The 1,002,830-nt window shown below is 40.0% G+C and overlaps 5 protein-coding genes across 11 annotated transcripts; 3 read left to right on the forward strand and 2 right to left on the reverse strand.

The window, feature by feature from the left end:
• The first annotated feature begins 85,284 nt into the window (after positions 1 to 85,284).
• Positions 85,285 to 783,397, forward strand: TENM2 (teneurin transmembrane protein 2). Of its 3 annotated transcripts, none has more exons than XM_037398907.1 (32): positions 85,285 to 85,471; positions 151,065 to 151,173; positions 244,534 to 244,825; positions 289,378 to 289,653; positions 465,882 to 465,965; positions 543,182 to 543,391; positions 597,335 to 597,569; positions 610,385 to 610,623; positions 649,792 to 649,917; positions 660,778 to 660,983; positions 668,846 to 669,041; positions 671,871 to 671,972; positions 692,281 to 692,475; positions 698,065 to 698,265; positions 699,777 to 699,989; positions 728,452 to 728,598; positions 740,189 to 740,399; positions 744,525 to 744,644; positions 746,755 to 747,016; positions 747,710 to 747,977; positions 749,118 to 749,261; positions 750,816 to 751,065; positions 754,036 to 754,056; positions 758,042 to 758,274; positions 759,794 to 759,948; positions 760,444 to 761,318; positions 768,029 to 768,204; positions 769,753 to 769,988; positions 774,526 to 774,822; positions 775,728 to 777,342; positions 780,360 to 780,490; positions 781,703 to 783,397. In XM_037398907.1, the coding sequence occupies exons 3-32, from the start codon at positions 244,600 to 244,602 to the stop codon at positions 782,462 to 782,464; spliced, it is 8,412 nt and encodes a 2,803-aa protein (XP_037254804.1). In that variant the 5' UTR covers positions 85,285 to 85,471; positions 151,065 to 151,173; positions 244,534 to 244,599; the 3' UTR covers positions 782,465 to 783,397. The 3 variants fall into 3 exon arrangements, with proteins under 3 accessions (XP_037254804.1, XP_037254807.1, XP_037254806.1); XM_037398910.1 differs by having other exon boundaries at positions 699,777 to 699,962; XM_037398909.1 differs by lacking the exon at positions 754,036 to 754,056.
• Positions 783,398 to 800,459: 17,062 nt separating this feature from the next.
• WWC1 (WW and C2 domain containing 1) lies at positions 800,460 to 874,248 on the forward strand. The gene is made up of 22 exons (XM_037398911.1): positions 800,460 to 800,779; positions 841,228 to 841,431; positions 843,131 to 843,207; positions 844,135 to 844,214; positions 845,129 to 845,258; positions 845,819 to 845,965; positions 847,025 to 847,098; positions 852,319 to 852,561; positions 854,007 to 854,096; positions 856,475 to 857,013; positions 861,198 to 861,306; positions 863,072 to 863,152; positions 864,092 to 864,178; positions 864,954 to 865,146; positions 866,508 to 866,660; positions 867,268 to 867,368; positions 868,156 to 868,303; positions 869,012 to 869,176; positions 870,619 to 870,711; positions 871,561 to 871,791; positions 872,859 to 872,980; positions 873,513 to 874,248. The coding sequence occupies exons 1-22, from the start codon at positions 800,632 to 800,634 to the stop codon at positions 873,577 to 873,579; spliced, it is 3,282 nt and encodes a 1,093-aa protein (XP_037254808.1). The 5' UTR covers positions 800,460 to 800,631; the 3' UTR covers positions 873,580 to 874,248.
• Positions 874,249 to 874,946: 698 nt separating this feature from the next.
• On the forward strand, positions 874,947 to 893,738 carry RARS1 (arginyl-tRNA synthetase 1). 3 transcript variants are annotated; one of them, XM_037397379.1, is made up of 16 exons: positions 874,947 to 875,047; positions 876,783 to 876,882; positions 880,767 to 880,901; positions 881,410 to 881,598; positions 885,276 to 885,387; positions 886,401 to 886,501; positions 886,972 to 887,093; positions 887,421 to 887,541; positions 887,850 to 887,979; positions 888,300 to 888,404; positions 889,323 to 889,501; positions 890,017 to 890,126; positions 890,984 to 891,089; positions 892,142 to 892,314; positions 892,959 to 893,206; positions 893,590 to 893,738. In XM_037397379.1, the coding sequence occupies exons 4-16, from the start codon at positions 881,446 to 881,448 to the stop codon at positions 893,697 to 893,699; spliced, it is 1,770 nt and encodes a 589-aa protein (XP_037253276.1). In that variant the 5' UTR covers positions 874,947 to 875,047; positions 876,783 to 876,882; positions 880,767 to 880,901; positions 881,410 to 881,445; the 3' UTR covers positions 893,700 to 893,738. The 3 variants fall into 3 exon arrangements, with proteins under 3 accessions (XP_037253276.1, XP_037253275.1, XP_037253279.1); XM_037397378.1 differs by lacking the exon at positions 876,783 to 876,882 and having other exon boundaries at positions 874,965 to 875,047; XM_037397382.1 differs by lacking the exon at positions 874,947 to 875,047 and having other exon boundaries at positions 876,766 to 876,882.
• LOC119152288 (rho GTPase-activating protein 7-like) lies at positions 893,722 to 916,973 on the reverse strand. 2 transcript variants are annotated; one of them, XM_037397376.1, is made up of 12 exons: positions 916,886 to 916,973; positions 909,742 to 909,813; positions 908,154 to 908,235; positions 906,649 to 906,712; positions 904,032 to 905,389; positions 903,410 to 903,580; positions 902,533 to 902,692; positions 900,915 to 901,113; positions 898,962 to 899,181; positions 896,988 to 897,102; positions 895,286 to 896,541; positions 893,722 to 894,298 (listed from the first exon to the last, which is right to left on the reverse strand). In XM_037397376.1, exons 1-11 carry the CDS (start codon positions 916,908 to 916,910, stop codon positions 896,524 to 896,526), a joined length of 2,484 nt encoding a protein of 827 aa, XP_037253273.1. In that variant the 5' UTR covers positions 916,911 to 916,973; the 3' UTR covers positions 893,722 to 894,298; positions 895,286 to 896,523. The 2 variants fall into 2 exon arrangements, with proteins under 2 accessions (XP_037253273.1, XP_037253274.1); XM_037397377.1 differs by lacking the exon at positions 916,886 to 916,973 and adding an exon at positions 906,857 to 906,917 and having other exon boundaries at positions 893,816 to 894,298; positions 909,742 to 909,809.
• Positions 916,974 to 969,514: 52,541 nt separating this feature from the next.
• Positions 969,515 to 995,751, reverse strand: PANK3 (pantothenate kinase 3). Of its 2 annotated transcripts, XM_037397221.1 has the most exons (8): positions 995,114 to 995,751; positions 985,416 to 985,768; positions 983,731 to 983,984; positions 982,923 to 983,099; positions 980,502 to 980,625; positions 977,359 to 977,484; positions 975,904 to 975,955; positions 969,515 to 975,324 (listed from the first exon to the last, which is right to left on the reverse strand). In XM_037397221.1, exons 1-7 carry the CDS (start codon positions 995,139 to 995,141, stop codon positions 975,905 to 975,907), a joined length of 1,113 nt encoding a protein of 370 aa, XP_037253118.1. In that variant the 5' UTR covers positions 995,142 to 995,751; the 3' UTR covers positions 969,515 to 975,324; position 975,904. The 2 variants fall into 2 exon arrangements, with proteins under 2 accessions (XP_037253118.1, XP_037253120.1); XM_037397223.1 differs by lacking the exon at positions 995,114 to 995,751 and having other exon boundaries at positions 985,412 to 985,768.
• Positions 995,752 to 1,002,830: the final 7,079 nt, after the last annotated feature.

Here is a 1,002,830-nt window from a genome sequence, read left to right on the forward strand (position 1 = left end):
AACACCCTCTGTCTAAAGGAAAACTAATAGTTTTCAATCAGATCTTTTTATTAACCCAAATATATGGATGTTTATTAATGAATTTCCCTCAAGCTTTGCTTATTTTTAACAGAACAAAATACTTCTAATGATAGCAATTTGAAAAATCTGATTCTACTCATAATTTAAGGTGTCTTCTTGTCACATATATGTATATTGACAAATACTGTTCAGAATTTGGATTCAGATCAGTTATATGAAAAACAGTGTCTTTAATATTTCTCCCGGCACCGTTGCTCCATTACCTGTTATTGTTTCTTCATGTACTTAGCTGTCAATGTTGCTGCTGACTAGCTTCTTTAGGGAGACTTGATTAAAATCAATAAGTTATTGGGAAGCGCTCAATTAGCAGCCTTTCACTTCTGTTGGCGATGCCTGCTAGGCCTCCTGTGCTTTAAGCACAATATTTCTGCACAACTTTTCAGTCCAGACGTACACGTTAATCACATTAAGAGTAAAACAAGGAACCCTGCGTATACTAATGTGTTTTTGATTAGGACACATGACTGGACAATGACGGGCAGAGTGGAAGTGGCAGGCTGAAACATTGTTATTATAAGATACCAATCACTTCAGTGGATCAATGAGACAGTAACTAGATCCCCACAGTAAATAAAAGAGAATGAAAGGGAGCCAAGTGCTTTATCCTTTACTTTCAGTTCAGTCTTTTGGATGTCCCCATCCCTTTTGTCTTTTATGCTTGCCCTGGTATACCACAACAGATTGTGGTATAGATTTAATTTTTTTTTTTTTCTTCCACTAGGTCAAATTCCACTGTGAAATACAGACTCTTTTTTCAGTGAGATTAAATTTCAGCATTTTGATCTCATGGCACAGCCGTAAGGTGCTGCTACTAAGAATTCGTACCAGTTATTTGTACTATTTAATAATCCCTTTCTGTGTCACTGCACCCACGTTCCAACGCAAAATATTCTTTCCCAATTTCCCTTTATTAACCACACCCTAAACTTCATTCTAACTAAACAAAAAAGGACAAATTACTCAGAAATGCAGTCTCTGTCAAACTGTCAAGCGGTTACAGGAAGACAGCAATTAAAAAAAGCTAGAAGCAAAAAAAAGGCAGAGTTTCAGATCGATAGGCAAAGAAGCAATCAGCTTTCACAGACCTTTGGCTGGCCATGAGATGTTAACACTCTGTGCAAGGCAAGTGCCTGCTTTAAATTTTTGAGCATGCATTTTCTTTCCATGACTCTTGGGAGATGTTCATTACCTGGTATCAGGTCCTCTGTCTCATGAGATACTTGACTGACACGCTGTTATTTTTTCCAAATTCTAGATTATATAGTACATGTATATAGCTAGCCATACTGGGATGGGGAAAACTGAGTATTCAGAATGAGTTATGCACAGTCCCAGCCAGTTTTCTCCGCAATGATGACATTTTTTTGTGAGTACCTCCTATTACCCCAGACCTGGAGAGACCCACTAACTGCTTATTTGTGGGTGTGGCACAGACTCATTTCAGTAGCATTATTTGGGGGCATTATTAAAAATTAAATTAATAAAAATAAAGGCTTTCAAGCATCTATGTGTACTTGTTTAGCTTATCAAAACATTAGCATTGCCCTGTTTTTGGCAATTTCAAAATGCGTTACTATGAAATGTGTGCCATTTGCTTACTGTTTTGTAAAGTACTGCAGTGAAATGTTGAGATCAGTATGAAAGGTCTTAGCTCGGCATCTTCATCAGTGCCATTGCACCCCAGCACAGCTGGCCTCTGAGCAATTCCTGTGCATCCCTGCCAGCCTCAAGGCTTTCTGAGGCCCTCAGCCCACCTGCCCTGCTACTTCTTGAGTGCTCTTCTGGCACCTCATGACTGCACTTGCGGGTTTGGTTAAATTGAGGATCGAGTGAAAAGAAAAATCATGGTGCCAGACTGAGGAAGAGCACGTGTCCATTATACCTCCTCTGACTTAATGTAGTTTATGCTGAAAGGCAGTAAAGACAGGGACAGTGCATGGATCTTCTTCCTGGAGTCCCACCCCAAGGGTCTGAAAACCAGCTGCTCCAGGAAGCGTTCCCGATTGCACAGTCTTGACACAACCCAGCTCCCAAAGCCAAAGAAAAGATCACACATTTCAGAGTTGTTGTTGCAGTATAAAAATCACATAGATATGTCTTGGAAGCCTCAGGGATATCCCACAGGTTTTCTCATCGTTGGGGTAAAGGGGGGGGAAGTCACTGTTTTCTATGATGAATTACATTTGCGCTTCTCCTTTAACTGGAATATGTGAGGTTATATGTAGAAAGAAATCTTCTAAGAATTTATGTTCAGTGGAAATGAAAGATGTGTTTTAATTCAGATTTCATACCACTGTCATTTCTTTTGGCCACTTCATACTTCATCTTTCTCACTTGCGTGTTGAACTTCCCTGTTTAAAATTTTAGGATTCATTCTCTGTTCTACAATAACCTCTCCTCCAATAATCTGTCATTTTCCAAACTGATTTTTCTTTCTTCTTCTTTTATTACAATGCAACACTGTTTGTTGACAGTTTTGGTTTCTCACCATGCTTTTTTCCTTCACTTGCCATGTGTATGCCAAATGTTCTGTAACGTACTCATGCTCACAAACACTTTCTCTCTCCCCTTGTTTAATTGCTGTTCCTTCTGAACTCTTCCAATTCTCACCTCCCTATTCAGAGTCCCATATTTCATCTGTGCCAATTTTTATTACTGCCACTTTTATCCATGTCTCCTTCAAGCTTCCGTCACCCTTTGTGTTACTGCAAACTAATGATCAAGTGGGAACTGTATCTGCTCTTTTATTCTTTCCTCTTTCAACACCAGTGTGAATAATCCCAGTCTTTCGGACTGGCCCATGCAACGATGATTGAGCTGTCGCTCAGAGTTGCACCCTGTCTTACCACTGCTATGAAATTGAACTGCAAACCCTGAGAGCATTTGGCACTCTCAGGAAAATGTGAGTCAGTAATTTGCAAAGTGGCTTTGCGTTTCATACACTATACAGAAAATACTCTGTAGCACTTATTAATGAGTCAGGATACAGCAATGCCACTACATTACATAATCTTGCATCCCTCGAGATGAATGAATTATGGATACAAAACCATTATCACTCCCTCTTGCCAACATTTTCGCTCTCTCTCATACTGTATACCTGTGACTTGTTGGCAATGCTTTATTTCCTCCCTCCCCCAGTATATTGCAAAACTCCTGTAAGGTTTGCATTTTTATTGTTTTTGTAGAAGTGCTTTAATTGTTTTTCCAGTGAATTCCATTTCCTTTTGCTATTATGCCATTAACCTCTTAAAGCTTGTATTTGTTGCTTTATTCATTTTAATAATTTTAATTTGATGAATGAGAAACAGCATATAATGCAAAGTGTTTTCAAAATCATAGACAAATAAAAGTTATACCATTAAAGTTCTTCTGTATTTATATTGTAATTTCTCATGGTAAAAAATCAGAAGTTCAGAGAAACCACAAGTAAAATGGCCTGTTTTCAAAAGTGTGAGTACTAATCTGAAATATGAACACGTGGTCCAGGCCTCCTTTAAAATTCTGCTTATGATACTGGAAGAAGAATCTTATGAAAATGAAACTTCTCTTATTTATAAGTGAACTAAATTTTTTGACATCTCCAACTAAGACTTGAGACATTCTTTCTTTTAATGCAAATGTCCTCTTTTTCTGATCAAAAAACCTATACACCCTCCTCATGCGTGAAGTTCCTTTAATGGCATCTTTTCAAATGTATCATAGTGCATATTCAGTATAATTTATAAATAATGTGGTGTGTTAGGTCAAATCATCTTATAATGTTACATCAAGAAATGGGGATGTGGCAACCTTCGAGGCAGAGCTCCTGTAGAGACAAGGCACTGTATTAATCTCTTTTCCTTTTTGATTTCCACTCTTCCCTCTCCAGCTTTATAATCCACCTTCACAAGCGTAGTAACTAAAATGAACAGAGAATGGGAATATACCTTTAAAAAGTACGGTGAATCAGTTTCTATTAAATCTCACTGTGTAAGAATGGGCCAGTGAAACTGGCACAAAGTCGGATGAGACAGAGATTAATTCATCTTCTGTCACTTCTGAGAGCAGAGTTCAAACCAATCCAAGGAGGCAAAAAAGTCTTTTTGCATGTGCGCCTAATGTGTATAGTTGTCAGCAGTGAGGTACTTCAAACTGCTCTGCCCTAGTTTCCAGTTTATAGACGCACTGCAACTCCAACTGCTAGGTCTTGGCTTTGGAAACAGCCTAGGAGCTGAACTCAAAAAGTTGTTACTTTTTTAGCAGCGCACAAGTAAGTTAAGGTGCCACTGCAAAGGCCTGGTTAAGGGATGCTTTGCCAGCAGACGAGCTTATTCATCCAAAGACCCTGAAATTATTATTCAGGAGAGGGCTTTGGATGTTGTGTGTCGGGAGGATGTCTGCTTTAAATAAAGCAAGTTCAGAAGAACAAATAAAAGTCATGTTTGTTAACTGGCTACTTGTTGACCACCCTAACGCAACCAATAACTTGCCATGTCAATTTGGCCGTGGAGCATTGACAATTTCTGAACAGCAGGATCGCAGCTGTGACTCTGACCTGTGGGTTCACTTATTTAATTCACTTCTTGCTGCCCTGGGGAGGTCTCCTGTGGCACAGGGTGCCTGAGGCAGCCTCAGCCAGCCTTCGAGTGGAGCAGTAGGGAACGTGGCTCTCACTGCACCTTTTAAAATTGTACAGGTTATGTGGGACCGGACGGGAGAAGGTAGTACTGTTATCAGTGCTGCTGTGCAGCTTATTTCCATTCCCTGAAAAAAAGCACTGGAATGTGTGTATACACAGAGAATATGTGTGTGTATACACACGTGTCCTCCAGGCAAGACCAGGCACTGCCAGTACAAGCAGGAACTGCCTCAACATTGCTGAAATTCAGTTTATTGCAATTTTGTGATAGAATCCTATAGAAAGTAATGCTTGATTACATAGCATTTGATAAAAATGCATTTGATAGAGGTTTCTAGAAATGTTTCTAACACATATAGAAAGCAGTTGAAATATTATTTTAAACTTTTTAAACTACAAGATATATTTCTGTATTACTCCTAAGGCAGTTTGTTAATGTTTTAGAACTAATGTCTATAGATTTAATACTTCACCTTTTTCCATTGTCTTCTGTAGAATGTTTGAATAAAGGCAGAGGGCAAGTTGTCCACTCTTTAACAGAAGCAAAATGGCAATTTAGAAGGAAAAATAAAGTAGAAGATAGGTCAGTAGGATTTAACTGGATGCCATGAGTAGCAGGCTAGCTTTTCTGCAGCAAAGGAGATGAGGCTGAATTTTTTAATTACGGCAATTGTAACATTGCCACTTTTTACAACTCCTACACAAGATGTAATCTTTAATGACAAATATCTCTAATACTCTGTTAGGACATTAGTTCAGTGTTATTTCCAAGAGAAATATGCTATTCACTGAATATCTGTAGCAACTTCCGATAACAATTATTTTGGTTAAAGCAAAAACTGAGGCAAGAAAAATCGGATTTTCACAGCGAGCCAGAGCAGTTACTCTCTCTGTACAGCTAAGGAGCTGACACAAAGCACTGACGCAGCTTTTGTTAATGGTATGTGGGAAGATCGGATGTTGTCTCTATATTTTAAAGTCCAAAGATTCCAGTTCTTTAACAACCCTGTAAGCATGATAGGTATCTTTTATTCTAATTTATATGTTGCAGACATGACAGCACAAAAAAAAGATAAATCTTGCATTTCTATTATTGAAAAAAAATGCAGTTTTTAGTCTGTTAACTGGTTTATGTTGAGCTTGGCTAAGAAGGCTGTGACGAGGCTAAGGACCCAGCAAAGCTCCCAGAATAGGGAAAATACACAGGATTTATTCATAAGACATCTCTTGGAGCCATTCTTGCTTTATTCTAAGAACATCTGCCTGCCTCTTGTTTTCTTCTTCTTTTTGATATATTCTTCAATGATTACTTTGCTGGATTTCATAGAAGTTTCCTCACCAAGCCTTTCTGGAATTAATTTGTTCTTTCACCAAGAATTGTCAGATTGTGTCAGACAAGTTCAGCAGTGAGTCTGTGTATGTATTTCTGCTCAGGGTTTTGCCTGTAATTTTTCTTCTCTCCATCTGTTAATTATATGTACTGGCTTATAAAGGACTACATTAAAGCATTTTAAAAAATTGCTATGATAGGGGATACTATTAGTCACCATTATCACCAACAGGTGATAATTTTCTGCTCTGTCCCTTCTGTTTGGGGAGAATGGAGGGTGAGTCTGCTAACAGTGAAAGAAAATGCTGAGTAGATTAAAGAAATGTTGGACTTGATTCATTTCTCAAACACTGTATCTCCACTGATTTCACAGAATTGCTCCTGATTTATATAACTGCAACACAGATCAGTCTCTTAAACTATACTACTGTATGTGATTCATTTTGTGTTTTGTCATCCTATAACGTATATTTTGTATTTTTAATAATAAGCTACACATCTTTCAAACCACAATCACATTATATGTAAACTCTTAATTAAAATGTTACCTATTATAATGTAGTGATGTTTGTTAGTATTTTAGACATCTGTATGCTATGATTTGAAAATATGGTGGTCTTAATCTTTTCCGTTTTCTCTAAGACTGGAGATTTAAAATATATATATATACAGTTTTTTTAATATTACTTGAGCAAAGTATATCATTCCCAGTATACATCAGGAATTCTGACTGATGAGAGTAGAGTTTGGTACTTCAAAAGGTCTGGTCTAATATAATTGATAATATAGAATGTAATACAAATATTTTTAAATAAAAGTAGAACTGCACTTTTCAGAACTAAAGAGATTTCTAAACAAGACAGATTATAAAGAGAGCTTTATGCAATTTTCTTAAGATTCTGTAATTGTTGGAAAATGTGAAAATTACAGATGTGGATAAGTAAGTAATCTAGTATCGCACACTTTCCTGTAAAAAAAAAAAAAAAAAAAAAAAAAAAAAGGCAACAAAAACCAAAAGCAAAAAACCCCCACAAAAAACCAACAAAAAACCCCACCAGACAGTCCCCCTCAGGTTTTACTCTAAGAACATTTGTAGTTAGAAGAGTGGGTATGATCTTAGGCTATTGCAGAAAGCCTCAGAAATAGTAGGCCCATGGAAAGTGTGTTGAAAAATTCTCTTTCTGAAGCCATGGTATAGCGGTCTAGAAAGAAACCCTAAAGCAACTGAACTATGTATGCAGTAACAGCTGTCCAACACGCCAAAAAGTTTGAAGAGTGGGAATAGGTTGGTGATGTATTAGACATCCCCAGTTATTTCTTCATTCAGCTTGCCTTTTACAATAGCATAGCAGGGTTTGCATACACATTTCATTCACACAGGAGCTCGAAGTCCTGAAGGATCAGATTACCTTATGCTGAACTTGAATTTGACCTTGAGGCTAGCCCTGCTTTCAGTGAGGATCTGGACCAGATGATATCCAGATGTTCTTTCCAGACTGATTTATTCTATATGATAATATAATGCAGAGACTTGCTAATCAGCCTCTGTTGCCCAATTCTACAGGCAACATAATTATTAAGGTGCAACGTCCCACTGAAGAGCTGAGTACATAATGAAAAACTAATGATTAATTCACAAATTCTGTCTGAAATACAAATTGCAAAATATCGCTATGTGGATGTTAATGTACAGATGTTCCCAAACACTTCTTATGTTTCATGAAAATAGTCTCCTGATCCTAAAAGCGCCATAGATTTTAGCATAGTTACTAAACTGAAAGTCTACGGCGACTTTGACCTTAGATTATTTATTATTTAATCGCATAGTTAAAAAAAATAAATAAAATCATGTAATGGAAGTGACTGGCTATTGAAACAGCAAGCATGCTATAGTTTGGAAAATCATAAGCAGTTTATGAAAGAGTGATTAAAAAAGGGATACATTTGTAATTGATACTGCTCACCATAAAGAGCTTTGACAGCTCCAGTGAAAAAAAAGGAAAGAAGCTATATTTATTATAAGGATTACACAGAACCAGCATACTGTACTTAAATACTCCTAATCTGACTTCCTCATTCTTTTCTCCACCAAAAAAAAACCCAAACCAAACCAAAACAAAAAGGCACAAAAAACCCCAAAATCCCCAAGAATATTATTCAACAGCTTTGGAAAAGTAAAACTGTACCTGCGTAAGAGAACAAAACTACAGGACGGAGTATTGGGTGGAGGGGATGAATCTGAGGAAGGAATCAGAAAGGTAAAGGCAACCAGTGAGGTGCCATTAGCAAACTATGTAAAAGGCAGGAAGAGACCATGCTTTTAAAATATATAAGAAGCCAGGGAATAACAAAAGGAATTGTCAGTCCTCTGCTTAAGAGGATGTGGAAGGGGGGGGGGGGGGGGAAGTTATGTAGAAAGCTGAAAAGCTTAATAGCTACTTTGCGTTAGCCCTTCACTAAAAAGATAATAGTTATAGGCTTAATGCACTAATAGTAGTAACATAAAGGTGAGATGAAATCAGGAAGGAACAGGTTAAAAAGTGCCTACCAATTTAAGATGGAACACATTAAAATAACCTCTGGAGAGCCAGGCAAAATTCTCCCTGGAGTGAAGTCGCATCAGTATCAAAGCCATTGGCAATTTAATTAGTGAATTCATAGAGGGGAGGGAATCTCACTGGGGCTGGAAATTAATGCCATAGAATGAAATCAAGTAGGTGTAAGATCCTCATACTCAAATTCCGTTTTTTCAATTCATATCTTTAGGCCCAAGGGAATATTCTGCTGCTCTGAAAATCCATTGTTTAATATGGTATATGGCCCTGACTGATAAGCCTCTGAACCTGGCTTCTTATTTTGGCAGTGGTCGTTATATATGGCCAACAGCCAGTCTTACAGGCTGAGGGGATGCATTCTGCAAAGATGTGGACTTTGAGTGGCAAACATTACATGGTACCATCTCCTACAACAACCAGTCAGCCTTCCAGTCTGCAACAGTACTGTCTGATTGATAACTCGTATTATTTTTTAAAGTTGAGGGACTTAACAATATTGTGCTAAACATACATGAAGAGGAAGCATGAAATCACTGTGGTTGCTGTCCAATTTTTTCTTTATAATTACTTCATAAGCTGCCTTCTGTAATTAAGTTTAAACTGTCAGTGGTTCCATAGCATAGTGGTGTCATTGATAATAACATGTACACAATTATATAATCCTTTCTTCAGGGAAACATCAAAAAATCATGGCCGAGAATACATAATGTTTTTTTTCAAACAAGAGAGCAGATAAAACAGAAATTTCAATGGACTCTTAAACCCCCACATTCTTATTGTTGCTATCCTTCTTTTATTCTTTTTAATCTCTGCAAACAGGATATTTTTGGATCTGGAATATTTCTACATTTTGTTTGTTAAACAATTTTCCTCAGTTAAATTCGGGTTCTGCTATTAGAATGGGAAAGCAAACAGCAGCAGAATGCAGGTAGGATTTTCCTTTCAGAATATTACATGTGTCATTTGCTCTGTGAAAATTCCTCCAGATAGTTAAGTCACCTACTTACTCCCTTTCCAGTCTTCCTGATGTGGAGGAGGTATTAAAATCTGTCGCTCCTTTGGGGGAAGCTTATGCAACCAAGCGCATGATTCTTATGACCCTTTAGGCTGTCTCTGTTAAAATGTTCCGTCAAAGCATGAAGCAGCTGTGTATCAAGCAACGGGAGAAGCATAGCAGCAGCTCAAAAACGTTGCTGGCCCTCCTCAGAATAAAAGAGCACGTTCAATAACGGGAGAATGAAGAATTCCTCCAGGCACTCCTCACCCCTAGGGTGCCGGCGGGAAGTCTGCCATGCAGCCATGGTTTGCACTCTGTAGGCAAATCCCCCCACTGATCAGCAGATCACAAGAGGAATTAAGTGCAGTTTGCTTCTCTCTGTTTGTATAAAAGATGATGTAAAGATCCTGGTTTTATAGTATATACACAACACACACAATTACCATATATTTCAATATGGTATATATTGGTATATATTTATCCATATATTTGTAAAGTATCAATGACTGCAGTCTTTTATAGTTTCTGCTGCAACAGCTATATTGCATAAGTGACTTTTCCTCCTTCCCACCCTCAAGATTTCAGGCTAAGACTATTTGTATTCATCTCATCCAACTGTAGAGGCCACATATTGTCATATCCCAGAGTTGTGGTTCTCCTTGTAGATGGAGGAGTTTACGTTCCCTGTCCAAATAACAGAGGAAAAAAACCCACCTTCCAGGCTGTCTCTAGTGACATCGCAGCCTTGTGTCCTCTTCTAAGCAATCATTTCTATCTGCTTCTCATTCTGTTTGTGAACCCATCTGGGATTACGTGTTAACATAACACACAGTTATATGTGTGCCAAATCCTTTCCAGTATTTCTGTAAGTGATACAATAAAGCTTCAGCTGTACGGCAGTGGCTCGGGACTGGCTGGGACGCTGTCAAAGGTGTGGAGGGACTTGGCCCATGTCATAGTGAGGCTGCCATTTACGGTCCTTGAAAGGTTGTGGCAAATGGGGAAGGTTCTTCACTGCGGGAAAAAGTGAATGTTACGCCCAAGTTGGTGAAAGATAAGGAGAGGGTCGCCCAAGGGAGATCTGGGGGTCCTAATGAGAGGAAGTTGGCTATGAGACAACTGAGCCCTTCTTTTAAAAGGAGAATTTAGTAGATGATTTCAAGGTGACCTTCTAACCTCAATTTTTTCTATGACTTTTTGCATTTCTCTGACTTTGGTATGCATAGGATTCCCAGCTCTAGCCTTGTATAACCTCATGAGTTCATCTGTCCTCATGCCCCCCTTCAGTAGTTCCCACACAGGCCATTAGCCATGCCAGACCTGTGTGTGCTCCACAGCTAAGCCCGGGGAGCCCCACCAAGGGTCACTCACCTTGTCCCTTGCTGCCCGGCAAAGCTGCGGGGTCCATGAAGCCACCTGTGGTCTTGCTTCTTTGTATGGTTCTGCTGAAAGTGCTGAAAAAGCCTCTGGCATTTTTCTGTCCGCTGCACGTGGAGAAACTGTCATCACCTGCAAAATGGGCTCTGAAATACGGGGGCAGGGGAAGGTTCAGTCATTTGTAGCTCCAGTTGGATTCATCTGTTATTCCTGCTTGCTGATACCATAAATCTTGGCTGTAGACATTCAGCTCTTTTACTGCTACTTGGATGGGCACTTGTGTCGTGTAAGGGGAGCTGGATTCCAGAACAGGAAGGTTTTGAATTTGGTTTGTTTAATGGTTGTTGAATTTGCTGCCAGCAGTACACCATTTTTTGACAAATGTTATTGAATATTTGGGGAGCGACTGTAGTAAAGCTTACCTTTTTTTTTTTTTTTTTTTTTTTTTTTTAAGGATGTAAAATATATATATGTGATATTAGATATGTGAGTTACAGGTTGTCATGTAGATAGCAATTTCCCTAGAGACAGAATGGGTGACTGTGACGACAGGGTGACCTGAAGATAAGGGATATCTGCTACCTTGGCACGAAATACTACTAGTGAGCATTTAATGTCTTTCTGCTTTCCCACTTTATTTCAAAAGCAGAATTAAAAGGGATTTGTTGCATTAAGACAAAACCTTTTACAAATTTATATCCCTGTCAATGCTTGGACTTCGTATAACTTCTCTAGTCTGACAGTGAACAACAGTGAGGGCAGATAATATTTAGGAAATTGCTTTAAAGAAAAACAGAAAAAGAAACCTTGTAATAATTATAAACCCTGATTATGTAAAGTAGTCAGATATGGGCTTTTTTGCTTGGGTTGTGTGTTTCTCTCTTTAAGATGTCTTGTTTAGAAGCCCAAGTGCTGAAATGGGGGAATTTCATTTAACATTTAAAATGAAATCAAATATCTGCTTCCTTATTGCGTAGCACTCTACTTCCAATCTTTAGAGTTAGCTTATTTAGCTTTATATCAGCATTCCTGTCTGCTGTTTGGGTCTTTGAACCTCATTGCTCCCCCTCCTCAGTTCATCATCATAGAATTCAAAATAGTTGACAAGGGAAAGAACTTCAGAGACTACAGCACCATCGTACTTCTCCAACATCAAAGTGAGGAAAGACTCTGAGATGAGCCATCTTGACCAACATGAAACAGGACTTTGACATTTTAATGCATTGACATCATTCTTGTTTAATCTTTTTTTTTCTTCTTCTTCTTCTTTAAAACTTTTTTTATTTAGTACAGTAAAAAAAGGATATCCAAAGAACACTTATGACTTATACAACCCATAAGTGAGCAGAGGTGTGAAAAGCAGCTGTAGCCCCACTTTGCTTTGAAAAGAGAATCAAATCTACCAAACAAAATAGAGGTTGCCTGGCTGAATGTCACATGTAATGCTCAGTGCTCTGATGTTTCCTTGCTGGCCACTAAAATATAAAACAAATTGATTTATTATATCAGCTTAGCAGTGAATAAGTAGCACTTGATGATGATAATACACTGGAACCTAAAAACGCACAAGCCTTAGGGTATGCCAAATAAATGTGACTTTTTTGTAAAAACTATTTTTAGTAATGACAAAAAAAAATTAAAATCTTATTCTTTGGTATTCTAAATTCATCTTCAGTAAGCTCATGACATTAATACTGAAAAATAGTTCCTTAAATATAAGTAGGAAGGTAGTTACTAGAATCATATTGTCATTATAGGAAAATTTATTTATTTAGAACCTGGGAAATATATGCGTTTGAAATGCAGTTCATGGAAGGCAGGCATTTACAGACTCAGGAAAGCTCTGCTTGTAAAAAGAGTTAAATGCTCTGTACAGTACATGTTATAAATTCTCAGCTACTAGAAGACTATCACAAGTAAAGTTTTGTTTTAGCCTGCCTGAGGACAAGACCTCTGCTAAATTCTAAGTCATTTGACTTATTGTGCTTGAATGTATTTTGTTGTGATGATTCAAAAGATGAACATGCAAAATTGGTTTTTATCCTCAATGTGACACTAAGCAGCCTATGTGCTATATTTTAGAAGTGTCAAAGTATTAAGAGTAAGGTCTTGAAATAAAAAGAATAAACTGAATTAAAAAAAATGAAAAAAGAAAGGAAAAGCACATTGGGGTATTTTCCGATGCTGTCTGCAGCATGGCATGATGTTGCGTTGTTACTCTAGGTAGAATGTGAGCAGAGCTATAAGTAAAGATGAAGCAATTGCACCTGAGGAAAAAAAATAGAATTTTAGAATTATTGTAGTCTTAGTGTTTTGACTTGTTGTAATATTTAAGAAATATGTTTTATAAAAATATATCTTACTGACAGTAGGTCTAAAGTACGTATTTGTGGACAAAATTATATTTACTGAACATTGAACAGATTGTATTAATGGGCATAGTATGACTGGTGTTATAATTAGATTATTATATTTTATTTATGTTAGGTACCTTATGGGGTTTATTATTAATTTATTTTTTATTAATTAATTAAAGTTTCTTTTAAATAGAACATGGTTTGGCATATATTGAATATGAAGTAAAAAGAGTCACAGTAAAATATGAATCCTTTAAATAAGAGTGTAAATAGCCAGCATAAGTCAGCTTAGAATGTGCAACCTTTATATAAATAACTAAGGTATTTTTTTCATGACTTTGTCTCTGAATGTATGAGAAAATCTCTCTAGCACTGTTATGATAAGTAATTACCTATTGAATCATTTAGAGCTAGCACAGTGAAAGTAGCACATAGTGTACTTACCTGGCAAAACTGATAGGGAATGCTTTATCCAAGTAAGGCACTGCAGAAAACTAATATTTATGCTCTATTTTTTAACAAGCAGCTGTCTTTATCTCACCATCTCCTCATCAGAATATTTAACTTATATTATCCTATACAGTAAATTAGACACAATGCTGTGTATTATGACAGGCTGAAAAAAAGACATTAAAAGGATATGAAATTAAGACAACAAAATATTTGAATTGTTAGTGATTACGGAAAAGGATATTACATCTCCTGTTCTCTCTGATGTAGTCAGGAACAAGCAAGTTCTGCTGTATTTCTGAAACAGGCTGATGGTTTGCATGGGGAGAAGACCAGCACGCTGATGTATAGAAAAGTGGTCGCTGATTTTGCTTTTAAAAGGACTTAGAGCAAGCAAAGGAGGAAAGTCTTTTCCTGCAGTAATGCAGTGAAGTCTATTGTTGCTATGGTCTCAATTGGGTGCCTGGCAGCACTGATGTACGTGTGAAATGTTTTCATAGCACAAACATATTAGCAACTTACTTGATACCAAGCACAGAAAAAGAAACCCATACTGTTCATGCATATCCTTGCTTTCCTCTTTTTTGTACTATAGTAAAGTGAGGGTGGTATTGGCAGCCAATTTGATGTCAGGTCTTTCTGTGATTCTTTCTTAGTGCTCATCAGGGTGCCGATAGACTAAAGCCATCGAGCATGAAGAGATTTTTCACATCACAGTTGCAGAAGCAAACTACTTCTTGCCAAGCACAGAAAATACCAATAAACATTACATATTCACATTTCCCTTTTGTTGTTTAATAAGGGAAAGGTGTCCTGGTGATTGCTCAGCCACCAAGCAGGAAAAATTACAACTTCTTTTCTTCTCTTTTTGGTCTTTTGTCAACAGAGTCTCCTTTCCTCAGCCTTCTGTTGTAAACTATAGAGAGCATATAGAGTCTCAATAGGAAACATAATAGGAAAATATGAAATTGCACAGCTCGGTTGCCTGTTGCAAATGAAGGCGCCTCTCGACTGTATGTGGGTTTCTTTGTTAGCTGGAATTGTTTTCCTGATTTTCAGAGGCTTGTTTATAGATTTGGGATACATCTGCTTTCTCCAAACACTCTACTGTAAGATTTATTAATGAGTTGTTTGTGTGCAACCTACATTTTTTTCCTTTGTCTTTTTAATAGAGTTTGGGTTTTCTGCAGTAAGCGCTGCCTCTTCTGCTTTGTCAGGTGGGGTGCGGCACTGCTCTGCCAAGTGCCTCCCAAATACACAGAGTAGTCTGAGGGGCTGCTTTTGAAATAACCATTAATTACGTGTGTGTGTGCAAATGGAAACCTTTGCTTTAAAGTCCCATTTGCTTAATTTTAGTGTCACCACCACGGACTGTCACCCTCTCCTTCTCGCTACTTGCGTTGCAAGTTTCTGCTCAGTGCAAGAAAGAAATTTTGCTCAAGCTTTCTTTTTTCCCCCAGAAGGTGACATAATCCAGATCCTTGTGCAAAATACCTATGGAAATTCCTCCTTCGTTAGGCTTGAAATATCTTTACTAATCTCTAAGTTTAATAATTTACTCTGTCAACATGAATTTGGGTCAGTTCCTTACAGGACACTAAACTACTGCCAAACTACTGTTACTAGCTTAATCTTTTTTTGTGTACCAGCAGTCATCATAAACCAGCAACAATAAATACCATCAGTTTACATAAATACTAATATTCTAGCATGATTTTCTACTTTTTGTTTTGTTTCATTCATAGTAACAAAGAATGACAGTTGAAATAAATATGAAGCCTCCCCATTATTTTGAAAAGTTTTGCCCTTAGTGTTTGTGGTCACTCCGTAATCCCTGTGGGAGGAGTGTACTTGTACTGCTCACTATGTGAGCTGAAGGGAGCAGCAAATATATATACTTTTACTTTCTTTTAAATGGTGACTCCAGGTTAAAACTTGATTTTTTTTCCTAGTACTTCGGGGTTATGTTATAGATGGCAAATTGTAAATGTAGAAAATGAGACGATGTTCCAACAGTGCTGTTCATGAGCAGTGCTCCAGTACTTTACTTAATATCCACTTCCATGTGTTCTTAAATGTACAAGCCAGGCACCACCTCCATTTCTGGAAGACCCTTTAGAAAGTATTACATCTCAATATTTGCAAAAGTATTGATGTACTGTTACTTCTGTAGCAAATGTAATATATTGTGTATAGTTTGTATAAAATTGAAATTTTTTCTTGTTACACCTCTAACAAAAGTATCTTAGAAACACATAAGAAACGTATAGACCAGCTTTCAGGGAGTCATCTAGTGTGCTGTACTTTTCTCAAACTCCAGTTATTTTCCCAATAAATTCTGATAGTAATTTTTTTTAGTATGCTTAGTTAGAAAGTTATCATACAAAGATTATGTACACTAGTTTATGTTCAGGATACTGGGAAGGATCCTTATGTAGCTCCGTATTAGACTACAGTTTGATTTCTCTTTTCATTCTGAGATATGAATTTATATGACTGGCTGCTCTGGGAAGTTCTGGTAAAAGTTTTCTAATATATTGCTTGGCAAAATAATCATACTGTATTGAATGAATTCATACATTAGCATGACTCACATACAAGGCTGAGCAGTTGCACAGTTAAGCCAGCCACTTCCAGTAAATAGAATTCAAAATCTCATGTTTATTTTAATTTTTTTTTACTGTATTGCATATGCATATTTTCATCTTTTTCCAAGAAAACATGATTGCTCCCCCCACCCCACCCCACTCTCAAACTGGCAGATAGGAGTGACACCTTCTCAGATGGCTAAAAAAACCACTTTCACATTTGGAGTTATATTTTCCCCAAACTACATCTCTTTCATAAAACAGTTCCCTAGATGTAAATCAGTATGGAAAGACAATGTTGAAAACCTGTCTGGTAGAAAACAGTTAAAGCTGTTTGTCCAGAAGATCTTGTCAAAATGCAATTATTCTAGTTTCGGCTTCTATATTAAATTAAAAAAAAAATATTACAAGGGTAAGTAAAAAAAGGAAATATTAAGAGAGAGAAATTTGAGAAAAAAAAATCTCTGAAACCGTCCTATTCTCTTTCTGAAATAATGTAAGCCTTGTTGAAAGAAGCGCTTTTCATATCCCTGTATACAAAAAGCATTTGGATTTCAGATAATGAATTCAAATCTAAATGTTTTTCAAGATACAGTTACACTGAATCTCTTTAAATTCATTTCTGATTTCTTAAAATGTCTGATTTAGGAAATTATTCTAGTATTTGGCTTAAGCTTTTTACTTTGGGCATTTCTCTTTCCATTGAATTGGGCATGAGGGGTTCTCATGCATCTTCAAATATCCAGTTTTTTTCAGTCCATTGTCTCATATAAGGTGGGATGTTTATCTTGCCATCGTCCCCTCTTACCATCTGCCCTGCTTGAAGGAGAGCTACAGGCCAGTATCTGGCAATCCACCAGATAGAAGGATGGATTGTAGATTTATATTCTGTATGGGTAAGCATAGCTAATGTGAGGGTGAATTAGGGTGAGCTGTAAATCACCAGACAGCACACCAGATTTACTTCTCTGGGATTACAGACATTCAGATTTATGCTTACTGTTTTGTTTTCAATAGTTAAAGCAAAGAGAAGTAAGGAGGTGACTTTTTACCTTCTGTGAAGTCTTTCATTATACTCTGGTGGGATTCCTGCATATTATTCTTCTAATAGATTTTTCCCGCTGTGCTGAAAAGCAAGCTTGTTAAATAAGATCATATGAAAATACAGGAAAAGCGGAAATTATTCACTAATTTTTTTTTAATTGATGGGTAGAGAGAATCTTTCACTGTAATGCACTTTAGAACAACACTGTGGAGTTTATGACACAATTCCTAACTGAAGGGGAGGTGCAAAATAGCACTGGAGTAGAGAAATCTGTAAGTTTCAGGAAACATTTTCCTGGTCTAAATGTATTATTGCTGGGGATTAGAAACTTGCATTTTAGTCTCCAGTCAGAGACTAAAATTACTTGTTTTCAGAGCCTTGTTTTCAGTTCAGCTACAGGTAAAGGTAATTTGGGGCAGTAAGTGCCATCAGAAACACAGATTTCTTAAACTTGCTTTTTGTTCATTTGCCTTTTGCCACAATGCATGGCATCTTGCAGGGGGGGTTGTGTCCATCTTCACGGTATCAGATAATAGCTTCACAGGATATTTTAGGCTGGAAGGGACCTCAGAAGGTTGCAAGTCCAAACCTCCTGGTTAGAGCAGGGGCAACTCCAAGGTCAACCCAGGTTGCTCAGGGTTTTTTCCAGCCTGATCTTGAAAACCTCCAAGGACAGGGACTGCAAAACCTCTCTGAGTAACCTGCTCAGTGCCTGAACATCCTGTGACCCTGCGAGGTTCTGCTATCCCGATGGAATTGAGAATATGAGAGGGTCTGAACTTTCTTTGCTGAAGTTAACTCAAGTTACAGTGTCACCTCTAACTGAAAGCTTCTCTGCAAGCAAAAACCTTATTTAAGAAAGCAGTTGTATCAGGAAATAGAAGATACAGATCACTTTAATGGAGTCCAGTAAGAACATACCATATAGCAATCAAATCAATTTATGTAGGGAATTAGTTTGCAGTGTGGTTGTTTCACTTGAACTTTACTGGAGATATTCAGATCACCTCTGTAATGAAGTTGTAGCCCAAATGACTAGTCCCGGATGACCTAAGAAACCAGGGACTGAAGGGAAAACACATTCTTTGGTTAAGAGTCTGAATTAAGTGTCTTAACCAGTGAATCAGCATATTCCTTTATAGCAGGAACTCTAATGGGTTCCTTCGTGGGGTTTGGCTTTTGGAAGGTTTCAAGCCTTCTCTTATCAGCAGAATTCGGAACAAATCAGAAACAATCTAAGAGAACTTGTACTAAGAACTGATAAATGTTGTAAAGCATTAGGACAATAGGGGAACGAGGAAGAGGAGTAACAAGTAGCCTAAGAACTATACAAACAAAATGTGCGAGAAGTGGTTTCCATGCTAACTATATTAAAATTATTTAGGAGATGCTTGTAACCTCATATTTAAAAATCATTTTGTGTATGTTATCCTATTATTTTTTCATGCCCTGAACTCAAAATGGACGGACCACTTTCTTATAGCAGGGCCCTCACCACAGTGTGCATTAGGCATGGTTTGAATGAGCTAGAGGCATCCATCCTCAGCGCCAAGTCCCAAAATTCACCCAAGGTGATTGATGAGCAGCCAGTTGATGCAAACCCTTCCACGGGCACATCGTGGCTGTAGCACCACTGTGTGGGTTATCTGCCAAGGTAGTTGTCAACACCTTCACCTGTCAGTAGCCAAAGTTTCTGTATTTCTCTTTCATTTTCAGTCATATTAAAAATTTATCACAAGCATTTAAAGAAGAAAAATGCATTGACTTTTCTGAAAGCAATTTGTTAATTAACATCAAAGGGATGAAATTTGCCTTGCATTGCCTGGTGAGTGGCATTCTTCCATCGTCCTGGTTGCTATGGCAATGAAGGAAGCTCTTGTTCCGGGTCACTCCTATATTTGCACATGAAAGCATTAGAGATTACTGCTGTCTAATCAAGTTATATGGAAAAGTTTAAAGGGAGGTACAATATTTTACAGCCAGCAACCCTCAACAGAATAAAGCACAATAGCTGAGAAAAAGGATTATCTCGTGCTTTTCAAAAACATACTGGGAAAGTTCAAAATGGTATGAAAGCTTTTTTAGCCAAACATCTTGATTTTTTAATGCTATTTTCTAAATGAGGAATGTAGAATCACATTTCTAATAGAGAATTACTGTATGCATTGCCCAATTCCAGGCCTGGATTCAGCATAATGAATAAGGCATGTGCTATGCATTCATTAAATGATTTACTTCTGAACTCGAGATTCATCTGTGTCACAGTCTTTGGTATTATCACATCACTACTGAAGTACAAAAAAAAAAATTGTTACTTTGAGTATAAACTCTCTAAAGCAAGGAGGTCGGGACTGACACCAAACTTCCAATAGGAAGCTTCAGGAGAAGCCCACACCTTGCTGCAGATACTTACTGGCAGTAAGGTCTGCATGCAGCACATGCACACTGTGTTGTTCTGTGTCTTTGAAGGTATTTTGTGATGCTTTAGGAAACAGCAGGTGCATACCATAGCAGAGACTACGTTCCTGGATGAGCTTGTATTTTCATGTATGGATTAGGGGGGTTTCTCTATGTTTCTTTTTTTTTTTTTTTTTTTTCTTTTTGGTGCCAATATTTTATTTCTTTTTGTTGATTATTAGATTTTTCATGACTTGCAGTTTCCAAATTATGTGTCAGTCATATTAAACGCTGTTTAAATGGAAAAGTCTAGAGCTTTCACAGCAGTTATGCAAACAGCTTCATTGCGGAACAGAACATTAGGTTACCTTAATTCTTAATATTTATGATTTAGCAGTACTGTTCAGAGACCACAACTGAAGAAACATAATGAGTTCTTCAAGTTATCTTTCAAATTCAATATAAACAAGCATATAGCATCCTGTACCTTAATTATATATGAGGATATTCTTGCTATAAAATAGCATTGTTGTCATGGAAGCAATCAAAACTCAGCAACAAGGAAACGGTGTTTGATTGAACAAGGCTGGTTTTAACAATACAAAGTAAAAAAACGTCCATTTTAAAGTATCTGATGAAGAAATGTATCTTTTCAAATGTCAGCTTATTTTTCAGTACTAAACTGGTGTTTTTCAGTAGTAAAGTATAAGATATGTTCTGTGATGCTACAAATGAGTACCACAAAAATGCAGGAGACTGTGTGCATACATATGTCCTTACTAGAGAGGGATTAACTATAGTAGAACATTGAGTTATACATCTGTGTTTGTATATATATAAGAAAGTATCAATTAAGAATTATGTATCATTCTTAATTACATATATACATACATTTATTAATCTGTAACTTATTATCATCCCATACTGCTAGTAGACTCACATCTATACCTCTTGATTCTACTTCTGACCTTTGCTTCTCAGTATGAGATTTTTATGTGTGATTTCCTCCTTAGAATTTTCCTGTGGAGCAGAAATATGCTTATATTCTATATTAATCTGTCTGATCTAGTTGTCTGCTCTGTAACCTAGGTCCATATACCTGACGGTATTTGAGGAGTACACTCTATAAACATGATGCGAAGTGTTAGTCTGTGAGAGTTGTGAGATTGATGTTTTTTTCATGTCTCAGGTCAAATACAAAATTACATATTCTTAATCACACACTTTGTACTCAGTTTATTATATTTTGATCTGCTGTCTTCTACTTTCTACCAAAAGACTTCTTCGTTCCAAAGTTTCTAGGTTTTAAAGTATAAGAAGTGCACATATCCTGTCTTATACATGAGGTATAGAAATTCATCCAGGATTGCATGTGCAACATGGCAGACCACATAGATGTCTATTTTCCTTACCTTAGCATACTGAAGAAATCTGCTGTGTGCCAATATTGACAGCTGAGTAGCCTAAGATGCAGCCGTTGTGCTCTGCAGGCTCTCACGAGGGGATGCTGGTGGCTCTTACCCTCTGCCCAGCAGCAGAGACCCACCGTGGGGGGGTGTGTGTGTGTGTGTGTGTGTCTGTGCAGCTGAACACTGGTGTTCTCCATCACTTTCCACCTTATCTAACCAGAACTTCAAAATTATTCCATTCCAATACCTGGCAAAAAGAGCATTTTACTGAAGACAATAGTATTCTTTTCAGCAGAGCGATTAAGCACCTCGCTAGATCAGTACTCCCAATATCACTGCCAACTCTAGTGAAGCCATAGTTAATCCTCATGTGCTAATATTTATGTGGAAGGGGACTTCTGATTCATAGTTCTCAAAAATCAAACTCAAGTTAATAAAAAAAGAACAAAATGAATGTAAAAAGGAAGGTTAGCTGTATAAATTTTTCTCTCAAGGTTTAGTGGTGACATTATCCATCTAACAAAAAACCTAAATGACACACATTGTTACCCATTTTTAGGACTCGTTATTTGTAATTATATACAAACTTGCAAACAAGGCTCATCGAATACTGAAAAAAAACCTCACAAACATTTGCATTTGAGAGGGCTTTTCTGTTCTTCACCTTGTGTTTTTAAACTGGGTTTGTTGGTAGAATGACTGTTCTTTGTATAAAAAGGGCTCTAACTACTTACAAGCAGAGATATTCACACATGAGTAGGCATATTTTCTATTCTTCAGTTTAAAATTGTTCTGTCTACAACAGGAACAGAAGTGATACCATGATTTTAGCTGACCAATTGCACATCATGAATAATGCAGAGTAAAATGAATAACTCATCAGCAACTCTGATGCTGAGATATGTTCTCACCCAGGGTCCACTAATTGTGATCTGATTCATATAAAGTAGCCTGCTTAAAAATACATTGTGAACAGAAAAAAGAATACATTTTCAACAAACAGTATTTTCAATAATTTTACCAGCTTCGGTCACAACTTTTCGTTTCCATTCAAAATCCAGCTCCTTATGCTGTGCCTTATTTCGATTTGAAATAATAAGTTTAATTTCTTTCCTTATTCCACATTTAAAAAGCACCCATTTCCTAATTCAGCTTTACAGCAAACCTCTCTGTTGGTTACTTTTTAAACACTGAAGCAAAACAGTACTTTATTAAAGTGAAGTAAGTATCAGGACTAGATATTTACTGTGATTGTGCTCCCTTTCTCTGTGTTATGAAAGGGGGGGGAAGAGAGAAATATGCTACATTCTCTTTAGCCCTTTTCATGTCCTTTAAATATACAATTTTATATATTAAGCTATTGGCATTTTTAAGAAAATACCATGGTTGTGAATAATGAATAATCGTTGCATCATGTTGCATTTTCATTTTTATTTTGGAATCATGATTCTACACTCAAAACTGAGTATAGAATGGGCACATTTAATAGGAGACAAAAATAGTATTATTACTCCTAAATCCATGTAAGTAAATTAGAATTGTTACTTAATGAATGCCTTTTAGAAGATACATTGTGAAGGGATGGAACCTGAACAGCTTCCAAAACAAACAGAAAGCAGAAGAGATTTAAAAGTTATTGAGAAGAAAGATGGATTTTGAAATGTAAGGAAGAGAAAGCTGACAGGTGAGGGCCAGGTTTTCCTTTGAGGGACCTTCCGTGAGTGGCTTTTTGAATACTCGTATGGGAGACCGAGCGTGGCCTGAATGCCACCTCCCTTCTCTCTCCCTGTGCAATATTTTCCACAGTTGCAGGACATGGAGAGATTTTCCAGAGGTGTGGGTGGTCTTTTGGGGATTATTCACGGCACCCAACAGCAAGGGACTTAGCTGGTGAGTCTTTAAAGTCTGCTCAAGAATCGGTGGCACGAAGTAGCTTCCTCCAGAGGTCCCTGGGAGTATCAGTGCTTGGCTCCTCTGGCACTGAGGTTGGGGGATCAAAATGTATCTCTTTTCACAGACTTTCCACAGAAATTACTTAAAATGTTTTACGCTCCTTTCATCCCCTTCTGTCCCTATTCAGAAGAGTTTTCACAATGTCGCTGTGGATATAGAAGAAAAAAGAATGAGCGCATGTAGAGACCTTGTATCTGTGCTGAACGACACCAGCCTCTGCTGTCCCATCTTTGCACCCCCTCGTGGGTCCTCCAGCTGGAGCAGCTCAGATTGTTTCATTTCATCTTTCCCACATAGATGGAAATGCTCCCCACACTTCTGGTATTCTGAAAATAAAATGATGTAAGAGCAGTAATGTTAAGAGACCTTGGTGAAAAGTGACAGGTAGAAATGTAAGGATTTCTCCTTCTTCATTATTGTTTTAAAGCTGGTACAGGTTTGCAGCAATGTGAAAGTTCATTCCTAATAGGCAAGCGCTCACATCCCAAGCCTCAGGCTACAGTTAGATATAATTAACACCCTTTGACAGTCTCAGAAGGGAGTACAAAGACCATCTGAGCTAGGGAGGCTGAAAAACCCTGTTTCTGTTGCAGCCGAGATCTTCAAGGTTGAGGCACTTTGCTGAGAGAAGTGTGGAGAAGTCAGCACCGCTGCTGTCTGAGCTTTGTCTGCTGATCATCTGGATATTGGGGACTGTGACTGTGGAATCTTTCAGTAGCCAAAAAAACCCAACCTTTCCCTAATGTTAAGTGCAGGATTAGAAGAACAAAAATGTGGCATATAAATATCAAAAGCATGAGAATGTTCACAGTTTTTATTTAAATTAGTTTTGATTCTCTTAAAAAAAAAAAAAAAACAACAACCAAAATAAAATAGAAATGGCACTGTCTTACAGCATGAAATCTTTCTGGCATTGGTGGAGCAGTCTGTTTTCCACCTCTCCCAGTACTCATTGTTTGTTTCAGATTCGTTACAGTAATATTGCTTTTTCCAGTGCTATATTGCTGTGATAAATGCATGCGTATTTTCTTCAGTCTTGATTTTGGGCTTCAAAGAATCGATTCAGACTGGTATTTTTCACAAATAAGCTATTATAAGAACTTCAGAGAGAGAAAATAATTTTAGCTTTCAAGATGAATTGGCTGCAGAGACCAGGAGCTGGACATGTCAGGTGTGGCACCTGTAGTTATCCTGGACTTTCAGAGTCATGTGCAGACATGGAAGTAAGAAAGGGCCTGACTTCCCGAGGTTCTGGAATTCCTGAGGGTTGTTAGCATTTCTGATAATTACATCTGCTTTATTTCTGGTAATTATTTTAGGACTGAATCTTTAGCTTTTGAAAATATTTTGCATTCCGTGTCATTATTGAAAATAATGTACAACTTAGCGCTTTGATTTCCTCTAAATGTTAATGAATTTTGTGAGACAGGCAAACATTTCCAAAATGCCCTGAAAACCCAAAATAGTCTCCAGTAGCTATTTACCTTCTGAAACATGTTATTTGTCTGCTACAAATCAGGTGGACTGTCCAGTTTTCTAAAGGCTTAATGGAATATAATCTCTAATGATTTGCTAATTTTTCTCTCAAGGATTTGGTTGTACTTCCAGCTGTGAGAATGACATCAACGGGAACAGAAATATAAGGCAGTGCTGTGAAGTGACAACTGTTGCTAGACTGTACTAGACATACACATACAGCACATGTCGAGTTTACTGTCAATGAATTTCCTGATTTAGATGTTATTTCGCTTATTTTGGTTTCCTTAGTTCATTGGTCTGAAAAGTAGAAGTCAAGCATCCAGCTTTACGTAGTGGGAACAAGAATCCTAAGTCACAAAATACTGCACTAACTTTTGAGGTACTTCTATCTATCACATATATATGTCTCATTTCAGAGGCATCCTCTTTTTTTTAATCTCTTCTCTCTCTTCTCAGCTCATTCCTAATGAAAATTACTAGAAGTACACTTGTGAATGTTAATAAAATACAATATAGTGTTAAGAGCTAATCCAGTTAAATCTCCATTAGACTCTGTAATTCTATCTGTCATTCATGCAAAAGCAGATTTTACTGGCGTATCTTTTAAAATGCCTCAGGTTCATTTTATGCTGCTCCTTAGCTCATAGGCTCAGAATAAAGGAGGAAAAGTGCTGGTAATGTAGACTGAAATGAAATGTGTTTGTTTCTCTCAGCTTTTTTCTATACGCCGTGGCTCACAAACTGCTGTGTATTTGGCACTAAATCCACATGAGAAAGTAGAGTTATATTGTGAAATGGCAGCAGTTACTGCAGCATGGATTCAGGACAAACTCACAGCTGTCAGCTTTTGGATCAGTCAAGTGTGGAGTTAGTGCAGGGAAAATGTTTAGCCTCAAGGGGGAGAAAGCCAGCTGCCATGTCCATTAGCACCCTTTGTTGACCATCCAAGAACACCGGCGGCATCCAAGGCAGCTTTGTCCCAGCTCTCTTTGCTGGAGGAAATTATTGGAAGATGCCCAGTATGTGGGCAGAGAATGGGTAAAAATAAGGCAGAGGTAGACATGCATTTAGATTTTTGAGGTACAGGTTGTTTGGTTCTTTGGGTGTCCTCAAGTAGAGACTTAATTTGCAACTGTCATTTCAAGAAGAAGGGGCTTAATGAAACACGACAGCAGAAAAGACTGTTAGCCCCTTTGTCTTGCATGGTGAATACAGAAAAACAGGCCCCTCAAAAGGATAATCAACGGAATGTGCTAATATTTGAGCCAGCACATTCAAAATCCTCAATTAATTTTGGGGCTGAGGATATTGGGTGCTCAATCTGAGCACTCCAGCTGCACTTGAATTATCCGAGAGTATAGATGCTTGGGATCTCCTAAAATGAGATCCCAGCTGTTTCTGGTTGATAAGTATAAAATTAGTAATCATTTTTGACAATTTTATTTTAAATTAAAAATTAAGTGCTTTCATTCATTATTTCTATTACATCATAGCTCTTGGGAGCCCAGTCACAGATCAGGACCCTACATTATTCAGTACATTCAAGAGCAAAAGATTGTCCTTGTCCCAGAGATCTTACAGGTTAACTATAAAACTATGTATATGAAACAAAGTAAGGGGTACAAGGATAGTCTGAGATACAATCCATCTGCATTGTCTCAAAACAATCAGCAGTCTAAGCAGTGGCAACTTGTTCCTTTGTTTGTAAAGATATTTTTTTTATTTTTTTTTTTAAAGGCAAAGGTTTAAGGGAAGATTGCAAAGGAAACAAAACAGTAGCTCTTTTGAATTAGCCATCGAGCTATGCACTTCACACCCACCGAGTATACAGTGCTGCGGTCAGCATGGAGAGTTATTCTTATACCTGCAGTGAATGGGTGCCTCTGTGTTAGTATTTCAAGACACTAACATTTGTTCTTGTTTTAAAATTGTTAATGGATTCCTTTTTGTTGCTGTTGCTATTCTTCCTGGGACTCCAAGCAACAGATGAAGCATTATTTCTGTACAGTTTATAGTTGTTTAATCAAATAATAACATTTCATAAAGCAAGACAGAGATATAACTATTGATGTCCAGATGAATTCATATTCATACCCAATGAAAATTCTTGACTTGAAGAGTTAAGAGGAATACTAAGTAGAAAAAGGTACAATTGAGACTGTGATGAAAACTCACACAATAATCCGGTGTGTTTGTATTTTATACATAATCTCCTTATATAACTCCCATGTGTGTGTGTGTGTACATACAGTTGTGTGTTTTCCTGTATTGCATGAATGAATCAAAATAAAACACACACGGCAACTTTGAGTACTTTGTTCTCCTTTTGTATGCATGCTGCTATTATTCCTTAATTCTTATCATAAGACTGAAGCATTGCATTTCAATCTGTGAAAAAAATACTATTGTTTAAATAAACAATGTAGAGACAGGAATTTGTTTGAGTCATTACAGAGTGATGCATACACAAAGAAAAAAATCCTCTAGCAGGTAACTTTAGTGTGGTTATGTCAAGTCCTTCTAGCGTGGATGGTGCATCCACAGCGCTGTAAGCACATGGCAAATAAAGAGTATTTATATGTGTACTTACTCATGACAGAAGGAGAAATCGTATTGACAATGCAGACAAAGAATTTTTGAAGAGTTGTTTACAGTTTGCTGGAGTAACAGAATAGTACAAAACATACTATAAGATAGTAAACCTATACACTCACCATTTCTGTCAGCATTTTTACTTTTTAATTCATTTTTATTTATGAGACTGAGCCAAAGTCCTGAATCTGATCATCATATTTGGATGAGACAAGGAAACAGATGTGAATTTTTGTATTCAGATGTATCCTAGCTATCTGACTGGATGTCTGGTGGTTATTTTTTATAGTTTTAATCACTTCCTCAAGTACATGACATATTCTTGATCTGGGCCACCAACGTTTTTCCATCTTGGCATTAAGTAATAAGGAATTATTCCTCTGTGTAGGTGCAGGTGCAATGAAGAATTATCCTGACTGCTTATGGCTTTCTAATTCAAATGAGATAATCATAGAAGGTTGTGTAAATCCAGTAACAGCTGAGAATACCCCTAAAAATATCCATGTAAACATCTTAAAAGACGTTCTCCCGTGGACCCCAAAAGAGATTTTTTTAGATCTAGAAGTTTCTTGTAAAGTTCCATTTAAAATATTATATTTACTTCAGACTTTCTTGTCTTCTGCAGGACCCTCTAGCCCTGAAAACCTTTCTTATCCTCCTACACTCCATATTCAGCTTGTTCTTGATTACAGTTATTTTACCACTGTAAGAATTCTACTTCCAAAAATACATATGAAAGCTTTTATTTCTGTGCTATTCAGCAGAAAATAACCACAGCATGGAGGCCACAGAAAATTGTGGATCTCGTTTCCTGCCTATTTGCATTAAACAGTAAAGAACTAAGGCCACCAAACCATTTCTATCCACCTGTGTGTGTATCTTCTCTGGAGATCTGATATTGAGCTTTCTCTCTCTAATAAGCCCTTGTACTGGATTTACGAAGGCTGATCATGTCCACACTCCAAAACAATATTTTGTCTAATTACGTAGGCAAAACCCGACTGAACAGCTTTTACAAGTGTGGAGTTTATCCTAGTAGAAGGAAATAATAAAAGAAAAAAAGCAGTTCTGGCTTTAAATTCCTTGCTTCCATAAGCAAGATGGCCACAATCATTTTAAACTAGTACTCTTCTAGATTATCAAGGCTTTGCTTGCAGTCATGGCTGGTGAGCCTTGAGCCAGTCTCAACACGTTTCCAGGAATGTGTACCAATGCCATTTGTTTTGGTCTGCTCCTTCTAATTCCCAGCAGAGAATGTTCTCTATTCATGGCCAAGGGGCCAATGAGTAGGTATAATATAAAACTGCCAAGAGAGCAGGTTTCTTTATTTGACCTTTTTCCTTCAGAAATGAGTATTTCTAGATTACCTCTAGCTGGTTGGTCAAGGAGGGGTTATGTTAGAGTCTGTTGGTAGAGCTGAAAGGAGACATTCTGTATCCTTGATTTCCAGGGAGTAGTTGTTATCAGCTCAAGATAAAACAAGTGTTAACAACAGGACAGTGTTTCAATAGTTAGATATAACTTTAGGAAAAGTTATTTTCAATTATTTTATTTGGGTGCACTTTAATAGAATTAGACTTCAATGTTTATTGTGAAGGTACTGTTAATATAACAAATGAAAAGAGAATCAAACTGCATGAAAATGTTTTTTTTAAAGTAGAGACATAGTAAGTGGGCGCACTTTTTTGGTTTGGGTTTTGTTTGGGTCTTTTTTGGCCATTCAACCAACCCTAACAGCAAACCTATCCCTTTCAAACTTTTTAAAATACAGACATTTTGCAGCAGTAAAATGAAAATGGTGATTTTCTTTACGGAGTTTAATTTTCGGCAGTTTCATAAGAATGGATGAATGTTTTCCCTCAGCATGGCTCTTAAGCAACATCATAGTTCAGTTTTAACAGTGCAAGCTTGATTTGTGATATTCGTATCTTTTAATATATAAAGAATTTTTGTGTAAGATCGTTTGTTTTTTCTACATGCATCACTTTGGAACGTTCATATTAGTCACCTTTGGAGCGTGTTAAAGACTTGCCCTTGCTCCACAAGCGCATACCAGCATTTCCAGAAAGTCAAAGCTCTCACCAGCCTTGCCCCATCCAGCAGCACTTCCCCAGCTGCCGTGGTCCTCTCCCACCACTCCACTGGGCTGTGGTTCACCAATTAACGTAGGCGCCACTGCGATGCAGAGGGTTTGCTGCATGAGGCTTTCTGTGACTCCGCTTTTCTGTATGCTTTGTCCATCATTTTGATGAAGTTGGGTAAATTCATTATGTCAGAAAGGTCATGTCATCTGATTTCTAGATCTGCGCACAGATAGGTCTTTATCTAATTACTCCTCTATAACAGGGATGACTTATTTTTAGAACAGTAAGTTTTGGAAACCCATTCAGTCTGGGTTTAAAGATTTTAGGAAATGAGAATGTACAAATTCACTTGGTAGTTCTTTCCAATGATTAATTGATGTTAATGTAACATGTCATTGAATTAGAAAAAGAAAAAAATATTCTGACATGACTATAATAGGAAAATTCTTAGCTTCAGAAACATTAGATATTTCATTCTGTTTAATTTTCATTTAATTTATGACTTGCTGGAAATTTGCTGATAAACTGAATAGGAATTGGAATAGGTTCTAGTAGCTCAAGTATTTAAAGAAAATTAACTGTTCTGTTTACTGTCTAAATAATATTAGAAAAAGGTGGCTGTGGATTCTTTTTGTTGTTTTTCTATTTCTAGGTTTAGAGTTTTGAGGGTTTTCCATTTTTGTTCTCTGTTATAGGAGTGCTAGAACTGAGTGATATCTGTGGGGGTGTTGTATATTTTTTTAGGATCTTGTAGACACGTTTTCAATATAAGGATGCACATATTCACCAACACAAGATGTATATTTGGGAAACTGCAGTTTTCACAGAGTCCTTTGAGATTTCAAAATCTAAGTGGAGTGTTTTAAGTAATGCTTAGGTTTTGAACTAAGTCTTTGCACAGGATAAATCTCATTGCCAGAGATGTGGAACTCCAGGTGGAACTCTGGCATACATATAGGAGTGTTTAATAAATAAAATAAAATACCTTTATTGTGTCATTCATAATTTGAAAAAAATATATCGCAGTGTCAGAAAAATTTATTCCCTTACATTGTATGATGCCTTCCTTACAGACTGTTAATTTTTTCATTTGAATGAAAGATATCATGTATTCCCCCAATTCAAAACTTGTGAGACCAAGCAGTTTTGTGGATTTTCTTCATCTTCTCATCTTTTAATAATTTTCTTGCTGTTGTAGAGAAAGTGGTAATATAATGGGCAAAACATTATGGGGAAAGCATATAAAATTTCAAATGGTGATAGAAAACCCCTGAGGAAAAATATTTCCATCACAAAGTGTTCTCTTTTCAAGGGATCTTTGAAGTTTGTCATAGGACTCCACATTCAAAAATCTTCCTGCTTTGTTTCTTTTTTAAATTAATCATTTGAACAGTTTTGGGGGCTTCAAATGTTTACTGGGTGATTATTAAGACACTGAAGTACTGAAGAAGGCTCATGAGGCTACATATTCACCCTCATAGCCTTTTTATATTTTATTTTGACAAACCATCAATTGGAATTTTTAATTCAAACTATTCTCAAATGTTACAGCATTTTTACACAGTATATTATCAAAGTATCAAGTCCTTTGATAAGTGTAATTAAACATGCCAAGTTTGTTTCCATAGCCCTAAGTCTGCAGTTGCTTAGTCTTTCATTATGTTACATGACTTACTTCAGCTCGCTCTATTTATTTACAGCAAAGCTAATGGCAATGCTCCATCCAGTTCCAAATGGTGGTATATTTATCACCAGAGTTAATGATCAACAATTATTTTGGAATAGATAATAAAACAATGGACAGTAGAAAGTGCAATCACAGAGAAATACATGTCAGTTTTACATTGATTATTGATGAGAGGTGTCTGGATAGAACAGTAGTGTTATATATGCCCTTTATTTTGGGAGACAGAACAAGAAATAAAAAGGGCATCCCTATTTCTCAGAAAAAAATATTTTAATGGATTATACGAAACAAGAAATTTTAAGAAAATTAAATGTGGCATAAACTTTGTGGATTTTAATGCAGTTTAAATGTAAGTTTTGCAAGGTTTTACAAACCCATACCTGCCACATAGTCAGTATCGTGACCTTCATCTCCTAACAGAACCTGAAAATACCAGGTATGGAATATGGAAATCCTTGCTTTTGTGTGGTCTCAACTGTTGAAGCTTAAAACCTACTGCAAGTTGTGGCCATCATGCAGACAGCTTCTGCATGCACCCACTATGAACATTTGACTGTGGCAGAAAATTCGTATTTCAAGTATTCTTCACCAATGGTAATAAAAGTATATATCTGTTTTGAAAAAAGTTGAACTTTGAATTGGAACCCAAAGGTTATACTAGCGGCATATATTTTCCCTGTCCTCAAGTTGGCCCTAAGTAAAGTGGTTTTCTTCTTTTTCTAGCCAGGTAACGAAGAGGAAATCTCTAACACTCTTTGATTGTCTTGGGTTTGCAACATATCAGCTTTGTGACACATAGGCTGGCTGATCCTTTTTATTTTCTTTCTCTTTATCTGAGAGCATTGGAATTTCCTATTCTTCTGCCCTTGACTTTGCCAATGGAATACATCCTAGCAGAAATTTCAATTCACAGAGCAAGGTCCTCTTTATTTTAGATTTGTGTAAAAGTTAACAAACTACAAGTATTTTAATAAAGGCAGTAGTAATAGCTCAGGAATAAGGCTTAGACTTAATGTCTGTGCCAGGGAGTACATTAACTCTAGTCAAAAATAAAAGCATGTGAAATGGCATACTACTGACATGAGCTGATTATGATAATGCCCTAGTACAAATTTTTTAAAATCAGATACTATAAAAATATACCATTAACTTTATGTTAATAAAATATTTTGCTTGATGCCTTTTAAATTATTCATTTGAAGTAGTCTAAAAATATAAAAGAACTCTTATTATCATTCAATTTACATGATTACTTTAAGTTCACTTTTTTGGTTTAACATAAACAGAGTCTAAAATTCCCATCAAGCTTTTGGATATTTAAAATGTATCATTTTTATGCAAAAATTGGAGCCTGTTAGGTTGTTAAGGTTGTTATTAGTATAAATATAACTTCAATTTCTGATTTGAAAGTATTTTGCACATAGAAATTACTGCGTTTGCTGATTTGACTCATTATTTCTGCTTTGATTATTCATGTGCTGTTTTGAAAAACAGTTTTAAAAAATAAAAGCTAAAAAGCTCTACAAATTGACTTAAAATCTTATGTGCATTTCTTGTAAGTAGCGCAGGAATCAAGGTAGCCACAGAAGGTGACATTTGGCTTATTGGATGAGTGTTATTTGTTAAGGAAGCTGAGCTTTGTGTGTACAGTGGCATTACTCCAAGCGTGAGTAAGGCACTTTAGGACTCCCCAAAGCAATTGCCATGAAGCAGGTGTCTTTTCCTGGGATGGAAGCCTCCAGCAGCCCTTGTAGGGAGGCTGGGCGACCTCTCTGCGTTCTTTGCTGGAGGCTGAAACTTGGAGGAGGTGTTACCTGATCCTCCACTGCTCATGGCCATGCGATTTGCACAACTTTTTGTCCTTAATAATCACCGTTGTTTCCCAGAAGTAGTGGCAACCTCTAGACCCTCAGATGATTTTTTTTGGTTTTTTGTTTGCCCTCATCTATTTCTATGTGACTGTAAAGTTTATTTCCTTAGACGGCAAAGGCAATTTTAACAGCGCAGACTTGTCATCAGACTTTTGAGTCTGATTTCAGCTGTCTTCATGAATACTCAGTCATTTAAATACCATGGCCCACCTGGATTCTCCACCTCAGTGCCGCATTTAAATGTGTACCTGAAGCGAGCCATCCTGACTTAGCAAGCTGCTACCCTGTGTACCCACAAGTACAGGCTGTTGCGTGAACCCAACCCTGTGGAAAAAGGCTGGTAGTTGCAGAAGTCAACTCTCAGCACTTAGTTTTATGGCAAAGAAGGGAATTTTATTCTGAACTTCCTACGGAGAGCTCTGTGCACAAAGGATTGCAAGATTGGGGAGATAAACCTTGGCAACTGGAATAAGGCCATAAAATGAGTAAACCAGCTTTTCAGGCATCCACATGGGATACAGCCTGAAATCAAGTCAGCTCTGGCTTGCCATCAGCCAGCATATGCAGGGGATTCTTGCAGCTGCTGTGCTCAAGCCTTGTTTATTGTAGGAGGTCACAGAAAATAGATGGTTTCATTTCTTATTTCTAAGAGTCATCTCCATTTTCTGTGCTATAGACTTAATCCACACCAAAGCCACTCTGGCTGAGAAACACTAGACAATGTTATTTCCCTCTGATTAGCACTTTTTCCCAAATGGTTGTTTAATCTCCATATCTAGGTTAATTTGAAATAGCAACTGAGAACACAGAGACTTCGAAGAAGGAAGAAAATATATTGCACTGCTTCACTAAAAAGTGAGCTTCACAAAGTAAAGGCATTTGGATGTGGTGTTTACTATTAAAAGGCACTTTACATGGTCGATACCGTTTGGATGAGCACCGTGCTGTCTTAAGCTCTCTTTCTAGAGTTACTATGAAAACTGGACAAAGCTAATATGATGGGAGATTTGCAGGTGGTCATAGAGTCTAATTTTAGGAATTCAGCTGCTGTTCCCTAGATAAGCAGCTTGTGTCACTGAGTATCTGCATACTCAGGGGTAGGAGACAAAGATGATTTTTTAAATGACTCAGTGGACTCTAAGTAAAGTAAGTTAAGTCTCTTCCACCATTTTTATTGCTCTGCAGAGGATCCAATGGGTCATTTAGGTGTTTCTATTGGATATAAGACTAAGTATAAATATTCCTGCCTCCCCTTGTTGCAGTTTGGCCATGAAGCACAATCGAAGCAGCTGATTTTTGGAGCGTCTTTGACTGATGTGCTTAGAGGTTTGTTAGTGAAACAGAACTTTCTTTGACAGAAAATTCATTGGCTGAAAACACTTAAACCCATTTCATGAGCATGGCTGCTGTACTGAGATAATCCATGTCTTTAAAGTTTTGGTTACCTGCAGGACCTTGTAGACTATAGAACAAAGCCAATAAGCATTGCAGATTATCCTGTATATTTTCAGTTTCATTATATCATTCTGTTTCTCTGGATTAAGTTGCTAAATGGTTGCTGGGTTTGATGACAGCCCATACCTCAAAGGTGTCAGCTACTACAATGCAGTTTAGAACTGCAAGGTTTAGAGAAAGTTTTTCTCCTGACTTGTAAATACAGAAACCCTAGTAAAAGGATTTTTTTTTTCTAGGTACCATTTTGTAGGCATCCAGGTGAGGAACTGCCAGTCAAGTGCTTGATAGATGCATTTTCTCATTTCCTCAGATTAAGTAGCCCAAACTACAGAATATAAAAGCAATCTTCACTAGCATTTTAGCAAAAAAATGTGTTGTTTTACATAGAAATATCAATAAATTTTTTATCTGGTTACATTTTTGAAGATTTAACAGAACATACATTTGAAAATATTTGATAGACATATAACAGTTAGAAATTTTTCACTAGCTGGCAGTTTGGCACAGCTGTGGTTTTGGCCTTCCTGAGATCCACAGCTTCATACGCAATGTGGACATTAGTATGTCACAGCAGCAAGAAGGCAAAATATGTCTGATACCTAAGGCAGTAATTACTGACAAGAAGTTACAGGCAGAGACAATTCAACGTAATACCTCTTCCAGGTAGTAATTCCTATCAGAAGGGTTAGTAGCAAGTTTGTGTAATGTATGAGGCTCTGAAACTGATAGAGCCCTTTGGGGATCTTTTCTTTCTTTAAACTGCTAACTCATCTTGTGATGCATAGGATCAGGTCATGTCAAACAAACAGGTGATGTGACTTAATGACCACCAGTTCAGCGGCGTAAAACAAAGTGGTTTTCTTAAATTGCCTCTCATTTAACCTTGCTAAAAGTAGTGGTATAGAGAAAAGGAGTGTCCATTATTCAGTTTTTTCTACACAACCAGGCTAATTTTTTATTGTCACAAAATTCAGGATAGGGCTATTAGCTGCTTCCATTATTGTAGAAATTACTTGAAATGTGAATGTGATATTTGCAACCATAAAATCAACGTAGAGATGATTGTTTAATAGATATGTAACAAGTCTGTTGAATCAGCTGGAGAAGTGCTATGACCTGCCAGCATGTATCAATATAGCTCTCCTTTCTCAGAAAATAACCTACCTCCTTTCAAAATTTACACTTCAGGAAGAGTTAGGAAGTACAACTCTTTGGTCTCCTAAATATATCTGGCCTCTTCATTTACAAATGTCAGGTTTCAGTGAAGGGTGTGCCACAAAACCCTCTTCTCTCTGAGTTCATGTTTGTCACTGAGCAGGTGTGTGCCCCTGGGACCTCCTGGGCAGCTTGTGTTATAAAATTGGCTGAGGTGCGAATTTGTCCGTATTGCTTAACTTTTCTGAAGAACTAATTGTGATGGGTCTTCAGGGTTTCAGGGCAGGTGCTGCCTGCCAAGTCAGAAACATGATGCACAGGTCAATCATAAAGCTGTGCTCTCCCAGCAGCTGGTGTGGAGCGTTTTCTGGACAGCAGTTACTCGCTCCTTACCAAAAAAGAGGGAGATGGGGGGGGGGGGGTGTCTTTCACAGTACTGACCCTAACACATTCATTATGAGGAGCAACTTATGAGGACTGTATGAGCAGCTGCTGAGGGAACCAGGGTTGCATAAGCCTAGAGAAAAGGAGGCTCTGGGGGGACCTTATCGCTCCCCACAGCTGCCTGACAGGGGCTGTAGGCCGGGGGGGTCGGTCTCTGCGCCCAGGTAACAAGTGACAGGATAAGAGCAAACAGCCCCAAGTTACTCCAGGGCAGGTTTAGATTGGAGATTAGGAAAAATTTCTTCACCAAAAGGGTTGTCAAGTCCTGGAACAGGCTGCCCAGGGAGTTGGTCGAGTAACCATCCCTGGAGGTGTTTAAAAGATGTGTAGATGTGGCATTTAGGGACACGGTTTAGTGGTGGGCTTGGCAGTGCTGGGTTAATGGTTGGACTGGATCTGAAGGGTCTCTTCAAACCTAAATGAGTCTGATTATTCCCTGTGATACCAGTTTGGACCCATCAGCAATTCTATCATATCTATTTCCACATTCCATTTTTATCTTGCATTGTACAGATGTCTTAGCTGAAAGTACAAAATGCTAAATTTGGCACTTGTGCACTTACTGCACTGTCTCGGCCAATATGTAACCTTACGTGCTGGAGACAAAGCAAGATGTTATGCAATGAAAACGGGTTTACTTTGGTCATTAGTTTCCAGCTTTAGGGTTGTTTGTTGTCTTTAGTTTTGTTTTTGTTTTTTTTTTAAAGTTTTGTTTAGTTTCCTTTTTAGCTCTAGTTTCTTTGTTGCTTTATTCTCCTTTTGTTTTCACCAGCTCTCACAAGACCCATACACCTAGGTGTGAAACGTTCTGCATTGTTTTGCAGCAGCATTTGTCTCTCTGGGAGGAATCGGAGTTTGTTTCACTGGCAACTATGAAATCACCACTGGGTCTGTCATGTGGTTAAGCTGCAGATGGTTTGCATGAGTTGCTTGTTTCAACTGCATGAAATGTCCCTCTGGACTCTGCTGTGATTCTGAGGAATATATGCACTATCAGTCACATGAAAACAAAATCATGTTTTACTTTTCTGTGACATTAATCCTCACTAGCCATAGGTTTAGTTGTACAGCTCAGCTGCTGCTTCAGGTGAGGGAAGGAAGCCTCACCGGTGGGATGCAGCAGTAAGGTATAACGAACCTTTCACAGGCATCACACAGCCTGCTTTAACCTCAGGAGATATCACCGCTGATAGTCAGGGATGGATGGGAATGAAAATCCTCACATAGAAGTTTATATCAAATAGCATACCAGAAAGTAAACTCCCCCCCCCCCCAATTGATTGCCAACACGAAAATGTTTCAAATAAATATAATAAACAGGGTTTATTCCTTTACAGTAATTTTTAAAAGATAGTCTCTATTTTTTCAGAAGACTATATATAAAACAGAGGCTGTGGTGGTCAAGGTACTTCAGCAATGTAACATTTTTATATGCAGCCATGCTTGATGTGAAAGCCACAGGCAATGCTGCAGCTTGTTGTTGATGGTTTGTCATTCATCTAGTTTCCCTGGCACAATGTATGTATATGCAAATACAATTTCTTGTCATGCCGCTAGATATTTTAAATGTCAAAAAACTCTAGCTACCCTGTACAAGAGTAGAGGCTTACAATGCTTGCATGCACATCATGGTTCAGAAAGAGACTACAAATCAGCTGAAATTATCGTAATATTTCACACAGAAAATACTGAATACATTGAAAAGGAGAGGTTACTGTCTTTATGAATTTAAGGTTCATGAAAGGTGTTCAGTTATCACATCTGAAGTTTCATATCTAATTACTGTTAACCTAAGACACCAGCACATTGTAGTTAGAGACAGCAGGGCAATGTTTTCAAAAAGTTTGTTCAAAAAAAGATATGGCTGCACTTTCACATATTCTCATTATGTGAGATACTGACTGCTTTTGAGTGTCTACCTACAAATGGCAGGAAGGCTAAATAATTCTGAAAATCTCCCATTTACTTTTATTAAAGTTAAAAAAATCCCCAAATATTGAAGTTAAAAAAAATCCCCAAATATATAATATTGTTATTCATATTCATTATTTAGCTGGCTCATAGATTTTTAAATGAATATATTTTATACTACTTTAAAAAAGGTGATTAATATTTTAGATTCCAGAGATTGATGCTCTAACTAAGTATTGGGATGACATTAAAACGGGATGTTTAGTTTGACTTAACATGCATGGATGGTCTGAAAGTAGGAGAGGTTAGACTGGTCAGCCTCGAGGTAAGTAAGATGATAAAGAAACTACAAATGTATCTGAGGTGAACAGGACTTTGATATGTCAAGCTCAGGTTGTAGATGAGCCACAGAAGCCTATTACTAAAGAGTTGTTTTCATGAAAAAGCAGTAGCTTTGGGGTGAAAAACTGGAAGCCAGTATCATTATAATAGCTGGCTTCCCTGCCTTAAAAAAGTTTACTTTCATCCTGTGGCACAACACTGATATTGTAAGACTGTAAGTCACTTTTACTCCTCAGATTAACATGCAAGACCCAGCCTGATGCTTTCAGCATCAACTATCATTTGTCTGTATCAGAGGGCGAACCGTGGTCAGTTGTCAGACCTCTGCGCTGTTCTGCTGAGAGGATATGAAACCACAGGCTGTAACAGGTTACAAGACAGGAATGTTGCATCTTCCCTGTTTCGTCTTTCTCTACTTGAAAGACAAAGTTACAAACTAAATAGAAAAAAAGAGAACCTCTGCATTTTCCTGTGAAGTAAAAGTTCCTGACTTAAACTTTTTCATTTGTGAAACTGGTGTGGGGTGTGGAAGTCACTTTGAAGTGTTAAGCTTTGTCTTCCTGGGGAGTAACTACATGTAAAGGCAGAGCTGTGATATTGGGTTGCCGAGTGTCGTGCCACCTGCTCTCCGTGTAAGTGACCTTGGGACTGTAACACAGTCACACAGCAGTAGTCTGAGACTTCAAGTCGGAAACTGTTTGCCGATGGCAGCTTTATCTTATTTGTGTGGAAATTGCTCAGGTCTGACATTTATAGCAGGATTGTTGCTCTGCTCAGATCCTTCTCTGATCTATTGATCTGTGCTTTCTTTTCTGCTGACAAAATAGTCCGTACTCATTTATAAATCCTTAAAATTAGCAAAAGCCATCATCGTAATATTTTGATATCAAATATTATATTTACAGATTGCTGAAAGGTCATGATGCCACCAGGAAAAAATATGACCCAACCCCCAATCTTTGCAGCATTCATCCAAAAGCAGAAGTACCTTGTACACAAGCTTACCATACACGCTCACATTCTGATTTTTTATTTTCCCCTTTTGCTAGCAGGATTGGAAAAGTAACCAGATTTGGGGAAAAGTCTTGCACAGTGCTAGAGAATGCAGCTTTTGATTTCACCCCACACTCTTCTGGATGTGGAATATGAGAGGCTGAATCTACCCCTCATTAGCTGGTTCAGCTGGTAAGTCTCCTGCGCTGTACAACCACTAAGCTCAGCACAGGCAGGTCTGTCCTGAAGACTGTTCCTGCACTTCCCTCTTCTGCACCAGACAGAAATGTAGAAAACCAGATCATGTAGATATTAAACCAGCAGTCTGTATGTCTAAAACAATTATACTATGAAATATAACAGTATATCCAAAATCAGTCTGTAATTGATAAAAGAACTGACTAATAATTGCTTGTCAAATGTCAAATTTGTCATGTCAAACGCAGACCAAGTTGACAGTGGCTAAAATTTTCTAATTTCAGCACTTGAAAAGTTTAGTGGCAACTTGAAGTTGTTTTGGGAGCTATAGCCCGTGTCTCAGTTGAAACATGTCTGTTACTAATCATAATGACAGATACATTTTTTTGTATTTTCCAAGAACGAAACCAGAAAAGCACTCAAGAGTGATAGAATGATTTCCATTCTAATTCACACACCTTATCCTTTCACTTCGTTTGGAAAAGTGAAATTTCACACTCGTAAGAGACCAGGCTGTTGGGACTTACAAAATCTGTGCTGATCATGGCGATAACATTCTGTGCAATACACAGAACAGTATTTTGCCAAAAGCTTCATTAGCAAAGAGATTTGTTTCATTTATAAAATTTCAGACTCAAGGCACTACTAATGTTCTCTTAAGAGAAGAGATCCTGTTTGAAACACAGCATGGCTTTATCCAAACAGCATGGAGAGTTAAGATGGTAGGAAAAAAGAGAAGTTTTACAGGAACTGTTTACTTATTAAACAAGGCACATAGCCTGACTCAGGTACTCTGGAAATGGATCAGACACGCTGGCAAAAGATCAAGGATCATACAGAAGCTTAATATGATTTGCCATTTTTATATAGGATTCTGTCTCATAACTATTGAAAAGTAGTCCTTGATTGCTGCCATAAAGGAGAAGAATGGTCACTCCCTATGAAGCAAAAATTAACAGTAATATGCAGAAAATATTGGAATTCATGTTGGATGCGAACAAGTAAGAATAACAAAAAAGCCTGACTGCATGAATAAGAACTTCTTATTGCTCTTTAAATAACACTTTTAGAGCAATTTGGAACCAAGTTAGTGTACCGAAAAATGCTTCCTGGAAACAGTCAAAATCATTAAGGTTTTCTGTTGTTTAAACATGTCAGAATTTTAAGGATAGAATGTATATACAAAGGGAATAATAATTAAGGAATTCATGCACAGAAAGAAGAAAAAAATAGGGAAACTAACACTAAAGAGAGAAAACTAAAGAGAAAAAATCATGAAAATTAGATTGAAAACGATCTTTAGCGTTTACAATTTCTCTTAGGAACTTACCATTATTTCCAGCTGGTGTTTTTATTAAAGGCTCTGCACAATGCAAAACACTGGGAAAACTTGCAATGTATTTTCCCACTGTTTGTTCCTCCTAATTTAGTTTTTCAGTCATAAACAGAAAACGATGCATAACATTTCCCCATACTTTAGATAGAAGCAAAAATTGATGATTGGAAGAATTCTCATAGGGTATCTATCCTCCACCCTCATTTCCAGAGGATCAATAAAACTAAGGACATAAAAGAATCCAGTGGCTACTATAACTAGTAATAAAAATACTTTTGTGACTCTCAGTGACTTATTGTATCACTGGCTGTCAAGTGTCAGGTGCATAACAATTTCTCTTTTTCTCAGACTAATATACCCACAATCAACACTCGGTGTTTGTAGAGGGATTATACACCTTGCAGATCAGGTGAAACATGCGTGTAGGTCTCAAAAGATGCCATTCCATCTTAAAAAATCAGGTCCAGGATGAGCTTCACCTCGTGTACCTTGGTCTGAGGCATGCTCAGGGACCCCAGCTGTCTGCATTCAGTGACATCACAAACTTTTCCTCTGTTACATTTTCATGTCATGTTTTCGTACATAACTCCTTGTGAATGAGAAGGATGGATTTTGCATGAGTGATGGATATTATTCATCCCTTTGGATAATCCAGGTTATCCTGCCACCTTAATTGTCTTAGATACTTGTGCATTAGTTGTAATTCTGCTGTGCCTACAGTCCATTCTGCTGTCAGTGGAATAGATGTTTTGTTTGGATGTTAAATATTCTGAAAGGTATTTTCATCACCTTGGACTGAATGTGGTAAGTCCATTCTGTGTCGGAGAAGGAAGGACTTTCATAAATAACAAAAGAAGATGTAACTGTGATTTGAATAAATTCTTGGAAAAAAAAATTTGGAAGTACACTTTGTGTTAGCTACAAATTACTTCCTCAGCTCTTAATGTTGAAGTTCAGCTGCATATGGCATTGTGGTTTTTTTCAGAGAAGATTCTCATTCTTCCAGAAAGAATATGTATTAATTTTTAAAGTCATATTTACAAGTAACCTACATAAGACCTGCTGATGCCTTGAATTTTCATAAGGCATTCTTTTATGAATTACAGATTCATAAAATGTCTCAGTAATTGTAGCTGGGGTATTTGAATGTATCATAGCTATTCCTGGTGCAGTGCGTTTTCCATTATAAATAAGGTTGTGCTTACAAGGCCTGTCCCCAGGTAAACTGCAGTAAACAAGATACTGTCTCCATTTGAAAGACATTCAGCTTCAAAACAAAATGGATGATAGAGGCCTGCTTGCTTTTCCATCTTTTTTTTCTTTTTTTCTTTTTTTTTTTCTTAAGTGGGACAAAATTTCTTATGCTTTATTTCTCATCCACTCCTAATGCACACCTAAAAACACTGAATTGCAAAATATTCAGAATTTTTTACCTGCATACAGTAAGCAGAATTCTCTACTTGAACATATAACTGAATATATACTGCTAAAACAGTAGCACTCAGGTGAGTGTGATAGCCAAAAATTACTTGTGCTGTTACAGTTCATAAAGCTTTGGGCATCTAATGAGGAAACCTTCATCATGAACTTAATAAAAGAGGAATCTAAGCTACTGAACATTACCAATCCCTTAACTGAACTTTAAAGAAGCATCTGCTTCTGTAGCTGTCTTATAACTTGTACCGGAATGGAATAGCCACACTCATGTATGTTCACTTTCTGCTTAATATTTTCACTTAATATATTTGAATGTGGAATGTGGTTTCTATACATTGTAAACAGTAAATAAACTGTTTATCAATTTCAAACTCATCCTTAGGTATGTTGAGGAAGAAAACTTACAAGATATGAACACAGTAATTTCAATTGCATATGCTACTGTCATCTACTTGCATGCAAGTTAATTTGCATGAGTAGTTTAACTGATCATTGGACTTTTTCAAACAGATGTACATACACTGTGTGTATGTCACAAAAAAATGAAAGTTCTCATTCCAGTTCTGGGAGCACTGAATGCGCAAATCTTCATCTGTTTCAGGTGGCCCAATTTTTCACATACAAAGATTCATCAGAAACCTCCTGAAGTCCTTAAGTTCTTCTGTAAAATGTCACAGATTAATTTTCTTATTGTACACATTACTGCTCCAAATCAGAATCTCAGAAATTTATCCTTAATAAAATGACACTACAAAATTCAGGTTATTAAAATATTGTGACTTTGGGGGGAGAGAGTGAGATTATCTTTATAAGGAAAAGCAGAAAGCTATCCACTGCCTCCATATTTAGTTTACAGACTTTCTTTCTTAAGATGAAGTATCACTCTCCAAGAAAAAAGATCATTTATCTAAAAAAAAGTAGGAAAAAGAAAAAGGTCAAACCCCCCAGCTATTATTATAAGGAAAGCCAGAGAGAAGGGATCAAATTCTCACAAGTTCCAGAATTTTTATTAAATCTGCTAATGTCTTCTCTATTTAGATGCATATAAAATAAACAACACATCAAATTTAATATATGTATTTGTAACTGGTGATCTGATAAACTTTAGCCCTTATGTCAAATTTATACGCGTTATTCCACCTTTTATAATTATACTGATATTCTCCATTGTGAGACAAACACAATAGGAATCTCATATTATTAAAAAAAAACCCCACAACCTATCAAATTTGTAGAACAATTATTCACTCTAGTTGCCTGTAATCTTCCAGAATCTTTTTTCTTTGTGTGTATAGATACTTTTTTATAAGTACATTAATAAAGAATGAATCTAAACAAGATAAGAAGAGAAAATTGGAAGCCTTCTCAATACATTTTCTTCCCTACAGCAGGAATTAAAAAATAATTTTGTTTCTTTTTTCCAGTTCTTTGCTGTTGCCCAGCCAACACCTGAGGGATCACGAACAAACCTGGGAGTAAGTAATTAAAATTCAAAGCTTCAGCATTCAGATACTTTTTACACTTTCTTTTGCTTCCAACTAGCAAGGAATTTTCCAGACAGGCTTTTAATAAACAGGTGAGTTTAACTGATATATGAATTTTCTGTAACTGGAAAGGATATCAGTGAGAAGTATGGTAGGACTCTTTCATACTAGCAGTTTAAGACCATTAGTTTATTTGCACACTGATGTTTTTTATTGAATCAATTTTATTTAGTGAATAAATAAAATGGAAGATGTAAATGTTGGAAAGGGCTGAGGAGGAGTTAACCAGAATGATGACTAATTTTCACAGCACCTCCTAACACAACACTCTGCCTCAACTACACCTGCCAGAGATTAGCCTGCTGTCTCTTAAAAAGCAAGAGTGATGGCAATTCATAGGCATTATAAGCAACCTGTTGTGCTTAACTAAAATCTATGTGATTTCATTAGGTTGGGACTGAGTTCACCTAACTTTGCTTCCTAAAATACAGGTGTCAAATGGACTTGTCTTCCAGTGGGTGGAGGGTCAGAAGTGTTGTGGAACGCAATTTAAAATTAGAAGAGTCACCTTCTGTAGGTGGCAAAAAGCCTGGCTTCAAAATGCCTTAATTTAGACAACAGCAATGAATTTCCTAATGTTTAACATGAGTCTTCCTCTCTGCAATTTAAGACTGTTATGTTTTTGTGGGAGGTTTTTTGCTTACCAGGAAAATGGAATTTTAAGTGTGGCTTGGATTTGTGGGGGCTTTTTAAATGGTTCATTTCTGAAAGCAGACTGAAATATTGTGAAATCTGATAAGGTACTCTCTGTTATGAAGTCAGCTGTTTTAGAAGAGTCAGTCATGCTGTGCACTGGAGGTATTTTACAAGCTAGAGAAGCAACCAGACAAAGAGTTTCTTGTGTTTAAGATAGTAGTAGGACAGCACACATGTTTGTTCATAAAAATATTTATTTCCTCCTTCTTCATTACTGCTCTAACTCCACTTGAGTCTGGTGGGAGGGTTGGGGAGAAAATGATAGCACAGTGTAGTTAACATGCTCTTGATGCCAAGTTCCATATTTCCACCTTACCGCCACTCTTTTGGAGTATTTGTTGCCATATTTATTTGAGTCAGTATACTTACATGTATAAGCAAGTGATTTCTACCTTGAGCAAGAGTGACCTAATTGGGCATTTAATATTAAAATGGCTTGTAATAGGATTGTGCAAGCTCCTACAAGAATACGTATAATTTCTTGTGTTCCTATGAAGACAGCCTAGCTTTTCTCGGAGAGTATTTGATCTGTCTTTGTGAAATACAATCCTTCAAGGAAGAAAAATGTGGAGATTATTGCTTTTTTTTAAAAAAAAAGTGCTTTCAATGAGGTACATTTTTCATAATAAACATTCAAATGACTCCAGCCTTTCAAGCAATATTTAGAATCTCCCATTATATAATTCCTTGAAGGTAGAACTAAGGATATGGTATAATACAACATTTATTACATTTGTAAGGGAAGATCAAGCAGTGTTCTGTGCAAAAAATACCAGGTACACATTTTAGGAAAAATACCAAGCTGTTTTTCCAAAGGTATGGGTGTCCTTACAAGCTTCATTTTCTCTTCTTACACAGGCACTGAAATTGAATAGTCTTTCTGGGGGCTTTCTTATGCGATGGAAACAGGAGACAACTTTTCTCTGTATGTGTTAATAAGCAGAGGGCAAGGTGTCTCATACAGCCCACCTGGGCTCTCCTGGTGCGTTATTCTGCCTGTAGGGTAGAGTTTGTGTTGGTTGCACTCGGCATACAGAAGCTTCGCTGGTTGTTTGACAGTGAGGCAGAGAGGTTTGGGGCTTTTGGTTTTGGTTGTTGTTTTTTTTTCTATACAGTTGTATCTGTGGATTACTTGGAGTTAGCAAAGGTGAGAATTATGTTAATTTCCATTTAAGACCTCTGAAACCTGGGTTTAGGATGTTGCCTTTCTGTCCTGATGGCTTTCTTTTGCTTGATATCGATTAAATTTCTTTTTTTTTCCTATTCAACATATGTAACATGCTGCTCAGAGAGATTTGGTTTTTCAAGACAATTAAAAAAAAAAAAAACCCCAAACAAAAAGCAAAGTGGGAGGAAAATGGTTTTGAAATATAATATGCTAATGCTACTTAACTCCATTTCTCAATATATGAAAGCCTGCCTGCTCCATGAAAAAAACAACTCATTTAATTAGACCCTCATTTCCATGATTCCCATAGTCCAAACATATCCTTTTGCCAAATGGGCTTGCCTTTATAACCTTGCAATCCATCACGGCTGTGTTAAAGAAAGGGATGTTCTAGCTAGAGAAGCATTTTGTGCTCCAATTCCTAGTGCCTACTAAAACAACTTCCATCATTTTAATTTGCTGCCTCTATTTATTTCTTTAGAATGAAACAGGAGCAATGATCCCTACAACAGAGCAGTACAGGTATAATTAGTATTGTATTCAAGCACATAAACTAAAAATTTGAGGTTCAGATAGGAACTTGAGAACTCAACTACCCAGCTAATTACCAAAACGCTTGTCTCCATGCACTGACCAGCTAGGGAACATGCCTCTTTTTTCTTCTAAAACAGATGGTGCTTTCAGCGTACTGTAAGGTCACCAAACTCAAGCTGTTACAAACCAAAAACCAATTCCAAAGTTTTGCAGCTCTCACAGAGATGGCTTTGCCAAGCAACCCACTCTGTTACAATGTGGAGGAACCGGTGTACTAGGCACACTAGCAGCAGAATGTCACCAAGCATCCGGGAGGCTGATCTAAGTCACTCTTTGGGACTGATCCAAGGATCAGAGAGTAAAGGCTTAAAGCCACCTTTAACTTCCCAGGAGCTGAATTGGGCATCATAATACTAACCCAAAGAGCTGGCTCAAAGCTTTATGAAATTGTAGAATATGTGAAATCAAGCTGTGAAGACTTAATCCAGATAATATCACAGTGGTATAACGATGGGCTGGGGCAGCAACTGGGAGATTTGGCAGGGGCTGTGTTGCAAAATGGCCAGCATTTCCTTGTTCAGGGTTATTATTTCTTTGTTAAAATAAAAGATAGGTTGTTAAAATAAATATTTTCAAAGTATTTCACCATATACTGAACAGTGAGTACTGCTGTATACTGAGAAACAAATTAATGAATCAAACATTGCAGCACTATCCACAGGGGCTCGTTTAAAAGCAAATGCATGACAGAGCTGGAAACCAGCTTAAATGCAAATAAGCCAATGTGATGAAATCTGTAATGTTTGATTCATTAATTTGTCTCTCATAATACAGCAGTGATCATTGTTTAGTGTGTGCTACTAATGAAAGACCCTTAAAGACAAGGGTTTCCAACTTTGTAGAGCTTTAACAGAGAAGTTCTGTCACAAAAATTTTACAATCGTGTGAGATTCTTGCAGCATCTGTACTAATTAGTTTCATAAAAAGTAATATTTAATATATATTTTAGTTTTCTTATGATGCAGGCTAGCAGATGGAAAGAAGGAGAGCCAGCCAGCATCATAAGATCTGCTTGCTTTCCAAAGGCCACCAGCAGCTAATATGTTATAGTTAAAAAGAGAAAAATACTGGCAAAAATTAAATCCTGGCTACGTGATGAAATAGAAAAGCACCCCTCCCACCCACCCCCCACCCCCCACCACACAAGTTTAGGTACAGTCTACTTTCCAGAAGATTTTAATCCACTGTAAAAACATGATTAAATGCCCAAAATGCATGGGTGGGGTGGTCAACTTTATTGTTTACCTTTTATAAAAGTTAAACTATTAAATGCCAGTTTTGATCGGTATTCTGGTAATGTATATTGATTCAGTCTCATACAGTAGTGACATCAGCCTCTATGTGTCAGCTCCGTAACTCTCAGCCTATAGCGGTGTCTCTGTTCTCAGTCATTCATGTGGCTACAAGATTGGGGAAGACAGGACAGAAGGGGATTATCCAATTAAATGGCCACTGTAAAGCATATCGTAAAATGTAGCAGTCTGGGCTCCAATAACAAAGAAAATTCTACCTGAGTCAGTCTCAGCATTTACAGCCACAAATACAGAAATTTGCATAGGTTTGTTTTTGTTAGGATTCATCAATATGATGATGGCTTTGATTAGTGAGGCTCTTGACATGTCATTTTTGAGAGGTGGGGGGCACTAGCCTTGCAGCGTACCAGGAAAAAAAAAAAAAAAAAAAAAAAAAAAAAAGAGAGAGAGAAGTCTTTTGTAGTTTATCAGCAGCACATAATAAAAAATTGGCTCAGCCAGGATTCACATTTTTGAGATTCTTGTTCCAAATCCAAACAACATGCACTAGGCCAATCTGTCTGTCTATTTCCATTCTGTATTTACAATGGGGTGACATTTAGGCAAGTACAGTGCTAATTGCCTTGCAGGTGCCTCTAGGTACTGACATCTACAATTAATCACAAAGCAGGTACACTCTTGATTCAAACATACCAATTTATATCATGTCACTATAGAAATGTGGTATATTTACTAGATTCTGAAGCTACTTTTGTGGTAGGACAGTTTTTGTTCCCTTCTTTTTTTTCAGAGATTGCAAACTAAGGTGTCAAATATTGTCTGCTGCAAACCAGCTGGGTCTAGAGGGCAACTAGAGAAGGTTGTAATGTCATTAGTAATGACATATAAAGGATCTTTTCTGTGGAAATGACTGTCTAAAATCAAATTGTAGAAAATCTGGCCCTGCTGTAAACAAAATTTGGTTCTCATGGCATGCTATATACTGAACCAAAAGAATACACACTTTTTCAATGGCTGGCAACATTACTTGAAAAGGGGAATTGAAGTAGGTCTTTAGAAGTGTATGAATCATGATCAAGATTTTCTCAGTGAAGTTTCCAGAGTCTGCTGTCCTTAAATGTCCTTAGGTGTTGAGTAAGCTGCCAAGATGAAATTTTGGAAAACTAACCAACCAAAAAAAAAAGACCACCCCATGTGCAAATTCATTCGAAAGTAAATTCCATGAAGATCTAATTTCTTTTTTCATCTAGCATTGAATGTGTGTTAAACTTATTTTTTGCTTAAATTTCTTTTTCTGTCTATATTTTTCTGTGTGGTAGCCACTTAGTTTTCACTTTCCCTAGCACCATTTAAAGTGCCTTTCTGCCTGCAGTCCTATCTTACTGTAGATCAATGGTGTTATGTATCTTCTCTTGGTTCAAACTTATTTTGAAATTCCTAGGAAGAAAATAGCTAAGTCTCTAGTCCATTAATAGCGAGTTCTGTTCTGCTAAAGCCAGTGGAAAAAACCACCTTTGTGTCAATGATTCAGAACCAAGACCAAAGAACACTGCAATGTCTTTTGCATAAAGCCATAGCTTTACCTACCTGTTTTACTTTAATCCAATTAAAAATATTTGGGGGGGGCTGTTTCTGGATTTAGGAAACCAGTGCTTCTTGCAATAGCAGCATCTTCTAGCCTAGAAACAGTGACATTTAGTTACCTATTCTTTGTCCCTTTTTTGGATGCATTGTCTCCTGTTCTTTGTGATTAGAAATACAATATCGAGTGGGCTTTCCACCCAGGGCACAATGACGCGTGTGGCTTCTCTCTGAAAAGGCAATCGTGCACCCTCTGGGTAGGCACGGGAGCAGCATGATAAAGAGCTGGGCAATGCAGCGGTTGTGCCTTCCGCCGAGAAGCGAACTGCAAGCGCACTGTTAGCACACTTACACAGTGGGGTGAAACAGGGGGTGGAGGGTTTAAGAGGCAGGCTCGGGAGAGGAACTGCAGAGCTGACTGAAGGCAGCCAGCAGCTGTGGTGTTGAAATAGTCATTCCCTTTAATCACTGAACTGGTTCCACAGTGTCGGCACCATAGGGTTACCAGAGTAATAGCAAGGACATAGAATAAGTTGATCTTGTGCTTCATATGATTTCTTTGGTCTCTCTTCTTTTGTGGTTTTTGTATTATTCATTTCGGTCTATTAGATCTTTTCTAGTCTTTGAAGTCCTACCTAGCACACTGTTTTTTTCTTCAAAAACAATTTTTGCTTATCTTGAGATTCACAGCTTTGTTGTGGCTCTTATGTTGATGAAGCATTTTCTCACGGTTATGTTTATTTCCATTCACAAACCATTGTGGGTCTATTCCTTCACTTCTGAATATCATTCCATTTCTTAGCAGCCTCTTTTCACCATCGCTTTTAGCATGTCCAATCCTTTACATCAGTCTTTTGGATGGTTTAATTCCTCAATTCTTCAACTGATGGTATCAGACCTGTTTGTGTTACTAGGCACAGCCAAAGAATTATAACTTGTATGCGCCGTTCCGCTTCATGCACATGTTTATTAGTAAGCTAGTAATGTAAGAAGTTGCACTAGCCATTGCCTGATGTAGTGTAAAAAAATAACAGTACAATAATTCAAAAATGTGTTATCTCCAAAGAAGGTTGTGCTTATGAACTTTTACTCTCTATTAAAGCTACAGCAGGTGGTTTTGGCTAGCTAAAGAAAACTTTTAAAACTTTCTTTTTTAGGTTATTTTAAGATATCAGAGAAGCTTTACAAATCAAAAGGTGTTGTTGCTAAACAACTGAACTAGATACTTCACAAGTCACCAGAGATTTTATTTCAGCATTTCCCAAAGTGTTTCCTTTGAACAACAAAATGTTGCACCTTTCTTTTTACTCACATTCTATTTTCATGTTACGTAAAGTAGCTTTCACGAGTGACAGTCACTGCTCCTAATCCACAGTTTCTATCCAAGAATGTTTTTGGTTTTTCCTGTGTGTGTTTAGGAAGTAACATAGTTGAAGTATAGCCATGAGAAAACAAAGAAACTGGAAATAACAGAAGAGATTTAAAATTAATAAAAAAGTTGCAGTTGCTTAAAATTTTCCAGCATCACTGACCTGTATGTTTAAGATCTTGAAAGAGAAAGAACTGGCATGGTTGGAAGGCTCAGGTGTGGTCTGAGGGGTGCCCTGGTTACTGCAGTACCCTGCAGACGTGGTCGGTCAGAGCAGTGCAGTGCAGCACTTTCCGAGCTACCCGGGTGTCCGTGAGCACCCTGGCAGGGCTTCAGCCGCCGTGTGCAGCGCTGGCTGAGCACCACTGTGCCCTCACGATGTAAGGGACATTCTGTTAGCTAATGCTGCTGCACGGAGGCCCAAATGGCAGAGCAGTATATTCGTTTTATTCTTGTCAGGCTTTTTAACAATTCTGCACTAAATGGACTGAAGTATATGACAGAAAGGTTGAGTGAGTAGTTTGCTTGGAGCGTAAATAAAACTGGAACATGCTTTAATTCTAAGAAGATTTCTTAAATTGAAGCTGAGCTGTAAACACTCCTGAGAAATTCTATCATGGCCGCCTTCTCCGTAGCCACAGACATTCCTTGACGTAAAGAAAAAGTCCTCTCCCTGAGAACAGTCCAGCACTGGACCAGGTTGCCCAGAGAGGCTGTGGAGTTTCCACCATGGAACTTTTCAAGTCTGGAACAGCCCCTGTGTTGAGCTCAGGGTTGGGACAGATGACTTCCTGAGGTCCCATCCAATCCCAGTTGTTGTCTTCTCTGATTGTAAACCACATCCATTGACCATGCTGCCTTTGCCAGTAGTGAACCATTTAGAAATAATGGTAGCGCTTAACTCTCAGCACCTTTCCATGAAGGAATATCAAAGTATCTCTAAAAGGAGACACAGGTGATCTGGGGGGTAACGGGGACAAGAGGGTGCTGAAGCAACTGGTTAACGGTTACCCAGCCAGGCAGTTCTAGAGTTGAGGATAGCCAATGAGCCTCCCGTTTTCCAGCGCTGTTCCCTTTACACACTGAACGCTCTGGCACAATTGTAGAGATGCATGAGCTGGCTGAAGGCATATTCCTGAGCCACATGGCATCATACCAGAGACCTAGCGCTGCTAGCAGCTGCTAGCACAGTCCTGTGTCCATGTCCACGCATACTGCTGCTCGGCAGGACTAGTTGGTCTGGAGGCAGCACCAAGGTGGCACAGAGAGACTGGTTCAGGTTCTGGGGCTGGCTGCCTTGGTCTGGGGTGACACGAGTCCGTTGCACCACACTCAGTTGTATGTCCGGGAGTTGCCTGCTGCTTTTCCGTGAGAGGGGCGGCAATGCCATTTGGTGTTCACATCGTAAAGAGGCCAATAGAAATTTTTAAATTCTATTTTACATAAAGTTCTCTGTGAAAACATGGAAACCTGATCAGTATTAATAAGAAAATCTGCTGTCTGTCAGAGAAAGCACGGGAGCCAGTACTGGCCTCTGAACCAGCAAGCTGAGAAGCTTAAACTGCATAAAGGAAACACTTACAAAGTGAAGTCTGCCATGAAGTTCGTAAAACTACATGAGCTGTAGCACCCTATCACATTATCCTTAGTGCCTTTAGATACCTCAGAGGAGTGCACAGGAGCTATGCGGTGACTTGCAAAGGCAAGTCAGCGCTCACAGCAGGTGAGGCAGCGTTAGGGTGAGCGCGGTTCGGTGCATGGGGCTTCTGAACGGCCGGTCTGACCCTTCCGTAAGTTGTGTCCGTCATCAGCAATAGAAATTGATCCATGAAAGTAGCATACATAAATAGATCAGTTCTGAAGACTAATTACCAGGATAAGCGAATATCATGGATTATGTTTTGTAATGTATTATTTTATTTCACTTTTAAATACCACATCGCTGATGAATCAACAAGCAGTAGCACTGTCCATTTTCCTCTTGTGTCACATTTCATTAAATTCCTGTGAAGAACCTTTAAGAAATAACAACAGGAACTGCAGAAAACATTAAAAGACATTGTACAGAAAAACCTCACAGACTTTTTAGTTAGTTAACTGGTCTTTCTTTAGATCTGGGTTTCTGCTCCCTCTGTTTTAAGACACATGACTAAACCAATTTGGTCTTTAATCCATAGAACATGCTGTCAGCCTCACCTGTCTGTTTTTGTGTCAGTGCTTACTTGGCTATGACTATAGATGTGGAAAATTGAATAGTAATAAGTCTCTTGCTTATATTTGATATGCGATTTTTAGATGTTTTATGCTATTTCCATATATACATTTGCTGAGAACTAGTCTTTAAAATTACTTTTTACTTATCTTCATGACTCTAGACTTTGAAGTAATACTTCAATGACAGCTGAACTGAGACATTTTAACAGTTTCTGAACAGGGTCTGAACAGACCTCTCGGTATTCTGTACCATGCTAAAGAACTCCTTCCCTCTTCAAAGTTTTATCATGTAGGAGGCTATTAATGTTATGAGTTTAGGCTGAGGCATGAATAAATCCTGAGTCTTACTGATGATGTCATTATAGTGGTCAATAAAATACATAGAAGCAAACGCTTTTCATGCTACTGAGATCAGCTAACCAAATCAGGATACACGAGCAATTAACTCTTTAATTAAGATGAATGGATGACATTAGCCCTCCTTAAACCCTGCTCGTCAGCATTTACAAATAGAAAAAGACGGATGTCTCCTTCCCAAGAAATCTAGCTTTTATTTTTCATTCTTTGACAGCATCTCATTCTTTCCACTTTGTAAACAAATTCACTGATGAACACTGCCGACCGCAGAGATTTAAGCGGCCCCGTTCAATCAGCACTATTTCTCATTCCTCAGAGCTAATGTATATGAATTTAATTTATTTTCTAGGCAAGTTGCATTGAGTGTATGTTTCTAATTAAGAAAAATAAAGGGCTTTTGAAGCCCAAATGTATAAGATCATATGAATTCTATCAGCATGACATGTTAGAGTCCGCATAGTTAAGTGCTATGAAACTTCTTGGTTTTGAACTGGGTTATTAGTTCTGACAAAGGTGTGTGTAAATTGAAGCAATAAAGTCTCTCCGTTCTTCATACTTGCAAATCAGAATAATCTGTCTGGAAGCACACAGATTATGTCTCCCTACATTTAATACACATATTGCAGTATCTTTTCAGAAACATTCAAATTTCCCAGTGATTGAGGTGTTATTGCCCTTCTGTAATCCAAAAAAATTGCAGGTTTCCAACCTATAAAGTCAATTTATTGCTACTTTCTATTTTTAATGATATGTGGTGCATATGCAAGTTGTGGAAAGGAGCAGTCTGTTTTCCTGCTACAGGTATTCAAATAGCATACCACACATATGTAGGACAGAGATTGGAATCAACATAACTCTTGAAAAGAGGGATTTAATATTGTTTTCACTAATAATTCTACATGTGTAATGTTTTGGATGCAGCTTTTATTTATATCGATATTACTGTTGGTAATTTTTGTGAAGCAAAATTTTACAAGGCAATATTAGGATATCGCTTTCTACTTCTGTAACAAGTCCTTTGTTCGGAGTCAGAAATGCTGAACATTTATTTAAACCCAGCCCCTCTGAAGAATGGAAGGTCTGTATAATCTTTCCTCCCATAGCTGCACCATCAACTGGGGAGAAAATAAAGTTCCCTGCATCTGGTATTTTCTGGTACAGCAGTACAGGGCTGCAGCAAATAAGCAGACAAGTTCTTCTTTGAGCAAGACAGATTTTCGCATAGTCCTTGGTTTAACAGCAGTTAAGAACAGTGATGTTTTCAGCTTTCATGTATGCTTACCCACACATGAAAAGCAGAAGTCTAAACGTTTTCCTGAAATAGATTAGCTCTCTGTCCTGACCTGACACATCTATATCCTGCTGCTGATGTCAGGTACATGAAATTACTCAGATAATTTCCTTGCCCTTTTTGTACAATGTTCTGTTAACCACAAGCCCTGTCCACAAGATGACTCTTAGGAGATGCTTTGCTAAGAATATTTTTCTTTCTTTTTATCAAGAAAAAAAAAATGTTCGAGAAGGTGGAGACATGTATATACATTAATAAAGTGGGAAGCAGAAGAATAAAGACCATAGCGAAGATTAAATATACGGTTACACATCATGTGTCTATACCTGGATGTGGAGAAGTTGACAGGAGTCAATGTCTCAGTGGCTTTATACCAGAGGTGTAACAGAGGGTCTTTCCCTTCAGGAAGTCCTTAATGGTTCAGATGCATCCAGAGAACTGGCTTTCACCTTGCTTAGCTAGGTACAGTGAAGGAGACTTGAAATTTTGCCCCAATTTAAACAGTAGAAACAGAATGGCACAATAGCAGAAAAGTATTCTTGACTCCTTTTTCTAGGTTCAAAAAATACGGAGGCTTTAATGAAATCATGTGGCTTTTTGATCTCTGTGACATGGTTACATGTAGTGAGGCTGGGTGGGAGTTGGGGGAAGGATGAGGCAAGGTGGGCAATGGTGTAATTTCTTATGTGTAAGCAGAAGTTCCCATCTCTTCCAGAGTTATATTCCCCCCAGCAGCCCCCCCTGCACAATCTCTAGCCTGCAGGGGAGGGATCCCTCTTTTCCTGCATAGGCAAGTTCTAGTGTTTTTCCTGCTGTGTGACTGCTGCCATGCAAGACTGGAACGTGGGGACACAATCCCTGCAAGCTATTTTTGTCCTGCTGCACTCGTGGCAGAAGGCCTGGTGGTACCTGCGAGATATATGACATTGTTACTTGCAATACCTGGAGCCTGAGGCAGTCACCCAGCGTGTTATCCAGCACTGTGGTCTTCAGTAAGACATTCTCATATACGATCAAAAACATCCTCACTTAGCAGTTTGTAGCCTTGTTCTCTTAAAGAAGAAGGTGCAAAAGCTTCCCTGCTCAGGGAAAAACTGTTACACAGAATGAAGTTGAAATGGTGAGGAGATCAGCTGAGGAGCTAGATGATGACAGGGAAATAGCCATCTGGGGTTCGAGCAGATTTTTTGGCTTCCTGACAGAAAATTGAAATAATGCAGCTATTTGAACTGCCCCACGATTCCCTTACCCTCAAGTCCCATCAAGTAAGATATTCCTTCAAAAGCTTCAGATGATCCAAATCTGCATGTACAGAGAAAGACATGGGGATGTAATTATAAAGGGCACAAGCCCAAACAACACAGATTTTAGAAGTGAACTCTTGCAGTTATTAAAATGTTTTGGCTTCGCGACAGAACACAAATCTGCAATTTTGCCAAAACCTAGCTGTGAGGCCCCTGCGGAGGCGACACTGTCAGTTGTTCCAGCTTTGGGAGCAGCCTGGTGTTCGGGGTGCTGCCAGCCCGGCGCCCAGCGGACGTGGCTCCCTTGGCGGGGGGTACAGTGGGGAATGGCGCTGGGGGCTCTTCTCAGCATACGCGCTCCTCTCTGCTTGCTTCTGTTGTGCCACTGGAATCCAGGCTACAGAACTTTCTAGCAAACTTTTTAGAATATGGAATGCAAGCAATGTTTTATGAGTATTAGTCACACAGGTACTGAAGGAAGGACATAAAAAAGGAGGCAGACACGAGGCAGTACGAAAGCATACAGCTATGCTGCAGTCAGCGAGTGCGTTACAGGCGGTAAAGGAGCACATGCTGCTCTTTATGCGGCTCTGGCCGCTGCTGCTGCTTGTACCCAGGCAAGTTTAAAGTTTAGCTTCACATCTCTGTGTTACAGTCACCTGCTCTTTGATGCACCCTGAGAGCTTGAGTCAAGTCCTGCAGACTACAGTGCAAGTTCTCCGACTCTGTGATCCTAGGTTGGATCGCTGGCTGCATGGGTATGGGAAAACAGCCGAGAGGGGAGGGCACGGGGGCCACACTGGCCCCGTCACTGCTGACTTATGGGGGCTGGACCCTGCACCAGTCTCAGCCTGCAGAACCGCACTGCTGGGAGCCGGGCTGCGCCTTCCCAGCCCTGAGGTGGGCACAACCAGGAGCCACAGCCCGCTCCTGCGCCCAGCCATGCCGGGGCAACCCCTGCACTCCCCTGCGCACGCACAGAGAGGGGCCGGTTCCAGCCCTCACGTGGCCACGGGATCCTGGGAAAGCTTCTTACCTACTGCACAGAATGGTTAATGGCAAGTCTGTTCCTTCAGTCATTGTTTCTGGTGTAGATGTAACTTTACAGTGTGTCCGTATGACAGCTTTTGATACTTTTAATACTTTTTTATAATTAAACTTAGCATTAAGTTCCCATGTTTTAATTATCATTTTAGTAATTTTGGGCATTAGAAGGTGTGAGAGTATTGCATTGGGATGTGAGAATGCTTTTCATCTCCAAGCCAGCCTTCTAGGCTGCCTCTTAACCTTCACGTTGCTTGTATGTTCTCAGGGGTTCTCCTCCTGGGCTGGTACATGTCCAGCTCTGCTGAAATGATGGGCTGACATCTGCATTGATGTGTTAGCATCGTTACTGAGAGCTCAGATATAAATGATGGTGAAGACCCGGCAGCAGGGACTGGTGCAGAGCACGGGCTGGCTCCCCCGGCACGCAGCACAGAGCCCAGCTGTGCTGGCATGGCCGGCGCTGCTGCCCGGTGAGGGGGACTGCCGCCAGCTCCGCTGGTGCCACCCACTTGCAGCAGCAATGAGGACAAAGGAATGATTTGGTAAAATAATTTTCTATAGTCGTTACTTTGCTTTGAATATTAAGCGCTGGTCACCGCTTCTAGTAAGGACCATACCTTCAAGCCTGGTTTGCAGTGTCAGGCCTCTATATCCATATAAGAATGTACATAAAGTGATCAATTTGCTAACTTCCTAGGACACCTAGAATGAGGTGTCTAAAGAACTTAATTCTTTGTTGTCTCAATTTGAAGTCATTCTGCTTCTTAAAGTCTTAAAAGGGAAACAGCTGGAAATTTTATGTGGAAACCTTCTTTAACAAAGTATCATTACTGACAATTAAAGACCAAGATGAGGGTGTCAAAGCCCAAGCAACTGAGGTAGTAAAATCTGTTCAGAAAGGAATGTAACCTATGCATCTGTATCTTAAACAATCTTTGACAATTCCATTGCATGTTGAAGCAGGTACTAAAATGATTTTCATATATACCTAAGCATATGGTGCTATATAGAGATGTAGACAAAATTATTTTCAAATACATGTATATATCTATTGTTATGGGGATAAAAAACCTGAACTCTTCAAATTTTGCATCCAACTGGTTGGGAAATTAGTGCTTAACGTGCTTAAAAGGCACTATTTGCCGCTTACATATTTGTAAAAAAGTAAAGAGGACATAAAGATGGAAGACACGAAATAAATAAAAAGTCCATTGTGGAAATGGAAAATTATCAGAAAAAAGTTGATTACTTCATTTTACAACTGACAGTTCAGTGAAGTTTCTGTTTTAATATTATGTGCAAGCCAAACTGCCAGGTTTTATTTATCATCTGATATAACTCTAGCTGTAGTCCAGGATACTGGAAAACCTCTCTTGTAGAGTTTTACCTCTTTAACCTCAAATGAAAACTGGCATTCCATCTGGATAGTGTCCAATGTGTCACATTTTGGTAGTCATCAACCAGCTCGCCTTATAAATCAAGAGCACTGATTAAATAATCAAGATTTTTGAAATGCCTTGAGGGAGCTGTACGTTTTTTGCATCAGTGATTAGTATTCAGTGGTAATACTGAAATCTATTTGAGCTGCAGATATAAAGCTGCATTTTGCATACTAGGCGTAATCAGAGAGATTATATTCAGAAAGTGTGCTTCCCCTAAGACAGCAGAAGGTTATGACTTTTGCCATGGCTCCATTGTTAGTTTAAGTGAGCTTTGTCCTTGCTGTTGTACAGCCCTTCATTCACCAGAATAAAACCTTTTCTGCAGCTGTGTACTGGGAAAATGAAAACTCTAGGTAATAACTTTCATAGGGCAGCTGGTTAAATAAAACTCTAGCCCCTTGAATGGAAAGCAATTTTAATTAAAGATCTTTTCAGTTATTAAAACTTAGCTTATATTGTATCATTTCTTTTGTTGTTACAAGTAAGCATTTTGTCACTTAAATCATTCCCCTGAAACGCATATTACTGGCAACAAGGGGGACTGGAGTTTACAAAAGAGACAATAGTTACTGGTTGCAAGAGAGACTGGCTATGAAATAAGTTATTTTTCATAACAAAAAATAGAACCTAAGCCCTAAATCCAGTAATGAACTCAAAGGAGTATAGGAATATAAATCGAAAAATACTTTCCTGAAAACCCGTGCTTAGACTGTGCAAAACTTTGCAGGTTGTGTCCGTAGTTTTTACTCCCCTCTTTCTTTCCAATGTGCTGGTCCTGTGTCTCCGGATACCTGCTTGGCGCTGAGTGATGGCAGCAAACTGCACAAAATGTAGCAGTGACCGAGTGCCAAGCTGCCCACAGCCTCGGAGTTCAGGTGCATTCCCCACAGTCCTGCTGCCAGCTATGAGGTTTTCCTGGGCAACACTGAGCATTGGGAGACTCTTCCTCCTTGTACACTCATCTTCCTAGCTCCCAGACTGACAAGTTTTGGCTAAACTAAAATGTATTGTGTTACCCTTTAGGTAGGCTGGAGAGGGTATCTTGGAGAGTGCTACATTTCCCCAGGTTTGAGACCCCTGCTTTTGTCTGGATAGCATGCCCTGCTGTTAAGCAATTATATTTAAATTACCCTTACCTCATAAACTTACAAAATAAAAAAAATATCCTTGCAACTGTCAAAAGAATGTTTGAGCCTTGCTGCGGAGCCTTGCTGTACATCAATCCATATATTGTATAACCTTGCAGTGTAATGTGTAATCACACCTAATACAGTCTGCATAAGTGGGCTTAATGCATGCTCATCACTGGCCTGGAGGTGATTAGGGATGATGATGTATAATCACTTGGAAGGGGGAAAGGAATGATGATTTGGGGTTGATCTGTATGACTTCCTAGCCCTGTCCTTGATGGATACTCTGACAGCCTTCCCTATGCATTCACAGCCCACTGGAAGGCAACAGTAGTAGTACCAGTGCTCACCCTGCTACCAGCAAACCTCCAGAACTGAAAAAAAGGCGAGGTTTTTGCCTCACTGCACCAGTTAGCCCTCGAGAGATACTAACTTTTCCTTCAGACTTTGCTTGTACCCTTAGACCAGGGGTCCTCAAACTTTTTAACCAGGGGGCTGGTGCGCGGATGAAGTGGCAGGCAGTCATCTGCGGCTGCTCGGTTCCCCCCCAACCCCCAGGGTGGGGGTGGGGTGGGGTGTGTCTGTAAATACCGGGGATTGAGGACCCTGGGGGGCCGTATCCAGCCCACGGGCTGTAGTTTGAGGACCGCTGCATGCTTAGATTATCGTGACTACCACAATACCATTGCTTTATCTGCTAGAAAAGAGGGCGATGGGGGGCCTGAATTCACAGTCACTTTTAACGCTGGATTTCCCTCTCACACTCCAGCTGCAGTTCTGTTTTCAGCTTTCACACCTCTGCCCGGTTTCTGTATTTTTGTTTAATGGTTATTGGATAAAATGCATTCTATGAGGACAGGGGTCTGTACAGTAAGGACAACTGGACAGAATCTAGCACAGCCCCGTCTTCGTGCACACAGCTGGAATTCCTTACAGCCAGGAGAGGCTGGTGGGAGGGGGCTGCGGCCAGTGCTGGCAACGCAGCTGTGGGCAGGGGGGGCTGAGGGAGGGCTGAGTGACTTAGGCAGGAGCATGACAAATGCACTCCTGGCCGTGCCTGGCCCAGGTGTAACCTCCGCCTTCCTGCCTAGTGAAACCCTTCCCAATCAGGCGGGTACATATTCTACTGAATCCAGCCTGAAGGCAGGAAAGCACCATTGCGCACCCTTCCCTAGGTGTGAGTCTCAATTAAAGTGTGTGAATTTTTTTCCAATTCCTGGATAAAAGAAACTGCATAAAGGTGTTGTTGCTGCATTGTTTTGATAGGTATAAACACATAAAAATATTGATAGAGACACACGCACACAGTACTGGCTAAACCCAGGAAAAGGCTTAAGACAAAAGTGTCATTCTTAATTGCCATTCCTTCTTGTCCCATCCTGGGGGTGGCATTGCCTAATAATCCCAGCTGTGGTCAAATCATATAGTCTTTAAGATCCAGTATCTATAGTGCTTAAGCAGAACTTGACACTGGGTTAAAAAAAAATATAATTAGGATGTAAATATTCTGTAATTTTAAGCATAGACTGTTTCTTTCTAGGTCAGATTTATCGCTAATTCCACTGACATTTAATGTGCTAGAGTATGTGGAATGTGATCTCTGCATGTTCCAGCTGAATGCTTCTTCATTTCATACAGTAAATTGGAGATTAAAGATGTTTGACCCTATCATACCGTACTTGTTTTGGTGTTTGAGGAATATACTGTCCTTCAGTTGCTATGTTAGTGAGTTATCTGTTATTGATGTAGGCTTTGCTTGTCAACTTTTAAAGGCAGCTATATCTTACTTCCCATTTCTCCCTGATATTTAATAATAAATAGCATACCTTGTGAGAGGTTCAGGTGCTTACTTTTTAAGTTCACTGTTATTCAGGGCTGGCAACTTCTAAGCTACTGCAATTACCAATTTCCTCTTAATCAGTACAGTATCTTCTAGTACAGCTAAATCTTCCTCGTCTTTATTTTCATGAAAATAATACTATAAAATAATTTGTCATTGACCCTCATTTCATAGCATTGCAAGTCCCTTTCCTTTAATTAATTTCATCCTGATTCATACTGTTGGCATCAAGAAAAGGGTTGGGACTATTAGCTCTCGAGGTAAGTATTTTTTTGAACTATTTTTGGGGCAGATCTCTACAGACTTGTCATTTTGCTGCCCTGCAATGCCACTTTTCTATGTAGTGGTTCCTTTCCAGCTCCTGTTGGTCCAGTAGATCCACTGTCTCCTTCATAGGTTTGCTGCTTGGTGGCCTGGAAGCATTTCTTACTAGTTTTATGGCTGTGACTAATTGCTTTTCAAGTGTTCGCTCAGGCATCCAAATTTCAGTCTTCTATTTCACCTGAAATATAAGCACTTCTAGTTGGCTTTATTTGAGTCTCTTTATTAAAGACTAAATTTTTGCTTTGCCTTAAACTGTGATATTTTCATTCTTTAGATTTAACAGCTGGAGTTACATCTCGGCATATATAGAGAGGTACAGTACATGGGCAGAGAGCAGTCTTAGCAAAAGAAGGAAAGTTTTGTGGTTTGGTACACAAAAATCAACTTTAGAGATTTAAGGGCTCGTTTGCAGTGTACAATACATTATTAGCTGATCTTCTCAGAAAAATTCCCAGCTGGGTTTGTGAATATTTTGGCAGGAGCAAGTAGAGAATACTGAGCAGAGCCCATTGATGTGGGTATTTTGATCCATGTGCCTCTTAGCTTAATACAGAACATTGCTCTGCTGAAAAATTAGAAAATTTCAAGGAAAATAGATACTTATGAATGGATGATTTGCCATGTTTCATCCTCTCCACAGCCAGCATGTTTACTATTCTGTTACTTAGAGAGTACAAAAAGTTCTCTGTGTTCTTCTACTCAGTGATGAACCTGAAATCTCATTCCCTTCATTTAGTGGTGTTTGTATGTAGAAACTTCTGACTCCACTTAAATTTTTTGGCCTATAAGTTCTCATCATTCTTTTGCATTATGCTTTAGTTGATGTATTATTTTGAATAAACATTTTCCAGACTTGATCCTTGCGGTATCTGGAGGACTTTGCCCAGTTCTGGGCTCCCCAGTACAAAAGAGATCTGGAGCTACTGGAGGGAGCCAGGAAAGGCCACTGAGATGATGAAGGGACCACAACATCTGAGGGAAGGCTGAGGGAGCTGGGACTGTTCTGCCTGTTCAGCCTAGAGAAGAGAATGCTCAGCGGGGATCGCATAAGTGTGTATGAACACCTGAAGGGAGGCTGTAAAGGCAGTGAAGCCAGGCTCTTTTCAGGGGCATCCAGTGACAGGACCAGAGGCAATGGGCATGAACTGAAACACAGGAGGCTCTGTCAGAACATCAGGAAATGCTTTCCTGTGAGGGTGACTGAGAGCTGGAGCAGGTGCCTCCGGGAAGTTGTGGAGTCTCCATTCCTGGAGATATTCAAAAGCTGTCTGGGCATGGTCCTGGGCAACCAGCTGTAGGTGGCCCTGCTTTAGCAGGGGGGTTGGACAAGATGACCTCCAGAGGTCCCTGCCAACCTCAGCTGTTCTGTGATTCCATGTGATTGTGTATAATGATGGTTGAATTCACCAGACATGGACAAATGTAATAAAACAAGTTGATGCCACTTTTACGTGAACATGCATGACTATATTAGAGCACCTGCAATTCACAGTAACATATGGCCATGCTGCAGCAGTTAATTTAATAAAATACCAGTTCCTAAAATATCATTTTCTAAAATGAACTTAAGAGATGTGGCATATTGTAACTAAAAGCACATGAAAGCCTTTCACAATGATATCATAAATATTTCTTGTTACAGGAAAACCACTATTTTTTGCTAATACTAGCGATAGCAGAAGCAGGAGGCAGTAACAAATAGGATTTGAAAGAGATGAAAAGGAAAACAACAGAAGTAAGTGGTCTGTGGTTTTTGGCTGTTCTGCCTATTGGTGGTTACGTGTAAAGAATTATCTAAGAAATAATATATTCAGCAAATGACACAACTAATTGAATTATACAAGGATAAAGTGCTCAGTTTCATCAAGGGTTGAACTCCATGCCCACTGAATGGAATTGCCAGACTGTCATGGGCTTTAGATCAAAGCTCAAATAAAACAGTTTGATTAGTGCTGTTTGACCAGTATAACAGCAAGTCCGTGTGAACTTAGTCTCATGCTGTGTTTATAGAATATTCAAACTGATTATAACATGATGACCAACATGCTGTATGCCTTCAGACTAATAAACACAGTGTATGCCAGTTTTAATTAACAAAAACACCCTCTTGTACTTATTTCAAATATTGGTGGATGTTTGGATCTCCTTTTTTAGTTCACAGGATACTCATTTTTATCACTTTGCAAACTGATGTTCTCCATGATAACCTGACCAGGCAAATTGTAAATGTGATGCAATAGGAAGCTTCTTGGCGTAAATGTCGCTGCTCAGGACATGGACAATTCCCAGCAATTCAGTCTCCTGGAATAACTAGGAGAAAATTCCGCAGGTTATATCCAGATAGTATACTGGCCACACATCTGTAACCGAAACCCATATGGGGGAAAAAAATACCCAAACAACTGATAATGTTTATAAAAAGATTGCAGTGATAGAAGACTAAACTTTATCAGTGTGCTCCAGACTGGCTAGTCACTTCTCTGGCAACGCTGCCATAAAGTGGTTTAACGTGTTTCTCTCTCTGAGAATCATTCCTGTAATAAACCACCATACCATTTTGTGCATTTGTGCTCACTTAGCGGAGTTGTTTCTCCACATAGAGAGGAGGGATATCTCACCTCACTTTCAGAACAACTGCACTCCAGCTGGCAAACACTGCTCTAGCTGAACAATTCTGACAAGTATTTATAATAAGCTATTGCAGCTGCTCCAACTCATTCTTTGCTTTTGTATATCAGATTTTGCATTTAGCATTTTCTTTTATGATTTCATCTGTTACACTAGCTAGATTCCTCACAGATTCACTCCAAATAGCAACAACAAATTATACCACCATTAAGGGAATTGTATTATGTTTCTACTAATAATGGAATATTTTTCCACAATTTAGGCCACATAAAGGGGAATAAACAGATACTCTGCTATTCCTTGGTGGCCTTGTTTCTTCTCTATAGGAGGCAGCAAGTCTTTCATTTCAGCACGCTGTCCTCAAAGTTCATGCCATTTGGAGGCTAAGCTGTGGATGACAAACTGCAAAGCTGACAGGAAAACATGCGAGGTTGATACATAAAACAAGCTACGCTGCTCGTGCTGTGACTGTCATCACTGCTTTCAGGAAAATAAATAATACTGCCTCAGTCTGTGCAACCCTCCTTTAGAGTTTCTTCAGCTTACATGGGGAATACTGCAAATTTATTTTGGATAAATTTGGAGTCTAAGAACTGCAGTTTTCTAAAACAAATCCAGAAAAAAAAATCCAAACAAATTCATAAAAGAAAAAAGCCTGTATAACTTGTTCCCAAGTTGAGCAAAGCTAACAGAAAAGTGATGGTCCCTTTCATGAACTGTGAAAAATGCTGTAGATATTTCTCTGGCTTAACAACCAAATGAAAACATTCTCTATTCACCACTTGCTCTGCAAATTTTGCTGCAAGCACCAACAGCTTTACACCAAGAAGACCCAAAGGAATTTCCCATCAAAGCAGAAGCCTGCACCACATGAGCAGGTGAAAATGTGATGGAGAAAGGTGTGATGTCTCTGTGTTTGCTATAAGCTTAACCCATGCCAGCCTTCATCTAATATACAATATTTTGCTTTAATCCCAAACGCCACTGGATTTAGTAGTTGAACATTATTCTTGTAAGAAAGTTACTATTTGGCATTCATGTACATAATGATATGCTAATATATACTTTAAAAAAAATGAGAATTCATCTTGTCTGTTAACATGCTGCAAAACGTACATGTAATAGAAAGGGCTATTTAAAACATCTTTATTTCATTATCTCATTTATTATGTTGTAGGTTAGCAACTAATTAGTATAGATATTTGAAGTTGCACATCGAGAGAAACTAAATTACTGTGCTATAATATAATTAATCATAGAAAACTTTTGTTCAGCAGCTAATCTTCTATTAGCTACTTCTTTGCTTCTTGTTGATACTCCAAACTTTGATTAAGATTTTTGGTGCTTTATTTAACATCATAGATTATTTGATATGAAGTGTCTACCTCCTCTGGAATAACATTCCCAGAAAGATTTGGAATGAAAAACCTCCTGGCACTAGACTGCAACAAGAAATAGCGTATATAAACCACCAAGGGTCAGTGTATGCCAGCAGTCCATCGGTGAAGAACACCTTGGGGTATCGGGCATTCTTCTCATTTATGCCCTTCCCCCTAGTTACTCTCCTGCACTTTCAGATGTTCAGACTATCAAGTATACAGCCACAGCTGAAAGTGGTGGAAGAAAGTAGAAATCCAAACCAAGACCGAGATTCTTGCTAGACCCTTTAGAAACCTACAGCAGAGAGACTGCAAGGGCAGAGCTCAGGGGCATTTTGTGGGTCTCCCTGAACAATCCTCATGTACATGAGAGTGTCGGATAGGCTCTGCACACTGTATCTGATTTAATGATTTAAACACTTCATTTTCCTTTACTCCTACAGTTAGTGCGCTGTTCAGCACTATCTCCTGTCCTTTCATTTACCTGGACAAATTATCTCTGAGAAGCAGAAATATCTGATAAGATTTCAGAAGGGAAAATAAATTATCCTGTAATAAATTTCACCAGAATTATCCTGTTGTTATGATTTTTTCAGGTGAAAAAGTGACAGGATACACAGGTCTATGTTATTTCACCAGCATAATGTATCCTTGAAAAAAAATAAAGCCCCTTTCAAGAAGCACTTGCACACACTTTAGTGTGTGCCTGTATTCTGGCTCAGATCATTTCAACAGTCTTGCTTTTGATAACAGGAATGCAGGAAGCTCTAAGAAACTTTGCATTTACAGGCACTGCTTTCTAGAATCTTCCTCACTGCAGCCCCTCTACCGCAAAGAGATCATGTCGTTTCCTTCTCGTTACGGTTACGGGTTGTGTCGGTCAGTGTTCGCTTTACACAGTCTCTGACATGACTAGAGATTTATCCCACATCTGTACCGAGGTCTGTATTTCTGAAATGGTTTTAAGGAAGATCCGCTCATAAATTCCTTTGGAACTATATGTCAAACATACTCAGTGAGCTATAGACTGTCCTGGTGTGGAAGATGGGACAATACCTTTCATTAGGCAAACTAGCATCGTTAGCTTTTGGTGGTTCAGGATCTGAAAAAGACTTGAATGCCCACATGCTTGTCAACTTTTTCAAACGTTTGCTGGTCTAAGTGAAAATACTATTTCAGAAACAGGCCTTACCTTGCCTACTTTCATCGCCAGTATAATTATAAAGAGGTATCAAATTATGAAACTAAATACGTAAATGCTTGACCTGTATTTTTTTTAATCTATAGGATTTTATCTAGTCAAATGGTTACCAATTGCAATACTTGACGTATGAATAAAATAGCTGAGCAATCCTTTAGAAACAGCAACTAAACAGGATGACAAGCTATTGCCCCGTCATCTGGGAAATGCTGTTTAGTCCATTTACTAAATGTTAGGGTAGTTAAAAAGTGAATTGGTTTTACTGGCATATGGCATTACTCAGAATACACCAACAGACAATAATTAGTTTTAAAATAGTACCTTTTGTTGGGGTAACATATCGGTAAACATTTTAAAATTCCTAGGTTTTCTTTTATTTCACTCTGTGTGTGTGTGTGTGTGTGAGTCTTTCTGTGTAATTTGACACAAATGTCACCTATATTCACACGCTAACTGTGCATTTATGTCAGACAGTTATTTGCAGTTCAGGCTTTAGTGGCCATTTATGTAGTTTTACTTATCATGTCAGCCAGCTTTGACACTATCATATGACTCCAATTTGCTTTAAATAGTGAATAGCAAATAGGCAAGGACTTAAGCAAAGCAAATGCTGTTTTAAGAATAACAAACCATAAACTTACACAGGAGCACTAATGTATGTATAGCAAATGCTTTAACCAAATCCACTTTATGGGGTGTTTGCAAATAGGAGGGAAAAAAAGGTATAAGACAGATTGTCTGCTAAAATAGTATTTACAGCTCAAATAATTATATTAATACCATTGAATGTGGAATTTTGTTACAGGAGATAAAAAATATTTAGAAAGCATAAGCAGTTTTCCTTATTTTATTTGGTAAGTGGATAATATGTTTTCTGGTATGTCTGAAGGGTTTTTTTCCCCCCAGATACCATTATACTGGGATTAATTACAGTAAGAAGTAGGAAATGTTATACGGATTACAATTGTGTACTGGTGAACAGCTTCAGGTATCTTTCAGGATTTTATTTTGAAAATTTTAAAAAAAATTGATAGTAAGGAAAAGCTGTTAAATCTCAACACCCAAAACATTTGTAAAAGCAGTATGATATACATTGTCTAAATGCAAGACTTTCCCTTCTATATATTCTGATAGATTTTTAATTACATTTTGTTCTTATCCAAAATTAAGGTTTGATATTACAAGTTTCTGATGGTGTTCTTTAGGCACCAGTTTTATATATGTACATATAAAATGAAATGCAGAAACATAGAACACTAAGCTCTATTGGGCTATAATACTTTATGGTTAGTGCTGTGTGGTATTTATATAGTAATTTACTACTATTCTTATTTTCTTAATGATGCTTGAAAACAAAAAGCTGCATCATTGTATGAAATACAAAACAAATGTACATTTTACAGATTCAGGAGTCAGAATCAGGAAAGTGTGAGCTCTGAATTGTGGTTACACGGTATTACACTGCTTGATTTCTTTGTGTTTGATTTGCATGGAGATCATCTGTGAATTGTTATGAGTCAACACATTAATGGACTTTTTCTTATTAAAATTCCCAGCGATCCCACCAATCCATCTCTAGTGAGAGCAATGATGCAAACAGTAACACATAGAAGAGTGCCAGAACTTGGTGCAAGTCTCTGGAAAAAAACATTTTTTTGGATGTTGCAGTGACAGCACCTGGGACTTTTCTGTTCCAGCTCTCTCTGCTGGTACAGCGAAGCTGCTCTGATAATAACAATGGTGGGAAACAGTAAACAAAAAAATGCATTTTATGCTTTCCCTTTAAGAAAATAAGAAGCCTGTTCTCCTCCTTAGGCCTTGATCTCACCATGAAATTAAAAATGTGCAAGTCATAATTCTACTTAAAGACATTTTTACTGACATCATTCATGGACGACTACCATGAATAATCATGCACAGGTATTATTACTGTGTATGGTCTCTTATAAATAAATCAATAGTAGTACATGAATTACAGACTTGCAGCAGGAGTAGGGTTTCACAGAATCACACGCCTTAAGGCCAAAGGGGATCATTAGATTGTGTAACCTGACCTTCTCTATAGCATACCGTGTAATTTCATCCATTTACTCTGCACTGAGTCCAATAACTTGTGTTTGACTAAAACGTCTCTTCTGTATTTGCCTTTATATTGAGTTTCTTGGCCAAAAATCCATTACCATTTTTGTCAGGTCTACCATCACCTAAAAGAACTTTTGAGGATTTCTTATAGTATATTAGAAACCTGTCGCTGGGAAGGTGGTGCTAAGTTCCTTTAAATGGCAGCGATTATCCTAGAGTCTATGGTTTTGCATGATCAGTAGTGTTTGTGTTGGGCTTTGGGATTCTTTTGACTGAAATACGCATCAAAAATACAGTACTACCTGCCCTATTTTCTTATTTATTGGGGTTTTTTGTTAGGAAGTTTTAACAGTTTTTTAAGAAACTGGTTACGTTAGTAAAAACTCAATGTTTCTGCCATTTTTGAAAGAAATATTATATGCTTAAAAGGCATTCTACCACCATCCAGATTGTTCCTTTCAATCTCTTCTTATCCTGTATAATTCATAACAACGTCTGACGTGTTCCTGCTGGCACTGTAGCGCGGATGATTAGAGAAAGATTTTTAAACAGGAAAGTGAGGTTTGGGAAAAACATCTATTTGAACAGTGCGGCTGTTGCTCCCAAGGTGGACATTGCCAGGATTCTTCAGCCTCCCAGATGTAAAGGGGCATGCTGAAAGAACGGGATTGTATTTAAACCATCCATCAACTCTAGGCTGTTTGGGATTTGTGTTCCCAGAATCTATTGTCTCTTTGTAGTCAATTATTTTTTTAATAGCTATTGCAAGACATAGCTTCACTTTACAGCAAGGATTATTCTTTGGTTTGTTCAAGGGAATTTTTAGGCTAAACACAAATTATTTCGGATCATTAATATATAAAACTACTTTAAAGCATTTCTGTAAATTTGATTCCTGTAACATGTTCCTTAAGGTATTCCTTACCTTCCTTGTAAAAAAAAAAACCCAAAAAACCAATGACACAAAACAAACAAACAAACAAACAAAACCAACGCCCCCCCCCCCCGCAAAAAAAAAACAACCCAAAGGAATTTAAAAAATCCCTCACAACAACAACAAAAAATAATCAGCAAAGAGCAGATACTCCTCCTGTAGATCTCCTTGTAAGTGAAGAGAGGAGGCTTTATCTTGCAGGATATCTTAGTGCTTTAAGAGGATGCCCTGTAAAGGGGATGAAAACTTAAAAATACAGCTGAATCATTTACATTAGGAGCCTGATTCTCTTTCTCACAGTATAGCTTATGTTCCTATAGATATTGAAGTTCAAGCCTGATGGTGTGACTGCCGGTGTCGAGGCTGTTTCTGAATGCACTCTGATCGTACCCGCGCCCGCTTGTATGAGAGACACTGAAAGGACCACATCAAGTCGATGAATTACTTTTGCTGAATTCTTTATGCCTTGCTTCAACAGTCAGATGATATTTTCAACAGCAATATGGAAAACAACGGTAACTTCACACACAAGCTGTGGAGAGCTTTATCTTCACGGGTTAGCATACAAGTTTTAAGAATCTTGTAAAATTAATTGGAGGGGAACGAACGGTTCCTGAACACTTCTCATGCCTACCATTGCTTCTAAGATTTTATTGTGTTACTTATTTAAAGGTGATCATACCTTTTTGGCAAACCTAGTGCTTTCAGGTATTTTTAATAAATTCACAGTACAAAGTATCTGAAGTACAGAGATTTTATAATGAGCAGCAAAAATGAGAGATATTTTAGTAGGCTGTGTAACTACCACTTGACGATTACTTTTAATTGGTGAAATAACAAATTGCTGGTTTATCTCTTTAAGCTTTTGGCCTAGTAACTGCACTGTTTTTCATGAAACATCTCCTTTGGATGTAGCTAGAGTCTTTGTCGGTGGTTTTGTTCACAAACTTATAAATTGCTCTCTGGTATTACTTCATAGCATCACAGAATCATCAAATAGTTCGGGTTGGAAGGGACCTTTGAATGTCATCTATTCCAACCCTCCTGCAATGAGCAGGGACATCTTCAACTAGTCAGACTAGTTAGTAGGTAATATGCTTTTCTGTGTACTTATGAGTGTCTAGTAGCATGCTGCTGATTTTTTACAGCTTTTTGTTTGACTTTTCAAACAAACTAATCTTTTTCAACCAACTCCTAAGCACCACTTCACACGGAAACACTTGCATTGTTATGAATTACAGAGTAGTGTTAGTCCTGCCGGTTCCCTCTCCTCCTCCTCCCCCTTTCCTCCTCCTCCCTCCCCAGTCTTTGCCATGTACAAACAAACGATTCTATTTAAAAAAAAAAAAAAAAAAAGAAAGAAAGAAAGAAAAATGTCTGGACCATATCTTAATGTATTAATACTACTTGTTATGTATTATCATCTTACCACACAGTGATGCCGTTTCCATACAGATTTCTTTCTTGATGTTATACACCCCATCCAGGATGCAGGGTTTATCATTTATTCTCTTCTACTATATAACTGAAGAGCATATAAATATATATATATACAATCTGGTATCCCTGAAGGCAGTGGTGTCCAACAATCTGAGAAATTCAACCAATTGATATTCCTTAGCTTTTTTTAAATGTATCACAGTGAAGTCAGAGAAATACTGAGTTACTTTTTCAAATTATTTTTCACCCCTCAGACTGTTCCAATATTTAAACAGTATTCTGTATATTTTCTAGCTTTTAAATGAGACCATTGTTATTCATAACTATTTAATATGAAAAACTGTCCTCTTGAATTGGTTCTAATATAAAAAGGTGTACATGTACACTGATCTCTTTTCTTTGGCCAAAACAGAAATTATCTTATAAATCATATCCAATTGTTATGGTTCTCGACTTTGAAAAAGTTAGCCTGTATAGAAAACTAGGCTTCATACAACTGCCTCTATACAGATTTTCCTGACAGGGAAACCGTAGCTGACGCAGTCAGAAAAGGTTTTGATAGACCCGAGAAGAATGGATTTTTATCTGCAAAAGAGGACTAGAAACCTATAAAAAAATAATCCTTGAAGACATTATTTTAGTCAGGCAAAAGATTTTTCTCTCTTTCTTTATGCAGTCAATCTATATGAGTGCTGTAGAATTTCTGTGCAGAGAGGGAGTATAAACAAAATTCAGGTGTCCTACCACTAAAGCACTGGCATCTGGTTTGTAGTCAAGTGTTGCAGACCAATTTAATTTCAATTATTTATTTATTTATTTATTTACCAGTCCTTTGAGAGTGTCCTAGGATTTCCTTGTAGAAGGGCTTATTTTGAGGGAAGTAATGCGTTCATTTGTAATCCATGTAGACATTAGTCTGCTAATTCTCTCTTATTAGAGGGGAAATATTAGTACGAGACTAAAGGCAGAGCCAAAAAACCGATGAAACCACGTCATCAACTCTTTCACTTAGAAAGAATAAAAAGAACAGAAAGAATATATACCTAGATATTTTGTTAATATTTATTAAGGACTCAAGCTATCTTTTAAATTTTTACCAAAGTAACGACTGAGTACACATTTCTGGTTTAATGACTGTAAGAGTGACTGTTAAACATTCTTTTAGCTACTCCTTTTTTTGTGGATTTTTAAAAATAGAAATAGGTTTGCTGTTTTGTCAGTGTCCATCACTTCTGATTGGTTATTCCTTGCATGGCCAGATTCAGCCCTTGGGTAAGCGATATGGATTCTTCCAAATGAGGAGATTGCTCACTGATTTGTAGCTGCTGTGAGCTACACTGACCTGTTTCCATCTGCATGTGATGTTTTAGCAGGAGATTAAAAATCTTATTGGACAGGAATACAGACAGACTGAATCATAAGAAAAATTCTATTACCAGATAAATGTTTTTAGTAATGAGAGAGCAGAATACAGTCATGCTGGATGCTTAATCTGAGTGCCAGCCACTCTCAGATCACAATACATTTATATCGTTTTCCATTTCCAAACAATGAGCAATCAGACATTAGCTAATTAAAATGCCTTCAGTGGTGAAAGAAAATATAAAAATACATGAAATTATCAACTAAAAAAAACCAAGTGACTAATTTGTCAGCTTCACCATCACTTTACAAGTAGCAGGAGCCAAGTTATCCCTACACTGCATATCAATCAATTTTACTTTTTACAGCTGATAAGATATTCTCTAATTAAATTATGTTTTAATTGCCTTTGACTTTTAATGCAAGGAAAATGGCAATACACTCTCCATTAAAATACTCCCTACTCATTTCTGTATACTGTGGTTGTCATTATGCAGTTAGCTGTTGTTCCACAGTGGGACTGAGACTCCACATTTTCTCCTTAAACAAGGACCCTAAAATAAATGCGAGGTTATTTTATATATCCTAGTATAATTCTTCTAATCATTGGCAATATTGAGTAATGCCCACTTATACTCAGTTGTCATTCTCAGAGTTATTCAAATAGCATCTTCAGAAACATTTGATTCCATGTGTGACTGCGTTTACAATTAGAAATGCTGGTCCTGGAAAACACAACCTCCCTATTTTTCACACTGAGTTACTTACTAATTATCTTTCAAAACATTTGTTTTTTATAAGACTTTCATGAAGCCCGGAGACAGAAGTTGTATTCCTTTTTTATTACATTAGAGTTATAGTTACTTATAGTACAAAAACGTGCATCAGTAAGAATGTGCCTGAATGGGGACTGTAGATCCACTTCAGCCTCTCAGCACTGCTGTGGTTGTGCACACGATGGCAAGCATGCAAGGGCTGTACCAATTAATAGACCAGATCCACGATGTAAAATTTAAAGAGGACTCTTTTCCAAGTATCTCTTCTGCATCTGTAAAGCAAAGGGTTGGAAAGAAGCAGGTAATTTCCTGACAGTTCCTATTCAGTTCAGAAAATACAAGGAGCGCTTTGGGGGCTGGTACTTTGGATGATTCAGACCGTACTTCATCTTAATTCAGCTCAGAATTAAAGAAAGGCAAGCAAGCTATAAACAGACACTGCTGCGAGATATGAAAGCAAACCCAGAAGAAAAAAAGAAAAATGAAAAAAACAACAACAACAAAAAAAAGAGACAGCTTCTTTCTCTGGGCTTTGAGATAACCAGACTGGAGGAAAAACTGAAGTACAGCCATACTGCACTTAGCTTACTGTCTGACCCAAAATTTAAATTCTACACCAGCTGCAAAAAAACCATCACCTCAAGGTTGCACATGAAGGCTTCTGTCCCACTGTCACACAATTACTCGACATTTAGCATTCACTCATTGCCGCATGGACCCAATACTATGTCCCTTCCACCTGGTTTACAAATAAAGGCAGAAGCGCTGCAGCTGTATTTTCCAGCCACCCCTTCAATGAACAGAAGGGATATAGCCAATGCTGGGATACTTGATGTGAGCAGTGGACATTTTAGTCCCCACAAGAGTTCTTAATCTCCCTAGGATCCACAGGAAGAAAATTATTTGATATGAGAACCTTTGATTTTACAAGTTGTATTTAACATTTCAAGGCTCATTTGAATCGGCTCGGCTCGCTGCGCTGCTAAAGCATACAGGACAACTCACCCTGCAGAGAGGGAAACCCACAGATGTGTTTTGAAGCCTAAAGGTATACTGTAAAACATCGTGGAAAAAATGAGCTGCCAAAGAAGATAATGCCCAAAATTTTGCTGGTGCCATTCATTTCAGAAGTCATCTGACAGCACAGGCCTGGTGCATCACAGAACCAGGGGGCAGGTGGATCAGGAGCAAAAACCAGTACTGAGACTTCCATGATGCACTGGGCAACTGCTGAAGACAGAAATTCTGTTGTGACCTGCAAACACCTGTAGAGCATGAGTCAATGAAATTTTGTATTGATGCAAAGACTAGTATATCATCAAATTGTACCATGATCCCTTTTCCCTGATGTAAGACATTAAGATGCTAGAAAACATGAGCTTTCTGTAGAGATACGCAGGCAGTATTGCCTACCTCCTGTGCCTTGGCAATGCACTAATGGCTATTGCAAAACACTTACTGCAAGTGTTCAGCCAGGTTTCTGCCCACAGCAGAAATAAATGAATAAATATGCTTTTACCCAGTTGTGCTACCCATGTTAACACATTGTTTCATAACCTCAGTATAAAATACAAAAAAAACCCAACCAAATCTTTTCAAGGGTTATGTATTTTGTGGTACACTGAAGATGGAATCCTAAACAGGAGGTTTTATGCCTTTAGAAAAAAAAAAAAACGAAACCAACCCTGTGTCTTTGTACTACTCAAAGTGCTTGCCTTCTAAGTATAGCACTATAAAAAGAGTGCTCTCTGCAGATCTGTTTTTTTTAACGAAGGATATATGCTGATAATATTGAACTGATCCTGAGGCTTTACTTAGGTGACATTCTCAGTGACCCAGTGGGACAGATTTGGCCGGGGGGGGCATTTCTGCTAACAGGCCTGGAGGATTAAGCTTGCATTTCATTTCAAAGATCAGCACCGTTTTGACAAGACACTTTTATTTCTGTTGGTGGCATGAAGTTATTGCAAAGAAAAGGCATGATATAATGTGCAAATTCTCTTCTCGCGGTTTTTCTTGGAGAGGCCACGTGGGTCAGTGGTCAAAGCACTAAAAAGTCAGAAAATTCAGTGGGAAAAAGATGTATTTTTAGAGGAAATCAAACTGCCTGATGCATAAGCTTATTTCTGTAGAAAGAAGGATTCTTTACCACTAGGGTGGTACCTCCCCCAGGATGCATAGGAGGATAGTGATACATTGCCTAGTTACTGTAGGGGAAGGGCTGGTCTAGGCTCTCAAAAGTCAGTAAAATTGTCTGTGCTAATTCAAATCGATTGTGGGCCATGTCCTAGATTTATAATAATTACATTTAAAGTATTGTGATTAAAAACAAGCCCTAGTTCTTTCAGTACATATAAATACAGTGGGAAGTAACACATACCTTACAAGGTCTTTCACAAATGCTTTTAATGTGCATGTTTTTAATTTTTTTTTTCTTTTTAATACTAGGCAATACTCTATATCCAGAGGAAGAGGTTGCAATCTACAGGAAGCTGTTAGGTCAAATTTTAAAATTATATAAACTCTAGTATAATTAGGCTGACAAGAAAGATGTAAGCGGTAAGGTAATGAAACTTGCATTTACTGGGTATTCAGAGAATATGCAAAAATCATTTAAATTTACATACTGAGGGGGAGAAAATGTGGTTTAGCAGAGGCAATTAACATGAGAAAGTAAGACAGATGCTGTGCAAATAATTCATAATGAATAATTTCTTTGCTCGATTTTGTGTTTGCAAGTTTTCCAAACAAACTAGTTTTTCTGATGTATATGTTCAAACTGTTTGCTGAATAATATCTATGCATAATTTTTTGTCTGTAATTCATTCATAAGCAGAGCTTTTTGAATATTCAAGCTTTTTTTGAATGGGTATGTAGGTCATACAATACATTTCTCTTTTCCAATTGGAGAAACATAACTTACAGGTTCTGCTATGAATAATCACAATATTTAACAATATTTGCTTCATTATTTTACCAAACATTTCTGCTAGTAAACTCATTTGTTAAAATAATCATGGAAAAAGAGATCCAAACAAAAGCAAATAAATTAGTCTGGCATCCCGTCTTTTGTTTCTCGTTTGAGAAAAATAATTTGTGCTGTCTGTAATTCTGTTTGTCTTCAATTAAAATATAAGAGGAAGTTGAAAATAGAAAATCATAGTCTTAACGATACTCAGGTTTCCTATGGCTGTAGCACTCTTAAATGCAGAGTTCCTTGCCCAAATGGGTGTGCTCCGATTTCCTTCGTATGTTCCTGTAGGCTGGTTTTCTGCCAGCTGTGCAGATCCACGAAATGACAAACCAGCGTTTGGTGGCCAGGGTTTGCTCCCTGAGCTCGCAGTCGGAGTGATGGGTGTGACGGGCAGCTCACGCCTCCGTTTATGTCACGGCTGAATCTGCGTCCGGTCTGAGGCCGAACATGGCATCGGCTTCTGCTGTAGAGCATAAAGGAGAGACTTTTGTGTAGGAAGATAATGAAGATAAATATACTATTTGTTGGCGGTGAGGGTGATTAATCGCAAGAGGCAAACTTAATTATGCCAGTAGTAACAATTGGTGTCATGGACAGACACCAAGTTTTTAATGGCCCGTTGTTAGAAATGTGTTGAAGTTTGAATACAAATGCATTAATGAATTAGTACAAATTGTGTCTTCTTACATAACAGGCATATATTCTTAATTAAATTTAGGGTCATTTTTATTTGGAACGCTGGGAAAGTCAGTTTTTACTCTTTCTGTAAGTGAAGCAGGTCATCAGACCTGAGAGACTGCAGCATTCTTATGATAAATTGTGTATGATGAACTCAATGATGAGTGAATTCCATTTGCAGAATCTTATTAGCACTATAAAAAATGTATTTGATTTTATATATTTATTTTCATTTTGTACATGTTTTTATATTTAATACATTTATATTTCAGAGGGTTTATTCCAGTTTACTATTTCAATAATGGTAATTTAAAAAAAAAAAGTAATCTTGGTATTAGTAAGCTAAGCTTCACATTCCTAAGGAAAGTAGAAGAAATTTAAGTTTGGTTTTTGTGGTACCTTTCTATCCCATTTATAGACTGGCACTGAGGATCCGACAGTCTCAGCTTGCACTTTTTTTACTGAGATCAGAAATTAGCCTGGTAGTAGCTTATGACATAAAAAGTACAAAGAAACCCCAACACCTTCCTAACACTAATAGGACAGGAGAATGCAGCGAACATATACATACAGTTTCACAATTTTCGATTCTACAAACACGTATCAGTGTGAAAGTTCTGCCATTCTCGTGTTTTACACTGAATAATGTGAGAATACTGAGACAATTATTTCAAATAACTGATGTATACCTACCCATATGGCTTTGGAAGAGAATGGAAATAACATAGTAACTTGCTTAGTAAGTCCTGGTGTAGTAGTATGTTAATCAGCAATTACAATTTACAAGTTCCCTTGGGTACAAAGAAATGATGTCTTTAATGAGCACGGCAAACTAAACTATTGTCTGAAAATACAGAAAAATAACAATGAAGTGATATTAAAGCTAGAAGGAAGTTGTACTTCACTGATTTGGCAGATCTTATGTAGCAAATAGGACTTCATGTTTTAAAATAAGACAAATAAAGTAAGAAAACAACAGAAAAGAAAACATCTGTTAAACAAATCTGGTTGAGTATCTGTTCCCATTGTTCCTTGGGTTACTTGCCTTCTCTTACCTTTTCCAGCACTTCAAATTTCAACTTCATAAAACATCTAGCCATAGTAAACAATACAACTATTATGTTTGACATCTTCCTTCCTATTTATCTACAGTTCAGAATAACATGTTTTGGAACCTAGTTGTTTCGTTAGCGATTGCTGTAATACATTATTTTTGTAATCTTTAACCAGACATTGCAGTTTATACATCCCTGCAAATAGAATTCCTGCTTTAACTTCCCTTTCTTCTATGGCCGCCTTCATCTCTTCTTGCACTGCAGGAGTTCTTACTGGTAGGAGTGATAAATGAACATGTTTCTTTGCATTATACATATTTACAGCAAATAAACTGTGTATACCATATCACTTTATAAATCTATTGCCCAGTGTGGTTATAGCCAATGCATTAAATATTGGGTTTCTCATGGAGTGCTTACTGCAGTTTAACACAACAGATAATGAAAGGAGATCAGGCATGAAAATGTCCTCTTTATCTTGCACCTTTCGTCACACAAAGTAGCTGATAACAGGGAAGTTCATCATCCTTCTTTCATACAATATTCAGGAAATCAGGCACTTAAACCATGACCTTCACAGAGAAAGGATTGTGTCATCTTGTTTAGTCAGTAGCAAAAATGGGGCCCTGATCCTGAATGGACTTGTTGGATTTTCTCAGAAGATAAATAAAGCAAGTGAATACTTTTGTGTGCTTGTATGGAATTTCTTTTCAAGTAAAATATTTTGCATTAAAAGAAAAGAGGGTAGAATAAGGCACAGAGTATAAAAATTTATCATGTAAGATGGAGCTAAATTAAGGTTAAGCAAATCAAAAAGAAAACTGTTTAATAGCTTAAAATAACCGCCAGTTACATACCTCTATGATTTCATTATTTTGTTTAAAAAACCTATGCAATAACACAGAATTTATGCTGTTGGAAAAAAAATTACAATCCTTAGAGTTTTATGTTAGTTTATTATTATTTATTATTTCTTATTGTCTTGGTAATTCTCGCATACTAGGGAAATGAAAAAAAAAAGTATTGTTCTATTATATCTTCTAATGCAAGTGAGCCTATGAAAGTTAAAAGATTCACTGATTTATCACAGTATTTTTAGGTACCCAATTCAGCTTTTTCCCGGTCTAATTCCAGAGTGGTCTTACTTAAAAGGAACAAATGCTGTTAGTGAAGTTTGCAATGGCATTTATGTAGGGACAAAAGTATATCACTTAGGTGGCAAACTGTCACAAATTGCATACCCTGTTTTATATATGGTACATTTCTATTTGTACTTTTTCTTTTTTCTTGTTCTTGTAATTCTTTCCCCAATCATTCTTTGCTTTCTTACATGCACCTTCCAACACATGATTTGTCTGCATCCTTCTACATAGTTACTGCTGAAGCAGACTGCTAACTTAATGTTGCTTTTGAGTCAGACGTTAAATCTTGTACTGACTGAATTAATTTCAGTATTATGCAAAATAGCTACTGTGTCCTTTACGGGCTGCTAGTTTCTTTTTCTCTTCTCCTTCTCTGTGTATTGCACCAGATACATTATTCTACCACTTCTTGTGGCTAAAACAAATTAACTGACCTTTCACCTAGACTAGTGTCTACGTTCTGGAACTGTCTGTGTTGTCATTTACCTAAACTTAGTCTCATTTGCTTTTGTGGAAAGTATGTATCCATGATGTACCTCAAAAAGATACTTCTGATATCAGAAATAAATGTTGATTTTATCCTTAGTTCACTTTGTCAGTGAACTCATTGTTACTAACCAGGATGCTCCCTGACCTCCAATGTTTTTTATCACATTCACCTTGTAGTATTTTCTCCCAGAACAAAAATGCAAAGGCATTTCTACATACAGACAACTATGTAAAGCGCATACTTTCTCTTCAATGTAATGGCTACAACCTCTCAGTAATTACTGCAGGAAGACAAGTGAAACTGTTCATCCTCTGTGGTGTCAGAGTCATTAAAATGGCTAAGAGAATTAACATTGTAATAGCTTGCAATTACACTCAATAGCAGTCAGTAGCTTGCAAAACCAAACTAAGGACTAGTTAAGAACTGTATCTTCCATTTATGTTACAACAGTAGTAAGAATGCAGATTTCAGTATTCAGGAACTGGAATCTAAAGTGTGTATTAGAAACCAGTATGACTGGATGGACCAAAAGAAAAGAGACCTGGGTCCTGATCCAAGGGAGTAGGAATCACCCTGCTATTCACTCACTCAGTTTAGCATTTGTATTAGCCGTTTAGGATTACCAGTAAGCACTCAGCACAGTAACTACAGCAGAAACTGCATCTCACCAACTCTTCCAACAGCCATGCCTGATTTCAACACCCGCAAGGTGTTGTCTCCTGCGAGCTGGACTGTTTGAACACAAAAATTGTTCTCAGAGCCCAGTGAATCCCCCTCTTGATCTACCAGATGAGCAAAGGTTCATCATTTGCTTAGAGATGGCACGAGTCCACTGTAACAATAAGCGGGCAGCCATATTCTTCGGAATGCCTGTGAAATATTTGTGGGCAGTGAAGATACTATAGGAGAAAAGGGGTTTAGGTATGTAAGTCCAGAGTTTTGCTTACGTAGAATACACTGTAGACATGCAACATGACAGACAGGTGATATTCCACTGAATTTTCCATAGGGATGGGAGTTTCTTTAGGAATGCCTGTGCATACCAAATGTGCTCATTTGCAGACAGCAATTTCTTTAAAGAAAAAATGATCCTTCTTTCAGTACAACCATGTTCAGTGTCTATAAAATTCTTCATTTTTTTTTTTTTTTTTTTTTTTTTTTCACTTTCCACTGAGCCGGTATTACCTACAAAGACTTTCCATCTTTTTTCCTCCTCTTCTTCTTCCAGAAGTGCAAAGTTGTTGATGGCTTTGAATTGTTCAGAGACGTTCAAGCATATAGCAAGTAGCTTTCTACCTGCTCGGTGCTTCCATTTGAGCCATTTCAAAGACAGGCTATAATTCTTACAAGGTAGTTGGGCTGGCTGTAGAAGGGAAAATTAAAAGAAAAAATATCACAAAAAAACCACCAACCAAAAAATGGCTAAAGGGACTGGAAACTACCTCAAAACACTAGTACAATTTTGACACCTTTGTCTTCTTTTTGTTTGACAAATTACGGACAGGTTCTGGCAATATTTGAGGAGTCCACAAACTCCCTTATTTTAATGTCAGACACGCACCACATTTACTAAATTACCAAAGATGGTAATTCCAGCATATAGAAATTTTGTATCTTACTGCTCCTCCTCTGTTGGTAGCTCACTGCACAATACTTGGATAGTTCTCCCGTACTACTGTGTGATTACTTCCTTGGAACAGATACTCCCATGCGTATTTTTTTATGTTTTCATAATTCAGACTACTGTTCAAAGGATGTATTTCTTACTATGCAATTGCAGGCATAGGATTAAGAATGAAAATAGGGCATCTAAATCAGATGCAAATAATGATATTCCAGTATATATAATAAATGTGAGGAATTGTACCAATTAATTAAAATAATCCTCTTTACAACGTGTTAAAGCATTTAAGAGGCATTGTTCAGTAAGATAAGCTCTCTCTTCTTTTGGAAGAGTTGAGTCCTGTGTTGTTATGGTGGATCATTGCATATCACGATTTACAGCTTACAGGGTGGACACAATTATGCCTATCAGCTGGTGTGACCTCTTCTGTAATGCCAGCCCGTGAACTTCACCCAAGTAACCACCCCACCAATCCCACAACTTAGAGATGCAACATATCTTTCAGAAAGATTTTCAGTTCTATTTAAAGACTCCAAGCAACACAGAATTCACATTCCATAGGTAAAATGTTCAAGTCATTAATTAGCTGCAGTATTAAAATTTCACCTTCATTGTACAGTGCATTTACATAGCATCACCTTCCCGAAACTGTCTTTAATTATACCTCTTTTGATCAAACTATAGCAATGTGAGTGGTGGAGCAGCTACATACTAATAGAGGAATAATGATATATAGGGACACATTGAAAAATCAGCAGTTCCAGGTTAGCAAATTAAAACACGTGCTTAAAAGGCAAAAGGACAAGCATCCAGCATTTACCTCCAGAAAACTACAAATCTGTTTTGTTGTCTCTTTCTTCCTTTCCTTTCAAATCACACTGAAGGTCAATTTTTCAAAGAAAATTGAGAAAGGGAACCACGGCCCTTCTGAAAGTGGGCAAGACGTTCTCGTGTCAGCAGGTTCTGTAAGTGACAAGGTGATTCTGAGAGAGACTCCAAAGATATTGGGCACTGAAGCTAATAAAGCATGTGGGTTCTAGGCTGTGTATCACAGGCCTACCTTTAAAGCATCTCAGGCATGGAGCAGTAACTAATACAGCCAACGGGAAACAGGACGGTGATACGTCTGCAACCCCATTCCACAGGCACTTTACTAAAATCTGAAGAAATACGCTTACATTCACCTGGGATTCACTGCTTGGAACTTGTTCTTGACGGTAGGTGCTTACATTCTTTCCTCCAATGAACTAAACAGAGCTAAAAGATTTAAAATGTGCTAGCGCAGGAGTAGCCTGTGGTCACCACTTACTTACTAATCCAGTAGTTAAAGAGTTCTAACCTAAGAAATGAGCTATTCAGTTTGTTATCCACAGCCTCGTGCATATTCAGTCTCATGTCTCCCATTCCTGGGAGAATACCCTCACCACCAGATTAAAGGGATGGGAAGAAACCTCTCTTCCATCGAAGCTGTATCACCACATCTAAAAGAATCCAAGATCAATTTAAATAGAGAACAAAAGGAAGAGAGAGCATGGTTTCCTGTCTTCTATTAGGACTCTCCCTTTAGGGAGAAGACAAGGCTGTCCTTCGAAAACATACATTATTTGTCTCTCAGATATTCTAATTTTCATATAGTTACCATTAATCCTAAGTGTGGACACACAGCCAGTATTCCCACGCTGGTCTTACTAATAATGCCTAGACATGTAGCTTCTGTTTAATTTTGCTTTGATACTCTGTCTGCTACCCATCCACTCACAGCTGTCATCTTTACTACCCCGTAACAGTGGGAGCGTATATTCAGTTATTCACCACGACAAACAAATGCTGTTTACTGCAAACTGCCTTCCAGAAAACAGTCTCCCAACCTGAAATGCAACCCACGTTCTTTTTCACTAGATACCTGACCTTGACTTCAACAGTTCTGTTGAACAAATGAGGCCACCTTAGCAAGGCATCTAGATCGGTCTATGCCATTAACCCGTATCCATCATAACTGACAATCAGCAAATCTTTGGCGTGTGGCATTTAATCAGGCATTTGTTTGTTCTCTCTCAAATCACTGGTATACGAAGTAGCTTTGTAATATTCTGTATATCGCTACTAGAAATATCCCAGCGAGATGAAGGTTTACAGATATCTTTATAGATTGTATGGGCTAAATGTATTTTGTTTTTTGCTAATTTCTGTTTAATCATCACAAGCATCAAGTCATGTGCTTTATGGACTGCTATTACAGACATTCCATTACATTTTTCATTGAAACTTAGGTTGCATCAAAATGTAGTTTGACACGATTTGTTTCCCATCTGAGTGTTAATTCCCAGTCTTTCTTTCTGATAGGGACAACTCATTACTTAACTGCAACAATCTTTTTAATACATCTCTAACATTCATTTTTGCAATCTAGTTTATTTTCAAGCAGAGAGATTATTTCCAGTAAAATTACTATCACAGTATCTCTGTACAGAATTCTCTCTGCAGAATCAAGACATCACCGTGCATATTACATTAGAATTTATACCACAGCATTTGAAACAAGGACACATCTTGAAATCTGTGAAATGTCACAGAAAAAGATGAGGCCATGGAGAAGTTGTGGCCATGTGGATCTTCACCCCTGTGAATAGATGCAGTCCTCAAGCTACAGCATTGCATGTAATTTACCAAGCTCTACTAGCATGCCCAGCTCTCCCCTCTTCTCAATTAACCTTGAAAAGCTGAGAGATACTTCCCTGCTGATTTCTGGATTGCCCCTTAAAACTCCTGCTCTTTGTTGACAGTTACAAAACTACAGTTGCAGTTGGAAAATTAACTCTGCTGTAGTTTCTCTCTAATCAGACATTTGCAGTACGCTTTTCCCAGTTACAGGTAATTCAAAGTGTTCCAGTCTACTTCATTTCTCCACACAGATTTTCTATTTTATGGAATACAGACATGGAGATTGTGATGTTTTAGCAGCACTGTTAGACCTGCTGCTGTGCACTATCCATGTCCAAGGCCCATTTTTGCCGCTGTTTCTGTATATCCTGGTTAATTTAAGGCGCTGCTTTCCTCCCGGCCTCGCCAAGAAACTGTAGAAAGTTTTATAGGTGTGCCTAGCAGTTCGCCCTTCTCTCCTTTCACAATCTACTTTGCCGTAGTGCTCCCTTCCTTGCTGCCATTGGTACCTGCACGGATGTCTGGCAAAGTGGGAGAGGCAATTTAAGGTTAAATAACAGTCGACATTTAATTACACTTTACAGAAAAACCAAGTATTCTGCAGAGTATTTGGAAGTAACACGACACAGAACGTGATGCCTGCGGCTCACCCGTGCCCGTTCACTGACCAGGGGAGGCTGGGGGCCGCCGCCTGCCCTCCCAAGTGCCCATCACCCTCCGCAAGCGCCTCTAACTTGTAGCTGAAGATAGAAGCGATTTTCTAACAGTTTGCTGGGGGTTTCCCACCGCCGCCCCGTGACGAGCTCTGGCCGCCCGCGGCTGCCTTTCCCCGCGTCGCCGGCCGCCCCCCGGGCCTGGCCTGCCGCAGCGGCGGCCCGCAAGCCCAGCGGCGCCCGGGGGTGCGGGGCACAGCGGGGGGGGGGGGCAGCCGCGCCCGCCGTTCCCTCCGCGCCGCCGCCTCCACGGCTGCGGCTGGGCCCGCGCCCCCCCTCCGCTGTCCGTCCGTCTGTCCGTCCGTCCGTCCCTCCCCGATCCTTGTCCCCCGGCCGGGGCGACGGGACGGGCGCCGTGAGGCCGGCTTCGCCCGCCCCGCTGGCAGCGCCGTTAGCCCGGCTGCCCCGGAGGGAGCCCGGCGGCCCCCCCTCGCCCGCACCTCTGCGGCAGCGCTCGGCCGAGGCAGCGCGGCCGTTCCGCCGAGGGACGGGGCGGCGCGGGGCCGCCCGCTATGCGCAGTAGCGGCCAGGGAGGCCGGGGCACCCCCGCGGCGTGACACCGGGGGCTGCCGCCCAGGCACCGTCGCCGTCCCCCGCGCCGCCCCGCGGCCGCCCCTCTCCGCGCCGCCGCCCGGCCCATCCAGCGCGCGGGGGCCCTGCACGCGCGCGGCCGGGTGCCGAGCGCGGGGATTGGCTGGCGGGCCCGGCCGCGGCGCGTGCAGCCGGGGGCCGCCGGGGCTGCAGCCAGAGCGCGGCTGGCGCGGGCGCTGCTGCCGGGGCCGCGCTGCCTCCGCCGCCGCCTCTCGCGCCGCGCCCGCCGGCCGCGGGAGGGAGGGAGGGAGGGGCGGGGGGAGGGAGCTGAGGCGGCGGCGCCCCCGCTGCGCTCCGCCGCGCTGCGCCGCGCTCCGGGGGAGGGCCGGGCCGGGCGGGGAAGGGAAGGGAAGGGAGAGGCGAGCGGCGCGAAGGCAGGGGCCGGGCCGGGCAGGGAGGAAGGAAGGGGTGTCCCTCGGCAGTGGAGGAATCCGCGCCGCCGCCAAGTTACCGCCCGGAGACGGCGCGAGGCGCTCGGGCTGCTCAACCTGCCGCCGCTGCTGGTAAATGCGCTTCGCTCCTTACTCGCCTGCACGCGCGGGCTCCGTGCTGCTCGGCAGCGGCGCCCGCAGCTGCAGCGTGTCCGCCTCGGTCGCTCCTTCCCCGCCGCCCCCCCCTCCCCGCGCGGTCATTGCCATAGCGGAGTTGACAACTTCTGGCGCGCGGGCGGCGGTGCGCGGGGGCTCCCGCGGCTGCTCGCGCGGCGCTCGCGGGGGTCAGGAGTTGCAGGAGTTGCAGGGAGAGGGTCCGCCGCGCCTCTGCCAGAAGTGCTGCTGCTGCGGCGCTGCCCGCTAATTCGCATCCTGCATCGCTGGTATTTCTTTTATTTTCGTGGTGTTTCAGTGTTGCTTTTGCTCTTTAAACTGTTTTTTGTTGCTGTTGTTGTTCCCCCTTTTCTTTTTCCCCTTCCTGAGGGATTGAGGTACCGTTGTTTTTATTTTTTATTTTTTTCATTTTTTTCAACAGTGTGGAAAGGGATCGCTGATTCAGAAACTATTGTCCACAGTGCGTCTTGGTTAGGAGCAGGCAGAAATAAGGCAGGCATTTGTATTCCGAAAGGGAATTAAAAAAAAAAAATGCTGCTTTGCATCATTGCTGCAAATTTGTAGGGAGCAGTAAGGGACAACAATATTACGTTGTTTGCAAAGATAATAAACATAGGTTTGGTGTTTCACGTATAGCCCTGCGATTGAGCTGTTTGGAAATTGCACTTGATCCGTTCCTGGCTGTGGAGGAAGGGGCTGCTGGCACGGACTGCGTGCATTGCTCAGACAATGTACCGGCGCAGGCGAACGCCAGACCAAGTCCCTGTTAGACCTTACGTGGAGTGGCAGTTTGACAAGATACTGCTCAGCTTCTTGCCTACACCCAAACGGAAATTTAAATCAGGTGGCTTAATGGGTGCGGATTGAGCTCTTAACTCTTTATCTCTGAACCAGACTCCTTTTTCAACACTTCTTGTTAGGATGCTTGTAAATTCTGGCGTAAACCTTTACCTCTAGCAATTTCAGATGATTTAATATCATTGATGTCTTAATATGTGCTTTTCCTGGTTTGTTTGTTTTTTTTTTTTTTTTTTTTTTTTCCTTATGTGCCTAACTGTTCCGTCCTTTTAACAGGCTCAAAATGTAATGGCAAGTATTGTCTCTGTGTATATCTGTGTACATAAATATTTATACATATATAATGTTTGGCTTGTACTTGTTTAAATTTACCAAATCTTGTATTACATGGAGAAAACAGGTATTATAACAGAACTGAAATGCAGGAACACAGAATTAAAGGGCATTTTGTTTATAATATTCAGTTGTATAGTTAAAAGGTTATGTAAGAGCAAAGAAATTCAAAATGCATATGTTCTGAAGAAGTGAAGCCTAGAGGTAGCAGTGTTGTAGCAATTTCAGAAAAGGAAGCTTGACCGAACCAATATGGAATGCAAAGTGTCAATAACTAAGTGTAGTTATCTAATATCTTCATAGAGCATGGAATTCTGTTTAAAATCCATTGTGTTTAAGAACTTAGTCTGTATTAAGTGCAGAGTTAATGAAAAAGTAGTATCACCTGTTAGTGCGCTTACTTTATGCAAGTTTAATAGTTAACCGTGGCTGTAGGGTCTCAAAGTTTTTCTTCAAACTTCAGAAGAATTTAGAGAGAGAAGATTCTTTCTTCAAGACATTTGTATTATAATTCAAATCAATCTGATTGGAGAAACTGGTGGATCTCCACCTTACAGAACAACGACAGGTATTTTTCTAAGGGGCTTATGTAAGTGCTAGGTAAAGTGAATTTTTACAAGGGGCTGATGACCTAAAGATAGGTGGCATTTCTTGTGTTGTCAAGGTTAAAAATAGATACAAACGATATGTTTGGGCATTGTTTTCCCGTGCACTGGCAAATCAGTAACCAGGTTGACAATTAATTTAGCTTGGCCCATATACTGAGGTTTCTAGTCACTGACTAATAAAAACCCCCTATTCATATATATTGCACTGGCGTAGATTGTGTGGTATTCAAAAAGCCGGCTGCGAGGTCTAAGCTTTAATACATTTTGAGAGGAAAACTTCTTTAGCTGTGGTTTCTGAATGTCCTGGCAACATGTAAGAACTCATAGAAGTATTTTTTTTTCCAAATGTTAATACATGTTCAGCGTATTTAAAGAAAATAACAAAGTTTTGATCCAGATAATGTTTGAATTGCTATTCTGCTTATTTTAAAACATTTCCTACTAAGACAGTGCTTGTATGAAAATTATAATCTTTTAATTCTCTAGATGCTTATTTTTCATGTGGATAACGAAAGTAAAATAGTCGTGTTTCTGTGTCATTAGATTTCAGCTGTTTATGTAGCTTGGGGAAAATTAACACATGAGCATCACTTGTGATGTTTTTCACCAATTAAGTTGAACTGTATTTTCCTTTTTAATATTTCATTCTAGAAGTCAAAGCGCAGCATGAGAAACTGAGGAGGCACTTTTTTTTTATTAAGTGACAGAGATTAACAGTGGTAGAAGCATTGATTTGAAGGGCTAATAGTTAAATTTCTTTGCCTTTTTAAAGAACATTTTTATTTCTGAGAAGAGCAGTAATATGTATATGTATATCAGCTTGTGATAAATTATGGTCATTGCTTTGGCATTTTTCCACCAAATACTTTTGGTTTTGTTTCTGCAGTCAAAGAAAATGTCTTGTGAGCACTATTACTGTTAAAGTAATGGTGCAAGTTGTCTTAGTGGTCTTGTGCTTAAAATTATTTAGACCAACGTAGAAAAGGGAAAATGTTTGTTCAGTTCAATCAAGGTCAATGTCTAGACTTTGTTGTCTGAGAGGTCGAACTAAACTGAAGGTCAAATTAGATGGAGACAAGGCTCAAGCCACTGTACCCCTCAAGTCAATACACCGATGTTTGAGAAGCTGGTTTGTGTTTGTTTGCAGTTCACTGTGAATTTAATCACTCAATCCTTAATGTTTTTGGCAAAAGGTGCGCGTAGAAGCAGCACCACTGAAGTTCATGCTTAAAGATGAGACCAAAAAATTATTGGACTGATCCTTTAAGTACTAATATTCTTTTATATAAATGGATAGTTCTAAAAAGTCTGCCCTCCCGCGCCCTGGATCCGTAACAGGAAATACAACCTTAGAATACAAATTAAATTAATTTCTACTAAACTGATTAAGATAAGAGATGGTTTAGTCCTGACTCTCATTTTCAGAAGGTTACTATTTAATGGAAAAGGCAAGATTTTTCCAGGCTTTTTTTTTCTTATAATTTCACAAAATCTTTATCAGGAAGAATAGTTTTATATTGTATTTACAGCGCTACAATAGAAAAGATAGCATTGCTGATACTAAACACATGCAGAACGGGTCCATACTTTCTGACCTGAGGTGTCACATCCCGGAGCCTTCAATACCAACTGAGAGTGACTCATCCTCCTAACTTCTTACTGCACAAAATAGCTCCCGTACAGTGTACATTTAGCTTGTGTAGGAGACGGAGTATGGAATGACTCTGGCTGCATCAGACTGTTCCAACCACAGACTGGACCAAATTTGTGTCCTGCTTGGTTCTGTACCCTCGCAGAGCCCCTTCTTCTTATCCTTGTTCACAGTCGCTTAGCGGAGCAGCTGCAGCGACGTGTAGAATGTTTTCTGCAATTGAATCTCACCTAATCCAGATATGGATTTAAAAGATACTGTTGGGCATTCTCTGTTAGCTGAATTTTGTCTCACAATTATTGGTCTGCGTTGGGATCTCATAATGCTGTTGAAGTTCAAATACATTGTTTTAAATCCACCTTGCTGACTAACTCAATATTATCAGATAGACCTTTTGGATAAGCAGGAAGCGCACTAAGCTTAGATATTCATTTTTTATTATTTTTTGAATAGATTCTTTTTGGTTGAATTGATTGACGTTCAGTGCCAAACAGTAATAAATAGACTACTTTCAGGTTTATTGCTGAACATTAATAACCTAGTAGTCATCCAAATAGGGATGTAATTATAAGATTTTTAGCAAAAAGCTTCACAACGTTGAATTATAGACTTATGTTTAGCTGAGCAGGTTGCAAATGGATGCGTGATGCATATACTGGCTTACACCAGTGGCAGTATTCAGATGTGTTCTGGGGTAATAGTTAAGGGAAAAACTGATCTTAAGTCATGTTTTTTCCTTTAATTCAAGAACAGGTTTTGTAGAAGATATGTTTTGTTGTCTGATGAATGGTAAGCAAATTTGCATTGAGGTAGGGGGTTTCACTTTGGGGTTTGGGGATATTTTTTGTGTGTTTGGTTATTTTTATCTTTGTTTTGGTTTTTTTTTTTTATGAGTTGGTTTGTTGTTTTTTGTTGTTGTGTTGGTGTTTTTGTTTTGTTTTAACTATAATGCCAGTCAAGTAGTATGGGGAAATTAAAAACAAGGTGTCACCCTTTTTGGCTAATAAGAGTCTTCATTCTGGTTTTGCTCTTAATGGGCTTCTTTGGCTCAGTGTGCACATTAATATATCAAAGCCCTAACTGTAACCCTTCAGAACTACAAATGTGTGTTAAAACTGTATAAAATATAGGAGTAGCTGCTCTCAAAGAATTGTCATACTAGTTTGAGGCACGCTGCAACTGCCTTTGTCTTTAGTAGGAGTATTTAAAGCTTTCAGTTGGTCTCAGTTCTCCAGATTTATCTGTTGGGGGTTTTTTTCAGCCCACCCAGGCAAGGAAATCAGAAGGAGTATATGAGACTATAAAAATCATTAATGAACATATCCATTAAACACTTTAAGAGTATGGAATTAACTTGTATATAAAGTCCTTGTGGAAGGTACCATGTGAAGCGTGTGGAGAGGCAGCAGAGTTGCAGCCCAGTGCTGTACCGGTGCCCTAGCTGTGCCCGCAGCGTGGGCGGGGTGAGCAGGGACGGCATCCAGCTTGATGGTGATGTGCTCTTTGGGGGAAGCAGTGGAAGTGGTAGGAACAAAAAGTGCATCTCTCGCATATCCCTGCTCATGTAAGGCTTTTGTGGGCATGGTGATATCAGCTGGTGTACGTTATTCTGAACCACAGTCTGAGAGACGTACACAGTCTGAGAGACCCAGGGAAGCTTTTCAGTGTGGATACGAGTCCGGGTCTGCCGAATTTTAGTGTAGCACTGTGACATTGCGAGTCATCTTTTTACATCAGTGTGCATATGTACGAGAGCAAATGGAGCCTGTCTCCATGTCTGTACTTCTGTGTTTAGCTATCTGAGAATCTAAATGCCTCCTGGGAAGTTTCACATGTGTTCCCTTAACTCTGAATGTGAAAATCTTTGTTTTTTAAATTACTGTTTTCAGGGGAGAAAATGAGAAAGTTTAGGAAGGTCACTTTTCCTGAACTAATGCAGTTAGGAGTGTTGGTTCTGTTGTGATTTTGAATGGCTCTGTACAGTGCTACATGTCAACTAGATCGTAGGAGATGTAAGTTTAAAGAGGTACAGATGAATGTACGTAAGTGGAAACTACGCAAATTCTGTTCTGAAGCACTTGTTACATAGTAGTGTTGGGCTGAAGTGTAAAGACATGTAAAAACAGTAAAATATAGAAGGTCCTATTAAATGTAAATAACTTATTTTTCCAAAGCTTTTTGCGAGTATGGATTGCCTAGTGACTCTTCTAAGCTCTCTTTAAATCGTAGCTCTCCACAGTGAAGTAAGCTATGGGAATGGTGTGCTCCAGCATTGTGCTGCACACTACAAAAATGGGAAGCACCTTCTTCAGCAACAACAAAGTTGAGTATTTAGAAAGGTAGAATACTTGATATTGAAATGTAAGTGTGTCACTAGAGACAACATTTTGGAGCTTGAAAATGAAGTTCATTTTACTTGCTACACTTACCTTGCCAATGTTACAGGAAATACTGTGCGTGAATCAGATTCTGGGGGGGAAATGAGATGTTGACTTTACACTAGTTGAAATAAAGTAGCAAACATAAATATTAAATGCATCATAGTATATAAAAATACTTTCTCTAGGGAGGAATGTTACATACTTCACACTTGCAACATTTAATGAGTTTTCTGAACCAAATTATAACAAGTGATATGCAGCTTAATACACTTAGAGAATATAGTAAAAAAAATCAAATTTCATTTAAAATGTCTACCAGTGCATGCTGTTTGCCTAGTTCTGCTGTCTGTGTAGATACCTACTTTCACCATCAGTGAAGAATTAGGCATTTAAAGAAAAGAACTTTTCATCTTAGTTCATATTTACATAGATTTCGGGTCTCGATGTGCATACGTGCAGGTCCTTGGTGCGTTTGGTTTTGGCTTTGTGCCTAGGGACGCTCAGGAGTTGGCAAGAGTGTATAGTCTGGAACACAGAACTTTCTCTTAAGGCATGTTTTCTTGTCTAGGTGTTTATTCTAACTTTTATGCAGCATTTTGACACAGAGAAAATGTTTTTACCATTACCTGTGGTTTTTGAGAGAGTGCACTATGTCTGTTGCACTAGTTTTGCATGAGAACATACAAATGCAAACATTCACAAAAACATGAGCCCATAAAATGATAGGGGAGTAGTTTTCTCTTCCACTTCAATATAGCTGACTGGGCACTAAAACTGGAAGGATTATTAATGAATCTCACAGAAAAATAATTGTTTTGGCAGACTCCTTCCAATCTTGGGGAAGTTTTAGACAAATCCTAGTGTATAGAAGAATATTCAAACGAGTGGAAACTTCATACATGTAACTATAACATTAAGTAAAACACAACAGTACTATGAAAGTGGATCTGTAGTTTTAATAATCTCATAAGAGTTTAATTTGAGTGTTTATATTACGTGTGTACAGTTACCTAAAACATGATTGAGTTTATGTAAATGTTTGTGTGACACAGGAAGGTCTGCTAGCAGTAGAGATACAGAAAATTTCCACAGTGAATGGCTTTGATCAGTTCTTTCTGTTTTTGGAACATGTGGCCTAAATATCAGCTAAAGAACAGTGGCAAATGCTGCTGAGGGGAACTGTAAATGTGCAGATCGCTATTGGAAGTGAAGCAACAGAGAACAGATTTTTAAAGAAGGTTGAGTGTTTGGAGATAAGCAGGTGCCTATAAAATGATCAAAACTTCCTATTAGCTTTACTCGCTTTTAACACCCATTCTTAATGTCCCTCTGGACTTTATCCTGCATCTGTAGCTGTGGAAAATCCTTAAGGGAGGTGGGGGGAAACCCCTGCATCTAAGTATTTCAGTTAAGGCACCTTATATGTGTATGGTTGGTACTTAAGTCTTTTCAGGAAAGATTTATGAGAAGTAGACCATCAGGTAGGCTATTAATAAACCAAAAAGCAGGGTGTGGTAACAAAGATTTGTATATAGCCTTGGTCACAGAAGGAGCTAAACCTTTTTTTTTTTTTTTTTTTTTTTTCTCCGGAGAAGTCAGCTGGCTTCAGTTGTCTCCCTGCATAGAGACTAACCTAAACCTTCTCCTTTTCCCTTTATCTCCAGCTGCTTGTTGTCAGCATGGAGCAGTCTGAGAAAAAGTCTCTTAGTGCAGTGCTAAATGTGGAGGTCACAGCTTTATTAACCAGTACTGAAGTACGTGGCATTCCAGTGCAAATCTTAGCTGACACCAATGGCCTCAGCTATGGAATAAAGAATAAGCTGTGCGGCTGTCTGTCTTTCAGCTTTCCTACCTGCTAAGGGATGCTGACTGAAATCCAGAACATTGTCACCTTCTTTCTTCTGTGGAACCTACTTGAGGTTGAAAGATGACACGAGAGCGGAGCTGCACAGAACTGATCTTTTCAGAAAATGATGTCAGTGGTCAGGACCGATGCCTGAGTGGCTCACTGTGCAGCAGAACTCGCTGCAGCATTTTTCTAGGGAATCAAAGTCACAGTTATTTCAGTAATCCTTCTAAAACAGGCTGTCTGGAAGGTGGAAATGTCTTCGTGGTACTTTGACTGTCTCATCATTGCAGGGCAAAGGAGAGGAGTAGTCTCTTTCAGATCACAATGTTGATAACCAACGTGCCTTCCATTGAGAACTCATCATAACGTCACAGAAAAAAGCTGAAATAGTGAATCCTCAGTGGATTACTGTGGTCGCTGTCTTTCTCCTGATCCTTTAGGATCATTCCCTGCTTCAGGAGCCTGGCTATAAACAGCAGGCTCTTTCTCTCTGGGGCATGAAGAGGGGAGAATTAATGCAGAAAAAGTGTGACCTGAATATTGCCTCACCTGCCCTGGGGTGTGTCTTTTCTCTTTCACAAGTGTTCTCATGGTCTTTGGCTTCGCCACTGCATCACCCTTACTAGGGTGAGCACCTGCGAGACCCCGAGCCCTGTGTTCTGCCTCGGAGCAGTAGAGGGAAGGGCTGGCAGCTCCTTCTGGTATTGTGCTCCTTGTTGTATTACCAGTGAGGATTACTAACTAATGAGTTGAATGAAAGAGACCTTTCCCTTCACTTTCACAAGCAGCTGTCACTGCTGGAGAGAAGAAGTGGCAAGAGGTGAGAAGAACCTGTGGATTGCCTGTGGAGTATTTATTCTTCTATTGAAGCTCTAATTACCTAACTGAAACTCTTCTTCCATCTCTCCAGCAATCCCAGGGGCCTCCATAGGTTCCTGTAGTTCAGCTGGCATTCTGTATCAGCTACCTCCAGGCTTAAATTGCCTTTCTTTTTCCTACATTGTTCCTTTAAAGGAGCAGTAATCACTTCCCCCTCTGTTTCTCAAACCATCCCAAAATACAAGCCTTTAATAGATTGCTCTTTTACAGAGCAGCGTATGCATTTCCTCTGTGCCTCTCACCCTTTGCCCATACCCTTCATTGACTGTGCAGGTATTGGAGTTTACACGTGGTCAGTTCTGTAGATCTTGAAATTGGCATGTCTCACAAGATCAAGGTTTGTAATTCTACCCCAGTTAGTTTAAGGGTGCTGGGATAGGGAGAGCTGTGTCATTCGGTCTGCCTGCTTGGGGAAAGTCAGAACTGAGACTCTGGTACTCCCAACACAGATGTCATTCCCTTCTCTGGTGATGCCAGGCAAAGGAGATAGCCACCGTACGTTTTGATTCCCTTCCTCTTATAGGAAAGAAATGATAGGAGGTGTGGGGTTTAGATCTCTTGAAAAGCTGCTGTGATTGCTGCTTTGTACTACCTCTGTTTGCCACTGGGTTTCTACCTAGCCAGGGATGCCAAAGGGTGTCTGATGATTGACAATGACCTAGCTCCTAGAATGAAGTGTTAGAAGTCCAGCGTGCAGTCGGATTGGGTCAGTCCTGGTGTAAGGCTGAAACCTGGTGGGTAGTGCAAAAATCTTCAAGCAGTTTTCATGAAAACAAGTAATTAATCCCTATGAATTGTAGAGTAGGAGTGTCTTTAAATGAATGGAGGCAGTGGGTTGATTAGCATTGATGATATGCAGCTGTGGCGTTGCCTCGGAGGCAGTGGGTTGATGGACATGAATGATGTGCAGCTGTAGCTTGTTCCTGCTAGGTAGTTAAATAGCTCTGAGGAGTAGGGGTCGGATGGAGGAGTAGTAGCAGTGGGGTCTGACCTCTGGAGGAAGCAGAAACAGCACGGACAGTAGAATCTGACCAATGGTAAAAGCCTAACAAGGCTTTTGCAGCCTACTGGTTTGTTTGTGCTGCAGCAGTTATGATAGTTAAGCCTGAAGTAGCTATGTTTGAGTATTAGGGTCTGGTCCTGTGAGTAGTCATTGTCCTGCTGTTGCTCATGTGACTATGTGTGAGAAAGGATCACCTGCTTAAGGCAGGCTCTGCTGGAAGATGACTTTCCCATTGTCCTCCGTTTGCAGTTTAGTTTAGTTGATGCATTTGAAAAATGGACACTTAGAAGATGGTTAGGTGTCACTTTAGTTTTGCTAATGAAATGCTGTTTAGCACTTAGGTTCTGCTGTGCCAGTATTATGGCCTACTATCATTTATAGCTAGCAGGTTTTATTTTCAAACTAAGCACCAACAAACATATATATGAGCTTGAATTTGTGGCAGTTGAAGTTAACGGATGCCTCGCAATGATTGTAGTGACTTTGGATCAAACCTTGCTTATACATTCTACTTTTTTAGCTGGGTAGGGAGGATAACTTGCTTTGTTTCTAAGTGGTTTTCTTTAAAGGAAAAGAGAAAAGAAGGGGTTTGGCAGCACATGTTGCATGAACAGTTGCCGAGGTTAAAGAAAAGATAATACTTGGTTTAACATTGCTCTGCATTTAGGCAGTGCATACAGAAGGAAAACCAGGGACCCTCCTGGTAGTTCAGGAGCAGCTATGCCTTACTCCATCTGTGTCTCACCTTGTTTGAAAAAAAGAGCCTTGGTGGGCACAGCAGGCTAGAAGGACTATGGCCAGGGTGCTGCTACCTGGGTCCAGGTGGTGAGCCAGCAAAACCACGGATTCCAACCTCTCTTGCTGTCTTCCTCCTCCCTTCACTTACCTCTTTTAAACTTAATTCTTGCACAGCTGTGTTTTAAGCTCTAAAACATAAACTCCATGACTGAGGGTTATTTGACTTGATTCAGTCAGTTCCTGAATATTTTGGAGTATAATTCCCCAGATGTGTTATGAACAGGTCTGCCCATGTCAGAAGTCACAGTATGCATGTCGCTGTGTATTTAAAAATAATGCTTTCTGTGTCGGGTAGTTGGCTGGTGAATTTATCCTGTTTATGCCATGACCCTAAAAGGGATCTCTTTGGTTGGATGGTGGCATTTCTGTCTTCCACCCTCCTTTCTCACCGTTCCTACCCTGCCCCCCTCAGCCATGACATTGATGGGGGCATTTTTACAGGTGTAGTTTAATGTTTGTGGTTGACTATTTTATTGCCAGAAGTTACATGAATACTTGGTGCCACTTCTGTAGTGTATGAAGTCTTATTTGTGTCTGTTACCAGTAGATTGTAGCTAAACAATGCATGTTATAAATGAATGTTTATTTCCACTTTGATTACTTTGGAAGTCCATAGGGTTATTATTCATCTTCCCTACTTAGCAGTTATTCAACATATCAGTTTGCTTACATAGTAAATCTGTAATAGCTTTTTGTATTATGGAAAACAATCCTTCCTTTAGTAGGGAAGCAGTGATGCAGGATAAGCTAATGCACTGAAAAATAAGTTTATTCTCCACTTAGAAAAAGGGCAGTTGCAGTCCTGCAGATAAGGGTCTGGATTTGTTGCCTCTGAACAGCAGACAAAATTCTGCTGGTCAGTTCACCCACTCAGTGTATCAGTTTTGTGGAAAGATGTATGTCTTTGGGTTTGCTTAATTGCCCACCTTTTGCTGTCGCCATTTCCCACACACACCCCCCCCCCACTCCCCAATTTTTTCAATTAGAAAGTGTTTTGGAAGATGGTAGAAGTTGGATGAGGTTCCAGTAGCGTAGGAGGGAAAGAAAAGTTAATCCAATTTTTAATTTCAGATAAACAGCTTTATTCTAGAAGCTATCTTCTCTCTTTGCGATTAGTGTGAACATGGACAAGAATCTTTTGAAATAACTAAAATGGCTATATTATATTTCAAATATATGGTAGCTAGGTGGCCTGTTCACTGATTGATTTTAGCACATTAGGGGACCATATTCTTCTTTCAATCATGGAGGCTCAGGCTCAGTAGGATGATGAGTGCCTGGTTTAGCCCTTCTTTTTAAACTTTAAAGACTGGAATCCTTTGGTGAGCAGGGCAGATCTACCTCACTGGGGTAGTCACTGGTGACTGTGAAGATGTCATATAGTGTAGAAGCACCTGAGCTTCTCCTGGATTAAAACTGGGTGGCAGCACTATAATCTGGCTGTCATCTTTTTTCCCATTTCCTTGCCATCTTTGAAGGTATGTGTTGACTAAAAGCTGAAATTCCGCAATACAGGAGCTGAGCTCCTCTTACTGCTAGGACACACCTGGCAAAGGACTATTTCAGTCGTCTTGTACGACTTAATCCATTATCCCTGTGAATAGTGGAATGCAGTGGCTCACAGTGGGATACAGCGTCTCAACGTGAAGCATATTTTCTGGAAAACTGAGTAAGTTGTACCTTGGAGCTACCTGCTTTTCTTTATTGGTTTATTTATAGATGTCTCTAAATCTGTTTTATGTGAGTTATTCAAGACTTTGCAAGATAATTTGCAGGGTTTTTTTGTGGAGAATAGCTTGTTTAATCATTAGATTGACATATGTGTCCCCTTTCTCCCCTGGCACTTGTGTGTGTGCATTACAGTTAAAGCTCGCTCCTTGCCAGGACACTTCTACCTTCTCTTTTAAGTGTCATGACTTACAACGGCAAAGACATTACACCTACATACGAAACAGTCAGGAACTCTTAACCTGGCTCCTAGATTCCAAACTACTGCTTCAACAACCTTTGGGTTCTGTTCATCTTAGTTTTGAGGTCCACAGGACTTCTCCTCAGACCATCTCATCTTTCTCTTTTCCCATTTCCCAGTGGGAATTCCAGCCCAGAAAGACTATTTGTTCTTTTCCACAGTTACCACAGCACTTTGCTTTGTGTACCCTTTATACAACCCTGCTCTCACTTAGGAATTATTTAAAGCTTGGATCGTTTTCACCAAGAAAGATTGAGGTTAGAAATGATAGAAAACAAACCAAAACCCCAAATCCGCTTTCACATGAGAACAATAGTAAAGCATTGGAATGGTGTCTCTGTGGAGGCTGTGAAATCCTGGCCATTACTGATATTACAGTACAGACTAGACAATATCCATCTAGGATGGTGGCTTTACTGTTGATACTGCCTTGCAGTTAGGGGACAGGTTGGACAGCTTTGCAGTGGGCATCTCTCCCAGGTGTGTTCTTCTGCAATACACTGGACTTGCATTTTATAATAGGAATAGGTGGATCTAAACAGATGTCCACCAAAAACCCTCCATTTTTTTTTTTTTTTCAAGTTCATTTCTTACAGATTCAGTGTGTTTTTTCAAGTGACTGAACTGGAATTTTGAGTTAGGACAACTGAAAACCTGGATAATTTGCAAATGGTAAAGATGGATTATAGCAGTTAGTGCTATTTGAGGTTAAATAGGTGTGTGTGTATGTGTCTGTGCATGCATGTGTGTGTAAGGTTTTGCAGATTTGATACAAAAATCCTTGTGACTACAAGGCAGGGATCTTGTATTGTTTTTGTTAAACTGTTTTTCTCTTTCAAGGCTTCCTGTCTAAGCAAGCCCTTAATGCATGGAAAGAGGCTAAGATCATGAATAAGAGAGCTGTTTCGCTAAGCTGCTCTGTAAGTGCTGTAGCAACCTTCCAACTCCAGAGCTGAAATTTTGCACTATTAAGTATTTGTATATTCCAGGCGATTCATTTGGCATCATGTCTCTGAAGAATAGCACCCAAATAGCTAATGAGACTTCATCAAATACCGCAAGTATTTGTAACGAAAATGAAAGTGTCCTTATTTGGTAAACAAACCAGATGTGAGAGAAATAAAAGTGCAGAAAAGTAGATCATGCTTTAGATCATACAGAAATACTGTGAGGAGAGGATAATAGGGGCAAAGTCTTCATGGCAGCCCCTAGAACACACATGAAATTGAGTGAGACGAGAGATTTAAGCTATAATAGCTTTGTGAGGGAATGCCCTGCCTCTCTCCTTGTTTCCCTGCATTGCATCAGTACTGATCTTTTTAAACATGGAAATAGGTGCCCTCTGTGACTACCACTGTATCGGTGCTACGGGACGGCTTTCTGAACTCTGGATTTTGCTGAGCTATCCCCAGATGCCCTAGATACTATTGAGGCTTTCCCTAGAAAAATAAGTGGTTTGGAAAAAAATGACCGATCATCCCAGCTGACATAACCTTCCTGCATGCTTTTATAATATAAATCACAGTGGAATTAGCGAGTAAAATCTTGAATATTGTCTCTTTTAATGCTATCCTTTCAAATTAATGGTAATGATGATTTCTCGGTTTGGGGAGCATGGTAGTGGCTTTCCAGTGACTAATAGCTTCAGTCAGTAATGTAATAGATTTTTGCAACATGATAATGAAAAAATTTCTAATGAAGGTCAGATAGCAAATGGCTACTGAATCATTAGTTTTAAAAATCCGTCAAACTTTGCAATATTTTTTTTCAGGTTTTGTTAAGCAGGCTTTTTCAGCCCTGACGACAGAGCCGTGATCGTTACAGATATTTCAGTGAATGTGTTGGAAGAACAGACCTAGTCTATTAGGCTCTTGAAGAAGAGAATTGATGCTGCTTAGTTTGGTGCGTGATTCAAAGCCCAGTTGGGTTTTCAGACTTTTTAGGTGAGATAGCGTTGTTGAGCCCAACAGTTAAGGCTGGACTGTGTGAAGTCACATTTTGCCGTTTTACTTGTTGAATAGTCATCACAGAACACCCGGTGGCATGATGCAGGTGAATATATCACTGGAAATAGTGAGTGCTTTCCACTAGATGTCTTCACCGTGGGTGACTAAATCAGTAACTTAGTGATGCAGGAGTATCTAACTTCGTGTAGACGCAGGTTTGGATTTGTAAATTTGTAGGTATTTTATTCATAGCTGTTGCAGCACTGGTGTTCTGCAGGGTGTAGTCATAGTTTTGTTGATTTGTGTTAGTTGCTGAAGCTTTTAGTGTTACACAGGTAGAGGACTTCTACAAGGGCATTGGAAGAAACATGCCGTGTCTTAGAACATCTTGTAAACACATCAGTAAATCGTGGATAAAATCAAATGTGTTTTCTTTTTGTAGAATTTTTTCTCATTTGCATTTGTGAATCATTCATCTGTTTGTCATCAGCCAGTGATATTTCTGTAGTAAGTGAATTCCCGTTAGCTACCTACGAAGTAATTTTTTTTTTTATGGCATACTGATTCCTATTGTGACCTACTTATGTTAGCTACAAAACATTAATCTACGAAGCATTAGATAACTGTGATTATTTCTTTGAGTGATAGAAAGTAAACAGAGAATAACAGTTAAAGAAATAGTCTCAAATCTTTGAGTATTGTAAGAAAAATGATGAAACTAGCTTTTCCTGTGAATCAGGAGTTTAAAGTGGGGTTAATGCTACAAAAGTATAGTTCAAGTTACGGCTTGGCAGACAATCTCATATAAAATCCTTGCTGCTCAGAACCTGTTTTGGAGAAAGCACAACACTATATAGGTTGTTGTTTTGTTCCTGTGTTGAGATAATTTTGTTAAAGTTTTGGAAGGATGTGCATGTATATGTATGATTTCATGTAGGAAATTAAGTTTGAAGTTGGAAGAGAAAGTCTGAAACAAGTTCTTATGAAGGAGAGGACTTTAACTGTAGAAGTGTTAAGGAATTAAATAATTCCTGTCTTGTGTGTTGTGCTTTTTCATACCAAATACATAAATTGTTTCCCAGTTTAAGATCTGTATATGAAAACTGGAAAGGAATACAGATACAGATTTTTATTTTTTTAAAAAACCCTAAATCTTCATCAGATACCAAGTCTTTTAATGATTGATCTGAAAAAAAATTCTTTTCAGTATATTGGAGAAGGGGGTTAAGAATTTTTTCAAAATTTAAAACCAAAACACAGTATAGTACAAAGCATAATAGTACTTGAATGTACTATACATGCATAATTTTTTTAATGGTCTTTTTTTTTTAAGTTAAAAATACATCAGGCTAGAACTGCTGTGGAAAAAATATATATGTGTACACCTCATTAGGTTGCATTTAACTGCTGTATTAAAACCAGGCAAATAAAGACATGCAGTCTGCAAGTCAAACTTACTATGTCAGAGGACTAAAAAAACCCCTCTCTCTTAAAACTTTATTAATTTATTTTCTCATTTTCTAAAACATTTGGTTTTTTACTTTGCTTCTCTGTTAAACTTTCACAATCTGCATTTTCGGGGCAAAATCGATCCTAACAGGTTTCTCAGACATCTTCAGTGTAGCAATTATTTTTGTGCACAGTGAGTGTTAAATCCTTGATTATGTTATGGGAAAAATGCAATGAAGTTGTCTAGCACCTGGTTAGAGAAGGAATAACTGTTGTGGTGTTACTGTATTCAGTGTGGTGCTTACGGGGCTTTCTGGGGTAAGGTGGTAAGAAGGAAATTTGTCTGTTGTTCAGCTGCTGCACTGAAGGTAACAAATTCCGAGCTGATGCTGGGCACCTGTGGTTCTTGTGGCCATGCAGAGGGACAGGAATGCGGATTAGGGGGCAGCGTTGGTGGCCCTGCTGGCTCTGAATTGGTTGTGGTCCCAATCTCTGTGATGCAGAAAGCTACAGAACTTGTTTAGTCTGTCGAGCAGTTCACACTGCTTCCTAATGACCAACCACGTAAAAACCAATGGCATAACATGGTGTCATCATCTAATATTTACCATTTGCTGGTGCAACGTGAGCCAGGTATAGGTGCTGGTAGAAATGCTTGGGCCAGTTCTGTGTGACAGAAGGATTCACTTTATTTTGATATGTTGCCTTTATAACATGTGCTCGTCGTAAGAGAAATGGCTGCCGTGCTGCAGCTGTGGGTCTAGCCCTCCAATGGATCTCTGCTATGAAGTACTAAGTGAATGAATTATGCTGATTCAGAAGGGTAGGAAATCCTAGATTTGTTGTAGGAGTGAGTCGTATTCTTCTCTTGCTTGGTGCAACAGTGCTGTCTATCATCGTTTTATTGGGATGGTACCTTGTATGAGAAATTAAAGAGTGGGTGCCTAATACCCGAGGACAGATTTTTCATTTTGTAATCTGTGACAAGATGACAAAACATGAGAAAACATGATGGCCTTTCTGCTTCAGACATATCTATCTGTCTAGGTGCGAGTACCTTGTCTATGACAGCAGCCAGAGTGGAAAAAGTACATGCAATGGTTAGGTATGCCTGGATGTGCCTGTGCATCTCCAAATTAGATGTATGAAGTATTGCAGATGAACTTTTTAAACCAGTGTGTTGTCATAAGTCTTTCCTGAACCGGTTATAAACTTTTGGGCTTGATCTCAATCTGCTGGCACTTTGAATTCTAGGCTTTTGCAAGCTGCATGGAATCGTGAAGCAAGGCTTATTCCATTATTCTCATCTCTGTGTTCTCTAGGATTAGGCTTTGTTTATTGCATGTTCTTCAGAATGAGATATTGAAGCCCAGATGGTTGTACTCTGGTGCCCTTCCCCAACTGAAAATGCAAATTTCCTGTTAGCCGTGATTTCTCTCTGACAAAGGATGTGAAAAGTATAGCAAATACCATGAACAGGCTTAAAAATCTTATCTCACCTGCAGCCAACTCTTTTGATAGATCTGAAAACAATGAGGTATTTCTTCATCCTGGCTACTTGCAAGTATTTTCTAAAATTTGCATAGTAAGCATCTAATTTCAGAGGAGCTTGGCCATAAAATGTGGGTGGCTTATCACCTTGGTTAAAGGTGATGAAGTTCAGAAATAAGAAGTTACAAGATATGTGAATTCTGTGTGTGATTCACACTGCAAGTACTACGCATTTCTTTCATTCTTTCAAAGTTCATGGAAAATATATTCTCAAAGAGACTGTATTTCATAATACTTAAAAAAAAAAAAAAAGGGAAGAAAAAGAAAAAGCTATGATAGCTATATTGGATTTTTTTAAGTCAGCTTTGATTCCTGCCCCGCAGAATAGAAATGAGCAGCCTAATGCAGAGTCTTCAGAATGCTCAGTAAGTGGTGTTCAAACACCCGGTGTTACATCTAAATATATGGCAAATAGCTCTGCATCAGAATCAAGGAAAATGGATTAAATCCAGTATTAAGTAAAGCACTACAAGATCAGACTTCCCTGTTCTTTGTGTATGAATAGTAAAGGCTAGGTCTACTCCCTTCTTGTAAGTTCTCTATTATGGTCTTCAAAGTCATTACTCTTAGATTTTTTTTTTTTTTTTTTCAGCATTACTGGTGTATTAATCTATTACACTTTTAACCAGTCTATTTTTTAAAAAGAAGGAAGGCTGCGTCTGCACCAGTTCTTGGCAACTTGCATCCCTTTGATAGCTAGGAATTGTGCATACTGTGTTAAAGTGTTTTCTTTTATAGCCTGTGTTTTGTGGAGATCCATTAGTAACCCTCCGTTTGGGACGTGCTGCTTCTGACTTTACCCACCAAGTTCACCATTAATTGGAGGACATCTTTGCTTATGTGACTTGAATTCATACAGTATAAATGCCTTAGTGTTTTCAAGTCACTTTATTATGTACGATAACATTTTATTTCTCTTTCATGGCAACACTTCATTCTCTTCAGCTCTTTAATAGCCCATAGAAACAGAGCAGATGACGGCCACACTCACCATTTGGTTCTTGGTTGCATTGTCTTGCACGCTGAGACTCTCCTCCAGACTTCTGCCATTCAGTTCTATGGATGAGGTAATCTGGGATAACTGGGGAGGAACAGTTCAGCTTTAAGTCTGTTAAGTTACAACTCTGAAAATTCAGTAAAATCACACATCATAACTGTAGTTTTCATATTTTGTGGGCTAAATTTATTTTTAAAACCTCATGTTTCTTGACCTTCAAATGTCAACAACAGATGATTGCGTTGTCTCCAGGAAAACAAATGTGTATGCTCTCACCATATACAAGAAACTTCACAGTTTGATTTTAGCAAAGTAAATATGAAGTAATTTGATTCACAAACAGCAAAGAAACAAGTACTCATTATTTGACCAAAGAAACTGTACCAAAACATATCCTCTTATGCATAATTTGGAGAAACATATGAGAAAAAGTTTCTTTTTTGGATGTCCTTCCCAGTATTTATGAGACAGATGATCGAGAACCTAACGTTTCATGGCCTCACTATGCTTATTGTTTTAGAAGATTTGAAGGATTGCATTCCCATCTGGTCGTTTGATGGAAACTTTTTGAAGCTTTAACAGTCGGTTAAGATTCTACAACACATCACAGCTTTGAGAGATCTTCCCCAGCATTATTGTGCTATCTGATTGAGTCTGCCTATACTAGAGATTACAGCTGTGATTATATAACCAAGAGATAGAGGCGGATAGATAAAGATGAAAATCCTTTGTATTATTTTGCTTTGATTTTGTTTTGTTGTGGGTTGTTTTGTTTTTTTCTCCCAGATTCGAGTTGAATACAGAAACTTCAGAGAAAGGAGTAGAACACGCAGACTTGGGAAGACAGTAAAATGCAGTTAGAAACCATATAAATTGGGGTTCTTGAGAAGATGTGTCACCTTTACTGTGTATATATCTATATCTATATCTGTGTATGTGTTGATACATAAGCATGTGGAAAGCTTACAATGCAGATGCCCTTTCTGTGAACTCGATAATGCCAGTAAGAGTATTTTTTTCCTAAGAAACATAGGTTCTTCTTTGTTAATTCTTAAACTTTTTTTCTGGCTGTTTTTTATTTGGGTGAAGATGGTAGTGGTAAGTAGTTGCTTTGCAGTAGAAGAATTCAAACTTCATTAGCAAAATGAAAAGCTATCTTCTTTGCCATCTCGCTCTTTATGAAAGTAGGATTTTATGCACAGCAACATTAATTACAATTAACTATAGCATTCTAATTTGTTGACTTTATTTATTCAGAACTCTATTAGTGTTAAACAATTAATGTTAAGTTGAACTTTAAAGTGGATAAGAACGTCATTCTAAGCTGTAATAGCTTAGTGGATGAGCATATTGTCCTAAATTGGCTTAGCTACATCGTTAAATGGTTGCTGTATACAGTGTGCGTAATTATATGATGACTGAATGCCATTAAATGTATCACTCTTTAAAATACACATCACAATATTGTAGCAAATGTTTCTAAAAGTTCCGGTTATGAAAAATTGTTGTTTCAAGTACTATCTTTAAGTGTTCACTGAAAGAATTCTTGATTTACAAAGTTTACAAAAATATACAGGTTGGAGGATTTGGCTTATTACCTAAATCTGGTTTTGCAGGTGCGTTTGCTTTTTGACATTAATTTTCATTTGTTCTGGTAGAAAAATTATTTTTTACTTTCTCTTTCCATACACTTTAACTTATAGAGGATTTGAATTCATAACACATTTTTCCATTTAACATGCTTTATATTATGGTAGGAAGTGGTGTAGAGAAATTGCCAGGCTGTTTAAAAATTCAAATAACTACTTGTTTGTCCTGTGAGTTACATCTGAATTTGTACTTTATTTTTTTTTTTTTAATGCTAAGAGCAGTAAGGACATGATCCAATGATGAAGTAACCAGTTTTCTGAAATAAATATATGCTAGTGCACACACTTTAAAATAAATGTATGTAGGAAGGATATTTTCTCTTTACTTTTGTATTAATGTGTGTGGGAAGGATATTTTCTCCTTACTTGTGCATTACAACCAGATTCATGCACACAGACAGCTATTTATCTCTCCTGTATTTATAAATATAGGCTATTCCTTTCAAGCCATAGTAAGGCAGCGTATGTAGTGGGAGCACTCCAAGGCAGAAATAGTGTGACTGAAAACAGCTGTTGCATCCTGGTTCCCCCACTTGCTCCCTGCAGAAATAATATGTTGCTTATCTCCAGACAGTAGTTGATTATTTTATCCTACGCTTCCTTGGCTGTTCGTGGGCTCACGGACGAGAGAAGGCAGAATCACAGCACCACGTGCCTCTACTTAGCTCCGAGAGTGAAATAGTGTCCTTTGTAGTCTGTTCGTCCCCGCCAGAGCGCCAGCAGCGGCCTGCACAGGAGAGCAACTAATTCGTGCTCCCTGACCTTCCTGCATGTAAAACAAGCAATATTATCATCCTCATTTGCACTCCTTTATTATTTACTGTGGCGATAAAATTGGAGGTCCGCAGACAGGTTTGAAGTGCTGTTGTCTTGGGTTCCGCACGCGTGGAAGCTGGCAGCGGTTACCGGGAGGATGGGCCTCCAGCGCGGGCACGGCAGCCCCCCGAGGGACCCTGGGGCTCAGGTGCACTCCCTGCTACTGTGCTGGGTGCCCCGGTGCCGTGGGGCTTCACCCCTGCTCTCGGACCATGCTGGCTGCTCTCCTGCTCCCTGGGGTGCCAGCTCCCCTCCGGGGCTCCCATGCAGGCGCTCAGCCTCCGGCTGCATGGATTACCCTGTGGAATGTCATGGATTACCCTGTGGAATATCGTGCACCAGGGAGTTAAGAGGTGCCTTACCTCCTGCCCCACTTCATAGACTGCCGCAGCCTTGAGAGGGGATTATTTTGTGTTTAACCTGCTATCTTGAAATCACCCTTGAGCTCAGGTCAGGCAAAGGACAAAATGCCAACTGAAAGTAGTCACAGCATCCAAATGAAACGGCATGAGTGTTGCTGCTAAGGGTGTCAGTGAGGAAAAAGATTCGGAATCAGCTTTTCCTGAAATAAATTCAGGAAGTTCTCACTCGCTTTCCTACCATCAGCTGGCCTGTAGGGTCTGTCAGCAGTCTGTCTTGCATCCAGCATGTCTCCAGATGCCTGGTGCAATGTAGCATTTATGGCCAGTCCTGTTGTGAAGTCCTTGGCCTTAAAAGAGAAAGCTGTTTTCTTTCTTTCCAAAACTGTTTTTTTTTTTGGTTTTTTTTTTTTTTTTCTTATACCAGAAAATAGTGCAGCTATTCCTATAAATTAATGGGTTTTGTCACTTTCTGGAAGATCCCTGTCTGTTGCTCCATGTTCTGTTCCCTGTACGTACCTGGCTGGTGGTGACTCCTCCCTTCCCCTTTTGGTGATTCAGTGGTTTGTTTCCCAGCATGATCTCTGTTGGTGTGTGGGGGTTTTTTTCTTTTTCTTTTTTTTTTTTTTTTTCTTTTTCTGAACTTAGTATTTCTGTGTCTCTTCATCCTTAAACAAATGTAGTTGATAGAAATGTCAAAAGTGGGTGAGCGTAGGTGGCTCATTACCGGCTCCAGACTGAGAGTGAGCGCCATGGTAATCACCATTTTTTGAACACCAGGGGCTTGGAGCAATTGACCTCCATCATCTTGCTTTCAGCAGCACAGAAACACAGGGTTTCGGAGGCTAGCCAGAAGCACGAACCAATGGGTCTGAATTAATTGCCATTTTAAATGATACCTTTTCAAATTGTCTTTGGAATCTGAACCTCCTTGGACTTTGTTAGGCAGCTATCCAGAGTGCTCTGTCAGTGTGACCGATGATGTTGAACATCTTCTTTACCATTGCGGTTAAATTGATTATTATGAACCTGTTTGAACAGATCACCCTATGAGTGCAGCTGCCGTCTGTTTTCAGTGATCTATCAAGACCACCTGCAATTAAGCAACTGTCTTTTTGGTCAAGGTTTTAGTGTGGTTTTTTGTTTGTTTTTCTGTTTACAAGTGGCACAAGTGCTCTGCTTTTTCCTTTGGACACATGTAGCATATTTTATAAAATGATACTCTTGAGAGTCAAGATTGAGCTGGTTTTCCCCCATCACACGTATTTGCTGGTCCAAAATCAGTCTGTTGATCTACAGTCAGTCTGTGGTTCTCTCTGTGGATTCATTTTTGAAGGAAAAGGCAGGCTAGATGTGGCATCATGACCCCACGCTCCTTTATTGCATAAGAGGGAGAACTAAGCGTGTGCGCTTGGAGGGAACAGATGTGGACAGTTAATTCTGTTGCCCTGACCAAGTGATTAAGGGAATTAAACCTGGCCCATTCCATTATGCTGAGTGTCCTTACACCCACTCCTGTTTAGAAGCAAAATGCTGCTTAAAGTGAAGAGTTATTGAAAAGCACAGCACAAAACAAACATTATCAATCACAGATGTGACATCTAACCTCTGTGCCTAAACACATCCCTTCATGAATACGAGATTCCATTGCTGTGACCAATTGAGTTAGACTATTCAAAAAAAAAAAAAAAAAACCAACAGTGAGACATCCATTTGAGTTGTGCGTTGTGATTAGATTTCATGAAAATTGCATCTATTAAAAAGGATAGTAAATGCACACAGAAAAATCACAGTGTGCTTTCTCCATAGTGTTGGGATATATTTTGTTACTGGTTTCAGAGAGCTTTGCTCTACACTTTTCTATCAAGTTTTGCCCTAGGGTGACGGTTTAGAATTTTTAATTTAACTTTGTCTGTCATGACAAATGTAGAGAACTAGACAGCTGGGTGAACTGTAAAAGTCGGTTTAAAAGGCAATTATTGAGTCCTCCACTCCAGTGGATTTAGCAAACCAAATTTTACAAGAACACTATTGATTATGCTTGCAGAAGTAAGAGCGTGGTCTTATTTCTAAAATATGGCCATGCTAATCATTACTAATTTTTCATAATTAAAGGGCCATAATATTGCAGAACTGTTCTCCTGTAATGTTAACAGAACATTAAAGATGGGCTGCAACCTTCAGCTTGAAGCTTCGACTTCAATGTTTTGATCTTTGTGTAATGCAGTAAATAGAAGGGGAGAGGTTACCGAGAGCCTGACTGGGTTTTCAAGACCTGAAATGATATTAGTTAAACCCTGAATTCCAATAACTGCATAATGTATGAGTTGCTCTTATTTATTGGGATTGAAAATTGACATGCTCAGCCAAAAATAGATGAAAGGGAGGAAAAGGGTGAAAGTGGATGGCAGGTAGCTTTTAAAGCAGTACTTTATAAAGAATTTTACTACTTACATCAGAAGAGAGAGCGCTGTGGTGTTCCTACTGTGCCATACCCTTGGACATATCATGTGCTGTAGGGTCACCTCAGGCGGGTAGGTGTTCAAGAAATGTGATGGTTCAAGAAAAGCACAACGGCCTCTCCTGCTTCAGCTCCAAATCTGTGAGGATGCAAAACTACTGTTATATCATTACCCTCTCCTTCAACGCTTCCTGCCTATAATAGGCGAGGGCAAGAAAAGATAGATATGCTCTTCTCTCTTCCTCATGCTCTCTGCTTCTCTCAAGGAAAATTTGAGTCCAACCCCATGACTTTCTGAAGTAGTAGCTGCGGCATAAAAAATACATTGCAAAACCTCTGGCATGTTTCTGAACAAGAGCCATGAAACTAGTCTTTGCCAGTTGTTTCATTCTGATGTTCATCACTATCCCAAGCTACAGTAGAAGTGCTGGAACTGCCCGTAGACTGAGGAAAGCATGTTGTAGCTGTTAACTCTCTGAACTGTTAACTAAGTGCTATCATTGAAACTCCGTGGATAGGGGTGTTGGTGTTTGAATTTTACAGAAGCTGATAGCTTAGACCGCTGCTCACCAGGGAAGTATGTTCAAGTGTATTTTTCAAGTGTTGATACATTAGTCTGCTTAATTTTATGGTCCTGTGACTAATGTAATTAGTATTTTTAAATTAATTTCAGGCAACCTACTTAGCATTCTGTATTAGTAGGAATTAATGATAGTACCTATTTTGTGTTCCTACGTGCAATTATTTTGCAAATATTTGCTTTTGTCACTGCTGTTTGTAAACAAAATGAAAGCTTTTTATTTTAATTGAAAACAAAATATGCCTGTATTTCAAAACTAAAATAAGTCTTATGAGAATTTAAAATAGGAACTGTATTTCAACATTAAGAAACTTAAGAAAATAAAACTAATCTTTTTCTCCCCTCCCTTTGCTTGTGATATGCTGCAGAGTATTTAATGTCAACTGTATTTTTTTCAAGACCATGAATCATTTTGGTTCTCTTTTACTATGGCAGTGCCTACAGCCTCATTCTTTTGGGCATATTTTAGACCTCGTTATCATTATGTTATAGAGAGCTGGCAGTTTTGCCTTTTAGAGCTCATGAAGGTGCATTGTTATTTCTGGATCTTTGAATCAAAAACATTTATAAACAAAACTTTATAAACAAAACATTTATAAACAAAACACTTTCAGGTGCAATTTTTTTCTAACATAGTTGGGTTCTTGCTGATTTGGGGGCTCATCTGTTTTGATTCAGGCTATCCCTTATTTCTGCAAGTTTTGCAGCAGCACGTGTATTCTTACATGACCTTTCATCCTACTGCTTGCAGAAAAACTGGTAGAGTGAAGACTGAATTAAATAATGATGAATGGAAATACAGCAGGCTGTTCTCTCTGTTTTTAAATGGAGGATTTGTGAGACTGAATCAGCTCCTTTATATTCTTCCCCCTTCTTCCCTTGCTGTACCCATGGCTGGAACAAACGAGAGGACCCCTTGACTTTCCTGCCCTAGGTCATGAAGAGTGGGTCATGAAGAGTGGGCCATGACTACCACTGGTTTCTGACAATGAAGAAGTCTAAAAGCTCTCCCCGTCCTTGCATCCGTTACTGCTTCCAAGGCGGTGGAGTATGCTGCAGCCAGTGGTCCCTGGCTGTGCTCCGAGTGAGAGGACCGGGGTGGTGCACACGTTCTGTCTGCTCTGCCACCTACGTGAAGACTAAGAGCAGGCAGAAGAGCTGTACAGGGAATCGATCAGAACAGGAAAAATCTGAAGCGAGATCAGGAAGTATGACTTCTGGGCGTTTCAGGGGTGAAACAGTATGGAGTTGTTTTCCTTTCTCCTTGTGTGGACATTTAGCTAATATTCTGGGATGCTTTCTGACAGTAGAATAACCCTGTAAGCCTCGCAGTGCCCCGACGGGTGCATGCCTCCCAGTTTCTGCATTCTCTGGGAAGGTGGGAGCATTAGTGAAGCTGTACGTAATGATTTGTGTAGGAAGATGGAGATACTAGGAGCGTGCATTTGTGTGTGTGTGCAAATGTATTTACTTCTGATAACGTGAGCTGTCATGGAAAAGGTTAAAATTCTGTAGTATAAATTCAGGCATTTTTGGTGTAATTACCAGGTTTTTCTTGATTTCCTTACAAATTCACTTTGAATTAAGTGTCCGGCTGATTTTTACACAAGGATGGTTTTTCCTAACTTTAGTTGCTGTCTTTTGCCGTACAGTTGTTGGTGTGTTCTATTAATCTTGCAATCATTGCCCTTCTGGTGGTATGCTGTTTGATTTGTATCCTGCAGTATGCTGGAGAGAATGATAGAAGGAAAGACAAAATGCAAAGTTGTAAGAACAAGATGAAAGAAGAATTTTGGATCAAATGCTGCAATAGCAAGCAGCATTTTCTTTTTATGTCATCCTGAGTCAAACACAAGATAGAAATACCTGGGATACTTCTTGTCTAATAAACTAAACCATGAAACCAGTGTGGATCTATTAATCTGCTGCAAAGAGTCCTCTCTGCTGGTTATTGTTGCTATACTGGGAAAAGGAAGGAAAAAGAAAAGAGAAAATGCTTCATTTTTTTTCACTGCTGTCATCACTCATCCTAATGAGGACAAAAAAGGGTACCTCTGCTAGGAGCATGATGCTTTCATGTACTCTGAAACCCACCTGCTCACTTCTTAATGAGAACGTAAGGTTTGGAGATACTGTGATCGTGTTAGGTTATTTCTGAAATACATTACACAAGAAATAACTGTCAGCTGCCTATTTGGTAACCATGACTTTTTAAATTCAGACATCTTATGAAATGCTCTTGAAATAAATTTTGGAATCCTTTATTCTGACTGTTTTAGACCTTGTCAAGTGTCAGACATCAGCAGCATCTGTGTCTTGGGGTTTAGAGGTTACATTTTACATAAGCATATTTCACCATCTGCACATATCATATGTAATATATATGTATGTATATGTAAGTAAATATCCAGATCAGCACTGTGGCTTGAATTTAGAAAAGATCTGACAATGCCTTTGAGCAGGCTGTTAGTAAGAGGAAATGATTTTTCATAAGGTATTTTTGACATATCTGACCCATAAATTTCTCCTAGTCTTCAGCTTCTGAGTTTGTGTATGTACTTTGGAGTTGAAGCATCATCACCATCCTATGCTTTGCAGCTGGGGTGTAAGGGGAGTCTAAAATTATTAAGATGAGGTGGATATGGTTTTATTTTGAGATCAAAACCTGTGGGTGAATTTACAGAGGCTTTTTTTTTTGTTGTTGTTTCCTTCTTTTGGAAGTTAGGGCATAATGCATACCATGTTTCATATACCACAAGATATACAGCTTGTGGGTTTTTTTTCTGTACCTATTTGTTACTCCATTTGGTGTTAAGTTTATAAAACATAAGAAGTGCATCTGTAAATTTCAGTGGTTAAAACCTACTTGAAACCGATAGAAACAATGTTACCGCCTCATTTGTGGTCACTTAAACAAGAAAAAACATCAGCTTTGGAGCTTTGTCAGCAATTGTAAAGTTCACCAGCTTTCTCAAGTCCTGACTGAATATATTTAAGCAGGTAACATTTTGCTCCAGTCTCTCCAGTTTGTCCATGCAAGCGTTGCCGCTTCTGAAAGCTGGGGGCGGTGGTGGAGCAGACACCCCCCTTCCAAGGCACTCCAGGCTTCTGGGGAAAGAGCAGCACTTGGGCTCACATGTGCGTTTTTTTCTTCCAGTAAATTTGAGCTGAGCCTAATTAGTATCTTTGTGTCTGTCGGTCATTGAAATTAGGTAGTTCAGGGTTGCTCTTTGTACTTTTGCTTAATTTACTTCATCTGCTTTATAACCTAAGCTTGTGGCTTTCACTGAAACACGTTGTTTGTTTTTTGGTTTTTTTTCCCTGCTTCCTCAATAACAGGGATCTGTTACCTGTTTTTATTAGGGATCTGGCCATCCCTACCCAGCGCGTGGGGCATGTGTTTGTTTGATTTCTGGGTTCTTACATTGTGCATGAGAAGAGGCCAGCCTGCCTGGGGGGTGCAGGTTTACAGGGGCGATCAATCGCCGCCTTAACACAATGTGGTTCAGCTTGATGGAGGAATCGCCGAGGTCAATTTGTGCTGAATAGCTGTCTGTTGTCAAAAATTCATTATGGTCATCGGTCTGCTAATAAAAGCATAGAACAAAGTAATTTTGAGTTAGAGGAACAGATGTAGGCTCATTAGTGTCAAGGAGTTCACCATCAGGAGTTCAAGCTGAGTAATGATTAGCCAATGGAAAGTATGACTTAAAAATCCTTAAAATTCTGTTAACCCTTGCAGATACATACCTTGTGAGGGCCAAATTGACTTGCTGATCTGCAGCGCAGTTGGGGCATGTCAGACTCTACAAGCTACACAAGAGGTGACAGGTGGGGTTAACTGATCCCTGAAGAGACCAGGCTAATGCTGGGTGATGGGCGGAACAAGGGGAGCACATGCTCTTCCCCCCTCCTCCCCCGTTTTATCAAGAATTGGGAGGGAGATGCATACTCTTTATCTCTTTAGTTCTCCGAAGGTCCTTAAGCAGGAGCCACGGGCTTCACCCGCGCTGTGAAAGTGATCTGTCCTGTTGGGTTGAGTTTGTGTTTCATTTGAAGGGAGAGGAGGAACAGTGCTTACATGGCAAGACCTGCGTTTGACAGGGTTGAAAATCAGCCCTTGCTATGGTGGCTATTTAACAGATTTTTAGGCTGATTCCAGATTCCTGACCTCGTGTTTCTAGTACGAGAGCTCTTCTGTTGCCCCTCGAGTGTTTTGCTAGCTGTCCAACATTTAGAAAGAAGCATGCCCTCGGTGCCGGGGCTCCTGAGTCTGAACGGCTCCGTGGTGCAACATCTTTGCTGTGACCTTAGAATAACAGGTAAATGATTACTGTAGTGTGGTAGTTTGTGTCAGAGGGTATTAGCTTCCTCTAATAAGCGAGTTGTGCTGTTGGTCTATGTAGGGGAAGTTAAAAGGGCATGCATGGCATAATGCCTGTAAGTATAATTTTTTATTTTTTTTTTTAGTCACTTAATTCTGTTTAAACCAGGACATCATCTTGGAATCACTGAATGAAGAAACAAATGAAGATTTCTAATATTATTACAGTATATTCCCTCAGGTCATAATAGAAAGATTAGTGTTACATAAAGACTTTCATCATAAAAATTCATATTCTGATGAAAAAGAGATTGTGCTAATGACTTGAAACTACTGGAAGATAGTGCTACACAACGATATGTTACAGAAATGTAACATTTTATCCTTCAACTTGTTTTCCTTCCTATTGCATATTGTTAGTTCACTCTTACATAGATATTTTCTTATCTGATGGATAAACTTTAAAAAGATGTTTGATAGCTATTCATTGGGCAAAAATGCTTGAATTTCGGTAACACAAGCATAACTGTATCTTCTCATCTGCCTTTTAACTGTGATTTAGCTGAGAGTTGAAGCATAGTCAGTTCCATCAATCAACGCTGAATCAAGTCTGTAAGGTTTATACTACAATTTAAGTGTAAAAACCTTTATTTTAAAGCTTGCCAAACTCCACCTCTGAATTTTCTTTCTCCTGTAGCAGCTGATAACATCACTAACACCTAAGTAGAATTGGCACAGTTTTTCTCATGATTTAAGTGATACTGATAATCTCTTTGCTAGAGAAACAGAATGCTCTCAGCTAAGGTCTGAGCATAAAATAAAAAGAATGTTTCAGGTACACTGTTTGGAAATATGTAGGGTTTGTATTAAATTTTTCTTCTATAGGGATTTAGTGCAGAAACTTATTTTGGGCTATACAGGCTATAAAGCAATGATGGAGAGTGACATAGCAATGAGAGGTTTATTTGGTACTAGCTGAAAATGGAAATTATTATAGTTCCCATTATTAAAAACCTGCAAAATAAAACAATAAGTACATAGCAAAATACATTCGCTAAAAAAAGTGTTGTGGACTGCAACATAGATAAATATTCAGGATAGTCGTACATGGAGTTCACTTTTTTGAGAAAAAGGTTATCTTTTAGCCCAGAGATGTGACAAATGACATTATGGTTTCCTCTCCTCCACTGAACTGGTATGTCTGTACATATAAACGTATGTGCAAATATCTTCCTTTTAATGTTTTAGTTATTTTTTTCTGGCAGAGTATATACAATGCTTTATCCACACTTGTGTCCCTATGTGGTCATCTACATGGCTTTTTCTAAGTCCTTGATGTTTCACATCTGTGACACCCATCTATATTGATTTATTATACAAAAAAGAATACTTACTATAAGATGACGGTTTTGTAGGAAGTGTCTGTTCTTCAGTCCACTTTATCAACACAGTGCAAATTAATTTTACATTTCAAAAAAGGCCATTTGTTGGGCCAGAATAAAACTGTCATAAGCACAGATGGTGATAAACATCTTTGAAAAAATAAGGCAGATCTTGATCTTTTCCACCTAGTTAGTGAAAACATCACTCCATTCATGCCACTGGTCTCTAGGTCTTCCTCTCCAGTCGCTGCTGTAAAACTGTAGCAGGATGGAAGTTTTATAGGACAGAGATGCCACTTCTCTCCGCGCCCCCCCCCCCCCCCCCTTCTTTTTCCTCTTTAAACTTTAAGTAGGCAATGTGGGAAATGTTAAGTAGGAGGAATTATGGGGGCACTGGAGAAAGTCCTGTGATAGTATTTTCTGATGTGAGGAAGTATAAATCCATTGTCTGCCAGGCATAACAAAAATCAGAAGTTAATTTTAACTGGTAAGAAATTGCTTTACTCTCTCCTCTCTTTTTAATTATTTCTCACTTTTGTGACTTAGGCTTTTCTGACTTCTACATCATAAACTGTTAAATAAAATGAAGAATAACATTAATGTACAGTATTATCATAATGTTAAATAATATTTGGCTCAATAAATGAACTATAATCCATTATATTATCTGTCAAAGATAGGGATGAATGTGTTTTGCCTACAGGTTTGCATATGGTACTCCAAAGAGTATTTCAAACATCAATATGCCCAGATTTTAAATTCTCTATTTAAATATCTGAATTAGGTAAAAAAAAAAAAAAAAAAAAGAGTACAACACTATTTTCAAGACATTTTTATAGAATAAACTTTCAACCTAATATTGTATATTCATTATTCCATTTTTATTAACAGAGAGAAGAGAGAGAACTCTGTAAACCACAGTTAGATGCTCAGCTTAGCCCTGTAAGATCACTGCTTCACAAGTGCACCTGAAATCCATATGCTCTGTGCTTACTTGCTGAACCTGTACGGCTATTTGTACTGTCTCTCTCGCCTGTGACATTTTATTTAGTTCTTATCCCTGCTATGCTCACCTTGGGGCTGCTGGGCAGATGGGAACAGACTCAATTTGGAAGGTCACACGGATAGAAAAGCAATCCTGCTTGCCGTTCTGCTTTTTTTTTTGTATGGAGGCTCATCTTTTAAGGATCCTGCACTTTGCAGAACCACCAGACTGTTCAGTGACTGAAAGGGCCAGCTGCAGGGTGGGTTAGCTCTGGAAAGGTGGAGTTTTGTTCTATCAAAAAGTTGTTGGGGTTTTTTTTGATGATTGATTGGCAGATCTGGCGAATCAGATGGTGTCAGGAATATGCTTCTGGTCATCTAAAATCCGTCTGTGTTTGGAGTAGGAATAAACTTTTCGGAAAATTGCACTGTGGAAGTTCAAGCTTGAGATGTAAAATTGTCAAGGACTTGACAACTAATCCCACTTGTGTTTCTTGTCTCAATAGGACTGTGTATGTGCTGCCTTCCCTGGGCTTGGGGCTATGGCTGCTCTCTGAGGCAGCTGCTTCCAGATGCTCTAGGCTGGTACACACCAGAGCTAAAATAGACTTGCGTGCCCTACTGTAGCTGTCGGAGTTACCTGTGAGAGCGGGCTGTGGCCAGGGAAGGAGTGGTCTGGCAGCACGGAGCTCCTCAAGGATAAGTTTCTATTATTTCTGTGAGGAGGATGCTGTGTTGCTGTGCTCTGAAGCAACTAATACTGGATTTAGGTAATTTAAAGTTAGTACCAGCTACACTTGACTGTAGGCAAACACTAATGAAGTTATTTCCTGAATTCCTGCTCCCAGACAAACGTCCATTACAAATATATAGCTGTCCATAATGAATTTTTTTTCATATTGTATCCTTTTGGATACAATTTATTATATCTCTTTTTTTGGATAGATACTGGGATAAGTTGGGGCTGGAAGATGTTTAAAGGCTGTATCGTACTACATGGTGGACTTGTTTAGGATAATACAGAAAGGTTTATTCTCAGTTGCTTCCTTCTTTTAGCAGTCTCAGTAATACTTTTCTGCATAATTTTATGCTTGTCAGTTGTACTGTGCTGCTGTTTCATTAGTAAAGAAATTACTATTATTCTTGGTACAAAGAGAGCTGAAGTCTTATATGGGTCGTAAATCCTGTTGCAGTTTCTAGAATTCAGACGTAGTTGTCAGATCAGAACATTTGAATTCCACCAAGGTACTCCTCACCTCCTTAACTTTATGACTTCTTTGTTTTTACAAAGGCTGCATATATAGTCTAGTATCATACCAGACAGTTTTTATATTCTTTCACTAAATGCTGACGGTGATCCATATTAACTGATATTTACATATTTTTACTTAGATTTTGGTGATTATGTCTTGTTCACTGTTAATCTTTCTAACTAAACAGAGAAGTTTGTGGTTTAATGTTGCTTTATTTTACACCTTATTCAGCTTTTAATGTTTATTTTAAACAAATCCTTTCTTTGCTCAAGCAGCAGTCTAACAGTGTATACGATGTTATATAAATATAAAGCTAGTTAGGTTAGCCCAGTGCAGTAAGCTGTGAAAATATGTTCCATTTTCTGTTTCAACACCGTTTCTTCAAGCTATTAATAAACATAAATGGTATCGTGTTGTATTCAGTAGTATCACAGATTCACTGGCACAATCCAAAATCCTCCAGGAAATGAGTAGGGATAAACACGTTGGAAATACGAAATACTGGAGAACAGTTGAAGTCAACGAGCAGGAAATATTTACTGTTAGATTGTGTGTGTACATTTGCGTAACCTTGTCGATGGCTATCTTGTGAAAAAAGTAGAGCTGTCGTTTTTAAATGTGTGCTGAACTACTGTTTTTCTGAGAGGTCCTTTTGGTTGACTTTAGGAGAAGAACAGCCCTTTACCATGCCAACTTGATGGTGTTATGTCCTTCCTTCTTGTACGCGCTTTTGGAAACGTTAGATTTAACGCCGCAAGCAGCAAGTTGGCCGTCTGCCGGAATGTTACCGTCTGATGTAAGCGGTCGTGGCTGGGTTCTAGGGTGGCCCATGATGGAGGGGCTTGGGGCTCGGTGTGTGAGTGGCTTTAAAGTTCGGTGCTTCTGCCGCCGTCTGTGCTGCCCGTGCCTTTCTCTATAAGTGAAACAGTAATTTGACAGTCCAGTGACATTTGCAAAAGTCTGTACTAATTGGTTGTTAACACTGTATGCCAAAGACCTGTGGAACTTAATTCTTGCCACTAGAACAAAAGGTGCCTCTAGGACAGTTTTGAAAACAAAAGCATGTTTGCACTCTTCCTTCCTCCATTCAGGTATCTTTCTGAATTAGTATGGATAGTGCTTTCTGAGGAAGGAATGGGATTTTTAATATTATTTCTATGCTTAATAGAAAACAATTATTTAATAATTAAATTTTACTACTTGATTCCAAGTACCATTTTTTTGGTAATATTAAAAGGGATGATGTGATCTCCAAATGAAGCAAAAAATGTGATTTGAGGTTGATACTCGATTCACTTCACAGTACTATGAATTTTACTTTTTACTTTTGTGCAAAACAAAATTGCTTAATTACAGGTAGAATCAAGATTAACCTCTCCCCCCATGATTCAGACCCCCCTCGTGCCTCCCTGCTCCCTATGAAAGTGTTCTTCTTACCGACCTACTCAAGAGGCTTTAGCTGCTCTGTGGTACTCAGCTGGCGGAGAAATGGTGCCTGTTGCTGAGCTCCTGCTGGATGTTCAGGCAGTTACGGGTGTCAAGAATACTCTTTGTTATTTGCAGTTGCCAAGAAAGTTTGATTTTTAACTTTGTAAAAATATTTTCTTTCTTGGTTGGTCATTCTTCACTTCCATAACAGGCAGCAACTAATGGAGGGTATTTCCCCAAGACATTACATTTTTGAATATCTAGAAGAATAAAATCCTTGGGTGGCTCTGGCTTTAATGTAAACAGTTAGGATCTCAGCTACCTCATAGCTTGATCTTTGTGTGTTTCTCTAGCGGTGGAAGTGCTATTCTTAATAGAACTTACAGCTAGTGGCACTCAAATGCCTTCATCTCTCCTATTTTTCCTCTTGTTTTACTTCTTTGAAAGTCCTTTGATCAAGAGAGCATAAAGTTCAGAGTCTGCTTGAGCTTGCTCTTTCCCCTAATGGAGAGAGCTGGCTATCCTTTGGGAGGAGGACGGAACAGTCAGATTTCGGAGACCTTGTGTAAAATGTTTTCTGGCTCTGAGATGACTCTAATCTACTTGTCTTTTATGCTTAATATAACAATGCATTTGCACAAATATTTTGAAGTTAGCAGAAACGAATGTTTAAAAAGTAAATGTGGATCATTTATGATTAATAATTCTGCACTTTGTTAATAGTATAAGATTATTGGCATCTATTAATGAGGTAGCAAAGAAGAAAATTATATAAATGAGCATTAAATGATTGATAGAGATGTTTACCTGAAAGTTGTGGTAACGTATGTACTTTTTTCAGAATGAAGTTGTTTTCCTGATGAATTGAGATAAAAAATAGCCAGCTTTCTTTGGGGTTGCAAATTAAATATCTTACTGTTTCTGCTAACACAATGTGCTGTATTCAGCTCTGAAAGTTTACTGTACACTTCTGTGGTGCCCAGTATTTTATCTGAGCTTAATATTGTAACGTAGGTTATGCCGTTATAATTTTCATTATAAATGATTATGTAGAGATTTCAGATTTTCAACAGTGAAAGTTCAAGTTTTTGAATCACCTCTAAAGTAGGAGTATATATTTTATATATTCCTGTCAAATGAATACCTATGCATTAATGGCTCATTATGACATTAAAAAGAAATTATATATTTGGATATTTTACATTCTTAGAGTTTTATTTTGTATTGTTCTCTACACTAACCTTGTTAAAAGCAATGCAGTTGTGCGAAGCAGTTCTATTATGGTAATGCATTATGTTAAGTAATACGTATCTATTTGTTTTAGAGGAGTTGAGCTACTGAAGCTGTAGGTAGTTTTTCAGGCTGAAGTTGCTTGAGTACCTATGTATATGGCAGTGTACCAATGCACAGTCCTCAGCCTTGTAATTTTAGAATTCGGTGTCTTAATAGGATCAAATGGGTAATTACATACAGCTCAGTCTGCTGCCTTCACTGACATCAAGTTGCAGGCTCCTCCAGGATTGATTATAGGGGAGGAAGGTGCAGCGCAGCATTAAGGGGGGTGGCATGTTTAGGGGTCTTTGTTTAAAATTTCAACAGCACTGAGTAATGGAAACTTGTTTATAACTATTAGTATCAATCAAATTAATCAAATATGGATAGCTTCAGGTTGTGGTGGTTTTTTTTCTTTTCATACTTACTAATGTTTTTACAGATAACTCCTTGTGCTGTTCTTGTTAAGCTGGAAGCGTGAATACTGTCTGGGAGAGGTGGAAAGGCAACAGCCTTGGCTCTGGCACGCAGCAGTCTGGTTTTAGATTGAGGGTGCAAATAGCCAAGTACTGTCATCAGGATCGCTACCACTAACCTTGGCTGCTGCCTGCAGGAAGATCAGGAGCGGGCTAAATGGGCTGCTGTGCCTGGGTTTTTTTAGGTGGAGTGTCTCTTGAGCCATGTTGCTGGAGCTTTGGCATGTGCGTGGCCCTTTGGATGGTCAGTACCCACAGGCAACGTGTTTGATCCATGGGCTTTGTCTGAACAACACGTTCCTGCTGTGTATCTGTTTTTAACTTCAGCACGATTTAAGGTGTTCGCTTTGGCAGTTCTCTTCACTGGGATTGTCACAGCAGTATAGGAAGAAATACAGTGGCAAGAGATGACTAAATGGAAAATGGTACTAAAGGGCAGTATTTGGATGCTATTCAGCATCTGAAGCTCAGAAAACTGAGGAGCATTCAGATTCTTACAGAATTTATTGCTGAGTTTCAGCAGTCTCCTTTCTAAAGATGTTTAAATGCTATAGTTGCCTCTGTGTAGGGTTCAGAAAGTTTGGTCAGAAGGAGAAGGGGAACCTGTTTTGTCTGCAGTGGCCATGAACTTGAAAGGCATTTTTTTGTGTCCTAATTTCCTAAGACTTTACCCCAAAAATCATGTCATTAACTGTGTTAATTAATCAGCATGCACACCATGAACTGTTCTTACCGTGTCTGTTCCTGTTCAGGAGAGGACACGATAAGAACAGTTACTGGTAAGAACATGGTAAGAGTAGATATTCAATCTGTAGTTATTCCAAGTCTCTCCCTATCTCTCTGTTCAGAAGTCTTCTGTTCTGGAGGCAGACGTGGCGAGATTTGGAATAACTACAGACTGAATATCCAGACCTCAGTCCTGGGAAGGATATTGGGAATCTTGCAAAAGACTGATTTACCAAGAGATAAGCAATGGGGATGGAATTCTCAGTGTGTGCAGCTTTACAGGAGATGAAACTTGAGCAAGCTTAGTTTTGATATTTAAAGCAGTTCAGAGGTTTGGCTGATAAAGGTGAAGGTGTAGTTGTAACAGCCCTCTCTAGAAAGACAGCTTTTTGCATTGCATGACATTCCAGTTTGAAAAATAGCACTGCCCTGTATCAGTGAAGCACAAGTTAAAAGGATTAAGAACTGGCCAACTGACAAACCTAAAAAATTAGTCATAATAATAGAGTGCAGCTCCACAGGGATCAGCACTATGCTTGACACCATTTAACAGTTTCATCATTGATCACAGTACATGGAACTGTGATAAAATTTGCAACTGACACAAAGATTACCAAAGTGGTAAATAATGAGGGCAGGGAGTAATACAGAATTGTCTCTACTGATCCTGCCTGTATTCAAACATAATGCACTCTGATTCAGTCAGATGCTGAGCTGTACAACTAAAGACATATTAAGTGAAGCTAGTGAGATATGGAAGAATGAGAAACTTCAGGACTCAGGAACTGACAAATCAGCACTACTTTTCTGCAAATACAAGGAAAGGGACCAAACAATCGTTATCTATGTAGACAGAGGAATGGACTAATCTGTAAGCATTAGGATCAAGTACCAAAGACAATTGTGAATCATCCATCTCTCTGAATCTTTACATCAAGACTAGGAGTTCTGCCATAGTTTAACATGGATTATTGGGCTCAAACCAGAAGTAATCAAATGAAATGTCACAGCATATTGATGTACAGGAGGTCAGGCTATATGATCTAGGATTGCCCCTGGACCTTGCACTGTATCTATAAAAAGTGGTAAGTTGACTTGCAAAATTGTTTGACAGTCTTCTCTGGAGAAGCTGTTGTACTTCTTATGGGAAATTACTCGTCCCTTAAATTAAAGGTTGAAGCTGTATTTTTAGGCTCCACTAAAATGGGCTTCTTCCCACATACTAAATTTAGACAAAGTAAATTTTCAATTTTTCTGGCAGAATAAGATGGTAGTCTAGAATGTTGGGGATTTTTTTGTGTTTGTTTTTCCTTTTAAGTTTGAGGCAAAATGTGTAAAGGCTTCTCATATTAAAGGCTTCCCAGACTGAGATATGATTTTCGTGCTGCTTTTGTGGCTTGTGATAAGAAGACTTTTTGGCCTAAGAATGAAGCTTATTTTTGGCATAGGGAGGGAACTTCTTTCAAGACACGGGAGGTAGGAATATTTATTTCAAAATGTTTTAAGAGCAGATTTAGAGTTGAAACCTGAACACCTGTTGTCAGGCTTATACTAATCACCTGTGAACTTATAAGTAGGGTCACACAGTGCTGTGTCGTGATGTTCATGTTCTTAAAGAACAGGGACTGACATTCTGTTGTGGCAGTACTGGAAATGTGGAGGCTCGCTCCAGCCTTTTCTAACGTGCTTTGCAGTGGCAGATATGCTCCACAGATATGTCCCACAGCTCCTGCTGTTTCAGTATTTTATCTTTACTTTGCACTTTCTGTACATCAGTCCCTACGTGGAGCCTTCACAGTACCTGGGATTCAGCAGCATCGTTGAAGGACTGACAAGTCCCAGGCAAGTAAGTCTCAAGCTCAGCAGCACTCACTACCTTTGCAGTCATAGAAATGCCTTCTGAAGAGCTCTGAGAGAGGATCTGCGTGCTTTCCTCTCTTTTCCCAGTTACTTTTCCCAGTATACTTCAGTCTTATGATCCCTCATAGCGCTCAGTAATTCCTAGCATTGGGCGTCATTCATGTCCCCTAACAAGTAGCTGCCAACTCAAGTGTCCTTGCTAAAAGGTTACATTTTCTCCTGTAGTCTGAAATACTTCAAGAATGATTCAGACTTCGATGTAGGTTAAGGAAATATTCTTTAGAAATTTTACAGGGAGTTTAAGTGCCTGTGTCGTATCTTTCTTTAAACTCCTAACAGTTGTGTTACCATCACATCCAGTAGAAAAAGTTTTTTATTAAAGTAGGGGTTGTATTTTTAGATACAAAGATAAAATGATCTCATCTCAGACTTGCATTTTTTTTGTAGTCATTGAATAAAGCAAAAACAAAGGCTGTTGCTTTCACCTTTCTGCATGTTTTGTTTTGTTGTGGATTTTTTTGAAGTGTGGCCTGGATTTTTGTTTTCCAGCCCTGCCAAAATTTTAATTTCCTTTTCAAGTTAAATTGCAGTGTTCTTTCAAATCACCTTCCAACAAAAGGTTTAGTTACACAGCAGCTCTTCAGAGAGTATGTGTGTGGCAGTGGTGTTTGTGGAAGGAGGAGGGAGTGGCAGGGTGAGATGTGTTCTATTTTTATTGGGAGTTAATTTTAATCTTTGGTATAAGTAAATTTCCATTAAATGTGATGAATTGAGCTGCTATGCAAAGCAAAATGGTGTCCCTGCCTTGCAAGACTATTAGCAGAACGAGGGTGTCCCGCTGCTGAAAACCACAGGTGGAATACTGTGCAGGTGGAATACTGTGCAGGTATGCTACCTTAGTAGCATTTAAGTGAAGCATACAATACTAAAAAATGCGCTTTGTTTTCTGTAGAATGCAGAGATGCACAAAAAAGTATTGGAAGCCATAAGTGACATGACAAATACATGATGAGATTAGTATTATGTTCGGAAGAACAGCAAAAAAATACATCCCTCAGGAAAACTGGAGTTGCATAGCGTGAGACTGTAATAGAGCCATGAAAAAGCAGAGCCAAGTAGGAATTTTCTGCTCTCGCTGAATAAGATCTTTTATCTGGATCCAGGCTCGGGCATGTGATTATTATGCTGACTCACTTGGTAAGTCATATGATGTGAGGCCTGTGAATATTAACCCAGGCATGTAAAAATATGTGAGTTTGTCTTTAAGGTAGGGGAACTTGGCACATAGAAGTTGGTAAGAACAAGGCACCAGCTGTAAGATGAAGGTGTAAACTGGGTAGGAGAGGCCAGAAGAATGTGCTTGGTTCTTTTGTGTGAATTAAGGCAAAAAGAGAGAAAATCTTGGAAATAGGATACTGGGAATTATATCTTTGAGAAGAGTTCTTTTTTGTGGTATTCCAGTAAAGAGCATTGAGTAAATCTTTCCCGGAGTGCTTCTGCCTAACATAGCAGCGTGGAGGTGTTTGGAGTGTATTTTGAGAAATTTGTGAAATTCACGCCCAAACTAGGGGCTTGAAGGTCAAACACACCTGAACATCTGAAAATAAGACACACAGCGGGAGTAGTAAGAAGGAGGAATTTCTTTGTTTTACACCTGGAGACCCCAGATGAAGAAAGCAAATGACTTTGCACAGGAGAGCTGTGGCCCATGTCCTAACCGGTGTCACAGTCCGAACTGGTGAACTGTCTCTTATGTTGGCATTTACATAATGCCTGAAAGGCTGAGCACAGTATTTCACTCATGAGTACTTGAAAACCAGAAATAAAGCAGAAACAAACAAAACAGTGATTCACACCCAGTGCTGTTGTGTTTACTGTTGCAAAAATACGTGGTTGAATGTTGAAGAGAATATAGCGCTCTGCTGGCACACAGCTGCCTTCGTGTTCCACTCTTCCCACATCAAGGGTGTGGGGAAGTTAACTTTGAATTACTGCCATGGAGTTAAAATTGTAATGGTTGGTTTTGAAAAGAATTAATAAGTCATACATTTTTCTACTGATGAAAGCTAAATACTTCATTAGCGTCGGTGGGAAACAATACATACTTTTTACTGATACAGTAATTTTTTTAAACCTAAAGACACCATCATGGATTAGTATGATTCTGTGAGATACCAGACCTCACATGAGACGGTCTGATGCTTTGGAGCAGACCAAATTCTTAACCAGGTATGCGTATAACTGAACTGGTTTGGACCGAGATGAATCTTGTCAAAACCAAAACCCCCACCATTTCAATGCAAATCATTGCAGGAATTAAGGAAAAAAAGGAGAATAATCAGGTTTTTTGAAATATTTTAATAAAGGCTATAAAAGATTCAGTCTCTGCATGATTCTCTTCATAACTGAGAGATTAATGTGATAAACCTTCCAACCCCCTGCCACACGCACGCCCGTACAACGCTTTGAGAACGCTTTGAGACAGCGTAAAACCCTCACGCTGAGCGTGGGCATTTGACTATTCTGCAGATCAGGGCTGAGCCAGGAACGCGCAGGATCGTGTGTTACCAGCCAGCACCCTTCCCTGAGCTTTAGGATGTGGCTTCAGCGGGCTTTATGTTGGACTTTACTCGTTAACCTCTCTCCGCACGAGGACCGCCACTGGGTGATTGAGGGCATGCCTGAATGGCATCGCAGGCACGCGACCCACCGTTGGAGGTCAGGATTTGAAGGGCAGGGAGCTGCAAGCAAAGGCAAATAATGTTTGCAGTTATAACAGTGTCACACAATGTTAGATAACGTTGCAACCTCCAGCCAAGCAGAAATGATAGGATCATATAAAAATAGGTCTGGAGATGACTTTAAGAGGGACTCTGGCTCATGTCTTGCCTGCAGACAGGATACAGTCTCCTTAATGTCATTCTTATCAGGTATTTGGCTAAACCATTCTTACAGGCCTCCAACGATGGTGAAATCCATGAAACCTCTACACCACCTGCCCAAGTCAGTCTCTATCGTTAGAAAGTGTTTCATAATCTCGGCGGTCACTTTGGTTTGTGCAGTTCAATTTCTTACTGTTGCGATATTAATAACTACACGAGTATGAATAAAACTCTTGCTTTCCTTTTTGTTTTTGTATTCTAAGCAGCTGAAAGCGTGTTGTCTTGTCCCATCCCCTTCCTCCGCTGTATCAATTCCCCTTTAAACTAAACAATCTAGATTATTATTTTTTTTTCAGTCTGCTTTTATGTAGGTCATGTTTTCTTTGGTTATCCTTGTGGCACTCTTCTGGACCGTGTCTGGCTTTCCTCCTTCTTGAAGCGCAGTGCCGCAGGACTCTGTGCAGGACTGCAACTGAGCAGAGTTGGAAAGATTATTTCTGAGTCTATTTTCTTGTTTATACAGCCCTATATAAATATAAACATAATATATATTTAGAGAGTGAGGAACAGCACGATATTGATTCATGTGCAGCTTGTGATCTGCCACAGCCAACAGCTTTCTTTATTGCAGGATTACTTGTTTCTTATCTGTTTGTGTGCAGTTGAGTATTTTTGCATAAAGGAAAAATCTTGCCCTCTTTCTCACTGTTGTGGATTCTTTTTTTCAGAAACATTTTGCCCATATGTCAGGCTGAATTTTAATTTGAAACCTGTCCAGTAGCGCACTACTTTCTCATCTTTATGTTTTGGTTTTTTTTCTAGATTTAGATACTCCAGACTTGAGTCTGTAAAATGACAGAATAATTTAGTTGGGAGGGGCCCTTGGGAGGCTGTTTGGTCCGGCCCCTCGCTGCAGCTTCTCAGTCAAGGTGTTTGTTGCACTAGATCCAGCACACATCCCTGCAGATCTCGACACAATGCATTCTTGTATTTTGAATGTGATCCCTTAGAGTATTCTGGGATGGATTACTCTGGAAATAGCTTTCTCCCTTTACCCCTTACTTGTATAGCTAGATGGTGCTTCACCAGCTTGGCCCTTCTGTTGTCAGATAGAAGGTCAAATTGTGAAATTTTAGGAAGGAAAGAAACTCCTTTGTTTCTCACTACTACTTTACTTCAGGGTTAAACAAAAGCTTTAGGTAGTCTCTATAAGCATTAACAGGCTCATATTTTAATTTAGCTTTTCCCTGAAGCAGTACTTGGTTGTTAATTGCATATTCTCAGGGCATGGTCTTATTATTTTGAGACACAAAGCAATTTCGGCTGCATTGCGCACCAAGTTGGGGGAAGCCAGCTCCTTTCAGAATGCCAGGTTTTGACATTATGAGAGGAAAGGCCATGTGGAAAAATCATTATTGGTAGTAGTTGTCGCTATAAATCCCTCTATGTGATGAGGTAAATTTGGGAAAAGCTGCAAATCCTTATTTTCCTTGAGTGCCTATTTGTTAGAGGTAAATGGAGAGCTGCCTGATGGCTTTGGCTGAATTTGGCCTTTCAGAGGCGGGCACCGTGTTCTGTGGGTGGTGCACCAAAGAAGGGAGAAGCAGAGCTGTGACTGTGACGTTTCAGTCAGGCGAGCGCTGCAAGGAGAGGTTACACAGCTTTATAACTGCTGGAATAACTATCTGATATGGTTAACGACTTGAGGAAAGATTTGGCCACGTGTGCTATGATTGACTGAGGCAGCGTCTGTGTTAGGATCAGGTCCTGAGGGTGTGGGAGGCTGTGGGACCGGTTTTAATGGTGGTATCGGGCTGGATAACTGAACTCATTTAAAATCAGGATTTCATATTTTTTTAGCAAGTGTTTTAGAGCTACAGAATGGATTAAACCAGCGTCTATCACTGTACTTTTTTTTGTACAAAATGTTCTGTATGCTAAGCATGCAAAAGGAGCTTAATGGCAAGGTTTGATTTTAATTTTTTTCTTTTCTTTTATTTGATAAGGTGTGATTCATCTTTGCCATTCTCTAGTCTAATTAAAGATTAAAAATCTGCAACAGAATACGAACGTGTAACATCATTCTACAATCACAGAATTTTGTAGCAGCTTAAAAAGCATCATTACCACTACCAGTTCTTACCTTGTAAGTTAAGTATTTGGAGGAGTGTGATTACCCTGTATTGCACCATGGTGTGGCCTGCCATGTGCATATTTTTCACAGGCTAGATGGCTTGGTAACATTGCAACCGTCTTGTGTAAGTCCAGTGCACTTGTTGGAAAAGCTTTTAAGTACCTTGGGAAGTTTCGGGGCAGGTCCAAAAAGCAACACCCTTAGTTATGTTCATTATTGTGCGTTCAGAACAAATGGGTCTTTTCCTTTTCTGGAAACTTGGTAAATTCTTGCCAATGCAAGTGATAAATACCACCTCTGTGATGTTACCAGGTGATTTCATGTGAACCAGGGGCATGATGTATCAAGACCTTCAACAGCAATATCTGTAGATTTAGCAAAGCTCACTATTGATGTGGTTTAGGATTGGGGAGGAATGTTCAGAAGAGAAAAGGTAAGTGTTCTACTGACATTGTTAGTCTTCACAGCCTGTATCTTAGAAACACTGTTCTGAGAAGCTTAAGTAGTATTGTGTTTGCAGTGCTCTATTCTAGTGTGGTTGTAAGGAGATCCTTTCATGCTAATGATGAAATACTGAATTTTGTAGAGGAGGTCATCAGTCCTTGTAAATGAAAAGTTAGGTTGGTTTTTTTAATGGCTGAGTGGGCAAAAGAGCCAGAAATTTTTACTTTATTTCCTTTTTCTATTGCTTTTTTTTTTTTAATGTTACAGATAGCAGTGTTTATCATTCAGCCACCCAGAGAGCCTTTCTACAGACATCATAACAAAAAGCCCCAATAATATTTTCAAAGCAGATTATTTCTAATCTTTCTGCATGACCTTGCCCAGGTGACCTCCTGCTTTGTTGCTTTTTAGTTGGGCACTGCATCATCGAAGCAACTTTTTGCTGTTTAATATGGTGTACGTGAAGTGGCATTGTACCTTTATCTGTGCTTCATCACCGGAGAGAGAAGTAAGGCAGTACAGTGCGCTGTGCAAAGTCTGCCTGCTTTGCGTAAAACACGTTTGGAGAGCAATGTCACTCGGTAATGATATGCTCAATGACACTGCAGCAGACAGGAGCAAAAGAGGAAAAAATACAAACCAGAGGATCTTAAAAACTTCTTTTAGTTTAATTTAATATGAACTCAATGTATAATTATTTAGTATGATTCCCTTGTTTACCAAGTAATTATAGCTTTAAAATCTGTTTGGGTTAGCATTTAGCTTCTCTCCATCCAAGGGGATCATAATATTGATGGAATATGTATTAGCCTGTTCTTGTGAGCAAAAGTAATTAAAAATATATCTTTATTATTCTCGGTATGATAGTAACCTATAATAAATTTTGAAATGAGCTGTTCAAACAAAATATCCAAGTAATGCGCTTCTCTTCCTTTGCATATAGAAAATGAAGTCAAACCTGCTTAGTTTTACAGGGTTTTAATTAAATTAAGGGCTTCTAAAATGACATAAATTATGAAAGTGAAGCATGAGCGGTTTAGTATTGGGAAAAAGAAGTCTTGACACCAAAATTTAAACAGTGTAACACAGACATTAAAGTGGCCTTCAACAATGACTTGAGGATTAGAACTGTGGGTATCAAGAATTAAAGGATTTTAAAGGAATAATCTTTCTGTTTTGATTATTACAAGCTAGTACTGATATATTTGACCTAAAGGAAAAGCTTTTTCCTCTAGCTGTGTACCCTCTAATGGCTTTTATTGTTGTTCTCATTATAAAGAGAATGTCTTTAAATGAGTGCTTCAATTTTTTTTTCTTTTTTGGCTGTAGTAGCATTGGGAGATAAATACAGAAAAGTAATTATTATCCCGAGTTAATAGTACAAACTTGTTTTTAATGTACACACTTTCTAGATTTCAGTAGATGAAGATTTATATTCCAAAACACTGATTGTTGTGAAACATCTTTTGAGGCTTCAAACATGATATGATATGTAAACAAACCAGAAAGCTACCTAATTGTGTTCTAACTTACACTGTAAGTAGCTGAAGGGATAAGGTAGATTCATAGATATTCTTATCTTCCTAAGCCCCTGTAATATATGGAATCTCAAAGTTCTTAAACTGACAGTAATTGTTTTACAATGATGTTCATATTGGGCTTTCTGAAGTGCTTTATTGCCCCACATCTACATATCAGAAATACAGGGGTGCTGTAGGAGAAAATTCTAAATATAAATTTTAATGATTTTTTTTTTATAAGCTGGAAAAATACATGAGGTTGGTTTTCTGACCATTAAAACTGAAGGAGAATTTGAGGCTTAAGATACAATTCTGAATATTCTGAGGAAGGAGAGTGTGCAGTCTATGGTACTTCTAGTGTGTTTTGTGGGTTTTTTTTCCTTAATAGTAGTGATATTTTTTTTTTGTTACTACCTTTGTGAAATTTTTTTCTATAAAATAGGTTTTTGCTGTCTGAAGAACATATACTGTATTATGTGTATTTCAGAAGCATTTTTTTCAATCCTAATGTTTCAAAAAAATTGAATATTGACAAATATTTTAGTATCTCATATTTCTGCAGATAAGTTCATTTGTTAAGCACTAGAAAGAAGAAAAAAATGAGGAACTGACATTATACAAGGCGCTTACTCTCTCTCTCTCCCCCCCCCCCCCTCCCAAATATATGCTTAAAATGTCATCGTTGATGCTTCCTTTCTATACTGGCCTTCCAAAAAAAATTGAATGTCAGATATTCTCTGCATTTTGCCTGATAGTCAGGAGGTATACATGCAAATGAAATGATTTTGGAATGTAATCTTAAGAGTGATGACAATTTTGGTATAAACCAGCGTCATCTTTATTAATTTATTTAAAGTATAGAACATGTTAAAACCAGCTTGGTCCTTCTTAAGGTCAGTTTTGACTGGTTCATTATCAAAAAAGAATTATTCTTGTATGTTCATTCATGAGATACTACGTTTCAAATTTCCTGTAACTTTATGTGGTGTTAAACTCATGCACTTAATATTTTTTATGTATTTAAGCAAGTCCCAAATGTGACCACAAGATATTCAGGTCAGGAACTTTGTATTATGTATAGAAAGATGGATGTTTTACTTCAGCAGACTGCATCTTGCTCTTAGGGACAAATGACCTCATGCAAGTGTAGATTCGGTGATGCCTTGGGCACATGCTGGCCAGGGTTGATCATCCAGCGTTAAATAAATACATGCATAAGTCTGATCTCTGCTCGAGGACGTGGACGGATGCAGAGGTGAGGCTCTCTGAAGGCACCATGAACAGACGAGGAGGATCTCCATGGAGCAGCTGATGTCCTCCGTGGCAGCAGGATTGAGGAGATGGTGGCAACGGTTCCCATTGGTGAAGTGCAGCCAGTACTGTACTTCACTCTCCTGGTAGCTCTTGTAAACAGTGACTGAAGCACTAGAGATTTGGAGTGTGTGCATAATCAGGCCTTTGTGTTGCTCTTTTATTTTAGAAAGGGGGGTGGTGGTGGTGTTAATTTTTTTTTTGTTTCCCATGAAGAGGGCTGTTGTTGATGGGGAAAAAAAAATAACTTCCATGTGAATGCGTAAGAAAAAGTATTCATTGTTTCTAGTGACACAGCAGTTAAAAAGTATCCTTAGTTTGTTTGTTTGTTTAATTTTCTTCCTTGGAGGGAGGTGGCAGAGACCTGAGCATTTAATTGTTATCTTTGCTGATTATGCAGTACCCAGCGAAGAGGAGTGCTCGGTAACTCTGTTTTGCTTATTCTGTGGCTTCCTTCCCTTCCCCCCCGCCCCCCATAATGATATTCAGGCTCTGAAAGGGTTGAAATATCAACCTCATATCTGAAGACAAATTTACATTTCACTCCAAACACCATAATTTAATGAAGGTTTTATGCTGTTGTGGGTACTTAATTATGCTAGAGGCAGAGCTGAAATTTAATATTGTTCCACATGCAGGGAAGATTTACTAGTAGCTTATTTTCAAAGGTCCTCTAAAAGACTATTGCTTATGCAGTCTACTCCTAGTTGTTTTTTTTTTAAAGCAGATTGGAGTAACCCAAACTTTCATAAATAAAATTTCATTTTAATTGCTCAATGAAGATAATGTATGTCTTTTTAGTCTGTGGGTTTTTGAGGAGATATCTGGATTAGCCAGCTTTGCAGCAATGATAATGCAACATTTGCTGCCCTGAGCAGCTAAACCTTGATGATCTACATGCAAACAAATGTAATCATTCAGGATGTGTAATGCTGCTCACACTCATCTGATATATAAATGAAGACGACAATTTAAAAATTATTGTAGAGCACACCTGTTGATGTCTCCTGTAATGGTTCTTCTCTGGCACAGCAGAAACCTGCCTTTTCAATTGTAACCTACTGTGTTCCTCATAATAAATGAGAGTACACTACTCTGAGGCATCGCTTCCTTGGCTTTGAGTCACGGCTCCACCTAACTTTGCACAGCGCCGCAAGTCGGCGGGGTAGGAGATGTGGTAGCTGTTGTTGTTAGGGGTGGGGGGGGTCACTGCGATGGGAGCTTTCTGAGACTGAGACACCAGGGAAATTTCCAGCCTTCAACCCAGTGTGTGTTTATGTACAACGACTAGGTCAACTATCCAAGAACAGTGCGAAGCATTACAAATGTTACTCAAGCAAGCCCGAGCTACGTGACACCGTGTGGGCTCTGGTGGCTGCTGCGTTTGAAATGTCCAGGCTGGAGAGCTCTTGGAGGAGCTGGAGCCACAGCGAGTGTCAGTACACATCTCCTGCAGATCCAGCCCAGCCTTTCTTTTCTCCTGGGCCAGAATGGGTCCGGTGGCACGGGGATGGCTGTTATCTTCTGCCCATTGGCCACCTCCACCCCACTTGCTGACCAAGTGCTGCTCACCGCAGGCCTTTCTGCGGCTGCACGCTGGGTGCTGCTGGCATAGGTTTCCTGTGTTTATACGGTTATGCCAAGGTTATTTTGCTTCTGGCACTAAATGAAGCTGTCTTGAGGTATTGCGGGCCAGGGCAACCAGAATGGCTTAGAATATGTTAAACACATACAGGGCAGTAATGTGAAGATATAAACTGGACCTCTAATGGTGAATGTATTTATTAGTAGGATTTATTGCTGACATGTGCACAGTGTAGCTGAGAACTCATTGAAATGAAAATTCATGTGGTTAATGTCAGAAGTTAGTAATTTTACCTTGATTAAAAATAACAATTTCTGCCCAGTGCATCAAGATGCTATATGGAGTTGTCGGTTGTTTTTTTTCTGCACGTGTTGGCTGCTGCTGCTCTGTTAGCCACATAGTGGAGTGGGATGTCTTGCCTGTTTGTTTTCCTTTGTTCAGCTGGAACTGAAAAAACTGAGTATTTCTGCAGTTCAGACTTTTTCTAATGAGGCTTTTAAACCAAAACCCACTGCCCTTTTTTTTTTTTTGGGGGGGGGGGGGAGTGGGGTGGAACTTTTTTTATCCAAAGCTATTGTCTGATTTAAATGTGTGACAGTTTCCTGCCTGACAATATTTCTGGTAGTAATTCCCTATCACTAAGAACCCAAATATGACAGTTCCTGAGTCTTAGATGTCCGGTTTCTTGTCACTGGGTAAGAGATTTAGACTGAGTGACTTCAGCTGGGGAAACATCTGCTGTAGTTACGAGCTGATTGCTGGCTTTTGGCTAAGCTCAGCTCTAAATCATTCTGTACTTAAAAGAATCCATTCTGGTTATTTAGAATTGAAATCGTTACGTGGGTACAGAGTTTTACAGCAGGTTGTGTTTTTTTTTCTTTAAGGTGGGAAAACTTTCTGGCAATTTCATATATGTGTCGTTATTTTTGAAATCTGAGGGTTTCTTGGTAGAAGGCATTTTTCAGCACAGCAGAACTTGGAGTCAGTATTTCTTAGTTCACAGTGAGAGTCCCCAAGTTTGGTACAGCGAGGGAGGTGCTATTCTGTTTGGGCTGCATACCCCCTGCTTAAAAACAAATTTACTTTTTGCCTGCTACCAGTTGGGGAAGCAAATAAATTCTCTGCTAAATGTTTGGCTGTTGGTCTAAAACAGAAAGTATATGCTATGTGTTTCAGTTAAAAGAAGCCCTGTAGCAAAATGTGTTAGTCACAGGCAGAGGCCAAGTGTATCATTATTCTGTAGGAACAGCAGTCAAGATAATGAACGGCTAAGGACAGTGGACAATGGAAAGTGAAGCATGTCTTGTCAGTGCGCTGTCAATGGAGTCTGGGCATGCTTTGCATTAGAAAGTGCTGTGAGATTGCAGGGATGTGGCTGATCTGTGGAGAAAGAGTAGAAGGTTGCCTAATGGCTTGTAGTAATTTTAAGACTGATTTAATGCTTTTGCCACAGTAACCAAAGGACTTAAGAAAACAGCTTTTGTGTTTAATTCTTGCCTTGCCTTGAGACAAAGGGTTGTTGTTTCTGGGCTTCCAGTGTGTTTTACTTTGAAACAAAAGAAATTAAAATCCAAAAGAGACATAGTCTGGTATACTTTTCTTTCCGATGAAGTTTATCCCTTATGTAAACAGCTTAGGTGAGAAGCATGTTATATTGGAGTTGGGACTTCAAAAATTACACTGGAGAAGTGGCAAATCTCAAAAACAATATTACGTACATGATCAGCCTTGTAAATACTGAGCTCAGGGTTCTGCCGCTGTGTTGCAGCTGTTAAGAATCTTTCTAAAATCAGGACTGCAGAGCCAGCATTCCACTAGTGGGAGAAGAAAAGATAGCAGCACACAGGCAGCCTTGCAACAGAGAATAAACTGGTGAGTCTGGAAGATAAAAGAAAGGTGGTCAACAAGTAGAAAGGGGAGAGTAGCAGAGTGCTTATTCTGCAAGCTAAGAGGATGTGTTGTTTGCCAGCCATGCATATTATCTGCAGATCTGGAAAAATTTGGAAACTGAAGGGAAATATAGTAATATTGTATTTTAACAGGTCACAAAGAGGTAGCAGGAAGTGCTGAAAGAATACCTATTTGAAAACTGATTTTAAAAATATATATTAATATTATCATACAGATTGCTGGAGCATGTAGCATGTTTGTCAGCTTGCCACTTGTCTGAAGTAGCATACTCGTCAAAACAGTAACGACATTATTTATCTCAAGCGTCTAACTTTTCAAAATGTGTTTGCACATTATTACAGTTTAAAACAGAAAACAAAACTACTGCACAATGTAATTTCTGTTCTGCTTAGAGGCAGCAGAAAGGAAAATAACTTTAGCCACATTTCCCTGCAGATGTTCCACTTGAATATAGAATGATATGGTGCACAACAGATATTCGTGGAAATAGTATTTGATGGTGCCACCTATTGCTAGAAAAGCAGAACTAAAATGAGTGGTTTTGTTACGTGTGTGTCTAAACAGCAGAAAAACAAATGGTACCTGGTCATCTTTTAATTATTTCAAGGTCATTTTAGTTCCGTGCATATAAGTTTGACCTTGGTTTTACGGCTATGAAATGGACTGTATTTTTTAAAAATGGATTTGTCATACGGCAGCATTAGAAATGGTGTGGTAAGTTTCTGTTCCAGAAAGCTTGCAACTATTGGCGCGTGGTTGTATTTTGGCTAGACCTATTAAGGCTGATTATCCACCCCCCACACCCTTTAACCGATAACATTAAAATCCACTAGAAGATTGATAGATTGATCCTAATAATCCTAAAACTGCCTTAGGTTTAGCAAAACACTGAAAGTTAGTTTTTTCTAGTGCTTGAGTATTACAATAAATGTGAAGAGAATAAAATGTTTTTTAACATGCATCAAAAAATTCTATACAAAGTAACTGGCTAATGAAGAAAATTATTTGAAGACAAAGACTTAGTGATCTGGATGCATCTTAATACTTAGTATCATTATCAGGACTTTCAGTTAGCAAGCATGAAAGCTGATTTCTCCACCTGCTCTTTAAAGGATGATGTTTGTTTTATTATAGATGTCTAATTAATTGTAATGGTAAGAATAATGTAAGATTTATGGGGGCAACCTGAGATCAATATTAAGTTTTAATTGTGGTTCTTGGCATTACTGATCCTTCTTACTACTTCCGTCCTGTTCATCTCTACTAGAGAAACACCTTGCCCTAAAAAAATACACATTTTTGGCTTATAATCTTTAAGGGAAAGAAAGCATGTCTTCTCTGTGTTGTTTTCCTCATGAAGGATCTAGATGGCAAGGTAAGAGCAGGAAAAGATGGAGCAGCTTAGGAGTAATTTGTTCTTTCTCAGGTCTAGGCAGGGGAGTTTATTGCAGCTTCACACAACTAATATTTTTTGGCTGAAGCTGGTCCTTCCTCAAAGACAGACAAGTTGCCCCTGCTGAGCTTCTGAAGAACTAGATTGTCACAAAGCTTAAGGGAATCAAAGAAAGCAGCTCTCAAATTTATAGGTATCTGTAGACCTAAAGAAGGTCCAGAAGGAGAAATAAAGGATGACCTACCCATCTCCTGACTGGAGAAATGATGTGGAGAAATCTGACTTCATCATCCTAGTTAAGCTCAGGGCTGAAATCTAATTTAGCCAAATGGAAAGCCTTTTGTGAATGTTTGATTTTATTTTCTACCTCCACCCCCTTCGAATGATATCTGACTTCCTTTTTTCCTAGTTGCGTCTTGGACCTGAATTTGACGTCACATGTCTTCTTTGCCCCTTTCTCCATTGATTTCTCTAACAAAACCTGCTTCAACATCATCTTTTTCCCTGTATATTTGTGTTTAGCCCCATTGTCTTTCTCATTCAGAATGCTGTGGCAGCCAAAAGCAGCATAAAGCCTTCAGCACGTACATCTCACAGTGTGGAGAAGAGGAAGGATGTAGCTGCCTAATGGTTTGCTTCATGGATGGATTTTGTCGTGCTCTCTTCTTGAATTACCATGCTGAATCTCTTCTGCAGTCTCTGTTGCTATACATTTAATCTCCTATTTTGTGCTACCCGTTCTCTTGGTGTTCCTTAGAATTGGTCTACATATTTTGTTGTTTTCCTGTTCATTCATCTCCCTGTCATCTATCCACAGAATTAGAGCATCTGAGCAAAGCCAACAAAGTTTAAATTCTTGGTGCAAATTTTAACCCCCCCTTTATAATTTTCCCTAATGCACATCCTGTTGATGTAAAAAGGAAAATTATTTTCAACGGTTAAATTAGATGTCTTTACAGGACTCGGTATGCCCTCTTCGAATGTGGTTTCACGTTTAAAAACAGTTACACACAAAAAGCAGGAGCCAAGGCACCTGGAACTGGGTCGGGTGGGTGATCAGGGGGGTCACCAGAAGGTGCGTCAGCTTGGTGATGGGAACGGTGCTGGCCGCAGTGATCTGAGTACCTCTGCGTTGGCTGTCTTTGCTTACACATGGAGTATTTTTTACAAAAAATGCTGATGAGAATCATTTAGGCAAGGGGTATTTGCATTGTGTTTGGTGCTTCGTTGACATTGTCTTCCGCAAACTGTGTGTCTGTGGCCAAACACTATTGTACCGTGGAAAAATTTGGGAACTGAAGGAGGAAAAAATGCTCCCCATCTAGTTCAAGTGTGACTTTACTAAAAGAAGTTATCCCTTTGTAGTGACCTTGTGTCATCTGAAATGGAATATACTAGTGTATGTTAAAGCCATACTTTAAAAACTTTTTTTCACCGAAGTGAGGGTTTCTGATTTCTTTTTAGTTGTGATTTGGTTTATTCTTTTAACTAAAAAGCAAGTGAAATTGGAGAACACTGCAGTCTATTAACTGGTTTTTGTAAATGATGGTGTAAATGACTTAACACCAAATAGTAATCTAATTCCCCCTTCAATCCAGTGCCGGTATTGTTATCTTGTAATACAATACTAACATTTGATTATGTCTGCCATTAATGCATTTAACAGTAGGTGACAAATTTTATTAAGATAAGAAGGGCCTCATACCCTTCCATTTGCCCTGGTGTAAATCAGAAGTTACTGCCTTGAATCGAAAAGATTTGTTCTTGTATGAGAACTTGGTGGTGTAAATTAGGAAAGTCAAGCCTGACATGTGGTGATGTACCAAATTATATTACAGGATATTTAAATTCTGTCTCCCACTGTGAACAGCAGGATACCGTTTTTATCCTTCCTGTTGAATGCAGAATCACTTTTCCATTTATAAATTGAGCCTGAACAGAGTCCTCTCAGTATTGGCTGTTCCTCTGTTACTCCACATACAGAATATATTAAGACACCTGTTCATCCTTGTAAGGCAAACAACAAACAAACCAAAATACTTTCCTGTAAACAAATTGTTCTGTGATTAGTGGAACTAATGAAGCTTCACTGCCTGCAGATTTCTGTCCTTCATCCTGGATCCCCTCAGCAACCCTCCCACCAGAAGGATTACCAGCTTCTCTCTGCTCATATTCCCTATGATCTTCCCCTTGTCCTTTTCCCCTATAGTAATGCCAGTTCCTGTTTTCTTCCATCCTTTAAACCTTCTTGCAATACCTTCCATGTTTCCTCCTGCCCCCTGTCACCATCAGCAGCCCTTCTGCCTAGCCCTGGGTGACTCGGGCGCCAAGTGGCAGTGGTCAGCTAGCAAACAGTTATTAGCCTCAGATTTCTCTTCTCGGGGGTGATGCTAATTCAAGCCTCTTGTGTTACTATCTGACAGATTTTTCTCAGAGCTCAGGGGAATTTAATACCTTCGAGATGACTGCCCTCTGATAAATTTCGTAGAAATGGATCAACAGATGTTACAAGTGTGTCTTTATTCCCTCCTCTTTGTTCCAGTGATTGGTCTTTGTTAGACTAATCTAGATTTATTTTTTCTAAACTGGGGTTCTTTCACCTACTTTGCTCTCTTGTTTGCAAATCGAGTGCGATGGTGTCTGGTTTCAGCTGGGATGGAGTTCATTATCTCCTTAGGAGCTAGTAAGGTGCTGTGTTTGGGCTTTAGATGTGAGACTTTTCAGTTCCTCAGGCCTTGCTAGCAAAAAGGCTGGAGGGGCATGAGGAGCTGGGAGGGGACACAGCCAGGCCAGCTAACCCAAAGTAGCCAAAGAGGTGTTCCACGCCATGGGATGCCGTGCTTGGTATGTCTGCCGGGGGGGCAGGTCGTTGCTTGGGGGCTGGCTGGGCATTGGTCAGCGGGCGGTGGGCCGTGGTGGCATGCACCACGTGTTCCTTTCTTCCTTTCCCTCTGGATGTTACTCTTTCCCTTCCCCTTTTCATTATAACTGTTATTGTCGTCATTGTCATTATTGTTATTTCATTTTTGTTCTGTTTCAACAATTAAATTCTTCTTATCTCAACCCTTGAGTTTTACGTTCCCTTCCAACTGTCCTCCCCATCCCTCTGGGTGAGGGGGGGAGTAAGCGAGTGGCTGCGTGGGACTTAATTACCAGCCGGGGCTAAACCATGACAAATGGTTACCACCTGGTAATGATATTACTAACTGGATAGAAAGCAAGCACAGATCAGGAAAAGTGTGCTTAGCCCCTTACTCTTTTTAAGGGCATGTATGCAACTTCCTTTAATAAACTTCTAGATCTTGCACTTGAGGACAGTATGAAATGATGGCCTTTAAGCAGAGCATAAAGAAGAGGAAGATGCATAATGAAAATTTTTAGGTTAAAAAAAAAAAAACCAACAAAAAAAAAATCACACAATTACAGCATATAAATTATATTGAAATGTAAATAATAATGGAATGTACGAGGCTGAAAGGAATTTCTGGAGTCCTACCAGTTCATCCTGCTTCCAGAGTCCCTCTGGAGGTCTAGTCCAGCTCCCTGCTCAACCAGGGTCACCCTGAGCAGGTTGCTCAGGACTCTGGGCTGTTGGGTTCTGACTGTCTTCACAGATGGAGACACCACAACTTCCCTGAGCAACCTCTTCCAGCGTTCGACCACATGCACTGCCAAGCAGAGTTTAACCGGAATGCCTCTCAGCCTCTCCCCATACGCTGTAATACATAGAAAAGTGCATGGTGCACAATTGTGTCCTGAATGTAATTTGACCACCATAGTATTAAGGAGTAAATGTCACCGAATAAAGGCTCTTACTGGAGAAAGAACAGTTTGGAATAATAGCCTACATGTGAACATTTGCTTTTCTGATAAAAGCAGGAAAAGGTGTAAAAATCTGAGAGCGTCGCTATGTGAGAATAAAAATTGGATGACAGTCTGTCCTCAAGATGGTTTCTTGAAGAGTCTTTGCAAGTAGCATGATAATGTAGAAAATATTTAAAAAACTTAAACTCAGCTGACATTCAGCCAGAATTTGTTAGCCATAGCTACATAAGGTACCATGCTGGTATTTTTTTTTCATCATGTTACGAATGGTTAATCATTGTGTTTATAAAGTTTTGTACTTTGTGTGTCATATTTTTTTTTACATCAGCAATACTTGGTTTGGATTACTGAATGCCTAGGTGCAATTCATGGTATCCTTTTTTAAACCATGTATGTTTCAGAAGGTCATTTGAAATTCTGTACTCTGAGATTTAGTTACTAATTATATTTTCTAGAGGTTTGCTACCTGGAGGTTGACCGGCCTACGTATGTATGGCTGCTGAAGGTTACCATTTTCATTGTAAAGGGGAAATTGTTCAAACTTGTTACCTATTATTGTTTTAAGATAGCAAAGACAGGAGCAGTCAGTGTTCTTTTAAGCTCTACTTTATTCAGTGGCTATGTACAGATTCACTGTCTTAGCTTTTAATACTTGAAAATCCTATCTAAGTATATTTATGCTCACTTAGGTGCTATCCCAGTATTCAATATCTGAATGCCAATACTCTCAATTGAGGCCTTTAAGCTTGTTTGTTGCATTGGGTCTTTTCTGTGTTTTGTAGAAATGAAGGCATGCATAGTATTTTTTTATCAATGTGTATTTAATGAAAATGTTTGTAAGTTTTAAAATTGTCCTGTTTTCTCAGTACCGAGCACTGGCAATAGAAAGCTGGGAGCAGAATTATTACACTGTGTTTGGCAAGGGTTTTTTTTTTGCTTAACCTCACAGCACCAAATCTCCTGGTGAATATGAAGTTGTTTTCTTATGCATTACTTTGTTACTTTCCCAAAGGTGTATTAAAAAAAAAACAAACCAGTAAATACACTTAAAGAAAAATAAATATTTAGACTGTAATGGTTTACCATATAAAGATGCTAAGCAGAAATCTTCGGCAAATGAATAAACCACAGTGAATCCTGTGCTGGTAAAGAAAGTACATGTGTCTTTTTAGGCACTAATAAACAAATGAATTTTTTGCCATTAATGAGGGAGTACTGATAAGCCATAAGCATTTATAGATATGTGAGTTTTCTTGCTGTGTTGTATCAAGGTCTTGGCTTAAGCCCTAAGCTAAGGAGTTGACAGGTATTGTAAGAGGCAAGAACTAGAAATAATAAACAGAACCTGCATAAAAAAAGCAAATGTGTCTTTACCTACAGTTTGTGAAAGTAAGTTGGTGTCAGTCTTATGATAAATATAACTCCTACCTAAAAGGCAACTGGGAACTTGCTTCTTAATTCTCTGAATATTTGGTGCTGCTTACTTTGAAATCATTTTGGTAGCAACATCTTATCTGTATGCCACATTTTTTTAATGATTTTTTTTGTTGTTTGGGTTTTTTAATGAACTTTGAAGGCTCTTGCCTTTTCCACTTTCATAGCCGAGAGATGATAGGACTCAAAAAACTGTAATATTAAAATATTTTATAATTCGGAAATATTGTATTTTTATTTATGTACATCATTCTGTAAAGGTAATTAGGTTTTAAAAAAAAAAAAAAAGACCCAATAAGAAGATGTATGAATTTCTCTAAAACTGCTTAATGAGGCCTAATATAAATCTGAATTTCAAATCACATTAAAGTTGTCGTATGGCCTAATTTCAAATGACAGTTCCGGCTTGCCACTCAGTTGGCCTTCTATTTTGTGTCACAAATTAACCAACCATGTGGGTTTATGTCACTGTTTTATTAGAGCAGTGCTTGCTTAAAGATGGGGAAATTTTGCTGCAGTAGTTTTGTTAGAACACAGGTCACATTTTGGGAAGGGGGAAATGAAGACAGTCTCAGGCCATGTTTAGATATTTTAAATATGGAAAAATATAGAGGAGTGAAAAATTCCTTCTAGTTTTCTGCACTTCCTAACAATTCTGTCGAGAGCCAAGTGCGGTTTATGCTCATTAGCAGCAATGTATCAGCATGAAGGTGCTACGTTGCACTTCTGCAGCCCTGGCCATTAATGGGTGACTAGGACTGTGTGTGGCAGAGGATATATTTACAGGTGAAACAGTTTTTGAAAATGTATGGTGATTGTGACACTTTGTGAAATAACATTTGCTATCTGTAATTGAAGAAAGAAAATCTACTAAAATCATGAAAGGACAAAAAAAGCACCTCTGAACTGTGCGGGTTTGTTGTGGGTTTGTGGGGGGTTTTTTTGTTTGGTTGTTTCTTTATTTTTGTTAATGTGGTGTTTGTTGAAGGAGATTAGCATCTCATAATGCCTTTTTTGTTTGTTTTTTTTGTTCTGTGGCTTGATTCTGTGCGTCTAAGTCATACCTTGTTGTGGGTATAAATAAATAAGGCAATACATAGTTTGATGCACTGACTTAATGTTCTGGGGTTGGATTAATAGTCTGGGGAAAGGTGAAAATATAACTTCTTGTCTTCGTTTGCCAGTGCAAAAGGCATTATCAAGATGAGCTTGTAGGTATCAAGCCAAATTATTCTTTTCTGGCTCCGTCTAGTGAGAGAGAGACACGAAAAGGAACAAGAAATAGAATATAGGCCATAACGGTGCAGATCGATGGCCGTAAGTGGATACCTGGGGACAGTAAAAGAGGCAATCATAATTGAAATGCCACTTACTCTTTCCCAGGCTTTCAGCCCTTTTGGTCCTGGGACTTCCTGAGCAGGATGTGGTCTCAGCTGCTTGGGAAACCTCAGTGGGGTTCTCTTTCTGTGGATCTTTCTTGCCTTTGCTTAAACCCTTGTAAACCTGTGGCCTCTCCAGCATCCTCCAGCGAGTGTGCATTTACTGTGTAAAGAACTGCCTTTTTTAAGGAGGAGGAAAGAAAGAAAAAAAAAAAAAAAAAAAATGTTTTGAACCAGACTACTGCTAGTTCTGTTTGATGTCCCCTGGTTCTTGTATGGAAAGAGTCAAGAAGGTCGGGATAACATACCTTGCAGCTTTCTCTGTGGCGTCCTTTCCTCTGAGTGCTATGACTTTGTCAAAGGGGAATACATTAAGTGCATTGCATGCTGTTTGCTGCATTGCTGTTCTCAGGGCTGTTCGTGGGGTGGGACAAGGAGGTGCTGCCCTGCGGCTTTGGGAGGGGGAGCCTTCCTCCTAGCTGCCCAGGCAGGGGAAGGTGATCGCTGCTGTGTTGCTCATTCTCATCAGATCTGATCAAAGCACACTGGGATTTTGACCATTTAATGTAAGAGAGCTGTGAATTGTGGTGTTCTTGTTATTGTGGTCTAGACAGTTTGTAGGAATGTGTGCCTGTGCAAGGTTAGGTACCAGGCTTTCAAATACACATGCCTTCAACAACTCACTTTAGCTGCTCTTCGTGTGTAGAGAGGGTTGTGGGTGGGTGGATGTATCCCTCTGGAAAAAAAAACCCACCATATATTTTTATTTATATGCATATATTTATGTTTGAATGAGAGAGATGCTTTCCTGGAGTTACTTTATTCATCCCTTTTAAAAAGACAATATACTGGTTATCTCAGCGTGCATGTAACTAATAGCTCTTATCCAAAGACAGTGCTTGGAATTGCAATTACTATTGATTTTCCATAAAATACTGTTGGAATAGTTCTTCATTTATTGGAATGCTAGGATTTCCTTATATCCAGACCAAATTATACTTGTACTTCTAGTGGTGCCTGGTGATGGTGCTTTGAATGGTTGCAGTTTCCTTCATTCCACCAAAACCATGTTTCTCAATGCTTGAAGCTGCTTCAGGTGCCTCTGCGTTAGCAGCTGGTGCAATGCAAAGAAGCAGAGGCCAGGACTTCCTTTGCAGGGTGTGTTGCAATTTAAGGCTGAAGATCTATTTAAGGTGTCGAACCAGCCATAACCATGTGCCAGGTGCTGCTCCTAACAGTACTAAATGTCTGATAGAGACATTCCTTCCCCAGCTGATATTCCCTTCACTTTCTGGTAGCTCTCCTTTCCTTCATCCTCAGGTGAGCTGTGTTTGGCCTGACAGGGTTATTCACTACTTCTGTTCCCTCTCCCCCTCCCCTGGTGTCTGCAGCTTTGCTTAAGTAACTGCCTGTTGCTGTTTGAATCTGGTTACCGTGATGCCCATCTTTCAAGCTTTGCAAGTGGTTCTGAAAATTAGGGATCTTCTGGCATTTTCATGGTGAGCTTTATTCTTTTCTCCATTTTATTTTGTCCTTTGTAATTGAAAACTCTCAGCGTAAAGTAGGTAAATACAGTCTTATATTTATTTTCATGCTTACAAGCAAAGCTCCTGATTATTTTATTCTGGTTATTATCTACTTGATTGTTTGTTTGTATTACTTCAAGGAATCCATTGGACTTGGTTGAGTCACAGTTAGCTGTGGTGTTTGTACATGCATGTGTGTACACTAACACTTTGCACTTTTTAGTAATTGCACAGGTTTATGCTGTAGTCTGTACTCTAGAGTGACACTGATTAATGTCTTGCTTAATTGAGCTACTTTAAAAAGAAAAACTAAGGCAAAACTAAATCGAGAGAGAACGTTTTTGTTGTTGGTCATACAGATAGAGGCTTTACGGAGTCACAGGCTGTGGTGGGCACAGCCCAGAGTGTTTCTTGTGGTCTGCTGCACACCAGCGTGCTGCCCATGAATGTCGCTGAGGCACTTTGCCTTCTCCATCCAGCTTCTTTTTCTTCCTCTTGAGAAACTAATGTATTCTTCACAATTGGTCTGTTTCTCACTCTTCAAACCACTGATAGATGTTTTCTGTTTACCTACGCTTTTCCAGTCCTTTGTTTTATTTGCAAACAAGAAGTATAATTTTTAGGTGTTAAATACCTGCTGTCCTGTTCTTGACAAATTTCATAAACTTTCCTTTCAGGTTTTGGTGTTTTGTTTTTTTTGTTTTGTTTTGGTTTTTTTTTTAATTCATAGGAAAATATATGATTTAGTTTCTCCTCTAGATTTTTGGGGTCTTTTTCTTTCAGGTTCTTCCCCTTTTCGGTTTAGGAACTCCTAATAGCCTGCAACAAGACAGATCTTTGAAGTTTTTTATCCAGGGGTTTGTAGTCTATCTAAAGCACTGTTTTGTAACTAGATACAGACTATGGATAAAACACCCAGCAGTGGTGGTGAATGATATATTTTATTTTTTTTTCACTAAGCATAATTTTGCTTTATTAGTGTCAGCTCTCCTGATTCGTATGCTAGGAGAGGCTTCTTCCTGCAGGGATGGTACTACAGCTGCTGCTTGTTAAGCACCAACTTTTAGTGTTACTCCATTGTAGCATTTTTAATTCGTTTGTGGAATCATGGTCTCCTTTGTGTTTTGGATGACCATATTGCTTCGCTTGAGCTTCTACATTCTTTCTCCTTGCTCTTCTGGATACATATTTCAGTAGATATGTCACAAAGGCTGGTATATTTTTCGTTTTTACTTCTTTTCTTTTTATTTGCATTAAGGTTGCTGTGTCTGTGAAGATGTGAACAAAGTTACTTCTCTGGTGTATTGTGTTTTGTATTCTGCTACGATTCAGCTGCAAATTTCATTCTCTGCCTCTTAGAAGTAGTGCTATTAGATTTTTGCCATGATCTTTTCTATTACCACCAAGGACTGCATTCCCATTCATGTTGAATTTAGTCAGTATTTCTCTTGAAAATTTAAACCATTGTCTTCAGCTATTACTAATATTCATTAGAAAAAAGGATTATTTTTTTAAGCTAGAAGTTTGGAAAGATGTCAATTATCAAGTGGTACAGAACTTACATACTTGAGAAATCTGTAATTTCTTTTTTGTAATTTCATTTCTTTTTTGGTTCTACAGCTGTAATATTGAAAATCTTGTGTTTATAATTTCATGACTGTTAAAAGCTTTATTATTATTATTCATTACCCTAAATTCAGTCAATTTCCATTTACTAATTACCACTCTCTCACATCTTTTGCTGGCTAATAGGAAGAAAAAAATCTTATTTTTTCTTTCAAGTTTGGCCTAAAGCTCATAAACCTAATTTCCATTATATGTATCAATGTCAGGATGAGGAAGAACATGTCTTGAAAGTTTTATTTGTCAAGGGTGTTAGATTTTGATCAATATCACTTTCAGTAATTGGCCTCTCTGTTAGATATCAAATGTATACAAACTCTAGATACTCCCTGATCTTTTGGAATGTTTGTTATTTTATAAGGCATTACTTATATAAAGTTTTTTTGAGGATTATAATGCTGTACATTGAATATAAAGTTTGCACTGTATGTTCAATGTGAGTTGATATTAAGTACTAGATTTCTTCATTTTTTTAAATGCTGTGTACCAGTTTTACTTGCAAGTGGACTCTCTGCAAGCATCTCTCTGTCTTTATTGAAACATGGGCTCTATTAGAGTGCTATTATTCAAATTGCCAAAAAAAGGGGGGATGTGAGGTGGGGAAGAAAAGCAAAAGGCTCAATAGGCAAAACTAAAATCTTGAACTTGAATTTGTCCTGGCCTTTGCGTGGTCGTGTGACGATATCTTTTCCTTAGAATGCTTGCTTTATGCAGTATTTTGATCAGATGTTATGTAAGAACAAGTTAAATCTTGTGAAGCCAAGCATGGTGGTGTTTTTTAAGACTGCTGGTTTGTTTTGGGATTATTTTTTTTTTAATTTATTTATTTATTTTTTGTTTTCTGCTGGGGTGAAATCAATGAAACAGAGTTCAGGAGGAGGCTCATCTTATATAAGTGGTTGCATGTTGTCTTCTGCTACAGTTCCGCTATCAGTTGTGAGCACCTGACCAGGACATTCCTACGTGCTCATTCCTGCCATATGCACACACCCCGGCCCCATGTGCTGGCACTACATGCTTACATGGCAATACGCTGAGCCACATTTAAAGAACTGTTGGAGACTAAAACTGTGGCAGGAGGAGGCAAAGAAAAGACATATCTTGTCATAGGAGGAGATCAGGTTTGTCAAGCAGACCTGTCTTTCATAACCCCGCACTGGCTGGGCCTGATCCCCTGGGTGTCTTGCACGTGCCGTGTGATGGCCGTCAGGGTGACCTGCTCCCTAACCTTCCCTGGCACCGAGGTGAGGCTGACAGGGCTGCAGCTCCCTGGATCCTACTTCCCCACATTCTTGTGGATGGGTGTCACTTGGCTAGCCTCCAGTCTAGTGATTAAAAAATACTAATACTGGACTACAACATAAAGTATGTACCGACCAGACAAAATACATATTGTCTGTGCTGTATAGATTTTGCAGCTCCCCGGGTTTTATATGGTTGCAGCCGTGATATTCCATTGCTGTCATTACTGCATGTGTAATCTATAAACTCTAAGAAACACAACTCATTAATTAATCATTAACTAGGGCAAGACACGCAACAGCATGAAGTGTGCCAAATCCCCTCTCAAAGTTTTTACGTATTTGACTCCTTGTAGATACCATCTCGATAGTACTGGCAGATTACTCTATAAGGACCAGATCTTGCAGCGTATAGTAAATTTATGGATTTTTGTCTCGGTTACTTCAGTGGCACTCAAAGTAATTTACAGCCTTTCTTTACATTTAATTAACCCTCTTTGTACTCTCATTAGGCACACTGTTACTGTGGTTACTCACACTTGTGTGTATTAGCTGAAATTTCAATGGCAACATGGACTGTGGCCTGAGTGTGGTGTTCCAGGGACCCGCTGGAATTTTTGGATCTTACCAAGTGCCTCATTTTCCCTAACGCTGGGAAGTGTGACAGACACGTGCAGAGTGGGCAGTGGTGGGGCACCTGCGGTGGGGTAGCCCTGCCTGGTGTGGGGCAGCATCAGCCTCTCCTCACAGGCCCCAGCGGCCCTACTAGTGCCCCTGCACCCGCATCCTGTACAATTACCAAGAATGTAACTGGCAAAATTACCCTTTTTACTTTATTTTCAGTACAAAATTAATTCTTATTTATCCTCTTCACTGATGAGTTGGCCGTTTGATGGCAATTTTTGTCATAAATTTGCGGTACAGCTGGGAAGGAAACGGATGGTTTTGCAGCTACTAGAAAGGTATTCTCCTGTTCTTCCTGCTATGTACAAAATACTCATCTCTCATCATTAGGTGCTGATAAATTAGAAGAGATACAGAGTCTCTCAGGCTGCAGGATGTTTAGTGTCAGTGACAGGCTGGTACATGAGACATGCCTTCTCTTTTGAGAAACAGTGTAGTCTATTTTCATGCTGGTTGCGTAGTATCTGCCAGGATTATCTTTAAATAATCTGGTATTATTTGTTATGATAAGAGAAGTCTGAAAGGAACAACTCCATCCCATCTATTTTATGCTTCTTTTCTTGCTTGGTTTCACTTATTTGCAAATTCTTGTAGATGTATAAAAATATTTCTCACCTGTCTTCTTACAGAAAGGCACATCAAGGTGAATAATTATTTGTTAGAATTTAAAGAGACATTTCAATTTATCAGACTGCATTTTTAGCCGGTCTTGGTAACAAGTAGTTTACTGAAAAACCCTATAATGAAACATGTTTTTGTTTGTTAATTAATTCACTAAGTGGAATTATTTTTTGGTGGGCTTTTTATTGAATCATAGCTAAACTGTTTCATCTTTCTTTGCACCTCACATGTGAAACAGGCCAAAAGAGAAACTGCAAACAGTAATTGTAACACTGCTGCATGTTTTTTTACAGTAAGAGGAGAAAGAAAATCAAATGGTTTTAAATCTCCTGTGAGTCTGAAGAACTCTGCACTTTAGTCTCCTCCTGAATTCGTTTTTGCATGATCTTTTGTCTCTTCCCTACAACCTGCTGCATGGAGGAGATGAGGGCAGCAGACCAAGGAGGGCCAGGAGTCCTCCTGGGGTCTCGGCAGGAGCACTCTGTGCTCCAATTAGTTTGGCTTTCGAAGTCAAAATACTTCCTAACTTTAGCTGGGAGTGGCCATGGGTCTTTCTGTTAGCTGACAGCTCCGCATAATCACTTTCAAAATCCTATACAAGATGGTCTTTCTTGAGGATTAAAGTTGATCCCATGCAGCCGGTTGCCAGTTTTTGGATGAGCCTGATTGGGGCGGATTTTAGCTCTCACAAATTACTTAACGTTCTTTTTCTTGGTAGATTATCAGTGTTTGTATCTCAGTTTAAACTGATGCTACTCTTATGAATGTTTCTGTTCCAAATTCAGCAGTTGCTGAAATAGCGATATACAAACAGGGAAGGTATAAAAGAATTAGCAATTTTAAGCAAATACTGTAAATGGCACAGAATTACCAAAGCAGAAGCTGTGTAATAGAAGTGTAATTTGCATCGAGGCATAGGTTGAAAGGACTATACAAAAGAAAGTAACCATAATAGTGAAAATAAGGAGATTATGAAAGTAAAGACTGCATTCCAACCCCTAATTAGTGAGGTTATCTGTATTTCAGCTTTTTCATTTGTGAATTAAAAGCACTGGTATTTTTTCACATTGATTCATATTCTTAGACGATCTCATGCCATGATTCTGTCCTTAAAGATTTTACATGATACTAATGTACAATGTGTATCGAATTCTTTGTCTTATTTAAATAATTGATGCTTTATGGAAAGCTGTTGGCCTGAAATACAATTATGCCTATTCATTTCCAGGGAGATAGACCTCAGCAGTTAAGTAGTGCTGTTCATCAAGCTTCTTTTTTAGCCAAAAATAAGTACCATTAATTTAAATTCAGTGAAAGCAATAGATAAAGCTGGCAGTGTTAAATACTCTTGATGTTAAAAGAAAATTGCTTTAAAGTTACATGTGTAACAGTACAGAGCATTAACTTGTCTTTACAGGGTTTTGTATGTATTTGTGAAATATTTGTCTCTAGTGTTGATGGTTTGCTTGTCTGTTCCCACCTCCAGCCTGTGGAGATTCAGTATTTTTTGAGTGGGTGGTATCAGCTGTTCAAATTTCTTTGGCAGCATGACCAATCATTTCTTCCCCATTATTTCTTGTTGTTCGATTTTTATAATGCAAGGAGAAACCTATGGTTTTTCCAAGTCATCTTACGAGTAGTTGTGGCTCTGCCTGGATCGTTTTGTTGACCAGGTAAAAAATAAATCAATTGCTGAGGCTATGGGCATGTTGGGCGATATTTCTTTTGAGGATAACAAAAATTCTGAAGAAAATGTGGGAACCAACAGGTAGCATCAAGTATTATGTACTGAGAAAGGAAAGAATAAATGGACAGAGGAAGTAATAAGTGGCCTACGAAGTGGTGACATCTAAGAGTACTTTAAATTAACCAACTTGCAATGAAGATACCTAGAGTAAAAAGGCTATCATGTCTTTTCTTTCTTTGGGAATTAGGTAGAGAGGACATGGTCCGTTCTTATCTGCTGGTTTTAGCAGTGTAAAAATTAAATGACAGCGATCTCATTGTTTGAGTGTCTACATTTGCAGCGGGGAGGAGGGAAAATGAGAGGCATATGGAACGATGAATCTAGAGATTATCTTTTACATCCTGGAGTGGGCAGGTTGTGTTGCCCTTTCGGTAGTTAAAAACTGAAAAAGATAAGAACCAAAATACTTTTAAAAATCTTTTGCTTTATAACTAGTATTTTACAGGGGGGTTTACAGTTTACAATTTTTCTGAAAGTTAGTGTGGTTTTTTTTTTTTTTCCTTTGACAGATCCTTCTTGCTTTTCATTGCCCAACACATTAAGAATTCTCTCACCTGATGAGCTAAAGACTCGACCCATAACGACTGCAAAATAGAGCGTTGCTGACCTCCCTTTTCAGTGAGTAGTCACAACTTGTATGTTGTTTTGCTCTGAGATGTGTTTATATTGTCGTCCGAAGTGCTTCCATCTATGCTTGAAAAATGCCTTGAAAGATCTCTGCAGGAAAGTGTTTCTGTAGAGGAAAGCAATTTGTCTCAGCACTTTCCTTTACAGAATCTACTTCAGCCTTTTCCAGCCCAACTGAATTACTTCAGAATGCTGCACTAAAAGAAATACGCCTTTTCCTACCTATATGGATTTTCATTTGCTGGAGTTGCCCACCCTGACAAATTCAGGATCAAATGAGGATCTTAGGCATGTATTGCTTCTGGCATCAAAATTTTCCTCACTCAAGTGGGCCTTTTCAGATTCTTAACAAACACTGTTTTTATGAATGGCTGCATATCATAATGTTGTACATTTGCATACCCTATAATATATGCTGTGCAAAGAAAAAGATGGAGAGAACCACTTTTCAAATTAGCTGTTCTTTTGTGGTACCTCTAACTGCTGGACAGAATGCTCACAAGACACCCCATAATTTAATTAAATGTTGTACATATGCCCTGGGAATTCATGTAATTACATAGAGCAACACACTTATCCCAGTGTGTCCAGAAGTAGGCTGCCTTGCTTAGTAGTAGCTCAAGGGTAAAGGAAATATAATCTTCATTTGATAGATTCCCATAAAAATTTGACACTTTTTAAAAAAATAATTTTGAGCTTTTTATTTTCTTGTGGATTTTGATTTTACTGAATACAGGTAAATATTTGTGATAGATCTGAGAACCCTTACTCAAGCCATTTAATTCAGTGGCAGTATTTCTTAAGAAAGTACTTCTAGATTGTGCCTCTTGTAAAATAAATCTTTTAATTAGAGTTGGTTTAAGATAACATTCTAAACTGTATCACATACCTTTCAAAGCATGGCAAAATTGTGGGGTTTAGGTATGGCAAGCACTGAATTCCAAAGGAATTTTCACTCACGCTGAAAAAATCAACACATTCTTTTGCATTGTTAGCAATGGGTCAGTTGGTTGTCATTATATATTTTCTGCTAAAATGTTACTTTCTGACCCCATGACTCCGTGTTTCTTCAAGTTTTAGACCACTAAGATCTGTGCTCCTTAGGTATAAAGTAAATTGTTCTGAGTGCCTGAATCTTTGACTTTTCAAAATGTATGTAGTATAAGAAAATTAAAATGAGGAAAACAGAAATGCTGCATATTGGGAAAGAAAATCCAGTGGGATTGTGGAGTTATTTTTGTGGTTTTGGGTTGTTGTTTTTTGTTTTTTTTTTTCTTACAAGTCTGAGTTTCATGACAGTTTTCTACCCATTCTGTATAACTAGAAAAATGAAACAGGAGATTCCTGAAAACTGTTTTTACTTTTATAAATGTGTCTATATACTTTATGTAAAAGTTCATGTATTTGTTTTAAGGTATCTTTGTAGCCCATCTTCAAATAGTTAAAGAACAAATTGACAAGTACTTCTCACACTAAATTTGTGCAGAACAAACATTAAGTGATAAAAGGTGTTGGTCTAGAAGCTCTCGCTTTTGCTCTGTATCTCAACTGCAGTTTGTCAGGAAAAGGTTGCAGAAATAGGTCCTCTGTGAAAATTTCAAAACACCCTGATAGCTCAACCTCAAATCCCCTGCTGTAGTCTTAGTTTGTTTGGTTTTCTTGCCTATTTTTTATGAGGGAACCTGAGTAACACCAAGTGATCTCCCAAGGTCAGACAGCAGGTCAGGAGTAAAGCTGAATGTAAAATTGCATTCATAATTCCCTGCAGTAACTGAGGTTGAGAATGTGTCTATTTAAACCTTTCATAATGGTGGCTAGATCCTGTATATTGCTTTTTCACATTGCTCTGGAAAATATTGAGGCCAGGAAGGATTTTCAGGTACTGAGGAAAAAAAAAATTCCTTCTTACTGTTCCCCTTCACATATGGCTATGGCAGTTACCTGTGGGTTTGACTGGAGTCAAGACACATGCTAGGAGAAGAGTGTTTAATGCAGAGATGTCCGTTAGGAGCAGAGCCTTCCTTCACTAGCAGGGAAGTCATTACTTATGAGGATTTCCACCAATTCCTCCAGCTTAGACAGGAGTCCTCACAGACCTCCAGGATGGGGGAAGAACATAAGTACCACAAGAAGATCACACACAGTATATTGCTTCAGCTGTCGTGCGGTTTTATTTTGGGGGGGCTTAGGGGTTTTGGGAGATGTTCTGTCTTTACATGCCACAATGAATTTTCCTTAGCTGTGGGTTTGGGGTTGGGAATTTGTCCTGAGTTCTGTCCCAGGTGCCACTGGCATCTCTTGTTTTCAGCTTGTTATAGGCTCTGGAGTTGACTATGCAGGGATCAACCAGTACCGTCCGCTCTTTACTTTCCTCATTAAATCTGTGTTCCTGTGGATTTACTGCTGTGATGAAAAAGTGCTGTTAACTTCTCAGTTACTCTCCTTTTGTACTGTTTGCCCAGCCTCTGAGCCCTGCCTTTTGATTTTTTTCTTTACACAACTGACAGAGACTTGCCATCAGTTTCCAAACAAATATTGAGACTCATTTCCCTCCATTGTGTCCTTCTCCAGCATCTTCTGTGTTGTTCAGGGGCTGATGCTGTTGATATTTCAGCATATTTGTTAGGTTTACTTTTTGTTTTGGGGCTTTATTTTTTTCCTTTTCAACTAAGGCTGCTATCATCCCATCATGGTGGATCAAAGCCTTTAGAAAGTAACTACGTTAAAGAAAAAAAAAAAAAAAGTTCTTGAACAAAACCATCCTGGACTTTTCCTCAAGGGAAGAGTCAGTTTCTTAGTTTTACACACCTTGACTGTAAATTCTCTTCTTCTGTGCGAGTGGGAAGAAAACAGCCTGTCAATCACAGCCATCTTCAGTGCTCTACTCCTGGGTCTGGAGGGTGCAAAATCTTTTGCACTTTTAGGGCTGCCACTCTGCATTAAAAAAACCAACATATTCTGTATGGTTTGAAAGCCACCTATAAACTCACGTTGGTATGAAGAATCAAAACTACCTGAAAAAATTGCTGAAGTAACTCTCTTTTTACTATCAAGCTTATGTGCCTCTCTGCCATGTTTGATTTGTTTCCAATTATTTTTAGAGGGAACAGAAGTATACAGAATGTTATGAAACGTTCATGGATCTTCTTCTAAGTGACAGCATCAATCACCAACACTAATGCTCTGGGTTTGAGCCTATATATCAAAGACTTGTTTGCCTGGTTTCTGCCAAGTTCCAGGGCCACTTGTGCCAGCCACACGTACCTTCCTATTCTGCAATATGTTCTGGCCAGCTCCTGGGAGGTACCTTCAGTGAGAGTTAACAGGAATTTCTAGTGTGCTTGTGCTTATTGCTGTTCATAATTGTTCACTCTAATAAAAATAAATGAAAAAAACAACCAAAAAAACCCATCCAACCAACCAAACCCCAAACCAAAATGCAACCACTAGAAAACACCCCTCGCACAAACCCTCAGACTCTGCTTCCATTGAATGGATTCACTTCCATCAGATTGCATAAGTGCATTTCTTTGTATCTTTAAAGATACAAGATATCATTTGGCTGAACTAGTAGTCAATAGATGTGAGGAGAAAGTCTATATTCTCTAAATATGTAGTGTTGTAAACAATTTTGTTTTTAAGTATGCTGTTATACTTTCCTAAAGCAAATTATTTCCTTTCCATTGATTTTTTTTCTATACTTGTGTTTTTGAATAGTTGCCTTTTATTTTCTAAGCAGCAAACTCACAATCAGAGCTTGATAAATATTTGCACTCAGAAATGGAACCACAAAACCAATGTAACTTCTGCTATTGACTTTTTTTTTTTTTTCTGCGGAACTATTTTGGCAGCAAAGGCAGAATACCATCCTGTGTAAGCATAAAACTTACTTAAGAGTGAATTACTCTAAATTATAAACTTACCGATAAATCAGTATTCCTACAGTGTTGTTATTCCATTCTTCACCCTTTGCCTAAAATCTGTACCCCAAATAAGAAACAGTACATTGGAAAATTGTTTTGGTTTGGGGTTGTTTTTTTTAATGAATCCAGTAAAATAGACGTTTCCTGGAATTACAAGCAGTAGTTCAGCATGATGAAAGAGCAAGGATATATATTCAATTAAAATGGATTGTTGTAATATGAATGATGATTACAGAATTGGAATTAAGATGTTGCCCATGCTTTTGTAAATTATGCCATATGACAAAATAATTGTTCTACTAAAATGAATTTAGTGGGAGATGAGGCAGTATTTATTTACATTTCTGTCTGTTATGGAGTTTAGTAGAATATTAGTGAGGTTTGACCTGTTTAGTTTTAGGAGCAACTTTAAATTTATCAGGACACATGCCCACACATTGGCCTTAGCACTGCAAAAATACTTCTTGGGAGAGAAATTTATTTGGCAGTATTTCTTAAGACCCAAGATTTGATTTGAGGAAATAAATGAAACGCTGTCATTTCTCAAGTCCTGCATGAATAGATGGGAAATTGAATCTTATTTTGGATAAATTCAGGCCTCTGTCAGATGTATGGAAGATGGGAATAATTCAAGCAGAACAGTAAGTCTAGGATGATTTGCCAAAAAAAACCGCAACAGCCAAACCTGTATCTTAAAATATTTTTAGTGGACTCTAGATACAAGTATTCAGATTGAGAGGCTGTAATGAGAAAAACTAAGTGTATAAAACCACAGAATTACCACTAAATTTCAAGTAAGAATGTACTTACAAAGAACTAGATGTTTGAAATTCTGGATTTTTGACTGATTGCTGTGTAGCATACAATGTTGAATGTTGATAAATGCTGATAGTATTTTGTGTTTCATAAGGATTCTGTTGGAGTCAGGTACAGATTTTACTAGCAATAATCATCCTGTGCCATGAGGTTGTATCATTCATATACTTCAATGGGATATGAGCTTCTGTTTAAAAAAAGAGACTGGAAAAAAAATCAAAACAAAACATCTTTGAACTTTAACCTTTCATTTTTCTAACTAAGGGCAGGTTTTAATATATGTCATAATTTTAAAAAGGAAACTCTTATTTATAAATTTGTAAATTTTTGGCCTATGGGAATATTAGACTGTGGGTGAAAAGGTGGGAAGAAAATGCTGTAGATACTCAGGCTGACCTAGAATGCCAGCTTGAGGAAAAGATTAGGATAACTGTCTGACTACTTAAAGTGAGGCTGAAATGGAGAGATCTTGGCTAGAAACTCTGAAATGGCATTCTATGGCTGTCCTTGGAGAGGCCAAAGAAAAGAGTTAGATCTCATCACAGATGGTGCCCTATGAAATACTGCTGTGTAACCTGCCACAAGCACTGAATAAGGGTATCTGACATGAAGGAAAATGTAAAATCCTAGCTGCGGTGCTCTTGGTAATCTGCCCTTTATTTCCGGTTTTAGCCATTCTTTCCTGTACTGAAAACTCAGTACTAGCAATTCTAGATTTTTGTGGAAACTGAAGTTTCTGAATTCTTACTAGGAAACTTGGTGTTCTTTCAGAAGGAATCCTATGTGCTTAAAATGATGTAGTCCTTCACGTTTGATGATGAAACCTGACCTGAAATATTTCAGAGCTGCCTTGTGAAAAGGAAAAGGTTCGCAGTCAGCATCCTTCTTGGAAGGAACCCTGTTTTTAATTACTTTGTGACTGGAATTTGAGGTAGTGTGACTATGTAGGTGTCTGATAAATGTTTTTGGTGGAATAGAGCACACGTGAGGAATGAGTGGATAAAGCTGCTGCATTTCTGTTCCATTCATTGCAGTCCAGGCTGGTGCCTTTGGCCTTATGAACAGCTTATTTTTGTGTATTTAAACAAAATGATAAAAAAAGTCTTTAGGAGAAGGGATTCTTATGTGACTAGATATTTTCTTCCAGGATTTTGCTTTGCACTGTTTATGTTTATAGAAATAACAGGTATAAACTGGCTCATTAGGCTTTAAATGCCTGTTATAAAATACACTCCAGTTCTGACTCAGTCTGAAATCAAATCACAAGTTAATTTTTAGTCGGCAAGCTACATCTGCTTGGATAGGATCTTCAAAAATCAAGTTTTATACAAAAAAAAGCAGAAGTAGATAGAGCTAAACTGCCATCCCAGCGGGAAAACAAAATGTTCAGCGTTTACAGACATTTTGGTATTGGGAAGAGCTACCCCCTTCAGTACTCCATCTGACAGCTATGTATATTTGCCACTGAAGCTGGGACATGAATCAGTTACAATAAGCCTGAAAACAGGCTCAGATGTCATCTTGGAGATGGCTGCTGTTGACTGCAGGGAAGGAGATATTAGAGTGAGCAAGATACCTTGCAAGAATAAATCAGTTTTGCGTAATAGGGAGTCTTCCAAGGGTGCTAATAATGCAATAGAAAAACATGTCACTAGGGCATCAGAGAGTGACAAGATTATGCCATGCTGTATCAGCATTGCAATTCCAGCAGGTATATGAGGCAAGGTGATTCATAGCACAAATAATTTTTGTTCGACACTTTTATCCTTCTTCAAAATTTGAAGTTGTTTGCAAGGAAGGCTGTGGTTTGCTAGTTGTCTTCAAGCTGTTGCTTATTCTCAGTTTCACTGTGTCTTATACAAATTTGTCATTTACATAAACATTTCTCATAATGTTAGTAGGTTTACAGTGCCCTGAAATGGAAAAACATTATGACTACCATTGTCTTACATGATCTATTATAGAAAAGCAAGATATACCTGACTTTCAAAGTATGGGTTTCAGCAGAATAATTTAGAATTATATTTTTGGTATTATAAAATCAGTAGAAAGAGATTTATTTTTTTTAACTTAGCACCTGCTCACCTGTTTTACTGGCAGATGGGCATAACTTTGCCTTTTTGAGCATGTACAGCAGAAGCAGCTTTACTTCATACAGGTCTTTACTGACCTAGCTTTTTATACCTCCTGACAATCTGGTCTGTCCTTGTACAACACGAGGTTAATTACAGTAATGTGAACATGTACATTAAAACAATCTGCTTACTGGTAGAGATATTTTTTGTTTTACAAGATTGCATCTCTCTTCTTATTTTTTAATATCAGCTTTGTCATAACTGTAATGTGGCAGATTTCATGGACAGTTGAAGTTTCCCTCGCTTTAGCAGAAATCTAGCTTATTATGCAGATATTTGCTTTTGACAATGAGCATCTGCAGCTACTCAAGATGTAGAGATGCTAGGGTATGTGTCTAGGCATCTTCATTTGTTATGCTATGTTGTCCCAGAATAAATATGCAGGATATATTGCAGTAGAATAATCACAATGCAAAAAAAGAAGCACGCTGGTGTTTTGTTATGCACTGGCTGGCTGTGCTGCTGGTTATAAAGCAAGTAGTTAAATCCAAGTGGAAGGAATTTTTCTTTTCTTTAAAAAAATATTCTAAATATTTGCTTTATCTCATATTTTTTATTCAATCTCCTTAGCAACAGAAACATCTGTTTCTTTTTTCTTAGTCATTACATTCAAAGAAAGTAGCTGCTTCAAAAATAATGAAAGCAATTTCTATGAATTGGGTAGCTATTAATTGTTGCCAAGATGTTTTAGTGTGATAATAAGACATGCAACAGTTGGCTTTTTTCTTTAATTGAAATATAGCTATCTAGTTAACCTGTGCTGGTTAGGTGAGCTATAATCAGCTCTTATGGTACACTTGTGTGATTTTCTGCATGACAGAGACAAGAGTGAGCTTAACTATTTCTGGTTTATTTAGGAGATACTTAGTATCAATGTGTGGATTGTTGTTGCACCTAATGTTTTATTAGTTTGCAACTTCAAAGAAAGTTGGTGAAGAGTTTGCCTTGAACATAGAGGACTAAATATGCATGACCTTACGAATATAAATTTTCATATGTCAACCTACAATATGAAACAGGATCGTTAATTCAAAATACGGACCTTGGTTTATAGTGGTTCTCTTTCTCAAATTACTGTGTATTTTTCTGTGGCTTTTTATAATTCAATTTAAAGCTGTTTTTTTGGTTTAAAAAGGGCTTACTGTTCCATAATCTCTGTCTGTGTGGCTAAGAGTGCATTCCTAAACCAGAAGAAATTGGCACATTTAAGTGAGATATAGAAAGAAATGAGCTAGGACTGCAGAATGGGGATATGAACTAGTCCCTTGAAGCCATGAGAAGCAGACTTACCTTTGCAGTGTTGAGAGTGAAGGACTTTTGCTGTTACCATGGTCAAGTGACTGTCATTTAGAGCTAACTGCACATGGATGGACCTGCATACGTGCTTGAAAACCAGTGCAAAGCATGAAACTTGTTTATTGATAGTGTTAACTTACTGAGCCCATCACGTGGAGATTAGTAACAATGTTGGTGGAAAAAGAAGTTCAGATGGGTGAAATTGGAAAGGCTTCTCAGTTGGAGCTAAACAAGGAAGGGCTAGCAAGAGTAACAAGCAGGGGTCTTACAGTAGTGTATGCTATTTACAAAAGGAATTTGTAGGTGTTGATGCATCCACTGATGGATGACGAGAACACTTAATGATGGACACTGTGCAAAAAGACTAAGTACCCAATGCTGGGTTTGCCTTGCTCTTCACAAACAAAGTCTAATTCCAGACCCGTATGTGTACCATCTTGGTCTGAGGAGGAGAGGTGTAGCCACACTGATAAAAGGCGAATATTATGCCTTTTGTACATGACGGCCAGCCTAACCTCAGTCCCTGGAAAGATCATGATTGTACATTTCAAATCCCCTAGCAAACATGTCAAGCATGAGAAGGTAAGCAATAGTGCGGATTTACTGAGGAGCTGCGAGTGTTTTACCAATTTGATTATTTTCCACAAAGAAGTGAATGGCAATGTCAGTCATTTTACACAGTAGTACCAAATTCTTCTTTGAGTGCATTTACACACTGAAGCCACACAATAGGTATTCTTGGATGCTTCTGCAAAGTATATATGTATCTTGTAGATTTTCTTCTGTGTGCAGTTGTTTTTTTGGGTTTTTTTTTGGGCGGCAATGCATATTCTCTTATCATTTGTAATGCTGTCTGACTATAGTATGTATGTGTACAGCAGGAAGAAGGCCTTTGACTTGAATTTTACTCCAAGAATCAGCAAAAATTTGAATTAGAGGAGGAAAAAGTAAAGCCTACTGTTATGTTACAGTCTTTAATCATGCTTGTACTCTCCCTGATGCTTTCTTTTTCTTTGTCTCTCTCCAACCCTAAAAATAATAATTCTTCATGAAACTACTTCTGGCACATGTAGGTGGCAAAAATGGTTTTGAGAAGCTTTACCAAAGAACCATCTGGAGCATGTATAAGGGCCAAGAACACTGAGAACTTCCTCCATGGAAGAACTGATGAGCTGGGTGGAGCAGCGAGCAGTAAACTATGGCTGTAATCCTTTTAACTGGCCAGCGCATCAGACAGACGGGCAGGCTGCCCAAATGCCATTTCCCTGGGAGTTGTAGACAGCAGGCCATACTCCCCCTTAGGTTTTGCTGAAGCAGTAGTAGAAGCCATCTGCACTGAAGTTAGATGTGCAGAGTAGTCCAAAATACAAACATTAAACCGTTTCTGATTCCTCTTTGTATCCATCATATGCTGAAAGTGGAGCTGGTTATCAGAGCTCCTCAGGGTGAGGTTGCTGTAGGTGAGCAAAGAAAGATGGTGTGGGGAAGGCTGGGAGGGGAGAGGCTTTAGTGAAGAGTGGCACCGTTATGTATTCATCCTCCTGTAACTTTTGTGGATGGGGGAAGAGGAAAGGTACCTGCAGGAGGACCTCAGAAGGGACCTCATTAGTAGCCGTCAGGGACGGCATTGCAAATCTGACAGGTATTGTTGCAGGGAAGGGCCTTCCAAAAGTACCAAACCCTGGTGTCTCGCTGTGTAGGCAGGGAGGAATCACAGGCAGCTGCAATGGATATCTGCTCCTCCGTAGGCAGGGTGTTCTGCCTGATGCTTGCTGCTAAAGTAGATGGTTATTCCCAAATGTTGAGTTTATTCAGTTTATTCCAGGTGAAACAAATATCAATCCTATAAAATAACAGTAGTTAAATACTTGTAAACTTACTGCCAGTGTCATATTCTATAAAAGTAATTAGAACGGGTATGTGAAATCTGTGGTCATGTGTTTCATGTGCACTTGCACATACCGTTCATTAGGTTAGCTTCTGACTCTCTTCTAGCTGAAGTGTTGGAACAGGAGGCCTTTTCTTGGAAGCAGGAGATGGTGTAAATAATTTCACAATAGCTGCATACCAGGCAGTGAAAAAATACTTTGTCAGAGAAATAATTCAGTCATCAGTACAGTTATTTGCTGGATGCCCTAATTCTGTAGGAATGTCTGAATGGTTATGACTGCGAAGTGGAAAAAGTGTAAGTTGGTTTGAGCTAGGAAGAGCAGGAACTTCAGTTACCTGATGTGTTCTCTGCTGACCATCCAGCCATTTCAAATATGAAAGGGATTTTTTTCCTCTTGTTGCCTCTTCCCACTTTACCATTCACTGAAAGGCAAAATTTCCCTGGGCAACAGCTGTCTGTGTTTCCTTGATTTTGGAAAATCATTGCTTACATGTTGGTGCTCTTTCTAAATACATGTAGATGATTCCTATGGAGTATTTCAGATTAAACCGCACATTTTCTTTCATGCTCTGTGTTTAGATTTCATGTGCAAGCTATCTGTTACTGTCCATGGGTTTGTGTACTTGCATAGGGTACAATTTATTATAGAGGAAAATGACTAATTCTTTTATCATTAAAGTGGAGTGCAAAAATAACACTGGGTGAAAAAGAAATAGCAAGCAGGGTGCTTGACGAAGATGGCATTCTCAGCAGCAGTGCTTCCATATAAGTATAATGGATATTAACTTTTCAAATACTTCCATAGCAAATGGGTGCCTTTTTAACCTTCTCGGGAAATTACCCCTGAAGGTAATAGCTGATAATTCTGTAGCTCTTCGTAGTGTCTATCCGCAAGTTGATTTTAAAGACAGAACTCTCATGAAGAATATTTTTTTGATATTCAAAGAATGAATCCCAGTCAGTTTAATGCTAATGTGAATAAGACACAAATTTTCATGTTTCAGGTTCAATTCTGATTTAACTTGAAATTGTTACAGTTGGTAACAGAGAGGAGAAAATATACGTGAAGTTAATATTTTTTGTTATGATCAAGGTGTTAATAACTGGACTGAATATTCAAAATCTGGTTTTTTTTCTGAACTGTTGTCATAACTGCATGAAAACTATGTTAATATAATTCACTGAATCAATATTCTTGCAAGGACTGTTTCATCTGTGGTTTGTTAGCAGTTTTGGGGGGGTCAGGAGGGTAGTTTTTCTTTTTTGGGATTTTCTTGTTTGTTTGTTCATTTGTTAAAACTAGCCTAAGAACAACCTGAAATAATTCCCTGAGGTTGGATCTAGGTTCTGTCACTAGGTTAGAACATGTGTTCTTTGTCTGATAAAGTGACACTGTACTCCTGTAACAAAAAAAAAATATATTTCAGAAAGGAAGTAATGAAAAGTAATTGTCTTCAAATGTTTTGCAGTTACTGCACTAAGACCTCATACTTATTTTGATTTGAGGGTAAATTTCCAGTAAAACTACTGCATAAGTTAAAATTACAGAACCCAAAGTTACTTAAATAATTGATTTATTTTTTTTAACCTTCCTATAATCATTATTCATTACTGTGACAGATCAGTCACATACCAATACTGAAAGCCATTTTTAAATATATTTCAGGCATACTCTTAAAAAAAATCACATTTTTTAAAAGAAATTTATAAAAAAAACCCACCACCACCTTCATAGAACCTACTGTTGTGTGGAATCCATTGTGCTCTCCAAAGATGTTTAGAATCTGTGGAAAAATACTTTTCATCCACCAAAGGAAATAGGGTATTTGACAACATACATTTGTCTACAAAATGCAAAGCAATATCTGATGAAATATGCTTTGTCAATAAAATAAATTGCCAAACAAAATGTAATCCTTCCTCAAAATACGTTTAGCCTACACAGTGAAATAAGCTACTTCCACAAAGTGCATTTTGTTGCTTGAATTATTTTGATTTGCTGTCTATCAGAATCTGTAGATAAAGTGTGTTTTTGTCAGACGCTGTGTATCAACCTTATTTTATTATATATAGATAAAATACATTTAATTTGAAGGTAGACATTTGATAGGACACCTTAAACTGGTATTGGTTTAGCTGAAATGATAAACTGCAGACATGTACTGTTTGTGGTGTAAGAGGCTTGCTTCTCTTCCTAACTCTGCATATAAATTAACGCTTCTGTGGTTTGTAATTCAGACACTGTTGCTGTGACTTAGGTGTATTAAGTTTTCCTGTGGGAATAGCTTCTGTGAATTGTTCACTGTACTAAAGCAAAGTACGGGAATTGTTTGGCCAACTGATGCAAATGTCAGTCCTTGTTCAAATGGTCATGCTTTGTCAGTTGCACAGCTTGCATTGCCTATATCCACATGTGAACCATAGGTCTTCAGCTAAGCCTTTCCCTGACCTTTGTGGAGCCATACCAGATTGTCAGAGTAAGAATCTGCAGTATGGGAACAGGGAATGTCTAAGATGAGAAACAGTTCTTCAATTTCTAATGAATTAAGTTTTAATTCTGTTAGAGGATACAATGAATTTTTCTTTTTCAATGACAATTTCTTACTGGTCTCAAAATTTTTAGAGTATCTTTACTGTGTATATGCAAAGCTACTTTTGCCCTTATGTAGTTGTCAAGAAAGGCATAATTGATTGCCAAAAACTGAAATGTCTGTAGAGAAATACAAGGCTCCTATTGAGTTTTCAAACATTAATGTATGTTGAAGTTTGTACTATGGGGTCTAGAGTTAAGTTTTGTAACATAGTGTTCAGACAAAACATTACAGTTTCCTGTTTCGTGGTTCTTGTTAAAGTTAAAATCACATATGAGGACTCCAAATTTTCATGTAAAGTGGTGAAAGTTGTTACTTTGGAGACTATCTTTGTATCGATCTAAGATGTGTTACTTGCGGTGATAAGTAAATGTGCAAATTGTTCAGTCCTAATTTGGAAATACAGAACTGAAGGTGAAAGCAAAGCAAAAGTCTCCAACCCAGGTGAAGTATTTGCTGAATTAGAGTGACTGATGGTTGTTTTTACTCAGAAAAAGTTAACAATATCATTGCTGTCACTGCTTGCTTTCCTGGTTGCAAGAGTATTAAAAGGAGTATTTACACTCTGAAGAGTGTAAAGGCTTTGGTTCACCAAAAGAACTGGTGTCTACTGAAAAGTTAAATTTGCACTAGAATATTTTGAATGAGTAAGGAATTACTTGTGAAATTAAAGAAAAGTTGAGATTTGTTAAAAAGTATTAGGCTAAACAGAAAGTAATGCTAAGCTTTTGCATCTTGTGGAAACAAAAATATAAAGTGCTTCAAGTGGGAAACACGTTGCAGGTCTGTTTCTTTACCGTCTGTACAAGTATTTTCCCAGTTTCAGGAACAACTGCATGGGTAGAAATGTTTATTTTTGTCATGTGTGACAAATTAGAAATTTCTTTTGTTTTAAAATGTTATTTCATGTACAATAAATTAGAAGCTCTATAACCATGAAATGCATGTGTACTTAGAAATGGGCAAATTGGATGATTAGTGTTATCTGAACATTGTGAATATTACCTGAACATTGTGTAGTGTTATAAAAAGTGCATGCCTCCTTCCTTTCTCCTTCAAACCAGTATGCTTCTGTTGTTAATGTTCAAAGAATGAAGTGCGTCTGCCTGAATTAAATCATTAATGTGATATTTGTTCAGTTGTTTTTACCTTAATTTGGAGGGCATTATTTCTTTTGTCCCTTTTGCTCCCATGTTTCTGAGCTAACACAATAATCATACATGATAAAATACACATTAGGTTGGGACATCAAAAGGATTTGACAGGGACCTCACTTGGCAGGAAGCAGACACATCTATATATGATGTGTAGGAGCTGTTTTTCTCTGAACAACTTCATTGCTGAAATAAGAGATGAGCCCAAGTACCTGAGGATAACTTGGGTAAATGTCAGAGCTGTTGCGTTTTTCTCTATTTTAATGTAAATCAGGATTGCTCCCTCTTTCCTCATGTGATTTAATGCAGTAAATCTTGATAGGAGCTGTCTAAAGATTAATAGCTGTTGTAGAAGAAACTATGTAATGGATCTTTAAATGATGTTTTTGAATTGTGTATCATTTCATATTTTTTACATAATTGTGTACAGCACAACTAATGAAATACCAATTTAAAAAATACTCTTGTTTTTTTGAGTATGTAGCTATTGAACATCAATCCATTCTTTTTAACTTGTTAGTGCACCAGGTGTTCTAGAGCTCAAGTGTGAAAGTGGCTTGTTTAATGTGGTTCCTCTTCATTGCTTAAATTCCTGTTTGGTCCTGTCATGTTGCTGCTTTCGTTGAAGATACTTATTTAGACATAGGTCAAATATCTATCTCTATTTTTGCATGTGTCTGTGTGGACTTTGAAGACAAACTTCTTATAATTGCCCCTTTGCAACCCGATGCTGAATTTTCCCATTTACATCTTGCCATGGATCTGGAGCCAGGTTATTCATGTAGTGTTTTATGCTTCTTGAAAGGAAAGGTCCTTGAGGGAGTTAGTCATATGTACTCCTTCTAGCTCGTTTCTGTTTAGGGACAGTAGACAAAGAAGGAAGATACTTAAGGACTAATAATGAAACATGAGAAGTTAAAAAATTAACTGCTTCACTGGGAGAACTCAGAGCCTATTGTGTATGTAGGGAAATACTACTGGAAGAATGAGGACCCTCTGCAGGTGTGAATGTGAGAAATAAGAAGGTACCATAAAAATGAGTAGTGATTAATATGCAGATAATACTTTTTCTACATGGAATGCTAGTTTGGTTGCAGACAGGAAGAAGTGAAATGCACAGAAAATATTTAAGTCTTTGTTAAGTTCCTGGAAAATGTTCTTTCTGTGCCACAAAAAAGAAGTAAAACTGGATGAAACGGTATAGTAGTAGAAATAGTCTAAGTTAGCTTTTGCAGCCCATTGCTTGAGTTTAATGCTAAACCTTCATACTGACATGGAAACTCAATGATTTCACTTTCTTTGGAAAGTTCTTATCAAAGAATGTGTAAAACAGGCTCACTCTTACTCATGAAGCCAGCAAAAGTAGGCGTACAAGTCATAGTTATGTTCCTTTTTCTATTGAGTGTACAATTCACATTCAGTTTTGGAAAACTGGTGATTTCACAAAGCTACTTCTTGAGTGGTAAGCTTATAGTTATGCTTCCTACTTAATATATTCTGCAGTTTGGAAGAGCGGAGTACTAACAGACTTCAGGACTGAAAAATTGTTCTTGTGGCATTTTTAGCTTCTGTGTGTGATAACGAGGCTTATGAGATGGTGTTTTCTGCACCTCTGTCAACTTCTTCGACCTACATTTTTAACTTTTTCACTTCAGGATGACAGAGAACTCTTAAATGCTTGAATTACGGGGAGCTCTCAGAAGAGAGAACAGATTTCAAAATGCATCAGCTCTGGAAAAATGTCCTTCTGTGAATGTGCCTTGTATGGCACCAAAATCAGGTCAAACACAGACATATATCTTACATTATCAACAACTGCATTTCATTACTTTCATTACTCACCGAATTAGTAGTTTTAGCTGAGAAATCAACAAAGCAAGGTTTCATAATCAGGGAGTTTAAAAACATACAGGTGTTTTTTTGTAGTTTACACATCTTATTTCTAGAAATTGTAATACCAAATATTTTTCTCAAAATGGTTATGTTGAGTTTTCATGAAAAAATAACATAAATACTGGGAAAATTAGGTGAAAATGTGTATGGACCTGATAAAATTTGGTGAGGTTGTAGTGTGACTGTAGATAATTCTATATCCGGTCTCTAAGGCAGTTTCTTGTAGGCTGCACTATATATTTGCACTTAGATGAAGAAATAAAGTATCAAATTCTTTCCCATTGTACTGACATTGATTAGAGATAAACAATATTTGAATTTAATTAGTTTTAAGGAGGCCTAATAATTGGAAGCAAAAAATGAATGATATTTCAGTTCCAACGTTCAGAGTACATAGAAAATGCTGGAATTGTCACTAGGTTACATTGTATACTTAATTACTATCTAAGCACTCTAATTGTTTTACAAAGAGAAAGGAAATGCATGTTCATTTGGGTACATTCATAAGGTGGCATTATGTACAGAAAAATGAGTACGCTCCAGGAGTAAAATGCTCTACATAAATTTTTAAAATAAGTTTCTGAAATCTTGAAATGGTGAATATTAAGACAGATTTATACACACTGCTTTAGTGGGTTTTAACAGCTGGCTGAAGTGATATAAACTTTTTTTTTTTTTTTTTTTTTTTTGTCTGACGTCATTCTGTGTTTCATGTGCTGGCTCAAGGCTTTCACTGTCAGTTATTTCCCTGTGGCAACAGTTTCTTACACTTAGGTTCTTTTCTTTGAAGGAAATGAACCACCCTATTTCTCAGTGATAACTAGCTATATCTTCTGTTGATCATTGATAACGGCTCCATGAACTGTAGTATTAAGAATTGCTAATCCTGGGCATCGTTGCTGAGAGTGAGTGAAAAGCGAGGAGCAGTGGCTGTTGTTTAGTCTCTGCCTCCTGCATCATTATCATATGTTCATGTAGTCCATCGTCAGCCAGTCCAAAATCTTTTCATGCCACCTCTAGGTAATGAGGATAAATTAACTTATAAATCTTGGTTGCCAAGTGAACCAGGATCTTGCATTTGTTTATGAGGGATAGAAACCACTTGTGTTATTCGGTTTCAGTTCAACTGCACTGTTGCCATGCCCTTTTGTGCTGGTTTTGGCTGGGATAGAGTTGATTTTCCTCACAGTAGCAGGTATGGGACTGAGTTTTGGATTTATGCTGAAAACAGTGTTGATAACACAGGGATGTTTCCTTATTGCTGAGCAGCGCTGACACAGAACCATGGCCTTTGCTGCTGCCCACCCTGCCCCACCAGCGAGGAGGATGGGGGGCACAAGGAGCTGGGAGGGGGCACAGCCAGGACAGCTGACCCCAAGTGACCAAAGGGATATTCCCCAGACCATATGACATCATATACTCAGCATATAAAGCTGGGGGAAGAAGGGGAAGGAGGGGACATTTGGAGTGATACATTTGCCTCCCCAAGTAACCATTAGGTGTGATGGAGCCCTGCTGTCCTGGGGGTGGCTGAGCACCTGCCTGCCCGTGGGCTGTGTGGAATGAGTCCCTTGCTCTGCTTTGCTTCCGTGCGTGGCTTTTGCATTGCCCATTAAACTGTCTTTGTCTCAGTCCACGAGGTTTCTCGCTTTTCCCTTCTGATTCTTGCCTTCACCCCAGTGCTGGGGGAGCGAGTGAGTGGCTGCATGGGGCTTAGTTGCTGGCTGGGGTTAAACCACCACACCTTTGCAGTTCAGGTTTGTAGAGGAATGAAGGCAGTGGGTTGATTAGCATTGATAACATACAGCTGTGGTGAAGGCAGTGGGTTGATTGACATGGATGACATGCAGCTGTAGCTCGTTCCTGCTAAGTGGTTAAATAGCCCTGAGGAGAGTGGGTCAGATGGAGGAGCAGCAGTGTGGTCTGACCTCTGGAGGAAGGAGATACAGCACAGATGGTAGAATCTGACCAATGGTAAAGCCTTGTTGTAGCCTACTAGTTTGTTTGTGCTGCAACACAGGTTTTGCATATGACGTTGCATTTCTTGTTGACCTGTCATCTTAAAAGAGTTTTTAGGATGTATCAAGCGAGTAATGCAGCTGAGATTGATGAGCACATTCACATGAGCACTAAAGCAATGGAATTAGACATCTGTGTTTGGTTTGTGTTTTTCTTGTGCACAAACATTGTTTTAAATTTGCAGAAGTCAGTTTGGAGGGTTAAGATATTCCCGCTATTGCCTCATCTCTGTATACTGAAATTGTTGGAATTAAGTATTTTTTTATTAATGTTCATAGGCTTGTAATGTAAAATGTTTGCTTAAATAGCTATCTCTTACCATTTACTGCACTCAGAGAGATTAACTGATGGGAAAAGAATGAGATGTGAACATTTGTAGATACTAGCAAAGCATGTAACAGTGCTTTAGGGGTACAACATAACTTGGATTTGTGTGGTATTTCATAGAAAAGCCATGGTTATTGAGCAAGCAGAGGTGTTTCTTGGAGCTGCCACTTACAGATTAGAAAAGTTCCTTATTTTCAATTAAAAATTAGTCAGTTATTGAATTTGTTTATAGTGCTGTAAAAGTAATAACATTTCTGGATGGACTTGTCTCAAATTTTGCACTTAAAGGAGGCCTTTTCTCAAAGTCTTGGATAGGATAGGCATTGAAAGATACTGCGTACATACTGCTATGGGGTTTTTAGTGTATTTTTCATTACTTTAAGTGTCAGAGTCACTTCGGTCACTTAAACAATTCTGCCAGTTTTAGTTTTGAGTAGCTTTTCTCTGTAGTTTATTACATTGCTTCTTCCTAAAGCCTTCAGTCTGCTCTTCTAATCTGAGCTTTTCAATATGATGGTTTTATAGTTGCTTTGGACATGAACAGTGTTGACATGGGCAAGCTGGTTTTGCAGTGCGAGTCCCTACTTGCTCAACAGTGGTGGGCAAATAATTGGATAATATGGAAATTGTCTTATACTGTAATTTTTATATGAACTTTAAAAAAAATTTCTTCTTTCCTGTGACTGTGATGTTTCACAAAAGTTGTCAGGGACCAGTGGTCCTCAAAGCAATGAAGCTTAGTGCTTTGGCTTGCTGCTCTGTCTGAATAGGCTTCCAGTATCCATTGTGGATACAGGAATTATATGCCATCAAACTGGCACAGTGATAATACATGCCTTTTGAAATTCTCTCTTTCTGTATTGTACATGACATGCTTCAGTTGCTGCAGTTTTATAAAAAAAATAAACTGTGTTGTGGTATATTTGTGGCTGTTTTTTTCAAATGGCTTTTTTTTTTTTTTTGCTTTTCTATGTGACCATGTGTAGGAAGGGGGCCTGGAGAGCTGTGCCTTGTGACATAATGCATGTGAATTCCCCTAACTTCCCTTATTTCTCCATGTTAATTGTCAGAGTTTATTTGGAAAGAGCTACCAAACCTAGGAATTATAGGCAATAAAACTAAGAGAGAACGAATATGGAACTTTTTCTGTCAGTTATGGGAGTCTGACTACACTGGCGTAAAATTATGTGATAGTTTTCCTAATATAAACCTTAGAATGTGTGGTGGGAGACAGTATGTTAGTGCTGAAATTCTGAGGCAATTAAATATGTTTCTGTTATATAAATATCCTTAACGTAAAAGGTTGGTAAAAAGTTGAGAGAATGTAAAATATTTATGGAAATAAAATGATCCTTGATAGAGCTGGGAGGATTCAGTTCTTGGGAAGGGCAATTGCAGTCCTAATCTGTAACACAAAAAGAAGAATAATTTGCAAAAAAAAAAGTCATAATAAATGTTCATTTAATTAGTTTTGCAGAGGAACAAAATATAGGAGAAAACATTGACATTAAGGAAAAAAGTATGATTTTAAATTAAGCTCTAAATGAGAACTGCAGTATTGATAAGTTGAACAAAAGCAACTGTCTAAGGATTCAACAAGCAATGTGTACAATTTATCAGAGTAAAATAGCTTTATGCAAACGTGTGTTTTGACAAATTATTTGAAGTGAGCATTATGAATGCTTTTTTGAATTGAGTAATATGCAAGCCTTCTTCCAGGAGTTAATATATCACCTGGAAAAAGGACCCAATAATCTCCATGCAATTCTTGACTATATGAATATAATTGCAGAAAGACTAAAACATAACCTTAAAATCAAGTCAGGGAGCTTACAAGGAAAATTAAACAACCAGAAAATAAACGGATTAGTAGAAGGGAAGAACTTAAATACGTAGGAATGGAAATAATTATTGCAGCTAACATAAGGTTGCTTATTGTATTAGTTTTATGATAATATGAGATTATTACGTACCGATTAGTATAAATGCTTGCTTATTTTTAAATAAGAAATCTGATCTGAAGGAGTTTCATTGACCTTATGTGCTGATTTATTGCCTGTTGTATTCCTTTAAATGTGAGAATATATGAGCAGTCTGATGCAAGCCTGCAGTTAAATTCTTGGGGAAAAAAATTTCTTAAAGCAAGCAAGACATTTTAGTAGTCCATTTTTAAAATACAGGGAGAAGTTAGCACATGGTACCACTTTATTCTTAAGTGAAACTTTGCATTTATCTTTCTATTCTGAATGCTTCAGTGCAGAGTGTACAGCAGAATTCTATGCGCAAGAGTTATTAAAAGTATGCTCAGGATTTATGATAAATTTAGAGCAAAGTCATGCCAAAGTCATGCATGTCAATGTGGTCAGATTTTTTCCATGATACCAAAGTCTAGATTGTCTGGATCACAAAGGAGAAAAGATTTATTCGTCTGTATGATGGGCTTAGAAGCTCCTCTGAGTTTGTTCTGCTTCCGACGAAGGGGGCATGAGAGTAAAAGCTATCAAGTGATGCAATAATTGTGTGATTATTCAAGAAGGAATTTCTTTTGTTAGGGAGACACAATATTTTTTTGATCTCTAAGGTATTTTTAAAATGTCATATCATAATCAGCCTATCAAAACATTCCAAAGTTACGTGTATATAACAACACCTGCAGTTCTGGTCCTTGCCATTTTGGTCTAGTTTTTTAAGATACAAAACCCTGTCAATATTTTTTATGTATAGGAGAGTCCAGATGTGTCCCCTGCATAGTCCAATGGATGACATGTTCAGGTGAAGCATCTCAGTTTGCATCCCTAATTAAAAATGAAATTTGGCCAACTCAAAATCAACTTCCTTATAATATGGATAATTAAGCTCACGGCTGCAGATGAGAAATACTCAACCAAACCAAGACATTTTTGAAGGTAACATATCTGAAATACTGCCGTAGTAAAAGGAAGCAATGAAATAACAGCTGCCCTGGATAATAGAAGGGAATGTTGCTTGAACTCTTGAAAGCAGGAGATATGTGAAATAGTTATTGATGTGAATGGGTAATTGATTGATCAGGTAATAACTACCCTAATTTAAACCTGACAAGGAAATTGATAGTTGATATTGTTAAATATCCTCTAATGAGGCGGAAAAGGGACAAAAGAAATGCTAGAGTTGTATGAGTATGGTATGAGAGTTGCTTTGATAAACAAATGCAATATGGAATGACTGGGAAACAATAAGAGATGATAAAAGGTACAATTTTCTAGTCGTTTTTCAGACTATAAGCATTATGTCTAGCATGTACAATGGAGGAAAATGAGGGAAATTACTGAAGCTAGGAAAACATGGCATTATCCTTTATTTGCAGTGAGATTGCGTGTGCCCTACATTGTTATTACATCCTAATTATTTTAAATGAGCTCTATAAAAGCGTTATGTCATTCCTAAATTTCTTGGGAAGTTTAAGCATCTGGGTTCTATGAATTCTTTGTTGTGTTTTGTTCAGTGTTTTTGTTTGTTTTTCTCACATCAGATACATGGGATTGGCAAATAATTAATAGATTTAACACATTTAACAGTGTCAGTATGTAATTTCCACTTCTAGGTAAGTTCTTGCATAGATCCCACTGTGCATGTGGAAGAGGTTATAAAAAACCCCACAACACAACAAACTAAATTCACAGATGATTTTTTTCATTACATTATAGTTGGTGTACTTCTAAAATACTTAATTGAAGGTAGCAAAATGAAGATGTAGTTACTGCTTTTTGCAGTTGTCTAATATATGCTCGTAATTTGGTAATCTGCTCTCCTGGGCAATTAATAATGTACTTTATTCCCTGAACTCTAAGGGAAAACATCAGAAAATTGTCAGTAAAGTACCAGACTATGTGTATTGGCCCATAAAGAAGGGGAAATCAATTTATGGTTTAATAGCTACTGAAGATGCATTCTAAAAATATTCGCAAAATTAGTCTATCAGCAAATTTTTGTTTTCTGGATTTTTTTGTTAATGAAAATAGTTTAAAGACATATTCAAGTTAAAACTAAATATAATCTGAATTACAATAAAAACATAGTACTCTATTGCATAACTTTATGACTAAAAAGTCTGTGCTACCTCATAATTTGTGCTTAGATGGCAAAATGAAAAAGAACAGCCCTCTTAATTAAGATTATCTTCTCCTGTGTGGTTAGAATTTATTTTTTTTTTTCCCCTCAATGTAAATTCTACTTCCCTGAAATTGAAGTTTTGTGAGTTTCCAAAATAACTTAAAGCTAAGCTGTGTTTTTTCTGAGATAGAATAGTTAGCATGTATCACACTATAATTTTTTTTAAAAAATGAGTGCTTTAGAAAAATGAGAATTTTGAGTGGTTCTTTTAGGGTACTCCACTGGGGCTTAACGTAATTAAGAAACACCATTGTGATACAGATAACACTCTGTTATAATAGTGGCCATTATGGAGGTAGAGTATGCTAAATACAAAGTTGTTAAGCTCCAACCTTATGTTCACAGTAGAAAGATTAAATAGCATGAAGGCAGTACGTATACATACTATTTTGAAAAATTATTTGATAATCATGAAACGATGCTCTGATGGCAAAGTTACTGAAGATTTTTGTGTGTCACAACTTTACAATTTGGATTAAGAGTCTTAATATTTTTAGGAGTTTTATACAGAAATTTGTGTGCAAGAAGAACAAGAGGTTATAGATATATTTCAGAGGACTTTTACTGCAACAATTCTAATTCTGATCCACAAAGCAGTGAGTTTCCACTGTGCTGACTTGCATATATCCTGTGACTATTCAGAAGTAAATGGGGAGTAATCACAGCAAGTATGTAGAAGTCTTTGCGGGATACTAACCTGAAGTGTTTTCTTAGGGCAGTAAAAACACCTAGGCTATAAAGTGCCATTAAGATACTGTTGAAGACCCAGAGATTGGGCTCTTTATGCTTCAGGATTTTTGTACTGATAAAGTGATACTGAGTACTTCTAGGGGCTGTCAGTGCGGAGCATAAAGCCAGCTAGTTGCCATTTTCAGAACTGCTGGGCAGATGAATATCCTTCGACTTTTGCCCCATTTCAGGATATAAAAAGCTTATATAAAAGCCTGAAGATGCCTTTGCCAACTTAGAATGAGTGTAGTTCTCTTGTAAGGTTATGTATTACTGTGTGAAAGATCACATTGCTGTCACTATTATTTTCTTCTGACTTCTTTAGGAGAATGAGCAGCATGTGCCTGGTTTGTGCTAGATTTGTTATTGCACAAAGAGGCACTTAACCAAGTTCTGGGCGCAGGCAGAGGCACTATTGCCACAATCCTTAGTCACTATGAACCTTAGGCATAAACACAGTGCTGCCACACATACATGCAGAGAAGCAGAATCACAGAATCATAGACTCATTTCAGTTGGAAAAGACTTTTAGGATCATAGAGTCCAACCATTAACCCAGCACTGCCAAGGCCACCACTAAACTCTGTCCCTGAGTGACACATCTACATGTCTTTTAAATACCTCCAGGGTTGGTGACTCAGCCACTGCCCTGGGCAGCCTGGTCCAGCGCCTGACCACCCTTTCCATGAAGAATTTGTTCCTAATCTCCAATCTAAACCTCCCCTGGTGCAACTTGAGGCCGTTTCCTCTTGTCCTGTCACTTGTTACCTGGAGAAGAGACCGACCCCCCCTGCCTACAGCCCCTGTCAGGCAGCTGTGGGGAGCGATAAGGTCCCCCCGGAGCCTTCTCCAGACTAACCCCCCCAGTTCCCCCCGCCGCCCCTCCCAGCACTTGTGCCCCAGCCCCTTCCCCAGCCCCGTGCCCGGCTCTGGACACGCTCCAGCCCCTCCATGTCCCTCTGGCCGTGAGGGGCCCAAACCCGAAGCCAGGGTTCGAGGGGCGGCCTCACCAGTGCCGAGCACAGGGGGACGGGCACTGCCCTGGCCCTGCTGGCCACGCTGTCCCGGCTACGAGCCAGGGTGCTGCTGGCCTCCTTGGCCACCCGGGCACGCTGCTGGCTCCTGCCCAGCTGGCCACCAGCCCCCCCAGCCCCTTCCCCGCCGGGCAGCTCCCAGCCCCCTGCCCCAGCCCGCAGCGCTGGGGGGGCTGTCGTGCCCCCGGGGCAGGACCCGGCACTCGGCCTTGTTGAACCTCCTCCAGCTGGGCTGGGCCCCTCGGCCCGGCCTGCCCAGGTCCCTCTGCAGAGCCTGCTGCCCCCGGCACATCAGCTGTCCCCCAGCCTGGTGTCCCTGCAACCCGCCTGGGGGCGCGCCCCGTCCCCTCACCCAGCCCCTCGGTAAAGATGTTAAAGGGACGGGCCCGGCCCTGAGCCCTGGGAACCCCCCGAGTGCCCGGCGCCAGCGGGATGTGACTCCATTCCCCACCGCTCTCTGGCCCGGCCGCCCAGCCAGCTTTGACCCCAGCGCAGAGCCCCCCGGGCAGCCATGAGCAGCCGGTGGCTGCAGGAGAGGCTGTGGGAGACGGTGTCAGAGGCTTCACTAAGGCCCAGGACACACCAGCCACAGCCTCTCCCTCGCCCACCAGGCCGGGCAGCTGCTCGCAGCAGGAGATCGGGGCTGTCAGGCAGGGCCTGATCCCCTGGGTGTCCTGCACGTGCCGTGTGATGGCCCTCAGGGTGACCTGCTCCCTAACCTTCCCTGGCACCGAGGTGAGGCTGACAGGGCTGCAGCTCCCTGGATCCTTCTTCCCCACATTCTTGTGGATGGGTGTCACCTTGGCCAGCCTCCAGTCAACCACCAGGACTGCTTATAAAATGGTAAGTGGTTCAGTGAACACTTCTTCCAGTACCCTTGGGGTGGATCCCATCCAGCCCTAGAGGCTTGTGTGTGTCTAAGTGGCATAGCAGGTCACTGACTATTTCTCCTTGAGCTATGGGGCTTTATTCTGCTCCTCGTCCCTGCCTTCCAGCTCAGTGGGCTGAATACCCAGAGAACAACAGGTCTTACTATTAAAGACAAAGGCAAAGAAATCATTCAGTACCTCAGCCTTTTCCTCATTCTTTGTCACTAAGCTTCCTTTCACATCTATTAAAGAACAGAGTCTTAGTTCTCTTTTGTTGTTAATTTATTTATAGAATTTTTTTTTTTTTCTTTTACAGCAGTAGCCAGGTTAAGTTCTAGCTGGGCTTTTGCCTCTCTAATCCTCACCCTGGATAACTTCACAACATCCATGTAGCTCTCCAGAGTTCCCTGCCCTTTCTTCCAAAGGTGGTAAACTCTCTTTTCCCCGAGTTGATCCAGCCCAAGCTCTCTGTTCAGCCAGGCTGGACTTCCCCACTGGCTCGTCTGTCGGCACATGGGGACAGCCTGCTCCTGCGCCTTGAAGACTGTCCAGCCTTCCTGGAGCCCTTGGCCCTTCAGGGCTGCCTTCCCAGGGACCCTATCAGCCAGGCTCCTCAACAGCCCAAAGTTTGCCTTCCAGAAGTCCAAGGTGGCAGTTCTGCTGCTCATCCTTCTTACGTCTCCCAGAATCAAAAATTACCATTTCATTATCACTATGCCCAAGACAGCTACCAACCATCACATCACCCACAAGTCCTTCTCTGTTCACAAACAGGTCCAGTGGGAAACCTTCCCTAGCCGGCTCACTCACCAGCTGTGTCAGCAAGTTCTCTTCCACACACTCCAGGAACCTCCTGGACTGTTTCCTTTCCACTATATTTTATTTTCAACAGACATCTGGTAAGTTGAAATCCCCCATGAGAACAAGGGTTGGTGATTGTGTGACTTCTCCCAGCTGCTATAAGAATATTTTGTCTGCCTTTTCATCCTGGTTGGGTGGTCTATAACAGACTCCCACCATATCTGCCTTGTTGGCCTTTCCTCTGGTTCTTACCCTGAAGTGCTCAACCCTGTTGTCATGATCGTCAAGCTCCAGAAAGTCCAAGCACTACCTAACATACAGGACGACCCCACAGCCTCTTTCTGCTTGCCTGTCCCTTCTAAAGAGTTCATAGCCATCCATTGCAGCACTCCAGTTGCGCGAGTCATCCCACCGTATTTCTGTGATGGCAACTATGTCATAGTTTTCCTGCTGCACAATGGCAGGGAAGAGCTGGTGAGTTTTATTTACTCCTATGGTTAGACCACTATAGGGTGTGGGGTTTGGTATTGGTTCTTTAACTGAACCACGTAAATGCCAGTGTTATTGAAAAATTAATTGTGCTTATTTTAGTAGTATGCCATATATGTAAATTTTAATAGAAATACTCACGCAAGAGAAAAAGAGGATGTTCTTAGAGCAAGTGAAACAACTTCAGTGATGAAACACATGCTTAAATATGCACATCATTGGGAATTACATGAATGGGGGAAAATTGTGGTGATATATCAGTTACTTCTGTCAGCCCTTGGTCTGAAATAATTTTCTTCTATCAATGCATTTTTTCAGAGATAATGACATCTCTTGAACCAATCAGTTCCTATTGCCAGTAGCACTTAGCTCCTGTTAGCACTCTGTGGAACCATCAGATCAGATCAAGTGAATTAATCTGTGACATGCACAGTAAAGAACAGCAGCATTTATCATCTCTTAGGTCATTCCTCACAGCAGCATTCTCAAAGCAGCAGTCTCTTCTCATAGCAGGACTTTTCACTAAATAAGTGACCTTGATGGCCCATATGTTCCTCCTTTATTTGTTTCAGATGTATAGCTTTCAGAGCACATGACGATGAGGCTTGCACAGAAGTGGCATTGAAAGGTATTACAGTAGTGATGACATAGCAGAACAAACTGCTAAGAATAGCTAGGAGGTGGGTTTGGTTTGGTTTTAACATTTGGAATGGAATGTCCTGTTGGAACATGAATTCTTGGTACTGGAGGTCAGAAAATTCAGGCCATAGATAAAATGACATATCTTCCAAAACTGCAAGAGTGGGAATTAAAAAAAATCAAGAAAACTTTCTGAACATAGTAGAAAATACTACAGGTATGTTAGCTGACTTGGAAGGAAGGTAATATACTAGAATACCTAAAATAATGAGAACTAGTTAAATAGGCAGAATTGACATTGACTTGAAAAAAAAAAAGTTTTTTTTTAAAAAAGCATCTACTCACTAAGAAAGTTTTGTATTACTTTTGCTCAGCCTTGTAGCTGGGGAGCTTTTGACAGCAGAGGGTGAGGGAAGTTTATTTAATTAAGGATGTTTATCCTTGGGTATTAATATGATGAAGCTGACAGTCTGTCCCTGTTTTCCCTGCTTTTGCCTCTCCCTTCTTGTCCTTACTCACTTTTAGACTTACTTCTTCCAAATTTGACAAAAGAGTGAATGTCCTAAAGAAGAATTCTACCAGGCTATAGGACAGACGATCCTATAAACTTGAAGGAAGACTGCCATTATTTTGCCCATTGCTGGAAAATAGAAAATTTGTAAGAACTTTCTTGGAAATTCTCTTCTTTTCTATTCTCTCCTTCTCTTTATGTGGATTTTGTTTCGGTGGATCTTTTAAGGCATCCTTTCTGTGGTGGAGGTTTCAGACATGTGGCATCACTGTGCCTGAGCCCATGATTGCCCAAGGTCAGCATCCTGTAGCCTGCAGCCATGCACAGCCTGTTCAGAACCTGCATAAAGAGACTTGCAGACCCAGAGCAAGGAAAGGATGTGTACCAACAGGGTTTGTTTTGTGGGTTTTTTTGTAAAAAAAAAAAAAAAAAAAAAAAAAAAAAAAAAGTATTGACACTGTGCCACATTCTATACATGCAGTATATATTTCTTTTGGATGATGTTGTGGTATAAAGGCTTCTTTATCCACAGGAACCCTGGAATCAAGCCTGTTTTCCTGGATTACAAGCTTTCGCTGGATTTTTTTTTTTCCCCTTCTTTTTTGGGTTTTTTCCCTTGTTCTTGGAGCATTTATAATGTTTTCCTCTCAAAGGAAATGCCTGATTTTTCTCAACTGGAGAAGAAGAATCAAGTCTAATGTGATTATCATGATAGGAAAATCTGTGATTATAAAAGTGTTCAGTACCATTTGTGCTTAATGGTCTGCTTCTCTTAATGATTTCCTTTAGAAAAAAAAAAATATAAAAAGAACAAAAAAGGCGTCTGCGTGAGTGTGCATAAGTTTCAAAGACAGAAATCAAACTACACTGTAATTTATTTATTATCTCCTATATTGCAGATGATTCAGTTGCAATGTATCTATCTCATTAAAACTATGCCTTTTGATAGAAATTTTAACATTTTAAATATAATGCCAGAATATAAGTTGAGGAAAACCTGTGGTAAAGTTACTATTGTTCTTGAGATTCTTTCTATGTTTTTGGCTTGTTAAGCAGGACTTCAGTGCAATGAGAAAGTAATGGACTTCTTTGGCATCTGTTGTTATACCTGTGCTTTTTCCTTACATACGTCGTATACAATGTCAGTATCTGTCTTTGTATATATTCCTTAACTCATAGGCTTTATTTCAGTCTGATGTCTAAACTAGGTGTTTAGTCTTTGTATTTATTTACTCCTTCTTCCTTACTCAGCAAAAGTTTCATTGTTTGTATAGTTGCTCCTTTGATATGAAAGATGAAGGCAATCTGCAGCTTTTACAGAGCACTCTTGTATCTCACTCCTTAATGCACATCTCTGAATGCAGGTGAGACTCACAGAGCTGATAACTCTCTTGACCAGTAATGATATCTTATATGATTGGCCTTATAGGAATACCTATCTTTGTAATGATTTAATTATATTTTTGGTTAGGGTGTGTCAGTCAAGTGATTTGCTACTCTAATGTCAAATATTTGAATACTAGTTCAGTACCCTCTAAGTAGATAATGTCAAAGTAGCAGACTTGTAATCAAGCTGAATTGAACAAATTATCAAAATCAAGATGTCATTAAGTCACTCTGAAAAGGGACACTTACAATTCAGTTGTAAGTAAAAGAAAAACAACAAACCCACTAAAATTAGGCTGCACCAATTTTTGTAGTATAGCCTTTAAACAACACACTGCATTTGTATGTGCTTTGTTTGATTCCTGTGTTTGGGTGTGTGGGGTTTTGTTGTTGTTGTTGTTGTTTGTTGGGTTTTTTTCTAAGACAGAGAATCTCTTTGACATTTGTAAGCTTTGTATCAGGGCTCTTAACGTTTGATGGTAGTCTGGCTGTTGCCTTTTCCAGGCCTCTGTTTTCACCCCCAGTTGCCAAGTGCTCAGAGATGAGAAATAATAGAAAATAAATGTTTCTTTCATATGTAACTATCTCTGGCCCTCATATTTCAATAACGTATGAAACACTGTGGCCTTTGGTATAGCTGTAGCTCGAATTTAACAAAATATTTAAGTGCTTTAAACCAGGTAGAGATGCCTGTATTCTGCAAAATGCTGAAACACGGTCTCAAGTATGTTTTCAGCAGGATGTTAACTCTGTTTGCGAGTTAACTGTTGTTTGTATGCTGAATAGAGTTTGATATAAATACTGGCAGTAATTACAGTTTTAACAAATGGATATATGATTTTGAGTGGGCTGATGCTGTATGGGTAAATAATAATGAAAGCAAATTGAGAAAGAATGGTGCCTCAGCCTGAATGGATGCAGTTGCTGTCATAGTTAAAGGAACCAAATGGAGCTGATTTATTTTGTGAGAACTTGAGAAGTGACATTGTTGTCAAAGTTTCCCTATACTGATAACAGCAATTGAAAAACCTTGCGTTGAGGCACCTACAGCCGAGCCCTTCATTGGCTGAAATATGAACAGTGCAGGTATTTTAGTAAAACTAAATCTAACTTGATTTTCTGCTCGTGAGCTTCTCAGATCTTTATTAAATGTAGTTATGGACTTTCTTCAGTAGTGCAGATAGCCTGGGTTAGGCTCCTTGTCATGAAGTTGAGAGGGACATTCATTTTCTCTGTAATGTTTTGCAGGTTCGTAGTGATTCATCCCTCATGTGCTACAACAAAGGAAATAATCTTAAATGGTGTATACTGGGTTTAAATTAAATATGTTGGACATTTGTTTGAGTCAGGACATTTAATGCTTGCTTATTTTTCCTAAGCCTCTTGATGGGACTAAGCAGTCAGAGAGTAAAGGCTGTAAATACCAATTCTCTAATCCCAGCAGGATTTGCTTGGCCCTAACATAGGGTTCTCGGCCAAATGGCCGACAGCAGTTTAAAGGAAGCTATATACATCAAAAAATTTACATATATAAGGGCAGGTCACAGTTCGGGATTATTTTTAAATGTGTTTTGGGGTATAAATTATATTCCAGTTATGAGTTTGACATTTCAAACATATGATCAGTGTCTCAGGCAATGCTAAAATCACTCAGTCCAAGTTCAATAGAAAGAAGGAAGGAAGAAAATTGTGCCTAAAGAAGTCTGTGCTCTGCTGTCCAACAAACCTGATGCTGATGGGTGGTAGCTCCCGTGGGTTGGTATTTTTCCCTGCGTCAAGCTTGCCCAGTCTGCTTAACATCACTTCTTGCTGAGCCCTGGGCATAGATGTAATTGATTGTGCTCAGCCTTTTGCAGTTGGATGTCACCAAGTATGACATGTCCAAGAGGCCGTATTCAGTCAGTACCTGCTGTTGAATCCAGCCACATAATGAATCTTTTATTTCATTAGTGGATACTCAAACAGCTGTGAATGAGTGTATTGTCCTGTATGCCAACAACATGCTGTTTAAACAGTATTGAACAATTCTTGTGACTTTATGATTGTATTTGTGATTTTGCTTTGGTATGGCTAGGTTCATTTATATAGAACCATTTCATCAAGCAAACAAAGCATATGTTTGGCCACTTAAACATTTATGTATAAAATACTGAGGTTCATAACTAGGTCAGAATTGGCCTATAGTCTGTAAGTTGTATTCCCCATTTCAGGAATATCAATATCAAGCAGTTCCTGGCTCCTTGTATCTTTACAGAGATAAGTTCCCAAACATGTCTGCCTTTGAGCTGCTGCAGTATGTCTTAACAGCATTGATAAACCTAGGTATAATTGACTTCTGTCTTCTTTCTGCTATTTTATAAGTTTGAACAAGCAAGTGTTCATATATCCTATTAATTTCTCATAGATTAATTTCTGCAATAAAGGCGACACTAAGTGCATGGTCAAATGGAAGGAATGGTTAAATAAAGGGAAAAGCATCTAGGTATCAGGCCTAAATCAAGTAGTACCTGCTGATTTTGTTAAGGGTCTGATCAACAGATTCTGAGTTTTGACCCATCCTTGCTGAGGAAGGCAAAACAGAAATTCTCATGGTGCAAGAGTCAAGTAGTGACAACATAACTATCCGAAAAACTGACTCTCTTGCTATCAACTAGAAACCAGTTAGGTGAGCAAAGTCTTCATCATTTCTGTTAAATTTTACGAACTGGCCAATCCATATATCTTGCTGAACTCACTTTAAAAACATGTTGAGGTAAATGCAGTTGCCCAGAAAGGGTCAAGAAGACTACATGAAATAAAATAGCTTCTCTGTTTGAGCTGCATGTAAAAGAATTCACCCTCCTCCTTCTCATCGATCCTTTATGCCATTTACACATGCAAAATGACTATGTGAATTACTAAGCAATAAGACATGAATTCTTGCATTTGGAGTAATATTTCTTTTTTTGATGAAAACATTCTTCTGCCTTACAGGAAGATATTAGTCTCCCAGTTTCCAATGCTGGACGTGCATGGTCATGGACTCCCAGGAACCCATGAATGCCAGATTTCTAACTCTATTCTCTGAAAGCAGAACAGATAATCTGCTCTTCTGTTTTTCAGAAGAAGCATATGCACAGCACAAACCCCAGAAGGTTATATCATTGCCGGGGAAGCACGAAGTCTTCATTGACCATATGGCCCTGTGGGGACTTGACTGTTTTCCCTTGGATTATCTGTACAACTGTACTGCTTGTCCCACCATAAATTAACCTACCTTTTCTGAAACTTTTCCAAGTATATATATTCCTAGATTGAAGAAGAATTCTGGTAACGATATGTATTTTGTAATGCCTGCTTCCTTCCATGATTCTGAGCTTGTTGGCACTTCTTTAAAAGAAGGATCAAGTAGAAGCCCTCAGGCACATCCTGCCAAGCCTTTGATGCTACTGTCTGTCACAATCTGAAGAGCATACTGACATCCCTTTAAAGCAGGCCATGAAGAGGATCCCACACCTCTTTTTTCCCAGTGCTAGTCATTCTCAGATAGTGACATGCTTCCTTCCTGGCAACAGTGGCTCCTGCTAGCATTAAAAATTTACCTGGGGCAGTTGCTCTGAATATCTGTGGTTGTTTGAACATGACTTTTGAAGCTTCTTTTACCTCATGACTCAATAACCAAAGAGCATCTCTGTTATCCTGAGAGAAAGGAAAAGGTACTTAGCGTGGCGTTTAGCCTGAGTCTTAAGTCAGTCAGTATATAGGTTCTTCTACTGGGTATTTTTATTAGTGATCCTTTTGTCGCATCTCTTCCAGTCTTGAAGACTGTTGAGAGACTGTCAGGTTGCCCGTTTGCTTGCCTGCAAACAGAATATTGTTGGGTAATGAGCTGCATGTTGTAATCTCACTCTGTGAGTCCCACTACTCTTGTTTTCTGGCATAAAACACTGTATAGGAGCCGGTGACCCAAAGCTACAGCCTGGGAATATCTGGATGGCAAGAGGGGCCAAAGTCATTGAAGTTTACTGAGTATTGTGTATCAGTGGCATCCTGTAGTCTGGATTGGGTGGTACCTTGTGCTTCAGTTGCTGTACTGAGGCAGATCTCTTGCTTGAATGAGAGAGCAACGTGCAACTGTAGATTTTAGAAGGGCCTGAATTAATCTGTACTTCTTCAATATGAAGCTTTGCCAAAAAATCAAAATGTAATTGGAGATTTAGTCTTGGAATTGCCAGTTTTCCTTTATGACTCACTCTTATTTACTGTCCCCTGAAGAACAACCTGAAACGGACTTGCCATTCTCGCTTGTCTCTCTGGGCCATTGACACCCCAAGCGCAGACACCCTGCAACATGAATGCCACACCACTTCATCTGGTTCCTGGAGTGTGGCAGAGCAGAATGAGGTGCTCTGCCTCAGCCAGCTGTTCCTGCTCTCCCTGGCAGTCACCCACTTGCCAAACTTGCACTAGACAACTGTCCTTTGAAATCAGCAGCCATGCACTGCATATAGGCTGCTGTTTGTCCGAGCTTATAGAGCTATATTGCATATCCAAAGAAAAACGAATCATCATTTTTGAAGCACTGATAACTAAGACATGCCCGTTCTCTGAACCACCACTTGCTCAAGGGTGTCCCTATCCTTTTTTCACAGGCAGTTGCTGTGTTCAAGGTACATTTTCTCTTTCCGGCCTTCCATCCTTTCCTGCGTGCTTTCAAAGAGGACATAAGGTCGTGTTGATTGATCATGCTCTAGGAAAACATGTTGGGTTTTAAAACTCAGGATAGTGCTCTTCCCTGAACTGTTACTTGTATAGACCAACTTACCCTCTCCAAGTACTTTAGTGTGATATGCATTGTATTCTTATGGGGGTCTTAAATACAAGAATCAGCAAAGGGGTAACCTGTGTGGCATAATTAGAAATACAGTTATACTTGCTGTTGTGACATTTGAAGAAGTGTGAGTACTGCTTACCTAATAAAAACTGGCAGCCCTGCTCTTGCTGTATTTGAGGTCTGTTTTACTTTAAATCAAACTGAAAATAAAATTGAGGTATTTGCCTACAAATATCCACAAGTATTTAAATTTCCTACAAATAGGAAGATGAAACTTCAGCTAAATTTCAGTGGCCTCACATTTAAATGTATATATTTTTTTAATTTGAAAGGGAGGGTATGGTCCATTCCTTGTAATGAAAAATACTTAAAAAATAATTTAAAAATACACCTGCTTTAAAGGATTAGGTTTCCAGAAAGAACATAAACTAACAGCATGTATGCAAATAAACTTATTTTCTAAGGGCCATGAGCTTTCTTATTAAGAATTAAATTAATTTATCACCTTTATTTAATCAGTCACCACTCTGTTGTGTCAAAGATTTTCTCGTTTTATTGAAGAAATATCTGTGTGAAGGTTTGTATACCTAGTTACTTTGTATGCATAGTCACCTAATTTGGTTAGTAATATCTTTACATAGAAATGTTCAAGAGAATTTTCTTTATTCTTTCTGGAGTGTTACAAACAAAAGTGCTCAAGGTAATATTTATGTATCATAAAGTTTCTCATACCTACAAGGATTATTCCAACTCCCCCCCCCCCCCCCCCAAAAAAAAAAAAAAAATGCTTTCAGGGAATCTTGATAAAGAGAATTACCTTATTTTGGAGCCTTAAAAAAAAAAAAAACAAAAAAACAAAAAAACAAAAAAACCATAAAAACCCCAACCCAGAAAACAGTAGGTATTATTGTAGACACAACATAAACTCATTTTCAATCCTAAAAGAAGTACTGTATATTCTGAATGAAGATTGACTAGCATGGTAGTATCTCTTTAAGGTTATTGTGAAGAGTAAGAATGTATGAAAATGATTCCCCAGGGCTGCTGCTTGTCTCCAGGTTCCTATAACAGGGAGATGATCTCAATCTGCCTTCATGCTGTTAAAATGATGCATAAGCCTACCAGCATTCTCAAATGATGGAGTATTATTGCAGCCTCTTAAAAGTTGGGCACTGAGATAATTTGGCTGATGTTGGAGAAAGAATGTACCGTAACCCCTGTGGCTCAACTTTCATTGAATAAATATGGCATGCTGCTGCTTTTGTTCTCCTTGTGTATGGAAGAACAATTAACATGTCAAAAAAGAAGAATCACAGAATGTTCTGGCTCCTTCCTGTAAAAGTGCAATTCCACACTGAGCTCTGTTTTTGAAGTTATTGAGCAAGATTCAAGTTTTTATCTTCAAAACATCAGAGGTAGTCAGTCTTGTGCTTCTTATGGAAAGATATGTTACTGAAGTTGGAAGAACTAATGAATACCATGTTACTTTAGCACCTATCATACGTTTTAAGAAAGGGACAAATTTTTATTGCTAGATGTAAATAGTATTTGCACTGTGACTACAGCGGTAGAGTTGTAAACAACAAAATGGTTTTTGTATGTATAAGATGGCTATGATCATTGTTTCCTTTTGGTTTAATGAAATAAAATTAAGCCTCATCAGTTATCCACAATAACTTGTGGAGACTTGTCAGTGAGCTAAAGATTTCCATTTCTCTCTTTGGCTGTAGGAAATATAGTAGGAGAGAGATTAAAAACTTTAAGACTTGATTACAGATTTATGTATTTTATGTATTATGTACGGCAGTTATGACCGTAACTAATTTTTTTAAAGTAGGAAATTATGACTTCTTTCTGTGTGTTCTCTTTTCCCCCTCCTTTTTTTTAATGTTTTTATTTTATTAGCCCCTTACCCGTTACTGTTGAGGGAACTTTGCTTGTGTGTCCAGTACTATAAAAAAGCTATGGTGAATCATATCTGTTTACAGTTTCTAGAGAAGTTTGATTTTTTCATAGTTCATAGTTTGAAATCTGCATGTGACAAGCTGTGAAGAGCAGATTCTTTAGGTGTTTCTGTTGAAAAACTTGTTAATTTTTGTGTGTATGTTTGTGACAGTGGAAAAGTTCTGCATTTCTGAGGATATGGAATCTTAAATTCAGTGTAACATAAAATCAATAGAAAGCAACATTTATAACTTCTTATTCTCTAAGTGAGAATGAACAGTGATTAGTTGTTCCTAGGGTGGTTTGAATTTTGTTGTCTAAACGAGATTCAGCTTGCCAATATGCAACTAGTGATTGGAAGCTAAGTGGTAATGGATGAGAAGCAAGCATAGGTGCATATTAGTATGTTTTGCATAAGGCAAGTGAATCAGCCTGGTTTTCGTGATTAGAGATTTCTAAAGCAATTTTCAAATAAAATGTTTATATAAAGTCCTATTTAAAAAAAGTAATAGGAAATTAAAAATCTTGGCATTTGCAAAAAGGCAATTGTAGGTCATAGGGTGCAGTCACCAAACATTTATTGCATCTTTAAATAACCTGTGCAAAATGGTAACAATATCTAATTTGACACAATAGCAGTGTTGTAAGACAGTATTTCAAATAGAGTTTGTGTAACTTTGTAGCATACTCTTTTCTTTGATAACACCTCCCTGTCTTGAAGCATACTTTCTAAATCGTTTAGGAGTTCAAAGACAGTTTTCTTCTGATATAGATTATAAGATATATATTTTTTTTAAATCTTTATTTGTACTTGTGTCTGACAGGACAACACTGAGAGTCATAATTGCAATAAGTGAGAACATAAATTTTAACACAAATGTGCATGTATCTTGAGAAATGTTTGTTACTTCTTAAGGGTTTTCTTAGTGCAAGTGCAGCATACAGGTGACTGCAAAATGCCTTTGAGGCTGTATGTTGTGTCTTGCTACAGGTGAAGCTCAAGTGCATAGTGCCATGAACAGAGCAAGAGATAAGCGAACCCTTAGTTTATATTGTGCTGTCACTGAAAAAAACCCAAGATAAATATGTGCCTTTGTACTGATAACAAAGTGTCAATAACATTTACTCAATCTTTATCTCAACTGCTATGATGTACACTGATTCTTGGGCCTTACTCTTTCTCTGGCCCAAGTGCAATTCTGAAATCCAATAGTTTTGCCTAAGATGAATTGGGTAACGGTGAATTCCTGTGGCAACACTATAACTTCTGTTTTGTGAGGAAATATTTCCCATTGTACCATGTTTCAGTCTGAGGAGGAACATGCGATGATATAAACATGATGGATAAAAAATACTTCATCTTATTTTAGTAACATCCCTTTCTGCATCACATGCATGGTAAAAATCAGGTTCGGGAGCCTTCAGAATACAAAGCATTTGGAGATATTGTGATCATATGCTGTAAGATCCATTACTGCATGATCCACCGTGTGTCCAGATGGGTATACTTTAAGACTGCAATACAGTGCTTTAGAACAGCTTCGTGTTCCCCTTGCGTCCTGCTGTACTAATAGTCCTGCAGTTCATAGTGATCACATACTTCCTTATTTGCTTAGCAGTTTTTTGACAGTCCGGGCAGGTTCATGCCACTCATCCAAACTGTTCTTCTGAAATTGAGCCTGAAAACTCCCAGCCTCATAACTGTGCCTCAAAGTGTTGTGCTTTCAAAGAGCCAGGGTTTTGCTTCTTCATTTCTAGATGAATGTAAATTCTGAAGAGCTTCCTCTAAAGTCTGATCACAAATTTCTGCCTCACTGGATTTCTTGACTTACGTATTTCCCACCTTTGATTGCTTGGAGGGCAAATCTTGCAGCTGTTGGCACTGATTGGTTTCTAAATATAGGGAAATCTTGCTGCAGGAAATGTTGAGACAGATCTGATAAAAGAAGAGGCAAGAAACTCCTCTCTTATCAGAAAATGGTAGTTGAAGGTCAATTTTATGTGGGCTTCTGTAATTCATCTAGCTGCTACAACTTAGATGAAAGATTAAATTTACCGTTTCCTGCGTAGATCTCAAGTAATCAGTCTTTGGGTGAAGAATTAGACCAGATTTTGGGAGTTAGTATTTATCTTTTCACCTTTGATTAAGGTGCAATGCTAAGTAGCGTTGTAATTCCTCTGTGATTCAAAGGGTGAGTAAGACTGGTGATGACTCCTTTCCGTTTTCCCCGTAAGATCTTGCATGGCTGCATATCATTGAGCACTCACTTTTAGGGTGAACCCCTGTGTCATCTGTTCTCATTCGCCGCAAAGCTTTAACTCTGCATGAGTCAGTAATTTACAACTTTTTCCTCAGCGTGCTTTTTCCCCTCAGTTGAAGTCACTGCCCTTGCAGCAAATGTCTGTGGGGCTAATATTGCAGAAATGTTTAGTTAAGTGTGAAATCATTACCCCAATGTGATAATTTGACAATCTGTTGTGGCAGGAGAAAATCTTCTGTGCTAGCCCCAGTGGCTATGTTACATCATGCGAAACATGCCCTTCATACTGTGGCTTCTTCTCTGTGTTTCAGAGGTCTTGTTTTGCAAGTGAGAGACACCATTTATTCACAAAGAATAGATCAAAATTAAATTCAGATGGTTTATATATAGAAACCCACAACAATCAGGAGTTACTTTAGCCATGTCACAGCTTGGAAGCTTGAGTACAATTCTTTACTTGACCACGAAACATCATCCCTTTATTTATCTTGTATGAGGGAAACAGAAGAATAAATGCATAAGTAACTAAATATTTGAGGACAGAAAAATATTCAAAAATGAGCCTATTGCATGAGGACTAGAATCTGCTCCTTCCTGGGTGTGGGAACTGTGACAGCAGTATTTTCTTCTGTTGCCTGCTGTAAGGGACGTTCACATCCAGCTTTTCAAACACAGAGACTTTTGAATTAGGAGCTTTAAAGCAGCTCGCTGTAATGGATCAGTGCAAATCAACCACTTTCTGGGAAATATAACACAAAGCTTACTCTAAGGGTTTAGAATGTCATGTAGCTTGAATTGGTGCTCAGGACAATTTTGATGTGTGTGGCCTTATGAAAGGTAGCCTTAATCAGAAAGAGGTGTCAACTCTCTGAAAGATGACTGGGATGAGAACTAGAAGATGAGGATTATGGTAAGGACTGAGGAGCTACTGCTGTTAGAAAAGCAGAAAATCCACGCACAGGGTTGATCTTTGGCTTTAACATTAAAGCTTGAAATTGGCTATCGTTTGATTAGAAATAGGCTTTAAAAACTGATACTGGTGATCTATGTGTTGCTACTGAGGAAGAGTAAAGCCAAGTTTTAAAAAAATCACTGGAATTTTTTATGAGACTGCTGGAAAATATTTAGATATGGTTCTTCATTAAATTGCTTGTTTCCTGGCTTTTAAATGTGGTGATTTTTAATTTTTTTTTAATTTTTTTTTTTAATCTAAGGATAAAGCAGGCTATTTTGTACTGTAATTTAAATGTAAATTCTTGTTTTTATTTTTCTCTTTATCGTTCAGTCACATGCCTTTTAAAAATATATTAGGCTTTCAATCCCTAATGCAGTTTCATTTGTTGGAGAGTAGAGGTACATTCTGTCTAAAAAGAAGTATAATACCCTCATAATTGAAGCAGTAATACAGACTAGAGGAGCAAGACTCATGGAAATGGTGTTATCCAGGTGTTTTTCACCACAAATTTCTGTATTTCTTAGTTCATATTTTTATTTAGAGAAATAAAAGGCTTCTCACATTTGCAGGGAAAAGGAGGGAAAAGATGTGTATATGTGTCTATAAATATGTATATATGAAAGACTCAGTTAAACTAGTGACAAGCATTGTGAATGAACTTCTAAGTAAAGCTTAAAATCAGGCAGTCGTGAGTGCTACCATTACTCCTTTCACATTGCCTTTTATCTTCCTTTTTTTGTCCTCTGCCAGAAATGTTTGGTACCTAATACTAGATCTTAATGATTTATTATTAGATAAAACTCTTTAATGTCAATAATGTTTGATGGTTTGTCATGACTGCAAAAGGCATGCAACACTTTGATTTAGTCACAATTTTGATCTGCTTCCTTTTTTGTAAATTTGTCCTAAACCCCCATGCAGTCCTTTCTGTGTATGTTTTTCACCCCCAGGAGCAAATGTTTCAGTGTTCCTTTTTCTGTTATAAAGATCAATGCCAGATGCCTGATGCTCATGAGCAATCCTATTACAGCAAACCAGTATTCACATACACCAGAAGAAAAACAGTGAAGGAAAGAAACAAATTAAAGTTTAGAGCTGGCAAAGGATTACTACAAACAGCATAGAAGAATAATTTGAAATATTTTTTTTCTTGTAAAATAATTACAAGTATCATAAAATTATTCCTTTAATATGATTTAAACATGGTATACATTTAATTTTGATGATCTACTTGCAAGTAAATTTACAAATGCTAGAAATGAGGATGCTTCTTTCAGTCGCTTGTGTCAATTGCAGGATAATTGGCTGATTCTTCAGAGGACTTGTGGGAAAAGCATTGGAGTACTGTCAGCGTTCGACTATGCTTTTTTATTTCCTTGCTCTAAAGTACCCATAATTCAGCATAAGTCGCAGGCTCTAACCACAAAGATTATTTTATGCTAAAGAGCCTCTAAAAGCAAGGTCAAAAAGCTGCTGTGTGGACTATGTGGAAATGTCAGCTACAACCTGTGTGAAAGCTGAAGAAGAGAGTGAAAATAAATGTTAACTAGATCCTCTTGCTGCATGTAGCATGCTCATGTTGACAAAATGAATGCATTAATCAATGAAACTATACATATGAACTAAGATGTATCTTTATTTTTACGATGTCTTGTGCTCTTAAGTGACAGTGATTGTTAATACAGCTAAAAAAAGAAAATATGCATCTCATCTTCAAAGCCAGATCTGTGCCTTGAAGGCAGACAGGCACCTACAGAAAATGTTGAGGTGTTAGGTGCTTGTGTACATGCAGTATGGCAAGAGCACGTTGGGTAAAGGTTACAAATCCGGACAGGTACTCTTGTTTTAATCTAGGCTCTTGTGTCTGGTGGAGATGGGGGTGCGGATGTTGCACAGCAGTAGAGAAGACCATAATAAAGTGTCAGGATGAATTTTTGTCCCTACTTTTATCTGTTTAAGACAGACCATTAATGTTATTTTAACATAGTGTTCTGTGGTTGAATGTTCTGTTACGAATGCAATTGAAATACGCTGTGATATAGCGTACGCTGGAAGAATTTGAAATGGATGGATAAGCTTGGCTACTCAGAAATAATCTTTCTTCCATTCAGAGCTGGAGAAGAATACTGTTAAATAAGGCCTTCATTAGCTGTTAGCTAATTTGGGACAAAATACTGCACTTAATATTTAGTAAATGGAAATGAAGGTGTCTCATGCTGATTGATTTTATTTCCCTCATCCATTTTGCCTGTTGCTCAAGCTGTGGCATTTTTGATACCAGCTAATTAGGTTCATTCTCTGTAGATGGACAGCCAAAGTGACTCAGCAGGGCAGAGGTAAATTACTTCTGTCCATCCTGCCATGCTCGTTAGCAAGTCATGAATATCCTGATAATGTTTTCTTATTATTTTATTTTTGTATGTTTCAGTATTTTCTTCAGAGAAATTGTGAATTACGGACTAAGAATTAGCCTACAAGAAGGTTTTAGATGTGTTGGAGGTGATTATCTTTTTCCTTGGAAATACCCTGTAAGCTAGCATTTTGCCTAAAGTGTTCTGATGTTCTAATACTTATACTGATGCATCAAAGTACGGCAGCTTTGTACAAAAACTCTTTGCGAATGTTTGCCATGTGAAGCCCATTAATATCATTAACTTGCCTTAGAATAAATTCTGTGTTTCCTAACAAAGTTTAAAAAAATGAACTGTTACAGAGTTAATACTGGGAAATCTTTGAGAACTAGAATCCTTTGGAACCAGGAAAAGGTGCAAAGGCAGGAGATGACACAGGTCATTCCTGTCTGTGTTAGTGACTCCAGGAAAAGAACAAGTTGTCCTGGTTCCAGCTGGGATAGAGTTTTATTAGGAACATAGCTAAACAGATGCATTTCAGGGACAAAAGTGACACAGTGTTTTTTAGATGTAATTTACATACACCAACTGGTCTTACAAACGAAGCAGTAGAGGCCATGCTGTTGATTTCTTTCTCATGAGAGGCTTTTATGGGTTTGTATTGTATTTTTCTTTAGTGTTCATCTAAAACAATTTCAATGTCTTGGACACTAATCGTTCAATAAGCAGCGGCTGTTCCAAATGAGTACCACTCCAACAATGTTAGTTTACATTTAACATTTCTTCCCGCATCTTGATAGCTAACTAATGATGATGTTTGCCAAGGACTTGTCTTGATTCTTCCATGTATTACCTTAAATATCAGTTGGGTGAGGAAAGCTGTAATGGTGCCTCAGATATTTTGCTGTACTGAGATACGAGTTTGTTTGTGGTCCATGGTAGCAATGGTAGACTTCTCTCTGACGGAATTTCCTGTGCACTTTAATTAGGCAGAGGTATGAAGTTAGCTGGTGCTCAGTGACTAATCACTGGTCCTCAGCATATAGTTACCTGTGAAAAAATCACATTCTGTTGATGGGATTTCATTATACCAAAGAATTTTTCTTTGAAGAAGGTTTTGGGTTTTTTTTTCCTGTTTTTTCAAGTGTGACTCAGTAAATTTCCAAAGCAGGTCTGTGTAATACTCAACCATATATATACACATACAGGTCTGTCTTAACCAGCATTTGCATGTCTGTTCCAGGCCTGCCTGATGGTCTTTAAAGGTGATGAGGGGGTTTGTTTTAAACTAAGTGTAAAGCCACCTGAAACTATGAGCATAAAACATTTAATCAAACTTAAACGTCTGGTATGATAGATTTTGCAGGCATAAAACATATTTGTGTGGTTGCTAGTTTATATTCATGGGTAGAAATTTCCTTTGTTTGCTTGAAAATACAGGGGGGGCTTTGTGAAATTTTTTAAAAATGTAAGTTGTGAGATTTTTCTGTTAGTTAAATGTTAACTATTTCCAGAATCCTAACTTAAAGAAGTCCTAACTTCAAGAAATCCTAACTTCAAGAATCCTCAGTGAAAGTACTTTTTTGCACATCTCGAGCACGCTGGTAGGTGCTGATGGGTGCACATCTGCTTCAGAAATCCCTGAATAGATGAAACATGGTTTCCTACAAACTCTTCAACTAATGGCTCTTAATATTATTAATCCTAGGTTGTTAAACATCTTGCTTACTCAGGGGTAGATCTTTCTCCTCTTTTTAAGAGGACACTGGGAAGAGCAAGAGACGTCCACACAAAGTCACAAAACATGTAAAGCTTTGGATAACATAATTGAACTGCAGATACAGAAATTGAAATGGCTACTCTGCTCTGCATGTTTCAGTAGTTTGAAAATACTATCTTGAGTATATATTGAGCAACATATTTAGGAAATACTAACAGAAAGATAACTGCATTTTTTCCCACTTAATCTTTATTTATCTCAGCACATAACCAACAGTAAGTATTGTGTTGGGTTTTTTCTCCCAATTTTCTTTGTTCCAGCAGGATTGATGAAATCTGATGAAACACTGCTCAGCCCCATTTCAGTAGTCAGCTTCTGAAAATTGCTTTGGTTACTAAATACCTGACATGAACTTTTCCTTTCCCAGATGGATTAGATTATCTAGGCATTGGGTTCCTTGTGAGCATTGAATTTTTCAGCTGATTTCCATCTTGATTTTAATGTTTTTGTAACAATGAATAAAGTTGGTTGAGCTGAAAATGATTGATATGACCAGAAGGATGTTTGAACCTTGGAGGGGTTTTTTTGTTTTATTTTTTAAGCTTTTTTTTTGTCTTAAACTTCTTACTTGGCTGTATCAAAAATGTCTGCTAGAGTTAATGAAGGAAAAGTGAAGCTCTACTGCTTATCATATTAATACAGTTTTGGGTTTCCCAAGAGAGAATTTCTCATTTGTCTCAAGGTGTTTTTTGTGTTGTACTTAAGTTGTCTGAATGATAAATAGTGCCCTAGGTAAGTTGCAGACTGTATATGTAACAAAAAAGTAATATTGCATTTGAAAGTTTTCTGATAAAGTAGAATCCAATTTTACATTGAAAAGCTAAGGTGAATTTTAACCACTTTTTTGCTGAAATTTCATCAGTCAATCTGGGCTTATTAGGAAATGATAAATTATTCATTTAAAACTTCAGTGATTAAGGACTGACAAGATTATTTTATCAGAACTATTTTTTTCAAGTAAAGGTAGAAGTGATCCTAATATATTTCTGCATTATTTGGCATAAGAAAAACTTCAGATTAATTCCGAAATCTAATTGTTTGGGTGCTAGCTAACATTAGTATGAAATTATTTCAGTCATCAACATGTTTTTAGGTAACTTATTTTAATTGGTTCCACTTTGCAAAAAGATGCTGTGAATAGAGCTTTACTAGTATTTCTGACTTAGTTTTACCTACAGCACAATTATCTTCATAAGACTATGACATTCCGAACGCGAACTGTATCACAGATATAATTTTGCAGTAGCTCCGAAGAAAGCTACTCATGCCACCTGCACTTAGTTGGATGGGAAGCTTAATAATTGGCTCATAAACTGATAGTTCTGCATATCAGTGAATGACAAAATATTCTCTAGTGATCTGACAGCACATATAAGAAAGCATAGGGCAGGTTAATAAGGACAAAATTCTTCCATGTGTGCAATATCTAAATGTATTTCTCACAGCTAAAGCCAGCAAGAGAAGGAATATAGTAGCTGTTTTTACAACACTTAGCAAAAGAGCTGGGGTCAAAACCAACTTCCACTTCCTTTGCTACAATGGGGTGTATGTACTGAAAAGGAGTAAATGTGATGTGTGATGTAAAAATACTTACTTTTGAGCTTGAACAAAAGTCATCATCCTAACCTATTCTTTATTACCACTGTGTAATAAAAGCACTTACATATCTCATTAACAACATGCAAAATTTTTACATATAATTACACTTACTTTTCCAGGTTACTTACCAATTGTTCTGTGTAACTAGCACAAATTTGTATTAATAAGTCTAAATTCTTAATATGTTTAGAGCAGAAACACCTGGTAATGGAGAGGTCTTACAGGATTGTTGATTGCAAAACAAGGTGTGTTTCTTCTTTGGCATATTTACAGAAATCTTTGCTTTTGGAATAACAAAGTGGTTGACAGAAACACTGGGTACAGTGGGGAGAACTGAGGTTGGGAAACACTTCAGTTCACTGGGAAACATTTCAGTATTTTACCCTGGCTGACTGCCCCTGGGACTGGATGAATTTCTTCTCTTACAGCCAAACCCTAGAGGCCAATTCACAGCCCTTTCGTGCCAATGAAAAGACTCCTGTAGTGTTTTGGATCAAGTCTGAGATCCTGCAGGGTTGGTCGTTAGGCGAAGGGGCAGGGATGTGCTCAGTTATCACCCATGCTCAGGAGCAGTAGGGACCTTTTGGACTCCTGAGTCTTTAAACATCTCTCCATCTGTTCTGGTGTATGGAGACAATAGCTTGTCTATTTTGTGGCCTGAAGGGGGGAAAAAGTTGTTGCAGGTGCACACCCCAGCTGCTGGTTCCATGTGGTACCTGCTTGGAGCCATTGTAAATGGCAGCGCCCGATTCACTAACAATGGAAACCAATAAAATGTGTTTTTTTAAAAATAATATATTTGTATATATTTGAAATGTTAAAATAAAAGCAATAAATTCAAGCTAGTATTTCAGAAAATTTCAAAAGTTGCATACGTTATCTGTATCATGAACAGATGTGATGCCTGCATCATATAGGATTCATTCAGAAGGGTTTCTATCTGCTTAATCATTAACAAGGCTTTTCTCCAACAAAAAAGAATGTGCTTGGTTCGTCTTCCATGTTACTTGGACTTATTGTCATTTGCTGTTTAAAAGGAACAAAAAACAAAACCCAAACCCCACCAAACAACAAAACAAAAGCCTGCTCCCAACCAAAAGAAAGCAGCACAGAAAAAGGTTACAGTTCTGATGTCCATACAGGCAGTGTACGTATATCAGATAACCTTTCACATTCTGTAGCTTGATTTGAAGGTTCTTTTATCAAATTATTAACATATACATACTTTAAAACTGTGAAGTTATGGAAATGTCTTTCTAATATAGTCAGTTGTTCTTGAGAGTTTATCTGAAAAAAATATTTTTAATCCCTATTTTGGGACTTCGTTGTAATTACTACTACAAACTACACTTTGGTGGGGAGGTGAGGCAGGTGATGTTTCTTTGTTAGGCCTTTCATATTGCGCCATTTGCACCCTGTCACTTTCACATTTTATAACTTCTCATTCAGTGGCAGAGTATTGTCATTCTGCTGTTAGAAACCACTTGTAGAAGGTATAATGGACCTGGAAAAAAAATCAGCGCTGTACAGTCGTTCCCCACACACATTTCCCTTTCTCCCCCCAAATGCTCGTGGCTCTGGCTGCCGTAATTGTCCACAGATCGCTGCTTTGAGCGAGGTACCCGTTGTGTCCAGACGCAGTTCCAGGTATAACATTGGGGAATTTTGTTGGTTATAGGTAAAGGTGGAAAAGGGAAGGGTCAACACATGTGGGTGATTGATTTGGCAATGTGGGAGGAAAAATGAAGATAAAAAAAGGGCAATGACAGTTCCTACAGTTGGTGAGAGCAGAGATGCATACTTACATGATAGCTTTCTGACCAGATTCAGTATGTTTAGGCTCTCTTGAGTTAATCAGTGTTATTTCCATTCCTCCTTTCACTCAAATAGCTTTGGCATTTGTCTGTCTCTCTCTCCAGATGGGTCATTTACTTTTTCCACCTGCTGCTATCACCTGGTTTTTTAATTCTTCTGCTTGCAATTTCATGCCTACCTCACTCCTACATTTCATTCTTCATTAGTTTGCACCATTGTAGAGAAACTCAAAAGAAGTTTCTTATCTCAAGCTCCAAATAGTCTGAGCAAGAATATAAGATACATATTATGTGCCACTTTTCAAGGACACACTGTACGAGTGGCTCACTGTAATCTGTTCTAGAATGCTTAAGTTTTAAAGGGCGCGAAGATTTTGATAGCTGATTGTGTTTCTATATGTGTGTATTTGTATTTCTAGCACATTTGATAAAGTACTGTTACACAACTGCCTCTTGACTTCGGTTTTAGTCTTTGAACCGATGTTTTTTAATACTTTGTGATGTAATTCCATAGCAATCTATGTGTATTGGAAGAAGGTACCCTTTCTGCTATACTAGCTGTCACCTCCACCTTTGTATCTTCTCTCTACATGTCAGTCCCTTCATGTCTGACTCGTTTAAAACACTTGCCCTAATTTCTGAAACTTTCCTCTCAACTGTATTTAAAACTATACGTTTTTAGCATCCTCCTCTTTTCTTCTCCGCTGACTTTGTTCCAGTCTTCATCTTATGTCTGACCCACTTAAGTCCCTGTGACTTTTTCCATGCTACAGCTTATAATTGAAGCTGTTTACTTCACTTTGTGACCAAAATACCCATGTCTTTTCAGATCTTTTTTCAGACAGCAAGATCCTTCTATACTTCTAAGTCAGATTCATCTGTAGAGAACTTGTCATCAGTGCAGCCTACTGGCCTCACCGAAATCACCTGCACCTGATTTCCAACAGCCCAGTTTGTGCTGAAATAGAAACTCTTTCATGTTATATGCTTGTATAATATCAAAAAGAGTTGCCATTTGGTAAAATTTATGGTAGTAATAAATAGCTTTCTGGCACCATACATTTTCTCTTTTTTTTTTTTTTTTTTTTTTGACACCATGCTGCTATAACTAAAATTGTAACCTATATCATCTACACTGTGTGATGAAGCTAGGACCTGTGTTCAGCAGGGCTTATATTTTTTTGTCTTAATAAACAAACCCTGTATTTAACAGAATATTTTTTATTTTATGGCTCTTACAGAAAGGTAGCAACCATAGGGCAGGAAGAAGAGGGGAATTTTTACATGCCTCGTCTTGTTAGTCCATTACTATGTTTTAGCCCATTCTCCCAGTGGGAAAGTGTGAAGTGTAAGTGCAGGCAACAGAGTTAAGCTGGAATGTCCTGCAGAGATTCACTATCACAAAGGGTAATACTGCTTTATCGATCCTTTCCATACCATCTCCCACAGTTGTGTTAAGCCTGTAGCAAGTACAACCTTTACAAAACAAGATCAAGAGATATGCCTTACCATTTAAGTTGAATACTGGCTTTAAAATAGGATAAAAGGATGTTTCTTAGGCATGACATATTGTTGGCATTTTAGTATATATATGATAAAAAATCCACAGAGTAGAAGTTCACATTTATTGGAATAATTATTTATTTTTGAGCTCTACATTTGTTGATGTAAGTGATAGGGCCAACTTCTTTTTATATGAAGTGTAACTTTAAAAGGAAAAAGTATTTTCGACTTTGACCAAACAGCTTTCCTAAAGAATTCAAATTCTCCCCATATTCTGTGATATGCAACTTTAGTCATTATTTTGTTATTTGTACTGTAAGAGTGAACAGCAATTGTCTAAGATGTAGCGAAAGGCCATTCAACACATTTTCAGAAATATTTTTTGTGTTAATCCCACTTCTCTGTTACACACAATTCCATTGCTGCAGCAGTTGCAAAAGATGCTTATAAAATTTTTCACTAGTGCTTACTTAGAACAGTAGTACCCTCATCTTTCAAAAGCATGCTGAAGGGTTTTCAGTTTAGTAGTGGAGATTCTCGCTTCAAATGTTGGCCTGTACTTACAGAGAAATATATTAATATGATAGATCTTAATTTCTATTTTGAAAATCACCAGAAAAACCTGAAGTGCTGTAGATATGACTGGATGCTGAAACCTGTTATTCTGTGTCTTACTGCCTGCACAGTACCTTCAGATGATTGAAGCAGAACTGGGGTCAGAAAAAAAACCAAATGCAATTGGAAGACACTTCAGCTCTGGTGCTAGTAGTGCTGTTCTGTTGTGTCCTCTCCCCCAAAGCCCAAGTACCTTATCTCTAGAACCAAAGGGTATTTGTCCTTGAATGCAATGCACAGGCTTTGCTTTGTAGCTTTTGCTCGTGTGCTGCTTTGCAGGCATTCATACCTATGGAAGGAGCTATGTTACAGCTTTGCCTTGATGGTTCAGCCAAGCCTAAGTGCCCTGTGCTAAACTTCCGTTTACCTTAAAGTTATTTCAGTGACTGACTTGAAAAGAATGCTTAAAAAAAAAACCCAACCAAAAAAAAACCCACAAAAACAACCCCCCAAACCCCCAAAACAAGAACATTAAAAAAAGACAAAAAAAACCCCAGCAAAAAAACCACCTCAAAACAACCAGCACCCCCCTGCCCCCAAGACCATTTCCTAGATACCAGTGTATCTTTATTTCTCCACTTTCTTTACTAGAATAATGTTACCACTTGTATTCTTGAACAATGTGCAAGCAAATATTATGTGACCTGTATTGTAAGGAAGTTAGGGATTTTCCTTGTTGATGATGTGGAAGCAAGAATACAAAGACTGCTGGGAAGTAGCAGAGTTGCAAGTAAAACTCAGATCATCTCAGTCAATCCTGTGTCTTGTGATTAAGATGTTTTGTCCAGATGAGAAATTCAGCAAGTAATTGGGAAGCAGCCAGTAGTAACCTTTAGACAGGAGTAATAGGAAATACCTGTTGGGAAAGAGCGTTTCAGGTAACGCCTTCCTACTCTGCTTTTCAGGATGGTTCAGTCTTAGACTCTTCTTGCCTGTAAGTTTTTGTTAATGTTAATAAACTTTGAAATCCCTTGTATTCAATTTTAGATGTAATAAAAATAGTGAGGTAAGTGTGCAGTGATCCACTGAATGTGTTGTTTACATAGATTACTATTCACTATCAAAGCAATAGGATTGCAAACAGGTCAGTTGGTCTGATTTCACTGTCATTGAAGTCAGACTTAACACCATACTCTGTTCTTTTTGTTTCATATGGCATAGGTGTACTTTTAGAAAAATAAAATGTTCAAGATGAAACAAGTTGTTATAAAAATCAATTTTGAGGGCAACCCCCAGGTAATAATGATTTTTTTCCATTATTTTTGACATTGAATAGATTAAAAATCTTCTGTGGTATGCATATGCTACAAGAATGGAATTCACAGAGCTTACAAAATACAACCTATGCTATGAAGGATCTGATAAAATAATAGCAGAATTCTTTATTTCCTTAAATAATTTTAACACAATCTTGAAGCTACATAGAGCTTCATTGCTTTGAAGCTTCTGATTCTGTGGTAGTAATGATATGATTAAATCAGTACTGAAGTATCTACCTAATTATTATTGTTGGTGTATTGTATGAAAAGAATAATGTTAGAAATATTTTATTTCTATGTTTAAGTAAAGAAAATATGCACCTTAATAAAGCTCTTCTTTTTTTTTTTTATGGTGGGGATTGCAGGTCTGATAAATACTAATATAATTAATTAAAGTCTGAGGATGAATCCAGGCCTGAAGGGTGTACTGGAGAGATATTTGCTTGAAATACAACATGTAGGTGGTAGATAAGTTCCTTGCTAATACAGATAGTTGAAACTTTTTAAAGGGTGGTTGATAGCAAAAATCAAAATCTGTTTATAAATAGACTACTAGCAAGTGTGGGTACTTATGTGAAAGATGTTTCTGAGAATGTACTCATTTTTACCAGTGTTTATAAATAACAAATGTTTGTTATCTCTTTCTAAGTTTGTTTATCTACCTGTGAAATGTAATCAAGAATATTTACAGAGGTGGAAAAAAGGGTGGTGGGCTGTTTGGATTGGTAAATTGCAGTGGGAACAGTTGTAGCCTTTGCTATTGATATATTGAAAAATTATGGGTAAGCCAGTTAATAAGAATGTACCTGAAAAGTAAAAATAAAACAGGCTTTTTGAAGTTACCAAACTTTATATAGACTTTGGGAAAAAAACCACTTTGTGGTAATTTTAACAAAAACAATTAAATTGCTGCCACTGTATTAAAAGCAGTTATACACTGCAGCATAGTCACAATATAGTCCAGTTGCTCAAATACATGAATTCAGGTTTTATGAAAAAAAATTACTGTATTATTATATATGCGTTTGGTAATGCACAGTAATGTGCAGTACTTTCTTGATCTCTTTGGAAGCTTTGTACCAAGCCATTAGTTTTTTTCTAGTGTTAGAGGAGAGCCGTGCATGAGAGTTATGTTGCTAATCCATGGCTGGAAATTATTCCACCTTAATGTATTTGGTGTATTGTACATATACACGTAGAATATACTGCACATCTTGTGTACTTCACTTGCTTTGTGAAAGACAGTAGCTGGGACTAAGTAGTTGACACCAGGAATTTTATCCGTCCTGTTCCCAGGCACGTTGTTTCCCAGAAGCTCATCGCCATCCCCTTGCAGTCTTGTAAGGGAGATGCTGTGGTGAAAGATGTCATTTGCGAATGGGCAGATACTGAAACCAGTGCATTAATCTGTACTTCTGACCTTCTCTGTCCTGAAAAAAAAAGCTTTCCAAGTGAAGATCGTGGGCTGAGATGAATAATTCCAGCAGACTGAAGACAGCACGTGTTCTACAAGTTAAGCACTTCTCTCTATGACAGTTGTTCCATGCCACTGACAGTGCTTCAACTGTGTATTTAAGAAGCAGTGGGGTTTACATGGAGCTAGGGTTTGGGGCTTGATTTTTTATTAATACTTATAACATTAAAAAGTGTTGATGATTATCTGATAAATTGAGAGGTGGTAATCACTGGATAAATGATATACTTGTGTTTCAGAGAAGCATTCTGAATAATTATTCAGTTCTGATATTCTGGTTAATTCCAGTTTGGGTTTTTTCCATCTGAATTATTTATAGCTAGCTCAAGGCACATCCTTTAGAGATATTCCAGTCTATTGTGTATATATTATGCTTTTAGGTATGAAAGGCACAGATACATTAATAATCCTTTAAATCTGTGTAAGAAGTATTCTATAGCCATATATTGAAAGAATGTTTTGGGGTTTGTGATGTGGTGGCTTTCAGAGAGGTATGTGTGTGTATTTGTATGTAAAGGATTGCAAAATATATGTCAGGTAAAAGAACTGACACATGTGTACATTTAAAGCTCATGCTGACCCTGAGTCAAACTGCTTTTGAGATTTGGAGGGGGAAAAGAAGTTCTGTATTATCATTTTTGCACAGCTTTGCTATTTGGTTCCATTAGGGATTGGAAATGTGGAAATATTATGGAATTGTGGCTGTCAATCTGAGCAAAACCTAGTAGTGGTGAAAATCTCATTAGCCTGTCTATCAGGTGAGATCTAAAACTGAGGTCTTGACCACTTGTGGTCATTAAAGAGCTCACTCACTGCTCACAGGAGTAAAGGTGTTAAATGCAGCATCTTGGATAAATTCCAACTTGTGAAATTAGATTTGGTCTAAATTCCCTACCAGTTTAATTCTTTGCTTCTTTTTCTTAACTACAGTATAATAATGCTTTAGGTTATTAAACAGCTTCTCACTTGTATCTTAAACATGTCTGCTTTTTATTGATAGGAAAATTTTTATAACAGTGTATCTTATACCTTAATGAAGTAATACAGGAAAAAAAGGTGTAAGCAATCTTAAGTGGAAACTACAGTGGTAAAGCTTTAACGTGCAACAATTTGCTCATATATTGCCCAATATGTATATGCTGTGTTCATTAGGGGGCTCTTAATTTTTAAGCCAAACCCCACAGGTTTGTAGCAAGGCATCCTATCGCTGTGGTGGGGTTAATGCAGAACATCTCTGTAGCATATAATGCAATCTTACTCTCAAAACACACCCTTCCAGCTCATAGCATGTAAAAATGTATAATGGCAAGATCCATGTCACTCTAGAATACATCCATTTCCTAATGAGATTCACTTGTGTATCCTGCATTGCTCTCTAGGTCTGCCCGCAGAGCTGAACCGTTGGCTGCTACAGCCATCTGCAGCTTGGAACCTTCTGTAATCCCTGCTTAGGGGTGTCTGTATAAATTCTGTATCTGTAGAGATTAAAGATGTATTTGTTCATATATGTATTTGTGTCTACATAGTAACAGCAGTTGTTCTCTCTGCCAATTTTCCTTCTGTGTGTTCGTTCACATTTGTTGTACCATGGGGCTCGGAGACCAGCGGTACCTAACAAAGACATGTAGCCCTTCTCCCTGTGAAGGAGAATGAGGACAGCAGCAGCTCTTGGTATCTTCCAGTAACCTCACAGATTACAGTCGCACTGAAGAATCTTTCCAGTCCTCAGAGTAAGGCAGTCATAAATTATCTTTTTCCCACCTTTCAACTCCTTGGCCGATGGCAGTTAACTGTAGATGGGAATTCTTAGAGTGCAATCTGCACTCATTCATTTGTGTTTCATCCAATGTCTAAGGACTTCACCAGTGCTAAAGAGGTTTCTCCACCCTAGGTGTCCCATAGCAGTCTCAGGCAGAATCCTGTTTATTTGGTACAGCGGTGAGGAGCAGCTTGAGCTGGGTGCCTCCGGAGAGGGACCCCGAACAAAGAATTCCCTGGGCAATCATACCTTTACCATCTGTTTTCCCACCCCTCATGCAGTAGTTTGGTCTAATAAATATATTGGGTCTGGGGTCTCCATGTTCTTCACTGGGTCTCTTCATTGTCTATGGGGCTGCCATTTCTTCTCTTATTTCTGAGGCTGCAGCTTCTGCTAACAGGGGTGCTGACCTTCCTTGCTTCCTTCTCTTGAGCTCTGGGGCCTCCCTTTACTTAAGCAGTCAAAAATTCAGCCTCTGAGTTGCAATTTCAGGGATTGCAGCCTAAAGCTTCAGCAAATTTGGCTGTCATTGCTAAGCAATTAACTCCAGTTTTGGTCCAATACTCCTTAACAACCAGCTTTTGGTGTGAAAGTGTTCATGTATTGGTAACACTGTCTTATTTCAGACATGGAGACCTGTCCTCTCCTCTGCCAAGGACTAGTGGAATAAGAGTACCTTGATTTCAGCTGCTTCTTTTTTTCTGTACCTCAGATAAGTTAGACCTATAGGAAAAATCAGAAGCAGCGTATAGTGAAGTGATGATTTACAAGTGGAAGAGCAGAATTACTGTGTTCAGGACCGAGGGAGTGGCATAACTGTGTGTCCTGGTTTTGTCTGGGACAGAGTTGATGTTCTTCGCAGCAGCTGGTGCAGTGCTGTGCTTTGGGTTTGGTGCGACAACAATGTTGGTGACACACTGATGGGTTCAATTGGTGCTGGGTGATGTTTATACTAAGTCAAGGGCTTTGCCGTTTCTCGGGCCCTGCCAGCGAGAGGGCTGGGTGGCACAAGGAACTGGGAGGGGACACAGCTGGGACAGCTGGCCCCAACTGGCCAAAGGGATGTTCCACACCATGGGACGTGGTGCTCGGTGTATAAACCAGGGGGAGTTGGCCGGGGCTGCCGACTGCTGCTCAGGGACCAGCTGGGCATCAGTCAGCGGGGGGTGAGCGCTGGTATCGTGCATCACTTAGTTTCTTTTCTCACCTCCCTTTGGATTTTGTTCCTCCCCTCTCTCTCCTTTTCATTATAACTGTTATTGTTCTTCTTACTATTGTTCTTTCATTTTTATTTTATTTCAGTTATTGAATTGTTCTTACTTCAACCCTCAAGTTTTACATTCCCTTCTGATTTCCTCCCCATCCCTCTGGGTGAGGGGGGAGTGAGCGAGCGGCTGCGTGGCACTTGACTACTAGCTGGGGTTAAACCACAGCACTGTCCCCCGGTATGCATATGAGCAAAGGGAAGAGCTGTCTCATTTCAAGTACCTAGAAACGTACCGAACCCACATCTTTAAGCATCATCTTGCATTTCATATCCACAGTTAGCATTTCAGGCATGGGCACATTAAAAGGTTATTGCAGAGAAAGTCAGGTTGTTTTCGCAAGTCATCTGTTCTGTGGTGACTGACTAATCATGTTCTTAGATATCAAATGTTTTTGTCACTTAAGGGCAAACTACTTCAATTTTTTATGGAGTACAGGTAGTCACACAGTCATATCAGACTGTTGATGCAGCATGTTTACACCAGAATTTACTTTCCTTAGTTTGATTTTCTCTTTCCATTAGTTAATATGAGATGGTGTTTTCTTTCCTGTTACCTTGTTTTTTTTAAAAAAAGCCACATCCTCATTTTTCATATGCTGCCTATTTCCTACATCCATCCAAATACTCTTTGTTTAGACTAGTTCTAACCTCTGAATTATGCATACTCAGCTTGTCATTCAGCACAGCACTTAGAACATTTCAGTAGAAATTACGTTTCTAAGTCCTTTCCTCAAAGACTTATTTCTGGAACATTAGAGTATGCTTTGAAATCCAGTGAGAATACACTATAGAACCAGGAAGGAAACACATAGATAAGTAAAACATTATGTATGAGCATTTGTTGTTAATAGTAGTAATTTTGCAATACTCATGGGAATCCATACGGTTGCTCCTCACATGTTTGCAAAATTTTATCTGTTTCCTTCTTAATCTTTCTTCTTTAATCTTGAAAGGTGTGCTTACAAACATACATTGTATATAACATATATTTTCTTCGATATGTTACTTTCTCCCCATCCCTTTTTACTTTAATGATATGGTAAAGCAGGCAAAATATAAGTCAATATTATTAGGAGAGCTATAAAAATATGATTTATTTATTTTATCAAGGTTTTACGTTTATTTGCAATTCAAATACTACAGTTATCAAGTGGAGCAAATATTTACATTGATGATATATAGTTTATAAAATTACATGTATTTTATGTCTGCCACTGATCAAGGTAGTACAAAGGCTTTGTATTGTGAATGATGAGGAGTGCCATTTAAGACAGGAACGATGTGTCAGTAGAGTTTTGTCTGTGTTTAAGTGTTTGCAGGGTCAGCACTTAGATCTGCTTCTCTCTCAGACTCCCTGGGGCAGGTAACATTATGAAAACAACTTATTCCACTCTCAGAGGATTTTCAAGTCCTATCAAGGAATGCAAAAAAATTATCTTTATTTCAGTACTTTGCTTTTTTGCAGTAACTCAAATTTTTGCCCAAATTACATACATATTTTGGCATGTAACTTATTTAATTAATACTTTGTCTTATTAAGGCATTGTCCAGTAATACCTACCTCATGCTGATATACCTCAATAGAATGGGAACTAGTTTCTGTAAAAAGAAAGCCACATGGAATAAGAGCCTATTTCCTTTCTTTGAGTTTGTGTATGCCTCGCTGGTTTGGTTCAAGCATTGCGCAGGTGATGGGTATCAAACAGAAAAGAATCTAGCACATTTCTTTTTATTAGTATTATTACAAATGGGGCTACTTTCATAAAAGAATTTGCATGCTTTTATATGGATGCCAGCTTGCTTTCTTCTTTCTGCATGGCAGTTTGAGTTACCTTTTAATTTTACTTTTAATGTTTGAAACAAACAGGAGAATGAAGTAGCTGGTAGCTGGGGGGTTTAGAGATGGGAAGAATAAAAGGTCAGTGGCTCCTTTTTGCCTTGGCATGGGTGAATACTGCATGTCGTGACAGGTGCTGAGCTGGTTCACTAGCAAAATTGAGAATTACGGTACTTTTATTATACAGCAACCTGGCTACTTGGTATGCATCTCAAAGATATACTGGAAAACTAGGGAAACCAGCAGTCAGGTCTCCCTAAATGCAGTGAGAATTTTACTTTTCTGAGAGCTGGAAAATATGTCCCTGAATCTCTGCCCAGCCAGGAATTAATCGTAAGGGATCTCTGAGGAGAACTGCAGTCTCCTTTCGTAGGATCAACTCAGACCTTATGCCCATATTTTGTTGCTTTTAAAACTGGTACATTGTTAGAAAAAAATATTTTCTTAGTCATTCCCTTTCCTATTTGGTAAGCATAGGAAATATAGTGTAAGATTTAGGAAACTGTAGGATATTTAAATCAGTGAAAATTTGTCTTGCTCGGGCATCTGTTCATTCACAACAGCTACAACTAGCTGTGGTGGGTTTCAATCTGCAACTCAAAAAGCTTCAAATTTACCAAAGGAGGTTTGGTTCTGTGCTTCCAGGGGCTGTTGTGTTACTGCTGATGTAAATCATGTTGTCTACAGCCAAGCAAATGAAAATGTTTGCATATAATTTTTCAGGTACTCTGTTGGAAACCAGGTTTTTTTCAATATATTATTGATTGATTGATTTTCAATAACTGTCTCCTGATATATTTTTGTTCAACTGTCTGTTGCAAGAAAAAAAATCCTTTTTTTTCATTTAAAATTCCAGGCTATATGCAGGGTTTATTTGTTGAGCAAAACAATCTTATTTAAGCTAGTCTATTTAGTCTACCAGCTACAAGTTAAAATCGTATTGCCTTCCCTAAATTTATGAATAAAATACTGCCGTGGACAGATTTTTCAGCTATGATTTACTAACACCTCTGAAAGCATAAAGATAAGTTGAATGTTAAAGGTAAGCAGAGTTTAAAACAAAAATACACTCCAAAACATAATAATAAAGTCTTTACTATTTTTTCATCATGTAAATCTATGAAGGTGATAAATGACAGTGTTACAACATAGGAATAATATTTCCAGTAGTTCCAATGCTAAATGATGGAAAGATGTTTTTATTAATTTTGCTAAATTTAATTTAATGTCCGGTACAGGAAGTAATTGACGATATGCTTAAGACAGTGAATAGTGCTGCTAGCTTAATTGGGACTATTAATTGATTTAAATTTCAAGAATATTCAAAAAATCAAGAGATATGTAAATTTTTATGTGATAGCATCCCTAGGCAGAAATAAAATAATTTGGCAATAAATTGTCACTTTAAAATGATGTGGTATTGAATAGCTAAACAAATTTGTGAAAATCTGGGAACTAACTCATTAAGACAAGAAAATGGAAATCTGAGACAAACCTGAAGTGTATTCACATGACTGCATGGCTGCAGAGTTGGTGGGGTTGAAAAAAAAATAGAAAAGAAGTTTTCTAGGCACCAAGAAAAGTGAGTCCTGTGAAACACCACTACAAAACTGCATTCTTCTGCCTTTAATCCTGGCTTGAGCAACTAGACACCATGTGTTGATGATTCCTCATTTAGTCCTCGTTTGGATCTAAAACACATCTTAGTTACACGAGATATTATGACACCTTCTCTTTAAGTACATCAGATATTAGCAGAAAACCACTAGGAGTTGATTTTTGAGACTTTGCTCTTTACTCTTGAGTGAGAAATGCTTTGGTTGTAAACAGCTTGGAAGAACCCTTATGTAAGTCTTCAAGGCAGGGACTGATTTACTCAGTAAGCCTGAATCTCTGGGAATTTGGCTTCTATTTTACCTTCCTTGCAATCGTTCTCTTGTTTTGATGTGCACTTTCCAGTTGCGTGTGTCAAATCCAGTTGGTGGTCTGTGTTGTGTCCCTGCTTGTACTCTAAACCTTCTCATGGTTCTGCTCCATATGAAATCCAGCATTAATTGGTATTTGGTGCTTAGGCAGACCTGTGGTTAAATGTGTAAGAAAAAGGAAGTGTCTATTGTTTGTAAACAGATAATTTCATTAGATTAATGCTATTCGGTGCTGATGATGTTAGTATTCTTGCAATGCCTGCATTACTTCAAATTGCATACCTCACTGTGAACAGGTATTCCATGTTAGCAATTTCTGCTCTTAATATTCTCTTTAGAAAAAGTATCAGAGACAGTACAGGTAGAATAACTCTAAACTCAGATCTTGATTTCTGTTAGTAAATGAAATTAGTTAAATCCCTAAATGCTTGGTCTTGTTTGTCCTTACAGGAGATTGTACTGACCGTACCGCTGAAGCTTGCTGTTAACGATTTTGACTGTAGAACTGTGCAGTCTCAGGTCCACTGAAATGAAGGCATCTCATAGTTTTTCTGTGCAGAAAAATTCCCATTGAGGCAGAAATTCCAAAGATCAAGTAACTAAAGTAATTAGAAGGTATGGCTAGATCTCTCCCCCTCCAAGTTTTTGTATACATAGGATGAATTATAAAGGTGTTACGTTATTTCACTTCTAGAAGTAGTGGAAACTGAAGGATAAAGGTTATGTCTTGGTTTTGCTATAACATCTGCAGACTAGGGTACCTGTTGTGTGGTTAGTCACTGAGATTCTTTGACTGATTTGGGAAATATGGCTCAAAGATTAGATTATGTGATGTAGCTTGTCAGTATCAGAGTAGTGAATCCCAAGTCTCTTCATTTCTTGATTGCACAACTTAGACATGGATTCAACAGGCCAACCGAATTATTTTAGCGCAGAATGGCAATAACGATAGGCTAATTTAAAACATATTAAATAATCATTAAATTCTGGGAATTCCATCGTGCTCACAATCCATGTTTTCTCATCAAAACCTGAAATGGAAATTACATGGAATAGAGTGCCATTGTCATTAATTGCCAGCCTGTTAGGACAGTAGCTATTTGTGAACTGTGAATGGATGGACCAAGAAAGGTTTGAATGTGGCTGAGTTGCAAAACCCCACCTCAGGGACCATGTGTGGCGTTAAAGGTTGCTGGAGCTTCATGCCATCCCACCCATTCTGCTTCTTCTCCTGATTACTAAAGCTTTCCGACTTCTGTTTCTTACTTCCTTGCTACCCTCTTCAGGAGTTTGCCCCTTCTCGCTAATAATATCTACGATAGCACAGTTTACCTGGCTGCTCTCCACAGCAAACTGGCCACAGCATTTTTCTTTAAGTCTGTGATGCTTTCTGACCATGTCCTAAACTGGTGGTACTGTTCCATTAGATAAGTAACTACTATATGTTGTGTTGGATAAAAAAGTATGGTGGACAGCAGAAGGGAAGGCTGTATCTACATTTTCTGGGTGCAGGACACTAAGAAGGAGGAGAAGACGTGGCTCTGGAGCACCCTCCAGGTGAGCAGGTGCCTTTTTCTTGTGGTAAAACCAAGCACGCTTGTGTAAGAGGAGCTTATAGATCAGTGCAACTGTTGTAAATATTTTTTTTTATATTCAAAACCCCTCAAAATTTTACCCTGTTCCTTTTTATAACACGCAGTCTTTCTAGTGTGCTCACAGAAGCTGCACAAAGGTGCATTTCAGAGTGCAAACCAATTTCTGTCAGGCTCTTGGGGACTAATCGCAGGGTACATGTCTTCTAGCTGGAAACAACAAGTCAGGACATACACTTTCTGCTCATCTGGTAGCCTTAGAGATGCCTGATTTTTTTTCTTCTTTTTTTTCTTTTTCTTTCTTCTCTTATGGTAAGCCATAAGCCCCTGGGCAAACTAAACACACAGACAAACTGCTGCCTTTGCTGGCATGATGATTGTGGTTGGGTTAGGTTGCAGTCACTGATGCTCTCCATTGCACACTACTAACAGGTTATGTGTTAGTTCAAGCTTGATCCAGGGGCTTGATTTACCTTCAGCCTCATGTAATCACTCTTGGAATTAATAAGAGCTTAGATTTAGTAATGACTGATATCCACCTATAAAAGAATTGTCAGTGATTACGCAGTCTGGAGGGCGATAGCTGAGCCTTGCCTCTTTGTCAGGCTGGCTTGTATCTGTTACTGTCAGGGGTCTTTTCCAAGTTGTGTAAACCTTACCTTTAAATTTCTTTTATGTCTATAAAATACTTAATGCTTATTATAAAGCTTGTGGAAGGAAGCATGCAGACAGAAAGATTCACGTGATGATTTTTCTTTCTTACTACAGTTTTTTTTTCTATACTATTCCTTGTACTACTCTGCCTTATGATGACTTGGACCAAACCGTGGGATGTCATCATGTGTAATGCAGTTTACACAGCTTTAGCCTGTATCAGATGATGATAATTTTAGTTAGGAAACAATTTGCTTTTCTAGAAAAACACACAAAATTATGAATGCTGATTGAGCATTTTCCTCTTCTTTAAGCAAACAAAAAAATCCCTTATATAAACAAGGTTGATATACGATACAAATTGTAAAGATAAGAAATTTCCTTTCCCTTCTCTTGGGGAGTATGTACAAGCAGATCCTGAATATTTGGCATTTAGCCTGATGTTTAAAAAGGCTCCAGAACATGTCAGAAAGTATTTAATAGATGATGGCTGATGACCGGCTGCCAGTCAAATGTACAAAACCCAAACCGAGCAGGCAGTAAACCAAGAGACTCAGTAGCTGTATCTGCATCCTCTTAGATTACGTTAGGCTAAATTCTAAACAGGAGGAGGAAAATAGATGTGATGGAATGGAACTTAAAAACTAACAATTAATTGTTTGAGGGACTTCCTAATTGTTTCCTATGTGTGTCTGGGTAGTGCAGCAGAAATAAAATCCTAGTTCAGAACATGTAGTTAGAATAGAAAATTGGATTTATTTTAACCATAGTTTTGATGCCTGTGGAATGAAAATAAGTCTGTGGGGTGTCTGTGATTTGAGGGGAGGGGCAGGAGGGTGATTTTCAGGCAGTAATGGTTTTTCAGTAATTATGAAAGGACTAGGATAAGTTATCAAAAAAAAAAAAGCTGGTGTTTTGAAAAATAATAGGATCTGCTATTAAATTGCTGCTCTACAGTGGCTTACGTTTTAAGATAAGAGAGTTTACCACATTTAAAAATGGTAGGGGAAGCATCCTGAAAGCAAACATATAAGTTTGTATTTTAATAGTAACAGCGCTGGATTGTCCCAAAAGTAATTCTTGTTTTGATTTCTCCTCCTGCTTTCCAAGATGTGGCATACCTTCTCATGGATTTGTACAGACTATATTTGTCCTCAGAAATGTAATATTATAAGATAAAAACCAGGATCACTAAGCATAACTTGGACAGTGGTCTGGGGACCAACCTGACCTAATAATTTTCAGGATGTCTTAAATGCTAAATAATTCCATTAATTTATGGTCCTTACAACATGTGTAGCATCTCTTATAAGGTTTCACAACAAAGAACTTGCTTTAGCTACAGTGGCAATTCAGAAGGAAACAGGGTAAAGATCTGATGCTCCTAAAGGGTTTGCAAGGGGTATTGTAGCTGTACAGTTTCTATCAGACGCAGTATTATCTTCAGGTTATTTTTGTGAGAGGTTTGTTTGTTTTGTTCTTCTCGTGTGCCTGTGTGTGTGTCTGTAAATGTCGGGGCATCATTTATGTATGCCTGTAATACCTGAGGGGTCCCTGGTTTTCGTCCTCCTTTCCTGCTCACTTCTACTGACTTTTATGTTTAAATATTGAGTATATTTCAAGGATTGCTGGATCAGAGTTTTTGAGACACATCAGTTAGCGATCAGAAAGCCAGTTACAGCTGATGCTTTGCTGCCAGGCCTGTTAGGCTTCGTGTCTTTTCATTGTTAACATGCTTATGAAATAAAACTAAATGTTTAGAAACTTGTAATTGGTCTTTCTCCTCTACAAAGAAGTTTTGCTATTGCCTTTTAAGGGAGGGTGGCATATTGCTCCCTCGGAGGCATAGTGGAACGATGGAAGGTGTCAGTGGTCAGGAAAAGGATGATCATCAATTGATACCAGATGTCATGGGGAAGATACCTTTGAAAGACTGATACTGGTGTACTGCTCCAAAAAGGCTTCAAAGTGCCCGACGTTGGAAACTGTAAGCTCTCTATATGCTTACAATGAGGTGCATAAAACATAAACCAATATTACTTTGTATCGTCACTGTTTTACAAACTACTTTGTCATACCCACCCCGAGCTCCAAGAGAAAGCTTGTGGTCCCAGCTGTCTCATTGATCATGTGCCACTAGTTGTTGCAGCACACACAATTGAATTGCTTTTCCCTCAGGGAAACAATGTCTCCAGGTGTGCTAATAATAAAATTAATAGCTTAGAGAAACTGCTTGCCACAGCAGCCATGGCTCTACAATGAGAGGATCGATTCCAGTGTTTAACTGTCCTAATTCCATAGTGGATACCCGACTCAGCCACCACTGAGATACGTTCAGTCTCACAGTTAATCAATACATCCCTGATTTAAAACAAAGAACCAAGATTCAGGATTAGAAGTCTTTCTGAATAAAAGGATGTAGGTTAAAACTGTCAACACCCTTCAACTATTACCATAACATAAAAGTTAGGAGTGCTTCAGCCAGTGCTTCCACAGGAAGTAAACATGATACTACTGAATATATCCTACTCATTTTGTGAAACATTAGCTTGTAAATATTAGAATGTAAAATGGCACTTAAATCATCTCGAGCTGGCATTTTGTAGAGCTTCATGAATTTTGATTGTAATTGATAATATTACTTTAGCGTGGATAATGTATGTAGTCATACACCCTAGTTATTACTCTGTCACATAGGGCTGCTGCCAGTAGCCACAGAGCTGACTGCCAGCAATGTGTCTTGAGGGGCACACATGCTTTTCATATTGGATTTTGAGGAGATTTCAATTCTGAATGTTTATAAATGTCAAGGTTTGGCCTGTGTATGGAAGAAAATACGCATTCTCCTAAGCTGATAGCGGGAAGTGAATGAGCATTAGACATTATTGTATGGGACAGGGGGCTGAAATGTCAGTGACGGCTTCTTAGTTGCAGGAGGAATGGGAAATTTGTTGAAAATCACAGCGTGTTTGCCAATGCCTTTTTAAAAAAAAAAAAAAAAAGTTATAATTTGTTCTAATGACAGCCATTACTGTTACTTGTCTTGCTTATACCCTTAGATGATTACAGCTCCACCGCTGCTATCTGCCACAATGTAGTCAGTTCGTGAGGGCGGCAGCCGAAGGGGTCTGAGGCGCTGCTGTCAGTCATTAGGCATGGCGGTTCCCTGCAGCGGGGAAATAAATTCACCTTCCCTCTCCCTCAGATTTCAGTGAAAGGAATCGAAATCAGCTCTCCCTGTTGCATTCAATATCACCGGAGGAGTGTGCCTTCATTTGATTCTTTAGAGTTTAAGAAATCTAAGGTGAACCATTAGAAGTTTGAGAGTGCTGCCCTAATCTGGTGCAGGCTTTGTGTAGGTAATGGGCAATTGGAGATGGTATCAGACCTGGAATAAATAAAGGAGTTAAGGAAAGGCTTATGAACATGAACAAGTAAGTATTAAAATGCTGTTCATAACCTAGAAAAGGTCGATGTATGTGATATGAAAAGCGTAGAGTTCCTTTCTTTGCGTCACTCGGCAGAGAGGGGTAGGGAGAAACCTCTCCTGGAACCAAAGGGTAACTGAGCTGTGAGCTGGACCCTGAACTCACCTCCCAGCAGGTCTGGCCACCAGTCTTATGCCTCAGCCACCCTCCGGGGCAGCGATGTGACTTGGCAGGGAAAGGTGAGAGAAATGTGAAGATCCCTTAAAAAAGCGTGCTTAAATGAGGACTTCAGCCACCCCCTCTTTCCACCAGCTGATACCAGACCACTTGCATGGTGGGAGGCAGCAGCGCTGGGGGGCTGGGGGGTTCACCAGCCTGGGAGGCACACACAGCCCTCTGTCTCAGACCTGGTGCTTTTTTCTCAAGACTCTGGCCTTTTTTTGCATATACTACAACAGATGTGAGAGGGGCCTGTGCTTCTGCTTTCACCAAGCATGTCTCAGTGACTTTGCTTCACAATAAATTGCTTTCATTTTTTAGTCTCTTAATGAATGATGCAATGTCCAGAGATAAAATGTCTTAGGATAAATAGTTTCAAGAGAGTATCTAAGGCCATGACTGGATCACTAATTAGCTGGTGGTTCTTCTCTTCTCTCTGTCCCAGTGTCACACACTTTGTACACAAAGGTTGAGGGCAAGAGATAAAGATAAATTTGTTAAGCAGCAACAAACTTTTTCCTAAATGGGGAGCGTGGCTCAGTGATGAGGGCAGGTGGAGTCTGAGCATGAGGCTATATGGCATGTTTCTGAGGCAGTTAACTTGAAATGATTGCTGGGAGCTCATTGGTAGGAATGAAAGCAATCCTTTGTGGTTTTGATTGTTTGAGTACATAAATTTGTTAGGAAAAATGTGCTTTGAGTTACTTAGATACGCTGCTGGACACAGGCTTCCAATGGGGAAGCTCTTAAAGGTGCAAATTGGAGTTTGGTCTGTTCCTTCAATGCCTTTGCAAGTAGTGGGGCTGAGAGTCTGAGTAGTGTTATGAGATCTGTAGGATTGTGTTCTGGAAGAAGTCCAAGAAATTGTTTTTTTTTTCTGAAGAACAGAGTTCAGATGGGAGATTAAAGAAATCATGCTTCTCCTACCATATGAGGGTGTTGATCTGAATGAGGCTGGGGAAAAACTTAGAGGTCCCACTGATGGAGACCCTTTTCTTTTTTGCAGTGGTTGTCATTACAGGTGGAGTTTTTCATTGATCTGTGAAAAACTTGGATTGCTTTTTCAGTTTTTTCTTAACAGCTGCAAGCATGCAGCTCTTTATTTATTAAAACCTGTCATTTTCAAGAAATGACTGTATTCTACAGTAGTGTATTTAAATTGTCTGTTCTTCTGTGTTCTGAACTTGTGCACTGAGGCAGGAGTCCGGTTGACCAACTAATACATCATTTGCGTATTTAGAAGTGTAAAGTAAGAAAAAAATTCCTCATGCAGTATCACAACAGCTATTTTGTCCTTGGTTATTTCCATTTTCATTAGTTCTTTTCAGATCACATGCATTAATGAAATGTTCTCTAAAACTATGTCAGGTATGGCATACCCTTCCAACATACGACTATAAGTTTCTTGCTCACCCCAAGATATATTGCTTTTTGTTAAACAATAATATGCCTGTTAAGCATCCTAGTTATGTGAGTACAAGTTTTGTGTTTGAATTTCTTTGCGTAAGATCAGGTGGATGTTTCAGAAGTGGTAAGTCACACAGCAGTAGAGCCTTTTGATGGTATTGGCCTAACTATTTTTTGTTGCATTAGAAGATGCCATTGAGTTTTTTATTGTGTTTTAAAGTATATTCAGCTTTAAGAGAACTAGTTGCTTAAGCTGCAGAGGAGCATCAGTAACTGAATAATAAAGAGACACCATTTAGTTTTCATTAATATTACACTTACTAGATGAAAACAATGAATTTTTATTAAATAGACTTGTATAAGAAGTCATTTCGATTAAGATGCTGTCTTTTTGTATAATGGATGTTGGTTCCATACAGAGTAACAGATGAAAATTGCCTCTAGAAAAAAATAAAAAATGCGTAGAGAGAGAATGAAGCAAAGGTTTTTCTTCATGGCTTGCCAATACTCGCAAACATGATTTAACAATTCTTTTGTCTGCTTTTAATTTTACAGAATTAAGAGTTGGGTTGAGGTCATGATGTATATTTAATTTGTTAAAGTAGTTCTTTAGATGTTCTGCTTTACACCTAATCATTACGCTTATGTTTTTGAAAACAAATTTCAACTAACTAGGGAGTTTTAATATTGTAGTGTAGTCTTGAAAGATGCTAACAGTATGTTTAAAATCACAACAAAAAACCCTAATGAGTTGCATTGGTACATTAGGATTGAGAGTAAGAATCAGTGTGTGAGTGTGCTTGGAAGTAGGTGTCAGAGAAATTCCAAAAAAAGGATAGCACATTGTATCATACACATCTGTAATGAACTCTATCAAGATTCTCGTCATAAATTGCAACCAGAATTTTCTGTGCAGTTGAGCTGGACTTAGGCTAGCTGGCAGGGGAGGAAGCTGAGGGAGCTGGACAGGCAGCGGAGCGCAGATGCCAAGCTCAGAGGATATGGGGGGGATCCCTCTCGGTCTCAGTTCCCTCACTGCAGTCCAGAAAGTGTGCTGCTTTGTGGGCTCTGTGGAGTAGGAAGAGCAGCTGGTGCAGCTGCTGGTGCAGAGATGTAAGTTCAGTTCTTACATTTCCAGTTTAGAGGAGGCAGCAGCTCTGCAGGAAGCTTTTTCCTACTCACTCTATCCATTTCTTGGTACCCCCTCTGCATTCACGGGGCCTCAGTTAGGGCGGCAGAGAGGGGACCTAGCTCGAGAAAGTTCATCCTAAATTGCCATTATTCCTGTTGTGCAGATATCTTCTGTGTGCAGCTGAGAGAAGGGGGTGGAGAGGGGGAAGCAAAAATCTGTACTAAAGCTCTGCTGAAACTAAATAAACTCTCATAAGGGGAAAAGGCGTGTTTTCTTTAACCCTTAGGCTATCTCCTTGATAAATTTCAAAGGTTTGCTGTGAGCAACAGAGGTGTTAGTACTTCCTAAGTAGCTTGTAAAATGTGAAGCTAAGCCTTGAATTAAGTTGTTAAGCTTTGTACAAGTCGTCTTATCAATCCTTTCAGTAACATCCCAGTATAACTTCCCAAAATGGAAAGTTTTGATTTGTGATGGCATTAAAAAGATAGTGCCACACAAGTGCAGATTCCTGTCTTTAATTTTTTATTTTTTTTAATAATTTATTTAACAATAACGTAAGTGTCTTTTGTAGTGTGAAAGAACAAGTGTGTTGTATATAAAAGCGCATTTCCTTTCAGACTCGAGCTCTTGTAAGGAGAAGGTGCTGTCAGGGATTAATTGTAGTCATATTCAAACTCCCATCTCTTAAAAATTAATTCGACAAATGAATCCAAGATAGACAATATTTGCAGTCATGCCTATAAAATGTGGCTTTATGTTACCATTCAAAGTATAAATATCTATAAGGTACAGTTATAGAACACAGGCATGGAAAAGAAATATAAATGTATAATAATTCAAAGGCTGTGGTCTTTATTATCCTTTTAATGAGTAGTTGAATTACACTGAAAGTTTATAAGCCTTCTGTGAATATTTTGCTTTTTTCCACACTGACTGTTTAGTCTCACTTGACTTCAATGAAATTATGGGAGGTGAATCTGATTATTAGTTTTAATCTGAAATACTCTTTGATCAGTTTTGCCAGCTTTACTCTTTCTTGTGAGACAAACATGTTCCTGAGCATGGCTGTAATACTTTTATATGCTTGGGGTTTGGTTTTGGTGTTTTTGGGGGGTTTGGTTTGGGTTTTTTTGTTTGTTTGTTTGCTTGCTTTTTGTTTTGGTTTGGTTTTTTTTGTTCTACACTTCCCTGTGCTGGAAGGTCAGGACTTAGGAGAAGGAGGAACTTCTCTCCATCCCTAATTTCTTTGCCAGTTGTTTTATCCTGTGATAGGCAAATGCTATTGCTGTATAGCACATCATAGCTTTTGTCCATTAAAATTAGGGGATGTGTAATACATACTGTGTGGAGTACAGGAAAAACAGCATTGCAAATATGGATGCTCAACAGGCAGAAATCAAAGCTGCTAGGTGTTGCTGCACTAAGTTACTAGGAAGATTCTTTTTTAGACAGTCACAGAAAGAGAAAAATGTACAATTAATTTTGAAAGAATAGTAATATTTATTAGATGATGTACAAAAGACAAGTCTGGCATTTATATTCCTAAGGTGGTAGAACATCAGCATCTTAGAATCATTTATGTAAGAGCTTTAGGTCATAAATGTGAAATAAACCTTCTCTCTGTCATTAATACCAGGTGATGTCAATCACATCTCTCATGCTAATAACTACTATAAATAGAGCAATTACTACATAAGCAGTCAATTATAAACTGTTGCATTGTGCAAAAAAAAAACAACCCAGTACACTGGCTTGCTGTCATTTCCAGAAAGGGTTTAACCTTTTACTAAAAAGTAAGTGATTATGATTCAGTGGGAAAGATCTAGAAAAGCTGCTAAAATGAAAGAACAAAGTGGTGTTGCTTACACTTGCATAGGAGTTAGAGATTTCAGTGTTCATTTGCTGAGTTCCGTGTCATTCTAAGATTATTTAGATTGAGATGCTATGTTGACATGGAGATGCCTTGTCTTTGCAAGGCCACAGGGGCCACAATTACGCTTTGACTAGTGAGAGGAAAAGAGTTTTTGGAGAAAAATGTTCACAGCTGCCAGCAGGGTGGCACACCACCAGGCATTACAGGGCTGACTCAGCTTTTCAGCAGATGTGGATTGTTTACAAACCTCTTTTTTCTTTTTTTTTTTTCCTTTTCTTTTAATTCTTGGGTGGGTTGTTTTTTTGTTTTGATTTTTGGGTCGGTTGGTTTGTTTGTTTGTTTTGTTTTGTTCCTGAGTGACTTTCCTGGTGTGCCTTAGAAGAATTGAAGCAGGCATGAAAGTTACTGAGTTATGACCCACAGCTGCAGAAATTAGCATTCTTATGTGTAAATGTTAATATAATACACCAAAATAGAACTGACTTCTCTATTATTTAATATTTCTGCATTTTATATTGATGTTACAGATAGATAGGGTCATGGTAACTAGTTCTTACTGTGTTCCAGTGACACAAGTTTCTTCACTCTGTGTTGTAGAATTAAAAACAACTGGTTTATGTATTTGAAACACGCAGACTGTGATTATAGAGGATTCATTAGACATGTTTGGAGACCAGAGTGTCAGTGCTCTGCAGTAGAAAACTTCAAAATAGACAGAATTTTCAAATAATAAAATGTGGAGCAATGGTTGAAACTGGAAAGAAAGAGAAACGTAATAAATACTAGAACATTAAATTAATCTCCTAGAAATAAATGGTAAGGTCAGTTAGGGAAGAACTTTGTTTACGTGGGCAGACAATGGAAGCAATGACATCAGGTGTGTTTTTAACTAGACTCAAGAACTTTTGGACAAGTTTACTTTTGATAGCGAGGGAGTAGCCACGTGTCCTCTGCTTTCATCTGTAAGTCTCAGTGCTGTGATTTTTGAGGTCTGTTAATTGACTACTCTGCTTTTTTATTGAGTTGGGACTCTGTACATCTCAGTTAATACTCTGTAATGAATACAGTAAATGTATGTGCATCATTAGTAAAATCTGGGAAGAGAGATTTGATACCTCTTCATACATAATCAGTGATTCTCAGGTACTTAACAGTCTGTTTCGCAGTCAAAACAAATATGTTGTTCTTGTGTTAATATTATAGAAAGAGCTCTTCTGTATCCCCATTTGGATGTGCGTTTAAATGAAGAAGAAATCCTCACTGTATTATTTACATACACTGCATAATATATAAGCAGCACTCACTGTTGAATAAGCTGAATATAATTGACATTGTATGTTATTGTAGTTACTGTAATCATAACAGTGCTGAAACTTTTCCTAACAGCTTGCTGTCATTGATGCTTTCTGAATAGGCTGACTTGCCTTACTGGGGAAGGCTCTTCTGCCTTGTAATTGAAGTGTCTGTGTGAACTGAACAAGTTTTCCTTCTGGAAATAAACATTGTACAATGTGAGACACATTCCTAAAATTCTGTATAAGGAAATACGAGTAACTCTTGATCATCTGTGGTAGCTACAGATAATTATAACTACTCTGTGGTGAGCATGTAACAACTCGTTAAAAGCAGTAGCGTTTAAAGGGATCAAATGCTTAGAAGTGAGCTCTTCAATTGAATGCATCTTGAGACTAAAACAGGCTTTGAAAAAACCACGCTAGGCAATTCTGTTTCTCGGATGCAGAGAAAAGCGAGGTCAGAACCTATATGGAAGTTAGAAATCGTGTAATACCAAAGAATAGGGGTGTAATACTGCAGGGTGGAAACAAAGTCTGGCTCCTGCGTTGGGAGCTGTTTCATGTAATGCTGCTGTGCAAGAACACAGCTTTATGGATAGGAAATTTAATTTTCAGACCTTTTATGTATAAGCAATATAGTTCTTAGGAGGTGAAACGAAAGGGGGAAAAAAAGAGATCTGTTTGTTGTTTAAATTATTATTCAAAATGTTCGAGTTGGTTGTTTTGAAAAATGCCTGAAGGGAATGAGTGAAGAAATCTTTGGTGTTTAATTACACAGTACTGCCACCTAGCATCCACTCACAGCTGTGATGTGTCTGTACACTGACAACTCCGCCACTCTCAGGCTTTTACTGAAATTTATTTTTCTGTTGAACCTTGTTATGAGCTTTAAAAATATAAATGTCTATGCTGAAAAAAAAAAAGATATTTCTTATGTAGTAAACCTCAGATATTAACATGAAAATCTTTTTGATTCAGACAAATGGTAACAGGAGTAGTAAAAGCTTTTTTTTTGTTAAATAGATATAATAATTTCATAGCTAATATTAACGGTTTCCAAGTTTGTTTTCGTAAATGCCATGGTGATAAATGTTACTATTTTAGCAGCTCCCAACATAAAATGTTGCATTTTCAACTAGTGATGTCCTTCCAAAATCAAACACAAAATGGAAAATGAAGAAATCTCCTCACATTTTTAGTGCAGATACCCCAGTTTTACATGTTCCTAAAAAGGAAAACAGGGTCACAGTAATCAAGACATGACTGATTCGGTGTGTGGAAGCAACTAGATATTTTATATATGGAAATGTGTGAGATTTTTTGAGGTATTTCATGCTGACATTGAAGACAGTACCAGCTTTCTTAGTTAAATATCCTTTTAGTATAGCACAGTGTGAAGTCTTCCATAGTGTTACTCTCAAGTGTAGTGTGATGTTAACATACCAATCAAAAAGCTACTTTAACTTAATTATCTTTTAGTGCTTTGTTCTATTTTATTTCGCTTTATAATATGTAAAAAAAAAAATAATCAAAGAAATACCAAAATATCACATTTAGATTGATGTTGTGTTTAATTAGTCCTTTATAGGATGTAATACCAAGTGTTAATCAATAGACATGCCAGAATAACTTCCAATACAACCTTGTAGAGTTTGTTAAATTAATTCTTATTAAAATTATTGACTTGTTGTGACTTAACTAGGGTTGTAACTGGAAGAGTTTTTCATCCTATTTAGGAGGTTAGGTTCTACTGCTCAAACTGCAGATAATAGTGTAATGATTGTCATCTTGAAACATAAAAATCAATGTGAGATACTATCAAAAACTGCCGACTGTCACAAATTATGGAAATTATTCAGGGTTTTAAAAATACTGCTAAATAGTCTTTCCTTTTATTCTTTATAACATATTCAAGCGCAGCTAATCAAGAGAATGTCTATTAAAATAAAGCAAATATCAAGTGGTGCTCATATAGTTAGGGACAGCTCTTAATCTGTGATATAATTTACAAATATTTTAGGAGAGATATGAAATAGTCTTCTTTTTAGTAGTATTAAAAATCAAATATCTTAGTACAAATTATATAGCAGGACTATATTGTAGTTAACACTGTGCCCTGTTTTCTAGTCAATTTCATTTGTTTATGCAATAAAGAAAGTGGAATGTGAAGGTAATGACCATATATGCACCTGTACCTTTCCTTCACTGGTAACATCACGAGAATTGGAAAATTTTAGGTCATTCTATAGATACGTATTCCATCTTTTCTTTTACTGTTTTCACACTGTTATGTCAAGGGGCAAAAATGAGAGAAAGAGGAAAAAAAATGTTAGTTGTCATTGGGGCTGTGCTTCAGTTAGAGGTTATTTATAGCGAGTTTGTTTTTAATATTTGATGTACACAGACCTTTCCATCTCAGTCAGGTGTAAATCTGAAAAACTCCTCTGCTATAATTGCCTTTGGAGGTCTATGGGAGGTTTTAAAGCCTCCCATAGATTCTGAAAATAATCTGAAGAGAATATTATCTATATATTCAGATTAAAAATCCATCAAATGATAAAAAAGTTGTAGGGTTTTTAGTAAAACTACATTAAATATTTGCTTGTAGAAATAAATATCCAAATGCATGAAATGCATAGTTACAGAAGTGAACAAGATATATTTGATTAGTCCATATAAATTACTACGTCATTTTCTTTTCCATGCGCCCTGTCTGCAGAATTTATTCTCCCATCTTCTTATGTTCCATAATGAAAAGTGTTCTGCATTTGAGTATTTGTGTATGTCATGTGTAAGGGAAAACGAGCAAAACCTTTGGATTCTAAAGAAAACTAAGCTAAAGCTTGCAGGTGAATATTCACCAAGTTGCCTCTGTGTCGGTCGGTCCTTGTGCCCTTGGAAGTACTTTAAAGCAACTAATTTCAAGTTTTGTAATGAAGCATTACAGGTTCTGAGTCCAAATCTTGCATCTCATTTTGCATTTCCTCTTCATCATCTATGTACACAGGGAATTGCTGGCAATTCTTCATAATGGTCTTTTAAAAGAACATAAGATTTTAGAGATTAAAAAAACACAGAATCACAGAACAGTTAAGGTTGGAAGGGATCCCTGGAGGTTATCTTGCCCAAACCCCCATTATGGCAGACTTTCCAATTTTATTTTCTTTTTGGAGACTATTAAGAAAATTAAATCCATTTCAGGCATGTTCAGTCCCCACATGACCAAGTATGGGTTCTAGTTGAAGTTAAAATGAGCAAATGGAAGTGGTACTTCATACAGCAGGCAGCCTGGGCTGTGAGCCTCCATGCCAATACATAGTGTGGCTGCAAAAAAAATTGATGTAGGCTCCAGAAAAGACTGAAAAGTACTTTCAGCTTGAGTTACCTCACATCAGTTTGAGTAAATCCTGAGCTAAAAAGGCTCTGAGTTTGGACGTATCAGACCTACATCTTCTCTTCTTCCTTTTTCCTGGATTTCTACTTACTGCCACTGCTGCAAACAGAATGCCAGGTGAGATGGACCTGTCAGAAACACTTCTGTCCTCCACTGGGACTTACTGAGAAGCAGAAAGTAGAGGGGAGAAGGGGAGGAGGCCCCGTGCGTGGGAACTGCAGGTTTCAGATCTTGGTAGAATTGCCAGCTGCCTTAATTTTAAATTTCAGTTGGCTGTGCTCTAGCAGTGTCCTGTAGAGAGATAATTTGGCAAACTTTCCATTGCTGATGATAGGACAACCAGATCGTTTTGCTGTAGTTTAAATATATTTGAAGTTTAAGAAATGGCAGGGTCTTATACAGAACTGTGGACTAGGATGTGTTACCAATCTCTTCCCTGAGTTTAAGTTTTCTTAGATTATTATGTAAGGCAATGGAACAGTTCACAACTCTCCACATTTTAGATTTTCAAATGTGCATACGCTCGAGTTTGCAGATACAATGTGAGCATGGCATATATGTCCAGTGGTACTGAGATTTTATTGTTCACTGTTGCTCAGACATTTAGAATCAGCTGATGTGTAACTGTACTATGATGCCCTGACTGAAATTCCAAATGGTGTATTTAAATTTTAATGCAAATGTATTTTTGGCAACCAAAACTTTTACTGGTATATAACTTTGTGTTTTCACCGGAAAAGAGCTTTCAAAGTGATGGTGCTAACCCTGCTTGGGGGCAGAAACTGGCAGAATTCTCAGCTGATGCAAATCATCATATCTCCATCAACTCAGTGGAGGTGAAGTGATTTATAGGAGCTGTAGAGCTGATAATCATCATTATCTTTGTGTGAAGAAGATAAAACTGGCTCTGAAGATCTACACAGTAGATTATGACGTTATTTGAAAAGTGTTTATTAACCTTGCACTATTAAACAGAAAGTAGCTTTTGGTATCTGTTATAAGAAAAATATAAGATTTATAGCACTTGAAAAGGAAGCAGTAACTTTAACCTTCTCATTAATGTTACTTATAGCTTAAAATACCTATGCCTATGGTTTTGTAATTATTTGGAAACATGCAGTTGTGTCCGTATTTGGATTCAAACCTGCAAACTGTGAGCATTAACTCACCTGTCAGTAATTCTTTGAACTGCTCGAATGATGAAACAGAATTTGTTGGAAGAAAGCCTCTTCTATCAGCATTAGTGCTATATTCCAAAACTTAGGGTTTATTAAATTCTTTCTAGTACAAAACAAGGAAGAATTGTGGCTACAATGATTAAAATCACATTAACACATTAAACACAGGCTGCTTTTCTCCGTTACAGTGTCAAATTCAATCCTCAGTGTGAAAACAAAGCAAAACATAATTTTAGTTAAATGTTTGTTGAGTAAGAAAAGAAATAATTTCCTTTGTAGACTCTTTAGAAAGAGTTACATGTTAGCACTGTCAAATACTGAATTATAAGTGAATTCAGTTTAAAGTATGTGAACCATACGTTCTTAGAAATTTGCCTGAAAAGACTCATTATAAAACTAATGCCATGAAAAAGCACTCCTTTTCAAACTGGGTAAAGCACCTGAATACTTTCTGTAAGTGACTGCACATATTTTGAAAGCATTCTAGTATTACCTAAAAACTTTCCAAAGTACCTTTCAGCCACTAAATTTCATATTTGACACATCTGTGTTCCTACAAGAATTGCAGTAATAATCAGATCGGTTAACTATACTTTTTTAAAGATTGATTTTAATGCTTTTATTGGTTTGAGGCAGATAAACTCAATTGGGCGTGAAATCTTATTTATTTTGGGACAAAAGGGAATTTCTTGGTAGAAAAAAGCTTACCTTCCGGGGAGGAAAAGTCTTTAGACTTCGCTTTTTAAGGCATGTTCAGCATACTTAAAAATTCATAATTTTGGTCAGCATTACTTGTCAGATATAGAGTTTGGTCTATTAGTGCATATTGGATCCAGGACAACTGCTGCAATAATTATTGAATGGTACTGCAGATAGGGGAATGGTGTATTAGTTATTTTTCTTTTATCAACCCATTTCTCCAAGTGACTTTTACTGGCTAGTAAGGATTACTTCAAAGAGTTGCATATAAATATACACAGTAGAAACTCATTAATTTTCAGTAATTTTGGAAATGCACATGAGGAATAGCTGAATTTTGAAAATCTGTGCTGCTGCCCCATGCTGCATTCATATATAAAGAGAATTGGAGATTGTTTCAAATGCAACTCCACCTAGAATTTGTGAAACCAAGAGAAATGAAGGAGTAGGATTTCCAGAAATGCAGATGGGTTTGGGGAACAGTGAAAATTAAGAAGCTTATAAAAACTGAGAGACAAAAATGGGTCAAAATCAAGTAGCTGAAACTCAAGGAACGTTAATGGAAGTTCTGATTATAAATGGAAAAAAAGAAAATCTTACAGTATTGTCAGTATAGTGCTGTGAAATGTGTGTACCATACCCTGACCTCTATTGATTTCCTTTTATTTCTTTTCTTTTAAAAAATCTTTTAGTTTTACCTGCTGCACTACAAGTTTTGTAGCTAGCTGTCCATTGAGTCTCTTTTGGGCACTTTTAGTGTTGCTTGGTTTGATTTTTGTCACACACTGATCTAGAGCTGCTGCCCCAAATACTTTTCCATTGTTGGTGGTCTGTCCTATATTACTCGTATTACACTTATACTACTTATATTACGCTCTAATGTGAGTCAGAGAGGTTTGGTTTAAATGTGGGGCTTGAACACAGCATTTGTAATCTATGGTGTGTTTGTTTTGTAGAAATTATGGGTGCTTTTCATGATATGACAGCTTGTTTTTCCATAGTTAAGTTCTTTCTGGGAATGATACAGAAACATGCTTTTGGTCCTGCTATAATTACTTAATAAAAGTGAGGATTATCCGGGTTCTACATAGATAAGTAGACTTATCCTTAGAATTATCTGATTTCTGGAATTCTTAGGAAGTATGGATGAATCTCTATATAAAGAAATAACTTTTAAAAGCATTCTTATTCTTCATTTTAAAAAAATCTAATTAACTGATATGTCACAATTTCATGTTGAATTACGGTTTTTACATCATACCCATTTGAAGCACTGATCTGACCATCTGTCTGGTGATGTACTTGCACAGTATCAGAACTAATATTAGTGCAGTCTAAATGGAGTCATGGAACTATGGACCAATTTGTATTTCATTTTGATCGCTCAAAACTCAATTTCTAGATGGGACATTTCCTAATTCTGTAGTCTTGATTATTGGAAAGTATTCCAGTTGCTTCATGAAAGTTTTTAAACCTGAATATAAAAACATTTCCAGTGGCTAAAGGACTTAAAGAAAGGCAGGTACCTAACATTTTTCACCTCTGCAAAATAGAGGGGAAAGTTTGCTTGTTCAGGCTAGAATTTCTCAGAAATAATATTATTTCTGAAAACTTAAGCCAATCCAACTGAAAGACTGAGGATTCCATCAAGATACTCTGTGAGTATATAGATTTCCTTGAAGATATTTATAGGAAATGGGATAGCTAGTTTTATTCAATACTTAAGAACTACTATTTTTGAATAAAGGTTATTCTACCAACATAAATTCAATTACAATTTAGGTCACTACAGGTCTTTCATTTGGGGAGCTGCCTGAAGTCTTGGGCATTGAGATTTCTGTGTTGTAGAATGTCTCCTCTGCAGACCTTGTAACACATAAATGTAACCACCAATTCTAAACTGCAAGTAGATAAACCTGATCTGCAAGCTGCTCTTAAGGAATTGTATTTCTTTTTCTTGCGTTCTTCTTTGCATTTAATTTTTTTAGTGTGTAACCGTGCTATTTTGCTACTTTAAAAAAAAAAAAAAAAAAAGTTGAAAGTTGACCTGAAGCTTAAAAATGAAACTGGATTTTTTTTAAATTTTTTTTTAAAGGTTTTGAAGGAGCAATGGGTCATGCAAATTGTTTTGTCCTTGATAATGTTTTTTATGAGAATGAGGAATGGGACTTTTAGCCAAAGTAAATAAATAGCGTTTTTATTTATTTGGAGGAATACCCTATGTAAAAATTCAAGCAAGGAAATCTGTAAATTGTGTATGTATATCAGACCTTGACTAACGCTTAATTTTCAATCAAAATTGTGGAGCGGGATAGTCTTGTTAAATTGCTGAAGCTTGATTTCTGTTGCTTCTGCTGTCAGTTGTTAACTCTTAATGTGCTTGCTCTGTCTGGTGGTTGCCGTTCTTTTAGCTTGCCTTTTAGGAAATGGGAATGAAACAGAGTGATCTAAAAGGAAGCACCTTGCCCTTATGGTAGCAGAAATAATTAAAAAAAAAAAAAAAAAAAGATTATGATATCTTTAGTAGTGCTGGAATTGAAACCAGTATAGTGGTTTATTCACAGATTCTCAGTTTGGTTTTTAGACTAATTGCATATGATTGAACAAATACTTGTTTTCTTTTTCTGGTTTAAATTCTAGCTGCTTGTATAAGCACAAAACTCTTGTCCATAGAAAGTTGGCTGTATGGTTCAGGGAGCAGCTTTTTCTAGAATGAAGTCAGTATGAATTACTAATAAAGGAGGTATTATTGCTGCCTAATGCGCTATGTCCAGGTACGGTCTCCCATGTCAACTGTTATTCTGTGTTACTGGGAAGACAGAACTGGAGTAGTCCAGGGTCCTTCAAGAGTTTCTGCCTTGCATGAAATCTTTACGGTAGTGCTGTAAGAGACACCACTTTTAAGTGGCTTCAGCTATGCCACGTACAAAATACTCAAACATATACAGTCTTAACCACTGTTTGTGCAGAATTTGCTTTTGAAGAGGAACATATGCATACCACTGAAAATGACGTCAAGAAAGAGATTTCTTCTCTCTGCGTTACTTTTTGCCTTTTTTATTTTAATAATTTGTAAAAGATCTCATGCAAATTAGAAATTACTGACGTAACTTGGACAACTGAGTAAATTGGTAACGGTATATGGATCATTTTACCTGTAGATCATTGTGTGTCTCGGTATTGACCTAAATTTACGATCTGAGGGCTTTTAATATATATGAAAAGCTTTGTCAGGTATCTTTCTAATTCCATTTCCTAGTAAATTAGGTTAAAACTGTTCATAGTTTATTGATTTCAGTTCAGGGTAATAAAGCATGTATAGTGTTTGTTTCCAGTTTCCTTCCTGCTCTGAGAGGTACAGAGATAGGAGACAGTTTTTCTCACTGCCTGTAAGGCAGAACAACCTACTAAGCTAAGGGAGGCTTTAAATAGCAGGGATGCTCTGTGACTTTGCTCTTCTCTGCCTCAGTAACTTTATTTATGAAAATATGGGATTGCAGTGCTTTGATTTGTGAATAGGAAAAATGCTTTGAAGGGTAGAGCATTAGTAAAATAATTTGTGAAAGATGTAGTAGCATGTTACCTACAGTAGTTGTCCAGGGCATTAAGGTGAATGTGTGACTACTTTTAAGCCAGAGGTGTGTGTCTGGGTGATCAAGTTTCATGAACATAGAAATACATAGCTTGAAATTCTGGATCTGTCAACATTAATGGCTACTCGTCTCAGGCATAGCTGCAAAAAAGGCAGGTTACAAAAGAGAGGGTTAATTAGGACACTTTATTGACTCTGCACATCTGAAGAACTACCACCACTAATTCATGTAATAAGTATTTCTTCCTTCACAATTTCTGCTAGCAGAAATTGTCCCTAATCCTCCACAGATGGTCTGCAACTCTTTGAAGAACTTATAGGAAAGTTAAGATGCTAGGGAAAAAGGTTGAGTATTTAGTCAGTTTGCTTGCTTTTTACACTAAGCACTCACAACTCTTTGATGCAGTTACCATAGGGTGATGCTCTCTCCAGACATCAATTGCATGTTGGATTTCCTCAAGAATAAGGCTGTGCGGTGCGTAAAACCTGGAAAATAAAATGAACAAAAAACCCCAGAAAATTTCAGTTGGTTTTCTGATCTACTCAGAGGACATCAGTTTTTCCTTTGACAGTAACTAAAAAATACCTCTAGTAGCAATGGATGAACTCCTTTCTGATTCACCAGGACAGCTAGGTGGTCCTGGGGCACCAAACCTTTCCTGTATTAATCCCAGTAATGCAGTTATGACCATTCTGTCTGTATACTCAGACAGAGTAGCTTGTGTTCTCCACGCCCAGAGGATGACCCCTGCTTTGAATTAAATACAGTAGCCCACCCCCCAGTATATTGGCTAAAATTAACAAGCCTTTTGCAGTTTGGCAGATGGGATTTTACAGGAAGAGAAACCACCATTAACTTCTGTGGGGTCATGGGTTCATACCTACTATCTGTGCTGTATTCTGCAGTGGAAATAGAAATTGAAGGATTTGGTAGGTAAATTACTATAACAACTTCAGCTTTTGATTTTTTTTTTTGTTTGTTTTATGACAATCTATAGATTTTCAGGCAGAAAAAATGTGTCTGACTACACACAGCTTAAGTTGGTCATTGGCCACATATCTATAGGATAGGCACAGATGTAATCCATTGCTTGCTGGGCTGCCAAACCAACAAAATCCTCAGTGGAAAAAGAATATGTCTGCATTGATTTAGATTACATGGATATGTGGCTGTGACTGGTAGACAGTTGGACTCTTAGGTGTTAGGGTTACAGTTCCTTCTCATACATTGTTTTCTTTAGCGTTATGGTGGTGCCATTATAACATATGGCAGAGTTGTTTTCTTTTGGGTTTATTTTCATATTTTTAAAGGACCACATCAAAATTCAAAATGACATGTTTGGAAACACATGAGCTTGCCGTAGTGTCACACAATCACAGACTGGTCAGGGTTGGAAGGATCCTCTGGAGATCATCCAGTCCAACCCCCTGCCCAAGCAGGGTCACCTAGGGCAGGCTGCACAGAGTAGTGTCCAGGTGGGTTTTGAATGTCTCCAGAGAAGGAGACCCCACAGACCCTCTGGGCAGCCTGTTCCCGTGCTCCACCACCCTCAGAGTAAGAAAGTTTTCCTCATATTTAGAAGGAGCTTCCCATGTTGCAGTTTGTGCCCATTGCTTCTTGTCCTGTCGCTGGACACCACTGAACAGAGCCTGGCCCCATCCTCTTGGCACTTGCCCCTTAGGTATTTGTAGGCACTGATAAGATCCCCTCTTGGTCTTCTCCAGGCTAAACAGGCGCAGCTGTGTCAGCCTTTCCTCATAAGGGAGATGCTCCAGTCCCCTGTCTATCTTTGTAGCCTCCACTGGACACTCTCCAGCAGTTCTCTGTCTCTCTGGAACTGGGAGCGCAGAACTGGACACAGCACTCCAGACGTGGCCTCACCAGGGCAGAGCAGAGGGGGAGGATCACCTCCCTGCCCCTGCTGGCCTCGCTGCTCCTAATGCCCCCCAAGACACCACTGGCCTTGGCCACCCGGGTACACTGCTGGCCCACGGACAACTTGGCTGCCCACCAGATATCCCAGGTCTTTCTCCACAGAGCTGTCTCCCAGCAGGTCACCAGCCTGTGCTGGTGCCTGGGGCTGTTCCTCCCTGGGTGCAGGACCCTACACTTGCCCTTATTGAACATCATTAGGTCCTTCTCCACCCAGCTCCCCAGCCTGCCCAGGTCTCGCTGAATGGCAGCGCAGCCTCCTGGGGTATCAGCCACTCCTCCCAGTCTGTATCAGCCACAAACTTGTTGAAGGGATACTCCGTCCGTCCATCCAGGTCATTGATGAATGAAGAGGACTGGACCCAGCACTGACCCCAGGGGAACACCATGAGCTATAGGCCTCCGGCTCAAGTCTGCGCCATTGGTCACAACCTTCTGAGCTCTGCCATTTGGCCAGTTCTCAGCCCACTTCACTGTCTGCTCATCTAACCCACACTGCCATGTATGAGGCTGTTATGGGAGAGTGTCAAAAGCCTGGCTGAGGTCAAGGTAGACAACATCCGCTGCTCTCCCTTCGTCTACCCAGCCAGGCATTCCATCGTGGAAGGCTATCAGATTGGTCAGGCATGATTTTCCCTTGGTGAATCCATGTTGACTGGTCCCGATAACCTTCTTTTCCTCCACATGTTTTGAGATGAACTCCAGGATGAGTTGTTCCATCACGTTGCCAGGGATGGAGATGAGGCTGACTGGCTTGTAGTTTCCTGGGTCCTTCTTGCCCTTTTTGAAGACTGGAGTGACACTGGTTTTCCTCTAGTCCTCAGGCACCTCTTCTGTTCTCCATGACCTTTCAAAGAGGATGGAGAGTGGCTTAGCAATAACGCCTGCCAGCTCCCTCAGCACTTAGAGGTGCATCCCATTGAGGTCCATGGATTTGTGGGTGTCAGGCTTGCTTAAGTGATTTCTAACCTGATCCTCTTCAAGTGTCTTGTATTTATGATAGAGCGTGTGTTTGTTACTTTTGTTAAACTGTATGTTTAATTCCTGTAGATTTTTTTTTCACTCTAGAACTGCATTTTGGGCATTTTCTGTTCCTTCAGATGGTCTGTATTGTGAAACTGAAGAAGCGACAAAGCCCTCTCTACTTTCTCCAGCATACCATTTCCCTGTGACTGCCTTTTGTTCTGTCACCAGCATGACTGCGCAAGGACCCCACTGCTGCGATGTTTGCCGGACCTCTGCAGGCCGCACATGTGCAGACATAATGTAGCATCTGCCTTATTGTGCTGCTGAAGCTTTGAACTCAGGTTTAAACCTGCAAGCTCAGATGCATTTTCAGCTTTAAAAAGTTCTGACTTTTTAAGCCTGTGTGCTCAGCTTACAAAGCTTTTATCATGTATTCACTTTACAGCCTTGTTTCCTAAATAAATATACATGTGTGTTGGTTTTTCTTTTAATGACTATGGAACTTTTCCTAAATCAAAAATGCCATAGACTCACAGGCCATCAAGGCTGGACAGGGCCTCGGGAGCTCAGCTGAGCCAGGCTTCAATGCTGAACTGAGACCAGGTTGCTAAGGGCTTTGTGAGGCTGGCTTCAAAACACGCAGAACTCCACAGTCTCTGTAGCAACCTCTCCCAGTGCGTATTTGTCCCCATAGTGGTTTTTACCCGCCTCATGTCTGATCGGAACTTCCTGTACTTCACTTTGTGCCCATGGTTTCTCACTTGCCCTTTGGTTCCACTCACTAAAGACCCTGGCTCCCTCTTCTTCATAGGTTCTGAGGAATAGGAAGGTCCCTGCTAGGTCCCAGTTAGCCAAACAAGCCCAGATCCTTCATTTCTCCACGCGGATTGCATGCTCCAGTCCATTGAGACACTGGTGTCTTTCCCTGGGCTTGCTCCAGTGCATGAACATCTTTCTTGTTTTGTTGGGGCAGAACTCGATGCAGTATTGTTGGCATCTGTAAAGTACTGTTAAAAATAATGATATAAAGAAATAATTTACATGGGTAGATAATACAGCATTAGAAAAAAGAAAGCATTTTAAGGCTTGTGTTTAACCTTTAAAAAGTTGGGTATGACGACAGAATTCTAGTTTCACAATTTAATTTTTGTTAAATTGCGTTATTTATTTTTGTTCTCTGTACATAATAGAGAACATCTACTCTGTACATATATTAATCCTTAGAAGAAAAAACTAAGTTTTGGACCTCTAGTTACTTTTCTGTTTTGAAAAACGAAACTATAAATTTATCAATTCCACTATTTTTAGAGAATAAGTAATTTTAATAGAAATTTTTAAATATTTTTAATTCTGTGTACTGTGGATGTAGAACAGGATGTCCGTATAGCTGTACAGATAAAATAGCTACTTGGTTTAAACAAGCATCTTCACTGAATTTGCAAATTTTATTTTGCAAGAATCAGTGCTACAGCCAAATGTCATAGATGAAACATTTAGTTTAAATTTGCTTTAAATCTTTCTTGCCAGCTTCCCTTAGGTTTGATCTGTATCCTTGTCATAAAATGCTGGTGGTTTTGCCTGGAAAGTTTGATTATGGCAGTTGAAGAATGTAGATGGCTCTGCTCTGGATATGTGGCAATCTAGGCACCAGATGGCAAAATTGTGGGTGCTGGCTTTAATGCAGTGAGCTTAGTCTCAAGAAGAAATTGGACATTGCAGCTTTGTTATTGTTCTTTCTGTAAAATGGCAATGGAAAGAATGGACAAAATGGATTTCGTAAAGATCCGTTGCAGTTTTAAGAGTGTTTTTAAAGTGATTACTTTCTCGTGACTGATCTCGCTTTCTAAAACTCAGCCACGCGGGGTGAATAGGAGATGGTTGTTTGCATGTCCCATGCGGTAGCTTATCTGAGAATATCCCCGTGGGAGCTCCCGTGTTCTGTGCTGGTACAGCTTAGGACCTTGCTGTCCCCAGGTGCTTTCAGGCACTTCCCACTAGGTGGTTGGATGGAGATCATACACGGGGCTGAGAACTGTGGCAGCTGAGGAGCCAGGATGGGCTGGCTTCTGACGACTCAGCCACATGAACAGTGACTGTTGACAAAGTGACACAGAGGAAACCTCTTATCCACCAGCAAATGCCAAGCTTGCTGTGGAGACACCTGCAGATAGAGGATAGTAAGCCAAATAACAGTCCTATCCAAGGAAGGATATTCAAGTCTGCAGAAGGAAGTTGCAGCGTAAGCACATATGTTGGTTACATGTACACTGCTAAATGACTAGGTAGCTAACATGTCTTGAAGCATGTGCCCTTTTCTGTAGAGTGGCTTTCCTCCAGAGAGATGTGGCCTTTTTCTTTGTGATTTGGAGATGGAACAGAGGATGGAGTAATGTCTGCACAGTGACTGGTATTATGAGATATTTGTGGCTTCTTGTGGTCTTGGACCAGTTGATTTCCTAGAAGTTGTTTATTGGTTTGGTTTGGTTTTTTAACTTATTAAAAGGATTTCCATTAGTCAAGATAACCCTTTCTGTCCTCTTCTGCTATGATAATATGCAAGCAAACCTTGCACTGCAGTTTTGGGTAAACCATCTTTCAGGGTGACAGGACCTCAGTTCATTCCCTGCCAACCCCTTGCTGTATGGACGCTGGAAGTTCACTCCAGAGATTTTGAGTTACAGTTGGTCATTTCATATGATGGTTGCATTCATTTTATCCATTGCTGTGAGGTTTATTCGATTTTTATAAAGCATTTAATTTTCCTTTATTGAAAGATGGAACAGCAGTTGAGATGTAGTTAGCTGAGAATTGTGCAGCCTTCTTACTTCATTATGCAGAATTTCATTGCCATCTGAGACAATCTAGAATTTCAAATGTTTCAGAAAATACTTTTATGGAAGCTGTTGGGATAGAATGTCGTTCATTCTGTGCGCCTTTACATGATGTTCCATTGTCTTCCATTCATATTTGTTTTTTCCCTTTAACTTTTTCTTAGCTTACCTTGAACCTATAAAACAAAGGATCATTTTAGGAAGTTGTTGTTTCTGATAAAATCTGTGCGTTTACAAAGGCAGAGAACTCCCAAGGAGTAAGGCTAATAATTATACACAAACAAAAGGGCTCTTCCCCACCTTGCCACCCCCGCCCTGAATAGAGGGCAGTATCAGAGCCTAGGTGAGTGGGTTATTTATTTGTGTAGTTGGGAACAGCTGTCTGGATTGAATTGAGTAGAACTGAAATTCTACTAAATACTACTAGGCATTTTAAAATATTGTTGCGTTTTCTTATGATGATGAGTTTATACAGACTTAAAAATAGTCTCTAGCAAAGCCTTCTTCAGAGAATATTTTGGTAGGTTGACAATGCTAGCAAGGAGAAACATATTAAAGCATCTTGTTAATAAACATAGGAAAATTGTTAGTATCAATTTGAGGTAGGAGATGTTCCATGGAAGCTTTAAAGAAAGGAGTGTTTCTTGGACAGAGTGAGAGAATGATGTATATTTAGACTCAAAAGCACGTGGTGTTCTCAACTGAAATGGTACGTAAAGTTCCTAAACTAATAATGTTTGATGAGTTCCGAGAATAGTCTTGTAGAGGTTTGAAAATCTCTGAGAAAACTCCTAAGCAACATGATCTTCTTACAGTAGCATCCTCTGATGAGATGTACACAGGAGATCTGCTTGATCTCAGATTCTGGAAAAGTTCCCCCTTAACAGTGTATTCATCTGTTAAGAGTAAAGAAGAAATGAAAGGTGTGTTCCTGACGGTTTTCTTTTGGCTAATCTTTTACCCAGTGGTACAGCTTCTGTTTTTGCCAGCAGGAATGAAGGTGGCCAACACGTGTAGAATTACAGAATGTTTTAAAACAATACAGTGGAGAAGAATTAGGAAGGAACTGTCTTAAAATTCTTGGCATCGGACATGCTTGGGTACAAGAAAAGCACAAGTCATAGGATCATAGAATCATTTAGGTTGGAAAAGACCTTTAGGAACATCAAGTCCAACCATTAACCCAGCACTGCAAAGTCCGCCACTAAACCATGTCTCTAAGCACCACATCTACTCATCTTTTTTAACACCTCCAGGGATGGTGATTCTACCATATCCCAGGGCAGCCTGTTCCGGTGCTTGACCACCCTTTCCATGAAGAAATTTTTCCTAATATCCAATCTAAACCTCTCCTGGCATAACTTGAGGCCATTCCTCTTGTCCTATTGCTTGTTACCTGGGAGAAGAAGAGACCTACCTCCACCTGTCTACAACTTACAGGTAGCTGTACAGAGCGATGAGGTCCTCCCTGAGCCTCCTTTTCTCCAGACTAAAGAACCCCAGTTCCTTTAGCTTTTCCTCATCAGACAGGCTCCAGCCCCTTCCCCAGCTCCGTTGCCCTTCTTTGGATGTGCTCTAGCACCTCAATGTCATTCTTACAGTGGGGGGCCCAGGTCCTTTCATGTCAGCTACATTTCTCCAGCTTCATAGCAGTCGTGTTTAAAATCAAAACCCTTGAGTCTAATGTGGAAGCACAGTGCCCAGGAGTTCTCAGAGGTAGCTGATGGATTAGCCTGGGTGTGAAGGGAAAGGCTTGTGGAAACAAACAGCATTCAAATCCTTAACTGAAATTACAGGGATAAATAAAAATGAGAAAAAGGAAAGACAGAGGAGCCTGACAAAAAAACGGAACACAGGAAAATGCTGGTAAAAAATTAAATTAACTAATTACTCAGTGTTGGTGAAAGCAAAAGGGAGGGGGAATGGCTGGAGCACAACTTGTGCTCCAACCAGCTTGATGTTTGGCTCCATTGCTAGTAAGGTTAAAAATCCCATTAACTTAATTAAAGACAGCATTCAGCCTAAGGAATAGAAGGAAAAAAGAGCATCACCAATAGACAATTAAATAAAGAAGTTGTCATTCATTGCATGGGCATTTAGCTATATCTCACTCCTATAAATGTTGATCAGTTTGATCAAAGACTTAATCAAAATTATTTAGATAATTATTTCCTGATTCAAAAGTATTCTCTAGTGATAGGAAACTATTACACAGAATCGTTAAAGCATGCTTAACCACATTGTGTTAATTATGAGATGATAAATTATTCTACCTTTCTTCATTAACAGCTTTTTAGCAGTAGATAATAGTATTGTTTGTTCTTACTATGCAGTAGAAGAGTAATAATGTTTTTTAGGCAATTATTTTTAGCAAACTTAGTCTTTTGAAGTGGCCAGTTCATATTTGATCTTTAAATCCATTTTTTGAACCTTTCAGCTACAGTAATTTTAAGTATTTATATTGATAAGTTGGCTTGTTGTATTTTTCTGTGGTGAACTTGATTCTTTTTTTTTATCTGACTACATAGAATGATAGAAGTATGTAGACAACAAGTACACTGTGAGCAGGAAACCAAGAACTGGAAGTCAGGGTTCCTAGTGTGCAGCAAACTTGTTGTATGACCTCAGGTGGGACACTCAGCCTTTTGGCGTTTAACTTCTTCTGTAGAAAAAGGATAATACAGTTTTCTCTCTCATGGCTGTCCTGAAACCTCTTGAATATTTGTAAATAGCTTTGAGTTAGGAGTGGAAATATATTTTTCCCAGAAAAAAAACCCTCTTTTTATTATTATTATTATTATTATTATTATTATTATTATTATTATTATTATTATTATTATTATTATTATTATTATTATTTGGGCAGTGTTTGGAATGGGGGGGATATTAATGCCTCATTCAGAAAAAGAGGAAAACTGCTTTCCAAGAGGAAAACCTTGAAAACTTCACATGGCTGAGAAACCCCAGGATACAGAAATATTTTTATCCTGTCACTTTTCTTTACATTTGCAAACTCTCTACTGTTTTATCTCTGTGTATCTAGGAAGAAAAGTTAGATGTCATTTCAGCCTCATTTATATAGAAGTAGTGATGTACTTAGTACTAATTTGGGTGGATTTATAAGCCCTTCTCTGAAAAAGGAGTTAAACTTTTATTTGTAAGTGTGTGTACTTTTTTCATTGCTTATGTCAAATGTTTTTACAAAACATGGATGTCTTTCCTCGTCAGTGTGTTGCAATCTGCTTCTAGTGGCTGGAGTAACATCTAGGATGGGATTCAACATGATAGTTGATGTACTCTTCTGATGACCAGCTACTGAAATATGTAAGATGCAAATAGTATTTTAATGAGTTTAAAATAACCTTTCAAGAAAAATCATGTAAATATACTCTATGGGCTAATCAAGGTACTACATTAGGTTTGTGTGATGAAAGTTTAAAGGCCAGTATGTTTCTTCCTGCTCTGGAATCTATCAAATGTGTTTGTGAAGCTTGCTGTTTCTCATGTTGTCAGAAGATGGAAAAGCACATAGTTCATAGGAGGTAAAATGAAAATGAAGACTTGGTTGGTTCATAGGTGCCGTGCTCTGCTTCAGACCATTAACGGTGGCAGATGGTTAGTTAATAGGGGGATTTTACTGGTACGGCTTCTGAATCAGTGGTGATCCCCGACTCATGAGGTTCATAAACCAGAAGCCACAGTAATATTTAAAAATTTGTATCTGAGTTTGTCACTTGATTTTTCAACTGACATAAAGTGCCTTTAAGAGAACAACTGCCCATTTATCCCCTGTGTCAATGCATTTCTGAAGCCTCTCGGTACAGATAAGAGGATGTGCTTACATATGTCAACACTCACTGCCCCACACTCAGTGGAAAATAAGGGGTTAATCCCTTAGCAGTTAGTGAATGATGTGAGACTAAGACTGTTAGAAAGCTGTCTAGTAGCTCCTGGGCTTTTCAGCAGTTCTTGATGGCATGTTATTTTCTTAATGGGATGTTATTTTCATAATAGATTTAAACAGTTCTGGGATTTGTAAGAAGTTCCTGGAGTACAGAAATCTCAGAATATAGTCTGGAAATAAAATTATGTATATTTAAGTAGATAAAAATACATATATGATATAAATATTTGGCATAGTGTTTGATTTTGTTGTTGTGTTTAAAATTTTGACTGCCCTTAGTCTGAAGATATTTCCTATACTTTCAGTTTTCTAAAAAAAAAAAAAAAAAAGAAAGAAACAGGAAAAAAGGTGGTTTTGTCTGCACTAAAGCACAGCACAGAATGCCTATAAGCACTTATGTCTTCTATTACTTAAACCTGAATCATTCATCAAAACTGTTCTGAAATAGCTATTTCACATGTCATACTAAATAAGTCTAATTTTCAATACAATAGTAAAAGGAAAATCTAGTATTTGGAGAGGTAAAAAAATAGAATATGAAAAATATGAAGAAAGACTTATCAGTGGAAAATGAGGTTACATTGTTACACCACATGGACTGTCCAAATATACTTCGATTTTTTTGCCCAAATCAAAACCAGCACACTTGTCATCAACATTATTTCATTTAACAAAGTGTATATGCTACAGTAGTGTTTCATTAAAATTCTGCATTTTATTTATCACCTTTTTTAAAAGGCAGAGGTGATCCAGAAGTAGAAATGTACTTTTTTACTAATATTAAAATCAGCAAAAAATACAGCAGTTAAATAACTCTTTTGTTTATTCCAAAAAAAATTGTACTGTGCCAAAGCTGAATTACTGAATTTTCTCATTTCAAAAAAAGTCTTTGCATAAAATAATGAACAGCATTTGAATCTCTAAATCACAAGCTTATTTCCAATTGTTGTTGATGAAAGGGAGCACAGGCTTTTAAGAGACCTGTTTGTTAATGAACAGATTGGTACATGGTGTACTACTACTTTTTTTTAAAAAAAGAAAAGAAAAAAAAAAAAAGATTGTTTCTTATACTGTGTGCACTATTGTAATGTTTTGATCTATTGTGCTAGGTTATTTAGGGGCACAAAGTAAATGTGAAGTGCTTTGTTTCCTCTTGAACTTCCAAGTGATTACTGCATTCTGTCTGTTGTGAGTGGCAGTTCTAATGGTCTAATGGTGATGTATGCTGTAATAGTCTAAGGGATCATTAGAAAACGCAAGAAATAAGCACATAACTTAAGTAAGATCAGTGTATGAATCAACTTCAAATTTAAAAAGAATTTTAGCGTAGGCTTCGCTAAGCCATTAAAATTCATTTTGAGTACTCCCTGCATGCCTCCTATTGATTTGACTTTGCTAATGCAAAAATAAGTGGTCAATTTTTTTAAAAAACCCTAAACAAAACCCTGTCTTTCACTTCTCAGATGCTCAGTTTTTTCTTCTCTATCTCCCTGCCCTCAGATCTCTCGCTCGCTCCTCTCCCTCCCACCTTTCCCTCTCCCCTCTCTCCCCAGGACACAGTGGTTTAATGCCCTTGGACTACCCCACATTACCATATACACTCTTGATACCACTGCTGTAGTCATGTCCTGGTAAATAGTTCTACACATGAACACAAGAAATCTTATATTGGGTGAATAGCACGTCCAAGGTTTATTAGGCATGTGTAACTTGAGGCGCATACAATATGTGTCTGTATGTCTGCAGCAATTGCAGCATGTCCCGTTTATTACTTTAGATTTACTCTCTGTGGAAGATCTGGATCAGCTGAGACTATGTACCTTTGAAACTCGACCAACCCTTTTGCAAGCCGTAAATACGTTATTCAGAAAGTTAGATGGGGGTCCTATTAGTGAAGTCAGTTAGTGGTTATACGACTCTGTAGTATAAGTGGGTCACTATGAGCAGCCTCAGTGCAATCCTTTGAAACAAAAGGAATTACTAAATCAGTTACTATTTAGGTCAATTACTCAAAATAAACCATTCCTAGAGTGCCCCTGAGACAGGCAAGTCAAAGAGTATCAGGAATTTTTAAACTCAAATTGAATCTTACTGTTATTCCTGCTTAACCAAAGCTATCACATTTTACCTTCCCAGGAACACATTACATAAAGATTTGACTGGCTCACAGGGAAGGTGGTTAGCATTGAATTGAAACAGTATTTCATCTATTCAAGAGAAGTATGAGGAAAATGAAAAACAAGTTTCTAGGAGTGTGTTACAACTTCATGTCATTGTATTTTAAGCCATATATGGTGATCCCATTGTCTGAATTTTAAGAGTGGTTTGTTGATGATAATATGGAACTGCTTTTTACCTGACTTCTATTCATAGAAATCCCCAAAGCAGAGATGAAAATGAGAAAGAAATCTATGAGTTTGGGGTTTTTTGCATTTAGGTAGATGTATTTAGTCTCAGATGCTTGGGATTTGTCATCAAGTAATAGGAAAAACAAGGAATAAAAGTTAAAGTACTCTAATAGATATGAACATGTCATTAACAGCCCCCCTCCCCCCATTTTTTCCAAGTTATGTATAACATTTTTAACCACCTCTTAAAATGTAGTAAAGTACCAAAAAAATTGTATGGCATAGTGTTATAAAGACCAAGCTATTCACCAAATTACTATGATGTCTGATTCTTGTAACAGAATTTTCCTTAAGAATGGTCAAAGTAAAGCTGTTGGGACATGCTTATCATATTTCTACATGTATTTTCTTGTGTTAACCTGTTGGGCTTGTCATGGTAACGACACTACAGACGTTGTGCGTTGCATTCTGCATGTGAGGGTGACCGAGGAACATTACTTCACATTATCAACAATAAAGCATTGTCTTACCATTTCCTTTTATTTTTGTATTTGTAGGGTAATTGCACAAACCTCTACAAAGGCATGTTTATTGGGGAAACAATTTCAAAAAATCTTGTCTGCCTGAGAAGATGCTTTAATAAGCTAATGTCATGGAAATACTCAGAAGTTTTATCTCAGTCATAGTAAATCCTTCTTTTAATTACAGTAACAAGGAATTAAATGTTCTTTCAGAAACAATAGAAATCAGGCCAGACAGCTTAAAGTTTAGCAATCATGAAAACAAAAGGCTGTTTGTTTTTCTGAACTGATAGACAATACCTTCATATGGAGTAATAGGCTTTTGTATTGAACAGTAGCGTGAAGACATCCAGCAGGTAATTGGCAGATTTTGCTCAATACTGTACTGTATTCATCTGTTTCTGTGTTTTATAATTGTGATATATTGATATCTGAATTTGATGAGATAGTATTGAACTGGGATCAAAGAGCCAGGCATTGTTAATCTAAACGATCATGTATCTTCTCAAACTTCAAGCAAGTGTTTGTTCCACCAGTGTTAACTTGCTTTACAGTTAACATGCTTTACAGTTTAATAAATATTACACGACCAAATAATTTGAACTGAATAATTGAGATACAGAGAAGTCAGCTTAGCCACTAGATGTTCAGAGAGCTGAGAAACAGGAGTGTCTATTGAGTCTTCCTTTCTCTTTAATCTAAAAGTATAAAACTAACCCTTCCAGTTTTAAGTGCTGAATGTCTTCTGCCTTTGTTTAGGCTTTTTCTGCATGTGCTGTTTTGTGAGGGTTTTTTCCCCTCTCAGAAGTGTACCATCATAGTTAAAAAAAAAAAAAAGGCAGAAAAAAGTAGGCATGTTTACACTTTTTATTGCTCACAGATTGTGGAGTACCTGTGGGTGGCTTAAAGCAGCTGTTTCTTCTGGTTACCTAACTTTCTTTAAAATACAGAAAAAAAAACCCAAAACCAAACAAAAAAACCCACAACAAGTCTAAATGTCAGAGTCTAAATGAAGCCAAGAAACCTTTTCTCAAATTCACTAGTTTCTCTGGCCAAGTGCATCTATTCTCTCTTAGGGACATAATTAATTCCAGCCAAAAAGCAATGATTTAGCCAATACTAACGCTAATATTATGACCTCTTCTCCTATGGGTGCAAACAACTACAGTAAAAGATGATTGCCCTCTGGGTTTTTTATCATTTTTTGCTGGAGTTTGTTACTTTGGTGGCAGAGGTGGCAGAGGTGTTGTACTGCTCAAGTGCTGTGGTGGTTTAAATGAAGACTCTGGCCTGGGACTGGGTGTAGGTGGTGTGCAGGATCCGCTCCCGTTCTGCTGGGGGGGCTTTGGAGTAGGCACCTGAACTGCGAGGGCATGGTGGGAAAGAAAAGGTCTTCAACTGCCCCAGCTAAATTTGCCAAAACCATTTCTTCACGTCCTTAGCCATGTATAGAAAAGCAAAGATATTTTTTTTCCGGTTTTTGCTTGTTAGCAAACCTGGACGGTTTTTGTGTGAAAAGATTTCATTTCCAGCAAAAGTTTTGTCACAAGGATTTCTCAGGACTAGTACAGACCTGGGCATAGGATGTCATGGGAGAAAGACATACACACAAATACTGACTCAAAATAATTAGTACCCCAGTGGTTAGGGTGCTTGTGCTTAGTGTATTTTTTGCTTTCTACAGTATCTTTCATTCTGCAGTTTATGCATGATAACTGTGCATATATTAAAGTATATATGCCACAGTAAGGGTGTTCTAATTAAGTAGACTTAGAATCTACCTCTTTCTGGTCCAGTAAGCAAGAATATATTCACACAATTTTGAAGACCTCCAACTGCTGAGATGGACAAACCGGTCATCTTGAGGGACTGTGAAGAAGAGCATTTAGTCATGTTCTGTGGTGCGCAGAGCATCCAATTCCCAAAGCATGTTCAGAGAATCATAAAAATGCAGAAATGTCGAGGCTGGAAGGAGAGGACCTCTGGAGATACCAGGTCCAACATTCTGTTGAGAATAGGGCCTTGGATTATGTTATCCAGGGGTAATAAAATCAGTTGCTGCTGCTTCTGAACACGTTAAAGAATAAAGTACACCTTTGTAATGCATTAACGCTGAATAGGAATAATCTCTATGCAACTCTCCTGCATGCTTCATTCTTAATTGCAAGCCCTCCTGCAGGAAGAACGGAAATAATTAAAGCTGGTTTGAGTCTGCTTTTCTTTGTACTGTTGTATAACAGGAACAAATATTATTCTTTCGGTTCCGCATTGTTATCAGTGCTCATTCAAAAAATTAAAAGATAACAGTGTTTTTGTTTTATCATTATTTTTTAAACTCTTCAATGAGATGATAATTTAGATAGAATTCAATTCTTTTAAAGCATTTGATTTTCTCTTCCCCCCCTCCCTGCTCTTTCAGGTAAATTATTTCAATTTCTGATGATGTATCGTGTGGGTCTTCTCTTTTTTCTCATCTGCACTGCATTGTTCTTCAAGGATAAGTTGGGAAAAGTAGACTAAAACAAAATAGAGCAGCAGCATTGCTCATCTTTTGTTATCCTTTCCTGTTTTTAGGTGACAGTGACTGACCCCAAAGATAAGAGTAGGCTTTTCTGAAAACATCCTACCTGACTCAGAATAATGGATATAAAAGACAGAAGACACCGTTCTCTGACAAGGGGCCGGTGCGGAAAGGAGTGTCGCTATACAAGTTCTTCACTGGACAGTGAAGACTGCAGAGTACCAACTCAGAAGTCTTACAGCTCAAGTGAGACCCTGAAGGCGTATGATCATGACACTAGGATGCACTACGGGAATCGAGTTTCTGACCTGGTTCACAGGGAGTCAGATGAGTTTCCAAGACAAGGTATGTTTAAAGTCAGAACTGGTTTATTTTACAGTAATCCTTGGTAGACAAACTCTGTGGCTTGTTAAAGTATACCAGTGTTACAAGGAGTTTTAATGAAAGAACTATAGGAAAATGGATGCCATTTTATGGTTACTTCACCTGTTTTGTGTTAAATTAGGAAGTTCTTCCTCTTCTCAGATTTCTGATACTATCAGAATCCACTGCTTGTAAATGAGGCAAACCAGCATCCACTGTTCAAAACACCTGATAAACACAAATGCTAGTGACCCTTAACCAGATGTCGGCTGCCATGGATCTCAGGGCTGGCCAATAAGCTAACCTTGTATTTCATTTCCTAGGTTAATTTTACAAATAATAATGGCATTTTCACCTACACTTGTCTGTCTTTAACAGAGTACTTGTACTGAAAAGATAACTAAAACACTGTTATGGTAAAACCCCTTATGCCAACATATATTAATTATTAATCAGGTGCCTTGGAATTCCTTTGCTGTTCTTAACTGCTGTGTAATCATAATGTGGGGATGGGCATGCTGTTTCCTCTGACTTGATTTTTGTCTTTGTTTACCCTTACTGCTTACCCTTTACCTCATAAAAACTGGAAGGAGGAAACCCGTCTAATTACTTTTATAATTGGTTATAATATGTTATCACAGCATTGAGATCCTAGAACTAATATTTGAAATAACCTGCCTGTGTGAACTTGTAAGCAGGGTGCAGTAATCGTTTTTTTAATAAAATGTTCCTCCCTTTAAATACCTGTTACGTTCAATGAATTAATGAATTAATAATCTAAATGGTTTTAGTTGAAAAAAATGTGATTATGCCTTTGCACTATACACGCACATAGTTTTACTCTCATTCGGGTATTTACGTGTCTCCATAAATCATAAGTGTGTTGAAACCATTAGTGAACATTGCTTCATAGGAACAGTGTTTAATCATCTGGTTAACTTGACCAAACAGCCTGATTAAACTGTGACTCAGTCAACAATTAGCAATGTTTTTTAAAAGAAATTACTTGTTTAGTTTCAGTTGAAGAATCAGATATGGTTTATAGTAAGCAAAATATAGGCAGTTTTGAGGTATGGATGTATAGCCCTTTGTTCCCCTCTCAAGGGAAGGTAAATTATCTAGTATATCTTTAACTGAAAAACTTTACTGTTTTATAATGTGCTTGTTAATGGCATATGATAGTTCTTTACTACACATTTCTAATATTGTGACTCAGGAATTTCTAAGTTATCACACTTCCCTGTGGAGATCATTGAGTGAAAGGGCATTTTTTAAGCTTGATATTTTGACATATTGACATAAACAATGCTTGTTTTAAGCATTCTGCCAGCCGTCGGCATCTGTTTTCACCTTTAAATCAAAATATCTATTAATTAGCATCACTGATTAAATCCTTGTTTAATTCCTTGTTTCTGTTGCATTTGTGTACAGACATTTGGAAGTGTTTGCATTGTACTTGGTCTATCAAACACCCGGTTGTATTTTCTGAGTAATCTCTGTTCTAGTAGGGTTTTTTCTTTGCTCATAGGTATTTACCTAGAGATAACGCATCAAACCGCAACTAGCTCATATGAGCTACTGGAGCCATTTTCACTGTGGTTTGTTCAGCCTTTGTGTACAGGAGTCATCTAAATATTACTTTTCCCTATCTGGATGATTGATGCTTCAGCTCAAGTGCCTCATTTTAGTTTCCAAGTCATTATTCGGCATTTCATGAGGGTGTTCTTTTTCTCTTGATTACTGATTTGACAACTGTTCATCCTCCTCCTGCTCTTAATTTGTTCTTATCTGCCCTCTTTATGAAGGGGAGTGCAAATTGTTGGTAACTGAATTGAAATGCTCACATTTTTATTCTTTTCATTATTCCCCCCAACCCTGCTAGTCTCTGTTATGTCTAGATGAATGAAGTTTATTTTAGAAAGCCAAAGTAATTTTTTTGGTTAAATAATATGAGCAGTAACTCTTTATTTTCCTGTTAAGTTTAGAAAGCAAATTTCGTTCGGAAGTAAGTCTGTATGGTGAATCTTTGTGTTTGAAGGTTCGGTATCTTTCTGGTTTTACAGTTCCTCTACTCTCATGAAATTTGAAATGATGTAGCAAGTAGATCTAGATTAAGACTTGGTACATGTTCTCACATTCTACATTAATATTATGTGGATAAAAATGTGGTTCGTGTAGTAGGAAATACTGTTTATTACATCTTATGCGTGTGGTTTCCAGCTGCAGAAATCTAGGAATTTACACATGTAAATTTATTCCAAATTTGTGTGGGTGTTTTGATGGGATTAAATTCTGTAGGAAATAAGCATGTTTAAAACAGTCTTTAGAGAATTTTTGATTCTTCTATTATAAAAAAGCTTGACTTTTTTTTAAGCAATTGTAGATACTTTCCTCAATATCTTGCCTCTGCTGTTAGTAAAGCTATGTGCACTTGATTTATTGAAAAGTATCTAGTTTAATCATGGCACTGGAAATGCTCAAAGTAGTTGGTTTTAACTGCTGCCTGTTTGTATGTTGCTCAGTTTTGGAAACCTGTTAAGCATAAGACCAAGTTATACTACTTCCATTTTTGCTTATGATGGTTCAACAGTGAAATGATAATAACAAAAAAATATATTCAGAGCTCAGAAGTCTGAAACGGATCTTTTTGGTTTGCTTTAGTATTTTATTGTCCTTCTGTTTTCACTTGTTTGTTTCATTCTTCTTGAAAAAGCAGATCTACAAAGTATAAATACATCTCTAAGCTAGTGTGAATAAAGCATTTCATGGGAAAGTTCAACGTTGATGGAAGTTTAACTCTGAGAATCCAACCTAAAAGCTTTGCACTCATGCATGTCTTGAAATAAGCTTTTTGTGCTAATCGTTGACAAATGCGCCTACCTAAGAAGGTTCCTCTTTGTTTTAGATGCTACTTTCTGGTGCAGTATTTGGAAGCTTTGCTATGAAGGCGTGATGACATGAGTGTATATTACCTGAACAACCCTAGTCTGGCATTACTTCTACTGTGCTTTTCCTAAGATGTTTGCCTGTAATTTTTCAGAGTAATAAACTTCCCCTTTTAAAGTCTGTTTTTAACATATCAGTAATATTATTTGTATAAAGTAGTTCAGAATAGGTGTAGTATTTCTGTGTCAAACTTATTTTCTGATCATCCTCAAAGCAGGAGTTCAGGTTCTTGGCTAAAATGGCAGGTCCAATGCATGTGCGAGCTATTAATTTGTCTTAGATTTTCCATAATATAGATAGAAATGTATCTGTAATTCAATACCTGCACTGGATATTCATTAGTCAATCGATCTGAAAAATATCATCCTTCAGTGGAATTGAGAGAGCATTCAAACATTACAGGATTTATTTAAAGTTGTGGAGTCCTTTTTGAATGCTGTATTTTAAGATGAATAGGAACTTTTATGCTTCCTGCTAGGATATATCAAAAGCCTGACAATAGTTCTGACACCTCTGAATATTTGGAATATTTTACAATCTTCTGGTTATTCGTGAATTTCTCTACATGCCATGTATTTTTCCACCAAAAAGAACCAATTATCAAACTTTTTTTAAAAATAAAATAAAATACTTTCTTTCTGACTTCATCCGCTGACACAGCATGGTGAAAGTAGTTGTTTTTTTAAGACAAAAACTGAAATTATGGAAAACCTTTCTTCAAAGAGGTTGCTTTGAAAGGCAACTTTTCTTCAAGTATACTTTGTAACCAAATTGTGCTAAAAGAATACCCTACTGAGTTGTTAAGAGTTTTAAACTGGGTTTCGAAGGGGTGATTGCAAACCTTACTATTCCAGAGTTCCTCACTTGGCATGCATAGCTCATGGATTTTGTGTTTCTGTTTGAGCCAAATGCCAGGCTTCAGCCGATGCAAAATTTATTAGCCAGTAGTTATACTGAATTGACTGCTTTCTCATTCTCAGGTCAGATCTAGTTTAGCAGTAAATCTCTGCTGTGAAATGTTAGAACAACTAGACTATATGATTGAAGTTATTAAAAATAAGTCTGAACCCCACAATCATACTAAACTGCACCCAACAGCCTTCTGAAATATTTTGAATATTTTTACCGCAGTTGAATTGCTTTCTGTATGTCACAACATGCCTTTTTGTGTGGTGAGATAATTTCAGTAAAGAACAGCCGCCAATACGTTTCTGTATGTCAGCTCAAATTCTATATTTTATTCTTTTGTACTTAAAAATGTGTGCTTCTTGTATCCTGTTTAACACTCTAGGTATGTTAACAGGAATTAGAAAAAATTAGTAATTATGTTTATAAGAAATCCCTTATAATGTTCCTCTAAGATTGTCCAGTATTTTTATTAACATCAAATAGAAAATTAAGCTATTGCAGTAGAATTCTCAGAGGGGCACTTGCAAAGTGTTATGCGCTTGTTTTTCGTTCACATGGAGTTGTGTTACTGTGCCCTGCTACTCTTGGGTATTTCATGCAGCATCTTTTCTTCATATATATTGAATAGGTTTCTTGATGAAAAAAGAATAATATCAATAACACACAGACACACACACACACAAAAAAACCAACCCCAAACCCCCAACCAACCCAAAGCAACCCAAACCATTTTGATGAATCTCCATTTTATTTTTTACAACCTACTCTAGGGCAGCTCTGATTCCTGAGGAAAAACTTACGTTGTTTTCTGTTCTTGTTCTTCCTCCCATCATAAATCTGTCACCAAATAATTTACTGAGACACGTTTGAAGAACCACAACACAGTAAGAACATTTTATGGGAGAGATAAGGCGGGTTCAGGACTAAAGTTATCGTGTCCAGGTATTCTGTGTTCAGCAACTGATGTGCTGCTGTGCAGAGGGGATAGTTGCTGTTACAGGTCTGCAGACTGACTAGACTTTGTCTTACTTCCCAGTAACACCAAGATGAGATTCTGGTCATCTTGTCATCCAACATGAGTCATACTCCACTTTTAGGCCCAAATTATTGTGTCCCTTCCAGATCCCACTGAGTTTTATTAATTTTAGTTTTAATATTTCCTTCTAGAACCTGTGACCTTTTGAAAATTAAATGTTTGATATATAGATTTGGATTAAAGACATTAAAGAAATCTTTTTCTTGTATTCTGACTAGAGTGGGAGCACATTCTTAGTTTTCCTTTGTCATGTTAGGTTTTGAGTGGCATTCTGCAATATGTTGGTTTTCAGTATGTCCATACACTTAAATAATCAAATAAAATCTGAGGTGCAGGCAGGTGGCATAAGCTCAAGGAGGAAGCCCTTAACATGGAATCAGATGTAGGGTAGTTTGTGTGGGGAAAAGGGCCTCAAGGCAAATTTCCTGTTGGAACTGGTATACACGTGTAATTTGCACTGCTGCTGAATCAAGATTTACTTTGGTTTTAATGGTTACCTGAGAGATATATGATCCCAGCATAAAATATTTATTAAGGTGAGACAACTGCATTCAATTTCTCTTCTCTAGAAAGCACAGCATTAGTGAGAAATAAAAGATTATATTATAATATGTATACCTTATTAAATGAAACACAGATGTTGAATAAAAACTCCCTCCCCTTCCTTCTCCCTCCCCAAATCATAAAAGATTATATGGGTCTTACTGTTAAGTGATTTAAAAACATGAAAGCACTTTTCATCTGTGCTTTCATCTCTGTTGATATTGTTAATAATGGAGCTATGTAGCAGCATTACTAGAATAGCAAATGAATAAAAGTACAAGCCTTTATAGCATCCTTCCCCAAATAAGCTTTTAGGAAAGGAAAATGTAAGAAAGTCTAACCCAAAATCTAACGTGCCTCCTTTCATTTATACTCTAGCAATCAGTCAAGTAGCCTTTTGAGCTGTAACATTAAGATCTGCTGATAAATAGGCATTAAATTAAAACTTTGTGTATATTAGAGCTGGCTTTTCAGGGAAACATCATGGAATACGCTCTCACTTTTTGGGGTACTTCCAAGTAAATACACATAAATTGTTTTCTCTTGCTCTTTTGTGTTTTGTTTGGGTTTGTGGGTTTGGTTGGGGTTTTTTTTCCTTTTGAGCAGCAAGCTCCCTGATTTGTAAATGATAATTGAAATCAGTCATTCTGATAATCTCTTACTTTCCACTTCCCTTTCATTCCCCTTCCATCCTCCTTTCTTGGTGTTTCACCATTTTATATCTTCACACATTGTGACTTAATTTGCCGGGTGCGGTTGGCTGCTCAGGCTGGCTGGAGCTAACCGTTGAGAAGTCAGGTTATCTAACGTAGGCTTGTGGAATGAAGGTGTAACTCTTGCTCTCCTACCTATTTGGCTAGCTGAGACAGCTTCTAGATCAGCATCTTGGCCATCGGGGTCATCCTCTGAGAGAGCAGGTACTGAGTTGACAGGAGGTGTATTCCAGCCCTCCAGTTCAGAGGAGCCGTTGCAATGCAGCGTGTTGAAATATTTAAAATGTCATTGCTGTGGAAAGAATGTAATCAGCTAGCAAGCTAAATGCACGGTGTAATCAGGTACAGTATCACTGGGAATCTGCATCTAGATGAACATAATAAAGATAAGGTTGGAGCTGAATGAAATACTGTCTTCTGAAACTTTATATAAAGAAGCTATGATGCTGACACAGGACCCCAGTAATAATTAATATGACCAGTGCTGAAAAACACAGTACTATTCTAATATTGATATGTAGTTGTAGAATAAACAAACAAACAGCTAGATATAATATGTGAATTCTGTGTACACACACAGTTTCTCTCAGGGAATAATTTTTTATTCTTGGCATTTTCTCTCTAGTGATCATTATTAAAAATCAGCATTTGTTTACATTTTAAATTACAGAATCAGAATGCAGGGATTTCCAGTGCAAATATATAGGTATGTATAGACTTATGCTCCCTTTTTTCTGAACAGTTATTTAGCTTTCACAAAGAGCTTCTGCTTTTTTAATACTGCTGCTTTACTGGACTCCTTGTTAGTTGATGATTAAGTTAAACTACCTTCTATTTTTTTTAAGCATTTACAAAGTTGCATGAGCATTATGTAAACTAGATATAAAAGGATAACTTCTAAAAAGTAGGCATAATCAACTCATGTAGTTAGCACCCGCTGTGAATAAAAGAAATTTTTTTTAAAAATGTAGGTCTACACTAGAATAGGCTTAGTAACCATTTTAATGCAAATAACTTTTCAAAAGCACTTCAAAATTAATAGGAATTATATTTTCTATACTTAATAGTTACAAATTTGTATCAGGCAAAAAGATCTTCTGCTTCAAAATAGAGGAGTAGTGCTTGCTCACCTTATAATACCAAGGCCCAACAGAATGTTGAAGCAAACCTATTCTTTGTGTACATTTTCCCCCTCATCCCTTTACTTGGTTACGTAATAGAAGTCTAAGACTTTGGATACTGAAAATAATAATTTTTGATCATATAAATCCTTCTCCATTTCTTTATGCATGAGCATGTGCACACCCTTCCAAGATACCTGTTCTATTTAGGCACATCTTTCTGGGTGCTTTTTCTCATATTAAAATCCTTTGTACAGGGAAATAATGCACTCCAAGGAGATGAAATTATAATTTTCTTTTTAAAATAAGAAACTCTAAATGAAAATACTTATTTCTTGATTAATCCTACAAAAAAATTGGCTAACTTCTGTAAATCTGGAAATATTCCACCTTCTCTGGGTTTTTGTCTTCAGAAGGATCTGAAGTTTAATGTAGATATTTTTAGCATGTATTTTCCAGCGAGGAGAGTTTGGAAAGGAGGCTGATTACTTGTGAGTGTTCCCAAACTGATGAAGAGACTCAGATGCTTTTCTAATACACCTTTTACCATGAAAATCTCAGATTTAAAAAGATTTTATGCTTGATCTGGGTTTGAATTGGGTATCTTTGTCCCTGCATCTTAGGCATGTACCAGAAAATTAAGTCTTTAGAAGTCATGTAGTCCAGAATTTGCGTTAGTGAATATTGTTTTGTTTCTGCTGTGGACTTGGGAACCCTTCTAAAGCTTGTTTTCTGGTAAAGAGAAATTAGGCCATTTGGTTCTCCTCCTCCATTCTCATAATACAGAAAAATAGAAATGTTTAAATAAAATGGAAATATATAAATTTTAAACTGACAAAAGTATTTATTTTGGATTATACATTGTTGAATGGTCTGATACCAGATGTTTTTAAGGTCCATGTCCTCAGGAGAATAAGAAAAGGATTAGACATTTTTATATTACTGGAGCGTGTGGAAGATGGGTTAAGCACCAGAGTGTATGCACTGCTCCAATGCACAAGGCAGTTTTCAGCTCAGGTAAGTTGGGAACATGTTTTACGTGTTTATTGTGTTTATTCTGTAATTTCCTTCTACACCTTTTTTTTTCCCCATATTCTTTTCAATTACATTACTGTTGCTGGGGACTAAATTCTAGACTCAATGGACAACTGGTTGTTGTGTGGTAATGTTTATATTTGTTCCTCTTTGTTCTCCTAATACCTCCAATGGACTACGTGATTTTTAGAAGCTTTTCAAATACTGTGACTGAACCCAAATACGCACAGTTTACATAGTAACGAAAACATAAGGAATTTTTCAAACAAACAAAACCCACCTGAAGCGCATTATCTTCCATAGAGAACCGTGGATGTTCTGGACTTGAGTCAAAGTGCTGATGACCAATTTGCTTAAAGCCTATCAAAGGGAATCAAAATTAGTATAAAAAGAAAACAGCAAGCAAGCGTAAGTGGGTAAGCAGGGCCCAGCATTTTTTATTCTTTTTGTTGTATATTATTTGTCTTTGGATTCAGCGTTTAAGGTCACAAGGCCTACCGGTTATCTTGTTCGGCCTGATATCTGGTTGCTCATTAACTTTCATCAGATTATTTCTACATTGACCTCGGTAATCTGTCCTTGAATGAGGCACTTTCTGGTGTCTTGAAAACATCAATAGGCAGAAAATCCATTTTTTTCACCGGTGGCCAGCGTCTGTGGGAAGTCAGCCTCCACGTTAAAGCAGACCCTAGCTTCTCTTTGGATTTTGGAAGGTGGCTTCAACTGCTAGCCATTAGGTCTGTCTGATGATGACTTTTCTGTTTTATTAGAACACCCATAATCCTCTTCTTTTTCTTTAGATTCAATTAGACACTGTAGTTAAGCCAGTTGTGTTTTCTGTGAGCTCTGTTTATCTAGCTAGGTAGAGATTTTCAAGCATCTGCCTCCTAGTATCTTCTGTCATGAATTCAGATTTATTGCTCATTTCTGAACACTCTCCTATCTTTTAGCTTTTCTCTAAAAGAAGCAAAATGTAACATAGTAATGCCATGTATGCTTCAGTGATGTGGGTAAAGACATGTTGAAAAGCCAGTGACATGTATAAAGAGAGCCCTTTCGTGCAACTTCCAGGTTTGTAAATCCAATCTTTAGATGAGCTTTTTTTTTTTTTTTTTCTGGTAGCAGTCAGTTTCTGTTGTGCTTTTGGTCCTTCAAGGTTCCTGTATTTTTTCAGAGTCTAGATATCTGACTAGACAAAGTAGCATGCAGATATTTTTATATATGGCCATTTTTTATATGAGTGCTTAGCTGGAAGTGTCTTACAGTGAATGCAAAAGTACATGTCTGTGAATGTAGACCATATTGGAAACAGAGATTTACTGTCCCAAAGTGTAATGCTTACTCAGCCATCTGATGAGATTTGAGCACTAAACAGTTTGAGAGGGATGCATAAAGCTGTTTTATTACAAGATGCTGTTATGAATTGTAGCAGCTTTCCTTATGGTATACTGCTGTTGCCAAACAAGCTGCATGAATGTAAGCAGTTTTATTTGTAATTACTTGCTTACATTTCCTTAGAATATTTGGGTTATAGCTGTTTGTGATTCCTACTCCTCCGCTGGTGGCAATCCCTACATCCTGTTTAATTCAGAATGAAAAGATATCTTATAGAACTGTTTGGAGAAAAGCCTCTCTGAGGAACGCTAGTTCTTATACTTGATACAGAATGGGTCTCAGATGTTTGTATGTGTGTGATAGAACCTTGTTAAAATGGATGCAGAAGGCTTATACAGGAAAACTCAAAAAACCCAGTTATCTTTCTTCTTAATGCAGTGAAAATTAAAGTAAGAGATTTCATTTTAGCTGAATTGAGCAAGTCCAGAAAATGGAGAAGGGAATTCTACTCATGTAGAGAAACGTTATGGAAAACACAGTTGTTAAGAACTATTTTCTAAACTTTGGTCAAACTGGATGTTACAAACTGAATTTGACACTTGAAAATGTTTTTGCCCTAACACCAATAGCAGTGCCTGTTGTCTTATGATTCTGTTCTCTGAGCTCTGTGTAACTGCTGTTGTGTTCGAAGATGCTAGTTAGCTCTGTTTTCCTTAAAACAATCAAATATTTTCACAATTATTACTCTCACAGGGTAAGATATTTGCTTGAAGTACATTGCAAGAGAAGAACAGTTTGATCATCAGTACTGAAATGTCTTTTCAGTGTAGCATGTCCGGTGTAGTTTTGAAAGTCCAACCTTGATCTTCTGTTAATTACCATGCAAGATGCTTCTTCAGCTTAATAAAAAATTTTCTTGGACAATCTTACCAATATCCATTTTGTTCTATTCCTTTCTTGCATTGCTTCCTTTATCCAAGTTATCAGCCCAGGTATCCCTTGCTACTCCTAGTATTGTAAACATCTGTTAGCTGCATGCATGTCACTTTTATATTCCTTCTTTTCTTATCAGCTCTTTTATCCACTCTTAAGCTCTGAATCCTGGTGGTTGCTGTCACTGGGTTTCTTCTCTAGGTGTATGTTTTCATTCTAATCATGTGTGACCTAAACTTCATGGAAAGTTTCATGTGTGGTGGGTTTACACAGAGAGCTACAGCTGAGGTTTTTTTGTTTGGCTGTTCCACCAGCTGTTGTAGAATGTAAAGAAATGTCAAATGTTAAGAAAATTCAAACAAATATCCAACATCAGTAGTATTTTTCCCACTATTGCATGTGAAAAAGGTAGAATAGCATTTGGTCAGTTTTTACCTAGAAATAAGCAACTTGTGTGCTGACTGCTGGCCAGAAACAAGTTTAAATTTTTGTTATATGAAATAGTCAGTGCACAGTCGCAGGATGACTCATTTCAGTACAACTTTGTTTCTTGAATACATTAATCATTTCAGTTTGTGTAAGTATTGAAGTAGAAATTATCGGTATTTCAGATTTTGTGACTTAAGCCATAGGCAATGTTAAGTCCAATAATTAAAAAAAAAAACAACCAAAAAACCAACAACCAAACCCAACAAAACTATCATGTAGAACAAATTGCATTAATTTCACTCCCTCAAGCAGATGGCCCATTCTGTGGTGACTGGTCTAGCACAATATTCTTGTTCTTTTGTATTACTTCCAGTACAATACTGTGATGTAAAGATGGCAGTTTAAGATAACATATTAAATATTATAAATATAATATTGGCATATCAAATGATGTAGTTACAGGGCTTAAAAAGCTTTACATAAGTAATATTCCATTTAATTTCATCGCGATATCCAATTGTCTCTTGGAGTTTTTCTATCCGGAAGATTTCAAGCATCTGAACAGTGTGAAAGCAAAGCTAAAACGGTGCTTAACCTCTGTGAGAAGCTATTACCTTCAATACACATTACTGTGTACTACACAGAAACTGATAAACTGGACACCATTCTTGTTTAAGTAATCACACCAACATGTTGGAGAGGTGGAAACAGTAGTGTTAGTCAAACAGTTTCTTGTTTTGGGAGTTTGGGATTTTGTTTCTAATGAGTCTGCTAAATTTGGTGCAGTTATATTTTGGCACTAATTTTAAAATCATGATAGTGAATAAAATTCTATGTATGAATATGGAACTAAGTGTGTATGCTCCTATTATTTTTTTTCTAAATTCTTACAAACACAAAAATAAAACTTGTAAGACATTATTGCCAATATCTGCTTCAAGCACTGAATTTATAAAGTAGATTGTTAATAATATGAGAAATGATACATCACAGCTGTAATGCTATGTCTTCCAAAGTTAATGAACAGTTACAATTTTCATAATGAAAAATTAAAATAAGGTTAAAGTGGTTTATAAGACTGCCTACAGATCTAGCAGCAGTCTAATTAGAAGAAAGAACATTAAATTTGAGGGACTTGGAAATATGTACTGTCTAGTATTGATAGAAGACTAAAATCCAGTACTTGTATTTAGGATTGTTTGAATGTGGATGCTTCAACCAGAACGCAGCACAGAAAAATGAAATGTTATTTGCTTTCTGAAATCACTGTGTACACAAAGATTGTGGTTTTAGATGTCTTCAGTACTTCAGTTATGTGATTCTCTCTTGTTGACTCAGTGCAACAATCTCTCATCTGTGTTTGCCTGTTTCTTTACCATTTCTTAAGTAAAATGTACCTTTGTGCTTGGTTTTAGTATTAACAAGGTATAATGAAACTTTAGTTACTGTGCATCAACTATTCTGGGGTAATTGCAATAAAGCAGCATAAGTGAGGTGCTGGCTTAATATATAAGGGTCTTTTTGAGTAAGTCCACTACCCACAACTGTTTGCCTTTGGGATACGGTATTTTCGGAACTGACCTGAAACTTCTGACTTGCGTGCTAGTGTTCAGCTTCAGACCACAAGAAGCTGTTGTGACATGTTTTCCATGTTCTTGCATTGCCCTGAAAATCGGTGCAGGGGTGGGATATCTGCTTGAACATTCTGAAGCTGTGAAACTGCCTTCTCTTCCCACAAGTGTTTGCCCAGGCGGGAGGTTGGGGAAATTCACATGTAGGGAAGCTTTGAGAGGTTGACAGCATAGAAACTGAGACAAGCATTGTAATACTGCACTTCCCTGAACTTGTTTTTTCATTTTGTGTAATCCAGAATGACTGTAATTGAGAGTATATTTGGAATAAGCAGGCTTTGTGGTTATCAAATATGTCAGCTTTGCTTTTTATGTTTATATGTCGGCTTTGTAACTCTTATAAGCTGTTATTGCATGACAGACTCCTCCATCTTAAATTCAGTCTCTTAAATTCATCTTCTTCCTTCATTTTTTGACAGCATAACAATGTTATACCTTGATCCAAGTATATCTATCCCACACAGGGGGTTTTCTGTGTGCCATTTTTTCTTTGTGGACATCACTATGCTAGGCAGAACAGTCCTTGTTAATAAAATTTCTCTGAAGTATTGTTTTAGAGTGAGTTTTCTGTTGATCTGTGTGTTTCCTCATTATTTCTACAGCTTGCAAAAACATAACGGGATAGGATTTATCCATTTTTTCTTCAGTATTTCTTTTAATGCTGAGGGTCTTAGTATCCAGTTTAAGAAAATGTATACCAAAAAAAAAACAAAAAAAAAATTCAGAAGTGTGGCAACCTATCCTCTTACCCTACAGATGTGATACGTATAAAAGAGAGACTTCGGCATTCCAAAATATGATGATTGTCTGTAGAACAAGATGGGGTATCTGTGCATAGGAACAACTTAGAATAAATACAATTACTTGGCATATTAAACAAACCCAAAATTAAGAGGTGATTTTCACAGTTGTAATATTGTGTCGTAAAATATACAAGTATTGTTTAATAGCACTGAGTCAGTTATTGAATCTAAAGTATCAATTTGCTCAGCTGTGGAGTAGTGGGCTGGGAGAACAGGAATTTAGTTTAGATTCAATTTTTTTTTCCTGAAAATTTTGATTTTCCTGGCATATAGGGGTTTTGAATGCTGTTCCAAGAATATTTTACCCCAGCATCACATATTTTGTATCCTCATTGTTTAAGCTATAGTTGGCAAGGGTGAAGTTGACACTCTTTTTCATAGAACCATAGGATGGTGTGGGTTGGAGGGGACGTTAAAGACCATCTAGTTCCACCCTGCTGCCAACCTTCCACCAGGGCAGGGTGCTCCCAGCCCCGTCCAGCCTGGCCTTGAGCATCCCAGGGATGGGGCACCCACAGCTGCTCTGGGCAGCCTGGGCCAGCGCCTCGCTGCCCTCACAGTGAGGAATTTCTTCCTAATACCTAATCTAAATCTCCCCTCTTTCGGTTTAAAGCCATTCACCTTGTCCTGTCCCTACAGGCCCTTGTACAAAGCCCCTCTCCAGCTTCCTTGTAGCCCCTTCAGGCACTGGCAGGCCGCTGTAAGGTCTCCCCGGAGCCTTCCCTTCTCCAGGCTGAACAACCCCAACTCTCTCAGCCTGTCTGCACAGGAGAGGTGCTGCAGCCCTCTGAGCATCCTCCTGGCCTCCTCTGGACTTGCTCCAACAGGCCCACATCCTTCTTATGCTGGGGGGCCAAGGGCTGCACACAGCACTCCAGGTGGGGTCTCAGGAGAGCCCAGCAGAGCGGGAGAATCACCTCCCCCAACCTGCTGGCCACGCTTGTTTTGATTCAGGCCAGGCTTTGGTTAGCTTTCTGGGCTGCAGGCACACATGGCTGGGTCATGTTGAGCTTCTCATCGACCAACGCCCAACTCCTCCTTCTCAGGGCTGCTCTCAATCCATTCTCTGCCCAGCCTGTACTTGTGCTTGAGGTTGCCCCAGCCCACGTGCAGGACCTTGCATTTAGCCTTGTTGAACTTCATGAGGTTTGCACGGGCCCACCTCTCAAGCCTGTCAAGGTCCCTCTGGATGGCATCCCTTCCCTCCAGTGCATCAACTGCACCACACAGCTTGGTGTCATCAGCAAACTTGCTGGGAGTGCACTCGATCCCACTGTCCATGTCCCCAACAAAGATGTTGGACAGCAGTGGTCCCAGTAAGGACCCCTGAGGAACACCATTCATCACTGGTCTCCACTTGGATGTAGAGCCGTTGACCACAACTCTGAGTGCAACCATTCAACAAATTTCTTATACACCAAGTGGTCCACAAAAAATTACAATAGTTAGTATATCTGCCAGGCACAGGAAGCACTTCTGTGCTTGTCTTCACACCAGAAATGTGCCCACATTCAACGAGTGGCTCAAACTGATAAGAGATTTACCTTTAGATCCTCTTCATATTACTTAATGTTCTACAAGCGAGAAAATATAGTAGCATATCAAACGGTGCTCTTACCAAAATGCATAGTAAATTTCCACAAAATGATTGAATAAATTAAGCCCCTGGACATGTTTACAGTACTGTTCTTCAGAATAGGAATTAAAATCTGTGTGTCTGGAGGTCACATGACTATTTAGCAAGGAAACAGACTTGTAGTTATAGGTAGCACCAAGTATGCTTTTTTAAAAATAAGAAGTATTGTACCTAATATGTTTAGCGCCTACATTTAAGTCCAGCAGTATAATTTACTTAGAGCTATGCTTATACAGTATGTCTGAAAAAATGCCAGATTGTTCGGTTTAAATTAATCTTGTTCATATGTAATGAGATGTTTAAAATGAGTACTTCATTTATTGTTTGCTCATGTGAAAGAAATTCTCCCCTGCAGAGATGACATATGTAAAAGGCCTTTATCACTTCAACTTTCAAGACGGAGGGTGAAGTGGAGCTAAATCTCTGCGCAAAATTTACCTTCCTACAGCCTTTTTATTAAAAGATATTTTTCTGTTGTCAGCAGCTCCGAGAATATTGTGATTTAATTCTGCATATGATCTTAGGCAGCCAGAAACCTCCCCCCCCCACACCCGAAAAAAACCCAAAGGAAATCTGTTAGTAGTTTGAGCAGCTAAAGTCTAATGAGTAGACACTGCTGTGTAGGAGGGCAAACTGTGTATCCTTATCATTTAACTTCCTCCCGTTCCACTTAAAAACATCTTTGTATGGACTATCTTAAATTTCTGATGACTCAAGGTTGTAAATTAACATACAGCATAATCTGAAATGCAGATGAGGGGAGAGAGGGCACTTGTGGAAAGTGGCTTCTTGTCTTACTGTCAAGGAGACTGTTATGCTTGAAGTTATATATTTCTGCTGAAATCTGTAGATATTTTTGGATGTGCAGGTGGTAGAGTATGTCTGTCATTTCTGGTTCTTTTTTCTCTCAAGGAATTCTTCGCAAGAATCTTTAGATTCTTGGCAAAATATTTTGAATGTATTTGTGGGGTTTTTTTCTTTTTTTTTTCTTTGCCATTCACCAATCAGTTACATGAATGCCTCATGTTGGTTGTCCTTTCTTAAGAACTCCTAAGCTGTGCAGAATGATACTGGTAAATAAAGGCTTCTAAAATCCCAGGAAAAAAAAAAAAAATCTAGTGAAGCTAAATGAAGTGACAGTATCTTCACTGTTGAAAAGGCAAGGTAAATTTTGAGATACGAGGATTGATGTGGAAGAGCTTTACCAAGATAAAAAGAAGATGAATAAGGCTGGTCAGGAGCAATGCTGAAAGAGGGATAAACAAAGAAAGGTATCAGTATGGGCTTTAACTCCGGACAGAAGCAGCAAAAAGAGAAAGCATTAGAAGAATTTTTGGACGTAGCTCTTATCTGGAAAGTCTTATGAATAAAGTGGCTGTCCCAACCATGGAGAGAAGTGGATATATGGCTTTGCAAAATAACCTGGAAGGAGGTAAAAGGAAAAGCATGTGTAAGATGGTATCAATTGGCATTGCTCTGTACAGCTGGGTAGCATCCGCCGGTGGTGATGATACAAGATTGGGTTTTGCTTCTTGCCTGCATAGGCAAATGGCTATGGGCAACTTTAACACAGATCTGTTGGAAGCAAAAAGCATGGCTGTAGCTGGGGGCAGTACCCTGAAGCTCATCAGCAACATCCGTACTTTCAGTAACACAGGCAGTTGCTGCTGTAGCCTCACCTACCTTCAGACTCCTGTTGGACCCTCCTCTTCTGTTATCTGCAGTATTTCTCTTTTGGGAAGTGGAGACCAGGAAAAGGGATTGTGTATTTTACAACCTGGGAAGCGTTATCTGACAATGTCAGGAGAAGTACAGAAGGGGAGGGTGTCTTCCAGAGGTTTCCATGGACCAAGCCCAGAGGAGGTTATGAGTGGTGAGGGCAAATATAATGGATGTTGACACTTCTCATTCTTTCCTCTACTGTTGTTGCTCAGTGCATACGGCACCGCTGATGCTTAAGGATGGCTGAAAGGTATGTGGTTGCCTTTATTTACCTGAAGGTGACGTGACTGTGCTGTGTTTAGCATTCCTTCCTTTCTTCAACTTGTGTTTCTAATTTAACAAGTGCTAACGGGCTTTTTCAAATGATCTTACTGCCAGCTCTCTTAAATTGTCATTTGGCTTTTTGTGTTAATTTGGAAAAAAAAATAGTGCAAAATGCCTTTACTAAAACCGTAGGAACTTTTCCTCTGGTACAGAGCCTTTTTAGTAATTCTCAGCTTCAGTATTGTCCTTTAAGAAGCAGTATTTACATTTCTAGCCTAAATATCTCAGCTGTTGTTAGGAAAGCCTCTTAAATCCATATTGCCATATAGCAGTTGTTTAATGTTTCAAAACCACAGACTGACTGAAGGAAAAATCAATGGTGCAACAGTTACTCGCTCCAAAATGCAGACAGCAAGTCCATATCTATATGGGCTACCTCATGTGCATGATTTCAAAATAACCCTATGCTAAACATACAGTTGTCACAATAAAACATAGCTTTTAACATAGCAGGCTTTGTCCATAAGTGCAAGAATGCTCTAACAGATGATAAGCAGAGAAAGCAGGGTCTGAGGGCGGGGGAATGGGGAACAACCAAACGACTTGCCCACAATCCGCAGCTCGCACGAGTGGTGTGCTGAGAGCAGTTTTATGGGGTGCCTTGGCCTGGGCTGGGGCTAGGTGAGTGGCTGCTGGCAGCTTGGAAGGGAGTTCCACCTAAGTAGAGTTCAGAAAAAAGCTTTCCTTATTAACTGTGAATTGATTAGACCATTAAATAAGAATTGAGGAGGAATACTCACTGTTGAACAGAATCGTATGTTTTACTAACACTGTGTGTTTTTCCCGTCTATGTCAACCAACAATGCAGTATAGAAAATTGAGGAATTAAAATATCAAAACATTATGAAGTAGGTATGATGATTCCACATTCCAAGTCATTGTGTGTTTATTTTGTAGGATAGATATAGCCAGGGGTGCTAGGCTGGTAAGTGGCTAAAATGCCAATGCATTAAAATGCTCTGAATATACAAGTTGATCTGCTAAAGTAGCCCATAGGGGGAACATCAATTTGAAGACAAGGTTTTTGTTTTCATAGCCAGGTGAAGTTTCAACCCATCCTGCTGACGAGTGAAAAGGCCGTGATGTTTATATTATTTGGATATTTTTGTTTGTTTGTTTGTTTTTCAGAACAATTCATAGTAAGACTTTCAAAAGCAGTTTGGATCAAACAGTAAATTGGAGACTGGAAAAAGAAGAGTGGAATAAACAAAGCAAAATGTCACAAAACAATGAGTAATCAAAATGCTGTGTATACTTTTACATCAGTATTTTGTCACTGTGTTTTATCAAACCTCAAAGGTTCAGTCTCTTTTAAACACACTTTATGATCTGGGAGTGTGTTGTTCTTTAGCTGGATAGGGACTTTTGTGATCACCTGACACCCTTTTACAGAGTTCAGGGGGGTTTATTTGTTGTTTAAATGTCCAAGCGTGTTTAAAAATACAGTATGAATTCACATATAGTGATAAGCAACATAAAAATTAAGTTTGTGAAAGTGCTGTTGGGACTGGAAGATTGTACTGGTCAGTGGGTAAATATTCCCCCCCCCCCCCCAAAAAAAAAAAAAAAAAAAAAAAAAGCAATTGCTGCAGAATATATTTAAAGATGTTTTTTGGAGAACTTCAGTGCAGATCTAAATTAATATAGTACTGGTACTAAAAAAATAGAGATACCTGAGTTTATTGGAGGCAGAGTCAGTGTGTGGTGCGTTACTCGGCGCTCCTCTCTCAAGCTCGGGGAATGCTGAACTCAGTAGGCAGTGTCTGCATAGACTGCTATGGAGTTTGAATTGTTCCTGTAGTATCATCTTTTCCCAGGTTTTTTCCCCACTATCCATATTTGTCGTGTCTGTGACATCTCTGTGAGACTACTTCAGAGCCTGAGGTACCTCGCTGCTGCAGCGCCTATAGCTAGAATGCTACCTTTTTTTTTTATATATTTCTTTTTTAACCCTTAATAATTAATAGCCATGGTAAATCCGAGTTCACTGTAAAAAGCAGCCATTTTAGTTTTTTCAGTTTTCATTATGACGTTATTAATGCTTGCTTATAATGATTTCGTGACTCTTTGGCCACCATTATTTTTAATTTATTTGAACACTCTGCTCACTTTACGGTTCTCCTTCATTGGGACTGCGTATAAAGCAGCTGTCACTTGCTAATACGAAGTGAAATTTCATGTCAGCAGGGCAATGATATGCTAAACTTGGGTTTATTTGTTTCAGAAAGATGTAATATATATTCTTAGGTAATGTACAAACATTTGAAATGTGTTAATAATGGAACTTTTATATAAATCTGTGAGATGCAGATGATATTTTTCTGTGAATTAGGACTGTTACATGCTAAGAGTAATTTTTCAGCTACAGTTCCCCAAAGTACAGTTTTTAGAAACATCAAAATGCATTCATATCATAGTTTCATTTATATAATTGTGGGGTTTATTTATTTTATATGAACATCATTCTTACCTTCAGAAAAACAAAGATGATGGTACTTTCCAACAATGAGCATTTATTTACTTGGAATGTAAATTTTACTTTCAAAGCTCTTTGATTAGAAAGAAAGAAAAGCAAACTGAGTATTATGAAATATAAAATTATTCAGTACTGATTTTATTAACCAGTAGATAATCCAGGGCACTTTAAGGTGCAATTTTTTTTCATCTTTTTAACAGGACTTTAAATTATAATGAACTTGTCTTGATGTGCATGTTAATTTGTGGTGAAAGGTGGTAAATGAGGAGTTACCCAAGATTTAAAGTCTAAGGAAAACAACTTGAAATTCATCTACTTCATCTTTTATGTAGCTAAGAGTGATATAAAATGGAGGAAGACAAAGACTCAGTTGAATGCTTAAGAGTGAAAAATGTATACGTTTTAAGTAATTCAGTTTTTTTTCCTGAAGAGAACAAAGGCTACAATTATATATGTCATCCTGATGTACCAAATCCTATTTAAATAATTATGAGATGTTTGGATTTTGGGTTTTTTTGTCTTACTCTAACTCACATATTATGCCATTGGGATAAATTACATTGGTTCATTCCCATTTTACAAAGTGTGTGAGAAAAAAGATTAAGTGAGATGCTCAGGGGCATGAATAACACTGTGAGCAGAAAAAGGGGAAAAATATCTTTGCACTTAGATTAGTAACCCATTTTTATTTGTATTAGCTAGTATTTTCACTGTTGGTTTTCGCCTTCCTTATCTATTGTGTATGTAGCGTGTATTCTTAACTAATCAAAAATTATTTTAATTTTAAGCAAACTTTTCTGATTAGTGAAACTTCAACCCATCCATCACAAAGGAGAATTTCACTTCAGCTAATTCTGTGTCTTGCCTTCATCTAATTTTGTGGTGTTTCTGGCAAATACATAGTGCCTTTATCCATCACATAAATGTAATAATAATTTAGAAAACAAAACCAAATCCCCAAACTTAGAGTGCTTTATTTGTTGTTGCAAAATAGAATTTAAAAATATGAAGGTGAAGTCAAAAGCATGCTTTTACTGGGTTTTATTAACATAGGAATTACTCCTGTTCGAGCAGTTTGACAGCTTTATTAATATAATTTATTTAATAAAGAAGTCTGACACTGCTGGATTGGGGAGAACAAAAGATAGTTAAAGAAATAGGAAAAGTAGGCTTCAAGAAACAGAATAGTGGAGGATGAGTGAGTACTCTGAAACCTTAGAGATGAATGGTAAAAATAAAATAAGAAGGGGAGGAAAAAATGAGCTGAATTTGCCAAACTTTTTAGAAGTCATCTAACTCTCATTTATGAGCTGGAATAAGATCTCAGAAGTCAGTGATAGCCGTGTCTTTCATTGTCAATCAAAGCTCATTTTCTTACTGTGGTGACTCCTCAGAAAACATAAATACTACTTGACTGAGCATGTTTTAAGAAGACTTTCGCCTTACCAGCTAAACCCCATATTCACTGCGCAGAATCTTTTCCAGAGGTAGGATTTTTTGTGATTGTCTGAGTAGTACTCTAAATGAAAATTTACCACAGTCCTTATTACAGTAATGCTCTCTTACTTATTAGCGTCCTGTGGTGTCAGGAGATCTAATCATAAATCAGCATTCCATTGGGAAAAGGCAGCAGGCAAAATGCAGCCCCTGAGCTAATAAGCATGGATGTCCTTGCATCATGAAGGAAAAAAAAAATGTTTAACATGGTGTGGATATGACCCTTTCACACTTGTAAACCCAGAACAAATATTTCAGCCACCTTCTTGGTGTAAATCTGAAGGATTTTCATTATTCTAGCAGATGAGTGCTTTTGTGGGAGAAGTGCAGAAGGAAAATTGTGTTTCAAGTATGCTGTTGTGGTCACTTCATTCTTTGCAATACGGGTATTGGTAACTCACATTGCTTGTGCCAGAGCAATTTGCAGTCCCATGTGCAATATTTACAGTGTTTAGCAAAACATGAAGTAGCTAACACTTCCAGGCTGGCTTATTCAGATTATTCCAACCTTCTAAGTAATGTAAATCTTGTACTGCATTCATTAAAAACCTGAAACGATGATTTCTGTGTTTCTGAAATTCAGGGTACATCTCACTGTCAAAAATAAGTATTCCTTTTAGAGAATTATTTAGCCAACCTTCATTTAAAACATAAAGTTAAAATGCAGGGTTTGAGTTGTTGTGCTTTGCCCAAAAATCCTTCTCAGTCTTCAGGCAAGCACTCATTTAAGAGCTCTGTTTTTCTATCTGTAGCATGGAGGGTAATGGAATGAGTCTCTTCTACGCGTGATTGTTCAGTGTGTTTGCAAAAAATGATGCCACTTAAATATGGGCAGTGCTAAATATACATGTATAGATTATATGTGTGATGGCCAGCCTCATCTGTCCGTGGAGAACAGGAGTTTTTTACCCACCCATTTATACTGAGAAAGCAAAAAAACGTGTGTTACCCTCAGGTAACTGTAAAGTGCAGGATAAAGCCTTTAGAAATCATGGAAATTTAGAAAAAAATGCATGCAAGGAGTATTTTAAATTCCAGGTGATTTTCACTGTACATGGTTAATTAAAACAATCCCATCCATACATAATCTGAGTAATTTAAAAATCTGTTCGTAAAAGTTGAAACTTTTTATAGGGAGACAATGCTTGCAATTATTGGTGCCTCCAAGAAAATTAAACTATTGGTGTATCTAAATGAAGGCACTGAGAAAAAAATACTCATAGGAGTTTAAAATAGTAGTTAAACTGCATTAATTCACTTTGTGGGCACTCCTATTCAGAATTTTAGTGACCTTACTTTGGTTTCATTAGTTGATTTTTGGAAGCCATTACATCAAAGTAAAGCCATTACATTTCTAAAAATTGGAGTTTGCATAGGTATATTTATTAATCTTCACATTTTCTAATTAACATTTCTAGATTTGTGCTGTTAAATCCTTACCCAGACCATTTATATAGATGATTCAGATTTATAAAGGCTTTGGCTATCCTTAAGGTAGTGCCCCTCTGCAGAAGTCCCAGTGGAAGTCGAGCTCCTGGTCCCCTGTCACAGTCGTGGCTGCAAATGATGTTCAGCTACAGAACTTATACCGCAGAATGCGGGGGGTGAATGTTTTGTTCAGGAGCTTCCAAATAATAATGATAAATTCTGAGTACAAGTAGATGCCCTATGTAAGTAAGCACTTTAATGGCACTGGTTTGTGAAGACCGTATGTGCTGACCTATTTTATAAGACATTTGATGATTTTTTTTTTTTTCTGTTCAGAACAGATGTAGCAAAACTAAGAAATCTTAAACCAGAGTCTTCTGTCATGCCCTTTACATTGTAATTTACCATTAGTTTATCTTTTAGTCTGACAAAAAAGCTTGTTATGATTCCAGTTTGGAGGTGCCATTAACAAATTTAGGTCCAAGGGTCACTGTCCGTCTTCAAGTCATGTACATGAAGCAGAAGGAATCAAGGCCCATCTGATACCATCTAGATCCAGTCCTACGTTCGTTTTGATTTGTGTGTAATACAGATTTAAATTCACAGCAGCCATTGGCCTATTCTTCCCTAGCCATGAAACTGCATCACAAAGAAGTTATGTTTCTCGTTGAATACTGAGCTCCCTTCCTTTTATGTCTTGAGACATATCCTGCATGTTATAGGTGTTTATGTTGTGGATCATTTTTTGTGTTTTCTCATGAACTAGACTTATGCAGCTGCTTTTTCCAGTCTTTCTTACGCTGGGATTGTATTTTTCTTGTGCTTACCATTTTCTGATGGACAGGGCTTAGGACTGTTTCAGTCCTAATGATGAACGTGATGTAGTTGTTCACAAAATGACTTTCCACACCACGTTGCTTTTAAAATGTATGCATAAGGTGTTGCCAGTTAGAAAGTTAGCCTAAACGTGACCTTTGGGTAAATGGTAAATCTGAGTAAAAGCTAATCTAATGGAGTCCTTATTTTTTTATGCCATGGTTTATTTGAATTCTAAAGCAGGAGTGAAGGCTTACATGGTGCCTGGTAATGTTCCTCCCAGACTTGAGAGGATGGCAGGTCAGTGGGAAGAGAGCCAAGCTTCATGCTTCTGCCAGCTTCATGTGCTTGCAGTTTCAGCTGGACTGTTCCTGTCAGGATCTCTTAACAGAGCAGATATTGTCATACATAAATGGGATTCAAATCAAATAGAAATTACTTTAGATTTTTTTTTTTTTTATCACTGTAATTCAGAAAGCTGAGTCCCTATAAAGTCCTATTAAATTTTGAAGTCTTTTTTCATGTATAAGCGTTACTCCATTTTTTTTATAATGGGAAAATGTTTGGGGAGATAACACAATAAGCTGTAACTGATCAAGCAATAGCAGATGAGGATTTTGTTTCCTAGTTGATTCACCTCCCTTTACCTTTTCCAGACAGAGAAATCTGTTATAGGTGGCTTGAGGGTAGAATGTGGCTCATTGATAGGGAGGATTTTGTGGAATTTATGGAGGGAAACTGAAAATGTGCTTCAACAAGTGGGGGAAAACAAGGCGCGTAAGGCAAGTAGACTGAGGTGTAGGAGTAGATGTGTCTTTACTTGGCTCTGTCCAACCGTTAATAAGTGCAGATTTCAGTCCTACTGGACTTCAATTAATAGCTCTTTGCTGTGAGAAGTAGACTCACTAAACAAGTGATTAAGAACTCGAAAGGAAAAAGAGCTAATCTGGCAAATATTATCTCTGTAGGCATACAGAAAAATAAATGCTTTGTTTTAAGAAACACACTACAACTGATTTGTGATCTTCCTTGATAAAGTAACAGTCTAGAGAGGTCATTTTTGACTCTCAAAACGAGTGTTGTACTGCCATCATTACCGCTTGTGCTGCAGTTCACAAGGCTTGTTTCCTAATTTAATTTTACTTAGAAATGGATTAAGCTATTCTTAAAGTTAGCCAAATGGAATGAAAGAGATATCATGCTCTTGTATTTCATAGTGTTACCAGGGTTCACCTATAGTTATACTAGAAAAAAAAACAATTAGAAACCTTAATAATTTCATCTTGATGCAATCTCAACCACTGAAGCTTGACTAGTAAACACATAACACTGTATTTTTTGTAACTGAAGATGATGTTCTGGTTGCCTGGCTTTATAGCTAAAGTAAGGCAAGGCTCCAGGTAGGCTATGTTCACTCTAACTGCATCATGCAAACGAGATGAGGGAAATTTACCCCTATATGCTTTTTCTTTTACAATACCTTTAAAATTCTTTTAAGAGGAGAAAAGATTTTATTTATTCTATTAAGAGACTGTATGGCGTGTTTTCTCTTTGTGCTTCCTTTTTTTGCAAAATATATTCCCTGTGCTTTTTCATATTTAGAACATGTTTCAGTTTGAAATGGAAGCCTAAAGGTTTTTCTGACGAATTGCTGGGGTCTATGAATTTGTATGGTTCGTTTGTGCTCTCCATAGGAAAGCTGAATTTGCTGGTGCGTAATTTGGTTGTGTTGGAAATGCAGTTATATTTTAAAGTGATACCTAGTCCGTGTAATATTTTTTCTATCAGTGTCAATGTATTTGGAAGACTGAGTCTCTGTAAGGTTGAAAAGAGTCACTTCAGGAAATAAAAATAAATTGTATGTAGAAGTTTGCGAAGGGAAGCTTCAGTGGCTGGTGAAGGCTGTTAGAGGAGTACTGAGGGGAGGAAAGGAGCTGTTTAATACTGACTTTTCCTGTAGCCTAACAATTTATTCATGCAGTGGACCTTGCAAGCCCAATCCACAGATGCTATTTTCTGCTCCTTACTGAATAAAACTCAGTGCTGGGTCCTGAGTGTAAAGATTAATTAGTCAGTGAGTGTTAAAGGTCTGTTAAAGCCATTATGGCGTATGTCCACAGAGACAAATAGGGGCTATAAAACATTGTGTTCGAAACCTAATTTTACATGTGTATTTTTCATTAATAATAATGATGGTAGTAATAACTATAGTCTTTTCATCCTGAAAGCTCTCAAAGGACTAAATGCATAGTGCAGTGCATACTGCGTAGGAAGGTTCATGCTTTCCATCAGTGAAACGCAGTCCTGAAGGCATCTTTCAAGGTACGTCGGGCTCAGGTTATTGCTGGCCGCTGCACAGCCAGCTGTGCAACGCAGATCATCTGAAGGAAGCTTTATTTTAATCCAAAAATAGCTGTTTCTGGAGTGGAGTGGACTAGGATATGCGTGTCAGTTTGTTCAAAATGGCAACCAAAGAAGTGCGTATTGTTAGATACATTTCACTTTTTTTAGTTTGTCTTCAAAAATGTATTCTTCCAGTTGGTTGCCAGCTTTCAAATGAGCTCTGAGTTAATCCAGTGTTGAATGTTTGACTTTTTACCAGAATTTTTTAGCTAATCTAATAATATTTAGCTAGTGGCATAGATGGGAAGAGCTTTTTGTAAATATAAGCATATGCATGAGTTGAAAATACTCTTGCTCATTTCTCTGGACTAAGCTGTGACTCTTCTGTGCATACTGAAAATGAATGTCTGCATTACCAGCAGCTTTAAAAGTGAAGTTCTCCTCTTTGCATGTTTTGCAGACTTCAGTGGGCTTTTGTGGCATTCTTGTGTATGTTTTTTTGTTTTGGTTTGGTTTCGGAAAACTGGTTGGTGAAGCTTAAGTCGATTTGGATAAGTGAAGTAGCAGATATGGCCTCTCTCTTACATTTGTAACTGTTCCAGTATGTAAAACTAGAGTTGGTTATAATACACGTAAAAGTATTCCTTCTTTTCTCTCAACCAAATGACATTTAAACAGGGAAGGAAGTCCCTATAGATGCTTCCAAAGTATGTTGTGGATTTGTTTACCCCATTATGTCCACCTGTGTGGAACTCGTTTGATTACTGTAAGCCTCATTTTCAAAGCTGACTATATAAAGTCTCTGTCTGGTTACAAATGAAAGAAATTGTCAACATGATTGGAAGGAAACTGCTTCTTCTACTTTGGACACTTGTGTTGTCTAGGATTTTCATCACAGTGCCATACTTGGATCAGAAGATAACAAGATACAATGTATCTTAAATGTAGGAGAAAAAAAGATGACATTGTTCATATCAAAGCAATGGGCTGTCGGGTCAGATTCCCGGATATTTTATGTCAGAATGCTTTCTGGACTCCTTGTTACACATTGATATCTTAGGTAATTTTAAATGTTTGTTGGTTCTTTCAGTAATGGAGGGAAAGGCTTGCATTCAACAGTATGTGCGTAAGTGTTCTGGGGGTTTCTTCCTCTCTTTTAATTTGTCTACCTCCTGCATTTTTTAATGGAAGTTTGTTCCTTTAGGAGCAACAGTAAGCTGTTGTGTTGATGTCAAACATGGAAAGCATGGACAAGAAAAGGAAAGATGATGTTTTGTTGAACAGGCTGCCAGTGCAAAAAAACACATAAAAATATGTAGAGATGATAGTTGCTTTAGTGTCTATGTTAAATGAAGCTATGATGCAGTAAGGGAAGGCTGTTCTTGGAAGGAAGATGAAAGACAAAAAGTTTAAAATTTAGTGGCTCTTACCAGATTTCTAACTGCAATTCCATGATTAATAACTAATTATATGAATATTTTGGAGCCTCCATGGATAGTCATACTGGAGGCTTCAAGAATTTAGCACTCTCTCTAAAGAAATTGAATTAATCACTCACTTTAGCAATGTATTTATATTAGCTAGTGAATGAAAGAAGTTAAAGGGCTAATAGATCTAGTGAGTGAAGCACTTGCTTCTCAGCTGTAGGTCAAGCAGCAACTGCAGATCTCTGAGGAGCACTTATCCTGGAGACAACTTGGTCTCAGCGTGCTGAAGTGACTGACAGAGCCAAGGGTATGACTGACAGCTGTATTTTTTGGACCTCATCAGAATACCTAATGCTGCTTGAAGCCCTATCCAAATATTTCACATCTTGTAATGAAAGCTCACTAACAGAGGTATAATCTCTTAAAATAAGATTAGTTTGTAGAAACACACTCTATTTCTAAAATAGCATCAAAAAGAATTGTTTATTTTAGGGTCTAGTTCTTTTTTTGAGTATCTAATTTTATTCATATTCTAATTAATTCAGTTGCATAGGAATTGTGAGTGCTACAGAAGACTTTCAGTAATTCAGAATATTTCAGATGCCTCATTTGCCTTTCAGTGCGGCAGTCTATCAACAGTACACCAGAATAATATGTGTATTAAAATTAATACTGGTGCATGACATTTTTTCAGATGTATGCCCATAATTCCTTAGTCATGTGTATAATAAAAGTCCCTCACAAATATTCAAAATAGTTACAAACAGTTGCAATTTGGGCCAAATATTTTAATATACATTAAAAGGACAATTGATAATCAAAAATTGCAAAATTGGAGAATGCTTGTTCCTAGTCATAATCTTTGATTTAGTTTTTGGCTTTTTCAGCACTTCCCCATTTTGCTCAGTATTTCTTGCAATTCATGTGTTTGTATTTTGATGTAAATATATATTGCTTACTCATGATTAGAAAAGCCAGTGCAGACTATTGACTTTCAAGATGTGAATCATCATATAGAGCAGAGAAGGAAAAGTGTTCACAATATATAGGGCAGGGTCAAAATGTGTTTGCAATTTGCAAACAGTAAGAAAGAACAGTAAAAGCTTTTAACAATAATTGTTTCAAGGAAAAAATAATGTCTTGGTAATCTCAGTCACTGGGGACTGAGAAGAAGCAGCAATGGTCTTTGCAGATGGACAGCAATACCGCATTGTGGCTTTTTTGCCTTAAACTTCTAAATCGCCATTTCAGCCTTTTGCTGCAAAACTAGGCTTGACTGTTTCATTATTTACATGTAGTATGAATTCGGTTCTTGTAATAGTAAGTCTTCTCACCATTTCATTGTTTCACTGCATGCTTTTTTATAGATTCTAGCCTTTTCATTTTTATTGGAAAAATAAAAATATTTAGAATACGACAAATTAAGCTAATTTTTTACTGTTGCTTTTAAAATCTTAATGATGTATGTATTATTTTATAAATTACATGAATGGCTCATGTCTAATGTTAATAATAACACTACCATTAACAAAAGAAAGTGGAGTTTTGAGTAGTGAATCTTGTATACCTCATGTATGGTTATTTCAAAGGGATTAGAGACTAACAAAAGGCAGAAACAATATGTAATTTAATGCATACAGTATGGCTAGGAAGTAAAGTGCCAGAAGTGGCATCTCAATTTAGACAGAAATTTGCTGGATTCATTCTAAAAACCTCCACAAATACTACAAATTCAGGCTGTGAATATAACATTGTAGGGTAGCAATTTATAATACCATATTTTTTTTTATGGCGCTGCTGATTAGCAGTTTCACTGTGGTGCCTTAAAGCTCGACTTTTTGTGAAGTAGACATTTTATGGAATAGCAATGGCCAACAATTACACACGCCATAGTTTTTGTCGTTTTCATATGGGTATCATTTATTAACAGCAACATCTAAATTAGCATTTCAGAGATTTTTCAGGCTAGATTCTTTTAACTGCTCCTTCTCACAAAGTCTTAATCTCCTTCACAGCACAGACCTGTGAAGTATAGGAAATGACTACGGGGGAGCATAGATATGCCTTCTAATGAGGGTGGTCGCGATGTGGACTTCCTTGGAGTGACAGCATCCCCTCCCCTCTCCCTCCCCCCTCCCCCCTCCAAGATGAGACATGAGCCAGGCAGCAGAGGGGTCTGTGCGGCGAAGGCGTGAGGTGCAGGGTTGCAGTCAGAAGCGGCTTGTGCAGGCAGCAGAGGGAACACGAGGCTCGGCAGTGGGCTGGCCGAAGCCACGAGGGCTCACCTGTTCCTTCGTGGAGCTCTGTGAGGACCAGCTGTCCTGAACGGGTGGGACTGGAGCTCACAGAGGGACCCTGTGGGTGCGCGGGTCCCTGCGGCAGCGGGGTGCAGTTACCAGCTCAGCACTGGCTCTGCCGTCCTTTGTGTGCAGACCCAATGCCTGCATTGCTGCATCAGTGATAACCAGGTGAAATATATGTCTTGGCATCAGCCTCCTTTAAAGGGTTTAGGTGCTGGGGCCTCCTCGTGGCTTTGGAATCAATCTTTGACCTATGTCACGGTTGTTACAGTAGGTATTAATACAAAATAATAAATTTGTGTAGTGTTCAACTTTTCTGTAGCTGTCTATCAGAAAGTTCTAAAGTGGATTTCTTTAAAGACTCCCTGTCTCCTGAGGAAAAGGGGATAAGGCAGTGTGTCCCTGGACAGGATCTATGACTCATTATGTCAATCAAACTCCACTTCAGAAGGGAATAAAGAGATTTGTATCTCAAAGCTGTGCATAACGACTTCTTGGCTTTTCATTTCATATTTATGAGCGGTTTACTTTGAAGTGTTTATCAGGCAATACGCAGAAACATGAGAGAGCATTGCCTGAAACCATGTTCAAGTGTCTAATCTGTTAAATGCTTGCTGAGCAGGCTAGTTCATCAGTGCATGCAATGCAAAAAAGAGGAAAAAAATAAACTTTCTGGGTTTTTGAGGTTTTGAAGCAGAATCTTTATATTAACAATATAAAAAGGATTAATAATGCCAAGCATTTTGAAATAAATGTAATATATGAGACTTACAAAAGTTGGTTATGTTCTGTGTTAAGTAGATAAATAGTTCTTTGCTTGAAATGGAGCCTGACAGTACTTAATACCAAAACTATACAGTGCCACATCTGCTCTTAAGACAGGAGTATACAGTGACCACAAGATTCGCACTGTTAATTTCGAAAGCTTGAGGCGTTCATAAAAGCAGACATCTGTAGGGTTCTTTTCCCCCTTCCAAAAAGGGCAGTGTGCTGATAACAGAAGTGTTAAAAACTGAAAAAAGAAGAGCAGTGGCATTAGCCCGCAATGGGAACAAATTTTTCAGCAGTATTACCCATTAGCTGTGTGCTGTGCCTGCAGTGGAACTCTGAAGAGGCAAGTATTGTTAAATAGGTCAAAGATAAAAAGCCAGCATTTTAGGTAAAGTGGAAACAAAATGACAGTGTTTTTCTCATTTGAATATAGCCCCAGTGGATTAGCTAGGAAACAGCATGTGCCTGATGATCATTGTTTCAGTTGCCTGTTCACAAATTTTCTGCTGCCAGCCCTCTGAAGTCAAGCTCCACTTCTTCTGGCTAGATGTGACTCCTCAAGCCAGTCCTGGAAAGGAGGGACATGGAGACCGCAGTGGTAGCAAGAGCACTCCAGCTTCAGCCCCCAAAACCACATTGGAGAATTATGGGGTCAGTGCACAGTATTTACTTGGGTGAGCAGTTGCTGAGGACGTGTGGTACATGGTGTCCACGCACGTTATGCTGCATTTAATTTTAAAAGCAACTTTACTTTAGATCTCATTTTCAAACTTATTCTTAGATATTAGTAATTTTAAAAAGAATCAACAGGAAAAGTATTAGTGCAATGCTTGATTTTTACCAGACCATCTTTCATGCCATTTTATGATCTTGTGTAAATCATTTCTGCTTAAAAAAAAAAATAAAATAAAATGTATCTTTCCCCTCTACAGAGATAGTTGACTTTGAATGACTTGATTTGTGGGTCCCCCATTTTGAACTTCCTAAAGTTATCCCTAAAAAGTCTTAGAGGACCGCAGCTGATTAGTACTGTGCACTTCTGATCATCTAGCCTTTTGACTTTCCAGATCAAAAATCCTTGTAAACCTTTGGGTTGTCTACTGCTTTGGGTTGAGGTTCTTTCTTTTGGCTTCCCCTTTGCAGGGTGAAATGACTTTCTCCTTGATTATATATCCATGCACATTGTTTGCCAAACTCCCAGTTGGGGAAAAAAAAAGTATACCAAAAAACCCCCAACCAAAACTATAAAACATATGCTGTGGTCAGTTTCCATGACCAAAGTAAGTTGTAGGAGAACTTAAATCAAGGGTGGTTTTCCAACATGTATCCCTGCTTCCAGCTCTGCATTAAAGAGATGACGAAGAAAATAGAGCAAGCAAAAACCTTTGAGGACCACAAATCTGAAATTTAAATAGATGTGCTGGCAAGTTCTAATATGCTTAGTAGAATCAGAGGTTCATCAGTCTAAAAGTGATGGATAAATCTGTGAAGTCCCCAGAGCCTGTCATGGTAGCTTAAGCTGTCTGAAGCTACTGGCCAGCTTAGCTCATGTGCTCTATCACACCAGTAATGAGGAAAACTTTTTTTTTTTTTTTTTTTAAGATGGTGACTGAATGACCACAGGCACAGAGATGTGCAACAGTACCATGCAGCCACAGTGTTTCTGTCAGTATTCACATAATGGGAAGACTGGAGCAGAATGGGCAGGCTCTCTCATCTTGAGGTATCCTGTAAGCAGGAGATATATTTTTTTTTTTCCATCCCTAGTCTTCAGTGCTGTCCTTACCTTCATACCCCATAGTCCCTTTCAAAACAAACCTGCTTTTTGGTTAAACAGTGCTTGTGACTCCCATATAGATGAAGAGGAGATACATGAATTAGCCTAAAATGCTTCTTTGCAAATGGTTGGTAGGTTAAAATGTGTGAACTGGTCTGGGGATTAATAAATAATCCAGTCTAATCTCCCTCTTGTTAAATCCAAAGAATGCTATAATTGGAGTCTGTAAAGTAAAAAAGAATAATAATAAACTTTAAAAAAATAATGGCATCGTATGATGCTTAGGTATACTTGACCTTTATCAGTGAGATGTGAATTTATCAATTCACCTGATCTGCAAGGCACTTATGAAGCAAGTAAAGGCACTTACAAAGTGAGATGACGTGTGTGTTAAAAATAGGCAGATAACACAGCCTGCACAGTAACTCTCTTTCAAATGAACCAAATTCTGGTCTGGCTGTCTTTATAGTATTTACTGTGTTATTTCCTAACAGTAATGCCTCACTAACGTTTTGGGTTTAGACTGATGATTTTTAATGCAGAACCAAACAATTGAGAAGGGCTAGGTAGTAAAATGTTTTTTATTACAACTGGGTTTTCTGTAGAACAGTTGACCTAGTGGGGGAAAAATCAGTTTTTTAAAATCAGTTTTAAAAAATCAAGGTTAACATTTTCCCACACATTTATCAAACTGCTTGTTTTAGTTGAGGTATCTCGATATCGCCTCTTGGGAGGACGCACACCACTACCTGTTAAATGCAAGGCTGAAGGTGATGGCTGGAGCTTAACTCGCTGCTTGGCACATACGCATCTCCGTTCCATCATTAACCAAATGAAAGTCAGTGCCAGAACTCCTTCATACCTTAGACGAAAATGGAAGGGAAAGGACAACAGAAGGGCAATAACTGGCCCTATTGTTAAAATGTAGTTTTATAAAAACAAAGACATCATTTCAAACAGCAGAAAGTTGGAATAGACATAATCTATAAGCTATTTATTGGCACAGACCACCAATCTTCACTTCTCTTCATTGAAGGAGAAGGGAAAAGTAATCTACATTAAAATTAAAACACTGGAACTGAAATTCTAAGCCACTGGAACAGACAGAAATTTAGATAAAACAGAGAAACAGACTGCGTTAGCCAAGCAGAGCGGTGCGGCTGGGGTAGAAGGGCACATTGGCACAGGAGGGACCTGCCAGCACAGCGGCCCTGCGGCAACAGGCTGAAATGATGTTGCACCTGGGGATACAGTGGCTAGCAAAAAGAAAATCAGAAGAGCAGCAGGTTTTGTGCATGTGCAAAATGCCACTGTAGGGAAGGAAAAGAGGTGCATGGACGGAGATAATGTTTCTTCCTTCCATTGTACTGTGGAAGCCTGGTAAAAAACGAGTCGGTTCCAGTGATGGAACTGATGGGTTTGCTGCACTATTGCCTGTAGCATTGCAGCTGTTGTACATGCCTGAAGGGCCGGGATGCACTCAGTTTCTGTGTTCAGAATTGTATATGCAGTCCACAGATTATAGTCATTGGTAGATAAAAGAAATCCTGTATTAAGGGTGTATATTTCATCTGTAGCAAAGTTCAGGACCAATAGCAATCTGAATTGGTGCCAACAGTTCCATTTATAATACCACAACTGACTGGCCGTGAAAATAACTAATTATTTTGCTAGGATTAAAAATGAAAAGCTGAAAGCAATTTATAATTCAATCAAATAAATAAAGACGTTTCCTGATCTCTTCATAAAATGAACACAAATGATGAATAAAAGAAAATGTGCTTGTGTCTGTTTCTTAGTAGGTATACCATCTCAAAGAGCCTAATCTGTTTCCCTTGATACTGAATTATAATATCTTTTTTTTTTTCAAAATTTCAGTGCTCAAAATAATCTAATGTCATTATTCTTTAAGTTAGGCATAAAGTTGTATAGATTTCTTCAATAAGCTTTTTTAATTCCTATAGTGCTCCATTTAAATTGTTTGAATTTTTTGGGGAGCTCTTCTTTCCATTTTAGATTAATTCCTTTATCAGTCCCCAAAGTTATTCTGATTGTCCACCTAGCAGAATTAGAAATGCAGAGTTAAAGGCTGGCATCTCTGGCATTTCTAAAACCTGTTATGAGCAACATCATTCAGAATGTAAACACAGAGGTTCTAAGCAAATAATGGTTTAAACTTCTTTTTTTCTACTGTACAGAATACCATTTACATTGCCATTATTTCTAGGTGGCATGATGTTTACAGTGAAGAAGCACCTTGTGACTAAACAGCTGACAGCTGCTAGTGCTAAGAAATCTTTATATGTGCCTGGGGACCTTCGTAAAATATAGAGTATCCATGTTCCTAACTTGTGTAGCAAGGTGTAAAAGAAAACAATTAAGGTTTTGTCTGTGATGACAGCTGATTCAGGTTTTCTGAGAGTTCCCAATTAAACAGGTATGAAAGATGAAAGCTTATTACCTGTGACTTCTACTGGTTTTTTGAGCACAGTTTATTTATCAAGTCATGAGCAGTGGTTTATTTTTTACTGCTTTTTAAATCTTGATTGAACAGTATAAAAATAAGAAAAGGCTTTTCATTAATTCAGCAAATTATCACCAGCTAATTTATCCCCTGGTAGTTTCCTACAGATTTTCATTATATATATACTTATGGCCAACTGAGGTGTATTGGGTTTGGGGTTTGCATTTTTTTTTTTTTTTTTTTTTTTTTTATGGAGACCAAGGAAAACTCTCTATCCTTTTCTGACATAACTAAAATGCTTTTACAACAGGAGACCAACATCTTCATGAGCTAGATTAGAATGCAAATGACTTGTATGATTTTTTTAGTGGTAGAAATGGTGATTTTAGATTCTGTGGTCTAATTGTTGTACGTCTTTGTGCCAAATGAGCCTAACTGCACTGCAAACATGGACAGTCAATACAGATACTAAATGCTAGGTCTATATGGGATAGCACTTTATTCTCTCCTCCTGCTGTCTTGAAGTTTGCATTTTCCATGGAGCTGTAGTTGCTGTTACTTCATAAGAAAATACTATGCTAGTGTGACAGGAGATACTGTCAGGTGTTGAGCAGGTTGTTTAACATGAAAAAGCAATTTGAAATTAATTATTTCTGTGTTCTTTCATGGTAGCTATCACTTTATGTACACAAATGCAGTATATTCTTAATCTTTCTTGTGCTTCTGTGATGAATTTTATTTAGAAATTCATGATCTCTAAAAAGGAAACAGGCCTACACCAAAATTATTCCATTGTTTGAGTCATTTTGGACTGGAATAGAAAATATGCATTTTAACACCTTTTCATAAGATTCTATCAAAATAAAAATAAAAATAAACACCCAACCCAAACCCCCTCCAAAACCCACTGTTACTTTGTTGGTGTTTGGAGCGGAGCTGGGAAGTTTACAGCAAGAACATTATTACTTCCCACAATGCTTCACATTCTGTTCTTTCTCTGCTGCTTGTAAAAGAAAAAATAATAGGGACTGTATTTTAGACATTGATAACCACATTCTTCTTGGAGTCTATCACAGTACATAGCTGTGAGCAGGTACAGATTTTATCCCAAAAATGTACTGTCACTGCAAAGATACGTTAGATCATTTGGATAGTTGTGTTGGCACAATGTTGTCACCTTACTTTACAGATGAAAAGAACAGAATTTGTGCTTTTTTTCCCCAGTCACTGTTTTGGGGGGACGCTTCCAGTCTGTTTTTTCAGTATGTGGAATTTAGTTTCTACTAGTGCCCAGTGCAGCACAACAACCTAGTTGTTAACCTTGTACTTTTGTGAGTCCCTTTTGGCATGAGTAATGTGGCACAACTGATTTCAGGATGCTAAAACATCTACTGTCATATCTGCAGAAGCGTTTCCAGTGTGGTTCACATAGGAAAAAAGTGTATGGTTGTAGTTTAAAATAGAAAACATTTCTCAACTTTTCTTGTCACTTTAACAAAAAGTGCAGAAAATCAGATTAGAGTTGGTTTAGATTACTGGCCATATTCATTGTGTCGCTAGACACTAGGTAGCCCTAAAAAGAGTAGATTTTCTTCCCTTCTGCTGGAGGTTGCCCAGGAAGCCACCATTGACACGGACATACTTATGCAAATGTAGGTATGCATTGTGCTTGTTTAGCACACAAAACCCTGGGGATTTTTTAATTTGATTTTGATCACAAAGCAGTCATTGCCTTCTAAATGATAGATGGTGCATTTCATTAGAAATAAGTAGATACATGGAGAGGCCTGAAGTTGCTTTGAGAAAGGAAGACCTTATTTGCATGTTAATGTGTCGTGTATACTTGAGTTTACACACATTAATGATGGTAACACCTCAAAACTTTGATAGATGGAACTATTTAGGTTGATATTTGCCATGAATTTTGTGTGCTTTGGGTTGATTTCTTTGGAGACCAGGGAGTGTCTGACTGGTTCTGGGAATGATACTGGAGAAAGGGCATTGTTGCCTGCAGGAAAAGCATCACGTGCCCACTGTATTGATCAAACCGAAGCATATCCATCCCTTGAATCAGAGATTCCATGTTGGGAAAAATCTTTCCCCGCTGTCTGTCTGTGCCTCTCTGCTGAAATATGGCAGAGTCACAGGAGGTTGGCTGCAGGACCGGTAAGAGCTTGTGTGTGAGCCGGCCAGTGCCAGGGAGGCGCAGCTCTGAATCTGCTTTCAGTGGCACCTAACGGGCAAGGAGGAGGAGGACAAGTGCACCTAGGCAGGGCATGCAAGGGTGAAGCAGCAGGGGAATTGCTTGGAGCATGGAGTACTTTTTTTCCCTGTCTTCTCCAGTTTTCAAAATGGACAGATCTATAGGAACAACACATCCCTTCGTAATGAATGAAGCTGTTCTCCTTTTAGTGGTTCTTGGAGCTTGGATAAGTTGGAAAGCTTACAATAAAAGAAAGACTGCCTACAAAAATAAAACATTAGTCTGAAGAATTACATTTTAACCTGGGCTGTATTGGGTACATAATAAATAGGAAGCATGCTTTCCACCTAGCTCTGTCCTCTTGTCCTCCCAAATCTGATTTTTTCCTTAAGCAACATCAGCATTTGAGGAGCAAACAATAAATGCATACTTTGCCCTAAACCCACGTATCATTAAAAGGAAGTTAATCACCATAAGGTGATGCCAGAAAGTTTTTAGATGGCAATTGTTCTGCCAAAATTAGCCTGTGCTCTGGAAGGAGGCTCTTCTGTTCTCCCTTTCCTTAGTTTAAAAGCTATAAAATGGGGATGATAAAAGCTTACCTCACAAGAAGGTGGAGAGAAATAAAGTAGTGTTTGAGATGCTCTCAGAGACACTACATTCAGCACAACCATAAAAAATTTGTATGAAGTAATTAAAAATACCGTATTCTCTTTTTCATACATAAAGACTGAATGAGGAAGGTTAAAAAAAATATTTGAGAGTAACTCCACAGTCACTTCACTGAAGGAGGAAATTCTACTGAAAAAACAGTATATGATCACATAACTGAAGATTCTATAATATTGTGAGCTAGAGTGACATCTCATTAGATGCCTGGTTTTATAAACCTAATGTGGTTTTATTAAGTGGATATGAATCTGCTGGTTTAATACTGTCAGCAGAGTTTTTGTCTAAACAGAGAAACATCCGTGTGTGGTGTTAGGCTTGTGCTGTGCTTTAACCCAACCGGCAGCTCAGCCCCGCACAGCCGCTCGCTCCCCCCACATCGGGATGGGGGTGGGGATCAGAAGGAAAAAATAAGAAAACTCGTGGGCTGAGACGAAGACAGTTTAATAGGTAATGGAAAAGCCACGCACGGAAGCAAAGCAGAGCAAGGGACTCATTCCCCACTGCCCACGGGCAGGCCGGTGCTCAGCCACCCCAAGGACAGCAGGGCTCCATCACACCTAGCGGTTACTTGGGGAGACAAATGCTATTACTCCAAACGTCCTCCACTTCTTTTCCACAGTTTTATATGCTGCACATGATGCCAAAATGTTTGGGGAATATCTCTTTGGTCACTTGGGGTCAGCTGTCCTGGCTGTGCCCCCTCCCAGCTCCTTGTGCCCCCCATCCTGCTCGCTGGTGGGGCAGGGTGGGCAGCAGCAAGGGCCGTGGCTCTGCGGGAGCACTGCTCAGTGATGAGGAAAACATCCCTGTGTTACCAACACTGTTTCCAGCACAAATCCAAAACACAGCCCCATAGTAGCTACTGTGAAGAAAATTAACTCTATCCCAGTGAAGACCAGCACAGCTTGGGGATCTCCAGGTCAGAAAGAAGCAAGGCAAAAAGAGGATTATAAAAAAGGCAATTAAAGGATTTTGCTGTCATTGATGACAGAAGCTAGAAAATATATTTCTTATTCGAACCACATGTTGCAGTGTGTGTATGGATTTCTCTTTGCTGCTTCTGCTCAGTTTGCTGCAAAAGGGACTGAGGCTGCCAGAGTTTCACTTTTGAGAAAATAATTGTGCTGCTGTTGAATCCTAAAAATTGTCTGCATACTGCAGAATTTCACATTGTACGTGTACATTCTAAATTTTAGGATTCCCGGATGGGGTTTGTGTGTACGTATGCACACGTGGGCTGGGTGACAGCATGTCAGAGGTGGCCCTCAGGACCTCACTGGCATTCCCAGACTTCCCAGTAACCTCTCTAAGGCATTTTCTGATGTCTTTGTCACAAATGTGCTCTATGAAAGTAAGATTTATCATCATTAAGTGATTAAAGTTCCCATTCGCATAGTTATAAAGTGTTTAGCTTTCTTGACTGGCAATACCTGGAATTTAATAATCTTAAATAAAATATGTTATCTGCTAATAACCTTAGTAGGCGTTAACAGAAACATATAGGAGGCCCTGCTAGGGTTAACCCCCAGCTATAGATTTTAAAACCTAGAACAAGGTATAGTTTTTTCATTATTTTTATTTTCTATCTTCCTACTTCTCTGGTATTCTTAGTGTTTGATCAGTGGAGAGTTTGTTCCTCACTACCAAAGCACTGTCATTAGGGAAAGACGGTTACAGAGTTAGGAAATAGGAGTGTGAGGAGACTTCATGTAAACGGCTCAGTTTACGTAGTAACATGGGTGAATGTTTTAAAGGGGAGGGAAAGCTAGCCTGTAAACCTGCTGTAGGTAGGTGAGTCTCATGGCGAGAGTGGCAAGTATCTCCTCTTCTATCCCTGCCATCCTGACCCGTGGCATGTTTCCTTTCCAGTGCAAGAAGAGCCTATCTTTTCCATGTGCTTTTCTTTTTGAATTTGCGCTTTCTTCAGAAATGGAATATTGCAGTCATTGTAATATCAATGATGTTAAGAGAGAGAATTTTCCAGGCATGTTTCATGCTAATATTAAATTTGTCACAAAGTCTATTCATTGTGATTATGTGGTTAAAATTCCTGTGTGTTGCACAGAAAAGATGATTCTGATTTAAGTATATTTAAACCACCCAAAAGATGCAGTACATTTTATAATGATATATTAAGGAGGGAGAGGGGGACATTTATAAAAGAAAGGGCTAACACTAATACAATTTTTGCAATAATAAATTCAAAAAAATAAAATAACACACAAGTTTCAAAAATGCAGGAAGACAGTAGTATATCCCTCAGCTTAGGTTTGGAGTCTCGGGAAGATGAACAAAAAGGGTAAATGTTAAAAATCTGTACATAAGTGGATATAAAAAAAGAGACTGTAATCATCTATTCTCCCTGTCATTACAATAAATGAATGCATAAAGAATTAAGATAATTCTTAATTATAATAATGCAAAATTCCAGTTTGTTGAAAAGAATGACCTCTTCATATACCACAGATGGGAGCTAAATTGTGGTACTCATACCAGCAAAAGTGATTATAGCTGTGAACGTAATAAAAATTTGAGAAGGGATGGAATGTCTTAAATAAATGTATTCTTGTTATCCTTATTTCTTGTAATTGATTATAGTAGCAAAGAACATGCGAGTTATCCTTTTGATTTTAGACTTAGCCCAGTTTTGAACTGCTGATCCAGTGTTGAAGGCAAATTTATCATATCTGTGCATTACTGGTTTCAGATATCTTCCTCGGAGGCATCTTGTAGTGATCACAGCTGGATTAGATTAATCTTCAGAAGGGCAATTCATGCAATTTATAATTACTCAAATGAGACCGCTGCCTAGAGGTTAGGTGAAAATAACCTTTGCATATATGGTAATGCTTTTTAGTCTTAGCTGAGATAATGAGTAGCATTGTACATTGTTGAATTAAACACACTTTTAGTAAGTATTTATATACTAAATAAATAATAAATCTATGTAAAAGGAAATGTGCTCAAAAGATAATAATGTACTAATTAAAAGGAAAATATCTTTTCTACTCTATTGAGAGACTATTCACAGCATGTTGATTATGGGCAATGATGATCAAGTACATAACATATTACACTTCTAAACTGGTATACTACTGGTCTATTTTTGTATGAGAGACTACATACACTTTAAGGGAGCAGCTGGTTTTAATTGCTTTTCTTTAATGAGAACGATCCAGTGATTTCTGCAGGTGGGGCTGAAGGGACTGGGGATGGAGGCTAGTAAGCTCTGTTGCATTAAAAAGGCAGAAAACCTAGTGACATTTTCTTTTTTGTGGTGTGTTCTTTGAGAGAAAGAGGTTTCTTTCTTTTCCACCAATAAGGGTCTGATGTTACTTATCTCTTCACTTAGCATCACCAGCAATGTAGTAGAAGCTACAAGAATCTGAAAGAAAACACCCTTAAGTTTTAAATGTGCACGAATGGATTCTGCCTGCACATTGCAGTCTTACTTTGCAAGTGAAGTTTCAGTAAAACGCAGTTACTTTCAACTCCAAGCAAGCCCTAGAGATAGACTACGCTGTGTAACGCTGTAAGAAGCCATCCGTCTGCCTTGCCTGCTAGCGCCAGTAGTGTGGTTTAGCTCATGGACCAGATTTCTCTCTGTGAATACACAGCGGTACAATTCAAATTCCCAGCACATGGCAAGCAACAGGTACTGCTGCCCTCCTTCCTTCGCTTTTCTTCTGGGAGGTCTTGATTTGCTTAACCTCCTTATCCCTTAAAGAGCTGTGAGGAAGATACTTCTTGAAGGAGATGCTAAATCTTAAACTCAGATCAGCCTGTGTCTATGGGTCTTCACTCCAGCTCATCAGTGCTGTAGTTTCTGCTGGCAGTGGGGGCGAGGAAGGCTGCCTTGTTCTTGGTGACCTTTCTGTCATCACGATCCCATATAGTGTATTCTCACAGTATGAGTGGGTATGAAATAAGTCAGATTATTTTTTTCTTCATTATTGGTAAGACTATACTTTATTTACAAAGTAAGAGTAGGGTTCTTTCTGCTGTGAATTATTGGATAAATGATTTCCGTGCATGCAGAACTGCATTTATCATCTATATGAATTTACAAGTGTGGTCTACTAATGCCATTAATACCTTAATGCATAATAGTGGCTGAGCAAGTGTGATTATTATATTAATGAAAGCAGTTCATATGCTATTCAAGACGTGGTGGGCAGTTTCATTTTAGGGAAATGAGGTGTGTGGGAGAACACGATCCAGATTAAGAAAAGGTCTGGGGAGCATAACCTTAGTGTTTCTGTCTCCTTTTCCTCAGATATTACAGTAAGCTAAGGGCTATGAAGTTATCAGGTAGTATAATAGATAGATAGATAGATAGATCTGAAAAATGCTTTTGCATTTTTATGTATGTATAAAATCCATGTATGTACATAGATGTGAAAAACTTCTCCAAAATGTTCTTATGTCATTATCCATGGGTACCCAAGGACAAGTTATTCTGACGTTGTATGCTGTCTTACAGAACACTGTCAAATAAAATTTCACAGAAGCAAACACTGAAAATTAATAAATTAATTTAGAGTCTACCAGAGAAGAATATGTTCTTGCTAGAGAGGGAAAGCTCTAGAATATTTCAGGTCTATCATCAGGGTGCTTGAAATTTTCTGTTGTAAGACTGTAAGGAGATTTTGGAGAAGCAGCATAGAAAATCCTTTCCCAGAGGTTCTAAAGCAGATTCCATTTGGGCTTTTAAGTTTATCTGATCGACTCCTCAATTTTTTGAAATTTGGTCAGTTCTCAAATCTTTTTCTCCATGTTTCTGGAAGATGCCAAGTTCTCAGATAATAAAATGCAAAGGGATGAATGATTTCTGTGAATACTTTATTTTCCTCCCACTTTCAGTGCCTTTACCATTTTCCTCAGACAAATAAAGTAAGAATTTCTCTCAAGGTTGCTTTTTTGCATCAGATGTTATAGTCAGATTTTGACGTCAATACAGGATGCTAATCAGAGTGAAATCATCTGGGCTTGTAATGGCTGTTAAAATCTACAGAATATCATTAAAATGTTTTACTGTGTATGTAAAACAGGTTAATTAAGCTAATATATTCATAATTGGTGTGTATTTGTAGACATCTATGCCACCAGCAAGCAAGAAAACTTGACAAACTTCACTTTCATGATGAGTTTGGTAATTTTGACATGTGTCTAATGTTGACATGCACTCTGCGTAGGTCAGAAATTGTGGGGCTAGCAGGCTTCAATTCACTGCATTTTTTAAATATATATTTTCTATTTTGACTTTTTTTATGAGTCTTAAGGCTAGTTTGCTAATACGGCTAGAACAAAACTAATCAGTTGAGCTGGCTTTGTTAGAAGTCTTCTACTGATGTTATACATGATTAAAATTTGCATTTTCATAACTTCATCTGGAGCTCTTATTAAAAAAAAAAAAAGCCAAAAAATCTCTAGAGTGAAGTGCACTCGAGAAGCTCATTTTTTGGACTGTTCAGTTCATCGCTTTAGACTAAACCACAATATTTCCAATTAGTAGAATAAATATTAGAAGGCAGGTTAAAATGTACTCCTAACTAGGTGGGTTCAGGTTAATTTAGTGTCGATGAAAGAGAACTGGCTTTTTTAATGTCAGACTTTTTATATTCTTTTTAAACATTGCCACTAAATGCTTCATTCCTTTAGAAGCATCCAGTTGGTGATACCTCCTTACCTGATGTTGTTGGCTTCTCTTGCTGCTGGCCAGTTATGGCTTAACTGGGGGTGACAGAGAGCGTCTCCCTCTTGCCATGCTCAGTGTTGCTGTCTAGCCATTGGATGAAGATATAGCTCAGCCTTTCAAAACCAAATTATTATTATTTTTTTTTATTTGATAAGCTCTAGGAATAAATGTTAAGTAGAGCCCAGCTTTGCTTTCTGTAGGTGTGAGCGTACATCCCATATCCAACAAAATGCTTTAACAGCTCGGTGTGAGGCTGGGGAAGGCTGATACAGCTAGGTGAACCAGATAGATTTAATACTGTATTATATTGTGGAATTTGGAAAAAAAAATATATATATATATTAAAAAATCAATCCAATTCATATCTTAATTAATAGAAGACAATTAAGTGTGTTTATTATTTAGTGTATGAACTTCCAGTGTGTAGCTGAATTGTGATAGATACATAGAGGAAAAGGACAAAATATAAACCGGTTTCGGACAAAATAAAACTACTGTTTTAGAAACACAGATCTCGTTTCCCTGTGAATTAAGAAATTAATTAAATAATTGGCAGTTATCCTGTCAGCAATTTCAGTCTTTGTTCTTCATTTTTAGCTAATGTAATGAAGCTAAAATCACTTTGCTTTTCAAAACCTTTGAAAGCCTTAGAGACCAATGAATATTTCCCTATATTTTTTACCATCCTGTTCATTACTGTAGGAAACAAATACATAAGCAGAAATCAGCCAGCAAGTCTATACTTTCTGAGAACCCTGGGGGACTCCGTGTGCTTTAAAAATGTATGAGACTGTCCACTGAGTTGTTATTAACTGCTAAAGGTCACATGTTTTGACATTGTTCCTGAAAGTTTTGTCTTTAAACCAAATGACCTCCTGATTTTGGTATCAATGCACGCTTTCTTCTTGAATATGATGAAAAAAGGTAGAAAACAATTACAATGATTCTGAGGTCTGTCTTGGTTTCTATAGCAGACATCAAACGACCCATCTCACCAAATGTAAAAATGCAAAACTGGCGACGAGGTTTCGTGTCACGTCGCTGGTAGGTTTGTGTTCTTTCAGGTGATCCTTATCTGTAAACTGTTTTCCCAAATAATTGCTTATTTTCTATGAAATAGGAAACTGTGTGAAAATGAGAATTAAAACTCCTGTTTCTGGGAAAGACTTGTGCATGAGAAAATTAGCTTTGTAAGAAAACCTTTTTTCATGGAACCAAATGCTCAACTTCAAAGCTTACACTCTGGTCCTACAAATATAAGGTTAGATACATAATAAAGCAAGTCATGTCATTAGCAGTTGTCATGAACTTTACGTTAACCACATAGCTAAGTGATTAATATTTTGGGACCGAATGAGTAACTTAAAATTCAGAGACCTTTACTACCTTTGTTTTGTGTATATTATCCATTTTAACTATGTTCAGTACGTTTTAGGTAAGTCTTCCTAGACCTGCGCACCAGAGCGCTCTCTCTGTAACTCATTACAAAGGCTTGGCATACAGCATAGTATGATTTTAATTTTTATTTTTTTAATTGCCCTTCTAGGAACAAACTTCACCCTTGCAGAGCTAGGGATCTGTGAGCCCTCCCCCCATCGCAGCGGCTACTGCTCAGACATAGGAATACTCCACCAAGGCTATTCCTTGAGCACCGGCTCTGATGCTGACTCAGACACGGAGGGAGGAATGTCTCCGGAGCATGCCATCAGGCTGTGGGGAAGGGGGATCAAATCCAGGAGAAGTTCCGGTCTGTCAAGTCGCGAAAACTCAGCTCTCACACTTACTGACTCCGACAATGAAAATAAGTCAGATGAGGAAAATGGTAGGCCTTTTTCTTCAATATATTCTTAATGCACATGTATGAGAATGTGATCATACTGAAAAATACATGAGTATTCTTTAAAGTTTGACTGAGGCTGCCTTTTAATGTTGAGGGTGTTTTAGCATCAATATCAGGAAACTATTACATGTATATCTTACGATAGATATTGTGTTTTATCTTAGAATTTACTTTTCACACAGTGATCTTTCACAGAAGTTTGTGCTCAGAGTACATTAAACTTGAGAATCAAAAAGAAATCTGAAATAGTTTCTCATATACTATTTTTATAATCAGCTTGAAGTAATATTAACAATTACAACATGCTAGTAGCTGTAAAAATGGTACTAGTTGTAACAATCAGATCTAATTTTTTGTGGTTTTCCATGTTTTTGAAATTGTAAAAAAAATAAAATGTATTTGCTGTTTGCTTATTGGTAAGTACTGGGGGCTTTTAGAAAGCAAAGCATGCATCAGACTGAGGCAAAGCAATTCTATTTGGTACTGGTTATTCAGTTCATAGAAACGAGACTTTAGACAGTGCAACAATAATTTCTGGCAAAACACCTAGACATTGGTTGATTCTTAAAGTAAACTGCAGTAAGTCAGCTGTCCTTTCAAATGCCTTTACCCAGATTCACGTTCTTCGTACGTATCAGTTAAACATTTTTACCTGGGCAATTTTCTGGGCTCACATATTTTTAAATCGAACTGAAGAGGAAAAAGAGGAAAAATGGATTTGCAGGAATTTATCCTCCATCCTGCAGGGTGATGAAGGTGCAAACTCAGCTTAGTTACAAAATGAACTAAAGGTTTTGATAGTTGCCATTCTGAGAAGGTGAAGAGAAATCTTACCATTATACCCTGAGAGCAATTATTCAGGCAGCTGATCCTAGCTAATGAAACCAGCTCTCTGCTACGCATACTACTTGTGATAAAACTTAATTTGTTACGTTGGGTGCCTCTCAGAAGAGGATTTTCTTAGCTGTTTATCTTAGGCTCCTCCTCATACTTACTGACAGTTCTCTAGGTTTCAGCAAAATGAGTGTGCCAGGCACTAGATACACAAGCAACAAGGCAAGAGTGAATTAAAGTTCTTGTATTGATAGAAAAAAGTTCAGAAAAGTGCAATTGATTTTGTTAGTAACAGCAGTCTTTTTTTGTTGATTTAAATTGAATCTTCAAATAATATCTCCTCTGCGTAGACATAGCAGGATACATTTCTTTCTCAAAGCCAAAGAGGAAGTGTGTATTTACTAATAATGGTGTCTACAAGGAAGCCAGTATTTAAAAAAAAAAAAAAAACAAAACAGTGACTGAGTAATTGATTTTTCTTTTTTCTTTCCTTTCTTTTTTTTTTTTTTTCCTACTACTATTCACAGAAAATATGACAACTTACATTGACTTTAGTATAGTTTTGATAAGGCTACTGTGCATAACTGCAATTAAAAAACCTGACTAATGACATTCTGGCGTCATGGAACGATTTGGATTCATTTCTGTAGCATGAATTCCCTTCCCTGAAGGTGATTGTCTCCATTTCAGTGGAAGCACAGTGCCACACCTTTTGTCTGAGAAAATTTACTCTCAGGACCTACTTTCATAATACTGTCACAGACATTGATAAAAGAATGAATCTGTTTGCTTGCATTTTGTTTTCTTTCTTATAATGAGCAGATTGTTAAATAATCGGAAATACAGTGCAGTGAATCCATTGTGAACAGGTCATTTTTTCTAACAAAGGTGTTTATAAGAGAAAAAGGACGTGATCAAACAGCACACAAGAAGCAAACCAGTATGTGGAATTCATTTTTCCTTGGAAAGGTTTTTGTAATAAGGGTTTCTGTATGTTTGGTTGTTAAAAAAAAAAAAAAACGAAACAAAACCTAAAAAAAACCATGCAAGTATGAAACAACTATTATATACAGAGACGTGTTAACTTCAGTAAACTTTTTAGTCTTACTCTCCCACAAATCCTGGTTAGCTCAAAAATCAATGGTTTTTCACATCACTGATTTTATGAAGTTTTGGGATGCATTATCATATAGATTGACAGTTGCCCCACTGGTTCAGCACCACAGTGTGGACACTTACAAAACCATCATTAATTTCTCACGCTTGTGCCCAGCAGTGGTTTCCTACATAATAAACACACTGTCCTTCAGAAGCAAATCGATAACCCGCCTAGGTATTCATCTTGAAGGGGAAGTCACAAGAAATCTGTACTTCAGGAGAAATGTGCTCTGTGATGTGGTTTCGGATTTGCAGGATACTAGCATAAAACAAGACGTGTCTTGGTATGAGAGTTTTATCTATTTATGCCTAACCTTGCAATAGCGAAGGGAACTCATGATGCATAGACAACTGAATTTATTTAAAGTACCATTGACGCTTTTTCCCCAATACAGTTCAACTGTTGTGTTATAAAACAGTCGTTCAAGTCTGAAAGGTGATTTTTTTTTCATTTATATCAAGATGTTATCGCAGTATCTATCATTGTGCTTTAAAAAAAAAATCAAACCCTAACTTTCACTTTTCTTGTAAAATTAAATCTGTTTTGTACTTTTAGTACCAAAAAAAAGTAGCATAGACAGAGGAGGCTTAATTTCTAAAAAATGCTCTAACAATATGATTTTCCTCCCATTCAAATCTATTTGACAAACCTTATGACCATTTTCTGCACTTCTAGATTAAGTATGATTTAATTTTATCATAAATTAGAATTCTGTGAACCTTGAAACGTAGCTGGTTTGAAATGCTTATAGATAAATTGAAATAATGGAAACACTTTGTATGAGAAAAAATGGAAATAACATATAAATTCGATGTTTTACTTTGTATACTAAAATTCTTCCTAAGAAAACACTTTATTGACAATCCAGTTTGAAAAGCAACACTTTTATTTTCACAAGTCTGATTAGTTTCTAAATTCTTATTAATTCACAGCTTTTACTACTGTCTCGATCTGGCCGTCTCTTCTGTAGAGATGGCAACGTGAATATATAACAGCACGTGTCACCAAATTGTTATTCAACATGATGTACTGAGTTGTGACATTTAAGTGAATAAATCTTTTTGTGATACACACAAATGTAAAAAGTCAATTAGCACTATAGAAACAGAAATATCAGGTCTGATGTCATATGCCAGCTTTGTAGAGATTTATTTGTGGGGACTCGCAGGTACGAAGTATAGGGGACATACGAGAATTCCTGAATGCTTATTTTTCTTTTCCTTTCATTAAATTCTGTAGGTGTTTACTCCAAAATATCATGGAAAACTTTTCAAAAGTAGTGTTTGTCATCAATTGTTATGTGTTCTTTCCGAAGCCTACAATATTCTTCTTTCCAGGGTAAAGCTTAGGTGCTGGTTATGTTTGGGTAGTGACCTTGAAGCAAGTACACTTCCAGGGCTTTAGTATTATTACTATTATTTTTAAAAGGAGAGCAGTTCTTTTTATTTTTATGTTGAAAATTACATTCTTCTCAAAAATACAAACTATTCTTTTAGTAGTATTCTACTGTTGTAGAATAAAGTAACTTTCCATTTAAAAATCCATGAAAACAGAAGACTCATAATTAAGAAGGATTTATGCACAGGACACTTTTGCAACAGATCTGTAGTCTTCTCTTTCCCTGGCTTCAGGGTTACCGAGTGACCAGTTACACAGGCTGTTAGGGAGGCAATTAAATTCAACTGACATTACGCAGATGACAGTGAAAAGCAGAGCAAACCAGTAATCCAGAAGAGAAGACATAATCCTAGATGGAAGAACGGAGAAGGGAAAAGTAGTGTGTAAACTCAGAGCAGATCTCAGTAATATTTCTGAGTGCTGAAATCAATTCATAGACCCAAAGAAAATCTGCAAGGAGGCCTTTCAGTTTGATGTGAATCTAGGTCATGTTAATTCTCCTGTTGTAAAAGAGAAAACATCTGGAATTATGCTGGTGACATATTTGGTTTTTGGTAGAAGGTCGTTACCTGTAACACTTTTTGTATTAGTATTGTTATTTTATATAATGTATAACATCACTAGTAGTATGTGACACAACAAAAAATGTTTATCATGAGATTTGTTTCTGTTTTACATTTGTGTGTCAGAAAAACAAACATGTCTTGGGGGAGGAGAACTCCCAGGACTGAAATCATGTTACTAAAATAACGCCAAACCAAAAAGATGATCAAGGAATGCTTTTATCTTAGTAGTAGGATTTCTGAATGGAGTGGCAAGACAAGGATGAATGGGAAGGAATAAAGCAATCTCAAACTTCAGCAAAACAAGGGAAGTGTTCAAGGTCATGCTGTGGTAACCTGTGTGTCTGTTTTAAAGAAATCCCCAATAAACCACTGTGATTTTGATAGCTCTTTGTAGGTAATGCCTATGGAAAGCAAATAATTTTGAATGTACAGAACCGTTTCTGTGTTGAGAGCCCAGCTGTACATTTTGAGGTGTGGAAACGTGGTGCATTACTGGAATGAACCTGGAGAGTCCTGACACTGAATCTGGTAGTGCCATGCACTTTCCCTTTCCTTATTTCATCTCCTTTTCTTCCGGGGGAAGACCTGCCGTACTCCACTGGAGCCAGCCTGCCTCCAGCACCAGGTGTGAAGGTTCAAGTCACGTGGAAAAGTGGTGTAGGATGCTTCACAGATATTTTCAGGTTCAATATCCATCAATATTTGCTATGCTAGACATATTTTTGACAAGGAATTCTGTTATTTTTTTACATTTCTTTGGGGTGTGGGTTTTTTTTGTTTGTTTGTTTTGTTTTTTTACTGTAGTAATTAAGGCTGAATACCAGACAATACCATGTCTGCATATCCCTTATTGGGGGGTGGGGTGGGGGTGGGGGGAAGTGCCATGAATAAGGTAACATGAAATTGGGCAAATTGTAAGATAAAATATAAGATACTGTATCTATGTCTTGTACTTCTGATTGAATCTTATGAAAAAACAGGGAAATTACATTTTCTATTCTGCTTTTTCCCTGCTATGAAATTTTCAGTGGTGATTTCATATACTAATTTCTCAAATGCACATGTAAAGTAAATCTTAAAAAGGCAAACAAAAAAAAATATCATAATTCAAACTGACCTCATATTTTATTGTTGCTTCAATTTTATGAGCAGTATAATCTGAGCTTTTCCTGGGATGCTGTTGAATAACAGACTTAGACTTACAATAGAAAAGGAAAGATATTATTGCATCGGAGGAGTTTACAAAGAGGCACCAGACAGATGGCAGCCGAGGAGTTTATTTTCTTATTTTTACTGTTTTAATTTTGACATGTTGTTCTCAATATTTTATTACTTTAATTTTTATTCAGCTTTTTATTTCACACTTCATAATTTGCAGAGAAGGTTATGGTGAAACTGTGATTCTAGTCTAGAGAAGATTTTGGTTTTGTTGTATGCATGCTAATGTCCCTGAGTGTCCCCAGTTTGAAAGGAGAAGGTTTTAACATTCCTAGTAATAGAATTCTGTTTGGGTTAAAGAAGTGGGAGATTAAGCTTCCTTCCTAAATATTCCCACTAAGAAATATTCACTTTTTCCTTTGGGAAATCCTTTGCTTGTTAAAATGGGGTGTTTAAACAATGGTGATACAGTAGAAGCAGATCTGTATAGTCTTTAATTGGGAGGGGAGGGGGGGAAGTCAAGATGCCCTTCTCATTTTGAGGCAGTATATCTGTGTTTCGTGTACCAGGAGAAGCAGGGAAGCTGTAGCCTTACTGTGTATTACATTGGAGAGTGCTAATTTCAGCTGTTAGTTCTGGCTGGGAGCGTTGCACCCATTTCCCTTCCAGGTCCACCCAGGTAGCTTGGAAATGGTAGGAGGGATAGACAGGAGAGAGGAAGAGCTGCCGTGGTTGTGGGATCTGTTCATAGCTGGCAAAGTGTCCAGATGGTCCCATGGAAATGATGAGATTTAAATGAAATGACATATACTCAGAAAATGGAATCGCGTACGTCATACATCAACTAGACTTCTTAAGAAGGAGAGCTAGGGAGGTTAGCTCGTGCATGGGCATGCTTCATCTCTTCTTTAGGAAGGCTTGTAAAGTACTTTGCAAATGACAAATTTAGAAAGTCATTAAGCATAGTATCAAAGCTCGGTTGCTTAAGTGGATCCAATTTTGATGTGCTCTCAAAACCTGAGGGCACTTCTGATAGGAAGTGGTTTCCTAATGAGGGAATTGACTAGCAGGAATGACTTTTAAAGGCTTAACTACACATCAACTACAATTTTGTCCAGGTAAATGTCTTATGCATTCGGTGCAGGGGGAGGCTAGGTGATGGGGTTAAGGACCAAAGATGGATATGTAGTACTGGCAAACCTTAAAGCCTTGTGGAAGGCAGGAATATGAAATGACAGTGTATAAAATCTTAAACATTTGTTACAATTTTAATATAACCCAATAACACTGCAGTGTAGGTTGGCAGGGTGATGCAATGGAAGTAATGCTAAACATACAGGTATGTTGAAAGAGCTAAATAAATACTATCTGGAACACAGTGTTTGGTGATATCCTAGAGAGTAAGGATGCAGACATGGCAAGTGAAAGCTCTTCTTAGGTGGTCTAAAAAGGTAAAAAAAATGCCATCATGATATTTGGTTGCTTGTAGCTGCTATTGAATAAGCAATTTGGCAGCCATTAGGTTTTACATTCAGTTCAGTGCTGACCAGAGCAATGTACACCAGGATCTCAGGTTTTAGTCTCCCAGAGGTATATGTATTTCTAGCCCTCATGATTATACAAGAAATTGCTGGTATTAAAAAAGAAAACAAAAACAAAAACAACCAAACAAAAAACCCCAAACAAGAAACCACCACCTGAAAAAACCCCAAACAAACAAATAAAAAAAAAATCCCAAAAAAACAAACCAAAGCCCCCCCCCCTCAATCTATAAAAACTCCAGACCTCTTATGCATGGCATGGTGAGGTCTTATATCATGGGTGTTCGTCATTTTCTTGTCTATTCACTTGAGTCAGGGCTTCTGTGACTGTAAAATTTGTGAATTGCCATTTCTCCAAGGTGTTGCCGATTTCAGCTCAGCAGCCTGTGCCACGCTCTGGCTGGGGCCAGGATCGTTGTGCTGTTTGTCCACACAACATACAAGGAGCTGGCTGAAGCTTGTCCTGGTTTGCAGCCTCTCTCTGCAGAGTGACTTTTTTCGGTTATATGAATGCCCCCTCTATAATTGCATGAATCAAGGCAACTGGGAATGGAGACCTGGGAAATGAAATCCAGTATTTAGCCAGGAAACTGAGGAAAACAGAAATACAGGCTGGTGCATTAGGGCTACCTGGGAAATACTGCAGCAGCTGGGTTCATAAATTGCTGAGGCTAGCTGCCTTTTTCCTGAATTCATAGGGAAAGAGCTTTTGCATGCAGCTGTATCTACCTCATTGTGTGAAGGTCACGACATGAAGAACTTTAAAAAAAAACACCTCAAAATAACCATGAGATTTTTCAATTAATATTTTAATTATGAGCTTTTCCATCTACTAGAGAGAAATGATGAAACTATGTTAAACAAGAACTCCATTACAGCACATTCTTCAGTTTCTCAATTTTTAGTTTTAGTAAAGCAAACTTAGATGATACAGGTCACCCAGGTAAGCAAGCGGCAGCGCCTTTGTTCAAAGTGGAGCTGAGTTAGAATAATGCCTTTTTATACTTTTCTATAACAGAGATGTGTATCTGATAATGTTAATCCAGCTTGGTAATAAATGCATTGTGAAGGGCTGATGAGCGATAAAACCTTCGCAGGCAGGTTTGCCTCTATGTACATGGTGTTTAACAAAATTTGTCACGGTGAAACAAAAAAACATATGTATTTCACATTTGCCTTGTAAACTAAAGCACGCGTCACAGGAATCCATACACTGAAAATATTTTCTGTCTTCCCTTTCAAAAGACTTTGAAATTTTACCAAAAGCCTCCTCTAAATTTGTCAAGGCAGATACTGGCACCCTCTCTCATGTAGCATATCCTACTATTAATAATCTTCCTAATTACAAAGACTTGGATATTTCACTGATTAGTGCATAATCAGGTCAAGGTACATACTGTTTTTTCTAGTTAACCCTTCATTTATGCAACTTGGCCTGAGTCTGACCAATCAACTCTGATAGTCCATTGAATGCCTGTTTGCTCTATGTGTAAAACTACACACGTATATGATTACTGTATCTAAATATTTCATTTGATACGCTTTGTGTTTAAATTCTGCACACGGTTCTTTTCAAGTAATCCGGCAGCTTGTTGTAGACAATGTATTTGAATCGATTGTTCATGTGAGGTTGAAATGTAACATTTTGTTCAGGTAGAATAGAATTAATCCTCAGTTAGAAAATGGATAGGCAACTATAGCTTAGCTCTATTAGTGCCAAAGTTTTTAATATGCATCTATTTGAATAAAGAGAACTTGTTGAAAACTAAATAATCCCATAATTACTGAGTTTCAAGAGAGATTATTATTATTATTACTTTACTCTTTTATTAAGAAAAACTTTTTTTCGCTTAGCTCTTAAGTAGCAAATGATAAAAATGTGCTGTAAGTTCCATTCCTTAGGTCAGAGGAGAGGAAATCTGATTCATGAGTCTGAGTTTTAAGTTTGTACCAATAAAGTTTTTTGTACGTTAACTTTTTGCAGGAGCTCCTGGCAGACTTGGACCTTTTTTGTGGGATACTATAGGAGCAATCTGGAAATCAACTGTTTTTACTTTTAATTTCATTATATTTCACATGGATTAAAAAGAGCTTTCAGCTCTGTTTAAGCTTTCCCACATTCTATGACAGCCTCCTTCCTTGCCACTGATAAGGGAAATACTTATATGTATTTGTTCAGTCTTTCTGTAGCATTTGAAATTGCTGACTCTGACGTTCTTGCTTGAAGAAGCTATGGGGATGAGTGGCAGTGCTTCAGAAAGGCTGACATTCTGCCTTTCAAATCGAGTGAAAGATTTCTTATGAGCAGCTGTTTGTCCACATCCAAAACACTTGCCTGTTAAGTCTTTGGCTCGCAGACCTCTCATCAATGTTCTTCAACGTCTCAAAAGCTGTTGGTAGCACTACAGAGACCATGCTGAAATCTTAACCATATGTGAACATGAAATCCTATCTATGATTAAAATAGAGGACCAGTTTTCCAATTTATAGTTTGGCTATCTGATGGTTAAATAACATGAGATTAGACTACAACCCATAAAAGGGAGCTATGATGATACTGGAGAGAGGGAAGCATTTTGAAGAACTTGCCTTTTTAGAAAAGTGTCCTGCTATGGAAGGCTAGTTATCATTGTTCTTAAAAATAACCGCCTACATTTTGCAACTTGCTGTAGGAATGCTTTCCATGTAATAGGTTTACATGAAGCAGTTGCTTTAAATGTTTTTCCAGGCTGAATAATTTATCCTATTATAATGTGTTACTGTTTGTCACCAGAGGGTGCCATTGCTGTGATCTTCCACACTCTTGTGCTAAAACCCACTGAATTTTGGAAGCGGTACTGCTTCATAAGGGTACCTCTTCCATTAGTGGTGTGAAGCAATGGCAAGAAAAAGTGGTTTTATGGAGAATAATTTGCACACCTAGCAGCGGAGCTGTGTGTAGATTCAATTCCTCAGCTGCTGTTGCTTTCAGAAAATCAAGCTGTAGTTGGAACAACCAAGTCCTAAAAAGGGTCTGTTGCCTAGTTATCCACTTGGCTTTTTTACGTAAATACATTTAGCTAACAACACTTAACACTGTATTGTGTACTAACTCTACATAACTCATTTCTTACCCCAAAAACAACCTCAGGTTTCTAGGCGCTCGGTACTGAGCGGTAGAACAATGCTAGTGTCAGAAGAGGCAGTTTTACTTGCAAGTGAAGTAGCATCAAGAGGTATAGTTACTAAAAAATACGTTGCTGATGCACTCTGTGCTGGGTCCTTGAGGCATCCAGTTGAAGGTCCCTTTCCTACTAGAAAAAAATTGTAAGTGCCTTAGGCCTGTACATACTGTCAGCTGCCCGCCCCAGCCTGTGGCTGCACACTCGTCATCCCCCCGTGGGTAGGTGATGGGATCTGAGGGAGGGCGTTACGCCAGCTGGACTCCACGGAACTTGGTTGATTCATGGAACATAGCAGAGGTACAGGTCATTCACAGAATACGTCAGATTGTATTTACACAATATGAACTCTTATTTATACCTTCTGTCCTTTGGTATTTTCTTTGTGCTCCCAAATATACCATGTAGCTATCCAGGTAAATGAAAGAAGAATATGAGGTTATCGAGCTTCTTTTCCTATAGGCTAAGATGGAAAAGGAAGCTTTGGTAGGTTTTTTACTTTTGAATTTTTAAGAAACATCCTGGTGTTATTGAGGGCCTTCAAATAACATCTCTGGGATACATTTTACAGCTGAGCAACAATTCAGTGGAAAGGATGACATTTGTAATTTCTGAAGTTGTTATAAATACCTTGGAAGTCACCGACTGTTCGAGTGGTTCTAAGGCGTTCCAGTAGCGCGTTACTGATACAGAGAGGAAGACTGTTCAGTTGATGGAATTGTATTTGCCAGGAAGTTCAAGACGCCTGTGGAAACTGATAGTTCCTTGCCATGTTTGCCCTATTGAAACTGAGATACCATCTTGTAAGAAGGCATAATATCATTCAATTATAACAACATGCCTGTAGGCAAGGCACAATATGTGAGCATCATTTGTTTGCTTAGAGCCATGACTGTCATTCAGAAATATTGAAAGGTAGCAGTTGGATTTTTTCACACAAATGGTTAAGGGACTTTTCTCAACATCAAATTAGCGTTCAAGAGTGAAAATATAGCTTCTGTTTCCTCAGATGCTGAGCTGTAAGAATGAGTAATCACGATTCCTGGGGGATATAGTTGTGGGTTTGTTTTTTTTTTAAAAAAAGAACCACACTTGAGTGGTACTAGATAAGAAATGGGTTTATCAGTTTTCCATAGATATTTCTATGTAGTAAACTTGAAATAAGATGAATTACAGTGAAGTTACCCCTCTTTCCAGTTTTCTTTCAAAAGAGGGGAAATATTTTAGAAAAGTTGTGTGCTATTTTTGTGTCTCCCACGTAATGCTATAGCTTTAAGCTCTATTACACAGAATGAATAGGGAAAAAAAACCCAAGCGAATGAATGTAACTGCTTAACAGAGTGGAGTTTGTCTTCTGTAGCACACTTGGGTTTTTTTCTTTTAAACTTACTATTCCTAATTAAAGCACATCAGTAACATCCTAAAATGTTGTTTCTGAACGTTCTGTACAATGCATATGAAGAAGCTGTGGGGTAGGAAGGATTAGGTAAAGGCTGAAATTGTCACCTGCAGTGCAAAAAGATGAGTGAAAACAAGTAGTGGGACATGAGGTGCGAAGGAAAGAGGAGTCCAAGGATGTTGCAGAGAACTCCTGAAAAGCTTAGCTTTAGGGCAGCCAGCAAAACAACACACCTGCGCAAGGAAGTAGTAATCTACCATCAAAAATGTTTTCACTTACCGTGTGTGTAATCTGCTTTTCAAAAAAACCCCAACACGCTATAGCAATACGGAGAATAAGTTTTGATGGTTTTCATCTATATATAAATGCCGATGTTCCCTTTAATAACCTATTTGACTATAGCAAACCTTCTAAGCTGTTGACCTTGAAGGCTTAATGCATCAGTGAATGCCCCAAGATTGCTAGGGATTGAATACTTGTATTTGCATTACGTGTTTGTGAATGAGACAAACATATGGAGTTTGGCTTTCTTTCTCATTTTTACACATTTCATAGTTATTTCTAAAACTAACAATATATGTAAATAATTTAGTTCATTTCCTTCCTTTGCAGACTTCTCTACATTTTCATTTTATTATTATTATTTATTATTATTGTGAAATAATAAACCTTATCTGCCCCGTTCTGTCAATATATCCCTGGGTAGCTGCTCAAAGACTCCTTGAGTCTCAATCATCTAGATTGATTTGTCGCCTCTAATTTTCTGGCTAATTACTGCATACTTCAAGACCACTTCTATTGTGATACTTAACCAGGTTGTATTCTTTGAGATACTTTTATTTCTTGACCTGTAATTTGACTTCCCTAAGAGTATCTGAAGATGGGTACCTGTATGGAGGTTAATTCAAAATTTTGGGATTGGATCGTGCTCCAAGCCTGTCCTCTGTCTGTCTCAATCAGGACTCATTGTCCTCTCCCCTGTGGACTCTATATTTGTGGACTTAATGAACGTTCTATACATAACGGGCCACTGTATCGGCTCTCTTAGATGACAGAATGTCATCTAATCCTGTCAAATTAATATTTCTGTTTTTAATTTAAAAGCAGAATTTCTCCTATGTTTTCAGATTTTTGTGTGGTTTGAATTAATTCATTACATTTTACTTTCCTAGATATCAGGACAGATGAAGGCAGCCTAGTGTGATTACAATTACGATATTTTGTGTGTATCTTTTTTTTTTGAGAGAGAAAAAAGATAAATACCTGTGCTCAATGTTAGAAGACTGACGTATGACCTCAGCAGGCAGACATTAATAATCAGTGTTTTCTGTCTTATTCTCAGTCCAGCTGTTTTGCTTAAGACCCTGAGAAAACATTGTGGGAGCAGTTGGTACTGCCACACTCAATTGAAGGCTAGAGTTGCGGGGGGAGGACCTGAACAGAATTCTGAGGACTTCACAGTCAGCATCACTAAAAAAAAAAATATTGTACATGGTGAAGTGTAAAGGAGGTGGACCAGGTAGCTGTACACTTTCTACAGCTTTGATCAATGCCCTGGTAATTTTTATTAACCTTTTTTTCTTTTTTTTTTTTATATATTTTATCTTTTACTGGTATTTTTCACCATATTTTTCCCCCGTAATTTTCAGTCTTGGTAAAAATATTATGGCATTTGCTATTCTTTGACGGTAAGACCATTATTCTCACTTTCTGCATTTTTTAAAAAAATATAACATAGTGCTTTGAGCTTAAGACTTTAATGTGGTTCCAGATAATCTCCTAGTTTTGTTTGACATGTGATGGCTTAAAAGCACTCTTTATAAAGCAGAATATTAAAGTCCGAATGTGCAAAGTGAGGGTTTGGGGTTTTTTTCCCTATGTATGATGAATTCTTTGCATGGCTTAAAAAAATAGAGGAACGGGTCATCTTACAGTAATAATGACCATCTTAGAAAAACGATCTGAAGAAATCAATATTTTTCTTTTCTCTGCTTTTGTCCCTTCTTATTTGAGTCTAGTTCAGGAAATAACCGCATGTTAGAAATGCTTCAAATCACTTCTGTGATGACAAATTTTGACACTCTTTCAAATATTGGTTTTATGTATTTCCTTTTTGTTAGTTGTCTTGTGCCATATGTATTGCAATAGTACTCTCGTTTTTCTTAGCATGAAAGAAATTGTGGTTTTTTTAACAAACAAAAACTTTTCAAACAATTTTAAATGCGATTTGAAGCTCCTGAAGTCTTACTTGAGCTCTACTGTTAGTACTGTTAGGTCTCAGAGGAGTAAAACATACTTGGTAACTTCTCCAGAAAGATCCTCTCGAAAGAACATATTAAAGATGAAATATAAGGATTTTTAGATCAAAAGTATAATGATTTTTTAAAATCTTTACTATGTGATAAATTAATCAGAAGGTATTATAAAGATGTACAAACTTGCACAAGGAAAGAGAAGAGAAAGTAGACAGTGACTTTGAAATTAGTATAGATATAGACCTAAAAACATACTTTCAGAAGTTTGTTATAAACCAACAGACAAGTGCCAGAGCATATGCACTTGTCGGAAATCTGAACTGTGTTAGGGTGAGTGTGATGAGAAAAATTATTGATATGATCACAGATACTTTATTTTATCAGATATTTTATTGTATTTACAGAGTTTCTAGAATGCTCTGGCATAAAATAATCAGGAGGGATGCAATGACTGTTCAGAAGCATAGCGTTTGCCTTGGGTGTCAAGTCTTCCTATGCACTATAAGCTGTATACCAATCAGGGTGGATAAAACTATACCTTCTTGTAATTTCTTTAGAGGGGAAAAAAAAAAAAGTTTTCTTAACACTGAGAGAAATTTAGCTAACAGATAACACTATGTATATATACAGTATTCTGACAGGAATTATAACCAATAGACTTGACTCTGTAATTGTGAAAAAAATCTGCTATTTAATAGACTTTCATACAATGAGACATACATATCCAAGGGCAGATGCTGGACCAAAACACCTAATACTATGATAATTTCTGTTTCACATTTCTTATGTGAGAACGTATATGACTCATCTGTGCTTAAAATGCATTTGTGAATGGAGTTGTCATTTGGATAGTAAATAATTTTTACATCAGAATACAAATATAGTGAAACTTGTTCTAACAGATCAGCTGCCACAAAAGCTAGCAGCAGGAAAGGGGAGTTTGTGTTGTAGCTTTCCATATAAGCCTTATCTGCCTGTCCCTCAAAAGAAAGATACACTGTAATTAAATTCATAGTCTTCATTGCAGTTCATCCAATTTTTCAAGATCTATTTTACTTCTTTATGGAAGGCAAGGTAAATTCCACAACTCTGTGAGCTGTTATGATGCTTATGTAAGCACAGTATCCTGTACTCAAGTTTAGTAAATCTTAAAATTCAAAGGAATTTTGCAGGAATTGGAAACAGAAAGCTTGGGTCTTCAAGTCCATTTAAATTTTAAATAATACTAATGGTATTATAAGGATTCTGAGAAATAATCAGAGAAGTAACTTCATTTTTATTATTATTCATCAATAATAATGAAGGAAAGTTTAAGTTGCATGCATGCAAATTGTGAATTTATGGCAATGCTATAAAAATATAATAATTTTAGATATGGAACCTAGAATAAACATGCACAGTTCTAGCAATGGCAAGTGTACTAGCTTGTAGGCCATGCTCCAATGATTTGTGCACAAAAAAGTATTCATCAATCTGGGAAATTTACAAACTGGGTAAAATTAGTTCTGTATACAGTGGTCTCAAAATAGTTGACACATCTTTTATGGAGTTTCTGAAGGGTGAGGAATGAAAATAACAAAGGTAATGTTTTTTACAGGCTTTTTCTTATGCTATTGAAACATAAAGTTAAGTAAGTGAATTCTGACAATTTTGTACAAGAATTTCTATGAAAGATCCATCCCGTTAGGTGAATCCATTTCAGCTGCTGTTATTAAAGAGATGTTACAAAGCCCTTGCCACGCAACCTTTATTTAGCAATAGCATATCATCATGCAAGGTAAACACGTGCTCGAGTACTCCAAATCATACTCCAGATCAAATATCTGGAAGAAAAATTATGTCATGGTAATTTTTTTATGTAAGGATTATTATCTGTCACCCATGCACGCTCTCGCATGGGACCATAACAGGCAGCACATGAACTGCGTTCACACCACGTGCTTGAGTCAAACCTAAAGCAGCGCCTAGCAAGCCTCCGAGCATTCCTGCTTTTTATGTCCTGATTAAGGATGCCCTTTGAGGGGGTGATGGTACTGCACAGCCCCTCGGCTGGTGCTGTCCCAGCGTTGCGCTGCACCTTGTCTCTTTTTCTCTTGTTCTGCATTAGAGGAGAGGTGCCTGCGACGCTCTGTACCAGGCTGGGCTGGTACATCACCTGTGACTCAGAACTCCCGGTGCAAGCAGCCGTGTGTGCTGGAGCTGAACCCCGGCTGAAGTATGTTTATTTACAGGTTAGGGGGGCGCTTGACAGACTGGCCAGTTTGAAAGTTCAAAACATGACTCTACTGGATCCGTATTCATTAGCAGTAAGCATCCAGGTCTTGATTGTGATTTGGTGCTGGCTGTGCGTGCGCAGGGCTGAGCTGCCGGCTGCCGGGGCTGGCTGGGAGGGTGGGGGCTGGCACCAAAGTCAGTGACTTTATCTTCCCCCATTTTTCTCACTCTTCCTCGGTGTTTTTCTGCCTCTTGTCCCCCTCTCCCAAGAGCAAGGCTCTCATTTGCTCCCAGCATAGTCTATGTTATGGAGACTTACATTCCTCTGGACACCTGTCCTGCTTGTTCTACAGCGCTCGTTCCTGTGGATTTTACTTCTGTCACGTCTTTCCCTGTGCCCCGTGTGTCCAGCTGTATCACAACCCTCCTCTTGTCCCCTATGAGGTTATGTATTATCTATGTACTTAATTTAACAGGGCTACAAAATGCTTCTGCGCTGTTGCTGCTGTGCTTCTCGCAGTGCCACGGTGTTAAATGATGTTCATACGCTGTTGCAAGTCATCCAGGTGTTACCCAGATCCCTTCTGTCCAGGTGGAGGGCAGGCATCCCGCCTAGGGGATACACCAGCCTCTGCTTTGGCTTTGTTGTCCCCGGACAAAAGAAAATTTTAAACAAGATTAGCCAAAAATGCAACTTCTAAACCATTTTTTTTTACATCATTGCAACCTTCATGTAACCCATTTGTGCCTGTAGCATGCAGAAAAGGGAGCAGTCACCATGGTGAGCAGGGGCACAGGGGCTGCCCCCCACCATGTGAGACCCTGTGAGTTAGGAGTCAGGCTCTGGTTTGGAAGCTGCTTTGGGTAATGCTTTGATTAATACAGCTGTTATAACAGCAGAAAAGTGTTGTACCGATAAATCAGGTCTGTAGTATTCATAGGTCTTGGGTGATAAAACCTGGCTTTTATTTACGTTTGGGTTTTTGCCACTTGTGGTTTTCCGCCATGCCTTTGGCTATATATAGGGTTTATTTTTGTTCAGCTCTGTTGTAAAGTAATGAACATAATATGCCCCAGAGTCCCAACTGAAGCTTGACGTGATTTAAATGAACAGTAATGCTCACCTTCTGAGTCAGGACCAAGCTGTGCAGTATGTCTGCGGCGGCAATGGCTGTGTTACCTTATTGCCCCCTCTGACCGATGAGGGGCCGGCAGCCCATTGATTGCTGCTCCTGGGCTTCTCTCCCACCTCACACCTGGATTTGAAAGGGACACTTGGTGACATAACAGGTAGATACATAATCTATACTTTTATCGGTGGGAATGAAATAATCATTTTGGTTTGGACACAGGCGAGTTACTGCTTCTGTTGACTCGAAGGCTATTAGCAAAAAAGATTTCCCTAGAAAATAACCAGACAGCAAAAATGAGTTGGCCTTCTGAGTATTTGAAGTATAAAATATGCAAATTACAAGAACTTGGCATACGGTCAGGCTTCCACTTTTTCCCTTGATATATAGAATTTGTGTGATCTGCTTGGTCCAGTTCTTATTTATGGTATATATTTTTACAATTTGTGAGTGCCTTCCTTTTTTATTTTCTTTTTTTTAATGTGAGCATTTTATGACAGTAATTCTAAGTCCAGTTTGGAGTATTATGCTTCAGACATCTGTCTCCTTAAAACTTGAGTGAAAATACAAGATGCCTATTTGAATAACACGGTGTCACCAACAGTGCTTGAAAGCGATGCAAGAGGTGATGGTGCTTCCTTATGGTTCTTGCATCGTACATCGTGTAGTACATTTGTGCATGTGTGTGGGTAGTTCTTTGAAAAAGAATAATAAACAGGTCCAAGATGTGATGTCAGATCTAGTTAATCAGTGTACTAGAAATACATTACCCTAAATCTTGGTTTGGAAAATAGTAATCAAAGTCTTGGGTTTCTTTTCTTTCGGGGAGACAGATGGCATATCTGCTTAACGGCAAATATCCAAAAGAATTTTTTTTTAAATCCTATCTTTCAAAACATGGCAATCAGAATCATCTTGGAAAGGAACTATTAAATTTAATAAGCCATATGTTCAGTGAATTTACTTATTTAGTTCAGAGATGTAGACATAAAATTCACCTCTGTGTCCTTTTGTGAAAATTAACTGCCTTATTCTCTGCCACACAATTAAGGTATTTAACAAAGTTCCAAATGTGCAGTGTATTATTAGCCAAATACAGCAACTACTTTTCATGTTGCTAAAATAAATGCATTTAGGTGAACAGTCTGCAGTTTACCAGAGTTCCCTCTGTGGAGTTCAGCATGTTTGAAGATCAGATTGACTGGCAGCTTCCTTGGTATACATAAAACAGATCTAAAATTATTTCAAATAGAAATTCTCTGAGGATTGTATCATCTTTGCCGTTCTGTTGTACTGAAGATGCAGATGTGCCAGACTGTTCTGCAGGATTATAAATGCATTAGTGAAACCCTAATACGCTCTCTAACAAATATATGCAGTGCAAGAGGTTTTCTTAGCCATCTTGTACCCACTCATTTTATTTATTTCATGTAATTGGCATGTTGCTCTGCTTTTATAGCTTGTTAAAATGAGATGTGAAAATGGCTGTAGCTAATGGCTGCCGGAAAATCTTTTCCCATGATAGGTAGGAAGAACATTTCAGAAAAAATACATTGCAAGTTTTAAAGCACAGTGCTCTCCCAGTGAGAAGCAGAGATTTAACAAGATGGATGTAATGCATTGGTATGTATAGTAGAAGCAACTTTTAATGACCTTGGTTATATAAACAAACATCATATACAAATGCCCAACTTTTGGCATCCTATTTAGGTGCAAAGACAAAGGTGTAAGCCAGGGCTCCTTTGCCTTGTGGTGCTAGTTCTGAGGCACAGGTGCGGTGTGGAGAGTCTGGTGGTAGCAGAGGTTTTATTTTTCCTTTCTTCCTTTAGAGGAAATGATAAGAAAATACCTGGAATGAAGTTTTCCAAGCATCTTCCTTCTCTCCCTTTCTAGCAAATAGAGTGTGTTCCTTGATAGCATTTTTCCCACCTCTCCTTATTAGATGCAAAGGCTTTGTCACCTGATGGTTCCTTAAAATCTGGCACTTGCTGCCAGCCATTAGGCAGCTGTGATCCAGAGTGGGAGTGCAAAGGAGTGATTTCTCTTGACTTTTCTGTGCAGTCTGACCTATATTCCCTTGCTCCACGAAAGTCTGTGTGTTGATCTGTTCTAGCACTACCCTTTCTTAGAGAGTTTGGTTTCTTGGTTTGCCAAGGACCAGGTCCTTCAGCAAAGTTTGTGGTTCAGGAAGGGGTTTTCTTTGTTGCTGCTGTTTGGGGGTTTGGGTCGGGGGTTTGGGGGGGGGGTTTTTGGTGTTGTGGGTTTGTTTTTTTCATTGTTGTTGTGTTTAAATTCCCCGCTAGTATAGCAAAATTGGAAACATGCTGCACAGATTTACTTTTTATCCTTCAAGAGTCTGCTGCCTTTGTATCTCCCCTTGGGTTGTTAAACCATTGGCTATTGGTGTGTTGGTGAAACCTGCCTGGAAAGGTTTTTGTTGAAGGAATCTGGGAGAAATGGACTCTGTAGATTGATGTTTTTAATGAAGTTATGTTTCCATATTATGGTCTCTCCACCCCACCCCACCCCACGCCCCCCACCCCCCCTTGTTTCTGTGTCTCTATGAAATTACTTTTAGCTGGACATTGACCTTCGGTTTTAAAAAAACTCAACTTTTCTTCAAAGGAAAATTGTCACAGCCCTCTCCTCTTCTGGGGGCTTTAGTCAACCAACAAGTTGCTTCAGTTCTAGGGAATCCTTTCCATAAATTACTGTGGCAGTGAACTCCTTCAGCTTACCCGACATGATAAGTAAAAACATTTTTCATTTAGAGAGAGATAATTATTATGTAACACACTTTGTAGCACTCACTCCTTTTCCCTTCTCTTTAACTATAAATATTTCCCACTTCCTACTGTCAAAATATAAATCTATATGTGGTTTGTGCAGAGAAAATCAGGACTCGGGATTATAGTAAGAATTGGAAGATAAAAGCATCTAATTTTGCTTGCCAGCATGTCATTGTGTTTTAGAAAAAAAGTGCTGTAAAAGAATACAAGAACCACTGCACAACAGCTGATTTGAGTGTGATTGCATTTCATGTCAGTCGTTTGGAATTTCTTAACGATTGTTGTCTCTGTTTCTCTGTGTGTACAGTGCACTTGGTAGTCTGATGACTGTTCTGAAAGGAAAAGAAGGACCTATGGCCCTCCCAAACTCCAGAGCACTCTGCACCGATGTGTCTTCTAGAACAGATAGATCCTGCCCCCAGGAGAATTTTTTTTAATTCCTAGCACTAGATGATGATAGCTTGCTAGCAGAAGCACGAAAAATCAAATGCCATCACATATTTTAATAATGCACAGCATAAACTATATTTTAGCTTCACAATTAATTCAGAATAGCTTTAATAATAAATCTCCTACCCTAGGATGTTTGCAGTTCTAGTTGTTAGAAGTCGTACTGAAAGAGTTCACTGCATGGGGACTTGTATGTAGCAGTTATCCCAGTGCAGGCAAAGGCTACAAGGGCAGAAACAGAATAAATTTTCATTGCCTTCCTCTAACAAGGCCACGTAAAAGTGGCTTTATTTGCGATTCTTAAGCCACTCAAATTAGACCTGTGCATTTATTCCGTATTTATTAAAAAAAGCAACTAATGGAAATAAGTTCAAAACTGAAACTGAGTCAGCGCAAAACATGAGGCCTGACAAACCAAAGTCATGCAAAACCAAACACTGTAGTTTGTCGGTGCCTCTATGGGTCATTTATGGTTTGGTTTTATTACTGTAGTGGCGGGGCTAATTACGGACCAAGTGCAGCATGTAGTGGAATATAGGTCTAACGTAACTCAGAAAATGTAGGCTTGGCTCCAAGGAGCTCTGACAGGGTGCAGGTGGGCAGGGGAGCGCACTGCCCTCCCCCAGGGCCAGGGCACTCCAGCCCCTTGGGGCGGCAGCAATTAACACCTCTTCATTCTGCTGTAGCAATGAGCTGTTGAGGTATGATTAGACAGTAATCCGTACAGGTGCCCAGTGGATACGTTACTAGTTTTAAAGAAAAGCTTTCTTGTTTTTCTCCTGGATTGCACTGTAGATACTGTCAGATTGCTTTCTGTGATTTGAATTGCTGTCAGGAGAAACACACAGTATTTCCTGTGATTCTTATCCATTTCGTCTTTTAGCTGTAGTGACATTAAAAAAAAAATATGGTAATGCTGCACACCATGATTTTAAGCGGCCTTTTCAGTCTTTAACAGCTCATGGAAAATGAAAGAGGATTTACTTTCAGGATTTCGCCTTAGAAAGTGGAAGACAGCGGAGGAAGTCTGGTGTAGCCGTGGTGTCCCCTGTCACTAGGGGTGTTACACTGCCTTGCTGCCGGCTCACCATTTCATCTGGAGATTTGCCAGGCTGGCAAAATCTGGTGGTGCTGGTCAGCACAGAGGCACAGGAGGCTGTTTTGTTGCTGTTTGGGGGATGAGCCGCCCACTCACTGCCCCCAGGTGGGATGGGGAGAGTCAGAAGGGAAAAATAAGAAACCTCGTGGGCTGAGACAAAAGACAGTTTAATAGGTAACGGAAAAGCCACACACGGAAGCAAAGCAGAGCAAGGGACTCATTCCCCACTGCCCACAGGCAGGCAGGTGCTCAGCCACCCCCAGGACAGCAGGGCTCCATCACACGTAATGGCTACTAGGAAAGGAAAACGCCATCGCTCCAAACATCCCCTCTTCCTCCTCCTTCCCTTTTATTCTATTGCTGAGCACAAGGTCATATGGTCTGAATATTCTTTGGGTCAGTCGGGGTCAGCTGTCCCGGCTGTCCCCTCCCAGCTCCTTGTGCCCCCCAGCCTGCTCACTGGTGGGGGGTGGGAAACGGGAGGGCTGGACACGGTGTGAGCACTGCTCGGCAGAAGGTAAATCTCCCTTTATCATCAACTCTGTTCAGGCCACGGGTCCAAAACACCGCACCATATGAGCTGTGATGAAGAAAATTAAGTCCATCCCAGCCAAAACCAGTACAATGATGAAGGGAAAAACAATTCTCAGATTAACTACGGATGACAATTGTTTTGACATATATCGAATAAGCAGTGACATTAGCATTGTATAGAAAATATGGTGTAAAATGCTGAAGAGAAGCCACATTTAATGAAGCAAGCAAAAAAATTTTATATTGCCAGGTGTCTAGGAACCTGTGGTTTGTTTCACAAGAAACAAAGAAATCAAATTGTAAATTGGAAGAAAAATAAAACTTTCACTTAAAAAAAAAAGTGTACCTTGCAGAGCACTGGTTTTCTGGCTTCTTTTACAAGAGAAAGTTTATTTTGATACTTCAAAAAAATAATGAAGTAAGAAAAGTTTTTCCATTATTAAAATATCTTAGAAGTTGCTGGGAAAGGGCTTGTTTTTTTCTGTATACCAATATCAATGTTTTAGAAAAAATACTTGCGGTGTAACATTTGATTTCTAGAAAATATCATAGCACCTGCTAGATGTGTTACAGAGAATGATCAACTGTTGTGTGCCTGTTCCAGTGTAAAATATTGGTAAGATGAAGTATATCAAACACATTTATCTGCTGCAAATCAGTTTGTCTCAGAAAAGACTCACTTAAATTTTATGGAGCCTAATTTTGTTACTGATACACCTTCTGAAATCTATCTGATCTACTGTATTTTTCTTCCCCGATAGGTCAAATGAATCATCCTTTTCTTTCTCTTCCAGAATGGACGGCAAAAATAAAGCCACCGTATGCCATTTGTGTATAACTGGCATGATTTACTGCACGTCTGAATATAAAATCATAAAACTTACAGGACATGGTTAATACATAACCATCAAAATAACAGAGTGCAATTCTAAATTTATGAGGCTGAACTTAACACTGAATATCAAATAAGAACCACATTGATTTCTGTAGCGCATGGCTTAAAAACACATTAGGTGGCATAACTGCAAGACAGTACATTGATTTAAGCGTAAAATGCATAGCACTCAATACTTCACCACCTAACGTTTCCCAGTAATGAACAAAGCTGTTGTATATTGATGAAAGGAAAATTATTTGTTTTGTTAGATTATGGTACTCAAGCAGATGCCTTGCTTTTAGACTAGGTAGGCATAATTTGAATCGCGCTTAGTAACAAGTGACGTTGGGCACCTTAAAGAAAGAGTACGCAGTGATCTTTGCATAATGTGTTTTAAGAAATATGTATTTAGTCTGGCCTTAATGGAAGTCTGAATTCAGGCACCCTCATTTCAGGGAGAGTGCTTTGGCAGGTACAGAAGATTCATGGCATTTTGGAGGCCTCTAATCGCTTTTAAAATGTTAAACATTTGCCTTCCTGAATCATGGCCAGAGAGTAAGTCTATAAATCTCTATAACCCTTGCTCACTGAGTTTTGCCAAAATTAACTCTGTTTACATCGGGAAACACACTTTTGCCTTGTTTTAGGCCCCAATACACAAAATGCCTCAGCAAGTGAAGAGACTCATTGACTTTAGGCTAAGCTCCCCAAAAGATTAATTGGACTGACATTGGCAATTCATCTAGATTTAATCTTAAATAGGAAATTCTACGTGGGGGTTGAAATTGGGTCTGTTGAACACAGTTTCCTCACCGTATCCAGAGTGGCATCCTTGTCCTTTTTAACACTTCTAGTGCAAATGGGACTGGAAAGCAGCTCAGTCAGTGGCTTCAGTGAGCGTGGTCCCTGGCCACTGCCAGGAGGGAGCAGCCCCCCGGCCGCGCAGGAGAGCTCTGCTCTGCACCTTCGGGGAGCAGTACAGCAGGAGTACGTCAGGGATGAAGGGTAAAACTACTTGGAACATGCACTCATGTATGTTAGATACGCTTACACGGGCACGTGCGTGCACACGTAAGGATCTCAGAGTTGTTCTGTGTGTGACTACCCCACGTTAGGTCTGTGGCAGCTTGCAGGATGTGCCCTTCGGATTGTGGCAATTTCTTAGCTGAAGTGAGCAGATCCCTGACCAGAGTCTGTGTTGCATACATGAAAATGTCACAGGGGTGCTACTTTTGTCAGAGTTTTAGAAGCAAAAATTGGGTGCAGTCTGCATTTCAGTCTTGCCTGTGTTTTGGGTCCCTTTCTTTCTTTATCATACAAAGTTTAAGTATTAGTCTTCATGACATGCAAAATGGACTGCGATGTTAGAGAATAATGTTTTTAATCATCGCTGACATTTTCAAAGAAGATTAAAATTTAATAAAATTAATTGTCCATTTTTGAATGGCTCACTTTGCAGTTAATCATACACCTTTAGCTTCCACTACAGACATATATTGCTTTCCTGCGGTGGGTTTTTTTTTTTTTTTTTTTACCTTGAAACTTACCTGCAGTAATTACAATCATTGATTAAATAGATGGTTATAATTTTTCTTCAAATTAATGCAGTGTAATTGTAAATTATGCTTAGTGTGAAATAAACCGCTTTTTTAATCTTGTTGAAAAAGACCTTTTCTAAACTTCTACAAATATTTTTTCTTTCCTTTCCTTTTAAAGAAAGATCTCCAGCTTACTAGAAGAATATAACTTACTGGGGTTATATTTAATGGCAAGAATACGTTGCTTTCATTGCTGTGCATCTCTAGTAATATAATTTGAAGTGCTAGGGCCCTTTGCATCCATTTCTGAATCCATTATTAGTTGATTAAATTAACTGGCTGGATCAGTACAGTGAGAAGAGACACAGTAATGATATTACAGAATTAGTATGCTATGATGAATTGTCAAGAAAAGTAACTGTGACAGCCCTGTGGCCATATGCACTTAGCCATGCAATTTATAGTCATTTGAAAAGCCAAGGACTTTTCAGTTTTGGTTAGGAAATTTGTTCTTGCTTTTGACAGAAGTTGAGGGATATGTGTGTATTGAACAAGAGGGGGTTTACAGTGCCAACATGAAAAGAAATCAAAGGCTCTCTTCAGCTGCTAGCATTTGGGTGATTTGCAAAGAGTAAGCTACAGAAAAGGATGACTTTTATTGTAGCTGTGCCAGCTCTTTTAAATAGATTACGATATGATAGTGCATAGTATATGACAGTGCAGTTCCTTTACAGTTGTAGAAAAAGTATTACTTAGGGTAAGATAAAAGTGAATGCAATCTCGTATCGCAATTTCAATAGTTATAGAGTACCACAAATTTTGGTACAGCAGCAGGGCCTTATAGGATGACAGTAAATACAGCTGGGTTTTATTCTTAAAACTGATTTGAGGCTATTTTAAATGTCGTCTTTTGCTTTTATGCAAATATTTGTAAGTAAAGTAAAGACTGCCAAACACCATCAAAATTGCTGGTGGTTACAGTAGGTGATCAGCATGGAAAAATTGACTCACGGCCAACATTACAGCAATTCCCACTCTTATCAGCTCGCCCGGCTGAGTTGCTGGACACTTGGAATTTGAATTTATTATCTTGCCACTTTAACATTTACCATATTGTGGGTTGGCACTCTCTGTAATATCCTTAATTATTAAAGCCAATTCTACAAATATATTTTAAAGTAGTAACAGGCAGAGCCTGAATATAAAAGCAAGCAGACTACACCAAAAGACAACAGATCGTGTAGTTAACTCTTTCTTTTTGTGAGCCTAATAAATGGTATATTGGTAGTACTATGGATATATTATCTTTCCTGAACATCGGACTAAAATTCTTGTTGAGCTTCTTGAAGTGAAGTGTTAAGACATTTTTGTTAATATTGGTTATGTCAGTTAAAACTCTTGCAAAAGAAGCATGGAATACTCTGTTATATCTTTAGTAGTTATATGATGAGCTGTAAAAGGAATTCTTAATTTTATAGCTAACAACTACATAATTTCTGATCCCTCCTGGGATCTCTTCCTGGTACATAGGCACTGGAGACACTTCTTCAGACTTCTGTATTTGCTACCTGGCAGCCAGATTGCAGAACTGCTTTTGTCTTCATGTCAGCTCCAGCAGATTTTCCTTTGTGCATGTTGATAGGCAGCTTTAGGAACAAATACAGGGGTTTTTTTCATTTTCATAAAAAAATATCACATTCTAATTTTAAGTTTAGAGAAACATTTCCATAGCTGTGCTCTGAAGCAGACCTATGAAGATTACTTAGTCCATAGGCAAGGCATACCAGTTTATACACATGATGAAGACCTAACCACTTCTAGTCATCTTTCCCTCTGTTTTGCTCTTTGTCATTAGGAGGTTTTTCTTAATGTTTAATTTAAGTCTTTTTTACCACAGTTGCATCCCACTCTTTGTTGTTTGTTTTTTAATGAAGAATGGATTGTTCCTTCTGCTTAAGATTTTCTCTCCTCATGTAATTATTAGGTTCATTTCAAATCTTGTGTTTGAGTCATATACAGTAAATTGTTAGAGTTAATACATTAAGCAAAACATGTAGTATAATGTAGTCATAAAAATAATGTTCTCGACACAGTTTTCAGTAACGTGACCTAGCAAGAGTTTTGTTATTTTACTCGTAGAAGTCCTTAACACTAGTAAAGTGCTGAATTCTACTGTTAATGCTGGTGTTAATTAAGAAATTATTTGTATACTTATTTAGTTATAGCAAATAGTCCCTTGATCTCAATGTAAAATAGCTCAAATACTCAAACATTTAAAAGTTAGTAACATCCAAGTGTATTTTTTTAGATTAAGGTAATGTATTTGTTGGCTAACAAAATGAGTTCTTAGGGCTATGTATTTTTTCGGACTGACCTGGACAGAATCTTCCCTGAAGTTGGCACCTAATGATATAACGGTGGTTGCTGATGTTTTGGTTTTGCTTTATCTTTTACCTTTACCTTATAGATATATTACAAAAGAGAGTCTGGTAAGCTAGTGTTTCCATAATACTTGCATCTGTTTAGCTCTTCAGATGTGCATCAGTGCATGTTTCAGTGAAGTTTTGGCTTGGTCCTGTGCTTTATTCCTGGATCATTGTGAACTGTGAGCTGCTACTTGCATGCAGACTAGGTAATGAACATTACCGTCACACAGTAATTTCCTAATCTTTCTGATCTATGTACTGATAAAAATTAGTATTGCATTACTCTCATGCTTATTTGCAACAGTAAATTGTGAATATGTTTTAAAAGAGCCTAACCAACTAAACAACAACAAAAAATCCCCACACATAAATTATAAGACAACATAATATTTCTTTTGAGTTACTCTTTTTGCCATATTTACAGCATCGTTATTTTAAAATACTTCTTTTGGTATTACAATAGAAGAAACTTCCTCTAAGAATAGGTGCTCAAAAGCGGCCCTTATGAAATAAAGCCAACTTCTGTTGATTTCCCAGCATACCAGTGAGTATAGGACTAGATCCAATATTTAAGCTAAGTAGAACTGAAGAGATATATGAGATGAAAATAATTCTGTTTTTTATTTGCCTTGCTGTATGTGGCAGGGAGTTTTTATGATTTGGGTGTTTGATTTGGGGTCATGTTACACTTGGGTGAACTGGAGTGATTGAACTTGGGCTCTGATCTCTGAGTCACCCAGCACCTTAAGAAGATAAGGATTTAAGATCTTGCTTATAAGTGTGTGTACATAAGCGCTTGGTCCCCTTCATGGTGCGCAGCCTGGCTTCTGAATATTTGTGTTTGATGGGAACTTTCCATAGATGGAGACCACCAGCTGGAATAAGCAAAAGATTATTTTGTTTAAAAAGAAAACAAAAGAAGCTCTTTTAGTAGAAGCTGTTAGGAACATGGTCAGTGGCAAGCAGGGAGCTGTGGTTCCGTACCACACACCTTTTCCGTATTGATGGTTGTGCCTCGACCCAGAGAAGGGCTTCTTAGCTCTCCAGTGCCTGGACCACTATAAATATTCCTCCGAAACAGCAGCAAGTCTGAATGATCTGAAAAATATTGCCCAGAATATTTTGTCACTGTATTCTGCATTTGGAATCTAAAGAGCACTTAAACCTGAGCAGGATAACGATAGTTGCACTGAAGAGCCCACTCTTGCTGCCCGTGGAAATGAATGCCTTTGATGTCCGTTCACTGCAGAGAAACGCAGTAAGCAGCTAAATGCCTTAATGCATTCTGCCACTGAGCGATCTAAAAGCTTCCATGTGCATCGTGGAGCTTGTGCAGTAAGGTTTTCACTGTCAGCAAAGGAAAATGAATGCCTTTAGCTTTAAAGTTTAAATGCCTTGCTCAGCAGGGAGCCCAGAGAGATTTGTTCAACTGAAATGAGCTTATAATAAGGCTTTCATCCTAAGATAAGTAAGGACAACATTCAGTAGCTCTGTACTCCCTCACCAGAAAATACAAATAGCTTTCTCTATGTGTTATGATGCTGTTATTGTCTTTCATGTGATATGTTGCAATTCACACTAATAGACATTTTCCATCGTAGACTGTGGTAATGCCGTGTTGTAACTACATTTTATTTAGAAATGTAGAAAAATAAGAGTTGCAGCTTACATATTAATTTGTTTGTTTATTTATTTTAGCCCCCAAAAAATGAGCATTAGGGTAATATCTACAGAAAGACTGGTAATAGCAAGACATTTAAAACCATTTAATTGTGCTCAAACTTTACCGAGGTTCAAGATACATTTAGAGGGACTCATAGCAGAAGAAAATCCACCAGTGGCTATTAAACATGAAACACCCCTCCTGGCTTAGGCGGTTCCCTGCGCTGCAGATTGCTTGAGGCTGAGAGAGTGTGCAGGAGCTATCGCTGTGCTTGCTGCTGGTGGAGGCAAGAAACCAGCCTGGATGGACCATTGGTCTGACCTGGTCTGGCTGTTCTTATACCCTTACTCCTGTATCTGCTGATTTTCTAGACCCACCCCAATCATAATTATTTCTTATGCAATCAAGATGCGGTTTTTGACCTGCAGGTTTCAGTTGATTGTTCAAATAGAATTTATGACTGGAGTCTCTGTCCACTCTGTTTTCTTGTGGGTGGTGTTTGTTATAAGGGTTTCAGAGTCCCTAATAAGCTGTTAACAAGCTGTCAATTATAGTACTCATGCAAATTAGTGAAACAGACAGTGAGGGACTGATGTGTACAGTATGCTATCTCAGAGGATGTAAACTAAACCCTTCCAATTTTCATCACTGTCATTGCCGACGCCGTCTTCTTAATGTCTATAAAGCATTCATCTTGTCTTTTCCTTTATATCATGTTTACAAATTGAATACAGTAGTTAAATATCAATTAGTACAGGTCATATTTTGCGTTAAATACCAGGCACCTAAAAATAGAACAATGACATTTAGATACCAAGGACTTCAATGAATCTATCTTCATGATGGTTTAAATGTGTTATTTACAGTTTGCGGTTTTTTTGTAGTTCACTGGAATCATCTTGTTTTCATTTCCACCACCACCACCACCACTCCACTTTGTCTTTTCTATTCACTTGTTTTCAATACATCTTATTTTTGCTTGGAAATCCATTATTTCTTGGACTCTCTTTTTTAACTCTTCCCCAAGGATCGCAAGCCAGGTATAAGTCTCCATACACCAGTCATCAAAACTTCCGTCGCTGCTTATTTATTTATTTTCGAAGTAATTCTCAGAAATGAAGTCTCATAGCTCATACTTCTTATCTTAGTCATGGTTCCCTCAGGAGCATGCTATGAACTTAATCTCTATCCAATTCTCCATCAAAATATCAACATAAATTTATTTGTGTCCCCCTTGGTATTCATTAACTCTTGGAATACTCACCAAATGTCATTTCGTACCCTGTGCTACTAGACTTGGCTGCGTAAGCACAGATCATTTTGACCTTACTAGTTCCAGTTAAAATTCAAATGCTTCTTTTTTTGTGCTTACCACTGCAATATTTTTTTTCATCTGTTTTGAGGAAGTGGAACAAAGTAGCAATTGGTTGACTTTGCTGTTTGACCGTTGAAAGTGAAATTACTGATGGAATACAAGTACCTAACATCTGACTGTGATGTTTAGCAAGATTTCTATTTAGTAAAAATGTCTGGAAGATTTTGAAGGGAACTGTATAAAAGAAAAGCTACTTTTCTGGTGAATTTTAAAGCTAAAATGATCATCAAAAGCCTTTTAAGTTGTGAGTTTCTCTTAAGTATATATGCATTTTTTAACTGAGGAGGGGAAAAGGTAGGTAACCCTTGATACAACTGTGAGCAAAATTAAGTCCATTCTTGATTCTTAACTCAATTGGAAGTGAAAAAAAAAAATTATAGGGGGCTGCATAAATAAATCAGATTTTGAAATGCACAGTTCTGTCTCAGCTTTGTAAGGTTCTCTTGAACAACCAGTTCTCTTTCGTGGGCTTGTGCCAGGAGCTATCTAGATCTTTTGATTTATGTATGTGTTAAAAGGACAGTTGGTGTCCTCAGCTTAAGTCCACGTTAGGGAACCATAGAACAATTTAGGTTGGAAAGAATGGCTGGAGATCATCTAGAGGTCTCTATCTCACCCAGAAGGTGCTTCATTCATCCCGCCTTGTACTCCCCAGCATTTTATGGACTGTCCACTGTCTTCAGCATTGTGATTGCAGAGGAAGGTCCTAGACATCTCGGTGAGTAGAATGGTCTGATTTCCTTTACTCAAGCCTGTCAAGAGTTGCGTGACAGCTGGACCAGAAGGAAGTGATCTTTCACCATGTAATATTTGGCTTTTGCATTTCAAATATTTAAACCTAGTTCTAGGAGTGCATAGACATCTATTTAACTAGAGTTACATACCCTTCACCGAGTGTTCTGCAGAAACTGAGTGGGTTACGTGCCTACTGACTTGATTCTGCTGCATTAATATCAAGGACTGTTTTCCTTCTGTGAGCTGAATGGATTCAGGATCAAGTGCTAAGTAAAGTTAAACAGGCATTCATATTCATTCAGGAGCAGTACAAAGTATGTATTCAACTTGGTGCCATCATTTTCCTGTGATATCTGGTAAGCTTATTACTTAGCAAGAGCTATTAGATGAAGTTAGGTTCACAATTACAAGGGGACCCAATCAGGCTTCTGCTTCACAGAGCATGTATGACTGTAGGAAGCTGATTAGGATATTTGTAGGATATTAGTGGGAGGCTGAGGAGTTGTCATTCCCTTTTCTGCAAAGATGGTTTTATTCAAAAAGCTATCTAATTGGATAGATAATTGATTATCTGAGAAACTGTATTTTCAACAAAAAGCTCTCACCAGTCTGATAAAAAGCTTGTCCTTTACAGATTTTTGGAATATAAGATATAAGGACAGATGTCTTCCAGTTATAATTTCCCAGCTGGAACTCTGTAAGAAACAAGAGAGCATCATACTGTCAGGATGTGTTCAAATTTACATATTTTTTTTTAAATAGTCAACAACAACTGGCTGCAGCATCTGGCATTACTGTACATTTTTAGAATTGTTAATTCTACCAACTTTGGGAATGTTCAATCACATCTACAGGCAAAGGTTCAGAGGATTTTGGTTTATTTTTTTAAAATCTCTTTAATCCAAGCATTGCCATTAAGACAATGCTTGTGGATTTCTTTTTCTGTAAAACAAAGTGAAGAACAGGCAGATCTGCTTCAAAGAAAAAGAAATCAAGATTATTTTATAAACGTGTATGTTAACCACATAAAATTATAGAAATAGCATTACAGACTAAAACCAATACAGATTCTTACTGCTTTTCTTTGTGCATAAAAATTTACTTCATTTGTATTGGTTCAACTGTGCGTTTTGTAATTAAAACAGGAACCTTAGGGTTGCTGGTGTTATGTTTTGGGGCAACTGAAAAGGACCAGGAGTGGTGATAGCAATGTTCATGTGTAGAAAAAAGCAGCGGGAATTGTGTGTCTCCCCTCCTCCCTCCAGAGAACCGGGGCAGGAAATCGGTGGCAACACTTTACCCTGGTCTCGTAGTGCTACAAAACTCTTGCTTGCAGTAGGAATGAGTTTAATTTTAGCTGGTTTAATGTTCAATCAGCCTCTTGAAATGCTTTCTTCAATTATTGCCACTATGGGGTTTTGGGGAGGGGTGGTGTTTGGTTTTCAGGGTGCTGGTTGCAATGATTTCTGACCCTGCTAATGAGTTAGAACTGCACGTAGTGCACAACATACTGGAACTAAGCCTATGACTGCGTAGGTCTTGTAGTACTCTGCAAAAAAGAGATCAAATAATGCTTTGTTGGGGCATTCTGCTTCTCTTTGGAGTAATCCAGTCTCCCAATCCTGCTTATGATGAGTCTTTGGGGTATAATGCTGCATATTCTTACATTCTATATTCCTGTGTTACCTGGATACTTTTCATGCTTATTAGCTTACCCATTTTCATATCCAGCCATCAAATATATAGTTGAAGGCACAAATTGAAAGGCCAGATTTGAAAGTTTGACTTTTTTTCCCCCCACACACCTGTTAAAGCATCAGGGCTGATTTAAAATGTCACATGTGGAGTCTGATTACCTTGCTGTAAATCAAAAGTAGCTGCATTCAAAGAAACGACGTTATGAATGGATGTTAAAATAACTAATAGCAAGCATCAAGAATGTTCTCAAAAAATGAATGTTACAGTCTCCCTCTAATTTTGCACAGAAGAGTACTTATTTCATAAGCCATTTACAAAAAAATACGTGAAGTTAACTTGACTACATTGGGGTTTTTGCATGTTTTACACTTCATGGACGTGGACTAAATCAGCTGTGCTAAACATACTTATTAGTATTCAATTTATTTCTCAGCCTCTTTTAAGGAACCATGCAAACGTTTGGGCTTCTTATTCTGTTTTGATCTCTTAGTGGAAAAGTGTATCCGCATAAGTAAGCATGCACTGAACAGCAATAAATCATTATTTCTCAGATGACCAATATCAGCGGGAATCTCATATACTTCACTGCTGGAGTTGATTTCTAAATTCATTGAATAATTATTGGTGCTACTTTTCATATGTGACAAACATTCTTCTCTCTGATTCTGGTAAGTCTTACAGTGATGTTCACACACACACACACACCCCAACATGCCAGGGTTGTTATTCTTAGGATGTGGGAAAAGGAAGGATTAGGAACCAATGTACCTTTTAAAAGATCACCTTACAAGATATCAGGAACTTCGTACTATGTAGTTTAACAAAAAATCTGATACAGATTATTTTAATTACTTTTAAAATTTTGTGGTTTATCTTGTCAAGATGCATGTATTTTATTGCAATGTTAATATTCATGTAATGTAATGAACTGTTTCTGTCATGAAAAATAATGTTGTCAATTTTAAATTATCATAACAAAAATGCAGTGGGACAGGATAAAGTGCCTCTACTGAATACAGAATTTGGTGAAGCTCCCAGGGTTCTAGCAACAATTATGCAGATGGTACTGATCAATGGTCGCATTAAATTTTATCTTTAGCTGCAGATCTAACACCAATTGTATCAGTGTATTTTGGAGAACAGCATTTTTTTTTAATACTTTCTGGATGAGGAAAGCAATCTGGCTGCCTGCGGACCTGCTCTACCCACACAAGCTGTGTTGTGTGTCAGCGGGGTTATGGAGAAGAAGCAAGAGGTGGAGAAAGGTCCCTGGAGCTGGTGCTAAGGCGAACCCAGCAAGGATCTGAGGCATGTTGATTCACTTAGTTGAAGTTAATGTCACCTCAACAGCACCACTGATGATGCAATATCAGGCAAATTGGGGGGGGGGGGGGGGGGAGGAAGTGATTGATACTCAAAGAGTGATTGATACTCAAAATAAAATTAATAGGAAAGTTATTTGTAATTTTTAAATAGACCTATTATACATGTTATTTAAGTCTACAACACCTTTGCCTGTCAGGACAGCACAACAAATAATGGTTTCTTCATCAAAGGGTTAATAGAATATTTAAATAAAATACTGCAGAAATTCTCTACAGCAGTGAGACATGAATTTGTTAGAGGAGGGAAATCCTTTAATAGCTTGTAACTTAAATAGTTTGCCACCAAAATGAATTTATTGGGTATTGATTGGCTCCCAACCCAGTTTTAGTACTGATTAAATATTACAGCTTCATTTCAACCTCCCTGCTAGCTTTTTCCTCTTTTCTTTTTTAATTTTTTCTTTTTTTCTTTCTTTTTTCTTTTTTTTTTTTTTTTTCTCATATGGAAACCTGGGTAATTGGCTTCAATTAATTTTAGAAGTTACATTCAGGATAAAATAGGTGCACCGAGAAAAGCCAGTCTGTTTGGAATGACTTTTCTTTCTTACTTGTAGAAATATTGTTGTTTCCTTCTTAGCCCATGGCTGATGCCTTCCAACCAGAGATAGCAATTGTGCTAAGATTTCCTCTTCTAGAAGCTGCTGCACTCCAAATAGCTCCATATTTTTCCATTTTATTTACCATATTACCTTTTGCTGGTATCAAAGCCAAATCTTTTGAAACGAAAGGAAAGTTTAATTTTCTGAAGGCTCAAAAATGTTGTACATTTCAGGATTTTAAATTGACTTCCGTAAACTGAAACATTCTGGAGTTGGTTTGTCATCAGTTAATGTGTCACCCTCCTGAGTGACAGAGCTGAAATGCTTCAGAGGATGCTTGTTCCTGGGTTTTATTATCTCTCGCTCAGCTGTAGAGCCCATGTTGATAGCATCACTAGCCTGTATGCAACTAACTCATTAAGTAGCAAAAAATAAATCTTGTTTTATTTCTCAGACTGTTTATTGAATTTCCAAATGCAGCTTTCTAGTCTCTCTTTGGGAACAAACAGAGAAAAGAGAAGATATATACATACATAAGTATGTACTACATCCACACAGACACATCCTTGCCAGCTTCAGGCACGTTGTATCAATTAACAAAATTGAAATTAATTTTGCCATCTCACCTTCCAAAGCCCTAAAGCCTACAATGTCAGGAAGGTGAAAATTAGTCTCCACACTGCATAGCCAGACCACACCCTTGGTAATCCAGAAACTGGAGACCTTCTTGAGCTTTTAAATAATAAAAGCATACTGCATCTTAGTGTTGATGGGGATTGATCTTAATAAAATGTATGATTAACTAGATTGAGCTGAAATTCTACCAGTCTTGGTAAGGCTGGTTAATGATCCTGAGTACATAAAGTATGTGTCTTTTCTTCTTTGAGCTTTCTTTGTGCAAATGCATCCTCATTTGAAACACTGCTTTGGCTGTATTATACTTTATTAAAAAGTGGTAAGTACACAGAGATGGAACTGAGCTTCTTTTTCTTCTTTTTTTTTATTTTTAATAATCTGTAGAAGGCATGGATGTGTTTATTAAGAAAAACTGTAATTGTTAAAACATTAATTGAACCATACTTCAGTGTATTTACATTTGATGGTCCATTAGGTTAATAATGACACAAAATGAATGTCATCGTTTGTTTCTTGGGAATTCAGGATAATGCGGGTATATTTTTTTTCTTCATCTGCTGTTCAGACTCCAAGATACACTTTTTAGGGTGGTTAAGCCTTCTGGTACAGGTGAAATAACTCATCGACGTTCCTATCGTTCTTTTTAGAAGAGGAAAAGGAGAGCAACGTGACTTAAAATTTGTTCTTTTTGCCCACAGATGATTGAACTGATCACACTGCTTTAGTGTTGCAGTCAGCTCAGTCGCTGACTATGCACAGATACCTGGCTGGGTTTGTGTTACCAACACCAGCTCGTTGAACCAGCTAAGAAGCTATATGAGGTGGCTAACAAAATCAGGAGCTAAATAGTCATGATTTAAGGCTTCAGGTTTAGTGCTGTGCTGTGCTGAACAGCTGTGTTTTACCTCTTCATGTGCTGTCATTCTGGGGGACTCTGTCTTCAACCAAATATTCTTGCATCTGGATAATATGGGACAGGTTAGCCTTACTGGCTGTGATCCCAAAAAGGTTTTTAAAATTATACTTTATAGCACAGGTTTGCAGGAAATTTTTTTAAACCTTCAGATACATCGTAACACGCGTCCGCTTCTGGCCACAGTACCTTGGTGATCCCATGCTGTGAGAAACTTGTATCTGTATAATTTTTATTAGATAGAATTGAAATATTGGGGATTCAAATAGCATTAGCTCATAGAATTTATATATATGCATTTATTGATGCCTTTTGCCTACGTTTCTATGACTGCATTTCCATTATACGTTTAATAGATTACCCCTAGATGTGGATTGGAAAGAGCTCTGAAGTAAAAGGTTAGCCTTACTTCCAGCAGCTTACAGCATCCCCTAAAGGGAGCCAGCCTTCCCAGGCAAGGTCTGTTGCTACTTCTTCCTTTGGCCCCAAAGTAGCTGCTAATAGGTTGTGGGATTTTTGTTTGTTTAGCTTTTGTAAAAGAGAGAATGAATATTTGCACATTCCTTTATTTCAAGCAGGCAGATAAACACATATCATGGCATTTCTTATCTCCTTTACATACAGCCGTATTGCAGACACTCAGTGTTCCTGGGATGTTCAGGTTTGTGATACTTTTGGAAATAAATCTGGCAGCATTTCTTCGTACATCTTTTCCAGTAACAGCTGCAGCTTCTTTGCCTGTTGTGTTTTCCTTCTGTGATGGGTTGCAGTCAAGTGTAGTTATGGGAGATGGCTGCTTCCTCTTGGAAGTGTCGAAGCCAAGCAAGTTTGGCTAAGTTTTTGCTGTTCATTTTTGCTCTTCGTTTTTCTTCCTTTCTTTCTCATTCTCTCCTCTCATGTCTTTTGGCAGTGTGCTGTGGGAGCAGTAGCTATAGCAAAGTCACTATAGAGGAAAAAGGCAGAAGCTGCCATTACCAAGTATTACGTAGTTAATACCGATGTACTTTTTTTTGACCATGAACGTTCCAGGTGTTAGATCTGTCCTGCAGTTATAGGAGTATTTGTGGGTTTGAATGGAAGCTCAGGGTCTTTAATATTCTCACTTTTCTGTGGGTAGGACTAGATGCCCCATAGTGGATGCAAAACAACAGACCTGTGAGGCTGGTATATCCTGCAGGCTCCGTTCTTCACCGGGTTCCTCATCCCATGGAGAGAGAGGGATGGCGCGTGCCTGTGGCCGTGCTGAAGGGCAGCCGGTGTAGCCCAGTTGCCCGTGGGCTGCTGGTGGGACAGAGTTTTGCTCGCAGCAGAAAGCCGTGCTGGGTGTCTGGGCTCAGCCTGGGCGGTGTGGAAGCAGTGACCTTCAGAAGGGCGCGCGCCCTTGGTGGCTGACATCTAGGGCCGTGTCAAGGTTGAAGGCAGGCACTGCTGCAGATGGTGATTTGCAGTCCCTGCTAGAAAGGCTACTTCACTCAAAATTTAATATCGGATGCTTTTAGCTCTGGAGATGTGCAGTTCAGCCATCTGTGTAAACCAGGATGATGACCTTCACGAAACCCGAAGCCATTAGTTAATTCAAACAAACGTAAATGTTTGACCAGTCATTAATACCACAAAGGTTGAATAGGTGAAAAGAAAGGAAAGGAGATTAGAAGCTTTATGTGTATATAGAAATCACCAAGTTTAGAATCTTAATGGTATTTAAATGGTTCATTTACATCCAGATGGAAAGATACTTCTTCTTTATGCATGATTATAAAGTTATTGCAACATACTGATTTATACCTGCAGGCACAGGTCTCACAGACAGCACCAGGTTCATGGTGTTTTTCATTGCTAGAGGTCTGGATGGTTTAGTTTTGCATTTTTTTCACTGAAAATACAAATAATATGTACAGAAATCTTTATCAGTGACTAGGGTGTCTCTAACGTTGCTGCAGTTTTTAATCCAAGAATTAAGAAATCCAGTTGTGTTCTTTTTTTTACTTACATAGTAAGCTGATTATATATGAAAAAAAAAAAAAAACCCAACCTATTTAAATATACTGTACCAGAAGACATGAAATCAAACTCACCTTCTGGTTCAGATTTAATGGTTTACATCAAGGTAAAATTTTCACAGGACTTAAGTGAGATTTTTACATACCATCAGATGCAGACAGGAATTTCAGACTCCCACTAAAATTGGTCCATTTCCAGAATGAAGACTGCCAAGTCATGTAAGTGCTTCAGAGTATTTTACCCTGTTCCTTCCCATACTTCAATTGTTCATGTGCAGTGACTTGCCTGAATAAATCTATTTGTGTGAATTCTCCTTTTTTCCAGAAAGATCTCTGTCAGAGGGCTATCTCTGGTCCGGTACCATTATTCCAAAGCAACTTCCCTCTTCCCTGCATAGCATAAAGAGGAAATATCTCTCCAGAGCCATGGCTTCAAAGCAGTTTGGACATATAGGAGCTGCCCTCCTTCCCTGTGTAAGCTCTGCCCTTTTTCACGCAGCTCTCCAACAGGGCAAAGCCAACAGTCTCCCTTTTTTCATGGTCACACATGTGCTCAGCTCCCGCTCTGTCACCAGTGCAGGCTGAACTAGACCAGTGGGTCTGAGCTGACCTAATGGCAGCAGGCAGTGGGTGTCAGGGAGCCCTCGCTCCCAGGGAGCCCCTGAAGCATCACAAGCCCCAACTTGCCTCTCGGGGTGGCCGTTCTCTGAGCTGGCGGATCAAATAGGCTGGATTCATCTCACGGTGGAGGAGGAGACGCCGCCTGTAGGTCTTCACAGCAGACCTCATGGGATGGGAGCTCCCAAGGCAGAGGTTTGGAATAACCGGTCTGTAGACTTTGCCATTTTAAGGTGGGCAGATACTGCAGTGATCCATGACTGGGAAAAGGCCGCACAGTTTCGATGACAGTGATGAAGGTATCTGGAAATTTAAAACAGCAGCTGCCTTTTACCTGCATTACTCTTGAAGATTTTGGCGACATAGATGATGTGATTACATAATGACTTGTAGAATTATTTTTTTTTTCTACGGTTCAGCTTAGTGTTAAAAAATTGTCCTTGATGTCCTTTAACTACTGTCTTTTTAATGCCAGTAATTCAATTAATTAAATAAATTATGCCTCCTAAAATAATTTTTTTCATATTAACATTGCTTTGCAACTGAATTTTAATAAATGTTACGTATTTTCTGACTTCACAAAACTAGCAGCCTAATGATAAGGAAATATCTTGAAAAGCCTCACAGTATTTAGGAGTCCTTACATTTTTTAGCAAGCTGTTTTCACTGTAATCGGTAAGTTACATTCTGCCTTTGATTTACTTTCTCTAACTACATTGATTTCTGTAGCCTAATATATATTTAATTCGCAGGGATGTGATTGCAACTAATATTATAGAGCTTTTAAAAAGCAATAAATTCCAGAGCGCGTTTTATAGATTTTTATTATTTTTTCTCCTTCAAATATTTTAACCACTGAGGAAGGTATAATTTATCTTATTGTTGGACTTCCATGTGTTTGTTTCTTATTGTAACTCAAGTTGCATTGAGATTGAGTGGTGTGTTCACATCTTCCAGAATGTGCTCCAGCATAGTTCTCTATTTGTAAACTGTTATCTAATTTATAAACTAGATTGTAAAGCAAAACGTGTTGTCTTCCTTCCCTTTGAAATTCAGGCTGATACACAGTTCCTACAACTCTGCATAACTCAGTTGACTTCCAAAAGTTTGGTATGTACAGCTAATGTGGCCCTTCCTTGTAGGGAAGGAGAGCAAAACTACAGATAGTCAAAAAATAATTTGTCCTTTAGGTTGTTGTTTGGGATGTCACCTACAGGGGGGAGTTTATTCCCAAATCTAAAGAATGGTCAGAGAAAAGTGGAGGGAAATGTTGAACTACGCTATCCAGGACAACTCTAACCGGTGTGGATATCCAAAGCCATGCCCTAAGGGCAGCAGGGAAAAGCAGTGCTTTATAGAAGGGACTTCAGAAGCAGGCACGCCATCTGAGACCGGTTCAGCGTACACTATGGTGTTTCTTCAGGGATGGTCATGGATAAGTGATTAACCTTCTTCTACCCACTCCTGCTCTCAAATGACAAAACCCAGGCAGGTGCACGCAGGGCTGCCATGGATGCCTTCCTGTGCCTCTCTAGCCTATGGTGCTGCCCACAGCTGCCACGTGGAAGGGTGTGGAGAAGACGAGGCCAGCCTGTTCTTCAAGGTGCGCACCTGTGGGACAAGGTGCAAGAGACACAGGCTGCAACACAAGATGTTTCAACTGATATAGGATAAATTTTGTTCAACATGGACAAATCCTGGAATAAGGGCTCAGAGAGGATATGGACTCTCCATCCTTGTAGATATTGAGAACTTGACTGGGCAGGATCCTGAGCAGTCTGGTCTTACTGGATCTGCTTTGAGCTGGGGGTTGGGTTAGATGATCTTCAGAGATCTCATCCAATATAAACTATTTTATAAATCCAGGGTAGCATTTGTACCAGCCGGCCTGTTTTGCTTAGTTTCAGAATGAGGTTTCAATTTCCTTAGTTCTGGCTTGTAATGCTAGTCTTTAGTTTTGACCATTCATACTGCGGTGGATCTAACAAATACTGTGAACTTGGCAGGGTATAATTACAATTTTATAGAATTGTACTGAAATTTTCATTTTGTAATTCACATCTCTTAGCAATAAGATAATGTATGCCTTAGATTGTAGATTCTCGTTGTCTGTGAATTTTTATAGCTGTGTTGATAAATAGTGTTGACATAGGCTGAGTCTTTCCCTCTTAAATCCCTATGAAAGGATAACTGAAAGAAAGTTAAATATCCCTATCTGATAGCAAGAGAGAGTTCCCAATTGGGGGGCTCGAAGGAGCTTTGGAAGGAGGAGGTTTGTGATTTAGCATGACTAACGCTAATTCGGATTTATGGAAAGAGATGAGGAAGTCTACGCTAAGCAGAGTGGCTACACATGGCAAATGTACTAGATCAGTTATTGCCAAGTATGGTAGAGAAACTGAAGAAAAAAGTGGCTTAGAAATGTCTTTTCCCGTCTCTGCTTATCAACATGAAACATCTGCTTCAGCTGCACTGGCTCCCACTGACAGTCAACATCACTGATACGGTGAAATTCCTACTTACATGCAACACAACAAGGCTGCTTTTCCCTGAGCTGCATTGTAATAATTTATTATCATGTGCATGTGATGTAGGGTGTGTTGCAGGTTAAAATGTAAATGGTTCCAGTGCGCTTGGATGAGCATCGCATATGGAAATTAGCGTTGGCACAATTAATTTTTGTTTGTTATAGTCTTAATGTTGCTAAGCTACAGAAGGAAATGGATCACACTGAGGAAATCTACAAGTTGTGACTGTTTGCACAGAATCTTCTTAAATGTTACACTAATCGTGTGCTATAGTTTAGCATTTATTTAGTGTAAATAAAATGAGTACATTTTTTAAAGGCACCATCTTAGCTTTGAAATATTCCTGTCTTTACTTGTTTTGACAATACTTGTACCTATAAATAGCAGAACGGCTACTCTTAGATCAGCTTCTTCATCAAAGGAGCTTCTTGGTCAGACATGTACAGACGTGAATCTGATCAGCTCCTGTACAGCGCGAAAGAACAATACATTTTTGTTTAAGAATTGCAGTTACTTCCATTTATATCTAAATAAAGTAGCTTCGCAGAAAACGCAGCCCAGATCTGTCCCCGCGAATAAATACAAGCTGAAATACCTCGTGTTAATAATATTGCTTTCTAAGTTGAAGTGCTTAAGTTATTCCCCCCATGAATTCCCAGGGCAGCCATGGATTATTAGAGCTTGAAATATAACAGTTAAATGCTTATGGTTTCATAGGCTGATGAGATGGCTAACACTGTTCGGAAGAGGAAAGGTGAAACCCTGACCTCGGGCTGGAATAGAAGCAATCTACAAATTCTTCTCTTGCTTTCTCTCCCCCTGCCCTCAGAGCGAACATCTCCTGATACTTCTGTAAAAAAAAAAAAAAAAAAAAAAAAAAAAAAAAGGGGCTTGCTTTTCCTTGGATTTCTCTTCTTGCATTCACTATAGATTTAGTTTTATTTGCACAATAAAGCAAGTCGATTTGATGTTGAAGACTACAAATATTTTAGGGAGGGAGCGAAGGACAGAACTTTGATGATGCATTTTTACTTAATCCTCCTTGTTTTGAACTGTTTATGAAAACATTATAAAATCTTACTATAGATAGCAGAGTTTGTCATATGATTGTAAAATAAGTATAAATGCCTAACGTTTAAGAGTAGTAGTAAATGCATCAATTGTGTGAAATAGTTGTATTGTTTATACTTCTGAACAAAAGCAAGATTTGAGCCTGAAAGTATAGTGCTTGTTCTGAAAACCTCTCGCCGTTCCCAGGTCAAGATGTACAGTTTTCTTGCACTGCAGAGACCTGTAACTTTGCATTTTTCTGCTGCTTCAGCTCGCTTGGCCATGCCTTACTTTAGAGGACAAGGAGTAGTTTGAACAGTAACAGACTTTTCACCTGTATTTCCTGATTGAGAGTTTCATAATATGACAATTCTAAGCTAATGAGTAAAGTCTAATGAAATAGATACGATTGTGTTAAATTCTACAAAAGTATCGTTATCAGGCTTTAATTTTATATGTTGTGTAGAATATATGGGTTTCATTTCAGGGCATATTAGAGGAGATACTTAGATGGTATCTCCTCCAGACATAATTAGAATTATACTTAATATTAAAATCATGTATTAATTATTTCTAGGCAAGGTACTTCATTCTAAAATGGATGCATTTTTTTTAGCAGTGAAAAGCTATTACTCAGCAAATAAGGACTTGAAGTAAACCAAGTATTTATCATATAGCGAAGTATTACGAATCAATTATTTAAACCGTTGATATATTTTAAATCTATGAATATAATATCTTCACAGATGATTTATTTTACAGATGCTTAGACATGCCATTCGATATCACATGGAAGCTGGACTCGGAAATCAATTTGTGGCTTTTAAATTTTAGATAGTTCTAATTTCCTAGAAGGAATAAGAACCCATATGTGCTAACAAATACATAGGTGAAGAGTTCTTGACCCTAAGGATGCAAAAAATCAGTACATGGTTAGCACATGAGATGACTCAGTCAGAGCCAGTAATGAACCCACTACACACACCGCATGGTTTCAATTACAGCTTTATATGACTAGACGGCATGGTGCCAGAAACAAAAGATTGAAACAATTTAAATGATTCTCTTCTTCATGGTTCAGATACTTGAGCCTCTGGTTTCTGTTCTCTTATTAATGTTCGCTTTTATCTGTGCGGAACTCAGACTTGGGAAATAGAAATTACTTCTTGAATATGTAGAATGTCATCTTGTTAAAGGACGCTATAGTATGATTCGGTAATATATCACTTAGTTAATTATTTGCTGTGCGATAGTTGCCTTCAAGGTTTATGTGCTCAAGGTCAAGAACTATTTCTGGAAATTGTCTAATTTGTCCCAGTCAAAATTAGAGAAGTTTTCCTAATAGACAGTTAGCAAAATAAAGGTCGTAGTCCCCTCTTCATATAATTACTTAGCGGTTAAATCATTTACACCTCCAGCAGTGTCATCTCTTTGCCACCTCCACAACATGAGGGAGGGAGGCAAGCGCTTGTGTCACTTTGTACGATACTGTAGGCTCTGTTCCTCTTGTTGAAGATGCCTCGCTGTCCGGTGCTCCTCTGAGAAATGAAAATCATCGTTGCTGTAGGCTGTGGGGATCCACTGGCCAAGCCTCGTGGCAGGGTTCCTCGCCGCTCGGGCGCCAGGCGCCAGCTGAGGCACTGGGCTGTGGTTTGCCTCGTGCCAGGGCAGCAGGCAGTGGCAGCAAGTGGCTGTACTGCTCCGCTTCAGCCACTGCATGTTACTTTGATGATGAGTTATGAGAAAGTGTGGAATTGTAACATCTTTGTGGGCTCTTTGCCCTGAACGACTAGCTTTTTCAAGCTTATACATCACCTACTTCTGTTGGTGTGAAGGGATACTGAGGTTGCATAGCAACTGATTTTTTGGCATCGCCATACACTTTATGAAAGAGACTGTGTGCGGAGCCATCTGTCCTAGGATGCCCGACAAAGAGGGACATCGTGGCATTCAGGGTATGCAGACGCGTCCTACGGGCCTCTTCTATACGGATTCATCTCTATTACAAAGCCAATGGCTGAGGAATGGAAAGAGAATGAATCACTTTATCAAGCACTATTAAACGTTTTCTAAAGCCTTTGAGCCTTTTAAAGGAAGCAATGCTTTCTAATATCCTCAGATTTTTTTCTTTTTTTTTTCTTTTTTTTTTCTTTTTTTTTTTTTAATACAGGCTGTTTAGGCATAATAGATTTTCATTTGTAAAGCTTATTAAAATGGAAGAATAATACAGTCAGGTTTCCAATTGCAACTCAACTGAATTATTGTTGTAATGATTAGCGAAGCAGGATTTGTAAAGTATTTAGTACTTTTCTTAAAATGAGACCATCTAATGTAATTGAAGGTATGCAGATGTGAGTGGAAGGTGTGCCTTGGTGTGTAGGTTGCTAGATTTTGCTTTACGTAAAGCTTATTTTCTTTGTACAGTTGGAACAAATGAATTAAAAAATACTGAAAAGGTAATTCCCTACTTTCCACCTGTATTAGCATTTTAAAACATTTGCTTTATATGATAAGCTGGTTTGATGCCTATTAAATCTGGTGATACATATTTGGGTTTAAAAAGTGATATTAGATTGTATTTCATCAAATTCGTTTTGTCAGTCATTTCGAGTTACTTCTGTTTAACTGCCACCACTATAAAGGATTGCATCTTAAGGATTTTATAGGAATCGGGCATGTTTTGCAGTACTTCCAAAGCCATTCTCAACATACATTCTATTACCACTGTTGCACTTGTTTGTCTTCTCATCCTGGAAGGTTCGTCTGTCATACGTAACCTATCTAGCATAAGCATTTGACATTTTTGAGCTAGCCTTTTTTGGACAATTTGCATCTTAACCCCATATAAAATTATTCCTCTCTTGCTCCTAGAAAGTCTTTGTTCCTTAAAATACTTCCCCACCCCAGCAGTTAAATATCATAAATGCCTGGATAAATATGGGTTTGGGGATGCAGTGTATTGTAAATGTTAATGCTGCCAAAAATAATCTAGTCTTTTCAATATCTGATTCCCATTTTATTAACCTTGCAGCAATATGCCTTCTTTTTAATATTGCATTTCTTTTTCCTTTTTTCTTGTAAGACCAGACCATAACCTGACATCTAAATTTTTTCAGTCTTCATTTCTTCTGTTCTTCAGTTATCACAATTATCTTTTAGTTGCTTGAATTCAAATCTTGACAATCAGTTCCTTGAGCTTATTCAGCTGTTTCTTAAATTGACATCTATCATTTTTAAGTAATGTAACTTCAATTTTATATGAATTGTTGTGTCTTGTAGTGTGGGATCTGGATGAGAACTGTGTTTCATCTTTGCTAATTTACACTAGATCCAACTGATTTTTTCTTGTTCTGCTATGTTAAACATAAAATAAGTCATTTAACTATGTGGTTCCTTCCTTTCTGGAAAGTAGTTTTGACTTCTGAAAAAGTTTGAGACTGAAAAAACGTAAGGTGAAATGACTGGTGGATCCTTGTGGAATAGGAAGTGCTTTTGGACTTAAGGCTTAAACCTTCATATCAAACTTAGGTCTAAACTTTCTACAAGTAACCTTCCTTTCACAGTATTTGTCACAGGCAGGCAAAAAAGTTCTACATAAAATACGTAATTCTCAGCTTATCTATAACTTTGGGGGGAAAAAAAGACACTTAAAAAAAACTTTATAAAGTAAATCATCGGTTTAATTTTTACTAGAAATATCAAATTAAGATAAAATTGATTCATCTGTACTTCCTAAAACAAAAGAGAAGAAAATAACAGAGAAACAAGTCTCTTTGTTCTGTGTGAAAGAGAATACTTAATCACACATCAGCAGAGAATTAAAAAACATAGCAGTACATTAAAGTATTCTTTTTTTTCTTCACTGAAGAAATTAATTGCCAGCAATGGAAAAAACTACAAAGTGCTGTTTAAAAATAAAAAATACATATCTTAAATTTAATAAACAGGAGCTAGCACAGCTAAAATGAAGCTCCAAGATTCAACTAGCAACTGGCAATTGGGTGTGGGTCTCATCAGCCTGAAATACATATCAAACAACTGTCTTGGAAAACCTGTTTGGAAAGAGTAGTTCTACATCATGATTTTTTGAGAGAGACCCATCGCAGAAAGGATTTGAGCTGCTGCAAATTTACCCCCAAACACAAGAAGTAAACAAGTGCACATTTTCTTAACTTTCTCTTTTTTGTTGCTGTTGTTGCTTGGTGTGGCTTAAATGCTTATTTCTAACGTGGTACCGCTATTTTTAGCAGCATAGTAAGGGGATTTTTGCTCACTGTCATACTACATGGAGTCCATCAGACTGTAATAGATTGGAATAATCAAATCTATCCTAAAATTTTGTGCCAGGTTAGCCTATCTGAGATGGCAGTGTAATTGTCCTGAACCACCTTAATACTTGAAAATAGTAGTATATTAACAGAAAAAAGTATGGTGAAATGGAGCTTTATGTGTTGTTCACAGGCTGGATGACTAATGGGGATTCACCTTTCTGACAATTTTAATCTGTTTCTCTTCACTGAGCAACACCCATCAGCTTTCCAAGGTGGGTTTTGTGGTCTTCTGTCAATATTGTTTATAGCAAATCAAAATTTTATTGTATGGTTTAGTTTCAAGTACTTATTTTAAGCCAGCAAGTGAGATGGTTTTGACTTCCACTACTCAGGGCTGGTAGCAATTGATGAAAAGAGAGATTAGATTACTGCATAATGATGACGTCTTCAAAAGCCCTGGAGTGACTGAGGAAGATAAGTCCCATGGAAAATCAATGAAACTTAGGCTCCAAAGCCAGTTAGGCGAGTAGAAAATGTTGCTCTAATGACCTAAATGGTCGCGCTTTCTCATGGTCTCTCAGTTCGAATATACAAGAGAGAATGGGTCTGTGTAAAAATATCCGGCATCTCTGAACATTTTTAGGCTGAGTGCTAGGTATATATCCGATTACTGTCTCGTGTTCTTGCCTACCTTAAGCAGCAACGGGCTAAAGAATTTTTAATGTAGAAACTGGGGGGGAAACATGCGAAAAACCCAAACCGAAACAAAAAATACCCCTTTAAAGGAAGTAATGGCTATTCAGATCGCAAAGAACAAGTACGTGTTTTAAACCACAGACGTTATTAGCTAGTTGTATTCTTTAAGTTCTTGGCTTTATCATCCCTAAAAGGTTGCTTTTTTGATACTGATGCTCATTTCATATATGCATTTGATGTTTGTTCACCTCATGCAAAAAATGTGATTTTCTCCTACAACTTGCCAGGCATCACAGATTTCCAATTTCTAGGCGGTGGCTTTCAGTTCAATCCCCTTAATTATTTATGTGGTTATTAGGTTGCTATTCTGTGAAACCTTTTGGGAATCCGTTGTTCTCCTTTCTGGCCTCTTACGTATGAAGAATACGTGTTTGCTGCTGTTGGTCCGACGGCACAGCATTCAGGGCATGAGGAGGAGGGAGGGGACGGAGCCAGATTTCAGTCCCGGTAATGTTTTTCAAGGGCAAAATGATGACTCATGCGTACAGTGCTGTACAGCGATACACCACTTGTTACCTTGATACCCATCTCTGTATCATGAGGTGTTCCTTGAGCCATACTCCGGTGTTACAGAAGCTGAACAAATAATGGCTTAAAGATTTATTTTCCGTCCTATGATCAGATGGTCTAGCACAGAAACTGCTACTGGTCTTCCATGTTCTGCCAATTTCTCCCTTTTTCTTGTTTTATAAAGTTCATATATTTTTGTACCACGTTGAGTTTCTGTCATACCCAGTGGCTATTTGAGAGTACGTCAACCGATGACATACCTGACACATGGCTCTGACAAATCTGACACATGCAGGCGGAATTTAGTATCAGAGATGTAGGAGCAAGAGCCATCCTTTTAAAGGTACATAATCTTTTTTTTAGCAGGCCTTGTAGCAATTAGTGTGACTCAATGACAGAGTGACACATCATTCAGCTGAAGCTCTAACTTCAGTCAAACTCTGTTTAAGGCAAAGGACAAAGGACAGACTGGAGAAGCCTCACAGATCTGACCACTGTTCATGTAACACAGATGCCGTCTCTAAGCAAGGCAGATGTGCACACAGTAGCTCCATTTAGCGTGTCTGGAGCACATGACATCAGACTGTGAGAACTGAATTTGTTCGACCCTAATAGAAGACCTTGTTTCTCTTCACAACTACCTAATGGAAGAGCGAGGGGAGCAAGCCTCAGACGTGTACAGCCATAGGACAAGAGGCAAGAGCTGCAATGTTTGATGTGGGAAGTTCCAATTCAATACAAGGAAGACATTTTTACCAGGAGGGTGCTCAAGTACTGGAACAGGTTGCCCAGAGAGGACCCCATCATCCTTCCTTGAAGAAACTGAGAACTCCACTGAATGGTGTCCTGAGCATCCTGCTGTATTTGGACCTGCTTTGAACAGCCGGTTGGACTAGACGACCTCTGGAGCTCTTTTCCAGTCTACAGGTTTTTATGAATCTTTGGTATATCCACGTATTTGAGGAAGGTTAAAGTCTAGATTTACTTATACTTGGCAGTGTGATCTTTTGCTGCTTTGGGTTAGGTTTTTTTTAAGCCTATATTTGAACTCATGCTGTGTGATTTTCTTCCATTACAATACCACAGGAAAGCTCAGTGGGCAGATATAATACAAATTCATTGGTTTCTCAATGGGGTAGAAACAAGGAGATGAGGCCCTTGCTGAGTAACTAGCTCTACTGGAATACCGGAGTTTGCATAAAAAAGAAATGCCCGTATGTGGGATGATAGTAGTCCCCGTTGTGTAGGAGTTAAATAGTATTGATATTAATGAATAATTCTTCTTTTAGCATCACTTTGGTGCTATTACTACGAACACTCACATTACAGACTGGAGAGGGCGACAGAGTTATGGGGAGAGATTTGTCCAAGGCTGCGTGAGGCTGTCGTTGAGTTGGGAAATAAAGCTGCGAATCTTGAATTCCAGCTGAGTGTACTGCCGCTCAGAGCATCCTCTCTGTCCTTGGTTCAGACCAGCTCGGTGGCAGAATGAAACAACTGTATTTTCTGGCAGTGTTTTATGTATTTTTGTGCTGAACGTTCTGAAATGATGCTTCAAACAATAGGGGAAAGTGTGTGCAGCTACACAGATCAAACTAAAGAACTTGATGCATACAAGTAAATCTTATCTTAATTGCAGCTTGCTTGTCAAGGATGGATGCTTGAAATAGAATATTCAATGTCTGTTCAGGCGTCTTCTTTTTTTGCCTAGCTTGGTACATTGACCTTCTTATTCCTTTTGTTATGAATTCAAATTCAACTGGGATATGAATTGTTGTGAATATTGCAACGAATCTCATGATCTAGACAGTAGAAATCATTCTGTGTCATTACCAAGGGATGAAAGCGTCATAATTCTTTGTTTTAATCTGTGTGTGAAGTGAACTTGCTCCCTCAGTATTAGCTATGATACACTTGCTGTTATTGCATTGTTGCCCTTCTATAAAGTTTTATTTGCAGTTGTAATAAGGATACATGTGGTTACAAAAATGGGCACAAAGTGGAAGAAAATTTAAATAATTTTTTTTTTTTTTTTTTTTAGAAGAAATGCTTGAGCCTTTTCTTTCTGGGTTAAAAATTATCTTTATTTTTTGTTTGTGGGGAGAAAATTGTTTTGGGGGCAACTGCAGTCTATTGTTTCAGTAAAAAGGTGACTGGGCAAATACTTCTGGTGAAAGTAGGGATTCCTTTTTTATGAAGAATGTAAAAGCTAACATTTGTTGAAATGTAATGGTTCATTTGAATGACCAATTTTCTTAATAGTGGGTGGTTTTTTTTGCTAAGATCACAAAATGATTAATAGGTTGATCCAGCCTGCATTTATATTACATTCTAAGTCTGCATTATATATTCTCCCGTGTCAAAGAGCTAAAAGTTCAAATTGGACTCATTTTCATTATCAAGTTAGGGGTGGGGAACTGTAAATTATTCACCTCCACTGAGGACACCAGATTTATAAATCTGTTCTAAGGGAAGTGAAAAAAGGTTTCTAATATGTCTTGAAGATACTGATTCATATCATCATTTCAGTATGTGCAGTTTACAGCCAACAGCTGTTTTCAGGATAAGGCTACATATCCTTTGACCATTCATATTCCTTTCACTGGTATCAGCAAGAGACAAATTTCTTGAAAAGCAAATTCTCCTAAAATGTCTATAATTCTGCTTTTACTGGAAATAGGAAAAACTAGTTAAATATAGTAAGAGAACCAGTATGGGTAGTCTGTGTGTGAGCAGGTCCTATGATCCATAACATGATCCTCTGTAATGGCACACCTTACAGTTCACATATGTAATGGTTTTCATGTGCCTTTATGGGGTTTTATGTACGTATAAAAATATGTGCTGTGAAAGTAGTAAGAGGACGAGCCTCATTTTGACAGTTCATAAGTCCTTTTAAGAATACCTGGAAGAGAAGAAATTAATTAAAATCAGAGTTTGTATGTGTTGTCCTTCATTTCCCTTGAAACATTTATCCTATTTTGTCATAATTAAAGCATAAGTTAAATGCTCTGTGTTCTTGAAAATCAAGCAAGCGAAGCACGCAGATCTGGTTTTCACCATGTACATTTTCTGACCAGCTGTCATCGACATGTTTAAACTGCATTTCATGTTGGGTTGAATTGGAGATTTTATTCATACATAGCAGTGAGATCCATTAGGCTGAATTCTGAGCTCAGATTTTTTTAAGACTTTGAATAATTCTGTTGATTTAATGCAGAAAATTCAGAGTAAATTTGACCACATGTGGATATTGTAGAAGTGTCCAAAGCTATGTAGAGAGGATATTTAACAGAATGATTAGCTCTGAAATAAAAACAAAACAAAAAAGACCTTGTTTTTTCTAAGGTAAGGTGAGCTATGAATTTATTCTTACATGCGTGATATTTTAAATACCTGCCTATTCAGCTTTATGAGACTCACTTAACTGTTCTGTTCCAGCTTTGAATATCAATAATGACATGTTTCCTGACATCTGGGTTAAGGTGAAGCTATTGTATCTGTCAGTTAAGCTCTTTTTTGTCAGCCTGCCATGCTGATAATTTTGTGTGTATGGTACAGCCATTAAGGTATTCTCTGTCCTCTGACAGAATGAAAATCTAGGTTTCCCATTCAGTATGAAGGCATTTTTTATCTTCTGCACAAATATGTATGATAGAATGCTTCTGATGTATAAACTGTATCCCAAGACATCCGCTGGAGACAATGCCAATTTGCCTACACATTTGCCTACAAGAAAAGTAGGAAGCATATGCCCTTTCTTACAAGTGATTTATTTTTTTCAAACTTTATTCCTAAGTACAGCAATAACTATTTATTTAGCAGATATTATCGTGAAAAATTCATTAGAGTGACAATGTTCATGAGGAAGGAATGTCATAAGTGCATTGAGAGGTATGTCATAAATAAATAAAATACTTTTATCCTTGTCACTTTATCCTTGTTTTCAATGTATTTCACTTCTTTACAGCTTGAATGTTAAATTAGTGACATTTAAAGGGTGTTCTCCCATAGCTTGTGGCATCTTGTAGGTTATTTGGTTTAAAGTAATTATGCCTCATCACACATTTATGTTCCAGTCAGAGATTCAAACACTATTGAGCTCTACAGTATATGAATGATTGCAAATTTTCAAAAGAGGAGAGTTTTTGAAGGTGTCTGTGTGTTAAGTTAAATTTTTGAATTAATAGGAACATCAAAGATACAGCATCTGGGTCAGAGAAGGACCTCAACAGAACTGCTGTTTGAAGCCTTTCATTCTTGACCTCCAGGACTGTAATAAACTTTTAAATAATTTTCAAGGGCACTTCAGATACTCTGTCAATTAAACTGCCATGCAAGCCCTTTTCCTGTTGGCCTGTAGCCATTATTTAATATAGTCATTAAAATTTAGTTTTAGGAGATATTGTTTGGCACATGAATCGTTTTCATCAAATATCTTTCCCTACCAAAAAAGTGAAAATAAATTGAGGTAGAATATTTATTCAGAAAAAAAAAATTACTGTGCTTGTTTAGGGGAGCATTTTGAAAGAATATACCTCTTGGTCGGTGACACTGTGCTTATGCATTCAGGTGCTTAACCTGCAAAGGCCAGATGCGATGAAAACCTGCAATGAACTTAGGAAGACAGGTAATACCAAACAGAAAAAAAAAATAATAATAAAAAAAAAATCGTGAATTCTTTTGCCATTCTGGAAATCCTTATATAGAGCATGTAATGCTGTAGACAAAGTCTAAGCTAGGCCTGCTGAAGACTTAGTTGTTTTGAGATCTATTTCCACTATTGCAAAAAAGAAGATTGTGATGAAACCAGAATTCTCTCTTCTGAAAGAAAAAATTTTATATGCAGTAGTGAAGGGCAGAAGGCAGCTTTGTCTCACAGGGGGCTGTTGCAAGAAATTATATTGACCGAAGAAGAGGAGAACTTGAGTGCTGTTCCTTGTTCTGTGGCTGTTGTGACCTTGGGGATATTATTTAGTCTTTTTTTTCCCTTGTCTGACCTGTAGGATGGCAGTAATAGTGATATCTGCCAACCACAAGAATGGTTTGAGCTGTAAGACATTTGTGTGTAAATTTGGTCAGTGTCCTTCAATGGAGCGTACTATTTATCTACACAATATAATTATCATTGGGCATAGCTAAAGGCTTCAAACACCATTTGCCATTGAGGGCTGATGTGCCGATGTGCTGGTTCCTCTCATAAGCCTGTAGTAGCTCTCTACGATATTGTAACTAAATCTTCAGTTCACCTTTGTCAGGAGGTAAAATTACTTCATCTTCAGTTCAGACACTGATGACACTATCCAAACAAAGAGGTGGGGACATTTGGTAACATCCCAGTGATGTTACCTGTGCTCCACTTTCAGCAGGAATTGGGTTTTAATGAGGGTCCATGTTGCATGGCCAGATAGCTCCATCCAAACAGAGAGAGAGGTGATTCAGTCATGAAGAGACTGAATAGTGTCATGTGGGACAGCTGAGATACATGGTTCAGCAGTTGTTCCTCTTGTCCTCTGGGGAAAAAACAAACAAATAAAACCCCAACAAACAAATGAACCACACGCACCCTGACAACACTGGCATTGTCTTGCTTTCAAGATTTAGCCTTAATTTCTCACCACAATTCACAGCATGTATGAAGACAGGTCTTACAAGCCTGTGCTCTGCCTTATTATCTCGGTAGAGTTCTTCACTTGAACTTAATGTTTGTGTTTATGAAGGCCACAGTTTCTAAACTCTAAAATCGATGAAGCTGTTCCAATGGTTCTGAAATAGCAACAGCTGATGTCCGGTTCATTTGGGAATGGGAGTTTCACATCCTTTCTGGCTTTGGCAGAGCTTTAGGGAACTCTTGGACCCTGAACCCCATTGCACTGATCTCCTGAGGTAGGCTTCAATGTTAAGGCCCCCTGTTTTATTCCCTGCACCTTACAGTGAAATTTGTTTTGCAGGATAGCAGAGAATATAGTCAAGATACCAAGATTTGTGTCACGTTGTTGTGCAGTGCTTCCCTTAACTCTCCCTCCTGTACACAGAGACTGATACTTGGCTCCTACTTTCTGGAGTAAGTTTAACCTTCAGTCCTTTGCTACACAGAAGAAAATCTGCTTAACACTGGATACTCCAGAGTGCTTTTTTTTTTTTTTTTTCTTTTTTCTTTTCTTTGCTACTCAGTCAGTCAACTGGTTGATTTTCAAAGAAGGAGAGTACGAAGAAGTGTCACTTTGTCCATATTTATGTATTTATTACTACTGGCATTAATATATCGCTTTGTTTAGTCTGGTTCACAATAGTCTGTCTCTCAATGAAGTTATCTTTCCTGAAGCGATTAGGTTCTGCATTCTGCTGCTTATTGCATCTTGAAAAGCACGATATAAATTCAAGTCAGGGACATTGTACTCCAGTTAAGGGACTGTGAGGATCGTAAAGAAAAATGAGAGGTATAGCAAATGTGTTTCCAATCTCTGTAGTACATATAATAGTGGGCTTTATTCTCCCATTGTCAGAGAGGATCTCATTAGAGTTCAGACTTTCCTGTTCCTGAAAAAGTTCTCACGTTGGGTACTTTAAAGGAAAGAGTTCACAGAGTTAAGATTTAAGGGCATAGGCTGCCTTCTAATCCAGGGAACTGTGATCACAATGGACTGAAAAGTTCATAAGCTGTTTTGAAGACAGTAGTAACGTGTACAATTTGCTTTACTCAGAAACTTCTTCACGATGCAAGTGCACCTGCAGAGCTGGAGAAGGAAAGAAATTTTCCATTCTGTTGTCATCTCCTGGCCTCCAAAGGCAGCTGCCTAAAAACAACAGATGTGATCAGTTGTAACCAATATATATATTTTTATTTTTTCTTTTTAATAAGAAACATCTCCAGGACAGGCTGAGGAGCTTAGGAGCACAAAACCCTCAATCTGAGTTAACCCAGTTGCAGGGAATTTTAGCCGCTGGTGCGTGAGGTGGCTGGAGCTGTCTGTTCACAACCGTCAGGACCCATACGCTCTGTGTTGAGCCCTTCTGCAGCGGCTGCAGGGAAGCCACACTCATCTCTACACCTTGGAGAAGGCTTCCATAGCCTTCCGATTGTTTTGCTAGCTTGCACCCATTGCATGGGCCAAAAGTTTTAATAAGGGTGTTATTACATATTTTAGAAAACCAGGAAAAACTAATGGAGACATCTGAAAAATGTGTGTTTGGATCTTTCGTTCTAAGCCTGGCAACTGGAAAAAATAAATTGTCCCTTAGAATCTTCCTCCCAAAATTGTTTCAAAGAGAAACAGATGTTCCCAAACAGCACAGGTTTGAGTCCTTAAAATATTGTGTTGTAACATAAGTCAGTTAATACATAGAGACATAAACAAAACAAAACAAAAAAAAAAAAAAAAAAAAGGAAGTGTTGGTGGGAGTTTCTGGTTCAAGTTCAAGTAGGCTTCTAACTTTGGAAATTGTGTCTTCAATTTTTATCGCTGAGTCTACTGGTTTTTTTGCTTTCTTTTTCTGTTCCCTGTCTCTTCTATTGACCTGCTGAAATGGTTTATTCATAATATTTTTAAAATTTTATTTCTTAGAATATTTTTAATTTATATTCTTGAAAAGGCCAAAGTTTCATTCTTAAAAACCTTATTTTTAATGTTCAGAATTGTTAAAGCTCTCTATCCCAAACCAGACTCACCTTTCCCAGGTTGGTGCAGGTTGGTTTTAGAGGGAAGATGCTTTGTGCTGGTGCCACCGTCCAAGAGACTGGCTTTTCCCAGGATCCGAGAAGCAGCTGGAGCACCGGCATGGCCCACGGCCTCCCAGTGCAGTGCGGGCACTTGGCCCACCCGAGGGCATCTTCATCAGAGCTTCGTGCCCAGGTGATGCCCCAGTTAGAGGTAGAACCAGAAAGAAAGGTGGAGGCTGCTTACCTTTAGGCAAAGGAAGCACATGCTCGGTCTCTCTGCTTCTCCCCTAATACATTAGATCTTTTTTCCTTGGAAATTTCCCACTAGGCTTTTTTGTTTGCTTGTTTTTCTCCACAGTGATATCAGAGGTACCGGGTTCAGGGCCTATGGAGAGATCCACAGAAGGATTGAGACCCCTCTTTTCTCTTTCCTGCTGTGTTCTAAATTTATAGTTTGGAATTGGTTCAGATCATAACGCAGCAAAATATTACCAAGCAAGCTGGGTAGCTGGGGCTTTTCATTTAGTTTGGCTGTTCTTCCAAAAAACCTTTAAAATGTCCTTTTTCTCCCTATCACAAGCAACTTTATCAGTATGGTGTTTATTTTTCTCAACTGAAAATAAAAACAAAACCATACTTCTTTGATCTGCATTTAAAATTGAATATTCTTAAATTGTTCTTTCAGATCTTACACATACCATTATGTGTAATGGTAATTATGCATATTGGCAAACTCATTAAACCTTTCTAACAGATTAGAATTAAGAAAAAGAAAAAAAAAAAAACACCAAAAAACCAAAACCAAAACATTGAAATTGGTCAGATGTGGAGAGGCCCAGCAACTGGAGAAATTAGCTCGAGCCTGACATAGTGAACACTTACCATATGTTTGATTTTAAGGAACATTTTGATAGTTTCCTAAATGTATTTATTTTAATTCACAGATGGGTATCATACATAGCCAGTGTGAGAATAATCTTTGAAAAATCTGTTGCTTTTTAAAATCAGATTTCTGAATTTGACATATACTGACAACACATTAGACAGAATCCTGGAAGCTGTTTCTGGGAGATTAGGTCTTCTTGTTTTAATACGAAGAAAATTTTTTGAATTCCTAATCCAGAGTAATTTTGGGTAACTGTTAAATGCTTCTTAGGCTTATAGTGGGTTATCTGATTATTTACTTAGAGATAGCTGGTCCTCCTAACTGCAGGATGGCTATCTGTGAAGAGATTATTTCATTGATTTCTGAATTTCTAAAGGACAATTTTCACTTTTTTACTCGTGGTTTAATTACCATTTCTTGCCATAACACCTTTAAAACAACAGCAAAATTTGGGGGGGAGCTAATCTTGTTTGTTGTATGGTCATAGCTGCTGAGGTGAGTTGTCCTGAATATGCAAAATAACATGAAATATGGCAAGCTTAACTCATACTAGAAAGCAAGTAGTTGCTTCTGCCTTCTGGGTGGCATGAATGTTGGCAGTGTGAGCTGGAGCAGATTCTATTGTCCATTTCTAATAAACATGTGACAGTCTACTAGGATATGTCGCTTGTTTTCGTCATGAGTGAGACAGATGGTTGTGCAAACTGGGTAGCTCTGCTGGGAGTTCTCCCCATGTAAAATGTACGCATATATATCATTTGCATATAAAGACAGATGATATAAAGATCTTCCTTGCTCCATATTTCCCAATACTGCAAATTAGTCTTGAGTAGATCTATCCTTTTAGCTAAAGAAATGAAGTCTCAGAACATTACCGTAAACATTGTGTTGGTCAGCAAGTGTCAAACTCATTGCTATTGGAAATTACTTCTGTTGGTAATTACTAAATACAGGGAGAAGAGCCTGGAATGAAACCAAGATTGACATTTGGGCTTAATAATATAATGAGGCTTTAATAAGCCAGTAATAGACAGCCTCACAAAATGAAATGAGCAAAGATTACAAACACATAGATCACTTCCTTGGATCTTAAATACAGAAATTGTATTAATCTGTATTGATAAAAATTAATTGCTTATTTTATACGGTCCAGATGTAATTATAGATCAAGATAACATTTCTTAATAAGGCAACATAGCCTTTCAATTTTCAGATCTTATGTACTATGCAACCATGACGTCAGGAGACCTGGAGCACAAGTTCTATTTGCTGCATTATTCTGGCTTTTTCCCTGCCTCTCTCCCCCCTTGTGCGGTGCTGATGCTCTTTCTGCCTTGGCTGCACTTGCTCTGAGTGGTCTCTGGTGTCATTATATTTAGGCCTGAGTTAAAAAGTCTCCCTGTTGGAGGCTGATGTCACAGTGACGTGATGGCTGTATCAGGCCTCCAGAAAGTTTGATTTTCAAGTTTCAGTTTATTAAACTGAGCACAGGAGCAGTCCAACTACTTCACTGCAAAAGCCGTACGAGTAAGCGCAGTTTTGTGGCTGGAAATCAGCTCTGTAGGCACAACTTTACCGCAGCCCCTCCAAAGGCAGCGATACTGCAATTCTCCCACACAATGGATCAGTGTGACAGGGTCTTAAATAAGCAAAAATAAGAAAAATGAGAATGGGAAACTTTTTTTATAATGCACTGGTTCTTCCCTATTAATTTCTGAAGGTCACCCGTCAGGGTTTTTTTAAGGTTATCTTATCATACTGGGTTTAGTGTGAAATATAGGACTACAATGTGAGCTTTAATTAATATTTTTAAATAACGCTTGTTTTTTTCTGGCCAAGAATCAAGTCTTCCAATTCAGGTCATCTGCTCCGTAGGTTTTCGTTTAACTGGGTGGCAACCAATGGGCTTGCAGATCGGCTTATCCTTTAAGTGTAGCTCTTGACAAACGGAAGAGGTCTTTTTAAAACAAAACATGTCCAAAATGTAGGTATTAATTTATACTAAATGGGTCTAAGCAGAACAACAGACAGATGCCCTACACAGGTTACTGAAGATCCTTTTTCCTCTGTGTTGCTCAGCTTCAATTTTCTGTGCAGTCACTGTTACACTTCTTTTCTGATTGCGGTAGTATTTTAAGCTTTCTGCCAAAATAGGTGCTAAAGATCTTTTGTGGAACAGAATGTGAAAGAAAAACAACACTTAGAGGTACACTAAAGAAGAAAAAGATCATAGCCAATACTTTTCCTTTGCTGGTCTTGGAAAAAACCCTTTTTTGTGCATGTTAACCTCAGTACACGGTGTGCAGGATGGATGTGAGTGTTATGGTGAGGTGGTATATTTCATAAGGCTGTGTCTGGAATTTTTGGCAATATGTATTTTACATGTAACACTCTTGATTTAGTGTGTTTCCTACATTTTTAAAAGCTATATCTGAAAAAACAGGTAAGATGTATCCTGTATTAAAAAAATAAATTCCTAGTTAATGTAATTTGGATTACAACACATGGTTCCAAAATTAATGTAAAAAGTGCATATTCATAGTCACGCATTTATTTGACATTCCTATTAGGACATCTTCATTGAGAAACACCGAAGATGTGTAACAAGGAGAAAATAGGGATTTTTAACATGACCGATACTTTTTTAAATTTGTAGAATTAATGTATACTTGGTTTTTTTTAACGTCTTGTCAGACCTCTCTGACTTCATCAAATAAATTGAGAGACATGTCCTGGGAAAACAAGAAGCTTAAGAAAAAAGAAGTGATGTGATACATGAAATGTACTTGTGAGAGAGGAGCAATTATAAATCACTGTTTTCACAGAGCTTTTTGCTTTTTTTTACTTGCCTGAACATACAGCTATTTTTTGTCAATGTTGTAACTAGCAACCTCTAGCATGCTGAAGCTGGCTTGATGGATTGGAGGTAAAAGCAGTGATCAACTAATGGTAAAACGGATGTATTTTAATGATGTTGGGAATATATAAAACTGAATATATTGTTGGCACAGGTCACAAATGCATCTCCTGTTGCTGTTTTCCTTGCTTTATTTTGTTTTTGTGGAAAATTCTGCATTGTTTCTTCTCATTAACATAACTGGAATAAGTTTCATATCACCATTCCCTATTCCCACTTGACTTGACATTTTCGTAGTTCAGATGAGGCTCTAATAACCTTTCTGAGCTCTGCTTGCTCTAATGATGTCCATTCAATAAATGAGATTTGAGCACTGCTGCCATGGTAAATAGTATACTTGTACCTAATTACAAAAAAAAAAAAAAAAAAAAAAAAAAAAGCTGCCATGAGAATGAATATTTAGCATTTTCGGCAAAAATGCAATCAAAATACAATTATTGATAGCAAGTACGGTTGCCTTGGTAGGTTGGTTTTTTTTCTTTGGAACTTGATTGTTTTGCTGCACATCCCTATTTACCCTTTTGTCTTAATGTGGTGGTGGTCCAGTAAATTTGCTAATGTGATAACTCAGTTTCCTGTTGAAATTACCTTTGTCTTCCATAGCATAAGAAAATGGTGTCAGGAGTTTTTTTTGAGGTTTAGCCCGGCATAGTTTATGACTATAACTGCAGAGCATTGCAGAAAGGGTGATGAGACAGGCTAACACGCTGCAAGGTTTGCTTGTAGGGGTCGTGGATATATCAACATTATGGGTGTCACTAGTAAAAAAAGGAAAGGGGAGAGAGAGAGAAACAAAAGAAAAACTTCCCAGTGGCCAGCTGTGCAGAGGAAAGGCAGGGGCGCCCAGACCAGTGCCTTCTCCAGTGCAGCAGGTGGTCCCCCTCCATCGACCTGTCCCACAGGGACTAGCTCGTTCATGTCAGGACCCGCTCAAGCATCCCTGTGCTTGTTCCCACTTCAGATGCCCTCACTAGCTGCCACGCGTGATGTGACCAGGGCGGGTGTCGCACACCCTCTGGCTGTTAAGCTTCACGTGGGCACATTATGGATCCTGCTTCTCGCCTATTTAAATGACCATTAACTACCTTGTTATTCGTTAAGTCTTGTTTTCCCCTAAAAAGAGAAGCTACAAAACAAGGCACAGGAAAAAGGGGAGGAAAGAAGTAGTGATTTTCATGCCATGAGGAATGCAGCATAACAGCAATACCAGGCTTTGCAGCTGCAAAGCCATGAGAATAAGAGGACAGGAATGTCAGCCCGGGAGCAGGGGGAGACCTCTGCCCTGCAGCCAAGGATGAAGTCGCAGGACACCTCCAGACCAGCAGAAGGACAGCCCGTAGCATTGCAAAGGGTAAGCCCCATCGGGCCCGCTGGAAGAAGAGACCAAAAATTAGACTAGCCATGACAGGCAAGATACTCTAAAGGAAAATATAGTACTCCTGCACAATTATTTTTACTCTTTTTCAGTAATTTATAGTTTTTTTTCAATCCTTTGCCATGCTTTACTAAATGATGGCTTGAGGAAAGGCAACAAAAGATATTTTTACTGTACAACTAAATGCAGGGAGAACCTAAATGGCAAAGAATACTCCTGGAGAGAAAATGAGAGACTAGATGCTCCATCTGTGAGGATTTTCTTGTTTGCCACAGCAATCGCTCAGGCCTTTTTATTTCTGCTGTTCTGTGTTTGTAAACTGGGAACTTTTTGCAAATCATTCAGTTGAAGCAAAGAACCCTTTAGCCAGTGTTTGTTTCCAAACAGCGGGAGCTGGTGGTAAGCATGTTGGTAACCTTTACGGGATCCTGGGGAAGCACAAACGGAGCGTTCACTGCGTGGCAAAGACACTGTGTAAGATACCCGGGGTATGGAGAGAAAGTGCGAAAGCATGCACTCCAGGCGTCTGAGCTGCAGGACACCCATGGTGCCGCTATTCCCTGCTCCCTGTGTTACTGTCGTAATGAGAGCTAAACGCAGGGAGGCTCTTACTTGGAGTGAGCGGCAGATTCAGCTCTGATGCACGAGGTGCCCCCTTGCCCCCATGGCCCCATTTGCCCGGCTGATGAGAGTCTTGCATGTTGCACGAGCCCCTGGGCAGCAGCTCCAGGGCACGTGCTCAGCCCCGCAGGCTGGTCACACTGCCCTGTGGCTCCGTTCTCCTGTGTTAGACAGCGCTTATACCTTTATTCTGGGAGCCCCAGCATTCATGGGAAGGTGCTCTCACTGTGCTTTCCAAATCAACAAAATGCACATTTACGTGGGGACTTTTCTAGCTCTGTTTGCTCTTCAGCCTCTCAGAACACCACATTAATGACATGTTGAGGAGGCAGAATGCCTCCTGTCCCTGCAGTCATGGAGAATTTCTGTAAACACTGGTTTTCTTCATATTACAAGATAAGAGGAAACAGACTTTTAAACCTACTAAAGACCACATTCCCTTCTGACAACTGCCCATATTAGTGAACGACAAATTGATAGTGAAAGCACCCAGCTGGGTGTAGGTCTTCACACATTTGGCTGCATGTGGAAATTTTGCCCCAGAATGGCTTGGTTTGCACCCTAGAGGAAGAATTTGATCCTAAGTATAATGATGTGAGTAGAAAACCTAGGTCTTATCTCAGCAGAATCGTTGCCAAGGATCAGCCGATTCCCATGGGAACTCCCAACCAGAAGAGCACCAGAGTGTGGAGAACTTGGTGTGGAAGCAGGTGGGAGGCTTCACCTTCTGCTTGCCATGGACACCGTCAGTACTGGGGGTGGAGGGGATGGTGGAGTATGTTCAAATTGTGAATTCCACGTATGGAAATAACCAGGGTAGGCACGATGTGGGGCAAACCCGAGCATGTTACCCTTTCGATCTACAACAGCACTCTCTGAATTTTGGTGGTGTTAATTAATTTGGGCTTGACTGGCTGTGTTTGGGTAGAATTGGGACACCAACGGGCACCTAATTATGTGAGGATCTCAAAAGGTATGGCAATATTAAGACAGACCTGAAATGGTAAGTAGTATTTCTTTGCAAAGAGAAAGACTCGGAGATAATTTATATGTTTGTTTAATAGAAAGAACAAAGCATTTTTAACAGTCAATGAATTAGTATCTTGTTTAGAACACAACTGGTTTTTACACCCTCTGGCTGGGCATGGCAGCAGCTTCTCCCACTGATATTTATATGTTAATAAAACAGTGAAATAATAAAACAAAGCCACAAGTGCATTTTTAACTTATATTGCTCATACTAGATCCTGCTCACAGACAGTTAATGTTTTTTCCCTCTCCAGCTTTGTGCGTTGAAAGATAGTTATAACAATAAGAAGAAAGCTTCCTTAGATTTGTTTTTAGTAAGTTATGTTCACCTTTTAAAAAAAACACTGTATAATTTGTTAATCTGTTTTCCCTGCCAAACTGGCTGTCTTACTCAACAATAAATTGAATGCAAAGTTTCCCCCAGGCAGAGAGACAGAATACCAACCCCTGGAAGTCTGGCAGCTTAATTGACATTTGGTGGTAGCCTTAGGCAGAAGTTAATTTGTACCCTGTTTATATATACACATATACTTTTCATAAAGCATGCAGGCAGTACTGCAGATAAATTAAGACTAATTCATTTTGTAGTTCCCAGGTATGCACTTGTTGAACTGACGTGAAGTCATTTCATTTGACGAGTAAAGGAGTTCCTCACAATTAGCCAGGTCTGTCAGCCTTGCAGGGGCGGGGGGCTCCCAGGCAGCTGTACGCCCCTTCCAGAGCGTTAGTTTTGTTCCCTTGCCATCCAGTGAATACAGCAGTCTCGAGGAGTAAAGCCAGGGGTTTCAGACCTTATTCCCAGATGTCCCACCGACCTCAATGCTGCTATTTATGACTGAGAGTTACCAGCCAGGCTGTTAGGGGAAGTGTAAACTTTATTCCTAAGAGCAGAGTGATGTTTGCCTAGCTCTGGGTTTCAGGCAAGTGCTGGGCAAGCCTCCTTAAGGGTGCGCAACCCACGGCTGGGTGAGAATGGAAACATCAGGCCCTTAAAACAAGCAGGAGTAGTTAACTAGTAGGATTGTATAACCATTATATAGATTTCCATCCCATCAGTGCTAGAAGGTTGGAAGTTAACAAATTAATATTCATGTAATCATGTAGAAACGTTATTGTGAAGAAGACCAAGGGGTGCTAGCCCAGCCGAGCGCCCCAGCCTGCACACCGGGCGTTAAAGGCAGGGTCTCCTCTTCGTAGCCTTTGTCTTTGGGTTTGCACGGTGGGTAAAAAACTGGCTTCTGAGACAACAGGAGAACTTTTTGAAATTATTTTATTTAAATTAGATTTTTAATTGTGTTCTCTTTCTTTTGTCTGTGTACGCTGAAGTCATTGCATGAAATCCAAGCTCCGGCAGTAAAACTTCTGACTTAGCAAAGGAATGATTTTGTTCAGTGCCAGCTGTGCAGTTGGTCCATTTCTCTTACTTTACCAGTCCTTCATATATATCTAGTGGTGAAAGTTCTGGCTTTGTGAAGGTGATCCATTAGAGCTATTTGATTATACTTATCACTGCTGTAGGCAAAGAAAATATTTATGAAACTAATGATCTGAAGTGCAGCATTTGAAATAGATGTATACGATTATAAAAACCGTATCAGTCACCCTGGTAGGGAAAAGTCTGTAAATCAAAGCTCAGGTTTTCCTGTAGTTAGTGAGACTGTGTAATTCTGAGTATGGAAACAACAGGAGGGGAAAAAAACCCAAACATATTTTTTCAAGTTCTTCAATGTACGTACCATTGAATATGGCACCCCGAAGTGACAAGCAAGCAAGTGCTTTGAATTGCCCTAGTTCTTAAAGGGAACTTAGTTTTTGCTTTGATTTCACAACACATATTGTCTTGTTTTGAAAAAATTCTGTGCCAGAAAACTGTTTTGATGATACAAATCATCAGCTACAATAAAATTCTTTAAGGAAGTCATCGTGCGGGTTGGGTTTTTTTGAACCATTCAGGAATTACAAAAGACAGGTATTACAGGAACTCAGTAGTAGCATTGCTTTTACCCGGACGCAAGTCATGGAGCTGAAAATCTGCTTGATGATCAGAGAGTCAATAGTAGCAGATAATTTCTAGCCACCTGCTTGTAGGGAGAGTCACAGGAAACCAGGTTACACTTAAAGTGTGTTTGGCAGCTGGGGGGGTTGGGGTCTCCCGCTGAAGGCAGCAGGACCAGGTGCCATTCCACATGCAGCATCAGGAACTCAGCTACAAAGTGTTAACTGCATCACTACAATAAACCACCCTAAGTTCTCCTTCCGTTCTTGCTTTGTGTAACTCGCACGCTCTGATTATCACAGTATTTATCAGCAAACTGTTCTCGTAAGGTGGCACAGGACACAAGAGGAGCCGGGCGGTACCTACAGCGGCTGTGGCGTCGGCTCTGCTGTGAGGACTCACTGTGTGTAGCCCTTTTCTACACAGGATACACAGGCCAGGGTGGCACAAATAGGTTACTCTTCCGAGTTCATGATGTCAGGGGATTTTAGTTGCTCCTCACTGATGCTGTTTGCCAAGGAAATGTGCCAGCAGTGCGTGTGGTAGCATGTTAGATGCACGGAGAACTACCCACAGCAAATCACCTGCAGGTAATCTGCAAAACCCTTCTATGCTCTATTGCTAAAATTAAGTTTATGGATAATTTATCACCTACTTGTCTCTTGAATAAATTACACATACAAATGAAGACAAAAAAACTATTAACAGGTGTTGCTTTTCGCTCTGGCAAATAGGCATGTGAGACTCTTATCAAATATCTCACAGACTGTTCTATTTAGCAGCTCATGATTGTGAAGAAGTGATTCATTCTTGTAGCTATTGTTTTTGCAGTAAAAACATTAAATATTCTTTCACTTCCATGACAACTTCAAAATTATCTATTATATTTGACATGTCACAACAAACTGATTTATTAAAAAAAAATAAATATCAGAATTTAGTTTCAGTGAAAATGTAGCTGTGGTTAAAAATTTCACAGTTATTTTGCTTTCAGATACTGTCATTCGCAACCTTCCAATGTATCTTTTATATAAAGATGTTACATTATGTTGTCAATATGATAGTTGTGGGTTTTTCCAGTTTCCTCAGTTTCTTCTCGAATAAATATTTTCAGGATATTGTTGTGGACTTTTTCATGCTTACAAATACGCGGATTTACCAAACGTAAATACTGGCAAAGGATCTAAATGGAATGAACTTTGGAAATTGCCACAACAATAATTGCCCCGTTGATTTTGTATTAAACTGCACACATACATTTTGTAGTACTGCATTAATAAATACATATATATATTTTAATTCTGCTTTTATAAAATCTTACTTTCTGTAGATATTCATGTGCTTCCCCTGAGAGTTTGCTTTAACTCCTTGGTCCTGCTCTAGGTCTGTCATCTATGTTAAAAGGCTGTTTGGAGGCCCCGAGGCGTGTTGAAATCTGCATGTGTTTTATTATTGTGCAGTCTAAAGATGAGAAACACAAAGGGAATGCCCGAGATTCTAGAGGTAGGCAGAAGATTGAATCCCTTTCTTTGCTGAAAACTTGAGACGTTTTTCTTCAGTTTGAAGATTTTAAAGAGTCTTTATATTGAAAGATTTTTTATTATTATTCTAATTTGATTGCCTTTGGCCAGTTCAGGTGTTTGAACGCTGCTGGACTGATGCTGTTGCCCCATGCAGTGCAACTCCGCCGTCTTGCTCCTTGCCAACTGCATACGCTAGTAAAATGCACTATTTCAAAGCTCTCAGCAAAGTTAGTACAACTGTTCAAGTGTACATTAACCCTCCCACTCACTCATTTCATTCCAAAATGTCAAAAATCATGGGGAGCTTAAAAAAAATAATTAAAATATATGCAAAGTTAATGATTAGTTTTCAAAAATTGTTATACTGTCAATGGAGCAGAGTAAAAAAAAGCGTACCAGCTTACACAACTGGAGCAAATGGCCTTAGTTTAAAGAATGTTGATCTTCCTGAAGTACCTTACACCATCATGTTTTCTTTCCAGGAAAAAACAAAAACAAACAACAAACACAACACAAAATCCAAGCAAACATTAACCAAATTAATTTATTAGTGACTAATACTCAGATTTTTAAGTCATTAACTTTTTCTTGTATGTGATTTTTGTTTGCATTTTGCATTTCACTCTTTTTGTGTTTTGAGAGAACATCAGTTTGGGTTTTATTTCTTATTTTTAATTCCTTTGCTCTACCAGGATGATGCTATGTTTGGGTTTGCAGTAGAGCAAGGGAATCTCACCTAAGATGATTCTATCAGACAAATCAATATCTTTTAGAAACTCTAAAGAATTCCAGGAGAAGTACTATTAATTCTCTTCACTTCAATAAAACAAGTTACCTTAAAGGTAGATTAGGTATTTCCTTTTCCAAAAAAAGTTTTTTACACAAGCTTTCTGCTTGGATGATTCTGTTTGCCCAATGCCATAATGTATAAACGTTCTGTTGATGGCTTCCCTTCCATGACTGTATTTAGATCATTCCTGATTTTTACAACTAATCTTTTTATAGCCCTTTAAGTAGACTGTAAAGCTAGGTAAAATTAGAACTGTTTACATCAGGTTTGATGACTGAGTTTTCTATTAAATAGACAGAAATAGAAATGTCAGGGTATGATACTTTTGACAATCTGTTTCATGGAATTCATTCAAAAGTATAAAGTGCATTTTATTTTTAGTTTCTTATTTTGATGTAGATTTTATAATATAGCTTAATTCACAAGTGGATGAGTAGATAGTACATGATAATCACACTTACTCAAAGTAAATATTTTTAAGCAAAAGGCATTGCAACATCTTTCAGAAAATATCTTTGTTATATTTTAATCTATGCAGGAAACCTGAAATTTTAATTTTTTATCATAAATCATTCTTAAAAGGAATCTGGAGATATTACATTTTTCCATGACTTAAAAATGTCATGCACTGATTTCCTATAGTAACAAACTTTTGTTAGCACCATCTGGGTGTTCAAGGTGAAATAATGTAATTACATATTCAGTACATCATTCTCTTATAGCACATTCTCAAATACAGTGAATGTTGTTAGACTGAATCTAAGTGTGTATCATCTCTTTTCAGTATCACTAGAGTTTTGTAAAGATTCACTAATTTGCTGTATTGTAAATGTGCTATATAGTATCCTGTGGGTATTTGAATTTGATAATGAAATACTGAGCTGAGGGTAGTGGGGGAGGGGGAGACTAGCAGTTTAAAAAAAAAAATCCAATTATGTGTCATTTGTATTATTGCCAATATAACTGTTATGAGTAGGATTTGAAGCTGAGCCCATGCAGTATGCTACAGTAAAATATAGCTAATACATTTATGTGAGAAAAGTATTCAGACAGTTTAAACTGTGCTGACGTTGGTAATCATAAAGTTTCTAATAAAAGAGGGGTTAGTGTGATAAGATTTCCTGAGCAGGAGTTAGTATAATATTTAGAAGTAGGGATTTGTCTGCTGAGGGGTTCGTGAAGCTTCTTCTGTAATGTAGCTGTAGTTCTCAAAATCGTAGTAATCCACAAGTGTAGAATCATCTAGGATTTTAATAAGAAACATAATACCAGGATTAAATCTGTCTTCATTCTTCAAGGGATGCATTTTCAAAAACAAATCAATGGTAACTAGCTGGTAAAAATACTAGTCAATATAACAGACAATGACTGTGATCTTTAAAACTAAATCTTGGTATGTTTCTTCCTTTATTTCATGATTATTTGAAGCTCATGTAGAGACTTATGCAGCCAATGTTGTCCCTTCTTCATGTAGGGAGGGAGATTTCTGTTACGGTGCATGGGGGGCTATCTGTCCTGTCCCTAAAAAAATTCCTGCCTGAAACCTGGATGTAGATGTTCTCTGTCTGTAAAGTGCTGTAAGTGCTTTGACTTCCCTTAGGATACTAAGTTTTAAAAAAGCAAAATGTCTTATACTAAGTGCAAAAGCTGCCATAAGATTAATGCAGTTTTAGGGTTGAGAAATTAAACAGGCCAGTGTTGGAGAATTCTAAGCTAATAGTGTGTTTAGCCTGTAACAGAGGCCCCGCACATATAACTATATATATATATAACTATATATATATTTATATATATAACTATATCCTGTGTCCCTCTACAGTGTGTTTCTCAAGTGTCAGCATCTGAGATACATAAACTAGTTGTGTTGCTTCCTTCTTAATATTACACAAGTGTGAAATCTTTGTAATGTTTGTCTTAACTGCTCAGTCTGTCAAAGGAGGCACAAGCAAGGCAAATAAAATTATTATTTATTTGGGACTGTATATTATTTAAGCCAAGGATTATGCACAATATCCAGAGAAATATACTGCAGCAGTCACCTTGAGTGGGGGTAAGGAATGGTATCAGTTTCACGTACGTACCATTTCCATCAGGCATCATAATTGGGAATTGAAAACATCTAGGCAAGGAGAAATTATAAATTTTGCGCACACACCCCAAATTCTGTTTGCTCACTTTTTCCTCCTAAATAAAGGAAGAAATCCCACCAAGAAATCCTGACTGCAGAAGGCTGGAGCTCACGTAGCTCTTTAGGTAGAAGACCCCAGGCTGCGCACATTGCTGTACTTGCTGTGTGTAGACAGCCTTACACAAACCTTACACTTACAAGCCTCACAGCTTCAGCTCAAACTCTTCATAACCCATGCACATTAAAAGAATTTTCTCTGTATACATGGTTAGGATTTTCTCCTTTGTTGAAAGGATCCGAGAAAAGTTTGCCCCCGAGAGGCTGGGGAAGCCTCTGTCCCCGCAGGTCCCAAATCAGTGACGGGAAGATGCCCCGGGCATCCCTCTCAGCCACCCGAGCCAAACCTGGGCTGAGCAGTGCCTGGGGGCAGGTCACCTCTGGAGATGCCTTCTGACCTGAGCAGTTCTGTAATTCTTGTATCTCAGTTTTGCCAATGGAAGAGCAAGAAAAAGGAGGATTGCATAATTAACAGTAAAATAAATCAGAATCCAAATCAAGTGGAAACATTGCAGTTCTTTTACATTGCCACTGTAATATGCTAATTGGCCTGTACCCAGTGAGATCTGCCCTATTTATCAATCTTAGTTTAAAGTCATTGCTTTTCTACGTGCTTCTCCATCGTCTCAATGAGCGACACTTTTTTATCTCAAACTGGTGACTTCTGCATTTCTAGTAATGTTTTTATGGGTGCTAGCATGAATAATACTGCTTTGCAATTCCTAGTCCTGTGTCTTTAGAAGGCTGTTCCATCACATGAAAATAACATCACTGGGCATCTCTGTCATCTGTAAAGACTGAGCTGGGGAATCCTCTCCCTAGAGGTCCCAAAGTTTTCTGTCTCTTTAGGCTCTACAAGATCTTTTTTCAGAGGCAAAGAAAATAGATTTGCATGGGACTTAACCCTGTGCAGTCCCTTCCCAGTTTGAGAGACAACTTAATTTCCTTCACCAAGACAAATGAAAGAAACAAATTTCAAAACAGTAGAGTAGGATCTCCTTTTACAAACAGCTCGTTGTTTTTCTGTTGTTGTTGTTTTGTTGTCGCTGTCTTTTAGTTTTGTGTACACTGAGTATAGCACAGCCACTGCAACCATTCCACAAGCTTTCCCACTCCCTCTGGCCTGGCTTTTTTTTTTTTTTTCTTTTTTTTCTTTTTTTTTCTTTTTTTTTTATCTTTCCTTTACTCTCCAGGAGGAATTGGGACAGTTTAACCGTCTCACAGCCACAGCTTTGTGACTCGATGTCCTCGGGGTTTGCTGCTCCGGGCTGTTTCAGAAGCTGCTCGGTGTGGGCTGTCGTCACAGGGTGCTGGGAGAGCTCCAGCAGTTCTCCTGGATACCTGCCTGCGCTTTGTACAGTTATTGTTCTCTTTAATCACAAACTCTGCAATACTGACTTCACGTGCTGGATGGTGTTACCTACCACGTCTTCGTGTGAAATGAATCCATTACAAATCACTTAAGTGTGTAGACCATATAATTTGTTTTCTATTCTTGTTATCAGTTCAGGGAAAAAGGACTCAGGCAAAAATATCACAGAAAATGCACTGTTGTTAATGACATTGCTGTCTAGTTATGGGAAGTGCAGAACCTGGAAAATCACTGATGTTGGTGAATTTAATGTCTCGTGCCCAAGGTCTGAATTGAGGTGTGCACGACAGGTTATGTTAGAAATGGACCATCAGGTACAGAGTGCTGATTTCTAGTATTTGTTCTTAACAGTTACCTTTTCTTACGTGTTGTAACACCTTCACCTGTCTAAGAAATAAAGCTAAAAAATGCTGCAAGCAGGAGCAGTAATGGGAGTAAAGTGAAAGTGAAGAACATGAGTTGAGAAAGGCAAAGGATTTAGAAGATTGACAGAGAAATTAGTGGTCTGAACAGGCACAGAACAGAGGTAGGAGATAAGGCAGAAAAGGAATGTAGTTATGAGGCTGTACTTAGTACTCCATAACTTAGTATTGATGAAGTAATACTTTCTTTAGAAGCAATTATTTGTATGTATGAAAGTGTCAGCAGCTTGTGAGGTACTACAGGCGAATTTAGTGTACTGCTGATAGGAGTTAGTGTACTAAATTAGCCAGACAGAGCTGTATGCAAGCTGGTGTGACCTGTTTCTGCATTTCTTGTGGGAATTAAAACAGAGGAATAGTTGTAAGAAAATCTTTGGCCCCGGCATTGCTTTCATAATCAGCTCCCAAGTAATGGGGTATATAAAATACCAGCTCACAAGGGAAGAGAACAATAAACAAGATTTGTGTGTGTCACTTGTAACCATAGCTGTCAGGAATACTTTTTCTGATTTCATTTCTGCTTCTCATTTTGAAGAGATTAAGTCGTCGTTAATATGTTGACATCTACTGCTTTATTTATTTTACTCCAGTACTTAAGCTACAAATTTCATCTCTCCTTCATCGTCTGTGTTGTCTACAGTGAAAACACTATTTTATAAGAGACCTTTCTGTTGTGTAATGCATTTCTGTATGGATTTCAGGACAGATGATTGAAAAAGTATCAGCTTACCTACTGTAATATAATCTTTCATAGGTGGGAACCAAGGTAATAATGAGTTGCAAGTTAAACTAAAAACATTGCTACTGTTTCTAGAATGTGTTGATTTAAGTTGCAAAATCTTAATAAATTATAATACTGTTAGAGGTTTACAGATTTAAAAAACCCACAAGCTATTATAAGACAAAGTGGAATTATGCAGCAGGACTGTATCTTGCATTTTTGGTTGGGGGATGGGTTGTTTCTGTGATTTTGTAGGGACTGTTATTTTTTCCCTTTTCCTGTTGCAGGCTTCAGAGTAGTGAGTAGTGTAGGTCTTGTTGCCTGGAGTTCTGTCCGTTGGCACATCACTGATGATGTTTGCATGTTTCCTCGGCTTGATGGTGGTAGAATAATGAATTGGGATAGATCAAATTCTTTGAGATTATTATTGGGTGAAAATAACTTGAAATACATTTTAAGCATCTCTTAAATTAATCAAGAACTCAAAAATAGCTGATGAAAATACCTTGCAATCTCCACATATGATTTAATAATCCTTAATGAGAAGTAGGTCCTTCGTTAGACACTATGTCTAGCTAATTGAAGAAATCAGTTTTGAATACACTCCAGAGCACATGAATGAGCGAGCATGGCCTATACATGAAGATGTTTATTACTTATTGATATTTAAAAGTTGCTAAATTAATCTCATTTAACTGACTGGGCACAGCCAAAACAGTGTTATGGTACTTGTGCTGTATAACTCGATGGGGGTTATTTTGCTACTAAGTAAAATTTGAAAGTTCAGTGTATTTCTTGACTTCTTTCCCTGCAGTTCATCATTCCTGTGTCTAATTCATCATGGTTACTTAGATATGCAGAACCTAAATACTACACAGCATTGTTTTTTATTTTTTTATTTATTTTTTTTTCCTGAATATGAAGCTTGTCTTAAAGCTTTAGTATGAAAAATTGTGCATCCTGCAGGACAGAATATTTCTTTAACCTGTTGGTGAGAAGCAGTGACTACAGGCTCCAGCTCGGCACAGGATTGTGGAAATACTGGTTAGACACACCTGAGAAACACCCACACATGCAATCTCAGGTTAACATCAAGATTTTATTTTTCTTCTGTGCCCATGCTTTTGATCAGAAATAATTGCCTTTGTGTTTCCTTTCCCCCTTGGTTGTTTTGTTTAATTGAATTCCATTTCCTTATTTCTTCCCACAACCATGTAGACTGGAAAGCCCAGTACATACTGCAGTATGGGGTTGGGTGTGGTATGGACATTTCTACATTCGTATGATTGTGATTCCCCCGACAGCCAGAACCCTGTGGCTCTGGGGGACAGGGTGACTGAGCTAGCAAATCCTAAGTCACAAAACGAAGAATTTTTTTAAACACGTGTGCGCATGCTCTTTGCTGGGCTGGTTTACCTATCATTTGACCCGTAGTTTCCACTGGGAAGAGTCCTTGAACTCCTGATGTGAAAATGTAAGGTCGAAGAGCCAAGAGGAAAAAGCAATCAGGTTTTTCTCACCTCCTGCAGGAGTGGTGGGCAGGGGCAGGCCCAGGTGAGTGCCCACCTCAGGCTTTGGTGGCTGCCTGGATCATGCACTGAACCACTGGAGGAGGTGGCAGCTACGTGTGGCCTGGCCTGGTCTGCTAAGAGTAGCTGAAATTATGATTTAGAGAAATCTGTAGACTTCTCAACCTTTACTTACAATTGGTTTATTTTCTGCGTTTCTATTGAACAAGATACTTTGGTTTTGCAAAACCAGAGAGGGATGACTCAGCCCTGGGGTAAGAGGCGCATCTGTGCCTCTGGACTGATGGGTGCCACCCATGTCCCCTCCCTGAAACTGTCATCCTGCAGGCTCTGAAGTGGGCGAGGAGGGGCTTGGGGGACTGTCGCTGGCTCTTCATTCACGCCAAGATCCGCAACATGTGAGAAGTGCATCACCACCGTACCCTGAGCACGGGCACCTTCAGTGCCGGCTTTCAGCAGCGTGAGGGAGGCGCGGAGCTTGGTGACTTGTCTACGGGTTCTTCCATGAGAGATGACAGGATCTCAGCGCACCCCACAGTCATCTCCCAGTTACTTCAGTGTGCTTTGTGTAGTGGTTTCTGACAGGCAGTTTGTCAAGGGGAACTCCTCACACCAAGATTTTGAAGGCAGGGATAACCATTAACACCATTGCAGATGCTTCTTGTAGAACACTTGCACAAATAGTTAATAATAAACTAAGATGTATTGGGGAAACTATCACAAAGGTTAAGCAAAATTTGTGACTACCGCAGGCAGTCTGGTATTTCCCTGTTGAAAAAAAAAATGTAGAGGTGAGGTTGAGAGTTTAATCACATACAAGCAGTGGTTAAACCAAGATGCTTATTAAAATAGAATATAATTAACCTGTTGCAACAGTGCTCATATCGAGCCTTATTGAAAAGCAAAACACTGTAACACAAAACAGTGCAAGAGTGAGAAAAACAAACCCCTGCTTATCCAGGGAAGTGCAGTGACCACACTTGCTCATGCAGGGAAATTGGGCGGCAGCAATGTTTTCCTTTTCTTCATGAGTGATTGGTACCTGAGGTCACATTCAAGAGCTGCATGTGCTCAGGGGAAAGGAGCCGAGCAATGAGCAGGCTCCTCTGCAAGGTGCTACCTTCCTTTGCCTGGAGGGGAATAAGCAGGTGGTGTTAATTACCTATTAATGTGCAAAGATTCTTCCTAGAAGGAAGAATTGCCAGGTCAATGTGATGCCTTGCTTCCCTTTCTGGTGCAGCATGAGGAAGCGCCGTTGCGTGGAACAGCTGAAAAGGTAGGCAAAGCAGGCAGCTTTGGCCGCTGAAGGAGTGTTTTTGAGATTTTGATGGGGCTTCCTCTGCCCTGCCGCTAATTGTCACTTCTAGCTGGCTCCTGTCCTGCTCTCATTATCTTGGCTTCCTTCTAGCCTTGCCTTGGCCTATTAATGCTGCTACTTTTCAGGGTTTCTCTCCTTTGCCTTCTCATGGCTATTTCCCTCTTAAATAAACCTCTGCCCTTTCTTTGAGAAGGAGGTCAGAGAGGAGTGTGGAGACCAGTGCTGGCCCTCTCTCTTCCCCCTCTCCTGTGCTGTGCTTCTCCCAGTAGCAACGTGACTTCAGGTGTGCTGTGACGGACATTTAGGTGTCCTGGTACAGGGAGGTATCACTGGTTGCTTGTTATGCTGCTTTTTTTTAATTTCATTTTCCATACATACAAATACATACATACAAATGTTGGGTGTTCTTCTGAGGTATGGCTTAGCAAAGGAGGGCCTCTCCTTTGTGCAGTGAATGGGTTCTAAAGTTACTCGATTCTAAGAAAATACCCTGGTGAATACGAATAGCAATGGCAGCAACTGGTAGTGCATGAATTATCTGGTATTTTTATTGACATGTAAAGCAGAATAGTGCCTGTAATTCCTCCCGCCCTCACACACTGCCCTCGGATTCAAGTTACCATTTTTCCAGCCCAGCTTTCATCCACGTGACAATATGAAGTACCTGCAAAGCTTTGTGAGAAATTGGGGAAAAGTTTCCCTTCTGAGATCCCAGAATAATATGGACAGTGAGTGTTTCCCAGTCCTTATTTGGATGTATTTTTTTGCAAGTGTTTTATTTTGGAAAGTCCTTATTGATCCCGCAAAAATAATGATGGACCCTCTGTCGAGGTTCTTCTGGTACTGGTTGCTCAGATTACTTATAAGTATGTAAACCTGACATTTTACGTGAACTAGGGTTTGTGAGAAGTCTGAACCAACTAGCTGTAATCATAATAAAGCTGTTTTCTAATCTGAAGTGTTTTGGCAAATACTAATTTACTTTGGAAAATAAATAAATAAACAAAAATAATCAAGCAACTGATTTCCTGATATCAAAATTGCTTCATATAACAAGAGTCAAGGATTCTCTTGAATACAAGGGATTTTAACAGTGCCTAGCTTGGTATTAAGATAAGTGTTTATATTCAAATGCAAAAAGAAGAGTTGCTCTTAAAGCTGCCAGTTTAATGGTTTTGTCTAATTGATTTCTTGTTTAATTCTTAGGAGGAAGAAGTGATTGGCTTAGGTTAATTCAGATATCGTGCAAAATGTTACTTTTTGAAATCATTTTAAGATTTTACTTTCACATTTCTCATTAGCGTTTTGAAAGTTATACGTGCTCTTGATTCAAAATTAAGCAAAATAATGAATGCCAAGTTAAATTTGTTACGTTTGGGCCTGCACCTGTTTAATCATTCAGTCAGGAGATTTATGTGGTTTTTACTATATTTAAAATCATTATTTCATTGTTAATGTGACTAAAATGTTATTAAAACACAGTAAGTTGCTAGAAGTCCTTTCAAAAGATATTATTGGACCTTTAAAATAAAGGGAAAAGTAAAAGAAGTTGGGATTGTGCTCTGCTCGTTTCATTTCAGCGTAGTGAAGCCTGATACTGCTTTCAAGTAGGAAAATTGCTACTTGTCTCTGAAGAAGTTTCTAATACTATGAGAAGATCACCGGTGATAATGTTCCACTATTCACAATTTCTAGTACAGTGCCAAGAACAAGGAAAGGACAGTGAGATGGTGATTTTAATTACCTGTATAAATTAAACTCTTTGCTAGGGTCCTGTGATTGAAACTCATTACTCTCTGTTGTTTGGTTGTGAGCGTAAACTACAACCCAGTTAAATTAGAAAGGACAGCTTGATAGATGTTCACAATCTGAGGCTTTCAGAAGGGGAAAACACCTCTCAAACAGTGGAACACGATCTTGTTGGCTGTGCCTGTTTGTCTCTAAACCAAAACATGCTATTGGATTGAACATTTGCGGGGGGGGGAAGTTCTATGTCGCATAGAATGTGATGTAGTGGAACCTTCAAGGAAGTAGAATGTCTTGTTTTTTCTGTCTGCATGGAATTGTGCTATGTGTTTTTGTAAAAGTCTGGACGTGACCTTCTTGAATTGACAGAAATGATGACCCATTTGAGATGTCTCCAAACTTCACGTTGGTCAGCATCACATCTTTCTGTGTCATAGGAGCATGAAGCTCTGACATGTACCCTAGTTATCTTGTACCCAGTAGGGCTGGCCAGGCCATTCTTAGGGGTTTTTTCATATGTGTTTTTTTTTAAATATAAGTGCTACAGAGTGGTGCTGGCTTTGCCACCAATGTGTTCCATAAACCAGTACTGAACAAGTTCGCCTGGGTGGCTCCAGGGGTATACTGCACATCCGTAAGGATGTACGAGTGTGTAAGTACTTAGGGCATGTGACTGTTAGAAACCTACAGAGCTCCCCCTGCAAAACAAAGCAATAAAATAGACTGTGACCCCTAACAATCCATGGAAGTGTACACTCTTGTTCAGCTGGCAAGCCTGTCACTTATTTCAGTTGGCTAAGGAAGTCATCTGTCACCGTGGTCTTGACTCCTCTATGGGCTCTATGGGTCGGGTGGTTTCACTGTAGGGTCGATGAGGTCCATTTCTTGCCATATGTAGCTTGAGAACTACTGTGAGGTCCTTGCTTGTGCACAATTACACTGTGGATAGGTGTTACCTGTATGTATGGACAACACGCTGGCGTTGCAGATACAACATGGGATTGCACACACAAGTCATTGCTTTGAAAAGAAGCAAGATGTTGGCAAAGCCTTCTGCCACTAGTGTTATGGGGTGACTCGCACGGGCAGAGAGAGCTCCTCTCCTCCTTTCTCTCTTTCTCAGACCTAGGTCTTTGTCGACACCAAACTTTTAGCTCATCGCTTTTGTCATTCAAGTTGGAGGAGAATCACTTAAAAAAAAAAAAAAAAGAAAAAGAAAAAAAAGCTGATTCCTTCCCTAGTATCTTTCTGCTGGAGACTAGTACCAATCCTTGTTATATGGTTGTAAAGGTATTTGAACTCCAGAATTCCTTCTTGTTAGACAAAAATGTTGATAATAGGTGGCTACACTCAGGGATCAGTTCATATGGGGTTCCTCTGCATGCAGGGTCCTCATTAAGATGCGATGACCACATTTAAACCTTGATCTTTGCTGGATATTGATCAAAGGAAGTTGCACCAGGCTTCTTTAGTTTCAGCCCAACAACAATAATTAAAAAATGTAATTTGTCACTCTCCTGAACACCTTTGATATGCCAAGCATATGTTTTGCATATGATTTTTATTTGTAGTGGCTTGAATGATGTAGCAATTTACTCATGAAATAAGTAGTTCAGAAATAATGAACTCCAAATACTTCTATAAATAAAAAGTACTTGGTTGTTTATGTAAAATGTTGATTTTAATGCTTTTTTCCCAGTCTGCAAACTTTCAAAGAACTTTTTTTTTTTTTTTTAATCATAAGAATCTCTGCTTCCTCGATGGATTCATTCTCAATCCCATCATCTAAAGTACTTCCATTTCAGTAGTCTTTTAAAATATGCATTTATCCTAGGCTTATGGGTGGGTTTATATATACAATCTCCCTCATATTCTAAACAACCTCTGGTACCCACTGCGTACTTTAAGGAATTAAATTCTCCTATGTGGATATGTACATTTTAAGGTAATGCTGGATATGTAGTTAAAAGAAATGGTTCCTAGAAATGACAGAGGAATTCATAATATCTAGTAACCGTAAACAGCTCAATATTGCAATTGTACATCCAAGAAACCTGAGAAATAAACTAATATTTTAAGTGCAAGGCCTATTTATGGCATTGCAGGAATGATGACAATAATTGCAGCAAAGAAAAATAATGGAGCCTATTATGGCTATAAACCAGTTGCAGCAGGAGTCATGGTAATATGCGTATGATGATACTTTGGGAAACAAAGCACCATTGTTTCTGTTTGAGTTTTAAGATTTTCTGACCGATGCTAATATAAGCAAGTAGCAAGGAAGACTGTGACAAACAAATGAGGCCCTTAGCCTGAAAACATTTACATTCTTCAGCAGGCTTGCTTAGCTCTGAGGAGTGCAGCCACGTGCAAACCTGGCTTGCAGCAGGGTTGCCAGGTGCTTTAGCAGTCAGGCCTCAAGTCTAGCAAAACAATTAAGCACATAGGGTTTTCCAAGCATTTCTGCAGTCCCTCTGCAGTTCGTTGTACACTCTGAAGGTTAAGCATTGTGCTTCTACACCTTGCCGGATCAGAGTGCCTGGGGTCTCTGTCTTATTCTTTCTCAGCCCTGTTGTCTCAAAGAACTTTGTAGCTATGTGTCTCTGTGCAAACTGTCCAGGATTTATCCTGCGTGGTGCTGTTCCAGCTGGAGTCTTCAGTGCACCAGTCAATAAAGCTAAAGAACATCAGCTTTCGTGATAGAGTTCATGGGTATTTGGATATAGCTACCTTGGCTTCCCGTTCAGTTCCTATTGTGCCCTGGCCTGAGAAACGTTTGTTGCACAATTTGTATTTGGAAATGGTGCATTGGTTCTAAACCCACTCCAGAAAAGCATATACTCCTTCGGTTTGTATGTGTGTTAGCCGTGCAGGATTATCTGAGCAGCAGGTTTAGGTTCGTCCTACATATTGAGGTGAAAATAAGAAGTGGGAAACATCTGACATTTAGGAGCAGAAAAGAAAATATGAACTTTTTAAATGCTAGCATCCATTGAGAGAAGGCAAGCTGATCTTTCTATAAATAATCTGAAAATATTTTAATATTTATTTAATATGTATTTCTCTGAGTTTGCTCTCGTGTGCTGCTTTTCTGAGTTTTCTACAGCTGAAAAATTGTACATTCAATGAAAATAGATTACAGCACTTGTTAGTATATGCTTTACAGACCTTGTGGATTTTTTTTGTAACCCAAGTGATAACTATAATTTGTCACTAAATACACAACATGCACTAATTAATGTACTGTAAAGTCAGTTACTTTCTCAATTGACAGTTTTCCAGGAGAGATGATAGAAGGTAAGGGAGGCCTATTTTCACTGTGTATTAGCTGCACACAGCAGTCTGTGCTGCTGTACACCAGCATTCACAGCCAAGTCCTGTCTTCACCCATTGCAGTCTTGATTCTCTTCTTCCTTTTAGATTCTTGCTGTGTAATTTTTATTAGACTTTTGTGCATACTTCTTTTTAGAGAGCTGGAAGATAATGAGGTTGTTCATAATTTCATTGTTGTGTGAGTGCTATGTCTAATAGTGAAGCTGGTCAATCTTGATCTCAATTCTAACGTGGCTTTTCTATCTGTCAGCTACCCAAGGAAGACCTACATACAATCTCTTTTGGAAGTTTTCACCTCATTCTGTTGCTTCATGAAGAATTTATTCATTTTATAAAGTATATCTAAGCAAGGCATCAGTAATTTATGAAGTTTCCATCATCATTTTTGTAGACTGAGGGCATGTGGGAAATACTGTTTGTGCCACTGCAATGATGCCCAGAAAACAAAACTGAATACACCTAACAGGCTGTGTTACAGCTGTTTCCTACTGTACCATTTCTGGCTGTAGTTCAAATGCGGAAATCCTCTGAAAGTTATTTGTGCTTGTAAATGAAATTGAGGGGGGCAGGGGGGGAAGAGAGGGGTGAGTTTTTACCTCTTACTATACATTTTCCTTCATTTAAGGGCAAAGTTTGGTGGATCATTTAGTGCATTAGTGACTAGAATAGGGAACTTTGTATGCTTACTAGTCTGTAGCCATTGTTACAGCAACATCAATGACTCTGTTGCCTCTGCCTCTTTTTGTAAGTTATTGAAATCCAGACAAAATGTCCTGCGTGGCCAGGCGATGCTTTGCCATGCCTCTCTGTGGTCCAGGGGGAGATCTACGGGGGTCCCATTTCCCAGCTGAGCTGTACATCTCCCACCTGCAGCTCTGGGGGCTGGGCTGGCAGGAAATTATTTTATGTGGATGGAGGAAAGACAATACAGTTCTGATGTCAATTGTAATTGGACCTGTCTGGCGTGGGGTGTACTAGTTTTCACAAGATGAGCAACTGATAAATTTGATTGTTTTTTTTATTGATTCCAATAAATTGGAATGAGGTGTGTATTTGTGCAATTTTCAGTTTTATCATAGTGAGGAGGGGAGGAAAAGCTAAAGATTCCTTTGGGACAATTAAACATTTGTCTTTAGTTAAGTTTCCTGGAATAAGTGTTTGAAGCCATTGATTTATAGGTGTGTTCATGTACTGGTTATTGCCACAGAGTCAACTTAAAAACAAAATTAAAAATTAAATATATATGGTCCGTTTGCTTCAATTATTTGTTTACATGCTATGGAAGACATGGAATGAAATGGAAATGCTATAACAAGATTATTGCCTTGAAGATCTGAGCATTCTGAACTGAAGTAGGGAATTGGCAGAGTGTAAACTATGAAACCTCATGCATTTTAATTTTAAAGGGCCAGTGCACAAGTATTGTAATTTAATTTTTTTTGTTGTTCTCAAATCTAAAAGGTTAACTTTAAGTTACTGATTATTAGGTGTTTGCCACAGAAAAGCTATAACTAGATAATTAGATAATAATTAGAATAATAATTAGAAGGGTTATTGTTCTCCAACCGAAAATTTAGGCACTTAGTTATCATTTACTGACATTTCTTTGGCAACACTGTCAAACTCCTACCTGCTCTCTGTAGGCAAGTGATTAATATGCAACGTTTACAATAGAGCTATTTTAAAATGTAACTTAAATGGTATCTATAGCACGCTAATGCTAAAACTTCAGAATATTTACTTGCTCTGAGCCTGGACTTTACTACCAGTTATTTTTGTTGCTGAAATCAGTTAGAATACAAGCAAGTACACATTTTCCATTAAGCTGGTGTTAGGGCTTCCTTTCCTTTGATTCACCTTGACTATAAAAAACAGAAATGCAGAAGAAGTTGTTTTTGGATCAGGTTTGCATTTGAATCTGAGACTGAAAAAAAGTATGCGTGAAAGCCATCTGTTTATAATTGAAACAACAATATATTCTTAATGGCAATGGCCACACACTTTACCTGGATTATACTAATAGAGATTTTGAGAGAGCAGGGACTTAAGGGAAACAGGTTTGAAAGCAGGGACATTTATTCTCATAAAGAAAGCTTGTAAAATCTCAATTTGTATAATTCATTTTACAAATTGAAATAAAAAATCCTAGTGAAAATAAAGCCCGTCATAAAAAGATTTCTATGAAGCTTCTATTATTTTCATCAAAATTTAAGATACAATTCTAATGCTCATGTGTTCTGGCTGTGCATCTATGTAAATAGATGCCTTGAAAAAGTCCTGTATCCATAGAAATATCCAGATAGGAACTGTTGTTGAGATTCCAAAATACCCATTCAAGCTATCCTGTAATATCTTTTTAGAACATATATTTTGCACTAGATTGTGATGTTCTAACAAGTTCCACTTGGTGCAGAAATCCCTAACTATACATTAAAAAGCTTATTGAGAGAAAAATTCTGTAAAGTGCTCAGAGGTGATCTTGTGTTTGTGGCTGAATGAATATCCTTGGAACCACTGATCTTCAGTTGACTGAAGGGGGAAATCAGGAGCGTTAAAGAATTAGCTAAGGGTGCTTGGCAGTTTATAGGTTGAATACTTGTAATACAGATGTACCCACTGTATGCATTGTATTGTTCATGAGCGTTGCAAATAAGTCATATACATTGTATTTTTAGTGCAGAAATTGTGTTCAGGTCACAAGTTTTCAGCATCATGAATTGTTTTGAATGTGATTGGGAGAGGTGGGGGTGTGGAATAATTTTGAGGCATTCATCCCAATGTACTCATGTTTTTCCAGTTTCTTGTTGCAGCTTTTTCTTTTAAAGAAAGAAAGACCAGAGTATATGGCCAAGGAAAATGATACTCGCATTCACCTTTCCCACCACCTACATGTATGTTTTAAGCTATAATAATAGAGGCGTTTTATGTGTGGGCTGGCACTTCAGTGTAAGTTGGTGTCGTTTCATTGTATTTGTACTTACTAAGGTGTTGGTGCATACATTTGTAGGTCCTTCCTCTGCTTACTAGGATACAAACTGGAATTTCAACATACTTTCTCTTTGAATTACTTGTTTTCTTCCTTAATGATGTTTTTTCAACATAAGAATTTTCTTAATTAGGCTTTACCAAATTTATTTCTATCGATTTCTTTCAAATTTTAATAGCAGGGAGAAGAAAGAAAGTGATCAGGAAACAGCCTTAAAGTTTTTATAAGATTAACTAAATACAGAGTAGTTTAATTAGACATGGTTCTAAAAACGTGTAAATCTATGCAGAAGAACTAAAACAACTCTGACAGAAAATAACACAAAGCATACGATATGAAGGTTAAAGGCTTAATGAAAGGATTAAGCCCCTCCTAGGTGCGTTCTGTAGGCACCTGCCCTATGTTTTACGAGCTCTGCTGTTGAGAATGCACTCCAGGTTGCCCCCTGCTAGAGGATATATTGTGTGGAAGCTGGGGCTGTCATTTATGTATCCGTTGGATATATAGTCTCATATACATAGAATATATATTCTCAAATACATATAAATTTATATGCACATACACTCTTTTATACATCCATGGGTCCACAAGGACGTCAGAAGAGCACAGTCTCCCTCTCAGATAACGTGAAGCCACATTTTCCAGGCAACTTTTGACATTTTGGGTTTCAAACCTTGTCCTGGCATTCTGGATTTTTACACTCTCTATGTCTCTTGAAGGTGCCAGCCAGCCACACCAGTAAAGCTGGCAGCCTGGCTTTCCCAAGGGCTTCTCTTATTCAGGCTTCCTGCAAGTTCTCAGCTGGACTTCCTGGAGACTTTTCTGGAGTATCCCCATTGCTTGACCGTTTTGCCACCTTTGCTTCAGGAAAAGTCAAAGCCTTGTCCCTCTCTACTGAAAACTAGTACAGCCCGGTTGATTGGACTGTTCTGCATTTGTATTCGAGGCTGGATTCTCATTCTGTGTTACAAATCATGTATACAGTGTCATCAAAAGAGATTGTCCATCGGCCTTACAATGAACCTTATGCAGGGAGACTACTGCTCTTTTTCTTGTTCTGATTTCTATGCCTGAATTTATTTAACGTAGCTCTTGCAGCAATGAATAGTTCCCTCCCCCTACAGTTAATGTTACGTCATTTCTCATTAGCTTCCAACGTCAGAAACCCAAGTGGATGCTGCTTCTAAGGCTGAGTTAAAGAAATCATCTCTGTGTAGAAGTAATTTTCTATGCTCACTTTTTGGAGTTTAAAAAGTAAACAGCATATGTCCAAGAGTGTGTGGGAGGCAAAAAATGCATACACTTAACAACTTGTGCACTTCACAAAGCATGGACTAGCTAGCTGCAGAAACACAGTACTGATACTGATAGTATGTGCTTGACAGAAATTTGTAGGAAGAAAATAACCTTAATAAAGTCTGTGGTTAATTAACAGCCTAATGGAATTATACTAAAATAGTTAATTCATATAAAGCAAATGTCATATTTTAGCTTAAAATATTTTTCTCTATATTTTACACATGTGTTTATATCTGATGCAGTCCTCTCACTATTACTAAAAAGATCCACTCCTGTATTTACATCCATGCTTGTCTTTGAGCTCAGACATCTCAGAACAAATGCTTTCACAAGATTGAGTATATGTGCAAGTGCTCATTTAAACTGTGGGCAGAGATATGATTTTTTTTCTTCCATCCTTTCCTTTGGTTTAATCATGTGAGTAAAACTAACTTAAGCGGAATTGGTGTGGTGTCGGTTTGGAAGACCACTTTCAGTCCTTTCCATTCACGCCCACCCAGATGTACTCCTTTCAGTAATGCCCATGTTTGGTTTTCAGCCAGCAGTTTTGTTATCACTCAGAAAAAAACTTCCCTGAGATACCAGGCTTGCAAGAATTATTTTTTTTTTTCAAAATTACTTTATTCCTAAATGTCAATCACAGAATGTCTTTGTTTATAATCTTTTAAAACTGTTGGAAAGGTTCTGTGTGAATGTAATGATAGGAGCGATTGGAATGGTTATCTGATGTGATAAGGATGCTTTTAGCTCCTGTTTTGGGAAGGTCTCGGAGCTAGCGTCAGCAAGCCCACACAGAGGCTCTGTGCCATCTGCTGCTAGTGCAGGAGAAAATGGGGACTGGAGGCTGGATTAGGTGCTCGGCGAAGATTTCTCTACTATCATTACTGTAACATCAGACTGGACCTTCACATAGCCGAGCAAATCATTAAGAGATTTGCATGTTTAGCAGCAGGAGTCGGATGGACCGAAGGCAAAAATGATGAACCCCCTTTGAACCAGCCAACCCCACCTCTGAGGGGCTTGTCCGGAGCATCTGACTCCTCTGCCGCAGACCTTCTGATAATCAGCTCCACCGACGCCGTACAAAACCTGACTTAATGACTTTCTATATCACATTCACTTGGTGTACATTAATGAGGATTTTTTTAGTTGTGCTCCTGCTATTTGTCTCTTTTAAGACTACTTTCAGTGTTTTAGCATCATGTTCAAAAGGCTAGTCAGACTTCTGTGCTCGCAGCCTCATTAAAATTCTGTTCTGCACATCCTCTGACTCACACTTTATAATCTATCAGAACACCTGTTTTCTTTACAATGGCCACAAGGCAGCTCAAAACACTGTGGTATTTAGCATTTAATAATGAGCACAAGATATGTATTTTTTGACACTTAAAATTTCCTTTAGAAAAGTATATGGAAAAAATCCAGGTTTGAATGAATTATCTGAATTCTCTCGTCTTCCCTCCCCTCCTCCCTGTGTTTCATTATTTGAATTTTGACAAAACTCAATAATTCTGTAGCAAAAAGAATTCCTGCGTGACATTAGGTAATGGTCATGACTTGAACTGTGGCGGAATCCACTTGGCGATCGCTTTACCTGCAATATTAGCAATTTTTAAATTTGTTAAGGCAGGAAGCGATTGAGATTTGTGTGTACATTTAAATAAGAGCCCTTCACACACAGTTCATTGTAACTCTACCCCAATGAGGATGCTTAGAAGCTTAAGTATATTGTTAACATCTGTCTCTTTACCATGTCATTACTTAAATCAATAGTGGGCATTGCAAACAATTTTTCTTTTAGTTGCAGGCTTTTAGAATTGTAGTATTTAGCTTAATATTAGCCATTTGATACAGAAGCAGTTTGAGGGCTCAGCATGGGGTGAAAAATGTGATCTCAAAGGGTGAAAGCTTGTCACTGTTATGTAAGCGAAGAATCATTTCCCAGTGGATATGAAATGCCATATCTTTAGTGCCCTAATAGAGGACATACTGCAAGTTGATTATTGTAATCCTACAGTGTTATCTCATCAGTGAGTGGATTAAGGGAGTTCTTTCTGCTGAGGGGTCAGAATAAACATTTTCATTTACTCCCTGCTGTGTCACAGACAAATAGAGGTGTTATCTAAGAAGGTTCTACGGCACATGGTAAACAAAACTATAGTACTGTAGCAGTGATTCTTCTTCTAGCTTTCCCGTCATAGAAAGTGGAACACATGCTGAAACTAAAGTCACGAACCTGTCATGAAAAAGGAAAAAGGGATTATAGTACTTAATGAAGAAGCTTGCATTCCTCTCTAATTAAATTAGCTCACCTTGTTTCAGGTGTGGGATATTGAATGTCATTGTTAACAGGGAAATGAGTTCACTGTCTGAGTTGGTCCAAGAATCAGGGATGTTGTAAAGTATTGTAAAGGAGTGAATTGAAAGGATGAGATAAAGAAAGAAATGTGCAAGTGGAGTATATAGGTAACACAGGCAGATTTAACATTCTGTCTGTTGAAGAAAAAAATTTCCAAGGAATCCTATGCTTAGAAAGGCCTTGTGCTTTAATTGCTTACTGCATATACTCTTCAAGGGAATTTTCATAAAATAACATGAAGAAATAGTGATTTTTCTTTTCCAGCTGAACGTTGTTCTTTTTGAAAACTGCTGCTCCCGGGATGAAACCTCCTTCTCTGAACAAAATGATTGCAGGGTACATTTTATTACAAGAACTGTTCTTGGTAAGCCAGCAGCCAAATTGTGTGTGGCATCAGGGCACCGGGAGGATCAAGGGTGGCAGCAAATGCAAAGGGAGAACCAGTATCACATTAAAGTAAAAGACCTGGAGGTACCTAATGCAGAGGGTTTCTAAGTCTTGTAAAGCAGGTGTCAGCTTAGCTCTGTGGTCTAAATCACTCTGTAGGTACTGCAGGGATTTTATAAATGGAAGAACCATTCTCTTAGACGACTGTGGAGTTGTTGGCTTCCAGTAATTCTCAGAATGGATTTCTTCCCTATATGGATTATATGTCTAAAAATGATTTCTAAAATAAATGGGCAATATTCATGGAGAAAACTTTGAGAAAAAACATGACCAAACCTGCAAAATTGCTACAGAATATTTCAAAGATTCCATAATCTGTAGAGTGTACACCCATATTTGTTCAAACACAGTGTAAAGTAATGGATGGATATCATCATATATACTGAACAAAGTATACAGAGGAAACAGCTCAAAGTTGACATTTCTTCTCTATAGAGGAAGAGATCTTTAGCGTAATCACCTTCTTTGGGGAATGTACAGGCTCATGACCTTTCACTTCTAAGATGCATGTTATCCTCCATTACCTTCTTGCCCTCCAGGCAGAGGTCTACAATAACGCTCTCTTCCAGCTAGGCTGATTTAAGAGCCACCTGCCTAGTTTAGTTCCTGCTCAGCTTCTCACTCCTGCCCCCTGTGACGGTTCCTCTGTTTGTGCAGGTGAAATTGCACAGGTGATATTTTCAGATCAGTTTATAAATGACACCTAGTTTGGTGTGTTTTGTTTTGTTTTTTTGGTGGCGTTTTTGTTTGTTTGCTTGTTTGGGCTTTTGGTTTGTTTTGTGTTGTTGGTTCTTGTGTGGGTTTTGGTTGTGGTTGTTTTTTGGTTTTTTTTGTTTTGTTTTTAGGCTAGAGCATTTACTTTGCTTAAGTCAGACCCTCAGCTAATAGGTTTGCAGTTGTCTCCCCTTCTCCTACCACTTTCATCAGCATAAATAGCTGAGTGCTGCGCGGGGGAGAGCTGGCAGGATGGGCAGGGATGAGTGGGTGCGAGAGGAGGAGGGCAGGATCTGTTTACGCTGGGTTCACCACAGCAAAAATTACAGCATGGAACTGCACTCTCAGCAGACAATTTGATTACTGAGGCAGTGCTCCAAGCACATGATTTATCCATGTAGCTCAAAACAGACGTGAATAGAGCCAGTGTGCTAATGCAAAGTAAGAGTTTCAAATAAAGGTTCATTAGATGTGACAAAATAGAATATAGTCAGAATTAAACAAAACATGTGAGTGTGGTATAAAAAAGTGAACTTACAACACTAAATAGAATAAACCATAAAGTACTAGTTACATGACATACTAAAATCTATTTGAATGTGGTTTGCCACATGACAGGTTTCATTATATCATTCATTTGACAAAAACAAAGAAGTTTTCTCCAGAGCCTAAAAGCAGAAGTATTACCAAGGTCAACGTGTATTAGATTTGCTAGCGCAGCAGAGCATAGCCGTGACCGCTGGGGCTGGTGAAGCTCTCAGGACACCACACACGTGTTACTGGGGAAGTGCTGAGGCTCCAGCAACGACTGGCACAATAGTTCACTGTGTAACTTCTGTATCTGATGTAGGAAGCAAAACTTCACCTAAGCCGATCTAGCTGCCAGCTCTTGGTCTTCCCAGTTCCCATCAGAGCAATGCTTATGGAGTACTTGTGTTGGCATAAAACAAACCTTGTCAAGATATCTCTGTGTGAGATTTATGCAGAGTGAAATAAAAGTGTGACATGGACACCTGATGCGTGAGTCTTCCGTATGAAGCATGACACTTGGCAACAGAGATAGTGCTGAGCTCTGCAGACCTGCCAATTCGCACTCCTTTGGAGTGACTCAGTCATTTCTTCCTGTTGGTTATGCGCAAATATCTGGCTAAATAGCTCCTGAAGTTAGAGATTTTTTTTATGCAATGAAACATTTTTCTAAAGTATTTTTTAACAGTGCTTCTTTAGACATATGTTTTCCTTCTGTTCTTTAATCACACTGTTAGCCTTTCAAAACAAAATCTATATGCATTTTGAACATGAATAATTAAAAGAATACATTCTGCTTTTGCCTCCTCTTACAGAAGCATAAGATGATTTGGATCTTCTGTTTTTTGTTAAAGCTCACAGTTCTACTGGAGAACTGGGGACCTAACCTTTACTGCAGGTTAGCTCCTTCTTTTTATCACCCAAGTCTTTATTACAGAATCATTCAATCGTTTACATTGGAAAAGACCTTTAAGATTGAGTCCAACCATTAACCCAGCACTGCCAAGCCCACCACTAAACCCTGTCCCTGAGTGCCACATCTACGCATCTTTTAAACACCTCCAGGGACGGTGACTCAACCAGCTCCCTGGGCAGTTTGTTCCAATGCTTGATGACCCTTTCAGTGATGAAATATTTCCTAATACCCAATCTAAATCTATCCTGGCACAGCTGGAGGCCATCTCCTCTCATCCTGCTAGTTCTTTACCTGGGAAAAGAGACCCACCTCACTACTAGAAACACAACCGTATGTAAAGTCAAGAATTTATTGTAAATGTAATTGAAATCATAACAGGCTACTAAAAAATTACTGTTAGGCCAGATGTAGCTGTTACAGAAAAAGAAGGAAAGGAAGAGGAGAGAAAGCTATTACAGGAAAAATCTCAATAACAAACATTAAATAATACCAGTCTCAATAATAATGCAATTCAAATTGGTGCATGCAGTACCTAGCATCTACCCCTTCCTTTCTCTATGTTGTGCAACACTCCCACTGCCCTGAGTCCCAAGGCTGCGGTCCTCAGCCTGCGAGGGAGGTTTTGGTGAGTCGTTCATGTTGCAGGAGGGGCACGGCACTGCTGGAGAGGAGTTCATCTTTCTCTTTTGCTGGGAAGAGCATGGTGTTTCTGTCAGTGGTTTTTCATCCTCCTCACTCTGTCATCACGTGGGGCTTCTGTTAATTTTCTGACATGCTTTTGCACCTTGCTCCCTCTTCACTGATCTGCAGCTCTGTGTGACTTCTGCATTTACTGTATATGCAGTGCAGTATAGACTTGTTCATTGTTTTCCTTGTTACCCTGATGAACAGTTTTGCCCGCCTCCCAGGTCTGTTCTTTAACTGACCCCTGGAGCATTTGTAGTGCTGGGGTTTCCCCCTGTGCCCCTCTCTTTGCGGTCACGCCTGCCTGCAGACAGAGAAGCACGCTACCTCGTTACGCTAGGGCCAGAAATGGTGCTGCCCACACTAACCACTTGTCATCACAATGTCTTTAAATAATACGGCTATTTCACATGAGTATATAAAGCTAAGGAAAAGTAAAACAAATTAGGCAATAGCCGCTTGGTTATTACAAAAAAAAAAAAAAATAAATCATTGTTAGAGCTAAAAGCAAAGCTCCGTCGAGGCCAGGACAAGTCCAGACAAGGGCTGGCGCGGCCCGAGGCCCGTGCTGTTGGGTAGCATAAAGCCTGGTGCCTTCACAGGCACTGGCAGTGCCTCTTTTACTGGCATCCACCACTACACTATTAAACAAGTCAGCAAGACATCTGCTGTCTGATCTTGGTACGTTTGTCCATTGCTTCTGTCTTCCCTACACGCATTTATTTAAGCTGATGATAGCATGGATGACAGTATGAGTAATAACAATGTGATAAGAATATTTTTCACAGATTTTTGCAGAGATGGAAAGTGAATGTATATGTTTCTTTAAATACAAATAATTCGTGAATGGAGACTGAGGTTAATCCTTTGGGTGCAGTGAATGTAAAAACAGTAAAGGAAAAATAAGTTTGAAATTGCAAAAATGCCATGAAAAATTGCTATTGATCATCTGAGTGGCTCTTTCAAAATCTATCACATTGAAGTTACAAAAGGAAAATCAGTCATGTTACAAGGAACATTATGTCAATATGGTTGTATTTTATAATCCTAGTGCTGCCATAACTCTTTTGTGCCGTTTGTAGCTAGTATCTATAGCCATGTCTACACAGCTGTTTTAGGGGCCAATCTTTGTCTTGTAATTTATTACCATGGGAATTTTACTGTTAGCTTAGGAGTTCCGTGCAACCAGTCAAGCTTCTTTTTCTACTAGTCATGATAGTGATTATGTCATAGGACTATTTAACAAATTTCTCTCTCTCTTTCTGTATTAAAACTATAACTATGTAGATTATTAAGTGGAAAAATCTAAGCCTTAGAGAGTTTTCAGTGGTAACATGAGGATTTATATAGTTTACCGTTTTTACTCTTTGTACTATTACTGCGATTGTAATTGTTTCTGATTGGTGTTTCTGTATCAAGCAGATTTGAGAGTTCAGCTATTCCACCCAAGTGACAGCGTGGTGCCGGGTTCCACGGGGTAACAGTGCATTAACGTCAGTTGTTCGACAGCCACCTTGCAGTTTATTCAAGTGTCCCAGTCACTTGGGTTGGGTATATGTGTAAACAGGAGTATTCATCTGAACTCCCCATCTCCTCTGCCATCATATTTCCTATTATTAAGTAGTGATCTTTACCATTGCCTAGGCACTCTGACAGCACATCTATGCAATGGGTTATATGCGACTTTTTCATACTGTTACCTGCCTCCCCTCTCCAGGAGTTCAATCTCCCACAGTGGATTAACATTATCTAGCAAATATTACTGTACATCACAGAATCACAGCTTCTTAGAATGGTTTCAGTTGCAAGGGGCCTTAAAGATCATCGGTTCCACCCCCCTGCCCTGGGCAGGGACACCCTCCACCAGGGCAGGTTGCTCCCAGCCCCGTCCAGCCTGGCCTTGAGCATCCCAGGGATGGGGCACTCACAGCTGCTCTGGCAGCCTGGGCCAGCACCTCACCGCCCTCACAGTGAGGAATTTCTTCCTAATACCTAATCTAAATCTCCCCTCTTTCGGTTTAAAGCCATTCACCTTGTCCTGTCCCTACAGGCCCTTGTACAAAGCCCCTCTCCAGCTTCCTTGTAGCCCCTTCAGGCACTGGCAGGCCACTGTATGGTCTCCCTGGATCCTTCTCTTCTCCAGGCTGAACAACCCCAACTGTCTCAGCCTGTCTGCACAGGAGAGGTGCTGCAGCCCTCTGAGCATCCTCCTGGCCTCCTCTGGACTTGCTCCAACAGGCCCACATCCTTCTTATGCTGGGGGGCCAAGGGCTGCACACAGCACTCCAGGTGGGGTCTCAGGAGAGCCCAGCAGAGGGGGAGAATCACCTCCCCCAACCTGCTGGCCACGCTTGTTTTGATTCAGGCCAGGCTTTGGTTAGCTTTCTGGGCTGCAGGCACACATGGCTGGGTCATGTTGAGCTTCTCATCGACCAGCGCCCAACTCCTCCTTCTCAGGGCTGCTCTCAATCCATTCTCTGCCCAGCCTGTACTTGTGCTTGAGGTTGCCCCAGCCCACGTGCAGGACCTTGCATTTAGCCTTGTTGAACTTCATGAGGTTTGCACGGGCCCACCTCTCAAGCCTGTCAAGGTCCCTCTGGATGGCATCCCTTCCCTCCAGTGCATCAACTGCACCACACAGCTTGGTGTCATCAGCAAACTTGCTGGGAGTGCACTCGATCCCACTGTCCATGTCCCCAACAAAGATGTTGGACAGCAGTGGTCCCAGTAAGGACCCCTGAGGAACACCATTCATCACTGGTCTCCACTTGGATGTAGAGCCGTTGACCACAACTCTGAGTGCAACCATTCAACCAATTTCTTATACACCAAGCGGTCCACCCATCAAATCCATATCTCTCCAGTTTAGAGACAAGGATGCCATGGGGGACAGTGTCAAAAGCTTTGCACGGTCCAGGTAGATGATGTCAGTCGCTCTTTCCTCATCCACCAAAGCTGTAATCCCATCACAGAAGGCCACCAGATTTCTCAGTCATGACTTGCTCTCAGTGAAACCATGTTGGCTGTTAGCAATCGCCTCCTTATTTACCATTTACCTCAGCATAGTTTCCAGGAGGATCTGCACCATGACCTTGCTGGGCACCAAGGTGAGACTGACTGGCTTGTAGTTCCCAGGTCTTCCTTATTTCCTTTTTAAAAAATGGGTGTTATGCTTCCCCTTTTCCAGTCCATGGGGACGTCACCAGACTGCCGTGACCTCTCAAATATGATGGACAGTGGCTGAGCCACTTCATCCACATCTTCCCTCAGGACTTGCAGATGCATCTCATCAGGTCCCATGGACTTGTGCACCTTCAGGTTCCTTAGATGGTCTTGAACCTGGTCTCCTAGAAGAACAATGGGTGGTTCTTCATTCTCCCAGTCCCTGCCTTTGTCTTCTGCAACTTGGACAATGTGGCCGGAGTGCTTGATGGTGAAGACCGAGGTGAAGAAGTTATTGAGTACCTCAGCCTTCTCCATATCCTGGGTAACCAGATCTCCTGCTTCCTTCCGGAGAGGGACCACATTTTCCCTAGTCTTCCTTTTGTCACTGATGTACCTATAGAAGCTTTTCTTGTCCTTGACGTTCTCTGGCCAGATTTAATTCTACCAGGGCTTTAGCCTTCTTGATCCCTGGCTACTTGGATAGTTTCTCTGTATTTCTCCCAGGCTACCTTGCCCTTGCTTCCACCCCCTGTATGCTTCCTTTTTTGTGTTTGAGTTTATGCAGGAGCTCCTTGTTCATCCATGCAGACCTCCTGGCTTTTTTGCCCATCTTCGTCTTTGTTCGGACATATTGCTGCTGAGCTTGGAGAAGGTGATCCTTGAATATTAACCAGATTTCTTGGGCCCCTCTTCCCTCCAGGGCCATATTCTGTGGTAGTCTACCAAGCAGATCCCTGAAGGGGCCAAAGTCTGCTGTCCTGAAGTCCAGGGTAGTAATATTGCTGTGCACCCTCCTAGCAGTCCTAAGGATCTTGTACTCCAACATTTCATGGTCACTGCAACCAAGGCTGCCCTTAAGCTTCACATTTCCCACCAGCCCTCCTTGCTGGTGAGAATAAGGTCCAGCATGGCACCTCTCCTTGTTGGCTTCTCTGTCACTTGGAGGAGGAAGTTATTGTCAATGCATTCCAAGACCTTTCTGCATTGCCTATGCCCTGCTGTGTTGTCCCTCCAACAGATAGAGGGGTGGTTGAAATCTCCTATGAGGACCAGGGTTTTTGAACATGAGGCGACTCCTGCCTATTAAGGCCTTAATCTGCTTGGTATAAAAGGGTAACCAAAGAACCAAAAAAAGTGAAAATAAATATGAAAATCATGAATCCTACAAGTATTTAGAGTCTGTTTAATAAAATTTTCAAACTCCTTACAGCTATACCTATTATCTAATGAACAACATTGAAATATTTTGTATCTTTTTTATGCTCTGTACACTCACGTATGTAGATATGGTGTGAATGTATGTGGGTTTTATTAGGTTTCTCTTTTTCTCCAGAACAGTTCTTACCTTTGACCCTTCACTAAACATCCACCATCCACAAGAGTCTGATAGCATAGAACATTCTTACCAATCCATGGAATTAAACTGTGTGAGATTAGTCTTGGAAACAGTTGTGGCCATAATGAGAACAGAGAAATTTGTTTAATTTCCTGAGCACAGAACCTTTTTGCAACAATCTTTCTTAGGACCAGTGGAAGAAAGCATGGGAAAATTTGCTCTGTGGGGTTTGGTGATGATACTACTGTAGAGCTTATCAACCAGCTCTTTTCCATCATTCACAGAGGCTTTTTGGGTTTAGGTTTGGCTGGGCGCTGTTCAGGGTTGGGGGCGTGTGTCTGTGTGTTTGTGGTTTTGTGGTTTTTGGGGTTTTTTTAAACACATTCTTCATTTGATCCAGTAGGAGGAAAATTAAAGCACAATGTTCGGCTCATTAAGTTTCAGTCATGCACGACTCATTTCTGGAATAAAAGCTCATGCACTTGGAAATATTTGAAAAAAGATGTGAATGTAGAAACTTAAACAGTTCCAAAGTACAATGGAATTGCGTGAAAGACCAAAATCCATTTGATAAAAAATAGTAGGTTCCACGTGCCAGGAAACACTAGGAGAGCATGCAAATGCAATTGGGTTTTTAGGCTTTCCAGCAAGGTGTAGAAAGATCTGCAGCTACGTGAATCCAAGGCTATTAAATACTTTTAATACCTACTAAGAATGTGTTCCTGTTATTCTTTGACAGCTGTATAAAATCAGTCTTCTGACAAATTCTTCTCCATTTTTTATTTAGATAAAAAGTTCAATAATTAAACTTTGCCAATGAAAGTCAAATTCCAGTTAGTGAAAGAGAAAGAAAATGCAGAAACAATCATTTATTACACAATATAATACCATTTCATTTTCATAGAAAGTGAGTTTCATTATCTTAAAACTTAAGCTATTACTCTTTCTCCAGACATTTAAATGAATAAATGTTTGGTCATAACAGAAACACTTTTTAAAATTTGTTTTATTTAAGTAAAATTTTTTCTACTGTGGTTTTCTCTGTGTTCTTTAGGAAAAATTTCCCTGCTAGATAAGTGAAGCATAAGAAATTGGCCTTTCTAGAGATTCAGTTAATTCAGTATTTTGCAAGGAAATGGCAGAAATAGCACAGAAAGCAGTGAGCTGCTATGAGTTACTAGACCAAGCCTTTTCCTAAGCATATACATGATGGCTCGCGAAAACAGGTCTTATCAAAGATTGTCTTTAACTACTGGTGGGGTTTTTTCAGCCATAGCGAGGTTGATTAACCCTGCGCTGCAATCCCATATGTTTGTACCGTGTCAGGAAAGCCATTGAAATTAAAAGAATTAGATACTGAATATTAAATATTTTTAATACATTAATGAAACTTTTTAACGAGTTGTGAGGCTGATGAAAAAGGGAAGAACACAAAGGTGCAGGTTATTAGTATTCTACACATCAATGATGTAGGTTTTCTTTGAAGTCACCTATTAAAAAAACAGAGCTTGTTGCTTGAACATGTTCTCTGAAAATAGATACATTCTGCCCTTCCAAGACTTCTCCTATTTTTACATAAGTAAAAGCTTGAAGGAAAATCTGGTTTGCCCATTCATCATCCCTGGTAAAAATGTTTCTTACAGACTCCTTCAGGACAGCAGTTGCTACAACTCTATTGATGATACAGTAGGTAAATTTTAGCAATGAGCTTATGACCGAACTTTTTAGGGCCAGAAAGCTTTTTACAAGAAATAGCAACTTGTGCTTCCCTCAGATTGCAGTCTCATGACTTCACTTCTCACTGAGGCAGCTGCATAACTGAATTTGACTCTAAATGTATTGGCAAAACTTTCATCACAAATACACTAACACAGACCTTTTATATTATGTTGTAATACTTCAAAATGCCCAGTGATTATTTTCAGTTTTGAAAGCAATGTATTTGAATGAGAGTCAGGTTTAGTACTTTGTTGGAAAGATATCAGCTATCTGTTTGTACTTCCCTGAATGCAGCAACTTGTTAAAGCCAAGTGACTCTTTTTTCCCTAACAGTTTAAACATTTGTCTAAGTATCTACATGTTCTTGCCTTTTTTCTTCCTAAGTAAATACTGTAGTTGTGAAATGTTTGGCTCTAACTAGTCATTTATTTTGCAGATCAAAGAAACAAATCAGTAGTGGTTCTTTCACTCCTTCACACTATCAGCAGAGCACAACTAGATTAATATGTGCAGAAGACACAAATGTAAAATGTAACTATTTGCAAGCATTTTAGCTCAAGTTAGTTGGCAGCTGAGAGTGCAAACCCTGTCTTCCTCAGCCAAACAAGTCTTGAATCTTGAACTAAAGTGACTAACGGGCATCGTGTTTGTCAGCAAAGGGGCGAGCTCAATGCTCTTCACAGTGAAGTTGCTGGTGGTGACTTCTGCCATGGACTTCAAAGGAGAGTGATTCCTAAGGCAAAGCTGAGGAAGGTGTGGTGTGTCTAAGGGAGTGTGAACTAGGAACCCTGAAACTCTTGAGTCTGGTGTACCAAAATGCAAAAAACCAAAACCACCAACAACAAAAAAACCTATATGGTTGTACTGTATCACGTCATCTACATCTGTCTTGACTGGTTCTTGCTTATCTGTGTAATCATGAAAAATGTAGTCATCTTCCATCTCAGACTTCTGTCTGTCTCGGTGGTCCACTTGTATGTAGGTTTAATCAGAACTGTACTGATTTCCTTTGTATCCCTATCGCTGTTACAAAAGCAATCTTTAGGGTTGTGAATAGCAAACAGTTTCAGTATGTTCTAGAAGTCAACCCATAATGTTTATTGAAGAAGGAACAGTAATTAAAGGCAGAGGGCACGGCTATTGTAGTTGGCATTAATATGTTTATATCTGTAAATAAACAAATTTAAGTGAAATCAGATTTTGCCCCTGAATATCAGTGTGAATAATATTGTGATGCTTTAATTATGAAAGTTAGATAAATGTATAAAACTAATATGAAGTATAAATTACTGTCTCAGGATAAATAGATACTGAATAACTTTGTCTTCTGTTGAATATTTAAAAAATGGAAAAAATATATTGGTAGAAAAGGTGGTATCTATTTCAGAAACACCTTTTGTACTAATGAACGGCCTAACTTCAAGCTGAAATGAAGAAATTTCATTGAAAAAGTGTAACGCAAAATTGTGGCTTCACTTGCCATATATTATCTAGCCTCTCTCTGTTTTATTCTGGTTCTTAGAACTTGCCTTTTATTATCGTTTTAATCATCTTGATCAGTATTATTATAATCACAAAATGTCAGCCTGAGGAAAGTGATAATCTAGTAGTCATTATTATGTTTCAATGTCACCTTTGTCAATTCATGCTTAGCTACTATTTAAAATTTTGGTATCAATCCTGTGATTAGGTATCACTTGTGATATGGCCAGTATTTACAGGTTACAATAAAACAGCACTTCAGTATTCCTGTTCAAATTAACTTCCTCATCTGTAGTTATTCACCTGTCTCACACTAATCTTTTTTTTTTAAAAAAAAACTCATTCTTAGTTCTAAATATTAATATTCTGATAGATAAATAGTTTTGTATCATTAAATGACACTGTTAACTCTCCCTGGCGGTTTGGAATAATTTTCTGTTTGTGATCAAAGACAGATATAAATGTAGTATAAATTTTTAAGCTACTTTTCAACACACTATTATGTTTTAAGTATTCTAATATTCCAAAACCTTTCCTGGAAATGACCAGCAGAGATACTAATTTGATGTTCTCAGCATCTGCTTAAGAAAAAACTATTTCATCCCTTATATTTTATTCCAAACACATTTGAAATGAGATAAATTTAGCAAGATTATTCAGAAATGTTAAGGATTATTCAATACTGGTTTGCATTCTTAGTTTCAGTGCAATAAAGATAAACTATTAAAAAGAGGGACCAGTTAATGCAGCATAAAAATGATGCATGAAATGTGACATCTTTTTAACATCGAGAGAAAACACTTCCCTCCATTGAGTGCTTTACGCTAAATGCAAAATATTGACACAGCCCTATTATACCAAACAATAGACTTCTTTTAGAAAGATAATTTTATAGAAGGGGTAGTATCATGTGATCTTATTAATATTTATGAAATATGATAACAGAAAAAAGGGAATTGGGATAGCACTGCTATCTTTATAGACCCTATCCATTTCAGCTTCAAAATGTTTTTCATTTCACACATCAGACACTAATTAGCAAATATCTAATTAGTGTTAGAAGAGTAATCGCTCATGGGAGTTGTTGAGGCTTTGAGCTTTCATGCATGCAAAAATAGTGCCACTTTAGGTACATTTGTTAAGGTACAGTAACTTTAACTTTTATTTTTCTCTGAACTGTGTGAATTAAAATAAAAAGCAAAATTAAGCTCCAATAATTGGGGGTGGGAAAATGATGGTATTGATAGAGTGAGGCAAGATCCAGAAAGCTTAAAATACAGGTTTTTTGAAACTTCTGCAGATGCTGGCAAATTCACCATACAGAACAGAATATAATATTAATTTGATTTGTTTTTACTTTCAAGGTGAAAAACTATCTGTAATGTTCCTATTTAAAAAATACATAACTATATATACCCAAATCAGTTGAACACACAATACAGCTAAGGATGGAATAATCAAAATGCTATAGGAATTCTACCATTTTGAAGTTCTATAGTACAAGCATGTCATGTTGATAAGTTGTTATGATAGTTAACTATTAAGTCATGTGGGTTTTATTTTGCATTTTTCTTTTATGAGAGAGAAGAATTCTATATAAACAAAATCTCCCTTACTAGTGATTTTGTCACAGAGCAGATAAATGCATTTTGGCTAAAGCCATAGATAGTCCTCGGTATACAGCATTGTGTGTCTGTCAGCATCACAATTACAAACATGAAGGAGGAACTAAACCCAGCTGGTTTTCATTCCTGGTTTTCACTCCTGTTTTTGGCAACACTTCTGACTTCACTCTAAAATAATATAAGCAGAAGCCCAATATTGAAAATAACCTTACTGTAGGAAATGTATGAAAATAACGTTAATGATAAAATACTTGTATGCTGTTTAAATATGCAACAAAATACTAAAAAGTGCTGGAGGACTGAAGAATTAGTCTTTTTTCATTCTATTGAATTTGATAATGCAACCCCTTTTGCTCAACTTTCTGAAAATGAAGTGTCTGTCATATCTGGGTGCCTTCTAATTCATATTCATAAACATTTTTCAATAACTGTTTACTATCAGTTTAATTTTAAAAATAATGTGGGTTTAAAATGTAGCTTTTGGATGGATAGAGAAAAAAGCAATTCATCTGTGATCTCCACTAAATTGATTTCCATTTCAGTGGAAATGGCTTGCACTGAAGTTTCAACTGTCCTCAGCAGAATGTTTCCTCCAAATGATGCAATATTTGCACAATATCTCATACTATCCAGAATCTGGTTCCTAAATATTAGAGAAATTGAGTAGTCTATTTTGTTGAAAGAACTGAATGGAAAACAGATGTAAATGAAGAGCATAAAGGCTGGATGTACTTGACTTTTTTTTCTGTTCAGGCAGCCAGATCTGCATGGGATTTACACCTGTATCCCAAGTTTATTAATAAAGCCATCACTAGGTCAACAACACCTACTATACCACAGGAGAAGTGACTATCAACCGTTTGATCAAGTGTCAGCTTTTTACAAATCTTATCCATTATACTGCTGAGCAAAGTATTTATTCCCCATAATCAATCCCAGTGAACTCTTAATTTCAGTTTTTTTATTTTATGTTGCTTTCTGTCTTAGCCTCTTTTTAAAACCACTGCATGTTCCTAATATGTGGGTCACTGAGTAGCGCTGAAATTTTTAATTGTGAATGAAAATGTGTGAAACATCATGCTTAGGTTATAAAAACTGTCTGAGGACTTACTTAATAAAGATGTTGGAAAATGAAAGTTTAGAAAGAGACGTCTGGAAAATGAAGCGTATTTAGGAGATGGTGTTTCTCTGCACTGAATCTGTGAAAATGGAAAAAAATGAGTGCGTTTTAGGGAAGCTTCCATGCATGGCTTAACGGCATTACTGGGAATGGACTGATTTACAATGGTATGGTCTGCTGATGTTCCTTAGAACTTAAGGGGGCATATCAGCACATCTTTTTCATCATCAAAATGCTGCACAAATAGTTTGCAAAATGGCAGTTTTCCATATATTGTGACTTTTCTAATTTCAACTACTGTTTACAATAATGATAGTTAGCTATAGCATGCAGCTTGTAATCAGTCAGTTGCAAACCATTTCTATAGAAAAGGTTAGTGTCATTATCTCCATTTACAGATGAGAACAATGAGGAAGAGGGAGGCACATGACTTGAAGCAAATTTGAGAATACAACCTACTTTTCCAAACTCCAGTTTGTTTCTCTAGTCACTTCTCCCCACTACTGTTATCTGTACTAGAAGTAAGAGTTTCAGAACCCTACTAAAATATTAAAGAGTATAGTGTTGGTTTCAGATAAACAATCTTGCTTTACAGGTTTTTCCTTGTTTTTCAGGCTGTAGTTGGTCAGGAATTGCTACACAATAGATAGAATACATAATGCATTCTAGCATTTTGAAATTTATTTATTTATTTATTAATCTGTGTGTTTAGTTTAAATTTAGTAGACGTATGGAAAAATTCAGCACAGGAGGGTTTTCTTTTGTTGATTAATATTTTTTTTGTGGTTGTAGTTGGGTTGTGGGGTTTTAGTTTTGTGGTTGTTGGGGAGAGTCTTTTATTTCTCTGGAATTCCTCCTGTTTGTCAGAGCAGGGCATGTTTGTCAGGACAAGAGTTTTGTCATACGTTTGCAGAACGCCTGTCTTGAAATACCAGTCAGAGGTGAAAAAAGAATCAGTTGATAGCGGTACTCTATAGGACTCTGTCTTTCTTCTTTCCTCAAAGACTAAGCTAATCTTTCTGTCAACTTGAGTGTCCTAATTTATAACGCAACACCCTTAGGCTTTATTCCTGCTCCCCTTCCAAGTAATTGACATGTCAATGAAAATGCAAGAGCAACCCCCCCCCTCCCCCTTGGGTAATAGGATACTGAGACACTGCTCTTATCTTCTCTTCAAAGGATCTCTATAAATGCCTTCAATTGATCCATTCCTGTATGCCATCTTTTAGATTCTGTCAATCCAGGAGCAAGGTGTGTGTGTCTGCGTGTTTTAATTTAAGCCATTTTTTTTTTTTTTTTTTTTTTTGGTGATCAACGGGAGATGTGCTACATACACAAAGATTTATTGTTCTGTATTGATTTTATATAGCAGAATAATAAGCAAAATGAAAATAGTCAGTGTTGTTGAACCATTATAGTAGTCAAATCAAAAATAATAATAAAGAATACCTTCATTAGTAATGTTTTTTTCAGTATTTATAAGAAGTTTTTTGTGAAGTTAAACAGATGGTATCAAGGTTGTAAACATCAACTTATGGTAGGTTTTGCAGGAGTTTGACATCTGTCTCAAAAAATTGATGGTATTTCCACACAGCCTAATTAGCAAGGTCAAAAATCAAAGATGTGTATATAAAGCAACCGTGAACAGATCGTAAGTATGAATTATAAGCAGATTCTTGATATCCCATGATGATATATTTGTGTGAAAACTTAATCTCCATGTTTTTTAATTTTTCTCATTCCTATTGTAAAAATTTATTAAAAAAAAAAAGGTATTTTGTGCTTGACACAGTGACATAACATACTTAAGATAGGGAAGCAAAACCATTTTTTTAGGTTCTTTATTTACTCTATTTCCTACTTCTTAGGTTACAGTCTCCTTGTGTTATGAACCGTTCTCTGTTGTAAAAAGTGACTCTGTAAAAGCATTTTCCTAAATTTCAAAACCTTTCTTAAGTCACTTTGGGGTGTGGTGGCTTCACTAGGGAAAGAAATTTCATTCCTTTAACTCGGCTTTTCAGTTTTGATTCTTGAGAAAGTTGGTTTTTTAATAACCTGAATATACTTAGAATTTTTCCAATCTATTTATGTTAAAACAACAACAAAAATAAGTAAACAATTTTGTCTTCCAGAGTTCTTTAAGCTACAATTAATATTATTCAGCTTGTAGAGATTATGTGTTGCCACATTATTTCTTAAACAAAAAACGTGACATATTCCAAATTAACAGAAAGCTGAAAAGATCCAACCCAAATGCTTTATTAAAAAAAGAGGTAAAACTGAGTCGGGGTCATGAAATAACAGGTGTCTACTTAGTAAAAGGTGATAAACGTGGTAAAGAATCCGGAGCAGCTGAATGTTGTCCTGGGAGGCACATTTTCCATTTTCAAAACTGCAGATTTTAAGTCTGGATTTGATTTCATAAATACATTGGCCTGCCACAAAGTATAGATCACAACTAGAACAGGTAAGCGCAATTTATGTAAGCATATAAATCAGAGAATGTAATTTTAAGTACCCTTTCATGAATGAGATTTGTCTTATGATGTTTCTATTAAGCAGATAAATATCATTGATCCTCATAATTTAGAAATGAGGTAGCATTAGCAAACACACATTATATTTCAGTAACAGATTTTCAGGCTTGTCAGTTTAATGTTAGGATCTTTTCTAAATCAGTAGGAAGTAGTTCCTGATCTCCCACATAATTTAATTTCTTTACGTTCTGTTTCCTCTTCTGTAAAATGGGAACAATAATACTATATGAAAATTCAATATAAAAATGCACAGAACAAGTTTTTGCCACTTGTGAGATCCAAAATGGATATAGCCAACTGTGTTGTGCTGTTTTTAGGAAAAATTCTCCCTGTGTTAAACTTCTTTTATGCAGTATAACCCACTGAAGTCATGAAACCATCCAAATATTTTTTATGATGATGATTGAATCCCAAAGCTTCCCAAGACTGTAGGTAACTGCTAGCAACAACAGCTTTAGTTAAGCTATAGTTATTTCAGTTTCTTCTACAACCAATACAAAACCAGAATTAAACTCTTTTGCAGAAATATATATGAAGTATGACAATATACTCAACATAAAAAGACTTTTATTTAAGATATGCAAAACAAAATTAAAAAATAAAATTCTAGGTCCGTATTTAGCCATATGATAATTAGATTTGCAAGAATCTGTATGGCTTTTAAGAGATCATCTAATTTATTTATTTCTCTACTGTAACACTTTTAACGTATAGTCTTAAATAATGTTCTTATTCCAGACTATAATGTAAATGATAGTGTACCAATTTTATTATCCCTGGATATGTTTACTTGCTTGATCAGAAATACAACCAGGTGGTACCATTTTCTCATAACAATTTTACTTCCCTTTGAATGAGAATGGGTCTTTGAAGTTTGTGAAAGGCATATCCGTATGGAATTCATAGGACTTCCTGTTGTGATACAGCAAGGAGACTCACTAGAAATTGCCTGTTTCAGGCTGATGATGCAAAACTAGACATCTGTTAAATTAACATCTACCTAACATTTTTGCCTTTCAGTCAAATGCATTCAAAAAAATTAAATCTTTTTTAGCTGTCAAAACAATCTGTTACAGATATTTATTTTTTCATATAATGGATTACTTAAGGAAAGTAGTATATGACTGAATGAGCTGCACCTCTGCTGCAGCTTTCCCCTATCTGTACTACCTATGAACTACTGGAAAATGTACATACTTAAGTGATTACTTTTGAAAATATAAAGAAATAAAGTAGAACTCTATACTTCTTAAACTATTGGATGCCTTTCTAATTTGTGTTTCAATCAAAAACCAGAACCAAAATTCTAATGTTACTTTTGGTAAAAAATTTGGAAAATGTCACCATGCCTTTTTGTCTTAAAACAGTCCATAAGGTGATAAATACTTCCTTGCGATAAATCACAGTGTGAACAAGTCTGCTTTCACCTACAAGTTTATTTTTTTGCTTAATTTTGGACATCCGTTATTTCTGACATAGAGGAGGATATAATAATGCATCATCAATTACTATTACATATAATTTTAATAAAAACTGCAATAATAGATCCTAATAATGACAAAAGCAAAAAAGCCTTCAGTGCAATATATAGCGCTGCATTGTGCTGGATCCTCATTCCATCAAAATATGGCTTGTGTGTCTGGGTGACATACTCGCTACGCTTTCATGTGCCCCTTTCAATCAAGTAGCAGTCTGCCCTGCCCTATTCTGCAAGACTACTACTGCAATTCTTTAAGATTAAATTCATAGTGAAATCCTGGCCTCATTAAAGTCAATGGGCCTGCTACCTCTAAGTCAGTGAAACCTAAATTGACTGCTTGCTGTACCGTATTTTCTAACAGTTAAGACACACTAGAAGTCCAGTGTTACAGCTCTTTAAATTATTTCTTTCAGATGAATTTATTTGTATACATTTCTTCTACTTTTAGGTTTTGATTTATGTACGCTTGAAAAATGGGGCTTCATTTTGCCTTGCTTTTGTTAGTCCCATAGTGCATAAAACCCATGTGTGAATATGAGATATTTTGCTCTTGGAATAGTCAGTAACTTTGCAGACGGGTGAGATTGGAAGTATTGAGGATGTGACATACTTCACCACTGGGGAGACAAAAAATGTGTCACCCCCACCACTACAACCCTTCAGGGAGCATCTTATGTTCCTCATTCATGGTGTAGTTTCAGATTTAGCTTCAAAGCAGGAAAATCATTGTATAAAAATATTGCAATAAGTCACTGTATTTCATTAATTATTAATAGATAACTTTAAAGTGCCCCGGAAGCAATCTCTGTGGGTTTCCATGTCAGTATATCTTCAGAGAGACAGCATTTGAACATTGAGAACATATGGGGACGCAGACTATGGAAATCATTCACTTAAATGTCACTTTTATCTTAGATTTGTCATCTAATTTTAATATGTTGAATGCCATGAATATGTTTAATTGTAGTTTGCTTTACAGTGAGCTGTATTTTTTACTACGAACTGCAGCCAAAATACATACATGTTAATTATAATGTTGGGGTTTTTTAAAGCTAGTTATTTTATTTTTGCTTTGAGAAATATGCAATGTATAAAATATAACAGGCTGCAGAAACTGTTTTAGGGTTTTGGGGATAGTTTAGATACAAGTTTACTCTAGTAAAGACTTAATTACAGCTAGATAGATGGTGCTAGTATGAAAAATGAAAACTTTTAAGATCACATTGTAAACTAGTGTACATTCCTAGAGCACTGTTGACTTCAGTGGAACGTAGAACATTTTAGGATGTTGGCACATAGGAAAAAGATAAATAACCCAGGCCACACTGGAGCATCACCAGCCTGCAGCACCATCTGTTTTCCCATACCCAGTCACAGCAGTCCTCCTTTCCAACCCCCTCTTCTCACCCCCAGTCCATTAGCAGGACACAGGCAGGCTGTCGGGTTTGGGGCTGGTTGTGTGCGGTCGGTACGTGCACACCAGTCCACCAGGTCTAACAGAACAGGCAGGTTGTGCCTAAAGTGTTCTGCCAGCAGGGACAACAACTTTGGTACCTGTTCTGTGCTCATATATTTTGTGAAACTTTTAGGAATTTCAGACCTTTGAGGTTCACACAAATTTGTTGTACCTGGCTGACTAAATATTTCAAGGAATGACTGACAGAGAAGCACATTTTCTCAGAGACAGAGTAAAAATGTACCAAAGTTCATGTTTGATTTCTAAAGTCATTGGTCTTTGTTACAGAAACTAGAATTTCCTTTTTCCTCTTTATTATTGCTATTGTGTCTATTCTTTAAGAGTCATAAAATACTCTGATTGTATGATGATTTTAAAGTATTGATATTTTAAGGTGCAACAGACTGTTGCATGAGCCTTGCCTTTTCTGGGCAGAGGTAGATTGGCTATAATCTTTAGTAAAGATGACAATAATCATTACAGCCTCGGGGCTATACTGGAAGTCCACTATAGGAGCAAGGAGTGTAGGTATTAACATTTTTTTTTTTTTTCTGCACAGCTTATTAAAATGAAAACTCTGCTTTTGTTTGATATGCTGATAACAATCCCTCTTTGTTTGTTAGGGACATCCTTATTATGTCAGAGCTTCATGCTGATCTGACATGGCTGTAAGCTAATCAACGGAAAGTTGATCCTAAGATCCCATGATGCAAGCGCTGCCAGTCTCCGTAAGAGTGGAGGGTCAGTGCCCAGCCATACATGCTCCTACCCTGGGCTGCTGCTGTCATCCCGCCTTTCTCATTCCTTCCCCCCATAAGTCTTACTCTGTAGCTTCATATCCTTCCCACCTCTGCAGAAGGCAGATAGCTGGCTTTCCTGAAAACTCCTCTGGGAAATGGATGGTGTTGGGTTTTTTGCCCAAGTTAAAACGGAGAACATATCATTCATAACTGCAGCCGAACACTCACTGTTACCTACAGCTGGAATTACCTGTGTTCTGAGCAGCAAGCTGCACCTAAGAGGTATATATATTTTCACTGGTTGGCTGCCCATAACCACCAGGACAGACCGTATAGGATGTGTTGTCCTTTAGCCACTGGCAGGCCAATCAATGGAATTTTTTTTTGTTGACTACAAAAATGCGTTGGCCCTGTTAGGAAATGCTATTTCAGCTATTATAGGGTAAAACCCATGCAAATAGTAAAGCCCAAGAACCTCCAGTGTTTAGATGGGCGGGTAGTGTGCCTCCAGGCATAGGTACAAAACATCTGAAGAGTAAGAAAATTATTTTAAAGTGTTTTTTGCTTAAAATAGGTTCTTGGTTTTCCCTTTATCTCTCTCTTTCTTTTATTTTTCTTATCTTTTTTTTTTCCTCTTTTTTTTTTTTTCTTTCTTAAATGAATACTGTTCTGAAGAAGCAGATTTTGGGAGCATTGTACTGGGAACAAAAGGATTCTTTCAAAGACTTGTTGCTCAGTTTTGTTTACAGGATTTTTCTTTTCCTGAAGCCTTCTAAAGTCTTCTCAATTATTTGCTTCCCTAATGTATTCATATTTGCTAGAATAAAACCTTGCTCAGTTTCGAGGAGGACTGTACCAAGTGCAGTGGTTCCCAGTCTTTTCAGGGTGAAACACTACCTGAGAAAACTGGCAATGACAATTCTTTCCCCAGATCCCTCTCAGTGTCCTCCCATTCTCACCAGGACTCCTGCTACTTCCTCACTTCTTCCCCTGTCTCAGGATTGCTGCAGCTGCTTCCGTGGCTGTCTGTGCTGGGACTCCTGCATCTTTCTCTTCGACCTCACCAGCTCGGCTGCCACCCAAGCTGAGCTAGCAGGTCATGATGCTAAGTCTAAATGATTCGGGCTGCCTCTAAACAGGGCTTTTAAAGGCATTTCAGAACTGTGCTTCAAGCATTTCCTTTTTTAGCATAGTTTCCATGCATTCTAACTTTTAAGGTGCCGTGCCATGCCTTTCCTGCCAGGTACCCATAATGTCGCACAAACATCATGCTTTGGCAGGTGAGGAACAACTGCACTTGTGCATATGGCATTAATAATAATTATGATCATCATAATCTTTGGGAATACATTAATATTTTTTCTCACATATGTATTAGGTTAACACTTAGCTAAATAATCATAATTAGCAACTTGAAAATTTTGTCTAAACATTAGTTATTAGGCTCTTAAATGGGTCCTATGAGGTATCATTACCACTATTATATAAACAGAAAAAATTGACCACATCAAAGATGATTGTCTTTCCCAAGTTCCAGCAATGAATTACAAACTGAGATGTGATTTGATCTCCAAAGCTCTATTTCAGTCATGGGTATTGCATGCTTTAACACACTGACTCCCAGGAGTTCAATGTAACTTGCCTGAACAATAAAAATATTATTGTTTACATTCTATTTTCTAGTCATCACACAAGAAATAGGTTGTCAGTACTAGCCCTGTGTTTTTTGGGGGTCCCTATTGCAAACAGAAAAATATTTTTTCTATATATTCTATATATTTTTCTATATATTCTATAACTATATTAGTAACTGCAACCTTAGGTGTTGTTTTCTACTTTGAAATAAAATTACCGAAGCAAGATATTACCTAAAAAATGAAAAGCTATGTTAGAATGCTGTTGAAAGTTAACCCAAATGGCACAGAAATGTCATACATAGTTGATGATAATCATGCTTCTGTGTAGAATGTTATTTTTGTATATTGCTCTGGTCTGTTTGTAACCATTAAGAAGGGAATTATGCATAGTAATGTGTCTAGATTCCAAGGAAGTTATTTGGCCTGTACATTATAATTTTTATTTGTTTTTTGGCTGCAGGACAGCATATGGAGTCATTATCCACTTAATAAACAAAATAGATGCAACCTCCCTTTCCACTCGGTGAGTGTTGGTATGGGAGTAGGCAGCATCTGTCACCTGTGCAGGCAGACTGAGGTGCAAGTTCAGTCGGGGCTTTCATGTCTGCCTTTATCCAAGAAGGGTTGTTTGGGTTTTTATTTGACTCCCTAGAATAATAATCCTTTCCTAGGAACACGTAGGTGATGCAATGGGAACATCCCTTTGCACCAGTAAAGAGAGCATGCTCCTGTCCCTTACGGCCCAAATATATGTAAGGCTCGTCAGCATAAAATGGATGGGATGTAGCGTGTTTAGAATCTGAGATACGCATATGCAAAAGTATGAAAGATACAACTGAGGAAATAAGCTCAATGTACTCTAAGGTCACAAGGGAACTGCCTGAGGTAAGACTCCAGTAAATGCTTTGCTTGAAGACTGAAACAGTCAAATATTGAGTGAGGTCTTTGTAGCCAGAGCAAAAACATTTCCATGTTTGCGTATTGTTCTTTGGAATATGTATGGATTCTGCGTGTCCCTGTCTCCCTCTGTTGTTCAATTTCCTACTCATTTTTCATGTGCTTTTAAACCGCCTTTTTGGTCTTGCTGAATTATTATTGAGTGGCTAACAGGGCAACTAAATTTTAATAAGGTGTTATTTGATTATAACTTAATTTAAAGCTTTCAGTTCTGATTGGACTCGTGTAAAAAGTAATTTTTTTTTTTTTTTGCATTCAGCAGCGGTGTAGTTAAAAATTCACTGGAATCCTGTGCTTAAATATGTTAACCTAAAGTGAAGACTGTGCACCTTAATTTTTCACATTACTAGCAGCTATCAGTTGTGCTAATTTTGGGGTTTATGCATGAGCAAAGCCCACAGCCTATATGTGGCTCTCTAAGGAAACAGAAGATGTTTCTTCAGGCACCCGCAGCACCAGCCTCGTCATGCTGTTGACTGGGGCAAGGCAGGGTTGCCATCAGCCTTCGTCCTTTGGCATCTCTTTTTGATCAGCGAGCGCTACCGAGATGTTCTTCACACATCACAGCCCCAAGTGGCGTCCAGAGGCTCTCTGCTCGCTTCTTTCTGCTCCTCTTTCCCCCGCTGGGACGCTGCCAGCTGTGGTCTGGGCCCGGCAGTGCCCCCCTCTCCCCCAGCCGCCCCCCGCAAGAAGGCGGCCCTGGCAGGGTGCTCAGGCGCACCGCCACACCGCCCAACCCTGCCCCAGTCCGCCGCCACCCGGGCCTTGGGCTTGCTCCTGTGGCAGAGGATGGTTTCAGGGGTGGGGTCGGTTTTATTTTTTCGGTTGTTCCAAAGACAACCTGGGTGCTGGGACCCCCCCTCAGCCGGGTGTCAAACGGCGGGGCCGAGCGTCCTGGCACCTGCCCGCCCCGGCTCCCCTCCCCGCGGCGCTGCGAGGCGCCGCCCGAGCCGGTGCTGCCGCCCGCCCCGCAGGTGCCGCTTGTGAGGGGGCTGCGGGCGGCCCCCGCCCCCCCGCGCCTAACCGCCGCCCGCGCGCCCAACCGCCGCCCTGGCCGGGCCCCGCGCGGGGGGGCGGCGGCGGGGGCTGCCCCGCACCTCCCGCCCCCCGCGGCCGGCGGCGCCGAGCGAGGCGGATGGCAGCGCGCCGGGGGCTCCCGGCCCGCCCGCAGGTGCGTGCTTCGGCTGAGGGGGCGCGGGCCGCCCGCGGGGGGGGTCACGCCGCCGGCTCCCCGGGGGCCGTTCCGCGGGCGCAGCGGGCCGGGGCCGCCCCCCGGGGGGTGAGCGCGAGGCGGCCGCGCTGCCGGGCGGGGAGCGGGGGCTCCGCCCGGGCCGGGCGCTGGGCGCGGCTGGCGCTCACGCCTCGCCGGGGGCTGGGGGTTCCGCTTGCGGCGGCGTGTCCCCGTCCGGGCTGAACAGAGCAGCCACCACCTCCCCCTCGGAAAAGAAAAAAAAAAAGAAAAACCCACCCCCCAGAGTAGAGCTCGGGGTTTCTTTCTTTTATCCTTCCTCGTCTCCCGGCTCGAAGAGATGCCGAGCCCTGACCCGCTGGGGCGGGGCCCCGGGCACCCTCACCCCGGCTGCGTGGGGAACGCGCTGCGGCTCCGGCCGTGTCGGCGGGGAGCGGAGGCAGCGGAGCCACAACGCGCCGCGCCCCTGCCACCCGCACGGCTCCGGCAGCGGCGCGGGGGCAGCGCGCCGTTCGTGGAGGGAACAGCTGGGGCGCGGGCACCCCCCTGGGTCCTGTAGTAGATACCGGGTGTCGCACCGCAACTTGTACCTGCGGAGTTGGCGCCGAGCGCAGCTCCAGCGTGGCGGGCAGGGTGGTGCGGTGCCCTGCGCTGGGGGGTGCGCACCCCCGCTCCCGCCCGGCCAGAGGCTGCTCGGTAGCACGGCGCGGCGCTCAGGGCCGCCTCACGGGCGGCGCCGGCGGGGCGGGCGGGCTGGTGTCCCCGCAGCGCAGTTGGCGGCATCCTCCCACCGCCGAGGGGAGAGTAGGAGAGAAAGGAAGGAGAAGGGAAGAGGAGAAGGCAAGGGAGGTGGCAGGCAGCTGGCCCTCGCCCACCCTGCTCTCCCGCGGCCTGGGGCTCGCCAGATGGGGGTCACTTCATGGTGTTTTGAGGGACCTGAGGGTGGCAGCTAGCTCCAGGAACACGGGGCCACAGTCTGGTTTTGCATGGGCGTCATTTGGATAGGTATGTAAGCAAAACACATAGGTGTCTTTAGTGTCGGGTGGCTTAGCCCAAACTAACGTTTTCTTCCTGCTACCGTTATGGTCAACATTTATTTTGTCTTGGGAGCTTTAAGCACCAGCAGATGCTGGAAGTGTTTCAGTAACTCCCTTGCAGTACTCTTAAAGGACTTCTTGACAAGCATAAAGAAATGTTTCCATTCTGGTGAATACCAGAATATGTGTTGGAACTACTAAGGCTTTGAATCAGACATTACCTATAATGATAGAATGGGTTTGGCCAAAACTTATCAAGCTGAGAAGTATTTTTAAAATGAAATTCACAGTACTATATGTTTCTTCACACTTGCCTCCACCCCCCATTTGTCATCAATTAATGCTCTGTGAATCAGGTTAACAGAAAATCTGTTAGTTGAGACAAAAACTAGGTGAAATGATAGAGATAAGCAGGATAACAGAATGTTTAAGACATCCTTTATGACTTATGCTTTGCGTGAATGCAGTCATATTCTTTATATATATAAAAAAACCCACAACAGCTTAGTATTGCTTTACTTCATTATAGTTACTCTGAAGCCTTAATCAGCAGAAAATCAATGATGAATAAGAAATAGGGTTATATAAAACTCTATCAGAGATCAAAAGGTTTTCCCGTTGAGGTCAGTAAGCACCGTTTTAATGGAGAAAAAATGTGGCATTTTGAGGGGGGAGGGGAAGGCTAAAAAACTGCAGTTTGTTCTTGGGGTTTGTTTGTTTGTTTTTTCAAATATGTTGATATTCCTCCCTGATCTCTTTAGTAGTTTTCAAAGTATCCTCACAAACCAGCTGTTATGACTATGTTCCCTTCATAGGTGAGATACTAAGTCACAGCGAGAGGAAGTATTTTTAAAAGCACTAAAAAAAAGAAACCAGGAGGTTCATGGAAGGGGGAAATGGAGGCTATTAAGCAATTCAAGCATTATAAGATAGTCCCTTTGTGGTCTTTTTTTTGTTTTTTCCTCCCAAGATTGGACCCTTTAAATGTCATGCTTTTGGTGGAGTACATTAAGATGAGTTCCAGGAAATGTGTGTGGTGGCTTCGTCATGTTGTATAATGGAGTTCGTATCTATTCCTCGTGGCTTCCAGAGGTTTTTTTTAGGTATTCAACATGTGAAATTTTACCGTTTTATTCCAGATTTCACAAGTAAGAATCAGATTATTGTAAAAGAGAGTTGGCTGATAAGTAAAGTTTAGTATTGCTTTTGTGATTGTCACAGGAGAGAGAAGGTCAAAAAATGGCAATGGCTGTAATAAACCATTTGGCTGAAAAATATTAAAAGTAAAAATAGTTAAACTTCTTTATTTATTAACTACTTTTTCACTTTGTCAGAAACTGTTTTCTGGAAAGTTTTTGCTCTGATGTCTCTGCTTTCATAAAGTTGAAGAACATTTCAAATAACAGCCAGGTAGTTCAACAGTGGGTTTAGTCAGCTGAGTGGAAGAAATGACACAGTCTCAGTTGAGTTTCCATGGAATCAAAATGTGTATATTCTAAAGAAAAAAAGATACAGGGGAAAAAATAGACTTATTATTAAGTTTTGTTTATTTTTAAATACAGTGAGTAACTTGCTATGGATATTTTAAAGAGAATGAACATGCCTAAAAAAGCTGCATCTTGCTATTTATAATGTGATCTGGTTGCGTTTCAGAACTGTGGAACAGTTGTCTTAAAACTCAAACTAAAATGTGCATTTAAATATTATTTTTTTAAGTTTTAATAATTTCTAAACTAATGCCATCTTTGCTTTTTATAGAACTTTTATTATACATATGCTTTTTTGAACATTTATGTCACTTTTTAACAATTTTCTTAAAATACTATGTCTTAAAGTTCTCAAGAGTCAATCATGTCAAGTTCTTGCTGTTCTCAACATTCTGATCAGTACTTTACATTTACCAAATTTTTTTTAGTCTTTTGCTTCACTATGCGTTCTCCGTTATTGGTGTGACAGGGATAAAGACAGGAACAGCTGTTCCGGTTCATACCAAAGGTTCATCAAAACCAATATTCTATGTCTGATGAGAGCTGATGGCATGCCAAGAGAAGTGTTTTAAGGGTGCTTTTATATGCCTTGTCAAGCCTTCTTGGTAGAATTTTACTCTATATTCTGAACCACAACAGACGGATAGTAAACCAGACATTCTTGAAACTACCCACCCTTTTTCTTATGTACTCATTTCCTGGAGTCATATTATAGATACAGCATAAAATTATTTAATAAAAAAAAACCCCCAAACCCCTCTTGCCTCATGTTGTAAGCAGGACTCCACACATACGCAGGCAGCAAGTAGGGTTTGTGCAGGTTTTTTTTATATACTGTTACAGCATTGCTTGTAGAGCAGGCTTTCCAGCATTTCTTACATCATCGCTACTGTGGTAACTTGGTGTAAAGTTAACTGCTCATCATGCATCTGTTAGAAGTGTGCAGAAATAGAAGTCTTGGGCATCCTCTAGGATGCCTTTCAGCTGACCTAGCACACTTGGTGGACTTGAAAATTTTGTTTCATGAGATAAGTGGAATTTTAGGTGTTCTATTATATAGTATATGACTATTCTACTTAATCATTACAGGAAGCAGTTTGAAACATTTGGTGAATTGTCAGGTGTTACTAGTAGAGTAGGACCTCATCCTGTAAGACCTTTGCATTATAAATATGAAAACTGCAAAACCTGTACATCAGGACATGAGAAAACAGGAGCCAGTTGTAAAAAATTAAGGCTTTTGTCGCTATTTTCCATTCCCTCTGCTGTGCCCTGTATTAGAGATTTTTCTGTTTTCATCTTGGAACTTGGTTCTTTAATAGCTTTACTTTTTTCCCTTTTTTCATTTTTTGGTCATGTCTTGAAGGCTTGTTTTCGCTTCTTAGGGAAGCCTTCCCATCTGAGAGAGTTTTAAGTTTCCTTGGTACATGCCACAGAGCAAGCTCCTATTCAGGCAAGTCAGCAGGTCTTTGGACCCATAACAACAAATAATTTAAGGAGGGTTCTAGACTTTGTTCTTTGCTTCCACACTATCAAGGAAATATCCTTGTACCAAGATCAGCTCACAGAGCATGTTTTTTGATGAGCCCCAAATATTAAGGAACAACAGCAGTGGCCTTCTAATTTGTTGATATCCTTCTGCTTTTGTCATCTGTATCATAGCTGTAAAAGCAATATATATAGCATCTGGAATTGAATTCACAGCAGAAATAATCTCAGAATAGAAGTCAGCCTGAATATAGGTCAAGTTAGTGCATAGGAAGCCAACACATCTTCAAAGCTATGGCTCAGAGAAGTACTGAATGCTCAAGGGTATACTTAAGGCACGAATGTTGCATATTAATTCAGAGGACTGGGCAGTAAAACTAGGCTTTGTTCAGTTTTTAAGTGTGTTGCCCAGTGCTCTAAAATAAATTGTACGCTCTGTGAAGCTATGTACTCTTATTGACTCAGTGTAGGTTTGTACTTCATGTAGAGAACTTAAATTATCTAGTAGTGAAGAAAATCCTTTACGAGCCATACAGCTCTCTCCTGGAAGGTGGCCTTTGTCTTTTCAAGCAGAACATATCTCTACAGTGTGAAAGGAGCTCTCCGGCCACATTAGGAAGAAATCATGGCAGGCAAACCCATACCTTGTAGATAAGTTATTCTTTCCATCCCTAATGTTAATTGAGGTACAGGAGCTTCACATGAACTGGCTGACATTTAGGCACAGATGAAGGTAATCAGTTTACTGCTGTTTTAAAAAATGTAAATCATCTGTGGGAGATACTTCAGGAATTGTTTGACATGCTGATGGCAGTCTTAAAAGACCTTAGCTTGTGAGGCAGTATTCAGAGTGATAGCAGGAGCAAAAATTTTAAACAGAAATGTACCAAGCAGGCAGTAGTACAAGTTGGTGCCACAGACATCTGAATTTTGAAATGTCATTTTAATGCATATTCCTCTATGATTTTACAAGTGAATACAATGGAGGGAATTAAATGTCCTTTGAAATTAGTACTCCCAAATAACCAGGAACATACTGATTATCTCCTGTTTTAGTTTTTCTGTCAAGCAAAATTTACAAAAGTACTGATTTCTATTCATTCATGAAATTACTGATTTCATAATATATTAACACTTATGAAATAGTGAAAACTAAATATTAACTATGTAAACAAATAAGAACTCAGGTATTAGTTATTATCACTTATTGAGTTGACAGTGATAAGAATGAAAGATTATTTTCCATAGCCGCTAAGAAATCCATGACTCAGAGCCAAATTACAAGCTGCTTCTACTGGAGAAGCTTCTGCTGCTATTTTCTCTTTGTTTCCTTTGCATGGCACTTAGTTATTTCTTCTATCGTGTAACACCAGCAGTCACAGATAAATTTGTTCAGCCATGCATATAGTGACTAAGGTTGTAGTGTTTGGACCAAGTGGAGGCCATAAATGCTTTTAATTTATATTGATGCTATCATATGTATTTAGTTTGCTCAAAAAGCAGTATTTAAGTGGTTTTATAATTCATACCAGCGATAGCATCACATGTGTTCCTTCACCCTGCCAGGATGTAACACGTAGCTTATGCTTGTGCAAGGTCTTTAACTTGTGCCTCTCACAACTAACATAATGTCTGATGATGATACTTCTTTTACTGTACCATTTTCATTTCTTGTCATAAATGGAACACTGGGATGTTAAGTATAGACAATATAAGATACATGGGATTTTCTTGTTGCCTCTGTTCTAGCCGTTCTGCTACTCTGTTGTATTTCCTCTGAGCAGTGAACAGGTAACAGTCATGGGTACAGTGGTTGGGGAGGGATGAAGGGCCTCACAGTGCTGTTCTGCTTTTATAGTGGTTATGTAAGAGAAAGATCCAAAGGTATTATTGAAGCAAGGTTTGTAGAGGAAAAAGGTGGTATGTTTTATTAAACCAACCGATATAACTGGAAAAAAAATAGATGCTTTCAGAGATGGTCCGTCTTTAGGTCTGAAACAGAAGAAACAAAACCAAAAGGTTGGAAAAATTAGTTCTGAGTTCATGTCATCCAACTTGGTAATTGGCAAAGGCTTTGCTAGATGTAAAATACAGGAGGATATTGGTAAGTGAAAGTGGTCGTTTAGCTCTTTTGCATAGCCAGAAGCTTTCATTTAGCACCAAACAATATGTAGGCAATGAGTGTTTCTGGCAAGTAGTCCCATATAGACATGAGTACTTCTGCAGTCTTTGGCCACTTTATTTCCTCATAGTTTGCCGTCATGATGCTCCATGTTCTTGATAATGCTTCCAATGTGTTTTCCTGGCAGCAGGTTGTGGGGAGGGAGATTCAGCATCATTAAAACAATGCAATATGTTGAATGTTTTTAGCTATCCTATTGCTATGCAAGTTTTAAGTTGCAGGCATGGACTATGTGTTTGCATGCAGTCTGATGAAATTCTAGACCTAAAACCAACAGAATGATCCAGACTTCTAGTAGAGTAAAGAAGTAAGGGATCGGGAAGTTTTCTGTTATTAAACTTGACTTGGCTTCCCCAGGTAAGATTGAGGGAAAACTCTGTTTAGTTGTTTTCTGTGTAGTGGTGAAAGTATATATATATATATATATATATAAAAAAAAAAAGGGCTGGAAATCATTTATTTATATCTCTGCGCAAAATTATATTACTCGTACATTTCAGTGTGTAGTTATTTTGTAATGTTTTATGGTGTGGTGCCTGTATGCTACTGGAGTACTCCTTGAGGAAGCTTACATGGAAGCACATTTAACAGAAGTAAAATACAGGTTTTGCATTCATGTTGGTCAAAGACCTAGCCTACTGTGTGGAAATGTGGCCGATTTATAGAATAGCTTACTTCCATAGGACAATAACTTGCTTTGCTCACTGGAGCTGTCAGTGCTCAAGCAATTCAGTGTCCACACATTTTTAGTTCAAACATGAGGTTGGTTCTTGTGGAAAAGAGTTTTAGTGTAGTATGTAAGCTTATGCTTAGTTTTACCCACACAGTCTTGTATGTTTAATGAAAATAAAAAAAATGCATGCATGTTCTGAAGTGTTTTGTTGACCTTTGATATAAATACAGGGTTTTGATTGCATTGTGAATTTGTAGATAAGCACATAAGAATGAATAAATACTTCCAGAAGTATGTATATATGTGTTTGCGTCTTTTAAAAACTGTTGTCCTGAATATAATCTAGTACATTGTAAGATACGTGGAAACTGCTTATCAAGACTTCTATAAGAAAAGCAATTTACCAATAAGGGTGAGAAAATACAAAATGGAATGGGAAAGAGATAGGAAAGATCTCTTCCCTAATTGTTACTCTTACTGATTTCATGTTAGGTGTGCACAGGCATGTGACTATGCACACACTGCATAGACAGAGTAAGCTTCTTCGAGGAACTTGAAACTTAACTTTTTTTTTTTCCTTTTTAAAAGGTAGCTGGACCCTTCCATTAGAGAGAGTATTTGCTAATAATATAATAAAAATACTCTGAAAAAATTTGCAATAACTGAACACTTGGTTCTCTATTTGTCTTTCCTCTTCCTGTCCCCCTGAATCTTCAGGTGGGTGTTTATTTCCTTCATGTCTCGAAGAGAAAACTGGAGGCCTTTAAAATAGCTACGCTGCTTTGATTCGATTCCTTACACCAACAGAGCAAGGAGAAATACTTGATGTAAACCATCACACAAAATGCTCCTTTGCTAGGTCAGCTAATGCTGTATTGATACACATATGGAGAGAGGTTTAAAAGCCCAGTGTTCTTATGAATATTTTTCTGCTTATGGTAAATTTTACTCTTAAGCTCATGTGGTGAAGGTTACTCAGGAAGATTAGTGAGAATCTTATTTTAATCGATCCGTATTTATGTAAATGTATTGCCAGTCCCCAGGGGATAAAAAATGAAAGGTGAACATTGAAGCAATCACAAGTTTAGCAGGAAGTGTGGGGTTTGGGACAGTTTGCAAGCTTAAAGAGTTGTTTTTCATATTTTACTTTACAAATACGAAAACTGGAGTCTGTCTGCCCAGAGCTTAATGTGACTGGTTGTGGTGAGATTCTAGAGGTTAACATTCATAGAAAAATGTCGATGCTTTTAAAATTGGTTATACAATAATGATATATATGTACTCAGTGTTGAAGGTGGCCACTGATTCTCTGATTCATGGGATTACATTCATGAACTCGTGTCCATAACCTTCTCTCTGGAATTGGGAAATCCTTACAAAAGAGGTTACTGAGTTATGCAGAGCTGTTAAAACATTTTTTTAAAACTAGCTAGGTATCTTAAGACACAGATGCTTGAACGTAGCACTATGTGACTAGCATAAGCTAATACTGAAATATGCTATACAGTTGAGATCTAGAGTCAGATTTCCAGAATCTTACACTACTGACGTAGTCCTTCCTTTTCCCTAATAGTGTTGAGGTGCAAGGATCCAAGCAGAGGCCAAACTAAGATGCTGCAGCAAAAGGAAAATATATGTTCTTTTTCAGGTTTTTACATTTCTACTGCCCTCTTAACCTCGCATCTCCATGTAATAGCCAAGTGTGATTGTGGGCTTGTGTTGGTTCTGCAGAAAAATATTATGCTTTTTGGCCAGCTGACCAATTGCCAGTTGGCTAAAAGCTTATTTACCTTTACCTTAAAAGAGTAAAAGGTATAAACAAAGTAAAGTACAGAAGCTGTCCTAATGTTACAAATGGTGTCTATATATAGTTAGAAAAAAACACAAACCAAACAAAAAAAACCCAAACAACACCCACACACACCCCCATCTTGCATGAAAATTAACCCTATTTGTATAAGGACTTAGCATGTGGACCTTTTCTAGATAAGTAGGAATTTACAATTATTTTTTTTTTGTCTTGTAACTGCTTTTTTAAAAATTGGAAATCTGATTGTCTCTCTGATGGGTGCCTTTAAAAATGTTAGTTCTGGGTCATGTTCTTTCTTCTACTACTTAGTGCAACTTCATACAGAAATAACAAGATTAATAGAAGAAAGTGTCTGTAATACCTCTCTTGTTTTGTTTTTTTTTTAACACAGATTTATCAATGCTAATATGTTTTGTTGCTATGAAAACTCAGTTATCAACATTAAACATTTGTTCAGTCATTTGTTTATCAGTGGCAGTTTGTTAGTAGTTATAAGTAGAATTCCATCTGCCAGTTAAACTATATTGTAAATTGACGTAGAATTAGCAGCTCCTGGTTTTTTGGGGGTGGGGGGAGGTGTCTTTCCTAATGAATATATGAACTTAATTGCACATAAATGCATCTCTGGAAGATGGGTGAGGGGAATCTCAGGTATACCACACACAAGTATGCCAATCAGGCGAAAACAGGCACACATTGTGATTATCTCAGTTTTCAAACCTGGAAGAGACAAGAATGTGTTGCTAAATGAGAGAGGCAGTATGTCATGCTCACTGAGATAAAAACAGAAGCTGCCAGACACTTTGGCTTTATTCTACGAATTCTTTGCTTCAGAACTCTCCTATCTTTTCTTCATGCTTATTCTCCCTCACATTCTCATTCTTTCTCTTTCTCTCATTGCTGTCTCGATCTCTCTCTTATTGTTCTCTCCCTCTTTTCCTGTCTTTGATGCACATACGTTGTCACATTTCATTGACTCTCCCCTCTTCTCTGTTCTTACACTTACGCCTAGTGGTGCTTTAGCCAGAGCTTGCAGCCTCTCAGGCGAGTTTTAGTCATGTGTGAAGCTCAGTTTGATCGAGCGCTCCTTTTCTGCCTTTTCACTCTTGCAAAAGATTAAAAGGTGGCGTCACATCGCTCCCCTGCTCTTTCCCGCAGGAGGGACTTAAAAGGGACAACAAAAACTAATCACTTTCAATAAGCGTTTTCTTGCAAAAAAGGGACTTAGCTGTGCAATTTGAGGCTGGTGGTGAGGATTGGGAAGGCTAGAGGATGCTTCATACTGCTAACAAGGGAAGGAAGCCTTCAACTGAAGCAGGTAAGAAGTGCCTGAATCCGAATGTTTTATGGAGTGGCTTGGTCAGAGCAGTAGATTTTCAGCGTTTTGTAACTGAGGCAAGCAACTGCAGCAAGAGGCAGCATCGGTGTTGTATCAGATTCCTTTTGTTTAAGATGTAAAGTATGTGCTATAAATTGGATTAGAAACGGGTTTGTGAAGATGCTGTATTCACACTGAATGATTGTTTTTTTTCCCCTTTATGTATCAAAATAAATCAGAGAACCGGTTTTTGTGCAAGCTGGACTTTGCTTAAGGTTAAATTCAATGCTTGAATCTCGGTATGAGAAAAGCTTTTGAGTCTTGTAACCTTCGAGGAGCTTGGCATTCAGCAATTTGGTTGCAACAGCTGAAATAAAATTTAATTGTAGTTATTTACTGTTTATTTAGTAAGGTAAAATCTAGCATTGAGTTTAGGTCTAGGTGAATATGGTTTGTTTGCCTGGCATTTCATCGGATGAATAGCTATACCCTTTTAGGCATACTGTAAAACCTATTTCGTGTTTATGTTTTGTAAATTGAGATTAAGTAGCATCCTGAATGAAATACGTGACTAAAACTCATAAACTGCATCTGTGTTTAGTAAAGCAATCACCAAATTAGAATAATGGATTTATGTCAGTTGTCAAATGGAGTTAACTCTGAAAGTGCTGTCCACAAGTGCACTTGGATTACAATAAAGGGCTTTCTGTTTAACAGTTATTGAAAGGAGCTAATTTATCACGCAAAGCCTATGAACTTAAGTCCTGTGATAATATAAAATTATATAGCTTAAAGTGTCTGTGGTTTTGGGAGACGTGCCCTTTTATTCTTTATAAAAATGCATTGAGGCTCTGTAGGGATTCCAAAGGCAAAAATAATTTTAATTACTTTTTAAATGTTACATGCCAATAAGTGCATTTTATTCACAAATGGAATATTGAGCTCTTGGGACCTCTGTTTCTGGTCTTTGCTGGCTTTGGTGCCTTTTTTTCTCTCCCTGCATTTCTGCACCTATATTTTACAGTTGCTCTCTGTATGAGCAAACTAAGACTCTAAACAGAAGGAATGGATTCTGAGCAGCAGTGATGCTCTGAATTTTCGTTGTCATACTGAAAAGTGAACAAGCAGTTAAGGATAGTTAGACTATTATTAGGGATTTAAAGGGAAGCAAATAATATTGCAGTGATCAGAGTTATTTGTAAAAGTAGAGTACTAATTAACTGGCTCCAAAAGCAGAGCTACGAAAACCTAACTTCATAAGCTGTCATAGAGTAAACATTGCTAGGTAGATTTTAGTGTTGCAGACCCACAAATGAGCATACTGCAGATAGAAATTAATATGTTTACTTGAGAACTTTGGTCTTTATGCAAGTTTACCCTCATGACTCAGTCCTGCATGCAGGCGTATGAATGCGCAGTGCTATGTACCTTGCAAAATTCAGTGGCAGTGCTTTCTGTGTACATTTGCAGTAGCTGATTTTACAAGATAGGCAGTGACAAGCCACCACACAGCTGAATGGGATCAAGCCCCCAGGGAAGCAGAGTCTCCCATCGGTGTAGAGGGACTTCAAGCGTTGCTACTTTATCTTCAATGGTAGTTAATCATACATATTCATCCTTATATAAAAGGATAGATTTTTTTTCTGGGGACTTAAAATCAGACAAAAGAACTTGTAAATGTTGTCACTGATTTATAGTGGACATTTTTACTTTTTAACTATAGCTTTGCTGAACTTGATATTGTTTATTATTTGGCATTGCCATTACACCTCCTTTTCACCTTTCAAAATGCTTCTGTATGTTCTTCCAAGCTCTTTTTATGCTACAGATCTGTTTACATACAAGTGCTTGGGAGCAAACTAAAATTGAGAGTAACTTGTCTGACTGAAATGGAAGTCATGGATGTAATGTGGTACTTCATGTAATATTTTGTGACTTAAATAAAGTACATCTGAGTTAAATGGTAGGTGACTTTTGATATGAATTAGCCATAAAGAATTTTTTCGTTATGAAGTGGCAGAAAATTAGAAGGCTGAAGACGAGCTAACTTGATCTGTTTGAGCCCAGATGCTGGATCTGAATTGCAAATCGTTTATCTCTCCTTTTGGCATTTGCTAACTCTGCCCTACTAGATGTTAAATGGGTGATTAATAGAAATAGCAGCATTTTACTGATGTTCCAGTAGATGTTGCTGGAGAGCAAAGTAAAGATTACTTCATAGAGGAAAAGAAATGCAGTGACATTACAAAAGCCAAAGAAAAACCTCAAGGCGAATGGTTATACAGGCTGTTGGTAGTTTAATAATAATAATTTTTTATATCATCATCCTAGGTTCTAGTCAATCTGAAAACCTGAAAAGGTACACCTGCTGAAACAAGGCCCACATCGAGGCAACTGTATTTTTTTAAGGTTGTTAGTTTTCACTTGACACTTTTAACATTTTATCACCAGTGTTAACATTGTTTCACATGCATGTTTTCTCAGAGGAAGAGCTGAGAGAGTATACCTAGAAGTTGGGGGGCGGGGGGATGTTTTGTTTTTTAAATGCATTCACATTGTGCAAATATTTAATTATAAATTAAGAAATTAAATTCATGCAACCTCAAAATTCAAATTCCAATGCAGTGAAGTTGCTTTCCTTTGAGAACAGTAAGCTTACCAAATCGACACATAACATAAAAAGCAAAACCCCACCCTCTTTCTTAATGTGTAAGTTCTTTTTTTATTTGTACGTATATTTTTTTAACTACGATCAGCTGTGAGTTACCATCTTCTTATGTGCTTAAATTCTAAGAGAAATGCTATGATGACTGTCAGATTAATAAATTGTAGAGTAAGTAATGCCAAATGCATGGGTAGAAAACTGTGATGTCCTATGTGAAAACTACTGTTTTATTAATTAATCTGAAAAAATGATAAAGCAGTCCCAAAGGAGTGGAGAATTCTAGTATATAGGCACTAACTGATGCAATTTCAGGCAACCACTGACCTCTATCTGTGGGAATATTTATTTTTGGAGATGATTGTCAGCACTAACTGATTTCAAATTCAAAACAGCAATGTGTGTTGTGTTGTTTTTTTAATCCTAGCTTTTCATGTGAAGTAGGATAAACATGCAAAACTTAGAGCAGTCATAATAAAAATGTGATTTCTCTCCATTCAGCTGGTTTGCACCTATTTATACCTTAAAAAAAAAAAAAAAGGAAAAACAAGAATTAGCTGAAAACCTTCTAGAGACTTCAAGTTTTTAGACTTAAAATACATGAATTTTGTAATACATAGCAGCATGGCTTTATTTAGTTTGCTACTTACTGTAAAGGAAATTTCAGTTTCTGCATATAATTGGAAAAAAATGCAGACAGAAAAATGTGTGGCAGATCTCTACAGACATCTCCCATGTCATTTGAGTTGTAGAATATTTACTGTAGTTTGGTTTTAGTATTTTTGTGGATTTTTGCAGATACGTGCACCAACAGTTCTTTAATCTGACGAGCTTTAGGTTGATGCTGTTTTCCCATATAGATTTGCTATTACCAGTAGGGGTTTTCTTTAATTTTCTGCTTCTTTAATTTATTGTTGAATTTGTGCATGCTTGCAACTGTGTACGTACTAAGGTTAATTCCTTCATGTTCAAAAAACTGTTTGCGTACTTTGTATACAGAAGTGAAATCTTCCTGTGTTTCATGAGTATAGTTTAGGAAATGTCAATGCTATAAATATTTATTGAATAGTCATGTGTAGTTTTTTGTGGTTGGGTTTGTTTTTTTTTTTTTTTTTTTCTATAACTTATAAGTTCCTAGGGCTTTAGAGACAATTAGCAATTAATATTGAACATTGTACATCTCAGCTGGGCATGACCAGAAGTTTATGAGCACTTTTCCATTTTCACAGTTCTATGTCATTCAGAAAAATAAGTCTGACTGTTACCAGTGAGAGAATATTACCAGATTTCTGTTCTTGTACCTTCTCTACTTCAGTTTACTTTCAGACTTGTCAGTTCAATGAAATGGTATGTAATTTAGTTTAAAAGATTGTAATATGTCATCAGTTTCTAAAGAGAATTCCCTGTTGAAAACATTGGCAAATTCAGTTTAAAGGCTTATGACACAATATAGCCCTAAGGAATAAACTTTTATTTTTGTATTTCTCAGTCTTCAAAGTCATGAAGAGAAAAGCGAGCATACTTGTATAGTGGAATTCTGTTTATGAGTATGCTATGAAAAGCTCAGAATAGCTGAATAGGGTAAATAATTCTGGCCACAATTGAATCTAGTGCCAATTTCTCAGTAGCAGCAATATTGTATTTCTGAGTTTGTCCATGGATGCTTATGTATGTATAAGCAAACACATAAATCCAAATCTATGTATTCTAATTTAAGCACATTTCAAATTTAAAAATACATACATAGTGTCATGTTATTGGAACAGAGGGGGAATGGATGTCTAGGAGTTTTTGCAGTAAGTTATTGAAATATAAAGCTGTAATGTGTACATAGGCACATGTACTGCAGATAATAATTTAGTGACTTATTTGGGAAGCTTGTTTCAAATGCATCTATATGATTTGTTCCATCACTGTGGTGGTTTCATTAATACTTAATATAAGGTGAATAAACTATTTTTTAAAAAAAACAACCAGAAATGGGATTTGGCAATGAAATTATCTTAAGGTTGTTACTTCTAAAGGAAAAGACATGGATATATATATTTTCCTCATTTATGCTGAAGTAACTCCTGAGTAACTTGAAATAGTGGATCTAAGTTCTCTTTTAGCTGTATGGTGTAAGATATGTTTAGGTAATACAGTTCTTACTCTGTGTGCAATTTTTGAAAGGTATGGGGTTCAGTTGCTATCTATAGCCTGTTGATTTAATAAAATTCAACCTGTACCTCATAGCTGATTCCAAATCAATTAAAATTTGTATCCTGTTATCACGTGCAATATGATTTATAACAGTGTAAAACACTGCATTAAAAAAGTTTATCCCCCCCACCCCCAAAGTTGAAGGGGGGGCGGGGAAAGTAGCTAAAAACTTCTTAGCTAAAGCTTTTTTAAGTAGGACATTTTTTTCAGTTCAGTCTTCTAAACTTATCTTTGTCTGAGATTCTGGAGTATAAAGTCATGTGAAAGTATCTTACGAGTGATCCTTCTCTATAAAACATCAGCAGTATTAGAAAACCCCTTGAATGTTTTTTGGGCATTTTGATAATGAAACTTAAAACAAAGTATTTTCAACTGGAAAATATGCCTTTAAATTTTCACGTTTATTTTGTATGTATTTGTGGTAATGTTTTTTGTTATACTTGACCACACAGTATTACCAAGGAATGGCTCATAACAACATCAGTTATGCTAGTGTTGTTATGGAGGAACACAGTCTTTTCTGTTCCCCTTGTTTATTACTGGATTAAGGTCTGTTTTGAATAGATTTTAGTTGACAAATTCAACTCCTTCAACCCTTTCTGTTTGGTCCAAATGTCAAACCCAACACAGGCTTTTGCGCGTTGTTTTCCGTGGCAGCAAAATGGAGACAAGGAAGCTGCTGCAAGATGTTATCATTTGGTGGGGGAGGAAGTGTCGATACTGAGTTGAGAGACTTGTCTTCTCTCCCTACGTGCAATAACCCCTATTTTTCATTAACTAGGAGCTTCTGGGTTTGTGGCACTCCCTCCCCAGTAGGCATTCATGCTTAAATGAAACCTGGATTGTCTCCATATTTATATTGTTATTCATACTCGTAGCTTAATTATATACATAACAGATAAAGAAGACTATGGTGTGTTTGGGTTGGAAGAAGGACACAGCGAGGAAAAGGAAGAAAATAGCAAGAGATTCTTCATGTCTAGAAAACACAAGAAAGTAAATGTTTCTAAGCACAATTTTTGATTGGAGTAAAAACCCGAACATCAAATACTACATACAGGTTTCACTAAAGGCAATCTATTGTGACATTGCTCTAGTATGTGTACATGCATATAAATAATGTATATGTGCTATACATATATACATACAGTCTCTAGAGGTCAGTAGAATGTAAGGAATGGGCAGATGTTCAGTTTCCTAATGTGAGACTTCAAGATGCAGCGTATCAGTTTTTGCCACCTAGAAAAGATGAATATGTTGCTAATGAAATTTGGAAGTGAAGTAATTAATCAGAGTTAACAAAGAGCTGAATGAAAGAGAATCATGTCTGTCTTGTTGCAGAAATGAGTGTAAATTATTTGTTTTGGGCAAATTCCTGATAAATGCTCATTTACGTTGTAAGAAACTTGACAGAAATCCAAACTATGATTACTGTATTATAGTTCATTATATTGCATCTCCTCACTATCTTTTTTGAGAGGATCTTTTAGAATGACTGAAATTAAAATTGAAATGGTCTTTTGAGACAGCATATGTCAAATGCTAAGCAAATCAGGACTACAGTGCAGGCAACACTTGGGTTTTTTTTCATGTTTACCCAGTTAGTTTTGGCCAGCCTTAACAAATTAATCGTTTTATGCTTGTTCGCCGCCTTCTAAAATGAAATCTTCTGAATAAACTGATCACTTATGGTTGAAGGTTCTATTTTATTTTTAAAAACTGTTTTGATAATTTCTTATTACAAGCTGCAAGCTTGTGTGGCTTTTTTTTTTTTTTTTAATATTCCATGAATTTATTTTATTTTGGTTTGTTTTCTGGGAAACTAAGCAGATGTAGAACTTTTATCTCTGAAGGAGCTGATTTGAATTCTAATTTATGCTGCGAGTGAAAAGGAGTTTTGTGTTTCTGGTGGTGTTTTATAGATCTAACATCAAAATTTAAAACAACTGTAATTTTATCCTAAAGAATTGTTGAAAAAGATACGAAAGGGAGTTATAGATGGAGTGTGAGTTGATACAGTCCTTTCAAGGAGATCTGCATTAGAGCAGGCAAGCAAGGTATGCAGGTTTTAAAATTTATTCTTTATTTGTGTGGTTCACAGTTATTGTGGTTTGGATGCAGAGTTTTGGATTATATATTGAAAAAAACTTAGACTGTTCTGAACAATAAAAGTGTTTGAGCTAGCTGAATGAGAAAGTAGATTTTTTTTTTTTAATAGGTTTACTGATTCCGGAACACGTGTGAGTACATTGTTTTATGTTTCCACCCTTTCTGGAGGAGAATGATAAACTAGTTCATTACATTACGGGACTGATTTTTGTAGTCGGTATCAGACCAATAAGATGCTGGAGTCGAAGTCCACTGTAGTGAACACAGAAATAATAAGCTTTATAAATCTGGTGGCAGTCTGCTAGCAATTCAGTTATGTGTTGATTCATGGAGGTGATTCCATGATGGCAACTGCTGGGTGTGTTTGGTTTCAGTACTGTCTAGATTGTGGGGTTTTCTTTCTTTCTTTTTACTAAAATCATATTTTTTCTTCACATTTGTAAGAAACATCTGAAAAGAAAAAAAAAACACTTCTAGAACTTACTCATACTCACCACACATTAAATCACCAACCACTGATCAAATGTTTTTTCACCTTTAGTCCAAAAAGAAAATGTAATAGTTCTTAAAAAGTGCAACTGGGTAGTATGTATCCATAGCATACCCTTTCTTGTTCAATTTGATAAATGATTGTGCTGCAACATAAGTCCTTTTAAGGCATACTTGCATGGGAAAATGGACTAATGTAGCTTTAGCACTTGCTGTGCACTGCTATGGTTACGCATGGCTTTTAGTACCTTTCAAGATGCTTGCAGTTGCTGCCTAACCACACTACCTACACTTGAAAAAAATATTTGATTATAGAGTCAGGCTTTGTTACACTTGCACATATATATTGTTGTATAAACAGTGCAGTTAGGCTGTTAAATTTATCCATATCTACAGATCCTCACAAATTATTGGTTTGTATGGTCTCTTTTTCTCTTTTAAAAGAGGCTATGTGTGTGGCATTTGATAGCTTTGTTCTGTTCATGTTGCAGTTATGTTTTGTATTGTAAAATATTGATAGCACTATTCCTGTCCTAGACTTAGTTACGTCAGCAATTCCCTTTTTACTTGGCTTCCAGTTATTTCTGTTGTTTGCCTGGAAGGTATGCTTCAAAAAAATCTGTGATGTCCCTAGATACTTTGGAAGCCATCTTTCAAAACAGTGTGTGGAACATTTTTAACAGTGAGCTAAGCAGGGTTAATTGCTGCAGAAGCCATCCTGGTTTTCTTCCCCCATTGTTCTTTGAGTGTACTGAAAACTTTCTTTAAGCATTAGATATGACAAAGCAAAGATGTGGAAGTGGAGCTCAAACTTCAGCATATCTGCTTTTGGAGGAGTGGGAACACCATCAACTCTAAATTTTCATGAACTGTATGCTTTTAACATAAACTGTGGCGGTAATGAAAGATGTACTTCATTATTAATAAGTTCTGATAAATAGTGAATATACATGGTCATTTTCAAAGTCTGGTGGCTCTCCACGTGAACAGTACAGAAAAGTTTAAAGATTAGCCTGGTCCTGGTATGTGTACTTGCAATATCTGAATATATGGAAACGTCACCTCACAAAAGAAGACTGGATCATGTGCCTGCATGGAAGAGGTCTAGGTGTGATGCCTTTGCACAGCTAAATATAACGGTCTGATGCACCATTGCTTGGCCTCCTAGCGACAGACATGCTGAGATGGGATGCTGCTGAGAAGGCAGGAGACTTGTGGAAAAGCCTGTGTTTTCCATCCATTGTAGGGAAATGTACAGTCAATTTGGCGTTCCTATATGTGCCTCCTTACTATTCTTCAGGGAACTGGTGAGGTGGGGTTTTTCAATAAGCTGGTGAGTTCCCACTCAAAGGAAATAGTACCTCACTGAAGTATGGGACAAGATGATGTTTTTATAATGAAAGCCAGGCTTAACTCTGTTTCCTTTGGATGCCTTGCTGCATTCTGAGAGTGTGACTTAGTAGGCAATTAATATCAGGAGAAAACTATCTTGTCCCCTCAGAATGTTATGTTGTGGCCTTTAATACAGGGTTATTTCATGTGCTGGAATTAATGCTGAAGAGCCTGATCTCAGAGTTTATGTAAGACTGAAGACCAATTGAAGCTGATAAAAACAAGAGAAACATTACCTCTGTACGTGGATGTTTGTTAAAGTTCAAAAATGTGGCAAAGTTGTCAGAGCTATTGAAAACAAATGGTGAAGAATCAGTTTCCTCAGTTTGAAATGACTGCAGGCTTTTGGTTTTAGTTGGTTTATGTCCATATATTTTATTTTGCTTACCTGTTGTGTTTATATGCTTATCAGCTCTCAGGCATGAAATGATTATACTGTAATAGCACTAGTCCTTATATTCAGATACAGTGGCTCTTGCCTACCTCACTGAGAGTTGCATGAATGTTTGTGGGGGCAAAACTAAGTCCCAGAATTACCACTTATAAAAAGTGCCTCTGTTTTCATTGGGATTTTTTTTTCATCAGAATTGTAAACAAATGAACAGTGGCAAGTGGGGGTTTAGGTCCAGCAGTGCTTATGATGGGTATCTAGGTGAGGCATGTTTTTGGTTTCAGGAATGTAAGGAGTGGACAGGATCTTCTGTAGACTGTTCTTTATGCCCCCACTCAGTTACACAAGAGAGTGGGGAATAACTGGATACAGCAAAAATACAGATAAGATTCTGTGTTAAAAGCACCTAAGAAAGTATTCAGCACATCAACCTTTCAAAAAAAGTGTGTTTTTCAAGAATAGTGAAGATAAGTGGGCAGAGTAAGTATGTATTTTACACCCTACACTTCAAGGCATGCTATTCAAGAAAGATAGGATCTTTTGAATCTACAGCCTGTTATACAATCCATTCATAGGTAATTATAATATTAATAAATTGTCTGTGTGATTATCCTATGATTGTGGAGAACTTGATTTCATGACTCGGTCTCTTACAGTTCTCTGTTCAGTTTTATTTCTTTGTGACAAGAGGTGCATGCTTAGAAAACAGGACAGAAGTGCTCGCCTTCTAAAACAAACAGTACAGAACTCTGAGTGATGTGCAAACTTGAGTAACCACGACATTTGTACGTAAAGAAATCTGAAATGACAGTAATAACCAGTATCACTGTAAAATTACAAATTATTTCAATTTAAGTGGTTTCATTTTTCTACACACATTTTAAAGTCTGTCACCATAAGCTGCTGACTTCATCTCGAATGCATTCTGCAGTCTTGACAGTTGTTGTGGATTTGTTAATACTAAATCAGTAATTGTTGGCTTTGAAGAGGGATCCAGCATCTTCAGCAAGAGCTTATTAAACTGTAAAATATGGATTGCCTTTACCCTAATGGCCTTTGAATCCTATTACCATCCCATTAGAGAGTGTGGGATTTTAGTAATTCTGTTGTTGTTTCCAGTGGGCAGCAAGTACAATGGGGAAGGGCAGGGGTTAATGCAATTCGTCTCCTGTAATAGTGTAACAGTGAGTCCTTTATCATGCAATGGGAGTCTTTTCCTTAATGCAGGGAGAGTGTCTTCAACCAGAACTACCCCCACCCCCCAAAAACCACAAAAAGACCCTTGAGATTTCCTTCACTACCTCCACTTTATAAACAGAATAGAAATGAGTAAGTTGATAAATAAGCAAGTGCCAAGTAGGCTGCAGTCTAGAAAGGTTTTCAATCGCCATTGTTATGCCAAGAGGTCTATTGAAATACCTCTTCAGTCAAGATCATGATATTTTTCATTATTTAATTGCATCGATACCGTAATATTCTGATTGATTTCCAAACACATGAAAGCACCTTACTCCTTTCCTCAAAAATGTATAGTGCAAAAAGTGTAAAGCAAACAGGAGGAAGACAAGTGGCAAGACTGAAGCTGTTGTACATGGAGTGATAGTTGCTTATTTTGATCTGTATAAATTACCTCCAGCGATAGTATGTCTTAACAGAGGAAAGATTATTTAAAAGTTCAGAGTAGGAAGGAATGGGAAGCCTTAATAGTTACTAGGTGGGAGTAGAAAAAGTCGTGTAGAGTTTCTGTCTGCCTTCAGTAGTGAATGAGGGCAGTATGTAAGTTTTTCAGCACCTGGTATGATTATTTTTTTTTAAGTGTTTCGTGGAGATTTATTTGACAGCTAAATTCCAAATGCTAGAGGCAACTTGCTTCCGATTTCAGAACAGGATCAAAAAGGGGAAGATTTCAAACCGATATTGCAAGATAAGTTGAGAGGGACTTGTCAGTGTAACTTTTCAGATAAACAATATCTGATATACTGATGTGCATACCATATTGAGTTGGGAATAATTTGATTCATGAAATGCTTCTAGCTAATACTTTTTAAATAAAGACAAAAGGGATTATTTTTCAAGGCAGTTACTTTACCATTATTTATTAATTTAAGAAATAAAAGCATAACTTGCAAGGACTGCAGTCTTCATAACTGTTTTTTCTTTTTCTTCAATGCTTGTGTTTGGTTCTACCGTAGCATTGCCAATAATTACAAGGGTTTGCTTTATTATGACTAGATAGGATCTTGCGTGCAAGTAGTAAGAAAGGCCTGAAAGCATCAGCTAGAAGAGAAATTGACTGCTTTTTCTTAAAACACAATTAGTAATTGTCATGTGAGTAGCTTTTTATGTCCTACCTGTACTTATTCATGCCTCCTGCATGTTTGATAACAGCACCCAAGAAAGCAAAAGAGACACATCTTTACAGAAACACTCGAGTTTGAGTGCTCTATAAATATTAATTAATTTATCTTTGCAGTATTCCCTTGGTTAAGTTTGTGAGGCCTCACATTTGTTACGCAGGCACACTTGCTTACATGTGGACAGGTGCTTAGATCTGTTTTCTGTCACTGGTAGTACTGGGTCATGGAGAAAAGAGGTTGGGTAGCTCCTTGTTGTCTTGCATTTGTTACTTCCCAGAATGGAATATCACGATTGCTCATCCTTCCTATGAATGTTGGAACGAGAAAGCCTGGATTCATATGCTGTAAGAATTACACCTAGGTAATCTGCTCACTTAAAATATAAAATCAGTAACCCAGTTTCTTCATTGTGGAATAGATAGGTTGTCTTCTCTTTTACAAGAAACAGCGAAATTTAAATGCCTTACAGTATGTTCTACAAGTAGGTCAGTGTTATAGCTGGAACCGTATCAAGTGGTTTGTCAGCAAACTATTTTCCCTGCTGAAACCACCCTCTTCTTGATTTACATTGGGTAGAGTCCGTATGTCTCAGTAGGTCAAAGCCTTGTTTTAAGTTCTGAGCAAACGTGGGAAGGGATCATCCATGCATTCTTGAGTTAATAATCTAATTATAACCTACTTACATAAAGATGTAGTATCTGAATATTTAAAGGTTTTTCTTGCTTATGAGCAATTTGAAACAAGATACTACTAACAGAAATGTGCTTCCTTTAGGAAAGGAACAGTAGGACTGTTCTACTAAATTTCAGAATGAATCTTTGTTCTGATCAGTAGGACCTGGATGGTAATGATAGAATGAGAGAGTATATATTACATTTCTTTATTTAAATTTTGTATTAATTTCAGAATTTTGCTACATCCTTTCAGAATATACTCAGTAAAAAAAAAATATAAAAAAATCAGTAAGTAGCAGTACTGGTACAGTTCCTAATTACTTTGTATACTCTGAAGTATACCAATGATGGAGGTCCATAAATAAGGTTTGGCAATACAGGTGTTGCAAAAAATTTTCATTTTAATCACAAAATTGTAATGAAGAGCAACGTTGCAGGAATTCTGCTGGCACTTTTGTGCAAGCAAAGATGTGCGTGACGACTGTCACAAGAGGAAGGAAGATTCTGATTCTGGAATGTGCAGGTACAGGCGTAGCGTAGTGCATGCACAAGAGAATTAAGTGGGGTGAAACAGGACCATCTGACAACTAAATGTTTTTGTTTTTTTTCAGGGAGGTAATGACCAGTAAATATATTAATTACCTAACTGCTGTTGTCTTTGGACCCTTTAGCCGTAATCCATTTGGGGTTTTTTTGGTGTGTATCTAACAGTATGGTTCAGCCGCTGTGTTTACTTGTGATGTATCAGTAGACTAATACGGTTTGATTACTTCCTGTGATACAACCAAGTTTTAATTTGAAAGCCTTACTTCACACTGGATTATGTTTTGTAGTGCTACACCTTGTTAGGAATATAGCTAGTAGAAGGCCTTTTTTACAAGAGGCTTACCATTACAACTTTTCTACACTACCGTATTTTTGTTTATATGCTTCTAAGGTGCTGGTTTAGAATGTAATGTAAACTGGAAAGTGCTAGCATGGATTTATGTTTTTTGTTGTTTTTTCAAATGCAAGTTTTATTTTCATTTAAATGCATTGTGATTAAACAGGTTAAACTTAAACTATGTTTTATTTAAAAAACAAAACAAAACAACTTTAAAACAATTAGACTTACTCAGTTTTGGTTTTGCATTGGAAAGCTGACCTTGTACATGAGGTACTAAGATTAATCTGCAATTAAGATCATATTGTTTAAGTATTTACATATGCAAGAGAGGGGAAGGGGGAAACAACAAGCAAATAAAATGTCTGTGGGAAAGAGCTCAGTTTTACCTTGACAAACAACTTTGGCCTTTTAGCCCAAATGTAATTATAAGAGAGGTGAACCTAATAAAGCATGCAGTATTTTCATTTTAATCTGTAAAATAAAAGTGCAGTGCATAGGGGAGACACTCAGGGAAGGTTGAAGTAGCTAAACGTGAAAGTAAAGAACTGCATAGGGATGAATGAAACAACTTTCATGCAGGTTTAGTAGTCAGTTGTTAAACTCGGGGCTAGTAAATTTGGAGGAAGGCTGCAGTCTAGTTTCTATAACATAGTAAAGTAAAATAGTGTATCCAGCTGTTGAAGATCATTGATTCTACTTAGTAATTATTCTTTTGAATTGAAATTTGATCCTCTCTGGACTCTAACACTTCTATTTTACTTGAATTTGGCTCAAGAGGAAGATAGCTATATGAAAAGCTAGTCTAGTCCTTTCAAACCAAAGCAAATGTTGACTGCTGGAAGGGGTTTTCTACAGCTAATGTTATTTTTCTGTATACTTCTGTTACTAAGCAGTTCGTTATTTTGAATGGCAAAAAATGTCTTTCCAAGTACAGTTTCAGTTGTGCAGGTTTGAATGAAGAATCGAGAACTAAAATGCATGAATGCTATGTGCAGAGGACTGTAACCTGCAGCATCCTTTTATATTTAAAGAGCTAGATTATGCCCTTTTGAGTGTACTTGGTTGAGTAATTGTGTCTGTGTAGGACATGTAAGCTAAGCAAGATAGTCTGTTCTTGTTTGGATCATGGGTTTTATCTTGGTCATATTGGAAATAGCTTCCTTAAAAGAACTAATTTGGAAAGGATAGAGGCGTGTTACAGGAAGCCAAGTAACCTGAAAGATGGAGCTTAATATCTAAAAATAACTATAAATTAATTAATTCTTTCTTGCAATTTTCTGATATTGGTGCACCGCATGGAGAAAAGCCAAGAAGCTAATTGAGTCAGGATTAGCTTTGTTCTAACTGTAATCCAGCAGATATTTCTGTTATTTTTCAGAAAACATCTGCTAAGCAAATGTCGGGAGGCCTGGCAGTCTGAAGGGTGCCACTCGCCTCCTGCCTCCCACCCGCCACTGCCTCCAGCCGCGGGAGCTGCAGTTTCAGATGAGCACTTGAAGAGTCCATCCTGGGAAGTTTGAGAGAGATCTTCTTGCAGGGATGTTTATTTGAAATGCAGATGTTTTGAGGGCAGAAAGTAATCATCCTGTCTATATTTCTATTATTAAGTAAGAAGCGGTGATTAGTTCTTGAGATTTGTGTGTGTGTGTATTGGTGACCAGCTAAGAGTCCTTTTGCAGTGATTTGCAAATTGTAGTCCTGCTGATTTCAAGTTAGCTGAACAGTGCGATCGGACCTTTTAGATAATTAAGGCTGGCATGGCAAAGGACAACAGTCTCTGTTCATGTTTTTCCATGTCAAGCTCCAGTAATTTTCAACAGGATATCACATTTTTTGTTACAGGAACTTCAGGACTGTTGCCTTTACCAGCCACACTTATCCAAGTGCAACTTGTTATATTTCATGCTAAAATATTCTTATGAGCTTGCATAAGCAGTGAGCCTCTTTCGACCTTGCTAGAGGAACTGGTATTACACATTGTGATCTGAATACATTTAATGTTGTGAAATGCAATATCCTTTTTGCAAAGTAGGAATGCTTTCTATGCAATCTTGGCATTGTATTTCAAACTGGTACTAAACTGCAGGCTTTGTACTACGTGTTTGCAATACCTGTGTATTAAACTAGAGCTATCCAGGTATCAATAATTCTGTGTGGTGCCTTATAATGAAAAAAGAATCTCTCATCTACATCAACAAAAAGCCTATGTGCACCAGAATGTCTGCTTTTTTAATTAAAACATTCAGTTTAATTTGTGAATGATTTTGTATGCTGGGAGCATTGGTATTTGTTAGAGACACAAATGACGCTGATGGAAGCAAGTGTCTGATTCAAATTGAAGATTTGAATATCCTGGACACTTCTGACTCTGTTAAAGCCAGGCATTGCGTATGGCTTTTATGCACTGGGTGCCAACGTTCTGACCGCCAGAACGCAGGAAGTGGAAGAGTCACTGTTGATTCCCCCACTATAATCTTTCTCCTTCCCCCCCCCCCCCCCCAAATATATTTTAAGCAGGCGTACTGCTGCAACTGACACGTCATTGTAAAACAATGCCCTAACATGTTCCATTTACTTCCTTAACAGCACAAGTTAATAGTAACCACTTAAAAAATATTTTTGGGTGTATATGGAGTGGTACATACAAATTAAAAACCATATTTATAAGATAAGAATGGAGGGAACTAGCATTTTCTTTTGACATCGAAGTAGGCTAATTTGGAGTGTTTATCCCACTCAGCACTGTATGGAGTTAAATCCCTCTTTTGGCGTTTAAAATACAGCATTTTCATTCTTCATTGAATTTTAAATGCATCTTTCAACTAGTAGGGAATTAGTTTGTGGTTTTGTGTGTATAGGCGTTGGGATCATATGTAGCCTGTTTGTCCCCTCTGTCGTGTTTGCTGACTATAACGTATCAGTGGCTGGCTTTATACCGTAAAACAGAACCCCTGCAGTCGTACTGGCACTACATTAAATTTGAAGGGAAGGTGATCTTTGTGTATATCTTGACCTGCATGGCTTAGTAGTACTTTCTTCTGGTATATGTTGCCTTTTGTCTGTACAGTACTTGGCCTTCAGGAGATAATCCGGTGTATCTCTGGCTTTTTGCAGAAAGGCTGGGTTAAAAGTTGGGAGCAGTACTGCAGTCACTGCAGTACATGTCATATGTATTACTACCAGTTCTGGTGTGATTCTGTGGTGTATTAGATTACTGATACAGTCCTGATGAAAGGCATCCCTTGTCTCCCTGACACAGACTGGGGGGGTGGGGGGGGGTGGGGGGCAGGGAGGAAAAAGCAAAGAACCCCCAAACATGGGCATCAGAACTACCAGTTTTTCTGCATGTTGTGATTGTAGGAAAGCTTCACATGTCTGAATCTAAGATCTAAGGGGTTCTGAAGAACGCCAGAGTATTTTTTTTTCTCCAACTTTGTTTTCATGTGGGTTGTTTTTCTTTCCTCCAATGCTTTGGCACCACTTCCGTATGTATCCAGCTACTAACTGTAGGACCTTGCTTTTTTTGCGTAAGTGGATTTCACCTTGCAGCAGTAGACTCATTAGCTATTTTGTTTGTCTGTTTAGGAAACTGTATGCTTCTAGAGGTGGTGGGTTTTTTTAATTGAACTTTTTTAACATCAAATTAGCAAAAATAAAAGGTATATTAAAATCATTAGAAAGAGTGAGTTCCTGCTTTTACGTGAGCTCAATTTTCTCCTGTGCTAAGTCTCCTGAGATTTGTAGACAGTCAGTGCCAAGATAACATTGGCACCGTTTTCTTATTGCCATGGTGATCTTCAGCTCTGCTGAATACTCAAGGGAGACTATGGTATTTTAAAGCAAGTAGTATTTTGGTAATTAAAAAGGCTGGAAGGAATAATCTTTGTAAATTTTGCCAGCTTGGGTAAATAAGGATAATGAATTATGTCTGAATAGCAAAGTTATTAGTCTGCTTTACTTGATTAGTACAGAACGGTGAGAGTGGAGCGCGGCAGGGTGCGGGGCAGGTAGTGTCCCCAGCGTGCCAGCAGCGTGCGGGGCCGCCGAGCGGAGATTTCATTTCGCAAATTCTCCTGCGAAATGGCGGGGAGTGGCGGGGCAGCCGCGGGAGCAACGCGGCCCATGTTGGAGGGCGCGGGCGAGGGCTGCCGCCTGTGCTGGGAATTCCAGACAGGAATACATTCCAAAACATTTCCCAATTGAGTCTGTTGCTTGAAAATTGGACTCCTCCTTTGTATGCTGTTTTATCGCATACAAATTTTGCGTGTCACTGAAGGCAGTGCATTTTTCAGACTTTCCACCGTGCTCTCTGCAGTGGCCTAGTTTCCAGCTGGTGTGGTTACAGCATGAGTCAGCACTTCGGGCTGGCCTATGGCATCCTCAGATATTCCCTCTGCCTTCAGTTTTTCTTTCTTTCTTTCTTTTTTATGACCTTTTCAAGCATACCAGTCAGTGCACAAAGGCAGTCTAAAGCATGCTGAAAGGAAGGATAGTAAAGACACCTGCTATGCTAATATGTGTTGTTTTTTAAAAAAAATAATAATAAAAAAAAGTTATTAAACCTTTGTACTCACACGATTTCAACTTGTTATTTCAGGACAAGTTAGCCTTTCAGATATAGTAGCTGTTTTTTCAAAGCTGGGTGTTGTCTTTAACATTCACGTAGAAAATGCTTTTGGCAAGTAAATAAGCATTTAAAATGAAGCCTAAATTGTTTTGTTTTAAACTTCTTGGATATTTTATCAACAAATGTATCAACAAAGTGTCCATTCTTTTTAACTGCCTCTATCCACATGCATTTGCGCATTGTTATCTGTTAATACTGCTTGTAAATTGGGGACAGGAAGGCATTTTTAAATACTACTTTCATAATATATAAAATTTAAGTTGAAGCTGCAAACAAGGAAAAGAAAGTGGGATTCTCCTCCAGTGTACAGCTTAATCAGGTCACATCTGAAAGACTCCCATTATGCTTATGAAGTGTTAAAAGATATTCAGTCTATTTTGTATGTTAAAAACCAATTTCCTTATCAGGCCAGATTTTAAGGCTTGCTGCAGCAGAGCTCCCTCCCACTGCCCTGGTGACTGTAGAAATGTATACATGCAGTTACTTCAAAATGGGATCGGTGTACGTACCCCTCGTCACAGTAGTTAGTTTAAAAACTTAAAAAACTCCTAACTGGAGTGGTGCATGCTGTTGCTCTAGAAGGAAATTCCTGCTGGAACACGTCAAGCTGGGGACATCGAGACATAGCTGAGCAAGTCATTGCTGGGACCAGTATTCAAGATAACTCTTGCGCCTCTCCTCCCTGCAGTTCCATGGTGATACTGTGAGGTGGATTGTGAAGAAAACAGATTTGAAAGACTTGAGATTAAACAGGAAATCTGTGCTTGGTGTCAAATAGGTACATGACTATTTACTGCTTTCCTTTCCTGTGTCTGTCAGTAAAAACAGCTGTACTCAGGACACAGACTATTCCTTCCTTTGATGATCTTCATATTGGAGCTATGGAACAGCAGTGCTACTGGGGAAGGAAAGGTTCGGTAGCTTTGCACGTTCTCCAGCATGATCAGCTAATGAAGAAAAATGTTGCCTTGCTGGGGGGAATACAAAGCAGGTGTTGTGTACGTGTACATGCACCCACCCTTTATCCTTTGTTCATCAGTAATCCTCCTGATTCGCATTGGACGCTAATGCCTGTTCCGATTCGGTGCCAATATGTGTAACAACACAATTTCACTTTTGGAGAGGTAGGTGGATTTGGACAGCTCTGTATCAATTCCTGAGAACACAGAGTAACTTTCCCCAAATGGTTCAGTCTCTAATTAGTGGGCACAGAGCCTTGCCAAGAAATGTGCTTCTGGCAGAGCTCTACTTACTTTCACTGGGTGGGTCAGGATTTTCCTGATTATTGTTATTAATGGACTTTATATGTGATTGATTTTGTTCAAATGAATGTAATCCTCTAGTTTGTTTTTTCATATTAGTGTAAGTGAAATTAATCTTTGGTGGGGTCATCTTTTGAGATTTGTTTGCTTGCTTTGTGGGTTTTTTGCTTTTGTTTCAGAGTTCGTTTTTTGCCTTTCATTTTTATGTATTTTAAAATGTTTTAATGAAATCAGTTGGTTAGGTAGATTAGAAGCATACCAGCTTTTATATTTGCATTTGGTTTTTATTCATTAAAGACCATAGCCTAACCATGCTCTAAATTTACCTTCCTTTAAAAAGGCTAAACTTGTTACTTACCTGGCTCTGAGCAAGGATTACAGTAAATAAACAAGCAAAAGTCTCTGCATAGTTATTTTTAGCTTAACTATACTTTTTATTTCAGTTCAAGATGAGAACTGCAAATAGCCTAAATTAGTCTGTAGCATTTATACCTTGTTAAGTTTCCTGCTTTGGAATATATGCAGGAAAATGATTATAGGTGGTATTCATCTAGAGGCTGATGAGTTTGTTATAATTATGAAGGTAGATATAATGAGATGAAAACATCTCTTTCTTTAGGCTCTCTGAGGAATTCCTTCTCTCCATATTGCTGTTGGGTTAACTATTTTCTAACCAAAGAGTTCTTCAGCCTTCACTTTGTGATATTTTGGGGAGTTTCCTCAATTACTGTGTAGGAGATTGATTGGCAGCTCTGGTATTTACCATTTATAGTTAATAACTAATTAAATTCTATATGCACATGGGCGGATAATAAAGACCCCTTAGCATCTCATTTATTAAGACACATTTCCAGTGTAATTATCATTTTACCATTATTTAGAGTGCTTAACAACTCCTCTGTGTCTGTTGAATAGTTTTCTTGTTCCTTATAAAATATAGACTGGACTGAGATATATCTCAGCTCTTCATCTTGTACAAAGTTACAAATTAGAGTTTTTAGGTTTGGTTTATGCTTTTATCTTTCAGAAAGTAAATTTTTGTTGTTGCAGCCTGAAGTTTTTCAGATAATTTGGTAATTCTTAGACTGTCTTCAGATGTTTAATAGATGGTATGAAGCATTTAGCTGACGAAACTGGAACATGTACATGGGTTCAGATGGTTACTACCTGTACAGGGAATACTGTTAGCAAGGCATCTGGGAGAATGAGACTACGAATATTTACTATTTGATAAGGAATGCTGGGTTTCCTTGATATCAGTGTAAGAGTAGATTAAAAATTGCTCTTTTTTTAAATGATGATTTTTGTTTGTGTGGTAATATTTTATTTTAAAGCTCCCAAATTCTTTATTACATCTCAATTTTAATTTTGTATTTTGGGGTATTGATCTTGATGATTGATATTGTATGCAACCATGAATCTTAAATACTTTTAGGTTTGTTGTCAAGTACAATCTCAAACAGTTCAACTTTTAGACCTTGAACTGCTGCTGTTTTGTCTCCAAAGCCCTCCCTTCCCCAAAGGATTCTCTCTGTATATTTTTTCCGTGTGCATTTATTTATGGGTTAGTAATGTGTATGTTTATATACAATTGTTCACATGTAATCTGCTTGATTATGTTTGAGACCTGGCTACGATACCCTTATTTTGATGTGAGGAGAGATCTGGACAAATTAAACTGAGACTGGCAGAAGGTTTCCATTGTTACGGTTGATGAACTTGAAACATTTTTACGATAGGGTTTGCATATAGATATTTCTATACATTAGGGAGATGTGTATACATAGTCATACCTACATCCTGAATGCGCAATTTCATTAATCTTTGCTGCAGTAAGATTGTTGCGATTTCCACCTCTGTGTGTTTTTATTTTTCCTGTTTCCTTTTTCCCCCATGCTTCTTCTCAAGTCCTTTCATTCAAGTTCAGCTGCTTTCTTACTTATTTTCTGTGCGCCTGCAACTTGAAGTACAGCAGAACAGATATTCTTCCCTTCTGTCCCATGCCTTTTGTTACTGTCATTTCACAAAGGTTTGGTTGACTTTTATGTTGTGATACCTATTTCTAAAGGAACACAGCATTTGGGGATCTCTTCCTGCTATTCTTTTGTATATCTCTACTGTACCTGTAGAAGGGGTAATTTTTCGAGTCTCATGCATCGTCTATTTCGGTATGAACTTCTGTAGCAGGTGTTTCACCTGCGATTGCAGCATGGCTCTATCTTTGTCTAATGTAGAGGTATTCAAGTTTTCAAGGAAGAAACAGCACGAGTTCTTCCCTTGCAAGAAATTGTATTTTCCCTTAACTGTATCCCTACGCACTGCAGTCACATTTTTCTGAAGCTTCCCAGAAATTTGACCTAGAATAGAATGGTTTTGACAATCTTAACTATGTAGATCGTTAGTCATTATTTACCTTCTATGCTTGTAGTACCACCAAGCCACAGTTTGCAGCCAAACACAGGCCTTCTGGCACAGAAGGCAGGTTTACCTTGTTCACAGCAAGTTGAGGTCCTGATCCGGATTTTTATTAAAGTAATGGTCGGAAGAAAAGCAGGAGACCTTAAAAGAGAGACCAGTCAAATATCCGAGTGGGTTTTTAACATGTTTTATATGAGACAGCGATTCTTGGGCTAGATAAATTTCTAAGTAAAATACAAACAATGTCTACCTTCTTTGGTTTATTGACTTTCCAACATCCCTTTTCCTTAATTCTTGAGTCGCTTTTGATGTGAAGTGATGATATGCCATAGACAAAGGGAGAGAGTAGGGTTGTTTCGGTGGTCAGTAAAACAGTAAATGTGTATTTGCTTTACAGGCCTAGAATGAGTGTCTACTCAAGGTAGAGTTAATGCTTTTATAGTACGTGAAGTTTTTATCAAACCACCTAGCGGTGCTCACAGTTTAGGATGTGAGTAGGTGTGTTGAGAGTGACTTTGCAGTAGTAGAGGTTTTCTCAGCCATTGTCAGTTCACCTGGGGCTCTGGGAAAATGCATAGCAAAAAAGGATGTAGTATCAATGTTTGTGAACTATACTCTTCCATATTTGCAATCCTTGAAAACAAAAATAATTGCCAGTGGGGCTGGGGTGGATGTAGCTGTGAGAGTAACTTTGTGCAGGGCTCCTCACACTGTTTGATTTTTTTGTGGTAGGCAAAAGATTACTGTCGTTTAATCTATCTCATTTTCTGTTATTACAGCTACTTTCTGCCTATGTATCTTATGTGATTTTTTACCTTGACTGATATTTTCGTACAGGCCTTGGTTTTTGTCAGTAAATACTCAACATCTAGAATAGAGTTGTAGGGAAGTGTGTGTGTGCTGATTTGTATTCTACCATGTGAACAAACTTGCATTATGTTTCTTTAAGTGGTAGGGATGGTATGACTTACCTATTGCATTCTGGGTTGATCTGTAATAGACTTTTTTTTCAGTAGGCTGTTACTTCACAAAGGCCTTTTCTATAACAGCTCTCACACCTTGCATTAAAGGTCCCTGACTAATTTCTTTTAATTGCTTAGTTGCTGAAGACCACTTTTTTACGTAAGTGACTGAACATAAGATAACTTGTTTTGTAACATGCATAAGCATCTGAATCTCATTGCTGTGTTTGTGTTCTTGAGTGTTGGCGAAAAAGAGAAAGTAATATTTTTCAAAAAAAGCATGCTTAAGAATTGGAGACTGCTATAATGCAAGAAGAGCTTGTAATGTGCTCCTAGTGACAATTAGTGCAGAAACAGTTACCCATTCTCTACATTTTATATGGGAGAGAATAAAGGTTCTACTTTTCTCTGTATTTCTGTATCTTTTGTTTTCAGAGACTTCAGTTTACTCAAAATTTTATGATACGCAGGCATATTTTATAGATTTGTCGCTTTGATCTTTTAATCATTCTTCCATACTGTGTTGTCTTTGTATTTTAAGATGTTCTGGTGGCAAAAGTCCTTGGATTGTTAAATAATTTTTAAACTAAGTCTGTCTTGTGAGAACCTGACAAGCAGAGATTTACAATAAGCCTGCATTTCTAAACCTCCAAATTTGTCTTAGCTAGCTGTGCAACTTCTGCTTCAATGTGCTTTTATTTTTATATTTTAATTTATTATTTGGTAGCAAGGGCGTTTTGCACAAACTTTTAAGGCCTGCTTAAAATAAACTAAATGCTGTGAAGACCAACCATTCACATAGCCAGCAAAGATGAAAATTTCATAGGAGAGTTCTCCTGTCCCTGCCAAAGTGACCTTGGTTGGTGGAAAGATGACAGAGTGCTTTCCTGGCTGCGCCTGACAGCAGTGCGATAGCAGCACATTTGACAAATCGCTCACATTAAAATGGGGGGCACTTTCGGCAGCACTGGCGTCCCTATCCATCAGTCCTGATTACTACACAAACGTCAGCCATGGCACCGAGCACATTTGTCAGAGGGAGTAAAAAGCAGTTGTTAGTAAGAGCGCTACCTGTCAGTAATGGACTAAAGCTTGCCATGTTCTGACTTGCAGGAGCCAGCAGATTTGCAAAATGGCTTGACCAGTACTTGGAGAAAATGCTTGCTCTTTGCAGACTTCGATGGGGAAATTAAACAGAATTAAAAATTTTAGGTATGGATGACTGAAAAGTTTCTGGAGTGCTTTGGCTGCCTGAAGCATATTTCAGAGACTGTATTCGATAGAATGCTTAATGCAGAAGGGAATCAGAATGCATACTGTAAAAATTCTTTCAGACACCTAGTTCAGGTGATTTGCAGGGGTTTTATGCTAACTGAGAAACTACAGAATAAGAATTAATTCAAAAATACAGGTAATTAAAGAATTGGATATGGATTGATATTTTCAGTTGTAACTACTTATTCTTGTATCTTTCACCCATCTTTCTTGAGGGCTTGTATATGCACATCCAACCATCAGAAAGTTAGAAACTCTATCGTAAAAGGCAGATTTCTGTATCATAAAAGATAAGTAAATATGGAACAGATATATTTTATTGGAAAATAGGTCTAACTTAACTTAGAGTGCTTGTTTAGTTTTGTCAAGAAAGATGTTTTGAATATTTATTTCCAGAATTCAACTTCGGATATCAGCCGGTGCTGCTTTGTTTTTCACCTTTAGTCTTCTTTCTTCAAAACCTAAATCGTTCTTCCTTCAACACAGGTCAAGTAAACTGTAGCAAAAATAAATGCATGTATAGCTGAACTACATGCAGTATAGTGGATACACCAAACTTCACATGCAGATTGAGAGAGTTAGTACTTTTATTTCTGTCTCTAAGCATCAATGAATGATTGACATATCAGAAGGATTCTCTCTGTCTTGATTATAAGAATGTCCATAATCCATAAATAAGATTATGAATACCTTTAAACCAAGTGAACAGTATGGTGATTTCTTCATATGTTGGTCATACGCATAGTTCTAGTCTAAGAAGTAGAAGCCAAGGAGAGCATTTACTGAGTATTTTTTCTCTCATGTGAAGTAGAACAATTTTCTGTGGCGGCTGATGTGACTGGTTTGCTTTTACTTGGTGTTACTATTCTCTATAATTCATAAAGGATAAAGCTTCTAAAGATTTCTGTATCATAGCTAAGGAATTTGACAGAAAGATTATAATTTATAGTATTATTATAAATAACTGTGAATTGTGGTTTCTATACAGACCAACGAATTTTATCCTTATTCAAGAGGGTAGGACTATCTCATAAAGAAAAGCAGAACTGTGGTATGACACATATTGTCATATATATGACAATTCCTGCCATTCCTAAGAGATAATTAGAAACAGAATTATTCTGTTCTTCACTCGCTCGTTAGTCAGTATTCAGTGGATAATAGATTTAATAAACCTCCAAATATTTATTCCAGAAAGAGTGAGTAAAGTGTTTGGGGGTTTTGGGGGAATTCGTACTTTATATTTCTTGTAATGCCAATACTGTTTTCAACACAGCTTTTTCTACACAAGAAATTTCTACTTCATATTTCAAATCTTTCATCTTGACTTGAAAAAGAATGCAAAATATGTGATGGAGAATACCTCACAGTGAATGAATGCAATATTGCAACTAAGAAATCTCAAAAGCCATCAATTGCTAATTTATCTGCCCATGTGGAGTTTTTGTGATCCCTTTTGTTGTTTTTTTCCCCCAGAAGTTTCACCTCACAGTTGTCCTACCCTAATTATTACCAATTTAAACAACAAAGCCTTTTTCTGAACACTGTAGATGCTGACAAAAAGCCTGGGGGAAAGCTGCATTTGATTCTTAGCTGAATGTAGGTTCTTGTGTAGGAAACCTTCTTAGGTATTAGTTTACTTTTTGTGGATGGTTAAACTTGCATTCATCAGGAAAGAAAAAAGGAAATTCATCTGAAGTGGGAAAGACATTTGTATTTCTGCGGATCTCCTGGAGATACTTTTGAGTTTGTATTGTGGGTTAACAGCTCGGTATACATATGTCATTATATACATTGGCCATCTTTGAATGAATATTCACATGTAATTGATTGTTGTGCGTGCTCTCTGTTTTAGAGTTTAAACTCCTCTTCTGCTAAAAAGAAATTATCAGTTTCTTACATTGCACAATACACTCGGAGATCTCTCACCCTTCTTCCAGTACTTTAAACTACATTTAGAGCATTTGATGCAGTGCAGGATTTGCTACCAAGTTGAAACAATGGGCGGATGAGTTTGAAATATGAGCGTTCTTCTTTGGGATCTCTAGTTAAATCAAACAGAAACATTAATCTGGATCGTTAATAAATGTTTCTGGTGTGTTACCTGAGCACATCATTGCTTACTTGCTTTATAAACTTCTTGCTTTGGGAAATAGTAGCATGTTTATTTTCACTGTCTTAATGAAATTAAGAATGGATTATTAGACTCATTTTTTTTATTAAAAAGTAATTGCATTGTATTTCAAAATGTAATGATAACTCTTTTTTTTCAGTTAGTGACAATCCATTGAAACACATTGTTCTAAGCCTTTCTTATACCTGCAGATGTGTGGTAGTAATTCTGTACCAAAACCTCCAAACAGGTGGGTTTTTTTGTGTTAGCTTTACTATAAGGCTCTCATTAAAATTATATCTTGCTGGTGAAAAGTGATTACATAAGATTATTTTGAGCCTATGGAATTAAGTGAAAGATTTTTTAGATGTTATGTATTTCTCATTTTATTTAAATATATATGCATGAAAATGTAATTTTCTGTGCTTCTGCATTAATAAAAACATGGCTTGAGGAGATAAATGTACCTTCCACTATCATGGCTTTATTGCTCCACCAACACTCTCTCTCCCCCACCCCCTTCTGACTAGGTGTATCAGCTGTATCTGTATTTACATTAACAAATGTAGGCCATGTTTAGTTCACCAAGCTGGATAAAGAATGTCTCTAAATGTTATTAATTGTTGGAATTTGCACACAACCAAGAACATACGACATACAGTGTTCACTGAGCTAAGCAAAATCTGCACTTAGCTCTTTGAATTTGATCTTCTTCCAAAACAGAGTGAAAAGTCAGGTTGTTTTTAAATTTTCTGGAAAATGGAATTTGTCGTAACATTTCTCTGCCCAAAACACACCACTTTGGGTAAGAAATGAAATTGCCAACAGTTTCATGACTACTGGGCATGAACCCTGAGGAGTCTGTCAGATTCTCAGATCAGCTGGTGCCTTAGGAAGGTAAGGTGGAGTTTGCAACCTGCAGGCATTTTTGGAGTTTTTCTCTCTTAAGGCAGCATGGAACAGTTTGTAAGGCAAATTCTGGCAGGCTGTCATGGAATCTGTTGAAAATAATGAACTGTGACAGCTGGGTTTTCCAACTAACTCTGATCTTCACTAGCAAACTCCTCTAGCAATATTTTTACTGCATTCCACCACATACTGGAATACAATTACAGAGATATATGAGGAACAGCTAACTTAATGATTGTTCTGTGGACTGTTAAAGAAGCCCTGAGGTTTATAGATTATAGCATCATTATGTCTCAGAAGTTAATAAGGGAGGGGTGTGGTCAATAGACCATTTCAAAGGCTTTTAAAGTAAGTTCACTAGTGCAGCAAGGAAACAGGATGGCAGTCTACGCTTTGAATTTTGTTAATGTCAAGTATTCATATGGCAGAAGAGGAGTGGAGCTGTATGAAACTGGTCAATGCTATGTAAAATAGGGGGATACTTAGAACTTTTCTGCTACAGTAATGGGAGGAATCTTTTCAGGTACAAGCCTTTGTGTTAATGAAGTTCTACTTCATCTACTATCGATTTTTTTCCTTATACATAGTTTAGAGATGTTTCCATTTGCATACTTCATCCCAGTTTTGCATGTGTTTTATATATTTGCATACTCCTCATAGAATGCATATAGGATCATCCATTTGCATGTGGCACAACCAGCAACAGTGTGCTAAAACGTGAGGCTACGTTCACTCAAATGTCAAAACTAGAGAATTAGGCCTTAGCCGATCTTTCTTTCATTAAATCCATACATGTCTGCTTTTTCAGACTTTTCTATTTATATTAAAATTTCAAGGAGACAGGAAGGTATCGAATGTGTCAGAGTTCACTGCTAAAAATCAATATTTTGTAGAGGACAAGCCCTTTTTTCAATATACTACGCTTTGAACACGCACTAGTAGACTCATGAAAATTTGCACGCTCCTGTTACGTACATAACATTTTTTTGTTTCCTTGAAAGGAAGGTGCCTTTCTTGGAGGTCTCATTATTTAGTTTGGAAAATTCACTTGTCCTTTACCTTGCTAGTGTACTTTTCTTTTTGTAATAGGCTGACTGAAAATAGTGAAGCAATAGTCTCTGTAACTGTATGAGTTCAACTCCTCTTTAGGGTTGATGAAAAATACTGCTTGCTTATGTACAGAATTTCATGCTGTGTTCGAAAAATTCCTTAAAGGACTACTAAAGCAGACAGAGAAAATGCATGAGACGTTCCAAGCAACAGGTATATTCTCTAAACTATTTACATACTGGTCCTTAGTCACATTATATTAATTTTCCCTTTCTTACAACAGGGTAAGTTTATACTTTATGAACATGGTGAGTTAAGGAAGTTGCTAATGCTTTCTTTTTCTTGTACAGGTTGGCCTACCTGATTAGATAATAGTAAGACATTCTTCACTTCAAGATATTCTATACTTTAAGGGGGTAAAATCAATAAATGCTTTATTAATCTGTATTTTTAAATGTATATATATGGAGGAAATCTGTCAAATTTAAGGTCCAGTGCCAATTTTGCTCTATTTTTATACTGTTCCAGTTCAAGTGTTATAGTACATTTTGTTAAAAAAGGGTAGGGGAGAGGCAAAGAGATCTTCAGAGATGACAATTGCTAAAAGTGGTGTTTGCAGTGATGGAAAATACAGCAGTTCCCCAAAGGAAAACCAGCCTTACAGTTATTTTATTATCTGTATGTACACATCTGAACAGCTAGAGAAGAGCTTGAGTTGGGAATCATCACTTTTTGTTGATGATTGTTTTTATTTTATCTCTGTATTTTGAACTGCTGCTAACTTGCCCTTATCCTCCCCCCTTTCCCCCCCTCTTCCCCCTCTTCCCCCTTTTCCTTCCCCTCTTCCCCCCTTTCCTTCCCCTCTTCCCCTCTTCCCCTTTTCCCCCCCTCTTCCCCTCTTCCCCTTTTCCCCCCTTTTCCCCCCTTTCCTTCCCCCTTTCCCCCCTTTCCTTCCCCTCTTCCCCTTTCCCCCCTTTCCTTCCCCTTTTCCCCCCTTTCCCCCCTTTCCCCCCTTGTATGGATATCCCCCACTCTGATAAAAGAGCATATTCTGGAAAAAGTGAAATGAAATTTCATTTTAATACTGACTACTTAAATATTCAAAATTAGTATTTTGCTCATCTTTCCTCTGATGTGAATTTGATAGACTTTTGGACATTTGGGGTGATGTACATTGCTGTGATAAGGTGTTGCTGGCTGTGGTATCCTTAACATTTGTCCTTGTTGAATCGCTACTGAAAAAGTCAGAGATTTTACGCAAAAGACTCTGAAACAGGTTTCAAGCAATATTTCCAGAAAAGAGATAATTGTAATCTTATATTTAATATAGGAATATTATATTGATAGGCTGTCTGTTATTAAATTTATGGTAACTCTTTGGTGCAAAGAATATCTTTCTGCATAATGAAAAAAACCTTATTTCCTCCTCCTTTCTGGTCAGATAGGTTTTTTGCTGTTGTGGTGTTGGGGGTTTTTTGTTGTTGTTTTTTTTACAACTACTTCTGTTCTAGTGAAGTTACGTGCATTTGCCCATCACAAAAGAGTCTGTGTTTGTCTTTATTTTGCCTAGCTTATATTTTTCATGCCATCAGGTCTAAGATTACTAAATTTAAATTAATTTTTTTGTGAGAACAATAAGGAAGTAAAATGTGATTGTTAGCTTAATAGAGTAATAATCTGTTAAGGATGCAGAATTACTTCTGTGCTGGTTTCTCTTCCCATTTGTTCCTTATTCTCTATTAGTTCTTTTCCTGACCATGTTGTAGGTGTATGTTGAAGGAAAAGGATACCTATAATATTATACACAGCAGTTGTAGTCCTTAAGTTACAGAGCTTTCTGAGTCTGTACAACAGCAGGAACCTGGTGGATGAAGTTATCTTGCCAATGAGTTAAATGACAAATCTTTACTTCAGCAGATAAGAACTTTGCAATTCAGTGAAGTTAGATATCGTTGTGGAAGTCTATGCTCTTTGCCAGTGTTTCAAAATAATTCCCAGTGGCAAACTCTCTTAGCTGCGCTGCTGCTTGGATTTGGCAGACTGGTTGTAGTGGAAAGGTGCTGGTGTGCAGTATGGAGTAATGGAAGAGCCTGGAAATGTAGCATACAAATCGAGGTTACTCTTCATGAGCAATGCCAAACAGAAGGCTGTTCAGGATTGAGAAAGCTGATGCCTGAGTTTTTTTGTAAATGTTATCATGATAATTCTTATATAAATCATAAAGGGGCAGGTACCAGAAGAGTTACTTCATTTGTGAAAGCAGTGATGCGACTACAAGTTGGCTTTGCTATTAATGTGGAGTCATGATGGAGATTTTTTCAGTCTCCATATGATGTTACCTTTGAAATCTTGCTAAATTAAATATTTTCTTTAATAAAGGAAGATACTGTATTTTTGCAAAGCTCACTGTAGTACCTGCTCTGGAGATTGCTCAGTGGATGGAACTCGCCAACAAATGACATTGCTCCTGCTTTACCTGGAATAGCAAATGTTATTGTAACTGAGGCATCCTGGTTGAGTTAAAGGAGTCATTTGCACCTGGATGAGCAAACTATGACCAAAGATGAGTTACAATAAATACCCTCTTTTTCTTTTTTTTTCTTTCTTTTTCTTATTTACTTACACAAACTTACATCTCAAGAAATTGCAGGTGTTTAAAATGTGAAATTGAGGGGCTTTGGTTTTGCTTGACATTTAACAAACTAGTAAGGAATAATTAAATAGTTGGGTACAAGTGTGTCTCTAAATAAGCATTAAAAAGGTAGGGTGAGAGAAGTTTTTGCAGGTGCAGCATATTTCATTTGGTTAACAAACATCTATCTGTAACCATATGAAAATTCAGTTTTTCTAAACTCTTGTTGAAAACTTGTACCAGCTAACTTAAATATGAATTAGGTAGTAATTTGATTATGAATGAGAAGTTTTGATACTAAAGCATTTTAGTGCCCAGTTTAAACATAAGCATTCACAGCTGAACTTTGGCAGCAGCAGAGTGTAAGGTGCCAGCAGGGGTGACTTGCCTGTGGTATCAGAGTAGGGCAGGAGGATGTCACATTGACTCGTCTGAGACTCTGGATTCTGAAATGACATACGTATTCCCTATGGATAGGGTACTTGGCTGTGCAGTTTACATATTCCCTGCCAGTAATCTGAAAAGTAGCCATGACATTGGCTCCAGAGGGAGTTGCTTGGCAGCCTTCCCTATGTGCATGTGTGAGAGAGAGGGAAGGTGCTGTAATTAGTGACAATAGAACGTGGAGCGGGAATACAGAGGGAAAGGCTGAATTTTATTAAATTAAATGTTTTCATCAATAGTTAAGCAACATACCACTGTGAATTAATTATGGAAAATATTTGTTCTTCTACAATACCCTTGCTATGTAAATACTACTAACAATAGCAAAGTAAGTTCTATGTTAAAGACGGTTATGTATAACATTGCTATGAAATAAAGGTATATGAAAACAGAATAGTATAATTTCTACGCGATTTATTTCTCTTCTCAATACTCTGAAAATGAGAAAGTAAGCTTGAGACTCTTTGCCTTTCAAATATGGACACCACGGACAGTTATATGTATTAGATATGGAAGAGTTAAAGGGGGTTTTTGTTTGGTTTTGGGGTTTGGATTTTTGTTTTGTTTTCACTTTAGGCATGCTAAGTAGTACATGGGTGTTTGTCGATGTTTCCCCTTAGAGAAGTCCTAAAAATACAATCTTATTCATGACAAAAGCTGGCAATGATTTTCATGGTAGGAAAATGGAAATGGCTTGTAGGCTAATTTAGCATTAAAATATATATATTTTAGATTTAAGGACTGTTAAAGCTTTGGTAGTGATGTCATTGCATGTATGCTCAAATGTTCATCTTTTTTTTTTTTTTTTTTTTGTTCCTTTCTGATTTTTAAATACAGAGTGCATTTTATTAAAGTAACATTTTCACGGCAGGCCATGTATTTTTATGATTTCACTTCCCAAGCTATATAATGCTACCCAAAGGCATGCTGTGCTAACCTAGAAATTCACTTTTTATGTCTTGTTGTTCCTGAATAACTAGATGAATTAATAATAGCCTGAAAGTATATCAAAAGTGTGCTTAGGTTGAGCAAGGTAATGATGTCTACATTTTACTTGAAAATTTTAATTTGTGAATAAAGCAAATAAGTTGTAGCTAGGATGTTTTATAGCAGGACTTACGCAGGCTTCACATGTGCAGACTGGGTGCACAGCACTGCAGGAGAAAGGCGCTTTGCATCTGCTAGTGGTCTTTTCAGTGCAGTAAAGAAATGGGGTACTCATCCTTCGGAGAAAGTGTCTTTACCTTTGCATGTAGTTCTCCAAAGTAGTCTTCTATAGGTGAAAAATAAGTATAATCAAGTACTTAATTTGTGTGTGTGTGTTCTGAAATCAGACGGCATTACTTGCACAGCACTAAACTGCAAATAGAGTTGTGACATGTTTTTGTATGACCAGACCATGTCAACGAGCTAAGCTTGTTACAAAATATGGTAAACACCATTGAGTGTTCAAAGCCTCGACTAGGCTTTACATGGGATAACATGGCTTGTAGTAACTGTGCATTTGCTTATTTGGATGTTAGGAACTGGCTTCCTTTTCAGGCAGCCCCTTCCTCACTGCCTGAGAAAATGGAGAAGGTCACACACGTGGAACATCAGAGCGTCTCAGTTCTGTTCGGCACCCGATGTTTCGGTTTCTGGGATTTCCCATCCAGGCCAAAGTTATTATTTACCAGCACAACAAAGACTCCCTTAATTTGTGACAAATAGTATAATACAAACCAAAAATTCCTTACTACTGATCTCTGAGTGTACTTACAGATGTGGAGGGAAGCTTTTTCAGGATATTCTTGAAATAGTTGCTGTCTGTGCCTTTTGGAAGGATGTATTCCTCTTGGTCTGTTCAGTAACAATTTAAAAAATGTGGCACATCATCTGTTTCCCTGTCACTTCAAAATAAGTTTGAGATATGCAGGGGAGTGGGGATTGCTTTCCTTCTACAGCTTCTCCAGCAAGTCTCATTTTTCTTCATGTTTTCCCAAAGCAGCTTTTTCTTCTTTTCACTTGAAAATCTCCACTGTAAGAACTGTCATAAATAATATTTATATCATAATATAATATACATAGAGTATTTTTAAATACAGTGCATGTTTTGCAGTATGCATGATTGAAATGTGCACTTGGATTTTATTCCCTCTCTTTGAGCTGGGTTAGATGTTTACTTGTTGATTTACTGGGTAATTTCTGAAAGACTTATTGTCAATTTAAAACAACAACAACAATCTCTGTACCACATCTCTTAGGATAACCAGCTCTGAAGCTTGTAGTCCTTAAAGACAGAAGCACTCTACAGACAGTGTCTTTCAGGAATGACTTGTTAGTCCTGCCTTAGGCCAGGCATCTTTTAATTGTCTTTTCATGGTAAAAATAGATTGCTATAAAACATATCATCTGGTATGCTACGTTGAAATCCTTTCCAAGAGTACCACATCCCTTTTATCTAAAGAAACAAATTTGAATTGGTTCTTAATTCACTCGTAACAAATCTGTGTTGACTGTTGCTTATCTTCATTTCTTATCTTCACAAAATTCATGTTTAGCAATTGGTTCCATGTCATTTGATATCAGAGTTAAGCCGACAGGTCTATTAATTTCCTTTTCCTCCCTGAACCCTCACTTTGTAAAGGCAGATACTGCTTTGTGTTCCTCCGAGACACTTCGTCCTCTCCGAATGTTCTGAGATGATCACTAATTGGTTAGAGATTTCTTTTTTTTTTTTTCTGAAGTATTCCATTCAAAAGATAGGCTCAACTTTCGTTATTCTCAAAGTGAATGTCAGTGATACCAAAATATTCTTTAACTCATTGATTTTTTTAAAGATAATATTGTTGTGCACAATTTTTATTTCAATTATAAGTTTTAATTGTGATGCATTGCCTTTTTGATGATAAAAGCAAAGTCTATGTTTAATAATTCATCCAGTTTTAGCACCACTTTGCTTCTTCCCTACCCTTGTAGTTCAGGGTTTTTTTTTTCCTTCCTTTCCATTTTCTGGCTCATGTTGTGCTTTACGTTTCTCATATGATCATGAATAAAAGTAGGACATATAACCTTACTCTTTTATTAACAGAAATAGCATAAAAAATCCCAAAGAAATCTGGAACAAATTAATATATAAATTGTCAAGATTGAAAAGGGATTCCAGTAATTGCAGTTCATAACACACAGCATGAATGTATCAATTCTTCTGTTACTGCAGCTGACTTGATTTGATGTATATCCAAAAAAACCCTGAAAAATTAATTTTTACATGTTTTTCACATACATGAAATACTGTGTTATCCACAGTGGGGTTTTTTTGTACTCGCTAAAAACTTTGGTATGCAGTAAGAATAACTTTAACGGAAAGAAATAAACACTAGAAAATTATATTTTTTGAATTTGTATAGTCAAGTACAGAACATATGCATTTAATCCCCTTGTGATTAAAGCACTTAAACATGCACTTATCTTCGCATGTGGTTTTTTTCATTCTCTGAAATGAGGCTGCTGCTGCTTATGCTTAAAACCTTTAGCAAGGCCATATGAAAGAAGAGGGTTTGTTAACTAAATAGTACTGATTACTCCATTAAAATTAACTTGCATACAATGTCTTTGAATTTATGTCCTTATCGCTCTCATTTTTCAAATTTAAAATATTAAAGGCAAAAATATCTGCAGCCTTTAGAGTAAAGCAAAACAAAATAAACCTTTCATCATAAATATCATTACTTCAGTTGTATTTTTCCATCCAGCTAGTAATTGAAGACAAGTAATATAACTCATGCAAAGGAGCAGAAGTGTTAAAAAAAAAATCACACTAGGTCAGCTGTATGATAGTAGTTTTAGGGTCATATTTTACAGATGTCTATTTGCTGTTTTTTAAAACTTACAATTTGTAATAAGCTTTGCATGCGGTTTCAGTGAGGTTTTACATGGCTTGGTTATGTGTCATACTGTACCCATTACTAGTTGAAATGTCTTTATCTTTCTTTTCCTTTGTTGTAAGGGTATGTTTTTAAAAAAATATTCTCAACAGTACTTGAGGACTTGGTGAGTGCCAGTTAGGCTTTGAGAAAGTGTTTTTGTTGTGTATGGAATAAGCATGATTTGTCATAGCGTCTTATCAGAAAAATATGTAGCATTTATTTTATAAATAATCTTTCAGCGTATTTACAAAGGAGATGTAAATAACTTATACTCATTTTTGACAGCATGGTTAGGTTTTTTTAAAAATCCATTCACTATGAAAGTTTTTGCATTAAGTTCTTAATATGGTTTTTAAAGTGTCAGTTTTTAGTAATTATATCCATGTGCAAGCTTATAAATGCAGTCCCTATGCTAGCGCTTTTCTGCAATAACAGTCTGAACATGTTAGTAATTTCTGTGTGGTTTTCCCCTTAATTATATTTTTCAGTTAGTCATGTTTATAATAATTAGTAAGGGTCTTGAAGTATCAGTGGTAAGAGCAGACTCTTGAGTAGATTAAACCAATATTTTATCACATGCATTCATGCAACTCCTTAAGCCGTACTATGGAATTTTTCTGTTCTTGGCCTATTCTTTCTTGCATGCTCTAAAGTTTTGCCTCAGCCCTGCCAACAGCACTGCACAAGGCCACGCTGTAACCTGAAGGGCTGAACTGTTGGGGTCTTTAGCTGTTTGCTAAAATCGGCTGATGTTCTCTATTGAACTGTGGCTTCGTATTAAACATTTAATTATGCAAGGTGGGTAAGACATCTGAGCACTAGCTGGAGGAAGTTAATCTCATGCTAAAAAAGTTTTTTCATAACTTTCCTTTTTATGGAATTTCCTCATGTTTAAGCAAAGATGCCTAGGGAGTAAGACTTCAGTTATGGTGGGGCTTACTTTCCTTGTGCTGCTGTACGTGCCTGCAGGTAGCAGCAACTCAGCATGATGATGACTGTTTCAGTATAGCGAGAGGCATATGCAGCAGAAGAGGTAGCGGACTCGTTTTGTACCACTCAGTTTCCTACATAACATCAAGTAATACTGATGGTGCGGGGAGAAGAAAGCAGTCTGGTCTATATGCCACTCAGGCACCAGATTGCTCTTGGAAAAATACTCCAGATCATGATGTGTAAACAATGGTATCACTGTTAGAAACCTCTTGGTCGTTCTCTTGTTTTGCAGTCTGAATTGTGGAACCATGCTCCTTAGGCATTCCACTTCCCAGCAGCTTGTGGTTGATAGTTTTATCCCATGTTCCTATCCAAAGCCTTAAATATTTTCCATAATGGTTTTGATTAAGGCCTGGAAGTAGATGATGTTTAAAGGTCCCTTGCAACTGAAACCATCCGATGGCTAGTTGTCTGAAAAGAGGTTCTTTCAGTTGTCAGTCCTGATCTCACTTCTGTTAGCAAGATACGAAGGACTTTGTCAGGAAACTGCAGGGCAAGGAAAAGGGCTTCATTCTCTTAAAACAGGCTTGTGCCCTTATGTTGTGGTGTCAACAGTCAGAAATTCTTACACTTCGAGCAAGAATCAACGGGGTGAAAGAAGAGCACTGCTTTTGCCCTAAGATTTTAATCCCTGACGGTAAAATTGTAAATGGGATACAATTCACAGAGGAACAGAAATGACCACAAAATTTTGTAGACCTCTGTAAATCTTGTTACTTTTTCATGGCTACAACAGATGTTCGGTGGGGAAGTAACTTGTCTAGCCTACTGAATTTTAGAATCACTGTGTCATTTGGCAGAGCTCAAATGTCATTGTAAGGAAATAAACAGGAAGGTGTACTACAGAGAAGCAATATCGAATGAAAATTGGCTAAGAGGATATAAATGTAATTAGTGGAACACATTTTCATGACTAGTAAAATTAGCACCCATTTATACATGTTATACACTTGAACCCTTGTTGACACCTGAGGCTGGGAAAATATATCTGCTAATCAAAACATGTAATTATATCCTATGAAGCTGAAGTAACGCACTGAATCCTTGCTCTTCATGGTGTTAATGATTTGGGAAACTCATTTACCCGATCACCTCAGTTTGTCCTTTCTTGCTGTATTTCTGTTCCCCAAAATAGTAAGGTCAGGGACATGCTAAAGCAATTAAACATTACATCTATGGAAGAGTGAACATCGCATAGATTGTTAGATAGTATTGATATCATTAAAAAAGGTGCTCTCAACAGTGGGGAAAAAAAACTACCACCCTCTGGTTGTAAAATAAGCAAAGCAAGATAAATTAAGTATTAACTTGCTGGAGAATTAAAATTCCTACAGACCTGTAGTATAATTGGGGAGTTGATAACTTGTAATTTCCCACTGGCATGGCCTTAAGTAGCTGTGTTCAGACTCCGTATCTACATTTAAATGAAGAAGATGATGATCTGACACAAAACAGAAAGAGGAAAAAAGTATAAATGATTGTTTATGTAAGAGTTTGGGCTTATGCAGGAGTATTACTGAGGAAAAATGCTTACTAAGCTTAATGATATGATAACAGATTATTTTGTTTTAAAGCCCAGTTCTAAAGTCGCATTGTGGAGAGGTGAGAGATGAATAGTCTTAATGTAGAAAACAATTTGTCTGCAAATAGTAAAGTACGTCACTGTCAATGAAAGTTATGCTGCCATAGCCATCAATACAGTTCTTTCTCATCTTCTGTTTTGTGTACGTAGTTAACACAAATTAGAACTAGGAGGGGCGGTGATGCAGTGGGTCATGGATGTAATTGTTTTGTGATGAAAAGTAGAACCAGAAATTAACCCATTCACAGTAAGACTGAAATAATCTTTATCTTTAGTTCTTGCGGTTTGACAGAATCTTCAGGCTAGTTAAATCATAAAGGTGATTGTAAAAAGGAGAAATGTTTCTGCTGTAGTACAGATGTTATCAGTCTTGATTATGCAGCTCTGGCAGGTACATCTGAATAATCCGTCCTAAATATTCTTTTTAATCACCCTGTTTTTCATATATCTAGCTGTCTTAAATGAACCAAACCAAACCAAAACCCCCAAAAAACAACTCAAAAGACCAAGGAGAGTTTGGAACAATGCTACTTTACCATTCCTCACTTGCATCTTTTTTTAGGCTGTGACATTCAATGAGAACATTTTCTTTCTATTTCTGAAAGCCAAGATAATTACAATTTAAAACCAAATGAACACAGTATACATAAATTTATTAACCACGAGATCCTGTGAAGAACATTGTAATATAAAAAATGTATTAACTAGTACAGATACATTAACATATTTAGTATTAAGATGATTCTTAGAAAGCTGGAAATGAGCAGAAAACTTACTACTTGTAATATTTGAAGGTAAATTATTTCAGCATCTTAGTTCTGTTGATGTAATCTTCCTTTGTATCTTAATTTCATGTGAGGAAGACTGCAGCAATATTTACGTACTGAATTTGCTACATGCAGTGTATTTACTGTACTGTCCTAAATTTCCTGCTTATATCCACTAATCATATCTTTAAGTGAAGACTCATGGAACATCATAGGTGTTCTGGGAAAATCCACACCTTAAGTCCTCAGAAATGATATCAAAATACCTCCTGTGCATACCTTGAAATAAAATCGGGCAGTCTAAATAAATAGAACTGATGTGATAATATATAATACTGCATTCAGTCTGTATGTATGCGTAGATAGTCTAGCACACAGATGTTCTGTTAATTACTGATATTTATATACTGGAATTGTAGTAAGTGTTCTCTCAGTGTATTCTCTGTGATGGGAATGTATGGCAAATCCTGTGTATTAGCTGTCACAATTACTCAACAGGTCTGTGTTAACCCCATAACAAGGTTCCACTTCTCCATTTAGAAAGTTGTTAGGATTTTTGTGTATGAATTGAAAATTCTGTTGCCCTTTATGTGCTTCTTACCTCAAACTGGTGATACGTTATGGAATCTGAATACCTGTGAAGAGTGGCCTTCCTTGCACGTTCGGAATCCAGGAGCAAAGCACCAGGAATTTGGTGAAAAGTAGTGGAAGTGGCTCCCTGGAAGTTTCTGACATATGGGGGTGTAGGCTCAGCCACAGGCCTTGAGTTCTCGTCATAGTGAAACGTTGTTTGGGCTGAATAACTCATACCTTAACACAGCCAAGGGTTGTTCATGCCTAGTGACATTTAAATTTAACATTTTTCCTTGCTGTATCAATTTATATTACCCAGTCATGCAAGAACTTTTTTTTTTTTTTTTAGCAAGGTTGTTTTTGTACTCTGTTCTGCAGATTAAAAGAACAAAGTGTCCAAAGCACGGGTTTAATCCGCATAATTCTGTGTTTAGCTTGTACTTAATGAAGCAATTTTGCAACTAAAGCACTTGATTCCAGTATAGAGTTAGCAGAGAGTAGATGCTTTTGGATACTAGCCAGAGGAAGACCGTTCTGTCTTGTATTCACTCATTTAAGTTAGGTAGACAAGATCTCCCTCTGTACACCTGCCGTGCTTAGTTCTCTCCACTGACTGTACAAAATAGGGGGGAGGTTTGTTCTCACTGTTGAGAGTTTGGGCATGGTGTAAGTTAGGTAAAGAAAACCCTACCCATGGCTTTTTTTAATGCACGCTGGAGATGTTGACTAGTAAGTAACGGCTTGAAAGGGTTTTGTCAGTGTCAGCTTGTAAAAGGAAAGGTCATAAAGGTAAACTTTGACACACTTGTTTTTGAAAAGGCTACTTCAGCTGTAACATTGCTTACTTGCACCTTTCAGAAGTAGCATGTTCCATCTTGTAGTTGTGCCTTATGTGAAGTACTGTTGTTATAGATGTGATTTTCCTAATGGTCTCTATGTACCAAATGATCATCTAGGGTCTATTGTTACTAAAATATAGGATTTGATATGTAGAGACGTAAATAGTTGCAAATGCTTGTGGTGAAATATTAAGACTGAGTAATTCTAAAACAGCTAAGACAAAAGTCCTTTCAGTTGTGAAAGACTAATTAAAATCTGAGTGCCATTGGTTGCTTCATTAACAAATGTATGAATTGTATCATGCTATGCTGCTTTCTAAAATTGTTATGTCCAGAGTCAAATTGGTGCATTTGCAACTTCCTCTATAAAGCAGAAGTTCTGGTTTGTCATAATAGCTAACCTCTGTTCGCTCCCTACTTCAGCAAAGTGCTGGGTTTATAATGGAAAGTTTCTCTGTATTGGACTACTGTCAGCAGTTATATCGACTTTATGAACAGTAAACATTATTGCATACGGTAAAGCTTTGGGTTTAAATCATATTTTCTAATATATACCTTTACTCCCAGGTGATTGAGTATCTTTTAATGCACCACACAATAACCCAACTCGTTACACAGCTCATGAGCCACGGGTGACTGGTGACATCTTTAACATCCCAGTTTAATGACCATTCAGTCTCTAGCTAGCCACAGAGGTACTGTGGTAAAAGAAATGCCAGTTGGGGGGCGAAGAGGGTCCCCTGTGGAGAGCTGGCCATGTCACGACAATCACACCAATATGGCTACATGCTGTGCTCCCTTTATTAAACAAACAGGTCATATTTATAACTTAAACCGACCGCTCACATGACTTTACACACAGGTGATTGGATAAAGGTCTCTGGCCACGTGGGGTCTGTGTCGCTGACTGGTGAGCATGCTGCAGGCGCCTGATCAGAGTGTGCCGGTGAGAGTGTGTTGATGCCATGGTTCCCAGGACTTGCTCCACACCTGGCTTCTTGTTTGTGCATAGTTTGTTTTCCTTCTCCCACTGCTTGTTCCAAGGACAGTTTAAAGTTGCTCTGCAGCTTCAACTAACAGGCCTGGGTTGTCCAACCCGGACAATGGTAACATATATCCACGGTCCTTTAAAAATCCCTCTACAGGGGTGGTTACTGCTGGGCTGAGGCACGGTCTGTCGACTGTTGAGAAAACAGGTTTCTAGCGACCTGTTCACTCACTTGAATTGTCTTTGTCTGTGCTCTTGTACCTCCATATAGCCGCCTAGGAAGTCTGGAATACTTTCCTATTACCTTTCTCTTGTCTTTCCTGTGAACTCATGAACAGAAATCAGTGGTCAGCTTGCTGGCAGTGCTTAGGTAACATCTGTCTTTGGAAGAGTCCTGTTACTGCATGTCCTCATTATGCTTTGTCAACAATTATATAAAAAAGTCTGTCATACCGTGCGCATAAATCCCTTGTTCATTTTAGTGCACCGTATCTAGGAAATACATTTTAGTATGCCTGCTTCTAAGGGTAAATACTGTGTCATCTTCTCTTATTTGGAGATATTATATACATTGAAAGCAGAAAAATATTTTTTAAAGCAACTCTTCCTTTTGTCAGACTGATGTACATTAGCCTAATGCTTAGTGCTAAAAGAAAATCTAAAAGAAAATTACTGGCATGTGAAAGGTCATTTTATGATGTTCTTAGATTTATCTCCTGGCATATTTTTACATTACCTGGTGATCTAGAAGTTCCGTGTAGTATTTTATACATAAAACATGTTTTCTATCCTAAGGTGCTCTTTGAATCCACTGAAAGATCGTGATGCGTTCAGTGTTTGCGCCCAGCCCAAAAAGAAGGTAGAGGCTTGTACCGAGGGCGCTGTGCGAGGAGTGTCAAGGAGAGGACATATATGGCCTGTATATAGGGCAGACCCCCTCCCCTGCCTCATTTTAAACAAAGTCTTAGTCTTTGAATGGTATCTAATCGTATATCTGAAAGGTGTGCATTGTTAAGTGTATTTGCCTTGCAGGAATAAAATGCTCAGCTACACCTCTTACAGTCTGAATGTATTTCTTCAGGATAGTCCTCTCTGTGTCTTGGTCCTTGGAGCTTTTGAGGGTGGTGGGGTTTTTTCCTAAATCTAACAGAATTGTAACCAATTATGTTTTCTCACCTATGCAGCTGTCTTTTCAGGTATGTTGACTTTTACTCAAACCTTTCCTGCAGTTTTTTTTAGTTTATTGCTCCATTATATGCCAGCATGGAGTGTGCAATGAACAGGCAGAAACTACCTGTGTAGTTTCTTTTTTAGCAGTTTTTTCACCAGGAAAACTAGCAGTGAACATGAGGCACAGGTTTTCTGTGAACATCTAAATTAATTTGGTGTATAAAGAGAGCAAAAGAGGAGAACAAGGGAACAGGATGTCTTGTTGAAGTATTTGCTGAACTTCTGTCAGTCACTGTGATGGCTAAAGTATTAAACTGTTGCACTTTTAAACAAACAAAACCAGAAACAGAGGTGGAAGGGATATGCTGGCTCAGATCCACAGAAAAGCATGTATACACGTGCTGTGCTAAGTGCTCTTTCAAATAGTTCTTGCTTCTGGAGCAGGATTTGGAGCCCTGAGTAAAGTGCTCAGATTCCTTGTGCAGTGGACAGTCAGGTGGTTAACAAGTTTTGAGGATCGCTATACTGAGCAAGAACTTGCTCAATAGTAAAACTTGGGTTTCTATTTACACTTAAGGTCATTCTGTGTGTATTTGGTTGTTTATTTGATTGGGTGTTTGGAATCCTTTTTCAGACCAATCATCCTCCATCCAAAGGTGCTATCCCTTGAATATTTCCCTGATCTATTCTTGGAAGCAGTCAGTGACAATGGCTTTACAAATTTCTTTGCAATCTGTTTCATTTGTTAAATAACCTCCTGGCTGGAAGATATTTTGGAGCGTTCAGTATTGATCCATCTTGCTAAAATTTAAGTCATTATTTCTTCTACTCTTAATGGGCATGTTGAGCGATTGATCCCTAATACAACTGCTTTTTTCCTAACCAACAGTTACAGGCTTCTCCAATCTAAGCAACTCTTTTACAACTTTTGTTTTATGAACACCTTAATGTTCAAGTTATTTTCTTCCACTTCTTCTAAATTAACTACATCATTAAACTTCAAATTTGAGACACGTTCTTCAGCTGAAACCTTTTTACTTTTGGTGTGTAATCATGTACGAACTTCTGTTAATTACATCCAACAGTACCTTCCTTGCAATGTTTCTTGGTGTTCAGTTTGTGGCTTTACCTTTACACCTTCACTTGTTCCTGCAGTACACACCAGCCTAATTGCTTTCCTTTACATACCTGAACGTAGATATCTTCTGCCTCACCTCTAATCTAGAATTTGTTTAGCTGCATTTTATCTTGCTTATCTCAGAGTATTTATTCCATTTGTAATATAATAGAGCAAAGATGTAAGTCCTGGTTTACTTTTACAGAGTGTTATACATGTTGAGGGGGAAGGGCTATAGCTAGGAGGTACCACAAAATGCTTCTTTTCCACTTTTACTCTTTTGTAGGTGTCCAGAATGGCAACTCTAGGTCAACCAATACTGAATTAGATATAGAATATATAATGGTTACTTTAATGAGTCTCCCATTGGTAGCAAGGTCTCAGTGCATAATGAGTGGTAAAAGGTGAAATCTTTTTCATTTTAGGCGACTGGCTAAGTTGACTTGAAAGAGGCAGAGTCACTCCATCCCTGATATGACTCCTTGACAGTCAGATATTTTGTTTTATTGGCAGAGCGTTGCTCCTGCATTAGTTTTAAATGCTTGTACTTCGTCTGTCTGTTCAGTGCCTGCTCGAGCTACTGGAGAGGCACAAGTTCTTTTCGTGGAATACTGGACCTTACTACTTTCTCCATGCTCTGCCTTGTGTGCTTCATGATCTAACTGGCTTTCTTCTTCCTTACCCTTCTAGGCAGACTAGCAAACTCAGGAGCAGCCACTCTACCACTAGTTTTAGACAGGTTTAACTGTCTTTTGTTGTGGGGATGAACAGGGCTGTCAAGCAAGAATAATGTTATTTTCCCTCATTTTCTCACTTTATAAAAATAATAGTAACTCTAAGGAAATGGGTTTAATCTTAAATAAATAGATTCATAAGAATGTTAAGTTTTATAGAAGTAAGTTCTCTGTTTTGGATGAGATATTCCTGGTGCAAAACATTAGAGAAAAAAACAAGCAAAACACTACCAAACCCACACAACTCCACCCCACCACCACCACACCCCTTCCTCCACCCCCCCCGCAAAAAAAAAAAAAAAAAAAAAAAGCTCTTGTGGCTTATTCAGGAGTGCCCAAAGCCAGTGCAGCAGATTGCAGAACTGGGGTAGTGTTATGGGCGCTGTATTGCTCTTAACTATTTAATCTGGCACCCAGGCCACAGCTGATACAGTGTCCTAAGAACAGGGATTTGAGGCACAGAGATGGATTTTTCCTACACTCTCAGAAAGCGATTTGACTGTAGTTGTATTTTTGTGCTGCTTGAGCTACAGTAAGAAATCCAGCAGAGCTGTTTGTCCAATATCATTGTTAACTTTCGAAGTACTGTTAGCAGAAATAGTAACTACATCTTTATTTAATCTATTTTAGGTCTGTGTTTGTAATTTTTCAAGTCTTGCCCCTCACCAGTAGCTACCTGGGAATAGATTTTCTTCTGGGTTAATGAAGTCTAATTGCATGTCTCCTGATATCTTGCCAACCTTGCCTCTTCCTATAAATTGCTCTGATATGGACACTGATAAGATAATGAATTTTACCACATCCACAATCATATTTTCTAAATAAGTGTGTCAGACAACGACTGTTAGAACAATGAAATGAAGGAAGAGATAACTTTGGCTTAGTATTGAAAACAATACACGCTGAAAATAGACTTGTGAATCTGTAAAAAGTAAAACATCAAAAAAGAAGCTAAGGATTTTTATCTAGAATATGTCAGCAATGATAAAGGCAATGCTGAGTTTCTTCAAAAACTGATGAATGAGAACTATTTAAACAATACCCTCTGCGGGTGCTAGAGGAAGAGACAGTTCCATGAAGTAACCAATACACGAATATATGTACTTTAGGAGCTTCTTCTAGTGGAAAAACATGTACTTCTGTATACTTGCACCCGAAAAAGAACGTTACTGCTAAGCTAATAAAAAAGAGAGAACTAGAAACATCTGGTTATTTCCTGTAAAGCTGGAAAACATAAAAATTATCATTTATATATTTTTGAATTTTTTTGTTGATGCTTTTATTTCAATGTCCTTCATGTTCTACACATCCTGCTAATTAGTGTAGTTTCTGTGAGTTGATCAGATGTACTGACAAGGGTCGGTCCTGTTTAATTGTAGTAATCATCTTAGTCCTTTAGTACAGTCAGCCACCATCATTTTGCTCTCAGACTTTCACAGTTCTGGATAACCTGTTACGTCATGAAGTCAAAACATAGTCTGCAATATGTTCACAGATACCCAAATTCTTAATGCAGTTATGTGATGCAATGAAGTGCAGCATTTCATAGGCAGAAGAGATTCCTTTTGAAATAGTAAAAAGCCCCTGCTCACCTGTTCCAATATTTTTATCAAGCTAGTTGAGGATATAGGATATAAATGAAACTTTAATTCTCTCATTTGCTTTATGGTTTCTGTTATCTGGGACCTTAAGAATCATAATACAAAAATAGCTGCCCTTGAGAGGGAGTTGAGGAGTGTTGCTAAGATGCAACAGTCCTTTGTGTACTTCTAATTTCAGTTTGGTCTGTCAGAAAAGCAGTCTACGGTGCTATGAAACAACGTCAGACCAGCTATTCCCGAACTTCTGATTGATGTGTCTGCATGCTGTGATCCCATCTCTGACTTCTTCTTGCACCCTTACTCTTAACTCTAGCTCTGTTTCTAACCTCCTCTCATGCTAGAGTTGGCAATGAGACGTTGTTTCAAGGTAGTTTGATGTCTCCTGTTCATATTCTAGAGCTTTTTCTCTTAGTTTTGAGACTACTTTGGTCCATTTATTGATTTGTTCTTTTTTGTATGGCATAAATGGACAATGATGGACACATAAAAAATGGACAACAATTGAAAATTTTGTTTTCATATAAGGTCTGTTTTCAAATGCCAGCCTGTTTCAAATACTATTTTCTGTTAACCTCAACTGGTGCAGGAAATATTCAGCATTTCTAAAATTTATGTCACTACTTTGCCTTTTTCTTGCTTCCTCTTTAATGAAGGCTGAAACTTTCTTCATTCTGGTCCCTTTATATGCACAAGGGTTTGATGTAGCTTAACAGTGGATCTACTTTTCAGACTCCCTCCTTCATCCCACAGCAGGCCATGTGTAGCATCAGATGGCACTTATTTTGATCAGCTAAGGTATTTGGAGATAAGCTGCCTGCGCACGGTCTTATGCTTATGGTGTTTCCATGATAATAACTGTGGAGGGAGGGAAAACCATATTTATACTTTTTTCCCAGTCATTATTTGTCATTGTAAGTGAACATTCTTTCAGATAATATAGTTGATAACACAGTTAATGCTAAAAGGCAAGTTTGGCATAATCCCAGTTTTAGCCTTTATGAAATATCACAACACTAACACAGAGCAAGATGCCGTGAAGTTTTTAATTGCCAGGATTTATAAGAAAATACTTCAGTATGCGCTGATCTTTTACTATATAGAGAAATAGTGAGGTATGCTGTCATCATTTTGCATGTGTGTGTAACAGAGGCCAGAAATTCGTCTGGAATGTTTTGTGGGGAATCTGGTGATTCTGTGTAATAGCACTGTCTTCTGCTATGGTTTAGATGACTTTTATCTACCCACCAGAGGCTATTTCAAGATAAATTGCCAATGTGCACTGTATCTTTTTACTCAGTCACTGCTAGGTGCAGAGTGCCTGTAGTATTTCCAGAATAGCACTTATGATAAGGAAAAAGTAGGCATAAATGGGCTGCTGAGAATTTATTGTTACTCCTAGTTCTGTTGATGAGGAGCCTTGCCAACACAGTGACTCAACTGCCTGTTTAGGGAACAGGTAGAGCCTTTTCTAGCCGGTGTTTCTCCTCCTCAAAGATAAAAATAAGAGTTGGTGACTTAAGGATAGAGTGAACAGGAGCTAAGACAGCCTGTCACTGCTGAATCTTGTCCTGACAGCTGCCTTAGCAGAATGCATTTGATAAACTGTGATTGACAAAATACTTGAAAACGGCAGCTTAAAACTGAATTTGTGAGCATGTGAAAGTAGACAGGATAAAGTAAGAACAGTCTTAGGAGCACACAGAGCTGTCATTGCGCACATAACTCTCTTTAAAATTGAAAAATAGAGAGCTGTAGGGCAACCTAGACTATCCTAATATAACTATCGAGATTATTACTGTAATTGAGCCTTCATTTGTAGCTAGGTCATTACACAATATTTTGTGCTTGTTTATTATACAAAATCTAATGCAGTAAATTAATTCAGTGGTAGAGAAGGGGAAAAAAAAATATTCAGCTACTGAACTTTTGGAGTCCATACATACATTTTGAAGTTTTATGGTTCGTTTTGATACTGAAAAAAAAAAATTGACAACAGTGGACCTCATTTCCCTGACTTCACATTTTTGGTTTGAGAACAACTAGAAGTTTCCACTTACGGCAAATTAAGCTGGGAATTCTCCAAAAAGGCAACCCTTCTAACACATCCTACACGATTTGGGTCATTCAGAGGGCTTTTTTCTTAGGTGGGTTGTCTTTTCTATTTCAAATCAATATTGGCTCCTTAATTCTCTACTAGTAAGTTTATATGCCATTCCAGAAGGTTATGGAAATGCATTACACTACTCCTGTATAAATACTAGGATGATTTTCAAAGTACTTTCAATTCTGCAACTGAATTTTATATAAGATACACAGAATACTGCTGGTATTGCCAACTGCAGAATGCTGTGGCAGTAAGCAGAGAGCACAGTAGTCTCCTTTCCTTTGTTGATTCAAGACATTTTACTGCACTACCAGTTGATGCATTTGTTGGTGTTCATTCTGTTTCACATTTGCATTTAAATTCCTGTGAAGGAAAGATAAGATAGAGGTAAACAAATGATGCTTATTTGCTCTTCAATTGAGCTCCTATTAGACATGTGACTTTGAGAGAGAACATTGGGGGAGAGAATTCCTAGGTATTCTTTACAAACCATCATATGTCCATTCAGTCTCCAGCAGATTTCAAAAGGACATATCCCTGAGGTTTTAATGAAAACATAAATCAACAGGGAATAACTAAAAATACCCTTAAAATGAAAAGGAAACTAGGTCACTCACCACATGACTCAGTATACGTAGCTTAGATAGAATATATTGCAGTGTTTTTCGTATCATAAATATCCTTCTGCTACATGTAGAAAGTATTTGCTATGTTTATTTACTCTAAAATGTTATTCCTTCTGAGTCATTGTGTCTAATACTTTCTCTCTCTAACAGTGCACAGCATGAACTTGTAATATATTTATGTATGTCCAGGCAATTCTTATGGCTCTTCTATGAACTTGTTTGTGGAAGCTGGGCAGTTGTTAAGGCTAGGTTCTATCTATCAGGAAACAGAGGAGTATATTTATTACTGGCCTACATTGTATGCAGAGGGAAGCAGTTACCTTGATGCGTAAGGTAAATGTACACTGTTACGTAAAAGAGCTGACTTTCTCTGAATTTTTGAGTGTGTTACACCCTCCTCCTGTACTTTGCTGTTCCATTCCCAGGGAAAACTTTATTTTGGTGAGCTGGGAAAACAGCTGTGTGCTGAGGTGGTTGTTTTCTCTGTGCCAAATGTCACCCAGGGTAGTGAAGACACAGAAAAATTTCCCAAACAATCTCATGATTCTGAATGGGTGGGAGAGAAAATGTCAGGTGAAATTGATAATTGTTGAAGAAATATGATGGGCTCTGAATTGTCTGTTGTTATTTGGGAAAATTATGTTAGTGCAACAATGGACAATCCTGTGAAAGGATATCCATACAAAATTAAAATAATGCACACAACCCCCTTCTTACAACAAACAAGAGGAACCAGTGGGAAGTTTATATAAAGAACAAAACAGAAGACATCATCACTGCCACTGTATAAAGGTGTGTGGTGTCCGTACCTTGAACAGTATGTTGAATTCTCATTCTTCCATTTAAAGAATGATGTAGTAGAACTGTAAAAGGTAAGAGCCAGTGAGATGGGTTAGCCAAGATTGGCACAGTTTCCTTTTGAAGAGTGACTTTAATATTCTTCAGTGTTAAAAAAACCAACCAACAGCTGGTGACATGATTGGAGCCTGCGCAGTGGTGAGTGCCACAGAGAATAAGGAATGATTGTTCGCTGCTTTTTCCCCATACGGGGAGTATGCAACATCTAATTAGCAAATGGTAAATCCAAACTGAACAAAAATCTACTTCATATAACATTCAGGGAGGTTGCTGGACTTCTTTTCCATGGACTTTGTAAATTGTCATTTACACGGGGTCAAAGCCAGACTTGAGAAACCGATGGGAGAAAAATCCAAGCAGAGCTGTTGAATAAAAGTCTGAGAGACAACATCCAAGAGTTTCTGACGCTGTTCTGAAGGATTATTTCATATGTGTACTATAGTTTGATACTTTTCCTTACCCTACAGATGTGATAAAAGGTCTTTGATCTGGCTCACGACAAGTTGTACTTACATTCTTTGTCAAAGATTAGTGAGAATAATTTTATTTAAAAGCTATAGGGCAATCTCACTATAGAGGCTGAAGAGAGAGTTGATAAAATTTGAGATTGAAATCTTGTCCTTTGTAAATTTTTTTTCCCAACAAATAACACAGTAAGACAGTACGTTTGTCTGCTTGTCTTCTCATTAATTGCATGTCAGTTCTTCAAAACTGTTTACAGGCACAGATGACAAATTAGATTTTACCAACTAAATTACTTGAAAACTAGAATATGATTTAATTCCATTCCCCCCCCCCCCCCCCCAGTAGAACTTGCTGTAGAAGAGAGATCGGTAAGTAAAAGTAGGTCTAAAGGTGGTTGAGGCTCATCAATTAATTAACTTGCCATAACAATTGAAAACCAAACAGTAATTCTTAACAACAAAGAACATAATTGTATAATGAGGAAGTCAAATGCTGAAGTTATTACTTTAAAAACTGCTTTGTTTTGTAAGGCATTATTATTGCTAGAACATAGATCTCAATCTCCAGCCCCCTCAGAACATAACTGTGTGTATTTGTTTCAGTGTTTATATTTTTAGGGGCTTCCTTGATTTTGAATGAGCAATGAGCTACAGTGTTAGAGGCATATGGGGTGTTGTGGGGCTGATAGTGTTCAGGTCATAGAAAAATTACCTGCTGTATCAGTAGGATTAAAGGACACTTTGATCCTTTTTACCTTTTTTGGTGCATATGTCTTAGCTTTGCGCTGTTCTTTTGACAGAAGAAATCATGTTTTGGTGGTTTGCTTTGTTTGTTTTGGAGGAGAGGCAGGGTGGCATAGCACCCAATATGTGGTTACAATAATTTAGTCCTATCAGAATTGCATGCTTGTACTGGAAAGCCTTCTTTCCATTGTTTTATGAATCCCTTAATGTTTATTTCACAGCTGTCACAGTACTCCGTTCTGCTGACATTAGTTGATAAATTAAAACAAGTGCGATCTCATCAAGAGCAGATAAGTTTGGTTTATTCCCTTACAAAAGAAGTGCAAAGTATGAGCAGATAATTTTAATGTAGAATTTTGGTTGACTTACTCTGTCTTTACACTTTCAAGCTGAAAAAGTACAGGATCATAGAAGGATAGAATGGTTTGGGTTGGAGGGGACCTTAAAGATCATCCAGTTCCACTACCCTGGCAAGGGCAGGGACACCTTCCACCAAGGCAGGTTGCTCCCAGCCTTGTCCAGCCTGGTCTTGAGCATCCCAGGGATGGGGCACCCACAGCTGCTCTGGGCAGCCTGGGCCAGTGTCTCACCGCCACCAGAGCAAATAATTTCTTCCTAATACTGATCTAAATCTCCCCTCTTTCGGTTTAAAGCCATTCACCTTGTCCTGTCCCTACAGGCCCTTGTACAAAGCCCCTCTCCAGCTTCCTTGTAGCCCCTTCAGGCACTGGCAGGCCGCTGTAAGGTCTCCCTGGATCCTTCTCTTCTCCAGGCTGAACAACCCCAACTCTCTCAGCCTGTCTGCACAGGATATCAACATGTATCCCACAACAAAGAGAAAAATCTTTCAAAGGTATTCTTTTTAGTATTTAAATTCTTTTTAGCCATCTCCGTACAGATTTTATTTCCAGGGATTTGTGTACTGCCAGAAGTGATGAGGAACAGCATGCATGAGCGCTTTAATTGGAATGTGCACTGGTTGTAGTGCAATGCAGATACCCCCCTCTAAATTTAAACTTTGCACCTGAGCACTTTTGTTGTAAAACATTAGTAAAACAAAAGAATGTGAATTTTGTCATCGTATTTATGTAGGGATACAGTGTTTAGTGATCCCCCCAGATCTGAAAAAGTGATACTTTCACTAGGAACTGTTTAGTTTGTACTTTGGTGATTTGAATTCTGCCTGTTACCTGAATTATTCAGGTATTGGTCTTTCCAGGCATTACATTTTTGATCTAAAAACATAGTCATTGGAACAAGGCTGAATTAATAGTAAAGTGTTATTTGGGAGTAAGACTTGCATGGAAGAGGTGTTAAAGAAGGAGAAAGCAACCTTAGAGTACCTGTAGTTGCTACTTGAGACGGAAGCTTTTCTTAATTTTTAATAAATTATTCCCACGAGAATTGTGGCTTGTGGTTTTATAAATTATGGGGATATTGACCTGTAGCTGAGTCATTGACCTGTATGGGGATACTAACCCTTTCCTAACAGCATGAAGTAATAGTTGTTAAATTGACCCTTACAAAACCAGAAGGAAAAAGCATGAAGAGAAAAAAAATGTTATGAAGTCTCATTTAGAATTTTTCTTTTTATAGGAGTCAATGATGGTGTTGAATTAAGAGGCAAGTATGAATATTTCAGTCGTTAGGGCTTTGCTTTTCAGGGGCATTTGAGAAGATTCATCCAAATTACCAGTGATTTAGTGGCGTGATTTTTTAGTGTTACAGTGAAATTGATTGAAACTCCTATGTAGACATATGCATTTGGACTTCAGAGGGCCTGTATTTAGTGTTTTTTTTTAAATAAGACAAGTAGAAACTAATTAATTTGACTAAATAAATCCATTCAAATTTTATTTTCAGTTCACTTTAAGTTCCTAAGTGTAGAGAGGCTTCTGCAGAAAGAAGTGGACACATCTGTGCATTCTACTAAGTGCCAATCTGAATTATGCATGTCCCGGTGATTCTTATGGTACTAGTACACCCTAATGCTTCTATTAGTCCATAGGAAATAAAAATACGAAATGAAAGTATTTCTCATTTCAAGTCCTGTACTGTTGTATCTAATGTAGCTAATTGCTTAGTTGATTCTGTATAAAAGACATTGGCAATGCACTTTGAAAATCCAGCTCCTGGTGCAGTAGATCTGTGGCTGGTCATGTTTACTAATATTTAAGATGTCAGAAATAGCAATGTGAGTCAAAAATTCTACCGACTCTCATTTCGTAACCTTACCTTGGGTAGTCTGAGGAGAGAGAAAATGGTGTATTTGCTGTTGGGGTTATGGAATTATAATAAGCTTCAAACAGACTTGTACTAATACTGGAGCATTTTCTTTTGCAGTGTTTGTTATTCTTGCCTGAATATTTGGTGGTGTGCTAACATATTTGTGTGTACTTGCAAAAGATAAAATATGTCTTGTGGATATTTTGTGTTGGAGAATAATTCTGTTTGAAAGCTGCTAGTATATTATGCAGGTAAAGCTTTTTAATTTTAATTGGCTTGGTGAATGTACTTCAGAGCAAAAAATGAATACAACTTCTGTAAAAGACAAAACAAAACATTGGATATAAAATGTGCAATAGAATGTAGTAGCGTTAAACAGCAGATAGTAATTCTGCCAAGAAAATACAGGAAAAGAGAAAATATGTGGTGCTTTTATCGCAGAATAGTTCATATTCCCATACTTTTGTGCGTGATTTTTGTATTACTTACTTTTTTATAATTTCTTCATAATCATTATTTCCCACCAGAAATGCAGCATGTATAGGTTAAGAGTACCACATGTGTTACATCTGTCCAGTAGGCTTGATCCAAAACGTTAGGGTAGAATGTGGTGAACAAACAAAACCAAAAAAGGTTATTTGAGGGAAACGCAGAGCTTTGACTTGCCCAGCCCTGAGGAAGAGAGTTCTGTCAGTTGTTACCAGTTTTGTCCTGTTCCTCAAAACCCTTAATGATCAGTAATAAATCTTGAGCAAATAGCAATGAAAATGTGCTAAGGTGCTAACAGAGGAGCAACTTCTGCTAAGTGAAAGCGTTCGATAGAGAGGAAATCAGAGAACACTGGGGGAAGCCTCAGCCATGTAGATGTGACAGGAATGGAGCCGTGTTCATTACTGGATGCTTTTGTGTGAATATTGGGAAGGAGGGGAAGCAGCTTGAGAAATTAAGGGTATTTGTTTGTAAGACCTTCTCTTAATGTTTCTGAGGTGGTAGTTTATAAAAATAACCCATAATTTTTATTTTTTTTTTACTAGTAAAAATTGGGTTATGCCACTTTGGTAAATAGAAAAGGGAAGATAAGAACAGAGCTTGGGCTCTGGTCATACTTAAAATTCCACGGCTGTTTTCCAGATGAATGATAAAAGAGAGGCATAAGAATTATGGGTGGAGAAAGTAAGCCTTTTAAAATGCGAAAGGTTTCAGTACTGTAAAAAAGCCCACAAAACCTAAACAATGTGCTGTCATCTTAGAGGGTCGAGCATATACTGTGTGATCGGTAGCCAAGCGTTTAGTGATGCCTGTTGGGAAATGTTAAAAATTGAAATGCCAGGTTACCTGACTGAACTAATAAGGTTGAAATTTTGTAGTTCGTAGTTGGGAGCATCCATTCAAGCCGGACTATAAAGAGGGAAATTCCAAAGGAAGAAAACAACTGGGAATGGGGGGGGGGTGGTGGTGGTGAGGGAGTTGGAAGGGAAAAGAAAGAAGAGAGAGGAGTGATACTTGCTCTTGGAGAGGTAACAGTTACGGGTCGTTGTCAAGCCAGCTCGAAAGAGGAACCATGAATGAAAAACAACATGATGTTTGGTGACCAGCCTCTTTGTTGTGAGAGACATGTCCTGTGGGGCCCGATGCCCCACGGTGAGCTTCGGCTGTGTGGGACCGCAGAGTGCGGGGCCGGAGGGAGTAACTACAAACTTTCTTTGTCAGCCTTCTGTTTGGGGGCACGACATAGTGTAGGTCTCATCAGAGTGCCAGGCCTCATGGGAGACTGTTGGGGTGTGAGGGAAGTGGGGTAAATGTTGAAAAGTAATGGAATAGTGAAATAGAGCATCAGTTTCTAAACAGGCTGCTGTGAGGAAAGGAGAAGAAAATGAGTTTGCTGAATATCGTGCAGAAGACAAGCAGCTAGGCTGGATATCGTATACCTCACAAGAGACTGCTTTAGGGATCGCAGTATTTGTTTTCTCCCTTTTCAGAAAGTGTTGCAGGTATTTATACTATTATTTAAAATTAGCTGTATCGGCATTGATTTTTAACTTCAGCTGGGTCTTGAGACAGCAAGCCAAAACCTGCTACTCATTCGTCTTTGAAAGTAACGCATAGAAAGCGGATTTCTTTCTCTCCGCCACTCCCTGTAGGAGCAAATAGGCCTGTGGACATTGTGGGGGGTTCTGGTTTGGAAGGATGTATAAGAGCAAGGCACAGCAAATTCATACAGGTTCTGTTTCTTCCAGCAGTGTCTGATAGGGACTAAAATTAACTTAGTGATTGAAAGAGTTACTTACAAAAGATATTTTTTTCCTAATTTTTGGCAAGGCCAAAGATTGTAGGTCATAGTCTATTATTTTCTGTCTGATAATTGCAAAATCCATTACTGTCCCTTTGAGATGTTTTTTATAAAAGACTGTACTAAATCTGAATAAAAGCCTAATAAGTAGATTAGTTAGAACAATAGTCCTCATGAGGATGTTTGATTCCGAGTGTAGCTTCTAGAGATAACCCTAAATGCAATTAGGTTTAACTCCCTGTGAGTGTCAACGAAGGTAATAGTGGTGGAGACTTCCCTTTGAATGACACTATTTTAAAAGTATCTCAACATTTAAATTATTCTTTCCTTTGGGCATGGGTAACAAACTTTTTTTTTTTTTTTTAAATAGTTAGAGAAACAGAGCTTGGAAACTTATGTTTTAGCCATTAGTTTTAGATGCTTCACATGAAAAAGAGGGATGGCTCAGCTTCCTTGGGGGAAACAGTTTGTTGTCCTCATCTGTACCCTTTGTAGTTGTAAGGATCAAATGTCCCAAGGTGGCCACCGACAGGTAAAAAGGGAAAATAGCACATTCAGTAACATATACAAGTCTAAAGAATAATGTGATAAAATATCAATAGATAAACTGTTGATGAATTAATTCTGTTTTTTCCTCTTGAAAAAGAAATAAAAGCAAAACTTGTATTAAAACAAGAATAGAGTCAGTTAAGATTTCAAAAAATTACATATTATAGGGTATGATATAACAGAAACTGTAGAATTGCAAACTACTAAATTTGTTTAATTTAATTGTAAGTACCATAGAAGAATTGCACTGTATTTAAGAATGTGGTCCCATTTTCACATAAAAGAAGAAAAAAAAACCCCAAAAGCTTAGTGAAACAAATCCATACCTTCCATTTTGATATATTCCTGTGTATGCATATGTTTACTTATATTTAATTTCTCCTGTTTTTAAAAGATGACAAATATAAAAAATAATCTAATCAATTTTTACTATTATATTTTTGGGAAAATTGCTGGTGACACCAAAATGAAGGAATTTGCAATGATTTTTTTTTTTTTTACTAAAGTTTTTGTATTAATAGTCATTGTGCTCCGCACTTCACATACCTTTGCTTCACTTACATATTGTTCTTGGAATTACCTTTCAGTGGCGCATTCCTGAAAAATCTTTTACTTTTCTTCCTTGCTTTCAAATCAAAAGTCTGTATCATCAAAATCAGAAATGAACTAATTAGACATGAGCCAAAATACCTGAAAATGACTTAAGGTCATAACACATCCAGTTTGAATTTCACATGTGGCGTTTTATTAAACTCTCTTTTTTATTGTTTGTAAAAGTATAACTTGTCCCTTAAAATTACTTTTTACCTCCAAAGCCAGCAATGTGAATGAAACTCAGGAGCTGCTGTTCTTTCATATTGTTTCTGTTGCAAGCATTTTAGGCCCAAAATATTTGTGTTCCTAACAAATAGCTAATTTGTTAGGAGCTAATTTATTGCCTTACATCTTTAGCGTGTGAAATGGTTTATTTTCTGTTGTTTTGGTCAGCTGTTTTTTTACCTTTAAGTGTCAAAGCATTGTCTTTTTTTGTTGTTGCTGTTTGCATGTAATAAATTACGGTGGTATACAGAACATATTTTCATTGTTGATTCTGGCGAGTCTTGGGTGCAAGGTTAAATTATTATCTTGTAACAATTACTAAGGATTTGAACCTGAGATGTACAAAGTAAAATAATTTCCCAGTGAAGCCTTAAAGGCAGTGAAGAACAAGAACTAAAGTGACCATATATTAATTATCAGGCTTCTTGTCTTTGGTTTGTGCAAGGAAATTCATGTAAACAAATAAAAATAGATTTTATGTTTCCTGTTTACTACATCTGAAAACTCTCCTGTAACGAGATTCAGTAACAATTTTCAGTTGATGTTTTGCTTTTCAAATGGAAGAGGACTCCTTAATTACGTCATGTTCTCAAAATGTAGGTGTATTTGAATTAGTTGTAAAACCAAAAGAAGTCTGGGGTTTCTTTAGTCAAAGAGAAGAACCATGCTGAACCAAAGGATTCTTTCTCTGTGTGTGTATATATTAAAAACTGCCTACCTAAAGCTGGAGAGTTTTTGTGAGACAAAAAAGAAAAAAATATTGCCATCCTTGCAACACTGCAGTTCCATTGGTTCATGTCAAAGATGTAGCAGAGTGAGCCTGACTATTTTGATAGTCCATGTACAACTCACCATGCTGCTGCAATAAACATGTAAGAAGTGATTTGTTACGTCAAAAGTGTCCATTTTCCTTATGTATCTGAAGAGTCTTTTGAAGATAAAAATTATCTTTTAGAAGGATGTAATGATGCATACTTGGCTACAGGAATAATAGATAATACACTGAAAATAAATTAGTATGATCCTAAATACCTACTGTACAGCATGTATGGAGATTCGCATGGACTTCAAGTTAAATTGTAATGCACATGTTATAGCCAGTTTTTTATGTCCTCCGTCCTTTTACTGGTTAATGATACCAACCATGGCTACATGTACCTCCTGCAAAGCAAGATTTCACCAGTACTACTGCTACTCAAAATGCGTTTTTATATGTCATTGAGAACAAGCTAAAAGAATCCTTAATCTCTAAATAACAATGAGTAATGTATTTTTTTATTATTCAGAAATGCTTTGGGTGGGAGGAGGTAAAACATTGTTGGCTGTGTTACACTACAGGTGAATGGAATGGAAGAAAAGGAGAAAAAGAGCCATCTCTAAAATGTATTTGTTTTATTTCATTTAGATTTTCACACACACCTTTCTGAGAAATTGAAAGACAGACAGACAAGCTGGCAGCAGCTGGCTGAGACAAAGAACTCTCTAATACGTAAGGTTTTTATCTTGCTTAAACTGTATTCCTTGTAATCTTAGAACCTAGTTTAGAATTTGTGGGTCTTGCAATGATTAATCTAGTTTTGTTTATGTTCTGTTTATTATGTGTTGTGAGATATTTTTCTGTGTTTGTTTTTTTCCTCCTGGGTATTTATATTCTGTTGAATAAACCTGATCTCTCTTTCCTACTTATTTCTATTTCATTGTGTTGAGTATTACCTTCCTGGTTTGATTGAACAAAGTAAAGCTGGGGTTTTATTTGGAGTCTTCACTGGGTGGTGAAGGTGCTGCATTTTCCTTGAACTGATGTTGCTTCATGGGATAAGGCTTATTAGATGGAGAGGAAGATGCGTGAGAGATGTCAGAGCTGGGTACGCATAGGCATAATTTAAAAGCAATATGGTACCTGTATCTAGCAGTATTTTCACAAAGGTAATTACCGGTGTTTTAACCCATTGCTAAAAGCTTGCATGTGATAGATGTCTCTTCAGCAATTGGACTTTCTAAAGAAAGATGTAGTGATAATTCTGTTCATCTTTAGTCTTGATTTGAATTCTTTTGACCTAAGAATTTCAGATTCAGACAGTGACATTTAGTGTGTCGCTGAAGTTTTGTAGCTTAGGTGCTGTGCAAAGCAGTCTGGGGGTTTTGTTTTGGTTTTGTAGGGAATCACCTCATTGCTAGACAATTTATTTAAAAAAAAAAAAAAATCACTACTCCCCACGCACACATATCTTTTGTTTCCCTGAGAGCAAAACTCCTTTGAGAGGAGGAGGATGTTCAGAAAAAAGCTTGCAATGAACTTTTTAGCAAAAGAAGAATTTAACGAGTTGTAGTAATATAAATTCAAAGACATCTTAAGGAATTTTAGTGCAAAGGTAATGATTCAGCAACATCTTCCTTTTGATGTTTCTTGAAGTCAAAACTTGGTTTCCATTCATTGGATATGTACACTTATACTAACTATAGTATCACTATGTGCTTTTACTAATTTAGTAGGGCCCACTTCATAAAAAGTCCTTCGCCCTCAACACTGCAATTTTTGCCTTCTATTTGATTGCTTAATGAGATGAAAGATATATTTTGATATTTCATTCTTTTCTTCCGTTGCAACTGTGACCTACTATGTACATGAAAGGCACCTTTCCATTTGGGATTTTCATTTAAGCACTTAAGTAAATGCTTTGCAAAATTAGGGCCCTAACCAGGAATATTATTCTCCTTGTTTAATATTTAAATAAGACATAAAACAGGGTTTTCTTGTCACCCCCAATTTGATTTTCTGATATCCTTCTTTCCATAATTGCTTGATTGTTGATAAAAACTATTGAATGACACTATGCTTTGAATCTCAAACAGTGTCTTAGAAAATACTGGGGCAGTTTCTTATGTTGGATTCTGGAGAGTACTGAGCATCTGTGACCATTTCATAGTTAATGCCCCCCAAGAATGCTTAGTGTGTTTTCAAACTGGAAATAAAGACTGTTGTTTGTATTTCCATGCTTCTTAGATGAGTGGGAGCCAGAGCATTTGGTAGAGCAATTAAATTTCCATAATGCTGTTATATAATGGTAAAAAATGTGCAGGGTGGTATGTGTATGGTTGGTAATAAAGATGAAATTAATGAAGAATGTAAATGGTCTTGTATATCTCTCTGCATTTCTGAAGCACTCATGATTACTTGTGTTGCGGAAAGGATTTTGGCACAGGTGCAATGAATGAGTTATGCCATTTGGGCCGTGCTAAATCTCAAAAAATAATACTTCTGTGATCCTGGAAAATGCACTGAAAAGTTTTGCCCTACAAACTGCATGCATCTGAATAATGTCTTTTCTCATTTGAAGCTTTGAGGCTTTTCATCAAATGTTGTTTCTCTTAGATTTAGTTGTTTTCCCTGACAACCTAATACCCTTCTCAAATCAAACAAGTTTGTTTCATATGTTGCTTTTAATATTTGGTATTGCATTTGTTCAGAGCTCTAGAAATTAAGAATGAGAATGTATTAATAACTATAACAGCAAGTCAAGAATATTTTAGGTTAGTATTCTCACCTCTGGCTTGACAGTAACGTGCATGTAAGAAAATAACTTGAGAAAAGCAGTAGAAAAACTTGGTATTTTTTATGAGTCTAGTTAGTTGTACATGCTAAATCTGATATATGTCTAGCAAAATAGTTGGTTGTATGCTCTAAATGTGATAAGAAAAGTACAGTGAGCTTATAGATCCAGATGTGCTGACTGGCATTGATGTCAGCCAAATCTATTATGTTAATAGTTTAAGGGAATTGACCAAACCCAAGCTTTATCTCTGTTCCTTTTAAAAAGTGCCATAGGATTTTTTACATCAGTCTGGATGGTGCCAAAACCAGACAGATGGCACTAACCTTGGTTTAAAGCTGAGAGTGCATCCAAATAGTGTTGCAAAGCTTTCAGTGTGCATGTTGTGTCAACAGAAGAGGGTTTTTTGTATCACCATAAGCAGAACCCTCAGACTTTTCATTTTAAAGGTACCCAATTATCAAGTGTGCCTATTTAGTGGGTGGGTTGCTTTGCAGTGTTCTAATAAGCAGAACCCTCAGACTTTTCATTTTAAAGGTACCCAATTATCAAGTGTGCCTATTTAGTGGGTGGGTTGCTTTGCAGTGTTCTAATAAAACGTTAGGTTTCTTGATCTGCTTTGCTTTGCTTTGCTAAGGAGAAAGATGCCACTGATGCAGGCCAAGTAGTAATGGAAAACAAGGAGGTTAAGTGCTGAACTTATGTTATAGTGGTATTATAGTGGCCAGTGCTTCAGAAATGCAGGCAGAAGGATTGTTGTCAGATCCATGTTTAGACTGTGGAAGAAAAAAGGATAACAGCATTCTATAGGAAAATATCTCCCCTACTTAGTGTTTGGAGTAGACCTAAATCTCACCTTTTCTGACGACTTCTTCTCTGGGAGAAGAATCCTTAATAGATGTTAAAAACAAACACACACACACACCCCAAAATCTACCTCATGCTAAGCATCCAGAATGAAAAAAACACAAACAAACAAAGGAATCAAACCACCCTGGGTTTCTTTTTGTAGCTGTAAAATAATGTAACAAAAGCTCAGAGGTTTATCAAAATCATTAATTAATGCTTTTAAAGCATTCACATAGTGTAATGTTGAGCAATATATAAAAGCAAAAGAAGAAATTCAAGTGTTCTGCTTAAGAGTATGATTTGAATAGGACACAGAGAGGCCTGTACTGCTCGTTAAATAATAAAGATAAAATGATTGGTTCCTTACATAGTGTGTGCAAGGCAACCTGAACATTAAGTGCAATAGAAGACTTAACAGGGAGGGAGAAAGGAGGGAGTCAAGTAATTAAAAATATGTTGAAGTGCATTAACACCAGTTACAGCTGTTGTCATGTGGTTTAATCATCTTTCCTGTTTGTTTCAACATGATGATCTTGAGTAAACTGTGAACATATAAAACTGGACATTGTAGTGGAGTCCATAGTTTCTGAATTAATGTATAATGCTGTCAATACCAAAGGGAGATTTGAATGATGCTACTTAAAAAGCTATGTATTAGATATGTTGTTGCAGCAAATGTCCAGCTCTCTCAAAGACCTATGATAATCTGTGATCTGCAAGTAAGTTCTTAAAGTAATTCTGGGATGTTATCAATTGAAATGTAATGTAATGAAGATAGGGATTGTGCCTTTTCTGAGGGAAGAAAATGGATTGGATTTTATCCTGTGCTTATGAGATTTAGATACAAAATGCAACCGGTTGTATGGGAATTTAATTTAGAAGGATGATCTCTCTGTGGCATGACATTTGAAATAATCAGTGAGAAGGGTAGACTGAAATCCAGTAGTGTTCAGATATAAGTAAGTTCTTTTACTTTGAAAAGTGTAATTACATACTGTGTATGGATACTGTTTATAATGTGTTTATAATAATTCTGTTTAAATCACAGTAGTGAAGAATTCCATTCAATGCTGCTTTTAATGTGGCTTTGCGTTATGGAGAATTATATGAGTTTGCATTTAATTTTTTGGGTTTCCATTTTAATGGAAATTCCTTCAAAAATGCATGAGCAAAACCTGGTTTTATAGTGGGATTTTAGCAATGATTTCTTTAAGTAGCCAAGTCCAGGTAGTACAATTGCTCTTCATGCAACATGCTGTTTAATTAAGAAACTATCAACCAAAGAATGTGAACTGCAAAGCTGAAGTGTGTGATAAAATAAAATAATGAGAATGTAGGAAATTCTGAGAGGGAAGTAAAACTCTTGTGTATTGGGTCCTAGAAGAAAACAAGCTGCCAGTTCCACCAGGTGCCTTTCCTAGGAGCAGACTTAACACTTATTACAGAATTTGTCTTGAAAATACCGGTATTTGAACTAAAGAATTTGCAGATTTGCTTGAGAAACAAAACAGATTGTGTGTTGAAAGACTGATCTGCTAGCAAAATACTCGATCATGTCAGACTTATACAAACTGATCTCCTGTGTATTGCACCATGTCCTAGAAAACTGGAAGCCATGAACACAAGAACTTATATTTTAAGGAGTTTTGTGACAGCTTATGAAAAATAGCTTTTCCAGTTTTTACATGAAACTTCTACCTTAAAGAAGCTGATGAAATAGGTGGTAATTTTTAACACAAGCAGTGACAAAATAAACACCATCTGCTAGTGTTGACTTATTCCATAGTATTCTCATGCTGGGTGATTTTATTTCACTTTTTTTCAGTAATAGTTAATGACACATCTGCTGTGTGGTAGAGGTGCATTTTCAGTGATTAAATATGGATGTAAGTTTAGGGAAAACAATAATGAAACTTTTTCAGGGAAGTGAAGATAATATTAAACTACTAAAAGGAACTTGCAAAATATATAGCTGTGTTGATGCCTTTTTTTTATTTTGGTCTGATTAATATTTTCGTTCAAAATAATTTTGGATCAAAAATGTTAAGCTTCTATTTATTCTTTAAAAATACCTGGCTGTCATGGAAAACTTCTCATTTAGTCTTTTACCAAACCAAAAATCTTTCTACAATGACTTTGTCAGTCCTCTAAGCAAGCCGCGTTTTTTCTGTCATGCCCATAAATCTGGGGCTTTGAAGACAGAGCAGGTTCAAGTGTCGGGTGGGATCTGTGTCAGGTTTGTTTACACAGGAGAAAGCATTTAAGGGAGCATAATGTGCAGTGCCATCATTGCAACTACGGAACAAAATAATAAGGTTTATCTCAAGATCCACTTGACTACTGTACAATAAGAAATTCTACATACATGCAGAGTTGTTTACTTTTATAGAGTATGTCTTTATTCTGTAAAGCTCTGTGAAGCTATCTTTCCTCCCCGGCAAGGCTGTAAGACAAGATGTAATTATCTGGTGTCCTTGGGTTATTCAGACAAAGACATTATTCCATAATTTGTGGCATTTGGTGGTGTGGCATGTTTTCTTCCCTTTGGTAGAGCTTGGTAGTCCTGTTGTCCCTGAAGAGCAGTCTCTTCCCAAGTTACCCCGGTATGTCCTGCCTTTTCCTTCTCCGAAGTCTTTGTTGTGGGAATTCCTGTTTAGCACTTTACTGCAGGGGCATTAACATAGTCGTCCACTATGCAAAATCCAAGCAATTGGGCTGTTAAACATGTGTTTACCATGCTAAATCATATGTCCCTATGCTGTTAGCAGTATAAGTAGATTTTAACAAATCCACAAAACTAAATGTCTGTATCCCCATATGGATGGGTGGATATTTAATTTTAAGATTTTGACATAGAATTTAAAGCCATGGATTTGGAAACCGTAGGAGAAAAAGCCAACAACTTCAGTTACTTTAGTAGGTGAAAAAAACAGTATGGACTCCACAGAGACATTCATTTAGACTCTTTGTCTAAAACTTTAAAAATCTCACATGAAAACAAAATTAGTGTCTTCCCTTCCTGTCACCAAGGTCTGCATAATGCTATGAAATCCTTGTCCTCCTCTTACGGTTTCATAAAATGTTTCGACAAGTTATGCAAGTAAAACTGTATACAATATAAAAAGAAAACTACATCAGGAAAAAAACAGAGTATAAACAATTTTGAAAGGAATTGTGATTTGTTAGTTTGTTGGGAGTCTTGAAACATACAGTAATGAAATGAAGCTTTACATTACCTCCTTATGAGCACTGGCAACAGAAATATTGATAGAAATATGTTGAAGGGTAAACATCTGTACCTGTAGCTGTTTTAATACTTTTATTCAAAATTCATTCGATTTATTATTTTAGTAATGAATGCGTAGAAAAGCAGTGCCTGTGAAGTAATATGCAATTAATGTTAATTCTTCTGATAAAAGAAAAAAAAAGAGCAATCTGACTTAGTGGATTTTTGTCTTTACATTCTGCATAGTAATTAAAAATTGGAATGAGAATTCACACGAGTTGCACTAGATGTGTGTTGGGTATATTAGATAGTGAGCATCTGAAGTCATCCCATGTTCCTTAGCAGTGATAAACAGATTTACATAAGTTAAATACTTACATTTCAAACCTTTTGACTTGACCTGATCTGTGCAAACATTGCATTTATGAATTATCAAACCTCTTTGAAAGACAGCCTTATGTATTTGTATTATCATTTATGTTAATCTGAAACATTTCTCAAGCTGCTGTGCATGAAGTTAGGATGAAAAATCCCTTACTTATTCATACCCATATGTATGCTGTGAAACTTGAATAAGAAGGGAGACAAGAAAAAGTGATTTAAATATACATATATATATGTATTTTTAATACTAGTGCCATAATTCCGTAGTTTATGTTTACTTATATCCACTGCTAGGGTAAAAGTGGAGGGAGCCTGACCAGTGATTTCTTTGTGCATGTACGTAGCTTGCTTTTATAAGCACTTTCTTTTGTTTGGATTATGAACTGGGAAAGCTATGTGCTTTATTCCAAACTGGATCTGTGTCTGGGGCAAAATTTTTATAGTCTTTAATTGATTACAATATACATTACATGATACATTACATTATTTTTTTTAATATGGAAAAGCAACAAGGAAATTATGACAGTAAATTATTTTAAACATGTTACTTGCGAACTCTTCCCTGTATTAAAGATTTTTATATCAATGATGTGTAACTACATTTAGAAGCTGTCAGAGGAAGGCCAAGCATTTTGATAGAAAGGTAGATAGCTTATTGTATCTGAAGAATTAAATGTGTTTGAGATAAGCAGAGGTGAAAAGCCAAGACATACAGCACACTGCTTGATATCCATTTCCTTACTGGGACAAGTGGGTTCAGTATTTTCAACCAAGTTCACCATATTTCTGCTGCCAGTAACACTTACAGTTATATCTGGTAATACATTTTCATGCTTCTTCAAAATGTATTTCCTTAAACAGGATTGTTAGACGTTGGTATTTGATCACGATATAATTGTTTAGAACCTGAGTGATGGTTCGGTACAGTGACTGTGCCTCAGAGACAGGTTTTTATGTAGCGTACATGCCTACAGCCTGGCCAGACTTGATTGTACTTGGGTTATATTTTTATTTAGAATGAAATCTATGTTTCCTGGTCAGAGTCTGGAGTAAGAAAATACTGTGCTTCACATCCCACATGGCTTGAACTACTTTGTCCTGATTAATGAGAAAATTGAATGTGATGTTAATGCCAGGAGGCCCCCGAAAGGACTTGCTGAAACACTGATGTAATCTTTTTGTGACTGGTTGTTTTTTTGTTTTGTTTTGTTTTGTTTTTTTAATATAACATGATTTTTATTTGATTAAATAACATGTTGAAGTGGGAAATTGAGTGTGTTTTTGAAAACTAAGTGATCTGCAACTAGGAAAAAAAATCAGGTGGCCTCTGTCTCCTTAGATACCAGAAGTCTTCATCCGTTAGCTATCTAGCTTGCAAAATCTACACTCTGAGTGCTGTAATGTAATCATTGTTATGGCAGAACTGTACTGCTCGCTTTCTTTCCTCTTCCCATGCAAAGGATACTTGGTGATTCTCAGGATTAGTTGTGGATGTTGCCCCTGAGTTATGATTCTGAAATTTGACTGGGTATCATGTGATATCATTGTCATTTTAGGAAACTTATATTGGTGCTTCTTTTAAATAGCAAAACCAGCGTGTGCAACCTTCCTGACAGCTTATTCCACAGTACAGACTGAACAGCCACATGTTGTAATTCACGAAGTGCCTGGTTTAGTTACTAGAATTGATATATTCAGAGTGATAGAAGTCATCTCTTCTTTTACCCACTGTAAGGCCTCATTCTCTTTAGGGAAGGCCTTGTCAAAGGTAACAGAACTGCACTGACAGTAAAACTTCTACTTGTCTTCTACCCTGAGCATTAAGGTTTGGATCCTTCATTTCATAGATTTGTCTCAGAACCAGCTTCATTTTAGGTTGGTTTCCGAACATTGTGTCTCATTAAAAGTTAGTTCTTTAAAAAAACTGCAGGTTCCTTATCTTCAAGGCAGTATTCAATAGACCTGCAATCTCTTGAATACAGGAAGAAATTAAGACTAAACCAGGAAATTAAGACCAGAACGGCCGTGACTGTGCGGTAGTTACATGTAGTAAAGGCTCAAGTACTTGTACTCTGCAACCAGTGGCAGGATTGAAATAAGAAAAGTATGTTTCAGCGAGGTTTAGGTGAATCTAAGGAAGATAGGTAGGATTGGCATGTATTGAGTTCTTCATTTTCTAAGTCATGTCTGTGATATGCATTATTGACATCCCCTTTAAGGTGGCTCAGAGTTGGTCAAATTTGCAGTGTTAGGAAGCAATGTCATTTCAGGTATGCATAGTTGGTTCATATTTTTATTTAGAATGAAAGCTTTGTTTCTCGGTTGAAGACTGGAGTAAGAAAATACTGTGCTTCACATCCCACGTAGCTTGGACTACCTGGTCCTGATTAACGAGAAAATTGAATGTGGTGTTAATGCCAGAGGGCCCTGAAAGGGCATAGGTATGCAGAGTGGTTAATACTGCTACTCAAGTAATAAAGTATTAGTAATTTGAAAAGTAGTAAAAATGTTAATTATTACAAAAAAAATTAAATTATATCTGTTTTCCTTTACTGTGTTTTCAGATATGTCCTAAATCTGTGGTGGTAGTAAAAATCAAATTGTCTCAAATTTAAATGTGAAGGAATGGGAAAGGACAGAAATATATTTTTAGGTATGAGTACAGATACACTGAATACATGTGGAGATTCATTCAGACAAAACCTGGAATCGATAAAATCTAAGCAGTTGAGCTGCTTCCTATGAATTAAGAAATGTTATATAAAAACAGCTAAACAGCTGTCACTGTTCACCTTCAGGGATTTTAGGTGAAATCATTCCTGAGCAGGAGCACTTGGGTTGTAGCTGGTTTGGCTGAGGATATTTGAATTTTGCATTTTAGTTATGAAGTTCAACAGTTCATTGGGTCTTTACAGTGGTTTAGTTCTCCAGAGTGAGAAGCTGGGGTGGGAAGAAGTATTTGGACTGGTGAAACCTTAGAATAGTTCTGTGGTAGTTGGAGTAGATTGTTGGGGTACAAACTATAGGGTACTATAGCCTCAAACCTTCCTGATGTGATCATTCCTCCATGATTTATCTTTATTGTAACAATATAAAAGGACTGAATTTGATGTACTGAGGCTTCGAAGTAAATTTTAAGCTGGGGGTTTTTTTAGAAAATTTAGAAAAATTATGTTAACAAGATGGAGGCGGCATAATTATAGAAAGCTTCTGCCTCTGTTTTCCTTGTCAAAATTAATATAGAAATACATATTTTTAAAATCTGTATGCCAAATATGTGTACCTAGCTGAATTCCTTAGTCTGCTTTTAATTAATTTAAATGCAGTCCTAAATTTGGTTCCTTGACCAGGTCATGCTTCTGAGTATTATTTTACATGACAATCAAATCAGCATTTAGAAATTCCCTTTCCTTCACCGTCATTGTTCTCATTGTAGAAATACCTACTTCAATATTCATACTTTTTTCTAACCTCAGCCTGAGGTAGGAATTCCAGGTGAGAGTTCATGGAGTTCCTATTAAATTAAAGTTTTCCAGAAGAATTGGGTGGTATTAGGTACTTGGACTTTTTCAAGTTCCCTCTGAAGTGTTGTCTGTTATCATTCACTTTCTGTTACATTGTGGATCTTGAGAAATTGTAATTTCTGAAATGTGCCTTTTTTTGTTCACCCTGGAGTGTGTTGCGGTGACTTGACTTCTCATTTGCAATGAGTTAGCCAGCTAAGGTTAGTGTTGGTTGTATTTATAGAATTTGATTAATAAATACTGACCTAAGTGAGAGTATAACCTCTGGCTAGACCACTGGAGTGTAGAGTGTCTTCAACCTCTGGAAAACTGTGCTGTTTTTAATAACATGTGTTTCCAAAAAAACCTGCCAAAAATAAACTTAGTAAAGACGGGGTTGTTTATTCCAAGCCCTGTTGACACAAGGAGTTATTAAGCCTCCTTGTTGAGGAGGCATGTAAGCACAGGATTCTATGGAAAGTTATTATTTATACACATTCTATAGGTTTAAAAGATACATTATGGCTTTTTTTCCCTACACGCAAGTCCTTTGCAGTGAGCTGTTTTCTGGAGTTATAAGGGCTTCTATGTTTAGTTTTCCTTCAGGTGCTGTTACTTGCAGAAGTGCCCTACCTAATATAGCAGGGATTCCCCCGAGAGAGTAATACAGGGCAAACCACTGTGCTGCTTTTCTTGACATAGTGACCTACTCTCCTTTTATTTTTCCCACATCTGCCGTGGATTTATACTGGCCAAGTTTAAGTCTCTTCGCATAAACATAAGCAAACTAGAAGTATGTTTAAACCTGACTCCCAAAGATGAATAGTGCAGCATGTGTGGTTTCACCTGTATCATAAGAACTAGAGATATGTGTACAAAAACTTTATTCCTACAAGCACCCTCCCTGGTGTTAACATCAACTGAGATTTGCAATCATATACTTTTATCAGTCACAGATATTTCTTTTGTCTTTTTCAGTTGCATCCATACATTTTTGAAAATGAGGGTAAAGCAGAAGCAATATTTTCTTAAAACTTTAGATTTCCTTTTTGTATTTCGTTTTGGTTTATTTTGTTCGGGCTGTGTAGGAAGCCATTTCATAGAGAGAGAGGAGGAGGTCCTTTTAATTGCACTGTTTAATGCTTTGGAGCTGAACAGAGGCAAACCTATAATATCTATTTCAGAAAATGAAAAATAATTACTTGTACTTGATCTTTTTGAAGATATGCAATTTCTACATTTAATCTGGAAATCCTGCAGTTTATTAAAATATCTACTTAGTTTTCTTCAACTGTGTACATACAGGTGTTTCCTAAACACTGTTCTTGAACTAGATTCTAATTAGCTATTGAGGCTGACTTTGAAAGAAACAAAACAGAAAAAAACAAACATATTTTGTACAAGGTTCCTACTACATACAATTGGAAAACTTTGAATGCTTCAGTTATCTATGTCTTTTAAACTCGTAATAGCAAAATATGAGAGAATTTGAATCCCTCTAACTTTTCCTACTGTACTTTAACTTTGTATACATTTGCTACAGGTTCCCATTTGCTTATAGTTAGACTTCCCAACAGAATTTCTTTAATTTATAGATGAAAAAAATTATGTATGTGCACATGACAGGGGTGTGTGTGTATTTGTAGTGCATCAAGAAGGTTATAGGCATAGCTGTGTCTCTGTGTAATACCTATTATTACATGTACAGAAATAGATCCTTGAATTATATTTATACCCAAATTTTGAAATACAGTGGAATAATGGGCACATCTCTGTGTCCGTGATCAGTGGGGCACAGGTCCTGCGGACTCCAGCAGGGCCAGCCCTTCAGCTGGTGTGTGCGGGGGTGGGGGATGGCAGCGGAGCAGTGTTTCATAGCTGGCTGTGGGGCTGTGGTTACAGAGGTACAGTCAAGAGGCCTCTAACATGTTGCATGTTTGAATGAAACACACCGTTTCTTATTGTGTAGTAGACAAAATGATTTCTTTAAACCTTTCTTTGCTTAGTCTACTTAAATTTACAGCCATTATTAAGCTAAAGGAGCATAGCCAATGAAGGTTTTGTGCAGAAAGATTATAGGTCACGTAATGATAAGAGACAAATCTTTTTGAAATGTAAAATTTAATAATAATAATTTGTATTTAATAAAATGAATCTTTTCAGGTAACATCTCAATCCATTCATTTTTTGAAGTGTCGTGTATAGAAGATCTTTTTGTCTTGCTTACTGTAATTCACAGGACTTGAATAGCCATATGTCCTTATCTTAATATCCATCTATCATCTGTTGCACTGTGGTGCAACCCTTTCTGAGCCTTCTTTACATTTGCAAGAAAGTCAGATTGTACAAACAGCATAATGTATATTGCTTTGGGTTGGTGTTTTTTGGGTGTGTGTGTTTTATTTTGTTTGAAACACTAGTCTGGTTGGTATTCGGATGTACTGTGTGAAGCTGTGGCTAGAACAGCTCAGCTTGCCTTACCGGCTTAGAGTAGAAAATGCAGGTACTACTCTGGAAGTGTTATCATTTAATAAAAGCGTGACAGATGACTGCTTATTTTAGTTGGAGGGGAATGTGTAATGTAATTTCAATTTCCTTTTATAGACACATCTGCAACGGGTTCTATTCTTCTGTTGTTTTTGATAGAAAAACATACAGAATGTAACTTTCTCAATTTCCAGAATGATGTTAACTTTTGAAGTTAATCTCTGTCAGTTTTTTCTCTTTACTCCAAAGTAACAGTATGTCTCTTTTTTCCTTTGTCTCACGTGGCAACTATTACTGTCTGTGATGTGATAAGTTAATTATGTTACATTTCATTTTAAGGGATATTAGCTGAAAATAAACAATTTGATTTCATAATCCACATCTTGGTCAAAAGTCAGGGTTCTTTTTTTTTTCTATTTCACCATGCATTTTTAGATTCCCCTGTATCATCTTATAGCTGGGTATTCTCTTGCAAAGCTCAGCTGTCTACTCCTCTCCCGGCAGTGCATCTCACAAACACACACTTAATGCTGCCAGCAGACGCGTGGCTGTGGTTCACTGCACTGTTAATTCTTAATCATTAATTTGTTGAAGTAATGTTTGAACCTGTTGGCTTAAACATAGTTCACTTCTTAAGTATGTTAATCAAAAGGTTTGATTGAAGAGGTATTAGTAAAATTATATTGCTTTTAAACTGTTGCTTCTTTATAACATAGGGGTGTAAACCCAAGTTTTTCTTCTATAATGGAAAGAGGTTGCATTTCCAGAAACTGGGGGGCAAATACACTGAAAAGTGTTACGCTGTAGCAATAGGATAGACTGATGGAGCGTTTGGCTACTGAGAACTTGAGGAGCAATGACACAAGCTGTGCATGCTTCCTAAAGAGGACAGAATAGTTGAGAAAGATAAATTTCCAAGATCTTAGCATTCCTGATGTGTTCTTTCAGTTCTTTGATGAATATTATAAAAAATTAGTTTTCAAGTAAATTATGCTGTTCAACAGGTACTTTGCTGGAGGTTGGGGGAGAATAAAATTTGTGGTAAGCTCATGCCACCCTGTCATTACTAGAACGACTGTCCTACGTGGGCATGTTTTTGTTAGTTGAAAACCTACATCAACTTAGTATCCAAATGATTGTAAGCATAAAGGAAAACTGTGTTTCAAGTGAATTTGCATTTTAAAATAATAAAGATGTGCATGTACTGTATGAATTGTTTACGTATGCCTCACAAAATCCACCGCCTTCACAGTACTTTGTCGTTCTTGTTGCTAGGTATATTTCATACTATGCCAAAGTTCACGGGTGGTAGTGTGAGCAGATGTTTACTGTTCCAAAATGCACATGCAAGTGAAGGCAAAGGGCTGTAAATCTGGGCTGCAGCACAAGTTGTGCTTTCCTGAGTGACCATGCTAAGAGGCAAAGTGTATAATTAATCTATGCTAAACATGCACAAGATGTAGAGGAGTAAACTGAGTTCTAAACATACTCTAGCAGCTGCTTCAACATAATTCCTTTTCCAATAAGCCGAAGATTTCATTGAAAGGGAGTCCAGCATACACTCTGTATTGGATTCTTTTCAGCCAGTCAAGAGACTCAGCAGTTAGTACACTAGAGGCAAAATTAATCAAAAGCTAACAGAACTGTTGAAAGAAAGCATTTTATACTTAAACCAGTACCTAGGGATTTTTTTTTAGCTAGAAATATGACATACATGGTTCTTTTAGTTCAGTGTGAAAGCAAAGTACATAAATCAGTAGGATTCTCCTGGATGCATTTAAGGACAGCATCTGCCCACCCTGTATAATGCTGCCTAATGTAGTTTGATCTGCAGTTTTTCTGGTGCTCCAGAAGCCTCTGAAGCACGTGATATTTGGTTCCCATGAGTCTTAACTGTCTGCCAGATCTCAGTTATCCCAAGGTGTCTTGTTATTGCAGCTGGGTCAGGAGATAGTTTTCCTTGGCAGATTTTTTTTTTTTAATTTTTTTTTTTACTTTTTTTTTTTTAATTTTTATTTTTATTTTATTAAAAAAAAAATAAAGCCAGTTAAGGTTTGACAGCTAGAGACATCTTTGAAAGAATTTTAAGTGTATCTTCATAAGGCATGGAATGGTTAAGAGACAAAATGTACTTGAGTAAAATATCCTATTCTTGTTCATATGGTAAAATTGGAGGATGTCATGTTTGCTTGCTGTGTTTACTGGTGGCGAGAATTATTTATTCTATAAATTTAAAATTTGGGGTGGGTTATTTTATTTTTCTGTTGTCTTGTTTTGTTGGGTTTTTTTTCAAAGCACCATGGTAAACTCTAGCAGCTTGATTGGGGTTTTTTTTGAGAGAGATCCCAGAAGAAATGGAGGAGGCAGGTCCTTATTTTTAAATCACATTTTTCAAAGTTACTGTATGAAAATGTCTATTTCCTTAATATATGTTTATATCCATGTATGTTCACATTTCTTTCCCCACCTCATCCCCCTTGCATATCACATGTAGATTGGGAGAGTCAGGATTACTAGCAGACTTCTTGTTAATGAAAAGCGGTGACACTTGCTTTATTGTTCATTGAAGGCTTTCTTCTGACCAAGATAAATGACATGCTTGGGGTTACTGGGAAAATGTGATTTCATCATTGAGTGGGGGAGCGTTGAAACAGTCTTCCTGATTTACAAATAAGTTATGAATGTGCCAGATCTGACAAAAAGAAACATTTATTCTCCTGCCTGAAGGTCTGATGCTGAAGTCACTTGAACATTGTGCCTTGCAGTCATCTATTTCATATAGGTTCCAGTAAATAACAAATGTTTAAGTTCTAGAAATAATCTCCATTATTCATGTAAAATCACATTGCATAATTTGTCTAAAAAGAATCGTAGTGTACACAGGAAAAGTAGTTGAGTCTACGTGTGTGAGAGGATCTAATATGCTTGTGACAACAGAATTTAGACTTCTTATGTCATCAGTAGCAAAGGTAAGGGCTCTAAGCTCGTCTCTTCCTCTTTCTGCTCCTATTTGAGGCACCACAAATAGGAATCGGAGGTTACAATATCTGGGTATTCCTATAGAGAATGAAAATGAGCAAGAAGTTAACCTTACCAAACTTTGAGGTTGGCTCTTGAGATTGGTGTGTTGGAACAGATGGCCTCGGGAGGTCCCTTTTAACCTTAATTGTTCTGTGAGTCTGTATTAATATCTCAATGCATAATTCTGTGGCGTAGAAAGAAGATAATTAATTTGTATAAGTCCTGTACTTTGTTTCCTGAAGTCATAATAATCTTGACCTAAGTGTAGGCACTTATGCCTCTGAGTCTTTTGATATCATTTTTGGAACTGTACATCTGTTCAGAACCCGGATTATTGCTTGGTGCGCTGTATCGCTGTGGGTTATTCCACCGACATGAATAGCAAAGTAGTGGAGAGCTACCATTCTGCAGTAAGTGATGCCTGTATCCAAGATTTCTGATATTTCCTGGAATTGATCTTATATCATCAAAAAATCTTATCTGATCACAAAGTTCTCTGTTGCAGATGAGACAGCAGTACTTGAACTTCTGCGTTAGTTAAACGTTAAATTGTAGGAGGATGCCAGATGAGAAACAAGTGTTTTTCCTAGGTTGGCAGACTGAAGGGTGGGCCTGTTGTGGGGTCCTGTTGCTACTTGTAACAAAGGGTTTGTTGCCTTGTAACGTGATGTCAGTTCCGTGCTTAAATAAGAATTAAAACACTAGAAATTACCCTGTAAGTAATTAACAAGGTCTGAATCCTCCTGTACCTCCCATGTGTATTTGAGAGAATTGACTGTTCTTTCTCTGCATGGCATATATTTGGTAAATCTACAAGGTGCAAGGAAAGGTCAGCAGTAACAATTGCTTTACAAACTGGCGGACTGCCAGCACAGGATCAAAATTTTAGTCTCAGAATGTTTTGTGTAAATTTGCAATAGAGAGTCTGCTGCTGTGCTAGGTTTTACAAGACTGTAACAAACTGTTCTCTTCATTCCTCTATTAGACATGTTACTTCACATACCTGAATGTAACAGGATTATGTCAAAAATCACACATTTCTTGTTATTTATCGGACAACAATGCACAACTGGTAAATTGTCCTGTTTTTGTGCTTTCCAAAAGTGTTAAAATGAATGCCTAGGTATACTTTTGGAATATGTTACTGAAGAGATAAATTTGTCCATGGGAAATCAAAAGGTTGGCTGTTCTGCACATGTTCTTCACCATTACATTAAGAAGGTTTTCTTAGGTTTCAGGGTTTGGTGTGGCTCTTCGTAATGTATTTTATGGTTTCATTGTTATTCATTGCAGTTTCTTTTCATTTTCATTGAAATGAGTAGCTATGGTTACTGTATGGCTACTGCAGTCCCATGCAGTGAGGCTTTGAGGGTTTTTAATTGTTGTGTGATGTATGTTTTCAGACTGTAGTAGGAATTCTTCAGTTTCCAGCCCTAACTCTTTATTTCTTGGCAAAATAAAATCTGATCACAGCAGTTCCATAAGCCTGCCTGAAACAAGGGAATTAGGTAAAAGTTGAGGTTTGAATAATGATGTTAACCCTTTTGAGAAGAAGCATGCGTGCTTTTGGTCAAGGGAATAGAATTTGGAAAGAGAAACTGTTTTAGTAAACACTGTCATGGTTGCAGGTGACTATGAAAAATGGAAAATTTGCTCAAGATAAATGCTGTAGTGGTTACACTACAGCTGGCCAGCATGTTTGGGAGAACTCAGATGACATCTGACGGGGAAAAGACATAAGAGAAAACTGTAGTAAGACATGAGATATTTCTCAGTGCTGGGTAAGCTTGCTAGGTATTCACCAAGATAAAACTGGACATAAATTGTTGGGTTCATGTTCACCATAACCTAAGCAAAACAAGTGTTATGCATACTGTATGCAAAGGGGTTAGAATCAATTGTGTGAGCTCCTGTGTCCCGTTTTATATTTTGTTTACAGAGCCATGAGATCTATTTAAAAAGAAAATTGGGAATGTTACTTAAACCGCTAGGGCTTCTCAGCATTGCTTTATGAGCAAAGCGGCAGCAAACATCTAGTATCCATATGGGGTGCCTGATAACAGTGGCTATTTTCCAGGATTAGACATGTTCTTCCGTAGCGAGTGTAAGGCCACTGTTCTGTGCCACACCGTTCTGTGCCGTTGTTGCTTCTGGCGTAAGGTGGCATGGCAGGGAAACAGCGTTTATCTGAGACTTGACAATAGCATGCTAATGTCTGGCTGCCAGACCAACTTGTCTGAGCTGCAGGAGTCTACATTTAAATCAAAGTCATTAGGCTATTTCACATTAGAAAAGAAGCTAGTAATTTCAGTGAATTTTATAATATTTTCACACTGTGTGTGTGCGCTCATGCAAAACTCATACTCATCTGGTTACTTTTATATAATTTTCATACATATTCCTGATTTTTATTGAAAAAAATACCACCTTAGTAGTTAGTATACATTATTTCATTCTTGTTCCCTAAGCAGTAGCTAAAAACCAGCAAAATGAAACAATGAGATTAACTTGCTTCTTTCTGATAATGGCTATTTGCTGATTTATTGGTAATCAGCAAAGCAAATATTAAAAAGTGTAATTGTTGACAAATAAGCTAAATTATAGTTTTGATGCATCGGTTCCTATGTAGTGCTTTGCTGCAGGCTGCCTGATGGATGCCTTCACTGTACGTTCTGGTTGTGGGTTTTTTTAACAAATGCAATACAATGAAAAAGGAAGAAATTGAGGAAAGGAGATACATGTAAGCTGAAGGGACATAAATAAGTTTGAGTTCACGGGGGGAATGACTGTTCAGAAGTAGGACATGTTGGATGTGGGACATTTTATCAAAGGTAACGGTTACAACAGCTATTGAAAAGAACACAAAGCTGACTGGAACAAATAATAGAAGTATTTTTATAGTGTTAGAAAATCTTGCCATTAACTGAACACAATATGCAGGAGCAAACATATGGATCAGTCTCATTAAGAACAAAGACAGTTGCTGGAGATGAACCTCAAAGGAAGAAGGGAAGTGGCATTTCACTTCGGGAAAGACAAAAGAATAATGGGGTTAAATTAGAGCAACATCACATTATCACACTGGTGGAGTTTAGACAAAGACAGAGTGCACAATAGTGGGTCTTGCTCTGCCTGGAAAAACAAGCAAAAGAAAGGACTGAGTCTGTTACAGGCATAATAAAGTTTTGTTTGCTTGTTTTTCAGTGTTTCAGTGTAGCAAGTTCTTTCCAGTTTTTGTGCTATGAGTCTGTGCAGCTTGGGCAGTGTTGGTTCCGTAGATGGTGCTGCCACACGGAATACCCAGAAGAACCCCTCAGCACTGAGTGTAATGAATTTGCTTTTCTTTTCCTTTCCTTTTTAAAGCATGTTGGTAGCTAAAACTTTTATATAATCTTTAGTCCTAATTCCTCCAGCTGAATGGCTCGATTTTAAGTGATGGACTGCAGGCATTCAGCTGTCTTACATGCTCTGCTTTTTCGTTACAATAGTGTGGACATGTTGGTAACCTGTATGTTGAAATGTATCAGCTGTCCTTTTTGCTGAAATTCCCGTTTCTGTGCCTGGCTGATGGCACTTTGCTATACAGTATATATACGCTATGCAGGGAATATGAGTGCATAGAGCATTCGTTAAGTGGCACCTTTAACACAAAGCACAAAAAAGCCCATGTACAGGTTAGCATCTGAATTTCGACTGATGATAACTCTGTACTAATTGGTTATCTGGATGTTAGTAAACAAAACAGGGAAAAGAAATAAGAAGATGAAATATAGGAGATGTTTCTGTGTCGTTTGTTTGGGGTTTTTTTCTGCTTCCCTTCAACAGGTCTGTGAATGCTGTTAGATGTTTGTAGGGGCACTGTCTTGGTTTGCTGCGTGATGTAAGACAGAATTTCTCAGACAGGTAGGCTTCTGTTTTTCACCTTGATCCCTAAATCAGGCAGACAGGTACTCTTTATCATCCTCTGGTTAAAATAAATAAATCAGTCACGGCTTTTTCTTCATTGTGCTTTTGAGCTCCCTTGTCAACAAGTCTGGTTATCTTCTATGCTGTGTTCCTTTCTTTTGTTGCATCCTAGTTCACTTTTCGTCTTTCTCTCCCATTCCCCCCAGTTGTATTCCCCTGCATCTTAAATAGTTCATTTAAGTAGCAGACTTCCAGAGGAATCTTGATATGATCTCCCATTATGGAGATTCCAATCTGTTACAGAACCACAATTCAATCTGTTAGCTAGATAAGACTTCAAGAATTTTTTTAGGCTTTAAGAACTTTGTTATAAAATGAATCAATTTAATATGCAGCTAACAATACGGTATAATATTTACAGTAATGTTTTAATAAAAATGTGATTATATGCCAAGGCAAGGTATTACTGAGGTGATAATTTAAAGGACCCAAAGATAAATTTACAAATTGCAAAGAAAACAGAGTTACATCTAAGCCTTATAAGAAATGGATGTTTTAATATTAAAAAAGAAAACAGGAGAATGGGGGAAAATAAATCCATTCTTTTAGGTGCTGAGATTCCTGTGATGTGCAAAATCACTTTTCTGTAGCCATGATCCTGTTGTAACATTGTACTACTGGGGTGCTGCAGTATCGTGCTGCATGCGGTAAGACTGCACTGTGGAAAATAAAGCAGAAATAACACCTGATTAGAAATATTTATAACACTGGCATAGGATCTGCTACCTGGCCTGAGATTACGTTGTGACTGTTAGGAATGATAAAACTGGGTGGTTTTTTTGTTTGGTTTGGGTTTTTTGTTTGTTTGGTTTTTTTGTTTGTTTGTTTGTTTTGTTTTGTTTTTGCAAAATGTTATTTATTTATTTTAATTATAAAAAAAAACCCAAAAACCAAACCCCCAAAAAAAACACCAAACCAGTAACTTGTTGTTTTGGGAGTATTAAGCACAATAGGAGACTAACAATGTCAAACTTGATCAGAAAAAGTCTCTAAATGTCACTTGTCATCTTTTGCGAGTATAGAGTTGACATGATGGTATGTGAATGTCTTAAGTATGCGTTAAGAGATTAACATTTTATCATTTTGCTGTCTTAAGAATTAGTTGGTTATGTGGTTACATTGTCCCTAGCACATGAACAGATTGACAAGACAAACAAGTATTTAGATAAATAAACTTTATTAACCTTGTGTTAGAGTCAAGGACGTTCACAGTCCCTGATGAACCAGAGAGCCTGGAATCAGTAGTTTATCAAAATTCTGTTAAAAATTACAACTTCTGGAAAACTTCTAAACCAGATTAATCCAGAATCTGTTTCGAATTAAAAGGAAGCAGAAACAGAATATATCCATAATGAAGGCGAAGGCCAAGTCCTCCGATCTGTAGCCCAGAGTAATTGCTGAAGGTTAGCTGGTGACGGAGCACGAGCCTGGGAGGCGTGCGGTTCAGAGCAGGGTGCCAAATGATTGATCCTCGCAGAGAGGGAAAAATAAAGGAGTTCAGCTCTTGAAGTGCTTGTCTTCATTGTAATGCTATCTTGGTCATGAACATAAGGCCGCTCTGAAGTTACTCTATCCTCTCTCATGTTGCCCTCGCTGCCATGTATGCCTAGTATGTCTGGCGTAATGAAATGAGCTCTTCTAGGATTCCTTTCTGGTGGACTGATGGAGAATGTTGTCTTTCCAAAGAATATATGGAGAATTGCAGGGAAGATGCAGGGAAGCATTGGATGCCAGATTTAGGGAGTAAATACACTTTTTTTTTTTTTTTTTCTTTCTTTTTTTGTCAATTCAGTTGGAGCAGTTTAAGAAGGTATGGCTTCGGTCACACCTTATCCCTCGTCAGGAGGCCACCGCTACATCAAGCGTGGGGCACTGAGGAAGTATATGAATACTTGAAGTTTACTTCTGTAACTGATGAGGTTAACTCAGATGAAAGCACATTAAAAAAAGATAATCTCTTTTGCATATGTTATAATACATTATTGTTTTTAATGTATTTCAGCAAGTTATATGACTTGTCTATCCTGCATCTAAATATGTCATAGTTATTTTTCCCAATTTACTCTGTACCTACGGCCATTGTTATGCAGCAGAGCTAGAGCTTTTCTGCATAAGGGCACCGAGCTTCGTTATCGTCTGTTAAGTAGAATGATAAGCTTCATTTTCTTTATTGATTCATGAGACACTTTTTGAAATATTGTGATTTCTGTTCAAGCAAAAAGTATTTCGATGACCATGTTTGCCATCCTCCTTATAATTCTGTCAATATGTATTGTGAGTTAGAAGGAAAAATGGGTAGTTGTGGCTGGGTCAGATAGCAGGAATTTACAGAGAGCTCAGTGTTCTGTGTTGCATCCAGCAAGGTCTGTCTTCCTTTGAAGCAGGAATGACCTCTCTGACTGAATACCAGGGAAGTTCAAAACCCTCTAATTTTCCTTGAAATCTATTTTTATCATGATCAGGGTGGGCAAAGTTAAGAAGTACAAGACTGACAATCCAGAAAGGAAAAAATGCCTTTACAGAATGGTGCAGATATTTTGTAGCAGAATTTAAGTGCCTCTTTTGGGGGGGCTTTGTCATTTTTATGGTGTGCAGCATGTTACTGAGGAATGCCTAATTATTCAATTCAATTTCAAATTAGAAATTCTAAAATAAATTATAATAATTTATGAATACCACTGCAAAATCATAACATTTGATTGGCATCAGTGACTGTTACTGTCATCGGCAGTACCATTAATATTGAGAGAAAAATGTACACTTAAGAAGAAGAAAATACCTCAAATATGAATTCAGAAGCATATATAAACTGTACAAGTAAGTGTGTGTAAGTATGTATATGTGCACTAGAAATATTTCATAGGAAGCCACGTGAACAACCCAGGGTATCTGGGTGAATTAGATAAAATCACTTTCCATAATTCACATTTTAAACTTGAGGACTGACCTACAGTACCAGAAACAATTTAGAGATTCTGAGAAAAATTAATGTAATGGCATTTGGCATTACACACAATGGACATTAGGACTTTTTTGAAAGTGTGTACAAAATCTGTTAGGTACAGTTTAATATTGCACTTCTGCTAATACTCTATGCTGCTCCCTAAAATAAAAATTGTTACAACAACTCCACTACAACAATAGTTGATGCACCGATCCTATGTCTATCCCAGATCCCTCTTTGGCTCGTAAAATGTCCCATCTGGAATTTGTGCTTGGATGGGAGAAAAACAGGAGCAGAGAAGAAATTGCTTTAACACTTAAAAATTTTAAAGATTTTTTCCAAGGTCTCATACTGCGAAGAATAAGAGCATTAAAGAAGTTAGGATGTTAAAAGATTTTCAGTGCTACCCCTGCTAAATCTGTCAATCACGTTGATTCTTTTCAGCTTTTTGCAGTTCTGTTGCATATTAAGAAGATAATATTTACACATTTTATATGATCCATCAACTGAGATGTCCCCATTGATTCCAAAAAGGTATTTGACCCTCAAAAAGCAATTACTGCTACTTAAAAGACAAGTGTGGAGGTGGTTTCATGAGTAAAATAACATTTTAAAACATTATGAAGTGGAGATAAGAAGGCAGCAATAAACACACATTTTAAAGACATATATTTTTAAGCACTTGTCAGAAACGTTAACCTGGTGAGATGTGGAAATGTCAGACGCATTACATGTGCAGGACGTGCATTTGGCATTTTGCTGTCAGCAGGGGAGTTCTTCTACAACTAATTCCTCAGGAACCACACGCTGAGTCTGTCTGCAGGAAGGAAGAAGGGCTAGGGGTAGAAGCAAGTATTGTTTATTTCGTGGAGGTGTATTACAGAATTTTTTTCTCTTTAAGGGAAGATCATGAGTTGTGTTGATCATGCTGTATGATAGTTTTCAGGAGTTGGAATAAAATCAGTGTTTTATGCAAAACATGAATCAAACCATGCAGCTCACTAGACTTACAGGTACAATTGGGCAAGTACTAGTATGCTACGTATAAAATGGGTTAAAAATCTCTTTCCTTGCAAATCACATGTGTTTAATAAAAATTACCTTCTGCTGAATTATTGACTGTTGTAGGGGGAACCTATATAGCATTATTTGATTGAGGTCTCTTCTTGGGCGTAAGAAAAGAGGGGTGGGGGTGGGAAATTGATTCCCTGGCTTTGCAGGTTTAGTTAATTTCTCTCTTCTCCCCTCAGTTCTGCCAGATAAAAAAGAAGACACCTGTTTGCTGCACTATTGAGTTTAAATGGAAATGTTGGCCCCCATGACATGCACTGTCCCAGCAGTACTGCTGCTGATGTTAAGGTTTTTCAGCTATGGGTGTTTACTTGGCCACTACTGGTATAAGGAGTAATCTTAAGAGCACGGTAGGGAAATGGAATTTTAGGTATGACTGTAAACTCAGAACCAAATCTCCTGCAGGATAGTATCACATAAAATCAATATATTAATTAATACACAGAATATAGTGGGTAGTTTAAGTTTATACACCAGTGTTTCCTATAGAGAGCTTCATAGGTACACCAGAAATGCAAAGATTTATGATTTTTTAACTTCTTTTTGACTCTAAACACTGGAATCAATATTATCCAAATAGAACAGTAGTAATAAATAGAGGAGCCACATGGAATGGAAAGTCAGATTCATAGCAGATAGTTTCCTCTCCTTATTGCATTTTTTCAATTTTTTAATATTTGTTATGGCATTTGATAGAGTTTTGGTTACTGCTGATAGATGCATGTTTTTATAATATGGTCAGAATGCAGTGAAAAATAACAGATCTAGTCTATGTTAAGAAAAATTATATTTGACATTTTAAGTATGCCTTTGTTTCAGGTAGATATGGTTTTAAATTTCACCCTGCATGACCAAAAATTATATAGACTTCAGACTTGGAAAAATGTCTTTTACAAGTTAGTGAGATGTGTTCTGTTACTGTTTGTTCTCATCAAGACAATGTTTTCTTACATGAATAAACTGCAGTAATTGAGTGCATCTTGTTGTTATGAATCCAGAGAAGACAGAAATGGAAAGGACTTTTTCATTCCATTTAAATAAAATAATTCTGTCTCACTCCTCTAGAAAGAAGTCAGAACATTTTTTCACAAACCTTTGTGGAATCATAGTATTTTTAAATAGGAAAAGTTATTTCTGGAACTCAAGATCCTTAATTTTCTTTTAAAAGTGTGTTAAGACCCTTAAAATTCTATTAAAAATGTATAGTTTCCCTCATGGACAATTGTTCCATAAATTTTTTTCAGGATCAGGCCAAAATTCTGATTACTGTCCATTGCAGCTTTGCTGACAGCAAATTGTCGCAAATGCTGAACCACATTGAACCTCTAGCAGCAGTCATTGTTGGACGTTAAGTATTAGGCAGCAAGACTGTATTTCTCGTTCTGTGCCCTCAGCTGTAGCTTACTACACCTGGAAGACAGAAGTAGGAGATAGATAGTTCTTCTTAATCTTGAGAATTAGTTCATTAGTAGATGAAGGATAAAGCCTTCTTTTCAGAGGTTTCCAAAGCACGTATTCAAAACTTAGTGGACTACGTATGATTGTCGTAAAAGCTCAGTCATTCCTGTCTTTCAACTGGGAGAGCATAGGTGGGCCATATTAGTAAAAATGGTGTGTTTCTTCATGAAGTCAGCAGTGTGTTGTCAAGCACTGAAATTTTTCTTCAGCTGAAATCCCTTTTAGTGAGTGCCTTTGGTCCCCGTACACCAGTATTGCTGATCCCACCTCTGCCACGCCAGCATACGTGGAAAGTAACAGGGGTTGTGATGGCTTATTGAGGTGCTTTATCAGATTCTCTCTGTGAAACCTACACTGAGTATCTCTTAAGATAGGTGCATGTCAGCATGTCAGCAACCATCCAAATGCCCCCTTCCTAAGGTGGTACTGTATTGTTTTCAGTCTGTGCAGCACTTCTTCCCAGATTTGTATCTCCATGTTCTTACTACCATCTTACGTACAAGAGTGGCTGCATAGTGAGTATGCCTTCTAAGGCAAAGGTGACTCAACAATGATGTACTTAATTTTTATCTAGTATGTTGCATTTATAGATTTCTGAACAACTAGGAGTTTTGTACCATTATGCATTCAATAAAACTGAGCAAAGAAGAGTGCAGGACAGTGAAATACCTGATGAGAAACCCCAAAATTAAAATGATGGTGGAATGTTACTGTCCATTTCCTATCAGGGAGACATGGGGGGGGCGGGGGGGGTATTCTGTAAGGACTAACTGTTGTCGCTCAACTTGGAGGAAAAAAACCACCTTTTTTTTTAACAGGAAAAATACTTTACCATGTCTGTGTTATTAACTGAAAACGAATCAGACTTTCAGTGTAATGCAATAATTATTTGTAGCCTTAGTAAGGAATAGAATTAATGAGTTAGAAAAATACCTTAAAAGATATCACAAATATCCTTGGGCTTATTCTTACGTTTTCTTAAATGGAAAACAGTAATGATTATTAATACTTCTGATCCTTTTGTCGCATGAAGATGTCACACGATTCAAGCTCAATTGTGTAAAAAATTAAATGTAAAGCTAAAGATTATGACTAAATTTTTTCACTGCGTCTGAGCAGAGAAGGATATACATATACAATGACAGACAAGAGGATGTGGGGAAAAGATGTAGTAATCACATTTTATTTATAAATTTGTGGTTTCATGGAAACACATTTTAATTTTTTAAAAAATTGAAACTGCACAATTTTACTTTAGTTTATATTCTTTCTCAAATGAAACCTAAGCACCACTGTAACTAGTGCACTTATCAAGGAAAAATAATTCAACAGCTGTAGTTCTTCAGTGTGCTTGGGGCTAGCCTGAGGACCTTACTGTTCCTCTGAACCATACTTTGATTCCCATTCTGTCTGTTGGGTTGGGAAATGAAAGTCATATTGACCATTTAAACTTCTGGATAGAGAAAAGTCTTTATTCTTTGGTGTTGTAAGGAAGAGAGTATGACAGTTTTAGGATGCTTGTAGGGAATTTCCATGACACCTCTAGATCCTTTCACATTTTTTATCTTGGTGTTGAAATTTCTTATTGAAATCTTAATGTTAGTTACAATGTGTAAATATGATCAGAGTTCTATTAAGAAACAATTGGTAATATATAGGACTAGACTTTTTTTCAGTAATTGGTTCTAGTTGTTTTGGTTTGTTGTTTTTGAGAAAAATATTTAGCACTTCATTTGAAGGCAAAAGACTGTACCAGCTTACAGGCAGGGTGGCTTGGAGGTACATTTCTCCCATAATCTCACGTAGTAGATGATTTGTGGTGAAAAGAAAAAAAAAAGGTGTTAGCTTCTTTCATTCTCTTCTTATTTTCCTCATTGGAAATATTTCAACATTCTGATACAGCTTTATGCCTCTGTGGTACCAGAGGTATCTGCATGAAGTTTTCACTTAGAACCAAGTTTGAAACATCCAATAGCGATGGTTAATAAACCACCAGTGATACTATGTGGCTGTCTGTATTTTTCATATTCATTACCAAGTGTTTGATTAACCCCCTGTAGAGCCCTTATCATTCTGTTTAAAGAACATTACCATGCATAGGAAAAGTTATGGAATGTCACAACTTCCGATCAAAACTCGGTATAATAAAAGCTCAAGTTGTTATACGGTTCATCTGTTTTCCTTTTACAATAAATTATTAAAATATCTTGGCTGAAGAAGAAATCTGCTTTCACTTCAGTTTTTTTTTCCTCTTCTGTAGTTCCATGATAGTTCATGGTAGTCCCAGAGCTGAGATGTTTAAACATGGACTCAAGCATAGCTTAGAAAGTTGTGCAAAATCCTCAAGTTCCATAATGCCATTTTGTAACTCCCATACTGATGTATCAGGACTGCAGTGCACCAGTGCCTACGTGCTACTAATGGGAACTGAGCACCAATGGAGAGAAGGTACAAATGGAGAAGTATTTTGAATCCTTTAATGATAAAAAATAGTGTCATTTTCCTGAAGCTTTCTGTAACTGTTTCTGAATGATGGTCTGAGTCAGCGTTAATGGGATTTGAAGATGCGATTCCATGGTGCTCTAATTATTTTAATCCTGATTTTCAGACAATGTTTTATTAATAGATTGTGTTAAAAGCCTGTTAAGTTACTCTTAAGTGTGACAGGAAGAGGGGGCTAATTAAAAAAAAGAGACAGACAATTATTGTTTACACTGAAGATTTCATGAAGTTTTTTGGTGGGAAGCATTATCATTTAAGACATTCAGTGTTGGAGTAAAGGACTTCAGTGAGCACAACTTATCCCTAGTGCTTGATCTTTCACTTTTTTGTGCTTATGTGTCGAGTTGTCTCAAGTTATTTAATAGAACACTGGCCCAGCTTCTTTGTTCCTCCAGCCTCATGGTGCTGGTATTTGTTTTTTCCTTCCTTAGCTTTGTCTTTCTGCAACTTAGAATTTGCAGCGTTCAGCTTACCAGATGATCAGTAAATGTCAAACAAATCAAAGCGTTGCTGCCAGCAGAGCTATTGAAGTGCTGCATTCTGAATGTGGCTTTTTTTAATTGATTCCTGAGAGGTCGAAATGGGAAGTGCCAATGTATGAGCATCAGGGATTCATAGAAACGGGGCCTCAGCATTTCATTTTTTTTGTTCTCCATGTACTTATCTGTGCTTTCCTTACCTTGGGCAGGTGTGAACACCTGCCTATGCTCACGTGTATAATCACCCTAGAAACTGTTAACATGTAATGTAATTTTAGTTTTGCTGGGAATGAGCTTATCGTATACTTGGGAAAACATTTTGGGAAAGCATAGCCTAAAACTTAGAGGAGACATTTAGCTGAGTAGCGTGTATCCTTCAGAAACAGCAGGGCGTATTGCAGGCTCTGAGCCTCCAGCATAAGGTGTCACTAGCGGTCCTCCGCTTCTCCCTCTTCTCCTGCATTTCTTTACCCCTTCATCTTAGTGACGGCTGCTTTCTCTTTGCTTGTCTGTTGGGCTGAGAAGTATTGCATGTGCTACTTGGGCCATATTTTCTTCCTCTTGCCAATCTGTACTTTTTTTTTTTTTTTTTTTTTGATAGGCCAGCTGTCAAGCAGCACACTCTTCAATGTAGTCATACTTGTGTGTGCCAGCCAGAAGATGGCAAGCACAGTCCCATCGGTTCTGCCCAGCCAGGAGATGTGTCCTGTAGGGCAACCCCCTTTCCAGTTCTGTGAAAGGTGACGTAATTGGGACTCAGCAGAGAAAGAGGGACAAGAAAGGAATGGCACTTACTATTCTTTACATACAGTGTTCTTTAAATTCATGGGAAATGGCTTCTACGTTTTTTTTTTTTTTGTACAGTCATTTCAAGATTAACTCCTTTTCCTCTCCCCTAGCTCTCTCGATTCTTCTTTCTCTTTTAAATTGCATATATAATTTTGCTTTCCCCAAGGTCACAAACATACTAGTCCTAGGAAGTTCTAGTATAAAGAGACAAGGTTTTGACCCACTCTGCAAACATGATTCACATGTTTTACATCTCACTTTGCAACCTGTCTGCAAAGTGACAGATAAACAGTTAATCACAGCTTCCTTACTAAAAAGTTGGTCAAATCAATTGGAGCTAAAATACAACTTTCGGTATTATACTGTGCTGCTTCCTACTCTGATTTATCAGAATAGTTATATTTACATGTCAGATACAGAAATAAGATGATCCCCAAAATCAGGCTTGCTCATCTGTATAATCATTTTTGAGCATTTTCTAATCAGCGATGCTTTCTGCATTAGCATTGATGATTTCCAGTTGCACTGATAGGTTTGTTCTGTGTTTGTGATTAATAAGCTGCTTGGAATATTTTTTCCACTTGACTGTGTTGAATATGTTTTCACTTGTACATAAAAAAGCATTGTTACACAGGTTCCAGAGAATGTCCTGCATTTGTCTGTTCTCGGTGATTTCATATTCCTGGAAAACACGTGGAAATCGTGGGTTTCTGAGGGTATGTTTCACTACTCTTTGCTATTCTGGTCTCCACTTGCATACTGGGATGGAAGAACGTTGTCAGAATGCATATTTATGATTGCTGGATAAATGTTCATGCTCGGTGTGTCAATGGAGAGTTCTACCAATCCTATTCTATTTTTTCTGCAGCTGACTGATATGTGTATGCAAATAGATATGTAGATGAACTCTCCAGCTCTCACAGTAAACATCCACAGCGAGGTTTATCTACTACAGACATAGAATTATAAAGCTTTGGGAAATAAATTTTACCCACAGCCTGAGATTAACATCTTGGCACTGGTACAGTGTCATGTGTATGCCCAAACTCCAAAGGTGATAATGAAAGGAGCTGGTTTTGTATCTGCTGTTTTAGCAGATCTGCCTTTACACACAGCCAACATGCCTTTGGTACTGCAGGGAAGTTAGGCAAGCAATGGAACAGTGCCTGTCGGAAGCTTCCCCTCCCAGGAAACCAATTGACAGAATGGCCTAAAAATACACAGGGAAGTCACTAATATGGTATCATGCTAGCAGGGAGGTTACTGGAGAGAAGAAGCCCTCATCTTTCAATGTATAACACTAGTAAACATGCAAATTAGCTGTTTGTGTTTAGTCTAGATGATTCTGTGGCTGTCATCTTTCTTTCCATCAACAAGGTTAAAATATATGTATAGTCAAATAACAGGTCTAAAAATACGGAGAATTTTGAAGTGCAGGTTATGGGCTAAGTCTGACTATCATAAGCTTGTTTTCCATAAATGGATTCTTTTCGGAGACCTTTTTATTTTAAATCCTTAGGCTACACCCGCATCCTTTTAGAAAAAGTCTTTTTGTGGAGCTACAAGGATTGTAACGCTGAGGCTTTCAAATAATCGGCTCCTTCTAGGAGTGGGAGCTTGAAGCAAAATACAAAATGAGGAGGTTAGTCACATTAACAGAATAGAACATATGTGACTCAGTAGACATAAATAGCGCCAAATTCAACAGGGTAATAAAAAGTAGCATATGCTAATATGTTAGACATTAAAGGGAGGTGGCACAAGTGACATGCTAAGGCAGATTACATTGTTCTACCGTTCTGTAAGTTCCAAATAACCTCTGGCCCGAAGACTTAAGATTTTTGCTATTTGAAAATAAGAAAATAAAGATAGAATTCATCTTCTCTGATTTGTGCTAATATGAAAGGTATGCTGTAAATCAAAGTTAATCATCAGTAAAATAAGACAGACACTTACACAGTGATCCTTCCTGCATGCTTCATCTTAGGATGGCATGGAAGAAAATTCCCTGTTGCCATGTGTATTATCTCTGTTCATTAACTGCAGAGGTAACTAGTTGACTAGTTAAGGTTAGATAACTATTTTTTAATTGTCAGAATTAGTTGAAGCCCATCCTAAACATCTAAGTGAAGACAGAAGAGTGTGTTTCATTTGAAATTCTCTCACTAGGTAATTGCTCTGCTTTGTCTTTTGGCATCAGTTCTCTTGCTGCCACCTCTTCTCCAGGCAGGACAAAGGGCACTGGGAGACCAGAGGTGCTAATTTTTAGCTGCTGTCACTGGTAGGCTCCTTGGACACATAGCCCCAGTTTGGATATTCCCAAGACTTGTCTGGCTTTGCAAATATTCTCAAGAAACTGGATAAGAAACAGTAACCCTATTTGTAATCTTGCTTGACTTGGCTTTTATGTTTGATAAGTTTAACAATGACAAATAAACAATTTCTGAAGCAACAGCATTGCTGACCTAGAAATGGAACTATAAAAGTGAGGAAATAAAATACATTATTAAAATACTTCTGGACAACAGCATTTATCATGGTTGTCACTTAAAGGTTTGTTTGTTTGTTTTTTGAAAAAAAATCTTGACCACAGAAGTTGTATCTTGATAGTACTTCAAAAAGTACTGTGCTGGGGCACGGTCTCCACAGTTATGCCTTTCAAAAGAGAACTGAAGCTGATGCAAGTAAGTTCTTTTGAAGTAATTTTTTGCAGCTTGAAGACAGCATAGAGGCAAATAAACATTCTTGAGTTTATCTGAAAGTGACTCTCCTTGAGTTTTGCTGGGAATTCTTTGAAGAAGTATTTTCAGTGGTTTGGTTTTGCTTTGTTTTTCAGCTGTTTACCTTTTGGGTCCAGAAGTCAAATTGTAGTTAGGAACTCTTATTACATCATAATTGAGTTTGTTGATTTTCTGTGTCACTTATGAAAGCTTTGTGACAGAGTCTGTACCTGCCATCTAAGTAAAACAGGTGGCAGTTTGGGAATACAGTATGGCAGTAGACGTCTGTCTGTCCTAGGTGCACACTGGAATCAAATTTAGAGGTCATGTGTTTATGGCACAGCACCTGTAGTATTGTGTTAGGAAGCACATTGCTTGGTGTGTACCACCACTTTCTGTATTAGTGGCACTTACGCTACTTTGTAAGTTACTCCCATGTTATGACAAATTTAACAATTTTTGTAACAAAGTAGCACTATGCATACTATGAGGAATTTGAGTTGATGGCATCCATGGAATTTAACTTTATTTTGTCATGATATATATTTAATTTTAGATTCATACACACTTATGTTTTGATGGATTCATACACACTTACGTTTTGATGAATATGTAAAGATTATTCTTTAGTGCCAGGGTTACTTGTTTTTATAAAATACATGTAGTTTTATATCTCATACGATTATTATTCATCTCAAGCTCTTCTATTTGTAGATTTTATTGATGACTATACATCGTTAGGGTTTTGGAATAACTATTCTAGGCTTGTAAATTTAAGCATCTTAGATTCTAGATGAACAGCCATGCATCCTGCAAGGCCAACTTGTGTGCCTGTGCTTTGCAGGAAAGCCGCGGTGGGACGGGAGTTGGATGCCTTAGTGTGCTCCGTGCTTCCTCATGACTAACTCAAGGCAGTTTTGTGAGAAGCCTCCAGAGTGTTTGTTGCTCTTTCTGTTCACGCTTCTGAGTTATCTAATTCTTGCCATATTTAGCTATGGAAAATCTCAGGTGTCTAACTGGAAGCAAGTATTATGGTGCTTAACTGCAAGTCGTGTGTCTGTTATTGCACCTGGTTCTAAAGAGCTAACAAAGCAATCGTCCGGTCTTTGGGGTCAACTTGAAAATGACGCCTGGTGGATATTGCAGAAACTAGTATTTACTAACTGATTGGTATAGAGGGCAAGAATTACATGCACTTAATGATTGATATTTTTTTTTTAAAACCAACCTGCACACCTTTGTATTCCTATTAGGTTATGATACTTGAAAACTAGTTCATGTATTTTTTCCTCGCTTACTGAGAGTAGCAAAGAGGATTCTTACTTGTCTGTGAAGACTCAGGTCACAGAGAAGGGTTTTCTGTTTTTGATAGAACTAAAAAAAGTAGGCTTTAGTGAGCTGCCACTCAACTGTTCACTTCCCAGCTTGTACTGGTGCTTGGAATTATTCCACCACCTTTGGAGAACTCTTTTTCCCTGCACAACATCATGAGGCCTCTGTGGGCTGTTCCTTGAGTTTAAAGATTCCTCTGGATTGAAATGCTGCAATTTGTTCTGTCAGCCACTCCCGCAATTCAACACCAACCAAAAATACACTGACAGAGTACTCTCTCTCATAGTCCAAGTCTCTGATGAAGATACTGGTTGATATGGACTCCAGCACCCCTGCAGTACTTTGCTTGCTGTTGGATGCCAGCTGGACAGAGTCATTAATTCCTGCCCTTTAAGCCCAGCAGTTCAGCCAGTGGCTGGCTCACCAAAAAGTCCATTTGTCCAAACAGTATTTCTTCAGCTTGCTATTGGGAATGCTGTGGGAGGGAGTGCCAAAATGTTCGCTAAAAACTAAGTGCAACATTGGTTGCATCCTCTTTGCCTCCATAGCCAGTCATTTCAATGTAGAATGTAATTATTTTGGCCAAGCATGATTTGCCCTCTAGTAAATCCAGGCTGACTATACCCCTGATTATCTTCTGGTCAGGGGTATTCTTGGAAAAGGTTGGCAAAGAGAAACAGTTCAGGTTCTTGCCAGGCATCATTATGGGTGAGACTGATCAGCCTGTAGTGCCCCAGGTTCTCTGTCTTGCCTTTCAGAGATGAGCACACTGTTAGCGAAGGCTTGCCTCCATGGCAGTGATTTTTCACAAGGGAATGTCACCTAACGGCAGTATCCATCAGGGTTTTTTCAGCGCTCTTGGCAAACCCTGTCCAATGCTGTGCATCTGCCCCGACTCCCTGCCCGCTCACTCTGCTGCACCTCCTGGATGTAACCATCATGGCTGTGCCCCGGGACGCTCTGTCTAGCGATTCCTTCACTACACCAAAGCCTGCTCTCATTGTCAGTCCAACCTTTGAGCTGCCTTGTTCGGCTTTCTGAGGATCCTAAATTCAGTAATTTTTTGATCTCTTCAGACTGGTACTGTGTGCACTCAAGTGGTAATCCTTCTCTTTCTCATCCTTGCTTTTCCTCTGTAAATCGATGGTCCTTTTTCCAATCACGCATGCTCTTCTACTATGTCTCCATGATCATATCACAGATTTCTGAGTGAACTTAAATTTCCTCCTGATTATTGCCCAAACTCTGCACAGCAGCAGACAGAAAAGTGTCTGAATGCCCTCACTTCTGAGCAGGAATGTGGAAATTGTCTCGTTATTTTCCCTCTTGCATTCCTCCTCCACTTCCAGCTCCTCCTCCTTTGCTTTTGAGTTTCACTCCACGTTGCGTGCTTGTACCTGTACAGCTATGTTAATATATTCACTGACAGCTTTGGTAAAAATTTAGTTTTACAGATGTGTATAAGCATATATGCATGTATAACGTTCTACTGTGTTACTTCAGGTTTTCATTTTTTTCATTGTAAGCCTTGGTTTATCTACAAACAAACATATAGCTCATATTTGGCTGTCTGAAAAATTTCAGTTGCAATTGAAAAGCATAAATATTATCATCATATAATCTTGGCTATGAATTTCTCAGGCAGGTGTCAGCCATCGCTAGTCAGCATGCCTTCCCTCTGCCCTAACCAGCCAGAGCCGCTGGGTTTGAGATGTGTATCAGAAACAGTGACAGGATTCCCAACTGCTGCTCTGGAGCCTTTTAGAACTTAGTTAGATCACTGGGAATTAAGCTTTGAAAGTCCAAAGGAAAAATTGTATTTTAAAGTCTTTCAGTGCATATCAGAACCTGAAATAATTCTTTGCAGTTCAATAACAAATAAATATCCCTGCTTTATAAACCGACTTTGGGGGGGTTGTTTGTTTATTTCCTCAACTTTCCCTTTGAAGCTTACCACTTGATAGATTAGCCCAGTGCTAAATAAAATGCCCTTTTTTTATGTGTGGAAGCTTTGTAATTGCTGGAGAAAGATTCTTAGTGGCTCATAATATACATATAATCAGATTAGTTTTGAATTCTGTCTCGGCTAAGAATGTAGGAGTAATCCAATTCGTGGTTGTTTACCTCAGCTTTTGCTGATGCCTCAGAGGGTGCAAGCGAGCACGGCCACATCAGCATCTCAGTAAGGAGGGCAGCTAGATGCGTGGTGCAGAAAAGCAGTAGATTACAGCTGCTAAGCAAGACAACTTTGAAATTACTGAGACTAATCACAATGGGTTTAGTCTATACCTCTTAAAACTCGAACACCTGGTTGTGCAGTTAAGCTCCTAAATATAACACAATTACATAGTAAGAAATCTTTTCCAAAGCTGTAAGTGTATGGCTATCTCGGATACTTCAGTTGATTCCATCATGTAGGGCTTGTAACTCCTGCTCTTCAAGAGAACAGCTGTCACGTGGTGGAAGTGTGCGGATTTCCAGTATGCTTAAGCAGAGATTGAACTACTGGAGTTTCTGGACACTGTGGATGTAATATGGAAGAGTGGATAAAGACCAAACCCATGGGTTCTCAGGGTCTTTCAATAACACCATTTTCTACTACTTTCACCTTTCATGAGATTTACTCCTCTATGATAATAAGTAATTACGAGATTGGAGGGAACTCAAAAGGTCAGTTACAGCTTTTAAAGTATTTTATTTTATTCTCCAACTCCTTCAAATGACTCCCAGACTTCATTGTCGTTGAAACAATTTAGCAATTCTTTCTTTTAGTCATTCTCTCTCATCTTGCCCAAGCAGTCTTTCATTGTGTTTTGTTATAGTCTCAGCTTCATCTGTTGTAGCACAATGGGAGAGTTCATTGGTTCAGGTACTGATCTCATAATTAAATTAAATTATGTTCAGAGCAGAGGAGAGACAGACAGGAACTAGTCGTTTTAATATGATAGTGTGTATATATAATAGATCTAAATGAATTTCATATCATAAGTATCTAGTAATCATTAAAGATTCATCCTGCCTTCAGTAATAATCAAATACAGGTATATTTATTAAATGAAATATGTGTGAATTAGTATGTGCAGTACTTGTATACAATGAAGTTTAATGCCTTTTGGAACTTACATATTGGGAATCTTTTCCCACTATTCTGGTGTTACATCACAAGGAATATTTTTATATACTTGAAATATTTTTATAACTTTCTGTCTTTGCATGTTTTTGTAAAACATTTAATGACAGAATAGCTCTCTGGTTCTCGGGGTGTGACTGTGAGGTGTTCATAATCTGCTTGATACAGGTTATACCTGTACTAGCAAAGCATGCAGTATATGGTCTATTAAGACTTTAAAAAACCAAATATTTTCATATTCTTTATATTATACCTGTTTGCTAGAGTGCCAACAGGTCCTTTAGTTATAATCTGTATTTAATTGTAAACCATGAAGGTTTTTAATTTTTCTTGATCAGTAAGTTTTAAAACATTTAAAATTTTAGCTGCTACCAAGTGTTTGGCAGTATAGAAACAAAAATCGAAAAATACCAAGTTAAAACATCATGGGAAAGATCCACTTCATTGTGTTTGTTGTTCGTTAAAAGGTAAAAGAGGTGGTAAGGATAAAGAATTTCATTGTTTCAGTTTATTTGTTATGCCAACAAAAAAAGTCAGGAGATACTTAAAATAGTCTTTGTGATGCAGTGGGAAGGGAGGTTCTGTAGCAGAATTCTGGTTTTGAAACTTGGTTAGACTGCTTGGATAATTTGATGTTATTTAAATGGGATTTTTAAAATCACAGAAATCAATTGGACTGTATTTTAAAGGTACCAGCACTACAAAGGAAATTACTGAAAGGAACCAACCTGTATCCAGCCTAGCAAAATTAGATCAAGGTGTCCTGGGGTATTGCTAAATGGAAATGGTGGTCATGGTGTCACAGCACACAAAAATGGTATTAATGTTTTCTTTTTTGTTCAGAATGGAGGGAAGGCTGTAAAGGCATTTTGTAATGCATAGGAAGATAACTGTAAATGGTATAACTTCATAGACACTGGTTAGGATACTTGATGTAAAATCCCTTCTCCTCATTGACTAAAGACATGTCCTGATTTTCAGTCTGCTGGAATTGCCTTGTCTGACAGCGGGGGTCTCTTTTAGTAATCCAATATCTCTTTTCTTACTGAAGGATAAATTAGATCTTAGAAATAGTGATGTCTGCACAAGTTCTAGATGTGGGAAGCATTTTGGGGATTGGGTGAGGAGTCAGGTTTTGTGCTGGTTTTTTTTTTTAATGAAGCCAGAGAGATGGAGTGATCTGCTTGATAATAAAGCTTAACTTCAATGCCAGCTCCATGCTGTTACAGCATATTACTAAACAGCAAGAAATGTGGCACAGATGTTGTGGCAGCCATATTTTACATCCTCCAAAAGGTCATGTCGCTTGTTATTACGTTCAGAATCAATATTAAGTGAGCGTTCCAAATTTCAGCTGTCAGTTGAATTTATTGCTGCAAACCAAGGCTGAAAGGTTTTCAACTGTGATTCGAGCAAGCTTACAAATTAATAATACAGAAGTATGCGTGGTGGAGCAGGTGATCCGTGTTCCAACAGAAAAGGAATTTTGATTGAAAATCACCAAAATCAGAGCTGGGATGTTTATTCCATTCCCTCTACTATAGCGGACCCGTGATATCTGCAAGAGTGTGTTGTAATGGTCACTGCGAGGGAAGGTTTGCAAACATTAAATTGTGTGCTGTGCCGCAAGATGCTGTGTTTGTGTGTGTGGTTCCTTGCAGCATCTACCTCGTGAAATACTTGGATCTCTGACATGCAAAAGTCATTCGCAAATTCCGATGTTCTGTGCATGTGGGACAGTTTTGCTGTTTTATCTTTGTCTCTGGTAACAACAACGTGAAGGGGTCCGAGTGCATGTGCCCAGCAGTGGGCTGGGCGAGCTGCTGCAGTGCCTGTGAGGCTGAGTTAGCACCTGGGTTTCCTCTGGGGGAAAGAGAAATTGCAACCTCAAAACACTTTTTGGACCAGAAAAGTTAACGTCATCCAGTGAGGATGGTCTTGTGGGAAGGGTTCTTGTGCTTTTCCGTGCTCACAATTCAAATCTTTCCTGTTTTGGAAGATACTGATATTTCTTAAAGTTTCTAGGTATTTGGTATTTTTGATGCTGCTTGCAGCATCAGATGCCCAGAGAACAGAATAAGGAAAACCCCTTGTAGTGTGGAATCTCTCTTGTTTTCAGTAGGCATTAAAGCGACTAGCTAGATGAAAAGCATGATTTTAAATCTGATCTGTATCTCATGTTTTGTTCTTTCTTCTCCATATTCAGATAGTTCCATTCTGTCGGATTCACGTTTGCTTAAGTGCTTTCCCACAGTAACTACAGTATCTCTGTGACATACTTTGTTGCTTTTCTTCCTCCTCTTCCAGAAATAGTAGATTTTGCTTCTGAGATATTTGTGAAGGAATTTCCTCCATTTTAGAGTACAACTGATCAAAATTACAGCTAATCTGCAGAATTTCTGTAATTCTCTTACATTTCGCTTATATTTGACATTCTTCATCCTGCTTAACGTAGGTTCTTCAGATAGGTTATCTTCAAGCTAAACGTGGGAAAAGAAGGAAACGTTGCAAAAAAGCAGTCAAGCTGAAATGAGAGCAAAAAGAGGGAAAACATGTCTCCACATCTGCCTTTTGTGTACCTTTTCACTCAGATTATGGGGTGGGTGGGGTTTTTTTCCAACTTTCAATTTCCAAATACCTTCTCATTTGTGCTAGTGCCAAGAGAAAAGCAACAGTGCAGAAGTGTAAATACTGTTGTACCCTTCTGGCTTCAGTAGATATCCGATTGACAAAAAAAAAAAATTAAATCATTATTTTTCCTTTAAAATCATTGACATACAGGGAAAACATAACGTCAGTTTATTCAGTAAAGATTTTGGAGAAATAAGGGGTTAAGATGAAGGGGGTTAAAGACTAAAGTGAGGAGCAAAGGGGCAAATATATTAATATGCCAAAGGTATTTTGCTGCACCGCTGTGTACTATTTCTGGACAAAGCATAAATCAGGGTCATTTAAAACAGACTGTGAGGTTTACAGAGCTGATTGAAGTTATCCTCAGTCTACCACATGACTTATTATTGCAAAACAGAACTAGATTCCAGCTTTCCTGCTGCAAGGAAGATCCTTTCTGTCACATATCTTGTCTCTTGTCCTCACTGCCACTGCCATTCTTATTCTTCTCATTGTTTCTGTTTCCTCAGTAACAACTATAGCTATTTGCATTTGCAATGGTCTTTTGAGACTACAAGCCCTGAAAGGATCAGACATTTGTATGTACCTTCAGTTTTAGTGAAATGGGATTTTCAAAGCCATTGTAAAAATCCACATATTTGTTTTCTTCTAAAATGCAGAAAGGAAGCCATGGAGACAGCAAAAGACAATCATTTTTTTGTTGATTTTTTTGTTTCCTCAGAACATGTCTGTATGGCTGAGAAGTTCACTTCAGTGCTTAAGTTTAAATGGTCAAACCATAGCATAAACTGATTTTATCTAGTCCTGTCAGCTTAAATCTAGATAAAAACTTCTTGTATCCTTTTTTCTTTCTGTGTACCTCAGTGAAGCAAATACTTCAGGTTGCATGGCAGCCAAAATCTGGCACATTAAAATTTACAGATGGTAAAAGGCATGTCTTTTCATCTGCCAATGTGTGAATCAGATAGCACAAGCAGACTTCAATCCACTTGACCTCAATAGATTTGGCACAGCCTTCTTTCCCACTCTATTCCCAGGCTTGTTTGATAAAGCAAAGTCAGTGATGCTTCTGTGTGAAGAGGAAGTGTAGCTTTTTAGATCTAAGGTAATTAAAAACCACTTAATAAGTATTTATAGGAAAGTTTAATTTTTTGTGTATGTGCAGTTGAATTCTGTGTATGCCAGGGAGTGTATGTTGGCAAGTTTAACGCACTGTCTTTTCTAGAAGATAATACAAACTTCTAAATAATTTACATGTCAGAATCTGAGATCATCAGGTACACATTAAAATGGATAGAACATCTTAATTCTACCAAATTAAGTCAGAGTTGTAAAGCTAAAACTATAACAATATCATATTATTCTATTTGTGTTGGCAGGTTGTACAATGCACGTTTAACCCTTTAAGCAGACTTACTGACATGACACCCTATTATGAAGCTACAAAAAGAAAACTTTGTTGTGTTTTTTTCTTTGTTTAAGAAATATTTTGAAAGAAATTCTGTGGAAACCCTTTATTCTGGGCATGTTTGGGTTTGTTTTTTTTTTTTGTCTGTATGTTTAGAAAAAAAAAAAGTCGTCTTAAGCACCGGAGGGTAAGCACATAGGTTCCTCTAGTTTCAAAGGACTCTGCACACCATAGTACATTCTTAGAGTCCTTAAATTCTTTTCAAAAAGGTCAATTTTTCATTCAGCAATGCACATCAGTCTCTATAGTCTGACATCCAGATTTGTGTTAAGGAATTCAAATTTCTAAGATGTAGACTTTTATTTGATGGAGCCCAATAGGGTGCTCATATCATGTAGAGCAGTAGTTCTCAAAATTTAAGAATCAGCATGCCACATAAAAATTCAGAAGTACTTATTATACCACCTGTAAGATTTTGATTAGTTTAATTATAAATCTTTCTTGTTCTGATTTTTACTAAGTTGATACAGGCTGATTGCAGCTCACCGGTAGCGTATGTAATACAGCAATATTTTGTACTCTAAAGTTTGATAACTACATTTACAAAAAGATCTGTCTGCCTGGTTTGGACAATTATATATGTTGGTAATCTGCTCTTTTTTTCTTATTGTTACTTAAATATCTGTAATAACAATGCTATTTTGCTAGATCAGTGTCGTACCTAAGTGGCAGTAGGATCATGAGCAGGAAATTTTAAGAAAATGCAACTAAATTGCATTGCAAAAGGCAAAAAGCAGAAGGACTGTCATGTTTGCAGTCCTGGTCATGTTGAATCTAGGGGCAGGAACCAGAGTTCAGGCTGCTTCCTCTGTTTGTAGAGTTCTTGAGGGCAAAAGTCTTCTCCTTATGCCAACCAACATCTACCTTCCTGCATCTCCTCTTCTGTGTAAGAGCTATGTTGTTAATCAGTCCCCCGACCGTCTCCAAGCAAAACACCCATTTCCACCTGTTTCTGCACAGTCCTGAGGCTAGGAATTCCACCTCATCATTGGTGATGGCTAGTTTGTGTTTTGGTCAAACCATTTTGGCGTGGGACGGAATAAACACGACTAGGACTGAAGTGGTGTCATTCCAGTAGGTGCTGGACTTGAGTCAGGAATTGTACATCAACACTTTTTCTTTTTCCCTCCACTTTCTCTTTTCCCTCCTCTTCTAAATTTTCTCTGAAGAGAATCCAGGTACCACTTTCAACTGGGCTCTTTAGGTATATTCTGGAAGCAATTTCCAGTTTTATAGGTTTTTCTGAGAGCTAAGACTTGAATAACCCAGAAGCCTGTTGTTCACAGTAGCATACACTGCTTCTTGGTAGTTTTTCTTCCCTTCAAGAGTTCTGTGATTAAAGATAATTCTTTAGGAAGACTTGATAAGTGTGACACTTAACGTGGTCAGATTTGCAAAAGGCTTTCAAGTAAGGGATTCTATACTTGAATAACTGGAGAACACACAGGTTTCAGAAAAATTGTGTCATTTACTGCATGCCTCCGTGTTACATTCCCAAAAGCATAATGAAACAGAGGAAAAAAACCTTGTATGATTAATGTCAACACTTGTGACTTATTTTTGTAGGTGAGGGGGTTTTTGTTGGTTTTTTTTCTTGTGCTTATGAGTTTCAGTGTTTAGACTCATCTGCTCTGAAACTTCTGTCTCTTGTAACCCACTCCCCTGCCATTGTCTAGCATCATTATGACAGTAGATGGGTAAGGGAGATCATAAATTTATGGGAACTTGTAGCAACTACAGAATAATCCAGAAAGTTCACACATGGATGACAGATAAAAATTTTGAACTGGAATTCTTCTGTTTATCTGGAGGGCCAAAGTGAAGAGCATTGCAAAAAGGTTACATTCTTGTAGCAGCATGTACATGAATTTCTATGATTTACTCTTTTCTCAAAGCTATGTGATTTATTTCCTTGTTCAAATTCTTTATTTTGCTGTCCTTTTTTCCTCCCGTGCTGACTAATTCTGTCTTACTCCTTCCACAGGCTTTAGTTGGTCGAGACTGGAGAATTTTTTGGGGAAGCCTAAGTATATACTTGTCCTGTTGATATACTTTCTTCTAGACATACTTGCTGTTGAGGACAAGATGCAGTGTTGATGTGGTGTTCTGGAAGTTCCTATGTTTATATATTCCAATGTTAATTTTAAGTATTCTGGGTTTTTTTCATTTTTTTGTGGAGTTTTTGTTTTCTGTTTTCTCAAATTCACTCAATGTTTTCTCAACTAAATCACACAAACATTCTGCTTTTGACGATTCGGCACTAGACGTTCACCTCGTTCCTTGAGGTGTTTATACGCCCCATTCTAAGCCAAGCCTCTCGCAGCCTGTGCTGTGGCAGTAGTAGCTTTGCTGCCAAAAGCTTCACCGCTGTCAGCCTACTGAGAGCAAGATGAGATTGCTCATGGTTCCCTGTCTGTAGGAAAGGCAGAGATCAAAGATCGCTGGGAGTGTTTGGAAGGAGAAAGGAAAGCAAATGGCCTTTTTTCAATTATAATTTCACAAAAAAAAAAGGATGCTAGACAAGAAAGAAGAGACAAAGGGTTTTTTTTACTAGAAACAAATAACTGGTGGAAAATAAAGTTGTCTCTTCATGGGGGAGTGAAATCTAGTGCTAGCTAGGACACTACATTGGAAATGGTCAGTTACCATTGGTTGCAATTAAACAGGAAACCTAATAGTGTGGTGGTAAATAAACAAATAAATATACGGTGTACAGGGAGGAGGGAAAGAGATCTATCAAAACCTCTAAGAAGTGTCTGGGGACAAAAGGGAAACAAAGTAAACTTACTGCCAGAAATGTTGTTATTCAGAGACAGTCCAAATTTTTTTCTACCCCCAGATTACATTAAAGGACTCAATAAAGCAATTAACATGTGGACTATTTTTCTAAGTCACTAGAAGTTTCAGCATCTAATTGCCCATTATGTAAGAACTGTAAGCCAGCAGATAAATTGCAAATTGTTGATGCCCTAGGATAATTGAAAACACTGTGGTCATAGTTGTGTTTATTTTAAAGTAACAAGATTTAAAAATGTATGGACATCCCTTTAGTATGACTGTGTCAAATGATTCTGATTACCTTGGTGTTACTGGTTTTTGATCTTGTTCTAGTGAATTAGAACTGATGCCATGTCAAAATGGACTGCTCCTATAAAAGATGGGGGAAATGACAAAGCAACCATTAACTATTGCAAGTATAGCGTGAGAAATGTATTAGTTAAGCCTAATTCTACTGTTTTGTGCAGTTAAAAAAGACCGTGATAAGTACAGATGGAAAAATTTGTCAGTTCCAGAGTTTAAACAGAAAGAACTATTGCTGCATCAGCACCTAGAAAAACAAATTATGTGTATATAGAGATAGAGATAAAAGAATTAGCAGTCAGTTCTGGATAAGAAAACAGATTATACCGCCCAGCCACAGGTGGCTCTTGCAGCCGGAACAGGTATACATACAACTCAAGATCTCTTTTTTTTCATATCATATCATAAAGCGAGAAAAATAGTTTACATTTTGCTTTTGATCATCCAGGATTAGTCTTCTATATTTACTGGCCCTTAAGGTGTTTTTCTTTTGTCTAGTCTCTTTTTGACCTCAGGTAAACTCTGACACATTATGTTTTAGGAAAGAATTCTGCTACTTAGCTATTCGTACTGCTGGGAACCCCTGATTTTATTTGTTTTCAATTTCTCACCTGCTATTTTTATTTGAGAGGCCCCAAGTTCTTCCATACCTATGCAACCTCAAGCAGAAGACAAAAAAAGCTATAAGGAAACACAGGTTTTGTCCAAAATTATTAATGGCTGTTTTACAATTAAATATCCAGCTACTGTTTCTTACATAAAATGAATATTCTATGTATTTATATAATAGATATGCAGTATTATTATAGCAAAAACATGCTTCACAGGCATATATATATATTTCATATATAAAACATATGATATGCTTATATAATACACATATATACATCTTGTATGCTTTATATTTATATGTGCATATATGCATAGTGTTGCCTATGAAAAGAATGGTTTACAAATACATTAGGGCACATCCCTGAACACTGTCAGTTTGCATTATGCGGGCTTTAGCTGTATGCCCATTCACATCTTAAATGCTGGTTTTTTTCTGAGCTGGTTCCTAAATAGTAGGACAGTGTGTAAAGTACAGCTTTCGCCGAGATAAGCATACTGAAGCCTGAGAAAAAGGAAAAGGTCCTCAATTAAAGACTCTGTAGACCAAATAGTCTAGAAAGGTCAAGGGCTTTTAATTCATCTGTATATGGTATGTCTGCAACAGGTTGCTCTGGATCATGGGATTTAGTGGTTGTGGTGGAGAATGTTTCATTTCAAAGAGATTTAGACTGCAGTGTTCTGCTCATTGCAGTGCCTGCCATTTGTGAGGCACTGCAGAAGTTCCTTGTGTCCTAGAGTCCCAATTTTGCCTGGGATGCAGTTAACATTCTTCCCAGTAGCTGGTATGGTGCTGTCTTTTGCATTGAAGAACATTGTTAGTAACAAGCTGGCTCTTCAGTTGTGGCTGACCAGCACTTACATGAAGTCAAGGACTTTTCATCTCCTCACCCCACCCCACCGGCGAAAGGCTGGGGGGCACGAGAGGCCGGAAGGTGACACAGCTGGGACAGCTGACCCCAGCTGACCCAAGGGACATCCCAGACCACATGACCTTGTGCTCAGCATATGAACGAGGGCGAAAGCCGGCTGGGGGCTGCTGCTCGGGGGCTGGCTGGGCATCGCTCAGCAGGTAGTGAGCAACTACATTGTGCACCACTTGCTTTGCATATTCTAATTCTTTTATCGTTGTTATTATTTATTTTCCCCTTTATTTATGCCCAGATAAACTGTCTATCTGAACCCATGAATTGTACTCCCCCCCCCCCTCCCCCCTCCAAATTCTCCCCCATCCCGGTGGAGGTAGCTGCGTGGTGTTCAGCTGCCTGCCAGGCTAAACCACAGCACCTAGGTACCGGTCGTAGAATTACATTTACTACTTGAGACTTTCTTCCTTCTGAAGCAGTGAAGAAAGATTGTGTTCGCATTCTTAATATAGCACTTCATTACAAGAAGTGCAGTAATTTTTCCTACATTAAAGACAAACCAGTCAACTCTAGCTGTCAGATCTGATGGGGACTATTAAAAATACTCTTGATTTCTGTTAGGAGGGCTTTCTCATAGTCTTCTGGTCTCTGCATTTGCATCTAAATCGTGTTCTACCTGACCATCTTATTTATTGATTAATCCACATCAATTTAGGGGTTTAGGAGTAGTTTTCTTATTGGTTATGTTTAAAGACATTTTAAGAAATGTTTGATTTCTCCAGTGCATTGCTTAGTCTTTCTAATATGAAGAATGTACTCAAAAGATGACAGGTAACTTCGATCTCGCATCAGCTTTTGCAGCAAGTTTAATTCCTAACATATAGTTATGGGATAGTAGTACCTTTCATTAACAAATACATTTAAGTTTTGTTGAATACTTGAACAGATACTCCAGCATCCACAGTTCTTCTAGGTCACCAGTGAGAAGTGCAATGTCAAGTTCAGCTGCCAGCAACTTGCTTTGCCTTGAGCTTTCCTAAAACCCTGCATAGGTTTCTCTGACCAGCTGAGACAGTGGTGATTACCTTCTTTTGTTACTTTCAGGTGTTACTTGCATTGTAAGCTCCATCTTAACTTAAGATTCACTTCTTTCATTTTTCTCATGCCTTCTATATTGCTTCTGGTTTTTATTCATTGTCTTGGTAAATGTTTAGCAAAAAAAGAGCATCTCCACTGCATGCTTTCAACTTTGTGTTACGGAAGTCTTATAATTTATTTTTTTTTAAAAAAAATGTCTATGGAACAGACTCTTGTCACAACAAAGGGACACTTTATTTTTGCTTTGGTCACTTTAAACTTACCTCTGCATTGGAACACAGTGGTGTTAATACTTCAGTATAACCTACTGATTTTGAGTGGGAAGCATCTGACTTAATGGAATTTGGTGAAGAAATGTTTTTGAGCTCCACGTGCTGGTCACCCAGAGAATCTCCTCCGCGTTACCTGTGAGTTTGATAAGAAGCTTGGGTCTCTCTGGGTAAGTGTTGGTGTGTTCTAGCACAACTAGTGGTATGTGAACAGGGTGTGTGCCTGTCACCTGTATTCTCAGACACAAGAACAGTTGTACATACTAACTTTCAAATATGTTATAAGCGTTCATCAGCTCAACAAGTGAAAAATAGGAGACTTTTGAAGTAATGGTTAACATTTATTGTAACACCCAAAGTCACTCTGTGACTTAACATTTGGGCTTGAATTGTATACTGTAGGTCAGCTGATGAAATCAGTTGATTCCTTTCTGCTTCTCCTTATTTTTCTTGCATCTTCAAACAATTGAACTTCCAAATGGCAGAATACTAATGGAAAATTCCCACTTACCTTTCTAAAGTATGCGTCATCTTACAGGTGTGATAGCACATTCAGAAGAGGCACAGAAAGCTTACTTTCTCAGGTTCTGAAGAGCATCTTCAACCTTCCTAAGCCAAGTATGTGTGAACAAGTGTATTGGTTTACTTGTTGATCCAGAGAAGTGCTGACGGATGTTGTGGAGAACAGAACTGGCATACAGTTTATTCTGAGAAATACATTATGAGGACAGACACTTACTCGAAGGAAAAAGCAGTCAGGGGAATAAGGTATATTTTTGAAGTAGCTCAGAATGGCCTAAGTGAATCATGGAACCATTACATTCCTCATTCAAGAGCTAAGGGACAGGAACTAGTGTAAACACATACTTTTTTTATTTTTTTAAACAGTTATTCCTGAAAGGTGTCAGTACTCACACAGCTTCCATCTTCGCATGCTATTTTGTCATCACCTTTGCTTCATCAAGGCAACTAATGTACAAGTTCATGTTAATGTTCCCAGCTATGTCAACTTTTCATCTTATGACCTTGAGGGTTGCTGCATTATTTATTCATCATCTATACATGATTAAGTGCTTTTCAGTGGCTGATCCCTGCCCTGGTGGGCTTGTGGCTACATTAGACATAGGGACAGCAAGGAAGACGACAGATTCCCAAATTACCTAGGAGCTTATATAATTGATTTTTGGTTTCATAGCAGAGTATCGGAAGGAGTTGTTTTACTTGTTTCTCCATTTCTTTGGTTTTGATAAGTGGTTTTTGGAAACATTTGTCAGTGACAAAGGTTTTAAAGGAAAATATTTTCCTCTTAAATAGGTGTTACCTCGCTGTATGTGGCTTTTTTGTCTCATAAAGGTGCAGGTGTGTTGGGTTTTTTTTACCTCAGTGCTATTCAGCAATGTACAATGTGAGTTATGCAAACTAAGGCCTGTGCAAACTAGACAGTCTGACTTTGCACCTACCAAACAGACAAATGTCTGAACACTGTAAAAACAACAACCTTCCAAACATGAGGAATAACTTGTTTTCTGTGGGAGTAGAAGAGAACAGAAAGAGCAGAGTGAAGGATAATTTAAAAAACAAACAAACAAAAAACAAACCAACCCAACCAATAGTTGTTGCAAATGATTAAGATCCAGTGCAAGATGTGACTGTTTAGTTTTCTGCTGAAATACGTGAGTTGCTTTCTATGAGGCAGAGTAATAGCAATTTTTTAAACATAAAATGAAAATTCAATATTGACAAAGAACCTGGAGTTGTATTCCTCATTTGAAACGTTCCCTATGAATATTACAGTAGTTCCAACACTTTAGTATTAAACTTCTTGAGCTGGACTGAATCAAAGTTGTCCTAATGGTTTGTGTTCTCAGGATTTTGAGAGAGGCAGATGAATTCAGCTTAGCATTTGCTACTGGTAATAAATCCCAAATAAGCTTTTATTAGTACTAAAATAAAATGAAATCCTAATTATTAAATTTTAGGCCTAGAACAGTAAACTTGATTAAATTAACAGCCAAATCAAATTAAATTAATCCCTATATTTAAAATACGGGAGTATAGCCAACTGCAACCATAATACAGTTGTTCTGTACCTTCTTGGGGCTGCCAGACAGCAGTATAGGTTAGTGTTATCTTAGCCGTGCACATTCAGACAGACGATGGTGTTATGCTCAAAGGTGTACACATATAGAAGCAAGCTGTGAACTGTTCAGGGAATAGTTAGCCCTATCTAAAAATAAGAATTTATTACTAGAGCAAGAAACTTGAACTTGTACTTATAGTGCATATGAAACCAAAACATATAAAGACAGTTTTGACATTACATTTTGAGTTGGTAGAGAGAGATTGCAATATGTAGGCAGTAAACATTCTCGGTCGTAAGCTGAGAATGATGCAAAAGAAGGGAATAAGTCCCTAGAAGCAAAATAAAATGCAGATTTGAGAAGGTTGAGAATTACTGCATTAATTATACTGAGTGCCACATATATAAGTTCCTCTCCCGTATGTGGGTGGTGGATGTAGGCATGCAGGTCAGATCTCTGGCAGACAGCAACTCCCAGGAACCAGTAATCCTCTCTGTCACTCTTCTCTAAACACTATTGTTCATCTGAACCAAAACGGTACTAAATGACATGCTGCTGGCATTTAAAATATAAAGATTATCAAAAGATCTTAAGCTAAAGACTGGAAAAGATTGACAAGTGCAAAAGCACACATCATTCAGGATTCATTCCTCTAGGCGTTCAATCATGCACTATTTTCTATTAAAAGAACAAAACATAAGTTGACAACATGACGACAGGAAATGGCATGGATAAGCAAAACAAATGAAGCCCAAATTACCAAGGTACGTACACATTAATAGTGAGATCAAGAGGAACTGTGAAAGTATTTCTATATAAATCTTAGAGGCCTATATTGAGAACAGTTAAACATTTTTTGAAATTACAGTATCAGTCTCTTTGTAGGCAGATATGGGAACTGGCTTGACGTAAAGGAAAGAAACAGGGGGCTTTCCAGGTGAATCATAAGGGGCCAGGCTTGGGAAGGACCACCTGTGCACAGTGGGATTGGAACAAAGGACCTAAACGGCTCAGGAACTGGAAGACTAGTTCCTTCTGCATCCCAGCCAGACCGGTAAGCCTGCTTCTCAAAGTATAGTTAGAGATGTGTTGCATGTTACTGGAGAAGCAATTTTCTGACTTACAGTTTCAGGTCATGATGGGGTTGTAACTACCAGGAGGTTCTTTTGGCCTTTATCATGGTTTCACTTTAAAGGAGATGGAGAACTAGAATATTTATCTGTGTAATCTTCTTCAACAACAATGTACAGCACAGTCAATTATTTTCAAGATCTAGTTTTGAGCAGAAAATGAGTTGCATGCTAGTAGGTATAGAGTAAGGCCTGAATAGAATAAGGCACTTTTTTTAAAAAGGGATTTGTTGTTGTTTTTTTGATTGTGAACACTTTTGCAGAGGTAAGCAAGGTAAAATATGCACATATTTCTGATGATAACATCTCAGTATAAAGCCTTTTAGAGAAAAGTATGCCCTGTGTTTTTCTGAAGATTTTATGCCAGGAGAAGAAATGGGTAACTGCGTTCTGTTACCTTCCCATCTTGCTACCAGGGATGTCTCTGTGCAGTACAGGCTTCAAGTGACTGCAGTGCCAAGTAGGGCTTGTCAGACAGCTCGTTGTCAAAAGTTTGAACTTTGATGGTTAAAACCACCTAATCCAAATGCAAACAGGTTTCTCTGCTTCTTCTAGGATGCAGGGTGAAATAAACAATTATATTTTCACACTTTTTTTCTAACTGTGACACTAACAGCACTTTATCATTCATATGGTTCCTAATGAAAATATTAGATTTAATACTTTAAAAGAGACTTTCTTCCTGGGGGACACTTTTCAGTATCAAATCTCTTACCTTTTATTATGTGTCTAACAACTCCTTGCCGTATAGCTAATTATGTAATAGAGCTCGTATTCAAATTAAGTAGTCTCCCCTCTTGCTCTGCTCTTTAATACAGGAAAAATAAGGGGCCACAACAAGGCTGTAACACTTCAGAGTATATCCAGTATATATGTATCCAGTATCTGGCTCCCCATGTCGTCTTTTCAGCGTAAGTTTAGTGTGACTGTGACCACCGTTCCCTGCTTTACAGCTTTGAACAGGCTTGTTTTTAATATACCTCTTACCAGCTAAGAGTCAAGACATTGCAAATGTGAGATTTTGCTCAGATGATTAATGAAATCAAGTAATTTGGCTACAAAAATAATGCCTGTTAAATGCATTCTTTGAAAATTTAGAGGTAACAAGGTAACATTTTTTTTGCTGTCAATTGCTGTTCCTGTAGGAAAACACATTTCTTTCGGGATATTTTCCAGTTATTTTTTTGTAGTGTGTGTATATATATTTATGAAGCAAAATTTGTCATGATGAAATGAAGTATGACATTAATACCGAAATATTATTAGAAAAAAATTAAGGTGTTAATAAACAACGCAGCACTAGGAAGATAGGACTGGTCAGGTCTTCTCTTCATTAATCCACAAGGCTGTTTTGCATCCTTGACCTAGTCGTGTTCCTTTTTATGCAAAACTAAGGCAGCAAAATAAGCAAAATATACTTACCAGAGGGATACAGAAATAGCAGCACTTGAAAGACTTTTTAAAGCAGAAGAATGGAAACAGCGTCAGTACCTTTCAAACTAAAGTACCATTCTACTGCAGTACTTCAGCTGAAGAAAGGAAAAATATTTTTCTTCTATAAAGGGAGGAAGGACAGCAATTCTCCTTTCTGAGTAGAGTTGGTTGGAAAATTATGAAACCTCTTCAGTTAGCTGCCCTTTATGCTTTTGAATTATACTGTACAATCTCTTTGTTCCCATGTATTTCCAAGAGCTGCTACTAAAGAACAAAATCACTACTTCTGTTTCGTATTAACTGGTTTGTTAGTAGTGAAATCCAATGGATGTATTTTTCTGTGATAAGTCATGAAGGCAGTGCTACCAAACTTAGGTCAGAAGTTACGGCATAAATTTATGGCTTATACATGAGACGTGTTTCATTGTAGTCCACCTTCGATGAATCTTCCTACGCCTAGACTTCTTAGACATCCCTGCTTTATTGGTATAGGCAGAATAGGTTTTTTAGTGCAGAAAAGCTGCACATTATGTCCTCTAACAGAAGCTTATTGTAAAGGATAATCTTAAATTACTGAGGTAAGGGAAATGGGTGACACCAAGGAAAGAAAGCAAATGGATCCACTACATACGGGCTTTTCTTTCCCAGTCACGCCATCTCTCTTTAATTTTGCAAGGCATTATCAAGAATCTAGCTAATGCAAACAGTGTAACAATCAGTTAAAAAAAAATATTAAAAATTAGGATTTTCCTTCCTGAAAACCAGGTTTGTGGCATTCTTTGTACAGATAGTTGTTATGTTTATGCTGTCCTTTACAGAGGTATCTGGAGGAACACTGTGTTCGTCCTTTAAAGTTTCAGGAGGAATTTTGGGTGAGCGAAGTGGAATCATTGTGGTATAACTTTAATTTGCCTCAGTCAGCCTTACAGATATAGAATGAGATATCTAAGTCTCAAGGGTTGTAAATAGCTGCAGAAATGTTGCAAAGATAATTTATTGTTGTATCATAATTAAAACTATAATTAACAAATAAACATTTTGCTAATAACATGCTAACATTTTCTGAAAGGTAATATAATCAGAGACTTCACTCTTATTTTTCATACCCTTTACAGTGGTGTGCTTCCATTAACATAGATGAAAAGACTTGTAGGTTTTTTGGGGTTATATATATATATGTATATTTTTCTCTTCATGGCTTTTTTTCCCATTAGTAGTAAACGTTCTGTCTGTAGTGGCTCTCTGCAGACCAAAGATAGAATACAGCCTTTTTATGTACTTAATTTTAAAATTAATTTTAATTAATTTTCTGTTATGTTTTACTTAACAGAAATAGAAGGACTAAGAATCTGTCTTGCACTACAGTAATAGTATTTCAAGGTGGCTTAGTCAACTGACAAGTAGAAATTACCAGTCCCTATTAAAAAGAAAAGTGGGGTTTTCCAAAATATTTTTTACATTATTGTAATTTGAAACAGTAGAAGACTTTGATAACAAGATGCATTTGTACAGCTACTGCAAACAAATTGGTGAAACAGATTTTTGTGTGATACAGTATTACCGGATTTTTCACAGTTTATTTAGTTTTAAAAATATGATTCTTCAGTGAAGCCACTTATACCTTTATTATTAAGGTCTTTTATATTTCTAAATTGCTTTGATTGTAAGCAAGTTGGAGCTCTGGGAGTGTAAGGCATATCTATTAAACATTTTGGCTTGTAGTAAATATTTTTCAAAGGCTTTGTTCACCCACAACATTCTGAAAGTACATGCCAATAAAAGAGCACCATCCTCTGACTGCATGGAGCTGAGCTTTGTAACAAAAGAAGTCATCTGGAGTAATTAGAAGAGGTGATAGAAGGACATATTTTGGCTCCAAAGTCAGGGCTTCATTTTTAATTAAAAAAAAAAACATTAAACTTTTCACGTTTAATTTAAGGAAAGAGTAGAAGGCTGGGATTTATAATCCTAATGATTCTCTGTCAGTGCTACATGATGTTAGTGACATGCCTGCTGTACAGGCTGTGGATGTATAGAAACATTTTACTAAAAATGCCTTTCTTTTTGTTACTGAGGAAAAAAAGGAGAAAACAGCTAAGGCAGCAACAACAAAAACAACGCATTAGGCATGCACTACTAGTCTAGCTAATTCTAGGGGTGCTATTAGCAGACATTTAGGCAAATCTATTATTTTAGCATCAGCACAAATGCAATTGCATTCCTGCTTTTCATGTTTCTGGCAAAATATGCATGGCCATTCAAGGGAGGAAAAGGACATTGAAGCCATTTGTTAGGTAGTTCAGCCTAAATGGGGAAAGAAGTTTTAGCGGAATTGTTAAATTGAAAAAGAAATTTGACTCAAAAAATGTTACTTAAAAAGGGAGCCAGCTATCTTAAAGAATAATGCTGATCAAGTGTTTGGTTGTCCTTTTCTGTGCATCACCACTGATTTTAACTTTTAAACAAGTCTTAAGCTTGTAACATACTGTTTTGTTAACTTTTTTTTTTCTTTTTCTCTCCTTGGAATCTGGGAATACCTTTTGAAAAATGTATCCAAAGTAGTCTCTTTGAGGTACATCCACTGTGCAGTTCAAGTTAAAAATATTTGTTTTGAATTTTTTTCACCTTCTAAGATATACCAGACAACTCTACAGCAGACCTGGCTGAAGGGATAGCTACAGTAATTGTCTTATTTTTGACAGTGACAAAGGGCAAATGCTTTATTATAAGTCATAAAATATCAATAGTGTACACATATTGCAATGTGGTGCTGTAAATAGGAAAATTCTAACTAACGCTAGCTTAGGTTTTTTGTGGGTTGACTGATATCATAAATTACATGATAGAAAATTCCTCTTCAACTTTACAATTAAATTAAAATATCTTGAAAAAAGCTGCCGTGGGTTCTAACTATTACGATTTTTTTTTAAGTGCTGAAGTTTATTGTGTACCTTTTACTCAAGGGCTCAACGTTATTTAAATGCCTGGCTGTATAGTCCTTATAAATATAGCATCACTGATATTACAGGGGTTCCCTGTTAAAAAAGGAAAGAAGCAAATCACCATTATCCAGCTATTTCTATTGTTTTTAAATTTCAGTTTGTAGTTTATTGGTTATCTTGTTCTTTGAGCTATTCAATTTATGGCTGATATTAGGAAGGAGAATTTGTGAACCAAAGTAGAAGAGGAGTCCCTATATCTACTTAATTATTATAGATACTTCTGGTACCTGCTCTGCCCACTCCCCTCCTCAGTTCCTCTGATGGCGTTAATGTGGCCTGTAGCCCCTTGGAGCCCCCAGAGGTGTTGGCGATGCCTGCTCTCTGATCAGGCCCTTCTGTGTTTTCCAACTGCGTGAAACATTAATGCATGGAGAAAAGATTTCTGGTGAAGTGTGGCATTAGTCCTTTTTCTATATTGAGCATTGTCTAAATTAATTTTTAGTGTTTTTCTCTGTCTCCCACGCCAGTATGTGGGTAGGCCTGATTTTCATCTCCATTTCAGGACTGTATATTGAGTTTAGTCGTACTGAACCGGTGGAGTTACAGCAAATGAAATACTAAGGCTGGTCTAATGTTTTTCTTATGTTGGTTTTGAAACACTTCTTGTACTAGGGTTGTGCTGTTAGAAGGTGTAAGGTCAATTACAGTAGAAAGTCGTGGGTTTGACTGATTTTACAGCTCTGTGCTCTTGTTCTGTCCTTTGCAACTTCATTGTTGTGTTTTGCAAGTCTTTCCCCCCAGTGCCCTGGTATCCTTCCATCCCTGAGGGAAGTGTTATAATTCAAGATAAACCAGGCCTCAAGAGCTGTGACCTGGCGTGGCCTGTGGCTGGGAAGGGTGACACCTGTGTGGGTCTCTGTTGCTTTCTCCCCCCAAGCCTTGGCTGCTTGGTCCTTCCTCATACCTGCAGGGTGTCTGCTTGGGGATGCGACTGCGGGGAGGAGGAGGTGGCACCTGATGCAGGGGACACGGGGGGCAGAAGCTCAAAGGTGTGCTGGTCGGCCTTTGCCGGTCCCAAGTTTCCTGGAGCCACTGTAGAATAAGTGGTGTTGGCAGCTGGGGACAGAGGTGAGGACTTGGAGAGGTCCTGAGCTGAGGTAAGGGGCCATGTGCTCCCTTCACCTTCTTCCATCTGAGCTTCCCGGGACGAGCCTCCTGCTTGGGTGTTTATTCAGCTCTTTGGACTTCTAGGCATAAAATTCCTGTAGCCATTCTAATATATTTTTTTTTCAGTAAATGCACTGCATGTGTTTAGTTATTTAATTCCTCTAGTAGTTGCTTTGTTTTATGCTACTTTTTTTTTAAAAAAAATAACTTCTCATTCAGTGAGGAAGGCAAGAATCACATTTGTATGAACCAGAAACTTTATTATACCAGCACATATTTTGTACTTAACATGTACATATTTAAGTGATTATTTATATAAAATGTGTGAGAATAAATTCTTCCTCTGTTTGTCTGTTGAGGCTTAAATTCAGGATTCTGAATTTTTCCACACGCAGCAACTAATGATTTAAATTGTATTGGTGGCAGCTTCAATCCTGTCACTGCTCAAGTGCTGCTACAAAAATACACAACCATGAGATAAATCCCAGATTGTTACTTAAAAAAAAAAAAAAAAAAGTAAACCAGGTTTAAATGCTTCATTTCTCAATTACGTATTAATCTTTTATAGTGAACTGCTTAAATGTAAAAGAAGAGTAAATAAAGTATTCTTACAGAATTCTTTAGTGTATCTCTAAGATTCAAATTTAATCTGGAATATTAATGTTACATTTATGGGTTTGGGAGGATTTGGGACCTTTTAAAGCTGTCTTTTAAATTTTTTCCTCTACATGTTGGGAAGGCATAGTGAGCTTCTGTTGAAGGCAGCAGAATCTGAAAATGTTCAACAGTATCAAGCATGGTGCTAGAAAGAGTGCAAAGTCTTTTAAATGGTCATCATAAAAGTTGATCTAGAAGTCCCGCAGTTTTTATATTATGTTTTTCAGAGGCATATTTCACGTAGGAGCTGATTTTCTTCCAGCACATCATAATTTATTTCAAGGATTGTGCTGACAGCATCATAGAAACCTCAGAAATTGAAACCCAACTTACAGCATGGTACTGAAGTGATTGCTAGTTTTAAATTCTTTGGAGAAATAAGAAAAGACTTTGGGGAAAAATACTAATAACAGTGAGAATGCAGTACATGGGGCCCTCCCCACGCTGCTGGTCTCAGCTCTCAGTTAAACCTCTGCACGTAGGTTAATTGTTGACAGAGGGAGCAACAGTTTGAATTATCACAATGCCATAATGGCTTTCAGTTGCTCGCCTGAACCTACTGCTCGTCTACAGACAAAAAAAAATAATGTTAAACCAGTGATTTTCTTTTGGTAGAACCCAATGTATAAAACTTTAACTGCATGGAAGGTTTGAGATGTCAATTTGATTCAGTTGTTTAGATCACTTGGGGCCTGGGCAGACAAAAAGGTGGTGGTGTTGCTCTGTGTTGTAACGGCAGTTGTAACGGCATTGTGTACAGAGAGGGGGGTCAGACGCTGGCGCAGGTGCCCTCAGGAGCCGGCCGATGCCCCACGCCTGCCAGGGCCTGAGGCACCTGGACAGAGCCCTCAGCAGCGGCCTCGGGCCCGGCCAGCCCTGCCCTGCCCAGGCAGGGGGCTCGGCCGTTGCTGTAGGGCCCTCCGATGGGAAGAGTCTAGTCTCTTATTCTTATGTTTAAACCAGAAAACAAAGGTTGTGCTAAATTCTCCAAAAGCAAGTTCTTTGACCACAGCCCCCAAGAAATGATTACTCTAGGACTTGGAAGATGGAACCACCCTCTTCATGTGCAGTAACGTGGCTGACGCCATCCATTGTTAAGTGAAACTGTTGAATTTGTGGAGCACAGCAATGATTTCTGCTACGGCTATTTCTTCCTTGGTTATTGAAAGTAGATATGCAGTTTTGTATCGTCAGTACCACACATACCAATACAGCCATGAAACATGTAGCCAGTGTCCCTGTGTGTCCAGCAGGAAAGCTGTAAGTTTTTCTCAGCCTGTGTGATGGGTCATGTAGCAACATCTTAGAACCAGCTGGGAGTGCTCCTCCGCTTTCAGTCACCCTCCTAATAGTGACAAAGCAATGCAATACCTTTAGCACATCGTGTTTTAAATAACTTAAGAAACAACAATGATTAACAGGCTAATGCAGAAAAAGAATCTCTTAGTCACTTTTAGGTTGCAGAAAAGCTATAAATGGGCTCGTTCCAGAAAAATGTTGCCGGTTTTAACTTCTTTGTGTAGATACTTAAATGTGAATGTTGCTCTGTTAGAGGTTGTTGAAGTTGATGAAACAAGCCGAGCTTTAACTTAAATCAGAACCAAACCCGTGCCTTATTTTATCAACCTAAATATTCTAATACCAGCATAGTCATGCAGTCACTGATGTCAGCTTTTCCTCAGTGATGTACCTGTAATATTGAGCATAAGACCATTTTAATAATGAAGACTTTTCTGCCTGCTGTCTTTGAGCTAGCTGCTGTGCTAAGTCTGTGGTAGTGGCAGAAGATAAATATGCATGAATAACTTCTATTAAAACTGGGTACAGAATGGAATGGATACTATCAACATTTTCAGTCCCAATAATTTCTGTAGGAAGGATATAGGAATTCAAGTAGCTGTTGATTAGTTTGGGTTTTTGAAACTATTCTCAGGGGCATCATTACTCTTAACAAAATTTTAATCAAGTCTTTCAGTGGCAATATTGAATTTTAAAAGTTAGTAGTTACTGGTTACAGCGTGACTTCGTTAGTGTACAGGAAAATCATTCTGTGGTGATTAACATCTATTCGCATCTTGGAATGCATTATGGGCTCTAAATTATCATAGAAATTAATGCAATCTTCTTAAAAGGGCTTAAAATATGGTAATAGATACAGCATACTAGCACCTGCAGCTCAAGGTACCAAAGTTATTAAAGTTGGATATAATTATATTTATTTTGCAAGCATCTAAATGAGGGGGAGAATGAGAAACAAAGTTTAATAAAAATTAAAAAGATAGGCACTCCATTTGACGTCAATTTAGATTTTTTAATATTTTTTTTTTTATTTAACAAGTATATTGCTATTTCTGATGCATATGAATTACTTTGTCCATTTTAAAGTTCAAAACCTCTGGCAGAATTGTGACTCCTTGTACTGATTTCACGGCAGTGAATTCAGACAGGTGGGTGGCTTGTGAATTACACCAGTAAATCAAGAAGGAGAGAAATTTGTTACACAAGTTTAATATTTCAAGGTTGCTGCTTCTTACCTATGCACTTTGATTGTATTTCTTTTAAGGGTCACTTGCTGATTAATTTTCCAGTAGTCCAGCAGAACATGTAGTATGAAAAGCAACATATGGCAGCTGCTTGCAACTCTTCTGGTTTATACCTGTGCAGGTACCCTGTAGGAACAGGCCAGCAGAGAACAAATCAGCGATACCTGAAAATGAGCCGGTACGATTAACTTGGGGCTGCTGCACCGCAGTCCTCTGCTCATTTAGAGATGCAGTACATGGATAAATAAGTAACTGATCTAAATTTGGCTCCAGCTCCCATTGTGCAATTAAACTGAGGGAGCTAGCCAAGAAATAAAAGTGCTGTTTTGCACAAGTTTATAATTTTTTTCCCCAATGTAAAAGAAAATAAATATATATGTGTTTCTGTTGAATATCTGTGGCATAATAAGTAAATATCTCCTTATTCCTTATCTTCTTATTCTTTAGATGTTTTATTGAATGAATCCCTGCCTATCTTTAAGATAACAAGAAGACATGCTGACATTTGATGGGAGTGTTCATTGTGCATAAAGTGAAGCGTGTACAGCACATTAAGTGCAGACTTGGAATGCCAAGAGAGATTTACAGATAACAAAAATTAGCAGAAAATGCTTCTTATTATCAGTAAAGAAAAGCTGGATTTTAAATGACAGCCAGATGCTTGTTTACTATGATTACAATGTTAATAATACTCTGTTCACAGTTGCGTGTGTGTAGCAGCTACTGGGGTCATGGGGAATTCTGGGGGACTTTAACCCCTACCTATTCCCACTCCCCTTTTTCTTCTTCTGAAGTAGCATGATGAAGTTTACTCACAGTGCCAAACAGTATGAAGTAACTTTTAAAATGGAAGCTATTTAAAGAGGTCTTTTGTTTGGCTTGGGGTGGGAGGAAAATACGTGTGTTTTGCAAGACATAGTGTAGGAGAGCAAAATCTTTGCAATATCATTAGATTATCATTCATCAGTACTTTTGTTTGAATTTCCTCAACAGTTCCTTCAGCACTAGATGCTTTTAAGCATCTGTTGACATTGTATGATGATCTTAATGAGGTTGGAGAACAGGTTTTTACTGCATAGGAATTAATTCAGAATCTTTTTGTCCCATTTGGAATGAAGTTAGAATTACAATTTAGTCCTTATGTAGACATCCCTTCTCCAGTTCCAACATTTGAGATTTACTTTAGCTTTAAGTTTGAGACTAAAAGTATGTAGTGGAGGGCAAAATGGAATTTAAATGAGGGGCTTAAAAAAATACCAACACACCACACCCACCAACAGAACAAAAATCCCCAAGGAAAGTTAATAAACAGTGTAATTACTAATTCATTCAGGAATAGGAGTAATGGTTTTCTAAAGTGAAATGACCACAGATTGTCAGGGCAATAATAATGGTATTTGTATCACTTTTAATTGGCTTTAACCTTTCCCTTTGTGTGGAACTATTAAAAAATTAAAGGGAAAAGCATTTAGAGAGGCAGATTTATGTTAGCTCATGGTTTGTACCATTTTATAATGAGGTCAAAGCAATAAAGACTCTTAACAGGTCCTAAGGTCTGGACGATGAATGACTTGTCTTCCACTGCTGATTCACAGTGTTGTGCTCCAGTCTTTGAGTTGCTGTTTAAATATGGAAAAATAAATTTCTGCAGTTAGGAGCCATTCTTGAATTATTTACTTTTTCTCAGGAATATGTATGAAAACGTATTTCAATAAAAATGAAAGAAGTTTTGCTTCTTGGCAGGAGGAAGATTGAAGTGGTTGGATTACAGAAAATGTTTTTTAGGTGTGGTTGATTTTGAAATAAGTAAATAAAAGATGTGTGGACACATGTGTTCATATCTACTTAGGTTATTCACGCATGTCTCCAGTAAATTGATCATAAATCATATGTAGTAAGGTTATAATAAGAATTTAGCAATTGCTGAATATGCGGTTTTCCTAATGCAAGGTTACACATGTGGTGGGTAAGTAATTGGTAGTTTTAGTGGAAGCGTAGATAGCAATTATTGCCTATTGATCTTTCCTTAATAGCTTCATTTATTAAAGGTGTTTGTTTTATTTGGTTTGGTGGGACTCTACAGTGCATCAAGCTTATAATTGAAAAAATCTTTGGGATTTTTTGGTCTTATTTTAGGCCTTAATTTTTGCTTGTTTTCTTTTAGTCCATTTTGTTCCCTTGAAAAATATTTGAAGTAAAAATTGGAAAGTGGACAGGCAGTGAGTCCCCTGGTTCACATCCACATGTGCGTTAAAGTTTATATACTGAGCTGCAGCATCTAAAAATAGAATTGGTGAAGATATGCATGATTGCTGACTGTATTCCTAAGGGAAACTGGAGTTGCTTAAGAAGGAATATAGCTCCTCTCCAACTTCGGAGCACTATGAGAAATAAATCCCAGGTAGTTACCTTCCTTTCACTAACAATATCTTCCCATATCATTCATAAGAGAAAAAACACTGTAAGAATAAAATAGGTGTTACTTTCTCTGACAAACAGCTGCGTTGTTGGTCTGAAAGTTTTATTAACAGCTCACATTTATATATTTTTATGATACTTTTAAAATAGTGAATTATGAACAACTGAAAATACCCTCCAGCTTAATTGAGAACCATTATGTCTAGTAATTGCCAGTGATTTCAGAAACAGCCGTTGTTCTCTGGCCTATTAACATAATTTGAATTTTTTATTGCACTTCATAATTATCTGTTGGAGTTAACAAACAGGCCCATTTACTGAAGTGTTTAAGAACAAAAGCCCCAAATGGACTGGATTGTGATGTATTATTTCTATTAACCTACCTTGCTGGAACAGTTTTGTACATCACTTTCTGATGGGGTCATGACTTCTGATAGAAGAGGAGTGTGAATTTTCTAGTTCTCATTTCATTAAGCATAGGTAAAACAATATATTTTAAAATTGTCTTTGACTCTTTCTTACATATCTACTCCATTTAGTCCTCAGTACCCCTTTAACATGATCTCCATGATAGCTGCAGAGAAGCACTGTTTCAGCCTATATATTTAACACATTTCATCTCTTTGCCATGGCGAGTTAGCAAAGACAGAAGAAGCTTGACCCCTACATAGATTATAATATTTTTAGATCAAGATTCCTTTTTAGTTCTGTGATTTTTAGTGAAAACAAGCTCCTTATCTATCACTTAGATTTCTATGTACTGCAATAAAAGAAATCACTGAAACTCCCTTTGTTATTACTGAAGCCAACACACGATCACATACAGCATACCGTTGTTTCTGATACAAAAACCTGCAGTGACAGAAAGATTTCCTAGTTGTTTCTATTTCTGTCATTCTTTGTAGAAATCGTGTTAAGGAGGTTTTACTTCCTTGAGCATTTAGACCTCAAGCCTTTAGGTAATCTTCTCAATTAGTCCCTGGGGCTGTAGAGAGACGGGAAGGTGCAATTATTTTAGCAGCTAAAATTGCAGGTTCAGGTTAAAATTAAGGTTTTAAACAATCTGGTATTGAGGGAAAAGAAAAAGGATAGGAACAGAGAGAAATTGTGTACTTTTGGATGATGGTGAGGATAGTGAAATATGTGATCGACTTTTCAGAGAGAATTGTAACTAACTCTTGCTTTGTAACCCTCTGGCAGGTGATGCGTCAGACTGTGTACACTGCTCCTCTCCATATCGATCCTCTCTGTCCTACTGACTTCATCCACATTCCCCTAAAATCCGTCAGCTGTTGTGTTCAGGCTTGGTAGGAAAGTCAGAAAATTTGGAGGACAGAGGACCCAGTGGTAGGGGCAGGCAGGAAGGGGACAGCCCTCTAACCATTTTGACCTCAGTCAATGGCTTATTTAGGGTGTTCAGCTATCAAATAACTTCACCCATCATTTATTGCCTCTTTCTATAGCAGAAACATTTTACATTCACTTTTACATTCATAATCAGAAAGCATGTACCAAGAAATTGGTATAAAGGTTGGGAAAAATATGTTGGTGATGAAAAGGCAATCTTTTCTATGAGCAAAGAGAAATGGTTCATAAGCAGGTGTAGGGGTTTTTTTGTTTGTTGTATTTGTTTTTATTTTGGAGGAAATACCTTTCCAATAAATTGGCAGAGCCCAGCTGTACATCTACATTCCAGACATAAGCTTTCTGCAAGCTCTGAGTAACTTCCACAAAGCTGAGAGGACTGTACAAATACCATGCATGCCTTGGCCAGAGGCAGAGTTTAGATTTGAATAAGCTGAGAGCTTTCTGAGGATTAAAATGGCATATTTTTTTTTTCTTCAGGGATGTTTTAGATATGTGAGGTGGAATGAATGGAAAAATTCTTAATACGTAAGTGTTCTATCATTGAAAATGATAAAATAAATGTTATATAAGTGTGATTCTTCGTGCTGTGGTGTAGGAGGCATCTTTTTTAAGGCTAGGCAAGAAAATCACCCATTATCTTTTGTCATTAAGCCTCAACTAGAAATCTGGAATTGTCATACTACCTTTATGATAATTTCTACTGTGGGCTACTAGCTATTGTTACTGAAGTATATACTTATATCATGTTTGTACAAATCAGGATAACTGGTTTTCCCTGCAGGAAACACTTTTTCTCATCTCTGGCTTACAGTTTTGGTGTTTTTTGGGGTTTTGCTTTCGGGTTTTTTTTAGACATCAATATAAAGTAAAACATGCATGTTCCTTCTCATGAGTAACAAGAATTTTTTTCTGAAAATAATGCGAATGTCAACTCTTGGTAAGGTCAGGGTTAGGACACCACATACCTTAGTATGTGGACACATATACTTGTGTGGGTACATATGTATTTGTATGTGTTTTTATAATATCCACATCTGTGGTATACACCTAACTCATGTATTACATGGATATTTATTTTTTTTCCTATTACTTGCACCAGTATAAAGGAAGATCTTTAAACTGGGGCCTGCCTCAGAAGGGTTACCTACAGCAACCCCCGAGTGAGGATAAACAGCAAAGTTCATCTTCTTATGAGGCTAATGTTCTACAATGTTTAACATTTCTTCTTTTATAATTAAACTAGTGCATTCTTTAATTAAAAGATAGTGAAACACAACCACTTTTGAGTTGTATCATGCATTATGTTGGGATAACGTGTAAGGGTTTTCTAAATACTGCACAGGATAGGACTGGTGATTGTATACCCCCTGTAATATGCTTGCTTTATTTTTCAGTCAGTCTTTGACTCTGTTATAGGTGTTTTATGTATTTTATCATATATGCTATAGATTGAGAAGATATTAGGTCTCATATTAAAGTAGTAGCAAATGAGCAGGGATGTTCCTGCCATGCAATTTTACAAGGTGTTAACTACAGACAAATTTGAGACTCTTAAATCAGACATCCTTTTTAATAATCTAAGCTGTCCTTATACTTTCGTGATCACTGTAAATTATTGACCAGAAAAAGAACTGGTATTTTTTTGTCACTTTCAAAAGCCATTAATTTTCTAGCATATATGTATAGCAATTTATTTTCTCTCATATACATATGTGGTAGAAAATATATAAAATAGTGTATATTATATATATGCTAACATATGTATATGCTATTGAGCTTAGTGGAATTTGAATATCTGACACCTTTGCATTGCTTAAAAAGGGGAGGAATGGATAATCTTATTAATAAGAACAGTAACATAGCCACTTTGTTTGTCTCTCTGTTATTAAAGGAATATGTCCTCTGTTACTCTCTTAAGAGATTATTAATTGTGGGATCTTAGGGGTTGATCTGACTTTTCTTTTGTTGCTGTTGTACATCATTGGATTTACTCTATGTCGATCTAGCTAATAACGCGATTAAACTGATTAAATTGTTGTCAGTCTGTATAGTTCTAGCACATAAGTGCGTGCATCAGGTATTTAATTGCTGTTCTAACTCTGAAGACAGTAGTGTTATGCTCTGTCATTATACATGATCACGTGGTTAATTTTGCAATCCATGGCGAACCTGAAAACTTAACTATCATCATGCACAGTAGAGAAGTTGCGTAGGTATTGTTCGTTAGCCCACGTCCTACTGTGCAGAAACAAGTCAAAGTTTTAAGAATTTTATTTACTAAGTGTTGTGGACCATAAGTGACTGTTGTTTTAGTTGTACATGAGGTAATATTAGGTATTGCAAAGGAAGTCGTTTCTGCACATTTCTCGCCATCACTACTTACACATGATGCCAGGGTAGTGGCAGAGCTGTGCAAGGTGTGACCTGGGGTTGCTGTGGCGTTGTTTGTCTGGGTGTGAGATGGAAGCTGTCAGTGTATTGAACATAGGAACAAGTTTTTAGCTGGGAGAATTGATTTTCTTCATACTTTTATTTGTGACATGCATTTATAAATACAGCAGTTGATCTCCTCCTTACCTTAAAATTCAGCATAAATGAATATTTGAAATAATTATCCAGAGTTAAGAAGTTCAGACAAGTTAGAAGTTGCTTTTATGGTGTGGAGACCTGACTTCAAGGGTGAAAAAGAAAGATTCCCAGATTAGTTAAGTACCTTTTAATGTTCTCTGTCTCCATTGATAGACTGAATATTTGACAGTGAAAGCATATACAGTTATATTCATTTCATCTTCCCTGACTGTTTTCTTCATAAGCCTTCAGCTGAGTTTAGTTATGACTTATAGCTCGAGCATGGCATTTAGGAAAAACAGAAAAAGCAGTATAAATGTAAATGTGAAAAGCTGCAGCTCATTCTGTTTTTGAAATTGTTGGTGTGAAAAGAACTCAACAGTGTTTTATTTAAACAAGGTCTGCTTCAACCTTGATTGACTTGCAGTAAATTGCCTGGTACGAGAGGCAAAAGGAAGTGGATAGAAAAATGGCAATCAGCACCAAATGTTTCACATATTGATTGACAAGCACCAGAGATGTGCTAGAGTAAGATAAATTGGCTAACAGAGCCCATCTTGACAGCTCCTGAGATGGGAAAATTGTTCCTGTTAATTTGCTGCTGGGACCTTGTCATTTATGGGGATATATATTTGAGTGCCTTCTAATGGTGTAAACAAACTTTGGATTCTTAAGTAGCATATTTCAGCTTCAGTTGCTTTAATTCTTCTCTGTCCATGTGTTTCTGAGCTGCAGTTATAAAGTGCTTTAGGATTGGAAAGGTGAGAGAAACTGTCATTATTTTAAAGATACAGTTCATGCTGAAATAATAGTACATTCAAGCTATTTGGTAGCCTGTTTGATTTTTGGGGGGAGGGGGGTTGCTTTACCAAAAGGCATGGAACAGAGCCCACTTGTTTTAGGGGAAGAACGTGTATCTTTATTCCTTCTTTCTGGCAACTTTAACTGTAACTATAATGAAAAGATTTCTTACCTTTTTAGCATATCTAATTTTGTGCTTGCAAATGCCGTTAAATCAGGTTACAGGTTTTCTTTCTGCAGAGTGCAGAGTGGAGCTCCCTTTTCCATATAGTAGTCTTTCATGTCTGCAATTTCTTTTCATTAAAAGGAAATTTTATCTTTTTAATTTCCTGTTCTGTTCTCTCAGTGTGCCATTAATTATGGTGATACACAGCAATGGTCAAATAGTTAATGGTCTGATAGCTGTTAATGTTGCAATCTGCCACTCGGGAAGGTTTTATTTTGGCTAAATCTTTTCACACAAAGTGAAATTTGACATAAGCCTTCTCACTTAAGAAATCAACATTTTTCAGCTTTCATATAAGCAAAGTGAGCAGATTCCAGTATTCATTTAAGGTGTGGCCCACAAACAATAAATGATATTTTCCTTACTTCCATAATTTATGGTTTTTCTTTTTTTGAGTCTACTTCCCCAACTCTGAACTTTACAAAGGAGGGAATATTTCAAACCTTGCTCAGTACAGGGGCTAAACAAAATTTTATCTGCACTTAAATTGCTCATTTGTAAATGGCTTGGCAGGTTGTCCATAATCCTGGATTTGGATAATTTCTGTATTTCATGTCTTCTTCAGGGAATAGTTAGCTCTGCTGGAAGACATCAGAGAGATTTTAATGGGCTAAATAGGTCTAGTTCCTTCTTAGTGATGGTATTTCGTTCTCCCCCTTGATTTTGAACTGCAGCTTAGCTCCGAGCTGCATTCCTAGATCTGAGCAGAGTGAACCATCCTGAATTGAATGAACAGCAGCAGCCTGGTATTCCAGTCGGGAAAATACCGCTGTTGGAGGAGCTTCTCTCTGTGCAAAAGCTTCTTAAGACTCTCGGGTGAAATGCTGGCTGTGTTGAAGGCAAAAATACAATTTGTATTGACTTATATGGAGCTGAGATTTTGCTGTGGTTTGCTATTAAATGGTGGAAGTTAAATGCTTACACGCTTTTGTGCTTTGGAAAACCCTGCCAGTGACATACATGGCTGAAAAGTAAAGCCTTTAGGTTCCTTGTACACCCAAAATTTCTCCTACTGTCAATACCAGTTGTGTAAGAAGTGCAAGATTGGATCTTGAGAAAAGAAACCACACAAAGCAAGAAAAATGTAAATATCAAGATAATATCATGTAAACGTAAGTATCAGTATCAAGAGTAATGGAAGATTAATTCCCATCATACTGATGCTTTACTTAGTGCACCTTAGTATCTCCCAGCACTAAAATACAAACATCTCCAGAGTGTATCGCAGCAGTTGTTCAGCACTGATTCAGAAGTGCATTCTACACATATTTAGAAAGCAAATAGGAACACCATATTTAAACTGTATGTGTAACTAAGAAAAGTAGACTTTAATAACCTGAAGCAGAATTAGCCAGTATATAGTATTGGCACCGTACTGTATGATAGAGCAGATTTTAAGAATAGTAGTTAAATTATTTAGCCATTCACAGCATACTGATCATGTGACGCCTTGTGTTCATTTCACATTTGTTCACCAGAAATTAGAGCTGCTTTTTCAGTAGGTTGCAAAGAGTTAACACAAACTCTCTAATCATTATCCAATTCCCACCAGTTAGTACTATCTATGTATGACTTTCACAGAGTTTGTTGAATAATTACAGGTCTGAGTTTTCTCATGTTTGTTCAAGATAGTGTTATTTTTCCCACCTATTAGTGACTCCAGGCACTTGAATCACTAAGTGTTGCAATGTTCCTGGAAATAAATTTCTCTAATAGAAATAAAGCCAACATCATTCAGGAGGATTTGTAGTGAAGGTGGCAAGAGTGGCTGTTTAACCGTATTTAGAATTTTAATAAGATGAAAGGAAACGAGAGGTGTTTGAATAGTGGAAACAAGTTTGTAGCACAGCATACTCTGAACTCTCTGTGTCACTAGAATAAAGATCAAATCAAGTAGATTTATCTATGGAAGTAGATTTCATAGGGTGCCTGGTAATTACCTACCTAGGGCTGAATTACAACCCTTTCATTACTGGAATTCCCTGGCGTGAATGCTTAGGTGATAAGATTGATAAATAGGAAAATTTTTTTCTTCCCAATTTTTAAAAGCTGCACATGTTATTAAGTTACTATAAAGGTGGAAATTCAGTTGGATATGATGATGGTTGTGAATCTTCCAGTAAGTTTCTTCTAAATACATTCCTAATCTTAGAATGTTATTTTTGTCCCAGAAGGAACAGGCAGTTGATGAGTTGTTATAATTTAATGTTAGTTAGAGTTAAGGAGGTCAGCAGGTCCTTTTTTAAGGGAATTAAGTTAATGCAATTCGTGTGAGTTAATGCTCACGTAGATTTGTCTGTTTCTTCTTGCTCTGATGTCACTAGCTAAATCAGAGGAATGGTAATATTAGAGAAGACATTTTGACTTTATGAGTGATGGGAAAAAATCATTGAAACAAATTACTATTTTCCAGCTATGAAGGTATCAAACATATGCCAAGTAATCAGCTTGCTAGTGTAATAGGTTCATGAAGGAAAAGGGTTTTCTAATCTTATTCACTGATGTTTTTCCCAAGACAGCAACAGCTTTTATAAAATGAGGCTTATAACTTCTCATTACAGAATCTAATCTGCCCAAAAGACATTGAACAGCTGCAAAATCCTAACATCTTCTAGCTGTAAATTGTTTTTATTATTTATCTTTGTTTAACTAAAAAAGAAAGGGCCCTCAGATGATTTAACAAGGCAAGAATTAAATGTCATTAGCTTTTGACAGCAGCAAATTATTCCTTTACATACTGAATTGGTTTAGATAATTTTTAAGTCATGACCATCTACTTATTTTTAATATCCAAATTCCATAAAACTGATATATTTTGTAGATGGATTGCTTAGGAAAATTAATTTAACTTTAATGCTAAAAGTCAAAAGAGAAGTGATTGATTTTCAAGTTAGTCTTATTCTTCTGCATAGATTTTAGTGATGATAGTATCTTGCATTGGTACAGTGATTTTCATATTCAGGGATTACACGTGCACAGTAATTCAGGAAATATTCACCACATGCAGAGGTCAAATGGTTTAATGAAGATAACAAAACTTGAACAAGCTTGTAGAACGGATCTGTAATAAAAAATAGACACCAGGACTTGCTGGTGGTTCTTCTTTTGTCCCTTTTCTATTATGTACAGTTCTCAAACTGTATTCCTGGGTGTGCAGTACATGGTTCTACATCATAGGACAGGGAAGAGAAACATACTGAATATGAATATATTTTAACATTGGACTTTTTTCTTTTTTCGTTTTGTAACAGAAGCTGGTTGCAGTTTTAAATTTTTTCTTTTTTTCTATCACATGTAATACAATTTCATGCTGTGCCAGCAAAATTTAACTGTAACTACAACAATGCTAAACCAATGAGACTTTATGCATTACTGTCACAAAGAATGTAGGATTATTTTCTTTTGTTTGGGATTTTCTTATTTTATCTCTACCCCCACCCCAGGATTGTTTGGTAATAATAATATAAATTATAATATGTACCTAAGAGGAAATAGCCTTGAGTTTTAGGATCATTTTATTTAAACAACATTTCAGCTTCTAGACTATTAAAATTCTATACCTACATAGTAAGACCATGATTTCTAGCATTACTTCTAAACAAATGCACTGTGTTTTCTTGTACAATGTGAATGTAAGAATCTTTCAAGACTATATTTTATGTTGTATCAGATCATCCTATGTTACTGTCTTTCATATTTTCATAAAGGAGGTAAAGATTTTGGCAGGAACATGTTAATTTCTTCAGTACCCTTTTCCTGAGGGCTTTGGTCCCCTAGAGTTGATTTTGCTTTTTGATGATTCACAGGTAGGCTCTAGGAAACTGTGGTGTGGTTGAGAGAGGAGTTAGTTCTGTTGCCTGCTTGAGAGGGGAGGGATGGATGTTGCTGGCACCGTTTGCCTTCAGTATTATCTTCGGGGATCTTGCCAATGTAAATGCCTTCACTCACCCTGACCACACCAGGAGTGCGTACGCTGATGGTGTGATGGAGCCGTGCCTCAGCAACGCTGCTGCTGGGCTCCTGCTGCTGCGGGGAACTGCAACACAAACCTTTCAACATTTCAGCTGCCTTGAAATGAAAAACCCACCCAAAAAAACAAAGGAAGAAAGGTCTTGGGGCATCAGCGGCCCAAGTGAAGCGTTCCTGAAGGGAAGTAGCTCCAGGGAGCAAAGGGGATAGTCACACTTGCATCTGCAAAGAGGTAGTTGTAGACACAACTATCGCGCTCTGCAAATGGTTCTGCCATTTCAAAGGTTACTGGGCAGAGCATAATCTGCAGCGTGTGGGTGCAAACAGCACGGCCGGGCTGCATGCTCCATGCAGAGCTGCGCAACTCTGCTCCCGGCGGGGCTGCTGGCAGGAGATACACATCCTTCCTTACACCGTGATAGAAACTGCCTTCTGGGACATATTCTTGCCTATGCCATTGGCACATAATTATAGTTATTTTTTACTGTCTTCACTCTGTGGGTGCTCTTGCTTAGACTGTGCACTTTTTTGCGTAAAGCATGCTTCAAAAAAAACTAAGCAAGGCACGTAAGATGTCGCTCATTTTCTTAAATGGGAAAGATAGATACCCACAGCACCAATTTTGTCTTCACTAGTTCATTGTTATGTAAATCCCAGGTGATGACTTACTGTGTCTAGATCTCTTTTTTGGCATTCTCTTTTAATTGTTTCAAAGCCACCTTCTGGCCTTCCCTTGTATGATATGATGGTACCAATTTCATCCTTAGTCACCCTGACTGTTGGTTTTGATGCAGAGAAATACCTGAAAACATCAATACACAGGTCTGTGCAGGGGTATCAGCCCCACGCTTGTAGGAAGACCATATTTTCTCCTTTGACTCTTGTGAAATAGACTCGGTAAAAACCTTTTTTTCAGCTTGGCTGATTTTGTTAATTTGTTACTTTCAGAGAGCTAGGAGCTTCTGAAGCAGTGGAAGGACCTTTCTTCAGCGATAGCTCTGTCAATCTGTCCTTTTTGTGCTGTTTTGAAGCTTGTTTGCCTTAGAGAAAAAAGATGCAACAGGATTTTATAGGCAACAGAAAACAACTTGATGCTGACGAAAATGATCACAAATTGCCAGATTTCTTTCCCTCTTTTTCGTGCTTCCTTCGTTTTGGTCTTCGTTTCATCTTGTCACCCTGAAATGCAGTCTGGTGAATAAAGGGTTAACTGAGTCCTCTTTACAAATAGATTAGCATTGCTATTTGCTAGATGAGGTAACTCTTAGGTGGTGTGTCTTGCCTTTCTCCCGAGAGCTGGCAGTACCTGGGGGAAGATGGCTTTCTCCCTGAGGAAAGCTTTGCCTGCTGGGGCTCCAGGCTGGCCTCCAGTGCGCTGAAGTGCAAATGCTATTTTAGCATCAAAAATAATAGATGCTGTTCCAATCAGAAAATGGGTGATTTTTCCAGTTGTCAGGTAACTGTAGTAATTTCACCAACTAGAAAATACTTATATGCTTTATGCCAGATATGACAATATATATTTAATTTATTAAATGTGACTCTGCTTGAGAGTGCCGCGCCTGTTGGCGAGGTGGGATTTGCACACATAGCTGAAGAAAGGGGTTTTTTTCTGGCAGAAGGCAATTATTCTGGGGAGGAATGAGAGTCTGCTGAATGTGCTATACCTTGGGAAAGTTTCACCTTCATCAGCTGCCTGTTTAATTTATAGTGCTTTGCACAGCAAAAACATGCATCTTACATTATCTAGTTGTTTCCTGACACATTTAGCAGCATTTCTCACTGTTTAAAGTGAGTTTAACATTGCTGACAATGCAGGTGCTTCGCTTAGGCTGGCTTGGAAATGTAGGGAGAATGATGTTGTACTGGAGGAGGAGACGGGTGTGGGTGTTACCCCTGGCAGCAGGGTCCTGCCAGCGGCCCTCCTATGGATTCCATTCAGCTTTCCAGTTGTTTCCTGAAGTAAGGAAGCAAAGCAGGAGGAGAGCTGATCCTTCTGTTTTACCATCTCTAGTTAATGCCCAGCCGACACCATTACTAGATAGCCCAACCTGCATGATTTTAATAAATACAAGCAACACAGCAACTGCTGTTAATGATACTGCCCATCACGTAAGGCACTAACATAATTTTATAGGATTACTTTATATAGGGTTCTATACTTTGTGTTGGTGTAACATGAGTATCAGCTTCAATCAGTAAATGTCAAAGTCTTAATTGCCAATTAAGTGGTTTACAGTTTCTGTTCTGATGGCATCACTTATGGAGAAACAACTCATCTCCTCTCGGTTTTTACTTCCCGAGCTTCCTGCATTAATACTTGAATGCTACGACATCTTCCAAACAGTTGTTAAAAAAAAACACACAACCAAAACAGTTATCTTAAAGTTTCCCTCCTTTCTGCAGTCTAACGTGTTGAGGACTGCACAGTGGGGTTTTGGCTTGTGTAGATCTTTTCGGAGTCCTGGCTGTATGATCAGAGCTGTAGAACAATGCCGTAAGTGACTTTATTGATAGCAATTTACGTGACTAACTGTAGTTATTGCAGATCATTTATGTTTATTCTCTGCATGAATACTAGGTAGCCTAACTTAGAGAAGTACAAAATAGTTATCACTTCAACTTGATTATGAAGGTTACCAGCTGTTTAAAGCTACTGAATCTTAATTTTCCTTGTATAAAAGCCTCACATAGGAACATGCCTTAATAAATGTAATTTATCAGCGAAGATATGCTGTGTAGTACATGAAATTCTCACTGTGATGTGCTGAAAATGTATGGGGCTGAACAACCTACACAGATTTTTGCTACATATGCGATAACCTTAGAAATGACGTTTTCCTGATGAGGAAAGCTTTAGAATTCCATTGCAGGTACAGTAAGCTTTGAGATCTGTATTTACCAGCTCTGGGTTTCAGATATTTTCTAATGTCATTAGTTTTTATATTGAAATGGATAACTTTATGAGGGTGGGATGGCAACATACAGGTTGTGATCTTCCCCCCTGACAAAGATAATAGCAAAATGGCTATTAAGAGTCTTGACTGATCCTTTAGACCTCTTAAAAAAATATTCTTTTTGGGGGGTATTATGTGTATCTGTGTATGTATATATGTGTGTGGGTAAATATAATTAAATACATATATAAATATATATACTGTTACATTTCTTATCTCTTGTTAGGTCGTAATACTATACTATGTTACAGATAGATGAAAAGTTACTTAACATACTCTTCAAGATGTATTTTTGTAACGCATATTTACACAGTGACTGCTCATGTGTCAAAATTCTTACATTCTGAGGGGTTTTGTCATGTTTGTTCTCTGTTTCTTGTCATGCCCTGTGGTGGAGCAAAGCAGCCAGGTTTCACACACAGGGGCTTTTGTCACCCACAGAACTCTGCAGGTCCTTTGCAGGAGCAGAAAGAAGGGAGAGTGCGGAAAGTGCATCTTAAAAATCCATCAGTAACTGATAAGCAGCTTGCTTCTTTTCTTTGATTGTGTCTCTTATTTATGTATATTCATGCTAGGAGTGATTGCAGGCTGTCTCGTTCATTTATTTTTTTTTCCCCTCCGGTATCCTGATGATGGGTTTCAGTCTTTTAGGCTAACAGCAACCAGAGTATTTCTTTCCCAAATGTGTTATTGTGATTAAATGAACAGAACTCTTCTTAGCTGTCATAGAAGTGTCTGGTTTTGAGGCAGTCTTCTGTGTCACCCCTTGCTACATTACACTGTGACCACACAAAGCAGGGTCACGCTGGTAAGCTTGTGCCTTATTCAACCTCTGGCCCTGAGGCTGGCCTTAACGATATTAAAGGAATTTCTGATACCAGTGTCTGATCTGCATCCTCAGATTTGTGGATGTGAAGATGGTTGCAGAGCTGTGGCATCATTACCAGGCACAAGCGTGGCCTGATTTTTGAATGTAGATTCTACAGCAGATCAATTTTTAAGCCTTAGGGACTTAAAGTGTTGCAGTAATTGAGAAATGGTTTCATAAAAGTTCCTGGGCTGATGAAGAAAGATGTGACTCTGGTGGGGAAAAAAATACGGAAATAATAAGTCTGTGCTGTCTCATATATAATCTTAGGGGACAAGGGAATATAAGTGATAAGAGGTTAAAAAAGGCCTTGCAGAATGAGGAAGCCCAAAGCTATCCCAAATCAGAATGCCCTTCAGAAGGACTTATCAAGTTTCTTCCTTCACTCTTAAGTAGTAAGATAAGATAAATGGCAGGAGCAAGTGGGGGGTGGGGGTGGCGGTGTTTTATTCTTGGCTGCTTGCTTTTTCAAAAAAATGCCTTACAAATACTGTATTCAGCATCTGTACAAGCCTTTGCCATGCATGAGTATATGCAGTATGAACTTGCATATGAACAGCTACTGGAAGAAGAACTAATATTAACTTCTACTGTTGAAATTGTAGTATATCAGCTTTAAGAGCTTGGTTTCCCTTTCAAGCATTTGTATCTGTTTTATGTTTCTTTGGGTATGTTACACAATTACATGATTGCTGTCACTAGAAGTAACCAACCATTACATAGGGTTGCTGTCAATGCACAGCTAGATAAAAAACTTATTCGTAGAAGCTTTATCATATTAATATACGAAGAGTAGACACAAATTGTGTAAACTGTTTACATTATGGATTTAACTTTTGAAAACAGCAGTGTAACAGAATACTGATGTCACCATACTTCACAGTGTGTTGTAATACTGTAGGGTATTGCAAGTCCCCTTGTGAAGTGATGGAAATTTAGAATCGTTTCAAGAGGTGGGAGGTTTCAAAATGCAACTGTTAAGGTATCTGCAGACACACGGGATGGTCTGGCAAGAAGCTCAGGTTTATAAAACCTGTAAAGCTTAGTCTGTTATTCTGAATGGTACATTGAATTTATTTGACCAAGATATTAGTATTCAGTAGTATGAATCAAGCCCATTATTTCTAACTTAAGAGTATATAGTAACAAATAAATTGCATTTATCGTGCTCTTTAGAGCCTAACTGAGTGTGTTCTCTTCTCTTTGGTAGTTTCACAACCATTCTTTTGACTGTGGTACTGCAAATAGTTACCCTTTAGATTCATTTCCTAAGGCAACAAAGCTTAATAGTGTCTCTTTCTGTTCCTCTTCAGTAATTTTGCAACTCACTTCCCACCAAATTTTATAAAATGTTGGGTGTCTTAAGATACTCTGTGTGTTCCAGGGGCTGGGGTGGAGAGCCATCCAGCGAGAAGTTGCTCTACCAGAGCTCGGCTACTGTAGACTGAAAGGCTGTACTGGGAGTTTAGCGTTTAGTAGATGCCAAAAATCAACTTGACAGAAAGATCAAGAATGCCTAAACCACAAGAAAAGTTTTAATCGTATTTGACAGTTTATTAGGAAATCTAACCACAGGACAGATTAGCAATAGGTTCTGTGGCTCACAGACATCTATGTTTTTCAATTAACATGTGCTCATGGACAAATCTTCCTCAGGAGCCAACTTCCCACCAAAACGATGCAACGTTTCAACAACTTGATACCTCTGTTTCCTCTAAGCTACAAACAGAGCTGTAGTAATTAGACATTTTGCATTGTCTTCAGGGATTTGGGCTGTATTATTGCATGAAGGTAACAATGTGATTACTTTCCTGGCAAAAGAATTTGTGGTTTTTTACATTTCTCAGTGTATTCTGCAAAGATGTACCTAATTTTCCCTGAAATACCCTAACCAGTTTACACAGAGGGGAAAAATCTTTTTCCCTGCATCTCATAACCTCACATGGCCACCATTTTTATAATATGCTAATGTATTTCCATATGATACTGTAAAAACAGATTTTGAATTTATAAAGCTTTTTTTTTTAACTTCTTAATGTTGAAGCAGAGCCAGAATATGTGAAAATTAAATACACACAGTGGGCACAGTGTCACATTCCTGTCTGAGCTGTGTCAAACCTCAGCCTTTCTGCGTGTTTCCAACACATTGCAAAGAAATAACTACAAACTGGTTTTGCTCAGTCACCTCCCTTGAATGTTTAGGGTATTCACCGTAGTATTTCGTAACAATAGCATAATCATGAAGAATGACAGTAACTATTCCTGTCATCAGTATTAGAACTATTTCCTTGTAAATGCAAGTCCACAATGAAAATATTCAATGCATATTGAATTTTCTCTAGCATAAAAGATGGTAAATGGGGGTTACTACGGAGCAGCTTACACCCATTTCTGTCATATGATAACTGGGTCATTTAGTCTAATCATCAATGTATTATCCAGTGTTAAAAATATAATAAAAAATAAGCATAATAGTCACTTGGCTATCTCCAGGTATTTATTTTATTTCAAACTTTTTGAAGGTAAGAAAGTAGTTCATGCTATTTGCAGTGAAAGTTGGTTTTTTTATTTATAATCTATCCATACCTCTGGTTGATTGCTGCTCCCTAAATATAATTTATATGTGATGGCTAGGATTTTTTAATTTTCTTGATTTTCTTCCCCACCCCCACCCCCCACCCCCCCCAGGCCCCTGTTTTGGAATTTGTTGTGTGACTCTAGAAGATTACCTATGGTATAAGCCTTGGTATCATTCATATAAAGTGAGGGGTTCTTGATTCCAAAAATGAAGGTGAAGCATATGAGAAAGCTAGTGTGTATTTGCTCTGCTACTTTTCTTTAAGAATGATGGAAATAGGGATGCACCACTTTATGTGATTTTGTTGTGGTTTAACATTTATAGCTAGCATGCAGCAGATCTCTCTATGCCTCACAGACTTTGGAAGTATATCAGAGGTCATATTTTCCTATGTATAAATTATTCATGAACAGTTCCACCAATGCACCATATAAACTTGCAGAGATCAGAATGCATGTTTCTCTTCTTCCTCGCATCCCTATATCTGGTCATATTCAAAGAGGCAATGCAAAAAAATAACCCAGAAACCCCCAAACCGCAAACCTGTCTTCATCTGTGTGCATTTGATGGAATGGATTGATATCAAGTTATGAGAGGAAGGTTCACAAAATCAAAGAATAAATAAGTATCAACATTTTATTTTTCTTGGCTTGATGCCACTAGTTTAGTTGACCAGAAATAAGTTGTTGCAGTGGGCTGAGGTATGTTATACGCAATAAAGATTGGGTGTCAGAGTTGAAATTAATCTGTCTGGTAAGCTAGGCAGGAAATTCTGCCCTTACAGTACCAGTGCAGAAAGAAATGGGAGTGAAAGGTCAGGAAAGTTTAGAGTTTTCAGACCAGATTCCAGCTTAGCTCGTCTCTACAAATTGAATAATTCCATTTCACTTCTCTGGTCTCTTATGTGTCAAATTGGTGGGCTTTGGAAAGAACTACAACACAGGAAGAACTTAGCTTGGAGGTAGCCTTCATATGGTTTGTGTTCTGTGCCTCTGATACACTCCTGTACTGGAACAATTTCACTGGTTTAAAAAAAATTTATAAAATAAAATTTGAACACTACCATTATTTTAAGAGATGATTACAGACATGTGTGTGTTGTAATTCCAGGAATCAACTCATTATACTCCCCTTTTTCCCTGGTCTTATTTAGCCCCCAAAACCCCTATTTCTGTGAAAATCCTGCCAGTAAAATCCATAGCTGATGCGCTTGCATTTTGCAGCAACTGGGTGTGCAGCTCTGGGCCTTCCAGCGCTGGCTGTGCGTGTGGGTGCCCGCGCTGCCCGTGGGTGCGCAGGCACGCTCTGGCACCCAGCGCCTCTTCACCAGGGGAGGTACAAGCTGATGCTGTGGAGGGATTTTTGGAACGAGTTCATACCATAGCTGCTCGCAATGCCTTGAATATGATACAAAGGGACAGGTTCATACCGGTGGAGAGATTTTGTGGCTCCACGCAGCACTTATCCTACGTAACGATGGGTGGTTACAGTGCAATTACTTGGCTGTTTGGGGTTTTTCATTACATTCATTGCTGATCTTTGATCCCTGTGTCCTCTTTCCCAGGTCGTCCCATTCCACCTACATCCTCGTCTAGTCTTCTCCCATCTGCTCAGCTGCCCAGTTCTCATAATCCTCCACCAGTTAGCTGCCAGATGCCATTGCTAGACAGCAATACGTCCCATCAAATCATGGACACCAATCCTGATGAGGAGTTCTCTCCTAATTCATATCTGCTAAGAGCGTGTTCAGGGCCACAGCAGGCTTCCAGCAGTGGTAAGAAAATTGCAAACATACGGAGTTTGTTTGTGACATGTTTGTGCCAGTCTTATGAATTTTTTTTTTTTTTTTTTTTTGCAAATGTGTTCTTCCATCACCACAAAATTGAGAGCATTGACGGGAACAGGGCAAACAAAAAACCTTGCTGTTATGTCTCACAGAACATTTTTTGGAAACACCATACATCATATATGTTTTTCCTTTGTTTCACTATAAGAGAGCTTTTTGGTTTTAGGGGTGGTTTTAGCAATGTAAAAATATTATTGAATTCTTGTCATCAGAGGGACTTATTTTTCAAAGTAGGTTTTCTGCTTCTTGATGCACCTTTTAAGAGAGGTGCACGCACAATGGTTCTGCATAGGCTAGTCCACTAATGTGTCATATAAGAGATGAGGTTCTGTATCTAAAAACGTGTGTTGCTTCTGCCATTCTGTGTCTGTTCTTGTTTCATAATCTGTCTGATTCTCTACTCCCAATGTCACATTTAACTAAGATACTTCTATTTCTCAGCAAATTAATTCTTGTCTTTCAGGCCAGTGTTTTAAAACATTTGCAGCTTTGCTATCAGTCATATAATCTGTAGTGCTTAGGGTGTTCTTTCTTTTCTATTTTTTTTTAATTTTTAATTATCAGATGCTGACTTTTCATTATGACAGCCAAAAATTGAGGAATGAAGATGCAATGCCTTTTTAGAAATACGGGCAAAACAAAAGAAAGTTATTACAGCTCCTTACTTTTTGCCTTTTTTTTTTTTTTTAACATCGATATCTGTTGTGCAATTCTTGTCTATTTAACGAAACACTACAAGTTTGTATTGTATATGCAGTTTCTGATCTGCTCAGGGTCACTCCTGTAACATTACGCATCTGGACAGTACTGGAGATGCTATGTGGTGTGGAACTTTTGGCCTTGGTGCGTGCGTACGGTACACTGGAACGGTGCCCTTTAAACAGTGCCTGGTGGTGTGTGTGTGGGGGGGTCAGACAGCGAGCAGAAGCTGAAACATAACACTCAGAGTGGATATAAAGGAAAACTTTTTCCCTAAGCATTGGATTGAAACAGGTTGCCCAGGGAGCCTGTGCAGTCTCTGACCTTGGAGCTTTTCAAGAACAGGTTGGTTAAAACCCTGAGCTGCTTGGCCTGACCTTGGAGCTGCCCTTGCTTGGCAGGAGGCTGGGCTAGGGACCTCCTGGGGTTCCTTCCATCCTAAATCATCCTCTAACCCTATGGTCCATTACTATATTAAAATATAATTACACAAAGAAGTAATAATTCAGGGACTGAGCATGCTTCCTTGCTACTTGAGGTTTGCGGGTGGAAAATTATTATACCAGTTTTGAGGAGTTTTTTTAACAGGTTCAGGGGTGTCTGAGGAGCTGCAGACCTCAACATCTGTAATGGGCAACTCAGCAGAAAAGGTAGAACTAGAGGCAGGGAGCAGATACAATCTATCTGTGATGGGTTGCTATAGCTTCTGTAAGGGTTGTCCTGCCTTAGAAACATTTAAAGAGTTCCTTGAAGAGGTCAGCCATTTCTGAATAAGGGTGATGTAGTTGATGAAGGGTCTTTGTATTTTCAAGGGTCTCAGCAAAATCCGTCACTAAGTGCTGTCAAGGAAACTAAAACATGCGGTAAGAGAGAAGGTCCCTGCAAGGGGGTAGTTATTTGAATGACAGTAAACAGAAATTGGAGCTCCCCAGTGCATTTTCAGGAAACATGGAGATTTTTGGAGAAGATGGTGAGCTGGTAGGTAAGAAAGGGAGCTGGTGGCAGGGTGCTAGGGATGAGATCAGTCTGTGGAGGATCACAAAAGGACCTTGTGAGTCCAAGTAACAGGGCAATAAAATGGCAGAGGAAATTCAATGCAGAGAAATGTTAAGGTGGGATATTAATGGAAGCAGCAGCTGTGGTTCACTGGTTAGTGATGGACCATTACCAGTCAGGAGTGAGTTGCTGGGGCGTGCATGCTTCGTCTCGGAACTCAGGAGCAGGTGAGTATTGGCAGCTGAAGAGAGGAATAAACAGAGAACATTTTCTAAAGGATGTGGTAGATCAAACAGTTTACAAGGGTTTGAAGAGGAGTGGGAAAAGTAAATGGGAGAGAGATGCAATGGGAGAGGGTTGCTAAGTAGAAGAAAATCAAGGTCAGGGAATGTGAACTAAAAAAAGAGACTTGGAGGATACTTGAATACTTGGTACTTGGTATTTATAGCCGCTGTTGGAGGCTGAGTGAACCAGCATGGCTTTTCTTATGAAGCCAGATGAAGGAAGGTGCAGTAAAACATCTCAAAATTTGATAGAACTTTTGTGTTTCATTTAAAATAATTATCACTGTTTCCTTAAAAGCTTTGTTTTTCACACCTGTCACTGTGGACTGACCCAAGGAACCTTTTTGACATGCTTATGACCTGAGGAAGCTTTTTGGCATGCTCAGATATGCTTTTCTTTGTTTATAAATAGCTGATTTGTTTATTCTGTATTTCAACATTTTTTACACCAAATACTCCATTTCCTTCTTTAATAAACAGGCATATAATATCTAATGACTTCTAATTTTCAGGGTATAAGAAGCAGCTGTGTCTTTTCTTGATTTTTTTTTTTTTTTTTTTTTTGCCATATACATATGCATAATTGTTTGATTGTCACTGAGAGTGTCCTATAGCATGAGCTCTTCTGGACTTAATACAGCCTCTGGAAACTCATAAGCATTTTTTAGTGATGTCTTTTTTTTTTTCCTGTAGTTCTCACAATTTTTCCTTTAGAGTGTTCATAAGTCTATACTACAAATAGTGACATAAAACATAAATTGGAAAAGCTCACCCTTTTTTTGTGGCTCATCCTTATTCTTGAAAGATTTTCAGAGTAGCTTTGACCATCCACATGATATGGAAAGGTAAACTATGCTTTGGGTTTGGGTTTTTTTTTTTTTTTAATTATTTTAATATTTTTTTTCCAAAATCTATTTTAGTTTCTATGGAAACTTAGTAAAATACATCTGGACATTTGGGAGAGAGTAAATAAATTTAAATATTTTGTTTAAATTTGGGGTTGGGTGATAAAGGAAGATTTGAAGATACTTGGACTGCAGGCTTAGATTCCAGATAATCTTTGATCGTTGATGAATCCTCGCTAGCACTTTCTAGGTGGTTCTTTAAACATTTGTATCAGTTTTCAAAGTACATGGTGAAAATGAAATATTTGCACAAGTCTTGTACTGATTACATATAAGTGTCCTCTTGTTTGTCTGATTGTACACTTATGCTTGCTTCAACCTCTACAATTACAGGATAGCTCCTCAACGAGTTTAAGATGAGTCTTCTTGGATATGAGGTGATAGTCATCCACATGTACTGCCCTGTGCCCTTCACGATAGCCATTCTTGATATATCTGGAAAACTCATTTGCCTAAAAAAATTACCTAATCAAATCTTCCAACAAATGAACAATCTATTGTTGATTTTATGAAGGCCTTTAATCTACAATAAATCTTTGTTAGAACTCATCAGAGCTACCAGTTTGAGAGAAATGTGATTATAGCACTCTTAAAATGACATTACATCATCAGGGTGATTGGTTTATCATTTGGAGAAGCGACATCAATCATAACTAGCATAACCACACAGTAAATGAATTCAACCTTTCTGCTGCAGAACAATGACACAATAATTGCTCAAAATCAGACTTAAAATGAAATCAGAAAATGCGCTTTCTTTAAATATGATGTTAACCTAATGGAATATATTATTAAAAATCATGTTTGAGGAAATTCTATGTAATTAAAAATATGTGAAAATGTATTCCTTTTTTCTCTCATTAGAACCTGATTTCAGTTGCAGAATCATTTTCTATGCAACAGATATTATGCTGTTTTTAATTGAACTCCCATCACTTACATTCCTCTGCTTGTATTTCTTAATATAATATGCAGCACAATTATATGTGATGAAGGACAAGAGGTTTTTGAAATCTGGTGCACCTGCTGATAGTATTTTGAAAACCACAAATATTATAGAAGGAAATGAAACCTTTTATCCATTAAAAGTTAGTGGATTATTTTTTTTCCCCCTTTTAAAAGAAGGTCAGTTCCTGTGACACTATTTTCTGGTGTGGTTTCTTAACAGCTAACAGTAGGAACGGGTTTATTTCTTTTCCCTGTATACATTGTATGTATTTTCTTTCTGATAATATAAGGTGACTCATCTTGTTGGAATGCCATTTTAATGCTTCAATCATGATACAATGTAACAGGCTGTTTTTCAGTCTTGCATAGAAAAAAAGATAAGGGGCTTTGTTGACAGCACCTTTGCCTTTGCTTTTTTATATAGGTTTTATTCCTATTAAACCAAATTTTGGAATCCCATCAGAAAAACTGTTTGTGGTTTTGGGTTTCAACTTCAGTAAACCCCCTAGGATATATGTATTCACACAATAGTTTGTGATATAATGCATCCATAATTGGATACATTCATCATCTTCAGCCATTCTAACAATGAGAAAGTAGATGCGGAATGATTTTTTGGAGTATTTTGATTTTGGGAAAATTCTGATCTGTGGATTAGATATTGTCATGATTCCCAAGAAATTACTGAAGTTTAACTGAAAGGGCGATCGTGCCCAGATTTTCAGAGTTGATGTGTCTTTTTGGCTCAGAGACAGTGATGCAAAGCATTTGGCTCAATGTAACAATATTTGCTCACAGAGTAGTTTGGACACTGCTTAGAAGACAGGGTTTGCTTTGATTTTTTTCACAAGCAGTTGTTGGCAGCGAGGGGAGAGGAGTGGAGAAATAGGTTGGCTTGAATGAGTAATTGTTGTTGTTGTTCAAAGTTGTCCATGAGAGCTGAAATGAAGAATAAGACTCCTTATGCTTATGACCCTGGTTTGTGGTAGTAATTATGCAGTAATATTTTGTAAAATATAAATATTCATTATATTCAGGATAAATATCTAGAAGGATCTCCTGCGTTCAACAGATACTACTTGTGTATAGGATTTCATTATTATTAATGTATAATTACCACCAGCGCCTTGCAGTTTAACCCAGTATGTATTTTTTTCTGAAAGAAGCGAGAATTTTCATTAATGCACTGCAGCTGGAGGCCTTATTTTAGATCCTCTGCTGGGAGTGCTTCGAAGTGTGTGTTTTATAACCCGTGACAGTCTAACAGGTATTTCCAGTTTCTAGTCTGAAATGCAAACCTGTACAGAGGATAGTAACCTTTAAGAAATAAATCAATCCTATAGAAAAATAATTACATCTCCTTCAGATGTTAGGTATCACCCCCTACTGAGTGGAGAAAGTAGTTTCTGTATCTGCCAACTGATAGAAAACGAAGTAGCAGCAACAGAATTCTAGAATCCATAGCATTTATTATTTTTTTTTCTTCCTCATAAAGGATTGACTTCAGCTTACTTAAGAGACTAAATAAAAGAGTTTGGATATCTCAGTAGGTAGCACCTTCATCTTATTGCCAGAAAAACATGGGTTTAAACTGTAGATAACAAACCTAGGCATGCATAGCTGGCCCAGCATGATACCCCGTTGCTGGAGGAACTGTTCCCCAATTAACCAGGCTCAATACAGAGCATTAAACACTCTGATGGGAGTTCACGAAGTTCAACAAAGGGAGACTGGAAAGTCCTGCCCCAGGGGAGGACTAACCCCGTAGCAGTCCCTGCTGGAGCTGACCAGCTGGCAGCAGCTATGCAGGAGCGAACCTGGGGGTCCTGGGGACACAGGCTGGCATGACCCAGCAGTGTGCCCTGGGGACAAGGCGGCCAGCAGCCCTGGGCTGTGTGCAGGTGAAGGGGCACCATCCTTTGCTCTGCACTGGTGAGATACGTTTGGGGTGCTGGGTCCAGTGCTAGGCTCGCCAGTACGAGACGTGGACTTACTGGAGCATGTCCAGGGAAAGGCCACTAAGGCAGTCAAGGGCTTGGAGCATCTAATGTCCTGGGAGAGGCTGAGAGCTGGGGCTGTTCAGCCTGAAGGAGTTGAAGCTCAGGGGGAGCTTAGCCCAGTGGGGAAGAGTAAGGACAAGGGAGACAGGCTCTTCTCAGTGGTGTCCGCTGACAGAACAAGAAGCAATGGGCTTAAGTTGAAATACAGAAAAACCAGTTTAAACATGAGAAGAAACTCTTTTTACCATGAAGGAGATCAAGTATTGGAACGGTTTGCTCAGAAAGGCTGTAAAGTCGGCATCCTTGGGAAATACTTAAAACTACCCACTGTGACGGCTTCAGCAGAGAGTGGCTTTCAGAGGTGTGGGAGACCTGCAGGTTCTTCATGGGGCACAAGGCTGGCCAGGACTTGGTGAGAAGGTTTATGTTAGCTCCTTGTGCAGCCCCAGCGGAAGGTACAGGTCACTCCATTCCAAACTCAACACTCTCAGAAGTTTTGTAGTTTCCCAGTATTGGCCCTTATGATAGTGAGATTTAATTCTGCTCAGATCCAAAACAACTTTCCTGTGGTGGACTCTTAAGTCCATGGGCATTATTTTTCAATCCACTCTGTACAGTGGCATCAGGCTTGTCTTGCTCATGTACTGTTATTACAGGTAGTAGAGGTCTTGCCCGTGTACTTGCACAGAAAATGAGCATAGAATACTTGATCAATATTTATTTATCATTTTACAAAAAGATTTTTTCATTTGGAAGTCCTTGTTCTAAACTGTTTCATTGGAATTGAAATCTTCCTCACCTTGCCAATATTATAATTGGGGCAGGGAGAGGGGATGCTCTTTTACTCTGGTGTTTGTTTACTTTTGGTTTTGTTTGTTTTGGTCTCTGCACATCATGCAGGGAGGAACAGTAATCAGTAAGAAAAGTTTTGGCCTTCTCTACCTTTACTTTTCTGCCCGAACCGCTGTATGCATTTGTTAAGATTTAAGCAGCACATCTTTCTGAAAGCTCTTTCAGATGAAGTTGTGCTTAAATCAGCAACAGTTAAAAGCAGTTAAGGTTCCAGGGTTCATTTTTCTACATTATTTTGTATGCTTTCTAATATCCGCCTTTGAAAGGCGGCCCTGTATTACATCTGTGTGTACAATTATGGTGAGGAACAGCACTTCCTATTCAATATATTCAAAGGGAAATAGCATAAACAGCTTTTTTTTTTTTTTTTCTAATGTCATTTTACAACAGTGCCAGAAAGAGTAGCAGATTGATCATTTTAATTTTTATTTCCAAATTAAAAGTATATTATGTGTGTTTCTTTCTGGGTCCATGTCGTCGTCGTTGTTGACAATTTCAGTGCTATAGATTATTTTCTATCTTGGCACCCATGGCTGTTATGCACTGCCCCAGCAACAGACAAAAGCAACGTTAATTTGAAGAATTCTATCCTTACTGTTTAATGTGGCTGAAGAGCATGAACAGTGCTATTATTTCTTAGACTTCTCTTCAGCAGATGTCCAATCGCCAATATAGATTCCTCTATTACAGCAGATAAGATTGAATTGAAACTAAACCCTGTTGGTTTCTAGTGTTGATGATACAAAGACTGGCCTAACGTTGAGATTTTAAACAATGGTCTCTTTCTACACGTAGTGTTTTAAACAGTGTGTGTGTTTAGCAGCGAGGGCTTCAAAGAGCTTGTTTTGTTTTGTTTTGTTTCCAATTTGGTTTTAATACTTAAATTCTTAAAATCCTTAATGGCCAGTCACATCCTAATTCTATTGCATCTCTTGAGCACTAGGTCTAATTTTAAAGCTTTGGACCCAAGTTAGAAATGGAGGGAACAGCATGAGCTATGTGTTTCCATTGAAACTGAAGGGTGTACTTTTCCTTAAGTATTAGCTCCATGTTGCTGCAACTATTACTGATATTATTGCTGATGATGATCTCTGCAGCCTATGTTGATAATGCCAGCAGATGTCTGAATTTCAGCCAGAAGACGTGATTCTAGATAGTAAGATACTGCAGAAACATTGTATTTATAATTTTATGAACTCATAATCGTAACAAAAACCCTCAAACAGAAGGTTCTGTGGTATTAAAAATGATAATGTATTACAAAAAGCTATGGAATTGAGAACAGTTTCTATTTCTGTTGCTTCTGTATTTTTCTTAAGCTCACCATGGTTTTGAAAGCTGGGGAGACTTTTCTACAGCTGTTTTCACATAATTTTAGTGTAAAGCTTGTACATGTGTTGAAGAGAGAGGCTCTGTAGCAATAAAAGCAGCACAGCAAAGCAGCTGCATTACTGACTTTCAAAGGGTCCATTTCTCCAGCACGTTACTCTACTGTTTTCTGATGGCTCCCATAGTTGGGAAACAACTTAGTAGTTTTTTCTCATTACCGATCTTATCTTGTCTCCTAGCAGCTAGCTGGAGATCACCAATAAATGCCATGCTTTTGATGCTTAGACTAGCTACTGTTGCTTTATGCCATTGTGCCAAGAAAATGGGTGCCTAGACTTGACACCTTGCTTGAAAACTGAAAGGCACTGGGGTCTTTACAGCTGTAAGCAGAAAACCTTTTTTTTTTCATATGCTGAGTCCAGTTGTTCTTTGTGTGTAGGCAAGCCTAAAATTGTTCTTGATAATGCTATCTGCTGTAAGTCATGACGTGTGGAAAGAATTTCTCAGAATTTCTCTATTAATTCTATTTTTTGATAAAAGTTTTTAATCTTCTGAACCACATCTCCTATTTCATTGTCAATGACATAGTCCTAACAACTTCCATAGTTAATTCTGCTGCTGTTTGTATGGAGCATTTAGAAAACATTTCATGTTTTTAACTGTCACCAACACAATTTGGTAGTGAAGAATCAAGCGTATGTAAGCCATATGTGCTTCACGGACTATAAAATAGAGAACCTAATATTTAGCATTTGGGGTTTTTTTCAGATATCTTTGCAGTATTTGTACACAGGAAATTCTCTGGGTTGTTTGGTTGGTTGGTTTTGTAATAGCAAAAAGCTCAGTGTCTTCATTCTCTCTCTCTCTAAATCCAAGTAAGTGTTGTTGCAAACACTTGAAGGCAAGGAGACACTTTTCATCTGAGTCAGTATCTTGTCTGAGAGATTTCCTGATTTTGATAAAACAAAACCATACACTTCTGCTTTATTTAAATGATAAATTCTGCATTTATCTAGTGCTTAATTATTATTCCTGGTTATATAATTACCTGAATAAAGTTAAGGTTACATAAAGCCTGTTTCTAATACGTTTATAAATATTAGCAACTTATCAAACAAATCTGTTAATAAATCTCATCTATTGATCACATGAGCATCTCTACAAACTGAATTTATTTTCATATAAAGCATAAGTCAATCAATAGAAATTAGGACTTTTTTTCCTTTAGAAGGTGTCCAGTCTTATTCTAAAAACTAAAGGAGATGGAGAACTCACCACATCGCTGGAGAAACTGCTAAGTGGATATTAATTATTCTCACTGCTATTTTTTTACCCCATTCATGCTTGACTCTTTGCCTGACAGTTCTCCCATGCATGTGTTTTGTTATCCCTTCAGCAGAAACAGAAAGAAATCTGAACTATGTCATTTTACTCTGAATATTTTTCCCTTTCTGTTTACCTGCAGCAGCCCTATTGCCCTATGGGATTCTGTACACTAAAAGTGTTTGCACATACAGCTTTATTGATGAAACCCTCCACTGAAAACACAGCTCATCCAAGCAAAATATTCTTTCCTGTTACTTCCTAATCCAATTCCTGAAAAGCATTAAGTTATGTGAAGAGGACTTCTTTGCTTGCATCACTGGATCTTCTGCTGGGTTTTGCTGATGCATGCTTTTGTAGACCAGGATTTTATCTTATGATTTCAACTTTAGCAACCCTGTGCAGCTGCTTTTACAGTGCAAATGTAATAAAAGCATGTGGTTTCTCCACTAAACAGCTGCTTTATTTTGATGCAGTTTTACAAACTCCTGTAGAAGGAGCATGATGGAGGTGCATGCCATGGAGTTTACGCTGGGAGGCTGAGCAAATGTTCAGAGGCTTTGATGTTGTGGGATGCATTCAGAGCTGAGCATGGCATTTCAGCTTCGTTCTGCCTGTGGTGATGCTCTCTACTTGCATCATGTCTGTCCTGACACCTTGCCTGTGTATAGCTGACACTACGCCACTCCAAGGACTGAGGAACAGAAGGAGTTTGAGTGCAAGGTTTGAACTGACCAGTTCCTTTGTTGGTTGTGTTTCCTAAGTTGTTTGTAATAATTACATACTGCAAGTACAGATGAGGGGTTATTTTTTCTCACATAAGCTAATCAACCAAACAGTATTGCCGCCTTTATTACATTACAAATATACGCAATTTATTTTTCTGCCAGATTCTTGCACAGAAAAAACTGAAGGCTTCGAATATTTGTGGAAGTTAATTGCCTGAGTAAATGCTTGGTTTTTCACATAACTAGGCATCAAGGCATAAAGGGAATCCTGTTCCATTTTGCCAGCTCCCCAAATGCTTCCACAGCTCAATCTGTGGCATTCACATGTGAATTTCATCTCACTCTGTATCATTTGTTTGGTTTCTGTGTTTTCTTCCAGTCTGTGGCGATGCTGCACTTGCTCCCAGTTCCCTAGGTTGCTTTTATTGCAGTGACCTTTTTCATCTACTTAGGGTGCTATTTGTCATTCAGCTGTCCTTCGGTCCCTGCCTCACCCCACCAAGGTATTGCCTGACTTGGCACTCCTTTACAATAGTTCCCTTCTATTTAATGCATTTGTGTTGGATATCATAGGGCTGTAACAGTGTGATTTTTCAGTAATGGAGCTTTTGTTTCCTTTTATTCAGGTCGGATCTAATGATTTGTGAAAAAAATAACTAAATGCATACATACAAGCAGAAACGTAACAGTATCTTTATGATTGTAGTGATATCTGGTACTTATCTTGGCTCTTACAAAAACCTAGTAAATTAAAAGGAAAGAGAGTTGGTGACTTAGTATGGAAGTTCTGTTGTTTTGAAAAGGCTCCTTGTCCTTGATGCTTTGTTAATTTAGGAACAATAACTAAAACACCAGAAAAGGAGAACAACTGTTTATAAATGATGAAAAGCAATGTGTGGGTATAGAAGCCTATATATACGAAACCCCTAAAAACTGGGGTCTCTTACTTTGCTGCCAGATCTTTCAAAACCTGCCAAAGAGAGACTGGTTGACTGAACTGCCAACTACCACGCCCCAAAAGTTCATTTTTAATAGCAGGTAAGTTCAGTGCTCAGTACTGAGTCTCATACTCCCTAAGAAAAAGGTTTATGACCTTGTTATTTTGAAAGTTCCTTCTTGGTCTTGAATCTCCAAACCTGCGAGCTGGTTGTTGGGTTTTGTAGTTTAACCACAGTCAGCAACTAAGCACCACACAGCCACTCACTCGCGGCCCCCACCCCGGGAGGGGGACAGAATCGGTGTGGTAAAAGTGAGAAAGATAAAGAGACTTTAATAGGACAGAGCAAGAAGAAAATAATAATAATGGTAATAATAATGATCATCATCATAATAAAAGAATTGGAATATGCAAAGCAAGTGGTGCACAATGCAATTGCTCACCACCTGCTGAGCGATGCCCAGCCAGCCCCTGAGCAGCAGCCCCCAGCCGGCTTTACTAAGCTTTCCCTCTCGTTTAGACGCTGAGCATGATGTCATGTGGTCTGGGATGTCCCTTGGGTCAGCCGGGGTCAGCTATCCCTGCTGTGTCCCCTCCCAGCCTCTTGTGCGCCGCCCCCCCCCCCCCCCCCCCCGCCTCCTCGCTGGCAGGGCAGGGTGACAAGATGATAAGTCCCTGACTTGATGCTAAGTGGTGCTTACTCTAATTAAAACCATCAGAATGTTATTGTCATAATTCTCATTCTCAATCCAGAATGCAGCATGGTACCAGCTACTGGGAAGAACTCTATCCCAGCTGAAACCGGGACACTAGTATATAATAAAATGGAAAGTCACAACTGCAAGTTCACATGATTTGCAATCTGAACTTTAATGCTGCACACTGAATTAATTAAATCTGTAATGTGTAGGCCATGGTAATTGTTCTGAGTTCTACAACTCACTTCTGCTGGAATCAGTGGGAATTTTGCACACCAAACACCAGGCTGACTCCTCAGCTATGTAATGAAGTGTGAAAAGTTCTGCCTAACAAAACACAGCGTTTGAGTATTTTTGTTAATATTTATTCCCACAAACAGGTGGATAATTGTTTCACTTGACACAAATCTGTCCATTATAGGGACTAGGAAACATGAAAAGGTGTAAAATCTTTGTAAGTTTTCGAGCTCCAGATTTCTGAGAACATAATTTACAAAGTCAAGAGAAGGGAGTTTGGGGAGCTGGAGCTCCAGTGGTGAATGATGGCTCTGAATTACTCTATCAAGTGCTGAGAATGAGGACTGGAACTGGGGTAGTTTGGAAGGGCATGTGAATCCTTAGAGACTCTGCAATACAAGTTTCATCAGCTCCTGGCACCTTCGTTTCCAGTGTCGCTGAAAACTTGCTACAAAAGCAAAAAACAGTAATGTGGAGGCCAAAAAAATAATAATAATAATAAAGGCACTTGGTGAAGCTTATGTGGAATGAAAGAAGAAACTTGGACATTTTTAGAAACTTGGACTTTTTCAATTTGCAATTTGGTTAGGAAGAGCAATATGAATTACTCTAAATCTTGAACAAAATATGCGGTAGGGTTTTTTTCGTTTTAAGTTTCAACCTTCTTGTTTAATTTTTTTTTGGTGTGGATAGAAAAAAAAAAACCAGACACAAATCCTTAAAATGAAAGTTGCAAGCATTTGCTTAAAAATCTTCCAAATGAAATGGTTCATCATTTCAAAAATTAAACAATTATTATTTCTGCATTTTCCAAATCTCTTCTCTCTTCCTCTGTTATCATTTTCAGCTAAAAATGTAGCACAATTTAATTAGATATTTGTGAATACTTTGTCTCCTTGTGGTCTGAAGCAGGCACTAGGCAGAAACCTGTTAAAGCGTAGTTATTTATTCTAAAATCAATAAATTTAGTAGACATGGTATGGCTGGTTCAGTTATACTGTGAGTGCTCAGTGCAGCTGGAGAAAAGGGCAGAGAGACAACCAGACCACCATGAAGAAAAGGAGGAATTTACAAGACTGAGTTTCTGATTTTGATACTGACTTTAAAGCATGATGAGATTATGGAGACTGATGTATGTGAAGAGGCTGAGAACTGGGGGTTCTGGTAATGCAGAAAAGCTGGTGAGGAACTGTACTTAATAAAGCTAATGGGAGGGAAAGGCTCAAGACTGGCTAGAAACCGAACTTTTAAAAAGTGTACTGTCAGCAACTGAAGCCCAGTCCCTCTACACAGGTAGCACAGCTATTTCTTCCAAATCACTTACAGAAAAAAAAGCTATATAATACAGATCACTGGAAATCATCATCCAGAAGTGTATAGATGGCTACAAAACTTACGTCTTCACTACTATTCCAACCACAGACCAGTTCTTGTGAATATCTTTCTTTTTCTTTCTTTTCTTTTTATTGTTGACAGCTGGAAAGATTCCATGTTCTTCAGTTCCTCTGAGATCATGCCAGAAACACAAATGCATTAGAGAATCTTGTTTCATTTTCTTTTTTTGGAACAATTTCCATTAATATCCTGCTGTCACAAAGCAACTGGTACTGTTTCACAGCTCTTTATCATGGCAGTTTTATTCTGGGGAGCTACAGCGATTGCTCATGGAGACCCAGAACCCCAACAGTGCAGCTGACTCTTCTGATAGCACCTGCTTAATGTTTAACACTTAAATCTCCTTGAAAAAATTAGTACTGGTGGATCCCACTGGATCAGCAGCCTTTGCTTTCAATGGTTTCTTCGTATGATAGTAATGGTAGCTTTACGGAATAGCATTTCTTTGTAGGATAGGCAGAATTACTTTGAATTTCCAAATTCCTAAGGGGTCTGCAGGTCCCAGTTCAGTCTCTGGGTAGCTGTTTGATGTTTGTTCTCTCCAGGAGGCTGGGCATTGTTTGGTTCGAAGGGGGAGGATGCATGTGGTTTGGGTTTGTGGGGGGTTAGCTAGATGTTTAAAGCTATACATTAAATACTTTTACATCTTTCTGGGAATTTTAATTTTGAATTGTATTTTAATAACCAGTCTGTTAGGTTCATTTGATTACAAAAAGTACATTGCAATTGGTTTGTTTAAGGTATTAATGCTCTATCGACTTCTATTGGAAGGATCTACAGAAATATCACCATTACGTTTCAGTCTGGGCAAAAATTCTGCAGTTTAATTGTTTTTATTCCCAGAAAATGCTCTCAGGTGGTTTTATGAGAAAGCATCTAAAAAGTCTGACAAAACTGTAGCAAAATTCCATCATTTCATATTTTGGTTTAAGTATAGTGTTATCAAAGAACAGAAAAAATAAAATAAAAATAAGTAAGTAGAAAAGAGAAAAAATAACTTTCCTCTCTCTACTTTTTCTAACCTCTCTGTGTGTTTCCCAACACCAAAAATCTCTGTATCTCCCCTCATTAGTCTTCAGTTTGAGCAGCAGTTACGCTTCTGTTCTTTTTTTGAGATAAAAGTTTTTATTTTCTTACTGCAAAGGAATCACAGAGGAAATGTCATAGGTGGAAGCAGTTAGTACATCCCAAAGGAACCCCACCATGAGAGCAGGATTCTTGGCTTGCTGGGCCGCCGTGCTCTTAGAAATTTTTCTGTATGTTCTGTATGAAAGTTCTGTATGAAAATATATACATATTTTCATAAGATTTGATGCTTTCTCCATCTACAATTTGCATTTTGAAATCTGTTAAAGACACAAAACATTTTTTATTTAATGGCATAGTAACAATATGTGAACATTGCTAATTATTCCCATGAGTAAAATTCACAGCGATGGACACTGCTTAAGGCAGACGTAGAGCTGTTGTGGATGAGTGATGTAGGGACTCTCAAAGAATCACTGTCAAAGGTATTAGCAAAAGTAGGTTTAATATGAATTTAAGTGCAGCTTAACAAAGTTTGATGGCAAGGTTCACTCTATCACTGGCTACATGGATGAAGCATACAAAGAAATACTGAACTAGAATCAAGCTAGGATGATGCACGCTGAGAGCGGAGGTGCGAAAGGGCAATGGGGGTGCTCCTGTTGGGAGGGGACCCCCTTGCTTCCTGAACTGATGGAGCTTAGGTGTGGCTCGGTCCAGTCTTAGTCTGGTACTTGAACAACGGTTTATGTGTAAAGGAATTAACTAAATGGAATCATTAGTATTAATTCAGTGTGTGATGGGTCACCAAGAATCTGTTGAGATTAAGGGGTCTCTCCACCTTGGGTAAGGAAGGATCTCTTGGTCTCGGGTAGGGAATCTCAAACCTTGACAGGTGTCCCAGCTGAAGGGGGCAATCACTGGTGTGCGGTCCAGTTGCTATTTCGAGAAAGCTGGAACTGGACTCCTCCCAAGATCTGTCGTAGGTAGAAAGGTCTTTCTGCCTTGAGGAGCAACCCTGAGGGGTGTCCCAGCTCCCGAGGAGGTCATCACCATGCAGCTGCCGTGCCTAGCAGGGAGAGCTCGGGGAAGGCTCACTTATGCTGTCACACTTAGGGGATAAAGTGGTTGGCTTATAGTCAAATGGCATACAGTGGGAAGGTATGGGTGAGACCCCCTGTACCCACAACTTTCTTTCTTCCTTGAATAATGACTCTTGGAAAAACCACCTGCTATTCATGATTTAATCTCATGGTCAGTGTTCCAAGCCCGTATACATGAATTCCCACTGGGTCACTGCTCCTTTGTAGGTTTCCTGGAAGGTATTAGCCAGCTTTCCTGGGCCCCTCTTCCCTCCAGAGCATTAATCTGTGTTGTCGGAGGATGGTTAAAGGCTCTCTAATGATGCCTTGTTTGTACCCTATTCATCAGAACTCAGGTAATGAAACTGTTCTACTTTTATTAGTTCTTAAATCTTGTTTGAGCCACCAGCTTGATGCCTGGTGCTATTTTTAGTGATTTTCCATGTGGCAATCACTGTTTCACAACTACAAAATGTAAACCAACAAAAGGATGTGCTCTGTAGCTGCATTTTCATTGCTAAGCAACTTGAAGTAAGAATGTTAAAAGCACTTATACTTGACAAGTGATCCATATCAGAATATGGTTAGTTCTTCTGTGTCTTGCTGTAAACTTTAGGATTTTTTTGCAGAATTTTTTGTGCCACGGTTCTTTAGCTGAAACTGTTCAAAGCTTGCTTACAGGATATTAAAAAGAATAGATAATCAAGGTTAAACTAGCAGTTACTTATTGGGCGGTCCACTGCAAACATTACATATTTAGTCAATGCATAGAGGCAGTACTGTGAAGAAGGTTTGGAATTTAGACTCAAACTTCAGGTTTCTGCACTTGCATTTATCTCTGATGAATCCTTTTCATGAGACATTTGAGATTCGACACCGATAAAAACTAAATCACCAGGAAAATAAAAAAAAAAAGTTGAATTTTCACAAAAATGAGACAAGTAGAAGAAATATAATGCTGTTGCTTTTAATGATAATAAAGTTAGATTGCTTTTTGAGTACTGGAAGAGCTCCAGAAAAGCCATTGGTACTCACTTTGGGAGTAGTTAAATACCAGTGACTCAGAGCGACATATAGCTCTGCTGTCATTATAGAGAATTGTTATGCCTCACATAGGTATTATTGGGCTAATCAATTCATCAGGAACTTGCATAGAATTAAAACTGCATAGTAAAGATTTCAGGAAATAGAATTGCTTATCCACTTACAAACACAATGCACAGCTGATTAAAAATAATAATCTTTTAACGGAGCAGATTAAAATGGGAGCAGATTTCTAATTTAACTTGGAATATCCAAGTTTCTTCCACAAAAGTAATGGAATTTCACAAGTGAAATTTACTCACATGTTTTGGATGAGCATCAATATGCTCAATATTACATTAACCAGCATATCACATGATGAAGTGTGCATTTTGTATGCTTCCTCTGGAGATTTTAAGGGGATAACCTGACAGCTGTCAGTAAAGCAAAAATTATTGTTCAATAGAAAAAATGAGCATTACAAAGAACAGTGTAATTAACACCTATGGTTATGTGCTCCAGAAAATTGATCCGATGGACAAGATATGTATGCAGGAGATGAGCTAGCAATTAAATAGGCACACATAAATATTGCCTTTATTTCATAAATAATCAAAATCTTACAGCCCTTCCTTTTTAAGGTGGTCATTAATTTAAAACTTAATATGATAGACTGTTTTGAAGGAATTGGAAAGAACCATCCCACAGAAAACAGAAAAAAAAAAAAAAGTGTCCTGTAGGATGGTTACTGTGTTAAAACATTCTCACTGTTAAACTTGCCAGTTAAGAATATGTTTGAGGAGCTGTTGTGGTTTAACGCAGCTGGTAACTAAGTGCCACGCAGCCACTTGGTCACTGCTCCCCACAGAGGGATGGGGAGGAGATCTGGGAAAAAGGCAAAACTTGTGGGTTGAGGTTGAGATAAGAACAACTTGTAATATTATTTTAATAACAACAACAATAATTGTAATGAGAAGGAGGGAGAGAGAATAAAATCCAAATGGGGGGAAAAAAAAAAAAAACAACAGACCAAGTGATGCACAATACCAGCGCTCACCCCCCGCTGACCGATGCCCAGCCGGTCCCCGAGCAGCGGTTGGCAGCCCCGGCCAACTCCCCCTGGTTTATACACCGAGCACCACGTCCCATGGTGTGGAACATCCCTTTGGCCAGTTGGGGCCAGCTGTCCCAGCCGTGTCCCCTCCCAGTTCCTTGTGCCCCCCAGCCCTCTCGCTGGCAGGGCCGGAGAAACGGCAAAGCCCTTGACTTAGTATAAACATCACCCAGCACCAACTGAACCCATCAGTGTGTCACCAACGTTGTTCTCACACCAAACCCAAAGCACAGCACCGCACCAGCCGCTAAGAAGAAAATTAACCCTATCCCAGCTGAAACCAGGACAGGAGACTTTGAGGATGATTCTCCAGTATGACAGACTTTATGGCGCTGACCTTATGTGTGGCCGTTAGCTTAGGAAAAAAAGCTGTTTGTTTTGAATATTTGAATATGCACTATTTTTTTCATGAGGAAAATCATTCAGTCTCTGTTTTTAAAACAGTAACCGCTGTTTATAATCCCATTGTTAAAGTATTACAAGGCTATTACAGTATTTTGCTATTAGTAATATTTCAGCAGATATTATTTAATAGATAGTTGTATTGCTAGATGTGTTTAGTTATCATCCATATCCAGCCTGGAGACCTGTATAGTTTATAGGTGATTTTCATATCGAACACATATATACAGGTGCACAGGACCCCTGTGAGCCCTGATCTCCTTCCCCTTTATACCAAGTGGGCTTGAGCTGCGTTACCCAGAGTGGGAGAAACACACTCTGCTGCTCAGTTTACTTCTCCTGTATTTTGTCAGTGCTCGGCAGATGGTGGAGACTGTATGTCTAAGTTAATGGAAACAAAAATTGCCTGAGAAATACTATGTCAAGAAACATAAAGTCACGTAAACTTGAAATAAAATAAATCAATTAATACAAGCCAAAAAATGAAGGAGAGCTGGGTGATGATTGAGACATTAGTGATGGCAGGACTTTGAGGCGCTCTTAAAAATTGTGTTCTGTGCCAGATTTCTCAGGACTTCCAGCTGTCATTTAATCACTCAAATCAGCTTCTGGAGTTTTAGGGGGTCAGAGGAGACAGAGTTACAGTTCATTTTGAAAACGTGCTGATTGTTCAGGTTACCAAAAGAAGCTCTACTCTTAAAAAACCTTACTCCACAATATTGAATAAGTGGAGATACGCAGTTTTCAGTTTTCTGCCTGAAGTAATCTTTGGAGGACTTCTCTTTTAATCTTATGCTGTTCTTTGTTGATGGGAATAGAATGTCTTATAAACCAGATTTTTTCATGCCAGAAATGGTGTGACATCTTATACATGTTTTATTTCCGTTGTCTGACGTTGGCTAGAAATTATATCTTACACTTGGTAATATAACCTTGAAATTCATTAGTCTGGTAGCTGGGAAATGTACAGATGGTGGGTTTGGCAAGCCAGTGTTTTTGGTAAAGGTCTTCTCTGTTTGAAGTCAGTGATTTGATCGTTGATTTATTTAGCACTGGTTTATTGTAATTTAAATGAAAACTTGATTAAGCAAGCTTTGATTAAAATTCCATACGATGAATATAAATGTTGGTAAATTATAATTACTCTCAGAATTGCTAAAGTATTGAAAATGCCTAGAATGTCTCCTATTACCTGTCTGGCTTCTTTTTTTTTTAGCAGTTCCTTTCAGACTCCTCCACTGTTTCTCAAAGTGTGTGTTTGTCTGATAACAATCTGTCCTACCAGATTATCAAGTGGCTTAATTACATACAGCCTCTTCAAAACCCAGGAGCAAACCTCAAATTTTAACAACGATATATATTGGTTCTTAGAAATTTCTGCTGTTCTCATTTGTCAAGTGTTTGAGCTCATTCAGCATCAATAAATGTAGAATCAGGGCTATAAATTTTGGGGTTTTGATATTTAAGTTTAATGATGGAAAGGAGAGCTAGAGGCTTACTGAAAGAGAGCCAACAACCTTGATTTTATTAGAGAGGAAGGTTGAGCAGAAATATGGAAATGTTGTTTGGGGCAGCAGGGGGCTGAAATAGAAAAGGTGCAGGGTGCATTTGTAATGCGTTTGAAGTTACCTCTGAGGATCAGTGAGTGAGTAAAATCCTTACACAGTGAGTACAACTTAGAGATATTTACTTTTATAGCTAGCATTGACTGAACCTGTATCAGCTGCAAATTACTTCTGTATGTGTTGCTGTACCCATACACTCATGTCCATGCTCACCCATTATAAAGAGATAACGGGCAGTAGACATACACATTTTATACATATATATTAGTATGTGTATGAACAAAAATGAGGGTGGAGAAATCAGTTGTTGTGTTTTTTTAAAAAATTAGGAAGAGTCTGGGTATTTGAGAAATTCTTCTGGACAAAAGCAAGGAAAAGGGCATTATCTGTAATTAGAAATAATAATGTATAATTGGTTCATTTGCCATATTTCTACAGTTCTGATTTAGTTGAACAATGTGATCATTATGCCACCAGTTTTCAATAGAGGTGTCACAATGAAAAATAATTGCAATATTCCACAATATTAACTGTACCCTAATTGCAAAAGTTTTGAAATATAATTACCATGAAAGCTAATGCGACAGGGAACATTAAGCATAATTAGTGTATTTTAAAAAAGGGAAAAACTGTTAGAAGCTTGTTATTGTCTCATAAGGTAGCTTCAAATTAGCTGGATGCAGAGCACTTTCATCTAGGTTTTCTATAATTTTTGTTATTAGCACAGACTGCAATAAATTTATTTGACATAGCCCACACCTGCTAACCCTGCAGGAAAGCATTTCTAATATGCAAGGGTCCCAGCTTTCTCGCAGAATGTCACAAGCTCCTAGGAGACAGCACTGGGTGAGATTTAGGTGTGGGTTGGTTGTTTTAGGTTTATTTTTATTGTGGGTTTTTTGTTTTTTATATATAAGCAGTTAGTCACGCTGCACTGCTCAAATTCCACTGTGTTTTAAGGAATTTCTGCAAAAAGATATACAAAAATACTATTATGAAGCACTTCAAACAAAGCATTCATTACACATCACAACCCCGTTCCGAGAAAATGTATAGTGTATTAATTATCTATTTTCTTTACCGAACAGCTACATGCTTTCACATAGAGCATGAAAGTTCACCCATATGATTAGAATGGTTTTTTTGAAGTAAAGAAAAAAAATATATTGCAGGACTTGGCTATTAGAAATGTCTCTGTGCCCACATAGCAGGGATAGGATCTAAGCCATAAGCAGCAACGATGACTTTTTGGTAACACTTTGCAGGTAAAAACTAATGTTTTTCTGGTTTTGCTGTGTTTCAAAATTACTGAAACATGTTTTAGAATAAGTTAGATCCAAAGAGAAATATACAAGGGAACACCATTAGTTTAAGTATTGTTAGTGGACACAGTTTTGAGACAGACTGCTTGGCCTTAGGTTACTGTTAACCATGTCTATTTGCTGCTATTTCAGATATGTTACAGATTTCTTTTTGGAAGGAAATCAGGTCATACATTAGATAAATTTTTGGATTCCCTACCACAATTCATTTTTCCCTAGAGTCATCTCAGGAGGAAAAAAAAAAAAAAAAAAGACCTCTGATGCTAATTTTTGGAAGCATAATTTATGAAAAACTTTTGTTTTCAGTTTAACTCCTGTGATTTTTATATCTATCTGGTGCCTCTCTATCAACAGCTAATGCTCTAACATTGCTACTATGACAATTTAAGGTCTTATGGAAACTTTTAAGGAAGGTTCTTGTTTTTCTCCCTCAAAAGTAATTCTAATTTAATTCAAGCCCAGGACAGAGTTTGTTTCTGAAGAAGAGGTAATGGAAAGTTAGAAACTGAGGACAGATGTTAAGGTATGGAAATCCAAATGATGTTTACAATGTGCATTGTGGAAGTCAGCCATTTAAAAGCAAGTAGGAAGAATAGGAACCTGCTCTTCCTTTCAAAAGGTAAACTGATTCATTTATCCAACCTAACCCCATTTACAATAAATCTCTGTCCTGCAAGCCTGAGGTGGGTTTTTTAAGTTCTGTTAAACTGTGGACATGAAAATCCCTTTTTCTGTCCACAATCTTTCTGGGTGCTTTCATGGGTACTTCACTTATGTCTTGAAGTGCTACAGTAATTTGAAACATTTGCAGATATTTCTAAACAGCCATTTGGTGTCTATGTTCTGTAGGTTATCAAGTCATACTAGAATACTTCCAGTTAGGAGACAGCGCTGCAGAGCTATTGAACCAGGGGGCCAGGACCCAAGCGAGATGCAGGAGTGTGGGATGTAACGCTCTGAACCGATGGCCAGCCCACGGAAAAATTAAGTTAGGTAATATTAGGAAGCATGCTGTGTTCCCACTGATATCCATTACACTTACATAAGGAGAAGAGATTACAGACTGTTCAGTATTTTGTTTAAAGAAACTTAGCCACCCTAATTTTTAATTTATAGTGAAAGACAGCAAAAGCTATTGTACCTGAGGTACAGAAGAGTATGCTTATGCTATCTAAAACAAAAAAACATAAGCTCTAATGTGTAGGGCCGGAATACCTTTATTCCTTCATCCAATTGGATATATCCCCAGTTTATTTTATTAGTATGACACTTACACTGTTTCCCTCGGCATGTAGAAATCCAAACCCCGTTCAAAGGGCAAGTCTGCACAGCTCCTTGCCACCCGCCTCTGCCCATGCTCCTACCTGCCAGCAGCTGGGATGCCACAGCATGAAGATGCGTTCAGGTTAATCAGTGGTGCTGACAAGCAGCAAGCCTCAGATCCAGGCTTCTCCAAAGTGCCTCCGTTTCCGAGTGTCTCAGTAATGATGCCTATATTGAGAGCCTTTTCTTTTGATTATTCACCAGTGCTGAGGCTAATGGGCAAAATATTGCCTTCATTTAGCAGCACAAGTCAGCTCTGTCTTGGCTCAAAGTGAGCTGACTGCTGTGTGCAGCCGCAGCTGAGCATCCCTGTCCCTCTAGAAAAGGAACTGACTGACATCACTTCTACACAAGACTTGACACCTTTTTCTTAAAATCCATTAGTGTTTCTAAAGTAACTTGTTTTCATAAAAGTGATACACAGCTTCATGGTATTGCAAGTGCAGCCTGCGTGTGGCTCCTGCCAAAGTGCGGTACAATATTGGCCAAATATCACATTTGGTAAAGTAAGAGAGTCTTTATAATGACTTAAAGAGGGTGCCGTAGCCAGCTGTGAAAGAGTTCATATACAAAGGCTATTTCATTCTTAGTTTAGTGTCTCATAAAAACACATTATTATCCAACTCCCTTACTACTAAAGTACTTTACAGATGCCATAATTTATAATTATCAATATTCTATTATTAAATAGGGACTAATCTACACAGTGAAATATAATATTAATTCAGAATTAAAATATTACTGTTTAACAAACCAAACTACTCAAGAATCAGTAAAACTGTAGAACACCTGGTGTGTGTGCGCACACATGTGTCTGAATACACCATTGTGCCAGTAATGTTTTTTTCTGCTTGTAAAAATGCATGAGGTCAATGGGGTTTATAATTGTATGTGCTTCAGTCACAGGACCACTGGCAAAATGTTTATCCTTCAAAATGTGTTAGATGCATTCGCTAGAATTTTTATTACTTTTTTTCTTTCTTTCCCCTCCTTCAAACTATGATTAAGAGGACTCAGAATGTTCTTTGGAGGGCTGTGGAATACTTTTTTTGTTTGTTTTGTTAATGTTTTACTTAAAAGCCTAGGTCTTCCATAAATAGTGCTTAATAAAGCAAAGTGAAATAACAGCACATGTAATGAATTATACGTAATCTCTCACATTTTTCCAAGCACCTCCATGTGGTCTGAGAACTCCTTACACTGCTTCCCCTGACTTTGGTAGGACATCAGGCTGTGGTCTGATAGCATGCGCCATGGGCTGTGCGCTCCTGTCGCTGCCCCCACAGCGTATCATCACCAGAACTCCCAACAAAAGCGCTGCCCCATGGAGATGACAGGAAAATTAATCTCACCCCCAGGGAAAAAACCTAGTGCTTAGTGCACAGGCTGATAGCTCCTGACACAGATTCCCCCCAGCTGCACAAGCATTAAGCACAGTGCGGGAGAGGGTGGACTTTGGTAGCAATCCAGAGTTAATCCACTGTTGCCCAAGGAATCCCGTTGCTGGTCCATACTTTGGGGAGCATTTTCATCTTTGCTCACCACAGCCTAAGATGGCACTGCTTTCAAAAGCCTCAGCCCTGTTCTCCCCTGGCTTCATGCTGCTGCTGCTCTCCCTTCCTTTCTGCCAGCTCCAGAAACCATCTAGCCGTTGGGACCGTTGGAGTGCTCTGACTGGCAGCAAGGCCAGCCGGGATGGCAAGATCTGTTTTCGGTTGGATTATCATGCTGGTTTTCCTCAGAGCACGCTGGTGGTATCACTTGCCAACAGAAAGCAAAGAGGCCTAGGGGTGGGGGGGCTGGGGCTGAACTGCCTCTTCTGGCAGCGATCTGGACTTTGTCAAAACCAGCTGGAAAGCTGCACTCTTACAGATACTTGTGCAAAGATGAGCTTGTAATTACCTCTGCTTTGGGTCTGCTGTCAACGTCTCCTTTGCAGTATGTCATACTGTGCTGAGAGGTGCTGCTCCTTATTTGTCTTTTCATGTGTAAGTCTAGACCGTTCCTCATTGCTGAGCTCTCTGGGCCACGTCTCAGAAGCACACGCCTCTCGCCAGGCCTGTCTCTGATAAAGGACTCTGTACTTTATCCCTTCGCTTCTATTTTTTGCCTTTCTGCACTGTTTGCTTTTGGGTTTGTTTTTTTTTTCTTTCTTCCCACCTCCTCTTATTCTCCCTCTTGGTGATCAGTTATCATTAAACAGTGCAGTTCTTCCTTATTGCAGCCATGGCTGGATCACAGAGCCTTTTGCCAGCAGGTACAAAACAGAAGTGATCACCTTTCCCAAACAGCTTAGGGTTCTGCTTCATTTGTAAAGATCAGTTCTGATGTCTCTGTTCTTTTGCAAACGACTTTAAGCTATGTGTTTTGCAAGACTTGCATTGATTCATTATTCTGTGCTTACTATTAACTCCTGGGCTTAAGTCCTCTGTTATTTATTATATAAAACATTATTTCATTAACTAGATGGAAACAGATGAGAAAGGAGAACAGAGCTGACAGGCAAATTTAAATATGTATTCAATATCCAAAATCAAGCTCTAGATTTTCAGGAATTAATCCCCATTCAGGTTCCTGTATGAAAAAGAAGGATTTCTTCCTTGTTTTCCTTCACTCTTCAGCATGTATGCAAGTACTCATGCATACACAGAAGCATGTCAGTACTAAAAAGTGTAGTTGGTTTTTTTTTTTTTAATAGACTGTACCTAGCATAGAGATTGGGCCTGTCATTACCACCTTGACAAAACATTGTGCTTGGTACTGTTCAGCATACCTAGATAGGAGACTTGCACGTTCTTGCCTTTTGGAATTGTCTTTGAAAGTGAACTTTATCAGTTGTGGTGCTGAGAGCTCATATGTGCAGAAAGATTGCTTTGGTGGGGAGCGTCTGCAAGACGTGGTGCCTGCAGAAATGCTGCAGCACTACTGCCGCCTTCTTGCATTCCCTCTTGGGGAATTTCTGTACAAACTGAAAAAAATGCATAGATCTGTATTTTGTTCTTGATATATTAGAGGTGGGTTGTGGATTTTTAACTGACTATATTTTAGCTTGCTCAGTGGTTTGGAACAGGAAAACGGGCTGGGGGGGGGGGGGAGGGGGGAATCCCCTTAGATCTGTGAATCAGTCACCTACACCTGTTGTTCCCCATGAAACTTTTACCAGTGGGTCACTGGGGATGTTCTTGTGCGCAGTTCCCAGACGAACTAACTAAAACTTAGGCATCTGAATCTTCTTCCAGCTCCCCCTTCTTTTGTCCCTTTGCTGCATCGTTTACATTGAGAGGGTATTAAAATAAGATGCCAAGCCCAGCTTGCTTCACTGTCTTTGTTGAGCAGGGAGAGTACCTTCATTAATTAACAGAAGACTTAGTTTAGTCATAGTAACGCTTGTGATTGAGATGAGTCTTAGCCCCTAAAACATACCAATATAAGGGGAATATCAGTAACTAATATGCGCTCTGTGCTTCACAATGTATAGGAAGGCACGTTCCTTTTCTCGTTAAGACTTTCAACTTATTTTTCATGTAAGTTTAGTCAGACATTTCTTGTTGGGGTTTACTGCCACCAATAGCTGTCCATTTTTTATTCCCACCAGCTGTGTGTTTGAGTAGCATGCAGCAAAGTTTATGACTCACTTCTCCTTGACAGATCATAACAGCCACAATATTCTGCCACATAGCCAACAGCAGCAAGCAGATGATATTAGCTCTTAACTCTCCAGAAAACTCTGTTGAGTAATTAAATGTTAAGGCTCTGATGCCTATCATTATTCAGTGCCAAGACCCTTTACAATACAGGTTTGCTATATTCAGGTAATGATATTAGAGATGATAATTTATTCTGGAAATGTAGCTATCTGAGAAGAATGAATTTACTGAAATCAGAATTTCATTTATAAGCTGGCTTTTCAGGACTTTTCTCCTAATTCTGACATTCACCATGCAGGAATATTTATTTAGTTTAAAAAATCCTCTGAATGTAGGATAATTGACAAAGAGTGATGAAAAGAACAATATTTAAAACTGTGGCACCAGTAGCAGTGTGTAATATAATGCAGAAATCTGCCTTCATTCAATAAGGACAAATGATCAGGCAGCATTTCAAGCTTTGGGCATCGTTTCCATGTTAATCTGCTCTGCTTTGGTGTCAACGTAAAATTGAGATCAACTCACTAGCTAACAAAGCAGCTCAGGAAAGTTCAAATAAAAATTCAAACTTATAACAAGTACAGCACTGCTGACAGAAACTGTGAAGTCTGTTTTCCATCAGTGTATGTACATAGCTCATTTAATATTTTTGTGGTGAGAAATAATAAGGATAACACTCAAATAAATTAATAGCCGTGTGTTATTTGGTAGCAGCCACAGCTCCTGCTCACCAGCTGAAGCTGTAGCGCTCTGTTTGTCATTAGAAATTTTCTATTTTATAACAAGATGGCCAAAGAAAAGAAAACACACGAGACTTAAAGAGATATTAAGGGTTGAAGTTGCAACATCAAGCATATAGGAGCTTGCTAATTGTCAGAATTAAGGCCGTATATGCAACCTGAATTTGCCCAGTGTTTTACACAGTAATGCCGTGTAGAGAAAGCTGGAGCACTGGTGTGGCCTCCTCAGCCCCAGCAGCCTGGTGGCCAGCCCCAGCATGTGCCCCAGGGTAGCAGAGCTCTCTTCCCACCATTGTCGTGGTGTTTTTTTTCCAGCTTTCCTATTTATTTGGTACACAGTCTGCTTCTCTATCCAGTCCCAATTATCATCTTCCTTGCTCACCTTCTAGTATTTCTTAAGAGCTGACTTCTACTCTTTTCCTGCTCTGGCCCCGTGTGGGCTTTTTCTGTCGGGTTTTTTTCCTTCCTTCCTCAGTAGTTTTCAGTCCCTCTTCCCTTTGCTAGGAATGTGTCTCTTTTTCTCTTCTCTCTTTTAGGACTATCTTTCAGTCTTGTTTCTCCCAGTACGTTGATATGGTGGTCTCTCGTTGCCTCCATCACCCTGACGGACAGCTTTCCATTTCCCGGCTCCTCATCTGACCTCCGATCTTTTCTAGCCCTCAGTCCTAGACTTACCGTTCTCTGACTAACCAGAGACAAGTCGCAGCCCCCTTCAGGCTTGCGTCAGTGTCCTGTCCCTGCAGCCTGGCATCCCTTGGCAGCTTCTTCTGCAGGTTCTCACCCCTGTGTTGCATTGCACAGCAGGATCCGTTGTTTCTGCCCAGCGTGAAATGCTTTGGGAAGTGCACAGTGTGCAGCAGTGTCTTCTTCAGCACCGACATCGGGAAAAGTTTTGCATCACCACCAAGTCTTGTGATACCATTAGACTTCTTGGACAAGGGCTGACTGTGAGTGGAAATCCAGGTCTCTGACTTTTACTCTCCTCTCCATAATGCTGGGTCCTCCCCGTCTCTTCTGTGGGTGGAGGTGTAGCAGGACTTGCTTCCAGAGGACTTCACTCCATGGCGGAGACTGCAGTCTAGGCTAGTAATGGGAAGCACTAATGTCGCCCCTCCAGGAGATGGCCATAGCTCTGCCCCAGCATCGCCCTGTCCGAGACCCTCGGACTCTGTGGATTCCACACAACCAGGTGCCCCTGTCAGCTGCAGTTGGTGGCTGGTGAGAAAGGAGTGCTGCTCTTTGAGCAGGTGGTAGCAAAAGGTTACCCACGTCCAGTCTTTCCTATCCATGCCGTCGCTGCCAGCAGAGATGCCTTGCTGGTGATTTCATCACCAGTCCGTGTGAGCAGAGACACTCACTGTAAGGCAAGACAGTGCAGAGGAGAGTGCAGGGCTACTATTAGCAGCTCCTAATGATTCTGAGAGCAGTTGTCATCGCGTGCGTTGAAAACTGTGCTATTAGTATGGTATTACTGTATTGTCAGTCATAAATGTAAGGTTTATGATAGCCTGGAGCCCTTATTGCAGGGGAAAGAAGAAAGCCCTCCTTTGATCCAGACAGGCAACCGACTGCAGACAGAGTCTTTGAAAATGTGAAGTTTTCAAAGCAGAATTAAGATGTGTACATGGACACAGGGATGGCAAGAAACATTTGCCTGAGACAGTCACCGCACTTCCACGTGCCTTATCTGCGCTGCAGAGCACAGGGTATTCTAACTGCTCAAACAAAATGTTCCTGTTTTCTTTCATACAGGCAAACCAAAATACTCCTGCTGTCTGTCTGCCAGAAAAAGTGTAAGCCTTTTGCTTGACGTTTTCCAAAACAAGACTAAGCCAAATGTTTTTTGTAGAATGCTGACCAGGCAGTTTTGGGGGTGTTCTAAGGAAGAAAAACTGAATATTCAAGGAGGCAATACAGGACAACATCAATAACTAGTGGAGTTTGTAGGGCATGGGATGTATGTACAGATGGAAAATTGTCAGAAATGTTGTGGATGTGTAAACTTAGGTATTTCTGGTTTTGTTCAGATTCTTTTATCAGTTTTATTAATCTTTAGAAAAATGGTGTAGGAGCAGCTACACTGAAATAAATCTTTAGTTACAGCTTTAAGAATAAGACAAATTAAAAAATCACTCTGCAGAAAATAATAGAATATTTACAAAATAAATAATATTTTTTGCTTGGAATAATGATGAATAGATCCAATATTTGGAACAGTTATATTGCATATTGAGGTTTCCTTTTTAAATATCTCTAAGACACAAGTAAAAATTACAGTATTGAAAATAAAAAGTATCAGTGCTGTTCAGTTGTAAACAAAAAGGGTGTTTATGTTACTAGAATACAGAATAGTTGTGAATGGAAACCTTACGATATGAGGCAGATTGAGCAGAAGCTTGCATTTCTAAAAAGAACACTTGAAAGAACAATATTATGTCTTTCATAATATGAGATTAACACAGCTAATTCTGAATATCCAAAAGTCAGTTTGGCATGCAAGATGTTAGGTGTTTGTCAATATAATTGCCTAATAGCAGAGTTTTGAAACAGTACCTTCCACTAGTTTTAGAGAATCTCCTGAAGGACTCGAATGCATCAGCAGTAATGCCATATTACATTATTTTAAATTTTTTCACCTAATGTTTAGAGACTATATTTCAAATAAGAGTTGCATTTCAGACTTGGAGACATAAAATGTCTTCCTGTAAGTTTCCATTCTTTCCCATCTCCTTTCCTCTCTGCCTGTTTGATGGTAAAAGTTGGAAATGTTAAACTTAGGAGAGTTGAGTCAACAGGGACTGTAAAGCTGGCCACTGCTGTCATTTGGAATTGCAGTCTGTGGCATGGCACCACCTCCAGGCACCGGGAATACACGATTATTTAAATGCACGTGGTATAGCGGTGGTTCTGTTAGAGCTATCATGTGTAATTACACTGACTGAATGTGTTTGTGTGTAGCTGTGTATGTCTGTATATGCACATTTTGGGGCTGATACGGTTTTGTGTTGGGTTTTGTTCACATCATAAAATTGCTGGTGTCAGGATGATGTGTCTGCAGACAGCCCCAAGTATGGGTCAGAATCACAAATGGGATGTCTCCCCGTTTGGCGGTACTGCGGAAATTTTTGTTGCTACACTGTGTTTTAGAAACCGATCACTAACGTGTAGCTTTTGATAATTTCATCTGTATTTGTGAACTTTTCTGTATTAGAAGATATTTAACCGTCTTAGGTGTCTCGTATTCTCATAACAAAATAAAGTTTAGGATCATCTAATGGTATCAGTAGAATGTGGCGGTATTACTACCAAGGACGACTGTGAGAAGTGCATTTTGGATGGGTCTCTTATCAGATCTATGTGAGTAGTCGTTAGGTCACAGTTTGGATGAAATGAGTTGATATTTTTGCCAAGGCTAGAATATGCATAAGATTATTTAAATGAGCTTTGAAACCTTAACTCATCTGGCAAACTGCTGTGGGGTGCTAGAAAATGTTAAGGGGAAAAGGAGAGGAAATTCTGAAAGCAATTAGAGGAACCTTTTGACAGCTCTTTTCAGCAGATAAAAAGCCAGCTTCTTGCGAGAGCGAATCTCCTGGCATTAGTTTCAGTGTCTTATGGACAGTTGTGCTATGAATATGCAAATGCAGAATGCAGGGGAAGGCTTGTTGAGGTACTTGTGGATTATTCAAAATTAAAACAAGATTACCAAGAGTATAAATAAGACTTTTCCATCATATCTAGCAGTCACATGTTTTTGAAATTGTTCAGTATTTTACTTTGAAATCTAGTTTCTTGAGCAGTCAACCCTGTGATCTGAGTTTTCCATATGCATATTCATGTGTGTGTTTACATATTTGTTTGTTTATTGCATCTGGTACTTCAGTAATGTGTAATTTCTGTTTCTTCCTTTTGTCTGGAGGCCTCTCATATTACATTTAGATTGTATCCTTTATCATCCCAAATTGACATTTATGGTTTTACTGCTATTGTTTGCCTAGCTCCTCTCTGGTATGGATCAACAATTTGTTTTAATCTATGTCACTTCTCTTATCTCCCTCTACACAGAGATGCAGTCATTTTGCACTAGCGTACGCCTACGGAGATTGTGTTAGCAACAGTGTGGTGGCTGCCCCCTCCCCTCTCCAAAATGCCGGGGAACCTTAATTGCTTTTCCAGTTCGTTTATAAGAACGCAGAGACAACAGTATGCGCGAGACCAGTTTTGACAAAAGTAATGGTATGCCAATGCCTATGAATAAATAAATCCGATTTACATAAGGGAATACTGTGGCAATAGAAGGGAAGTCATAGAATGGAAGCAAATGATGCTTTAAAGGTGTTATTCCTTATTCTTTGCAGGGAGCTGAGTAAAGTCCACAGTGCTGTAGGGTATAGGCTGCTTTACAGGTATGGTTGTCCTTGTTAACAATATTTTATGTTTTAATTTTCTCACATTACTAGCTTGAAAACTTTGAAGTATACTACAACATACAAATGAGAATTAAACAAGAAATGTTTGAATTTCCAGAAGCCTCAGGAAGCTGTAATGCTTCCTGTGGTTTTTTTGCTTTCTAATAATCATTGTAACAGTTTGTGTTCAATTCCTTCCCTAAATCTGTTCAGTTAAAAGCTGTGATGTGGAATAGTTTAGTAGGTAAGAAATACTAGCATAATCTGTGTGTAGTGACAGATTTGGAGCTATAAGCAAAGGAAACCAGTCAGATTTACGTACTGAGTAATGAATATCTCTCTCTCTGTTGGAAAGAAGGAATAATGAGAGCAATCAGAACAGCCTAGCAGAGAGCAGGCATGGAGAAAGGGTTCTGCAGTACTCGATAGATCAATTTAGGTATGAAGGCTGATAATGGGAACCTAATAAAATAATCAGAGGTCAGCAGGGATATAGAAGCAAGATGGCTAGAGCTCCTGCCTGCTCCTTTTGTCCTGTCTGTAGCCCAGTGCCTGTGACCCGCTACACAGCCTCCGAGTACCTCAGCGACCCTTCTGTTTTGCTCGGGGTAAATTTCATGCACCATGAGTTCACCATTTGTTACAAACCATGATGGTGGTGCACAGTGCCTTCTCAGGAGGAAAATGTGCTGCGCTGTATGGAAGAGTGTAGTGTGGAAGGGAAAGGTTGTTTGTATTCGTGTACATCCCGGGATAAATGCCACCTGATTTGTAGATGGCAATCACCAGCTTGGTAGGAAACAGTACTGATGAGTATGGAGAGGAAACCTGTGTCAAAATTCAGCAGAGAAATAGGAGAAGTGTCATAAGGAAGTGCAGTGAGCATTTAAATTGTTTATTGAGTTACTTGGTGATAGCAGCAGCATACATGTATCTATGTAGATATTAAGAGAAACAAAGAGAATATTCACCTGCCTGTTTGCTTCAAGTCTGGAAGCTCTACCTTCGTGAAACATCAAAACAAGTGAACACGTTTTGTGCGTTTCCTCCAGCGGTGTCCTTGTCAGTGACAGTTTCCCACTTGTATTTCCTTCTCTCTTCCCCGCCCCCCCCCCCCCCCCCCCCCTTATTTTCTCATGTAACGGTTATTGTTGGGTTTACTTCATGAAAATAAATACAGTTTTGGAGAGTACATGATGTTTAGAAAGAAAAATAAAAAGGAAATAGGTTTTCCTTTTTCAGAGGTCTCTGTTCTGTGGCATGGGAGTGAAAGCAGCCCAGCAGTATGCCTGTGTGAGCCTGACAGTGACAGTGCCGGGTAGATAATTCAGGGACCACAAATAAACAATGAGCTATTTCTAGCTTTTATGAATTGTAAGATTCTTTTTTTTTTCCACATCCCCCATAAAAACTGATGCAGACAGCATGCCTGTCTCTTACAGTCTTATCAAATGTGAATAAACAACGCCTGTAGCACTGTAGCTCTTTAATTTATGATCTAGAGAATCCTTATTCTGTTTTTACTGTGCAATCTCTCCTTGACCAGCAGCTTTGTTTGCAGTTGCACTGGGATTCTAATTGCTTGGAGTTAGAAAATCAGATGCGTAAATTAATAATGTCTGAAGATCAAGTGTATTATAGTTGCATCCGAACTAGTTAGTATGAGTCTTGTGAATTACCAAAAAATGAGAGCAGAAGAGTATCTCCTCTTTCACTGAAGAATTATGAAGGGTTAGAAAACTGAAGACAATGTATTATTGTGTATCATTTATGATGGTAATGTAAGTACTTAGGCTGTGCCTGTGCAATGCCTTAGTTCTTACTTTGCTCTGTTGATGCTCAAGTTCATTTGAGCAACATATACCAATAACTGGCTTGACTCACGGGTGAAAAGAGTAATATATATATATATATATATAATATATATATATATAATATATATATTGCAAAATAGCTGAATTGGACAGGAAACACTAACTTCATTCACGTCGTTTACATCCAGCCATAAACTGTGCTTACTGTAATGTCACAGGACTCCTCCATTTGGAGTCGGGGATCCCTCAGTCTCTTTGACAAGGTAGGGTTCTTTTGGGGTGAACCAGAGGGATGCTGAGTGACCAGATGTCTGCCACCCGGAGAGCTCAGAGTGCCCCAGCCTGGCCTCGCCTCCTTGCTGGGCACCAGCTCTGCACCGCGCTGCCTGCACTAGGAAAGCTGCAGGAGTGACAGATGCTGCACAGCCACACCTTCCAGGGTACGGTGATGCTGAACTATCTGCAGAGACGTTCAGTTCAGTATCACCCAGCCAGTAATCTGACCTCTGCACAGCAGATGTGTGTGCAACCTTTTTGAAACAACCCTGCATGCTTACAAAATATATGGGGCTTGATCAACGGATCTGTTACTGTAACCTGGTGTTTGGATTTCCCACCCAATTGTTAATATATGCCAGTAGAGAAATATGTTGCTGCCTCTTTTTTGGCAGTGTAGGTGGTCTCACAACAGACGTGCCCAGCTATGACTGCTAAAAGAATGCCTGTCTTTTTGAGCAGTGGCAGCGTACCTGCTTGTCAGGTCTGAAACCAAAGGGTTGTATTCATGGCTTCCTGCTGTGCTTGGGGAGGGAATCACAAGCCACCTTTTGGCTACCTGAGCCTTTGGGTAAGTTTCTTTCCTTTATTAGTCAAAGGCATATCACTTCAGCAAGCCAAATTCTGTGCTTTGCCACCTGATGGTGACACTACAGTCAGTGCCTCTTCTCAACTGCTATAGTCAGATATGTGCACGTGTCTCACTACAACACTGCTACAAGAATTCATAGGAAGAGTTAACTGACTGACTTTTAAATACTGACTTCACTCAGTCAGTATTTAAAGAGACTTGAGTGTCAAAAATGTGTGTCTGCACACGTGTAGTTTTCCCAGTTCTTAGTTCTCTAACAGAATCAGTAAGATTTCGTACCTAAGTTCACATTATATAGGTAGAGAGAACAAACCTTTCAGGGGCGTAGTCCATAAAGAAGTGGTGGATTTGTGTTCCTAATCCACAGAAGGAAATGCAGAGAGCTCTAGGGGACTTTGGGAACACATTTGGCACTGTGACCCTAGATACCAGACAGGGGGGCATGTTAAGGTCCCCCATAGTTCTGAGTTTCCTCTTCTCCCAGTGAGCATCGATCAGCTCTGTCTGCAGCAGAGGATGCTGTGAGGTTCACAATCTAAATGCTAATCTAAGTTTACAGACAACAGTTGTGTTATGTAGACATTTTAAATCTTTTTGCTTGTTTCATGATGCTAAGCATGACTGAGGCAGGATGGATGCAGGATAGCACGTAACACCTTGCACACAAGGTGAGTGAATGCTGCTGTATTTCCGAACTTGGCATATGCGTGCATGTTAACACAAGGTGTGTCGTAAGTCAGCCAATGATTGTCTTTTGCTTCCGTAATAAGGATGCAGCATGCAATCACTTAATGTCAGAGATTAGCAGATATGCTGCAGTTTTATTTTCTTCCATTGTTAGGCATTTGGAACATTGTGCTGGAATATCTACTGTATTGCAGTTATTTTCATTGATCTGTTTCCAGAAATTCATCCCTCGGCACAGTTTTCTTCTTGGAGTTCATTTAGGTAGCTTATAGTCAATAATTAATAGAAGAATTTCAAGTTGCTCTTGTGTTTGTCAATACTGAATTGCATCTCCTATCCCACCACCTGTTACATAGCTTTACCTCCTTTTGAAGAACGACCTAGTATATTCTGTTATAACTATTTTTAAGAAAACAGAATAACTTTTAGGTGTAGCAAGATTTGTTCCCTATATATCTTTTCAATTTTCAAGACCTTCTTTGTTAAGCTCTACTAGACATTTTCCATTCCATAAACTTTTTCCAGATAATGAAAATACTTAATTCACTGTATGATTACTACCTTTTTCTTTAACAACCATCTATTCCTATCATCAATTACTGATCTACACATTTAAATCTAATTTTAGTTGGCATTACAGCTCCTGTATTGATACAGAAAAAGAGCTCCTTGATCTCCAAACTTCCCACTTTTTCATTGTTTATATGCTGATGCCTGTGATATATCTCTCCCATATGACATTATAGCTGATTTTAATTATTCTTAATTCTTATTGGTTGAGCACCTTAGCCATGTTGTTCTCAAACTTGCTCAGTATTCTCAGTTTTAAGAATTTGTAGGCCCTTTGATGTGTTTCTCTGATTATCAGTGGTGTACCAACTATGTTGTCTGCTCTAGCTTAGTTTATAATGTATCTTGAATTTCGGTCTTATACAGAATGCAATTTAAAAGGAAAAAAAGATTGTTGAATTCTGAATATTAGTATTTAGGAATTAAATTAATGCAATGCCTAATATTTTCCCTGTCTGTATGCTGAGGGAGAAGTAATATTGGAGCAAGTCACTGAAGTTAGCGAATGAAGCCGTCACATTAGTTGATCATGATACTGTTTCCTTATCATTACATCCATTGGCTTGCTCATATCTGTCAAGTATATGAATTTACAAACCCCATATTTCGTGGCCTTCTAATATAAAACCTCATTTGGAACATGGAGTTCCTGCTAGATTTATTTTCCATAATATTTAACCTAATTTATTTGTGTTGTGGAACAATCTCGTGGTGTTCCTTGCATGTTTGACCTGTTACTGAGAACTGCTGTATCACCAGCACAAACAAAATCTGGTATTAACTCTTAGACCATGAAATATTTCTGTTGTTCCAGTCTACAATTTCTTCTCATAATGAAACAACGGCAGTGACAAACAAGAGAAGCGATTGCATTCTCAGTTTGACACCAGCAGCTGTATTAGACTCTTTGCTTAAGTTTGCATTTCATTTAACCGTAGAAGTCGTGCCTTGAAATACTGTTTGGAAAATTTAATTATTTTTGCTTGCTTCCTGTAATATTTCAAGTTATGTGAAAATGAATCACAATGGGGGTCATCAGATGCTTTTCTAAAATTTGTAAAGCTTGTAATGGGTAGATATTGCTTTTCTTGTGTTACACCATTTATTATCCTCTAGTCATGCCGTAAATCCTTTTATTTCTTCCATTTTGACTTTAGGAGCTCTGTGTTGCTTAAATTATTTTATATAAAACTTACTGTATTTCCTTCATCGGGTTTGTAATTAATCCTCTGTCTGCTTGTTGAGAAGTTTGGATTGTAAGCAGCTTGACACCACCCATTCCGGGTGATACAGGACCCCAGAGCACGCTGACCCACAGTCCCATGTAGGGGATCCCATTTGATGGCTCCCTGCGAGCAGCTGCGGTTGCAGCAGAGCGGCATTGCGCCACGGTTCTGCTGCCCAGGCGGTGCTCCTGCTCCTGCTCCTGCCTCCCCACCTGCTGCCCCTCGCACCTGCCCCTTCACCGCCCTCCCGGCAGGAGGCTCCTGGCTGCTGGCAGGTGGGACAGTTCTGGATGCTGCCTGCATGTCCCGGCAGCAGCGGCAGAGCCACCGGAGGGCTGGAGGCTCTAAGCAAAGAAGCGAGCGTGGGGCAGGGAATGCTGGAAGGGAAGGAGTCGGGGTAAGGGTGGCAGGTATCAAACACTGGCTTCTCAGAACACTGCAGCGAGGAGGATAGAAGTCCTACAGGGTCCTTATAGCCACCATGAACTTAATATGAATTAATGTTGAAATGTCTTTAAGGAAAACTAGAAGATTTGTATGTGTAGCATATATAGGTATGTAACTTCTGGAGAGAAGAAGAGGGGAGGAGAAATACATTTTGACCCTAGGATTTTTTTTGCATATAATTTCCTACAAACAACAAACTGGAAGGCATCTTCTAGCCTAAGGAATGGAGTTCTCCCTGGTGGGAATACATGCCTTTGAGTGGGGAACACAGATTATGCACCAGGAAAGGAGGAAACCAGGTAAAGGGCATTTGTTAATCCTCATCAGAAACATACAGTCGTGATCAACTGAAATATTGGAGGCATATATAGTATTCATAGTTTGCCCCATCAATGCAGTTTCTGTGTTCAACCCTCAATAAAATTCCTTTTACTATCCAATTAGTTTTTATTTTATTTCTAGTGAAGATTCGTAATATTAATTACCAACATAAAAACAAAGATGCAGTGCAGTGAAACAAATGGATGCATTTTTATGTTTAGATTAAAACATTACTTGTAATTGTTTACAGTGAAATCTCCTTGCTGTCACAGTGGTGTTAACAGGGTTATAAACTTTTAAGTTCTTAAAAGGAAACAGAAAAGTATATTATCTCCTAGCTATGGTTTAATCTACCATTAGTTACCCAAATATTGCTGCATTTATACTGTATCGTCTACTTATCAAACATCTACATGACTCCGTAACTATTTCCAAAACAAAAGAGTCATAGTTTCATTGTTTACCCACTGTGAAAATAGCCCTGTGTTAGTAGTATTAGAAATCATTAGCTCTATTAAGTCCGTTATCAGCTATGCTAGCAGCTGGAAATATCCTGCAGCTCAGGAGGGCTCCAAAATGTTCCCCAGTCATTATATTCTAGATCACTTTGTTTTCCTGTACAGTGAAAACAGATTATAATCACATTCAGCCACAGGCAAAAATAGAAGCTGACAACACTGGTAGAAAAAGATTTATGAAACTTTTCATTGCTGGAGGCAGTATTTTGTAACAAGATAACAGCATTGTCCCTTAGATAGGAGCGTGAGTGAACGGTTCAGCTGTGTCTATCATCTTGGTGCACTGTGTCTCAAAATGACACAGTTATCACACCATAAATGCAGCCCAAAGCATTACACATGTCTATAAGCAGGATCCATATTAATTGTTAATGCATAAAGAAGAGACAGATCTATTTGTGTTAGCTTAGGAAAGAACAATCTATTTTTTGTAAGAGTATAGAATATATAGAAGTATCAATTTTGTCTTGTCATTACTTGCTTTGAGTAGGGTTGGCTCCAAAGATGGTATCTTGAAGTGTTTGGGTTAGAATAATTCTTTTATCAGTCTTTGCTCTTGGTTAAGTTGAGCCTTCAAACAGGATGTCTAGGTGGGGGGATTAAATTAATTTCTTTAACATGGTTTAAGTTCATGGGTTGTTTGGGGGTTTATTGTCCTTAGTGGAAGAAATTTTTTGCAAAAACTGCTCCTTCTTGAGAAAGACAAATAATTTAGTTTTGCAGGAGCTACAGTGTTGAAAGAATAATGATGAGTCCATGAAAGTATTTTTTTGATTTACTGTTCCCCAGTTGTATAGCTATTGGCTCCCTGTCTTTAAAACCCTCGGAAATAGTAATGAGGTTTAAGAAGTAGATGTCATAGGGCTTACCGGTAATGTCTTTGAGTTTGGCAACAAGACAGTATTAGTAGGACTAAGGGAAAAGGTGTACATTACACAAACAGCTGCACATTTGTAGCACTAATCAAAAATAGACGGGTGTGTATTTGTGCATAATCACAGGTGTAGGTACGTCTGTGGCAGCGGTACAGCTGTAGAGCTGTGCCTGAAGCGTGTAGCACAGCCTACCCTGCTCAATACCGCACTCCTGCCCACGCAGTTCCCCTGCCCCGTCCTTGACAGCTCTCCTGCCCGTTTCCTCCCTTTTAATTTACCCCCTGTCTTGCCTGCAGGGAGACGCAGACTGCCCTGGAGGAGCACCGCGCCTTGCCTTTCCCTCCTTTTCCAGCTCGCCTGCTCTCATGGTTGCCCATCTCCCTGCAGCTGCCTCTCACCCGAGGAAGGTGCAGCCACCAGCCTCTCGGGCAGGGGGCTCCTCGGGTGCCTTTGCCACCCGGCCCCCCTCCCGGCAGGGTCCCTGTGCCTGCCCGGCTCTACCACCCCACTGCCCCCTCGCAGCAGAGTCCCTGTGAGTCCCTGGCTCGGGGCCAGCAGGATTGATTTGCTCCACCTGCTTCGCGTTAGTTCCTGAGCAGGTAGGGATCATTTCCGTCTGTCAGGGATCATTTTGGTATATCATCAAGGTGTGGTCCTGTGCATTCCTGAATACCCAGCACCTGTACACGCCCAGATAACTGTGTGTACCTAACGCATGGTTAACTTGATATGTATCAATTCCATCGCTTCAGAGATTCTACTTTGCCCATGTTTCCTTTCTCGTTGATCATCTAGGGTAAATTAATATAGGACTGACTCCAACTGAACCTGTAACTCTCCCTGCTGTTCATGAAAAGAGCTGGAATCTGCATCACTTGAGTTCCTGTCTAGAGCATCATCTGAAATATTTATAGCTAAGACCCTAGAAATGTTACAAAGATGATAGCATGCCACCTCTTTTTATGCAAAACCGACTTTGGTGTGACATGTCTGGAGCAGTAGGAAAGGTTAAAATGTTTATTTTGCCAGCTGACCCAGGTGAACAAATAGGTACAGAAGGATTGGAGTGGGAATTGTTCTATTTTAGATGATGAATCAGGTTTTGAAACAGGCTGGGAGCAATTTGGTGCTATGCAGGGGTGTCAGAATTCCTACCTGTTATGCAAGATGTTTGAATCTTATGCAAGAATTGGAGTAACAGTTTTAAGCAGAATTATTTGCTTAGGAAAATATTGTGTCTTTCTGTGTTCAGCTGTAAAGATACTCCACACACATGGGGAAATAAGGGAAAGAAGAGTATGGCATTTAGGGAGGAAAATTCTGAGCAGTTTTTTTATTTAACTAGGAAGGAAGATTGTATGACATTAAGATGAAGCATCTGATTTTGCATTTCTGTCTCACCAAAAAATTGTGGACCTTTATGTTATTTGCAAAAGCTTCTCAAAATGTGTAGGACAAGGTGTGCCAGTGAGTGGAATTTCATATTTCAGCGGATGCTACAGAAAGGGGTTTCTTTGCTGTACATGTTTAAGGATACTGTCTTTAAAGAACATAAATCATACTTGCCACTAATTATGTATTTCAGCAATGGAATTATAATAAATCCTTTGTGGTGCTGTGAGATGTGGTTCATTGTTTGCTTTTTTTTTTAGTAGGAGTTTAAGATGGATTGTCTTGGAGGATAGATTGTAAAAGATGATGAGCTGAGGGGTAAGCCTCCTGAACTATTGTAGAAGTGGCAGGACAGGAAAAGAAATAAAACTACAAAAGGAAAGTGTGAAAAAAACCCACAAGCTAAAGACAGTAGGTAGCAGAAAGAGAGGGATGAGAAGGAACGGAGCAGTGGTATTTAATGATGAGTTTTTCAGACACTTTCAGAGCTGGGCACTATGAGCCAGTCTCTTAGAGCAGAGCGGTGCTGTATTGGCACATACTGTTTCGCTCCGTAAAAGGCATTGCACCAAAGTGCTGTTTTTCTCTGCCCTTTTTTATTCCTTTCCCTTCTCTTTTTCCACCTCTGGAAGGCTTTCTGTGTCACTAACATCACAGAGTTCCTTTTCCTTTCCCCTAGCACCTGCACCACCACAGCCGTGAAGGCAGATTGTCCCCTCCCGACCACGGGTGGCTGTCCGCGGTGCAGATGGGCAATGCTCATGGGCAGCATTTCCACAGCACCTGCTCCTGAGAAGATCTCAGGCTGCTCATGAAACCTTCCTCTATTTCCCAACCCAGCGCCCCTTTAGGGTCTGCGGTGTGCTTTTCTGTTTGATAAACAAGGAGTATGAAGCAGGGGCATAGGGTGGTTCAGTGACACCAGCCTTGCTGCTAGATTCCGTGCTCAGCTACGGGCTTATTCCATACAAACAACATCTTCCCTTGAGTTTTAAGCTAATTTTGCTGTAGCTTGGCACAGCGGCACAAAGTGGCCCGGTGGCTGAGGTGGTGACCATCTGAGTTGGTGGCTCCAAAGTGCAGTAAAGCCACGGCACCTTTTTCCAAAGGCAGGGGGTGCACAGCTCGCATCAGGCGCACAGTGGTACCCAGCGTGTACCCACCTTATTCTTCACACAAGTCTGTCACTTGCTCCTAAATTTGACTCTGAGGCTGCTTTAGCAGTAGGTTCCCTCTGTTCAGAGGGTATTTTGCTGCCAAAACATATTTTTAATGAGAGGACCAGCTGTTCTCCCTCAGGACCAAGCTTCCACTTGTTCCTTAGTTTGCTTCTTAATTGTCTTATCACTGATGAATAATTTAATAATTTTTTCTTGAGTATTTCATAAATTCAGAATTTTTTGGAGTCTCAGTTAATAAAAAGACAACATACAGCAACAGAGAATTAGTTCTCTTCCCCTCCGTTTGTGGCACAGCTTGCCGTATCTCCCTAAGCTTGTATCAAACAATATGCAAGTAAATTGAAATAGTGAAACCTTATCAAGATGTCTATCAGCATCCTACACAGATGTGTAGTTTGGGTTTTATTCCAGACTACTTTTTTTATGATGCAGAAAATATGCATGGAACAGTCTTTAAGCGTTAACGATGATTGACTTGTGTGCCCTGTAGAGAGTAGCTTTTTGCTCTTACATTTCTGTTTAAAATGTACCAATTAGACATTAGCTTAAAAATGTAATCCTTTCCAATGGGTAGGCCTTGTGTTATGTATCATTTGGAAAATCTGTGATCAGCTGTGGGGTTTTTGGTTGGGTTTTGTTGTTTTTTAACAGCTAGCTCAAAGTTCAGGCAGAACAATGCTGCATTTCTAGATCTTTAGCCAGTGTAGAAGTTGCCCCGTTTGTTTCTGCTTACTGAAATACATTGTTCAAATACTCTGCATGAAAAAACCCACAAACCAAACCTGTATGAGATAACAGTGGGTATTAATATGCTAATAAGATAACAATGCGATAATACATGGGTAACTTTCTGTTAGCACCCACTGGAATTAGTTTTCACGTGCTTTAATTTGTTGTGCCTGGAGAAGTGATTGTGCCAGATGAGGAAGCCCTGCTGTAAGAAGAAAAAGACCAGGTGGAGACCAGGGGAAGAAGTCACACAATTCAGTATTAATTCATTGCTCCCTGTGGTTCTGTTTGTGTGCCTGTAAAATTCTGTTACCGCCCTGACCTTATGAGGCTTTGTTTATGGAGCACCTTAAAAAGAACACAGGACAGACATTTCGGAGCATGCTAAGTATTATCGTTATTATTACATTGTGGTTGTTCTTATTGATCGATTCAGTGTACGTAACTGACTTGCAAGCAGTTTTGACAGATAAAACCTCCATAGTCTGTGTTTCCAGAGTACAAAGTTGCTGAATTTTACGATCTCTCTCTACACTGTGTATTACTGTTCAGTTTAACATCTCTTCTGCCTTCCCATGTTAGTGAATGTTTCTTTCAGAAACACTCACTTAAAATAAAATGCTTGCTATCTGGGCATCCATATGCCTTCCTGCCTGTGTCAAAGATAACCATCATTTTTGAGAGTCGTGTCTGATGAAAGGTCACGCGTGTTCCTGATCCAGGTGCCATATGTATGTACCCACCTGTGATACCTTTCTGAAGGTGTAGTTTGATTTTTTGTTATCGGAATAAATTTCCTCATTAGTGAAGTTGTCTGAGTTGATAAATGAGTGTAAATCCAAATCTTTCACACATACCAGCAGCAAGAAAATTACTAAAAATGAACTGACATCATAATGATTTATTTTTTTTTTAAACTGGTAAGGTAAATGTTACTGGCATGGACAGTCGCAGCTACCTAACAGCAGCAATTTAGCTAGATAAGGTTTATTTTCAAAAGTAATTTTATTTTGGTTCACTCCATGTTAAGTAGGGACACCTAATAAGTATCCCAATACCTAAAACTATAGAGAGCTGTAATTTATGGGTAGTAATATAATGAAAATAACTTCCACTTAAAATGCTAGAGATGCTTAGGAAAAAAATATTCTCTTGGCTTTGGAATTTCTTAAGCTTGACTTCTTCTCTATTTCTGAATGTTCCCTGGAAAATGTGGTTGATAAAAGGTTCTTGCAGAAAAGCCTTGGCATGTTGAGCATGTCTCTATAGATAGCTATGAAGACTTAGCACAGATTTTTCTTGCATATTAATTTAGAAATAGGAAGACTGTCATTCTGTATCGTAGTTGTGATATCAATCCAAACCAATGCTTTTCAAATACTGAATTACAACTTAGTAGATATTAAGTTACTAGTATCTTGCCAAATCGATGCAAATGGGCTCCCTCTTCCAGTGGGGACATGAGAGGTGGAAACAATGACCGGTCCATGAGACCGCTTCAAAGCACATGGACAGTGGAGACTCTTGATCCAGGTGTATCAAACTAAATCTAGTCCAAAATTACCACCCTACACCATCCAAACAGCACGTGATGTAGAAGAGGTTGTCTAGGACCTTCTGCTCTCATCTGCTGATCTGTTTGTATTGTGCCAAATTACTTGGTGGTTTGCTTAATAGCCTTTACATATAACACACATAATCATCAAGAGGCTTCCTTTCTATGCAGAAGACTACTATCATGCCACTTTAAGAGCCCATAGGATGTATTTATTTAGTGTCTTTTTCCCTTCCTTTCTGTGGACTCTTTCCTTGCCCGGTGTCTCAGAGAAGCAGAATTCTCTGACTGGCTTCAGAATCCTCTTAATCTCCTTTTCTTCTCTGTCATGATTTCACAAGTCAGCTTCAGTGTCAAAAAGTTTTGCCCCTTGGTCTGTGGGTTTTCTGAAATTTATCTGTTGCATTACAGCTGTAACTGCCGTGAACCTTTTCTGTCCAAAGGGTTCCAGCAGTCCACACACATTTTAAAGCGGAGGTTTCAAACGTAGGTTTTTATTACTTCTCATCATTAGAAAAAAGCTGTTAGCAATTTTTGCAAGGTGGCAGATGTTTACCCAGAGGTTTTAGCCAAACTGCAATCTTGGTATTTAACTACTCTCTAGTATCTTGTGACTTTAGTTGGATAAAATATTGGGGTCATCCTCTTTCCCTGTTTTTAAATTCTCCTTTAATATTGCCACTATCATTATTATGAATACAGCATTGCACCTGAGAGCTGTTTTCTCTCTTTCTTTCACAGTACTAAACTCATCTTAGTACTGTAGCGGTCTCAGACATTCTGAAGGAAGAAACACTATCTAATTCAATTATCACAGCTACTTTTATACCTTAAATAGAAAATGGAATCTGTTCCCTCATTGCTCGAATAATGCCATGTTTCTATGGCTCTTTACTTGAGTCTCTTTGCATTGCTGATCTTTTCAGAAAAATAAAATCATGGCCTTGAGACAAAGAAGGACAGGTAAAGATGATGTTGATCTGAGTACCTGTGGTGAAGCTTGTGCTTTCAAAAATGTATGGTGTATAGATAATGGGTAGGACTGTGCTATTCGCGCTCCCCTTGACACTGGGAACAAGAGGCATTGCTGAAAGACATTGCAGTCCCTGCGTTCTGTTTGTTCAGTGTTTGGTGTCTGCCAGTATGATTACACAGTCTTTTCAGGTTGTAAATGCAATTGCCTTCTGCATGCTGGAGAAGTAAGAACGCTGCTTATTTAAAGTGGCAGCCCAAAGCTTATAGTGGCATCATAATTGTGGTATCTAAGACAGGCTGGGTAAACTGGGCAGAGGATGTCAGATAAGCGAGCCGTAGGGTCCAGGGTATGAGCAGTGACAGCGTTTCCTTTTTCACTGATTGTAAGTGATTAGACAGTGTATGGTATTAAAAAAAAAAAAAAAAAAAGCCTTTATCTAAGAGTCTCTTCAAGCTCACATGATAGAGAGTTGCACTGAGGTTTAACCACTTGAGGATTAAGTTTCTGCAAGATGTTGGTAATGCTATTTAGATAAGACAACACTTTGTCTTCTCCAGCTAGTCAAAGTTTTCAGTGGGCTGCTTCATTTCTTTGCTAGAGGGCATTTTTCTAGCTTGCAGTCAATTTGTTCATGGTGAACGCAGCAGTAGTTAAGAATGTGATGCAGTGTTGTTGAGAGGATGGTGGGACAGCCTAAACTCGGGGATGCCTCAGCACGACGGTGTTAGGCTGTTCATTCCCCTGGGCTCTGAGCTGGCCCATAGCCAGCCGCAGCAGTTGGGCTGTTGGTGGGGGGCTGTGCCCGGGGCAGCTCACCTTGCCCCTCAGGCACTGGCAGGAGCTGGCGTCAGGTGGGTGTGCAGAGGTGTGCCCCCACCCCGGGCTGGTCTGGGCTCACTCTGCCCTACAGCCGGAGCCCTCGACCCCTGCGCAGTGCCCTGCCATCCCCTGCGCCGTGCCGTGCCCTTAGCTGCCACAGTAGGCATCAAGGACAGCAGTGTGCCAGGCACCCGTGCGGCACCGAGGCTGGTGGAGGTGGGTCTGGGATCGACCCCTGAAAGCCTGTCATGTCAGACAGCATTTTGAGACGTTCTAGCCCAGCTGCAGCACCCAGGGGCAAAGACCGATCCTTTCCATAGCTGAAACCCTCCTGGACTGATTTTTCTGTTTTATCATGTGTGATGGAGCAGGGTACAGCTGTTATTTGGGTTTGGTTTTTTTTCCCCCTTCCTACATTACAAACTCTAAAACTTTTATAAGAACTGCTGGCTTCATGTTGGCTTATTTGCTGCCGAGTGATAAACGGTGTGAGGGCTTTCATACACCACTTTATGATATCCAGTATTTCTACTCGTTAACCCATGGATCCATCTTCTCAATCACAGAAGCTGTCTGTGGCAGCTGAGGTTAACCTCTCTGGTGCCTTGAAAAATCAGGCAACTTCAACAGGGCTTCTTATTTGAATGATTTGTGACTTTTTTTTGTCTGATAGCAGCCAATAAGGAATTCAAACCAAATCCCACTGACTGTGGAAGAAATGCCAGTCATGTAGTATTGCAGCTTGCAGTACCCTGGAGGCAGACAAATAGTTGTTTCTTTGTTGTACTTATTTGTATCTTGCCTGCTTTTAAAAAGAGATACAACCTCTTAAAAAGTCTGATTCAATGCAATATATACGTTGCATCACATTTGCTTTTCTTTACTACAGCATTATGCAACATTCCTCTTACTTTTTCCATATAGTCTACACAAATTATTTTTACCTGTTCTACATGTTGGGAAACAGATGGTCCAACTAGTAAATAACTGGCTTCCCAGGAGCTGTGAAATTGAATTGTCCCAGGAAGCTCCTGGAGGAACCTTGTAATTACTGGTATATGTCAGTAAGTCTTCATGTTAACGATTCTTGTAGATCAGTGTTTATTTCTGCCATTTGATTATGAAGTGGTTGGGCCTAAAGGAAAAACCATATTTAATTATTATTTTCATGCTTTCTTTGAACTAAGGGAGTAATCTGAAAAAAATGCTCTAACCCTACAAACCCATGGAAGATCATTGTAGTAAGATAGAGCTGGATTGGGTTTTTTTTTCTTTTAAACAAGAAAGTTAGTGTATTTTTGTTGATACTGCTGTTGAATGTACATTGATGTGCAGTATGCATTGCGGTGAATCATCCCCAGGCAGTGGTATAAGATGGAACAAGAAAATAATTCAGCAGTTGACAAAAGTTAGTGCTGGTGGGAAGTGATGATAATACTGCCTGAGAAACAGAGAAATTACTTCATGCTGAAAGCCATGTTCAATATATTTAGTTTCATTAACAGTTCAGCTGCCAGACTTCTCAGTGGTGAAACCTGACATTACAGACTCTTAGAACAACAGAAGGATTCAAAATCGTTACTCTGCTGATAGACCTTTCCTTCTTAAAGGGTCTGCAGTACCTGGAAGGCTGATTTATAAAAATGCTCACCCTGGCATTGCTGAGATCTCAGTCTCCTGTTAGATGTTCTCTCTGACTCAGTTACTTTCAGTAATTTATTTTGAGACACTCTTTCTCATATATATATATATATATATATTTTGAGGTTAGGTTGGGTTTTTGGGGTTTTTTTTGTTTGTTTTTTAAAAAAATATTATTTTGGACTATGTGTAATGTTCTGCGACGTTTCTGAAATAATCAAGATAATGTGTTGCATTAAAACACGTGTGACTAACATTTCTTTTGCTGCCTTGGAAAACGGCTTTGTGTGCTAGCTGCCTGGGCTTTGTAAAATCCAATGTACGGCTGTAACGGCTGCGGGGATGACTTTCTGTTGCACCTGACCCCAGACTCACAATGAAGTGGAAACTGCAGTACAGTTATTTTTATGTCACTATGAAAATTCTCAGGCTCCCCTTTGGACCACCCAGGGAAGCAGCAGGTTTCAAGTTGTCCTCCATTCGGGAAAATGTCGCCAGGCTTACACTACTGGCCTAAATATTGCTGTTGAGAAGTTTCTGGATGTTGTTCAGAAAAAGGTGTGGCTCCGTCTTCTCTTCGGTGTGATTCTTAGTGTGTCAAGTTGTATAAGCTTTGGAGAAGATTTGTGTAAGTCTCTAGATAGGGCTCAACTCTTTCCCACTCTGCAGAGCAGCATTTAGCATTCTGCACTAAAATGGTCCGTGGTGATGATGACTGTAATAATGAATTTCATTGCTTAGAAATATGTGCGTATGCTTTTCTTTTTAGTTCTTCTTTCAGCAGTGCCTTCTTCAGACAAAAGGCATATATCTAAGCTGAAGAAGATAAATACATCCTTAGTCGCCCTGAAATATGTTTTATATCTATTTAATTATTGGAAAACTAAATTAAAACGCTGATTGGAAAAGATGTGAAACGTGTGGATTGTTTTTCAGTTGGAAAGAAAACTCTTTAACTTCTCTGTGACTCATTTTTATGATATATAAAAATGGAAATAGTATGCCTACATTTATATATATATACGTATGTAAAAGTATCACAGGACACATAAAGCGTTCTTACTAAAATGCTGTGTTTTGCCATTGACTAGCCATTATTTTGTGCAGCCAGTGCACCTCATGCGGTGTGATAATAGATGTATTTCAGCAAATACAATTAGCACATACTATTTTATAGGGCAGTGGGGTTTAACCTTTTTGTCGGTGACCCTCACTTCACAAAATTGGTTATATGACTGTAATGCCTCAGGTTAGACTCCTGGTGAAGGGTCCTGATTCTTTGCCTTTGCTTGCATGGGTATGCACACTACGTTTTCACAACCAACCAACCCATCCAGCACAAAGACCCGATCTGCCGTTTCTTTGGCTCCAGCACTGCTGGGAACAAGCTGACATTGCTGTTCCAAGCGGGATGATTCTGTCTAGCTGCCCTTGGACATCCGCACAGAGCATCTCAGCACCTCTGGTTTTGGGAGCGTGACGGAGCAGCAATCGTGCTGTGTGTACACAGCAACAACTCCGGTTGGCAGAGTTAATTTGGTGGCTGCTGCTGCTGCCTCCCGTGCGATGAACTCGTGCCCCGCGGGCTGGGAGCCGCAGACAAAAGCACCGTAGTGGCTCCTACTGCAGTAGTATCTGATTGCCTTGTAAGTGGTAGGGTAATTTACCTTCAGCACTCCCGCCAAGGATATGGATAAAGACACTTATAGATAACAAGTGATTTGTCCACAATAGCTCAAGGGTTGGCTCAGTCAGAGTGGGATATAGGAACTATGACAAAGTCCTAGACTTTATCCATGAAACCGCCTTTCGCCTTTTCTGTGATTATCTGGATATTGTGGGTAAGCAATGGGGTATTTTGTGTGTGGTTGCTTTGTTGTTTCTTTTTTTGCCACAGCAACATTTAATTTTCTACTCTAATATTGTGCTGAGGAGATGGCTGCAGTGCACTGGCAGAGACTGATAAGTGACTTACAATTTTATACCACACAGTTACTGAATTTTCAGTTTGAAATGTACAGTCCGGGATGACAGCCAGTCATTCGACCTATTCTTGCCTCAAACACTTCAAAAACATGTGGACAAAAGAAGGAACACCTGGCAAATGTTTTGGGTTTACGACAACAAGAGAGTGACTTAATTATATCCACAGTTATGAGTGAGATAACTTGCTTCTTTACAGCATATGTTGAAAACGTTTTCAGAACATTTAGATTCCATTTAACTATGGCCTTGCACAAAATAATGTAGAGAATTAAAGCAGACGAACAGAAGAACTGGAGCAGACATAGGGTAAAGCAGAGCCCTGGTCCCACCCCGGCAAACTCAAATGAAGGCTGAAATCGGGGGGGGTGGGGGTGGGGGGGCTGCCCATGGAGATGGCAGCTCCTGGTGATGCTGCATTATATTCCTTATATTCCTGGGTATTTCAGTGCTTTCTTTGCTCCCTGACTCTGAGTAATGTGATCTGCCTTTGAAGATGAATTTAGCTTGGAAGGTGGCCCTTTGGTTCTGTGCAAAACCTGTTACTCATTGTGATAGCAGATGATGTAATTTCCTTGAGAAACCAGTGTGGTAGAGTTATTTGAATAAAGAACTGGGAATGCTGAAGACTGGTTAACACTGATTTTCTGTGGGTTTACTTAATTATTTTTTTCTTTTAGCACATCGGCTTTGTTATCTTTATGTGTTCACTGTTTGTATTGTTTAGAAGTTTAAGGAAATAGCTGCATCATTGTTCATTTCAGAAAAAGAATATATGTTTGTTGGGTTTTTTTCCAATTCTTTTGTGGAAAGGATTGATGAGGAGGTGTTTGTTGCATTTAATCATGGCACAGAGGATAATTCAGCACAACTAAGATACAATCTACGTTACTTTTTTGAGGTAGTATTGACAAAGAACTGGGATGCAGGGAAGCGATTGCTTTGCTTAGATTAGACATGCTGCTGATTCTGCTTTGAATTTTATCTCTGAGGTGGGAGATTAACTTGTTTTCCTCAGATCATTGTGTTGCTGGGATTTAGTGCATGTTAAGTGAGTGTACCAAAGCCTTGGAAGAACTTTGAGAAATAATTTGACCACGTTAAAGCAGATTTGCAGTTTCGCTTTGTGTTTCAGGCAACATTTGAACTGCAAAAGTAGCTGAGAAGTGATGGTAGGATGTGTGTGCTCAGCAGCATGCGGCCATCACTGTTGCCTGGAACACTGTGGCCTCAGGTGGCTTTCCCTGATCCCTGAGGTTGCCAGGCTTGGGACAGGATAATGTTCTGTTACGATGCAGCGGCACAGGCTCCTGAAGGATCGGCAGCGGCCACCCATCACACAGCGCTGCCCATGGCACCCCTGCTTGTACCCCGCGGTGTGCACAGCGGGGCACCAGCCACAGGGCTCTGCTTGGGGCTGCACATCCTTTACACTCTTGTGTATGCAAAAGAAAAAAGTGTGTAGTGACAGAATTTTGCTCAGGGTTGGTTTTTGACGGGGTGGTTTGTTTTGTTTTTATGGAGTCAAGTGCTACATTGCATCTTGTTTTAGCTGAATTCTGCCTCTGTACTAGCCTAATTTGTTCGATTGTTTCACTGGATAAAAGAATGAACAGAGTAAAGCTTCTTTTTTTCTCTTTTTTTAACATTTTACTTCAGATTAAACCCAAATAAGTCAATTGGATAGCTTGTGATTACGTCAAAGACATGTAGATCAGACTTTGTATTCTCAGTTTACTTAATTAGAACACAGTTTATCCTCATGCAGCTTCTAATTTGAAATGAACATTGCTGATACTCTTGACTGCAGTAAGATCTCATGGAGAATCACATGTGATGATCAGGTCATCAGGCCCTGATTTTTCAGAAGTGCTCAGCATAATCAATGTGTACTGAAATTCATTACAATTAGGTATGTTTGTCTATTTTTGAATTTAAGTCAATTTTAAAAGTAAAAAAAAAAAAAAAAAAAAAAAAGCCAAAATATGGAGGGTACCGTTATTTCAGGTTTCCAGTTCTCTGATCTTCATTGTGCTTTTAAGAGACTTTTCCTTAAATCCTAAATGTTTGAGATTGTATAGTGTATTCTGGTGAAACTCTTTATTCATGGAATTATTCAGAAGAGGCATAATTTCCTCAGTATTTTTCCCAAACCAATAGTGGCAACCGCTGTGTCAAAAATCAAATCTCTTTCCTGATTCAAAAAGCCAGATGTACTCCATCAAAACACTTACTGTATTTAAGCTTCTAAACAGTGAAGCAATTTGCCAGAGGCTGCAGAGCATGTCATGTCGTAAGAGACGTCGTGCCAGTCCTGCAGGCTGCTGATCCTTCATTACGGGACAAGTGATTTACTTTTCTGAACTTCAGAGCTCAGCAGATTTGCAGGTACTGCTGTTGAAGTTTTAATTTAGGCAAAGATGCTCACAAAGAGGCACTCAGATGTTCAGATGTGAATCCAATTTTATATCCCTGGCAAGTTCAATAGTGTTCAGCTTCTGCTTTTGATTCATTTAAACAGATTTATGAAGAAGCAGCATATTAAGCTTTTTTTATGTCTCTCATATATACACACGAGTGTGTGTGCATGCTCCCTTGTTAGTACTTTTTATATAAGCTTTTATATGTTTTAATATAAACTGTATAATATCTATATAATGTTGATATTGGTATTTGTTTTATCATTCTTTATTAAATGCTACATTCATCTTATGCCAGATTTCTGAGGTTTTGCAGCTGAAGTATATGTTCAGTTACTTCTGCACAGCTTATTTTGTGCAGTACATTTTATTTGCTGTGTGGGAGCCGAGTCTCGAGGCAGATTAAATTAATTTGTGGGAACTTGAATTCAGTTCTTGCTTCCTTAACCTTACAGAAATTCTGTTCATTCTTATTGATGTGCAGTTGGCTCCCTTCTACGAACAGCCTCTGTGGTTTTGTGGCTGCAAGATTCGGAGTCTTTATTTAGCTGGCCCTACCGTGTCTCTTGGTGCAAAACCTTTTTGTTTATGTGGGTATGACTTTTCCTTATTTTTCCTGCAAAAAGAAAAGCTACATCCAAAGTCATTTGAGAAAATATGAACCATGTGAATCTTTTGAAGTAATTTTTAACACAAGGGCACACATTTGTACTTGATAACTCATAAATATCCACTTATTGAAATCCAAACACGCTTTGTTTAAAGCCAGTACACAGACAGGAGAGTAATTCCACTTAAGCTTCTACACGTGTGGATATTGTCCAAACACATTTTCTTCCCGCTGTGTCTTACTGCACATGCTGTTGGGGAATGGCACAGGACCTAGCGTGGAACGGGCATCTGATGTCCTAGGAAGTCCGAGAGGGGCTGTTAGATGTAAAATTTTCTGCACTAAAGTCTCTTTCAGGCTTAGGTGGGACATGGCCGAGGCAAGGATAGCGAGGAGAGCAGCACGTACGGCCCAGAAATTTAGATGTGTTCATGAAAGGTGGCTTTGTGTTTGAAACAGTTGACACTATCACAGGGTGAGCCTTCAGGCAACAGACATTCTAAAAAGATAAAAGAAACTTCTGTGCAGATTTAAAGCCACACATGAAGGATGCAGAATTTATTATAATTCATTTCTTAAAGTTTCTTGTCATAGGACAACTTCTACTTCCCTTGCACAAGGCCCAGGAAACCTGGCTGTCTCATCTTCATTGGCCTGTGCTTCCCCAGGCCCACAGAAACACATAAGAAAATTAATGAACATTGATAAGAAAAATAACTTAATGAAAATTCTCTGCACAAAAGCCCGTCCCCCTCCTGTTCCTGGGCTGTAGTGGTGTGAGGGGCACGTGTTTCCAGTACTTCTCCCTGGGGTAGAGTGCCGGGAGAGGAGCCAGTCCCAGGGATGTTGCATAGAATCATGGAATCATTTAGGTTGGGAAAGACCTTTAAGATCATCAAGTTCAACCATAAGCACAGCACTGCCCAGCCCCCATTGGAGCCTGTCCCTACGCCCCACGTGTGTGCAGGTCAGCAGAGGTTGTTGATTTTTGGTGGGGGTTTTTTTATTATTATTTTGTCCTTAATTAACCTATCGTTAATTAATTGGTTCAGCAGGTTTTCTATACTACTTTGTTTCATATGAAAATAGATCAGTCTAGCTGCAAATGGTTTTCCCCATGATGTTTTCTTTTATTTGATTCATTAACTACAGAATGTGCTTCAGTTTCTAAAAACAAACATACATCATTATAATTATAATTTTGCTAATATTACTTTTTCTGATTATTGTTCACTAGAAAACTACTGTTCAATATAATGACTAAAGTATGCCGTTCATAACACACAGTATTTGTTTTCTTTAATCTCTTTAGCTATTTTTGTTAGAAGTAAATTATTGCAACATGTGGAGTTGCAGTCAAAATTATTTACCATTCTGCATTTATGTTTAGAAAAGTGACTATGCTAGAATGACATCTGCTTATTCTGGTTTTTTCCTCATGTGGTTTTTTTTTTAATCCACTTGCCTTATTGATTAGAAAAAAAATATTTTCATTATCAATGCAAACATGTCAGTACTCAAAGAATGAGAAAAGTTTATATCCTTTATCTCTAAAAGACATAATCATTTTTCAATGAAAGAGGCTGAAAGAGTAGCATAATTTTCAGATCTTGGTGTGAGTTTGTGGCATTGCTAAATAGAAAATTACAAGTAAAATCCTGATCACATGGAAGAACATGAAAGATATCATTTCATTGTTGCTGCTTTTTCATATTTGGAGTTTAATCTTCTTTCACAAATACTGTTCGTTAAAGCCTGATTGGTGAAACACAGTGAGTGAAAGCACACTGAGAGCTCTGATTAAGTTTTATAGAACCCTTAAAGACTGTATTCTTAAAAGCTGGTTTTAATCCATTAAGGTTCATCTCCTTAAAGTCCCTGATGGAAGCAGGGATGAGCATGTTCCTCTGGGGGGATGTACGGAACGGTCAAGCTGGACTGCTGTCCTAGCTCTCCCACAAATGAGCCTTTATCCAGGAAGAATCTACTTTATAAATAAATATTGTTAAATCTAAATATAGTCTTCATGAACATCCCAACTGTGAGACCTTAAATGCTGTTTTATATCTCTGATCTCTAATAATCACTGATGCGATTTAACCATGGTTTAATGCCCACAGGTGCTAAAGGCGTGCAGGTTCAGTCTCCCGCTTGCAGGGACAGGGTTTTTTTCCAGGCAGTTGTCCCTTGAAAATGCCAACAAGAACAGTATCACCAGCACACATTTGTGATTTATTTTTCTTTTCTGTTTTTAGGCCCTTCAAATCATCACAGCCAGTCAACGCTGAGGCCACCTCTCCCTCCTCCTCACAACCATTCACTGTCCCATCATCATTCCTCTGCCAACTCCCTCAACAGGAACTCGCTCACAAATCGCCGGAACCAGATCCACGCGCCCGCCCCGGCGCCCAATGACCTGGCCACCACCCCTGAGTCCGTGCAGCTCCAGGACAGCTGGGTGCTCAACAGCAACGTCCCACTCGAGACCAGGTGGGTCACGTGGACCAAACCCCCCCAGCGTTGCCACTGCACCGTGGCAGAGAAAACCATTTGGCTGGTTAGGGGATGGGGTTTCTTTCACTTTGTGTCTATGATGCAGCGCTGGGGGTTAGTGACAATTGAATACCCACTAGGCCTGGATTCGCTTTACTTCGGGAGGTAGGCAGGTAAGCATCACTCTTTTCACATGTCCTATTTTAAAGCCTTTTATTCATTTGAACCATCCTTGCGTACACAACTCGTGGTATTAGTACAGCGTATTTTATGGCCAGAGTCAGGGACAGCTTACTTATAATTCATATTGACTGTGTTGCTGAAAAATTATATATTTTGCCTTTCCTGAAGTCACAAATAGAGGCTCATTTGAAATTCTGCTTTTTGTGAGACCCTGAGAAACAATCCCAGATTCAAGGCTGATAGTACTCGAATTTTAATTTATATTTCATCCAGCATGCAAGCTCATTTTAATCTTTTCTGTACGTGTTAACAGCTCGATGCCCGGGGGGCAAACAGTTGCATATAAATGAAAAGGTGCAACACTTAGGCCTGCCAGATAAATAAATAAAAAAATGCCTGACATGCTGCCTTTCTAAATATTCTAGTTTGTTGTCATTTGGGGTATGGAATGTCAAACATATTTAACTTGCGCTTTAAATAGCAGAGCTGGCAGAGCTTATCTCCCAGCATTTAAAATTAGCCATTGTGCTGCTGAAAAAAGTTCTTGGAAAGTAGGGTGCTCTCGCCTGCCCGGAGAGCTGTAAACATGGTGCACAGGCAGAGGAGCTGGGTTGATTGTAATGCTGGGTCGTGCCGTGCTTTTGGCTGCTCGGTTGTCCCAGCTTCTGAGGTGTTGCCTTCGGTTTGCAACCTTCTGGAAATATCATGCCTCTCTGCTGGATTACACCTAGAGTAGCTAGGTGTGTTGTAGTCATACCACCGTTCAGTCTCAGCCCAGCCCCTCCCCAGAATCTGGTTAAAGATTGCCTTCTGGTTTGGAGCTCTGCAAGGAGTTGGCATGGCTGGACTGGAGTTTACAACAGCTAGGGGGACTGTTACTCAGTGGGTACTCGCTGGCTGTAGCACTATGGAGAGCAAAGGAGACCAGACAGAGCAGGGAGCTCTGTGTGTGTGCCGTGTGTGCTGCTGTGCCATCCGGCAGCGCTCACGAGGGACCTCAGCTGCACTGCCCTGCTTTGCTGAAATGGTGGGTGACATGGGTGCCGTGAAGAAGGGGGGTGGGGCTGAAAAACAAATGCAAGTTGTCCAAAACCTGAGATGTAAAAAAAAAAAAAAAAAAAAAAAAAAAAAGGAAAGGGATTCTCGCTTAGTGAAGGTTTGGAGCTAACTTTGGCCAAAACAAAATATCCAAGAGTGAAGCTCAGCTCTTTAACTGCTGCTTATGTGAGAGCATGTGCTACTATTTTACCTCCATTTTGGTATTCTGAATTTGGTATTTATTGCTAAGAACTGCAAGATAAAAAATGTTGGCCTTATTCAGCCTGGGCCAGTCGTTGCTGTGTGATTTACTGCCCAGGATTATAACATAGTTTTCATTCTAGTGTAGAGTGACCTCCTACTGTTCCTTGTCTGTCTGGTTTCATATCAGTTTGTTCTTGGGTACAGCAGCACCTGAAATGTGTTATTTCGGATGGGTTAAGATCGTCCCAATCTACTAAACACTTTATATGGAGGGAATTCCCTGGGATATTCACAAAAGAATTGTAATACTGGCATCCCTGAAAACCAGACATGGGCATTTGCCTGCCTGTTTTTCTTTTACTGTCTGATTTTTGTGCCTATTCCCTGTCAGTGGAGATGATCCATACCATTACTAACTTTGGTTCTTTTATTTTTTTTATCATAAAACCTCTGGGAAGATATATATGTATTCGTGTTGATGACAAAAGGTTACTTTATGAATACTGTTATTCTTGGGGGTTGTGAGGCACCTGGCAGTTAATTGGAGCTTTTCCATAAATAGGTTTGTCATAGGCAAGCATTAAGATATTAGAAAACATCCTGACAGGATTGCTGTGTTCTGAGACTATTCCAGAGTTGCTTCAGGATCGATTTTTCTTCTTTTCTGAAATTACACACCTGACAGGACTTGATGACAGGTTTCATCACAAGAATATTAACTGAGAAGATGATTTTTTCTTTCTGGTTTGCAGTGAGTTTTGCTGAGATTGATGCCTGCAGAATCATTAGAGACTTTCAGAATTAGTCTGTAATTCTTTCACTTTTAAAATGGTATTTCATCTACGTGGATACCGGTAGGAAAAAAACAAACCCAACCAAAAAAAAACAACCAACCCAAACCAAACCAAACCCAAAACTAAAAACCCCCCAAAACCACAACAAGTTTTTGGTAACTCTCTGGTTCGGCCTTTACCTCATAGCTTTAGCTTGTTGTAAAACACTGTTCCCTCTTATACTGCCTATTCACAGTGCCTCTTTCACACTCTAATGTTTTTTCTTGTCAGTATATTAATCTCGGAAGCGGAGTGCTCAGGAGACAATAACAGCACCTGCTTTATCAGGAAAGTATCACAACTTTTCCCTTTTCAGTTGCCTTCAGTAGATTCTGCTCTCAAGTGGAAATAATGTGCAAGTGGTCACATTACTGATTATGAAACAAAAAAGGGTACCTGAGCTTTCTGAAGGGAATGCGTTCTGTCAGCACTATGGAACGCAGATCACAATTTAGATTCCAGGTGCCTCTTTGTCTAACAGTACCGAGCACTGAAATCATTGAATAATACAACGTGTGTCTGCGTGTTGTTATGTTTTATCTGGTGGGAATGTTATTCCCATCCCTTCTTTTCTTTTGCTGTCTCAGGCAGTTTGGGTTAAATTCAGACTGTTCAGAGACAGCCTGTTTTCCACATACATTCTTTCTCCACCTCTTCTTTCAACTTTGATGAGGAGGGTGATTCACATGTGTTTTATGTTCTTTCTGATATGAAGTAAGCTTTTACTTCTTACACATGTTTTTTATGTACCCTCTTCAGGCAACTGTACCCCAAGCCTCCATGTACCCTTTGTGGTTCTGTGCTTTTAACATAGTTGTGCTTAGCTCTATTGCAGTAGCTTGTTGCTTTTAGCGGAGTTACAAGATTGCAAAATGCTTATACAGAGTTGTTAATTATGCTTCTTTAGAAACCTAGAAGCATAGAATGGTTTGGATTGGAAGGGAACTTTAAAGATCATCATCTAGTTCCAAACCCCTGCCATGGGCAGGGACACCTTTCGCTAGACCAGATTGCTCCAAGCCCCATCCAACCTGGCCATGAACGTTTCCAATGCTGTGTGCTTGATTTTAGTGTGCTTGTTTCTGGCTCAAGGCAAACAAATATGGACTTTATCTGCCCTAGTCTGCTGCTTCTTTATGGCTGCAACAGGCCTCCAGGCTGGGTACGTAATTGTTCTGTTTTCTATGAAATAAGGGTCCATAATGGAAGGGTTGAAATATCTTTAACTAAGGATGCAGTAACACATTGCTGTAGCATTTTTATGGTGCTATTTTTATGGTTCATTTCTGCTGTACTTAGCTGCTTTACCTTTAGGCTCGGAGCTGCTGTTTAATGCTCTTTAACTTTTATTGTCCTCTTGCAGTCTGTTTCAAACCATCTCCTCCTCCTCCTTTCCAAAGCACTGGTTTCTGTGTTTCCCAGTTAAGAGGTGTTCCTTTATTGCTTCTTTAATCATTGCTTTCGAAGAAGATGAACGATGAAAATACTACCTTTGAACATCCCAGTGTGGGTCTCATTACTTCCAGACAGCTAGAGAGGCAGCGCTCTGCTTTAAAGCTTGAAATGCTTTGAGGGCACAGGGAGAAAAGTATGGCTGTGCCAAGAAGGTTTGCATCGCTCTGCGCTGCAAGAAAGAGTCCTCTCTGGTAGGGGAACCTCACATGGGGCCATCTGCAGGCGCCCATCAGAGACGGAATGACTCATAAGTGAGGATAACAGAAGAGCTTTCATGGATGGATGTTAGACTGAGGTTGCCTAATGCACCAACACCTGTTCTGGTACTTCATATTGATAGTAATTTAGTTGGTACCATTCTAATGAATAATACTTAATCCAGGAGGAAAAAAAAAGACAAAATTAAATAGAAATGAGTCTTATTCTTTAGTCTCATAATTAATCTCATACTTTGAAATATTTTCAGTCCAAATCTTTTAGTTGCAAAGGTAATTTGTATGTTTGTCTATACTTACTTTGAGCTTGCTCACAAAGATCCATTGCAAGGCTTCAAGGAAGACTGTGACATACTAATGCTTCTCCTGTTCTTCTGGGGATTACAGGATGGGTTTCTTCAGATTTTGTGGACTGTATTAGAAGAGCAGTGGTCCAAGTCTGGGGTCATTTAAGCAAAGTTCAGTTTAATGATTGAGCAGTCAGAAAATTAGCCTTATAGGAACCCCCAGGATGCTCTTCAACATATTTGCCTGCTCCTGGGGTTCCAGCTATATTTCTTACTTCCCAGTCCAATTCCAGCAGTGCATAAACTCAAAGTCATGGGGCATCATAGCAGGGAAACATCTGTGCTCAGCATTTTTGTAGCTGCAGCCTTTCAGGCAGTGAAGGAATGAATGCAGTACACAGCCACTATGCACAGCTACGGCCTTGTGGCAAAAAAGCCAAGAATAGCGTACATGAAGAGCGGGATTTAGTGCTGAGGGGTTTTGTGGGTTGGTTTGTTTGGGGTTTTTTTAGAAAGAAATTCAATATCTGAAATTCTGTTAATACTGCATTCAGCTGGTGTGCCGTGTTAGGGTGTCAAGCTTAGCTGCAGAACTTCTGAACTGAATATGTAAACTTGAAGTTTCTGAATGTGTAGAAGTTCCAAGTTACAGCCACAATTGTCTGTCTGTTTTCAATGATATCTCAATACTTTGGTATCTTGATACACGATGCAAAATGTTCTGGAACAGAGGAGTGAAACGAAATTTATTTATTTATTGTTAATGCAAATTTCTAGGATGAATTTGGCATATAACAACCAACTAATTGCAATAATGAAATAACTCCTTACTCTAATTTTGTTTTGTCTTACCGCTTAAACTATATGGCCACAGTCACATGTGCTACAGCAGTTTAGCCATCTGAGTTTGAGGGCTGGAGCAAGAACCTACCCCTCCTTTCTCTTGTTCGTGCATGTGAAGGTTGCAGGAAGGTTGTGTGGACTTTCAAAAAAAATGGCATCTGCATAGATAGATTCTGGAGCTATCTGAAAATCAAAACCATTTTAAAGAGTCAAGTAGAGCACAGTCAAAAGCATCCCCAAGGACTGTGTGCTTGGAGGAATTCCAAAAACGTAGAAAGGTCATTTTTAGCAGGCTTCTATGGTATTGTTTTCATAACAAATGTAGACTCTTGATAGCAGAAAAAAAAGGGTGAAGGAAAACGCTATAAAAGCAGGATAGATAATGATGGTTCAGAAAATCAGTCTAGATATACTCCCACTCACATACACATAAGCAAGTTTTCACAGATTGCAGATAACTGTGTTTTCATGATCTTGTTGGTTTGCATTTTTAAGTTTTGGGTTCTGCAGAGTGAACAGGCAGCGTCAGTGACTGTACAGGAAGAGGCAGGTATGTTTAGGGCATTACTTTTTAGTTTTTTTTAAAAATTAATCTCAAATGATGTGATTTAGTTTTCAATGTTTTAAATTTACAGGTAGACTGATAACAAAAGTAATTTAGAGATTTGAGTTCAGTATTCTATTATTCTATTCAATTATTCATTGTCTATTATCTATAGACTTGCAATAGCACTGTTTTTTGGTTGTTCAGTGAGTAGTTGAATCAAGAGATAGTGAAGAGCTTACATGTATGCCCTTTAAAATAGAAGTGTTTTGAAATTATGGTCATTAGTTGATGTAGAAAGCTAAAAATGAACGAACCTATTGAAATGCAAAATACTGTTGTCATCATCACCACTACCGGAATAACAAATGTAGTCATTATTGGATTTCATTACTTCGACTACGTTATGCAACGTACTACTCAAAACTTTACAGCAGAAAAGACACAAGTTTTCCCACCTAAGAAGGGAAATCTAGAGTTTGAGCTGATTCAGAGCTGTCTAAATATTCCTATAGCTGCATTATTGATCCTGCTCCTATTTAATGTACATACATACGCTAAGTAACGGATTTTTTGTGTTTGTGTCTGTACCTATTCCTGTTACTCTTCACCAGGCATTAACTAGCATTTTCGTTGCTGCATTCCTGGAGCATATACAGTAGTGCAGGAAAGAAATGCATGAATTTAAAGGGCAAAGTGATTATTTGCCAGGTAACTCGCTCAAAAACTAGCTAGGATTTAAGCTGACAGGCTGAGTGAGTGTGCTCACCACCTGCTCCAGGGCACTCAGAATCTTTTTCCCTGTCAGGAAGGTAAGGGGTGGCCCCTGGAGCTCCCTGGGGTCACTGAGCTGCCGTGTCTCACCAGCTCCATCAGCACCAGCCATCTGACCCACTACATCCTTGCTGGTCCTCCCAGGTTTTCCCCGCTCAGATTCTATGCCTTTCCGTGTTGTGTTTCCCTCTCAAATCCAATCCCCACCGCAGCAATCCTTTCGCTCTCCCTATTTTACACCTCAGCTTCCCACAGACTGTCTGACAGCTGTCGGGACTCTGAGCTTTCTGAGCAGCCTGAGCCTGGGCTGCATGGCTGGGACGTGCCAGAGCCCAGCCAGGAGTGCAGCAGCAAGACCCCGGGGGAGCGTGCGACTGGGCTCACCATGGGGATGGAGAACAGAGAAGGTTATAAAAGTTTATCCAGTAATATCTCTATCAACATCTTCCAGGTGAAAAGCGGGTTGGCCTGCATAAAGGTATCCAGTACCTTTCTACAACGTTGGTGTGGTACAATACGGCTGGTTTGCCTTTTTTCACCCACTCTATTTTCAATTGCAGCTTTGTGAACATTGCCTATTTGGTTTTGTTTAATAATATGACAGATCAGGGTGCCCAAAGGCTGGCACCTGCCTTTTTGTACAACATCCTACCTTCCTGTCAGGCAGCTTTCAATTACCGTGCTTTTGTGCATTCGACCGTGTCTTTGTGGAGAGCGTGGCGATGGCAGTGACAAGCTAGTCTGGTACTTAAGGCAACATCCGTGACACTGTGCTTTACACTCTGCATTTTTTAGAAGACTTTGCCTGGGTAGGTGAAGAATGCAGCTTTTAAGGAACAGTGACCCTTTCAAGAGCTGGGCAGCTGGTATTAGTGCTGCGCTGGAAACTGGTGACTGCCACAAGGTTCGAAGTCACAGCACAGTGGATAGAAGTGTCCCACTGCTATTGATGTGTTTATTCTGAATTATTGTTTCCATGCCTAATAGTGTCCTGGGTTCCTGCCCCATGCATGGTGATATGCACAAATGGATTATCTGCAGCAGGCTGAAATCCACTGCGATAGTGTGCTGTCGTGACAGCTGTCCTCTGCTTGCCATGGGCATTTGGGTGGCAGGGTGCGCATGGGCACACTTGTGTGGAATGGCCAGTTCAGTTATGGAAGTGTGCTTTTAAATAGCCTTCCACTGAAAAATCTATCTTACTGAGTTTAGTCTGTAGACTTGACATGATCGAGACCATTTCTTGTAACTATAAAATTTAAACACATACAGATAACATTTCAAACCTTTGTTGCTGACTTTAGTACATTTGGGAAAGTCCCTTTGTTCTAGACACTAAAAAGGGTAGAAACTTTTGTGCAGTTTTACCAGCTCAGAGAGCTTTCAGCTGTGTAAACCTGGCTGAAATCCTGTGTTTCTCTGCAAGAACCTGAGAGCAAGGGCATGCAATTAAATCTAATTTAGGGAAAAGGCTGAGGCGCCCTTAGACAGGTAACCAAAGCTTGCACCAGTCTAACACTCAATTTAGCATAAAAGGCATGAGAACAGCGTGAAGTTTTCTTCATTCTTGGAGGGGGGCAGGTGGGGTGGTGTATAAAAGTTGAAAAACTGCCATAAAACTTCACTCTCTGAATTTAGAAGCCACTTCGAGGCTTCTGCTGTCATAAAATGACTCATGCCTATTTTTTTGGAGGACTTAAAAGACTACAGATTATTTTTCTTTGCCCAGTGCAAGCCAGCATGTTACATTCTTATTTTATTGGGGTTTTTCTGATAAGAATAAGTATCCAATGAAATTATACACTGATGTGATTTTACCACAACTTGAAGGTATTTTTTTATGTCCTAGAACCACTACACTGAGCTGTTACTAGTCTTTTAGTATGTATCTTTTCTATTTAATAATTACTAATAAAAACCTATGAAAAAAACTGAGGAAAGACAATTTAAGCATTACAGCTCTCTGTATTTCTTTTCTTCATACAGAATGAACAAGATAATATGAGAGAAAGAAGAAATTCATGTTAGAAAGCATCTCATTCTTCTTTTCTATTACAGGTTTTCATTGCAAAACTCAGTTATTATTATTTTTTCTCAACCGATTCTTGCAGTGTGCTGCCATGACAATCAGGCTAGAAAGGAGGAGCAGAAAAAAAGATTGTTCTCTCAAAGAATATGGAAGTTAATACAGTCTCTGTCAGACCACTATTCCCTGAACACAAGAGGTCCTTTTGACCTGGGGGGAAATAAATGCTATAGAGAGAGCCCTGAATTAATGAGGAAAGCAAAATACAGCTTTTTCCATTTACCATTAGCCCACAGACCTGTGTACAAATGTCCTCTCACAAGCTCAACTTTCACAGATGTCACCTTTCTTCTGGCATCAGTGATGAGGTCCCCGTCTGTGACCCAGCACATCAGCAGCACACGCTGCTTAAAACAAAGGGGGACACGTCTGACAGCCCGCTGCAGAAAGCTGCGGAGTGCTGGAGGAGAGCACTGAGCGAGCTACAGGGTTAACTCATTTGCTGTGAGCAGCTTGCAAGCTCCTTCCATAGCTTTCATGGACACTTAAATTACTGAGTCGTCATATACTGACAATCATTTTTTGTAATTTTCCAGCGTACAGATGTCTTCATAAGGCACAGAAATTAGGGAGACTGGGCTGAGACTTGGCAAATTTACTCCCATGTTTTCAAAATATAAATTGGGTTCCGATCTAAGTCAAATTATGCTAATTGTGAGGTAGAAAATATGTTTTTCTTAATAGTGTTTTATAGGTGAACAGGTAAGACACGAGAATATACAGGTGTTTTTAATTCTAATATGGAATGCATTTGAAATTAAGTGAATGGGTACAAATAAGATAATTTCTTTTCATAAGAAGTCATTGTACAATACCTCCCAGTCTTACTGCTGCGAGACTGTAATTAATGTTGATAAATGATCATGTTCTCTTTGTGCAGGTTGGGCCCACAGACAATTGGTTGTAACAGAGCATGTCAAATCCCACGTAAAAATATAGCTATAGATCATTGGGTTTAGGAATAGAGTTGAGACAAGTCAATTTATTTCCATTAGAGCTGAATCTAGACTTAAATTTCTGGGGGTCCAAGTATTTTGTTACATCCTCAGTCTTCCTGGTGCGCTTTACTATAACTTAAGGTATTTCTGCTAATCCAGTCTCCAACTTTCAAATGCAATTTTCCAAAATGGCTTGGTGGATATTTAACATATCTTTAGTTAAATATATTTTTAAAACTTTTGCAGGCAGGATTTCTGTACTTTAAGATACTGTGCTATCTTCCAATAGTTGCAATTTGTCAGAAACGCTCATATGGAGACAATAAATTTCCAGCTTTCAAAATACATGGGCAGGACTCGCAGGTGTGACAAAATTCAGTTTATTTATATGTTATTTTCTTCTTTTTTGCTTTGGGAATGACACCATTCCATGTATCCATTTCAATCAGCCTTTTTGTGTTCTATCAAGTTCTGATCAGTTTTAATAATGCAACAGAGGTGATGTTTGCATGGATAAGTATCTTGTTTTCTTTCTATACTGTATGGACCTCAAAGTGGATCACAGTGAAACTTCTTTTCTCCTACTTTTTTTTGTTCTCACATGAAACAGCATATGATTGACATGTTCTATTAAAACGTATCTAGATATTCATTAATTCAATTTTAACAGGAGCAGAGTTTCAGTATATATTGGAGTTTACTTTAACAATGCTTTATATTAAAATTTCTGTTGGTACTGTAGCTGCCTTCTCAGCTAAAGAGGACATCAAATTCCTGGGTTTAAAAACCTTGACATTTCAGATAAAGATGGTGCCAAGGACCGCAATTTCCAGTTTGATTCTGTAAGATCTGCTTTTGAGCAGGAAAAAGGAAAGAACTGTAAGAAATGTTTGTTGTGGACTTAGGTCCGAACCTGCAAGGGCTCCTCACGCCACAGGGATTTGGGAGAAGGGGCTGCTGGGCTGAGGCAGACGCAGAGTTAGCCTGAACGGGAGAGCCGAGCCTTCTGACTGCCTTGGTCTCCCCAGATCTCCCTCCCTCCCACATGCTCCGTGTCGCTTCAGTCCCTAGTTCCTCTCATGGAAGTGGTATTGCGTTCCCAACACCAGAGAGCAAGCAGAAAGTTTCTGCTTCTGCTAATGAGTGTTAATCAAGCTTTACCCAGTCAAAAGGAATAGACGTGCCAGTAGACCTAGCCTAACACAACCAGCCTGGTAACATCATTTTCCCAACAGTTACTTTAACTAAACTGTTGTAAAGTAAACAAACATTTAAAGTAAAGTGTTGGTGAAATCAGACTTTCATTATTTCTTGCTTTCTTGTAACTGGAAGGTGTGTTTTTTTAGGCTGGGCAGTTTGGAGGGGGAAACCCTTTCCGCATTTGCCTTTGCTGTGTTTTCTCATAGATCATGTACAACATGCAGAAAACAAGCAATTCTAATGTCTTAACGAGCCTCACTCATAAGGAAAAAAGAAGGGCAGAATGTTTCTGTTCAGTCACTGGTTGAAATATTACCTTTTTATTCTACTTCTTTCTTTGCTTTACAAATACTGCATTATAAAAACAAAACAAAACCACATAATTAATCTGCATGAGATAGCTGGGCTTTGAAAGTCTCTTCTGACTGTGTACGTATGTCTGAAGTTTTTTTCTGCAGTGTCCAAAGCACAAAGAAAAAGTTGTGAGAGGCAATACTACCACTATCTTAGGAGACTGAAATATTTTCTGAAACAAACTACATCCTGATCCCTGTTGTAAGGGATGTACAAAGTCATGTGGGGTTTAAAACCAAAAAAGAAAAATAAAGGCAGTGTCAAACAAATTCTTTTTTTTCATGTTCATTCATAGTTTATTAATGACTGCATTAAAAACCCAAACAAACATAATTTCAGAGTCTCTATTCAAATGTGAATGTTTAATCATAGAACTGGGGGACCTAGCCAGCCTTCCTTTTGCTGTCTTCTACCTTTATGCAAATTGTAAGCAATTTATTGTGCTCTGGGTTTTACTCCACAACAAATGCTTTAATACTCTTTAAAATCACTTCAATTATGCCATATAATAAGTATACAGTAAACTCTGTGCTTGGAAGTATGCATATGCATGATGAAAATGTACTTAGGAAACACATTTCAGTTTCAAACTTCCAAATCATTGCTGTAATAAACAGTGACTGAAATTGATTCTAAAGTTCTAACAGGTGGTTAGAGTGTCGTACTGGATTCTGATCTGAATCAAAATGTAAAACATTTTTACATCTGAAGTACAACTTGGCTTATTTTAGGATATTGCTTTGAGTTTGGAGATCACTGAGTATTTTCATTCTCATTGATTTCGAGAAGTACCTGTTTCTCAGAGATGGTGAAGGGGCAGGATATGGAACGGATCTCTAAAGCGTGTTTGTCTAAAACCAAATTGGCCTTCCTGAAGGCCACGGTTGTTATGCTGTGCTTCCCTTTGGATCATTTACTGGGAACACGCTTGTAGACAGTTCCTCCTGACAGTGAGGAGTTAATCCAGTGAAGCTGGTGTTCTCGTTTGCTTTCTCCAGTTCTTCTGTCTGCAAAGTGTTGGCAGCATTTTGTGAGATTTTGTTAGGTGTATACTTTGTCCCTTATTTTCTTCTTAACAAATGTTTGGGCAGTTGAAGTATTATTTTTTTTTTCCTTTTTTTTTTTTCCCCCGCTGAGTCGTATCCTTTTGGCATTTGTCTTAGTTGTTCAAACCAAACCTGTGTACCATCAAAAGAATAATGATTAATTATAATACTGGCAAGATCTTTTCTTACAGGACTATGGGTTTTGTTCTATATGTTCTCAATGCTTTTTGCTGGCAGCTTTTTCCAAGAGCAATAATGAGACTTATAATTTTTATTTTCTTCTTAGAATATTTGTTGGGTAGTGAATCCCACAGGGAAATCATGTAAACCTGTGAACTGAGAAAGGATATTTTCTTGTAAAGTTAAGTGTTTTGTTATACTAATAAATGTTACAGGTATTTTGTAGTGGCATTAGTTGCTTTGTCCTCATCAAACACAGGCCAAAAGGAAGTGATAGCAATGTCACCTCTGATACTACACTGCTCGCACTTCTCACAGGTGCAGTCTCAACGTGCTCAAAGACACTCCATCAGTTGTGCTGGTGTTTTAGCTACTATCTGGTTAAGTTCTATCTAATTACAGAAAGGATGAAACAGATGTCCTGACACTGTGTTTTAGTGATGGTTGTTAAGCTCTGGTAGAAAAAAGACTATGAGAATTTTCATCTCCCTGTTTCTTCGTAAAAAAAATCCTTTTTCCTTTTGGTTGAATTTAACACGCTATGGCAGCTGGAATGGAATAGGAATAGTATATATTCTTCCTTAACTACAGTTCTTGCCATTTTCAACTATGTTCCATTTTGTGTTTTTCAGGCATTTCTTGTTTAAGACGTCTTCTGGAACTACTCCACTGTTCAGTAGTTCTTCCCCTGGTTACCCGTTGACCTCAGGAACAGTTTATACTCCACCTCCCAGACTGTTACCTAGAAATACATTCTCCAGGAATGCGTTCAAGCTGAAAAAACCCTCCAAGTATTGTAGCTGGAAATGTGCTGCTTTATCTGCAATTGCCGCTGCAGTCCTGCTTGCCATCCTGCTAGCATATTTCATAGGTAAGGCTGTGTTTTCTCTGTCAAATCACATGGCTATGTCAGCAAAAAAAAAAAATTCAGCAGAAAAAAAAGGATGGTCAATCTCTTTCACAGATTTATGCTCTTAATGAGCAAAGAAAATTATTATTCCTCGTATTGAGTAATGAGAAAAAATAAAATGTTCAGGTCCCGTTCACTGTCATAAGAGCAGTGGAAGCAAGAAATCAATTCAAGATTCTCAATGTGCATTGTTAACTTTAGGTGTCAGATATGCATTTCTTATGGTCCAAACAGAAGGTGATAATGATTTTTTGATGCACTATCATATGTTTAAAAAATATTTGGAAAAAACCCTGTGATAGGTGGTGCATCCATATAAGTAACAGAAGGTACTGACATTTGAATTCAAATATTACCATCACATGCTGCCTTTGGATAAAAACCACAAAAGCATTTTGATTAATAAGTCTCGGTCTATATCTGTCTGTCTGCCTAAATTCCAGGTGGTTTTAGATCAAAATAGTTAGGTAATTCCATTTTGTGGGCTGCTGTTTTCCATATTCCACAGGTTCTCAGAATTTTCTAAGAACAAATTTAGAATGGGAACTAAATGTTGTACTTATTTCCTGTGATTAATATATTAGTACTGGCCACACCATGTCCTAATTCTTTCTGTGGTTTTTCAATATTTTTTTAACATGCTTCTGTTATTTAGTCTTTCTTAATTTTAGTTAATTTCTGATTCCCACATGCCCCCCTCCCCCCTCCTTGTCTGTTGTTTTGGAGGTTTTCCAAAGTGCCTACACAGCTAGCTGTGCATTTTGCACCATTTACAGTGGCTTCAACGATAAGTTGGTGGCAATGACATGCTGCACAAACTCTCTGTCTTCTCTGAGTAAATGGCAAAATTATGGTAGCTTGTCGATATTTTCTGTTAATACTTTCCAGACCTATTCTGTGTGGTGTTTAGTTTGTTTCTGAAACTGTTCTCATATATAGTTCTCAAAAGACCTATATATGATGTACTGAATTCTCTCCCTATTCTCTGCGTCTGAAGAGAATAATTTTTTAGGTTGTTTGGTTGTTTGGTTTTTTTTTTTTGGGGGGGGGGGGTGTCCCATATAATCTGATTTAACAGGATAGGCAGTGTTTTCTAAGGAAACCCCATTTTTCATACTAATGAGCTTTCATATGTAATTAATGTATACAGTAGTAAGAGAGAGCTGACTGGCTACTTTAATGCTGCTGTCTCTTTAGGCCAGGCCTACATCCCAGCATACTCAGTGCTCAGAGCTAACTATCCTTCAGTATTTCTCCTGCAGGAGACCTCAGAAGAATAACAGGCTTAGTTTGATATATAAGTAAAAACATTGGAAAGCACATGATTTATTGAACTTGACAGTTATCATACAACAGCTTTCTGTTTGAGTGATTATGCACACGGGAAATGATATACTGCAAGTTGAATATTTTAATCATGCACATAACTTTGAAGTGATGGATTATGAAATGTATTTTTCCTTGGTATTTAGGTTACTGTAATCTAAAGCAAAGCTTTGCAACATGGTTATTTCTTGATACACTTTCATACACTAAGACAAGAGTGAATGTCAGCCAATGCATCGACCCTTAATAATTGATGAATGATCTATCATCTCAAGTAATGACGTGATACATTTTGACAGAAGTTTTTTGATGTCTTCTTTCCTGACTAAAGAATGATGAGCACAATAGAGTTGGCTAGGAACACAGGAAAGCAGGTTTTAGGAAGAGAGTGTTGGTTCAAGGATTAAATAATAAGCTACCTGACAAGCTTCGTGCCATACACAGTAAAGAATAAGTATATTGAAGAGTAGCTGTCAAAACCAGAGAATAGGTGCAATTAATCCTGTGAATAAATTTGATGGATCCACTGTGATCATAATTTAAAGCAATGGAAAAAGGAGAAAACAAAAGAAAACTAAAAAGTAGTTGCATTGCCTTAGGTGCATGAGAACAACAGAAAGATAAAAGGGATGTGCTTTGGTTAGGCCATTCGTTAATTTAATTCCCTCACTCTCAGGAAATCTCGTATGATTCATTCCACATGACAAAGAGCAGGCATAAGGCCATCAGCTATAAGCTCATCCACCCATCAAAGTGCTGGGACTTGCTGTCTTCCGAAAGCACAACTTAAGGTGCTAAAAAACACAGACACACACACAAAAAAACCCCTAGCCAAAACCCCCCCAAAACAACTACAACCTGAAGCACCTTTCCTTGTTCTGCAGTTCTCTGGAGGATTAACTTCTGGGTATGTGCAGAACTTGAGTCCTGGGAAAACTAAATATCCTTTCTCATGGGGAAGGAGCAGCAATGCAAAATAGCGGCTGTCCCGCTCTTCTGCAGCTCTTTTGGAGCTCCTGACCTACTACTCCCTGAACTGCTGTGAAGACAAAGTAACTGTCTTGCTCTGTCAGGAGGAAAAATGTTTTTCTGTTTTCAACACAGGTGACCAGAATAATGTTCAGATCAGACCGAAATCCCAGTTCTGTCCTAATCATTGAGACAGTGGGAAAGTGAGAGCTGTTAATCTACCAGGAGAGCTGGCAGTCTTGGGACGAAGAAAGATGTTAAGTTCCCCCAAGACATGCAGGAGGAAGGGCAATACCCCATATTGCAGTAACTCCTCCTGATGTATTTTGCTGTCAGATCTTCAGGCTTAGGAGAGGCTTTAAAGGTGCTGATGATGGTTTTCTGCCATCCACAGAGAGTATTTCTTGCTCTCCACCATAGCAGAGGTTTTATCACTGGGGATACGTTAGTTAAAAGTAATAGTTACAGAAAAAGTCATCAAAATTTGCAGCAAATGATTCTGCTGCTTAGGTCTGTCAATACATCTAGGCTGTGTGAAGATGACCATATCAATGCTAATTAAGATTATTGCAGGACTAAATGAAAAAGGCAATCCCTGCCAGTATAAGGTAAATTATATTGAAAGAATGCTCTGAAGTTCTCATAGTCTTCAGGATTTCTAAATGAATTGTCCCATAATAAAAGAGATGGGGGAATTGATAGGGATAGATCACTGAAAACTTGCTGTCTACACATTTAAACATGGGACTTTCAGAGGGCTGCCAAAGATTATGGGGTGGCATGAAAAAAAATTCTAATAATGGGCCATTTAAAGAGACAAGCAAGAAAATTATCATAAGAGATAGAAAATAATAAATATTTTAAAAATCATTTAGGTGTTGCTGTTGCCTTTCTGATAACACAAAAAAATAAAAATACAGTGAATGAAATGAAAGGGCAGCATGTTTAAAGCTTTAAAAATAAATTCACAGTGCATAATAACCTTTGGAACTTTGCCACACTACATAGTTAATGTTAAATAAAGATACTACTGAGATTTTCAGAAGTTAAAACATTTGTCAAAATAATTATAATATGCCTTGTTAGAAGGAAAACTTGGAGTTTCTTTTCTTTTTTAAGATACGTGTAGACTGATGGTTTAAACAGCAAAATGTCATCAAAGTTTGGCTGTTTACGTAGCCTTTTCCTTTATAGAGCAGACAGTACCATTGTATCGGATTTTCCAAAATCTTCCTCTGAAACTTACCCTGGCTGATGTCCGGGAAAAATTCCTACAGGTCTGGGTGGCACTGGTCTGCTGTGTTGTGGCATGTGTATGTGCAAAATATGCTTGGTTTTGTATGGGTGCGGTTTACCATCTTAGATGTACTGTTCTATACCTGAATTCCTTTACCCTGATGGAGTTTCTGCAGAAAATTTGACACACATCAGTCACCAGGCTGAAAACAAGTCAAGTAAATTTGGGGTTATTTGTTAAAGGGATAGACATAGGCAAAAAAATTCTCAGATTGTTTTCATGAAAAAGAGCTTTTTAAGATGTTTCTGTGGCTGAGTGTTATACTATTTTTGACAGCAGAAAACAGGAAAAAATCACTGCAGTTAAATTTTTTCTTACACTGTATACAGAATGCTTATTTAATGCCAGGTTTATCACTTCTCCCCTGTTTCTTCAGTAGCCACGTGGAAATGCAATGCAGAGCATATGTTGCTAGTATTGCACAATGTTTTGGTAAATTCCAGCATGCAGTACGTAAATACAATTGTCGACAATCCTGAGACATACGTCATTTCACAAAGCCCAGGAGTTATTCCTATTATCCAGGGGTGACATATAAAGAATGTAGAACCAGCCATTCAAATTAGGACATCCTGAAGACATTGGAGTGGTGGCAAAACCCAGTTACAAGAAAGTAATTTATAAAGTGTCAAAAGGAAAGCATATACCACACATACTGTCTTTGTCAGTATTCACTTAAGGGGTTAAGGGAGTGATGAAAGCATTTGTCATGTTAAGTGAGTTTTTAGCTCTTAGATTCATGCCAAACTTGAAGAGGGGGAAAAAACAGAAAATAAGAAAGAAGGAAAGAAAAAAGTCACCTTGTGTTTTTCACAAAGTAATTGCTGCCAAACTTAAATACCGCATTTTTGTAAGCCTTTACACTGCTCTGATTTCTGCCAATCTAACTCTGAGCATCAAAGAACATTTGACCATCAACATGTCAGTATATTAAAAATGTTGTAATTTAAAGTATTTAGAATTTCCCTTGGAAAAAAAATAGTATCTTGAGACTCATACTGATAACTATTCGAGTACTTGATACTATTTTATCTACTCCTATCATGTGCAAGAAGATAAAGGAAAAATAAAAGGAAAATGACAGAAAGAATATGCTTGCACTACGTTTTTAGTGCATATGTTGCACATGAAAACATTATTACACATCTATTTTTCAGTGTTATTTGGCTTTAAAGGCACAAGGTTTTCTGCCTAAACTTAAAATTATACATTCATTTCTGTGCTATAGAAAAGGCTGAATTGCCAAAGGGTCTGGCAGTTAATTAAGAAAATGAAAATGTCTTTTTTAAAAATTTATTTTATTCCCTATATATATTTAAAATCAGAGCCTGAAAAATAGCTGTGAACAGAACATAAGGCAGATAGGCAAATAAACAGTTAATTTATTTGGTTATGCATCTTATACCCACAAAAGTATTAGTTTCTGTGACAGTCAAACGATAAAATGTATGGAGTTTGTGAAAACTATTAAGACTTGGAAGTGGAAGTCTCATCTTTATTCTGCATCAAATATGTGTATGTACCACATCTGCATAAAATTGTATTCTTCAGGTGTTGATATCAACTTGAATTACTTTATTCCCACATATGACTGAGGTATTGGCTAATTTAAGTGCTTGTATGAAGTTTCTTGCTAATTCATAGTTGCAGTTTCTTCCATTCATAAGTCCAGTTGTCTTTTTTACCGTAATTCTACAGAGCAGCATTCTCAAAACGGTTCGCTCAAGTATATAACTTATGTATCAATTGATTTTTTCTGAGTTGTTTTTGACAAATGGCAACCTAAGTTTCATTTGATTTCCTGTGTCGCATTTGTTGTTTTTGGCTTGTAGAGTCAGGAAACCACCGACTTTGTCTTGTCCACACTTCACTGAAATAAAATATGCCAGATATTTTGAAAACCAAGACTGAAAAAAGGGAAAGCCATGCAAAGATGGAACCTCTGAGAGGTAGAGGTCATCTGGCTGCCAGTCACTGCTATCAGATTCACTCGAAATCAATGTAAACCGAGGGAGCTCTGTGTCTTGCAAGATTAGCTGATGACAGAAGGTTCTGTTCTTAAATTTGCATTGAAAATAGGTGTCAGTTAAGGGGCAATAATTAAATTTTAGAATGTGCCTGTCATATTCTAAATGTCACACATTCAGTGATTCTTATTGACTTATATCAGTCAATCTGAGAGAGAAAAGAGGAGAAGTAACTCAGTAAGCTTGTCTGCCGCTACTGCTGAGAAGAGAGGCTTTGAGCCTTTCAGGGAAGAGCATCTGTCCCCATTCCATAAGAAAACTATGCACTAGTGCTGGGAATTGTGGAGCCTGGCTCCAGGAACTTTAGATGTGGCTTTCCAGCCTAGCAAGTGTCCTGCTTCACAGTTCAAAGCTGTGAGAGATTCCTTCAGCAAAGGAAATAATTTTCCTAAAGACAAAGTGCTCCAGCTGCTGTATATGCATAATGCCACAAAGAACGGGAGGACTTTTATGTGAAGTTACTGAGGTATAGTTTGCCTGTGCTTTTCCTGAGTCAAAGAGAAATGCTTGATTTACAGATTTGTTCTCAGAAAGCCCAGTGTACCTATCGTTTTGCCTAGCAGAGCTCTCGGAGCTAATGGAAGAAGCCGTCTTTCAGTGTGAAAGGGCAGCATGATCAGCCTGTTCCATTCTCTTTGACTTTGCTGAGGATTTTCATACCGTAAACCTCAGCACTTGAAACTAGACTGAGGCTAATGTTTCCATAACACACAAAGTGCTATCACGTGCTTAGCACTTGAAATGGAAACCCATTTCTGTTTAGCTACAACGCTGAACAAACTTACTCTGAAACCTTGGAAAGAAACAGGAGGCACAAGAGTATGTTTTCTTTTGGGGTGTATTATTGGTGTTGTGTTTGGGGGGACACATTTTTATGTGTTTTTTAACGCATATTAATGCACAACACAATCTAGGATGGGTTGAGAAAACACTTTTCACAGATGCTGGTAGTGCTCCCCAGAAGCTGTTAAAATATATTGCTGTGAACTTGAGTCAAGTAACATCACTGCCTGGCTGATGCTAGCTATATTATCTGATGATGCACTGCTCAAAACATGTCGTGTGGTAGAGGTTAGCATCACAAAAATGAGCAATGTGATGTAATAGGGTAGCAATGGCTAACCTGGAAATTTTAGTGTGTATAAAATTAGTAGTTTAGTACAATTATTATTTATACAGTACAGGTTTGGGCTTTTTCTACTCAAACCTGCAAGAATGGCTTCCTTGGAGGTGCTTCTGCTCCTCCTCCCCCAGCTCCAGTTGTGAAGTACATGCTGTGCTTCACATGCATTGTCATTGTCCTACCATGCACAAACTAGAAAATACCCTGGCTTTCATAATGGCTGTGCAACGGCGCCTATTCTCACTTTCATCAGTGCAAATACTGAATATTATGATTTTTATTTTAATTTTTTTTAGTCTAGGTTTTAATCCCAGAATCACAGGTATGAAGTCTTGTCAGGGCAAAGAGATAGCAGAGATAAGAAGATGCAAAACAAGTCTAGCAGCAAGTCAGGGGAGAAAATGAAGAAAAAGCTTTGAGATACTTTAGTGAGACATGCTTTATAACCTAGCCCAACATACTGAGATGAGACCATTTTTCAGGGGAAGGGTGAGCATAAGGGATATTGAAGATTAAATTTTGCTAATATGATGCCAAGTCAGAGATACCTATCAAATAAAACTGTGGTCATTCTCCCTGAAAAGTCAATGTTCAATATCAGTGTAAAATGTCTCATTTCTGTCTAGGGAGACATTGCTCTGTTAGCAGCTATTTATATTGAGATCACCAGTTGATAGTTTATGGATTCATTTATATTCATTATTTGTTGCTGTGCTTCTTTGTTAACTCACTGTGCTGTTTTGCATTTAACACACTTCTGGATTTTATTCATTTAAGTGTAGAAGTACATGTTTGCCTTTAGGAATATAACTGTTGCTCAGTGGGGTAATAGCAGATTGAAAGATGTGACATGGATTTTCTAAGTGTGGGTAATGCAGCTCTGACAACACTATTATGAAAGCCATGAAAAAAAACCCAAATAAAGAAAACTTAAGCATACTAAAGAAAGAAGAGAATATTCAAGGAACTTGCAGGAAGAAAAAATATAAAAGTGGGAATTAAATTCAAGTTGTGAAAATAATAAGACAGGGTAACAGACTACAGAAATTATGGAGCAAAAGAAGTTGAACACTAGGAAGAGAAATGACACATCACTACAAAATGACAGAAAACTTTGCTCACCATATAATATAACATGGTGAGATTATCTTCTTTCAGTAATTAAAAAAACTGTTTATGAAACAGTTTTCAGATTCATTTCAGCTTCTGCCTATTCAGGCTTTAATTCTACGTAGTCTTGAAGCACCATGCTTTGAGCCACCTGCTCATGTCACTAGTTGGATAAAAAAAAAATCCAGCTATCTTATGTGTTCTGTATGTCCAGTAATAAAGTTGTTGCCTTGCCAAGGTCAGTGCATCTGAATAGCACGCCATATTCATGGGGTGTTGTGCCTTGTTATTAATGCCTTACATGATAGCCTTGCAGTTAAAATCAGGAAAAACAGTGTCTTCCATGACAGCCTGCCTGATCCCTGGGACAAATTTGCATTCCAGATTTATGTTTACAGGTTTATAGGATAATTCAGGTTGGAAGGGACTTCTGGAGATCTCTGTCTTCTGCTCAAACCTGAATCATCTCTGAAGTCCAGTGTGGTCTTGAAGACCTCCAAGGACAGAGATTGCACCACCTTCCTGGGCAACCTGTTCCACTGCTTGATTGCCCTCATGGGGAAAAAGTACTTCGTTATGTCTTGAACCTTGCTTCAATATATATTGTCTGTCCTCCTTTTGCCATGTACCGGTGTGAAGAGCCTGGCTTTATCTTCTTGATGACCTGCAGGTATGAGTAGGCTGCTTTGAAGCCCCCCACAGCTATTTCTCCCCCAGGCTCCATAAACCCAACTTCATGAGCCCCTCCTCCCAGCGCAAGTGCTCCAGCCCCAAACCATCCTGGTGGCATCTGCTGGACTTGCTCTGGTTTATCGATGCCTTTGTTGCACTGAAAGGCCCAAACCTGCATGCATTGTCCTAGAAGCAGACTAATGAGTGCAAAGCAGATGGGAATAGTCATCTTCCCCAGTCTTCTGGCCGTGCTTCTGTTCCTGCAGCCTGGGATACTGCTGGCCTTGTTTGCTGCCAGGGCATGTTGCTGGCTCATGTTTAGTGCTCAGTCCACTGCGACCCCAGGGCCTTTGATGCAGAGCGACTCCCCAGCCAGTCAGTCCCCAGTTTGTGTAACTGCAATGAGTTATTCCCATTTCTAGTGACTTGAGGCATTTCTGCCTGAATGCATGCTAAACCCTTAAGATATGTAGTCCTTTGACTGAGTATGAGTGAGTGTTTGTTTTCCACAACAGAATTTGACCATGATGGGGATAGGTGAGCCAAAGCCTATTTTATGTACCAGATTAAGGGGTGTAGGAAGGAGAGGTTCCTTTTTTGACAGATGCATGTATACTTTCTTAATATTCAGGGAATTCTGTCCTACTTCATTCCTCATTTTTCTGACATCAGAAGCTTGAATTACAATGCCAAAATGAAGAATGTAGTTGGTTAGAAAAATCATGTTTTGGCTTGTATGTTGAGCAGATTTGATAATGAGAGAATCACTATTGAGCTCTACTGTGTGATTATTAGACACTGTTAATGTGTTTATCTTGGCTATTACTAAGTAATTACTAGAAAAGACAAGCATTTGTATTAATATAGCTTCTAAACACAAAAGGAATTTCATTCTCTTATGTTGATCTTGCAGAACCTTACCTAAAACTTTAAATATGCTCTGGGTTTAGTTTGTTTTCTTCTCTGGAATGGCCAGAGTTATCCCCCTGTGTTCTGTTTAATTTTTAAAAGGTAATATACATAATGCATAACAGTGCTGCAGTTAATTTAATTTTAAGCTTTTTTTAATTTGCTGGTTGGTTGATCAGCTGATTTCTTCCAACATTCTTCTTACTAAATACTTTCTGAAGAAAGCCACAGAGTAGAAGATGTGTTCACATACTAATGCCAGTGTGGCGGAATAGGTTCCCCATTTGCTGTGCTGTTTCTGCAGCACTTTATTTGCCTTGCGGGAATTGACCTGCATTAGGCAAGACTCTTTGAAAGGTCAATCAGTCTATTGCATATGTGCTGCTTGTACCTGGATGCTAAAGGTTGTTTTGCTTAGGTCTGAATGTACTGCACTATTCTTGCAGTGACGTTTTATGTTTTGTATGTTTGTATCTTCTCTTTGCAGTGTATTTATTTCTCCTGCAAGAGACTTCCTACTTTCTGTAAGATGCAGATGACTGCACATAGCTAATATAGTAATCGGAGGCTGAAGAGTTCTTTGAAGAAGGCAGGAGATTATCAGAAGGCCCTATCCACGTCTCCTTCAGCAGGAGCCAAGGCATGAACTGCTGAGTCTCAGTATCCCAGTTTGGCTGCGTAAACCAGCTTGAGCACTGTTGTACCAACAGCAAGTGCAAAGCCAAGCTGCTACTATCAAAAGATTTGGCAGCGTAGCTGGAATATTCTGTGTAGTCAGAAGAACAACATTACAAATTTTCAAATTTTAATCAGGAAATTAGTGCTACAGCTATGCCTCCTAAATATGGAAACCATGAAACCCATGTGTAGTTCTAGGGGAGCTAGTCTGATCCAAGGCTTGCGGTTTATCAGCAAACTCAGGTTTTGCTCCTGGTGGTTGAAATCAGTCCTCACTGAATTCGACTTGTGAGGGTAACGTTTTGTTTGCAGAAGAGATACTTCTTCCATCAAAACGTACTATTGCTAGAGGATTTCTGTGTTCAGTTATGAAAAGTCTTTAAAGGAGAGGAAAATAGTTCTTGATATGCTGAGAAAATTAATAGATGCTGGAAAAGTCTTGGGAGTGCATAGCAAGTGTCTCAAGGTAATATAAGGGTAGATATGAACTTATGACATCTTTGCTGGTCTGTGGTAAATGCAAAATCAAGTGAAATAGAAGTTAAATAGTTTCACAGCAGGCATGCTAACAGTTACCAGAGAAAGGCAATACAACACTGTAGTCCCATTTACCTCTGCAGTAATGGGTTAGCGTGCCTATATCATATAAGGTCTTTTCCAAGGAGAGAACTGTACGTGTTTGTAAGAATGTGGTGCAGAGCTGGGACCTAAAAATAGACAATTGTGTTAAAACTGGCCACAAGGCAGCAGAGAGCATAAAGAGAAGAGATGCAATTTAGGCCTGTAAGATTTATTGAGCCAAAAGTTTATTTCACCTGTTATTTCTTTCTTCATGTATGTCCCCTTCTGCATCTTGAGACTCCATTAATCACTGAAATGCAAAACTCCAACCACATGAGAAAAAAGAAAGAAGAGCCCATAATGGAGCCTGCTCATTAAGAAAAGCTCAGGGATCTGATAAGTCTTACTTTCGCATGGCAAGTTTTAACTTCTTCTTTTTCTTTTTTTCTTTCTTTTTTTTTTTTTTAACATTGTTATGTCATTTTAACTCTTAAAATAATGTTATTGTCTTTACAGCCAGAATAAATGTCAATGTTCTCTAACATGGGTCAAGGTTTGGGGGCTTGTTCATTAAGAATATGAGGGTCTTTTTCAACAAAAAAAAATTTCCTGCACCTCTGGAGGCTTACTGAAAATCCTCAAATAAATAATAGAAAAACAGTGATTTAAAACCTAATTTCTAATACAAACCAGACCAGGCTGTCTAGATGAAGAATAAGCTTCAATAAATGGGAGACAGACGCAAGCCTCTTCAGTATGAAGAGTAGCGAGGATGCAGAAATAGAAATCGGTTTTTCATTACATGAGGGATTATGCTTCGGTCTGAAATGCCAAATATTCTGTGGACCGCAGCTGCACTTTCTGTCTGCTGTTGTATTAGCTGGTAATAGTAAAACAATGATGTGATGGTGGAGACAGCTATTTGTTCTCAGAAATACAGAAAAGTTGTTTTCCTTTCCTTTGCTTGGATTGCCATATTGTACTCCATGGCGTATCTTAAACCTCTATCCTTTTGCAGCAAATGGGCTACAAATTAAAATATACATTCTCCTTGAGCACCACCTGAGGATGCACATACAGCTGCTGATGTGCTCCCTTAACCAATTTTTCTTCTGTCGTTCTGACACTCCTTAGTCAATTCAGGGACTCGTTATTTGCTTGCACGCCTGGGTCACTGTAATTGCCTAAGCAGCCACGGGCAAGTGCTGCCAATTAGGCCTGTAGCTAAGGATGTGTGTTACTGTTACTGAAAGCAGTGAATTTATAAACATTCAAGAAAACAGCAAGATGCATCTTGCTACTTGATTGGTTTTCAGTCATTTGCTCAGCGCTGCCTACTCTGATATTAACAGCGAGACTGGAAATAGTACTGGTTTTCAGGATGTACTTTGGTGAAGGGTTTCACTCAGTCTCATCATAGAATATTTGTAAAGCAAAACTGCTGAGGTTGAAAAGCTGTGATTTTCATCTCTTAGATTTTATATGGCTCTCTGACAGAATGAGTTTTATCTTTTGCTCTGGGACAAATAAAGGTTTAACAACATCTAATACAGGCAGTTCTCTTCAGCTTTAGATTTTTTTACTTTTTTCCAGTCAAAAGTCTATGCATGTTCTTGCTATAAACATCACTGTGAAAATAGTCTGCTTAACTCTATTTCACCATGCAATGAAGTATTGTTTTAATATGTTGCTGAACTTTTTAAAGTGAGTATTCATAAATCATTCGTCTTTTCTCCCATATTTACCCGTAGAAAACTGTAAACAGTGAGAACAGAAAAAGGCTTTTAAATGCGGTGCAATTTGCTTACCATTGATTTGAAACTCTTGGAATACTAGACACACAGCAGGTAAACAGAAAGAGTGGGAATTTGCTTTGCTTTGCTTTTGGGTGCATTTGAAAACGTTCACATTTGAGTGTGGTTTCCATGATCTGAGGAACATATATTTAGCATGGAATTGACCGGTTTTGAATTCCTGGATACCAGTTTCAAAGCTGTCCACATCCCAACCTCCATTTCTGACCCAAGTGTTTTGCTGATGGGTGGTCCCCAGTACAGTACAGCACAGCTGAGGTCTGGGTCATTGGGCAGGTGCAGCCTGCTAGAGCAATCCATGCAGTCCCTGCGCTCATTCTGGCAGCATCTTTTTCAAGGGCCCCAGTGACACGGGAAAAGAACGATCTGCAGGTTGTGGATTGTGCTACAGATCCTCCCCTGCCAGGCACTGGCAGCTCTATGGCCAGAGCCTTGGGCTGCCAGTTCACATGGTGGAAGCCTTTGCCCTGTACCTGTGACCAGTGTGCACTCCGACATTTCCCAGGGAAGGGACAGCACATGGCCTTGGACTGACTTCATAAAATCCATCCTATTTTTTACCTTTTGAATATGGAGCCTTATTTTGAGCACAGGTCTTAGCTTTTCCTGATGGAAAGGTCCAAACCAAAGCTCAGGGCCCAAAGCTTGGGAATTCTAGGTCTCTTAACACATGGATTTTTTTTTTTTTTCAGCTGTCAGCTGTCCTTTACATACTTTCAGCAGATTTCAAGTGCTCTCCATTACCAGCTTCTGCTGTGTGCTACAACTTGTATACTCTGACAACCTCAGAGTAGTTTGAAAAAGAGGTAATGATCACATAAGCTGCGTACCTGGCTTCTTTCTTTAGTATAGTCATGATTTTTGAATCTTTTTTTTTTTTTTTTTTAAATATATATATATAGTTGTACAAAGCAGTTTCCTAAGTTCAGTATTCAGGGGTTTGACACATGGGTGAATCACTCAACACAGCAGAGCACCAGGAAATTTCTGTGTGGATACTTTTAGCCAAAATTTGCAAGTTTTCTTACTCAGTTTTACTGTGAGACCCCAAATCCCTCTTTTTTTACATACAAAGGACTTTTGTATTTCTCATGAGGCAAAACAAGCCTCAGGTACCGAGGGGTAAGATACCGGGTTTGGGAGGTGGCAGTGATTCGGTCTTACTTTGCACAGTAAGGTTGCTCATGAAAATCTTAAGGTGAAACATTCACAGGTTTGATCAGAGGGCAGGAGGAAGGCTTTGAAAGTAAGTTGATTCTTTTGAACAGTCATTGTTTAGCTAGTCTCAGCCGTAAGGGTTAGGCACACAGGTACTGGTTGGTACTGGTGAAGGCATACAGTCATGTGGAAGATAGCTGAAACTTTGTTTCCCTGAGCTGGAAGTTTAAGCACAATCATGTCCTTTTTTGGCTGAAGGAAAATACAAAGTCCTAGATGCTTTCTCCTCATCCTGTAGAGCTGTGAGCTTCTTCCTACCCTCTTTTGCTGGCGTATCTTTTTGTGAAATATGTTTTCCATCAACATGCATGTGCACTATTCAGCATGTGTTCAGTCTATAGTAAGCTGTTACCTATCAGCCAGCTGGGGACTGGGGGGGGCCTTCAAAACCCATATGTGTCACCTTCATGAAAATATTCCCTTTATCAGCTCAGGAACTGGAAGTCTTGCAATTATTACCCCCGGTTTTCAGTAATTTAGTTGTCCTGCATGCCATTTACAAATTGAGACATTATTCCTTAGTATAAAATGCCATTTCAGTTTGAACTCTCTGACTAGTGTGGTAAGATAAAGATAATATTATTCTATGATAGTTTTACCTTTTAAAGCTTTTTCTAAATATAAACAGAGTTCTTCCCTAAAGCATTTTCTTGAAAGTCAAAGGTCTGGATTGAAATGGCAAGCTTATAATAGAGTTTGGGCTGTAGATTATGGAAAGGCCAAATTTGTAGTAGAGTGAATTATATTATACATGTCTCTAGTCTGCTTATTGTTTGTGTTTATATGTATAGATGCCTACAAATTGAACAGATTACCACATATATATTATACTGATCTCTTTCGCTGCTTTCTGTTGTGTTACTAGATGCACTTACAACACAAAAGACTATGTACATATGTCTTACTAAAATAATATTACTATAAATTGACAGAAACAATGACAATATTTCCCCTATTTTTTAGGTTGCTTAGTTTATGCATTTGTCAGAATTTCACCCTAGGCCCATTCTTGAAAATATACCATGTGTATCTTTCTGATGTTTGTTGGAAATGCACCTGTACATAAAGTTGGGAATGTGAAAATTAATCATAGGTTGTGTAGGCTTTTCTGCAGCAAGGGAGACATTTACAAAAATAGCTGAGGCAGTAACTGGAAATACCTTCATTTTCTTTGCTGAAATTCAGTTTCTCAAAGTGTGCAATGTTTTGGAGTACTCTAGTACATATTCGCCACCAACACTGATAATTAATTACAAAATTATACTCTTTTATAATGAGAAATGTGACTTAGACCCATTGTTGCTACAGGGTTGGCTGTAGTTCCAGTGCAGCAATTTGCGTAAGTTTTACTAGAGCATACCTAAGGTTCATTGAGCACTAAATCTAGACTCTCCCAACAGATCTACAGATAAGCTGGGTCTGCAGGAAACTGCTGTTGCCTGTGTATGTTTTTGTGAAGGAGGGCACTAGAGAAAGTCCTTAGGCAGAAGCCATTTAGGGCAAAGCAGTTTGTCCCCAGTTATGAAGTTGGGAAGAATCCCTCTAACTCTTATTTTGACAGTAAGGTTTGTTTTAAAACCAGCGGGCAAAACTGCAGCTGAAAGTATTCTTAGACACCTCTAAAGCTTTAAAGGAAAGTTTTCTCTCTGTTTGGCTGGCTGAAGGTTAGATGCAATCTCCTGCGAACATGGAGTAAGGGGGGAGGCAGGGGGGCAGTGCAGATTTTTCACTTCTTCTTCTCTTAATGTAGGATCATCTGGATTTGACCATCCATTTCTTCCCTGCCCTTGGCAGTGGTGCAGGCACCACTTCACAGTGTCTCTCTGGCACCATCAATCTGTTGTATGAGCTTGCAAGTCAGAAATTGGCTGGGATGCCATGCTAGGAAAACAAATAGCACTAGTGTCCCAGCCAAGGACTAACAGATGGGGCTAAATTCTGCTATCCTCTTAGTAAATCTGGCTAGAAAATTGATAGCCAGCTTTTTCAACTTAAATGGAAACAAAGTTTGTAATCCCAGGTCTACAAAAGGAATTTAACGTACCACCTCCTAGCACTTGCCTCTGTGGTTGAAGTTAGGGTTGACAGATTTCTTTTAATCATAGCATTTTATTTTTTTCTTCCTCCCCCAGCAAATTGTATTTCCTTATGGGCATTTTAATTCTTGCCCGTCTGGACATCTCTAGATGACCCAGATATTGCTGGTGTCTTTCAAGAAAATGCAGTATTAATTATGCACTTGGATTTTACTGAGGGAAAACACATAATCTGTGGTGTTCTCTTAATTAAACAAGAGTTTGTGTAGAAGCCAGTATTCTAAATTTTAAATTCCTTAAGAAAAAGTGAGCATCTTATTTAGGAGCAATAAAAATTTTGTAAGTTTTATTTATTTGTAAAGGAATAGCTGCTGTGATTGAAATTAAACATGGAATCATGCTGCTTCTGATTAATTCTAGCACAGAGGAGCCAAAAAGAAAGGACTTGATCTTTCTGTAAATAGGCTAAAATAGCTTCTGGGAAGGAATGATAGTTGGAGGAATTGAAAAGGCAGACAAAAGTTTTATTTCCTGTCCAATGAAATTATTTATTCATTTTAAAAAAAATAATGCTTGAAGTTAAGGCTATGATTCACTGTTTTCTAGAATTGAGATGTTAATGCTTATACTTAATGCTAAGATAGTTTATAAGCACTTTACTGTGGGGAAAGTAAATGTTATTATTCCTACATTCTAGATGACTAAATTGAGTTTCAGTAATGTATATATTTTACATTACTGTAAAAAATGGATCTTAGGTCTGGTTTTGAGTGTATGTTTTGGGTAGTATCTGTCTCTATATTCTGGCATTTAATAGTAATGTAATAACTAGATCTAGTGAAGAGCTTTGGGTTTCAGAAGAAAAACATAGCACAAGGTGGTAAAGTATGATAGACATGCCATGCCTATTAAAACAGCAAAGCACGATAGACAATTTATGCCTATTTCCAGGTAGTTTATTGATAATCAAGCAGCTTCTTCACCCAGTGCTGAAATGATAACACAAGATTCACTACACTTGCTTTCCAAAGAATCCTATATGTTCACAGCACATTTGGAGCACTGTTTTAACATTGTTTTCCCTTACAGTAGGCAAAATAATTTGTTCTAGCTAACATCTCAGTACTTTTATTTATGAATAACTAAGATTTTGTTAGTCATTTTAATGAAGTAGATCAGTATGCTGTTTAAGATGGGTTCTGATAGCCTATTAAAACTTAATATGAGTCAGCTAAGCTTTGGGGATTTGTGTGTCAGTGTTTTTCTCACTGTCCTGCTCCACCTAAGCACTAGTTCCCCAGCTAGTTTGATTTTCCCGGGTAACTTTATGCAAGAAGAGGGCTGTAGCCTTGTGTGCTACCAAGCAATTAAAATCTTCCTCCGGTCTTTTAGGATGCAGGGCTTGCTCTCCCAGCACAACCTTATCTATCCATCTTCATTTCAGAACCCCAAATTATTGTCCCTGTGGGGCAAAGCATTGTGTTTCAGGCTGTTTGCTGGGGAAACACTGCTCCTTGGAGAGGTGCAGTTGTTTCTGCACTTCTTTTCTTCCTGTAGGCCGAGCAGAGGGGAAATAGAAATCAGCATTCCCCAGCTCTGAGAAGGCTCAGGGGCAAGCAAGCCCATGACTTTAAGTAAATCCAGTTGTTGTTGGCAGGATATCAGGTATGATACCCTTTGCCCACACTCAGTGCTGAGTCACATTTTACCATTATTTTAGCTGAGGTATATTGTTTTTCCAGAATAGACAATGATAAAAGAGCAATTTCTTCAGAGTAGGAGTGAAGCTGGACCACTTGGGGAATCTTTCAGTGCTACTCGTATTCTGAGAATAAATGGCAAATATCGGATTCTGGGGCTATCAGTCTAGTCTTTTTTATTAGCAGGACAGTCATCTTAAAAATAAAATGAATTTAAGTACAATCTCACTTGACAGAAGCTGTAACAAAATAATGATTAAATATTTTACATTAATGCTCTGTTCTGAATGGAAGAAGACAAGTTTTATTCTATTTCCCATACAACTTGATGAACATAACTTTACGTGGCAAGGAAAAGGAGCAGTGTGTTATTTCTGCTTTCTGGTTGATTTTTTTTTGGAGGGGGTGCATCCCAGCCCCCCAGTGAAGCTTTCGAAATTGCTGTGTTTGCACAGTAATATGCCTTTTCCCACCTCTGGTTTACTCATCCATCTTCTAATGCTGATACTACACACTCCTCCTTTTGATCCATCGCGTGTAGGAGTTCTGTTTTGTTTGTGTTACTGTTAGTAGCGATAATGTGGTTCCTCACTTAAGAATCCGCAGGAACCTTGAGTCTGATTCCAAGGAAAGTAATTTGTACGTTACTACTGAAAAAAAAAATCATAGTCTTGCAAAAGAAACAAAATATAAGGAGATGTGAATGTTAGCAGTATCTATTTGTTTGTGATGTCAACAACTCTATTTGCCAGCATTCCCAAATCACTTTTAAAAATTTAAATAGTGGTTTTGTGGAAAAGACAGTGAATATTTTGGTCTTGACAGTAAGATCATGTTTTCATCAAAATAACCTGATACAGATTGATTAGGAGAGATGTAAAGCTACTTTAAATATCTTGTGTTTCTGCAATACAGATTAGTAAAACTTAGATTTGTCTTTCTTGATTGTTAAAGTTTGACTCTGTAGAATTTTGTTCAGTTTCTTGATAGCTTTTTATTCTTTGATTTCTCTGTGGAATTAGTATAGAAAAGTACAAATTTTGTTGTTGATGTATGTCAATTGAAACACAGCTGGGAATGTCTTATTTTACTGCTTTCAAGATTGCTCTTTAAGTGTTTGTATTCGGGTGCAACAGCAATGGTATGCAGTGTATTGTGCTACTAAAAAATTCAATAGCTTCAATCTACAGCATTCATATGCCACTGCCTGAGCATTTCTGCCAATAGGTCACAAGTGCAAAGATAGTCAGAGTCCTTCTCCTTCCTGTCTTTTCCTCATCCTCTCCACAGGTTCCATATATTTTGTCAGTTATCACCGCAGCAGGTGCTTTATGGCAGATAGAGGCCCAAAAACTGTGAATGGAGTAGCACATAATTTAGCAATTGATTTACAAAGCAGACACTAAAGGGAAAAATGCTTCTCTCTCTGATATCAGCAGGCAACCACGGAATCACCAGCCTATATGAATGCATACTACAGCTATCCATGAGGAAATTTTAAGGTAAACTAAGCTAAGCAGCACGCTGTGGCTAGCAGCTGGAAGATGTCGAAGAAGGGTAACAGAGCGGAGCCTGTTCCAGTGTCAGGGTTAGTCACAGGGGCTGGATCCAGGCCGCACAGCGCCCGCCCGGCCATCCTCCCAGCACTCCTGGGCAGGCCCTCACCAGCCGGTCCTGCGTCCCTGTCACAGTCAGTCGTCCTTTGCAGGGCTTGTGTCAAGGAAACTTTTTAGTAATGACAAAATCAAATCTGTCTTTTGGGAAAAAAAGGAGGAAAACCAATGTTGTTATGCTTTATCTTCTCACTTGTGGCCAGCTCAGTCTCCAGCACACCAGGGCCTTAGGTACACCAGGGTAACGTTACTGTGGCCGCTTGAGGGCTGGTCAGATTTTGAATTGCAGCATTTCACAGTGTTTCTGACAAATCAAACGTGAGGATATTTAACACAGGCTGTTAATAAAGTAATATCTTAGGTGTCTACTGCATCAATATTTGCTGAATCACGCGCAGCCCTTCCCACATTTATTGTATGTGGGTTTGGTTATTGTGTTTCTGACATGGCAGAGACTAGCTTTCTCCCATTTTTCTTGGGAAACATGGAGAAATTGGGAATGATTGAGACAAAGCCCGTGCAGTGCTGGTGCCGGCGTGCAGGCCAGTGGGCGAGGTGACAGGGGGCCCCGCAGGCGAGAGGGCGGCACCCCGGCATGGCAGCAGGCCACAGCAGGCCGCAGCAGGCCTCACAGTGCGGGCAGGAAGCCATGACGTGTGTGAGGAACAGGGCGGGTGACTAGGAATATCTGCGATGTCAACCTGGTGCTAACAAAGAAATTAGTTTCCCAGCTCACTAAACATTTGTTTTACCCAGAACAGATAAGGAGCCCCAGAGGCTCCAGCAGAGGGGATCTGGCCCTTTTTGTAGATGAGTGAAGACCCAGGCTTTCCTGAACTCTTTTGCTTTTCACAGTACTGAGCTTAGGGCTAGAAGCTTTAGTTTAAAGTCTAAATCATGCAGAAGCTGATTAAAAGGTACTGAGGGAACAATCTTGAGTTAAGACTACAGGGTTTAACCCCAGATTTCTTTCCTTAGTCTAATTATCAATTAGACACGTTCCTGTTGACACTGCATTCTCCCTCATTTCACAAAGCTGACAGTGGCTGTACTCTTCATATGCAGAGTTAAGTTGATTCTTGGCTCTTACAAGGGAAAAATGCAGGTCACTTTAGTGTAAACCAGTCTTTCTTGCAAATACTAAGGATTTATTGCCATTTATCTAAAGATATGACACAAACTGGTGTGGACTAGCCCCTGCACTTTTCATACAGTCCCACTGCATTCTTCCATGAAGAGATAAGTTCCATTTCACTGTTCTGCATGCAGCTGTTGAACTTCAGTTAGACAGCACCATGCCTGGCACTCTGGCAATGGGTCCATACTAAGGTGTAGCAGGCATGGGGTACTTTGTTGTCCATAGTTGGTCACAGAGCAGAAAACTGGTGCTGTGAAGAAGACCGAAGCCCAACATGCAGTGCCGTAGGGTATGTTCTTTCCTCCAACTCACTGTGGGGTCTGTTATGGAAATCAGTGGAAACCATAAAACATGTGACAAGTGGCCATGTAACACTTAAGCTATTTAGGCATACTTTTATTTTGATATCTACTATAATGAAACCTTAATATCCTTGCCATTGAATTTACATGACAGATCTGGTGAATAGCCTAGAAAATGATACCACTAATTAAGAGGTATCTTAAGGATTGGGTGCAGAAACAGGTAAAATGTATTCATTATGGCCCCATTCTGCAAAATTTATTCCCGCAATTATGGCCATCAATGCTGCCACAGCTATTCTCAAAAGTAAAGTCTGCATTTGTAGGTAAGATTTTGGAGGCTTGTTCCCAGTGTTCTGATATTTTAAGGGTTGCTAAGATACAGACAGAAAGGTAAGTTTATTTAATACATTTTTTTGAATGAATTTTATAAAATATTACTGCGATCTGTGGTTCACTAGGTTATATCTGAGGCTTTGCTGGAGTGGAATTGTCATGAAAAATAGTATGGACTTGATTCATGATTGCATTATTCCTTTTTCACACTGATATAGCTACATTGAAAATAATTGGCTTAGACCAATGGGGCATGAAAAAGATGCAGGGATGAATTTGGCTCTGTATCTTGAAATGGAATATGTGCCGTTTTCTGTTCAGCATTTGCTGTACCTTAAGAAAAATCATAAGGCAAATTGCATCAAATCACACTATTAAAAGAAACATTTTCCTGTTCTTTGCAGTAGAACTGATATGAAACATTTATGTGTTCAGAATTTTCTCAAAAGCACAATCTTTTTCTTGTCCTGTATTTAAAAATTGATAACCAAGGGGAAAAGACTGTTGAGTTATAAAACCAGGTTTTTTCTTGTAATTGTGTCATCCACTGGTAAAACATAATTGAACTCAAGGTTTGCATTTGCAAATGACCTTGACTAAAGTTTTACAATTCAAAGAATTCATTTAATGACTTAGACTGTCTAGAACACCAGAATTACTTTATGGGGCAAAACCTGTGTAGCTCCCACTGAGGACCCTGTATACAGCAAAGTCAGAATGTAACTCTCGCTGCCTCTTATGGGACGGTTTTAGGCTCTGTTTACAAAGAAAATCAGTATGGGGCAGCAGTTCAGAGTAAGGCTGAGTGATCTTAGGAGTCTTATTCTTGCCTGTGGCTTGAAGAACTAGCTTGTAAAGTCTCTGGATGTACCTGGCTTGCCAATCTCCTGGAACCAGTAGCCCTTTATTGGCTCCAGCTTTGGGAATAATCTTCGCTTCATTGCTTTCTGCAATATGGAGGCTGGTTTATGTCACGAGGATGACATTTCTGGGTTGTGCATGCTGCATATTCCGAGCACTGAAATAGTTCCTACAAGGGCAAAGATGACTGTAACATGTGTGCTTTGGTTGTTGTAATTCCCTGGTTTACACTGCTATGCTATATTGGTTATGGAAGGAATAAATAATGTATTTCTGTCTGTCAGCCCCCTTTGCTCCCTTCTCTCCTCTCCTCTCCTTTCCCAGATGGAGGCTGCAGGCTCAGGTTTTTCCCTCCATTCAAGTTTTTAAACTTTATTGGATAATTTTGAGTGCAAGGGGAGGGAAAAGAACAAGAGAATGATTACATACCTCTAAGTGCCTGAAGATGAAAATCCTGTCTTAATTTCTCACCTTTAAGCCACTATTCAATTTCTTCTTGAGTAAATACTTCCCTAGAAGCATTGATGACAAAAGCAGTTGTCTGCATGGATGTCCCCTTGTAAGCATGCCTTAGATTTTATCCCAGTCGTGCTTACCCAGGTTGCGTCTGAGTATAGTATAATGCACTTTGGAGAGTGAATGTTCATTGCGGATTTGAAGTACAATCACAAGTTGATTGGAATAGATGTTGTTCTTTCTAACAAGTTCTTTATAGTTTATTCTTTAGGGATCTTTTAAAAGGCATAAGTCATTGGCTTATAATTGCTATTCAAGGTAAACTGTCTGGCTGTGTCTGGCAGTACCCTTCCCCACATTCCTCTTTTCTGCCTTTAACTCCCTCACTAAGTTGTATCTTCCTGCGAGTATACTCAGGTAGGATGACAGAAGAGGGAGAAGAAGAAAATAAAAATATTTTCTCTCTTTAGGAATACTGATCCCCAAATAGGGTAGTTATTCGCATAAATTTTGTGGGTGCAGTTAAAACCCATAGACAAGAGAAACAGGTACTAGTTGTCTGCTATAGTATCATTGCTCTGGACAGGGATGTATATACAGGCACAGGAAGGGCAATGAAACAGCAGAAACCAATATGCAGCTCACTGACTCCCTGTGCAGTGTGAAGTAAGTGCGTGCAAGCGCTGGGCTGAGACCGCAACCACCTCAACACAGTTCTTCCAAAGGACTTTGGCTGACATGCTCTTCTTCCTCTGGCTGAGGCTCCTGGTTTGATAGCCAGCCAGGTATATGTCCCAGTAGTTTTTAAGCTTGTACCCGTCAATCAGCTGTATTCTAAATGGACCGTGGGTGTGGACAACTGGTAGGTAGGGAATTTAATCTTTTACCTCTGCTTGCTGGAAGAAGAATTGCATGGCATTATGAGTGGGGAAGCATTAGTAGTTTCCTAGCTGGCACATCTGGGTTATGTTAGCAGTGCATAATCTGTAGGAGATGCAGCTCCATGTAACTACATATGTCCCTGGGCATCAAGGTATCTTTTTTTAATTTATTTTTTAATTATTATTCTGCCCTTTCTGGATATTTACAGTTCCGCTGTTTTGTAAAAGCAGAGTTCTAAACAAGGAACCTTGGTCAAAATGTAGTACCTGCTTACTGTAGTCTCGCTGTTAGTCTCCATGTCCCTGCAGAACTTAAATGATGCTGTGAATACACATATTTCAGCACCATCTTGGGTGTTTAAAGGTATTAAACATGGCTAAGCAATGGGCATTAATAAAAACTTTACTTGAAGGGAAGGATGTTATAAATCATGCCTTTGGATTTCCTCCTTTAGGGCAACCCATGTTTTAATGACCTCATTGGAGTTTCGTAAACTTGACAACCTGCTAGATGCTGATTTCTGGATTTCTTACTACACCTCCTGGTTGAGAGTTCGTGTTTGTCATAGTCTGCTCTTTATCTCCATATCTCATATAAATGCTTTAAAACAGGTGAAACTCAATGATCAAATAAATGCTTCCTTTTTAACCTGGCAAAATATACATAATTTAAGAAATAATTTAAAATGGAACTTCCCATTATTACCAGTGCTATTGTGAGAACTGGGCTGAAAGCCATACAGTTCCTTCCTTGCCAAAATGGGGCATAACCAAGCTTTTTTAGCAGGCTTTTCATGAGTGTCAGTCCTTACATTGAAAGCTCCTATCCTGTCACCTGTTTTTAAATGCTTCAAATTTAGGAAGCCTGCTGCAGGTGGTATCAGTAGTTTTACTGATCTGAAGCCTTGGGCAAATTCATTTGAATTGCTTTGAAACTGCATATTCAGAATTCAATAAAATAAGAGGGTCTGATGGTGCAGCTGCAGCATATCCCCTCCAGCTGGGTAAGCTGAGATGTTTCAAGGCCCTGGACTAGCAAAGCCTGGGTGTGATGTACAGATTATACAGATAGCTGCCAGGGAACAGGTTTTGGCAGGCTGGGTGCAGCAATACCCCCTGCCAGCAGACTTGGGAGTAACAGTGGCTTTCATGCTATGTGGCATCTTTTGCTGGCTTTCCTAGACAGAAATTTGTTGGTGCAATAGTGGCGGCAGGCCAGTGGGAGGGGATTGCCTCAAGGGTAAAGGGATGGAATGTAGGAAAAACAATAAAATCAAAATGCTCCAGTTGTTTTGAAAGTGATTGGCTATCCTGAATGCCTTGGTATGGATCCAAAATGATCTGCTCCGTGGGCGGGTTTCGTTAAATTGCATTCAGAAATCATATTTGCCCTTGGGCAAATACCCTTGCTTTTATGCATACTAGGCAAGTCACGTGCATCAAAATGGAATTCACATGGTGCTTTAGTCAAAAAGCTAATGTCAGTCATCATACCTTTTATGCATATCCAGTCCCTTGGTTCTTTATGCCCATTTAAATATGCAGAAGTGCTTTTTTTTTTTTTTTTTTTTTTTTTTTTTAACCTTGCCTGTAAAGCACTGATATATAGATATAAATATATTGGCCATGTAATTTATTGCAGTATAGACCCTTCTCTGCATATGTATTCAGCACCTACAAATATAAATTAAAATCATGAGGCATAAAATATTTTGGTTGTTGGGTTCTGATTTTCTGAGATTCCTGCTGTTAAACTGTGGAAGTAATTCCTTTATGGGCTGTGCATCCATGCTTTCCAAATAACTACTTCAGTAGCAGTACATGTCTTATCTTTGTAGTATTGTAGTGCTGGTATCCTTGTAAGCTTCACAGTTCTGGCACAACCAGCACAGTGCCTAAAGGTGAGATAATCAGAGAATACATGCAGGGATGTTATTTGAGCACCGTATCATTGGACTGCACAGTATGTCCCTAGTTACTGAAAGGGCTACCGTGAAATTTAATTTAGAATTTTACAGACACATTTTGAATTGGAAATCTCTGTAATAACTTTCCCTTTGCTCAGCCTTTTAACTGTGAAATTCAGTTGGGGAGTTTTGAAGCAGCAGGTAGTGTCGCAGCACTCTAGAGGGATTTTGCCAGAATTCAGCTAAAGTGCTTGCAAGTGTCATTTCCATATTTAACTAATTTCAGTTTTTAATTAGCTCCGTGTGAAAAATGAGAGTTCATGCTGAGCTAAGCTGTCAGCATAGAGTCTTGTTTCCTTTCTAGCCTCTCAGGACAATTACTGCAGCATCCTCTGTTTTTTTCAATGAGAGTGCTTAGCCACTGCATGTTCAGTCCTTCCCATTGTTCCCTGACAGGAGTCAGTGAGTGTGTTGTGTCTAGCTTGCTAAAATGGAGAAGATAAGTTCTGAAAATATTTCACATACAAAAATTGGGTTAGTATGTTGAAAGAACTTTGCGGGTTTGACTCAGAAATATACAGGAGAATTAATGCATTCCTTCCTCAGACCTCACGGGTACTGTGCAGTCAGTTATGCTGTTCAGAACAATATCTGATCATTTCAGCTTCATTACTTACTGCATTGGGTAATACCATGTGTTAGAAAGCACAGTGTGAAAGTGTTTTTTGTCATGGTGCTTTCTGCAACCTGAGTGCTAACAATGAAGTGCCCCAGAGACTGTTCCGTCCCAAAGGCCTGTGGTCCTCTATAAAGAGAACTGCTTTTGCATAAAATTCCATAATGTAGTATAGGGATGGAGATTTGTTAATCCTGCAGCTGAACTGAAAATTTACCTCTGACGACTTGAATGCAAATGTTAAAATACTTTTCAAGAATGAAGTGAGAGCTGCAGTTTCTGTAAACTCTGCAGAAATCTGGGATGTGAACAGTTTTCTGAAATAATGTGAAGAACTGATAGCAATCCCGAGTTACATTTACATGACAATCATATAATACCATTGTTATTTTTGAAAGAATGCAGTCATTAAATTGTCAAAATCACATTTAAATGGAAAAAATGGTGAAATAACTTAGTAGGTGTTATCACAGGGTGTGGGGGGTTTTTGAACCTTTCCTAGAAGGCGAGATTTCTAAAGATTTATGAATAGGTTTGGTAGTGTCTTCATTTTAATTTGTTTGTATTGTAGTGAACTAAAGATTGTGTGTATTTTATTTCTCACTAATTAGTATGGACAGCCACTTCCAGTAGGCAGAAGCAGATTTTCTCTATTAGACCATAAAATCAAATGCATCTTTTTCAATTTGAGATGGATGGGAAAAAGTCTCAGCTGTAGCACTTTCCAGGTACTTAAATGTTAGAAATGTTATGAAAGAAAAAGATAAATACATTGCAGAAACTTGTCAGATACAGTGACACTGAGGAGTTTCTAGTAGTTTTTCTTTTAAGTTATCAAGGAGCAGTTTGATACCTGCTTCCAAGTTGAAGCAAGTTCTTGAAAGAAAAGAAAAAGAAAGAAAAATAAATTCCATAGTCAAGAGTGAGGCTAAAATGCTAGATGGATTTTCTATATTGTTTAGGGGGGGGGTTGTGTTTGTTTATTTGTTTGGGTTTTATAAATACAGTATTTACTTTTTCATCTGTCAAAGAAAAGAGAAATATAATCCTGGTTTGATTGTTGGCCAGCTGGGTGTTACAGACACAAAGCAGAACTTGAGCATTAGCTGTGAAGTACTAAGGCTTAGTTTTAGCTACCATGTATGGGGTTTTGCCCTTTGTAAAACTGTCTTCTTTTTGAAGGAGAGTTCCCAGTTATTTTATTGGTATTAAGTAATATTGTTACATATATTAAAATTTATTATATTAATCATTTAACATAATTCATTTATACTTTACAAAGTGTATGTCAGTGAAGCCAAAGGTTTTTGTGGGTGTGTAATCTACTCATATTTTATTCTGTGATTCATCAAATAATTGTATACAGTGATGCATATGCTAATACATTATCACTCATGTCCAATTCACCCTGCAATTTAAACTGTTGACTTTGGAAGGTAAAGTTTTTTATGGATTGCCTTGCTGTTGCCTTTAGAAAACACTGTGTTTTCAGGCATTGTTATGATATTCACAGTCTCAAATACTTTAAATAAATAGATGAGTTCTAAAGTGAAGCTCTCTCCACTGAAGTCAGTGACAGTTATGACCTTGATTACAATGGGCCTTGATTTTAAACAGCTCTAAACTGCTTGATGATGAGCATTCAGCACTGCTGACCTCAGACAGTGAAATTGGCTTCTGCACCATTTTATATGCAAGACAGAAAGCTTCATTACAACGATCAGGTATCAGATGCTCTGTACAATAAGCCGGCTTCATTTTTCTGTTGTGGACAGCAGCTCCATCTGTAACAGTGATTTGTACTATCTCTGCTGTGAATATCTTGTTATATCAAGAAGATCAAATTGAGCTGGTCTTAAAAAACCCGTTATTATAAAAGGCAATTTAAGACAGAATAAAGAGAAGTAATACAAATATTAATATTTAATTAAGTGTATATTATGATGATGTTCCTTAGATGAATCTGGACATAGGTATACAAATTAAATAGAATTGTCTTCCATTACGCATGGTGCACAATTCTTGAAATGGACTTATGTAGACTGGTGCACTATCATGATGTTTCTTGGGACTTAAAATACATATGTGAGCTTTTCTTCATTCCTATATTGGCTGATGAAATTGTATAACACAATGATTTGGTGATGCAACTGATAATCACATATGAATACACACACAGAGAAATTCCATGTAAAATGTGTATTGCTGCAGTCTGAAAACTTGCAAGTCTGCCTCTTCAAAATAAAGCGGTGATCTGAAACTAAAATCCTGGCAGCTTATAAACCCTTCATTGATTTCTCTGTTTTCTCATGTACTTCCATATTGGTGTGATCACACTGAAATCATGCCCTCACTTGCAGCTTGTGCTTCCTTACCTGCTCTAGAATACTAGACAGGAAGATGAGAAGGCATGGATGCAGAAGGGCAAGCTTTTAGTCTCTACTTTGTTAGAAAAATTATTTTTCCTGTGAAGACAAAATAAGCAAGCTTCAGACTTTGAAACCTGCCAAGAATAAGACAGGTGTAAGATTAAAAATAAACTATATCCCAGTTATAGTAAACACATAATGGGAAATGCTTAATAGAAATCATGTAAGGACAATAGAAAAAAAAATCTCAAAAATGTAACACAAGTCCAATTTGATAATTGCTTATTTTTAAAGAAAGTTACCATTAAGAAAAAAAGCCTTCAAAGGAATATGAGTTACAAGACTGTAACTGACTGGTTGTATAAGATATTTATCAAATAAAATCTGTATATCTGATTTTCTTATATGTTTCTGTTCTGGATCAGTAGGACATCTAATTCACAATACATTAGTAACATCAGCTTGGCAAGGCATATAGAAGGTCTCAATCTGCCTAGATACTAAATTTAATCTGTACCTTCATCTTAATATTATGATCTGATTTAGGCTACATTTATATGTACCTTTTGAAGAGTATCGTGAAAGAAGTATAAACAGTTTACAGTGTTGAAAATTAATGAGAAAATTTGGGAGAAGAAATCATATTTACATTTCATCTTCGGATTTATTTCCTCTTTGTAATAAACTTTTAACTCCAATAATTACATTGTGTACAGAGTAAAACTTCAAATTTTATCATTCATGCAAGGTTTTACAGACAGGTGATTAAATGAAACTATTCTGTATAATTTCTATTAAGGGAAGAATATAATCTGTGATTAGAAATTACACTTTTTCGCACTGTGGTCAGAAATTTGGCCTTGCATAATCATGCAGTTCCACTTCATTTAGTATATGCAAAGGAGTAATAAAGGTAAAAACTATTTTCTTATCAATATGGCTAACAATCAGAGGTTAAGTCAAGGTCTGACTGCTTTGAAACAGTTAGATTATGAAAATCTTGTTCAACATTTTTGTAGAGATTAGGGTGGTTGCCATTTCAGAAGATGAATGTAGTCCAATAAATGTTTGACATGATATCCCTTAGGGTTACAATCACTATTAACGGTAAAGCCGTTATTCTAATTCTTGTAAGTTCAGGCATCAGTGATTTAAGAGAGTATATTTGTGTCTGTATTCCTTGAAACACTAGTTTCAAGTCTCAGCTAGGTTATTCCTCCTCTTGCAAACAGAATAAAGACAAGCTGAGTACTTTCCTCATGATAATGGTGTCTTTTAGGTGTGAAATTAAAATTGGATTCAATTTACTTTTTATTAACATTAAATACTCAAATTTCTCCAAAAAAAAAAAAAGAAGTTTTTCCGTTGTGTTTTAGTCAAGAGCATCCCTTTCTGCTATTCCAAGCCTGTTTGAAAAGTGGTAGTACTTTGGCAAGGCTGGTGAAGTGGATACTCTATAGTGTGATTTGGGACCTTCCAGGCTGAAAGATGCTATATTAGGTAAATAAAAATATAAAAACTTTTCTTATTAGTTACAGCCATCTAGTTCAGATGCAAGACCAGAAAGATTGCAGCCTTGACTCTTAAAACTGCTGTATGAAGTGAGTTCATTTTATACAGTCTCAGGACCCGATTAATCTTGTGCCAGTTTTCTACGCTCCGTACAATCTAAGGCCTGTCATGAGAACAAATGAATAGTGCGCTCTATTCTGCTTCTCTTTAAGGTCTTTGTCATGAGATTCCAGATTCTGAAGGTAGCATGCAATGCTGTTACCCTTCTTGTGACAAAAAGATTGCTCAACGTGGCACAAAATCAAAACATTTCAGTAAAGAGGGCTGAAATGAGAAAAGTCAAAAAGTCTAAACCCAGGGATTTTTTCTCAGTCCCGGTCAGAATGGTGACTGGGGAATAAAAGCCACCCCAGCTGCAATTCTTGTTCCTGCAGGCTGAAGCTCTGCTTGTTACCCTTGGGATTGGGAGCCAGGTCTTCACACCCCCGAAGTAACTGCAAGTGTGTATAAGCTTTTCAAGTATTTTTGGAAGTAGAAAGACTGAAGTTGGACATAGAGGAATGAACTTTCAAAGCATTGCATGGCAGATAAGCTCACAAATCACATTACTACTAATGGGATTTGTGGGTATATCTTTCATGGCGTGCTTTGAAAATTCATTCTGTTCAGTTTATTGACATGCACAGGGAAAGGAATCAGTCAGCTTGGAGGGGGGGTGTGACCAATTAAAAAAAAAACTGCTTTTTTTGGGTCCCCCTATTTTTTCCATGTGAAAACAGTGGCAATGAAACATCTTATAGGCCTCCTTCCATCTCCTTTTTCATCTTCAATAGCATTTATTCTAAAGGAAGCAATTAATAATTCCTAGCAGAAGTTTTGCTGCTGATGATAACAATGCACTCATTCATAGATCCTTTATGGTATTTCTATAAAATGCTTCTTGGGCTGGATGCTTTAAAGCAAAAACCCTGTTCTAAACAGTTTATTGTCTAAAAGAGTTTACATGCTGAGGGTGAAATTATGCCTAAGGGTTGCTTTTTTATGTTTAAGATTGTGTGAAGTCAACTTTCCTTTCCATTGTGTTTGCAAAAAGGCACAATATCTCCTGTGTCTCCCTGGTGAGCGGAAAGAGCGTGCCTGACATTTCTGCCGTGGAGGGGAGGCACCGTGCTTTCCCCTCTTACACAGCAAGCGCTATCCATACAAAGAGTGCAGAAGCAAGTCCAAGGGTCTGCCTATGTTTCCTTCAGCTTATGTCCCAGAAAGTGAGGTGCCAAAATTCAAGTTTTTCTGTAACTGTGTTTATAGGATCTCTCTTGGACTAGGGAATCACAGAGCTATATTCTCGCTGCGGCTGTGAGAAGGCTAGCAGGAATGGTAGCCTGACATTTATTACATTTGTTGTTTCATAAATTTAATGGATACTCCATCCTCATGGCTTTCCTTCGGCAGTCAGAAAATACACTCTGTCTTTCTCTTTGGAAAGTTATAGGTTGTTGTTACATTAAGTAAAACTACTGAAGAGCTCAGGCCCGGTTAACAAGAGTATGAACTTGTAGATGGGTAACACATAGAAGCTTGTATGTGGGTAACAATATCAGCTTAATTCAGTTGATGGAGAAGTGAGAAAAAAACAAGTTACAAGATATAAAAATAGGCAGCAGTGCCATTATAGTTAATGGAGTTCTCTATTGTCAACATTGTAAACTAAATAAAAAAGGGACTCTGAAAAGTAAGAAGTCTTGTTCAAAGTTTTGTGTAGGATAAGTAAGGCAGAAAAATGGGTCTTTATTGTGCTCTTTAGCCATAATAGAGGCAAACCTACTGTTTCAATGAAAATAGCATGATCTGTTAATTCTTAAAGTTGTGTGTTTCGGTAATGTTTTAAATGGAGTTCCCAAATGAACTTTTAATTTGAGTTTATTAAGAAAATGTAGTGCATGACAAATAGCATACTGATGATTAAGATGATTTACTGAGAATGAATGACCTTGAAAGCAAGACATCTATTCATTGTTGAGCTTCAGTGGTCACAGTCAATAAGCAGTACTTTTTGGATACATTCTATGACAGTAATATTAAATTTAGATCAAGTGACCTTTTTTTGAAATACTACTTTAACCTTTTCTACAACAGGTGAATGCTCACAAGTAGAGGAGACAATATGATCAGGAGTATATTCAAAGGTTTTACATGAGGTCTGTAGGATTCTTAGTCATTAATATTACAACACAAGTTCATAAATTCCCTAAGTACTGGTAGTCTAGAAAATGTTTTTTTCACCTGATCTTTAATCTGTGGTATCAAATGTAAAAGTTAAATTCTTATTTCCGTGTCCCTGAGATCTCCACAAGTAATTTGAAAATATACGTCTCATAATTATAAGTGACTCAGCTATTAATTAAATAGAGTATTTCCTATTGTGCTGGTGAATAATTACACTAGGTTGAGAAACCTGCACAAACTTTGTGGCATGTCAGCAATTGCTATTTTATATACTACATTCTCAGCCTATTTAGATGTACTGAAGCTTATGCCCTGGGGGACCTAAAAATCACACTGCTTCTAGGAAATGCTTTATGACATAAAAATTCAAGGGTTTGCCTCTCATGTGTTGATCTAAACATTCCTTAGATTGTCTGGTCTGCTGGATAGGTAGAGACATCTGTGGTACAGTGTATGGGATAAAAATGCATCAAACACTTCAAGAAACATTGGGACTAGTGGATACACCAAGAAGCATCATATACATGTAGGAGCAGCTGTGTTGGGTCAGATAAAAGTCAAATAATCCATTAACTTATCTCCAGCATCCAAAAGTGGATGTCTTGTAAGAACAATCAAATCATATATGCACTTTTCCTTACTGATCTTCCAAACTCTGGTTCTTCTAGGTCTTTTCTGGGATGAGGGGAGGTAGCATAAGAATATTCCTTGCTTTGTTCGCTCTTCACATACTGATTCAATATTTGACTTACTGGAGATTTTCAATTTCACCAAAGTTTCCGTTCAGTTTAATCACAGTCGGCTCAGAGCTCGTTATTTTATATATGGATTAAGGTTACTCCTCTCCAGTGTATGTTATTTTGTCTTAACCGGGTTTGAATTTCATCTGCCATGTTATGGCCCAGTCACTGGGTTGCGTTATGTCCTTACGCAGCACTCAGCCCTCCTCCTGAATACTGCAGTACCAGCAGCAGACTGTGCCACCACCCTGCATGGACTGTTCTCTGTTTGGAATGCTATCATATCATACATGAGAGTTTTGGACTTTTTAAATACTACTTTAAACTTTCCTGTGGATAATATGTCAATAGTGACAGACATCCACCCAGCAAACCATGTGGCTTTTGTTTTGCTTTTAGAAAAAGGCCTGGGAATGTAGTGAAATTTTGAGAGATCTCTGGGATTTGGGTGCCTTCAGGAGGACTCTGGCATCCTTGTCACAGTCACACTGGGTATTCAAGGAAAAATAGAAAGTTCTAGCAGTTAGTCCTGTATTTTAGGAGAGACAGTGTTGCTTCTCTAGCAAGGAAAGTTGCTACTTGTTCACATTATTTTAAGACTGCTTCTTTCAATTAACAAAGACTGATACTCTTTGGTAATGATTTTCCAAGCACTTTAATGTATGTTAAAATGGATGAATTGTGGATTAGAACTTCCTGGAGACACTGTCCCTTTCTGCTGGTAATAGAGTATGAAAGGGCATTAGTATAACTGTGAGTGCAGGTCCTTGGATGTAGCAGTTTTCTTCGACAGAACTGCCTGAGCTGTCGTTTAATACAAGGAGTCATGTATTCCGTTCTAGCTGCATACTGACAGCGCTTGTACTCCTCCTGCTGCAAATGCGGCTGCGGGCTGGCCAACAAAATTATCGAGCAAAGGATGGTGTCAGCCTCTGTAAAACATCTACAACTTACTGAAACCTGACTTTGTCAGGTGTGTTTGTTGTCAAGTCCAAATTTTGTGGCAGAGGACTTTGACCGATTGTCCACGATGATGAGGTCCCTTGTATATAAATAATGCTTGCAGAACTGCCCATCCGACAAAGCCTAGTTGTCCTCTGTGTTCAGCGTCTGTTAATCATAAGACGCGTTAGCAAAATGTGGATCTCAACTGAGATTTAGTTCAGCGGATTCTGATCATGCGTGTGTTTGTGAACTGCCTTGTAACCTCTTCAGATGTGAAAGGAGCTAGGGAAGGCTTTTTGCTTTTCTTGTTACAGCTGTGCAATAATCCGTGCTCTTCAGACAGAGGCCTGAAAGCACTAGTTAGAATCACGTGTAGTGTTTTCAGGCACAGAGCAAGTTTTTCCCACGCAGTTCCTCCATTGTGCTCTTCTGACTTTCAGATGCCTGCTACTTCTGTCCTGGGCATCTCTTGAGGAAAGGAGATCAGTCATGATGAATTGTGCATTCATTTTGTAATGGGGGCAAGTAATCACTAGGAAATAGGCTTAACACACTCGATTCACTTTTGGCTTGGGTTGAACTTGAACCTATTTCTCCAGAGGAATAATAGTAAAACATTAAACCATTATGTTTCTAGTCTTTTAAGTAACTTATTTTATGAATAATAATTGAGTAAGATCAGTTTCTGGTATTCCTGGAATTCTGTTGCATGACCAAGAACTAGTAACTGGTAAAGAACCATGAGTCTCCGCTGAATAACATTTAATATAAGCAAGCATGGAATAACGCTTAATTATTTTTATAATTTTTGGGGATACATGTACTCTTTTCAAGTTATCTGGGTTACCCATATATATGCACCCAGAAGTGTCAAACACTACATTTCTTTTGCTTCAAATATTGTGGTGCATTCATATGAAATAAAAAATGTGCAGATAGTTCTTTGATTCTATATACTATGAAATGACAAGCTGCTAAAATTTAGTAGGTACTTTTTGTTTCATCATCTGTGATTCCTTAGGCCTAATTTGGAAATCACACTGATGTTGCTCAAGACGAAGTATATTGGAATAACAAGAGTTATATCGTTGTTCACCTCATGAGCGGATGGAAAGGAAACTTCTGGTATTTCCACTCCACTATAATACAATAGCCTACATATAGCAAATGTACTTTTAGTGCTTATTTGCTAATGCTGTTCATGATGTAATGGACCAATTTATTTTTTCACTTGAAAAAAGGCTGGCCTGCTACAGTTAAACATAATATGACTGGATGTATCCTGACCAAGTGAGATCATAGTTTGATGGGTTCATTTTGGATGACAATAATTTAGGGTTTAGTAGGCATGACAACTTGGAAAATTGATATGTGGAAACATTCTGAATTCTGTTCACTGTATGATTTGCTTAGGGTATACTGAATTTTCTAACAGGCAGGTGGTGCGTGTCTTCCAGGCCTCAACTGGGAAGGGGGAAAATGGTGGATAGTTAATCTGCATATTTCTCCCTTTAAGAAGGAATACCACAGAGTAACGGGGGTAAGTGCAAACCCTGATTCTGCCCTGCCTGTTGGCAGTCACTGAGTTGTACTGCAGGGAAATATCCAGCACATGAAGACACCAGAGGTCTCGAATTTTAAAAATATGTGGTCTAAAGTAACAGGAGAGCACAAAGGGAAGGCAAAGAGCTTTCTGAGCTTGGAAACCATTGTCATTAGACTAAACTCTGAATGGAGTGAGCATTGGATTTGTGGCCAGAATGAGAGAAGACTGAATGAAAGAGGAATGGGGGGACACTACTGAGTCTCAGAGAACATTTAAGAAAGTTTTGCATGGAAGTTTGACCATGTTTTGTGGAATTGTATCCCTTTTGTGATTTCTTAAAATAATATGTGATTCATTCTAGCTATCTCTATCTTATATAAGTCTTAGATTGATCCTTGACAGCTGTACCACCTGGAGTGATGAACTAGTTCTCTGCTTTTGTTCTTGATGGGCATGCAGGACCAGCTTCCAGGTGCTTTCACTCTGTGTGTGTGTGTGTTTGTGCCTGTGTGTGTTGCTGGGGTGGGAGTGAGAGGTTGATTATTATTCTTTACCTAAACCTCCAGGATTTCACTTCAAAATGTATAGTTTCTATAGTCAATTTTTTTTAGAGATTATAAATACACAATTCACTGTCCTGAGTTACTAGATGTTAGTGTTAAATTAAATGAACCAGAAGATTCTGACAAGCTCAGTGTTTGAAAACCAGGTATCAGAGAAAAGAACTTAGAAGCTATGCTTAAATGTTGAGGCAAAAAGCGCAAACTAACCCAAATAATACCTATAAAGCATACGTAAGTGCTCTGTAAAATATGATTTATGAATACAGCATATATGTAACAGATAAAATGGCACTTTTTTGTTTTAAATCTTCGAGATATGTTTGAGCCTGAATAATCTATAAACCATATGTGGAACTCTGGAAATGTGTTCAAGTTGGCTGTTTTGGAAAATCAGCGCTTATCTTAACGATCACCTTTGGATCTAGCACAGTATACCATCCTAGCTATCTGGTGAATATCCTTTGGAGAAAATGGGGCCAGTACTGTAATAGCTGATAAAAGTGTGTCCCTGGGGAAGAAGGCAAAGCCACAGCATCACAGATTATTTAGTTGCAGGTTTTTCTTTAAAAAAAAAAAAAAAAAACCAAAACAAACCCCACACAACAAAAACCCCCAAAACAACAGAAAAAATAGGAAACAGGCACAAATTTACTGGCCTAAATTTCTCTTCTGACATACGTACTCAACTTCTGAGTATGGATCCCCAAATTTCTAATTAAATGGGCTTCTACTTAGTCCTTTGCTGGAGGCATTTTTGTTTGATTAACAGAACAAAAGGTTAATCATATAAATTTGCCATCTCATGGTGTTCTGAAGCAGGGGAGAACAGGTAGCTCCTTGTTCTCCCTGCTCAGCTGCCAGTCAGGTTTGCTGTATGCAATGCAAACACGGAGCTTTCCCCTCAGGTCCCTGTGACATACTTTTCTGACGTATTCTTGGTAGAAGGTGAACATTCCTCATGTTTGTGACTTCAGCTGTCTTAGTGGAAGTTTGTAGATCACATAATGGATACGTGAGCTGTGCGGGAGATTGTCATCTTTTCTCATCTCTGTAAGGGACCATAGCAGACATGCAAATCCCTGTCCTGTTAGGAAGGAGCTCTAATTGCTCCCACCTAATGTGTATCTATGATTAAAACACAGAGCAATGGAGTTATTAATGAAATCATGGTATACTTGGAAGCAGATGGATCAGTTTTCCTTACTACCATGCTAATACTTTTATAATTCCTTGTCTGAATTTACCTGGTAATTATGAGTTAGGAACTCTAATTCTCTTGGACAGGCTATTAGTTATGAATTCCTTATCCCTTTGTTGTAAGGAATGGTTCACACTTGAAGCAGCAGATTTTCATCTCTGCAGGTGACCTACATTTATGGTTACACTTGCAATAAAATAAAAAAAATAAAAATTGCAACTTTGAATAGACACACTGAGAGTATAAAACACAAAAGTCTAATTCTCCTCTATGACTTGTTTCCATTTCATGGTTCTGAAATTCGCTTAATCTTTATGCGCTTTTTGCTTGCGGGGTTAGGTCCAGCTAAACTTTGTCTTTGGAACCCTGGTGTGTATCTACCGTGTGAGAACTGCTGACAGTTCAAATGCCACAAGCTGCCCTGCTACCTGGTGTCCCCCCGCCCTCTCACATCTACAGCACAGATGATGTCTCTCACTCGATGCGGAGGGCCTGTATAAGCTAGCAACTCGCTTGCTGTTTTGTTTGAGCTTCATGTCTAATTTTTCAGTTTCATTGCCATACTGAAAAGAAAACTAGTCGCTTGAGATTAAACTGTAAAGCCTTTAAAAATGTTTGTTTTGGACAAAACAAGAGTTGTAATTGAATAAAACATTTGATCCCACATAAAATTTTTGTGTATTTTCCAGGAATTCTTTCAAATTCAAATAAACTCCAGGAATTTCTCCAAACATTCCCTAGAAACACATTTTGAGTAGGTTCTTAGCAAAACATCCTTTTCAGGTTCATACTTGACATTTTTTAAAATACCAGATGCTTTAATATATTTTCAATTTTTTTTTTTTCTGAATAGAAAAACAAATTGAAAATTCAGCATGAATGCAAAATCTGGCAACTGCCCTCTTCACATAAAATGTCTCTGGATTTTAGTTACTATACTTAGACATCTGCTTGGTCCGTAGGTATGTCTAGGGGAAGGTGATGTTATGAAAGCTGTCTTGCTTCTCAGCTGCTTTTGTCAGAAATACGGAGGGTAAAGTCTGCACAGATTGTGTGCTGAGATAGATGGATTCTGGGGATGGGGTTTGCTTTGTTTTGTTTTCTTGGGGTTTAGGATTACGTACATGAATCGGTCACATCTAAATGGATCCCCTGTGTTCACAGATTATTCAAGTGATGTCTCAAGCACTGTAAATTGCAGTTCCTGTGACAAGTCACTTGCCTTACCTGTCCATAAGGTTTATTCTCTGATCGCTTGGCTGTGTGGCCACTGACGGTCCATTTGTAACCACACCAGCTCTTCTACAGATGCTTGTAACTGGATGCTGAATATCTGCTAATCTCAGGTGGATCTGACACTGCATAAGTGAACAGTTGCAAGGATGCCTATAATCGTATATTTTTTCTGCCCCTAAACTGACAGTGAATCCCCTCAAACACCATTTTAGTATGTAACTGAAAGTTCCTATGTGAACAGGAGGAGTGCTGATAGTGGATGTGAAGGAAGTGAATAAGAACAGCTTTGTGGGCTTTCCTGTCACTCCCTCACCACTCGTCGGTATTGGGAGGATGCCACAGGGATGACATGGTGAAAGTACGGAGATGTATTCAGGTGGCTTCTGTTTATACAAGGTGAAGAGGCACATAAATCCACAAGCTGAATGATTCAGCCCTGTCAGGTCTCATGCGTTATGCCCAGGACTTACCCAGTTAGCACACACACACACCACACACATCCCAGCGCCTGTGATGCCAGCATGGTGGTGCGCGGGCTCTGCCACGGTGAGGGCTGGCCACGGGGGCACGGCAGCGGTGTGGCCCAGCCCGCTCAGGGTCAGAAAAAATTGTGAGGGCGAATGATTGGCAAAGAGTGGGGTTTGTTGAGAAGGTTTAACCTACAGAATGCTAACAGGGGCTGTTAAATCTGTTGATTTAAATAAGTTGTAATAAACACAAAATAATTGCGTTACAATGTAATTAGGATGCACAGGGCTAAAGTTAATTTTATAATCAACATATAAATTATCACATCTAATTTAAACTCGGAGCCAGCGTTTGCAGCAGCACATTGTTTCCCGGAGCGCGTCCCCCTGTAGTGTGTGCAGCACAAAGGCCGTCAGTCTGAGGGCAGCGCTGACCTCAGGGTATGCTGGGCCCCGGGCGTGTTTCCTTTCATGCGTCACTAACTTAGAAGATGCACTGTCAGGAAGAAGACAGATTTATGTGAGCCATCATGGCTTTCTTTGGGGTTTGGTTCGTGGGTTTGTTGCCTGCCTTTTAGCATTTTAACATTCCTCTGAGACGAGTCGCTTTACCGTGGTTTCCAACAGATGCCCAACCACAGTCAGCCGTAGTCTCTCCCCCAACAGTTTTACCTGTGCGTGGCCTACTGATGTTTCCCGGCTTTGTGTCTCTGGCAGCGATGCACCTCCTGGGGCTGAACTGGCAGCTCCAGCCGGCGGACGGCCACACCTTCAACAACGGGCTGCGGCCAGGCGGGCCGGCGGGCGCAGAGGATGGGCCAGCAGTGCCAGCTGGAGGCAGAGGTGAGGCTGCGGCGCGTCGGGCACTCGCACAGGGAGGGGTGGCAAAGCGTCACTTAAGGCTGGGTTGGGCATGGCTGGGGCTGTCTGCGCTCTCCTGCTGGTGGTGGTTTGCTGCTCAGCTGCTCACCTGCGGCAGTTCTTATTCTGGCCCTCTATGCATTAGGATACAAGTTAGGTAACTTCTAGAACCTCATCTACTAATGAACACGTGCTCTCTCAGACGTTAATCAAGAAACGTTCAGTCAAATAACGTACGTTTCTCTGGCTGTATGTCCCATTCCAGGTATAGCTTAGAGATCTCAAAGAGAAAAAGCCTGACTCGGTAGGAGTCTGCTTGAGATGTCAAGGACTTTGGTTTCCAGCCAGAGCCAAATCCCTGTTTTTAATTCTTTCTCAGATGTCATTCTAATAGAAAACATCAAAGACAGAAGAATTTGACCCATAGTAAGTAATCTGTCCTGTGATTCTAGTATGAGCAGTGTAGGTAATAAACAGATTCTTTTTCTCCTAAAGAAAACTGTTCCAGTGGAGGATGACAGACGGGGCAATGGGAAGAATGTGGGAAAATCTAGAAATAGAAATACTTTCTTAAACTGAGAAAGAATATATTAAAAGTACAGAGAAATTACATGCCATGAAAAGGATTTTAATCATTTAAATGGAATGCTTTTTAATGGTGAGGTTCAGGTGTTTTCTTTGCTACAGCACGATAAGGCTTTCCCTGGTTATTACAAAAATTATGATAAGAAGACAGAACAGAACATTTCAATTAGTCAAAGCACCTCACAGGTCTTAGTGTACAGTGAGGGTGGGATGGGATGACTGAAACAGAAGTAAGAGCTCCTGCTATTGCTCAGCAGAAGAGTTTTGTTTCAGAGCTGAGCACCATCTTGCTCTCAGGACCTGTGGCTCATGTTAAACTTAACAATTGATGAAGCATTAGAAACAAGTGCTAATACAGGATACTTGCATTGGACATATTGGAAAAGAATCAATTAAAATAGAGCTGGGAAAGGAAGCCGAGTTGTTCTTTGGTGTGCCCGATCATTTCATGGATTCACTTCTATTTTCAATAAATGATGCTGCTGCACCTCAGCTTCTTCACATTTACTGTGGAGGGACTAATTTTGACTTTCTCCTTTTCATGGAATCCTGCATCCTAGTAGCGGCAAAAAAATGTAGATTTTTCAGACAGTTGTTTGTCAGCTTGTCTTTCATCTCTGACTGACTGTAGGTCAAACCGGATGAACAGCACATCCCTAAGTACAATGCAGAATGTTTATATTACTGCTGAACTTCTTCCAGATTGTGCACAGGTGAGAGACCCTATGGTTTTAGGCAGGAACCTGAAGAGCTCAGGTCTGCAATTATGGTCACTTAGCAGACAACTGCAGTGTTCAACACCTTTCCAAATTCCCTCCCCTGCAGCTTTTTGTTGCCATCTCTGTGCAAATATAGGGCAGTAAGACTGTTGAATTGGAATGTGCTCATCTGCCTGGGGCACTTCAGTGCAAATTCTGGCAGTTTATCCCAGCCCCACTCTAATTAGCTTTGCACATTTGAAGAGGCTGAGATGCTGGCTGTTTTGGGAGTGGTAACCTCCTGTAGAGGAGACAAGGAGACAGAAGTGCTAGTTATGTCTTCAATTGCTGCAGTTAGCTTTCCTCAGAGTGTGCTGGAAAAGTTTACTCATTCTTCTGACATTTTGTAGAAGGTTGCTAAAGTGTTGATAATCTGGGAGGAGGGGAGAGAACAATATTTAGGCAAGTAATCTTCCACAGGGGAATAATATGAATGACAGGTTTGGGTGAACACAAGGAATATCTAAAAGACAAATTCTTACAGCTGGGAAGGGTGAAAAGTTTTTTACCTCACCTTTGCTTTGTTATGTCCAAGTTAATATTGCTATCCCAGCAGTTTTTAGGAAAGCCTCTGACAGCTTTTAACACAACAACCATTTCAGGGCTCAGGGCTCTGGCTGTGGAGAGTGACCTTTCTATAATTGACACAACTCAGGATGAAGCCATTCTTTTCAAAACACGGGTCTCCCAAAGAAACCTTTAACCCCTTGACTGAGAACGGCCACTTAAACCCAAGCTGTGCCTACTCAGCAAGCAAGGCATTTTAAAGTAAAGGAATTTAAAACAGGGGCGGGGGAAGACAGATTTTTCAATTGGATCTTCTTGTTCCTTATTAAGAGAATGAATTTTTGTATGAAATAATAAAACTGCAATTTAAGAGGAATGTAAATTACTTTGTCACTGCATTTTCCTATCCAAATAAAACCAAAATTCACTATTAAGATAACACAGTTGCAGGTTTTTGTAATTACACACTACATCTCATTAATACTGGGGATGTCTGAAAGGAGTAGGCATGTGTAACGGGTAGAAAAATCCTCAGTGCTGCTGTAAAACTGCGATTGAAGTCCACCATGTTCTGACTGTAAGCAAGGCACAAGATAGGTTTTCAGATTTGTCTTTAGGCTTTGGAAGTTGTGCTGAACTAGGGATTTAGAATAAGAGACAAAAGTAAAGAAATACTCCTTTCTTAACACAAATTACAAGGTAGTATCCCATCATAGTACATAAAACCCCAAAAGATGATGCTGTCATGGAATTGTGGAGTTGTTGCAGGGATTGGATAGTGATGACATAAAAAAGAAAAAAATTTTCTGAGTGTGAAGCCCATTTGTCTGTTACAGTTGCATAAGGGTTAGAATTTTGGTGCCAGCAAATCTAAATTGTGTGTGGAGGCGGGGGGAGGCAATTTTGGGAATAATTACTTCTTCACAAAGAAGTGAGTTAGATGACTTTATGGGCTTTTCCTGTGCCTAGATTTTTAACCTATGCCAAAAATATATTCTACATTTTAAATGATGTGGTAGGCTAGACATACATACATCGCTATAAAATATGTGACTATCTGTGTGCTGTTTCCTTTCTAAATTGACAGAATATACTATAAAAGTCAACTTTAATAATTTCAGAGGACACCTGATAAACTAGCATTTATGTGGAAATATCCAAACTAACTTCAGCTGCAAATCCAAGTAAAGAATGCTTCACCATAGAGATTTTGTGGTGTGCTTACAAATTTAGCAGATTTTCTACTAAATCAAAATTTACACAGTATCTTTTATCTTGATTATTTTGTATAATCTGTAATACTATAAAAGTAAGACGTTGTGGTCTATGATCCTAGAAACCCACATTTTAAAAGACACCAAAGATAATTATGGGCAAGGATTGTGGACCTGAACGATCACCTCAGTTACCATAAATATACTGGCTGAGTGGAAAAGGTAGATTTGAATTTGTGTTCTGATACTCTCATGATCCAGGGCTTGTGTCTCTTTGGACCAACTGGCTTGATCCAGGTTCATGCTCAGTTTAAGAGATACTTCACTAAGGCTACCACAGTGTGTGGATTTCAAAAAGACAATTACAGTTAATTAAATGGTAAAGTATTGAAGTGTCATGAAAAATACTTGTTTCCAGTTATCAAAATCAGCTTCTTTCCAATTATCAAACTCAGCATTTTAAATATAATGGCAATAATGAAATGAAGAAAGCTAAATTTGCTGTTAAATTGGATACGATCTTACTTGCCTGCGATGAGAGAGGGGAAAAATGGATTTTACTATTTACTAATCTAGCAGAAATTTGCTTTGAATAGATATGGCAAGCTGAGCTCAGCAGCCACTGTGAAGCCATATAGGTTGTCTTCAGCTCTCTCCAAATGATGTCGAGACCTTGGCCAGATGCTGCAGCTCTGAGGCACATTTTGGTTTGCACACAGAAATTATTATTTTCTAATAGTTAAGATATTTTATTAGCAATCCAGCAGACAGGCACTGTTCAAGGAACAACAAAATATATAAATGGGAAGATTTGCCACCCTTAAGTATTAATGAATTGGGGTTCAGATGCAAATAGATAGGCCCTGGCTTGACTGCCTGTGACAGTGGTGCTGTGTCCCTGATGAAACCTAATCCTGCTCATCAGATGGGAGAAGGACTCCAAAACAACTGGAGGGAACTCTTTGTCACTTTGCAAAAGATAAAAAGATTAAAAACTCATACCTCATTAACAATGTAAGCAACATGAGGCTTTTGGTTTCTACTGTTTCCTTTCAGACACCTTGAAACAGGTGATCAAAATGTAATAACAATCAATGTATTTTAAATGTCACTTCAGTTACCTTCATTCCACTTAATCAAGACCTGCCATCATTTTCCAGGTGGATTAATCTTATTAAGTAGTTACGTGGCTAATGTAGTGTAGATCTTAATTAACACGTTAGCAAGCAGAAATATTAATATGGATGCTGTGAAGTCTTGCAGATGTGGTCATCTGGAAATATACTAGGATATAGGACTCTCTTAGCAAAAGCAAAGTATTTGACTTCAGTTCAACAGAACAGAAGAGGAGTTTTACTTCTGTGATTGTGTTCGTGGTGACAGCATGAGTTTCTGTATTCAGAGTTAGGTGATGAAGTTTATTATAACCCATCAGAGATGATTGTTGTGTTGATGTGTAAATTCATGCTAGTATGCATTTTTTCTTTGTGAAATGCAGTGAACTAGTAGATCTTAATTTTATTTCAGTTATAATTTGCTTTTGATTCTGAAAACATTTGAATCTTATGAAGCCATGCCCCCATGAGTGTGAAGATGTGCCTAAATTTTTAGGTGTATCAGGGTATTAAGGCATGTTTATTAATTCCACCTGCAGGGCCAGATAGTTTGATTGCAGCCGAGCCAGAGCAGTGGTCTTAAGCAGACGCTCTCTTTGCAGAATTTCTTTCCTTTCAGCACAAAAGAAATATGGGATACTGACCAGAAAATTGAGACTGTGATTTTTATCTCAGAAGCTGTTTTACTGGACTCCTGAAAGCTCATACAAATTCTCAAGCTTCCTTCCTCCTCACTCGACAAAATAGAGCTCATTAGTACCTTAGCATCTTCAGCATAACTGAAGTTCAAGATGTGTCATAGCAACTTCTCCAGACAAACTCTCATTTCCTGGCTTTCTCCTTTATTGTAGCTGTGGGAATTTGTTTTGCATCAGCAGTCAGTCTATTGTACACATTTCAGAAAGAATCTGTTTCCACTTGGGTCCTAGGGCACTTAGTAGTAGATACTTTGAAGAATAAGTTCATATTGGAAGTGATCAGTGTGGTAATAGTACATACCACTGATTTGTCCACTGAAGAAATTTGTATAGAAATGACATTTTCTACTTTCTTTGTTTTCTTTTTTTTTTTTTTTTTTTGCCTGACAGTAAGAAATGTCTGGTCATTTGAGTAGCAGATTTACCTTGAAGAAAAAATCCAGCTATCATTGAAAACTATAGTAATTCCCACGCATTCTTTTTTGGCAAAAAGTCAGTGGAGCGTGTTTTTATATGGAATGGTTTTCTTTACACAACTGAACCATAAATTTCTTTGGAATTCCAAGTCATCTGTGAAAATCCCTAACTATAAAACAAGCAGCAACACAAAAATATTAGATAACAACATAAGGAAAGCTATGTCTGCAGCAGTGATTTATGGGAAATGCAGAGATACAGGAAGAAAAGTGAAATTCTCTTTAACCAACATTGGTGGTATTTATTACTTGCATTTAATTTGAAATTGTCCAGATTATCTTGGTAGTTCATTATGGATCTGTTGGAATGTTTTTTCTGCTAGATATTTTTCAAGAGTATTATCAAGACGCAATTTAGTCATCGCCGTTATAAAGGCACACAGTCAAAGCACTGGAGTTAATTGCTATTTAAATGTGATGTCTGTAGTGTGACACTGCTGGTAGCCAGATTTCATTTTTAGTTTTTAATTTTAACTACAGTATGGGAGAGGAGCCTATAATAAATACTCAAGTGAATCTGGTTTCAGTGTAGATACAGTTCTGCCTCCATAGCTGACACTGCCTAACATCAGTTAAATGAGAGGCTGACTGGGCATGTCCTACCCGCTGCCACCTTGAAGCTGACCTCCAGCGCAAAGACGAGGCCCACTGACAAGTTAGCAGGGGGAGTTTGTGTTGCTGCTGTCATGTATCGCCTGTTTGATAGCTTCAAAGGCAAATATACTTGAGTGCTAAAGCAGTCTTTTCAAATGTATATGCCAAAATAGTAATTCAACTGGGTAAATAACACAGCAGTTTAAATGAATAAGTGTTATTTAGTTGATAAATATGTGTTTGACTGAACGATTGAAATGGCTCCCCTGGGTAAGATGAGGAAGTATGCTTTTAAAACTCTGGTTTTAGATGTTTGTAGAGAGGAAATCACAGGGAAAAAATATCAAGTATCCATGGGCTTATGAAATAAACAGACAAAACTCTTAAAACATCACCCACAGCAGAGATAATGATGTTGGGATTTATTTGTTCGCAATCGTATGAGTTGTTTGGGTTAGTCTTTCTTCCCAGATTTGTCGGTTTGTCACATCTGTAACTTCACTTAAATGCAGTTTATGTTCTCTGAATGTGATCTGCAGTGGTCCATCAAAATGGAAGAGCTTCTAAAAGTAGCTGGAGGGGAGTGAGTCAGGTGGCAAGATACATTCTCTGCATTAGGAGGTGAAGACGGAAGGGAGCTATAAAAAAAATGTTTAAAAGTCTCTGGAGACAGAGTTCATAAGTGAAGCTGTTACTGCAGAAAAAGACATCACAAATATAAAGCTAGGATGGTGTTCTGCTTTTCAGGTTTAAAAAAATAAACTTAAGCCTATTACCTAAGAAAAGAGGTTCAGTGGTCGTATCTACTTTGTATTTAATTTCTGTATTTCTAACCTGGGGAGGAAGGAACATGAAGAAGCCAGTGTTGAGACACCTCCTATTTTTATGTGACTTCTCTGCATTACTGATCTTCAGAGTGAGTAACTCAGCAGGAATTTATGAGAGTATGTTTCAATAATGCATAATCTATATGCATTACTATCTCTGATAGTTTGCTGGACTTAAAACTTCATAAGCTGTTAGTTAAACTTGCGAATATAAAACTTTGATTTTAGTACAACTTCACGGGTTTCTCAATTTTGTTATTTCAGCGTTGTAATGTAGAGCCATAAAAACAGGATGTCATGTAGCAAAATCTTAAAAGCAAAAATAGGTTCCATCTCAGCGTGCCAGAGGTGAGGCAGCAGGTGTTTCTCACAGATGTGGCACAGGCTGGATATAGAGCAGAGCCATGCCATACTACAAAAATACAGACTGGAAAATAAGGGGTCATCCAGCTGTTCCACTTGTTCATCCATTCTTCACTTGTGATAGTTGCTCATCTAACCTGCTCTTAAAATCCTCTGCTGTGTTGAACCCCTGCAGCTGTCACAGTTCTGTTACCTAGAACGATTTTCCTGAGACACTGAGATGTTTCAGAAGGGAGTGGTTTGGACAGCTAGAATCCAGATCATTTATGTTGCATAGCAAAAAAAGACCATCTGTGTGAGATAATGCCAAACTGAAGTGAATCATTTTAGTATTAGGATCCTGATTCATGTCTCTAGGCTGATTGATAATTACAAATTCAATTGTCTTATCTGCAGTTTTCATCAATTTTTAAACTAACAACTTCAACATTTTTGTGAGAAATGTAAAGGAGTGGTTTTTTTCTAGTAATCTTTTGTTGGGAAAGTTTGACATGCAGTATATTTGTTTAACTGTGAGGTGCATGCTGAAGTAGTGTGAATTAACTCTTTGTAGCTTAATCGGTGTAACTGAAGATTCCTGACTTCTGAAAAATGCCCTTTCCTGGATAGAAATACAGACGAGAATTTGGAAAACGTAAGGAGGCTAAGGCTAAATTCAGCCAGAAATATTAAAATTTGAGCCTCCATAAGAGTGAAATTTATTTGCAAAGTTAAAATTCTAGGGAACATATACCTAGCGGACTTGGAAGCAATGTAATTAGCACAAGTCATTGATGGTGGTGTTTTGGAGCTGCTTCAATAGCCAATGAAACCATCATCTCCAACAGAGACTCTGGTGGTCTTACTGTTTGCACTTGCTTGCACTGGCTACAAGGGAGGTACAGTGGCTGAAGAAATATTCAGTATAATTTCTGCTTGATATAGATGAGAAACACATGACTAATTTGTAAAGCAGATGTATGCATGAGGGCATTCTAACACTATGTCACTTCTTTTAAGTGTTCTGACAAGGATCCATTTTTCTAAAACTTACTCTGTTCCATAGACTATTGATGTGTGTTAGTAGGTGTTTCAGTACTTAATAGCTCTCATATGTGTATGTTTTTATACATATATGTTTGTGGCATGAGGTAAGTGACTATAAGGTGCTTATTTTTTAACTAATTGGAATATTGGGTTTGTGCTGCTGATACAAGCCGTATCTCTGAATTTATGTGGCCACTGCTTCACTGAATTCTAGAACTGTATTAAAAAGTACAAGGTATTATATATATACTGTATTAAAAAGTATAAACATAAAGTATTGCTTAAAAAGAAACAAAACAAGAGGCAGATTCCAGCATCGGGGGGAGGCTACTGATTTCAAACAGATCTAAACTCCAGATTCCCCCCCATTTTACATGTGGATTTCAGAAATAGATTACACTTAATTCTGTCTGTCAAAGATTTGCACTAGCGTCCATGGGCTGGAGCAGCTTCGTAGTAGACATGTAACTAACCAAACTGAAAAAACTTATAATGCGCATAATTCATTGAGTATAAGGTGTCTCTGGACAGAGAATACTGGAAAAGTTACCGATCTATTAATCTTCCCACCTTTATTACTTATACAGCTTTTATCGTAATAATAATAGGTACTGTAGTACTTCCTGGAAATGGCTTTTTCTTTGACTGTTTCACCTTGACTATGGATATACTGATCCTGAAGAACAAGGTTCTTTAGAGTGTATCAAGGAATCTGTTCTCCGATTAGGTATCATTGATGTTCATTTAGGTGTGCACAGCCTGCTTCCAAAGAAATAATTTACAGCATACTTTTTAAGAATGTTGAAAAAAAATCATCATTTATTACCATAACTTGGAATTGCGAGGTGAAGTAAGTGCAATGTTGTACTCAAAGGAGATAAAGGGGCCCTCAGTCTTATGCTGACTTCCCAGCTCTGCCAGTGATTCCAGTACAGCATTCAACAGGTAATTTCATGTGCTCTGTGCCTGGTTTTCCTGTCTATGTGGGAAGAACTAATTGAGATTCTAGTGAGATGGTGCCTGACTTCATTGAGGTAGGATCTTGGAGATCTTCTGTTGCAGCAGTCCATTAGAAATGAAATAATGTTGTTTTTATGAAACTTTACATGTTTGAATCTGATTGATACCTGTGTTCTTGGGCAGCTCTAATGGTGTGTTGCTTGACATTCTCAGCCATTTTTCCTTTCTTTGCAGCCTCTCTTTGCAGTTTCTTCTGCTTTCTTTTTTTCTTAGTGCTGTTATTGTAGACCTATTAACATAGAAAATGAAAAAAACAAACAAGTTGCCAGAAACTGTATAGCAGTTGGTATTCAGAGCATTCTTTTACCATTTCAAAACATTGCCAACATAATATCTGTTTCATTATGTACCAGTGTAAGTGCTGCTAACATAGATAATTTGGAATCTATAATTGAAACGATGCTATTGCAGCTCTCTCAATTAAAGACAGTCAAGACAGAAAAGCTGTTATGTACTTACCTGCTGGAATTATATGTCATTCTGTGTCATCCTGTTACATTCATACAGTTCTGGAATATATTTCAAAATAACTTGCCATTTATCGAAAACAGCATTACACCATGAAAAAAACATGAAGTAAACATTGTACTGTCAGGTTGTATCAGGTGTCAATACCATCCAGTTTGTATTAATAGTGATATTACTGATATCTTTAGATTTTTGTGATTGTTAACAGGTATTTTCTGTGGTTTTCTGGTCTTTACAATGTCTGTTGTAATAGTTTTTAAATTGATTTCTCACCATGTTGTTTGGGAACATGGAACACAAAATCAAACATTGCTACATACTGTAGCTTGAAAGCACTGCTGACTCTTCATGTATCACACTCCATGTTTAAAACACATGTAGCCTCAGAACCATCCTGTTCACCTGAGAACAGAAGGGATTTGCACCATGTTTGAAAGGTTGACTGGGGCCAGAGCACTCAACCAGAAAGGTCTTGTATCTTGTCTTCAATAATGCATGCTGAAGAACCATCATATGATGGATTCTACTAACCACAGCACGAGGGAGAAACACTTGTAGATAGTCCTTGCTTCAGGCAGAGAGAACTTAAAAGGTAGTGCACCGAGTTGTACTTTCTTTCGAGAAGAAGATCCATGTTAAGAATACAGAAACTGTCCTCTAAATCCTTTCCTGTGCATTTCATTTCTTCTGTCAACTCTCTGGTCTATGACCTGGAGTTTATTGGACTACTTTACCATATAAAAGAAAGGTAATAAAAATTTGCAGTCAGTTCATTTAGGTTGAAGCTACCTCTTCAGTTCACCTTTCTGATAATTTTTTTCTATCCCGGCTTGCATACAAGATGCAACTGAAAAGAGCACAGGGAGGTTCGTATGTACTTAATTGACTCTCTAGTGTTACTATATTTGATCAGTAAAGAGAAATCACAGAATTAAAGGGTTGGAGGGCTTAGAAGATTACAGATGCTCCACAGAAAAGAATTCACAGTTTTCCTACTTCAAATATAGGGGTCAAATCCTTATGTGTATTGATTGAAACAGCAGGCAGATTGCATCAGAATAAGGAAGGAAAGTTACAGTTTGATTTAAAAGGTGCCATTGCCACAGATGTTTATCTTGAATAATAATTTTTTAAAAAGCCTGTATTAAAAGCAGTTATCTTATTTGATTTATATTTGCTTTCATTTTATAGGACCATGGGTCACTAGGAATAGCAGCATAGATAGCGGAGAAACAGAAGTTGGCCGCAGGGTCACCCAGGAAGTCCCCCCTGGAGTTTTTTGGCGGTCTCAGATCCATATCAGCCAGCCACAGTTCCTGAAGTTCAACATATCCTTAGGGAAGGATGCTCTTTTTGGTGTTTATATAAGAAGAGGACTCCCACCATCACATGCCCAGGTACTTTATCAATGTATTTGTTAGCTTTAAATGTCAAAATGCAAAAGTTGAGAGCATCTGTGTTACATTCATGTTGGAGCTTACGGAGCTGAAGTTTAGGGATTCCTGGAAATTACTTAATTTGTGATGTTTGACTGAACACTCTGATATTAAATTTCTAGGTTATTACATATCTCAACAGTACATTGATAAAAGAAGTAATTGATGATGTTCTTGCCATTCAGGTTTTTAAGATAACTTGCAGCCTGGCATTCAAGGTTTTAAATTTGTGACAAAATCTTGGCACCCATTGTGATAAACCTATCCAATTATACACCAGTCAAAAATGATGAGTGGTGTTGGTCAAACTCACACTGTCAAAGCACTGTATGCAGCTGGATGTGTTAACGTATAATTTTCTATTGTCATAAAAAGTTTTAATCTCCACAGGCTGTTGGAATGGCATTGTTGGGGTATGCAGCAGACTTTGGCATCACTGCTACCCAGCCACATTAGAGAACACAATGCGATGGCCATGTGTTTGAGAGCTTTACATTTACTGGTTTTCCCCCAAGGATGGTATTTAGATATAATATCTGACTCAAACATGAGGCAAGTCTTGCAGGTGGGAAGCTTCAAAGATGAAAACACTACATTTTTACATCAACCCTGTAGTATGGAGCTAAGGGCTGTAGGTAAATATAGTTTTAAAGTTAGTGAGACAAAACTTAAGTATCTACTTCTGTGGTAGGTGTTTTAAATTCTTTGCTGTGAGAAGATACAGCTAAATTTTCTGTTACAGAGAGAAATTTTGTTATTATATTGAAAACTCATTAATGTGAATGAAAGGATTCCCATTTACTTAGATTAGAACTGTAATGAGAACCAATATATTTCAAGTTACACATACTAAAAGGAAAGAGTCTCCATTCATTACAGTGCAAAGGAAGCAGAAATAGCAACCAGTTTTTGGAAAGGACCCCTTCCTTCATGCCTTTTCTTGCTGCTAAGTACAGGTTCATCATTCTGAAATTACCACCTAATTAAAAATGCCTGATTTAGTATATGATTTCCAAAAAGGAAATGTAGGACTCCATGATCCTGTTTGGGAAGGCCTCATTCAACATTTCTAGATGCCTTGCCCTGATTTACAAAGAACTGTTACTACTATTTTTTCATTTGCCAAAGCAAACTGCAATTACAGAAATGGTTAAAATGCATGATGTAAGCTAAAAGCCCAGAGGCTTTAACATAATTGCATTGCTACATATTGCCATATAGAGAAAGGTGTTCATGCTGCCTGCAAGGAGATAACAACCCTAAGTGAACTGTGTCCCTGCGCATGCACCAACTCATGGTACAAACAGTGAACCAACTAATTTTCTGGGGAAAGCTACACCGTACATCAACTGAATTTTGAGTCTGCTTCCCAATGTGAGGCAAATTTATGGAACTATTCTGCATTGCCTCTTGTTCCTTGGTGTTTATTCTTGCCTTTAGTCTGAACCGAGAACCAAAATCTTTAAACAGAGTTGGGAGGAAAGAAGAGGTTTACATGGTTAATGGTCTCTCCTTCTAAGAATTTGTGATCAAGGAGCTTTGACTATCCAAACTCTATCAACTTATTGTAGTATGCTGTTTTAAAATGTTCTGTGAGTTATTGAATAGATATATCTGACTGATAAGAAATAAGATCAGCAGTCCCCAAGACAAGGAGGGGAGGGCAAGTAGTCAGTTTTCCATATAGCTAGAGGTCAGCACCTGAAGTTCTGTACAGACTAGATAAACTGGGGAAATCGTAGAGGGCTCTTGACTAATTTTCAGCCATTTCCAGATATCTCTGCAACACAGAAGTTATCCACAGAGAATATGTTTCAGGGTGGGAGGCTTTCTTAATAATGTTTTGATTTTGGCTGTAACACTTCAGTATGTTGTCTTGAGGGTGAAATTATGTCTATAGATCTTTAACTGTTGCAGTGATGTAATGGCATAATTCATTGACCACGTCTCGTATAAGTCAGAATTTTGGCGCTCACTTCCCTTATCATCCCACCATGAAAAAAACCCCACAAATTAGTTGAGGAAAGCAAACAAAAGTATAAATCATGAAGTGAAAATGATTTAGGGCAACCAAAGCTCCTACACAATCATCAAGGTTTTCTCTAAATGCAGGTTAATTATAATTGTCAGAGTAAGACATGATGGTGGTAGGCCTGTACCTTTTACAAGAAATCCAGTTGGATGTAACTGGTAATAAAAAATATTTTTTTTTTAATTCAAGCTGAACTCTAATTTCTATGGCACTGCGATCAAATGTATTTGTTCTAGGTTTCATTATGATGATCTCATCTGAGAAGGCCATGATCAGGCAAAATTTCTTTTCTTTCTTGCACTCTTATCTTCTGTTGATAAGATATAAGTTTTGTGACCTTTCTGTCAAATTAAATAATGAGAAATATCAACTGTTTCCTCCTGAGCTGGGTTCCTCCCCAGAGAACCTGTTTTCTAGTCTTTAAAGGAATCTATGCCAACCCACTTCCGTAACTGAAGTTAATGAAATCCACCAGTATATTCTGCAGAATTCTTTTTCCATATCCATGCAGGGTCCTGGTGCTTGTCAACAGGGTGGTACAGCAGATGATCGCTTGGCATTTTTGCCCAGCAATCAAAATTCAGCCAAGCTGCTACCAAGAGAAATAATTTTAGAAAAAGAAAGGCAAGCTGTTACAGACCTCAGTTAGTGAAAAGAAGCCTTGTTCTGACAAAAAGGAGCACAATGGTTTTGTAGTAATGAAAATAGTCTGAAGTTGACACCAGATAATATTTTAAAATTGAAATTTAAAATCCTTGTTTCTGCAGGTTAGGGACATGAGCTGTAAAGCAGTGAACAACTCCACTTGACAGTTCATCACTGATCAGTGCTGATATGTCAAGCCAAGTAAAATCCTTTGTGGGAGCAAGTCAATAATCAGCAAATTAGGTACATGATTAACCTGAGACAACAAGATGCAGTTCCTGTCTGAGAGCCCTGCTGAGATTTAACCTTCTCACTATTACTGTTTAGCAAATATTCCAAATGCTTGGTTTAGTCAGTCAAACTGATGTAGCTGTAATCTTGTCTAGAAGCAGCCTTGTGTGCCATGTGCATGGGGAACGGAGCTCTAGAGGAGAGGTAAAAACGCAGTTTTGAGTGGCAAGCAGACTACAAACAGGAGTGTGTTGCTTTCAAGCAAAATTCTTCCAGCCTCTGTAGTACTACATAGAAATAACGAAATGCACATTGTAGGCTTGAATGAGCAATAGAAAATTAGTAGAAGATAGTCGTATTAATAAAATTGATAATGTATAGAAAATGAACTGTAAATGTCAAATAATGCATGAAGTGACTTTACAGAGATTACAGCAATTATGATGTTACTACATGTTGGTAGAACATTCCAAATGACGCATGAAATAAGGTAACCTTATAGAAACATCACTGTGATGTGTGGAGAAGGCTGTACATGGAGTTGTAGTGTTTTCATTTCCAGCAGGGTTTTATACTTACAGATTTTTCATGTCAAAATTAAAACTGTTTATTAATGTCATTTAGAACAGTAAATGGCTTTATTTGAAACAACTGGGAAGCTTTGGTGTTACCTTGGTTTTAGGCAGTGCTCAAACACATTTAGGTGCTCTGACCACCTTAAAGTTACCTGATGGCAACTGTGCTGCATTGTACTAGTTGGGTTGTGTCACATTCAGATGCTGAAACAAAGCTGTTGGCTGTCACTGTGGGTATCAGATGTTTCATGGATGTCTTTTAATGAATAATTACCAACTTGATTTTATGAAGAACTAATTTTAAAGCACTTTGCAAACAAGTTTCCCTGACATATGTTTCTTGGCTGCTTAAGTCTTACAGGCTTTGGCATAAAGACGAATGCTAGCCACAATGCCAAACGTGGGTTTTCTTCCTGCCCCCTTCCATTTGAATATGTATCCATTATTAAGACAAGAGCTGTAAGAAATCTTTCTTTTCAATTCCTAATTTCAAACACTGTTAGGGATTTTGTGGAGGCATGCAAATAGTTTCAAATCCAAGAAAGAAACAAAGATCATGCAGGCTCTCTGCGTTCTCAGCCTTGACCCTGCGAGCTCTCCTTGCTTCACCGTGCTTTCACAACCAGTTCGCTTCCCGCATGCACCGCGCTCAGTCGCTCTGTGCTACATGGATGGCATTGTACAATGGAGTCACTACTGTATAGCTAAAGTTCCAAAACTGTTTTGCTGACTCTCCATGGTTGCTGGAAAAACAGTCCTTATTAGCCTATGAATAAAATGCATCAGAGGATAGAAAGCACTGAATGGAGAAATTATAAAAACAAATTGCCCAGAAATAACTTAGTATGAGATTTAGGTTTTTAAATAAAAGTATGCAGTAGGGTTTTGGTATGCTGTGTAGTAAAAATAAACAAACTCACTGAAAATGTGATTTTTGTAGTTTGTTTAGAGAAGCAGGCTGGCAAATCACTTGCTTATATGGAGCTTTAATCATAGTAAGTACTCCCCCCTGCAAAATTGAACTCTGAAGACGTAGTCATTTGGGATTTCTGGTGCATTTTGCTTCTGAGCAGTTTTTGCCATTTTTGTGTGACTTTTGGTATGAAGCCACAGAATGTAAAGGATCATAAGCAAAAGAGTCAGTGAAACTGCCAAATTACTTCAGATTTAGTTTGGTTTGACAGATGCATCCCCTAATTCATGTGATTTAGTTGTCTTTTCCTTAGCAGTTGTGTGTGTAAAAATTCCACAGTTGATTCTTAGTGATCATGAAAGTACTTTCATCCTTTTCCTAGATGGGTCTTCTAACCTATGTGTATCTGTCAATAAGAAGCTTTAAAGCAAGAGTGATATCTTCAGCACAACTTTATACATAAAATAATTAATCATCCAAATGCGGTAAATCAGAAAATCAACAGGGCCACAAGAAGCAAAATGATGATTCAGCCAATCATGTGAAGAAATCTCTGGTTACAAATTCACAGTGATGTCTTGGTGACCCTTCAGGCAGGGTTTTTAGATTTTGGGGTATATGTACATAGTACTTGCTGACACATGAAGATCTGTACACCCAGGGAACCACCACCAGCAGGTACATTATCTTCTTTTTTCAAAGATATTGAATTCAAAGAGGGATAAAAATGTATTGTTATATTCTGTATCAGTTTGCACCAGTACTTCACCATTCATAAAGTTAATCAGGTTTAGTCATTTTCTTTTGCCTGACCGGGAAATACTTCTTCATAGTTTGATTAAAGAGGGGCAATACCGATCTTAACTTTACCAAAGTTAAAATTGTAGACTTATGGGGAGTCATGCCAAGGGACCTGTTCTCACTAGGTCACAGCCCGTCATTGTGAAAAAAGATTCTGCAGCTAAAACTACTTCAAGCAGTTTCAGCCTGAATACTCTTCCCCTTCGATCTTGCCAACTGCTGAGCCTTCTCTACTATATGAGGTAGAATCAGCATCAAACAGAGGGGAGGCAGAGGAACCTGCCAGCACAAGCAGAGATGAACAGCATGTTGCCAGTGAGAAATGTCAGCTTTTATTGCTACTTCCTTAGTTGACCCTTTGTGAACGATTGTTCTGAAGAGCAAGATTTCTTTTCCCAAGATGTTGCCCAAGTAATAACATTTCCCAAGGAGGTGATGAGTCTGTCCTTAACCTCTGACTGTTAGACGATAGGTTTTACCAGTGTTTCCAAATGTCATTGATTTAAAAGATAGATATATGTGTGTTTGGCACCTCTGATGCTCTGAAAGTTACTGGCATGCCAGAATTCTCCAAATCTCTGTCATGCATTGGCTTAAATGTACTAATTTACCTGATTTACCTTCTCTGCAAAAATCCTGTGTGACAAAAAAGATCAAGCAGGTGGCAATCTGATACTAAGTTTGGTGAAACTTTTTTATTCCACTTCTACTCTTCTGCACAATTAAAGGCATAGGAAAGTGGATAATGCACTTATGGTGACAGTAACTTCCAACATTAGTAGACCTGGGCTCAGATTCCTACCCTGCCCTGGATTTCCTTTGTGGCTGCATATTGGTGTCAGTTCCCCGAGTTTAACAGGAAGGTAATAGTACTTCCATACTTTTCCCTTTGTTGTAAGGCAAAGTGTATCGAGAAGTCTATATTGCTCATATATAACTGTTACAAAATTTCAAATAGAAAGGCAAGCTTTTATACGCCAGTTTTAGATAGTTGTGTAGCACGGCACTAAAGTGTTAAATCAGTTCCTCTCTCTGTCTTTTCAACTAGAAGGGAGAATCTTCATTATTTTGTCGCATATTTGGTATTATTTCCTAAAACTCGCTGTTGATGAGTGGAATACAGTATACAAGACAGCCCTCTGTGGATGTTAAGTCTGTCTAGGATGCAAGATTACAGTTTTCTATTTAAACTGAAAGCAAGTGAAGGTGTATGTTTTCTCATAGCTGTCTCAAGCACAGGCTGTATGTGCTAGAGATAACGTAGGAAAATGCAATGAAACTACTAGCAAGCAAGCACATACTATTACTGTGTATTATTGAACACATACATCTTTCTTTAGACATGTCTATCTATCTCTATCTACTCCTACATAGATAAATGTGTCTAAAAGAAGATGTGTTTTCATAGGGGACTTGTTATACAACTATCAAAAGATTAGATATATTGTTTTTGTTGTTTCTTAAGGGCTTCCCTTAGATAGGGACTATGAGAGCTAGTAAGTTGAGCATAGCATCAGCTTGAAACCTCCAGAATCACAGACATTAAAAGGCAGAAAAAAGCTTATTAAGACAGCTAGTCTGGCTGCTTTGTTATGCAGAGTTATTCCCTGTTGTAGATTAACCAATATTTCTTCCAGTCCTGTTTAATTGTGTGATCCAGTGGCATCTCCACTGGGAGGCTATTTACTGAGCTTAATAGATGGGAAACTTATCTGACATTCATCTTAAATTTCTTTCCTTCTTTTTTTAGTTTCATGCCATTAATGGGGCCATCCCTCTTATACTCTAAATAATCACTTGCTCTGTTTGATCCCTTTTCCAAAGATTAATGTAATGTTCTACCTTACTTGGAAACCATCCAACCAGAAATTCTCAGTTTTCCTTAATATAAGTTCAATTCCTTCTTGATTTGTGTTATTCCTTTCCATGCTCCCTCTGGTTTTTGTATCCTACTTCCCCCTGATTCTCCCACATACAAACTCAGGTAAGCAACTCTTACTCTGTAATGTAAAACTTGTACAGGGTATTTTTATCAGGTGCTGAGTTACCTAACATTAGGCAAACACATTTCCCGTTTGTGCTGTTTATGTTTGTTTTTATGTTCTAGAGGCTTCCATTCAATTATACGCCTGAAGCTACATCTGAGACTTCTGTTCCTCTTGCAGCTAGAATGTATTGTTGGCGATTGCTTAGAAGAGGGGGTGTGTCTCATAGGTTGAAGGTTTCCAGCTTTGAAAGCCGTGTAGGAACATAAATTTGATGGGTCAAGTCACTGATTTCAACTTCTTTCTCAGAACCCAGCCTGCCAAGAAATACCATGCGTACATTTTTGATCCCCTATGCAGAGCAAAGATGCATAATTCTGTGTCACTGTTTGAGAAGGGATAAGACTGATAGAAGATCTGTATGTTCCATGGTCAGCTAGAAAATGTTAGTTTCACATTGACATATCTTCCAGGAATATAATTTTATGACAAGGTAGAAGAGAAAATATACTGTCAGATTTTGAGCTGAAATACCATTCTGTATTCAGGTCTGTTTGTTTGGGGGTTTGTTTGTTTGTGTTCTTTTTTTTTTTTCTTTTCTTTTTTTTTTTTTTCTTCCCTTTTTTTTTTCCACCCTGCAGTATGATTTCATGGAACGCTTGGATGGGAAAGAGAAATGGAGTGTGGTGGAATCCCCACGGGAACGTCGAAGTATTCAGACCCTTGTTCAGAATGAGGCTGTGTTTGTTCAGTACTTGGATGTGGGTTTGTGGCACCTGGCATTTTACAATGACGGCAAGGACAAAGAAGTGGTCTCTTTCAGTACAGTTATTTTGGGTAGGTATCTCGTTAAGCTGTGCATTTTTCCTCCTTGTTTATACCTTTGCTTACTTAAAGTCATAATACTTTCTTACAGCCTTCAGTATTCAGCCTCTTTGTCCTTGTGGTGTTGTGCATTTTTTTTCTCCATGATACTCTGTCAAAAAATCTTTAATGGGGTGCTGATTTTCATTTCTCATTGCTCTTTTTAAGATTTTGGCATTCTCATAGATCTTGAGTTTAGTTCTGGAGAACAGGAGTCAGATGAGTTCAGTCTGGGTGGAAGCATTCCCCAGTTAATGTTCCTCTCCTTTATGTTTTGTCGGTTTTATACTTATTTGCTTCCCTGGAGAATCTTCTTTACACCTAGGTGGTATAGTATCCAACAACAGGAGAGCTGTTTAATCTCAGTAGAAAGACAGCACAAGAAACTGACACCTGCAAATGAGGTTATTGTTTGCAGTCACCCCAGAGATTAATTGAGTCAATTAATTAGCCATATGCTGTTTTACAGCTTACTACCCGCCTAATAGTGGGTCATCTCCTCAACATGGTAGTATCAAGAGCAGAAGAACATCTAGCCTCTGATCTGAGAAACCTGCAGTTCTGTTAGAAGAATAAGGTTACATTTAGTTGAAAATCAAACTGAGTCTAAATTCTCCAACCTTTATTGGAAGATTTGATGAACTTGAAGCATTTAATGAACTTTGCTAAATATCTTGTCACAGTGGCATAAAAAAAAATCTGAGGTAGGCTATGTGGTATTCTGTCCTGACTGGTGAAGTGTTAAATGGCACTATATTGTATAAGTCTGTAGTTCCTTTTAGTTTAGGGAAATAGAAACTGCAAAAAAGTCCAAATGAGTTTTTAAGCTTGATGCAAAATAGGTGAAGATCTTTTCTGGTCTTGCCTGATTGATGATATGAAGCTTAATTTTTTCCTCTTACACTAGTATAAAATTAAGTTAGTTGGCTTAAGTCCCAAGGGTATAGGATAGGAAATACTGTGTCATTAAGTATAAATGTAATTGTTTCTGTTAACCTCAATCAAAATAAAAAAAAAATATTTTTCTTCCATATGTTATATGTGGGTTTGTAAGAGTTACGAGGTGCTATGCTTATTGATATATATATATTTGCACATAGAAGGCTTTTTCTGCTTCTCCAAAAACAAGAACGTTTGTGTTTATACCTTGTTATGCCCCTGTTGTGCTTAGAAAACCTTCAGGTATGATAAGCTGTCCTTAAAAGAGTTGCCTGGTCTAGGCTACAGATTTCAAGAGCATCAAAGGTCTAATAGTCAGGTAGCCTACTTGATAGCGCAATAATAGTAATTGGACTGAAATGTAGAGAAAAGTATAGTGTTTTATCCAGTTCAGAGGTTCTTCTGCACACACCTAGTATCAGCTGTTTCATAATCAAAGGATCTGAGATAGGTGCAAGTTTCTCTGATGTGGAAGAGGAGAAAGAATAAGAGAAATGATGCTAACTCCCAGACAATATTAAATTTACCATGAATTTGAATACATAGAAAATGCTTTTGTGTGCCATGAAGCAAAATAATGAATAAATCTATAGACAAGCTTCTTCATGAGTCAAATTGATATCTTTGAGCATTACATTTCAATTTTTCCTTTCATTGTTTACATGAATCATTTCAAGAGGCCCAGCTAATGACATCTCTTTGAATATTTGCTTTTGAGTTTTTTTAGTGCCCTGCAACTGTGAAATTAGATTTAAAGTTTTGCGTGAATCTTTTTCCTCTTTTCCATTTAATTTGACAGAAAAATATTTTGTACAGTTGCGCTACTTCCAAATCCAAAATTCATTTTCTGTGTTGTACAGCTGCTGTTTGTTTGGTGTCTGGGACTGACAGAGCCATTTAGTTCAGGGCCACAGGTCCCACAACAATAGGGAGTAATAGTGAAGAGTAGCAACATTCTGATTAGATTTTTGTTCCAATAATTCAGTGTTGAAAATATGTTTCACTGAAATCCAACAGCTTTCAAATGAAAGCGATTTTAAGAATTAATTTCAAAATTGGGATTTTATTTCTAGGTTGTTATTATGCAAATTAGTGTATATATTATACAAATAGTAACAGATATTGTGGAAGATAAGTATTTTGGTACAGCTGAAATCATCAGGCTGGTGTGCTTACTCTTCTCAGATTATTGAAGTCATCGACACTTCAGTCAGTCACTTAAACTCTTGTGTTAAACCTTGTCCTCTGTTTTTACAAACCTCTTCTTCATCCCTTTGTGTAGCTACTTGCACCTCTTTCATTTCTGGGTGGGTTTTTTTTAGGCTAAAGAATATTTGGTAGAGCAAAAAGCTCCTCTGTCATGTTCAGCAGATATTTCTGTCTGCTCAATTAATGAGGCTTTAAATGTCTTTAGAAGGAAAAGATACACTCCTTGGGATAATCAGTTTCACATGGAAGAGTGCTTGTGCACGATCAAAGTCTTACTGCAAAAAAGGGAGACTGTTGATTTTCCTGAGGAAGCATTATGTTTGCTCCGTTACACGAATACAGACATAGCTGTAGGGATCTTAAGAGGCCGTCCTCTCTGCCTGTGGAACAGGGGACTTGAGCAGTATCAGAAGACTTTGAGTTCTGATGGTGCCCACAGGTAGCCGTGCTTTAGTATTGTCGCTAGATCTCTACACTTACTCATGCTGCTGTAAAACTTGGTACCTTTCTGCTTCACCTGAACTTTGTGGGGTTAATATTATTAGGGATTGTTCTTCTGAGCCTTGAAGACAAAATAAACTGAGGAAACATTAAGCAAAGGATTTGTAGCCTAAATAGGAACCATCTAATGTGCCTGTGATGCTTGTATTTCAGATTCAGTGCAAGACTGCCCACGTCATTGTCATGGGAATGGCGAGTGTGTATCAGGTGTCTGCCACTGTTTTCCAGGATTTCATGGAGCAGATTGTGCTAAAGGTATCATTTTCCCTATGTTTACAAATAACCACAGTGTGTGTTTGTGATGTATGGATCTACAGTGCCTGCTAGTTAGCATGGGTCCAACCTGGATTCAAATAGATCAATATGGAGTTTTTTCTTAGATCAGGTGGAAGTATTATTATGTTGCTGATGAGCTTCCATAACTACAACTTTTTTATTGTCCAAAGTAGTATGCAGAAATGGCAGAAAATATTTATTTTCTCTAGAAGTGGATGAATTATCAATGCTTTCTGATAATCATTAACTGGTCTGCAACAGAATACTGTTTATCTCATCGATAGCACGTAATGTATATTCTGGCTTGACTGAGCCTTATTTCTAGTACATAGCATCTTTCTTGCATATACAATTGCTCTTTGACCAAAGGAAGTTCACCTTTCTTAGGAAAGTAAGTAGGACTTGATAAAGTCTTAAAATAAACCTTTCCTTCAATGTTAATTGTAAATTTTAACAACCAAAACTGGGAGATGCATGATTATCAAGGATTAAGCAGATATCTAAAAGACAGCTTTGGATTGGCAGTATGTGTTTACTAAGTTTTTCTGAGAGTTTGGGATTGCTGCCACAAGGGAAAGGTTCATAAAGGAGGAGCTTTTTAGTTTATACAGCGAGTAGCACATATGTTGTCTAAGGTCAGTGACTTGGTTTTATTCCCTGCTGTTCCTGAGCACAGTCATAACGTTTCAGTTTGCTTCCTTCTCAGTTTGTGTGATTTAGGCACACTATCAATGTCATATGCTTAAAATTGTTTTCCATAGGGATAGGGTTATTAGTGTTCAAAGGGGGAAAGCCTGGTGTTTGAAACCTTTTTGAAATGCCTTGAAGGGCCTTAGAAATGTGCTCATTTCTTCTTTGACTCCTGATCCAGTCCCGAGGACAGTTTGTTATGCCCCACCTCTTTCACTGGTGTAACAGGGTGGCATCCAGCATACCTCCGTGTGTCTATGAAGTGCTCCGTGTACTGGAGTGAGTAATTTCCATTCTGTGTCTCCTTAAGGTGCCCCAGTACCAACAAAAAGCCAACCCCAAGCAAACAAACAAAAATGCCAAAACAAACAAACAAACAAACAAACAAAAAAAAAAACCAAAAAAAAACAAAACCGAGCCCCCAAGGGTCTTGGAAAGCTACTGATGTTATTTCAGTGCTAGCCCTACTCATTTTAAAGACTGCTTCAAATACAGCATGCATGTTGTTTCATTACCTGAGAAATTAAGACACTTGGCAAATATATAGAGGAGATATCTGTATATTACAAAGCAAATGGTGTGATATTGTGTACCATAAATGCACACTGACAGTTATATGCATTTCTGTGGTGTTAACATGTGAAAGCATGCATGCAGTGACTATGTGCTTCACTGCCACCCTTCACACATACATGGCCATTAAATCAATTCATTTACATTTTGAGTTGTGGAGCAATCCTGCATTGTGTACTGAACCTCTCTGTGACACTGTATTCTATGTTAATGCTAGAAAATACTTCGTTCAGGCTATGTCAGATAAATAGCTTTTTTTATAGGGTACTTGTCAAACTGTGTCTGTCAGGCTTCTCCTACTGCTCAGTACATTCCCTCCGCTTCCTGCCTTGTCCTTTCTGTGTTGTCTCTTTCCCCTCAAAAGCAGAAATGGTTTCTTGGAAGCTTCTTTCAACTCTTTTACTGTTTTCTTGTCAGATGTCATGGTATTTCTAAAGAACAAAGAAGCTTGAAAAACTCCATAAAATGACAAAACGGGTGTATTGACAGAATTCTTGTGTTTCTTTGCAAGCACATAGCTGCACATCTTTATAATATCAGACATAGCCAGAAGTGCACGTCTCAGTTAAGGTGTAAAGGCTGTATGCCTCACCCATTTCACAGGTACTGTCATGCCTGTTCTCATGACCACAGATTCTTCTGCTTACTTGAATGCTGATTATATGTGAGAGCAGTTTCAGAAGACAGAAATCAATATTGGGATTGTGTGCATGGTAAAAGAAAGTAAAATGAGATAGAGAATTAAAGCTTTTCCAGCATATTATATGTATAGACACACATTTAATACACATTTACGGTAATGTTAAATTTATATTTAAGTTGTCACAAGTGTGGAAGGATAATGATTTTCTTTCCATCTGATTTTTTTATTATTTCCCTAGCAACACATCTTTCAGTGTCTCAGTTCTCCACTGTAAAATAATTCGAGGCAAGACTCAAGTAGAGAAATGTGGAGAAAATGTGAACAGGCTCTTCAGATGACTTTTAGAATTTGATTCATGCAATAACACAGCAGTCTAAGAGCATCAAATTTGTTGAAACCCAAGTTTGATTCATATGTAGCATGGTCCTGTATACCAGTGATGACCCTGTTAAAAGGCTGATCTTAAGGGTATCAGAGGCAACAAATCTTTAGAGGAGTCATCTGCAAACTATTTGCAGGCAGTGCTCAGGTACCCCATCTGTTTACTCCATTCATGTAGTTCTAAAAGATAAAAATTAAGGAGATCTATGAGAGACAGCACAGGTTTGGCTTCAGATCCATTAGCTCCAGAAAAATACCATGAAGATTATTACAAAGAGATAAACTTTTGGCCCAACCCACAGGATGAAATACAATTTTGTACCCTGAAGTGGAGAAAATTTCACCCTCCCAAACACTGTTACCAAATACTGGGAGGGGTTATTTCTCACTCTTAATCTGTGGAAATAACTTATTCTCAGGTAGTTAGTATCAACAGATTTACTCCATCCTTGCTCAGGCAAGATTCCCTTTGAAATCATTTGCAGTTTAGCGTAATTCAGAATTCCATCTAACACACAAAAAATGTAATGATACATTTAACCTCATGTGGATAAAACATGGCATATAAAGAAAAAGAAAGTCTGATAATCAAAAGGTAATTCAGTGGGTGGAGTTGTATCCTGTCAAAGGAAATATGTATAGTTAAAGCCAGTGGAAGATTTGCTGTAAATTGAACTTCACTGTGAATAACCTCCTGTCTACAATTGTCTGTAGGAGTTATTGATGCTGTGGCCAAGGATCAATTAAAGAATCAGACATGCAGTTATTATGTTATTTTGGTGTGTTGTCACTTTTTTTATATTCATCTCTATTTTTCTGTAATCTCTATGACATAACCACCCAAGTATATCAAGATGTCCTTCTTATTTAGTGTTCCTACTGTTAATGTCTGATAATAGTTTGGTCCTTCAAATGCCAAGTTCTGTGGTAAATCTGCAAGCAGGCATCCTTTGTCATGTCCTGCTTTTCACCATTTGTAGAGTTCAGTGTTACAATAAGTTGGGTTCCTAGACGTGACTCAGAGTTGGCTATAATTTCATTTCTTCTCATAATATATTTGAAGGGCATGCAACTCTTCCACTTCTTTAACAAAAATACTTCCAAAGACACTGTCATACAGTTTTGCAAATGTTCTCAGGGCCTCCTTAAATTTTGCATTTTAAAATACTAGGATTTGCATCACAAGCATATTTAGTTAATCTGAAAAGGTGAAACAATGTACCATCACATGGGATTTCTACACTGACACGATGAGCATAGCCTGTTAAGAGATGGTGTCCAATTTGTAAAAGGAAAATTGAGTCAAGTAGCTCATGTCAGCTGCCATGAAGTTGCCATTTAGCAGAAACTTTCAGTTGATTATGCAATGTAATAAGAAACATGTTTAATATTTTAATCTAAATTGATTGAAGGCTTTTGGATTTTTTAAACCAGATTTGTACCATGTTTGATCAGTTGACTTTTTAATCTGATTTTAAGAACTCTAATGTTTCAGATTTATGTTATTCGCAGTTTCTTTTCCTGTGTGGGTTTTTCATTATTTTATTTTCATTCTGTTTGTTTTTGGCTTACTGGCAAAGGACGGCGCCACTTTAATAAGTATAAAAAGAAGGGTAGGTTTTTTTAAAATTTCTTTTTTATTTCTTTTGTGACATCTATTTAGTTTGAAATAGTTACTAAGCTGTAAAGTGTAGTCTATCTCTTTTTAAATTTATTCCAATAGATTTGCTGTTTCTGATGATTGACCACACCACAATAAGAATTCTACCACTGCCATTTTCTTTGTTATGTGCCTACTGTTAATCTCTGTATAAAAATGTAAAAAACTGTCAATTCATTAGGTAAGTAAGGTATAATTTCTAGAAGTAGCAGCTCTTGCTTTTTCTCAGTTGTTATTCAAATTTCAGTTGTTTGGGACTCTTCTTCCTCTGAGGTTATTCAGAGGCTTATTGCTTGGGCAATAGTGCATAAAGTAATGGTGTTTTGTCCAGTGAATACTCTGCTTGCCACTATTCTCTTAGTGCCATGTCCAGAATGCTCCCAGGGGCTTAAGATATTTTGGGACATATTGCAGTGGGGAAAATGTGGATTTTGGAGTGCATCTTGCTGAATAATTCAGTACTTGGTTCATTGCTGTAGGGCACGTGGCCCACATGAATGAATGATGTATGTGAGTTAGTATTTCCTCACTATGTAAGGAAAACAGTATTTGCTTTCATAAACTGGCTAGAAATTTTAGAAACTGAAAATAGTGCAGGCACACAGAAGCTCACTGGACTTCAAAGGGAAGGGTGAGAGATGGTGCTGAATAGCCGTTCTCCTTTGCCTGTCCTGCACATGTTGGGAGCCTGACAGAAAAGGTTGGGCCTGTGGTGAGGCAGCACTTTGGGACTTTTGTGGCACAATCAAACTGGTGAATATGTGTCTTGCACTATTCAAGTGACTCACTGAAAATTTATGCAATGACAGATTATAGATCAGACAAGTGAAGTGGGTTAGATCAGACATGATGGTACCCAAAGCAGATTGGTTTGGCAGAGAAAAGAGCAGGAGAGGAACAATTGTATGGGAAATATGTGACGTTTATGTCATTATGAAGAGATTGTCGTGAGTAATAGTATTTGTTAAAACTGATCTATTGTGGTTAGTGCTTTACAAGCAAAAAGAATACATAAAACCAGTGCCTACTCCAGGAATTTACCATGTTAGTGCAAACTGAAAGGGAATGAATGGGAACCAATTGATAGATGTGGAGATAAAAGGAAAAAATGGGATAGGCTGTGTTATAGACACACTAGCAGTGTGACTGGGTAACACTGTGGTAAAAGGCAGTTTTAAAGAGGGATAATGGGGCAGATGGATAACATCATGTGGATAATGGAGGGCAAATGGGCCCTCAGAAGGAGACAGAGCATAGGGAAGAGCTCAGAAAAGCCTTTTTAAATTTGACTTACAAAAGTATTGTAAATCACAGAGAGGTTGAAGTCGGAATTCTAGCAGCAAGCAGTCTGGGGTGAAGCAGGTCTGTAAATGAAGTTGGAGCATGAAGTTCATGTTCCATGTGATAAGAGGAAAGTACCTGAAACAGAACTGGGAAAGAAGAGCCACATAGCTGAAGGTTAGATTAACTGATTAAGAACATGATTTTTGCAGCACTGTTGCACACAGACATCACTGCAGAAGACTGAATTTATCAACAGTGGAGAAAAAGGTGTTGATTTAATGTAGATTTTATTTGCTGAAAGCTAGGGCAAGAATTCTGACAGAGAAATGCAATGCAGAATGAATCTGTAAGACTTTGTCAAAGCCTTAATGTGAGGCAAGGAAACAGATGAGTCAAAAAAACATCCAGATTATGAAGCTTAATGACAGGTAGAAGGATGGTATTGCCCGCTGTATTAGAAAGCAAGAATGCAGGGGAGGGCAGAGAAGCAGTGGGTTTGAGAGAAATTAGAGAAATAACAAGTTTATTAGCAAGCTTTTTATGTGCTCATAATCATAGCATCTCTTATCACTTACACAGTGCTCATTAAAAAAAAAAAAAAAAAAAAAAAAGGAAAGAAAAAGAAGGGTGTTCTTTTCTTTGGAAATACCGCACTCATGACTTGTCACCCACACACATCTCATATCCTTTCTTGCAGTTGACAAAAAATCAGCATGTTCAGCTTCTCTCTTAGTATCTCTTTCAGGGTGGGTTTGTTTTTGGGTTTTGTGTGTTTATGTGTGTATGTGTGTCAACTTACGTATGTGTTGCAGCAGCAGCACAGCCCTGGCTTGTCACTCAAATCTTCCCTCACAGTGGGTGGAAGCATCATTTTTGATACTTGAACAGACAAGGCTGTCTTTGGCAATGCTCCTCTCCAGCAGTTCCCACCTCTCTGACTCAGTACCTTAAAATGCCTTTCTTATAAATTTTCTTCTTGTTTTCCCAGTCTCATATTTTATTAGCAGATATTTTTCATTCCTGGAAAACTGATCATGTCCTCTCTTGCCTTCAAGTGAGTTCTGTGTACAGGGCAGTGCTTGCCTGTCTGCACTCAGTTTTCAGAGTTTCATGGAACTGCAGTATGCTCTGGAAAGGGTTTTGTGCCATCAGCTCTGCCTAAAGTAATTACTGAATAAATAAATGGACATGTAACCTATTTTTACAATGATTGACAGTCATTGCTGTCTATCAGCTGCTACCTTGCCTGCATGAAGTGAGATCCCACAATCAGAGAATCATTTAGGCTGGAAAAGACCTTTAAGATCATTGAGTCCAACCGTCAACCCAGCACTGCCAAGGCCACCACTAACCCATGTCCTTAAGCGCCATGTCTACACATCTTTTAAACCAGGGATGGTGACTCAACCACCTCCCTGGCAGCCTGTTCCAATGCTTGAACACCCTTTCCGTGAAGAAATTTTTCCTAATCTCCAATCTAAACCTCCCCTGGTGCAACTTGAGGCCGTTTCCTCTTGTCCTGTCACTTGTTACCTGGAGAAGAGACCGACCCCCCTGCCTACAGCCCCTGTCAGGCAGCTGTGGGGAGCGATAAGGTCCCCCCGGAGCTTTCTCCAGACTAAACCCCCCAGTTCCCCCCGCCGCCCCTCCCAGCACTTGTGCCCCAGCCCCTGCCCCAGCCCCGTGCCCGGCTCTGGACACGCTCCAGCCCCTCCATGTCCCTCTGGCCGTGAGGGGCCCAAACCCGAACCCAGGGTTCGAGGGGCGGCCTCACCAGTGCCGAGCACAAGGGGACGGGCACTGCCCTGGCCCTGTTGGCCACGCTGTCCCGGCTACGAGCCAGGGTGCTGCTGGCCTCCTTGGCCACCCGGGCACGCTGCTGGCTCATGCCCAGCTGGCCACCAGCCCCCCCCAGCCCTGACCCTTTTCCACTGGGCAGATAGTAGCTTTGATCCAGTGTCAGGTAGACAAGTAGAGCCACCATAAAATCCACCACTCTTAAATCTTTCTAATTAGCAATTTAAACAGGAGCCAAGAGCAGAAGAGGTGACTGGCTGAATTCTTTCTGTTTGTTAGTGATCAGGGCTCCAAAAGGGGCTCAAGGCACACAGTCAGTACTGCGGCAAGGAGTGTGATGGGAACCATCATTTCTGGTCTGCAGCTTTTTGTATCAGTCCTCGTGAACTCATTTGGAGGTTAGAGATAAAATCAGGGCTCTGAGGAGTGTGGACTCCAGAATTCTACAACAGATATCTTTTTAAATTTGTGTTACAATACCCGTTATTTAGTGTCCTAACATTTCATTACGCTTTAAAAAATATGTACCTGTCCCTGTAGTACATTGCAGGTTAAATGTGAGGATTAGCAGATGTTTGGAAGGGAAATGCTATTAGTAACAGAATGGTGATGTAAGGGTTCTGAGATTACTCCCTAGCCTGCACCAGGCTAGAACTGATCCTTCATATCCTTTTCATTCTTTGTAAGGGAATATTTACAAAATTGCAATAGGACACAGGAGCTACTTTTAGCATTGTAAATATTTCAGGAAACAGACTTTAAAAATATGGATTTCAACAAAAAAAAAACCAAACAACTAACTTCTCATTATTCTTAAAGCTTTTATGGCTTCTGCTGATTCCAGCACTGAATTCAAAGTTATAAAGAATTTATCTACAGAAGAGCTTGTCCTGAGTAATTTCAAGTGGGGATGCTCCTGTTGTTTAGAAGCATGTCCATCCTCTGTATATTACAATCGTGCCTTTACAGGGCAGCAAAAATGCCTTAACATTTTTTTAAGATATTTATTTAATGTTGTTAAATATACCAAATACTTACATCTAGTATAGCAATTTAATTACCATTTGTTTTGTATATTAAAATGCCAGTAAACGTACAGCCAGATTTGTGCCTGTGCATTGCATTGCCCTTTCATATGTTTCTAAATGCACATTGCAGCATATGAACTTGAAATTCTGTATGACTTCTTTTCCCAAAGAGCATGCAGGATAGTGGTGCAGCTGAAAAGATAGACTTATTTCTGTAGGAGAGAATTTCAAAGACACAGCTAAAAGGATTAAGAAAAAGATGGGGAATACTGAGGAATTCAGTAATGAAGGAAGAAGGAAATAACTTGAGAAAAGTTGTTAATGCCACTGCTGGACAAAACATGATAGGTGAAATAAATGGGCATGTAAGTCATTATGAGTCTCTGCTTTCAGTGAGCACTAGCACATCTTTATCTGATGACTCATTACCCAACCTGCCAACACCAAGACCAAGGACAGAGCCAGAGGCAGTACTGTAGCTAAGGCCTATCAGCTGGAACCAAGTTTTATTGGCTTAGTATGATAAGGAAGTTTGCTTTGCTTATGTCCAAGATGGAAAGCATATGGAAACACAGTAAAATCTTATTAATGGGTTTTTCTTCAACAGCATTATAGTAATATTTTCATACTTATTAAAAGCTGGGTATATTCATTTGATCTCTCACAGCTGCTTTCAAAGCCTGCTGTATTATCAGTTACTTCACTTTATCTTTCTTCCCCTCTTATACATGTGCAGCAACAGCACATCCATTTGCACAAATATTTTCTGTTTCAATGGGATTCCAATAAACAGAATATTTCAAAAGGTTCCCAGTGCAGCAAGGCGGTGGACGTGCATACAAATACATGCAGGACGCAAAGCATTGTGCAGCTGAGTTTCTGGCAAGCTAAAAATTTTTCTTCTAATCTTATAATACTTCCATTGGTGGCTAAGAATCTCTTTGCTCTAGCTATACTCTGCTGAGCAGAATTGTGCTTACTGTGATGTATGCTTTGTAATTTGTTTTTGTGTTTAATTGGTTAGCTTATTTAATTGTGTTGCAATCTATGTTTTGTTTCTGGATTGCATTGTCTCCATGGACTTGTACTGGTATTTGTTTATTTCATTAAGTTCAAAGAGTTTGTCTTTGCAGTTGTGTTGGGATCATCTTGGAGTCCTTGCGATGATGGTAAATGTCATTGAAGCAACTGTGATTAAGTAGTATTGTAAATCATGTTATAGAAATACAGCTGTTAAGAGATCCTTAGACATTTGCCATCCCTGAATAACAGAAACAGCCCTGAGTCACAGTTTCAGATTTCAGCATGCATGACTTTTTTCATATCTATATTATATCTAGATTTGAATCTGTAATTTAGATCTTTTCCTATATTTAGACCCTATTTGGGTGAGATTAAATTCAGGTAGCTATCATGGCCCTTCCCTTTCTCAGGCAAACAAAAAAGATTCTAATTTGAACATAGAAAAAATGTTTAAATATCTGCAGCTAATGTGGAAATGTGCAATTAAACACATTATGATTAAAACCTTTTCTGGTAAATTCAAAAAGACAAACAGCAGTAACTAAAATGAGACCAGAGTAGTCTGGGTTTTAAATACCCTGAATGCTGCAGCCTGTGGGCGCAATCCTACACCTTCTGCACTGCTGTTTAGCCAGAGCTAAACCATTACCAGAGAAGTAATAGTTTTTACACCGTTCACTTGGAATGGTGTAAAATCTTACCAAAAATATTTGAAGAAATATTTCACTTTTTCATTCATTTCTTTTTCTGGGTGCATAAATTACTTTATGCTGTTAGTACTTCTCTGTTATGAATCGTAACACATATGTTTGGAAGATAATGCTCGTATTTGGTGTTTGTCCATAGTGCTGCTTTTTGTGAGCTTGAAGCATTATCTCTTTGATTCCTCACTGGCTCTTTCCACTGAGATAGCTACTGAAACCTCTGAAATGGTTTAGTTTTCCCTTTCTCCTCAGTTTTTCTAGTGATGAAGTTATCAAGACATACAAATGAAGATCTACATGCTTTTCTCTATGACATGTTGATTTTAACATCTGTTTATTTCCATCTGTTGGTAGAAAGTAAAATCTATGTCTGCATGTTCTAGTAGTTGTATCAGCTTCACTGCTTGTTTCTAATGCAGGATTTTCACGGCTCTGATTCTGTTACTAGTTCCCACAGAAAAATAGTTCTGGTTTGCAAAGCAGTGTTTTCAGGACATTTATATCCACCATCAACATTTTCCTCTAGTGCCATGTATCATGCAGAGAGTTGAAAGAAATTCTTCCTTTTATTTTTTTTTCTTTTTTTCTTTCTTTTCAAAGGCACAAAATATATGACAAAGTGATCACTCACATTCTCCTGTGGTAAACCAGAATCAGTGCCGGGTAACTTCCATTTCCCTGGATGCACTGATATATATGAAAAAAAATTGAACTATGCTGCTCTTTAATGACATAGTAGATAGGGAGGGCCCTAACTGGATTGGCTGCCTGTCAACCTTCCATTCTGCAAATCATCTTAGTGTACTGCATGGAGAACTGCAATCTTTCTCGTAATACAGGTAGTAATAGTCACAGAGCTTCTGCAGTAGTGGAGGGGGAGCAAACAGGCTGACAAAGTGCTGAATCCAGAATGTACTGACAAGAGAAAGTCCTCAAGACATTTGAACCCTGGCACAGCTAGTTGATTTTTCAAGTGTCTAGCTGAACTCAAACATCCTCTTTTCTGTCTGTCCCCAATTTGTAGTTTGTTTTATAGCGCTTGAAAATATTTTTTCTATTCAGCTGTGGCTTTTCCAGTGAGACAGTATGGTGGCCTTTTTCTCTCCCCCTCAGGACTCCAGTATCTTTGGAGAACATCTTTGTTGATGGTTATGTAGATAACCTAAGCTCATCTTCGTGCTAGTAGTAATGGGACTTCACCCCTTTCAATCCACTACTAAATTAGTTCAAATGTATCTGACATTTGCTTAATTTTTATTCTTACAGACTGCATTGTCATTGTTATTAAAAATATTATAGGGGTCTATTCATGAAACAAAATTTTCTTGTACCAAGTGACCAACCCCAAAGAGTTAATCTTAAAAATTTGCTGTGGTTTTGGAAACTGCTGCGAGATAGTGTAGGAAAACATATTCATATTTCTTATATTTGTGTAATAGTTGTAAGCAAAGCAATTATCTAATGGAAATAGGCACTTTGCAGAATGGTGGAAGACGGAACAGCAAGTGTTGTCTTTTTGACAGATAAGGTCACTCTGAAGGCTATGAGAAAAACTATGACCTTTCTGATAAATTTTGGCCAAAGCAAAAGTTTGCTGAGTGTTCAAAAGAATGTAAATATTCATTGTGCAATTAATGCTTCTCAGTCACTTCTATAAAAATCCTGCCATTTTTTTTTGTAGAACAGCTTAAATACTTATTGATTGAGAACTTCTCTAACTCCCAAAATGGAGGCAACCCCCTAGCTCTACAGGTATTTTAAATGAATTGAATTAATCATATCCTTAAAAGTCTCTAGTGATCTTCGTTAACTTTCCTGGGTTTAATTAAAACATCTGTGCGCTTTTAATTTATCGATTCATCCAACTTATATGTCATGTTTTTAACACACCCCAGCATGCTCTGCATCATTTTTAACCCGATTTCCACTTAACTAAAGCAATTAAATTCACCCCGGATTAATTAAAGCATCCATACTTTAGTGCTTAAGTCAGCGTGTGCTGCTTTCCCCAAATGGTTTCTGAATGTCAGAGATTTGACACACCTGATGGGTTTTTTGTCCTTCTGGAAATTCTTCTGTGAATCTCTTTCTTGCTTACTAATGTGCAGTTTGACAGAGCTAGACAAGGGAGCTTGGCAAGGCTCCGGTTGGGGCAACCGAAGTAAGGATTGCAGGGCATGACTACTATGAAGGGCTGTACATTTCATCTTAATACTGACCTGGTGCCTGCAACCACAGAGCAACACTACTGTTAAATCATTTAAATTATTTGTGTGGTCTGTAGTCAAAGTAAACAGTTCATGAAGTAACACATAAAGCATATAATGTTAGTAACACTTAATCATAGTTGTTCATTCTTCTGCTTCTGGGTGAATTTCTCTAAGGTGACTTCTGCTTGGAAAAGCACAAGGTCTTAGAGCAACCTAAAAGATGTTCTAGATCTTCCTAATTGTCACTCTTCTTAAAAACATTTCAGCCTGATGGAAGTTAGTGATCTCAGAAGAGCAGGCAATCTAGTCAAACACCATTTTTCCTGGCCACGCAAATATCATGTCCGTCAGGGATAAAGAACAGATGAGAGAAAATGGTCCTGGATTCATTCAATCTCCCATTCCAGAATGATTTTCTTGCTAAGTTGTCTAGAGGTGGGGCAGCTTCTTGCCAGGAAAGTAGCATAAAAATAGCATAAACTAGTAAAAGTGAAACAGCGTAAACTGTGGAGTGCTCTTAGAAGTTATTTCAGATTTCCATATCCATAAATCCACTCCAATTAAAGCTAATAGGCATGCAGACAAGTAGTGAAATGTGTGCCCAACTGATTAAAAGAGGTTTAAACATAAAATATTAAGGAAAGTGTTGTCAAACAAAATGGTTCTATTTTTTAAGAGTACTCATATATTTACTGTCTCCTAATTTTTAGAAATACCTTAAAGAAAAACATTTGGTATAACAAGGGATGTATTTGTTATGTCACGGTACTGTTTTATTTAAAGTAATGTTACTGTAAAGTCTGTAGCCCACATTTTGATTCAGGTTGTCAGAAATTAACGACTTAAATAACTGGGCAGATTTTCTAAAATTCAAATGTTTGCAATTCCTTTGGGTTTAGTAGTATTGTGGATTTTAAGCCATTTAGAAATTAAGATTGTTTATATCCAGATAGGTATAACTTCACTTTAGAAGGTTGACTGTAGGCAAGGACCTCGTTGTAGCTTTTGGAGTGAATCTAAAGTTATTCAGGACTTTGGCAAACAATTGTAGTACAATTCAGCTCTAACATCAGTAAAATACACCTTCACCTGCTTACATGTTAATCTAATTTGTCTATCGAAGGGAAAGTAGCATTTGTAGATTAAATGCTACATATGTGTCACCAAGATAAAGGCCAAAAAAAGAAAAAACACTAGTACAATGTGATCCTATACATATTTTTGAGATATTTGGAACCAGGCAGTTGTTGATTACATTGGGTTTGGATCTTTCCTATATTTCTCCTCCAGTTTGGAGCAGACCTGGAATTCATTTATTGGTTTCAGATTAGACTGTCATAAACAGTAATCCATCTTCTTTATATACTGGCAAAATCATGCATAATCTCTCAGCAGTAGCAGCTTAATCTCTGCTCAAAGTCCAAGTGTGAGCTATTACAGAGTCTAAATTAATTATCCCCTAGAGGAGCTGCACCCAGGAGGTTCACTGGTGAGGTTCATTGGTAAGAAGTTTGACCTATATCTGTCTTCAGTACAGTTCCCGGTGGTCAGTGAAACAAAGAACTTGATTTCTATTATGCTAGTGTGTATTTCACTTTTTTTGTATAACTAGGAATTTGTACAACTCTGTCCAAACAGCATATCAAAACTGCCCAGTCTGTAGGCTCAGATGGTTTTTGAGAGACAGCTATAGAATGTTAATATGGTTGTACTAAAGACTTGAGAAACATTTGCTCTGTTTCATATACATAATGACTTCCCCCAAATTTAGGGACACTGGGCTGACTTGCACTACTAAGTACAGAGAAGAATTGTTTGAGCAAAACCAGACGCAAAAAATCTGGAAATTATTCTTGATGAGAAGACTCAAACCATGCCCACATATTTGAAAGTAGAACCAAGTTTTTGCCCGACCCCAAGCAAACTTTGTGTAAACCTCCACAAGTGCTATGCATGCCAGCATTAGTGCATACCCTCCCCTGCTGGATCATACTAGTTACACTAGATCAACCGGATGTACATGACCACATGTACAGAACAGGTGATCGTTATGCAGTTTTGTAAGTGCATATGCTGGCAGGCACTTTTCTTTTAATCTGTGTTCTTTAGCAAAAGTTTCAGGACTGAAACTCAATTCCTCCTCCTAAAGAGGAACATCTACACATGAAAATAGTATTTATTTCTCTTAGGTCTGACAAAGTTCTGTACAGTTCATTAAGAGCTGAATATATCTTGTGTGCGGGAGTATAAACAGTGTATCTTCGGAATGTTTTTTTCTGAATGTGTTTGTATAGAGGTTATATTACATAAGTGAAGCTGTAATGGCTCAGACGAAAATTCCATTTTACCCAGGATTTCAGCTCTGATGGTGGCATACAGCAAGTAGTTGAGGAAGAGAAAATTGTACCTGTCTTTGCTTCTGCAGTAAATGCTTTTGGATAACTTGTTTAGGACTTCCTACAGTAGATGATGTCTCCTTGTGTTTAGTAGCTTTTGTGGAATTACATTCCACAAATCTGTCTAATTATGTTTTCAGTCAGGGAAAGTTCTTCCATGAGTTTTAACTTTTCAGATAATCTTGTTAAAATTGGTTGATGGAACAGCAGTACTTAGGGTGATGTAAGGGCACTTTAGATGGTGTCCAAGTGCTCTGTTACTGCAGCCTAAAACTTGCACTTCAACACTCAGTCCTAATTTTCCTTACTGCTTACATTGTGAATAGGCAGTCAAGCTCATCTTTTATGCACGCCAACTTGTTGTAAGAAGGATCTGATTTATATGCAAGATCGGGGTTTACAGGCATTATGGATACAACCATTCTGGTACTTACTGAAAGATAGTGTACCCCAACAGGCTTGATGCAATTTTGTCCACCCAGAGCAGTGACTCCCCTCACCAACTAGCCATGAGCATCTCACCACAAAATTCTGTGGGACATACGTTGAAAAGTTTTGACTTGCAGTGGGGTGATTCCTGACAGCTTATCTGAGCTCTGAATAAGCCTGTAGCTGGCACAAAGGAAGCTAACCTTCTTATGCCCCATTTGCAAAGTTACGTTTAGATGTAAATCTGAACTGCCTGCAAAGTAAGACCAATATAAGGTCATTGCTTGTGACCTGGTCCAGGACAGGGAAGTATTGCAGATGCAAGTTCAAAAACCTGTCAAGTCTGCATATTTTTGTGCCCAGAAACTCAAATAACTTTCAAGAGAAGTATACCAATTTGTCTATTTTATGAGGAGGAACTGAAAAAAAGTCTGCAGTAGAGAACTGACAGCCTAGATCCTAGTGGTACAGGACTCTCTCTGCACCAGGGTAATGTTTGCTCTACAGCAAGAGGAACCAAGCCAGAACTCTGCCTTCAAATCCTGTTTGGAACTTCAAGTAGCAGGGGAAGGCCTCTCAACCAAGCAGCTGTGTAACTAAACCAAGTTCTGCAACAGCCTCCAAGAGTTTGACTCCTCAGATATCCTTTACTGGTTTCTTGTCATGCTCTAGAAGAACACCTCTGGTGAGTATGTAACATGTGAATACCATAAGGGCGGGTAAAAGGAGTGTGTACACAGACTGCAGCTGGGATGCTTGTGGGTTAAGTGTCACTGGAAAAAATGGTGGCTTTTGATGCCAGACCATTTGGGCATTATCCGTTACCATCTCCCCTCCTAGTCCATGCGTAACAGGCTGTTATCAAACCACCTTTCCTCATGCATCAGGGAATATTAACATTACTCCAAAACACCTATCCAAAGATATCCTTTAGAGAGAGGACTTTTAGAAGGATGTTTCTCTGGTCTTTCCTGCTTAACTCATGGTCTTAAATGTGTGCAGACTACAGGACCCAAAGGTCTGTAGTATCCATTGATCAGCTGAGACCCATGTTAAGAACTTAGTCTGGTTTTGTTTGACTAACAGCAAAGGGCAGAATCACATCATCAAAACCACATTTAGGATTAAATATTAAAATTAAATATTACATTAAAAATTAAATAAGTGTTGTGCTTATTCAGATTTACTCAGAAGCTTAACTTTTGTTAAGCACCTTTGTGTTTAACTTACTTGAGCGTTGCCATAACTACTCCTGAAGACCTCTATCCACTTTTTGACAGTGCTGGTGTGTAGTATGCGGTTGTCTTTATGCAACCTGTCTGTCCACAGAAATGTGATGGGCCTTGATTGTTTCATTACATAAACCAGCCTTCCTTCACACTCCTTCAGCAGGCTTTGACCAGTCAGTCCTGTCCTGGAATAGGGGCCACCCACTTCACATAGGGAAAATAACCAGTCCAAGATGAGAACTAAAAATGACTCTTGAGTTGTTTGCCCATTAATTGAAGCCACCTGGATGTAAAATTGGAGTGGACTGGTTTGGGTCTCACACTGCAGCAATATGGTAATTGTAGCAGACCTCTTTTTAGACTGCCTGCTTCTGTTTTCTGTGGAAGAGCAACTTGATTCTGTCTCTGTTCCTCACTTGGGACAGCCTATAAACCCGTAGCAGAAACATTAATGGAGAGCTGATTATTTACAGCAATGACAAGCCAGCTTCTTACAACCTACATTTGCTTGCATTCTTGCTTACATATTTCTCCTGCAGTCTTACTGACATGACAGTCTTGCAAAGGCCAAAATCTGACCGAGAACCTCTGTCATTTTTCGTATTCTCAGGGTGATGTTCCCGTTACATAGTTTGTAGAATAACCCCAGCAGAGGGTTGTAGATTAAACTTTGTGGCTTTACGTTGCAAGTGTCTTAATCTTAACTATATTCATTTCATCCCTAAGGTTAAATGACAGATTGTCTCATTTGTCCAAAGTCAGTTTGGTGTCACTAACATCTTGGCGATGTGTACTGCGGGGCAGACCACTGAAGGCAGATTACTGTTCAACTTACGTACAAGCTTCACAAGGACTGAATAGATCTATGAACCATAGCAAGACCTCTGACCTGGTAGAAATATGAAGAGAGGAATGAAAAGCTGTGGCATGGCTTTCAGGTTTAATTAGATTCCTGAAGCACCATAGCAGAGTACAGGAGAACTAAAAAACTGTGGGAGCTCTTTAGCCCAAGACCCAGCACCATCTAGTAATCTTTCTTCTGCTGTGCCAGTCTCTGGTGTCCCAGAAGTTAAACCCAGCAAATTCAGATCAAAAGTGGGAGCTAAGAATGGCCTTCCCATAGACCAGTTCCAAATAGCAGATGTACACCTCTTTTAGCTGGACCACAATTGCCCATTCCTTAATAAGACTTCGGGGCAAGGCGAGGAAAGAAGCTCCCTTACAGCAGGTGGCTCCAATAGCTGTACCTGGCTAGGTCTAGAGTGGTTGCTTGGGGTTTTTTGGTTTTGGGGTTTTTTTTGTTTATTTTATTAATGGATTTATTTCTGCTCAGTCCCTCTTGCAGGGGACTGTGCTGTTAACATAGAGTTAGTGCCTTCATTTGAGTTTTGACTCCAGAGGAGAGGTTTGCGGAACAGTCGTCCTTTCAGGTGTTGAGTGCCACGTTGACCTGTAAAACAACAAAACAGAAAAAAGCTATTCCTCACTTGTATTCAGCTTGCAAGTCAACTTTTAACTTTTTGTCTTTATAACTACTTGAACAAATGTGGTTTGAAGAAACTGTCTACTGCCTACTTGATTCATTTAGCTTTCCTGGGACCTTTTCCTTCTATGCAGCTTTATCACAGCATGATGAGGAGATTGATGGGCAAAAGCAAGCCATATGCTAGTGTGTCCCAGTGCAGCTGGAGAATCCACACTGAGCAACTGTTAATAATGATAATACTGAGTCTCTGCAATGGGTTGGAAGCATGTAGAGAATTTGCATCTAACAGTATTGCTTCCTTCTGTGGTGGACTTGAACAAAGGGACTGCAGGCTTAACCACCACATACAGGTGCCTTGTTCTTGAGAGATACTTTTGTGTTGAGGTCCAGATAAAGGGATAGTGTCTCTACAACTTGTCAGGGTGTGGAAGGTGACACCAAGAAACTTGCCACTCATGATTATTCTAGATCTTCAGGACAAGCTGTCTTCTGATCACAGACTTCCAGAACCTCTACACCATGGCAAGTAAAGAGAGCAGGACTGAAGTGACTACCTTTCTTACAGTAATTTGGGAAAATTTCTCAATCTCAGCCCAAACAGGACTTTTGAAATGGAGAGTTATGGACAAAGGAATTGTTTGTGCCCCCACGTCTTCGTAGCTGGGGAGCAGAAGTGTTCCTAATTTGACCCCTTTCTTTATGGCTCACCTTTATGACTTGCAGTAGCAGCAGTTAGCATAATTAGACAGTGAAGAGCAGTGTGTGCTGAGCAACTACGATAGACTCCATGATGTAATGTGTGCAGGCAGGAGTAAGAGTCAAGTATGGCACTCAAGCTGCTGCTAGATCAGTGTGTTGTATATCATGGAAGGGTGTTTGATGGTGACGTGCAAAGGGATGTAAAATAGGCTGTCCTAGAGTGCAGTATGGACATCATGGATATTTGTCTGTATTGTAATTCAGTCCAGCTGGTTTAGTAAACTGAATTCCGAAACCAGCTGCAAAAGGCAAGATCAATAGAACTTTTAGCATAAACTTTTTCACTGAACTCAGTAAAGCATTTGTGAACATGTCATATCTGAAATCAGAAAGTTGCTACTGGAAATTATATTTTATTCAGATTTGTATTAATTTTTGGAGTGAGGAAGAAAAATAGTGAGAGAGAATGCCAGGAATTAGGTAAAATTAAGTCCTGTTTCTACCAAAAGATGGACAATATGGCCCTAAGACAGAGGAGGGGTATCAAGAAACCCCTGAACTTCAGCGTACTGGTTTTGTTATTATTCTACTGTAGAAGGAATAGTCTACAAAAGATTATGCACATGAAATGTGGCCCATCAACCTGTAGTCTTAATTGAAATAATTCTCAGCACTCTAAATTTTAGCTCAGGTTACAAATCTGAATTAATTTTTTCTGATCAACTTTTTCCCATTTCAAATAACAAAACTCTTGAAAAAAATCTATCCTGAAATGTGTTTTTGCAGCAGATCAATGGAACAGCTAAGATTAATAAGGGTTACAGGACTGAACAGTGGAGAAGTTGTATAACTGGAAAATTACACATTTCTTTGTAGGAAATCAATTACTTGGGTTCTTCTTGATCATTCAGGTTAAAGGCATAATAGAAGCAAGAAGACATTAGGACCTTTCAATGATCAATAGTAGCTTTTGAGTATATTTTTGGCACTGTAAAACTAGGTGTTAGTTTCTAATTACTTTGAAGGGTGAAAAGACAGGGAAATACTTTTCTGTCTTCATTAAACTGCATCAGAGGGAAGAGCACAAAAGTGTACTTTTTCTCAAAGATCCACTTCATTACTTCCATTTTCTGTTATTCCTTATTTTTTCCATTTCTCTGGCTGGTGACCACACATTCAGTCTTCAGCAGGCATATAAATTCAGATTGCCGTGTTCACATGGGAGAAGTGGGCATATAGGAGTGTGAATATGCCTTAGCATAACGTTTATGTGCAACTGGCTTTTAATAAACCACTTGTTTCTTTCCATTGCTCTGCATATGTACAACATCTGATTCCTGGCATTCAAGACCTGCTGACTACCTGTATTATTCATAGGCTTCATTTAATTTGCATAAATTAATATTTGCTCAGTATGTGTCTTACCCCCTTAATAATACAAGAGGGTGGGTTAAGGGTTAATGGTGCTTTCTTGCCAATACACACAGGGGTAAAGCAGTCACTCTGGGATTTGGGAAAACAAGGTTCAGCAGGATTATTGGTGGCAAAGTGCATTTGTTGTAGATGAAGGCTTGTGTTAGATTCCTGTGTTCAAGATTATTACACTGAAAAAACCAAATCAAAAGGTCTAAAAATTTTTGGGGACATTACAATAAAAAGGTATTATGGAAGAAGAAAGATGCTATATAATAAAATGTTCTGGGGACTGAATGTTTTGTGTTCTGCTATCTATGAAACTTAGATGTTACCTAGTGGAACAAAGCAGAGTAATGTTGGACTCAAATCTGTTCACATTACTTCATTAGTTACCCCAAACACCATCAATAGTCTATAAAGAATAGTAATTGTATTCTCAGAATGCCCAAAATGTATGCTTTATTAAATAGTAATCAAATGCTTTCTTTGGGAAATTAAGAACTGAACAACTACAAATTAGCTTAGATTTTTTTTCCCCCAATAAATTAACTTATAAGTATTTGGTAGTGGAACTTTTGTGCACTTACATGAATACAGGTATAACTCTGTATGCCATTTTTCTTTCGTTCAATTTTCCAGCTGCCTGCCCAGTTCTGTGCAGTGGCAATGGTCAGTACTCTAAAGGCACCTGCTTATGCTACAGTGGCTGGAAAGGTCCAGAATGTGATGTACCCATCAGCCAGTGTATCGATCCCTCATGTGGAGGTCATGGTTCCTGCATCGAAGGGAACTGTGTCTGTTCTGTTGGCTATAAAGGAGAAAACTGTGAGGAAGGTAGGACATTTTCTTTCTATGTTGTGAGTTTGTTTTCTAGGTTTTGGAGTTATTTAATGGGTAGAAAAAAAAGGAAAGAACAGAATAAAAATTTGAATGTAGAACTACTGTAGCAGATTATTGTAGAAGAGGGTAAAAATGTAGTCCATCACAATTTTACTGATCTATCAAAGTTCAGACAAAACTTCTGGCCTTACGTATACATTGTTTTGCAGTATTAAGAATGCCTGCCACATGCAAACCTGAATAATTCCTTTGTTGAAGAATGATGATAAATCTTTTCATATGGATTATATTGAACAATTTAGATGTGAAATGCAGAGGAAAAAGGAGCAGCGGTAGACAAAATTGTGTAGCTGCAGCTCCACACAAAGCAAACTTATCAGTCAGTATGAAGACAAAGTTGATGAAACAAATTTGAAAGACTTAGGTATCCATGTTACTAACAGATTTAATGTAGGGGAAATTACTCCTGTCAGCTGCAATCATATGGGATTAAAGAAAGGTAGATGGCGCAGACAAACAATAACTGTCCTTTAAGTACAGAAAAGTTCTTTGTCTTGAAAGCGTCCAATTCCTTGTGTACGTAGAATGAGCAAATCTTAACAAAACAACCCAAGCAAAATGTGGTCATAGATCAAGTTTGATACTGGTTTTATTCACAGCGTTTTCTGTTAGAATGCACAACATAAATTGGACTGGTATTCTTTTTTAAATATGTTAGTATGATTTTAAAAGGGCATTTAAGTCCCCAGACAATTGCTAAATAGACAGTTCAGCACATCCTCCGAGCAGTAACAGTTCAAGCTGCTTTATGATGACATTCCAGAACTGTTTAATCCTCCAGAAGGAGGAGCGGTTTCAGGGCTAAAGTGATAGGACCAGAGCTGCATGGTTTTAGGGCTAAAGAGGCCCTCTGGAGTATTCTGAGTGGGATGCAGAGCTGTCCACCACAGGTATTGATTTTTATCTTACCCTACAGTAAACAGCTGTTTCTCTCATTAGAAGACAAAGGAAGGCAAACTGCAGGGATCTAAACCACTAAAGGTTTGAATCTTTGAGTGTGGACTGCAGTCACTGCTTTTTGGACAAGGTCTTGCATTAGTCTGAGTGAACTTACTTTGCTAAAAGTAAAAGAAAAAAAGCAAAGATTCCCCACTAGTGGGACTGGCAACACTGCAACTTTGTTCAATTCATTCCTGTCATCTCCTTCCAGGAAAGCTTCACAACACTGGTCATTAAAGCTCTAATCCAGAACCCAATTAAGTCAGTAGAGTTTTCCCACTGTTTTTAATGGGTTACATTGTAAGCTGTATCTGGAAAATGCTGTAATGTCCTTTTTGTCCTGAGTGTATGACAATAGGAAATATTTTAAAATTATCTGAAATGCCTTCTTGTAGTTAGCATTCTCATCAAAATCAAAGGTGGAAAAGACTGTCTTTAGCACGCTGTAAAGTATCCAGTCTATCCCCCAGGAATGCAGAAGCTCTATTTCTGGTACTAAAGTGCAACTGTTTGTTTAGTCTAATATAAGCTGTATAAACTTCATCATGTTTTGTACTGCGTATAAACGCTCGTATTATTAGAGAGACAATGGTAGATGGCCTAAAATGATCTTTCTTTCATTTGATTCTGTAAGTCTTACCTTGTAAGCTGTTCCTCCCTCACCTTGATTGTAGTTTCCAGCTACTTGCATGGAATTCTCTCTTCTCTCAGTTGTCTAGAATGGTTGTGATATATCTGGATTAGACATCTTGAATCTCCTAAAGATGAGTTTATGAAATGGGTGAAACAAACGCATCACCAGCTGAGGTGATGTGAAAGGATATATATTATTTAATCTACACTGTGTTTGAAAGGATACATTTTTTTCTTAAAAAAGATTAATGGATTACAAAGGCAGGAGATACTGACTGCAAACGTGGAAGAGGATAATAACATGACAAGAAAGGTCAAAAACATTTTGCATGCATCATTTTGCAATAAATAAGACAATAAATTAATTTGCAAATAAATAAAAAGCAACCATCTTGTTTCTACTCTAAAATTCCATTTCTTCAGTACATATTTCTGACATTAATTTGAGAGCTATAGGAAAAAGGGTATAATATGAAGCAGTGTTTCTTTAGTTGCAGGTAATCTGATCTTATTTACGGTTTTTGCATGAATTAACATTCTACCATTCTAATGGTAGAATGAAACAAATAAATATTTCTGTATTTATGTATAATCGATGAAATCTCCTCTATTGATTTGATCTTCCAAAAGGAATGGTGAAGGTTGATTCATTTGCTATTTTCCAACTAGGATATTGAATTAGAGCAAGTGGGTCAGCATTTTTTTCTTCCCGTTAGCTATTTATGTCTGATATTCATCATGGTCATATTGTTCAAACAATTTACCTGAAATGAAAGTGGCACCAAAATCAATATTTGTGATGCACAATTTTTGCAGCATAAACGCTGTTGTTCTATTAACAAATTTGCACACAAGATGAAGTGGCATGTTTGTCAGGCTTCATTCAATCTAGTTTGGGGGGAGACAAGTGAAATTGCCAAATTAGGTTAAGTTAAGGGTGGTTTTCATGTCATTTTCATGGTCGAGTAATTTTTCAATGACATTTAACTTCGTAAGTGTAATTCATGGCTCTTTGGGGGCTTTATGGTACATATTGTTCAGAAAACTCCTTGACCTCCTTTTTTGTCCTTAAGGATATAAATTGCTTTCAGTACCTTTTTTGTCAAATCTACAGAGGACCCAATACTAAATGAGCTCTAATGATCTGAGCTGCCAAGGGGCTACAAGTTCTAACATACTTACTTGCTAAGGCGCATTCTCCTTTGTTTAAATACCAAAGAAGCTTCATTTATAAATCCTTATTAAATACCATTGTAAACCCTTCTAAGGACTTGGGGCCAGAACCTTTGCAGCATTAAGTCGTTGTAGTTCTATTGCAGGTAATCATGTTATGCTAATTTTAGCAGCTGAGGATCTGGCCCAAGATGATAACTCTAAGAGCATGTATTAAAATAGAACGAGATTTGAGTTCAAAGTAAAAACTCTCTTCAATTTAAACTGTGAAACCTATTACTTTAGCCATATGATAGAACAAAACAGCTATAAAGTATATTTGTCTAGAACAAAGGACAAAGGTGGTTAGTGTGTTATTCTACACAACAAGGGAGATTGGGGGCTTAGGGCTATTGATAGGCTTATTCAGTGGAAATAAGTCTCGGCTGCATGAATAATGTAATTCAGGAGAGAGGAAAGACAGTTAAGTTAAGCAGCACAAGGTGGTGTTTTTCATCTGGTCCACATTGTTTTCATTTGAGAAGGAAAATGATACATTTCTGACATTGAAAGTACATTAGGACTCATCAATATCTCCTTATGTTAGCTGTCCTGCCTCATACAATGTGATACCATTTTAAAATTTCCATTAAAATATCATCATCTAGAAAATCATAATAAACTGAATTTAGGAGAAAAAAGTAACATTCATCCTACAAGTATATTGATATAAATGTTTGTATTCTATATTTCTTTATTCAATCAGATTGTTTTATCACAGCTCTGTGTATATCGGGTTCAACAAAAATAGTACGAAAGACACATTCTAAACTTTGGACAGATTCTCATTTTGTTAAACATCAAGGAGGAGTAATAGTCCAGGACTAGAATTCTGGATAATTTTACAACAATTTATGATTTTTATCGATTTTTTATCGAATCTTACCTGAGCTAATCACAAAACAATCTTGGTTTACCTATAAATATGAAATTGCATTATAATATTTTCATGTCCAATTAACTAAGCATCAGATCTTAAGAAAAAAAAATAAATAAAACCAAACAAACAAAAAAAAAGCCACACCAAAAAAACCAAAGAAAAAATACAACCAGTGTCGTCATTAAAATGAAAATCTTATGAGGAATTTTACAGTAATTTATTTCTGTACTACTGTAATCTGAATTAAAATCAAAACTATTCTGATAACTCATGTTATTGCATCTCTAAATGTGCCTGCCTCAATCCTCTGTGTTGTATCTAATCTATATACTTACTTTAACTGTTCTGCAACGGCATAAAATAATTTGACAAGACTCTATGTTTATAGAAAAGTTGAGATTTGAAAGATCAAGTATTGTTCACATAAGGTAGAGTGAAAATGTCTCTGCCTTAATTTAGAAGGATCAATTTGGAAAAGATGAGAGATAAATCACTTTCATTATAAACTCAGATCTTCCTGGAGCTGCAAGAGAGAATGCCAATCATTCTTGGTCCTTCTGTTGTGAGCTAATATATACCAGTCATGAGATGAATTCATTTTATTTAGGACATGAATTTGACCTTGGCCCTCAATTCCACAGCAAAAGACGGTTGGTAGCGCCTCTATATTGGTATTTGCGGTACAGCATAGTATACTTACACAAATTCATGATATAAGATAACAATTTGAAAAACCATAATGTTACTGTTAAAGTTTATTTGAAAGACAGCTCAAAACATTCCTTTATTTATCAGGACTGAAAAAGCAACTAAAATTTCATTGGATGATTTTTCCATCATAATTGTTTTCATTTTCTTATATGGTTGTTTCTGAATTGAGAAAAGATTAAATCCATCTCTATACCTGCTTTTCTTTATTTCTTTAAGAGAAATTATCTGCTGCTTAGGATATGGGTTGAAGTAACTAGGACTCTCAATTTCACAGCTCAGCTACTAATGGACTACGAATCAAATATTCAGAAGTGTCTGAATAATTTAGGAGTCTAAATAAAAGCCACTGATACTTTGACTTCTAGGTACTTAAAGTGGCTATCACAATGTTACTCTCACAATGCTCTAACATTTCAATAGTGATAATAACAGTATTGATGAAGATACTCCAGAGAAAAATATCCTTTCAAAAGTGCAGTTTATTCATTATTTTGTTATTTAAATACGATGCTTCAGTCCTTGGAACCTGAATGTGTTTCAGAAGAAATGTACCTGGCTGAAGGCTTACCTGTGGAACACTTATTATATATACTTTGGTGTTATTGTAGTTGGGCCTGTAGCGATTGGACAAGGGACAATGGTTTCAGACTAAAAGAGGTTAGATGTTAGGAAGAAATTCTTTGCTGTGAGGACAGCGAGGCGCTGGCCCAGGCTGCCCAGAGCAGCTGTGGGTGCCCCATCCCTGGGATGCTCAAGGCCAGGCTGGACGGGACTGGGAGCAACCTGCCCTGGTGGAGGGTGTCCCTGCCCAGGGCAGGGGGGTGGAACCGATGATCTTTAAGGTCCCTTCCAACCCAAACCGTTCCGTGATTCTATCATTTTTAAGTCTGTGCTGCTTCACTACAGCATTCCTGCAGTAAGCTTTCATGTTCAATCACACCCTGTTTCATTTGGAGCTAGCAGAAAACACAGCTTACTTCGCACTTTCTCATTCTCAGACCAGGTGTTAATATAACTTGAAGAACTACATCAATTTGCCTTATTTATCACAGTAATACAAACTTTGCAGAGCGTGCATCTACATGTTTTCTGAACATCACATTGTGTGAACTGACCTTTCTCTGCCTTGTTTTTCTTTTCTTTTGTAGTTGATTGCTTAGACCCAACGTGCTCCAACCACGGAGTCTGTGTGAATGGAGAATGTCTCTGCAGCCCAGGCTGGGGTGGAATAAATTGTGAGCTTCCCAGAGCCCAGTGTCCAGACCAGTGTAGTGGGCATGGTACCTACCTGTCTGACACAGGTCTTTGCAGCTGTGATCCCAACTGGATGGGTCCTGACTGCTCCGTTGGTAAGAAACATATTTTTTCTTGACTTTGCAGTTGTGTTCCTGTTTTGTTAAAATATTAATATCTGTGGCAAGCTTGAAATGCAGATGGTTCAGTTGGGAAGAAGTGTGTATATATCTTGAATACTGGGTTTTGTGACATTCTTAATTTGGGACTGACAGCTGGGAAGCAAAGGGAATTGTGGGTTAGGAGTTTGTATTTTATTCTAATACAAATACCTTCATTTGGACTGAAACAGTTACTTAAGTGCTTCACATCAGTTTCCCAACTGTAAAAGAAAACTTCTGTTATTTATAAATGTGTTTATAACATTTGAGGAATGGAAAACACTACAGCAAAGTGCACTTGTGGGGTTGACTTTACTGCGCATCAAAATGCTACTCCTTTATGAAAAGCATCACAAACCAGAAAAATCTCTTTGCAAATAAAGGGTATTATTCACTTTTCAGCTGTACATAGAATATTTTTCAAAAATAATTTTAGAGCAAGAAACATTAAAAGCAGGCACAAAAGTGTAGGCTAAAAAAATTAATTCTCTCCAAAGCTACAGTTGTAAAACTTGATTATTCTAACAGAAGGAGCTAAAGAGGGAAAAAAAACCAACCAAAAAAACCCCAAAAAACCAACCAACCAACTTTTTTGACAAGACAGCAAATGTTCTATTTGTGGTAAAAAATACTGGAATTTTGCATCTATATTGTGAGATGGAGCTGTAGACTATAAACAAGCTTCTAAAAATAATATTTATAGTTTTCACACTTATTCAGTTATTTCTTTAGATTAATGCCTTAAAATACCCCATCAGCGTAATGAATATTGAGATGTGTTTTTTCTGCTTCGTGCATCAGCAGCCAGAAAAATGAATGAATGGGAGCTTCACTGTCAATTTCTTTGATAATGCATAAGGCAAAAGACCCCTCTGCTGTTCCACAACTTCAGCTGGCAGAGAGCAGCAGAAGAGTTTTTTGGGTGAGACACCAGATAACTGACCCAGTTAGTAATAGGTATCCAAAAATCTCTCCCTTGAAAGTGTCTTTTACCCATCACTTCTAGAGTCTAAGTGACCCTGAATTGTCACCATTCTCTGCTGAATGAGTTTTAGGTGAGTTTGAGTCTCGTTCTTAGGAAAACAGTGTCTGGATCAAAATCACCAGAGGTCCAGGTTTGAGTAAAACAGAGTTCCCTGCTCCCCTTCCTCACTGCTGGCAAGTGTTGAGGAAACTACCTCTGAAAATAGTTTGCATCTGACTAGAGGATGCAGTTCTCCGGCAGCCTGTCCAGCATATAGTAGCTGATTTTATTTAAACAACTTTTTAATATTATTCAGTTTGTTTTTAACCACAAGGTAAATGCCGTTTTGACCTGACTATAAGCCGGCCAGCTTTTGACACACTACAGTTTTCAGCAAAAGCGTACCTGTCCTATCACTTTTCCCTTCATGACTAGGGTGCTGCTTCTGCCCCATCGTTGCTGCCACGAGCTCGCTATAATCTTTATTCTTTTCTTCTCCTAGAAGTGTGCTCTGTAGACTGTGGCACCCACGGGGTGTGCATTGGCGGAGCGTGTCGCTGTGAAGAAGGGTGGACGGGAGTGGCGTGTGACCAGCGTGTGTGTCATCCCCGTTGCACGGAGCACGGAACTTGTAAAGATGGGAAGTGTGAATGCAGAGAGGGCTGGAATGGGGAGCACTGCACCATTGGTAGGCAAACGACAGGCACCGAAACAGGCACATATTGCTTTCTTTTCATAAATCGTAGAAACATAGTTACTGTTGTGTATTGTAATAGGCTGTTCCTTTAAGGACCCTAGTGCTATCAAATACTGTCGCAGACACAAAATGTGTTGGGTGAAATGCAGATGAGCCCTTGGAATCATTTTAAATCAGCAACAAACTGATTTGTAGAGGAAAAAAAAAAAAGCCGACAACAAATTCCACAACAAATGAACATTAGTAAGTAAAGATGTAACAAATGGTCCATCACGGTATCATCTGAGCCAAGATTTTCAAACTTAACTAAACATTCCTTTGTGTGAATGGCATCTTTTTTAATTTCCTGGTCTGATGCATCAGTACTCTCCTGCTATTATACATCACATCTGAAACACATCACCACCATCACCACACAGAGCAGGGGTCAAGTTGTGGAGGAATAAGTGTTCCTGGTGTTACAGAAATAGCTCTCTAGCATTCTCCTGTGTTGTGCAGTGACAGTGGGCATGGTGTTTGCATATAGACAATCCCAGCATGGGAGGGCCCTGTCGGTACTGCAGCATGCTGCTGTACCCTTTCCTAATAGCGTGCTGCTTAGTACAGCATTGGCATCATGCAGAGTGCCGTGACTAACACGATTGCATCTCAGCTGTGATGTGTCAGCCTGGGAAGTTCAAAAAGGTTATACTTACACAAAGCAATGATGTTCTATCCTCTCAATTACCCGGCTTGAAAATTTATTCTGAAGAGGAATTAATTGTTCCTAAATGAAGTTCTTTATTTTGTCTCTACAAGCAGTCAGGTAGTGTCTTTGGATTATTTTGTAAAGTTACTGAAAACAAAGGAGAAAAGTATTATTTTCCCTATCCTGTAATCAAAAATTGGAAATTCTAAGTGATCACATCTCTTCTGAGAAGTCTAGTAAGATTCTCCGGAACGACGAGTATCCAACTGCTGAGACAATGTAAGATTCTGGCAAGTGTGCTTTCCTCCAAAGAATTTTTGGAGGACTGTGAGGTATACCTTGAAAGAAACTTAGTGAGTCCAAATCCAAGGTCATATTGTTTTAATTATCTTAACGTTGTAAATCTAACGAAGAAAAGGAGTAGGTCAATTGAGATTTTCATGGCAATCAGGGACCCTAATGGGACAGTCCTATTACAAGTGAATTGTTATTTCTTTACTTAAAAGTATGGTGAGATTCTTGCATCCCTCAAGCTGTTTTTCTTTTTCATTCCCCTCTCAATTTCTCCCTGGATATACAAACCATCTCCGATACACACATGAGTTGGAAACTAAAAGTATACTCTTATTGGAGAGAAGAAAAAAAAAAGACAAATAGATACGTATTTTGGGGGCATATCCTTTGATGTTGTGGTGCTGCATGCTTCCACCACACTATGCTAATACAATATAAATCAAAGCTTTTATGACTGAACACTTTGTGACCAGCATAGGTGCAGAGTGTTTTTTCACAATTGCTTTCTGACTTCCATCATATCAACATATCTCTGCTAGATTAATCCAGGCATTTTGTTTTCCTATTAAGTACTTCCCAGATCTTTACAAAATGCCTAGTATATAAATTTTTCTTGCATTAAATTGTGGAATAATTGCTTATTTTAAAAGCCGCTGGTTTGTGCAAAATCTGTTTTGCTGTATAATCTTTTAGTAATATGCCTATGTTTAGAGGTAATTTGTGTATTTGAAGTCTTCATTACTGTGCATACAAAAAAATGCCTTGTATTGACATCTTAAAAGAATTCTGAAAATTACCAGCTGAACTAGTGAACTCTGAAGTGAGATTTTTACTCTAATTTTCAGAGCTGTGAAATAAATATTTTCCCTATTATTGATGTATATAATCAATTCTTCTTTTCAGAGGAAGGGTGATACTGCTAAAGAAGTTAAAATATGCATAAGCTTTTTTTTGTTTGGTATGTATTAGAAAGATTTCCTTGAAACTTAATGCAGGCCTGCCTGTGGCAAAGATGAGACTAGGGCAAAAAATTTAGGTTTACCCTTCTAGTTATATTAAATTTGTGCAGTCTTAAGTTGCGTGTTGTATGTAGACAGATATATATATATGATAGGCCTGTCTAAGTAAAAATTTTCATATGCTCATATCATGAGGTGGGATTGTGAGGCCATTTAAAAAAACACAAAGCAGTTCGAAGGGACAGCTCAGCTTGATCCCAGTGGTTCATGTTACGTGGGGCTGAAACAGAGAGAAAGTTTGGAGGGTAAGGATGGTAAAAGTAATTTTTGCCAGTATTTGTGCAAAAAATGCCAGACGTTCCAACTGCAAAATTTGTCCTTAAACTGACACTTTTGAACAAGGATGAGTTGCTCAAGGTGTTTTAATGTTAGTGTGAAGAACTCAAGTGTACTTAAATTTTACAGAAACTCATTTTAATTTAAAGTACTCCTTTATGGTTTTGCTTTCTACTGAAAGGTTGACAGACCATTTAATGTCAGAATTACTAGCTTAGTGTCCACCTACAAAGATAATATTTGGGAATGCAAATTTGATGTATTCCAACTGAGATTTTTAAATTGTTTTAAAATTATTTTTTTATTTCAAAGCTATTGTTTTAGTTCTATTTGGAAGGTACCTGGCAAACTGCACAGTGTTTATCCAAAGGCAAAGCCAGGCCAGAGCAGAGTAAAATTGCATATGAGAGGTTGAATCCCTCACTTCCCTGTACATAGTTTGAATATTTGAATACCCACATTAAGTGGTTCAAGAGCAATGAATGGCCAAGCTTACCTCACAAGATATTTGAGAAATACTCTGTATGGACTTCAAGCAGAAAAATGTGAATCCCACAGGAGGGTTTGTTTACTTTGAATTTCCATTTATAGCTACACCTAGTCTGAAATCTCATGAAGTCAATAGAAAAACTTGATTTGATTCGAGTGACTTTAGGCAAGCCCACTTAGAACTAATCAATCTAATTTGTGAGAAGCCAGGTTTCTGTATACAAACCAAAATAAGATTTCTTTTGTTTGTGTTTCATTACCAGTTTCACGTGCTATATTCACATGGCAGTGGAAAAGAAACCATTATAGCAACCTGTAGGTATCCAAGTTAATTCAGGATATTTTATTCTATTTAATATCAAATTAGGCCTTTATATGTAGTTGACAGAGTGCACACTCTTTGGCATTTCAATGCTGAGTATCTAAGCTCACAAAATTTAACAAAAATGCAGTTTCTTTCTGCAGTCTCTGCATTTTGGGAGAAGCACTCTGAAAAATCTCCCAGGATGCCACTATTAGCTCAGTGTTAACAAGCTGTGCAAAGCGGCTTTTACCTATGTGCAGCGATAGAATTACATATAAAAATCAGTGAATGTAAATTCCAAGTTTCACAGATTTTGATAAATCTGTATTCAAATAATATAAAAAAGAAAGGGGTGGTGTCTGGTCTTGCTCAAATGCTGTACGTATCAGAGCAGAACTCGATGCCAGGCACTACATTTCACTTTGCTACTTCAGGTAAGAAGAAAAATTGCTTACTGGAGTGATGATAAAGAAAATTAATCTTTTCCCAGTACAAAAATAGACCTGCCAGGATATGTTTATTAAGTGATTACTATTCATTGATTGTAATTATGGAGGAAGTTATAACTAAATAATAGAGGGTAATCTACATGAGGAAAAAATACTGGGAAACTAATAACAAAGCAAAAGACTAAGATACAGCAGTTGCTAATGCTGAACCAATTTCATGCCACAATTTTATGATACAGGATCTAGCTTTTCCTTGAATCATCTGAGTGTTGTTAAAGCATGCTGTTATAAAACAGATCTGTTACTTTCACTGAAAATAATACTTGGATGTTTACAACTTTTGTGGAGTATGCTCCCCATATAAACTGTCAGGATAGTGTACTAAGGACAGTGTGATATACACAGAGATCTGAAGAAACAGTGAAAAATACAAATTTAAATGTGTAATTCCATCTGTAATTCATATCCCTGCAGCATGAAATACGACTGTTATTAAGTCATTGGTAAAAATCTTACTGTGAGACCAGTGAAACCAGGATTTAATCTAAATATTTACGAGTAAAATTTAAAAGTCTGCAAACATACCTTGTAAGGTGCTCTCACCAGAAGACGATGTTTTCTTTGTGCCCCCCCGTCATATTCCTAAAGCCTTGCTCTTAGCTGCTCACATCCTACATTAGATGTTGATCAAGCACTCCTACTTTTAGACAGAAAATGGCAAAAGTTTGTAATCAAGGGTATTTGGTAATATGGATACTCTGCTGCAGGTTATGATCCAGACAATTCATATATTTTTCTGTTGGCTTTATTTACTGTTTTTCAATGCAAATGAGTGTTGAAAGCCATAGAAGCTGGACCTCCAACTATCTGCTTGCTAGGCAAAACACAAACAGGGGTGATGTGTGCATCTCTGCAGACTCTGCTTAGAATCATTTAGGTTGGAAAAGACTCTTAAGGTCATTGAGCCCAACCATTAGCCCAACACTACTTCCTGGCCTTAGTACTGCCTTCCAAAATCCAGCTCCAGAGGTGGGGATCTGCTGCTCCCTTTGCCCCATTGAGTCCTTCACCTCTGTACTGAAAATGTCAAATGGTAGGACATTTCCTTTAGTAAATAAGGAATTTGGAAATCTGTATCAGCCCTATACCCTATCTTCTGTGTTTTCAGCCCTTGAATAAAGAAGAAAGATTTGAAAGAACCAGGATCCTGCCACCTACATGGTGGGAAATAACCTAAAATTTTCAGATACATAAAAATGTGCAGGAAAAAGAGAGGACTTTGTGTCCAGGATGGTTAGGATAAGAAGTTCAAGTTACAGTAGAGGAGATTTTGGTTAGATGTTAGGAAAAACACTGTAAATGGAAACCCGAAGTAGGTTGTCTGAGCAAATTGTGGAATCCTCATCAATGGAAATTGTAAACAACAATTTAGACAAACCTGTCAGGAATAGCAGAGAGGTAATTAATTCTGCCATGGAGCAGCAAACTGACTAGAAAGCCATTGAGCTATATGAGCTCTCTCCCAGTCTGATTTTAAATTAGCTTAAACAGAAGCATTCCTTTGAAGTATTTTGTAATGGCCTATGTTAAGATTTGTACTGTCATCCCCTTTAAGGATCTAATGCCACTCTTGGAAGTAGAATTGATTATTTATCCAACCAGGGAGGCTAACCTGTGGGTTCTGTATTTGCAGAGCAATGGGTTGCTAATGTATATATTGAGCCACTCTGAAACATCCAAACAAAGAGCAAATAATACACCCAGTAGGTAAATATTTCAAATCCCCTCCCTTTAAAGCACCAAGGCTCACCCAGCTGAGAACTAGATGGATATTATTGCACCTCTGTTTTTACTAAAATGAATGTTTACTAATTTTTTTTTTTCCTCCAAGTGTTTTGCAATGACCGTGACCTTTCCAACTGTTAGACACGTTTATATTTTTTGTTGACTGGAAGGAATACCATGTAAAGTGTAAAGATCTAGATTTTTACCTTATCATGAAGTCAATAATTGATAGAAACATTAACAATGCAGCATTGTATTATCTTTGGATACAGCAGGATATTTTTGCCCCCTGATAATGCTCTTTGTGTCAAAGATTTTTTTCTTCTACTACTGATTTTTCATGTTGTAATTACAACAGTAATGATTCAAAGATGAGGCAATTTTCAGGAAAGATGGAAAGTGTGTGGGAGGAGACAGTGGAAAGCCATCGTATCTGACAAAGAGCAATTTAGAAGGCGCTAGATATATTAGATTTCTCCAATGCACTTCTAACTTAACATTAATCTGTAACAGTTTATAAGCTATCAAGGCATAAAAAAACCTCTAACAACGATGATAGAAATTTAGATTACATGCTCTCTTCCTCAGAGGGAGGAACACATTTTTTCATTTCATTTTTAAAATGCACAGAATATTTGGGTCATGGCCACTTTTCATTATGATGATACAGAAATACATTGGTAATGTATATGATGACATGACCAAAACTGTTAGAGACATCGGCTGTTCCTGTATCTGCAGATTCAGGTTCATCACCTGTATAATACAGTTATCCTGTTGTCTTTACACCTGGTAGCAGGTTTCCTGAGAAGCACGTCTGTGATACAGTCTTTCAGTTAGGTGGCATCAAGCTGTCATTTGGAGTGCGGTGGGGTGCTTTCCTCCCGTGCGTGTCTTCAGTGAAACAGAAGACTAGCAGCCACCTTACAAAGTAATCTCAGAGATTCTTAACTATTTCTGTCATTCTCTGCACATAATTTACATTTTTGTTTCTGTCATGCAAGCGTAGAGAGGCTCCTAAGGTAGGAGTTTTCCTTATAAAGTGACGTTTACGTCACCTATATTATATTGTATCGTGTTATGTTTTATAACCAAAACCAAGGAAATGTACTAGGTACGAGTCAATGAGACAAGTGGTTATATAGTCCAACATCACTGTGCTTCAGTAAAGATGCATGTTCCTGGTAAATAAGCAATTAGAAATGTCTTCCTGGAAAGATGATGCTTTTTGTCTTTTCCATCTACATTTGCTGTTGGGGTGCTTTGTTGTTTTTTTTAAACATGTCATCTTTCCTTCCACTTCCAAAACTTCTGAATTAAATCTCTTGGTTGTAGAGTCTCCAGAGTACGTGCAGTGTAAATAGCCCTTGTTTTGGATTTTTGTTTCTATTTTATTACTTTGTAAATTCCTATCCCAATAACTAAAATATACTTTTACTTTTGTGTATCATGGCTGAGTAAACTTTTTAAACAATTTTTATAGCACTAAGCAATCCAGAGCTACCACATGCATCCTCTTACTTTATCATAGCTGAGACAGCTGGCTGTATGTATTTGGAAGGAAACATTCTGTGCAGAGATTTGTATACAGTGAGAGTGGTTTGACTTTCAGGGAGTTTAGAAACAGAATTCCTTTTCATTTGCAAAATTTACATAGGGCAGCTGGGGATTTTTTTTTGGCTAAAAGGCAAGCTTATTCGTGAGGAAGAACTTTCCTGTTTGCATTCTTTGCTGAGGGCTTCCTGTAAATGATTGAAATATGCCTCAGTGCAGTGTCAGAACACTTGAGTCTCTTTCTTCTTTCTCTTTATATAGGATATTTGCAGCACATGACCTTACTACTTCCCTTTCTAGCCCCCAAAAAATTTAATGAGTGTGTTTTCAGCAAGCTTCCTGCATTTTGTCTGGTGCTTCAAAGATGCACCCAGCAGATACCGGTGAATAGCTGCCCAAACTAAAATCACATTTCTTTTTTCTCCTTTTGGAGGGGCTTCTACATGAGTTATATTGATTTTCTGGCCAATTCTTGAACTCTTAAAAGAGCACAAAAAGAGGGGTAGGGCAGTCAATCAGGCAGCTGATCTAACTTTTGAAAGGGCAGCGCTGATTTTGCTGTTCATAGGAGTATTCCCAGCATCAGGCAATCTTCTCTTCTTCCACAGATAATGTTTTCTGTGTTATTTTGCACCCTATGGTGTCAAGCACAGCTTCAGCAAGTGAGGAAATTACGTGGTGTTACTGGACACAAAACAAGAGAGGCACGGGAATGCTTGTGAGAGGTCAATGACATAGATTGTACAGAGATAGAAAGGTACTACCAGATATTAGGAAATATTTATGTGTATACATATATATAGTATTTATACTTGCTAAGAAACAAATACAAAGGAGAACTATCTCTGCCCATCCTTTTGAGGCCTGCTGCTAGTGTTCTTGTTAAAGATATCTTTTCTTTATCGCTTGCATTCTTGCTTATACATTCTCAAGGTAGAATTCTTGTATCTTCAATATCAGTTCCACATGATCTTTCATGCTTGAAGATGCAAATAAAGCCAAATGTGTTTTGCCTGACTGCTGCAAACTATGGAATAAGGCTTTACCTTTTCAGTTTCTTGTCAATTCAGTATCAAATTAACAGCAGGATGCATTAGAAGTTAGAGGCTTGTCTTCCTAAGGTATTTGTTGCTTTCAAAATTCTCTATTTAATATTTTCTTAGTTTAACGTTGTATTAAAAATATTAATGTCAGAAAGAAAAAGGGAAAAAATGGTCTCCGTAGCATCTCTGAAGTGTCATTTCAGGATTTTGCTGTGTGATCTATTTAGGGCTTTGGGGAAAAAATGAAACTATTGAAAGCTTTCTCTTTAAACTGTCAGTTATCTCTTATGCAGTAACTACTCACTGAGGATGAAATACAGGCTGATGTTGAATATTGATACATACTTCTTTCACTAAAAGCCCTTACTTTGGCAATTTTTTAAAAAGATCTTAAGGACTGAACACGGGGACTTGTTCAGGGTACCAGTTATGAGGTGGCGTGAGCCATTCTTCCTGAACAGAGTTTTTACAAAATTTATGTTATTCGGCTGCTTTCTCTTGTTCTTTCTTTCCATCTCTATTCTGACCTGCTTATGAAATGCTTATCAGGGTAACCTCACTTCTGGAGATTATTCTTGTGAGTAGCCTCAGTCTGTTTCATTTTAGATACAGTTATTCTATACATATAAAAAGAAGCAAAGTTTTCTTTCCAACAGAAATCATTATGTAATGTAGTATATCTCATTTGCCCAAAGAAATTACAAACATCATTTAGGTAACTGCAGTGTAAGAACCAAATACAAACTTGAGTGTTCTTGAAGGCATCCAGGTCTGAGGTTGTGGTCCGTGTTCATCTCTATATGTTCCAAGGGCAGACAGAGTAATACTGGGGTCATTATCACCTGATTTATAGCTGCCATGAAAATTGTAAGTGTGTAGATTTCTACAGTTTCTAGCACATACTGCTATAGTGTTTTTAGTGATATTGTTGATTGACATATAACCATCCATCTCGTTCTGTCAGTTGTATTCAAAACACATCCGTGCTGTGATAGATCCTAAGCAGTACTGGTGTCTCATTAATCTGGCAGCAGTTCGCAGTCGTAGTACTAAAAGCCGAAGGAAAAGTGGGACATGAGAAATTAAGGTTACTGTATTTATCCTCATTCTCTCTCCATTCAGTAACAGGATTAGAGCAGAAAGGATTCATTGTCCAGCTTTTCCTTGACAATTTTCAAATCTGAGAGCTGACCCTTAGCACTGGGCACTACACACTTAAAATATTTCACTCCAGACAAGTACATCTCTTAAACAGTTGAGCAGTTTTCATGGAAAGTAGTAACTTTTGCTTTCACAAAGACTGGAGTGTGACATGAATCATAACATTATCCCTAATGAAAATTTAGGCAGGGGAGACATGGCTGTCTGCTTACCCATGTAAAGCTTTTCTCCCTCTCATTCTCCTAAACTTTTACTCCCGCCTTACTTTAATCTGCCAGTTCTATGGCCCATGACTGATGTCTAACATCTGGGACTCGCTGCCTTTTCTTGTGCTGTCTCATTGGTTATTGGGAGCCATGCAGTGAGTCCCAGATGTTCAAGTCTAAAACAGTTTCTGCGTTCTCTCAAACACAGTTTGCAAAATGGCACCTAAGTGCTACCCAATTCCTTTGTATTTTCTCTGTTGTATGATGCCCTTTAAAATGCTCTGGGTTTCCTGCGTTCTGTAATTTGAGAGCCATAATTTTGACAAACTTCAATCAATGTCAGGTTTTATTGCTTTTTCCTAATCCCATTGTACTTTTAGTTTCTGTTCAGAGTTTTTAACAGTCCAGTGTGGAGCAGGTTGATCAACTCAGTTTCAGTAGTCTGTGCCCTGCTTCTAAAATGCTGTAAAATAAGATATCATACCCAACAGCTGCAAGGAAGGGCTGAAGTATTTATTCTTAAATATTCTGGAGTGATTAGGGTAGACTGAACTACACGAGCTGATAGTTATTCATACAACTAAATTGTACATATACGCTTTTAACAATTTAGTATGTTTTTACAGAAACCCATATAAAGTAAAAATTCATCTCTTCTGTATTTTTTCCAGTTAATTATAAAATTTCAGACGAGATTTTTTTAAGGTAGGTGTTGAAAGAGGAAAGTTATTTATGAGTGTGACAAATGGGTAAGATTCACAATGCCTCTAGCCCACATATGTTTTAATTTGGCTCAACACAGTGTTTTAGGCCATTGAACAACTGAGCTGAAGAACCACAGTGCATCAGGATGCAGTCCTTGCGCTGAACTGAAAGAGTAGTGATAATAGCTTTGTTATCTAAGAAATAAATATAATGGTGTCATCATGTTTAAAAACTGTTCTTTAAATTAAAAACTAAATCAGTTTGTAGTGAAAATTATTACTAGGTTGTGATTTTAGGCTGGAAATGATACTAAGAGGACACTTACCTAAAAGACCAACTTAACAGCAACAAAAATAGATCAGTTTAGGAATAACATGTTTGCCTAGAACATCATGACTTATTGATCTTAAAAGTAGTAGTGCTTCATATACTGTGATTTTTCCAATTCTTAGGAATCAAAAGGGACTGCTGAGCTTCTTGTGGAAGTCATTCAAGTTGTTGTGGAAGTCATTCATTGTTGAAGTCATTCAAGAATAGCACTGAGCTATTTTTGTAATTCAGCACGCACAAACGTAAAACCCTAAATGTCCCAGAAGATGCTGATTCTCCTAAAACCAGAGACACGTTAGTACAGAGAGAAGTGACTTTCTGTTTTAATCACTGGGAATACCACAGAGTAGAACTTAGTTCCTAATGTAGCGTGTTGCCATCCACTTTTCAGCATATTTTAAGTATAAACTGATCTGACTTCTTTGCTTTCCATTTAATAAAGCAAGGCAAAATGTGTATATGCTGTGCTACAGATCACTTCTCTCTGAAATTAATAAAGAAATTAGCATTCTAGCATATAGTTTTACAATGGAAGATAGTGTGCCCAGAATTAAACATTTATAGGAAAACAAGTTGGGTGTCTCTCTCCCTTTTCCCTATTTTCTTCTATTTTAAAATTGCAGAATCACTTGCATTTGAACAAGAAAAATATTATGGAAAGCAAGCAGCTGTGGATCATTATTTACTGCTGAAAAGTGAAATCACAATATGAATTTGTTAAATGTTAACAGATTCTGGTTAGTTCTACTCCTTACTTTTGTTCCTTCCCCCCACCCCCCAAGAAATTAGATAATTGTACAAGAAAAGTAATGGTAATGTGCCTTTTCTTGTTGCAAAAAAAATTGAAGAGATGTTTTGGACTTAAGACAGAAGATCACTGCATAGCAGTTTGTTAGGAATATGCAATGAAGGTTGACAGTGCTCACCATGTAGCATTGTTAACAGTTAAATTTGGGGGGCAGGTAGTGGGAAGTACAGTGACACAGATTTTTAGGTCTAATTCATCTTTTTGTTGGCTTTTTTGGAAACTAGGGGTAAAATTGCTTTTTGATACTGCCTCCCTTGGATCGTTATTAATTAATTCTTTATCATGAAGCCAATCCATATCTGTCTTCATTGTGTCCTGTGAATGTTTGAACTTTTTTTTTCTTTTTCAAAATAAGTCAGAAATATTGATTTAGAATGGAGAAAGCCTTCCATATTTAGAGAACGGGTTATTAGAGTCAAGGTCAGTCTGTTTGTGAAAGCTGAGAGGGCATCAGTTGCTTGAAGGAGATACTGGCTGAGTGTTACCCTGTAGAAAATGTTAAGCTTGTATAAACAGGTCTGTACTCATTTTTTCTACATTATTCCTCTACAGAGATGTTTATGAACCAGAAGCCTAAACAATGCATATACTGTGTTACTCTTGCATCTATAGCTAGAAGACTGAAAGGGAAAATGAAAAAAAATCTATATAGATGCCTAAACATTAGCTTGCAGTTGCAGCTTTCCTTAATTTAGATCCAGAGGGGCCTGCACATGTTACTAGTTTTATGATTTCTCATTGGGATCTTTTGTTATATATTCTATACCAGTTTTGATTGCTTACATGCTGAAGAAAAAAATGAATCAAAATCCGTCAACTCGCCCCTTAATTTCAAACAGTAGTTTGCAATACTTTATCAAAAGACTTAATTACAAATGAAGTATCACTCAGAGAGCAAACTTTGTGGCTACACTGAAGTGTCCCCTGAAATTGTTAATATTTTCATACCACATGAAATTTTGTTAAAATCAAATGAAGACAGTGCTTATTAAAATCTTATGATTTCCCCATTCCTTTTAATCTTTCAATCAGAGAATATGATAAAGTCTGTGTTCTTTGACCAGTATTTCTATTCTTAGTTACTGTGAAATCCTTAAAATCCTTATTACCTAATTTAGAAGTGTTACTTCATGGAAGGATTTAAGTATGAGATGCTTTATAGAGGGAAATATTTATTCAGCAGAATTGGGGTAATTTACATATTTGCCTTCCATTTAAGACTGCATCTGTTTGTTCAACCTTCATAGTTACAGTTCCCCCTAATACACAAAGAGGTTTTGTCAGCATTTCTGAGATAAAATACTGTATTTTAAAAAATTTCTCGCAAGTTGTATATAATATATCTCATTACTTAAGGTGAATGTTCCTATCGATATTAAATGGAAGCTTTCTTAAAAGTTATTTGCAGAATATGCCCCTAGATCTTAATTACTTGATGTGTTTTATTGCTCTAGATAAAGATGTTATAAAATGTGAGGAGAGATGTCATTCAAATGTGAACAAATGGCAGTGAAGTGAAATGGCAGACGTCTGCTCCATTCAGTGTTGCTTCTATTTTTTTTGTCCTATGACTAAAAATTACAGGTTTATTAAAGATAAACTTTCACAGGGCTATTGCTACTGATCCTTTACTTGAATTAGGTAACTTCATTTCAGCTTAGGCAATAATTAAGATTAGTAAATTGTTTCATTCAGAATGAGAAGCAGGTATGCATGCTGGAAAATACAAGCAAAGGTCCTCAGTTTATTGATGTGTACCTTGAGGGGAAAGGTTATGTCATTAAACTGTAGGATCGTTTTTCCAGTGAGTGATAGCCAGTTAAAAAGGAGTTTTGCAAAAACTTACCAACTGCTTACAGAAGTTATTGCAGTAAATTGGATGTGCACTATGCCTGATTAAGCATATTCCCACGCACGTATTTACTCAGAAACCTAAAGCCGTTCCAAAGTTCACTTTGCTTGATTAAGACCCGTGGAGGTCTCATAAACTCAACAGAGTCAAACTGCATCAGTCCTCAGGTGAGAAGACCTTCAGCTAACATTCTGGTGTTGTGTTGCAAGGTGTTCTTTTGTTAGCCGGTTGTGGAATAGAGTGGGGAATGATGGAAGGCCTCTGCGGGCTGCGTAAGGGCAGTACTTCTCACTTTCTGCTGTGAATGGAGGAAATACGATGATGCAGTGGAAAAGGCTTCTATATACTACTTGGTTTCACAGCTTAGAACAAATTGTTGATGTCTAAAGGAAAGCCTAATAAATGTGTGTTTCTAGAATGTTCCATAGAATGTGGTAACCGTTCAACTGCCTATAAGAAATGAAAAATGATACTATACCCCAGTGAAATTATGGGAAACAGGCAGAGTAAGGTAACCTAAGTTACAAATTTTTTTGGAACACTGAGGGTAAATAATGCTGGTCTTCAGAGCCATCTCATGTTCTGGTAATTTTCCCCTGAACTTGTCTAAAATAATTAATTAACTGGGAAAGGAAACAAGCTTTGTTTCTTTGATGTGTGTTTGATATGTTTAGAGATACTATTAGCTACTCGTGACGTATTTGCAGTGTCACAAAGAATCATAGAATCATTTAGTTTTGAAAGGACCTTTGAGATCATCAAGTCCAACCATTCACTCAGAGATGCCAAGGCCACCACTAAACCCTGTCCCAAAGCACCGCATCTGCGCGTTTGTTAAACGTTTCCAGAGATGGTGATTCCACCACCTCCCTGGGCAGCCTTGTCCAAGGCTTGACCACCGTTTCTGTGAAGAATTTTTTCCTAATCTCCAATCTAAACCTCCCCTGCTGCAACTTGAGGCCGTTTCCTCTTGTCCTGTCACTTGTTACCTGGAGAAGAGACCGACCCCCCCTGCCTGTAGCCCCTGCCAGGCAGCTGTGGGGAGCGATAAGGTCCCCCCGGAGCCTTCTCCAGACTAAACCCCCCCAGTTCCCCCCGCCGCCCCTCCCAGCACTAGTGCCCCAGCCCCTTCCCCAGCCCCGTGCCCGGCTCTGGACACGCTCCAGCCCCTCCATGTCCCTCTGGCCGTGAGGGGCCCAAACCCGAACCCAGGGTTCGAGGGGCGGCCTCACCAGTGCCAAGCACAGGGGGACGGGCACTGCCCTGGCCCTGCTGGCCACACTGTCCCGGCTACGAGCCAGGGTGCTGCTGGCCTCCTTGGCCACCCAGGCAATTGCACTAAAACTTTAATAAATTGTCCTTCAGATTTCCCATAGATCTTAGATTTGTTTCTTTTTGTTTTGTTATTGGAAATTCTTTTTTACTGGTCTTTGTTTCTAATCAAATTAAGTCTGCTTTTCCCTGGTTTTTTTGTTGTTGTTGTTTTTTTTTAAATTGAAGCAAATATCATGAAAATATATAGTTGTGCACCTTTTCTCCTGACATGAACCAGTGAGTAACGTGTATTAATCCAATATATTGATCGTACAAGCCTATTGCAGCTAAGGCAGAGCGATCTCTAGGTTCCTTGGCTGCATCTCCAACCTGCTTAGATAGCGTTTCTCTCCCCGGAAGACGCTCTCCTAGCGAACAACCTCGTTATTGCTAATAACATCCTGCCTGTCCCAGCGTGGCTTAAAAACTGTCAAATGTAGATGCCAGGCAACCAAGTTCAATGCCTAATTGGTGCTTGTGATGGCTTCAACAGAGAAATGGAAAAGAAATACTCTGTTTATAAGCAGAAAGACTTAAGTGTTTGTTCCAGAGAGTTGAGGTCACTTCTAGTGAGGCTAGGGGAGGAGCAGAGCTATATGTTACCTGATTGTAGATATTTTTAATGTAAAGCAAGCAGAGCTTAGAGAGTCCTTCCTCTTTCAGAGTTCTTAAAAGTGCAGATTAAATAGTCTCAGCTTCCTTGGGGGTGAAATGATGAAGATGATCTCCCTAGTCAATCAAAATCAGTTTCCCAGATTTATTTAGTATTTAAATGAAGGCAACTGGCTATGTTTGAAGGATAATGGGGGTTTTTCCATCACCACTTAGGCAAATAAAGAAGTAACAAAAAGAGAGCTATCTTACACTTCACCTGTGCCTGCAGGATTATAAAACAGTTTATTTATGAAAACATAATTTTTTTTTCTGTAGCTTTTATTAGTTATTTGTGCAGTTGGTAGATATAGAAATTGGAAAATTGCATGATATTCATGAGGCTTGCATATACTGAAAAGTGATGCACAATGGATGCCTAGCACTTTAGTGTTAAAGGTATGTTGATAAAATATATTTTATGTAGTGAAATATTCATCTTCTATCCTGCGTCTGCCAAACAGCTCAGCATACACAAATACATAACTCAGAACACATTGTTTATGTAGATTAGTTTGGTTTACATACATTGCCTGTGTGACAGAATACTGCTCCTATGTCATGGGCATTATTTCATCCTTTACATTTGTGCATATTTAAGCTCTATAAATTCTAGCTTTAAAAAAATGTGAGGTTATTTATTTTAATATTCAAATATCCATTATTTTTTGTCACTTCTAATCATATTTTACTGTCGTGAAGATTTAGCATTACTGCAAGCCAGAAGGATATGAGAAGCATTTAGTGTATGTTATCAAGGCTTTTTTCATTCCAAACTATCCCTCAATGCTCCTTAAAAATTTTTTTTCTTCAAGTGCTTTCTTTTGGTATTCCTTTGGGACAGCTGAAATGTTTGGTCTCCATAGTCTGAAACCGTACGTGTGCAGCCGTTTATTGGATTCCATGTAATTAATACTTTAAGAAGATCAGCTGCAAAATATAATACATCTCTCTATATAGTACTTTTCATCCTGAAGGGATTCCGAAGTTCTGTACCACATTTAAGGGATAGATGCTCATAGAGCATACTAATCTGCTACACAGTAAATGGAGGAAAATGTGTACTTACGTTAAGGTTCATATTTATTCTTCTGCTAGAGATAACCTGCACACTTAGACAGGATCTGCATTTGCATACCTGAAAGTTAATTGCTAAATTATAAATTCTGTGCAGGCATTAATATCTGATGAATAGAAAGTAATTATATTTAATAATGTCTGAGAAAACTGGGATTCCCTGCCCTGAGAGTTGTGAATTTTAAAGCTCTGAAACTGAAGGGATCGTAGGTAAATCAGTTTGGAAGGATGTCAGGAGGTCATCTAGTCCAACCTTCTCCTCAAAGCAGGGTTAGTTATGAGGTCAGACAGACTCAGGCCCATAGTTTTTAAAGCAGACTTTCTACAGTCCTCTGTATTGTACATCGATAGGCTGTCACTCACCACTCCGCACCCTAGCTATGCATCTTCTATAGCACAGTAAGCAACATAAGTAATATGTAATATCTGCTTGTTCTCACTACAGGACCCTACCTGTGTATGCATGTGTGTGTGCACACATCCCATTCCCCCACATCCCTGAATTCAAACAGGATTAGAAATACTGGTGTAAACTACTGTTAAGTGGTACTGGCATAAGGGAAGCAGCTCTGGTCACTGTAAGTGCTGGCTTTGCTTACTAGAGCATTTTGGTTCAGTTAAACTCCTCTGCTTTGTAAAGCTATTTGTGTGTTAAAGGAGTTATGGTCAAAGAAATCCAATTTGTACTGGGAGTGAAAGGGGATCATATGGGATTTATTTTTATATATGTGTATGTAGGTTCTTATTTATAGAGTGAAGGAATTCATCCCTTCTGTATGCCCTGTGTGGAGGATTTGTGAAGTGAATAGAAGTATTCTGAAGTAATGACTGAACTGGAAACTGTGAGTATCTTCCCCAAAAATGTCAAATCGCATTAGGTCTAGAAAGTTTGTGTAGTTTTAGTAGGACTTTATAAAAATGTCTGGAAATGGGAAATTTGGTGCTAGTGGTATTTGGCTAGAATGGATACATCCAAGGGTTGCTTCTTCGTGGCATGGTCGCGCTGATGCCAGTCTGATGAGAGGGACTCTCTGTTTCCAAGTGATTAGTTGCCTTTCAGACAGGAGAAGCACTAGTCATGTGTGGCCCTTTCAGGAGGCAGGAAGGGCTGTAAAACCACCAGCAGCAGTTTATAGTCAAGGGGTTTCACCATGCTTGGTAGTCAGTTAACACATAGAAACCAGAGAAAACCCACACTTTTCTGAAGAAAAGCCTCTGTGAATTTTAACTATTATATGAAGGGCCCAGGTGCAGCAAACTGCCATGAACCTTGAGGCTGTACAGTAGCTGACTGAAATCCATGTAATTCTGTTGAATTTGATTGAATTTTGCCAGTGTGGACTAGTTTGTGCCGTGGCCCTCAGCTGATACAACCGAGAAGGATGAAGAGTCAGTCTGGTGAGCGAGGAAGGTTGTGATCCCAAGAAGTCTAGCCACTTCAGATTTGACAGTTGATTCTACATTACAGCATGCCAGTTTCTCTTAGGCAGATAAAATTTTCAGTATTTTCAGGATACCTTGTATCGACAGGGCTAATGCCAAGGCCTGGTCTGTAGTGTCAGCTTTCACGTTCCACACAGCAAACCTCTTGGTGGTTCTGGTGTTCTCCCTGTTTCTCTCTTGCATTGCTTCTGCAGAGTCCGGAGCCTTATGATTATTTTGTGTTAGGCCATCATTTGATGAATGTTGGAAACAACTTTATTGGTATCAGATCTGATATAGAGGCCTAGATTTAGATGTAAATATGTGAGCACAGCAGAGGACAATGTTTCATGCTTATTACATATATCCTGTTTGTAGGATAGTTTTAGGTCTATGTAAGTCCTAAAAAATTCCTCTAATGTTTTATTATTATTTATTATATTTATTTATTATTATGACCTTAGCAGAACATGTCTGATTTAACTTGACTTGGTGTTTACCTTCTCTGCCTCTGCACTGAAACTGTGTTGCAACAAATAATGTTGCTTAAACATATTTTCTGAGCAGTAAAGCTAGTGATTGTGATTTTCCTTTAAAATTTAAAGTAGAAGAAAGGCTGGGTGGCATTTGTCTCTTGAGAAAAGCTAACCAGTGTCCATGTCTCTTCTGCTGACCCATCAAGGCGTTCATAGAGAAAAAGAAAATATCTGCCTTTCCTGGAGGGTTTTCAGTCAAATGAGAGATCTGGGAGCACCCTGTACTACCAGACAAAGCCATGGTAGCAACAAGAGATTCTGCCTTTTTCAAGCCTGATCTTCTACTTTTTGTATCAGCAAGGTCTTAGATTTGTGATAATATAATATTTGAAAATTAGGGCCTGCATTTTGGGATTGTGATATATACAGGGAATTTAGAAGTTCAGATCTGAGGAGGTGAGGGATCGGGCTTATCTCTAATTTTATCCAGGCTGCATTTACAACATCATTAAAGTGGGTTCAACTCTGGATAAGCACAGCACCATTCCAGCTCCACCAGCAAGCCTAGTCTGCCTGGGAGCGTGGGATGGTGTAGCAGCATCCTTTGTTATCTGGGCTCTGCATGAAAACTGCATAAGGGAACATGGAACTAGAAAATCCTTTAAAACCACATGAATTCATTATTTCCTCCAAAGTTAGAATAGGATACTACAGGTACTTTAGTAATCTGGGTACAGTTCTGAGTTTATACATTGTCTTAGGTGTACACAATAGTAAAATTAGGGCTTTGCATTGTTTTCTGTCTGAAACAAGGAACAATTAGACCATTTATGTTGAATTTTATAAATTTCAGTTAGCCAAATGAAACTGAGCTTTTGAAATCTCATGTCTGAGATTTGACAGCACAATATCAAATATCCTTTTGCCAGATACAGATCTCACGTAACATAAGAATTACATTGTATTTTTTCCTCTTTGTCTCTCCCTGTGACGCAAAGAGGGTAGAATGGGTAAGGAGTGAGGAAATGTGTCACAACTTTTTGCATCAGCATATGTGAGATTCTTGAAGCTTTGTAGTTAATATCTACAAGTATACCAACACTTAACCAAAAAAATTAATCAAAAAGTTCAAATGCATATTTTTGAAAAGCTATGACTGCCACATATTTCAAATAATAGAAAAGCAAATTGCATTCTGTGCAAGGAAGTTGAGTGGTGATTACCATGTGAATCCTAATTTTTATGAACAAATGACTGAAACTGCCTGCCATAACACTGATTAATGTAGGGATTTTAGTTATTACATTGTAATTAGGTTATATATTCTTTTAAATATGGGGTCAGTGTTTTGCTTGTTACTCTTCAATTGACTGAATTTACACTTCTTGTCTGATAGGTCACTTTATCATTACACTGCCACTAAACTATTTATATAGACGTTATTTTAGAGATAAATCCAACTTGAGAAGGCTTCTTTCTTAGAAATGCAATTACATATTACAAAGGATGATGCCAGTTCTTGTTTCCGATATCAGAAACATTAATACAATAAAAGATTATGGTTGTGGTACTGGTTTTATGAATGCAATTTCACCTGGAATTATATTCTAAATGGATTTTGTTACAGTAAGATTAATTTGAAAGAACTGGCTATCTTAAATAGAAATTTTACTGCATCTTTTATGTATCTTTTTATTGGATATATGAATAGGAGTTGAATATGAGTCTTGTTTGAAAAGAATACACTGTGTAACTTGAATGTGCTGCTAGGGTTGTATTTTAGCTCTTGCTCAAAATCTCAGCAAATAATCTGCTTAGGATATAGAAGAAACTATGTTGTAGCTATACTGTAGCTTTTGGGCTGCAACAGTGTCTTTACTTATGTCCAAATGTTTTGTATAACTACTTTGCTTATGCTGGTCCGCATGCAGAACTATTGTCACCTGATCGCTGATCAAGCCACCACGCAGAGTTGGTTTCTGTGCAGGATGTGATGCTCCTCGTGTTCAGGTTAGCAATGTAGGGCCATGCAGGCAGCACACTGCCCACGCGCCGCACCACACTCGTACAGTCCCTGACCCCTGCCTGCAGGCTGGGGAGGATGTGGGGTTTCTGAGGTGGCACAGGACTGGGGACATCCCACATTTTGCAGGACTGGATCTGGGCTCTTGGTGACAGCAGAACACTTAGATTCAGCATTGCAGAAGCTTCTCTGTCTAATGACTAAAGTTCCCATCAATGCAGTCTACCTTCATTCTTGAAACTGTCTTTTTTATATATATAAATAGCCTAAATTCTTGGGCTCCAATGAAGGTCTTTGTCTAAACCCAACCTTCTGAGCAGATGTGGGTTTTTTGATTGATCTGTTTGGTTTCCTCAAGTCTCAGGACAGTGTAGCGCAGTGTCACCCTCTTTTCCCTGCCCAGCTGTAGGCAGCTTGAAGAGGGGTCACGCTAAAAGCTGGTGATAGCTGGAGAATTCTGTTGGTTGTGCACAAGAGGGAGACCTCGAGGGTGTGTCTCCCCCCAAGGAAGTAATGGGAGCCCACCTGCTTGAGTCACTGAAAATGAAGTTGGATGAAATGCAGTGTACTGCTGGGAACAATCCCTTGTTAACAAGGCCTGATGCTTTGACATTCATGGGGGGTTTGTTTTCAGTCTCATATTTTTGTGACCTCTATTGCAACATGAGCTTTCCTTTGTTTTGCGGTTGTTTGGGGTTGGTTTTTTTTTTGGTGTCTATCTTTTTTATAGCTTTTTTGTCTTCAAAAAGATGCAAGTGACTTTTCTTGAGACTTTCTTTTTAATACTGACAGTTCCCCTTTGTGTGAGGTTTACTTCTCTTCTAAACAGTAACATATGTTTTTCTCACTTTTTCCTCCTCCTTTTGGAAAGCTGGATGTTCTCTGAGTTCCTGCCTTTACATGTGGAAGACAGAAATTGCATAAATGCATAGTAGGTAGAATTTAGAAGGAAATTCTGTTATGACATAAATATCCCAGGCAATTTAAGGAACCTTGCTTAATATTCATAATTGTCTGCCTGCACAGAAGGTGGGATTCATGATTCTTGAAACTTCTTTGCCTTTCCATTATTTTCAGCCTGTTCAATACATAAAATTGTAGCCAGCCCATTCTTTACTTTAAACTCAGGCATGTGTTCATCTCCCCCAGCACATCTGCACACAGTTATTTATTTCATACATTCCTTTCATATCTAGCTTTAAAAAATATTTAGAGCACTGGATAATTTTTTAAAAAATGTTTTCTCTGAAAAATAAAAAGGAAAAAACCCCAAAGAAGCAAGGAAGCCAGTCAGAGCATCTTGGTGACAAATGCTCCAGTGCCACAGAGAAGCTCCTGCTCTGTGTGAGCACTTTCTGGACATGCAAGCATCACCGCTGTGAGCACTGAAATCGAGCTTTTTATTACACTGAAAGGCTGGGTTAATTCTTAACAATTTGTCAATCTGTGTGACTATCCTGCTTTGAAGACATGCGCTAGTGCTTCTGCATGGCTCTCTAGCCTGTTTTGGAACACCCAGACCCACTCAAAGGGACCTCGCCTCTCACTCAACAATGCTATATTGCTTTGACATGTTTAGTTACGTATTTTGGATTTGAGTTTATTTAAAAGTAAATAGTACACTGTAGAAACTAACTTGTGGGTGCCTACCTTAATTCTATGTGTCATTTTTATTTGTATACCCTTCCTTTGGCTTTAACTAAGCCTTGCAGGCTTTGAAATTGAAGGATTAAAAAATAACAATAGCAAATAAAAAGCATAATTTTATTTTCAGTGTTGCTAGGTACCTTGTTCTATGTACCTCATATATTATTTGCTAGATAGCCATAGGCATACCAGCAGCTCACTGGAGGAACGAACAGAAAATATGAAAACAGTGATTATCCTCTAAAATCCAAATTAAACTTGCTATTATCATTACTACTTTTATGTCATTTCTCTATATTCTGCAGGTACACCATATCCCAGACTACTTTTATTTGCTACAGTTCTGTAGTTAACAGCTGTAATGAGAAGAGAAGGATGTAAATGCAATTTAAATGTTCCCCTTGAAACGCACGTGTATTCTTTGAGCAAAAAAACCACTCTGCTTTACAACATACTCTTTACTGCAGGGCATCTTCACCCGTAGGACCACCTGGTCCAGCATCAATTGAGGTTAGTGAAAAGACTCCACTGGCTGCCAGTGGACTTTGTATAAGGATGTGTAAAATGAACTTAGGCAGAAAGATAAACAAGAGAGAGTACATTCCAGGCTATAGGTGCACTACATGTGCACTACATGGGGAGAGGTGCTGGGAACCCATTCTATGTGCTTGAAGGTATTGGTTGGAGGAATTTGGAGGATAGATGGCTGGTAGACACCTTTGGATAAGGACTTGGAAGATGTAACCTCTTGGTTTACATTGTCATTTTCCATGTACAAACTGAGTAGAGGCTAAAACCATTTCCACTCCTCTTAGCGGTTATGAGATATCACCTAGAGAGATTTCACATTTTTCACCCATGTCCCCTATTCCCCTTTTTCCTTTAATTATACTGAGAGGCTACCTATTCCATCAGAGTTTGAAAATTTTAAAAATAACAATGTTTCTCTAACTTCTCTTTCCCTGGCTGCCCTCTTCTTTCCTTCTTTCCCAGAATGATTACTCCTACCTTAAGTGGGAGTCCTGATCATTATTAAGGTTTAGACTGAAACCACAAATTAATTGGACAGTGTGTCTTTATATTTGGATTTACTTAAAATGTTTGGTTTGGAGCTTTAAAGTAGTTTATGCAAAGAAAAATCTGCATATGCCTGGGTAGATGGGTTCACATGTATTTGTATACCTGGAGTTTGTGAGTATCAGTGAAATGAAAACGAAGTCTGTGCAGAATGTACCCAAAATTGGATTTGAATTTTTGGTGTACTGCCTAGATACTGGAAATTAATTTGCTGAGTTCAAGTATGAATTAATCACCTTACAATTTAGCCACAGAATAATTTCATTGTAGATGAAACCTGTGAGTATTCTCTCGTAAATATACCCAGCACTATCACTTTCTTAGATACAAGCTCTGTCCATATTGATTTTCTTTACTATTCATAATGATTCTGCAGACTTTCTTGTTAAATTCAGCTTTTCATAAATCTCTTGTAAGTTTTGAGAATATGAAATGATAGAAATAGATAAAGCTTACATAGGTCTGGAGGAAGCAGTAGACTTAATATTGTTCACAGTGACCTCGGTAACAGCAATGTTTGTTGTTTTCTAGACTCACTATTTATTTTTCTGTTGTTGCTATGCAAAACTCCTTAATGTGTATTGTTATAGCATCTTCTTGGCCCTATCGTGGACTGTGGCAATGTGGAGCTCCAAAACCAAATAACAGAATAAATAGCAGAATCTAGTATTTTAAGCTCTTTTTGTCTCCTAGATTGTAAGGGCTTTCAGACAGAAGCTTTCTTTTCCTATTTTGAGTATCCAAAGGTCTTGAACCTTTTTGATCCCTCTCCAAGAATATTGGTAATGTGACATAAGATGAATGTAGTAATTGTGTGTGTATATAGTAGTAGTTGACTGAATACTCCTCATCATATTGACATGTTCTCATTTCTCGCAGTGTTTTCTTAAATAGTGTCCTGTTCTTCTGATACTACATTACTTATCTAGCATCAATACTAGATCCTAATACCCATAGTCAAGAGACAGAGATCTAATTCATTCCTAGGAGAAGTAACTCAACGATTTTATAGCACAGATACCAAGGTAATTTATTTTTTTTCTTAAGCCACAGTCTTCTCATTTTATTATTCAGTAATCATTTGTACTATGTATCACCACAATTCCTTTCATTTTAACATACTGTCGTGATACATGCATAGGAATGGATAAGCTGAGGAAATAAATGTAAGTGAAGGGCTTTCAAGTGCTAAGAAACAATGTAGATATGAAGGGGGCTAGTGTCCTTGTCCACGTGGGAACAGATAAATATGCTGAATCTTTGCTTACCAAATTGTAGAGTTATAGAGTGTCCTCAAGCCCTTGTGATCCATGAGATTCAGCGTTCTTGTGCTACTTACCAGTGTAGATGTGGTATGATATTAACATGCCAAGAAATAAGCTTTTTAAACTATGAGCAAGTTAAGAATGTAACGGCCTGTTTGAACAAAGAAAAGAGAAACACCGTGAAATCTATTCATGAGTTTGTTCTGTCACTCCAAGTTAGCTGGGTAGTTGGAAAAAAAAATAAGAGAGGAAATAAATTCAGGCATTAAACACTAGTCGTAGTGTTTCAGAACTGCAAGATTATAGAGATTGCTCTGTTCAGTGAGAATGCTAAAAAGTGTTTTGGGATCTCATACATACAAAACACCAATTTACATCATTCTCTATTAGATTCAGAGGTATAATGCCTTTATTTTCTCCTTTTTCTTTACCACTGTCTTCCAGCATTCACTTTACATAAATGCTGGGCATTTTGTCTGTGTGTGGTATGGAGAGGAATGAATTTTAGTCTTTTGATTTTGAAACATTCTCTGACTTTGATGATCCTTCACAGTACTAGTCACAGACTTCTAAAGCTAAAATGCAAAACGTACTGAAATCTTTCTTGCTGTTTTAATTGTGAATGCATATGTATCTGTACTAAAACTCCCCGTTCCCAGTCCCGCAGGCAAGCTGGAGACTGAAAGAGAAGGGGGGCTGCATTAGTGTTTCACCTCTAGCAGCAGCAGCCTGTGCAGAGACATTGCTAGAAAAGTGTGAGATGCTTGAACTGCTGTTGTCCATACTCTGCCTGCTCTGTGAATAAATAGGTTGTCAACCTAGCACTTTAAACAAGCACTTTCTTCTTCTTTAACCTAGCTTTTTGACATTTTCCATTAAGCATACTGTAATAGAAAAGATGAGTAGAATTTCTCTACGCACCTGGAATAGCAACCTGTCTGCTTAGCATGAAGGGCCCTTTTCTGTGCTGTGGCTGAGAGCTTCATACCATGGTGGATTACTTCTTAAGGTTATATGTTGATAGCCCTTCCCTCTGTGACTACTTTACTCTCTCTTTGACTAGCTTACTCTGTGAGTGAATTGATGTACAACACCCAGGAGGCTATACACTGCTCAGTGGGAGCTAGGACTGCAGAATGCAAGCAAGCTTTAACAAAGCACTTAGTGGTAGGATATGCTTTGTACAGTGTGCGTTTCCAGCAAAGACCACATGTCCAGCTGTGAGCACTGAGTGTTTGCTGAGAGTCTGAAGGTTCCTCAGTTAGGCACTTTGTGACCTTCTCCACTGTCCAAACCCATTGAAGGCCATCAAGGCCTGTTAGCCACGTGCAGCTGCTGTGTGTGCAGATGTTCATCGGTACTAATCACTGCATACATGCACATGTAGGAAGATTTAAATAAAGGTATTCAGTGCACTGCCTAAGCGTAAACTTTTTTAGAAGAAAACTTGTTATTAATAGATCATAATGGAACTCTGTTGTCTAGTTGGCCAACACATTGTTAAAACAAATTTTGGTCTAACAGACTATAATGCTATGTAAATATTTGCTTGAAGAAAAACAGACATAAATAGAAATGCATATATGCACACATGCATGTATAGAAACACATAACCATGCAAAGTACCTAAATAGTTGTCCATTACTTATGCCTGGTTTGAAAGTTAATACATCATTAATTTAACAGATCTTTTAAGTAAGACATTGTTGCCAAAGTACTTGGATCTTACCGTAGTCTACTGTTGTTTTTTTCCCTTCCTTCTGATATTTATGTTATTGAAACACAAAGTCTGTCTTTGGTAGGCCACAGTTAAATAAACCCTATGGAGGTAGCATAGTGTTTCCTAGCAACACCATGTCTATACCAGTGATGCTTGCTTCTCTCTTTAAGCTAAACGCAAAGTCATGTCCATTAATCCCCAGCTGCACGTAAAACTTTTCAAAGCTTTCGCTAGCTCCCTACTGTTCATGTTTTCATCTTGCTCATATGCTGCAAAGCAAACTGCTTCAGTGATTTAATTCTCTTCAGTGCCTCAGTGTAAAGCCAACCGTGTGTGTATAGTCACAATTACTATTTGTTTTTCATTTAAAACAAATAATTTGTCCTCCTGTATGATGCCTCCCTTCAAACATTATCATTCTGGTCATTCAAACAACCTAACAAATGAAAGAGATAAAATAAACGCCTTGAAAACATATTACCTGTGCTGAAAAAGTAAGTGCAATTTTTTATAACTAAGATATGTAATTCCAATATAACCTTACATTTAAGTAAAAGGTGCACTTTATTTTTTTTAATACACAACAGCACTGAAAAAAAACCTCTAGGACTTGTTTCTATCTGCTGATAGCTTTCTGTGTAGAATGAACTGAATGATCTTGGCCCTGTTCACAGAGGTCTGGTGTCTTACTCCACAGAGCTCTGCTGGAGAGCAAGCTGCTGTGCCAGTGCTAGAAATGATGCAGGTTCAGGCACCTTGGTAGGACAATGCACAGAAACTTTGGTTGCTGGTATCTATAAAGAATCTTTTCTGTGGGACAGCTGAGGTCTCAGAGGTCTCAGTCCAGCACCTTCCACCAACCCAGCATTCATTACAAAAAAAAAAAACAAGGGGGGGGGGGAACTTTCAGAATTACATTGAAAATTAATGTGGCTGTGAACTACTTAGTCCTATTAAAATTTAATTAATAACTATGAATGTATCAAGTAACAATCCAATGAGGAAAAGTACAAGTGAATGCTTACATACTGTGGTACCAGTTGTGTGAGTACCAGGGATACAAGGCAGCTCACTTTCCCACACGGGGGGCAATTCCTGCAGCAGTGTGAAACCAATATGGGGTCAGAGGAACTTCTGTAACATCACCTGGCTGCAGCAAAGGCAGCTGGGAAGAGTAGGAAGAGACACAAAGTCAGAGCTGTGACTTTCTGAACAGGTTTACAGAAACACGCAGGCAGTCTAAATAAGTGATTTCTGGAAGGCTGTTCAACCTCTCAGCACTAGCAGGAAAGCTGCGCTAGTTTGACAGTTGATCCTATTCCCAGTCACCTGCAGAGGCCAAGGGGCACAAAGCTGACACACTGTCATCTTAGTCCTTCTCCAGTGCTACACATCTGAAGTGGTGCTGCTCAGCCAAAGAAAACATATTTATTTGCTTTCAGGATATTTCCCACTGCTGCCTTCCTCACAGCTGGTGAAAAGAGTATCCACACTCTGGTAGGGTGCCTGTTAGTTCCTTGGTGCTCTTAAAATGCCTGGGGAAGGGAGTGGAGTACTTAATTAATAGTCACAGCCTGGGGTCACGGTGGCAAATGCAAAGGACTAACCCAGCCAGGCGATGAGATCTGAGAGGGCTGCAGCAGGTCCCTGCAGATCTTGATGCTGACAGTGACCACCCATCACTGCTGGTGGAGGGGATAATGAGAGAGCATGAAGCTTTGTGAGCTGTTTAGAGATTAAATTTTCTGCCCAAAACTGACAGCAATGAGATTAATTGTTCTGTCCTCTGGTGGTTGTAGGGATGGCACGATTAGACTGTATTTCCAACCCAAATGAGAGAGCTTGTGAATGATTGGGATCCAACATCTACTGTCAGTATGGCAACACAGCCTTCTCCTCCTGCTCAGGCTAATGAGGAGGTGCTATGAGAGGTCTGCTGCAGGACTCTCAAATCTTCTGTTGCCTCCACGGGCAAATACACATGCTTGTGTGAATTGGGTGTTGATGGATTTGATTGTATATACCAAGGCTGGAATTTGGTTTTCTTACCTTTTTCAGTAATGAATATTCAGTAAGGTACAGTAGTGCCTCCTGAGACTCATTTAGTTTCAGGAAAAAGTAGTCAAGGTATTCTGTTACCTTGGACATTTTGCTAGAAATGTAAGCCCCTTGGCTAATTAGTGGTTTTGTTTCTTATTCAGCTCTTACTATACAATGTTGCTTCATTTCCATAGTCAATTCGAAATATGCATCTTTAGTGGGGTATCTCTTCTAACGTGTCTTTCAGAAAGCATGAAATGTTACATCATAAGTAAAGTTAGTGTTAAATAAGTATTTTAAAAGACCAAAATTACTGTTAAAGGAGGAAAATATTGTCAAAACTTACTTGTTTAAACTTTGTTTAGAGAAATTCTGAAGAATTATGCCGTGCACAATATAAAAGGCACTCTGAACATTGACATGCTTTTTGAAGAGGACATTGTCCATCATATATGTGTATATGTATATACATATATGAAATGGGGGAAATACAAGGCTGTGATCTTCTGTCAGCAGACACTAATTTCTAGCAGGTCAAGGTCTGAACCTTTACAGGGTTCTTAAAATGTGTTATGGCTGACGGTAGGACTCCTCCTGCCTTTTGGCTTGAGGTAAATCCACTTCCCTGAGGCATGCCCTTCCTTTACTCTCCTTCTCCATGCCAGGGCTGTGGCTCTGGGCCAGGAGAGCGTTTGTTCCACCAGCAGGAATGAGCCTTTTTGTCTGCACAGTAATATTGTCAGAAGTCTGAGTGGCGCTGTGAATGAGTGTGTCTTGTACTTACCTTCTCCATTTCTTCAACCAGATGGCTGCCCTGATTTGTGCAATGGCAATGGGAGATGCACGCTGGGTCAGAACAGCTGGCAGTGTGTCTGCCAGACCGGCTGGAGGGGGCCTGGATGCAACGTTGCCATGGAAACCGCCTGTGCTGATAACAAGGATAATGAGGGAGGTGAGCAAAAGTCTTTCAGTTCCCAGTCCCTAAAGAACGGCGGGTTATACACGCTTTCTTCGTGAGCCATTTTCCTTCAGAAGGACTTTGTCATTGTTGTCAAGTGGTGGTGTTACATTTCTTCTGAAACAAATGAGACTGAGCAAGCTGTGGCCTTGTGGAGAGATGTGGTGACCCACAATGCCTGCGTCAGGAGCGGACGGGCAGGCTCAGTCCCACCCTGCATCCCACTGAAGCCCACGGTGGGGAGCATGGCCCAGTAGACCAGAACTTCTTCCTATGGGCTCTTGGCACATGTGAATTGCAAAACAACTTACTGCACCCATGTGCACAAGCATAGCAGCTGATGGAGCAGGATATTTAGCAATACTTTTTCTGCTCACTGTTAGAGGCCCGGGTCACACTTTCATGTGCACAACCTGTGGGAATGGTTGTAGCTTGCTGTCACGTTGCACAGTTCACATGCCCCACTTGGACAGGCTGATGGAGGGATGCTGAGTAGTCATCTGTGGGAAGACTCTGACATCCATCTTCAATTTTCCTTCTCCTTTATCAGACATATCCCTATTAAATATAGAATTTGTGTTCTGTGTTTACCTTCAAAGATGGCTTTAGTTTATCTTGTTTCATAGAGCCTTCCATGGTGTATTAGGCTATACTGGGCTGAAAGCAGTTCTGAGAAGTTGTAGCATCTAAACAAGATTGCCTAAACTATCTTCTTCATTTGAAATAGCTTTCTTATTCCTTTCACTACAATGTCTTTAGTAAGTCATGTAGATTCTTTTTCATGAGCTTCTGCTCTTCATTAAAAATCAAACATCAGGCACATCTTTCTTCCTTGAGACTCCTTAACTTTTCTTTGGCCAATAATTAATCTAAAGAGCACATCTCTTTGCTGATTAAGAAATGTTTTACGCTTTTTTCTAAAACTGCAAAAAAACATCTGGCTTATTTGAACAGCTGCTTCTAGGGTAAAATTTTGATTAGGATGAGTGCTTTAATTTTGTGTAAGATTTCAGGGTATAGAAATTGTTGAGAAGTCCCAAACTGAGGAACAGGTATATTTGGTTTTGATTATGTGATATTAACTATGTCTGAATAGCATCCACTAGTTTTAATCTGTAAATCTTCTGTTGGTTCCTTGGTTTCACATGTGATCAGTGCTTACGGAAATATTTTAAATGTGCTGGAGCCAATTCAGTTTCAGAAGACTGGAACTTGCTTTATAGCTTTACTGAATTGTGAAGAGCAGAATCTGACTACCAAATTACATTAGTTGGCATTTAATTGTACAACAAAACCCACTAAACTTCTGTTAATATGCAGTGTAAGAAACTAAAAGGTGAACTGCTTAGGTGTGCCAATTTTACAGGCTCTGAAGATAATAAATGAAAAACTGAAAATGGATGTATCATCAGGTTTTCCACAAAACAAGGAATAAGTTTGGAAAACATTATTAGAAATACTGGAATAAGGTGCTTGTTTACCTACCCAAGACAATATTTTGCACTTGTAAAACAGACGGGCAAACAGGGGAAAAATGACCAGTGAGACCATTCAGCTGTTCATCCCAATTTAAAATCACAACATTCATGGAAGACAAATAGTTCATTGGAGTCAAAGAATACATAGAATAAATATGCCACACAACAGACATAATTTTAAGGTGCGTGGTTTCTGATTTACCATAGTTGCGCCTGAAAGAAAACTGTTTGGTCTAGCTGAAGGCTAGAAAGATTAAGAGGAGAACTCTTCAGGTGTTCTCAACACTTGCAGGTGGAAGTAAGTTTTTTTCCAGAGGCCAAAGGGGTTACTGCTCATTGCTTCTTGTGAGCATATAGGTAGTTTGAAAATCTATGCCTGTTCCAAGGTCCCAAAGAACCTGAAAAGTCCACTTGACCTGCACATTTTCACATAGGGATTTTATGATAAAGATAGAAATTAATCTCTTTGTTTTACGATCTTTAGCTCAGTACTTTAATCCAACAATCGTTACTACTCTTTAGTAGTCTCATCCATATTACATTTCTGTAGAGTTTTTCTATAAGGCAGCTTAGGTGTTCAACACCTGTTCACCTAGCCCTTTCTCCACACGCTTGCAAGGTATACCTGAAAAACCGAACACTTTGATTCAATTCAGCCAGGCTGTGCTTTGTACAGGGTGCAGGTGGCACAGGCTGAGAATTAGCCACAGGCCATGTGGCGCTGCAGCACTCTTCGGTCTCTGGCATGTCTTGGTGATTTTGGCTGTTTCAGTTTGCTTGATGGTATTTTGAGTTTCAGGTTACTTTCAGATGGCATGGGATCCTTTCCAATATGTGCTGGAAAGACAATCATTGTCATTCCCATCAGTTTGTCAAACTGTCGGTCAATAGAGCTACAACAAAACTCAAAACTGAATATAATGTCACTTAATACTTAGTCTCTTAGAGTGCAGTTCTGCCTTTGCCTTAAGCTGTACTATTCTTTACGTGTCTGGTTCACTGCACGCCTGGCCAGGAACACGTCCTGTGACCTAGCTGTTTATTAATGCTAACAGGGAGACCACGGGAGTGTGCAGGAAGGGAGAGGAAGGGAGGGATGCATGCTCTGTTCTTCAGGCTGCCCTTTATGTAATTGTAGAATCATTTAGGTGTGAAAAGACCTTTGAGATCCTAGAGTCCAACCGTTAACCTGTCACTGCCAAGGCCACCACTAAACCCTGCCCTGAGTGACATGTCTACACTTCTTTTAAATACCCCCAGGGATGGTGACTCAACCACCTCCCTGGCAGCCTGTTCCAATGCTTGAACACCCTTTCCGTGAAGAATTTTTTCCTAATCTCCAACCTAAACCTCCCCTGGTGCAACTTGAGGCCGTTTCCTCTTGTCCTGTCACTTGTTACCTGGAGAAGAGACTGACCCCCCCTGCCTACAGCCCCTGCCAGGCAGCTGTGGGGAGCGATAAGGTCCCCCCGGAGCCTTCTCCAGACTAACCCCCCCAGTTCCCCCCGCCGCCCCTCCCAGCACTTGTGCCCCAGCCCCTTCCCCAGCCCCGTGCCCGGCTCTGGACACGCTCCAGCCCCTCCATGTCCCTCTGGCCGTGAGGGGCCCAAACCCGAAGCCAGGGTTTGAGGGGCCAGCGGGATGTGACTCCATTCCCCACCGCTCTCCGGCCCGGCCGCCCAGCCAGCTTTGACCCCAGCGCAGAGCCCCCCGGGCAGCCATGAGCAGCCGGTGGCTGCAGGAGAGGCTGTGGGAGACGGTGTCAGAGGCTTCACTAAGGCCCAGGACACATCAGCCACAGCCTCTCCCTCACCCACCAGGCCGGGCAGCTGCTCGTAGCAGGAGATCGGGGCTGTCAGGCAGGGCCTGATCCCCTGGGTGTCCTGCACGTGCCGTGTGATGGCCCTCAGGGTGACCTGCTCCATCACCTTCCCGGCACGGAGATCATATTGTGACTGTGTATATAAAGAAACAGGTAAAATTAAGATTTCTCCGTAGGCAAAGCTGAAAACTGTAATATGGGAATCAAAGATTCAGCTAGTTACCAGAACTCCATATTTCACATAAAGTGCAAGATTATTAAAAGTTAAAGAAATCGCCTCTCCTCCCAGTCATTCTTTTCATTTGAAACTCAGCCATGTTTATTTGCAGCAGAATGTTGAACTCATTTGCTGCCCCATCACGAACATTGTTCTGTTAACATAAGCAAGTAGTTCTGGACTAGTAATGATGATGCAAGCTGTCTTTCAAAAGGCATTAGAGTAGCTAAAAATACCATTTTTTTGCCTAAATGAGGTCCTTGCCTGAACAGCTGAACCTCCTTCCTTCCTGTCCATCTATTCACGTTGTTAAAATGCAGTTGCTTCAGCATGTCACTGAAACAGAACTGTCATTTTCTGTCTTCCCTTCTTCCCCATGCAGCAACAGATTTAACATATTTTGGAGCTCTTCTGCTGTTCAGCCATTCTTATTATAATTGTATCTCACAATCAGATTCAAAGGCCTTGGGCCAAATCTTCATTTCATGGATGTCAAGAAGAGCATTGCCACTGACTCCGAAGGGATTCCCATTTGTCCTGTTTTGTCTTATTATCTGCCACTATGCGAACTCTGTACCATAGTTCAAAAAGAGAAAAAAGGAATATTATACTTAATATTTTCTTTCCATTTTAGATTAATGCCTTTTAGTTGGTTTATTCCTAGAAGAGGCAGATGTGCCCCTGTCTTGTTGAGACTTACAAATCTTCATTTTAAATGAGATGTCAGTGTGTATTACTCACATAAATAAAATGGGATTCCAGAGCAGAAAGAAGGGTCCAAAGCTGTTTTCTCCTCTTAGGGCTGTTAAGTAGAACTGTGCATGATTCGAGGTAGCACTGGGAAATTCACCTGTATTTGTCCTTACCATCACGTGTCAAATCTAGATATGGGCTTAACTGGGTCTTTGTTACAAACCTGTTTAGGGTTGCTCTGGTGCATAGGCTACTTTGCTGAAAAAACTTGAGTCTCTTATTTATCTGTTTATTTACTTATCTTTAAGGAGGAAATTAACTGAAAGGTAAGGGGCTTTTGTCATTGACTCACTTCTAAGATCTTTTAAAATTGTAAAATGCTTCTGTTTTCCAAAACATGTTTGAATTGCCTAATTTACTCACTGTGGCCACTTCTAAATCTAATCCCTTTCCTTAATCAGTCCCTCAGTAATCTAATAGTTATTAAGCATCTTTTGGAGGGATTAGAAATAGCTTTATTTTAAGACCCATAATTGTGATTACAATGTATAATCCCCCCAATAGACATGTATAACCCATTTAATTCACCGTGGATTTATTTTAGGAAATTAAAGGTTCATAGATGATATTTTGAGGAATAAGACAAGGTACCTTACTTTTTTAGTTTGTATTTTTTTGGACATATTGCATAAGGAAAACCCTACAGTGGCTATTTATACCCATCTTTTTACAAAAATTATTTTGTAATAATTTGCTTGTTCCTAAATTGGAATATATTTTTAGTATCTCGGAACAGTCTTCATAAATTGTGTATGTTTAACTACATTTCACCTTAGACCTTACAGTGCCTTCAAGTAAAATGGACCATGTAATGCATAGCAAAAATCGTATTTCCTTTCTACAGAATAGTTTCACTGAATGTTAGATGCAGTTGATACCAGGAGCTCATGTTTGAGGGCCCTTTGTCCTGAACTCAGTGGGATAATTTGGGAGAGGTGTCCAAGTACAGACTCTGGCCTTTGCAGCAGCAGCCCTGGGAGAAGTCCATACTGCCCACTGATGTTGTTCTTTCTAGGCTTTTCTTTTCCTTCTTCCTCTCTAAGCCCACCTTTTGCATCCATTCAAATTTACTCTCCTCATGTTTATAATTTTTATTGACAAGACGAATTATGTAATTTCAGAGAAAGAAAAGCAGGAAATAGCCAAAATTTTGCTGAACTGCTTTGTTTTGGATTTGATCAGGATGGAAAGGATAGGAGGAGGCAGGTAAAAAAAAATTAAAAGCAACCACTGCTAATATCACTTCACAGATCACATTTCTTCTCTAAATGTAATCATCTAGACTAAAATTGGGTGGGGAAGGAAAAGAAGCAACCCATAGCAGTATAGAATACTAAGGTGAATTGAAGGAGGAATTCCTTGTTATGCAAAGTGGGACATTCTTTTTAAAATACATTTTAATTTATTTCCACTTGGCTTTCAAAAGAGAGTTGTGCATATCTCAGAAGGCAAAATTTGCCCTTCAGTTTGTTACTATATAGCTGTAACCCCACCAAGAAGTACAGTTGGCGGTAATTCTCTTTGGCACAATACATTGAAGATAATGAATGAGAGAAAGCTAGCTATCTGCTTCAGTATGACTTCTCTTCAATTCACAAGAAAAATACATTTCTAGAGAAGTTCACTGTCAGGACAGTGCACTTGACTGATTGAAAGGCTGTTTATTTGAGTTGTCTTAGAAAACTCATCTCTGAAATTAGACAGAAAGAAAATAGAAAGAAAAGAGAAGTGTCTCCCTGCAATAAACATTTAGAAAAAAAATGCTTTTAGAAAATTACAAATCCTGTGACTTGATACTGCATCAGGCTCGTGACATTTAAGATAATACAAGTATTTCACAGCACAAAGGCAAATCATGTAATTTAGCTTGCCTCAACAAGCCTCAGCAGGGGTCTCTAATTCAGCACAGACAAAAGACTTTATGAAGTTCTCAATATAAATACCCAGAATACTCATGGCACAGAAAAATACATTCCCAGAGCCTGTACAATAGTCAGTTTTAGAACATTAAATGTAATGAGTAGTTGAAATCTATTGTGGATGGGGGCCAGAGTGACTCATGTAAGCTCAAGTATAAAACCTGTATCAAAACTAGACATTATGTAAGTTTGACAAGAGCTAATGAGTATGCTTGTGTGTGATTTTGTTAAAACTTCACGTCAGCCTCTAATCGCCTTTACACACATTAGCCAGCTTATCCTTACACTGTCCCTCATGGGATATGTTACTACAATCACATGCTCTTATAACCCATGGAGAAGCGAAGGCAAGAATTCAGTGACTGCAAATTTTTATGATTTAAAAAGCCATTGGTTGCTGTGTAGGTATCTATGTGTACACTGGAACCCAACAAACAATTATTTTTTGAGGTTATTTTCATCTTGGAGCCCTCTAGGTCAAGTCTGCTCTAAGCTATGTGTGGTTTGAGGTTGGAGCATCCAAAACCCACCAGTATTCTCAAGTTCAGAAGGAGCACCAAGCGCTCAGCGCACAGCTGGAGCTACACCTGCAGTAGGTGATGCCAGCTGGAGTTGGGTTTTCCCAGCTGCCAGGGCTCTGCGCAGCACAGGGACCCTGAGTGGGCAAGGGATGTGGGATTCTTGCTCTGCCGATGTCATATTCCAGGGTACTCATCAGGGTTTGGGGGTGGGGGGCATTCAGAGGCACACCCAGCTTAAAAGGAAGCCAGTTTTCTTCTGCTTTACCACAACTTGGGATTTACAATCCAGGTTTCCCTTGAAAGGCAGCTTTGGTTTAGGATTATGGTTCTGAAAATACTCTGTTGTGCTCACAGTTTGTTATATGAGCCAGTGGTATAATGGAGATCCTGACAGGTTACGGAGAGGCTTTCCAGTTTGGCTAATTGAGGAACAGGGCTGGAACAGGATTAGAAGCATTTCCTTTCTTGTTAGCAGCAGGAACTTTGGAGGAATTATTTTGAATGATGTATGCCAATATAGCTAACAGTAATTAGATCAAACTACAAAAGTTAGAATTTGGGTTATATATTAGATAAAACTTCCTGGCAGGAAGATACACTGGGCTGTGGAATAGCCTGTCTGTGGAAACATTTCTGCATGCAGTTTTAGAGCTCAATTAAAATATTTCTGTGTTGGCAGAAAGGCAGCCTACTCTTTTGATAATCTGATAGAGCATCTCTAATTCTTTCACCTTGGGTATATTAATACTACACATAATTAAAATCGGATCATGATAAATTAACTAATTTGCCCTCAGAGTGATCAAAGGCCCTTTTGCCCTCAGGGTTCATAGTAGCTGCTGTTCCCCCTCCTCCCCGCCTCCATTTTAATCATCAGTCTGAAATGTTTATTGGAAAAAGAAAAATTTCCAGGAATTATGCTCTGAAAGTCATCAGCTCCTGAAGCTAGTGAAGTGTAAGGATGCCCTCTACTGAGCATGTGCTCAGAAGTTTTGTTTTGGCAACAAGATTTTCCCCTGCTGGGTACAGAAAGGGTTTTCTCAAGCAGCTGGATGTCAGGTCAAAGTTGACTCATTGTAACGTGCATCATGAATTGGACCTGAAGGACAGCCTGCAAGTGTTTGATGAAGAGTGGAAGCTAAAGAAAATTTACTTGTAGGAGTTAAAAAAAAGCTGAACAAACAAACAATAGCTCCATCATCAACTTTCCAAAGAAAGGTGTAGCACAGCTCTAGAATCCGTCACCTGCATGTGATGAGAAATACATTCAGTGGTGAGGGAAAACTGATGATGAGGGGTTCTAAGTACATTGGCACTGAAATAAATCACTGTTTCTACTGATAGCTTTTTAGGCCTTGTAATGATGATCAAGAGAAAGACAATAAGGCCATCTTAAAATATGGCGTGCACAAGTAAATTATTCTATTCTACATGTAATACTTTAAAATTTTCTTTTTGCTGTGCGGTTAAGTCAGCCAGAAAGCTTGTGGAACAGTTCACGGAAAGTCAAGAAATGTGTGTATCCATTAGCAGAAGTGAAGTCTTCAAGAGGAATACCATGTCACTTGCTTTGTTTCTGAAAAGATTAGGGAATTTGGAAGAAGCACGAACAGCAATGGAGAGCTAATTCTATGCTGCCAGTTTAAATCAGATCAAAATTTCCGATTTCTTTCTTCTCAGTTAAGGCCGAGTTGGGTCTTCTTTTGGTCCCAAATTGTTGGAGGAGGTTCAACACCATCTTAATTCCCTCTAGAGTCTCGTTCGTTTAGCTTACAGAGTTTCAGAGGGCTGCCGACTGGCCATTCAAAACTCTGATGTGTACACTGTGAAAATCAGCAATGTCTTGGTGAGGCTAATGGCGAGGTATTTGTCATTGAATTAACTGTATAAATAATTCAGTGTACCTGAGGAAATCTGGAAGACGACAAGCTCTGAAATATATATTAAAAAAAAAAAACTAAATTCTAATTAAAATTCATGCTTATGGCAGAGTTTTCTCTTACAGAAGGTACATTTTTTTTTCTAGCCCTTTTTTTAATCAACTAAGTCTAATACAACTAAATAATTCTGTAGCAATTTACTTCATACGTAATGCTCTGATATGGCTGGAAAAATGGGCTGATAGTAACCTACTGAAGTGCAATGTCCTGCACCTGGGGAGGAACAACCCCAGGCACAAACGTATGCTGGGAAACACTTTTTTATCATGGGGGTGACTGAGCACTGGAGCACATTGCTCAGAGAGGTTGTGGAGTCTCCATCCTTGGAGATGTTCAAAAGCTGTCTTGGCATGGTCTTGCTCAGTTGGCTTTTGGTAGCCTGGCTTGAGCAGAGGGGTCGGACCAGATGACCTCCAGAGGTCCCTGCCTATCTCAGCCATTCTGCAATAATATTTCCAGATAGCAAATTAAGCAAACATAAATAGTTTTTCATACATAGTCAGAGATTTCAGAGCAACAAAATGAATAATAGCAGCAAAGCAACTATGAACGCAAATAGTATAGCAGTGTCTAAGTTGGCATAAGGTAAAAATATCCTAACTCCCAAATCCTGCCATCTGGGAATAAATTAGTATGGGGGAATATAGGCATATATTATAAGTAATAATGTTCCAAACAAGTAAATCATGTGTATATTTATGTTGCGGTATATGCCTGTCTTTTCTAAATATTCCTGTAAGCATCTGAAACTGTGCATGTCTGAATTCGCACAGCTGCATGAAAGCCTTCCTACCTGAAAGGAATCATACACAGGTTTCTCCCTGGTATTGAATGGAGATGTTTCTAGCCTCTCAGGTCCTGAACTGGCAATTCAGAGCAGTTTGATTGCCTGCTTGATTGTTTGTGAGATAACGGTGAGATTGGCAGTGACAGGGTAATTTACTGAAGATTGCGATGTCAGACTATATCCAAGGGGGCTTGTGAGCATAAAGATGTGATTCGCATGACTGACAGGACGCTGAGAGATTGATATGCCAATTGAAAGTTCATGGTGTCGTCAGAAGTGTTTGGTCACAGCATCCCATAATCTGCTGCATGATGAGGTCATTACAGACATAACGTATGCTCACCGCTAATAACAGGTATGGCAAAAATACAATGCAGCTTGAACAGGTAAATGCAAATTTGTCAAAGGGAGTAATTTATATCCTGTGTTTTGCTTCTGTTATTTCTAACGTGTTGATAGAATTCTCTTGACTGGTGGTCGTCTGAGTAAAAGAACTGAGCAGACTGAACAGTGGCAGCTTTAAGTTCATAGTTGTAGAGGTGTCACACAGAAAGAACACAAGATGCTGAGAAAAAGTTCTCAGAGCTTAATAGGAAATCTGCCTTGAGTTATAATCTGAAGCTAATGATGTCCTTACAATGATTATATAAAGTGGGTGGAAAATGGGCTGTAGCAAAAAAGAAAATTCCTACTGCCACGTTGGAAAGGATTTCAAGACGAATGAAGCTCTTAATGTGAATAGGCACCTGACCTTCAAGCAACATATAGCTCTTGCAACGAGGTAGTTTGTCTGACTTAAATTTCCTTAGAGGGCTGAATGAAACATTGTCAGCACACCTCAGCAATTTTGTTTTTAAATCAGCAGCAGCCATTTCAGCCACACGCTCAATCCATTGGGCATATAAGGCTAATTGTAAAATAAGAAAGATTTTTATAGGTTTGGGGTTTCTGTTGTTGTTGTTTTTCCAGGTATCACTGTGTAGGGTAATGCTGGTTTGTTGTGCATTTGAAAATCTTGAAAATACATGCATCATGATCTTACTTTAAGGTACTTTCGTCAACTAACCTGCTGGAACGTTGTGTCTTGTGTATGATACTCAGTGTGTGCCCCGGCCATATTTGTAATCGAAAATCACGTTAAGATGCCTTGGGGAGTCTCTGAAAGTTTACAGACCTGAGTAGATTGCAGATTGAATGCATGGCTCTTGCCAGAGTAAATGAACAAATGTTTCTAAATGGTTAGAGATGATAATATTTTCAAGTCAATGGTTATTAATTTCTAAATTACAGTAAAGTCCATTGAGAGAACATATTTCAGTTAAATTATGATACCAAAGGAAAGGATGATGCTAGAAGTTGTTACTGTATGTGCTAAAAATAGTCAGTTGTAATTTATCTAAGTATACAGATCGATCTCCCCGTTGATGATTCCATATTAATTTCTGGTGTTTAAATTCCAATTTTTCTTTAAAATACTTCTTAATAAATATTCTTGATGGACAACTTAATATGTAGTATGATGACTGAATCCACCAGTTTTGTGAGTGATCCTTCCTTATCCAACCATGTGAACAAATTCTGATTCAGATATCTATGGAAGATGGGAGTTCCAGGAGCACTTCCCTATGTATTGCCAAAATGGGTACAATATAATTTTTATTTTACTTAGGTAAAAAGAACTTATTCTGTCACCCCATCTCCCCAAATGGAAGAAATGAAATTAAACAGTATAATTCTCAAGACTCTTATAGGCCAGCAAGGAAATGTAAAAACTTCGTAAAACAGCTGGAAAGATTTAAAAGCAACTCACAAGATTAAAAAAAAAAAAAAATCCTTAAAGAAATAATCCTGTACTCCTTCCACTATTCCTGCTTTCTAATTTCAAGCCTTAACAGATTTATTTGGGATTGATTCTCATCTAATACTGGTTTAAATTAATTGAACCAATAATGGTGTTTAACCACCAATGTACTTGAGAAAAACTCATCCTCACAGCATTATTGGTTCAACTACCAGTTTTATGACATTGGGATGTTACAAAGAGTAAGCATTAATATTTTTTTCCTAGTGCCTTTAGATGTCCATTAGGTATTATTGCTTGATAGCAGAGTGCAGCTGGCTGAACCTTGATGATTCTTACCTTTCAGACGGCTTGGTTGACTGCCTAGACCCAGACTGCTGCCTCCAGTCTACTTGTCAAAACAGCCTGCTGTGCCGGGGCTCACGTGATCCTCTTGACATCATACAACAGAGCCATTCTGGTTCACCAACTGTGAAGTCATTCTATGATCGAATCAAGCTCTTAGTGGGGAAGGACAGCACTCACATCATCCCGGGAGAAAATCCCTTCAACAGCAGGTAGCAGCTATAAATATGACACTGTACCTGTGCGGTTGCATTCTATGGGAGAATTTCTACCAGACATTCTATTCATGTTTTAACATGAGATGCTGCTTTCAGGTGCTTCATGTGTTTGCATTTTAGGCAACATTCCCACTGACAGCACTCTGTTGCGTTTTATGATGTGACCTTTATTTTATAACAGAGTTTTATTAGCATTTTAAAATATTGGCAACACCTAGAAGGTTCCTTCCACAGAGTAGGAGCTTCCAAGGTCTATATTTTATGAAGGCTGCAGTCTAGAAATGCAGGGAAAATGCAAAGTAGTTTCCAGTTAGAAAGGGATTGCATTTTTTTTAGTGTTGTTAACACAAGTTTAATAATGGAATACCATTTCAAATTATTCTAAAGATACACTAACTTAGGAGGGGTTTATTCCTTATATGAAACTGTTTTACTTGCTGGTTTACTTGCATCATCAATACATCTGACGAAGTTTCCATTTTCTTCTTGGTTTTCTTTTCCTATGTTCTTCCTATTACTATTTATTATATATTTATAATGACTCTAAAAGCTAGCACATCGTTAATTGATATTTGATGCCTTTGTATGCTTACAAGAAGAGTGGTGTTCTTATTTATATATATTATTTAAATTTGTCTCTGTGGAAAGATGCTGAGAAATTGATGATATGTCAATTATGTTCATATTGCCAGAGTTAAAATTGAAGCTCTGTAAAAATAAAATGGGGGAATTCTTGCAATTTTCTGCAACGTTGCATGAAAAGGAAAACAAGACAAGAGATAACCTTACTAATTCATGAGGCTGAATAATCTGTTCAAAAAGGAATACGGGCTACAGCATAAAAAGCATACAGTCCGCAAACTGGTTGGTACATGCTGCTCTGTATATGTTACCGTCAGCAGAATTTCCTTGAGTGACGAGCAGCAGGCAGTTTCCTCTTACACAGTGTATGCAAACCAGTGCTTGAGCCGTTGCCTCATTAAGGCACTCAGAATGAAAATGAGTGTACCCCCTGTATCTCTATTCCACTATCATCTGATAACGTTTAGTTGTGTTATTAACGTGATCCAACACTTTATTCCTAGATCTTGAAGTGTTTTACAAAAGCAGGTGATTATCATTCCAAATTTCAAGACAGATAGAGTGATATGCAGATATTTGTGCACCATCCAAGAAATATTAGCAAATATATTTAAAATAATCAAGCTGTTTATGTATAGATATGAGTTGGAGCCTTCAAAACAGTCAAAGAATTAGAGCTTTAGAAAAAGTGGGAGCTGGGCATTTCTATCCCCAAACTCCTTTGAAAAAATCTCATTGGAAATTATAGATATTTTTTAAAAAAATTATATTTTCTAGGGTTCCTGGTGGCAGAAGTCTTAGTTCTGTTTTATTCATCTGAAGTATGTCACGTATTTTAACATATCTTTGCAAATGGCATATTAATGACATTTTAAAATTGGCCTTAGCCTCTAAGTTGTGAAGGTGCTTTTGGGAATTCTACAGCTCAACTGTTATTTTTTATACCAATTTTAGGCAAATCTAATGTATAAAGTCAAATTGAAAGTTTTACAACTAAGGTTTTTGACTTTTAAAAAATACCACAGGGTTAGATTCCAAGTTTCACGTGTACTGAAGCTGCTGTAGTCTCAAGAAGTGGCTACCATGAGAGATAATGGCTTCTTTCTTTTCTTAGCTCAAACTCTCATTCCATTGAAAGAGGTGAAAAAAGTGGGACAAAATAGTGGTTATGATTTTTTTTCCCAGTACTAGTATAAGTAAAAAAATATTGTTTCCTACCCTGCTAAAGCAGTAAATAACAAAATGTACCGATTGCAAAATTATTGAGAACACACTGATTGTTTCTGTGCAGAAACAAGATAAAATTAAGTTTTCAGGAAAAGCTACATGTTTTTACACATTTAACTTCTGTGATTAATAAAAAAGGACTTAATGTATCCGCTTAATTTGTCAGTTACAGTTTTAAAAGATTACCAAAAAAAAAAAAGATTGCCCAGTGTGTGACTATTAGTCAATGCATTACTTCTTATAAATCCAAATTTTAGTGATAAAGTTTTAATATCCATCTTGTTCTGTATTCTGGCATTTTAGAAATAAAAGGGAAGATTATTAGCTAAATGTTCTTGTTCAAGTATTTCCTGAAATATTAAGACTGAAAGTAGAAAAAAATTGTCATGGACATTATTAGTTCTCTTCTGCCATATGATGATTTCTTTCTAAGTCTGCTACTGTTCCCCTGTAGAGGCTTGAGTGACTATCTTCCTACGACTACTTCTGTGTGTTTGTAACATAAAATAATTAAAGCTAAATGAATAATGCCAAGACAATTATCTTGGTCCAATGTATTCCCCAGTAGATTTTCTCAACAGGTATCGATTTCTATTACATTCCATATTCGGTTACAAAATGTTGATTGTGCAAATTAAAATTTGACCAGAAAGGTCAAGAAATGGTTAAAAGCTCTAAAAGAAAAGGAACAGAGATGGGTCATTTTGATTAATTAGGTTTTTTATGTAACATTGAAGAAAATATTACACCTTGTTCAGAATAAAAATATGAAGAAGTAGTTGTTAAATAGCCAGTATAATGCAGTTGGAAATTTACATCATAGCACCTTGAACATTTCAGAGTTAGTAGAAAAGACCTGAAAACAACCCCTGCTACTCCTAATGAAAACAGATGTTCTCTGATTTAGGGCTGATGCAGGCGTTCTAGCCATCCCAGTATTCAACTGCATTTTGTCAGTTTTCAGCAAAAACCAGCTCAGGTTAATCCCCTTGTCCTACAGCTCCGACTGCGTCCAGCAGCCTGTGGTGCCGGGATGCTGTGGCGGTTGGTGTGCCTGGAGCTGCTGAGGTTCAGGCACGGCTCCAGTCCTACCAGCACCAAGTCAGTTCAGAAACAGGGCTTTTCATTTTCTGGTACTCTCTGTAGCTGCCTATGAGAGTTGGTGGCTCATGCTGGAAGCACATACTGCTGAAGCAGAAATCTTTTCACCTAGGACCACGGCAAAATGAAATGTTGCTATCCCTGAGATATGGGTTGCGGCAGGATTTAACTGTCTCCCTGTTTCCCAGGGAGGTTTTTCGTGTTTCCAATGCAGAAATGAAAGCCATATACAAGGAGCTTCTCCTTTTCCATTTCCCTTTTACCATGCAGCTTTCCCCGCTCACCAAGCTGCTTCTCTCCGGGTACAGGGAAGAGGGAGGGGAAAGGAGCCAGGGGATGGAGGCTCCTCCCCAGCCGGGAGAGGAGAGGAGAAGGGCAGGAACAGACTGGCCATGCCAGAGGGAGGAAGAACAGGGAGAAGTGGGGTTGCTACTTGCAGTGCTCTGGAGGCTGAGAAGGCAGCCAGGCAGGCAGAGGCAACTTCTACCCACTGTGCACTTCGCAGCAGCAAAGCGCTCTCCGGAGAGAAGGAGAAGAGGCAGTGCCTCTTACAGGAATAATCCATCTTCATCTCCCTTAGGTTAAGCTAACCTGTTGGCTAAGAGAACTTTTTCTTTTGCCTGTGCGCAAAGCTGGCCTTAAAACCAAATCCTTTCTCCTGTTGACTAAGTGAAAAAGCAAGGGTTATGAATCAGGACCAAATGCAGCATACAAACATCAGCCACTCCGAGATGAAGGAACATGAACCTTAATTTGGAAAATCGGCTGTGTAAAAAAGGGGTATGGCATTACACCCTGTTTTTGAAGTGTATTAGACATCCACAGACACGCTATTGTACCCAGGGAGGGTTTTGAGAAGTGCCCAATCGTGATTTCAGTAGGACTTCAGGGTCACAGTTCTGGCTTGGCTGAATGCGAGAGAGTGTTCTGCTCTGCAAAGCCTCATTAGACAGACAAAGCCTCATTAGACAAGGAAAGCGCTACCACCCAGTCTGTATACACAGACCTCACTGCATAGATAAGCAGTTTCTTGATTTAAGTATATAGAGGGATCTGGGCAATATTGTGGTATCTTCAGTAATCAAGCAAGCTTTGGAGTAAATTGGATTTAGAGTACATGAGGCATAAGTGTTCCACTACTCGGTTTATAAACAACGTAACTTTGCTTTGTAACTAACTTTTATACCTTTAATTATCTTTCTTTTTCAGTCTTGTGTCTCTCATAAGAGGCCAAGTGGTGACTACAGATGGAACTCCTCTAGTTGGGGTCAATGTGTCATTTGTCAAGTATCCAAAGTACGGCTATACCATCACTCGTCAGGATGGCACGTGAGTTTGCTTGCTTCATTGAGTCCCTATTTTGTATGTAGTATCTTTGCTGATTAACAGATGGTGTGATCTAATGGAACCATGTGGTATCATGCATCGCATTCCTCCCAGGGCAAAGAGCTATTAAGTAAACAGAAAAGTAATTTTTCACATGGTATTTTGAATACTAACCACAAGTAAACATGAAAAAGCTGACTTCTGATAATGACATGTTAGCAGGCAGACTCCCTTCAAATAAATTGCTCTGTATCTGTGAAAACATTTGTGGTCTACAGTAATATCCAGCTAAGACCAGAAATATTTTATTTTGAAACGCAAGGCAGGCAAACACTGCTAGGGAAAAAAAAAAAAAAAAGTAGTGTCATTATAGAATAGTATATTTTGTTAAAAGTTCCCTTCTGCTTCTCTTTCCTTTTGAAGATCCACTATCTTTTGAGTTTCTTCAGGGTAGAATGTAATCAAAAGATTCTAATTGAATATATTTAGACAATTTCCTGCTGTGCAAAAAAAGTGCTTTTTCCCCCTTGTATCAGCTGATTTGAAATGCACACAAATGCAGATAAACAAAATTCAATGTGTCATGGTTTATCTAGTTTACTGACAGTGGTAACTAAAACAGTATATCTGTGACACATGCATTGTAAACATTTGCCATTTTATCTTGATCTTGCATGCAAACAATTGAATTGAAATAATTATTATGAGTCAACTGAACTATAGGGAGTATTTAATTTTCACATTTCCCAGAATATTATTATGTTATAATAAAAGTATAATGTTGTTGATTTCAGTGGTTCAGTATTACAGTAAATGGTGAGCTGAACTATATTTAGATTTGAATAGATTATTGAAATTATTGACTAGTTTGTTATGTTGCCAACATTTACATGAAACAACTGATACCTGCTTCTGTCGTCAGACCAATCTTGAAGTATTCTACTCATTTAGGACTTTTTTCAAAATGCCTGCACAGCTCCATGTTACTGCTATGGTTATGTAGGTAATAGGGAATAAATACCTAATCTTTCTGAATAATGATAAATCAGTTATCCTGGGGATAGGAAGCAGCAAAACTTTTCATTACTATTCTCTTCTGCCACATGTCCCGTTCTGTCCTTGATGGACAGTACCTTTTAGGAAAGGGATAATTCAGTGTTCAACTCAGTATGAACTTGGCTTCTCTGCTGATTCTATATATGAAGATGACTTGTAATAATAAGTGTGGTGATTTTTGTTTGGGTATTTATAATTATTTCATGCAGATTTTATAATATATAGGAACAAGGTTTGGCCGGGTGACTTCGAATCATTGCTTGTCTTGGCTGGATTTCAGTTGTTTAGTTGCCAGAGGTTCGCATCCCATTACTGATAATTTGAAACATGACACTTAAAATGTACTGTCATGGTTTAACCACAGCTGGAAACTAAGCCTCACACGGCCGCTTGCACACTCTCCCCCAGTGCGATGGGGGAGAGAATCAAAAAGGTAAAAGTAAGAGAACTCATGGGTTGAGATAAGAACAGTGCAGAAACTGAAATAAAATAGAAGAAGATGGAAAATAACAAAAAGAGAGAGAAATAAAACCCTTACTAACAAAAAGTGAAAATAAAAAAAAAAAGAAACAGAAGCGATGCAAATGAAAAACAATTGCTCACCACCTGCTGAGCGATGCCCAGCCAGCCCCTGAGCAGCAGCCCCCAGCCGGCTTTACTAAGCTTTTCCCCTCATTTATACGCTGAGCATGATGTCATGTGGTCTGGGATGTCCCTTGGGTCAGCTGGGGTCAGCTGTCCCGGCTGTGTCACCTCCCGGCCTCTTGTGCCCCACAGCCTTCTCACTGGCGGGGCAGGGTGAGAAGCTGAAACGTCTTTGACATGGTGTAAGTGCTGCTCAGCACCAGCTAAAACATCAGCGTGTTACCAGCATGCTCATCCCAAATCCAACACACAGCTCTGCACCAGCTAGCGTGAAGAAAATTAACTCTGTCCCAGCTGAAACAAGGACATATACCTATTGCTATAGGTGTACCTATATACCTATTCCATTAGCCAGGAATGTTATTACTGGAATTATTCAGTCTTGTCACTTCTAAAGCCCACATTTTTCTAGGTTTGACTTGGTTGCAAATGGCGGAGCATCCCTAACGTTGCACTTTGAACGGGCCCCATTTATGAGTCAGGAAAGGACAGTATGGTTGCCTTGGAATAGCTTCTATGCCATGGACACTCTTGTGATGAAGACAGAGGAGAACTCCATTCCTAGCTGTGATCTAAGTGGTTTTGTCCGTCCTGACCCCGTCATCATTTCGTCACCACTTTCAACTTTCTTCAGTGATGCTCCTGGCCGGAATCCCATTGTACCAGAAACCCAGGTAAGGACTGTGTGAGTGGAAATGGTATAGAAATCAGTGGTCAGGTGCTAGTGCTGACCTGAGTGCTTACCGCAGTCACCATTTGTCCCCTGGAACTGCTGTAGCAAATGCCTCTGCAGAGTTCATTCTGACAGCAGGCTTTATAATGAGGTCTGCAGCAGATATCCCAGATTCATGTCACCCAGACACATTTATCTTTGACTACGTTGCACCTTCTCGTTATCATACAATACACCTCTCCATTTCAGTTGACAGCTTAGGTGTTTCAGGAGGATATTGCAAAGGCTTGGTGTGTGGCACTTGGTGCAGGCTGCTTTCTTGAATGTTATTTAGGACAAAGGAAAACTCTCCTGGTACTATTGTTTCACTGCTTTATTCAGTTACCCTTTATACTAACTGTTAGTAGAAATTGCAGGTTCCTATGACTGTATTTCTTATGTTCTCCTTGCATATAACTTGCAGTAGAACTACTATTCGCGTTTTTACCAGCAGTGGGCTCTTAAAAAGAAGCTTACACAGCTGCCAAATAATTATTTGTCCAGAAATGTCAGCTGAACTGCATCACTGCACTGATTTGAGGATAACCATTCCCAGCAGTAGAAGTTCATAAGTTCATAAGAATATGCAAGGCAATATTATTCTAAAAAAATAACAAAACGCTAATATAAAATGTTTGATCTTTTTCCTATTCAGGTTCTTCACGAAGAAATTGAGATCCCTGGCTCTAGTATAAAGCTCAACTACCTGAGTTCCCGTACTGCTGGATACAAATCCTTACTTAAGATCACCATGACTCAGTCACTTGTGCCGCTGAATCTAATCAAAGTTCATTTGATGGTAGCGGTAGAAGGGCATTTGTTTCAAAAATCATTTCAGGCATCTCCCAACTTGGCATATACATTTATCTGGGACAAAACAGATGCATATGGTCAGAAGGTTTATGGGTTGTCAGATGCTGTAGGTAAGTCAACATATATAAGCTCCAAAACTTTCCAAATAACACCTATAATTCTTAGTAAGGAAACTGCAAAGATTTTTTACGGAGAAGCAAATATAGACTAAACAGTTCTTGTCTTCCTGACCCAATTTGTCTTTGTATTATGTTTCTTTTTACACATTAAAGATCACATTCAAAAGGTCTAAACTCCCTCAACATGCCTGTTTCCTGATCGGTAGCTGACTTAGATGGTTTAGACCAGACAATGGGAAAAACTGGCCACAGGAACTTGGGTGAAACCTAGTCCATCACTGTGTTTTTATTTCCTTTCAGCTAACAAATGAACCTCATGCAGGACGAGCCAGCCTTCTTTCGTGCATTTGGGTTTTCATGCATGCCGTTATTATAGCCTCTTCTGGTATAATACATTTGAAGTGAAAATAGTGTTTTTCTAATGCTGTTCAGTCTTCTAGTTCGACAGCTATTTTTAATTCACTCGATTCTAGTGGGTGGGAAAAAGAGTGATCATCATAATATTTTTTTCATTTTCATTTGAGTATCAGAATAATTGTGATACAACAATGCTAAAAATGGACATCAGAGCTGTGCCAGTGTGGAAAGAAAAACTTATTTTAAAAATCTTACTTCTTTTCTGTTTTTTCTAAAATCATCTTTGCTATAGTTTTTCTTTCTTACGTTATTGCATAGGATATTGCTTTCCTGAGTAATGCTTGCAGTGCATGTGTGCTTTTAAGCACACAAAGTTTCCACTGCTTCTTGGTATATGATATGTAAAATGAACACACCAAATAAATGCTGTGAGCGTCTGGCAAATTAAGAGTTTGATCTTGTCCTGTTATCTGATAGAATAATTTTATTATATTTTTAAAATTATATTTCTCACTCTCACCAAACCAGTCACTTCCCAGTGCGAGCTATTCAAACAGAAATGATCAGATCCCTGCAGAGTTACATGTGAATGAAGTTTCAAATTTGTGTCTAGTCAAAGGTCTGAATTTAATATTGTAGAATAAAAGAGAGGAATATAATCAGTCCATCTTCTTGAGGGGGCTGAGGAACTGGAATGCTGAATGATTTGGATGTGCTCTGGACGTTTAATTCAGTGTTTGTTCAGCAAGTATATTAGATTTTATTTTATTTCAGTTTCTGTGGGTTTTGAATATGAGACTTGCCCCAGTCTCATTTTATGGGAGAAGAGGACAGCACTGCTGCAAGGATTTGAACTAGATCCTTCAAATTTAGGAGGATGGTCTTTGGATAAACATCATGTACTTAATGTCAAGAGTGGTGAGTTAGTTAAATCCATGTGTTTTCTGTGCTATATGGAGTTTTGTCTGTGAACACCTTTTATTTGCATTATATTTACACTTTTAAAAATGCAATTTCTCCACTCTTTTTGTTTCATCTTTAGCTTAGTAAGGTATGAGACATGTTTCAGTTGCCGGAAATTTTTTTTAGAATTTCAGCAAAATTTTACTGTTCTGCACAGCATGACTTTTCTTAAAGTCCAAATCTTTATCCTCTATTCTGTTATTCGTTTATTCCCCTGTAATGTCTTTCTGTCTTCCTTCCCTGTTTTTCTGATATTAACCGCATCTGTCCCTGGTTCTTTTTGTTTGACCTTTTTCCCTCTAATATGAGATGGGGCTTAAAAGGAGTATGAGTCTGTGATGAGATACTGTCTCGTTTGTCTTTTAATTTTGTCATCCGTTTGTTTTTTTCCTCACATCTCTTTGTCTTTACATATCCTAAGCTGAACGTTCCTGATCTTCATATTTTACCAGAGACTCTTAGGGAGCGGAATGCTTAGCATATATTTCTTTGATCTCTGCCAAGTGTTTTCTACAGCCTGCTTGCTGATCCCCACATTAACAAATTGCAAAGTATATTGTTGCTCAAGAAATCTAAAGTAGTGTTCAGAATAGGCAAGATCAAGCAATTGGAACACACTTAAAGTGCTGTGCAGTGGAACAAACACTGTAGAGAGAGCCATTTGGATAGTGCGTGATAATCACTGTTGTCACCAGTGGGGAGCCAGTGACATTAGGATAGTACACCTGTATTTCCAATAGAACACAAGGCTAAAAGTTTATGGCCAGATAACTACAATCTTTGATGACATTGAAAATGGTCACTCTTGTCAGAGAAACCACTCCCTTGGAGCAGGAGTCTGCTCTTTGAACAAATATTTTGAAAAAAAATCTGATCTGAAAGGCATTTCTTGAAGCCTAATAAAGATCCTTACCACTAGCTTCCCTCTTGCCTTTTATCATTGATCCTTAGGAGCCCTGCTAGGAGCTTCATCTCTTTCCTATCTTTTCATTTTCTGTGCTGTCATCTTCTTTGGCTTCTCCATTTCTCATTTTTCATTTTCCATGAAAAACACGTGAAAGACTGAGAGGTGGAAAGAGAACAGTGAGGTTGACGAAATTTCAAATAAACTGTAACATAGGAAACTAGAGTGAGAAGATCCAGGGATACAAATAAGGAGCACCTCTTCCCCACTGTTTGCCTTCTCACCTCCCAGTTAATAAGGCAGTTGAAACCATTGTGCCAGGCCAGAGAGCTGCATGGCAATGTTTTCTTCACAATGAATACCAAAGGACTCAGGGCTTAGGGCTGGGTCTGTGGCTGTGTGTGTGTGTTTTAACAGAGAATATTCACTCCACCTTTATTTTTACTACTGCAGAGACCTTTCACTCTTTTTTGCACCGTTGAAGAACCAAATGCTGGAGTCATTTCAGTGTACAGTCCTTAACAGCAGCTGTTGAAAAGAGAACTACCTGAAGTCCCCTGCAATGTATGACAGTAATAACCACTTCTTCTCCTCTTTATTGTTAGGTATATTGCACAAAGGCAATGGAGAAAATCAGTTTCTAACTCAGCAGCCAGCTGTGATAACCAGCATTATGGGGAATGGGCGCCGAAGAAGCATATCCTGTCCTAGCTGCAATGGTCTGGCAGAGGGAAATAAGCTTTTGGCCCCTGTAGCACTGGCAGTGGGTATTGATGGAAGTCTCTTTGTTGGAGATTTTAACTATATTCGGCGTATCTTCCCATCCAGGAATGTTACTAGTATATTGGAGCTGAGGTAAGGTGTTAATCTTAGCACTTCATTTCTGTAGCCTGTGCTCAAATCAGCCTTTACCATTACTTTTTATAATTTTGTAAAACATTGTCACTTTCAACCTATTTAAATTCCAGTGGAGAAATGGGGCACAGAAATGCATAGTTCAAAGTCTGTAGCTTATCAGAGCAATGACTATAAAGAAGAACAGAAGAGTACAAACCAGCTTGTACAAAAAGTACAAACCATCTTCTTTCTTGTTGGTGATCATTTGATACAATCTCCCCTCAGTACTATATATAATTCAGTTTTGTCTGAAAACTACAGAATTGACTGCCTGTAGGTATTGAGCCGCAGTGATAAGCAAAGGTGTAACAACAGTCTTACGAGTTTAGAAGGAAGGTTTTCCTAGAAATGGTTTTGAGAGCCACTTTCCCATGCTCATAAGTCTGTTTCTGTAGGTTGACAAGTGCAGTTAAGATTGACATGCAGAGTCACTTTGCATCGTCAGAACTCTTTAAGACTGTATCTCTGTCCCCCCGTCCTGCGCCCTCCCACCTCCCAACATTAAGATTTGGTCACTTAATAGGGAAGGCATGAGTGTAGAGTGTACCACTTCACCCATTTCTGTTCCATCTCCTTTTTTCATTCTTCTAGGAGAGGCAAGAGCTATTGCTTCAAACCATAACTCATGTAACTGGGCCTTATAGTTACAGCTCTGTTGAGTATTTGCAGAAAAATGAGGAAAAATAGCATTGGCTGTCTTCTGATACTTCTGCAGCCCACATCGGCAATAGTACTAGGGCTCCTGTAAATTGGATATAGCTGCAAAATACATTGAGTGAATCTGGGGCATTAGCCTTGTTTTATAATGATATGGCCAATAACCAATTCCTCTGCTTCCACTGTACTTTTAAGTTTTAATTAGTGGGGGAAAGTGCAAAATCATTGGACTGCTAGAGAATAGGAGGCCTAGCTCTATTTTACACCTCTCTTCCATTCATGTCATTCTGTTGATGTCACTATTGTGGATTCTGATTTTATATAAGAGAAAAGAGATCCGATTCAGGCCAATTCTACTCTGAAAACACTCTCTTGACACCTACCTCATACACCATGAGGCTGCCTTATTATATTTAAAAAAAAAAAAAAAAGTCATATATCATCCAGCACTTTCTGATGGCAGCTCACTGTAAACCACAGAAGGTAGCTGGTATGGATGTGTGACCTGCTATAAATATTTATATCAATATACGCTATAACTCTGCATTACATAGAATATGCTGATTTTTTTTCCTAATTTCATCAGTTCTGTTTAGCTTTCTAGTAAATAGGACTGCAGCTTTATAGGTGAAGAGCAATGTTTTCAAATTAGGATACTTAATATAAGGCATTTATATGCACCTCACTTCCTAATATCAGCCAGTGACAAAAGTTTCCTAGCACACCTGATATTTGAAAGTGTTGTCTCCAAGTTAACAACAGTATTAGTCCGAGTACTTTGCTTTCTCTCTAGGTAAAAGAGAGCTTGGGCTTTTCAGCACGTGGGGGAAAATGGGAAAGGACATCAATAAAAAACTAGATGATGGACTTTTTAATCTGCTTTTGTCCACTTTCTCTTTTCTTTTATGAAAGTCTGTTTTCCATAGCATACTTTCTTTAGCTTCTGGTATAACCATTAACAATGAAGAGTAAAGCTATTGTATTTTGAGTGCTGTTGAACAGCTGCAAATGACTTGACACGCAGATTTTTTAGGATTTGCAGTGATGTCTTTTGCCCCCTGTTCCTCTAAAGGGAATTAAGGTCCAGTCCAGCAAACATCATCTGTAGTAGTAATTCGGATTCATCGGTCATCTTAAAATCTGTATGAGTTACATGGGTAAGAGTTTGAAGATTTGAGCCATTTAAGTGTGAACAATAGCAGAGTCTTCAGCTAGTATCAAGTAGCTTGAATAACATTGCAAATAGTAGGTCCATATTTATTACAAACCAAATACATCACTTTATTTAGATTTTACAGCGGATGTAATTTTGGTTTTACATAAGCCCATGTAAATCTTAGATAACCTTATTAGTCAGAATATCCCAGTGTGCATATTTTCTTCACCCTGTCCTTTATGAAGGTACCTGATCTGAGTGACTCATCAGAATTTTGACTCAGGAGTGTTGCATGCCACACTCAACATTGGTATTGCAAGTTTGGGGCTGTGCCTTGAGTGCTGCAGCTCAGGAGTAACGCACCTCTCTGTTTCGTTCAGTGGATATTCCTAAATGGAAATGACATAAACACAGTGAAACACTGTGGTGTGGAGAAGGTATTAATTTATTCTTGGAAGTAGAGGACACTTTTCCTTTGACTTTGTGTCTAGACAGTAAATTAGAGATCAATCAACGCTATAAAACTCCTATTGTACAGTATCTTACTGCTCACTTACAGGGTGGGGTTTTTTCCCCTAAGATTTGCTTTGATAGTCTTAAATAGATACCAGGTAGCATCCAAACTTACTTTAAGCAATTAGAGAGTGGGAGGAGAGAAAAATAAACTGCGTAGTAGAAACTTGTTTAGAAATAGCCTGTTTAATCAAGTCAAATTTAATTTTTATTAAAGAGATTGCCCCCAAGTTGCAGACAATACCCAAAGCCCAGTGCTTCCCCCTTCCTGGTTCTGTATTCAGAAAACTGCCAGTTTCTCTTGCTCCTGGCCCACAAGCTACACATATTTCCATGCAAAAACCTTTCCAATCGTCCAGCAAGTTTCCTGTAAAATATATGGGGGGTTGGGGGGTGGGGGCATGGGTCTCCTACTAGGGAACTAGCTTGCAATTCTGTCACTCCCAGTCCCTCTTCATCCGTAAACCAAGCTAAGGCTAGTGCTGAAAAGAGGTATCTTCTCCTGTGTCCTTTTGTAAAATAAAACAAATACTATGTTTGCTTTACCATCTATTCTTCAGCTAACTGTTTGTTCTTTTTTCTTCTGTTCCCTTTCTATAAAGAAATAAAGAGTTTAAACATAGGTAAGACACGAGCTCTTTCCCATATAATTTGATATGGTTTGTTTGCTTCATTGTGTTTGCTTTTTGTGTTGTGCTTCTTGTGTAATGTTATGTTCTTCATGTACCACATATAGAAACATTTTTATGTGCTAATTGTGTGTTATGAATATGATAAGCATTAGCAATTATGAAATGCAGTCAAAAAGCAACCAAATAAGTTCTGACAGTAATTAGAAATTTCTAGTAGAATGCAAGTATAATGAACCCCAAGCTAACTTCTCTATAAACACTTCTCCCTGCTGTCTATAATTGGTCTAAATGGTTGAGGTAAACTACAACAGCAGTTTTACAAATGCCAGAAAGGTTCACAAAAGCACTAATGACTGCAAATAGGTCAAAAACTCATTTTCCGGTCATTAATGATTTTCTGAACCCTCTGTCCTTTTTCATAATTTAGTGTCTGTTTTCTTTCATCAAATACATTTAACAGTCAGTCAACCTGTGGGGCTGGTTGTATGCAACCACTAGATGCAGTCACTGTAAGATTCATGAGGGAGAGGCATAACCTTTCTGGATGTTAGCAGAAAAGATTTTTAATCATCTCACCTGAGCACTGGATGCATCCTTCTGGATGGCAGCAGCATAGGAAATGCTCGTACCTTCTTCCATGCCACACCTGGGATGGGGAGGATGTTCCCCCGGGAGAATATCAAGGGCAAGAACAAAAAGAGCTGTTGTAAACTATTCCATAGTGTGCTGTGCATCACCCTTTTAAAGCCATACTTTCCATTTCTGTAATACCAGTTAGATGCAGGAGATGGTCTGGACTAAACAGTATAATTTCCCCTTCAAAATACAATTTGGTATAGCAGGTGTAACGCTACTACATTTTCTTATCTGGATTAATTCATTCACAATTTGCTAATGATTATTGGTGATGCTGGAAGCTCCTTGTTTGTATTAACTAAGCTTAGTTAATTTTCCAGGTGCTTAGAGATTTGCTCTGGGCAGCTTGTCCTTTTTGTTAAATTTCAAGAAAAGCTGTTGTTGCACTGTCATGAATTTGATACGCATATGAGAAGATCAGGGAGGACAGGTTGATCCTGCCTGCACTCCCTGTCAGGCATCGGGCTCCTGCACAGACAGAGTAAGGCTGCACCTGGTGGTAACTGCTGCATTTGCTGGGGAGGGCTGGAGGCAGAGACTTTATTGACAGAAGCCTCTGAGCGATGCCGAATGTTATGGAAAATCTTTTGAAACAAGGTACATTCCCTGGCTTCCTGTAATTTGAATAAAAGATTACAATGGCGTAGAGAAAAGAGAGGCAGAGGTCTTCAGTTGCTCGGGTGCCGCTTTGAGAAATATTTACTACTCATTTATAAAATACATCCTTGTTTGAGCTCATAATCTCGCTGTTTCTCTGGGGACGCGGTGAGTGCATGTCACCTTTCAACAGTCATTTTCTGCCACAGCCCCCCAAATGTTTTATGTGGAGACACTTCCACTCTCTGTCCCCTTACCGAGCTCGGGAGAGGGCGAAGGGGTAAGCGGCAGGGCTGCAGCGCCGGGGAGTTGCTCCCTGGTCTGGCAAAAAAGCTTGTGGCTGACTCCTTGGCAGAAGTCGGGAGAGAGAAGAGAGGCAGGGCAAGCTGCACGGGCACAGCGATGACTGCAGAAGAGGAGAGGGAAATAAGCCCATGTTCTGCCATTGCTTTTTACGCTGACTCGTACCTTATCCCGTCCTGGTAACGGGGGACATACCTGGCGCTAGCTGTGGGCAGAAGGGGAGCAGGGCCGTGCTCACTCAGGAAGGCAAGCACAGGCCAGCAGAATCACATCGAGAAAGATGCGAGGCCCCTCCGGTGTCACGGAGCGGCTGCTGCTCCGTGTCAGGCAGGTGGGCAGCCCCCCCAGCAGCTCCCACCACCCAGACCGAGCCCAGCCCCTGCCTCCGGCAGCAAGCGGCTGTGCCAGCACAGCTCCGGTCTGCACCGGCCTCGGGACCCCGTTGGCCCAAGGTGGGGGGCTACGTGTCTTAGGAGGGCCAGGCAAAGGGCTCTCCGAGCTGGAGCCCAGCAGAGAGGCAGCAGCCAGCCTGCAGCTGCAACACACCGTTGTCGGCTCATCTGCCACTGTTGCAAAGCCCTGAGCTAAATTTGGGTGGGTTTGTGAAGTAGGGCGCAACGCTACCATCACAGCAAGGTTTGGCCTTCACTGTGAGGGAAAAGCATGGTGGAAGAAGAGAGAATTCAAACCAGTGACAAATGTGCAGGTGTTTGTGTCGCTCAGATACACAAGAGACTGAGGAAATTTGTAAGTGGAAAGAAATCTTTTTTCGTGTGGCAACAAAAAGATTGAGCCTTGTTTTGGAGGGATGAGAAGGAATGTGATAAGGGTCTAGTCAAGAGGTGCAGTCTGCTGCTGAAGATAAGGAGAGGAACTTGGGGAATAAAGAGATTGTGCTCTAATTTCAAGCATGTCACTAGTCTCCCTGCATAACTGTCTACACCACTTAACCTCTCTGTGCCTCAGTTTCCTCCTCTGTAAAATGGGTGTAATACCCATCTTTTTAAAGTACTTCGAGATCCATGCATGAAATAAACCTGCCAAGTATTTTTTGTTTATTGTATTTTTTCATCTCTAATTTCTACACTCCTAGACTTCAGCAGATGGTATTACCTCTGCCTACTGAATTTTGATCAAACCAGTCTCCTTCCTACTTTCTACAGTTTTAAAACAAACTATTGATGTAAAATCATGACATGTCAAAGACTGGCATAGAGGAAGATAACTGTAGAAAGTGATATTTTGGGGCCTACTCATTCCTCCAGATCTGGTCATGACCATATGAACACGGTTGTCTTTGTGCTGCTGATAATCCATCTGCCGAAAGTGGCCTTATAGTTTCAAGCAAGTCTGATCAAGAAATGGCTTATGTCCATCATAACTTACCTCTGTGTATCCTCACTCTTGGAGATGGGCACTTTTGCCACATGTAACTAGGAGTGTGGATATTTGGAGGCAAATATCTCTGGTTACTGGTAAGTAACCTTCATTTTTTTTCTTCCTGTCTTCATTTGTCTTCTATGCTTTGAAACCACCATTGATCTTATTTACGCTCACCCATAGGCTCCAAAGGCTGGAAAATTCACATCATGCTTAAAATCCAACTAAATTGAGTTAAACTAGCCAGGCAAGATTTTGAAAATATTTCTGCACTGCAGTTCTGTGTGTGTGAATGTATATATATCGCAAAGATTGACATTTCTCAATTTGCAGATGATTTGCTAAAGTAGTTCCAAAATGTGACAAGCTGTCAAAAAGCATATATTTCCGAAGAGAAGTAGCTTTCCATATGAGCACCCATTCTAATCACAAGCTGAGGACCAGTTTTTCAATAACAGAAGGTTTGGAGTTAAAGTCAGACACTTGGGGTCCCTGTTTTGAGTTATACAACCAACTTCATCTGCCGTAAATGAGATTCTTGATAAGAATGAATGAGAACAAATTTGCTTCAGGAATAAATTTGCTATGCCTCTGCCTCCTATTTATGCAAGGACTCACAAATCTTGTGGCATAAGTAACTCGGAAGCTGATTCTTTGATCTTACGCCTATGACTTCTGCTTTCAAGGGAAGTTAAAGAAGATGGTGGGAGGAGGGGCAACAGGTAGAGATAAGCCAGAGAATTGACCTGCAGCAGATCTGAAGGGCTGAAGAGATGAAGAGGGAAGTCTGCGGTGCAGCTTTGGCTTACGGGGCTCTGCTGTGCAAGGGTTGGTGTAGCAGGATGAATGAGATTTAAAATTACAATCCTTCTGAAGCACTGACCAGGTCCTAATCAAGTTAGCTCCTCAGATGGTAGTCCTTCAGACCCCACCTCTGCATGAAGGTGTCAGACTTTCTTTCCAGATCTCTCTGTGCCTGATGAGTGTCCAAGCTCTGAAAGCCTGTGAAGTTTCTAGACTGCTCAGCTGTTTCTGTTTTATGCTTTCTTTTTCTCTAAAGCAACAATCCCGCTCATAAATACTATCTGGCCGTGGACCCTGTTTCAGGCTCACTGTACGTATCGGACACCAATAGTCGACGCATATACAAGGTCAAGTCCCTCACTGGCACGAAGGACCTAGCTGGTAACTCGGAAGTGGTAGCAGGAACGGGAGAGCAATGCCTGCCCTTTGATGAAGCCAGATGTGGGGACGGAGGGAAGGCAGTGGACGCAACCCTAATGAGCCCTCGAGGTAAAGTAGGAAAAGAAGCTGGAGAAAATGACTGTCTGAGGCTAGACTGGATGTGGAAATAATTATCTGGCAATTAAATCACTCCTTGCTCGGTAATTTTTATTCTGGGCTTTAATTACAGTGGATTGGCAAGTGTTCGTGCTTTGTTTAGTTAAAGCAAACTTTATTACCCCAACACTAAATGCTGCAAAAGGAGAACAGAACACAAATTAGCAGGGTACTGCTCACTCCAAGAAGCAAGCATGTAAGCTGGGGAACAAATTACTGTTTGAGATATGGTCTTTGGGGAGAAAAACTGCCTGCTGTGGCTTTTTTCCTGAAGTTTTATTCTATGTATCCCCTTTTTCTTCAGCAGCAGAGGAAAAATGAAAGGATCTTTGCCCTTCCTAGTTTCTAATTTTTAACAAAAAAGTTTTCAAGATGATGTAGAGATTTGGGGATGTGTTCCTTTTGAAGATTTTTTTTTCCCATTGTTTCGTCTTAATTGTAAGGATGAATTAAGCAGGTGTATTGCCAGGTGTTTCAAACATCTTTGGGGTTTATTTCAATGGTTGAAAATAACTAGATGATTGTAAAATCAAATAAAAATGAAAGGTCCTGTTTCTTTGTATAGGTAATAGTTTCAGTTCGTACATCCGGAGTATATCAACAGAGCTGCTTGCATGGTTTAAGTTAGGTCTTGCATAGAAGTTAAGAAAATAAAGCTGTATCTTCTCTTGCTGCCCAATAGGATGAGCACTGCAACTATTTGAAGACAAAATTTTTAGATCAATATTTTATTTTCAGCCCAAGAAATGGACAAGGCAGCGCGCCAAATCAAAGCGGGAAAAAGCCTGCCCTCCTTCACAACAGGCAGCAGCATCCTTCTGTTCCGCCAAGGGAGCACCCTTTCATTCTGTGCCTTTCCTCTCTAAGGACTCCCAATGTGACAGGCATTGAAACTTTCATTTTTTTCTAGGCTGAAAACCCTTGTGCCTTCATCTGGAAACACCAGATGTTCTTCCCATATTCCTTACTGGAACAGGCCAAAGAATTAAACAACATCCTGAAAGAATATATTGTCCACTTATTTTTTCAAGATTTTTAAGCCATTTTTTCAAGATTTCTAAAAATTCTGCATCCTCTTTAGATCCTTCCGACGAAGAAAGCGACACATCAAATTTCTGAGATTAAAATTTAGGAGATAATTTTTCTTTTCTTACTGGTTTATGTAATGTATCCTACAGAGTTTGAATTTAGAAGTAAACTGATGCATTCTGCTGGCTCTCTGGCATGTTTGGGAGATTTCTGTAGGGTTTTTTTCTTTTAAAGCCTCAATGGATAAACCTGCTTGGTGCCATTTATTCAGCAGAACTAGAGGTACTTGGAGGGTTCCAGGACCTCTGCTCAGCTTGGAAGGGAGGAAAGGACAGGGGAAGTGAACAAATGTCACCATCTTGTTGACTTGTTGATAAGATGAAGCCTGCCTTGAAGCTAGGAGCCTAACTGCTTCACTGATGCCTGGGTTTTATATTTGCAGGAATTGCAGTGGATAAGTATGGCCTCATGTATTTTGTCGATGCCACTATGATTAGGAAAGTGGATCAGAATGGAATTATATCAACCCTGCTGGGCTCCAATGACCTAACTGCTGTTCGACCTCTCAGCTGTGATTCCAGCATGGATGTCACCCAGGTAGACTCTTAACTGCATTTATTTTTCTCTCTGCTGTAGAAGAGATGGGCATCTTTTTTGGATGACTGCCTGGCCACTTAAGAAATACATTGTGCAGCACAAGATGATAGCATATTTGATTCATTACTGAAATGAGTGAACCATCCTTTTACTGTGGCTAACACAGGTTATTTATGCAACTATAGAGAAATAAGGTTGAGATAACGGGAGTTATTGTCTTAATTGCCTGTTTTTCTGTAATTATTGTAGAGCTTGCACAACGTAGCGTTCATTCTTTGCACAGAAACACAATTAGCCAAAGTTACCACTGCACGTAGCTTTAATATTTCCGAAAAACAAAGTCATTGCTTGAAGTAGTTGCCGTTCATGACTTGGTTTCATGATTTACGCTGATAAACCCCTCACTAATTTTCTGTTGTTACACATGGAATTTTAAACACTAGAAGTGTACTGTTCAGTTATGAGTTTTACAGTAATAATTTGTGCAACTCATAGGTACGGCTGGAGTGGCCTACTGATCTCGCTGTCAATCCCATGGACAACTCACTTTATGTCCTAGAGAACAATGTTATTTTACGGATCACAGAAAATCATCAAGTTAGCATTATTGCTGGACGCCCCATGCACTGCCAGGTTCCTGGTATAGACTACTCTCTTAGCAAACTGGCTATTCATTCTGCACTTGAATCAGCCAGTGCCATTGCCATCTCACACACAGGAGTTCTTTACATCAGTGAGACAGATGAAAAAAAAATTAATCGGCTACGCCAGGTAACTACCAATGGAGAAATATGCCTTCTTGCAGGGGCAGCTTCAGACTGTGATTGCAAAAATGATGTCAACTGTAATTGCTATTCTGGGGATGATGGGTATGCCACTGATGCCATCTTAAATTCACCATCTTCCTTAGCTGTGGCCCCAGATGGTACCATCTACATAGCTGATCTTGGAAATATCCGCATTAGGGCTGTCAGTAAAAACAGGCCCATTCTTAATTCTTTTAACCAATATGAAGCTGCATCTCCAGGAGAACAGGAGCTGTATGTCTTCAATGCTGACGGGATTCACCAGTACACTCTCAGCCTTGTTACCGGGGAGTACTTGTACAATTTCACCTATAGCAGCGATAACGATGTCACGGAGGTGATGGACAACAATGGCAACTCCTTGAAGGTCCGTCGGGATGCCAGTGGGATGCCCCGCCATTTACTGATGCCGGATAATCAGATTGTCACGCTGGCTGTCGGCACTAATGGTGGACTCAAGCTGGTCTCAACACAGACCCTGGAGCTCGGATTAATGACATATAACGGAAACAGTGGTCTCTTAGCAACGAAGAGTGATGAAACAGGATGGACAACATTTTATGAGTAAGAATGTTTTTGGCTATATTAAGCGTACATTTATTTTTCAAGCGGTAGTGAGTAAGCCCTAAACTGACCCTACTGAAATTGGTTGTAGGCTTGTCACTGATTCCGAGTAAGGCCGTTACACCTCAGCCTAATGTGATACTGGGGATGATTTAGTGGCTTCTCGATTTCATCAGTTTTGCCGTGTCCTTTGGGTGGGTACTGAACCACCCAAATTCCTGCCCGCAGTCTGAGACCGGTGGGGCAGCTGGCCTCCAGCTCCAGCACGAAGGACTGTGTGCCACGTTCTGAAACGCGTGTTTGATTTACCAGTTTGGGCCCCGCTCTTAGCCGTCAGCAAGGCAGCAGATAACCCCATCCCGGCCAGGCCCCAGCGCTCCGCAGCCCCTGCCGAGCTGCCTCTCTGGGAGCCCTAATGCTGCAGCCTCCCGTGGAACTCAGATTGTGTATTGTTCTGTTCAGACTCGTATATTGCTCGTGGTTGTTAAAATGTTGACTAACTTCACTGAATGTTCATTCTTGAGACAAGTGAGGAAGTGAGCTCCCCAGCTCTCTGTCCCAGCCCTGGTGTGACTTCGGTAATTTGTCGATAACCCAAAAGCACACTGGTGTGTGAGCATGTAGAGTAAAAAGACAGAACTTCGTCTTTAAATGTAATACATCGGAGATGAAGTTCAGAAGTAGACTAAAAAGCTAGAAAAACTAGTCAGAATTTTATTAACAGTTATCCTATTCTTCATAGTCTTATTGCCATTTATTGATCAAAACAGATTTAAAAATAGAAGGTAAACAATGTATCCAAAATACATATAACTTTTAAGTATGGCAAGTCTGATGCCACGTATTTTGTTTGAATTAGTTAACGATTACTAAATGCCATTTCTCAAAGTAGCGGTTAGTAAGTACGACTAGGGCTTTCTATTTCATTTGAAATTGTAGGCTTATTTTTAAGGTGATGACAAACACCGGTTTAGATTTATTAACGCCTTGATTTGGGCCGCCGCCGCTTGCCTTCTTTTTGAGAGAAGACGTAGGTCAGGCAGAAATGCAAAGGACTGTGTTCACCATCGGCTCAAAACACACGCAGAGCGGCGCCGCTCAGCAGCTGCTGGCCGCGGTGCCTCGTTCCGTAGCAAGGAAAGCAGCGCCCTCTGGTGGTCGCCTCCGCTCCTGGCCCTGGCGAGGTTTTCACCCAGACTCTGGGTCGAGATGTGGAGGGGGTTTTCTCCTTCGTATTTTGCAAAGACTATTTCTTTACCCCACATTGGCTACAGAAATAATCCAGTTATGGAATTCCTGAAAGATGTTACCTGCGGATTACAAGCTCAAGTAAAAGCTTTTTTTTTAGTTAGCAGTAAAATCGCACGTTATCGTTGGTGAGCTACGGGTCCCCTTCTAGGTAGGTTTTTTGGTTGTTTTTTCCTCAATAGCTAGCTCAAGATTTGGATCAGAAGTCATATAAACTAGCTATTTCTCAAAACACCAGTAATTAACTGTAGAAAATTTAATAGCAAAGTAATTTAAAACTCTACAGGAAAATCAATGAAACATTAAAAAAGGTCATCAGAAAGTTGCAGGTTACAAAACTGGTATAACTAGTGGCTGAGAATCACATGAAGGACTAAATTAGCACGATTTATTAGAAAAAATTTTACTGTAATTCCTAAGTAAATACAAAAGGTAGATGCTTTGCTGTCTTACTGAGGTGCATCTAAAAATATAACAATGTATATATAGTCCTGACATGTCAACTAGATGTTTTTCCGAGATCAAATAAGAAATGATGCACAACCCTTGCTTCAGATCAGTGGAAGTTAATTACCATATTTAGGTTGAAATAGTACAGCCTGAGGTACTTGCCTTAGATAATTAGTAACTTTGATGAGGCAGCAGAAATAACTTACTTTCTCCCAGATTTGTACATACATTCTCATAAGCACAGAGCCCATAGATGAGAGGACAGCATAGACATTTTTTTGCATGAAAAACGCATATACTTTATAATGCATGTATAAAATAAACTAGACATGATGACTGTTACCTAGGTTAGAAAAAAAGCCATAAAATGCCCTTCACAAAGGTATTAAAAGAAGCTGTGTGTCTGTAGGTGTTTGTGGAAAACCTCATGTGAGGACTAGAAGTTAGCTATGTGCACTCAAGATACTCATTAGAAAATACCAGAAAAAGAGAGAGGCATCTCCTTGAGGCTGATCCTAAGCAGCTGACTCACAGTAACTCCTTAATATGCTTTGTAATCTCATGTGCCCCCGCAGCTGAGGGGTTTATTAATAAGATTACAAGAATTTACAAACCTAAACTATCACAGACCACAGTAACTCAGTACTGGGTTTGAGTTTCTATTCGTTCTTCAAAGCCAGATCCAAGGGGAAAATTCTGTATTCATCATTATGCCATGTATTTGGGTAGCTATAAGTTAACATCAATTAAGATGAAAGAAATACTTAGCCAATGATAGTTTTTATAAGGACAATAAAACAGTTTTCTGTGCCACATTCGTACAGAGATAATAAGTATACTCCAAATTGTTAATATGGCAGCAGAACTGGAAAAGAACAAATGTCTTCTAAGTAGTAAAATACTATATGAGCTAAAGTTCTTATGAAAAATTTATTTCAGTGCATTTATATCAACCAGACGTTGAAGTGCCATGCTAGCTTGTTGGGCATATTCCTTTCTTTTATCTGAAACTGTACTCTGAAAATGCTCACAAAATTCAATTTGTGCAGCATCTCTAGGTATGCATGTGTATAGGCAGAGAAATGCATACACGAAATATTTTTATATGTGTACACATCCCATACTTATATATATAGTGCATGTGTATATGTGTGCAGTTTGTTTGCAGTAGGAGCAGGCAAGGCTCTTAAATACTGTAGCAGCTACCAGCTGGCTCACGTGCGGTGGTTTAAGTTTGGGTTTGAGCATGAAGCACAGCTCTTTGAAGTGGCTCCTCAGTGGCAGTCCACTTGGTCTTGGGAGCATCCTAAAAGTGTGTTGCCATTTTCTTCTTGAATCAGCTTTGGGTTTTATAAGGGAGAGCAAATAGGGATATATGTAAGTGTGTGTGGATCTGGACCTTGCCCTGCTCTATGTTAAGTCAAAAGCTGCTGTTACTCCTTCTGCAGTACGTGTGTAGCACTGTCCTAGCTACTCCCACCCGCAAGCTGTTGAGCGGCACACGTCTCAGACCTCACGGACCAGAATGCTAGCTATAAAAATACATCGCAGGAGATGTAGAGGTGCCATAATACTGGGCATGGGAGAACAGCCTTCAGTGCGTTATCACAAGCCCGCTGAAGGGATGCACAGCTCAGGTATCTGTAGCTGAGAAGGTGACAGAGAGGTGCTCAGCTGTGTCCCATGGTGCGGTCCGCTCCGAGCCACCAGGCAGCCGGGCACCATCTCCAGGCTGCAGGCAGAGCCAGCGAGCAGCTTCAGTGAGGGGCAGGGGGCAGCGGCTGGTCTCACCCCGAGCTGTCCTGGGAACTTCGGCCTTGGAAAGCTTTGCCTGCTTGGGCGGGCTTGGTCCCGGTTACCAATATATTAGCGAGTTAGCAGTGGTCACAGGGAGATGCTGGTTTTTTAAGATACTGGGATTAAGAAAGGATCACTCCACTTGTAATTTTATTGGTAGAAAAGCTTGGGATGAAACCTTAACTGAAGGAGAGAAAATTCTAACTGAAAGCTTAGGAATTTCAGTGTACCCAGACCCCTCCTGATTTGAAGATACAAAGGTTACCTTATCAGATCTGACTCATCTAGCCTGATGCTGTGTCATAGACTGTGATAGCGAGTGGCTGCTTCTGAAGATGATACCAAGAAGTCCCAGGTTGATTAATATATTTTCCATTGCAAATTTTTTTCTTTTACTTCATTAGACCCAGCTTCATGTCATTAAGAAGAAAGATACATAACCATTTAATTCCTATATAGCTTGATTCTTATTATTCATATAAATGTCTGGGTGTTCTATTTTACTAAGCACTTGCTCTCACATAATACATAAATTTAAAAAAAAATCTCAAAAAGATGTCACTTCTAGATTTTGTAATACATAAAAGGTTTCTCTTTTATTAATTTTACAGTTTTTAGCCTTAAGGTATTTTTAAAAATAGGATTTCATTGATGCAATGGATAAAGTAGAAATGCCTTCATTATACATTGGTGTTGCAGTGTGTATATATTATTTGAGTAGTGGATTTTTGATATATCTAGCTTGTAAACTAAGTGGTCTGCAGATCTTCATATAGAATACTTTTGTATGTATCAGTTTAAGCCTGTCCATCACTTGCTTATAAACCCTTTTAATCTCTGCCATTGCTGATTTCAAAACCTGTTACCAGCACTGGGAAACATGGCAGGGGGCAAAGCACTGATTTCTAGAAATAACAATAGAATGTTTTAATTTTTCTGGTTTGGTCTCCGTACAGCCTCATCCGTGTTTGCTTTTTAGGCTGCCCTTGTACTTTGAACGGAGATTTTCAGTGAGTAGCCCACAGCAATCCCCTGGAATTTTTCCTGGGTTAATTAAAAACCCAGCAATGTGAATGAAGAGTTTAAATTAATATCTCATTTGCATTGCCTAAAATATATTTGCTGATGGGGAGTTTCACCAACCATTTTTCTGGACGTCCACCAAGCTCTGTGTAGTCACGCTGAAGCCACTCATAGATTTTTCTAGTTTGTCCTAAATGACATTGTCTCTTCTATAATACTTGACACCTCAGCACTCTCTTCATCACTCTGCTAATCACTAAACACACCAAGGAAGTCCACATACAGACTCTTAGGGCGTATCTCATTATTAACTTCTGGGATTTTGAAACTGTCCATTTTTTGCACTTTTTGTTTCTTCTTGCTAGATGGATGCTTGACTGGATCAAATTCTTCCCTCATCTATACTTTATGAGTATTTTTCAATTCTAGTTTGTGAAGACCGTTATATAGACTTAACCAAAGCCCCCAGAGCCCCTTTCATAGATTATCTCAACAGAATATCTTTTATCCAGTACCTTAAATTATATATAAAATATATATACATATGTATATATGGGTAGAAACTTGTGAATTTTACTAAGAAGATCATGCTGCTTAATCTTTATTTGATCCTGCAATGCTTAAATGAACACAGTATATTATTGGTCCCTCTTAGGTCACGTGAAGCTTTGTTTTATTGATCTACTTCTTTGCCTAATGCTTCCATTGGTTCTGGTAAGGCTTGTTGCTCCACAGGTGATTTTTTTCCTTCCTCCCCAATATTCAGTTGAATGGGTGCAACCATTTGCAATGGAGCTGAAAGGCATATTTTATATTTGTCTTAACTGAGGAGCCAATTTGTGTATTAATTTTGGAAATACACTATACAGTTCAGGTGGCCTACTTTGAGGTTTCTGAGTGATTTAATTGTAAAAAGTCATGTTGAAAGCACTGATTTTTTTTCATCTTTACAGCTAACCACGATGTACAAAGAACTCAGCTAACTCTGTGATACTAAACGTGCTCCTCTTCTCTTCTGTTACTCTCAAGCAGTGCAATGGATTTACCAGTTCTCTTCCAGGCTTCCTGCTCCCTGGATTTCTACGTTCAAAGGATGACCAGTTGGTTTCAATCTCTACCTAAACTTTTCCCTTTATCTACACAGGACATTTTTTTCTTGCCTTTCTGCTGATTAGAAGTATGTGCGCTTTGGTAGCAGCTGGGTGAGAGACACTTGCACAAGTAGAGAACTGCGGCAAGCAGAGTGTCAGACTGGAATACTGATTTTGTTTCAGGTCCCCATTTCTTGCCCTTAAGATCCGAAGGATTGCTTCTTTAGCATAAGTGTGCACTCAAATATAGCATACTAAAGGAAAGGGAGAAACAGTCTGATTTGATTTCAGGCAGCATTCCTTCTTTCCCCCCTCCTCAGGCTTTATACCTCTAAATAAATTTCACTCAATAAACTCATGGAGAGCCCTTTTTCTTTTTTTCTTTTCTTTTGGTTTTTTTTTGGTTTTGTTTTGGTTTGTTTTTTTTATCTTTATGCCTCTGGAGCACTTAATTCATCTTCAAAGGTATATTCTGAGTGCTGACTGCTGCCCTTTGTGCAACTCCAACCTATCCTGTACTTTAACTTCTCATTATTCTTCTTTATGAGCCAAAATACTGACCCCAAAATGCAGTTCGATACCACAGATAAGATCTAAATGAAATTATTGTTTTCAAGTTTATGTCTTTTTTAATCTCTTATGGCAAGTTTATTCCTTGATATGTCACTTAAGGCCATACTTAGTAGTTTCCACTGAGTATTCAATTGCAAATGTGCAGTGTATGCAATTGATATTGTAGTATCCATCATAAGTCCACTTCCTTAGAGTGAAACGCAACTATTAAAATGCAGATGAATTTACTAATTATAATTGTTTGAGCCAAATATCACTCTGTGTATCTGTAATAATTTAATTCATTAATAATATAAAAGATGCTAGCCTGGATTTGCACTCATGTAGTTGAGATCACTATCTCTGAAAATTATTATTTCATCATTATAGACTCTTTCAAGAACAGAGAAATAGGTATGGCCAAGATGTTCTTGAAAATCTGTTTCATTCTGGGTTTTTTTGCACAAATGTGGTGCATTATTAATACATTGGGTATTGAAATGAACATATATCCTCATGCTTTTTTGCTCTCACTAACTTTTCTATTAGCTATGATCATGAAGGGCGTCTGACCAATGTAACACGTCCCACCGGAGTGGTAACTAGCCTTCATCGAGAAATGGAAAAGTCCATTACCATCGACATTGAGAATTCTAATCGGGATGACGATGTCACGGTCATCACAAATCTCTCCTCTGTGGAGGCTTCCTATACAGTTGTTCAAGGTACCAAAGTACACTTCTCAGCACATCTCCTAACCACACACACAACTTGAGAAAGCAATTCGCAAAAGATTTGTGCCATTAGTACACTTATGAGCAGGGGGAAAGCGTATAAGTGTTGCAGGAAAAACTCCCATAAAGCTCATTCCTAAGTGACAGGTAAGAGACATTTCACAATCACGCTTTCTGTCAAATACATATGGTCGTTACCTGCTGGTGTAAGTTAGCCCTTCTGTTACCTCTTGGGTCAGGGTCACTTTACCCACTCGCATATTTCTCTGTACTTCACTGCAAAATTGGTTCTGACTTCAGTGCCACAGAGATGCAGTCTGCTGAGCGTTGGCTGTCTGGGTAGAGATCCTTGTGGAGAGAGAGGATTAGGTAGAGTCCCACTATTAGAAATTAAATCTTCCAAATTAATACACTGCCATTAAATAAAATGTAGAACCGTCAGGGCAGTGGATGCTCTTGTGCCACAGTTAGCACTTCCGAGGACAGCGTTACAGCCCCAGCCTGGCAGGAGAGATCAGTAACAAAGTGGTTAAATGTTTGCACAGAGCTTTCCAGCACCGCCCAGGCATTGTATCTGATGAAGCAAAAACAGTCAGGTATCAAAGAGAGACTGAAAGGAATTTGACGAGTGATGGGTTTTTTTAAATTAAGATACAATGTCACTGGAATAAGAATATCATCATCGAACAATAGTATCCTCCTGACATAAATGTCAGCATTTATAGACTATTATACCGTGACACGTCTGGTTATAAAGCCTTTATTTCTCTTATACCAGATGATTAATTACATAGATGCTGTCCTTCTGTCAGACAAATTGTGATGCTTTGGTGACAGTTGCACACTGTAGCGCTCCATCCTGGCTGAGAATCGGCTTGGCTGTGTCAAACAGCTGGAGAACTACAGGGTCATAAAAGTACAGGCTGTTTTTGTAACTCTTCTCCGACAGCCACAGGGCTGGGTGGGCGCATCAGGCTAGTGCACCTCTGGTGGGGTGGCAGGGAGCCAGGCAAGCAAAGGGCTGTGGCTGCCAGCTTGCACACCTTGAGGATTTAAAGCCAAACTCGAATTCTGTACAAAGCCTCTGCTTGGAGACAGTTTTTAAACAGAGGGAAGAAAAAAAGAAGAGGCGCTTACCTCTTCCCACTCTTTTTTTTTTTTTCTTTTTTTTTTCCCCTGTCCTGGAGTTTAATGGTTTGTTGTTTATCCAGCAGGACAGTTTTCAGGAGTTTTTGTTCATATTAGAAATAAATTACATGGTTGAACACATATCACTGTGCATTTTGATTCATAATTAAGACTAAAGGGAAAACATAATGAAATAAACACAGTATCTCTCTGCAGGCTCACTGCTACACTACTGTTCTTTACATGAATCAGTAACATCTGTAATTTCCACCATAGTACCACGTAAATGGTAATTGCAGGCTGACTTCATTTAACTTCAACAGGAGTGCAATAAAAAACCAATCAAATTAAGCTATATGTTTTCTTTATGACTGGAGTAGCTAAATTATTTTCTTTTCATTATTGCTGTAGATCAAGTGAGGAACAGCTACCAGCTCTGTAATAATGGTACTTTGAGAGTGATGTATGCCAATGGCATGAGCATTAGCTTTCACAGCGAACCTCATGTCCTGGCTGGGACTGTGACTCCCACCATAGGACGATGTAATATTTCTCTACCAATGGAAAATGGTTTAAATTCAATTGAATGGCGTCTGAGGAAGGAACAGATTAAAGGCAAAGTGACTGTGTTTGGAAGAAAGCTCAGGGTAAGTAGAACCTGTCATTACAATAACAAACTTTTCTTCTGTGGGCAGAAAGTTAATTTTTCAGTTTGAAGGACATCTTTCCTAGTTTTGCTTGTTTTAAAAATGTACAGCCCTGGGATTGTCTTTGGTATGATGATCTTTTCTTTGTGAGGTCAGTTAACTGCATGGGATTATCTGCTGCACACAGCTACAGGAGCTTCATTACTGAAAGTATTCCAAAAGAGGGTGGCAAAAATACCCAGAATATTGGTGCAAGTCACTTTGCTTCTGAAGGTAGAGAAAAAAAAAAAAAATTGAACCGCTCGCCATTTGTAAAAATGCTATGGCACACTTACCACAGTTAGTCCTGGGGAGAAAACACAATTACAGCTTGAGCGGTTACGTTCTGCTTCTGTAAAATCCCCCTACAGATTCATTGAGACAGGCATATTGTGTTTATTCCCTTTCCCAAATGGCACGATTGGAAAATAATTGCCATAATTACAAAGTCATAAGCATAGGATAAGAAAGACACTCAGGTCGTGTAATCCATCCCCTGCCAAATTAAAGATCTGCTGCAGCCGAATTAATCCCATTCTGTGTTTAGCTGGCCTGTTTTTCACCCCTTAAGTATCTAAACTTTCGCTGACTGCCTCAGTGTATACAGTTTTGGAAGGGCTTTGAGATACTGGGCAGGAAACAAATGTAGCGCTGGTTAAGGCCTGGTTCTTTTAATAATTATTTCAACATCATTGGACATGAGATACCATTCTGTGTGTTCAAGATGAAATACTAAATGCAATATATGTAAACAATTATGTAGTAATTTACAAAAATTATAAGACTCTGATGTTAAATTTTGGTATTTTCCTATTGCATAATATCTAATTCATGAAGTCTTTCCTTATTCTCACAAATGCTCAGGATGCACATTGGGGAGAGGGGGAAGGCTGGACAAAAAATGGAATGAGATTAGCAGCTAATCCTTAATGACTAAATTTCATGGCTGTGTAATGGATTTTTGATGTGTTGACCTGCAGAAGTTGATTATAAGTAGAAAATAGATCAGCTCTGCATTTTGACTAGGTGTTCAAAATAAAAATAAATAGGACCCTGAAATGAAATTGCTGTAATCCTAACTCTCAATACTAAAAATTTAATAGAGGTACTTGTGGTAATTAGCTGAAGTTAAACACGTCTTAGAGCTGAAACCTTGCCTGAGATGGGTTTTCTTGCATCATGTTTATGCAAATCAAAACACTGCTTTATCTAGCAACACCTCAACATTTAATTGTCTGGTGTTAGTTCCTGTAACAATAATCACATATCCATTTAGCTCTTTTAAATGAAAATCACTGTGAGATTATAACAGGTTGAGTGGACTGAAAATGAAATTTGAAAATGAGGGAGAAAGCATGGAATTTATTTGCATCTCATTTATTCTAATTCATCTTCATAAATTCTTTAGTGAATGAAACAGAGCAAGTGCGTTGGAGCATTGGGGGGAGCAGGTGGCAGACAAGGTAGGCTACGGCAGCTGGGACAGCTGTGGCACGTAGCCGTACAGATGGGGGGGCACTGCTGCAGAACGAACGCAGCGCCGGCACAAGCAGGGAGAGAGCATGCGGAGCCATCTCCTGAATCCCCAATTCAGAATCGAGCATGACTGAAAGGGATTGTTACTGTGTGCAGTTCACTCATGAGTACTTACTGGAGCCCATGCCCCTTCTCCTCAACACTTAAAGGTGGCTTGTAAGAAAGATGGGGACAGAATTTTTAGTAGGGCTTGTTGCGATAGGACAAAGCATAATGGTTTTAAACTGAAAGAGGGAAGATTTACACTAGATATAAGGAAGAAATTTTTTACAATGTGGGTGGTGAAACACTGGGACAGGTTGCCCAGAATGGTGGTAGATGTCCCATCCCTGGAAGCATTCAAGATTGGGTTGGACAGGGCTCTGAGCAGCCTGGTCTAGTTGAAGATCTGATTGCAGGGGGAGGTCGGTCTAGATGACCTTTAAAGTCCTTTCCAACCCAAACTATTCAACTGCTCATCATGCTGTGGGCACGCCTGAGCTGTACATGTCAGCCTCTGTAAACATGTCTGGACAGACTTCATTAAGCCAAGAAAGGAAGACCTGCTCATCACCGTTATCCCACTTACAGTCCACAACTACTTTGTGCACCATCTATTCAGTGTCTCGGGATAGTTTCAGATAAAGTCTTGGTAAGATTCTCTTCTGAAGATTTTTTGGTGCGGCATCATGTTAGTGATTTTTGTTTCAAGACCTTTACCCAAGGCACAAAGGGCTTGTCCCTGCAGCCACGGGAGAACCAGATGTCCCTCTAAGTAGTGGAACAAAGGGGAAAGAGCTTGTTAGGTAATCTTCAGTCATGATACTTGTAATAGTGTTATTAGCGTTGCCAGGAAGAGTGGGAGTTAGTAATTTTGTTTGGGTTTCTATATAATTAATATGACACTACAATTACACTTAGACTCTCTGGTTTTACTTGTTTTACAAATTAAAATGATGTTACTGAATTATCCAAGCAGGTGCTTCTTTACTCTCCAAGTGATGTTTGTGTCTGTGCCTAGCTCTTGTCTGTGTAAGCATTAAAAAAAAAACCCTAATACTTCCATTTTCTATGACAAAAAAGCGAATAACCTAGTTTTTGAGGAAAAGGAGGGTACCTGGAGTCAGGCTTTCCGACACACAGGTTACCGTTGCCGTTACTGTAATGGAGAGAAGAAACCCCAGAAATCCCAACTGCTTTATGAAACTTCTGAAATTAAAAAACAAAACCAAAAAACCCCACCCCAACCAAAAGCTAAAATTCAGTTTGTAATCTTTATGAAAGTCTTTTGTTGGCTTTTGCCTTGAAGGCAATCTGCCTGTCCTTAGGAAATTGGGACCTTTCAGTCATACACTGACCCTTTGTTGCAGCAAAATGTTGGGAAGTCAGAGCTCTCTTCTGCTTCCCTACCGGCTCTGTGGAGCGGGGCGGGGGTGTCATCAGGATGGAGCCTACGCTTACAGAGCTAGAGTAACCAGTTCAGGAAGTACTGATGCCAGGTTTGGTGTCCCTCGCTTTGTTTCCATTACACTGGGAAAGCAGGGTATGATTTACTGTGCCAAGGTGTTTTAAAAATAATACCCTGTCTTTTCCTTGAGTCACAGAAGTTGTTGCTGGGATAACCTTCAGGAAAACTTACAGAAAAGAGCTTTTTCTAATAATTGCCCACTGAGGAAATGCAAACTGTTAAAGAGCTAAATTTTATTAATGGAAAAAATTAAGATAATGAGCGATAATTTGAAATAATTATTTCTTTACAAACACAAAATCGTGTTAATTTTAAATTTGCTTCCTGTATAACTGAATTCCTGCAGAGTTGGGTGGGATGGGAATTGGGTTTACCCCTCCCAGCGAAAATATCTCAGAATAACTTTTATGTCCTTGAGAAAGGCTCAGGGTTAATTTACATACTGTTTGATGTGCAGTTTAATTTTGGATAAGAGAAAATGTTGCTTAATCAAAGCTACTGTAAAATATAAGCTGGAGAACAAATCCACAGAAACTGATGAATACTTTTTAAGTAGTCATTGCTCTCAAATTATATCTAATTTAAAGACTTCTACTTTATTAATGATGCATCTACAATTAAATTACTTAAAAGCTTTATCAGATTACAGCATTAGCCTGAATTCTGTGGCTTAGCCTCCAGTGTATATGTTTGTGTATCTCTCATTATAGCACTCTGACTAGAAGCCTCTCCATTTTTATTCTTCTGTTCCTTTATTGCTGTTTTGCTCTTTTATTAAAAAATAATATCGAGCACTGAAACACTTCATGCTGTACTTTGATTTGGAAATTGTAACTGAAAACAATGGGAAAAAAAGAAAAATTATTTAACCTAATTATTTAGCACTTTTCTTTCTCAAAACTAGAAGTCCATCTTTCCCAGCCCGTATGATCAGGATTTTTAATCAGAAGAAATAAAACCTATGCCAAGTGGTCGGGTCCTGCTGAGGGATCTATTTGGAAAGTAAATGATGGAATCCTTAAATGAATGAATTCATAAGCAGGGCATTGCAGCTACAGAACCTAAGTGGCTAAACCTCAATGAAGGCACAAAATTATAATTTCTTCTGTTTTTCTTGGAGTCATTGTAAGGAAAAAGGCTAAGAACTACTGATGGCAGAAGTAGAAAAATTACTTCCTCGCAAAAGAATTTGTTTCTCTGCTAAGTGCTAACACTCTGCACTTTAAGACTCAGGCGTGCTGCATGTCTGTTCTGTCAATAAGGGGAGCCTTTCTCTGTAAGATTACAGCTCCCATGTTGCAAAGAGATGGGAAATATCCCAGTAAAACACTCAAAGTTCCGTATTTAAATACACTGCGAAGCTGATAGCAAAAGCTAGCTAATAGGAAGACATCCTACACTTTTAAAAAACGTGGGGAACTCGGGTTCTCCGTCGTGCATGCTATTTGCATGCTGAAACCGCACGGAGGTGTAGTGCCTACTGCTCACTGAATGCAGCCTTCCTTCATTCCATAGGTGCACGGAAGGAATTTACTGTCCATCGATTACGACCGGAACATACGCACGGAAAAAATCTATGATGATCATCGGAAATTTACACTGAGGATAATTTATGATCAGCTAGGACGGCCTTTCCTTTGGCTGCCTAGCAGTGGCCTGGCAGCTGTCAACGTGTCTTATTTCTTCAATGGGCGCCTGGCGGGCCTTCAGCGGGGTGCCATGAGCGAAAGAACAGATATCGATAAGCAAGGCAGGATCATATCGCGCATGTTTGCAGATGGGAAGGTTTGGAGCTACACCTATCTGGAAAAAGTAGGTGATGTGGTTTTACCTTCTGGCATTAGCTACAAGGAAGTCAAAGTACTATTTGGCTTCACTTGAAACTCTGTGTGTAACATACACACAAATTATCTAAAATTTTATGTATTCCAGCTGTTAAGAAATACCTGGTCTCAAATTCCTTATTTTTCAATTAGTCAACTAATTTGACTAATTTTTAATGGCAAATACTTTGTTCAAGGTGTGTATCTTCTGATACTTTCCCAAAAGCCATTAGGCTGCCATATAATGGTATAAACTACCACAATGAAATGTGCTTTAAGACCAGAAATGCATGACTAAACCTGACAAAAGGTCAAGGTAGAAACAGGTAATTCATCTGTAATAATTATTTATAAAATGAAAATAGGGTAATGCATTTTTACTTAGTCTAAGACACTTCATTCATAGAAGTGTCTTAAATACTTCAAAATTGCATATTGTTTCCCCTTTCCCTTCTTTGAACCTATTGTTTCAAGCGAACAAGAGCTGATGTTCTCGGCTTAGTTTCTCACATTTTTCACAGTAAGAGTTGTGAATTGCAACTGTTAGTGGAAAGGTAAATCTAGTCATTTATCACACCCCTCTGCATCCCTCAGTAAAAAAAGAAAAGGAAAAAAAAAAAAAAAGTCCTACTAAAGGGAGGGTAGCTAATATGCTAGCTAGCCAACCTACACTCCCTCTGGAGTGTCAGCATATTGATTTCCAAGTAGCAGATCCTTTCATGCGGCAATCTGACAATATTCCCGGGCAGCTTTGTGCCCCTAACTAATGTATCTAATTCTCTTTTTATTTATTAAACAGCAGTGCCTCTGCAGTCAATTTTTCTTTTCTTTAATGCCCTCTCAGAGGTCACATGCTGAAAGCTAGTAACTGTGTATTCATTTTTCCCCCTGTAGTCCATGGTACTACTGCTTCAGAGTCAACGACAGTACATCTTCGAGTATGATTCTTCAGACCGCCTTCACGCCGTGACCATGCCTAGCGTGGCTCGGCACAGCATGTCGACTCACACCTCCGTTGGCTACATTAGAAATATTTATAACCCTCCTGAAAGCAACGCATCCGTGATTTTTGATTACAGTGATGACGGGAGGATTTTGAAAACATCATTTTTAGGCACTGGCCGACAAGTCTTCTACAAGTATGGAAAGCTATCCAAATTATCTGAAATTGTTTACGACAGCACGGCAGTTAATTTTGGATATGATGAAACTACAGGCGTCCTAAAAATGGTGAATTTGCAAAGTGGAGGGTTTTCCTGTACAATCCGCTATCGCAAAATTGGCCCTCTTGTTGACAAACAGATCTACAGATTCTCTGAAGAAGGTATGGTCAATGCGAGGTTCGATTATACGTATCACGATAACAGCTTTCGAATCGCAAGCATCAAACCCATAATTAGTGAGACGCCTCTTCCAGTTGATCTTTACCGTTATGATGAGATTTCTGGCAAAGTAGAGCATTTTGGCAAATTTGGAGTTATTTATTATGATATCAATCAGATTATTACTACAGCGGTTATGACACTGAGTAAGCACTTTGACACCCATGGGCGCATTAAAGAAGTTCAGTACGAAATGTTCAGATCCCTGATGTACTGGATGACTGTACAATATGACAGCATGGGAAGGGTAACTAAAAGAGAACTGAAACTTGGTCCTTATGCCAACACGACAAAGTACACCTATGATTACGATGGAGATGGGCAACTGCAAAGTGTAGCAGTGAATGACAGGCCAACCTGGCGTTACAGTTACGATCTGAATGGAAACCTTCATCTCCTGAGTCCTGGAAACAGCGTCCGATTGATGCCTCTGCGCTATGACCTCAGAGACAGGATTACGCGCTTAGGTGACATCCCATACAAAATTGATGATGATGGATTCCTGTGTCAGCGAGGCTCAGATGTGTTTGAGTACAACTCCAAAGGACTCTTAACGAGAGCTTATAACAAAGCAAACGGGTGGAGCGTTCAGTACCGTTACGATGGACTCGGCCGAAGGGCTTCCTGTAAGACTAATCTGGGGCATCATCTACAGTACTTTTATGCTGATCTTCACAATCCAACAAGGGTAACTCACGTCTACAACCATTCCAATTCAGAAATCACCTCTTTGTACTACGATCTGCAGGGCCACCTCTTTGCAATGGAGAGTAGCAGCGGGGAAGAATATTACGTCGCCTCTGATAACACGGGCACTCCGTTAGCTGTGTTCAGCATCAATGGCCTCATGATCAAACAGCTTCAGTACACGGCGTATGGGGAGATTTATTACGACTCTAACCCCGATTTCCAGCTGGTCATTGGGTTCCACGGAGGGCTGTATGATCCTTTAACCAAACTCGTCCATTTTACCCAAAGGGACTATGATGTCCTGGCTGGACGCTGGACATCTCCTGATTACACCATGTGGAAAAACATTGGTAAAGAACCTGCTCCTTTCAATCTGTACATGTTCAAGAGTAACAACCCTCTCAGCAACGAACTGGATCTAAAGAATTATGTAACAGGTGAGACTTCATTATGTTTCTTATAAATAACACTGCAGTTTGGGAGTTAGTTGATTGGGGAAAGAAATCAGACTTCTCTTTACGAGCCAATTGCTGAACGCTCCCATCAAGTTTGGCCATCTTCCTTTTTGTGCTGTGAAAAGGGCTGGCTAGTCCTGATTCTTTGATACTGCTGCTTCCTGAATGAAGGGCACTAAATGAGAAGCCGTAATGAGTTATGGAGGCAGGTAGGAGGAAAATGCCTTAATATTCCATTTCAGCACAGCCATAGTGCTCTTCCTATTGAACTAGTATGAAGATGAGTTCATTCTGATTTTGTACAATAAAAAGCAGTGTCACCTACAAGAATCACCAGCAGGTTAGTTGCAGAATCGGGAACCAGAACTCCTCAGCATCTCTTCCCCTTAGGGCTACTTTCAGAATTAACTGCTAGCGGAGCCCATGGGCACATTACAAATTAGTACCAAGAATGGATTTAATTAAACCTCTTTCTCCATTTAACTTTTAATATGCAAACAGTCTTTAGTATTTAAAACAAAAATCTTGATGTTTTTGAAAATTATTTCCTCCTGAAAGACTTAAGAAATTTTCTGGAATGTGTAGAGCTAAGAAAGAGAAACAATAAAATAGTTTTGATTGCGTATGTTAGAATTGGGCAAAACTTGTAACCCCTTCTTAATCAGTAATAATTTTTCACTTAAGATCACACAGTACTTGAACTAGCTGCTGGCAATTTCTAAAAAGAAAGGTAATTAATATGTCTTCAGGAAAAGCTTTTTTCAGAATTGAATATGCAATATACAGTAATTAGAGCAGTGATATCATTTTTAAAAGGAGCTATCTTAATTTCAGCAGTAATTAGAATTTCAAGAAAAGTGTGCACTTTCTTCAAAGAAAACCATAGCAAGTTTCATTAGTATGTTGGGACCTAGATATATGTGCAACACCCCATAGTTTCTACCGTAATACTTTGCAATTTGAAGATAGTGTGAAACTTCTCTGATAGTACAAAACTATTGGGGACTAAAATTACCTTGGGATCAAAACCTGTTGTCCTAAATTCAACAAAATTCCAGTTTTCATACAGCACTGTTTGATGTAGATTTTCTGTGTCATCTTACAATATTTTGCTATGTTCTGAAATTGCATTCATTTAATTTATCCATCCACTGGATGAAATCTAGGAGGATATATTGCATTTTGGTATAATGCACACCTTATAGTCTGTAAAAATACTTCAGTGGTGATGAAAATATTTGTTGCTGTATGGAGCACAGATTAGCTTGCACAAGAAGAGATTATGGTGGCACTTTGGCTGTCATAGTTTAAAAAAATACAAACAGAAAAAAATACTTCCCCACCCCAATCCATTCTTACTGTTAACCCCTGGCGCTGCTGTATTCACAGCTGAAGAGGAATTCCTGTAGTAAGGCCAGTGCTGCAAGGCATGTTGGCTAAGCAAAATAGTAACTACTTGAAATCTAGGTCCTCCTCTTTTTTTTGCAGAATTAGGGCAGCTGAAGTGAATTGTTCAGGAGATACCGTTATACTGTAAGATAAATGGAAGCCTTAAAAAGGAGCAGTAACCATGTGCTGGCCAAAGCTACAGGGAAAAATATGGTCAGGACTGTGTGATGGGCGATACATACAAATACCTTCATAGAAGCAGAGCATTTCACTTATTTCAGTGTCAGAATGGCTCAGAAAAGGCGACTTTCGCTGTCAAATGTCCTCAACCAAGAAGCATTACACTTTTTATAATGTAACATAACCTCTGCTAAAGCTTTGGGGGAAACAGGCTTTGCAAGAGCGAGCAGGTGCCATGTTGTGGCTGAGCATGTCCCGGGGGTCTGTAGGTGTTCAGGTGGGTGCTCTGCAGGTCTCTGCGTGCCCGTGGGCAGCAAGCAGAGCCCGCTGTGCACCTGCGTGCTGCAGACACCATGCTTAGAGTGGCCTAAATTCAGGCAGCGACCCCTGCATCGAGCGTGCCTTGCCACAGCCATGTCTCCTGTCAAATGTGAAGTTTGGCTCACGCAGAGAAGCAGCAGTAGCAGCGTCAGAAGGCGTTGTAGGCCAGCAAGGGGAGAAGGCTACTTGCAGGAAAAGGCAGGAGTGATGTTTGAACAGGAGTCCTCATGAACATAGGTCCAAATCCAAGTCCAAAGCACAAGTGCCTGTGCTTCCACACTGCTTCGATCTCTGCGATGGCCAGAAAAGAGCAGCAGGAAGCATAAATGTAAAACGGGGTCATGGGGTTTTGGTAGGGTATTTTTTTGCTTAAAAACTTTATTTTGATAACTAAAATACATCATTAGTTCTTAATACCTGCTGAGTGAGAACTACTGTTATTCATTCAGTGGCACAGCTTTTTCAACTAGATATGAAGCCAGAGGTTTACTAGTCAGAGCTGGAAGTTCCCGAAGCTCCCCCCAGAGCTGAGCTGTAACCCACCCATGCAAGTCTTACTTTTCCATACAGCCTGGAGGCATGGGAAGGACATTCATGGTGCCTAAATTTAGACATCTGAATTACAAGTCCAGCTTCTCACTGCATTTAATGGAGCCTCCCGAGACCTGATGACAGCTAATAGAAGTAGGACATAGAAGAGAAGCCGTGTATTTTCCCAAAGGACTTTCCAGATGGTTTTAGGAGTACTAACCTGATAAAACATCATTTTACAATACAGTTTGTAGGCTACAGTAGCCACAGCAGAAGGTGTCAGAAATGGAACAAGTAGTGCGTATGGTAAAATGTTTGGATAATCCATGTGCTGTCATGTAAGAAGAATGGAAAAGGTGGTATATCCCTGATGAACTATTTAGGATAAATTCAAAGCAACATGTGCCTGTTCATGGTGGATTACTACAATTCTGCAAAGTGCCACACTGTAACATAAATTATGAGTTTCACTGCTACTTGAAATTAAAGAGGTCAGGGATGGATTTCCTCATATTTTTATTTCTTGTGTTTATTATCCACATTTATTTCTCACTTACCTGCTTACTTTTGATTTTTAGATGTCAAAAGCTGGTTGGTGATGTTTGGATTTCAGCTTAGCAACATTATTCCTGGTTTCCCTAGAGCAAAAATGTATTTTGTGTCACCGCCATATGAGTTGTCTGAGAGTCAAGCATGTGAAAATGGACAGGTAAGCAGAAACATGAAGTTATTTTTCTTGATAAATTTGCCCCACTTTACAAATATAACTGCTGGCTCTTCTGTAGTCACAGCAGAAGGCCAAGTATTTATTTCAGTGTAAAATGAAGTGAGTAGCTAGGTTTTATACCAATAACATATGCTTTTCTTGCCAGCCTTTGTTGTTATCATAATTACAGTGTCATTGGTTTGTCTTTTATTGAGTTCTTCCTTGATTAACAAGTTGTAACTCGATTAACTTGATTAGCAATGACAAAGGCAGACTTTGTCAGGGTAATTTATCATCTGTTGTACCTTTGGTAAAACCATCCTAATAACATGTGTGTTGCAATAAACTTAGGTTGGTACTTGCTGTACTGCTACGGAATGGTTCTGCTTCTCACCCTGTAATAGGATTCCTCATCGTTTCTGTCTGATGCTTTTCACAATTAGAGGCTTTGGTTCGCTACTCCAGTTACCACAGTTAACTTCAGTTACAGTATGCTTACTTGTCAGGTTAAGGGTGGAAAAGGGTATGTGCTTCAATGTTTATAATAAATTCCAACCCATTTCATAAACTTAAAAAGAGTACTAGGCCAATTTCAAACTTAGTCTTTGCTTGGCTTACTTCGCTTTTGTGGTAATAGAACAGAAATTATCATATAAACCTAGACATACCACGTTCACAGGCTTTTAAGTAATTTGAGGGTCTAAATGCCCTCTTCAGGAATTGCTTTGGAATTTTGGAACCCAAATCTTATTGGTTTTTAAAAAGCCTTACATTCATAAGCATTTTAGTCATAGATACTGGTTGAAATCTCTGGGCAAAAGTGTTCCAAAGTTAAGTGCCATCTTTTAATAGATGGATTCTGTTTGTTTCCAACTCTGATGAAAATCGTGCTGGGCTTGGGTCTTACTTATTCTTGTAATGGACACTATATAGTTTCCCAAAATTGAGATTTGTGGTACATATATGCTACAAAGGGTGATGAAGGAGAAATATTTTTTCCTATCAGTAATACCAAAGAATAATTTGCCAAATGAGTATTTACCTGATTCTAAAAAGGGTATGTATATGGTGGTCCTCCCATAGCACAGAATTTTTCACTGCATGGTTTTCCTTTAAAAAAACAAAGCAAAGATTAGCATTAGTCTCTGAAATTAGTATTTTCAGCTCTGTATCTTCTTTGGTGGTTTTTGTTTTACTTTGTTTTGCTTTCCCCAGCTAATTACAGGAGTTCAGCAGACAACGGAAAGACACAACCAAGCTTTCATGGCTCTTGAGGGACAGGTCATATCTAAAAGATTACATGCCAGTATTAGAGAAAAAGCAGGTCACTGGTTCGCAACAACCACTCCTATCATTGGGAAAGGAATCATGTTTGCTGTGAAGGAAGGCCGGGTAACCACCGGCATTTCCAGCATAGCCACAGACGATAGCAGAAAGATTGCCTCTGTCCTTAATAGTGCTCACTACCTGGAAAAAATGCACTACAGCATTGAGGGGAAGGATACCCATTACTTTGTCAAGATAGGCTCAGCTGACAGCGACCTTGTCACCCTCGCGATGACCAGCGGGCGGAAGGTCCTGGACAGCGGGGTCAACGTCACCGTCTCCCAGCCCACTCTCCTCGTCAATGGCAGGACTCGAAGGTTTACCAATATTGAGTTTCAGCATTCCACCCTGCTGATCAACATCCGCTACGGACTGACCCCCGACACGCTGGACGAGGAGAAGGTGAGAGTGTTAGACCAGGCTCGGCAGCGAGCCCTGGCATCAGCCTGGGCCAAGGAGCAGCAGAAGGCACGGGATGGCCGAGAGGGCAGCCGCGTATGGACAGACGGAGAGAAGCAGCAGCTTCTGAACACGGGAAGGGTTCAAGGTTACGAGGGATATTATGTCCTGCCCGTGGAGCAGTACCCAGAGCTAGCAGACAGTAGCAGCAACATCCAGTTTTTAAGACAGAATGAAATGGGAAAGAGGTAACAAATTAACCTGCTGTCATCCTGTGCTGGATGAATCAGTAGTCATAACTGTTATCTCCTCTCCTAAGGAGATGAAGACCTAAATGGGGGCACTAGGCTGAGCTACTCTGGGATAGTAAGTGGCAAAAAAGCTCATATTTTTTGAGTTCAATGCTACTGTTCAAGTGATTAAAAACCACATCCTGAAGTGGACTAAAGCCAGACTGAAAACTCTAACCATACAAATTAAAAAGTACCCCTGAAATATTACCCACTTGTTCTGGGTCTAAAGAAAAACAAAAAGAAGGCCTCGTATTGTATTACCTCACTCCATTCACACGTGAGCAAACTAAGAAATCCAAGTGGGCCACTTTCACTAACCAGCTGATGAAACACAGATGATTCAGACTGCTTGTTTGATAAATATCCAAGAGGTTTTCATTTAAAGCAAAATACAGGTGCATTTAAAACATGACTTTGGGGTGATTTGTGTGTAGCAACTGGAGGACAATGAGAATGCAAGTGAGAGCGCACTGGAAATAGTAAAGAAAAATATATTTAAAAGTAACAAAACCACACTTGCACTCTGACCCTCCACTTGTCTGGCCTGAAGCTTAACTTATTCAAAGAGGGCAGAGTGTAAAGTTACATTCAAAATGGTGGCTATAAATCACTACAAATAAATTTCATACTCTGTTTGTCTTTGAAGATTTCCATTGTGGACAGTATAACACAGTTACAGGGTGTAGTCTGTTTAGATTCAGTAGTTTGTTGGTATCAGTTCCAGTAGAGCTGTGGGCATTGTGTTACACTATTGCAAATGGGCACCACGTCAGATCACCCTGTACATACATCAGCCAGAAGGCACAATCACTGTTTCAGATTTAAAAATTATTAGTGTGTTTGTTTGGTCGAGAAACTGAGACAATCACATTACAGTCACCACAAAAAAATAAAAAAAAAAAAAAAAAAAAAAACCACCCAAAAAAAAAAAAAAAAAAAGAAAAGAAAAAAAGAAAAAAGTCTAATAAGAACTTTGGTACAAGAACTTTTTTGTAATATACATGTATGAATTGTTCATTGAGTTTTTATATTAATTTTAATTTGCTGCTAAGCAAAGACTAGAGACAGGCAAAGATAATTTATGGCAAAGTGTTTAAATTGTTTATACATAAATAAAGTCTTTAAAACTCCTGTGAATTACTTGTCTTCCGTTGTTAGATCTTTTAAAAATGAAAGATTAGTGTCTTACTGTCACCTAATGCACACAGCATCTTACATGTCAGAATGGCTTCTGTTGTTGCACTGTGGGTTCTACAGAGGGCTGGTCCTTTGCTCTCTGGGTAAGCGAAGTCCTACGCACGCATCACCTGGAACTCCGCTTAGGACACCGCAGAAAACTGGTAAATGCTTTAGAAGTTCCCCCTCTGCAGCTCATGACTAGCAACCCTCAAACTGCTGTGTTTCAGTCCTGGAATTATTTTAATCGCACTACAGTAACCTCCAAATGGTTTGAAAATGCAGTAACGTAAGATTAAATGGAACATGGAAGGCCGTACTGCGAGCCAGGAAGGCTCCATGAAATCTGTCTTCTGTGGGAGATTGCTTATTTCTGCCACAGTTAGGCATCGCAGGTAAGATCAAAGACCCTTTCCCCAGCAAACAGTCACACATGATGTTAAAGGGGAACCACCCATCAGCCAGAGCCCTGCTGCTTTCGTCTCATTTAAGTATGTAGCTAGGGAGCTCTACTTAATTTTGAGAACAGTTTTGCCTTTGCAGTTTTGCAAATGAGGTTTTTAATGACTCATGATACCGATAGAGATGCTCGAGTTGATTATGGGCATTAATTCACTCTGGGGCATTTTTAAAGCAGAACAGTTCAGTGGCTGTGTTGTGTAACACCTAGAGCACTCAGAAAGTGCATCTCATTTTTGCGGTGCCAGCAAGAACCGTCCTGTTCTGACCAGGGCGTTGTGCCTGTGTTTGCCCCACGCAGCACACGCGCTGGAACCCCAAGCCCCATCACTCATCCTCTGAAGGAAGAGTCTGGTACATTTTCAGATGAAGTCCTGTATGTCTATCACTGCAGATGTTTTTCTGTGCTGATGGACTTGAAGTGCCGTTATGTTATCAGACTGTTCTTTACAAGGGAAACCTCTTAGAGTATTGTTACTTTTTTTTAACAGAGGCATAAACCATGAAATCACAAGGTGGAGGCGCTTTTCACTATCAGTTTTTTCTGGATTACCCTTGCCTAGTATTGGTAAGCTTCTTAGGTCATGTTTTGGAATGGAATTTTTCTTGCAGTTGGGAGGGTTGAAATGAGAACCTGTTGCACAGTCCCTGACGCCCTTCGTTCTGTTACCATTCTCCTAAAGCTGAAACTCTTCAGAATGAGATTCTGCTGCTTCAAAGGGAAACTTAGTTAAGCTGAAAGTGAAGTACCCTTTTTAATATTAATTACTATGGGAGGAGATGTAGCAGATTTGCAGGGGATGCACTCCCTACCTAGCTCCTTTGCAAGTAACATACACATCATCAGCATGTTCTTAAACACAGCTTTTGAAAGCGGCCCAGTCACACTTGCAAAATACTCACCAGGGACCATCTAGCCAGGGCTACCCGTGGTTCCCAGGCCTGTCTGCAGCTTAGCACAGGTCCCGTGGAAAGCCCCAGCAACAGGCTTGAGCTCTTAGACCCAACTAACTGTTGTGCTGGACCTGACCAAGGTCATTCCCAGCGTGACCTGGTGGCTCTGCCACTGGGGTTTGTGTTTCCCTGCGGACTCCTTGCCGCTTTAACCATGTCTCAGCAGGGCGCTCCCCCAGCCTGTCCTTCGGGCAAGTAAACTGTGGCACGTCCAGCTGCTTAGAAAACCCTTGTGTGGTGCATCGCGGAGATGAGAAGAATTCCTGTAGTTTGTAATTATGACAAAGAGGTAGGTGCTGTCATGTCTGGAAAAACCAGCGGACTCTGAGAGGCCATACTAAAGAGCTCTTTTTCACATAACAAATGGGGAGATAACTGGCCTGATGTGGCCATGGCCAACCGCCAGCTGCCTCCTCTCCTGTGGTCCCACCTGAGTTTCCCATTCCCTGAGGTATCTTGTTCTCCCTTTTCCTTTCTACAACCCTCCCTTCCCTCAAACTGGTATCTCCAGTCCCTCTCAAAGCCCTTGCTTTCCCCCTCTCCTCCTTGCTACACTTTTCTGTTTGGAATAGACGACCAACCGACAGCAACGCCCAGGAGGCAGGAACTGGGCTCCTTCATATGGGAGAGCAGCGAAGCAGTGGCTTTAACAGTGACACTGTGGGGGGCTGTGTCCCCAGCAGCATGGCGACCAGGGCAGGCTGAGGGCAGCCGTGCAAGGACCTGGCTGGAGGAGCGCTCCTCGCTGGGGGAGGCGCAGCGCATGAGCCAGGCCAGCCGTTAGGTTTGCCCTTGTAACTCACCTGAGCACAAGCAGAGGTGCCTGCAGAGCGAACACCGCTCCGAGAACAGGCCTCTGTTTGCAGCTAAAACCGGGTGAAGAATCGGCATTAGAGTACGTTTCCATGTTTCCCATTGGATTGCTGTAACTGAAGGGATTTGGTATTTATAACCTTGCATTTCAGCTTGAAAAAAACTGTTCTGCTTCTTGACTTAGCCCAAAGCCTGGGACGTGGCTGGCAGTGTAGGCGCGTGTCTCGGCACACCCTGCTCCTCACCACCACTGGTGTGTTCCCTCTCGAGGTTGCACTCCACAGCATTCGGCCACGTGATGGCAGTTCTGCCCATGAGACGCTCAGAGCTACCAGCCTTTGCCTCCCTGACCCTGCAGTGCCATGGCAGCCTGCCTTAGTGGCCTCGCTGTGTCCCAGATAAAGGCACCAGCAGACGCTCCTCCTAAAGCTGGGCCAGGCCAATGGATCCACAATACTCCCATGGGAACAAATGTGGGGAAGGAAGCGTTCAAAGCCCTTTTTTTTTCCCTTTGCTACCTGCACTGCAAGGGCTGACACACCTCCCACTGGGCTCCAAGAAGGTGCAGAACCTGCCTGAAGCCTGCATGGGAGCCGGGCTCCGGTACCGTTCGCTTTCACCTCCCATCCCTTGGGTAATGTAGCCACTCAGAAGGTTCCTGCCAGAAATGACTGTGCCAACAGCATTCTACCTCTGTAATATTACCCTGTAAGCCCCTGATCATTGTGTAGCCCAGCTTTATCATTTCTGGAGGAGCTGAAGAGCTAAGTACCCTTGTCTCCTCTGGACATGACCGTAGCACCTCCTGCCAAGGCCCTCTTTTGTCTGTTGGTCAAGAGCTTCCTGCGCAAATGAGCACCAGCCTTCCTGGGAATCCAAGAAAACTACATCAGAACTGAGTGCCAGTGAATAATTTGCATTAACTCTTTTGTACTATAATTTCGGCCAGGTTGACCCTTTTGCCACCAGCATGCAAACACTTCTAAAGCGCTCAGTGATGATCAAACCTGGGAATATGTTTGACATTCAGCTTTGAGGCTACAGCCCTAGGAAACTCCAATGGTATTTTGTGACCCTGTTGTACTGTCCTGCACTCATCTGGTGATCTTGCATGAGAACTGCATGTTAAAGTCACTCATATACTCAGGTGGCCTTTGTTTCCACTGTGCATCGGTTCAAAAGCGAGCTCTTGCCTTTCCAGCTAAGGTAGGATGGCCGTGCAAGTCCTACACCGCCCAAACATTACGCACAAGGCCCTTAATCTTAGGACACACCAATTTATCTGGAAGACAAGACCTTCTATAGCTGTAATTTTTTCTCTAAAGAAGAACTAAGAGTAGCTGTCCCCGGGCAATCCTGAATGTGGGAATGGGGCGTTACTAGCAGATGTAGAGTCTAACAGGCTCCATGGCTGGAGCTGAGTGGGACAACAAAGAGGTACTGGGACCCCTCTGCCTCTGAAATTTCCCGCCAGCAAGGAACGTTCCTTCCCAACCTCTACAGGTACAGCCTGTGGCGTAAAGGTTTCTTATTCACAAGGATCACTTAGTTTAAACCTTATTTGTTGTAATCCGGCATTCCTCTGGGCTCAAACTCACTTTTCCTCAGCGGCACCAAGTGCCGAGGGCTGCGTGCTTACAGAAGAGATTAAGATGGGGCCATCACTTGCCACAGTGCAGTTGCTGAGGCAGGTGCAAGACATGTTACTTGCCAGATACCCGAATTAGCAGAGAGAACTTTGGGCCCTGCAGTCCCTTTCAGCCCACGGAACCCAGTGCAGGAGTGCTGGCTCTAGCAGGTGCTTCCATGGGGCAGGGGCTGTCACAAGAGGTTCCTGGTGTCGGTAGGTATAAGTATACCTGCAGTATAAGCTGTAACGGCTTGTTTAGGTCCGTAATATCTAAATTCTCTCTCCCTTGCCATGTATGTTTGTCATCTCCCTAACAGGCAGAGTTTTATGCAATGCTTGAACATGACCAAGAGCTCTAGAAAGGCAGCTACTATTGCCACTGTCAAAGCACAAACTGCCCTGTGTTGATAAAGCCTTTTCTGCTTCTGCCTAACCCAACGCAGCCGTGCTGGGCAGCTCTAGGGTCACAGTCATGAACGGTGCGTATCTACAGCAGCATCCGATGGGTGATTACCTGAGCTACTAGGAAGAGCAAGCGGTATTTAACAAGCAGCCGCGACTGGGTCACACAACAGGCATCGCAACATGCTTTGCAGCACCCTCACAGCTGGACCCATCATACTAATGAGCTAAGCTGGTAATTTTAACCTCAGCTGGTCGAGAGATCACTATGTCAGCTCAGCCTCATCACCACCACCCCCCAAATTAAATAGAAACTGAGAGGTGGAAGCATTGGTGTGGTGTGTTCAGGTACCCAAGGCAGGCATTCAGCCAGATGACCCAGGCAAGGAATGAGAAGGCAGAGGCTGGACCCTGCCAGCCTTTCCCACACATTGTTTGGGTGGCTGCCTGCGAGCACCATGCATGCTGCAGGCCAGTCAACTTCTGCAACCATTGGCTCCAGGAGCCACTTCTTAACCTGAGGAACGTGTGGTTTGCATCAAGGCAAGAGCAAGTGCTCCCGCAAGTGCTTTGCACCTACCCATGTGCTTCATTGGCCTGCAGGTGCCACCAGCCCTGCCCAGACTTCCCTGCCCCTCCTGCAGCAGGAGTGAGGTATTCCACTTTCCAGAAGTTCTGCAGTAGCTCTTCAAAATACTTATTTAATGTTAACAGGTTAGGCTTTCCCTTATTGCCTTGTTCACTGAAATATTTGTGTAGCATCTTAGCCTCTACTAAGGATTTAATAGTTCTGGGGTTAGAGTCAGGCTACTTCTGTGGTGCTTCTGAGCCAAGGGGGGCGGGGGGGAAGCAAGTAATAAAGTAAAATGTGGTAAAAACACCATGGGAGAAAGCTGTGTGCCAGCTTTTAGAGAGAAGCAAGTGAATGCAGCCAATTTATAAATCCTTAACAAATAGGATTTACAATGGAAGTGGCAGTTAAGCCATCATGAGTGCAGAAGGTGGCAGGCAGTATGCTGTAATGCTATCTGTGCTGTGTTACAGCAGCTCAGCAGCATTGCTATTGGAGAAATTATATTTACAGAAGTTTTACATCTTTAGATAACAGCTTCTGGCAGGCTTTAGTTTAATTTTGTGGTAGCATATAAAAGGAAAATCTGCCAGCAGACTTGTGTTGGCCATACTGCTGCCTATACTGCTAAAGGCCAGGCCTTGTGACTGCTTCAAACACCTCTCCCTCCCCAAACTTCGTTAACTGAAGCCATCATCTAAATGAAAGTAAATTACTGAGAAACATTATTCAGTGCTATAAATCAGGAATGCCACTATTTCATTTCTAGTGGTCAGCAATAGTTGATTACTCAGTAGGTGCTTCTTGAAAAATCAAACCTGTTTCATCTGTCAGAAGTTCTTCCTAGAGATAAAAATCAAATTCCTGTTTGCCTCTGTGGGCTATAGTGCTTTGTGAAGACATCCCTGCCTTAATGCCTTGGTTTCTGCCCAGGTGGCAAAGGCAGGACATTAAAAAGCCCATCACAAAGCACCTGAGAGTATTTCCACACCTGACACAGCAGAGGGCCTTTATTAAAAAGGGGGGGTGGGGGTGATGGGGCTGATGGGGCTGGGTTTGGCCTCCAGCTCCTTTCTTTAGGTTTTGCAGAGCCATGGGATGGGTGAGGTTAAGCCACTGCTAAAAGCAGGGGCTCAGAACCATGTCCAGCTGGGTTTTAAACATCTTCAAGGATGGAGACCATAAACTCTCTGGGCACCCTGCTCCACTGCTCAGTCACCCTCACGGTAAGATTAGTTTTCCTTATATTTAACCAGAATATTCTGTATTTCTACCTGTGCCCGTTGCCTCTTGTCCTGTCACTGGGCACCACCAAGATGATCCTGGCTCCCTTGTCGTTACTTCTCCCCTCTGATGTTTGTGCATGCTGGTAAGATCCCCCTGTGCCATGTCCTCTCCAGGCTGAACAGTCCCAGCTCTCTCAGCCTCTCCCCCGCTACATCAGCTGCTCTAGTCCCTTCATCATCTTAATGGCCCTTAGCTGGGCCCTCTCCACGTGTGTCTGTGTCTGTCTTGTACAGGGTCACCCAGAACCAGGCTCAGCACTCCAGACGTGTCACTAGCACTGAGCAGAGGAGAAAGATCCCATCCTCAGCCTGCTGGTGATGCTCTGGCTAATGCAGCCCAAGATGCTGTTGGTCTGCTTTGCCACAAAGGCACGTTGCTGGCTCACGGTCAACATGTTGTCCCCTAGGCCCTTACTGGAAAGCTGCTTTGCAGCTGGGTGGCCCTCGGCGTGTGCCGGTGCTTGGGGTTGTTCCTCCCCAGGGACAGGACTGCACTTCCCTTGGCTGAACTTCATGTGTTTCCCATCAGCCCCGTTCTCCAGCCTGCCCCCCTGGACAACAGAAGACCCTCTGGCTTACCAGCCGCTCTGCCCAGAACCTCACCCTGTTGCCAGGACCCTTAAAAGGTAGCAGGGAATGGCCCGGCAGCGCCATCGGCCAGCTCCCTCAGCTCTCAGAGTGCATCCCAGCATGTCCCAGGGACTTGTCCATGCCCCGAGTATTGTTCCCTCACCTCACCCCCTGCCCCTGAGGGTAAGTCCTCCTTTTTCCAGACTCTCCCTGGGCAAGGTGAAGGCAGATCTTACTGGGAAAACCCTGAGGCCGTGAAGGCATGGAGTACCTTGGCCTTGTCTGTGTCACCAAGTGCCCCACCACAGCTGGGCAGAGGGTTCCTGCTGCTGTGCTCACCTTGGCACAAACACAAAGCGCCTGTGCGGCCGCATTGCCCCACGCTGAGCCTCACAGCAAAGCACACAAAGCAGCTTCAGCGGTGGGTGGCCGGGAGCCACCGGGAGCTCAGCCCAGCTGTGGCCATGCCGGCCTTCGCTCCTCCCGGATGGGCACAGAGCGGAGCCGCTGGGCGGTGCCAGGCACCGTGGGCAGTGCAGGTAGGGCTGGCAGTACCGGGCACCAGGGGCAGTGCGGGTAGGGCTGGCAGTGCTGGGCATCGTGGGCAGTGCGGGTAGGGCGGGCAGTGCCGGGCATCGTGGGCAGTGCGGGTAGGGCTGGCAGTGCCGGGCACCACGGGCAGTGCGGGTAGGGCTGGCAGTACCGGGCACCAGGGGCAGTGCGGGTAGGGCTGGCAGTGCCGGGCACCACGGGCAGTGCGGGTAGGGCGGGCAGTGCCGGGCATCGTGGGCAGTGCGGGTAGGGCTGGCAGTGCCGGGCACCACGGGCAGTGCGGGTAGGGCGGGCAGTGCCGGGCATCGTGGGCAGTGCGGGTAGGGCGGGCAGTGCTGGGCATCGTGGGCAGTGCGGGTAGGGCTGGCAGTGCCGGGCACCACGGGCAGTGCGGGTAGGGCGGGCAGTGCCGGGCATCGTGGGCAGTGCGGGTAGGGCGGGCAGTGCCCGGGCACCAGGGGCAGTGCGGGTAGGGCTGGCAGTGCCGGGCATCGTGGGCAGTGCGGGTAGGGCTGGCAGTGCCCGGGCACCGTGGGCAGTGCGGGTAGGGCGGGCAGTGCCGGGCACCACGGGTAGGGCGGGCAGTGCCGGGCATCGTGGGCAGTGCGGGTAGGGCGGGCAGTGCCAGGCACCACGGGCAGTGTGGGTAGGGCTGGCAGTGCCGGGCACCACGGGTAGGGCGGGCAGTGCTGGGCATCGTGGGCAGTGCGGGTAGGGCTGGCAGTGCCGGGCACCAGGGGCAGTGCGGGTAGGGCTGGCAGTGCGGGTAGGGCTGGCAGTGCCGGGCAGTGTGGCCGCTTGTGCGCACCCCTGTGCAGCAGAGTGTGGGTCCGCTGTGCTTCCTACAGCCTCTTCCTCTCCATATGGTTTGGCGCAGGTAAAGGCAAAATATTGTTTGCAGTCATATTTGATATGTGGTAACATAACTGGAAAACTCACTGTAACTTATAATCGATGCCTGTTTGCCTGAGGGTGCGGGTCCAGTTTCTCAGGTGTGTAGTGTGCTTCCACCAGCCACGCTGGCCGCCTGCAGCCCCCGGCAGGTATTTCAGCCGCTGCATAACCCCAGTCCAGCCATCCATACCTGCTCTGAGGGGTGAAGGCACAGGCAGTATTAAACACCAGCTGGGCAGGCTGGCAGCAGTCTTGTGGCTTTTTTTTATAATTGGTTGCAAACAGGTGCTGAGGTACAAACAGACTGTCTCCTGTTCTTACCTCTGCTGTCAAGAGTGGTTCCAAAGAATGTTTATCGATATGGTGATAGGCACTTTATATATATAAATATAAAAATATATACATAAACCCTCTGACCACTGGCTGAGGATGAATGCTGCGGACATAGGTCTCCCCTGGCTTCACACGAAGTCTCATCCTCGGTACTACGGGGCCTTTGAGAGGAGAGGTGGGTTGGTAGCCACACCAGGAACACTCAGGGCTGTGCTACCAGTGCAGCTGCAAAGCAGCACTAGGATTACTAAAGCATGGAATAAGCAGTCCTTGGAGTCCTAGCCACTTTCTAAGTATTTTCTAAGTGAAACCAGGCTGCTTTAAATGGACAGTTGTTTCTTTGTTGTCTCTGATGTATGTAGTTAAGTAACAAGGTGGGGTTTGTTGGCTGTGGGGTTTTTTCTTTCTTTGCTGCTGCAGCTGTGAGGCCGCTGTGCGTGGGGCAGGAGCGGTGCTCTGGCCGCACAGGGCTGCGGGCGAGCTTTCACCCGGCAGCTCCATCTCTGCTGCACGGCCACACGGCCCTTCAGCCTCTCACCCCATGTAGCATGGGGGATAAATCCCTGTGGTGCTGCTGCAGGTCTCGGCACTGCCTTGCCACCTCTGGATCTCAAATTCAAGTTCATATCTGACCAAAACAGCATGCTGCTGAGTGAGATGCCCATAGGTGGGAAGGGAAAGCCTGGGAGAACTTGCTTCTGCCTTTGAGTTACTTTGCCCTTCACTGGTACAAGTGGTCTTGTCCCTTTGGGACCTGCGGTGCCACGGGCAGTGATGGCACTGGTGGTGGGCGCATCCCAGCGCTGCTCCTGCACTTGGCAGCTGTGGGCACGCTGCCAGACAGACTGCCAGGGAGAGCAGCCGGCTCATGGGAGCAGCCTTGGCGTCCCTCACTGGGCCACTCCCCACTTTGAGGGGGGGGGGCACCTGTCCCCTCACCAGACATTGCTGCCAGCTGCTGCCCCCAACCTGGCTGCTGGAAGGGTTCAGTGATGCTAACGGGAGGCAGCAGTTTCTCAGTGCCTCGTGCTAGACAACAGCAATCCCACCTGCAGCGCCCTGTTGTCACTATCGTACTGCAAAATGAGCCCCAACAGAAAAAAAAAAAAAAATCATATCCATCAGGTTAGAAACAAAATGTCTGTTGGCAAAACGAAATATATTTTGCTCCCCCTGCCCTGGGTCAGGCACATGTTGCCATCCTGGCGGTGCCAGGGCAGCTCCAGTCCACAGTGGTGCCTGGCCAGCTCGCTGTGATGTGGCATGACGATGGCACAGCGGTGTTTTTACAGCTCCAGACCAATTACCGCTATCAGTGCACATGGACACGTTGCCTTTTACAAGTGTGTGCACGTGCAGGCTGTTCCCTCCCTGCGCACAGCAAAAGGCACTCGTCACACTCGATAAGAACCAGCTCTGGCTGTGCCATGTCCTGCGCACCCCCACCACCCTGCATGGTGCCACAGGACGCCCCCGCGGGGCTGCAGGTGACGTGGGGTTGGGGAGTCGCATGCCACGCTGGCAGAAATGCGAAAGTTCACGTTTCCAGGCCAGAAGGGTGGAGGGCTGTGGCAGCTCTGTGGCTGGTGAACTGACAAATGACCATGAGAAATGTGCTGCTGGGAGGAGGTCTCCCTAGCTCCTGAAGAAATAACGGGCCAGTAGGAACGACATTAATACTAAAGCAATTGATTTTCCTGTCATATGTGTTCTCTATGACGGGTTGATGGAAATTTCTAAACTTTTTTTTTTTTTTTTTTTTTATAACCGAGATTGTTTGACCCCATGCCTAACCACCACCCGCAGCAGCAGGTGGAGGAGCTCAGCACTGGTGCTGTGGCCTTGGTTCCTGCCGAGCTCGGCAGAGCCCCACACAAGCGGCTGGGTGGGTGGCTGAGTGGCAGCTGCCAAGAGCAGCTGTGGGTGGGCACAGGGGGCACGCTGGGATCGGAGACTTTCACCATTATGGGAGCAGCTCCAGCAATGCCGGGGTGGCCTCCTGTTTAGGTTAAGCAGCTCCCAATTAGTGCAGGATAGAAAACACACATTTGGCTCCTAGTGTACATTGCAAGGGATGTCCACATGCTTGGGGAAGACGGAGGCCCAATCTTCCCAGCAAAGTCAAGGGAAGATTGCAGTGCAGTGTTTCCAGTGGGTACACAAGGGTCTAATAAAACAACAGAGATAAGGGGTTATTGGGGGGGGGGCGGGTGTCGGAATCCTGTTCTGTTTGTAGGTGAAAAAAAATCTCAGAGCACCCAAAGGTCATAGTTAGGAATTTATTCTCTCGCTGCAGGCTTGTTTGCTGAAAGATAAAGATCTTTGGTGCAGGTGTACAAAGTGCTAAGGATTGTGAAGGCAACCTGGACTAAACCCTGGCTGAGTGACGTGCTTGTGGCAGTCCTGACAGCCCCGGGAATTGCCAGGACTGCCCTCACAGGTGTCCTGCAACGCACCCCGCTTTTCTGAGGCGAGCTCAGCTGACGGAGGGTTTTCCTGCCTTTGGGGGTTAAGGATGCTGCTGAGTTACAGCCAGCCTTGCCTGTGGCACGGGGTGGCCGGAAGATTTGTGCTGGTGTAAATATTGACCCGTGGCTCAGGAGAGCCCTGATTCAGCAGTGGCTGGGGACTGTCCTACGGACCACAGGACCTTGCCATTTCCAAAACAGTTCTGTGTAATGGCCTCACCATGTACTCACTCACAGCTCCCAGTTACGGGCAAACTAATTCTAAACAGAGTAACTACAAGAAAAAACCCAACCCAAACAAACAAAAAAACACCAAAAAAAAATCACACAAAAAACCCCCACAAAAAAAAACAGAGGAAAGGATTGGAAAATAATTATTTCAGACCTGGCAGGCTGTTGCTCGAGTGTGCAGTCATGCAGCTGTAGCCCAACGAGCAGCTGGTTACTGTAAAAGCCTGAGAACTCCTGTGTCGCGTGAGGTGGTCAAGGCTTCCAGGCTCGCCCCTAGCTCCCTTGCCTTTACCTTTCAACCTTGCTGCAGCTGCCATGTGACGTGTTCTTGATTTTTTTTCCTTAGATACAAAATTTTATCGTAAGTGCTCACCAAAGCAAGTAATGTATTTACTGCTTAACAAACAAGTGTGGGGGATTCTGCTCGAGTTTTTCAGTGCTGAGGGTAGCGTAAGGAACTGTGTTATGTTTACTAATGCAGTTCATGATGAACAGCATGACAAAGGTAGCTTGAAATTTAACATTAGAAATCCAGATCTGCTGCCTGAGATCTTGATAAAAGAAGGCTGAATTAAACTGTCCTCTTTGTCAGAAACATTAATTTAGTTTGATTGACTTATGATGAGTGGGTCTTAAACCTTCCCATGCTTATTTTCCAGCTATCCTTTTTATTTTATTTAGTATTTAAACTTTCTTTATGGATCGCTCTTTCTCTTCCGCCCTCTGCCAGCTTCAATGCCAGCCCACTGAAGAAGCCTGTTTGGTTTAAGTAAGTTTGGTGGATGCTTCCCTGTGCAAGTGCCAGTGTCTGGTGGGTCACACTGCAACCTGGCATGAGGGGATAAAAGCAAAAATAAGCAAAGCCCAAAGGAGAGGTGAGAGACCAGGTGGCTTGTCTAGAGGAGTGGCCGTCCTTCCTATACACAGCTGTGCCAGGGTGGCTGGAGCTGTCGGTAAGGCTGAGAACAGAAACAAAAGCTGGAGGGATTGGAGCTTCTTAACCCTGTGTCAAAGTGCTGCCACCAAAGCCAGCCACCGAAGGGCTTGTGATCTCCTCATTCAGGAACCACAAAGCTGTCCCAGTCCGGTTTCCTGATGCTTGGTGTGACCGGCGCTTCTGTACATTTTAAGCTTCTCCTTCTATGTAGGAGTCAGATACGAGAGCCTTTTTACACTAGAGTAGTTATGTTCAAGAATATTTGCTAGCAACTACTTCAGTGTTTTCTCCCCCACATAGACACCTAAGAATGTATGAAACCATAAATCAGAAAACAATAAAAGATGAGAAGTGGGTTTGTTTTTAATAAAGCGGAATAGTTGTACCCTCTCCCAATATACTTTGGGTAACTACTGAAATCCCCTGGGGTTTGATCAGTGCTCCCAGCTCTGCTCCTCAGTAATGTGAGGTGGGAAACAGGAGGAAAACCAAAACTGTCAGAAATCAAAAGACCTTAACTATAGCCTAAAGGGACAAAGTATCCCGGAGCTTTGTTTTCCATACAACAAAGTCTAAGAGTTAAGCAGCTTTGTTGGATTACTAAGGATGTGCCCACGTAGCAAACCAGACCAGAGTAGCATCTTCCTGCTTGGATGCACTTTGAGGGAGAGCGATCAGCACGTTTCCTAAAAAGCAATTCCCAGGTAAATTATTTGTTCCAGACAGTGCCCAGTTAGGGAACAGTTACACAGGGACATGGTGGTAGACTTGGTAGCACCATGTTAGCAGTTGGACTTGATCTTAAAGGTCTTTTCCAACCTAAATGGTTCTATGATTCTACAACATCTTATTTCACAAACAAACTAGTCGGGGACCTCTTGCAAGAGGCCAAAGCTCAGCAGAAATCCAGCCAGCAGGCTTCCCTGGGGTAGTGGGAAACCCAGCCTGCTGCACAGGTCCTATTCAGCAGTCACCTTACTAGATGAACCTGAAACTCTCACCATTCCTCACATTTCACCTAGGCTATGCGGCGCTGTGTGTGAGGCAGCATTGTACCAAACGCCGCGTGCGTACAGAACAAAAGGACAAAAAGGACAGATGCTTCAGCTGGAACAAGGGGTGCAGGGACCAGTGGCACACTGGGCAGGCGCAGCCACTACCTGCCAAAGCAACAGGACAGCTTTGCAGATGTCAGCTGCTTTTTGTTGCCTTTTTTTTTTTTTTTTTTTTTTTATTTCTGAAGGCCTCCAGCAAATGGGTCTTTTCAGGAGCAGTTTGAAAGAAAACAATGAAGCAGCTTTGCCAATGTTTACAGAAAGTTCCTTTCATGTTGGGACTGGAAAGTACAGCACGTTGTGTGCACTCTTCCCTGTCTTGTGGGCACCTCTGTCCTTCCCACCAGGCTGGAAACGGCTTCTGAAAGCAGGAAGGCTTTTTGGTTACTTCCAAAATGAAATGTTCCATCTTTGCAAACCTGTTTTTGACTTCTTAAAAAAACTAAAATGCCATTTGGAAACTGAAAAAGAAAATTGACATGCAGTTTGGGGTGGGCAGGGTGGGGAAGAGGTTTTCTAGAAGGATAAGGTACCCCTCCACAGAAATGCTAGGATTGCTTGAAGTTGAACAATGCTGGAGGTTTTAACCAACGTGTGGTCTTTCAGGTAAATGCAATTGTTCCCTGGCGATTGAATTTAAACCCATTTTTTCCTCCTATTTCATTTCAGATACCTGAAGATATTGGCTAAGAGACCAATATTGTGCTCTAATAGCTTTTGACATCTGTGTTCTCGTTATTTGCAGTCAATTAAGAATAGAACTTTCAGTGTTGAGTGCAAAAATACAGACTTTTGAATGTATTAGGGGAAAAAAAAACCAACCCAAGCAGCAAGCAACCAGCTGCTCTGAAACAGAAACCACCAACAGAAAATGTCTGCTGTTGTTACTGAATACTTTGCTACCCAGCCCATTGTGGGCTCTGCAAAGCTGGATGGGACAGCGGTGTGCAGCACCTGAGGTCGTGCTGGAAGGGTTGACCCCAGGGCAAAAAAAAAAGAGGTTTCTGCAGACTTTGTTCTCCGCTCTGTTCTTTTTGACATAGGTAAGAGCTTACCTATGAACCAAACCTTCCGTTTCTTTGCTCATGAGAAAACAATCACCTGTTTGTTTATTGCTTTACAAACAGACTCTGATAACACTGAATTCTTTTGTTGTGACTGTAAGTGTTAAAAGGGAGTAAGTTACCATAGGCACATTCCTGATTACATTCATAAATTCTTATGGTTCAACGAGAGGGTTTTTTTCTGAGTTAAGCTGAAGAAAATTAAGATCTTTTTACTTGAGTCAGAACTACCCTGCAAATATTTTCCAAGGTATTATTGAAAGCGATTATCACAAAAATGACCACACTGACTTCCTTCATAAACACACGTTGATGGACACCCGGAGAAAAAAGATATTTAGTCGGCTTCTTCAACATACAGCCTTTCTTTGTATAATCTACACATGGTCCTGAAAATATGAAACCCCACCATTTAAACTGAACCACATGCTTTTTTGGAAGTATCTCTGTGCTTGAACATAGGACCACAAAGACAGATACACATTAATTTGTACCATTTTGTTATTGGCTTCTTCTTGTCATATTTAAAAATGTTAATTGTTGTGATTTTTTTCCTGTTGTTACAGTTCCCACTTTTAAATATCTTAAGTACTTTGCTGAGTGTTTTACATTATCCACAAAATTAAAAGCAGTAAAAGAAAATGACCAGCCCGCAGGTGACTAGCCCAGTGCCCTGCAGAAATCCATTGCACACCACTGGCTTTGGCCCAGGACTCCCAGCGGTCTGGTGTCTGCTCCCTGGAGCGGCATGCCCCGGTGGCTCTGAGGCTTTGCTTCCAAAAGAACCCACAGGCTTTATTTAGAGTGTGGACAGATACAGTATTTATTCCCTTATTCTTGCTTTATTATAAATTTTAAAGCCTTGTGTATGGTCCTGTTCATAAAGCCAACACATGCAGTGGCCCCCTCTAAGTTAGGCTTCAGATAAAATGGGGTTAAATCAGGCTATTTTCCAAACGCCTCACTTTCAGTTTTACTTGTCTTCATTTTCTTCCCTGCTCAACCACTTCACCAGCCAACTGCTACCGCATTCTGCTTTGGCCTCTGGAGAATTAGCAGTTCTGACTCCCAGCAGGTTGTCAGAAAGCCTGAAAGAAGTTATCCTTACCCTCAAAAACTGGCATGGAAATGAGATGTTATTTCTAATTGTCTTTCTTGCTTTTACTTCTCCTCTCCAGCCCTTCAGGGCTCCCACCTTCCCATCCTCCAGTTTCCTTTTCCACCCCTGTGCTTGGCAGGGATCCCTGCTCCATTCTGCTGTTTCAATAGCTGGAGCTCTACAGAACTTCTTGCTTTTTCCCACCCTCGACAGTGGAAACTGGTGTCGCTTGGTGCTCCCCAGGGGAAAATGCCACCTCACGCAGAACGCCCCTCATCGTCGTGCTGTGCAGGTCACCCGCGTTAGCTCACGGCCCGATCGTGTGCCGGTGCATGGGCTTTTGTTGTGACATTTTGTCACGGGCAATCTGTTCAGGCCTCAGTGACCGAGGTCTGGGGACAAAAGGCAGGGGAGGGCATGTCCCCACAGTTCCTTCTATACTGCACCACAGCTACGCTGGAGCTGTGCTCTGGTGCTGGCCGCTGCTGAGCCACAGCAGCAGCTGCTCTGAAGGGTGACGTGCCCCACGGTGCCGCCACCATCGCCCAGCCTCAGGCTTATGGCTGCCTTGTGCTACCCCAACCTCATTTTTATAATCCTGCCATCTGGTGATGGTCTCACTGCAGCTGCACACCCGGCTGCAGAGTCCTTCCACTCTTTTCACATGAATGGCGAAGCCACCGGCATGACCCCCTGTGGGGCCCGGCATGGGCTGTTGGCTCACTGCCAACCAGTGGGGCCCAGCCATGGTGGCCTGGCCCAGCGGGCAGCACACCGGGGCACCACACAGCGCAGGGATGCCTGCAGTTGGGGGAGAGTTTCTGCGGTTGCCCGTGTTAGTGCGGGCACTCTGATACCCAGCGGCCATGGCTCCAGGCGCACCAGCGGACCCTGACCTTGGGCCAGCCTCGCCCTGCCCTCCACCTTTTGAGCTGCTCCTGGGGGGGCGAGCCGAGCCCCAGGCCCTTAGGTGCGAGACAGCAGTTATAACCGCAGCCCTCCGGTTTTGGCCTGGTAGCTGCCGCCCTGTGCCCGCCCCGGGCACCCCAAGCCCGCCGCCCCCCGCCCGGGCCCACGGCCGGTGCCCCCCGCCGGGCCGCCTGCCGCAGGAGGGGCCCCGCCCTCCCCGCCGACAGGGGGGCGCTCTCGCGCGTGCGGCGGCGGGGCGCGGCGCAGCCGTAAGGAGGCACCCGCGCCCGGGGCGCCAGTGGTGGGCGGGGCGGCCCGAGGGGCGAGGCCGTGGGCGGGGCCGCCCCGGGACACGCCGGGCCGCCGCCGGCGGAGCAGGAAATGGAGGCGTAAGGGGCGGGCGGGCCGGGGCTTCCCGCGCCGCAGGGCTTACCGCGGGCCGGGCCGCCGCCCCCTCTCGCACCGCCCCCGCCGCGGCACGGGGCCCGCCTCAGCCCTGCCCGCCTGGGCCCGCCTCAGCCCGGCCCGCCTCGCCTCGGCTTGGCTCCGCGCTCCGCCCCCGCCGCGGGGCCGGCATGTGAGGCTGCCCGGCGGCGGTGCCTCTTGCGCGGCTGGGCCGGCGCGGCCCCCGCACGGCTCCTCGCTGCCCGCGGGAGGGGAGGCCAGGCCCGGCCCTGCCCCGGGGCCGGCCCTCGCCGCCGCCGCCCCGGAGCGGAGCGGTGGATGGGGCAGCGCGGCCGGCGGTGGGGACGATTGCCGCGGAGGAGCTGCCGCTGCCCGAGGGCTGGGAGGAGGCGCGGGACTACAGACGGGAAGGTGTACTACATCGACCACGGCAGCCGCACCACCAGCTGGGTCGACCCCGCGACAGGTGGGCGCGGCGGAGCCAGGGGGCGGGCAGGGCCGCTCCGGGGCCCCCTTCCCCCTTCCCGGGCAGAGGCGTGCCCGCCGCCTCCGCTCCGCGCGCCTGGCCCGCCGGGTCGGTGGCTGCCGCCGTCCCCGGCTCCGGCCCGGCTCCGCGGGAGGAGAGCGCAGCGCACGGCCCCCGCCGCCTTCCCCCGGGAGGGCAAGGGGCGCCCGGCGGCCCCTGGGGGGGGGTGCTGGCGGCAGGGCGGTGAGTTCGGTGCTGCTGTGTCCCCTCGGCTTCTTACCGCGCTCCTCCGCGCCCGGCGGGCCTGCGGTGCGCGCTGCCCGGGGAGCGCGGCTGGCGGGGGCGGGCAGCCCCCCTGTGCACCCGGCAGCGGCGCTGCCTCAGCGGGGGGGGGGGGGCGGTGAGGTGCAGGGGGGTCGTGGCGTCTTTGCCCACGGCTGTAAGCCAGTGCCAGTGGCCCACCTATGCAAGCCACGCTGCCATGACGGAGGTCACTGACTTGGGGGTGTTTCTTATCTCCCCCGTCTGCCTCCTGCTTACGGCCCGCTCTTGCTGCCACTTGCTCTGCGGAGCTCTTTCCTAATACCGCTCACTTCAGAAAGTAAAGAGAGGCAGCAGAGGGTCTGCTGTTCGGGACCCGGGTGGTTTGCCCAGCCACGCTCTGACCTAGCACGGTCTGGTTCCACACAAGGCAGTGACGGTAAGGCAGCGTGTGGCAGCTCAGACGCTGCATCGGTGTTGAAATCAGAGGTTTCTAAATTTCGCATTTAATGCTTTGTTAGCTGAAGTTCTGGGACGAAGCAACTCAAAAATGCGTCTTGATGAGCTGGAAATGCCAACAATCTCAATATGCAGTTTGTCGTTGGTAAATTTTCCCCACTTCCCCCATCTGACTGTGGGCATTCCCCTTGTTATGGGGCAGCTGGTGTGATTTCTGAACTTGCATTCCTTTTCCCCTTGGCCCAGCAATCGGTTCCTCAAAGGGGCTTCCACTGTTGGTGAGATGTCAGTACTTTGCCTTCTCTCCAGTTCTCCTTCGGTGTGTTTTTGTGAAGCATGGAAGTGAATGATTGTCCAATTTTATAAGATTTCAAGGAGTGTTCTGCATTCCAGGAATAATCCCAGTGTGTACTATATGCAAATGTAACCTGCTGCCAGGTGGGGGTTTGGAACTCGTTTTGGGGCTTCTGTTTCAGTAATGTGGTTGAGAAGGGCTAGTAATGCAGGTGTTTAAAGGTGTGGGGGTTTTAACCACCGTAAATTTCAATGCAAACTTACATTAATGCTTGCCTGGCATCATTGTTTTGTTACAGAGATTGAAGAGAAGTGAGAAATCAAATGGGCCTAATACAGGCTTATAAAAATTCTCATATGTCCTTGGTTAGCGATTCAAAAATGACAGAATTAACTAAATGGGTGCCTTATTTACACATGTACTGAGCTGTCACAGAGCCACTACCTGCTCACCACCATTAAAGGAGAATATTCAAACACGTACTGATAACTCTTATCACATGACATATTTGTTGTGCACATAGAAATACACCTGAATACACATGGCCCTGACTGAGCTTTGCATCGAAGTCATCTTCCAGTAGTGCTACCAAGAAAACGAGCTGTGTTGGACACTCTCCCTGAAAATCCTCAGGTTTTTAAACAGTTTATTGGTCCGACACTAAAACAGCTATGTGACACAGCACTTATCCATCACCTGGGGGGCCATGTGCTTGTAAGAGTTGAAACCCTGCTCTGACAACCAGGAAATAAGTTTCTCTTCCAACTAATTACCACTGTCTATGAAAACCAGCTGATGGGGAATTTCAGATCAGCTCAAGTCATGACTACTCCCTGCAGTAGTGAACTAGGTTTTATACAATGTTCACTGAAATTTATCAGTGTAATTTAAATATTTGTAAGTTTAGTCTTCTAGAAGTCATCTATAAAATTGCTGCAGCTCAGAGGTTGATTTCTGTATTTGCTACAGTGCTCTGTGTGCTGTGCTTACACATGCTTGTCTTTTACTCAGCAAAAAGCGATAGATACTAGGAAACGTGCGCGTAAAACTGGAAGTGTGAGGGATGTGGAGGAAGATGTATGTGTTGGGGCTCCTTCTGAACCCAGTTGCTTGTCAGTGAGGCTGCACCTTTGTGATACCTCATGGGTTTATTCAGGCAGCAGCAACTGGTAGCTAAAGATAGGACAAGAGGTTTTTAAACCTTCCCTAAATCTTTCATTCTAGATTAATTTAATGGAAGTAAACATAAGCAGGGATACCATCTAGCTTCAGGGCATGGGCTTGCCCTTTGTTTTTGTGACAACAGTTGGTGTCAGGGTTGTAGTCCTGCTCCCTGAGGTTGGTTCGATACGCTGCTAGGGAAGCAGGCCTGGCTGCGGGTGCGTGCAGCGGTGTCGGCAGCAGGGAAGGGGAAGCGGGGGGTCTAAGGTGAGACCTCAGCAGGCCTCGGACAGTGTGAAATCCAGAGTTGGGCTGGTGAAGCTGGTGGGTTTTCCACCTCTCATGTGATGCATGACACCAGTCCTGCAGATGGGCTATCAGTAAGCGGTGCCGTTAAAGTTTGCCACCACGAAGTCATGGGCACCTGGTAGCATCGCTCCTGTTAAGCTGACTTGAGTGATGCTCAGATGCCTGAAATCTTCAAGCAGCTCTTGAATCTTAGAGCACTCTTATCTTGTAACTTTTAAGGGTATACTAGACTTCAGGGAAGTCCTGGGAAGCCTCTGGATGTTAGTGCATTTTGAGATACTGTCTAAAGTTAAATAATCTGGAGAAATTTGTGATTTAACTTTTGCTGTACCTGTGATATGGTGTAACAGAAAAGTCTTGAGGTACCTTGTAAGCAAGAATTCTGGGTTAGAAAAAGCTGTAAGGCTGTTCTGGTGACCAGGTGGGGGTGCAGAAAAATTCAATGGATGCTACTGTAGTTTTCCTTGTGTAAAAGGAATCTCATGTAGCTGACTTCTTTGTAGATTTGTTTGAAACTAGGTATTTCAGGACTCGGATACAGTGTAATGGGAGATCAGTCCTTACCGAGCTAGGGAAAGAAATTTGTCATTCCTAGTTTTGAAAGCAAACATGATCTTTCAGGTATGCACCACTACATACCATTAAGTAGAACATGCCAGCGAGTTCTCCCAGTTGCTTTCTTAATGCAGAGGGTGCGTCTGCACTCTTAAGCTCCTGTGCTGTTGACCAAACAGAAAGTGAGAATAGTGTCTCAAAACATTAACACCAGCTGCTGGCTGTCCTTAAACACTACTGTGAACACCACACAGAAGCGCCCCGAATGAGATTCCTGCTCTCGTCAGACATGAGGGTTAGCGGTGGGTATCTGGCTTCCAGTGGGTATGCTGTCCTTGGGTTCGTTGGGTTTAGAAGCTCTACTCTCCCTCAAACTGTCTTGGAAAATGATAGTTGTGGCTTGGTTTTTTGGGGTTTGTGGTTTGTTTTTTTTTTCCTTGCCTTTCAATTCAGAAGCTTCCTGAGCACTGAGGATTTGGGGATGCCTGATAATCTGCCCCATTCTCCAGTGTTTGTGTTCTTGTGCTGTGCTCTTCCTATTGGCATGGTGGTCTAAGCAGTTTTTTCTAGATTGTTTTTGGTGGAGCTGACTGAACTTCTCATTTTACCCCAATCACAGACTCCTGTTGAGGGTGAAAGCTAGTGAAGAGGAACACTTCTAGCTTAAATTTGGTGAAGGTACTAAACAGCAGCAGGCGTTTTCAGTTTTGGTGGGCAGCAGTTGATGGCCCTACATTTCTTGAAGGCTGTTATTGATATAAAGGGTTGGAGGTGTTTATTAAATGAAAGCCCAGATTCTGCAGTTGCTCCCTGAAATCCCTTCATACTCTATACGGAGGTTTCTCTAGTCTGAACCTCCAAAGTAGAGCTTTTGTAAAGAGAATTAGGGAAGAGATCTGCCAGGGTTCAGGGCCAATATGTGCTTATGTATGTTTTGTCACATGAAGACCTTATGCATTTAAAATAGTTAGGGCCACCTATTTACTCGGGAAGGTTCAGGTTTGCTGACACTGAGGATCTTACTGAAGAAAAGCTGGGCATGTCATATAGAGAGCACAATCATCTAACCTTGCCCCTCTAGATCTGCCTTCTAGGCTTGGTGTGAAATACTGCAGAGTATTTTTTTCCTATACATTATTCTAATCTTCAAGGTTTTAATCTTCAGTCTGCTCTGCAGAAATGTGAGCATCGTGCTAAAATTTCATGTGTAACTGCCCGTTACTTGGATTGTGTGCCTATAGCATACCTATAATCACTGATATAAAGCTAAATATAGTTAACTTAAATGTGGGAGTTCTCCAGAATAAAAGGGGCTAGAAGAAGGGAGGGCAGTGAAAGGCAGCAAGAATAAAAGGAGCTGTGCTTTTCTGTAGATGAAAATCAGTAAGCATAAGGAGAAGAAAGAAAAAATTCCCAGAGATGGAGCATTTATCTTCCGTAGGTGTCTCTTTCATCGCTGGCAGCAGCATAGGTCATGCAGTTGAAGGCTGCTAGTTTGATGCCTGCTGTTGCCTTTCTTTACTGATAGCTAGGCAAACACCCTCTCGTATATATGTGAATCTGCTGCTTTCTCATGTGTATACGTTCCCCAAAATAGCTGATTATTATATAAAGAACAGGCAGTTCAGCGTGTGCCCATGGAAGCTATTGATAACCATTTTACGTGAGTATAGAGGTAAGTGATGGAAACGTAGTCTTCATAGCCATCTAAGTGCTATCTCTGGGAACAGGTGTCTTAATGTGTAGGACTTGTGCTGTTCTTAGGTTGGGGTTTTTTTTCCCACAGTAAATGAAAATGAATTGGTTTATATAAGTGCTAATATGTAGGGAGACAAGGACAGCAAGTAAGATTATTGTGACACTTGTATTTTTTTTAATGTATTTATATCAAGAGTCTTTCAAGAGGAATTAACACAAGCTGCACCTGTAATTGGAAAAAGTGGATTGGAACTGAAATCAATCAGACCTCTTAAGTTACAAAAAATCAGACTTCGCTGTTTTGTTTTTTGTTTTTCCTGAGACTCCCCAGACAAGCCTTGTAGTAGGCTGTATGGGCCGCTTTGAAGGCTGCATGGACTGCCTTCAGAGCCAGTGCGATTCCTCACTTGTGTAAACTCGCTTTGTACTGGGGAAGGTAGCTGGAAACAACAGGTATGATGCTTTGTAACAAGGACATCACTGCTAAAGGTGTGGTATGCGCACGTGTGTGGTGTCAGAGGATGTTGGCAGTGACTTTAGAACTGCTAAAAGCACCATCTTACCTTACTTCCCTGTGGAACATGAAAAAAAAAACAAAACTGAAGCTTTGTTCAGCTCAGCAGCTTTTTTAATGCGTCTTGGGGAATTCTGAGTCTTAAAAGATCAGAATTGCTTTTGAAGAAATCTCTGTAAATCACACTGTTTAGAAATATGTAGGTTGAGCTTCATCTTCTGCTCTGGCAAGGTCATTTTACTCGCAAGATTAGTCCTTTAATTTTGCCTCGTAGACTGACAGCTTGTGAAGTTAGTGACACTGCCACGCACTGGAAGCTTACTTGGCAAGGGGATCAACAATTTCATCCCTATGTAGGTCATGTATTTTCATATCAAGGTAGTTACCCTGATCTCCATCCAGTGGAATGGCAGAAAATTGGCTGGTAAATCCCAGAAGACGTGGGTGTGGTGGGTGAGAGATGGCTGCTGTGTTGGTCACCTGGGGTGGGTGTCTGGTGGTGTTGCTTATGGGGCACCTTAAGCTGCTGTTAAAGTTCTGTATCTGCGCAGGGAGTGAGGTCCAGAAGCAGGTCTGACTGAAAAATGTCGGTTTAGTGTCTGGCTTTATTTTACAGAAGCAGTTGATGAAGACTGTGTATGCTCATGCAGAAATTTGTGCTGGCACAGCTAGGGCTGAGCCGGAGGCTGGGAGGTGTGGGAGCGGGGCTAGCTCTGGTGGCAACCCAGGAATGCTGCTGAAGGTGTGCTTGTGAAACCTTCCCCAGGCACTTGACCTGGTCAGGCCCTCTGCCAGCCCAACCAAAGAGGTGTTCCCAGAGCTAGAGGTGCTTAGCTTTGTCCCACGATCTCTGAGTTTTACAGGGAGAGTGGATTTTCACTTGCTGGAACCCAGATGAAACCAGCAGTGGGTACAGAGTATCTCCTAAAGTTTTAATTTGCACTGGTGTCTTCACAGCTAGCGCAGTTATGGGAAGATGAGTTTGCAGCAAACTTTTCCATGTCTGAATCTGATTTAAATTACTCTAGCTTGTGCCAGAAAATTTATTGGAAGACATGGGAAGACTTGTCCAAAAAAGTTTACTGAAATAACTTGTTCCTGAAGAAGTGATGCATGGCTGAGGATGGTCCTGTTACTGACCTGCTATATCACCTTTTCAGACTGGGCTCTGCTCTTATCTCCGTTACTGAAGGAATCTATTAGTAAATGATTGATTCATACTCCGGGCTCCTGAAGGTGACTGCACGTTGCCAAGGCTAGCCTTGCACTCTGCTCAGCATGCCAAGGAGCGTCACCACCCCACAATGCGTTCCTGCACATGTTACGGAGACTCTGCTGATCCGCCAGGATTGAGATGTTCTGGGCTTGACTTGACACTCAGTTGTGTCAAGTGTGGGAGAAATTCAAGTCTTTCTCAAAGAGGGGGAGAGATCATCCAGCTGGCTTGGGAAAGCCTTGCTGATGTTCTCTCTTTGCTGGGGCTGGCTGCCTGAACCTGGTGGCCTTGAGTGCCTCACCAGCAGGGTAGGTGGTAGCTGAAAAAATAAATTAATAAAGGGTGGTGGCAGCAGCTAGGCAAAGGCAGGTGGAGGTATGTAGACTAGTGCTTCTATATACACATATATGAGAGCTATGTAGATCGACCACTTCCTTGGAGAGCAATACTTCTTAGGCTGGCTGGTTGTCATTCATGAGACCTGTTTAGTAAGGTTACGTGCTTTGCTTGTGGTAACGAAGACTTAGCATTAACTGCCCAAATAAAACCCAGAGTTCCTGTTCACAGAGCCTAAGGTTACTGGCCCCCCCCTCCCTTTTAAGCTACATGCATAGATAATTGGCTGAACAAACAACAGACAAAACTGCTCCCAATAGAATAATAACCGCTTTTCACTGCCACTCATGCAGTCAAGTGACAGCTGGAAGACTCTCTGGATAGTCACAGGAGGTTTGGTGTGTAACAGGAAGATGCAGAGAAGTCAAATCCTACAGCTGTCAGCGTTCTCTGGATTTTCATGCTTTTGGGTGGATTCTGCTGGCTTGGTTTGTTCTCTGTTTATACTTGTACTTACAGCTTCCACCCCAGCCACGATGTTCTGCAACGTAAGTACCCAACACATTTAAAAAGCAGATGAATTGCTTTCTTAATCTTATAGAGGTGCTGTGGGGATTAATTAGTTCTGACAAAGTGCTTTCTGGCTGAGATGTCAAGCTGATGTTTCAGGACTAATGGTATTGTTCAGTGAAACTAGTTTTCCTCAAATGCCTAATCACTGTTTTAGAAGAATTTACTCTGTGGAGGAAATCTTTATTGATTTAAAGCACGCAATGAACAGTATTGATTTGCAAGAGGCAGTCATTCATATCTGCTCTATGTGGAGTTGAGATGCAAGGTGGTCACGTAACTATTTTGAACTAAAATGTAAATGAAACTATTGCTTAAATGATCCTGCAACGACATGCAAATTTCTCACAGGTGAATTACAACTGCCTTATTTGCCTTGTACTCAGAACAAGGGCAGTCCCCTACTAAGGAAAGGGCTCTCCGCTATGTCATCCCTCACAACCCTGCCACAGGGAGGATGCCCTGCAGAGGAACAGCAGTGGCCAAAATAATCTTCTGGACCCTTGGAGCAGCACGGGACAATATAGGTAGCCCCAGAACTGCTCTGTAAAGGTGGGCTGTGCATAACTGCAGCTAATTTTGCTTTGCCCAGCACAACTTTTGATTTCATGTGGCATCTGAGCCAGCTAAGCCTCTGCAGCTGCTAGAAGACATGCTGGTGGCCCAGCCGTGCAGGCTATCTGTCCCCTTGCCCATGCAGCTTCCCAGCCATCCAGTGCATGAATCCTGCGGGATGTCCTTCGAGGGGCTCAGGCAGCTTGGCACCATGGGTTGGCAGCAGCAACCTGTTGGGCCGTGGCACCTGACCCCTGAGTGAATGGGAAGAGTTGTCTCATGGACAGCTTCATCCTAGACACTTAAAGTTCTTGTAGTTGAACTGTTTAAAAGATGGAGTATCTTTCTGAGCTGCTTATCCAAATTACTTCAAAGGGAAATTGGGTGGGGATGGTAATGGAAAGTATTTGACTGTCACGTGTGGTGCAGCTCTTCCGATTATCCAGTCTGTTTCCTGTGAAGTATCTTGGGTTGGTGGCCTGTCTTTGGGTGGTGCTGGGTCAGCCAGTCTGATTCAGGCTACAGAGAAGCTTGTAGTAACCCCATCAGGAGGTGGAGTTTATCATACTCATGTGGTAGAATTGGCTTGCTCTGCAGCTGCTGAAATGCAAGGGAGGAGGTGCGTGGGTGGGCGTGGGGAAGCAGGCAGCACCCCAGGAATGGGGCAGCGCTTGTCCCGGGCTGGCAGGGATGGAGCTGTGCTTCTCGTTGCCCGCATTGCAGCGGTGCACCTGGGTGTCTCATGGTGCTCCCAAGCTGGAACCTCTGCGCGCTGCAGTGCTGCTTTCCCCTGAGGGGAAGTCTTCAGCCTGTCTCCTGCCTGCTCCGTAGGGCTCCTGTGGTTCACCAGGGGTTTGTTTGGATGTCTGAGGGAGCATGTGTGTGCCGTGCTTCTGCATCTGACATCGCTGATCTGGGAGATGTGACAGTTCTACTGCAACAGTGCACACGGGCTAAGGTCTGTGCTCAATTAGTGATGCTGCTCTATTTTTTAACAGCTGTTTGATTGTTGCAGGGCTCTTTGGACAGGCCTTCGCTGTTCAGACCTGACCTTTGTTCAGAGTGGTGCCACTTCTCTTCCTCAGCAACTGATGTGACTTTGGTTCAGTCTTCTGGTTGCTGCTTATGGCTTTTGCTGTTTTGATGGGAAGAGAGGTGCTCAGCTAGCCAGAGACTTTTTTTTTTAGAAGGTCTCTGCTGCTGCAGCAGCTTCTGTGTTCTTTTTAGGGCTTTTCCAGCGGCTCCCTATGACTAGTGGAATGGTGCTAATGATGCTGCTTCATTGACTGCTGTTGCTCTGAATAAATCCCCATACAGCGGGGATGGAACCTTTCCTCAAGGGAGTACTTGGTATGAAAAGGAAGTCTTTTTAAGATAAAATGGTAAGGCTTATCAAAATTGGGATGACCTATACTGTATATAGTGTTCCAGATGAGTTTTTTCTTATTGAATTCTGTATAACATTTTTCTGTTGCAGAGTTTTGGCATGGTTAAATTTGAAATCAAATAAGCACTTGAACAGGCTTTTTTGTTGGAGCATGTATGTGGTGATGCTTGGGTGTATTTGATTAGTGGTGTGTGTTAACCCTGCAGAGAATAAGGAGGTTAGACTCTTCTGTTCTGTATATTATTCCACATTTCTCAACATCTGATCTCTCCACTCAGTTGTCAGTTCACCCACTTGTTTAGGTTTTTCTGAAATTCCTTGAAGTTATCTCTACATCCAGCTAATCCAAATAGCTTGTCAGCCAGCAAGGCAGTAAGCCAGACTTGCAATTTGTCTTTTCTTGTGTCACTAGTATTTCACACCACAAGATCTAAGCATCAAAGTTAAACAATCTGTTGCCTTGATGGGATACTGACTATTTAATTTTACGTGGACACATACATAGAAGGCTTTAGGCTGTTTAACAGCTAATTCTTAAAAAAATAAGCTTTCCAATATTCTAGACATAGGCGGATTTGTCAGGTGAAGAGATCTCCTTACAGCCCTCAGTGAGTGTTATTCTGCCTTATTTTAACCCATATAAGCAGGAAGGGGAAATGTCATGGCTGCCACCATGTCCCGTGGCTTTCTGTTGCGCCAGGGTTTTGCAAGATGTCTTAGATTCCTAACTTGCCTGTTTTTTGCTTTTTAAATTTGAATGTGGAAGCTTCCAGATTTAACTTAAATCCAGTTTGTCAAATATCAGTGTGATATCTTCTCAGTTGAGGTGGTTTATAATTCTCAATAAAGGCAGATATATTGTCATATGTCATCTGTTAATTATTCATAGACCATTGTACAGCATTGCCCATGCAACTGGCTGGCTACTAATTAAATTTAGAAGATATTTTCCATCATGGTCTTTGCTTGATGCTAAGAGAAGCATAACCTGAATATAAACACTTTCTTGAAGCACATGTTGTTTGCTTGCCTGATCTCTTATACTCCTAGGGCACTACTCCTCACTTCCTTTTTAAGATTTATTTTTAGGAGAAGAGTGTGTGGGTGGAAAGGGAGGGGTATGTGGCCAAGGAACATGGCTTGGTCATTTGCGAAAGGGTTGCATGGATAAAAATCTCAGTTTGCAAAGACAAATTTGCAACTGAACTGGTCACACAGAGTCCTCCACTTGGGCTTGTTTTCGCACATCCTTTGTGAATGCCACTCTTATCCCTAAAGCAAATTTTCTGTGTTGAATTTTCTCATCTTTATTCTCTATTTGTCCAGTAGTCTGTAGCTAATACCCCATAGTGCTTCCTGGTTTATTTTCTATCTGCTTCCCAGACGCAGGCTCTTGCAGTTTTGGATGGTAGTTCTGAACAAGTTGTCTTGCATCTTCAGTAGCTTCAATGGCTGGTGGTCCCTTTTAGTCTGGCCACTATGGGTTTTGAGTCAGGTGCTGCAGTGGTTCTTCCTTCCCATCAGAAAAAGATCCCTTCATTATCAGAGGAAGGCATGACTGCAGCTGAATAAACCAGTTCACAGCCTGGTTTAGACGTGTGAACAAGCAGTTGACTATTTGGGGGTGGGAGGACTTGTGTCAGGCCATGTCCCATCATGTCTCCATGGCTGCTGCCAAAGCCCTCGTGCTCTATCGCAGGGCAGCAAGATGGGGGCTGGGACTCGACGGCTGCTCCTGTTTTCTGAACAGAGCCAAGTGATACCAGGCCCTTGAAAGAGGAAGGCAGCTGGTGCAGTGAACTCATTGATGTTTAGGGTTTTGCTGTGCAGTAACAAAAGTGAGAACAGTCCAAGTGGTAATTCATAGCCGTAATCATTCTGCTTGTAAATCAGCTTGTGACAGTTGCTTCTGATGGGGTGCTGCATGTTGGTAAGAGTTGATTTACAATCAGATTTATCACAGAATAGATTTGCAGTGAAATAACCTAAATTAAACCATTTCAACAATGACTTTTAAAGGCGTTATTGTTTGAATTACTGCCCTGGAGTAGCTGGGCAGATGTGTGGCACCACCTCTCTGAATGGCAGTAGTGCCTCTTAACAAATACATCGTTGAAGACAGTCTGAAATGCTGCTTTGATCCAGCTGTTTTGTGACCAGCCTAGATACCTGACAAAAGGTATAGGGAATAATGGAGTTATCTCAGTATGAATGAAGGATTTTACAGTAGGTGTTTTATTATTTATGTTGCTTCCTAGATGCTTGTGGAAAGGTTTACTTTCCCTTAGCTAGTGTCTTTGCAGTCAAAGGCAAACTGTTGACCTGTCATTTCTTGCCTTTGTGTTTCCAGCTCTGATGCTCGGAGCGCTCCTTTTTGCAGTGATTGTTGCTTCTACTTTCTCCCTCACAAGCTGTATAACATTGTTGCTTAGGTCTCTTATGGCCATGCTTACAGGGTCTTTTAAGCCTTTCATAAAGTAAGCATTTTGCCTGATGGGTGAAGGAGGTTTACAGAGTGGGTGGTTTGTTTTTTTTTTAAAAAAGGCAAGAAATACACTGTAGATAATAGATTCCAAAAAATGCAAATTTGTTTAAGCAACTCCTTAAAAAGAAGGGAGGGAGGAAGGAATTGAAGATTAAAACCTGTGTTTATATACATGTAGAAGCTGGAGGCAAAGCAATCCATTCATAAATATACAATAGGATTTATGTCATGGTGAGAAGTGCTACATGCATATTCATGTGTAATTTGCAAATCCTTTAGCGATTAAATACTTTACTCCAAACTCTAGAACTAAATAACCTTCTTGTTGAAATGAGATGTCCAAAGGCTCTAATGCTTTTCCAGTGGAGGGGAAAGGCTGGGTGGTGTAATAGATCTGATACTCTAATTTTCACTCTATTAAAAGATTTTTCGTGTGCTTTGGGCATTATTTTATTAGGATAATCAGTAAGTCTTGAACAAAACATGTGATGTAGAGACTTGCAAGAAATATTGTAAAGCTTATGCTAAGAACAGCACATAGGCTTGGAAATTTGTTAGGATGTTTTTCTCAACAGATTGTAATGTCAAATACCTTTGTGTAAACTTTCATATTCTGTAGGTAAGGAAGGATGCAGATGAGCAATAAAGCTTGGAGTGTCGGTGTCTGAAAGTAGCCTTTGTACAAGTGAAGTGAATTGGCTTTTTAAAGGATGTAGCCTCAGTTCTTCTTATAACTGACATACAATGCTGATGCTTTTGGTTTTCAAAAGCTTTGAAGTATTATAGATGAGTATGTACCTTCCAACATCATGAATGGGAAAAATACTGCTATAGAATAATGTTTCCTGCAGCTTGGGTTGTTATGGCCGGTGCAGTTTCTGGATAGGGTGAGGTGATGCAACTGGTTTATCTTGCCCTTCAGTCATTGCACTAAATGATACTCTGCAAACGGACAGCAACTGACAGGTGTCCTGCTGAAAAAAGAATTCAACGTATGCCTCTGATACTACTGTGATAAGATAAGGTTGGGACTTGTCATGTGATTGTGTTATATGCTCTGTGCCTGCCCTCATCTTCCTTGGGATCCTTTCCTCTAGATTCACCAGCTGCTTTGCTTGCACAGTAGACTGGTGGCCAGGTAGTATTGGACTTCTGTGATAGCAGGTGTTTCTGTATCGCTCTGGTCAGTTAATAAAGAACCACAGTTTTTTGTATTAAAATTCTGCTCAGGTCTTAAAACTGGACCTAAGCATATTCAGTTACATAAACCTAAATTCTCTGTTTATGCTTTGGGAAAGTTGTGGTTTATCCTTGTATCTGGACCATCACAAGTTGTTGCTTACTGCACTCTTCCCTGGTGTTCCTGATGGCTTGTTCTGGAATTCCTCATTTTGTAGCTTTAGGAGCTCTTTCTCCTTTGTGCATCAGTTTTGCATTGGGAAGAATATAAAGTACATCCATGCTGGATGGGAAAAGCCAGCAAAGTTCTTGCATTCTTTCTTCCCCGCTGAGGTTAGTCCCTCCTTGAATGCTGTGTTGTCTGATTTGGCTTTCCTGCTCCTGTTCTGGGATGCTTTAATTCAACTGACAAGAGAGCAGGGCAATGCACTCAATTAATTAAGGACTATGTGTACATTTTTCTGGCTGGCACAGGTGTAACAAATTGCCCTTTTAGTCCTGTTTACTTGTTTTATGCATTCAGTCACAGGTAGGTTCTGCTGCTTGGTGATCAGAGAAGAGCCCTGGATTCCCTGTTGCTCCCTTGTGTTGTGATCAGGGAGGCAGGTAGCAGAGGTGATGTCCCTTTGGTGCTTGGGGGCTCTGCCGTACAAAGCTGTACTTCAGTTGATTTGAAATAAGGTTTGCAGGTAACGGAAAAGTTGTTGCTTTTACAATGAGCCCTGAGACTTTGTTGTTGTCTGCCATGTCAGAGTATCAGTGTGTCTAAACTGGTGGCTAGTCACATAAGGGGATGAAAATGCAGCACTGGGTACTTGAAGAATATGAATTGGTGTAGTTCCATGGAAAGGGCAAAACAAATCCAGTCCTTAAACTGACCCCAGAGTGGGTGATTTCTTGGCTTTATATGGTGGACACTTTGTTCATCAAGCAGTTCAGGTGCCGATGAGGGAATAGCTGATGCGTGAGGCATGATGTTTCTGATTACTGTGAGGCTGTATGAGCTAGTTTTATGCCCATATTTTGTATGATATGTTAATGAGGAAAAATAGAAGGGATGAATAAATTAACAAACCTCACTTTTTCGATGAGCGCTGCTCAGGTACAGGCTGGATGGAATGTGAATTTGATCCCCCCACACACACACTCCCTGTTAGTAACCATAAGTGGTTGCCGCTGGCTCCCTCTCAAAAGAGCACAGTGAACCATTGCTTACAGTATTGGGACCACTTATGCATTTGCTGGTGTAAAAGGGTAAAAAGCTTCACCCTAGAGCTTGGTTGTGGCTGGAGTCTATAGTTTAATCTTGCCTTCATGCAGTTAGCAGTCTGGCTGTGGGCCTGAGCACAAGCCCCACTGGCAGGGCTGCAGCAGGCTGAGGAGCTGCCTGAGCCTTCCTGCCAGGGGAGGTGGCTGTTCCTTCAGCCCTGGTGCCCATCCATCTCCTCACCAAGCTTGCTGGCACACAGAAAACTGCTCCCTCTTTGTCTGGGCCCAGTTTCTGCTGCTGCAGTAAGCTGAAATGGCCCAAGGACTGTCTTTTGCAGCAGTGACCTGCTGGGTGGGAGCGACCTTCCTGCAAAACATGGTTCTCCTAGAAGTCACAGCTTGCTCCTGAGCTGCAGTCCATGCAGTTGTGCTGTGCTTGCCTGGCACTGCAGGTGGTGAGCATGGGTTCAGCAAGGCAGCTGTGTCACTTGTAGTTTGTCTTTCAAAGCAGACAGCGTAAGTATCAGATTGATGCTTTCTCAGTGCCACGCTGTGGGCTGTAATTCCATCTGCTGCGACATTGTGAAGGTGACACCTAAAAAGGTATGTACTTCTTTCTGGATGTCCTCCCTGCATCTGCTGCATGCATAGCTGGAGGTGCCATTTTACCTGCATGTTGGCCTTGCTCAGCTCAGGCGCCTAGCAAAACACTCACTATTTTTCTCCGAAATGCTCTTAGAGTAGTTTTGAATGTCATATTTCATTCATCCTAAGCACAGCAGTTTCTTCAATATCGCTGTCCTTTGTCTTCTGTGGTCTGGAACAGTAGTAGAAACATCTGTTTATGCCATTGATTTGGCAATTATTAAAAGGACATTGAATAAAGGAGGTTATTAATGGAAAGGAGGAGTGTTCAAAGACCTCTGCCAGTAAGCTCTGTTTTCAATAGTTCTGCAGATTCATCACTGATTTTGGAACTTGATAGTAAGTTGATTCTCTGGATCAGTCTGTAGGTTAACTTAAAGACACCAGACAAGGGCAACAGGAGTATTTATTTTGTTTCCCAGAGAATTTCATCTTGGTCTTTGTGGATGAGCTGAACTGTGAATAATGGTTTATTTAGCTGAGCAGATGGGAATAAGTTGATACACATGTTGAGAATTCTGCATTGATGGTGTAGATCAGCGTTTGAGTAGAAATGAATAAAATGGATGATACAGTGAAACTATTTCCTGAAAAATCACTAGCATGGGAGTTTGCATTTCATTCAGGTGCTGATGGTGAAGTAGTACTTAGTTAAGCAGCAGATTTCAAACCTATAAGCTCTTGTGATAGCTTGCTTAAGACCAGATGCACAGTGCTATAAGGCACAATGTCAGATCCATTAAACACACATCCTTGACTTAGAGAAGGATGAAAATGAATAGCTGAGATATTTTAGGTAATTGCCTTGAGCAACAGCGATGGTTGTATTCCAACAGCTCCAGTAAGTTACAAACAAGCTACAGCTGAGGCTAGATCAGGGAACTGATAGTTTGCACAGTGCCTGGCGTAATTTTGTTGGGAGAGCAGCACACATGGTGTGTGCAGGCTGTACTCCTTGGTGTCTGCCCTGAGCTCCCTTACAGGAGGTGTCTGCGCCCACAGAGGTCTGGTTCTGGTAACACTTCCCACTTCCCCAGCTGCTTTAGTTTTACCTGAAGTATCTTACCACGTATTGGTTTTCACTGAGTAAGCCTTAAAACAGGGTTTCACTCATTCAGCTGCTTCTTACCCTTTGGCAGCTATAAAAACTACAAAAACTGATAGTTATGGAGAAAAAAATGTTATTGAGCGGTCTTGGAACAAAATGGTATTTTACACGGTCTAAACAGCCACTCTCCCCTAGGTTTTTCCTTTTCTTGGATGGGTGGAAGAAGGGAAAACCTCATGAAAACATGTGATAAGCTGGACAAGGATGTCTTTAACAATGTCAGCTGTACAGGATTTGGATTGTACATACGGAAGACTGTCTTTGAAATACATAGTTTTTCAGAACCTTGCTCTCTAATTTCAAGGAAAGGTCCTCTTTATGGTAACTGGAGATGAGAACCTAAAGGTATAGAGAGACATACTGTTCTGCAGTTTGACATCTCTTGACATATGGGCATCTCCTTGTGGAGGTGTTAGGTTGCAAATCTAGTAGCAGTGATTTAAATAGTCAAATTTATCAGTACTTTATTTTGTGAGCAAGGTGGATGCATAAAAGAGTTGAACATAGCAGTTGAGTTGCTAATTAACTTGGCTCTTAAGTATGGCTTTTTGGAAAGTAATGCTGCCTTTTGTTCCATTCCTCCCAGAAAGGCAGGGTGTGCTCTGGCTGATGTCTCTGGTGACCTGGGGCATGAAATGCCCCACAAGAAAATCACAGGAGTGAAACGTGTTGTGCCTTAAAGTGCCTGCAGATCCTGTGACTTGTTTGCTGGGGTGCTCTATAAGGAGGGCGTATTTTGTGAGGAGAGCGTATGTGTATCTATACCATCTCCTTTTCCTGGTTACATCCCCTGCATTGAAAACTGAAAAAGAGAAAACATCCTGTTACAGACGAGCAGGTGCTGGGACTTGGTATGGTATAAAGATAGATGTGATTCCCTACTATACCTTGCTACATTGGTGTGGTGTTTACTAGATGTTGACCAACTCCAATTTTCCAAGATGAACCTGAAACTCTTAAAGAGTTTGTGCCTTCTCCTGCTTCCCCTGACTTGAAGGGCAGAGAAACGTGAAAATGGAGGTGATTTGGCTTGACTTGTTATGAAGCCCCTGAATAATATTTTGCATCTTATGCACCAAATGCTTAAAATCCTTCTGTTTTGCTGTTCATGTTAAGTAATCAGGCTGAACAGCAATGCATAGAAGGTAAAAATGGAAAATCCAGTGCCAAGTACATCCCTTTGAAAATATAGCGTAGGGTATAGGTATATGATTCCTTGGTGTATATATATATAGGGCTTTCCGTGGGATGGAGACATGCTGTGTAGACTAAGCCAATTGCATTAGGGGGGATGGAAGTCACCTGCAAGTAATGTTTGGATATTTAGAGATCTGGGAGGCTGAAGTGGAATCCTCAATGGCAGAAACTCTTAAAAATTAGGAGTGCCAGAAGTGTCATATAAACCACAGAAGACAGCTATTGCTCTCAGTTTTTATATGAAAAGCACCTAAAAGCTTTGTTAATACGTACAGGAATAAAAGGAAAAGCCAACTGAAGTGCTGAGCGCAGGCAGAGCTGTGTGGCCCGGTTTAGCCTTGCCAGCGGCCGCTGTGTGGGTGCCACAGCGTGGAAGGGACCCGGCCTGAGCTGCAGCCCGGGGGCCGCTGGGCGCCTCGCGGGGGGCACGCTGGGCAGGGCACAGGCGTTGTGCTGGATCTGCCCGCCATCAGTGGGAGCAAAACTGGGCACTGGTAAATGGAGACAAAATGACTGAAGCGAAGAGATGGCACCTCTCATGAGCCACGGTGTTGTCTGTCTGGCAGACACCTAGGACGGGGATCTCCATCTGGTGTGGGCTGGGCCGCCGAGGAGCAGCTGCTGCCATAGGAGCCAAGGTCCCTGCCTGCCGGAGTGCCGGGGCCCTTCTGCCGGGATTAAACCCACAGGCAGCCGCAGTATGGCCGGCAGAGCCGCTGGCTCTGGTGGTGAGCTCTTTGTCTTCACAACCCATCACCTGCATGGCTGCTTTTTCCTCTCTAACGTCACTCGTACAGCCTCAGGATATGGCTTAAACGTTGTGCTGTACTCTGCTTTCAGATGCTCGGAGTGGTAAGAAACGGAGTAAGGATTTTAAACACCATTGGGGGAGCAACATGTGCAACTGGGGGTCACACGCAGCCAGCCAGACTCTCGCAGGGCTCAGCTTTGTATTCAGATGCGCTGGCCTGGGAGCTGCAGACATTCCAGATACTTGTGTTCATTTTGGCTGTATCCAGGCACGCACTCACAAAGAGCAAGATGCGTGCAGTGAAGTATAAATCCCATCCTCTAATGACTCAAAGCACTGTTGTGTGCGCATACATGCTTAACAGATTGTATAATTAGCTGGCTTTGTAAGCAGGCAGCATGTATGATTCTTCAGTAGTTATCTAGAAATCTTATGTGGTGTAAGGAGTGTATGCAGGTCCTTAAGCTTGTTGTATCCACGCAGCAGTGACTGCTGGGCAGAGGAGAGGGGGCTGCATCCCCCGTGCCCGGAGGAGACGGGCTTCCCAGGCCCAGTGCCATCACCTCTGCCTTTTCCCTGAGCCCCGGGCTGGCAGGCAGCTCTTCCCCCTTGGCTGCCAACGCTGCTTTGGCTGGCTGCTCTGGGGGTGTGGGGACAGAGTGGCAGGGGCTGTCCCCAAGGGCAGCCTCCATGCAGCGCCCTTGAAGACGGGCTTGCCAGATCGCGTAGCCGCCTGCTTTAGCCTGCACAACGTGAGCTATGACTAGAGCCCTTCTCTTGGCCCACAAGTTTGGTTAAAATCATGGAACGGTTTGAGCTGGGAGCGGACTTAATGATCATCGAGTTCCAACCCCCCTGCCATGGGCAGGGACACCTTCCATCAGTCTTCCAGGCTTTGGCTTGGGCTGCAGCCTGTTTTTATATCAAAGATTTAATTCAGAAACGTTAGTCCTGGAGGTCGGGAGCCTGGTTGCAGAGTTACCCTGACCCTGCAGCACAGGCAGTGCCGGGCCTGCTGGCAGAGCAGCTGCTGCTGCGGTGCTGTGCCTGCTTGCCCTTGGGAGAGGTGTCGCTCCCCTGGGAGCCGGCTGCCAGCGAGGAGGAAGGCTGGCGGAAGGCTGGCATTACTGCTGCGGAGGAATGCGACAGGTTGTGCCGCTGTCCAGGAGACGCGGAGGGTGGGAACGCGCACCAGGGCCCAGGGCTGCGTGCTTGGGATTTCACTGGAGCCTGGGAGGAGCCGGCAGGGAAGCGAACATGACCTTGAAAATCCTTATCAAGATGAAAAGGTGCAGTCAGCGAGCGCATTCCTGCGCTGGCCACGCTGCGCACAGTGTGCGGCCTGGCTGGGCTGACAGCGGGCGCTGCGGCTGCAGAGCCCCAACAAACAGCTCCTTGTCATGTCTTCAGGGGAGCGCGCCCCGCAGCCGGCACAGGCGTCCCTCGCTGCCCCGCAGGGCTGGCGTGAGCGAGGGGGGCGTAAATCTGAGGGACCAGCTTCTAGGCTGACAGCTTCTATGCACTTCATTTATAAGTAATAATGAGTCTGAAGGCAGCAGCAAGGCGAAGTCTGGCAGCTGGAGAAGATGGGCCACTGGAGAGGACCAGTTTTAATTATGATTCCATGGCAGATGAAGCTCATCTACGAGTTTGGTGCCCAGAAATCTGGTGAGCAGCCAGACAGCTCATCACAACCAGCGAGAGAGGGGGTGCAGTTTTCCCCAGCGCTGCTTCTGTTCCTAACACTCCTCTGTCGCTGGCATGCTATTGACTGCAGAGTCCCCCTAACCCTGTAGGTAAATTCACTTGGCAGAAAAGTCTGGGTGCTCTGCTGTAGTGTTACTAAGTGGAGGCAGTCTGTGGAAGGGCTTGGAGGGTGCAATAGGTGAGGGCAGAGCTGCTGGACTGGGAAGAGGAGCAAGGAAAGGGTGCGTAGGGTAGAAGGTGGTAGAGATGCTTTTTGTGGGAGCAACAAACCATTAGCCTGGCTCAGTCGCTGATGTCTTTGTGCTGCAGATGAGACACAAATCTCCCTCTCTCCCCTGTACTAGGATATGTCCTTGTACAGTCACATGCTGATTCAGGTTAAGAAACTGCATCGCCTAGAAATTAATCCTTTTTTAAAATACTTTTTGGGTGCATTTAATCCTGAAGTATGTCCCAGGACAGCATCATGGTACAGATAGAGAACTGTTGTAGTGCAAAAAAGAAATCAGCGCTTACTACTATGACTATGAATATGTGCTGCAAAATGATAAATGCTTCATTCCTGAAGAAATTGAAGTGCTGTTACAGCTTGACTGTGACAGTGGCGCTTTTATTGCTGAGACTGCTGCAGCTTGGGGAGCAGATACTTTAAAATGCATTGGGCTTTTTTAAGTCCTCTTGACAAGGATAGAGTAAAAACATCTCTCTCTCTCTCTCTCCATGGCTATATGAACTTGCTCTTGCATGCTGTGTGTTTTTTGTTTGGGGAATTCAAGTGTTCACTAGTGTCTTTTAGATAATTCCTTTCTAAATGCTTAGCTTAGAGCATGTGGGCAAAAATCTTGTCTTGCTTATCAAATTCAGATCCTTTCCAGTTTTAGAGGGTCTAGATGTGTGCTAGGAATTTGGATGTGTGCTAATGATCTTGGGAAGTCTGCTTGTAGCTACTGTGGAATGGTGTGGCCTCTGCTGAGAGAGGGAGCTTGGCTCACTCCTGCTGGCTGGGGCAGTCCGTGTGCTGTAGTATGTGAAGACTTGTCTCGCAGTTGAATGAGCTGAATCAACTGGCTGAGGAGTGTGGTGAGTCTTGCTGTCACCTCCGATGATCTTGTGGAAGTACTGCTTGGTCCTGTTGAGTGGCGGAGGTGTCGGAATTGATAGACTGGTGTGTGCTGTGTCTAGCTGGGTTACAGAGAATATGCTGCATGTCCACAGGCTGCTCCTGGGCGAAGCACAGGATGGCATGAACATGCCATTTCTCTCAATACTGGTGGACTTAATAGCCAGCTGCTTTGTTGGTCCGAGCTTGATGTCATAACCCCAGCTTTTGTTTACTGTGATAGTTAAGATGAATGCAGCATCTTTGTTTTTTTCTTACCCAGCTTGAAAGGCTGGGTTGAAATGCAGCCTGTTTGTTGTGATTCACCTCCTTTGCTTCCTAACATGGAGCAATTAGTATGGTGGTAATGAAGCTGGTGTCTCTGCTGTCATACCAGCCAGGAACTTGAATGAAGTGCAGAACCTTCAGAGACTTTAAGCTAACTTTTTTTTTTTTTTGTCAGGCTATCATAATAAACCTTGAAAGCACTAGTAATGAGACAATAACCACCAGGCATTCTGTTACAATTAAAATTGAGGGAGGTTAAATGCCAACCCACCTACTAATATCCAGCGCAGAGTTTGTGACCTGGGTTTCTGAGGAGTGATTTGCTTGCAGGACCACTGGCTTGCTCTCAGCTTGGCTCTAGCAGAATGTTGGTTGTCTTCTCACAAGGACCTACATCTCGGTCACTTAACATGGATGTAGGAGGTCCTGTGTGTTCTTGTTAGCTCTGCCACTTCCAACGGCCAGTACTGTTGAGGTGAAACTCTTTCCTGTACTATTGCATTGATGTCGGTAAGGTTATAAATGTCGTTACCAAAGCCAGAATTTAGTCTTCTTGGGTTACTCTGATTGTATTGTATTTTGTTTTATGAAAAGTTGCAACCTTTTGCTCTTTCCTGAGAGGGAGTGCTATAAATCTGGACCTTTTTTTTTAAATGTGGAAGAAGATTGCTATTTTTTTCCAAAGTTTGGAGGCATTGCTAGCAGAGTTGACTCTCTGGAAGGGTGAGAGACTGACTATGGTGAAAGATGGTTTTTGTAACAGTAAGAAGCTTCAGCACACCAAAGTGAAGATATATGCTAAGACCATTGACAAATTATTTCTTTTGTCTAGAATATTTCTGATTATGAAATGTATTTCTCATACATTTCAAAGTATGTTTTATTGCTTCTGAAGGGAATTAGGGTAGTTTACTTAACTTTCATGTCAGGACTTGATAATCTTTCAAGGTCCAAGCAAGTTTTACACATCTGTTGTATAAAGAAGTAGGGATGGGATGAGTAGGAATACAGCGATATCAACAAGGCATAAACAGTCTAAGGTGTTTTTTAGTCACCTTCACCGGAGTGTATTGGAAAGAGGAAGGTTGTTCCTTTGGAAGAAGGTTCCAGTGCTCCTTTCTCATACAATAAAGTAAATTAGTAGCTAAATATTAGTAGTAAGACTATGTAAGGTGTGTCTGCGGCACATACCTAGACCATAAATTGTGCACAGCAGTGGTGAAGTGGTATGTATGCTGTTTCTTCACTTAGTGGAAAGAAATGCTGTGCATTTTGATCTGAGGAATAACTAAAGAGCTTTTCATTCCTGATACCTCTGTAAATGTGTACTGGACGTTAAAAAATAAAAAGTATGGTACACTGCATTAGGTAGCAGCTTGGATAACTACCTCAGGCCAAACCATCTAGCAGTCTTCTCCACAAGGCCTTTACAACAAAGTAACTGTCAGTCACTCCGTGGTAAAAGATGACACTTTTACACACATGCATGCTCATGTTTAAAGATGCCACCTTGCAATTTTGGCAACCAATTATAATTTGTGATCAGGATATCACTTATTGCTTGTTCTTAACTGCTGAGCCCTTCTGCTTACATCCTCTTTAAACAATTGATACCGCTTGGATCCATGAGCTTGTGTTCATAGAGATCCTCAGATAATACTCCCTGCGATGATATTTGAGTTGTAAACATTCTTGGGAAATGAATTTTTCATAGGGAGTTCTCCCTTAAAATCTGAAAATGACATGTTGCTTCTGGGATTTGTCTAAAATTTTTTAAATTTTGAGTAAGACTGAAATGCTTCTCCTGGGCAGGAGACAAGGCAGCCCAGTGTAATGAAACGTACTGAATTCCAGAGTTACTGTCCCCTTTGTCTCATACACCAATCTGGAATGCTTTAGGAGAACTCATTTATTTTTCCTGTGGCTGTGTAAATTCTGTGCAAAGAAGAGGGAAAGGGTCTTCTATGAGCCCGGTGTCCCCGGAGGAGACAGTTGGCTGTGGGCTGGTGTTTCAGGAGGGAAGGGGCAGCCCTCCTCCAGCTGCAGGCTCCCTGGGCGCGGGGGTGTCCCTCGCCACCCCCAGCCTGGCAGCTGGGAATTGCAAGGGGTGCTATGAGTAGCTGCCCGGTTTCAAGATACCATGGTGCCGGTATGTTTGGCTTTGCCTGTGATTAAGTCCACGTTTGTCTGGAACCTGAAGAAGGCTTTCACCTTAGTGGTGGCACTGGTTCAGGGTCTTGAAAGTAGAGAATACCAAAACCACGGTCTTTCTCCCAGTTTGATCTGAGCTGTGGTCCCTGAGTCTCTGGCCTGCGCCTCTCTGCAGATGGACTGTTTTCTGTCTTCCTGAGCCGAGTGCTGGGATTGCAGATCTTCGGCAGGCTGCTTGTGTCGCTTCGGAGCTGGCAGAAGGACTGGCAGTGGGCTCTGAGCTGCACGAGGTAGTTGGGGAAGGGTAATGCAAAGAGCAAGTGGCATAATAGCTTCTGTGTTAACACAAATTTAATCTGTTTGCAAAATATATTGATAGTGGATCATTTAAAATAAACGATGTTTGTAAGAGTAAATCAATTAAACTCACTTGGTGATGCAAATCTCATTTTTGCTGTCCTCAAATGAGCGAACAAACTTCAATAGTTGTTGATTTCTATTGACTCCCTTGCAATGTGTGAAGTACTGAGCTATGTTTTGTGCTTTGTACAGTTCTGTCTATAAACACAGTTTGGAATATTTTTTTTAATGGCTTAACTACATAGTAAATCAAGGCTTTGTTACTTTGGATGAAAAGTTACTAAACCTATTAGCTTTATACTCGTTATCTTACGCTTCTAACTCTTCACATCTCCTAAATCCTTACTATTCTGAGGTTGTTCTAGACATCTGTTCTTGTTTTGACATTTCTGTTTATTTTTATACAGTATGACTTTTCAGGAACTGAGGAGTTATTGCATCAACACTAATAGCCACAGTAGATAGTAAAGCTGATAACTGTGAACTCCAGCTGCTTATGTGCTTCAGCAGTCGCTGCATCCATGAGCCGAGTGCTGCCTAACCTGGGCTTTCTCCTCTTTGGAGCAGAAGTGAGGTGCCATGCCTTCATTTCCAAAGGCTGTCCTCAGTGCTAACCTGTAAGACTGAGTCTGTTGAAATACTTCTGGCTTGCTTCTCTTGAAGAATGTGGCATGGGTTACAGTTTGCAGGGCAATGCTTAAGTACGTGTTCTGTATCTGGAATTCACAGTTGCTTTGCAACTGGAGGGAATTTTGTTGTTCTGTGTTTTCCGCTGCTCGACATCTTGACCAGGCATCTCCTCTGATTCTTACAGGCAACCAGAAATATTCCTGCTCATACCTGGTACTGCTGAGTTTACAGCAGCATTGAAGGGGGCCCATGTCCTCCCTGTGATGGCACTTGGGCTTCTTTGGGGTTCGCTTCACTTTGTAGCTTCCTATGTGTAGCTGGATTAAGCTCTATCTGGACAAGATCTCCAAGTTGAAAGGCTGCTGTCAGATCAGAAAGCAGTTAAGTAATGTTTGCAGAACTGACCTAGGTATTGCATAAAAGCTAAGTGGCTGCATCCGATCTTAGGGCAAAGAGCAGAAGAGGCTGTGGTGATGGTTTGCTGCTTGCCTAGACTATGTGCTGCAAGTGATGGAGGGCAAAGACCCTGCTCATCTTGCTCTTTGGGACTGGGAACATCAAATAGCTATATAACTCAGTAAGAATGTTTATAATGCAGAAACAGTGAGCAGGCAGTCCTACTGAAGCGGCTGTGCAGTTAGCAATTAGCCCAGTGCTAGTGGGAGGTGAACCAGGGGGCAGCATACAAACCACGTGCATGTAAAACCAGCCTCCTGTGCTTCCCTTGCCCTTTTTTAAATACATTTCCATACCAGCAATGCTTGGTTTGTATATTGGGTAGACTAGGGAACCTGGATGAGTCTAGTGATGCTGTCCTAGAATTGTCTATTTTCCCACTTCAAATACGATGTGCATAAAGGGCACAGGAGCTGGTAGTGTTGCAGGAGGTATTCGCTGTCATATTGCTCTTTTTCACAGTAGAACATGCTGATGAGAAATACAGCAACATCTGTTGCTTCTGTTAGAATTAAGGTTTTCATTCACCATTCATGAAGTGAAAATTCAGTGCCCGATGAAGTCTGTGGGGTAAACCACAAATCTGTTCCTCCTTACAGACATGCAAACAGTCAACCCAGTGCTCACTCTGCTGCCACTGCCTGTCTTTGCATGCCATTGTCCATGGGATAACGTGTTCCTGAATGTGAAGGTACAGCAATCGTTCAATACTTCCCTCATTGCCAAAATCTCAAATATTTATCTTTTTCTGACAGTAGCTATTGGTTCCCTGCTACAGTAGCTGTATTGTGGGGGGGGGGGGGGGGGGGGGAGTCTCTTATACACGTCTTTATCTGGAGGCATCTTGCCAATGTAAACTGCTGCCACCCACACTATAGGCAGCCTTTCAGAGAAGTAGGAGTGCAAGCTGTAAGAACAGAGACAAGCCTTCCAGTTCATAATCTCCCAAATATGTCAAGAAACTAGTCTAACTACTCTGTCTGGATGTTTGGCAATTTACCCCTTACTGTGAAGTGACCAGTCCCCTTCTTTGAGAACAGTTGAACCTCTGGGTGAAGGGAGAGCTGACTTGGGTTTAGTTAATCTATTCAGGCTGTGCAGGTGGCAAGCTGCTTCTCATCCTAGAACTGAAGTCAAGCTTAAAAAAAACAACCTCAGCTATTTAAAACTAGAGACATTTGAATTACTTGCATAGTTAAATTCCAACTTTTGCATGCTTTTAATTTAGTAGTGCTGCACTCTTCTCATCAAACTGTACCTTACTCTTTTATATTGTTTCTGCTTAATCAGTTCAGGAAAGTATGCAGGATATACAGGCTGGCAGGCAAGTTAATGTTGTGAGAAGCCTCAGCTCCCATTTCCTGACTTTTTAACCTTGAACTATCCCAGGAATTTTGTATTTGAGTGATTAAGAAGGTATGACTGACCTCCTGCCTCTCTCCTGCTAGCAGAACCAGTTTGTTAATCTCTGGGAATGATCTAAAAATCTGTAAGTGGTTTTTGATAGTCTTCTTGCAAATAGCTTAGTAGTTCTTTGCTTCCAGGAGTAAATGATCTGTACTGTAAAGAAATGCATGGGCAAACAGACTGTCACTGTGTGCAAAGTAGAGCTTGTAAACATGCAAGCATTTTCAGAAGTAGATAGAACAAGCAAGCAGCTAACTTAGGATGAAACGTACTAGGCATGCTTGTTCTGGCTGGTGGGGTGGTAAATTGTGTATTATATAGCTCAATGCTTCCATGAATCTGTTTGAGTAACAGAAATGTATTACTATTAAAGGTATAAATGTATTTGTTTGGAATGCTCAAAATACAGGCTGTTGCCTGACTTCAAGTGTCTTTGGTGTCTCCTGATCTGCTTTGTGTAGCACCTACTTGGGCAGCATGTGACTAATTGCTGTCTAGAAAGAACAATTTGGATGTTACCCACTCATGTGAAAGAAGTAGAGGGTCTAAATTGGCAAATTACGTACAACTGAAGATCACCTTAGTGAGGTGCAGGGGTGGTTCTCATGTCCTGGCCAAAGAGGGCATCACTGAGTTCTTAAGTGTCAGTAAAACTGATTAAAATTATAATAGCTTGGAAAATAAGCCATGTGTTTAGATGTTGGGATCGCTTATCACAGAGGTGGCCTAGTGCATGGAGTGTCAGGGGCCAGGAGGAGACACCAGATGAAAGAGATCTTTGGGAGGCTGAGAAGATGCTCAATAACCATGGCAGCAAAGGAAACCACTTCTGAAAAGAAAACAGCTCTGCAGTCTGAGTTGCTTGAGATGTTGTGTTGGCTTTTTTAGGGCATTGCTATTGGTGATGTTTACATTGTAATTTAAGTAAATTTGTTTGGTTTACAGCAACAACTTAAAATAAACTGTTTTTCTCAGACTTGATTCCATTTCTAGTGTCAGGGGTGTAATTCTGTTCTTAGTTATCCTTTATCACAGCAAGGCCAGGACCAGGCTGCAGTGCTGTAGCTACTGACAGTCATTGAAATGATATCTCTTTGGGGTAACTACAAGTTTAGGGTGACTGTCCCTTTGTGTGGGTTTTGGAATAACATCCATCTTCCAAAACTTTGAAATACCGTATTTGATCTCTCATCAGACTCCTTGAACCATAGTTAAGAAAAGATCACAAATTTGAGAAGCTTCTTAAAGGCTTCTCCTTGTCACCTGGGAAGCACGTTCCCATTCATAGTTCTTGTCTGTTTATGGTGGTCCTGAATGAACTTCTTTCTGCTCTGCCTGCTGTGGAGGTCTCCCCCTCTAAACCCACTGCAGCTGCTGAGGTTTTGGCACAATTGAGGGTGCTGTTTGGCCAGAGCTGCCTGTTGTGTCACTGCTGAGGATGCTGGCTGCTGGGGATATGTTCTCATCACCTTTTCCCTAAATTGCGGTTGGAGTGGGAATCCAAGGGAGTGTTTAGTCGTGCCCAGGTGTGCGGTGATGGGGTGAGGAAAGCTTTGCCAGCAAGGTCGTAAAACAGGGCCTCTTTACTGCCACACCTTCAGCCTCCAAAGGCAATTCTCCCTGCTGTGAGGGAAGATGCTCCCAGGGAAAATAGTTACTATAGTGATGAATAGCCCTGGTGTGTTTGAGGGCTGGATCACCAAGTTGAGTAATAAATGTGTAGGAGTCTATTTTTGAAAGCTTTTGCGAGGAGGAGATTGCTGTAGTCCTAGAAAATTTGTCTGCAAAGTGATAGGTTTTTCTATGCTAAAGTTTAAAAATAATCATCTGTCTTGAGAATGGGATGACCTCATTAAAAACAAAGAAGCTTGTATGTTATTGTGTCGAGCCTCCTGGCAGTGATTCTTGCAGCAGCCTTCTGAGTTACAGTAGGAGCTGGACCTATTAACAGGTTCCTCAAAACTCAGACCCACGGGGATCTCGTGTGCAGCTACCCCAGCACTGCAGCTGGAATCGAGGTGCTTTGAGCCCATTCTCTGCCCTGGTCTGTGTAGCACATCTTGGCTTCTCTCACAAAATGCTGGGTTTAGAAACTGTTTGGTTGTGTAAGGGAAATGGTGGGAGTAGAAGTATCTGCCAGGAGTCGTAATTTGTTACCTTGCCTGATGTCTTGCCCATGGAACCTGTATGCGACATCACCCTGCACTCACAGGTACACAGCGAGTGTTGAAGGGGAGAAACAAACGGAGCTGTTAAGCTGTTAGCTCCGGTGGCTAATGCTGTAGCTCTGTGAAGAGCTGACATGAAGGTCCTGAGTGATCCAGGTACTACCTTTGTTCCTTCTGCTGTGAGCTGCTGCTGTCAGTACAGTAAACTGTAGGAAATCCCCCGGTCTGTATTTTCACCCGTATAGAGTCATGAAGGATTTTGTGTAAGGCCATGTGATCTGTACTGAACTAATTAAAATAAGTCTGTACTGTTTATATGGCTTTACTGTGTTAGGGGGTTTTGAGGAACCCTGCAAACATAGGGATTAAGTGGGTTTATGTACAGCATAGAAACTGGCAAACCACTGTTGGTTTGTAAATGCTTAAACGCCTTGGTTGACCCAAGCACTCTGCTGTCGGCACATATACGTACATGCACATACGTACTTAGAGCCATGAGCGTAACTAAAAAGCTGCATGTGGGCTTGCTAGATTGCTGTAGGCCGCCAGTTGGCACTGAAATCCAATAATTTCAAAAATAACATTTCCTGGTTTAAGAAGTTCAGAACTGATTTCTGTTACCTTTGTAGTATTAACTCCAGATTCCTAAGTGGCACAGTTCACCCATCTCCTGCTCCCGTCAGGAACCTCTGTACAGCCATGTTTAACAAACCTTCTGTCAATCAAAAACTTGTTATACAAGGATTATTTGCCTTCAGTTTCCTGTGTAATGAGGTTTTTGATTGACAACAGTGGAGTTGAAGACTATAGAAAGGATTTCTGAATCTGAGATGAGCAAGTTTCCATTTAATAGTGTTTGCACATGATAACATTGGCTTCCAGTTTTATCTGCGAAAGAAGCTGAAGGTGATAGATCAAAAATAAGAAATATAGAAACCCTTCTCATTTAAAAATGATGTGACTTACAAACTAGAGGTAGGAATCTTAACTTTGTTTCCTGCTGTGGGAGCAGGATTTGAACATCATTTGCTGTACAAATACTTGAGCTATTGGGGGCAAACGTTTTGCAAAGATGGAAGTGTCTCGGTACGCTTGCTGGCCGGTGGGTGGGCAGTGGCTTTTCCCTCAGCCTGCTTCTGCCTGAAGACCAAAAGGTACTTCTTGGGTTAGGAAGCTGGGTGATGCTGTTATCTTCTACCTCTGTTACCAGGATTAGTTTCTGAAACTGTGTCCTTGACTTGCTGTGTGCGGTGGGTGCTGAGGGTACCCAGTTTCCAGGGGTCCTAATGAGCAATTGCGCTTGCTCATGTAAATTTGTATTTCTTGAATGAAATCAGGTGAAAAAATAACATATTGGAAACTAAGAAAATATGATGGAAATTGATAAATCTAGGTTGATGTGTCTTTTTCAAAATGTTCGCAAATGTTCCTGAAAATGACCCTGGTTAAAACTTAGGTCATGGGGGAAGGACAGTCGCAGGTAGGATGAACATGAGGTACCGGTGAGTTGGTAGGAGATGAACACGTGAGTTACTTCTTGGTGAGCTAGAAGGCCAGAGTTAGGTATGATGTACAGATATCTTCTCTAGCTCAGGATGGCTTCTCTTGTGGAAACTCCACACCAAGTTTAGCCTCCAGCTTAGAAGCAGATGGAGTGCTTCAGGGGTAGTTCTGGTCCGCAGAGCAAAGCGAGCGTGGCTGGAAGATTTAGACTAACTCATGTGTCTGAAAGTGTAGTCTCTTAACGCAAACAGTTTGGGTTTAATAAAAAATGCTATACCTACAGACATTTTCTGCATTGGGTTCCCTCTTTGTGACTGGGGATCAGCAAAGTCAGGATTTTCTGAACTTTTGGGTACCTTGCTTTCTTTTGAATGCTGGCTGCATGTATCTGGAGATTTTCCTAATGGAGAAGGGTAAGGAATGTATAAACCATTTTGTAGGTTTCCTTCCTTAGTTATAAGCGCAGTGGATGAAGAGGGTCCGTTCTTCTAGATTGCTGCTTTGAATCTAGCCTGCAGAGCAGACCTCTTATATGATAACATGGTTTGACTGAGTTGATGAGATTTTTCCAAGGCTGATAGGAGGCTTTGTGAATTGCAAAGGAGATGTTTCAAAAGAAATAGTTCTGTAGATGTGCCCTAGCTTTAACTTCCCAAATGCAGAAACAGGCCTGTTTTATGCAGAAATAATATACTAACTGAATCACGTTTTGCTGTGAGAAGGAAACTTTACCTTTTGCTCGTTTAATCTGTCATGCTACTTTGTGAGCGTGCTTAGGGAGATGCTTGATTTTAGACCCCTTTTGGAATATTGATTTGTTTCAGTCTTCATAAAAAACCTAAAATCATATCTTAAAAGAAGGAAAAAATATTCTCCTTTTCCTTTTTATGCTTTATTTATATGCTGACTACAACACATATTACATGTCTTTTCTCTGTAATTGTAGCATTGCTGCTTTGTGCCAGTTTTTCCCACAACAGCAAGGAGCAGGAGTTTAGAAGAGTAAGTAACTTGGTTATGAAGCTGCAGTTATTTGGGGATATAGGTATACAACATATGTTGCCTGTAACAAATGGAATTACTCTTTAATTCTAAAACTAATTACTCTTCTGTTAGCTAGTTGAATGACAGATTTCTCCTGTAGTGAGTACTTACTCCTCTGTACGAATGGAATGGTTGCAAGGTTGCGAGCAGCCAGGGAGGACAGCACTAGTCCATGCTTGGTGGTGGGTGCTCCTTGTGAGATATGCTGAAAATAGGAATCTCAAAGGTGAACATACTGTCAGTTTATAAGCTCTACTAACTGGCAATTCTCCAGCTGGCTTGTGTCATTGCTGTAGCAGACTGATCCTGCCTTGCTTTTTCTCCCGTTTTTCCAAAACTCCAACTGAAAGAACTGGCCGGATGCAGTTCATGCATTGCACTTCATGTGGGAAAATAGGAATATGCATCCTTCAATTGCTTGTTTCTGGCTTCCTATCAAGTCTGACAGTTCCTGAGCACATCTAGAAGGAATTCAGCTGCTTCTAGCAAAATAGGAATGGACAAAAGCTGAGCAGAAGCTTTATGAGTTTGGACCTTCAAAGCTGGCACTACAGTGCCATTCCCTGATGAAAGTAGTCTGAAGTCCTGGAGCTGACAGTGCAGCTCCATGGTGGTTATAAAAAATAAAATAAAATATAGAAGTTTGATTTTAATCTTAGCTGTGATTCTTGAGCAGAATTCTGCCGCAGAAAATACCACTCAGTATGTAATACCAAAGTACATTTTATACCTGCAGCATACACTCACGTAATGTACTTTAAGTATGGGTTTAATTACTGCTCCAAGTTGAGGGATGTTTGTTTGGATCAATCGCCAAAAATGGTGCGCACTGTAGCTGGGAAATGGGAAATGCATGGTTTCTGGTTTAATTAATCTGTAGGGCTGAATGGAAGCTGGTGCGCAAGGTTAGAGACTGTGCAAACCCAGGATGAAATTACACCTCCTCTTACAAAGCTCTCTATAGAAGTAGCAAACCAGCAATCATTCACAGCAATATTTTCAGTGTTACTAATCAAATGATGCACTGGAAAAGACCACTTGGACTTTGCGTGGCCTAGATAGCACACACTACTCCTGACTTTAAATGTGTTTTTACAAATAAATACCAACCTTTCCTCCTTTTCCTTGTCCCAGATGACATCTAATAAGCGCTAAATCTAAGCTTTATCATAGACTACAGGTGAAAACTTTTCACTGAATTTTTTTAAATATTTGTCCAAGGAAGAACAGTGCTGTGCTTATCAGGGCAATCAAATAATTACTACAGCACAAGTCCTCACCAGTTATGCTGAAGTATCATCATGCTGGTTTTCCTGATGTGTGTGAAGTTGAGACCAGCCCTTGACAGCTTTTGAAAATCAGCTTGATTCTGAAGTTGCAAGAAAATAAGTGGAGACCAGTTCTTGTGGTTGTCTTTTTGCTTTATTTTTCACAAATGCATGGCTGTCCTGAAGACACTGAGGTTTTTCTGCGTTTGTTTTGGTGGGCTTGCAGGAGAAGGTGCCCTCAGGAGCATCTCTATGGGTGCCAGGACAGAGAGGCCACTGATGTGCCGCTCCCTGGGGTGGGTTGGCACGTGTGCTCAGGCATTGTGCGGGCAGTGGTCTGCAGCACCATGCTGTGCCCACAGCAGCTCAGCTGGTGGCCGTCCCTGCGGTGTAGCACAGCAGAGGTGCTGGGCACTGGGCAGGGCCAGCTGTGTTCCCCATTACCTGTCGTTGTCCCAGCATGTCTGTGCCCCTCTGAGGGATGGGAGCAGGTCCTCCATAATCCAGCGTTCAGCACTGCTCCATTCCTCTCCTCTCCCTGGCCTGTGTCCACATGAACTGCTAATGTTGAATAAAAGGAGATGCCATTTTCAGAGAGGTGAAGGTGCTAATCCTAATGTTTTAAGTTAAAATGGCCGACATGTTTGCAACAGCACTTTCCATCTGTAGTATCTCTAGAGAGTTGCTTGTGCCTGACGTTGCTCTGCATTTTTACCCTTGTACATCTTTGACTTGATCAACTCGGAGCAGCACATACTGGGTACTCAGGCTGGGGAGACAGCTTGGTCCAAGGGAAAAACATGGGATAAAGGATAGCAATCGGAAGTATTGAGATTCTATTTTATTTTCAGGTAATCTCTATTTTCTAGACAAACATGCTTTTGGTACACAGTCTAGATTAAAAATAGTAAAAATAACCCTTTCAGTGAAAATTTGTTGAGAAAGTTGCACAGTTCTGTGTTGTGAAGCTCATTTTTTTTGCACTGCAAGAACTCTAAATTAAATTGAAATTTTCTGAGAAAACAGTAGTTCAAGCACGCTGTAGATGGCAAAGGCAATGTGTTAAAAGTGAAATGCAACAGCAGGTAAGTAGAGATCTCAGTGGCTTACGTAGGCCTTACAGAAATGTTCCCACCTCGTTCTTACTGTGTACCAGACTTCCAGGTCATGTTTTGTGGGAGAAATTGTTAGTCATTAAACACTGATTTTATGTTGAACCTCTTATGGTTGGAGGCTTTTTCCTCAAATTCCCCTGCTCGCTGATGAGTGACTGTAAGTTATTAATATGGGGCTACCAGTTTGTTGCTGTGTGTCTGCAGATGAAGCATGCTCAAGTGTGCTTAAAACTTAATAAAACTCTTTATCTGCTAGCCCTGCTGAATTACCTTTGGATATGAAAGACTTTCCACAAACCTGTTCAGTCTCTTGCAGTGGGTTGGAAACTTGTCCTCTTAGCCACCTTACCTTCCTGGGACATGCTGCTCGCACGTGGCACAGTGCGATACAGCTCCATGGCTGCTTTTATGACCCAGTTGCTCATAGTATGTGCAGCGTAACTGCTCGAGAGGGGCTGTGGTGGTTCACAGATGTCCCGTGCCCTCTGCCCAAAGGTAGTTCAGGCTCATGGGCCCCAACGCGAAGTCGTGGCCCTCCTTCCAGGTACGCCGCGTGTGGTGTGGTGGGGCTGTGGGCCTGTGGCATATTATGCTTTTGGCAGCTGGCTATGTGAGATACCTGCCAGCTTAATCCTTCCTGCCTTGTGCCTCCCTGCAGTGCTGTTGTCGGTTAGTAGTTTTGTTAGCACAAGCTGAACCTCGTTAGAGTCAAAGGGAGGAAAGGGGTATGGTTGTGGTGACTGAAATCTGTGGGGTTACTCAAGGAGTAGGTACTCTAAGCTTTTTTTTTTAGCCTTACAAGCCTTCAGGTCATTGCTGGATGTGGTCTCTAATAAAAAAAAAAAACCTCATCAGAGCAGTATTGCGGAAATACTTCCTCATTTGGACAGAGTGGGTTACACTTTTTTGTGATACTGAGAAACTAATCTAGTTTGTCATTAATGAAACAGAACATATTGCAATGCAAATGAGTGGAGTTACATGACAAGTGGTCCCACAGTCCTCAGCACTTGCTATTGATTCTGCAGTCTTAATTATTCATGCTATGCAAATTGCATTTCTCATCTTGCTCCTTCTTGTCTACATATTTTTGATACAGGACTTGCCTGCAAACAGTCATCTTGTTCTTTCACTTGAGAGACGAGGATTGTTTCTGGCAAAGTTCTTAATGTTCCTTTGTTGAGTGAATACTGGCCGAGCCAGGCAAGGCTCGGCAGCTCTGTCAGAATGAGTTCATCTTGCTGTAACTTCAGATGAAGAAAGGGAAGAGTTTTTGCAGTATTATTTGATAAGAACAAAAGCTTTAAAATAGTTTTCAACTTTCTTTGTTTTCTACAGTGAAGCCCTTGTGGTACTTGCTTTCTGGTCAGTTGTTTGGAATAGACATATGGGACTTCGTTTATTCATCCAAAATATTATTTTGCATTTCAGGTATACTAAACCACTAACCTTTGCAGACTGCATTAGTGATGAATTACCATTAGGATGGGAAGAAGCTTATGACCCTCAGGTTGGAGTTTATTACATAGACCACAACACCAGTAAGTGACACATTATTGTATTTTTGCGGAGTGATTGTTTTGTGCCTGTGTTAAAATATACTGAACACAAAACCACAAAATCGCTAACAGTGTGTTTTAGGGTAGATGAGCTCTGCAGCTCATGAAATCAAATCCTGTCCTTCTCCATTGTACAAGTTACTTCTCTCTCTACAACAGGAATTTGAAACCTTTTGGTTTGCAGTCTTCAGATCATCAGTCATGTTCAAGCTAATGCTGTGGGACACACCTCTGCAAGATTTGGCTCTGCTGAGGAGTCTGACTAGGTGACGATGATCTGGAGTTTGTTCTTAGCCTGGAATGTGTCCTTGTGGCAAGACCATTGGAAACAGTGCAAAGGTCTTGTGTTAATTCTCCTGGCAGGGATAACACGAATGACTGCCTGAGCTCCCTTTGCTGCAGGGGTTTGCACTGCCTTTACTCAAGAGGAAGCTCTCGAGTAGGCTTGGGATATCCTGAGAGGTGTGCAAGTTGGAAAAGAGTTTAGTTCAGGCTATTAATGTTTTTATATTGTATCCTCAAACTAAGCCACCGCTTACTCTCTTTGTTAGATTGCTTGATAGACCAGAAGTGTTAGGCTTTATAAGCTCTTTCAAATTATAAGAAAATACAGAATTTGATATATCAATACAGACATTGTTAGGAAATGTGTATTGGGTTTTGCTAGAACAAATCCCCTTAAAGTGATGAAGAAAACAAATCAGTGACTATGGTTCTCTTTACAGAACAGTTCCAATTGCAGTCCAGAAGTTCACAGCAGAACCATTCCCAGGCCTTTCTGGAGGCGTTTGTAATTCATGCAAAGAGAAGAACTTTTTAAAGGCAAAAGTGCCCTGAAGTTGTGGTGTGGTTTTTGGTTTTGTTTTTATTACTTGTTTTGAAATTTTCTTCAAGCCCTTCAACTGAGAACTTAAGCTGGTTTTTTTCCCTGCAAGTTACAAGATCTTTTTTGAAAATAAAAATGTTGAAATCTGTTCGGGGGGGGGGGGGGGTGGTTGGGGGTTTGGGGAGGGGGGTTTCCTTTCTTTTGGCTATCTTCATACCCTTCCCTTTTTCAGAAAAGCCACGTTTTCACTTGGCCTGAGGCTAAAACCTGGAAGGTGCAGTAACTTCTCTTGGGTATTAAAAAAGCAAAGTGAAAAAAAACTATTCTTAAAAAGCAGACTGACTGCCTTCTGCAATAGAAGGATCAAATGTCTCCAGATGTGAAGGTGATACAAATATTTTTTTTTTAGAGCTTATGTCATCCCAATATCACAGTATTTACATATCTTTAAATGGCTTTATCCTAAATTTTTTTTTCTGTGAGGTGGGGGTTGTTGACTTTTCCTTTTACAGGAAGGTATAGCGGGGAAGAAAGGGTAGACAAGCCTACAGGGGCACGCAAAGGAGATCTGCAGGGGAGAGGACTAAACAAACTTTGTTTGAGAAGCTGCTAAATTGCAAGACACAAATTGGGGTCTCCATAGGTCTGTGACCATGTCTTGTGTCCATTTCACTTCCACAAGAAAGCACTCACGAGAGTTAATGAGGTTGCTTTTTAAAGACAGTCTGAATCTTAACGCTTTTTCCAGTCTCATTTGGGTCTTATGCCTGTGCTGACAGTTCTTACACCTTTTGTAAGTGCAGAGCTTAGAAGTCTTGCTAAGATTTCTTTTTAACTTCCTTCTGAATGATGTAATGTTTTCATGACTGTGCAGCCAGAAAGAAGAGCCTGCGCAAGCTCTCCAGAAGAGTCTTAAATACAGTTGGACTTCCCTTCCCTCCTCTGGTGTTTGGAGGTTTGCTATATCATGTGCTGGAATGGGAGATGTGCTTACCACGGTGTTCCACGCCAAGAGCAGCCCAGAGACAGGAGCATGCCACCTTCCAGTGACTCTGAAGGTTTTTGCTGTGTTAAGCAGCAGTGTTGGATTAAGAGGCTCCTGCCAATTCAGTTTTACCTGTACAGTGCTTCTGGGGAAGCTGTTTGTTCCCTGTCCCTTCCCAGTGAAACATCTCTGGGGCTTCGTGGTTTTTTCCTGTGATCAGTTCCCTCCTCTGGTTTACCAGGCAGTGACATGGACTGTGGCAGTAGCTGTAAGCCTCTGCAGCTGCTGTGCGAGCTGGCATTGTCCCCAAAAGAAACAATATTCAGCCCGTGTTCTGAAGCGAACATCAGGGTCACCTCTGACCACAAGAAAAACTTGACTCATGTAAAATGGGTGAATGTTTCCAAGAGTCTTTTCCTTGTCCCCTCAGAGCTTTCTTTCCAGTGTGAGATGTATTTTTATCTTCTCATTTGTCTTCCTTCCCTGCCCACACCGGAGGAAGCTGGGCGCTTGTTGTCACTGTGGCCCATCCTAGCCAAAACTGGGGCATTAACTTATTCCGCCGGCGTTTGCCTAAACAAGGATGGCTAGCTGTGGTCCTGGGGGACACAGATCAAGTACAGGAAGAATAACCTCATTCTGAAGCCTGCAGGGGGACATGGCAGCTTGTCAGACCTCCTGAGTGATTCAGCTAGCAGAAACTGCACTGTGTACATGGGACAAACCAAACATGATCGGAGTTGTACATTTGAGTTGCCCCCAGGATGAACGTGCGAAGATCTGGTGGCAGGTCTGAGCCCTGGGTGGTCTGAGGCAGTTACCCCTGGTCCGTGCCACTCAAAAGCACTACAGGCTTCAAGGGCGTGCAGAGAAGGCTTCAGACTATGCTGATACCCGCTTAAAAAGTTTCACTTCTATAGGATGCCAGAAACTGGAAGACTTGACCTAGAATTTCAATTAAAAGGTTAAAAAGAAGAGAAACAAAATCATGACCCTATTTCTTATGCCAGCTCTAATCCAAATCATGATAAAGCAAACCATATCCACTTACCTTCAGCTAATCAAGAGGCTCATCTTTGTGGTTTATGTTAAAGTATCCTCTGGAGAGTGTCCAAAACCTTCTTCCTCTCCAAGGTCTCTTGTAGATTCCCTGTGCAGGAAGGGACTGTCCTCAGCGTGTGAAGGGGGTGGAAGCATGTTGGTTCTTGCTGCACACTTGAAGTATTTGAGACTAATTATCAGAAGCAAGCCCAAGGACAGACCTAAATTAAATCTAAAGCCAGGAGCCATTAAAAAAAGGGAGATGGAGCACACTTCTAACCTTGTCTCTGAGGCAAAATAAATACAATTAAATTAAACTGAGTACCCAGAATTTTCCTAATACAGTATTAATGCATAGCCCTGAGTGTCTCTCTCTGGGAGAACTTCTTTGGCATTTGATTTGCACAAAAAAAATTATTATTTTCTTGCCAGATGCTGATGCAAGCACAGTAAGACTACATTCTTCAAACATGAAACAATCAGGTTTATTTATGACAAGCTCAACATTAAATTAAAAATTCACAAGACAACAGAAGATGTAATAACCTGCATTTCTGTAGTCATTTCATCTGACTTTGGATGTATTTTGCATTACTCAGTAGCTGGGGCAGATCAAGAGCCCTTGGCCAACGTTTTCTTAGATTGTTATTATGTGTTTGAAAATCAAAGCTGCAATCAAGGGGATACAGTTAGTGTGGTGATTACTGAAAAGGTTGAGGTGAATAGTTAGAAAAATGGGAACAAAACAGTTTCAGTACAAAAGTGTGTTGCCCGTCCTGCCAAGCCTTCACTTTGTCAAGTGGTTTATGTGCTTGGGGCAGCATCAGTGTTTCGCCACCTAACAGAGGTGCTCAGGATTGTAGATTTTTGTAGTCTTCCTCCTGGTTGCTTGTAATGGAGGGATCGCCCTGCAGCAGCTTCTGCTGCCCTTCTTGCAACTACAGGAGGAGCGGGCTGCCCGTTTAAGGCACAACTGGAAATATCCAAGAGTGAAGAAGCCATAGGTACAGGTAGACTTATGACCCAGTGTCCTGAATTAGACATTGAGAGTTGTGGGTACTTTGCCCACATACTCATTGAGCTTGAAACCAGGTCCTGAGTCCTGGTTTCTGGCGCTTGGCATGCGCTCTGGTCCGGGGAGGCTGCGTGTGTGGGGATGTGGGGGCAGCCTTCTGGGAAACTCGTAGCAGGCTTTCACCTTCTGGTTCAACTGGGCAGTAAAAGGAGTTCCTCCTTCTGGGTGTGGATAATGGTTATCTGGAAAATGGAATTTGGGAGCAGGAACAGAGATATGAGTCTGGAGTTTTCAGACTTTACAGCTGATATGCTGCTGTGTCTTCCTGACTTTTTTTGCTCCCTCTGAGAGAGACCATGGTGCTGTCTGGGAGGGCATCAGCACCTATAGTTGGCACAAACAGCTGCTGTTTCCCCGGGTTATTTTGGGGCAGTTTTGCAGGTCCAGGCTTAGCTTTAGTATTACAACAGCTGAAATGTTACTTCTTCTAGCAGGATCCATAAAGGACGTTTTGTTGAAATGCTTCTACAAACTATGTAAAATGAAATGTCATGTGTTCTTTCAGGTCTTGAAATACTGTTAAAATAAGTTATTGCTGGAGAATCCTTTTAATTTTCTCCTCAGCATGATCACAGATAGCTTGTGAAGATGATTGAGTGGCCATCCCTTGGGTAAAATCCTTTATTACTAGTTCTGCTCCTAGGATTATTATCAAACTGTTCTCTTCCCTACATTGTATGTGTTGCGGTGTTAGCCTTATGCCTGACTCACTTAAGAGCTGCTCATGCCTTCCACCATGGCAGCTTTTACTAAATATTTAAAGAGGCTCTTAAGATATGCAGATTAGATTCCTACTGATAGTTTCAAGCAGCTCTTTTTTATTAATTATTTATTATGCGGCAATAAGGCATCCTTATTCAAGCACAGTAGTTTAGACAGTTTAGAGCACTTAGTCGACTGAATATTGGAACCTGTTCCAAACAAGAGCATATAACAGCCTTGAACGATAAATGAAAAATATTTTGGACACTTCTTCACAAAACCAAGACAATACTGACAATAAATTTGCCTAATTAGTACTAGGAATAGCTGCATGTCTGTGACCTTATGCCCTTTTCCTGACTAGAAACCTGAAAAGCAGTGTATTGGTTGTGTTGGGTAATGGAGATGGAAGTGGTGTAGCTGTTCATGACTGCATTGCCCATGTTACCGAAAAATATTTTTCTTTAACTCTGTAGCATATTTTTTCTTAAATTCTGCAGTGATTTACTGCTGTGCCTGCTTTGAGTGAAGGAAATGTTTACTCCCTTCTGAGATTCTGTTTATATAATGCAATTTGAGATGCTTTCATGAATACATTCTGTGATTTAATGGGTCTTTATTTTTACTTACCTGTGGAATCTGAGTGAGGTTTTCTTTCCCCTTTATAATAAAAGCCACTTGGCAGCCAAAGAGGGCAGGCAGAGTTGTGATTGCTTTCATGTTGTCAGATGCAGTATAATGTTGTCATGTGGCAATGATGTTTTCTGAAAATGTTTGGTTTTTATCAGTGAAATAGTAGAGGTATTTTATTAGCAGTGTTATAAAACAGTTGCAATAAAGATAAGTCTTAACAGTCGATGTCAGTATCTTAGGGCTTGTGTGGATGTTGTAAGAGGCAGAACCAGGATGGCTTCAGCAGCAGAGGATTTGAAGACCTGTACAATGATTTCATCATGAGTTGTTCTATACAGTGTTTCAGCATGGCAGAGCTCGTTGGGGTTTATTGTGGATCAGTGGTCACCTCCTAAGAAAAAAGGAGAATGTCCTTATTCCACTTCCTCTACGAGATGGGGCAAGGGGCTATTTTAAAATACTGACAGAAGTGGTGGATCTTCTCCAGGGAGCAGTGCAAACCTGCATTCCATTCATCTTGCCTCCTCTTTTCTCTCTTCAGAAACTACACAGATAGAAGACCCTCGTGTGCAATGGCGGCGGGAGCAGGAGCACATGCTGAAAGACTACCTTGTCCTGGCCCAGGAGGCGATTGCTGCGCAGAAGGAGATCTATCAAGTGAAACAGCAGAGGCTTGAATTGGCCCAGCAAGAATATCGGCAGCTGCATGATGTTTGGGAGCACAAACTGGGCTCTCAGACCAGCTGTGAGTAGTTGGTGAACTCTTACCCAGTGACTTTCTCAGTCGTGAACCCGCTAGGACAGTACACTGCTTGAAGCTGGTCCTGTGATAGAGCACTGGGGTGTGTTACACCATGTCACTCTCCACATTTGCTCAGTTTGTCTTAAAAGCAATAGCTGCCTAGCACGTATTTGGTAAAGGTTAATTGTTATGAAACACTATGGCGGTTGGCTCAGTCACTAGAGTCAGCGTGCAGGTTTTCAGCATGGGCTTCAATATGTGTGAAAAAATGTAGTGGTTGGCTTAATGCAAAAAAATGAAGTTATATGGTGTTTTCCTTGATTCCCTTGTCCAAAGTATATAAACAAGGCAAGAAGGATCATCTCGGATAGCATTTCCAGGCCCTTCTGGAGCTTACCATCCCAGGTAGCTGAGTGACTGTCCTGTGGAGCTAAGGATCTGTATTTTATGCTACGTAAAAGCTAACATTGGTGGATTATCAATTAAACAAATCATTGTCTTGTACTCCATATTCTTTGTCACACAGGAAACATCAGTACTTATTGCTTCAAGAGCTGGTGCAGAAATGTTTATAGATGGCCAGATTTCCTCTTTACTGTCCAGAGGAGAATTTATTTCTTGCAAGTCTTCCAGAACTTTTTTTATAATCCTTAGTATTGCAGACTTTTTATGTTCTTGCTGGCCACATCAGTGGACTGACATCCCCCTGCTTTGCTCTTGCTGAGTTATGTCTTGTGGTGGTGAATTTCACCGGCTAATCCTGTGCCTGATGTTAAAACGTTTGTAAATAGTTTTCTGTCAACTGAAGGATTCTTAATTTGACTAGGGTCCCATCCATCATCTCTGAAGTACAGGTTTTGGCCTTTTCTTAAGAGCACTCTACCTAAGTACTGGTATAGCAGAGCAGTACACTAAAACTACTGTGAACGTGAATTATGTTGGCGTGATGTGTTCTGTCTTTAAAAATACAACCAAACACAAAGAACTAGAAATACTTTCCCATGTTTTATAGGGCATAAACTGATGGCTGTGAGGATCAAAATATCTCCCTTGCCTACAGCTGCTTCTAACAGCATTGCACATTGGGGAGCTTCTGTACCTTCTGAAGCAGAAGGGTTTTAACCACTGCTTAGAAGAGAATTCTGCTCTTAATGGGACATTGATTTAATCTGGAGTGGCACATTGTATGATTGGTCATGTCTTCAAGGCTGTGAGAAGGGCTTGCATTGCATTTTGCAGTTTCTTCTCATTCTTTGCTTTTCTTTGTTTCTAAACATTCAGTGGGTTGTTTACTCAATGAGAAAGTCTAAAAAAAAAAATAAAGCAAACCTTTATGCAATGTCTGTCCCTTCAGTTCTGTAAATGCCTTTGGAAATGCAGGAAGCCACACTACTGAATGGAGTGAACGTGTCTGGGAGTTTGAGTTAAGTGCGTTAACTTGGAACAAATCCAGACTTTGGAGATCCAGGACATGCTCTGGCCTCTTTAGTATAGACTTTTCGTGGAGTACTTGACTGCCCTATTGCCTTTCCCTGCCTTTGAGGGCTGAGAAGAGATCTGAAAAATGGGTAAAAGGCCTACAGCAGCAATGCGTGGAGGTCTGGGTGTGCAGGAGTGATGGGAGGTCTTGATTTGTGGTGGGGCTGGTGCAAGAGTAGGGAGGAAGGTAGTGCTGCTGAACTGGGTGTTGTATTTGTTCTAGTGCTCTCTGGCTCATCGTCAAGTTCCAAGTATGACCCGGAGATCCTCAAAGCAGAGATTGCTACTGCAAAATCCAGGGTAAGTAGTATGAACAGACCTTTGCTTGCCACGAGTAATCTTCAGATATTTCCAAACCTCATGGCAAATACTAAAAAGAGATGCCAAAGCAGTTGAAAGAGCTAATGTTGCCGTTCTTAATCTAGGAGATAATTTATCAGAATTCTGAAATGTTGCCGTCCTAGGAGTTTGAAACGCTTTTTTTTCCCTTAGACTTTAGACTTCCTTGGAAGCTGGCAGTACATACTGCTGTACCGGTACGCTGTGGGGTGTTTAGCTGCATGCTGGCTCCTCGGTGTGCTGCAGTGCTGGAGAGCTGCGAGTTCTCTCCAGAGACTGGCAGCTGTTTTGTCCTGTGCGGGTTGTTAGCAGCGGCAGTGTGCGCTCTCATGCAGAGCTCAGTTTGGGAAGAAGAAAGGACTAAAGTAAAGTAGGTCAGTCTGGCCTCTGTGGAGGAATATAAAACAGCAAGCTGTAGGGTCAGTGGATTTACAGTATGTATTATCATCCTGCTGTGTTACTCATGCAGTGGGGCCTTTTAGTTTGGTATGTCGGAGGATGGCTTCTGTCACTGCAGTGTAACTCCTGTCCTGATGCTTAATGTTTTCTTTAATGACTGGGAAAGTTTTAAACATTTCTGAGTAAAATTGACTTGTGTTTCATTCCTGTCTCTCTTGATTTTTTCTCGGCTTTTCTGCTTAGGAGGTTGGAACTTCCCTTAAGCCCCTTATAAAGTGTTGTAATATTTGGGTACTGAGTAAAGACCTAGCTAGTGATAATATCCTGGTGAGGATGCCATCAGGACTGTTAGCTGCTGTTGAGATGAACGGATATTCTGGTAACTTTGTTTAGAGCACTGTCTGCAGTACTACGTTTTGAATTGAAGGGTAGAGCTGTACCTAAATATTTACATAAAATGCCATTCTAAAAATGTACATCTTGCTGCAGGTTAATAAACTGAAGAGAGAAGTAGCTCACATGAAGCAAGAGCTCCAGTACAAAGAGCATGGATTTCAAACACTGAAGAAGTAAGTTTGTTCTCGAGATACTATTTTGAGTGTAGAATATCTCTGGCTTGTAATGCATCCCCCTCTATATTTATAAATAGCTGCCTAAATAACAGAAGCTGAAATATGTTGCTGCTGGTATCTTTAGGCATATGCAACTGAAAGCAATACACAGCCATGGGGGCAGATTTCTGAAATCGGTGCCTGTGTGTGATTGACCGCATCAGAACTGACTTCATGGCAAAAAGATTTTGAACCAGGATCTTGTCAGTTAGATGGTACTCTGTTTTCCTCAGTATTGCTCAATACAGATGACGCAGTACAGCCTGTTGTCTTACTTGTAAGAGCCATTGTTTTAGGGCACTGAGGAAAAATTTGGGGTGGAGTGGAAGGGGATGAAAAGTTTCAGGTACTTACCTTTGTGTGACTAGACATCTGGCGTTTTAAATAGTGTCACTGGTTAATATCTTATTTATTATAAATAGCAACTGTGGTAGAATTCCTTTGAGAAGAGGGAAGGATGAAGTGGCTTGTAATTAGGTTGTGCAAGTAAATACATCCGTGCATGTGAGGTCTGCGGCTGGTTTTCAAAATAATGACTGAAAATAAGGTACTTCTCATAGATGGCTAAGTTTATCCTCTCTAGGTTAGAAACAAGGTAACTAGCAGCAATCTGCCCAGATGTACTGTTTTGAGGGGGTTTTGTACATCTTTGCCCTCCATAAGGAGTCAATGAGATGATATGGCTAAAGTCAGAGTTCTGAAGCTTAATGTACTTCCGAGTGGATTAACTTCTGTGGTGGCGTGGTGTTCTTTGTTGTGCTTCGGAGTGTGTTTTTCTTAAAATGTCAAGGTGCATGCATCTAGGATGATTAAATCAGCTGGACTTAATAAAGTGTTAGCTTTCCGTATTATTTTTTTTTATTTCTATGCAGAATTGACATGAAAATGTCTGATACTCAAGGTGGCTACAAACTTGATGAGGCACAAGCCATTTTAAGTGAGATGAAAGCTCTCAAGAAGGCCATCACATCAGGGGAGAAGGAAAAACAAGACCTCATTCAGGTATTGAAACAGGATGACTTTATAGCATTTTGTGTTGCCATTGCTATCAGATTGAATTTCTGAGAAGTGATTTAAGTATTTTCTATTTCAAGATACGTAATCCAGAGTTTTATTAATATAAATGAATTCTGTATTGTGGTTGGACTACAGCCTTTTTGTTCTTCAGATCCTGCAAATAAGAAGTATAAAATGCAGCAACTAACAGTAGTAAGCAGTCGCTTAGAGCTGAGTGTTTGTCTCAGGGTTTATTGGTCAAGAGTGAACCAGTGTGACTGTACTGCTGTCAGAGCAGACCTGGAGAAGCCATGAAAACACTGTGGCCCATTTCATCTGCCATCTCTGGCAGAGAGTCTGCCTGTCTAGGCGAGATGGTGTGCTAATGCCTGTGGGCTGCTTTGTGCTGTGGGAGGTGCAGTCCAGCTGTGCCTGATCTCATGCCTGCAGAGTCTGAGTGCACACAGTAAACATGGTCAGATCTTAATCGTGTAGTTGGGGCTAAAGCTACTGCTCAGGTACTTTGAGCCGAAGTGAGCTCACCTCACGACTTTTTATGGTTTTAGAGCTTAGCCAGGTTAAAAGACAGCTTTGTGAATGACAGAGGTTCCCAGTCAGACCTGTGGACCAGCAGCGTGTCTGTGGAAAGCTCCAGCCCCTTGTTACCCCGGCAGTACCTGGACGTCAGCTCCCAGACGGATGTTTCAGGAAATGTGAGTAATACGTGAGAAAACCAGTGCATGTGGAGACGTTCCTCTGAACTACATGTAGTACTGCCTTTAGTAAGAGTTTCCAAGAATGGGCAGGTATTTATGAGATGATTCCTTTTCCTCATGTAAACTTCAGCATGACCTTCATTTTTCTGTGCAATGTTAATGTATCTCTAAAGGCAACCTAACCTGCTGATTCCCCACGCTAGCTCTATTAGAAAAACCCAGGTGGGACTAAAAGGGAAGGAAGTCTTATTTTGCCTGTAGGTGTAGCTTCTTCTGATACAAATACTCCCTTAGCTCTTTATAGCAGTGATATGCTACTAGGCAAGAAACATTCAGCAGCTATGTATGGGCTAAGCGGTAATGAGGACTCTTCCCTTAAGAGTGCGTTTGGCTCTTAGCGTGTTATGAGTGAGAATGATAGCGTATGTGCACATATTTTGATGCCATCAAATGTGTCGTACTCATACACCTTCAGTCCCACATGTGCAACAAGATCGCAACTGTCAGGATGGTGTAAGCCTCAGCAAGGACTTAACCAGCACCGTGGGTACATCATATGTCTCAGGACATCACAGAAGACTCTCCTGTGAACCTTGACTTAAACATTTGCAGCCACTTAAAGTCAGCGCCGCACATGTGACTGAAGATCTGCAGGTTTGGGCATGATGGGATGTCCCTTATCTTTAAGACTCTACGACCAAAGCAAGATGCCATCCAAAACAAAATGCAATACAACACTTAAAGGTTGCAAACAGCATTGAAGAAGAAAGATGACAAAGCTATTTATGTGTGCATGAAAATAGAAGCCTGAGACAGATGTGGTAGATTTTTGTTTTTAACTAGGCCAGAAAGAGCCTCGTAATCTTAGAGGTTTTTAAGTATTTGAAGAAATCATGAAAAAATCAATCAAAGTCAGTATTTTCTGATTCTGTCATTGGTTTAACTAATAAATGAGTTTGACGAGAGCAAGTGTAACTTGTAACATCATCAATTTTAACAGGGCAGATCAAAAGAGGAGTGGTTACTAAGTTGCTGATGTTATATTTTGTGTCTCAGTTCATTACCAGCAGCAATAACCAGTTGGCTGAGAAAGTGAGATTACGCCTTCAATACGAAGAAGCAAAGAGAAGGTAATTCTTTGGACTGTTACACCTTTTGGCTGTCACACAGCTTATTCTGAAGATAGGTTTCACTAGAAAAGGTGCCACTCGGATTGAAACCCACCATTACTGCTAAATAAACATGGTAATTTTTGAGCCAGTGAGGCAATAGGCTGTCTGGGCCAACGTTATCATTCAAGAAATAAATAACCATCCTAGAAATTACTAAGGAGTGATTAATACACAAAGAATTCAGTCTGGCCACACCTGTGGGGACATAAGTGGTTTTGCTACCTGTTGCCAGTGCTTCCCCATTCCTCGTAAGGAGACTGTACTGCAAGGCATCTCCTTACCTTATTCAAAATGAAATGAATGTTTGCATGGCTTTAAGTCTGATAAGGAGAAATGTATAGTGTGTTAACACCTATCAAAATATGGTCAGTGTCTACAGTTCTTATTACAAAGCTTATCTGCTTATCTGTAAGAATGTAAGTTCTCACCTTTGCCTTCTGATCTGAGATGAATGAAGAATAGATTATAAAAGTTGTATCTACTTAACAGGCCAATTTAAGCAAAAACTTTCTGGGATTTTCTTCTTTTAATAGATTATAGCTAACTCGGCTCAGTTATGAGAAAGCACCAAGCATTTTTATTTAGACTTTGGCAGGCCTAGTCCTTGTTCAGTGATGTACCACTGATCACCGGTGGTGACTTCAGCTTTAACTGCTCTAAACGGACTTTGCAATTCCAGAATAACAAACTGCAGATGCGTGGTGCAATCTGTACTTGGGATATATGCAAAGAGAAGGAATTTTCTCCAGTCTCTAGTTAGATATAAGAGCTTTAAGGCTGAGGTTACTCATAATGATCTTGTTTTAGTGTAATGGCATGGTCAATAGGCCGTGTTTCTCAGTGGCATAAAATTTGATCTGTATCAGAGGCAGTGTCAAAAGATTGCATGTGCCCAGCTGCTTTTGACATGAACTTACACTTTTCTTCCTAGGTGAAGCAATTTTATTACAACGGTCTAATGTGTCCGACTGCCTTGACGTTCAAATCATTCTGTGACTTTTAAAAACAACATTAAAATTATTAATCCTCCAGATGCAATGGTTAATTTTTCAGTGTTAAAATTGCTTTTTACTTTTAAGCTTAGCTGAAGACTCTAATTTAATTTACACTTTGCGTCTTCAGATTGAAATGGAGCACTTTTACTTTAGCCTGTATCTTTTCCAAGGAGGGGTGAGTGAATAATGACAAACCTGAGAAGATAATGAGTATGCTCTTTAAAAAGAGACGGAACTTTATAAATGCAGCACAGTAGTTCATTTGAAGTAATGAAGGGCATACAACACAATCTTGCAGTTAAAGGTTTGATACCTCATATCTGTCTTAAGTTGTCTAGTTTAAAAAACATTATTATGAGGAAAGATGGGTCTGAATGGGCATGAATAATTGATAAAATGAAAAGATCTCCAGCGATCAGAGCACTGTGGGTTTGGCATGGTCTTTGGTAGGAGCTGCAGAAACAAATACCTTGACTGGTTTTAAGCTGGAACAATACTATGGATATAGTGACTCACAAGGAACCTTCTGCTCCTATGAAAATTACTCCTTGTGATGTTAGAAGTGTTTCCTGTCCCTACAGCAGCATATTTACATGCTCCAAAACCACAATAAAAGAGTATTTTGCCCATGCACGTATTATGAAGGGGGAGCCAAATGGTGGAAATGCATCTGTCTTACTAGCTCTGCATTATCTGGAAAGGTAAAACTTAAGTCTTGAAATCAAGGTGATCCCATATTAATTAGGTTAGAACTATTAGATTTATAAGGGGTTGATGATTTTGCAAGCGGACTGTAGCAGACACTGTCCACACTGTTGTTGTAGACCAGGCTGAAGGCATAGCTGTAGGTGAGTATCTTGCTGAACTTCACCACACCAGAACTGTCAGGGTGCAATTCTGCATGTTCCCTTACCCACCACCAAGTCTTATCCTTTCATGGCGCGGTGAGACAACAAGAACTCTAGAGCAGATAACGTTAAACCTGCAAAAAAGAGCAAAGAGCAGCTGCAGTGACAAACCTTTAGCTTAATTGGATTGGAAACTGATAACAGGTATCATGTCAAGCGAGATGTCAGTGCCACATCTCAACAAGGAGATTAGCTACTGCAGCATATATGTAATCAGAGATGCAACTAAATTATGCCGTACAATTCCAGACATAGAATTCCAGACCAAGTTGCTTAGCACTTGCTTTCTGTGCACTGTTTTAGTTCCTTCAAGAGTTAAATTTTCAGCTTGGGTTTTGTGCGACTGGTGGTAACTCTGGGATTTTAAAAGTATGTTTTATAATCTCCAAAACCAGAATATTTTAATGTCACTTTTAGCAGCATTGCAACAACAGTAGGTATTTGACTGGTCAGTTTTTAGACCACACCTCCCACTGGATATCTTTTGGGTTTTTACCTCATGAAGAGAGGAGGCTGATCTGATCTAGGATTGCTAATTACTGGTTGTGGATACACACCTTAATGTATGCTTCTGTTCACAGCACTTGCATCGCCACAATCTACCAAGAAACTAAATATTTTACATGTTATACCTATGTTACAGATAAGTACCAGCTTTCCCCAGTTAAAAAAACCAAACAAAAAACCACCAACACAAAACCACAATCAAACAAAAAAACGAAAAAAACCTTGATATGACAATGAAAAAACCATCTCACTACCTTTTCTAGGTAAAAAGAAGACAGTTAAATAAAGCTTGAGCTTCCTGTTCAGTCTTGCAGGCTGGTGGCCGTTCAGACTGACGGTATGGCCTGAGCCCAGTGTTGCTGGGTTCCTTGCAGTGCAAACCCAGCACGGCTCGACAGGGACGGAGTTCAGACTTGGTCAGCAGGCTGAAGGGCTGGAGTTTTCAGCCAAACATCAGACAGTCTGCAAAGCATTTCTTTTGTAACGATGCTGCTTTATTGGAAAAACAGAATGCGTAAACCTCCTTTTAACTGAGAAGGGGAAAAGAATGATCATTTGCAAGGGGTAAAACTTAGGTTAGTTTAACAAAACCTTTAGACTCGGAAATGCATAGAGAACAAATTCCAGTGGAAAACCCATATCCATGTAAATGTATGCCAAAAGTGATCAGATTAATGCCAACCAATCCTCTTAAACTCATATCCCTTCAAAATGCACAGAGGAATTCTTGGATTATGAATTAATGCCACTGTTAATTCTTCATTGGAGCACAGCATTGCACTTAATCAGGCACTCAAAACAACTCCTACTAAGACAACCTAAAAATAGTTGAGCTGAATACTGTTGGTTACGGAACTTTAATTAGAGTAAGCAACCTGCTGTGGGAAATGGGTTTACAGAAAGTGAGGCTTCTCTTCGGAAAGGTGATCTCTGGTTTGTCTCTTGTGATGGAGGAGGCAGGTCAGTCTGCGTGAGCCTAATCCTTCACAGGCTCTCTCAGGGCTCCAGTTCCTCTTGGCCTCCGGAGCTTGGAAGACAAAGCGTTATTCTTCAAGGCCATTCAGCAGTCGTGTAGCTGCTGCTGCCCAGATCTGCACCTTATTACTTACTCCATACACTTTGATTTTGCTAGCTGGCATTGATTTTGCTCTGTGCCTGCATGTGTGCAGGTTTGCTGGAGGAAGCGTGCACCATCCTGTGCACTTCTGTAGCATTAACCACGTTCTCAAAAGAGATGAATCCAGATCAGCAGCTGCAACTATTTGCTGTGCCCAATTTAAGTCCAGTAATTCTGTCACCAGATGACAAAACCATTTTCAAAGGGAGATGAATATTGGACTCTCATTTTACATGTACAGCATTTCACTTCTATTTCTTAATGTATTTACTAAACCTGAGTGAGAGATTAACTTGAGTTAATCACGTGATGGGGCATGTGTGCCTTGACTCTTTGGTCTTCAGTCAGGTGAATTATTTTTGGAGATATCTTGCTTTATATTGCAAGATGCTTTTCCTCTTTGTTTGCCTTCTAAGCTTCTGTAGTTTCTCCACGCAGCGAGTTCTGCCCTCCTCATTCCCTGCTCCCCACTGAATCATTTTTTATGGTGTGAGTTCCAAAAATGCGAGTCTTCGGTAACTTATTCAACCTTATCTGTGCTTTTGTTTCTCACCAAACTACCATTATCACCCTGTCTGTTCATGAAGAGTTGTAGGTCAATGACTCCAAGGGATACAGCTTCCTTTGGGAAGACTGACATTACTGCACTTGTTTTTTTATCCTGGTGTTGGTTTTTTGCTCCTCCCTATATGTTGCATAGCAGCGCTGACCATTTGTGGAGCTAACTGAACAGCTCATATATCTGGGAAATTGGGAATGGGCAGACAGTTGGAGTGAGCAGCCTCCTTACCTGCCATGAGCTGTGCTCTCCTCTCCTGTCAGTCAAAGCTCTTGCTAAATTCTATATCTGTATTGTTACTGCTTTTAGTAATCATCTTCCTCCCTGAGATAACGTTGGTATGGTGCTGAAGGATTAGCGATACAGACTTTAGACTGAAATCTGGAATGATACCTCTAATGAAAACGGACTTTAAACTTCATGCAAATAAGTGGCTCTGGATTTGGGTTGGATTATATTGCCTCTTTGACTCCTCATGTGCATGATGCACCAGAAGTAGCATAGCTCTTTAACGTGTCCAGAATGCTCTGTGTCGAGTCAGTAGTTGGATTCTTCCAGTAGCAGCATGCATATGATAACTTCCTCATTGTTAAAGGCAAAAAATATTTTTCAAACTTTTGAGTAACCACTGATCTTTATCAGACCATCAGAATCGTATGTGGAGAGTATGCAGTTCGTTGCCATAAAACTGATTAACGATCAGATATTTACCACATGATACCCTCCACGCCAAGTACCGTGAGGTCGTTAGCTTTAAGGGATATGAAACACCTTATAGCATACCTGACTGCTTTTTTCAAGATGCAGAATTTCTGTTACACTGTTCCCTGACTGGTGACACTGCAGGTTAGCTAGAGACTTGGCTTACCATCGGGAGCAAACCTGAGTTAAAATCCTGTTCCATGTGCCCACGCCCCAGTGGTGCCATCGCTCAGCAGCTGGTAGGGAGGGCGTGAGGTCAAGGGCAGCTGTCCCTTGGCTGAGAGCCTTCAGGGCAGTGGGAGATGTAGTTGGTCACAGGGTGCCTTTGTGTGTCTGGAGCAGTAGCTTGGACATTCCTTATGGAATAACTGCTTTTTTTTTTTTCTGCAGAATAGCAAACCTGAAAATACAACTGGCTAAACTTGACAGCGAGGCCTGGCCTGGCGTGCTGGACTCTGAGCGGGATCGTTTAATATTAATTAATGAGAAGGAGGAACTCTTAAAAGAAATGCGATTCATTAGCCCCAGAAAATGGACTCGAGGAGAGGTGGAGAGACTGGAGACGGAGAGAAGGCGCCTGGAGGAAGACCTTCAGGCTGCTAGAGACACTCAGAGCAAAGCTCTCACTGAGAGGTAGGTCGCTGGGCATAGGGCAGCACATCCCTTGCTGGACGAGAGGTGATGGGGAGCAAGCGGCAGCATCCCCTGGCTGAATGCTTATAGCAGTGTGCCCTCAGATTTCCAGGAGACTTTCTGCTTACAAGGTTTCTGAAATCATCTCCCAAAAGAAACCACCTGCAAGTGGTCTCACTCTCCAAGTAGGGAAACGTGCTTCCTACAAATGGATCCTTTATGAGAACGTAAGAGATGCTCAAAATAGCCCAGTGTAATGTTAGTGTACTATAATGTTTCTGTATGCAGCCATCATCTTCTGTGGTTGCTGTGTGGTCTGGAGCTAGGTAAATGTCAACAGATGGAATTTTAAATTTTTAAAATTTGTTGTTTGTTTTGAGCATCCTTGTATGTGATTCCTGTAGGAACTGGTATTTGACAGGGCTGTGGGAATTGCATGGAATATCCTGTGAATCTAAAGCAGCTGAAAAAAATACCAACTATCCTCCCTACTTTTACTTGTGTTGCAGGGAGAGATCTCATGGGAATGTGCAGGGAGGATGAATACTGCATTAGGCATTGCCTACAAGCACTTTACAATCCGGATGTATTAATGTGGGTGGCTATGGCAATGTTACTTTTAGCTGCAGTTTCTTGAATATACATGGAATAGGTGTGTTGCATTCACTCTGTGGCTTTCTATTTTCATTTCTTCTACGTGCTCAGTGTCCAGACTACACCAGTTTTCTACGTAGTCTTTTCATGGGTTTATCATGCTGGAAAAAATGTAAGCATCTCAGATGTTTCAGCTGTAGGACTTTTACCAGTATGCAATATCTGTGATTTGACAAATGTTGACAAAAATACAACGTGCCATATGATGATCACGTTCATTTGTGATTTTTAGGAATATGGTCCTGTTCTAGTGTGCCAAAGAAACAGCATGTTACTGGAGAAGGATTTCTTATCCAGAGGCCTGTTAAGTTAGGGTATGAGCACCCAAGTGCACATTTCTGTCTCAAACCAGTTCAGGTGTGAAATAAAACAGATGTTGCTAAAGTCCATAATTCATGTAAAGCCGTAATGAGATGGTTAATAACTAAATCATGTAAACCTTAGTCATCCATAGACTTTACTGAAAGCAAATGAAAGCATTTAGACCTTTATTAGCATAGTAGGTATAAGAATGCAGTAGTGTATAACGAATAAAATCTGGTCCTAGAAACATGAACTTTTGTAGTACTAGCTGTGATTATTTTCCCTGAAGTGAATGTTTGCAGAATTGAATTCCATGTTGTAAGAGTATTGGAAGTTGGTAAACACATCTTGACCAAATTCTGTCCTACGTTATACTGGGCATTCTTAACAACTTTTGTAGAATTTTATAGAAAAAATAGACACTTCTTTTACACCTCATTTTAAATAGTAAGTGCTGCTTTAGCTCATCTTTTTCTATCTTCTCTTAGATTGAAATTGAATAGCAAAAGAAATCAGCTAGTCCGAGAACTGGAAGAAACAACACTATTAGTTGCGATGTTGCACACCCAGCTGAAAAGGTATGTAACCTTTTACAGAAGCTGTACGTGCTTTCACTGCACGTGGTGTAACTGCCTTTCTCTGCTAACAATTTCATCTCCCAACTGAGAAGTCTAAACGGCCTTTCAGTTATAGTAGCGACCTAAGACAGTGGCAAGAGAAGGCTCGAGGATTATACGTCCCACTTGGTTTAGATGGATGCTTTAGAATGGGATAAACAGCCTTGTGGCAGGGTTTCTGTCTGACAACAGTAGGAGTTTGTGCAAACCCTTCTATTTTAGACATGTAACATTTAGGATACTAAGGACAGCTGAAAGTTTTTTTACTAATGATTGAATTACTGCAGTATTACATTAATGAAGTACGTTAAAGACAGCTTAACACTCACACAGCAAGTGAAGTGATTCTTGGTAATGCAACTACATGTTAATGTATGAATGTCATGATAATATTTCTCTAAATTAATTCCAACTGTGCTGTTGCTTGCAATGTAGACAATGTATTGACATATCCCTGAATCTCTTGGGTTCATATGGTATATAGAAATGTTTCTGCAGTCTTAATGTGGTCTAGTTGTTCAGGCTGTAGTTTCAGAAGAGCATGGGATTGCTGTTTCCAGACGAATGCCTGCCTGCAGGCAGAAAGGCCAAATCATCATTAGCTAAAATTACGGGTTTATCTTTTTTATTAGGAAGAGAGTTTGGTGGGATTTTTGTTTGTTTGAGGTTTTTTTCTATCCGCGTGTACTGAATTTACTCTGTTTGTAGCTTCTGCTCCACTTGGATTCTCTTTCATTTTGTGAAGATGACATCGAAAAGACTGGAAAGAAATCATAGTGCAAGACTGATATGTAAATAAGCCACCATGGAGAATAGCTCTTATGTGATGCTCTTATGCAGTGGAAAGGCATCATATTTTCATTTCATCTAGCTGATTAGGGATCTTCTGAGGTGACCAAGAAGCATGTGAAACTAATTTCTTCCTAACTATGTGCCCAGTGTTCTTGGCATGCTCCTGCGTAAGAATAAGCATTTGTTATTAACCCCATAATACAAAATGTCTGGCATTCAAAGGTATGCGTAACATGAAGCTGAGTCCAGCTTGTTGATAGGGGAAAGATTAATTAAAAACCCTTCCCTTTTCATAGTGAAATACACTGGAAAGCTGTAAATTTATTAGTTCTTGCCAGATCTATATATACTGCCAAAATGCAAAAGCATGTATAATTTTTCAGTTATGTTTCACCCAAAAGCTTTTTTGAACAAATGTGATGCAGTGCACATCTGTCATACAAATGCAGAAGACTTGTTGCGCCAAAATTGTACTAAATTCTGCATGCTTGCCTTTTTCTCATGAGGTCACGGGCATAATTATACAAATGCAGCTTCTAGCTTTTACCACACAAATAATAAATAAGGGATTATTAGGCTTATTAACATCCTCACTGTTTTTCAGTGGGGCAACTTAAGCCACTTATACATATGCAGAAATTTTTCAATAGCTAATCCATATCTGAAGTGATGGTTAAGGGTCTTTAAACAGTCAGTAATGAGCAAAGCATTTAATATCCAGAGCAGGAGTGTTGGTTTAAATGGAATTTCTAGGAACAGTGTATGTTGTAGTCAGTATTGGAGGATATGTTGGGTCTTCCGACCAGAAAACAGCATGCTCTGGTGTCTGGGCTTTCTCGTCTGAACGGACTTCTGTTCAGCACCTGCTTAAAATTAATTCTGCTGTCAGTTATCTTCTGAACCTAGATCTCTAGAGACAAACAATTTGTGTGAACTGATTTCACAGCCCAGCCCGAACTCTTCCCCTTGTTCTCCTGGCCCTGGATTCCATGTAGCCGTCTCTCACGTAGATAAATCCTGCCAGTTTTCTATTAACTGCTGGCTGTTGTGATCTCTGAGGGCCAGTTCCAGGCAGCTGTGATACTGCCTTTTGGCTGTGGGTCCAAGATTAGATGCAAATGGAAGAACATTTCCATACGGTCAGACAGTTCGTTGCAATAACTTCATCTTCTTGCATGGGCCTTGCTGGTTTTTGTGGTCTGCTTCAGAGATTAACAGGAACCATAGATTATTTTTTTCCAGACAAATGTGGGAGGAGAATGTTGCCACTAATTTTAATTGATTTGAAACTGTTCATTAGAGTTGTTTTGGTTGAATAAGGATTCTTGTGAGGTTGGTATGGTGAGTAGAAAAATGAGTATTGAACTATATTATGAAAGTGACCCAACCGGGTAGACTGTGGTTCTGGATTGTTGTGGGCAGTAATGCATACGGCCTGAGCTAGCGCAGCAAAATGCACCACTGGGGCTCAGATTTGGTGACGTTGCAGTGCTTTCCTGAGAAATCGGGAGATACAGTATAATGGTTTTCTGACATGTTTCCTTCAGTCTCTCCACCAGCATGCTTTCCCTCTCCTCGAGCAGCAGCCCTGGTTCTCTTGCATCTAGCAGAGGATCTCTTGCCACCTCCAGCCAGGATTCGTCCACCTCAGCCAGTTTCACTGATCTCTACTATGAGCACCTGGAGCAGTTGGAGCAGTTGGACTCAGACTATCAAAACAAGCTTGACTTGCTCTTAGAGGGAGCCACTGGGTTTAGACCATCAGGCTGTATCACCACTATTCACGAGAACGAAGTAGCGAAAACTCACAAAGCAGATACCACCAGTCGCGTACAGGCTTTGAGATCATTGTCTGGTACTCCTAAATCCATGACATCACTATCTCCAAGGTCATCTCTCTCTTCTCCATCTCCACCTTGCTCTCCGCTGGTGATAGACCCACTCCTAACTGGTGATGCCTTTTCAAGCCATATGGATTTTGATGATGCAGAGATAAGTACAAGTCTCTCAGAACTTACCCTGAACACTGGGAGTGGCAACTGTAGACTGGAAGAGCCTAGAGCAGAAGATAAACATCTAGGTCAAGGTATGGTAACGAACTATTTGCATGCACATGCATGCGTTTATTTTTAATGTAGTTTATAAAGCATTGAGAAACAAGTATTTCAAAAGCTGTCTTGTCATCTTGATATCTTTGTGTTGAAAAGTGTATTCAACTGTGTGTTCTATCTTGCTTGGGAGAAAGGATTGGCATTTTAATTTGTACACAAAAAATACTGCTGATCTGATGAGTTTTGCAGAAGACTGTATCTAAGTGTGGTTTTAGTGTACTTATATGCTTGTGTACACAAATCACAGGGATTTCATGTGCAAATATCAATGGTTGTGCTGGGATTCCTGGTTTAATTTGGCACTAAACTATTCAGAATGTAACCTAGTGTTTTGGGGCTGGGAGGAGCATAATGCCATATTGACATAAACTTTTTGGGCAAGCTTTTGAGGAAGGCTGGGAAAGCCATTTTTGGCTTAATATTTAACAAATGATAATAAAAATCCTTCCCTGCCACCTCGGCATGCACAGTGTCTTGCTCTGGTTCCCAGTAAATCAGTAGCAATGAATTTATTAACTTCAGCTGAGCAGACACGTCAAGGCTGTGCTTGAATTTCTGCTGTTTTGAGGGGGATGGTCTCTTAGCAACAAAAACGTGTTTAGATTGTGAGCATGATAAAATAAGACATTTAGAGATAGTGGATGTTCTCATACATGCATATGGCTTATGGGGGGGGGGGGGTGTTCATTCTTTTTTGGAGTGATGGCTGAGCTGACGTGGATGGAAAGCAGCAGGCAGCGGTCAGGGCGCTCGTGCTGGGGCCTGTGTGAAGCCCTTGTGACTGTGGTCAGGCTAAATCCGGCGGAGATAAGTGAGATGGCTGGATTTGTAACTACAGCGAAGAGCAGCTTTAAAGGCAGTATAAACTTGCAAGCTGGAGTTGTAAGAACCAGCAGTGCAGTTGGTTTCTGTTTTTCATAGGATTATAAACCAGCCTAAATACAGAATAAAGGGAACTAGCACAACGTTATCGCTGCCTTCTTCGTTAAGAAGGCTGATGCTATTTAAAATACAATAAAGGACATGAGTGCAGATCTTCCCCTTCAAGCTGCCATTTTCCTATGAGCAAGAGGTATTAGGCATTCGAGTAGGAAACGCTAGTTACTCTTACTAGAACTGGGCGCCGATTATTTTTAACCTTTTTCTCTCTTCAAGTTTTGTCAAGGCTGTTAAAAGTGAAAGCTCAGGTGTTAAGCAGATTAAGTGATTATTGCTGTTAGTCAGTCAGCAGACAAAATAATCACCATAAGTAGTTTATTTCAGGGCAATAATGAGATGAGATTTTACTCCTCAGGCATTTTAGGTGGGGGTTCAGTGTAACTCCCAAAACGCAGTGGCTGGATCTGGGGTGGTCGGTGCTTGGCCTCACGGACAAAGCATGCTCACGTGCTCCTGTAAGTAGAGCTGAACAGTATAGATCTGAGGGATTTGCTCTTGGTTGCTGTTAGAACAGGACCTCTACTACCTTTGAGGCTGAAATAAGGTTTCCTCTCTCACCTGAGTGATACCTGAGCTAGTAATGTACGTCAAGCTAACAGCAGAACCTGGAATGTGGCAGTCTGGCATTCTTTGAGGAAATGGTGTGGATGTGAGGACAATGCGTGATGTGGCTTTTCAAGGCCTGTTTCACGGCATGTTCAGGAGAGCCCATGGAAGGGAAAATAGCAGAAAGTGAAGAGCAAACTTTAAATTCTTGTTATGAGTGAAAAAAGTAGTGTAAAGAACATAGCAAGTGTTACCTGCCTGCTTGGAAATATAGAATAGAGTTGAGTTCGTTCTGAACTCTTCCATGAACTTTCTTTTTAGTGTGATACTTCTTTAGAGACTTAAGGCTTAAACCAGAAAATCTAAATTTTGTGTTTAATTAGCCACATGAAAAGGTTACAGATTCAGTGAGTGTGTAAGAATTGCAGGGCTGAGCTTCTAAGCCCTTAGCAAAAAAAAGTAAGGAAGAGGATGGCTGCATGATGAATCCTTTCCAGAGAACTGTTCATCTGTGTTCAGGTTTACACTTTAGCATGCTGCTAGGCAAACAGGTACTCACTCCATTGCTGGGTTCTGCTCACCCTCTTTTGCCCTCTGGCTGCAAGGTGCTTGGGTGAAGTGGTCAAAAATGAAGGCTTTCTGGGCTGAAATGGCTCGATGGCATTGGTAATTGAAGGAGAAAAAGAGGTTAAGTGTGTGGAGACCAACCTGCTGTGCCCTTCCCAGTAAACAAGCCTCGTGCTAAGGGATTCCCAGAGCGGCATTTCTGGGAGCAGTGTGTAAAACTCAAACAACTTGATCTAGAAAGCCAGCCATCGGGAAAAAAATTATTTTTATATTAAATGCATAGAATAGGAGGCACAAAGCAGCAGTGGGGAAAGAAGAAAGAAGAAACATAGTTTTAACCTTGTCCACATACCTCCAGCATAGCCTGTGATCAGGCGTGCAGCAGGGGCCAGGCCCTTGCACTTGGCAGAAGGGAGGATGGATTAAATTGTGAATGCCAGTATTAAATGGATCCATTTGTTTCAGTTAATGACTGATATATTGTGTTACAGATGCTTTTATTCATGTGGTTTGGCCTATGGAGAAAAGGTCTGGACATTTATTTCTGCCCAAGCGTTTCATGGGAATACTAAGATGAAAAATACCATTCAGTGGTGGTGTCAAGAAATAGATGGTTAAATGGGCACAAATTGCACACAGGCACTCAATACGCTGGTGTTACCTGTGGCACCCTCTGCTGTTGGCTGTAGAACAAGTCCTTATGTTATTCCATAACCCTGTGTTGAGCTTGCACACTTTTTGCACCGATGTTTTTCGAAAGCTACTTTTAATTCTTTAAGTGGCTTTGTGAAACTGGGAGGCGGGAACCAAATCAAACACAAACTAAAACCAACACAAAGTTGCTTTGTAATAAAGAAAATAGGGAATGGAAACTGTGTGTTGGTTTGTGAGCATGTGCTTGCCTCAGGCTATGGGAAAGAGGGACCACTTCTGAAGGACGAAAACCCCTCGGAGAGGTGTGCATTGCCACACTTCTTCTAGGGCGTTACAGCTGCGCCCGGCGTGCCAGCCTGGCACCTCCTCGCTCTAGGAGTGCGTCTCCTAAAGCCCTGACAGGGAGCAAGAGCTGAGAGCTTGGCAGAGTTCTCCAGGCTCTCGGCTGAAGCATATCTCTGCAGAAGTGTGATGGTCAAGTGAAAAGGTGCAGAATTTGCAAGTTTCCAGGGCATATCTTTTCCTGTTCTGTAGCACAAGAAATGTATGTGCGGTAACACCTCTGTGCAAAACTCCTTGCTACAACTTCCTTGGTTTCTCTTCCCTGTTTCCTTTTCCCTGTATCCCTGCATGTGGCTGCTACTCTAAATCCTATAATTTCTTTTCCTCTCCATGTTTAGTTAGTTAACCTGGCCTTTCTGGACCTGTCTTCTGTCCTGTGTGCACTAATCTTTTGGGTTTAGGGGTAGGTGGGTGGTGGCTTTTTGCTGTTCCCCTTCCTTGAAGCCACACTTGGTGTAAACTCTCCAGGCAGGATATACCCCTCCACCTAATCCGTCCTTGGCCGAGCCTGGTCAGCAGCGAGTGCCCAGCTGCAGCTCTCTGGGTAGCTAGGGCCAGAGGGAATACTTAAGGCTTAGGGTGAGTTGCAGTAGGAGCTGTTTGATTGATTCATTTTTATAACTTCACTAGAATTTAGAAGTTCTGCTGCTTCTGCACGTTGCCCATCTTGCCGTGGGTACCTCGCTGCCTTTCCAGCACTTTGAAGGGCTCTCCTTGCATTGCCTGCCACCCATGGAGGTGCCGGGGGTAGCCAGCTGTGATGCGCTCAGCACTGCCGGTGCATAACTCTCAGCCCCTGCATGCGCTGCTGCAGGACCCAAGTATTCAATGGGCATTGACTGTGCAATTGACTGTGCAACCTGTTCCTTTGGTAGTCCAGGGAAGTCGGGCACCTTTTCCTGAAGCACTGATTTTGTGGTGGCTGTTGAGCACAGCCCACCCTACCTGTGTTCTCGGTCTTCAGAAACGTGCTTTTGCTTCACAATACCTGGGGGGGAGGGTGGAGTGGGAAATGCAATTCAGTGGGAGGATAAGAAAAAAAAGCTGGTCCTGATGCAGACCGTTATCACTAACGCCTGTTTTTTATTTTTCCTCTGTGCTTTTCTGATAGGTATAAATACAGCTGGAGGGACGGCACTGAAGGTGGCGTGTGTGTCAGCTGCAGTGTCTGATGAGTCTGTTGCTGGAGATAGCGGGGTATATGAGGCGTCTGTACAAAGGTAGACATCAGATCTCTCTCTAGGAAGAAGCCAGTGACTCAGCTTTGCACACAGGAGTCAGCTGGAATTACTGCTGGTTATGATCCTTTTTTATAATTTGGTGGCTAAAACTCTCAATCTCAGATTTCTTAATAATTCTGAAAAAACTGTGAGCGGGTTGAATTTGATCATCAAATTGACCCATGCTTCCCGTAACAGAAGTAGCTGAAAGCAAGCTCACAGAGAACTGTTTGAACAGCTGGTCTGTTTGTGAAGGTGCTGGTAAACTGTGACTGCCGTCTGGCAGGTGTAAAGTTCCCCTCCTGCCCGTCAGCTGTTCTGGTGTCAGTGACAGCCCTCAGTCAGCGTGGGAGGACTTTGGGATGTTTAAGCAATATAGCGGTAGCACCTTCCACTGCCTCATGGATGTGCACGTGCTGCGATGCAGTTCCCGAGTGCTTGGATCCAGTTTGTGATTTCTGTGGGACTTCTACCACAAGTGCATAGCTCACAGCCAGAGCTGGGCGTCACTGTTCATGCTGGGTTTCTGGACCTCCCTTACTGCTTGCTAAAGCCGTCTGGGGTTGTTTGACAAAAACGTTCCCTGGAAGGTACTGATGTTATTGATATCCAGTCTGGCTACATCTAACATGGGGTTTCCTACTGTTTTATTGGCATTGAGATGAATTATGGGGTCATTTGTTGCAAGACACGACTGTAGAGGGGGGAAAATTGCCCATCTCATATTCCCCCCATTTATTCATTGATTGTCTTCGTTAATTCTCTAGATAAATGAGTAATTTCTTAAGTTTACAGCACAACTTTGACAAGAAGGTGCAATGTTTCTGTAGATAGCCCTCATGAGCTCAAGCCAGGCGGTCTGACAGTTTGGTGTCTTTGTGCCCATGTCCCCTCGATGGGATAGGCAGCTCTGCGGAGAGGGGAGGAGGTGATCAGGTGTGACAGGAGGCCTCCCATGCACACGCGCACGCCTGATGTTATTTAGCGTTGTTTGGGTTGTTGACTTACCAACCTGTGTAATGACTACAGTATCATTGTGATGACTGTAATAACTGTTGAGGGCAGGATGAGCAATACATTTCTCTTCTGTAGCTGAGACATAATGAAATGCAAGAGAGTGCTAAGTAATACAGAAAATACTTAAAGAGAAGAAGGCTAATCCTGTTTTCATGTGCTACACCATAGCCTCTGAGTCAGTTAGACAATGAATGTAATTTTGGGGACTTTCGGTGCATAAAACTTTGGAGGAGGAGTACATTGGGAGGGAAATGATGCAGGTAGCTGTTTCAAGGAAGACCAGTCAGTGTACTCTGTCACTTTTAATGTGCTTAGGGAAGTTTGATTTCTTAAAGAAACAAAGGAATGACTTAAACCTAATCAAACTTGAGAATTTTTGCTGTCATGATGCAGGACAGGATTGCAGTTGTTAAGTCTTATTTCTGTTGCTGGGCAGTCAGCTGTGTTTGCTAAAATCCAGTCAAGGGAACCCTCCAAAAATCCCCCACTGCCTTATTTTTGCAGTCTTTTGTGTGGCTTTTTTTGGCAGTGAAGGGGAAGGCATATGACTTTCTGCTGATAAGCACTGTAACACATACCTCTAAGGATGATTGCACTAACTTCTTAAATGGGCTTTCTTTTAGCTGCTAATTTTACAAAATCCATATACCAAACCCCCAAATGGAAGGGAAAAGATCTCGTATCACCTAAATGCAAACACTTCAATAAGAAGGAAAAGCAGTCTTTAATTGTCTTTGATTTCTTTCAGACCATGTGTGTCAGAACTGATGGTGTTTGACAGTGATGATACAGAAGCAGTTGGGACAGCTAAAGTGCAAATTGCAATGAGGTAAGTGTGACACATTTTTATTGACTTTTCCTTTCAATGGAAAAAATTACATATGGCATTTAAAAGAGAGTGCTTTCTGTTCTGTTCTCTTATTCTGTTTATCCTGGTCTATTAATATTAACTAACTAATATCCTCTTTGTAGTGTAATTGAGAATTACACATGTCTCCAGGAGGTCCTTGGCCCAGTTATCCTCTTTCATGTCAGTGGAAATCAGCTGGGGATAGTGTGGTATGAGGGTGCAAACCAGCAATGAGAGCACTGGCAGTGCTGAGCTGGAGAAAGCATTTTGCTGGCTTGTCGTCTCCTTTAGTGTGCAGCCTTGGGGCGGGGGGCAACAACTGCTGAGAGTAAACATCAAACATAACCATTGACCGCACACGAATCTCACAAGTGGTGGGTACAGCGTAGGAAGGTAGGCACAGAGGCATCTTCCTTCAGTGACTTAGTGGAAGGTTATTTACGATTTGGGGAAAAATAAGTAGCACAAAACTTTCATCGTGGCCATTGACAGTAAAACAGTGGTTGCCCATAACATCTTCACTGTTGTATTTCAAGTAGTTCTACTTTTAACTTTTTTTATATTACAGTCATTATATAAGGCCTTTCAAACGCTTTTAGTTACAGTACGGGGATTTAGCTAGACCCCCAGAAAAAGCAATGTATGTTAGGTCAGATCTGTAGTCCATTGTATCTGAATTCCAAATTCAGATGGATGTTCTGGACTGTTCTGAATTCTGAATGTTCTGGTAGCAGTCATGTGACATGAAACTGGTTTTGGTTTAAGCTATAGGCAAGCCATAGTCCCATTATTTTGTCTTGTTTATAAATTTGTAATGTTGCTTGTTTTCTTAATGAAACAAGTGGAATAATCATTCATTAAATCCAAGGCAGACCTCTAATAAAAATAATAATGATTTTTTGTGTCTTTCCAATTCAGATATGATGACAAAAATAAACAATTTGCAATACTGGTCATCCAACTGAGTAATGTTCCAGCACTGCTGTTACAACAAGATCAAAAAGTGTAAGTGTGTGAAGTAAACATGTTTGAAGTATTTGCAATTAAACATCTGTTTAATTGTCACTGGAGTCTGGTTTCATTTTTTCACACTCTTAAAAAATTTACCCTTTCTGAAGTGCTTCTACACTTTGTTACATGTAGCCATGTTTATGAACTAATAAACCCACAAACTGAAATAAGGTGCAGGTTTTTCCTCAGAGGTCTGTATTTGCTAGGAAAAGATTTGCCTGGAATTAGCTACTAGCCAGCAAGGTTCTGACCTGTAGCAGCGCCCAGAGCAACTGCATCGCGTGGAGAGGGGGCGTTCATTCTGCTGCAGAGCTTATCCTTGGACACCTGCACAGGTGCATGTGTGGGGAAGTGCACAGCTCCTACTAGACTCATTCTAGGCACAAGTTTTTTAAATTCAGCTGTGGGCTGCATAAGATGACAAAATTTGTTTCATTTTTGTGTAGCTGTTCCTACCTACAGAAGAGTACGTTTGCAGCGTGACAAGTTGCACAGATGTAAACAGCCATGTAAAACATCATCCCGTGATGTTCGATTACAAGACTCGGAAGATGAAGTCTACAGCAACGCATGCCACTTCGTGTCTCTGATGTTGAGACAAGATGTACCTTTTTTCTCAGTTGACTGATACTCCAAAGAATAGGATAGGACAGTCGTGTCCACAGTGCTTAGGATGAATTGCACTTACAGATTTATGGAACTGTTGCGATGAAGGAACTGCAAACCTGTACAGTAGCACTGACTGCGACACTTGTTTTTTTTTCAACAGGAACATTCGTGTGGCTGTCCTGCCCTGTTCCGAAAGCACAAGCTGCTTGTTTCGCACGAGACCGGTGGAAGCTTCAGACAATCTTGTGTACAATGAAGTATTTTGGGTTTCTATCTCTTATCCGGCTTTACGCCAGAAGACTTTAAGAGTCGATGTTTGCACTGTAGATAAGTGTCACCTTGAAGAATGTTTGGTTAGTATCAATCCCTATTTTAATACCTTTGTGTTTGTTTCCTCTTTTTAATTAGACAAAATTTTAAACTCTGAAGTGTGGCAATTTCTGTGAAGTTTTCTTGGTAATCCTTAGCTATGTGATCTCTACCAGTAGAGTTCTTCGCAATAAAAATAAAAAAAATTATCAGGATATTTAGTAGATAAATGTTTTGTTAGAGAACTACTGTTGACTTTGTCAGACCACTAGATTTCCCTTCTCTCATGATTTAATGTGAAACCCTACCTGTTGTTCTTCCATTTGGAAGCATTTGTTGTAATGTAATTGAGAGTGGACTTCCAGGAATTTGGAAGCCACGGTGGAATATTAAAGATGTCTAAAGGATTATTTTTTTTAAACTGCTATTAATCTACACTATTAAAATCCATATGAGTATAGTCTTTTGAATGCTAGCGTTGCCATAGCCAGCTGCCTTCTAATGTTAGAAGAGCTTTTTTTGTTGCTCAGTATTACCTGAGCAAGCTGATTCTAATAGAACTGTTTCTGGTGTTTTGTACTCCAGAACATGAGTAGGGTGTGTTGAGCTGGGGCATAAGCAACCCATAAGTTACAGAAAAGTTGACATTTTGTCCTGAGTGTTCCACAGCATCAGCCTTGGCTGGAGGGGTACGTGTTTTATGGTGTTTCTGCATTTCTTCCTTCACTTGCCTTGCAAAGCACACTTTGGTTCAGGAAAGCATCTGTTTTCCAAATGGGGTTTTTCTCTTTTGGCAGCGTGTGCACATCCTGCAGTACCCGAGCTGCAGGTGGGAGCGCATGAACTTGCAGGAGGCGTGCTCAGCATGCAGTCTGCCGGCCTGGGCTGGTGCAGTGGAATCCACTCAGACGTGAATTAAATAAACTGCAAATCAGGTTTACTTTGGTTTTGAGTATGTCAGGATATGTACTAAATGTAATGCAGTAAAAAATGACAAGGCAGATGAAGAGGAATGGAACATACAAAGCTAAAGCATCTCGGTCTGAGGCAGTGATTTTTGCAAATTTCATGAAAAGGAGTCTTCATTTTCTGTTCCTTTCTCTTTTTCTTTGAAGCTCTGGCTGTAATTTATCCTGGCTGCAGTAGTGCTGTTCGTATTTCTGGATTCTTGTACACAGCAGCTGTAGTGAAACGCTTGCTAACCTGGAAGCCCTACACAATGTTAAAAATAATGAAAGATAAAGCATTACTAGTGCTGTTGAAATGGGGATAAACACAGCAATTTTTCTTTTTGTCAAATTTGCCAACATCAAATTGTCCTGGATTTTCGTTCTTTTTTCTTCTGGTCGGAGAGGTAGTCATTCATTTTAGTACTACACTAAAACTGTGGGTTTGCTCTCGACAGGGTGGAGCCCAAATTAGCCTTGCTGAAATATGTAGATCCGGAGAGAAATCAACCCGTTGGTATAACCTCCTTAGTTACAAGTATCTGCAGAAGCAAAACAGGAAAAGTAAACAAGGAGACATTCACTCTGAAGTACCCTGCACTGAAAAAACAGTAAGAATAACTGCTTAAATCTAACAAATCTCTTCTAAACAGTACTAAGAGAGGGTTTATGTGGCTGAAAGACTGTTACAATAGACAAGAAGTGAAGGCTGGTGTGTTCATATTTAGAACTTGAAAATGTCATAACTGCAGTGAAATAATTAATGTGTTGATTACAGATACGCCCTTGTCCTGGGCTAAATACTTACTGAAATCTGCTCCTCACGAAGCTGAGGGATGTGGTATGTGGTCTGGTGTAAGTGATGTGTGAGCTCTTGCCTTTCTTCCCACTGGACAGTTCACCTTGCTGCAATGAACTTGCTGAACTAGTCAAGATACAGACTTACCTCTGCAGGTGCATGGCATGCAGTATGCTCAGCCTGTAGCTGCACACGTGCATATGCTAGTGCAACTGGGGGAGGTGCACCAGGTGTGGTCACACAGGCTTGCCTGAGCACTGTATGTGCAATAAATAGGCTGCTTGAGCAGTGCAGGTGTGGAGACTACGACTCTCCTGCCACCAGAGGAAAGCTGGTTGGGGCTGTTCTGACCAGAAAGGTTGGACACTTTGCAGTTTGTGAGAGTCGTATCTTCACAAGAAGCCTCTTGCTCTCCTCAGGACTCTGTCTCAGCACTCTTAGAGCAGACAGCTGTTGAACTGGAAGCTGTGGAGAAGAAACTGGAGGAAAGCAGAAGCACTTTAACTAGTGGAGAGAGCTGGTAGGTAGCATCCCACCATCTTAGCGTTGTGGGATGATCAGAGCATTTGGGGATTCATGTGCAGGGAAAAAAAAGCAGATGATACAGAGCTGTGGGAGGCTTCTTCTGTCTCTTTCTGTTTTGGTGAAAAACCATGTTTCTTCTGTTCTGGAGGTTGTGCTTGGGAAGTGAGAGCAAAGCTGATAAGTGTTGAAAATAGTCATAGTACTATGCTAATTTTGTTATTTGTACAATGTTCTGTGGATGTCCATGAAAGGTCTGCTTTGTGGTGCAAGGCTTTACTTGACTATTAATGCTGGCTGTTGTTTACATGGTTCAGATTCAAATTTTATTAATCAAGGCCAACATCTGAAATAAAAAGCAAGCCTGACCAATGAGTTTGATGGAGAAGCCAGCTGTGAGTTCAAAGGAGCTGAAAAGGATGTTAAAACAATGCTTCAATTTTGTCCAGCATCAATTTTTAAACAAAGTGTCCTGAGAGCTCCCCTTAAGATGCACTCACCTTAAGCTCAGACCACGTGGCTGTACCCTCAGCTTGCTCCTTTCCAAGATCAGTGTGAATTTTTTTGGCTGTAATGGTTGCATTCTGGTGCAGCTTCACTTCAGTTTCAACAACTCCCTTATAAACCTGTGTTTGTGTGATCTCAGTGGCTACAGGACCTGCCAGGTACAACTGATTGCCTTGGGGATGTGTTTCTGTCCAGCAGCTTACAGGAGGTAACTCCTGCTGCAGCACCAGAGTATTGTCCACAATAGGCCAGTTCAATAACTGAGCTGTTCTTAACAGGCAGGACGAAGAGGTTCCTGATCAGGAAGAACAGGACGAGATCAGTGAAAATGAAGCAGAGGAGGAGGTAGAATTCTGTGCTGGAAAATCGCTGTGGGAAACAGAAGAAAGTCTGAATTCCCAGCTGCACATGGAAATAGCAGTGAAGGTAAAGTCAAGGGCCTTTTGGAGGGACAGATGAGTTGAAGCTTCCCATTGCTTAACTGGCTGGGTTGCTGTTGGGCTGAGCAAAGCTACAGCAGTTATTTGAAAGTTCATCACTGACGTTTAGATGTTTATCTACGTGAAATACTTCTAAATAACTCTACGTGACCATTTCATCCCACAGTTAATACAGCATCCTTTCATGCCTTCTGGTTGCTGCTCATGAAAACAGTTTTCACTAACATGACAGTGGCTTTGACCTTGGTCAGTTCTGAATGTAGTTGCAGCCTAAGAAACGTGTGCTGTACACGTGCCCTCTGTGCATGTACATACAGCGATTTGGATCTGTGCTGCAGATGCACAACAAGTAAGGGAATGGTCTAAAATCCTACCTCTGTTCTGTGTGAGAATGCCAGGTCACATTGACGTGCTGGATCAACAGGCAAAGCTCGTTGGAATCAATTGTGTTGTGCAGCGATCAATGGATGCAGAGCCCTTAGGGAGCGATACAGTTAATGTAGCAGTTACCGAGTTCAAAGAGTGAAGTGTCAGGACATCCTGCGTGAGAAGACCTAAAGAATACCTGGGTTTTAATGCGATGCCTTTGGGACTGAAAGCAGAGACACATCACAGGTGGCTGTCAGACAGCCCTGGGTATGCATCATCGGTAAGATGGCAAGCTGGCATTTACGCTGCAGTATCTGTCTTTCAGGTGGATAAAGAGACAAACACAGAGAGCCTTGCACAGTCTTCTACTGTAGTTCGTCCGAAAGACAAAAGAGCAGCAAATCCACCCCAAACTCAATTTGTCAGAGGTAGCACTATCATCCGCTCAAAAACATTTTCACCAGGACCACAAAGTCAGTATGTGTGTCGGGTAAGGAAAATGCAATCCTGGGGTTATAAATGCTGGGTTTCGTTAATGAATGCGTGATATCAATGTTCTCTTAGTTTGAACCTTTCCCAGAGACCTGATACTTCTTTCCCCCTTTGACTTCGGAAGTTGCTCTGTCCTCACCTCCTAGACAGTATCTTCCCTTGAAACTAATAGTATTAAGCACAAATTTATAAAATACATACGTGCCCATATGTTTGTGGTACATGCAGTGTGTTGAGATGCCCAAACTAAACCTGGAAGGGCTGCAGTAAGACAGCGATAAGCAAGCTGCATATCAACCCCTTTCCTGCTGCTTTAAGACTGTTCTGTGCTAACTTCAACTGAGTTAGCTGTGTCTGCCTGACTTTAAATGAGGTGAACCTGAAAGCTTGATAAAAGTGGAGAGGTAAGTACCTGATAGTGTCAGCAAAAAAACTGGAAGCTTGAAAGTCTCCAGCGTGCTTTGTTTGAAGGTAACTGAACAGGCCGCGTACTGGGTCAGGATGCCACTTCCACTGCTTTGAAATGATTGTTCACAATTATTTCCTGGATTGAGGGTCAGCCGAAACTATAAATAACTCGTCTTTTAAATTGAATTGGCAAACAAGCAAACAGTGTGTTCTATCACGCATGACCTGTCCTAAGTGGGCATGCTCTTAATACAGCTGAGCTGGATTTGATGCGCAGGTTTTCTCTGATTCAAAAGCAGGTGCTTCCATGGAAACAAACCTTATTTAATTTGCAGCAGTGGCCTGTGCTTGGGTGGTAGAGGTACTGTGTCCCAGCACACGCAGATCCCACATGCCTGTTCCCCCCACCCCCAACTCTGAGAAGGAACCTAAGAAGGGAATTAAACCCCTCTTGAGCTGAGCTCTTTTTAAGGGTCTAGGCACAGTCACAAAAGGCAGCAGGCTGCATGTGTGTAACGTGACAACTCTTCAGGTGAAAACCCAGGGGATAGCTTACAGGTAAACCTACCTCTTGCACCGCTAGCTTAAAATAAAGGTGACTGGAGAAAACAGAAACCTGTAATACATTAGTCCCATGTTTTACAGATGCTAGAAAAAACAATATTGTTTTTTTTTATTACTTAGAGCTCTTTTTTCTGGGCTGTTTTGCCCAGCCTAGTTACTTTCAGAGGAGAAGGGCAGTGGGATAGAGTCCCATATTATACCCTAACATAGTGTCTCTCTTTCCACGCAGTCTGTTCCCAAAGAGGGACAGAGTTCAAGGCTTGTGGCAGTATCTGGCCATGCCAAAGGGATTGCATGTTGTGCACTCAGATTTGGGTGGCAGCTGTCCGCTGTAGCCTTTCACAAAATTTAATAGTTCTGCTTGCATCACTGCTTATAGTCACTTGGAGAACCCTCTGATCTTGCTAATAATGCCTGTATGCACTGCTTGTATTTCTTTCATGAAAAATACGTGGTTTTCATTTTCAGCTGAATCGCAGTGATAGTGACAGTTCAACGCTATCCAAAAAGCCCCCCTTCGTTCGAAATGCAATGGAGAGACGAAGTGTCAGAGTCAAACGGGTAAAAAAGTCACTGCTTTGTGTTTGTGTTTTTTTTCTAGCATAGGCACTTGCAAAGACCAGAACATTTTTTGAAGGAAGAATTTGCAAAGATAAATCAGTTGCCACGTGATTTCATTCACAACCTTTTCTTTGTGTGTGAGAAGTCCTTCAAGGCTGCTTTTCTTTGACATATCAGAATGATGGGAATGTTTGCACTTGGAACTCGTTTAGAAAGATGGTTCCTGGTATTTTCCATCTTGTCAGAGCCGAAGTAACACAGTTTGGCAGTGTTTATTGCTGCAGGATTCTTATGTACTTACAATAAATGCGAGGAGCTGGGGAAGAGGGTGAGGAGAATGATGTCTCAGATGCTCAGGTGATGTTGTAGTGACTCTGTGGTGCACAATGAATCCCTGTGCCTGTTGTGATGGTAATCACTGAAATTCCGCCCAGGATACTGATGCTGAGCTCCTAAGGAGATGGTTTTCTTGAGGCAGCTTGTGTTTCAAACTAGCAGAAGGCAGCATAATATGTTACTGGGGAAAAAAACAAACACAGGTTTTTCTTTTGCTTTGTGGATTCATCTGAAGATGAGACATTAAACTTAGGAGCAAAGTGTGCGAGTAAGACTTGTTTGATTTGGAGAAGCTGCCAAGGGAAGTTTAGTGGAAACACCAAAATCAAAAGGTTTATCTATAAGACTTGCTTGTGAGTTTGTGCTCTCTGTCTTGAGACAGATTGGAAAGCAGGATCAGATTTGTGGGAAGAAAAGTGTTGGCAAACTGGGTCTCGTGATATATTTGACCCTTCATGGGGGAGTGGTCGGGACAGTTCTCATCACTGTGTTCATACACGCCTCCTTTTCTAGCCTTCAATCAAGTCCTTTGGTACAGAGCGCCTAATCCGCACTTCACTAGACCTGGAGCTGGACCTGCAAGCGTCAAAAACCTGGCATGATCGGCTGGTTCAGGAGATCTCGGTGCTGAGGGAACTGAAGGAGCAGCTGGAACAAGCTCAAAGTCAGGGCGAAAAAGAGTTGCCACAGTGGGTGAAGGATGATGAGAGATTTCGACTGCTGCTGAGGCTAGTGGAAAAACGAGTGAGTTGAGTAATACCTGCCTTTGGATTTTATTCAATGTGCTTGAGAAATATCATTTGAGAAACATGATTTGAGAAACAGGGGACTTTGGGCAGGTAGGAATTGAAGCCTTAGCACTACAGTCACTCATCCCTTCCCATCAAGCAAGCAATTGATAACAGAAGCTGCAGTCCTCGAGTGTCTGGCTGCTCTCAGGTGTATTTACAAACTGCAGCCTGTGCCTGTCTTCCCACGGGCAGGAGGGCTAGGAGGAAAGCAGTTACGTCTCTTGCTTCTTCTAAGAGAAATAATGGCTGCATAAGTTTTTGCTGGGATGACACTTGGCTTTAGGATAGGATCCTTATGCATATGAAGTGAATAATATAAGTCAGATGATAGCAGACTTTCTAGTTTTAAAAGCTTAATAGTATCTATCTTTCTGCTTATGAAGGGTAGGCTGCAGGGCAGGGAGGGAAAGGAGACACACCAAGAATTTCAACAAATAGTTCATTAAACAATTTTGTTTGCTTTTGTGAAAGTTGACTTTCATTGTGTTACCACTTTTGGGGAAAGGGTTTAAATAAAAATCATGAGCTTCAAATGGAATGTGTTTACAGATAAGGCAGGTGAAGCTTCAGAAACATCTGAATAAGCCTGAAACAGCAAAGTCAGCAGCCTTCTGTCACATTTGGGTTTTCTTTTGTTTTTAAAGTGTTACTCCATAGCTGATTCTCTTCATCGCTTAGATGCTGGAATTCCTGTCCTTTACCTTCCTGTAGAGTTCAGTTTGTCCCAAACCCGTGCATTTACCAGCACAGGCATTTCCTGCCTTAGAGCAAGTGCAGATGCAAGAAGTCACAGGTGCCATCCGTTTTGTCACGTGCAGCCTCCCGGTCTGTAGTAGGTGTGGCATGTCATGGTTGGCACTTCCCTACCTCTGTCTGCATCACACTCTCCCTCATGTACAGGGCTGCGTCTCAACTCCCCTGATTTATTGGGGCACCTCTGCTGACACCAGGCAGAAACACAGTTGGGAGAAAATGCTTCTTCCTTGGCAACACAACAACTCTTTCCCATTATTTGTTTAGGTGGAAAAAACAGAACACAAGTGTGAGCTCAAGGCCGATAAAATGATGAGAGCCGCTGCCAAGGATGTCCACAGGCTGCGAGGGCAGAGTCGGAAGGAGCCTCTCGAAGTACAGTCATTCAGGTAATTACAGGTCACTGGTAAAGGAGAGGAAACATTGACTGCTACTCTGATTTTTCTGTGGATGATTGAGATTCTGATGAGGGAGCCTAATCTTTGTAGTAGTAGTTAGCTGTTCTGCTTAAACAAAAATTTTTGTATTTATATGTCAAAGTATCAGGACTGAGAGTTAGTGAAACTACCTGCAGTGCTGTACCAGGTCTCAAAACCACCAGCAGTGCTCCAAATCATTCCCCACCTGGCAACAAATTCACAAATCCTTTGTTTAGTATAGAAGCAGCCTTTTGCTTCCCTAAGTAATATACCTAAAAAGGAAAAAACCCGAGCCTTTCTGGAATGGCTTTTTGATAAGGTCAGTTTTGTGAGTTCAGCTGTAAGGATGCCTGGTGTCTGATATGTAAATAAGAGGTGTAGGTTGTGAGAGGATGTGCTGCTGCTCCTTGTGGTGACAGCTGGTGAGATAAATTTTAATGTGGATGATGGACATTTCTGGCAAGACTTCTGTTGCATTAACAACTGATCATCTTTTTTTTAGAGAGAAAATGGCGTTTTTCACACGGCCGAGGATAAATATTCCAACGCTCTGTGCAGATGATGTGTGATCACCATAAAGTATTTGCTTTCTGGACAATTCTACAAATGCAGTTTGGGTTTTGAAGTTATTTATGTGGTATTATGAAGGTACCAAGGCATTTGTATATTAGAGCTTTTGTCAGTATGTGGATGTTTTGAAGATTTTTAGGTTAAAGTTATATCATCACAGAAACCAGCATTAAAGTGACAAGATTGTATAGTTTGTATATTTAGGAATGTATTTTTGGGAAATAGAATTTTAAATAAGAGCAAATGCAGCGTAAGGTGCTGTTAAATAATGCTGTTTAGACTTTTTGTACAGCTCTACCTTTTAGAGGTTTTACTGCAATAAAAGAAATTTGAAGGAACCTCGCCCCTACCTTCTATGATGTTCTGCATCGGACTCTCCCGAGTGATGTATTTTGTACCCCGTGGGGAATGCAGGGAGCCGGTTCTGACTCCCAAGCGCTGTGAACGAATTTTCTGTGAGCTGTGGAGCGTTTGTGTTTCCTGCCAGGTCATAAAAGTAGGTGTGAAGTTCGGAATACTTGCACTTTTACCGTTTGTACTGCAGCTCATGTCTGTGATGGGTCTGGTAAGGTAATGTGGGGAGCCCGTTGAAACCACGGCTGTGGAAGGAGGGCTGCAGGTTTTAAGTCCATTTTAGGTTTTTCCAATAAAGTGACCTTTCTGGACAAGCCTGCCTTCTCGCTTTTTGTCCTTTGTGAATCTTCTCATCACCTGGCACCTAAATTGGGCTTTGTTTCTGTCCCTAGCTGGAAGTGCATAGCTTTTCACGTGTCAGGCCTTCAGACCAGGCGCTGTGGGAAGGGGGAGCACCCTCGGTAACCCGGGTGCGCCTGGGATCTGCCCTTTTGTTCGAAATACAGCTGTCCCTGAAGCTGCCGGAGGGGAGAGAAAAATAAAATCCGAGGTAAAAAAGGCAGTAAAAGAATGTTATTGCCGGCAGGGCTGGGTGAGAGCCGCCCGCCGCATGGCCAAGCCCAGAGCGTCGTGCCCAGCTGCGCGGGGGGCTCCCACCGGAGGGGGAGGGGAGGTCCCACCGGGGCGGAGGAGGGCTCCCACCGGGAGCGGCCCCCCCCGACCCCTGCCCGGGAGCTGCCGCCGCCCCCGCCAGCGGCGGGACAGCCCCGGGCGGGCGGCCCCTCGCCAGCAGCCCCTCGCCCCGGCGCATTCTGTGCCCCCCGCGGGCGGACGGGGGGAGCCTCGCCCTCCGGAGCGGCACCGCGGCAGCCCCCCCGCAGCTTCGCTCTTACACGGCGGGGGCCGGCGGCGCTGACAGCCCAGGGCTCCCCTCGCACGGAGGAAGGCGCCCCCGCCCCTCCGCCACCGGGGTCCTCCCGGCGCCCGGGGGCGCTGCCGCCGCGCCGTAGCCCCTCCCCCGCCGCCGCGCTTCCGCTGCCGCTGCCTGCTGCTTCCGGCCGCCCGAGGATGGAAGCGCGCGTGGCGCAGTCGGCAGCTCGGCTGGCGCGGCAGGTGCGGGGGGGCACGGCCGGGGGCCGGGAGGGGGTAGGGCACGGCCGGGGGCGCGGCACAGCCGGGACTGGGCCCTGCCGATAGCGGCTCCCTGGAGGGCCCGGTTGCGCTGCAGGCGGCTTCGGCTGGGGCCGAGCGGGGCACGGCCCCTGGGCCGCCGCGCCGCCGGGGAGGGCCCTGGGGGTCTCTGCGGGGCAGAGGAGGCGGCGGCGGCGGCGGCGGTGGGGAGGAGGCCGGGGCAGGGCCGGGCGCGGGCCGCGGCCGAAGCGCCCACCCGGCGGCTCCGGGCTCGCCCGGGACAGAGCGGAGCAGACGCGCCCGCCGCTCCCCCGGAGCCGAGTCGTGCCGGCGGCCGGGGCCTGCGGTTCGGCTCGCGGCGCTTTGCGGGGGGACGGTCCGAGGGGAAGTTCGGCAAAAAAAAATGCCCAGAAAACCAAAGGCAGCGGGGCGCCGTCCCGCGGGGCTTTGCTGTTGCCGCCCGAGCGCGCTGTGCCGGTGCTGTCGCTGGCCGCGCGCTGTGGTGGCCGTGTGGGGCTCGGCCTGGAGCCGGGCGCGGCGCAGGAGGGTCCGGGGGGCGCTGCCCGCGCGGGCCTGGCTCTTGCGAACGGGATTACGGGATTACAGCAGGTGTAAGGTGCTTAGGGCTGGGAAGAAGGATGGGGACAGCCATTTCCCTTTGAAAGCCGTGATTATAATAATAATTAAAAAAAATCAGTGACCGGTCTGTCTTAGTCAATGATAGGTATTGACAGTAGAGTACAGAGGCAGCTTCAGGAAAACTTTGAATCCGACAGGTAAAATTCTCATATATTGCCCCAAGAGCATGTAACAGAGATTCTGGCTTGTGCTTTTTGCCTGCCATGCACGTGTGTTCTTAAGCAACTTTTCAGTACATTTCTACTCACAATTCAACATATGGTAAGCACTGCCCTAAAATACTGAGATAATAAATCTGGCTGTTGAATCTCTGCAGCTCCTTTTTGCCGTTGTTTTTTGGGCTTATCTTTTGAGGCTGCTAGGACAGGAAGGGCATCTCAGATACTCTGGCAAGGCAGTTGGCTCTTTGCTGTTAGTGCTGTGTGATCTTTAGTTCATAAACGAATTCCAGTCACTTTGGAGCAAAGCAGGGGGGGCAGTGTTCAGTTTTTCGGCTCCAGGAGGCTGAAGGAGGCCATGTGGAGCCTGAATCTACCTGTCATCTCACTACCAGCCACGTGCTCCCTGGGGCCAGGTCCAGTGTGCCCTGGAGCCTGTTGTGAGCCAGATGCAAGGAATCGTTAGCTCATCAGGAAAATAACACAGCAAAGAGCAGAGTGTGTGCTGAGTTACTGCATTGAGCCTCAGGAAAATAACACAACAAAGAGCGGAGTGTGTGCTGAGTTACTGCATTGAGCCGGCTCAGCAAAGGCTTGGCAGAGCAGGAGCAGAGATAAAAACATGTAGGAAGCAAGAAGGAGGTGAAAGAAGAGAGGTGCTCTGGTCCATTTGCCATACTTTCTCAGGCCATGCTCTCTTTCGCTTCTGCTCGCTCACTCATTCTCTAACACACCCCCCCTTTTTTTTTTCAAATATGATGATGAGAAAATCTGTATCACATTAAGTCCTAGAGACAGAAGCCTATGCAATTGTTGTGTTATCTCAGTGGGATCTTTGGAAGACATTCTTATGTGCTAAGGGAAAATGTAAGGATGATTTTGGTCCTATTGAAAAAGCTGTAGTTTTTTTGTATTCACAGGTGAGGGGAAGATTTCTAGTACTCAGCTGACCAAAGAGCCCTTGGAGATGTCAGCATGGCCTCATGTAATTCCTGCAGCTTCTCATGAGGTGGTCATCAGGTATGACCCTTTACTGACAAGTTGTCATACGTCCAGGGCTGTGCAGGTAGATTAATCCAGGAGGTGACATTTTATGTCCTGAACAGCAGCTTCTTCTTTCCTTCTCTCAGTTACACGTTTTATAGATAAAAACTGTATTGACATTGTCTCTCTTCCTTACTCGGATAGTTCTGTGAGAGAGGAGTTACAAGGGGTATCTGTAGTCTAATGTAATAGCTTGTTTTTCAGAAAGAATGTAGAATTTATAGTATCCTTTTAATAACATCTTAGCATTCACAGATGGTCATAGAATTATAGAATGAATCATAGAATGGTTTGGGTTGGAAGGGACGTTAAAGATGATCTAGTCCAACCCCCCTGCCGGGGCAGGGTCACCCTCCGCCAGGGCAGGTGGAGGGCAGACCCAGCCCCTTGCAGCCTGGCCCTGAGCATCCCAGGGATGGGGCACTCACAGCTGCTCTGGGCAGCCTGGGCCAGCGCCTCACCACCCTCACAGTGAGGAATTTCTTCCTTATATCTTGTCTACAACATCCCTAAATACCTTTTTCCAGGCGAGCTTGGCAACATGGTCATGGGTGTGGGGGTCATAGAGTCATAGCATAGCTCAAGTTGTAAGGGATCACAGACTCCCACAGGACTACCTAAAACTAAACAACATGGCTAAGAGTGTTGTCCACTCCCTGATCTTTGACAGGCTTGGTGCCATGAGCCTGGGAGCCTGTTCCAGTGACCCACCACCTTCTCAGTGAATAGCATTCTCTTGATGTACAGTCTGAACTTCCCCTGATGCAGCTTCATTCCATTTCCCATGTCCTGTCTCTGGTTCCCAGAGAGGGGGGGTTGTGAGAGGTCCCATCCTGACTGGCCCATGAACCAGGGTGCCCTTGCTGCCAGTTTTGAGGCTGTGTGGCTGTCCCAGCCTAGCTGTTGTGATCTTAACCCCATCGATTCTGGAGCTTGGTGTAATCATTGATGAGTTCAGGCTTTTCTGCTGAGTGGTTTTGAATGAAAAGTTCATTTCATTATCTGTATTAGCTGTTGATAAGCACAGGAAAGGAGACTTAAATGGCAGCAGCAGTATTGGGGTAGGCAACTAGGTTGCCGTGGTGAAACCCCTTGCTTTCAGTTCCCACTCAAGTAACATAAGGACTGCTACTGAAACTTTCTGAAGAAGAGGAACGCAAAACATGATAGGAAAATGTGGCAGACTGGGCTGACACGTTGGGCTTGGCCAAATCTGAAATGGGGCCAGCCTGAATGCCTCCTACCTGCAGGCACCTGTGCTGTTGAATTTGCTGGTTTGGTGCAGTCATGGGAAAGTAGATGAGACTTACTGAACTGTGACATTGTTTCAGAGTTTTTTACCTCCTGGCCAAATCCAAGCAATTAAGATACTAATTGTCACCCTGTATTTGTGTGGGAAAAGCTGTTTGGGCCAGACGTCTGCCCCAGAGATCAGCGATTCCTGAAACCCCTTGTTCTGGGTTCTGGCCGTGCATGTGGATGAAGCTCTTTCCTCATCCTCTCTGGTAGCCTAACAATATGGAAAGAAGCTCCAGTAAGATACTGGTCATCTCACCTCCTGCAGGTCTTAACTTGGGTAGCCAGAGGCATTTATGGTTATGGAGGAAAATCCAAATTGAACTTCTGTTCTGAAAAGTTTGCCAATGGTACTGAAATACTTTGGCAGTTATTGCTTGAGAATGGGGCGGGGGGGTGTCTTTTAATGCAGGAGGAGTACGTGTGAGCTGCTTGTGGGCTTGGATATGTAGTGGGTTTAATTTCAAAAGCAGAATGCAAATTTCTGGATCTAGACAATGTTTGTCCTCAATGCAAAGCTCTCCTAAGGGGGTTGCTAACCTGAAGCTGGTGACTGCTAGAGAGAAGGTAGTACTGGGTGGACAGACAGTTTAAAGATAATGTGATATTATCTTCTTAAAGCACATTCTAGGGTTGGGAGGCGTCAGTTATTCGTGTCGCTGCTCCAATGTTCCTTTAAGTCAGTTTTGTGACAATAATGATTACTTAAACTTACAGTGAAATAACTGTAAAACATTGCAAATGAATGCAAAAAAAATGAAATCTCTCTTAAACTTGAAGTTCAGTCTGAAATTTTTTCAGATGTGTTTGTAAGTTACATTAAATGCTACCAGATCAGGTAAGAAAAGTCAAAAATAAAAAAAATATATTTTCTGTTGGCTTTATGGGGTAAGGTATGTATATGTATGTGAGAGGAAAACAGTCTGATTGGGGAGGGAGGGGTGTGTCTGCCTTGGTTAAAAAAAGAAGTGATGGGCTGCAGAAGGAAAAGCTGCAATGAACTATTGGGAGTGAGTTAGTTATGAGATACAGCTGTGCTGTGCAATTATTTTAGTTGGCCAAATGCCAAACCAGAGATTTTGAGAAAGAGGGTTTTTTCCTCAAAGTCCTCTTTCTTCAAATGTGAACCTGCAGGAAGCATCCTGTAGCAGAGGAGACCTTGAAGCTGTAAAAAGAAGTGCACTGGAAGCTGAAGTGCAAATGCAGAATGACCTGAAAGCGGGGATTTTTAGCTCGGTCCGCAAATAGGCTGATCTCAAGAGTGTTTTGGCTCAGCTTAGGGTTTTTGAGCATCTGCAGGCAGTTATAGCGGCATTTGTGGGAGCGGTTGGGTTGTTTAGGTGGACATATAAGACCAGAAGGTTTGATGGCCTTTTTTTTTTTTTTTTTTTTTTTTTTTTTCTTTCCTTACTTCTGATTGTTTCAAGAGCAACAAAGTAAATGAGCCCTTTCTGATAAGGTTTGGTGGCCTGTTTGCCTACAGAAGGGCCTGAGCTGCCTCCTGCTGTGGGAGTGGTGGTAGAGGAGAGCCTGAATGAGTCAGCTGAGGGGCTGGCCAGCCAGGGTTGGGGGGATGCTCACAGCCAGGGTAGGCAGCCAGGGTAGGGGGTGCTCACTGCCCTTCCAGCTGCCTCTCCCTCCTAGCCGCACTGAGTCCATTTTCAGTAGCCTCCGGGCACCTATTTGTGAGCCAGGTTTGTGGCTGATGGGCACAAAGCCTGTTACGGGGTGGGGGGGGGACGACAAGAATCGGACAACAGAGATGGAGTTTCAGATACTTGGTTTCTGTAGGAGGTGGGGTGAGGGAAAGTACTGCTCCTTGCAGCAGCCTCCCACCGTTGGGCTAAGGCTGTTGGAACGTTTGCCGGTGTCCCGGGCTGTGAAGTCTGGAGGGATATGGAGAAACGCAGGGAAATGTATTTGGAGCATAGGGGTCCACCTGAAATTCCTGATGCCTCTTGAATGCCTCATGTCAGTTGGAAGGGAGAAGCCACGTCGGAGGCAGGGAAGGAAGGGTTGTGTGGAACATGGAAGTGAGTGGGCACGGCAGAAATGGCCCGGTGAATTCCCCGGTGCAGCAGCACGCGGTACTCCTGGGCATTTCTGTCTCCAGTTGGTGCTTGAGTTTGCTGGGGTTGTGTGAGTCGTTGTGGTTTCATCCTCTGGAAGAGAAACAGTGGCCTGTGAGATGGTGAAACTGGCAGACAGAGGCTTTAGGGAATTTTGAGTCAAATCCTTTGACATCTTTATTAGATTAAAAAAAACTGGAGAAAGTGCTTATTTTAGGAATATATTTTATTAGGATGACGTGTTGTCTTCCTTGTACTTCTGTCTTAGTGAGATTATTATCTTGCTGACTCTTCTTTAAGAATATTTCAGAATCTCTGTTTTTGACACAAATAGAAACCACCTTTGAGCATTAATTGTTTGGATTTGTTCAACTTAAACATCATTGCTGTAACCTTTATGAGGCAAAACTAGAACTGTATCTGAGATCTTGCAGCAGCTCACCTTCTTCCCACCACTCCAAGAATTACTGTGTGACAATTTAATTTGCTTTTCAGGAAAACGAGATCAAGTTGTTAACTGCAGAAATCGAGCGTTTGAAAAACTTTGGATGCTTGGGAGTCTCCCCGAGTTTGGAAGGCTTGCGAGACGAAAATGCAAAACTTAAGTATCGATTAAATTTTCTCCAAAAGGTAAGGGAACAAAGAGTTAATGCTGTAGCATGTGTGGTTTTGTCCTCATTAAGACAAGCTAAATAAACGATGTCAGCTTGTTACAGCTGGTGATGTGTGACGGCGTGCTCACTCTGCATTCTGATGCCTTAGTTGTTGGTGGCACATCAGATATTTCTTGGTTTCTTAAACAGAAATCTACTTTATGAAAAATGTCAGTAGGTTAATAAGCCCACAGTGTCGAGTCTTGGCTAGTCACATAAGGGGCAGCCCAGCTGAGGCCTCCACCAGGATCACTGACAAAGGTGTGAGAAGTAATGCAGCCCTGCGTTCAGGGGAGGTGTTTGTGCTGGGAGGTTCAAAGGGAGAAGAGTCACATGATTTTTGTGTTGTGGATGTTGTCGCTCCTGTGCCTAGAGGTGTCGGTCAAATCTGTCAGCCATGCTTTGCCAGGCAGCCAAGGAAAGAAGTGGGATGTAACGGCTCCTCAGATGTTGCGAATTTAACCTTCTGGATTTTGTTTTTTCAGAGCCTTCAAGAGGAAAGAAGTAAAACAGCAAAAAGCATGATTAATATCAACAGCTGTCTTCAGGAGATCTTTGGAGCTGCTATTCAAGCTGCCTACCCAGATTTAGAAAACCCTCCACTAGTGGTGACGCCAAGTCAGCAGCCCAAATTTGGGGATTACCAGTGTAACAGCGCCATGGGCATAACGCAGGTATGTCTCAGTGATCTTACAAAGAGAAGAAAAAACGGGGATGCTGTCTGTTGTAAGCTAGGTGGTAGACAGTGCAGTGAGGGTTGCAATATTGGACCTCTTCCAGGCTTGTTGCCTTCTCTGGGCTGAGAATTCAGTGAGTATCTAACAGCTCATCGGCTCTCACACAGTAGACCTTTAAACCTCTTTATAGATGACTGGTATGAGAGGGTAACTTGTCACACAGAAAGATTTCTCCGGTCATGGGATCTAAATCAAAATAGGATTTAAGTGCCACATCGATTTACTAATGATGTGCAATTAACTACTAATTGGTAAGCTATATTTTGGAACTAATATCAGCAAAACAATAAATTACAAGTCTAGGCAGTTACAAAATGGTGATAAACACCTGCAAATCTCTAAATGCTCTTCTGTAACACCAGGAAAGTATAATGTCCCCACACACACTTGTGCACACACACCCTTCTCACAGGGCAGGTGAGTTCTGAACATCTCCAGGAGTGAGGGTTCCCCTTTCGCGCACGCATCCTGCTGGTGCTGCAGCTTCCTGACGCAGCAGTGGGAAGGGGCCCTGTGCGCCCGGCTGGGGCACAGGTCCCTGCATGCTGCAGCCTGAGCTGCCCTCTGTCAGCTGCAGCATGTGCCACTCGTGGCATCTGGTGGCATGGGTCGTTTTCTGGCCAGCGCAGCTGTGGTGCGCATGAAGCACCTCACAGCATCCAACCAAGTGTAGACCACTGCTCAGCAGCCGTCCTTCATATTTCTTTAGCTGATGCCATTGTTTCAAAAGTCTCTTTGTAATTCCCTGGTTACAGGTGAATTTGCCTGATCATTGTACTCCTTTAAGCATTTTCAGTCCCGTGGCAAATGCCCTTTCATGTTTGAGCGCGCTGTTCCGTACAGTGTTTGTGCTCTTGTTCTTATCCTATTGGCTGTAGTTATCCAAGCGTTCGCTGAGTCGGTGTGGGCATCCCCCCGTGTATAGTTGATGGCAGCTGTATTTTCTTTTAAATGAGCAAAAAGCAGGAATCATGGGGGTTTGTTATATTGTTCTGATCTTGGAGGCTTTTAGGCAACTCTAAGAATGGCTCCACTTTACAGACACCTGTGTGTGCGAGGAAGGGGTGGGGTTTTGTAACCTGGCTAGTATCGGCAGTTACTTTGAAAATTACGGCGTTGCTGCTTTCTGGAAAATGCTTGACTAAAGAGGACCCGACAAGAGTAGGAGACACTTCAGTATAGTCACTCAGTGGGCTGGGACTGTGCTGAAGTAAAACCAGGAGGTGGGGTGAAAGAAGTAGTGCATTCTAGCTTAGGTGCTAAAGCACCCAAACTTCCAGTGCATTGATGCCTTTGAGTGAATAGGTAGACACTTTGTAGTTACGGATCTTTTATTTCACAGTCTCAACAGAAGCAACTTTTTTTTTTTTTTTTTTTTTTTTTTTTTTTAGCATTCTGTTGTCAGTTCACCTTTATTATCTGTTAGCCTGGTAATTTTGACATCAGACTTGCACCAACATGCGTGGAATTTACTCTCCCAGGTTGTCATCTGGAGCCACTATGTCTGTTGTCCTGCTACAATGAGTTTGACCTCCAGGCAGCATCGATAAGTGCCAGCCAGCAGGCTCTTGGTCTGAAGTGCCGAGGTGGCAACAGCCCTCACAAATATGTGTCATCTTCCCTTGGTTCATTAGCATATTGTGACTGGGCTGCAGCCAGAGGAGCACCCTGGGTGACTGCACTGACACGGGCTTTCAGAGCTTTGCCGTGCTTTTGACTGCTGCTTTACCCCAATTAAGTCGTGGTCGGGATTCTCAAGCAGTCCTGTCTTCTCAGCGTTGACGTTGTTTGCATAACTCAGTGTCTGAACAGTCCCCTTCAAGCCAGGGCGTCAAGATCCAGACTGTCAGCTGTGCTGCTGAATAAGGGTTCTTAGTACTGGCCTTGGCTGGAGAGCTTGTTCCCTGGAAAGGCATGCTGCGTAGGCTGGGCCAGAGCTGGGCGGTGCTCACACATGCAGCACACTCAGTGTATCAGCACAGCCAGGGGATGCAGTGCAGTCATTTGCCTCTGAGAGCAGCAGGTGATGTGCTTTCTGTTGGCCTGAGTTTAGAGACTGACTGCGGTGTACGTGCCCCGTAAAGCCTTGCTCCCTTGGGGTGTCCCCTGTGTAGAGCTGGTCACCCCGACTGCCAGAGGAGCAGGAGGTGCCCTGACTCAGGGCAGCACTAGTACGTGCCAGGCAATAACCTCTCCCTGCAGTGCTCCCATGTGGAAACAGCCCTCACAAATGCATATTGTTGTCCTGGGAGCTCGTTAGCATATTAATGCCTGGGGCTGGAGCCAGGAGCTCTGCTTGCTCCTTGGAGTAATAGGAGTACGGTGACTGTTCCTGGAATGGTTCAGATGACGGGCCTGTAACCTGGTATGACATGCCCATAATCTGGTTTTGCATTTATTTTTCCTGTAGTTTGCACTTTGAGTAGCATTAAAGGCTACAGAGGTATTCTTTTCTTGCCCATTCTAAGCCTTTACCATCTTGTAAGGATCCTGTTATGGTCGACTGTATGACAGCCTAAACAGGAAGCTGAAACTCAGGTAGAAGTCACATTTAGCAAACACAGGCAGCCATGAGTGTAAATTCTGAGCTGGCAGAGCGGTACGTGCTCTTTGTGGCTTTGATGGAAGTGAGGTGATAGATGATTTTCAGACACATCACAGAAAAAATGGAAAATCATGTGCTCAGAAACAAATAGCTGTGGTAATCTTTTACAGCGTGAATGAAGTGTTTTGCAAAGGATGGGTTGGGCTAGCTCACAGAATCCTCCTCAAGGGTGTTTTTGTAAGGTTTGCAGAAAGCTCTGTGAGAAGATGCTTTGGGAACAGACAGAGAAATTTTGGATTTGGACTAGATGATCTCTGAAGGTCCCTTCCAACCCAAACCATTCTGATGCTGTGTGTGAACTTGCATCGTGTTCTTTGAGTTCCTCACAGTGGGCAATTTATGTCTGGAGGAAAAAGGAGATCTACTTTACCAGCAATTTTTCTGATGCTCTTTGAAGAAAATTGGGCAGCGGTAGGATTATCTTTCGTTCCTTCAGTTGTTGGATTTTATTTAGTTATTAAGTCTGAGTCTAAGGTAGGACTGAAGGCAGTTTGCTTTGGTTGCTTGTAATCATAAATCAGCAGGCTTGCTCTGAAACCACACTCAGCATCTACTGTAGGCACGGTTCAAAACTTGAAATGTGAATGCTGGCAGAGCTCAGGATACCCGTGAGACTGGTGAACAGGATTTTGAAGCAGTGTGAAGGACTGTGCCAGCTATGTTAGTTTTTAAAGAGATTGTCCCTTTTAGTAGCTTAGAGAAATACAGATTTCCCAAACCACTTCACAGGTTTTGAAAAACAGCCTAGAAAATTTTCTTTTGACTTAGGGACTTTTTAAATGCTCTTAGCAGAAGGCAGGAACATGTTGGGTCTAGTTTAGACTTGTGCTGTGTAGAGAGAGTTGATCTAATCTAAAATTTGCTAGAGAAGTTTTTCTTCGTGTGTGTCTCTGCATTATGAAGCTAAAGGATCATGAGGATCTTTCAATGCTGCAGTAGCTATGCTTTCTGTTTCACTCTGCAGAATGTTTTGGAGGATTGAATTTTACTTTATCTTCTTGTGTTTCAGATACTGCTCAAAACCAAGGAACAGAAGGTTAGCCCAAGAGAAATTGCTGAGAAAATATCAAAAAATATTCCTGCCAATGAGTGTATTGAGAAGGTTGAAATTGCCGGTCCTGGTAAGATAAGTTTCATGTTGCACACTTTGTATGTTTTAAACCTGATAGGGTGACTTTATACTGGTTAGTGATCAGGGAAGCTGAGTTGAGTTTAACTGTTTCATGATTTAAAACTCCACTTACAGGGTGAACTAGCTTTTTCTATCTTGGTGAGTTTTGTAGCCCTCGATGCAGCAATAGAAAATGTACCTCTGTTAGAACTGGCAAGTGCGATCGTGAACCCTTTAATTAGCAATTTTTCCACTGATCCTTAAGGGACCAGCTTTTTCCCTTCAAATACTGGTGATGCATATCTGGCTACAATCATGAAATCACAGCAAAAATCAATATGCCCTTCTCGCTGTTGCTTGCTCGGAGAGGATGTCTTGTCCTCTCAGCACGGAGATGCTGCAGTAGCATGGAGGTTATTCATTGCTGCATCTGTTTTGTCCCTGTGGCCCAGGAAGAAATACAGGGGCTCATATTCCTCAGGGCTTCAATATAAACACAAAATTCACATGGCACAGCTCTTCAGGTGCTTGGGCACAAGCTCATCCATTAGCTCTGTGAAGCAGGAGAAGTAAAACAGTGTCACCTCGCAAGCATGGGTTATTCCAGGTGAAACTGTGTTTTAGGATAACAATTCAAAAAAAGGGACACAAAGCAAGATCCGGTTCTGCATGCTGCAAATCCTGGCAAGATTATTTATTTTCTCAAAAAAAAATGTTTTTATAAATTCACCTTTGAGTGACAGTGTGCATAAAGGAGTTACTTCAGTAGACTTAACTTGCAGCATCTAACTCTTGCAGTAAAGGCTACAGTGGTGTGAAACAAGCTTTTGTTATCTGGGAACAGCTAGAAGACTAGCTGTCTTCTAGTGACGGCTTTGTTGTCCTGTTGCTGTTTTGTCAAGCTAACTTCTTATGTCCTTGTCCTTGATGTGAGGAAGCAGAAATCCAAGGGGGAAGGAAACAAAAAGTGGTTTGAGGCACCTCTGCAGCCCCAGCACTCACTGCTGGTTTTCTCCTCTAAAGGTTTTATCAATGTCCACTTGAGAAAGGATTTTGTGTCGAAGCAGCTGAGCAGTTTATTGATGAATGGCATTCAACCACCAGCTGTTGGCAAAAGGAAAAAGGTACGGCAGCGGGCGCATAGGCAGCCTGCTCCCATATAGATGAAACGTGCTGGACTGCAGGTAGCTTTGGAATTCGCCCCGCCATGATTTGTGCAGCAGATGTCCTTGTCAGCTGGTTGCTACAGCAGGACAGGTGGGATGTGACTTACGGACCGGGGACCGTGGGGTAGGCCGTGCTCTGGTGGGTGAGGGACAGGGCTGCCCAGGGACGGCCTGGTGTGCCAGGCTCAGCTTGGGAGCGACCCCTGACTGCTGGGTGGGTGCAGCGGAGCCCCAGGCTGGATGCCTGCTCTGGTGTTCCCCGCTGGCCCTTCCTTGCTGCGTGCTGTTGGCGGCAAAGGGTGTGAGGGTCGGTGGAGGTGAGCTGTGTTCCCACGTGTGCCCCCCCCTCCAAAACCCAGGTTAAACACTGGAGGTGTGGTAATGGCTGCTGCCTTTTATTCATTTTTTCCTTTGGTATTCTGTCCAAGGTGGTAGTGGATTTTTCATCCCCTAACATTGCAAAGGAGATGCACGTTGGCCACCTGCGATCTACTATCATTGGGGAAAGTATGTGCCGACTGTTTGAGTTTGCAGGTTATGATGTTTTGAGGTGAGAGTCCATTTTTGGGTGTGGTGGGCTTTTTTGCTGAATTTGTGCAATACCTCTATCTGTGCTTTGGTCTGTATTGGTCTGTTTATAAGCACATAACAAACAATCCTTTGTGTGTAGTAAAGTACTAAGCTGAGGAAGTGTAGCAGGGTTAGAAATCAAAACGGGGAGCAGCTTCATTGCAGTGAAATTGCGGGGGGGGCTTACCTGGTTTTGGTTCTGATATTGTGTGTGTTCCTTCTTCTAGAATATGTATTTTTTAAATGCGTGTTTTTTAAAGTATATGCTTGAGAAATCATTATTACTGTTCTCTTCAATTGCTTTAAGGTTAAACCATTTAGGAGATTGGGGCACCCAGTTTGGAATGCTCATTGCTCACCTCCAAGACAAATTTCCAGATTACTTAACGGTTTCTCCTCCCATTGGGGATCTCCAAGCTTTTTACAAGGTATTTGTAGCAAAGAAGTGTGATAATTATGTCAACATCTGAAGAGCAGATTGAGGACCTTTACAAATTGCAGGCTAGTTTTGGAGAAACAAGAGTTGAATCACTGTTACTAGTGATTGCAGTAACCTGCCATGGGTAAGGCGCTGCGGTATGTGGTACTGAGTTGTCTGCAGGGGGCATGATCAAAGGGCTTTGTGAGCGTGCTGCCTCTGTCTCTTGAGACGAGTGTGCTTGGAGAGCCTGTTGGGAATGTTAGCTTGGTTCAGGCTGGAAGGCGGTGCTTTTTCATGTGGTGTGTTTTACTGTAGGAATCCAAGAGGAGGTTTGACACAGAGGAGGAATTTAAGAAACGTGCCTACCAATGTGTGGTGCTGCTGCAGAGCAAAAACCCAGACATCATTAAAGCATGGGAACTGATCTGTGACGTGTCGCGGAAAGGTGACTGTCAGATTCAGAAACATGTCTCGGCAGTAGAACAGTGTGGCTTCCCTCACCTTTATGTCTGAGTCCATCCTCTTTTATTTTGAAAATCACTGCCACACTGCTATCAGAAGCCTAAAGAAAAGAGCTAATACAAAGTACTGGGCTGTCTGTGGAGGCTTTCAGCTAAATCTTCTGTCTCCTGAGTCCTAGTCTCATGGCTTGACCAAGAGATGGAAGATGCCTTTAGGGACTTGCTGTGCCCACTGGTAAACATATGCCACTAATTCCACTGTGTGCATTTAATGGAAGTATTTTGTTATGTTTCCCTTGTCAAGAGTTCCAGAAAATCTACAACTGCTTGGACATCACACTCATAGAGAGAGGGGAATCATTCTACCATGAGATGATGAAAGACATCGTGAAAGAATTTGAAGATAAAGGTGAGGATTTTGGTCTCAGAGTCAGAAATTCTGCAGCTGTCCGGATGAGTGAGGTAACCTCACTCCTGTTCAGCGAGGCTTAGGACTGGTGGTTTTGAAGTTGCATGTTCCCCACCCTTGCTCTTTTCCTCAGCCACGTGTGCTGGGTGGATCTTGTGTGGCTTTTCCTCACAGAGGAGCATTAGCAGAATTGATTCTTACATGTTTCATTCCAAAAAGCTTGGATCTTTCTTGCTGACACAAAAAGCAGTTTGTTGGTGATATTTTGTAGGCAATAGCGTAAGGTACTACTGGAATTTATTGTATCCTTAGTAAATGGTCAAGGAGTTATGTATGACAGACTTCCCCGTCTTAGTGTTGTGACTGTGTGGGAACATTGAGAAATCTCTGTGAAAACCATGGCATTTGAGTCTGGGAAGAAGCCAAATGGAGCGTAAAAAGTCTCTAGTTCTATGTGTTCCTGTCTGGATTTGGCAGTTCGAGTCTCAACATCTGAAGCATTTTGACTGATCTTACCTCAGAAATACTTTGTGCAAAGTCCTCATTGCATCTCAGTAGTTTCTGCTGCCTTTAATGACATACTTTGTGATACTGGTTTTGCAACTGTAAAGGTGAACCTGGATGCCGGTGGCAGGAGTTATTAAATCCAGTTAGGTCTCTTCTGTAAGGCCAGATCTGTACAGTTCCACTTCCTTGTGCATGGTCTTGAGTTCTGGAAGTGCAGCATAAAACATGACTTGGTTGGTGAGGGAGTTCTCATTTAGATTTTTTCATATTTTGAGCCATTAATTATTTAATTATGTGCGGACATGGCCTTTTCTTTCTGGTATAATCCGGGAAGGGAAGTGCATCTGCCTGGGCTGGCCCATAAACCTCCCTATACGATACAACACAGAATGTTTTCCATTGCTTTTCTAGGATTTGTCCAGGTTGATGATGGCCGAAAGATTGTGTTTGTCCCTGGTTTTCCTGTCCCATTGACGATCATGAAATCAGATGGAGGTTACACATACGACACATCTGACTTAGCTGCTCTTAAACACAGGTTGTGTGAAGAGAAGGCTGATATCCTTATTTATGTTGTCGACAGCGGGCAGGTGAGTATGCCAGTCTCTGCTGTCATGGACCATCAGAACGTGTGTTAAATGAAGGGTGCAACAGTAATGTAGAAGTTTTTTAGTGTGGTTGGTATATTTACTCTTGTCCTTATTGGAGTAATGGTGTTTGGTGGCTGGCAGTCTCCATGAAGAGCCCTTAGAACTGACTAGAACAATTAGGGACAGACCCAGTTACCACTGAAGGTGGGTGAAGCCTGAATCTCAACAGATGAGTCTGGAACGAGATTTGTACTGTTTAGACTTGGGTCCCTCCTTACCCGAGGAAGGTTGTCAGCTCCATATTTGAGCAGTGATGGGAATTTGCCACTAGTTGCTTCTGTAAGCCAGGAACACTCTTTAGAAGGTTGAGCTGTTGGAAGTGGAATTTGACTGTGGAGCTAAGAAACATTTTAAGTCTCGTTGTGAAGGAGATAAAGCTGGGCAGAAAACTACTGGAAGGAGTGCTACCAGGAGGAGTGGGTTGAGGACTAGCTGTTGGTATTTGTTCCTTGCAGTCGGTGCATTTACAAACAGTGTTTGCAGCTGGACAGATGATCGGCTGGTATGATCCCAAAGTAACCAGAGTAGCCCATGCTGCATTCGGAGTGGTGCTGGGAGAAGACAAGTAAGTTTGGGGCTGTATTTTTCCCTTTGAAGAGGATGTTTGAGTGAATGCAGAACACTTGCTCTTGTTTGTTGACAAGTATGTATGTGGCATACAAAAAAAAAAAAAAAAAAAAAAAAAAAAAAAAAAAAAAAAGCACTATGGTTATTTGTAACTGTGTGTCCTGGTCCTTGATCCACACAGTCACTGGTGCTGTGGTCAGGTTCCCTCTTGGGCCTGGCTTCTGCTGCCTGGCATTTGGGGAGGGGCACTGGGAATGTCTGGTGGAAGTCCGGTGGAAGCTGATGTGGCTGCTGGGAGATGGCAATGGTAAAGGCCATGATTTCCATTATTTTCTACCTGCCTCGTTGGTAAATGAAATTGAAGTTGGGAAAAGAACCTCTGGTGGCCCTGTGTGCAAGCCAGGCCTTTGTGCTCTGGAGTTGTTCTTGTGTCTCTGTGAAGGTGTGGCTAAACCGGTGTGCGCTGCAGGTCATGTGCCATTGCAGACTGGGTGGGTTTGCTGTTTGTTACAGAATTAAAGGTGACTTGCTGGGCTGGGCAGGGGGCTGGCACTGGTATTGTGTCCTGACTGATGTCTGGAAGTGGGACAGTTGTGGTTGTTGGAGCCTTCCTCGTCACCCCTCCCAGCCACCCGGTGGGTATTCTTTTCAGATTTGTAGCTGTCTGTGTGATGTCAGTTTCCTCTATATGGAGGAGTTCGTGGGCATGTGCTTTTTTATTAAGCCATAAGGTGTGAACAGTGGAAATCCCTGCAAGAAGTTCTGACGCATGTCCTGGCACACGTGGCACACTAGGCAGAGGTTGGACATGTTTCACCTCTTATGCAGGTGGTCATTTTGGCTCTGTGTTTTCAGGAAGAAGTTCAAAACTCGTTCAGGGGATACAGTGCGTCTTATAGATCTGCTGGAAGAAGGGCTGAAACGAGCTATGGACAAGCTGAAAGACAAGGAACGGGACAAGGTAGTTGTGACAAATGGCTTATCTTTCCCGAGAACTTCCCAGATTTGTTCACAGGCTCATGGTTTTGCAGATTCTGGATGCGAGCTGAGAATACGGACACTGCCAGACCACCCAGGAGATGCTGTGGGTTGTGTGCTCAGTCAGCGTCATTATTTGATTGTAGTTCAGCAAGATGCTGGCATGGGGAAAGAGCAGTGTCCCCGAGTACATGGCAGTGAGAAAATGTGAGCTGTAGCCAGCGTGCTGGCCAATGGCTGGTGCTGCAGAGCTTTTTGAGGGTGGGACTGGAGAGCTGGGCCTTGCAGGTACAGTCCAGGTCTCCCTGGTGCGATGGCAACAGCTGTGACTCCCCCCCGCCGCTGCGATGCAGGAGGTGGAGGCAGAATATAAAGCTGCAGCCTTGGCCTGCTGGGCTAGCAGTGACTTCTGGGGACAGATGCGTGGGGATCTGCAGGGCACTTGGCTTCACCCTTTCCCTTGGAGCCTGTGGCTGAGTTTCCTGGAATTCCTTTGCTGAATGAGATTTCTGTCTGTCTTGCATCTTGATAGCCTGGACCAAACTGGGCAGAAAATCTCCCAAGGCCTCATGGGAGTCAGACACAAAGTGCTTTGCCATGCTGACAGGGCACTGTTCCACCAGAGAGGGGTTTTGTGAGTGTTTGGACTGTCCAAAATGCTCTGCAAGGGTAGGAGGAGGGCCACATGTTTGTTCTGTGTACACACAGTTGTAAGAAGCAGTAGCACAGTATAGTCGTCAAGCCTGTATGGCAGATAGATGGTACGAGCTGGGGCACAGAGGTCCTGTGTATTCTCAAGGCCCCCGGGCAGGGTTGCAGTGCCCTTTGACTGCAAGAGAGGCGAGGGGTGGATGGGAGGCTGTCTGGTGCCCCGAGGTGGAAGAGTGGGTGTGAGCCTTTCACTGAGTACCACATGCGTAAAACCCCCTCAGCAGCCTGGGCTTTCCTCTTCAGCCAGGCTGAGGGGCCAGGGCTGTTGTGGTTTGTGATGCCAGTGTAACGTTCTTACTGTTACCTGTTTTGAAATTGCAACAGGTCCTCACACCAGAAGAGCTGAAAGCTGCCCAGACATCAGTTGCTTTTGGATGTATTAAATATGCAGATCTCTCCCACAATAGACTAAATGATTACGTGTTCTCCTTTGACAAGATGCTGGATGACCGAGGAAATACAGCTGCTTATTTGCTGTATGCTTTCACACGGATCAGGTAGGTTGAGTGCGCAGGGAGTTTTGCTTGGAGTTGTTTTTTTACGTTCTCTGTATCTTCGTGGGAAAGGGGTGGCTTAGTCGCACCAGTGCTGTTAGCTGTCTTTTCTTACGAACCACCCCTGTTCCGGCTTAGGCAAAGGCAAGATTTTATTTGTCATTGGAAGTGGTGTCCTCTGCTAACTGAGACACGGCTCCTCTGTGCAGCTTACCTAGGCTTTTAGGCAGCAGGGAGGAAACTGGGAGTTTCTGGTAGTTCCATTAGAGGATCTGGGTGGCTGGAACAAGGTGAGCCAGCGTTCCAGCAGCTGCTGACCTCGGGTTTTACCATACCCCACACAGTTTTTCTGGCACCCTAAGCCCTGGTTTGCGTGGCAGCACCAGCAGCCCTTGCCGACACGTGTGCCCAGAGCACACCCCTGGCTCCCTGTTCCTCTGCTGTGCCTTGCTGCATCGCTCCGCAGGGAGCGCCTCCCCGTGCGTTCCCAGGGATGATTGCTCCCTTCAGGCCTGGTAACTCAGCACTGGGCAAGTGAGAAGGTCAGCAGGTGGCCTGGGCCAGGCATGTGACCAGCTGCAGGCTGGCCCTGGGGCAGGCGGAGCGGTGGGACCCTCACCCGCAGACCCTGTTTTGCACCATTTCAGGGCTATTGCTCGCCTGGCCAATATTGATGAGCAGATGCTGCAGAAGGCAGCCAGGGAGGAGGTGCTTATCCTTGACCATGAGAAGGAGTGGAAACTGGGCAAGTGCATCCTGAGATTCCCTGAGATCCTGCAGAAAATCCTGGAGGACCTGTTGTTGCACACGCTCTGTGACTACCTTTATGAACTGGCCACCACCTTCACCGAGTTCTATGACAACTGCTACTGCGTTGAGAAGGACAGGCAGAGTGGTGAGTGTTGCCTTAGGGGTGTTGTATGTGCCTGTGTCACATACCACGGTACAGACAATCTGCAGGGTGTTTCCCTGTGCTGGGAAGGTCATTGTCACACTGCTTGCTGCTGCAGAACAAGTGGTGTCCATGTGGGAGGACTGAGGGTGGCTGGCGCAGCCGGTGTATCGACTGCCTGGGAGCAGGAAGTTGAGTAGAGAGTTGCAAGCAGCCAGGCACCTGGAAGCACAAGGGCCGGTCAGTCTGCCTGGCCTGGGGAGAACGGGAGGGGGCTCAAGTGTGCCCAGCCCCAGGGCCAGGCTGTGGCTGATGGGGTTCCCCTGGGGAAGGCAGCATTCATTGCTCTGAGCAGCTGTTGCATCTCTTGTGTTGGTGTTTTGCAGGCCAGATTGTGAAGGTGAACATGTGGAGGCTGCTGCTGTGTGAAGCCACTGCCACTGTCATGGCCAAAGGGTTCGACATCCTGGGGATTAAGCCGGTGCAGAGGATGTAGCTGTTCCCTGTGCGGTGACAATAAAGGCACTTAAACAACTGGAGGTGTTGATGTCCGTTGTGGTAAGGGAAGATACCCTAGGGGAGCAGCACTCCCTATGTTTGCAAGGAGGAAGTAAGGGAAGAAGAAAAGGAAAAGGCAGGGGGGAGTAGACATAGGAAAGTAAAGAAAGGAGAGAACAGGAGCATGGCTTCAGAAGACAAAAGGGGCCATGGGCACAGCTCAGAGCAATTCTCTACAGAAACCAAACTCTGCAGACCCATGCCCAGTGCTGCTCTGCTTCCGTCTGTAGAGTTTAAGGACTGAGAACTCAGAACACCGAAGAGCACCTCCAGGAACCCCTGCAACCACAGTACTGTCACCCACACTCCCAGAGCCAAGCTTATGCTGATGTCCTCTGCCATCCTCTTTACCTTATTTGCTAGGTGGCAGCAGGTTCACCCAGCTTTTGATGTCATCTCTGGCATCACTCAGCAGAGCACAGAGCGCTGGGGGGAGCCAAGCAGTCTCCTCCCAGCCCAGCAGTGCAGGACCCTGGCGCTCGGGATGCTTGTCTCATGGAAGTTGTTAGTGAGCTGACCAAGGCTGCAGTCAGCTACCTGCAAAAGAGATTGAACATCGCATTCGAGGCCTGAACTTTGATGTAACACACCAGGGAGACGTGAAACAACTCATGCTTACCAGCACAATGGAGTGCAGGCTGTGGGGTGTACCACCTGCAAGCAAGCACAGGCCTGTACCAGCCCTTCAAAAAGGGGTGGCTGGTGGCTTCCCAAGTGCCTCAGGACAGCAGTCGGGCTGTGCGCTGTGGGCGCAGCACCATCAGCTGCCAGCAACTGCTGTAGGCAGGCAGCGGTTTTTTACCTGGAGGAGCAGGAAGCCCAGGGGAAGAGCAGATCAATTAACTACATTCCCTCAGAGGAGGACACAGGGGAAATGCCTTCGCTCACAGCAACAGTGTTTGAATCCCTACAGAGTCAGCAAACCACTTTGCTGGGTGCGTATCGATCTCCAGTGACTACAAGGCAGTGGGCCGTGGCTCCTGCCTTTGCTTTGGGATCTGTCAGAAGCCTGTGCTTGGTAAAGCAGCACAGAAACGCAGCTTTGCTGCTGTCAGACAAGAGATACTGCACTTGATTTAGGTGTTTGCTGACATATGCATACATATATACATCTATAGAGAGATATAGATAGATATAGATACAAAAGATACACGTTTCTGTTTATCCCAGGTTCTTTCCCATACAGACAGCTCTGGGGAGGGCTTGGCTGTGTGAGCGAGACAGCACCAAGCACACAAGGGTCTGGCCCTTAAACGAGCACATGTGTGCAAACATGCCCTCCTGCTGGCTGGCTGCACAATGTCCCCAACGGAAACCTGACCTAGTTCTGGTGACAGCCATATGTGCTGGGGGCGTCACCAAGCGCCCAAACCACGTGCTGTGCTACCTGCCACCTGCCGGCAGGAGGCCAGGCCCCTCTGGAGGGTCCCACTATGTGGTCAGGGAGCAGCAGGGGCACTGAGCACAGTACCATGCAGCAGGGCTGGGCAGTGCCTCACCAGCCGGGACCCCATCCCACCGTACCTGAGGGAGACACAGGACAGGCCTGGGCATGGCAGTGGCAGCCAGCCGAAAGTCCCCGTAGCAGGTGCCGAGGCCAGGTCAGGTTCAGTGGCAGTAACAGCATCAGCCGCAGTCCAGGATGGCCAGCAATGGCCACAGTGACCAGGCAGGGCGAAGCATCAGAGTCCAGGGCTAGGTCCAGAGCAGCAGGTGTGTGTCCAGGCATAGGCATGGCCGAGGCCACCCAAACCAGTTGCTGCAGCTTCTTGTGGTCACCAGCAGCAGGGGGAACAGCTGTCTCCAAGCGGTCCCCGAGTCTCAGCACCAAACCCCTCCCCTGGCAGGGCAGGGGGCACATCTGCAGCACCCCTTGGCGAGGGGCAGCCCCACAGCTCACAGTCCTGGCAGCAGTGGCGTCGAGCCCATCGGGGGGTTCGCTGGCTGCCCTGCCAGGTGAGGGCGGCGGTGGGGAAGTGCCCTGGTCACAGCAGGAGCGTTCAGACTGTCCAAGGGCAGCTCCAGAGTCCCTGTGGGGCTATACTGGGGGGGGGGGGGGGGGGGGGCAGCGGGGAGACACGGACGGACAAGCAATGCAGCCAGGGATGAGGCCAGCTCCCATGTTGCCAGGACTGATTGTCGGATGCAGGGCAGGCAGTAGGTGTCAGGGCACCCCAAGGGGCTTCAGGGCTGGGCAGAGGGGTTCAGGCCACTGCTGAGGAGCTGGGGACCCATGGTCACTTGGGAGCCCTGGCTGGGTTGGGACTGATGCCACAGACAGGTCGGACCCCAGGCCGGGCTGGCGTGGGGTGGGTGTCACTCGGAAGTCAAGTGCCGGTTTGGGGGGGTGTCAGTGCTGGGGGAAGCCCTGGGGCAAGGTCATGTGTCAGTTCAGAAGAGCCGTGGGACAGCAGCCCCTGCCCAGCCGTGGTGCTGCAGCAGAGCACAAGAAGCCCCAAGCTGACTGTCAGGGTGCACCCAAGGGCCAGCGGCTGCCTGAAGGCAAGGGGCTGGGAGTCAAGTGGGATAACAGGGCTGGCAGGGCAGCCGCCTGGCCCCACAGTACCTGAGCCAGGACAGAAATGGCAGCCAGGGTCAGCTAAGAGTCCAGATCATCAGACGCATCCATGGTGATGAGGTCGGAGGTTGAGCCAGGAAGGTGAGTCAGCAGAGGAGGTCAGGATCAAGTCCAGTGACAGCAACCAGGGTCAGCCAGTCTAGTGATCACCAGGCAAGTCCATCATGACGAGGAAAGGCCGAGGTCAAGCCGGGAAGTCAGTCTGTGGGTCAAGGCCCAGGTCCAGGTTACTGGGGTCCACGGCCAGGCGCAGCTGTTGCTCCAGCCAGGCCCCAGCAGCAAAACCTCACCTTCCACCCTCTCCCACACCAAGGGATGGTCAGGGCCTCCCTGCACAAGCATAGTCCAGCCTCTGCCTCACAGGTACTGAGATAGCCCCAAGCCTGGGGAGTCAAGCCCCCACAGCAGTTAGTGGTGGAGGGGGAAATGGAGGAATGCTCTCACAGCCCTTAAAAATCCTTGCAGTAAAGTCTGCAATGACAGTCATTTTTCTTGTTACTGCAGTCAGCTGGAATCACACCTGCCACATGCTCAGAGAAACAGCTGGGCTGGCAGGGACCTCTGCACGGCTCTGGCCCAAACTGCTCAAAGCAGGCCACCTACATCAGGCTGGTCAGGGCTTTTGCTTTGCTACAGCAAGCGACGTACCTGGAAGAGTCTGTTGCACTCCGTTATCATGTGGGCCAAGCCTTGCGTTGCTGCCAGGTTCTCACTCAGCTCCCTCTGGTCTGGCTTCCCCAAGCTGCACTTCCTCTGACTCGATCTACAGAGAGGGGTAGGTGAAAGGATGGCTTGTGAGCAAGATGCTGTGAACCACAAGTACAAGGTGCCTACTCAGCTAGCACCCCTGCGGGCTGGAAACCAGCAGCTTACACTGCTTTGAAGGACCCTTACACACCACGTAGGGGCTCACCGTTACATTGCTGCAGCAAGGTCCTCGGGTAGCATTCCCTCCCAGCACATCCCAAAAGCTCCCAGGGCAGTACTGACCAGTAGGAACAGAACATATGCCCAAGAAGTCAAGGCTTTTTATTCCCCAAACACATCATCACACACTTGGCCATAGACGGCAATGACTGCAAACTGGTTTGTGCATAGCTTTCAAATATCAAGCTCCTTTAAAACCCTGCAAAGCCCATGTAGAACCTTTTAAATCCTTTGGCCCAAACCACACCAAACACGTTTCAGAAACAGTCCCCTCTTTTTATTCATAATCATTATATGACTTCATTAATCCCAGCTTCTGATACTTTTATCTATGTGCATTCCTGCCAAATGACTTGAAAATTGGGTGGAAGATAAGAGTCCTCAGAGCTGCTCCTCAAAGTCAGACCTGTCAGCTTCTACCCTTTGAAGTCGGAACCCTGCAGTATAGCATTAATGCCCAGTTAGAAAAAAGCTAAAGCTTCAAAGCATCCTGGCTTCTAAATAGTGACAACAAAGAGAAAACTGTGTTTCTATTTTTGGTCCTAGTATTTCAGAGTAATGTTCATGTAAACCAAAGAGGTACAACTCTCAAAGTATGACTCCCAGGAGCTCAAACACAGCTGCAATCCAGGAAGGACCTGCTGCCACTAAAGCTCCATCGCATCCCCAGCTGCCCTCGCAGTGACCACAGGGCTCCCTCACCATGTGCTGGCTCAGCCCAGGAGAGCTGTGAGCAGCCCTAGGCTGTAGGTACACATCCGCATTTTCAGATGGTTTGTGCCATTCAAAAGAAAAGTCCTGAGTGTTTTCTATCCAGAGCCTGGTTACCAGCCTGACAGATGCCAATAGCACATCTGACAGCTTCTGCTGCAGAACTAGTCCTCATCTTTAGATCCCCAAGTGAAGTGATTAACTTGCTACTCTGATGGGTGCACAGTGTTTCCATCAAAGTCAGCTGTCCTTTTCTACCCTCATATGCCTCTGTCCATACCCAGCAGCATGGAGTAAAGCAAACAGCCCTGCCTCAGGAGACCAGATAAGGCATGAATGCTCTGAGATTGTCTACTTTGGCCCAAGGGCACCTTCCTCCCTGCACGTACAAACAGGGGTTGTTATGCAACCCAGATACTTTTACTTATTAAGATAATCTACAGAATCCCTGTGGCTCAGTCCTGGAGGAATGATCCCCTTATCACCCAGCAGAACCAGTGCCAGCAACAGCTACAATCTGCCAGATATCTGTAGGCTGCACCTGGGCTTATGTTGCCAGTGCATGAGCTACATTTTCAATGGCCAGCACCACCTTAATGCAAACAGTGGGCCATGTGCTGGATTCCTGGGTAGCCGGACCTGTGGGCAACCGCAAAGAGCACAGCAGTTGTGAGGGAGGCAGGCTAGCTCGCATGCAGGCTGGTCAGGGACGTGGCAACGGGGCCTTACCACTGTTCTCTACACTGGACAACTGAGCTGCTGGGTCGCTCCATGCATTGTGATCAGCTCCATGCACTGTGGGCAGCTCCACACATTGTGCTCAGCTCCTGCTGGACCTGAACAACCATATTTGAGACAAACCCCCAGACAAATATGCTATTTCCCCCTTAAAAGCAAACCCTGATCCTAGGCCAGCTACAGAAAGCATTGCTGCGGCAAAGAATACTATGGACAGCAGCAACACCAGCAGTAAGATGCTAATACCTTGTGGAGGTGGAGGAACTATCCCGTCTCAGGGTGTTGAGGTGAAACAAAGAAGGTGCAAGACAGACAGCAATGTTGGTTGGGGTCATCTGGTTTTCCTCAACAAAAGCAACCACATCTCGCAGGAAGAACAGGAGGATTTTCAAAGCTTCTCGGTTTTCCTTTGGAAGAAGAAGAATAGCAGCCTGGACAGCCTGAAACTGCTGATCCTTTGGCACGTCTGAAAAAAGAAAAAATTATGAAAATCACACTTGACTTGCAGAGGAATCATCTATCAACAGAGTCCTGAGCAGAGCATTGAAACTGTAGGTTCATCCATTTTCCTGTCACACTAGCTCACAACAGACAAGGCAAAGGCCATTATCACAATCACATCAAACAAGTACAGTTTTCTCCTATTGCCCATCAAGATGAACATTCATACCCAGAGATGCTGGTGCTTGACTTGCAATTTATCTTGAACACCATGCTAATGAACTTATCCTGAACCAGCTCTGGTTACAATCCAAATGAGGGCTTGTCTCTCCATAAAATACTACTCTGGAATGATACTTGAGAGCAGATACCTACTCTACTGTCATTTCCTTTCAGCTTCAGGCATGAAGAGGACAGATGCTCTCAGATAACTCAATTCAGAGAACAATGTTTTGCCAACAGATTTTGATCCACACTAAAACACAGTGAGACCGTGTGCCCAAACAAACAGCTCCTGCAGGAGAGTAGGCGTGCTGCATCCTGCACACACCACCCTAGCATGAAGATTTTACACCACTACAAAGAGTAGATCACTTCTCTTCCCCTTCAAGTAGTACATACACAGAACATATAAAACATGCTTCTTGGTGAAAGCAGCACATTTCCTATATCCAAAAGATGGTAATTTAATCTGAGCACCTGCTCAAATCACATGTGGCAGAAGATTGGTGAGTAGAATTCAGTCATTTACTGCCTCTACCCCAAAACAAGAGGCAGGAGGCAGACACTGGCCAGGTTACAATAAATGGAAGAAAATGGTTCCACACCCATTGGACATAGGAATTGGGGATCTCCTTATATAAAGGATTTGTGGATGCAAAAAGAAAACTTACTTCAAACAAATAAACTGTTTTCAGACAAAATTCTAAAAGCCTGACAGGTTAAATAATAAAACCCACCCAAACTTTCAGGGACCTACACCATACACAGGGCAGTAGCAGCAGCTCATTTATTCATGTCAGTAAGTGTCACATAAAACAGGCTGAAATCCAGCCCACTCAGAAATCTCCTATTTCGACTTTCAAAACCTTTTCTCAAAAGAAGAGGAAACTTGCCTATAGCAACATCATCATAAGTCTCTACAGCAAGTTCCTTCCCCAACCCAGCTGCTTTTTGAGAGTTAATTCCTTGAGGGTCAAGTACTGGAAATGGAACCTGTTTAAAACTATATGCAATAGCAGATTTCAACTTCACGTTTCCTTCTTTTTCAGGTTGAGTTTCAAGGATAGTAACAGTGAGAGCACAGGCAAAAAGCTGCTGGCATTTCCAGGCAAAGATGCTGTGTCACAGCAACTGTGATTGGGCACCTTCATAAAGAAATTTCATCAATATAACATGACTTCTTGCACAAGGAGCTGCTTCATACCATGAACAAGGGGACTAGATTCTCTCTTAATTTTGCATAAGGAAATGACCATTCAAAAAACACAGTTTGGAAGGGCTGCTGCAGCAACTCTTATTATGCTCATCCTTCAAAGAACATAAAAGACACAATATTAGGAAATAGCTGGCCCATAAGATGCAGATGTGAAACTTTTTAAGTCCAGAGCTGCAATGAACTCATCTTTTCAGAAACAACCTGCCTGTGTCCTCTGAGTATAAGAGGACAAGGCACTAGCCCTAAGTCTGGCCACCGCCTTGTACAGCTCAATATTAAGACATTCAAGGAATCAGAAAACTATAGCTTTTGTTACCCACATTGGTAGATGTGGAGGAAGGATTCACAGAGCCTGCTAGTAAATATAGGCTCGGGAAGGTCTCGGAAGTACTGCTTCACCATATCTGCCACATCAAACGCTGACTGCCCTTCATAACATACATTGTTTGGGTTGGTTTCATTCATTTCTCTTAAAGACAGAATCCTGGATTTAACACCGGATTTTCGGAACAGGCCAACCTGCGGGTAAAAGAAAATATCAAAGAGAGGAGTCATCAGGAATCAACTTTCTGACAAATAACCAATCCTTCACCTTCCTTATGATAGATATCTTTGACCCTATTGTAGTGGGATCTAACACCAAAATATTTTGTATCATTAGAAGCCGCACAGATATTCCTCCCAGGCTAACCAGGTCCGATGCCCACAGAACCAGCTGTCAAGACATACTGATTTTCACATTTGTTTGCTTGCTTTTTATTTAATGCAAAATGACTCTTTTGATTTTTAAAACCATTACAATTACCATCTGTCAGTTTGCTTGAGCAGGCTATGTTCACACATTAGAACTGCAAGATTATAATGCACCAATTGCATTTATCCAAAAGCAAATGTACATTGATGCCTATCCCGGAGCAAACAAACTCAGACTGTGAGATCCACAAGGTTCGGGTTTAACATCTGATACATCTAATACGTCTACCGGTTGGCAAAGAGCAATTGCCATTCTGAGAGAAATTATGATTCTATTTTTAATATGAATGTCAATCGAGTTTCAGACAAAACCCTAGATTTAGAAGTTTCTCACAAACTCTACCTTGACAAAGCTTCTGCTGAAATTTTCACTGTGTGCCACTGAGACAGTATTTACATCCATTGGCTTATTTGTATTAACTGATGAGATACCATGGTCTCAAAATGAAACACACTGCCTCCATAAGAAGCCAACTGCTCACACTCCAGTATGTGCCACCGAACTACATTGTAGCTTCACAGGATGCACACACACATTTTTGTGCTTCAGCATAATATCACACACCTATGCAATTGTAAAGCACAGGGGGGAAAATAAGCCCTTTCTTTAACTAATGTGTCTCATGTCACAGGGTCCCCCATTTCTGCAACTATGCTACAGGAACAGCAGCATATGCAACACACTTTCATTGCCACGTACACATCTCTACTTAGTGGATAAATACGGATTTGGATCCAGAAAAGATGTTAAAGGCACTGCTCTCATGTTTTATCTCTGCTTAGTGGTACATTTCAGCTGAAACAAGATTAATTATCACATTAGCTCTTGCACTATCAGCAACCACAGAACAAAGGGGAAAATGACATTGTGTGGTAGATTTACTTTCTAAGGGAGCAGAGACATGCTGCTCACCAGAAGACAGCTTGACTGCCTGCACCAAGAGAACCAACTGGAAGATTTCAGCAATGCAAGGAACAAAAATACAAGACAAGACTAAAGGTGTTCTCAGCAGGAAACAGTGCTGCTATTTCCTCACAGGCCACCTGCTCAGACCTACACCCTTTTGCCTATTCAGAGCCTTAGGAGGTAAGAAAGTCCCTCACAAAAGCTGGAAGCAGAGACTGGTTCCCTGGAGCAGATCCGTTTACGGAACAGAGCTGCTCTAGGCTGCCAAAAGTTCATACCTGGTCAAGAAAGTGGTTTCTTAAATAGTCCAGGGCTTGCAGTATGCCATTAGGCAGCGGGTGGCTTGTTCGCTGAACATTCAGAAGTAAAGGAACCCCAAACACATTTTTGTCCTTGTAGTCAGAGGCTTTTATTTTTTTAATGAATTTCGGTACAGTCCTGAAAACAAAAAACAGTGTATGCAATTTATTAGCTCTCTAGCACAGTTCTGCCTGCTGTTTTAGTTAAATGCATGGGAAAGGATGTAGTTACACTTGCCACAACCCCAAATTTTGCCACATACCTGTATACATGGCATCATAAGATAGAGAGAAAACCATTAAGAGCAATTCCAAGAATTACTTCCTCACTTCAAAACTGAAATCAGCTTTAATAAAGCATCCTCATGTGAAATACAATCCATCCCTTTAGGACACTGCAGGCTTTTTTCACTTCATTCTATATTCAAGCACTAGATCCCTATCACAAGACGCTAACCGGTATGTCCAAGTCCTCTGGGTGACTGACTTTGTCATGGCTTTAGTTCAAACAGGGACTTGGTGCTGAAAAGGATTCTCAGCCCAGTCAGCTCTCACCTCAGGTCCTGCCATCTCTGTGAAGGACCTCTAACAAAGCCCTGCAAATGGGCAGATTTAAAGAGAAACAATAACGTGCTTTAAAATCGGTAACAACATGACCACCAGCGAGGAGCGAAAGTGCAGTCCATAGCAGAGGAAATCCTGGAGCCATTGAAATAACCACAGAACTGCCAGCGATTTAACAGGATGAAATTCCTCACCTTGGACATGTGTAATCTAGATAGACAAGGAAATTCACCTGCCTACATATCAAATCCTGTCTTTCTAACACAGGTTGCTTTAATATTGGACAACTTACCAGTTCCAGCCCTGCCTACTGGAAGGGGAGTATCTGTCCATCAAAGCAGTGAGTTTCAACAAAGCCAGCTTTTGTGTCCGGGCTAGCTGGGCTGCTGACTGGCTGTCGGTCTGGATGGGAAGGCTTTCCAAGTTCACACTCTCTTCCACAGACCAGTGTTGCTTCCCATGCCTGTGGGATAAATATTGTTTAGGCTTACGACTATTTCACTGCCCTCATTAGTTTTCTGCCTGCATCTGTGGAACACCTAACACCTAAATGACCTGCAGTTCCCAAACACCATATGGTTAGTTGCATTTAAACAGGGTACTTATCATCCAGGAGGTGCTCTGGCAATACAAAATGTTTCAATAAGAAATACAGCAAGGCAGCGCTGAAGTCCCATTCCAAATGTCTAGAGTACTCATGCTGATTATGAGAGCCCTACTACAGAGGTCAGAGCAGATGCAGATACCGAGTGTCTACAGACCAGCAGTACCTGGTACCAGCAGCGCAGACCCTGCTACCCAGAACAGATTTACTTAAGAATCCTTTATTCCAGAAAAGCAGTTATGAGAGGAGAGAATCAATGGGGAAAGGTTCCCAAGGGACAGTCTAACAGGGAAACCCAAGGACAGCTAACCTGTTGGTCTTTTTAGAGTCTGTCATGTATGCCAGGCCTGCAGAACTCATCTCCTTGCCCAGTTCACAGCTGCTCTCTCCCTCAGTGGCTGGGAGGTCTGCTGTCTTATCTTCTGAGCCCTCCGTTTCAAGACAGATTTCTTTAGGTAAGGATGGATACAAAGAGGTCAAGTCACTGGCAAAGTCCAAATCCCCACCATCTGAGAACTTCTCTGTCCACTGATCAACCAACTTTTTGAGACCATTGACATCCTCTATAACATTGTTCAGTTCTGAAAAAACATCATCATCACCAACTTGTGCTGCCTCCAAATTATCAAGTTCGATATTGGGCATGTTGTCATACACACTTAGCCTGTTATTTGTGCTTGAAAGGGGACTCCTGGGGGCTTTGGCATCCTTGGAACTGCTTCTGCTCCGGCTCCTCCTGCACCCATGTAAATTCCCAGTTCTGCAGTTGACGGAAGAGTTGTCTACTGGCGACAGGGAGCTATTTGTAAGTGCTTTGGGGAAAGTGCCAGGTTTATGGCCTTGTGGTATTTGGAACACCTGGTTCATTTGTAACTTCATGTCATTTGTTAGGTTTTGCTGAGATAGCTCACTCCACAGCAAGAGCTTGCTAGAATCAGAGTCTTCTGCATACACCCCGCTTCCTTCACAGTGGCTTTGTGGTTTTTTAACAGGACTTGGAGCGCTCACTGTGCTGCTGTTTTCAGACTGGTTGCGGCTATTGCAGTTCTGGAGAGAAAAAGAAGAACTGTCCTTTGTTTGGATGCCAGAGAGGTCGGAAATATTTACGCAGTTCAGCATCTTCATTTTTTCTTCATTAAGCCCCTCCAGAAGAACAGGTTCACTTATTATGGGTTTTGCCTTTGACTGACCACTCCTTAAGTTGCAGCTCCTTAAGTGCAATTTCTCCATTTTCTTTAGAAGGCTCTTCCTCTTTTTATATGGTGACTTACCCAAAAGCTTCTCCTCACTGGTGATATTTAAAAATTCACTGGGGGGAGAACAACTAAAAGCAGAGTCCAGTGAAGCCACCTTAATTGAGGAACATCTTGAGGAACTCATGCTGGTTTCCACATCTTCAAAAAGTTTTGGGAAGCTAACAATGTCACTGTCACCACTGCTAGTACTGTGAATTGAGGACACATCATGTTTCTCGCCATAATCCAGAAAGAGAGTATCCTCCTCCTTGCCGATGTTTTTCAATATTGGACTGCCTGGGACTGATGCACTAGCACCTTCCTCTCCTGGGAAACCTTCTAGGCTCTCAATACGAGACCATCTCTGACTGCACCTCTCATAAGCCCATTTGTTACTTATTGCACAAGGTTCATCATCTTCAGAGTCATCACTCTTAGAAGGAAAAAAAAAAAAAAAAGTACAGTTCAAGGGCAAAGTTTGGCAACCTTTAAATTACCAAAACATGTAACAAAAAAGCAGACTTCAATTTTCTGCCTATCCAAAACCCCCAAGACCAACATACAGAAATGCAACTTAACACTTACTGAAGGTCTGCCCTGAGCCCTATTCTGTTAGTTGAAGAACACACTAACAAATTATTCCCAAGCATGCTGACAAATCTGATAAGTTTGCCACAGCTAAAGATGACAGATTTGATTTGAGGATGAAAAATTCTGTTTTGCAACAAATCCAAAGGTTTTGAAAGATAATTGAATTGTACTGAATTTACATGCCCTTTTCTAAAGCCAACCAAGTCAAATACTCTTCCATGCTTCTGTGACCAAAACTCAACCATTTTCAGGTAAAAAGGGTATTTGACTGTGGGACTATAGCAGCATCAATATCTGGTGCACCCTCTTGGGACACCTCGGTCTCACTGGCCGTTTGTCCCCATTCCAAGTAAGTGCCTGGCCAGTGAACTGTTAGAGAGATGGGAACGACCCGTCTCTTCTCTGAGGACCCTCTCTTGCCCCATTCTTCCCTGATGGCAGAGTGGAAGCTTCCAAAAAACCTAGACATTTTTCCAAAAGATGACATTATTTTCTTGCTAGTCCTGCAGTTAATCCATGGCACCTGTGGTAAGAGGCTTTACAATCCTGGTGTTAACCAGCCAAGATGTGGCTATAGCAACTGGTTTAGCTACGGTACTTTTTTGCAGGAGAGGACAAAGCCAGCACAGATAAAACCTATCCAGCTTTTATTGGCTGGACATTTGACATTGGCTGACACTATCTGGATTGCCCGTTTCAATTGCTTATCCTTCATTTAGTCACTAAGAATGAAATTTCACTTTCAGGCCTTAAATAAGGTGTGAAACTACTTAGGAAAGCAATAAAAGACATACTGAGGTGGGGCCTTGGTGCCACACTATTGGACAGTAATGTGCATCAAATTATTTCTAAAAACTGTTTCAAAACCCATCCCTAACCTACCTTATAAAGTTACAAAATGAACCTTACATAATTTCTATCTCCATCCCTATGTTTTTCAGTGGAAAATGCAAATGGAAGAGCTTTGCAGGATGGAAGAGAATAGAAAGAAAAGTTAATAAATTGCTAATCCTTTATATACCTATTAAAAACAGATTTTTGAAATAATAGCTAAACACATTTTTAATGAGAAAATTAATAATATTTCACAAACAAACATACCCGTTTCCTCTGATGGCTTATTTCTATTTTCATTGATGCACACTTGTTCAATGTGTTCAACCGTCTAGGGTATAAGAAAAAAGATGTTTTAAATTTAAACTGTTTAATTTCTTGAAAATAAACATGCACCAAAGTAGTTGCAAACTTCTACCATGAAGCCTTCATTATTGATGTCAAAGACTGACATTCTGTTAGAGGTTCTCCATACCTTTTGCCAAAACCAGCACCAACTAACAACCCCATGATGTTCACAGTTCCAGTTCTGCCATCTTAAAATTAGAGAAGAGGACCATAATTAATCAGTTAATTAAAAATCATATAATGAGCTTTAATGATTGTGAAAATTTGTATATTGATAACTCTTAATTTTGAAAATGAGAAAGTCTGAGTGGGCTTCTTAAAAAAAATTTAAAAATGAAGACATTAATCTGTATCCTTGGAAGGACTTTATTATCTATCATTCTAATCAAAACTTGTGGAACCAATAAGGCCCCAGACTAGACAGTCACTGCTTAACTGTCAAACAAATATGTGGCATTAACAGGGAGGCACACCGATAGCCTTTCAGGAACACTCAGGACAGAAGTCATATCAAGAATCAGAATATATCCAAAGTTCTCTCTATCTGCTGTGCATTAGAGATGTATACACAAACAGCTTCTGTTGGTGCTCCTGTTACAAGCAGAATTTGAATTCAGGTGACATAACAATACAGAAAAAGACCAAACCACTTTGCCAGAAGAGGAAATTTTCAGTCCTTTAAGAGTTAGAAATTCTTATTGCATCCCTTGGCTTGGGCAAGTGGTGTGGCATGGACAGCCTGGAGTTCACTTCACCTGCTACACAATCTCATAATGAGAAAGCTTCAATAACTGCAGTAAGTAGTAAAGTAGAATGCCTCCTCACTATCCTGGCACTCTTACACAGGGAAATTCCAAAGAGCAGTGAGTTTGACTTTGCACTGATGATGCAATTTCACTTGTGTGCTATGAACAGCTCTGGCAAAACAGTAATTTCAAATCAATACCTTTGCTTCTCACTCAAAACAATAACCAGGGAAACAAAGCAATAAACATATCCCTTGTGCAGATAATTTTTGCTGTTCACCTCCTGGAACAGCTCTGGGGAAGCTCACTAGTCAGAGGAAATCCCTGAGCTCTGTAATACGCGATTCTAAAGAGCAAACTGTCATGCTATGATATGCTTGCAGGGAACTGATTATTCTCTCAGCCTGCAGACATTTCACATTACAGAAAAGACGGATTTGATGCTTAGTATAATGTCACTGAGACCTTGGCTGATGAAGACAGGCAGGGACATGCTTACTCTGCTTTTGAACAACCAACTTCAGTGGTACTGAAGTATGTGCTTAAGAGATTTCCTTCAGTCGCAGCATTAGTGACTTTGTAAGTCTCTGACAAAAACTAAGGCGTGAAAAGATGAATGACAAATAACCACAAAGACTGGAGGCTCTATATTAAAGGTGATTCATAATTAATGTTTACCTGAATAATGACTCAATTGCATCTCCATCTAAAAATTCATGATCCTTCCTCACAGTTTTTACATCAATAGGAAACTGCATATCTGTAAACAAAGAAGCTGAACCTGAGATCTGGGTTATAATTGCAAAGACTTTGGATTTTCCAACATCTTTATCATAGGTGAAATAAATCTAAATCTATTTCTATAACTATATATTCACACAAACGTCATTGAAGTATATGAGGACAACCTCCTTAGAGCAAGTGGGAGAACATGTGTAGGTACCTACTTGCTGTTACCACTTACAGGTAGACAAGCGTTTGTTGCATTTCCAGGAGCTTGCAGTGACAAAGTACTATAGCCAAGAAATACCAAATTAAATTTTTGCTTTGGTTAGGTTCTCTGCGCCTTCTGCCTTCAAGTACAGTATAAAAGTAGGAGATTTTTACATGAGCTTTTGCTGATGGTACAGTAGAATGCAGCACATGACATACACTCTTTGAGGTGTAGTGAGCCTGACAAACCATGCTGTTTGACACTGATCAACACACCAGCCGAAGAGTTCCATGTTTCAGCTCCCGAGATTTACCCTTGCAGAAAAGGGAACCAGCAAAATCCATCACTATTTCTTTCCTTGGCTTACTTTTTAAGCATACTTTTCCTAGTCAAGTCAGGACACTGCATAAACAACAAAGTAATGAAAAGGATTCATTTTCCAGAAGCATGACAACGCACGTTTCCAGCAAGCTGTAAGGCTGACAGTATATACAACAAAATCTGCTGTAGTCAAATAGGAAGCATTTCCATAAGCTACCATGTTTCATAGTATACAGCTTTCAAATTTGGCTCTGTTGCTTGACTTTCAATTTTTAATTTTGCAATGAACAGGGGTGGTAGGAATGAGAACAGGCAGAAGTTACTGTTCTTTTAACTGTACTTCTTCAATAAAAAAAAAATATTTTTAAAAATAGGCTAGGTTTATTTTACATTCAATACCTGTAACAATGAACATACTTTAAAGAACAGTTTTAAGGTATAAGCACAAGTGTCTGAAAATTACACAAGTTTCAAGAAAGCCGTATCTCCCCCACAAGTCACAAGCATTCCTTCTAGCTTTAACAACATGAAAATGTGCTGAAATTGCATTGTTTGACTGGCTGGCTGCCTCCGAGCATCTGTTTTAAAAACTTACAATTGCAAGATGTTTTTTCCAACATTCTTTTTCAAAACACCAATAAAACAACCCCGCTCAAGACCACAGGCTGGAGAGCCTTGGACAAATTTAGGTTGCAACCAGTGAGTCAGAAAAAAGCCCCAGCACTCAAGGAAAAGAGCCTGAGAAAATCATAAGCAGCTAAAAATGACAAAAGCAGAAATTTGGCTGAGTTACAGGCTAACAGTAACCAGGAAAGATTTGATTCTTCATAGAATTCTACGGAGGCCATGCTAACCTAATTAAGATGTTCCTTCTGCAAGAACACACAGAGGTTTGGATGAAGATATTACAGAACTTGGCAGTGCCTCTATCAAAAGTATCAGGTTCTGAAACATTGCTTATGTAAACAATTTACTCTAATACAGCTGCTTGACAAGACACTGGGATCATACCTTCAAATAGCTGAGCATACTGGGGGAAACCGGCAGCTCTCAGCCAGTCGCAGGCTTCTCTGGCTTCAATTTCTGCAATGAGAACATAAAATTGTACACTTTCAGCGTTCACAACAGCTGCTGCTTTCACAGTAAGAGCAAGCTGATTTTATCTGGTGGATTCTCAGAGGATCTTGTATATGAATATTTTGTTAGTATAGTACTAAAAAGACAGACATTCTTGTATCCAATGCACTTATACATACATAGCTCTGAAGTAGTCATTCCAACATAGGATAGATAGCAAACATACGAGAGTCTAGATATGAACACATACTTGAGATGTCATACTTTGGTGTCCATCAACTACCCCTGAGATCTGGACAGTGAAGCATCTGTTATATGTCGAAATGAGTCACCAGAGAAGAGTCTACGATACAGATGTCTATGCCCTCGCACAGCAAAGCCCATTCATGCGTTCCAGTTCTGAGAGATGGTGATAAGACACAAACAGATCCTATAAATAAACTTAAAATGCTATCACAACATTAGTAACACTGGACACAGCCTAAGCATTCCCAGAACAAGAGTTCTCAGGAGTACCTGTTGCTAGGGTCTATCAATATTTATTTCCTTGCCAACTACACTGCAACTTGGCAGTCACTTCAGCACAGCAGATGTCAAGAATTAACTGCTCATTTTGTGACAACTCATAAAGCCCTATGGCCAGTACTGTAACATTCCCACAGGAGCAGAATATAACCACACAGAATCACAGGACACTCACCAGATTCCTCAAAAACATAAACATGTTTAGCATAAGGACGTGCCAGCAGGGTCTAAACTCTGCAAATACTAGAAATTACTGGGTCTACTGAAGAGGAGATGATTCCCATACTACAGTTTTTGAATGCCTGTGTGTACTCCAGAACACATAACAGACAACAACCAAAAGGCAGACTCCTTTGAAATAAGCATTTTAAAACTACTTTAAAATCAAGCATGCTCAGTAGAGAAAAATGTTTTCAAAGCACCTTAAAATGTAACATGCTAGGCTAGAGAAACAGACCTGCTTCTTAAAACTATTTTATTTGCACGTACACTCAAAGATTAGGATTCCAAGGCACTTCACATACATACCTATTCAAATTCACTGCTTGCTTTGCTCTAACCTCTCAGTTGTAAATCATCAGTGCAACAGACTGAAGAAACAACAGACCTTACAGAACTGCCATGATTTTATTATTCTACTTCTAAACTTTAAATTATTTCCATTATCACTTGATTAATTTGGACAATGCCATCCATAACAAAAGCTTTCCTACACAAAACTCCATGGCTTTTTCCATCTGAGAATAAAGCGATACCACAGGATAATAAGGATATTTCTACATAAAACAGATGCATGACTTCTCCTTTTTTTCCCCTCCAAACTGCAGAACAGAAACTAATTTCTTCCACAATAGCCTATATACACTATGCCTACATTTATTACTATACTTTGTGCCATAATTTATCATAATCTTTATCATAACACAGCATTTACTTAATACCAAGACAGGGGACTGGCAACACGGAAGCATTGCACTCACAGAGCAAAACAGGAAAGAAAACAAGTCTGCAGAAAAGAGCCAGGAGGTTGACCAGTCTAACACTAAAGGTCTTCACAAAGACAAAGTGGTTTTCACTTAGAAAACCCCAGCAGACTCACTCAACCAGCTCAGCTGGGAGAAACTATACCTGTCCTCGTTCCAGACCTCACTTTAAACTAGTCAACTTGAGCCTGTGCACAGCTTTCCTGAGCTCGGACAGCAGAGCAGCAGAGTGACTGGGTAGGGGCTGAAGCTTCCCCACTTCCCAACATGTGAAAAGTACACCTCTATTTTGTGAGTGAACCAAGCTGTGAATAGTGAATAGGCTAGAAAATATTTTGCAGCTAGTTATGACATTTTCAAAGATTATTACCGAAAATACAATGGCATTCTCATTCTCTTCCATAGGACAAGGACACAGGGAGTTGGGGCAATTTTCTTTGCTAATATAAACCTTCAGGCCTTTTACCATACCTCTGCACAGTCACATATTCCAATGTCCCTGCTGTGTCAGGAGGCAACACGTGAAGTACTGGTAACTTCCTGGTCTGCATGTCTACAATTATTTGCCAATAGATTTGCTGAAATTATTTAATTGCTTAAGTAACTACCTAAAGGGGCCTACTGATACCTCTATATTTCAGGGATGTCTGTGCTGCCTCCTCTCAACACTACTGGAAATTGAAATCATAAAGGGATAATGGATGCCTAGGAATTTCACTCTGATGAAAGGAAATTCCCTGACCAGCCTGCATTAGTATGATAATGATCAATATAAGAGGAGGAAATAAAAAGGAAATAAGAAATAATTGCTCAAAAGGAAATAAGTGCTCTCAGTAGGGCTGCACTCAGTACTGACGTGCAAGACTGCTTTACTTTTATGGCCTGTGCAGCATGAAGGACAAGTGAAAATGCATTGGATAGTCATGGCAGAATACAGATGAGGCACCACAGCAGTGCTCTGTCAGGGACCCTGCAGAGTTGTAGAGCTCTGAATAACAGATGAAAAAGAAGAGCAATAATCATGAGTAGCATTAACGGCTAATACTAACACACCCACCTTGGGCAGCAGCTGTTATAACGTGCAGCAGACACTTACGAATCCTGCCCTAACAGAGGTGCTAAGTAACGATCAGGGTCCTAGCAACTTGCATGATGCTTTAAGGCATGCATTTAAAAGTGGCCAAAGTTCAGTTTCCTATGTAAGATTCCTTCAGAGAAAGCAGAGACAATATTCTTGAAGACTCTTTGGGGCTAGTGAAATGACCCTCGCACTATTTTTTTGGCAAGACAAATGGCATAGATGAGCCACTTGTGCAGAAGACCCATCCCTAGCTTCTGATTCTAGCTTGGCTTTGCAGCCTATCTACTCCACCTTGCCATGCAATGATGACATGCACCTTCCCAGCCAGCCTCACCAATGGGTTAGAATTTGCTTTCCCATTTCTGTAGTCGCACAGTCACTACAAAGAAGTCTTCCAGGTTTACTGGCCAACTTTTAAAACAGATATACTCATAAACACAAGCTGATAGCAATTGCTTAGTTCTTCTTGACATTAGAATAACTGCTCAGACGCTTGCTGGAAAAAAGTTAGCTCTTCCTGAATAGAAACTGGAAATGGGGGAGCTTGCAGAAAGCCAGCACAGAGCAGCACCTCCAAATACTATTGCAATTGCAACACATCTGCTAGGGAGCTAGTTGCCATACAAAAGGATAACAATTTTTTAATAGATCTTTTGGGCGTTACCTGCATGACTGAAATAGCAGAGCAATTTAAACATGTCACCCACCTCCTTCTCGTGAACTGATTTCATATTTTAATTAGGCAGATAAAAAAAATCATTTCTTGCAAAGCTTAATATTCTACCTTAGGTTAGAGGCTGCCAGCAAAATTTCCACGGCAAGCCAGCTGTTTCCCCATGGGCTACGGGTGATAGGTTACTACCAGATGTTTATGAGAAGTAATACGCAAGCACATGAATTGTGCCGTCCTTTGGCTGTACTGTGTTACACAGGTCTGTTCTGAAGACAATTCAGTCTAGTCCCACTGAAAACAGCATCGGAAACAATGGCTGTGCCACAGCCTGCCCATCCCAAGGGCCCTCATCACACCTTGCGCTCATGCCTGCTTCCTCTTTTTCTCTGCCATGGTGCCACCCTGTGCTTCACTGCCTCCTTCCCTCCAGAGCCCCAGTACCTACGCGAGCTTGGCTGACACCTCCTCTCCTTCACCCACTTGGGCTTAAGCCCTGAAAAAATGCATTCCCGCATCTGAGCACTAGCCTGATTGCAGATCGGAGAGCAAACCCAGGCTCATCAGGTACTTTGAAACCAGGTGCCACAACGTGTATTAAATCCCTATCAGAATGAGTACCAGTGCTAAGAGGAATAAGGAATTGCAATAAGGAAAAAGCATCCATGCTGAGATTTAGGCTTTCTCTCCGAGATGTTTTCATCACAAGCAGCAGCACCTTCCTATCAAGGGAGAGGCTGTATGTGAAACAAGCCAGTCAGTCTTACTACATGACCACAAACTTGAGCTAAAGAAGAGTGTCAAATTGTATCACAATTTTTTAAAAAAACTTGCTCTACACAAAATGGGAGAATACAAATTGCTGTTTGAAAGCACAAGTACAGTGAACCTTCTTCTCAGGATGCAACATGACTTTTCAGCTGCACAGATCCACTGCCAAAGCAGGAGTCCTGTTTCTTTCCTCTAACCGCATGTTCCTCCCCATCCTCACAGACACGGCTGAGCCTGTGTGAGCAGGCCTGGCAGCGCGACTGGCAGGAAACGATTCACTTCTTTTGGCAAGATCAGATTTGTGATGCTTTAGCTCTCTGAATTGGCTGCCACACGTTCCGATGAGCACCAGTAAGGAGACAAGGGTAGTGGTGGGCACATGGAGGGAAAAGCATGGAAATGCACAGTTGCCAGCAGCCCTTAGGGCAGCTCAGCCCACTATGAAACCTTAGTCTACATGCATCATTTTTCACAGGGGTGTCTCAACGCAGCCGTCTTATTTCAAAGTAATTTTTTTGCATATTTTTAAAAACCATGTTAGATACATTACTTTTACTTCTATCTTCATCGAAAACAGTTTTCCAGTTTTGACAGGTGACAGTCATATGGTGATCAGGTCTTAATTAATTAAAATGATTTGTGTTTTAAATCTGACTTCCAAAACCATGCCAGCGAGCAGTTTGAGAGGTTTTCTTGCTGTTTGCCACACTCCTAAATTAGTTACTCGAGGACTGTACTTGTCCACTCTTGTGTAATACGCAAGTGCAGTGCTTGCTTACAGGAACAGATTTTCTCAATGTGCCCAGCTACAAGGCACTCACACAGCCTCTCCCGCCCATGCCATGGCGAGTACAGACAAGAGAATGGAAAAGAGGGGAGAACCGACTTGACTTTGACTACATATTACACCAGTCTAGAAGGAAACAGAAATAAATTCAAAGAATTTTGTTCTTTCCCAATTGCTGTCATTATATAGGAAGATTTTTCTCTTTTTCCCCACGTGGCAGTAGTCCTCCTACAACAGCAACAGAGCCCCCACCTTGAAACCTGCTTGATTAGGCATGGCACAGCCAGCTGTTCCAGCACAGTGAGATGCTGCTGCCTCCTCTCGTCACTGACGACCCCGAACTATCGTCCCCCTCAGCCTCCTCCAGAACTGCAGTCAACAAGCACCAGGCATGCTTAGCAGCTGCATGTCAAACTCTGCAATGCATTTTTCCTCAGCTGTGAGCTGGCAGGTCCTTTATGCAGTGACTTAGATCCTATGATTACTGGTTTGTGCTGGCAGTGATGGAAGTGATGAAGCTTTTTCAGGGTCCATTCGAAGGCAAAATTATCAGTTTCCCATTGCATCTTTCTGGTCTGTGCATCTTCCTGGGGTTATAAAAATTTGTATTGCTTCCCTATGACTTACAGCTGCTAGTAAGGTATTTCATTTTACACACACTCTGTGAAAAATGCATTTGCTGCACTAAAACTATGATTTCCTGAGGATGTTCAGAACTGCATTATACCTGTGACAGGATTTTCAAGAACTATTTTTTCTTATCGCCTCTTACTTAAAGAGAGAGTCTGGCCATGTTGTCCACTCAGTGTCAAAGGCTCGAAAGCAATGCTTTCAAAGCAGGCTTTTTGCACTGACCAGGATAAGCACTCAGGGAACTGTAAAACTGTCAAACTCTCCAAAAGCTGAGATGGATCATAAATAAGTGGAAATGTTTATTCTGATGTCCCTTGTGCAATGCAAAATAGCAAAGCCTAATGTTACTTTATCAACCCATCCGAGGAAGAGGAAAAAAAAAAAAACGATTAATGCTTGGAATTTTGCCAGGATAATTTAGGCTCCATGCAGATAGTGAATATAAATGTCTGGAAAATGAAAAGGCCAAGATATTTGTCCTTTCGTTCCTACTTTACTATCATGCTGGTGTTTGGAACTGCAGCCAATTCTTCAGTTATCACAGCTGGGAACTGTAATGTATCCCAGTACTTTGTGGCAACCTTAATTGCATCTTTATCCAGCTCCTTGGCATTAGCTTCCCGAGCTAATTACCAGGACTCCCAAGCTGACATTAGGATCTTTACTCAGGTCCTTGTCATTAGCCTCCCACGTCAGTTACTGGGACCTAGACAAGTTTAAGGGCATTTTCGTTGCAGACCGCATTAACTAGCTTGACAGTACTGGCTGATCTTTTAATTGTTCCTACGTAAGTTAGAGAGGGTAGTATCTGCTCTACGACACTTTTAAAGGGCTCAGGGGAATTTGGTATTTAACTCCCATGGACTTGAGGAGAAATGCGAACATAACTCTCTAATTTCCAAACCCACACCTGAAAACTGTTATCCAAGTTGAGTGGGGCAAGAGACAAGGGATTTATTTCCATGCGATCTAACCCCAGATACGTTGCTTCTCCGTGCTTTGCTCCTGCTGGCTGTAGAGCAGGAAGAGATACGACATTTCTCTGACACACAAGCTCCGTATGGCTGTTGGTTTTACAGGACCCTTGTATGTGATTGAAAAATATTTGATGCAAAATTCCTAGGAGGCACTGTAACAGAAAGGGCACTGCTTGCTTCCAGCACAGCCAGTATCAATAAACCTATAGCACAGAAGCAACAAAACACAAAACAAGTGTACTGTCTGTGTAGCACTAAGCTTCCCTCAGTTCTGCAAAATGCCAGTAACACCACTGTGTGTGATGCATGTTAGGAATTATTTGACCCAACAGAGGCTGGCCAGTAAGTGATTGTATTTAAAAGAATGCTAGTTTATCAGGCTGGCTGTGGGTATGCTGTGCCAAGCCTGATTACAGCTGCTGAGCCCTGGTCAACAGACAATCTTTTACAAACCCTGACGAAGCTTGCTGATACTCAAAGGTACACAAAGTCTGAAAAATCTACTAAGCATTACCTAAACGCATCCAACTATGAAGCAAAAGCAACAGCTAGTAGAAGAGCATAATCTGAAGCATAGACAGCCCAGGGACTATCATCATACTAATAAAGCAGCAATATCAAAGAGGAAGGGAAGGTCTCTGCAGCACCCACCTGAGCTCTCACCCAAGGATGTCATCTGCTACAGCCCGCTGGCTGAGCCCGCAGTTGCCGGCCTCCCCGCCCAGGGATGGGGCCCAGCCTGCACTGGTCTGACCCTCGCGTCCCAAAGAACAGCTGCCCTCCTCACGGCCCAGCTCTGCCCCTCCTCACACCCTGCCCCTCCTCACAGCCCAGCCCCGCCTCACCTCACAGCCCAGCCCCTACTCACAGCCTTCTCCCTCTTCACAACCCTGCCCTTCCTCACAGCCCTCTCCCTCCTCACCTCACCGCCCTGCCCCTCCCCACGGCCCGGCCCGGCCCGGCCCTGCCTGACTCGGAGGAGCTGCCCCGGCCCCTGCCCTCCCCAGCGGTCGCAGCTCCACAGCCCAGGAGCCACTGAAGGCCAAGCCAGGCTTCAGGGCCAAGTTCCATGTTTTAACGTTTTGCCAATACCGTTTTGATGGTTTACTGACATTTTTACAGAACTAGCTGCTGCTCCAGGTCCTTCCTTCCTGACAAGCACCTGGCACAGGTGGTGTCTGGCCCGCACGCAGGGCGAAGGCCGACAGGCACCAGCACGGCCGCTGCGCCCTCGGCTGCACCAGGAGAGCTGGGGCTGTGTGCCCTGCGTCCCACCCCAGCTCCCTGCCGGCCCAGCCGTGCGGCCGTTGTGTCGCAGCGTGGTCCCCTGCCACAACAGTTTTCATGGACCAGATGGAACCTTTACTTTTGATTTTGCTTATATGGACTCAGTCTAGACCAAAAAATAGTTTGTGGTCTGAAAAATTCATACGCAGTTGAGCAATGAATCTGTGTGCTGAAAACATCAGCGCGCTTTGTGACCTTCGCAACCAACTCCATTCCTTCACGCTTGCAGCAGTTCATTGCCCCATGATTTTATTTTCTGCTTTTAATGATGCTGTTTCACCGGCCTATGCTAATATAGCCCCCTCCCTCCAAGCTCTAAATGGTCTATTTTGTCACATTAAATTTATTAAAATAAAAAAAAAATTGAGCTGATTTTTAAGCCAAGATGAGCAATACAAAATTGTTGATTTGTAATAAAAATACACGATCAGCCTTTACAACCTGAACAACCATTGTACAGGGTTATTCGACAAGGTTCAGAGTGTCATGTAGGCTGGCCTCAGAAAAACCTATTAAAAGCATTAATACATTTAACATTATTTCCCTGGAAGTTAACTTCAAATCACTAATAATGTTCTATCTGCTGGACTGTTAGGCATTACAGTTCTACTGGGCAGACACAAGGGTGGGATGCCGTGTTAATTTACAGAGGTTGAAAGATAATTCAAAGTCTATGAACCACTCCAGATAACCAGATCAGGCTCTAAATTTCTGTAGGACAGCTTCTTGTCATGTATAGCCTCTTAAAGTTTAGAGCTTAAAACAGCAGGAAAAAAAAAGAAGAGACTAAATGCAGTGGCTAAGCAAAAATTTCTATTTAAAACAAGAATTCTGCATGTGGCTGGGTTTTTTTCTAAATTAAGATTTAAGAATGAAGTAATGCATTTCTCTGTTCATTTAATTTACCCCAATCACATTTAGGATCATCATACCCTAATAAACTTGCAATTTATGGGTGTGGTTTGCTATCATTATATTTTTCTGTGCAACAACCAAATACAAAATTTGCACAGGCTTGTGATTTATTTTTTGTGCAATTGGTTCCTAAACTGGCAATTTGTATGGCACAACAAAAAAGATGTTTGATATTGGCACTGAGCTACACAACACAGAAGAAATTAAGGTAGTGTGAGATATGGCATATAGCTATGACTGCCTAAGAAAATGCTTTTTGCCAGAGCCACCCAAAGCAACACAAAAAGTATACACCCTGCACTGATTAAATTCTCAGCTATGTGCTTGGATTAGGGAGACAGAATGCATAATTTAAATCGGGGGATAACATCAGTAGACTGCTTCCACATGACAGAAATGCTCCAACTAGACCATGCAGTTTCTCTTTCCCACTCACATTCCTTTGGGCATTTGCCACGAGATGATGATGCACAGCCCTAAAATGCTCATATTCTCTCGCTTTTAGGTTACTTTAACAATAAACTGACGGCAAGCTTTCTAGTGTTGTATGGGTAACTGGTCAAGAAAAGGCCTACAGAAAGTCTTATGGGGCAACTACCTCTGTGTGACATAGCATTTAAGTGAAGCATTTCTGAAAGATTTTCAGGAGGGAAGCACATTCCCCTCTCTTGATCATTTTACCCATCCTGTAGCACAATGAACCTGGGGATCCTTGCATCAGCCTCTGACTAGAGGAGGTTCAGCCCACAGAGTAAGTTGACACTCTACAGAAGCTGGCCCTTAGCAGCTATATGTGAAGTAGGAACTATGGTTTTCACAAGGATGTCTGGAATAACGATGTCTCACTTTCAGAAGAGATATCTGGGTAATTTTGCAGTGTGTCAGACCCTCCACACCCAGCTTCCTGGCTGCAGACTTGTGGGACTGCTGGTGGAGCTTCCCATGCCAAAGGGAAAGATGACAAGAGACTCTATTTCCCGCTAACCTGGGCTTTCCCATTCTCAGCTCTGCAGCTCACCAAGGACCACCCAATAACATTACTAAAGCCCCAAAGCATATGCCATTCTTTGGAACTGAAGCCTGGAAAACAGGATCTTTTCCCCAAACAGTCATTAGTGCTTGATTTCCTCTTTTTTTGAAACCGCGTACCCTTGCTGAAGACTCTCCAGAGCCTTTCTGGCAGGTTGCATTACTAGCTGACTAAACTTGACCAAAAAGCCCAGGCAGCCATCAACCTACTGTAGGTCAGCACACGTAAGGGTCCTGTCTCCAAACCAGTTACATTCCACCTTGCTCAAATACGGTGACAGACAATCCCAGAGCAGGTCATTTTAAACAACGTCAAAAACTACTGCATGAACAAAATTAATAGTTTTTATAAATGACCTTTTGAAATGACCCTAGAAATGCTTCTAAATCCCTCACTTATACTTAACCAAAACTACACAAAAGGCCCAAGTTCCTGAAGTTCTCTGAGCCAGGCACTGTGCCAAGAAACGGAGTTACATCTCATGCGTTATTTTAATTCTGATGTCACCAGAATATTTCCCATGCAAATACATTTACCAGAGATCACCTCACTCCTTTCTTCCCATTGCTCCCTTTCACTGCCTCCCGCAACAGACGCTTTTTATGAATAAAAGATGAATGGAATTTCATTTCTGACTTTCTCTTAGTAAGATCCCAAAGTAATTGTTTTCCATTTGCCTTGCTGATGATCTTGAGTTAACACAGGAGATCAAGAAATCTAACTCCAGCTATAGATATAATAGTAGGCATCAAGAAAGATATTTCTATGGAAACAAGCTGTTCAGTAAAAAGCTGCATGATTAATTAAGGAGTTACACCAATTGGGAGGAAAATACGCAGAACAAAACACAGGCAATACATTAAGACAGAGTTCAAAGAGATGAATATTAAAGGCAGTGGGGAAAAACTGTCGGTTACAAAGACAAAAATTAATAAGCTCAATAGAAAAGGATTTTAAATAGGAAATCATCAGATAAAATTAAGAAAAAAACAGGTTAACAAACCGAAAACCTTCCTGACAAGGAAATCCATTGATTGAAAAGTATTTTCCAAAGGACAAAGACTGAAACTTTATCATCTATGATGCAAGGCAGATTAGACAAACTGCTTGTATGTGTATTTCAGGGAGCAAGATGTATGAGCGAAAACCTGGGTTGCATGACTATTTTTCTTCTCTTGTGACAACAGTGAGCTGAATAAAGTCTTTAACCTTGCTTAAGAAGAGGAAAATAATAGTGTTAAAAATAGATTCTTGGATACACTAAAGTGATGTTGAGGTGAAGGCAAAACATTAATCCATCATATTATACAAGTAGCATCTAGTTATCATTCTGGTCTTTGTGTCAGAAAGCATGTGTGTGAGAACAGAAGCATGAGAAAATAAGCATATTCAATGACCCCCTGGAATTAACAGCAGATTTTTCCCTAGAAAATGAAGATAAAATGGTGTGGCTCCAAGGCAGTCAAAAAGCTGTTGGATTACAGCAAACATACCCGTATGGTTGGTCCGGGCTGTAGTCATTCATGACCACTCAGACCTGATTTTTAGTCTTCACCACTGAAACCTTAAAATACGATTAAAATCTTTTAAATAGTTTTCATAGCATTTTCTCCAGCTCCCAATGAATTTTGCCTGGGTGCTTTCAGTGGGACCTTCCAGTGAAACCTGCAGCAGATAAAGCTCTCACATTTCCAAGCTCAACAGGGAAACACAGACCTGAAATCTAGAGGTAGTCTTGCTATGAATTTTGGTCCCCAACAAAGTCAGGTAATCATTAATTCTTATTTTTATGCCTTCCTTTCCAAACTCAGCCTTCACCAATTAGGTCATAGCATCCCACAATGGTAGGAAATGTACCCCTTATCCCTCCTAGAAATCCTTGTGAAATAAAAACCAGGGAGAATTCCCCTTCTAACACCAGATACCAGAACCAAGAGAATAAAACACAAACCCTTTTTTTTAAAAGGGAAAGGTGAAGCATGCTTATTATTCCTGCATCCCTTAGAAGAAATTGGTCCTTTTATATTGCTGTTTACCTGCTGCTACAATAATCACAACTACTCTATGTTTTTACGAAAGGAAATATTGTGGAATCGCTGATCCTGGAAAACAGCATGGAGTGTTGCTTTGTCCAGCAGGTGACATGACTTGGTTTGATCTTCACTCCTTTAAACCTCTATGCCCCTATTTCCATTAAAATTGTGCAATCTGCTTCTCATCGGAGCAGGTCAAATCTCAAGTTGGAACTTAGCTTTTCTCTTCTGTTGCTAAAAGTCAAGCAGTTTTTAAAGAGGAGAACACTATGCTATCATAATGAATTCCAGGGGTTTTCTCGAGGAACTTTTATGGCTAGACTAAACAAACCGAAGAATTCTTCCAGAACTAGTGAAGTTCCTAAAATGTGAGTGAGAGATTGTAGCAACAGAACATCTTGTTTCACAGATTCACCAAGAGCATTTAACTTAAAAAAGCTCAGAAGAAATGTCCCTGTAGTGGGTGCATGGGCTTCCCCGAGGAGTCTCCCCCCAGGGATGTACATTATATATCCATGCCAGACCTCCCTGCCTGGGAATAGTGCAGAGAAGACTGTAAGTGCTCAGTCCAGAGAACAGGGTCCCAGAGAAAAATCCCAGCCCTGGCCCCCAGCCAACCGAGAAAAATGAGTAGGGTAAACACTTTGGTTTTTGCATTGACTTATCTTTTTCTCCTATTTCAGGAGCCAGCCACAAAGGCCAGGGTGACACTAAAGGCAGAGCCACCAACACTTCTGAAGTCTCGGCACAGAAGCATTAACACCAGAGGGTATTGGTCAGGATGCTTGAGGAACACAGCGCCACAAAACCTGTTTTCATGAACAGCAGTTTCTGAGGAAGGATAGCACTCTATTGGTAATGCAACCTTGAAGGCTTCGTTTCAGTTCTTTCTATTGAAATTCAGTCAATGTTTTGGATAAATAGAGCTGGACTGAAAGCATACTGCAAAAATTCAAATGAATGCTAACGTCTAACTGTTGAAGCTTAAAAAAATCATTTTGCATAGGTTACAGAAAAAAGTATGGTTGTTGCTTGTAATGTCTTGCCTTTCCTATTCCCAGTGAAGTATCCTCTCTGAAAGGTTTTGCAATGTCTGCTATTAAAGTGAATTCCTAGAATTGTAAGAATACACGTGCTTGGTTTATCACACTGCAGCTAGAGGAGGCCCTGCATAGTGGAACAGACAAGCTGTGGAAAAGGTCCTAAGGAAGCTTTTACATCACACCCATTTATATTTGGACCTGAGATATTTGGGAATAGATGACTTAACTCTTTTCACATGCACCACACATAGCCCTTACATATTCACTGTCATTAATGCTTGTTTTTTATTCAAAGTAGTAATATTTCACAAATGACAAAATGCTTTTCCCAGCAAAGCAATCAGGCTGGGATCTGGCAGAGTACATTGTTGAAGCCACATGTTTCCTAGAAGGGAAGGCTAGGGGGGTTTCATGTGAGAAACAAATCCAAAAGAGCAAGCCATGGCATAGCCTTGGGGATGTGGGCCAGGTCCTGTTCAGGCACTAGTGAATAGTGTCCTGCCTTGGACAGCAGTGATCATTGACGAAGGCATTGCATAAAACGGGAAAGTCGAACGATCTCACAGAGCAGACAGAATCTCAAGAAATATACGAAGCTCCTCTATTTGATATGCATGGGATTGTATGGAAAAGCATCTTCTTTCAACTCTCCCCACATAAGAAGCCAACAGATTGTAATTAGCTTTGATTCACAAAGCCTTGTTTCACAGCCCCTCTGCCCACTGCTAACTACCTCCTTGGATACAGCATCTGCTTCTGGCAGACAAGATCGAAGGGACGCTGACATGGAAGTGGCGACGAGTGATTTGCCAGGCACCTGGGCATGCCGGTTCTGAACACCAATGGGTAGTGCTGTGCTTCTCTGGCAGGACTGCTTTGAGAGAATGCCCCACTGCCTGTGAAAATTGATTGTGCTGGTTATGAATTTGTGTCCACCAGACACAAGTTTTTTTTTTAAAAAAAAAAGGGAGAAGGAAATCCAGCAGCAAGTGGTCGTTCCTGCCAGGTTGCCAAATTCACTTTGAGTACCTAACAGAGACACACAATTATAAATAGTACTTAACTGAGGGGGGTGGAGGCAGATAATAAAAATATATCACAGCTTCTAGTGAGCTAGATGGAGGTCAGCACAGCACTCATCTGCCATTGTTCAACATTTAAATTTTACACAGAGGAAGAAGCTCAGGAAAGAAACATCTCACCTGTGCCTGACATCTGAGATGCAGCCTATGGTCACTGATGTCCCATGTCTTCTGCAGTGATTCTGGAACCTGTCCACCCACTGGCTCTTCCCAGCCAAGAGCACTTTTTTTTCAACTTGGAGTGACTGTCAGGACAGCAGCGCATAAAAAGAACAAATTCACCAGGACATATTCAGCTGTTTAAATAAATAAAACCAGACTGCCCGCTCTGTCTTACCAACATGCCTCCAGAATGGCTGACTTAAGCATGAACGGATGAGCCATTCTAGAAGTGACACTTCGACACCTGGGAAATAAAGCTTTGCATACAAAATAACTAACAAGAACCTCTTCCATGCTGCTGTTCCCCTCTGACACACAGACCAGGCCTGAAGGAGTAAAGTTGTTCAAAACTCCATTCCAAACGGTTCCTTTCCCAGCACAGAGGCAGCGGGAGCTGCATGCCGCCAGCACTGATGCTGTGGAGGCTACATGCAGCCGCTGACCCTTTGGATGGCAGCACCGCCACTACACCGGCCTTTGGGCTTGGCACGTAGGGAAATGATCACAGATGAAAACTGCCCAAGAAATTGCAGCGTGCCTCATCAAGCAGGTGATGTAACATGCAGACTGACAGACAGCTAAGGCTTTCCCTCTGGAGTTCAGACATTGCTGTGATATTGCTCTGAACCAAGACTGAGTTCAATAAGCTCTGCACCCAAACTCAGCATCCTCTCTCCGTCATCATTCCTGAAAAACAGCTGTTTCTTGCCTGAATAGAAAAGCGGAATAGTACCTTGCACTTATTTTTCTTCCTGTCTTCTTTGTATCTTGGCTGTTGGGCAGAATGGCTGGACAGAGGAATCCTCAAAGATCCAGTGGGTGCTCATTCCAGCCACAAATCAAAGCAGCTGGACAGGTCAATTTTTTGACAATCAGTCCTAATTTTAGCAGAAAGATTTTGCACACGAAAAGACAGTTGTCTCTAACCATATGTCTTAACAGCTCAGGAAGCAGCAACAGGCAAGTGCCATACTAGATCAATGACTATCCCAAGCTTATCTGTAGTAAACCTATAGTAAACGTCTGAAAATGCAGTTGCTGTTTGGAAGTAATAATAGCCAAAAGATTTCAATAAATAGCCTCAATAAATTCCGTAAGTGGATGTACCATTTCCATCTGAAAAGCAGAACAGCTTGTATCTGCACCTCAGAGAAGCTGAGACTCATTTTAAAAGAGAAGAAGAATAAAGCAACCAATGGAGGGGGGGTGGGGGGGTGGGGAGAGACTACAGATCAGAATCTGTAAGGCAGAGTATAAAATTACAGTAGTAACTTGTAAATCCATTTTCCAAACGTACAAAATGTGCTGTCTAGACAGGCAGCTACAGAGGATCTCCCATTGCAGCCACTATATGGATTGTGACAAGAGCCAAGAAACAGGCAATGTTCTGAATGCTTGAAAAATCATTTCCTTTGCAGTAATTCTAAAAAGTGGGAAAACCCTTGGAAAGATGACAGTGGCGCTCTAAGCATGTATCTCATTTTTACAATAGGTCTGGAATTGGTGTCAAATTGATTTAAAGGCAACATAAACCCAGATTCAAGTGTTACAGTAGGCTCAGCTTCCTTAATAGTCTATAACGTATCCCAGCAATGCCTCATAGCTTATTTTAATCTCTACATGATAATTGTTTACTGAGAGAATACACTTCACATTTGAAAGCAGCTTTTAAAACATTTTATGAATATTTTAAATATTTATTTTTTGAGCTTTAATATAATTAATGAATAATGTCAAGCCTTCGCATCTATCACAGGAATCCCATTTCCCCTCTGTCCAGCGCCCACCTATCCTGACCTGAAATGCTCTATCTAATAATACTGAGACGAAACTGCTGAAAGGCCTTAATCATGGCTGGATTGCAAATTCATTCCCTTGACCTTCCTAAAGTTAAGTTTTCTAAAAATGCTGAAGGGCACCAAGCAGGGGAAATATTAAGAGAGCCTAACTAGCTCAAATGTGGGGCAGGGATGCCTGGCAGCCCCAGCACAGCCTGCCTCTCCTCCGGGTGCCAGAAGGCACCCCCGCTCGCACAGAGTGCTCCCCCAGCCCCTGGGCACGCCGCAGCCCCGGGCAGCCACCTCCTGCCCAGCTGGGGACCTGCCGCAGGGCAGCCCAGCATCCTTCCAGCCAGGCTCCGGGCCAGCTGTGGCTGCTCAGTGCCACTGACCCCCCTCGCCGCAGGGCCCCACACCCACGGGGGCTTTTCAATGGGGAGCTAGTTACGCTGTGTTTTATGGATCCAGCGTGGCTCTCGTCAGAATTTAAGTTGTGTACATAACTCGTGCTGACCTCTTCCTTCTTCACTGAAGCGCTCGTCTGAGCCAGATATCTGCCGGGCGTCACAAGGCTGCTTATTTGACGCACTATTTTTAAATAACTCACAAATATTTAAACAACATTTCTATCAGCATTACATTTAGAAGACATCCAGAAATGGCAAGAGTACCCGAGGTGGCTGGCTCAAAGCGAGCAAGCACTGCAGCAGCTGAGTGGCCTGAGACCCGCGCAGCTTGTGCAGAGCCCCTGGCAAGTGTCTCCAAGGCTTCGCACCCCTGCAAAAAGTCCTTTGTGAGCCCAGCCAGGTACTCACAGTGCTGCTGGCTGAGACACCAAGCCTTGATCGCGGTTTAGTTGTGATTTGCATTTTAGGGGATAGCAAAGAACCCAGTGTTACTACCGAAGACATCAACACCCAGGTTTGGGTCTGTGATCTTTATCAGGTCCTTCAGCCTCCCCCAGCTCCTTTCCCAGAGGAGCTGAAAGCTCCCATTCTGGTTAACAAACCTTTGCCAGCTCTAAGAAAGAACTGAAGACTAACTGAGCCAATGGTCCTATCACACAGCAGTATGAAATGAAGAAAGAAGTCCAGTTGGATGTTAATTCTAATTTAATTTAATATACAATTAAGAGACACTGCTGTATCTTCCGTAACATCTCTAATTGAGCGCAAGGTCTCCCATTCCAGGTGATGGGTGCAAAAGGCATCTGCTATCCAGATGCTACTGTAAACCAATTTTATAACCAGTTTCTGTTTTGGTAATATACCAAGGCTGGTAAAGCTTAGTTTTAAGACCCTCAAGCCTCTGGGTTGGTTATTGAACTACTTTGCTATAACAGACTTCCAAAATGCAGAAAAGTATTTCACACATTTTGAATCTGAATGAGATTGCTGTTAAGATGTTCAGAAAAGAAATTCTGACACTAAACCACCCAAACCACTGAAGCCTGTTAATAAAAGCACTTCAGATCAAAAGACCTTCGTTTGCTTTAGATCACTTCAGATTTCAGCAGGACCCAGCCCTTCCCTAAGACGGAGGTTGTGTACATTCTTGTTTCTATCCAGGTATAACACAACTCCTACCTTATTGAGCCAAACCATTTTTCTTTAGGGTGTGTAGGCGATTATAGGACATGGAGTTGACAGGTCACAACAATCTGTGTTGTCCTGAGAGAGGGCTGGCAAGAAGTATGAAGCAGACTTCAACTCTTCACGTTCCTTTTTAAGCGATGAGGCAGATAAATGTGGTTGAGTCAGCATAGTAGAAAATATACGTGCCATTTTCCTCTGCTTGCTGTATACCCACAAAATTACCTGAACCGAATGTCATAGGCTGCTGCGGAGTTAGATTTGGGAAGTAGAAGGTACACGTTAGCTACTTAGGCAAGCTAACAAATCAGTTATGCATTCCACATGTAAAAGGCTTTAAAAGGATCAAGAAAAAAAGTACATTATTCTGTCAATAATAGGATGTCACCACATGCAGTCACCTTCTAAGTTGTGCCCTGCAGAAGAGCTCAGTTTCTTGCTTTCTGCAAGACATCTTGGCCTAATATTTTGGATAATACAAGCCTTTTACATATTTCTCAGTAAGATCTAGATCTTTTTTGCAGAGAAGATACCATCTCTATGTCTACCACTGGCGATGAAGTAAAAGGTTTCAGGCCCCCTGATTCCAAACGCGCTTTCCCACACACTGCCCCTACATACAAACTAGGAATCCAGATTTCAGCCACAGTCAGTTGTTAGATGTGCCATTTTCTGCAGGTATAAACCTGCCAAGAATGAATGGGTGGGCAAGCGTGCACTGCAGTTCATGTGTTGCTAAAAGTTTAGGGACATTTATCTTTGCCTAAAAAGCACTGCCACATATTTCAGTGACAGGAGGATTTGTCTTGTTCTCCCACATTTAAGAATAACTATTGCTGTCAGGTTCCAGCTGGACCCAGGAAACGCTGTGCAGTTCCTAGCTGTGGCATTCAGCTAGTCCTTACCTCTGATAGCACAAAGTGAGGGAGCGTCTGGGCTGATAGGACCCGATGGGTTGGTTTACATCAATATCACTTACTCGACTTCACCATAACTCTTTGCAGTTCTTGGAAAGGAGACAGTATAGAAATATAAAGTATTCATACCCTCTGTCTTTTCTCCTCTCCAGAAATGTCTGGCTTCATCTTTAAGAAGTAAAAAGAGCAAAAGAAAAGAAAAGAAAAAAAAAAGGCACCGCTCCCTTGCAACATCAAGCCAGCATAAGCAGTGACAGCACCCACATGAAATATTTTACCATTAATGGCTCCAATAGAAATCCTTCTGGATGATCTATGGAAGCCCTGCAATCAGAACTATTATAAGCTTTGCTCAGCCCCATTTCAAATTGATGGTTCTCTGATGAGAGGGGAGTTGCCCTCACTTGTGCCATCAAATTTAGAAATCCATTTAAGTCCTGATGTTATTTGAATAATCACTTCTGTAAGGTTATAAAAAATGCAGCTAAGCCCTATTTGTTTTTTCTGCAATGTTTGGAAAGTGTAAACACTTAAATCATCAACCAAGTGCATATCATTCATATTCACCATACCTTTTAAAGGCATACTTAGCATACCACTGAGAAAGATTACTCTGCTGACAGAAATCAAGTGTCTGGATTAATTTAAAGGAGTGCATTTCACAATCCATCATTCCAGAATAGGAGAACAAGGAACTGCTCAGCTAAATTAAATGGTGAGTTACTCTGGAACAAATTAAAGGAAATTCATCTCTGCACTGTGTCTAGTCCAGACGTGTAATTCAGTGCTGATGCTATTAAAAGCCAAGCAGTCTCACTGGATTTCATAAAGACTGAATCATTTTACAACCAATATTTATTTATTTGCACTCTTGCACAACATGGGAAGTAGAAAGCTTTGTGGCTTGTAACAGGAGCTGCCAGTTTCAGGCCAGCACTCTTCAAGGACTTTTTGAAGGAGAACAGGTGTGCGAAACCAGCCTGGGAAGAGCAGGGCAGAAGCAAAACCCTCCCCAGCCAAGTGGAGAGCAGAGAGGATGCTTGCTGCTCCCGCTGCAGTGTGTTTGACCTGGCAGCAGGGCCTTCCTACAGCAGGTTCTTTCCCTGGGATGCTCTGGGGACCATCACTGACTGGATTTGATCCATGTCTGTCGGCTAAAGGGCTCTCCATTACACCCTACCCAGCCCATGGCAGTTCTGAAGGGGTTTTTTACTTCTGAGAAAAGGATTTACTTGATAACCGACAAGTCCACATGCAGAGATGATGGGGCTCAGCAGAACATATAATCTACTGAAATGACTTTACAAACAATAGAAGGAATGAAGAAACTTAATAGAAGAGCGTAACAAGGAATATACATCCGTGTAAAATTCCTTCTGGCACCAATTGGCTCTAGCTCTGCAGATATTACCCAAAGCCAAAATTTCTCAAAGTGTAATTTTAACCTTTTCCTTCCCCCTCCCCCCTTTTTTTAAAAAATCTTTAAATAATAATTTTCTATCAACTCCTTAATTTTCACTTTTACTTTTCAACTTTTTCTCTGTGAGGCTGTAAAGATATATTTAACACAACCTTCTAATAGCAGAAGAAAGAGTAGTTTGAATAAGTATGCTCCAATGAGATGCAAACGCCTTTATGACCATTTACTCTTGAAAAATAAATTTGAATATTATCCTCATAGTGCTATACCTGACAACATTCCAGGTAAAACTTCAGCATATTTCATTTCCATTCATTTCCCTAACTAGGTCTCACTTAGGCAGAACAGCGGAGGCATGACAGTACAACTGATCATACAGAAAGGCAAACTGGCTCTGCACACTTGAAGACCTTGAAACCTTGGGAAAAGAAATGCTTCAAAATAGAGAGGAGCTCAGCACCTTCCAGAAACCACAGGCACTGGTGACTGGGATGTGGCTGATACAACAAGATGAGTGGTTTCCACATGGCTTTGGCGCACTGGCAAGCCAGCATCTCACAGTGCGCTGGGTAAGAGCAGCCCCACATCCCAAATCTGAGACTCCCCCTCCCCCCTCGACCTTAGTGTCCATTTCCCTTCTGGCCACAGGCTCCCACCAAGGGCTGTGGCTGTGTCCCCCAGGGAGGAATCCTCCTATTTTCCCATCTGCTTTTGCTCTCTTGCTTCCTTTTTCTCACCATGCAAAGCCAAGGAGCAGCAGGGAGAGCAAGCAAGGAAACGCACACTCACCCTGGTGCAGAGGCAATGCTTTGCACCCCCACACCTTCCCTATCACCCTGTGGGTGGGCAGTGGCTGTGGCCAGCCAGGAGCTTGCTGAGGAGCAAGGACACGTACACCTACCCATTAGTGTCTCATGGGAGAGCAAGACTTCAGCCAGCTTGAAGCATTAGAGGAAACCTCAAAGCATAAAGCTCCCTTTTTCCAGGTGAGGCAGACATTGGAAGGACAGTGAAGCTGTCCCTTTGGACTGGCAAGGGGACAGGTCTGAGGAAACAGCCAGAGATGAAGTGACCTGCCCAAAGGAACCCTGCCAGGGAGGCAGCAGCACTGCTCTGGCTTCTCTCTCTGGAGGCTGAGGCTGCGTAACCTTTCTCCATAGCAATGCATGCCCACAGGCTGGTGTGGTTTTGAGAGGCTGTGTCTCCAAGCTGACAAGTCAGCTTGTGAGTCATCCTCCTACAACCCTGCAAGCACAAAGTAACAGCCACAAGGCATTACCAGAAGCTTGTCCAGGTGCTGCAATTCGCAGGCCTGCCAAGGGGATTTCGTATGTTGTAGCAATAGTTTATTCCTCTGCTTCCAGCCTGATCGATTTAGGCCTATCTCATAAACCTCACACACTAATCAGCTTGAGAGTTAATAATTTCAGTAAATTCTGATTTTCAAAGTACTGTGTTTCACCATAGCAAAAGGGGCTTTTCAGTTCCCCAGGGCCAATCTGCACATTCCAGACAGGACCAAAACACAGGGAGAAGGTGCTGCTGTGAAGAGCTTTGCTGAATCGGAGAAGGCAGAGCGAGAGAGGAGATACACTGCCATTGCACAAGGTCACACCACAGATGAACGGGCAATGCAGAACACAAAACCTCCTTACAAACCTCACCCTCTAGGGCCAGCTTGTTGCTGCACACTGTCTTTTCTGAAATCAGCATGGGATATCATTTCCATCATCTTAGTGTGGTTAATCCCACTCTGTCTTAAATGGAAGCTTCTGTTGAAATTCCAACCATTTGTTTTTATACGTTTGGCAAGATACCTTTCCCTTTTATTGTTTTGGCCAAAATCAGCCCAATCTTTCAGGTTGATTGGGCATTTGGCAGTAATGTACCTAAATGGCTCTCTACTGCTGTATGATAACCGAGCATTGGCACAGAAAGATTTACAGCAGTGAGCCCCAGGTAAGGATGCTCCATTTTCCTGCAGACTGATTAGTACTGTCTATTCCAGTGATTTAAGTGTTTTTTCAAAGAACACATTTGAAGAGCTGAAATGGATACATATTGTCAGCTTCTGGCAGTTTAAGTGCAAACAGCTGCCCTGAAAGCTCTGTGCGGTACCACAAAGAGATGAGCCTCTATGAAAGCTAGTCAATCAAAGAAGATAAATCTTTGTGTCAGTTCCAATTATCGAGATACTCCAGTTAACACAGGGAATCATAGACATTAGACTGGCTTTAAATGCCCACGTGGTTGGGACCATACCATTGCTCTTGGGAGGCAATTTCACTATCTGACAGATCAAGAGGCTTTTCTCAGCTAGTTAATTCCAGTTAAGTTTTTCCTCTCAATTTCATCCTGCTATCCATTATCCTCAGTCAGCTGCCCTTAGCAATTCCTCTCCTGCCACACTGCTCATGCTAAGAGTCCTGGAAATGGTGACATTATTACAAGTACCTGGTGATGACACCCATGAGACCTCCTAGCGCTACAGCCTCAGAGCAAAGATGGTTTCTGTCTTAAAGAGCTTATTCAGCTGCTAAGGCCTTTAAATAAAGCCATACACTTTAATTTAGGTATAGCAGTAACGCCCCCTCCTTCTGGTTTGCCTCTTTTGTCCTCTGACAAGCTTTGTTTCTTCTGGATACCCTGACTTCAGATAGGAATCAAGGTGCAAAGAAGATGGGTTTAGATGGTGTAACACTAGAAAAGAGCTGCTGCAGAATTATTGCCTGATATTTTTCTAGAATTCTGCAAGCACTGGTGTCCTAGAAGACGTTGCAAGCATAGATAACACAATACAAAAGATGGTATTTTTCTGGCATGCTACTGTGTCATGAACTACATAAAGGAAAGTTACAGGGGATTCCATTAAATAATTCTGTTCCTCGCCTCTCCAAAGTTTAATAGGAATGGCTGCACACTGAAAGTGGATGGGATTCATCGGTGTCTGATACCGAAATGGGCTGGTCGCACAGCTGCCCGGCTCCCCTTCCCTTAACTGCACTGCTGGCTCTTTCACATGCTCAGGAAGACAAATGGAATTAAACCATCTGTAAACATATTCCTCCAGCTCAGGAAGGTCAAGGGTTTTGCAAGTTTATTTCAAGAAATCAGAGGAAATTGGCCCCTTTTTCAACACAGCAGTGAACATCAAAGGCTGGCATGCTCCCCCTTAGCAGCAGGCGGGGCGGGGGGAAGCCCAGGGAAGCAGGTTTGAGGGTTATAGAGGGTACAGCATCCCTTCGATGGGGGCAAGGACCAGCGGGGAAGCCAAGCATCTCAGCTTCCCAGCTTTTATGCCTACTCGGGAGGACACAGAATTGTGTCAGCTGATCTGGCATGAAGAAAAATAACGAGTTTTCAGACTGGCTCTCAGAAGTTGAGCGTGGGGCTGACTTTTGTCAGTGCTGTCACTGGTCTTCAGACCATGGCTGGCGGTTCTTGGCCCACACACTGTGTGCTCCCCGAGGGCCCTCGCTGCTGCCCAAAGCTCAGCCACGCAGCAGCAGAATCTAAAAACATCTAACTCTAGAAAATGGTCAAAAGAGAGTGTGTTGGATTGGAAAAATGTCTGAAAACTGATGTTTCTTCTGACCACACCCAGGGGAAATCCCGGAGGGATGCCAGAACACCAGCCCCTGTGCTCCCCCCCGCCCAAGCCAGCTTCATGCCATGGTTAGCATGCTGCACCCTGGCCTTGGCATGCCAGGCAGCTCTCAGGGTGGCAGAGAGAAGGCAGCCTGACCTCCTCAGCCTGGCAATGCTTTGACCCAGAACATGGACCACAGAGCAGCCCCCAGCTGCCCAAAAGCTCTTTCCTGCTGCCAGTCTTCTAGACTAGCCAGTCCTCTTTCAAGTGCATTTTTAGCATCTTTGCTTAACCACCAGTAGAATTTGAAATTGGCCACCATATGATCATAACTCGTCTCTAGCATGCTCCCACCACATCTTAAATATTCACTAGTCATCCTTGAATCAAAAGGCATGGGCTTGGAGAGAGAAGTTAATATAAGGAGGAGATAAGTATTCTACTCATTATCTGCAAAAAGAACATCTACTTTACTCATTCCTTATGCGTAACCAGTTCAGCAGCAGAATAAGCTGATTATGAAACCTGTAGGTATTTTCTCTGGCAGGACAGAGAGACATACTACTAAATAAAAGTGGAAGGATTTCTAATTATCATTTTATTACCAAATAACTGCTCTTGGCTAGAACCTCCATGGTGGGTACAGTAGAATGCACTGATTCAGCCTGCATTGCACCAGCTAAAGTCCAGGGGAACTGCTCTGAGGGCATCTGAAGTAAAAAAATTCAGAACTGGCAGAAGTCCTGCATAGATTTACACCCATGATTAATTTTATACCACATGCTGTCCTGCTGAGATCCCAGGGATAAAGCGTGTGTATGGTCAAGTCAAGGTTTGAGCTCCAACCTAGATTTACACCAGTGTAAAGGAAAGCACTACCCAGCCCAGTATTTATGTTATTTGGGCCAAGGAAAAAATGTAGTGGCAGCTGTGAACAATTTAAAAATCAAAACCCTGATGGGAGGACCTTCATGCAGAGGTTTGGTTTGTTGTTGCAGCTGACTCTCTGCATCTCCTTTATCTTTTTTTTTCTCCTTTCAGCGATATTTGACCTTAAATGCAAAAGGATAACATGGGTCAGGAAGAGTGTTTATTATGTATGAGCTATTTTTCTTTCATGTTAGCAAAATCCTTTTGTAAAATTTGGCAGAAGTCCCTTTTACAGCTAAATTTCAGACCCATGGGTGATCTGGAATTTAACGTTATTTATGTCTCAGTATAAAAAAAGCAATGAAAAGGAAGCAAATTCAAAGAAAATAATCAGAACATAGCTGAAGTCTGGTAGCTTTACTTATTTAAACTGTTCAAGTCTATCGCCGCCCTTGTCTTCATTGACGCCGGGTAACTGTTTCAGTGGTTTGATTGCTTGCTATGTAGAAACTGGAGTATCTGTAGCAATTACACATCACACTTATTTCAAAGTTGTTTCACAGGCAAGGAGCACGAAGCACTTTACAGATTCAAAGAACTAACCTGCACGGCAGAGCTTCTACGTACAGGCATGCTGGCACTACCTGCTCACAACACTAATGCATTGATAGCGGTGCCAAGATTTTGCACAAGTGAAATCTGTTGCACCACAGCTACAGAGGGGAACACTGAGCGGGGACAAAATCCTGCTGTTACTGAGGTCCTTCTCCAACCTCTTGTCCCCCAGCTCATGTTTTTTAATTGGGCTGGGGTGACAAGCAGCCAGGCTCTGCAATCCTCACTCACTCTATGTGGTACATGGTTTCTCAGCAATTCACCTCCTGGCTCCAAGGAGCTATTTGTACCGTAGGAGTAACTGCTCAGTATGAACCAGAGCTGAAGTTCAGCCAGCTTTGTCCAGACTTACATCGTTGCAGAGAAGATTGCAACGCCACCCTTCAGGAGCAAAGGCACTTTAAAGGGTTATTTGTCTTTGCTTACACCCAGAATTGTCCCAGGGACAAACACAAACCAGCTGCTTTTCAAAGCCTCCTTTACTCTCAATTAATATACACAGAAAATGGAGGTACAAGTTCTTAAAATATACAGAAAACAGGCTTGTTTCTTGACCATGTTATTTCACAGCAATCTTCCAACAAAGTTAAAGAAAAAACCACAGTTGCTCCTTAAACAAACATGCACAAGAGAAAACACGCGCAAAAACCTTGTATCGTCACAGTCAGGGGCCAGTCCTAGCCACGGGACAACCTCTGTCTGCACTTCTCCCTTGGCTGCTCCTTGTTCCAGAAGAGCTGTCTTCAAACAGACCCCACTCCCTGACTTAACAGCTCATCCCTCCAGCACACAGAACATACAGGTGACTAAACCAAGGAAGCCAGCAGCACTGCACAGCCCCTCCAAAACCCCTCCCCGGAGCTAGGGGAAGCTGTTATTATTATTGGGGTTGAGATGAGCTATCTGCGTTTTGAAGAACACATTGAAATGCACAATAGTTTTCACTTTGAGGCGTCCTCCCCCTCCAGCGTTAGCAGACATTAAATATGTGCATACTTAATGCCTTGCAAGCTCCGCAGCAATCAGGTTGGATCAGCAAAGGGAACTTGCCTTAGTAATAAAGGTGTCTGTGTAATGTCAGACCCTGGAGGTACAGCTAGGGTGACATTTTCAGAAGTATCTACATTTCTTAGACTCTTCAAGCTCCATTGAAACTCGCTTGAGGTGAATTTGGATGGAATTTAAGCTCCCAAATCTCTTTTCTATTTTAGAAGAGGTTAACTTCAGCTTCTGTCTTTAAATTTCGTAATAAATAAAAAGCAGACTCTGCTTGGAAAGTTGGGAATAGAGTAGGAGTTTGGATAGCATGATCATAAGCATAAATGAGCACATCTCCTTTGAATATTAAAAGTATCTTTAATGCGGTGCTCAAGGTCACACAGCAAATCAACGGGCAAAACTGAATCATAGCCCTAAGGGCATATTACTTACAATCAGATGCAGGAGTAATCGAGTAATTGCACAGACTTAAAAGCAGCATTACATCAACTTAACATATGGCCAGAAAGGGGCTTGGGGAGGTTCAGTGATTTGCTGAAGGGGAGAGAGAGTCAAGAGCAGGGCTGACATCAGATTTGACCAGCTAATTTCATCACACAGGTAACCTGGCACTGGAAAGTCTACAAATAATTTATCCTCCACAAAACTTCTTATTTAATGTCAGTTTTCAGCATCCACTGCTGGAAATACCAACGGCCCCCCACTTGAAGGACACATCTTACTGACTGTCGGCACTATGTTGGGAGAACCGGAGATGATAGACACTTGGTGATCTGGCTCCCACATCCAAGCTGGCACAGCAGCAGCAGCGAGTGCTGAGCAGGTATGTCCCGGTGCACGGCAGTGAGAACATGTCTCTTGGCTGCTGAGCTTCAGCATGAGCTGCTGGCCCAGCAGCGAGCTTACCAGCCCTACCTGACAACCACTTGCCTCCCATTTCAGTTGTCAAAATTATATTTATGCTGGTGCAGTATTTCCCGTTTCCTTTTTTGGATCGTTCTCTCAGTCATTTTTCCACTAAAATGATCAAGAATTTTTTTAAAACATCTAAACAGGAAGAGACCTGACCTCTCCTCCCTGAACATCATGTGCTCTCTTCTGGCAACAGAAGATCACTCCAGTGCCAACTGCTGCAGCAACTCCAGGACAAGCCGAGGGGTGGACCCCATACCTTGGGACCACACGTGGGTTCTGCTGGTGTGTACTAAACAGTGTGCACAGCTTGTCTGGAAATGTTCAGTAGTCTTGGGGTTTCAGTCCCAAGTCCTTCCAACTGACACCCCTGCCTTCCCGCGCGTGCCCCCTTGCTCACTGCTGTGCCTGACCGTGAAGATGGATCCCGGAGTCTGGTTGGCAGCTCATGGAAGAGCCATCCCACGGCTCCGAAACAAAAGGAAAAATGCCCGTTGGCTCAGCAGGCCTGATGTTGTACCAGATACTTAATTCAGGTAGGTACTGGGCAGCTCCTCTTCTGGGCACTGTCACCCAGCACAGAATGGTTTTGGGGGTTGTTTCCACTTGCAGACTGGGGGGCATCATCCCTGCCTCCCCATCTGCAAAGGGACAGCCTCTGAAGCAGAGCCATTGTGCTCTCCACCATCCAACTGCTCCCAGTAAAGGCCCCAGGGAGGAATTTCTCCTTCAACCAGCTCTACACCTCAGGAGCCTCATCTATGCTTGAAGCCCCTTGCCTTGAGACGACGGACGCGGGTGGCGCAGAAGCAGCAGGCACCAAGCACAGCCCCAGGAGGGCTGCAGGACCCACGGGGGCACTCAGGGTGCTGGCAGCGGGGCCCAGAGGCACTGCCCACCGCTCGGCTCCAGCCCCTTCCCCAAAGGGCGCTGCTGCCCTCAACAGACACTGCTCACCAGAGGACTTGGATGTGGCACGCTGCATTATACCATTAAAACTCTGGGCAGCTCTGAAGGCAGAGCCCAGAAGCAAACTGAAGCTGCAGCTCCCTCCCAGCTGGCAAGAACAGCCTCTTCGGGGGCACTGCGCTCAGCCACAGGGAACCAGCACCAGTGTGGGCATCCAGCCAACTGGGAGCTGGATGAATGGGAAAAAGTCAGGTTCTGCCTTCAGGAGGAGGAGAAGCTAATGCACTTCACTTCCAGGAGTATTCATAGAGCCTTAGGAAAGGAGTGCAGCAATGCTAAAGCCTCTGCCAAACCATCTAGCTGTGCGGGTGACTGCTCGGGGCTACCTGCCGGGACAGTGAGCTACCTGCCTCGCAGCTCCCGGTGCCGGCACTGCCCCTCACCGCCCTCCCAGCAGCTGCCTGGCACCGTGCTAGCCATGCCGCTCTTCTGTTGCGGCACTCTCCAAACTAGCCAGCTGCACAAGGTCTTTTACCATCTCATACCAACATACCCTTCATGCCAGTCCCTCTGCTGCCTTCTCCTCAGCCCTTCTCAGCCAGGACATGCTCTCTCTTCTTTTGCTTCTTCCTTGGCTGCTCTTTCTTCATCGGCTCTCAACCCCTTAACAGAACCAGCCACAGCTGCACCTTATCTACATCGGCCAACCCACAGCTCTATATTATCAATGCTAATTAACCCAGATTCATTACTCTACAATTCCCCCCTTTTGTTTTTAACATATCATACCTTATGTTTTTAACAATCACTCTTCGAGGGACCCCAGGCTTGCCTGGGTGAGGTTTAATTGCCAGGCTGCAGACTCAGCTTTTTCACTGGTGCAGCAAATCAAATGCTGACAAATCTGAGGGTGACAGAACAGCACAAGAGTGGAATAAATAAATAAATAAAAACCAGGTAAAAAACAAGTAGAAAAAAAAAAGGTGGAAGGAAACTTGGGGCTCTGCATGTTTCTGTGCCCACACATTCCTCCTGCAGAGCGCCTGGGCCAGCTGCCTCCCAGCCTGCGCCTTAGCTGCACCGTCCTTGAGAAGCCCTAATGTGTCCAGAAATCAGATTTAATATATACACTAGTATATATTAAACATACAGGTGTGAGGGCTTGCAGCAGTTTGGTCATGCTGCAGAATTAATCTGAGTTTGGTAATAACTGCAGAAAATTAGATTTATGTTAATTTTTTAAGCATTGGGGTTTTTCTTCTAAAGAGTTGCTGTTAAGTCCCAGCACCACCGTGCAGAAGCCAACCTGGCTGACCATGCCACCCTCCCACGCCACCCCTGCCCCCACGCAGAAGGCTTCCTTTCTCCCCCACTGGCAGTAACAAGGCTCGGGCAGTGATGTGGGGCTGGTGCTGGGCAGCTCCCGCTCGCTGCAGGGATGCTACGGCCACCAGGCTGGGGTGTTTCCTCCTGGGCAGGGGAACACAGCCCAGGCCAGCCCCTGGGCCCTGCCAGCAGGCCACAGAAAATGCACTGCCTCCTCCGTGAGCCCAGAGAAGCTTTTGCTGGTTTCCTTGGTGTTTCTATGCATCTCACCTCTCTGCATGTACCCTGAGCATCCATCCTCCCACCCCACCGAAACAGGGAAGCGATGCTTTTCTGAGATGGGTGAGGCTACGTCATTTCCCCAGAACTGAACCTGGACTCTGACCTCCTGGCACGGATGGGTGGCCCTTAGCCAACAACCCCTTCTTCTTCTCCAGAGGAACAACCTGGTCTACACAAAGCACTTGTGCTGTGATAGTTGCTGTAGGTGGAAGGAACAATAAAGTGGCTCAAGTTTCATTCTCTAAGGAGAAAGCAGCAGAGTAAGTATTTTGGGACTCCTAATATTAAGGCACAGTCACTAAGTGTGACTATGTAAGATTTGTCCACGTTGACTGCTGCCATGGGCGGTAAGGAAAAAAGAAAAAGGCAATCCCAGACAAAGCAAAATGATAATGTGTTATTGGACAGAAAGATTCATGTGGTGAAAATTAATAGTAGCGAGTGGTTTGCAGCTATACCCCATCCATCTTGTCGGCTGCAGAGAGAACGACTCCTTGTTGTATGTGCAGCACAATGTCTGACATTCAGGTCACAAGCTGTAATTTAAATTTCTCTAAGTTCTTCTTTGTTTAATGTCCTAGCGGTCTGAAAGCAGTTCAAGGAAAATCCCTGTGATTTCTCCTTCCAGCTGCTTTAAACAACTCTCTAGCTTCTGTAATTAGTAGCCTAATCAGTTAAAGCATTGAACATATAGAGCCTTCTGCTACGCTGGTCTGATAAGACACACTGTGTCCACAGCCAAGAGCGAATCTGACACAGATTGAAGGGCAGTGAGGTTCAAAATGAATTTTCCTTCCAGATAACTTTTGAAAACTGCGGGCTTTTTAGGAATGTTTTTATTAAATTATGGACCCTTTCGAAAAACCTTTGCACCCTATGAGAGCATCTTCATGTGCTGACACAGCAGGTGGAGCCAGCATGGGAACAGCTCTGTTTTCTGGACGTGAGAAGGATTGGACCCATACATACACTTTTAAAAAAGCATGATTTATAAAGTAAGTTATTGCTTTACCTTTTCCCTCTTTAGTAGTGGTGTCTGACAGGGAACTGCTCATTCACTCAGAGGGAATGGCCACTCTGGGAGCTAGCTGTTCGGAAATACAAGTCTACTACTCATATGCCCATACTGCCTTAGGTAGCTCTTCACAGACTCTGGGGCACCTAGATTAGTAAACTCTGCTATTTGTGAAGGTCCCCAGATCTGTCCTGACAGCAGTGGCTTACTTCCCGGCACACGTGGGGCACAAGCCCTGCCTCCCCTCTCAGCGTGCCCACATCCACACGACGTTCCTGTACCTATGGAGGGAGCAGGGAGAGAGCACTGTCCTGTCCAGGGAGCTGCTCTCCAGGGCGAAGGCCAGAGTTCAGAGCACGAGGTCCCTGCTCAGGGTGGGCAGATCCTGGTCTCAACATCAGAGATGCTACTAAACACAAGGAAAGAATACCACTGTCCATCCCAGGTAACACCTGCATGTGTCATTTGTTCAGATTGTCAAAACCATGCTCATTTCTGACAGCAAATAGATGCAGAAGAGTGCTGCCAGCATGGCTTCAGAGCTACACTTCACCAAGAGCTGCCCCGGTATGGGTGGTGGTGTGGCCTTGCCAGCCTGGGGCTGCACATAAATCACTTCCACCAGGAGGTTTTAAATGCTATAATTTGTTATTCAGCAAATGCATCACACTAATCGACTTCTAGTCTTTTAACCATACAGCCATTTTTTTACAGAACTGTAACAAGTTTAGAAGATGACTTGCCTGTCCCATCACCAGCCCACCCAACCCTGACCACGCATGCATTCTACCACAGCTCAGCACAATGTTCAACAAAAAAAGCACACAAAGGTAATGGTCCCTGCGCTGCCGAGCTGATTAAAGATTCAGCTCAGATGAGAGGCAGCAGAGAGTCCAGCACAGGTTCCTGTGCACCTATAAAGAGCAGTCCGATATGGTTTAGCAGAGGTCAGTACCAGACAGCTGCACGAGCTCAGGCCTCCACTTGCCTCATGCTGGCAGGAACAGGACTGATGGCAAAACGTGTCCCCCTTAGAGCAAGATTTGAAACACATACAGTGTGCTCCTGCTAAATTAACTGAAGCTAATCAGAGTCTGCCGTTTGCTGCAGTGGGAGAAAGGCCACTGGATACACCTGCCAGGGAGGGTGCCGTCGGGGTCACCCCTGTGGGCTGGCAGCAGGCGATCCTCTTCAGTCACCTCTTTAGTCTCTCTGACTTTGTTGAATGACATACAAAATCTAACAATGTTTCCGAAACGCTCTCAAAGAAAAGAACAGACATAAAGATGCTGTTTATGTCTCAACAGAGGGACTGCAGGGAGCAGCTTCGCGCTGCTCCAGGTGGGTGGGTGGGTGTCCCTAGCACCAGTGGCACGCCTGGTCCCTGCCGCAAAGCCAAGCACGCTGTGACATCTAGTGGCAAGTTACCCCGAGAGCCCAGAAAAGCTGTGTTTGACAGGTCTTTCTCGCAGTCCCTGGACAGCCAGGTACAGATGTGCCTGCTTTATTGCACACCCTTCAGACACATCTTTATGCATAATTATATATTTATGCGTAGTGGCCAGTACGACAGCTGTTTCAGCTTAGGCCAAGATGTGCTGGTGAAAGGGACAGGATATCCACCTCAGCAGACAGCTTTCATCTTCCTAGCACTAGAGGCAAAGGTCCCATCCTCCTCCTGGCCCAGGTAGCCATTAAGTGAACTGCTTGGCATCACCTCCCGAGCCACAGCTGCAGCTACACAGCACACAGGAGCTACCTAGGGCTGGACACAAGCTTGGCCATTCACTATTTGATGTGGTTTCCAATCTGTGTCCCCCAGAAGCAACCAGTGCTGGTGTTTGACCAGCGCAGGTGGCCCTGCCAACACTTCCCAGAAGCCGAAGGCACGAACAGCCTGCATGCAGCCGGAGAGGTGGAGCAGCAGCTGCAGCACCATGTAACCTTATTGCACATTCAACTCCACCTCCTTCCCATCCTTTGGCGAGGTTTATTTAATACTTCACCCTTTTTTTTCAGACTCTGTTCGATTTCATGCACCATCATCAGTGACATATTCCATATTAGCTTGAATAATGATACAGAAATTAAATCAATAGGCTTTGCCTAACAAATAGAAAGGCCCCATCATGCAAGGCCAAGCAGCATGAGTCAGGGATGTCATCTGAATTTGTGAACGAAAGGAGGAACAATTACCAAATACAAGGAGTAAAATGAGGGTTTTTTTCCTAAAAAAAGGTCAAATTTCAAGAGGATCCTTGTTCTTGTGTGAGAGTTTGGAGCTGGGAAGGAAAGCGGGAAGCTGCTTTGCAGCACATGAGCACCGGCCTCTTTGCATCACCGCCCTCTGTGCACCTGCTGCAAATGCTCTGCTCCTGCCCCGTTTCTGGAAAATGATGGAATCAGCAGTGAGGTCTGCAGGGCCACAGCCCCAGAAAGCTGAAACCAGGTTGCCCAGAACCATTCCTGCTTCAGATACTTAAGGTTACTGAACCAAACAGAGATCCACAAGTGGTCCCCAGGCTCCAGCAGCCAGAAGACACCAGGCACCACAATGAAAACTCACTGAGCTGTCAGCAGGGTTTTTCCTTCGTGTTTTGCCTTTCATGAAGCTTTATTTTAATGCATAAACCAGCTACTTAGTTGATATTATTTATTCACTAGAGAAGCCAAGTTCCCTTCCCACACACGCATGCCTTCCAACAGCTCCAGGTCCTGCCTTTTCCCAGGAGCATCAAGGGAAATGGGAAGCAGCAGAGGAGGGATGGGTGCAGCAGGCAGCCTGTGCGCTCAGCCCATTTCACCGGTCTTACCAGACCCCGAGGACCAGGTTGCTGGCAGGTGCCAGATAACACTGACCATTGAAGTGTTCCTGGATGGTGGACTCCAGAAGCTGGAATGGCAAATTTATACTAAAAAGAAAAGCAATCCATATGAAAACACTCCCAGAACCACCTCCTCGTCTCTTAATAGCTCTCTGACCACAGGACAAGTGCTGGGGACTGGGGGGTACCTCTGCTTATGGCCAGGACTGCTGACCCCAGCAGCCCCTCACTCGGGGTCCTTTGCAGCACCCTGGCAGGTTGCCCCACCACTACCACCTCCCGAACGGGCACTGCTAGGACCTGGGCCATCCCATTGCCTGCCTCAGGCTTGTGCTTTGTGCCAGGCACTTCTATCAGCTTTCTAACCAGCTCTCACCACTGAATGCAATGACCAGGAGAGCAGACAGATGGTGGCTTGTCCTTGCCCAGCACCCCTGTGACACAGCAGCCATGAGGCAAGGTAGGTCCTTCCCTGCCACCAGATGTGGCCAGGTGTGGCATGACCAGCGGCTCAGCCCCCGCTGCCCTCCGGCAGCATCCCTCCGGGTCGCTTCCCACCACTCTTGTTGTATTATTACTCAAGTGCGTAATATTCTTATGGTGAGTATCTGGCAACGTAACCCATCCTCATCTTAGGACTTTTAGCTTGTGTCAACAATTTATTCATTTCAAAGAGACAAGGAATTTTCTGCCTTTGAAAATACACCTTTTCCACCACCTGAAAGACCTGCACGTACCAACGTATGGATGTTCAGCCCTGGCCTCAAATGCAGCAGACTAATTGTGTTTCTTCTCAGCTCTTGTGCTCGGCGCATTGCCAGGGTGACACAAAGCAATGAGAAATAAATTGACTCAAAACTTGGCCGGGGAGCATCAGCAAACAGAGGGTTGAAAACTCAACTTGATTTATTTTATAGAGAGGCAAAGGACAAGAAATGCAGCGTTATTTCCAGTTGTGGTCCTGGCGAACAGTCCTCAAAGCCCACGCGAGGCTGGGCAGCCCCAGCGGCCGTCTTGTCAGGGGAACATCCCTGGGAAGGGATGACATGACACCAATTCGTTTTTCGAAAATATTCACTGTAACACTTCCATCTCCTGCCCAGAGAATACAAAATGTTTTACAGGGAGCAATAAAATAAAAGCCGGCACCTGACATGCCGACACTCAACACCCTCCGACAGACCCGTCGGAGTTGCTGTAGGATTTTTTGAGCGTTACAAGCCTTTGGCTCCCGCCCAGGGCCCCAGCTCTGCCCCAGGTACCCGGTCGCTGTGCGGGAGCCACGGCGGGGCCAAGCCAGCTGAGACGGGCGGGCAGCTGCCCCCGGCCTGGCCGAGGGCTGGCGGTGCCCAAACCCCCTCCCCTCTCCGGGCAGGCGCGGGGCGCGCAGCCGAGCGCTGCCGTGGGGCTCAGCACCCGCTGCCCCGGCCAGGCCCGGCTGACGGCGGGTGCGGGCTTAGGGCAGCCGCCCCAGGGGTGTCCCCCGGCGTCTCTCCTCCCGGGTCCCTTCTGCCCTGACTGTCGGGAGGCGGCACCAGCGCCCAGGGCAGGATCCCCCCCGCCCCCCCCAGGGCTGACACACGCTGCTGCCGCGTCCCCATCGGGCGCGCAGGGACGGGGCTGCGGCGGCCGCACTGAGGGGCCCGGCGTCACCCTCCACCCCGTGCCCCCCCGGGCCCACGGGCACGGCGAGACACAGAGGTTTTGATCTAAGAAACGACACCCCACCCCCACCTCCCCGCCCACCTTTCTTGGGCGGCGCGCGGAATGTCACCACCCGTGAGAGGCGTAAGGCGGCACCGGTCCCCCCGCACACCCGCACCGGGACCCCGGGGGTCGGACCGGGCCGGCAGCCCCGTGCGGGACCCCGCGGATGGGGGACGGGGGGGTCGGGCCGGCAGCCCCGTGCGGGACCCGCGGCGGCAGCGCGCGCAGCTGCTACCCTCTAGAGGAGCCGCCGGTGCCCAGCGCCCAGCGCCAGCCGCCCCCAGCGGGCCCGGACCCCCGCGGGCAGGATCTGGGCAGCCATACGTGCCTGTGCGGCACCCTCAGGTGCTACAGCATTACACTGCAGATTTTGCGAAAACTACTTTTTCTTTTTTTTTTTCCTCAATCCCAAACTACATTTACCGCTGTAAAACTTTGTTTTCCGTCTAAACGAGCCCCAGCAGAAGCAGCACATCCCCGGCGGGAACAGCAGGACCCACACCTTTCCCGTTCCATCCCCCGAAACGGCTCACGCCCAGTTTTCTGGTAATAGCGTTAAAGAAATAGAATCATCAAGGAAAGAAAATAAACCTCCTCCAACCTTCCATGGGGAAAGTGAACTGCCAGGTGTCGCTGGTCTGTGCAGAAGTTACTCCCGTGTCCCTGCAAGCGAGCGAGTCCTGCCCAGGGCGGCTGAGCTCCAACCCTCCGGCTGGGCTTTAAGCCGGACGGGCGAGATCCCACCCAGGACGGGGTGGAGAATCCTCCCCGGGAAGGAGCAGCTCGGTCACAGCTCCCCGCAGCCGCTGGTCGCATCTCGCCGGGGCTCTGACACGCCGCTCCCCCCCCCGGCACCCAGCAGCACCCACCGCCCGCAGCAGCGCCGGAGGGGTGGCTGGCACGGGCCCCGGCCGGGGCACCAATGCGGGATACGCGTAGTTTAAACCAGCTGCAGGGCGAAGGTGAACGAAGTGCACAGATGTACTCGAAGCACTGAAATTACGGCAGCGAGAAATCCGTGATAAACCGGAGTGTGGCCCAGCCGAAGGAGCTGGGTGCAGAGCAAGTCGCCACACACTGTGGTGCCCACACCACCCCTGATGCTCTGCTCTAGTTTTGCCGGAGGCTATGGGAAAAGTAAGCCAAATCTAGTGTTTTTACACTGAAACTCTTTTTACACAGTGAAGGTTACTGTCTTTAAAACAATCTATCAGATTCATCCCAGCTGATCACAGGTTGAATTTATTTCGCAGCGAGCAGCACATGGGGGGAACGTGGCCAGGTGCTGCTGCTCAGGGGCAGGGGGCTCCTACCCAAGGGGCTACAGGAAAGCAAAGGCAGGGGGGTGAGAGGCAGGCAGTGCCCACCTGAGTGCTGGGAGCTTTGGGGGTCCCTTAGGTTTTCAGGTGAGTAGAGATTAGAGGATGCTAGTAGCATATTTGTGCTTTAATGCGTTTATTGCCCACCACGTACATTTATTCAGTTTTGGATCTATCCCCTCTTCGTCTGAGACCGAGCAGCGCAGCACCAGGCAGTTCCCATCGACCCAGGCAGAGCTGCCAGTCCCTGGCTCCCACCACCACTGGCTCACGTGGGGGAAATTTAAATTCACAAGTACAGGGGAGAGATGGAGAAACCAGGTAGCTACAACAGCAGAGATCACTGCTGTTATTGCTAGGGGACCAGAGCTGATCCCTGCTCTCTGCTTTCAGCTGCTCACAGCACATGGCAGACACCTGATGGGGCACCAGCGCTCATTAACCCTGTGCCGCACAGTGTCGCACCTGGTAATGAGGTTAAGCACTAATGAAGGAAAATCCAAAAATGTTGCAGGCCCTCGTGGCTGCCAGACATACACAGCACACTGAAATAACTCCCGAGGAGGGTTCTAGCTGCAACACACTTCTGTATCACTTGTGGAGGGAGACATCCAGACTCAGTTCCCGGTTACCCTGACCGGGATGCTGTACACTATATGATGAGAACAGAAACTAGCTTTTGACTGCTTCTGAAATAGGATGTCCAAAAGAATAGTCTTTTCTAACTCCAGAAATCAGAGGAAATGGAGACACAAGCCTCACACAGGGTGTCCTTCAGAGAAGGGGCCCACAGGACAGCGCTGCCTCTAGCTGACTGGGGGAGGCAGCGCCTGGAGAAGGCAGCGTTCCGCAGGATACTGGTACCTGCACCACTGACCCCAGTGCATGCAGTGATGCAGAAGAGAGGATCCCTTCAGAAGAGCAGCAAAACCAAAGCCAAGCTTTGCCCCACCACCCCAGACTGTCCTGCACTGGGCTGCTCACCCAGCTCTGGGCTTTCCGAGTCACATCTCCTGCACAATTAGCACTAGCATGAGGAGAGCTGGCACCGCTAACTCGCCAGGGCCGGGGCAGCAGGACACCAGTGCTGTGTCTGGCATGTTGGGACTCTTCTAGCCAGCCCCCATTTCTGCAGAGCTGGAGGGGACCGTCCCGTGGCTCTACGCCCACGTGTGATGCCTGCTCCCCAGAGGCGGCCTGACCCCGGCTTCCTTCCCAGCCTCTCTGAACTCCCGGGCCCACAGAGGAACAGCACCGCGGTATTTTTAGCCTGTTTACAAAGGCAGAGCAGGACGTTTCTGTGCCGCTTGCAGTGAGCAAGCACAAGCTGTGTAGTCGGTGGGTCAGCTGGCAGCCATCTGGGCAACGTGGAGGTGGTTTGCCAGGGTAGATGATGGCATCAGAGAAGAGAATGAGGAGCACCAGGAGAACATGACCATTTTGCCTTTCCTTTAATAAACTTTTCTTCTTCTGAGGGTCCTCCAAGTGCCAAGAGTTGCAGCCTCCTTCCATCAGCAACCTGGCTCTGCAGGAGCAGCAGCGTTGGAGCACCACAGGCTCCTGCTGCTCCCCTCTGCCATTGCTGGAGACCATGAAGCCAGAAGGAACTGCAGGGATCCAGCAGCTGGATCTTTTACATGGTCTCCAGTGAGAACATTATCCACCTTACCAATTTCTTTCTTGAACGGTGATGCTTGGGCTAAACACAGCAACCCAGGAGCAATGGCAACTGATGTCAGAAAAGCAACCAACCTTCCTCAGCTCCTCCTTGAAGTCGCCTGGCGTTTGCACACACAGGTCACATTAATGTTTTGGCCATCGGATCACATGCCAAGCCGGGTATTGTCCTCCTCTTTCTTTGCAGATCTTCCTAGGGTCACTGATGCCCTTATCCTCACATCTTAAGTACTTTTTAATTGAAGCGGTGGTGTCATGTGTGCTGTTTGCATACAGCTGTGCTTCTGTAGCCTCGGAGTCCCCACACCTCTGTGTCTGGCTGGGGTTGGGTGAGGACCCCAGGCAGGTGCCTCCTGCTTGGAGTGCAGTATGAATACCCTGAAGCTCATGCTGTAACACCAGTGAATACCACTTGCCCTTCTTCCAGCACTTACAGGCTGGTGAGTTTTTGTTCCAGTTAGCAGGTTTTGGTATGGACAAAGTTACCGATCCTTCACCAAGTGCCGCTTCAGCCCCATAACTCCCACCCGTGTTGCAAGGCAAGGGGCTGCACATGGCTCAGCACCAGCTGGTCTTCACCATACTTCCCTGCTCCCCTGGCCTCAGGTCCTGAACCTCTCCTTAGAGCGAACAAAGGGTACCTGCAGGCTTCCAGCCAGGTACACACCAGGCCTGCTGCACTCTGCAGCTGGAGGCGGCCCAGCCCAGTCAGCCACCACATGCTTTTTTTCACAGAGTCCCGGGCAAGCCAAGAAGCAGCTGTATTGGAGCTCATGCATCTGGTGCAGGATAGAAAACACTACCCATGGCTCTGTCCCTTATATCTAGGAAAAATCTGTCCATGCTGCTTTCTGGGAGCCCAGTGTAACTTGCACGCAACTGTTTGTTCTGGAAGGTCGCCCAGGTCAAAATGAGTCAACACAAGATGTTTCATCTCAAAGCAGGGCTCGGCAGAGCCTTCCGTACTTAGCAGAGGCCAGGCTACAGGCAGCCCATAGGTACAGGCAGGGAAAGGGTGTCTTGGAAGAAGGCTTGAGCCAAGACCTGTCTCTGGTGGTGACTGCAAGACTAGAAAGGTGGGGAAATCTCAACCCAGAGAGAGCCAAATCACTCTACATTCCCTAAAGGTGATGTCTGGAGGGCCTGGCTCTAAAATAGCTGGGCAGGTCAGAAGTGCTTGGTGCTGCACAGTGATGAGCAGGAGCAGCAGGGGCTCAGCCCAGGGGAGCATCTCCCCCCACTTGCTCAGCCACCCATAGCAGAGCTCTTCCCTGCTCAGCAAGAGCCCCAGGAGCTCCTTCAGTGAGATGGTCACTGCTGGCAGAGGAGGAGCGACCCGGCTGAGCAGGGGGACAGCCTTGTCCCACTCCTGGGTACAGCTGAGCACTCCAGCCCAGGCCAGCCCTCACCTCCCTGGCATTCCCACCGGGCATGTTCAGAGCTCCATGCCAGGGCTCCGCAACACGCCCTACAGAGCTGCTGGTGTGGCAAACCCCACTGCTCCTACCCCGTTTCATACAGACAAGGCAGGAAAAGAAATGCCTGGGGGCCAACTCCCCACACCTAGGGTCTGTCACACCCCCGGAGAGGACCTTGTGCATGCAGCACTGCCGGGGAGCTGCACAGGGGGTAAGCATCTCTGCCTGGCCTAGGTGGGCTGCGTTAGCCCAGGGATGGGGCTGGGCACCGCTGGAGGAAAGGGCAGCAGCACCGCACAGACGGGAGGGACCCCTGCCCTCCCTGCCCTTCAGCCAGCACTGCCTCCCAGCCACCAACTGGCATTGCAGCGGTGGGCAGGGATGCAGCACACACCACTGCACGCTTCGGGTTTTGGGGATTACATATGGCTTCACCAGTCTTCGGGCAGAAAGGCAGGGACTTCCAGCTCACTGGTGCACATGACAACACTGCAAAATAGTTGTCGAGGCAAATGGTGTTCTGGAAAACCTGACAGACCAGGGGAGGAGAGCCAAGGGGTGCACCTGGCCCCCCACTGCTCCTCAGCACAGCAGATGGGTGTCTTGGTCTCTCTGCAAATCCTGGGGACCCCTGGCATGGAGCACAACCTGCCTGCCATCCAGGGAGAGGGAAAGTAGCCAGCCCCAAAGAGGCTGCTACATCTTTACTTCTCAGCCTTTCCTACCATGCAGCAGCTGGACTGGCACAAAGTTACTCATTTCAAAAGGCTCTGGCTTGTCTCCCCCTCAAAATCTTTCGGTGTGATTTATATTATGTCCCAAAATAGAAACAAATGGTTGAAAATGCAGCTTGCTGCAGGAGTTTCTTCCCTTTCCAAATGCAGCCCAGACTTCAAGGTGCAATGGAGGGGCACCAGGACCAAACACTGCTCTGAATGAGGTGTCACTCAGTGCATCGCTGGGCATCCTGCTGGGCTCCCGCATCTTGCTGAAGGATCCCCATGGCTGTGCTTGCTGCAACACCCCATGCCCCCAAAGCCTGCTGGTGCCAGGGGATGCACCCACTGGGAAGGACTGGCACACCTCCCCATCCCACACCCAGACAAAAGCAGGTCTGATACCATCCTTGGGGCTTTATTTTTTTTCTTCTCCTCTGCATAGACTCAGAAATACAAGATATCTGAAGAGTTTCCTAACTTCTTCTTTGGAAAGCCTTATCATGACATTGTTTTTAGAAGAGAACAAATGCAATAATATTACGCAGAAGAAAACGTACATTCTGCTCTACTGAATAGGGTTGCTGTCTTGATGTTAGCTTTGGTTTTAACACTATTAAGTAGAAAAACTAATAGTATCTCAGGCATGATTGAACTCAGTCACAATAACTTACAAAGCCTTTGTTATTGTACAGAAAACAATACAATTAGACTCTGAAGAATTACTTTGACAAAGTCAGAAGCTCGTCATGCCTCATTTCCCCCAGCTTTCTGTAAGTCTATCAAACATACTGTATTAAAAATAACTTTTCTCGTCTGTCAAATAACAGACGATAGTTAATGTCTGCAGAAACCTCAGCTCTAAGCCACATGACCAACAACAGCATACCAGCACAGCCCCTGGGACGAAGGTCTGTGCTTCTGGGGCACATGAAATGGCAGGAGGGAAGAGCTTTGGCCAAATGAAGTGCTAGAATGGCTGTCATAAAAGGCTCAATAGAATTAAAATACCTTTAAGAGCAGAGGTCCAGTTTGCCAAAAGCCCACTAGCTTTGGAATAAGAGATGATGTCTGTGGGTTTTGAAGTACCACCTAAATTGCATCACCCTAGTAAGGGACAGGCTGAGTTCAATCAGAAACATGCACTTTTTCATCAGAAACTATTGAAAGAGTTTCTATTTGTTGAAGCATTGTTTCCTAAAGTAAAAAGTATTTTGATATGCCATTTCTCTCAAGGTCTGTGCGTGCATGTGCATATGTTTTCCAACTAATATCAGGACTACTATTTTACAACTTATTTCTGAGAAACCCAGAATTGCAATAAACTGTGGTCCTGATTTCTGAGCTTTGTGGTATGCCCTGCACCAGAAGTGGGAATCTGTGCTTTTACAACACCCGAGGACAGAGGGATTACGCAAACCTTCCTGAGGGACAGCAAATGCCTGAGCAATGAGCTCCTTGAACGGCTTTCCTGGTTGTGCTAAGCCTTACTCATACCATCCTGAAAGGCTGTAATTTAAATTCTGGCTATTGCTTTACAGAAGAAAGAGACCATCCATCCACCTGGCAGAATTTGTGTTACTTCTGCTCCTCAGTGGATAACGTTCATGCTCAATACTCCTATGGACCAACACATCTGGTATGTACAAATGACAGAACCCTTACCATTTCCAATGGTCTGTAAGGCGTCTGGCACGATGGGCTCCACAACTCAAGCATCCAGCTCAAGGGCCTTAGTGCTCCAATGCGGAGGCATGGAGTCATGACCAGCCCACAAGAATTAAAGCTAGGAGTTTCAAAGTGGTTTGAGGACCTTGGAGAACCCCAAATCATAGCTCTTACACACAGATACAGTTCCCAGTGCCCTATTGCTCCACTGAAAGTCCCCAATGAATCTGATGACCCCTTTGCTCCATCCTGGGGAGGAGTGCATCGTGCCTCACTTGCAGCATCAATAAACTTCCAAACCGAAACATAACCTCAACCCAAAGAATAACTTGCTTCTTATTTTGAAAGAGGAACGGGGATATTCGCAATAACAGTCAAGCCCCTTGGCACCTCTGAAAGGTCTTCTTATAAAAAGCAAAGTACCTGTAGACTCAGGGAAAACATGAAATACCTCAGTTTGGTGGTTGCAGCTTCAACTTATTTTGAACACCATCTCAGTGCTGGAGAGAGGGATGCCCTGCTGGCAAGGGATCGGCAGGTTGCTGGGTAGAACTAATGCTGCAAAATCTCCTGTGTCTGCAAGATGAATGTAAGTCACATGTGGAAAAAGCTATGCGCAGCCCACTGAGCTTCTTAAAAAAAGAAATAAAATACCATATCAAGAAAGCCATTTTCAGTAACTAGAACATGTATCACTCTTGCCCTATCTGGGATGCTGCTAGCTCCCTGCTGGGGATGGGAACCACACGCTGGAGAGAAGGAACACCACGGGCACATTGCTCAGCCAGCCCCCCACCCCCCTCTGCGCTGGGCAGTGCAGGGTCCCCACCATGCCAGTGGCTGTCTGAGGGTCTGCCTGCACCCCCCTGCACCGGCTAACCCACTGCCCAGGAGGGTCTGCCCGTGCGCACCCACTTCGGTAACCCACCACCTGGGAGCCGGGAGGGTAAGACATGTGGACAGGTAGCTGGACAGATTGGGGTATTATTTTTGACATCCTAAACACCCATGCAGGTTCGAGTTCATACTTTTCTGTAAACACCAAAAATGAAGAGGAGCCCAGAACTGACCCTTGGCTCTGCCAGCTGGGGCCGATTCCCCAGACAGCGGTCACCCCAAAATCCCACGTTGCACCAACCACAGCAGCCCCGGATTTACTGACAACGTCAGGTAGAAGAAAAAAGAAAAAAAACCTTTAGGAAATGGGCTTTGTGGCAGTCGTCCTGAAGAGCTTTCCAGTTATGCTTTGGGTTGTAGGTACCGATTACATGTCAAGAAACACCGAGGCAACACTAGCGATGCTGAGATTAAGAAAGGAAATGAGAAAATCTGAAGTTCAGCACCCTGAAGGTGGGGACAGATTCTTGGACCCCAGACACTATCTTGGACCAACCTAGTGTTATTTTGATTTTTAAAATTTTCTAAAAATAAGTAAATGTTAAGGCTAATAAGAGCAATCTGCTGTTTTTATTTATTTGTTTGTTTTTAAAGACGAGACAACACAAAGACAAAAATGTGGATTTAGCCAGGGAAGAAAACTATTTCTATGGGTTTCTGCCATGCATTTGCATCTGTCAAGATCAAGAAATTTTCAGTTCCAGCCAAAGAAAACTTCATGTATATATTTTTGTCCCACAGTTGCAAGTGGCTGTTTCCATATGATTTCACTATGCAGTGTACCAGGAACCTTCCTGCAAAGCACAGGCACCAGACAAGCCTCATGGGGGGTGCAAACCACGTGTGTTCCCAGGTGATACTTGGCACCAAATCCACCTGCCTGCTCCTCCCAGGACTTTCTTACATCCTGGCAGTGCTGACGGAGCCACGCTGCAGCCCTGCCACCCCCAGCAGCGTGGCTCCCACTGGGCGCGCAGCAGACCAGTCTGCCTTTGCAGGGCACCCGGCCAGCTCTGGCAGACATTAAACGCTGCAAAATCCAGGGACCCTGGCATTTAGCTCTTGCTCTAAACTCTTCATGGTACAATTGGAGCAGCCTCTGATTTTGCGCAAATATACAGAACAGCTGGGAAGCTCAGATCTAAAGTTGAAAGCTGACCTTCCCCACATGCTAAAGGTTGGCTTGACCCAGGCTTTGGTTTGGCCTCACAGCTGGAACAAAGTCACTAATGATCATTGTGGAGTGCCAACAGAATGAGCCTGGTCAGAGCTGTGCCCTGCTTTCCTCGGGATCGCCTGCTCCTTTACACCCTCCTGCAGGCATCCGCCCTCAACCCCGGTACTGCGCTGACAGCACGGCTTTCCAGACTGAAAGGATCAAACTAGAGATTTCATGTTTCACTTGTTTTAGTCAAGCTACTCCCCACTACAGACTCTCGTATTTTTGCCCAAGTTGTTCACTAGAGTCCTTGTGAACATCAGCAACACCCAAGAACATAATGGCAAACAAACACCAGCACGAAGAAAATACAAACTGGAATAGCAGTTCCCTGTTTGACCTTACATAAAATTGGCTCCTACTGTAGTCAGTGCAGGCAAAAAGCTGAGTCGTAGATTTTATTTTATTTTTTTAACCCCTGTCCACTAAAAACTTTGGAGTTCAACTTAAAAATAACCTCAGCACTGCCTCCCAGTGCTGAGCTGCCTGCAACACTTGGTTCACAGGACACAACAATACTTTGCGCACTCAGAGATGCTCTGGAAAGGTTTAGCTCCATCATACCTGGGTTTATCCAGAGTTTCAGTATTGACTTCACTCTGAAAATCTGCCAGATCTGAAACCAAAGCTCCTTGTATTCACCTAACTAGTAATCCACACTGCTCCTAAAACCACAATGTACCAGGCTTAAGGTCCCCAAAGGTCCTTCCAGCAACACCGCAGTTCTGGAAGGAGGTTTTATTTACTGTGCGTTTCATAAGCACTGATTTCATCCTGCTATACAACACTCCCCAGGGACAGGCCAGCAGCGTGTTATCCCGTGCACTAACAACTAGTATCTCAGAACATGAATTTTTTTCTATATTGTCTTGAGTTCTTCATGTATCGTTACCCCAAAGCTGGCATCCAAGGGTATATTCCTTTGTTTACTCCCTCAGGCTTATGTCTGGGCTTGTGCTTGCAACTGCTTGTGGTCATACAGCTTTAAAAACTACTCATGTGCCTTGAGAAGAAGCTGCTGGGCACTGCGCAGCTGACTGACACCTTCCTGTTTTAAAATGTCTACAAAACTCCAACCAAAGAAAAAGCATAAAAATGGAGAGCTAGAAATCAAATTCTAGATCAATCTGAATATTTGCAGCCCCATATACAAACCGTCAGTTCAAAACACCCGCTTGGTCCAGCGAGTGAACCAAGCAGCACAGGCAAAGGCAGGCATGCTGCTGTGCCACGGCAGCACGACACACGACCCAGCGGCATTAAAAGGAGTGCACGTGCCAAAAAAGTAGAGGCATTTCCAGTCTTTCATCAAGGCCATAGCCCTGACCTTTGATTCACACCAGTAAGGGATTGAATACACCTTTGGACTGATCTGTGAGGCGTTTCTCCCTTGCACTTTTCCAGAAGGCACCCCAGGCTCTGCTGATGGAGCCCCCAGGGTGCTTGCCGAGGCAGCGTCTCAGATGGGGCTTCCCCGGCGCCTCCATCCTCGCCCCTCTGGATCCAGCGCCTCGGAGAGAAAAGGCAGCACATTAGGACCAAGGCAAATCCATCCTCCCAGCTTTTTATTCGCCTCTGAAGCTGTACTGAAAAAGTTTCTGCACAGGAGAAGTCTGCGGGGAGTTTGTGAGCATCTCTCTGGCAAAGCGCAGGGGGCAGAGCTAGGGGCAGTGGCCCCCGCCGGGTCCCCACCATGGAGCACGGCCCAGCTCCGGCGCTTGGCAGGGTAATAAATAAATAGTGAGGCTACGCATCCCTGCAAGCGCTGCACCTTGGCGTTGCCAACCGCATTGCACTAACCGCCTGTGTGACGGCTCCCTCCTCCTCTCCCAGCCCTCCAGTTTGCAGTTTCTGCATGGCAGGTCGTGTGCTGGCCATCTCCTTTACTAGGATGCAGTTGTTTGTCATATGGGATGGGCTTTGTTCGGTTTGGATTTTTTATTTTAATTCATTTTTAACAGAGCATCCTGATCTAGGAGTGGAATGGGGCGTTTCTCCTGTGTTATGGGATTAACCTGCAGGAAGGTTTTGTGCAGAGACCACTCAAACAGAAAAGGTCTCCAGGACTTGGATTAATCAATCACCTGAGGACTATCCCCAGAGAAACCCTGCTTCAAAGGTGCTTCTCTTCCATGCTAACCACTCTCTAAGCAGTGAGAGGGACACATGAAAACCCTCTGCCATGCCCCCATTCAGCCACACGCCTGGAAAGTGTCCCCATAAGTATGCTCTTACCAGAGTATGCTGGAAGAAGTAGGGGTTTCCTCCCCATAAGAATGAAACAGCTTCACCGTGGAAGCCACTGCATACGTGCAAAAAGCAAACACCCAACAGATAGGTCGGTCCTGATGACGCTCCTTGGGAAAATCAGTCCTGGGAAAGAAAATAAATTAATGGGGAGGTAACCTGAATGGAAGTTTATTACGGACGACTGCTGGCATTACATACAGGCTTCACACACTCACCATTTCTATTTCTGGCAGCAGGTTTGGGTCTGATATCTGACAGGAACAAGCTTTGATGGTATTTGTAGAAGTTTTCTCAGCACAGAGCAACATTTTCCAGGCTGCTCCAGCACAGACATCAGCGACGCATGCACTCACCGGTACCTCAGCTGATACATCACCCAACCCCACAGATGGATGCTCCTCACCGAGCACACAGCTGCATCCTGGGGAGGTCTGGGAGCACCCGGGGACTCTTTAAAGCTGATTCCTTATGTTGTAGACTGATGCTACAAGCCTGCATCCCAATTAAGACAACTTAATTAACGTCCCCCAGTGGAAGGAAATCCAAGGAGTGGAGACGCAGCTGACGACAGGCACAGCGACTGCTCTGAGGCGGTGAGCTGCAGCATCCAGCATCCCCCCATCAGAGCCACCGCCTGATTCAGACCTGCAGAGCCACAGTAGTGCACTTCACACAACAAACTGATATGCATAGCTGATGGTTTTGGCCTCTAAGACACTTGAAGTTAGTATTGCGATGAAGAGAAAATGGTGAGTAGGCTTCCCTTTCTAGAAGTGTTTTGGGTTTAGCCAAGTGCAATCCCTGGGTATAATTGCAGGAGTATTTGGGTCACACGAGTAGCTGTTCCCCAGTCCCCCCTGCCAGGGAAAGGCCCGGAGCAGTGAGCTCATCCTGCACAGGATGGCTTGCAGACACCTCCCTGGCCACATTCAGGATGCGTGAATGACTTTTCCTTGAAGATGAGACTTCACCTGATGAAAGGCATTTAGGTTTAAAACTGATGTAAGCAGCCACCTGTAGAGTGACGGCAGACACACATAGCACAACTTGTGCAAGAGGCTGGTTTCCATCTGAGTGCCTGGTGAGCTGCATGGGGGGACACAGAGACACCCCTGAGTCCTCCAAGGGTGAAGTGGAGCTCCTCACCACCGGGCCCACCGCCCCTGGGCATCACACAGCCCTAGGACATGCTACTGCTCAGAGGAAGGAAAAAGCATCACGAGCAGTTGGGACAGAGACAGCAAAGTAACCAAATTATATCCAATTTTGTTTGCTTGAGACGTCTAATGTCACCTCTCCCTGTAGCTACGCTGGCGATGCTGCTGACCAAACCCAGGACTTCTTAATATTAAAAGGCTGTTAAATGCATTTTGTGCCACCTGCAGAGCTCTGCTTTGAGCCAGGTCTGGGGAAGCATAGTTCTCCTTCTGCTGATGAGAAAAGGTCATGAGAGTTTGAAAAGAGCAGGAACAAGCCATCAGAAGACTACTGATCATCGCCGACATGCCTGGTCCCCGCAGCAGCTTTGCTCCCAGACCCATAACGTGGCACGAGCTGCCAGCAGCAGCTCTGTGCAGCCCCTCCGCTGCGGGCAGTGCCAGCCATGGCTGCTGCCTGCTCCCAGGGCTGTGTGCCCTTGCATGCTCCCGTGGGCACCTGCCACCTCCCTGGGTGGAGGCAGCACGTGGTGCTCCCCAGAACGCAGTCCCAGCCACGGCAGCGCTGGCATGCTCCTGGCACACCGCACAAGCTCATTTTGCTTTGTTTTATTTTTAATTTGACACCTAATGAGTATCTGGCAGCCACCTACAATTTCACGGAGATATCGCAGCTGTAAAAAAAGAAAATCTGTGTCATAAAGCCAAAAAAAAAATAATATCAAGAATGAACAGTCAGGCTATTCACATAAAGGAACTCAAGTACCTCCCGTTGTCTCCCAGACATGGCCCTTAAAATGAGGCATGCTAAAAATAAAGCTGTGGCTAGGAAAAAGCAGAAAAATTGTTCCACATTCCTAGAAGCTTCCCAATTCACATCTCTGCCTTGGGACTCCTGCAAGGGCCAGAACATCAGGCCATTTCAAGATGAAGCAAATATCCTCATTCAGCAGATGCATTTAGGTAATGCTGGCATTTTAAAATTGCCCAGAATGGTAAAACAACATATTTGAACAAATAAAGCCAACGACTAGCCATTAAAGCCCCAGCAAAAATAATCTGAACCTGTCCATAGTATTGAAGGCCAAGATACAACTGTTTTTATATACCATTTAGCATCTCCCTTGTGAAGAAATTGAGCATTTGGGCATCTGGATTTCATCTGCACCCAAATAAGACCATGGGTGTGATATTTTAGCCTCAGCTGGCTGCAGCTGGTAACCATGTGTTTGGATACTGCCACTCTCTCTCAGAAACACGTACATGGATGTGCGAGCACGTGCATATTGGTATAAAAGATAAATAATGATTTAACAGCTAAGGTTAAACTTGAGTCATTCTTTTGCCCAAAGAGACAGCTTTATGAGCCAGCACGGAGGAGTATTTATTCGTAGTCAAGTAAAAAATATACAGTTTGAAGATAAGTGGCTTATCACGTAGCCAAAAGGCCTCTTACAGCATTCAAGACACACTGTCAGAGCGAGCCAAGAAACACCCTGCGCCTGCCTGCAGCAGGCAGCGCTGGGCATTTGCATCAGCATCAAGATGTGCCAACAGCCTCAAGGAAGAAGGATGTCTGATTTTTCTTTCCATGCAAAATCTAGCTGTTTCAACTGCTAGATAGCAACGTAAAGGCTTTCCCTCCCATCTCCAACTTAACAGCTAAAGCTGTCGTTTCCCAGAACAGCCCGCGCCAAGGGCGAGGTTCCACTAGCAGGGGCAGGCTATAACCAGACCAGAAATCCCCAGTTACCGCTCACGCTCAGGGCAAGGAGCAAACCTGCTCTGTCATCCGCAATATTATATACAAATACCATGATGGTAAAAGCAGCCCATATCTCTTACCCGCCTGGAGGTGGCTTCTTTCTTCCTCAAGAGAAGTGTTTAACCAAGATTTTAGGCTTAAGTATCTAAGGCAGGAGCAAACAGCGCTGTGTTACAGAATGGGGACAGATATATTGGCAGTTGTGTTTTCTTGGGTAGGTCGGATGTCCCTTCCGAGGGCTCCCTTTACAGAGAAATTAAAGTAGCAATTATGTTTTAAACCAGTCTGAAACATCCATAGGAAGGTTTTGGTCACCTGTTGTAAGCCTATTACACCGAAACGAATACATGTCCTCCTGTGCTGTGGCTGCAACCCCCATCAGCCAGCCACCTCTGGGACACTGGTGCTTGCCACCCTCCGGACAGACCTGGTGTGGTGGCAGGGGCTGGGGTTCTACACCCATCTGATTGCTCATGTCAGTATCTCCTATTTCAGATTCATTGCTTCCAAAAAAATACAAGCCAGCACATGCTGTCAGCTGTATCCCAAAGTAGGGGGGATGGCAGGCATCAGCAGAGAGCCTGTGGAGAGCTGCAGGACCTAACGGCAGAGTCACAGAGGCAGCCACACAGAGGCTATCTTTCCCATTTCTTCCCAAGCAAACACTTGCTGGCAAAGGCAAGAGACCTTCAGGGAGCAACAAGCAAGAACCAAGCTACTGACCACAGCAGTCACAGCCCTCCCAGTTGTGGTACCTCTGCAGGGACCAGATGTTTCACAGCAGGGCAAGGGCAGACCTGCATTCGCTTTATTCCAGGGAACACACAGCCTGGAGCACTGACGGCTGGAAAAATGGAGTCCTGAAAAGGCCTAAGGCAAGATCTGCTAAATGAGGAGCAGGCTCAGCCCATCCACATGAAAGACCTGCCAGCACTGGGAGCTTGCAAAGGTTTGTCTCCCTGCCCCAGGATGAGCTGCTGCCCGTAACGCCTCTCCCCACTTCCTCTGCTCAGAAAAGTTTATGTTACATGTTACATTCCCAACATACAGCACCTGGAAATCGCATAGTTATTCGCAGTTCATATGAACAAAGTTTTAATACCTTTGTGGAAAAATTGTGGAGATCAATGGAGCTTCTACAGTGGAGCCCATTGAAGACAGGGTACTCACCTGATGGACAGGTAGTACTTATCAATTTTTTTTTTTTTTCAATCAGCTCGTTATTCTGACACCCTGAAGTTATGGATTTCCTTTAAAGTGATAACTGTCACAAAGGTTTGGTTATTTAAAATTTTGCTTTACCATAATTGTCCTGTGGAACATATGAAACTTCTGCACCAGGAGAACAGCAGACAGCCTTCCAATAAGGCTAGGAGTCTGTGCCAGCACAGGGATTTTCACGCTATTTTAAGCATTTACAAGTTGTCTCAAGCCTTAAACGATAAAAACATCAAGTAGTGAGAGTGCACTGAACTCAATATTTTGCTATTCAGCTAGCCTAGTGGGAACACGCTAGTGCAAACATTTAAATGTAAGCACCAGCTGGAGGCATTTTCTTCAGCTGCTGCCGCAAGGCATTAACTGGGTGTTAACCAGAACTGCTGGATGCACGCGAAGGCGAGACCCAGGAGCAGCTGCCCTAGAAGGAAAGGTATTAGCTGCAGCCAGGGTGCCGTTACGGGGAAGGAACACAGATCCGCTTTAATAATAGCACCAGGGCTGAAGGTGACAACAGATGACTTAAAAGGACCAACGGCAGGTTTGGCGGAAACAATGTAGAGGCTTAAGGAAGATTTTGTTAAGCCTAAATCATTAAAGAAAAGTTCTTTGGGCAGTTTCACGTCACCACCTTGCCAAGGGCAGGGTTTGGGAGGAGAGGTAAGTACAGAAGAGCCCATCAGATATCTGCGATACCTCCTGCTGCTCTTCTAGCCTTTTTACGTGCATCACATCAGGCTCACAAGTGCTTTTACTGACACCACTGGATGGATAATTCATTTGTGCGTGATAGAAACACAGACATACCAAGCACATGGGGCATCAAAGGGCATTTAGTCCTGGCTAGACCAGCTCACCCACCTGCAAACGACGCTCAGCCCATCTCAGCCCACCCCCAGGCTCGGCCGCAGCCCGGCTCTGCAGGCACCACTGCAGGTGCTGTGAGAAGCTCCGAGCTCCAGCTGGGCCAGATCTGAAGCCAATAAAATGCGTATGGGCCTGAGGAGCACCAAGTTGTGTGCGCTGTCAGGGCCACGCTGAAAAAGGCAGCGCTGCAGGCGCTCAGGCTTTCAAGGAGTGTCTACAGATAGAGATAAGAAAGTGGAACATACGTGGTGCTCGCCCGACCCACACCAGCAATTCTGCATGCTGAGGAATGACTAGTGACATGCTGGGGGGAGGCTGTGTCCTGCAGAGCCACTCCATGGGGGTGCAAGGGAGTTGGTTGATAAAAAAACCCCACAAAACAAACCAACAAACACCACCTTTTTCAAAAAATAGGGATTGGAAAATAATGTTTAAAAGATGAAGGTATGTTTTCTAGCAGTTTACCAAAGATTATCCATAGCCAAATAGCAGGGGAAGCAGAGTCCAGCGCTGAAGGAATGATTAATTTATTTTTAAAATAAGATGCTCTCAGTTTCCCAGGAGATTCTCTGAAAGGACAACATAGTGCCAAAACCTCCAGCTTTAGTTCTCATAGTCTCAGAACGACCCATTTATAAGCCTATATCAGGATAAAAATTGACAGCTCAAGAGGATCACCACGTCTCTGAAGACAGAGAACGAAAAGCCAAGAAGTTATTAGCGCCTGAAAAAGATATTCTCTTTGAGAAAAATGCTGCTGTATGCGTGTGAGTAGGAGATGGTAGGACAGCAGTCTCGTGTTTCTTCAGAGAACACACTCATTTCAATGATATCATGAATGATACTGTAATCGTAGTTCAAATAAATATGTAAGTGAAAAGTGTTATTTTAAAATGTCTAGTTTTGTACTGTTGAAAGAGCTGTTAAGAAGCCTCTCTCAGAGTGCTGGGATGCTTTTGTTCCAACAACACTTCCCACCAGCGCAAGCTGTGACTGGGCAGGAGGCTTTTAAGAGCTACATTTCTTTTAGTATTTTGTTGACACCCTCCGACTCAGAAAAATCTGTTACAAATCCAACGATCCAGTAACTAAAGTGACTAGAGACCAGTGATGTGTTAATCAAACATTGCCAGGAGCAGCCAAAAGCCTCACTGTGCCATCAAATCGCATTGTCCTGTGGGTTTTTATGTGAAATGGCAAGACCTAAACACGAGAGCCCGCAAAGTGTGAAACCCAACTTTAACCTTCAACGTTGCATCTGCTCATGAAAGGTAACCCCGGTGCCAGTGCGTCCCCTTTCAAGAAGCGAAGGCTTAACCTCTCCTCCAGAGCTGCCCCCTGGGTTTATACTCATGCCACGTAGAACTTGCTGACAGCAGGAAGACGAACAGCACCACACACCGCGCTGGCCTGCACGGCCTGCCGCAGCTGCACGAGCCTTCTCTGAAGAAAAAATAAATGCATTTTTTTAAGTCACTTCAGGTTTCTGATCACACGCGCCCGAGCAGGATCATTACTGAGCACACGCTGCTGTCGACCGCTGCCGCTCCTTTGCCCTGTGCCAGCGGCGGTGGGTTGGGGGCACAGCCAAGCCCCAAAGCCAGGGCCCATGGAAACGCTCCCAGATTGAGCAGGTGTCCCAGAGTACTGTCTCAGTTGGATAAAACCTAGTTTAACAAAACTTAGCAAATATATTTAAAAATTACCTTAGAACTAAGCCGAGATAGGTTCATGTCTTTAGTGGCTTCAGCCGCCCAGGAACCAACCACCACTTCTAGGAGAAAGAGCTGCCTGCAGAAGCAAGCAAAGACTAACAGGTGATCATTAACAGTGACCAAAGCAGACTTGGATTTCCCTGCTTCAGAAGAGCAAGATCACCCTCTGCAAGTATACATAGGTGAAGGACACGCACATTTGGAGGGAGAAGCTCTTAGAACTGGGGTTATAGCGGTGACTCCTGTTGCAAACGTATGGCTTGGAGTAAAACAATCAATCAAACAGACTCTTGCTCATCAAGAAACTTAAATGTAAGTATTCTTTCTGTACAAGACATTTAATCTTGCATTTTCAGTCCCATGTACCACTATTAGTCATCACCTGCAAAGGTGATGAAAACCCGGGAAGAGGCAGTGGGACTAGCTCAGGCATGTGAGGCTGGCAGCCACCAAACACACAGCCCGGCACTATCACCCTTCCGTGGTACCCACTGGGCCTGGCACCAGGAGCCTGCCAAGGTCCGTGCCATGCTCCTTCAGGCTGGCACCACAGGTTTCCTGTACAGCGCTGCCTGGGCTTCCCAGCAGAGGCCACGGCTCTCGTACCAAGGCTGTATGCCCAGGATCCAGCTTGGAACAACCATCAGCATTGGGCCTGCAGTAGCACCTGCTGCAGCTGCCAGAAGCCAGCGTGCCACAGACCAGGGTTTGTGCTCAAAGCAGAGGCAGCCACCTATGTTTTGCAGCAGGCAGCTAAGCTACTGAAGCCATGTGGGTTTTTTTTTAATATATTTTTCTTAGAAGAACCTCTTGGAGCTATTTGGAGTCACACGGGACTGCTCGAAATAGCAGGGTAGTGACTACTTGCCGTGCCTTGGCCCCTCTCAGGCGTGCGAGCTCTGCTCACACCATCCCAGCTGAGCGCTGAGACCGTCTGCGCTATTTCAGCTGAAAGAGCGCTCACCACAAAGCATCCCATGTCAGGGCCAAGCTCGGGCTTCAATATTTGCTTTAAAAACACACATGCACACATATATATATGCATAATATGTCTATACAATATTCACTTGAAAGAACATATAAGCTCAGCTCCAATACTTATTGCAGCAGCCTAAGCCCAAAATCACTGCCCTGTTGGTATCAAAGCAAGCCAGGAGATCACACTTATGTATGCAAGACATGCTGCTGCATCGCATCCATTTCCACGGAAGCAGCACGTCAGAGCCTGAGTTAAGATACATCTCCAACAGGAAAAGGTTCGAAAAAAGTATTTTATTTTTGATGAAGATGCAGAAAGTCTTCTCTTGCCATCCAAAGTGCTGCCAACTCTGGAGAAGCAGGAGGTACACACTGAGAACACAGGGGAAACTCAACAGAAAAGGCTTCGCTTCCAGATTTCACAAGGAAGAACTTAAAACATAGAATCATGGAATCATTTAGGCTGGAAAAGACCTTTAAGATCATCAAGTCCAACTGTTACCCTAACGCTGCCAAGTCCACCACGAAGTGCCAATTCTACCTGATAGAAAACCACATGGGATGAGCATCTAGCATCACTGTCACGGGCTACAGGCAAGAGGGGACTCTACCCACCCTGACTAACCGTACCCAGTTGCAGGAGGGGGGGATCACCACACCGAGGCAGCGCCCGCAGAGCCATCGGTGGGAAACGAGCCCTTACTTGTGTGTCAAGGTTAATTTGGGGTTTATTAGTTGATGCAGAGGAAATGGACACAGAGCCACAATGCAATCACAGCTCAGGAACTGTCCCCAAACAGCTTAAGATTAATCCTACACTAATTTCCCAGGCTGAGACGCTGCGGAGTGCTTTGTACTCGTATCTGTGCAAGCGGAGCCTCCCGCACGCTGCGATGTTTGCCTAAAGCTCCTCGCTCAGTCTGGCGGAGAAGCTGTTTGTATTGGCAAGTCTCCTCCCTCCTTCCCCGTGGAAGATCCCAGTCCAAGGAAGGAGAGCAGCTGAGCTCACACACCTTTTTTGAGATGCCCTGAGATCCCATTCTCACCCATCACCGCAGAGAGCGGCAGCATTCGGTGTGAAAGACACTTATAACTGTTGCAATACACTCATAGCAGAAGCTGGAACTGATTTTTTTAAAACTGTCTCATAGCAGAACTTAGTATCTACTTGTCTGATTTTTTTTACTCCATCCTTCTCCATGTCATCGGTTTTCCTGTGGTAGCAGAATCAAACCCTAATCCATGTGGGAACTGCAGGACTGAAGTGTTTTCCTATCTCGTGTAGGTCTCAGTTTGAGTTGATAAACACCTGCAAGATGCCAGAGACAGCTGGGGGTTTAACTCCCAGGTAGTCATGGATTAACTGAGAAAAGCCAAAACAGCTACGGCCTCCAGCTGCCAGCTCTACAAATGTAGCTGCCAGTCTCGTGCAAATGATGGCTAAAGAGCCTGGCAAGCTTCTGAACTAACCCCACATATAAGTTTATAAGCAAGATGTCTCGTGCTGTTGAAATCCATCACCTTTCCCAGCTGATCAGAAGCTGCTGTCGAGCCTCCAGCACAGGGCAGGACCCCTGGCCAGCAGGCCCTGCCTGTGGCACCCCCGCTGACACCTGGAGGGGACGCACTGGGGAAGGGGGAGCAGACTGCTTTCCAGGGGACAGTGAATGAACGGTGACTGTCCCAAAAACTGGCTGCTACTAAATACCCCATGATACTGAAAGATGAATGAATTGCCATTTTAAAATAAATAGATTTAACGGCCAGAAAAGTGATTGGCTTATTACATGTTGAACAACTGCAATTCCCCTGGTACCGACTGGCAAAGCACAGAGTCTGGCTGACCACGGGGCTTGTTTTGTTTGGGTTGTGGCTTTTTCCTCCCTTACCCTCTCCAGTGAGTACAGGTGGGCTCTACTCTTGGAGTATTTGCGCACATCATTAGCTCAGCAACATGCCCTTCATGAAAGGTAAATCCTTTACTAAAGTCTTGCTTGACCAGGGGGCAAATAAGTAACAGCAACATACTCGATGGAAAGAAGGAAAAGCAGCATCCATGAGCAGGATTGTGCTGTCCAGCCCCAGCTAAGTCCTACAGCTGGCTTCAAAACAGCAGTTCAGCATTCCCCATACCTGGGTGCAGCTCTCCAACAGTGACCTGAAAAGTCCTCTTCGTTTTACATTACTGATGTAAACCTTTGTACCTCCAACATGTCCCCTGGGAAATGGTACCGTCTGCTATCAAATTGCATCAAAAACTCTCCACAGATAGAAAGCCAGACAAAAACCTGCGATATAAAAAGTACCTGCACAGATTACATCTGAGGCAACTTGATAATTTGCATATCTGGACACACCTGGGTTCCAAAAGACTCACAACCTTTCCTACATTTAATACAGCCCCTGCCGAAAAGCGAGAACACCGTGTTACGCACAGATCGCAGGCTGACCTCCAAGCTAATAAGCAGCCACAGATCTTCATGAAGGTTTTAAATCAGATTCATCCATTGCAGAGTGTTCCTCAAGTGAAACAGAATTCCACAGAAACTAAAGACAGACCTGAGCAAAGCCTCTCAGCTTCCCCTAGAAGAGGTTACACTTCTCCAGTGTACCCACCAGCCTGAGATGCTGAAACAAAAAGTTCTTTCTAGTAAGGAAAGTGACAGACAGGTAGGTGATAGGACTGCTAGGGATTGTCCTGGAAAGAGGTGTATCTACCCAAAATGCGAAAATGCAGGATGCTCTGGTTCCTGTTGTCCTGAGCTGACTGTTAAGGACACATGGCCTCTGGCAGGACCTTGCCACAGAATTCAGGTGAAGTGAATATCTGTAATAAATTGATCACAACAGAAAAGCGATAAAGGGCTATAAACTCAAGCCAAAGTCAAATACTGCAGATGACATCGGTTCTGGAGTTAACAGCTAGTGCTGCTTCCAGGTCAGTGACACTCAGAGTACTTTATCAAGCAACAAACTGAATTTGTGGCATCCAGTTCCTCCCGTGACACCCCTCTCCTACATCTCTAATGCCACTGATCTGGGTATTAGCTCTTTGCATCTACTGGGCAAAGCCCCTCTCCTTGCATTCCCTTGCTGCCACCAGCCTCTGACCAAAACTCAGGGCCGTTCACCTTGACACCCCTCACCCTGATACAATGGTCTCCTTCAACAGAACCACCCTGTTCTGTTGGTTAAGCCTCGTGAACCCCAGTAACAAGAGACACGGAAAAGGCTACAGAAGTTGGCACCTTCTTTGCCTCAGTTTCTCAGTTCTAAGGGTTGCCCTCAGGAGAAGTGGTGGGAGCGAGGCATTCCCCACTGGAGAGGAAAACAGTTGAGGAACCCTGGAGCTGGCTGGGCACACATGATGCCATAGGACCCAACAGGCTGGCCAAAGGCAAGGGTGGAGCTGACCACTGGCAGGTCATGGCTACCAAGGATGGTTCCTGATGACAGAAGAAAAGGCAGATGTCACACTCACCCTCAGGAAGGTCTATGTGGGGTACAACAGGCTGGTCAGCTTCACCCCAGTGCCCAGAAAGGCTCCGGAGCGAGTCTTACTGGAAGACACATCCCAGCGCACAAAGCACAAGGCAGTGACTAGGAACAGCATGGCAAATTCTGCCCGACTGACCTGATGGCTTTCGGTGATACCTGGCTCTGTAGCTAACGGACGAGCGTTGGGTATTGTTCATCCTGAGTTTCGCAAGGCCTTTGGCATCATCTCCCACAGTTAACTTTAGAGCCAAACTGGTGAAATACAGAGTAATAGATGGAAAATTGGCTATAAACCCATGAACCATACTCACGCGCACTATGACAAGCAGCACAGAAACAACTCAAAATTTAATTTGCAAGTAATTTCCTTGGTTTAAGGCTTGCTCTACCTTAACATCACACAGGCTGCAGGCCCTTTACCTTCCAGGACTTGTGGATTCTACAGTCTGGCTATGAATCTTTCCTCTGTATATCCTCCACCTCAGTTGATGGAATGTATTTCATCATCTGCTTGAAATATGCTGTCGCTTTTGATGTCTCCTCCATTTGGATCTCATCATACAAACATCTGCTAGAACACTTCCCCTATTCGTTACTCACTGTGTAAGCAGTTTTGGAGGAGAAAAAAAATATGTAAATCTCCTTTATAACTACATAAAGAAAAACACTGCAGAACACTGCAATAAACCATGGCCAAAAGCTTCTCTCAATCAACACTGCTCAGCCAGAATCTAAAGGGTTGAGAGGATCAGATGTTCGTACACCACAGAGGTATCTGTCCCCACGTTAAAAATTTGCCGAGTTGCTCATCAACTCAGGCACGTTTCTGAGACCTTAAACACGCTCAGTGCACGTTTCCTTTCTGCATGGCATAGCTTTATGCTGTTCCCAAGAAAGGCACCTTCAGGAACAGAAGAGCTTTGTTGCATCCTTGGAAGAGAAACTTTCACCTACAGAACCCGTAACTGCTTATGACCCTGCCATAACGGAGCTGCCCTCGGTTATTGCCCTTTCTGCATCCAGCTCCCAGGGACCACGCGAGGAGCTGGGCCAGTCCAGGAGCTACTGCAGCCGCCCGCAGACAATTTGCCCCATGACCCCGTAAGATTAAGAAGCAGCCACGTTGCCAAGTGGACTCAACTACATACTTACAGGTTGTATAAAAACTGTCTCCCCCTCCTGCCCGCAGACACGGAGCAGCACCAGTGGCCCTGTAGCCCCAGCGATGCACCGTCCCGCGGCAGAGATGCTCGTGGTGCAGCAGACGCAGTCCTGAGCCCCCAGGCAGCCGTGCTCTGTCTGCTCCATCAGACTGGGAAGAGGAGAACCTGATCAGCCGCGCTGGTACCTCCCGCTTGCTGCAAACAAGGTGACTGCTACTACTTTTTCATGCTGCAGCTGCAAAGGCAGAAAGTGGATATGCTTACTGAACACCTGCTGATGGACCAAAACGCCTTCAGAGCAGGGAGGTTTCACTCTGGAACAAAAGGAAAATTTCATTTTTAACCCATAGTTCTAAGAAGAGGCAGGTTACAAAGATTATTAGAGATCTGCATTTCTGAGTCCAATAAAAATTCAAATATATCTGGCTGTAGAGTCTTACAGTAAAAGGATGTCAATTGCTTCATACAAACTTTTTTTTTTAAAAAAAAAAGATCCACAGATAAGATACAACTAAATGAAGCTCACACCCTGTCCCCTGAGCTTGCGCACAGGTTGCACCAGGAAGCAGCGAGTGACCCAGCTGAAATGCAAACCAGCTTCTGCAAAAGGCTACTACAGTTCACTCAAAGAAAGAAGGAATTTCTGCATTAAAAGAGAGTGACAAACAAATACACCCTCCATAAACTTGTAAAGGAAGTTGTGTCTGCTATGAGCTCATTTCCCCTACATAAAAAGAACACTGCGGGGCAAAGCTCCTCTTTGCCAGACTTGACAGATGCAACACAGAATGGAGTTTTCAGGGTTTCATTTTTGACAGTTTAAAGCAAAGATCTGTAGGTTGGATGGCTAAAAAATTTGTACAGTGAACCCTGAAGAACAGCCTCTAACACAGCAAGCTTGTCACAAGAGGCACCACCAACATGCTGCTGCGGCACAGACCTCATTCCTGACGACCTCTTGCCCATTAGGCATCAGATCAATGTAATTTGGTTCTTCCAAAACGTAAGCAAAGATCAATTCCAACAGAGAAGTAATTGCAGTTTACATGTAACATGCAGTTTATACATGGAAGTATTTTATTCAACAGGAAAATACCACTCTGAGTCACCTGTGTGCATGAATCGGCATGTGTTCTGAAGTTAATCTGGAAGGCAAAAGCTTACAGTAGCTTCACTGCATGCTTTCTTCTTCAAGACTACAAAACTAACCCTCTTTAGGGTATCAAATGTTTTTAAAAACAGGACCTGAATCTAAGAACTGTGAAGCGTAGGCTTTTATTAAAGGAGAGGAAGAAAAGAGCATGAAAACCACACCCGTCATGTTATCCTAGTACGAAGTATTATGCAACAACCCACCCAGTATCAAGTATCACAGCAATTTATGATACTGCAGCAGAACACCACACCCAGAAATCCCTACCCCAAACCCAGAAATGTAGGCGAACAATGAACAATCTCAAATTATTTATTAGGAAAGACAAAGTACTGTTTCAACATTCATACAGAACAAATGGTAATAAAACCAGGAAAACAAACCGTAGAAAGTAGGCCCATCACAGAGGAGTTGGGTTATGACAAAGTAAATGAAATCCAAACTTCATGCAAACAAGCAGTAAAGAATTATTTACAGTTTTGATGGGATGAATGACATCATTGGCCATTTTTGGGCCCCAACCAAATTACTCCATGACATATTAAAGGGATCTAATCTGTACATTCAGTAACGAGAATCTATAAAAAGAAAAATAATTTAAACAATTTACAAGAGCTGTATTACAGATGGCATAAAGGTATCATTTACAAGAGCTGTAGTAACAGGTGACACAAAGGTATTAATCAGTAATTTATGAATAAAAATTTGTAGCACGTATTTTTACATCACATCTTCAGTGTCTGACAGTAAACAAGAAAGTGGAGACATAACATGAGTGCAATGCAATAGAATAAGGCAACTTAACCAAATGGCTCTTCGGAGAACTTCCATCCCACAAGGTTTACAATTTATAAATTTGCCCATCCATTTTGCTAAATAAGTAGAACAAATATTTGAAGACAGCAATTGGTGATTACAAGGCCTGCATATGATGAGACAGCAGATGGAAAATTAGATACTCATTTGTTAATGCCAAAACTCAGGAATGTAAAAAAGTGCAGATTATCGAAAGCCCTCTATATCCTATAACATCAACACACTAATTTTCATATTCTAGATGTCAATTTAATGTCTCAAAATACTAATTCACTAGTCTTATAATTCTTTTGTAATGCACCATCTGAACTATCATACCTCCTCCCAAAGCTTGTATTTACAATGTTCTTAAATTGATGCTAGAAGAATTGTGAAATGCTAGCATTTACAGGAAAGATTAGCAACTGACACACCATAGTCCAGTTTATTTTATAGGCAAGACTCACCCAATTTAGCTTTTAAAATTCTTTTAAATGGATATTTTTGCATTTTCAACAACTTCCCCAAATGTTTACAGTAATGGCTGATTTTCTTTAAGTTTTAGCAGAGGACAAATGCCAATTGTGTTTTAGTTGATACTATTTGTTTAAACAGCCACAATAACTAAACAAGATTAAGGATAACCCTGAAATCCAGAAAGGAAAAGTCATCCATATCATAATGCACAACAGGAATGTTATGGGCCTTACACAAAGCAGCACAGGAAGCCAAACCTGCCAACAACTTGCCACATGAACAAAGTCCACATACTCAAAAAACCAAAAGGGATGCTTGAAATAAGGCCATAAAATATTTGCAAATGTTAGATTTTAAGTCTGTGAAAAGGACCAGGCCATAAATATTGTATTTAGAATCTATTTTTAACAAACAATTTAGCATTAGCAGGAATATGCAAAGTGGCACTACTGTGTTCCCCAAGCAGAAGATCTTGAAGCCAAATCTTGCTCATTAGTTTAAAAGTCCCCCATTTAAGAGAATCGTCCACTGATGTAACTGAAGTGGGCAGGATGTGGCATTCAGTTATGCAAACCTAGACTGCTCAAGCATATTCCTTTAGCACATTAACAATTACACATATATTACAGCATCTTTTGAGATGTTTTCGGAAAGTTTGTTTTTAAGAATACTTAATATGGTTTACATGTGTGAAGTAAACAAAACGAATAGAACAGGCTTCTTTAAAGAATTTTATCACAGATGACAATACTGGTAACGTACTTTAGAATGTATCAGTAAAACTTAAAGAATGTAAGCAGTGAATTATCCCTCTATACTGTGATAAGGCTTTTTTTTTTTTTCTTTATCTCCCATGGTCACGTCTGAGGATTTAATTCACCCACTTTATCCACAATGACTGTTAAGTCTGCCTCTTCTCACTGTGCGTTAAAGGGAAATGGAAAAATCAGTACAAACAAAACATTAACTGTATACGTCAAGTGTGTTCCTAGCTCTGCACTGTGACCTACAGACCTTGGTCAAATACTTTTAATGTGACCCACAGATTTCTGTTCACTTTTCAACCTCAGGAAAGCTCTGCTCTGTATTACATTCTTTAAGACTACATAATCCAAAACAAGGGTGTAGAAAGCCCTGTCGCTAGGAAAACACCGATAAGGGAAAGAACTAGTCTTGTTAGGTGCGCAAATGGACTCAGGATAAAAAGCTGACCATAACTAGATCAACAGAATTGCACTGACCTTCATCTCTGTTCTGAACTAAACTGTTTCCTTAGGACTATAGCCATCTAGTATCCAAGACTGTGAATAGTGAAAGTAATGTTGAAAATAGATTGAATGCAAATTTAGGTATTAATGTAAGTTAATGACTGAATGCACAAGACACCATCTAGTCTTCAAGAAGCACAGATTTGCTCTAAATAAGACATTTCAATTAGTTTCAAATGTTAAAATCCCACTGTTACGCTGAAACATTTAGGAATGAGAAGTTATTGCAACTTATCTGGAAGTAGGTATTTCCTGAAGACCTATACTGGATAGAGACAAAGGCTTAGTATTACAACACTTCAAGGCAATATAATTACCTTACACGTATACTACCAACAACTCAAATGAGAGTAGGAATCTCACAGTACTACTGAAGGAGTATTTAATCCATTATAAGCCAGAACGGAACTTCTGTTCTTAATACACAGGCTGAGAGCAAGTGGGATAGCGTGGTCCTGTATTGTTTCCATGTCATAACTCAAATTATGGACAGAGGTGCTGGTAGAATCACAGGTGCTGGCTCGTAGAACAAACACTACAGAGGGGGAAAGATCTTCAAGAGGCAGGTCAGATAACTGAACACCCTTTGAAAATCCTGACAGAACTACAAGAAGACAAAGAAAGTGTATCAGTGCCGCTTCCTTCAGAACTGTTAAACTTACTGAGGGTTTACTAAAAAGAATGAAAAGGTGTTTCTACTTGAACATCTGCTGGCTTCAGTGAAGAATGCTGAAAACATGTTCATTCCAGCTTGCTAAATATTCAAAATGTATTGTAGAAGTTCCCTTCTCATTCAAATTGCAGTTATCCTAAGCAGGACTAGAAAGGTGGAAGCAGTTAATAGCCATACCAACTTGGAACAGCTTCATGTAAAAATGGGACTTCTTCAGCCAGAAATAACCTGTACTTACCTGACTAAGAACCTGTGTGATCTTTCAGGAGATACTTCTACAACAAAACTGTGCGTATTACTTAGAAAGAGACCAAGCTGGAGGGATAAGATCAAGAAATGCAAAAGCATTACACCTAGATAAGGGCTACAGGGATAGGAAGCCAGAAACCTGATGTTGTTTTCCTGGCGGCTCTAGCTACACTGGATTGAAGGGATCATCTCCATGGCCAATAAAATTACCTGCCATTTCTCTGGTAAGCAACACTGGTTAGGAAACCTCATGGATGAAGTCCCAGTACCAGCAAAACTGGCATATGAAAAAATTAAAAAGGCACTCACATGGCTGATTGAGCTGAAAACAATTACACATTCAAAATGAACTTTACATTTTACTTTAGAAGACCACAAAACAACTTGCCTCTAGGGAAGTGGTTCCACTTGAGAAGACAACAGTAGCCCTGAGAAAACCTCAGATTTTCCCTACTGTAGCATATTACATTGAATCAATTCACCCTAAAGCTGCTTCAACCAGTTAGCTTTGAGGAAAAAAAAACGGCAAGGGTGAACATTAAAAGAGAAAATCAGGAAAAAGCAAGTTACTTAAGTGATCTGCATAAAGGAAACAAGCCTTTTCAACCTATTTAGATGAAAAGACTTTAAGGCTTATCTTGTAACTGCTTATGATGCCTAGGATGTCTATTTGTGGTAGAGTCAATCTTTATAGACTCTAGTTCTATGTTGAGAGAAAGTGAGATGAAACCCAAAAATGAGGCTTAAATACAGGACCCCTGGGATTTAAAGTAGGGTTTGACAACTTCTCTGGCTGCTCTTGTAATGAAGTAACAATTATGCTGATAAAACTAGCAAAAGGAAGCCAATTGTTTTAGAATCTCAAGGGAAGAGGTAGGGCACACGTTTTGATTCTCACAGTCGTTTCTATACAGCACAGCTGCTCAAGAATTACTCCATTAATTTCTTCTGTAACTCTGTACAATTTACTTAAAACACATCCTAGGTCATATCAACTTCAAATGGTTTAAGTGAACCATGGTCATAAGGCAATCATCTTCTACATGCGCTTCTGGTTAAATATACAAGTAACTTCTAACTACTGCTTCAAGAGCAGCTCTCTTTCCATATCACAAAAAGAGAAGCGAAGTAGCAATAAATACAGTCTAAAGGAACTGTTTCTAATCAAACTGTAGTACATTGTCTTGAAGTACCTCACTTTGCAAGAAAAATATGCAGTTGGTTTGCAAAATTTTCAGGAGGCTGTCAAACCATTCAGAAAGCTTTTATGAAGTTTTATAACCAAATAAAGGTTACTTTCCCTAGTACCTTAAAAGGAACAGTATACAGCATTTATAAAGACATTCTCTAAAAGCCATATTCACTTATTTTCTGAAGTGCTCTGATTTAGCATTAGATCAGTTGAACTGTGAGTGTTACTCTTGTTTGGTTCTTTATGTCTAAGATGAAACATCAAATCAAGCACAATGGAAACGTAGTATGAGTACCAGGAAAAGCAACAATAAATGGAACTGCATTTGCGATTGGCATTGGGCTTAATGAACTGGCTACTCTTAAGTTACTGTACTCTTAAAAGATCACAGAATATTAAAAAACACACATTAATATGGGGCTTTGAATTTTAAGAAAACAAAGAGAAGACTGAAAATAGCACATAGAGGTTTCTAACACACTGGGTGGATGTGTCTGTGAATACAACACAGCCATGCTGTGGAGTACTTGAGCAATCAGTTTTAAAAATGCCTTAAACCCGAGGATATGAATGTGTTCTAGTCTGGTTGTTCCTCATGCACTTATAGGAAATATTTAACATTAAAATGATATCATAAAATTGGGTAGCTCTTTAGTCCACAGTCATACAGCTAATGACTGTATAATATTTTTACAGGTTTAAGATCTCATGCCCTGGCTTCAGGACTAAACTTCCTACAATAATCACAACTGTAAATTTTTAAAGTATACAGAAAACCCCAAAGATCAGTTCCAGAGTATGGATGTTATCCCAAGGCCACAATTTGATGAATGGTTCCATATTGCAAGTACACTCAATATTGGTCCATTTAGTGCTGCAATACAAACTCTGATGCTGTCCTCAACTTTGAAAAACAAACTTCCAAACCCAAAAGCAAGCTAACAACCTTCCATTTTCAACACCTAATTAGGCTCTGATCAACTCTTAAAAAATTAAGGAGAAATCACATTTTCAAATTCGTATGATGGGGCAGAATTTTTCTAAACTTCCACAGAAATGAGCCAAAGCATCAGAATTATGAGGTCCCGTATTTAGTCTATTTGATAAGGATTTCTTCAGTTCTCTCAGACTTTATGGTACCTCTACAAATAAATTCTGACATCATAAGTCATTAAGAGACAAATACCTCCCCCCCACCCCCCCCAAAACAGAAGGCATTTTGGAAGTCATGTCCTCAAACAAAAAAACACCACCACAAATCAACCCCAAAATCCGCCTTCATTAATCACTAAGTTCTTTTCCAAATCCAAAGATGGAGGTGATCTTCCCAAAATACCAGCTGCATCTTCAAACACATGAAGAGGGCAGGTGAGTATCTTCACAAAACCTTCAAAACATCACCTGCTTTATCTGCTGCTTTGGCTGATCTTTTGTGTTTCAAATCTTCCCACTGAAAATTAAAGCATTAATATTATTTCCATTACACATAAAAATGAAACCATTATTCTCATTGTGGGAAGCAAATGCCTACAGTTTCTTCATCTTGTAGACAGTACCTTCCTGTTTTTGAAGTTGTTTTCTGTAAGTACACACGGGAAATTGTGCTTATAATATAGTATAACTAATGAATGTAATTTTTCATTCACTAGTTATATACAAAACTGATAGGCTTAAAACCAAAAAAAAAAAAAAAAAAAAAGGAGTAAACCTGCAACATTTTCATGCCAAGCACTTAAAGGTTCAGCATTCCTTCTTCTGGAAGCTTGTTTTCAGAGGTTGTATTGCATATTCCAAGTTCAATACTGGCCACATGTACCAAAGAACATAACCAGTATCTCAAGTGGTTCGCTTTCCAATGCCCAGAGTGAAAACCCCTCCCTTAAAATGGCAATATTCAGTAGCTAATCACTTCTTAAAAACAGTTACAGAAAATGTGCTATTTGCATCTCCTCGACCTAGATTTAGTTCCCATTGCCGTAAACAAGTGTCATTCAGGTGGAAAATAGTTCAGTACAGTGACATCTGGTACCTCAACTGAAATTTGGCAGACCAAGAAGAGCACCAACAGCTCCAAAGTATCCCTGTTCAAAACAAATAAAAAGAGTATTTCAGGTTCAAGTAGGGTATTGCATTCTGCACTAATCACATTTCAGTGACGACAAAGCATCTGGTGGAGCAATGCTACAGGAAGAACACCATACGCTTAATACATAATCTTTCACAGTAATTTTTTAACCTTCCTGAAACAAACATTTTATCCTTCTTATCCAGCTTAACTTTAGGACATTTCACCCCAAGCCTCCCCATACACTGCAGGACTTTTAAGACACATATCAGTGGCTCCTTAAAACACTGAAATCAGGTTTGGCTTGATTTGTTTTTCCTAGAAGAACTGCATATTTTGGTTGTCAAAGGATCTTCAATATCCATAGCAACGCTATTCCTAAGGTGTAAGTAAAAAATTTCTTACACTGACTTCCCCTCATATTTTCAAAGAATTATGTTCAAGTTTCAACACCATTTCCTGGACTGTATACTTACCTGCATACAAAGAACCACGCTCTCCTTTTGGATTATATTTCCCCTCTGGGGGAGATGTTCCCCCTCCCTATAACTATGAAATAGAGAAGCATTTGGACACTACACTTGACCAAATGCAAGATTTTAAAATTAATCCAAGAAAAATCACAAGGGAGGAGAACTAACAAGGAACCGTTCTGCTGTTACTGCAGAAACTAGCACCAAGACAGGCTACTGTCAGTCTCAGGATAAGCAAGCAAGGAAAAAAGTTGTGAGAATCAACTGAAAGGGAATAGATGTAACATTGTTATCCGTAGTACTTACAAACCAACAGAGAACAAAAATTGCCAGCTCACTGCCAAGAAGCTACAAGCTTCCCAGCTGCTGCAACCTGTAATTAATACAATTCCCCGTATTTTAACCAGAGCAGGTCAACTCTCTCGGCATAACATACTGATCTAGATCGCAGCAGCTGCCCGAAAGCAGGTTAATCTCAGATCATAAAATCACTACAACAACTTCAAGGTGTATCTGTGGTGGTATGAAAGCCGTCCTTGTTAAAAGCAGTCTCCACTTCCAGGATGTTGCTCAAACTCAGTTGAGAACAATTTAAGTATTTCAAAGGGCCATGCTTTAGATTTCTCTGTAATCTTTTGAAATACAATACTTACTATTGTTTCCACCCAAACCCAAGGAAAGACTGTTGAACCTTAGCACAGAGCTTAAGATTTTCTTGTCCCTCTCCAAATACCTATAATGTGAACTGAGATACCCCAAAGCAACCTAAGTATTTCCCTGGCAGAGAAACCTGGCACCAGAGAACCAATACAGTAAAACAAACCTCTCACTTTAATGTTTACTGAGTACTTGGTGTCTCACAGTATCACACATGCAAGAGTTACTCAATACCTGTGGTTCTGATTTGTGGTAAAACAATATATACAATAAATGAACCATAGCATACCTCATGTTCTAGGAACAAGGCCTTCAGCTGCCCTTTTGACCAATAATCCAGTGCATATGCAAGAAGCTTCATTGACAAAGTATTCACACGTAAGAAATTGCCAACAAACACAACTCTGTTTATTTTCTAAAAAGAAGAGAAAACCAGCAAAGGATTAAGTCTTTTTCACTGTTTAACACAGCTTTGAAAAATTAAGCTATGAAAGAAAAGACTGTCTTGAGCAAGAAAAAAAACAACAAACAACCCACAATTAAAACATAGTTCCAAAATTTAAAACGCAGCATGCTTGGGGAAAAGGAAAAACCGTGCAACCCTCAACAACTAAGGGACTTAATTTACAGAGAAGCAGCATTTGTGTTTCAAATTAAGTGAGCATTTTCAGCAATTAAGCCAAAGAAACAGCCCAGCTAAAAGTGAAATTAAATGAAAAATACTTATATTTGGTAGAGAAGACTCAATGCCTTCATAGCCCTGTACAATGCTGCTTGATCCATATGCAACAAGGCAGCACTGTAAAGAAGCCGAAGACAGTAAGACATAACAATGTTCTTTTCATCTTCAGACCTCAACACACCTCAGCGTAACATTAAACTAAGACTTAAATACTAGACGTGAGCTGTGAATTTTAATCGTCACGTTTAAAAAAGTGAGAACTGTGTAATTTTCCCTATTCACTGAAAAAAAACCAACATTAAGTAGAAGCAACAGTAAATACTGGTTTAATGATAATGAAAGCAAGAACCAAAGACAATTTAATTGTGTTAGTGCTTAAATAAATGCCTAATTATGTTAGATGAATATTCATATCAAGTTGTTAAAAAAGCTAGTATGACAATTCAACCTGTAGTCAAATGATTAACATGCAACTGTTTTTCACCATCTTGATTAGTCCACAGTGAAGACAAGTAAACACACTGTTAAGGCATCCAAACATAACTCTGCTCTATAGCAGAAAGCCAAAATAATTAATTCCATTTTATCTTTATACATCAGTTAGATATTAGTTTGTGTATGCCTATTAACCATTTCTTATGATTTGTAGTTCTGTGACATAGTTGGAATCAGACCAAAAAAACTTGGAATAAAGCTAACTTGCACAGTTTATGAGTCCCAATTTGTACTCACTTACTCCACCCTTAAATACAAATTGCATATATTTGGCTCAGACTATTAACATGTACTTTGCATTTCACCCTCAATTTAACTCTTTTGTCACCAAGCTTTGCCATAAAGCAATAGCCAAAATTAACTTTCTCCTCCAAGACAAACATGAGAGAAAGAGAAGGAAACTGAGGGAGAACTTGCAATATTGAATTCAGAAAAATATATTAATCTGGCTCCTAAGCAAAAGAAGGGTAACTGCAGCTCACAAGGCTGTTGGTATTTCTGAGACTATCACATTCATAGATTTTAAGCACAGCTCTAAGTAGTTACCCTTAGCCTTCTCCAAGAAAGCTGTTACTAAACCTCACCTTATCCAAAGTTTTTTGATAATGAATGAGGAAATCCCTGCTGCTTAAACACCCGTATCTTCTACACCTAAATTCAGTATTCTTTCATAGGTTCTTGACTGTCCATGCTAATCGTATCAAAACTGAACGCATACTGGTTCTGTTTAGCAGGGCTTTGAGAAACAGAGGATGACAGGAAACCACCTCTGTATCAACCAGTAAGATGACAGGTGTCAAAACAATCTGAAGTCTCAAGAGCTGGTAAAAATTAAAAATGCTTAACTACAAGCAAGGCTTTCTACAAGCTTTGATCAGAGAATAATTTCAGCTTGAAGAAACTGCTGGAGGCCATCAGGTGCTACATACTGCGCAAAGCACATCTTTCAGCAACTTAAATGTTGAAGTTGTTCAAGTCACACATTTTGAAACATCAGGGCTTAACCGCTCTCATTGTGAGCATCTTTTTCGCCTTATACCAATCAGAATTCTCTCTGTTACAAGTTACATCCATGGCTTCCCACCCTTCTGCTGTGCACAGCTGTACCAGGCACCGTCTTCCCTGTAACCCTCTCTAGGTAAGTGACAACCATTCCAGGCTACAGCTTCTTCCTCAGGATTAACTTGGATCCCTCAGTGTCTGCTCATACATTAGGTACTCCAGGGCAGCACCCTGCCTTGGTAACCTGTTAGACTTGTTCTAGTTTGCTAGTGCTTCTCTTTTGGTGATGGTGGTGGCTGGGAAAGAGGGGGAAAAGTGAAGCCTAAAGTATCACCTCCTCTGACCTGCTGCCCATGTTCTTGCTAGTGCATCTCAGCACAAGGCCAGCCATCTCGACGGCACATGTACACTGCTGGCTCACGTTCAGCTCAACTGCACGCACCCTCCTCTCTTCTACAATGCTGCTCCCTAGCCAGACTGTACCCCACCTTTTGCTTTTGCTGTCAGGATGCTATCCTGGAAGATCAACAAGGTATTCTGGACTCCTTATGCCGTTGGGACAGCCTTCCACAAGATCCTGCTTCCTAAATTCCCCCCAAATCAGAGTCCTGTTCTACTCAAGCCTATCTAAAGTCTCTATTCTGCTACTTGCCTTCACTTTCCTCGGAATCTCAAACTCTATTGTTTCAAGGCTGTCACTGAAATCCCTGACCAGTTCTTCACTCATGAACTGCAGGTCCAGCACCATGCTTGCTTGGTCAGCCTGCCTAGCACTTGTGTCAGAAAACTGTCCCCAGCACACTGAGCAGTATGAATTGCTTGTGCCTGCCACATTACCCTTCCAATGGAGGTCAGGATAGTTCCTCATGAGACCCAGGACTTACAAGTCCTCTTGTATCCCATGCTGCATGTGTTTGTGTAGAGACTTAAGTCAAGCCCACAGTCATCCTGTTCCTGCAAGGGGACTTCAAGTCCTTACATCTCAACATCCTGCACTCCCCTCTCCCTCACCTGCCTGCAGGCTTTAGATTCCATTCCCTAACAAAGCTAGTTTGAAGCCCTTCTCACTAGATTACCCTCCCCATTGGCAAAGATATCTTTGTCCCACTTTTCCCAAGGCAGTCAAAATATTCTGAACCAACTTCTTCATTTCATTTGGGAATGTACTAGAAGGTTTAAAATGATACATCATTTTAGCAGACGTTTAACTGGAAACCAAATAATAAACCTATAGCTAGATCAGAAGCTTTTACCTCATTTACTGCACACATCCGGGCAATAGATCCAATGTTATTGGTGATGGTGACCAATATGGCTCTTGCAAGATCTTCTTTGCTAACAGACTCTCTCTTCTCTTTGTAGATCATATTCCCAAAACTAGAACAAGAAAAACTTCCATTAAGTACAAAGTGATTCATATGCATTTGAAGTAATTTCAGAATGTAATTTTTATGCTGTAACAGAACTTAAGTCTCACATTTGTTCTTACGGAGCTCCCGTTTTAGATCTGTATTAAATACAGCAATTTGACTACTAACACTACAACGTGCCTATTTATTCCTTCACAGGAAGCAGTCAATCTTGTTACAATAATGACCCCCAATCAAATATTTTTCTTTAGACTGACTTCCATGAAAAACCATCTACAGCAAAAAGTAGTCTTATTCTTATGCAAGGCTACACTGCAAATCTAGTCACTGTAAATTAAATCGATGCATAAGTCTGACTGGTGAATCTTCCAACTTGTCGTGCTTCCTTCCTCAATCATCATATCTATCCAATCCTCAGTTCTCGAACCAGAAGTAAACCAGAGATGAGATGAATGGTTTTAGGATGGAACGCAATCCTCAGGCAGAAACAGCTGACAGCCTGCGGTGTAGGCCAGGGGTCCTCAAACTTTTTAACCAGGGGGCTGGCGCGCGGATGAAGTGGCAGGCAGTCATCTGCGGCTGCTCGGTTCCCCCCCCAACCCCCGGGGGGGTGGGGGGTGGCCAGGGGGGGTCTGTAAATACTGGGGAGTGGATTGAGGACCCTGGGGGGGCTGTATCCAGCCCGCAGACCATAGTTTGAGGACCCCTGGTGTAGGTTATATAAATGAAGAGTTCTACATGAGAAGGACATTTCCATTACTATACACAGTAGATAATTTATTACAAGTTACAGAAGAAGAAAAAGCAAAACAAGAATCCATAGCTATGCACGATATTTTACCACTAAGGACTCTGCCATATTTAAGTCAGTTCAGAGAGCCAGAATCCTGATTATTCTAAAACTCAAGTAGTCCTTAAAGATCCTAACAGTCTTAAAAAGTAAACGAGAATAAAAAGTACCTATATACAGAGCGAGTTAAGATGTATTGACCGAAAGTGTAAAGTTTGCACATATTAAAACCTCTCAGTATATGCTCTCTCAAGAGGCTTGAGCTCAGCTGGCCAGAAAGGGAGAAGAATTAAGTTACTGTGAATTAAGACCTCTTACTACTGAATAAGAATAAAGATTTAATGAACTCTTACGCACATATTAGTTTCACTCCCAGAGTTTATTCTTCTTACATTTCTTAAGGCTAAGAAGCTGTAATATCACCAATAATCTTCCCCAACGGAAATAAAAGTTGCAGCTATGACAAAACCCCTCTGTCACTGGCAGAAAATTACATTCATTCTCATGGCACAAACTGTTTGTGTTTGACAGCCTTCATAAGTGAGAAAAGTAGATAAAACATTATGCCAGGTGTGTGTACTGACAACTATGTACCAAAAAAAAGCAGTCTTTCCAAAAATATGAAGAGATACTACGTAAGAGCAATACAAATGTCATCTTCCATTCACCTTCCCTCTGGACAACAGTCCTACTAAAAAGATTCTAGGAAGTCAAAAAGTAATCTGCTTCGTCTTTTCTCTTGTCCTGGATCCGGCTGGGATAGGGTCAGTGTTCTTCCTAGTAGCTGGTACAGTGCTGCATTTTGGATTTAGGATGAGAACAATGTCGAAAACACACTGATGTTTTAGGTGTTGCTAAGCAGTGTTTAGACTAAGTCAAGAAGTTTTCATCTCCTCACCCCACCCCACCAGCAAGGAGGCTGTGGGGCACAAGAGGCCGGGAGGTGACACAGCTGGGACAGCTGACTCCAACTGACTCAAGGGACATCCCACACCATATGACATCACGCTCAGCGTATAAACGAGGGGGAAAGGCAGCCACTGCCTGGGAACTGGCTGGACATCAGTTGGCAGGTGGTAAGCAACCGTGTTGTGCATCACTTGTTTTGTATATTCTGATTTTTTTATTGTTATTATATTTCCCCCTTCCACTTCTGTCCTATTAAACAGGTCGGGGAATGAGCGAGCAGCTGTGTGGTGTTTAGTTGCTGCCAGGTTAAACCACAACACCTCTGCACTTTGTTCTTGCCACTCCTACGATGACCTCACATTCTCTCTGACCCATGAAAGCTGTACGCGACATAAAAAAGAAATCTTGTGTGTTATCTAGCAAGCAGGCACCTGCAGCTGCATGTGGCTTTGAATCTTAAGGATAACAGAGTACATACACTTTTAGGATAAGAACTCGACTACAATAGTTTGCAAAAAGCAGTTTTATCTGCATTAATAGTTCAAGTCTTGTTTTTGAAGCCTCCCAAACCAGCAAAAGAACCAACTAAAAGATCTCTTGCTTACCTGGATGCTACAGCCCATCCTGGCAAGCCAAATCTTTCATAGTCTCCTCCATAAATATCTCGAACCAGTTTGTCAGCATGTGTGCTGTCTCCTTTGGATGCCATTTCCAGAGCTTCTTCAAAACTTTCACAGCCCGTCAACAAACTGCATAAACCAAGAAAGGTCCCTCCACCTAGACTAAGAAGAAAGAAAACTAGTTGCTTTTTCATAGGATTTCCTCACATCAAAGATTCTTACATCTGATTAACAAAATAAAACAAATAAAGCCCTCCAGCTTAGCTACCAAGCTGTCTGCCTTCTTGCTCAAGTTTCACTACACAAACAGCTGTCAATCAATTTAACATTTATATAAGTCACTTACAGGAAGAGCTAACAAATAGTTACACACTCTCACAATATAAGCTGGAAAACTTAATCAGAAAGAAACTCCCTGAACACCCACATCATGTTACTGACTCTGATCCTTGATCATTTACTTCAAGTTGTGTGGACACGTTTATTCTTATGGAGCAAGAGAAATACAAGTTTGCTGGACACATTATCAAAACTTCAGATACAACCTATAAAACTCACTACAGAGCACTTCTAGCACTCCTTGGTTGATAAATAACATACTAGTTAAATCTCCTCATTAACAGAACTACAGGAATGGACTTCAATGAATGCAGTTGTAATAAAGTAAAATACTCTTCCATACCATAGAGTGAGGGAAGGGATAGGTGCGGGGAGTCAGGGAGAGGAACCCCTTTGGAAACAGAAGGCTCATTGTTCCATAGACTAACAACTCCAACATGGGTCTTTAAGTTACCTTGTTCCAGTTACTCTTTTATAGTTGTCTTTGGAATGGACTGATAAAATACTGACTCCTGAACCAATGTTAACAACCAGCAACGGGTATGGATCATCCAGGTTAAAAGGCATCTTTTGGCATCTCTCAGGATCTGAGGCATTTTCAAAATAATAGCACTCTGCCTGGCCATTGAAGCTGACAGAGTCTATATACAATAAGCCTTTGACAAGGCAGTCAAGCTCATCCAGTTTGTGCAGCTGGAGGTTTCCAATCTGTGTTCAAAAAGAAAGACAGTGTCAATGTGTTCTAACATTGCTTAAATATACTACAAATTTATGACTAAGCTTCTTCAAGTTAGGCAGTACGAGTAATCTCAGGTGACTAATTCAGGAACTTCAATCCCACTATAAAGCCAACAAAGAATTCAGGATTAAATTCTGAATACAACAATTAGCAAGTTACTCTGACTATAAATCTAGATCTCAGACTTGAATCAGGAATAGGCAGGTGATATAAATATCTGCTGTGGTAACTCCAAAGATAACTTCTGAGATACTCAGACATTAATCCATCAAAAATTAGCAACATTTTTCATCAATCTAAGTAAAAAAAAAAAAGGTCACCAAACACCCTAGAGGCCCCACTGAGCATCATCTCAGTGAAACTTACATATCTGCACATCTTTTCAAGGTTTGTGGGTTTCCTTCCCCACCTTAGAAGTCCAACAGTCATTTCTAAGATGTCAGCAGATAAAAGCCTAAGGTAAAAACCTCAATGGCATCATACTAACTCTCCTTGCAACTTTATTAATGCTCTAAAGGTCATAAGAAGAATACAGGTCAGAAATTCTACAGGACTTCAGGGTCTTTCTCAGTTTTGCACAAGACATTTAAGCTGCCATTCTCTCATATAGCAGAAATACAGTTTAACAGGTGCCGTGGATTGCAGGAAGGCTGTAATTTCACAGCATAGTTAATCCAATTTAACTCTGGGCTTTCACAAAAAAAGTGATCATGCTCTCTCCCTTACTGCAGCAGGGGGTTCCATTAGAGTCCAAACAGGCAGCTAACCCAAAAAAAAACACCCCTGAAGTCTATCTCTGAATCAGAGGAGCTCACATTTAGAAAGCAACCCACAGTTAGATTATGAAGTTGCACAATCAGACCAGACTGCACACTACTGACTGACATCGGCACAGATTACAGCACCACCAGTCCCCTCCTCTTCCCCCAGGACCCTTCAGCTTTTCTGGCCGTGGCACAACTGTGAAGCTTCACTGTTAAGCACATATCTCTAAACAATGCACTGGACTAAATTAATGAGGATAATCCTACCCACAAACATTGAAAACCTATCATTAAAGGCGGCTTAGGAAAGAAAATCCGAAGTGACTCAAGCACCTCACTGGTTTAAGCACATCTCCCATCACAGAAAACAGATCAGAAAATAGTTAACTTCCACAAAGGCGTCCTGCATTTCGCTGCATTAATGGAAGCTTTTAATTAGCTGTTAGCAATAGATCTTTGTGTTTATGATGATGTCAGAAAGTGTATTTTTACATTATCATACTTAAGATTGAAAACCCAATGAATAAATAATAATTTTTGAGCATGCCCCTGTTTTTCAAAATACTGCTTATTTTAACTCATCATCAGCAATGCTTTTAGCATTGGCTTCAGTACAAGGAAAGACAGGCTACCTACTGTGCGAAAGTCTTCTTCAAACTTGTAAGCGCCACCACCAGTGGCACAGAGCACCGTATGTAGTGTTGAGAAGTTTTTATTTCTTCCCATTTGGATAAAAGTAGGCAAATCATGAGTTGGGAACCGAATAAAGTGCAAGTTTCCTCTTCGAGCAAAAATTGTTAAGTCTTTCAGCTCAAGGTGGACATCTCGAATGCCAGTGGATCCATAGGCTACATTGGAAGTCAGGTATTTGCGGATGCTCTTCAAGCTTTCAACTTCCTCCTGCTCCTCCTCCGCAGTGATATCAATAGGTTCAAAGTATGCAAGTTTCACCAAAGTTCCCCCAATGTCCATGCCAAACCATGGAAAAGCTGTGAAGATACAAGAATTAATTGATTAGCTTTGTTAAAGTGCAAAAGCAACACATGTAACTTAGGACTAAACCAATGCTATACTTTTTAACAAGAAAGCCATTAACAAAAAGTCCTCACAGGAACAAAGAATTAGTGCTCATCTCCATGGCATGATCTTAAATACCCCTCTGGCCACAGGTAAAAATGCAAAAATGAGCAGCTCTATTTACATATTTAAATGCTGTCACATGTGCTCAGGAAGTCCATCTAAGAACTCCCCAAATCATACTGTATTTTTCATACCAACTAAAGATTCACCCACTTTTTTTTTTTTTGATAACAAAGGATTGAAGTAACCTTCACTCCTAAAATAATAGTTTTGACATAGTTTAGCACAAAGACTGCAATGCAAACTCATGAGAAAGCAGGTGACACATTACAGCTGACAGCAGCAGGACAGGTATTCCTCCTCAGTTATCTTTTGCTCACATAACTTGCTTCATTTGAGAGGGAAGCATTAATTTATTTGCATGTATTTTAAAAACTGACAGAGTGTTAAGATGCCCAAATTATGGAGCTGAAGAGAGCTCTTCATATAACCTCTGAAGTTACAAAGGGCTCATAAAAAGTACTATTAATAAGTACACATAAGGTAAAAAATATTACTGAATCTAGGTTCTGTTTTTCTTCCTTTGTACCTTGGAAAGGAAAGGATTTCTGTAATATAGAACAATACTAAACCGCAAGCATTTTGTCTTTGTCACTTTTGTAGGATGACTGCAATTCCTAACAGGGATTCTACGGTTTATGACATCTAGAACCATGACTTGGATATGCCTTTATCAATAAATCTTCCTAACTGTGTTGTGAAACAGAAACCCAGCAACCCTACGGCAAAGGCAACATCTTCATCAGAGTTTCACCACTCATCTCTCAGAATCAGTGTTTAAAACAATTTGTAAGTTTAAGAAAATCCTGAACAGCCAGCTGGGAAGCTCATATTTTTATGTCCTACCTGACAGTATAACTTGTTAGGTTGATTATTATTATTATTTTATCTATATTCTGTAGAGTTCCAATTTATTTCTTCAGATGCAATTCATATCCTATAGAAGCATGAAACTTAGGGACAAAACCGAGAACACGTTAACATGTTCATCATGAGTAGGATGCAGTTATGTTGGATTTACATTACCAGTGGGATCTAGCCTTGAGAAGAATGGCCTACCGAAACACTTCAATGTATTTAGCCAAGGTTGGCTATGTGCCAGTTCATTTATGACATGAGTATAGAAGCTAAAAACAAAACAACACAACACACACCCCCACCCCCCCAAAAAAATCAAACCACATCAGAAGAAACTTACAATGTTGCCTCAACTCCCAGGAAAAGATGTCCAGAGAATATTGTCAGATATTGACAAAAAACAATTGACTCAGTAACCTTACTCATTTTGAAAAAAAAAAAAAATAAAAATTAAATACAAGGATAAATTCTGGGAGTAGACTCTAGCCCCAAGCAGGAATAAAGATATTCTATAAACCTCCTGTCTGTTCAATAAAGCTGAGATCTAAGCATAAGACTAAGCATAAAGTCACACACTAACTGACTTCACAACTGCATACCTGACTTCTTTGCACTGTGACTCTGGACATCAGAAAATCTGTCATGTTACTGTTTGACCACAAATAACTGATGTTCTATTAAGCAAGCTCACAAGTTTCAGCCTCTTGTCATCAACAAAGTAACAAGACCAAAACCAAAGAAGGGTGGTTGATTCACCCAACAGGCCAGAAAGTGTCTGTGGGAGTCAGTCCAACCCATTAAGCACTTAACTAGGACACAGCAAGCCAAGAACTACCTAAAATACTTGGGATTTTTCCTGCTCAGTGGACCTACTGAATACCTAGGATCTCATTTTCCATAACAAGAAAGAGGGGGAAACCTCTGAAAGTTCAACTGATGACCTTAAGGAAGACTGGCGCAAGTAATGCCTGTTTGTCAGAAGATCCACTGCATCCCATGTTAAATGACCCAAAAGGCTTTCGCAAATATAGCATTAGCCACACCTCTTAAAATCTCAAGGTTTATATATCTCGTACACCAAGTAAAAACCAGCAGCAGTTGAACTGTTAAGGGAGTTTATTCCATAATCAAAATGAGAACATATTTTATGTTGAAAAATAGGATCATGCTGTAGAACATCAGTTTTCTGGATTAACTGAGTGATCTTAACAGCAATTCAAGGATTTTGAGACTGAGGAAATAGGTCACAGTTTTCACCTCTGTAACAAACCCCAAGAAATTTCATATTTTTCTATTGAAAATTTGTCAAGATTTGGCTGGTATGTACGTTGCTCGGATTTAGTTTACAAGGTGGAGCAGTACTGACAAGCAACCGGGCCCACGTACTGTTGACTTACTCCTCATACCAGCAACCCTGAAAAAGATATTACACAAGGATTCTTGTGTACATAAGCCACTCTTGATTGATTTATATACAGGTTAAACCAGGAAAATTAAAGCCATTTTGTTTTCCAAACACAGAAGGGGATACACATATGTATATATCTGGCAAGTGCATAATCAGTTGAACTGTAGCTATGATTTTGGGACTGCAAGGATACAAGATTTACCCATGCATAAGCTACCTCTAAACATTAGAAATACCCTGACAAGTTAGAACATAATTGTACATGGATGCAGCATGGAAACCTTGTGAACTCCCCTCGTATTGCTGCAGCCTTCAAACCTGTTTTGGGTGGATCTTGGCTCAGGATCCATCCTATCCTGGATGCAGGGGGAATGATGAAAACAGCAACCCACGTGAAAGCACCAGTTCCTCTTCCAATTACTGAAAAGTGATTTCATTTGCAGGGTTGAGATTTCAGGATGGAGAACTACTTAGAAAATGCACAATGCGCTCAAGTTTCCTACAAGGCTTCCCCTCCAGAGGGCAGCCAGGCTATTTGTGGCAATGGCTGAAAACACCACTTCTCCTTTAAGTCAAGCCATACATCCATGGAACCTGTGCATCACTTTACACCACACGAGCACTCTGCTTAAAGCAATGTTACTACCCTTTGAGGCATGTTCACAGCATTAGTTTTCAATCTTACATATGCAATCTGCAGCATATACCAGCACCTGTATAGTCTCTCAAATCCATGAAAAATTTAATTCTGAGGTACTCTTGTATTTGAAAGCTGGCTTGGAACAAGACAAAAATAGCATGGTACCTTGGGCTGAAAATATACAAAATAAATATATAAATGATTCTATAAAAATTATTTTTATAGTCTTATCTGTGGGTCCTGCTTCTTTGAGTGAGAGATTTAGGAGCAGAATGACGGCAGCACAATCTTTTGAAAAAAAAAAAATCCCCAGACATTAGCTTGATCCTTACAGCAGTCATAGTTAAAGAAACATGCCTGGATAAGATCAATACCAACTGCACAACCTTCATTCCAAGCTTCTAGCTCTGCAGATACCAGGTTTGAGGACTTGTGCAACTATAAGCACCATTCTGCAGCTTCAATTCCTAAGGAATTGAATGCACCTGCACTAAAATGGGCCTTTTTCTGTTCTTTATGGGGATTTGGTCATTAGATGACTTTTATTGGCTGTTCCTCTTTGTAAGTGTTCTTATTCCTAGGAATACTCTACCAAGTGATGCACAGCTCAGGTGTATTCCTGGCTGAGAATTTAACTGCTGTTCACAGAAAAAAATCCAGTGCCCCATCTTTTCAAAGTTTAGCTCCTCTATGCAGAGGTCAGCTCCAATTTGAAAAAAAGAGAAGCAGGAACTGAGCTTTTTACTCAACGAGCCCAACTGCCTTGGATAGACCACATAAAACTGCTTCAAAAACATGCATTCTGCTTTTAGGAAGTCAAGCCAGGCCCTGTTTAAGAGTACATAAAACATGTATTTTCACTATCTCAGAAGAAACAAATATGCAAAGTAGAACACAAATGGGAAGTCAAATCCCGTACGGTTTAATGTGACACACTGCACCACACTGAACTGTCTCCAACCGGAGAAGAGCAGCATCACAACGTCCAACCTCCTGAACTCCCAATCCAGATTTTCTTGCACCTCCCAGCACTGCCAGGAGCCACCGTGGTCCCTATGTAGACACAGCAACCAGGAACATGCCACGAAGACAGCTTTGAGGAATCACCTGCTCGGAGCTAAAAAACTCCATGATGTTTTAAGAGGGTTCCATAGAAATTGCTTCCTGCAATGTAGAAAAGCATTTCCCGCATGGGAGGAGTGCTGTCACAAGATGCTGTGGTCAAGGAATGATATAGCAGTTCTGCCTAGTAAGAAAACCCACGCTGACGGCTGTTGGTTGCTTTTTTAAATTATTTAGAGCTACACAGGGAGGCCTTATTCTCTTGTGTTGGCACTGCTCAAGTTAGTGGCGTACTTAGTTTCTGACAGCAATCTTAAGGTTACTTGTATCTTATCATATAAGGTCTTTATATGCCAAAAGGAAATAATTACAGTAAAAAGTCTCTCCCGTGCCAATACAAGCACAAAGGTTGAAGTATTTTCCTTTTCTATGGGTTCTGCTGCAGCACAGCAGAGGACCTTCAAAGTTCCCCACCTGGACCACATACTAGTAATTTTACTGAAAAACAGATTACTGGTAACCTCTTTCCTATCAACATAATGACACATTTGAAACAAATACCTTTAAAATATCTCTTTCTCACCGTAAAATAAAATAACAGTCTGAATCAACCCTGCATTAAATTAACAAGAACTAACCTTTGAGGAAAAGTACCTAACTCCTAACTCAAGCAGGGAGCTTTGCACCATAAAATATCCCAATAAATTCACAGCTGTCAGTGAAGCAGACAATAGGCTGCCAGATTTTGTGTCATCCTTGGAAGAAAGCTTACGTATTATTAAGACATAAGAATGTCGCACTTTGAGTATAAACACATCTTGGGGAACAACAGCCAAAGTGTGCTGCAGTTTGTGATTCTATACTGGCTTAAAATACAAGGAAAATGATCATGAAATCACGTGAAAACTTAAGAAGTTCACTTCTGCCAGCACAGCAAAAATTCTTTATGAGTGTATGCAGTGTTATCTGTTCTGATGCACAAAACTTATCTAATTTAGCTTGGTACGTAGTCTTCGGTAAGAATAGGATCAAAGTTAGTTCTGTTATCTGATTACTGACAAACAAACAAGTTAACTATACAAAAGTTATACTGAACTATTACACTGCATTTGTAAACACAGCAACTTAAACTAAATGTATCTTGTGGTTTCTCCAAATGCATTTTCCTCTATGTACATGCATACATCGTTATGTTTCCATTATTTCCCTAAAGCATCTGCATACAGCAGAGTAAAAATTAATGGTAAACTAACACCTAAATCAGCTAGCAGTCTAAGGTAGCTAACATCTAATGGGTCAAATTAAGAGAAAACACACCAAAGGCTGCTGAACTGCTAAATCAAGTGGGATTAACCCGATAGCTAGGCAGCAATGTGCCTTTGCTGTACCTACGTTACAGATATGTGTCAACAAGCCTCTACAGAGCAAAACCGCACATCAAGTGCCCTTAGCCCTGGAGACACAGGCGAGTTCCTCTAACTAGTTTTGTAACAGGTTTTTGGTTAAAATATCTGGAGTTCAGCTCAACATAGATTTGGGCTGGACAGAATTAACACCTGAATTAAATGTCATCTGACACATCTGTCTCATTCTCTCACTTCCCTCATGGGAAAACTTCTCCATCCAAACTCACCACACTTTCCCACTCGGTCATCTCTAATCACACTACGTTTACCAGTGGGAGGACAGGTAGTAATTGGCAATTACTGTAACTGCTCTTCATTAGGTTTATCACATCTACAAGTGGATACCATCTAAAGCTAATACAAGACAAATATCACTGCTTTCATCTTCTCCCTCCTTGCTCATCCTGTTAATTTTGTTGACATTTCAGCAGCAATCTCTTTGGGGATAGCTGTTTTTGTTATAGGAAGATACAGCATGCAGAGGCATAACCTAACACTGACAGATGCAAACACAGTATAAACTCTGCCTGGCAGTATTAACCCATTATTAGAAATACATTTTTCCAAGTGCACTGGAATGAGAGCCTATAACATCTGCTATAGGCTAATAATCAGCTTTCAAGGACTAATAAGAAAATACTAGCATACATAAGACAAAGCAGCAAGTTCTATGAACAGAAAAATCAGTTTAAGAGAGTCCTCAGCAACCTAAATGGATTTTTCATCAGTTTACTACACAAATCTTGCATGGGATCACTGTGTCCACAATGACTACAAGTCTGTAGAGAGAAAATAAACTTAAGATTTTCATCTTTTCTTTATACTGGTACAGCATTTTGAAAATCTCTACTATGTACTTTCACGCATTAATGCGTCTCAATTCACCTCAAGGGAAATGCAGACATTTGTTCTCAAACTATTTTTAATAAACAATTTAAAGTGGCAAACTGTAACAAGTAACATATACTGCATACTAAATACTAGATTTCTTTGCCTTTCCTTCAGCGGTCCGTTACACTCCAGAGCCAAGATGAAGGACTCCACCTCCCCTGAAGAGCACAGCATGCTGGCACTTCCCTCCTCTTGGTGCCTTGCCTTCCCCACCAACACCAAGAGCTCTCTGAATGAGCAGCTCCTCTTTCGTTTAGAGGAAGACAGCCTGTTCCTCTCTCGCAGCAGCAGTTCTGTGAGACTCTGCTCTCACATTTATCATAATCTCCACACCCAAAATAACCTTTGCAAGTTTCTCTTGAAATTGCCAGCCATTCTTCCTACAGACATTTCCTCAGAAGAGCCACCACGCAACTACTCATTGGAAGGGTCCTCCAGAGGTCATCTAGTCATACTAGCAGGAAAATTGCCAACTCTAGATGAGGTCAACTACGGTTTTTTCCAGGTAAGACCTGAAGATCTCTCAAGTTTTTCAAGAATCCTCCAAGGATGGTGACTCCACAACCTCTTCAGCTTCTACTGCAACACTAACTACTTAGTAGAAGGTTTGCCTAATTCAAATTTGTTATCCTCATTTAAAATGCCTATCACGTCCCACCACCTGCACCAGAAATTTAAATAGCCCCTTACTAGCCTCTTTCAGAACAGTCCATCTCAGAAGCCATGTTCCGTAAGTTCAGCTGCATTTCTCAGGTTTTACAACAACAAAGTAGCAACAGCACTAGTCAGGTAAAGATTTTTGAAAGGGAGGCCTGCGCAAAGCATGTCTAGACAGTTTATCCACATTAGAAATTCTGAACTTGTTAAGTGTCTTACCCTTATTGTTACTGTCATTTCTCTTATGACGGATATGGCGCTTAGTGCAATTGTGCTTTCTGTCATGATGCTAAACATCACAGATAAAAAGTACCGGTAGGCTAAAGCAATCTTCTCAATTCCAGTTTGCAGGCTCTTACAACAGTGTAACAAACTCTTGTTAAACAATGATCAACCATTTTCCCCTTTCATCAAATCTGGCTCAAGCACAACAATAAAATACTCATTTTGCCTAAGAAACGTATACCCACTCTGCAATTGTACTGAAAAGTGTCTACGACTGCCTTATCTAAATAATTTTTAACTAGACTGTCTCAAAGTGGTACTTTAAGTCCAATTCAGCTTTCACGCTGAGCATAATAAGCCAAATCACAGCAGTACAGGGCATCAAAGCCCCTGAACATCAGTGGCCTTTTCCATCCTCAGTGCTTTTGTGGGTCTGCTCCTCTTCAAATATTCAGCTGCTCTCCCACTGCAGTGCGTGCGACTAACCAAGACAGACATCTGCACAATGGGTCTGAAGTTCATTGCCTAAGTGCTATTATTTTTAAAAAATCCACTAGCTTCAAAATAGGTTAAAAAGTCAAGATGAAATAAACAATGTAGTTTGACACTGTATTCTTCCCTTCCACTGCTTGTGCAGTTCCAATTGTTACCAACTGACTCCCATCATAAAACCAACATCAAAGTTCAGGTTCAAGAACTGGAGAAGTCCAACTACAAATTTAACATATTTAATCAGTTAAAACTTCTTGATAACACTTGGCATTATTATTAGAACATGAGGTTTAAACCCACGACTACAGAAAACAAGTCTTCGAGGCCCAGCAGAGACACTCCTGAAATTAGCAGGTTTCTTGCAGCAGAAGCAGCCATACTGTCACCATTTTAAGTTGCCAAACCACTAGAACATCTTACAACCAACTGCTGCTCCAGAGTCTTGGTATCATTCCTCTAATGCTATACCAGGGGGAAAAAAATGCTGTCTGAACTGTATTCTTCATAAACATGATTACAGTCAATTCAGCAATTTCCACACCGTGGCACTAATAAGAGGTGACAGCTATAGTGTGCTCCAAGATGCGTATTTAGGGTTTTCTTAGCACACAGCACAAGAAACAAAGTATCTCCACAGCCAAACTCAGTTCCATGTTTATAGCTATTTCAAGAGCTGCGCTAGTTCCTCCTGTGTTAAATACACCTTTGCTGATGATGATCTTGTTGGGCTGCTCAAACAATATATTAAAAACACACACTTCCAATATACTCTTAGTTGTATGCTCTTCATGAGACAGGCATGTCATATGACTAACAGCAGGCCTAGCTCTTTAGGACTAGCCATCTTTTCCACGCAGTAACCCACCCTGAAATAAGTCTTCAAGTATGATGACAAAAACCAGCCTAACTCAGCAGAGTAACCCCTGCATCCCTGCCAGCTCAGGTACACCCACGCAGCCCAACAGGTGTGCTGACTTGCACAGCTGGATCTGTTACACTGGGGAAACACCACTCGTATGGAACTGGCTGTATATGATCCAATTCTCTCTTCCCACAGAAAAGCAGTGGTAGCCTCAGACATCTGGTTCAGACCCAGGTGAATACAAACATTTGCGCTCTCCGAAACAAATATGGCAGTCCGCATAATAAAATAGTACGAAATATTATTACAACTGTGCTTACTAACAGGGAGAATTCAGCACATTTTAATGAAAGACATACACCCAAGTATTATGAACTACTGTCTCTAAAAAAAATTGGAAGTTAATTAGCCCTTAAAAAATAAAACTGTAGCAACTGCAGACGCCTGCGCAGGTGCTCAGCACACCACTTAAGTGCCATCTTCGTCAAAAACAGCACCCAGCCCCAAAACACGGGTTCCGTTACTCTCTGTTCAAAGAGAAGCCCTTCCAACGCCAACACCGAGGGTCGCCCGAGCCCCGACCCTCACTGAGGAGGGGCCGCCAAGGAGCGAGCAGAGCCCCGGCAGGCAGCGGCCGAACTCAGGGCTCAGACCCGCCCGCCGCCCCCCGGCCCCGCCGCCCCCCGGCCTTACACGGCTTCTTGGCATCCTTGATCTTCATGGTGCGGCGGCGGCCCGGTTCTCCAGCCGGCTGGGGCGGGCGGGGCGCGGCGCCGCGCTCGGGGTGCGTCTCCTGCCCCTCGCCTGATGGGGCGGGAAGCGGCGGCGGCTCCGCGGGGCTGGGCCTCGGTCTCCTGATCCGCGGCTGGTGGGCGCCCGCCTCCTCGGGAGCGGCGCTGGCAGCGCCCACCGCTATGCCCGCGGCCCGGGCAGGGGCTCGTCCAGCGGCGGCATCGGCTTTCGCGCCGGGGCGGGGGGACGGGGACGGGGGCGGCGGCCTTCACGCCTGGCCCGGCGCGGCGGCTGCGGCCCGCCGCGAGGTGCCGAGCATCAGCCCCGGGGCCGCCGCGTAGCGCCGCGGAGGGCAGCCCTTCCCGCCGCCTCGGGGCACGGCAGCAGCCGGGGAGAGCGGCCCGGGACGGCCCCCGGGGGCGGAGGCGCGGGAGGAGGCCCCGCTCGGGTGCGGCCGAGGGCGCAGGGGCTGCCCGCCGCCGCCGCCGCCGCCCCTCTCGGCAGGAGGGCGACCCCGGGCCCCCCGCGGAGGCCCCAGCCGAGACGGACACGCCGGCCGGGCGCTGGACCCCCTCCTGCACAAGATGGCGGCCGGCACCGGGGAGCCGCGGCCGCGCCACACAATGGGGCCGAGGCGGCGCAGCGGCTCCTGCGCGCCCGCTCCGCCGCTGCCGCAGCGCTGCCCCCCGCCCCGTCACGGGGCGGCGCGGAGCCCGCCGGGAGCCGCAGTCCCGCCCGGCCCGCACCGCCGCGCTCTGCCTACGGCTCCCGGCGTGCCGCGCCGCCCCGCCGCTCACCCCACGGCTCCCCCGCCAATCGGCGCCCGCCACCGCCGGGCGGGGGCGGGGGCCGCGCCGGGCTGAGGGGGGCGGGGGCGGGCTGAGGCGAGGCGGCGGCGGCGGGCTGAGGGGACCGCGCCGGCCCGGCTTCAGGTGCCGCCCCGCCCGGCCCGCTGCCGCCACCCGGCCGCGCGTGGAAGCGGGACCCGCCAGAGCGGCCCCCACAGAGGGTCGGGGCGGGAGGCGCCTGCGCTGCCGCTGTGGGACTGGGGGGTTGCACTAAGCCTGTGCCGCCCCCGAGTGCGGCCGCTGCCTGGCTCATGAGGGGAGTACATGTACCGCCTGAATGCTCGATGTCAGCAGATTATTCGTCAAATAAAAAAGTTTGGTTTGGTTGGGGTTTTTTTCACCATTCTGTGACTGGAAGCACTCATGCAATCACACACATGAAGCGGTTTAGGAAATGGCTCTTTTTATTCGCTGCTGCTTGGACTCCCAGTAAGTGTATGGATAACTTCAGTCCTCGGCAGGTTGTTCCCTCACCCCGTGCAGACAGGCAACACTCAATGCCCGGCTGCGAGGGCTGTGGCGAGTCCCTCCGCGCTGGGGGCAGCGAGGGGCAAGCCTGCTGGGGGCACGACAGGGCAAGGCCTGGTCTCATACTGCTCACAACTCCCATTTTCCTGCAAGAAGTCCTAGTGGAGCACACAGCCACCCACACCCCGTGCCCCGCACCTTTGTGATAAAGTACCAGGTAATTCTAGATCGATTGCTGTGATCTAGGATGGATCCAAAAGCTATGGTGCAGAAGGAGGATTTGGGCATCATCTTGTCTTGGAACTGAAACCCCCTGATGTGTCTGGAGTTTTGCTGTGGCAAAAGTCTGTTGAAGCCACCCTTCACAAAGCACACAGACTAAACCCTCAACTTCCTGGGCAAGCGGTTTACTCACGAACCAGTTGTGTAGAAACAGGAACCACTGTCTCTTCACCCTCCATTCCCCTGCAGCCCCTAAACACGTACCAAAAAAACTTTTTACCTCATACCAACCGACCTTTGCTTAGTCCTGGTCACTACCTTCCTTCAGTAAAGGATTTCAAATGTCGGAGCCCAGGAAAGGACAGCGTTCACTTACAGCCCTACTACAAGGAAAGATTTCAGACGTAGACCTGTCCTCAGTCCCTGCTCAGTAGGTCCAGCAGAACTTTGCTGCCCGTGCTGGCCATCTTTGTGCACGATGAGGAGCCCAGCTGCCTCATTTTGGGGTTTTGCGGCTGCCCTGAGCACTGGTATTTGTTTCGGGTGTCATTCTAAAACCTGTCATAAAAGAATTTCTTCTTCATTTTTATCCAGAATCTTACATTTAAAAAGCCAAAATTCTTACATGGATGCCAGCTCCCATTTATCATGGTTCCCTTCTGAAATGTCTGTATTTAGAAAACTTACTCCGAAGTCTTCTCAATATTTACTTCTTGCCCTTTAAAGGAAGCTCAGAGTGTATTAACAAGGCTGCAGAACTTCTCTCTTCCTGTAAGTTACATGTGATTGTGGAAATTCCCATATGATATTCTTAAAAGAGAGGAAACGTTGGTGTGGATTTGCAGGTTTTCACTGCAATGTAGTTCACTACTGAAATTTTAAACACAAGTATTTACATACATGTTAGGCAATACAAGAATTTAGCTGCTGCCTGAAAGTTAACTTGTGCCCATTCATAAGTATGCACTGTGATCATAAAATAGAGTCTTTAATTTCCTGCCCCTCACCAGACTATGCAGTGTGGAATGTTTCGTGTAAAATGAGCTATCGGTGTCAAGCAGCCATCTCAGATGGGGCTGGGGAAAACAGATCTGCAGTGAGATTTTTCAGTACCTTAATCCTGAGGCATTTTTTCCAGCGCCTGCATTCTGATACGTTTCCCACACACCTTCTGACTCTAGAGGAAATGAAATACCATCCCTGGGAAGTGCCAGCAATAAACATACACATGCAACCCAGAAAAACAGGAAAAATATAGTCTACGGTCTGACAGCCGCCCAATGCCTGCTGCCTTGAAACGGGGACAAAACTGCCTGACCCAGCCTTTCACTGAGGAAATTATAATTCCGTCTTCCCAGCAATACAGATTTGGTGATTGCGTTCCTAGCCTCTTTCAGTCAGGGACAAAAAGTGACAAGTTCTGGATTTGAATGCACTGGATGCCCACTTTAAGCTATTCGATCTAGCAAACCCTCTTAATTCATCTCCCCAGTGTAAAAAAATGGGAATAAATAAAAGGCTCTGTGATAACTAATGAACTGAGGGCTGTTCATTTAAAATCAAGATCAGCAAATCTGAAAGTTGTTAGATACTGCTTCACAGGAAGGTGAAATGCCTTAGCTGAACATCATCAGCTAAAACAGAATATACGAAAAAACAAGCCAAGCTCAACTCCTAGATATCTTTAGTCCATTCTGAGTAGAGGTTTAGCTCAAGCTTCAACTTAGCAGAAGTTTAACACAGACCTGTGAGAGTCTCAAAACATTCCTTAATATGCAGGTCAAGTTGATTTACAGGTTGTGCGCGCTTTTAGATTGGAGTTATTTGTATTTCAGCCAGCACACTGCTTTGAATAGCCGTCCTGCTTTCAGCTGGGATAGACTTAATTTTCTTCTCAGCGGCTGGTGCGGTGCTGTGCTTTGGGTTTGGTGTGAGAACAACGTTGGTGACACACTGATGGGTTCAGTTGGTGCTGGGTGATGTTTATACTAAGTCAAGGGCTTTGCCGTTTCTCGGGCCCTGCCAGCGAGAGGGCTGGGGGGCACAAGGAACTGGGAGGGGACACGGCTGGGACAGCTGGCCCCAACTGGCCAAAGGGATGTTCCACACTGTGGGACGTGGTGCTCGGTGTATAAACCAGGGGGAGTTGGCCGGGGCTGCCGACCGCTGCTCGGGGACCGGCTGGGCATCGGTCAGCGGGGGGTGAGCGCTGGTATCGTGCATCACTTAGTTTCTTTTCTCCCTTCCCTTTGGATTGTGTTCCTCTCCCCTCCTAGCTCCTTTTCATTATAAGTAATCCGGTAACTAAAAATAAACATATCTGAAGGTGAATGTATGACTTGCTATATAAATGTGCGTATATATATATTTATATAACCAATTCCAAGTGACAGTTGTTAACAAATTCTCTAAAATACTATATACAGTGCTTGTGTGGGATGAAACCATGTGAGAGGATTCTATATGAATAATATACTTGAAGGCAAGAACTTTTTTTAAACCAGTATTACTTACAAAGATGTTTTGGGGCATGACAAACATTGGTTTATTGCTATATTAGAATCTCATTTATTTATTGGTATGACCAACTTGATTTCTCTGGGTCTTAGTGCCTTAAACCATATTCTGGTATTTACCTTATAGTAAAAATGAAAAAAAGAAGAAAAATTAAAAAAAAACACCGTCCCAAAAATTCAATGACTGCTTTACCCAGAAGAAGCTAGGGCAGTTCAAGAGATGCAAAATGTGCTGGCATATAACTAAGGAAGTTTAAGGTCCTCTATAGTAACTGTCTGTTGCGCATGCTCTTACCACATGCTAGGTGAAAGCATGATAGTATCTCATGTGTTGTAAAATCCCAATGTAAATTACTTTGTGGTATTTGGTTGCTGTAACCTTGTTCTGCATGCAAAGTATGTCTAAGGCAGGGCTAAGTCATTTGCCTGTCATTAACAACCCTCCCAGTGGATGGCCATGGCTTCAGTGGCTTGTCACTTCACAAAAATTCAGTTTCCTCAAGTGAAAATGTCATGTTTATTGTCTGCCTTGTGCAATTTCTTCTGCCTTATTTTTAAGTTCCAGATGTTTCCAAGGGTGAGGCTAGGGAATAGCCCTGTGCTAGATCAAAGCCTCTTGCCATTTTGCCAGGGTGGTGAAATCTGTGACTAATTTCTGGCTTTTTCTGTCTTTGCAGAAATTCATCCACTGTGGTAGTGCAGGATCTGGGTCTGAGCGTTGGAGACAAGGCGGTGGGGCAGGATAAAGGTGCTAATGCAGGAGGACGGGAGAGCAGCTCATGGCCAGCAGTCTGGAGTGGTGCAGGGCCCACGTTCACCTCTCTGCAGGTGATGCATGACAGAGGAGCTGCCTGGTTAAATGTTGCTGGTGGAAGATTAGCTGGAAGACTGGATGACTGAAAATGTAATGGACGGATCCCCCGTGAGTTTTGAGCTGTCCCCTGAGCACAAAAGCCGTTGACCCTATGAGACTCACATAACCCTCTTTCCTCACTTCCACACATCTCTGAGGTAGGATGTGTACTCTTCCTCCCCAGGTAAAACAAAACAGTTGTAAAAGATTATTTTTACAGAAAAGGGGTGATCCTGGTGCCATCGGGACAAGCGTCATAGACAGTAAGAGAAGGCAGTGCCATCCCAAGACTACCCTGAGCATCACTTTGAAAGCACAGAAACCCTGAGAAAGGAGAAGGTCAAAAGATCACGTACAAACAAGATGCGAAGCTATGCAAGTCTCACACTGACTTGTGTTCCTCCTTGTGAGACTGTGGGATGCCCCTGTGCATCATGGTGTAAGTTTAAGCTTCCTCATACTAATAAGCACTGCTTGTACGGGGTGTGCCCTCTGTTACGTGCCCAAGGAGGTTCTTGCTGTCTGCAGGGCTCTCTGAGGGCTGGAGGTGCTCGGAGGAACAGCTGTGCTTTCTTGCATAGACAAGAGGTATTGTGGGCTGCAAGGGGTGTGCACCTACCAGCTCGGAGTAGAGCCCTGTTGGGTAATAAACTCTGTAAGCAGCAGAATTAAGGTAGAAATAGCAGAATCATTTGTTATTCCAAAAGGTGCTAGCGCCAAAGTAACAGTGGTACCATTAACAGCGGCCTTGTGACGCTGCCGTCATGACACTGTCCCGAGACCACCGCAGGGCACAGGCACAAGCTGTCCCTATGCCAGCATGCGGAGCCATCGCAGCCATGATGCGGAGGGTTGGTACTGGGGAAGTGTCGGACACCCTTGGGTCTCACACGTGTCCTTCCGGGGCTCGCCAGGGTCATCTTTCTGCTGCTGGTTCCTGCGGATTCCTGGGATAAGCTGTAGGCTCCTGACCACAGTGACCCCGTGCCAAGCTCATGGGGATGGCAGGGGCTCCTTTCCTCACAGGGCCAATGTGAACAACACTAGGAAGCTGATGGCGTAGGATAATAAAACCTGAGAAACTGTCATTTAAAACTCTCCAGAAAATCCATCTATCACATACACAGATGCTCCTGTGGAGCAGCTGAGGAATTTGGGCTTGCCTGGTTTGGAGAAAAGGAGGCTGAGGGGCGACCCCATTGCTCGCTGCAGCTCGCTGAGGAGGGGACGTGGAGAGGGAGGTGCTGAGCTTTTCTCCCTGGGATCCAGTGACAGGACGCGTGGGGATGGTTCAAAGCTGCGCCAGGGAGGTTTAGACGGGATGTGGGGAAGCATTTCTGTACCGAGAGGGGGGTCAGACGCTGGCGCAGGTGCCCTCAGGAGCCGGCCGATGCCCCACGCCTGCCAGGGCCTGAGGCACCTGGACAGAGCCCTCAGCAGCGGCCTCGGGCCCGGCCAGCCCTGCCCTGCCCAGGCAGGGGGCTCGGCCGTTGCTGTAGGGCCCTCCGATGGGAGCAGCCCGTGCCGTGCGGTGTGCCCTGCCCTGAGCCATGCTATCCCGTGCCGTGCCGTTCCTGCGCCCTGCCCCCCTCCCCGCCCTCCCGTGCCGTGCCCCCTCCCCGCCCTCCCGTGCCGTGCCCCCTGCCCGCTCTCCCGTGCCGTGCCCCCCTCCCCGCTCTCCCGTGCCGTGCCCCCTCCCCGCCCTCCCGTGCCGTGCCCCCTCCCCGCTCTCCCGTGCCGTGCCCCCTCCCCGCTCTCCCGTGCCGTGCCCCCTCCCCGCCCTCCCGTGCCGTGCCCCCTCCCCGCCCTCCCGTGCCGTGCCCCCCTCCCCGCTCTCCCGTGCCGTGCCCCCTCCCCGCCCTCCCGTGCCGTTCCCCCTCCCCGCCCTCCCGTGCCGTGCCCCGCCGTGCTGTTACAGCACCGCCGAGCGGAGCGGGCCGGGCCGCGCCCTGCGGCGCCACCTGCTGGCGGCATCCGCGCCGCTGCCTCCGCCCGCCACTGTGGCGGCGGCCCGAGGGGACAAGAGCGGCCTCCGCCGGGGACCCCGGCACGGGTGGTGGCGGCCACCCCAGCGGCGACTGTGGCCGTGCCAGGGCGGGTCTGGCCCCGGCGCGGGGCAGGGGCGGGCGGGCGGCTCAGCGCCGGCAGGGCTGGGGGTGCAGTGGGCGCCGCGGAGCCGAAGGCCGCTGCCAGCAGGACGCCATGTGAGGTCACCCGGCCGTCGGTGAAGGCTGCAGGGCACGTCCTGGGAGGCAAAAGAGATTCTGGCCCAGGTCACACGGTGCCCACCACCCAGTGGATCCAGTCTGACATCTCACTGAGCCTTAAGCCGAAGGGATTATTACTCATAAGTACCTTGGGCTGGGGAAACGAAGGCACTTCTGGGAGTCTGGCCTGCTGAGCTGTGGGGCTGGCTTGTGTCAGCTGCAGGAGGAGCTGGGCAGTAACCCCTAAGAGAGGTCACAGAGACCAGAGGAGACAGGACCCCCAGAGAACAACATAAACCCCACAGCCAACACCCTGCAAACGGCACCACCAGCCAGCCGTTCCCTGCTGACTAGGAAAACTGTAGAGCAACGTGGGGTCGGCAGCGCTCCGCACTGTTTGCCTCAGAGCGATGGCGAAGAAGCGATCCCTGCAGCGCTGCGCGCTGGAGCATGGGCAAGAGCCTTTCATCCCTGGGCTGCGGTTGCTTGAGCGGTGGCCGAGGAGCCTGCGTGCTGCGAAGCCACGAGCAATACAAACAACTGTTGTGCAAAGCCATTACTTCA

This window comes from Falco rusticolus, chromosome 8 (genome assembly GCF_015220075.1).
Source record: "Falco rusticolus isolate bFalRus1 chromosome 8, bFalRus1.pri, whole genome shotgun sequence".
Taxonomy (NCBI): domain Eukaryota; kingdom Metazoa; phylum Chordata; class Aves; order Falconiformes; family Falconidae; genus Falco; species Falco rusticolus.

What these genes read in the sequence shown, in the direction of transcription:
- TENM2 (XM_037398907.1), top strand. Translation starts at nt 244,600, where the DNA reads ATGGATATAAAAGACAGAAGACACCGTTCTCTGACAAGGGGCCGGTGC. An exon ending in AGTGCCAGCTGGAGGCAGAG is followed by an intron (nt 649,918 to 660,777) that starts GTGAGGCTGCGG and finishes TTCATTTTATAG; the next exon opens with GACCATGGGTCACTAGGAAT. An exon ending in TGTTTGGAAGAAAGCTCAGG is followed by an intron (nt 769,989 to 774,525) that starts GTAAGTAGAACC and finishes TTCATTCCATAG; the next exon opens with GTGCACGGAAGGAATTTACT.
- WWC1 (XM_037398911.1), top strand. Translation starts at nt 800,632, where the DNA reads ATGGGGCAGCGCGGCCGGCGGTGGGGACGATTGCCGCGGAGGAGCTGC. An exon ending in GTCACCTTGAAGAATGTTTG is followed by an intron (nt 865,147 to 866,507) that starts GTTAGTATCAAT and finishes TGCTCTCGACAG; the next exon opens with GGTGGAGCCCAAATTAGCCT. An exon ending in AAAGTCAGTATGTGTGTCGG is followed by an intron (nt 869,177 to 870,618) that starts GTAAGGAAAATG and finishes TTTCATTTTCAG; the next exon opens with CTGAATCGCAGTGATAGTGA.
- RARS1 (XM_037397378.1), top strand. Translation starts at nt 875,003, where the DNA reads ATGGAAGCGCGCGTGGCGCAGTCGGCAGCTCGGCTGGCGCGGCAG. An exon ending in CTGTGACGTGTCGCGGAAAG is followed by an intron (nt 887,980 to 888,299) that starts GTGACTGTCAGA and finishes TCCCTTGTCAAG; the next exon opens with AGTTCCAGAAAATCTACAAC. An exon ending in GTGGTGCTGGGAGAAGACAA is followed by an intron (nt 890,127 to 890,983) that starts GTAAGTTTGGGG and finishes CTGTGTTTTCAG; the next exon opens with GAAGAAGTTCAAAACTCGTT.
- LOC119152288 (XM_037397376.1), bottom strand. Translation starts at nt 916,910, where the DNA reads ATGACATCCTTGGGTGAGAGCTCAG. An exon ending in GCAATTGAGTCATTATTCAG is followed by an intron (nt 906,713 to 908,153) that starts GTAAACATTAAT and finishes CTTATACCCTAG; the next exon opens with ACGGTTGAACACATTGAACA. An exon ending in TAAGCCATCAGAGGAAACGG is followed by an intron (nt 905,390 to 906,648) that starts GTATGTTTGTTT and finishes TTTCCTTCTAAG; the next exon opens with AGTGATGACTCTGAAGATGA.
- PANK3 (XM_037397221.1), bottom strand. Translation starts at nt 995,141, where the DNA reads ATGAAGATCAAGGATGCCAAGAAGCCGT. An exon ending in CAAGGATGCCAAGAAGCCGT is followed by an intron (nt 985,769 to 995,113) that starts GTAAGGCCGGGG and finishes GTATCTTCACAG; the next exon opens with CTTTTCCATGGTTTGGCATG. An exon ending in TTGAAGAAGACTTTCGCACA is followed by an intron (nt 983,985 to 985,415) that starts GTAGGTAGCCTG and finishes TTTTGAACACAG; the next exon opens with ATTGGAAACCTCCAGCTGCA.